The 1,131,244-nt window shown below is 38.7% G+C and overlaps 1 protein-coding gene and 5 pseudogenes across 6 annotated transcripts; 2 read left to right on the top strand and 4 right to left on the bottom strand.

Annotated features, from left to right (window-relative positions):
- The first annotated feature begins 9,742 nt into the window (after positions 1–9,742).
- LOC132226663 (small ribosomal subunit protein eS27-like) lies at positions 9,743–10,068 on the top strand (annotated as a pseudogene).
- A 79,035-nt stretch (positions 10,069–89,103) lies between these two features.
- Positions 89,104–98,417, top strand: LOC132226662 (small ribosomal subunit protein uS2-like; annotated as a pseudogene).
- Positions 98,418–158,640: 60,223 nt separating this feature from the next.
- Positions 158,641–732,646, bottom strand: DCLK1 (doublecortin like kinase 1). Of its 6 annotated transcripts, none has more exons than XM_059684420.1 (18): positions 732,351–732,646; positions 725,956–726,350; positions 704,240–704,586; positions 415,558–415,657; positions 293,025–293,141; positions 268,044–268,138; positions 248,633–248,720; positions 244,639–244,747; positions 236,936–236,993; positions 236,309–236,428; positions 231,130–231,276; positions 206,379–206,512; positions 198,180–198,257; positions 197,737–197,833; positions 192,842–192,922; positions 180,525–180,638; positions 175,254–175,327; positions 158,641–161,941 (listed from the first exon to the last, which is right to left on the bottom strand). In XM_059684420.1, the coding sequence occupies exons 1-18, from the start codon at positions 732,620–732,622 to the stop codon at positions 161,884–161,886; spliced, it is 2,484 nt and encodes an 827-aa protein (XP_059540403.1). In that variant the 5' UTR covers positions 732,623–732,646; the 3' UTR covers positions 158,641–161,883. The 6 variants fall into 6 exon arrangements, with proteins under 6 accessions (XP_059540403.1, XP_059540404.1, XP_059540400.1 ...); XM_059684421.1 differs by having other exon boundaries at positions 248,636–248,720; XM_059684417.1 differs by lacking the exon at positions 175,254–175,327.
- Positions 322,017–323,966, bottom strand: LOC132225885 (neurofilament light polypeptide-like; annotated as a pseudogene).
- Positions 491,640–493,839, bottom strand: LOC132228272 (heat shock cognate 71 kDa protein-like; annotated as a pseudogene).
- LOC132225884 (nuclear prelamin A recognition factor-like) lies at positions 679,078–680,779 on the bottom strand (annotated as a pseudogene).
- Positions 732,647–1,131,244: the final 398,598 nt, after the last annotated feature.

The following is a 1,131,244-nucleotide window of genomic DNA, read 5'->3' as shown; positions in this document are numbered from 1 at the left end:
CTCTTGGGAACCTGAGGTAAGAGCATATAACTCTCTGACCCAGTGCTCTAGGTCAGTGATGGCGAACCTTTTGAGCTCAGCGTGTCAGCATTTTGAAAGACCCTAACTTAACTCTGGTGCCGTGTCACATATAGAAATGTTTTGATATTTGCAACCAGAGTAAAACAAAGATTTATATTCTTGATATTTATTTTATATATTTAAATGCCATTTAACAAAAAATCAACCCAAAAAAATGAGTTTGCCTGTCACCTCTGACACACGTGTCATAGGTTCGCCATCACTGCTCTAGGTCAAGGTGAAACCCAGTTTGTGCACCACCTGAGGAATTCTGGAATATCATGGTAGCCAACACAAATTCCATGGGTCCCAAGCCCTGTGGGAGAATCTGAGAGAAAGACCTGTGGAGGGTATGGGACTGAGTTCTTTGTATATAGACACTATACCTATGACAAAGGTAGAGGGAAGAGACAGAGAGGGTTGAGTAGCTTCAGGGCCCAAAGCTTTCATACTGCAGGTGTGCTCCAGAGCTAGCAAAGCAGCTGATCGGCGTTGATATAAAGTGTTACGGTGCAACCAACACAGCTGATGGGGCCTCCCTGAACAAGTCACGATGGCTGTTGAATAACTATTCTTCCCCTCTGTTATAAGGTGAGTTGGAAGCCCCTAAGACTGCCCTGTTCTGCCTTACCGCATAGTTACAGAAGGGCACAGTTTCTTTTACCCAAAGAAGTCTGAATGTGTTGTTCTCATTCCTGCCCTTTGAGTACATTCACCCAATCAATTGGTTTTCCTTGTGTAATAGGATTTAAGCTATGGAGGGAAATCGCTGTGGCCCTTTATCCTGTGATGCTAATGAGATAATCAAACTTGCCACTCACAGGACAAGGACACCTGATGGAAAGGCAGTCTGGCATCACTAAAGGAGAGGGCTCTGACTGTGGAAAGGCCTTGCTCCATTTCTATCTGTGGCACATTTAACAAGGCCCACGGGATATTTTAAACTTCTTGCTTACCTCTAGACTAGGAAAAACAATACCTACTTTGCAGAAATATTGGGGGGATGCATCTAAAATGCCAAGCATGTGGTAAATGTTCAATTTAACACTTTTCCTTTTCCTCTTTCCCCTCGAACCTATTGATCCAGGTGGGACAAGGAAGGATGATAGCCAAGAGGTCATGTGAGAGATGACAAGTGAAGACATCCATGCAACTTCTGTTCTTGTGCTCCTGCTGTTTTCCAATTCCACAGTCACATCCTGCACCCTGCTCAGGGCGCCCCAGGGTGAGCTCTGAAAAATCAAGCTGGCACTAGCTTAGTACCCCAGTTTGCATTTAATCACCACATAATGAAATGATTTTCCTTCCCTCTTTTATTTCCTCTCTTTTTTTCCTTCTGAGACAAATGAAACAATAATTTGATCCCTTTGAATCCTTTCACCATCAGTATTTCCCCTCTTCACACCAATCACTGCCCCTTGATAAGTGAGAACACGTGTGCTAAGAGACAAGCTGCATCTCCTGACTCAGGTCTTCCTTCTCTCCGACACAGCTTTCCCTTCAAACCTCCAAAATAAATTCATCCCAGCAGGAAGAACTTGAAAAAAAATCCCATATCACAATTATTCCATTTCAGAGGAAAAATGTTGCCCTTTAATCTCAAAGTTTCTTCTCTCCAACTCTGAAGGCTGTGGCCCAGGGGATTGCAGACTCAACACAGCTGCTTTTGCAAAGTCAGCACTGACTCATTACCTTGGGGAGCCAAAGGGTGAACCATGCATACTTTGAATATGACCCTGCATGTAGATCCTCACTGCAACTTGACCTAGGGAGGATCTACTTCTTGCGGACACTTTCAATGGAGTTTTTACTTAAAAAACATCCTCAATATAACTCATTAATTTGAATGTTGAACTTTCTACAAAATATACTGTGAACCTTAGTCCAGTATTTTCCTGTTGTTCCTCTACCACCATTTCCCTTAGAAAACAAACCCCTTTTCCTTTAATAACAACAAATAATGACATATGCCCAAGGCCATAGAAATTAAGCTCTTTGGTTTGACCATCTTTTGTAGCAGACATTAGAGAAACAGGATATTGTCTTGAACTGAAATATCCACTCAAGAATTCCTATAAACTTCCTTACACTTCATTTTAAGAAAAACTCCCTGACACTGAAAATACTTCTCCCTTGCTGCCAGGCATCTGTTTACTTAGCCTTGTTTACGTGTCCCTGTTAATAAAAATTTATATCTAACAGATGCACTCAAGCACCTTGGAAACTAATTTTCTTCCAAATTCAAGCACTTTCTGGGAAGGAATCAAAAGAGCAGCGAGCTGGGTTGGCAGCCCTCCATTGCCTCACCATTTATTGTCCTGGAATGTAGGAGAAGACGGCTCCTACTATTTCCTTTTGATTTCAGTGTGTAAATCTGCTCTCACCTAAAGCTGGACCACATGACAGTGCAGACACACATTAAATTGATTATTTCTGTCTGAGCTGTGTGTAGAATGTGCACTCTAAATTGCACATAAAAATGTTCTCTAAAATAGTACCACCTGCCTGAAAAAGTATCATTTTCTTTCACAAAGACAAACCCAAATGTGTTTCTGGGATTCTGCAGCCTCCAACAGTAGGGATTGCTCTGTCTGTGTTGGGTGTCAGCAGGGGCTAGTCTGGGGCTTTCCTCCCAATAGAGGCAGGGCCTCTGGGGGCTCCAGAGTTGTCTTAGACTCATGCTCAGAAGGCTGCCGCAGATATTCAGGGAGCAACTTCTCCCAATCAGAATGAGGATGGCAGAGAACAGCAAAAGGGGTGGAGGTGGAAGGGGCTGGCTTGAAGGGTTTGGAGGACTAAGAAGTAGCAGAGGTGAGATGCAATACAAATGATCACAATCAATGAAAGAGCTCTCCAAGAACAGGAGAGATAAACAAACCTAGAGAAAGGGAAAGAAAGGAATGTAAAACTAAAAAATGAGAGAGTTGTTTCAGTTTTTAAAAGACACAATGAAAGTTAAACCCAGGAATTTAAGATCAAATTATTGTAATTTCTCCTGATTAATGAGAGAAATTGCATATCCTATTATCTTTCAAACATCTGCTATGCCCTTGGAAAGTGGAAGAATAAAAAGATGTTTGGAAGAAGAAAAAAAGGTGTTTTCACCATATAGAAGCATACCATGTGCTTTTACTCTCAAAGTAGCTTTTACCTGATTCACTAACACTTTTGCTCAGAGAAAAGGGATTCATTTCATCCCATCTTTGGTGGCCATGCTTACAAATGCTCCTAATTCCCTAGTACAGTGGTCGACAAACTGCGGCTTGCGAGCCACATGCGGCTCTTTGGCCCCTTGAGTGTGGCTCTTCCACAAACTACCATGTGCGGGCTCGCATGTACAGTGCAATTGAAACTTCGTGGCCCATGCACAGAAGTCAGTATTTTGTGGAAGAGCCACACTCAAGGTGCCAAAGAGCTGCATGTGGCTCGCAAGCCACAGTTTGCTGACCACTGCCCTAGTATCTGGGCCTGTGCAGAGGAACCACACAAAGACCTGAAAATCCTCAGAAGTCTCTTGGTCATGGTGTGCTCTCAGCACATGGCTCTAAGAATGGAAGCGTAGAAGAGAGTAGAATATTTCAACAGTTAGGATAGAATAATTCAGAACCAAAACTTGTCCATCAAATTTTTTTTTAAAATATATTTTATTGACTTTTTACAGAGAGGAAGGGAGATAGAGAGTCAGAAACATCGATGAGAGAGAAACATCCATCAGCTGCCTCCTGCACATCTCCTACTGGGAATGTGCCCGCAACCAAGGTACATGCCCTTGACCGGAATCGAACCTGGGACCTTTCAGTCCGCAGGCCGACGCTCTATCCACTGAGCCAAACCAGTTTCGGCCATCAAAATTTTTGTTAGCTGAGAGGGCTGAAGGCTGGCTACTTTCTTACAGGCTTTGGTTTTATCTTCTTTCCTAACAATCTGGGGTCCTTCATCCTATCCCCAGACTGTGCTTTTGCTCCTATTTTCCATTTTAACAAAGATCCTAAAAATCATCCATGTCTCTGTCTTCACATCCTCAGCTCATGTTCTCATATCAGACCTCTGTAAACCATCCCCCTACCTTGCTACTCCCCCTTCTCTGACAAAGTTATTGACCTCTGACCACCAGAGCAGAGTGCATTTTTCTGTCCATCTCTTGTCCTCTCCATAGTTCCTAATGATGTTTTTTTTAAATTAAATCTTTATTGTTCAGATTATTACATTTGTTCCTCTTTTTTTCCCCCATAACTCCCCTCCTCCCAGTTCCCGCCCCACCCTCTGCCCTCACTCCCCACCCACTGTCCTCATCCATAGGTGCACGATTTTTGTCCAGTCTCTTCCCACATCTCCCACATCCCTTCCCCCCCCCCCAGCCCCAAGAATAGTCAGTCCATTCCCTTTCTATGTCCCTGATTCTATTATGATCACCAGATTATTTATTCACTTGATTCTTAGATTCACTTGTTGATAGATGCATGTTTGTTGTTCATAATTTGTATCTTTACCTTTTTCTTCTTCTTCCTCTTCTTAAAGGATACCTTTCAGCATTTCATATAATACTGGTTTGGTGGTGATGAACTCCTTTAGCTTTTCCTTATCTGTGAAGCTCTTTATCTGACCTTCAGTTCTGAATGATAGCTTTGCTGGATAAAGTAATCTTGGTTGTAGGTTCTTGGTATTCATCACTTTGAATATTTCTTGCCATTCCCTTCTGGCCTGCAAAGTTTCTGTTGAGAAATCAGCTGACAGTCATATGGGTATTCCCTTGTAGGTAACTGACTGTCTACCTCTTGCTGCTTTTAAGATTCTCTCTTTGTCTTTTGCTCTTGGCATTTTAATTATGATGTGTCTTGGTGTGATCCTCTTTGGATTCCTTTTGTTTGGGGTTCTCTGTGCTTCCTGGACCTGTAGGTCTATTTCTTTCACCAGGTGGGGGAAGTTTTCTGTCATTATTTCTTCAAATAGGTTTTCAATATCTTGCTCTCTCTCATCTTCTGGCACCCCTATAATTCTGATGTTGGTACGCTTGAAGCTGTCCCAGAGGCTCCTTACACTATCTTCGTATTTTCGGATTCTTTTTTCATTTTGCTTTTCTGGTTGCGTGTTTTTTGCTTCTTCGCATTTCAAATCTTTGCCTTGATTCTTGCGCTCCTCTGGTCTGCTGTTGGGAGTCTGTATAGTATTCGTTATTTCAGTCCGTGTATGCTTAATTTCTAGTTGGTTCTTTATCATAACATCGAGGGTCTCATTAGTTTTCTTGAGGATCTCACTACATTTATCGGCGGCTTCTAGACAGTTCTTAAGAGACCTTAAAAGTGTGGTTCTGAACTCAATATCCTCCATTGACAGTTTTGTCCTGTTTCTTTGTCTCCGCATTTTTTATGCTTTCTTGGTACACCCCCTAGTGGTCTTTGTGCGCAGTCTTGTTGTAGTTAAGCCTTGATTGATGTCGGCAGTAGTGGGGGTGATTTGACCTCCAGGCTAACTGGCTATGAGAGTCAGCTGTGTCTGTAGTGGGAGAGCTTCTGTGCTGGATCTCTAGGGCGGTGCTAATCTAGCGTTTGCCTGAGGCTATCCGGCAAATGGTTCTGTGCAGGGCTTGGGCGGGGTGGGTCCCCGGGGATCTACAGGGCAGGCGGAGCAAGCAGTTATGGCTGCTCTCAGTTCCCTCCCTAGGGGCTCTGCCTCACAGAGTCCCAGCAATGGCTGCAAACCTCGGAGAGAAAGCTGCCTTTGAGTTCCGACTGAAGCCAGACAGTCCCGCTTCTCCCGTTTGAGTCTTGGTCCCCAGAGACTCGCCTGGTTCTGGAGCTCAGAGTCTGAAACTCCCTCCCGATTGAAAACAACAACCGCGCCCTCCGCCGCCAGCCCGCTCCACGCGCGCACTCAGCACCTGAGTATTTCACTTCAACACTGCGCCTCCTCTGAGTCTGGGTATGATATTCTCTTTCCTCCTAGTTGTAGAATTTCCACTCATCCAGCCTTCCTGTGGTTCTGGATGATGTCCATTCCGTCTTTAGTTGTTTTTTGAAGTGGTTGTTCGAGGCAACAATCTCCGGCGTTAACCTATGCCGCCATCTTGGTTTCTCTCTCCAGTTTGGGCTTAAGCACTAAGGCCAGGCTGAGCTCCCGAAGACAGACGTTCTTCCCTAATGATGTTGATATCTCCCTTTTAGAATCTCCCTCCTCTGACCTTCCCAACACTCTCCTATTCTCCTCTAACTTGGTGACTGCTAATTCTTTTATCACCCTTCAGATTTCTCTTCTTTAGGTTTCACTGTCTCCTTCTCCCACATCTCCCCACAGACTCAGATGAGTCATCCACCCCAGGTCCCAGCCACATGTCAGCCCTCTGAATTCTGCTGGTACAACCTCAGATGTGGAGGAACTGTTTGTTCTCAGAAGTCTGTATGCTGGGCTGAGTAATGACACCTAAAGAAACCCATGTCCTAATATCTGCAACCTGTGGCTGTTACCTCACATGGCAAAAGGGATTTTGAAGATGTGATTAAGTAAGGATTTGGGGATAGAGAACTTATCCTGGATTATCTGGGTGCACCCTAAATGTAATCACTAGTGTTCTTATAAGAGTGAAGCAGAGGGAAACTTGATACAGATGAGAAAAAGGTGATGTGACTGTTGCAGCTGAGACCAAAGTGATCAGTGTCACCACAAGCTAAGGAGCACCAGCAGCCTCTAGTAACTGGAAGAGGCAAAGAACATAACCCCAAAGCCTGCAGAGGACACAGCCCTGTTGACACTTTGACTTTACCCTAGTGAGTTTGCTTTCAAACCTTTGGTCTTCAGAACTGTAAGGAAATAAATGTGTGTGAATACATTCAAAATTAGATGCCTATCAGTATAAAATAGACTGCAAAAGATATAGAATGATATACATGAACCTCATAGTAACCACAAGCCAAAAACCTGAAAAAGATACACAAAAGCAAAAAAGAAAGGAACCAAACAAAACAGCAAACCACAAGGCAAAAGGTCAAGAAAAGAAAGGAACAGAGATAAACTGTAGAAACAACCAAAGAAAACCCCCAAAACCAATTAACAAATGGTAATAAGTATATAATTATGAATAATTACTTTAATGTAATAGATTAAATGCTCCAATAAAAAGACTGAATGGATTTAAAAAAAAAAAAAAGAAGACCCATCTACGTATTGCTTATGAAAGGCTCACTTCGAACTGAAAGACACATACAAACTGACAGTGAAGAGATAGAAAAAGACTTTCCATGCAAATGGAAATGAAAAGAAAGCTAGGAATAGCAGTGCTCATACAAGATGAAATATACTTTAAAACAAAGAAAAAAAGGGGAAAAAATTACACAATTAGAAAGGGGTCAATCCAAGAAGAGGATATAACAATTGTAATATCTACATACCCAACCTATGAGCATCTAAGTATATAAAGCAAATATTAATGAATATAAAGTGAGAGAGTGAGAGTAATGCATTGATAGTAGGAGATTTAATAACCACCCACACCAATGTATTATCCAGACACAAAATTAATAAGTAAATAAGGATCTTAAATGTCACACTATACCAGATTGACTTAATAGATATTTATAGAACATTTCATCCCAAAAGAGCAGAACATACTTTTTAAAAGTGTACATGGAATATTCTCCAGGATAATTAATATATTAGGCTGTAAAACAGGCCTAATATTAAAATCATATCAAACATCTTTTCCAACTACAATAGCATGCAAACTAGAAATCAACTACAAGAAGAAAACTAGAAAAAAACCCAAATTTGTGAAGACTAAACAACACACTACTAAACAACTAATGTATCAAACAGTAAATTAAAACTATTTTGAGACAAATAAAAATGAAAACACAACTTTTCAAAATTTCTGGGATATAGCAAAAGAAGTTCTAAGGCAGCGGTTCTCAACCTGTGGGTTGTGACCATAGGAAAACACATATAGCATATCAGATATTTACATTACAATTCATAACAGTAGCAAAATTACAGTTATGAAGTAGCAACGAAAATAATTTTATGGTTAGGGGTCACCACAACATGAAGAACTGTATTAAAGGGTCGCGGCATTAGGAAGGTTGAGAACTACTATCTAAGGGGAAAGTTCATAAGCGATATAAGCCTACCTCAAGAAACAAGAAAATCCAAAATAAATATTCTAAATTTACCCCAAAAGGAACTAGAAAAAGACGAAGAATCCAAACCCAAAGTAGACAAAACAAAGGAAATACTTAAGATCAGAATGGAAATAAATGAAATGATATTAAAACTATAGAAAATATCAATAAAAGTAAAAGCTGGTTCTTTGAAAAGATAAAGAAAATTTACAGATCTTTAGCCAAACTTATCAAGAAAATTAGAGAGAATGTGCAAATAAATAAAATCATAAATCAAAAAGGAGTTACAACTGACACCACAGAAATACAAATAATCATTAGAGAATATTATAAACAATTATATGCCAACAAAATTGACAATCTGGAAAAATAGGTAAATTTCTAGAAGCATAGATGTCACTAAGGCTGAACCAGGAAAGAATAGTAAATCTAAAAAATCAAATACTAGAAATGAAATTGAAGCAGTAATAAAAAAAAACTTCCAACAAGCAAAAGTCCAGGACCAGACAGCTTCACCAGTGAATTCTACTAAACATTAAAAGAATTAATACTTATTTTTCTTAAACTGTTTCAAAATCAAAGAGGAAGAAATGTTTTCAAACTCATTCTACAATGTTAGCATTACCCTGATACCAAAACCAGATGAAGACATTAAAGAAAAGAAAATTATGAGCCAATTTTCTTGATAAATATAGATGTAAAAATTCTCAACAAATATTGGCAAAATGCTCAGTATATTAAAAGGATTATACACCACTAAAAAGTGGGATTCATATCGGGGATGTAAGAATGGTTAAACACCTGTAAATCAATTGACCTGATTCATCACGTCAAGAAAATGAAAGATGAAAATCATATCATCATCTCAACAGTTGTAGAAAAAGTATTTGAAAAAATTCAACATCCTTTTATGATAAAAAAAATTAAAAAGTGGGTTTAGAAGGAACAGACCTTAACATAATAAAGGCTACATATGACAAACCGACAGCTAATATAATTCTAAATGGTGAAAGGCTAGAAGCTTTTGCTCTAATATCAAGAACAAAAAACAAATAAACAAACAAATAAACAAAAAGAACAAGACAAGGATGTCCACTCCCATCCCTTCTATTCAACATAGTATTAGAAGTTCTAACCAGAACAATCAAACAAGAAAATGAAATAGAAGGCATCCAAATCAGTAAGAAAAAAGTAAAACTGTCACTCTCTGCAGATAACATGATACTGTATATAGAAAACTCCAAAGTCTTCACCAAAAAACTATTAGAACTACTAAATTTAGTTACATTGCAGATAGAAAGTCTATATACATAAATCTGTTGCATTAGTATACACCAATAACAAATGATCAGAATATATTAAGAAAGTAATCCCATTTACAATTGCATTGAAAAGTATAAAATACCTAGGAATAAATTTAACCAAAGACTTGAAAGAACTGTACTCTATAAACTATAAAACATTGAAGGAAGAAATTGAATAAAATACAAGTAAGTGAAAGGCTATATCATGTTCATGGATACAAAGAATTAAGTATTGCTAAAATATCCTTACTACCTAAAGCAATAGACAGAATGAGTGCAATCCTTATTAAAATGCCAATGAGGCTTTTCCAGTGGAGAAGACCTCCTCAGGACAACATTCATCCTTATCCAAAAGAGAAGAGGAAACAAAAGAAGAAGGACCTGGTACAGAGCCCCAATTCCTACTTCATGGATCTGAAATGCCCAGGATGCTATAAAATCACCACCACCTTTAGCCATGCTCAAATGGTAGTTTTGTATTTATTGCTTCCCTGTCCCCTCACCTACAGGAGGAAAAGCAAGGCTTACAGAAAGATGGTCCTTCACAAGGAAGTAGCACTAACAGCACCTCGAATCAAGATGAGTGGGGTACCAGCCCAATAAACACATTTTAGATTAAAAAAAAAAAAACAATGGTATTTTTCTCAGAAGTAGGACAATTAATTCTAAAATTTATATGGAACTACAAAGACTCTGCATAGCCAAAGAAATGTTGAAAAAGAAAGAAGTGTGTGGCATCACACTCCCTGATTTCACACTATACTACAGAGCTAACATAATCAAAATAGTATAGTACTGGCATAAAAACAGATATATAGCACAACTGAATAGAATAGAATGCCCAGAAAAAAAACTTTACTTATATGGTCAATTAATCTATGACAGAAAAGGTAAGGATGTACAATCAGGCAAAGACAGTTTCTTCAATAAGTTGTTTTAAGAAAACTGGAAAGATAAATGTAAAAAATTAATAATACCACTTTCTTACAACATATGCAAAAATAAACTCAAACTGGACTAAAGACTTAAATGTAAGACCTGAAAACATAAAATTTCTAGGAGAAAATATAGGCAGTAAATTCTTTGACATTAGTCTTAGCAGGATATTTTTTGGGTATCTCTCCTTGGGCAAGGGAAACAGAAGGGAAAAAAATGGAACTGCATCACACTCAAAATATTTTGCATAGGAGAGGAAACCATCAAACACACAAAAAGACAACCTACAAAATGGGAAAAGATATTAAAAAATGACACATCCAATAAGGGTTTTTAAAATTCTTTTAAAAAATCTGTATTGTTGAAAATATTATATAGGTCCTCCTTTTTCCCCATTAACCTCTTCGAGCCCTCTTCCATTTCCCCACCCCCCAGGCCCTCACCACCCCATTGTCAGTGTCCACAGGTTATGCATATATGCATACAAGTTCATTGATTAATCTCTTCCCACCCACCCTCCTCTGCCTTCATTCTGAGGTTCATGTCTGTTCATTCTTCCATGACTCTGGGTCTACTTTTGACCATCAGTTTAATTGGTTTATTAGATTCCACATATGCGTGAGATCATGTGATACTTATCTTTCTGTAACTGGCTTATTTTGCTCAGTATAATGATCTCCAGGTCCATCCATGCTGTTGCAAATGGTAAGAGTTCTTTCATTTTTATTGCCATGTAGTATTCCATTGTGTAAATGTACTACAGTGGTTGTTTTTTTATCCACTCATCGGCTGATGGGCACTTAGGATGTTTCCAAGTCTTAGCTATTATAAATTGTGCTGCTATGTACATAGGGTTGCATATATTGTTTCTTATGAGTGTTTCTGGTTTCTTAGAATATATTCCTAGAAGTGGGATGACTGAGTCAAATGGGAGATCCATTTTTAGTTTTTTAAGGAGATTCCATACTGTTTTCCACAGAGGATGCACCAGTCTGCATTCCCACCAGCAGTGCACTAGGGTTCCCTTTTCTCCACAACCTCACCAACATTTGTCCTTCGTTGATTTGTTGATGATAGCCATTATGACAGGTGTTAGATGGTCCCTCATTGTCCTTTTGGTCTGCATCTCTCAGATGATTAGTGACTTTGAGCATTTTTTTCATATGTCTCTTGGCTTTCTGTATGTCAACTTTGGAGAAGTGTCTATTTAGGTCCTTTACCCATTTAAAATTGGATTGTTTGTCTTCCTTTTGTTAAGTTGTATGAGTTGCTAATATATTTTGGAGATTAACACCTTATTGAATGTATCATTGGCAAATATGTCCTCTCATGTACTGGGCTCTCTTGTTATTTTGTTGATGGTTTCTTTTGCTGGGCAGAAACATTTTATTTTTACACTAGAGGCCTGGTGCATGAAATTCGTGCAAGGGGGAGGGGGTCCCCTCAGCCCAGCCTGCACCCTCTCCAATCCATGACCCCTTGGAGGATGTCCAACTGCCGGTTTAGGCCCAATCCCTAAACCGGCAGTCGGACCTCCCTCTCACAATCCAGGACCACTGGCTCCTAAGTGCTCACCTGCCTGCCTGCCTGGTCGCCCCTAACTGGCCCCCCTGCCAGCCTGATCACCCCTAACTGCTTCTGCCTGCCAACCTGATTGCCCCTAAATGCCCAACCCCCGCTGGCATGGTTGCCCCCAACTGTCCCGCCCCCGCCAACCTGGTCATCCCCAACTGCCCCCTACGCCAGCTTGGTTACCCCTAACTGCCACCCTGCCAGCATAGTCGCCACTGACTGCCCCTCTACTGGCCGGGTTGCTCCCAACAGCCACCCTCTGCTGGCCTGGTTGCCCCTAACTGCCCCCCTGCTTGCCTGGTTGCCCCCAAATGCACCCCCCTTCTGGCCTGGTCACCCCTCACTTCCCCCCCCCTTGCAGGCCTGGTTGCCCCATGCAGCCTGCTTGTTTAGTCACTTAGTCATCCCTCACTAACCACCCAGCTGGCCTGGTCACCCGACGCAGCCTGCTGCTCAGTTGTTTGGTCATCCCTCAATAACCCCCCTGCCAGCCTTGTTGCCCCACACAGCCTTCTGCTCAGTCATTTGGTCATCCCTCACTAATCCCCCTGACGGCCTTGTCACCCCACTCAACCTGTTTGGTCGTCCGTTCAGTTGTTTCAGATGTGATGGCCCCTGACTCTCTCTCTCTATATATAGATAGATAGATAGATAGATAGATAGATAGATAGATAGATAGATATTAGTGGCCCTGTGCGTGAAATTCGTGTACCTTGAAAGGAATTGTGGACCGTGAGGCTGCAGTGGGCACAGGGGCAAATCTCAGCCCATCCTCTGCACCCCCACCTGGCCCTTCCCACCACAGCCCCTGGTCCCCTGTCTGCCTTTGCAGCCTGCTCCCGCTGTCACCACTCCCATGCACTGACAGCGCCAGCCCTGCTCACACCTGCTGATGGCACGGAGTGATTGGTGCCAGCACCAGCTGCGGGTGTGAGCGGGGCCAGTGCCCTCAGGAGGAATGGGTACCAGCGGCCACCATCACACCCACTGATGGTGCCGAGCAATTTGGATCAGTGCCAGAAGCCAGCAATGGGTGCGAGTGGTGGCTCCAGTGCTGGCAGCAGGTGCGAATGGGGCCATTGCCAGCAGCGGGTGAGTGAGGTGGCTGCCAGCCCCAATCACCCTTCAGGAGCAGGAGGAGGTCGAGAAGCCCTGAGGGGTGATTGGGGCTGACAGCCACTGCTCCCACCTGCTGATGGTGCCGAGTGATTGGGGCCAGTGCCGGGTACCAGCAGCGGGTGCGAGCGGGGCCAGCGCTGGCAGCAGGTGCGTGTGCTGGGTGGGACTATGGCATGCAGGAGTAAAGAATGTTCAGTAACCACCAGAGGCTCGCCCTGATGACAGCAACTGGCACCCCACCTTGGTCTGGCGCCCTTGCTCACCTGTCCACCATCCCGCTGTGGCTGATGCTCCCCATGTTCTGTGCACGCCCCCTGGTTGTCAGCAGCACATCATAGCAACTGGTTGTTCAGTTGTTCCCCCATTTGGTCTATTTGCATATTAGCATTTTATATATATAGATATAGATAGTCCAACTTGTTTATTTTCTCCTTAATTTCCATTGTCCTAGGACAGGGGTCCTCAAACTATGGCCTGCGGGCCACATGCAAATACAAATATTGTATTTGTTCCCGTTTTGTTTTTTTACTTCAAAATAAGATATGTGCAGTGTGCATAGGAATTTGTTCATAGTTTTTTTTAAAAACTATAGTCCGGCCCTCCAACGGTCTGAGGGACAGTGAACTGGCCCCCTGTTTAAAAAGTTTGAGGACCCCTGTCCTAGGAGATATATCCGTAAACATACATGGGATGTGTTGGTAAACATATCTGAGATGTCTGAGATTTTGCTGCCTATCGTTTCTTCTAAGATTTTTATGGTTTCTCATCTTACATTTAAATCTTTTATCTATTTTGAGTTTATTCTTGTGTATGGTGTAAGTTGGTGGTCTAGTTTCCTCTTTTTGTATGTACCTGTCCAATTTTCCCAACACCATTTATTTAAGAGACTGTCTCTGCTGCAATGTATGTTGTTGCCCTTTTTGTCAAATATTAATTGAGCATAGGGGGTTGGGTCAATTTCTGGTTTATCTGTTCTGTTCCATTGATCTATATGCCTGTTCTTGTGCCAGTACTAGGCTGTTTTGAGTTACAGTGGCTTTGTAATATAACTTAATAGCTGTTATTGTTATTCCTCTAACTTTGTTCTTCTTTCTCAAGATTGCTGTGGCTATTTAGGGCAAATTGTTGGCAGGCAGGTGAGTCATATAAATTTTTGGAGTGTTTTTTCTAGGTCTGTGAACTATGTCATTGGTATTTTAATAGGGATTGCATTGAATCTATAGTTTGCTTTGGGTAATATGAACATTTTAATGATGTTGAGTCTACCAATCCATGAACATGGTATATTCTTCCACTTGTTTATGTCTTCCTCTATCTCTTTTTTAACATCCTGTAGTTTTCAGAGTGCAGGTCTTTTGCCTCCTTGATTAAGTTTATTCCAAAGTATCTTAATTTTTTGTTGGAAAGATAAATTTTTGCATTGGTGGTTTGGTGATAATAAACTCCCGTAGCATTTTTTTTTTTGTCTGCAAAGTTCCTGATTTCACCTTCAATTTTGAATGATAGCCTTGCTGGATAGAGTATTCTTGAATTCAGTCCCTTTCTTTTCATCACTTTGTATAGTTCGATCCATTCCCTTCTGGCCTGTTGTGTTTCTGTTGAGAAATCAGTTGATAGTCTAATGGGAGATCCCTTAAAGGTGACTGTCTCTTTCTGGAAACCTTTAAGATTCTTTTATGTTTGCCAATATAATTACAATGTGTCTTGGTGTCAGTCTTTTTGGGTTCATCTTGACTGAGACTCTCTGTACTTCTTGGTTGTGTGCCTTTTTCCTTCCCCAAGCCAGGGAAGTTTTCTGTCATTATTTAAATAAGTTTTCTATTTCTTGCTCATCTTCATCTCCTCTTGCACTCCTATTATGTGGATTTTGTTTTGTGTTGCCCCAAAGCTTGCTTAGACTCTCCTGCTTTTTAATTTTTTTCCAGTTGCTACTGTGCTTGGGTGTTTTTTCTACCTTGTGTTCTAACTAGCCAATTTGGTCCTCAGCTTCTTCTGGAGTCTTCCTTTGTGTTCTTTATTGCAGCTATGTCATTCTTCATTCCCTCTTGATTCCTATAGATGTTGGTGAATATCTCATCCAGACATTTGAGCATCCTTGTAACCATTACTCTGAATCTTTCTCTGACAAATTGCTTGCCTCCATTTCATTCAGTTCCTTTGCTGATGATTCCTTCTTTTATTTCATTTGGGTTTTGTTTTTGATTTTTGTCTCCACAACATTGCTGTTCCTTTGTACTTGTTTCTATGTATTAGATTAAACTGCTATTCTACCCAGATTTTTTGGATTGGTTTTATGTAGCAGATATTTTGTGGGACTCAGTGGTACATTCTCTCTGTTATCCTGGGCTGGCTGTTCTAGGGAAGCCCCCTACTGGAGAGATTTGTGTTCTCCTTTTGTAGTTGGATCTTGAATGTTATTGTCCCATTCATGGATAGAGTCTCCTCTTGGGGTGTCTGATTATGTTTTCCAGAGTGGCTGCACCAGTCTACATTCCCACCAGCAAGCAGTGCATGAGGATTCTTTTTTCTCCTCATCCTCTCTAGCACTTACCATTTGTTGATTTGTTGATGATAGCCATTTTGACAGGTGTGAGATGAAACCACACTGTTGCTTTGATTTGCATCTCTCAGATGATTAGTGACTTTGAGCATGTTTTCATATGTCTCTCAGCCTTCTGTATGCCCTCTTTCAAAAAGTGTCTATTTAGGTCCTTTGCCCATTTCTTGATTTGATTATCTTCCTTTTGTTAAGATGTATGAGTTCCCTGTATAGTTTGCAGATTAAAACCTTATCTGAGATAGCATTGGCAATATATTCTCCCATACAGTGGGATTTCTGTTGATGGTTTCTTGTGTGGTGCAGAAGCTTTTTATTTTGATGTACTCTCATTTGTTTATTTTCTCCCTAGTTTCCATTGCCCTAGGAGCTATATCAGTAAAGGTATTACTTTGACAAATGTCTGCTATTATGTTGTCTATGGCTTCTTCTAAGATTTTTATGGTTCCTGTCTTACATTTAAGTCCTTTATTCATTTTGAGTTTATTTTTGTGAATGGTGTAATTTAGTATTCTAGTTTCATTTTTTTTGCATGTATCTGTCCAATTTTCCCAACGCCATTTATTGAAGGGACTGTCTTGACTCCATTGTATGCTCTTGCCTCCTTTGTCAAATATTAATTGAGCATAGTGGCTTGGGTCAATTTCTGGGTTCTCTGTTCTGTTCCATTGGTCTACATGTCTGTTCTTGTGTCAGTACCAGGCAGTTTTGAGAACAGTGGCTTTGTATTATAGCTTGATATATGTAGTATAGCTTGATCCCTCCACCTTTGTTCTTTATCAGGATTGCTGTGGCTATTCGGGGTTGTTTTTTATTCCAGATGAATTTTTGGAGAGTTTGTTCTAGGTCTGTGTAATATGCTGTTGGTGTTTTAATGGGGATTGAACTGAATCTATAAATTGCTTTGGGTAGTATGGACATTTTAATTATGTTGATTCTACCAATCCATGACCACGGTATGTTCTTCAATTTGTTTATGTCTTCCTCTATCTCCTTTTTTCAATGTCCTGTAGTTTTCTGAATACAGGGCTTTTACCTCCTTAGTTAAGTTTATTCCTAGGTATCTTAATGTTTTTGGTGAAATGGTAAATGAGATTGTTTTTTTTAGTTTCTCTTTCTGTGAGTTCATAATTGGTGCATCAAAAAGCCATAGACTTCTGGGTGTTAATTTTGTATCCTGCTACATTGCCGAATTCATTTATTAAATCTAGTAGTTTTTTGATGAAGTCTCTAGAGTTTTCTATGTACAACATCATGTCATCTGCAAATAATGACAATTTTACTTCTTCTTTTCCAATTTAGATGCCTTTTATTTCTTCTTCTTGTCTGATTGGTATGGCTAGCACTTCCAGTACTATGTCGAACAGGAGTGGTGATAGTGGGCACCCCTGTCTTGTTACTGTTCTTAGGGGAAATGGTTTTAGTTTTTGCCCAATGAATACGATGTTGGCTGTAGGTTTGTCATATAAGGTTTTTATTATGTTGAGGTATGATCCCTCTATTCCCACGTTGCTGAGAGTTTTTATCAAGAAAGGTGTTGGTCCCTTTGCCAGGGCCTCAGCACTGCAGGAACTTTGGCCTGGAAGTGCGTGAGCACCTTGAAACTGATCCCGTGTAGGGCCGGGTTCAGGAGTCCTGGGCTGGGAGCAAACATGCAAACACAGGGAACTGGTCCTGCTCTCACTGCCAGCTCCAGGAACCCTGGGCTGGGAGCAAACACGCGAACACCGGGAATTTGTCCCACGTAGCGCAGGCCCAGGGACCCCGATTCTCTGGGCAGGAGGCAGCACCAAGCACCAGTAACTTGACTGTGTTTCTTATCACCTGCGCTTGAGATCCTGATTCCCTGTGAATTCATACTAAGAGCCAGTGAATCCAATTCCTGGTGCAAGGGCACACAGGGATGCTGATTCTCAAGGCGAGGTCAACCTAAGCAACAGAGACTCTGATACTGGATTCTTGGGGAACTCTGACTCCTGGAGCATGCTAGGGGCTCTGGTTTTCAACACGTTCGAGGGGGGTCTCTGTTTCAGCACGGTGCAGGCAGGGTCCCTGATTCTAAGGGCGCGTACAAGGCCACATTGAGCGCTGGCAACACTGACTCAGAGCGAGCCTGGTTCCCACCAACCCACAACAACCACACATCTTAGTGTCAGAGCTCTTCAGTGACACTAGGGTGGTTGGAGGCTCCCACTGCACACGGTCCAGGCCCACGCAACTTGACGTTTGAACCATTGGAAGATAATCAGAATGAAGAGACGACACAACACCCAGAGGAAAGACAATGAGGAGTCACCAAGAAAGGAAATGAATGAAGTTGAAGCATGCAACATGACAGAAAAAGAATTCAGAATAATGGTTGTACAATTCATTCACCGGATGGATGAGAAAATCAACAACCTATGCAAGAATCAGGAAGAAATGAAAAGTGATATAGCTACAATCAAAAACACCGTGGAAAGTTTCAACAGCAGACTAGAAGAAGCAGAGGACCAAATTAGTGAGTTAGAAGATAAGGCAGAGAAACAAGCTCAATCTGAACAGCAACTGGAGAAAAAAATTAAAAAGCAGGAGGAGAGCCTAAGGGAGCTTGGGGAGAACATGAAACGAAGTAACATACACATAATAGGGCTGCAAGAAGGACAAGAAGAGCAGCAACGATTAGAAAATTTGAAGAAATAATGACAGAAAACTTCCCAGATAAGGGCAAGAAAAAAGTTACACAAGTACAGAGAGTCTCAGGCAAGATAAACCCCAAAAGACCCACACCAAGACATGTCATAATAATGATGGCAAATGTACAAGACAAAGAGAGAATCTTAAAGGCTGCGAGAGAGAAACAGAGAATTACCTACAAAGGATCCCCCATCAGATTATCAAATGATTTCTCAAGAGAAACACATCAGGGCAGAAAAGAATGGACAGAAATTTACAAAGTAATGCAAAGTAAGGAACTGAATCCAATAATATTCTATCCAGCAAGGCTAACACCCAAAATTGAAGGGGAAATAAAAAGATTCACAGACAAAAAAAAAAGGCTAAGGGAGTTTATCACCACCAAGCCAGCAATGCAAGAAATGCTAAATGGAATGCTGTAAAAAGAAGAAAGAAAACAGCCACACTAAAAATAGAAATGGCTACAAACAAGTACCTTTCAATAATAACTTTAAATATAAAAGGACTAAATGCTCCAATCAAAAGACATCGAGTGGCTGAATGGATAAAAAATCATGACCCATATATTTGCTGTCTACAAGAGACCCACCTCATTAGAAGGGAATCACCCAGACGAAAGTGAAGGGATGGAAAAATAACTTTTAGGCAAATGGAAAGGAAAAGAAAGCTGGGGTAGCAATACTTATATCGGACAAAATAGACCAATAAGTGAAGGCAAATAACAAGAGATAAAGAAGGCCACTTCATACTACTAAAGGGATCAATACAACAAGAGGATATAACCCTGGTAAACATATATGCACCCAATGCAGGAGCACCCACATACATAAGAAAACTCCTGGAAGATATAAGGGGAGAGATCGAAAACAATACAGTCATAGTAGGGGACTTTAATACACCACTGACATCACTGGATAAATCCTCTAGACAAAAACTCAGCAAAGAAACAGCAATCCTAAATGACTCACTAGATCAGATGGACTTAATTGACATCTTCAGAACACTTCACCCCAAAGCCATGGAATATACGTTCTTCTCAAGTGCTCATGGGACATCTTCAAAAATAGATCACATATTGGGTCACAAGCAAAGTCTCCCCAAATTCAAGAAGATTGAAATCATACCAAGCATCTTCTCAGACCACAAGTGCATAATATTAGAAATAAACTACAATAAAAACAACTCAAAATACTCAAACACTTGGAAGCTGATTAGCATGTTATTAAATATTGATTGGGTTACCAATGAGATCAAAGAAGAAATTAAAAACATCCTGGAAACTAATGACAATGAAAACACAACAATCCAAAACCTATTGGACACAATGAAAGCAGTCCTGAGAGGGAAGTTTATAGCTCTACAGACCTAACTCAAAAAACAAGGAAAAATGGTAGTAAATCATCTAACTCTACATCTCAAAGAATTAGAAAGAGAGCAACAAGAAAAGCCCAGAGTGAGCAGAAGGAAGGAGATAATAAAGATTAGAGCAGAAATAAATGACATAGAGACCAAAAAAACAATACAGAAAATCAATGAAATAAAGATCTGGTTCTTTGAAAGGATAAACAAGATTGACAAACCTCTAGCCAGACTCACCAAGAAGCAAAGAGAGAGGACCCAAATAAACAAAATCAGAAATGATAGAGGCGAAATAACAACTGAACCCACAGAAATACAAATGATTATTAAAAAATACTATGGACAACTCTACTCCAACAAACTAGACAACCTGGAGGAAATGGACATATTCCTAGAAAAATACAACATTCCAAAACTTAATCAGGAAGAATCTAAAAATGTCAACAGGCCAATAGCTATGGAAGAAATTGAAGCAGTCATTAAAAAGCTTTCAGCAAAAAAAAGCCCAGGACCAGACGGCTTCACAGGGGAGTTTTACCAAACATTCAAGGAAGAACTAAAACCTATCCTCCTCAGGCTACTACAAAAAATCCAAGAGGATGGAACACTTCCAAGCTCATTCTATGAAGCCAGCATCACCGTAATACCAAAACCAGGTAGAGACAACACAATGAAAGAGAATTACAGGCCAATATGCCTCATGAACATAGATGCCAAACTCCTCAACAAAATCTTAGCAAACCAGATCCAGCAGTACATCAGAAAGATCATACACCATGACCAAGTAGGATTTATCCCAGGGATGCAAGGATGGTACAATATCCGCAAATCAATAAACGTGATACATCACAAACACAAATTGAAAGAAAAAAACCACATAGTCATAACAATTGATGCAGAAAAATCATTTGACAAAATCCAACACCCATTTCTGATAAAAACTCTCAGCAAGGTGGGAGTAGAAGGATTGTACCTCAACATAATAAAAGCCATATATGACAAACCCACAGCCAACATCATACTCAATGGACAAAAACTAACACCATGTCCCCTAAGAACAGGAACAAGACAGCGATGCCCACTCTCACCACTCCTGTTCGACATAGTACTGGAAGTATTAGCCATTGCAATTAGACAAGAAGAAGAGATAAAAGGCATCCAAATTGGAAAAGAAAAGTAAAACTGTCCTTATTTGCAGATGACATGATATTATACATAAAAAACCCTAAAGACTCCATGAAAATACTATTAGACTTAATAAAAGAATTCGGCAATGTAGCAGGATACAAAATTAATGCCAAGAAATCTATGGCATTTCTATACACCAATAGTGAACTTGCAGAAAGAGAGACTAAAAAAGCAATCCCATTTACCTTACCATCGCACCAAAAATTAAGATACTTAGGAATAAACTTAACTAAAGAGGTAAAAGACCTCTTCTCAGAAAACTACAGGACGTTGAAAAAAGAGATAGAGGAAGACATAAAGAGATGGAAGAACATACCATGTTCTTGGATTGGTAGAATCAACATCATTAAAATGTCCATACTGCCCAAAGCAATCTATAAATTCAATGCACTTCCCATTAAAATACCAATGGCATATTTCACAGACCTAGAACGAACTTTCCAAAAATTCATCTGGAATAAAAAACGACCCCGAATAGCTGCAGAAACCCTGGAAAGAACAAAGTAGGTGGGATCTCAATACCAGATATCAAGCTGTATTACAAAGCCACTCTTCTCAAAACTGCCTGGTACTGGCACAAGAACAGACATATAGATCAATGGAATAGAATAGAGAGCCCAGAAATTAGTCCCAACCAATACGCTCAATTAATATTTAACAAAGGGGGTAAGAACATACAATGGAGTCAAGATGGTCTCTTCAATAAGTGGTGTTGGGAAAATTGGACAGATACATGTAAGAAAATGAAACTAGACCACCAACTTACACCATACACAAAAATAAACTCAAAGTTGATAAAGGACTTAAATATACGACGGGAAACCATAAAAATACTAGAAGAATCCAAAGGCAACAAAATCTCAGACATATGCCGAAGCAATTTCTTCACCAATACAGATCCTAGGGCATTGGAAACTAAAGAGAAATAAATAAATGGGACTACATCAAAATAAAAAGTTTCTGCACAGCAAAAGAAACCATCAACAAAACAACAAGAAAGCCCACTACATGGGAGAACATATTTGCCAATGCTATCACTAATAAGGGTTCAACCTCCAACATTTATAGGGAACTCATACAACTCAACAAAAGGAAGATAAACAATCCAATCAAAAAATGGGCAAAGGACCTAAATAGACACCTTTCAAAAGAGGACATTCAGAAAGCCAAGAGACATATGAAAACATGCTCAAAGTCGCTAATTATCCAAGAAATGCAAATCAAAACAACAATGAGGTACCATCTCACATCTGTCAGAATGGCTACCATCAACAAATCAACAAATGACAAGTGCTGGAGAGGGTGTGGAGAAAAAGGAACACTTGTGCACTGCTGGTGGGAATGCAGACTGGTGCAGCCACTATGGAAGACAATATGGAGTTTCCTCAAAAACTAAAAATGGAACTCCCATTTGACCCTGTGTTCCCACTTCTAGGAATATATCCCAAGAAACCAGAAACACCAATCAGAAAGGATATATGCACTCCTATGTTCATAGCAGCACAATTCACCATAGCTAAGATCTGGAAACAGCCTAAGTGCCCATCTGTAGATGAATGGATTAGAAAACTGTAGTACTTCTGCACGATAGAATACTATGCTGCTGTAAAAAAGAAGGAATTCTTACCATTTGCAACAGCATGAATGGAACTGGAGAGCATTATGCTAAGTGAAATAAGCCAGTCAATGAAGGAAAAATACCACATGATCTCATTCATGGATAAAAAGACCATTATAAACTTTTGAACAAAAATAGATACAGAGGCAGAGCTGCCTGGAACAGACTGTCAAACTACAGCAGGAAGGCCAGGGAGGGTGGGGGGGTCAGGAAGAGGGGGAGGTAAGAGATCAACCAAAGGACTTGTATGCATGCATATAAGCATAACCAATGGACATAAGACACTGGGGTGTAAGGAAGGCCAGGGGATTGTCAAGGGCAGGGGGAAAAAAAGGAGACATATGTAATACTCTTTGTAATACTTTAACCAATAATATATATATATATATATATATATATATATATATATATATATATATATATACAAAAATCAATTGTATAGAAATACAATTAGCAATAAACCATCCAAAATTGAAAAAAGAAAGAAAGAAAGGTGTTGGATTTTGTCTAATGCTCTTTCTGCATTGATTGATATGATTATGTGATTTTTTGTCTCTCATTTTGTTTATGGGATGTATCACAGTTATTGATTTGTGGATATTGTACCATCCTTGCATCCCTGGAATAAATCCCACTAGGTCATGGTGTATGATCTTTCTAATGCAATGCTGGATCTGATTTGCTAGAATTTTGTTGAGGATTTTAGCATCTATGTTCATCAGGGATATTGGCCTGTAATTCTCTTTCTTAGTGGTGTCTTTATCTGGTTTTGGAATTAGCATAATGCTGGCTTCATAGAAAGAGCATGGAAGTATGTCTTCCTTTTGAATTTTTGGGAGGAGTCTGAGGAATATAGGTTTTAGTTCTTCTTTGAGTGTTTGGTAGAACTCCCCAGTAAATCCATCCAGACCAGGGCCTTTGATTACTGGAAGATTTTTGATTACTCCTTCAATTTCATTGGTAGCGATCAGCCTATTCAGGTTTTTTTATTCTTCCTGATTGAGTTTTGGAAGCTTGTATTTTTCTAAGAATATGTCCATCTCATCTAGGTTGTCCACTTTTTTGGAGTAGAGTTGTTCGTAGTATTTTTTTTTAATAATCCTTTGTATTTCCATAGCGTCTGTTGTTACTTCACCTCTTTCATTTATGATTTTGTTTATTTGGGTCCTCTCTCTTTGTTTCTGAGTGAGCATGGCTAGAAGCTTATCAATCAGGTTTATCCTTTTGAAAAAGCAGCTCTTGGTTTCGTTGATCTTTTGTATTGGTTTTTTGGTCTCTATGTTGTTTATATCTACTCTGATCTTTATTTCCTTACTTCTGCTTACTCTGAACTTTTCCTTTTGCCCACTAAATTCTTTAACTTGTAGGGTTAGATAATTTATTACCATTTTTTTTCTATTTATTTATTTATTTATTTATTTATTTATTTATTTATTTGTTTATTTATTTGAGGTAGGCCTGTAGAGCTATGAACGTCCCTCTCAGAACTGCTTTCACTGTGTCCTATAGATTTTGGATTGTTGTGTTTTCATTGTCATTTGTTATCAGGAAGTTTTTGATTTCTTCTTTTATCTCTTTGGTGACCCAATCATTGTTTAATAACATGCTATTTACCCTCCAAGTGTTTGATTTTTTCCCCATTGTTTTTATTGTAGTTGATTTCTAATTTTATGCATTGTGATCTGAGAAGATGCTTGATATGATTTCTATCTTCATTAATTTGAAGAGACTTTGCAAGTGTCCTAATATGTGTTCTATCTTTGTAAATGTCCCATGTACACCTGAGAAGAATATATATTCTTATCTAGCTTTGGGGTGAAATATTCTGAATATGTCAATTAGTTCCATCTGATCTAGTAAGTCATTTGGAATTGATGTTTCTTTGCTGGATTTTTGTTTAGAGGATTTATCCAGTGGTGTCAATAGGGTATTAAAGTCTCTTACTATGACTGTATTGCTGTCAATATCTCCCTTGATATCTTTCAGAAGGTTTTTATGTATTTGAGTGCTCCTCTATTGGGTGCATATATGTTAACCAGAGTTATATCCTCTTGTTGAATTGCTCCCTTTAGTATTATGAAGTGGCCTTCCTTATCTCTTGTTATGGCCTTCATTTTGAGGTCTATTTTGCCTGATATAAGTATTACTACCAGAGCTTTTTTTTTTTTTTTCATTTCCTTTCGCCTGACAAATTTTTTTCCATCCATTCACTCTCAGTCTGTGTGAGTTCTTTGTTCTGAGGTGGGTTTCTTGTAGACAGCAGATATGTGGGTTATGTTTTCTTTTCTTTTCTTTTTTATAACCTGAACCTAGTGAGGAGGAAACCTCAGATAAACCCAAATTTCAGGGAATTTGGGTGAAGGGTATATGAGGGTTTTTATATTATTCTCTTACAACACTTTGGTAGCAACTTATGTGTCCCTTTCAAAAATATCAGTCACTCAAGACAAACAAACAATTAAAAAGTGAGTAAAAGATGTCAGATTGAAGGAGACCAAAGAGAACTGGCAGATAAATAGGATGTGTGCTCTAGGTTTGGATCTTGGACTGGGAGAAAATGCGATAGAGCAGTGGTTCTCAACCTGTGGGTCGTGACCCCTTTGGCGGTCAAACGACCCTTTCACAGGGGTTGCCTAAGACCATCCTGCATATAAGATATTTACATTATGATTCATAACAGTAGCAACATTACAGTTATGAAGTAGCAACAAAAATGATTTTATGGTTGGGTGACAACATGAGGAACTGTATTTAAAGGGCCAGAAGGTTGAGAACCACTGCTATAGAGTCATCATTGGGGCATTTGGTAATTAGTAATCCATGATACATTTTGGCTCAGATAACTGCACTGTGGTTACGTGAGAGAATGTTCATGTTCTTAAGAGATACCTGTGGGAATATTTAGAGGTAAAGGGGCCTGATGTTAGCAACCTACTCTTTTTTTAAAAAATTGTTTTCTTGCTTAAAGTATTACAAAGAGTATTACATATGTCTCTTTTTTTTCCCACCCTTGACAATCCCCTGGGCTCCCCTACCCCCAGTGTCTTATGTCCATTGGTTATGCTTATATGCATGCATACAAGTCCTTCGGTTGATCTCTTACCTCCCACCCCCTGGCCCCCCAACCCTCCACAGCCTACCCGCTGTAGTTTGACAGTCTGTTCAAGGCTGCTCTGCCCCTGTATCTATTTTTGTTCATAAGTTTATAATGCTATTTATTATCCATAAATGAGTGAGATCATGTGGTATTTTTCCTTCATTGACTGACTTATTTCACTTAGCATAATGCTCTCCAGTTCCATCCATGCTGTTGCAAATGGCAAGAATTCCTTCTTTTTTACAGCAGCATAGTATTCCATCGTGTAGATGTACCACAGTTTTCTAATCCATTCATCTGCTGATGGGCACTTAAGCTGTTTCCAGATCTTAGCTATGGTGAATTGTGCTGCTATGAACATAGGGGTGCATATATCCTTTCTGATTGGTGTTTCTGGTTTCTTGGGATATATTCCTAGAAGTGGGATCACAGGGTCAAATGGGAGTTCCATTTTCAGTTTTTTAAGGAAACTCCATACTGTCTTCCATAGTGGCTGCACCAGTCTGCATTCCCACCAGCAGTGCACAAGTGTTCCTTTTTCTCCACATCCTCTCCAGCACTTGTCTTTGTTGATGATAGCCATTCTGACAGGTGTGAGATGGTACCTCATTGTTGTTTTGATTTGCATTTCTGGATGATTAGTGACTTTGGGCATGTTTTCATATGTCTCTTGGCATTCTGAATGTCCTCTTTTGAATTTATAGATTGCTTTAGGTAGTATGGACATTTTGATAATGTTGATTCTACCAATCCAAGAACATGGTATGTTATTCCATCTCTTTATGTCTTCCTCTATCTCTTTTTTCAACATCCTGTAGTTTTCTGAGTAGAGGTCTTTTATCTCTTTAGTTAAGTTTATTCCTAGGTATCTTAATTTTTTTGGTGCAATGGTAACTTGGATTGTTTTTTTAGTCTCTCTTTCTGTAAGTTCACCATTGGTGTATAGAAATGCCATAGATTTCTTGGCGTTAATTTTGTATCCTGCTAAATTGCCAAATTCATTTATTAAGTCTAATAGTTTTTTGATGGAGTCTTTAGGATTTTTATGTATAATATCATGTCATCAGTGAATAAGGACAGTTTTACTTTTCTTTTCCAATTTGGATGCCTTTTATTTCTTCTTCTTGTCTAATTGCAATGGCTAATACTTCCAGTACTATGTCGAACAGGAGTGGTGAGAGTGGGCATCGCTGTCTTGTTCCTGTTCTTAGGGGACATGGTGTTAGTTTTTGTCCATTGAGTATGATGTTGGCTGTGGGTTTGTCATATATGGCTTTTATTATGTTGAGGTATGATCCTTCTACTCCCACCTTGCTGAGAGTTTTTATCAAAAATGGGTACTGGATTTTGTCAAATGCTTTTTCTGCATCAATTGATATGACTATGTGGGTTTTTTTTTCTCTCAATTTGTGTATGTGATGTATCACATTTATTGATTTGCGGATATTGTACCATCCTTGCATCCCTGGGATAAATCCTACTTGGTCATGATGTATGGTCTTTCAGATGTACTGCTGGATCTGATTTGCTAAGATTTTGTTGAGCATTTTGGCATCTATGTTCATGAGGGATATTGTCCTGTAATTCTCTATCACTGTGTTGTCTTTACCTGGTTTTGGTATTAGGGTGATGCTGGCTTCATAGAATGAGCTTGGAAGTGTTCCATCCTCTTGGATTTTTTGTAGTAGTCTGAGGAGGATAGGTTTTAGTTCTTCCTTGAATGTTTGGTAAAACTCTCCTGTGAAGCTGTCTGGTCCTGGGATTTTGTTTGCTGGAAGCTTTTTGATGACTGCTTCAATTTCTTCCATAGTTATTGGCCTGTTGACATTTTTAGATTCTTCCTGATTGAGTTTTCGAATGTTGTGTTTTTCTAGGAATATGTCCATTTCCTCCAGGTTGTCTAGTTTGTTGGAGTAGAGTTGTCCATAGTATTTTTTAACAATCATTTGTATTTCTGTGGGGTCTGTTATTATTTCACCTCTATCATTTCTGATTTTGTTTTTTTGGGTCCTCTCTCTTTGCTTCTTGGTGAGCCTGGCTAGAGGTTCATTAATCTTGATTATCCTTTCAAAGAGCCAACTTTTGGTTTCATTGATATTATGTATTGGTTTTTCTTTGGTCTCTATGTCATTTATTTCTGCTCTAATCTTTATTATCTCCTTCCTTCTGCTCACTCTGGGCTTTTCTTGTTGCTCTCTTGCCAATTCTTTGAGATGTAGAGTTAGACGATTTACTACCATGTTTCTTGTTTTTTGAGATAGGCCTGAAGAGCTATAAACTTCCCGCTCAGGACTGCTTTCATTGTGTCCAATAGGTTTTGGATTGTTGTGTTTTCATTGTCTTTAGTTTCCAGGATGTTTTTAATTTCTTCTTTGATCTCATTGGTAACCCAATCAATATTTAATAACATGCTATTCAGCTTCCAAGCGATTGAGTATTTTGGGTTGTTTTTATTGTAGTTTATTTCTAATATTATGCCATTGTGGTCTGAGAAGATGCTTGGTATGATTTCAATATTCTTGAATTTGGGGAGACTTTGTGACCCCATATGTGGTCTATTTTTGAAAATGTCCCATGAGCACTTGAAAAGAACGTATATTCCATGGCTTTGGGGTGAAGTGTTCTGAAGATGTCAATGAAGTCCATTTGATCTAGTGAGTCATTTAGGATTGATGTTTCTTTGCAGATTTTTTGACTAGAGGATTTATCCAGTGATATCAGTGGTGTATTAAAGTCCCCTACTATGATTGTATTGTTGTCGATCTCTCCCTTGAAACCCTCCAGGAGTTATTTTATGTATTTGGGTTCTCCTGCATTGGGTGCTTATATGTTTATCAGGGTTATATCCTCTTATATTGTTGTATTGACCCCTTTAGTATTTTGAAGTGGCCTTCCTTATCTCTTGTTATGATTTTTTCTTTGAAGTCTATTTTGTCCGATATAAGTATTGCTACCCCAGCTTTTTTTTCATTTCCATTTTCCTGAAAGATATTTTTCCATCTCTTCACTTTCAGTCTGCATAAGTCCCTTATTCTGAGGTGGGTTTCTTGTAGACAGAAAATATATGGGTCATGTTGTTTTATCCATTCAGCCACTAGATGTCTTTTGATTGGAGCATTTAATCCATTTCCATTTTAAGTTTTTATTGAAAGGTACTTGTTTGTAGCCATTTCTATTTTTTGTGCCTGTTTTCTTCCTTAGCTTTTTATTTCTTCTTTTACACCAGTCCCTTTAGTATTTCTTGCATTGCTGGCTTGGTGGTGATAAACTCCCTTAGCCTTTTTTTGTCTGTGAAGCTTCTTATTTCCCCTTCAAGTTTGAATGATAGCCTTGCTGGATAGAGTATTCTTGGATTCAGTCCTTTGCTTTGCATCACTTTGTAAATTTCCATCCATTCTTTTCTGGCTTCATGTGTTTCTGTTGAGAAATCATTTGATAGTCTAGTGGGAGATCCCTTGTATGTTACTTTCTGTCTCTCTTGCAGCCTTTAATATTCTCTCTTTGTCCTGAACATTTGCCATGTTAATTACAATGTGTCTTGGTGTGGGTCTTTCTGGGTTCATCTTGTTTGGGACTCTCTTTGCTTGTGTGACTTTTTTCTTCCCCACCTCAGGGAATTTTTCTGATATTATTTCTTCCAATAAGTTTTCTAACCCTTGTTCCTCTTTCTGTTGTTCTGGAACCCCTATTATTCATATGTTGTTTTGTTTCATGTTTTCCCATAGCTCCCTTAGGCTCTCCTCCTGCTTTTTAATTTTTTTCTCCAATTGCAGTTCACTTTGGGTGTGTTTTGCTTCCTTGTCTTCTAATTTGCTAATTCGGTCCTCTGCTTCTTCTAGTCTACTGTTGAAACTTTCAATGTTGTTTTTTATTGCAGCTACATCACTCTTCATTTCTTCTTGGTTCTTACATAAGTTATTGATCTTTTCATCCATTTCTTTTTGATTATTACATATGTTGTTGATTTTTTCATTCGTTTCTTCTTGATTCTTGTATTAGTTGTTGATTTTTTCCTCCATCCGGTTTATGCATTCTAGGACCCTTAATCTTAATTCTTTTTCTGTCATGTTGCATGCCTCTGTTTCACTTAGCTGCTTTTCTGGCAAGACCTCCTTTTCTTTCCTTTGGGGGTTTCTTTTCTACCCATGTTTAATCTCACCGACAGATCTAGATGTTGACTCATTCAGGGGCTGCTTCTTGGGTGGCTGTGGCTCCTCGGGCTGGGGTTGCTCCTTGGGCAGTTGTGGTAGCAGCTGCTTCTCAGTTGGCAGCAGCTCCTCTGGTGGGTCCTGTTCACAGCTGTGGTTGCTTCTCTGGCTGATGTGGGGAGGCTTCTCACATAGCTGCTGTTCCTCAGACAGAGGGTGTGCTGATCACGAGGCTGGTGTTTCTTGGATGGGGATGGGCTATACACTCAGCTGCTACTCCTTGAACTGGGGCGGACTGCTCACGTGCCTGCTGTCCCTTGAATGGGGGCTGGCTGCACACTGCTGTCGTTCCTCTGATGTGGCGGGCTGTTTGTGGAGCTTCTGCTCCTTGGACTTGGACTGGTTGATTGCAAGTCTGCTGTTCCTCGGACGGGGGTGGGCTGCTTGCGAGGCTGCTGCTCTTTGGATGGGAGTGTGCTGCATGCTTGGCTGCTCCTCCTCAGATGGGGATGGGCCACTCACCCAGCTGCTGCTCGTTTGATAGGTGCAGGCTGTGTGTGGCTATGCTCCTCGGACCAGTGCGTGCTGTTCAGGGCTGCCGCTCCTCAGACGTGGGCTGTCTGCTCGTGTGGCTGCTGCTCCTCGGACCGGGGTGGGCTGCTGCTGCTCCTTTGGGTCATGTTTTCTTATCCATTCAGCTACCCTATGTGTTTTCAGTGTAACATTTAATCCATTTACTTTTAAGGTTACTATTGATAGGTACTTGTTTGTCATCATTTTTATTCTTTATGCCTGTGTTTCTTCTTTTTGTCCTATTTATTCTTCTTATAGCAGTCCCTTTAGCATTTCTTGCTTTGTTGGCTTGGTGGTAATATACTCCCTTAGCCCTTTTTTGTCTATGAAGTTCCTTATTTCACCTTCAATTTTGAATGATAGCTTTGCTGGGTATAGTATTCTTGGATTTAGTCTCTTGCTTTGCATCACTTTGTATATTTCATTCCATTCCCTTCTTGCCCAATGTATTTCTGTTGAGAAATCAGTTGATAGTCTAATGGGAGATCTTTTATAGATAACTATCCATCTCTCTCTGGCAGCCTTTAAAACTCTTACTTTGTCATTGGTGTTTGCTAATTAAATTAGGTTGTGTCTTGGTGTCAGTCTTTTTGTGTTCATCTTGTTTGGGACTTTGTGTACTTCTTAAACTTGTGTTAGTTTTTTATTCCCAATATCAGCGAAGTTTTCTGTCATTTCTTCAGATTTTCTATTCCTTGCTCAGTTTCCTCTCCTTCTGGCACCCATAGTATGTGGATGTTGTTTTGTTTCATGTTGTCCCAAATTTCCTTTAGGCTATCCTCTTGCTTCTTAATTTTTTTCCAGCTGCTGTTCTGCTTGGGTGTTCTTTTCCCTATCTTGTCTTCTAGCTCACTGATGCAGTCCTCAGCTTCTTCTAGTTACTGTTGATGATTTCTATTGTGTTCTTCATTGCAGCTATGACATTCTTCAATTCCTCTTGGTTCTTTTTCATTTCCTCTTGATTCTTACACATGTTGAATTTGTCTTCCATCCTTTTCAGCATCCTTATGACCACTGCTCTGAATTCTTTTCTCTGACAAATTACTTGCCTCCATTTTGTTTACTTTCTTTTCTGGTGATTCTTCCTTTTCTTTCATATTGGGTCTGTTTGTTTGTCTCCCCATTTTTTCTCTTCTCGGGGTGTCTGGTTATGTGGCTTACTCTTTACCACATTGACCCAAAGACACAAAATACAACTGAATAAAACATGACACAGAGGGAACAAAACATGAATGTATTCACAACACTGATAACCCCATTAAACGTGACCACTAGAGAAAAGAGAATTAAAGGAGAGAAAAGAGCACAAAAACAATATTGAGAAAAGGAAAAAAGATAAGAGAGAAAAGAAAAAGAAAAAAAAGCAAGGAGAAAAAAATATACATATATGGGAGAAAACTCCACAAAACAAATTAACCAAACAAATGCAAACAACAAACACCCAGAAAAGAAGGGGGGAAATGAATCTGAAGAGGCAGAGCCTATTTCCAGAAAGTAAGGTAAAGGAATTGAATGTATGTGGGAATTGCCACAGTTCAGTATAGAGGAGGTAGAAAGAGAATGAGTGTATAAGAAGAAAAGTAAATAACACAATAATTAATAAGGGGAAAACTAAAGCAGAAACAGCAGAAGAGAAACAGGATGAAATAAGAAGTGAGGAAGCAAAGATTGGCAAAAGGGAAAAAATGAGATAAAGTAAAATATTGATAAAAATAAACATAGAATGTAAAACACTAATCCAAAAAATATATATAAAGGTTAAAAAACTAATAATGAAATAAAATAAAATAAAATAAAGGGAAAAATGTTTTTCCTTTTCTTTCTTAGGTAAAAAATTTTAAAAAAAGTGAAGTAGTGAAGTGTCGTTCACTTTAGTTGTGTTTTAATGTCCCATGGGGGCTGGGTTAAGATCCTTCTCTACTGTTTTGTCTGCCACATCTCAGTTTCCTGTTAGGTAGTCAGCACTGTGTTGAAGTTCCCAGTGATCCATCACTCCTCTGTTTCTGTCTCCACAGCCTTGGTTTCAGGCAGATGGGACAAATCTTCCCACTTTGTTTGTCTGCCTGCTTTAAGTTGTATTTACACAAGTGTCTATTTCTGACACTGGTTCTAGGTGGGGGTGTTGCTGTATTAGTTTATGGGACCAAATGGACCCTCAACCCAGTCCCCAAGGGCTCCCTGTGGGTATTCAAAATCCTTGTTTCCCTACAGAGTTTGAAGCTGGGTGCAGCTGTGCTGCTAGGAGGGGCTGGCTCTTCAGGAGAAAAATGGCTGTTTAGGGTTGGAGGAACTAGACCATCTTAGAGCTGAAGTCCTGGTCACCTCTCCCTGTCTTGCTCCCCAGCCTCCACAAAACCACCTCCACCTGCATCATAGCCATGGTGAGTGTTTGTAACTGAAAGATCCTATGTACTGGGTTTAGCGAGTAAAAGAAAGCAAAATATAAAGACAGAGCAACCGCGCTTCTGCGTGTTTCTCTCCCCCCAGCACTGCATGGACATTGCAGAACTTTGGGCTGCCTTTCTGGGCTCAGCCTCCCTTGGCTGTGGACTTAGATCTAGAGTCTCTGGCTGCCAGCAGCCCTGTGAACTCCCTTCTACAGTCAAGTGTTATGTGTGTCCCCAAGGGACACAGACTTGGTGCAGCACAGCTTTCTTCTGACCCTCTCATCCCTGTAGTCAGGTGTCTCTCTTTCCAGTCCAAAGCCCCAGTCCTTCTGTTCTCTAGGTGTCCTCTGTCATTTCCAGCCATGGATTGTTTCACCAGCTGTGTTTAATTCCCCAATACTGGGTGGATGTTATTCGATTTAGTTCTTTCTTCTACCTGCTTTGTGAGAAGGCACAGGACACAGCCACCTATTCAGCCACCAATTTTTCCCCCCCCAGGAGACATACTTTCAACAGTAAAGATAATTTTTTTTAAAAAAATGGTCAAAATAAATAGACATTTGTCCAAAGAGGGCATATAAGTGGCCAACAGACATGAAATATGGAGCTCCAGTGGCGCAATCGGTTAGCGCGCGGTACTTATACAGACATGAAATATGCTTATCACCAAACATCAGGGAAATGCAAATCAAAGCCAGAAAATGTCACCTCATACCTGTCCTAATGGCTATTATCAGAAAATCAAAAAATAAAAAATGCTGGGGAGAATGAGGAGAAAAGGGACTATCTTACACTGTTGGTGGCATTGTAAATTGATGCAGTCACTATACAAAACATTATGGAGATTCTTTAAAAAATTAAAAATAGAGGTGCCATACATCTCATCAATTGCACTTCTTGGTATATATCCAAAGAAATCCAAAACACTAACTCAAAAAGTGATATGCACCCATGTTCATTGCAGTATTATTTACAGTAGTTGGGTTATAGAAGCAACTTATGTGTTCATTGATAGGTGAATGGAGAAAGAATATGTTATTTACACATTCACACGCACATGACTATTACTTAGCAATAAAAATCAAGTGAAATCTTGTCATCTGCAACAACATGGAAGGACATAGAGGGTATTATGCTAAGTGAACTGTCATACAGAGAAAGACAAATACTATATAATTTCACTTGTATGTGTTATCTAAAAATCAAAACAAATGAACAAATAAAACAGAAACAGACCCATAGAGAAAGAGAACAAGCTGATGGCTGCCAAAGGGCACAGGGGTAGGGGATGGTTGAAGAAGCAAAATAAAAGAACATTGTGTTGATTTAAAGCACCAAGTGTGTTGCAGTTTGTTACAGCATCCATTGGAATCTAATACAGTCTCCAAAAGCTCATGATTCAAAGATCTGTTGGATAAATTTCAGCCTTCTTGTCTCCTGGCAGAAGTATTTGGTCCTATTGACTATTCCCTCTGGAACCTCCTCTTCCTTTGACTCTCATGCACCCAGTTTTCAACAGCCAATCCAGAGCCAAGTTTCAGGAATTTTACTTACTAAGTAGATTCAGCCTCATTTCAGACTCTCACCATCTCTTGCCTGCATCCCTCTGTCTCCTAACTAGATTGTATCTCATCCCATGTTAAAATCCAGTTTACTCATCAGTTCACTACTTGCAACTTGTGAATTTCATATGGTATAACCTAATAGAGATACTTGCTAGTATGCTGTTAAAGAATAATAATTACTGGATATAAACAGTTTTAAATGTGGCAAAATGTATGTAAGCTTGATTCACACCTCTACCCTTTTTTTAATATATCAGGAGACCCAAATCAAGTGACTGGGGTCTCTGGACATCAAGGAACAGGTTGCAAGCAGGAACCCACTCTGCCCCTTCTCTTTCTCCCTGGCTTCCCATTACAGGCTGCGATTCCCTTTTAGCTTCTTAGTTCCACGGTCAAAATGTTTTCCTTAAAGTTACTGCAGCCCACATTCAACTTGCTTCAGCTCTCCATTGACTCAAATTTTCTCAAGTCTCTGCTGGAGGCCAGTGTGAAAATCCTCCACCCTCAAAACATAACTCTCAGCTCCTAAAAAAATCTTCAGACCCTTTAGACAAAATGCATTACCATGATGAAGAAATTCCTCTTGTTTACCTTCCCTAAAGTAATGCATTTAAAGCCCACATTTCATTTTAACTCCTGCCCAAGCAAGCGACTCAATTCCCTGAAATTGAATTGAGAGTTGAGGATTGTTATAGTTCTAGATACAGACATCATTATGGCTTTTTTTTTCTTTCCAATATTAGATTTTTAAAAATCTATAATAAAACTAAGGAGACTATAACACCCCTAGGCAAAATAATTTCTTTTTGAAAGTTCATGGCAAGTCTTTCTATCTCTTTCCATTTGTATCACTTTCTCTCCTTAGTTCCCCAAAGCATCCATCGAAAAAGCTAATCTGCTTGTGTCTTGTCCACTCCTCCCGTAATGCCCCATGGCCATAGGGATATTCTCACTCCTATTGGTTTCATCCCTTAATCCTCATACTTTATGATCTAGAAACACTGAACCACTGCAGTTCCCAGAAATATTGGGCTCCAAACCTTCTTTCATGCTTCCCAGGCTCTCAAATACATCACTCCTCACTGAGCCAAGGGCAACTTATGCACATATATTGAATTTGCTTTGGTAATTTTTAACTCTTTATTTTGTAATAATTTCAGACATAGAAAGGTTGGGAGAATAGTACAAAGAGTTCCTCAAATGTTAGCGTCCTACATAAAAACAGTATAATTATCAAAATCACAAAAAATAACATTTATTTAATTCTTTTATCAAATATATATACCTACTTCAAATTTCAATAACTATCCCACTAAAGTCATTTTGACCCCCAGTTTCCAATCTAATATTACATGTCACTTTTAGTTGTTATGTCAACTTAGTGTCCTTCACTGTGAACTATTTTTCTGACTTTATTTTTCATGGCCTTCACATCTTTTTAATAGCACTGACCAGTTATTTTATACAGTATTCTCAATTTAGGTATGTCTGCTGCTCTTTCCTCATAATTGAGTTCAAGCTATGCATTTTTTGTAAGGATGCCACAGAATTACCTTGTTACAAAAAAAAAGACATCACAAGTTACAAAAATGCAATTCAATGTCTTTTATGAATATAGATGCAAAACAAAATTTTAACAAAGTACTAGTAAAGTAAGTTCAGCAACATGTATATAGAATTATATGCCATAATCAAGTGGGATTTGTTCTATGACTGCAAGGGTTGCTCAACATATAAAAATCAATCTATCTAACAAATCATATTAATAGAATAAAGGACAGAACTACCTGAATGCTTCAATAGACAGACAAAATATTTGACAAAATCTAATATTCTTCCCTCAGAAACATACTCAATATACAAAAGTCATTTGCATTTCTATATACTAGCAATGAACAATTTGAAAATGAAATTAAGAAAACAAGTTCATTTATAGTAGCATTAGTAGCATCTTAGGTATACATTTATTAAAATCGGACAATACATGCACACTGACAACTGCAAAATATTGTTGAAAAAATTAAATGAAAAGACATGTTCATTGATTAGAAGGCTTGATATCATGAAGATGGTAATATTTCCTAAACTGATTTACATTTTCAGTGCAACACCAATTGATTCTCTCATGGCTTTTTTTTTTTTTAAGAATTCATTTTTTCCCCAGTAGTTTTAGGTTCACAGAAAAATCTAGAGGAAATTGCAGAGAATTTCCAAATATCCCCTGCCATGCCCCCACCCCCACAGGCACAGCCCTTCATTATTGACATCTCCCACCAAGTGATACATCTATATATATAAAAGCCTAAGTGACTGCTATGACCAAATGATTGGAACGACCAGAACTACTGGTCAACAGGTCACTATGACATGCACTGACCACCAAGGGGCAGACTCAGGAGCTGAACCTTGGTGGTGAGTGCACTCCCACAATCAACCTCCCACGGCCCCTCCCCCCTGCCAGTCGCCTCCCTCCCCCCATAACTCTTGGTCACTGGCCAGGCTGAGGGACACCACCTGTGCACGAATTCGTGCACCAGGCCTCTAGTTTGTTATAATGATGAATCTACATTAACACATGATAATCACTCAAGTCCATAGTTTAAATTATAGTACAGTACATTAAGTCTTGTACATTCTATAGGCTTGAACAAATACATAATAGTATGTATCCACAATTATAGAGTATTTCCATTGTCCTAAAAATCCTCTGTGCTCTGCCTAATCATCTCTCCCCACCCCTACCCCTGCAACCCCTGGCAACCACTGATCTTTTTATTGTATCATAGTTATGCCTTTACCAGAATGTCATGTAGTTGGAATCATACAGTATGTAGCCTTTTCAGATTAGCTTCTTTCACTTAATAATATGCATTTAAGGCTTCTCTAGTCTTTTTATAGCTTCACAGCTCATTTATTTTTAGCTTTGAATAATATTATATTGTCTGGGCATACAATAGTTTATATATCCATTTATATACTGAAGGACATAAAGCTGTTATAAACATTTGTATGAAGGTTTCTGTGTAGATATAAATTTTCAAGCCCTTTGGGTATAAACCAAGGAGCACAATTGCTGGATCATATAGGAGAAGTATGTTTAGTTTTGTAAGAAACCTCCAAACTCTCCTCCAAAGTGGCTGTACCATTTTACATTCCCACCAGCAATGAATGACAGTTCCTGTTGTGCCACATCCTTGCCAGCATCTGTTATTGTCAGTGTTCCACATTATGGCCATTTTAATAGTTTGTAGTGATATAGTAAGTATAGCTTAAGGGAGTTACAGAGTAAGTGGATGCTGCACAGATATGTTCCCAGGAACAAATTGGAATTACAACTAAAATACAGAAAAACTTCCTGAATAATCAATGAAAGACTCACAGGAGAGAACCCTGATACCTGAGGACCAAAAGTGGAGACCACAGAGACTGGTAGAAGAGGTGGAAGTGTGAAAGGGCTCACTGGGTACCCACTGACAGCAACTGAAATTCCAGAGTGATATCTCAGCTGTGGGGGGTTGCCACCCAAAACTCTGGGATCTAATCTTAAAACTGGGCCTTCAGCAGAGAGCATAACAACTGAGAAGGATACCCATATAACATCTGGCTGTGAAAAGCATCAGATATGCTGTCTGCCAGGGAGTGTCAGCTGAAAATTTAGGCACCCTCTTAAAGGGCCAACACACAAAATTACCTGTGGAGCAACCCACCTTGAGCTCTGGCAAAGGGAGGACAGAGTGGACTGGAGCTGTGTGAACAGAAGCCAGGATCGGGGACTCAGGAGTTAGAGCTCAGAAGGCAGACACCCCAGTTTCCTGTGCTGAGTCATCCCCTCACACAGGGGAGGACATCTTTCCCACACAAACATTTGCCTTGCCTGGGGGAAAGACAATTGACTCACCCTATAGAAAACACCTTGTCCTGAGGCCACTTAAGGTACTAAAATAACAATTAGCCTCCAGGCAGAAGCAACTGCAACACCTTGTTGAAAAAAAACTCTCCCCACACCTGAGGACAATTGCCTGGGGGCAACTCAAGTCAGAATCCTAACAGTCTGTAGGCAGAGGTGGTCTCTGGAGGCTTTTAGTCTTTGCCTGATATAATTATTCAGAAACAGCATTTGACAATGTCCTGCACTAGAGACTGAGAGGTGTAGAGATCTACCTAATGCATGGTCACAAACCCAAACAGAAAGCCAAAATGAGGAGACAAAAAAAAAAAAAAAATAACACCCCAAATGAAAGAACAAGGGAGTTCTCCAGAAGAGATAAATAAAGCAGAGATAAGAAATTTATCTGAAACAGAATTCAGAGTAATGATGGTAAATATGCTCAACAGCATGAAAAAAGATATAGTAACTATGAAAAAAGAACAGTCAGAAATAAAGTATGACATAACACAAATAAAGAATACATTGGAAGGAATACATAGCAGATTAGGAGAAGTTAAGGATTTAATTAGAGATTTAGAAGACAGGGTTGAAAAAATATCACCCAATCAGAGAAGTAAAAAGAAAAAGAAAACAATTAAAAACAGAAGGACAGCTTAAGGGAGCTGTGGGACGATGTGAAAGGTAACAATGTTAGAATATCAGGTGTACCAGAAGAGGCAGAAAGGGAGAAAGGGAACATGTTTGAAGAAATAATGGCAGAAGACTTCCCTAACTTGGTAAAGGAAAAAGTCACACAAGTTCAGGAGGCACAGAGAACCCCAAACAAGAAGAACCCAAACAGACCCATGCCCAGACATCATTAAAATGCACAAAGTTAAATACAAAGAGAAAATCTTAAAGGCAGCAAGAGAAAAGTAAACTGTTACCTACAAAGGAGTTTCCATAAGGCTGACACCTGATTTCTCATCAGAAAATCTACAGGCCAGAAGGGAATAGCATGAAGTACTCAAGGTAATGGAAAGCAAGGATCTGAAACCAAGATTACTATATCCAGCAAGGCTATCATTCAAAATAGATGGTCAAATAAAGAGCTTTTCAGACCCCCCCCCCCCAAATAAAAGGCTAAAGAAGTACATCTGGGGGCAACTCAAGTCAGAATCCTAACAGTCTGTAGGCAGAGGTGGTCTCTGGAGGCTTTTAGTCTTTGCATGATCTAATTACTCAGAAACAGCATTTGACAATGTCCTGCACTAGAGACTGAGAGGTGTTGAGGATCTACCTAATGCATGGTCACAAACCCAAACAGAAAGCCAAAATGAGGAGACAAAAAAAAAAAATAGCACCCCAAATGAAAGAACAAGAGCGTTCTCCAGAAGAGATAAATAAACCAACATTATAAGAAATGCTAAATGGACTGCTGAAATGAGAAGAAGAAAATAAAGATAGAGAAACCTAGAAATGCAGAATTAAAATGGCAATAAATAAGTATGTACTAAATGTAAATTGATTAAATGCTCCAATCAAAAGGCACAAGGTAGCTGAATGGATACAAAAACATGACCCAACTATATGCTGTCTATAAGAGACCCACCTTAGAACAAAAGACACACACATGAGGAGAGTGAAGGGATGGGAAAAAATTTTCCATGCAAATGGAAAAGAAAAATAAACTGGAGTAGCAATACTCATATCAGACAAAATAGACTTTAAAATGAAAACTAGCATAGGAGACAATAAAGGTCACTACATAATACTAAAGGGATGGATCTAACAAAAGAATATAACCCTGATAAACATATATGCACCCAATATAGAAGCACCTAAATATATAAAAAACTGCCCTAACTGGTTTGGCTCAGTGGATAGAGCGTCAGCCTGAGGACTCAAGGGTCCCAGGTTCAATTCCGGTGAAGGGCATATACCTTGGTTGTGGTCACATCCCCAGTGGGGAGTGTGCATGAGGCGGCTGATCGATGTTTCTCTCTCATCAATGTTTCTAGCTCTCTATCCCTCTCCCTTCCTCTCTGTAAAAAATAAATAAAATATATTTTAAAATATATATATATATATCTTCTAGAAGACTGTAATGAAGAGATTGACAACAATACAGTCACGGTAGAGGACTTTAACACCCTGCTGACTTCACTGGATAGATCTTCCAGAAAAAAACTTAACAAGAAAAGGGTTACTCTAAAGGACCCACTGAATCAGATGGGTTAATTGACATTTATAGAACATTTCACACAAAGCAGCAGGATATGCATTCTTCTCAAGTGCATTTGGATCATTCACAAAGATAGACCACATGTTAGGACTCAAAGCATGTCTCTACAAGTTCATGAAGATTGAAGTCATGTCAAGCATCCTCTCGGACCACAGTGGAATAAAATTAGGTATCAACTACAATAAAAACACCCCAAAACATTCAAACACATGGAGTCTAAATAGCATGTTATTAAACAATGAATGGGTTACCAACAAGATCAAGGAAAAAAACAAAAACAAAAACAAAAACAAAAAAAAACAAAAAACAAAAAAAAAACAGAAAAAAAACTTCCTGGAAACAAATGAAAATGAACACACAACAACCCCAAATCTCTTGGACACAGCTAAAGCCATCCTGAGAGGGAAGTTCATAGCAGTACAGGCTTACTAGTACCTCAAAAAACAAGACAAATCAGCTATAAACTATTTAACCCTACTACTTAAAGAAGTAGAAAAAGAACAATAATTAAAAAAAAAAAAGATTAAGTAGAAGGAAGGAAATAATAAAGATTAGAGTAGAAATAAATACCATAGAGACTAAAAAACAAACAAAAAAATACAAAAAATCAATGAAAGGAAGAGCTGGTTCTTTGAAAGAATAAACAAATTGATTAAATGTTAGCCAGACTCATCAAGAAATAAAGAGAGAAGACCCAAATAAATAAAATCAGAAATGAAACTGGAGAAGTAACCACTGACACCATAGAAATACAAAGGATTGTAAGAAAATACTATGAACAACTATATGCCAACAAGCTGGACAATGTGGATGAAATAGACAAATTTCTAGAAAAATGCAATCTCTCAAAACTGAGTCAAGAGGAATCAGCAAACCTGAATAGGCCAATAACAACTGATGAAATAGAAGCAGTAATAATAATAATAATAATAATAATAATAATAATAATAATAAATCCCAGCAAACAAAAGCCCAGGTCCAGATGGCTTCACAGGAGTTTTATCAAACATTCAAAGAAAAACTAACACCTATACTCCTCAAACTATTTTAGAAAATCCAAGAGGAAGGAACACTTCCAAACTCTTTTTATGAGGCCAGCATTATCCTAACTCCAAAACCAGATAAAGACACTACAAAGAAAGAGAATTACAGGCCAATATCCCTGATGAACATAGATGCTAAAGTCCTCAACAAAATATCAGCAAATCACATCCAGCAATATATTAAAGAGATCATACACCATGACCAAGTGGGATTTATTCCAGGGATGCAAGACTAGTACAATATTCACAAATCAATAAATGTGATACATCACATAAACAAATTGAAAGACAAAAATCACATGATCATATCAATAGATGCAGAAAAAGCATTTGACAAAATCCAACACCCTTTTTTGATTAAAAAAAAAAAAAAAACTCTCAGCAAAGTGGGGATAGAGGGAGCATATCTCAACATGATAAAGACCTGTATGACAAACCTACAGCCAATATCATACTCAATGGGCAAAAACTAAAACCATTTCCCCTAAGAACAGGAACAAAACAGGGATATCCACTTTCACCACTCTTATTCAACATAGTACTGGAAGTCCTAGCCACAGTGACCAAGAAGAAAAAAATAAAAGCCATCCAAATTGGAAAGGAGAAAGTGTTAGATCTGATTGAATAATTGAATGGATACTCCCTCCCCTGGGAGCTGACCTTCAGGCCACTTCACAATGCACATTCCCCTTGCTTAAATCACATTTCACTTGCTAAGACCATTATCTCTCCCCTCCAGACTTTCCCAGAATCTAGACCTGCACAGAGAATTCTCCACCCAGAAAAAGCCCACCTAGAGTCCTTTAAAATCTCTGATTCCCTGTCTTTGGGTGCTGAGGCCATTTTTGGGCTCAGCCCATCTAGGTTTCCAGATGAACTAATACATTCATAATTATTTACCCCTTTTTGGCCTTGTGTTCCTCCTTAGGTAACCCTAACATTTGGTGCCGAAACCCGAGGGGGTTCCATGGGGATGGAGAACCATTGTCCTGGCTTTGCTCACCCCAAGTTTGCTACTCAGAGAGCAGTAAGCAGTGGCAGCTCGACCTGGGCTTACCTCTGAGTCCAACATGGGTGACTCGATTGCCGGCCTCAATTAGGCCTCCCTCCCTATGGACACTCCTGAACCAGCCAAGGAGGACGTCGGATCGGGAACCTCTCTTTCTCCATTGCTGACCCTCCCCTCCATCTCACACTGGCCAATCTTCTCTAGGTGAGTGACATTCCACAATTTTACTTGTCTCAAGTCTTCTGCCCACTCTTTCTCACTGACTTCTCAAAAGTCCTAGCCCTAGGCCAGAAGATTCCTCAGCCATTTGGCTTTGGTTCCTTCTGGATTGGGGACACCAGAGGGTCACCTCTCATTTCTCATGGTGATTTGTTTAGCAGCAGGGAAACCTGCCCTAAACAGTCACCTGTGGATTTGTGGTCTGTCACTCACCCTTCCTCTCATGGGACACTCCCTCTGCACACTCATGGGGGAGATCATGCCCAACCACCTCATTTTCTTTCGTAACACTGTTTGGCCACAATATAAACTAGATAATAAGTCTCAATGGCCTGAAAATGGCACTTTCAATTTTAACACATTGCACAGTTTAGATAATTGCTGTCACTGCAATGGAAAATGGTCAGAAATTCCCATGTCCAGGCTTTTTTCACCCTTCAGTTCCAATCATCTCTTTCAGTCCTGCTCTACCCATCAGATCTTTCTCCTTCACACAAAACATCATAACCCTAACTTCTGATTCTGAATCTACTTTTGACCCAGCAAACCAATGACCTCCACCCCCTGACACATCCCTTCCCTCACTTGCAATAGATTCCCAAAACCCAGACCCTCCTAACCAGAAACCACCTTCTTCCCCAGCCCCTGAGAGCCCAAATCCCAAGAATGCAAGCTTCAAAACAGCCTTTTTCCACCTGACACTTGCTCTCAGGCCACCCAAAGACCACTCTCTTCTATTCCCATGCCCATTCTATCCCTGACAGAGGTAGCAGGAACTGAGAGTATTGCCTGAATACACATCCCATTTTCATGTCAGACCTCACACAGATTGAGAGGCTTCTCAGGTCTTTTTTCACCGACCCTACCACCTTTACTAAGGAATTTAAGTACCTGAACCAGTCCTATGATCTGAGCTGGGACAATATCTAAGTCATCCTGTCCTCCTCTCTCACCCCAGAGGAGGAGCATGTCTGACTAGAAGCTCAGGACCCTACCCATGCCCATGCCTATGCCCATGTCCATGCCCATGCCCGTGCCCATGCCCATGCCCTCCATGGACAGCGTGTGGTGGCCAACCCATTTGGCACTGATGCAATTCCCTGAACTGACCAGAGATGGGACTATCGGGTTAATTATCCAGAGTGCCAGCTATGTAGCCATATAATCACCTGTATCATTGCTGGACTCAAAAAGGCTGCCCATAAGGTGGTCAACTATTACACACTTAATGAGATCATTCAAGGCCCTGATGAAAACCCAGCTCTCTTCCTCTCCCACCTCATGGAGGTCTTACAGAAATTTACCACCTTAGACCCCCACCTCCCCAGAGGGAACCCTTCTTCTGAAGACCAATTTTATGTCCCTACTAGGGGCCCGGTGCACAAAATTTGTGCATGGGGGTGGGGAGTCCCTCAGCCCCACCTGCACCCTCTCCAATATGGGAGCCCTCAGGGGAGCCCTCTCCAATCCGGGAGTTTCTGTCTGTCTTTGCAATCACATGAGCGAATTTTCTGAGACCCCAACCCAGTTTGGTTTGGTGCTCACAGAATAATAGAGGTCTTTTGTTTTTCTTCTTTGCTCCATTGGTGGAGATTTCCTGGAAGTTTTAGGATATCTTCCTTTTAATTTTTCCTCGACACTCTGACTTTACTTATGTCTCTCACCTTTGTTTTCCCTCCATCCCCCACCCACAAGAGTAACTTGCTCCAGGCTCACTTTGCTCTAGTGTCTAGATCATCCTGCAACGCGTCTGCCACCAAAACTACGATTCCCAGAATTCCTGGTGCTCCCCGCGCTCTGGGCTTCCACTTCCGGTGCTGGGGCTGCCACCAGAACTATGATTCCCAGAATTCCTGGTGCTCTCCGTGCTCTTGGTTTCTGCTTCTGGTCCAGGGGTTACAGAAACCAAAAGAACTGGAAACTCCAGCGGCCCCCAGGCCAGGCTGACAGGACCAGACACTCCAGTGGTGTCCCCAGGACCCCAGATGCTTGGTGCTGGCACACACGCGTGCTGGCCACAGACTTGGAGCTGGTGGGGTCCCGGGAACTCCCTGGCATCGCCCAGCATCCCACCGCATCCCCAGCCACTCAGCACCTGCGAGCTGCCCAGAGGCTCACCATCTTTATCAGGTTAATTTGCATGGTCACTCCTGATTGGCTGTGGGCATCGCAGAGGGATGGTCAATTTACATATTTGTCTATTACTAGTATAGATTAACCCCCGACATATGCTGCAAACTTTTGAGGTCTACAAACCCCTCAAAAAACCTAATAGAGATGAGGAGACCCAAATCCAAAACAAAGGCAAGATCAGGCCAAAGCTGAGGCCCAGGGGAGGCCTTCCAGCTCCTAGCCACCATTCTCATGAACACCAAACAAAGTGCCGGTCCTCCAAACAAGGGTAAGTCAGGGCCTAAGCCTCCGCTGGGCCCATGCTTCAAATGCAACAAGGAAGGACAATGGGGCAAGTCCTGCCCAAACCCGAGACTGCGGCCTGGGCCCTACCCAAGGTGTGGAAGGAAAAGCCACTGGAAATAAGACTATAGTCGGGCCTCTCCAGGTCAGACCTCAGTAAGGCCACCCTCTGGATCCAGTTTGGAGCTCCCAGACCTCCAGGGACTGGCCACCGAAGACTGAAGCTGCCCAGGCCCTGACAGGGCCCCACAGACTGACATCACTAGGACAGAGCCTCAGGTAATGATTGTGGTGACAGGTAAGCCAATCTCCTTTTTAATGGACACTGGGGCCACTTATTCTGCCCTCCCTGAATTCATTGGGACCCTTGTACCCTTCTCAGTCTCTATTATGGGGGTTGACAGACTAGTCTCACAGCCATTAGCCACCTCACCTCTACACTGCATCTTACTACACACCCTCTTTATCCACCCTTTTCTTGTTCTACCTCGGTGCTCAACTGGGGCCACCACACATCCCTCATAAAGCCCAGTTGTCCCAAACCATGATCACCTACCTAGGTTTCACCCTCATCCCACAAAGTCCAGCCATTACCTTACCAGGGGTGGGCAAACTCTTTGACTCGAGGGCCACAATGGGTTCTTAAACTGGACCGGAGGGCCGGAACAAAAGCATGGATGGAGTGTTTGTGTGAACTAATATAAATTCAAAGTAAACATCATTACATAAAAGGGTACGGTCTTTTTTTATTTTAGTTTTATTCATTTCAAACGGGCCAGATCCGGCCCGCGGGCCGTAGTTTGCCCACGCTGCCTTTGACCATAAATGCCTTATCTCCTTCATGTCTGTCTCCTCCTGTAGACAATAAATACTCCAATTTCTCAGGCTCACTAGGTACTTTTGCCTCTGAGTTCCCAACTTCAGTCTTCTCGCAAAGCCCCTCTATGACATGACATGGCAAAGGGACCCCCTCACTGAGCCTTAAGATTCTAAGGCAGCATTCTCACCCCCTTTAATGCTCTAAAAACTGCTCTCACCTCAGCACCTTCTCACCCCACCCCTTACTTGTAAGTCCTGCTATTATCAGAAGCTGAACTCTATCATCCAAACTGTGGCATGTCATCTCTAAGGAAAAATGTGACAGTTTTAAATCTAAGTGGCTGGAGGACTGAAAACTGCAGTTCTAGAACAGACTGTAGGGCTTGCTCCCTTCCTCCCTCAGACTTTTCTTCAGCCTTATATGCCTATACATAATTTTCCAAAGCTTTCTTTGGCAACTTAAAAGCTTTAAAGCGTTGCTGGGTTAAATGATAAACATCTAATATTCAACAAGTTTTAAGTTCACTTGATTTTAGCTTTTGTTACAGAAAATATGTAAAGTAGATTTGGAACTGTTAATGTAATGTCTTTGCTTTAAGTGTCTTTCTTGAAAGTAAGAGTGTGTTGAAAGTGTGCTACTTTTTGTTATCATTGGAAATTAAAGTTTCTAAAAGTTAAGAATTCTAATTAAATTAGAAAGAAATTGTATGGTTTTGACAATAGAAGGTACAAGGCATGGACATGCATTTTGAAGGAAAAGTTGTAAGAATGTTTGTGAAAATTGTAAGAAGCTTCGTGAAAGTTATAGGAGGTTTGTAGGGAGAGAACTGTTAAAAGAAAGTTATATAAGTGATACAGGTCAGTAAGCCAGGACAAGCAGAATAGGGAAACTGCGAGAGTAAAACAGCACTTTGCAGCCAGATGGAAAATCCTATCTTCCCTAAACCAAGGACACTTAAGAGTAAATGATTTAAGAATAAACCTAATTTTGGCTACAACCCTCCAAATGCTAAACTAATGTTTCTTTCCTTCCACCAGACTATTTGTCATAATTATTGTTCTAGCTTTTGCCCCATTAATACTAAAATTTATACAACAGTTTGTCTCTTACTTGTACTCATGAAATACTACTCCTAGACACCATCACAACCTCCTTTTGTGCCCAGGCCTCATCATCCCTTTGATCCCCAGAGCAAGGATGATGGCCAGGTACAGAAACTTACCAGGCCAGAAATCTCCAGATGCCCAGCAAGGGGCAAAACTTGGAAAACAAGAACCTCACCCCCAGGATAACCTATCCTCCCCTTTCATATGACTAGACAGGCAACTTAGACCCCTGATCTTTTCCTCCCTAAACATAACATCTAGGCCTCAGTTGTATTTCAGCTCCAGGCCCAGAAAAGCAGCAAAACCAGAAAAGTGACTGTTGCAGCCTCGGGACCAGCTTTTACCTCCCAAGTTGCTCAACAGCAGTCTCTCTCTCTGGAAATCATGGTGCTGCAACCCCTCACTCCAACCAGGAGGAATCTATACAGTGTTCCAGCCAACTACAATCAAAGTTCATCCCCCTGTGATCTCAACATCTCTCTCAGCAGGAAGTAACTATGGAAGATATGACCTTTGTCCCTATTCCATAAAACAAAAAGGCTGGAATGTTAGGTCTGATGGAATAATTGAATAAATACTGCCCCCCCCCCCACACCCCAGGAACTTACCTTTTGGCCACTTCACAATGGAAATTCTACTTTTGTAGACCACATTCCACTTGCTAAGACCATTATCTCTACCCTCCAGACTTTCTCAGAATCTAGACCTGCACAGAGAATTCTCCACCCAGAAAAGGCCTGCCTAGAGTCCTTTAAAATCTCTGACTCCCTGTCGTTTGGTGCTAGGGCCATGTGGGGGCTCAGCCCATCTGGGTTTCAGATGACCTAATAAATTCATAATTCTTAACCTGTTTTGGCCTCCTGTGTTCCTCCTTTGGCAACCCTAACAGGAAGTAAAACTCATTATTCACAGATGACATGATATTGTACATAGAAAAACCCTAAAAACACCACAAAAAAAACTTCTAGATTTAGTAAATGAATTTGGCAATTTAGCAGGATACAAAGTCAACACCCAAAAATTGATGGCTTTTGTATACACCAATAATGAATTCTCAGAAAGAGAAACTAAACAAACAATCCCATTTACCATTGCAACAAAAAATTAAGATACTTAGGAATAAACTTAACTAAGGAAGCAAAGGATCTGTACTCAGAAAACAGTACATTGAAAAAACAGATAGAAGAAGATATAAACAAGTGAAAGATTTTACCATATTCATGGGTTGGTAGAATCAACATCATTAAAATGTCCATACTACCCAAGGTAATCTACAGATGCAATGCAATTCCTATTAAAATACCAATGGCATATTTCACAGAGCTGGAATACTCCAAAAATTATATGGAACCAAAAAAGACCCCAAATATCTGCAACAATTTTCAGAAAGATAAACAAAATTGGAGGAATCACAATACCAGATTTCAAGTTGTACTACAAAGCTACCGTAATCAAAACAGCCTGGTTCTGGCACAAGAACACACATATAGATCAATGGAACAGAAAAGAGAACCCAGAAATGGACCCAAGTTATTGCACTCAATCAATATTTGACAAAGGAGGCAAGAGAATAGAACGGAATCAAGAGAGTCTCTTCAATATATAGTATTGGAAGAATTGGACAGATACATGCAAAAAAAAAAAAATGAAACTAGACCACCAACTTACACCATACACAAGAATAAACTCAAAATGAATAAAATACTTAAATGTAAGTTGTGAAAACATAAAAATCATAGAGGAAAATATTGGCAGCAAGATCTCAGACATTTCTGGTAGCAATATGTTTGAGGATACATCTCCTAGGTCAAGGGAAACAAAGGAGAAAATAAACAAATGAGACTACATCAAAATACAAAGCTTCTGCACAGCAAAAGAAACCATCAACAAAATGAAAAGAGATCCCATTGTATGAGAGAACATATTTGGCAATGATACATCTGATTCAGGTTTTTTTTTTTTATTGCTAAAAGTATTACAAAAAGTATTACATATGACTCCTTTTTTTTCCCCCCGCCCTTGACAATCCCCTGGCCTCCCCTACCCCCCAGTGTCTTATGTCCATTGGTTATGCTTATATGCATGCATACAAGTCCTTCGGTTGATCTCTTACCCCCCTCCCTCCTGCCCCCCAACCCTCCCTGGCCTTCCCGCTGCAGTTTGACAATCAGTTTGAGGCAGCTCTGCCTCTGTATCTATTATTGTTCATAAGTTTATAATGGTCTTTATTATCCAGAAATGAGTGACATCATGTGGTATTTTTCCTTCATTGACTGGCTTATTTCACTTAGCATAATGCTCTCCAGTTCCATTCATACTGTTGCAAATGGTAAGAGTTCTTTCTTTTTTATAGCAGCATAGTATTCCATCGTGTAGATGTACCACAGTTTTCTAATCCATTCATCTACAGATGGGCACTTAGGCTGTTTCCAGATCTTAGCTATGGTGAATTGTCCTGCTATGAACATAGGGGTGCATATATCCTTTCTGATTGGTGTTTCTGGTTTCTTGGGATATATTCCTAGAAGTGGGGACACAGGGTCAAATGGGAGTTCCATTTTCAGTTTTTTGAGGAAACTCCATACTGTCTTCCATAGTGGCTGCACCAGTCTGCATTCCCACCAGCAGTGCACAAGTGTTCCTTTTTCTCCACATCCTCTCCAGCACTTGTCGTTTGTTGATTTGTTGATGATAGCCAGTCTGACAGGTGTGAGATGGTACCTCATTGTTGTTTTGATTTGCATCTCTCAGATGATTAGTGACTTTGAGCATGTTTTCATATGTCTCTTGGCTTTCTGAATGTCCTCTTTTGAAAGGTGTCTATTTAGGTCCTTTGCCCATTTTTTGATTGGATTGTTTATCTTCCTTTTGTTAAGTTGTATGAGTTCCCTATAAATTTTGGAGATTAGGCCCTTATCAGATATGACATTGGCAAATATGTTTTCCCACGCAGTGGGTTTTCTTGTTGTTTTGTTGATGGTTTCTTTTGCTGTGCAGAAGCTTTTTATTTTGATGTAGTCCCATTTGTTCATTTTCTCTTTAGTTTCCAATGCCCTAGGAGCTGTATCGGTGAAGAAATTGCTTCGGCATATGGCTGAGATTTTGTTGCCTTTGGATTCTTCTAGTATTTGTATGGTTTCCTGTGGTATATTTAAGTCCTTTAACCATTTTGAGTTTATTTTTGTGTATGGTGTAAGTTGGTGGTCTAGTTTCATTTTCTTGCATGTATCTGTCCAATTTTCCCAACACAATTTATTGAAGAGACTATCTTGACTCCATTGTATGTTCTTACCTCCTTTGTCAAATATTAATTGAGCGTATTGGTTGGGGCTGATTTCTGGGCTCTCTATTCTATTCCATTGATCTATATGTCTGTTCTTGTGCCAGTACCAGGCAGTTTTGAGAACAGTGGCTTTGTAATACAGCTTGATATCTGGTATTGAGATCCCACCTACTTTGTTCTTTCTCAGGATCACTGCAGCTATTCGGGGTTGTTTTTTATTCCAGATGAATTTTTGGAGAGTACGTTCTAGTTCTGTGAAATATGCCATTGGTATTTTAATGGGAAGTGCGTTGAATTTATAGATTGCTTTGGGCAGTGTGGACATTTTAATGATGTCGATTCTACCAATCCAAGAACATGGTATGTTCTTCCATCTCTTTATGTCTTCCTCTATCTCTTTTTTCAACGTCCTGTAGTTTTCTGAGAAGAGGTCTTTTACCTCTTTAGTTAAGTTTATTCCTAGGTAGCTTAATTTTTTTGGTGCGATGGTAAATAAACTATTAGACTTAATAAAAGAATTCGGCAATGTAGCAGGATACAAAACTAACGCCAAGAAATCTATGGCATTTCTATACACCAATAGTGAATGTGCAGAAAGAGACACTAAAAAAGCAATCCCATTTACCATCGCACCAAAAAAATTAAGCTACCTAGGAATAAACTTAACTAAAGAGGTAAAAGACCTCTTCTCAGGAAACTACAGGACGTTGATTCAGGTTTGATATCTAAAATATATAAGCAATATATAAGCAACTCGTACAACTTACCAAAAGGAAGACAAAAAATCCAATTAAAAAATTGGTAAAGAACCTAAATAGATAGTTCTCCAAAGAGGACATACAGATGGCCAGGAAACATGAAAAATGCTCAAAGTCACTAATGATCCGAGAGATGCAAATCAAAACATTGAGTTACTATCTCATCCCCGTCAGAATGGCTACTGTCAACAAACCAACAAATGACAAGTGCTGGCCAGGATGTGGAGAAAAGGGAACCCCAGGGCACTGCTCGGGGGAATGCATTCTGGTACAACTATTATGGGAAACAGTATGGAGTTTCCTCAAAAAATTAAATAATGATCTGCCATTTGACCCAGTGATCCCACTTCTAGGAATATATCCTAAAAAACCCAAAGCACTAATCAGAAAGAATGTATACACCCCTATGTTCATAGCAGCACAATTTATAATAGCTAAGATCTGAAAACAGCCCAAGTGCCCATCAGTAGATGAGTGGATAGAAATGCTGTGGTACATTTATACCATGGAAAACTATGCAGCAGTAAAAAAGAAAAATATCTTACTCTTTGAGACAGGATGGAGGGACCTGGAAAGTATCATGCTAAGTATAATAAGTCAACCAGAGAAAGACGGCTATCACATGATCGCACTCATGTGGAATCTAAGTAACAAAATAAACTGATGAATGGAGTGGATCTAGAGACATGAAAACATGGTACAGAGTGTGGAATTTCAGAGGGAAGGTGGGTGGGGGTAGGTGGTTGCAAAGTAATCAACCAAAGACCTTGTATGCATATATGCATAACCCATGGACACAGACAATAGGGTGCTAAAGACCTGGGGCAGGGGTGCAGAGATGGGCTGGAGGGGGTTAATGGGGAAAAAGGGGTCATATGTAATACTTTCAACAATAAAGAATTATTTTTAAAAAAGAAAAAAAAATTACACCTCAAAGGAATGGCTGTACAAAGAAAACAAAGTGGTGATAATCCAATCTAGTACATTAGTTCTATAATTACTTTGAAGACTAGCTTAAAGCTAAGCATTTTTCAATTCCTTTGTATATATTCTTTCTTTAGTTTCAACATTTTTAAACTACAAAAATTTATTTATTGTCTTAATATTGAATGCAAATGTATTTCAAAACTATAGTCACCTTTAGAGAAAAAAAATGATACAAGGGAAAATAAAACTCACAGTAGAATCATTGTTAATCTGTTTTACACTAAAGCTTAAAAAACACACAATTACATCAACTTTCTATTGGTAAAAAAAATAGTGTGTTGTGATATCTTATTATCCTTTAAAGTTGCATTTCCTGGATGACATAAGAAGTGGAGCACCTTATCCTATGCTTATTTGCCAGCTGTATATGTGCTTTGGTGAGGTGCTGGTCTGTTAAGTCTTTTGGCTTATTTTTTTTTTATTATCTTTATTGTTGAAAGTATTACAGATGCCCCCTTTTTCCCCTTGACCCCTTCCACCCCCCTAAGACCTTCACCGTACTCTTGTCTATGTCCATGGGTTAGGCATATACGTTCTTTGGTTAATCTCTTCCTGCCCCTCCCCAACCCTTCCCTATGAGATTCAACAGTCTGTTGCATGTTTCTATGTCTCTGGATCTATTTTGTTCATTAGTTTATTTTGTTTATTAGATTCCACATGTGTTTGTTTTCTTATTGTTGAGCTTTAAGAGTCCTTTGTATATTTTGGGTAACAGTCCTCTGTCAGATATTTGTGTCTTCTGCAAATATTTCTCCCAGGCTGTGATTGTCTTCTCATTGTCTTTCACAAAGCAGAAAATTTTGATTTTAAGGAAATCCAGCTTATCAATTATTTAGTTCATAAATCATACCTTTAGTGTAAGTCATTACTGTACACAAGGTAATTTATTTTTTTTCTCCTATGTTATCTTCTAGGACCTGTGTGGCTCAGTGGTTGAGCATGTACCTATGAACCAGGAGGTCATAGTTTCATTTCTTGTCAGGGCACATGCCCTGCTTGAGGGCTCAATCCCCAGTAGGAGCATGCAGGAGGCAGTCCATCAATGATTTTCTCTCATCATTGATGTTTCTAACTCTCTCTTCCTCTCCCTTCCTCTCTGAAATCAGTAAGAATATATTTTAAAAAATAAAGAAAGTGACAAGTGGATCCTAAAATTTATATGAAAATTTAAAGTACCCTACATAACCAAAATAACTTTGTAAAAAGTTGTAAGACCCATGCTTTCCAACTTTAAAACTTACTACAGAGATAGATCAATCAAGACTAAGAGCAATTGAGACTGTACATTATTGACATAGGATAGATGTACAGATTAATGAAATATAATTGAAAATCTAGAAGTAAATCCATACATTATCAGTGAATTGATTTTCAACAATGGTTCCAAGAGAACTTAATGAGGGAAAGAATAAAATTGGACCCCTATCTCACACTACAAACAAAATAATAGAACTAAATGAAAGAGCAGTTAAAATTATAAATACTTACAAGAAAGAAGACATAGGTATAAACCTTTATGCCCTTGGATTAAGCAGTGATTTCTTAGGTATGCTATCAAAAGTACAAGTGACAAAAATAAGTAAATAAATAACTTGGACCACATAAAAATTCAAAGCTTTTAAAGCTTTTGTGCTGAAAAGGATACCATCAAGAAAGTGAAAAGACAGTCCACAGAATGAAATATTTGCAATGTGTATATCTGATAAGGAACTTAAATTCCAAATAGATAAATAACTCTTACACTTGAAAATAAAAAGACAAGTAAGCCAATTAAAAACTTGACGAAGGTTTTTAATAGACCTTTCTCCAAAGAAAATATAAAAATGGCTAATAAACTCATGAAAAGGTACTAAACATCATTAGTTATTGGGAAATGCCACTTCATACCCACTAGGATGGCTAAAATATAAAATATAAACAATAACAGTGTTGACAAGGGTACAGAGAAATTGCAACTCTTATGGTGGAATGTGAAATAGTGCAAGTGCTCTGGAAAAATGTTAAACATAGATTTACCATGTGACCCAGCAATTCCACTTTTAATTGTGTCTGTGTGTGATTTTTCTATATCTATACCTATCTCTCAATTCATTGTGCCAGGGTCCATAACGTCCAAAATGACTGAAGGGACAACTGAACGCCAGGCTGCACATGCAGCAGGCTCAGGTGCACAGGGACTGATGAGATGCTGAACTGCTGACCTCCTGGAGAGAGAGAAAGGCAGGGCTGATCAGCAGCTTCCCCAGGCTGTTGGTGGTCCTGGAGAGAGAGAGAGGTATGGCTGCTGGCGAGGCCCAGAGAAAGAAGCAGGGTCTGATCTGCAGCCTCTGTGGCAGCTGCTGATCAGCCCTTGCCTTTCTCTCTCTCTGGGCCTCACCAGAAGCCACACCTCTTTCTCTCTCTCAGAGAGGTCAGCAGTTCAGCCCACTTGCCAGCAGCCTAGGTGGCTGTTAATCAGCCCTGTCTCTCTGATCAGGCCCAGAGATAGGCCTGGAGACACTGACTGGCATAGAAACCGACCAATCAGAACCAGTTATGGGTGAACTGCGAGGAGCCAATGTCTGCCTAGGAGGCAGAGCTTTTGACGCTGACTGGCATAGAAACCAACCAATCAGAACCTAATCTGGGTGAACTGCAAAGTCAGAACCTAAGGTGGGGGCTGAGGAGGGGTTTAAAGAGCAACAGCTGTTTGGTGTAAGGTGTAAGAAAGCAGTTCAATTTTTTAATGACCGGTTTGGCAGTATAGTGCATATGCCTGGCTATCAGTCCAGATATAGGGATTATGTATTTTTGTCTGCCAAGAGCCTCTCCTCCTGCTGAAAAAGGCTCCACCCCCCACCCCCCACCCCATTTAAGCAACCTATCCTATATAATCTATATATACTACTAAAAGGGTAATATGCTAATTAGACTGGGTCGACTGGCCATCTTCTGGACGTCTGACTTCCTTTTGGACAAAGCCATGGTGGTGGGGGTTGAGGCAGAGGCCATTAGGAGCGATCAGGCTGGCAGGGGAGGGCAGTTGGGAGCAAGATCAGTCTGGCAGGGGAGGGCAGTTGGGAGCAAGATCAGTCTGGCAGGGGAGGGAAGTTGGGGGTGATCAGGCAGGCAGGCAGAGGGATTAGGGGCAATCAGGCAGGCAGGCAGAGGCAGTTACGGTGATCAGGCAGGCAGGCAGGTGAGTGATTAGGAGCCAGCGGTCCCTGATTGTGAGAGGGATGTCCGACTACCATAAGGATCAGGCCTAAAACGGCAGTCGGACATCCCCCAAGGGGTCCCCGATTGGAGAGGGTGCAGGCTGGGCTGAGGGACACATCCCCAACACCGTGCACGAATTTGGTACACCAGCCCACTAGTGTATGTATATATCTCTAAGATAAATGAAAACATATATCTATACAAAAACTGGTATATGAATGTTCATAGAAGCATTATTCATAATAGCCAATAGTGGAAATAAAATGTCCATCAGCTGATAAATAAATAAACAAAATGTGGTATATTCAGCAATAAAATAGAATGAAGTACAGTTCCATGCTACAACATAAATAAACTTTGAATTATTATACTAAATTAAAGAAGCTAGTCACAAAAGATCATGTATGTGTGATTTATATGAAATATACAGAATTGACAAATCTATGGTATTGACACTAAATTAGTGGTTGCCTAGGCCTGGGGTAGGGTGGTGATGGGAAGTGGCTATTAATGGGTATAGGATTTCTTTTTGGGGTGATGAAAATATCCTAAAATTAGATGGTAATAATGCTTACACAAACATATACATGGACTAAAAAGCATTAAATATACTCTAAAAAGGGTGAATTTAAAAACATGATATGTGAATTATACTTCAATAAAGCTGTTGAAAAATTAAAACTAATATTCAGAAGTAATGTATCTTCTGGATGTGTCATATCCTCAAGAGGTACAGTGACAATATGTCCCATTATTAATAACATTATATGCAATCACTTGAATAAAGCAATGTCTTACTAGGTTTCTTCACTATAAAGTTATTATTTTTCCCTTTGCAATTAATACAGGGAGAGGCAAATACAGGTTTATAGTTGTGAGTACAGGAAACAGAATTTATTCTTATATTATAACTAGAGGCCCAGTGCACAAAAATTTGTGCACTCGGGAAAAAACGGAAGGGACATCACCCAGAACCACAGGAACGCTGGCTGAGTGGAAGTCCTACAACTAGGAGGAAAGAGAAACGCACACGGACACTCAGAGGAGGCGCAGTGGTGAAGTCAAATTCTGAGGTGCGGAGTGCGCGGAGCGGGCTGGCGGCGGAGGGCGCGGTTGTTGTTTTCAATCGGGAGGGAGTCGCAGACTCTGAGCACCAGATCCGGGCGAGTCTTTAGGGACCCAGACTCAAACGGGAGAAGCGGGACTGTCTGGTTTCGGTCAGAGCGAGTGCAGCTTTCTCTCCGAGCTTTGCAGCGGGTGCTGGGACTCAGAGAGGCAGAGCCCCTGGGGACAGGACTGAGAGCCGCCATAACTGCTCTCTCCGGCCCACCCTGTTGATCCTGTGCGACCCGCCCCGCCCAAGCCCTGCACAGAGGCATTTGCCGGATAGCCTCAGGCAAAGGCTAGATTAGCACCTCCCTAGAGGACAGAAGTTCTCTCACTGCTGACACGGCTGATTCTCATAGCCACTTGGCCTGGAGGTCAAACCCTCCCTGGAATTAGCTACAACAATCAAGATTTAACTATAAGACTGCGAACAAAGACCACTAGGGGGTGCACCAAGGAAGCATAACAAAATGCGGAGACAAAGAAACAGGACAAAATTGTCAATGGAAGATATAGAGTTCAGAACCACACTTTTAAGGTCTCTCAAGAACTGTTTAGAAGCTGCCGATAAACTTAATGAGATCTACACGAAAACTAATAAGACCCTCGATCTTATATTGGGGAACCAACTAGAAATTAAGCATACACGGACTGAAATAACGAATATTATACAGACGCCCGACAGCAGACCAGAGGAGCACAAGAATCAAGTCAATGATTTGAAATGCAAGGAAGCAAAAAACATCCAACCGGAAAAGCAGAATGAAAAAAGAATCCAAAAATGCGAGGATAGTGTAAGGAGCCTCTGGGACAGCTTCAAGCGTACCAACATCAGAATTATAGGGGTGCCAGAAGATGAGAGAGAGCAAGATATTGAAAACCTATTTGAAGAAATAATGACAGAAAACTTCCCCCATCTGGTGAAAGAAATGGACTTACAGGTCCAAGAAGCGCGGAGAACCCCAAACAAAAGGAATCCAAAGAGGACCACACCAAGACACATCATAATTAAAATGCCAAGAGCAAAAGATAAAGAGAGTATCTTAAAAACAGCAAGAGAAAGAAACTCAGTTACCTACAAGGGAATACCCATACGACTGTCAGCTGATTTCTCAACAGAAACTTTGCAGGCCAGAAGGGAGTGGCAAGAAATATTCAAAGTGATGAATACCAAGAACCTACAACCAAGATTACTTTATCCAGCAAAGCTATCATTCAGAATTGAAGGTCAGATAAAGAGCTTCACAGATAAGGAAAAGCTAAAGGAGTTCATCACCACCAAACCAGGATTATATGAAATGCTGAAAGGTATCCTTTAAGAAGAGGAAGAGGAAGAAAAAGGTAAAGATACACATTATGAACAACAAATATGCATCTATAAACAAGTGAATCTAAGAATCAAGTGAATTAATAATCTGATGAACAGAATGAACTGTTGATTATAATAGAATCAGGGACATAGAAAGGGAATGGACTGACTATTCTTGGGGGGGAAAGGGGTGTGGGAGATGTGGGAAGAGACCTATGGATGAGGACAGTGGGTGGGGAGTGAGGGCAGAGGGTGGGGCGGGAACTGGGAGGAGGGGAGTTATGGGGGGGAAAAAAAAGAGGAACAAATGTAATAATCTGAACAATAAAGATTTAATTTAAAAAAAATTAAAATCTTAAAAATAAATAAATAAATAAAGCCAGATCCTGGATAGCTAAGTTCAAAAAAAAAAAAAAAAATTTGTGCACTCGGTGGGGAGGGCGTTGGTCCCTCAGCCCGGCCTGTGCCCTCTCACAGTCTGGGACCCCTCAGGAGATAACGACCTGCCAGCTTAGGCCTGCTCCCGGGTGGCAGAGGGCAGGCCTAATCCCTAGGTGCAGCCCCTGGTAGGGCTCAGAGCAGGGCCGATTGGGGAGTTGGGGCGCTGCCCCCTGTCATGCACAGAGCAGGGCGTATTGGGAGGTTGTGATGCCACCCTCAGTCAGGCTCAGGGTAGGGGCGCTTGGGGGTTGGGGCACCGCCCCCTGTCACACTCAAGGCAGGGTTGATGGGGAGGTTGCAGCGCCACCCCCTGTCATGCACAGAGCAGGGCCAATCAGGGGGTTGGGGCACTGCCCCCTGTCACGCACAGAGCAGGGGCCATCAGGGCGGTTGGAGCTCTGTATCCAGTCACGCACAGAGCAGGGCCCATCAGGGCGTTGAGGAGCTCCCCCCGTCAATCACAGAGTAGGGCCGATAGGGGAGTTGGGGCACCGCCCCTTGTCACACACAGAGCAGGGCGGATCATGGGGTCGGGGCGCAGCCCTCTATCACCCACAGAGCAGGGCCGATCAGGGGGTTGGGACGCCGCCACTGTCACACTCAGGGCAGGGCCGATGGGGAGGTTATGGCTCTACCCCATCACACACAGAGCAGGGCCAATCAGGGGGTTGGGGCGCTGCACCCTGTCACACACAGAGCCACAGGGCGATCAGGGGGTTGGGGAGCTCCCCCCTGTCACGCTGATCCTGGTGCTGGGAGGCATATTACCCTTTTACTATATAGAATAGAGGCCTGGTGCATGGGTGGGGGCTGGCTGGTTTGCCCTGAAGGGTGTCCTCGATCAGGGTGGGGTCCCCGCTGGGGTGCCTGGCCAGCCTGGGTGAGGGGATGATGGCTGTTTGTAGCTGGTCACACACCCTTCAGGGTGGGAGTCCCCACTGGGGTGCCTGGCCACTCTGGGTGAGGGCCTGAGGGCTGTTTTCAGGCTGGTGGGTGACTGAAGCTCCCAACTTCTCCTTTTTTTCTTTTTTTCTTTTTTTATTCTGGGCCAGCTTTAGCTCTGGCTCCAGCTCTGAGGCCTCCGCTGCTGAAAGCAGGTATCTGGTTTGTTTAGGTTCTATAATCGAAACTCTGTATCAACTCCAGCTCTGAGATCCCAGCCGGCTGAAAGCTGGTTTCTGGGGTTTTGTTTAGCTTCTATATTTGTTACAATGTTTCAAACTGCAGGCTCAGAGGCCGGCAAGGCAGGCGGGGAAAGTTGCAGTACTCCATCACTGAAGCAAGCAAGCCTCATGTTCAGTTTAAGCTGCCTGGCTGCCGGCCGCCATCTTGGCTGGCAGTTAATTTGCATATCGCCCTGATTAGCCAATGGGAAGGGTAGCGGTCGTATGCTAATTACCATATTTCTCTTTTATTAGATAGGATTTATTAATTACTAGAGGCCCAGTGTATGAATTTGTGCATGGGTAGGGTCTGGCTGGTCCGGCCCCAATTAGGGCGGATAGGGGCCGGGCCTGTCAGGAGGAGGAGACAGCGGGAGGTTGGCCAGCCGGCCTGGCCCAACTGGGGCCTGATCAGGGCTGGGCTGGCTGTGGGGAAGGGCCGAGGGCCCTTCCCTCGATCAGAGTGGGGGGGGGCCGATTGTGGGTGGAGCTAACTGGGAGGAGGAGCTGCAGGAGGTTGGCCAGCTTGCCCCCCCATTGGGGGCAGGGGCTCAGGCTGATTGGGTTGGGGCGGGCCCATCAGGAGCTGGGCTGGCCAGGGGGAGGGGCTGTGGGAAGTTGGCAGGCCGGCCCCACACCCCCCATCTGGCCAGTTTGCAGCCTACAGTGGGTGTCATAGCAACCGGTTGTTTGGTTGTTACCGCGTTCTGGTCACTGGCTTTTTATATATATAGATTGTATCATTTTTCACATGAACAACTGTAAACCTACTTTTACCCCACACTGTGAGTATATTCAAAATACATAAATTTTTTATCAAAGTTCATCCATTAATTTTAGCATTCATTGCTGATGTTTGCCTAAAACAATTATTGTGGTGGGGTTTGATAAATGGTGATTTCCTATTTCCATCATTCCTTCTACCTTTAGTAGTTGAAATTTTGCTGTAAGATAAAGCTGTCCTTTCCTCCTCCCCCACTTCATTATTTATCTGATTATTTATTTATATCATTATGAACTCGTAAATTCTTATTTTATTCTATGAATTATAATGCACACTCATATACATATATAATGCACATATACTCATATAATACACTATTTTTTTTCTACTCACTGGTTCATCAAATATTTAAGGAGCTTTTACTCTTCTAGATTCTTAAACTTCAGTGAAGATGTCTTGGCCAGGAGAATGCCCTTACTTGCTGAGTAGATATAGTCATTATTCTTGAGTGTTCTCTTTTGTCTGTGTCCATTGAGCACCCTTGCTTTTGCCAACACATTCAGTTGCCTTTGTTTCTAGGTCTCTCTGCCTTTGGCATGGAGGACCCTGAGGGCAGCAGCCCATGTGACACCATACTGGCTCCTGGAAGATGCTCAGCTCTGATTTGAGGCTTGATGAACAAGTGAGGGAAAGAATGAAGGAGTGAAAAAACACTGTTAAATGAGTGCAAGTCATAATATAAGAATATTGCTTAAGAAACTCAATGATTAATCTTGTATGCCATGCAGTGGTTGCCAGCTGTATACTAGTTTTCTGCAGGACTGGATATAAGAGAAAGAGAGAAGAATCAAGTACACTTCCAAAGTTTCTGGTTATGAGCCCATAAGTGGAAGGTGGTACACACACTTAGCCTAGGGACCTGCCAAGAGAAGATCTGTGAGTGCAGCTGTGCTGGGTTGAGGAATCTCCTTCACTCAAGTTGGGAGTCCAGGACACAGCTGGGGATCTGTGTTGGAATTCCCAGGGGAGGGCTGGCAGGGGGTGACAATGCTTTGGGAATAATGGGGCTGCTCTGGAAGGATCAAGCCATGGGAGGATGAGCTTGAGCAGAAAGAAGAGGAAAGAGGATGGAGAAGAGAATCTTTGACAGATGCCAGTGGAGCCTGAGAAAGAGCAGCCTGAGGAAGGAGAGAACAGTCAACAGAACCAAAAATGACAGCAAAATCCACTAAGAGAGACTGAAGCAAGCCAGGACTTAGACATTGTAGAGAAGTGGTGGGAGCAAGAGTCGTATTTCAGAGACTTAAACTGGAGATGGAATATGCGGAAATGAAACTATAAGTGTAGCATATTCTCTTAGGTAATTTGAATGCCAATAGGACAGAGACCTGGTGATACTTCTTGGAAGTTTAGGGTCAACTGATAATTTCTTTTAGAACCATGGAGGGTCTCAAGTATGTTTATACATCAGAAAAATCAGGGCCAGCAGAAAGGATGTGATTTGATAAAAGAAGAAATTCTCATTAACAGGAGACCACAGATGTGGGAGGAGAGAGAATTGGGAGCCCAGATGGAAGGCGGAATGGTGGCCAAGAAGGACCCAATTCCTCTGAGACCAGAGGGAGGAGGCCAGGATAGATGAGGTGTAGGTGGGCTTGAAGACCTTCATGTTTTCTCTGAGGCACCAGGTGATATCACCTGCTGAAAGATGGAGGAGTGATGGGCTTAAAGAACTGGATTGGTTCTGGGAGAAGTGATTGGGAGCTGTTCAGGAGGAAGAGAGCTGATGAGCAGCCAAACACAGAGGCTCTGAAGGCAGTGCAATCTTGTGGGCATTTCTCCTGCAGCACTTGTGGCCCTCAAGTGGGAGGAGAAAAGGCAGACTGGATGGGTGGAATGCCCCAGGTGGGTGAATGAAAGGAAAAGGAATAAGGAAGTTGAGGTGAGAGAGTAGCTGAAGCGATGAGCCCTGGTCTAAGGAGGGACCCAGCACAGCAGATCTTGCTAAGAGAACAGGCCCAAGGAAGGAAGGAAGGGAGATAACTGGAAAAACAGGCTTTGTGGCCAGTGAGTGGGATGCTGCAGTGTAGTGTCCTGAAGAGCAGTTCTGGGATGACAAGGTCAGGGTGTGGCTGTGGGTGGGAGTAGCAGAATTTGCAGAGCCAATAGGGGTATAGAAGTGAAGCAGGACATTCCAGGACACTAGAGGGAGACCAACCTTGGAGACCAGCCAAAATTGTGTCCAGTTGTCAGAAGACATATCTGCCCTTGGGCATAAGGGCCAGCGAGAGGGAAGGAGACAAAGTGGGCAGGGCTTGACACGGGAGGATGAAGGAGAGAGAGCAGAAAGCCTGTGGGGACAGGGGGTAGTGACCAACCTTACTGCTTCAGTGGGGACAACACTTCCTAAGAGAAGCAATTCTGCTGCACCCTGTGGTTTAGAGGCTTGCTTCTGGGATGTGAGCTCTGCACACATCTCAGTTAAAAGGAAAGTTCTGCTAGAGCCCTAGAGTTCAATGTGAGAGGTATTAAAACTCTACACAAACACTCCAGGCTTATAGCTTCTTCTTCTTTTTTAAATCCTCACCCAAGGATATTTTTTTCATTGATTTTTTTCCTCTCTTTATTAATTAAGGTATTACATATGTGTCCTTATCCCCTCCCCTTTTACAACCCCCCCCCCCCAATGTCTGCATCCATTGGTTAGGCTTATATGCATGCATACAAGTCCTTTGGTTGATCTCTCCCTCTTACCCCCACCCTCCCCTACCTTCCCTCTGAGGTTTGAAGGTCTGATTGATGCTTCTCTGTCTCTCTCTGGATCTCTCTGGATGTTTTTGTTCATCAGTTTATGTTGTTCATTATATTCCACAAATGAGTGAGATTATGTGATATTTATCCTCCATTGATTTTTAGAGAGAGTGAAAGGGAGGGAGGAGGGAGGGGGAGAGAGAAAGAGAAAAACATCGATGTGAGGCACATCCATTGACTGATTGCCTCCTCCTCCTCCGCCACGTTCGCATGCACCTGACTTGGGTGGGGAGCAAACCTGAAACTGAAGTACATGCCCTTGACGGGGAATCAAACCTGAGACCTTTCAGTCTGCAGGCTTATGCTCCAACCACTGAGTAAACTGGCCAGGGCATAGCTTCTCAATTCCAATAAACTTGAGATGTGACCAATAAGGGTACTGTGCTGAAACAAACTTGTTTCCAGTGACAAATATGGTCATGTCTGCTGCAGTGCAGTTTCTTCTGACTTTGTCTTCTTGCCCTTTGCCCCTAAGATGATTCAGATTCTCTTGCCCCTGTTGCTGTTTAATTTACCTGAAACATGAGTGATGAGTTCCAAGATATCTGGCTTCCACTCATTGGAGGTGTAACATATGCTGGAAGTGCTGGTGGCTTATGGTTCTCAGCTGAGCCTCATGTGAGGCTCTTCCTGTGGTGAAGAGGACCACTTTGTCCAAGGTCACATCTCCAAGGCTACCTCCCCTCAGTGTGGGGCAATTGTGAAGAATCATCCCAGCTCCACAGCTCCGTGGAGAGAGGGCTGAGGTTTGCTTTGACTACATGGCAGTTAAACTTCTTTTCTGCCCCGTTCTACTGGCTTCAGTTCCCTTCGGTGTCAACATGAGTGCACTCCCCTGTAAACTTCCCACATGCAAGTCTCCATCTCAGAATTTGCTTCTTTATACAGTTGCCAGATTTAGCAAATAAAACTATAACTTCCAGTTAAATTTGAATTTCAGAAAAACACCAAATATATTTTAGTATAAGTATGCCCTATGCTACATTTGAATGTTTGTGGCCCTTGTAAGTTGTGGAAGAAGAACCCAGTGATTTCTATGATTATAAAAGAGCTCAGAGGTTATTGAAGGCACAATAACCAGGGCACTTTAAGGTCATTGAGACATCCCATCTGGAGAATAGATGGGAGACAGGTATTACTGGTGCAGCTGAAGAATTCTCAGGGGTGGAAGTGAAACTGAGCAGCTCTGCCTACTTGAAGGTAACCATCTCAGGTGAGGCTGCCTGCAGAGCAGCCAGAACCAAACTGAGCCATGAGAGTCCAGGACATGTGCCACCAAGACAGTCACTGGGGAAACTTCCTTCTTCCTCCAGGCAGTAGGGGAGCCAGCTCTTACTGGAGGGGAGGGGTCTTAGAGCCAAATTACACCGAGTCCTACACTCAAAGCAGTGATAGTTCAGTTTAAGAATGAAGACATTTTAATGATAAAGACCAAGTTTTAAATGCCAAAGTTACACTATTTTAGTAACCAAAAATGATGGAAACTTATGGAATCTGTTCAAAATGGTGCAATGAAGGGCCCTTAGTAAAAAAATAAGGTTTCAATACAAACCTTATCAAGGGGTAGTTATTAGAAGGAATAAATAAACTTCAATGTTTATATACAATGAGTTATACCCAAAATAAATTAGTTATAATTTTTATTATTGCACCAAATGGCTCTTAAGCCTAATAAACAAAGATTTATAATATCCTGAGCAAGGATGTCTGTTTAACTCTTACTGGAAAAAGAGGAAAATAGGTTGTAGCTTGAGAAAGGACCATGGGTCCTACTCCTCATCCAACACGCCTGATCTTCCGGGGTTCTTGGACTCCCCCATTGCACTCATTCTGGGCAGGCCATTTGTATCAGAAGTATGTTTAGATCTTCCTAAAGAGTTTTCCTCAATCTATTGCCTCTTCAAACTCTTCTTCCCACCCCGCAACTCTACTAGTCACAGTGGTGTGGTACAGCCAAAGAGGCTCTTTTGGAGGACAGTGAAGGCCTGCTTGGTTCATGCCCTTGTTTACTGGTGTTGATCCTCCTGACCCCTTGGCAGCACCTGAAGCAACTGCCTAACTCCTCTCCTAAAGCCCCTCTTCCCCTGGAGTATAAATTATCTTCTACCACTAACTACTCTCAGTCTCTCTTGATAGATAACCCCACCTCCTCTTTCTGCCTTGGGAAAGGTACTAATTTCCCCAAGTTCCATTCTCAATTTCTCAACATCCTTGCCAACAACTTGTTATTTTGTCTGACCTTTATTTTTTCAGTCATTATGGTGGGTATGAATTAGTAACTCATTGTGGTTTTGATTTTGATTTTCTAATGGTGAATGTTTACATCTTTAGATGATAATAGGCATTTGTATATCTTCGTTGAAGAAAGGTCTACTCAAAAATTTTCCCCATTTTTCACTAGGTTACATGTTTTTATTTTTGAGTTGTAAGAGTTATATAGCTATTTAAGACACATATTTCTTACCAGATACATTATTTGCAAAAATGTGACCTTTGTGACTGGCTTCTTCCACTTAGCTTTTGAATGCTGTTGAGATTCATCCATGTTGTTTTGTGTATAGTAGTTGTTCCTTTTTATTGCTGAGCAATACTCCATTATAGGGGAGTACCTGGACCATTTATCCACTCATTACCTGATAGATGATTGAGTTGTTTCTAGTTCTTAGCTATTTTTTTAAATGCTGCTACAAATGTTAGTTTACGAATCTTTCTGTGGCTATATGTTCTTTTTTTTTTTTTTTTCAAAAAGCTTTATTGTTTCCATTTGGTCCAATGCATGGGAGAGGGCTTCAGGGTGGTTAAAAGAATGGCTAGTAGTTTTGGGGAGAGGCTCAGGCAAAAGCCAGACACCAGGGGAATGCAGAGGCCTTTGGGCTTCAAAGGCTCCTAGTAATGCTTGAGGGTCAGCCTTTCAAAGAGATACTCGCCTAGCCCAGCCTGGGGGCCAGCCAGCCAGCTGAGGTGAGTCAGATGTTTACCATCTTCTTGATGAGTTTCACCTCCTCATCCCCAAAAAGGTTCTCTAGGAAGTCACAGGGTAAGGGCCTGTGTGGGCAGAACCCAGGGCACGCAGATCCACAAGGGCCTGGTTCAGGTTCCTCTCCAAGGCCAAGGTGGCTTCCATGGCATCCTGAGTTTTGCCACTCATCTTGGGAAGCTTTCAGCACATCCTGGAAGAGGATGCAGCCACCGCACTGGTTTTGCATCTTTAAGAGATGCTTTGTGCCTACAAGCTTCTTCTCCCCCAGCACTCTGAAGAAGTGGCCCCTGTCCTCCAAAGTCACGTCGTCGCAGTGGAAATAGAAGCCCAGAGAGAGGTAGGTGTGGGAGCCCATAGATGCAGGCTGGCCAGACAGTTGACAGCAGCCTCCACCTTGGTGGAATAATGCTGACAAATATGGGAGCCCATGGTTGTTCGGCAATAGGCTATATGTTCTTATGCCTCATAACAACCCTGTCTGGAAAGGGAATTCTAGGAAATGTAGCTCAGAACAGTGGCTCACCACAAAGCCATCATACTTGTGACTACAGATTGAAAAGTCCCAATTAAAGCCTCTAATTGGCTCAGCTCAGGTCACATGACCATCCCTAAGACCCATCTCTGCTGCCAGAGGAAAGGGTAATTTGATTGGGCTTGAAAATCATGGCTATCTCTCTTTTTAAAAAAATATATTTTATTGATTTTTATAGAGAGGAAGGGAGGGGGATAGAAATTTAGAAACATTGATGAGAAAAAAACATCAATCAGCTACCCCCTGCATGCCCCCTATTGGGGATCAATCCCACAACCAAGGTACATGCCCTTTACCAAAATCAAACCCAAGACCCTTCTTCAGTCCACTGGCAGAAACTCTATCCACTGAGCCAAACTGGTTAGGGCATAACTATCTCTTGACAAGAAGAATAGGAAACTGTGATGAATAGCCCCACAGCATCACATGATTGGGGAGAAGAAGGAAGAGGGGTCCAAAGGACTTGGGGTTGCTAAAAAAACACACACACAACCCATATCTACATCTTGGATACCTGAGCATTGTGTCTAGCACTTAGGAGGCACTCAGTAGGTGCAGCTAAAAACCTAAGTAAAAACAAAAGTGGCCCTAGCCGGTTTGGCTCAGTGCATAGAGTGTCGGCCTGCAGACCAAAGAGTTCCAGGTTCCATTCCAATCAAGGGCAGGTACCTTGGTTGCAGGCTTCTCCCAGAGCTGGGCCATGCAGGAGGCAACCAATCAATGTTTCACTCACATCAATATTTCTCTTTGTCTTTCCCTCTCTCATCCACTCTCTCTAAAAATCAATGGAAAAATATTCTCTGGTGAGAATTAAAACAAAAACAAAAACAATCCATGAAAGTGAAATGCACGGGTTAAATTAATTCTACCCCCTGTCCAATCATTGCCTTTGACTGGGCCTGGCTGAAATCCAAGAGAAGAGCAAGCCTGTCAGTTCCTGTGACTGTCATACAGGTCTGGGTTCTTGCACATCAGGATTGGATTCTCAGCATGTTAGTGCTTTCCCAATTTTCTGAAGCAGTTGTTATTTCCACAGCTGCTCTGATGCTTATTCACACTTGGTTTCCTCTTGAAATCTCTGGCAAACACCATCTGGCTTCAGGGAGGAGACTGATGGTGGGTCCCACATTATTCTATTGCCTCTTCCTCAGGGGACTTTAACCTCTCCATAGAGCCCCCAAGGAGAGGGCGTCTGAGTCTGTGGGTCCCACTAAGCCAAAGCATCAAGTTTGTGCCATTAGCCCCAGTGGCATCATCCCAATGCTAAATGTAGGCCAGCAGAAATTGTGCTTATAACTGCCTCTCTCAGGGACTCATCAAAATTTCATGATCCTTTTCACCAGAACAGTTCCAGCAGGAAGAGGAGCTATCACTGCATAATCATCCCAGTTGTATCCCCTATGATATTGCAAACTCCCTGCAGGAGAAGCATTGTCTTCCTGGGTGCATGTGTCCTCAGGACTGATGAATAATCAGTGAAGGAGGGAATGAATGAAGGAGATCAGGAGGGGCTGGTCTTCCTTCCTCTTATCATAGTCAATAACTAAGCTGAAATTAGAGACTATAAAAGGTGATCCTAACACAAGGCAGGGCTGGTGAAGCCAGCAGTATGACTTACCAGGTGTTACACTCACCTAGAAAGCCCCTGTCTTTTTTGTTGTTGCACTCATTAGAGTTGTAATTACACATACCATATCCCTTTTGTTCTGCCTGCCTCTCCTCTGAGACCGTAACTTCCGTATGCATGGAGACTGGGCCTGTGTTCCTCACCTGGCACTCGACAGACACTCAATAAATATGTGTTGAATAAATGAATGTTTTCTTTCATTTGTCATCTGGTAAACATTTGATTCAAAATATCAGAGCTTTCTAGGAAGACAAATGACCATCTGCTATAATCTCAGATTTCCCCCAGCCTTTAAATAGGTAGTGTTTATTGAGTTCTTGCTATGTGCCAGGCATTGTTCTCCACCCTGACTTGTATATTTTAAAAACACTCACAGAATCTCTCTGAGATAGGCTGTGATAAAGCTCATTTCTCTGATGAGGAAACAAAACAAGAGTGAGCTTAAGTACTTTCCTGAGATCATGTCCTTCATAAGTGATGAAACCACCTGATAATGAAAGGGATTTGCCCCATCCTTTGTGTCTAGACCAACAAAATAGTAAATTGACTAACTTCAAGGCCTTGGAGGGCAGGACAGAGCCCAGACTTGAGCTGACTCTTCTTAAAATTCACCACCTGGATATTTTATTTCCTGTATAAACTACTCTGCAACATTAATGAAGTCCCCTCTTCTTCAAAAATGTTTTCTGATATATCGTATACTTGCCAGACAACCCAGAAATCCCACTCGTAGGTATTCACCCAAAATGATTAAAAACACATGTTTTCACAATGACTTATAAACAAAGGTTCATAGTGGCTTTATTCTTCATAGCTAAAAACTGGAACCAACCTAAATATCCATCTACTGGTGAATGGATGTGCAAACTGCAGTACATCCATAAAGGGGAATACTACTCAGCAGTAAAAAGGAACAGAGTGCTGGGACTCATAGCCACATGGATGAATCTCAAAGGTATTATGCTATGAAATAAACTAGACACAGACTATCTACAACATATAATTCTATTTATCTGACATTCTAGAAAAGGTAAAACTATAAAGATAAAAAGCAGATCTGTGGTTTTATGGGATGGGTGTGTAGAGGGGAAAAGTTCACTGCTATGGGGCACAGAACTTTGGGGGGTTGGGGGAGAGAGTCAAAACTTGATTGTGGTAATGATAAGATTGTATATGTATTTGTCATCCAACTGTCCACTGAAGAGAATGAAATCCTACCTAATAATAGACAAACATGGTAATTAACCATACCTCCGCTATGCTTCCCATTGGCTAATCAGCAGGATATGCAAATTAACTGCCAACAAAGATGGCGGCCGGCAGCCACACAACTGAAGCGAACATGAGGCTTCCTTGCTCCAGTGATGGAGGAAGCCAAGGTTCCCCGCCTGCTGCAGCCCAGCTCTGAGCTCCGGATGCAACAATATGCAATTATAGAAGCTAAACAAACCCAGAAACCTGCTTTCAGCCGGCTGCAGCCTCAGAGCTTAGAGTGCCAGTGATGGCAACAGAGTTTCAATTATAGAAGCTAAACAAACCCAGATACCTGCTTTCAGCCATCAATGGCCTCAGAGCTGGAGCTGGCTCTCAGCTCCAGTGACAGCCATAGAAGGTAAATAAATCCCCCCCCCAAAAAAAAGAAAACAAAAAAGAGGCTGGGAGCTTCAGTCACCTGCCAGCCTGAAAACAGCCCTAAGCCCCTCACCCAGACTGGCCAGGCACCCCAGTGGGGACCCCCACCCTGAAGGGGGTGTGACCAGCTGCAAACAGCCATCAGCCCATCATCCAGGCTGGCCAGGCACCCAAGCGGGACCCCCACCCTGATCCGGATCACCGTTCAGGGCAAACCAGCCAGCCCCCACCCGTGCACCAGGCCTCTATCCTATATAGTAAAAGGGTAATATGCAAAATGACCCTAACAGCAGAAAGACTGGGAATTATTGGTCACTATGACACACACTGACCACCAGGGGGCAGAGGTTCAATGCAGGAGCTGCCCTCTGGTGGTCAGTGCGCTCTCACTGAGGGGAGCTCTGCTCAGCCACAAGCCAGGCTGATGGTTGCCAGTACAGCAGTGGTGGTGGGAGCCTCTCTTGCCTCCTCAGCAGCGCTAAGGATGTCTGACTGCAGCTTAGGTCTGCTACCCGCTGGCAAGTGGACATCCCCCGAGGGCTGCCAGGCTGCCAGAGGGATGTCTGATTGTCATCTTAGGCCCAATCCCCCGGGGAGCAGGCCTAAGTCAGCAAGTGGTCACCCCCGAGGGGTCCCAGACTGCGAGAAGGCATAGGCCGGGCTGAGGGACCCTGTGCCCCCTAGTGCAGCCATGGGCAAACTACAGCCCGTGGGCTGGATCTGGCCCGTTTGAAATGAATAAAACTAAAAAAAAAAAAAAAAGACCGTACCCTTTTATGTAATGATGTTTACTTTGAATTTATATTAGTTCACACAAACACTCCATCCATGCTTTTGTTCCGGTCCTCCGGTCCAGTTTAAGAACCCAGGCCCTCGAGTCAAAAAGTTTGCCCACCCCTGCCCTAGTGTATTATATATAAACTAGGGGCCTGGTGCACGAAATTCGTGCACTGGGTGTGTGTGTGGGGGGGAGTGTCCCTCAGCCCAGCCTGCCCCCTCTCACATACTGGGAGCCCTCAGGCGTTGACCCCCATCACCCTCCAATCGCAGGATCGGCCCCTTGCCCAGGCCTGACGCCTCTGGCCTAGTCGTCCAGCCCGGGCAGCTGGGACCTGCAGTGGCAGCGGGGGGTGCCAGGATCGCGCGGGCTCCACCCCTGCCCCTGCAGGATGCCTCTGGCTGAGGCGTCCGGCCCGGGCAGCGGGGACCCGCAGCTGCAGTGGCCCCACGATCGTGGGCTTCGTTTTAGGCCCAGGCAAGGGACCCCTATCTCCTGGGACTGCCAGCTTCGACCGCGTCCAGCTCACATCACTGGCTCCACCCCTACTTCCTGCTATCACTGGCCAGGGCGGCAAAGGAACCTGCCCCCCAGCTCTTAGCTCCCCCCTGGGTTTCCGATCACTGTCAGTGGCAGGGGGCTTCTTCCTGCTTTCCCTTTCGCCTCCCTGCATTGTGCCTACATATGCAAATTAACCGCCATCTTGTTGGCAGTTAACTGCCAATCTTAGTTGGCAGTTAATTTGCATATAACCCTGATTAGCCAATGAAAAGGGTAGCTCGTACGCCAATTACCATTTTTCTCTTTTATTAGTGTTGATTATACCAGAGTGAATATGTTCTTTAAAAAGTAACATTTTTCTCTTTTATTCCAATGTAATAAAAATTATATTTTTCTTATCCTTTTTCTTTTTAATTCAATCCATAGCATCATTCTTAAAATATGTCTAATCTATCTATCTATCTATCTATCTATCTATCTATCTATCTATCTATCTATTATATATATATATATACACACTAGAGGCCCGGTGCACAAAAAATTGTGCACTCGGGGGGGGGGGAGGGGGTTGGTCCCTCAGCCTGGCCTGTGCCCTCTGGCACTCTGGACCCCTCGGGGGATAATGACCTGCTGGCTTAGGCCTGCTCCCGGGGGGCAGAGGGCAGACCCAATCCCTAGGTGCAGTCCCTGGTCGGGCTCAGAACAGGGCCGATTGGGGAGTTGGGGCACTGCCCCCTGTCATGCACAGAGCAGGGCGTATTGGGAGGTTGTGATGCCACCCTCAGTCACGCTCAGGGTAGGGCCAATTGGGGGGTTGGGGCACCACCCCCTGTCATACTCAAGGCAGGGTTGATGGGGAAGTTGTGGCACCACCCCCTGTCACGCACAGAGCAGGGCCAATCAGGGGGTTGGGGCTCCGTACCCCATCACGCACAGAGCAGGGCCCATCAGGGGGTTGGGGAGCTCCCCCCTGTCACTCACAGAACAGGGCCCATCAGGGGGTTGGGGCCCTGCTGTCTATCATCCACAGAGCACAGCCGATCAGGGGGTTGGGGCGCCGCCACTGTCACACTCAGGGCAGGGCCGATGGGGAGGTTATAGCTCTACCCCATCACACACAGAGCAGGGCCCGTGGGGGGGGGGGGGGGGGTTGGGGCACTGCACCCTGTCACAGAGCCGCAGGGCGATCAGGGGGTTGGGGAGCTCCCCCCTATCAGGCACAGAGCTGGGCTGATAAGGGGGTTGGGGCAACTTCCCCTGTCAGGAACAGAGCAGGGAAGATAGGGAGGTTGTGGCCCCGCCCCCTGTCCCACACAGAGCCACAGGGCGATCAGGGGGTTTGGGCGCTGCCCCCTGTCACGCTGATCCCGGTGCCAGGAGGCCTCTCAGCTCCACTGATCCCAGTGCTGGGAGGCATATTACCCTTTTACTATATAGGATAGAGACCTGGTGCATGGGTGGGGGCTGGCTGGTTTGCCCTGAAGGGTGTCCTGGATCAGGGTGCTAGTCCCCACTGGGGTGCCTGGCCAGCCTGGATGAGGGGATGATGGCTGTTTGCAGCTGGTCACATACCCTTCAGGGTGGGGGTCCCCACTGGGGTGCCTGGCCAATCTGGGTGAGGGGCTGAGGGCTGTTTTCAGGCTGGTGGGTGACTGAAGCTCCCAACTGCTCCTTTTTTTCTTTTTTTTAATTCTGGGCCAGCTTTGGCTCTGGCTCCAGCTCTGAGGCCTCAGCTGCTGAAAGCAGGTATCTGGTTTGTGTGGGTTCTATAGTCGAGACAATGTATAACTCCAGCTCTGAGATCCCGGCTTGCTGAAAGCAGGTTCCTGGGGTTTTGTTTAGCTTCTATATTTGTAACAATGTTTCAAACTGCAAGCTCGGAGGCCGGCAAGGCAGGCGGGGAACGTTGGAGTCCTGCGTCACTGAAGCAAGCAAGCCTCATGTTAGTTTCAAGCAGCCTGGCTGCCGGCCGCCATCTTGGCTGGCAGTTAATTTGCATATCTCGCGATTAGCCAATGGGAAGGGTACTTGTCGTAAGCTAATTACCATGTTACTCTTACCAGGGTCCATAACATCCAAAATGACTGAAGGCTTGACTAACTGGAAGTCAGTCCTGCAGTCAGGGCTGGGTTACCGTCGCGACCCAGCCCTGACTGCCAAGGGGGCTGCAGATCAGGCCCAGGGAGAGGCCAGGAGAGAGGAGCAGGGTCTGATATGAAGACTCTGTGGCAGTTGTTGATCAACACTTGCCTCTCTCTTTCTTTCGGGCCTCTGCCGGGGCTGCTGATCAGCCCCACCTCTCTGATCAGGCCTGTTGATAGGCCCGGAGATGCTGACTGGCATAGAAACAGACCAATTAGGACCAATTCTGGGTGAAGTGTGAGGAGCCAATGGGAGGTGGAGCTTTTGACACTGACTGGCATAGAAATTGTCCAATCAGAACCTAATCTGGGTGAACTGTGAAGGGAGAACCTAAGGTGGGGGCTGAGGAGGGGTTTAAAGGGCAACAGCTGTTTGGTGTAAGGCAGGGGTCCTCAAACTTTTTAAACAGGGGGCCAGTTCACTGTCCCTCAGACCGTTGGAGGGCTGGACTATAGTTTTAAAAAAAAACTATGTACAAATTCCTATGCATACTGCACATATCTTATTTTGAAGTAAAAAAACAAAATGGGAACAAATACAATATTTGTATTTGCATGTGTCCCACAGGCCGTAGTTTGAGGACCCCTGATGTAAGGTGTATGAAAGCAGTTCAAATTTTTAAAGACCGGTTTGGCAGTATAGCGCATATAGCTGGCTATCAGTCCAGATATAGGGATTATGTATTTTTGTCTGCCAAGAGCCTCTCCTCCTACTGAAAAAGGTTCCACCCCCACCCCCATTTAAGCAACCTATCCTATATAATCTATCTATACTACTAAAAGGGTAATATGCTAATTAGACTGAGTTGACCAGCCATCTTCCAGATGTCCGATTTCCTCCTGGACAAAGCCATGATGTTGGAGGCAGAGGCAGTGGCCATTAGGGGTGATCAGGCCTGCAGGGGAGGGAAATTGGGGGTGAGATCAGGTTAGCAGGGGAGGGCAGTTGGGAGCAAGATAAGGCTGGCAGGAGAGGGAAGTTAGGGGTGATCAGGAAGGCAGAGGCAGTCGGGGGCAAGATCAGGCTGGCAGGGGAGGACAGTTAGGGGGCGATCAGGCCAGCAGGGGAGGGAAGTTAGGGGTGATCAGGCCACCAGGCAGAGAGGTTAGGGGTGATCAGGCAGGTAGGCAGAGGCAGTTAGGGGTGATCAGGCAGGCAGGCAGGTGAGCGGTTAGGAGCCAGTGGTCCCAGATTGCTAGAGGGATGTCCGACTGCCTGTCGAACATCCCCCAAGGGGTCTCCAATTGGAGAGGGTGCAGGCTGGGCTGAGGGAACCCCCGATGCACAAATTTCGTGCACCAGGCCACTAGATTTTTAAATAAGAGTAGGAAAACCCTTACTGGAAAGGTGAGTACTAAATACATCCCACTGGACAAGCTAAGCAAAAAGGTCCTTAATTCCACAACAGCTGGAACAGTATCTGCAGCCCAGGGGTCAGGGGTGACTTGGGGATGCATTTAATCCAAGGGTGTGTTTGTGTGGCTTTATGTTAATCAGATTCCTTGTGACTCTGCATTGACTTTTGTTCCCCTTCTAGTGGAATCTAAAACATTCAGGGAAAATCCATTTACTTTTAATGAGTGTCACAGTCTGCAGGCTAAATTGTAGTCACTCAGAATTCAGATGTGCCCCCCCCCCCAAAAAAAAGAAACAATAACAGAGGGAATGATATAGAAGTGATGCAAGGGCATTGGGTCAGTGTCAGGAGCTAAACAACCCAACAGAAAGCTTGCTGTCCCTACTGAGCCCCGGCCCTGGACCTCAGCCTCCCCTCCTGGGGCCTGGGGCCATGGCCCTGGGCAACAGAGGCAGCAATACAAATAAATAGAAGAGCTATTTAATTAAAAAACTCTGTAAGACTTGGTGAGCTCTGGGTGCAGTTTCTATGACCCCTGGAACAGAGGAGGCCACATGTTAAAGACAAGATTGCCCCTGAGGCCAGTCTCTGGAGCAAGACAGGGACAGGGCAGCTGAGGGTCAGTCAGGGCAGCCTCCAGCTGGAGGGTGATGTCAGACCTCAGTAACATCAGCAGCTTCAAAGTCTCCAAGACTGAAGCTGCAATGGGACATTGAGGTTGCAAATTTGTAGGAACCCCTAGGCCTGATGATTAGCTGGGGTCAGTAGGGACTAGGCAGGCTGGGGTTCCTGCAAAGAGGGTAGGTCTAACATTAAAGAAAACATTGCAAAAAAAAAATAATTGCTTTCTTACTATGATAATTACTCTCCCTATCTCTCCCTGTGTTCTCCAGCTGGCTTGTGGCTGGGGATAGCACAGGCCATGGACATTACTTTTAAGTAACTGGATTCTGTGCTGTGTAACATGGTTGTGCAACCACATTCCTCTTCTCATTTTCTAATATTCCCACCTACGTGATATATAAATCTCCTTAAAAGTCCCGCCTCTCCAATGGACAACAGGCGGGTGAGGGCATGAGTGTGTGGGGGGCGGGGGGAGGCAATGAGGGAAATAAGGATACATATGTAATACCTTAATCAATAAAGAAAAATAAATAAATAAATAAATAAATAAATAAATAATTTTTTTTAGAAGTCCTGCCTCTGCATCCATTTCCTGGAATCCTCATGCATAGCAACTGAATTAGCATTAAGGCCAGCTTAATTAATAAATTATGGCTATCTGAAATCCTTCCAAGCAATTACGGTGTTTCTTCCACTCCGTAACAGAATTTAGCCTGTTAGCACAAAAAGTGCAAAGTACACCAAATGATTGTTTGCCTTTCAAAAAAGTTCTTTAAAATACAACTTGTTTTGATTAAGATGTTTTCGTCACTTCTTTTCCTAAATTATGTTTGCTCTGATTGGTATGAGAGATGCCCTGGACTTAGCACAAGAGAAAGGTTTAATCTTTGTTGAATGATTGTTAATTTCTTCCAGAGCCTTAATTGTGCAATCTTTAAATGAAGATAATAATATTACTCCTATAGGACCAAGGTGAGGAGTAGAGATACTATCCTTAAAGCATGCAGTGTATGGCAACTATAAAAGATATTTAGCATTTTATACATAACACAAATGCTGGGAAGGAATAGAGAGACTATCTTTTAATCCCAGATCTGCAACTAAATTGTTGATTGGCCTTCAGAAAATTTTGTAACTTCTCTATCTTTTTGTGCCCACCTAATTTTCTCAAACATTAAATGAGGTGGTATAGATAAAAACAGTTTAAAAAGAAGACATTGCTGTTCAGTTTGTATAGCTCTGAGATCAGGGTACTTCCTTCAGAGTTAAACAAACTTTTCTTGCCCTAAGAACTAACCCCACTTAGCTAGGGAATCGATACATGCTTATACAAATTCATCTTTTATAGTTCATGCATAGCTTATCTGTACCTTCATCTCAACTCAGCTGGAGTTCAGCAGGAGCATTCTAAGTCCTTTGGGGTCTCATAGCACTTCTGAGGAAAAAAAAAAAAAGAAACATGCCTGTGTCCATAAATAAACACCATCCTACTTGTTTTTCTTAGGAATTACTGTCCAAGTTCCCTTTTCTGCACCTTGATCTGTCTAGAACAGTGCAATACTTATTTATTCATTTGCTAATCCATGCTCATTGGAGGCGGTTTTCCCTCTCCTCATCTTTTGGAACTGTCATCCTTTGTAGATCATTTCTATTAAGCATTAGGTGAATGGTTGAGCATCACTTGGGAACTGCTCTGGAATATTGCAAAACATAAAGCAGTCAGGGCAAACAGCTGCAAAACTTGGCGATATACTGAGATTTCAATGAGCTCTGGGCCAAGCCCTTGATGGATTTTGAGGTCCTCAGAGAATGCTGTGTAGGAAAGATTTATTTGGGGAAAGGGTGAGAAATGTCACTTTGCAATTCAGGTACGAGTTAGAGCCGGTCAGCATTTACAAACATGAATCATTGTCTAAATGTAGCCTATATGGTGTGGTCTAAACTGCCCTCATCCTGATGCCAGCAAGTGCTTGTGGTGGCTTTGAAAGAAGCTTAAATCCCACGGCCATAATTTGAGGGTCTTGCAGGCAGCCCCTGTTGTGCCCAGATTTCAAAGTTCCCAAGACCCCCAGGGAGCCAGTCAGTCCGATGCAAAAGCAAAGAGTCATCTATTTCAAACCCGGGTTTGGCTCCCCTGCCACACTCACCGATGCAACGGTAAGCTCCAGTGGCCGAGAGAGAGAGAGAGGCCTGATGGGACAGGGGGTTTTAAAGGAGGGTGGAGTGAGGGCAGGAGAGGGGACTGTGGGCCCCGCCGATTGGCCAGGCGCGAGTCGGGTCATCCTGGGCGTGGCCAGCAGGGGCCTGGGCTTCCAGGAAGAAGGCACTCTCCTGAGCACATGGCAGCTGCCCCAAAAATGGAGGACCCAGGGCAAGATGGAGGGCGCAGTCCTAGCCCCCCCCAGGGCGAGCTGAGCCCGGGCTCCAGGGGCTAGTCCGGTTGCTGGGGGTCCAGTAGATCGACCAGTTCCAGCCCAGGCAGGAAGTCCACGTCCTCCGTCTCGTTCCCGGGGGCGTCAGCGATCGCCTCCTCCTCCATCTCCTCGGGCGAGGGCACGCGCCCCGCCGCCGCTGCTGCCGCGTGGGTCCGGTCAGGTCCGGGGGCGGCGGGCGGGTGGCAGCCTGCACCGGGCTCCCGCCGTGGGCTGGGGAGTCGGTGCCCGAGGCCGCCAGCAGCGTGGTCAGGCCCCGAGACGACTCGCCCTTTCACCCCCTGGGCCAGCCCCTGCGTCTCTGGGTTCCACTGACTGCCCTGTCCTTTCCACCACCTCTTCTCTCAGTGTCCTGGCAGGGCTTTCATCCCAGTGTACACAGTTCCCTCCCTCCAAGGTAATCCAACACTTCAGCCTCTAGTTGTCACTTCCTTGGAGACCACCTAGCCTGCTCAAGAAGGCACTGACTGGCAATGTGAGCTTGTCTTTCAGCCAGCAGTCATTATGGACTTGGGTGTGCCTCCTATTCACGCTGACAAGTAAGATTTTTAAATTAGGGGAGCGAAAATGGCGGAGGTATAAGCAGACGTGTCCTGTGCCTTGTCCTGGAGCAGATAAGGGTGAGCAGCTGAAACGGGTAACATTCAGCCCGAATAGGCAGAGGATTTTCAGCTGAGAGACTGTCTGCAGCTAGGAAAGACCAAGAACCCCCAGGAAAAAAAAAAGAACGGTGGGAGACTGCGGCTGAAGCCTCTCCTGGTGCGCCAGCTAAGCAGCGGAGACTGCGCCATCTTGGGTGGTTGTTGCCTGCCGGCATCCAGAGACCAGCTACTAACCTGGAAACAAGGAATTTCAAGAAGCAGCAGCGTGACTGCCTGAACTCAGATGAGCACTGCTTCTTCTCATGGAAAGGTTGGACATCCCCTAAAGGTTCGGTTTGCAGTTCGGGTTGGAGGGAGGACCAAGCTCGCGCGCGAGTGGGGCGGAATCTGCGCCCCACAGAGTCCGCAGCCGTTGGGACCAGCGTGACCCGCGAGTGGGGAAGGGGCCCCACAGGGCTGCTGGCAGAAGGGAATGCGAAAAATGAGCCCATAGCTGGACTGGATGTAAAGGAGCAGCCTTGGACTTTGCCAATCTGCTGGCTGCTTGGTGCCAGGGGCGAGTGGGCGCACGGAAACTGCGCGCGGAGACTGTGCGCAGACCTGGAAGGTGGAGGCTTGCGAATTCGCACAACTATCAGGCTCTTGTTACAGTTCCCCTTTGATCCGTGCATTTGATTATTAAACCCAGTGCATGGGATTCCCCAGTTGGGGTCATTCGCAGAGCCTGTAGGGGAAAGTTCTTTTTGGGGAGCCTGGGAAACAGCGGGCAGTGGCAAGGAACCAGCTCTGGGCAGTGGTCTTTCCCGAATCAGTTCCAAACACCATAGAGAAAAACAAAAACAAAACCCTACTGATAGAGAGGACTTATAGCCTCGGAGGTCAATCCAGACACACTGCCACCCAGAGGCAGAGCCACGAACTGTCTCTTTTGCGATCACAAATAAAGGCAGTCTGGTAAACAAATACAACCTGCCTTAAAATCATGTCTGTGGTTTACTGCACTGAGGGACAGTGTATCGCAGGGAAGTTCAACACTCCCCTGAATGCCTGCCAGGACTGAGGTGTGCCAAAAAGAAGAGTGGAAGATCTGAAGCACCTTCACTTCCGAATACTTTTATATATATTTTTTTTAAATTCTTTTTTCACCATTTCATCAAGAACCTATTTTATTTTATTTTTATTTTTTATTTTTTTATCACCTGATTTTACCTTTTTAATTACTACATTTTTTAACCAGTATTATTGCTATCCTTTTACCATTTTTTCAAGTGTCATTTTATTTTTTAGTATTATTTTTTTTTCTTTATTTTATTTTGGGATTAGTGTTCTACACTCTATTTTCATCGTTCCTTTAGCATCATTTCTCTCTATCTCACATTTACCCTTAAGCCAAAACTCTCTTCCTCACTTTTCCCCTTTTGTTGTCCTGTTTCTCTTACCCTATTCCTGCTTTGGATTTTACCTATTCCTTCTTTCTACCCACTGTCTAAATTTCACCCTACTTATATATCTAATTTCCAATACCTCGCTCTCCCCATACAAATAGCCTCTCCCCCACCTCTATTTCATTCTCTTAATTTTTTTGTTGTTGTTTTTTTTTTTGGGGGGGGGGGGTTTGGTCTTTTTGGTTTTTTTTTCTCTCCCTTTTCCCAATCTCATTTCGGCACTCCTTTTTGTTTTTTATTTTTCTCTTTAATCTTTTTCTCTTTTTTCTTCTTTATCCCCTAATTCTCTTCGCTTGGGGGGTCACCTTTATTTGGGGTTATTAATATCGTGAATGCATTTAGTTCAGTGCCTTGTACATTGTGCCTTGTTGTGTTGTATTTTGTGCCTTTGAATCAGCGCAGCAGAGAGAGAACTACATAACCAAACACCTTGAGAAGAGAAATCATGGTGAAACAAAGAACCAACCCAAATATGAAAGAAAAACAGGCATCATCAGAAAAGGAAGTAAACGAAATGGAGGCAATGGAGGCAAGCAACCTGTCAGAGAAAGAATTCAGAGTAATGGCCATAAGGTGGATGAAAAGAATGGAAGACCAATTCAACAATATGTGTAGGAACCAAGAGGAAATGAAGAAGAACCAAGAGGAAATGAAGAGAAACCAAGAAGAAATGAAAAACTACATCACTGCCATAAAGAACTCAATAGAAAGCATCAACAGTAGACTAAAAGAAGCAGAGGACCGCATCAGCGAGCTAGAAGACAAGGTAGAAAAAAATACCCAAACAGAACAGCTTCTAGAAAAAAAAATTAAAAAGCAGGAAGAGAGCCTAAGAGAACTCTGGGACAATGCTAAACGAAACAACATCCGAATAATAGGGGTGCCAGAAGGAGAGGAAACTGAGCAAGGAATAGAAAACCTGTTTGAAAAAATAGTAACAGAAAATTTCCCTGATATAGGGAGGAAAAAACTCACACAAATCCAAGAAGCTCACAGAGTCCCAAACAAAATTAACCCGAAAAGACCGACACCAAGGCACATAATAATTAAATTGGCAAACACCAACGACAAAGCAAGAATCTTAAAAGCAGCCAGAGAGAGACAGAAAGTTACCTACAAAGGATCCCCCATCAGACTAGCGACCGATTTCTCAACAGAAACACATCAGGCAAGAAGGGAATGGAATGAAATATACAAAGTCATGCAAAGGAAGGGCCTGAATCCAAGAATACTATACCCAGCGAGGCTATCAATCAAAATTGAGGGTCAAATCAGGAGCTTCACAGACAAAAACGGTCTACGGGAGTTTATTACAACCAAACCAGCAATGCAAGAAATGCTAAAGGGTCTGCTGTAAATAGAAAAAAAACAGGAAACAAAGAAGGAACGCAGCGGTAAAGAACAAAAATGGCGACTAACAAGTTTCTATCAATAATAACTTTAAATGTAAATGGATTAAATTCCCCAGTCAAAAGGCATAGGGTAAATGAGTGGATAAGAAAACATGACCCATATATCTGCTGTCTACAGGAAACCCACCTCAGAAAAAAAGACGCACACAGACTGATGGTGAAGGTATGGAAAAAGGTTTTTCAGGCCAATGGAAGTGAAAAAAAAGCTGGGGTAGCAATACTTATATCTGACAAATTAGATCTCAAAGTGAAGGACATAAAAAGAGATCAAGAAGGCGACTTCATAATACTAAAGGGAGCAGTCCAACAAGAAGAAATAACTCTGGTAAATATATATGCACCCAATATAGGAGCACCCAAATACGTAAGAAATCTTCTGGAGAAGATCAAGGGAGAGATTGACAGCAATACAATCATAGTAGGGGACCTAAATACCCCATTATCACCACTGGACAAATCCTCTAAACAAAAACTCAGCAAAGAAACATCAATCCTAAATGACTCACTAGATCAGATGGAATTAATTGACATCTTCAGAACATTTCACCCCAAAGCCACAGAATATACATTCTCCTCAGGTGCACATTTGTCATCTTCAAAGATAGACCATATATTGGGTCACAGACAAAGTCTCTTCAAATTCAAGAAAATTGAAATCATATCAAGTATCTTCTCAGACCACAAAGGCATAAAACTGGAAATCAACTACAACAAAAACAATCCAAAAAAATCAAACACATGGAGACTAAATAGCATGCTATTAAACAACGACTGGGTCACCAGTGAGATCAAAGAAGAAATAAAAAACATCATGGCAACAAATGACAATGAAAACACAACAATCCAAAACCTATGGGACACAGCAAACGCAGTCTTGAGAGGGAAGTTCATAGCTCTACAAGCCTACTGCAAGAAACAAGAAACAATGAGAATAAATGACCTAACTCTACAACTCGAAGAGTTGGAAAGAGAGCAACAAAAAAAGCCCACTGTAAGCAGAAGGAAGGAAATAACAAAGATCAGAGCGGAGATAAATGACATAGAGACCAAAAAAACAATACAAAAGATCAACAAAACCAAGAGCTGGTTCTTTGAAAGGATAAACAAGATTGATACACCTCTAGCCAGGCTCACCAAGAAACAAAGAGAGAGGACCCAAATAAACAAAATCAGAAATGAAAGAGGAGAAATAACAACAGACCCCATAGAAATACAAAGGATTGTTAGAAAATACTATGAACAACTCTACTCCAACACACTAGACAACCTGGAGGAAATGGACATATTCCTAGATAAATACAACCTTCCAAAACTTAACCAGGAAGAATCTAAAAATCTCAATAGGCCAATAACTATGGAGGAAATTGAAGCAGTAATCAAAAAGCTTCCAGCAAACAAAAGCCCGGGGCCAGATGGCTTCACAGGGGAGTTTTACCAAACATTCAAGGAAGAACTAAAACCTATCCTCCTCAGACTATGTCAAAAGATCCAAGAGGAAGGAGCACTTCCCAGCTCATTCTATGAAGCCAACATCACCCAAATCCCCAAACCAGATAAAGACAATACAATGAAAGAGAATTATAGGCCAATATCCCTCATGAACATAGATGCCAAAATCCTCAACAAAATCCTAGCAAATCGGATCCAGCAGTACATCAAAAAGATCATACACCATGACCAAGTAGGATTTATCCCAGGGATGCAAGGATGGTACAATATCCGCAAATCAATAAACGTGATACATCACATAAACAAATTGAGAGAAAAAAACCACATAGTCATATCAATTGATGCGGAAAAAGCATTTGACAAAATCCAACACCCTTTCTTGATAAAAACTCTCAGCAAGATAGGAATTGAGGGATCATACCTCAACATAATAAAAGCCATATATGACAAACCCACAGCCAACATCATAATCAATGGGCAAAAACTAAAACCATTCCCCCTAAAAACAGGAACAAGACAGGGATGCCCCCTCTCTCCACTCCTGTTCAACATAGTACTGGAAGTGCTAGCCATTGCGATCAGACACGAAGAAGAAATAAAAGGCATCCAGATTGGAAAAGAAGAAGTAAAACTGTCCTTATTTGCAAATGACATGATACTGTACATACAGAACCCTAAAGACTCCATCAAAAAATTATTAGACTTAATAAATGAATTCGGCAATGTAGCAGGATACAAAATTAATGCTAAGAAATCCATGGCATTTCTTTACACCAATAGTGAACTTACAGAAAGTGAAACTACAGAAGCAATCCCATTTACCATTGCACAAAAAAATTTAAAATACTTAGGAATAAACTTAACTAAGGAGGTAAAAGGCTTATATGCTGAAAACTACAGGACACTGAAAAAAGAGATAGAGGAAGACATAAACAGATGGAAGAATATACCGTGTTCATGGATTTGTAGAATCAACATCATCAAAATGTCTCTACTACCAAAAGCAATTTATAGATTCAATGCAATCCCCATTAAATTACCAACGGCATATTTCACAAATCTAGAACGAACAGTCCAAAAATTCACCTGGAATAAAAAAAGACCCCGAATAGCTGCAGCAATCCTGAGAAAGAAGAACAAAGTGGGATCTCAATACCAGATATCAAACTGTATTACAAAGCCACTGTTCTTAAAACAGCTTGGTACTGGCACAAGAACAGACATATAGATCAATGGAATAGAATAGAGACCCCAGAAATCGACCCAAACCACTATGCCCAATTAATATTCGACAAAGGAGGCAAGAGCATACAATGGAGTCAAGACAGTCTTTTCAATAAATGGTGTTGGGAAAATTGGACAGATACATGCAAAAGGATGAAACTAGGTCACCAACTCACACCATACACAAAAATAAACTCAAAATGGATAAAAGACTTAAACGTAAGACGGGAAACCATAAAAATACTAGAGGAATCCACAGGCAGCGAAATCGCAAACATATGCCGAAGAAATTTCTTCTCTGATAATGCTCCTAGGGCAATGGAAACTAAAGAGAAAATAAACAAATGGGACTACATCAAAATAAAAAGCTTTTGCACAGCAAAGGAAACCATCAAAAAAACAACAAGAAGACCCACTACATGGGAGAACATATTTACCAATGATACCACCGATAAGGGTTTAATTTCCAGCATTTACAGGGATCTCATGAAACTTAACAAAAGGAAGATAAACAATCTAATAAAAAAATGGGCAACGGACCTAGATAGACACTTTTCAAAAGAGGACATACAGAAGGCCGAAAGACATATGAAAACCTGCTCAAAGTCACTAATTATACAAGAGATGCAAATCAAAACAACAATGTGTTATCATCTCACACCTGTCAGAATGGCTATCATCAACAAATCAACAAACAACAAGTGTTGGAGAGGATGTGGAGAAAAAGGAACCCTTCTGCACTGCTGGTGGGAATGCAGACTGGTGCAGCCACTGTGGAGAATAGTATGGAGGTACCTCAGAAGACTAAAAATGGAACTCCCATTTGACCCAGTGATCCCACTACTAGGAATATATCCCAAGAAACCAGAAACACCAATTAGAAAGGATATATGCACCCCTATGTTCATAGCAGCACAATTCACCATAGCTAAGATTTGGAAACAGCCTAAGTGCCCATCAGCAGATGAGTGGATTAGAAAACTGTGGTACATATACACAATGGAATACTATGCTGCGGTAAAAAAAAAAGGAACTCTTGCCTTTTGCAACAGCATGGATGGAACTGGAGAGCATTATGCTAAGTGAAATAAGCCAGTCAGAGAAAGATAAATATCACATGATCTCACTCATTTGTGGATTATAGAGAACAACATAGACTGATGAAAAGGGACAGACCCAAAGACTGAGAAACAGCGATCAGGCTATCAATCCCCAGAAGGAAAGTAGGGGAGGGCGGGGGTAAGGGGAAGAGATCAACAGAAGGACTTGTATACATGTATATAAGCCAAACCAATGTACATGGACAATGGGGGGATGGGAGCATGAGTTTGTGTGTGTGGGGGAGGTTGGGGGTTAATGGGGGGGGATGAGGACACATTTGTAATACCTTAACTAATAATAAAAAAAAGAGAAAAAAACAATATTTTACAGTTTTAAATGTGCAGATTTTTTTCACCTTCTTGATTAAATTTATTCCCAGTGGGGGGGGGGGGGAAGATTTTTAAATTAGATTATTTGAGGGATTTTTATTTGGTGTTATGTTGTATGAGGTTTTTATAAAATTTGGATATTAACCCCTAATTGGATATATCATTGGTAAATATCTTCTTCCATTCAGTAGGTTATCTTTTCATTTTGTTGATGGTTTCCTTTAAGTTCAAAACCTTTTTAGTTTTATGTAGTGCCATTTGTTTATTTTCTTTTGTTTCCTTTGTCCAAGGAAATATATCAGAAAATATACTATTAAGAGCAATGTCATGTAACTTCCCACTTCTCAGAATACCTACCATCAATAAATTCACAAATGACAAGTGTTGGTAAGGATGTGGAGAAAAGGAACTCTTGTGCACTACTGGTGGGAATGCAGACTGGTGCAGCCACTGTGGAAAACTGTATAGAGTTTCCTCAAAAATTGTAAAAGTTTATCTGCTTTATTGCCCAGTGGTTATACTTCTGTGTATATTTCCAAAGAAACTCAAAACACTAATTCAAAAGAATATGCTCATTGGAGCATTATTTACAATAGTCAAGCTATGGAACCTAAGTGCCCATCAATAGACAAATGGATAAAAAAAGCTGTGAGATTATATATATATATATATATATATATATATATATATATATACACACACACACAATAGAATATTACTCAGCTTTAAAATAATGAATGAAATCTTATCATTTGCAACAGCATGGATGAACCTAGAGGGCATTATGTTCAGTAAAATAAGTCAGTCAAAGAAAGACAAGTACCATGTGATTTCACTTACATGTGGAATCTAAAGAGCAAAATAAACAAACAAACAAACAAAATTGAAACAGAATCAAAGAGACAGAGAGAAAACTGGTGGTTGCCAGAGGGAACGAGGGGTTGGGACACTGGGTGAAAAAGGTGAAGGGATTAGGAAGCACAAATTGGTAGTTACAAAATAGTCACAGGGAAGTAAGTAAAGCTTGGGGAATATAGTCAATAATGTTGTGATAGCCATATCTGGGGCCAGTTAGGTTACTGGATGTATTGAGGGGAACATTATGTAAAGTATATGATTGACCGCTAAGCTATACATCTGACCAATATAAAATAATTTTTTTTAAAAGATGACTTTCCTGTCAATTCTGGACCTTGATGTATTGGATTCTCTTTTGTCATTATTGATAAAACATGACCTCAAGTTGAGTATTTACTTCAGAGCCAAGGACAGTTTCCTATACCTCATGAAATTCAGTGTGTATTAAAGGGCTAGTATTCTGCCAGCATGGCAGAGCTACATATGGCTTTCATGGGCCCTGGGCACTTTTGCTCTCATGAGTTTCCATTTCCATAAAAGATAAACAGCAATAAAAACAAACAAATAAAAATTTTGAATACTGTGTTGGCATAAGACAAGTATTATTCAGTCTGGGTTCATTATTATATTTATTTTTTATGATTTAAGAAAATAAAAACATTATCAGGGCCCCTAAAATGATCATGGATCCCAGGTAATCCTCCTATTGTGCCCAATGGAAAAGTCAGCATTATATTGAGGCTCCTCAAGGCTGCCCATGGGTCTCACTGTCTTTTCAATTTCGTCTGAGCCCAGAAGATTTCACTACCTGCACTGTGGCATGGAGCTGGTTTCCATTGTTTATTTCTCTCTCTCTCTCCTCCTGATACACAAATCAGAATTATCCCACGGGAATCACGTCTTATTTATCTTTGAATCCCACCCTCACTCCCACCTTCTCTAGATATTCAACAAATTTTTTTGTAATTAAATTGAAGGTCTAAGATAATATTTCACAGCCACATATGAAGATGGAAGCTTAAGACACTAATTAAATGCCATGTGCGTACTGTGCTGTGGGATAATCCAAGAGACAAATGATGGCACTGGTTCCCTCAATGATTCACAGCAGAATGGTGCAGACAGAAAAATAGTGTCCTCTGGTCAAGCTGTGCAGCATCCTGGTTAGGGTGCCATCACAGACTTAAAGTCCTTAGGCCTGATCTTGACTGCCAGCCTCCTCACCTGTAAGCTCCAAGGCCTTGGAAAAGTTCTTTAAACTTTGGAAGGTTTTCTCACTTTTGACTTGAAATCACAATAATAATAGCAACCTCATTAAAAGAGATAATACCTTTGAAGATAGGGAGTGTTCAATATGTTAGCTCTTCTTAGTAGCAGTGGTTTTATCCCATAGCAGTATTTAATTATCACCTATATCTTAGTGGCTCCATCCCTAGCTCCAGAAATTTCTGCCAACCATCTCAGAAATTGCATGTTCAACACTGAACTTCTTTTCTTACATTGATATGGGTCAGGGTCTCTCCCCTCCCCCCCATCTATAAGCTCTCTGAGGGAAGCCCTGTCTGTGCCTTCCATCTTTGTTGTCCCAGGACATAGTAAATCATCTCTTTGTGGGGTGGGAAATAGGCACACAGTGATGTTTCCAAGCGAGTGTCACCTAGAGATGTGTATTGGTTGATTGACCCAGAGAAGTGTGGTAGAGTTGGGACTCTTGGGGGATCTGATTAGTGCCAATGTTTATGGCATTAAGGCTTTTTCACCAAGGTATATCATATCTACCTCTTTGCTGCCTCATGCTGGGCTGAGACTTACCATGGAGAGAAAGGCATGGAGTTGGGGGAGCAGAAATAAACCTGGAGGCAAACTTTTCACAAAGCACATTGGAGCCACACAGAACCAGTACATGAAACCAATAATTAAAAGTCTATTCTTAAAGTGAACTTGGAACTTTTTTTCATCCTATCTAATAAAGAAGGGATATGCAAATTGACTGTCACGCCATGACAAGATGGCTGCACCCACAGCAGAGGACGAGTTCCCATAACGAGCAATCAGTAGGGACCTGAGGCTGCGTGGCACTGGGCCAGGGCAGGGGACCTGAGGCTGCACCCCTGACCTGGTGGGGCTTGACAGAGGACCTCAGGCTATGCCCCCCGCCCCGGTGTTAGGCCAGGGGATCTCAGGCCATGCCCCCCGCCTGGCAGGGCTTGATGGGGAACCTCAGGCCATGTTTCCCACCCAGCGGAGCTTGACAGGGGACCTCAGGCCATTCCCCCTACCCTGGCGCCAGGCTTAGAGAACTCAGGCCATGCCCCCTGCCCCAGCGTCAGGCTGGGGGACCTCAGGGCTTGGCAGGGACCTCAGGCTACATCCCTTACCCGGTGGGTCCTGACAGGAGACCTCAGGGCACACCCCTGGCCTGGTGAGGCTTGATGGGGGCACTCAGGCTGTGCCCCCCAGCCTGGTGCTGGGTTGGGGGACCTGAGGCTGCATCCCCCGCCCTGGCGCCAGGACAGGGGACATGAGGCCATGCCCTCCACGTGTGTGGCTTGATGGGGGACCTCAGGCCATGCTCCCAGCCCATGGGGCTTGACAGGGGACCTCAAGGTCCACCTCCCACCCCAGCTGGGACTGAGGGACCTGAGGCTGTGCCCCCTGCTTGGTGGGGCTTTATAGGGGACTTCAGGCCCGGGTCAGGGACCTCAATGTGCACCCCCCAGGCCAGGGGACCTCAGGCCATGCCCTCTACCCCAGCACTGGGCCAGGCGACCTGAGACCACACACACCCCCATCCGGTGGAGCTTGACGGGCATGGGGCCTGCTGGGTCAGATCTAGTCCAATGAGGGTGGGCCTGGCCAGGTCTGGATCTCACACAATTTTGAGGCACATGTGGGTGGATGGGGACTTGACTCTGGTTCCCATGGTGTGCCCAAGATTCTGACAGGAGGAAGATTTCCATATACATTTTACTAATTTTCTTTCATCTCTGGCACTTCTATTATAGAGAGAGGGAAAATAGCAATATTAAAATATTTTCTCTAATTAATTCCCTTTTAGTGTGCAAGAATTTCATGCACTGGGTCACTAGTGTAGGAATATAAGCTAAGAACACTTTGCTATGGTAGAGTAATATTTTGGAGATTTTAATAGAAATATTGACGGATTTAAAAAATTTCTCTCCCTTGTCTCCCCTCATTTTGGTGGATGGCACAACCAAGATGTAGAAGGCACCTTTCTGTGCTAATCAGAAGGGCCCATAACTATTATTCTGGGTTCCTGTGGCAACTTAAAGAGGATTTTCACAATGCCTGGAGCCCTTAATGTCCTGCATATGAAGGAAGAAGATGATGTTCTCAAATTTCTTGCAGCAGGAACCCACTTAGGTAGCATCCATCTTAACTTCCAAAATGGAACAGTACATCTACAAAAGGGAAAGAGATGGCATCTGCATCATAAACCTAAAGGAACCTGAAAAAGCTTCTGCTGCAGCTCAGGACATTGCTGCCATTGAAAACTTGGCTGATGTACTAGCCAGTGAGCTGTGCTGAAGGAAGCTTGCTGCTGCCGCTGGAGCCACTCCTATTGCTGGTCACTTTGAACCTTCACTAACCAGATCCAGGCAGCCTTCCCAGAGCTGTGACTTCATCTTAATCACCATCTTCTTCAGTTTTTTGGTAAAAGTATAGTTGTATACAATATTATATTAATTTTAAGTGTGCAACATAGTGATTCTATATTTATATACCTTAGGAAATAATCACCATGTTAAGTCTAGCAACCATCTGCCACCATATAAAGATACTACAATATTATCAACTGTATTTCCTGTGCTGTATTCCTATGATTTATTTTAGAATTGGAAGTTCGTACTTCTTAATCTCTCTCATCTATTTCACCCATCTACCCACTTCTCACCCCCCTGGCAACCATCAGTTTGTTCTCTGTATTTTTAGTGTGTTTCTGTTTTGTTTTGTTTATTCATTTGTTTTGTTTTTTAGATTCCACATATAAGTGAATATCATATACTATTTGTCTTTCTCTGTTTGACTTGTTTCACTTAACATAATGACCTCTAGCTTCATCCATGTTGTTGCAAATAGCAAGATTTCACTTTTTATTTTTATTTTTATTTTTTTAATTAAATCTTTATTGTTCAGATTATTACATTTGTTCCTCTTTTTTTTCCCCCCATAACTCCCCTCCTCCCAGTTCCCGCCCCACCCTCCGCCCTCACTCCCCACCCACTGTCCTCATCCATAGGTGCACGATTTTTGTCCAGTCTCTTCCCACATCTCCCACACCCCTTTCCCCCCCAAGAATAGTCAGTCCATTCCCTTTCTATGTCCCTGATTCTATTATAATCAACAGTTCATTCTGTTCATCAGATTATTAATTCACTTGATTCTTAGATTCACTTGTTGATAGATGCATATTTGTTGTTCATAATGTGTATCTTTACCTTTTTCTTCCTCTTCCTCTTCTTAAAGGATACCTTTCAGCATTTCATATAATCCTGGTTTGGTGGTGATGAACTCCTTTAGCTTTTCCTTATCTGTGAAGCTCTTTATCTGACCTTCAATTCTGAATGATAGCTTTGCTGGATAAAGTAATCTTGGTTGTAGGTTCTTGGTATTCATCACTTTGAATATTTCTTGCCACTCCCTTCTGGCCTGCAAAGTTTCTGTTGAGAAATCAGCTGACAGTCATATGGGTATTCCCTTGTAGGTAACTGAGTTTCTTTCTCTTGCTGTTTTTAAGATTCTCTCTTTATCTTTTGCTCTTGGCATTTTAATTATGATGTGTCTTGGTGTGGTCCTCTTTGGATTCCTTTTGTTTGGGGTTCTCCGCGCTTCTTGGACCTGTAAGTCCATTTCTTTCACCAGGTGGGGGAAGTTTTCTGTCATTATTTCTTCAAATAGGTTTTCAATATCTTGCTCTCTCTCATCTTCTGGCACCCCTATAATTCTGATGTTGGTACGCTTGAAGCTGTCCCAGAGGCTCCTTACACTATCCTCGCATTTTTGGATTCTTTTTTCATTTTGCTTTTCCGGTTGGATGTTTTTTGCTTCCTCGCATTTCAAATCATTGACTTGATTCTTGCGCTCCTCTGGTCTGCTGTCGGGCGTCTGTATAATATTCGTTATTTCAGTCCGTGTATGCTTAATTTCTCGTTGGTTCCCCAATATAAGATCGAGGGTCTTATTAGTTTTCGTGTAGATCTCATTAAGTTTATCGACAGCTTCTAAACAGTTCTTGAGGGACCTAAAAGTGTGGTTCTGAACTCTATATCTTCCATTGACAATTTTGTCCTGTTTCTTTGTCTCCGCATTTTGTTATGCTTCCTTGGTGTACCCCCTAGTGGTCTTTGTTCGCAGTCTTATAGTTAAATCTTGATTGTTGTAGCAAATTCCAGGGAGGGTTTGACCTCCAGGCCAAGTGGCTATGAGAATCAGCTGTGTCAGCAGTGAGAGAACTTCTGTCCTCTAGGGAGGTGCTAATCTAGCCTTTGCCTGAGGCTATCCGGCAAATGCCTCTGTGCAGGGCTTGGGCGGGGCGGGTCGCACAGGATCAACAGGGTGGGCCGGAGAGAGCAGTTATGGCGGCTCTCAGTCCTGTCCCCAGGGGCTCTGCCTCTCTGAGTCCCAGCACCCGCTGCAAAGCTCGGAGAGAAAGCTGCACTCGCTCTGACCGAAACCAGACAGTCCCGCTTCTCCCGTTTGAGTCTGGGTCCCTAAAGACTCGCCCGGATCTGGTGCTCAGAGTCTGCGACTCCCTCCCGATTGAAAACAACAACCGCGCCCTCCGCCGCCAGCCCGCTCTGCGCACTCCGCACCTCAGAATTTGACTTCACCACTGCGCCTCCTCTGAGTGTCCGTGTGCGTTTCTCTTTCCTCCTAGTTGTAGGACTTCCACTCAGCCAGCGTTCCTGTGGTTCTGGGTAATGTCCGTTCCGTGTTTTAGTTTCACTTTTGAAGTAGTTGTTCAAAGCAGCAAACTCCGGCGTTAACCTATGCCGCCATCTTGGTTCTCCGAGGGGGAACGGGACTCAGATTTCACTTTTTATTGATGAATAATATTCTGTTGGATATATATATATACTAGAGGCCCGGTGCACAAAAATTTGTGCACTCGGGGTTGGGAGAGGAGGTCCCTCAGCCTGGCCTGTGCCCTCTCACAGTCTGGGACCCATCAGGAGATAAGGACCTGCTGGTTTAGGCCTGCTCCCGGGTGGCAGAGGGCAGGCCTAATCCTAGGTGTAAACCCTGGTCGGGCTCAGAGCAGGGCCCATTGGGGAGTTGGGGTGCCGCCTCCTGTCATGCACAGAGCAGGGCGGATTGGGAGGTTGCGATGCCACCCTCAGTCATGCTCAGGGTAGGGCCGATTGGGGGGTTGGGGCACCACCCCCTGTCACACTCAAGGCAGGGTCCATAGGGAGGTTGCAGCGCCACTCCTGTCATGCACAGAGCAGGGCCGATCAGAGGGTTGGGGCTCTGCACCCTGTCACACTGATCCCGGTGCTGGGAAGCCTCGCTGCTCCGCTGATCCCAGGGCCAGGACGCCTCTCGGCTCCCCTGATCCCTGGCCCGGAGGCCTCTCGGCTCCGCTGATCACCGGGGCCGGGAGGCCTCTCGGCTCCGCTGATCACCGGGGCCGGGAGGCCTCTCGGCTCCGCTGATCACCGGGGCCGGGAGGCCTCTCGGCTCCGCTGATCACCGGGGCCGGGAGGCCTCTCGGCTCCGCTGATCACCGGGGCCGGGAGGCCTCTCGGCTCCGCTGATCACCGGGGCCGGGAGGCCTCTCGGCTCCGCTGATCACTTGGGGCCGGGAGGCCTCTCTGCTCCGCTGATCGCGGGGCCTCCGACTCCGCTGATCACCGGGGCCGGGAGGCCTCTGGACTCCGCTGATCACCGGGGCCGGGAGGCCTCTCGACTCCGCTGATCACCGGGGCCGGGAGGCCTCTCGGCTCCGCTGATCACTGGGGCCGGGAGGCCTCTCGGCTCCGCTGATCGCGGGGCCTCCAACTCCGCTGATCACCAGGGCCGGGAGGCCTCTGGGCTCCGCTGATCACCGGGGCCGGGAGGCCTCTTGGCTCCGCTGATCACCGGGGCCGGGAGGCCTCTCGGCTCCGCTGATCACCGGGGCCGGGAGGCCTCTCGGCTCCACTGATCACCGGGGCGGGAGGCCTCTCAGCTCCGCTGATCACCGGGGCGGGAGGCCTCTCGGCTCCACTGATCACCAGAGCTGGGAGGCCTCTCGGCTCCGCTGATCGCGGGGCCTCCGAATCCGCTGATCTCGGGCCGGGAGGCCTCTTGACTCTGCTGATCCCAGGCCCTGAGGCCTCTCTGCCCTGCTGCTTCAGGGCTGTTTGGCTTCGCTCTGCTTGGAGCCTGAGTATGCAAATTAACCACCATCTTTTAGCTTCTATAATTAAAACATTGTATCTTTTGGAGTTGTTGCTTCAGGAGCTCAGAGCCCTGCAGCTGCAGGGATCCTTGACTTTCTCCATCGCTGGGGCAACCAAGCCTCCTATTCTCAGCTGCCTGGCTGCCAGCCGCCATCTTGGCTGACAGTTAATTTGCATATCTCGCTGATTAGCCAATGAAAAAGGTATCGGTTGTACGCCAATTACCATTTTTCTCTTTTATTAGTATAGGATATATATATATATATATATATATATATATATATATATATATATATATATATAGTACATCTTCTTCATATTTATCTATTGGTGGATACTTATGATGCTTCCATATTTTGGCTATCCTATCTAATAAAGAGGTAATATGCAAACTGACCATCAGTCCAACACACAAGATGACACCCCCTTGTGGACACAAGAAGGCCTGCAGGGGAGGGCAGTTGTGGGCTATCAGGCCTGCAGGAGAGGGCTGTTAGGGGCAACCAGGCCTGCAGGAGAGGGCAGTTAGGGGCAACCAGGCTTGCAGGGGAGGGCAGTTGGGGAGGAGCAGGCCTGCAGGGGAGGGCAGTCATGGGCGATCAGGCCAGCAAGGGAGGGAAGTTAGTGGTGACCAGGCAAGCAGGGGATGGCCATTGGGGGCGACCAGGACTACAGGGGAGGACAGTAAGGGGAGACCAGGCCTGCAGGGGAGGGCAGTTGGGGGCGACCAGCCTGGCAAAGGAGGGCAGTTAGGGGCAATTGGCCAGCAGGGGAGTGGTTAGTGCAGTGATGGCAAACCTATGACACACATGTCAGAGGTGACACGCGAACTCATTTTGGGTGACATACATCGACAGAGACAAAAAATTGCATAATTCAAATATTTGTCTCTCGCAACGGCCAGAGTTGGGCATCACTCAAGTAATATTATTACTCACGTTACTCATGATCAATAATGCAATTCTAAAACCAGATGTAAACATGTACATTGGTGTTGCGTAGCAAAGATACATAGTGAAAACATCCAAGATACATTGTTGTAATATATAAAAAGGTTAAGAATTGCACTATAAAGAGATTAATCTTTACTCATGACATTTTGTTTTTACTTGAGTGACAAAATGCCCAATTCTGGAAATGGCCTCGTTATTGTAAATATGTGCCTCGGGTAAGCTTCCCGTGCGTTCGGGTGCATTTGGCAAACGGACACACTTGATCGCCATGTTCGTTAGGAGACAGGAGTGGGAGGGTTAGAAGGAAAAGATATACAGTGCAACAGTGCTCGACGAGACATTCTGCATGTCAGATAATTGATTACAGCACCATATATTTGTTGGTTATACATACTATCTTTGAATTGTTTTGCACCAGGAGTCAGTGCAACAATACTTCAAAAAGTTAATAGGTAAGAAACCTATCAACCTTGTATAAAAAACGCGTGATTTATATTTATTTATTTTTGCAGCCTTGTGATGGAGAATCAAAAAAATTAAAAAGGAAGATTGAATGATAAAGGAAGTGGAAGTAGCAGTAGCCATCCCTTTCAAGACATATGAACCAAGATGTATGGGATTGTCGACAGAAACAACAGGTCATTGTGCATACTGTGTAATGAAACAGTAGTAAGCAGAATGTAGAATGTAAAGAGACGTTTTGAAACTAATCATTGTCAGCTCTTGAAAAAAAGTATCGATGAAAGGAAGGAATACATTTCTAGGCAGCTACACCTCTATAAAAGTCAATCAAATTCCATCATTAAATTTGTAAGATGCTCTACAAATTTAACATCAGCAAGTTACTGTATTGCTCACTCCATAGCTCAGCATGGAAAAGCCCTCAGTGATGGAGAATTTATTAAGGAAACATTTCTAAGATATGCACCAGCTCTATTTCATGATATGAAAAATAAAGATGATATTATTAAAAGAATTTCTGAGTTACCACTCAGTAGAAATACTATCAAAGACAGAATAATAGATTTTAACAAAAAAGTACAACATCAATTAAAAAAAGACTTAAATAGTTGTAAATATTTTTCGATTTCTCTTGATGAAACTACTGATGTCACATCAAATGCTCGGTTGGCCATTATTGCTAGATATTCTGATGGTCTCACAATGAAAGAAGAGTTGATAAAGTTAGAATCAGTGCCAATAAGTACATCAGGAAACAAAATATATAAGGTTGTTATAAAAACATTCAGTGGCCTAAACATTGATATCTCTAAAGTTGTGTCAATCACAACAGATGGGGCACCAAATATGGTGGGAAAAAATGTGGGATTCCTGAAATTGTTTATGGAAGCTATTAGACATCCACTTGTACCTTTTCATTGCATTATCCACCAGGAGGTGTTGTGTGCCAAATCGGGATTCTCAGAATTGAATAATTTAATGTCAGTTGTAACAAAAATTGTGAATTTTATAGCTTCTCAATCCCTTCACAAGAGAGAATTTTCTGCACTTTTACAGGAAGTTGATTCAACCTACAGTGGACTACTGATGTTCAATAATGTGAGATGGCTGAGTCGAGGTAAAGTACTTGAGCGATTTGTGGAGTGCTTTGAAGAAATTACAGTATTTATTGAGAATAAGGATCTGGCAAACTTTCCTCAGATCAATGATCATAAGTGGGTCAGCAAGTTGATGTTTTTTACAGATCTCTCTGTTCATATGAATGAACTGAACTTAAAATTACAAGATTTTGGCAAAAGTATTGATGTTATGTTTGGATACATCAAATCTTTTGAAAGTAAACTTAAAATTTTCAAGTGAGATATTGAAACTAAAACTTATAAGTATTTTCCTTGGATTAAAAAAGTATTTTGAGAAGGCCACTACAATGAATGTAATGGAGTCCATACTTATGTACCAGAATATAGTAAACTCGTTATTTGAACAGTTCAGCGAAAGATTCGACCAATTTAGAAGCCTAGAACAGACCATTAAAATAATTAAGTATCCAGATGTAGTTGTTTACAGTACTTTGGAATTAAAGGATTTCCAATGGATGCAAATTGATGACTTAGAGATACAACTTGCAGATTTTCAAGGTAGCATTTGGACTCATGTGTTTGTCAACTTAAGGTCAAAACTTGAAATCTGGAACGAAATCGTTTGAATAATGAAGAAGAGTGCAACTACGAACAAGAAATTTTGAGTGCTTGGAACAGAGTACCTGACACTTTTAGCGACATAAAAAAATCTAGCGATGGCTTTGCTAACAATTTTTTCATCAACATATTTTTGTGAGACTTTGTTCTCAACATTAAATAATATTAAATCGAACAAAAGAAACTGGCTAACAGAGGAAGTTATGGCACTTGCTTGGCCTTGAAGTGCACCAAGTATGAACCTGTAATCAAAGAATTAGCAGACAAACTTCTGCACCAAAAAAGTCACTAATTTCTAGTTTTCGTATCATTTAATTATCATTATTTTTATTATTTTTTTTCCCCTAAATGTACATTTTTTTTCTGTTTTTGTTCATTTTATACATATTTTTGGTTGGTTTTTCTTTGTTAAATGGCATTTAAATATATAAAATAAATATCAAAAATATAAATCTTTTTTACTATGGTTGCAAATATCAAAAAAAAATGAATATTTCTATATGTGACACAGCACCAGAGTTAAGTTAGGGTTTTTCAAAATTTTGACACACTGAGCTCAAAAGGTTCGCCATCACTGGGTTAGGGGGTGATCAGGCTGGCAGGCAGAAGCGGTTAGGGGCAATTAGGCAGGTAGGAAGGCGAGTGGTTGGGAGCCATCAGTCCTGGATTGTGAGAGGGATGTCTTACTAAATGGGCAGTTGGATATCCCTTGAGGGGTTCCAGATTGGAAAGGGTGCAGGCTGGGCTGAGGGACACAACCCCCCCCCACCACCACCACCGCACGAATTTAGTGCACCGGGCCTCTAGTTATGAATAATGCTGTAATGAACATCGAGTGCACACATATTTTTGAGTTAGTGTTTTGATTTCCTTCAGATAATACACAGAAGTGGAATTGCTGAATTGTATTTTAATTTTTGAGGAACTTCCACACTGTATTCAATACTGGCTGCCCCAATTTGCATTCCCTCCAATAGTACATGAGGGTTCTCTTTCTCCACATCCTCACCACACTTGTTATTTGTTGATTTTTAAATGATAGCCATTCTGACATGTGTGAAGTGATATCCATTGTGGTTCTTATTTGCATTTCCCTGATAATTAGTGTTGTTGAGTATTTTTTCATGTATCTGTTGGCTATCTGTATGTTTTCTTTGGGAAAATGTCTATTGATGTCCTCTGCCTATTTTGAGTTTTTATTGTTGTTGTTCATTTGTTTGTTTTAATGTTAAATTGGTTGAGTTCTTTACAAAGTAAGGATGCTAACCCATTATTGGATATATCATTTGTAAATATCTTCTTCCATTCAGCAGGCTGCCTTTTATTTTGTTGATGGTTTCCTTACATGTGCAAAAGCTTTATAGTTTGATGTAAGCTAGAATATCTTGCTTATTTTTGCTTTTGTTTCCCTTGCCAATGTTTCTAAGACCGATGTCAAAGAGTTTACTGCCTATGTTTTCTTCCAGGAGTTTTATGTATTTTAGGTATCACATTTAAACCTTTAGTCCATTTTGAGTTTATGTTTGTATATGGTGTAAGAAAGTGGTAGAGTTTCATTTTTTTTTTTTGCATGCATCTGTCTAGTTTTCCCAACACCATTTATTAAAGAGATTGTCTTTTCCCCACTGTATGTTCTTGCCTACTTTGTTGTAAACTAACTAACTGTGTAAGCATGGGTTTATTTCTGGGCTCTTCCCCATGACTTCTGATGGTTACTGATCCCAGAACTCATCACAAGTCTCTCACCGAGGCTCTCATGTTAACCTGCCTACCACTGCCTATGTTACACAGACTCTCCTCCATATTATGTGGACATTGCCACCCCTTGCATCAACAAGCGGGCTCACTCAGTGGATCTGAAGTGGTGGATGCTAATTTGGGAAGTTCTGCACAGGCATGGCATCATGGCTTGTAAACACCCATGGCAGGTCATGCCTGATCTCTGCTTCTACAGAAATCCTAATGAGATTGAAAAGAAAGAGCAGGCTCCTGCTTAAAAGGCTGTGTCTGAGGAAGAATTTCTGGGGAATGGATTGTGCCAGCTCCCAAGATTACTGCTACTCAACCCAAGGACATAGGCCAGTCTGAAGGCACTGTTTAGTCAGCAATTCACCGCTGAGGCCTGGAGACACAGCCTGCCCCTGCTGACTGACAGGCCTGCAGGACCCACTTCTCAGGCTGCTGAATGGATGGAAATGACCACTGATGCACCTTACACTGTCTTCCACAGGCTCTTAAACAAAAAATGGAAATAAAGTTAACAAAAAAAAATGACTGTGTTGTTGATTTTTTAAATTTAGAAGACAAAAAGGAGAGCTGCTTCCCACCTTGGTCTTCCAAAGCCTAAACTCATTAAGGGTGTTGTTTCCTGCTTCTAAAGCAAACCTGAAGCTACAGGGAATTCCTCTAAGGGGAAAACCTCAGGAATGGAAAAGGATTTTCCCGTCTAGCCTTTTAAAAATAATTCTTTCCAATACTGGGAGTGGAGTCCCAGGATGGCTGCCTGAGAGGAGGCCCTGATAGTTTTCCTGATTAGAATCCTAGGAATTCAAGACCCACCCCCCCAAGAGGGTTTGCAGGTGAGGCTGGGCCCCATGAGAGAAAGAGGAAGAACTTACTTCTATGACTCTGTCCAGCAAAGAGAACTTTGCACCTGAGGGGCTATATGGACAGGCTCAGCAGAGCCTCAGACAGGATGTGGTGGACAGATGACTCAAGAACTGAATCCCCTCCAACCTCCTGCTTCAATGCTAATCAAGCTAATGGAACTTCAGCACCACCCTGGGGAAAATGGGGAGAAGAAACCCAGAAAAAATAGGAAATATGTTTCTGACCATCAGGTAGAACAGGAGCTTGAAATAAAAGTAAAGTTATAGAAAACATTTAAAAACTCTTATTTCTTAGAACACTACACTTGTGGATGGAATTCATTCTGGCTAAAGTAACAGGGACTCATGTCAGAGATGCCAGCTTGAGCAGAGACAATCCAATAAGATAGCCAATGGCTTGAATTCAGACAGGAAGAACAGGATGCTGGGCCACAGCTGAAGAAGACGCATCTCTGCTGCAGATAGGAGAGTCATTCTGATCACACTCGCTGGGGCTTCTTTGTGAGGAAGAATGAGAACGTGGAAAAACTTCCATAGTAAATGACAGGCATTTACTTCTCAGTCCAAAGTGGGAGTCAGTTATTTCAAACCAATCTTGTTGGCACCTTAATAAAGACCAGAGGTAAACAAAGACACTCTTTAAAGAGGTTTCGTCTCCACAGTCGGATCCTACTTGACTATCAGAGTCAAGATTTTGGTGCCTAATGTGGGTACTACCACGTAAGCAGCCTCTCTCTGTGATAAGGATCGCTGCCCCACAGCAGAATCTCTGACATTTCTCTTAGCAATATTTTTTCTGCTATATCTTCTCAGACAAGAGAAACAAACAAAAAATAAACAAATAGGACTACATCAAACTAAAAAGTTTTTGCACAGCAAAGGAAGCCATCAACAAAATGAATAGGCCACTTAATTAAATGGAAAAACTTATTCACCAATGACACATCACATAAGGGGTTAATGTCCGAACTTTATAAAGAACTCATACTACTCAACAGAAAAAAAACAAACAATCCAGTTTTAAAAAATGGACAAAAGACCTGAATAGACACTTCTCCAAAAAGGACATGTAGAAAGTCAACAGACTATGAAAAGATGCTCAAAGTCACTGATTGTCAGAGATGCAAATTAAAATCACAATGAGGTAACAATTCATACTTCTCAGAATGGTTATTATTAATAAATCAAGAGTTTGTAAAGAAAAGGGAAACCTCATGCACTGTAGGTGGGAATGCAGATTGGTCCAGCCACTATGGAAAACAATATGGAGTTTCCTCAAAAAATTAAAAATGAATCTGCCTTATAACCCAGTGGTTCCACTTCTGTAAGTTTATCCAAAGAAGCTCTAAACACCAATTTGAAAGAATATACATATCCCTATTTTCATTGCAGCATTATTTACAATAGCCAAACTCAGCCATGAAAAACAAAGAAATCTTACCATTTGTTACAGCATGAATGGAGAGGGTATTATGCTCAATGAAATAAGTCAGAGAAAGACAAATCACATATGATTTCACTTATATGTGGAATCTAAAGAACAAAAAACTGAACAAATAAAATTGAAACAGACTCATAGACACAGAGAGCGAACTGGTGGTTATCAGAAGGGAGAAGGCTTGGGAGACTAGTTGAAAGAAATGAAAGATTAAGAAGTACAAGCTGAAAAAAAAAAGTACAAGTTGATAGTTTCAAAATAGTCACGGGGATCTAAAGTAAAGCATAGGGAATGCAGTTAACAGTGTTGCAATAAGTATGTATGGTGCTAGTTTGGTACAGGAAATATTGAAGGGAACACTGTGATCATCTTACCACTAAGCTGTAACACGTGAAAGCATTAAAAAATAAAATTGAGAGGAAATCCTATCTTATAAAAGAGAAACATGTAAATTGACCATAACCCCAACACTCTTCCCATTGGCTAATCAGCAAGATATGCAAATTAACTGCCAACCAAGATGGCGGCAGGCAGCCAGGCAGCTGAAGCAAAAAGGAGGATTGCTTGCTCTAGTGATGGAGGAAGCCAAGGTTCCCCGCCTGCCGCTGCCGGCCTCTGAGCTGCAATCTACGAAACAATGTTGCAATTATAGAAGTTAAACAATCCCCAGAAACCTGCTTTCAGCCAGCAGGACCGCAACAGTGTTTCAATTATAGAACAAACTCAAATACCTGCTTTCAGCAGCTGAGGTCTCAGAGCTGAAGCCAAGCCTCAGAGCTAAAGCCAGCTCTCAGCTCCAGTGACAGCCATAGAAGGTAAATAAATCCCAGAATAAAAAAATAAAAGAAAAAAAGGAGAGGTTGGGAGCTTCAGTCGCCCGCCAGCCTGAAAATGGCCCTCAGCCACTCACCCAGACTGGCCAGGCACCCCACTGGGGACCTCCACCCTGAAGGGTGCGTGAACAGCTGCAAACAGCTATCATACCCTCATCCAGGCTGGCCAGGCACCCCAGTGGGGACCCCCACCCTGAAGGTGGTGTTACCAGCTGCAAACAGCCATCATCCCCTCATCCAGGCTGGCCAGGCACCTCAGTGGGGACCCCCACCCTGAAGGGGGTGTGACCAGCTGCAAACAGCCATCATCCCCTCATCCAGGCTGGCCAGGCACCCAAGCGGGACCCCCACCCTGAAGCAACAAGATGGCGGCTAATTTGCATACTGAAGGCACGCAGTGGGCAAGGCTGTCTGCAGTCCGGGACTGGATCCGTGACCCTTCCCAGCGGGGGGGCAGCTCGCACAGGGTGGATCGGTGGGGTTGGGCAGGGCAGGACGCCTGGCTTCTGCTCAGCCCCAGTCACTCTGGGCAGGTGAGCAGCGCAGAGAGCCTCTGGACAGGGGAGGCAGGCCGGCGGAGGGCCGCCTGTACTCCCCACATGGCGGTGGTGACAGCTGTGAGTACACCAAGTGGAGCCTGCAGGCTGAGCTGAAGTAGCGCCTGCAGGCCATCAGCACCCAGGAGTGGCTGCGCAAGATCTGCCTCCTGGCCCAGAAGGTGCAGGATCGCAGGGACAGCCACTGTGGCGGGCCAGACTGACATCCTCCTGGCCGCACCACGGAGGTTTGCAGATCTGCAAAGCCAGAGGCCTCCGGTGTACACATCCCCCCCTGGCGTTGGAAAATCCCGCAGCACACTGTCACCCTCCCGCGCCTGCAACAGTTGCAAACCAAGGGGTGCACAAGTTCCCCCCCCCCCCCCCGCCTCTCCACCACACTTACATCAACCCAGCATGCCTAACACCCCCACAGGATGTGCACACATCCCCTCTGATGCGCTCACGTCCTTTGGAGAGTGTCTGGGTGTTCTGGGTGCTGAGGGTGGGCGCCTGTGAGATGACAGTAAGAAGGCGGAGTGGTGATGCCCTGTTCCCATGGAGGACAGTGCAGCTACAAGATCACCTCTGGGAGGTTAATGCAGGTGCTGAGGCGGGAGCATGTGCAGACAAACACACCTGGTGGGCCCTCGCTGAGGTGCCTTCGGTCAGTGTTCAAGATCAAGAACCCAGAGGCAGAGAGGAATTCCGTCCTCTCAGTGAAACAGGGGGATAGTTGGGGCGACTGTAGAGGAGGAATGTGCACTTTGGGTGCCAGCACCCATGAGCGAAGGCTGCCCTGACTGAGCCTCGCTTGCTTGGGGCCTAGCGCACTCCTGCCAGGCAGCGGGTGACAGGACGTGCTTTTCCGAATTAATGAGAGAAAACGTTGATTTTCCTGCTGCCCACGAAGGTGGAAAGTGATGTGGGGAGACATGTGGGGAGTGAGCGAGGTTCCCTGTCTGGGGGTTCCAAATCTGCTGTTGGTTTCTTTCACCACTGACTAGAGATATACAGGGTGTCCCCCCGAAATGTATACACACTTTGAATATCTACTAATTCCAATGGTTTTAAGCATAAGAAAGAAACAACAATGGAGCTGTTATCTGTTAAAAGTGTGGGCACAAACAGGTAGTTGGACAATCTGAGGGGTCTCAGATTGGAGAGGGTGAAGGCCAGACTGAGGCCCCCCCCCCCCGCCCCAGTGCACGAATTTCATGCACCGGGCTACTAGTAAAAGAATGATGCCCCAGAAAGGCTTATTTTAGATTGGTTTTGTTGCCTGACACATAATAGGTGCTTGATAAATGGTAACCAATGAATAAATGTCTGAGGTTCTGTAGAGCCTTGTTTGTTCCAGGGGAACATAATTTTTTCTCTTCAGCCAGGTCCTTAGGCACTAGAGCTGCTGTTGATGCCTGTGGCCCAGAGCTACTCAGATGCCACTAGGTGACCCCCTCCTCGGGGACTGAGTCAGACAATATCTTATTTTGGAAGTGCTTCACCCTTAGCTCAAATACCCTGTTTTATAATGGCCTTTTGACTTTATTTTCTTCCCTCACTAGTCTGTAAATTACTAGAGCAGACAAGTATATTCTCAGCACAATGGCTGGCAAATATTTGTGAAATTAAATAATAATGTTATGGAATCACAGCAGCTTCACCAATCAAGGCCAGACAATGGCTGCACAGACTCAACTCAGCATTATCAAGTGTCAGTAAATTGATAATCTCTGATCTGTGCTACTTTTCACAAGGTGCTTACATTTTTAATAATCTCTATTTCCGAAGTCTTTGAATTTCCAGTAGGAAACATCTATGTCAAGCAAGGCAACCTGGCAGGTATTCCCAGATGCTCAGGCCAGAGCAGCAGACTGAATGCCTAGGGCCAGACAATCCTCCACTCTACCATGCACTAAGGTGCACAAAGTGGGATAGAAAAGAGGAAAGGAGAGGAGTCTCTGATAATCAGAGGGTTCCTGAAGCTAAGAGAGGAATCATGGAGCTGAACAAACAAAATACAGCCAGTCAGATGCTACAGGCCTAGTTACCTGCCTCTTTAAGTTCACTGGGGCTACAGGAGGGATCTTGCTGGTTTGAGGCCCATTCCCCAGGGAGTAGGATGATGCACGGATGCCCACTGGTGGTAATCTCCCACACTGCAAGGCTCCAAATTCTGGGTGGTCTCCAGAGGAAGGGTGGGTCCGCCCAGAGGAGCAGCATCACCTCTTAAGGAAAGAAGAGAATCAATGGGGGGCGGGGGCAGGAAAGCCAGAGTGCCTGAATTAAGTGCCTGACATTGCGAGATGTTTTCTTAGTGAGTCTATGTCCAGTTAGTCTTTGTGGATTGATTTTGTGATTACATCTTGAAGTCTGGCTGCCCGGAGCCTTGATAAAATCTTTACATCTACATTAATCAGGAATGCAGGTAAGTGCCATGGAGCACTTGCCAGATGTGCCCAGCAGATGAAGACCTTCACTGAGGAAATCAATGCTCCTGGGGTCAACATTATCTGACAGGTTCAGTAGCCCAAAAGTGCTGAGCAGTGAGGATGGGTAGGAAATTGGATGGGGCTGGTGTGGACATGCTTGGAGACCTTGTTGCGAAACCAGCAAAGCCCAGTGCTGAGGAAGAGCCACAGGCCCCATTTCTGAACTCTTAGGAACAGGAAGATTCTCTTACCACAAGAGTGGGGAGAGTGGGTCCAGATATAGGCCCAGGCCAACTGGCTCTGAAAGAGCATCAGGACTTTCCCAAAGAAGCAAGAATGATTTCACAGATTAGGACTTATCCTAAGGGTAGGTTCTTTTCTTCCCTGTACACAGATGAATCATCCTATTAAGTCATAAACATTTTTATAGTTTATCCAGCAGGTCGTTATGTGTTAACTTAATGTGATGTGTTTAACCAAAGGGATTTTAGAAAGCAAGGCATTACATGGCTCCTAGGTGGGCAAGACATGTGGGAAGATGATTTTTCTTACCATAAAATGAATAGGTTAAAAATAATATGATTTCCTATATCAAGCCCTGTTCAAGAACCTGAAGGGCCAAACTCTTAATTCAGAGCCCAAACTATCATGCAGTTTGAATTATTTCATCATAAAATTACAGCTGTATACCCATGGTTTTTTTCACTTATGCCTCTAAAAGTCAGTTACCAATGTGGTTGTTTACCTGACTGAAAGTTACTTTTTGGAAAAGCACACACTAGTTAACTAAATAAAAGTTTTAAAATCACGAGCTAAATGGGCTTCACTTACTAAAATAGTCGCACAGCCATTTAATGAATGACTACATTGAGGCTTTTAGGATCTTGCTATATGTTTCATGATAAGTGAAGTGGGCAAAGAACAAAGGGATCCTGCCCTTCCTCCATTTGTGTGCATTGAGGATGCACTTTTTGCCATGTGTATGCTTTACCCAGCGCCCCTTGAATTCACAGATACAGCAAGCATTCTCTCTTCTGGCTTCTTGGAAAAGACAGGCCTTGAGAAGTGATTTCTGAGAAAAGCAATACCCCGCAATGAAAAACTGGTCATAAAACATAAAAGAGAAACTCCCCTTCTCTCACCAACAGTAATGCGTCTTCTACTGTATCCTGCCTTCTAAAGGCTTCAAACAGTGAAAGAGCCGAATTTGAAACATTTGCTGCATTAAGGCGAAATTGAGCTTAGCCAGGATCTTTATGGGTCTTATAAATATTTATACTTAATAACATCTGGGCTGAGCCTTAGTTTTGAAGCTCATGTTTGCTGAATGAGTCTCTCTCTCTTTTTTTTTTAAATGAGAAATGAGGCTGGGGAAGACACCTTTAGTTTGGTATTTTATAGTTTTCATATTTTTTCCTGTTAGCATATCTCACAAGAGCCAAAGCAGTGTTTGTTTGATTTATTCATTTTATTACTAGTCAAGAGGCACACAGTGAAATGGGAAAAGAAAAAGGGGGCCAATTGAAGGTGGAAGCTCTCTTAGGACCAGCTTACACAGCTGAGGGTTGCACAATTATCTGCAAATGTTAGGGCCCCAAATCCAGTTTTGCCTGAATTCTGATTGGCTGTCCCAAAGGTCCTGAATTTCATCTAAATAATTGCATAATGTTCTTACTTTGTTTTACCTGAGGAGACTTAGTCATGGGAGTCAAACAAATGCTGTTGATCTCCTCAGTTTCTCCAAAAGCTGTTCAAGGACTGATTTATTATTTTTGGACAAGTCAAAATCAGCCATATTTGCATAGTTAGAGAGCAATTATACCTTTGAATTCAAAGGAGAAAAATGTAAGAATGCAAATGAAGTCAACCCTCAATTTTCTGCACTGGGAGAAGAGCAGGCTATTCAAAACTCACTGGCATTTGGTTTGGCAATGGGTTTGTGCTTTTAATCAAATCCAGTTCTTTAAAATTTTGTGGACATGCACTTCAGCAAGCAAGTAGCCTTGCTTTGAATCCTGACTTTAGAAGGAGCTAGGAAGAAATTTCCTTCCCATCTCTTCCCTCATGTACACCTCAATAAAACCAGGGAGGCTGGGCAGGGTGGAGAGACAGCTTTCTTGCTGGTTCTGAAAGGTTTTAGGAAAAGCAGCACTGTCCTCTCAAATGTCCTGGGAGCAAATTAGGCAGTGTAACTCATGTTGCAAGGGCCTCCCCACAGGGATGAATGCTGCAGGAAGGCAAATGAAGCTAAATCTCCATAGAATAAGGAAGGAATTAAAATGTTTCCTGCAAAAAGAGGGAGCTGTCAACTCAGAAAATAATGAAATGGGCCCTGGCTGGGTAGCTCAGTGGGTTAGAGCATTGTCTGGATACGCCAAGGTTGCAGATTAGATCTCTGGTCAGGGCACATACAAGAATCAACCAATGAATGCATAAGTAAGTAGAACAACAAATCGGTGTTTCTCTCTCTCTCTCTCTCTCTCTCTCTCTCTCTCTCTCTCTCTGAAATCAATAAATAAATAAAAAAGAAAAAAAATGAAATGATAAGTGTTAGTGAATTTGAGAGATTTGCCTCAGGTACAGCAAAATGCAGATCATTGCACACATAGCAGGTGCACACAAATGGACACAAGGAAGGATATTTTGATAGAGAAGTGACTTGCTCAAGGTCACTTAGGAATTCAGTTCTCCGGTTTATTTCCCACAGAACCTCTGACCACTAGTACTTACATTGTATTGTCTTGAATTAGGTCGACAAACATTTTTCTTCTTTTCCGACCGTAAATGAGTACAAGTGAAAAACTTTAACAATTCCATTCTTGGCACTGGCCTTTTCTACTAAGCTGCCTCTGGGCGTCACATCAACTCCTTTGAAAAAGGAGATAAGCCTCCACTCTATTATTAGAAGTAAATGCTTTGAGAAAGTGATTTTTTCCCACCCTCGGCTTGTCATCCAAAATGTACAGAAAGTGAGAGTAAAACAGAAGATAAATGTCCCACTCCTTGACTTGGAAGTTGGTTTTTGTCCAACCGTGGGGGAAGCCTTCAGAATGAGATAGCAGGTAGAATTACGCTTCATTTTCCTAACGATGCAGGCACTATAATGACCTTGGAAAAGTAATCCTCAACATGATACCCATAGGAATATTTCTAATAAGTAATTTGAAATCATATAACATTCCTGCCGTGATGCAGCACCAGGGAACCGTGAGGAGATTAATTTTCTCCTGTTTTTCTAAATGAAGCTGGGAGGCAGGAAGAGGGGCATTGCCTACTTAATACTAGTGCTCTGACACTGTGTGACTATGTTCTTGGGCTCACATCCAAATGGCCCTCAGGCTGAGAGAAACCAAAACTGAAAGCTGAGAACCATCAATCTCTAACACTGAGCTTTTCAGATGCTTTCTGAAAATCAAATATGCACACGATGACCAGTGCATCCTGTGATTTCTAAAGGCTAGAGCCCCGGGGAATGGGCTGATGAAAAGAAACCCCAGGAGGAATTGACAAAATCTAGCCTTTGAAACAGAGGCTCAAATTTCAGAAATAAAAAAATAAAAAAAGATTTTGCTTAGAACAGTTTGAAGAAACAGAAATTCTTTATGCCAGAACGAGAAAGAGACATAGAAGACACCCAGTTAAGAATTTTAAATGTAAGAAAAAGTAATATTAGTAAAATATTCGTATGCAGCATCTGGTTGAGGAATTACATTAAAATATTTTTCACTAAATGGAATAGAAACCATTCTAAATCTTGACTGTTCTGTTGGACACACTTTTTATAATAATAGCCACCATTTAATGGGCACTTAGCAGATATCAGGCACTAAATTGGGTACTTTGCCAGCATAATCTTGATTAATCCACAAGAAGAAGGAGTTATTATCCCCATTTTCCAAATAGAGAAGTTGAGGTTCAGAGAGGTCTGGCCTCTGTTATGCCCAGATTTCAAGATCCCCAAGAAAACCACACCAGGGAGCCAGTCCGATGCAAAAGCAGAAGGTCCTTTATTGAGTTAGCTAACCCGACCCGGGCCTCCAGTCAACGCAGCGACCGGAAACCGAGTGCCACCCATGAGAAAATCAGGGCTTTAATAGTGAGGGGAGGGGAGCTGACTGTGGGCCCTGCCGATTGGCCAGGTGCAAGTCGGGTCTTGTTACACAGGATGTGGTCATCTTTATGGCGCGAACATCCCTTGATTGTCATTGGTTAATTCAAAGAAATCCCGGGCGTGGCCAGCAGGGGCCTGGGCTTCCGGGAAGAAGGCACTCTTCTGAGCACATGGCCTCTGCCCCAACATGGAGGATCCAGGGTAAGATGGAGGGCCTAGCCCTCGCCCTTTCAGCCTCAAGATCACACAGCTGGTGTGTGGAGTACCCAGGACCCAAATGAAGCTTGTTATCTTGTCAGTCAGCTGCCTGCCTTGTATAATGCATCACACTCCTAGTTCTAGGTCCCTCCCTGACCAGAGAAGGAAGCTGTGCCTTAGGCCCAGAGGAAAGCTGGGATCCTCTGGAGAAATCTACTGGCAAGTGGCCAGCCACCCCATTCTAACAACATACTAATGAAAGGCAGGAGACAATAGATTTACTAAAATAAGCATTTTTATTTTTTTTACAGTATGAGGAATATAGTCGGTAATATTGTGATAACTATGTATGGTGTCGGGTGCATACTAGACTGACTGGCATGATCATCACTTAAGTTATATAAATGTCTAACCACTACGCTGTACACTTGAAACTAATATAATATTGAATGTCAACTGTAATTGAAAAATAAATTTAAAATAAAATAAGTACTTCCAGTGTCATCAGTTGGATAAGAAGAATGACAAGGCATGTGATCAGTCTGAATAATATACAGAACATGAACCAGAAAGGCGGAGGAGAACATGTTCACACAAGATTGAACTTGGGCTGAAAAAGCAACAGAAGTGAGGTCTGTAATTAGGAGCAATTCGTTCATTCAGAGAAAGCAAAAGGGGAGCATTTCTGACAAGCTTTGATGCTAAGACCAATATTATCTTATATTTTAAAAAATAATTGAGGTTGATACCAGGCTTTTGCAGATCCACTGTTACCAGGGGAGGAACTTGGGTGGGGCCAGCAGTTGAAGCTAGCAACCAATTTTAGTAGGCTGGGGAAGGAGAAAAGAAGCAATGAAATTCAATATCCCAGAAAGTAAAGTCCTGTGCTATAGAGAACAAAAGAAAATACGCCTAATGGAGTAGAATAATAAAGAGAATGCTTTTTATTCATAGGGTATTGGGTCCTTCAAACACTTTTGCAAATAGTACATCCATTGACATACACCTGTGAGGCATTGTTATTTGCAGGGTGCTCTCTGGAGTGACCCTGCTGGCTGACAGTGGTAAGAAAGCACCAAACAATGATTGCATTCCCAGTTTGAAGGGCTTAGGCTCTGAAACTACCTGGGAAGAGAACAATGCACTGGGGGCTGAGGCCCCATAGCCTGCTCTTTTTGTCGTTGGGTGGGGAATTTTGGTGTGGTCTCCTGAAAGATGAGGTCACTCCACTCTTCTCTCCCCAATCACTCTGCAGAATAGCTCAGGGGAGGGTGGGTATGGGTAACAGAGAGTTCAATCCTTTTATAGATGTCAAGTTTTAGAAATGAGAACATAATAAAGTGATGATTTATAAGTGTTTTGGCTTATAAACCCTCTAAAATAATTTTTTAAAATGCTGTACTTCCACCCATATTTTTCGGTTGACCTCTGAGTTTTTTCATCCTAAGTTTACATAATTGCAAAGGCTGTTCCTTCTGGAATATGGTAAATTTGACAACTCAAAACATAATTGTTATTAACTCTTTTAAATGTGTTCAATTAAATGATTTTATACTCATCAGCATCCCATTCATTTTTTAAAATATAAAAACAAACACTTCTCTTTGACATATATTTCCATTCTAGTTCTCTTTAGGGTACATCTGATCGTATTATATTTTTGCACATATTTGTTATGATCACTCTTTCACATGTTTCTGGGATAGATATATATGTGAATATATTTACATATATTTACATTTATAGCATTAAATTTTTCTTCTGCATTGAGGTGTTATTATAATTATTAATAAACAATTGACCATAACAATATAAAGATTGTACAAAAGCCCTAACCGGTTTGGCTCAGTGGATAGAGTGTTGGTCTGTGGACTGAAAGGTCCCAGGTTTGATTCCAGCCAAGGGCATGTACCTTGGTTGTGGGCACATCCCCAGTAGGAAGTGTGCCGGAGGCAGCTAATCAATGTTTCTCTCTCATCGATGTTTCTGACTCTCTATCCCTCTCCCTTCTCTCTGTAAAAAATCAATAAAATATATTTTTTAAAAAAATTGTACAAAATTTGAAAAATAATTATAAGCATAAAATTTTTAAAAAATTTACTGTGTTAAAGAGATGGAAGGGGGTTTATAGTGTCTTGAATTGTTCCTTTGTTCTTGTGTGCTGGAGGTTTTTAATACCTGGAACAATGCAGCATAGTAAAGTTTGGCTGTTGTTTGTTTTTTTTGCAGACTGGTGCAGCCACTGTGGAAAACAGTATGGAGTTCCCTCAAAAAATTAAAAATGGAACTTGCTGCAACCTTTTGCAGCGAAGATTCAGGATCTAGAGAAGGGGCTGTGCACAAACGAATGCACTAGATAAGAAATGTGAATTTAGAAGGCATGGAGGGGTGGGGCAGGCAGAAACCTTTCTCTAGTGGAGAGGCTCTCTGACTTCTCGGGTCCGTTTGCTTTTATTCACTTGAATACACATTTGCCCTGTAGGAATGCAAACAGGCATATCAAAGGTAAAGTTTGGTAAACAGTAAAAGGATTATCAGGTTAGGGGATTGCCTTGAACCATTTGGCCAGCAGCAGGGCAATATTATGCTGATTTTCAGCCCTGCTGAATATCGCATTAATATGTTAACTACTGTTGGTTTTAGCCTCCAGCATTTTCCCCTTTTTTGTTTTCTTAATAAATTTAGAAAGGTGTATGCCATTTGCAGGTCTTGAGTCTTTTTAAGACTTTTCATTCCGCATCTGTAGACTGGAAATATCCAATTAAAAGGATTGAGTTCTTTCATGTCCTTTAAATTGCTGCCAGGTATTTAAGGAATTAGTTTGAAGTAGGCTCCTTTCTGGGCCATCAGTTCTTTGAGTCCCCTTCCCAATCACTGTCCCCTATGATATGATAGAAATGATATTCGAGTTCTGGATGGTGGACAAATGGTGGGCAATGACAATGCAGGTCTGACCTTCTTTGGCTTTGTCCATTACACAACTGGTGACTGCTATCATGGCAAGGCTTCCTCACCATCCCTCAGGTCATCTCTGGACTGTTTCTCCTCTGTCTTGTTCTCCTCCCATTTCTTATCTTCAGCATGTTGCTTGGGGCTACTGCTATCTGTGGCTGGAGTAGTCAATTGTCTGCAGCTGCAGGTACAGGGGGAGCAGTTCCTCTCTCGGATCCATTGTTGAAGTTTCCACATGGGCTTGGAGGAGTTTTCTGGAAACACACAAGCATATCCTCAACCAAAGGTTAATAAAGGGACCCTTCCATAAACCAGACTCGGGATCTTTTCATTTAACGAAACCATTTTCCTTTGGCTTATTCTGACATCAGTGTAATTCCATGGGTGTCCTGCCATCAGCATTACAAGTGAAAAAATTTATAAAGTAATTAAGGCTTGATATAGTTTACTTACAGGAGATTTCTCTACTAATCCCGCTTTTTGTTTTTCAAGTTAGGATTTTAGAGGCCCTTGAGGCAGATGTAACATGCAAGGGGGATATTCTTTGATAATCTGTTTTGCCTGCTGTACAATATTTTGGTAGGCTGATGTAAAAGCTGATGAGGTTCTGTGGCCTGTTTTAATAAAGCAACTAATTGATCAGCATATGCATTTCCTTTTGTTAAAGGACCAGAACCTGTTAAAATAGTATAAATTGGTCACTTAGCCATTTTAATTGAGTAGTTGTAATTCTGTTTACCAGGCCAGCAGCATAGGCAGATCAGAAATAATATTAAGAGGCTTTTGGAAATCCTGTAATGCAGCCTTGATAACTTCTAATTCAATTCTTTGCACAGAAATATGAATAGTCTAGATGACTCAGTCTGAATTCATTGCGTGATAATCAGCTTTACCATTAGATGAACCATCAGTAAAAACAGTTAATGCTCCAGGAATAGGTTCCTGCCTAGTATTTTTTGTGTGTGTGTGCTTTATGTTTTTTATTATTTATTTACCACAAGTAAAGGTCAGGAATTGTTATCTTTTAAATTTTTTTTACTGTTTCACTTCATTACTGCTGTGTATGTGCTCCATGTGAGTGACGTAGATGCTTATGTAGGTGGCTTCTGATGGCAAGAAAATCGCGTTACATCATGCCATAGGAGACTTAACCCAAGGACCTACTGTACTTACTCTCACATGATAAGCAACAGAGGACAGCATTCAGAATCATTCATGCTGCACCACCTCCCCTTGGTGGTAGTCTCTGGGAATTAAAACTGGCTTGATAAGGAGCTACTAGTATATTGCACTTGGAAAAACAATTACTGTTTTCTATCAATGTCACCCTTATTTCTTTAAATCATCAAAGTCACTTTCTCGTTCTTCAAAGAATCAGGTACGGACACAAATACACCAAACCAGGACTTGGTGCCAACCAGGCTCAGAGCTTTGGATGATGCCAACAACGGTCGCGAAAATATGTCGTAATGCCGCAATGCTTTCTGGGGACCCTGCCTAGTATTTTTTGGTATAATAGTAAGGGTGTAATATAAAAACTGTAGTAATTTGTTTTTTAGTAGGTGACAACTAAGTTCCTCCTGAATATCTACTTAGTCCAATTTTCAAATTTAAATCAGTCTGAAATAAGGTTTATTTTTGGACTTTATTTGTCCTTGAGTGTGAACAGTAAATGACACTAATTGGATTTCTGCTATCAGTTTTTGGGGTGTTTTTTTTTAGTATATTGACATAAACTTTGTTTAGGGAGGCTAAATGCAAATTATTTACTTCTAAGTGTCCTTGGTTTAGGGAAGATAGGATTTACCAGATGGCCCCAAACCACTTGGCATTTATTTATATTTTTTAGATGATTGTAAACTTCTGTTACATGCGAGCCACAAAATTAGAAAATGATTTTGTAGATTTTTGCATACACTTAATAAAAACTTTCTTAAGATCCCTAAGTATATTGAATAAATTTGTCATTTCTCCTGTAGAGATTTTTAGATAAGGTCTTAACTAATTAATGTTCTCTAATAATTTCTAAAAGTCATTTAAGGTTTTAAGGCAATCTTTGTATTTCCTCCTTTTGAGGCCTAATAAATTGACTTTTAATTATAGTTCCTAGATATTTGAAGGGAATCTCCTTCTGTTTTTTCTCCCAGAGTAATCTCTAAGTCACATTTAAAGAGTTTCTTTTTAAAACTTTTACTTTCTTTTAAACAGAGAAACAAACTTGGTTGCCTTTCAGAAAAACAGGGAGAAGAGAGACATGCTGGTCAAAACTGTAATGCCTACATTTCAAGTAAAAGTAATTCTCTTTTTACTTATGGTGTCTCATTAATGGTGAGATTTAATGCTTGAATAATAACTTTTAGTTTACTTTTTAAATAGTAGCAGAAGAGATTTTAAAATTTCTTCTTTTTATTAAGCTTAATATTTACTTTTAGACAGCATTCTTTTTGGCTAGTGCTCATTTGCATATGTATGCAAATTTTACTTTGGACTTTGTTAGAACCAATTGCTCATGAAATATTGGCTTCTCATATAAACTTATTTATATGAGACCTTGATTATATTGTGAGAAGCTAATTTATTAAGTAATTAAAGTATGCATCTTTATTGAAAAAGCAAAGTAAGCAACTTATACATTTGATCTATGAAGTACAAATGCCACCCCACCCCCAGCCTATCTGAAGAGCAGATTGTCTGAGGGCTTCTGTCTTAAAATTCTGCTGCTGAATAATGTGGTTCTGCTTAAGAAGTATTCAGCAACTTTGTCCTGCCAAGCTTAGAGGTTGAAACCTTTATAACATTTAAAATATATGTATATAAATAGAACACAGTTATTAATTTTTATTTGATAAAGCTTCCCACATGATTTCAACTATAGTAGATGGGCCTAATTTGGTTTAAAAATATTTCTTTTGAGAGAATAAATCCTTGAATCATTCCAGGGCCCTTGAAATGTCCCAAAGCTATCTCTTGGTTAAAGTCTTGAAATTTAACTTGGAAAGACTATTAAATATACATAACCCAAATATTACATTATACACTTTTTATAATTATTCTAAAATATATCAATTAAATTTAAACTGGTTTTAATATTAAAAATTTGGTTCGGACCATAGAATTAATCCTCCTTTTTAATCAGGCCAGTAAAGTATTATATCCTAGGTTGAAATTTTACCACACATAATATACATAAGGACTACAATATATTTTGAATTACTAATTTTTCTAGAGAAAATACAAAAATTATTTTCTCAAAAATAAATTTCTATACTTTATGCACTTTGTTATCACAACCATATAATATCTTCCAACTTACTTTGAACTTTTAACTCTTATAAGCCTCAAATTTTAGGCAGCAAGTTAAATACTTAGCATTTCTCAGATTAGTAATATATTTATATTTTTAAGGATATATTTCAGATAAAATACAAGACATAATTAATAGATTCAATTCTATCCTCTAAATTTTTCATATGAGGCAAACTCAGGTTGATATTTCAGTATTTTGCTATTTTAAAATACCTACATATTTAATAATTTTTATAATTTAATTCAGCAATGTTCTAAAGTTTTAAGTTATCAAGGACTTTGGAAAATTATGTATAGGCATGGCAAAAAGGCAGGGGGAGGAGGGAGCAGACCTCCAGGCCATTTGGATTTTAAAACTGGCACATACTTCCTTAGAGATAACATCTAAGGTTACTGCTGTTGTTTCTCAGTTTCCTCTAACAGAGAGTGCAGTCTGTCTCCTCTTGAGTGACTGGACTTTCATTATTAATATATTTATAATTATTACTGAAAAGCTTTATTACAAATCCTTTATGTTAGTTACATTTATTTATTTTTGTTTTAATAACTGAGATTTTAAAGCCAATTATTATTATCCAAAGCATTTTCTTTGGCAAATTCTGTAATAGAGATAACTTACTGACTTTCAGTGGCTTTAATGTTAAAGTTTTATTTATTTTATTTTATTTTATTTTATTTTATTTTATTTTATTTTATTTTATTTTATTTTATTTTATTTTATTTTATTTTATTTTATTTTATTTTATAAAAATAGGAGTGCCCCTGGGACCTGTGAGGCAACCTTGGAGTGCAGTCTATTATTATTGAAGAATTACCCATTATTATGGAAACATTAATCTTATTGCCTAAACACAGCCTATGTATTTTCCTTGTGTCATTTTTGCCATCTTTTAAAGAAAACAGTCTTAGGTTTATTCTATAGCACCCATGAAGAGATGGGGCTTAGTTCAAGAGGCCACCCCAAATCAGGCAGGGCACGCCTTCTCTAAAGCTTGCCTTTTTCTCTTCACGGGTACAGAAATCCCAGATGCATCCCCAAACTGTGAGACTATCTCGTCTATCTAAATTTTAAATGACGGACTGGGAAATAAAAACATGGCGAAAATGAGACTTTTAATAACACTCTCTTCAGTGGGCATCCATTTTACAGGATCACCAAAAGACCTAGTAATTAATGGGCTGGGGCCTTTTTTAGTTACTTCCCTTTGTCTAGGGAATTTTCCTAGAACCTATGTTATCGGCCACGTGTACCGCTCATATTCTCTCTTTCCATCCCCACATTCTGTTTGCTCTGGGGAAATTTAGTAATAGCCTGGCCATCTACTGTTTCTTTTCTATTAAATTAAATTAGAGGCATGCTTAATAGACTAACAATAAACAAATTAAACCAAACAACAAAGACAGATAAAAGAACAATCAACAAATGCCCATAACACAGAGACAAGACTTAATAAATTAGAGTTCTTTTCTTTTTTTTCCATAGATCTTTCAGATATTTTATATTGCCTGGGACTTACAGCCAGAATGCAGGCCTGTTGTTCACAGATCTTATCATATTCTGCTCTCCATAGCATTGACTGGCGACTAAAGTTATTTTTGCTAAAATCTGCCTGTACCAAGACATCATATGGTAATTTTCAGACAAAGCATTAAAGAGTACTTTTGTAAAAGGACTGCTAGCCCCATTTTCTCTAGCTGTTGAGCCTTTCCACACTAGAGGCAGAGGATCCGGGGCCTTAGGTATTATAGACTTTTGATCCCCAATATAAATTGGGCATAATGCAGTTCTAACAAGAGCCCACATATTAAAGATGACAAGGGCACTTGTTTTCCTTGAGCCTGGTTTAAGAGAGTACCTTTTGACATCTTAATTCCTTTATCCTTGAACATACAAGCTAAAAATTTACAATGATGTTTTTGCCTTTTTTCCGAACTCTTCCCCATTATAATCTGGCTGAAATAAAAGACATTCCCGTCCACTTACAGCTTGTGACTGCAAAGCTGGCATGGGCTTTTTGCATGGTGAATTGCCCCACCTTTTCAGTGAACCTCCCACCTTTCCAGTGAATTTCCTTTTTTCTTCATTTTTTGCTCAGGCAAATCTTCTCTAGATGCCCTACATTGGGCACCAGAATGCCGCAACATTTTGCAGCAAGGATTCAGGATCTAGAGAAGGGGCCACACACAAATGAATGCACTAGACAAGAAATATGAATTTAGAAGACATCGGGGGCCAGGCAGAAACCTTTCTCTAGTGGAGAGGCTCTCTGACTTCTCGGTCCCGTTTGCTTTTATTCACTTGAATACACATTTGCCCTGTAGGAATGCATACAGGCATATCAAAGGTAAAGTTTGGTAAACAGTAAAAGGATTTTCATGTTAGGAGATTGCCTTGAGCCATTTGGCCAGCAGCAGGGCAATATTATGCTGATTTTCAGCCCTGCTGAATATCACATTAATATGTTAACTACTGTTGGTCTTAGCCTCGGTAGAACTCCCATTTGACCCAGTAATCACACTTCAAGGAATATATCCCAAGAAATCAGAAACACCAATCAGAAAGAATATCGCACCCCTATGTTCATAGTAGCACGATTTATAATAGCTAAGATCTGGAAACAGCCTAAGTACCCATCAGCAGATGAGTGGGTTAAAAAACTGTGGCACATCTAAGCAATGAAATACTACATTGCTGTAAAAAAGAAGAAATTCTTACCATTTGCAACAGCATGGATGGACCTGGAGAGCATTATGCTAAGCAGAATAAAAGCTAGTTGGAGAAAGATAAATACCACATGATCTCACTAATTTGTGGAATATAATGAACAACATAAACTGATGAACAAAAATAGATCCAGAGACATAGAAGCATCAAACAGACCAACCAACCTCAGAGGAGAAGAAGCAAGGGAGGGCAGTGTAAGAGATCAACCAAAGGACTTGAATGCATGTATATAAGCATAAACCATGGATTCAGACAGTAGGGGGTTGAGGGCATGTGCTAGGGGGGTGGGAACAGCCAGGGAGAGGTCAATGGGGGGGAAAGGATACATATGTAATATTTTAAACAATAAAGAATTTTAAAAAATAGAAGATAAAAATTGTAGCAGGGGAGATGGCAAAAACACAAATGCTTGTTCTCAGGCCAATTAACTTTTAGGAGAGAAAATATATGGAAGTTGAGAAACTGAACATTGATTTTTTTGAAATTATCTACATATTAGGGACCCAGAGCACAAATTCATGCACCTTGAAAGGAACTGTGGGCCACGAGGCTACAGTAGGCACAGGAGCGGGTCTCTGCCCATCCTTCATGCCCTGCCTGGCCCATCCTGCCAAGGCCCCCAGTCCCCTGCCTGTTGGCAGCCTCGCTCCTGCCACTGCCACTCCCACATGCTGACAGCACTGGCCCCACTCGCACCTGCTGACAAGCATGGAGCAATTGGGGCTGGCGCCAATAGCGGGTGCAAGTGGGGCTGGCACCAGCAGCAGGTATGAGTGGCAGCTGCTGCCCTGATTGCCACTCAGGAGCAGGGGGAGGTGGAGAAGCCCTCAGGGCCAATCAGGGCTGGCAGCTGCTACTCGCACCCACTCACAGTGCTGAGTGATTGGGGCCAGTGCCAGGCTCTGGGAGCTTGTGCAAGCACAGGGCAGGACTGCGGCGTGCAGGAGCAAAGAATTTTCAGTAACCATCAGAGGCTCGCCCTGATGACAGTGACTGGTGCCCCGCCCCACCCCGCCTTGGTCTGGCGCTCCCACTCACCTGCTCCACCATGCTACCATGCTGATGCCTGCTATGTTCCACGTGCGCCCCCTGGTGGTCAGTGCATGTCATAATGACCTGTTGTTCGGTTGTTTGGTTGTTCCGCCATTTGGTCTACTTGCATATTAGGGCTTTATATACATAGATAGGCATCAGTTGCAAGGACTTACAGCGCAAGGTGAGAGGTAGATATCAGATAAACTCTAGGTTTGCCACTTGTTAACTGTGTGAGTTCAGCAAGTTATAACCCTTTCTGACCCTCAGCTGCCTCTTCTTTAAAATAGCTGCTTCCCTCACAGGGCAAGTGAAAGGATTACGTTACTAATATATGTGAGGATGGATGTTAAAGTGGATGCACAGTGCTTATTAGTTTTCTTTCCTTCTGTACAAATATTCTGAATATTTGGATTTAGCTACATGGACATTTATTATATTTTTTCTATAACTCTCTGGGACAAAGCACTTCAGAACAGTCTTCTGCCATTATACTCAGTCAGCACCACCCAGAAAGAGAGTAGTCACTTTGTGTGTCTTCCACCCTTTGTCTTACTACCATAGACACCATCAGGGAGCCAGCTCCTTTTCTGAAGTTTGCCTTTTCCTCCCTCTCAGTCTTTGTTCTTAGGAATAACCCTACACATGACTGCAGAGGGTGGAGTGGGTTGGGTATACTGAAGGCTGGATAGTATCCTCAAGCTTGAAGTACTGTCTTCATGGCAACCCAGCCATTTGGGTCTCCAGTTTTCCTGGAAAGTCATTCGGTGCCCTTTGGCCCTGTCCCCATTTGAAAGGTCCAGAGAACTCCTCCCTTCCTACCTGAGAGGAAGCTTAGGTTTGCAACCTTGAAAGTTCAAATTAAGACCATGGGCTGTGCAATCAGACAGATATAAGTTCAAATCCCTCTTCTGTCACTTACTAGCTAAGTAACTTCAGTGGGCCATTTAAAACCTCTCTCAGGCCAAGTTAACTTACCCATAAATGTGGTTGATAGTGCCACTTACTTCATAGGGTTCTTTGGAGAATTTAGTGAAATCTATAATAATAAAAGGGTAATATGCTCATTAGACCAGACATCATTCTGGATGTCTTTCTGGACAAAGCCAGGGTGGAGGGGAGCCAGGCCAAGTCCTGGGTGCCTGCGGGCTGCCCAGGTCCCAGGTGCCAAAGGGAAGCTGGTGCCAGCAGCTGGGGGAAGGAAGGCCTACTCTTGCATAAATTTCATTCATTGGGCCTCTAGTAATTCAAATAAAACACTAGCACAGTGTCTGGCACAAATATGCATTCAGTAAGTGCTGCAGGAAAGTTGAAATAAAAGGCACCCCAGAATGGAAAAGCAGAAGTAAAACTACCTATAATTGCAGATGACATGATTGTCTTAGAACATTGCTATGATTTATTCTGGTTCAACTCATGTTGAAGTAATCTTTCAGATAATTTCTAGAATGGAATTGACAGAACAATGCTTGAGCATGAAAACTATCTTTCCTTTCCTTTTAAGAAACTTTTCATGTAACTGGTAAGCAAATCAAATGGGCATATCATTGTCCTCAATTCTTACTGACAAAGGAGCTGTCCCTGCAGAGTTTTTGAGATAACAGCAGGTGTGTCTGCTCTTCCCAGGCACCCATCCCACCAGCAGGAAACAGGAAGGAAATCTGAATCAGTTACTGACATCTTGCCAGTGAATGGGAAATGGACCCTTTAATGAGGCAAAAGTCCCTACTGAGGGGTGTCCCATGGTGCTTCCTGAAGTTGGGAATTTAGGAGCTCAAGGCAACAGGTGCTCAGAAAATGTCCTACAGACCCTGTCAGGTGAATCACATACCCTATGAGGAGGTCTTCCCTGACCACTGTCTGCTGTCCTGTCCCAGGGAAAGTGCTGGAATTCAAGGCCCTGAGGGCAGGAACTTTGTTCAACACTATATTTCCAGTGCCTAGAATAGCAGTGTCCAAGAGAAATACAATTTGTGTCTCATGTGTAGTTTTACATATTCTAGTAGCTATATTTGAAAAGTGAAAAACAAAGCAAAATTAATGTGAATTTATATAAAAACTAGAGGCCCAGTGCATGAAATTTGTGCATGGGAGGCTGGCGGGGGACCCTTAGGACCTTCACCCTCTCCAATCCAGGAGCCCTCAGAGGATGTCCTACTGATGGCTTAGGCCTGCTCCCAATGGTTCTCTGCTGTATGTGGGGCCAGCTTGGCTGCTTCCGGGTTGCCAGGGCGATGGCCAAGCAGGCCCTGCTCTCAGCGGCCGCCCCCTGGGACTGGAAGACTCCAGTGGGGCTGAGAGGACTGGGCGTTGCCATCTTGTGGCTATGGCTGCCACCATCTTTGTGTTGGAGTGACAGTTAATTTGCATATTACTCTTTTATTAGATAGGATATATTCAAACTTTTATCAACTAATCCAATATATCTAAAATATTATTTCAACATGTGATTAATATAAAATTATTAATGATATTTTACTTTTCTTTTTTACAGTCTTTGAAATCTATTGTGTATTTTACACTTAGAAAATATCTCAATTCATATTTCAAGTGCTCAATAGCCACATGTGGCTAGTGGCTATGGTGCTGTAGCTATCACAGATCTAGAACAATTGTTGGCAAGCACCCTAGACATATTCAATGACAATAATTACATCACAGTCTCTGGGTTTCCCAGGGCTTCCATAACAAATTGCCAGAAACTTGGTGGCTTAAAACAGCAGAAATATATTCTCTAAGTTCTGGAGACTAGAAGTCCAAGATTATGGTCTCAGCAGGGTTGGTTCCTTTTTAGAGACACAGGGATAAACCTTCCTTTCTATGTCTGGGCATTTCTTACCTTATAGACACATCACTCCAATCCATACCTCCATTCCACATGGCCTTCTTTGCTGTGTTTCTCTGGGTCTTTTCCCCTGTTTCTTACAAGGACATTCTCATTGAACTTAGTTGGTGTCTACCCTAATCTGGGATGATCTAATCTTGATCCTTACCTTAATTATATCTTCAAAGACCCTTTTTCCACTAAGGTCACATTCTAAGTTTCCACATGGACACAAATTTGGGGGTACATTATTCAATCCACTATAGGAACCTAAGCACTTGTATTTTTTAAAGCTCTCAGCTGATTGTTCTATGGAGAGGGGGCTAAGGAAACCATCACATGACTTTATTGAGTTCCCAACAGCCTTGTAAGGTGGAATTATTATCTCACTTTCACAAAAGAGGAATCTAAAGTTGAAAATTTAAGTAATTTTCCCAAGTTCTCACAGATGGTAAGTAGCAGAGCTAGAACTCTAACCCAGGTCCATATGACTCCAAAGTTTATATTAATAACTTGTATTCAATTCTGGCTCATGTCTTCAGGGTCTGTGGGTTCTTATTAGCTTCCCTTATGTGAAAGTCCTTTGTAAAATTGTTCCCTGTTTAGTATTTCTAGTCTTTGAGTCAGTGACTTGACATCACTATGCATTTTTCATATTTTATCAGAATAAGTTATTCTGTAAAAGAACCATATTTACTGTTGTGGAAAAATGTTACCATTGTCATAAAAGGCTAAGAAAAAAAATTGCTTCCCTTTTAAAGCTGAGGAGCCTACAGGTGAAGGAGAGACTAAATTCAGTAGTGTATTTGGCATCCAACTGTTTGAAAAGCATCATCAAAATGGGAGCAAAATCCAGAATGTGAATCCAGAGGTGAAAACAGCTTCTGGGAAGGGGCTTGCGAAGAAATGTTTGTGCAATGTATCCAGTGTCTGAGAAAGGAACTCAGAGTACTCCACAGAAGGACTAATATTTGTTGATATGAAGGAATGATCCTTCCTTCCCAAATGAGTGTTTCATATTTAATAGACAAAGGCATTTAGGACAACTAAGGATTCCTGCTAGTTCTAGTTGTGGGAGGGTGACCTGGAAAAAAGCTGGGAGATTAGAATACTCTATTGTTGTTTTGTCACATACATCATCTTTTCCTCTTATTTCTTATAAGATTTTACTTGGCAAAACAAGTAGAACCATTCAAGCTTCCTGTAATGACACTGGCAGTACTCACTGAATGGTGCAGGCTAGATGGACAGAATCAAGGTCAGGTCAGGATTTTATTTTGGACAACTGGAAGCATGCCACCAGCCCTCTGCCTAATGGTTTTAGCTGAGTGCAGTAGCATTTAAGGGTCCATGGTCTCAGGCCTCTCCTGGGGCTGACCAATGGGTCCCAGATGTCCATGGCCAAGAGAAAGAGTGACCAACTGTACAGAAGTCCCCTTACTCAAATCAGCAGCTGCATTTGGCAGGACTACGGAGAGCTGTCTCACAGCGATATTTCCAGTCCTGGGCTTGATATCTAAAGGCTTGGAGTTTGGCTTCAAATTTGATGGAAAGGACCTTGAATAGATATTGACTCTGTATCTTTGCCACATAAGGACAAAAAGCCATGGGCCCACCTAATGCCTAACATAATTGTGAGACTAGAAAATATTCATTTTGTGGTTTAAAATGTGGCTTCTTGTTCACTTTTTATAGAGAGTATCTGCTCTGAGCCACACAAGCTCTGCATGCTCTCTGTCATCAACTCAATATTTGTGTTCTTCCAAAATTCATATGTTGTAACCTAACTCACAGTGTGGCCATATTTGAAGGGGCTTTAAGGCAGTAATTAAAGTTAAATGAAGTCATTAAGGTAAGGCCTTGTTCCAACAGGATTAGTGTCCTTATAAGAAGAGATACCAGACAGCAAGCTCTCTCTCTCCCCCTTCTCTCCCACCCTGTGCAGCACTGAGGGAAGGCCAGGTGAGCACACAGTGAGAAAGTGGTATCTTCATCCCAAGGGGAAAGCCCTTACAGACATCAACTTGATCTTGGACTTCCTAGAAAGTCAAGAAAATTAATTTCTGAAAAAATGAATTTATTGATTTATTTCTATTTTAAGAAAATAAACTTTTGTTGTTAAGCTACCCATTCTGTGGCCTTGCAGTAACAGCCCATGCAGACAAATCCACTCAGAGATGCAGGTAGGCAGGAGGGCTGGTGCAGAGAAACTGGCCTAATCCAATACCACAACTTGTCTTGGCCTCAGTTTTCTCATGGGGAAAGCAGTGTTGGCAGGGTTGCTAATTATAACCCAAAACAGGTGAACCTCTGGTTGGCAGGTACATTTCAGGTGAGGCTTTGCTGCCCAAAGACTGCCCTCAGTAACCTCCATTCCTTTCATTTTTTACCTGCTAAGTGCCAGGGTCCAACCCCAGCAGGTCCAGGGGTTCCCAAAGGCGTAGACCAAGTCGGCAAAGAAGGAAGGACACGGAGACAGTGTTCAGTTGATCAGCAGCCTAGCCAGGATCTCCAGCCAAGTTCTGGTTAGGATCTCTAGCCAGGTTCTGTGTCCATCTTCTCTTGCTAGGTTCTCCAGGTTCTCCAGCCAGGTTCTGTAGCCATGTTCCCTCGCTAGGTTCTACAGCCAGGTTCTGTCCAGGTTCTAGTCAGGTTCTCTTGCCAATTTCTGTAATCAGGTTCAGTCCAGGATCTTTTGCCATGTTCTCTCACTAGGTTCTGTCTCTAGGTTCTGAGGCCAGTTTCTGTCCAGGATCTTTTGCCATATTCTCTCCAGCGAAGTTCTTCTGTCTCTAGAGAACATTCTGTGTAGGTTCTGTGCCTAGGTTCTGTCTCTCTTGGTTCTGTCTTCTAAGTTCTGTCTTCTAAGTTCTGTCTCTTTCTGTCTTGTTACATCTGTATTTATACCAGTTGATTCAATCCTATCAATCTCTATTACAAAGGTTAGGGCATTTCTTATCTCCATTCCAGGGAGTAAAGATTATGTAGCTTAAGCATGATTGTTCATAGTTAAAGTGATTAATTACCCGCCTGGCACTTAGTTGAGGGGTTTTATTCCCTCCCTAACTTCAGGGGAAAATCCCTACCTGGGGAAACAACCTTTCTCAGAGAGGAGACCTTGGTTAAAACACATAGTGCCAAGAAGGTGAGCAAATATTTTAAGAACAGTATGCCATATATGCCAGGTCCTTTGAAACAGCAAGGATGGACCGGCTCCCGGCAGCTAAGTAGGAAGGGAGATGTGGATTTTTATTTTCCCGGTGATCTCTGCAAACATGGGCAGGTGCTGTCTCTTCTCCAGGTGACATGATTTTACTTCTCTCTGACCTCATGTAAATTAAGCATATAAAAATTTTCTCTCAGGTCCTTTCCAGATCTTAAAACCACTTTCTCCCTGACAGTATTTCTTCTTCCTACTCATATTTGTAAGAAACATAATTTTTTTAAGGGAAAAATACCTAACAATCAAAAACATAAAAAACCCAAACCAACCACTTGAAGAGTGGTTTTCCTGGAATATCAAAGAAACACAGTATATATTGTGAATTTATCTAACAGGATAAACATGGTGTTCTGGTATTGGGAATACAAAGACAAATAAAATGTCCCCACTTTCAGGGGTTTTAGAATTCACTAGAAAATAAAATAATTGGTCTTCCCTCTTATTTTAAATTTAAATAAAGAATAAAATATAGCATTGGTTTGTTCTCCTACATAGGACATGCTTCAAATTCTAAACCTGAGGAATAATAGCAACAATGCCAAGTGCAATTTTAACAGAGTTGAGCACAGACCCAGGCACATAGTCTAGGTGCAGGCTTGTGCACTTGTATTAATATACCAGAGGCCCAGTGCACAAAATTTGTGCACTGACAGGGGGGTATCCCTCAGCCCAACCTGCGCCCTCTCGCAGTCCAGGACCCCTCACTCCTTACTACCTGCCTGCTCCTGCTCCTTACTGCTCAGCTCACTGTTCCTTGATGCTGCCTTGGATGCAGGAGAGGCTCCCACCATCACTGCTGCGCTCACGGGCCTTGAGCCCAGCTTCTGGCTGAGCGGCGCTAAGCCTGTGGGAGCACACTGACCACCAGGGGGAAGTTCCTGCGTTGAGCATCTACCTCCTGATGGTCAGTGCACATCATAGTGACCGGTTGTTCTGGTTGTTCCACCATAACAGTAGCTTAGGCTTTTATTACATAGACTAGAGGCCTAGTGCACAAAAATTTGTGCACTCAGGGGGGAGGGGGGTGGTCCCTCAGCCCTGCCTGTGCCCTCTCGCAGTCTGGGACCCCTTGGGAGATAACAACCTGCTGGCTTAGGCCTCCTCCCAGGTGGCAGAGGGCAGGCCCAATCCCTAGGTGCAGCGCCTGGTCAGGCTCAGAGCAGGTCTGATTGGGGAGTTGGGGCGCCGCCTCCTGTGATGCACAGAGCAGGGCAGATTGGGAGGTTTCGATGCCACCCTCAGTCAGGCTCAGGGTAGGGCCGATTGGGGGGTTGGGGCACTGCCCCCTGTCACACTCAAGGCAGGGTTGATGGGGAGGTTGCGGCGCCACCCCCTGTCATGCAAAGAGCAGGGACAATCAGGGGGTTGGGGCGCTGCCCCCTGTCACTCACAGAGCAGGGCCCATCAGGGGGGTTGGGGCTCCGTACCCTGTCACACACAGAGCAGGGCAGATCAGGGGGTTGGGGCGCCGCACCCTGCCACACTCAGGGCAGGGCCGATGGGGAGGTTATGGCTCTACCCCGTCACACACAGAGCAGGACCCATGGGGGGCAGTTGGGGCGCCGCCCTCTATCACCCACAGAGCAGGGCCAATCAGGGGTTTGGGGCGCCGCCACTGTCACACTCAGGGCAGGGCCGATCAGGGGGTTGGGGAGTTCTCCCCTATCAGGCACAGAGCAGGGCCGATCAGGGGATTGGGGTGCCTTCCCTGTCACAAACAGAGCAGGGCGGATAGGGAGGTTGTGGCCCCACCCCCCTGTCACACACAGAGCCACAGGGTGATCAGGGGGTTTGGGCACTGCCCCCTGTCACGCTGCTCCAGGGGCCAGGAGGCCTCTCGGCTCCGCTGATCCCGGTGCTGGGAGGCATATTACCCCTTTACTATATAGGATAGAGGCCTAGTGCACGGGTGGGGGCTAGCTGGTTTGCCCTGAAGGGTGTCCTGGATCAGGGTGGGGGTCCCGCTTGGGTGCCTGGCCAGCCTGGATGAGGCGATGATGGCTGTTTGCATCTGGTTACACCCCCTTCAGGGTGGGGGTCCCCACTGGGGTGCCTGGCCAGCCTGGGTGAGGGAAGAGGGCTGTTTTCAGGCTGGCGGGTGACTGAAGCTCCCAACCGCTCCTTTTTTCCTTTTATTCTTGGATTTATGGCTGTCACTGGAGCTGAGAGCCCGCTTTAGCTGTGAGACCTCGCTGCTGAAAGCAGCTTTCTGGCTTTGTTTACTTTCTGTATTTGAAACTTCTTTGCGACTCCAGCTCTGAGATCCTGGCTGACTGAAAACAGGTTTCTGGGGTTTTGTTTAGCTTCTATATTTGTAACAATGTTTCTTAGCAGCTCAGAGCCCAGCAGCAGCAGGCGGGGAACATTGGAGTCCTCCGTCAACGAAGCAAGCAAGCCTCCTGTTTGTGTCAGTAGCCTGGCTGCTGGCCGCCATCTTGGCTGGTAGTTAATTTGCATATCGCCCTGATTAGCTAATGGGAAGGGTAGCAGACATACACTGATTACCATATTTCTCTTTTATTAGATAGGATGAACTCATGTAACAACAGAGGGCTCAAGATAGCAAATAGCTGTTATAGCTACTAAACTCAGGAAAAGCTAATTGCCATTTTGGAACTAGATAGGGGTAGTGGTTGTACAACATTGCGAATGTACTAAATGCTACTGAATGGTATACTTCAAAGTAGTTAATTTTGTGTTATATGAATGTCATTTCAATTTAAAACTACAATGGCTAATTGCCACTGGGCCAGATGCCGGGCTGAGATGCACTTAAATACCCAAGATTCAAAGCTGAGGATTATTACTAGGAAGAAAGAAGGAAATCACAAGGTCAAGGCCAGAAGATGCTGTGCCATGGCAGTAAGCCTGGTGTCCAGTAAGAATGGAGGCAGGAAAAACTTATGTTCACACCAGTGTGCAAACCTGAAGGAAGTACAGCAGAGAGGTTAAAACCATAGGCCCGAGAAGACCATTAGACCAAGAGCCCTGTTCTTATCCAGTTGAGCCTGAGGTGTCTGACGTGATGAAGCGGATTTTTTTAAAATCCTCACTAAGGGCATGTTTTTATTGATTTTTAGAGAGAAAGGAAGGGAGAGAGAGAAACATGGGTGTAAGAAACATTGATCAGTTGCCTCCCGTACATACCCTGACTAGCAACTGAACCCTCAGGCCAGGTATCTGTCGTGATCTGGAATTGAACCCACAACAACCTTTTGGTGTACAGGATGACACACCAATCAATTGAGCCACCCAGCCAGGGCATGAAGCAGAATTTATACCTTTCTTTACTATCTCTATCTGCCTCTCATAATGTTACTCTTTACTTAACTGTTACCATATAATAGCATATTTCACTCTTGCCTCATCCACCCCCTTTGCCCAAATACAATGTATTCTAGACCTGAAAGTGCCTGGCAATGTGCTCTTATCACATTGTTACATTTGCCCTTTGAAGGCCTTCTGAAAATGCCTTTACTTTAAGTGTAATGCTTTATTTTTACATCTATAGGCACACCTCCTTCTTCCTCTCTGATTCCTCCCAGCTGGGGGATTAGCCCTGGCTATCTAATCACCAGGCCTCGTGGGCCTAGTTTCCATGGCCTTGGTTATAGCGTGATTTCCATTCACCACATAGTGTGTATTTCCTGGCCAGTTGTCTTGTTTCTTCTCTTCTCTGCAATTGTGGGAAGACATTGGATGTGCCTTTAAACTCTTGTTTATTTTCTTTGAGGGGAATGTGCAGGCTTTCTTCTTAGCTCCCTGAACTGCTAATTTCTTTCTGATTCAACAGCATTTACCTGTCAGTGCTCACAAAAATGAACCTTTCTCCTGTATCTTGATCCTTTTCTTCTTCACACTCTGATGTTTTGCTTGTTGGTTTGTCTGCCCCAGGAGTAATGGAGCTGTTGTGGATTTGTGTTTGTCTCTAACCTTTGTTCTAGCCTGCCCTATCCCCCAAGGGTGTTCTGTGACTCTTAGTGAATCCAAATGCATTTAGGTTTGTGGCTGCTATTCAGTACACAAACCATTGGATCTTTAATTTATATCCTGAGTTGTCACTGCTCTTTTGATTCTGGGCTCATTCCTTAATAACTACTTAGCATAATTGTGAGAGTCCAATGAGGTAATGCTTGTGAAGGCATGGAGCCTATGTCTGATTGATAGAAGGTGTTCCTTCTATCAATGTTTGTTGTGTTGAGTAAAATTATTTTCACATCATGAAATATTTTCTCTAATCTGATTCTCTGATTATAAAAATGCCCTTACTTAAACAATGGTGCAAGAAAACAGTTATTTATTGTGGTAGGAACATTAATTGGTACAGCTTCTCTAGAGGGCAATTTTTCCACATGGGTCAAACAATTAAAAATATAAAAACTCTCTGTCCCAGAAATTGCAATTTGAGAAATTTATGCTAAGAAAATAGTTGGTCTGCACAAAGATTTAGCTATGAGGATATTCACTGAAACCTTATCATAAAACACTGGAAACATCTAAATGTTCTTCAGTAGAAAATGATTGAAAAGATCATGGCACATCCATAGAAGGAATAATGTATGGCTGTTTTAGAAGGTGGTGTAGCCCTGGCCAAGTTGGAGGTCATTCCATATGCCAAAGGTTGCAGGTTTGATTCCCAGTCAGGATGTGTACAGGTGGCAACAAATCCTTGTTTCTTTGTCACATAGATTCCTCTCTCTCTCTCTCTCTCTCTCTCTCTCTCTCTCTCTCTCTCTCTCTCCTCTCTCTCTCTCTCTCAAAAGTCAATAAACATATCCCCAGGTGAGGATTAAAAAAAAAATAGGTGGTGTAGAGTAATACTGAATGACAAGCATGATACTCATGACATTTTAAATAAGAAGGTTAAAATACACTTGGATAATTAATAGACAAAAATTAATCTTGTCTATTTAAAAAATATGAAGTCCTGATCTCTGTACATTCGCCAAACATGCTGTACATAGCCACTACCACAGCAAATGGAAACACTTTTTTCCCAATTGTTCAGGAAAAACTTTGGAGTCATCTTTGATTGCAACAGCCCACATACAACCTATCAGGAAATTTTTTGACCCCTACCTTCAAAGTGTACTGACAATATCAGCCTCACCTGAGTCACTAGTGCCCTAGTGAAAGCCCCCACCATTTCAAAGCTGGATTAACCCAATAAACTTCCCTTTGGTCTTCTTGCTGTTATGCCTCACAAGTTATTCTCAGCACAGCAGCAGAGTGCCCTGTTAAGGAAGTACAAGTGGAACTCCTTGGCTCACAGCTTACTCAGAGTCCAAGACACAAAAAAATGCCCTACAAAGCCTTTCAGACTTTCTGGATTCTATATCTTCCTGCTCCCCCTCGCTCCTCCTGATCCCCTCCAGCTTTGTCCACCCAAGACACACTTCTCAATTCTTGAACACACCAGGCAACTCTCACTTAAGGGCTGTTCCAGTGGCTGATCCCAGATATCTGCATAACCACACCCTAACTGCTTGCAGTATTTCCTCAGACCTCCCATTGAAGGCTGTCTCATTCAAAACTGCACCTTGTCTTCCTACTGCCAGGTCTTACGTTTTTCCCATGGCACTTATGATTTTCTAACTAGCATATTTCATTGATTTATGGTGCATATTTTCTATAGTTATCCATCTTTAATATTGAGATGCAACTGATAATCACTATGTCTTCCAATTAGCAGCTTTCTTTTCTTTTATAGTGGTGCATAGAATTATGGTGCAGCTTACAGTTGATAATATGATGCACTGCTTCAAAAAATGATTGTACATATGCTATTCTTTTTTTATTATTGTTTTATTGCTTAAAGTATTACAAAGAATATTATATATGTCTCCTTTCTTTTCTCCCCTTGACCTTCCCCTAGCCTCCCATGCCCCCCCAGTGTTTTGTGTCCATGGGTTATGCTCATATGCATGCATACAAGTCCTTCGGTTGATCACTTACCCCCAACCCTCCCCCAACCCTCCCCAGCCTTCCCGCTGTAGTTTGACAGTCTGTTCAATGTTGCTCTGCCTCTGTATCTATTTTTGCTCATCAGTTTATAATGGTTTTAATTATCCATGAATGAGTGTGATCATGTGGTATTTTTCTTTCATTGACTGGCTTATTTCACTTAACATAATGCATTCCAGTTCCATCCATGCTGTCGCAAATGGTAAGAATTTCTTCTTTTTTATAGCAGCATAGTATTCCATCGTGTAGATGTACCATGGTTTTCTAATCCATTCATCTACTGATGGGCACTTAGGCTGTTTCCAGATCTTAGCTATGGTGAATTGTGCTGCTGTGAATACAGGGGTGCATATATCCTTTCTGATTGGTGTTTCTGATTTCTTGGGATATATTCCTAGAAGTGGAATCATGGGTCAAATGGGAGTTCCATTTTTAGTTTTTTGAGGAAACTCCATACTGTCTTCCACATTGGCTGCACCAGTCTGCATTCCCACCAGCAGTGCACAAGTGTTCCTTTTTCTCCACATCCTCACCAGCACTTGTCATTTGTTGATTTGTTGATGATAGCCATTCTGACAGGTGTGAGATGGTACCTCATTGTTGGTTTGATTTGTTTTTCTCGGATGATTAGTGACTTTGAGCATGTTTTCATATGTCTCTTGGCTTTCTGAATGTCCTCTTTTGAAACGTGTCTATTTAGGTCCTATGCCCATTTTTTGATTGGATTGTTTATCTTCCTTTTGTTAAGTTGAATGAGTTCCCTATAAATGTTGGAGATTAAACCCTTATCAGTGATAACCCTTATCAGTGGCAAATATGTTCTCCCACATAGTGGGCTTTCTTGTAGTTTTGTTGATGGTTTCTTTTGCTGTGCAGAAGCTTTTTATTTCGATGTAGTCCCATTTGTTTATTTTCTCTTTAGTTTCCAATACCCTAGGAGCTGTATCAGTGGAGAAATTGCTTCGGCATATGTCTGAGATTTTGTTGCCTTTGGATTCCTCTAGTATTTTTATGGTTTCCTGTCGTGTCGTACATTTAAGTTCTTTATCCATTTTGAGTTTTATTTTTGTGTATGGTGTAAGTTGATCATCTAGTTTCATTTTTTTACATGTATCTGTCCAATTTTCCCAACACCATTTATTGAAGAGACTGCCTTGACTCCATTGTATGTTCTTGCCTCCTTTGTCAAATATTAATTGAGCATATTGGTTCGGGTCGATATCTGGGATCTCTATTCTATTCCATTGATCTATATGTCTGTCTGTTCTTGTGCCAGTACCAGGCAGTTTTGAGAACAGTGGCTTTGTAATACAGCTTGATATCTGGTATTGAGATCCCACCTACTTTGTTCTTCTTTCTCAGGATTGCTGCAGCGATTTGGGGTCTTTTTTTATTCCAAATGAATTTTTGGAGAGTTCGTTCTAGATCGGTGAAATATGCCGTTGGTATTTTAATGGGAAGTACATTGAATTTATAGATTGCTTTGGGTAGTATGGACATTTTGATGATGTTGATTCTACCAATCCAAGAACATGGTATGTTCTTCCATCTGTTTATATCTTCCTCTATCTCTTTTTTCAATGTCCTGTAGTTTTCTGAGTAGAGGTCTTTTACCTCTTTAGTTAAGTTTATTCCTAGGTATCTTAATTTTTTTGGTGCAATGGTAAATGGAATTGCTTTTTTAGTCTCTCTTTCTATAAGTTCACTATTGGTATATAGAAATGCCATAGATTTCTTGGCATTAATTTTGTATCCTGCTACATTTCCAAATTCATTTATTAAGTCTAATAGTTTTTTCCTGGAGTCTTTAGGATTTTTTATGGATAATATCATGTCATCAGTGAATAAGGACAGTTTTACTTCCTCTTTTCTAATTTGATGGCCTTTTATTTCTTCTTCTTGTCTAATTGCAATAGCCAATACTTCCAGTACTATGTCGAACAGGAGTGGTGAGAGTGAGCATCCCTGTCTTGTTCCTTTTCTTAGGGGACATGGTGTAAGTTTTTGTCCATTGAGTATGATGTTGGCTGTGGGTTTGTCATATATGGCTTTTATTATGTTAAGGTATGATCCTTCTACTCCCACCTTGCTGAGAGTTTTTATCAGAAATGGGTACTGGATTTTGTCAAATGCTTTTTCTGCATCAATTGATACGACCGTGTGGTTTTTTTCTTTCAGTTTGTTTATATGACGTATCACGTTTATTGATTTGCAGATATTGTACCACCCTTGCATCCTTGGGATGAACCCTACTTGGTCATGGTGTATGATCTTTCTGATGTACTGCTGGATCCGATTTGGTAAGATTTTGTTGAGGATTTTGGCATCTACGTTTATGAGGGATATTGGCCTGTAATTCCCTTTCATTGTGTTGTCTTTACCTGGTTTTGATATTAGGGTGATGCTGGCTTCATAGAATGAGCTTGGAAGTGTTCCTTCCTCTTGGATTTTTTGTAGTAGTCTGAGGAGGATAGGTTTTAGTTCTTCCTTGAATGTTTGGTAAAACTCCCCTGTGAAGCCATCTGGTCCTGGGCTTTTGTTTGCTGGAAGCTTTTTGATGACTGCTTCAATTTCTTCCATAGTTATTGGCCTGTTGACATTTTTAGATTCTTCCTGATTGAGTTTTCGAATGTTGTGTTTTTCTAGGAATATGTCCATTTCCTCCAGGTTGTCTAGTTTGTTGGAGTAGAGTTGTCCATAGTATTTTTTAACAATCATTTGTATTTCTGTGGGGTCTGTTGTTATTTCACCTCTATCATTTCTGATTTTGTTTTTTTGGGTCCTCTCTCTTTGCTTCGTGGTGAGCCTGGCTAGAGGTTTGTCAATCTTGTTTATCCTTTCAAAGGATATTTTTTTTCTTCTCTATGTCATTTATTTCTGCTCTGATCTTTATTATCTCCTTCCTTCTGCTCACTCTGGGCTTTTCTTGTTGCTCTCTTTCTAATTCTTTGAGATGTAGAGTTAGATGATTTGCTACCATTTTTTCTTGTTTTTTGAGGTAGGCCTGTAGAGTTATAAACTTCCCTCTCAGGACTGCTTTCATTGTGTCCCAAAGGTTTTGGATTGTTGTGTTTTCATTGTCATTAGTTTCCAGGAAATTTTTAATTTTTAATTTCTTCTTTGATCTCATTGGTAACCCAATCAATATTTAATAACATGCTATTCAGCTTCCAAGTGTTTGAGTATTTTGAGTTGTTTTTATTGTAGTTTGTTTCTAAAGTGATGCCATTGTGATCTGAGAAGGTGCTTGGTATGATTTCAGTCTTCTTGAATTTGGGGAGACTTTGCTTGTGGTTTATTTTTGAAAATGTCCCATGTACACTTGAGAAGAACGTATATTCTGTGGCTTTGGGGTGAAATGTTCTAAAGATGTCAATTAAGTCCATCTGATCTAGTGAGTCATTGAGGATTGCTGTTTCTTTGCTGATTTTTTGTCTAGAGGATTTATCCAGTGATGTCAGTGGTGAATTAAAGTCCCCTACTATGATTGTATTGTTGTCGATCTCTCCCTTGATATTTTCAAAGAGATTTTTTAAGTATTTGGGTGCTCCTGCATTGCGTGCATATATGTTTATCAGGGTTATATCTTCTTGTTGTATTGATCACTTTAGTATTATGAAGTGGCCTTCCTTATCTCTTGTTATGATTTCACTTTGATGTCTATTTTGTCTGAGATAAGTATTGCTACCCCAGATTTTTTTCCTTTCCATTTGCCTGAAAGATATTTTTCCATCCCTTTACTTTCAGTCTGTGTGAGTCCCTTATTCTGAGGTGGGTCTCTTGTAGACAGCAATTATATGGGTCATGTCTTTTTATCCATTCAGCCACTCAATATCTTTTGATTGGAGCATTTAGTCCATTTACGTTTAAAGTTATTATTGAAAGGTACTTGTTTGTAGCCATTTCTTTTTTGTGTGCCTGTTTTCTTTCTGAGCTTTTTATTTCTTCCTTTTACACCAGTCCCTTTAGCATTTCTTGCATTGCTGGCTTGGTGGTGATAAACTCCCTTAACCTTTTTTTTTTTGTCTGTGAAGCTTCTTATTTCCCCTTCAATTCTGAATGATAGCCTTGCTGGATAGAATATCCTTGGATTCAGTCCTTTGCTTTGCATCACTTTGTAAATTTCCATCCATTCTTTTCTGGCCTGATGTGTTTCTGTTGAGAAATCATTTGATAAACTAATGGGAGATCCCTTGTATGTAACTTTACATCTTTCTCTTGCAGCCTTTAAGATTCTCTCTTTGTCCTGAACATTTGCAATGGTAATTACAATGTGTCTTGGCGTGGGTCTTTTTGGGTTCACCTTGTTTGGGACTCTCTTTGCTTGTGTGACTTTTTTCTTCCCCACCTCAGGGAAGTTTTCTGATATTATTTCTTTCAATAGTTTTTCTAACCCTTGTTCCTCTTTCTGTTGTTCTGCCACCCCTATTACTCATATGTTGTTTTGTTTCATGTTGTCCCATAGCTCCCTTGGGCTCTCCTCCTGTCTTTTCATTTTTTTCTCCAATTGCAGTTCAGTTTGGGTGTGTTTTGTTTCCCTGTCTTCTAATTCATTAATTCCGTCCTCCGCTTCTCCTAGTCTACTGTTGAAACTTGCCATGGTATTTTTTATTGCAGCTATATCTCTCTATTTCTTCTTGGTTCTTACATAAGTTATTGATTTTTTTCATCCATTTCTTTTTGATTCTTACATAAGTTGATTTTTTTCATCTGTTTCTTCTTGATTCTTGCATAAGTTGTTGATTTTTTCCTCCATCCAGTTTATGTAGTATACCACCCTTTATCTGAATTCTTTTTCTGACATGCTGCATGCCTCTGTTTCACTTAGCTGCTTTTCTGGCGAGTCCTCCTCTTCTTTCCTTTGGGGGTTTCTTTGTCTACCCGTGTTTGATCGCACCAACAGATCTAGATGTTGAGTCGTTCAGGAGCTGCTCCTTGGGTGGCTGTGGCTCCTCGGGCTGCGCTTGCTCCTCGGGCGGTTTTGGTAGCAGCTGTTCCTCAATTGGCAGCAGCTCCTCTACATATTCTATTCTTTGTATCCATCCTTCTTTCTAATGTGATTATGTTGCTCCTTCCTTAAAAGTTGCCAGGTATTGAAACTTATGTGATCAATGTATGGTGAAAGGACTAATGTGTCAGTTCTGAACTTGGTCCTTGAGAGGCCTTGTGTATGTCTGAGCTTTTTCTCCTGAAAATTTGCCTCTGCCAGGTGAACAACCCCAAGCTAGACTGCTGGATGATGAGAGACAGATGACCCAGTTGCCTCCATTGTCCCAACTGACAGTCAGAAACCACAGAAGCAGAGCTGCCTAGATGATAGGCAGCTGACAACAGAAGAACCACCAGGCTGAGCCCAGACAAAATTATTGAACCACAGAATAGTGACCTAAATTGTTTTCACTTTGATGTGTTTTATTATGCAGTAATAAATAACTGATGTTGTCTGAAGTTCAAAGAAATACAATTAATACCTTTAAAAATTATGTTCATAGAATATATCCTTCAAGCAAAGATAGTCTTCATGAGAAAGGGATTTTTATCTCTTGTTTTACTAATATGTTTATCTCCTTCACTTAGAGGGATCAATAAATATTAGTTGAATGTCTTGAATGTATGTAATTATGGGATAATCCATTTTTATTAAACACTGGAAGGACATATGTTGAAGTCTTCATAGCAGTTGACTCCTGATTGTGGAATTATAGATGATTCCCCCCCCCCCTTTTTGTTTGCTCACTGGAGTGGTGTGTGTGTGGTCTTAAGTTATTCTTATGTTCCTGGAATCTGAGATTTCTACAGTTAATGATAAAAAACATTTTAACTGTCAAGAGAAAAATGTCAACTCTGAACAACTTTCTTGGGCTTGGGTCTATTGAAATTGTTACCCAAAAGCTTTTCCTGATTTGCTACTTCATTTCCATGAATGATAACATTTATTTGACACCTCCCCTTAGTGTTAGCTGATCACTACAGTTCTTATTTACAGCTATTTGCACATAAAAATGGTGTCTATTAGTTGGATAATCAAGAAACTGTCTATGTTTGCTTTTTTGCACTCAGGGTTAGCATTTATTTGTTGAACATCCTTTCTATACAACTATTGAAAGCCAAATTTATACTAAGTAAACAACCCCTTAGGATGAAGAGGATGTTGAAGCTAATATACCCACAATCTATTTGTTCATTATTGGTGAATGTACATCATCGGTGAGTTTAACCAATGTGTAGGCACAATTGTTATTTATTTAAGCATTTAATGCAAAGACTAGAGTACCTATAGCATTTGAAAGCCTTCTCTTCTTCACTTACAATCCAATTGTTTAAAGTATCATTTCTCCTTCTATTTCTCCATCCTTTTGTTCCAAATATTTGTTAAGTATATCTTCTTTGGTAGGTGTAGTGCTAAGTACTTCAGTGAAAACCATAGGTGAGAGAAGGTCAGTTCCCTCAAGAAGCAACAATGTGGTGAGTCAGGCATTTAAACACATAATTGTCCTATAACAAGATGGGTTTTAATGGTAAATATTACTAAATAGTAAAGTGGTGCACAAAGCAGAAATAACCCAGTTTACTCACTGAGTGTGGGAAGGGGGGAGTGGTTAGCAAAGGCTACACTAAGACAGAGGTGAGCTAGCAGGGTCTTGCAGGATGAATAGAATTTGGGTAAAGGAGGATGTATTGGTGAAGGACAGGCAGCAGATAAGGCTGAAGAGTGGAAACAGAGACATAAAAATTCTTGACTTTAAAAAACATAACAGCTTTACTAGTATATAATGTTTAGCTGAGTGTAGTGGCATTTTGGTGTCTGTTGTTTCTGGGCCCCCCTTGCAGCTGATCAGTGGGGCTCAGGTGTCATTGACTTGGAGGAACAGTTACCAGCTGTACAGAACTCCCCCTGCTCAAATCAGCAGCTGCACTTGGCAGGACTACAAAGAACTATCTCACTTCACATATTGCAGAACTCAACATTTAAGGTGCATAATTCAGGAGTTTAATTTAGTCAGAGTTCTGCAACTATTACCACTATATCATATTAGAACACATTAATCATTTCCCAAAGAACCCCATACCTGCTAGCAATCACTCCCCACTACCAGCTCTGCCCTAGCTCTGACAACCACCAATCTACTTTTCATCTCTATGGACAGAATTTTTGCCTATTCTTGACATTTCATGTAAGTGGAATCATGCAATATAGGACTTTTGATAGCTAGCTTCTTTTTAGTGTTGTAGCATGAATCAACATTTCATCCCTTATTATAGCTATACCACATTTTATTTATTCATTAATCAATGGATGAATATTTAAATTGTTTCCACTTTTTGGCTATTATGAATAATTAGAGGCCTGCTAAATGAAAATTCATGCATTGGAAGGGGTGGTCCCTCAGCCCCGCCTGCCCCCTCTTACAGTCTGGGAGCCCTCAGGTGTGGGAGGCAACTTGGCAATCAGGGGAAGGTGACACCCCATCACACCTCTGCTGCTGCCACTGCTGGCAGTGCAAGCCTTGGCTGGCCCTGGTTACCTGAGCCTCGGGCCGGCCCTGGGTGGCTGGGGGGCTGAGGGGACTGGGGGACTCCGGAGGCAAGCATGTGGCAAGTCTGTGCCTACATGGGGGCAGGCCTGGCCTTGCCATGCTCCTGCCGCCCTGGCAGTGGTGAGGGCACTAGGCGTCGCCATCTTGTGGCTGTGGGTGCCGCCATCTTTGAGGGTGTGGCAGTCAATTAGCATATTTCCTCCTTATTGGCTGTGGGTGCCACCATTTTTGAGGGCATGACTGTCAATTAGCATATTCCCTCCTTATTGGCTGTGGGTGCCACCATCTTTGTGACAGTGTGAGGGTCAATTAGCATATTTCCTCTTTATTAGATAGGATGCTTCCATGAACATTTTATACGGTTTTTTCAGTTCTCTTGGGCATATACCTAGGGGTGAAATTACTAGATCCTATGGTAAATATGTTTTAGATTTTCAGGAACTGCCAAACTGTTTTTCAAAGTGGTTGCACCATTTTAAAATCCCACCAGCAATGTGTGAGGGTTCTAATTTCTCTACATCCTTGCCAACATTCTTATTATTGGCCATTTTTTATTTTAGCTATTCTGGCAGGTATGAATTGGCACTTCATTAAGATTTTGATTTCCATTGCCCTAATGAATAATGATGTTGCATCTTCATTGGATTTTATATTCATTACTAGGGGCTCGGTGCATGAAATTCGTCCACTGGGGGAGGGGTTTCCTCAGCCCAGCCTGCCGCCTCTCACAATCTGGCAGCCCTCAGGGGATGTCCTACTGATGGCCCATGGAGAACAGGCCTAAGCCACAGTCTGGCCTCCCTCTGTGGGAGGCAACCGGGATGATCAGGGGAAGGTGCCACCCCCATCACCCTGCTGCTGCTGCCACTGCTGGCAGCCACAGCCACCAAAGTGTTCTCATGAACACAGACTCATCCATTCACCACAAAAAAATGTCTGTGTCTGCTCCGGGCCTGCTCCAGCAGTGCTTCAGTGGCTCAGGCACACCGCTTGTCTGTGTCCACTCCAGGGTTGCTCAAGCCTCGCTGTGGCAGATCAGCCAGACACCCCTGTCTCTGTCCCCGCCCACCAGCTCCTGCCTGCACATGTCTCAGTTGGGAGCAGCCTCCGCCTCCGAGGCAGTGTGACATTGGCACTGGGCAGGCCTGCACATGCCTCAACTGGGGGCAGAAGTCCCCACCCCCGTCCCTGCCCACCAGCTCCTGTGCGCACACAGCCCATTGACTGGTCATGACTGGGACACCGTTAGGACCAATTAGCATATTACCTCTTTATATATAGAGATTTTCTCTCAATGTATCTGTTTACTTAGTTTTTTAAATATACAAATGCTTCTCCCAATTTTAAAAGCGATAACACAATGAACTCACCCCCTCCCCCCATCTATAATCTTATTTCTGGCTTTCCATTCTCAAACAAAGTTCTCTAAAAAATTAGCTATATTTGTCTGGCTTTATTCCCTTACCCCATGTTAATCCCTGCACAGGCACCATTCACTTAGAATGCAATGAGATTATTACTCCCTAGAGCAGTGGTCGGCAAACTGCGGCTCGCGAGCCACATGCGGCTCTTTGGCCCCTTGAGTGTGGCTCTTCCACAAAATACCACATGTGGGTGCGCACGTACAGTGTGATTGAAACTTCGTGGCCCATGCGCAGAAGTCAGTATTTTGTGGAAGAGCCACATTCAAGGGGCCAAAGAGCTGCATGTGGCTCACGAGCCGCCGTTTGCCGACCACTGCACCTAGAGCAATGCAATGGTAGTTTCCCTGTTCTTCACTCCTTACTTCTCTTGAAAGCTGGCTTCAGGATCCATCCCTTTTTGGAAACTGAATCTTCCCTAGAAGGCAGAGCTTCCCAACTGCTTACTGGTGTGCTGAGAAGAGGCTAGAGGCGGACCAAGTGAATTCATCCTCAACACTCAGAGCAGTCAGGTGAGTCCTGGGAAGCCAGTGCTTCTGTGCTAGTGCATCTGCCTCTGAGAAGTCTTGTCTGATTTTAACCTTGGTAATGTACAAATATCATTTTCTACTCTACCATGACAAAGTTTGAGAAGCACTGCCAAAGTAACTAATAATTTACATATTGCTAAAGCTTACTGACATTTTTTAAAAAGTCTTCAGTGTACTTTCTACCCTTGGCTTTCACAATACAATCCTCTCTTGGGTCCTTCCTGCTTTGCCAGCTGCTTCTTTGTCTCCTCTCTGTGCTTTTCTTCCTCTGCCCAGTCACTAAATGTTGAGTTCATCTCAGGCATTCAGTTAGTTCCTATATGCAGATGACTTACAGATTTATTTCTTGTCTGGTTCCAATGCTAGAGGTCTCTTGGATATGTCAAAGTCACCTCAAAAAGAACATGTCTAAAATTAACTTTAGTATCTACCTCCACTACTTCAACTGTTTCTCTTCCAGGGTTCCCTAACTCAGGGAATGGAAGAGACCATTACCAACTTCTGTAAGTGGGGAACCAAAAATCATCTCTGACAACTATTGCTCAAACCCCTCATGTTCAAGTCCTCCTAAGAATAGCTTCTAAACATTCATATTCTCCATCTCCACTATCACTACCTGAGTTTATTTACTCTGGGTTCCTATCTCTACTGCTTTCTACCTGTATCTTCTCAACCCCACCCTCTTAACTCTCCAAACAGCAGCCAGAATGATCTTTTTGAAATGCAAATCTGGTCACATCACCTTCTCCACCTCCAGTTTACACCAATCAATTACTCTGAGCATAAAGATAAACCACTGTTCTGCCTATAAGATCCATCTAGCCCACCTATCTCCTAGGTGTCTCACGCCCTTCTTCCATACTGGCCAGATTTCAGAGGAGCCATGGGTTGGTTTATTTGATTTGTTATTGCATTCTCAGTACACAGCATGATGACTGGTGCATCATAGGTGCTTAATAACTATTTGTGTAATGAATGAATGAATGAATAGATGCCATACTAAGTTTACAATTTGTCCTGTGGGCTTACATTGAAAGAATGTAAGCAGAAAGTTAAGATTATTTGGCTTCTAAAATGAAAGCTTAGCCCTTACTGGTTTGGCTCAGTGGATAGAGCATCGGCCTGCTGACTGAAAGGTCCCAGGTTCGATTCCAGTCAAGGGCATGTACCTTGGTTGCGGGCACATCCCCAGTGGGAGGTGTGCAGGAGGCAGCTGATCGATGTTTCTCCCTCATGTTTCTCCCTCATCGATGTTTCTAACTCTCTATCCCTCTCCCTTCCTCTCTGTAAAAAATCAATAAAATATATTTAAAAAAATATTTAAAAAATAAATAAATAAAATGAAAGCTTAGACTCTGGCTCAGTTGTTTGGAAGTTCAATTTCCAGTCAGGGCATATAGCTAGGTTTTGGGTTTGATCCCCAGTCTGGGTGCATACAAGAGTCAACTGATTGATGCTTCTCTCTCACATCAATGTTTTTCTCTCACTCTCCTTCCTCTCTGTCTAAGAATCAATAAAAACATGTCCTCAGATGAGACTTAAACAAAAAAAGAAAGAAAGTTCAGTCAATAGTTTTGAGACAGGATAGGCAGGGGCTGAAAGGACCAGTTTGAACCTGTCATAATAATGCAGTTGAGAAATGATAAGAACCCATCCCAAGCCAGTACCAGTGGAATTAAGATAAGAGGGTATACTAGTATGTGAGGAAGTTTTAAAAGTAAAATTGATAGAACATAACCATTCATTGAGGTTACTGACTGGTTGGAGAGGAGTGCACCAACTAATAGAAAACGGAACTTGTTTGTAGCAAGGAGAGCAGGCCCAGTTTGGGACTAGATGAATTCAAAGTCCACATAAGATATGATATACAGGGGTAGAAGCCCAATATGCAGTCTTCTATTTTCAGCCCTTTTTACAATGGCTTCTTCTCAGCCTATTCATTTAAGGACAAAACACTTCTTAGAGCTTTATTTACTCCTTTTCTTAACAAAATGTATGTGAAAGGGTTGGGCCATAGGCTCCTACTGCAGGTGCCTACCTATTCTCTGTTCCCTTGTCATCTCTGAAACTGCTTTCAATAAGGCTCCCAGAAGCCACATCTAAGTGCACTCTGAGAGATTGAATACACAGATGGGCAATGCCAGACCACATGTAAAAATAGAACTTTGGCCCACAACCTGCAGCAACCAGTTCAGAAAACCAATCTCCTTATATACAATGAACAACCCAGGAAGCCAGTCTGCTATAAGTCAGATTTTCAGGAAGCTAGATTGCTATTCTTAGTGATAATTCAGGAAGCTAAACATAACTTCTATAACAATCAGCCCCAAATAACCAGAATTTGATTGATAACTGATAGCTTCCCTATTTTTGTTCTGCTTCTAACAGGACTAACCAGAGAAAGCCAAATACGAACCCTAAGCAATCACATAGGATGTCTCAGTTCTAGCCAGTCCACTCACAGCTCCCTGTGATAACAGCCCACAATCAGGTACACCCAAAGCCTTCCTTTTTCCACTCTAATCTTTTCCACCCCTCTACCTGCCTTTGAGTATGTTCCAAAATGTAAGTGGTGGTGGCTGACTCCCTTGATATAACAAACGCAGAATATATAACCTTTGCTTTTTTCATCTGGTTGGTTTTTATTTCTACAACTCTTTCTTTTTAACTTAGGAAGTTGCTCAACTGCAATTAACCCTACCAATCCTTCCCTTCCGGAAATCACCTCTTCTTTTGGCTTCCAAGCCTTAAACTTCTGATCCACAGTCTCCCATGTCTATGACATCTTTGCTTCCTTCAAGATCTCTTCTACCAGAGTCTTCCAGGGTTCCTTCCTCAGCCCTCATCCTACTTATATTCATAATTCTACTTGGGTGATGACATCCACTCTTTAATTTAGCTATCACTATTATGCTCCACTCCCAAATCACTGTGTTCAGCCCAGACTTGTTCCTGCTGGTTGCCTCCTCACAAATGCTGCATAAATACCTAAACTCAACATATTCAAAACTGAACTCATTCCCCTCCTCCTACCCCTTCACCCCCACTAAGCTTGCTCCCCACTCTTCTTTTCTCCTTTGTTAGCCATGCCATACTTCCCAAATCACCCAAGTGAAATAGATTCTGCTGATTTATTTGGCTTTCTAAACATTTCCTTAGTGCATTTCTTCCTCTCCATTTATATTGTCAGAGCTCACTTTAGGACTTCACTATGTCTTTCTAAAATAATACATGAGTCCTCTAACTGGTTTTCCAGTTGCCGGTTGTGTCCACTTTCAAACAATGCTCCACTTTGCTGGCAGAGTCACCTTTTAAAGCACAAATCTCAACATGCTGAGCCCTGCCTAAAACCCTTTAGTATTTATTGTTTAATATGTCAAAGAAGACCCCCATGATATTTTCAACAACTACATTTCTTGCAATGTGGACTTTGAACTTGATGATCTAAGCAGACACATCCCACAGTTTAGAGACCCTTGAGCCTTCACAAAGATGTGAGTATATTCCCAAGTAGTGTCAGAACTCCAGAAATACTCTAACTTGTTGGTGCTCTCTGGTCTTAGCTTAGAGTCTTGTGAGAACCTTTATAGCAAGCTGTTTGATGTCTGTGAAGAGATCTCTGTTCAAGTAGCCAGCTGGCAGGAGGACCATGTTGAACTGAAGTAGCTGTGTGAATTTCAGTCTTCAGAATTCTTCTTTGAAAAACCAAGTTTATACTTGGCTTTGAGGTGTGGCTACAGCGAAACAGAAAAAAATACATGCTTTCTTAGGGGAAGGGGCATTCAAACTCTCACCCTCAGACGTTTTCATCTGCTGCACAAAGCAAGTACCTGCTAGTACTCACAAACATGGTCATTTCCCTCCTATGAGCCCATCACCAGGTAAGGGCACAGCAGGCTCCACTTTCCAGAGATGTAGTGAGCATCCCCAGCAGCACTTTACTGTCAGCCAAACCAAAAGGAAGAAAGAAAGTCAATATCGAGGGCTACTGGCTGATTGTTAAAGCTGAGCCTAATGTGGAAGAAAAATAATGGTCTGGTGATTTCAATGTAAACATTTTTAAGATACCAATAGCCAGCAGGCATCCTTTCACCTTAGATATCTGTGAAGAACATCAGCATTTGGGAGAAGGCAGGGAGACAAGAAACTCCTGCCTGTAACTGAAAATATAGTAACGTAACTGGTACTGAAGAAGGGAGCACCTCATTTTTCAAGTGCCAGATTGTGCCCCCCTGATTTACAGGAGGACTTTCGAGATTGACTTCTCAAATCTAAAGTCACTTCAGCTGCCCCCCCTGCTTGTGGCAAGTGATGAAGTGGAAGACAGAGCGGGAGAGTCAGAGAGCTCCAGAGGCTGGTTTTGGCCAGGAGCCAGGTTCCACTATCAAGACTGACACTGTAAGGGAGGGAGGATAAGATAGAAAACACTTAGAAACAGTTAAGCTGTCCACAACAGGAAACTTGTTGTACTGTACAATGCAGGCTCCCATTTTAATCATCATGCCCCTGTACACACGCATCACAGATAAACATACACAACCATACATACATGTACATATACAGCACACACTTAAAAACACCACACATAAACACCGAGACACACACATACACATACCCATATTCACAGCACACACGCACCAAAACAGCACACCACACATAAAAACCTACACATATATATATACATATACCATACATGCAGCACAGGCACACACCACACACATACACACGTACACAAACACATGCATGCATAGGCATAGCACAAACACATGCCTACACACATACACACAGCACATGCACACACTGCATACACATATACACCACATCCTATCTAATAATAGACAAACATGATAATTAACCATACCTTTGCTACGCTTCCCATTGGCTAATCAGGGCAATATGCAAATTAACTGCCAACAAAGATGGTGGCCGGCAGCCACACAGCTGAAGCGAACAGGAGGCTTGCTTGCTCCAGTGATAAAGGAAGCCAAGCTTCCCCTCCTGTCCAGCCCAGCTCTGAGCTCCAAAAGCAACTATGTATCAATTATAGAAGCTAAACAAGCGCCAGATACCTGCTTTCAGCCAGCGAGGACTCCAAGTTGGAGCCACAACCATGTTTCAATTATAGAAGGTAAATAAATCCCAGAATTAAAAATAAGAAAAAAGGAAAAAAAAGGAGAGAAAGGGAGCTTCAGTCACCAGTGGGCTTGGCCAGCCTGAAAACAGCCCTCAGAGCCTCATCCAGGCTGGCCCGGCACCCCAGTGAAGACCCCCACCCTGAAGGGGGTGCGGGCAGCCTGAAAACAGCCATCAGCCCCTCATCTTGACTGGCCAGGCACCTCAGTGGGGACCCCCACCCTGAAGGGGGTGCAGGCAGCCTGAAAACAGCCATCAGCCCCTCATCAGGGCTGGCCAGGCACCCCAGTGGGGACCCCCACCCTGATCTGGGACACCATTCAGGGCAAACCAGCCAGCCCCTACCCGTGCACCAGGCCTCTATCCTATACAGTAACAGGGTAATATGCAAACTGACCCTAACAGCAGAAAGACTGGAAATGACTGGTCACTATGACACACACTGACCACCAGGGGGCAGATGCTCAATGCAGGAGCTGCCCTCTGGTGGTCAGTGAGCTCCCATATGGAGAAGCTCTGCTCAGTCACAAGCCAGGCTGATGGCTGCCAGTACAGCGGTGGTGGTGGGAGCCTCTCCTGCCTCCTCAGCAGCGCTAAGGATGACTGCAGCTTAGGTCTGCTCCCCACTGGCAAGTAGACATCCCCCAAGGGCGGCTGGGTTGCCAGAGGGATGTCTGATTGCCAGCTTAGGCCCTATTGCCTGGGGAGCAGGCCTCAGCCAGCAGATGGTCATCCCCGAGGGGTCCCAGACTGTGAGAGGGCACAGTCCAGGCTGAGGGATTCCCCCCCGCCCCGACACCAGTGCACAAATTTTTGTACACTGGGCCTCTAGTGAATATATATATATATATATATATATATATATATATATATATATAGCACAGGTACACAATCTATAGGCATACACATACATAAGCACATGCATACACATAGCACACGCATATGCACACACATACTACACACATACATACATACACACTTGTAACTAGATAATAATTCCACAGGTAACCCAGTCATGGCACCCAGGCCCCTTAAGCCACAGGGTCAGGAACCAGCATGCTAACTCCTAGCAGTGCACAGGCAGCCAGGTCTGAACTATTAAAGCTAAATATTGCTACAATGGATTTTAGAATGAAAAAGCCCCTTCTCGACATCAGAGGTCCCTTGCCTCAAGTGGGTTTGTAGTGAGTTACTGAATTCAAGACACTTCTTAGGCTGGAGTCATGACCCACAGAGCAGAAACAGCAAATAGCCTCCCCATCTACTGTGCTTTGACTTCCTCAAAATGGTCTCTGATCCTCCAAAGGGGCACATGGCCTCTCTTATAAAAGCTAACCTTCCTGGAAATGACTCCCAAACATTCAGACTGTGAGAGGTGTGGTGGGGGCCAAGGCCAGAGTTTGCCCAGAGGCCAGTCTGGATTTAGGATCACATTAAGGAGAAGTGAAACCCTGGGTTTTTATGGTGGAGAGGCAACATGGCGTTCAGGCAGCAGATGTGCCTCTGGGAGGAAAGCCGGTTAAAGCTTTAATATCACCATGTCTGGGTTTATGTGGCTAGTTTTGCTAAAATAGAGGAGTGGAGATAAGCACTGGGAGGAGGCAGGAGCCTGACTTGGCCCCTCGAGACCGTCTCTCTTTCTCACCTAGACATTTCCTATCCATTACAGTGAGCCCTGCTGCCAGGCTGGGGACAGAGCTGAGTTGGATGATCTTGAATGTGACTAATAGGAATGATCACTTAGGTCCAGGGCATCCTCTGCTCCTGTGGGCACTGGTGGCTGTCTATTGGGTTCTGGTTAAGAGGGGATCACAGAGGCTCTGGTCAGCTGACACTTGAGAGACCTGAGATTCTTCAGCGAATAGATGTCCTCCAGTTGCTTAGTCACCCAGACTGGTGGTTACTCACTCTCCTTTATAAATGCACCTCTGGACATCATGGAGACTCAGTTACTGAGGTCACATTGCTTTCTCCTCCACCATGGCTGCTCTCAGTGATTTTCATCAGACATTTTTAGAGCAAACATGTTCAGAGGTAACAGGATTAAGGTGCACATATGTGCCAACAGCACTTTTGCAGAAAAGCATACCAAGGTGTGGGAAATTCCAGAGAACCCACAAAAGTACCAGGCAGGGAAGTACCTGGGATAAATCAGTGGATGCAAGTTTTGGAATGGGGCCTCCCTTCCATCTTGAGGAGGAAGTTTTCAGTTTTCCAATTTCAGAAACCAATGTGAACCCTTTACCTTCCTCTATAGAGTAAGTAGAAACAATAGAAGCTATTGATGAAGCAAAAATGATTTACTGAACAGGCAAGGGAGGTTTTAGAAAATGTTGTTAAAGAATGGAATGTCCATAAGGGCGAGACAGAGGGGACCATGTTAAGAGAGGAAATTGAAAAGGTCTGTCTGCGTTGCCCAGCCAGTGTAGTTCAATGGTTGAGTGTTGACCTATTAACCAAGAGGTCACCGATTCTATTCCAGGCCTGGGCATATGCTTGGGTTTGAGGCTGGATCCCCAGTAAGGGGCATACGGGAGGCAGACGATCTAAATTTCTATCTCTCTACCCCCTCTCCCTTCCTCTCTCTCTCAAAAAAAATCAATAAACATATATATTTTTTGTTTGTTTGTTTTTAAAAGGTCTGGGTTATTTTGGGACTTGATTTATCTGTTGAAAACAAAAGGCTATTTCACATTCCGAACAACACACCAGCAATGACAAGTTCACTCCTTAACCAGAAGAATCCAGCAAATTAATAGGTAATTCTGATGGAATAACGAAGCCTCTCTCATGTGGAACATTAATTATCACCCTACTGCAGGGAAAGATGATAAGTAGATTTGTCCAGGAAGAAGGAGTCAGAGATATTTTTCAGGGTCAGTGTCTCTCCCTCTCTCTCTCTGTCTCTCTCTCTCTCATCTCTCTTCTTTTTCAAGTTAAACAACACAGGAGAGAAGAATGTGAAATTTCCCTGTGAGTGGTAAGCTGTGTGAGCTGAGGATTCTGTTCCTTTCAGGAAAGGGTTAATATATGGCCTGTTTTGTTTGCACAGGGAAGCTGCCCTCTGCTATTGCTGTGAGGGACCCATAGGATCCATGTTATTTTAGGAAGTGCTTTAATGCCCCCTCAAGAGCCATCCACCCTGCTTCACTTCCTCCTTAGCCAGCCCAGGGAATCAGCATCTGGTGCTGTTTTATTTTTAAGTTTACTAACCACATTCTGAGCACACATAGTGAGGTGATAGAATCTTCCCCATGCCTGTATTCTGGTGTTACAGCCAAGGGTCTGTGAGGCCCTGCTCCCTGGGCTGTATCCTGGCCTCATTGGAGCTGACTTTAAGCTTCCATCTGACCACTTCTGAGCTTCTCCATGTTCTCCAAATATGTTACCACTGGAGGCCCGGTGCATGAAATTCATGCATGGTGGGGGTCAGGGGGTCCCTCAGCCTGGCCGCACTCTCTCCAATCCGGGACCCCTCAGGGGATGTCCGACTGCTAGTTTAGGCCTGATCCCACAGTCGGACATTCCTCTCACAATCTGGGACCACTGGCTCCTAACCACTCGCCTGCCTGCCTAATCACTCCTAACCACCCTGCCTGCCAGCCTGATCGCCCCTAACTGCCTCTGCCTCTGCCCCACCATGATGGCTTTGTCTGGAAGGAGGTCCAGAAGGTCTCTGGAAGGTCTCCTGGTCTAATTAGCATATTACTCTTTTATTAGTATAGACTAGGGGCCCGGTCCATGAAATTCGTGCACTGGGTGTGTGTGTGGGGGAGTGTCCCTCAGCCCAGCCTGCCCCCTCTCACATACTGGGAGCCCTCAGGCGTTGACCCCCATCACCCTCCAATCGCAGGATCGGCCCCTTGCCCAGACCTGACGCCTCTGACAGAGGTGTCAGGCCTGGGCAGGGGACCCTCATTTCCCCCCATCACTGGTTCTGCCCCCAGCCCAGGCCTGATGCCTCTGGCCCAGGCATCAGGCCTGGGCAGGGGACCCCCAGACCCCTCCGATTGCTGGCTCTGCCCCTTGCCCAGGCCTGATGCCTCAGCCAGAGGCGTAGACCCCCATCACCCTCTGATCACCTGATCGGCCCCTTGCCCAGGCCTGACGCCTCCGCCAGAGGTGTCAGGCTTGGACAGGGGACCCCCATCTCCCCCTGATCACTGGCTCTGGCCCCCGCCCAGGCCTGAGGCCTCTGGCCCAGGAATCATGCCTGGGCAGTGGACCCCCATCTCCCTCTGATCGCTTGCTCCACCCCCCGCCCAAGCCTGACACTTCTGACCCAGGCTTCAGGCCTGGGCAAGGGGACCATCATATCCCCCCAATCCCCGGCTCAGCCACCCGCCCCGGCCTGATGCCTCAGCCAGAGGAGTTGACCCTCATCACCCGCCGATCACCAATCACCGAATCGGCCCCTTGACCAGGCCTGAGGCCTCCGGCAGAGGTGTCAGGCCTGGGCAGGGGACCCCCAGCTCCCCGTGGTTGCAGGCTCCGCCCCTGCCCAGGCCGAATGCCTCTGGCTGAGGCGTCCAGCTCGGGCAGCGGGGACCTGCAGCTGCAGCGGCCCCGCGATTGTGGGCTCCGCTTTAGGCCCAGGCAAGGGACCCCTAGCTCCCGGGACTGCCAGCTTCAACCGTGCCCAGCTCCCATCGCTGGCTCCACCCCTACTTCCTGCTATCACTGGCCAGGGCGGCAAAGGCGCCTGATTCTCCGATCATGGCTGGGGGGCAGGGCAAAGGCGGCCTCAGGGCCGCCTTTGCCCTGCCCCCCAGCTCTTAGCTCCCCCCTGGGTTTCTGATCACTGTCAGTGGCAGGGGGCTTCTTCCCGCTTTCCCTTTCGCCTCCCTGCATTGTGCCTACATATGCAAATTAACCGTCATCTTGTTGGCAGTTAACTGCCAATCTTAGTTGGCAGTTAACTGCCGGGAGCCGGTCCATCCTTGCTGTTTCAAGGGACCTGGCATATTTGGCATACGGTTCTTAATATGTTTGCTCACCTTCTTGGCGCTGTGTTTTAACCAAAGTCACCTCTCCGAGAAAGGTTGAATCCCCAGGTAGGGATTTTCCCCTGAAGTTAGGGAGGGAATAAAACCCCTCAACTAAGTGCCAGGTGGGTAATTAATCCCTTTAACTACGAACAATCATGCTTAAACTACATAATCTTTTCTCCCTGGAATGGAGATAAGAAACGCCCTAACCTTTGTAATAGAGATTGATAGGATTGAATCAACTGGTATAAATACAGTTGTAACAAGACAGAAACACTCAGAACTTAGAACAGAATCAAGAAGACAGAATCTACACGGAGCCTAGAGACAGAAGAACTTTGCTGGAGAGAGCATGCCGGAGGATCCTGGAGAGGGACTGGCCTCGGAGCCTAGAGACAGAGCCTAGCGGGAGAACATGGCAAGGGATCCTGGACTGAACCTGACTACAGAGATTGGCAGGAGAACCTGACTGGAACCTGGACACTGAACCTGACTGGAGTACCTGGACAGAACCTCTCTGGAGAGCCTAAGCAGAACCTCTCTGGAGATCCAGACCAGAACTTGGCTGGAGATCCGGGCTAGAGATCCTGGCTAGGCTGCTGATCAACTGAACGCTGTCTCCATGTCATTCCTTCTTCGCCGACTCCAACCACACCTTTGGGGACCCCTGGACCTGCTGGGGTTGGACCCCGGCAGTTAACTGCCAATCCTAGTTGGCAGTTAATTTGCATATAGCCCTGATTAGCCAATGAAAAGGGTATCTTCGTACGCCAATTACCATTTTTCTCTTTTATTAGTGTAGATGTTATTCCAATAAATTTAATAAAAATTGTCTGCAAATTATGCTTATACTGGAAGTGAACCACTTATCAATTTTATTTTAATCATCACTATTGGTGTACCTTGTAGGTGTAAAATTTGGCTTCCACACTGTCATCATTTCTTAGGGGCCAGACTTCAGAGACTTCATAGATAGTTCTGAGGTCTTTGGCCTTGCTCTGAAGTTACTGGCTGCCCAAGTTATCACTCAAGGTGGTAAATTTTTCTACATTGTCTTGGTCTGTTTCTGGATCATTTTTATTCAATTCCTCATTTGGCCTGAGATAATGACCACATATTGTTGGCTTTATAGCTTTTGTAGGTTTTCTAGAAGGGGTAGGAATTTTTGGAAAGGCTCTTTTCCTTGAACTCCCTTAAAGACATCTTTTCACCCCCATGGATGTCTTTAGTACCTGGAATGACAACAGAGTGAGTGCAGAGGGACATTGGTTTGTGGGGAAATGGTTGGGATGAAAGGGCAAAAAGTCTTAATGAGAAAAAGTATGGGCTGAGGATGGAATCTGTCAGGCAAGACCAGGGAGTCTTGGGGATATGTCACTAAAGAAGAGGAGGAGAAGTTTGGGTGTGGTCCTTTCATCCTGGATACTGGACCTGGGTTAACAGGGCTTATTTCTCTTTTACCTTCTTTTGGTGAATGTGGTTGGTTGTTACACAACTGTGCTAGGAGTTTGTGGTTTCCTGGTCATCTTCACCATGTCAAAATTTCCCAGGGCCCTATCCAAGACCTCCTGAACATATGCTTTTCTCTAGGACAATGAGGGGCCACACCCCCTAGGCTTTAATTAATCAGGAAGCCTCTCCTGCAGCTAATGGTAGCTCTGGGAGAGAAACTTAGACATCATAAAGCACCATCCTGACACTTCCATGGGGAGGGGTGAGGAGGCCGAGATGCTTTGGTAACAGAAAGGGGGCATTTCTTTAGCACTCCTAAGCCTTCTCAAACTTATTGACCCCATGTTCAATTCTGATGGGTCACATGGTAGGAGATGATGCTTCCTCCAAACATTTCCCTAGGCCACCCATTTCAGTGGTTTATTTTTCTTTCTCATCCTTCACCATTAGCTAGTTTTCATAAGATTTACCTAAAATCTTTTCAAGGTAATGTGACTGTCTCTGTGGAGATGTGAATCATCCTGCTTCTGTTGTACAGGTGGCTCTTATGCCCCTTGAAAACCATTCACTTCTTGGCTATTACCAGAGAAATTTTCCATCTCACCCCCCTTTTTCCACTGTCCATGTGGCTCTCCCCAGCTTTCTGCTTTCAAGGTTTAAATCATTGCCTTTAGGCTGTCTTTAATGAATAGAGTTGCTCAACTAGTTATCTTAGCTTTGTTTAAAATCTTGAGAGTGATCATAGTAGGTATAGTATCTACATTTGGGGTTTAACAGTATAAGGTGAATGAGGCAGGAATTTAAATTCCCAAAGTTGGGCTACCTGTTTGTATGTTGAAAACTGCACCTCTCCCCACCCCACCTCCTCAGGGAACTTGGGTAGCCAGGGCTCAAGGTGAGGAACATGAGGGAGAAGTGAGGGACCCTGGACCCTAACACAGAATCATTCCACCCAGGGGGGATGACAACAACAGGCAATTTCTGCATCCAGGTCTCAGAGACTTGGGGGCTTTGGTATAGGGAGCAGGACCACAGATACACAGAGGCCCAGCCCAAGTTCTGCCAGAGTCAAGGTGAGGACCCCCAGGAAACACTAAAGGGACTCTGGACACCACAACAAAGGGGACCCCACCAAGACACTCCCCCAATGTAAGCCCTGGGAGTTCCCAGGGTGGGATGACAACAACAGGCGATTTCTACATTGGGGTCTAAGAGACTCGGGGGGCTTTGGTATAAGTAGCGAGACCTCAGATACATAGAGGACTGGCCTAAGTCCTGCTAGAGTCAACATTAGGATGTAGCAACCGTGGATCGCATAACAGAGGGGACCCCACAGAAGCCCACCCTTGCTGTCAGCCCTGGGAGTCCCCAGGGTGGGATGACCACATTCAGTGTTGCTTGACTTCCACAAACGGGTCTGAGAGATCCTGGGAACATGGTATCAGGAAAAGGGCCTCTGGTCCACAGAAAGGGAGGGCCCAGGTCCTGCTGGAGTCAACCGCCGAGGCAGCAGGCCGCCCTGGCTGGAGGCTAACGACCCCACTGTAGCCGCCTCACCCTTCCCCGTCCACCCCCTGCCTGGCGTTTGGTCAAGCCTTCGGTCATTTTGGATGTTACGGACCCTGGCTCTTTATTTATATATAGATGGCTTGGAATACCTGCCTACTTCTTGTTGTAGTCCATTCTTATCCTTCTGGGGCACTTTTTGGAGGAAGTCTTCACTGAGTCCCCCCACCCCTCATTGTAGTTAGATGAGCTTCCAACGTGCTCCCAAAGTGTCCCATGCTTTCTCTGTCACAGCCCTAACAATGCTCGATAATACCTCTCTATTTATTTGCTTCCCACACAAGACCTTGAACATGGGGAAGGCAGTGCTTAGGTATTTTATCTTGTGACCCAGGATCCAGCAGAGGGACTGGCACCTGTTAGGAACTTGCTGGAAATGGAAATAGATAACTTGTCCTAGATGGCAGATGGGGTAGGGCATCCCAGGCTGAAATTTTCATGAGTGCAGGTTCAGGGTATGTCCTTCAAGTGGTGAGGAATGAGTTTTCTGAGGGGATCTTGAAAGTCAAGGAAAGAATGGATAGTGAAGTGTGGGCATTGGAACATTCTTGTAAAATGTTCTACCTCCTGCTTATAGAAATGCACTGATGGTGCTATTGATGGGATCTTATAATTCAGCCTATCACAGAGAAACTGCTCAGTTGCATGAAGGGTATAGAAAAGACCAAAAGTCATGTTAAATCCACACTAATTAATGTTCTATGATTCCCACAGAACATCTCCTGGGACTAGTTTTGAGGGACATGCTGTCAGACAGTATTGTTCCTTTCTTTTAAACTCTCCAAATGATACACCAGATCTTAAGACCATGACAACTTTGGTCTAAGGCAGCTTTTATGTCCTTCCTCCTTCCCTCTCTTTCTCTCTCTTTCCTCTTTTCTTCCCTTCCTTTTCCTCCTTCTAGGGTTTTTCTATGGGTGACATATGAATTGTTGTGACAAAAATGCCACAAATGTGTTTTCATGCTACTGATAATTGGCTTGTGGACAACCCACTCTGTCTACACATGCTGAGAGGGCTAGTGTTGGGCTGGTAGGAAGGCCATAACCCGGACAAACTCTGTCAAGCCATCTGTGAGTGTTAAATCAGGCACCCAACCCATGACCATCCAGAGTGGAAGATTTCTCACTAAATCTCAGATTCTTAAGAATAGGAATTGAGTCTTGTTCATCAGCCTCCACTACACATAACATACAGGAGGTACTTGATAATGTTTGTTGAATAAATGGATATAGTTCAGTATCCATCTATAACAGAGTTTAAAATTGTGTGCTAATTATAGATGGCAGGGAGGACTCTGGGGTGCCTCTTACCTCAGAGGCCAGGAGAAAAACCAAGAGTACCCTGGGTGTGTGCACCATTGATCAAGCAGATGGTAGCCGCACATCTTTAAGTGAGAGTGTCCATGTTCCCGTCAACACATTCTCCCTGGAGGTGGGTGTCTATGTATCTGAACTCTGGACCAGGAGTCTCAGAATAAATGCAGACCTTCTAGCTGGAGATCTATTTTCTTGTCTTTAAAGTCTTCTGATCCATAATAAAAACAAAAATGGACAATTGAATTTTCCTTTCTTTTCTAAGCCAAAATGAAGTGCCTTGTGTGTCATTGGCACTTACTCAAGAAATGTTTGAATGACTGATTTGAATGTGTAGGCAAGCTGGCAGGGACATCTGTCACAGTGCTGATGGCCAGCATGGATTTGGCTGTTCCAGCTGGCTGGGCGGGGTTCCTCCTCTTCCCTTGGTGCTCCTCCCAGAGCTCCAGGAAACAGGCTACCTTCTAAGATTGAACAAAGCTTTTTTTCTTCTGTTTCAGGATATATATGACATTTCCCATGGTGTTTCTTTACCTGTTTCTTGTTATCTATTCACCTCCATTTGCATAGCTTCCTTATTTGTTCATAACAAATCCCACCATTCTAACTACCACAGCCATCTGGTGTTGTGGAACACCTTCCTTTCCCAATTTCCTCACGTGGCAGAAATTTCTCAATTTTCTTATCTTCAATCCTAGGGTTGGTTTCTGCATCAGGGCCCATTTTTCTGATGGCAGGTTTTTGGCAGAGCTGCCAGACTCATAAAACAAGGTAATGGCCTTTAGGAAGTAATCACATTAGCTATTGTTTCACAGCAGTTGCCCTAAGAGCCTGGAAAGGACCATTCGATTTCACCTCAGAGGAGCAAAAGGAAAAACAGTCACTGTGGCGGTAGCATGTAGATGGCAGGGAAGGTGACTGCTAATTTTACAAGCTCCTGGAGACATTCTGGCACCTTCACAGGACACCAGGAGACAAGCAGTCACTTTTGCTGGCCAACTTTTCAATCTCCTAACATTGAAAAACTCACAGAGAAAAGAACTTTATTCCATTATGCCATTTTGCAATTTTCTCTAAGATCAATATTGCATGTGGAATGCCTGATGGGAAATTGCTATAAATATGGTAGCTAATTGTAGGTTAGTAGATATAACAACCCTCTTCTCTGGAGAGCTTGTACATATAGGTTGAAGGATAAAGTAGGGCTGAATTGTATTTATTTCTTTGTGTTTATCCAAGTCACTGGCCCAGGCAGGAAGGTAATATATGAAAAGGGACATTTTTGGAATAACTGTTTTTGAATTATGCTTATGAAATATATACTCTGCTATGGAGGACATGTGGGAAAACTACATTCTGACCGCATGACTAATTTTTTAAAGCCTTGCATAGAGAGAATTCTCCCCAAGAACACAGCTGGGTTATTCCTTTGTGGACTGAATGTGTCAGTTATGAAGTGAACTAAAGTGAAATTTTATTCCATCATGACAAAGTGAACTGAGCAGTGGACACTGCAGCTAAGGTATTACGTAGTAGTTCATACACCAAGTACTATTATTTTATTAACTTTAAGAACATGTTTTACATAAAAACAAGCAACATCAAAAGAACTCAGTTGATAAATGAAGATAATATATCACAGATGACTTCATTCCACATTAACCTATATTTATTAGCTTAAACTGAGAGATTAGGAAAAAAATTAGATGTCATTCCAGCTTTAATCATGTATACAAATCATTTGAAAGTTATTTCATTAAGATTCTCAAAATAAAAAATTAACCTATGCCATCTGATCCATGCAGCAATTGATAAATTCAATATTTGCAAAGGAAACATTGAACTTTTTTTCTTGCACCAAATTGAAACCTTTCAGAAACTTGTATAAATTTATCAAGTTCCTAATCCACCTTTTTAGTGTGCATGAGCAAAATACTATTTAATTTCACACTCAACTAATTCTTTAATCATTTTCTTTCAATCAGAATGAAAAATGCTATTATTAATTTCCTAATAAAACATTTTAAAAAGTTATAGAAGCTATGACTCTAACCTTGGACTGGTTTCAATTTCTTCTCATTTTTTTCCTGAGAATACATCAAAGATTAATGTCAATGGCAAGTGAAAAATTGTCCCTAGAGAACTTCAAGATCTTTTTCTTACCACATTGAATTGGACTGGAATGAATTGACATTATAGCATCTTTATCATCACTTTTAAAGTCCTACTTTCTCTTTATACCAAATGTGAAAGCTTGTAGAACTATTATTTATTTTAAATTACTAAAATGTATCACAGACAAAAATATACAATTTTACATTGAAGCAACATTAAGGATCTCACTTCAGTTGATCAAAAAAGAATGTTGAGGAAATTTGCAGGTTGTTTTAGTTGTAAAGATTGCTTTTCCTTTAGGGAAAAAGAAATAAACGAGATCTCTCACTTGTCTCCAAGGGCAAGATATCATAAACCTCATGATCAAAATGCTGCCAGATAGAAACTCCCTCACTGAGAAATGATCACTACAACTTCAGTGTGAAGGCCAACAATAACAGAAGCAGCAGCAGCAGCAATAGGGGTGGGGATCAGGGGACAAAACCAAGGGGAAGAAAAGCCCACCCAACCAAAAGCCTTCTAAGTCTCTGCATTGACTTTCCTGTTTCTCACCAGTTTAAGACCTTTAATGTTACTCACTGTATGGTTGCATATTTGAGATATTAAAAAGTAAAAGACTGGCTTAAAAGCACCTCCACCTCAAGTGTGTGTGTGTGTGTGTGTGTATATAATATATATATATATATATATATTATATATATATATTATATATATATATACACTAATTAACCAGGACGCCATAATGGGCTGACTGGACAGGAGGAGATTGCGTGCACAGCTTCAGGGGTGGGGCGGCAGGGGCCTCCATGCGCCTGAGCTGGGGGAAGGCCTGGCCAGCAGCGCCCATGGCTGCTTCAAGGGTCAGAGAGAGAGTGGCCAGCACCGTGTGATTTCCAATTGCGCTCTGGGCTCCTAGTAATTACATAAAAATTAAAGATTCTTGTGACAGTCCTTGGGACCCCATTTGCTACTGTTTCATGTATAAGCACCATTGAGCCATTTTAAAAGCACATTTGCAAGGGTCAAGTGTTTAGTGTGTCCTCAAGTGCTGTTGATTTATTTGCTTTTAAACAACAAAAGTTTAAAACGTGCTAGTTAACACTCTTCTGATCATAACTGAATTGACAAAAATGTTATTTTTGGAAGTGTTTTGAATCACTACTTTCTCCAGCAGACTAGAATGGCTTCTTGAAACTTGTTGATTAAGTAAAGAAACACATAATTCCCAAAGAAGCATATATCTGACCCTCTATCACTGCATGCAAAGTAAGGGTTCATCTGAGAGTATTTTTCCCAACTCCTAATGCAAGCAGCAGACAACACAAAGGAAAAACTAATCTTTGAACTGACCAACTTCAATTTTTAAAAAAAGTTTGACTGAGAAAAAAAATATCATGTAAGACTTAAAAATTTAGTGATTTACAAATTATAGAAAAGACATGTTATCTACAATATATGCCAGGTGCATTATTTATTTATTTTTTGAAACCTACATCCAAATGAATGCATAAAAACCACCCTCTTGGATCTTGGTGCTTTCCAAACTTCTGAAATCTCAGTGAAGGAGAAGACACACCAGGTTTTCTTGTTATTATCTCAGGAGAATTGGGCAGAGGTGAGAAGGAAGTGAGCCTTAACTCTGACACAGGCCTTCTAGAACAAGCCAGCTTAGGGCACCTTTTTATGGTTCAATTAAAAGTAGTTTGAAAGTAGTTTATCATAGAAATTCAAGAGATTTTTTACCCTGAGAAGGCTAGCAGGCAACACAATAATATTAACAATGCTCTCCCTCAAGCACAATTGCACTACCGCAGGGGGATGGAGTTGTCGAATGGGTGCCCTTGGCCAACAAACCACCATGATTTAATGGAGTTCGGTAGCTCTGTGACCCTCTAAACTAAGTCATTTTTCCCTTCCTCTTTTTTTCCAACTGTAATATGCTTCAAAGGGTAAAGGATTGCAATTTTAGCTTTTCTTCATGGATATATTGCTTTCTCCCAACAATATCTGACCGGGCTGTTAGCCACAACCCAGGGGGGTACTGAACAGTTGCATGAGGTCTCATGGAATACAAAACACCAAGCATTTTCAGTAGTTTATTTGCATTTTTTCTCTGCTTATTTTAATATGCACCATGTGTAAGTTAGATGAGGGCTATTGTAAAAACATTTTTAATGACTGAAATCTTACTTTTCCTTCTAACGATTTGGAGAAAACCACATATTCATTGATTGTGAAGAATAAAGTGATTTCTGCTACAATGTTGCAAAAAAGTATTCATCAATATGAACAGTTATCATCTACAGAGATGATTTACACAATGCAAGTAATGGAAGTGTTCTTTCTTAACTAGTCTACTAATGAACTGAAAAGTTGAATCTTAAAATTTTCTTGAAAATACTATATGGTTGATTATGTATTAATAAAGGAAAGACAGTCCCCATCACCATACTAACACCATAAGAGCTATATTAAATACTTAGAAAAAAATATGGAAACACTTATGGCAATGATTAAAATGATAATTACAGAAGTACACTCCCATAATGGTACATATTTATTTGATGATGAAGTGAAAAAAAAGATCAATTTGGTTATAGAAATTACTTAAAGAACACTATCACTTAATGAATTCAAACTTGAACTATCCCAAGAATGTCATGAAAAAAAAATTAGAAAGCATTGGCTAAAAGCAAAGCAGTCTGAATATACCAATGTAATCAGCATGCCTTGTGCTTGTCTGTTAACCCTTTGCGTACACTTCTGATATTCAGGATCTTGACAGCTTGATGCTGAAAAGATTGCATTCCATCTGATTACTAAACATTTCTACTTGACATATCACATACACTGTTTACTCAGCATAAATCACAAATTCGACAGCAATGCGTTGGGCTCTCCATGCTGAATGGGTCCTATATTCTTCCGAGCTGCTCTCTGAAGTGGTTGCGAAACACTCCCCAGCTTCACATGGTCCACAGTCTCCCAAGACTTGGATGGAAAAAGGCTGAGCCATGCACTATAAGTTCTGTACACTAAATGCTGTACCAATACATGTAATGTCCACGGGAAAAGCAGTAATTCAGAGAAAGGAAAGTGACAATCTTTTGTAGGTAGGTCTCTGCTCATAAGATTCTTCATAGTCACACATTTAGAGTTGAGGCCAAGTTATATGGCTATTCCAGTGTTACTTAGAATAGTGCTTTGCTTTATAGTTCTAGACAAAGAAGTATTTCTGAACAGTTCTGGGTACTTCACTGATGTGGAATCTTTCTACACACCAACCAGCACCTTTCCTGGTATTCTGCCCTCACCGCAACCTTGACTGAATTGTGCTACTCTGTGATATTGTATGGTATCATTTCAGGACTCTCTAAAAGGGGGACAACTTTTAATAAATAATCTACTGCTTACATGTCAGGACAACACAGACTAAAGAAATAAACCTAAATGTAGAAGAGCAAAAAATTGAGGGAACTACGTTGTAAAAATCATGACATGGTAGGACCTTAAACTCTATATTAACATAGGGCATAGTTTATGAGTTAAAGAGTAAAAGCAGCAATTGAAGACAAATGTGTATTTGAAAATAAAGAAATGTCAAAGACCTTCAGATATTGAAATATATTCAAAACAGAGACAGTAAGTGCTGTTCAGCTTTACATATGCAAATTTTATGAGACCTCACTCTTTGGTTGTCTCCTGCATCTCAAAACTGAGCAAACCTTAGGAGGACATTTGAGTTGGGTCCCTGTCTCCCAGACACCATGGCTAGCCTTTTCTCTAAGCATCACAGTAAAGCACAGGAGGCCCCCATTCTGAAATGTGACACATTCCAGAAGAAACTCAATGGAGATACAGGGCTAGGGATCAAGGTTTTGTCACAGGAGTGACAATTCAGGTGTCAGACAGGACTTGACCCATAGAGAGAAAAATAACATGCCCCTCTAGATAGCTAAAGACAGCGGCGTGTAAAAAGGGCACCTTAGGGAATGGAAGTTTCATCCTCAGTGGTATCTTCCAGTTCTCCTATCCTGTTCTTCCTGGAAGATCATATGTAGGAAATGTAAAGGTACACAGGAAATGATCTTATCAGTGTTTTATTTCCTTAAAACCCATTTTAAAAATATTCTAGATTGTTTTCTGACTGTGCTTTCTCCTTGGCCACCTTGCAAAACACTTTGCCTCTAGATCCCTGTGCTCCAGCACTCCTGTGTATGGATTTGATATTCTATGGATTTCACACTGAAGACAGCAGTGCATGGAAAAGCAGGTGAGAAAAAAGACCAGGATCTTGTTTCCTCTTTCTGTTTGAAATTCCAGTCCTATAGAGCACCTGGCAATTTATTGCTCTTTTCTACCAGTTTTTTTTTTGTTTGGTTTGGTTTTTTGGTTTTTTTTGTCCTGTAGATGGCTCATACTGGGCAGGCAGACCCTCCCTCACCAAGCACAAGACAAGGTATGTGTGTGCCTTCCCGAGGGTCTGCGCTGGCACTAGCAGCAGCTGATGTGGAAGCAGCATTTCTGGAGTGATATCAGCACATCTTCATATGGAGATAATTTTGGGGGAGGGGGGTACCATCTCTTTTGTGGGTCAGGCTGTTTGCCACAGGACCAATTTCCTCCACTTGGGATGCAGAACTCATAGCAGCTGAAAGTCATACCTCTAATGAGAAAAGTCTCTTTCTTAATAGGACTGTAAAGAAGAAAGAGGGGTGTTTATGCCTAAGTTATAAAACGGCCATGATCTAAACCTATAGAAAAGGAAAAGCAAGATATCATTCTAGGTGCCTTTCTTTTCTGGATATTATGGCATCTAAAAACACCCCTAGATCTGCAGCAAAATCAAGAAATGTGTCTATAAATCCAAAGGCCTGGAAAATTCCCCAAGGGGTCTCCAAAAACCATGCACTCAGAGGGTTAACATGTGCTTATTACACACTGCAGATCCTAGTTTGATTGATGAAAATATTCATTGCTTTTAAATTTTAAAAAGTTGCAAAGTAGACTTAACCCTTTGAGGATCCTATTAGCAGCAAGTTGCCATCTTTACAAACAACATATCTTATTCAGCAAAGGGAAATTACTACAAAGGTACCAGAAAACACACTTTCTGTTTCTAAGTGCTAGATAGATCAGATGAAACTGTTTTACATAATTTGGGGAAAAAATCAGAGTCTCAAAGGGTTAGGCTAGGACTTCGAGTAAAAGGGTCTTATTAAAAGGGTGAGTTTGGGGAGCGAACAGTTTCTGATGAGCTTGGGGAATAGTCTTCGGATTCCGAGTTGAGTTCAGGCGGAGCTGGCTGTGCCTTGTATCGGCTCCTCACATCCTGGTTGCATCTTCGTCGGAAAACCTGCCTCTCCTTATCAAGAGCGGTGGTCTAGCAGGGGCATAAAATGAGAAAGAGGACAATTAGGCTGAAGGAAAGGGCACAAGAAATTCTGAAATTCTGAGGTCAGAAAAATATACTGGCCAAAGTAACCTATCCATTATGGCTTACTTTTTGTTGACAACAATTACCACTGTTGGGGAGCTCTCTGCTCCCCAAGTTGTAGCTGCTAGGAGCACCTGATCATGACATCAGCAGGCACAGGCAGGATGGATGATGTTGTGGGTTCAATTCTTCCCCAGCCCGCCCCAGACTTCCCCTAACTCTGCAACCATGACCTCTGGTGGCACCCTGGCCACACAGAGACCCCTGGTAAATGGGCATCCCAGGCCTGTGTGTCTAACATGTGAGGATGCCAGGCGTGCCTCATTCATCATCACTCAGCTCAAGGCAACTGTATAATAAAGATAAAAAGTGATGAAGTTGTCAGACATGGAAACAGAGCCACAAGCTCATTCTATTATTTTAGCACCTTCTCCTTCTAAATTATCTTATTATCTGCTGATGAGGGAGTACAGCTGAATCTCTGGGAAGAATTGTTTTAATTTTAATGAAACCAATGTCTGAAATTGAAAATTGCTTTGAGTGCAATTAAACCAAATGGAAACTTTCCAAGGATTTTTCTTTACAAAGTTCATTTTCATCATAGTATGTGGTGATTTATGAAACTGAGATTCAGTTCTGTAGGTATTCCAGCTCCCGGTCTCCAATCCTCATTTTCCTGAGGAACCTCAGATGATCGCCAGGCTGTGAGATTCAGCTGCAACTCTGGAAGCTATTATGACATCAGAACTGGGAACGGAAGGCATGACTTCATTACAGATTTAATGGGTGTGGGAGGAATGGGGTCATTACAGAAAAACCTTACACAGTGAGCAGAAGAGCAGGTACAAAACCTGATGAAAAATATAGAATACATATAAAAGCTTGAAGGCATCCCTGTTTGAAAGTCCCTCTTTAAAAGGATGTAGCCTGGAGGTTATTCTGCTTTTAAGAGATTACTTATCCTCTACAGAGATATATACCATTACTTTTTCCTCTTGAAAATTTACTATTAGCTTCTTCAAAGAATGGAGATAAATTTATAGCTGGCCTGGTTCTGAGAACAAAGTGAAAACTATGCCTCTCTTACAACTGTAGTATAGCATTAGAGCAATCTTAGATCTAAAGTAGGGCAATCAAAGTTCTGAAATGAACTAATAAAAAGGGAAAAAGAGGCAGCGTGTCGAACCGATAGAGTAAATGACTTCATTAGGTTGAGCTGTGCTGGTTTAAAACTGTCCACAAACTGAATAACAGTTTTATAGACTCAATGAGGAAGATAAAGTTTAAATTTACTTCTCATTTCACTAGATTGTTAATACAATTATTCAATAACTGGTTTGTTGAAATGTCTATGTTTCATTCTTCTACTTGTCAAATTTTATTCCCACTGATTTTGTTATTTTTATCATCATAAACTCAGATTCCTAACTTTATTTAAAACACTGTAAAGTCACAGCACATGGTATTTTGCTTTCAAAGCAAACTAAAAATAACTGTTTGTGCAGAGATGTTTGCAAAAAAACAGACATGTCTTTAGTCTGACTTACATAAAAACCATTCTGTAGTTAATCCAAGAGTAATATAAGCTCTTCTCATGCTCATAAAAAAATATTTCTATTTCTACCTTCTTGAGAAAGAAAAGTCCTTCGTATTGGACTTAATACTGACTAGTGAATGGAGGCTTTCGGGTGTGGGGAAGAAGTGCATACTAGGCTATAGGCAGGGATTATGAGTCCTGCTCTGTCCACTGCTGGCTGTGTGAATCATTCACTCTGTTCTTAGTTAAATGAGGAGCAGACCTAATCCCTTCCCACCCTCCCAGAGTTGCTATAGGTAAAGATAGATGTGCAAACGCTTTCTACATAGCTAAGATGGCCAGAAATGGAAGGGTTGTGTCCTTCCTTCCTTCCTTCCTTCCTTCCTTCCTTCCTTCCTTCCTTCCTTCCTTCCTTTCCTCCTTTCTTTACAATTTGGTATAATATATTGTCAGAGTACTCCCCTTCCCCACTCTCACTGGCACCTTCTCCATATTTAACTCATCTCCCCATAATTTACTCAGTTACATCAAGTCACACTCTTGGCTTCAGCCACTGAACTAGGTTATTTCTTTACAAATACCATAATGTTGTTTATGCAGAAGTTGGTGACAATGTTGAGTCCATGCTTGGATAGTACCTTTCCCCTGTTTTATTTTCATTTCTCTACATCTTTATATGGGCAATCCTATTCTCTTCCTTATTTGTCCCTCGGCATAGAGAACCCTTGCCCTATTCCTTTTAAGTGGCCAGTTCTCCCCACTCCTAGCAATTTCTGTAGTTATAATTGCTTTATAATTGCTCATATTTGTAGGTGACACCTAGTGCTTAAATGCCTCTGTACTTTCAGGTAGCATACAAGCCAATTTACCAATTATTTTTTGGAAAATATCATGTTATGATCACATGTCATGGAATAAGGATATGATGGCTCTTTCTATTGGATTTATAGACTTAAAGAATTGAAAGAGAATTTATAAAACATTCTTTGTCCAATGCTTTGGCTTTCCAGGCCAAGGTCTGCATGCCAGGATGCACTGTACATACAATTCCATCCTGGACCTGTAAACTCTTAGGGAGCCCTAAGTCTGATGACAGAGAGGCAGTTTCCTACTTCCCAAAGCCCTTGCAATATTCTCAAAAGCCACATAATTAATGTTTAAGGCTCCCAACTGACTTGCTCTCAAAGATGCTCCAGAAGATTTCATTGTCCACAGGCATACTCACTCTGCTTCCAGCTCCATGGACTATGGTTGGTTTTAATTACTTCTTCCTTCCATGTGTTCCCTTGAAACCTGGTACTGTTATCATTGTGCATCCTGTCTAGATCATAATTAACTCTAATTCACTGTCTTTTTGGTTATATTGTAGATGCTCTGGAGGGCAAGATCAAGTCTTGGGCATCCTCTCTGTGCTCTCCACAGTCCATGGCACACAGCAGATACTCTACAAGTCTGTGCTTTTGAAATATAGGAAAGGGCAACAGAGGTCACAGAATTTGCCTCCTAAGCATTGAACCCCCAGTCCATCTGACACACAGCTGACAGGTCAATTACCCTTAAGTCTGATTTATTTAGAATTCCTCATAAAGTCCACTTCTTTGTCCTAACATTCACAACATGCCTACAATAAAAATTCCAGTGTCTATTTCCTTTTATTATTCAAAATGATCCCATAACATCAGCATACTCACTGTTACTCATTTGATTTTCTTGCACAGCATCATTTACTCTGTCTAGAGTCAACTGTTCCTCAGTTTCTTTTTGGACTTCCTTCACTACCATACTCTGTGGTTCCCGTGAAGGTGATCCTACTCCCATCTCTGAGATGGGGCCAGGTGGGTTGGTGACTCAGGAGCAAACTTGAGCTTACTGCATTCCTCAGTACCCATGATTGGCAGGATGGGCACCCAATCCAGCTAACAGGACATAAGGAGACTTTTGCTGGGACTTCATATTTATAATGAATCCCAACTTGGGGAGGATAGTAGGACTGGAGCTGCTTCCCACATCCTGGTACTACATGAAACTCCAAACTAAAGCCAACACCGGGATGTAGATTGGAGAGATGAAAATAAACCAAACCCTGACTGAGTGCTGAGTCTATCCATCATTAAAGCCAACCTTTGGACCTTCCAGATTTTATAAAATAATACATTTTCTTTTTGCTTAAGCCAGTTTGGTTTGGGTTTTCCTTATTTGCAATCAAAACAGTCCTACCGGGTATATCTGTGAATGTACTTTAATCACACTCACTTCTACATTTTGGCTCAAGATGTTCACCAACCTGAAAATACTATTCCTCCTTCCTGCCTACTCAAATTTATCTATTTCCCAAGATTTAATAAAATTCACCTCCTACATCACCCATTTTCTTTCCAAATCCCTCAGGCAATCATTCTTGACCACATTCTGGTCACTTATTGAGCACAAGACCCTTATTATCTTTTCTGTGCTTATTCCCCAAATAACACGCAAGCTCTTCTGTGGTAGAATCTGAAACTCTTGCATTTTCAGAATGCCTAGCAGACTGTGGCACACATTTTTAGGGACTTATTAAATATTTCTTAATTAATACAGAATTAAATTATTTTAGATAATTATGTACTTTCTAAATAACAAAAAAGGACCCAAAACAACAAGAGTAAGAAGTTAAATGTATTATGAGTCAATATTTAAGAATACAATTTATATTTCAGATATGATCAAATGCTTACAATAGATAAAGTTAATATTCTCATATATTTATTTACTCACAGCCACTTATTAAAGTCCAGTTATTTATCACAGTAAGCACTGTAATATATGAAATCTTTAGAATTTTAATTGTGGCTATAAAATTATTTGAAGGTTAAATTTCTACAACTGAATTCTGTAGCCCCCATATGTAGTTCAGGACAGATGAATTCAGCAAGAAAATAGAGCAATATGCTATTACATAATTTTTAAATATAATTTCCCCCCATAAAAGCATTTGAAATGTAAGATTTTTCTCTGAAGTGTTGCATCACAAATATAAATTCTGAGCCCTTTCTAACATTTCTCAAAGGCTGCTTTCCTCTTTACCAACCACAGAAAATTCCAAGATATCAAGCAAATAGGGTCTCTCCTCCCTAATGCTTATCTTTGAAAAGTAAATTTGTCCTTAGGTATTGCCTTGATATGCCCTTAAAACTTAATATTTCCTAACAAGTTTATTATTTTATCAGTTATTTTCCTCATGGTTTATAGCTTTGTTGGAACCAACATGAATAGACTTTCCAAAAGTTTCCTCAGAAATGTACCACTTCATTAAGAGCTCAAAGATAATCTGAAGTCCATATTATCACAGTTTGGGGGTTAATTATCAGAGGTTAGAGGTGAGCAAGAAATCTCTTGAGATTCTGGAGTTGACCAGTAATAACCAAATATGATGCTCTAATCTAGTTGCTTAAAATAGGTACCTATTAATGACTGCTATACTGTGTAATAGGCATAGCTAAATAAGAGTGAACTGGGGATCCTGTTAAACAGAATAAATAGTTGACCAAATGAAATGATATAGACTAATATGAACCTGTCCTACACAGAAGAAACACTGTGTATCTCTACCTCAGACTATAAATCTTTAGTTATCACAGTCTCTTTAAAGGCCCCTAGATCAAGTGTGAAAACTGAGGAATGGTAAAATAATGTCATAACCTTAGCAACTCCAATAGCTGTGTACGTAGTACAGTAGTTGGAAATCTTAGATAGAATAATGTCTATTATATTTTGGTTCCTGCCATAAGACTAGGCATGCATAAATGAAAGACAGTGTTTGCCTAATACCAAGAACATTTTTTCTACCAATAGATACATCTATTGAATTGGGTCAGTGGCCTCCTTTGTTACAATGAAATGACTATATACTCCACATGGTACTCAGATATTTTAAGTCCTTACTTATAACATTAAATTTGGAAATCAACACAAATGCATAAGACATTAGCCATCTGGAATATCTATGCAATGTTAAAGGAAAAATAGAGCATGGGAGAGGAAGGTCAGGAACGAACTGCAAATGTGAACTGGAGCATTAGCTTTGTTTTTGCTGGTCTGTGCTGCCCATCACTCTGTAATGCTTGTCTTGTCTGGTAGCCTTAGCTTAATACTCTTTGGAAACAGCAATAGGGGGAAGTCAGAAGAACGAAGTTTTTATCCTAACTCAGCTAACATGACCATGGACATGTTTCCTAACCAGAACACCAATTTCCCAGTCCACGTGAAGGGAGGTATAGTTCTCTAGGGAAACTTTCAACTATAAAATACTAGGAATAAGCTTAATATCACCATCAGTCTACTGTAATGGGTGATGCTTTTCTTTTAGCAAAAAATAGGCCTTCCAGTCTATGGATCAAAAACACTTCCATTCTGCAGCATGTGCAGGACTGGCAAAGAATGCGCTTAATTGAAGTTGTGAGGCAATGTTTTCTGTCCTGGTGGTCATGATTGAATTTAAATAACTGCATTTTTCATGGGCACACATTGACTGCTTTTCCTTTTTGCTTTTCTTAATTTATTACTAATCATCCTATCTAATTAAAGAGAAACATGGTAATTAGCATATGACCGCTACCCTTCCCATTGGCTAATCAGGGTGATATGCAAATTAACTGCCAGCCAGGATGGCAGCCGGCAGCCAGGCAGCTTAAAATGAACATGAGGCTTGCTTGCTTCAGTAATGGAGGACTGCAACTTCCCCGCCTGCCTTGCCGGCTTCTGAGCTTGCAGTTTAAGAAACATTGTAACATATATAGAAGCTAAACAAAACCCCAGAAACCAGCTTTCAGTGAGCCGGGATCTCAGAGCTTGAGTTGATACAGAGTTTCGATTATAGAACCTAAACAAACCAGATACCTGCTTTTAGGAGCGGAGGCCTAAGAGCTGGAGCCTCAGAGCTAAAGGTGGCCCAGAATAAAAAAAAGAAAAAAGAAAAAAAGGAGCAGTTGGGAGCTTCAGTCTCAGCCTGAAAGCAGCCCTCAGCCCCTCACCCAGACTGGCCAGGCACCCCAGTGGGGACCCCCACCCTGAAGGGTGTGTGACCAGCTGCAAACAGCCATCACCCCCTCATCCAGGCTGGCCAGGCACCACAGTGGGGACCCCCCCCCTGATCCAGGACACCCTTCAGGGCAAACCAGCCAGCCCCACCCATGCACCAGGCCTCTATTCTATATAGTAAAAGGGTAATATGCCTGCTAGCACCAGGATCAGCGTGACAGGGGGCAGCGCCCAAACCCCCTGATCACCCTGCAGCTCTGTGTGTGACAGGGGGCGGGGCCACAACCTCCCTATCTGCCCTGCTCTGTTTGTGACAGGGGAAGGCGCCCCAACCCCCTGATCGGCCCTGCTCTGTGCCTGAAAGGGGGGAGCTCCCCAACCCCTTGATCGCACTGCGGCTCTGTGTGTGACAGGGCGCGGTGCCCCAACCCCCCGACCCTACGGGCCCTGCTCTGTGTGTGATGGGGTAGAGCCATAACCTCCCCATCAGCCCTGCCCTGATTGTGAGAGTGGCAGTGCCCCAACCCCCTGATTGGCCCTGCTCTGTGCGTGACAGGGGGTGGCCCCGCAACCTCTCCATCGACCCTGCCTTGAGTGTGACAGGGGGCGGTGCCCCAACTCCCCAATCGGCCCTACCCTGAGCGTGACTGAGGGTGGCATCACAACCTCCCAATCTGCCCTGCTCTGTGTATGACAGGGGGCGACGCCCCAACTCCCCAATCGGCCCTGCTCTGAGCCCGACCAAGGGCTGCACCTAGGGATTGGGCCTGCCCTCTGCCACCTGGGAGCAGGCCTAAGCCAGCAGGTCATTATCTCCCGAGGGGACCCAGACTGCAAGAGGGCACAGGCCAGGCTGAGGGACCCCCCTCCCCCCCCCCCCGAGTGCACAAATTTTTGTGCACTGGGCCTCTAGTTTCATTAATAAAAGAACAATTTTGTGCATGCTGCCTTTTATCCCATCCGTTATTCATGCTCCATTGGAGGTGGAACAGGTGAGGCTGCAGCATTCATCTCAGAGTCCTTTCTTTCACTCACCCTCACTCTGCAGGGACTGAGTTATGACTTGTTTGACACTTCAGGAATGTTTGGCTTGCTAGTTAAATTAAACTGACAAATCTATTGAAATATCCACCCTCCTCATTTTATTTGGCTTACTGACAGGGTTATTTAAATTATTTTGTTTTGATTCAATAGACTTTTGAGGTCTCACCAGGAAGTGCAAGTATCTAGATATATGACATGGTATTTCCCTAAAGTGAAGGTGACCATTACAATGGCAAAAGGAAGCCTTGGGGAATGAAAACCAGTGGCCTGCTAAGCTAACTTTTAGGTGCAACTCTCTTAAAGTGAATCATTAGTTCCGTGGGCAGAGCTGCCCCCACAATTCTCCACCATTTCTTATAGTAGTCTCCTGCTATTGATTTGGTGGTGTGTTTTTTTATAGATTCCCAAATTGGCCTGCCTCTACAATGGCCTGTCATTGGAGGTTTAAAAATCATTGCCCTATAAGACACAGATCATGTGTTTCCTCTGCCATGCAGCTCCTGATTTTCTCATAGTCAAAGCTAAACTGAGCTGCCATGCTGTTTTTCCTTCATCATCCTAGTAAACTAGAGAAGAACCACAGATGTAGTTTATCTTAAAATAAATCTATAAACTTCAGAACTTACTAAACAGGTCAGTTAGGGGGTAACTCCTTTCATTACAAAAACAATATTTTGCTTTGCTGAAAGACTTACCCTCAGATTGCTATAAATGAGATGCTATTCTAGAGCATCTCATGTAATTTCATTGTCCAAACTTTAATTTATTTCAAACTCTTCAAAAACACATTTATCCTCTATATCAACTTCTCCTTCATTGGAAAGTTGAATTATTTATTAAATAATTTAACACATATCTGTGAAGGCTCTACTATGTGTCAGGCATTCCATGAGGGGGTGGAGATACAGTTTTTAACAAGCTTACCAGGTGGTGCCTTTTAATTTGGAAACATTTCCCCCCTAGAACAAGATTTGAAGAACTTCTGGAAAATCCAAATAATTAATATTTTAGGATTTTCAGGCCATATTGTTATTTGACACTACCTTAACTCTGCTGCATAGAGCAAAAGCAGCCATATACAATTTAGAAATAAATAGGTATGGCTGTGTTCCAATAAAACTTTATTTACAAAGACAGGCAATGAACCAGATTTGGCTGATTGGCTATAGTTTGCCAATTCCTGCCTTAGAGGATAACATTGTAAACTTAAACTTCATCAGGAGTTTTGGCTGTAGCCTCTTTTAAGTAAAATGTAATGCCACAAATACTTATGACTAATATTAGCAGTTTACCCCAATCAGAGCAGCAAAACAGTTCATGGTTCTACTTTAATAACAATTGCTTTGATCTGGAGAGAGATACATTTTTCTCAAGAAAATCTGTCTCAAGTGTGGATAATTTTTTCTTGGAAGTAAGGGAAATCCTGAAAAGCCATCTTTCCTGAGCCCCCCGCCCCCCTCCGCCCCCCGGGCCTATGAAGGCACTTTTGTATAGGTATCTCACTTAATCCTCACCAGATTCGGAAGGTTAATAATAGTCTTCTCATTTCTACCTATGGGGAAACTGAAAATCAGAGAAAGAATATGTAACTTAGCCACAGTCACACTGCAGGAAGCAGGACAGGCTGGATTCAAAACCAGGGCTTCTGGACAGCAAAGTAGCAAACTCTACATGCTCTGCACTACCAATAAAATATCAAACAGTGAGCAACCCGTTTCACTATTCCTCTTTTTCCTTCAATGACCATTTGTAGAACTATAATACTAGATATGCCCATCTTCTGAGCCTGTTGGTCTAATAATTCACTTTTTAGCATCAAGGTATAGCTACCAACCCCCTTATAGTTTCTTGATACTTTCCTTTGTAATCACAGTTCGGGTGTTTTTTAAGTTTAAATCTATGCCTTTTCTGTGTTAAACTTTCTGTTACAGCGCAGGGGAGGGTGATCAGTCCCTTTTGAGAACAGTAGCACCTGCCCTCCTTCCTGCAGGGCTCTGGCACTCAGTAGGGAGTACTTTCCCAATGGGCAGAGCAAGGCCAAGGCAGCTTTCCACAAAGCAACCTGCAAGGTATTGCAGCTTGCTGTGTATCTCTGGCTGCTGGCTGAGGTTCCCTGAGGAGCCCTTCTCACACCAGGCTGCAGTTCCTCTCTGCCTTCACAGGAACCTTTTTTTTAAACCTGTGCTGAGCAAGATGCATTTAACTGTCCCCATTTCTTTTAACAACTGAGCATGACAGCATTTAATAGCCTTGCAAAGACTGTGCACGCTTCCACCGCTCTGCCTCATTACTCACTGTTTCAGGATGATGCTCCAATCCAATATGCACACTGGAGTCAGGTCATGCCTGGGAACTCAAATACCCTTTTGTCCTAGTTCACCTCATTTTATCTCATTTAGCATTTTTAGCTTGTCTTGTTTTGGTATTTGCTTTATTTAATTGGGCTACTCCATTCTGATTGTTGCTTTGTTCTGCCTGCAAATATGGAAGAATTCTTTTCCTTGTGTTGTCAGCCATAGCACCTGCCACAGAGACAGCTTCACTCCAGAAAGGCAGAAATGTGTGTGACCATATCCTCTTTGGGTAAGGACACATTTTCAGGAGGAGAAAATGTAACAAGGTAAAAATGTTTTCCAGTGCCTTGTAGCAGGGCCATGAGGGAGTGGAATGTCCCAGGAAGCTCATTCTTGGAAGAGTGTCCCCCCAGACTCTGGCTGACAAGAGCAAGGACTTCTTGAAAAAGCAGCCAAGCAGGATGCTGCTCCCCTGGGAAGCAACTAGGAAGCAGCTCTCTGTTAATGGGCAGGAGGATGAAAGTGAGAAAGAAGAAAATGCATGCCCACCTTTTCTCTGCTAGCACCAAAAAGTCTATTAAGAGGGACAGACAATTCTGGGCACCAGGAAGAGGTTCTTTCTTCAGCCTATGCCCTGATGTGAGCAGCTTTACAAAAAGTAAGGGGTACTCCCAAGTGCTGTGCTCAGAGTAGTGAAAACAGCCATAGCAGTTGTAAACATAAGGATTGGGAGTGAAGATGTTCCCCAGTAATGATTGTTTATGTAAGAGAGTTGGCTGCTGCTGTTGTTTGGTTCGACAAATACTTCCACTTCTGTGGAGATAAAAAGCAAGCACTTGCAATCAGTGAGGAGAGTGAGTTTGTTCCAGGGTTAAATGACATTATAAAACTTCCTAGTTAAGTATATATGCCAATGAGATTTTAGCAACATTTCTCCAATTTAGCTTTACATACTGGGTGTGCTGTTTCATACAGCATTAACTATCAACATTGTTGTTACTGCCCCCAGCTGGAAAACAGAGTAGTTTATGGGTGAAAGAAAAAAGACATTATCTCCCATCTGTTCCTGCCCATTATTCAGGGATGTGTCATTTGTCTGCTGATGGGACCATCACCAAGATTTTAGTCAAATGGCCTTTTTATACTGGCTACATTTATTAATTATTGTGTTTACTTGGCATTTTGCTCTCATCCTTAATCCCACAAATTTAGTGATATAGTTTTCTAAAGTTTTTTTTATATGTGTAATTTTTATTCTACAAATGTGCACAACTGTAAATAGACATATTTTATGCCTATTTTTAATTGTATATCAACTTTACTCATATATTTTTGGTTAATATGCCTGAGGTTAGGGGGCATACAATAAAATAAGGATGGAGCATGATGTGATTCAATTTATATAAAGGACAAAACCAGGCAAAGCTAATTAATGCAGATAGAGTCCAGGTCAGTGTTTACCCTTGGAGCTATGTGACCTTCCTGGAAGGGCCCTGGAGGCAGAGAGGGGTTTGGCGGTGCTAGAAATATTCTGTGCCTGGTCTGGGTGCTGCTTATAAGGGCGTGTGCAATTTGTTGAGATGTTCATTCATGATATATGCGCTCTTCTGAATATATATTATCTTCCATTAAAATGTAAAAGATGGATGGATCATCTTCACATAAAAAGTAAAAAAGAAGAATCTTCCCAAGGACAAATTAGGACAAATTATTAACCAAACATTTCCATGCCCTCCCATTCCCCCCCTCCCTTCCCCGCTCCCACAAAGAAGGGAAGGTTAAAATAAAACAGAGCTCTTTCTTCATTTATAAAGCTATTTTACTCAGGTAAATGAAATGGTTGATGTGCAGTTCCTGCATGCATATCTGTCTAGAAGATACAAACAACCCTTTAATGTAAAACAGACTGGAATATTTTGTTGGAGTTTGGGTATTTTTTTGCTTTAAACAGACTTGAAATTATCATGATTATAGTATATTTGGATGGTTTGTCAAAGTGTGACCTTTTCTACTTCCTTAAATCCTTTGTTTTGAGTGTCTAATTATAGAAAAAAGCTGGGAGCAATAATTTTCAGTTAGAAGGGTATATACAGGGTGGGGCAAAGTAGGTTTACAGTTGTGAGTACAGGAGAGAGAGTTTATTCTTGTATTATTATTTATTAATTATTGTATTATTTTCATATAAAAAAACTGTAAACCTACTTTGCCCCACCATGTATATGTGTGCGGAGCACACATTCCTTCCTCCTTCCCTCCCTTCCTTCCTTCCTTCCTTCCTTCCTTCCTTCCTTCCTTCCTTCCTTCCTTCCTTCCTTTTTTCCTTCCTTCCTTTACAATTTAGTAAACTAATCCATGAAATGACATCAGGAAGCTACCACATTACTGAGCTAGGCTCCATCATTTGGGAGAAACAAGTGCCAAACCAAATGGAATTTTTCTTAACAAATGCTAAGATGTGGAGCTTTACTTAGAGATCATTTCAGAAATGTTAAGATGGAGAAAAGTTCCCTAGGGCTTCTCAGAGTTCATTTCTCACATCATCAAAAACCATCCTGCCTGTGGATAACTTAAAGAGACACACACGCAATGCTTCTTGAAGGAAATGCCAGGGCAGTTAGCTGGAATAGAAAAATGATTGGATAGAATTCTTAACCCCATTAAAAAAAAATCGATACCTCCCATAGTCCCTTTTGCTTGAGCAGATAAGCCAGCTAAGTAATCTGACAGTTGCAGAATATTGAAAAATAAATTCATGCAATAGCTAGTACATAAAAGGGTTTCCAGAGGGAGAGAGGTAACAATAAAATGAAAACAAAAGAAAACAAAAAGGTGGAGAATTTAAAAACACAAGCTCATCAACACACACAATGCATTCTATAGCTCATTGTTATTTAGAGGAGCTTCTACTATTAAAGCGTAAATGCATTGTTTTGTTCATCTAGTAAGTTCAAGGTAGGGCTTGATGGCTTTAAAATGACAGTATATACTTCTATAGAACATACACTAAGGTACTATTGTTGCTCCATTTGTTAAGGGACAGAACAGCACTAGAAGGCATTCTTTAATTGGAAACATCAGGAAAATGCTTTGTCATTTACACTAAATATACTGTCCTTTTAACTGTAAGGGAAATTCATACTGAGCATGTGCAATGGAAAGAAAGCTGGCAAATGTCAGTGTGAATAATGGGTGAAAAAAAGGAATGAGGGGGTGTGGCATCTCAATCAAGAATAAAATGAAACTATAAAGCAGCATATGGACTGGATAACAAATCAAAAGCATGTTTATCCACTGAAGGAACTGGTTAATGGAGACTGCCAGCACGTTGCCATGGAAACACTGACTGTTGAGCTGCACCATCTCATACCTTATCCAATACATTCCTGGTTGTTGGTAGTAGTCCAAAGACCCTGATCTCTTGATGGTAAACCCGTGGTCCAGCTGAGCAGAGAGAAATGGGGCAACTCAGTGGATCGACATTGTGCTAAAGAATTAAGACTCCAGACCAAGCTGTTCTTCATTGACTATACATGGAAATATAATTATAATGCATCTTCTGTGGGGTGACTAGCTAATATGCTAAGTCTGCACATTGAAAATAAAAAGACAAGAAAAGACACTAATCTCTCATGAATACTCAAAGGCCATTTGCTAGAAAAAAATCTAATTTGTCAAACAGGTTTTGAATGCACATTTAACAATGTCCTCTCAATTTCAAAAAATATAAATACCTTTTCATATTCTATAGAATGGAAAATGCTTTACAATTAAATAAAATACTGACATCATCTTTAGCCACCTCTGAGAAAGCAGATTGGAACCCCCAAAATCTTACCCTTTTAGGCTTAAATTTGAGGGCTTCATAAATATGAAATAAAAGATTAAGAGAATCAGGTTTTGAATCCCCATAATTACAGCAAATTGGTTTTCCTCCTTTAAGAGTTAATCTTCAAAATCAGAGCTAAACTTAAAAAAATCAATTACATTTCTAACCCTGGCTGGGAGGCTCAGTCGGTTTAGTATCTTCCCATGCACTGAAAGGTTTCCAGTTTGATTCCCTGTCAGGGCACATGCCCGGGTTTCGGCCAGATCCTGGTAGAGAAGGGTGCAGGAGGCAGCCGACTGCTCTCACATTGATGTTTCTCCCTCTCTCTCCTTCTCTCTCTAAAAATCAGTAAACAATCTTTTTTAAAAAATCAATTACATTTCTGAACTAAAAATATATAGAGTAAAGCAGTAAATTTTCTCTATGAAAATATAGAAAATAAAAAATAGTTTTCATTGCGTATTAAAAATGCATATTACAGTTAAGTACTTATGATTAACAAAATGTGCAATAAATAGGAGACAGGACAAGTTCTCTAAGTTGTTCATCCTGGAATAGGATGTTAGCCTTTGGCTATCTAGGAATAAAAGATTCAGTCCCAAATTTGAAAAACAGTAATCATGCTGTGTACCCACTCCACTCCCCAATCTGCCCTCGACTGGACAAGGACTGGACAAGGACTGGACAAGCTGCACCCATTCTTTATCAGGAGGCTCATGAGTGCTTTCAAGTGTGGTCATGCTGCAGGGCAATGCTGCAACGCTGAGATGCTGACGACTGCTTCTACCTCTAAATTCACAAAAGGCATTTCAAGTAGATGCTGAGCAGGAGGCATTTAAAATAAACACTCCTCAGAGGACTTGGTATTCTGATTATAAACCAGGCTCTCCCAGTGTACACGGGACAGCAATGTGAGATTTTAATCTTTTAAACAATGTACATTTCATTTTCTTTAGAAAAAAATTCGAAGCACTGTTAGTGCTTTTGCTAGAGGATGAAGGCCTGAATTTCGGTTTCAGTCTGGGAAGATGGCCACTTAGTACCTAGTTCTCTATTGCCATCTACAGGCCAAGTGTCACTAACACCACGTCTCTAGCCCAGTATCACAATTATTTTCACCCTGATTAGTATGGATTTGTTGTATTAGTCGGAAATGCTCTATTTGCATGATAAAAATGCAAGAGAACTTTAAAGCATTTTGAAAATTATTGGTTAAAATAATAAACAGGATTAAATGAGGAAAAATAAATTGAAACTGACATCTTAGTCATTGGTTCTTCATCAAGCTGAGCAAATCTAATAATGCCTCCTTCCCCTCCCTTAGCTATCAAGAAGTCCACCGTTAAAATGTCATCTCTAATTCCATTTTATGTCTATAAACTGCATTTTAATAACCTTTTGTTTCCTTGTTTCTGTTCTGTTGGGGTTTTTTGTTTGTTTGTTTGTTTGTTTGTTTTTAATTTCCCAACTACTGGCAAAGGTAGCAGAGGGAAAATGGAGTCTTTCTGAGAAGTAGAATGTTGCACTTTTAAGGACAGCAGTGGGTTTCCACTTAATCACATTGCCTGACCTAAATGTAAGAACACCTTTTTCCTTTTGAGACTGTATGATCCTTGTGAGCCTCCAGCTGATAGTTAATCTTCTAGCCTATTCAAGGACCTCTTGCAACCTTAATATAAAGTTGTCATTTGTTCTTTCTTCAGCCTCAATAAGGTAGCGGGTGGGAAGCAGAGAAGAAAAAATGACACCACCAGCAAAAAACACTAAGATTCAGAACCACGAGTGCATATTAAACTATGCTCATGTAACACATTACACCTGTATCTAGAATCTGTTATGATAGTTGGTTCTTTCTTTCCTCTGAGAAAGAAAAAATGTAACAAATTCTTTTGTAAGCAACATTAATCTCCAGCAGGTAGTTAGGTTTCTAGAGAAAGAGAAATACCAGTTAAAGACTAATGCTTTAATTGTTGATTTCTTGAAAAAAAGAAAAAAACAAAAGCTGATTGATACTACATCCTAAATAGTATTTTTAAAAATTTGAAAGAGTGTAAAAAAATTCAGTCCTAGAATAGAAGATGTTTAAAATAAAGTACAAAGAAAAGAAGAAGAAGAAATTAAATACAGTACTTGATAGCCACCAGGGAGAAGTATGCATGCTCATGGGGAAAAAATTCTGTCTGAATAAAATTTATGATGAAATCAGTTTTTTTCTATATACATCAAATAGAAGTCATATTCTTTACAGAAATTTCAATCATGTGGGTGAATTAATAATTATATTACATCATTAATTGTCAAATGGTTTTTATGAAGGCTATTCCTTCTACCTACCACTTAGATTCTGCCTCACAACAGAATATTGTTCCTTTGCAGTTATATTTCAGTTTGAGTTGGAATATTACTTAATTCCAAGGTTTCTTTTTCTTGTGGTAGTCCTCTGAGACTCCTCTTTTGCACTTTAAGAATGGGAACACTGTTATAGAGTGTAAATGGACTTAACCAGTACCATTCTGAAAGATAATAACAAAGACAGCCAAACTGTCCAGTTTCTAATTCTCAGCCCTGCTCTGGGATTGGTGACTCTCTCATCCTTCCCTCCCACCCCAGGTTCTCATGGAGAGTTTGGACATTTATGAGGGGAAAGCATCCTGGAGAAAGTGCATATATGATGGTAAGGCAGTTTCTCCAGAAACAGCTCTGAAATTTAGTGATATTCTCTTTCATGCTTGAAATATTAATTCCAATAGTCAGCATGTAAATTGTGCTTTAGAGTTGACAAGGTACTTTATCAGATACTTCTCCAAAGTGTTAATTATTTTGTGTCTTAGTTAAGTTGGTAATTATTTTTTAAAAATTTGTAGTGGATAAAGAAGATTAAGCATGCAACTAATGCGTAACTCAGCATCACAAAGCCCATTTTATAATTTATAAGTCTATTACCAGTTTGTACAGTTTCCATGAAATATGTTAGTGATGATCTGAGAAACTGATATTAAATTGCATTCAAAATGGTCCAATTATGATATTTAGGGAAAAATTATTTAGCATCTGATCTTCAAATGCTAACTGGAGTTTTTTTTGAAATCTACTTAGATAAAGTTTTAGGTTTTGGAATTTATCCAGGTTTGATTAAAGTAGGATTTCCCCTCATATCTGTCATTGTCCATTGGAAAATTGTTCTGAAGTTCCTGTCCTTAGTCATTATAAGATTCCCAGAATACCATGAACAAACAATTATGGAGCAACCCAGTCAAATTTAAGCAAAGACAAATTAAAATGAAAAATAAAAACAGGAAAAAATCAGAGTGGTAGAGAAAGCACCCTCTCTAGCAGCTGTAAGCTCTCAACAGGAGCAGAAAAACAGTCCTTTTCATGGACAAGCGTGCTGGCAGTCCATTGCAAAATAAAATTGTGGAATCAAAAGTTTCGGTATAGACGTATAACTTGAATGAATGATGAAAACAGAGTATAGAGTGTCTGGTTTAGTTGAGAACCACCAGGAGATTATTACTTTTAAAAATTGCGATAGAAAATGCTGATAATAAAGAATGTGGACAATCTAGGAAGACATGGAAGACTTCTACATTGAATTTCTTTAGAAGTACTAAAGACAGAGGGCAAGAAGAATAGATTGCAATTTTAGATCCTTAGCAGCACTGAAATTCAGGTATACATACTGTCAAGTGTACTCATGAACCAGTTACTCACAAAAGGGTTCAATAAAAAAACATGAAATGCAAGCCGTACAGAAAGTATATGCATGTATTCATGCCATCTGCAAAATCTGGAAGCTCCTATCAAATATTTAGTAACCCAGATTTGGGATTGGTTATATCAAATATATCAGTTACATATGTTTAGTTTTATCTGGAGCTCCAGCACAATAAAAAATAAAAACAAAAATGCTGTAATCATAGTTAAATATTTAGTATTGCTGTTGAGCATGAAGTACTATTTAGTAGCATAAATACTTTTTACCATTGGACAACATAGTATCTCATTTCTTTGTTTAAAAAGAAAAACAGTTTAAGTGATTTCACATTGACTATGCTGTTAAAAAAATGAAATTATTAAAAACAAGTAATCTGGGACTTGAATATCCTCTAGAATATGACACCAGGAAGTATGAGGTTTCATTATTTTTCTACCCAATTTAATCTTTGCCTAGAGCTTCTCTCAAATTGCATGTAGTGTGTGTCTGCATGTAAAGAACAGGAAAAAAAATCTGTGTAGATACATCAATAAAATGTTAAATGTTAAAAGACTTTCAACTTTAAAAATGAAATTTCTAAGGAGCAAGACATTGTAATTTCTTTGTGTGTTCACAGCGATTCAATTTCCCTGAAAATCTTACTGTGTAACCTTTCTGCTCTGTTTTGGCTTTCATTTAGGTCTCGTACAAAGAATCATACTGTTCCAATTCTCTCTGCAATGTAGTGTTTCTCAGCTTGCCTTCCCTCCAAGGTCCTGGCAAAAGAATATAATGAACTCCTTTCCTCAGAGCTCAAAAGTTTGCATTGGCACACAATCCAGTGTGGGGGAGGTTTTCTGCTTTAAAAAATAAATCATGAAATTAATATAAACTGCAAGACACCCTGGAGGTGTTGGATAATGATGTGACGACCTGGGAAATCATCAGCAAAAACACGTGATGTATTTTAGCCCCAAGCTCCCTCAGTGCTTTAAACGGTCGAGCTGTCTAAAGAAATGACCCATTCTGCTGTCTCTGGGTGGAATCTCCTGAATAATGCCTGTCTCCTAGGTGGATTGCTTTAAAAGAAGTTATAGGTGGATATTTCAGATGCTTACTGCTATGACAGAAACTCCAGCTGCTGTGCTATTCGGCTTCGGGCCTGTGTTGAAATGCTTCTTTATCTTTCCAGCTACTGACAGCTGATGTTCATTTTCTGGGAGGCCGTCATCCTGGGCCGGGAGGGTGGGAAAGAAATAAAGGAAGGAGAAAAAGAAAAAAATGAGATATGAGGCCAAGATCTCCTAGTAACAGGCAGTGATCTTAACATTCATAAGATTTCAGAAATAAACTGGTCAATGTCTTCTCATTAAACACTGTTGTTAGAAGTACAGCTCTAAGGTCTCATGCATTTCCACATCTGCCCTAAAATTAATTTGGTGTGTCATCTGTCCCTCAGAGTTCCCTAAATAAAAATTGTTATTTATATTGTTTCTAATAAAATAATTTCAATCATAGCTCCAGAGACATATGTCAAAGAGCAAGTTAATCTGGACAACAACAATAACAAAACATCAATGTAAACATTTTTATTTTCTGATCCAAGAATTTTACCCTCTTATCCCATCATTCAGACCCATACCCAAGAAGACTGACACACTTGGGCTCCTGCAAGCTACTCAATCAGCCATTCTATAACCCCAGACAACCTTCCAGGCAGAAAGTTCTTCCTTAAGTTTTAAATCCTCCTTGCAGCATTCAAATCATCTGTTATGACATACTTCACATTGGAGCTCATTTTAACTAAGGCTTCTGCTCTCTGCCAAAGCTGTCTGTGATGGAGGCTTCACAGATTGCTCTCCTTGTTAGCAATACTGTTAGAATAACAATAACCCAAGTCATAAGTATGTGCCATCACTTACTAGATTATGATCAAAAGGCTGCACAATCTTTGGAGACCAGAGACTGTGTTTTGTTCACTGTGGAACCCTCAGGTCTTAACATAGTGCTTTGGCACATTGTAGATGCTTAGTAAATACTTGCAAAATAAATGAATGGATGTATAATAAAGTGTTTGTTACTATCTCTTAAAACCAAAGATCCTGGCCATTCATCATTTTCCTTCTCCCCTTCCCCTCCATCTTTCCAAACGTGACATGCTTACTCTTTTGCACAACATGGACTCTCCACATGGGATCTACTCCTTCTTTTAGCATTTGGCTATTTATTTATTCAGCAAATATTAACAACATGTTGACAGTGGACCAGGCACTAGAGTAAGTGGTGGGAAAATGAGGGTGAGCAAAAATAGGCATGGGCTTTGCTCTCATGTACCCTGTCATTGCTCTTCTTCTTCAAAACTTGGGTCCAAATCACCTGTTCCAAAACACTTCCCCTATTAAACACAACTTATTCTAATGGTTCTTCTGTAAACTTCTAATGCTCATTTATTCTATATATTTGCCTCCCTACTTATATATTATTTTTGATGCTAGGTGATTTTGTAAGTATAACACACACATATTATTATATATATATACACACACACAAGTATATGTATACACTCACAAAGTATATATATATACTGAACTCTTGTTCTTTTGTACCATGCCTTCCACATTTTCTGTAATCTTTAACAGAGGCTCTAGGCTCAGTGCTCTACACACAGTGGATTCTCAATTTATGATATTCTTGCATTGGTTTATTAATGGCTAGAAGAAGAAACAATTATTGTGCTTATTGACTCACATCTGAAACCAAATCTAGGGGAAGGAGGTTTTGCAATGATGCAGAGTGAATTCAAAAAATTTTTAAAAGTCTGTATTGTGGAAAGAAATAGAAATGGAATGAAAGTCAGTTAAGGCAGCAGTGAAATGACACTTGGGGAGGGAAGAGAAACAGGGACATATGAAGTGCCTGCTGTGTTAGGGATGGGAGGGGGGAACAGTCTCTGCCCATCAGAGAACCTTGCAAACTACTCAGGAGACACAGTATGGACACACTTTGTCAAATAATAAAACAGGTTAACAAGATGAGACGGAGCTGTCCCAGGCAGTGTAGCCTTATGGCTTAGCTAGAAACATGGAAAGAGTTCAGAGGAGACAGGACATATTTTCCTTTGTGAGCAGTCAGCATAGGCTTCATGAGGATTATGGGACTGGACCTGGTCCTAAATGATGGGGAACATATTGACAAGTAGAGAGAAGGGAACGTGAGGTTTGGTGTACAGATGCATGTGAGTGGGAAGCCACAGGGCATGTTTGCCAAACAATGAGTCAACCAGTTTATCTCTGGTTAAGAGTTTATGTGGGAGAGTAATGGCAAACAAAGGAGAAAGAACAGAAGATAGGACACAAATGAATACCAAAAAGATCCAAAGACTGGAGTCTTATTTAGGAATAAAGCAAAGATTTTTAGTAAGGAGGGTAGCAAGTGTGGAGGACTACGGCCCTTTACTCAGATGTTTTACAGTACAGTTTCCAGTTCCCAACTCTCCTAGTGGGAGAGAAGTCCTGTGATAATCGCAAAGATTAGGATTATGCCAATCAAAGTGTTAAACACAAGGACAAATTCAATGGTGTATGCAAATACTTTTTTTAAATGGTGGATGAAATAGCAGGCCCTTGGGATCTAAGTTAGAATGTTGGGAATATTTAAACATTTGACAAAGGATGAAATGATGTACCTTTACTGAAGGTTTTACAAATATTAGTCTCACATATCTGGCAAGGTTTGGGGTTCTGCCCCACCCCCAAGATTACAGATGTAATTCCAGTCACCTCTTGGGAGAGTTCCAGGCTATGTCAGGCAGTTATTTGTATGTGCTTTAGACTATAAAGAAGCAGATGGGCCCTAATTGGTTTGGCTCAGTGGGTAGAGCGTCGGCCTGTGGACTGAAGGGTCCCAGGTTCGATTCTGGTCAAGGGCATGTACCTTGATTGCGGTCACATCCCCAGTAGGAGGTGTGCAGGAGACAGCTAATCGATGTTTCTAACTCTCTATCCCTTTCCCTTCCTCTCTGTAAAAAATCAATAAAATATATATATATTTTTAAGGAGCAGATGGAAGGAAAGTTTTTCTCTTTAAGACAAAAACAAACAAAAAAAACCCTTGAGGGTATTTGAAGTCTCAGGGTCAGGAGCTAGTGGCAAGGAAGAGTTGGAAGACAGGAAAAGGCACAGGATGGAGGGGGAAATGAAGCAGTCTCCCTTGGGGAAGTGTAGGTTTCTCTTTGTCTTTGGTGCAAGATGAATTAAGGAGAGAAAGAGTGAGGCCTGTTTTGAGGTGGAGGGGAGGCAAGTTAAAAGAGAGGCAGAAAGAGGAAGATGACACAAGTGTTAATTGCTTTGTGGTGTGTGCTAACGACTTACAGCTATGATTTCCTTAATCCTCAGATTATCCTCTACAATATGCCTTAACAGTCCCATTTCAAAGATAAGCAAACTGAGGCTCAGCAAGGTTATTCGCTCAAGGTCACCCAGCTAGGTCTAGAACTTCTGTACATTCATTAGCATGATATCTGCTACAAAAGGGCTCCCTAAGTGTTAAATGTTATCTTTTCCATGATAAAAGTGGCACTATAGTGAGAGGGTGGGAGAGTTGGATTAGGAGCTGAAAAAAATGGAATACTGTATTTGGACAGGACTGAATGGAGCCTGGGAAGCCTTGGAATGAAGGTCAGTTAAAGTGATACTGAGCACTTCAGGAGGCCCTTTGGATTGCAGTTGGAAGCTTCTACGTCGAGGAGAGACTTATTTGAGATAAGGCAATGCAACCTGTTAAGGTGGGGGCTCTCAAATCCCATGTGGAGCAGGCTGTGCTAGAAGCCCCAGCTAACAATGGATGACATAAAGTAGCATTGGGTCAGTGTGGGCCTGTGATTGGCACAGGTTGTGTTTAATATCCTGGGTACACATACAGAGGGGAAAAAAACAACAGCTGGGATTCCATAGCAGCAGTCCCTATGTAATTTACTGAGGAAGATTTACCTTCTTGCCGCTCAGTCCTGCCTCCTCACTTCCCCACCATTGGGCATCCTTACCAGAAATTTCCCTTTACCTGAGTTCTTTTCCCTGCCAGCTCTCATCACTCTCACAATGGACTTCCTTATCATTTCCTGGCCCTGCACTGGTCCTAATCTTTTGTAAAGACTCCTAGCAACTCTTTTAATTAATTAACTAATTAATTAATATTTTTAAATTTTATTTTTTGTTGCTGAAAGTATTACAGATGTCTCCTTTGTTTTTGTTTTTTGCTTTTTTCCCCATTGACCACCTCCTCCCCGCACCCACCTCTCCCAAGCCTTCACCACACTATTTGTGCTTAGCGACTCTTTTACATATTATATCCTAGGGGCTCAGGCCTCCAGCTTTAAATTCTAGTGAAGTTTTCAATTTCTGTTTGGTTATTAATTCATGCTGAAGCAACATAATGAAAGTAATGAAACAACCCTCAAAAGATGCTTTTGACTTCAAAAATCTTAAAACCGTTCAGAATTTGTTCCCAATGAAATAAGGTATCTCAGCTAGAGAAGGTAACACACACACACACACACACACACACACACACACACCCCACAGTAACTAAAAAGTCTGTAGTTTCTTATCGATTTTGAAGGCTTTGAGCATAATTGAATTAAAAGATATAAACAGATGGTTTTGTTGGGACCTAATCTGTACCTGAGGCATATGGATTGATGATGGAGATTTAGTTAATTTACTGTCTTGCATCAATAAAATAAATAGGGCCATTAAAAACATACATTTTTATATACATCTTTATCACCATTATTCTGAATAGATTATGTGCCAAAAATGTGCTATGAATTTTCTAAACGTGACAAACCTGGAAGTATGTTACAAATAGTCATAGTATTATTACCATACGTTTTGGTATGTAGTTTCTGGGAGTAGTTTCTTGTTTGACACAGGCTGGTTGTGGTTTGAGGTTAGTGGTTTTTGATTTAGAAATTCCCATCCACCACTTGACAGAGCATTGCAACTGACAAGAACAAAATTAGTTTGCAAAATGGAAAATGAACTCTCACAGCTGTCTGTAGGAGACCTGGTCTCCATTTCTCCAGCGGATGTTGGGAGGAGGTGGAGGCCTGGACATGAAGTCACTCGGTTGAGTGAATTTCCCTCCTTAGGGAGACCATTCTAGGGGTCATGCTTCAGAAAATCCTCCTCCCTCATGGAGTTTTGTTTTTGGGTCATGGATCCGATTTTCAGTCTATTCATTGCAGACCCTATTATTAATATCTGTAAATTTATGAGCATTTTACCCCCAGAATATTCCAAGTTAGTTTTAAACAATCCCAAGTGCCCTAGAGCACTCTTCAATAGCAGCCATGTTTCACATCCCAGTGTGTGGCCCCTTGACTCATGCTAATCATCCCCCACTGCACAGTACCCCAGGACTTTTTTAAAAAAAATATATTTTTATTGATTTCAGAGAAAAAGGGAGAGGGAGAGAGAGAGACAGAAACATCAGTGATAAGAGAGAATCATTGATCAGCTGCCTACTGCATGCTCCACATTGGGGATCGAGCTTGCAACCATGGCATGTGCCCTGACCAGGAATCGAACTGTGACCTTCTGGTTCATAGGTTGACACTTAACCACTGAGGGTACCCCAGGACTTTTGAGTCCCTTCAGCTGAGTCCTAGACATCCTCTATGTATACAATTCACACTGCACTTGGGGAGAAAATATGAAGTAAATTAAGATCTACCTTGGAGAAAGGAGAGGATAAGATGCCCAAATGGAAAGTGGAATTCCAAGTCATCATTCACAATTTATGAATATGGATAAGTGGTTTTACTTATTAATAGTGGCCCTGTGCATGAATCTGTGTATGAGTAGCTCACTGATGCTTGCCTCAGCTGGCCGCCCTGTCCACCACTGCTCTTAGCTCTCTGCCCCATGTAGCTCACTGCCCCGCCCTCCTGCTGATGGTCCTTACGTGTCATGGTGTAATGACCATTTGCATATTACCTCTTTATTCTATACGATTACAGCATCTCTAGAGTTCTCTTACTTTCTGACAAATGCTGCCAGCACCATGAGATGAATGTTTACAGTATATATTTTTGTGTGTAGGGCTGATTTTTATTAGCATGAGACATCTTGGTAGATTATTCAGGCTGTTGTTTTGTTTTTGTTCTTTTCCCCTCACTTTCTTCATTCTTTTAATATATTTTAGCTTGGTGGTATCTTTTCAAAAGAGTAGGTAGGTGAAATAAAGGAAGTAAATGGAAAGGCCAGGAAGGTGATAGGAAGTTTTAAATTGGTTAAATAACTACCCTTGACTTATTTAAATCAGTCCTTTCCACTAGGAAATCACCTGGAAACTTCTAAAATTCCCAATACCCAGATGCCAGTGCAGACCAGTTAAATAAAAATCTCTGGGTACAAAACCCAGGTATCAGATCTTATGTTAGAGACTCCACTGATCTTAATGCTAGAGACTTCTTTGAGCTTCAGTTTCCTCATTAGTAAAATCCTATATAATAAAGAGGTGATATGCACATTGACCATCACTCCAACATACAAGATGGCCACCCCCATGTGGACACAATATGGCCAGCAGGGGAGGGCAGTTGTGGGTGATCAGGCCAGCAGGGGAGGGCAGTTGTGGGTGACCAGGCCTGCAGGGGAGGGAAGTTGGGGTGGCCAGGCCTGCAGGGGAGGGCAGTTAGGGGCAACCAGGGCTGCAGGGGAGGACAATTTGGGGTGACCAGGCCTGCAGGGGAAGGCAATTGTGGGGGGCAAGGCCTGCATAGAAGGGCAGTTGGGAATGACCAGGCCTATAGAGGAGGGCAGTTTGGGGGGGACCAGGCCTGCAGGGGAGGGCAGTTGGGAGCAACCAGGCCTGCAGGAGAGGACAGTTGGGGGAGGACAAGACCTGCAGGGAAGGGCAGTTAGGGGCAACCAGGCCAGCAAGGGAGGACAGTTGGTGGTGACCAGGCCTGTAGGGGAGGGCAATTGGGGAGGACAAGGCCTGCAGGGGAGGACAGTTGGGGGAGGACAAGACCTGCAGGGAAGGGCAGTTAGGGACAACCAGGCCAGCAAGGGAGGACAGTTGGGGGTGACCAGGCCTGTAGGGGAGGGCAATTGGGGAGGACAAGGCCTGCAGAGGAGGACAGTTAGGGGTAACCAGGCCTTCAGAAGGGGGCAGCTGGGGGTGATGGACTGGCAGGGGAGGGCAGTTGGGGGCTACCAGGCTGGCAGGAGAGGGAAGTAGGGACAATCGGCCAGCAAGGGAGCAGTTAGACGTCAATCAGGCTGGCAGGGGTGTAGTTAGGGGTGATCAGGCTGGCAGGCAGAAGCAGTTAAGGGCAATCAGGCAGGAAGGCTGGTGAGCAGTTGGGAGCCAGCAGTCCTGGATTATGAGAGGGATGTCCAACTACCCGTTTAGGCCCAATCCCACTGGACATCCCTCAAGGGGTCCCAGATTGGAGAGGGTGCAAGCTGGGCTGAGGGACACACCCCCCATGCATGAATTTTGTGCACCAGTCCTCTAGTTAGTAAAATAATTGGAGGTGAAACATCGTTCATAGAATTAACACATTGAGATGGACCTTTATCCTAGAGCAGTGGTTCTCAACCTGTGGGTCGTTACCCTTTCACAGGGGTTGCCTAAGACCATCAGAAAACACATATATAATTACATATTGTTTTGTGATTAATCACTATGCTTTAATTATGTTCAATTTGTAACAATGAAATTGGGGGTCACCACAACATGAGGAACTGTATTAAAGGGTAGCAGCATTAGGAAGGTTGAGAACCACTGTAGAGTATCAGAAAATAGCATGGGATAAGATAGGAATTATACAAAGGGTATGTTTTTAGTTGTCAGTCTTCTAGATAGTTCCTTAAATGTTATCCTTGCTTTTAGTAAATGTTTTGAGGGAATCTAACAGGGAAAACTGAAATGACAACAGAAGTCTAAGTTCCAGAGGGAGCTGTGGATCCTGATTGTCAGCAAAGTGGGACCATGTGTAAAAATGTGTACAACACAGGTTGAGAAGGTAGAAGTTCCTGCTAAGACATGTATATACTGCCTAGGAATAAGAATGAGCAACTTAGTTTTCCAAGGATAATAGCCAGAATCTTTTTTTTTTCTTTACCCCACTGTTGGGATTTATTGATGTAGGGTCATATGGTTTGGAATCAAAGTAAGGAATTATGTGATTTTAAGAGCATTCCAGCCCCCTCAAATAAAGGGACAAATTTGCTCACAGTCACCAAGTTATCTTATAGTATACTAGAGGCCTGATGCACGAAATTTGTGTACTGGGGAGGCATCCCTCAGCCCAGCCTACACCCTCTCCAATCTGGGACCCCTCGGGGGATGTCCACAGGGATTGGGACTAAACCAGCAGTCAGACATCCCTCTCACAATCTGGGACTGCTGGCTCCCAACCACTCACCTGCCTGACTGCCTGATTGCACCTAACTGCTTCTGCCTGCCAGCTTGATCACCCCCAAACCACTCCCCTACCGGCCTGATCGATGCCCAACTGTTCCCCTGCTGGCCCGATTGCCCCCAACTGCCCTCCCCTGCTGGCCTGATCTTGCCCCCAATGGCCCTCCCCTGCTAGCCTGGTTGCCCCCAAGTGCCATCCCCTGACGGCCTGATCTCACACCCAACTACCCTCCCCTGCCGGCCTGATCACCCTTAATGGCCTCAGCCTCAGCCCCCACCACCATGACTTTGTCTGGAAGGAAGTCGGACATCTGGAAGATAGCCGGTTGACCTGGTCTAATTAGTATATTACCCTTTTATTAGTATAGTTTGATTATATAGGATAGGATTGCTTAAATGGGGGGAAAAGCCTTTTTCAGCAGGAGAAGTTGCTCTTGGCAGACAAAAATACATAATCTCTATATCTGGACTGATAGGCAGTCATATGCACTATACTGCCAAAACAGTCATTTTAAAACCCCTCCTCAGCCCCCACCTTAGGTTCTGCTTTCACAGTTCACCCAGATTAGGTTCTGCTTGGTTGGTTTCTATGCCAGTCAGCGTATCCAGGCCTATCTTTGGGCCTGATCAAAGAGTCGGGCTGATTAGCCCCCTTAGAGGCCTGGAGAGAAACAGAGGTGTGGCTGCTGGGGAAGCCCAGAGAGAAAGAGAGAGGCAACAGCTGATCAACAGCTGTCACAGAGGCTGCGGATCAAACCCTGCCTCTCTGTCTGCAGGCTTCTCTCCGGGCCTGATCCGCAGCCCCCTTGGCAGTCAGTGCTGGGTCACTGCGCCAGTACCGGCTGCAGTCAGTGCTGGGTCACCACAGCAACCCAGCACTAACTTCCGGTGTTTGGTCGAGCCTTAGGTCCTTATGGACCCTGGCTCTTTATATATAGAGAGTAGAGACCCAGTACAAGAAATTGATGCACTTGGCGGGGGGCCTTCAGCCTGGCCTGTGCCCTCTCACAGTCAGAAGCCCTCAGGGGATGTCCGACTGATGGCTTAGGCCCGCTCCCAGTGAGAAGCAGGCCTAAGCCATCAGTCGGACATCCTTAGCACTGCTGCAGAGGTGGGAGAGGCTCCCGCCTCTGTCGCTGGTCTCGCCAGCCATGAGCCCAGCTTCTGGCTGAGTGGCACTCCCCCTATGGGAGCGCACTGACCACCAAGGGGAAGCTCCTGCACTGAGCATCTGTTCCCTGGTGGTCAGTGCGCATCATAGTGACAGGTCATTCACCATTTGGCCAATTTGCATATTAGCCTTTTATTATATACTAGAGGTCTGGTGCATGAAATTTGTGCATGGGGGGGTGTCCCTCAGCCCAGCCTGTACCCTCTCCAATCCGGGACCCCTCAGGGAACATCCCTCTCGCAATCTGGGACTGCTGGCTCCTAACTGCTCTTCTGCTTGATCACCCTTAACCACCGCTGCCTGCTGGCCTGATCACCCCTAACTGCCTCTGCCTCAGCCCCTGCCACCGTGGCTTTGTCCAGAAGATGTCCAGTCTAATTAGCATATTACCCTTTTATTACTATAGAGGAATATTCACATCCTGCTGGATCTGTTTCCACAGGACGTTTCTTTACCAGATTCCTCCAGGATGGAGCTCTGGCTCCTCCTCCAGGAAGCCTTCCATGGCACCCTCTGCACAGAGTGGTGGGGATAGCCCTTCCCCCATTGCCCTGTGACTATCTGGTTGTATCAGACAGAACTCCTGGAGGGCAGGCCTGATAGGCAGTGATCCTCTGATAATAATATGATTAAAAATCTAAAATCAATCTATGAATCTCTTTCCTCCATGGGTTCTTTATAAGTTTGCAAAGGCCACATTTCAAATTCAGCTTTTCGGTTTATTCCAGGGGTCCTAAACCTTTTTAAACAGGGACCAGCTCATTGTCCCTCAGACCGTTGGAGGGCCGGACTATAGTTTAAAAAAAAAAAAAAAAACTATGAACAAGTTCTTATGCACACTGCACCTATCTTATTTTGAAGTAAAAAAACAAAACGGGAACAAATACAATATTTGTGTTTGCATGTGGCCTGCGGGCTGTAGTGTGAGGACCCTGGTTTATCCTCTGGTTAAAGTGTTAGTCTTTCTAGGGCAATTGGACAACTTGTGGACCATGGGTTTTAAAATAGCATGCATATAAATCAGAACCAACTGTTACCATTGAGAGAGCCTGTCTGTGCCTCTTCCACCCTGTACATCTAAGCATGGCACCTAGGTAAGTTACTTTGAATAGGTTGCTAACTTGTATGAACAAACATAATGATGACTATGTACATAGGAAGTATTTTGTAATATTCACAGTGCTTTCATATACAACAAGGGAGGGTAGATGTAGTGTGGTGCATAAGAGTTTAAAGCAAATCGGCTTGGAGTGTGGGTACCCGGCTGCAAATATTAACTCAATTACAAACTTAGCTACTTTGGACAAGTCTCCTACCATAACCTCAATCTTCTCATCTGTAAAGTGGGTACAATAATACCCATCCTGCCTATCTTGTAGGCTTATTACAAGGTTGACATGGGATGCTTCCTAACTCTTCCAACTTCATGGAAAAGGATAAATTTCATTTAGGGCCCTGGAGTAAATGCAAAGTTTATGAGGCTGGAGGTGACCACTCTGGACTCTGGTTGCCTGCCTAACTATTCCAAGGGCTAAGGGAATGAATATCTTTGCTTAATGGTATAGCAATGCAGAAGCTCTGTAATATAAAAATATTTAAAACAATCCTTAGCTGTATATCTATACATGCTCATATTCACATACATTCTCCTGTCATATACTTATAACCTTCCAGTGGGGTGTGAGGAATCAGGTTCAGATGTGTAAAGTTCTGGAACTTAGTCCAATGGCCATCGAGTGGCAGGCCAGGAACAAGATCTCAATGTCATGTCATCTCAGATGTAATCTGACTCAACCCTATGCTTTCAAATCATACTTTATCATAAAAAATTAGTTATTTTGGAAAATATTACTTAACTAATTACCAAGGTGATAATTCAGAGAAGTAGAATATTTTATTGCCTTTGACTTATAGCCAAATCATTCAAAGCTATAGGGAAGATAGCAAAATTTATATCAAAAGCTAGCAGTTTTATAATTGTCCCTGTATAGACAAGTTGTCCATGTCCATATCTACATCCAATTCTATATGTCTTCTATTCTGACAGTAAGAACTATTCAACCTTATTATGGACTTCCATATGTCAGTTGGGATCTATATCTAGGTTATACAGTCATCGGGAAGAACATAATCACTTAATGTATGTAAGGTACTTAAAATAATTCTGGGCAGACTCTAAGTTAGGCACACAATAAGTATTAATTATAATTATTCAAAACAAAGCTGTTCAGTCACTCATGGGGTCAAACACTAATGACTCTGCACTGAAAAACTCCTTCATAACTAAAGAAATATCATTAGACCCTGGTACTCATATAATGGCAGCAGCATCTGGGGGCTTTTGGAAATTCAGAGCCTCACATCTACTCTGACAGAATCTGCATTTTAATGAGATCCCCAGATAAATTGTGAGCAGAGGCAAGTCTGAGAAGTGCTTGGAGGACTCCAAGGTGTATGCAGAAACCATTTGGTCACTTGTATTTTTGGCAGAAATGATACAAAAGTAGCACTAACTCAGAAAATCTGCTCCATTTTATTGATGTATTCAGACCTAATCTGGGCCACAGAATGTAGATTGTGGGGTGGGGGGTAGTGATCACGTGTCCCTCCCCAGTAGAAGGCAGTGTCATCTGAATCAGAGAAAATGCTTTGTGTAAGGCACCATGAGCGTGCGTATTAGTGTGGGTATGTCATGGTCCTCGTGGAACCAGTGTGCAATCCTGCAACTACTATGGCATATTTTAGGGGAAGTAACAAACACATTTTAATAAGAAGGTGACATTATTAGGAAATCTGCAATTGTAAATATATGGAAAAGAGGAAGTCACTTACATTTACCCAGGGATGCTCAAGGACCTGCATGGCTGAAAATCGCTGATCAACATTGACCAACAGCATCATGGTGATAAGCTCCTGTAAAAAGAAACATTCAATTCTATTTGTCTAACTTTCAAGGTCAAAGATAACAGCCATAAGCCTTTTTTCCCTTTATCCCAATGGGTTTTTTCAAATGCAGAAGTTCTATTTTATTTAGAAAAGCTCTAAATCTTAAATATATGGTGTCCCAAAAAATGAATACACACACTTTGAATAATTATAAAGTCAATGTTTATTAAAATATATTTCATTTTCAAAATTAAGCTGTCAGCTGTTAAAGTGTGTATACATCTTTTTGGGACACACTGTACTAATATATCAACTCAACTTACCCACAGTTACTTAATATCGTTAGAAGTTAAAGGAAAGGTGAATATTTGGAATTATAAAAACATAGCTTATAGTGGATGGAAAAAATAAAATGAAATTAATATTAAAATCAATTCAATGAAAGTATTTTTAGTAGAAAAAACAAATACACATGTTAAAGAATTAAAATTCATTTATTTTTCTAGGATTTTTCACTTTAAAAATAATTTTCTAAATCAATTTAATATAAAAATCAAATTTTAAAAACACTAACTAAATTTTCTTTTGGCAGCTGAATGTAAAAATGTGTTTTTTCCCTCAACTTCAGGATGGCATATTTAAGTATGAAAGAAAGTTATAAGAAAAGACATACAGAATTGCCAACAGCTAGTTGTTAAAACAAAAACTATATTTAGTAGCCAAAGAATTCTAAGAAAAATTGCTTCAAAAATTTCCAGATCAATCAACACAAATAAAATAGACCTATTAAGCAGTAAATGATTTATTGATTCTGAAATAAATAAAACTTTCCCTTAAGTTCAAATTTATCTGGACCAGAAAAGCACAGCTTGGGTTATAATGATGAGTCTGTCATACATTTGTCAACTTTGAATTAGAAGTTCCCATGTAATAACATGGTTATATATATATATTTCCTCATTGCTTACATTTATAGGCTCTGAGTATCATTCCATGATGGGGATAATTTATCATTATTTTTTTAAATCCTCACCCAAGGATATTTTTTCCATTGATTTTTTTTTTTTTTTTTTTTTTTGAGAGCGAATGGAGGGGAAGGGGATGGAGGGAGAGAGAAAGAAACATTAATGTGAGAGAGACACATCAATTGGTTGCCTCCCCTTTGCACTGCAACTGGGCCTGCAACTAAGGTACATGCCCTTAACCACTGGTAATCAAATCTGAGACCTTTGGTCTTTGGGCCTATGCTCTAATCACTGAGCCAAACTGGCCAGGGTGGGGATAATTAATCTTGCCAAAGATCTACCTTCACTCCTAACTGGGGCCAAGACTTATTAAAGCAACTATTATCTGTGATGCTCTTTGCCAGGTGCCATGGGGGTGTAAGAAATAGTCCTATCTGTCAGTGACTTCCAGCTCTTATGTTTATGGAGTGATGGCATGTTATGGAAAGAGTTGGAGAGGTTTTTAAAAAGCCTGTTCACAGGTGAAATCATCTCCATGCCCACCTCAGCAGATTTTTCCCACATGTTTTCACTTTTCCTTTGGCATCTTTCTCAATTTCCCTAATTTCTTTAGGTCTAGAGGTAGATTCTTACACAGTTGGATAATATGAGAAACTTGGGCCTAATATACATAATTTTTCTACGGAAAGTGGCCAGGCCTAAGGAATAATATTTTAAATTGAATTCATACTCAGAACACAGCAAAAGAAAAGTTATATAGATTGAATAATCAAAAGATAATTACTTTTTAAGATCAATTTTTCAAAAATTTAAGCCAGTGCCTAGAGATATAAGTTTAAGAGATCAACTAAAATATTTTGTTGTGTTTTTTATCTTTTTTTCCCCCAAGGTTAAATCCCCTTGTTTATTTATTTTTTTTCTTGATTTTTTTTATTAATTAAATCTTTATTGTTCAGATTATTACATTTGTTCCTCTTTTTTTCCCCCCATAACTCCCCTCCACCCAGTTCCCACCCCACCCTCCTCCCTCACTCCCCATCCACTGTCCTCATCCATAGGTGCACGATTTTTGTCCAGTCTCTTCCTGCATCCCCCTCACCCCTTTCCCCCGCAAGAATAGTCAGTCCACTCCCTTTCTATGCCCCTGATTCTATTATAATCACCAGTTCATTCTGTTCATCAGATTATTCACTTGATTTTCAGATTCACTTGTTGATAGATGTGTATTTGTTGTTCATAATTTGTACCTGTACCTTTTTCTTCTTCTTCCTCTTCTTAAAGGATACCTTTCAGCATTTCATATAATACTGGTTTGGTGGTGATGAACTCCTTTAGCTTTTTCTTATCTGTGAAGCTCTTTATCTGACCTTCCATTCTGAATGATAGCTTTGCTGGATAAAGTAATCTTGGTTGTAGATTCTTGGCATTCATCACTTTGAATATTTCTTGCCACTCCCGTCTGGCTTGCAAAGTTTCTGTTGAGAAGTCAGCTGACAGTCGTATGGGTACTCCCCTGTAGGTAACTGACTTTCTTTTTGTTGCTGATTTTAAGATTCTCTCTTTGTCTTTTGCTCTTGGCATTTTAATTATGATGTGTCTTGGTGTGGTCCTCTTTGGATTCCTTTTGTTTGGGGTTCTCTGTGCTTCCTGGACTTGTAAGTCTATTTCTTTCACCAGGTAGGGGAAGTTTTCTGTCATTATTTCTTCAAATAGGTTTTCAATATCTTGCTCTCTTTCTTCTTCTGGCACACCTATAATTCGGATGTTGGTACGCTTGAAGCTGTCCCAGAGGCTCCTTATACTATCTTCGTCTTTTTGGATTCTTTTTTCATTTTGTTTTTCTGGTTGGGTGTTTTTTACTTCTTCATATTTCAAATCGTTGACTTGATTCTTGCGATCCTCTAGTCTGCTGTTGGGAGTCTGTATAGTATTCTTTATTTCAGTCAGTGTATGCTTAATTTCTAGTTGATCCTTTATCACAACATCAAGGGTCTCATTAGATTTCTTGTAGGTCTCATTAAGTTTATCGGCAGTTTCTAGAAAATTCTTGAAAAACCTTAAAAGTGTGGTTTTGAACTCTATATCCAGTAATTTGCTTTCCTTCATTTCTGTCACTTGTGTCCTTTTTCTTTGTCTACACATTTTTTATGCTTCCTTGTGTTGATAAAGTGGTTTTCTGTGCTAAGTGTCCTCTAGGGCCCAGTAGTTCAGCCTCCCCAATTACCTGAGGAGGACACTCTTGGTGCACCCCCTTATGGTCTTTGTGCACAGTCTTGTTGTAGTTAAGCCTTGATTGTTGTAGGTATCACTGGGAGGAATTGGCCTCCAGGCCAATTGGCTGTGAGAATCAGCTGTGTCTGCAGTGGGAGAACTTCTGTGCTGGAGACACCCCTCTGGGGCAAGACTTGCTTCAGAGGGGCTTTGGTGCTGAGTCTGCCCCCTGAGTGTGTCCTTTATGGATCCAAGGAGCTGCAAACTGGATGGTCCCACTCTGACCTCTAGGCACAATGGCTCCTGGATCTCTAGGGAGGTGCTAATCTAGCCTCTGCCTGAAGCTATCCAGAAAAAGCCTCCCTGCAGGGCTTGGGCAGGGTGGGTCCCACGGGATCAACAGGGCAGGGCTAGCAGTTATGGCTGCTCTCAGAGGCCCAGCTTCTCAGTCTCTCAGCAATTGCTGCAAACCCCTCTGAGAGAAAGCTGCCCTCGAGTTCTGACTGATGCTAGACAGTCCCGCTTCTCCCATATGAGTCTGGGTCCCTAGAGACTCACCTGGAACTGGAGCTCAAAGCCTGAGACTCCCTCCCAATTGAAAATGACAACCGCGCCCTCAGCTGCCAGCCCACTCCATGTGCACCTCTAATTTCCACTCAGCCAGCCTTCCTGTGGTTCTGGATGATGTCCATTCCGTCTTTTAGTTGTATTTTTGAAGTGGTTGTTCGATGCAGCAAACTCTGCTGTTTACCTATGCCGCCATCTTGGTTTTCCGTGTTTTTTATCTCAAGGTCTACTAATGCCTCAGCAAAAGATTTTTAGCTTTCTTAGAGGTTGATCTTTTAGTTTTAATTGAAGAAAACCATATTCCTTATTCCCCACTTCCTCTAAATTCTGGTTGTCTTTCAAGATCCAAGTTAAAGTGTAGCACCCTCATGATGTATTTCTTAATCATTTCAACCCATGTTGAGATTCTCTACTTTGATTAACTGTTTCATTCATTCACTCATTCATTTATGTATATTGAGTACCAGTTATGTACTGGTGACTAGGCACTAATAATAGAGCAATGAACGAAATAAAAACATCCTTGTCTTCATGGAATTTGCATTCTAGTGGGAAAATAAATTATACAAATAAAACATATGCACCTATATATATCTATGTAGAAAGGTAGTTAGATGGTATACAAGATAGACATAAGGGTGTAGGTGCTATGGAGACAAATAAAGCAGACAAGGAAAATAAGATGAGTCAGGTAGGGTTTTAGAACTGCACCTTGAAACAGGGTGCTTCTGGAAAAGATTCTCTGAGAAGATAAAATTAAGTCAAGACCTAAAAGAGTTGAAACAATAAGCTGCACAGAAATCTAAGGTGGGCTGAAGCCTGGGGTGGGTAGGGCATGACAAGAGCCTATAGCAGGGTAAAGGGAATGATAACAGGGAGAGATGAAGCCCAGGAAACAGAGGCACTTGAGAAGTTGAGATGGTTATAAACAGATGAGTTGATGACTTTGAATCTTAGAAAAACTAGCAATTACAAATAAAATTTGTTCAGAACTCATATTTACAATATCATTTAGTCTTTTTGGACATAATGAATCAGAATCAACAATTCCATTAAGACACACAGGCTATAAGGAAGAGGAAAGCACTAGAAACCTACCTTCGCAGAATCAGAAACATTATCCCAGTATGGAGAAGGAAAGTCCACTTGTCCCATCAAAATCTGGTCAAAAAGCACCTCCTGGTCATCACCACTTCTGTTTAGATGAATGACAACAGTGAGAGAAAAATAGGACTAAAATGTCAACTCAGGATATTCTTGAGCATTGAAGCCCTTCCTTTCCCCTTAAATGTGTAAAATGAGTTTTAAGCAATTCAAAATGTTAATATGGAACAGTTTTGGTAAATTGCAATAAAATGAGTTTCTAAATTATATGAAGAAGATATATGGAAGGCATGTAAATTAGCATGCACAACATGAAAAAAATAATAGACGTTATAAGTCAAATTCTTATTATTATCTTTTTGTGCTGCAGGCTGATCAGATCTTTCTGAGAATAGAGAAATGCTTTGTTGGTGCTAATAAAAGATTGCTGCCCATACCCACGAAACGGAGGGAAGCCACATAGCAGGATATACGTGATTACACCAGCTGCCCAGATGTCTACCTTGAGGCCATATCTGAAAAAGTAAGTGACATCAGAATTACAAAGTCAGACCAGGACAAAATTGTGGGGCATGGCAAAATAGGTGATTCTCCTATTCAAAACCAAAAGAACTGAACCAGACAAAACAAAAACCCAACAACAAACACTAAATTAAAACCCACCAAGTAAACAGGATTCAAGAAAAGAATAATAAAAAAGAGATTACCTAAGGTACATGAATATAAATCAAAGTAATGCATGGCTAGTTTCCTATCCAGATATCAGTTAGTGAAGGGTTTCAGCAAAAAGGTTTATTATAGTCATATCAATTTTACTTTTATGTTCAAGCACAGGTAATTTATTTGGGAGGTGATCCCAGGAAACACCAGCTAAGGAGTGGGGAAATGAGACAGAGAAGGGAAGGGAAGTTATCAAATCAGTTACTAATGAGGGCAACTGAGGCTGAATCTCCCTAGGAGCTCTGAGAGACTATGGAAGTACAGGAACCTCAGAGTTTTCCAACAGTAGGGTGAGGAGGCTGGGGTATCTATATACTCATTCCCAACAGTAATTGGTATCACTGCTGGGGTTGATATTAATTCCTTGTCACTGTAGCCTTTTTCCTACTCATTCAGGGAAAGCTCCAGCAGCCCAAGGGAGCCCCTAAGAAAAGAGTTGCAGGTGCTGTCAGGTAGAAGTTATGAAATAGGTCGTCTTAAGGGTTTACAGATAGAGCACTGACAGCATCTACTACTTTAATTATCTTCCGAGTCCTATTTCAAACAATATGCTAATACTCATCAAGATATATATTTGGATAGAGACACTTCATAGAGACCTGTATAAATAAAACTCATGGATGATAACCAAGCCTCTTCCTAAAAATTAGATTTCATCTTTCCCCTAGCAAATGTTTAGTGGATTTGCTCACATGGAGCAAAACAAATTGGCTTGAGTTACTTGCCAGTCTAAAGCAACCCTTTTGGGACATCTGTGTTTTGTTTTCTTTTGTTTTGCCATCACCATTTATCCCCTCTACACTCTCTTCTACCTCTACTCCTCTCTCCCCCAGCAATCACCACACTGTTGAGTTCTCTCTATGTCTCTCTTTTTCTTTTTTGCTCAATTCTTCCACCCTACCCCTACCAACACCATCCACCACCAGAGCTGTCTGCCTGGTCTCTATCTATGAGTCTGTTTCTATTTTGCTTGGTAGTTCAGTTTGTCATTAAATTCCACATAAGAATGAAATCTTATGGTACTTGTCTTTCTCTGACTGACTTATTTCACTCAACATGATGCTCCCCAGATCTATCCATGCTGTTACAAAAGGTAAAATCTTCTTCCTTTTTATGACGGAGTAGTATTCCATTGTGTAAATGTACCACAGCTTTTTTATCCACTCATCTATTAGTATTTAAAGACACTTAGGCTGCTTCCAAATCTTGGCTATCCTATCTAATAATAGACAAACATGGTAATTAACTGTAACTTCGCTACCCTTCCCATTGGCTTATCAGTGAGATATGCAAATTAACTGCCAACCAAGATGGCGGCCGACAGCCAGGCAGCTGAAGTGAACAGGAGGCTTGCTTGCTCCAGTGATGGAGGAAGCCAAGGTTCCCCGCCTGCCGCTGCCAGCCTCTGAACTGTAGTCTAAGAAACAATGTTGCAATTATAGAAGATAAACAAACCCCATAAACCTGCTTTCAGCCAGCCAGGCCTCAGAGCTGGAGTTGCAACAGTGTTTCAATTATAGAAGTCAAACAAACTCAGATACCTGCTTTCAGCAGCCGAGGTCTCAGAGCTGGAGCTGAGCCTCAGAGCTAAAGCTGGCTCTCAGTTCCAGTGACAGCCATAGAAGGTAAATAAATCCCAGAATTAAAAAAAAAGAAAGAAAGAAAGGATAGGTTGGGAGCTTCAGTCACCTGCCAGCCTGAAAACGGCCCTCAGCCCCTCACCCAGACTGGCCAGGCACCCCAGTGGGGACCCCCACCCTGAAGGGGGTGTGACCAGCTGCAAACAGCCATCATCCCCTCATCCAGGCTGGCCAGGCACCCAAGCGGAACACCCACCCTGATCCGGGACACCCTTCAGGGCAAACCAGCTGGCCCCCACCTGTGCACCAGGCCTCTATCCTATATAGTAAAAGGGTAATATGCAAACTGACCCTAACAGCAGAAGGACTGGGAATGACTGGTCACTATGACACACACTGACCACCAGGGGGCAGATGCTCAATGCAGGAGCTGCCCCCTGGTGGTCAGTGAGCTCCCACATGGAGGAGCTCTGCTCAGCCACAAGCCAGGCTGATGGTTTCCAGTACAGCGGTGGTGGTGGGAGCCTCTCCCGCCTCCTCAGCAGCGCTAAGGATGTCCGACTGCAGTTTAGGCCTGCTCCCCGCTGGCAAGTGGACATCCCCCGAGGGCTGCCAGGGGGATGTCTGATTGCCATGTTAGGCCCAATCCCCTGGGGAGCGGGTCTAAGCCAGCAGGTGGTCATCCCCTGAGGGGTCCCAGACCGTGAGAGGGCACAGGCTGGGCTCTAGTGCACCAGGCCTCTAGTCTATCTAATAAAAGAGAAACATGCAAATTAACCATCACTCCATAACTCCGCCACTCAGCTACACCCACCACCCAATCAGAGCAACTATGCAAATTAACCCAACAAAGGTGGTGGTTAATTTGCATACGTAGGTGCAGATTGAAGACTGATGATGACTGAAGATGGCAGTGGCCACGGAGCTGGAGCGAGCAGGATGCTTGAGTTCTTCCCAACAACAGAGGAAGCCAAGCTTCCTGCTGGCCCTGGACTCCGCTCAAGGAGTGGCTGGGAGCCTGGGTCACCAGGGGCAACCCAGGCTTTCAGCCAGTTCTGGCCTCTGCTGGAGGAACTGGAAAAAGAAAAAAAAAGGAGGGGCTGGGAGCAGCCAGATCAGATAAGCGAAGCCTAGCTGCTGCGGCTGGACCAAAGGCCTGGGTCCCAGGTGCTGGAGGAAAACTGGTGACATCATCCAGGGAAAGGAAGGCCTATTGCGCAAATCTTCATGCAACGGGCCACTAGTCCAATGATCGGCAAACTGCGGCTTGCGATCCACATGCGGCTCTTTGGCCCCTTGAGTGTGGCTCTTCCACAAAATACCACGTGCGGGCGCACACGTACAGTGTGATTGAAACTTCATGGCCCATGTGCAGAAATCGGTATTTTGTGGAAGAGCCACACTCAAGGGGCCAAAGAGCCGCATGTGGCTCGTGAGCCACAGTTTGCTGACCACTGCACTAGTCTTCTATCTAATAAAAGGGTAATATGCAAATTAGTCTGGGTGGGCATGGCTGCATGCCACTGGAGGCTGGGGCATTGAGGCTGTGTCAAATAAAATAAAATGTGTTCACATGACCTAAAGCACAAACATCTCAGCAGATAGCTCAATGCAGGTTATTGTGTAATCACATTGATTACACAATATTGATTGCACAATAAACTTATTTTCACCAAAAGTAAGTAACATCTTCATTTAAAGATGTGCCAGTAAGGCTGCTGAGGCTTTCATCTATCCCTTTCTACACCAACGAGGACAGGGTTCAAGGAGGAAGGGCTCCAGTTTCATTTCCTCAGCACCTAGCTAGGAGGCCTCTCTGAGTGACTCTCATCCTCTGGGCCTCTGAGCCCTGTGCAGGACTGGCGCTCTGCTCCAGCCCGGAGCCCCAAAGGGAGGCAGACCGAAGTCCTTTTCCTTCAGGACCCCACTCTCCCTGGGAGTCTGGCCAGGAGGGCGCTCTCCCTGGGAACACCGAAATCCGCCTCCCTGGCGACTGTGCAGCAGCAGGGCCTGGCGAGCTGCGGGAGGGTGACCTACCCATGCGGATGTGTACACTGGTGGAGGCCACGCAGCTGCCATAGCTGAAGTCGTCCTCGATGGAGGACCAGGGTAGTGGGGATCCGAGTCCACCAGGTCGGCAATGAAACCCCAACTCCCTGCCTAATGACTAGAGCACACGGACCTCAACTGTCCTCGGTCACTTCCTGAGCAGCAGTCAGCCCCGACCAGGGATCAAACCCAAAACCTAAGTAGGTGCCCTGATAGTATGGAACCCAAACCTTTGTTGTGGCAGAGGAGCTCCAACCCACAGCAGGGACCAAGGCATGTCAGAGGGGTTTTGTTGAGGGGCCCTGACAGGTAGCACACAGGGCAGTGGGTTAGAACCTCCTCCTGATACATCAAGGCTGCGGGTTGGATCCCTGGTCAGGGAACAGACAAGAAGCAACCAAAGAGAGCACAATAAGTGGAAAAACACACTAATGTTTCTCTCGCTTCTTTCCTCTCTCTAAAATAATCAATCAATAAAAATTAAAATAAAAAATAAACCCTCTGGCTTGCAGAGTTGCTAACATAGTTAGAAAGCGAAGTCCCATCCTTTCCTGTTCATTCAACAAATACTTCATATGCTCCTTCAATAATCACACTGGGGATGGGCGTTTGTTTGTTTGTTTGTTTGTTTTGGTTAATCCTCACCTGCGGACATTTTTTCACTGATTTTTTTTTTCTTTTTTACAGAGAATGGCAGGGAGGGAGAAAGACAGAAACTAATGTGAGAGACATCAATTGGTTGCTTCTTGCTAAATCTCCGACCAGGGTCCCAGATTGAGCATGCAACCCAGTCCGCCTGCAGAAGCACTATCCACTGAACCGAACCAAACCATCATTTTTTTTCTTTTTAAGTCCTCCTCTAAGGATATGTTTTTTTCATTGATTCTAGAGAGAGAGGAAAGGAGAGGGGAAGAGAAAGAGAAACATCCATCAGTTGCCCAAGCAATACGACAGGGATGGAACCCACAACCTGTGTATGTGCCCTCACCTGGAATCTAACCCATGATCCTTTGGTGCATGGGAGGACATTCTAACTACTGATCCACACCAACCAGGGCCTGGAGGTCATTTAAAATTTTTTTTTCAGATCTGCCCTGGCCAGGTGGCTCAATTGGTTGGAATCTCAACCTGTACACCAAAGGAGTTCCTACTGGATTCTAGGTTAGGGCACATACTTAGGTTTAGGTTAGATCCCAGTGGGTCAGCAGGTGCAGAGGCAGCCTGCTGGTATTTTTCTGTCACAGGGATGTTTCTCTCTCTAAAAATCAATTTTAAAAACATCCTCAAGTGAGAATTAAAAAAATATATATATATATTTAAAAATTTTTAGATCTAAAATTTTATTTGGTTCTTTTTTAAATTTTATTTTTCATTTACAGTTCACATTCAATATCTTATCCTATATAATCAAACCCTAATATGCAAATCAACCAAACAGTGGAATGACTGGTCACTATGAACTGACCACCAGGGGGCAGACACTCAATGCAGGAGCTGCTCCCTGGTGGTCAGTGCGCTCCCACAGGGGGAGCACTGCTCAGCCAGAAGCCAGGCTCACGGCTGGTGAGCGCAGTGGCAGTAGCAGGAGCCTCCATGGCAGCACTAAGGAGCAGTGAGCCGAACAGTAGGGAGCAGCAAGCAGGCAGGTGGTAAGGAGCAAGAGGGCACAGGAGAGGCTGAGGGACCCCCAGTGCATGAATTTTGTGCACCAGGCCTCTAGTTGTAAATAATGCTGCAATGAGCATAGAGGTGCATATATTCTTTCAAAATAATATTTCAGGTTTCTTTGGATATATTCCCAGAAGTGAAATCTCAGTGTCATAGGCAGTCTCATTTTTAATTTTCTGAGGTAAGTCCATACTGCTTTCTACAGTGACTGCACCAATCTGCATTCACACTAACAGTGCACAAGGGTTCCCTTTTCTCTACATCAGCACCAACACTTGTTTGTTGATTTATTGATGATAGCCATTCTGACAGTGTGAGGTGATATCTCATTATGGTTTTAATTTGCATTTCTCTGATTAATGACATTGAATATCTTTTCACATGGTTATCTGTATGTCCTCTTTGGAGAAGTGTCTATTCAGGTCTTTTGCCCATTTTTTAAATTGCGTTGTTTGTCTTTCTTTTGTTGAGTTATATAAATAATTGATATATTTTGGATAGCAACCCCTTATCAGATGTATCATTGGTGAATATGTTCTCCCATTCAGTGGGTTGTCCTTTCATTTTGTGGATGATTTCCTATGCTGTGCAAAAATTCTTTAGTTTGTTGTAGTCTCATTTGTTTGTTTTTTCTTTTGTTTTTCTTGCCTGCAAAGGGAAAAATATTGCTACAAGAAGTGTCTGGGAATTTACTGCCTGTTTTCTTCTAGGATTTTTATGGTTTGGGGAAGCTAACATTTAAGTCTTTAATCCATTTTGAGTTTATTCTTGTGTGTAGTATACTAGTAAGAAGGTGGCCTAGTTTCATTTTTTGGCACATATCCGTCCAATTTTTCCCAACACCATTTATTAAATATATTATCTTTACTCCATTGTATATTCTTGCCTCCTTTGTCAAATATTAATTGACTATAAAGGCATAAATTTATTTCTGGGTTCTCTATTCTGTTCCCTTGATCTACATGTCTGTGTTTTATGTTAGTACCATGCTGTTTTGATACTATGGCCTTGTAGTATAGTTGACGTAAGGTAGTGTGATTCCTCCAACTTTGTTCTTCTTTCTGAAGATCAAGGTTGCTATTTGGGGTCTTTTGTAATTCCATATAAATTTTGGAATATTTTTTCTAGTTCTGTGAAATATACCTTTGGTATCTTGATAGGAACTGCATTGAATTTGTAGATGGCTTGACTGGGAGTCATATCAATTTTAAAATAATGATTGGTGGAGCCTTAAGACTATCTAACTCTCTGAAATAATAAATACTTATAGGATGTTTTCCAATTTATAAAGCACTGACACAAGTTATCTTTTGTTTTCCCAACAAATCTGTTTTACAAAATAAGTATTATTGCTTATTTTATAGAAGAGAAAACTGAGGTTCAGAGGGGTAAATAGGTTTGCTCAAAATCACACACTGGCAATGGCAGAGTTGGGCTCTAACCAAGGTCTTCAAGAGACCTACCAAATCCTCCCTCTATCCCATACCACTCCCTCCAGCAAGTCTCAAAATACTAACAGTAGAAACAGAGCAATGCCTAAAATAGCACCCTGTGAGGGAGGTCAGGCATGGCTACAGATGTGTTCTTCCAATTCACTCAAATTTGATTAATAGAAAAGTCCTCATTACCTCACATCTCACCTTAGGGGTTTCCCTATTGAAATTCCTGTTTTGTATTTCTGCCTTTCTGGTTTATGGTACAAGCAGAAAAACGATCCCTAACTAATCACAGTGGATATATCCTACTCCATTAGCTGTGGTTTTGTGCTGCTGATAGAAAAAAAAAAGTAGGGTTATATTCTCTTACTGCCCCACTCTTTCCTAATACTTTTGTTTACATACTAGTATAGTGCTGCAAAACCTTGCCTATGATGCTGGTGAGAAATAGGGATCTTTATTTAAAAAAAAGCATTTTACTTACCAGACCTAAGTTAAATGCTGACTCACTACTATCTAGTCATGAACTTACACTATATTCAATTATCCAAGCCTGAATTTATTCATCTGCCAATCAGGAATTATACCATCTACTGGAAGAGTAAGAATTCAGTAAAAGAGCTTAGTTCCTGACAAAGAATAGGTCCTTGGTAAGTATTAGGCCAACCCCCTTTCTAGAAATTTTCACTCTTCTTTATACTGCTGCACATAGAAACCAGCAAATTCCCAGTGACCCTGTGATACCTAAGAGTGTTTGTACCTCACAGATAATCAATGGTGCCAAGAGAGCCAAAATGGAACCAAGGCTGAAGAATAAGGCCAGCTGAATGAAATAATGAAAGGAAATTGTAATCATGGCACACCACACAGCAGTGCTTGCTTCTTTTATCTCCAAAAGTAAGTTAATTATCAACACTATGTTTTTCTGTTGCTCCAAACATTTTTTTACTCTGGGGTTAACAACTGCTGTTCTATCTTTAACAAAGGCCAAATGGAAGCCTTAAACAAGTTACAGTAATTGGCAATTTGATTGGGAAAAAAGAGAAAATGGCTCCTACTTTCAAGTAAAAAAGAGTGAAGAAATCTGATAGCTACTTATCTGGATGGGACAGAGCAGTACTGTTTCTCCTATTCTTGAAGCAGACTAGTTCTTTGGCAAGCATATCCCACAGGAAGCACTTACCCAGTCTCTGCAATGATTTCTGGAGCCACATATGTTGGAGTGCCACAGACTGTGTACAGGGGACCATCCACAATGGTAGCCAGTCCAAAGTCACCCAGCTTCAGTGATTTGCTGCCATCTTGGTGTTCATACACCTAACATGAAAGTAAAAAGTGAAATCCCCTTAACCAAGAGCTCAGAATCTCCTCCCTGAAGAAACGAGGAGCATTGTGGTTTAAATTGAATGTAATTATGATAAAAACTTCAGATAATTATGCAAGGATATACATATGAGGATATCTTTCTTTAGATTACTGCCAAATTAGAAACATGCTGAATAACCAGCAAATGGAAATCTGTTAAATAAATTATAACACATTTGTACAATAAAATGCTCTACGGCAACAAAACGGTGACATAAATTTATTGAAATGAACTATGTTTGGAAGTGAGGATAACAGATTGGTTTGCATTAAATGTCTATTAAAGAAAAACTAAGGGCAAAGGAAAATGAGAGACCATGGTGTGTCTGAATCTGGGTAGTAAAATTATGGGAGTTGGCTTTTTTTGTTTTTGTTTGCTTATCTGAATCCGATGTTTCTACAATTAAAGCTGATTTGCATAATACAATGAAATATAGAAAGTCTCTTGTGAAGTATCTCCAATTTCTGAAAATAATTACCTTTCTTTTAATGTAAGAAGCTTTAAAAATGCAATTCTTTAGTAATTGAACAGAAAGTTCTAAATGTGTATTAAAATACTTTATTTTTTAAAGTAAGTAACTGAAAGGGATATTAATATTTCATTTCACCTGTGGCAATTTGGAAAGATTTATCAAGTGTGGAGTCAGCATTCTGCCCAGGTTTCCTTATTAAGGCAGTAAAAGTCTCCAGATTTTCATCCCACAAATTAAGAGAAAGGTGCATGTGACCATAGGCAAGTATTTACACTGATTTAGTTCTAGCCCAGGATCAAACCAAATGGATCTGCTCTAAAATGTCTCCCAGCCCTGGTTGGTTTGGCTCAGTGGACAGAGTGTTGGCCTGAGGACTGAAGGGTTCCGGGTTTGATTCCCAGTCAGAGCACATGCCCGGGTTGCAGGCTCGATCCTCAGTATATGGTGTGCAGGAGACAGCCAATCAATGATTCTCTCCCATCATTGATGTTTCTATGTCTCTTAACTTCTCCCTTCCTCTCTGAAATCAATAAAAATATATTTTAAAAAGGCTCCCAAACAATGTCTATTATTTCAAAGAAAATATCAAAAGGTATTCAGAATTCTGATTCAGTGCCCACATTGAAGTCAATAAGATAAAGAAAACAATAGTAAAAGACTAATATTCTCAGCAAAGGCAGGAGATGCTTCAAGGACATGGAGAAGTTTCCCTTGTATATCAAAATAATTCTTCCAGTGAGTTGAGGTCTACATGTTCTTCTGTTATTGCTCTATGATCATGTGTACCTGCTCTAGTAGTTTGAACCTCTCCAACAGCAAGGCACATCTCCACACATCAGAAGTGCTGTTATCATTCCCACATTATGTCTGCCTTTTGGAAAAAGTAGATTAACTTTTCATTTCACTGCAGCAGAAAGTGCAGATGTTTGGCTAGCTAAGCTGCATGATCAGCAATAATCATTTGTATCTGTTTTGGCAGAGTCAGATAATCAGATCCTCCTCTCTGGAGATACTGCATCTTTTCTGGGCAGAAAAATATTATTTTATTTTTTCCCCACACTCCACACTCGGAACATGGAGTTCTCTCCCTAAGGGCATGACTATGGTCAAATGGAAGCTGCCCTTGTGCAGGTGCCCAGAGGCTTCACCAGCGCTTGGGTTGTTAGGATAAGGACAACTGTACGTACTTAACAGATGTGGCTTTGCCCAGTTGTTATCAGGGATGGACTATCCTCCCTTACTTTGACGAAGCAGCTGTCCATCCCTGGTCAGCACAAACAAGTTTGAGTTATGAACTTTAAGCTATCAGAGCTGCAAAGTACAATATCATCCGCAGACTGAATGAATGCTCTTAAGCAAAAAAAAAAAGCCATTCTTGCTATCCAGTGATAAGCAAATGTTTTTCATGAAAAGAAATCTAATATGAAAACATCAAGTAGATCATTAGGTTTATTTCCCAGAAAGAGACACATTTTTTACTTCCTTAATTCCATTTTGTTAACAATAACATTTCTAAAAGGCAAAGTAATCTCTTGCTTTGATGTTCTGTTAGGTCAGATTTCAATTTTCACACCACCATTTACACAGGTATCTTGTGTGTTTTTCTAAACATACTATCTACAATCACCTAACTTGATTCAAAAGTTGGACGAAAGCAGATGTTGGCAGATCTAGTCATAAGTTACATTTTAGTTCTGAATATGATTATGTAATTCTCTTTATTATTATTCTTAATCCTCATCCAAGGATATGTTTTTATTGATTTTGAGAGAGAAAGAAAGGGAGAGAGAGACACAGAAAAAGAAATATTAATGCGAGAAACATTGATAAGTTGCCTCCTGCATGCTCCCTGACCAGGGATCGAACCTGCCACCTAGATATGTGCCCTGACCGGGAATTAAACCTGCAACCTTTTGGTGTACAGGATGATGCTCCAGCCAACTGAGCCATTTGGCTAAGTTACCATGTAATTCTCTTACATGAAGCAAGGTTAGGTTTTATTTTTGAACATCTACATTTTGATAGGAATTCTATCTTACATATAGCAATATGCCAATTATATTAATACTAGAGGCCCGGTGCACAAAAATTTGTGCACTTGGGGGGGAGAAGGGGTCTCTCAGCCCAGCCTGTGCCCTCTCGCAGTCTGGGACCCCTCAGGAGATAACGACCTGCTGGCTTAGGCCTGATCCGGGGTGGCAGAGGGCAGGCCCAATCCCTAGGTGCAGCCCCTGGTCGGGCTCAGAGCAGGGCCAACTGGGGAGTTGGGGCACCGCCCCCTGACATGCACAGAGCAGGGCGGATTGGGAGGTTGCGATGCCACCCTCAGTCACGCTCAGGGTAGGGCCGATTGGGGGGTTGGGGCGCCGCCCTGTCATGCACAGAGCAGGGTGGATTGGGAGGTTGCGATGCCACCCCTAATCACGCTCAGGGTAGGGCTGAATGGGGGGTTGGGGCACCGCCCCGTCACACTCAAGGCAGGGTCGATAGGGAGGTTGCGGCACCACCCCCTGTCACGCACAGAGCAGGGCTGATCAGGGGGTTGGGGCGCTGCCCCCTATCATGCACAGAGCAGGGCCCATCAGGGGGGTTGGGGCTCCGTACCCTGTCACACACAGAGCAGGGCCAATCAGGGGGTTGAGGAGCTTCCCCCTGTCATGCACAGAGCAGGGCCCATCAGGGGGTTGAGGAGCTCCCCCCTGTCACTCACAGAGCAGGGCCGATAGGGGAGTTGGGGCACCGCCCCCTGTTACACACAGAGCAGGGCCAATCAGGGGATTGGGGCACCGCACACTGTCACACACAGAGCCGCAGGGCGATCGGGGGTTGGGGAGCTCCCCCTGTCACGAACAGAGCAGGGCGGATAAGGAGGTTGTGGCCCTGCCCCCTGTCACACACAGAGCCGCAGGGCGATCAGGGGGTTTGGGCGCTGCCCCGTCACGCTGATCCCGGTGCTGGGAGGCCTCGCTGCTCCGCTGATCCCGGTGCTGGGAGGCATATTACCCTTTTACTATATAGGATAGAAGCCTGGTGCACGGGTGGGGGCCAGCTGGTTTGCCCTGAAGGGTGTCCTGGATCAGGGTGGGGGTCCCGCTTGGGTGCCTGGCCAGCCTGGGTGATGGGATGATGGCTGTTTGCATCTGGTCACACCCCCTTCAGGGTGGGGGTCCCCACTGGGGTGCCTGGCCAGCCTGGGTGAGGGGCTGAGGGCCATTTTCAAGCTGGCGGGTGACTGAAGCTCCCAACCTGTCCTTTTTTCCTTTTTTTTAAATTCTGGGCCAGCTTTAGCTCTGAGGCTCAGCTCCAGCTATGAGACCTCGCTGCTGAAAGCAGGTTTCTGGCCTTTGTTTACCTTCTGTATTTGAAACAATGTTGCGGTCCTACTGGCTGAAGCCCGGGGTTTTGTTTAGCTTCTATATTTGTTACAATGTTGCTTAGAGTGCAGCTGAGAGGCGGGCAAGGCAGGCGGGGAAGCTTGGCTTCCTCCGTCCCTGAAGCAAGGAAGCCTCCCTGTTCCTGTCAGCTGCCTGGCCGCCGGCCGCCATCTTGGCTTCCAGTTAATTTGCATATCTCGCTGATTAGCCAATGGGAACGGTAGCGGTCGTACGCTAATTACCATGTTTCTCTTTTATTAGATAGGATAGCTGAACAATAAAATTCAAAGTTTCAATAACTAAGATATAAAACATTAAAAACTTACCTAAAATAAAAAATGAGGATTACCTAAAGTAACAATACTTCTTAAGTAAACAATACTATTTTAATGCAATACCTAGAATTAAATGATGTTCTTTTTTCCTCTCTTTAATCACCTTTACAATGTTCACCTTTTTTTGTTTGTTTTGGAAACTGAATAGTAGAACTTTTATGAACATAAAGAGGTTACAGTGGAGCTTATAAGGGAAGTAAGAGCTTAGAAATGAAGGTCTAATGCATTTAATTGAAAACATTTGTAGATGCAAGTACATTGGAAATTATTTAGGAAAAAATATTTTTGCAGGTTAATAAGTGTCCAGGCATCTAGGTTAGAATTCTGTTTAAGTTACTTACTGTAAGGCAGGGCAGGAAACAAGATTTCTCTGCTCTGTCAACACCTTGAGAGAAGGATTTAGAAGAATATATTCTAGGTTACCACACCTCCAATGGGAGAGTGCCTCTTCTAAGTGGCATAAGGAGCCCAGCTCACAACTGGGACTCACCATTAGCGCCTATGCTCACCTTTGTCTCTTCCTAAGCCAATTACAGAGGGGCATGAGTGAGGCCAGAAAAACTAAAACTCTATTAAAATTACAGATTGCTAAATACATCTATTTCAAACATGTATGTACACACACACACACACACACACACACACACACACACTCACAAAAGCATCTCCAGGAAGTATTTTCCCAAATGGAAGCTATAAATTCACTTTAAACTACATTTTTAATTAAAAGTTAGGAATCAGCAAAGCTTCTAAGAAGTTCACATTTAAAATGCTGAGACCTTGGCTTATACCACACTCCAAATCGATTCTGACTTTGTTCTTCATGCCTCCTCATCCTGACCATCTTCCAGAAAGGACATCAAAGGCTGCAAGCATAGGTTTGGACAGCCTGTTTCAGCAAGTGGGGTTCTAGTATAAGAACTTTTGCTATAACTGTATTTTGAAGACTTCATAAAACATGACTCACTCGTGAAGTGGAAGTATATTAACTGTCAATCAAAGAGTATTCACAACATGATATATAATTTAATGTTCATCCCAGGCCTTTAAATACTATAGATGTTCTCCTACATTTTAAACACCAAGGGGCTATTAAAGAGATGAGGATTAGTGCAAATTATCCAGCATGTAGTGCTTTCACTGTTTAAATGAATCAATAAAACTGTGTAGTTGTACAGCACTAATTGAATGCAGCTACACATAATTGTGAACTGCCATATGCAGCCTATTACCATACCGACTGTCAGTATTTTGTAAGCTACTCTTATGATCATTGTAAATGGCTACAGTCAGAGAATTTCTTCTCTAGGGCTTATTATATAGCTATCAAGACATCCCATTATTTGACAGACTAAATGTGCTAAATGGCAACAATTAAGAAAAAGGTTCCATTTACAAGCTGAAGGCATCTTCTACTAAGACTAGATATAGTGAAAGGTCAGATATTAGGTTCTTGGCATACTGATATTTTACACAAGATTTTTCTTCTTTAAAGAAGAGTTTTATTTTTGTTTCTTTTTCATTTATGTGGGGTTTTCCAGGAGCTGTAACTTTCTGAACAGTAGATATTTGGGCATATGTCTGATTTCCCATGAATTAGAAACTGACACTATTTGGAAAAGTTATTTGAAAAAGTAAAAAAGTAATATAAGTCATAAAATGGAGCCAGTGGCCATAAAATATGAAAGTTCACAGAAAATCTGAACTTGGTCAAATGGTCTCTTTTTTTAAAAAAATTATCTTTAGTGTTGAAAGTATTACAGATGTCCCCTTTTGTCCCCACATTGATCCTTCCCACCCTAATCCCCACCTCCCCAGGCCTTCACTGCACTATTGTCCATGTCCATGGGGTATGCATTTATGCATTTAAGTTCTACGGTTAATCTCTTCCAGTCTCCTGCCCCACCCCACCCTGCCACTTCCCTCTGAAATGTGTCAGTCTGTTGTATACTTCAATGTTTCTGGGTCTATTTTGTTTGCCAGTTTATTATGTTCATTAGATTCCACACATGAGTGAGATCATGTGACACTTGTCTTTCTCTGACTGGCTTATTTCACTTATCATAATACTCTCCAGATCCTACCACACTGTCTCAAAGAATATGAGATCCTTTTTTATTGACTGTTGCATAGTATTTCATTGTGTAAATGTACCTGTTTTTCTTATCCGTTCATCTACTGATGGGAACTTGGGCTGTTTCCAGATCTTCACTATTGTAAATAATGGTGCTATGAATAAAGGGGTGCATATATTCCTTTTAATTGGTGTTTCAGGCTTCTTAGGCTATATTTCTAGAAGTGGGCTCTCTGGCAGTTCCATTTTTAATTTTTGAAGAAACTTCACACTGTTTTCTAAGTTAATATAAGTCATAAAATGCAGCCAGTGGTCATAAAATCATATGAAAGTTCACAGATAAGCTGAACCTAGTCAAATAGTTTCTGTAATTTCCATAATAGAAAACTAAAAGGTGACTAATGTAACAAATGTGTCAGAACAAACATAATTCTCCATGTTGCTGTGAATTCAAGGATAAACCTGTTGAAATGATGGCTAATGAATCACTAGTAGCCACTAAATTATTTTTCACAGACAAGCTCAATAAATACTAAAAATTATTTCACCAAGTAAAATTGAAGAAAAGTGGCATGAAATTGACAAAGCCATAAAAAATGTCAATTTACTTTTTAACAAATATGGTACTCCTTTAAAAAGACATTGATTTTCCTCTGGCCATACTATATGGCCTTTATGATTCTAAAGAAAATTGATTAAATTTAAATCTTTAAGAAGTAAAAACATTTATAAGGAAATAATTTTGCAAAATTACTTTATGGTCCACATACATTAGAATTAAACTTCCTGGAAAAAAAATAAATTATTAAAAACACCAAACCCATTAAATACCCACTTGTAAAACCCATATGTAAAATCTTTATGAAATCTAAAGTTTAAATGAAATAATAAAAGTTTTATAGAAGTTAGAAAGAAGTAAGTCAGAAGAGGTATGGTAATATTAAATAGTTTTTCAGAGATTTCTGGGAAGATGGAGAAATGAATGGAAACTTCAAGAAACCCGATTCTCACCCTCACTTTAAAATAGTCATGAAACTACCTAAAAAAGAGTTATATGCAGGTGCAATGAGATACATAAAACATGCACATTCTGCACATTCTGGATTCTGTTAGCAATTGTATAATACTAGGATTTTGTTAAAACTTGGGGAGTCAATGTTACTGCAATTAAAAAAAATATATTACATTTTTGTCACACAAGTAATATCCAATATAGCATTGTAGGAAAACTACAAAAGACTGAAAACTATAGAGAAAAGGAATTGCACCCATAATCTTGATACCTAGAAATAACTATTCTTAACATTTTTAAGTATGGACTTCCAGAGTTTTCTTTCTCTTTCTTGCTCTTCTGTTTTCAGTGGATAATATATCTTGGAGTTTCCCAAGTGAATAAGTACATGTCAACATCATGACTTTTAGTGGCTGCTGGATATTCCATTAAATGGATGCACTGCAATAATAATACCAACAACTAACCCCACTGCCATTTAGTGAATACACGGGATATGCCAGCCATCCCGTTAAGAACTTCACATTCATTGTCCCATTTGATTTTCACAAGAACCCTATTAAGTAATCTTACTGATATTTTACATATGAAAAATAGGCTCCGAGATGTTAAGTAATTGCCCAATCCAATGTTATTCAGCTAACAAATGGCAGAGCCATAACTTAAGCTCAGGTATGTCTGAGTCCATGATCTAACTAGTATGTCCTCCTGTCTTCCATATCATGCCTTTATTTTACTGATCAGTGCCTAATATAAGTTGTTTCTATATATTTTTTCTATATTAAAAATACTGAGGTAAATTTTATATATATATATATATATATATATATATATGTATATATATATATATATATATATATATAGTGATTTTTCTTTAAGTTGCATTTCTAATAGTAGAATTACAGTTCACATATTATTTAATGCTTTGGTTATATATTACCAAATTACCGTTCAGAAAGACTATATCAAGTTACTCTTTTTTTAAAAAAAAATATTTTATTGATTTTTCACAGAGAAGAAGGGAGAGGGACAGAGAGTTAGAAACATTGATGAGAGAGATCGATCAGCTGCCTCCTGCATACCCCCCACTGGGGATGTGCCCGCAACCAAGGTACATGCCCTTGACCGGAATCGAACCTGGGACCCTTCAGTCGGCAGGCTGATGCTTTATCCACTGAGCCAAACCGGTCCAGCAAGTTACTCTTATACCAATACATATGATATGATTGATATCCTTATGACTTTGCCCACACTGTATATTATTAATCATTGCTAGTCCAATAAGGCCATGACATTTTAAAATGAAATGAATCAGAGGTAGCTCAAAGCAGACAGGCAGGTGGGTTGCACCCGCCACTGTCACTGGGGAGATGGAGGAGCCATGTCTTAGCTCATAGATTTGAATGTTTCTTTCATCAACAATTTGAAGTGTTGAGAGTTGGAAGATGGTGGTAGATTAGGTGAAAGCTACACTCACTTCCCTCCAGGACCCTGGAACTACAACAAAAGTATAGAAAAATCATCCTGAATAATCAACTGAAGGGCAGCTGGAGAGACTTACAGAGGAGGCCACATTGAGCCTGGTAGGAAGTGCAGAGGCATGAGAGGGCAGGCTGGGCTCCCATGGGTGGCAGCTGAATTTCTGAAGTATTTCAGGGATTCCCCTGAGGAGTCTGGGGTCTAAACACTAAACTGAGCTCCCTAGGCTAGAGCAACAGAACTGGGAAAAGTGCCCGTATAACATCCGGCTGTGAAAAGCAACAAGGTTTCTGTCTGCCAAGGAGAAATGGCTAAAATACAGGCACCCTTTTAAAGGGCCAACACACAAAATTTCATTTGCAGTCACACACCCTTGGCTCCAGCAGAATTGGGGGTAGAGCAGACCAGAGCTGTGTGAGTAGATTCTGGAGTCAGTGGCTCTGTAGAGGGAGCTGAGAGGTCAGCTGCAAGGATACCAAGATGAGTCATTTCCCCATAGTGTACTAGTAGAAGCCATCCTTCTCAAGCAGAGCATTCCCATTCATGAAGCATCAGACTGGGGAGAAGCAATGGCACCACTCATTTAAGTCCCTCTCACCCTACTCTTGAGGCTTTTTAAGTGAATGAGCCTAACAGAGAGCCTGCAGGCAGAGGCAGATATCTGAGTGTTTGGAGACTTTTGCTGACCTGCCCCAGGACCTGGCACTAATAAAAGCAGACTTTGGTGCGCACCTTGGTATTTTCCACATGCATCCAGGCCCAGCAGAGTGAGCCAAAGCTGAGGACCACTGGCAGCTTTAATCAGGTTTCCCAGAGTCAGTTACAGACAACGTGTGACATTGGCCTGCACCCGAGTCCCTCTGAAGGGTCCCAGAACCAATAGACACAGTGGCCAGCTTCAGACAGCAACAAAGCAGGATTCAATAAGCTTCACTAGCAGCATATTCACAAGGAGATCTCTGCAGGCATCAAACCCTGCTGAGGCAAATTTCACTTTGTGTGATTAGCACCTGCACAATAGCCTGCATGCTGTGTTGGGGGTTGAGCCTCACTCTCAGCCAGCCTGAGGGTTGATCCAATGCACAAATGGGCCAATAGCAAATCAAGATTCAATTACAACAGACAGGCCTATATAATGCATACAAGGGACTTCCTAGAGTACCCAGCTCTAGGGATCAGGGAGATTGTGCCACCGGGTCCCACAGATCACCTACTCTATAAGGCCATCCTACCAAAATTGGGAGTCATAACAGATCTACCTAACACATACAAAACAAAAAGGCAGCCAAAATGGCAAGACAAAGAAACAGGCCACAAATGAAGGAACAAGAGAATTCTTCAGAAAAACAGCTAAGTGAGATGAAGGTAAGTGATTTATCAGATATAGAGTTCAGAGTAATGATTATAAGGTTGCTCAACAGTATGAAAAATGACATAGAAGCCATGAAAAAGGACCAGTCAGAAATGAAGAATGCCTTATCTGAAATAAAGAACACATAGGAAGGAATAAACAGTAAGCTCATGAAGCAGGGGATCAAATCAGCAATTTGGGAGACAAGGTAGAAAAAACACATCCAATCAGAGTGGCAAAAAGAAAAAAATAACTTTAAAAAATGAGACTAGTTTAAGGTACCTTTGGGACAACATGAAGCATAATAACATCTGTGCCATAAGGGTACCAGAAGGAGAAAAGAGAGAGTAAAAGATCAAGAACATATTTGAAGAAATAATTACTGAAAACTTCCCTAAATTAGTGAAGGAAAAAGACATACAAGTCCAAGAAGAGCAGAGAGTGAAAAATAAGATGAATTCAAAGAGGCCACAACATAACACATCATTATTAAAATGGCAGAAGTTAAAGACAAAGAGATAGTCTTAAATGCCATAAGAGAAAGGCAGTCAGTTACCTACAAGGGTGCTCCCATAAGGCTGACTTCTCAAAAGAAACATTTAGAGCCAGAGGGGATTGGCATGAAATATTCAAAGTGATGAAAAGTGAAGACCTACAACCAAACCTACTTTACCCAGCAAAGCTATCCTTTAACCCTTTGTATGCCGTAAGAGTCTATAGATACAAGTGGTGGACCTTCCCCACATGCCATGCACATCTATAGCCACAAACCTCACATATCAACTCCGGTTGCCCAATTTTAAAATCAGACTTGTTAGTGACATCTCTGGGTCTGTAAAGAAAATTATGGTAACTTAAATTTGTAAATATTCCAGGGCATATGAAGAAATTCCAATATCGATATATAGGGCAGCCATTCAGACACACAAGAGATAAACACTGCAACACTTGAGATTTTTTTTGTTCATTGTGACACTTGATATTTGCTTGTGTTATCATGAATTTCACGCCTATAATGGTAAACATGGTGTGCATTCTTAATTATTTTTTTACAGATTTCATCTTTGGAGCATCAACAAAATTTAGTGTTTTTGAGGCTTTTCATGTCAATCATTTATTTTTTTTCACACTCACTTTTTTGATATTTCCATAGAATTGAAAATCATCATTATTTTACTATTGAATTTATCATTGTAATATATCATATTGGGCAGATAAAATTCAATCTCCATAAATGGCATCAGATGAAGAAATATTCAAACCAAGCACCTTACAAGAAGAAGAAGGTGACATCTTTTATTGGCTTCCATTTTGGTCGCATGGCAGTTAACTGGTTAAAAAAAAGAAATAAAGAACTTCCCAGTGAAGAAAAAGATACAGGAATTTGTTACCACCAACCAGTTTTACAAGAAATGTTAAAGGGCTTGCTTTAAGAAAAAGAAGAAGCCTTAGCCGGTTTGGCTCAGAGGATAGAGCATCGGCTCTCAGACTAAAGGGTCCTGGGTTTGATTTCGGTCAGAGATGCAAAGTCTTTTGAAGGCTTGATACCAGCAAGTGGAAAGCAACCAACATATGTGAGATGTCACTGTTTCTATCTCTGTCTCTCCCACTTCCTTCCACTCTCTGAAAATCAATGGAAAAATATCCGCGGGTGAGGATTAACAGAAAAAAAAAAGAAAAGAAAAGAAAAGAAAATGAAGGAGGAGAAGAGGAAGAGGAAGGAAACAAAACAGAAGAACATTGTTTCAAAAATAAAATGGAAATAAATACGTGTCAATAAACATTTTAAATGTAAGCAACTTAAATTCTCCAATCAAAAGACATAAGGTAGCTGAATGGATAAGAAAACAAGACCCACCGTGGCCAGTGTGACTCAATTGGTGGAGTGATGTCCCATACACTGAGAGGTCACTGGTTCAATTCCCGGTTGGAACACATTCCCTGGGGTTGTGGGCTAGGTTCCCTGTGGGGGCCTGGAGAGGCGGCTGATTGATGTTTCTCTCTCTCTCCCTCTCCCTTCCTCTCTCTCTAAAGTCAATAAAAACATATTTAAAAAAAGAAAACAAGACCCATGTATATGCTGTCTTAAGAGACCCACCTCACAATGAAAGATGCACACAGAGTAAAAATGAACGTATGGAAAAAGAAATTTCATGCAAATGGAAAGGAGAAAGGGCTGGAGTAGCAATACTTATATCTGACAAAATAGACTTTAAAACAAAGAATATAGTAAGAGACAAAGAAAGACATTACATAATAATAAAGGAAGCAACCCAACAAAAGCCATAACTCTTATAAACATTTATGTACACAACACAAGATCATCTAAATATGCCAAGCATATCTTGATGGATATAAGGGAGAGATTGACAGTAATACAGTTACAGTAGGGGATTTTAACACCCAATTGATATCAATTAATAGATAGCTCTTCCAGACAGAAAATCAATAAGTAGACAGCAGCTTTAAATGACACACTAGATCAAAAGGATTAAATTGATATCTTAGAGCATTCCATCCCAAAGCAGAAGCATATACATTGTTTTCAAGTACCCATGGAATGTTTTCTAGTATAGAACACATGTTAGGACACAAAACAAGTCCCAATAAATTTAAGAAGATTGAAATCATATCAAAAAGATTGAAATCATATCCAGAATCTTCTCTGACCATAATGCTATGAAACTTAAAATCAATCACAAGAAGAAGACTGAAAAACACACAAAGACATGGAGGCTAAATAGCATCTTACTAAATGAATGGGTTAATAAGATCAAGGAAGAAATCAAAAGATACTTTGAAACAAATGAAAATGAGAAACAATAACCCCAAATCCCTGGGACACAGGGAAAGCAATATTAAGAGGGAAATTAATAGCATTACAGGTCTATCTCAAGAAACAAGAAAGAGCTCAAATAAACATCTAACTTTACAGTTAAGGGAACTTGAAAGCAACAACAAATGAAGTCCAGAGTGAGTAGAAAGAAAATAATAAAAATCAGAGCAGAAATAAATAAGAGTTTAATAAAGTAATACAAAAGATCAGTGAGCATTGAAAAGATAAATAAGATTGACAAACATTTGACCAGACTCATCAAGAAAAAAAGAGAGAGGACCCAAATAAATAAAATCAGAAATGAAAGAGAAGTAACAACTGACACCTAAGAAATGTAAAGGAATATAAAAAAAATATTACAAACAACTATATACTAACAAATTTGTAAATCTGGACAAAGTGGATACATTACTACACTGCAGTAAAAAAGAAGGAATTCTTACCATTTGCAACAGCATGGATGGAACTGGATAGCATTATGCTAAGCAAAATAAGCCAGTCAGAGAAAGATAAATATCACATGATCTCACTTATTTGTGGAATATAATGAACAACATAAATTGATGAACAAAAACAGATCCAGAAACAGAGAAGCATCTATCAGACCTTAAAACCTCAGAGGGAAGGTAGGGGAGGGTGGGGGTAAGGGGAAGAGATCAACCGAAGGACTTATATGCATGCATATGAGCCTAACCAATGGACACAGACACCAGGGGGGTGAGGGCATGAGTGGGAAGGTAGGGAGGGGGGATGGGGGGATAAGGACACATATGTAATACCTTAATCAATAAAGAAAAAAAAAAAGATCATACACCATGATCAAGTGGGATTTATTCTGTGGACGCAAGTTGGTTTAATATCTGCAAAATAATAAATGTTATGCATTCCATAAATAAAACAAAAGATAAAAACCACATGATAATATCAATAGATGCAGAAAAAGTGTTTGATAAAATTCAGCACCTATTCATGATCACTCTCAGCAAAGTGGGAATAGAGGGAACATACCTCTACATAATAAAGTCCATATATGAAAAACACATAGTCAACATCATATTCAGTAAGCAAAAATACAAGTGTTCTCCTTAATATTGGGAATGAGACAGGGATGTCAGCATTCACCACTCTTATTCGACATAGCACTGGAAGTCCTAGCCACAGCAATCAGATAAGAAGAAGAAATAAGAGACATCCAAATTGTAAAGGAAGAAGTAAAACTGTCATTATTTGCAGATGATATAATACTGTATATAGAGAACCCTAAATATTCCATCAAAAACCTACTAGAACTGATAAATGAATTCAGGAAACTAGCAGAATACAAAATAAATATCCAGAAATCAGTTGCATTTTTATACACCAATAATGAACTATCAGAAAGAAAAACTAAGAAAATATTCCCATTCAAAATTGCTTCAAAAATTAGAATAAAATACCTAGGAATAGAGCTAACCGGAATGTAAAAGTCCTATACTCAGGAAATTATAAAATACTGAAGAAAGAAATTGACGAAGATATAAATAAGTGGAAGCATATACCACATTCATGGGTAGAAAAAAATAACATCAATAAAATGTCCATTCTACCCAAAGAAATCTACAGATTCAACAAAATTTCTATCAAGATACCAATGGAGTATTTCACAGAACTAGAGCAAATATACCAAAATTTATATGGAATCACAAAAGACCCCAAATAGCAACAGTGATCTTGAGAAAGAAGAAAAAAAGTTGGAGGAATCATGCTACTTAATATCAAACTATACTACAAGGCCATAGTAATCAAAAGAACATGATACTGGCCTAAAAACAGACATATAGATTAATGGAACAGAACAGAGATCAGAGAAATAAACCCATGTTTTTATATTCAATAAATAAAGCAAAAAAACATACAATGGGTTAAAGATAGTCTATTCAACAAATAGTGTTGTGAAAATTAGACAGATACATGCAAAATGAAACTAAACCACCTTCTTATACTGCACATAAAAATAAAATAAAAATGGATTAAAGTCTTTAATGTTGACTCAAAATCATAAAAATCCTAGAAGAGAGCATAGGCGGTAAATTAACAGACATTTTTCTTAGCAATATTTTCTCTGATATTTCTTCTTGGGTAAGGGGAACAAAAGAAAAAATAAACAAATGGGACCACATCAAACTAAAAAGATTTTGCCCAGCAAAGGAAACTATCAACAAAATGAAAAGACAACCCACTAAATGGAAGGACATATTCCCCAATGACACCTCTGAAAAAGGGCTATCTCCAAAATTTATTAAGAAGTTAAGCAACTCAACCCCAAAAAAACAAACAAACAATCCGATTTAAAAATGAGCAAAGAAACTGAATAGACACTTCTCCAAAGATGACATACAGATGGTCAATTGATATAAGAAAAATGCTCAATTTAGCAATAGTCATCAGAGAAATGCAACTTAAAACCACAATGAGATATTGCCTCACACTGTCAGAGTGGCTATCATCAGTAAATACAAAAAACAAGTGTTGGCAAGGATGTGGAGAAAAGGGAAGCCTTGTGCACTGTTGGTGGGAATAAACATTGGTGCAGCCACTGTGGAAAGCAGTATGGAGTTATCTGAAAAAATTAAAAATGGAACTGCCTATGACCCTGGGATTCCACTTCTGGAAAAATATCCAAAGAAACCCAAAACATTAATTTGAAAGAGTTTATGCATCCCTATGCTCATTGCAGCATTATTTAAAATAACCAAGATTTAGAAGCAGCCCAAGTGTCCATCATTAGATGGGTGTATAAAAAAGCTGTGGTACATTTACACAATAGAATACTACTCAGCCTTAAAGGGAAGAAAATTTTACCCTTTGCAAATAGCATGGGTGAACCTGGAGAACATTATGTTAAGTGAAATAAGTCAGTCAGAGAAAGACAAATACCACATGATCTTACTCATATGTTGAATTTAATGAACAAACTGAACTACCAAGCAAAATATAGACAGACTCATAGATACAGAGCAGGCAGACAGCTCTAGTGGTGGTGGTGGTGGAGTGTTAGGTGGGATTGAGCAAAAAGAAAACAAAAGAGAAAGAATTCATGGACAGGGACAACAGTTTAGTGACTTCAGGGGGGAGGTGGGTGGGTGGAGGTAGAAAAGGGTACGGGGGAATAAATGGTGATGAAAAAAATAAAATAAAGAAAAAAATCATAGTACTATATACCAAAAAAGTGAATAACATGAAATAAATGATATTAAGTCCTTAATGAAAGAAGGAATGATTAGTGGAACAGATGGATGCAGACCAGCCAAGGCAATACACTACACTTATACTTCTTGTCTTCTCCCTGATGGAATTATAGAGCCTTGAAGAAGGGCCTTCAGTATATGTTGAGCAAAGTAACTTACATATTATTGTACTAAATAATTTTTGGAGAAATATTGTTTCTTCTTTATTTCCTCAACTTCTAACCACATTCAGATAGCAGAATTTTTTCTAAATACTTATGAAAAATGATCATTCAATTTTTGCTTTGACATTTCCAATGACTGTAAGCTACCTGTAATAAAGGACACTTAATTTTTAAGCAGTGTACTTGTTAGAAAGTTTTCGTTACTTCAACCTCAAATCTCTCACCCATGAATGTCTTCTCTTTAGCTTGAGGTCAGTGCTCTCAAATATAGCACAAAAAAGTTTCCCATCTTCCATTTGGCAGTCTTTCATGTATTTGATGAGCATCACCATCCTCTACTTTCTCCATCCCTTTTCTGGGCTAAACTCCAGGCCCCTGATTTGATGTGTTCCCTCACCAGAGAGGTAATATGGTGTGAGCAGGCAGTGGAATCTCTTGATGGCGACACTCTTTTGGTGAAAAGAGTGTAAGGGCACATTAATATCTTTAGTAGCCATGTCACACTGAGATTCACACAGAACTTATGTTCAACCACTAACCTTTGACTTCAGGTCAAGTTTTATCACTACTGTTTTTCTGCAATGATAATTAAAACAACTACACTTAAGCTATTAGTCCACACAGGTTTATGTTTATTTCTTGTTAAATTTTATCTTGCTGATTTTGGACGTTTACAGAAATAAATATATTTTTGGATCTTAATACTGTCATTTGATGTAATGTACATTACACCTTCACTTCAGATCACTGGTAATGCTGATTAGGGCAGGGCTAGTGACAGACTCCTGTGATACCCATGACCCCCTTCTTTTGAGTAATACCTAATCCATTCGTTAATCAACTCTGGTGACTCAAGTTCATAGTATAGTGGACTGACTACAAATCTACTCAACTATGTTTTTGTATATGGCCTCTAGACACAGTTGTGGCACTTGCCTTTTTACCAGTGTAGTTAGCTATCCTATTCCAAAATGGATTTATTTTGGGATTATGAGATGTGATTAATGCAGAAGGAAATTGGCTGTTTTGTGAGCGCAACATTGGCTTGAACTGGAAATTAAGAGCTGGAGCACAAGCTATGGTCATCACTTGTGGAAAACAGAGTACAATCAATTTAGTAAAAATAAGGGTCTTGAACTATGCATGCTATTTTTGATGAGCAACTAGGAGCAGGCATAGAATTTTTAAAAGAAAATTTCTGACCAAGAGAAGGCTTCTGAACATAAACTTTTAGATTTCAAGAAAATCACTGTGTATTTCTGGAACCTAACAAAAACTAGTTATATAAGTTATATTTTTGACAGTAAAGACTTTAATTTACCTGAGGAAGTGGTATCTGCATATACATTTGAAAAAGACCCCTTACCCCCAGCTCCCAGGGAGAAATACAAGCTACAACTGATGATTTTTGCTGCCAAGGCTACAAGCTTGCCATCTAGTGGTGACTCATGTAAAATTAAGGCAGTTGATATTAGTAAGATAGTTTATTTCTTTATTGTTTGTTTTGAAAGAAGCAAAAGATTCCTCATAGCCATAAATTACCATTGCATGCACACACACACACACACACACACACGAACACACATACACACACCATGATCCCATGCTTAAGTGAAGCTGGAGAAATAATGCTCTTTCTCTTCCCCCTCAGTGAGGTTTAGATGAAAGCAAATGTGAGTCTTCAATGTAAGATGAGTTGAGAAATGACTTGGATGTGTCATGTTGGGTCTGTCCTCTATTCTGAGAGAAGTATCCCTGATTCACTCTCTTGTCTAATCTCATCCACTCTCTAATCCACTCGTTACTCATCCATACAATTATTGAACATCAGGCCTGACAATTCAAAATGAACCACATACAATCTTTGACATAAAAAAAATTGTATAAAAAAACTTAGTGCCCTGGCCAAGAGGCTCAGTTAGTTGGAGTGTCATCCTGTACACCAAAAGTCTGCAGGTTCGATTCCAGGTCAGGGTGCATACCTCGGTTGTGGGTTCCATCCCTGGTCAGGGTGTATGCAGGGGCAGTCTCTCTCTCTCTCTCTCTCCCTCTCTCAACGAGCATGTCTTTAGGTAAGGATAACAAAAAAAAAAAACCTTAATAATGCTCAACAATAAAATTGTTAAATATATTGATACTAGCGGCCCATACACAAAAATTTGTGCACTTGGGGGGTCCCTCAGCCCAGCCTGTACCCTCTCACAGTCTGGGACCCCTTTGGGGATGACCACCTGCTGGCTTAAGCCCGCTCCCCGGGGGATTGGGCCTAAGCTGGCAGTCAGACATCCCTCTGGCAGCCCGGCAGCCCTCGGGGGATGTCCACTTGCCAGTGGGGAGCAGGCCTAAGCTGTAGTCGGACATCCTTAGCACTGCTGAGGAGGCGGGAGAGTCTCCCACCACCACCGCTGTACTGGCAGCCATCAGCCTGGCTTGTGGCTGAGCAGAGCTCCCCCTGTGGGAGTGCACTGACCACCAAGGGGGAGCTCCTGCATTGAGCATCTGCATTGGTCAATGTGTGTCATAGTGACCAGTCATTCCCAGTCATTCTGCTGTTAGGGTCAATTTGTATATTACCCTCTTATTATATAGGAGTACCTGACCAGCCTGGGTGAGGGGCTGATGGCTGTTTGCAGGTTGGCCACAACCCCTTCAGGGTAGGGGTTTCCCCTGGGATGCCTGGCCAGCCTGGGTGAGAGGCTGATGGCTGTTTGCAGGCTGGCCACAGCACCTTCAGTGTGGGTGTCCCCACTGGGGTGCCTGGCCAGCCTGGTGAGTGTCTGATGGCTGTTTGCAGGCTGGCCACAGCCCCTTCAGGGTGGGGGTCCCCGCTCGTGTGCCTGGCCAGCCTGGGTGAGGGGCTGATGGCTGTTTGCAGGCTGGCCAAGCCCCCAAGCAAGGACCCTCTCCCCATGAGGGTGTGGCCAGCATAGGTGAGTGGCTGATGGCTGTTTGCAGGCTGGCCGAGCCCCCAGGCGGGGACCCTCACCCCATGAGGGTGTGGCCATCCTGGGTGAGGGGCTGATGGCTGTTTGCAGGCTGGCCACTGCCCCCAGACCCCCACGCTCCCAGTGGAGACTGGCTGGAAGCAGGTATCTGGGATTTATTTGTCTTCTATAATTGAAGCTTTGTTACCATGAGCAGAGGCCATAGCCGGCTCAGGGCAGGTGGGAAGCTTGGCTTCCTCCATTGCCTGGGCAACCACGCCTCCTGCTTGTTCCAGCTCCGTGGCTGCCGGCTGCCATCTTGGTTGAGTTAATTTGCATATAGTCACTCTGATTGGCTGGTGGGCGTGGCTTAGGGCATAGAGAAGGTACGGTCAATTAGCATGTTTGTCTTTTATTGTTGTAGATTGCTTCAGTTACCAATTTTCACCTGTGATGTGGCTGGAAATGCCCTAGCTGGTTTGGCTCAATGGATAGAGCGTTGGCCTACAGACTGAAGGGTCCTGGATTCAATTCCAGTCAAGGGCACATGCCAAAGTTGGGGGCTCCATCCCCAGTGGGGGGGGTGTGCAGGAAGCAGCCAATCAATGATTCTCTCTCATCACTGATGTTCCTCTCTCTCTCTCTCTCTCTCTCTCTCTCTCTCTCTCTCTCTCTCTCTCTTTCTTCCTCTCTGAAATCAATAAAATATATTTTTAAAAAATGTGGCTGGAAACATCCCTACAAATCAAATCATATGTTCTCATTAAAATGATTTGAGCTGACCAAATACTTAGACTTGAACAAATCATTTCTATGAGCACAATAGATTCTTAAGGCAAAGCTACAACATTTTTAACACATTGTATGCGGGAAACGTATTTATATGTTTTATGTTGACTCGTAGTAGAGCGCGGGACACGTATTAATATGTTTTTTATAGACTAGCAGTAGAATGCGGGTAACATATAAATACGTTTATTTTTATACTTTTTATTGCTCTAAAGGGATGCTAACATGCAGATATACGAATTCCAAAGGACAAAATGTGGGTCTCTAACACATACAATGGTGAATTATATATGTATTTCCAGGTATAACGGTAATCTATTCAACTACGTAGAGTCATCCCTTCACACAATTCTCTGCCTCACCACGCATTCAGTGCGATTCTAAGAAAAATAATTCAGTATACATTTTATAGTAAATCACAAAAACTTTCATTGAAAAAACTATGTAAAACTAAAGTTATCGTAATTTTACTGAACGTTGCCATTTGTGCAAAAAATTAGCAAAAATGGCCCACGCCACCTGTTAGCACACGATAAAAACTACCCGCAAACAATGTGTTAAATTGTTCTATAAGAATCAAAAATAAAATTTCTAAATTTCTGTCTATACAATGATACTACATAAAATGAAATCTATAACTGAATTAACATTTATAAATAACAATTTGCTAGTTATAACAAGCACTTAACTAGCAAAAATCTTGTTAGTAGTCTAAAAATTTGGAAGTTTTTTTAGGTCTCTGAATAAAACAGCAATGAAAAGTATGCAAAAATAAAATTAAAAAAAAAAGTATGCAGTGAGATCTTTTTACTTTTTGGTAAATTTCCCTGTAATAAGAAAATGGATTTAAAATCTTTACATTGAAGTTATTATAGCATTTTTCAAAAATAGTCTTTAGCTCTACATTTTGCCATGAAATAGCAAATCCATGCTTGGTAAATAATGAAATTTTTAAAACAATGTCAATAAAGATAAAATATAATGTTTACACTATACAATTTTATTGTTAAAATTTTATTTTAAGGGTAATTTACTTTTATTAGAAATAAAAGGAGAATAAAAAGAAAGGGAACTTATAGTTAGTTATGTGTTATCTCTTTATTTTAATAAAATCCCCTTGAAGGGAGCTCAAAGGAGTTAAGTAACTTGTTCAAGGTCATCAGACAAGCCAGAGGAAGAGTGATGCATTTGGTTTTGAAATTTTTTCCATCTGACTATAAATCCTGAGTATGTGAATGTGTGCCTCCCATGATGGTTCTCTCTTTTCCACATAAAGGTAAACAAATGTGAAATTAATAGAAGTCTCAAGTGCAATTAGTTATGTTATCCTAATTTTGTTAAACTTATTCTATATTTCTATCTATTTTATCCCATAATAGATTTATCACTGCAAACCTCACCAACCCTTAACACTCTCCTATAGTAAGAAATTATTATTGTGTAGAAGCAGAATTGCTTTAGTTTCTCATACATATGTATTTTAAACCTAGATTATGAATTACTACAATGGCGTGAGTGTGTGTGTATATATATATGTATACCTGGTATACATGCACACATGTACATATATATTTTACATTCTTAAATTAGGAACCAAAAACAGAGAGAACCTTTTTCCTTTTTGAGTAATTTGAAATATATTGAAATGAGCACAATATTTAACAACTCTTCTGTAAATTTTAATTTTAGTAAAAGAACACTTCTATATAATCATTTTTGGCATTTAAGAAACAGATAACACTCTGGTGAAAAGCAAAATTGACCTGCAAAAGGGGGAAGGGAATTGAAGCTTTAATTTTCAATCACTGACTTTTCAGAGCTTAGAGAAGTTTTTAAACAAAGGCCCAGTTTTAAGTCTATTCCCTTGGGACCATCCCACATAATTCAGGAATAATTAATGCAGATGGAAAGAAAGTGGCTGCAGTTTACAGAGGCAGTTATGCAGAGGCGAATGTTTAAGCCACTGCAGCCATGTGGAATCTGAGGTGCAACTAAGTCAAATCTACATCATTTGATCTCAGCTGCCTTTATTAGTCAGTGGCTACAAGATTGCTAACATAATTGCAATGAACTACTGGCTTGTGTATTTATTTCTTGAATTTTTCCTAATTGGATGTCACCTCCATGAAGGCATATGCCCATCTTCCCTGACACAAAACCAAGCACATAGCTAGCCTGACATAAACCACTCTGTCCATTCCTAGCTTTATGTAGTCTAGCAGTTAAAGCTTGGGCTTTAGAAAGGGGCAGAACCAGGTTAAGATACTGGCACTCCACTTATGAGTTGTTATGGTCTTTGGCAGTCTTTGAACTCCTAAGCACTCAGCTTCCTTACCTGTGAAATGGTATAGTAATCGAATTTACCCCCATATGGTTCTTGAGAGAATTCAATGAAATAATGAATATAAAGCCCTTAGCACAAGATGTACACATAGATAGTTCTCAATCACAACAGATCTTATCAGACTTTATTGTATAGCAAGTGTTGGGGTGCTCATCTGCTTTTAAATTTTGTTGATATTAATCATCAGGCAGAGCCTGCTGCAAGGCACATCTGCACCCTGTTACCAGTAACCATATTTTGATTTGGTAGGTTGCAAGAAGGCTCAGAATTTTTCTTTATTTGTTTTTTTTGTTTGTTTGTTTGTTTTTAACCCTCACTTGAGAGTGGAAGAGAGTAGGGAAGAGGGATAGAGAGGGAGAGAAAGAGAGATAAAGAGAGAGAGAGAGAGAGAGAGAGAGAGAGAGAGAGAGAGAGAGAGAGACATTGACATGAGAGAGACACATTGTTTGGTTGCCTCCTACTCACACCCCTGACCAGGGATCGGGGGTTGAACCTGCAACCAAGGTATGTGCCCTTGATAGGGAATTTAACCTGAGACCCTTAGGTCTACAAGCCAACTAACCACTGAGCCAAACCGACCAGGACAAAAATGTGCATTTTTAACAGGCACCTGGGAGTAATTCTGATGTAGGGGTCTTTAGACCACCCTTGGAGAAGCACTGTTTTAGAAAGAGAATCCTCAATTTCCAGATTTCTGAAGAGATAGGCAAGTTAATCCTATATAATAAAGAGGTAATATGCAAATTAACCCTCATGTCCTCACAAGATGGCTGCCTACAACCAGGCTGGCAGGGGGTGAGTGAGGGATGACCAAACGACTCAACAATAGGCTGCATGGGGCAACCAGGCCAGCAGGGGGGAAAGTTGGGGGCAACCAGGCAGGCAGGCAGGTGAGCAATTAGGAACCAGCAGTCCAGGATTGTGAGAGGGATGTCCGACTGCCGGTTTAGGCCCAATCCCCGGGATCGGGCCTAGACTGTCAGTCGGACATCCCCTAAGGGGTTCCGGTTTGGAGAGGGTGCAGGCTGGGCTGAGGGGACAAACCCCACCGCCCATGCACTAATTTTGTACACCGGGCCTCTAGCAGTCACATAATACTTTGACTCTCAGGGTTGGATAATGGAAGTAGAGGAGGAACTACCATCTTGGGGGAGGGGATGATTGAATGGATTCATTAAAATTCCAGCCTGAATAGCCCACAAATTTTGTTATTCCCATATTCACCAGAGGCAGCTCTCTGATGTCCAGTCTGTCTTCTCAATTCTTTCCAACACTTTCCCTTAACAACAGACCCTGAAAGAGTGTTCATTTGCTTGCATGGGGAACTCTATCTTCCCAGAGATGTGGGGGGTAGGGTGGTTCATGAAAAACAAACCAAATAGTTGTAAGGGTGGTTAGAATGTCTCTGATTTTTTAAATCAGTCTTTATCATGATTACTTTTATGCTGAGGGGCTCGTGTTTTTAAAAACTCAGATGATTTATTCCGTTAGCTTTTAGACCATACAGGGGTGAGCAAAAGTAGGTTTACAGTTGTTTGTATGTGAAACACGGAATTAATTATTGTATTACTATTGATTTCAGAGAGAAAGGAGGAGGGAGAAAGAGAAATAAAAACATCAATGATGAGAGAGAATCACTGATTGGCTGCTTCCTGCACATCCCACACCAGGGATTGAGCCTGCAACCTGGACATGTGCCCTGCCTGGGAATCAAACTGTGACCTCCTGGTTCATAGGTCAATGCTCAACCACTGAAGCATGCTGGCAGGCTGTATTATTTCCTATACGAACAATTGTAAGCCTACTTTTGCCCACCCTTGTATAATTGGAATGTAAATCTGGGAGACTAAAGTGCTTCCTTTTTTTCCAAATAAATCTTTCTAACATAAAAGTGCTGTAGATAAATTATATAAATGTAAATGTTCCTCTCACTATCCTAGACTAGCCCACGTCCCTAGACTCCCTGAGTTCTGTTCCCATCCTCCTGCCTCAGGTTTTCATTTGCAAATATGAGTGCTCCTAATGGCACATTAATCACTATAGATCAACATAAAAGATTAGTTTCCCAATAGTTACTGAAGACCAGCTGAATACTAGCCTTTAAGGTATTATTTTAAGAGAGAAAAGAAAATAGAAAAAAAAAAAGTGCTTGAAACTCAAGATGCCCTGAAATTGCATTTCTCTTACCAGCAGATTCTCGGGCTTGATATCACGGTGGACGATGTTCAGGCTATGCAGGTATTTGATGGCACTGGCCAGGTTGTACAGCATCCCACTGGCGTCTCGCTCAGTGTATTTGTTTGTGGAAGTAATGGCATCAAAGAGGTCTCCTCCCTGAGAAGAGAGCAGCAGGCAGAGCAGCACATTAGCAGATGGTCCAATGGAGCTGCCCTGAAGAAGGACTGATACATTATAAAGAACATGGTGAACGCATGCAGGACCTTTGGGTTCCCAGGGCTTTCCCTGCCACTTTCCTTTCAAAGGCCCAGAGACTTTATGGTGATTTCTCTTTCCATTGCAAAAGCCATTTCCTCCAGAGCTCAGAGTAAGAAGCAGGGTGAGGACTCTTGCCCACCCCTGTGTAACTGCAACCTTTTCATGGGCCTCAGCCAGCATGGAGGGGCAATGCAGGGTCTCCAGGGCGGAGGCTTTGTGACATCTGGGTGTCCTTGTGGTGTGTGGTACTTGCCTTATACCAACTCCCAGCAGAAGTTCAAATTCATAATTTTACCACCCCAAATGAGAAACAGGTAATACTGCAAACCACACCCTCTACCCTGTGAAAATCACACACACACACACATACATAATTCCTTTCACTCTAGATTTAGCTCTCTTGGGGTGGTAGTAGTGTTTTCTTTTTTAATGGTGTCCTTTTTTGTAAGAAACAGAGAAAAGGACCAGAAACTGTCATCCCAAAAATGAGAAAGAAAGAGGGTGGAGAAATTTCAAAGAAAGTTTGCTAAGACCATTACTCACCTGAACTTTTGTTTCCCTTGTTCCCTGTTAATTTATTGTTATTTGGTAAAACAATGATTTTAGGCTCCAATTTTAGTTCCATTTATTTGAACCGGGTCAGAAAATGTGGAACTGATTTATTAGCAGTGTTTTCATTCTTCTTGCGTCATACAATGCACCAAACAGCTGAGCATAGTCTTCAACTGTGCTCATCTGTTACCTGGCATGGTTGGAACTTAATTTTTGTTTTTAAATAGCAAAAGCAGGATATAGCACTCATAACCTAACAGTTTTCAAATCTCTCTGTACGACCTGGCCTTATGTTGTTGCCCTGTACAATCTCTACTCAAGAGGCTCTCACTGTTCAGTCAGCCTCAAAAGTACCCAAAGTGTTGAAACACATGCATTTTTTTTTTCAAAATGAACACTTTCTTTCTGGACTTTCCGTTTCTCTCAAGGCAAGCCTGCTATGAATGGGTTTGCACGTTGTTTCCATGCCACTCCAGGAGGTGGAGTTTCCACTGCTGTCTATGTGTGAGGCTGTATATGGTGGCCCACAATCACTCTACTCTTTTCTTAATTATCCAGGCTCCAGGCATCCTATAATCTCATTTCCTCTTCATCCTCAACAAAGCAGTCAATAAAGCTAACCAACCCTTCCTTTAAGGCATGCCTGGTTCACATCCTTCTGAATGAATGTTTTTCATCCCTGGGTTGTTGTGATGTGGCCAGGTAACCTGCACTGCCTCCATGGGCTCTGTACCCAAAGAACCCTGTGCACTGACTGCCACCTTCACAGATGATTATTGATATGGATTTTCTTTTCTCTCTTCAAGGAATCAGCATTCCTTTCCCATAGCTCTCCATGTGCTGCCCTGACCTTCATTCTAACTTATCTAAACTCATCTCCTGTCACCTAGAGATATTCATGATCCCTGGTCACCAAAACAAGCCCAGATCACTCTGTACTCCAAAACTGTCCTCATTAGAACTTCCTTCCTGGAATGTCCCCTGTACTCCCTTTGTCCTTTTTTTTTCTTTTATAATTATATTTTTTATTGATTTCAGAGAGAGAAAGGGAGAGGGAGAAAGAGACAGAAACATCAATGATGAGAGAGAGTTATTGATTAGTGCTCTCCTGCATGGCCCCCACTGGGGATTGAGCCCACAACCCTGGTATGTGCCTCAATCAGGAATCCAACAATGACCTCCTGGTTCATACTTTGAAGCTCAACCACTGAGCCATGAGGCCGGCTTCCCTTTGTCTTTTTAACTCCTGTTGAATTCTTAGGGCCTGGCCACAGGGCCACCTTCCCCCACAAGGCTTGCCTTCCTCTGTGCACATAAGCAGTTTGCTCATGCACACTGCTACAGGAAATGGTGTAAAGTCCTGTTGTTAATAATTAGGGAATTTAATTTAATTTTTTTAATCCTCACCGAAGGATATGCTTTTTTATTGATTTTAGAGAAAGAGTTAAGGAGAGAGAGAGGGAGAGGGGGAATGAGGAGAGAGAGAGAGAGAGAGAGAGAGAGAGAGAGAGAGAGAGAGAGAGAAACATCATGTTTTGACTGGGAATTGAGCCTGTGACCTTTGATATATAGGACAATGCTCCAACCAACTGAGCCGTAGCCAGCAAGGGCTGAATTTAACTTTTAATAATAGTTATTTCACTGTATTCTGCAATTCAGACCTGGTTTTTCTTATATCTGCATCACTCTTTAGCACACCACTAGACTCTTAAAAGCATGGCCCCAGTGAAACTTCTCAGGGGTCAAGCCTGGGATTGGCCTTAACTTCCAGACCTGACCTCACAGAAGTTCTGGGTCAGGTCAAATGTAAGGGTCTTACCTAATGGTACTCTACAGACACTCTCTGGCTTTGTCAGGCTGTCTTGGACACCAAGGGAAAGTTCAGAAAGTCTGTTAAGGACACAAGGACCTCCTTAGTTATAGTCACCAGACTATTTAATTGACATAACAAGTTTCCCCATAAAATGTGTTCTAAGCTCTTAAGCCTTTGCCTCTTTTATGTCTCATCTTCAAATTTAACTTAGTTATAGTTGCCTAAAACTAGGTCAATGAGTTTTTGTGTATTTTTTTGCAAATAAAACTTTTTATTTCCACAACACAACACAACTTCCCTTTGCCCCAGGAATGTAAATTAACCTGGACCATCAAAGCACAGGACAAAGACTGATAAATGACAGAAGGCAAAGGATTACTAGAAAAATAAATGATACCCAAGGCTCTCCTCCTGGGGACCCAAATCCTGCTCCCATCAGGGTTCATCAAATAGAACCAAAGACATGAAGAGAGGATGGAAACTGACAAAAGGAACTCCACTGAACAAAGGGGAAAGGAGCTTGGCAGTTAAAAGGGTAGAGTGAAATTTGCTCCTAAATTAAGTGCTGGAAAAAAAGTGTGAGAAATAATTTATTGGGGGTTGAAATGGTATGTAGTTTCAATCATGTTGACCATTCCAGATCTCTCATTGACGCTAAATCCTGGCTAGTCTACGGAGATAGAAATTGGGGATAAAAGAAAGTTTAGAATCCCTCCTTCCCAGGAAATTGATGGTTTTTTATTATACTGCTATACTTTTCGCCAGCCTGCCTCTCATCAAGAAGCTTCTAAATCCCTTAGCTAAAACTTGCATCAGAAAATAGAATTGCAGTGGAGGTAGTCATGAGTCTTGCCCAAATCGTCCAGCCTGGGAACTGATATGAAGGTTGAAAAACAGGGATGAGGAAAGGGAAGTTAATAAAATTAAATATCCCCTCCTCTACTCAAGCTCAAGCCCTGGGTGGACAGGGAAAGAAGACCAGGAAGCTGTTATCAGGGACCCATGTGGACCTGATGGACAGATAGTAGCTGGAGGCCAGAAGGGTTCCTTAGACTCCTAGAGGGAGAAGCAAGGTCCTGGGGTCGAGGAAGAGCAGGAAGCAATGCAGTAACATTTTTTGGAGCTTTTGAGCCCCCAAACTTGGGCCACCCTCCACCACCACACGCTCCACCAGTGCTGATCACAGGGGCCCCTGAGAGTGTCAGGCTGATCAATTTTTAATAGCACACAGGGGGGCAACAGGAATTATCTGAAGTTTTTTTTTTTATCTCAGAAGTAACATCATTATAAAAATACTATCCCTGGTGCTCGAAAAAGTATAATTTCCAATGTTGGTAACCACCAAACTTTATTTGGCTATACAGTGCCAATACAAAAATCTTCTGGCTAAATGAAATCAACCTTTAGTTGTTGGAATAACCATTTAATATTTTTATCTCCCTCAGCCTCAAATGTGACAAAAATCTTGTGTTAATGCAAATAAGCCCTCTGTAAGAAACAAGTCCTAACCTGAAATAGAAAAAATAGGCTCCATCTATAAATATAAATAACTATTAAGTTGAAAAAATACCAATATATCTAAAGTAAAGCAACTCTGAACAATGAAAATTTAAAGGTTCTAGAATGAACATTTTCTTATATACTAACAGGTTAGTTTATTAAATGCTTTATTTGTCTTAAATCTTTACAAAAGAAAATCCCATATACCACAGTGCTGATCTCTGCTACCAGCTCAGTGTGTGATTCTAGGCTCTCTATGATGGTACACACATTTGATGCAGAAGGTGGTGCGACTAATTTACGACACTTCACAACTAAAGTAGAAATTACTTACACCACCAATTAGGTTAACACAATACAAAAGACTTGAGAAAAATACAACTTGAGAAAAAATATAACTACATGAAAACTAAACATTCAACATTTAGTCTAATTACTAAAAATTTCACATATGGAAGTAGAGGAAATAGGCAAGTCATCTTTCATTTACATGCAATCATTATCAACATTTAGCCATTTCTATATCCTATGATTTAATAGAATAAAAATATAGTTATGTGACAGGATGAGATGGTAACGTTCACTGAAAGGTGGTAGACTATTCACATTATTGTTAGGACTGTGCTATTTTTCCATTATGTTGGTGACTAAAGCTTAAAGCTTGTTTTTATAGAAACAGGTAACACATTTGGATGTAATTCATGAAAAGTGAACAATTTCTACTATAACAATAACAACAATGATCATATTGGTATCTAATACTTTCTGTGTCACACAAACTTGTGGGAGCCATTCCTCTTATCCCCACAATATCACTCCTAGGTAAGTACTACTATTTTCCATATACGGGAACTGAAACACAGAGAGGTATCCCAAGGTCAGGGAACTATTTAGGTAAAGGCTGGGATTTGAACTTTTCTGGTATAATTCTAATTAATAATCTTAACCATGATGCTAATGTATTGAAATGAGAGGCTGAATATTGATGAGAGGAAATAAAGAACTGTATGATAGAGAAAAGTGTGATTGCTTGAACAGGTTTATTTCTTTTCCCAAAATACACACCTTTACCAATTCCATAACAAGATACAGTTCAGTTGGCACATCCATCTCTTCAATCAGAAGAACAATATTGGGATGCTTCACTCTTCTTAAGATAGACACCTCGCTCTGGATCATGTGCTCCTGTCCAAAGGAGAAGTGATCTTAATACTCACATCCAAACATGGGAGAAGCTAACTCCCCATGAGAAAAACTCTACTATGTGAAGTTCAAGGGACATGTATTTTGGTCAAATATAGTGAGTATATCTTAGATTCTGATACTCAGATAGCCTAGAATTGTCAAAAGATATTGAAGGTTTTTAGATGATGCTTGTAATTTCAGAACCCATCACGATAACTATAAGTTCATGTAGAAGGAAAGAAAGAAAATTAAGATCACAAAAGTAATGGGGAAAAGTAAACAAATAAGCAAATAAAGATAAGAAACAAAAATAACATCAAACCATTTTAGCTAACTTTTATTCCAGGACTAGTTATAAAATAAAGTTATAATCTAATTAGTATATAACTTTCTATTCCACCAAAATGCAACAAATGGGGGTGAATTTATGTTTATTTAGGAGCTGAGCTTTGTTCCTTTCTATCCCCTGAATACCTGTATTTTCATAAGAATAAACTTTATACATACTTTGCCTCGACATTTGCTTTTCTTGATAATTTTCAGAGCATACTCCCTAGCAGTTGACCTGCAAAGAGAGAGATTTTAAAAAAAAAAAACAACTTAATTTCAGATATATTAAATCATCTTGTTAAGGATTTATATCTTATCCCATCCACCTTGAATCATGGTATAAATATTTTGTGAATGAATCTTTTCCTTTTTTATTTTACTTTTTAAAATTTTATCTTTATTGTTGAAAGTATTACAAATTACCACCCCCCCACATATTGTCTGTGACTATGGGTTAAGCATATATGCATATAAGTTCTTTGGTTCTTTTCCCACCCACCCACCTATCCTTACCTTCCCTCTGAGATTTAAAAGAAATATTTAAACTTTCAGGGATTGAGCATAAAGACAACAAATATGCTAGCATAGAAACACTGTGAGCTGTTCATGTGGCCATACCTGTAATGAAACCACTACTATCACTACTGGCTTGCATAACTCCTGCTCCTGCCCAGCCCTCTGAAGTGATGTGATTAGAATGTAAAACAGATGTGAGTTTCTGCCTTTCTCTTTTCAGTTTCCCTTGAGATTATCTTTCTATGAAGTATGGCTCATATGATCACACTGAAAACTCTATAAAGAAGCAGTTCACACTCTTTAGACTTTGGTTCAAGGTACAAGCCTATAAGGTTTGCTAGAGAATTCATGGATAACATGTTCAAAGTGTAGAAAGGGATACAACTGTTATCTGAGCTTTCTGTAACCTTCTGGGCCTTTTACAGCTGTCTCATTTCCCAGAAATAAAATGGAGTCAAGTTCAACTCACTTTCCCAAAGCTACACTGCAGTGTTAAAAGCAGGACTCTGAGCTTTTGGGGTCTCTGCTTCACATATATCCCAACCAATACTGCCCCGGTTCCATGATGGGATTGGGAGGGAGGGTTTAGCCATACCTTTAAATAGCTTCCTAACTTGTATTAACATTTCTAAGATACTGTAGTGCAAAACAACACATATTTATTGTCAAAGGACACAATGCATACTTAATAATCCATAATAAACCACTACTTCACAAGCAATGCCATTTCATTTCTGGTGGGAAACCAAGACAGCCTAGCCTTTCCTATTCAGATAAAAGCCAATTTTAGGAACCCAAATGAATACAGTGAGTGAGATTGATAAAGAAAAAACTTTTAAAATAGGGTTTTAAAATCTCCATTACAAAAAATGAAAGATGGCGGGGGGAAGGAGAGGAGGGTTCCCAGTTATACGGTTAGAGCAAGAGAGTGTTTTTCTATAACCAGATTAAGAGGCCAGACATTAAAAATGTGTTTCAAGGGCATTTTAGAAACCAATCTCGTCATTTGCTTCTAAAAATGCTACTTCCACTCCACTTCCAGTCCCCTGCATAATGCTGACTTACAGAAAACAATAAATATTGACCAAATTGTTGTAATTATATCTGGTGAATAAAACCAGAATAAAATAATCACTCTGAAGCCCATTTTCTCCACTAGAGGGCTTTTCACTAGAGAAGCCCATTTTTTCCACTAGAGAAGCTAAACCCCTCTTCCTCAGGGAGACTTTTCTGCAGAGATGCGGGTGTCCAGAGGAAATCAAATTGCTCCAGCCTCATGAGTAAAAGGATTAAGAGGCCCAAAGTCGATGTTGAGTCAATCTTTGTTGATTCTTCAGGCCCACAGCTGGACAGAAGGGCCACATGGAGAAAGCATGAGCTGGCCTTGGCTAAATGCTGGACTTAGGTGTTCAATGTCCCCAAACAAACACCAGAACATCAGCAAGGTTATGGTGTAGGGGTGGAGAAAAAGCACCTCAGTTGGTAAGAGGGAAAATGAAAGATTTATTGTTAGAAATTTCAAATGTGTGGTCAAACAATAAATGAGAAAGAGAAATGATTCACATACAAAGAGATTCCTCACATCGTAGGAGAATCAGGGGCCCTTTAGGTAGCCTCCTCTTACAATGCTTCTGGAGACTTTGCTTGCAAATTTAAGAAAACTGAATCAAGAGGAAAACTAAAAGCTGAAGTACTGCTGGATTCTGCTTTTCATGAGTCACTAAAAAAATATGATAACACAAATCTGAGATTAGAATCCATGAGCAATTTCTTATCTGGTTTAAAAGGTTCCATTTGGTGGAAGGCAAGTCTGGACTCTTGGAAATGACTGCTTTAATAAAAGCCAGCAGTCCAAGAGAGGGAGGCTGGAACTGACACTTCCATTCCCATTCAATGCCTCTACAAAGTGGATGGATGGACAGAACAGTGCGGGTGAGGAGGGGGGATTTCACTATTTTTGCCATTTCATCCTCTATTTTCCTGGAATGAGGAACATTAAAGTTCTCAAAGCAAAGGGCTGGTATGGGATCCAGGAAGACTGAATCTCTTCTATCGCCAGAAATGCAAAGAGCAGGATCCCCCAGGGAGGAAGCTGGTGCATTCTCTCCCAGGACTCCAAGCACTCCAGTTATGTCTGAGCCTATAGCTGTGTGGGAAATGCGTACAAGCCTAGGATATAGTGGTCCCAGAGTTTAATAGGAAAAAGGACCTTATGGGTTCACTACACAGAATCTCACACAATAGGATTAAACATTCAATTAGATTTACCCATCCTATATAATAAAAGTCTAATATGCAAATCAACTGAACAGCAGAACGACCGGTTGCTATGGTGCCCACTGACCACCAGGGGGCAGATGCTCAATACAGGAGCTGCCGCCTAGTGGTTAGTGTGCTCCCACAGGGGGAGCGCTGCTCAGCCAGAAGCCAGGCTCATGGCTGGCAAGCGCAGCGGCAGTAGCAGGAGCCCCTCCCACCTCCTCGGTGGCAGCACTAAGGATGTCCAACTGCCAACTTCAGTTGGACATCCCTCGAGGACTCCTGGACTCCGAGAGGCCGCAGGCGGTGCTGAGGGACCCTGCGAGTGCACGAATCTCATGCACTGGGCTTCTAGTATTTTATATCAGACAATGAGCTTCAAATTTTTCTCTTGATTCCTTGAGGGAAGAACTATAAAGTCATAGTAAAATCCTTCTTACTGAAAGTACATGTTTAGAGGAGAGTACCTGAGACTGGAAAATGAGTCTAAAAACGGTGTTAGGACTAAATGTATACCATAAAAATTTAACTGCTTGCTTTAAGTTGGTAAGTGAAAACACTTGTAAAGACATAAAACTTTAAATAAAGTATCTGCCTTCCCACATATACTAAACCAGGGGTCCTCAAACTATGGCCTGTGGGCCACATGCAAATACAAATATTGTATTTGTTACCGTTTTGTTTTTTTACTTCAAAATAAGATATGTGCAGTGTGCATAGGAATTTGTTCATAGTTGTTGTTTTTTTAAAACTATAGTCCGGCTCTCCAATGGTCTGAGGGACAATGAACTGGCCCCCTGTTTAAAAAGTTTGAGGACCCCTGTACTAAACTCTGAGGATGTCCCTATGTAATTATTCAGCAAGCAATTATAAGCATGATGCTTTGGTGGCTACAGAGATGAGTGAGACCTGGTGCTTGTCCCCATGGAGTCTATAGTTTGGTATATTGAAAATACTAAATACCCGCATTTCTGATGAAAATGCAGGCCATTTTCTTGCTTGTTCCTGAAATTATGTGCTTGACCTTTTCTGGAATTATAGAACCCTTGAATGCCACAGCAAAAGCAGCACCTGCCTCAGCACAGACTTTGTTTTCCTCCGGGTCTGTGGAAACTCAATTTAAAGGTCCCCTTCCTATTTAGTTTGACCCAAGGTTAGAGCCTGAACTACTGGAATGAAATTTCCAAATTTTGCCAACTTGAACTAAATCTAACTTTTCATGTTTGTGCTAAAAAATGGCTTGGAGAAAGCTGTCTTGTGTAACTTAGTGATTCTCAACTCCAGCCAGTCTACTCCCATCCCCCTTCCTCACCCAGAGGGCAGAAGAATGCTTAAGAAAGGAGAATGGGCTGACAAGGATGGGCCTGCCCTATTCTAATGTGTTTTTTGTTGTTGTTTGCTGTGTTTTGAAAGTTTTTAAAAATATGTGGAAAACTAATAATAGCTTCTTAATCATTTTTCTACCCCAGCATTTATTGAATTGCATAGCAAGTTTTTGTTTTTTAGGCAGGTTCTCCTGGAGAGGGGCTGTCTTGTCTCTCTTTGGAGCCTAGAATTGCCCAGCACAGGCCTGAATTAATAGCTCCAGATATGTTAATCAAGTTGTGGAAACTCCAGAGGATGGTGGCAGTGAGGACAATGACAGGAAGACCCATTAGCAAAGAGGGTTAGTAAACATCACACTTTGTTTATCAGGTAAACATAATAAAGCTACATCTCAGTCTCCTTAATAAGTGTGTGTGTGGGGGTAGGGGTTGGGGGGTTGCTGTCAAGATCAGAGAGCTGAGGCATCCCGGATCTAAAATCTCCAGAGTGGAGTTTTATTTTGAATGTGAACATGGGTGCCAGAGCATCCTCAGGAAAGAAAGAACACTATAAGCTTCTTCACCCTGACTCATTTTCCCAATCCATCCCACTTCATCAGGAAATGCCTTCAAATTATAGGTATATAGTTCTTGAGTTCTTGAGCATTCTGAAGATTTTTGAGGTGGATGCAACCCATTTTGGTGAAACTCCCGTCTCAGTTCTTTTGGGTGGGTTTGAGCCTGCCACATTCATTCTAAAGCCAATAGTTTTGTTGTACAGTTCTTCAGGCTTATAGGTGAAGAGGAAAGAGAAGGAATCATGAGCAGCTAGAATTTTAATAGAGTTCTGAGACCTACATTACTAAAATCCATGCAGTGCAGGTGAAGAAGAGGCCCAAGAACCACCTGAGACACCATCACTGCTCATGACTGCATCACTTGTGTGGTAATTAGTCCACACAGGGCCAGGAAAGCCAGAGGTGAGGACACCTCATTGTGAGCCCTCTACCTATGCTCTGACCTCTTGTAGTGCTTTTTAGCTCTTTGACTTTTCTCTGGGGCTTCAAAATGTTTCAGAAAACAGCTTCAGAATAAAGCACCTCTCAGTCTACCAACTCTTTTAGCATGTCCTGAGGCCACTTGGAGAAACTGCTACTGGAGAATAGGCAGAAACCTAGGTGGACCTGGCAGGCACTATCAAAAGACATGCTGGCATGGGATTGTGGAAATAAAGGACAGTGTGGCACTGTTATTGCATCCATTGTTGTAGGAAAATCTTCCCTGTGACCACATATTATTAACAGAAGAGAGACATACTGGTTCTTGTTAATACAATATGGCAGAATGTACCCGCAAGCAATCTGTGCCTTAGCTTGCTTTTATTTTCTTAGACCTCTGGGAAGTATTTTTTAAAATGTTTCATGATACATCTGGGGAGAGAGGGCACATGCTACATGTCCTCATTCACTGGAGAGGAATACTAACACTTTTTTGGGTAATCTGGTGTTTAGACTTTGAAGGTTCACACAATGAGACCCAAGATGTGAACTTATGCAAAATAAACAATTCAAACTAAAAAGAAATAAATGAATTCTAGATGGAAAAATGAAAAAATTCTACTGTGGGAAGACCAGTACTGTTAAACTAAGATGCCATCCTGATCCATGTACCAGCTAGGACAAAAAACACATGGCCACAACAAATGATGAACCCTGGCAAATAGCCAGACACTCCATAGTTGAAGGGTATGGCAATCTGCTAACAATGGGATTTTCTGCTACAGTGGAAATAAGAATTTTATAATTAGTAAAAGTATACATGAAATTATTAAGCACACGCACATCCATCCATTACCTTACGAATGGCTCACCAGATTTGATTTCTGTCCTTTTTGCATAGGACAAATGTAGTATGTATGACTTTGGCTCAGCTAAACCATATTCTTGTGGGAGCCCCCTGGATGGAAGCAGTGGAGTAGAGTGGTCAAAAGTAGGGGTTTCAGAGCTGGGTTCAGATTTATGCCTTGCTAAGTACTTACTAGATAAGTGATCTTGGGCATATAACTTCTCCAGGCTTTCTTTGTATAAAATAGAAACAATACTGATACTGTGAAATTATGATAATTAAATGAAATATCATAAGTTAAGGGCCTTGTACATGATTTTTGTTCAATAAACAGTGGTTACTCCTGTTGTGTTTTTTTTTAATGTGTGGGGCCCAGGAAAGTAATGGGACATTTTCTATATTTGGCAGAAACCCAACAATGGCTTTATGTTGAGGATGGGGGAATGAGAGAAAAAAAAGGAGAAAAAGTGACCTTGCAGTAGCAACTCAGGGATTTTTTTAAGCTACTAATTATTATTCATGTCCTCCCTCGCAAAGAGTGGCTGCTCTAGTGTGTGCGGTAACTTGGAAAAATCTTGGCCCAGTTGGTGTGTAGAGTGGAGCAAAGTTTAAGATCCACTGTTGGAGGGTAGCTGCATGAAGGCACCACTGCCTTAGTCAAAGAAGCATTTTCCAAAGAATAGCAAAGGTTTCACAGATAAAATCAGTGGCTATTACTCAAATTAAGGATGCTCCTGGTGTATGAGGCCCTGCGTAGACTTTCAGCTTTAATGAGCTTCTAAGTCAGAGCCCTTGGAAGAAGACCAAGTTCTGGCTCTTATAGGCTAAAGCTTCTAGTCCAAGGCCTTCTCTCTGAAAGGGAGTGTAGCATGAACGAGCATTGTTCTCACACAGTGCTGAAGAACTAGTTGGGTGTCCAGCCCCAAGGGGCGGGGGAGGGGGGAGGGAGAGATGAATAACAGGGGAAGCCTGCACACCCAGGTGAGCCCCAAGGAAGCCAGCAGATTTGCTGTCTCTAAGAATAAGGCAATTCCCCCTGACATTTCAACACTCAACTCACCCAGCTCTGAAAAGAAGCTGCTGGCTTCAAGTAAGCAACAAATTCCAATCTCATGCTGAGCTTAGAGTTTGAGGCCACCTTGATTGGGCTATAGCTTTATTAGTTGTCACTTCCCCATCTAGTAGCCACCAACTACTGTCCTTGATTAGGTATTGAGATCCCATAGATAAATCTTTCACCCTAAACTTTTCCCTTTGCTCACAAGAGTACCTGGCTCATTTGCTATAAAACATTTTAATTCACTAAATACCATTTTTCTGGGATCAGTACATATACATTTTAAAGCTTTACAAGGTTATTATATTTAATTTTATGATTGTACAATATACTTAGAAGAACAACTGACCTCTATAAAATGTCTCAAAAAAAAGTGTAACCCTGGCCAGGTGGCTCAGTTGGTTGGAGTGTCATCCCATATACCAAAAGGTTGTGGGTTCGATTTCCTTTAGGGGTATGTACAGGAGGCAACTGATGGATATTTCTCTCTCACGTTGATGTTTCTTTCTCTCTCTTGAATTTTCTCCCTTCCTATCTCTCTAAAAAGTTAATAAGGCATATCCTCAGGTGAGGATTTAAAAAAGTGTAGAAAAACTATTCAATATTTATATATATTTAATATATTTTTGGGACTTACCTGAAAAACCTGGCAAAGTTTTGCTGAGTATATTAAAAAGAAAAATAAAAGTCCTTAATTTATAGATTATCTCCAGGAGTCACTACACTTCTCAAATCTGTTGTTAGATGGGCTTTCTTTCTTTAATTGTTTTTTTTTATATCTGAAGTTGAAGCATTAACCAAGTCCATATGTGCTACAGACTGCAAATAAAGGCACAATTTTGGAAAATACAATGCCAAATGTTTCCTTTAAAGTTGGATGCAAATGATCTCTTCCTCACCTTTCTACACATTCCTTGACAACAGCAAAGTTTCCATCTCCTATTGTCCTTCCAACTTTATATCGTTCCGTTATTGTGGCTGGAATCTGGAAGCCTTCCTCCGACACTTCTGAAAGAATCATTAGTATGTTTTTATTGGTAGAAAAGAGAACACAGATGTTGCACAAAGGAGACATTTAGAAGTATCATCTAATAGACTGAAACTGATTCAGAATCAATAGGTCATTTTTTGGACTGTGAGGGCAGCCCCCTCTGCTGACATTGTATAGTCAACAGCTTTACTAAGTTTACAAATGGTAAACAAAAAGGAAACATAAATGTATGAGGTCCACTCTCACATATGTAAGAGCAACTTATGCTTTCTGCTGCAGTTGGGCTCCTGAAGAGGAAATTTTACTCTTTTTATTTTATGTCAATTTGATCAATAGCATTGACTACATACCCACTGTGTGCAGAGAAATTACCTTTCTAAGTATGGCTGAAGAGGAAAATGCAGTTAGTTCATAAGGGCCTCTGGGCTGCCTGACATTGTACATGAAAATGCCTTCTATGTGCACACTTATCATTACTACATCCTGAAGTGGAGATCTCCGTAAAATTCCATATGAACTCAGCCCTGATTGCCACCCCTCTACCATATCAGTGAGCAGATTTTAGACATAGTTCTCACCAGCAACCTGCATAGCAGATGTTGAATTACGTCTGTGAACAGAAAAGTTTTGTAGTTTCAATTATGTTAGTGCCACTAACACAACACATTTTCCCTCTTAAAATGTATTTTGAAATATTTTACAAATGCCTAATAATGCTTTAAATATCTAAGGCCATAAAACTAAATAAGCCACACTTAGGTCACATAAATATGCTGGATAACCTTTAACATCTTAGGGGTGTAAAAAGTCTTTTATAATTGGGCTTTAAAATTTACATGCTTTAAAGTTATAAATCCAAGCTCCCCTCAGGCAACCTGAATACAAAATGTGATGGAAGCCTAGTGTGCTTTCTAAATGTGCTCCTATTTAAACTGAGGCTAAACATTTCTTCTTAAAATAAAATTAAAACATTAGGTGGTAAATGGGCTTTCTTGAGTTTTATGTTCTCACTTAATCTGTAATGTTAGGGAACAACAAATGGAAACTCAAAATTATTATACCTTGATTCTGGTTTTGTGGTAAACTCAATCTGCACTACCCTGGATTCTAGGGTGGATGGAATTTCTGGAGAATGTTGTACAAATAGAGGACATGTGCTTCTACTACTTCTATCCTACACATTTATTTCTGCAGTCTCTTCACCTCTTTATAAGTGACATTTTACTCAATCCACTAGAAGCTATCACAGTGGCTTCTAGAATAAAGTGAAAGCCAGAGCCAGTTAAACCCCTCACACCTATCATATCACCCACAAAGAAGTCAACAATTTTGTCTTTGTTTAAAAGATTCAGCCTGGGTGTTGGTGTTTGTTTGTTTGTTTTTGTTTTGCTTTGCTTTGTTTTGTTTTTAATCTACTCCATAGGAATTAGAGGAGATGGTTGGAGAAGTTTCAAATCCACTACAAAGTATCTTAATTTACAAAACATCCCTCAGATGACATGGTTTTAAGGCTCTTTACTACACAAGTAATAAAAGTAAATATCCTTGGCTGTTGGATGGGGAATCCAAGGTACTTCTGTCCTTCCCTTAGTGGGAGCATCACTTAGGCACCCATCTGGAGCACAAAGTTTGGAATATTTTCCCCCTGACTATTGGTAAAATGTATCTGTTAGTCTTTTGGCTAAGAAGACTTCGCCAAAGGCTTAGTCAAGGACCTTTAAGTAAATATAACACATTGGAACAAAAGAGACTTCTGAATGGCTAAATTTCATACTTCTGGGGGGAAAAGTCTGATATTCATGGTAGTTGAGAAATAATTCTTGTGTAAACCTGCTATCTCACTTAATATAATTAAAGTGCCCCCACCCGCTACTGCCCAAAGGTACTCTTTTGGGAAAATTAAGTAATATAATTTAAAACAAATAAGAGTTCATGAATTTTATTTTATTTTTAAGTTTATTTTTATTGTTTATAATATTAGAGATATCCCTTATTTTCCTCCTTTAGCCTCCCTCCACCTGGCTCCTGTCCCACCCCAGACCTTCACTACCCTATTATCTTGGTCCATGGACAATGCTTATATGTATATAAGTTCTTTGGTTAATTTCTTCCTGCTCTCCCTCCCCCTAATTTCCTTCCCCCTGAGATTTGTCAGTCTGTTCCATGTTTCAATGCCTCTGGTTCTATTTTATTCATCAGTTTATTTTGTTCATTAGATTTCACATATAAGTGAGATTATGTGATACTTGTCTTTCTCTTACCAGGTTATTTCACTTAGCATAATACTCTCCAGGTCCCTCCATGCTGTCTCAAAGAGTAATAGATCCTTCTCTTTTATAGTTGCATAGTATTCCATTGTGTAAATGTACAACAGCTTTTTTAATCCACTCATGATGGGCACTTGGGCTGTTTCCAGATCTTAGATATTGTAAACACTGTTGTTATGAACATAAGAGTGCATATATTCTTACTGCTGAAACAGGTTTGGCTCAGTGGATGGAGCATCAGCCTGCGGACTGAAGGATCCCAGGTTTGATTCCAGTCAAGGGCATGTACTTTGGTTGCGGACACATCCCCAGTAGGAGATGTGCAGGAGGCAGCTGATCGATCTTTCTCTCTCATCGATGTTTCTAACTCTCTATCTCTCTCCCTTCCTCTCTGTAAAAAATCAATAAAATACATTTTAAAAAAAAGAGTGCATATATTCTTTCTGATTGGCATTTCAGGATTCTTAGAATATATTCCCAGTAAAAATATATACATGTAACAAATAAATAAAAATACAAATAAACAAATAAAGGGGGTTTATTCTTTAACAGTAATTTGATCATATCAGTTTCATACTTTTCTGAATACCTTCCCATAATTGATTTGAGCCTGTTAACCCAAGGTAGGAGTGTATTATAATCTTTATTTTACAGAGGAGGAACTAAGATATGGAGAGTTAAAAAAGCTTACCTAAAACAATCCAGTGAATTAGTGAAAAGGTCAGTTCTGGATCCAGGTCACTTGACCACATCACAGAAAAATTCTAAAGTGAATTAGGTCATGGCACAAAGAGTATTTTTGCAATTATCGTCAATTAATTCTTTTTGTAAGCAGGGCTATAACAGTCAATCAAGAGAGTATACTGTAAAAAAAGAAGGATCTCTTACCCTTTGAGACAAAATGGAGGGACCTGAAGAATATTATGTTAAGTGAAATAAGCCAGTCAAAGGAAGGCAAGTATCATCCAATCTCACTTATATGATAAGTGAGTGAAGAGTGCCTAGTCCCCAGGGGCTGTGGAATCTAATGAACACCATGACCTGACAAACAAAATAGATCCAGAGGCATGGAAACATGGAACAGACTGATGAATCTCAAAGAGAAGAGGGGCCGGGGTTAGGGGTGGAAAGAGGTTAACCAAATAATTTATTATGCATATATGCATAGCTCATGGACATAGACAATAGTATAGTAGACCTGGTTGGGGGGAGAGTGGTGGGTTGAGGGGGTCAATGGGATCTAAAAAGGGATATCTGTAATACTTTCAACAATAAATATTAATTTTTAACAAAGAGAGAGTATACTAAAATTGAAAAGAATTCAGAAAAACAAAAGCAGAAATTACCCCCATTTATTTCCAAAGCTGGCCTTCTTAGGATACTTACAGACTCAGAGGACATGAAACATTCCAAATTAGGTTGATTTCCTCTTCCTGTTCCCACAGAGTAGATATGATCCCAAGTGGGAGTCATACTCAATTCTATCCCCTTGCTATTGACCCTGAGGAGCTGCTTCAGGCTTGCCCATTTTATTCTGCTTGAGAAGTTACAGTTTCTGGAGTAAATTTAGCCAACCTATCCTCTGCCCCCTGTCCAAGCTGAGCCTTTTCCTCAGACACCAAGTCCCAAGCTCACCACCTTCTCCGGATCCATCATTCTCATCCATCGAGCTGCATACTTTGGTCGACGCAAGTGAAGTAGAGGAACCGCCATGCTGAGAGCTCTGCCAGGGAACAGACACAGAAGGAAAGCTGCAGTCAGAGTGCAGAGTGCCCAAGGGCTGTGCCCGGTCCCCAGGGGCTGCACCCAGCCCAGAGTCCCTGGAAGTAGCTGCACTCACTCCTACGGAGGACTCAGTCTGAACATTCAGAAAGGGAGGACTTCAGACTATTCAACTAGGACTACATCTCCTCCCTTCCCTGTTAACCAATAATAGACTCTGTTAGGCTAATCATCATCAAATTGGATGTTTCATGGCTTTTTATTCCTTTTATTAAGAATTAACATTCTTTAACTTACTGTTTCAATTTGGCAAATTTGAGGCATCTCACCTTACTTTTCCACAGTCTATCTGCATACAAGCCTCAAATACATCACCATTCTGATTTCATTGAGCATTTTCTTACTCTTATCTCAGAAATTTTTTCTCTTCAATTTGTTTTATGAAATAGCTTAGAAAAAGTATTCAGCCTTACCACATCCTTGGAGAAAGGTAAAAGGGTGGACTTGTTAATTGCACTTTGAGACGAAGACACAAGCACTTAGGAGGTTATCAATATGTTAAATGTTACACAATAAGTATGAGGCATAGACAGGAATAAAGAGCTATGCCTGGTGATTTATTGTATTTTTGGTGTATTTTGACCCAAGACCCATGAGAGCAGACAGGGTAACAACTATAGTAGAAAGCTTAAAGGATGCAACAATACCATATTTAATACTATGATCAGCAATGGGGCAGAATTTTAACAATGAAGGTTTCCTCTCTGGATCTATTCCTTGAGAAAACGATTTGCACATTTCAATGCTACTTCTAGATAGTGAATGCAGCTTGTCCTAAAAGACCTTCCTTCTGTTTCCCTGGGTTTATTCACTTGGTTGGCCTGAGGGGAGCAGGAGGCGGTGAGGGGGTGGCATTGGCTCATGGTGCTGGCTGTCTGTGGAACAGAGAGGAGGGAAAGAGCATCTGTAGTTGAATTAATAATGAAGATGTGGTGAGAAGCAAAGTTGACCTAGTTTTCTTCTGCTTACCTATCTCCCTTCAACCTCCCCCCATTCAAACCAATCTTAACAAGGTAGGAAGAGAAGTTTTATATAATTTCACCAAGAACTACAGTATCTTGCATAGAAAATGCAAATATTTTCATTTTCACCAAAGATTAATGTAATTGGGGAAATGCTACTTAAATCCCTGAAGGGCCATTTGAGTCAACTGCCATGAACATATCCAGGATGCACCTAAGATGAACAAGTTCCATTGGATGAGTACAATTGGGATAAAAGTTACACTTTTTTAAAAAGCTAAATTCACAGCAGTAAATGCTCCTGCTTCCTTATAGGACATTCAAGAAGTTTTATAGTTACTCTAGTAAACCTTTGAATGTCACATAGTTTGTGTGGTGTGACCTTTATTTTCTAATATCATTAGAATTCCCTCTTAATCAGCCTGGTTACCTGAGATATTTTTCCATCCTTTCTCATCTAGCCTCCCTTTGTGACCAGCAGCATACATTTGTACTGTGTCAGGCTATAAAAAGGGATTCAGATTATAACTTTGAAACAGAGTTTTTCTTGGTGCGACACTATGTAGTCGCAACCGGTCGCAGGTATTGTAAATGCATGAATTTCTAAGCAATGCTTTGCTGACTTTTATGAATGTCTATTTGTGAAAACGTCATATTTATAATACTGGAATATGAGATGGAAACAAGACAGATTTATTATGTAGTGGTCTAGAAAAAATAAACATTAAAATTACCACATTTGAAGGGAAGATATGTGTTTTCCACAAAAGTGAGATCATTTATCCTCTGTGTCATTGCCTTTGCTGAAGACATAATGGTCTTCTGAGCAGAAAAGCTGTAGGATCATTTCTAAAATGTAAACCTCTTCTTCTTCTGGGCTTTCATATTTCTTGAATTTCTTCCAGCAGCATCACAAATGGTGTTTATTAATGCAGACACATTGTAATTTGGGGTGGCAGGTGCTGTCTTGTCATATTGTGTTTTAAATTTTAGAATACAAAGACACATTCTTTCATCAAGCACCAGAATTAATAGGCTAGTAGTGTGTTTCCTACCAAAGATGTCCCTTAATTTATGTACTCAGTTCACAGGGGAGTTCTACCAAATATTCAAAGAAGCACCAACACCTATTCTCCTCAAACTATTTCAAAAAATTCAAGAGGAAAGAACACTTCCATTCTCTTTTTATGAGCCCAGAGTTACCTAATTCCAAAACCAGATAAAGATATGACAAATAACAGGCCAATATCCCTGATGAGCATAGATGCTAAAATCCTCAACAAAATTTTAGCAAATTTGATCTAGCAATACATTAAAAAGATCGTACATCATGCATGACCAACTGGGATTTATTCTGGGGATGCAAGGCTGGTACAATATTCACAAATAAATAAATGTGATACAGCACATAAACAGATTGCAAGACAAAAATCACATGATCATAACAATTGATACAGAAAAAGCATTCGACAAAATCCAACAACCTTTTTTGATAAAAATTCTCAGCAAAGTGGGAATAGAGAGATCATACCTCAACATAATAAAGGCCATGCATGACAAACCTACAGCCCACATCATACTCAATGGACAAAAACTAAAACTATTTCCCTTAAGAACAAGAATAATACAGGGATGACCACTTTCACCACTCTTTCTCAACATAGAACTAGAAGTCTTGGCCATAGCACTCAGACAAGAAGAAAAAATAAAAGGCACCCAAAATGGAAAAGAAGAAGTAAAAGTCTCTTTAGTCACAGATGACATGATATTGTACAAAGAAAACTCTAAAGACTACATCAAAACTACTAGATTTAATAAATAAATTCAGAAACATAGCAGGATACAAAATTAACACTCAAAAATCCATAGCATTTTTATGCACCAATAATGAACTCTCAGAAAGAGAAACTAAAATGAAAAACAATCCCATTTACCATTGCAACAAAAATTAAGATTCTTAGCAATAAACTTAACCAAGGAGATAAAAGACCTGTACTCCAAAAATTACAGGACCTTGAAAAAAGAGATAGAGGAAGATATAAACAAGTGGAAGAATATATCATGTCCATGGATTGGTAGAATCAACATCATTAAAATGTCCATACTACCCAAAGCAATCTACAGATTCAATGCAATCCCTATTAAAATACCAACGGCATTTTTCACAGACCTAGAACAAACACTCCAAAAATTTATATAAAACCAAAAGAGACCCTGAACAGCTGCAGCAATCTTGTGAAAGAAGAACAAATTGAAGGACTCACAATACCAGATATCAAGTTATACTGCAAAGCCGCTATGCTCAAAACAGTCACAAGAACAGGCATATAGGTCAATGGAACAGAATAGAGAACCGAGAAATCCACCCAAGCCACTATGCTCAATTAATATTTGACAAAACAGGCAAGAGCATATATTGGAGTGGAGTCAGTCTCTTTAATAAGTGGTGTTGGGAAAATTGGACAGGTACATTCAAAAAAATGAAACTAGACCACCAACTTATACCATACAAAAGAATAAACTCAAAATGGATAAAAGACTTAAATGTAAGATGAGAAACCATAAAAATCTTAGTAGAAACTATAGGCACCAAAAGCTCAGACATCTCTCGTAGCAATATGTTCACCAATACATCCCCTAGAATGATGGCAACTAAGGAGAAAATAAATAAATGGGACTACATTAAAATAAAAAGCTTCTGCACTGCAAAAGAAGCCATCAACAAAATAACAAGAGAGCCCACTACATGGGAGAACATATTTTCCAATGATACATACAATAAGGGGTTAATTTCCAAAATATATAGGGAAGTCATACAACTTAACAAAAGGAAGACAAACAATCCAATTAGAATATGGGCAAATGACCTAAATAGAAACTTTTCCAAAGTGAACATACAGAAGGCCAAGAGACATAATGAAAAAATGTTCAGTCACTAATCATCCAAGAGATACAGATCAAAATGACCATGAGATATTACCTCACACTTATCAGAATGGCTATCATCAACAAATCAACAAAAGACAAGTGTTGGTGAGGTTGTGGAGAAAACAGAACTCTAGTACACTGCTGGTAGGAATGCAGACTGGTGCAGCCACTGTGGAAAACAGTATGGAGTTTACTCAAAAAATTAAAAATTCAACTCCCATTTGACCCAGTGATCCCACTTCTAGTAATATATCCCCAAAACACTCATCAGAAAGAATATATGCACCCCTATGTTCATAGCAGTGTAATTTACAATAACTAAGATTTGGGAATAGCCTACGTGCCCATCAGCAGATGAGTGTATAAAAAACTGGTACATTTACACAATGGAATAGTACGTGGCAATAAAAACAAAAGAACTCTTACCATTTGCAACAACATGGATGGACCTAGAGAGCATTATGCTGAGCCAAATAAGCCAGTCAGAAAAAGATAAGTATCACATGATCTCATTCATATGTGGAATCTAATGAACCAAATAAACTGATGGTCAAAAATAGACCCAGAGACATAGAAGCATGAACAGACTGTTGAACCTCAGAGGGAAGGTGGGGGAGGGTGGGTGGAAAGAGATCAATCAATGAATTGTATGCATAAATGTATAACCTGTGGACACAGACAATGCAGTTGTGAGGGCTTGGGGGTGTGGATGGGAGCTGGCTGGAAGAACTTAATGGGGGAAAAAGGAGGACCTATGTAATACTTTCAACAATAAAGATTTTTTTAAAAAACCCTCAAAATGGATGAAAGATTTAAATGGAAGTCATGAAACCATAAAAATCCTAGAAGAAACCATAGGCAGAAAAATCTCAGACAGCAATATGTTTGCTGATAGATCTCCTAGGGGCAGGGAAGGAAAGGAAAAATTAAACAAATGGGACTATTTCTAAATAAAAAGCTTCTGAACAGCAAAGAAACCATCAACAAAATGAAAAAGGAGCTCCCTATATTAGCCAATGATACAGCTAATAAGGGGTTAAATTCCAAAATATACAAAGAATTCACACAACTTACCAAAAGGAAGATAAACAATCCAATTAAATAATGGGCAGAGGACCTAAATAGACAAAAATCCAAAGAGGACATACAGATGGCCAAGAGACACATGAAAAAAATATTCAAAGTCACTAAAACTGCTTATTTTGAACTCTGGGTTTGTGTTTTTGAAAATGTACCCCAAGTCATTTTACATTTCATGCTGTCTAATGTTGACAGATGAATGACAGTTTTAAGCGAAAAAAATGTATTTAATTATAAATAGTGTACTCTGAAAATTGAAAGTCCTCACTTTACTTATGCACAAATAGAGTAAAATAAATGTATTAGATTTCTAATGATGTTATTTTTTACTTTTCCCCAAATGAGTAAGGTAGTTAACATTATATACTTTTTAAAGACCATGACCATTCATGGATTCAAAGAATTACAGGGATTGGAATGAATCTTAAACGTTACCTATTCCCATCCTACTTTCACCCAGAAACCAAATTTCCACTACAAAAATTCTAACTATATAATCAAATGGCTTCTGTCTAGAAACCACCAGCATTGAACACATTACTTCCTGAGGCAGCCCCTTAATGGTTAATATGAGACAAAAAAAGTTCTTCCTTAGGTTATGTTGAAATGATATTCCTCTACATTTTTAATTTATTGGTTTTAGCTCTCACCTCTGAAGCCACCCAGTACAGTCTTAATCCATTTCTCTATGACAGCACTTCAGGTATTTGGAAAAGGCTACTGGCCCCTTCTTGTCTTCTCTTTTTCAATTTGAATATTCCCAGGGTTTTTTTGTTGTTCATCATGTGACAGGACTCTGTGATCCCTTCTCCCTCCTGTGGACACACTCCAGTTGTCAATATATCTTGTTAAAGCTGGTGGTCAAAATAAATTATAGGTATAACCTGACCATCACAGAGCAGAGAAAGATACAGCTTTCTTCTTGGTGAGTATAATATTAATATACTTTAAAGTCATATTGACTTTTCTTTAAATTTTGTTTTATTGCTTAAAGTATTACAAACCATATTACATATGTCTCCCCCCCCCCTTGACATTCCCCTGGCCTCCCCTACCCCCCAGTGTCTTATGTCCATTGGTTATGCCTAATGCATTCATACAAGTCCTTCGGTTGATCTCTTACCCTTCCTCTCCTGCCCCCCAACCCTCCCCGGCCTTCCTGCTGTAGTTTGACAGTCTGTTCAAGGCTGCTCTGCCTCTGTATCTATTTTTGTTCATCAGTTTATAATGGTCTCTATAATCCATAAATGAGTGAGATCATGTGGTATGTTTCTTTCATTGACTGGCTTATTTCGCATAATTTGCTAGCCTTACAATGAGCTCACAGTTGTGTCAGGTCTCCCTGTTCTGTATTTGGTGTTTCGAATCAAGTCTAAGACTTCTCATTTATTCATGTTAAATGTCATCTATATTACATTCCTAATCTTTACAGCCTATTCATTTTTGGATTCTGATTTTTGTCACCTAGCATTTTTGCTCTCTCTCCCATTTGAAGTAATTTTTAATGAGCATGGCTCTGTGTATTCTTAAATATACTAACTTAGTATTGGAACATTTTGATTATTGTTCATAAATCTAATTGAAGGATTTTAAAAACCAGCAAAGGAAAGATGTTTACACTCTTGTTCTTTAGAATTTACCCAGTGAAATTAATCAACCTTTATTTATGACCAACAGAAACTAAAAAGTCAGCTTTTATTTTTGCATGATTATAAATGAAATTAATTTACTTGTTTGATTTTTCTGAGCAGACAAAGGATTTTATAGTATACGTGATGATACGATTTTGTTTGCTTCAATCAGCTTGTTAATTCCAACACATTTGGATATACAGTACAAAACATACAGTTACTTTAGAATTCAATGCAATTAGCTGCTCTATGAGATACTGTGACATTTAAAATGTCATCACCTCCAAGCATATCTAATGGGAACCAGATGGACAGGCTGCTGGCACCTGGATGCTTTTATGGCACACCTTCATGAAAGCACTACCCTAAGTAAGAACACATCCTAAATGTAGCTATTTAACTTGAGATCATATAACAGATGGAGAATATATCACACTTTTTGAAGTGAGAAAACTGACATAATAACTCTAACCACATTTTACCAAGATGTAGCTGATAAATATGTAGTAAAAAGCAATTCATTCTAAATAAAAATTTTGTAATTCTCCTGCCATTTGTTTGAATGGTGTCACTCATCTTGGGTCCATGCTGAATAAAGATTTCAAAAATTCCTAATTGATCCAATTGATCTAATCAATGTAGAAAAATGTCACCAGATAGCTTAAGCTTTCCCTGGATAATTGTATTATTTCAACTTTGAATTTTGTCTTGCTATACAACAGTGATTTTCAACCTTTTTCATCTCATACCACACATAAACTAACTACTAAAATTCTACGGCATACCAAAAAATATATATTTTTTGCCAATCTGAAAAAAAAGTGCAATTTTGATTCATTCATATTGGATGGCTATTGTGTTGGCTGCTGTCATTTTTTTTATTTGACAATCTAAAGGAAAAGAGGGCAGTGCCCCTGACTAAGCAGCCAGGTATTGCTTGTTTTAAAAATTCTTGTGGCTTACTGGTTGAAAATCATTGGTATACATTTTTTACTTAGTAAATATTAATTTAAAAAGTTATCTATACTAATAAAAACCTATGTGGTCATCACATCCTCACACCGTGATGATCTCATGCCATGATGCCCTCGCGCAGTAACAATCCATCACCAGGAGGCTGCGTGCACAGCAACGCACGCATGGGTGGGTAGGGACTTGATGCTGTGTGTGCAGCATGGAGGCAGGTCCCGTCGGCTCCAGCCTACCTCTTTAGGGCAATCCATCGAGGAGCCCTAGATGGGTGGGCAGGGCCTACCTCTTTGGGGGGATTGATCACGGGGCTCCCACACTGTGAGAGGGCACAGACCAGGCTGGGGAACGCCCCCCCCCCAAGTGCATGAATTTCATGCACCGGGCCACTAGTAAAAAAATAATTTTGAAATCAACTGGATGAACTTTATAAGAGAAACACAACTAAAAAATGTTTAACAGATTCAAGCAATTGTCTTGGTGATTTTTTCTTGATTCAAGGTCTACAAAATCTCTAAAGATTACCTCATATAACAAAATCTACACTAATAAAAGAGAAAAATGGTAATTGGCGTACAGCACTACCCTTTTCATTGGCTAATCAGGACTATATGCAAATTAAGTGCCAACTAAGGTGGCAGTTAACTGCCAACAAAGATGGCGGCTAATTTGCATATGTAGGCACAATGCAGGGAGGCGAAAGGGAAAGCAGGAAGAAGCCCCCTGCCACTGACAGTGATTGGAAACCCAGGGGGGAGCTAAGAGGTGGGGGGCAGGGCAAAGGCAGCCCTGGGGCCGCCTTTGCCCTGCCCCCCAGCCATGATCAGAGAATCAGGCGTCTTTGCCACCCTGGCCAGTGATAGCAGGAAGTAGGGATGGAGCCAGCAATGGGAGCTGGGCACGGTCGAAGCTGGCAGTCCCAGGAGCTAGGGGTCCCTTGCCTGGGCCTAAAGTGGAGCCCACGATCGCGGGGCCGCTGCAGCTGCGGGTCCCGCTGCCCGAGCCGGACGCCTCAGCTAGAGGCGTCCTGCAGGGGCAGGGGCGGAGCCCGCGCGATTGCGGCGCCCCCCGCTGCCACCACGGGTCCCCGCTGCCCAGGCCGGACGCCTAGGCCAGAGGCGTTGGGCCTGGGCAGGGGCAGAGCGGGAGATCGCGGGGAGCTGGGAGTCCCCTGCCCAGGCCTAATGCCTTGGCCAGAGGCGTTAGGCCTGGGCAGGGGCGGAGCCTGCAATCGCGGGGAGCTGGGGATCCCCTGTCCAGGCCTGACACCTCTGCCGGTGGCCTCAGGCCTGGTCAAGGGGCCGATCCGGTGATTGGTGATTGGAGGGTGATGAGGGTAAACTCCTCTGGCTGAGGCCTCAGGCCTGGGCGAGGGTCAGAGCCAGTGATCAGGGGGAGATGGGGGTCCCCTGCCCAGGCCTGACGCCTGGGCCAGAGGCATCAGGCCTGGGCTGGGGGCCGATCCTGCGATTGGAGGGTGATGGGGGTAAACATCTGAGGGCTCCCAGTATGTGAGAAGGGGCAGGCTGGGCTGAGGGACACTCCCCCCCGCACCACACACACACCCAGTGCACGAATTTCGTGCACCGGGCCCCTAGTAAAATTATAATCTTCATGTAGAAGCTTAAAATCCATGGAATTCTATTTGCATATAGAAAAACCATACATTAACTTTTCAAGTTGGTATAGAACAATAAGTTGATGACATCAATCTGCAATAACTAATAGGATTCATTATTTGAAACAAGGCACAAAGGGAACTCCTTTTTCCAAATTCCTTTGTCTGTATTCTTCATGGTGTGTTTAGCCTAAATAAAGTTTATGATATAGGCAATCATGTATAAAATTAAGAAGAAATACTGAAAAATGTAAAATGTTATCATAAAGATTTCCTCAAAGTTTTAAAAGACTGGAGAACTGTTATTTATGAAATAAGGTTATTTAGAGAAAATTAAAATTAAAATGGGAATATTGGCATTAAAACTGTTTTAGTGAAATCCTATGAGCCAATATTTCAAAACTAAATATATTTAGTTACAACTTTGTTGTTTCAGTATGTCTATCTTCACTTCTATTATCAGGCCAAGATCTGCAAATTCAAAATCTGAACCAATTGTCTTGAAGAGACTGTCATGGTAGTGGTAGTAGGGGTGGACAACAAAGTTTCCTCTTAATTTGATAATAGTTTGGAAGGGGGCTAAGAAATAATCTAGTTTATCTCCTCTCAGTAAGTAAAATGATTTCCTCCATAATTTCCTCCTTAAATGGGATTTCCAACCTGTGATGAAGGGAGTGCACTACTCGTCCAGTTATCTGCTACCTTTTATTTTAAACTGTATTACACAATTGGGAATTATAAACTTGTGAACATTCCTTCCAGTGGTATCATTATTGCTTTGGGCATTGATTACATTTAGGTTATCAAGGAAATAATAAAGAGAACCAATTAAAGTAAACTGTAATTTTAAGGTTAAAATGACCCTGGTAAAAATATTAGATTTAAAACCAGAATTCTGAACTTCTATAATCATTTTAATGTAAAATATTTTTTTCTAACTAGATTAGTAGAATTTTATTTTCTCCCTTACACCATATTATGAATGACACATATTATGGACTTTTGTTCTAAATTTAAGTTGGGTAATCCAATATTTTATTATTATTATTATCATTGATATTCTTATGTATTTATTTATTTTATATATTTATTTATTCAGTGCTTTTAAAATAACTTGCATATGCACATGTACATATATACACAAGCACATTTTTGCCCCTGCAAATTAGATGACCTTGGATAAATACTTTCAAGCCCAGCAGACAGCTAATATACTTCAAAAATGTAGTTAATTTCTCTTTTTCAACCAGTTGCCAATGTCTGGCAAATTCACCTTTAAGGCAACTCAGAGAGGAATGTGTACTAATGACTTAAATTTAACCAACTAAAATAAAATTCTTCATCAGATAGTCTTCTTCTTTTTTTTGTTATTGTCAGTATTGTACACTTCAGATGTTATATGATGCCATTCTGCAATATCTCAATTATCACTTGCTGATGCTAACTATATTACAAGAACATCACAAATCTGATTATGAATGTAACCGTTCCCCCACACCATTATTTCAATTTCAATGTCTACTTATCAAATTTTCTGAAAGAAACTCACTGAACAACATTAGGTATTTTTTCCTGTTTATTGTATAGTTACTCTAAGGTGATGTCACAAATTTAACTTTGAGAGGAATAACATGATCCAGTGTGAAACACAGGAACAACATTTCACAAGGAAGCCACAGCACAAAGTGATGAAACTTTCAAAATTGGGTAGTTCAATGAAACATTTCATTATGTAGCTCTATCAAACTCTGCTGATGGCCTCAGTTTTTAAAACATTTTAACAGCAAATGTTCTTTTTAAGATAACAAATATCCAAACAAGTCAAACTGTAAGCAGAAAGTATGTCAACCATTTTATTAAAATTCTACCCAAATTTACAACATCCATGGTGTATTTTGAAGTAAAATTTCCTTAGAAGAAATAAATTCAGTTCCTTGTTGTTGATGAATATGAACTCAAAAAACAGATCACAAAAATTGTGACTTCCATAGTACTTTGCCTATGACATTTCAGATATCTACTACCCTGGCTTCAAAGACTTTTTGTGGTCATATATAATACAAACACTCATATATTACTTGCATCATGTATACAATCTTGGAATTTATTCATCATCTTTACTAAAATGAACCACATTTTAAGGACACTCTTTATCATGCACCCTTAAAAATTTTAATTAGGGCTTCATATTTCCTATCTTTTCCACATGTATTATACAAACAAAATTACAATTTTTTCTTAGCTGACAGTGTAACAAATGCATCAAGCACTTGGTATACTGAATTAAATACATCTCTAATTTTCACACTATTCTTCTATGGGATATCTCAGTCAAATAAAGTTGTCACAGACATGCACAATTAGAAATGCTAGTAAGTCTAGTACAAATTTGTATAAGTAGGTAAATGTATGCATTTAATAGTAAATTCATTCAATTAACATTTTTACATGTGTATATATTTATATAGATATACTAGTATACACACATATAGCCAGTTGGTGTTGTGGGTTTTTTTTTGTAAGTATAGTAAGGTTACTACTGAAAATATGTCAACAGTTTAGTGTTTTGAAAGAACATAAAAAATTGCCTTCTAGGTAATCTGAGTTTGTTATTAAACTTACTTCAAATTAAATACAGTTTGGACTCTCTTCTATTTCTGTTTCAATATAATACTCAACTACTCACAGATCTATAAAACAATATTTCATTTTTAGTGAATATTGATTGGCAATAATTACATGTCATCAATATGTACACATTAGAGAAATATCTATGATAGTATTCATTTTAATAATTGAATATCAAGACATAACCATATAAATATTAATGTGTGCTTATATTTAACATTTAACACAAATTGGATTTTTCTAAACTTCAATTATTTTTGTGTGTATCTGGATTTCAATTTTAAAAAAAATTAGTACATCTGACTATTTAGAACTGTTTTGCCATACAAGTTTAGCAAACTACTTTTGAACTTAAACATGCCCTAATATGCCATATGTAACAATGTATGACATGAAGGTTTTATATAGAATTCCACAAGAGCCAGTAACTTAGAAGGCTGTGTCACAAATACTATACTACTTATGGCCTATATACATACACAAATACTTATATAAGCACATCCACATAAACACTGAGCTCTGTGCATTTACATTAACACACACATACATGTATAGATATATGGCCACTATGAAAAATTTAACAGTCCAATGGCTAAAATATATGGAATTATTTTTCAATAATATTATTCTCTATTTTCACTCATTTATATTAAGAAATGTGGTTTTTAAACTTCATGTTTTAAGTTTTTTTTAAAGAGCCCAATCATGTATAGATCTACAGTGGATGCAAAAAATACCCTTCCTGGGTAACATAAGGAGGACATACAGTTCATAATGGTGGTTCAAAATATTTTTAGAAAATCTCATTTGATTTTTTTAATATTTAGATAAGCCAATAGAGCCAATATATAAATACAGGTATGTGTACAGATGGGTGGACCTGACACTTTTTAAAAGCCTATGACAGTATAGACATTGTGGCTTACCACTCCCCTCCCTCCACTTAACTGATTAAGCAAGACAAAGAAGAAACTAACCACATGGCTTTCAAAAGCAGTCCTTTGAATTCACACTGAACTTCACACTTGATATATGATTGGGTTTTGCATTTCTAAAATGATGAAAGCAGGGAAATATTTATTATATCATTTTCAATGATGTTTAAGAAAAATAGTGAGTACAAATTAAAACTATCAAACTTTTAACTAGAGCACAGTGCCTTCAGCACATTTAAGGTTTACCAATAAGGACAAAAATGCATGTTTCTGCTGGAGTTCTTTCCTGCTTAGTAGAACAATTTTAAAATTCAGTGTCTATATTTTTAAAAAATAATTCCATATGCAAATAAATCTTAACTGCCTATAAATCATCAGTTTGGTTCCACTAATGAACTAAAAACTTCTGGTTTATTGCTAAGAATATTTTTATCTATTTCTGCTGTAGTCTAATGTACACTCTGCATAGAAAGATATCTCAAAGTCTATAAATGGTGTGCTGTTTCAATCTCTGAGGGACTTCAGTTTCAAAAAGTAAATGATAAACATTGCCCCTGAACAGTCCTTTAATAAAAGACATATGTTGAAAAGATTAAATGCCATGGAATAGCATTTCCGTTTTAAACTGCTTGAATGGAAAGTTGGCCATGATATCATCAATTAGTACAAGTTCAGGGTGTTGTTTTTTTTCTGTGTCTAAAGAAAATCATAGACTTCATATCAGTTGGTAAAATCTGCCACTTATACAGAATAAATACCATTTATTGGACCTCTCTGAGCAGTAGTTCTCCATAAGATTGACAGTGTAGGAAAGTTAAAATTATTGGAATTTATTTTTGTTCTGGACCATCTAATCCCACCAGATTTAGTTAACCGTTGCACTGCTTTCTTTGCATTTTGGACAGTTCAGTCAAATACATACCAATCTTTTATGTATTAAGACTCAACGGCATTAAGTAATGCATTTTACAAAGACATAACTAGAACCGACACCAACATAGGCAACTTCCCAGATGTTTACTATTTCAGATAAAACAAAGCAGCCTTTTGATCTCAGCAGGAGTCTTTGTTCGTTTCTATTGGAAACAGTTTTAAAACATGAAGTCTGGAACAGGTATTATTATGAACTGCTCTTTCAAGATGGAATGGTTCAGTTTGCGGTTCTCGAATAACCTGCCAGAAAAGTGTCTTTCTCTCCAACAGACAGGATAATGAGGCACTAATTATTATAAGGCTAAGTTTTCAAATGCTGTTAGATTGCCTGGACTTTTTTTTAATCTTCTTTTGGTTGAAGTATTTTATTCACTTGGAAAGTGAAATGGTAACATATGTAACTATAAGCCAGATGGTAAAATTTAATAGTTGAGTAATTTATCAAGGAGTTAAATTGCTAACATTTTAAATAGTATATGAAAACTGAATTTCTCTCCATCTTGAATCAAACATTTTGTTTTAAAATCCATTTTCAAGTAAAATTTGAAAACACCAGTAAAAGCCTCCAAATGACATCATACATTTTTAATTTATCACCTACTGAGATATGTCAAGCCTGTATAGTATGAAAACCATGCTTCACAAGTCTTAAATTGTTAGTGGTTAGCAAAACTAGGTGATCAGTAGGATATGGCTTAAATACAATAGACCATACACATTAAATTAATTTGACATTCAGATTGTAAAATAATTATTTTATGTTTAAGAAAAGCTGACCATAATTTTTAAAGAGAAGACCAGAAGAGCAGAATAGGTTAATGTTAACAATGGGTTATAATCATAGACTTATTTGGTTTAACACAAAAGGAGTTGTGCATATGAAAATTTCCAGAACACTACCAAGATTTAGTATTTATTGGAATGGAGATTTAGATATTTGGGGCCTTCTTTATACAGTACCATCTAAAAGAATTTAGCTTTTCAAATTGATATTTTGGAAGAAGTCTAGATACAATTATTTTTTTAGTTCTGTGTGTAAAAAAAAGTTCCATAGCTACAGACTTTACACATTTGAAAAATTACATATATAGTTGTGAGAGGAATTATATAATTTATAGTTCTTCATGTTAGTGTTTAGCTTCAGCTATTTTTAAACTGTTTGAAATAAAAAATAATTTAAAAAGTTTAAATTTGCTCAAGAAAAATAAGGAAATTGTCTAATGTTTAATGTTAAAATCTTCATGAGATGTATCCTTGATATGGGTATTTTTCCTCAATTATATTAATCCACAAAATGACAAGTAGCTTTCTCTACTGACTAGAAAGGAAAAAAAATCTACCTGTATATTTTTATTATTTTGCTATAAAAGTACCTTTAAATATTATCAATCCAAATTTTAAAAAGAATTTAATTTTAAGAAAAAAATGTGTTTTAGTGTCATTTTAATCTGCTTGACCAAAAATACAGAAAAAATTGTATCTACATGTCTACTGTGATTAAAATGAAAACCCCAGATACAGAAATTATAACTCTGTATTGCGGCATCATTAACATATTCTTATATTCAATATTGGGTCCATATTTGAAATTCATCTGGAGCCAGGCCTTGCATAAAACCTCCGCAACTGAGTTGTGTTCAAGATCCCCCAATCAAATAATGTAGGAGACATAGAAAGAAAAACTCCAGGATTAACATCATAAATATAAAATGCCTGTATATTTACTTTTATATAATTTGGGCTTCGCAATTTCAAAGTATGCAAAATTTTTTGTGTGTATTTTACTGTTAGACTTTTGCTTAGAAAATGTTTAGCCTTCACCTAATCACAAACCATATACATTGCACCATTGTCTCTTTTACACCGAGTCTCCCATTGAATCCAACTCATCTGAAGTGAGGGGCCGGTAGAGGTCCTGTAAGAGGAAGGGCAGTATAAATTGTTTACTCGGCCCTCATAGGTGCTCTATGGCTCCCAGGAGTGGAGCAACACTGAATGAGCACAAGTAGTGTCTAATGTCATTAGACCTATTAGTGACCAAATTCATATAAGAGTAAAAATAATTGAGAAACCATCTAAATAGACAAAATAGTCCTTATTTTGCCTTATTGATTTGATCTCCTCAAGAACTTTTACCTTCCTTTGTGTCCAGTTAAGTTTTACGGCCCCTGAGGTCTGTCAATGCCATCCCTGCTTGTATGTATCTAGACAATCCTTGAACACCTCCTTCTCATTTGGGGTAGAAGAGGAATATGCTTACTTCACAAAATAATTTATTAGAAGCCCCAGCTGCCATTCAGCAAATTCGAGTCCCAGAGCAGTTGTATTTGCACATCACATAAACCTAATAAACAGTGCCTTTTCAAATTTTATGTTTGAAAGAAAGAAAGAATTCAAACTTGACTCACACCCCTTTCTAATATTCTTCCCCAGTTCCGCAACCACTCACCTAGCACCTCTCTTTTTCTCCCCTTCACCCTTATTGCCAAGAGATCTCTCTCTATTAGTAGCCAGGCAACCAGCTCAGATCTGCAGTGTCTAAGAATCCTGGCTTCTTTCCTATTTTGTACCACCCACTCCGCACATCATCTGAATGATCAGATAACCTACAAAAAGTCAGCAATGTGGGAGGATAGTGGGTAGCTTCATTCAACCCACATAACACATTTCTTTCTGATTAAAAAATGGGACCCAAGAAAGTTCATGGATGGAAAAGATCCTCCAAGATGTTCATCTGTGACCAGTCAAATGCTTCTAGACAGCAATTTAAATAACTATTTTGTAAAAACAGAGAGGTTGCTTGGTACCTTACTAACAGTACTTTTATAAAGAAAAATATCTGGCATGCAGACTCTTGTTGTATATAACTATTCTAAAACCAAGAGAGATAACATAAAAATATGATTTTAAGGGAAGTTAAAAAACTGATTGGATTATCATAATTAATATGAATGAAAATATGATTTTCTTGTTTGTGAAGAAATTAGTCAAACATCTCACTATTTCTTTAAAACACAAAAATTTATGTTCAGGTAGGAAGTGTGAGTGTGTGTCTATGTGTGTGTTTAGCGGGACAGCCAAGTTTTCCTGGCCACGTTGCTAGGTTACAGAGAGGGAAAATAGAAGTAGCTACTGCTTTCCAGTTTGCAATAAAAAAGTTAATTTATTCATTGAAATATCTTCTTTTAGCACTTGCCATCTTTCACTTATTTCAGTATTTCCTGCATATGAGTACAGCCAAACATTTGAGAAGAACATTAACCAAATTTGAAACAGGATCAGTTTTTAGTGATATTAGAGGCCCATTTTAATCTGGAGAGGTTATTTGATGTAGTTGACTCCACACCCAGATGAAAGCTTCTCTTGCTAGAGCAGCTGGAAATGTGCCCATCCACTGACATGGTACATGAATGGAGAATGTTCATTTATGGCCTGAATTCAAAAGCCTGGAAACTGAGCCATCTCTGATTCATCCAGTTCTCCGCACATAACATGTGTGTAATAAATGTTTTCAGATGATGATAAACCCTGTATCTTTCTAAAACAAGTGGTATTGTTTTCCCCTCTCAGGTATGATGCTTGCATTGTTAATTTAAATGACAAAATGAAGAATGTATAAGACAACCAACCCTTACAATCAGTTCCCACATGACAATGTTAATTATATAAACTGTTGGCCACACAGCTGCTAGCAACTACATGGAAATTTTCTGCCTCAGTTGGACAAAATAATAGTGAAATAGAAAATATAGAGAGCAGAAGTAAATTCCAGCCTCATTCTTCAAACAAAGGGTTAAGCAAGGAGCTTTATATCCCCAATAAGCATCCAGGAGAGAAAATCAGAGATGACAGGGTTTCTCAACCATTCTAATTTAATCTCAATCACTAAGCATGAACAAAATCCTAAATCTGAGTTTAATAAATTCAAAGGATAAAGATGAATTTCTATACCAGGTATACTCTTCAAAGTATATACTTCAAAAGGGAGAATGTTCTATGAAAGAGGGCCCTTTCTGTGCTATATCCAGTGGTTGTTCCTACAAATGGGGACCTAGCTAGGCAATATTTACACACACACACACACACACACACACACACACACACACACACACACAATCACCCTACTACTCCCTCCACTCAAACATAGACATTTAGCAGATTAAATTAATTTGGCCAATTCTTTTTAGTAGTTTACTAATAACTACTGTACTTTAAAATGCCAAATTAGACTGTGGCCAAGAAGAAAACCATACTGAAAACACTTGAACAGAACTGAAATAAAATTATTGGGTTTTCTATCTGGAAAGAGCCTCTTTATTTTCTTTCATTTTTCCAAAACCCATAAAGGATAACAGACTAATCTAAGATAACACAGCTACTTAGTGAAGGAGCTGGTGCCAAACTCCGGGCCTCATCAAATAATCCAAATAAGCCAAACCCTATGCCAAGGGCATCAGTGGAGAATGACAATACAACCTGAAAATGGTGAGACAGGCTCCAAAGGGACTAGGGACTGATTCCACAGCCCCCACTTTAGACAGTGCTGTGTGAACACAACCTGGGAGGAAGCTTGAACAGAGGAGCTTCCATGTTGGTTACAGTTTAAACTTATGGAACTTGGAAGTCTCATTTTAAAACACTTAATAAAAGAAGCCAAATTCAAGAGTCTAGTTTTTGATGTCCAAAGGCTCCAAGAAGCCTTTGCTTATTAAAATATTCAGTGAGCACCATCATAAAACCTCCTAAGTGCCTGTATTTCTTCCCACCTTGCTTGTGAAATCAAACAATGAAAGGCCTTCCATTTCCTCCACTGTATCTTCCCCCTCCTCCCCTTCTCACTCCTTTTAGTCTTGCCTTAGTTTTTCTGGAAAATATAAACATTACAGGTTGTAAAGGGATAAAAACAGTAGTTCTTCAATTCCCCTTCCTTAGCGTGGAGAAGCAAACACTGTTTTCAGTAACTTTTTAATTTTGATCTCCAAACTTGGTTATCTTCTCCATCATTACACAGGAAGCTAAAAATTAAAGTCAGGTAGTGATGAAAAACAAGGTCCTCCATGTGAGTTTCATTCACAAAAGCATGTCTCATATGGACCCATGTCCTTTTCCATTGACCCTAATCCACTCTGGAACACCATTCTATGCTATAAAGCAACTCCTGACAATGGGCCACCCCTCCAACAATGGCAATTTTCCTTCTCCTTCCAATGGAAGGCTGATGATCCATGATGATGTCCAATAAAGCTTGCTAAACTCAGGAAGCTTACAAGTCAGTGCATGTAAGGTCTTTGTAATTCAGGACAAAAAAGTAAGGAATTAAAAAGTGAAGCAGCAACTGTTTATTCTTCTCAGAGATAAGGTTTAAACAGGTTCATAGAGAAAGTAAAAGCCCTGAGTTCTACCTAAGAGAAACTATAGCCATAACAACTAACCCGCCATTGCTCACCTCCTGTTCTACCTCTGCCTGGTTATTACTTAGAGACAAGAGTGCTATTATGAGAGAACTATTTGCTGGCACCTATGCTATTCTGCACCAAGGTGCATACAGATTTGAAGCAAGTAGCTTGCTTATTTCCTTACCCTCTGCTTCCGCAGGCTTCCTGGGCTGGTGGGTGATGGACTTGGTGACTTGCCAGACCGTGGAGTGGAGAGCTGACTACCAGGGGTCCCATTAACTAGAAGTACAAAAAATCACAGATGGGAAAATGGCATGTTAAAAAAGTTTCATGACAAAATAAACTTCTCTGAGAAATAATTACAGAGGAACATTTGCAAAAATTCCAGATACCTTTTTATCTGTGGGCCTGAGAAAAAGCTTCAGCAGTAGGTTACATAAAATTTTTTAAATGTTTTTTAAATGTTTTTTCACACCTTTCCTGATGAATTTATTAATGATGTCTTTGACTGTGCAGATAGAGATTTGGGGAATGTGATTAAAGCCCTGGGGCATTTTCAATGGGATTCATCCTTAATTCGTTAGCTTCCAGTAGGAGTAAATATTAGCACAGCTCTCAGGTGATATTCACAGTACTTGTTAAACTAAATCACTATATTTTTATAGTTAATTCACTTCTAGAAGTTCCTGCATCCATTTCTGCCCTGCACATCTCCCTCATCTAAACACTTGAAGGACCTGCTTTTAAACAAGATAAAGTAATTGGCACAGACACTTGAGAACTCCTCACTGATTGTCTTTACCACTGTTGAAAAATAAAAGCTGATTTCTAATAGATTTAAATCACTGGAATTTTACCTGATTATTAAGACTTTCATGCAACATTATCACTAAACAGAACCAAAGCCACAGAGCTCAAGTTAACAATTATTTTTCTCTAAGTAGAATTACAAAACACTTAAAGATATTACTTTACAAAGATATATAAGGACAACATTTTTACATGTTTCACATCCACAGGCAGGGAAGTAGAAGTAGCAATGAGACACACACATTCTTAAGAATGCATAACAAACATTTTCTAAAAGGAAGAGCAATGATGCATTTAACTTACCTTCTATGAGTTCTAACATGGACACAGTCTTACTGTTTGACCTGACAATAGTAAGAGGCAAAGTCCCTTCTCAGCACTAAGCCAAGCACCCGCAGAAATGTGAGGCAGTTGGATTAGTTAAGGATGGCTAAGGCTGCTGCTCCCAGAGCAGATGGAATGAGATGCAGGATTCATCAGCAGATGCCTTTTCTGCATAAGGCTGACGTCTTCCAAGCAGCAGTGGGAGGTGCAGGTTCTGTCTCAGGCTGTATCAAAGGTGTAAATTAAGCCTCATGCCAACTCGGGAGCCACTGCAACACCCTCCCAGACACCACTAACTCCCTGAAGGCCGGAAGCTGGAGCCCTTTTTCAGTACTTTGCACTGAATCATAATAAAGTGCCTCCGGGGAAGCAAGAGACCCAGTGACTCATCTGAAAATCAAAATGACAGCAACTCTTCTAAAGCCTGTTGATTACCCAGTACTAAGTATATCCTTAAAAATGTAGTGGTATGATGTTTATTGATTTCGCATGTACAATGTTTGCACAAAATCTTTGGGTCCATGAAAGTGGGAGGTTGTTTGTCTTCTCCAAAGACCTTTGAAAATGTCATATAGCCTACATTGCACTAATTTGTTTTGCCTTTGAAATGCATTTGGTGATTTAAAAAATACAAATTCTTTTTCAGTTTTTTTGGCAGCTTAAAGTAGAGAGCACTGAGCATGCTTTAATTTGCTTGCTTTCTACAGTCCATCCTTACTGAGCTTGATGCTCAGGCCTCTTTGCACTGGACTTCCCAGCCAGTGGCCTCAATGGGAAGGGCTCCTAAACAGGCAAGAACTAAAGAGCTGTGGGCAACTAATAAACCAGTAAGCAAAATATCCCTAGGAGTTGATGGAAAAACATGTTTTATGAACGTAATATTTTCGTTGCCCGCTTCTCCACTTTATGCCTTTTTGTTGTACCAAAAGGCTAAACAGATTGGGGAAAAAAATGAGCAAATGGGGAAGCAAACATAGTATTGACATATTAAAATTCTGAGATGCTGATCTTATCAAGCCAATTAGGGAAGGGGAAGTGGATTCTTAGGAAATCAGACTTAGGAATACATTGTTTAAAAAAGAAAAAGAAAACAATAAAAAACTTTCACTTCAGTTTATTGAAGAACTTATTTTCAATGGAACATTTAATTTATATACATATATATAATTTAAATGTTATATATCCTATCTGATAAAAGAGAAACATGGTAATTAGCCGTACATACACTACCCTTCCCATTGGCTAATCAGCAAGATATGCAAATTAACTGCCAGCCAAGATGGCGGCCGGCAGCCAGGCAGCTTGAAGCTAACATGAGGCTTGCTTGCTTCAGTGACGGAGGACTCCAACGTTCCCTGCCTGCCTTGCTGGCCTCTGAGTTTGCAGTTTGAAACATTGTTACAAATATAGAAGCTAAACAAAACCCCAGAAACCTGCTTTCATCCAGCCAGGATCTCAGAGCTGGAGTTGACACAGTGTTTTGATTATAGAACCCAAACAAACCAGATACCTGCTTTCAACAGTCTCAGAGCTAAAGCTGGCCCAGAATAAAAAGGAAAAAGAAAAAAGAAAAAAAGGGGCGGTTGGGAGCTTCAGTCACCCCCAGCCTGAAAACAGCCCTCAGCCCCTCACCCAGACTGGCCAGGCACCCCAGTGGGGACCCTCACCCTGATCCAGGAAACCCTTCAGGGCAAACCAGCCTGCCCCCACCCATGCACCAGGCCTCTATTCTATATAGTAAAAGGGTAATATGCCTCCCAGCACCGGGATCAGCAGAGCCGAGAGGCCTCCCGGCACCGGGATCAGCGTGACAGGGGGCAGCGCCCAAACCCCCTGATGATCCTGCTGCTCTGTGTGTGACAGGGGGCGGTGCAACAACCTCCCTATCTGCCCTGCTCTGTTCGTGACAGGGGAAGGCGCCCCAACCCCCTGATCAGCCCTGCTCTGTGCCTGATAGGGGGGAGCTCCCCAACCCCCTGATTGCCCTGCGGCTCTGTGTGTGACAGGGTGCGGCACCCCAACCCCCTGATTGGCCCTGCTCTGTGTGATGGGGTAGAGCCATAACATCCCCATCGACCCTGCCCTGAGTGTGACAGTGGCGGCACACCAACCCACTGATTGGCCCTGCTCTGTGGGTGATAGAGGGCGGCGCCCCAACCCCCCCACCCGCCCACGGGCCCTGCTCTGTGTGTGACAGGGGGTGGTGCCCCAACTCCCCTATCAGCCCTACTCTGTGAATGGCAGGGGGGAGCTCCTCAACCCCCTGATCGACCCTGCTCTGTGCGTGACAGGGTACAGAGCCCCAATCCCCCTGATGGGCCCTGCTCTGTGTGTGACAGGGGGCAGCTCCCCAACCCCCTCATTGGCCCTGCTCTGTGCGTGACAGGGGGTGACGTCACAACATCCCCATCAACCCTGCCTTGAGTGTGACAGGGGGCGGTGCCCCAACCCCCCAATCGGCCCTACCCTGAGCATGACTGAGAGTGGCATTGCAACCTCCTGATCCGCTCTGCTCTGTGCATAACAGGGGGCGGTGCCCTAATCCCCCAATCGGCCCTGCTCTGAGCCCGACCAGGGGCTGCACCTAGGGATTGGGCCTGCCCTCTGCCACCCGGGAGCAGGCCTAAGCCAGCAGGTCGTTATCTCCCGAGTCGTCCCAGACTGCGAGAGGGCACAGGCCGGGCTGAGGGACCCCTCCCTCCCCTCGAGTGCACAAATTTTTGTGCACCGGGCCTCTAGTATATATATATATATATATATATATATATATATATACACATATATATATATATATGTATGTATGTGTATGTGTATGTGTATGTGTATGTATATGTATGTATATGTATGTATATGTATATGTATATGTATATGTATATGTATATGTATATGTATATAGACATACATTCATGTGTATATAAACACACATACATACAGATACACAAATATATATGCATATATGTGATCTCATTTCACTCTCACAATAACTTTGTGAGACAGGTAGTATCATTTTACAGATGATGAAACTGAGGTATAAAGTGATAAGTGGAGTGTTCAGATGAATGGCAGTGAGAGAGGCCCTGGCCTCTCCTCCTGAAATTTCAACAAGTTCATCAACTATAATTCAGCAAAAATTCCTTGCTCAACACAGAGGCATGCCTGAAAGGCTCTGGCACTGAAACATCTACAGATGGGCAACCATGAACAAATGGAGAGACAAAGAGAGAGGAAAGCACAGATGGTCAACAGACACAGCCCTGCAGCTGGAAGCTTGAGGCTTGGACTGGAAAGGGGAGGAAGCCAGTAGTAGAAGGTACTTTTTCAGCTGGGAGGACAGAAAGCTGCAGGGAGTAGTCCAGCAGGGTGAGCAGTGAGCTGAGCAAACAGTGACTGAGCCAGCAGAGGCCTGATAGAGCACAGGGTTCTGTCCTGCAGCTCTCTACTGTCAGTTGGGGCACTGGTGTTTCAGACAAAAAAACATAACCACAGAGCCCTGCAACCAGTTGGACTCCCAAAATTCGACTCCCCTTGGCCTTGGAGTTGGGTTGAGGAGCATATTACCTGTAACCAAGAGCTATTGCAGTAAAACCGGTTTCCCTCTGTGACTGATCCCCCAGTTGGGTGCTTGGGCAGACTCCACAGAATTCAGGGGACACCATTACCATGAGGGCAAAACAAACTGCACCCCCAAGAATCAAGGCTGTACTTATGGGAGCACTGAAGGTAAAGACTGGGAGATCACAGAGGTAAAACATTCTATAATTCAGTGTCATCTACTATAAAATAGTAGAAAGACCTTTTCAGAGGAAGCTGCTTTGAGTCACTAATATACAAATATAAATGCCTAGGCAAAGGAGAATAGCAAATACCATGAATAACCACAGTAGTGAGAATGATCCAAAAGAAAATGAAAAATCCCCAGAAAATAGGCAGGAACGCATGGAAATATATGATATAAATGACAGAGATTTCAAGATTGCAGTTCTGAAAATACTCAATGAGATGTGAGAAAACATACACAGGCAACTCAATGCACTCAGAAAACAAATCAATGAACAAAATAAGTATTTTACCAAAGAGACTGAAACTTTTAAAAAGAACCAATATGAAAATCTGGAAATGAAGCATGCAATTAAGGAGATTAACAGTAAACTATTGAGCATAGAAAACAGAGCGAACCAGATAGAGGAAAGAATTAGTGATATCAATGATAGGAATCCAGAAATGATGCAGAGGGAAGAGAGAGACCTCAGCATAGATAAAATGAATGCGCCCTATGAGAACTATCTGACTCCATCAGAAAAAGCTATATTAGAATAATAGTTATTCCAGAAGAGCAAGAGAGGGAATAAGGAAAAGAGCCCATTTAAACAAATAGTGAAGGAGAATGTCCCAAACCTATAGGAAGAACTAGATCCATGAATTCAAGAAGGAAACAGAACACCTAGTCACCTCAATCCAAAGAGGCCCTGTCCAAGGCACTTGGTATTAAAAATGTCAAAAACTAATGACAGAGAAAAAATTCTCAAAGCAGCCAGGGAAAAGAAGAATGTGACCTACAAAGGAAAACCCATCAGAATTTCAACTGACCTCTCAGAAGAAACTCTACAAGCCAAAAGAGAGTGGAACCAAATATTCAAACATCTGAAAGACATTACCAGCATGAATAATATATCCAGTAAAATTATCCTTTAAAGATGGAGGAGAATAAAGATATCCCCAGACATACAGAAGCTGAGGAATTTTATCACCAAAAAAACTTCCATTGCAGGAAATGCTCACAGGTGTCATTCTACCTAAAACAAAGATAATAGCCCTAACCAGTTTGTCTCAGTGGATAGAGCATTGGCCTGAGGACTGAAAGGTCCCAGGTTCAATTCTGGTCAGGGGCATGTACCTTGGTTGCAGGCACATCCCCAGTAAGGGGTGTGCAGGAGGCAGCTGATCGATGTTTCTTTCTCATCGATGTATCTAACTCTCTATCCCTATCCCTTCCTTTCTGTAAAAAGTCAATAAAACATACTTTAAAAAATAAAAAAATAAAACAAAGATAATAAAGTCACAGCACTACACAAGTAAGATCAACAAAAACTTACAGCATAAACAGGGATAATTTGTAACAACAAAAACCTAAAAGTGGAGAGTGGAAAGGCCTGAACTGGCAAAGGAGGATGAAGATAAGAAACACTCTAAAGAAAAAAAAAACTATGGTATATGTGCAAGTTTATTTTATATAAACATAATGGTAACCACAATAATCCCCAAACATGGACACATAGCTTTAAAAAAGAGGAAAGAAGTATGGAATACCACCAGACAAAAACAACAGACAGAAACACAAAGGAAAAGAACCAATGGAGGCACAGATCTACAAGGAAAAAAATAAATAAATAAAATGGCTATAAGAAATCCTCATGCATCAATAATTACCCTTAATTTAAATGGCCTGAATTCACCAATAAAGAGGCACAGCATACCAGAGTGGAAAAGAAAAACCCCCACCTATATGATACATCTAAGCTGCAAAGACAAAAGTAGATTCAAAATAAAAAGGTGGCAAATTATTCTCCAAGCAAATAACATCCACAGAAAAGCAGGTGTAGCCATATTTATACCTGAAAGAATAGATTTCAAGACAATGAAGATAACAAGAAAAAAAGATGGACACTTTATAATGATAAAGGGGACACTACATTAAGAAAACATAACACTACTTTTATATTTCTTTTTTTCTTTTTTTCTTTATTGATTAAGGTACTACATATGTGTCCTTATCCTCCCATTGCCCCCCCACACACACTCATGCCCCACCCCCCTGGTGTCTGTGTCCATTGGTTAGGCTTATATGCATGCACACAAGTCCTTTGGTTGATCTCTCTCCCTTACCCCCAGCCTCCCCTACCTTCCCTCTGAGGTTTGATGGTCTGATCAATGCATCTCTGTCTCTGGATCTGTTTTTGTTCATCAGTTTATGTTGTTCATTATATTTCATAAATGAATGATATCATGTTATATTCATCTTTCTCTGACTGACTTATTTTGCATAGCATAATGCTCTCCAGTTCCATCCATGCTGTTGCAAATTGTAAGAGTTCTTACATTTTTACAGCAGCATAGTATTCCATTGTGTAGATGTACCACTGTTATTTATTTATTTATTTATTTTTAATAAATAGCTTAAAATTCAACGTTTTATTTATTTTTGTATTAAATTATTTATTGTTTAAAATATTACAGTATTATATGTCTTCATTTCCCCCCATTGACCTCTCCCCGGCCACCTCCACCCCCAGCACATACCCAAAACCCCTAGTGTCTGTGTCCATTTGTTGTGCTTATATGCATGCGTGATCTATTAACTTCCCCCCCTCCCCTGCCTTCTGAAGTTTGTTCAATGCTTCTCGGACTCTGGATCTTTTTTTGTTCATCAGTTTATGTTGTTCATTATATTCTACAAATAAGTGAGGTCATGTGATATTTATCTTTCTCTGACTGGCTTATTTCACTTAGCATAATGCTCTCCATGTCCATCCATGCTGTTGTGAATCATAAGAGTTCTCACTTTGTTACAGCAGCATAGTATTCCATTGTGTAGATGTGCCACAGTTTTTTAATCCAGTCATCTGCTGATGGGCACTTAGGCTGTTTCCAAACCTTAGCTATTAAAAATTGTGCTGCTATGAACATAGCGGTGCATATGTCCTTTCTCATGGATATTTCTGATTTCTTGGGATATATTCCTAGAAGTGCGATTACTGGGTTAAATGGAAGTTTCATTTTTTAATTTTTTGAGGAAATCCGTACTGTTTTCCAGAGTGGCTGCACCAGTCTGCATCCCTCCAGCAATGCAAAAGGGTTCCTTTTTCTCCACATCCTCGTCAGCACTTGTCATTTGTCAATTTGTTGATGATAGCCATTCTGACAGGTGTAAAATGGTACCTCATTGTCATTTTGATTTGCATCTCTAGGATGATTAGTGACATTGAACACGTTTTTATATGTCTCTTCACCTTCTATATGTCCTCTTTCAAAAAGTGTCTATTTAGGTCCTTTGTCCATTTTTTGATTGGATTGTTTATCTTCCTTTTGTTAAGTTGTATGAGTTCTCTATAAATTTTGGAGATTAAACCCTTATCTGAGATAGCATTGGTAAATATGTTCTCCCATGCAGTGGGCTTTCTTGTTGTTTTGCTGATGAAGCTGTGAAGAAGCTTTTTATTTTGATGTAGTCCCATTTGTTTATTTTCTCCTTAGTTTCCAGTGCCCTAGGAGCTGTATCGGTAAAGATATTGCTACAACATTTGTCTGATATTTTGCTGCCTATGGATTCTTCTAAGATTAAATGGTTTCCCTTCTTACATTTAATTCCTTTATCCATTTTGAATTTATTTTTGTGTATGGTGTAAGTTGGTGGTCTACTTTCATTTTTTTTTTGGCATGTACCTGTCCAATTTTCCCAACACCATTTATTGAAGAGACTATCTTGACTGTATTGTATGCTCTTGCCTCCTTTGTCAAATATCAATTGAGTGTACTGGTTTGGGGTGACTGCCTGATTCTCTATCCTCTTCAATTGGTCCATGTGTCTGTTCTCGCACCAGTAACCATGCTGTTTTGAGAACAGTGGCTTTGTAGTATAACTGGGTGTCTGTTATTGTGATCCCTCCGACTTTGATCTTTTTTTTTCTTCTCAAGATTTCTGTCCTTATTCAGGGTCATTTTTTATGATATATATATTTTTGGAGTGTCTGTTCTAGGCATTGTTATTTTAATAGGGATTGCATTAAATCTATAGATTGTTCTGGGTGGTATGTACATTTTGATGATGATGATTCTACTAATCCATGAACATGGTATATCCTCCCACTTGTTTATGTCTTCCTCTATCTCTTTTTTCAATGTCCTGTAGTTTTCAGAGTACAGGACTTTTATATCCCTAGTCAACTTTATTCCTAGGTATCTTAATGTTTTTGGTGCAATGGTGAATGGAATTATTTTTTGGTTTCTCTTTCTGTGAGTTCATTTTTGGTGTATAAAAAGGCCATAGATTTCTGGTGTTAATTTTGTATCCTGTTTCCTTGCCAAATTCATTTATTAAATCAATTAGTTTTTTTGGTGGAGACTTTAGGGTTTTCTATGTACAATATCCTGGCATCTGCAAATAATGACTGTTTTATTTCTTTTCCAATTTGGATACATTTTATTTCTTGTCTGATCCCTATGGCTAGCACTTCTAGTACTATGTCAAACAGGAGTGGTGAAAGTGGGCATCCCTGGCTTGGTCCTGTTCTTAGGGGAAATGGTTTTAGTTTTTGCCCACTGAGTATGATGTTGGCTGCAGATTTGTCATAAAAGGCTTTTATTATATTGAGGTATGATCCCTCTACTCCCACTTTGCTGAGAGTTTTTATCAAGAAAGGGTGTTGAATTTTGTCAAATGCTTTTTCTGCATTGATTGATATGATTATGTGATTTTTGTTTCTCAATTTGTTTATGTGATGTATCACATTTATTGATTTTCTCATATTGTACTAGCCTTGTATCCCCGGAATAAATCCCACTTCATCATGGTGTACTAGTATGATCTTTCTAATGTAATGCTGGATCTAATTTGCTAGAATTTGTTGAGATTTTTAGCCACCATATTCATCAGGAATATTAGCCTATAATTCTCTTTCTTTGTAGTGTCTTTATCTGGTTTTAGGATTAGCGCAATGGTGGTTTCATAGAAAGAGCTTGGAAGTGTTCCTTCCTCTTGAATTTTTTAGACTTGTCTGAGGAGGATAGGTTTTAGTTCTTTGAATGTTTGGTAAAACTCCCTTATGAAGCCATAGGACCAGACCTTTGGTTTGCTGGAAGTTTTTGATCACTGCTTCAATTACCTCCATAGTTATTGGCTTATTCAGATTTTTTTATTTTTCCGGATTTAGTTTTGGAAGATTGTATTTTTTGTGTAAATATGTTCATTTTGTCTAGGTTGTCCAGTTTGTTGGACTAGAGTTTTTCATAGCATTATTTCACAATCCATTGTGTTTCTGTGGGGTCAGTTGTTACTTCCCCTCTTTCATATCTGATTTTGTTTGCTTGGGTCCTCTCTCTTTACTTCTTGGTGATCCTGACTAGAGGTACATCAATCTTGTTTATTCTTTCAAGAACCAGCTCTTGGTTTTATTGACCTTTTGTACTGTTTTTTTTGGTCTCCATGTCATTTATTTCCACTCTGATCTTTATTATTTCCTTCCTTCTGCTTACTCTGGACTTTTCTTGTTGCTCTCTTTCTAATTCTTTAAATTATAGGGTTAGATAGTTTATTTACAGTTTTTCTGTTGTTTGTTTGTTTGTTTTTTTAGGTAGGCCTGTAGTGCTATGAACTTATCTCTCAGGACTGCTTTCACTGTGTCCCATAGATTTTGCATTGTTATGTTTTCATTGTCATTTTTTTTCCAGGCTGTTTTTATTTCTTCTTTAACTCTTCAGTAACCCAATCATTGTTTAATAGCATGCTATTTAGCTTCCAAGTATTTGATTTTTTAATTGTTGTTATTGTAGTTGTTTTCTAATTTTATACCATTTCAGTCTTCGTGAATTTGAAGAAACTTTGCCTGTGTCCCAATATGTGGTCTATCTTTGAAAATGTCTTGTGAGCAATTGCAAAGAATGTCTATTCTGTAGCTTTGGAGTGAAATATTCTGAAGATGTCAATTAGTTCCATCTGACCTAGTGAGTCATTTAGGATTGCTGTTTCTTTGTTGATTTTTTGCCTAGGAGATTTATCCAGTGATGTCAATGGGGTATTATAGAGCCTTATTATGATTGTATTGCTGTCTATCTCTCCCTTGATATCTTCCAGAAGTTTTTTTTTCTTTGTTTGTTTTTTGTTTTGTTTTGTTTTGTTTTATGTATTTGGTTGCTCCTGTGTTGGGTGCATATATGTTTACCAGAGTTATATCCTGTTGTATCAATCCCTTTAGTATTATGAAGTGGCCTTACTTATCTCTAGTTATGGCCTTCACTTTGAGGCCTATTTTGTCAGATATAAGTATTGCTCTCACAGTTTTTTATTAATTTCCAGCCTTTCACTTTTTGTCTCTGTGAGTCCTGTGTTCTGAGGTGGGTCTCTTGTAGACAGCAGATATATGGATCATGGTTTCTTATCAATTCAGCCACCCAATGTCTTTTGATTGGAGCATTTAATCCATTTATGTTTAAGGTTATTATTGATAAGTACTTGTTTGTAGCATTTTTATTCTTTATGTCTGTGTTCTTTTTTTCCCTTTCAATTTCTTCTTTTTACCACAGTCCCTTTAGCATTTCTCGCATCACTGGCTTGGTAGTTTTACACTCCCTTAGTCTGTTTTTGTCTGCGAAGCTCCTGATTTCCCCTTCAGTTTTGAATGATAGCCTTACTGGATAGAGTATCCTTGGATTCAGTCCCTTGCTTTGCATCACTTTTTATATCTCATTCTATTCCCTCTGGTCTGATGTGTTTCTGTTGAGAAGTCATTTGATAATCTAATGGGTGATACCTTGTAGGTAACGTTCTGTCTCTCTCTTGAAGCCCTTAAGATTCTCTCTTTTTCATTAATGTTTGTCATTGTAATTGCAATGTGTCTTGGTGTGGATCTTTTAGGGTTCATCTTGTTTGGGACTCTGTGCTTGTGTGACTTTTTCTTCCCCAAATCCAAGAAGGTTTCTGTCATTATTTCTTCAAATAGAATTTCTAATCCTTTCTCCTCTTCTTGTCCTTCTGGCACACCTATTATATGGATGTTGCTTCATTTCATGTTGTCCCAAAGCTCCCTTAAGCTCTCCTCCTGCTTTCTAATATTTTTTCTCCAATTGCTGTTCTGATTGGGTATTTTTTATAACCCTCTTCTAACTCATTGATTTGGTCCTCTGCTTCTTCTAGTCTAGTGTTGAAACCCTCCATTGTGTTCCTTATTGTAGCTATATCATTCTTCATTTCCTCTTGATTCTTACATATGTTGTTGATTTTCTCATACAGCTGTTTTAGGAACTGTATGACTCTTAACTCTGAATTCTTTCTCTGACATATTGATTGCCTCCACTTTATTTAGTTCCTTTTCTGGCAATTCCTCCTTTACTTTTTTTTTGCTTTGTACCCCATTTTTGGTGTCTATTTATGGCCCTGGGCTTTCTGCTTGGGGTAAGAGGGGTTGAAGCCCTTAGCAGTCCAATGGTTAGGGATTTGCTAGCCCGGGGGCTGGGTCTGCCTTGAGTTTCACACCTTTATTGTCTCTGCTCTGAGTTGTACCCCCTTCTCCCATGGTTCTGGTCCCTCAGTTGTCCATTTCTCAGGGTTGGTGAGGGCATGTGCCCAGTTCCTCTGGTGTATGACTCCCTGTGAGTCCCCAGGCCCCTCTGGCATGCAGTTCACTGTGTGGCCCCAGCACCCAAGGCAGGATGGTGCCCTAGGTCCTTCTGGCAGTGCACTTGCAGTGTGGTCCTGTGACCTGTGGCTAGGCACACCAGGTTGCACCAGCAGCTCTGACCTGGGCTGGGGATAGGGTGTGTGCTGGTTGACTGCCCTGTCTGTGCTGGGAGCTGGGCACGCACTAGCCAGAAGCTCTGTTTGGGCTGGGTCCAGAGTGCACACCGGGCAATTCTGTCTCTGCTGGGGATGCAGTTCCCACCAGGCTGCAGCTGCCTGTGCCAGGGCAGGGCGAATGCCAGACGAGGGCTCTGTCTGGTTCAGGGTGTAGTGCACACTTGGTTGTGGCTCTGTACTGGGACCAGGGATGGAGCAGGGTGGGGGATACCCCTGGCTTACACTCACAGTGCAGGGTCCTGAAGCGCTGGGTTTGGGTTCCAGTGAGGAGGCAAAGCTCAGGAAGTCTGTCTGACATGCACTTACTGTAGATATCTAGGACCCCAGTTGCGGTACTGTGCTGCTCACTGCCGGGGCATGGTAGTGGTTACACACGGGTTATGGCTGGCAAGCAGCTCCCTGCATAGGTCCCAATGTGATGTCTGAGGTCAGTCTGGATATTGGTGTGGCAGTACTCCTGGCCTCTGTTGCTCCCCTCTACAAGATGGCATGGGTTCCAAGCCAAAGTCAAGCCACCCTGGGAGTGCCTACAGTGGCAGTGGGGGCTCCCTGTCTAGGAGAGCCCTATCTGCCAGTCCCCAGGACTCCTGTGAGATCTAACTGCCCCTTACTCACACACACACACCACACATGTCCACACATGCCCCTTTCACTCTTTTACTCTATCACACTATCTTCCTCCCTGCTGTCCTGTCGGTGGCCATGTACAAATAGATGTCACTCCATATGTCTTAAATGGAACACATTCCCTACCTCTCCTCCTCAGTTGACAGATCTGCTTCTGATCTCTGATTTCCCTCTCTTCCTCTAGCCTCATATCCACTTAAATTTCTGGTTTCATTTCCCTTTAGACACCTCCCCAATTCCCAACATTGCTATTTAAATTCTGTCCTATCAATTTATTTCCAGAATGACTGCAGTGGCCTCATGGAGTCTCCCAGACCTTTGAGCCATCCTCTCTTCCACTGCATCAGTTTCTAAAATTCAAGTAAAAATCAAATCATGGTCTTGCTAAAAATTCTTTTTCACACCTCTGCCAATACCTACACAAAAATATGTCTTCTGACCACATCTGAGTTATCAACATCTTCTTCAACCCTTTCCTATTCTAGCATTTATTTATATTGAACTAGCAACTGTTCCTTAAATATACCTTCATGCCTTTGTGCCTTAATTCACATTGTGTCATCAGGTGGTATGCCCTCCCAGCTCTTCATATTCTCACAAGACCCTTCAGATTCCAGTTTATAAGTCCTTTTCTCTTGGAAGCTTTCTCTTACCTCACTAATGAGATTTAACCCCTTCTTCCTCTGGGTTGTCATAACACAAAATTATTTATTATAAATGATATAGATGCTTGCCTCCCAACTTGAAATCAAGAGCTATGGTATAAATTGTCTTTGTATCTTTGAGAACCAATATATGACTGAAATACAATAGACATTTAGGAAATATTTCTTTAATAACATGAAGCATTAACAGTAAAGAGTTTATAAAAGTAGTTGGGGTAGGCTGCTGCCCCCATAAAGACAGTGGTTCAAAATAATGGTTCAACCAAACCAGCAATGCAAGAAGTGCTAAAGGGTCTGCTGTAAATAGAAAAAAACAGGAAACAAAGAAGGAACGCAGCGGTAAAGAACAAAAATGGCGACTAACAAGTTTCTATCAATAATAACTTTAAATGTAAATGGATTAAATTCCCCAGTCAGAAGGCATAGGGTAAATGAGTGGATAAGAAAACATGACCCATATATCTGCTGTCTACAGGAAACCCACCTCAGAAAAAAAGACGCACACAGACTGATGGTGAAGGGATGGAAAAAGGTTTTTCAGGCCAATGGAAGTGAAAAAAAAGCCGGGGTAGCAATACTTATATCTGACAAATTAGATCTCAAAGTGAAGGACATAAAAAGAGATCAAGAAGGCCACTTCATAATACTAAAGGGAGCAGTCCAACAAGAAGAAATAACTCTGGTAAATATATATGCACCCAATATAGGAGCACCCAAATATGTAAGAAATCTTCTGGAGAAGATCAAGGGAGAGATTGACAGCAATACAATCATAGTAGGGGACCTTAACACCCCATTATCTCCACTGGACAAATTTTCTAAACAGAAACTCAGCAAAGAAACATCAATCCTAAATGACTCACTAGATCAGATGGAATTAATTGACATCTTCAGAACATTTCACCCCAAAGCCACAGAATATACATTCTCCTCAGGTGCACATTTGTCATCTTCAAAGATAGACCATATATTGGGTCACAGACAAAGTCTCTTCAAATTCAAGAAAATTGAAATCATATCAAGTATCTTCTCAGACCACAAAGGCATAAAACTGGAAATCAACTACAACAAAAACAATCCAAAAAAATCAAACACATGGAGACTAAATAGCATGCTATTAAACAACGACTGGGTCACCAGTGAGATCAAAGAAGAAATAAAAAACATCATGGCAACAAATGACAATGAAAACACAACAATCCAAAACCTATGGGACACAGCAAAAGCAGTCTTGAGAGGGAAGTTCATAGCTCTACAAGCCTACTGCAAGAAACAAGAAACAATGAGAATAAATGACCTAACTCTACAACTTGAAGAATTAGAAAGAGAGCAACAAAAAAAGCCCACTGTAAGCAGAAGGAAGGAAATAACAAAGATCAGAGCGGAGATAAACGACATAGAGACCAAAAAAACAATACAAAAGATCAACAAAACCAAGAGCTGGTTCTTTGAAAGGATAAACAAGATTGATACACCTCTAGCCAGGCTCACCAAGAAACAAAGAGAGAGGACCCAAATAAACAAAATCAGAAATGAAAGAGGAGAAATAACAACAGACCCCATAGAAATACAAAGGATTGTTAGAAAATACTATGAACAACTCTACTCCAACACACTAGACAACCTGGAGGAAATGGACATATTCCTAGATAAATACAACCTTCCAAAACTTAACCAGGAAGAATCTAAAAATCTCAATAGGCCAATAACTATGGAGGAAATCGAAGCAGTAATCAAAAAGCTTCCAGCAAACAAAAGCCCGGGGCCAGATGGCTTCACAGGGGAGTTTTACCAAACATTCAAGGAAGAACTAAAACCTATCCTCCTCAGACTATGTCAAAAGATCCAAGAGGAAGGAGCACTTCCCAGCTCATTCTATGAAGCCAACATCACCCTAATCCCAAAACCAGATAAAGACAATACAATGAAAGAGAATTATAGGCCAATATCCCTCATGAACATAGATGCCAAAATCCTCAACAAAATCCTAGCAAATCGGATCCAGCAGTACATAAAAAAGATCATACACCATGACCAAGTAGGATTTATCCCAGGGATGCAAGGGTGGTACAATATCCGCAAATCAATAAACGTGATACATCACATAAACAAATTGAGAGAAAAAACCCACATAGTCATATCAATTGATGCGGAAAAAGCATTTGACAAAATCCAACACCCTTTCTTGATAAAAACTCTCAGCAAGATAGGAATTGAGGGATCATACCTCAACATAATAAAAGCCATATATGACAAACCCACAGCCAACATCATAATCAATGGGCAAAAACTAAAACCATTCCCCCTAAAAACAGGAACAAGACAGGGATGCCCCCTCTCACCACTCCTGTTCAACATAGTACTGGAAGTACTAGCCATTGCGATCAGACACGAAGAAGAAATAAAAGGCATCCAGATTGGAAAAGAAGAAGTAAAACTGTCCTTATTTGCAGATGACATGATACTGTACATACAGAACCCTAAAGACTCCATCAAAAAATTATTAGACTTAATAAATGAATTCGGCAATGTAGCAGGATACAAAATTAATGCTAAGAAATCCATGGCATTTCTTTACCCCAATAGTGAACTTACAGAAAGTGAAACTACAGAAGCAATCCCATTTACCATTGCACCAAAAAAATTAAAATACCTAGGAATAAACTTAACTAAGGAGATAAAAGACTTATACGCTGAAAACTACAGGACACTGAAAAAAGAGATAGAGGAAGACATAAACAGATGGAAGAATATACCGTGTTCATGGATTGGTAGAATCAACATCATCAAAATGTCCATACTACCCAAAGCAATTTATAGATTCAATGCAATCCCCATTAAATTACCAATGGCATATTTCACAAATCTAGAACGAACGTTCCAAAAATTCATCTGGAATAAAAAAAGACCCCGAAAAGCTGCAGCAATCCTGAGAAAGAACAAAGTAGGTGGGATCTCAATACCAGATATCAAACTGTATTACAAAGCCACTGTTTTTAAAACAGCTTGGTACTGGCACAAGAACAGACATATAGATCAATGGAATAGAATAGAGACCCCCAGAAATCGACCCAAACCACTATGCCCAATTAATATTCGACAAAGGAGGCAAGAGCATAAAATGGAGAGTCAAGACAGTCTTTTCAATAAATGGTGTTGGGAAAATTGGACAGATACATGCAAAAGGATGAAACTAGATCACCAACTCACACCATACACAAAAATAAACTCAAAATGGATAACAGACTTAAACGTAAGACGGGAAACCATAAAAATACTAGAGGAATCCACAGGCAGCGAAATCGCAAACATATGCCGAAGAAATTTCTTCTCTGATAATGCTCCTAGGGCAATGGAAACTAAAGAGAAAATAAACAAATGGGACTACATCAAAATAAAAAGCTTTTGCACAGCAAAGGAAACCATCAAAAAAACAACAAGAAGACCCACTACATGGGAGAACATATTTACCAATGATACCACCGATAAGGGTTTAATTTCCAACATTTACAGGGATCTCATGAAACTTAACAAAAGGAAGATAAACAATCCAATAAAATAAATGGGCAACGGACCTAGATAGACACTTTTCGAAAGAGGACATACAGAAGGCCGAAAGACATATGAAAACCTGCTCAAAGTCACTAATTATACGAGAGATGCAAATCAAAATGACAATGCGTTATCATCTCACACCTGTCAGAATGGCTATCATCAACAAATCAACAAACAACAAGTGTTGGAGAGGATGTGGAGAAAAAGGAACCCTTCTGCACTGCTGGTGGGAATGCAGACTGGTGCAGCCACTGTGGAGAACAGTATGGAGCTACCTCAGAAGACTAAAAATGGAACTCCCATTTGACCCAGTGATCCCACTACTAGGAATATATCCCAAGAAACCAGAAACACCAATTAGAAAGGATATATGCACCCCTATGTTCATAGCAGCACAATTCACCATAGCTAAGATTTGGAAACAGCCTAAGTGCCCATCAGCAGATGAGTGGATTAGAAAACTGTGGTACATGTACACAATGGAATACTATGCTGCGGTAAAAAAAAAGGAACTCTTGCCTTTTGCAACAGCATGGATGGACATGGAGAGCATTATGCTAAGTGAAATAAGCCAGTCAGAGAAAGATAAATACCACATGATCTCACTCATTTGTGGATTATAGAGAACAACATAGACTGATGAAAAGGGACAGGCCCAAAGACTGAGAAACAGCGATCAGGCTATCAATCCCCAGAAGGAAAGTAGGGGAGGGCGGGGGTAAGGGGAAGAGATCAACAGAAGGACTTGTATACATGTATATAAGCCAAACCAATGGACATGGACAACGGGGGGATGGGAGCATGAGTTTGTGTGTGGGGGGCACGTTGGGGGTTAATGGGGGGGATGAGGACACATTTGTAATACCTTAACTAATAATAAAAAATAAAAAAAAATAATGGTTCAAGGTTTTGAAGAATATCTTTGGAGATACTCAACTGCTGAGGGTGAGCATTAAGAGGAGTTGATGAGTTCATGAAAAGAGAATGGAAGGAGGATTGAGTTTTATGTTCAGTAAAAAATTCTAAAAACCAAGTCATGAATCATTAGCCCTCTTGACTTTCTTGGTGCATTTTGTTTTCAATCGTTTCCTTGGAACCCCAGAGCAGAAAAAATCCTCCATAAAATGTAAAAGGCTGAAATATCTATACTAAAGGAAAAGACTGAGCTAAAAATCAATATCTAACAATCTGCCTTTGATAGTGTTTGAAAAAGTTAAAGAGTTGACAAATTGAATGAGTTAGCTGATTAAAATTATCTTTGTTTCTCCAACTTTGATTCTTGTGCTATCTGCATATGTTGTATAAAATATTTTTATGTAAAAAAAGTAGTGTTTGAGTGTTTTAAATACAAAGGCTTCAGGATTTTCAGAGTCATATACAAGTACATTTAAGCCTGGAGAAGTTGGGATGGTGCTTCAATCATGGTAGAAGTTCATTAGCTACGGCACCCAGCTTTTTCCTCTGTAAATGTTCACCCTTGCATCTCCAGCACCCAGCATTGCTAGTCCATGGTGGGTTGTCAATGCATATTGAATGAGTGAATGGTTGTTGCCAGGAGCGTTTCTACCTTGAACTGTAAGCTTCTGGAAGGCAAGAAAGTCCATAATCTCATGCTTGAATTGATAGAAATAAAGCTCAGTTATGTTTGCCATGGCTTCTACAGAGAAAGATTCTAAATAGAGGGTGTCATTCTATGAGAAAAAGTTGGCCATCTATCTACGTGGGATAAAAACTCTAAAACAAACAAACAAAAAACCCAAAGTTATTCTATGTGATCCAAAAAGAGGTCAAAATTCTGAAATCTGTATGTTTTAAGGAGGACTGCAGCAATGAAAATTCAAGATAGTTAAGTGTGGTTTTCTTATACTTTTAATATTAAGAACAGAGTATAAAGCAAACTAAACTTTATCTGTTCTTATTTAAATTAAATTAGTGCATATTACACTCTTACTTTAGAGATATTGAATTATAAGTTGCTTGTACAAATAAAATAATTTGTTTAAAAGAATTTCACTTTTAAATTACACATTTTATGAGACATCTATGTTCCAAAGAAAAAAACACATAAATAAAGATTCAACCCATATTAAACACTTTATGATGTTCTTATATATTCTTATTTCTCTTAAGAAGCAACTAAAACAACTTTCCCCTTTCTTAGTGATACCACATTCAATGTCTGGGGGCTTATTATTCTTGTGTGTTATTAGGCTTCTGGCTTTTCTTTCTTTCTTCTTTTTTTCTTGTGCTAATTGCCTACTTTACACTCTCTCTCCTATGGAGACTAATAATAATTCAACAGGTATGTGAATTATGTAATCTATCAATTATTTAGAGGGTTGACTTGTATGTTACTTGAGAGTAGAGGCTGTATCTTTCATCTCTGCATTGTTAGCGTCTAACACTAGCAAGCCTGTGCTTGATATTTCTGAATGTGGAAATGAACTCCTTACATTAATAAATCACCTTTATCCCTGGCTGGTGTGGCTCATTTTGCTGGGCATCTTACTGGGCAACGAAAAGCAGCTGGTTGGATTCCTGGTTTGGGGCTTGATCCTCAGTAGGGGGTGTGAGGGAGGCAGCAGATCAATGTATTGCTCTCACAATGATGTTTCTCTCTCTCCCCTTCTTCTCTCTCTAAAAAATCAGCCAAAATAATAATAATAAAATAAAAAAGGTGAAAACTTAAAAAATATCCTTAAACAAAATAATAAAATAAAATAAAACACCTCTAACTGCTTTTAGTCCCAAGAAGAGGAATAGATATGGGACAAAGATAAAATTTATAGGAGATTCTCATTCTTATTCTAATATTGACTTACAAAGGTAACTTTCTGTCAACCATTGACATAAATCATGAAGTTGGGGTGAATCATTTTACTTCCTGAAATGCTGATGTCCAGGACTAATACTTAGGCTTCCGTTGCAAAGTGTTATGATGCTATAAATTGCAATCTTAAACCAGGTACTGTATTACTTATTTCCTGAGGATCAAAACTTTAATAAGCAGAGGTGAAGAAAAGCTATTAAACATTGCCAGCCTGCTGTGTCTGGAACACTGGAAGCCCCAGGTCCCAGCCCTGAGCTGCCATTACCAACTCTGTAACTCTGGACCAACCAGTTTCCCCAGCCCTGCCTCTGTTTCCTCCTTATTATACAATAAATAATAAATAATTGTGTCATGTTGTTTGTTGTTGGGAGATCATTGGGAGAATCAAAAAAGATCAAAGATAACAATGCATACAAACTATGATGTTTCATTGGTAACAATATTATCATGAACAGTAGCATGGCATGAAAATTGAAGCAAATTTTAACTTTATACTATGCTCTAATCTTAGTATAATGTAGAAAGATGATACTAGAAGTAGAAATTGAAAAACAGAAGTAGAAATTATTTTAAACTTTAAGTTAATAGATTAGGAGGAAAACCAAAAGATTTGTTGTTGTTAAAAAGTCAGGTTCCATAGTGGTGATTAAGGTTTGGGGCAACATCAATGATTAAAATGTAACTGGTATAAAAGTAAAATTATTCACATTCCAGTGTTTATGACTTATGAAAAACACTTGTTATAAGAGCCATACCTGAGTGCAGATAGGAGTCCTAGACTAGCTCAGTGGAGGGCCGAGGCAGGGGCTCCCCCTGGCATCAAGCAGCTACACTGGCCCAGAAAAGCATCAATAAGACCGTCAAACCTCAGAGGGAAGGTAGGAGAGGGTGGGGGCAAGGGGGAAAGATCAACCAAAGGATTTATATGCAAGCATATAGGCCTAACCAATGGACACAGACAACAGGGGGGTGAGGGCATGCGTGGGGGGGATAGGGGATAACGTGGGGATAAGAACACTTATGTAATAACTTAACCAATAAAAAAAATAAAATAAATAAATGTAAATAACACTGGATTCCTAAACCCTGGGCTTAAGTCCCAAGGAAAGAAAGTGATCTTGGGGTCACTGGCACAATCCATGTATTTGTGACCGGAAACTGCTGTTCTATAAACCCTCTCTAAATTAGAGCAAGGTAGTAAGATTTGGTAGCAAGTCAGAATTAAGAGGCAGTCAATACATATTATAAGCAGTTATATAACCAGGAAATGATTGGCTGGCATATCTTTTAGAACAAAATGCAAGTGTAAAAATTTATATGCATAAAAAGACTCACATTAAACAAAACATGAACAGTGCCATTGGATTAATTTTGATCTAGCAGTTAAAGAAACCTTGAATGAAGTGTTAATTTTTCAAGAACACATTGATTTTAGAATGAATTTGGATTTCATTTCTTTATGGAGATGATTACCTGGCATGGCCCTACCACAAATTTCAAGTTAATGCTGATCAAATCAACTAGGTTAGTTAAGTTCAACCCTAGTTGAAAAGATGGTTTTGAGAAAACAATAGAAAACATAAATGCTTGTTTGAAGCAATCGAAGGTAATGTAACTTATCATTTTAAACTTATAAAAGCAATAATAGTACCAAATGTTGGCAATAACAAATACAAATACATTTAATACATTTGCTTATCTGCTTTTTTGAGTTTCTGAAATTACTTTGGTAAATGATACATTCATCTATATTTATAAGATTATAATTAAATGTATCATATTTATGAGATTTATATAATCTTAGAGATGCTGAACAGTGACCAGTTAATTTCAAAGTGAAATAATTTTCTGTATTCATTTTTAATGAATTCATTTTTAATCTTTTAAAGATTAGATTCATGATTCTTTTTATTTTAACTCAAATTTTAGATTTTTTTTTAAGTAAAACAGGCTCTCTACTATTCACAAAGTAAAACTTGAGTTGTAAAAATTCTGTCTCCAAGTTTTCCTCCTGTATTCCCTTATTCAATATTGGCTGCCACAGATAGACTGAAAGTGCAGGGTCACTTTTCTTGCATCTGTGGTGGCAACCTTAGCAACAGACAGTAGGTATTTCAGGTCTCAGGATTCCATTCTCCGACATGTGCACAGTAATCTGAGCATCCTCTTACCTTCTTTGATTTATGGGGACAAAATGAAAAAGAGAAAGAGACTTCCACCTAAACCTAGGAACTGCATATAGCTCTTAAAAACAAAACCTGTTCAAAACAATGATAAAAATTAATAGCTATACTGAGTTTCTTGAAATATTTATATTGTAAAAGCAGTAAGAATTTGGCTTAAACACTCATTAGTAGATGTTTCACCCTAACTATACATGATATTTTAAAATTCATGGTATATTCTAAGACAAAAAGGAAAATAAAGGTTCCATAAAATTTGTCAATGTCAGAGTTAGTTTGGATTAGGAACTAATTCTGCTTTTTACTATTGATGTTTTTTAGTAGTATTGATAATGTGTCAGTTAATGTGGAGCTTCTTGCTCCTTCACATCCTTTTGTGATTGTACTAAATAGCCAAGATCTTAGGGGCAACAGGCTGACTGGACCCATGATCTTTTTCTCTCTTATTGCCCCATGGGAGTTCATCCTACAGTTTAGGTTTGCTCAGAGAAAATGAGGAATATTCTTTGATCAAGGCTAAATATCCTCCAAAGAGCACAGTTTTAACCTGTCAGTTGGTTAATGAACAAGCTAAGGTCTCCTAGGGGAGTTTTACATGTAGCAATTCCAGCATTATTGTCATTTTGTGGTTGTCCACATTTCTGTGTGAGGATGGTGTCTCTCTTGAAGGGAGAGACTTTCCCCAGTATCAGTTTTTCAAGGGAGGGATAATCTTCAGACAGAAATTGTCCCTGCTCTGAAGGTTGGCCATTTGCTCATTGTTATCTTGACCAACACTTCAGATTTATACTTCAAGGTATCTACAGGTCTGCAACCCTTGGGTTGTAAGGGTTACAGATGAGCATTGCCACTCAGAAGCAAACAGGGAGGTAGAAAAGAAAGTCATGTCTGTCATGCCAATAAATGAAGATAAGCAAGCTCTATTTTCACCCCAGATTACTCAGAGTCAACTGACTTCCTCTACTTCCCTTTTGTATCTATAACACAGTAGGCATCAGCATCACCTGGAGGGCTTGGAAAACCCAGGTTGCTGGGCTCCAACTCCAAAGTTTTTGATTCAGTGGATCTGGGAAGGGGCTTAAGACTTGCTTTTTCAACAAGTCAGGTGATGATGATACTACTGGTCCAGGGAACCACACTTTGGGAACCACTTCCTTAACAACTGTTTCTCTAACTAAAGGCTTATAGATTATATGATTTGAATAATCTGGAATATTTGCTAAAAGGGGGCAGGGATCAGGATGATAAACTTTACCAAGTTACCAAGTGACATTCATGCTCTAAACATTGAGTCTCACTACCTTAACCTTTAGCAAAGTCTCATTTCAGTGTTCATCCAATCTTGGTGAGCTCTGTCATACTAAGGGAGGAATTCTCAGCCCACTCTTAAACTAGGAGGGTTAAACAAGCTGCATCTCAAGTGCCAGCCATGTTTTGAGACTTATTCCCTGGCTGATTACAATGTAGATCATGCTATGCGAAGGGAACAGTGGTAGAACATTGTTGCTACTCTTCGAGTGTCCAAGAACAGCAAGGTCTTTGGAGAATATCTAGGGAATCAGTAAAGCCCTAAGAAGAAGGTGACTCCTAGAGAACCAAGTTGGGCTTGGTGCTCTAACTATCCAGCTTACTGAGAGCTCCTGCTTCCAAGACTTACTTTGGAGATTTCAGTTTTACTTATTATTAGGAAAAACAGATTATAGCACCTCCATTTTTAAATATGGAGGTTATAACTAGTGGTGCCAGAGGCAGGCCTTGTAGCCCCAGCCTAGAGAACTATTCACATCCCTCTGGGCCCATGCTATTGAGTACAAGAAAGCCTCTGAATAGGCCCTAATGGCCTTTGTTCCTAAGAACCTCACCGTCTTTATGAAATCAGGTGACAATCACTTTCATATATGTATCATTTAATAATTCCCTTCCACAGTTTATATCTTTAATAAATAATTAACAATGAAATAGATCTTACACCTGAGTTTTAAAAAAAGGTCACAAAGACAGAAACAAAAACAACCTAACTTACTCATATCAGTTTTAAGACCAAGGAAAGAAAAGGCAGCACTGACATAGTCATCTTATGAGTACACTTCTTGCTCCAATACCAGTACTAGAACCCAGGAGACAGGACACAGGCCAAGTTACTGCAGCTATCACTGCACCAGGCTTTCATTCCCACTGCCATTAGCTCCACAGCCTCACTGGGGGCCAATGGTAAACTAAAATTTAGCAAATACAAATTGGAAACTCTTCATAAGCCAGTCCCAAGTGGAAGAAATGCTTTAACAGAGACTTATAGAGTTAGTGGCCTTTAGCCTGAAAAATTAATTTTTGTGATAGAAATTATGCAAGTCAGTAGTACACTTCTATTTGTGGGCAAATCTGGGTTTTCTGATTTCACCTAAGTTAGTGTTCCCAAGAAAAATGTTTTGTCTTACAGCCAACATGTTAGACCCAGGAAAATCTGCTCTACCACTCTGACATGTTCTAAAATTATAAACTGGAATTTACACTATCTTAAACCCTCACACTCTGGACTTCACACACCCTCTGCTTGTTATGGGTCATAAACAAGGCACTTTCTTCAAAGTCTCCTTTGTTGCTTTACCTGAGCTGGTTGATGCTGGCGACTTGCTGCGCCTGGAAGGTCCTGGGCTCTTGTTGGTGCTCCTGCGGGATGACGAAGCTATTTTGGTGTAAGAAGTGGACTTCACAACTCGACATTCTGGGGAAAGAACAACCACATATCATTATAGGATCATGGCAAACACCATTTAAAATGCACAACAAACTGGAAATATAAATATATGACCATCCTCAGTCACACCTATTTCTTGTCAGCCCAATGCTCATCTACAGCAAATAAATCAAGAAAAAAAGAAGAAAAGGCATAGTGGGTGTCTTCCACATCAAAATAAACAATACCCTGGCCAAGCTGAGAAGAGCTCAGTTGGTTAGAATCAGGATTGGATCTCTTGTCAGGGCACATACAAGAAGCAACCAAAATGAATAAATAAGTGGAACAACAAATCAATGTCTCTCTCTCTCTCTCTCTCTCCCTCTCCCTCTTTCTCTCTCTCTCTTTTTCTCTCTCATTCATGCACTGGTGGGGTCCCTCAGCCTGGTCTGTGGGGATCAGGCCGAAATCAACTCTCCAACTTCCCCTGAGCGGTCCCGGATTGCTAGAGGGCACAGGCCAGGCCGAGGGACCTCGCCAGTGCAGAATCCATGCACCAGGTCTCTAGTATGCATATAAGATCTTTGATTAATTTCTTCACACCCTCCTCCAACCCCCTTCCCTCTGAGATTCATCAGTCTGTTGCATGTTTCCATGTCTGTGGTTTCCCCTCCTGCATTGAGTGTCTGCCCCCTGGTGGTCAGTGTGTGGCCGGTCAGTCGGTCAGCTGGTCAGCCGATTGGCCTGTTGCTTAGGCTTTTATATATACAGATAATCTCCCTTCCTCTTTTCTATAAGATTAATCAATAAAAAATTTTATAAAGTAATTCCCCAATTCTAGTAGTTAACCTTCTTTGCAATAATATTTTGGATACATTGAGAGTAATAGGCTGGTAAAGAAGTGATTTTGTTGGGTTTCTCTTCACCCATCTTTGAGTTATTTATGTATATGTCTCTTTTGGGTTAAAGTATAATTTCTTCAAAGAAAACTGATAGACAAAGGTCAACCTCTTAAACCTAGATAGGAAGTGATGGATTATTTCACCATTAGAAAAGATTCCACCTATGCCAAGTTTACTTTCTTGTGAATCCTTGCAGGAATGGCTGTGGATCTTCACCATGTGTGGGAAATGACAGAATTTTCTCAGAAGAGGTAAAATCAGAGAAGAGGTGACTTTACCCTGTTTATAAGAGTACCATATGAGTCTCTGCAACCACAAGATGGTGTCTGCAAAATGGCTTTTGGCCTGAGGCTGAGAAACAACTTTGGTTTTATTAGATTTAAATCCTTGGTGTTTGTGTTCATTAAGTCCAACACTAAACATTTTAATTAGTAAAGAGCTTTTTATTTCCCTCTTAGTAAATGTGACCAATTATGATGTTCAAATTCACATATCTTATTCTTGAGGAGCCATTTTTAATAAATAAAAATATTTGTATTCTTGTAATGATAATCAATGTTCACTGTGGATAGAAAATATAAAGAATATTTAAAAACCCACCCATTGAGTGATACTTTTTATTTGGAGAGTGGTATACAAATCTAGCATTTTTTTCTACTCATTTATATAGTGGGATTATTCTGCACATACTCACCTGTTACTAGCCCTTTTCACATCACAATATATTGTGAGCACTTTCACTTTTCCTTGTAATGGTTACAGTGCATTTCACTGCATGGATGTACCATAATTTGCTTAGCTAACTTCCTCATGTTGGACATTTAACTCATATTCAATATTTTACTATTATTAATAACATCTTTGTAAAATGAATGTGCTGTTATATGATTATTTCCTTAGGATAGATTTAGTCCTTCGTATTTGAAATTTAATTTATAATAACTAGAAACCATGAGATGCATCATAGTTGCTCAAAATATTTTCTGAATAAATTATTAAGTGGGATTGGTAGATCTAAAGACAAGTGTTTTTAAAAGCTTTTGACAAATTGCCCTCCAAGCAGGCTGACCCAAACTGTACTTTCATTAAAATATAAGAATGGTCATTTGTCTGACCCTTCACTTATCTTTTTAAAAACTCTGCTAATTTCAAAACAAATATTGAATTTAATTGCTTTATACATGAATTGGTTTGATTGCCAATAAAGTTGTATATCTCCCCCAAATGCTTATCCTTCTTTTGGCCATTTGCAATTGGGATGGTCTTTTTCTTATTGGTTTGTAAGGACGCATTCTATATACCTTTGTCTATCACACCATAAATATTTATCTTTATAGACAGTTGCTGAAATATGGTAACTTTTTAAATGTAGTTTTTTATATAGTTTATGCATTTCTTTGTTTTCAATTTATCTTTATTGTTGAAAGTATTTCAGATATCCTTTTTTGTTTCCCATTGATCCCCTCCACCTCACCACCTTCTCTAAACCCCAGGCCTTCAACACCCTATTGTCTGTGTCCATGGGTTATTCATATATGCATATAAGCTCTTTGGTTTTCTTTTAAAGTACAGTAGTTTAAAATTATAGTCTAATCTATTAACTTTTGCATTATGCATTTTAAACCATTTTATACTTTAGTAACAAAGGATTCATAATAATTCCAGATCTAATTCTGATGCCTGACTTTAACTGAAAATTATCTTCCCTATCTCTGCAATTCCAATTTTCTAAGCTCAAAACATGTTCTTTCCCTTTTATATTCTGGATGGTTTTATATAAACACTAGAGGCCCAGTGCACAAAACTTTGTGCACTCAGGGGGGTGGGGGGAGTCCCTCAGCGCAGCCTGTGCCCTCTCGCAGTCTGGGACCCCTCGGGGGATGTCCACCTGCTGGCTTAGGCCCACTCCCTGGGGGATTGGGCCTAAGCTGGCAGTCAGACATTCCTCTGGCAGCCTGGGAGCCCTAGAGGGATGCCCACTTGCCAGTGGGGAGCAGGCCTAAGCTGCAGTCGGACATCCTTAGCACTGCTGAGGAGGTGGGAGAGGCTCCTGCCACCACCGCTGTGCTGGCAGCCATCAGCCTGGCTTCTGGCTGAGCAGAGCTGCCACTGTGGGAGTGCACTGACCACCAGGGGGCAGCTCCTGCATTGAGCGTCTGCCCTCTGGTGGTCAGTGTGTGTCATAGTGACCAGTCATTCCCAGTTGCTCTGCTGTTAGGATCAATTTGCATATTACCTTTTTATTATATAGGATAGAGGCCTGGTACATGGGTGGGGGCTAGCTGGTTTGCCCTGAAGGGTGTCCCAGATCAGGGTGGGGGTTCCACTGTAGTTCCTGGCCAGCCTGGGTGAGGGGCTGAGGGCTGTTTTCAGGCTGGCCACATCCCCTTCAGGGTGGGGGTCCCCACTGGGGTGCCTGGCCAGCCTGTGTGAGGATCTGATGGCTGTTTGCAGGCTGACCAAGCCCCTTCAGGGTGGGGGAGTCCTTTTAGGGTGCCTGGCCAGCCTGGGTGAGGGGCTGATGGCCGTTTTCAGGCTGGCCATGCCCCCTGGTGACCAAAGGTCCTAGCCTCTCCATTTTTTCTTTTTTGGGGGGTAGGGGGATTTATTTATATTCTATAATTGAAACTTTGTAGCCTTGAATGGAGCCCAGGGCCAGCTAGGGCAGGTGGGAAGCTTGGCTTCCTCTATCACGAGGGGCAACCCAAGCCTCCTGCTTGCTACAGCTCCATGGCCACCGCCATCTTAGTTGGGTTAATTTGCATACTCACTCCTGATTGGCTGGTAGGTGTGGCTTGTAGGCATGGCTTGAGCATAGCAGAGGGATGGTTGATGTGCATGTTTCTCTTTTATTATATAAGATATTTGCCTATTTTCTCAAACCAACAAAGTAGTTCAAAGCATTTAGTAAAGAAGGAATATATGTGTACATGAAATATAAAAGTTGCAGGACTATAAATAGGAAAATGTTTCTTGAACAACCTTGTAAATTGAACTCTTAGGGGCAAAAAGAAGAGAACAGATTTAAAAAGAAGGAAGAGGAGAAGGAGAAGGAGGAAAGGGAGAAGAAAAAGGAGAGGGAGGAGGAGGATAAAATTCTGCCTTAAGTTATAACATTTGTGGGTTTATAGCCAAAAGCAGAGGGGAAAATGAATCAGGACATTACTGAGCATGCCCAGGCCTCCACAATAGTTTCTTAGGGCCGATGTTGGCTGTTTTGGCCTGCCCATGTGCCTCTGCAAGAGATTTCAATTGCTTTAAAAAAGAAAAAGGGAAAAAAAATCTACACGAATGGACATAGCAAAAATTAAAAGGTAGAGGTAAGCAAGAAATATTACACCAGAAGAAAAGATCAAAACCACACGGACCACTCACAGGAGGTGATAGTGCCCAAGGTGTGTCTGCAGAGGTTTTAATTCACAAAACATGTGAAGAGGGCATCCAATTAACTCAGGGGTTTGTCCACACAACACATTCTGGAGTTGTCCTAGCTTTTGGAGATTGGCCTAGGCCTAGCCTTTTGAAGGGCATTAGCAACCATATAGGATTGCTGTAATGTTTCTGGTCCATTGGCGTGCTTCCAATTAAATTTGTACCAAGTGCCCACTATGTGGCAAGCACTGAGCACTGCAGACACATGAAGAACAGACAAAGTTTTGGAACTGAAAACACCACCTGGTAGTGGAGCATGGAGTCTTTTAACCACTAAGGGCTCTCTTTTGCTTTTTATTTCATAGACTTCACATTTGATAATGTTGGTTTGTGAAACAAATTCCTTTAACTGATAATATGTTCTCTTATTATAAATCAAATTTAGGATTCTAATGAGGGCAGAATGACCAAGACTTTTTTCCACAGGTCATGAATGTTTAGTCACATAAATTTAAAATAGTGATTTTAAAATCTCAGAATCTAGTTAGCAAGAATGCATAGTTAAAATAGAAAGTTATCAGATGGTGTACATTGGTAATAACACCCATCTATGAGCTACAACATGAATTTAAAAGTTAATTTTAGCCTGGCTGGATAGTTCAGTTGATTAGAGCATCATCCCATGTGCCAAGGTTGTGGGTTTGATCCTCAGTCAGGGCATATACAGGAATGTCACATGCCACAGGTGCTGAAATTGTTATTTATGGCTCCAGCTACCAACCAGGGCTCTGGATCAGCATAATAGAACCAATCTTGCCAAATGAAGTTTAAATTTTTCCAGCTACCAGAAAGAAACTAGGTATTTTGCTTATTTAGTCAGTCTTAGAGCAAATGGAAGCATTTCATTTGATTTTTGAAGAACTGAAAAAAACTTGTGGGCTCAAGCCATTCTTTTATAGCTTCTCTTGCTACTCTTGCATTTAGTTGTCAAGGTATTATTAATCTATGAAAATTACTCATTTACCGGTCTGCTTTCTCAATTCATGCTCTAATGGCATATTAAAAAGACAAAACAAACATGTAATAGCTGCTCAATAAATATTGGCATGAATTACTATTGATCCTGTAACTATTTGTGTGAACCCTTGCTATTAACTGAACTAATCCAAAGTCTCATTTTACTGATGAGGAAACTAAGTTTCATAAAGAACAAATAACTGGTATCAGACCCTAGGTCTCTTGGATTGGTGACTCTCTTACCCTCCCAGTATCTGATATTGTGGCATAAGCAAGCTGTTCCATTTTGACTAAAGTCTGAAAAGTTTCTGTCAATGTCCAATGTCATGGGAAAACAGACAAGTGGGTGAATAGTGAGAAAGATGACAAATAACCAGTTATCTTATCAACATTAAATTAAATTTGTAAAATACTAATGCTACAATTTTATCAAGATGTCTATTGCATCAGAAAAAAAGAAACAATGAACTCTCAAAAGTGAAGTTATAGTAGAGTATAGCTTGAGGGATCATGGAGTCTGAAAGATAATTAAAAATAATACAAATCTTGCCTCACTGGTATGGCTTTGATGGTTTAGCATCATCCTATGCACCTAGAGATCTCTGGTTGGATTCCTGGTTAGCACATATGCCAGGGTTGCACGCTTGACCCCGTTAGGGGGTTTTCAGGAGGCAGCCGATGAATGTTTCTCTCTCATTGATATTTCTATCTCTCCCTTCCTCTCTCTCTAAGAAAATCAATAAAACATATTTAGCCCAGCTGGCATGGCTCAGTGGTTGAATATTGACCTATGAACCAGGAGGTGATGGTTCAATTCCTGATTAGAGCACATGCCCAGATTGCAGGCTCTATCCCCAATGTGGGGCGTGCAGAAAGCAGCTGATCAATGATTCTCTCTCATCATTGATGTTTCTATCTCTCTCTCTTCCTCTCTGAAATCAATAAAAATATATTTTAAAAATTACAGATCTTATACCACTTCCCTTCAAGATAAGAGTGAAACTTCATGAGTTAAATTGGGGATTAGAATAATTCTGAAAGGTTGCATAATAGAATCAGAAATAAAACAATTATAGAAACTGTTCCCCCCATCCCCCATCCCCAGGATTAAAATAAAAACAATTGAAGAAAAGTGCAGCACCAAGCCATAAATTAGAAAAGAAAACAAAAGACTCCAATCATCTTTCCCATTAAAGTTTAGATTTTAACTATTTTAATTAATTTAAGTGGGAATGGCATTTTCTAATGCAGTAAAGGACAAATGCTGAATTACTTTAGAGAATGCCAAAATCTTTGTGAGCTTAAAACCACATTTTAGAAACATGGTGACTAATCCTATCTAATAATAGATAAACATGGTAATTGACCATACCTTCACTATGCCCCCATTGGCTAATCAGCATGATATGCAAATTAACCGCCAACAAAGATGGCGGTTAATTTGCATACATAGGTGCCCCGCGGCTATCGGCTATCAGAGCCTGCAATCAGATCTGAGAGGTCCCCTGCCCAGGCCTGATGCCTCGGTCAGAAGCATTAGGCCTGGGCATGGGCAGAGCTGGGATGGTGGGGAGCAGGGGGGGAGCCAGCGATGGTGGGGAGCAGGAGCAGAGCCTGCAATCATGGGAGCTGGGGGTCCCCTGCCCATGGCATTAGGCCTGGGCAAGGGTGGAGACATCAATTGCAGGGAGCAGGGGCCAAGTTGGCGATCATGGGGAGCTGGGGGTCCCCTGCCCAGGCCTAATGCTCAGCCAGAGGCGTTAGGTCTGGGCAGGGGCGGTGCCAGAGATCGCTGGTAGTGGGGTGGAGCAGGTGATGGTGGGAGCTGGGGGTCCTCTGCCCAGGCCTAATGCTTTGGTCAGAGGCATTAGGCCTGGGCAGGGGCGGAGCCGGCAATTGCAGGGAGCAGGGGCCAAGTTGGCGATCGTGGGGAGCTGGGGGGTCCCCTGCCCAGGCCTAATGCCCTGGACAGAGGCGTTAGGTCTGGGCAGGGGCGGTTCCAGCAATTGGGGGTAGCAGGGGCGTAGCCAGCAATGGTGGGAGCTGGGGGTCCCCTGCCCAGGCCTAAGGCCTTGGCCAGAGGCATTAGGCCTGTGCAGGGGCAGAGCCAGTGATCATGGGGAGCAGGGGCTGAGCCTACAATTGAGGGAGTTAGAGGTCCCCTGCCCAGGGCTAATGAATTGGCCAGAGGCATTAGGCCTGGGCAGGGGTCAAGCCGGCAATTGGTGTGAACTACAGAAGAAACACCTTTTCTGACTGCTCATTAGCTTAGCTCCCTGTATGCCACTGGTAATATTTTAGTAACTTGGGTAATAAGAATCCAAATAGGTGATCTAGGGTTTTTTACCACAATCCTAGAGAAAAAAAGGAAGGTCGGCTGCTGGAGGATTAAGAAATGTCATATCCTGTCCTAGCTGGTTTTGCTCAGTGGATAATGCCTTGGCTTGCCCACTGCTGGGTCTGGGTTCAGTTCTGACTAAGGGCTTGCACCTAGGTTGCAGGCTCCTCCCTGGCCTGGGCCCAGGTCAGGGCTCATGCAGGAGGCAGCCAGTCAAAGTGTTCCTCTCACTTTGATGTTTCTCTCTGTCTTTCCCTTTCTCTTCCACATTCTCTAAAAATCAATGGAAACATATCCTCAGGTGAGGGAAGAAAGAAAGAAAGAAAGAAAGAAAGAAAGAAAGAAAGAAAGAAAGAAAGAAAGAAAGAAAGAAAGAAAGAAAGAAAGAAAGAAAGAAAGAAAGAAAGGAAGGAAGGAAGGAAGGAAGGAAGGAAGGAAGGAAGGAAGGAAGGAAGGAAGGAAAGAAAGAAAGAAAGAAAGAAAGAAAGAAAGAAAGAAAGAAAGAAAGAAAGAAAGAAAGAAAGAAAGGCCATATCCTATGAAAGACACATCTTGAAAATGACTAAAGAAAGTTTTCATTTTTTCCTGGTAAAGGGACTGGAGTCTGTGTTGATGAAAACACCTTGGTGGCTGCAGTGACTGGCAGTGGCTGCAACAGCAGGGTGATGGGGCTGGTGCCTTCCCCTGATCAGCCCTGTCACCTCCCACAAAGGGAGGCCAGACTGTGGCTTAGGCCCGCTCCCCAAGGGGAGCAGGGAGCAGGGAGTAGGACATCCCCTGAGGGCTCCCAGTATGTGATAGGGGGCAAGCTGGGCTGAGGGACCTCCCCCTCCAGTGCACAAATTTTTGTGCACCGGACCTCTAGTAGTCTATAAATGGCCAGTAAAGTAGAAAACTTTATGTGTTCTCACAAAGCACATTTTCACAACCTCCCAGCAAGGAAGAAAGCAGCCACCTCCATTCTCCCTATCTTATGAGGGTATTTGCCTTTGGGGGATAACCACTCCATTCTGCATTCTGATACTTTAGTACACTTGTGCTCTCTGAAAGGGCTGCATTTCCTTTGGTTTCAGAGACACTGGACAATGTAAATACTCCTTAAGAAAGAGGATATTGAAGGACTGTGAGGTAAGCCACTTGGAGGGAGCTGCAGGATAGTAATTTCTCTTGCTATTAAAGATTGCAGCCTACCAAAAGTATAGAAAATCAGATCAAACATATTAATTAGGTCTCTGGTGACTGATTCTCCCATACCAAACAAGCAAGGTTTGGTTTGATCTCTGATTCAGAAAGTCCCTATATTCTCAGTTGTGTAAGAGCAGAAGTATCATTCTCCATATGGTCTATAAGATCAGCTTTACAAATGTTCTTTGGTTTTGGTAAGAAAGAACTTAAAGTAGTTCCAACCTTCATCAAGGACCCAAACTTTAGACACTGGTGTTCTTCAATATACAGATTTAGAGAGACAACCCGGATGCAGATGTATAGACAGGAGACTGGTTTCCAGAGGCATGAGAACTTTCACTTATGTAGATTTCCTCCACTCAAGAATAGCTGGTAGGGAGGCTGAAGTGTTATGAATGGTGCTAACAAATAGAAATGATTAAAGAATTCCACTCAGGCACCAACAGCTCACCTGAGCTCACACAACAGGAACATTCATGCATTCAAAAGGGCCCACTTGTACCTTTGGAGAATCTTGAACAAGGCACAGGTGAACTCCCATAAGTGTCTAGATAGCCTTAGTGACACACTGCTTGCTGGCTAGGGAATATTCTTTAAGCAAAGAATGTTTTCTCCTTTAAACTCTTTTTAAAACCAGTCAGAATAAAAACATTCTCAGGCAGAAGAGGCCTCTCAACTAATCTCTACTCTAAATTCAGTTGTTCTGAACTGTTAAGGAGATGGCAAGTTCATCTAGAAGAATCCATTATAAACAGTAGATGTTCTGTGGCTTCTTCCCTAACCTGATTTGAAAGACAAGCTTTCTCTTACCTTGACAAAGGTACAAAGCCTCCAAAGGGAACCCTATTCTCTGTGGCTATATGCAAAAAAAAAAAAAAAAACAGTCAGAGAGCACATTCAGTGTTAAAGACTTTCCACATATGGCATAAGGTCAATAGCCAAAAGAGAAAACTTGCAATTCTGGCTCTCTCCCTCTCCAAGTGGCTCTTACATACTCTGACTTGGAAGGAACCCTCTGAGAATATGAAGGTTATCAATGGTTACCAAATCAACTCTCGCCTTGATTCATGAATATCCTCTTTTCCTGTTTCCTTAAGTGTCTGTTCAGCTTCCCCTTGAGTAGTTGTCGGGTTTCATCACCTTCTGTCATATGGTTTTAAAGCTTCAAACATCCTGATTAGCCTCCACTTGTCAGTGTGGGTGAGCTAAACAGAGCATTCCTAGTATGAGTGATGACTAGATTTTACTTCCTATAGAAACATAGTGATTTCCACACTTCATGGCAGCATTAAAGGGAAACCCAAATGTAGGCTCCTTGCAGGGAGGGTCAGTCTGCATCTCCCCAGCTGCATGCTCCAGTAAGGACTGAGGTCAGTCCTCTCAAGTCTGTGCAACCTGGATCAAAAGTCACTCTTGACACCACAGTGAAATTATCATTCCTATTGGCTGTGAGGTTTAAAATCAGTGTCACTTCCCTAAGTTGCACATGCAGCGTGTCTGAATAAAAGCAGTCAGCTCAAAAACTCTAAACCATAGTTTTAAAATAAAATGAAGTATGTAGTAGACTGACTGAAAGCAAATGCATCCTTTGGAGGGCTTAGCAAAGAGTAAAGTCCCAGAAACTGAGATTTTTTAAAACTTTCTAAAAATATAGCCACATGTGTCTAAACACAGCACCTAGACTGTCCCACCACAACTTTCAGAACACCAAGCTGAGTGCTCCAGACGGTGCACGTGTTCCCACTTGGCATGCTGCTCACTGTGAAACTAGCACAAACAGCTCTGGAGGAGCAAAGTCAAACCTTTACATAACATTTTCAGATGTCTTTATGGCACTGGGATTTTCTGCACTAACCTCTCAATGGTCACCCCTCAGATCTACTGTTTTAATAGCATGACTGATTTTCTTCTCCAAGTACTTCCCTTTTTCCTAATAGTCAATTAAATGTTAAGTTCCCCCTACATTAACAGTTAAGAGTTATAGGGGTCCAGTGTAGTTAGGTGGCTTTGCTCTAGGAGATTGCCTGGTAACCCAGTGCCTGATGGTGGGGCAAAGGTGTAACGACCACCATAACAAGAAGGTATCTTAAGACCAACAAATGAAGCAGGCAACTCTGCAGAATATAACAATTTATTATACAGTAATTTGCTTACAGGAAGATTGGGTCAGAGCAGAATAGATGACCCAGCAATTCTGGACAAATTATTTTCTACTAATAGACTATTGTTATAGTACTTTGTCTTTTATAACTCAAATACTAATAATTGACAAGATAAAGGGACAAAGAACACAGTAGCACCAGGGGCCATACCATGATTGTTTATATTCAATATTATCATCAGTTTTATATTTATCTTGGTTGTCATGACATCCCAGCCATCACTATAAAAAATATTTATGGCTACATTTTAAGGAAAACAGGCAATCACCAACTAGAAAACTTAGATATGCTCCATAAGGACAGTGAGGTTGGGACACAGAGATGGACTTGGTTTTGTTCACATCTATATGCCCAGGTTCCCTGGTGTAGTCTCAGAGTTTCAGTCCTGAGAAAAAGGACAAAAATAGGAAGGCCTCTAAGACACTGGGCAAGAAAAGATGCTTTGTGTCTTGTTCTACAAGATCTTCATTTCCTGAAACTGATTTTGGTCTTTCCTTCTTCCCACATGTTAATTGCTTTGATTAATGCCAGTTGCTAGTTATACCCCTGGTCTCTCTCTACCCACTAGATGCCAGTAGCACCCCCTTAATGTGATGACCAAAAATGTCTCCACACATTGCCAAAGTCCCCAGGGAGACATGTTGCCCCTGATTGAGAATCACACTGGATCTCTTTGTTACGCCCTCAATGTTTCCAGAGGGTCCTCAATTAATTCTTTTTTTATATGTTTTCATTGACTTCAGAGAGAGTAAGGGAGATGGAGAGGTAGAAATATCTATGAGAGAGAAACATTGAATGCATTTTGAACATTCTTTCTGTAGGTTTGGCCAATATGAATTGATAGTTTGGTGTTTAACCATCCATTGCAATGTGGATGCTGTGACTGGCAATGTTGAAGGTCATCCAAATGCCTGTTAAAAGCAGATTAACATTCATTGTTTTACCCAACTCTGAGAACATGGGAACATGAGGCCTTGAAATGCTGGTGATTTCTGAGTTGAGAATCTGCAGGATGGAGGAGGGCATGAGGGCATGGTGTAGAGCAGTGATGGCAAACCTATGACACGCGTGTCAGAGGTGACATGCGAACTCATTTTTTTGGTTGATTTTTCTTTGTTAAATGGCATTTAAATATATAAAATAAGTATCAAAAATATAAATCTTTGTTTTACTATGGTTGCAAATATCAAAAAATTTCTACATGTGACACGGCACCAGACTTAAGTTAGGGTTTTTCAAAATGCTGACACGGCAAGCTCAAAAGGTTCGCCATCACTGGTATAGAGAAAGAGGACGTTCAAGTTATGCTGTGCAAATCTGAGTGTTGCAAAAAGGCCAGGAACATTGTCTGTAATCAGGTACCACTTGACCTCTGCAATAAGACTAGCCAACACAGTGTAGGTCCGTGGTTGGCAAACTGAGGCTCACGAGCCACATGCTGCTCTTTGGCCCCTTGAGTGTGGCTCTTCCACAAAATACCATATGAGGGTGTGCATACAGTGCAATCGAAACTTTGTGGCCCATGCTCAGAAGCCGATTTTCGGCCTGGGCGAGTCTATTTTGAAGAAGTACTGTTTTTTTTTTTTTAATTAAATCTTTATTGTTCAGATTATTACATTTGTTCCTTTTTTTTCCCCCCATAACTCCCCTCCTCCCAGTTCCCGCCCCACCCTCCGCCCTCACTCCCCACCCACTGTCCTCATCCATAGGTGCACGATTTTTGTCCAGTCTCTTCCCACATCTCCCACACCCCTTTCCCCCCCAAGAATAGTCAGTCCATTCCCTTTCTATGTCCCTGATTCTATTATAATCAACAGTTCATTCTGTTCATCAGATTATTTATTCACTTGATTCTTAGATTCACTTGTTGATAGATGCATATTTGTTGTTCATAATTTGTATCTTTACCTTTTTTCTTCCTCTTCCTCTTCTTAAAGGGTACCTTTCAGCATTTCATAGAATCCTGGTTTGGTGGTGATGAACTCCTTTAGCTTTTCCTTATCTGTGAAGCTCTTTATCTGACCTTCAATTCTGAATGATAGCTTTGCTGGATAAAGTAATCTTGGTTGTAGGTTCTTGGTATTCATCACTTTGAATATTTCTTGCCACTCCCTTCTGGCCTGCAAAGTTTCTGTTGAGAAATCAGCTGACAGTCGTATGGGTATTCCCTTGTAGGTAACTGAGTTTCTTTCTCTTGCTGTTTTTAAGATTCTCTCTTTATCTTTTGCTCTTGGCATTTTAATTATGATGTGTCTTGGTGTGGTCCTCTTTGGATTCCTTTTGTTTGGGGTTCTCCGCGCTTCTTGGACCTGTAAGTCCATTTCTTTCACCAGGTGGGGGAAGTTTTCTGTCATTATTTCTTCAAATAGGTTTTCAATATCTTGCTCTCTCTCATCTTCTGGCACCCCTATAATTCTGATGTTGGTACGCTTGAAGCTGTCCCAGAGGCTCCTTACACTATCCTCGCATTTTTGGATTCTTTTTTCATTTTGCTTTTCCGGTTGGATGTTTTTTGCTTCCTCGCATTTCAAATCATTGACTTGATTCTTGCGCTCCTCTGGTCTGCTGTCGGGCGTCTGTATAATATTCGTTATTTCAGTCTGTGTGTGCTTAATTTCTAGTTGGTTCCCCAATATAAGATCGAGGGTCTTATTAGTTTTCGTGTAGATCTCATTAAGTTTATCGGCAGCTTCTAAACAGTTCTTGAGAGACCTTAAAAGTGTGGTTCTGAACTCTATTTCTTCCATTAACAATTTTGTCCTGTTTCTTTGTCTCCGCATTTTGTTATGCTTCCTTGGTGCACCCCCTAGTGGTCTTTGTTCGCAGTCTTATAGATAAATCTTGATTGTTGTAGCTAATTCCAGGGAGGGTTTGACCTCCAGGCCAAGTGGCTATGAGAATCAGCTGTGTCAGCAGTGAGAGAACTTCTGTCCTCTAGGGAGGTGCTAATCTAGCCTTTGCCTGAGGCTATCCGGCAAATGCCTCTGCGCTGGGCTTGGGCGGGGCGGGTCGCACAGGATCAACAGGGTGGGCCGGAGAGAGCAGTTATGGCAGCTCTCAGTCCTGTCCCAAGGGGCTCTGCCTCTCTGAGTCCCAGCACCCGCTGCAAAGTTCGGAGAGAAAGCTGCACTCGCTCTGACCGAAGCCAGACGGTCCCGCTTCTCCCGTTTGAGTCTGGGTCCCTAAAGACTCGCCCGGATCTGGTGCTCAGAGTCTGCGACTCCCTCCCGATTGAAAACAACAACCGCGCCCTCCGCTGCCAGCCCGCTCTGCGCACTCCGCACCTCAGAATTTGACTTCAGCACTGCGCCTCCTCTGAGTGTCCGTATGCGTTTCTCTTTCCTCCTAGTTGTAGGACTTCCACTCAGCCAGCGTTCCTGTGGTTCTGGGTGATGTCCCTTCCGTTTTTTGGTTTCACTTTTGAAGTAGTTGTTCAAAGCAGCAAACTCCAGCGTTAACCTATGCTGCCATCTTGGTTCTCTGAAGAAGTACTGTTGATATTTGGCTCTGTTGACTAATGAGTTTGCCTTCCACTGGTTTAATAGAATGCAAGTAACCAGGCAGGATATTTCTGTTCTTACCAATTGAGACTGGGAGTTTACAACCCTATTTATTAAGCCTGGTGGCACTGCTTCAAAATAATGCAATCATGTATCCTTTAGCTGCATTGAAGTCAATATCTTGTCTTTCTGACAGTCTAAAATGTAATTGTAGTTGGTAAGCTTGTTTTCCACATAAAAGCCTAACCTCCCCAGAATTAAAACTTATCCCTGAGGGGAGCCTTTTTTTCCTGCTATGATTGTCCTTAGCTGTTTGCTCAGGATCTGCTACCACTTCATCGGCTGAGGAAACTTCACCGACAATCTTCAACTTTTTCAAAGCAAAGCAGTTAATAAAATGGTGAAACTCCCTTTGGTTGGCTCTGAACATCTTCTCATCAAAAACCTTTGTGTCTTCAGTGGGAGGTTTGAACAAATCATACATGCTGAGGGCCTTTCTCTTAATTGTGTCACTGTTGATAAGTGCATGTGTGTACCACATCATCCAGCCCAAAGATGATGCCTTCTCAGTCCTCACCAAAGTCCGACCAGGCCAACAAATGGACAATGGCTGAACCATGTAGAAAAATAGAACTCTGTCCTATACTGCAACAAGCTTCCCAAGCTTCCCCAAAGCCAACACCTTTTCTACAAATGACCAGCCAGGAATCCAGCCTGCTCTAGGAGAGACTTTCTAGAAACCAGACTATTATCTCTAGTAACTCTCCAGGAAGCTAAACAATAACCCCTATAACAATCAGGCTCAAATGGTCAAGACTTGATTAATAATTGACAATGTCCATAATTTTTGTCCCTATTTTTAACTTAGGACCAACCAGAGAAAATAAAATATTAACTCTAACCAGCCACATAGTTAGCCCACCTCCTGCATTCCCATGCCAACAACCAGGGCACACCTAACATGTTGTAGGAAATAGGTTTATCTTTATCAACTAGAGTTATGACAACATCCTCAGTGTCACATTTTGGGCCTATGCTCAGTGCGGGGAATCATAGGCATGACAGTGCACATCATCTAAATTTTTATTTCTTTCTCTCTCTTTTTTTCCAAAGTGGTATATTAATTTCCTGTGATTGCCAAAACAAATAACTACAAACTTGGTGACTTAAAATGACCAAATTTATTCACCCACAATTCTAGAGGCCAGAAGTCTTATATTAAGGTGTTCAGGGTCACAGTTCAATATCTGTTACCTCCACCCTTGTCCAAGCATCACCCTTTATCACCTAGGTTCACCATTCTGAAATCTTTCATCCACACAGCAGCCAGAGTCTTTTAGATTCATAAATGATATCATATACAAGGACTTGGCTTAAACCCCTTCCATAACTTTCCATCTTGCTTAGACAAAATCTAAACCCCTCACTTGTTCTTCCCAATCTTGACTTAACCTTGCCCCTGTATCTCTCTTTCCTCTAATCTACCCATGGCTGGCTCCTTCTTATGTTCAGAGCTCATTTCAATGTCCTCTACTCCAAGAGATCTTCTGTGACCAACAATATAGAGATATCAGTCATTCGGCCACTCACTGTCACATTATCCTTTTAATTTTGAGCAAAGCACTTATAAAATTAACTCTTTTTCTTGTTTTTATTTTTTAAGACTCATTTCCTCTACTAGAGTATACACTCTATGAGAGCAGGTACCCTGTCTTCTGATTTATTTATTACAGTATCCTAGCAACTAAACATCGGGGATTTTGGCAAATATTTCCAAAGTGAATGAATTTAAACTGAGCAGGGAAGTATGAGCAGAAGTTAAACAGGTGAAGTGGTAGTAGGTGTGAAGGAATTGCTCCTTATACAGGAAAATTCATCTTCTAATACCCAGAGCAGGAGGATACTTAGCTCATGTAAGAAACTAAAATAATGACTTCAAATGAAAAAAGAAAGAGGAGCAGATATTGACAGGAGAGAATGACTTAGGATATGATGTGTAGATAGAGTCTACAAAGCTTAAGGATGAAATGGATGGAGTTGGAAGTGGACAGGACAATCCCAGCTTACATGATACTTGTCAGGTGTACTTCTGAGTCCTGCTGAGTGGTCTGCAAAATGCTTCATATGTTGAAGGCAAGAGAGAGACCAAGAGTTTACCAAAGCCTATGGTCTTCTTTTTATTTTCTAATTTTTATTTTTATTGATTGATTTGAGAGAGAGAGAGAGAGAGAGAGAGAGAGAGAGAGAGAGAAACATTGACTTGTTGTTCTACTTATTCATTGGTTGCTTCTTGTATGTGTCCTGACCAGGGATCAAACATACAACCTTGGAGTATCAGGATGGTGCTCTAGTCAACTGAGCTTCCTGGCCAGGGCTCCTGCTCTTTAAAAATCACTGGAAGTAGGGACTAGGGCATTAAAAAATCCCCATGTGATACTGATGATGTGGGCCTACAGACCAGAAACCTTTTGCCATTCTATGATATACAGTTAAGAAAATTACTGAAGGAAATCCAGAGCCTCAGGGTTTGAAATAATTGTGCAATGTAGAATTTGGAATGAAGGATTAAACTAACAGTATGAGGAGATAAATTAGCAAGACAATCACTCTTTAAAAAAAGCAACAAATAACTGTACTACTTAGATTTGGTCCCAACTCAAATATTCAAAAATAACAAACTATCATGCTGAGATCCACCTGAAAGCAAACTTTGGAAGAAGAATGAGAGTTCACATTTATTAACAACGCATGACCACATGGTTTTCATTAGCTACAAGATGGAAAGGATCTGAAAGATTAGGTAAGAAATAAAAAATTACCCAAGAACTGAAACCTAGAAAATGGGTATGGATTTCGCCTAGAGAAAACAAAAGGAAATAAAGAAACCAATTAAAAAAAGAGCATAGAAATGTGAACTGAAATAAAAATTGACAATGCTCTCCTTGTGTAAGGCTATTTATGCCTGACTTTATCCCACTTATGTGGAAACAAGGATAAGTGAACATCTTTGGTCCAGTGGGTCTAGTCCAGGAATTGATGGTTCGGGCTCAGGTGGTCTGGAAGAGGGCTCACTAGGAAAGGTGAAGGTGTGGGTTTCTGGGCAGCAAGGACACAATCATGACAGTTGAGAAGGCTGAGTGTGTCCTTCAGAAACAGGAATGTTTTGTTCTGAACTTTCCTGTGTCCCATTAATGCAATTATGACTGGTCAGAGTTTAGATGACAATGGGGTCCACTCTTATCCCATTAAAAGAAAACTACAGGTTCTGTGATGTCCAATAGTTTGGGCCATTTTGCTCTGGAAATTTGGTAGCACCCTATGCTGATATGGTTTACAGACCAGCAGCCTTAGCATCACCTGCAGAACTGCAGGCCCCACCCAGATGGACATACTAAATCAGAATGTGAATTTAACCAACATTCCTGGTTTATAGTCACATTAAAGCTGTAGAATGGAAGAAATGCTCTAGAACAATGAAGGGACATTGTTAGATCAGTGATTTTATCTAAACGAGCATGTGAAAAATGCAGATTCCTTGGCTCAAAGAGTCTACTTCCATAGGCTTGGCATCTTCATCTCAGACAAGCACCTCACCTAATTATGATTCTCACACTCAAAGGATAATTTTTTTAAAATATATTTTATTGATTTTTTACAGAGAGGAAGGGAGAGAGATAGAGAGTTAGAAACATTGATGAAAGAGAAACATCGATCAGCCACCTCCTGCACATCTCCCACTGGGGATGTGCCCGCAACCCAGGTATATGCCCTTGACCGGAATCGAACCTGGGACCCCTCAGTCCGCAGGCCGACCCTCTATCCACTGAGCCAAACCGGTTTTGGCTCAAAGGATAACTTAAGAAACAGGGTAATAGCAGGTAAATAAAAAGAAACTAGTCACTCTAAAAAGGATTATGTAACACTAGAGGCCTGGTGCATGAAATTTGTGCATGGGGGGGGGGGCGGTGTGCCTCAGCCCAGCCTTCACCCTCTCCAATCTAGGACCCCTTGGGGGATGTGCCTAGTCGGACATCCCCCTCACAATCCGGGACTGCTGGCTCCCAACCGCTCGCCTGCCTACCTGATTGCCCCTAACCACTTCTACTTGCCTGCCTAATCACCCCCTAACCACTCCCCTGCCAGCCTGATCGACACCTAACTGCTCCCCTGCCAGCCCAATCTCCCCCAACTGCCCTCCCCTACTGACCCAGTCACCCCCAACTGCCCTCCCCTGCAGGCCTGCACCCCCCCCCCCCCCAACTGCCCTCCCCTGCTGGCCATCTTATGGCAGTAATCTTGTGCCCACATGGGGGCGGCCATCTTGTACAAGGATGTGATGATCAATTTGCATATTACCTCTATTATATAGGATAGTCTGGCATCTGATTTAGAGAGAAATATTTTATGGTAGTGTTTCTAGACTCTTCTGATCATAAGATTCACTTGAGTGTTATTGTTAAACATTCAATTTCCCTAATGCTTCTCTAGCGTTTTGATGCTGTGGGTCTGGTAATATATATAGTTACATAAGTACCTTGGTGGTTCTTATAATTAGAGAGGTTTAGGAGAACTGTTTTACTGGAAGGCACACAGCTCAAAAAAAAAAAAAAAGTCATCCACGGTACAGTTAAAAATGGCATTGCCCAAGGTGGGCCAGCTCATCACCTGGTCAGTTAAAGCAGAAAAACCAGGTTCTTGTTGGAGGAAGGGAATCATGTACAAAAGAAATTTTCAGAAAGTCACATGCCCTTATCCAGATGTTCTGTGAAGTGGACATGAAGCCTGATTGGAAACAGGGATTGTTCACCAGGAGGGGGTACCTGTGTTGGAAATCAAGTCCGCTGAGCCTGAGAAAGGAACCGAGTCCACAGTGGGTAAATGAGACTTTGTGGTCACTGCTTTCTTGTCTTGAGATAAAGGCACAACTTTGGAAGATAATTCTCCAAACAAAGTTATCTTTGAGCCTGCATTTTCATCTCAAGGAGGAAAAAATAATAATTTGTTAGGGAACTAAGTGGGGAAAAATCCTAATAATAAGACCAGGAATAAACATTCAGACTCCAGTGCAGAAGAAAGTAATCAGAATGTCATGATAAATGACAAGCTGAAGTTACATGGTTATAAAGGTGTTACTGTAGATAACTAGATATTAAAGGAAGAAAGCAAAGGGAATTGGACATTGTGAGCCTAATGGGATGGGGAGCTGAATCGGACACTGAGCCTGTTTGCCTCACCAGGAATCTAAAGCTTCACACACACTCTGGAAGACTGCTGCAGAGGGGACTTAACCCCTAGACTAGACAGGAAATATCTCCAGGAACACTTCCTGCCCTCAGGTACTGATGTAAGGGAGCAGGGGGAGGTAAGTACATATGCAACAGAAGTCAAAATGGTGCAGAGGGAGGTGCTTGACCACAGAGATCAGTCAGTGGGCCTGGGGAAACAATGGATAGGTTGGAGTGGACCTGCAAAAGCTTGGAAAGTTGATTGGGTATTTTGAAAAGGTATCTGGTCATAGAAGAACAAAGAAGACCTCCCTCCCCCTCTCCCTCTCCCTCTCCCTCTCCCTCTCCCTCTCCCTCTCCCTCTCCCTCTCCCTCTCCCTCTCCCTCTCCCTCTCCCTCTCCCTCTCCCTCTCCCTCTCCCTCTCCCTCTCCCTCTCCCTCTCCCTCCCTCATTCCTTCATGCACTCACACTCTGTGACCCCTGTTCATCCTCTTCCTTTTCATGCTCTCTCTGTGGCAGCCATGGGGGTCTAGCACCAGCCATGGGGCCCATAGCAAACCACAAGGGCTCCAAAGGACTAAGCTTTAGTACAGTGGTTCTCAACCTTCCTAATGCTGCGACCCTTTAATACAGTTCCTCATGTTGTGGTGACACCCAACCATAAAATTATTTTCATTGCTACTTCATAACTGTAATTTTGCTACTGTTATGAATTGTAATATAAATATCTGATATGCAGGATGCATTTTCATTGTTACAAATTGAACATAATTAAAGCATAGTGATTAATCGCAAAAAAATATGTAATTATTTAAGTGTTTTCTGATGGTCTTAGGCGACCCCTGTGATGGGTCGTTCGACCCCCAAAGGGGTCGCGACCCACAGGTTGAGAACCGCTGCTTTAGTATGAAGTAGAAACTCTGGACACTGGCCTTTGTTTTGGCCTTGATGAAAACAAGATTGGACATTTCTATGGCGGAACTGACAAAATTGGGGCCCAGGGGGCAGCTTCCATTGGAATAAATCTTACTACACCATAATCTCTCAATTGATTGTGTATTTCCTTGGAATGCTTTCCTCTGATCCTGTGGAAGAATCTGATTTCCATGGGCAACAAAGGGGTAAAGTGTTACTTAAGAATAATTATATGAACCTACTTCTGAGCAAAGTCTCAATGGGATAAAATTTAATTTAGAGGTTTTACCTTTAAGGAATAGGGACAATCACAGGTTAATAAAACTCACCTGTTTCACACCATTGTGTGTGTATGGCAGAGCAAAAGAAAGAAAAAAGGGAAATCAGGAATTAAGTTAAACATTTCCTGCCTTCCAATTCATATTTTTATATACAATGCTGGTTTTTCACCCCATAACCTCAAAATTACAATAATCAGAGCCTTGCCCTATCCAGTTTTGCTCAGTGGATAGACCGTTGGCCTGTGAACTGGGGGGTCCTGGGTGCGATTTCGGTCAAGGGCACATGCCCAGGTTGCGGGCTCAGTCCCCGGTGGGGGGTGTTCGGGAGGCAGCCAATCGATGGTTCTCTCTCATCATTGATGTTCCTATTTCTCTTTCCCTCTCCCTTCCTCTCTGAAATCAATAAAAATATATTTTAATAAAATAAAATAATCAGAGCCTTAAATGCAAATGTAATGATTCTATGGTCTGAATAAACAAAACTTTGGAAATATTTTATGATTTTTTTCCATCTTAAATAATTATTATGGAGACAGTAAAATGTGTTACGTATTGGTATATGAAATAATAACACCACCTAAAGGAGAAATTAAAATTGTAGTGGAAGCTCCCTTACACATAGGGATAGCTGCTAGATAATAAAGGAGGAATGAGATTCTAAAGAAAGGTTTTATTGCCTTCCACAGAGATCTCAAAAGTATGGCAGCCAATCATGTTTTACTGCAATAGTTTACATAATGACTTGGATATAATGCAAGTACCTGTCCTGAAGAAACAAAAGATGTTAGCAAAAGTCCCCCATTGGTGCCATACATCAATCCTTCTTTGATAAAAGCATCCTGGAGAGTACTATCAGGGTGATACACTGGAAAATTAAGTGCTGCATATAAATGAGTTTTCTGCAGCATGAGAGAACACATGAAACAGAGATGAAATAAATTATTTCCTTTTTCAAAATAACTCAGAATATGAACCCCAAAATTCTCACATTAGGACTGTTTTTATAGTCTGTCAATAGTTTTGGAGACTGTTCCACTGCAACAGAGAAAAGCACAAGTGAGGTTATTTCATTTAAATATTATTAGGGTAAAAAAAATTATAACCCAGACACAAAGTTTCACATTTGATTTAAGTAAGAGATACATTTCTAGACATTAAACTTTCCAGAATTAGTAATACATTATGAAGTTACTAGTGACCCAGTGCATGAAATTCATGCACATTAAAAGGGAATTAATTAGAGGAAATATTTTAATATTGCTATTTGCCCTCTTTCTATAATAGAAGTGTCAGAGACTAAAGAAAATTAGTAAAATGTATATGAAAATCTTCCTCCTGTCAGAGTCTGGGGCACGCCCTGGGAACCAGAGTCAAGTCCCCGCCCACCCATGTGCACCTTGAAATCCATAAGACCAGACCCGGCTGGCCCCACCCCCATTGGGCTAGATCCAGACTCCACCCCAATCAAGCCCCGCCAGGGCAGGGGGCACACCTTGAGGCTCCCATCAAGCCCCGGCGGGGTGGGGGGGGGCCGCAACCTCAGGTCCCCCGGCCCAGGTCGGGGTGGGTGGTGCACCTTGAGGTCCCCCGTCAAACCCCCCATGGTGGGGGGCGCAGCCTCAGGTCCTCCAGCCTGGTGCTGGGGCGGGGGCTGCGGCCTCAGGTCCCCAACCTGGTGCTGGAGCAACAGACGTGGCCTGAGGTCCCCAATCAAGCCCTGCCAGCCAGGGGGCATGGCCTCAGGTCCCACAGCTCGGTGCCAGGGCGTGGGGTATAGCCTCAGGTCCCCTGGCCTGGTGCTGAGGAAGGGGGCACAGCCTGTGGTCCTCTGTCAAGCTCTGCCAGGTGGGGGGCTCAGCCTCAGTTCCCCTGCCCCGGCCCAGCGCCAAGCAGCCTCAGGTCCCTACTGATTGCTCATTAAGGCTTGTTATGGGAACTCGGCCTCCGCTGTGGGTGCAGCCATCTTGTTATGGCGTGATGTTCAATTTGCCTATTCCCTCTTTATTAGATAGGATCCTGGGTCACTCCCCTGTCACTCCTCCTGCAATCTTTGCTGAGAAGGCAATTGTGCTTTCAGCTGGATGGCGACTTTTCTAAACATTTGTTTGCAATGAAATTGAAAAGAAATGTTTTGAGTTGCATATATTTTGACAAAATTAGTGCTCATCTCAGTAGTTAAATCCTGCTATCTGCAGTTTGCAAACACTTATGTGACAGACTTGTCAAACACAGCTAGTGATGCCACATGTCAAAGGCTTGAGGGAAATTACAGGTTTCTCAAGTGTCACAGGTGACTTCGAGTGGGCAAGAAGATGAGGCAAAACTTGTAAATGACTGAAACAATTTGAAATGAGCATTCTTGGTGAATGTCCCAGCTGTTGCTGGATGGGCACTCTTAAGTAGCTCAAATAGGTATTTGAGTTCAGGGTAAAATAGTCAAAAGAAAACCAGACAAAATATTTGCCTTTATTTCTGTAACTTGTTGTGGTCACTGGATTTCTGACTGCATGATCTAAGCTGCTCATAAATCATAAAGGTAGCTATGAAAATGAATAAGCAAAAACCTCATTTGAAATGGAGTCGGATATGCACCCCTAAGTTCATAGCAGCGTTATTTACAATAGCCAAGATTTGGAAGTAACCCACATGTCTATCAGCAGATAAGTGGATAAAAAAGCTGTGGTACATTTTTATAATGGAATACTACTCAGCCGTAAAAGAGAGGGAAATTTTACCTTTTGTGACAGCATGAATGGACCTGGAGACTATTTTTCTAAGTGAAATAAGCCAGTCAGAGAAAGACCATGTGATTTCACTTATATGTGGGATCTAATGAACAAAATAAACCAACAAAGTTGAGACAGAATCAGGGATAAAGAGAACAGACTGACAATTGTCACAGGGGAGGGGATTGGGAATTGGGTGAGATGGCAAAGGAATTAAGCAAAGAAAAACAAAATAAAAATCAGACACAGCCAACAGTATGGTGATTACCAGAGGGAAAGGAGATGGGGAGAAGTAGACGAGGGTAAAGGGGACAATAAATGGTGATGGAAAGAGACTTGACTTGGGGTAATAAACACACTAATCAGTATACAAATGATGTATTGTAGAATTGTATACTTGAAACCTATGTAATTTTATTAACCAATGTCACCACAATAAATTTAATTAAATAAGTGAATGAATGAAAGAATGAATGAATGAATAAAATGGATTCAGGAAGCTAAAATAGAGAACTCTCATTCAGGTGTCACTCAGGGCACACTACTGACCCCAACAGGAAGAGACAACACCTTGCATCTCAGACAGGAAGTGATACTACTTTATTACCTCAGGGAGAGGAAGAAAGATTCCTCCTTGCCCAGTAACAGCTTTGTCAATGGCAGACTGCAGTAACTCAGCCAATGCAAATCACTTTAGTTCAAACTCTCAGTTTTCTCCAATGAATACTTCATTTGGAACAGTTCCTTCCCAAATCCATAAAAGAAAGTTCCTCCCCTTTGTTTTTCTGGACTTGCATGTGGTTCTTGGGATTAGACCACATACCCCTAATAGTAGAGGCCCGGTGCACAAAATTTGTGCATGGGTGGGGTCCCTAGGTCTGGTTGGTGATCAGGGCCTACTGGGGCCATCTCTCCCAGTCCCAAATTTTGTGCACCGGGCCTCTAGTATTGCAGTCCTTTGTTGTTACCCAAAAAAACATTTTGTTGGATAAATATTTGGCTATTTGTTTAGGGCCAACAATGCTGTATTAGCCTTCTCAACCCCCCCGCCCCTTCACTTTGCTTCAAATAAGTCAATTTTTAGGAGGAAAGACTGTGTGAAGAAGAATAATAAAGAAATATGAATTTGGGGACAGGCCATTATTATCATTTTTAAAACAAAATTCCAAGTTTCTTAATCTCTGAAAACCTGAGGAAGATTATTATCTAGGAACTGATCTCAAGAGCATAATTTGATCATGTGTGTCTTACACCAATATTATTTGTTAAGGGAAGAATTATTTTTATATATATAAAAGCCAAGCGACCAGAATGATGAAATGACCAGAACAACCAGCACTGCGGTGGCCAACCAGCCCAATCAGGGCCCTGATCAGCTGCCCCCCACCCTGATTGATCAGGGGCAGGGCTAGCCGGCCAACCTCCCCTGTCCCCTACCCCTAGCTGGCCCTGCCCCCAATTGGGACTGGGCGAGACGGCCCCAATAGGTCCTGATTTCCAACCAGACCTAGGGACCCCACCTATGCACAAATTTTGTGAACTGGGCCTCTAGTATCATTACAAATAGAAGCTTTTAGAGCAGGGGTGGGCAAACTTTTTGACTCGAGGGCCACAATGGGTTCTTAAACTGGACCGGAGGGCCGGAACAAAAGCATGGATAGAGTGTTTGTGTGAACTAATATAAATTCAAAGTAAACATCATTACATAAAAGGGTACGGTATTTTTCTTTTTTAGTTTTATTCATTTCAAACGGGCCGGATCCGTAGTTTGCCCACTGCTGTTTTAGAGTATGTCCACATATATAGGGAATGTGAAATTATGAATGACAAAGATCTCTTGGATCAAACAAATTTCTTTTTAAAAAATATATTATTATTGATTTCAGACAGGAAGGGAGAGAGAGAGAGAGAAAGAAACATTAATGATGAGAGAAAATCATCTATTGCTGCCTCCTGCACACCCCCTACTGGGGATCAAGCTTGCAACCCAGGCATATGCCCTGATTGGGAATCAAACCATGACTGCCTGGTTCATAAGTCAACACTCAACCAATGAGCTACACCAGCTGGGCAAACAAATTTCTGTACAAATTCAGCTTTCTAAGTTCTTGCACATTCATGAAGTGTAAGGGAGACATTTTAAGGTGAGTTGATATTTGTGGGTAATTCTTTATATCTTACTCTGAAAACTTAAGATTTCCTTTCCTCATGTTTGCCAAAAAAGTGTAATATTTATTATCCTATTTCTCATGTTTCCTTCTTACTTGACTTTCCTTTTAATGAGAAATATCCTTCACATCAACTGCCTAATAAAATCATTGGTTGTATAGTTTAATTTTAAAGTATTCTCTTCATGAGCCATTTATCTATTTTCCTTTCTAGTCCAAATGGCAGACATTAAATTACATCTCTGGGTGGATGTAATTAATCATTTGTTCCAAAGTGCAGAAAAGAAGAAAAAGGTTAGAAGCATTTAAAGCCTCTTTGTGTTTCCTTTTTATTAGGAAAAAGCAAACAGTGGGTTGAAAACTTGATTTATTTCCCTTAACCCTGTTTGAAGATCACCTTTAAAACAAGGGGTCAAATGTAGCTTAAAATGAATTCCCTATGCAGTATTTATGTAAGTCCCTGGGTTAAAGTATTTCAAAGCTAATAAATATTGGAGTCATATGAAGGGAGCCATCTAATATGACAGTATACAGGATTTGGGAGTGATTGTGGTCTTTCAATGAAAGGATCCAGCTAGAAGGGAGATGTTATGGTTGACATGTGGGGAAGCTGCCTGAAATAATGATATTCGATTTCCATTTGGTCCTCTGCCATCAAACAAACAAGTCATTACTGCAATCCACAAAGTAGCTATCCCTGGTAAAGTAATTCACTGAATGATTTCAGTAGATTACTTGCTTTTTGTGGCTACACTTGTCATCTTTAAATATTTACCAAGACATTGCAATGTTAAGCTAAGATAAACTTGTATTTTTATCATCAATTTGGCCCACTATTTCCAAAACAAAGAGAAAAGTGACAAACCATGTTTAAAGACATTCAATTACATAGAGATTTTTTCCTTTCCAAAAATATTAGCAGAAATGTATTTAAATAATTTTTTATAAATCTACTAGGGGTGCAGTGCATTAAATTCATGCACAGGGGGGTGGAGGGATGCCCCTCAGCCTGGCCTGCACCCTCTCCAATCTGGGACCCCTCGGGGGATGTCTGACTGCCAGTTTAGGCCCGATCTGATCTGGCCTAAACCGGCAGTCAGACAACCCCCTCTCGCAATCCGGGACTGCTGGCTCCTAACCGCTCACCTGACTGCCTGACTGATTGCCTCTAACCACTCTGCCTGCCAACCTGCTCACCTTCAACTTCACCCCCTGCCGGCCTGCTCACCCCAAACTGGTCCCCTCTGCTGACCTGATCACCCCCAACTGCCCTCCCCTCCTGGCCTGATCACCCCTAACCAACTCTGCCTTGGCCCTGCCACCATGGCTTTGTCCAGAAGGTTTCACTGTCTAATTAGCATATTACCCTTTTATTAGTATAGACTAGAGGTCCGGTACACAAAAATCTGTGCACTCCGGGGGGGGGGGGGTCCCTCAGCCCGGCCTGTGCCCTCTCGCAGTCTGGGACCACTCGGGAGATAACGCCCTGCTGGCTTAGGCCTGCTCCCAGGTGGCAGAGGGCAGGCCCAATCCTTAGGTGCAGCCCCTGGTCGGGCTCAGAACAGGGCCAATTGGGGAGTTGGGGCACCGCCCCTGTCATGCACAGAGCAGGGCGGATCGGGAGGTTGCAATGCCACCCTCAGTCACGCTCAGGGTAGGGCCAATTGGGGGGTTGGGGCACCGCCCCTGTCACACTCAAGGCAGGGTCGATGGGGAGGTTGCGGCACCACCCCCTGTCACGCACAGAGCAGGGCCCATCAGGGGGGTTGGGGAGCTCCCCCCTGTCATGCACAGAGCAGGGCCCATCAGGGGGTTGAGGAGCTCTGCCCTGCCACTCACAGAGTAGGGCCGATAGGGGAGTTGGGGCACCGCCCCCTGTCACACACAGAGCAGGGCGGATCAGGGGGTTGGGGCGCCGCCACTGTCACACTCAGGGCAGGGCCAATGGGGAGGTTATGGCTCTACCCCGTCACACACAGAGCAGGGCCCCTGGGGGGTGGGGTGTCGGGGCGCTGCCCTCTATCACCCACAGAGCAGGGCCGATCAGGGGGTTGGGGTGCCGCCACTGTCACACTCAGGGCAGGGCCAACCAGGGGGTTTGGGCGCTGCCCCCTGTCACGCTGATACCAGTGCTGGGAGGCATATTACCCTTTTACTATATAGCATAGAGGCCTGGTGCACGGGTGGGGGCCGGCTGGTTTGCCCTGAAGAGTGTCCTGGATCAGGGTGGGGGTCCCCACTGGGGTACCTGGCCAGCCTGGGTGAGGGGATGATGGCTGTTTACAGCTGGTCACACATTCTTCAGGGTGGGGGTCCCTACTGGGGTGCCTTGCCAGTCTGGGTGAGGGGCTGAGGGCTGTTTTCAGGCTGTCAGGTGACTGAAGCTCCCAACCGCTCCTTTTTTTCTTTTTTTTTTTTTTATTCTGGGCCAGCTTTAGCTCTGAGGCTTGGCTCCATCTCTGAGGCCTCTGCTGCTGAAAGCAGGTATCTGGTTTCTTTGGGTTCTATAATCGAAACAATGTATAACTCCAGCTCTGAGATCCCGGCTCGCTGAAAGCAGGTTTCTGGGGTTTTGTTTAGCTTCTATATTTGTTACAATGTTTCAAACTGCAGGCTCAGAGGCCGGCAAGGCAGGCGGGGAATGTTGGAGTCCGCCGTCACTGAATCAAGCAAGCCTCATTCATGTTCGCTTTAAGCTGCCTGGCTGCTGGCCGTCATCTTGGCTGGCAGTTAATTTGCATATCTCACTGATTAGCCAATAGGAAGGGTAGCAGTTGTACGCCAATTACCATGTTTCTCTTTTATTAGATAGGATAGTATATGACATACTGCCATAACTATAACATATCTACCAGTATTACTCTACGAGAATACGTACTTCATGCGATAGGAAGGCATTTAATACATTACATTGTATATGTTGTAAGTAGTAGGAAATACTGTATTCATAGCAATAATATACACCCTGTGACTTCCCTTCCTTATTTGGGAATGGTTCCCCAGTTCTTTGAACATTTCCTGGCCCCTGATGTATTTTTTTTTTCATCAGTGTAACTTTTTTTTACTGTTTATTGCACATAATTTGAGGTCTTTAATTTCTAACCACCAATGATTCAAAGAACTATTTTTTTTTCCATGAAGTTTAACATTAACATTAGTGAATTCATGTATTCATGTGTTTTTATTGTAAACATTTGAATTATTCACATTGCCATAGATCCTGAACTCATAAGCGTGGACCATGCACAGGCTGGCAGCAAGCCAAAAAGCCACTCTGCAAGCAAACAGATACTCTGCATAAGGAGAAAAGTCATAGCACAACATTTAATGCCCAACCTGAGTCACCTCAGAATGTTACATATATTGACTTCTTAATTCATATAGTATCGGGAACTCAACTGCTTGGTTGGTGACAGGGTTGACCTGGTTTCAGGAGGATTATTCCTGAAATAATTAAGGAAAGGGGGGATCAATCTTTCTTCTTGGTTGCTTGCTCCTCCCTAGCACCTTCATCTTTCTTCTCATCCTCAGCTTCTTGGGCATCTTCTCCTTCACCTTCACCTCCCTCTTCCTCCTTTGTGTCCTCAAATTCTTCCTTGGAACCTTCTTCCTCTTCCTCTCCTTCCTCTTCCTCACCCTCTTCCTTCTCCTTCTCCTCCTCTTCAGCTTCTCCTTCAGAGGAGGGTTCATCCTTAGCTTCCTCAGAGGTGTCCTCCACCTCGATCTGCTCCTCCTGGACGTGGCTAGTGTATTAAGAAGGGAAGGAGCGAGCTGACATCAAGTAGGAGCTGGTCTGTAAACCACCGTAGGCAGATGGGCCAAAGACCTGGGAACTCTGGGAGTAGCTGCTGGCTATGCTTCCCATGCTGGTGAAACTGAGCTGGTCTCCTCACCTTCCAAGTGTTTCCTGTAAGCTGCAAAGTCAATGTCCACAGCCATCTTCACATTGAGGAGGTCCTGGTATTCTTTAAATATTGTGCCATTTCATTCTTTGCAGTTCTCAACTCATGTTCTAATTTGTTGATTGTATCTTGCATAGCACTAATGTCGGCTTTCTGCTTATCCTCCAGCTCTTGCAGCTGCTTTTCCAGCGCTTCGTTCATGTCCCGGTATGCTTCCATCTTCAGGGTCTTGGCCTTGAGCAGGCGGCAGCTCTCGGACACCTCATCCTTGGCGGCTGCTCTCGGTCAGCACGGTGAAGTGGCTCTTGAACCATTCTTCAGCATTCTGCAAGTTCTTGGCAGCCAGCTTCTCGTACTGGGCGCGGATGTCCTTGAGCTCCACGGAGAGGTCGGGCTTGGAAAACACGTCCGTCTTCACAGAGATCTGAGCATACTGGATCTGTGCCTGCAGCTGGGCGATCTCCTCTTCATGCACCTTCTTCAGAAAGGTGATTTCGTCCATCAGGCTGTCGATGCGCTTTTCAAGCTCAGTGCCGGCAAGAGCCACCTCCTCTGCACCTTTGTGCGCCTCCAGCAGCCAGTCCTCGGTGTCGGGGCGCTTCAGCACCTCTGCCTCATAGCACGCCTGCAGGTTGCTCCCAGCCCCTCCTGAGCCCTGGTGCCTCCTAACGGGGTCCTGAGGCTGCACCCCCAATCCCGCCACCCTCTCCTGGCTGAGATCCGGGCACGGTGGGACAGGGGTGCAGGCGTCCCATTTTCATTAAAATGTTCAACCCGCATCCTCCCCACCAGTGTCCGCAGGTGGCCCAGGGGCAGACAATGATCCCAGAGGCGCTCACTGCCCCTGCTAGGATGGCCTGGGGTGAGACAGTCCCACCAGGCCTTGTCGCTATGACTTGAACTTGCTTCCTTAACCAGGGACCTGGTGCTGGGTGGGCGGCAGTGGTGCTTCCTCCCCAGCCCCCGTTGGAGGGTCCCTGTGGTTTCAGAACCAAACTCTGAGGGCCTCCGTGGGTGGCAGTGGCCCTGAGCCCGCTGGTTCTCCCTTGATCCCAACAAGGCTTCTCACTCTTGCTTCTCACACTTGCTGAAAACCTTCTCAGTCCACTTGCCATAGTAATCAGTCGGGCTGAAAGGACTGGGGACTCCAGCGGGCCTGAGGGGACTGGGGGCCGCCATCTTGGTGTCAGAGTGATGGTTAATTTGCATATTACCCTTTTATTAGATAGGATTCTTGTTAAAAAACAGACAACTTGCCCTGGGAGTTAACAGGGTCTGGCCTATAGAGGGATTTTCAATCCCAGCAACAACACAGCGCCGGTAACTAACTATTACGCAGCCAGCTCTGGGCAGTGAACTTCCACTGGACAGAGAGGCCCTATAGCCTCAGAGGCCAACCCCAGAACACTGCCACCCAGAGGCTGAGCCACAAACTGACTCTTTGCTAAACACAAAATAAGGCAGTCTGGGAAACAAATGCGGCCTGCTTTACAATAAGGACTGTGGTTTACAACACAGAGGAACAGTGTATCGCAGGGAAACTCAACACTCTCCTGAATACCTGGCAGGTCTAAGGCGAGCCACACTGAAGAATAGAAGAACCGAAGGACCTTCACTACTGCAATTTTTTTTTTCTTTTTTCGCCTAAGAAACCAATTTTTTTCTTTTTTTTTTCCTTCTTCTTTTTATTCTTTCTTTTTTTTTTTCTTTTCTTCTTTTTCCATCACCTGATTTTACCCTTTTAATTACTACCTTCTTATTTTTAACCAGTATTATTACTGCTACCATTTTACCATTTTTTAAAGTGCCATTTTATTTTCTCTTTATTTTATTTTGGGATTAGTGTTCTCCATTCTATTTTCATCATTATATTATTGGTTGTTTCTAGTTTGCATTCATATCCAGGGAGCTGTTGCTGGAATTTGTTGGGATTAGTGGCTGTTCTATAGGAGTATTCTCCTCATATAAAAAGTCTCTTCCCTTCTTCCACTTCATTCTCTCTTTTCGCTTTTTTTTTCTTTTCTTTTCTTTTCTCGCTTTTATTTTCCCCCCTCCTTTTTCCCAATTTCATTTTTTCACTCCTTTTTTTGGTCCCTACTTTTCTTTTCTTTTTTCTCTTTTCTCTTTTTCTCTTCCTTCTTCCTTATCCCCCAATTCTCTTAATTCGGGTAGTCACCTTTATTTGGGGTTATTAATATTGTGAATATATTTATGTATATTGCCTGGTATGTGGTGCCTTGTTGTGTTGTATTTTGTACCTTTAAATCAACGCAGCAGATCCAAGCAACAGCAACCTCCTGAGCACCACATCCTCTGCTGAGGAACAGCAGCTGTACGTGAAACCTCGCCCCACCAGCCAGAAGAGCCACCATAGCTGTGAACAGCACCCACCAGAGGAGCTGCTGCCAACTGAAGAGCAGCTGCTACCGCAACCGCCCGAAGAGCAACCACAGACCAAGGAGTCACTGCCACCAAGGGAGCAACCACTGAACGACTCAACGTCTAGATATGTCAGTGAGATCAAACATGGGTAGACAATGAAAACCCCAAAGGAAAGAGAAGGAGGACTCTCCAGAAAAGCAGCTAAGTATTACAGAGGCATACAACATGACAGAAAAAGAATTCAGAATAAGGGTCCTAGAGTGCATAAACCGGATGGAGGAAAAAATCGACAACCTCTGCAAGAAGCAAGAAGAAACAGATGAAAAAATCGATAACATATGGAAGAAGCTAGAAGAAACAGATGAAAAAATGAACAACTTAAGTAAGACCCAAGAAGAAATGAGGAGTGATATAGCTGCAATGAAAAATGCCATTGAAAGTATCAACAGTAGACTAGGAGAAGCAGAGGACCGAATTAGTGAATTAGAAGACAAGGAAGCAAAACACACCCAAACTGTACTGCAATTGGAGAAAAAAATTAAAAGACAGGAGGAGAGCCTAAGGGAGCTTTGGGACAACATGAAACGAAACAACATACGAATAATAGGAGTACCAGAACAACAGAAGGATGAACAAGGATTAGAAAACCTATTAGAAGAAATAATATCAGAAAACTTCCCTGAGGTGGGGAAGAAAAAAGTCACACAAGCCCAGAGAGTCCCAAACAAGGTGAACCCAAAAAGACCCACACCAAGACACATCATAATTACCATGGCAAATGTTCAGGACAAAGAGAGAATTTTACAGGCTGCAAGAGAGAGACGGAAAGTTACATACAAGGGATCTCAAATTAGATTGTCAAATGATTTCTCAACAGAAACACATCAGGCCAGAAAAGAATGGATGGAAATTTACAAAGTGATGCAAAGCAAAGGACTGAATCCAATAATACTCTATCCAGCAAGGCTATCATTCAAACTTGAAGGGGAAATAAGAAGCTTCACAGACAAAAAAAGGCTAAGGGAGTTTATCACCACCAAGCCAGCAATGCAAGGAATGCTAAAGGGACTGGTATAAAAAGAAGAAATAAAAAGATCAGAAAGAAAACAGCCACACACAAAAAGAAATGGTTACAAACAAGTACCTTTCAATAATAACTTTAAACGTAAACGGACTAAATGCTCCAACCAAAAGACATCGAGTGGCTGAATGGATAAAAAAACATGACCCATACATCTGCTGTCTACAAGAAACCCACCTCATTAGAAGGGACTCACACAGACTGAAAGTGAAAGGATGGGAAAATATCTTTCAGGCAAATGGGAAGGAAAAGAAAGCTGGGGTAGCAATACTTATATCGGACAAAATAGACCTCAAAGTGAAGGCCATAACAAGAGATAAGGAAGGCCACTTCATAATACTAAAGGGATCAATACAACAAGAAGATATAACCCTGGTAAACATATATGCACCCAATGCAGGAGCACCAAAATTCATAAAAAAAACTCCTGGAAGATATCAAAGGAGAGATCGACAACAATACAATCATAGTAGGGGACTTTAATACACCACTGAGAGCACTGGATAAATCCTCTAGACAAACAATCAGCAAAGATACAGCAATCCTAAATGACTCACTAGAACAAATGGACTTAATAGACATCTTCAGAACACTTCACCCCAATGCCACGGAATATACATTCTACTCAAATGCTCATAAGACATATTCAAAAATAGACCATATATTGGGTCACAAGCAAAGTATCCCCAAATTCAAGAAGACTGAAATCATAAAAAGCGTCTTCGCAGACCATGATGGTATAGTATTAGAAATAAACTACAATAAAAACAACCCAAAATATTCAAACACCTGGAAGCTGAATAGCATGCTACTAAATATTGATTGGATTACCAATGAAATCAAAGAAGAAATTCAAAAAATCCTGAAAACTAATGACAATGAAAACACAGCAATCCAAAACCCATGGGACACAATGAAAGCAGTCCTGAGAGGGAAGTTTATAGCTCTACAGGCCTATCTCGAAAAACAAGAAAAAATGGTAGTAAATCATCTAACTCTACAACTCAAAGAATTAGAAAGAGAGCAACAAGAAAACCCCAGAGTGAGCAGAAGGAAGGAGATAATAAAGATTAGAGCAGAAATAAATGACATAGAGACCAAAAAAACAATACAGAAAATCAATGAAACCAAGAGCTGGTTCTTTGAAAGGATAAACAAGATTGACAAACCTCTAGCCAGACTCACCAAGAAGCAAAGAGAGAGGACTCAAATAAACAAAATCAGAAACGATAGAGGCGAAATAACAACAGACCCCACAGAAATACAAATGATTGTTAAAAAATACTATGGACAGCTCTACTCCAACAAACTAGACAACATGGAGGAAATGGACAAATTCCTAGAAAAATACAACATTCCAAAACTTAATCAGGAAGAATCTAAAAATCTCAACAGGCCAATAACTATGGAAGAAATTGAAGCAGTCATCAAAAAGCTTCCATCAAACAAAAGCCCAGGACCAGACGGCTTCACAGGGGAGTTTTACCAAACATTCAAGGAAGAACTAAAACCTATCCTCCTCAGACTACTACAAAAAATTCAAGAGGAAGGAACACTTCCAAGCTCATTCTATGAAGCCAGCATCACCCTAATACCAAAACCAGGTAAAGACAACACAATGAAAGAGAATTACAGGCCAATATCCCTCATGAACATAGATGCCAAAATCCTCAACAAAATCTTAGCAAATCGGATCCAGCAGTACATCAGAAAGATCATACACCATGACCAAGTAGGATTTATCCCAGGGATGCAAGGGTGGTACAATATCCGCAAATCAATAAACGTGATACATCACATAAACAAATTGAAAGAAAAAAACCACATGGTCATATCAATTGATGCAGAAAAAGCATTTGACAAAATCCAACACCCATTTTTGATAAAAACTCTCAGCAAGGGTGGGAGTAGAAGGATCATGCCTCAACATAATAAAAGCCATATATGACAGGCCCACAGCCAACATCATACTCAATGGAAGTGTTAGCCATTGCAGTTCGGCAAGAAGAAGAAATAAAAGGTATCCAAATTGGAAAAGAGGAAGTAAACCTGTCCTTATTTGTAGATGACATGATATTATACATACAAAACCCTATAGACTCCAACAAGAAGCTACTAGACTTAATACATGAATTTGGCAATGTAGCAGGATACAAAATTAACCCCAAGAAATCTGAGGCATTTCTATACACCAATAGTGAACTTTCAGAAAGAGAGATTATAAAAACAACCCCGTTTACCATCGCACCAAAAAAATTAAGCTACCTAGGAATAAACTTAACTAAAGAGGTAAAAGACCTCTACTCAGAAAACTACAGGACATTGAAAAAAGAGATAGAGGAAGACATAAACAGATGGAAGAACATACCGTGTTCATGGATTGGTAGAATCAACATCATTAAAATGTCCATACTACCCAAAGCAATCTATAAATTCAACGCACTTCCCATTAAAATACCAACGGCATACTTCAGAGATCTAGAACGAACTCTCCAAAAATTCATCTGGAATAAAAAAAGACCCCGAATAGCTGCAGCAATCCTGAGAAAGAAAAAAGTAGGTGGGATCCCAATACCAGATATCAAGCTGTATTACAAAGCCACTGTTCTCAAAACTGCCTGGTACTGGCACAAGAAGAGGCGTATAGATCAATGGAATAGAATAGAGAGCCCAGTAATCGGCCCGAACCAATATGCTCAATAATATTTGACAAAGGAGGCAAGAACATCCAATGGAGCCAAGATAGTCTCTTCAATAAACGGTGTTGGGAAAATTGGACAGATATATGCAAGAAAATGAAAGTACACCACCAAGTTACACCATACACAAAAATAAACTCAAAATGGATAAAGGACTTAAATGTACGACAGGAAACCATAAAAATTCTAGAAGAAGCCAAAGGCAACAAAATCTCAGACATATGCCGAAGCAATTTCTTCACTGATACAGCTCCTAGGGCACTTGAAACGAAAGAGAAAATGAACAAATGGGACTACATCAAAATAGAAAGCTTCTGCACAGCAAAAGAAACCATCAACAAAACAACGAGAAAACCCACTGCGTGGGAAAACATATTTGCCAATGTCATATCTGATAAGGGCCTAATCTCCAAAATTTATAGGGAACTCATACAACTTAACAAAAGGAAGATAAACAATCCAATCCAAAAATGGGCAAAGGACCTAAATAGACACCTTTCAAAAGAGGACATTCAGAAAGCCAACAGACATATGAAAACATGCTCAAAGTCACTAATCATCCGAGAGATGCAAATCAAAACAACAATGAGGTACCATCTCACACCTGTCAGATTGGCTATCATCAACAAATCAACAAATGACAAGTGCTGGAGAGGATGTGGAGAAAAAGGAACACTTGTGCACTGCTGGTGGGAATGCAGACTGGTGCAGCCACTATGGAAGACAGTATGGAGTTTCCTTAAAAAACTGAAAATGGAACTCCCATTTGACCCTGTGATCCCACTTCTAGGAATATATCCCAAGAAACCAGAAACACCAATCAGAAAGGATATATGCACCCCTATGTTCATAGCAGCACAATTCACCATAGCTAAGATCTGGAAACAGCCTAAGTGCCCATCAGTAGATGAATGGATTAGAAAACTGTGGTACATCTACACGATGGAATACTATGCTGCTCTAAAAAGGAAGTAACTCTTACCATTTGCAACAGTATGGATGGAACTGGAGAGCATTATGCTAAGTGAAATAAGCCAGTCAATGAAGGAAAGAAGGAAAAATACCACATGATCTCACTCATTCATGGATAATAGAGACCATTATAAACTTTTGAACAATAATAGATACAGAGGCAGAGCTGCCTCAAACAGATTGTCAAACTGCAGCGGGAAGGCCGGGGAGGGTTGGGGGGCAGGAGGTAGGGGGGTAATACATCAACTAAAGGACTTGTATGCATGCATATAAGCATAACCAATGGACATAAGACACTGGGGGATAGGGGAGACTAGGGGACTGTCTAGGGCGGGGGGATAAAATGGACACATATGTAATACCCTTTGTAATACTTTAAGCAATAAATAAAAAAATTTAAAAAAAAAACAGACAACTAATCTTGTTCTCCTCATCCTTCCTGGAACATCATGTACCTGATAACCATTAAAGAAACCCAAAACATCATTTAAGCTAAGAGAGAAGACATTGAACACAATGGTGTTTTAGCAACTATAGAATTCTAGTGAGGTCTATTGGGCCCCACTTAAAAAACATGTTTATACTCGCAAAACATTTACTGCATAATTTGCACTTTTTCTTTCAAATTAATCTATCACAATGCTTTATAATAGATTTATTTTTACAAAAATGACATATATCTGTGGGCAAAGAGTGGCCACATGCTAATCTGACTAGCTGAGAGAAGACCTGCATGGCGGCCTTATAAACTCAGAGGCCTAAAATAACCACAAAGAGTGGTCTAAAATTAAAAAAGTTTTTAACCAAAAGCAATTTATGGTGGGTAGTCAATGTCCTAGCTGGCATTTTCCCTGGCTAAGGTCAATCTGTATCCTAACTGAGCCTGTCTATTGTCTTTTTGCATCTAAGATAACAAATCTTTGGAATGTTACAGTAATTTTCTTTTTTCCATATCCTTCAAAGCACAGGCACTGTTCTGTGGACACCACAAACCCCCTCATTGTTATTGAGTTAATTGTTGATTGTAACAATCCTGTACCCACCTACGTAAAAGAAGCATGTGTCTATCATTTTTTTATCATTTTATTTTTTTATCTAATCCCAGAGGTTCCCCCACATTGCTTTCTCCAGTCTCCCTATGCTAGAACCAATGGATTTCATGTCTCCTCATTTGATTGTAATGTATAAAATAAGGTGCAACACTGTAATTCTCTAGAGCAGCGGTTCTCAACCTGTGGGTCGCGACCCCATTGGGGGTCGAACGACCCTTTCACAGGGATTGCCTAAGACCATCGGAAAACACATATATAATTACATATTGTTTTTGTGATTAATCACTATGCTTTAATTATGTTCAATTTGTAAGAATGAAATCGGAGGTCACCACAACATGAGGAACTGTATTAAAGGGTCGCGGCATTAGGAAGGTTGAGAACCACTGCTCTAGAGCATCATCTAAATCCATTGAGATTTTGCTTCCCAGCAATTATCGACTGTTTGGCTCAAATAAACTCAGAGAAATTCTTCACAGGTTTGAATGCTTATTACATTGACACACCCATAAAAAAAATTCAAACAGTGCAAAAAACTTAAATTAAAGCAATCAATCATTTCAAATTGAGGGTTAAAAGCTATGTCATGCTGTGCCACACTAGAATTTCCTGTTTTTCTTTTGCAACCACTTTTCAAAGTTTATTTACTAAATTTGTTCCTTTTTGTCTGAAAAGAGTTTATGATTTCTTGATTTTAAAAAATTATTTATGTTACATTTTGTTAATTTTTCTAGGTATATAATGGAAGATATTGTATAATTCAGATTCATTCCCTCATCATTTTTTTAATACTAGGTGATAATATTATTTCTTAAGAAGAAACTTGGCTTTTGATTCTCTGATTCACCATCTAATTCTCATCTATAACAGTTTTATTTTTATAACAGTTTTATTTTGATTATTGCTTTTTCTCAAGCCTTTCCTTTTCAATTTATGAAAAGAAATGAAGACAAAATGCACTAACAGCTTATTATAGCCATGAAATTAATAATGATACATTTATTTAAAAGTACTGTAATAACCAATAAGAGAAAGACAGATATCAATCACATGATCTCACTTATATGGGGAATCTAATGAACAAAGTAAAGTGACAAATAAAATAGAACCAGAAACATGGACACAAGGAACAGACTGAGGAATCTCAGAGGGAAGGGGGAGGGAGGGCAGGAAGAGATTAACCAAAGAACATATATGCATATATGTATAGCCCATGGACACAGACAATAAGGTAGTGTCCCTCTGGGGGAGGACAGGAACCAGGTGAGGATGGGGGGAAAAGCGGATATCTGTAATACTCTCAACAATAAAGAAAAAATATTTTTAATGTGCTATAAAAAATCCTATATAATAAAAGGGTAATATGTCAATAGACCGAACAGCAGAACAACCGAACAACCAATCAAAGAGTAATATGCTAATGATATGCTAAGGCTGCTCAACTGCTCACTATTATGTTTACCAACCACCATATGGCAGAAGTCAATTGGTCGACCAGTCACTATGACATGCACTAACCACCAGGGGGCAGATACTCTGACCAGTAGGTTAGCTTGCTGCTGGGGTCTGGCTGATGGGGATTGAGCGAGATGGGCCAGACACATCCTGGAGCCCTCCCGTGGTCCCTCCCCAGCCCGATCATGCACCGGTGGGGTCCCTCAGCCTGGCCTGCACCCTTTGCAATCCAGGACCCCTCAGGGGATGTGGATCCCGCAGGCCACTCCCCTTGGGAGGGCAGCAGATGCAGGGCTCATGGCTGGAGAGCACTGCTGTGGCAACATGAGCCTCTCCCGATCGGGACTGATTGGGCACGAGTCCATGGCAGGCACAGTGGGGCTGGGATGAGCAGGAGCAGCAGGGAGGAGCTGCAGGTGGCATTGGACTGTGGGTTTTGGCCCGATCCCTGCAGGCCACCCAGAGGAACCCCACTTGTGCACAAATTCATGCACTGGGCCTCTAGTCCTATATAATAAATAATATGCCAATTGACCATCATGACCTCGCATAAGATGGCTGCCCCCATGTGGTCATAAGATGACTGCTTCCATGTGGTCACAAGATGGCCACCCCCATGTAGTCACAAAATGGCCATGCCCATGTCATCACAAGATGGCCGCCACAAGATGGCTGGTAGGGGAAGGCAGTTGTGGGCAACTGGACCAGCAGAGGAGGGCAGTTGGGGGCAACCGAGCCAGCAGGGGAGGGTAGTTGGGGGCAATCAGGCTGGCAGGAGAGCAGTTAGGCATTGATTAGGCTGCCAGGGAAGTGGTTAGGGCAGGGGTGGGCAAACTTTTTAACTCGAGGGCCACAATGGGTTCTTAAACTGGACTGGAGGGCCGGAACAAAAGCATGGATTGAGTGTTTGTGTGAACTAATATAAATTCAAAGTAAACATCATTACATAAAAGAGTACAGTCTTTTATTTCAATAGTTTTATTCATTTCAAACAGGCCGGATCCGGCCCGTGGGCTGTAGTTTGCCCACGGCTGGGTTAGGGGGTGATCAGGCTGGCAAGCAGAAGTGGTTGGGGGCGATCAGGCAGGCAGGCAGGTGAAAGTTTGGGAGCCAGCAGTCCTGGATTGTGAGAGGAGTGTCTGACTGCCCACAGGGATCAGGCCTAAACTGGCAGTTGGACATCCCCCAAGGAGTCCCAGATTGGAGAGGGTGCAGGCTGGGCTGAGGGACACCCCCCATTGCACAAATTGCGTGTACTGGGCCTCTAGTATTTAATAATATGGAATGTTTATGAGTGAAAAAAGTACATTATAAAACAGAGTATAGTGTGGACAGTTATGCAAATAAATGTTTTAAAGGGATATTTTTTAATAAGTTTTAACAGCAATTTTTTTCTCTAGGTCAAAAGATTGCATATAATTTTTTTTCTGCATTACCAATTTTCTGTATTATATAAATGTTTCTTTTTAAATGGGAAAAATGTTCCTAAATTTTATAAAATTAAAAATTTTTAGAATGAATTTAAATATTAAAGAAGGACATAAATTTAAAAATGTTTCTCTTCCACTTCCTTTGACTCTCAGTTCAGCACCCCAAAGGTAAGCACTGATGATTTCTTTGGTATTTCATAAAATGTTAGTGCTTACCAAAACACGCACAAATATGAATATATGGATGTATATTATGTATGTATGTATGCATTCTTTTGTATTAAAATTGAATATCTATACTAATAATAGAGGAATAAGCAAATTGGCTGGGACACAGTCACATAACGACCAATCAGGATGGGGGTGGGGGTGGGGCCATGGCGGACAGCTCTCAGCATGCCTGTGCCAGGGGTCAGAAGGGCACAGAGGGGAATGGAGAGCAAATAGGCAGTTAAAGGTATCAGGCCAGGAGGGGAGAGCAGATAGGCAGTTAGGGTGATCAGGCCAGGAGGGGAGAGCGGTTAGGGGGATCACACTGGCAGGGGAGAGTAGTTAGGAACATCAGGCTGGCAGGGGAACAGTTAGGGGCATCAGGCAGGCAGGCAGGTGAGCAGTTAGGAGCCAGTGGTTCCGGATTGCGAGAGGGATCCCAGATTGGAGAGGATCCAGGCCAGGCTGAGGGACCCCCACCACCTGTGCAGGAAATTCGTACACTGGGCCTCTAGTCCTATATAATAAAAGCCTAATGGTGTCACGCCCTCATGCAATGCCCTCGCATGATGTTGCCACAAGATGGCTGAGTGCACAGTGGAGGCAGGGCCCAGTGGCCGCTCTTCGCTGTGAGGCCTGGGGGTCCCGTGGCTTCACAAGGCACAGAGGAGGCCGGTCCCAGTGTATCCGCCACTTTGCGTGGAGGAGGCAGGTCACGGCAGGGGAGGGCAGTTGGGGGAAACCGAGCCAGCAGGGGAGGGCAGTTGGGGGCGATTGGGCCAGCAGGGGAGTGGTTAGGGTTAGGGTTAGGGTTAAGGGAGAGTAGTTAGGAACATCAGGCTGGCAGGCAGAAGCAGTTAGGAGCAATCAGGCAGGCAGGCCTGTGAGCTGTTAGGAGCCAGGGGTCCCAAATTGGAGAGGATGCAGGCCGTGTTGAGAGACACCCCCTCCCATGCATGAATTTTATGCACCGGGCCTCTAGTAATACATAATGTTGACACCTGGATTTTTTTTTTCCTGCCTAACAATTCATAATGGACAACTTATCATATTGGCCCATATAAGTTGACCTAGTTATTCTTTTAAAAAAATATATTTTATTGATTTGTTGCAGAGGAAGGGAGAGGGGTAGAGTTAGAAACATCAATGAGAGAGAAACATAGATCAGCTGCCTCCTGCACACCTCCTACTGGGGATGTGCCCTTGACCGGAATCGAACCTGGGACCTTTTAGTCTGCAGACCGATGCTCTATCCAGTGAGCCAAACCAGTTAGGGCTGACCTAGTTCTTATTAGTGACAGTATAGTATTCCATTAAATGGATATATCATAATTTATTTAGCCAGATCTCAATTGATAGCTTTTACTTTTTATTTTATGACAAATAAACTGCAATAAGCTTTATAATATACTTTTGTACACTTGTAGAAAACATTTCTAGAGACACAGTTGATGGATCAATGACCAAAGGCAGATGTGCCTTTAAAATTTTTACACATTGGTGCCATTTGACAGTATCCATATTCTTATCAACTTTGTACGAGAATGTATTTTTTCATGTTTTCATAACACTTTCTTTGCCTGTTCAGTGAAAATGGTATTTCACTGTTATGTTAATATATATTTTGTTACTAGAGAATTGAAAACTTTTTTCCCATATATTTATAAGTAATTGGGACTTTCTCATGAACTGCTTGTCCATTTTGTTCATCCATTTCTCTGCCATTTATCCTTTTCTTTATTGGATGGTAAATATTCTTTTGTATATTATGAAATTTAACAGTTTTTAGGACATATGTTTTACAAACAGAGTATATTTATTTTTTTCTCCTGACTTTAAATTTTATGTTTTGCCATTCAGAATTAACTGTTTTGCATTCTGATTGGCAAACATTTTCTTTTATATGTTCTGGGAATTAATTATTATAAGAAACTCATCCAATATGATGTTTAAACAAAAGGCTACAAAGTGTTTTCAAGGAATGTTCTCATTAGGTGGGTGACATTGTAGGTTCTGGAAATGACCAATAATGCACATGACTGTATAGTTGAGTCATGTCTTAAGGAAGTAGCACAAAATGTTAAATTTTATAAACATTTTTAAAAATCATAACAATGTTTACAAAGAGCTAAACTGGATTCTATTTTATTTTATTTTTTTAAAAAATTTTATTGTTGAGAGTATTACAGATGTCCCTCCTTTTGCCCCCCTCCATCTGGTTCCCACTCCACCCCAGGCCTTCACCACCATATTGTCTCTGTCCATAGGTAAAGCATATATGCATATAAACTCTTTGTTTAATCTCTTCCCACTCCCACCCCATTTTCCTCTGAAATTCATCAGTCTGTTCCATGTTCCTATGCCTCTGATTCTATTTTATTCATCAGTTTATTTTGTTTATTAGATTTCTTGTTCATTTATTTTGATTTTTAGATTCAATTGTTGACAGATACATATTTATTGCAATTTTATTGTTCATATTTTTCTTCTCTTCCTCCTCCTCCTCCTCCCCCTCCTCCTCCTCCTTTCTCCTTATCCTTCCTCTTCTTTAAGAATACTCTTTAACATTCATGTAATTCTGGTCTTGTGGTAATAAACGCTTTTAGTTTTTCTCGTTTGTGAAGTTCTTTATCTGACCTTAAATTCTAAATGATAGCTTTGCTGGGTAGAGTAATCTTGGTTGTAGGCCCTTGCTATTCATCACTTTGAATATTTCTTGCCACTCCCTTCTGGCCTGCAATTTTCTGTTGAGAAATCAGCTTACAGTCGAATGGGTGCTCTCTTGTAAGTAACTAACTGCTTTTCTCTTGCTGCTTTTAAGATTCTCTCTTTGTCTTTCACCTTTGGCATTTTAATTATGATGTCTTAGTGCAGATCTTTTTGGGGTCCTCTTGTTTGGGACTGTCTGTGCTTCCTGGACTTGTATGTCTATTTCTTTCACCAGGCAGGGGAAGTTTTCTGTCATTATTTCTTCAAATAGGTTTTCAGTATCTTACTCTCTCTCTTCTCTTTATGGTACCCCCATAATGCAAATGCTGGCATGCTAGAAGTTGTCCTAGATGCCCCTTACATTATCTTTATTTTTTTATTCTTTTTTTTTCTTTTTGATCTTCTGATTGGGTGGTTGTTGTTTTTTTGTTTCCTCATATTCCAAATCATTGATTTGATTCTCAGAATCCTCTACCCTATTGTTAAATCCCTGTAAATTTTTCTTTATTAAGTTAATGTATTCTTAATTTCTGATTGGTCTTTTTTTATGCCTTTGTCATTCTCACTAAGATCCTTGAAAGTATTACTAAATACCTTAAATCTCTCATTAAGTCCCTTGAAACTCTCATTAAGATCCTTGAATAACCTTATAAGCATTGTTTTAAACTCTGTATCCAGTACTTTGCTTGCTTTCATTTCTTTCATTTGTAACATGTTTCTTTGTCTCCCATTTTGGCTCTTTACCTGTGTTTCTTTCTTTGTATTAGATAGAGCTGCTATGTCTCCTGGAATTGGTAGAGTGGCTTTGTGTAATAAGTGTCCTATAGGTCCCAGTGGCTCAGGCTCCCAAGTCTAAGTATGCCCCTGTGTGTAGGCTGTGTGCACAGTCTTATAGTTAAGCCTTGATTGATGTTGTCACTGGGAGGAATTGGCCTCTAGGCCAATTGGCTAAGAGGATGATCTGCATCTACAATGGAATACCTGCTGTGCGAGAGTCACCCTATGCAGCAGGACTTGTTTCAATAGGGCTTTGCTGCTCAATGAGTCTGTTCTTGAGTGTGTCACTTGTGGATGTGTAGAGTTATAATATGATAGGATCTGAAACTGTCCACTGGGTGCACTGGCTCTGGGGCCTCTTGGGAGGTGCAAAGTCAACCACTGTCTGGGGTCACCCAACAGAAGCTACAGAGAGATATGGTTACTACTTGAAGTAGGCTAGGAAGTGCTCAGGCAAGATCCAACTGTGAAGCAAGGCAGGTTGGTGCTAGTGCTGGGTCTTGGGCCTATTGATAGGTTTGGGGCATGCTGACACCAGCTACTGCTTATTTAAGAGATTTCACAAAGTCTGAAATCTGAGCCAGTACAGGCCATTCATATGGGAAAGCATCTGCAAATTGGACGGGGTAGGGTCTCAGAGAATCACCAGGGTAGAGCAAACAGTGTGAGCCATGCTGATGGAAACTCAGATATGGCTGCTAGTCAGCTCTGCAATGGGGGAGGTCCCAGCACAATGACCCCTGTGAGCAGCCCTGTCTGGAAGAAAGTGTCCCAGAGTTCCTGCTCTTATGCTAGACAGTGCAGTTCCCATATATCCCTGGATTCTCACAATGCCACTGCCCGGAACTGGAGCTCAGAGGAAACAGGACTGTGTAAGTTTGTGCACCAGCCCTTTAAGAGGAACACTGGGAACTTCAGCAGCCTCTGTGTCACTCAGCCACAATCCCTGCTGGTTTTTACAGCCCAAAGTCATGGAAACTTCTCTTCTCAGCTATGGAACCCTGGGCTGTGGGGGGGGGGGGGGGGGAGGGGCTGGTGTGCCACTGGGACCTCCTGCTTCTCATGGGAGGCCCTGGAGATACCCCTCCTGACTAAAAAATCAGTATACTAGTATGTGAGTGTCAGACCAACCCATTCTACCTTTCCATGCCTCCTACTAGTCTCAATGTGCTTTCTTTTTTGTTTCTCTAGTTGTAGGACTTCCATTCAGCCAGATTTCAGGTGGCTCTGAATGATGGTTGCTCTGTATTTTAGTCGTAATTTTGATGTGGTTGTGGGAAGCCGTGAGTACTGCATTTACCTATGCTGCCATCTTGGTTATTCTTCCCTGGATTCTATTTCAAACTTTCAAACTTTAAAGTTATCATTTCCGTGTAAGAGCTATAACAATTACAGTAGTTTTATCCCAAATTATAACATTACTTTGGTAAAACAAAATGACTGCATTATAAATCTAAGTTTAGAAATACATATAGGATTTTTCTCTTTCTGTTTGAATACAAATGAACTGTGGGACCGCTAATGGGTATGCATTTATTTTGGGGTTGATAAAAAAATTTCTAAACTTTATCGCAGTGAAATTGCACAATTCTGTGAATATAATGAAAACCATTGAGTCATACACACATTTTAAATGCATAAATTTTATGGTTTGTAAAGCATATCTCAATAAAGCCGCTAAAAAAGTTAAAATTTGAGATTGTGGTTGAGTTTTGAGTAGAGCTGAGTGCAAAATAAATTACTGTGGTCTGTCACTGGATTGTCCTTAGCATCTCTGTAGCCGCTAGGAAAAGGCTTCATTAAGAATCACATTTTCAGTGGGCTCATCTTTGTAGATCCTTTTCCCTTTTTGTTTATTCTCATCTGCCGTCTTCCCCTTTTCAGATACTCTTGATTAGGGTAGGGGGCAGGGTAAATGGAGATTTTCTAACCTTCTCTCCTATGTTTTTGTTATTCTGATCCCTGGAATTACATCACTTTACTTTAATGTAAATGCTCTGTAACAACACATTACAGTGTGGATTTTAGCCAAAGGTAAGTAATAGCCTTGGAGGAGTCAAAACCATAGCTTAATAGCCTTTCCTGGTACCAGCCGGGACATATCTTAAGAGACTTTAATGCTCTAATGTACCTTCATCTTACTAAGGGGAATGTGTGACACAATATGCTGTTCAATCACAATACCTACAATGATTATCCAGACATTTTTGCATTTTTATTTTTTATGATTTTTCATTCAAACATAATAAAAAGAATAAAACTATAGGCATTATTACACTATTTCCAGCAGCTTCTGATGACTGTGACCGTCGTCACTAATTCTTAATCTCCACAGTATGAGTCAAAATCAAGGCAAACCATCTTTCTCACTTTGCACCAATATGGAATGAGTCAGTGATGAGAAAAAACCTGAAACTAATTTAATTCAGTGGAATCATCCTTAGCATTCATAACTGGTGAACCACTGTCAAGTTTTTTCAGTTTCATTTAGTAATATATTTGTGTGAGGTGTTTCTGTGCCTTAAAATTAGGAAAGAGTTAGATATCAAGTTAGTACCTAATAGAAAGTGATCAGACAATTAACAAATTTTATCAAGTATTCTGGAGGACACCACAAAGGTTCCAGGATACAGTTTTTGTCCTCAAGGAGTTCATCATCCATGAAGAGCGTTAGCCCACCTTTGCCATATAAAGGTGCTCTTCAATGGTAATGGGACAGTCAACTTTCTACTAACAGAGGCTGTTTCTGCTTCAACCACATCTCATTTCCTGTTACACACATATGACATTGTTCGGTAGCTCCTCTTGCTAAACACCTCAGGATTTTTATCTGTTCATTTGGTGATTTTAGCATAAGGTAAAAAAACTGTTCTTGGCTGGAAAGATAAATGGAAAATCCCTGATATCTCAGAAGTATGAGATGTAACTAAAATATGTTAAAACATGATAGTGCATGAACTCAGCTGTGACATAACACAATTCATTTTCCAAGAAACCAGAAACATTAATCAGAAAGGACATATGCATCCCTATGTTCATAGCAGCACAATTTACAATAGCTAGAAACAGCCTAAGTGCCATCAGCAGATGAGTAGATTAAAAACTGTGGTACATCTACACAATGGAATACTACACTGCTATAAAAAAGAAAGAACTCTTACCATTTGCAACATCATGGATGGACCTGGAGACCATTATGCTAGGCAAAATAAGCCAATCCGAGAAAGATAAATATCACATGATCTCACTCATTTATGGAATATAATGAACAACATAAACTGATGAACAAAAACAGATCCAGAGTCAGAGAAGCATCAAACAGACTGTCAAACTTCAGTGGGAAAGTGGTGGTGGTGGTGGTGGTGGTGGTGGTGGTGGTGGTAAGAGATCAACCAAAGAACTTGTATGCATGCCTATAAGCATAACCAATGGACACAGACACTAGGGGGGGTGAGACCATGTGCTGGGGATAGGGGTGGAAGGGAGGAGGTCAATGGGGGAAAAGGGAGACATATGTAATACTTTAAACAATCTACACTAATAAAAGAGAAAAATGGTAATTGGCGTACAACGATACCCTTTTCATTGGCTAATCAGGGCTATATGCAAATTAACTGCCAACTATGATTGGCAGTTAACTGCCAACTAAGATTGACAGTTAACTGCCAACAAGATGGCAGTTAATTTGCATATGTAGGCACAATGCAGGGAGGCGAAAGGGAAAGCAGGAAGAAGCCCCCTGCCACTGACAGTGATTGGAAACCCAGGGGGGAGCTAAGAGCTGGGGGGCCCCCCAGCCATGATCGGAGAATCAGGCGCCTTTTCCGCCCTGGCCAGTGATAGCAGGAAGTAGGGGTGGGGCCAGCGATGGGAGCTGGACATGGTCGAAGCTGGCAGTCCCAGGAGCTAGGGGTCCCTTGCCTGGGCCTAAAGCAGAGCCCACGATCGCGGGGCCGCTGCAGCTGCGGGTCCCCACTGCCCAAGCCGGACGCCTAGGCCTGAGGCGTTAGGCCTGGGCAGGGGCGGAGCCTGCAACCGCGGGGAGCTGGGGGTCCCCCGCCCAGGCCTGACACCTCTGCTGGAGGCTTCAGGCCTGGTCAAGGGGCCGATCCGGTGATTGGTGATCGGAGGGTGATGAGGGTCAACTCCTCTGGCCGAGGCATCAGGCCTGGGTGGGGGGCAGAGCTGGGGATTGGGGGGATAAGATGGTCCCCTTGCCCAGGCCTGAAGCCTGGGTCAGAGGCATCAGGCTTGGGCGGGGGGTGGAGCAAGCGATCAGAGGGAGATGGGGGTCCCCTGCCCAGGCATGATTCCTAGGCCAGAGGCCTCAGGCCTGGGCGGGGTCAGAGCCTGTGATCAGGGGGAGATGGGTCGATCCTGCGATTGGAGGGTGATGGGGGTCAATGCCTGAGGGTTCCCAGTATGTGATAGGGGGCAGGCTGGGCTAAGGGACACTCCCCCCCACACACACACCCAGTGCACGAATTTCGTGCACCGGGCCCCTAGTAAATAATAATAATAAATAAAAATTAGAAAAAGAAAAGAATAAATTAGTCTTTCAATTCTCCTATATAATAATTTTAAATAAGAGTTTTATATATGTGTGTATGTATGTGTTTTTTGTGTGAATATACATATACTATGTAGTATATAGATATTAAAATTTTACAGTAGCAAAAAAAAGAGAGAAGGAATTCTAATGACAATAATTTCTTTGAACTGGTTACTACATGCCTAATTACCAGGCAGCACACTGATAAATATGTAAATCATTGCATATGTATGGAATCAACTTGTGCATATTTTAGCTACCCCATTGGACTCTGTTAAGGTATAGTTTGTCTTCACAATTTATCACTCCTCTAGTATGGTCATTTGCCCATAACTTAAAAATGTTGGAAGCTTATAAAAAATGACAAGGTGAGGAAGGAGACAAATGAACATTTAAAGTAATAATTTAAAAAAATTATAAATAAGGACAAAAGGTAACGACTGGTAAAAGATATACTCACTGTTCTATAACACAGGATATTTCTACATGAAATTTATCTTAGATCTGTTGAGAATTTTGGAAAAATGAACATTGGAATCAATATCTAGCAAATTTTGTAATCATATTCCTGAGAACATAAATAGGTATTTTTGTAAATATAAATTTTAAAAATCATCAAAAATCCCCCTAGCTCTCTCTGAAATCATACCTATTCTATAATGAATTATATTAAATACATTTATTATTTTTTATTCATTAATGAGAACACAACATCATGGAAAAATATGTCACAAGAATTAAAATGAAGTAATGCTAAAATAAGTAAGAAAGAAGAAATCACTGAATACTAGCAATGGATATATCTAGATATTTTGGGTAGTACAATATATGACTAAAGAAGTGTGGGTATAGGAGAAAGCATAAGCCAATATTTTTAGCTTTAGGAGATTTTAGGTTCAAATAAACATTTTATAGAAATTATTCATCGAGTTTTCTGTAGGAACACTGTAGAGACTTAACCTAATTTATCGCAGTTTTTCTTTGTTTGTTTGTTTGCTTTTGTGTTTGTTTGTTTTTTTACCTTGGCACTATTGATATGTTGGGCCAGGTGTTTCTTTATTGTGGGGGCTGTCCTCTGCATTATAGGATATGTAGCAGCAACTCTGACCTCTACCCACTAAGTGCCAGTAGCAATACCTCTTATCCTAATTGTGACAAGCAAAAACGCCTCCACACATTGCCAAATGTCAGTTGTGTGGCAGAACTGCCTCCCTTTGAGAACTATTGCTTTATAGAATGTGGAAAGATGTGCAAAAATGAAAATTTCTGTTAATGTAATTATAATATAAATGCACTAGCCAAGTTCACCATTTTAAACAAGAATAGGGAACTTTTTATTTGATAAGAATTCTCCAGCCACAAGAAAAAATTAAACCCAGCAAAAGGAAAAACTCAACGAAGTGTGTTTTATTATTTTGTTGAGGTAGGTGTTAAGAGAATGAGAAAGAAACAAGAAATAAGGAAATGTTCTCTCCTGCTTATAAAATAAAAAACAGAGGACATGAACAGTAAACATAGCAGATTATAAAAATGTATTTCAGTTCCATATTATGGTTTAAATAGGGAAGTGAAAACAAAGATAAAAGAGAGGAGACATAAATAGGAAATGACAGAATAGATAAGATGGTGGAGGTGGGCTGGCAGTGAGGATGGTAATGAGGCAAAACAAAGTATCTATAATTATTCTCAGCCCTCTCCTCTTAGACCCTGAGTCAACATTTCTCCTCAGGCTTGACCAGCTGTTCACCATACCAGTGAAGGAGGATGTTGGGATAAGAGACTAAAAATCAAGGGAGAATCACCGCCAAGAAAGGAACAATGACTGTCACAGAAGGCTTGGAAATTGAGGAATGAGATGATCAATGCCTAGCTTTAGTATACAGAACAATTATTTTTTGAGTGAGCATTTGTGTAGAAAATAGTGAGGAAGCTACATGTTCAGGAGAAAGGTAACAAAAGCCTAAGTGTGGGTGTTGGCAGAAGAAACTGAACATAATAAAACCATTTGCCTTTTGTATAATACTTTGAGGGATAATATTCATTATTTGTTTTTTATAATAATAAACAAGAATTTAGATTTTCTTTATGCACAGGAAATATTTTTTAAATTAAATCTTTATTGTTCAGATTATTACAATTGTTCCTCCCCCCCCCCATAGCTCCCCTCCACCTGGATCCCCCACCCCCACCCTCCGCCCTCACCCCCCCACACACTGTCCTCATCCATAGGTGCACGATTTTTGACCAGTCTCTTCCCGCATCCCCCACACCCCTCCCCCCCAAAAATAGTCAGTCCACTCCCTTTCTATGCCCCTAATTCTATTATAATCACAGTTTATTCTGTTCATCAGATTTTTTATTCACTTGATTTTTAGATTCACTTGTTGATAGATGTGCATTTGTTGTTCATAATTTGTATCTTTACCTTTTTCTTCTTCTTCCTGTTCTTAAAGGATACCTTTCAGCATTTCATATAATACTGGTTTGTGGTGATGAACTCCTTTAGCTTTTTCTTATCTGTGAAGCTCTTTATCTGATCTTCAATTCTGAATGATAGCTTTGCTGGATAAAGTAATCTTGGTTGTAGGTTCTTGGTATTCATCACTTTGAATATTTCTTGCCACTCCCTCCTGGCCTGCAAAGTTTTTGTTGAGAAATCAGCTGACAGTAGTATGGGTACTCCCTTGTAGGTTACTGACTGTCTTTCTCTTGCTGCTTTTAGGATTCTCTCTTTGTCTTTTGCTCTTGGCATTTTAATGATGATGTGTCTTGGTGTGGTCCTCTTTGGATTCCTTTTGTTTGGGGTTCTCTGCACTTCCTGGACTTGTAAGTCTATTTCTTTCAGCAGGTAGGGGAAGTTTTCTGTCATTATTTCTTCAAATAGGTTTTCAATATCTTGCTCTCTCTCTTCTTCTGGCACGCCTATAATTCTGATGTTGGTATGCTTGAAGCTGTCCCAGAGGCTCCTTACACTATCTTCATATTTTTGGATTCTTTTTTCATTTTGCTTTTCCGGTTGGGTGTTTTTTGCTTCTTCATATTTCAAATCTTTGACTTGATTCTTTGATCCTCTAGTCTGCTGTTGGAACTCTGCATAATATCCTTTATTTCAGTCAGTGTATGCTTAATTTCTAGTTGGTCCTTTTTCATAACCTCGAGGGTCTCACTAGATTTCTTGAGGGTCTCACTACATTTATCAGCGGTCTCACCAGTCTTTTTGAGGGTCTTACTAAATTTATTGGCAGTTTCTAGAAAGTTCTTGAAAAACCTTAAAAGTGTGGTTTTGAACTCTATATCCAGTCACTTGCTTTCCTCCATTTCTGCCATTTGTGACCTGTTTCTCTCCACATTTTTTATGCTTCCCTGTGTTGGTAGAGTGGCTTTGTGTGCTAGATGTCCTATAGGTCCCAGTGGCTCAACCTCTCCAATAACCTGAGGTGGACACTCTTGGTGCAACCCCTTGTGGGCTTTGTGCACAGTCTTGTTGTAGTTAAGCCTTGATTATTGTAGGTTTCACTGGGAGGAATTGACCTCCAGGCCAATTGGCTGTGAGAATCAGCTGTGTCTACGGTGGGAGAACTTCTGTGCTGAAGACACCCTTATGGGGCAAGACTTGCTTCAGTGGAGCTTTGGTGCTCACTGAGTCTGCCCCCTGAGTGTGTCCCTTATGGATCTGAGGAGTTGTAATCTGGATGGTCCCACTCTGACCACTGGGTACACTGGCTCTTGGATCTAAGGAGGTGCTAATTTAGCGTCTGCCTGAGGTTACCCTGCCAGGGTCCTGCCCCAGCGGGTCCAGGGGTCCCCAAAGGTGTGGACGGAGTCGGCGAAGAAGGAATGACACAGGGACTTCTCCAGCCAGGTTTGGTCGCCAGGTTCTAGTCAGGTTCTCTTGCCATATTTCTGTAGTCAGGTTCAGTCCAGGATCCCTTGCCATGTTCTCCCGCTAGGCTCTGTCTCTAGGCTCCGAGGCCAGTCCCTCTCCAGGATCCTCCGGCATGCTCTCTCCAGCGAAGTTCTTCTGTCTCTAGGCTCCGTGTAGGTTCTGTCTTCTTGATTCTGTTCTAAGTTCTGAGTGTTTCTGTCTTGTTACAACTGTATTTATACCAGTTGATTCAATCCTATCAATCTCTATTACAAAGGTTAGGGCGTTTCTTATCTCCATTCCAGGGAGAAAAGATTATGTAGTTTAAGCATGATTGTTCGTAGTTAAAGGGATTAATTACCCGCCTGGCACTTAGTTGAGGGGTTTTATTCCCTCCCTAACTTCAGGGGAAAATCCCTACCTGGGGAAAACAACCTTTCTCAGAGACCTTGGTTAAAACACATAGTGCCAAGAAGGTGAGCAAACATATTAAGAACAGTATGCCATATATGCCAGGTCCCTTGAAACAGCAAGCATGGACCGGGTCCCGGCAAGGTTACCCAGCAGGAGCTACGAAGAGATCTGCAGATTCCCCTTCCTTGTTTGGGGTTTGGAGGTGACCAAATGAGGCCCATCTGTGAAGCAATGCAAGCTGCTGTGGGGCCTTGGGCTTTCTCTTGGAAGTTCTGGGTCTGTCTGGCCCAACTGCAGTTTGTTAAGTAATTTTCAGATTACAAAGGGCCAGGGCATTCTTATTCAAAAGCCTCTGTGTGCAGCTTGCGGGGGGTGGGGGGGGGTCTCAGGGAATCAACAGGGTGGAGCAAGCAGCTATGGCTGATCCTCAGCCCTGCCCTAAGGGGCCCTGTGTCTCAGTGTCCTGGTAATCGCTGCAAGCACCTTTGAGAGAAAGCCGCCCTCGAGTTCCGAGTTCTGCCAACTGCCAGACAGTCCAGTTTCTCCCCGTATGAGTCTAGGTCCCCAGAGACTCACCCAGAACTGGAGTTCAGAGCAGTCAGGGGCTTGTGACTCCCTCCTGATTCAAAAAGACAGCCTTGTCCTCAGTTGCCAGCCCTTGCCACGTGCGCCTCCGTACCTCTGCACTTTACTTCCACACCTCCTCTGAGTCTCAGTGTGCTTTTCTCTTTCCTTCTAGTTGTATAATTTCCACCCACCCAGCCTTCCTGTGGTTCTGGATGATGTCCGTTTTGTCTTTTAGTTGTATTTTTGAATTTGTTGTGGAAGGCAGCAATTTCCGGTGTTTACCTATGCCGCCATCTTGGTTTTTTCGCACAGGAAATATTTAATACATACTAGTTCAGTTTGATTTGATTTAATTGGTTATTCTACCCAAATAATACTGACACAGCATTTCAAGCAGCTCAAATTATCATAAGACATTTCCAGTAGTAAGGAAATTTCAGTAAGCAGCAATTTTAGTCGGGAACTCTTCTAAAGGCCTTGCTCAATGGGGACCTCTGTTGAACATTGGACTTGATGATCAGAAAAAAAGGAGATGGGAAGGAGGTGGGTGCTAGCTGGACAAGAGCTTATGGTTTCAGCTCCCCTACTACTTCTGCCTCCTTCCCTTCTGTGTTTCAGAAAGAAGGGGAGACACTGGAACAGCCAAGGAGGTTGATATGAGTTAACAGGGATTGTCAAGAGCTGGCTGAATTTGGGGAAGTGACTTTCCAGATTGGTCAGGAACATCTGCTCTGGAGCTGACATCATCCCTTGGACAGCAAGTCAGCTATGGTCTTCAGCAAAACTGCAAAGGGGCAGCCCCACCCCCCCATCCTCTTTTTCTTTCTGAAGTATAGTCATGCTTTCTAAAATACCTTACCCTCATCTCTGAAAGTCATTCTCCCATTTTCTTCATAGCACTTGTCACAATCTGAAATTATCTTATTTACTTAATTTCTTTTAAATATATTTTTATTGATCTCAGAGAGGAAGGGAGAGGGAAAGAGAGATAGAAACATCAATGATGAGAGATAATCATTGGTCAGCTGCCTCCTGCCGCCCCACACTGAGGGTTGAGCCCACAACCCCAGCATGTGCCCTGACCAGGAATCGAACTGTGAGCCACTGAGCCATGCCAGCTGGGCATTTACTTAATTTTTTGTTTGTCTTCCCCATTGACCTGGTCTGTGTTGTTCACCTTGCAACACCTAGACATAGCAATACTCAATGATAGGCCGCAGAAAGACAATGGAACCCCTTGCTTTGCCACCCTGGCAGGTGTTGCTCAGTTGGTTGGGCATCATCCAGTGCATTGAAAAGGTCATGGGTTCATTTCCTGGTCAGGGCACATGCCTGGGTTGTGGGCTAGATTTCTGATAGAAGGCAAGCAGGAGACAGCCAATTGATGTTTCATACTCAGATTGATGTTTTTCTCTCTTCCTCTTCCTTCCTCTTTGTCTAAAAATCAATAAAAATATTAAAACAAAAAACCCTTGCCTACTCCCTGTCTCTTCTCCCCAACTTACAAGCACAATGACCTCGTGTTGCCCTCTGGTTAGTCAATGTCTCCCCATAAGTCCAAGCCTCCAACTTGGCCCTGGGTGGACACTGTGTTCGCCACAACAATACCCATGCTATTTGGGTAGAATCAATACCACTTCCTGCTTCAGAGACAAGTCTGAGTGGCAGAAGCCAATCACAGTCTTCTCCTGGCAGTTAGAGGTAGATATGCGATATAATTTGGTACAATCAGAGAGAAGCTCATGCATTTTGTTCCAATGTTGGGGAAAGTGGAGGTTTCCCCTCCCCTTTCCTCCACAGGAAAATGTGTAGCCCTAACAGCTCTGGGTAGCAATCTCATGCCCAGGAGGTAAAAATTTGGCACACAGAGAATGACAAAGTGAAGAGCTTTTCAGAGAAATCAAGTTACAATATGTGACTTCTGGCTCAAATCTACTCTGGGGGCTTTAAGCCTGTCAGAGATGGGATTTACTAACTGGTACCTATCCCAGTCAGAAGGTCTAATTCCCATTGTAGATCCCTGCAAGGTATCATTTACAGCACTATATAGATGAGGTTTAACCCCCTACCACAGAGTCTTTTTTATTCAAAAATTGAAGCAACTGTGCCCCACGCAGTGTCTCTCAGTGGATAGAGCATCAGCCCATGCACTGAAGGGTTGTGGGTTTGATTCAGGTCAAGGGCATGTACCCGGGTTTCAGATTCCAACCCCGGCCAGTCAGGGCATGTGTAGGAAGGAACCATCGATTTATCTCTCACAAATCCATGTCTCTCTCTCTCTCTCTCTCTCTCTCTCTCTCTCTCTCTTTCTCTCTCTCTCTCTCTCTCTTCCTCCCTTCCACTCTCTCTACAATCAATGGAAAAAATATCCTTAGTTGAAGAGTAACAAAAAAAACTTAAAAAAAAAAACAAAACATACAAAACTTGAAACAGATACAGACTGTTTCATTGTCCTTTTCCCCCCCTCAAATGACATCATTGCTAGTTTCTAGGCCCAGTGACTAGACCCCATCTTAATGACCTAAGGATCCAGAGAGGGAAATAGAATTTGCATTGCAATCACACAGCACTCATTCCTCTGTCTTTGTCTTTATAAGTGGGATTCATAAAGAAATAAGTTCTCTGGGATAAATTTAGGAAGTAGATATTTTCTAAGTTCACTGTATTAATTGCTCAAATATCCACTATTTAAAATTAAGGAACAACAGAACTACAGCAAAGTCTGTGCTACTTGTTGAATGAATAAAAAACTGGGGGAAAAGGCAATGCATGAAAAATGTATTTAAAGAGCTCTGAGATTTCTAAAGAGCAAATGATTACTTCTGACTTGAATGTTTGGAAAGACTTCACAGATGTTGGATTTGTTGCTGCATTCTGAAGGGCAGAAATGAAGGGAGAGAATGTAACCTTGAATTATGCCTGGTAAAGTGGGTATAAACACAGGGCATGTGCTAGTTGAGGGAGGAAACTATTGATAGAGTCTAGAAATGTGGGTTGAAAGCCGCTGTGCAGGACACTGAAGTCCAGTCTCAATTCAATTGTCTCTGGGAATTTATTGAAGTTTTTTATTTTTTTTATTTTTGTGGGTTTTGTTGTGTTTTGTTTCATTTTAGAAAGATGGTGGCATAATTATGGGTTTGGGTTGTAGGACAAATTGATTTGGCAGCTTGAAGATGGTCAAGGGGAGAAGTCACAGAGACCTAAACCAGGGTGGGTTGGAGGTTTTGTGGATGCCAACAAGGCTTTTGTCCCACACTCTCACCAGGCCAGGGATCAGGGAAGCCTGGACGTCAGTTTCAATGAAAGTAATATAGTCTTTTGTGAGCTAGTCTAGGACTCTCACCATCATCTTTAATGTCATTTCCATGGAAAACCATCTTTTTTATTATCAAAAGAATAGAGCAAGACCAACATTTTGGAGATTACCTATTTATTGGTAGAAGCTTTAAGAATTGATAATAGGTATAGTATATAAATTATCTTTTATGTTTAATAATAACACCTCTAAGATCATTACATTTTTTCTCTATAGGCCACATTGAAACTTTAGTCTAAACAGATTCACCACCTTAAAAATTAGCTTTTGATCTTAGAATCCTATATAATAAAAGAGAAACATACAAATTAACTGTCTCTCTGCTACAGTTAAGAGATGCCCACAAGCCACACCAACCAGCCAATCAGGAGCAAGTATGCAAATTAACCCAACTAAGATGGCGGTGGCCATGGAGCTGGAGTGAGCAGGAGGCTTGGGTTTCCCCCAGCAATGGAGGAAGCCAAGCTTCCCGCCTGCCCTGGCCGGCCCTGGGCTATGCTCAAGGCTACAAAGTTTCAATTATAGAAGATAAATTAATCCCAGAAAAAAAGAAAAAGAAAAAAAGGAGAGGCTGGGAGCATGGCTAGCCTGAAAACAGCCCTCAGCCCCTCACCCAGGCTGGCCAGGCACCCCAGTGGGGACCACCACCCTGAAGGGGTAGTGGCCAGCCTGAAAACGGCCCTCAACCCCTCATCCAGGCTGGCCAGGCACCCCAGCAAGACCCCCACCCTGATCTGGGACACCCTTCAAGGCAAACCAGCAGGCCCCCACCTATGCACCAGGCCTCTATGCTATATAATAAAAGGGTAATATACAAATTGACCCAAACAGCAGAATGACTGGGAATGACTGGTCACTATGACACACACTGACCACCAGGGGGCAGATGCTCAATGCAGGAGCTGCCCCCTGGTGGTAAGTGCACTCCCACAGGGGGTGCTCTGCTCAGCCACAGCCAGGCTGATGGCTGCCAGCACAGCGGTGGACATCCCCTGAGGGGTCCCAGACTGTGAGAGAGCACAGGCCGGTCTGAGGAACGCCCCCGAGTGCACAAATTTTTGTGCACTGGGCCTCTAGTCTTAAAATAAGATTGCACTGACATAATAATACAACTTAAGAAGGAATAATGGTTGGGTAAGCTTGCTTTTTTTCTTTCCTGATAAGGTTTGAATTAGTAGGAGATGGATAATACAGAATGTAAATTATGGAAGGAAATAAAAATGTTTTACAGGTATTACTATAAAAGAGCTATGACATTTTTAATAAGGCATAGAAAATAGGACATCTCTGCCAATACCACTTGTCATTTCTCAACAAAAGATGAAAATTTTTCTATTATCCAAAGAGGACAGGCCATTTTGTTATTCAAATCAAGGAGGAGAACATCTTGGATTAAAGACAAAGGAAAGGAAGATGTATTATGCTAACTTTAACTAGATTAGACAATGAGGTGCCTCAATTTGGCCTTTCTGTGGTGGTATAAGTTGTGGGGGCATGCTGTAAACAATTAACTATTGTTGATTAAAGAAAAAATGTTGTTTTTTCCTTACAATTTTGTGCAAGGAGATAGTATTGAGATGAACAGATTTTCTTGAACAAGAAACCATAAAGCTTTGCAATAAAAAAGTTATGTTTTTCTACAAAACAATAGAAATAAAGGAAACATATTTCCAGAAGTTTGCATATTTCAGCAAGCAGAGACTAGGGCTCCTGAGTTGTCATGAGCACTCTATGTCAGTATTGTGTCACACTATACTACACACATTTTCAATATCATATAACTCCAGCTATTTTAATGTGCAAAGAAAAGAAAAGGACCTGGAACTCAGTCCCCTTTCCCAAGTTCCTCTAACAAAGCATGGCTCTCCATGGCGACAAAATAGGACAGGCTACCTGTGACTCTCTTACCTGTCTGCAACCTATTTTCAGGTGAAAATTCATGCTATTGAAGTCTGCAGTAATAAAAAGAAATGCATCAATAGCCAATAAATAATAAAATTCTGTATTACTCTGCAAAGATTGAGGAAACACTATTACATTTTTAAAATCAACCTGTGGTCTGACACTTTATAGAAGATGAATAAAAGAGAGAAGAAAAAAGAATTTGGGGAAAAAACACACAGAGATAACACTCAGCCTGAGTATATGCAATATTTTTGTCTAGTCAGTAACCATTTGAAAGGGAAGTATCAATTTTGTGTCTAATATAAATGAGAGAGTACTCCTAAAGTAATTTAAATATTTCTTTCCTTCTTTCTCCTCTTTCCTTCCATACTGGAAATAAGAAAGGTTGACAACCCTTCCTTAAAACAAATTATTCCTTGAAGGAACAATCCCTTTCCACTCTCATTGGTCTCTCTTGGTCCGATCTACAGAGAAAACTAACATTGTGCTGACCTTCTGGGGCCACTGTGGCAGCACCCTCCTGGCACAGAGGAGCAGTGAAGAACTTAATGTGGCAATGAGCATCCTCTAGGGCAGCGGTTCTCAACCTGTGGGTCGTGACTCCTTTGGTGGTCAAACAACCCTTTCACAGGGGTCACCTAAGACCATCGGAAAACACATATATAATTACTTATTGTTTTTGTGATTAATCACTATGCTTTAATTATGTTCAATTTGTAACAATGAAATTGGGGGTCACCACAACTTGAGGAACTGTATTAAAAGGTCGCGGCAGTAGGAAGGTTGAGAACCACTGCTCTAGGGAATAGGCCAGAAATTGCTGGAGTGAAAGAGGAGGAAGTTAGGGGAGGCAGAAAAAAAAAAAAGAGTATTGTTCACTCAGAAATGCTATCTCTGTTTCTTGTATAATTAATCATTTTTAGAAATTAATAAAAACACTGATTTATCATCTACTAACAGAGGGATGTGAGAATAAATAGAAAATTTCAAATATAACTTCTTGGAAAATCTTCAGTGATTTCAAACCTCAGGACATAAGTCTATAAAGACTGCTACATTTTGCCAGCAATGGCCACTTTTTCTGAGATAAATGCCTGTGCTTAGAGAAAAGGAAGGTGGCCTTTCCAGGGATGTCTGCCATGCCCACACCACAATGGCAGATGTGATCTTTGAGAGACGATGGTAGAATTCTGTGAGGATTCCCCTGGAGCCTGAGCACCAGACAGGTGACTCTGAGACTAGTGGAGTCAACTTCTGTGGATGTAACTCTAGGATGGACCTGCTGATACCGTATTTGTTCCAGAAGTAGATGCTGGGGGACTTCTGGGATTAATGCCTCTGCCAGTCAGAAAATTAGTTTCTTGATTTAAGTTGGCCTGTATGTTGGGAAGCAGAACTGCTACCAGGATAAGGATGTGCACAGTTTCTTGTGCAGAGGTTGATCAGACAGGAAATGTTTTAGGGCTGTACAGGTCAATCATCTCAGAGTTCCCACACAGTTTGACTGACAAGGGGATCCAGATAACTAATTGGGTGAAAGAGTATCTAGCCCCTGCACAGGACTAAGAGTTTCACCCTTGGAAGAACGGTATGGTATGGGAGTTAATGGCACACTCATGAGTCTTGCCCGGCCCTCAGGGACATGGGATCCTCTCCTTGCCAACACAATTCCACATGGGCAATGAGGATCACCTGTGTCCAGAGTGTTTTTAAATTCAATGAAATATATTTCATGTGGTAAGCTTTATCAATCTTACCCTTTGCTTCCTAAAGTGTTCCTTCTCTTCTTGGCATCCTCCTCACAGTCCTCAGCATAGATAGAGCTGACAGGGAGGAACTGTCAGAAAATGCTGGGCTGACTGTGAAGGGCTGTGAAGGTGGGTGAACTATATGAGGGAAGTGCCCTGTACAAGTTCTGAAACTGTCATGGGCCACAGCCATGTGGCTTTCATTAATATCTGCCCAAAAGGCCTTGTGTTATATCAGATTCAGCTGAAAATATAACCCAAATGAACTGCCAAAAAGCACCAAGCCACGTCCCATAATATTTGCCTGTATACTTGGATAGAAGGGAAAAATACAGAAGGAAAGAAGACAAGGGAAAAGAAGACTGTATATTCTTTCACAAGACCCTATTTATACTAATAAAAGGGTAGGTAACATGCTAATTAGATTGGACATCTTCCGGACGTCCTTCTGGACAAAGCCACGGTGGCGGGGGTGAAGCAGATGCAGTTAGGCGTGATCAGGCCAGCAGGGTAGAGCAGTTGGGGGCAATCAGGCCGGCATGGGAGAGCAGTTAGGGGGCGATCAGGCTGGCAGGCAGAGGCAGTTAGGGGCAATCAGGCTGTCAGGGGAGCAGTTAGGGGGTGATCAGTTTGGAAGGCAGAGGTGGTTAGGGGTGATCAGGAAGGCAGGTAGGCGAGCATTTAGGAGCCAGTGGTCCCAGGTTGCAAGAGGGATGTCTGACTGCCAGTTGTGGGATCAGGCCTAAACCAGCAGTCAGACATCCCCTGAGAGGTCCCGGATTGGAGAGGGTGCAGGCTGGGCTGAGGGACCCCCGACCCCCATGCACAAATTTCGTGCACCAGGCCTCTAGTATAAAAATATTTCCCTTAGTATACAGTATTCATATGTTAAATTATTTCTTCTTGTCTTTACATCTTAATGAACATTTTCCTGAAACTGTCTAACCATGAATGCTCTAACACTTTATCACTTGGCACTTCTTTTATACTTTTGTTTGGTAAGGGATTTTAAAATATTTTTTCACTTTTCTTCCTAAATGATACCATTGTAATTAGCTAGTTATTAGTAATAGGAAAGGTGCAAGAGAAGGCCAGACATTATAGGCATGTCATTGGGCAGATTCACCAGGAAGCTGCAATTTTGCACTCTCCTGGGAACCACTGGCCTATTCCCCCTCAAAACATTCCAGGAAGGGATCCAAAAAAGGGAAGATAGACACATACCCTGTAAAGTTGGGGTGACTAGGGAAGGTGTTTGTCAGTCAAACCTGGTGACAGAGATGGTTGGCCAGAATGGGCATGGCCATTACAAGCCTGTGAAATACATAATTCCCTAAACAAAGAAATTATCTCTCTTGTTGCTCACCACTCTTGGTTTCTCTTGGCTCATGAGGATCTCCTGTTTTGCTACTGCCCATGTTTCCTCCATAGCCACGTGACCCTGTTGACCTCACATACAATGGACTGATGGACTACAGCAGGGAAACACAAATTAAGCCAGCCTGATGCTAGATTGGACTGTGCAGACATGGAAAGAAGACACTGGTTCTGACTTTAGCTCTACTGCAGCCCTAGCTACACTTCTTTTATGGCAGGACAAAGGGAAGTGGGACTTTGGAAACTCAGGAATCTAATTACATGAAAATAAAGCTTTCTACCATATCTCATCCCCCTGTGTGAGTCTCAGAAAATTCTTTTTCTTGGTATATCACAAGAATTCCACTCCATGAGCTCCTGGTTGGGATGAGGCCCTCTCCCCTCCATTATCATATTTATCTTCTCAAATAAATTATTTTTAATGGAGTTATACATATATTCTGGGCTATAACAGTTTTAATTTTCCCACTAAACCACTACTTTTCAATTTTATTTAAAAACTGTGACATCCCAGACTCTCCTCACTGTTGAAGTAGAAAACAGGATAAATATTTCTTGTTATAAATCGTTGCTAAGTGGTTTTACCTAGAAAACACTATGGTACGGGACATGTGAAAATGTCAGAAATGTTTAAAAAGTTAAGCCTCATGTTAGTAGGAGAGTAAAGTTACAGAAAGAAAGCACAATAAAAGACTATGCTGGCTTGAACTTTGTCCTAGTCTGGATTATTTTCTATTCCAAGTTGGTAATGTTAGTATAAGAAAAAGGAAGAAAATTTTTGAGAACAGAAAGATATATTAACAAAATTATTGTTAATGAATGTATTAACTTAATATTTTCTAAGACTGCCTACCTCTGAGTTAATTATGAATCATCTCACAAAAGAAAAGCAAAAAGTAATTCGCTGAGGGCAAGGATCATAGCTTATTCGTCACTATATTTCCAGCAACCAGTTTAGTCCTTGGAAAACAGTAAAATCTCATAATTCAAACAAATGTGAATTGGATGGAGATTACTTAAGAGATGAAAATAAGATAACTGAAGAGCACCAATGATCGCAGAAATTGTTTTAGGAGGCACTAAGTGCTGGCAGCAGCAAGGATGAAAATGGCACCAGGTGTTAGATTGGTGGTGTCAGACAGAACCTTGGTTCAACAACATTGGTTCTGGGTAGGAAAGAATTTAGATCCAAGACTCAAACTATAAGAGAAAGTTTATTTAGAAAGTCATAAAAATAGAAGAAGGAGTAGTAGAAGAAATGGACTCAGTAGGTAATGTGCCTAGTAGAGGAGAGGAATGAGAGAGGGAAAAGGCATGGGCATGCTCCTCTGGAGGGAGAGTGCCCTGGGTTCTCCATCCTAATGCTTTGAAAGGTGAGGATTTTAGAAGAGGATCTCAACAAAATAAACTCATCAGCTTTACAGGTGTGTCCTTTCAGAGTTGTGAACTCTACTGAATGGTCAGCACCAGGGCAGGAAGTCAATGCAGCTGGTCCTGAGACAGCCACAGCATCATTTGTCTGATTTTGCTGCTTTTCTGGACCTGGAGCTGAAGCACAACTGAGGCCTGGATATATTTGATGTGGGTTAGAACCTCCTTCTCTTAGGGGCTAAATGCTTACGGGCTATTCTGTGGCCACCTTGTTCATTCCTTCTCTAAGGGGATCTAATCTGCATAATTAGCAACATGCCAGGGAGGAAAGGTCAGGGGGTTTAAACTGCATGACCAGCAATATGCTAGGGGAGAAAAGGTCACCCTGGGAGCAAGATCCTTGTTCTCCTAGTTTTGTCCATTGCTAGGTCCCTGGGACTTTCTGCGCTGGTTACTTTCTGTACCTGACCCATTGTCCTTTGTTCTGATCATGTCTGTCTAACTGCCTATCACATAAGTAGAAAATTAGTAGTTAAAAGAAACACTTACTGTGGCATTATGCTTTGGAATCTCTACTAATTATACCCAAAATTTCCCATGAGAAAGTTAAGTGCTCTATTCAGTGAATGAAAAAACATAAAAATAAGTTAATCCCGAGTACAATAGTATCATATTACAAATTTAAAGCAATTAAGTCATTAAACCTTAGAACATATCACTATTTTGCTGACTGAAAAAAATAAAAAGATCTTTTTTTTCTCCAAAGTCACAGAATTTCAATGGTTTTAGGTCAACAATAAAAACCATACTGAAGGAAGTAACTTGTACAGCAAATGTTGCAATGATGAGGTTCCTTTAAACCGTAGCATTTTAAATTATATCAGTCACAAAGGCAGCACATTCCTAGTCATTACTTTCTACTTTTGACTCCTAGGATTAGCCATTCAAAGATAAATTCTGAAAGTTTAATTTTTTTTTTAAAGGGTAAGGAGCAATTCAAAGGAAAGGAACCTATGCATTCATGGAAATGTTTTAATTATTGTTTTATTTATGTTTTATCACTGACCTTCCTAGGCCACAACCAAATGAACAGTGAGGGTAGCTTTTATTCAAAGCTAAATCCAACCCTCAGATCTATGTGTGACATAAACATTTGCAAGGGAGACTAAGTATTTTAAAACAATGGACCAAGCAAGCAAATCCAGGGAATTTGATTTTAAGGATGGAAGTCACAGTTCAATGTTCCAAATCTGACCTTCAGGCTCTGAGGGATGGAGTGTCTTTTGACCACCAAAAGGACTTTCAGGTCTTAGTTAGTAAACTGATACTTACAGGGAAGCCTACACTACATTCCAAGAACAACTGGTGATATCACAGTAAAAGTGCACAGAATCCAAAAGCCTAAGCTGGGAGGGGAAGTCCAGGGAAATATTTTGCAGGCATTTTGAAGGGGAACTTAAGGACAGCTCCCCACCAAACTGCTCCCCCCCCACACACACGTTTCTTTGAACCCCCCTGCCAGCAACTCCCAATGCAGCACCAGGTCAAGGGCTACCTCAGACTTTTGATTCCCTCTGCTTCCTGGCTCCTCTCTGTCTCTGTCCTGACAAGCTTAAGGTGCTCACCATAGACCTCCTGGCTGTGTGCTGGGGAGGCCCAGAGGATGCTGATTAGAAGTTCCACTGAAGATGAATTTCCTGGCCAGCAGAGAAAATGCTGCTGCAGAGGCCCGCCCCTGGCAAGCCAATTCTGCTCTCTGCAATGGCCCCATACTCCCAGCTCCTTGCTGAGGAGCAGGAGGCTCAGGGCTGCTATTTGGCTTTAGTGGCCATTTTTCTTAAGGGCAGAGGTTGCTATTGAAGCCACTTTCGCAACATCAAGCTTGGGACATTATTTGTACAAATGTTACTGCCTGTCAACTAATGCTTCTTCCACAGACATAGCCAATAGAGAAAAACTTTGAAAGTACAGGTCCTGAGAGAAATAACAGATTTTTGTTACCCGATTTTGGAAACTAGCCAGAAATAGAATCTAAAACCAGACCATGGGACATTAAATTCTATTCAGTCAAATTAACAGGGAATGCTCATCTCTTCCTTAAGAGAAGCTGTCTACTCTACCAAGCCTCCTAAGGGACTGAGGCTGTTAGAAAAAATATGAGACGACAGTTACTAGCCCAACTATTAGGAGCCAGTTAAAAAGACTACAGTTTCAACCTCAGAGAGTAGAGACAATAGACCTCCCTTGTATAGACAGACACAGGAGTGAAGGCCTCCAGTGAGGTCTGAGGCCACAGAATCACCCAAGTGGAGTTAAATAAACCCAACTGAAAGGTGCCTGATCAACACTGATGTTGGTAAACCTCCACACCTGGGAAAAACTGTACTGCCATTTTGAGAAGGTCTCTGTCTCAGCTCAGGAAGGCAGAGACTGGGAGTGGGGGTTCCTGCCCTGGTGATAGGACAGGAAAAGTGAGGATGCTCATACTTTTCCTCAGCTATCCAATTTCCTTCCCCCAGGAGGAGAATTTTTCTTTCCCCCAAGTCAATAACAATTTTCATTCCTCAAGAATGCCCACTCTGGCATGGAATTTTATTCTGGGTTTGTCAAAAGGACCTTTCTGCCTTTGAAATGCTAATTAATACCTGGTCTCTAATAAATCTTGTTTGAACCATCTGTTGGAATGCAGATTCTGCTAAATAAATCTTATCTGAGACTAGGCATTCTAAGCCAATCTGTTTAATTCGGTTTACCTGTGATTTGCTAAGTGAATTTTACTGTATACCTGTTTCCATGGAAACATGTCTCTTAAAATGTCAGTGTGTTTTCCAGCAAAGAAGCCTATGTTGCTAAAAGTTAAAGAATGTGTTTGCCAATCTAGGAAATGCTAATTGCTCACTTTTACCTTTTTCTCCCTACCTTATCCCTCCAAAATTTGGCAATTCTTAATGGCAATACATTTATTTGCATAAATCCAATAAGACCAGTTCCAAACTATGTGGTCTTATTAACCAAAACTTTGACTGGAATGCCATACCTGGACTCTGGATACCACCAGAAAGCCTTAAGGAATTGAGATTGACTCTTAAAGCCAACCAAAAGCTACTTGAAGAAATGGACTAATACCTTGCTTGGTCACGTGGTTCATGGCAGTCTTTACAGGGAAGTAACAAAGGTTGCTTCCCTGAAAGATGGCAAGGAAGAAAGCTCAAAACACCTTGGAAACCTCAAGAATTTGAGAAATGACCTAAACATACAGGTATTACAGGCATAGCCTGATGGCAACTGTGGCTTTGGCTTCTCCACCCTGAGAGGCTCACTGCTCACTAAATCTCAATCTGAAGATTCCTTGTGAATGAAATTCTAGCAAAGCAAATTGAGGAAGCCTGTAGGATCAATTTGATCACTTGCTACTCTTGTTGTGTTCATGCAAATAATCAAGCAAAACTAAAACTGGACTTAATACAGTGTATTTGAACATGAGGGTACTCTTAAGGAGGAAAAAAAAAGTGTTTTAATGGAAACCACAATACCCAATTGTAGGTATTGAACTCCAATGTAGTTAACTATCTTCAGAGTTTTGTTTTTAAGGCTGTGTCTGTGTATGCCATATAGACCTCAGCACCTAATAACATTACCAGAGATATTCTAACTGCAGACAGTCAATCTATCAGATTTTCACTACATGCTTTCCAGCAAAAATCTTGCATTTGGAAATCTTATGATTTGCTGTGTGCATTAACCTTTGTGCTTTGTTTACTTCTGTTTTCATAAAATGTATGCCTATATACTTGTTTACCTGGTTGAATGCTCACACAATATAGGCCTCACTCTTGAAGCCATCTGCATCACAGTCTCCTGAAATAAGACTCAAACGGTTTGGACTTATGGTTGAGTCAATGAAACATGGGTGGTCTATCGGCTTTCAAGCAAATGGGTCAGAAAGAAAACGTCCACAGTTTCTCATGAGAAAAATCTTAGAATATTTCCCTCAGCTTAATTTAGATTAAGTATAGTGGATATAAGGACTTCAGACAGGTGTGGCACACCTGCCTCTAGGTAAGCCATTCCTCCAACCTAATTGGGAACATTGTAAATAAATCTTTCCCTTGGGTTTATATCTCTCACTAGACCTTTACTTGTTCTGTCTCCTCACTTTTGAATTATGTCTTTTAACCTTCTGGAAAAGTTTGTCATTTTTAGAATACAATAAGGATGCCAGCTTGCCAACCTGTCATCTTCCTGGACATTGCCCATCTCACCTCCCAGGGACCCAGATTGACCTGGACTTTGCAGAATACCTCTTCCATACAGACAGACTTGTTTTCCTTTTTACTTCTGCCTTCCTCTGTCAGATAGGGAGCACCTTCAAGGCTTGGAATAGGCAGATCTACTCTCCTCTGATATCAGGAAGCAGCTACAGAAGGCAGAGACCTTAGTCCATTTCTCTTTTGTAATATTACAAGAGGTTCCTTTGTTCTCAGGGACGAATGATACCATTGCAATTAACCCAGTTATTAACAAGAAAGGAGCAAATGGATGGCCAGATATTATAGTCATTTGTGCAGCACTGCCAGGAAGCTGCAGTTTAACCACCAGTCTATTCCCCACAAATCATTAGTGGGGAAAATAGATCCATGCCCAGTCTGGGTGAAATAGGGAAGGTACATGTCTGTCAGTCACACCTGGGAATATGTCATTGGCCAGAGTAGGCATGGCCACTGCAAGCACAGGAAGATTTGAGATATTTAATCTCCTAAACAAAAAAAAGTTTGCTCTCTTGGCTCCTTGGCTTTCAAGGGCCCTTATGCTCCAGCAGTGGCTAACATGGCTCATGGCCATGTGTACCCCACACAATGGACTAATGGACTGCAACTAGCCTGATGCTGCAACTCCACCATGGAAAGGAAACTGTGGATGCTAGGTTTGCTTCTAGCTCTACTGAATCCCCAGCTGCACATTTTCTAGGACTGGATTAAGGTAAATGAGATTTTGGAAACCCAAGGATGTAATTCAATGAAAATAAAGCTTTCTACCACATCTCATCCTCCCATGGGGGCCTCTGGAAATGCTTATTCCAGTGGTTCCCCAAGAACCCTACTCCCACTAGCAATTGAGAAAGTTCATCCACACTTTTCTCTGATAACACAGGGAACAACCCCCTAAGACTCCCATGGGCTAAAACAAACAAAACATCCATAAGACACACACTATGCATAACCTTTCATTTTAACAAAAATCTATCAACTTTTTTTCCAGCATAGAAAGAGCTAATGAGCACTTGAAAGAGTTCTCTGATCTCCAGTAACTCTACTACCCAGAGCCCTGCTACACACAATAGATAAAGAGTTGGAACTTCCAGGAACTGACTCAGGTTCTCCAGGCAGCTCTCTGCTCCTCTCAGACTCTCCCATTTCCCACTGGCTAAGCTTGTCTCTCTATCCTTGAGTCCTGGTTTCCTTCTGCCTTCCTCTGCCTGTGAGATGCCCAGCCCGCCTTGAACAAATAGCACAGAGTGATGCCCCATAACTTTTAGCCGTCATCCTCTAATCCTGCCCTCCTCTTTTTCTTCTATTTCTTTAATCTCTTTTTCAATTATGCTTTCATATTTTTCTCTCTGTCCTTCTAGATATCCTTTCCATAATAGCTCAATTATAAAATCAATTTATACTAAGTGAAATAAGACAGTCAGAGAAATACAAATAATATATTATCTCACTTACATGTGGAATCTGATGAACAAAATAAACTGATAAGCAAAATAGAAACAGAGGCATAGATACATGGAACAGACTGATAGCTGTCAAAGGGGAGGGGGGTTTGGGGGATTGGATTAAAGAAGGTGAAGGGATTAAGAAATATATATATATATATAGCACATAGACACAGACAACAGTGTGATGATAACCAGAGGGAAAGGGGGTGGGGGTAGGTGGAGTTGGCAAAAGCGAGGGGTGGGGCGGAAATGGGGATGGAATGAGAATTTGCTTGCGGCAATGGGTATACATTTCAGTGTGCAGATGATGTTATACACCTGAAACCTGTGTGGATTTGCAAACCAATGTCACCCCAATAAATTCAATTAAAAAAGAAAATAAATTAAAAACAAATCATAATGATTGGATTTCATATAACTAAAGCAGTTACACTTGGATTGAGGCATGGGTTTTGCTTGGTTTCCTTTGTGTGGTTGTGGCCCTCAGCTCACGTTTCCTGTGGTCAGCGTGTTACTGTGGCCTCTTACTATCCTGCCTCAAATGGTGCTTCACAGGAGATACTTCACGCCCAGTGCCCTACCTGTGGAAGATTTCAAACAACCTGTCCTATCTCTAACCAGAACACCTGCAGGACTTTAGAAGGTGGAAGGCTAAGCTGCTAGGAGGAGGAAAGCAAAGAGAAAGCAACCCAAGCCTTGTTTTCATGCTTCCAATTGTTTTCTCATCGTTCAAATTAAATGCAAACCGAAAACAAAGAAATGAAAGTTTATAATCTGGAGACTTAATTTGAATCCCAAATTAATTTGCATGACCTTCCACCTACACGTTTCAATTACCACAGCAAAGTGGCATTGTTAAAGTAATTAGTTATCCTGGGAATATTTTCAGCAGAGATTAGTATAGTATTTCCTGTGGGAAGTTCTCTAGCTGGCTGGACTCTGAACAATTGGCTTGACACTCATTTCAGAATTTGAGATTTCCAGAAGTTGAGGTAAATGTAGAGAGCCTTCTGGAGCCTGCTGGCTCACGCCCCTTTAAGCCAGACAGACCAGAAAACAAATAGAAACCATATCCAAACCCTGTCATAGGTCTCTATTCTCTTCTGTAAATGTTCTTACAGTCAAATGTTATGCTCATTCTTAATAGGCATGCTAAGATGTGATCATTCCAAGTGACAAGCAAAAAGGAATGGACCTATTCTATATCCTCATATAACTCATATATAACATTTTTCTTTTTCTTTCTAAAAATGCATTGAATAGATTTGGAATAATTACACTTCTTCACAAAAACCAAGATACAATTTGCTCTATAAATTGCATCAAAGATTGTAACCAAAGGAACATATCATTGTTATATAATTAGCAATAATAGCTAATACGTAGGAGATCACATAGATGCAATCCTGAAATGTGAGAGAGTTATGAACTGTGGGGGAGATTTTTCAAGCTTATGTGACAGAAGAGAGTAGTCTAAATATTAAATTGATAGATAAAAACCACAAGAACTTAATAGATTTCCAATGTTGCATTCATACTTGGTTACAGTGGTGACTTGCCATGGATGAACTCCTGCCATATTTTAGGCAGCGTGGGATAATAAAACTAGTCCCAATTTAAAGGGCTTGAATTGCAACTCTACCACTTACTATCTATGTTCAGTCATTCAATTAGTTCAACAGTAATTGAGCAGCTACTACATGTTGTGCAATGGACATCAAACAGTGAATGAGACAGGCAGCAACCTTGAGCATATCACTCAGCCTTTTACTGGCATGGTAAAACAGGTACCAAAGGCTGGTCTTTACCTACCTCCCAGGTAGTTGTAAGGTTCAAATAAATAACTTTATGAGAGCATTCTGAAAATGGCAAAGTCGATAACAATGTAAGTTCTCCAATTTAATAAGTTGACATAATTTGTTGAAAAAACCAGAAAGAAATGTTCATCCCCAGGAGTTTCAAAAACAAGTAAACAAGTTTGCTGCTGATTTAAGTTTTTAAAAAGTTCTTTCCCCCCTAATCTAGAGCTAGCAAATTCATTTCTTTAGGAATAATAAATAGCCCTTCCTTTGTCTCAGGAAGACTTCTCTAGGCTTATGGTATCTATGGCAGTGCCTAGCAGTTCTATGGCACCTTCGACAAGAAAAACAACTAAAATCCTTGAATCCAGTAGTTTCAAAGAGTATTTTTAAGAGGATATTGTTTCTTTGGAATCTTCCTTAGAGGCAGAATGTTTAGCCAGGTGCCCTCTGGCTGAAGGGGGTGCTTGCTTTCTTGGCTGTGGGCTCTGAGGCTCTTCCTGGAACCTTACGGATTCTGAATCCATTTGAAAATCATTGTCTATTCCTGGCACTCATATGGACCCCTCCATTTTTCCTCTTCTTCCAGAAGACACTAAAGCATAATGGTTAAGAAGATGAATTCTCAAGTTAAGCAGGCTGGGCTTGCATGTTGGCTCCTCCAATGAATAGTTTACCTTCTCTGACCAGATACTTCTGCTCTATAAAATGGGGATGCTGAACAATAACACTCTCAGCGGATGCTTGTGAGAATTATATAAATTCATCCATGTAAAGAACTAGGCACAGAGCCTGGCAGATAAGATAAACTCATTATCAGAGAGGAAGGAAACATTAAAAAAATAAATAAATAACGGAAATGTTAGGTAGTGTGTTCCAAAATGAATAGCAAGAACAAAAGCTTAAAGAAAATAGGTTAATTGAACGCTTTCTAAAAGTGGGAAAATGTGGTTAAAATTGAGTTAGAGGGCCACTGAAGGAACCAGGCATGTATAGAAGGAACCAGAGTGGGAAGTGATAGGTGGAAGAACACCTGATCTGAGGCATCTCTTCCCAAAGAGCTGAGCATATCTTCCTCCTACCTGTCTCTCCTACATCACGCATGTCAAACTCGCAGCCCATGGGCCACATGTGGCCCACAACAAATATTTTTTGTAGCTGAGCCAATATAGTGGTATATAAGAAACATTTTAATAAAAAAGCTGTAACTTAATTTTTACAATATCCTGTTATACATAACTAGAGGCCCGGTACACAAAAATTTGTGCACTTGGTGGGGGGGGGGCATTCCCTCAACCCGGCCTGTGCTCTCTCACAGTCTGGAACCCCTCGGGGAATGTCCACCTGCTGGCTTAGGCCCACTCCCCAGGAGATGGGGCCTAAGCTGGCAGTCAGACATCCCTCTGGCAGCTTGGGAGCCCTCGGGGGATGTCCACTTGCCAGCAGGGAGCAGGCCTAAGCTGTAGTCGGACATCCTTAGCACTGCTGAGGAGGCGGGAGAGGCTCCCACCACCACCACTGTACTGGCAGCCATCAGCCTGGCTCCTCCATTGAGCATCTGCCCCCTGGTGGTCAGTGTGTGTCATAGTGACCAGTCATTCCCAGTCATTCAGCTGTCAGGGTCAATTTGCATATTATCCTTTTATTATATAGGACTAGAGGCCTGGTGCATGAAATTCATGCACTTGCGGGGGGGGGGGGGGTCCCTCAGCCCAGCCTGCATCCTCTCACAGTCCAGGAGCCCTCTGGGGATGTCCGACTGATGGCTTAGGCCTACTCCCCATTAGTTGGATATCCTTAGCGCTGCTGCGGAGACGGGAGAGGCTCCTGCCACCATTGCTGTGCTCGCCAGCCATGAGCCCAGCTTCTGGCTGAGCGGTGCTCCCCCTGTGGGATCGCACTGACCATCAGGGGGCAGCTCCTGCATTGAGCATCTGCCCCCTGGTGGTCAGTGTGCATCATAGTGACTGGTTGTTCCACCGGTTGGTTGATTTGCATATTAGCCTTTTATTATATAGGATAGAGGCCTGGTGCATGGTTGGGGGCTGGCTGGTTTGCCCTGAAAGGTGTCCTGGATCAGGGTGAGGGTCCTGCTGGGGTGCCTGGCCAGCCTGGGTGAGGGGCTGATGGCTGTTTGCAGGCTGGCCACAGCCCCTTCAGGGCGGGAGTCCCTGCTGGTGTGCCTGGCCAGCCTGGGTGAGGGGCTGATGGCTGTTTGCAGGCTTGCCACACCCCCTTCAGCATGGGGGGTCCTGCTGAGGTGCCTGGCCAGTCTGGGTGAGGGGCTGATGGCTGTTTGCAAGCTGGCCAAGCCCCCCAGCAGGGACCCTCACCCCATGAGTGTGTGGCCATCCTGGGTGAGGGGCTGATGGCTGTTTGCAGGCTGGCCTCAGTCCCCAGCCACCCAAGCTCCCAGTGGAGGCTGGCTGGAAGCATGTATCTGGGATTTATTTATCTTCTATAATTGAAACTTTGTTGCCTTGAGTGGAGGCACAGGGGGCCAGGGCAGGCAGGAAGCTTGGCTTCCTCCATCGCCGGGGTAACCAAGCCGCCTGCTTGCTCCAGCTCTGTGGCTGCTGGCCGCCATCTTGGTTGGGTTAATTAGCATATAGTCGCTCTGATTGGCTGGTGGGCGTGGCTTGGGCATAGCGGAGGTGAGGTCAATTTGCATATTTCTCTTTTATTAGATTATATTATTAATAATGAACTACAGCATTCGCTAATGACCGATTACTATAATTGTGTTGCATTCATTTCCCTTACGTGCCTTACGCACAGGTGCACCATTTCTCTCCACTAATACCAGCAGCAAATATTTTAGCAGCCAGTTGCCATGTCATTAGTCTTGTACTGACTTGTTCGGTGTATGCAACCAGAAATATTTCACTTTTGGAGAACAAGAAAAATAGGTTTATGTGTGTTAAGCTTATTTATTTGTGCAGTTATTCAGTGTCTAGTAAGTTAATGTTGAAGAAAAAATGTTAATTTTTATTAAAATGTTCTTTTATTTTATGTTAACTATTATTCATTTATTGCAACCCTTTGTGTTCTATCAAAATAAAGCTATGTTTCTATGAAAATTGAAATTTTGGGGATTTTTTACAGCACACATAAACTTAAACCTTGTTTATTTGGCCCATGTTAGCCTTTGAGTTTGACATGCTTGTGCCTGTAGCAGAGAATAGCACCACTATCCTAAGAGACCTCAAGCAAAGAAGCTACCAGTTTCCCTGAACCCATTTCTTCTCCACTCACCATGACTGCTCACCTCTTCTTTTACATGTTTTTTAAATTTGTTTACTGTTCTCTTTCTCCACTGCCAACAACTCCAAACAGGTGACCAACACCTTTACAGTGACTATCCTAGTTGTTATCTAACTGGTCATTCTGCATTCCATTCTGAACTCTGTTTGCAAAGATATCTTTTAAAAAATTAAATTGAATCATGTCACACCCTGGTTCTTATTGTTCCCAGGATGTCCCAAATCTTTAAAAATGGTTTTGGAAGATTCACTATAGCCTGGCCCAAATCTCATTTCCTGATGCTTTTTCTCTCCCTCCCTCCACTCCAGCCTTGTTGGATTTCTTGCAGGTACTTAATTCTGGTATTGAACCATGCTTTCTCTATAACTGAACAGCTTCTGTCACCCCACCCACACCCACCACAACTCCACTTCACAACTGAGGTATCTGCCTTGGTGGCCTGGTAGATACTTATTAATCCTTAAGGCCTCAGCTTAAATTCCACATCCTCAGAGAAGCCTTTCCTATGCCCAAATATTAGGTCCACATGCATGGTTTCACAGCCCCCATGCTTTCTTTGTCATAATGCAGATCATACCTATAATTACTCATTTAATGACTGTACTTCACACTAGACTTTAAGTTCTACCAGGCAAGACTAGTCTGTTTTATGTAACACTAGAGGCCTAGTGCATAACATTTGTGCACGGGGGGTGGGGGGGGGGAGGGGGTCCCCTTAGCTGGCCTTTGCCATTTAGCAGTCCAGGAGCCCTCTGGTGATGTCCCAAGCCACATTTGGACATCCTTAGCACTGCCACTGCACTCACCAGCTGTGAGCCCAGCTCAGGGCTTCTGGTTGAGCTGTGCTCTCCTGTGGGAGCGCACTGACCACCAAAGGGCAGCTCCTGCATTGAGCATCTGCCCCCATGGTGGTCAGTGAGTGTCATAGCGACCAGTCGTTCCACTGGTCAATTGCATATTATCCTTTTATTATATAGGATGGTAGCAGCACCTAGAACAGTGCCTGGCCAAAATGAGTGCTCAATAAATGTTTCTTGAATGAATGAAGAGAGGAATGAAGATCACTTAAGAGGCTCTTGCAGAGACTCAGAGTATAAAACAAAGATTTGGAGACATTTGGGGAGATGCATGGATAAAGCTGATGATGACTGTGGGAAGGGGCTGGTGAAGTAGAGAGAAGACCAGAAGACAAAGCAGGGATAAAGTTGTCACCTCAGGAGCTGTGAGAAAATGTTATCAATGATAGAACCAGATGTCTGGACTAGAAACTGATTTTTGGAATTTAATATATTGATTCAGAGGTAAAAATGAATAGAGGAATACTGTGCTCACCATCCTGAATGTGCTATATGTCCTTGTTTGTGAAGATGAACTCTGTCCAACAAAGAAATTTTCAAGGCTAGAAACCCTGCCCTGATCTTGAAATACACGGCTAGGTTTTTTTGTTTGTTTTTCCAAAATATGACTTGCACTGAATCAAGTCTCACTTTCAAGCCTCACTTTCAAACTCTGTTTCTATTAAGATAATTAACTTAAGTTACTCCAGTTCTTTCAGGTGCCCATGTAGAAACCAAGTCATTTTCAGGAACAAAAGAAAGGTGACCAGGCTTTCTATTTTCAGGTATACGGTTTTCAAGCCCTGCTTCTGTGCTTCTCTTTGGACCTCTGCTTCTTCAGTTTGAAAGCAAACAAAAAAGTGACTTAAAAAAATGAATCACACTTTAAAAAGTAAATAGACTGTAATTTCACAGCCTTGCACACAGTTGGTGTCCAATAAATATTTGGTGTGATGGCAGCTTGTTTCAGGTATCTTCTGCCTATCACCCCCCACCCCATCAACCATGATCTCATTGGAAGAGGATCACATCCTCCAACACTGCACAACATCAAGCTCAGAGGTGAGCAAGCAGCAGATGATCAATAAATATTCATTGACTCAAAGTCAGATCTGGGTTCTGAATTTATTTCATAGGCTATACAATGTAACCAAACACCTCTATATAAATACGAGGTTGTCATGAGAGCTGCAGAAAATAGCACTCATAAAAAGCACATTGCAAGTTGTAAAGAACATAAAGCTGCATGATTTCCATTATTATTAATACAGCTTGGAATTTTAACATTGGAAGAGAATGGAGGGAGATCGAAAAAATTGACATATAGTAGGCATCAATCCAGGTCAAGTAAGCACTATGCCAAACACCTGGCATGTGTTATCTTTTTAAATCCTCACAAAAACCCTATGATGAAACAGGCGCTGAGCTGTTAGATATTTCCCCAAAGTTACACAGACTCAAGGGGCCCAAATCCCATTGTCATCTCAGGGCACCTCAAAACTTGTCTTAGTGCACTGTTTGCTTTCGAACTGAAGAAGCAGAAGTCCAAAGAGAAGCACAGAAGCAGGGCTTGAAAACCGTATACCTGGAAATAGAAAGCCTGGACACCTTTCCCTTGTTCCTGAAAATGACTTGGTTTCTACATGGGCACCTGAAAGAACTGGAGTAACTGCCATGAATCAGGAACATAAGGAAAATCACTAAGTCAATCAGCCAGTAAATCAGTGAAAAACTGGAAAAGAGCTCAAGAAGAGAAGGCAGCTTGGAAGATCTCCAAAGTTCTACATCCAGATTTAAAAAAAAAAGTGTGAACAGATGAGGAAAAACAACAAAGACTTGAGAAACCAGTGTCTCAAGTGACCTATGGGAGCTCACACTAGTCTGGTTCCGAAAAGACCCCAGACTCCTAACCGGGCTCTGTATCCCAATCCAAGATGCCCCCAGCTTCACTATTTCACCACAGTTCCCTCCCTGGAGCTGTTTGAAGTGCATCTGAGTCACCTGGAAGAAGACTAGGACTTTGGTGAACTGCCCTGGGCCTGAGAAACAACATGAAGGAAGAGACAATCGATTCTCTGGGAGTTGGGAGGCTTATGAGGGAGGCGTGGAGAGGGGTGGTTGGGCAGAGAGGCTACAGTAGGAATGATAAAGCTGGTGGCACTGAACATAAAGGGCACAGGCTTGCTCAGCCCCTGATTCACCAGTGAGTCATAGCCTGCCACCAGAAAGCACAGTCTTTAATTGTGTTTTGGAAAAGGATAGTGAAGTATACTTTCAGAAGGTCTTTGTGTTCTCTTTTATCATCAGAAACAAAAAGAACAATCACCACCAACAGTAATTAAATAGAGACTAAACATTTATATGAATTAGATCCATGCAATATTTTGAGCAATTCCTAAATCACTGAGAGCTATAATTGGTCCCAATAAGATATGGCCTCAATGCAAAGATAATGTGTTGGGGGTAGGGGAGCAGGCAGATCTGGATTCATGTTCCAGTTCTGCCATATACTAACTTTGCAGTCTTGGGAGGTTTTCATTTTCTCTCTGACCCTTGACTCCTCGTTCCTATTCTTCTTGATAAAGTTAGAAATATCTCAGATAAATAAATGCATCCTGCCTAGCAAATTTTCAGTCAATAAAGGACAACAGCTATTTTATTGTTAGTAGGAGTGGTAGCAACAATATTTCAATGCTATATATTTCTATATGTTGCAATGGCTGGATTGCAGGCATCAATGTGTTAGATATAAGTCTCCCATACCTGTGCCATACATGAGCCAATTCTAGGAAGAATGCTCTTGAAGGGCAAAGGAGACCTAGGGTGTCTACTACTGCTTCATGTTCAGAAAGGTTTCAGTGTGTCTAGGGTTCAACTCCTCCTAGATTAAATAGCCAGGTGGTTACAGCTGGAGTACACCCTCTGCCCACTCCACTTACTTTCGTAGTGTCTTGCTAAGAAATAGCTGTTTTATAGATACATATATATACATTAATAATAATGGACACATTTATTGAGTATTACTTTGACTTGGCACTATTGTCTATACAGTCTATTTATTTAATAAACCTAAGAGGTACAAACTATTGTTGGCTGCAACTTACAGAGGAAAAGCTGAGGTATTAAACAATGAAATCTCAAAGCCAGTATGGGTTAGAGCTAAGATTTAAACCAGGCAATCCAGACCCCATGCACTTAGCCACTGCACTATTCTACCACTAACTTTTGACCAGAGAGAAAGATGACAGTATGAAAATAAACACTCAAGCCTACCTGGTTACAACACTGGCATTAGGTAATAGAAGGGAAGTAAGCTCTTAGGACTTTGAATACATTTGTCCTGGTGGTAGTCAGGTAATTTTCATGCTAGAACGTCATTCTAGTTGGTCCTGGGTTCAGTTCCTAACCCTAGTAGTCATCTTGCCAGAGTTTGTGCCACTTCCCATGGGAAGTGCACACAACCACCACCCCATCATCATTACTTCTAGAATACTGACTCCTAAATCTTACCTCCTATCTCCTTCAGGGAGCTGTACCAGTTTGGTCTATAAGGGACTGCATCACCACATGGGCAGGACATTGGAGCCCTTATGTGGGGAGTATCTATGGAAAGGAGTGCAGTATTGCCCCAGGGGCAGTTCGGCCTCACTTCCATGCTACTGGGTTAAGCACATTTTTTTTTCTTTATAATTACCACTAATTATATATATATATATATATATATATATATATATATATATATATATATGGAGAGAGAGAGAGAGAGAGAGAGGGAGAGAGAGAGAGAGAGAGAGAGAGAGAGAGAGAGAAATGTTGATGGGACAATCTGACAAATTAAATATATGTGAAACATCAATTCCCTTCTCTTAAAGGTTTTGTGTTGTTGTGTGTTTTTTTTGTGTGTGTGTTTTTAATTTTCCCTTTCATCTTATAGTTACCCTCACCCAATAAAGTTCTTGCCTACTGAATATCCACCATTTTTCTGTCAAGCCATTTATTCTACCAACAGTGCCTGGGCTGTGTTACTGCTCACAGCCTCCTAAAGTGGACCAATAGGGATGCAAACAACTGTAATCCAATATTATCAGCTCTCACACTTGAAGCACAAAGTGTCATAGTAACACAAGAGTCAGCCATGAGTTCCACCTTGGGGTTGGGGATGTTCCTGGAGATTCCTCAGAAGTGGTGACACTGCCGTTGCTCTTAAAGAGTGGAAGGAGGAGCAGAGTGAACCCACATGGGCAAGTGTACAGGACTCACCTACAGAAGTGGCTCTCTACACCAACTCTGGGAAGCTGGGTGTAGAGGGGAGCCTGAGGCAGGGGAGGCGAGGAGCCAAGATAATAATGAGGTTCACTGGGGAGCTAAAAGTATATATAAAATATTATGTTCTTGCCTTCAAGTTTACCACAATAAATTTGGGGAATCTTGACCCTAACACCTGTGAGGTAATGAGAGAAAAATAAAAAGCAGAACAAATGTAGGAATTAGATGTAGATGTCTACTCAAAAAGAGGAGACAGTGTGATCCAGAACAGTCCAGGAGGGGTCATAAAGATGTGGGTGTTGCATCCATATTTAAAATAACAAGCCTGTACCCAAGTCAACCACTGTTTACTTAAACGTCAAGAGTGAACTGCCTCCAATCCCCATGTTTCTCCTCTGTGTTTTCATGTCCAGGGCTTCATCCCCTTGAAACCATTTGATGTGTGACACTGCCCCTAGTGCAAGAATTCTGCCTCCATATAAAATGTAGAGTCTGAGTAAAGCCTTGAGCCTTACAAAGGCTCTGTGTCAGGAACACTCCACTTAGACCAAGAGTTCTTGAACAAAGGAGCAGAAAAAAAAAAGAGTTCTTGACTGGATCCATGATGGCTTGTGTGTATGAATTGCGTGTTCATGTATACACCTATGCATGAAAATGTTTATTTTTATGGAGTATCTCTCATTAAGTTCTCATGAAGGAGCATATTCCACAAAAGACTCAAAATCAATGCTTCAGACTAGAGTTTAGCAAACTACAGCCTGCAAGCCAAATTCAGTCCAAAGCTTATTCTTATAAACTAGAGGCCTAGTGCATGAAACTCGCGCATGGGGGAGGGTGGTCCCCTCAGCCTAGCCTGCACCCTCTCCAATCCAGGACCCCTCGGGGTACATCCCTCTCACAATCCAGGACCGCTGGCTCTTAACTGCTCACCTGCCTGTCTGCCTGATCGCCCCTAACCGCCTCTGCCTGCTGACCTGATTGCCCCAAACTGCCCCCCCTGCCAGCCTGGTCACCCCCAACCACCCCCGCCACCAGCCTGGTTGCCCCTAACAGCCTCCCCGCCAGCCTAGTCACCCCTTACTGCACCTCCTGCTGGCCTGGTTGCCCCTCACTGCCCCCCTCTGCTGGCCTGGTCACCCCTCACTACCCCCCCCCCCCGCCAGCCTGGTTGCCCCTAACTGCCCCCCTGCTGGCCTGGTTGCCTCCAACTGAGCCCCCTGCTGGCCTGGTCACCCCTCACTGCCCCCCCCCCCCGCCGCCCCGCCGGCCTGTTCACCCTATGCAGCCTGCTGCTCAATAGTTTGGTTGTCCTTCACTAACTCCCCTGCTAACCTTGTTGCCCCACTCAGCCTGTTCAGTCATCCGTTCGTTTGTTTCGGATGTGACAGCCCCTGGCTCTTTATATATATAGATAGAGGTTTATTGGAACTCAGCTATGCTCACATGTTTGCATATTGTCTGTGCCTGCTTTCACACTATAACAGTAGAGATGAGAGGTTACAACAAAAATTGTATGATTTGTTAAGCCTGAAATATTTATTATCTGGCTCTTTACAGAAAAAGGCGCTGGACCCTAATTTAGACAGTATTTTTTAGAACCACCCACTACACTTGAGCAGTTGCTTGCTAATAATTCACCATCAAAATCTGCTGGGAGCCAGTCCATCCTTGCTGTTTCAAGGGATCTGGCATATATGGCATACGGTTCTTAATATGTTTGCTCACCTTCTTGGCACTGTGTTTTAACCAAAGTCACCTCTCTGAGAAAGGTTGAATCCCCAGGTAGGGATTTTCCCCTGAAGTTAGGGAGGGAATAAAACCCCTCAACTAAGTGCCAGGCGGGTAATTAATCCCTTTAACTACGAACAATCATGCTTAAACTACATAATCTTTTCTCCCTGGAATGGAGATAAGAAACGCCCTAACCTTTGTAATAGAGATTGATAGGATTGAATCAACTGGTATAAATACAGTTGTAACAAGACAGAAACACTCAGAACTTAGAACAGAATCAAGAAGACAGAACCTACACGGAGCCTAGAGACAGAAGAACTTCGCTGGAGAGAGCATGCCGGAGGATCCTAGACAGGGACTGGCCTCGGAGCCTAGAGACAGAGCCTAGCGGGAGAACATGGCAAGGGATCCTGGACTGAACCTGACTACAGAGATTGGCAGGAGAACCTGACTGGAACCTGGACACTGAACCTGACTGGAGAGCCTGGACAGAACCTGGCTGGAGAACCTAGCGAGGGAACATGGCTACAGAACCTGGCTGGAGAACCTGTACAGAACCTGGCTGGAGATCCGAAGCAGAACCTCTCTGGAGATCCAGACCAGAACTTGGCTGGAGATCCTGGCTAGAGATCCTGGATAGGCTTCTGATCAACTGAACGCTGTCTCCGTGTCATTCCTTCTTCGCCGACTCCATCCACACCTTTGGGGACCCCTGGACCTGCTGGGGTTGGACCCCGGCAAAAATCCAAAAGTGAGCAAATAATTTTATAATCAAAGTTTCCCTACTCTAATTGGCAATTTCATAGATTTGTTATGTACTATACATAGACTGACTCGCCTCCTCTTCTCTGTGGAAATATACTGGACAGGGGAGTGGCCAGGAAGGTGATCAGCTAGAATTCTTCCAAGGTGGCCCTGTCATAGACATCCTGGGCCAAGCTTCCTTTGCAAACTGTTAGAGAAGAGATAGTTAAGCAAGATAATTATCATCACTCTAAATAATTCAAACAGAGTCCTGCTGATGGCTACAACCCAAAGATGAGAAAGTATATAATTATCTGCAGCACATTTAAAAGACTATATAAAATATGCTAATGCTTTCACCATATTAAAGCAAAGTTGCAGAAATGATGCCATTTATTAACTAGCCTAAAGATCAGTACAAATAACGAGGAACATCCTACAGGTATTTTTAAAATAATGGTATCAGTCAGTTTGATAGAATAGCTTTCTTTGGCTACAAAAATAGGTTAAAAAAAATTACTCCATTTTAATGTTTTATTTCCATTTTAATGCATTTTTATTAACAGCATATTCATTTTATCTTTAAGCCAATATTTATTTTTCTATGTATCTTTGTTGTTGTTTTGGATAGCTCTCATCATTCTAATCTATTTTCTGACAGTTTATGTATATGAGCAAAACAAACACCATAGCAAATAGAACTACACATGAACCTCAAGCTATACTGCTTATTCTATGTGTCTCCATGCTTGAAACCTCCAGAACTGTATGCTTTACCTAACCTTTCAGTTTGTATGTAAAACTAGAAAAGAAACTGACACACAATAACAATTGGCCAGAGGGAATAAATATCTGCAGATTTAATCTTAATGTCAAGGGTCCTCAGGAGTCTTAATCCACACAGAGCATCATCAGAGGCTTTGAACTTCTGAGCCTTCCTGTTTGGGTTGCCACGCAGCCCTGATACTGCTCTCTGATTTGAGTTAATCTGCAGCCTAGCATGAAAGGCCTCTTTCTGTAAGTCATGGCAAAACTTTTTATCATAAATTAGTATCTCCCATATTCACTAACATACAGTATTGTCTAGATAAATGTTACAAGATTCCAAATAAAGATCTAAAATCGGTTCCACTTTAATCAAGAGATGAGGATTTCTAAGCCCCAAATAATAGTAATAATATCAAATGTAACATTTGTCTGTTATATTACAGCTTTGCAACATGATTTCACCCACATCATTACATTTAATCCTCATGGCAATGTTTTGTGATTGGAACTACTTTTATCTCCATTTTACCAGAAGACACTGGCTCAGAGAGGTTATACAAGTTCATATAGGTGATAAGGGCTGGAAATGGTCTTACCCATGAATCTTACCTTCCAAGTTAGTGCTCTTCTGAGGGTGCATTTTGGGTTGATGCTGATGCGCTGGCTGACTAACTGACTTACGTAACTTCACATATTGGACTATACACCAGCAGCCTGTCTTTAAGCCTCAGCTCTAATACCAGCATACTGTCTGATCCTGGGCAAGCAACCTAACCCTCCCTTCCCCCAGAGTTTGGTTGTCTGGCATATGAAATGGAAGAATCAAACTAGAAATTCCCTAAAGTTCTTTCAATTCCAACAGTTAGAAATCTTCTCGATCAAAAGTAATTCTGTTCACACATGATCTATTTGAAAGAAATATATGTAGTGTGAAATGTAAAGTGCACTCAACAAGCAGATAAAAGGGATTTTTGCATTTACACATTTTCAGATGATTCATGTCACAAGTTCTTCTCAATTAGCACAGCTCACTAATAGCTGACTGTCTACATAATTATTAAAGTATTTCTATGACCCTTACACAGAAATCAAACTTGAGACAGGCGTGTCAGCCTGATCTCTTGATGTGAGAGCTAATTATTTTGTCTTTATCTGCAAAGAGCCCATCTTTGATGAGTCATGTTTTCGTTACTCTGCTTTTTTTCTCCTTATTACAAGTGGTTGGCATTGTTATTGTTACAGAATTAACATAGACTCATCCCCAGCTCTTGATAGGGCTCATGTTGTATGATAAAAAAAAAAATGTGTCTGGTCTTCTTCCTGGGTTCTTGGCAGGGAGGTTTGAAATCCTTACAATTTCCCAAGTGATAGGAGTATCCATGTCATTTTTGGAAGGCCCCTTGAGTCACATCTGAGTTTATGCTGATGAGATGACTCAAGATGGAGGCTGGTCATGCCAAAAAGGCCAAAAATGTGATTTGAGGGTGATGCTTTAAGGCTGACTTCTTGGCAGTAGGGGAGCTACAAACTGAGTTCAGTCATGTGGTCAGTTCTATACAATGAAACTCTGATAAAAGCTCTGTATATTGAGTTCATTGGAACTTCCTGGTTGGTGAACACATCAGTGTGCCGGGACCATGTTATGTCCTGTTCCACAAGGAAAGAGCACAGACTCAGGGCCCTCTCAGACCTCACCCTGTGTGCCTCTTCATTGGGCTGGTCCAGATTTGTGTAATTTAAAATAGAATTGTAATCTTAAGTATTGCACTTTCCTGAGTAGTTGTTCTACCAAACTACTGAACCTAGGGGGATTGTGGGAACCCCTGACTTTGTAGCCAGTTGATCAGAAGTGTGGGTGGCCTGAGGACCCCTGAATTGGTTATTGGTGTCTGCAATTAGAGTGGTCATGCTGGGAATTGTATGCTTAACCTCTGATATCTGTGCTAACTCTAGGTAGTCAGTTTCATAATGGCAGAGCACTCTTGCAGCTCACCTGCCACCACAGAGTTCTATGTGTAGGTCCATCAGGCATATGCCTGCTTCACACTCTTTGGACTAACTGCTCCCTTCATCTGGAGCTTTCTTCCCATGAGATTTTCATGGCTGGTTCCATCACCTCCTTCAAGTCTTTGCTCAGATGTCACCTTCTTACTGAAGTCTTCTCCAAAACATTATGTCCAATTGCACCCCACTCACAGCCTACACAGCCTTCCCTGTCCACTTCCTTTCTTCACTTCCCTACTTTATTCTTCTTCAAACTATGTATTCTTTGATGCACTGTATAATTTTCTTATGATTTTTCTTATTAAAAATCCTCCACACCTAGAATATAAGCTTCATGTGGGCAAGAAAGTTTCACTTCTTAGCTCACTGTTATGTGCCCAGTGCTCATAGCAGTGCCTGGCACATAGTAGAAATTCACTAAAATATTAGACAATTTGAGTGTATGCATATACACACACATATTATAAGATCAGGCTCCTATAATATAATAAATTGAATTTACATTAATTGCCTGCAAACCCTTTACTTAGTGCATTAGGAATCTTCATTTTCATATTTGGAAAGCCCATTGCATATGGTAACATTTTATATCTCACCTGAGGGGGGCAGGGGAACAGTACTCATTTTTCCATAGGTATTGAATACTAATCATAGTGTAAATTAATCTTCTGACTTCTAATGGCATTCTCACTGAACAACAACAAAAAAATATTACAACATAAATTTACCTAAGATGACACTAAGGTTGAGGGGCAGAGCTATAAAGAAGAAATTTTGTTTCCTCCAGAGCTAATAAACTAAAAATCTTTATAGCCTCAGTTCTCAGTGGTTGGCAGGGAGATGTTCCAGCTGTCATATTGGTGGGAAGCACCACAAGTGAACAAAAGAGAATAAATGAATCAGCTGGACCTAGTGTGCTTTAACAACTAAACTAAATGTAGAGATTGATTTTGTCTTTGATAGAAATGACCTTCTGACAATGACTAGCCCTTACTCAATTCACTCCTCTGTACTTATAGGTATGGATTCATACAGTTCCATTGCTGGCATTGCTTGACAAAGCTGCTGCTTTTCCTTGCCTTTGTTCTGATTACTTGATTAAGAATTATATGAATATAGAGAAACTCTTCTTCAGTTCTGCTTATGGTCTCCAAGGAAAGTGAGACTCATGATTTCACAGTGATTCTGCCTATTGAAGCATGAAGATAAATCAATCACACAATCACTTTTGTTTCCTTTAATCCTCAGCAAAGGATATGTTTTTCTTTGATTCTAGAGACAGAGGAAGGGAGAGGGAAAGAGAGAGAAACATTGATCTGTTGCCTCCTTCACAAGCTCAGGCAGGGAATTGAATATGTGACCCTTCTGATACTGTTGTGACTAGCTAGTTATTTATACTAATAAAAAGGTAATATGCTAATTAGACGGGATAGACCAGACGTCTTCCGATGTCCTTCCAGACAAAGCTGCAGCAACTGTGAGGGCTGAGGAAGGCAGGCAGCCTCACCAGTCAGCAGTAGCAGCAGCAGCGGGGTGATGGAGGTGGTGCCCTCCCCTGACTGACCCAGTCTCCTCCCAGAGAGGGACCCATCAGTAGGACATCCCCTGAGGGCTTCCAGACTGTGAGAGGGAGCAGGCTGCATTGAGGGACCCCCCCACTCCCGCCCCCAATGCACAAATTTTTGTGCACCGGGCCTCTAGTTAATAATAGAAAAGGAACAAAGGGGGAAGCCAGACACTACATGCATGCATTTAGGCAGCTTCACCAGGAAGCTTCAACTTTGCATTCCCCAGGGAATCAGTGGCCTATTCACTGCAAAACACTGGGGGAAGGGATGTGGGAAGAGCTCAGGAGATTTATCTCAGTGCAGTGGCTGATGCAATGGCGTGAGCGCACTCCACCTATACAAGCTTCCTCGGCACACCGGGAAGTGGCAACGCCCGCCTGAGTAATCCCCCTAGAGCCCCTACATAGTACCCTGATCTTTCCTACCATTGGTTGCCCTAAGGATGTTGTAAACTTCTGATTGGTCCAAACAGTTATATATATCCCTGTACTTAAACAATAAAGTTTAGACTGCGTCTTGAACCTGTCTCCAGAGTCGGGCATGCTTCGATAGGACTCCGTCGGCCTCACCCCCGCGGGACCCCCTGCCTCAAAGGGATACAACAAAGGGAAGATAGACACATGCCCAATGATGTTGTGGTGACATAGGGAAAGTACTTTCCTGTCAGTGACACCTGGGAACAAAGATCATTGGCCACAGTGGCCATGGCCACTGCAAGCATGTGAAAATTTGGGAATACATAATCTTCTAAACAAAGGAGTTCTCTCACTTGGCTCTTGGCTCATGAGGCTCTTCGGTCCTACTTCCTTGCATTCTCCTGTGTTTTTCCATAGCCATGTGGACCTACAGACCCCACATGCAATGGACTCATGGACTACAGTGGGAAATACAAATTAAGCCAATCTGATGCTGGATTGGATTGTGCAGGCATGGAATGGAAACTCTGGACATTGCTCTATTAAAGTCCCAGCCATATTTCAGCTATTTGGTGGGACAAAGGGAAATGGGATTTTGGAAACTCAGGGATTTAATTCCACAGGAATAAAGCCTTCTACAATATCACAGTTCTACCCCAACAACACTACTTCCACCAATAACAGATGGCAACCCAGAAGGGACAGACACCGGGAGTACTAAAGACACATGGAAATTGTGTCCCTGAAACTGTCAGAAAGCTCAGTCACTGTGCCCAAATGTGCACTCAGAGGGAAAAACAGTAGGAGAAGAATAACTTGGTCTACTTTCTCTCTCTCTCTCTCTCTCTCTCTCTCTCTCTCTCTCTCTCTCTCTCTCCCCCTCCCTCCCTCCCTCCCTCCATCTCTCTTTCTCTATGGGTAGCTTGGTTCCTTTTTCTGCCGTCCACCACCTTGGACAATGGCACAAACCAAGGACTGATTTCATGGGAGTGGGGCATCCAGCTATGACCCTGGCTAGGGCTGTGGCCAAGGGTACAGCCACAACTGCCAGGCAAACAGTTGGGCTGGTGCTAGCACTTCCTTAGCACCACTGCCACAGAAGGTGGGGCTATGGGCCCCCACAGGGTGAAAGAAAAGTGTGTGCTCACTGGATGCCTGTTTTGTGAATTCTGTACCTGGCATAGGAGGCTTTGGATGCACCCCAAACTCCTTTACCTATTCACAGTGGCGGCACACTCAGCCATGCTCTTAGAAGTGGCCTGGGCACACAGATTCACTCTCTTTTGGCAGATTCTCACCTCCATTTAGGCAGCTTAATCACCATAGATTCCTGACCCACATAGCAGTGGTGCTTATCCCCAGGCCCTGGAGGGGATTTAGGGAATGGCTTACAGCCCAACAGTTTGCAATGTGCCCAGTTGCTTCATCCCCATCCCTGCAGTATGCAGGAAGAGTCTCAGGCTGTGGTGCCCCCGGCAGCGGGGGGAGCTGTGAGCATACAGTTCTGTCCCCCTATCTCCTCTCCCTGTGATAATTTCTCCTTCAGCAGCCATGCAGGCACAATCCTCTCCCCCCCACCCGCAGCCCCGCAGGCTTTACAGTATGGATCAGACCTCAGGGCTCTGCACTGGGGGGTGGAATTATCTGCTGGGTCCAGGGCGAGTTTCCCTGCACTGAGGGGTGCTAGTTATCTGCTGGGTCTCAGGATGAGTTTCCCTGGCTGCTGCTCATTGTTAAGGCAATGGGACTAAAAAGCTGCGGCTCTTTTCACTTGATACTTGCTACTGATACTGTGTTTCCATTACAAATGTAACTGCTATACATTTATGGCCCATGCAAACATTGCTACTTCCAAAGTCATTAATGCTTCATCTACAGATATAACTACCCAGTAGGAAAAAAAGCCTCCAATGTATAAATACTCACAGAAATGAAAGATTTCTGTTACCCAATCTTGGAAATTGACTACAAATGGAATTTAACCACAGGGCCTGGGTATTAAATCTCTGTCCAGCCAGATTAACAGGGAATACTACCCCCTCTCTTAGGGGTGGGAAGCTGCTTCATGCTTCCAAGCCTTTTAATGGACTTGGCTGTTAGAAATATAAACAATAGCAACAGATTGCTAGCCCAGCTATTAGAGACAAGTTAAAAAAAAAATAGTATTTTTCTACCTCAGACAGTGGAGACAATAGACATCCCTTGTGTAAACAGACCTAAGGGCAGGGAGGAGGGGGGAGGGACCTCCAGTAAGATCAGAGGACATCACAATCTCTCCTGCGGAGTTAAAGACCCCACACCTGGACAATTGTATTACTATTTCAGAAAGGGTCTCTGTCCTAGATATGGGAAGAGGCTTCAGGCTGTGGGGAAATGCCGTGACTGGTAAGGGGTCACAAGCCACTCCAAATACTGGTCTGTGATAGGAAACTAGAGAACATAGAATACATTCATGCCTACCTCAACTATCAAATCTCCCTCTAATTCAGAGGATGAAAGATATATATATATATTCTCCCTGGAGTCAACAAATAATACAATCTCCATGCCTTGAAAATGCATACTCTGGCAAGAAATTTATTCTGGATTTGTCAAAGAAAGGACTGTCTGTCTTTAAAGTGCTAATACCTAGTCTCTAAAAGAACTCTTATCTGAGCCATTTGTTGCAATGCAGATTCTGAAATAGATCTTATTGAGCCTAAGTTATTTGAGCCAATCAATTTAACTTATTTCACTTGTGATTTGCTAAATCATTAATTTTTGCTATATGATACCTGTGTCCATGGAAGAATGTTCCTTAAAGTATAAGTATGTTTGACAAAAAAGAATCTATGTTTCCAGAAGCTATAAAATGTGTTTGCCAATCTTGGAAGGGCTAATTGCTTACATTTAGTTTTTTCTCCCTACGTTTTCTCTCCAGAATGTGGCCATTCTTAATGAGTGAGACATGGAAATATGGTTCTTTGCATAAATTCAATAAGACCAGATTAAACTGTGTGGTCTTATTAACCACGTATTTGACTGGAATGCTATGTCTAAGAGAGACATGCCTGGACTCAAGCTATCACCAGAAAGTCTTAAAAATTAAGAATGACTTCCAAAGCCAATGAAACCCACTACAAAAATGGCCTTATACCTTGTTTGGTCACATAGATCATGAAAGTCTTTTCAGGTAAGGAATGAAGGCTTGTTTCCTGACAGATGGCAAAAAAGGAACCTCAAGACATCTTTAGGAACCTCAAGGACTTGAGGACTTGACCCAAACCTACAGGTATTGCAGGCAAAGCCTGATGGCAACTATGGCTTGGCTTCTTTGTGGGGTGAATGTAGCTCAATCTAAAGATTCATTATGAAAAATTTCAGCAAAGCAAATGTAAAAAAAAAAGCCTGTATAATCTATTTAATCAGTTACTATTCTTGTGTTTCTGCAAATAATCAGACCAAATTACACTGGACTTAATACAGTCTCTTTAAAAATAAGGGCAATTTTAGGGAGAAAAACTGTGCTTAATTGAAAACCACAATGTCCAATTATGGATATTGGACAGTATTACAGTGAACTGTCCTCAAACTTTTGTTTTTAAGGATGTGTCTGTGTATGCCATATAGACCTCAGCACCTGATAATATCACCAGAGGTGTTCTAACTGCAAGAAATCTATCAGATTATCACTGCTTGGTTTCATTCCAGCAAAAGCATGGCATCTGGAAGTCTTCTAAGTGGTTCATGATTTATTATGTACATTAATCTTTGTGCTTTGTGTTCTTCTGTTTTTGTAGAATGTGTACCTATGTTCTTATTTACCTGCTTGCTTATTTACATAATATAAACCTCACTTTAGAAGCCATCTATACCACCCTCTCCTGATATGAGACTCAATGGTTTGGTCTTATGATTGAGTAAATGAAGTATGGATGGTCTATTGGCTTTGCTTGAAACTGCTTTCTCTTTTCTGCCCAAATGCTTCAGGCAGAAAAGACCCAAAGTTTCTCATGGGGGTAAATCTTAGAATATTTCCCTTAGCTTAATTTCAGTTAAATATGGTGAAGAGAAGGGTTTCAGACAGGTATGACATGCCTGCCTAAACGGTAGCCAATTCTCCAATGTAAACTACGACACTACAAAGTTGGTATTTCCTTTATCAGAAGGATTTTTTACCTCTCATCAAACCTTTAGCTGCTATAAGTCCCCTCACTTTTAAATTATACCTTTTAGCCTTCATGTCAACTTGTCATTTCTAGAGTACAACAAGGATGGCAGCTTGTCCAATGTGTCATCCTCTGGACATCACCTATGCTGCCTCCCAGGGACACCAGACTTACCTAGACTTTGCAGAATCCCTCTTCCCTGCATGAAGATTCCCCTTCCATTTTGCTCCTCTTTTCTCTGTCAAATAGGGGAGAACCTTAGAGCCTTGGGATAACCAGGCCAACACCCCTTTATAGCATGAAATAGTTACAAGAAGATACAGACCTTTACCCATTTACCCTTGTAAGATTATAGGCTTCATTTCTCCAACGGGGGGGCTGATACCATCGTAAGTAGCTAGTCTTACCTAATAATATACAAACATGTAAATTGACCATCCCTCTGCTACACTCACCAGCCAATTAGGAGAGTATGCAAATTAACCCAACAAAGATGGCAGTTAATTTGCATACATAGGCACAAAGCAGCAGAGCAAAGACTGAAGGCTTTGGCCAGAGCAGCGAAGACTGAAGGCTCCGGCCCAAGCAGCAAAGGCTTGTGTCCCGGGTGCTGGAGGAAAACTGGTGCTGGCAGCCAGGGTAAGGGAAGGCCTATTGCATGAATCTCTTTGTGCAACAAGCCTCTAGTTATTAATAATAGGAAAGGAGCAAACAGGGAAGCCAGGCATTATAGACATGTCATTTAGTCAGCTTCACCAGGAAGCTGTGACTTTGCACATCCCAGAGAACCACTGGCCTATTTCCTGAAAAACATTGGGGGAATAGATATAACACAGGGAAGATAGACACATGCTCAATGATGTTGGGGTGACATAGGGAAAGTACTTTCCTGTCAGTGACACCTGGAAACAGAAATCTTTAGCCACAGTGGCCATGGCCACTGCAAGCATGTGAAAATTTGGGAATACATAATCTCCTAAACAAAGGAGTTCTCTCACTTGGCTCTTGGCTCATGGGGCTCTGGTGACCCCACTTCCTTGCATTCTCCTGTGTTTCCTCTATAGCCATGTGGTTCTGAGGACCCCTCATGCAGTGGACTGATGAGCTGCAGTGGGAAACACAAATTAAGCCAGCCTGATGATGGATTGGACTTTGCAGGCATGGAATGGAAACTCTGGACACTGGCTCTGATTTTAGCTCTGCTAAAACCAGCCCCAGCTACACTTTTTTTGTGACTGGGCAAAGGCAAATGGGACTTTGGAAGCTCAGGGATTTAATTCCACAGAAATAAAGCCTTCTAAGATACCTCATCCTACTGTGGGAGCTTTCAGAAATTCTTCATCCAGAGATAGCCCAAGAACCCCACTTAAATCAGTAACATGTCTGTGCAGGGGCTGATACTCTAACCAATTGAGCCACACTGGCCAGGTTAGACTAAAAGCATTATCATTTGTTTATTTCCCATCCATTTACAGGTAAAATCTAGCTTTAGTCAGCAAAGAGTCATTTAATATCAGTATCTTATTATATTTTATTTACTCAGAACACTTGTAATACATATCTATAATGACAACTACATACATATCAAATTATTGCCCAATTTTGAAACTAGATTCTAGAATTACTTTCACAGTAAGTATTTTTTTCTACAGTAATTTTCCTAAGTGCACATGCCCTGAAGAACCACATTAAGAGGAACGTCTTCCCTGTTCTCTCCTGTATTCAGGAGCAGTGCAAGTCAGGGGAGTAGACAAGAAAACCTGTTGTCCTTTCCTGTGGGACTGTTACTCAGCTATAGGAGGGGAATGAACCAGCCAAAGGTGGACATCGGGCCTTGGACTGTCCTGCCATTTCCACCCACGAGAAAACATATGTTGTAGCTTTTAATTTCTTTTTCTTTTTTTTTCCTGAGAGCTTTCAGGCAGCTATGCTACTGGCCTTTGGCTAAACATATCCCTGGAAGCTTACATTCATTGCGAAAAGCAAAGGTCTGGAAATCAAAAATACCTCATTTCAATTCCATCATCTGCCATTATTTATCCTCAGGCACAATTTGGATGCTTAAGGCTCTTACATGACCAGAATTAATGACTAAAATTAATAAGATGCTACCTGGTGTGAATACAACTAAAGTACTGGATGGAGGTTTTAAATATGCAATCAAGAAGCAGAGCCTGGCTTGATATATCACCAGAAGGCTATAGAATGTTCATCTGGTCAGAAGTTAACCATGGGCCTGCATTGCATGGCAACTGCTTAAAGAAACCACAATCACTTTTAGGCTGCATTTGAACAAGTTTGTTGTCTCTATTAAATAAGTTTATATTTCCTGTGCTATTTGAAACCCCCCAAAAGAACTGTGTTTAGTTCTGGTTTATTTAAGGAGGATATTTTTGACCACAAAATATCTTCAGAAATGTAACCAGGATAGTAGATTGGTCTTAAGAGAAACAGTTGCAGGAACTTTGTCTAAAAAACCTGGAAAATCATCTTCTGGGAAATATCAAGCCTCGGGCCTCAAGCATCTGAAGAGTTGACAAGTGGAGTATATTCTATCTGCATCTACTGATTTAGATAACATTTCAAGGTCCTTACTACACTCAAAGCACTGTGCTAGGAGCTGTGAGATATAGAGATTAATAATATATAGGACCAATCTCAGGGCACTTATAATTAAGTAAGATGAAAACAAGGAGTCTGGGTTCTCTGGTTTTCATCCCAGCTCTGTGGCCCACTGGGTATGTGACCTTGAGCAGTTTTTAAACTTCTCTTAACTCAGAATTCTTTTTTAAAAAATATATTTTATTGATATTTTACAGAAAGGAAGGGAGAGGGATAGACAGTTAGAAACACTGATGAGAGAGAAACATAGATCAGCTGTCTCCTGCATACCCCCAACTGGGGATGTGCCCGCAACCAAGGTACATGCCCTTGACCAGAATCGAACCTGGGACCTTTCAGTCTTGGACCGACGCTCTATCCACTGAGCCAAACTGGTCAGGGCTAACTCAGAATTCTTTATTTGTAAAACAATACCACAGAGTTTTTTTCTGAGAATTATATGAGAAACATATTTATTTAAAAATCAGTGATTGATTGAAACCAAGTAGATGAAGGAAGGCAGTACAAGGAAGGCAACTTTAGAATTAAAACTAAAAGGGCAAGAGAGACTTGGTTGGGTGGTGATGGGGGAAAGAAGGAGCACTCCAGATTGATGGGACAGTGTGAGGAAAGATGGAGATATGAAAATAAATGGCTTTAGGGAGACCAGAAAATAATACTGTGGCTGGAGTGCAGAGGAGGAATAAAGCAATGATAACAGCTGCAAAGGTACAACAGAGCTGACTTTTGACTGCCCTTAAACAGATTACCAGAGTCTCTGGAGAGTGGAGGGGCTGTTCAAATTAATTTAAGATTCTCAATCTCTGTGCAGACCCAGAGTGGAAAAATAAAAGACTGACACCAGGAAAGCAACTTAAAGAGCCATTAAAAAAGTCTGAGCAAGTGATCATGAGGAACTCATTTAAGATAATGGCAGTGGCATTGACAAGCTGGGGGAGCGGGGGGGTGGTGGATATTGCTAAGGAACAATGAAGGTGACGTGCAAGTAAAATACAACTTCATGTTTTGTAAAGTTGGTGTCAGGGAGAATGCTGATTCCATGAACTAACACAGGAAGCACAATGGAGGGATGGGATTGATCAAAAGACAACGAGGAATGACATCAGAGGAATGGTAGTATGAGAGCACACCTTGTCCTCTCCTCCTGAAATTTTAACTATAACTCAACAAAGAAATCCCGCTCAACACAGATGCATGCCCAAGAGATCTGCAAATTGAAACATCTAAATGTGGGCAACCAAGAATAACTGGGGAGACAAGAAGGGTGGAAAGCATAGACAGCCCGCAGATGCAGCACTGCAGCTGGAGCTCAAGGCTTGGCCCAGAGAGGGGAAAAAGCCAGAGTTAGCAGGTGCTTCCTTCAGCCAGAAGGAATAGAGTGTGGCAGGGGGACAGCCCAGTAGGGTGAGTGGTGAGGGAGCAAACAGAGTCTGAGTCAGCAGATGCCTGACAGAGCACCAGGTTCTCCCATTCACCTCTCCATCGTGGGCCAGGCAGTGATGTTTCAAAGAAACAAAACCACAGAGTCCTGCCATAGCTTGGAACACCAGAACTCTCTTTGAGTCAGTTCCAGGAGCATATTATCTATAAACCAAGAGCTGTTGCATTTTCCCTCTGTGACTGATTCCCAGGTCAGATGCTTGGGGCGGGACCCCAAGGAGGTCAAGGGTTACCATTACAGTGAAGTCAAAGCCCACACCCAACTAGCACAGCTGTATTGTCTTAAAGAAGTTTTGGAGGTTCAAGACTGGGAGATCACAGAGATTTAAAAACAAACAAACTTGCAACTCAGAGCCATCTACTGGAAAATAGTAGAAAGACCTCTCCAGACAAAGCTTCTATCAGCCATACTTATAGGGAGAAAAATCAGTAGCAAAGGAGAATAGCCAATACCATGAATAACCACAGTAATGAGTAATGATCAGAAAGAAAATTAAAAATCCCCAGAAAGCAAGCTGTAGCACATGGAAATATGTGTTATAAATGACAGAGATTTAAAGATTACAGTTCTGAAAACATTCAATGAGATGTGAGAAAATATACACAGGAAACTCAATGCACTCAGAAAACAAATCAATAATAAAACAAATACTTTACCAAAGAGGTTGAAACTTTTAAAAAAGAACCAATCTGAAAATCTAGAAATGAAGCATGCAAGAGTAAACTACTTTTCCTAGCTGGTTTTGCTCAGTGGATAAAGCATAGGCCTGCAGACTGAAGGGTCCCTGATTTGATTCTGGTCAAGGGGACATGCCCAGGTTGCGGGATTGATCCCCAATGGGGGTGTGCAGGAGGCAGCCAATCAATGATTCTTTGTCATCATTGATGTTTCTATCTCTCTCTCTCTCTCTCCCTCTCCCTTCCCCTCTGAAATCAATAAAAAATATTTTTTTAAAAAAAGAGCAAACTATTGAGCATAGAAAACAGAGCCAACCAGATAAAGAAAAGAATTAGTTATATCAAAGTTAGAAATCTAGAAAAGATGTAGAGGGAAGAAGAAACCTGTGCATAGAGAAACTGAGTGAGCCCTCTAAGAACTATCTGACTCCATCAGAAAAAGCAATATTAGAATAATAGTTATTTCAGAAGAGCAAGAGAGGAAACAGGGAACAGAGAGCTCATTTAAACAATTAACTGATGAGAACTTCCCAAACCTATGGGAAGAGCTAGATCCATAAATCCAAGAAGGAAATGGAACACCAAGTTACCTCAATCCAAAGAGGTCCTTTCTAAGGCACTTGGCATTAAAAATGTCAAAAATTAATGACAGAGAAAAAATTCTCAAATTGCCAGGGAAAAGAAGGAAGTGACCTACAAAGGAAAACCCATCAGAATTTCAACTGACCTCTCAGCAGAAACTCTATAAGCCAAAAGAGAGTGGAACCAAATATTCAAATGTCTGAAAAAAAGAAATTGTCAGCCACAAATAATATATGCAGTAAAATTGTCCTTTAAATATGAAGGAGAAATAAATACATCCCCAGACATAAAGAAGAGGAGGAATTTTATCACCAGATAACCTCAATTATGTAGGAAATACTCAAAGGAGTTTTTCTACCTGTAATAAAGATAATAAAGTCACAACACTACAAGTTAGATCAACAAAAAACTTAGAGTATAAACAGGGATAATTTATGACAACAAAACCTTAAAAAGGGAGGGGGAAAGGTCTGAACTGGCAAAGGAGGATGAAGATAAGAAGCACTCAAAAGAAAGAAAAAACTATGGTATATGTGCAAGTTTAATTTTTATGAACCTAATGGTAACCACTCACAAAAATCCCCAAACCTGGATGCATAGCTTGGAAAAAGAGGACACAGAGGAAAAAAGTATGGAATACCACCAAACAAAAACAACAGACAGAAACACAAAGGAAACAAACCAATGGAGGCATAGAATTACCAAGAAAAAAAACATAAAATGGCTATAGGAAATCCTCACACATCAATAACTACTCTAAATGTAAATGGCCTGAATTCATGAATAATGAGGCATGGAGTAGCAGAATGGATAAAAAAAAACAAACCACAAAAACCCAGTCATATGCTGCCTACAAGAGACACATCTAAACTGCAAAGACAAAGGTAAATTTAAAGTAAAAGTGTGGAAAATGATTCTCCAAGCAAATAACATCCACAGAAAAGCAGATGTAGCCATACTTACTAGTATATCTGACAAAATAGATTTCAAGACAACAAAGGGGAAAAGATAGACACTTTATAATGTAAAGGGGACACTACATCAAGAAAACATAACACTTCTTAAAATATATGCACCCAAGCAAGGAGCACCAAAATATATAAAATAGTTACAGAACTAAAGAGAGAAGCACATCAAAACACAAACATAGTTGGGGACCTTAGTAATCCATTGACATCCCTAGACAGATGAATCAAATAGTAAGTCAATAAAGAAATATCGGCCTTACATGATACACTAGATCAAATGGGCATTATTGACATGTATAGAATCTTTCGTCCCAGAACATTAGATTATACATTCTTCTCCTGTGCACATGGAACATTCTCAAGAATAGACCATATGTTGGGTAACAAAACTAGCATCAACCATTTTAAAAAATTGAATTTATACCAAGCATATTGTCTGACTATGCTGCCTTGAAATTAGAAAACTGCAAAAAGGAAGTAAAGAAATCCACAAATATGTGGAGATTAAACAAAATAATGCTAAAAAAAAATGATTGGGTCAAAGAAGAAATAAAAGATGACATCAAGCCCTAACTGGTTTGGCTCAGTGAGTAGAGCATCGGCCTGCAGACTAAAAGGTCCCAGGTTCAATTCCAGTCAAGGGCATGTACCTTGGTTGAGGGTACATCTCCAGTAGGAGGTGTGCAGGGGGCAGCTGATAGATGTTTCTCTCCCATCGATGTTTCTAACTCTATCCCTCTCCCTTCCTCTCTGTTAAAAAAAGAATCAATAAAATATATTTTTAAAAAAAGATGACACCAAAAGTTATATAGAGCCACCATAACTGGTTTGCCTCAGTGGATAGAGCATTGGCCTGTGGACTGGAGGGTCCCAGGTTAGATTCTGGTCAAGGGCACATGCCTGGGTTGCAGGCTCAATACCCAGTAGGGGATGTGCAGGGGGGCAGCTGATCAATGATTCTCTCTCATCATTGATGTTTCTAGCTTTCTCTTCCTCTCCCTTCCTCTTTGAAATCAATAAAAATATATATTTTTAAAAGTTATATAGAGCCCTAGCTGGTTTGACTCAGTGGAAAGAGCGTCAGCATGCGAACTGAAGGGTTCTGAGTTTGATTTGGATCAAGGGCACGTACCTCCATTGCAGGTTCCTGTCGTGTGGGAGGCAACCAATCGATGTGTCTCTCTAACATCAGTGTTTCTCTTTGTCTCTCCCTCTCCCTTCCACTCTCTCTAAATATCAATGAAAAAATATCCTCGGGTGAGAATTATATTTAAAAAATGTTATATAGGAGACAAAGGAGAATGACAATACAACATATCAAAACTTTGGGAATGCAGTGAAACCAGTAATAAGAGGGAAGTTTATAACATTTCAGACCTATCTCAAGAAACAAAAGAAATCCCAAGTAAACACCTAACATCACATCTTAAAGAACTAGAAGAGGAAGAATAAAAGCAACCCAAAGTCAGGAAAAGAGTGGAAATAATAAAAATTAGAGCAGAATTGAATGAAATAGAGAACAAAAAGACTATTCAAAACAACAACAACAACAAAACAATAAAACAAAGAACTGGTTCTTTGAAAAGATTAATAAAATTGACAAACCCCTGGCTAGACTCACTAAGGAAAAAATGGAAAAGACCCATATAAACAAAATCAGAAATGAGAGTGGAGAAGTCACCAAAGAGATCACAGATATACAAAGGATCATATGAGAATATTATGAAAGACTATCTGCCACCAAATTCAATAACTTAGAAGAAATGGATAATTTCCTAGAAATATGTAATCTTCCTAGACTAAATATGAAGAATTGGAAAATCTAAATAAACCAATCAGCAGTGAGGAAATTGAAACAACCATCAAAAACCTCCCATAAAACAAAAGTCCAGGACCAGATGGCTTCACCAGTGAATTCTACCAAATGTTCAAAGAAGATTTAAAACCTGTCCTCAAACTCTCCCAAAAAATTGAAGAAGAGGCAATAATTCCTAACACATTTTATGAGGCCAATATAACCCTGACACCAAAACCTGGCAAAGATTACACACACAAAAAGCAAACTACAGACCAATATCTCTGATGAATACACGTGCAAAATTCCTAAACAAAATACTAGCAAATCAAATACAACAGTACATCAAAATAACAATACAAAAATAATAATACATCACGATCAAGTTGAGTGCATTACAGGGGCTTAAGAATCACTTAACATAGGCAAATCAATCAATGTAATACACCACACTAACAAAAGATAGGATAAAAATCATATGATCTTGAAAATGGATACAGAAAAAGCATTTGATAAGATACAACATCCATTTATGATTGTACCTCAGCAGTATAAAGTCCATATATGATAAGCCTTCAGCTCATACCATACTCAATGGTGAGAAACTGAAAGCTTTTCTTCTAAGATCAGGAACAAGACAAAGATGTCTACATTCACCACTCTTAATCAACACAGTGCTGGAAGTCCTAGCCTGAGCAATAAAGCAAGAGAAAGCCATAAAAAGCATCCAAATAGGGAAGGAAGAAGTAAAACTGTCAGTTTTTTTGTGGATGACATGATTCTGTATGTAGAAAACCCTAAAGATTCCACCAAAAAGCTATTAGAAACAATAAACAAATACAGTCAAGTTTTAGTATACAAAATCAATGGTCAAAAATCTGTTGCCTTCCTGTATACTAACAAAACTTCAGAAAAAGAAATGGAAAAAAAACCCAAAAACAAACAAACAAAAAAACAACCATTTATTTTGCAATTGCAACCAAAAGAATAAAATACCTAGGAATAATCTTGCCAAAGCACATGAAAGATCTATATACTGAAAATTATGCAGCATTATTAAAAGAGATTGAAAGAGACAACAAAATGGAAAAATATCTCATGCTCATGGATTGTAGGAATCAACATAGTTAAAATGATCATATTACCCAAAACAATATAAGATTTAATGCAATCCCCAACAAAATCCCAATGTCATTTTTTAAAAAGACAAAATGAGAAATCATCAGATTTGTATGGAACCATAAAAGACGAGGAATAACCAAAGCAATCCTGAGAAAATGAACAAAACTGGAAAAATCATGCTACCTGACTTCAAATTATACTACAGAGCTACAATAATCAAAACAGCATGGTATTGGCAGAGAAACAGATACACATGAAACAGATAAATGAAACAGAATAGAAAGCCAGCCCAGCTATAAAACCATATGTATATGGACAGATAATTTTTGACAAAGGGGCCAGAAATAGACAATGGAGAAAAGATAGTCTCTTCAGAATATTGGGAAAAATGGCAGCCAAATAGGCAGACTTGTAGTGCGCCTTATCCCAGAGCAGATAGAAAGAGCACCTAAATCAAATAACATCAATCTGGAATTGGCGAAGTAGACACAGCTGGTGAGACAATTCACAGCCAGAAAGGGCAGAGGACACCTGGAGAATGGTAGGATTGGGATCTGGGCTGGAGAGAGAGAGACGCAGAACCACCGGGACCAGAGAGTAAGAAGGAAGCTGCGCTGTACTCAGTCTACATCCCTTGGGGGACAGGCATAACATCCAACTGTGGAAGGGAAATCCACAGGGCTGCTGTGGCTGGGGGATCTAGATCTAAGCTCACAGCTGCAAGAGACTGATTCCAGAAGAGCAGCCTGAAGAGCTGCCTGAACCTCACAGTGCAGGGGGACGAGGGAAATACAGATGGACGGTTGTTTTGCCTCTCTTTTGTCTTTGCTTTTATTCACTAAACCCAGTCCATAAAACCTTTCAAATACAAACACTAATCCATGGCTGCAGTGCAGGTAGTGGTGTGGATTTGTAGAGTCTGGGGAGAGGCTGTGGAGGAGAGAGGTGACCAGGAATCTGGCACTGATTCATTCCTGACCCTCCGGATTTAAGCAGCCATTTTTCTCCTGAAGAGCCAACCCCTCCTAGCAGCCTCAAGCACCCAGATTACACCCCGATCTGTACAAAGGAAACAGTCTCTGAAAAGCCCTAAAAGCCCTCAGGGACTGGGTTAAAAAGGGGTGTTCAGTCCCAGAAAGAGATACACCACTCCCCACAACTAAAGCCCTTGTCAGAAACAGACACTTGAGAGACTAAGATTGACAGAAGGCAGACCGGCAAAGCTGGAAGATTGGTCCTGCCTGTTTGCAGCCAAGGCAGTGGAGATAGACACAAAGAGAGGAACAGTGGATTGGTTGGAACTTCAACACATTTCTGACTACCTAACAGGAAACTGAGAAGTGGCAAACAGAACAGAAGAGTGGAGTCTTAAACCAGCCCCCATGGGGCATAAAAACTTGGCTGAAGTTAATGACACTTCACTTTTTTATCTTTTATTTAAAATTTTTTTCTTTATTTTTTCTATTTGTTTTTTTGTGTGTATTATTTTTTCTTCATTCTATTTTTTATTGTTATTTTATTTTACACCCTTTTCTTCCCCTCTTCTCCCTCTTTCATCCTGTTTTCCCTCTCCTGTCCCTGCTTTAGTTTTTTCTTTCCTTTCTTTTTACCCTTTGTTAAAAATTGATCTTATTTATCTCTTTATTGATGTGTTATTACTATTGTAGTCTCTGTTGGCTTACTCATATGTCCAATTTCCTCTCCCCTACTCCAAGTTCATGCACTCTTCTCCTTTCTCTTTCTTCACTAGTCATTTTTTTTTTATTCTAGATTTTCCTCTTCTTTCTTGCTCTCTTCTTCTCCCAATTGTTTAATTAGTCTCACTCAAACTCAAGCCTACATGCTCTCTCCTCTATTCTCCTTTTCCAAAACTGGATGAATAAATGAAAAATAAATTTATATATATATATTTGTTTTATATTTTTATTTTTTATTATTATTATTTTCTTTTTCTTTTCTTCTTATCCACTCATTCTCTTTCTACCTCCTCTATACTGAACTGTGGTTCTTCCCCTATTCATACAATTTCTTAACCTTACATTCTATACAGAAGCTCTGCCTCTACAGATTCTGTACCCCCCTTTTTCTGGGTGTTTGTTTTTTGCACTTTTTGGTATATCTGTTTGATATGCATTGTTTTCTCCCCATATTCTTTTTCTTTTCTCCTTTTTCTTTTCTTCTTTTTCTTTCTCTCTTACCTTTTTTTTTCTTTCCTCAATATCATATTTTCTCTCTTTCCTCTCTCCTAATTCTCTTTGCTCTGGTGGTCACTTTTATTGGGGTCATTGGTGTCATGAGTACATTCAGATTTTGTTCCCTTTGTGTGATGTCTTGTTGAGCTGTATTTTGTGTTGTTTGTTTGATCAACATGGTAGAGAGCGAGTCACATAACCAGACACCTTGAGAGGAGACTCCATCCATGAATGGGACAACAACATCAAGATGCAAATATACCAAGTAGGGGGCTTCCCTAGAATACCCAGCCCAGGAGACTGCAGGGATTGCACCATGGGTCCAACAAAACATATACTATGTAAGACAAACTCAAAAAATCTGGGTGGAACAGCAGTTTGACCTAATACATAGAAACAATAACAAAGAAATAGCAAAAATGGGGAGACAAGGAAACAAACCCCATAAGAAAGAAAGGAGGAATCACCAGAAAGTAAATAAATGAAATGGAGGCAAGCAATTTGTCAGAGAAAGAATTCAGAGCAATGGCTATGAGGACACTGAAACGAATAGAAGACAAGTTCAACAACATGTGTAAGAATCAAGAGAAAAGAAAGAAAGTCAGGAGAAATGAAGAAGGACATAGCTACAATAAAGTAAACAATGGAGAGTTTCAACAGTAGACTAGAAGAAACTGAAGACCCCATCAGCAAGTTAGAAGATAAGGTAGAAAAAAACAGCCAAGAAGAGCCAAAACTGGGAAAAAAATAAATAAAAAGTAGGAGGAGAGTTTAAGGGAGCTCTGGGACAACACAAAACAACATCCGCATAATAGGAGTACCAGAAGGAGAGGAAGTGGAGCAAGAAATAGAGAACCTGTTTGAAGAAGTAATGACAGAAAACTTCCTAGTTTGGGGAAGAAAAAAAGTCACAAAAGTCCAAGAAGCACACAGACTCCCAAATAAGATGAACCCAAAAAGACTGACACCAAGACACATCATAAATAAATTGGCAAACATCAACGACAAAGAAAGAATCTTAAAAGCTGCAGAAGAGAGACAAGAAGTGCCTTATAAGTTATCTCCCATTAGACTGTCAGCTGATTTCTCAACAGAAACACATCAGTCCAGAAGGGTATGGAATGAAATGTACAAAGTGATGCAAAGCAAGAGACTGACTCCCAGAATACTATAGCCAGCAAGGCTATCATTCCAATTGAAGGTGAAATCAGGAGATTCACAGACAAAAAAAAAGAGTAAGAGACTTTATTACCATCAAGCCAGCAATTCAAGAAATGCTAAAGGGATGGCTAAAAAGAATAAATAGAAAGAGAAGAAGGAAGACAGCCATAAAGAATAAAAATGGCAACAAACAAGTACCTATACATAATACCTTCAATGTAAATGGATTAAATGCTCCACTTAAAAGACATAGGGTAGCTGAATAGATAAGAAAATATGACCTATATATTTGCTGTCTGAGACCCACCTCAGAACAAAGAACTCACACAGACTGATAGTGAAGGGATGGGAAAAAAAATTCAGGCAAATGAAAATGAAAAAGAAAAAGTGGGGTATATATGACAAAATAGGCCTCAAAGTGAAGGCCATAACAAAGATAAGGAGGGCCATTTCATAATACTACAGGGAGCAATTCAACAAGAGGATATAATTCTGGTAAACATATATGCACCCAATAGAAGAACATCCAAATACATAAAAAAAAAAACTTCTGGAAGATATCAAGGGAGAGATTGACAGCAATACAATCATAGTAGGGGACTTTAATAACTCATAAACACCACTGAATAAATCCTCTAAACAAAAAAATCAGCAAAGAAACAGCAAACCTAAATGACTCACTAGATCAGGTGGAATTATTTGACATCTCCAGAACATTTCACTCCAAAGCTATAGAACACACATTCTTCTCAAGTGCACATGGGACATTTTCAAAGAGAGACCACATATTAGGACACAGGCAAAGTCTCTCCAAACTCAAGAGGATAGAAATCATAACAAGCATCTTCTAAGATCACATTGGCATAAAATTAGAAATCAACTACAATAAAAAAAATCAAACACTTGGAGGATAAATAGCATGCTATTAAACAATGATGGGTTACCAAAGAGATCAAAGAAGAAATAAAAAGCATCTTGGAAACAAATGACATTGAAAACACATCAATCCAAAATCTATGGGACACAGTAAAAGCAGTTCTGAGAAGAAAGTTCATAGCTCTACAGGCCAACCCCCACCCCCCCCCCCCAAAAAAAGCAAGCAAACAAACAAATAAGAAAAAAATGGTAATAAATTATCTAACCCTACAACTTAAAGAATTAGAAAGAGTGCAACAAGAAAAGCTCAGAGTAAGCAGAAAAAAGGAAATAAAAAAGATCAGAGTGGGAATAAATGAAATAGAGACACAAAAACAACAAAACAAAACAAACAAAAAAAACAATACAAAAGATCAATAAAAAAGAAAAAGAGCTGGTTCTTTTAAAAGATAAATAAGATGGATGAACATCTAGTCAGGTTCACCAAGAAACAGAGAGTACCCAAATAAAAAAAATTAGAAATGAAAGAGAAAAAGGTGAAGTAACCACCAACACCACAGACATACAAAGGAATATATATATATATATATATATATATATATATATGACAATCTAGATGAAATGGACATATTTCTAGAAAAATAAAATCTTCCAAAACTAAATCAGAACTATCAAAAGACCTGAATAGGCCAATAACCACTGATGAAATTGAAGCAGTAATCAAAAAAATTCCAGCAAACAAAAGCCCTGGTCTGAATGTCTTCAGAGGGGATTTTTAGCAAACATTGAGAAAACTAAAACCTATCTTTCTCAGGCTATTCAAAAAAATTCAAGAGGGGCACACTCCCAGGTTCTTTTCATAAAGCTAGCATTATACTAATCCCCAAACCAGATAAAGACATTGCAAAGAAAGAGAATTACAGGCCAATATCCCAGATGAACATAGATGCTAAAATCCTCAACAAAATTTAGCAAGTCAGATTCAGCATTACAGTAAAAAGATCATACACCATGACCAAGTGGGATTTATTCTTGGGATGCAAGGCTGGTACAATATCTGCAAACCAAAAAATGTGATACACCACATAAACAAATTGAGAGACAAAAATCACATAATCATATCAATTGGTGCAGAAAAAGCATTTGACAAAATCCAACACCCTATCTTGATAAAACTCCCAGCAAAGTGGGAATAGAGGGAACACATCTCAACATAATAAAAGCCTTATATAGCAAACCTACAGTCAACATCATACTCAATGGGCAAAAACTAAAACCATTTCCCCTAAGAACAGGAACAAGACAGGGATGCCCACTTTCACCAATTCTGTTTGACATAGTATTGGAAGTGCTAGCCATAGCAATCTGACAATAAAAATAAATAAAAGGCATCCAAAATGGAAAACAACAACAAGTAAAACTGTCATTATTCACAGATGACATGACATTGTACATAGAAAACACTAAAGACTCCATAAAAAAAAACTACTAGACTTAATAAATAAATTTGGCAATATGGCAGGATACAAAACAAACATCCAGAAATCTATGGCTATTTTATACACCAATAATGAACACACAGAAAGAGAAACTAATAAAACAATCCCATTTACCATTGCACCAAAAAAATTAAGGTACCTAGGAATAAACTTAACTGAGGAAGTAAAAGACCTGTACTCAGAAAACTACAGGACATTGAAAAAAGAGATAGAAGAAGACATAAAAAAAATGAAGAATATACTATGTTCATTGATTGGTAGACTCAACATAATTAAAATGTCCATACTATCTAAAGCAATCTATAGATTCAATGCAATCCCCATTAAAATACCAATGGTATATTTCACAGACCTAGAACAAACTCTCCAAAATTACATATGGAATAAAAAAAGACTCTGAATAGCCACAGCAATTGTGAAAAAGAAGAACAAAGTTGGAGGGATCAAATACCAGATATCAAGCTATATTACAAAGCTACTTCGCTCAAAACTGCCTGGTACAGGCTGAAGAACAGACATATAGACCAATGGAACAAAACAGAAATCCCACAAATCAACCCAAGCCATTATGCTCAAATATATTTGACAAAGGAGGCAAGAGCATACAATGGAGTCAAGACAGACTCTTCAATAAATGATGTTGCAAATATTGGACAGATACATGCTAAAAAATGAAACTAGACCACCAACTTACACCATACACAAACATAAATTCAAAATAGATAAAGGATTTAAACATAAGATGAGAAATCATAAAAATCTTACAAGAATCCATAGGCAACAAAATATCAGACGTAGCAATATCTTTACCAATACAGCTCCTAAGACAATGGAAACTAAGGAGAAAATAAACAAATGGGGCTACATAAAATAAAAAGCTTCTGCACAGCAAAAGAAACCATCAACAAAACAATAAGAAATCCCACTGCATGGGAGAACATATTTACCAATGTTATCTCTGATAACGGTTTAATCTCCAAAATTTATAGGGAACTCATACAACTTAATAAAAGGAAGATAAACAATCCAATCAAAAAATGGGCAAAGACCTAAATAGGCACTTTTTGAAAGAGGACATACAGAAGGCCAAGAGACTTATGAAAACATGCTCAAAGTCACTAATCATCCAAAAGATGCAAATCAAAACAACTATGAGGTATCATCTCACACCTATCATAATGGCTATCATCAACAAATCAACAAAGGATAAGTGCTGGGGAGGATGTGGAGTAAACGAAACCCTAATGCACTGTTGGTGGGAATGGAGACTGGTGCAGCCACTGTGAAAAACAGTATAGAGTTTCCTCAAAAAATTAAAGATGGAACTCCCATTTGACCCAGTAATCCCACTTCTAGAAATATATCCCAAGTAATCAGAAACATCAATCAGATAATATATTGCACCGGTATGTTCATAACAGCACAATTTACCATAGCTAAGATTTGGAACCAGCCTAAGTGCTCATCAGCAGATTAAGTGGATTAGGAAACTGTGATACATCTACACAATGGAATACTATGCTGCAGTAAAAAAGAAGGAATTCTTACCATTTGCAACAGCATGGATGGACCTGGAGAGTATTATGCTAAGCTAAATAAGCCAGTAGGAGAAAGATAAATGTCACATGATCTCACTCAAAATAATGAACAACATAAACTGATGAACAAACATAAAGTCAGAAGCATCAAATAGAAGGTCCAACCTAAAAGGGAAGGTAGGGAGGGGGTGGGGGTGTTAGAGACCAACCAAGGGACTTGTATGCATGAATATGAGCATAACCAATAGACACAGACAGTATGGGGTTGCTGGAGGGCATGTGCTGGGGTAGAAGGAAGACTTATGTAATACTTTAAACAATAAAGAATTTAAATTAAAAGAAAAGATTATCTCTTCAATACATGGTGCTGGGAAAACTGGAAAGCCACACACAAATTAATTAAACTGGATTAGAGTTTGTCCCCATGTACAAAAATTTATTCAAAATGGATCAAAGATCTAAATATAAGATCTGAAACAATAAGTTACATAGAAGAAAATATAGGTATCAAATATATGGACCTTGTCATAGAGAAAATTTTTTGAACTTGACCCCAAAGGCAAGGGAATTAAAGGCAAAAATAAATGAATGGGACTATATAAAACTAAAAAGCTTCTGCACAGCAAAAGAAACTGACAACAGAACAAAGAGGCAGCTAACCAGATGGAAGAGGATATTTGCAAACAGTAGCTCTGACAAAGGTTTAATTTTCAAAATATATAAGGAATGCATAAAAGTCAACACCAAACAAACAAATACTCAAATCAAAAAGTGGGCAGAGAACCTGAATAGACACCTCTCCCAAGAAGATCTACAACCAGTCAATAGATATATGAAATGATGTTCACTGGCAATTAAGGAAATGCAAATAAAAACTACAAATAGCCTGGACAGTGTGGCTCAGTGGTTGAGTATCCATCCATGAACCAGGAGGTCACCATTTAATTGCCAGTCAGTGCACATGCCATGTTGTCGGCTGGATCCCCAGTAGGAGGCAGCCAATCAATGTTTTTCTCTCATGATGTTTCTATATCTCTATCCCTCTCCCTCTCTCTCTCTAAAATCAATACATATATTTTTAAAAAAACTACAATGAGCTGCAATCTCAAACCTATTAGACTGGCCATTATTAACAAGACAAACAACAAATTTTGGACATTTTGTGGGTAAAAGGAAACCCTAATTCACTGCTAGTGGGAATGCAGACTGGTACAATCATTATGGAAAGCAGTCTGGTGATTCCTCAAAAAAATAAGAATAGACCTACCATATCACCCAGCAATCCCTCTCCTGAGTATATGCCCAAATAACTCAAAATCATGTATTCACAGTGATATATGCACCCTATGTTTATTGCAGCATTATTCACTGTGGCCAAGACATGGAAACAACCAAAGTGTCCTGTTATGGATGACTGTATAAAGAAGATGCCATACATATACACAGTGGAATACTACTCAGCCATAAGAAAGGATGAAATAGCGCCATTTGCAACAACATGGATGGATCTTGAGACCATTATGCCAAGTGAAATAAGTCAGTCATAAAAAGGTAAGAACCATATAATTTCACTCATCTGTGTAATATAAAAGTGAAACTTATGAACACAAGCAGCAGAAGAGGTGGGGGGAGAAGGGGGTTCTAATATATGGTGACAGGAGAAGATTTGACTTTGTGTGGTGGACACATGGTGCAATATACAGATATTGTAACATAGAAATACACACCTGAAACCTATATGTTCATGTTGACCAATGTCACCCCAATAAATTTAATAAAAATAAATAAATGAATAAGAAGACGAGTTCAGCTGTGGGATGTGTTACATTTCAGGTGCTGTGAAATAATTGTAAGAAAGTTCATAATAGAAAGTTGGAAATATGGTTCTGGAGCTTATGAGAAGAGTCAGCGTTAGAGATACATATTTAAGAGGAGGTATACTTAGAGACTGAGTGTGTTGTCAAATATAAACAAACTTGGCTTTGAACTCTGCCTTCAACACTAACTAGCTGTGTGGTCTTGGACAAATTTATCATCAAAGCCTTAATTTCCTTAATTGTAAAATTGGGAAAATTATACATACTTCAAAGGTTTTGCTTATTGCATACCATCTGGTTGCCATTTGTCACCATCACTGTCTACCATCACTATCATTGCTGAAACCATTAAGGTAGATAAACTTGGCTAGGAATAGAGTAATTAAGTAGAAAAAAAAGATTGGGGAATGAATCTTAGGGAACAATTATTAAGGCCTATATGGAACAAGAACACAACTGAAAAAAAACATCAGGAATAGTCAAGGAGGTGGGCATAAGACCAGGATAGCAAAACACCATGAAGAACAAAGGGGAGAGAATTTCAAGGACGGAATCATCAAAAATGTCAAATGTGCCCTAACTGGTTTGGCTCAGTGGATAGAGCGTCAGCCTACGGACTCAAGGGTCCCAGGTTCGATTCAGGTCAAGGGCATGTACCTTGGTTGCAGGCACATCCCCAGTAGGGAGTGTGAGGAGGCAGCTGATCGATGTTTCTCTCTCATTGATGTTTCTAACTCTCTATCCCTCTCCCTTCCTTTCTGTAAGAAATCAATAAAATGTATTTTAAAAAATGTCAAATGCTACAAAAAAGTTGAGGTGGAAGAAGGGAAAAAATGAAAATATTGGATATAGTAATTGGAAGATTATATTTGTTTAATTGAACTATTTTATATGTGGTAGGAGTAGGAGGCAAATGTAATAGGATTTCAAATTGATATTTTTACCCAAACTCCAATGGGATGTAAATTAGATATTAAAGTGAATTGTGAGATGTAAATTTCAAAGTAGATATAAGCAAAAAATTACATGCCTTAGTTTTCTTACCCACCTCAAAGGTATAAAAGGCTTAGGTTATTACAGAGAAAGAAGATTGGTAAGGTTTTCTTTAGAGAGAGCTGCACTGTGAATTCCCTTATTCTAAAAGATGGGAGTTGCTTTCTTTTGGTTCAGTTGGTGCTTCACTAGGAGATTTGAAGACCTTAGTCATTGTTGTGTATGGGTAGAGGGATACAGGCGACTGGTGTTTGAATGTTTGGCTCTCATCCTCAAAACTCTGGCAGCAGCATGAAGGCAACTTGGGTGCATTGAGTGCATGGGCTGGTGTAAAGGACATATGAGTGCTTTGATTAATCTGATGGAGTTAGCATGAATCTAATTTAAATTATCCCCAAGAAGATCATCTGAAGCCAACAGGGAGAGCTTTTGAAAACAAATAGAAAGAGAAACATCCAAAGCTGGAAGAAACAGAACTGATGGCATCAAAAAAAGAATATTAGAAAGTTCCCAGTGAGAGTCCCTGAAGAACTATGAAAACACCCATAAGAGAAGCTGGCTTTATGTAACATCTGCTGTCCAAGAGAGCCTAAAGCCATCTTACAACAGTACAGTCAGGTATGGACCTTCTACCTCCCCCTTCCTCATCATCCACTCAACTCCTACTTTACCTATTCTAATCCTGAAAGGATAAAAAACCACAGGGAGGAGGTGAATGAAAAAGAGAGAAGGTATCGACCTGACCATTTTCCTTTTACTACATCGAGCCTTAGATAGGTATGGAAAAAGAACTTCAATTTTGAATGATATTGCCTAGGACTGGATATTTTCAGTTATGAATTAACATGGTGATTTGTAGCTTTAAAAAGTCCATAATACTTTTTACTCTCTTAGGAGGGAGAAGAAAAGTCTTGAGATTGTCCAAGTATTCTTTGGCAAAAGGAGAACCTCTGCCACTGTATAAATTTAAAAGGATAGTGGAAGATATTGTTTACATGAAAAACCCCTCATAATTCTTGTGTTTTCAAAGTATCATTTACCCAAAGATATAAGAAGTGAGCCTCTAGGACTGTAACTTTTTTAAAAAAAAACTGTTGGTAATGGGGGAAAAAAGAGACATATATACTACGTTCAACAATAAATAATTTAAATAAAAAATAAAAAGCTGTTTGCAGAGACAGAAAGGGCATTGCAGTTTGATAAGATGATAGAGATGACTTAAGGCTCTTTTAGGATAAGAGAAATGTAGACATGGCCACAGGTTGAGGAGAAAGAGGCAATAAAGACAGGATAAAACAACGAATCCACAAAAATGATAGGAACGGAGAGCTGATGAGGCAAGTCACAAAGAAGAGTGAACACAAAATCAAAAACACTCTCATTGCTTTTATGAAGGAAAAGACTCTTCTTTCTTGAAAGGTGAGAGAACAAAAGGGAGGAGAAGATGAGTTACAATACTACCTTGGCAGGGCCAGACTAAATGGTTTTGTCAGCCTTATACTTCCCTTAGGCTGGACATTCCCCACCCCTGGTCTAGAGGGAAAGAAAAATAAAATAGTTTATAGTGAATGACTTTGATCATCCCAAGGACTAGGGGAAAGCTCATCTTCTAAGATTGAAGGCAGAAGGTGGTATTTATTATTCTGGAGGGAAGAATTGGGACCACTGTGTACAAGCTAGAGAGAGATTAATTAGGGCTCAATATAAAAAAAGAACTTATTAAAAATTAGCACTAGTGGGCAGTGGAATTGGCCTTCTAATAAGTTGTTAGCTTCCAGAAACAGGAGGCTCTAGTTGAAGATAAAAGAACAATGGTTGCAATGCTGTGGGGAGGACTTGTGTATTGGAAGGGAGGGTGAGCTGATGATCTCCAAGACTCTTAATGTACAGGATTCATTTTCAATGTTATATTTTGTAGGATTTGTCTATATCAGTAATTCAGGGGTCACTGATACTGAATACAATAAAAAGAAATTCATGAGGACCAGAAGAGAAAGTATAAAGAAAAGATTACATATGTTATATAATATCATGATTTCCAAAGTAGAAAATCATCTATGTAGCAAAGGAACTACCTTGTCCTTGAATTAGATTCTGTCTCCAAAGTGCAATATTCTATATGCCTCCATAGCTTGGCAGTGGACTAAAACTAAAAATATCACTGTGTGTTCTGGGAAATTTTATATTTCTGCAAGAGCTAAAATGTAGCTAAGATGGAGAAAGTCTCCAGAACCCCTGTGGTTTTTCCACTCCTAAGAGGCAAATGAGAACTTGCTAATAAGAGCAAAGCACATTACCAGTGTGTTCTCCATTTGAAACAAACCCCTCTATTTCAAACATCAGGCTTCATTCCATAATCAATGCAATAAGGACTGATTATACCAGATTTTCTGTACAACACTGAAATGTCACAGAAACTTGCAAGTATTCAATAAGACAGCTCTAATGTGTTTTTTATAAGAACTGTACATTTCTAGAATTAACATATTGAAACAAAATTTTTCAGCATAAACTACCACACATTTTAAAGAAATCTGCACATAAATTCAATTTAAACTGGTCATATAATCCAGTTAAAATTTCAAATCTATAAAGAATTTCCAGTCTCTTGTGATTCATTAGACATTTTACCGCAATATTTTTTCCAAAGAGATAAAATACACAAGAGCAAAAATGAAACATTTTTGCATTCTGAATCCAAATTCAGTATATAAGATCACTTGGCATCTTTATTCATTTATTTATTTATTTTGGTTTTAACTCTAAAATTATTTATTTTCCAATTACAGTTTACAGTCAACATTATTTCGTATTAGTTTCATGTGTACAGCATAGTGGTTAAACAATCATATATTTTACAATGTGTTCCCCCCGATATTTCAAGTAGCCACCTGACACTGTACATAGTAATTGCACCAGTATTGACTATATTCCCTATGCTGTAGTTTACATCTCTGTGACTATTTTGTGATTATCAATTTAACTACAAATTTGTAGTTCTTGATCCCTTCACCTTTTTTGCCCAGTCCCAAAACCCCCATTCTCTGTATCTATGAGTCTGTTTTAATTTTTTGTTTGATTATTTTGTTCTTTAAATTCTATATATAAGTAAAATCATATGATATTTATCTTTCTCTTATTGACTTATTTCACTTAGCATAATACCATCTAGGTCCACACATACTGTCCTTTGACATCTTTAAACATAAACAATATTAAAAGTCACATTTCATGTAAGCATTACTGTTACAATTATTTGTGTCCAGCACATTGCCTGGCTCATGGAAAGTTAGCTTAGCTTATCCTATCTAATAAAAGAGAAAGATGGTAATTAGCGTACGACCGCTACCCTTCCCATTGGCTAATCAGGGCGATATGCAAATTAACGGCCAACCAAGATGGCAGCCAGCAGCCAGGCAGCTGGAAAATAACATGAGGCTTGCTTGCTTCAGTGATGGAGGAAACTAACGTTCCCCGCCTACCTTGCCGGCCTCTGAGCTTGCAGTTTGAAACATTGTAACAAATATAGAAGCTAAACAAAACCCCAGAAACCTGCTTTCAGCTAGCTTGGATTTCAGAGCTGGAGTTATACATTGTTTCGATTATTGAACCGAAACAAACCAGATACCTGCTTTCAGCAGCAGAGGCCTCAGACCTGGAGCCAGAGCTAAAGCTAGCCCAGAATAAAAAGAAAAAAAAAGAAAAAAAGGAGCAGTTGGGAGCTTCAGCCCTCAGCCCCTCACCCAGACTGGCCAGGCACCCCAGTGGGGACCCCCACCCTGAAGGGTGTGTGACTAGCTGCAAACAGCCATCATCCCCTCACCCAGGTTGACGAGGCACCTCAGTGGGGACCCCCACCATGAAGGGTGTGTGACCAGCTGCAAACAGCCATCATCCCCTCACCCAGGCTGGCCAGGCACCCCAGTGGGGACCCCCACCCTGATCCAGGACACCCTTCAGGGCAAACCAGCCAGCCCCACCCATGCACCAGGCCTCTATCCTATATAGTAAAAGGGTAATATGCCTTCCAGCACTGGGATCAGTGGAGCCACGAGGCCTCCCAGCACCGGGATCAGCGTGACAGGGGGCAGCGCCCAAACCCCCTGATCGCCCTGCAGCTCTGTGTGTGACAGGGGGCGAGGCCACAACCTCCCTATCCGCTCTGCTCTGTTCTGACAGGGGAAGGCGCCCCAACCTCCTGATCAGCCCTGCTCTGTGACTGATACGGGGGAACTCCCCAGCCCCCTGATCACCCTGCGGCTCTGTGTGTGACAGGGTGCGGAGCCCCAACCCCCTGATCAGCCCTGCTCTGTGGGTGATAGAGGGCAGCGCCCCTACCCCTCCCCCCCACGGGTCCTGCTCTGTGTGTGATGGGGTAGAGTCATAACCTCCCCATCGGCCCTGCCCTGAGTGTGACAGTGGTGGTGCCCCAACCCCCTGATTTGCCTTGCTTTCTGTGTGACAGGGGGCGGTGCCCCAACTCCCCTATCGGCCCTACTCTGTGAGTGACAGTGGGGAGCTCCCAACCCCCCTGATGGGCCCTGCTCTGTGTGTGACAGGGTGGAGCTCCCCGACCCCAGGATCGACCCTGCTCTGTGCGTGACAGGGTAAGGAGCCCCAACCCCCCTGATGGGCCCTGCTCTGTGCGTGACAGGGGGCAGTGCCCCAACACCCAGATTGGCCCTGCTCTGTGCGTGACGGAGTGGCACCGCAACCTCCCCATCGACCCTGCCTTGAGTGTGACAGGGGCCAGAGCCCCAACACCCAGATTGGCCCTGCTCTGTGCGTGACGGAGTGGCACCGCAACCTCCCCATCGACCCTGCCTTGAGTGTGACAGGGGCCAGAGCCCCAACCCCCCAATCGGCCCTACCCTGAGTGTGACTGAGGGTGGCATCGCAACCTCCCAATTCGCCCTGCTCTGTGCATGACAGGTGGCGGCGCCCCAACTCCCCAATCGGCCCTGCTCTGAGCCTGACCAGGGGCTGCACCTAGGAATTGGGCCTGCCCTCTGCCACCCGGGAGCAGGCTTAAGCCAGCAGGGCGTTATCTCCTGAGAGGTCCCAGACTGCGAGAGGACACAGGCCAGGCTGAGGGACCCCTCTTTTCCCCCAAGTGCACAAATTTTTGTGCACCGGGCCTCTAGTCCTATCTAATAAAAGAGAAACATGGTAATTAGCCTACGACCACTACCCTTACCATTGGCTCATCAGGGTGATATGCAAATTAACTGCCAGCCAAGATGGCGGCCAGCAGCCAGGCAGCTTGAAACTAACATGAGGCTTGCTTGCTTCAGTGATGGAGGACTCCAACTTCCCTGCCTGCCGCTGCAGGCCTGTGAGCTGCAATTCTAAGCAACTATGTTACAAATATAGAAGCTAAACAAAATCCCAGAAACCTGCTTTAGTCCGCAGGGCTTCAGCCAGCAGGATCGCAACATTGTTTCAAATACAGAAAGTAAACAAAGGCCAGAAACCTGCTTTCAGCAGCGGAGGCCTAAGAGCTGGAGCCAAGCCTCAAAGCTAAAGCTGGCCCAGAATAAAAAGAAAAAAAAAAAGAAAAAAGGAACGGTTGGGAGCTTCAGTCACCTGCCAGCCTGAAAACAGCCCTCAGCCCCTCACCCAGACTGGCCAGGCACCCCAGTGCGGACCCCCACCCTGATCCAGGACAGCCTTCAGGGCAAACCAGCCAGCACCCACCCGTGCACCAGGCCTCTATCCTATATAGTAAAAGGGTAATATGCCTCCCAGCACCGGGATCAGCGTGACAGGGGGCAGCTCCCAAACCCCCTGATTGCCCTGCAGCTCTGTGTGTGACAGGGGGCAGGGCCACAACCTCCCTATCCGCCCTGTTGTTCGTGACAGGGGAAGGCGTCCCTACCCTCTGATCAGCCCTGCTCTGTGCCTGATAGGGGGGAGCTCCCCAACCCTCTGATCGCCCTGAGGCTCCCAAGGGCGCTGCTCTGTGTGTGATGGGGTAGAGCCATAACCTCCCCATCAGCCCTGCCCTGAGTGTGACAGTGGCGGTGCCCCAACCCCCCAATTGGCCCTACCCTGAGCGTGACTGAGGGTGGCATCGCAACCTCCCAATCCGCCCTGCTCTGTGCATGAGAGGTGGTGGCGCCCCAGCTCCCCAATCGGCCCTGCTTTGAGCCTGACCAGGGGCTGCACCTAGGGATTGGACCTGCCCTCTGCCACCCGGGAGCAGGCCTAAGCCAGCAGGGCGTTATCTCCCGAGTGGTCCCAGACTGTGAGAGGGCACAGGCCGGGCTGAGGGACCCCCCCTTTCCCCCGAGTGCAGAAATTTTTGTGCACCTGGCCTCTAGTTGAATAATAAATGGACGCATAAAAGAATGAATTTTGTTAGTAGTGCTCAAAAACTACTTTGTGAGGAGGCCTGGTCTTTACCCAGATTCTGAACATCTTTCCAGTGTTCCCAGTGACCTGTGGTTTCCTAGCATCAGTTGCTCCAGGACAGATCAGTGTGGCTGTCAAAAATCCCTTGGACCTGCTGGCTGGTGTTGCTCAGTGGTTGAGTGTTGACCTATGAACCAGACAGTCATGGTTCGATTCCAGGTCAGGACACATGCCTGGGTTGCAGGCTCAATCCCCAGTGTAGAGTATGCAGGAGGCAGCCAATCAATGATTCTCTCATCATTGATGTTTCTATCTCTCTCCCTCTCCCTTTTTCTCTGAAATCAATAAAATGTATATATATATTTTAAAAAATCCCTTGGACCCAAATTAACAAGGACATAAGGGCTGGGACTCCTGAACATTGTCAGTTGTAGAAGTCTGAATGGTTCTAAATGTGATTTGGTTAATCTTCCAGAGATTCCCTCCAGAGCAGGGTGAATATCTTCAAAGGTCCTAAATTCCTCTTCTCTCCACCACAGGAATAAAAGTGAGAGTGAGAAGAAAGCAACAGATAATCACTTTTTTGTTCTCAAGAGCACCAAAAGCAAATCTTGGTGACATCTGTCTCCAATTAAGCCTTGCAAATGAATCTACGTGATGGAGTGCAGCTGCAATCCACTAGGAGATATATTTCAGCCGAGGTGTCACTCACTAACATCAGTCACTAAGTAATAAGGAACACAGTTTTGAACGTGCTTTTACATTTATTATCTTATTTGAGGTCCATTACAATTCAGGAAAAAAATGGTGTTTTACAGAATAGAAAGCAGGTGTGGAGATTTAGAGACCACACAGCAAGTAGGACATAGAGCTTGGACCAGACCTGTGTCTTCTAATCTTATTCCAATACTGTTTCTACTGTTTCAGCTTCTAACACTGTTTTCCTTTCACCCAGAATTGGGGAGAGCAATTAGGATCCTGTGGTGAGTGATGCCTGAGGTCACTTGTCTCATCTCTTTCAGGACATGAGTCTCTGGAAAGTGGTCAGAATGAAACATTTCTAGAGACATTTACCAAGCAGATTCTGGGGACCCAACTCCATGGGGGTCCATCAGAGCAGCTGAGGAAATGTTTCTTCTAGAATCACATACCCAGGAAGAACCTGTACTCAGATGGGTCTATCTGGTGCAGAGAGAAACTGGATTGGCATTCTGCAGAGACACTATGCGCGCACACACACACACACACACACACACACACACACACACACACACACACAAGTGGACACACACACGTGGACACATAGAGTAGCCAAAAAGTCTTAGAGCAGTTTTAAACTTTCATAATTTCAGAAGCATAAATGTCACAAACTTACAAAAAAACATCATGTGAGAGTTCAATTATTTAAATTTCTTCTATATTTCTATACCAGTTTTGTGAATTTTTTTGACATTCACGAAATTCATGCACTGGCTGGGGGAGGGAGGATCCCTCAGCCCAGCCTGCACCTTCTCACAGTCCAGGAACCCTCAGGGGATGTCTCCACGGGGAGTGGGCCTAAGCCGGCATTTGAACATCCGTAGCGCTGCCTTGGAGGCAGGAGAGGCTCCCACCACTGCTGCTGTGCTTGCCAGCCATGAGCCCGGTTTCTGGCTGAGCGGTACTCCCCCTGTGGGAGCAGACTGACCACCAGGGGGCAGTTTCTGCATTGAGCATCTGTCCCCTGGTAGTCAGTGTGTCATTCTGCCATTCAGTCGATTTGCATATTAGCCTTTTATTATATAGGATGATATACTTATACTACATACAGTAAATGAGCCACAATAAGCCTGCAGTGAACTAAAGTTAATTTTCATATGTGCTACTGTTAAAACTACATTGATGTTAACCAAGCTTGTAGAACTGGCTTTTTTAAAAAATAAAAATCCTCAGAGCATTACTTTTTGTTTGTACCAATTCAGTTTTATCTTCTTAGAAACTACCTCCTATAAAAATCCTTGTGAATTCTCATCTTCTGCCACATTAGCTTCCCTCCCATATGACTTCATCCACACACCATCAACTTTTCGAGTGGGCATTTCTAACAATACTGAATGATACAGAACCCAAACCAGAAAGAACCCTGTGCTACGACTCTCATCAAACAAACAACCCCTCCCTTCAGAGACATTAAGAGCCAATTCTAACAGAGGTCTCCTCCAGCACATTTGACAAAGACCTGGAAATCAGTACCTTTTGGACAAGGTAGCTCAATTAAAAATACAACCACCTCTAGCATTCAGAACATATATTTTCATCTTAGTCAAAGGGGCTCAGACTGCCCACAGCATTCATTCCTATGATCCATCAGGTGATACTACCTATAAAAGGTCAGATGAGAGGCAACCTTGTCACAGATCTGTTGTTTATGTATTCTGCTAATGAATATATAGCTATAGCTGTGCAAATCTAAAGACAGGTCAAAGCAAACAAATAGAAATGTGTTTACTTATGACAAGTTCAAACAACATTTGTGGTGGAATAAATTGTGTCTTTCCCAAAGTTATGTTGAGGCCTATACATGTGACCTTACTTAGAAATAGGGTCTTTGTAGATGTCATCATGTTATAATGAGGTCAGGCTGGATTAGGGTGGACCTTAATTCAATAACCGGTGTCCTTATAAGAAGAAGCAATTTTGTACACAGAGAGAGGCCATGTGAAAGTGGAGGCAGAGATCAGAGTGATGCTGGGACAAACCCAGGGATGCCAAGGATTGCTGGCAACCACCAGAAACCAGAGCCTGTGGGAGCATAGTGTTTCCCATACTTTGATTTTTAATTTTTGGCCTCCAGAATTGTCCTAGAATCAATTTCTATTGTTTTAAGCCCCCAGTTTGTGGAACTTTGTTATACCAGCCCTAGGAAACTTAAACATGTAAGCAAAAATATGTACATTTAAAGCCATGCCTATTAACATCAGAATCAAGAGCACTAATAAATTAGTTAAAACAAAAGAGGATGACAGATATTTAGGCCTGGTAGGGTTGAGGTGAGTGGGTGAAGAAATTGGCCAAGCAAATTTGAGGACATCAGTGTTGAGGCTGGGGGTTGGGTCGACAAAAGTTGACATCCTGTGACAGACTCATCACCAAGGAGTTAATTGTCCCTCCCAGGTGTGAGGCAGGCATTTCTCAACAAAATCTTACCACTTTTTAATGGCAACAAATAAAAAATTTGTCAACTTATCATCAATATATAGGCAAAACCAGGTTAAGCTTCTTGTCTCCAATTTGGCATTTTCCTGGGTGATATTTCATCATTCTAAATTAGACAGCAAGCCATGCTGGAGAAGGATCTGTTGGCCTGTCTGTCTTTCTATATGGAACTGTATCCACCATTTTTGAAGGTGCTGAGACTCCACTCATTGATGATGATATTGCTAAAACAGTTATATTTTGAGCTGGAAACAGGAAGGTGTTTTTGTGGGTTGTTTGTTTTTTTGTTTTGTTTTGTTTTGTTTTTGTTTTTTTCCAGGTGAAAACTTAGGGGAGGAAGGAGGCTCCTTACAGTTTCTAATATTGCTCTGGCTCTAGTACAGCCCCATGAAATACAAGTATCTAATGGTAAACTTCTCACTGGTTAGACCTTAAGAGCCACTTCCAGGAACTTTTCCAGCAGTAATTAGGGGGATGTATTGTTGCTAATCCTGAACACACTGGGAGCCGGGTTAATTTTGAAAGATAAAATAAAAGTGCTGCCTTGCAGCAAAAGGCCACTTCTTGGAACCATTAAATCAAGCACAGTACTGGGTAAGTATTAATTCTTAAGATGTCCGTATCAGCAGCGGTACAGGAAGCTACTCGGAACAAGCCAAATGAAGCCTCAATGTGCAAATGCCATTTAGCAAGTACATATAAGCTACGCTAAATTATGCTCAGAGCACTTTCTAGAAGATTCAAATTTTAATATATTAGCATTAAAACATGGCGTACAAGCAACAGGGAAATTGAAGTTGTCAACATGTGATTTTAGTTTCAGGGTTAAGTTCATCCAAGAAAATAAAATTTTAATTTAGATTCTCTCCCCTCCCCAATCCACATGCTTCTTTTAGGATGGGGGAGAACACAGTTACTCAGCAAATATATTTCACATCAAGAAATAGGGTATATTCATCAGGAGAAAGGATGTGAAGTTCTCACTTTCTCTCTCAAACAGTTTGAAGTGGGCCTGCAAACGGCCAAACTACAAATTATGGGTAAGTTGTCCTGATGTGCACTGCTGTGCCGATAAAGAGATAGATAAATACTTAGATAGATAGTTAGATAGATAGATAGATGAATAGATGATAGATAGATAGATAGATAGATAGATAGATAGATAGATAGATAGATAGATAGACAGACAGTCAGACAGACATAGATACACAAATAGAGATAGGGAGAGATCTGTGTGAATCCTTTTTAATGAGAAAGGATTCTAACATGGGGTAGAAAGAGACTGGGGACTTGGGAACCCCAGGCCAACTCTGCTGATGTGAAACAGCTGTATTCCAGTTCCAGTCTGATAGGTTGTTTTCTATATCAAAGCAACAAATGAAACTTTCATTTCAGAATGCATCTGGTCTCTCAGACCATTCTATTAGAAGCATCTATTTTCTTTAAATTGAAAGTCAAGACAGTTTATTTTTTTTTCAAAACTATGCTGTCAGCTCTTCTGCCTGACCCCTAACATTCATTTGGTCCATACAATGGCAAAGCTGCCTGAAGAAGGGTTGGGATGGGTAGAGGTCTCTCCCTAAATCTTTGCCCCCAAAGGGCATGCCTATTAGAGATGACAGAACATATTTAGCAAAGAAAACTTATTTATAAGAAAAGAGGTATCAAACCACTCTTCCAGCTAAAAAATTTGAACCAAAATAACTTCAATCTTGCAAATGACACATCTATATATACTTTTATTGGGCATTTGAAATTTTCACAATAAAGAGGTAAACTTTCTTATTCTTATTCCTCCCTACACATTCTACATCACTTTTAAATGATGAAATAATTACAGTATGTTTAAATGCATGTAACTGATATGTATATATGCATATAATATAAATACTCTATGTGAATACACATCAGCAGTGTTAGAGCAGAAATATTACATCACTCATCATATTATGTTGGTGCTCATGTATTTCCCATCCATTTTGCTAAAAGCTTACTAATTTGTTTAATTGAATTTATCTAGGCAAAACATTCATTCACTTCAAAAATCATTTCCAACTAGCTAGAATTTGAATTGTCAATAAGTATGTAACATTTCCCTAATTAAATTAGAGGTAAGATTATCATGGAAAGGCCTCTTTAATAACTTTTCCCATGATGCTGTTAAGGTTCTGAGATGATTTATAATATTAAAAAAAAAACATCATTCTTGAGTCACAACCTTTGATATTCATTTCCTAAGATGTGTCTTTCCCTGTTTATCAACGGTCCCTTTTTTTACATTTCATTTTTAATGGAAGTAAGCCACACTACTCTTTTTTTTTTTAACCCTCACAGATGGTGATGACATAAACTTCTGAAATGTTTAAAAAAAGGGGGGGAACCAAGTCACTCTCCTAGTTAGGAACTAAAGGAAGTCACCTGAAAGACGAGCCTAGAAACATATTCAATAATTTTATGATTATAAATATCTCAAATATAAATTTTGAGGAAAATATACAGTTAAAATGTAGAAATCCACACCATGATTTTTATAGAACATCATTTTAGTTATTAAGTGGTTATAAATTAGCCATTCATCACTGACCCTTCTAAATTATGTAACCTTTCCAATTATCATTTCATCTGTTTTCTATATAAAAAAATCAAAGAAATTCAAGGTATGGAAAAGACATACTGGATGAGGATCTGAAACTGATTTGGTAGCTTTAGAGTTGACATGATCTTGGCCTGGTGCAGCTCATTTTGGAAAGCTGCCTCAAATTTCCCCTGGTTTTGAACTTTTTTTTTCCTTACCACTTTCATCTAGCAAGAAATCATCCTGGTAACGGAACTTCTCTGGTCCACATGCAATAAAAATGTCATCGTCACCAAAAAAGTCCTGAAGGCACATCACCTACAAGAGAAAAGCATTGCACTCAGCAAGGGGTCAGCAGAACAGCAATTACTACAATGCACCAGCAAGTCAACATCTGCATGAAACCACTTCCTGTCTAATGCAATCAACAGGGCAGCTTCTCCACAGGAATTTCAAAGGAAGGTCTCCAGCATCTGTTACTAGTAAGAAACATGTTATGTTGCAGTTGTGCAGGAAGATGGGGTAAGGAAAATAGAACTATTAACTGTCACATTTATTACTTGATGTATCAATAGGCCCAGAGGTAATATCCCTTTATTTTTATAATAGAGAGAATGCAGCAACATGTGGAAAAGGAGCACCCTTTTTTCCTTCTGAATATAATATTCCTTGATAGCAATAAAAGTCAGCATATGATTTCAGCAACAAATATGTTTTTTAGTAACTGATGCCATAATATGTACATGATGTTCACTGGGGTGACAACAGAAGAAAAATAGCTGTATCATAACATGAATATAATTATATACTTTAGACCCCTTCTACATCTAGTTGAGACAAAAATGTAAACCTTCATAATAATAGAAAAATAATAGGAAAAGACAGTTATTACTGAGATTTAGATATACAGACGAAGATAACTATATGCCATCACTCAAGCTATGCTCAAATTTAAAATGCTCATGTTATCTAACTTCTCATAGTCATGTAAAAAGAAAGTTTTTAAACAACCTTTTGATAGTTATTCAACCTACAATTCTTCAATAACTTTGAGAGCTAAATGCCATTTTTCAAGTAAATGTGGTCAAAATGAATAATTTCAAGCATATTGATCTCTGTCTTTGGATATACGATGTACTATTTTGTTCACAATGTGTATAATGCCAAAACAAGGCACTATAAACACTGCTGATTTCTATTTCATTTCAATTTCCTGTGACCATTTGGAGCAAATCCTAAAGCAGCCAATGAGAGGCACACATTCAGACTGTAGGAAACAGACTTTCTAATAGCATTTCCCTTGGATATCTGAGAACCATAGTCAAACCTTCCTGGGGTGTTAGAGTTTTTGGCCTGTGTTTACTATTAGGTCCTCCCTTGTTTGTAGTTTCATTTGCAGGGTCTCTCTGGGGTTCCACTCTTTGTCAATCTTTGATGACACAACCCTGACACATCCAGGAGCTATAAGACTTACAATAGTAAGGTGGGAGAACAAAACATTATTTAAAGTCCCTAAATGCAAGTATGTGTAGGTTCCAGATAGTTTTTCCAATTAATCTCTTATTTCCAAATAATCACTTGGCTGTAGTTTTAAGAATGAAATTTCTATAACAGTTTGATAATAAGCATTAAGTATGAATGAGGTGCTACCTTGGTCGTCAGTGCTTACTCTGTCTGTAAGGCTTGACAGCTTGACAACATAGGTGACTTAAGAGGAACATTGTAATTATCAAGGAAGATGGACTGAGGGTCTTCAATAGCAGTTTCAGAAGCTCCAATCTTATGCTCAGGTTAAAAACATGTTCTTTGCATTCAGAACCTACTGTCTATTTTACCACTCTCTTTCATTCTGATTCCAGCCATGACCCTGTTCATCTTTACATTCAAGACACAGCTCCCCTACCCAGCTTTCTTGGTCAGTGTTGGTGTCATCTTATCCAACCTCATACAGGCCATTTTCATTCTATCTGCATAAATCTGTATTGTCCCTATATATACTAGTTATCATATAGAATGTACATAGAAAATGAGTAAGACATAGTCATTCCCTCAGGCAAAAAACTGTGAACAATTAACCCTAAAGAGCATATTTCCTAAAGTGTGGGTTGTTAATAGTTTCTGTGCAAATAGACTTGGAAAATACTGAGTTTATCAGATATAGACAGGTGACTTCTGTAAACACTTAATGTGCTAATGTACATCACAACTCCAAAAAGGAGATAGAAAGATTCAGTATTTTCCAAAATTATTTGATTCCAGAACTCTTTTCTCATACAGCAACCATAGGTGAAAAGAACTCTGGGAATACCCAAAACAAAGAACAGTTACCCACTCTCCTCGTAGGCAGCATTATTTCTCTAGCTGTTTGTTTTTTTGTGTTGTTTTCACTAATGCAAACATTTATAATGGGCCTACTCTGTGCCAGGCTATGTGCCAAACATTTGATGACAAATTTCTGATAGTTGAAAAGTATTGTTTTCAAAAGGAAATTGTCCTTTCTTTTTATGTATTCTCATCACTTGCATTTTAGAACATCAGATTGCTAAGCAGATTACATTCATATATGTGTGTATGTTCTATGCTACTGCTAAGAGAGCAAATAATACAGGGTGGATCAAAAGTAGATTTACAGCCCTAGCCAGTTTGGCTAAGTGGATAGAATGTTGGCCAATAGACTAAACTGTCCCAGGTTCAATTCTTGTCAAGGGCACGTACCTCATTTGCCGGCTCGATCCCTAGCCCTGGTCAGAGAGTATGTGGGTGGCAACCAATTGATGTCTCAGATCAATGTTTCTCTCTCACATCGATGTTAGAGAGAGTCCTTTCCACTCTCTCTAAAAATCAGTGGAAAAATATCCTCGGGTGAGGATTACCAATAACAAAAAAGTAGATTTTTAGTTGTGAGTACACAAAACAGAATTTATTCTTGTATTATTCTTACTGAGGCCTGATGCATAAAATTCATGTAAGAGTAGGCCTTCCTTCCCCCGGCTGCTGGCACCGGCTTCCCTCTGGGGCCTGGGACCAAGGCTTCCCTCCAGCACCCGGGATCCGGGCTTCCCTCGCAGCCCCAGCTTCGTCTGGAAGGTCATCTGGAAGGACGGCTGGAAGGATGTCCAGTCTAATTAGCATATTACACTTTTATTATTACAGATTATACTAGAGGCCTGGTGCACAAAATTCATGCACTTGGGGGGGGGGGGGGCTCAGCCTGGCCTGCACCCTCTTGCAGTCTGGGAGCCCTCGGAGGATGTCCAACTGCCTAAACCAGCAGACGGACATCCTTAGCACTGCTGTGGAGGTGGGAGAGGCTCCCGCCACCACCACTGCGCTCGCCAGCCATGAGCCCAGCTTCTGGCTGAGAGGTGCTCCCTGCTGTGGGAGTGCACTGACCACCATGGTTCAGCTCCTACATTGAGCATCTACCCCCTGGTGGTCAGTAAACATCATAGCAACTGGTCGTTCCACCATTCGGTCTATTTGCATATTAGCCTTTTATTATATAGGATTATTTTCCATACAAATAATTGTAAGCCTACTTTGCCCCACCCTGTATTATCAAGACTATAAATCACATAAGCAGGTTGTCAGCCAACTGCTTTCCAACATGTACCAATGACCATCCTCCAAACAAAGAACAGAACAGACAACCATCCAGCTTGGACAGTTTAGTTATAATTCTGTAGGAAAGTGGGAAATGAAACATAATGAACTTCTGATGTTGCTTCCAAATCCAGGATTCCAAGAACATAAAAGAAATGTGGTGATTGCTAAGGAAAAGTAACTGTCATCACCCAGTACAAAACAATAAGGAAAAGTCATTTCAGTCTCAAGCAACATGTATTCATTTACCTCTCAATGTTCAGTGACTGAAATCAAAGAATTTGTTGAACTATCAGAAACTGTGATGTTTTCTGTGTTCTCTGCTCTGGTATCATTTAGCAATTTCTCTGCTCACAACCTCCCACTAGAGAAAGTGGGTATGGTCAGTAGATGAAATTCAAATTTATAAAACTCCTTCTTGTTAGAAGCCTTGGTAAAAGACTTGATAGCAGAAGTGCCTTCAACACAGCTTACAATAAAGAAGGATTTAGAATAATCTGTGCACTTCAGTTATCTATACTCACTCTGTCATTGATCTAAAAGTAGCTATACTGTATTCACTTTACACTAAAGGTAGCTATAGTGTAACAAAAAAGAATCACAGAGAAGCACTTACAACCATTTTCTCCAGGACACTGGTGTGCTGCAAGGATTTTTAAAACATGCAATACCTGACTATTTAGTCAGGGCACTGACTTCTTTTCCCTTAGATTGTCAAAAGAAAAATGACAATAGCCAACACAATAGCCATCATGTGAATGAATAAAAATTATACCTATTTTGCCCTGGCCATGTTGCTCAGTTGGTTAGAGCATCGTTCTGTACACCAAAGGTTTAGGGTTTGATTCCTGGTCAAGGCACATACCTTGGTAGGTTGTGAGTTCAGTCCCTGGTTGGGGCACATATTGGAGGCAACTGACAGATGTTTCTCTCTCACATTGATGTTTCTCTCCTTTTCTCTCCCCCTTTCTCTCTAAAATCAATAATTAACATATCCTCAGTGGGTGAACCAAGATGTCAGCATAGGTTAATGCTGGTACTCGGATTCTCCCACAACCACATCAAAATTACAAGAAAAATACAAAACAACTATCATGCAGAACCGCCGAAAATCTGGCTGAATGGAAATCCTGAAACTAGAGAAGTAAAGAAGCACATTGAGACTGGAAGGAAGGGTGGAGGTGTGGAATGGCTGGTCTGACACCCACTTGTGGTGTGTTTTTAATCAGGAGGGATATCTTAGTTAAGGAGGTCTCCAGGGAGGAGGAAAGGGTCCCAGCCCCACACCAGACCCCTCAACCCACTGTTTCTGAGCCAGGAAGAGAAGTTCCCGTAACTTTGAGCTATAAAAACCAGTGGTGATTGTGGCTGAGTGACATAGAGACTACTGGAGTCCCAGGAAGTTTCTCTTAAATATCCAGCATATGGACCTACTTGGACTCACTCCTTCTGGGCTCCAGCACCCTGTCAGCAGCTTGAAAGAATCCAGGGACATGTGGGAAGGAACTAAATTTTCTGGTATCAGGGCAAGGACTTTGGAGCAACTTTCTCCTAGGCAAAAAGGCTGGGACTTCCCCACTACAGAGATGACTGAGTCCCCATCAACCTGGCCCACACAGTTCTTCCCACCCTAGTGGTTCCCTAAGATCCCCCCCCCCCCAATTTTCAGCTTTACCCAAGTTGTTTGCAGTGTCTTTTACATATGAATGGCCTGTTCTGGGTCAGGCTTCAGACTTTCCTAAAATCTCTCACACAAGCAGCAGCTAGACGCATGTGTCTCCTATCTCTCTATAAGTGGCCCCAGGCCTGGCACTAGCAACAGCTTGCCAAGATTCACAGCTTGGACTCTCTTGGGCATCTCTAAGCCCAACATAGGTTTCAGTCATCTGTAGTGTGCTCTGTAGCTCATGCCAGGTGGCCCCAGGCAGAGCACAGGCAGTGGCTGACTTTGCACCTCCCAAGAGGCCCTAGAGCCAGTACACCTGATGGACAGCTTCAGACCACACTAGATTACAACTCTACTGTATCCACGAACAACACACTCAAGGGGTGGACTCAGTGAGCACCAAAGCCCCACTGAAGCAAGTCCTGCTCCATAGGAGTGTCTTCTGCACAGCAACTCTTCCACTGTAGTGGCAACTGGTCCTCACAGCCAGTTGGCATGGAGGTCAATTCCTCCCAGTGACAACAACAGCAATCAAGGCTCAACTACAACAGGACAGTGCACACAGCCCATACAGGGGTGCAGCTAGAGTGCCAAGCTCAGGTGACTGGGGAGGTTGAGTCACTGGACCCTACAGGACACTTACTACACAAAGCCACTCTACCAATTTCAGGAGACATATCAGCTCTACCTAATACATAGAAACAAACACAGGGAAGCAGTCAAAATGCAGAGACAAGAAACATGTCACAAATGAAAGACAGATGAAATCTAAAAACAAACAAACAAAACACACACACACACACAAAAACCTAAATGAAATGGAAGCAAACAAAGTGCTAGCTATAGAGTTCAAAACTATGGTTATAAGGATGCTCAAGGATCTTAATGAGAGCTTCAAGGAACTTAGTGAGAATGTAAAGGTACTTTGTGACAATTTCAAGAAAATTAGTGAGAACATCAAAGACATGAAAAAGGACTAGTCAGAAATGAAGAATACACTAACTGGAATGAAGAACAGTTTACAGGGAATCAACAGTGGAGTAGAGGATGCCAAGAATCAAATCAGTAATTTGGAATATGAGGAAGCCAAAAAACACCCAATCAGAAGAGCAAAAATAAAATAGAATTCAAAAATATGACCATAGTGTAAGGAGCCTCGGGGCAACTTCAAGTGTACCAGCATTTGCATCATGGGGATGCAGGAAGGAAAAGAAAGAGAGCAAGATATTGAAACCCTATTTGAAGAAATAATGACAGAAAACTTCCCCTACCTGGTGAAAGAAATAGACATACAAGTCCAAGAAACCCAGAGAGTCCCCAACAAGAGGAACTCAAAGAGGCCTGCACCAAGACACATCATAATTAAAATGCCAAAGGTTAAAGACAAAGAGAGAATATTAAAAGCAGCACGAGAAAAGCAGTTAGTTAGCTACAAGGGAGCACCCATACAGCTGGCAGCTGATTTCTCAACAGAAACTTTGCAGGCCAGAAGAGAGTGGCAAGAAATATTGAAAGTGATGAAAAGCAAGGACATATAACCAAGATTACTCTATCCAGCAAAGCTATCATTTAGAATTTAAGTCAAATAAAGAGCTTCACAGACAAGCAAAAGCTAATGGAGTTCATCACTATCTATCTAACCAGTATTATATGAAATGTTGAAGGGTATTCTTTAAGAAGAAAAAGATAAAAAAAGATAAAAATTATGAACAATAAAATGGCAATGAATACATATCTATCAACAATTGAATATCAAAATAAATGAACAAGGAATCTAATGAACAAAAAAAAACCCTGATGAATAAAATAAAACCCAAGATATGGAAACATGGAACAGACTGATGAATCTCAGAGGGAAGTGGAGAAGGAGTCAGGAAGAGGTTAACTAAAGAACTTATATGCTTATGTCCATTACACATGGACACAGACAATAGGGTGAAGGCCTGGGGTGGCGTGGGATCTGGGTGGAAGAGGTCAAGGGGGGGAGGTCAAAGGAGGGAACATCTGCGATACTCTCAACAATAAAGATATTTTTTTAAAAAAAAAAACATATCCTCGGGTGAGGATTAAAATATTATACCTATTATTGTGTATCAGATTGGCAAAAGATATACATTTTTTGGTGTACTGCAGAATTTTAGTAATTACTTTATGTGCGCCATGAGATGAAAAAGGTTTAAAATCACTGTTCTAGGCCAATTATAATTTGTGAATTTTCCCTTACCAGCGGTACTACCTGTGGGTCGCGGACAATGAAAATACATCCTGCATATCAGATATTTACATTACGATTCATAACAGTAGCAAAATTACAGTTATGGAGTAGCAATGAAAATAATTTTATGGTTGGGGGTCACCACAACATGAGGAACTGTATTAAAGGGTTGCGGCATTAGCAAGGTTGAGAACCACTGCCTTAGGCATTACTGTACTTTCTGATATCAAAGGATTAGAAAAGGTAGAGAAATGTAAAACAGTGTTTTGAATAATGATCTGATTTTTACTTATCTATGCAGTGTTATTCCTTTTAAATTTTAGATTCTCAGAATTAAATATGATAACCAGCTTTCAAAAAAGTTCCATTTATGGATAAAGAAAAAACATGCTCTTCCCTGGCCAGTGTGGCTCAGTTGGTTGAGCATTGTCCCATGCACCGAGAGGTTGCTGGTTTGATTCCAGGTCAGGGCACATGCCCAGCTTTCAGGCTTAATCCACAGTAGGGATCATGCAGGAGGCAGCCCATCAATGTTCCCTTTCTCTCACTCTCCCTCTCCTTTTCCCTCTCTATAAAATCAATATAAACATCCAAGAAAAAAAACACAAACATGCCTCTTGCTACAAGGAGATAGTGACAGTTGACCTATTCTTTTATTAAATCTCTGCACACATGTTGGAAGCATCCATCAAAATTTGCAAAGACACAGATATCAAGTTTGAGAAAAGAGAGAACTCCAACTTATCTTCTTGACTTATTCTTTTCAGAAAAAAAGGCTGTTCTTTCCTACTAGTGTGGTTTTAGGTATGTTTTTTTTCCCCATTAGGTGTCCTCTCCTACCTAACTCTTTGCCTATTGAAATTCTTGCTCTAACTCAAAGCTCACTTGAAGATTCAAGCCGTATCTTCTCTATCCACTCTAATACAAAGTGACTCACCTTTGCTGTGAACCCTTAGTGACCATTCAATTAATGTTTATTGAACACCTATTATTTTCCAGCCACTGTGCTAGGCCTTGAAAATACAACTGCCCTTATCCTTAACCTATTTTTTTTTTCTAGTGTATATGTGTACAGACTCACACTCCAAAGAATTCCTATCATACTGCTGTGAATTAGTAATTCAGCAGAGTACTATGTATTAGCTTCCAGTGGTTTTGTCATAAGCTTGAAGGCAGTTGGATGAGTTGCAGCCCTTTCTCTGCCACCACCACTGAATTGGTGTCAGGAAGCCCCAGTCAGCTATCTTGAAACATGTCATATTTTTAAAAAAAGATCCTAAATTTAGTACAGGCAGAGACAGTGTCTCCAATTGGGTATGGTTCTTACACAAAACAGAGACATCTTATCTGGCACCATTTCACAAGAGCACAGCCTTGTTGCCAAAGCCTAGGTTCTTAATTAGGCCAATTTGACCACTTAGATGTTAATTTGTTCCTCAGTGTATCATATCAACTGTTTTAAAGATTAGATGAGTTAAGACCAGGAGTCATAAGATAATAAGTCCTCAATAAATTTTAGCTATTTTTTATTAGCCCAAATGTATTTTTACTTCAAAATCAATATAAATCAAATGCATACCTAACACAGGCACACCTTGGAGATATTGCGGATTCAGTTTTAGACCACTGCAATAAAGCGAGTTGCAACTTTTTGCTGGTGGAGGGTCTTGCCTTCAATTTGTAAAAAACACAACCCCTATGAAGCACAATAAAATGAGGTATGCCTCTATAAACAAAAAATTTTAAAAACATAGTATGTAGTTCCTAGGCACTGTACCAAAGGCTTCTTTCCTAAGTAGATGTGGAGAGAATGTAGATAATGGGTGCCCCTTCTCACTTTGAGAAGAGGGATTTTATTAGTATACTAGAGGCCCGGTGCACAAAAATTTGTGCACTCAGGGGGAAGTGGGGGGGGGGTCCCTCAGCCCAGCCTGTGCCCTCTCACAGTCTGGGACCCCTTGGGAGATAACGACCTGCTGGCTTAGGCCTGCTCCCGGGTGGCAGAGGGTAGGCCCAATCCCTAGGTGCAGCCCCTGGTCAGGCTCAGAGCAGGGTCAATTGGGGAGTTGGGGCACTGCCCCTGTCATGCACAGAGCAGGGCGGATTGGGAGGTTGCGATGCCACCCTCAGTCAAGCTCAGGATAGGGCCGATTGGGGGCTTGGGGCACCACCCCCTGTCACACTCAAGGCAGGGTCGATGGGGAGGTTGCGGCACCACCCCCTGTCATGCACAGAGCAGGGCCAATCCGGGGGTTGGGGTGCTGCCCCCTGTCACGCACAGAGCAGGGCCGATCAGGGGTTTGGGGTGCCGCACCCTGTCACACACAGAGCCACAGGGTGATCAGGGGGTTGGGGAGCTCTCCCCTATCAGGCACAGAGCAGGGCTGATCAGGGTGTGGGGCGCCTTCCCCTGTCACGAACAGAGCAGGGCGGATAGGGAGGTTGTGGCCCCACCCCCTGTCACACATAGAGCCGCAGGGCGATCAGGGGGTTTGGGCGCTGCCCCCTGTCATGCTGATCCCGGTGCCGGGAGGCCTCGCAGCTCCGCTGATCCCGGTGCTGGCAGGCATATTACCCTTTTACTATATAGGATAGAGGCCTGGTGCATGTGTGGCGGCTGGCTGGTTTGCCCTGAAGGGTGTCCTGGATCAGGGTGGGGGTCTCCACTGGGGTGCCTGGCCAGCCTGGGTGAGGGGATGATGGCTGTTTGCAGCTGGTCACACACCCTTCGGGGTGGGGGTCCCCACTGGGGTTCCTGGCCAGTCTGGGTGAGGGGCTGAGGGCTGTTTTCAGGCTGGCAGGTGACGGAAGCTCCCAACCGCTCCTTTTTTTCTTTTTTTTTATTCTGGTCCAGCTTTAGCTCTGAGGTTCCAGCTCTTAGGCCTCCACTCCTGAAAGCAGGTATCTGGTTTGTTTAGGTTCTATAATCGAAACAATGTATAACTCCAGCTCTGAGATCCCGGCTGGCTGAAAGCAGGTTTCTGGGGTTTTGTTTAGCTTCTATATTTGTTACAATGTTTCAAACTGCAGGCTCAGAGGCCGGCAAGTCAGGCGGGGGAACGTTGGTTTCCTCCGTCTCTGAAGCAAGCAAGCCTCATGTTAGTTTCACGCTGCCTGGCAGCTGGCCGCTATCTTGGATGGCAGTTAATTTGCATATCACCCTGATTAGCCAATGGGAAGGGTAGCGGTTGTACGCTAATTACCATGTTTCTCTTTTATTAGATAGGATATTATTTTGGTGAAAAACATCCTTTGAATTAGTATCAAGGAATTGGTGCAAAGCTGGTAGAAGTTACTAACATGAAGCTGGTCATGCTTCTGATTTTTATTAGGCTTCCACCAAAAGGATGCTGTGAAAATCATTTGGAAGTAGGTTCACCTGCTCCCGCAGGTAAATAGTGTCCTATGAACCATTGTCTTTACTCAGGGCCTCTTGGGATTTGTCACCAACTTTTAGTTTTTTTGGAACCCAGAGATTTGTATTCCTCTAAGAAAATTGTCTTCTGTCAAAATGCTCCTACATTAGAAAAAAATTTATACATATTATATGTATTTTATAAAGGAGGTAATCAGTTTATGGCCTGCAATGCTTAATAATCTATCAATTTTCAATTCTAACTGCTGCCATGATTATTATAGGAAATCTAACTCCATATAAAAACATCCCATTTACTGCACCAGAGTTTATCTCTGATAGTGCTTAGCATAATGCCATACCCACTGTATCTTAAAAAACATGGTTGATTAGAATTGCCAGATGTGATGAATAAAGCCCTTGAAAGGAGATCAAAATACCTGGGTTCTGAACCTAGATTTTCCATAATCATTGTAATACTTACGTTACTTAATTTCTGTTAGCGATAATTTCTGTATTAGTTCTCATATGTTTTACCACAATAATTATATGATGAAGATATAAAGATGAAAATTCTTATGATGTGATATAGCAATAAAAATAGTAATATACATCACTACATCTAATCCTCTCTTCTATGAAGAAGACAGGCTCTATTTGGCAATAGTTTGATGTAATTACTATCCCTATTTTACAGATTAAAAAATTTACCCAGAATAAACAGAGGTCAGTAGGAATTTGAAACCAAGCCAGTTAGAACTTAAATTCAGATTCTTAGTTATTAAGCTGCAGAAAAACAAGTCTATTCAAATACATAGAAACTTATGTTTGTGTATTATAAATGTCAGTTAATGAAACCATTGTAATAGTTTATAGTAAAAAATGTCTAATAAATTTTTTAATGAAAATTTAATTCTTTGACTCAAAACCAAAACAAAACACACCATATTCAGTGTTCTGACTCTCCTTACTTGAAATCTGAATTTACATATTTTCCATTTAACTTGTCATTACACACACTCCTCCTGGGAGACTAAGTTGCTTACAGGAAGAAATAAAAACACAGAGACAAATATGGACTTCCTCTCCTCTGAGCTTCCGGTTTGCGTTGCTCTGCAAGGGCAGAGATTCAAACAAAAGCAATAATAGCATCTGCTATTTCTGAAGCAGGACTGTGGAATCCATTCCCTCTCATTGTAATGATATCTCCATGGTGACACTGATGTCAGGGAGCTGGGCAAGATTTCAGCAGTGCCCACAGGGCAATATTTTCTTTACAAGAGCGCCCTCTACCAACAAAACACGGGATATCTTTTCAGTCAGGTCCTCTTTTGTTCGGAGCCACAGCCATTATGACTTACTTCATCAGGTGTCTCTCAAGATGTTTAGATAATAAAATGTTTTACTATTATCATTTAAACAAACAATTGCTAAACTAAAAGCCATGAAATTCAGTCCACTTATTGGAATAGTGGAATTCTCGAGTATGACATATCTTTTCAGTTTTAATTTTCTTTTAAAAATCTTTATTTATAATTTCTCATTAAAATAAAAAAGGCTTAAATGTTCTGTTATCCACACATTAACGAGATACTTTTTACCAAAAAGAAATGATTGTATCTTTGTTTAAAACAGTGGCTCTCAACCTTGGATGCACATTAGAATGCCCTGGGAATCTTTTTAAAATCCTGATTTCTGAGCCTCATCCTCTGGAAATTCTGTTTCTTTCTTACTAATGCTGTGGCCCCACCCCATAACAAAGAAACAGAATTTTCGGAGGATGAGACCCAGAAATCAGGATTTTAAAAAGATTCCCAGGTGATTCTAATGTGCAGCCAAGGTTGAGAACCACTGGTTAAAAAAAATCCAGTCACCTGTGTTTTTAAGGCACCAGAAATCAACTTTCTTCTTTCTGCACAATTTGTAATATGACCATTATAATTAGTTTTCAGTAAAAACTTGACACACATGGGTTACCTCATCCTGCCAAACTTCATTTTGAGGTTTCTCTTCCAATTTCATTCCATACTTGGTTTCTTTTCTCCACTCAGCATTGAGCATTGTTATGCCAATAGATAATATGTCAATAATTTTTCTGTTCTATGAGCACATAATCCCATACATTCCTGGTTCTAAAATACATTAACAACAGAGGCCCGGTGCATGACATTCATGCACTGGGGATGGGGGTCCCTCAGCCTGGCTTGTGCCCTCCTTCAGTCTGGGACCCCTCGAAGGATGCCCCCGCTTAGGGGGGGAGCGAGCCTAAGCCAGCAGTTGGACATCCCCCGAACGGTCTTTAGTGCTGCCACAGGAGAAGGAGAGGCTCCCAACACCATCGCTGCACTCGCCAGCGGTGAGTCCGGCTCTGGCTGAGCAGTGCTCCCCCTGTGGGAGTGCACTGACCACCAAGAGACAGCTCCTGCATTGAGCGTCTGCCTCATGGTTGTCAGGGTACATCATAGCAATTGGTCATTCCACCGTTCGGCCAATTTGCATATTAGGGTTTTATTGTATAGGAATAATTTATAGCCAAATATTAGGAATACTAGAGGCCCAGTGCACAAAAATTTGTGCACTTAGGGGGGAGGGAGGGTCCCTCAGCCCGGCCTGTGCCCTCTCGCAGTCTGGGACCCCTCGGGAGATAACGACCTGCTGGCTTAGGCCTGCTTCCGGGTGGCAGAGGGCAGGCCCAATCCCTAGGTGCAGCCCCTGGTCGGGCTCAGAGCAGGGCTGATTGGGGAGTAGGGGCGCCAGCCCCTGTCATGCACAGAGCAGGGCAGATCAGGAGGTTGCGATGCCACCCTCAGTCACTCTCAGGGTAGGGCCGATTGGGGGGTTGGGGCACCGCCCCCGGTCACACTCAAGGCAGGGTCGATGGGGAGGTTGCAGCGCCACCCACTGTCACGCACAGAGTGGGGCCAATCGGGGGTTGGGGCTCCGTACCCTGTCACGCACAGAGCAGGGCCCATCAGGGGGTCAGAGAGCTCACCCCTTTTACCCACAGAGCAGAGCGGATTGGGGGTTGGGGCGCCGCCCTCTATCACCCACAGAGCAGGGCCGATCAGGGGGTTGGAGGGCCACCACTGTCATACTCAGGGCAGGGCTGATGGGGAGGTTATGGCTATTCCCCATTACACACAGAGCAGGGCCCGTGGAAGGGAGGTTGGGGCGCCACCCTCTATCATCCACAGAGCAGGGCCGATCAGGGGGTTGGGGTGCCGCCACTCTCACACTCAGGGCAGGGCCGATGGGGAGGTTATGGCTCTTCCCCATCACACACAGAGCAGGGCTGATCAGGGGGTTGGGGCGCCGCACCCTGTCACACACAGAGCTGCAGGGTGATCAGGGGTTTGGGGAGCTCCCCCCTATCAGACACAGAGCAGGGCTGATCAGGGCGTTGGGGCGCCTTCCCCTGTCAGAACAGAGCAGGGCGGATAGGGAGGTTGTGGACCCACCCCCTGTCACACACAGAGCCGCAGGGCGATCAGGGGGTTTGGGCACAGCCCCGTGTCACACTGATCCCGGTGCCGGGAGGCCTCTCAGCTCTGCTGATCCTGGTGCTGGGAGGCATATTACCATTTTACTATATAGAATAGAGAGGCCTGGTGCACGGGTGGGGGCCGGCTGGTTTGCCCTGAAGGGTGTCCTGGATCAGGCTGGGGGTCCGCACTGGGGTGCCTGGCCAGTCTGGGTGAGGGGATGATGGCTTTTTGCAGCTGGTCACACACCCTTCAGGGTGGGGGTCCCCACTGGGGTTCCTGGCCAGTCTGGGTGAGGGGCTGAGGGCTGTTTTCAGGCTGGCGGGTGACTGTAGCTCCCAACTGCTCCTTTTTTTCTTTTTCTTTTTTTATTCCTGGGCCAGCTTTAGCTCTGGCTCCAGCTCTGAGGCCACTGCTGCTGAAAGAAGGTATCTGGTTTGTTTGGGTTCTATAGTCAACACACTGTATCAACTCCAGCTCTGAGATCCTGGCGGGCTGAAGGCAGATTTCTGGTTTTTTTTTTTTAGCTTCTATATTTGTAACTATGTTTCAAACTGCAAGCTTAGAGGCCGGCAAGGCAGGTGGGGAACGTTGGTTTCCTCCGTCACTGAAGCAAGCAAGCCTCATGTTAGCTTCAAGCTGCTGGACTGCTGGCCACCATCTTGGCTGGCAGTTAATTTGCATATCTCGCTGATTAGCCAATGGGAAGGGTAGTGGATGTACGGTAATTACCATGTTTCTCTTTTATTAGATAGGATATTATGTTGTCATAAAAATTCATTACCCAACGTTCCTTTATTACCTTTTATTTCACTGATGATAAACTTATGCAAATGATAACATTTACAACCCTTTTTCTAGATAGACATTTCTGATAAAATAAAAAAAGTCTTTTAAAAAAACTCTGGTTCTTTTTTTATTATATTTATATTTTTAAAATATATATTTTATTGATTTCAGAGAGGAAGGGAGAGGGAGAAATAGAAACATCAATGATGAGAGAGAATGATAGGATGCCTCCTGCATGCCCCCTACTGGGGATCGAGCCCACAATCCAGGCATATGCCCTGATTGGGAATGGAACCATGACCTCCTGGTTCATAGGTCGACACTCAACCACTGAGCCATGCCAGTCGGGTGGGAAATTACAGTTTTTATTTTACTTTATTTTATTTTTTTGGTAACTCTGTACTCCTCTCCACAGAGGCTGCAGCAACTGTATTCCCACCAACAGTACACGAGGGTTCCCTTTTCTCCACTCCCTTTTCTCCTCACGAACACTTGTTGTTTCTAGATATACTGATGATTTCTTAATTTATTGATGATGGCCATTCTGAAAGGTATAAGGTGATATCTCATTGTGGTTTTAAGTTGCCTTTCTCTGATAACTACTGTTGAGCATCTTTTCATATATCAATTGGCCATCTGTATGTTCCCTTTGGAAAGCTGTTTATTCACGTACTTTAACCATTTTTTTTTTAAAAAAAATTGAATTGCTTGGGGGTTTTCTCGTAATGAGTTGTATAAGTCTTTTATAAATTTTAGATATTAACCTCTTATCAGATGTATCATTGGCGAATATGTTCTCCCACTCAGTGGGTTTTCTTTCCATTTTGTGGATGGTTTCCTTCACTGTGCAAAGAACTTTTAGTTTGAGATGAATCATTTGTTTATTTTTTTTACTTCCCTTGCTCAAGGCTATTTATCAGAAAAAATATTGCTACAAGGTCCAAGATTTTATTGCCTAGATTATTTCTAGGATTTTCATGATTTTGAGTCTAACACTTAAGTCTTTTATCTATTTTTAGTTTATTCCTGAATGTAGTGTACATTTATCCATTTTGAGTTTATTCTTTTTTTATGGCTATTTTATTTATTTATTTTTTTAATTTTATTTTGTTGCTTACAGTCTTACAAAGGGTATTACATATGTGTCCATTCCCCCCCCCCCCCCCCGTCCTTGACAATCCCCTGGCCTCCCCTAACCCCCAGTGTCTTATGTCCATTGGTTATGCTTATATGCATGCATACAAGTCCTTTGGTTGATCTCTTACCTCCCTCCCTCCTGCCCCCCACCCCTCCCCGGCCTTCACGCTGCAGTTTGACAATCTGTTTGAGGCTGCTCTGCCTCTGTATCTATTATTGTTCAAAAGTTTATAATGGTCTCTATTATCCATGAATGAGTGAGATCATGTGGTATTTTTCCTTCATTGACTGGCTTATTTCACTTAGCATAATGCTCTCCAGTTCCATCCATGCCTTTGCAAATGGTAAGAGGTCCTTCTTTTTTTACAGCAGCATAGTATTCCATCGTGTAGATGTACCACAGTTTTCTAATCCATTCATCTACTGATGGGCACTTAGGCTGTTTCCAGATTCTAGCTATGGTGAATTGTGCTGCTATGAACATATGGGGGCATATATCCTTTCTGATTGTTGTTTCCGGTTTCTTGGGATATATTCCTAGAAGTGGGAGCACAGGGTCAAATGGGAGTTCCATTTTTAGTTTTTTGAGGAAACTCCATAATGTCTTCCATAGTGGCTGCACCACTCTGCATTCCCACCAGCAGTGCACAAGTGTTCCTTCTTCTCCGCATCCTCTCCAGCACTTGACGTTTGCTGATTTGTTGATGATAGCCAATCTGACAGGTGTGAGATGGTACCTCATTGTTGTTTTGATTTGCATCTCTCGGATGATTAGTGACTTTGAGCATGTTTTCATATGTCTGTTGGCTTTCTGAATGTCCTCTTTTGAAAGGTGTCTATTTAGGTCCTTTGCCCATTTTTGGATTGGATTGTTTATCTTCCTTTTGTTAAGTTGTATGAGTTCCCTATAAATTTTGGAGATTAGGCCCTTATCAGATATGACATTGGCAAATATGTTTTCCCACGCAGTGGGTTTTCTCGTTGTTTTGTTGATGGTTTCTTTTGCTGTGCAGAAGCTTTCTATTTTGATGTAGTCCCATTTGTTCATTTTCTCTTTCGTTTCAAGTGCCCTAGGAGCTGTATCAGTGAAGAAATTGCTTCGGCATATGTCTGAGATTTTGTTGCCTTTGGATTCTTCTAGAATTTTTATGGTTTCCTGTCGTACATTTAAGTCCTTTATCCATTTTGAGTTTATTTTTGTGTATGGTGTAAGTTGGTGGTCTAGTTTCATTTTCTTGCATATATCTGTCCAATTTTCCCAACACCATTTATTGAAGAGACTATATTGGCTCCATTGGATGTTCTTGCCTCCTTTGTCAAATATTAATTGAGCATATTGGTTCGGGCCGATTTCTGGGCTCTCTATTCTATTCCATTGATCTATATGCCTCTTCTTGTGCCAGTACCAGGCAGTTTTGAGAACAGTGGCTTTGTAATACATCTTGATATCTGGTATTGAGATCCCACCTACTTTTTTCTTTCTCAGGATTGCTGCAGCTATTCGGCGTCTTTTTTTTATTCCAGATGAATTTTTGGAGAGTTCGTTCTAGATCTCTGAAGTATGCCGTTGGTATTTTAATAGGAAGTGTGTTGAATTTATAGATTGCTTTGGGTAGTATGGACATTTTAATGATGTTGATTCTACCAATCCATGAACACGGTATGTTCTTCCATCTGTTTATGTCTTCCTCTATCTCTTTTTTCAACGTCCTGTAGTTTTCTGAGTAGAGGTCTTTTACCTCTTTAGTTAAGTTTATTCCTAGGTAGCTTAATTTTTTTGGTGCGATGGTGAATGGGATTGTTTTTATAATCTCTCTTTCTGAAAGTTCACTGTTGGTGTATAGAAATGCCTCAGATTTCTTGGGGTTAATTTTGTATCCTGCTACATTGCCAAATTCATGTATTAAGTCTAGTAGCTTTTTGATGCAGTCTCTAGGGTTTTGAATGTATAATATCATGTCATCTGCAAATAAGGACAGTTTTACTTCCTCTTTTCCAATTTGGATGCCTTTTATTTCTTCTTCTTGCCTAATTGCGATGGCTAATACTTCCAGTACTATGTTGAACAGGAGTGGTGAGATTGGGCATCCCTGTCTTGTTCCTGTTCTTAGGGGAAATGGTGTTAGTTTTGTCCATTGAGTATGATGTTGGCTGTGGGCCTGTCATATATGGCTTTTATTATGTTGAGGTATGATCCTTCTACTCCCGCCTTGCTGAGAGTTTTTATCAAAAATGGGTGTTGGATTTTGTCAAATGCTTTTTCTGCATCAATTGATATGACCATGTGGTTTTTTTCTTTCAATTTGTTTATGTGATGTATCACGTTTATTGATTTGCGGATATTGTACCACCCTTGCATCCCTGGGATAAATCCTACTTGGTCATGGTGTATGATCTTTCTGATGTACTGCTGGATCCGATTTGCTAAGATTTTGTTGAGGATTTTGGCATCTATGTTCATGAGGGATATTGGCCTATAATCCTCTTTCATTGTGTTGTCTTTACCTGGTTTTGGTATTAGGGTGATGCTGGCTTCATAGAATGAGCTTGGAAGTGCTCCTTCCTCTTGAATTTTTTGTAGTAGTCTGAGGAGGATAGGTTTTAGTTCTTCCTTGAATGTTTGGTTAAACTCCCCTGTGAAGCCGTCTGGTCCTGGGCTTTTGTTTGCTGGAAGCTATTTAATGACTGCTTCAATTTCTTCCATAGTTATTGGCCTATTGAGATTTTTAGATTCTTCCTGATTGAGTTTTGGAATGTTGTATTTTTCTAGGAATTTGTCCATTTCCTCCAGGTTGTCTAGTTTGTTGGAGTAGAGCTGTCCATAGTATTTTTTAACAATCATTTGTATTTCTGTGGGGTCTGTTGTTATTTCACCTCTATCATTTCTGATTTTGTTTATTTGGGTCCTCTCTCTTTGCTTCTTGGTGAGTCTGGCTAGAGGTTTGTCAATTTTGTTTATCCTTTCAAAGAACCAGCTCTTGGTTTCATTGATTTTCTGTATTGTTTTTTTGGTCTCTATGTCATTTATTTCTGCTCTAATCTTTATTATCTCCTTCCTTCTGCTCACTCTGGGGTTTTCTTCTTGCTGTCTTTCTAACTCTTTGAGTTGTAGAGTTAGATGATTTACTACCATTTTTTTCTTGTTTTTTGAGATAGGCCTGTAGAGCTATAAACTTCCCACTCAGGACTGCTTTCATTGTGTACCATAGGTTTTGGATTGTTGTGTTTTCATTGTCATTAGTTTCCAGGATGTTTTTGATTTCTTCTTTGATCTCATTGTTAACCAAATCAATATTTAATAACATGCTATTCAGCTTCCAAGTGTTTGAGTATTTGTGGTTGTTTTTATTGTAGTTTATTTCTAATATTATGCCATCGTGGTCTGAGAAGATGCTTTTTATGATTTCAATCTTCTTGAATTTGGGGAGACTGTGCTTGTGACCCAATATGTGGTCTATTATTGAATATGTCCCATGAGCATCAGCGTGGAATGCATATTCCGTGGCTTTCGGGTGAAGTGTTCTGAAGATGTCTATTAAGTCCATCTGATCTAGTGAGTCATTTAGGAATGCTGTATCTTTGCTGATTGTTTGTCTAGAGGACTTTTCCAGTGATGTCAGTGGTGTATTAAAGTCCCCTACTATGATTGTATTGTTGTCAATCTCTCCTTTGATATCTTCCAGGAGTTTTTTTTTTTATGAATTTGGGTGCTCCCGCATTGGGTGCATATATGTTTACCAGAGTTATATCTTCTTGTTGTATTGATCCCTTTAGTACTATGAAGTGGCCTTCCTTATCTCTTGTTATGGCCTTCACTTTGAGGTCCATTTTGTCCGATATAAGTATTGCTACCCCAGCTTTCTTTTCCTTCCCATTTGCCTGAAAGATATTTTTCCATCCTTTCACTTTCAGTCTGTGTGAGTCCCTTCTAATGAGGTGGGTCTTTTGTAGACAGCAGATGTATGGGTCATTTTTTTTTATCCATTGAGCCACTCGATGTCTTTTGGTTGGAGCATTTAGTCCGTTTACGTTTAAAGTTAATATTGAAAGGTACTTGTTTGTAGCCATTTCTTTTTTTGTGTGGCTGTTTTCTTTCTGAGCTTTTTATTTCTTCTTTTTACACCAGTCCCTTTAGCATTTCTTGCATTGCTGGCTTGGTAGTGATAAATTCCCTTAGCCTTTTTTTGTCTGTGAAGCTTCTTATTTCCCCTTCAAGTTTGAATGATAGCCTTGCTGGATAGAGTATTCTTGGATTCAGTCCTTTGCTTTGCATCACTTTGTAAATTTTTGTCCATTCTTTTCTGGCCTGATGTGTTTCTGTTGAGAAATCATTTGATAATCTAATGGGAGATCCCTTGTATGTAACTCTCCATCTCTCTATTGCAGCCTATAAGATTCTCTCTTTGTCCTGAACATTTGCCATGGTAATTATGATGTGTCTTGGTGTGGGTCTTTTCAGATTCACCTTGTTTGGGACTCTCTGGGCTTGTGTGACTTTTTTCTTCCCCACCTCAGGGAAGTTTTCTGATATTATTTCTTCGAATAGGTTTTCTAATCCTTGTTCATCTTTCTGTTGTTCTGGCACCCCTATTATTCGTATGTTGTTTCGTTTCATGTTGTCCCAAAGCTCCCTTAGGCTCTCCTCCTGTCTTTTATTTTTTTTTCTCCAATTGCAGTACAGTTTGGGTGTGTTTTGCTTCCTTGTCTTCTAATTTACTAATTCAGTCCTCCACTTCTCCTAGTCTACTATTGATACTTTCAATGGTGTTTTTTATTGCAGCTATATCACTCTTCATTTCTTCTTGGGTCTTACTTAAGTTGTTGATGTTTCATCTGTTTCTTCTAGCTTCTTCCATATGTTATTGATTTTTTCATCTGTTTCTTCTTGCTTCTTGCATAGGTAGGTGACTTTTTCATCTGTTTCTTCTAGCTTCTTGCATAAGTTGTTGACTTTTTCCTCCGTCCGGTTTATGCACTCTAGGACCCTTATTCTGAATTCTTTTTCTGTCAGGTTTCATGCCTCTGTATCATTTAGCTGCTTTTCTGGCGAGTCCTCTTTTTCTTTCCTTTGGGGGTTTCTTTGTCTACCTATGTTTGATCTCACTGACATATCTAGACGTTGAGTCATTCAGTGGCTGCTCCCTGGGTGGCAGTGACTCCTTGGGCTGTGGTTGCTCTTCGGGCGGTTGCGGTAGCAGCTGTTCCTCAGTTGGCAGCAGCTCCTCTGATGGGTGCTGTTCACAGCTGTGGTGGCTCTTCTGGCTGGTGCGGGGAGGTTTCACATACAGCTGCTGTTCCTCGGACAGAGGGTGTGGTGCTCAGGAGGCTGCTGTTGCTTGAATCTTTCCAGGGGAGCTCTGCCCTTCCTGTCTGCAGACCATCTCACCAGCTGAGTAGTTTCGCCAATTTGGGGTGGGTGTTATTAGTTTCAGCTGCTTACTCCATTTGCTCTGGGAGACGACCTGTGACGCGTCTGCCTATATCACCGCCATCTTCCGCTCCAGAATTATATCTTGAGTTTATTCTTGTTGATGGTCTCTAGTTTCATAGTTTTGCAAGTGTCTGTCCACTTTTCCCAACACCATTTATTGAATAGACTATTGTTACCCCATTTTATGTTTTAGCCTTCTTTGTCAAATATTAACTGATTATAAAGGTATGGGTTTATTTTTGGACTCTCTATTCTGTTCCATTGATCTATAAGTCTGTTTTTATGCCTCTATTATTCTATTTTTATTACTATGGCCTTGTGGTATAGTTTGATAACAGGTGGAGTGATTCCTCCAATTTTGTTCTTCTTTCTCAAGATTGCTGTTGCTAGTCAGGTTTTTTTTGTGTTTGCATATACAGTTTTGGAATATTTATTCTAGTTCTGTGAAATACACCATTGGAATTTTGATAGGAATTGCATTGAATCTATAGACTGCTTTGGATAGTATGGACATTTTAATGGTGTTAATTATTTCTATTCATGAACATCATGTATGCTTCCACTATTTATATCTTTCTCAATTTCTTTCTTCAACAAATACTACTTGATCATGGCGTATTATCTTTTAAATGTATCACTGGATTGGGTTTGCTAATATTTTGCTGAGGACTTTAGCATCTATTTTCATTACAGATATTAGCGGAAAATTTTTCTTTTTCTGGTTTTGGATTTAGGCTAATTCTGGCCAGGTTAATTGAGCTCAGGAATCTTCCCTCCCCTTGAATTATTTAGGATTGTTTGAGAAGAATAGGTGTTAGTTCTTCTTTGAATCTTTGGTAAAATTCACCTGTGAAGCCATCCGGTCCTGGGCTTTTGTTTGTTGGGAGTGTTTTGGTTACTGCTTCAATTTCACTAGTTGTAATTAGTTTATTCAGATTCTCTGATACTTCCTGATTTAGTTTTGAAATGTTTCCAGGAATTTATCCATTTCTTCCAGATATCCATTTTGTTTGCATATAATTGTTCATAATATTTTCTTACAATCCTTTGTATTTCTTTGGTGTCAGTTGTTATTTCTCTTTCATTTATGATTTTATTTATTTGGGTACTCTCTCTTTTTTTCTTGATGAGTTTCCTTAAAGCTTTGTCAATCTTGTTTATCTTTTCAAAGAACCAGCCCTTGGTTCCATTGATCTTTTGTATTGCTCTTATGTATCCAATTTTATTTATTTCTGCTCTGATCTTTATATTTCCTTCCTTCTAATCACTTTGGGCATCTTTTGCTATTTCTCTTAAAGCTCCTTTAAGTGTAAGGTTGATGTTTATTTGAGCTTTTTCTTGTTTCTTGAGATAGGCCTGTAATACTATGAATTTCCCTCTTACGACTGCCTTTGCTCTGTCCCATAGATTTGGGGTTGTTGTGTTCTCATTTTCATTTGTTTCAAAGTACCTTTGATATTTTCTCTGGTCTCACTGTGTGTTTTTCAGTTTTTTTCTTGTGGTTGATTTCTAGTTTCATGCCATTATGGCCAGAGAAGATAGTTGATATGATTTCAATCTTCTTAAATTTGTTGAAATTTGTTTTGTTTCTTAAGAGATTGTCTAGCCTAGAAAATTTCCATATGTACTTGAAAAGAATGTATATGCTGTTACTTTGGGGTGAAATGCTCTGAAGATATCAATAAATCCATCTGATCATATTTAAGGCTGCTGCTTTCTTGTCTGAAAGATCTATCCATTGATGTCAATGCAGTGTTGAAATCCCTTACTGACTGTATTGCTGTCAATCTCTTTATGTCCATCAAGATTTGCTTTATATATTTAGGTAGTCCTATGTTGGATACATAAATGTTCACAAGGGTTATATCCCCTTGTTAAATTTCTCCCTTTATCATTATGTAGTGTCCTTCTTTGTCTCTTACTATAGTCTTTGTTTTAAAGTCTATTTCATCAGATATAAGTATTGCTACCACATCTTTTATGCATTTCCACTTGCATGAAATATCTTTTTCCATCCCTTTACTTTTAGTCTGTGTGTATTACACTCTCATTCTAGGTGGGTCTTTTGTAGAGAGCATATATGTGGGTCTTGTTTTCTTATCTATTTAGCTAGCCTATATCTTTTGATTTGAGCATTTTAGTCATTTAAATTTAAAGTGATTATTGATAGATAAGTATTTATTTCCACTTTACTCTTTTAACTATGTTCCTCTGTTTGTTTTTTTCCTTCCTTCTTCTTAAAGAAGACCCTTTAGCCTGGTTGATGTGGCTCAAATTGACCCATGCAACAAGAGGTCACCGGTTCAATTCCTGGTTAGGGCATATGCCCAGGTTTCAGGCTCAATCCCCAGTAGGGGCCATGCAGGAGGCAGCCAATTGATGTTGATTTCACTAGGAGTCTAGTGCAGTCACTAGGAGTTTCTGGCCTCTGGAGCTCAGATTGTGGGTGTGCCAAAAGCCTGCAGGATGGTTCTAGGTGATCTCCTTTGAAGGGAAAGCGTAGGTCAGCTTCAAGGAAAAGTTGGGGCTATGGTCTCCACCCCAAAGCCACTCAACTCAGTCATCCACTGAGTTTGCCCAGACATCTACATCCTGGCCAAGGAAGCTGACTCTTCAGCAGGGAATAAGCTCCACAGAGTGAGGCAAAAAGGAGTCCAGAGAGTGGAGCTGATACCACAGAGAGGTGAGTGCTCTACCCAAAAAAGATAGTGTCTCTGGTGGGGGGTGGGGGAGGAATTACTCATCACAGAGGTCTTGGTGGCTGTAACTTCAGCCTTCTACTCATAACCACAAACCCACATGTGTTGAAATTTATAGTTTCATATTAAATGAGATTTGTATACAATTTAAATTAGTCTTCTCAAATAAATTATTTTTTTAAACAATGACATTACCATAAAGCTATCTCAAAAATGATTGTTACCACTGTCACCACCACTGATACAACCATTAACATCACTGCTATTGCCACTCCATCACTATCCTTGCTGCCACCACCATTACCACCATAGGACCCCCTCATAAAACATTGAAGTTTTTTTTGTTTGTTTTTTTGTTTTTTGTTTTTTTAAAAAAGAGCTGAAATAGACAATGGTGGCCAAATAGGCAGCAGTGTCATGGACCTCCTCCTAGGGCCAGGCCAGAAAAGCAACTAAATCAGAGAACATCCACCCTGAATTAACAAATTAGACACAGCTGAGGATACAATTTTCAATAAGGAAGGCAGAGGATGCATAGAGAACACTGCTTGCTAGCCGTAACCCATGTGGAACCACTACCATGCCCCAGCAGTGAGTGGTGCAGTACCTCCTGGCAGGCTCCAAGATGTCTGCAGGGAGGGTGTGCCACCAGAGTGAGTTCTCGCACCAGGCCTCCTCACCAGCCTGCTAGGACCCAGGGTCCTAGGATATGGTTCCAAGACCCTGCAGTGAGTGCAAGAGAAGGGGAAATCCTGTGCCCCACCCCCACCCTGGGCCCCAGAACCATGCTAACAGCCTGACTCAGAGCCACTCGGTGCCCAATCCACCCCCAGCCCAGGCACCAGCTGTCCGGGCAACTGGAAGCAACCCAGAGCATGCCCCAGTCCAGGCCACAGGGGATCTCTGAGTTTGTGACCCAGAGCAATCTACACCCCCTCCATCCTGCCCCCAGGACAGTACTGCTGGGGCCATCTGGAGCAACCAAATGCACACCTCACCCTGGGTGACAGGGGAGCGCAGACTGAGCCACCCAGGGCAACTGCCCTGCTCCACACTGAGGAAAGGTGAACTGGAGCAACCAAATGCATATCCCACTCTAGGCTACAAGAAAGCAGGACTGTGACCCAAAGCAACCCATGCCCACTCCACTCCAGGCCAGGATCTTGCTGCCAGGGAAACCTACTAATAACCCAGTGTATGCCCCACTTAGGCCACAGGGTAGCTCTGACTGTGCTACCAATAGCAACCCAGCACATGCCTCACTCCAGGCCATAGGAAAGCACTGCTGGGGTGACCCAAAGTAAGCCATTGTGCCAAGCCAGGGGCCACAGGACTGTGCCCCAACATGCCCTGGGTTCTGGGGATGCACAGTAATTGCTTGCAAGAGGGATATGGGTCCTCCTCACAGGGAGGAACTGTGCACATGCTCCCACCACCCTGAGCATCTGAAGCAGACAACTAAAGAACCAGGTCCATTGGAGAAGGGGATACAACTCAGAACGGAGATGATAAAGGCATGAGACTCAAAGCAGACCCAGCCTCTGGGCTAATGATTTCCAGACCATTGCCTTGATAGGGTCTTCAACCTCTCAAACCCAAGCAGGAGTCCAGGGCCAGAAAGAGGCAACAAAAATGGGGAGACAAAGAAACAATGCCCCAAGAAAAGAAAAAGAGACATCGCCAGAAAAGAACTAAATGAAATAGTGGCATGCAATATGTCAGAAAAGAGAATTCAGAATAAGGTTCACACAGTTTGTAAACCAGATAGATGAGAAAATCAACAATTTATGTAAAAATCAAAAGTAAATAAAAATGATATAGCTACAATAAAAAAACATGATGTAAGATTCCAACAGTACACTAGAAGAAGCAGAGGACTGAATTAGTGAGTTAAAAGATAGGGCAGAAAAACACAATCTCAACAGCAATTTGAGAAAAAAATTAGAAAACAGGAGAACCTAAGGGCGCTTTGGGACAACATGAAACAAAGTAACATAGATATAATAGAGGGGCTAGAATGACAAGAAGAGGAGCAAGGATTATAAAACCTATTTGAAGAAATAATGACAGAAAACTTCCCTGATTTGGGGAAGAAAAAAGTCATACAAGCACAGAGTCCCAAACAATATCAACAACAACAAAACAAACACACAATGAGACACATCATAATTACAATGGCAATGTTAATGACAAAGACAGAATCTTAAAGGCTGCAAGACAGAGACAGTTACCTACAAAGAATCTCCCATTAGATTATCAAATGATTTCTCAACAGAAACACATCAGGCCAGAAGGGAATGGAAGAAAGTATACAAAGTGATGCAAATCAAGGGACTAAATCCAAGAATACTCTATCCAGCAGGGCTATCACTCAAAATTGAAGGGGAAATCAAGAGCTTTGCAGACAAAAAAAAAAATGCTAAGGGCCAAGACAGCAATACAGGAAATGCTAAAGAGACTATTGTAAAAAGAAGAAACAGAAAGGGGAAAAGGAACAAAGGCATAAAGAATAAAAATGGCTACAACAAATACCTATCAATAATAACCGTAAGCATAAATGGACTAAATGCTCCAGTCATAAGACATAGAGTGGCTGAATGGATAAGAAAACATGACACATATTTATGCTGTTTACAAAGACCGACCTCAGAACAAGGGAGTCACACAGACTGAAATTGAAGGCATGGAAAAATATTTTTAAGGCAAATGGAAATGAAAAAAAAAGTGGGGCAGCAATGCTTATATCTGACAAAATAGACCTCAAAGTGAAGGCCATAACAAGAGATAAGGAAGGCAACTTCAAAATACTAAAAGGATAGCACAAGAGGATATAACTCTGGTAAACATATATGCACCCAATGCAAGAGCACCCAAATACATAAAAAAAACCTCCTGATAGATATCTAGAGAGAGATCACAACAATACAATAATAGCTGGAAATTTTAATACCCCATTGACATCACTGGAAAAATTCTCTAGACAAAAAATCAGCAAAGAAACAGCAATTCTAAATGACTCACTGGATCAGATGGACCTAATATCTTCAGATGTACATTATTCTTAAGTACCCATGGGATATTTAAAAAGATAGATCACATAATGGACACAGGCCAGGGTGAAGGCCTCTGAGCTTGCAGTTTGAAACATTGTTACAAATATAGAATCTAAACAAACTCCAGAAACCTGCTTTCAGCGAGCCGGGATCTCATAGCTGGAGTTGAAACAGTGTTTCAATTATAGAACCCAAACAAACCAGATACCTGCTTTCAGCAGCCGAGGCCTCAGAGCTGGAGCCAGGCCTCAGAGCTAAAGCTGGACCAGAATAAAAAGAAAATGAAAAAAAGGAGCGGTTGGGAGCTTCAGTCACCCGCCAGCCTGAAAACAGTCCTCAGCCCCTCACTCAGACTGGCCAGGCACCCTAGTGGGGACCCCCACCCTGCAGGGAGTGTGACCAGCTGCAAACAGCCATTATCCCCTCATCCAGGCTGGCCAGGCACCCAAGCGGGACCCCCACCCTGATCCAGGACACCCTTCAGGGCAAACCAGCCGGCACCCACCCGTGCACCAGGCCTCTACCCTATATAGTAAAAGGGTAATATGCCTCCCAGCACCCGGATGAGCAGAGCCGCGAGGCCTCCCGGCAGTGGGATCAGCGTGACAGGGGGCAGAGCCCAAGCCCCCTGATCGCCCTGCGGCTCTGTGTGTGACAGGGGGCGGGGATATTACCTCCCTATCTGCCCTGCTCTGTTAGTGACAGGGGAAGGCACCCCAACCCCCTGATCGCCCTGTGGCTGTGTGCGTGACAGGGTGCGGTGCCACAACCCCTTGATCGGCCCTGCTCTGTGTGTGACAGGGTGCAGCGCCCCAACCTCCCCCACCCCCACGGGCCCTACTGTGTGTGTGATGGGGTAGGGCCATAACCTCCCCATCGGCCCTGCCCTGAGTGTGATAGTGGCAGCGCCCCAACCCCCTGATCGGCCCTGCTCTGTGGGTGATAGAGGGCGGCGCCCCAACCCCCCCCCCACGGGCCCTGCTCTGTGTGTGACAGGGTAGAGCCATAACCACCCCATCTGCCATGCCCTGAGTGTGACAGGGTGTGGCTCCCCAACCTCCTGATTGGCCCTGCTCTGTGTGTGACAGGGGGTGGTGCCCCAACCCCCCTATCGGCCCTATTCTGTGAGTGACAGGGGGAGCTCCCCAACCCCCTGATTGGCCCAGCTCTGTGCGTGACAGCGGGTGGCACCACAACCTCCTGATTGACCCTGCCTTGAGTGTGAAAGGGGGTGGTGCCCCAAGCCCCCAATCGGCCCTACCCTGAGCGTGACTGAGGGTGGCATCACAACCTCCCGATCCACCCTGCTTTGTGCATGACAGGGGCTGGTGCCCCAACTCCCCAATCGGCCCTGCTCTGAGCCTGACCAGGGGCTGCACCTAGGGATTGGGCCTGCCCTCTGCCAACCGAGAGCAGGCCTAAGCCAGCAGGTCGTTATCTCCCAAGGGCTCCCAGACTGCGAGGGGGCACAGGCAGGGCTGAGGGACCCTCCCCTCCCCCCCAAGTGCACAAATTTTTGTGCAATGGGCCTCTACAATAAAAACAATAATAAATATTCAAAACATGGAGGCTAAATAGCATGTTATTAAACAATGATTTTGTTACCAAAGAGATCAAAGAAGAAATAAAAAGAAGCCTGTAAACAAATGACAATGAAAACACAGCAATCCAAAATCTGTGGGACAAGGTGAAAATAGTCCTGAGAGGGAAGCATTACAGGCCACCTTCCAAAAAAGGAAAAACTAGTAATAAATTATCTAAACCTACAACTTAAACAATTAGAAAGAGAGCAACAGGAAAAGCCCAGAGTAAGCAGAAGGAAGGAAATAATAATAAAGATCAGAGTGGAAATAAATGACAGAGACAAAAAAAAAAACAATACAAAAGATCAATACAATCAAGAGTGGGTTCTTTGAATGGATAAACAAGTCTGATGGACTTATAGCCAGGCTAACCAAGAAGCAAAGAAAGAGGACCCAAATAAATAAAATAAAAAATGAAAGAGGTGAAATAACAACATACAACAGAGAAATACAAAGAATTGTAAAAAAATACTTTGAACAACTCTATTCCAACAAACTGCTCAACTATAGAAGAAATTGACTTATTCTGAGAAAAATATGACCTCCCAAAACTAAATCAAGAAAAAAAAAATCTGAATAGGCTGATAACTATAGAGGAAATTGAAGCAATAATCATAAAACTTCAAGCAAAGAAAAGGCCTGGACCAGATGGCTTCACATGGCAGTTTTACTAAATATTCAAAGAAGAATTAAAATCTATCCTCCTCAGACTATTCCAAGAATTTCAAGAGGAAGGAACACTTCCAAACTGTTTCTATGAAGCCATCATTACCATAATCCCAAAACCATATAAAGACACTACAAATTAAGAGAATTACAGGGCAATATCTCTGAAGAACATAGATGCTAAGATCTTCAAGAAAATCCTAGCAAATTGGACTAGGCATTACATTAGAGTGATCATACACCATGACCAAGTGGGATTTATTCTGGTGATGCAAGGATGGTACAATATCCACAAATCAATAAACATGATACATCATATAAACAAATTGAGAGATAAAAATTGCATAATCTTAACAATTGATGCAGAAAAATCTTTTGAAAAAATCCAACACCCTTTCTTAATAAAAACTCAGCAAAGTAAGAATAGAGGGATCATACCTCAACATAATAAAAGTCTTATATGACAAATCTACAGTCAACATCATACTCAGTGGGCAAAAACTAAAACCATTTCCCCTAAGAACAGGAATCAGAAAGGATGCCCACTCTCACACATCTGTTCAAAATAGTACCAGAAGTTCCAGCCACAGTGATCAGACAAGAAGAAGAAATAAAAGGCATCCAAATTGGCAATGAAGAAGTAAAACTGTCATAATTTGGAGATGACATGATATTGCATGTAAAAAACCCTAAAGACTCCATCAAAAAAACTACTATATTTAATAAATGAATTCAGCAATGTAGCAGGATGCAAAATTAACACCCAGAAACCTATGGCTTTTTTATACACCAATAATGAACTCACAGAAAGAGATACAAACAAACAAACAAAAAATTTCATTTACTATTGCAACAAAAAAAGTAAGATACGTAGGAAGAAACTTAACTAAGGAGGTAAAATACCTGTACTCAGAAAACTACTGGATATTGAAAAAAGAGATAGAGGAAGACATAAACAGATGGAAGAATATACCATGGTCATGGATTGGTAGAATCAACATCATTAAAATTTCCACACTACCCAAAGCAATCTATAGATTCACTGCAATTCCCATTAAAATATCAACAGCCTATTTTACAGACCTAGAACAAACTCTCCAAAAATTCGTCTGGAATAAAAAAATACCACAAATAGCCACAGCAATCTTGAGAAAGAAAAACAAAGTTGGGGGATCTCAATACCAGATATTAAGCTATACTACAAAGCCACTGTTCTCAAAACTGCCTGATACTGGCACAAGAACAGACATACAGACCAATGGAACAGAGCAGAGTATCCAAAAATTGACCCAAGCCATTATGCTCAATTAATATTTGACAAAGGAGGCAAGAGCTTACCCTGGACTCAAGACAGTGTTGGGAATATTGATCAGATGCATTCAAAAAAATGAAACTTGAACAGCAACTTAAACCATACACAAAAATAAGCACAAAGAGGATAAAGGACTTACTTAAACATAAGATGGGAAACCATAAAAATCTTACAAGAATCCATAAGCAGCAAAATAACAGAGATATGTCGTAGCAATTCTTTACCGACACAGCTCCTAGGACCTAGGGCAATGGAAGCTAAGGGGAAAATAAACAAATGGGACTGTATCAAAATAAAAAGCTTCTGCACAGCAAATAAAATCATTAACAAAACAACAAGAAATCCCACTGCCTGGGAGAACATATTTGCTAATGTTACCTATCTACACTAATAAGAGAGAACGATGCAAATTGACCTTACCTTTGTGACACCCATTAGCCAATCAGGTGTGAGTATGCTAATTTACTCAAAGATGGCAGGTTAATTTGGATACACAGTCACTGAGCGGCCCGGGTGAGGTGGGGGGGAAGGCAGAAAGGTTGCTCTGGCCGGAACGAAGGCGGTGCAGGCAGCCAGGGAAAAGAAGGCCCATTCTTACATGAATCTTTGTGCATCAGGCCTCTAGTCCTATCTAATAATAGACAAACATGGTAATTAAACATCCCTCTGAAACGCTTCCCAATGGCTACTCAGGGTGATATGCAAATTAACTGCCAACCAAGATGGCAGCCGACAGCCAGGCAGCTGAGGCAAACAGGAGGCTTGCTTGCTCCAGTGATGGAGAAAGCCAAGGTTCCCCGCCGGCCGCTGCCGGCCTCTGAGCTGCTTATAAGAAACAATGTTGCAATGATAGAAGCTAAACAAACCCCACAAAACTGCTTTCAGCCAGCCAGGCCTCAGAGCTGGAGCTGCAACAGTGTTTCAATTATAGAAGCCAAACAAACCCAGATACCTGCTTTCAGCAGCCGAGGTCTCAGAGCTGGAGCTGAGCCTCAGAGCTAAAGCTGGCTCTCAGTTCCAGTGACAGCCATAGAAGGTAAATAAATCCCAGAATTAAAAAAAATAAAGAAAGAAAGGATAGGTTGGGAGCTTCAGTCACCCATCAGCCTGAAAGCAGCCCTCAGCCCCTTACCCAGGCTGGCCAGGCACCCCAGTGGGGACCCTACGTCGAAGGGGGTATACCAGCTGCAAACAGCCATCATCCCCTCATCCAGGCTGGCCAGGCACCCAAGCGGGACCCCCACCCTGATCCAGGACACCCTTCAGGGCAAACCGGCCAGCCCCCACCCATGCACCAGGCCTCTATCCTATATAGTAAAAGGGTAATATGCAAACTGACCCTAACAGCAGAAGGACTGGGAATGACTGGTCACTATGACACACACTGACCACCAGGGGGCAGATGCTCAATGCAGGAGCTGCCCTCTGGTGGTCAGGGCACTCTCACATGGGAGGAGCTCTGCTCAGCCACAAGCCAGGCTGATGGCTGCCAGTACAGCAGTGGTGGTGGGAGCCTCTCCTGCCTCCTCAGCAGCGCTAAGGATGTCCGACTGTAGTTTAGGCCTGCTCCCTGTTGGCAAGTGGACATCCCCCGAGGGCTGCCGTGCTGCCAGAGGCATGTCTGATTGCCATCTTAGGCCCAATCCCCCGGGGAGTGGGCCTAAACCAGCAGGTGGTCATCCCCTGAAGGGTCCCATACTGTGAGAGGGCACAGGCCTGGCTGAGGACCACCCCCTCCCCTCCCGAGTGCACAAATTTTTGTGCACCAGGCCTCTAGTATATATATAAAAGGCTAAGTGACCAAACATACATTCATCTGACAGTAAGACCAACCGACCAGCTGGTACCTATGACTCACGCTGGCAATTTAAAAATAAACATTGACTTGTGCATGCATGATACAAATAAAGGTCTCACTGGTGACAACTGCACACAATGCCAGAATGTATCTGAAGACCAGCTATTGGCACAACACACATCTGAAGCTGAAAGAAAGTGACATCATCAACAGAGTATTGTTTATTTATTAATGAATATATATATATATTATTTTCATATACATTTTACTAATTTTCTTTCATCTCTGACACTTCTATTACAGAGAAAAAGCAAATAGCAATATTAAAATATTTTGTATTTTAATTTTATAATACTATATTATACATACTATTTTGACATGTAATTTTTTGCAGTAGTGTAATTACCACATGAATCTTTCTTCTAATTAATTTCCTTTTAACGTGCATGAATCTGTGCATCAGGCCACTAGTATCCAATAAGGGCCTAATATCCAAAATTTATGGGGAACACATACAACTTAACAAAAGGTAAATAAACAATCCAATCAAAAAGTAGGCAAAGGACCTAAATGGACACTTTTCAAAAGAGGACATAAGGAAGGCCAAGAGACATATGAAAACATGCTCAAAGTCACTAATCATCTGAGAGATACAAATCAAAATGACAATGAGATACCATCTCACACCTATCAGAATGGCTATCATCAATAAATCAACAAACAACAAGTGTTGATGAGGATGTGGAGTAAAAGGAACCCTCGTGCACTGCTGGTGAGAATGCCTACTGGTGCAATCACTGCAGAAAACAGTATAGAGTTTCCTCAAAAAATTGAAAATGGAACTCCCATTTGACCCAGTGTTCCCACTTCTAGGATTATATCCTAAGAAATTAGAAATAATATATGCAACCTATGTTCATAGCAACACAATTTAAATAGCTAAGATTTGGAAATAGCCGAAATGCCCATCAGCAGATCAGTGGATTAAAAAACCATGGTACATCTACACATGGAATACTATTCTGCTGTAAAAAAGGAAGAACTCCTACCATTTGCAACAGCATGGATGGACCTTGAGAGCATTATGCTAAGCAAAATAAGCCAGTCGGAGAAAGAAAAATATCACATGATTTCACTCATTTGTGGAATATAATGAACAACATAAACCAGGGGTCCTCAAACTGCGGCCTGCCGAAAACATTTATCTGGCCTGCCAGGTGTTTTTGCCGCCTCTGCCTGTCTTGCTTAGCAGCCGACTCGTCCCAGGCCCACAGTGCACATGTGTGGAATGTCTGAGGGACAGTGAACTGGCCCCTTGTTTAAAAAGTTTGAGGACCTCTGACATGAACTGATGAACAAAAATAAATCCAGAGATGTAGAAACATTGAATAGTTTTTTTTAATTAAATTTTTATTGTTCAGATTATTACATTTGTTGCTTTTTTTCCCCCCATAGCTTCACTCCACCTGGTTCCCACCCCACCCTCTGCCCTTACCGCCCCCCCACTGTCCTGATCCATAGGTGTATGATTTTTATCTAGTCTCTTCCCTCACCCCCCACACCCTTTCCCTCCTGAGAATTGTCAGTCCACTCCCTTTCTATGCCCCTGATTCTATTATATTCACCAGTTTATTCTGTTCATCAAATTATTTATCCACTTGATTTTTAGATTCACTTGTTGATAGATATGTATTTGTTGTTCATAATTTTTATCTTTACCTTTTTTTTCTTCTTCCTCTTCTTAAAGGATACCTTTCAGCATTTCATATAATACTGGTTTGGTGGTGATGAACTCCTTTAGCTTTTTCTTATCTGTGAAGCTCTTCATCTGACCTTCAATTCTGAATGATAGCTTTGCTGGGTAAAGTAATCTTGGTTGTAGGTTCTTCCTGTTCATCACTTTGAATATTTCTTGCCACTCCCTTCTGGCCTGCATAGTTTCTATTGAGAAATCAGCTGACAGTCGTATGGGTACTCCCTTGTAGGTAACTAACTGCTTTTCTCTTGCTGCTTTCAATATTCTCTCTTTTATCTTTTGCTCTTGGCATTTTAATTATGATGTGTCTTGGTGTGGTCCTCTTTGGATTCCTTTTGTTTGGGGTTCTCTGAGCATCCTAGACTTGTAAGTTCTATTTCTTTCAGCAGGTAGGGGAAGTTTTCTGTCATTATTTCTTCAAATAGGTTTTCAATATCTTGCTCTCTCTCTTCTTCTGGCACCCCTATAATTTGGATGTTGGTACACTTGACGTTGTCCCAGAGGCTCCTTACACTATCTTCATATTTTTGCAATCTTTTTTCTTTTTGTTCTCCCGGTTGGGCGTTTTTTGCTTCTTCGTATTTCAAATCTTTGACTTGATTCTTGGGATCCTCTAGTCTGCTGTTGGGTCTCTGTATAATATTTTTTATTTCAGTCAGTGTATGTTTAATTTCTAGTTCGTCCTTTTTCATATCCTCGAGGGTCTCACTAAATTTATCGGCGGTTTCTAAGAAATTCTTGAAAAACCTTATGACCATGGTTTTGAACTCTATATCCAGTAGTTTGCTTTCCTCCATTTCTGTCATTTGTAACCTGTTTCTTTGTCTCCACATTTTTTATGCTTCATTGTGTTGATAGAGTGACTTTCTGTGCTAGGTGTCTGATAGGCCCAGTGGCTCAGCCTCCCCAATTACCTGAGGTGGACACTCTTGGTGCACCCCTTTGTGGGCTTTGTGCACAGTCTTGTTGTAGTTAAGCCTTGATTGTTGTAGGTATCACTGGGAGGAATTAACCTCCAGACCAATTGGCTGTGAGAATCAGCTGTGTCTGCAGTGGGAGAACTTCTGTGCTGGAGACAACTTCTGGGGTAAGACTTGCTTCAGTGGAGCTTTGGTGCTCACTGAGTCTGCCCCCTGAGTGTGTCCCTTATGGATCTGAAACATTGTAATCTGGGTGGTCCCACTCTGACCACTGGGTACACTGGCTCTTGGATCTCTAAGGAGGTGCTAATTTAGCCTCTGCCTGAGGCTACCCAGCAGGAGCTATGGAGAGATCTGCATATTCCTTTTCCTTGTTTGGGGTTTGGAGGTGCCCAGAGGAGGCTCAGCTGTAAAGTAATGCAAGCTGCTGTGGGGCCTTGGGCCTTCTTTTGGATGTTCTGGGTCTCTCTGACCCAGCTGCAGTTAGTTAGGTAATTTTAGATTGCAAAGGGCCAGGGCATTCATAGGCAAAAGCCTCTGTGCACAGCTTGGGTGGGGCAGGGTCTCAGGGAATCAACTGGGTGGAGCAAACAGCTATGGCTGATCCTCAGTCCTGCCTTACAAGGTCCCAGTTCTCACTGTTCCATGGTAATCGCTGCAAGCACCTCTGAGAGAAAGCCATCCTCAAGTTCCGCCCAATGCCAGGCAGTCCAGTTTCTCCCCGTATGAGTCTGGGTCCCCAGATACTCTCCAAGAATTGGCATTCAGAGCAGTTGGGAGCTTGTGTGTCCCTCCTGATTGAAAAAGACAGCCGCATTCTCAGTTGCCAGCACTTTCCACTTGCGCCTCCGTACCTCTGCACTTTACTTCCACACCACACCTCCTCTGAGTCTCACTGTGCTTTTCTCTTTCCTTCTAGTTGTAGAATTTCCACTCGGCCAGCCTTCCTGTGGTTCTGGATGATGTCCGTTTTGTCTTTTAGTTGTATTTTTGAAGTGGTTGTGCGAGGCAGCAATTTCCAGTGTTTACCTATGCTGCCATCTTGGTTTCTTGAAACATTGAATAGTTCATCAATCTTCAGAAGGAAGGCAGGGGAGGGTGGGGAAGGGCATAAGAGATCAACAGAAGGACTTGTATGCATGTATGCATAACCCGTGTACTAAAACAATAGGGTGGTGAAGGCCTGGGGTGGGGGATGGGGGTGGGCTGGAGGAGGCATATGTAATATTTTCAACAATAAAGATTAAAAATAATAAGTCCAACAAATAAGGAAAACAGATACTATTACTTCCACACGTCTGAATGATATAACTGGAGCAATACCAAGCCATTTGAAATTTGGGTGCCTATAGAACATTTTGTAAGGTATGGACAATAAAACTCCAAAGAATGTAAAACTTTGACCTCAAAAGCAATTCCAGTGCATAGTCAAAGCTGAGGAATAAATCCTAATAAAAGCATATGACACAATTCTTATGGTTTTGTGGGATTTTAAAAAATATATTAGGGAAAGAAATATTTCTATTTAAATCTTAACATTGAGGCATACTTTTTAAAGCCATTAGGCAATAAATTTGATGAATGCCTCCCAGTTTCCCAAGAGTTGTTCCCACTACTATGGAAAGTGTCAGTTTCCAGGGAAGATAGTGGGGACATGTTCCATGGAGCAAGGAGCAGTGGCATCCAGCAGGTACTTGGGGCTCTGAGCCCTGTACCTCCTCCAACAGAATTCCATTTGCTTCCCTTTCCTAACACACGAGGCTGCTCCTATTTGCATTTATGACTGCCTATAGTATTTGGCAGAAAGTCAAATCAGCATTAACAGCTGCCACATTGAAAAGAAAATGATAGCATTATATTATGGCCAACATGCCTGTTTGATCTATTGGAACTTCCCTCAAACTCAATTATAAGGGAACAGCTGAAATTCTTCTCTCACAAATGGAATTGCAACTTGGATACTGCCATGTCAAGTTTCTGATTCATAAAATTGAAATGAACGTTCTTTCATTAGGTTATAGGTTCTCAATCTTCCTAAGAGAAAGCAAAAACAAAAGAGCAGATCAAGAAGGGAAAATAAACCCACCTTATCTAGATCAAGCTCAGAGGATTTCTGTACCAATTGCCTTTGCAGGTACGTTGCAAAACAAAATTTTTCTCAGAACAGTACAAGCCCTTAGAGTTCTGGAAGTTCTTTCTCCCACCTACAAACCTAACCAGCCAGACAAACAAGAAATCACAACATGCCACTCCAGTTTAGAACAAACCAAAACCTCTAGTTTAATCTCCCTGTCTCTGGAGTAAAATGCTACAAGTTAGAAGAAAGTAAAACTGGAAAAATCACCCCACAATGTAACAGGCAAACAGTGCCTCAAGTAATTTTCACTTCTATATTTACAATGAGCATAGTTTTGAAATCAACCGTCAGGACATGTAATCTGAGTGTCTGAAGTTATGAGTCCATTGGTGCTTGTAATAGATTGAACTGCACCTCGCCACACACAAAAATATGTTCAAATCCTAACCTCCAGTACTGCAAATGTGACACTATTTGGAAAACATTAAAGATCTCAAGATAAGATAGTCCTGGGTTAACTGGAGGGACCCTAAATCCAGTGACAAGTGTCTTAACAAGAGACAGAAGAGGGGACAGATAGAGAGGAAGGCCACATGAAGGAGGTAGAGACTGGAGCAATGAGACCACAAACCAACTCGCATCACCAGAATCTGGAAGAGGCAAGAAGAATTCTGTTCCAGAGCCTCTGGAGGAAGTGTGTCCCTGTTGACACCCTGATTTCAGGCTTCTGGCCTCCAAATCTGTGAGCATATTTTCTGTTGTTTTAAGCGAAGTTTATGGTTATTTATTGCGGCAGTCCTAGGTGACTAATACAGCATGCTACCCAGAGGTGTCCCATCTCCTCACCTGGTTTTCTTTTTGCTGTAAAGGGCCTGTCTCCACCAAACACACGTTACAAAATGAGCGAAATTGTGATGCTGTTTGAGACCTTACTGACCACCTAGAGGCCCCTTTCTCCTTTCCTTTAGGGGACCAAGTCCCTCATTTTTAGAAAACTGTTCAGCTTTCCTAGGTTTTACTAATCTTCCTTGTAATTATTTTTTTCTAACCATCACCTGAGACAGAAATCTGTTGCTGAGAGCACACGATCCACCTCCCCACATTTGAGACCATTCACTTTGCATTTATGTATTAGGCCTCTAAAAGTATTTGTATTTTTTGAAAGATGGAATTTTCCTAGGCAACCCTGCTTCGAAACAAACAAACAAACAAAACCAAGCGAATAGAAATAGTTCATTTCATATATATTTTGGCTAGGGAGGAATTGGTACAGTAGGGACACAAAAGGGTAGCCTCATGTCAGTAACATAAATATTACTGACTGACAGACTTCAGTCTATACCCAGGGCAGAGATGAGACTAGGCAGCACAGAACTTCTGAGGCCATGGAAGTGGCATGACAAAATAAGGGCTCTTGGAATAATGGAAAAACAAGCTACATGCTGGATAAAGAAGAGCAAATGGCCCAGGAATATACTCAGTTGAATTTTAAAAAGAAAAATAAATCAAATCCAGCTGTTCAGCATCATGTAGCTCAAACAACCAACTGAAGTATACAATTTCCACTCTTTCACAATTTTTCACGCTGTATCAGCGGTCCATTATTTCTTGAATACTTTTTGGCAATGAGACAGCCAGACTGTACAACTGACTGCACTGTGGCTGTAAAGCTGAGAGAGAAGACACAAGGGGTTCCTGGACCCTAAATGGGATCTCTATTGTCAGCAACCACATTTTCTGATTTTAGGCTGAATGACATGTTCCTGAAGGGGAGGCTCAGAGCTGATGAAACTCCCATGAGAGATGAGACAGGAGATGACATGTGCTTTGAGAATATCCATAATAGAGGCCCTCTCCTGGGGGCCCCGGACTGAGCTCTGGAGTTGCCAAGACAACCCTGGGATGAAATCCCATCTCTGTACTATGTTTTCCTTTGGTACCAGGTTAGGGATCAAGGTACAAACTACTCCTGTCTTCTAACAACTAACAATAGTTATACCTTTGATTTCCTTTCTATGTCTAGACCACATCCTTCCAGGTCTTCCCTGACTGCACTCCAAGGTACTTCTTTTCCAACCAAATAATTAAAGTTCTAGTCCATGGACTGCTGGCTACAGATTTGGATGTCTATCTTCTTCCCACTGTCAGTTATTTCTACACCTTGCTCTCCATTTGTTTCAGCACCAGCACACTTCTAAGCCAATCCAATCTTGTCCACCATCTTACCACATTCCTATCCTCTTTCTTTTTCATCTGAACTTATGTGCCTCCCAAAACAGTTTCGCAAATTCTTCCCCTATGTGGGATCTCAATTATGCAATTCTATCAACCACTGGACATATGATATGGACTGCCTACTAAGTGCTCAGCTCACATGTGTGTGTGTGTGTGCTTGTGTGTGTGTGTATAGTAGTAGTAGTAGTAGTAGTAGTAGTAGTAGTAGTAGTAGTAATAGTAGTAATAAAGAGACAGGGAGGAAGGGAGGGACGGAAGGAAAGAAACTCTCTATTCCGAGAGCTCCATACATAGTAACTCAATAAATATCTTACCTAATAATAGACAAACATGGTAATTGACCATACCTTCACTACCCCTCCCATTGGCTAATCAGCAAGATATGCAAATTAACCACCAACAAAGATGGCAGCCGTCAGCCACGGAGCTGCAGCGAGCAGGAGGCTTGCTTGCTCCAGTGATGGAGGAAGCCAAGGTTCCCCGCCTGCCGTGGCCCAGCTCTAAGCTACACTGAAAGCAACAAAGTTTCAATTATAAAAGGTAAATAAACCCCAGATACCTGCTTTCAGCAGGCCGTGGCCACGGAGCTGGAGTGAGCAGGAGGCTTTCCCTCCCACCCACCTTGGCCAGCTCTGAGCTCCACTCAGGCAACAAAGTTTCAAATATAGAAGGTAAATAAACCCCAGATACCTACTTTCAGCTGGATGTGACCACGGAGCTGGAGCCTTGGGTTGCCCCTGGCGATGGAGGAAGCCAAGGCCTGGCCGGCTCTGAGCTCCACTCCAGGTTACAGAGTTTCAATTATAGAAAGTAAATAAATTCCAGAAAAAGAAAGAAAAAAAAGAAGAGGCTGGGAGCTTCTGTCACTGGGGAGGTTTGGCCAGCCTGAAAATGGCCCTCAGCCCCTCACCCAGACTGGCCAAGCACCTAGTGGGGACCCCCACCCTAAAGGGGTGTAGCCAGCCTGAAAACAGCCATCAGCCCCTCAACCAGGCTGGCCAAACCTCCATGGGGTGAGGTTCCCCACTGGGGAGGGGTGGCTTGACCAACCTGCACACAGCTATCAGCCCCTCATGAAGGCTGGCCAGGCACCCCAGTGGGGACCCCAACCAGCTACAAACAGCCATCAACCCCTCACCCAGGCTAGCCAGGCATCCCAGTTGCACCCCAGTGGGGACTCCAACCCAGAAGGGCAAACCAGCCAGCCCCCACCTGTGCACCAGGCCTCTATCCTATATAATAAAAGGGTATTATGCAAACTAACCCTAACATCAGAAACACTGGGAATGACTGGGTATTATGACACACACTGACCACCAGGGGGCAGATGCTCAATGCAGGAGTTGCCCCCTGGTGGTCAGTGAGCTCCCACAGGGGGAGCTCTGCTCAGCCACAAGCCAGGCTGATGGCTGCCAGTACAGTGCTGGTCGTGGGAGCCTCTCCTGCCTCCTCAGCAGCACTAAGGATGTCAGACTGCAGCTTAGGCCTCCTTCCCGCTGGCAAGTGGACATGCCCGACGGCTTCCGGGCTGCCAGAGGGATGTCTGATTGCCAGCTTAGGCCCAATCCCCTGGGGAGTGGGCGTAAGCCAGCAGGTGGTCATCCCCCAAGGGGTCCCAGACTGCGAGAGGGCAAAGGCCAGGCTGAGGGACCCCCGCCCCCCCAAGTGCACAAATTTTTGTGCACCGGGCCTCTAGTTTCTTAATGAAATTCCAAAACCATAATGAGGAGGGATTCAGATTACAAAGGTTCTTGAAAGCCCACAGAGGCATTCTTCCTTGATATGGTGGGATCACTGCACATGACCAAATACAGAGAATTGACCCGTAGCAGGTAGCATTTTAAAAAGGGATAGTGCCCTAACTGGTTTTGCTCAGTGGATAGAGCGTCGGCCTGAGGACTCAAGGTCCCAGGTTCAATTCCGGTCCAGGGGATGTACCTTGGCTGCAGGCACATCCCCAGTGGGAGGCATGCAGGAGGCAGCTGATTGATGTTTCTCGTTCATCGATGTTTCTAACTCTCTATCCCTCTCCCTTCCTCTCTGTAAAAAAATCAATAAAATATATTAAAAATAAATAAATAAATAAATAAATAAATAAATAAATAAATAAATAAAAAGGGGATCCTGGGGAACCACTGAAACAGATTGGGAAAATAATAATAGGGAATACTATAGTGAGGAAGACAGAAATAAGAAGGCAGATTCAAAAGATGTCCAGAATGTAAAAACAACTGAACTTTAAGCTTAACTGGGAACGAAGGAAGAAGACCTATGTGCCACAGTGGAGAACTAAGGTGACTGAGAATAGGAAGAGGGACTCTGACCTGCATGGGACTGAAGACTGAGCTGGATTATGCCATCCAGCTCCTCACAGTGTTCCACACCAGGAACACAAGGGCCCAGAGGTACAGGTAGACAACATCAAGAGGTCCATTCAAATGTTCTGGACAAGTTGTGCTCCATTTAGTATATGAAGGATTGCTAGGGTGCCTTCTTTGTCAGCAGCCTCAAAGGTGAAGCCATTACACCTCCTCAACTGTGTACCCCTACCCTGTTTTCTAACAGAGTTTTGATACTGTCTCTTAAAATGTATTTAAAACTGAAAAGCAAGGGTTGGGGGGGTCTGTATCCCCTGAGCAAGAGGATACTATGAGTTTGTTTTTTGAAATCTTGACTTCATGTATTATAGATTTGCTTGTGTTTTCTTCTCTTGATGCCTCCACTGATCCATCCTCAATCATATGATGTCACATTATGGACTTCACACAAGGGCTCCAGGAAAACCTGATGTCTAATGCCATTTAGATCAACTACTCTCAGCATCTTGTACCAACTCTCTAGTTCAAGTATGTCAAACTCAAAGGCTAACATGGGCCAAATAAACAAGGTTTAAGTTTATGTTGGCCGCAAAAAAAATTAAATAAAATAAAAATAAAAGCTTCAATTTTCATAGAAACATAGATTTATTTCAATAGAGACATGTTGAATACAAAGGGCTGAAATAAATGAGTAATCATTAACATAAAATAATAGAGAACATTTTAATAAAAATTAATATTTTTTTCTTGAACATTAACTTACCAGAAACTGAATAACTGCACGAATTAATAAGTATAATGCAAATAAACCTATTTTTCCTGTTCTCCGAAAGCGAAATATTTCCTGTTGCGCACAACAAACAAGTCAGTACAAGACTAATGACATGGCAATCGGCTGCTAAAATATTCACTGCTGAAATGACTAAAAACAAGTACTTTCAATAATAACTTTAAATGTAAATGGACTAAATGCTCCAATCAAAAGACATGGGGTGGCTGAATGGATAAAAAGACATGAGCCATGTATATATGCTGTCTACAATAGACCCACCTCAAAACAAGGGACTCAAACAGACTGAAAGTGAAGGGATGGAAAAATATCTTTCAGCAAATGGAAATGAAAAATAGCTGGGGTAGAAATATTTATATCTGACAAAATAGACCCCAAATTGAAGGCCATAACAAGAGATAAGGAAGGCCACATCATAATACTAAAGGGATCGATAAAACAAGAGGATATAACCTTGATAAACATATATGCACCCAATGCAGGAGCACCCGAACACTTAAAAAAACTCCTGGAAGATATCAAGGGAGAGATTGACAACAATACAATCATAGTATGGGGACTTAAACACACCACTGACATCATTGGATAAATCCTCTAGACAAAAAATCAGCAAAGAAACAGCAATCCTAAATGACTCACTAGATCAGATGGACTTAATTGACATCTTCAGACCATTTCACCCCAAAGCCACAGAATATACGTTCTTCTCAAGTGCACATGGGACATTTTCAAAAACAGACCGCATATTGGGTCACAAGCAAAGTCTCCCCAAATTCAAGAAGACTGAAATCATACCAAGCATCTTCAAGGACCACAAGTGCATAATATTAGAAATAAACTACAAAAGATCAATGAAACCAAGAGCTGGTTCTTTGAAAGGATAAATAAGATTGATGAACCCCTAGCCACACTCAACAAGAAGCAAAGAGAGAGGACCCAAATAAACAAAATCACAAATGAAAGAGGCAAAATAACAACAGACACCACAGAAATTCAAAGGATTGTTAAAAAATACTATGAATAACTCTACCCCAACAAACTAGACAACCTGGAGGAAATGGACATATTCCTAGAAAAATACAACCTTCCAAAACTCAATCAGGAAGATTCTAAAAACCTCAATAGGCCAATAACTATAAAAGAAATTGAAGCAGTAATCAAAAATCTTCCAGCAAACAAAAGCCTGTGGCCAGGTGGCTTAACAGGGGAGTTTTACCAAACATTCAAGAAAGAACTAAAACCTATCCTCCTCAGACTATTCCAAAAAATTCAAGAGGAAGGAACACTTCTGAGCTCTTTCTATGAAGCCAATATCACCCTAATACCAAAACCAGATAGAGACAACACAATGAAGGAGAATTATAGGCCAATATCCCTCATGAATATAGATGCCAAAATACTCAACAAAATCCTAGCAAATCGGATCCAGCAATACATCAGAAAGATCATACACCATGACTAAGTAGGATTTATCCCAGGGATGCAAGGATGGTACAATATCCGCAAATCAATAGACGTGATACATCACATAAACAAATTGAAAGATAAAAATCACATAGTTATATCAATTGATGCAGAAAAAGCATTTGACAAAATCCAACACCCTTTCTTGATAAAAACTCTCAGCAAGGTGGGAATAGAAGGATCATACCTCAACATAATAAAAGCCATATATGACAAACCCACAGCCAACATCATAATCAATGGGCAAAAACTAAAACCATTTCCCCTAAGAACAGGAACAAGACAGGGATGCCCACTGTCACCACTCCTGTTTGACATAGTACTGGAAGTACTAGCCATTGCGATCAGAGAAGAAGAAATAAAAGGCATCCAAATTGGAAAAGAAGTAAAATTGTCCTTATTTGCAGATGACATGAAACTGTACATAGAAAACCCTAGACTCCATCAAAAAATTATTAGACTTAATAAACAAATTTGGCAATGTAGCAGGATACAAAATTAATGCCAAGAAATCTATGGCATTTCTTCACACCAATAGTGAACTTACAGAAAGAGAGACTAAAAAAAGCAATCCCATTTACCATCACACCAAAAAAAATTAAGATACCTAGGAATAAACTTAACTAAGGAGGTAAAAGACCTATATGAGGAAACTGCAAGACACTGAAAAAAGAGGTAGAGGAAGACATAAACAGATGGAAGAACATACCGTGTTCATGGATTGGTAGAATCAACATCATCAAAATGCCCACACTACCCAAAGCAATCTATAGATTCAATGCAATTCCTATTAAGATACCAACTGCATATTTCACAGATCTAGAATGAACGTTCCAAAAATTCATCTGGAATAAAAAAAGACCTCGAATACCTGTAGCAATCCTCAGAAAGAAGAAGAAAGTAGGTAGGATCTCAATACCAGATATCAAGCTGTATTACAAAGACACTGTTCTTAAAAGAGCTTGGTACTGGCTCAAGAACAGACATATAGATCAATGGAATAGAATAGAAAACCCAGAAATCAACCCAAACCACTATGCCCAATTGATATTCAACAAAGGAGGCAAGAGGACACAATGGAGTCAAGACTCTTCAATAAATGGTGTTGAGAAAATTGGACAGATACATGCAAAAAGATAAAACTAGACCACCAAATTACACCATACACAAAAATTAACTCAAAATAGATAAAGGACTTATACGTAAGATTGGAAACCATAAAAATATTACAGGAATCCATAGGCAGTGAAATAGCAGACATATGCCGAAGGAATTTCTTCACTGATACTGCTCCTAGGGCAATGGAGACTAAAGAGAAAATAAACAAATGGGACTACATCAAAATAAAAAGCTTTTGTACAGCAAAGGAAACCATCAACAAAATAACAAGAAAGCCCACTGCATGGAGAACATATTTGCTAATGTTATCACCAATAAGGGTTTAATTTCCAACATTTACAGGGAACTCATACAATTTAACAAAAGGAAGATAAAAAATCCACTCAAAAAATGGGCAACAGACCTAAATAGACACTTTTCGAAAGAGGACATACAGAAGGCCTAAAGACATATGAAAACATGCTCAAAGTCACTAATTATACGAGAAATGCAAATCAAAATGACCATGCAGTATCATCTCACACCTGTTAAAATGGGGATCATCAGCAAATCAACAAACAACAAGTGTTGGAGAGGATGTGGAGAAAAAGGAACCCTTTTGCACTGCTGGTGGGAATGCAGACTGGTGCAGCCACTGTGGAGAACAGTATGGAGTTTCCTCAAAAAACTAAAAATGGAACTCCCATTTGACCCAGTGATCCCACTTCTAGGAATATATCCCAATAAGCTAGAAACAACAATCAGAAAAGATATATGCACCCCTATATTCATAGCAGCACAATTCACCATAGCTAAGATTAGGAAGCAGCCTAAGTGCCCATCAGCAGATGAGTGGATTAAAAAACGGTGGTACATCTACACAATGGAATACTATGCTGCAGTAAAAAAGAAGGAACTCTTACCATTTGCAACAGCATGGATGGAACTGGAGAGCATTATGTTAAGTGAAATAAGCCAGTCAGAGTAAGATAAATACCACATGATCTCACTCATTTGTGGAATATAGTGAACAACATAGGCTGATGAAAAGGGATAGATCCAGAGACAGAGAAGCAGCGATAAGACTGTCAAACCTCAGAGGGAATGTAGGGGAGGGTGGGGGTAAAGGGGAGAGATCAACCAAAGGACTTGTATGCATGCATATAAGCCCAACCAATGGGCACAGACAACAGGGGGGCGAAGGCATGAGTGTGGTGGGCTTATGGGAGTAATGAGGTAACATATGTAATACCTTAATCAATAAAGAAATTACAGATTGAAAAAAAGTTAAATAAAATATTCACTGCTAGTATTAGTGGAAAGAAATGGTGCACCTATGCGTAAGAGAAATGAATGCAACACGATTATAGTAATCAGTTATTAGCGAATGTAGTAGTTCATTATTAATAATCTATAATAATAAAAGTATAATATGCTAATTAGACTAATTGTCCTTCCAGATGACCTTCGGGATGAAGACGAGGCAGCGGAGGCCAAGGCAGAGGAGACCACTGTGACTGCAGGGGCTGAGCCCCTTGCATGAATTTCGTGCATCAGGCCTCTAGTTATATATAACTGAATATTGTAAAAATTAAGTTACAAAATTTTTATTAAAACTAATGAACAAAAACAGATCCAGAGTCAGAGAAGCATCAATCAGACCATCAAACCTCAGAGGGAAGGTAGGGGAGGGCGGGGGTAAGGGGGAGAGATCACCCAAAGGACTTGTATGCATGCATATAAACCTAACCAATGGACACAGACAACAGGGGGATGAGGGCATGAGTGGGGGTTTGGGGGAATAATGAAGGGATAAGAACACATATGTAATACCTTAATCAATAAAAACATTTTAAAAAGCAACAACAAAAATACACATTTCTTACATACAGATATATGGGCTGGGCTGCAAAAATATTCATTGTGGGCCGTGAGTTTGACATGCTTGCTCTCTAGTCTAGTAGGTAATCTGTCCACTTGTAAAGTCAGAGGCTGTTTACTTGATGTGATTTGGAAACTTTTACAATGGACCAGCAGCCTCAAATGCAAGTGCACCTTCCTGCAACACGTGAGAGACCACACTCTCCAGGCAGAGTTTCCCCAACCAGAGCAGCACCTGTGCCTTACCTGGACACTGCCTTGTCCATGACACAGAGTTGAGACAGTCTTCCAGCAAACCCCTTAGTATCCTATGGCATGAATTGTTCATCCAATTAAGATAATTGTTCCCTAGAAGTTCTAAGCTAGGTCTCTAAAAGATGAGACATGGAAAAGTTTCTTTTTCAGAGCAGCATAGGAAGTAGGTTTGGAGCCAGGGGATGGGAAGGGAGGAACTCTGCCCTGACTAACTCTAGTCAGTCTGAGGATGACAGGAGAAGCCTGGCTGGGTATGAAAGGATTCCATGGAAAGCCCTCAGACCTGTCTCCAACCCAGAAGCTTGCCAAGGCTGGCACACAGCTCACCTCCATTCCCTCACAACTTCAGACACTTCTGTACACTGTTATGGATGATCCTTTAGCCAGGAGCTTGAGGCAAAATTCTGTGAGATAATTAGAAAGGTTCTCCCAGCACTTCAACTTCTCATAGTTTTTAAATGAGGCTTTGTTGGAAACTGTACTAAATGACTCTTTCAGTCAACTCCACCAAGCAGAACAGGATATTAATAATCAGCAGTACAATGTCCTAAAATAATTAGCAAAGCCTTAGGAGGAACCTGGAGAGTTTAAGCCTTAATAGATCTGGACATCACTGTTTAAGGAATTGCATCAATACTACTCAAAGAGCTTCATTTGTGAAACTCACAATCTCCAGATGTTAAAAAAATGACAAAAATAGGATGCTGTATCTCATAAATATATATGAATTTAAATTGCCTTAGCTGTTCCAAATATATGTTACTGCATGTATCAGTAAACTGGATGCAAAACTATGTTCTTCAGAAAGGATGGTTGATTTTGTTCCCCCTTGGAAGTGTGTGAGCAGATGAAAGCACATTTCCCTGCACCATTTCTGTAGTCCTTCATGGTACTGGCAGGAGGGAAAGTATGTAAGCCACACAGACCACCCCAAATAAGTTACTTGAGAACATGCAAAGTTCTCATGAGTACAAGGACTTCTTTCTGATGAACTACACTTTGACAGATGGATGAATGTTGTAAAGCCCTTATGACTTGAGCATATTGTTCATAAATTGCCCTAACTAAAATATTTGCTGACTAAAGTATATAAATGTATTTACTACCAATAACCAGGTGTGTTCTAATTATCTATGTCTCTTATTCCTCAGGATACCTTGAACAATAAGAGTGAGGAAATACCTATGTGTTTGACAAAGCCAGAGATGGGTGTTGGCAGTGACAAGGAGAGAAAGGCTGAGAAGAACAAATGTTTGAGTTTAGAAAACTCCCATTTCTGTAACTAAGGTAATACTAAATCCATGAGTACAGTTCCAGGCTCAAGGAGTAACTCCACTCCCAGCAATGTAGAAAATAGTGAAGAGGTATTTATTTATTTCCCATGAGGAAAGTCAAGATGGGCAGAAAGAGTTTGGAAACAACTCTAGGAACAAGACTATCCTACTCTCCACCATGGTCCAGTTGCACTGGCAACAATTCTGTGAGTATTTAAATGCCAACCCCATTACAGACTGGGGTAGGTAACACAAAGTAGAATGATAGAAATTCTGAATTAAATTTTACTGGCTGGTTACTACTGAGTCATTGTAAATTGGTGTCGCTTTCAAATATGTCATGGTATTGACATAATATAAAGAAAACACTTCCCCACTTAAAAAGAATTGATCATATTCTGTGAAATTCAATGTTCTTTTTCTCTATTCAATAAGTTTACATGCACTAGTTTAGAATCAGCTTTCCATTCTTTTGTCATTGTTAATCCTCACCAGAGGATATTCTTCCATTGATTTTTAGAGAGAGTGGAAAGGGAGAGACACAGAGAGAAACATCAATGTGAGAGAGACACATTGATTAGTTGCCTCTCATATATGCCCAGACCAGAGCTGGAGATCAAGCTGCAACCAGTACATGTCCTTGACCAGAATCGAAATGGGCACCCTTCAGTCCATAGGCTGGTGTTCTATCCACTGAGCAGACTGGCCAGGGAAGCTTTCCATTCTTTAACTTTAGTCCTTAAAACAATATTATAATTAAGTGTGTTGGGGGGGGGGGGGTGGGGGGAACTCAGAATTTATACATAGCAGAATAATTTACCATTTTAACAATGCAATAGAATTTGAACTCTTTAAAACAGTCAACATGTAATAACATATTTTTCCACATGGTGTCACCAGAACTCCAGGAAAGTCCAACATTCTTGGACTGTGAGATTATGTCAGATTTCAACATCTTTTTTTCTTTAAATGTCCCCATCTCATGCAAAAATATTACAAAAAGAGAATGCCATGAATTATCAGCCTAATAGAATTATTTTTTAAAAGGATTATAAAAGGATTATAAGGTTAACTCCAAAACACCATGCATACTTATGACATATAATACTAGTAAAGAGAGTAATAACTACCATTTATTGAATGCTAAATGCTTTACATATATGTTTTACCCAAGCCTTATAACACTGTCTTCCTTGAATAGAAGTTATAGCTATTTGTTTTTAAAATGAGGATTCTGGCCCTAACCGATTTGGCTTAGTGGATAGAGCATCGGCCTGTGGACTGAAGGGTCCTAGGTTGGAGTTCAGTCAAGGGCATGTACCTTGGTTTTGGGCACATCCCCAGTAGGGGGTGTGCAGGAGGCAACTGATTGATGTTTCTCTCTTACGATATTTCTCTCTCATCGATATTTCTAATTCTCTATCCCTCTCCCTTCCTCTCTGTAAAAAATGAATAAAATATATTAAAAAATGAGGATTCTGACTTCTCCAGAATTTAGTAATTTATCAAGCTGTCCCCAATGCCCAATCTCTGCTAAGCAATGAAGCCACAAAGAGGGGAAGACCAGATCTTTGTCTAGGAGGACTAAAGTCAAGCTAGAAGACAGAACTCACCCATGAAAAAGAAGCAGTCCAAAGTTGGAAACTAAGTGCAAGTGCTGTCCAGTGACTGTTAAATGCCAGATAATATAGCCTATGACCCAGGACATGTAAAGCTAATCATTGAGGCTTCCTGGAAGACAAAGGACAGTAGGAGATTCAGAACTAAAACAATCAGAAAGAGAATGTGCAAGTGAATGAGGGGCACAAAGCTTGTAAATAGCCACTGTCCTTGCCTGGCAGGTAACAGTCAATCCATAAGTGTTATTGTTCCCAAATATTTCCTTTCCTGTCAGATTCCTAAAAGCCTACCCATTTCTCACTGCTTTCCACTCCCAATGCCAAAGTACTGACTCAGCATTTTGAGTTATTTGGGTTTTCTTTTTCATTTCAAAAGATGCTGAGCTGGCTACTCAGTCAAATTATAATGTTTCACTGAAAACAAATCCTGGTGGTGAAAGGCCAGTTATGGTCACTTACCTCATTCAAATCTTAACAGCTGGAGAACAGTGAGTTTTTACAATGTGTTCCCTTGCAGTAGGGCTGAAAATGACCTTTGTCTCCACAGAGACAACCACATGCAGTTGGTCAGTCCCTCCTCCAGGAGACATGAAAGATTCTCTGAGTAACTCTGGCATCAAGCCAGCTGGATCAGAAAACACTGGTTCTTTTGTCATGCTGGATAATACATCACAACCTTAAGTTTGCTACTGGAAATATAATGAAATCTCACATACTTGGGACTAATAGGAGAAACCCCTTCATGTATTTTTTAAATTTCTGGTAAAATACACATAACATTTACCATCTTAACCTTTTTCAAGTGGATGTACAGTTCACACTGTTGTGCAACTGTCACTACCATCCATCCCCGGAACTCTTTTCATCTTGCAAAACTGAAATTCTGTACCCCAAAAAACAACTTCTTCCCAATCTCACCCTCCAGACAGACCTGGCAATCACTATTCTACTTTCTGGCTATAGGAATTTGACTACTCTAGGTACCTCTTATGAGTGGAAAAAGAGTATTTTTCATTTTGTAACTGACTTATTTCACTTAGCATAATGTCCTCAAGGTTCCATGTTGCAGCATATGTAAGAATTTCCTTTCTTTTTAAAGCTGAATAATATTCCATTGTATGTATATATTATGTTTTCTTTGTTCATTCATTTGTTGATGGACACTTGAGTTGCTTACACCTTTTGGCTATTGTGAATAATGCTGCTATGAACATGGGTGTGCAAATATCTCTTTGAGACCCTGCTTTAAATATTTTGGGGAATACACCCAGAAGTAGAATTGCTGAATCAAATGGTAAACCTATGTTTAATTTTTTGCATATTGCTATACAGTTTTCCATAGTGGTTGCACGACTTTACCTTCCCACTAACAGTGAAGAAGAGTTCCAATTTATTCATATTTTCACCAACATTTGTTATTTGTTGGTTTTTGTTTTGTTTTGTTTTGTTTTATTTTTAGTAGCCATCCTCATGTGTGTGAGATGGCTTTTGGTTTTTTATAGTAGCCATCTCATGGCTGTATAATTTTTACAACTCTCTCAAAGGCTAAAATTCTATGAAAAAGTCCTAATTATAAAACATTTCAGGAGTACTTAATGGTTATAGAAATTCATCACACATTTAAGATTGAAATCATTTCCTGCCTCCAGGTTCCACTGTACTACCTGGCAGGATGCTGGATCAGAATGGAGAAGCCTTGAGGTAGAGTCCCAGCACCCTGTAGATTTTGCACATGAGAAAAGAAGGGATCAGGAATCTGGCCAACCACCTGTGTGAGAACAACCAATTTAAGTAAATTTTAATTTGGTTAAGTCAGAATTGATGGGGTACCACTAATTTCTCAACCCTGAATGGGCCCACAATGAGAGCACAATGTGAATATTAAGAAATCCAAATAAAAAGTACTACAACTAACTCAATAAATGAATGCTTTTCCATCAGTTTTCAGATTCACAATATGATTTTATTAAACTCTAAAACTGAATCACAAATCACATACTTGGGGGAGATACACACATGATTTGGGAAAGCTTGGTTTCAAGAATCTACTCATTAGGTGAATGGCTTTTTTGTCTGCTTGTGTATCAAGCTTCTTTTCTAGGGTTGGTTGAGAGTTAACCTCTGGAAAGTACCTTCAAAGGAACCGAGCATGGTCAGTGCATGCTAGGCCTCTCAGTCCTTCCACTGCCATATTCATGACCAGAGGATAGTTCAGTGCAGATTCAGAGCCTGAATCCTTCCATCAGGAAGTTAAGAATTTGCAGAAAAGAGGGACAGCAAATAAAGGAAGCAGCATGGAGCTGCAATCTGGAAATCTGGACTTGACTTGCATCCTTGACTATGGGCAAAGCACTCAGCCTCTTTGAACCTCATATTCTCAACTGCAAAATGGGACAGATACCCCTTAGCACCAATGGTGCTGATTAGCATGTGAAAACTGCTGGCACACAATAGGTGGTTAATCATTTTTTTAAAAAACCATTGATGTTTTAGGACCAGAGACAAGAAGAATAATTCCAGACCCCTAGAGTGGGTGACTGCCTTTTGGCTGAGGGTAAAGCTTTCAGTTCATGTTCAAGAAGTAAATGATAATAGAATGGAATTCTTTGGATATCTTTCCAAAGTCTCTGATAAACAGCAGTGCCTTCTGTAAGACTAGATGAAGCTATCACCTGCCTCACGTGATAGGGTGGGGAAGTAGTGGCTTCATGTGTCCCACAAACCCTGCCATGGCAGGGGATGTCAGTTCCTCTTCTCTCCCTGACTCACTGTGGGGCCAGAACAGTAAGCCAGCAATGTTGGAGTGCCACTTACACTGACTCAAACCATTACACCATCTGCTTCTGCTGGCTAAACTTGAATCTCCTCTCCATCTTTATGTGGCATAATTCTGCCACCATAAACCTTTCAAAAGAGAGGAGAATGCTCTGAAGAAAGAGAAATTCTTCATTTCCCCTTTTCCTTTTTTCACTTAAATTTGCTTCCTTCTTCAATTTTCTAGAATTCTCATCCAGGTATTGTTTTTGGTGGAAGTGGGGTGTCCACCAATGGAAGTGAGGAATCCCTCTTCCCACTGAGTGCTGGGGTTCAGGTCCTTATGATACCTTGAAAAAAAAGAATTTCCTAAGACTTGTGTGGGAGGACGAGTGATTTTTATTTCATGGAGTTACATCCCTTGGCTTCTAAAGTTCTATTTCCCTTGAACCAGTCTTCTAAGAGGTGCACCATTGGATTCAGCAGAGCTAGAGCAAAGCCAGTGTCCAAAGTTTCCATTCCATAGTGAAGCTGGGTCCAGTTTAGCATCAGGCTAGTCGCAGTCCATTAGTCCATTGTGTGGAGTCTGTGAGCCATATAGGTGAGTGCAGGAGTACATGCCCCTTTCAACAAGAGAGGCAGGAGCCCAACACATGAGAGAGAGCAAGAGAGAGAACTCATTTGTTTAGGAGCTTATGTATCTCAAATTTTCCCATGCTTGCAGTAGCCACTCCTACTCTGGCTAATGACATGTTCCCAAATGTGACTAACAACTACTTTCCCTACATTACCCAGACTGGGCATGCCTATAATATTTGCCTTCTCTCTTTTTGCTCCTTCCATGTTAATTAATAACCAAGGTACTTACAATGCTATCAATATTACCTTTCTTCATTTCCCCAGGCTTTTCTGCCAGTTAACACTTTTACCCTCATTTCCCACCTACCAAGCCCCTTCCAATCTTGACACTCTACATACCCCAACACACCACACATACACACATACACACACTAAAGAAGGGCCTTTGTGTGTCAGTGCCCTTGTCCCAGCAGTCCCATAATCCTGTCTCCTCAGAGCCTTCTATCACCATAGAAACAAGCCTTTGTAGGCACTACAGACCATGCAACCATTACTGGGGCTAGTGCCTGTCAATCCACATGTGAGCATGTGTCCTTGAAATAGAAGTTCTATGAATAAAAACAGCAATTAGGGAAATCTGGAAATCTTTCCAAATACGGATTCAGAAAGAATGTGCTGCCAGCTGACTTCCCCTTCATATCCTCTTTTTCCACCATGACTCTAACAGAGGTATAGAAAGCCAATAAACTGGTTCTCACTGGACACAATGCCTCCTACAAAGAAGATTTGGCATCCTTCGGGATTTTTAGGGCATGAAGGTTAACAATAGCAAGTGTGGCATTGGCAGTTCCTTTAGAAAATATGATATTGATCCCTGTTCTCTGCTTTAAAAAAAATGGGACACTTAAAATATATACAGAGAGAAGAGACAGTGTTTAGAAAATAAAAAGTAAAATAAAATTCAAAAGCAGCTACCAGAAAAGTAGATAAGGTTATGAAAAAAAAAAAAAAAAAAAAAAGCAGGCTGCAGGGGCTATTTATTTTGCAATTAGAAAGGCAGATAAGTGACTCCAGGTAACTGACAGCTCTCCAGGTACCAGCCAGCATTGATAAGTGGTTTCCCCATATTTCTTTGTTTTGGTTACTGCAAGGGGACAGCCTTGGCAGCCTTAGACCCTTTGGGCTTAGGGAGAAGCTATGATGTTTGCCTCCTCAGGCCCTCTACTCTTTCTGGAATCTTCCTCCTCTCTGGTGGTAAGGATAATTAGCAGAATATTAAAGATTCACTCTAAATTTATACTTGTAACAAATAGAAATTTATTATAATGCAAGAAATATATGTTATGTCAGGAAAGAATTCATGTACTCAGCACAGAAGTATTACTATGCCTCTTTATCCCAAGATTTAGGGAGAAGTAAAAAACCCAAATTCTCATAATAAGAAAGTTGAAGAAGATAATCAAGAATTAATAAGGCATAAGATTCCAAGATGGTGGTGGATTAAGTGGAAGCTACACTCTCATTCTCAAAGAACCAACTTAGAATTAGAAATAAAATATAGAAAAATCATCCTGAATAACCAACTGAAGACTGGCTTTAGAGAAACCTTGTGATCAAGGACATAAAGAGCAACTGTATAGAGACTGGTAGGAGATGCAGAGGTGCAAGAGAGCTGGTCAGGCTCCCACAGGCAGCAGCTGAAATTCCAAAGGGCTATCTCAGCTGTGGGGGGTTTACCCCTGCTAAGTCTGGGATATAAACCTCAAACCTGACTCCCCATCTCAGAACACCAGAACTGGGAACAGTGCCCATGTAATACCTGAATGTGAAAGGCAGCAGTGTTTTTGTCTGCCATTGAGCAATGTTAGGAAATGCAGGGACTCTCTTAAAGGGCCAGTGCACAAAATTTCTGTGCAGCCACTCATCTTGGGTTCCAGCAGAAGGAAAGCAGAGTGGACTAGACATATGTAAGGAGAATCCTGGATTGGTGGCCCTGGGGATATTGCTGAGAAGACAGCTGTATGGATCCCAGTGATGAGTTATTTCCCCATACTGCAGAGGATATTTTTCTCAGGCAGCCCTTTGGCATCCAGACAGTGTTAGCCTGCTGGGGAGACAATTGCCAAACCCATTATAAAATCTCTGACCCCACCCTGTGGAGTTTACACGCTACTATGGTCTAAAGCTGGTGGTTCATTAAGTGACTTAGAATAACAATCAGCCTGCAGGCACAATCAGACCTTAGGGTGCTTTGAATGTTTGCCCTATCTGCTGCTGAACCCAGAGCTAGGAAAAGCAGACCTTGGTGCACATCCTGGTCCTTTACAAATGCACCCAGCCATAGCAGAGGGAGGCACAAGCTGTGGATTGCTGATAACTCCAAATAGGGCTAGTTACAAATAGTGTCTGACATAGGCCTGCACCAGAGACTGTCCAAAAAATAATGGGAGTCATAACAGATCTAATAATACATAGAAACAAATCCAAAGAGGCAGCCTAAATGAGAGGGGGGAAAAGCCCAAATGAAAGAACAAGAGAATTCTCCAAAATAAAGTTAACTGAAATGGAGATAAGAAATTTCAGATACAGTGTTCAGAGTAATAATTATAAAGATGATCAACAGCATGAAAAAAGATATAGAAACTATGAAAAACGACCAGTTGGAAATGAAGAATAACACAGGGGAAATAAAGAATATACTGGAAGAAATAAAGAACACATTAGAGGAAGCCAATTATCAGATCAGCAAGTTAGAAGACAGGATAGAAAAAAATCACTCAGAGAACCAAAAAGAAAAAAAAAATTAAAACGGGAGACAATTTAAAGGAGCTGTGGGACATGAAATGAAGAAATGTCTGCCTTATAGGAGTGCTAAAAGATGAAGAAAATGAGCAAGGTATAGAGAACCTATTTGAAGAAATAATGGCAGAAAACTTCCCTAACCTGGTGAAGGAAAAAGTCACATAAGTTCAGGAGGCACAGAGAACCCAAGCAAGAAGAACCTAAACAGGCCAACACCCAGACACATCATAATTAAAATACCAAAAATTAAAGGCAAAGAGATAATCATAAAGGCAACAAGAGAAAAGCAATTTGTTACCTACAAAGGAGTTCCTATAAGGCTGTCAGATTTCTCATCAGAAACTCTACATACCAGAAGGGAATGGCATGAAGTATTCAAGGCCAAGAAAACCAAGATCTGAAACCAAGACTATTCTATCCAGCAATGTTACCATTAAAAATAGATGGTGAAATAAAGAATTTTCCAGAGAATAAAAAGGCTAAAGGAGTTTATCACCACCAAACCATCATTTCAAGAAATGTTAAAGGAACTGCTGTAATAATAAGAACAAATAGAGATAGAGATAAACATAAGCATAAAGAATAAAAATGGCAATAAATAAGTATATATCAATATTAACCTTAAATGTCAACAGTTTTATGTTCCAATGAGAAGACATCGGATAATAGAATGGATAAGAAAACATGACCCATATATATGCTGTCTGCAAGAGACCCACATCAGAACAAAAAACTCACAAAGGATTAAACTGAAGAGATGGGGAAAAAATTTCCATGCAAATGGAAACAAAGTTGGGATAGCAATACTCATATATGACACAACCAACTTCAAAATGAAGGCCACAACAAAGGACAATGAAGATCACTACATAATGCTAAAGGGATTGGCGTAACAAGAGTATATAAACCTGGTAAACACATATGGACTCAATATAGGAACATCTAAACATATAAAAAAAATTTCTGGAGGATGTTAAGGGAGAGATCAACAACAATGCAGTAATAGTAGGGGATGTCAAAACCACACTGACTTCACTGGATAGATGTTCCAGACAAACATCAAAAAGGAAATAGTTACTCTAAATGACACACTAAATCAAATGAACTTAATGGAGATTTATAGAACACTTCACCATAAGCTGCAGAATATATATTTTTCTCAAGTGTGCATGGGACATTCTCAAAGATAGACCACATGTTAGGACACAAAACAAGTCTCTACCAGTTCAAGAGGACTGAAATCATATCAAGCATCTTCTTGGATTACAATGGCATAAAACTAGAAATCAACTATAATAAAAACACTAAAAACCATTCAAACACATGGAGGCTAAATAGCATGTTATTAAACAATGAATAAGTTACCAATGAGATCAAAGAAGAAATTAAAAATTCCTGGAAATAAAAGAAACTTAACAAATAACAACCCAATATCTATGGGACATGGCAAAAGCAATCCTGAGAGGGAAATTCATAACACAGCAGCCTACTTCAAGAAATGAGAAAAACCTCTAATAAACTATCTTACCCTACAAGTAAAAGAATTAAAAAAGGAAAAACAAGAAAATCCCAGAGTAAGTAGAAGGAAGAAAATAATAAAGATCATCCAGAAATAACTGCAATAGAGACTAAAAAAAAATAATACAAAAGAAACAAGAGCTGGTTCTTTGAAACTATAAGCAAGATTAATGAATCAGTAGCCAGACTCATAAAAAACAAACAAACAAACAAAAAACACAGACAGAGAGAGGCTACAAGTAACTAAAATCAGAAATAAAAGAGGTGAAGTAACAACTGACACCACAGAAATACAAAGTATTTTAAAAAACATTACAAACAACTATATGCCAACTAATTTGACAACCTGGGAGAAATGGACAAATTCCTCAAACATACAATTTTCCAAAACTGAATCAGGAAGAATCAGAAAATCTGAATACATAAAAAACAACTAATGAAATTGAAGCATTAATAAAAAACAAACAAACAGAAAACAAAAACTCCCAGCAAAGAGAAGTCCTGGACTGGATGGCTTCATGGCAGTTTTACCAAATATTCAAAGAAGAACACCTATTCTCCTCAAATTTTTAGAAAAAATCTAAGACAAAGGAATGCTTCCAAGCTCTTTTTACAAGGCCAGCATTATCCTTATTCCAAAACCATATAAAGACACTACAAAGAAAACGAATTATAAGGCAATAACCCTGATAGACATAGATGCCGAAATCCTCAAAAAAATATTAACAAATTTGACCCAGTGATATATTAAAAAGAATATTCACAATGACCAAGTTGGATTTATCCCAGTGATGCAAGGCTGGTACAATAGTAACAAACCAATAAATGTGCTACATCACATAAACAAACTTAAAAATAAAAATTATATGATTATATCAATAGATGCAGAAAAAGCATTTGACAAAATTCAGCAAACATTTTTGCTAAAAACTCTCAGCAAAAGTGAGACTAGCAGGATAATATCATAACATAATAGAGGCCAAAAATGAAAAACCAAGAGCCAACATCATACTCAATGGAAAAAGCCAAAAATGTTTCCTTTAAGAACAGGAACAGACAGGGATGCCCACTTTTACCACTCGTGTTCAACATAGTACTGCAAGTCCTAACCACAGTGATCAGACAAGAATAAAAATTAGAAGGCATCCACATTGGAAAGGAGAAAGTAAAATTATCATTATTTGCAGATGACATGATAGTGTGCATAGAAAACCCTTAAGACTCCAACAAAAACTACTAGATTTCATAAATGAATTTGGCAATATAGCAGGTTACAAAATTAACACCCGGAATTGATGGCAATTTTATACACTAACTAGAGGCCCAGTCCACAACATTCGTGCACTGGGAGGGGAGGGTCCCTCAACCCAGCCTGCACCCTTTAGCAGTTGGGAGCCCTCAGGGTATGTTCAACTGATGGCTTAGGCCCGCTCTTCGGGGAGCAGGCCTACGCCATAGTCAGACATCCCACCACCACCGCTGTGCTCGCCAGCCATCAACCTGGCTTGTGGCTAAATGGCGCTCCCCCTGTGGGAGCACACTGACCACCAGGGGGCAGCTCCTTCATTAAGCATCTGCCCTTGGTGGTTAGTGATTGTCATAGCCACCAGTCATTCTGTTGTTCAATCAATTTGCATATTACCCTTTTATTATATGGGATAATGATCGCTCAGAAAGTGAAACAGACAAAAATCCTATTTACCATTGCAACAAAGAAATTAAGATTCTGAGGAATAAACCTAACCAAGGAGGTAAAAGACCTGTACTCAGATAACTAGAGGAAATTGAAAAAAAATGTAGAAGAAAATATAAACAAGTGGAAAACTATATGGTGTTCATAGTGGAATTAAATCATTAAAATGGCCATATTACCCAAAGCAATATAGATTCAATGCAATCTTTATTAAAATACCAATGGCATATTTCACAGTTCAAGGACAAATAATCCAAAAATTCATATAGAACCAAAGAAAGACCCCAAACAACCACATTAATCCTGTGAAAGAAGAACAACATTGGAGGGATCACAATACCAGATATCAAATTATACTACAAAGACACTGTAATCAAAACAGTCTGGTATTGGCACAAGAACAGGCATATAGATCAATGGATCAGGACAGAGAACCCAGGAATTGACCCAAATAATTATGCTTAATTAATATTTGATAAAGGAGGCAATAACATAAAATGGAGTAAAAACCGTTTCTTCAATAAATAGTGTAGGGATAATTGGACAGGTACATGCAAAAGAATGAAACTAGACTACCAACTTACACCATATACAAGAATAAAATCAAAATAGATAAAATACTTAAATGTAAGTCCTGAAACCATAAAAATCCTAGAAGAAAATATAGGCATCAAAATATCAGACACTTGCATAGCAGAATTTTCACAGATACATCTCCTATGGCAAAAGAAACAAAGGAAAAAAAGAACAACAAATGGTACTACATCAAACTAAAAAGCTTCTGCACAGCAAAACAAACCAGCATCATATTGAAAAGGTAACCTACTGCATGGGAGAACATTTTTGCCAATGATACATCTGATAATCTTCAAAATATATAAAGTACTCATATAACTCAACAAATGGAAGACAAAAATCCAATTAAAAATGGGCAGATACCCTAACTGGTTTGGCTCAGTGGATAGAGCATCAGCCTGCAGACTCAAGGGTCCTAGGTTCGATTCCGGTCAAAGGCATGTACCTTGGTTGCAGGCACATCCCCAGCTGCTCAGTATTTCTAACTCTCTATCCTTCTCCCTTCCTCTCTCTAAAAAAAACCAGTAAAATGTATTTTTTAAAAAATGGGCAGATAACCTATATAGACAAAGAGAACATACAAAAAGCCAAGATACATGAAGAAATGTTCAACATCACTAATTATCAGAGAGATGCAAATAAAAATTACAATAAGGTACCATCCCACATCTGCCAGAATGACTACCATCAATAAATCAACAAACAAGTGCTGGGTAGGATGTGGAGAAAGGGAACCCTAGTATATTGCTGGTGGGAATGCAGACTGGTACAACTACTATGGAAAACAATGTGAAGTTCCCTTAAAAATTCGTGCCACCTGAGCAACATATGTTTTATTAGAGCTTCTAGGATTATTTCCAAAGTTCATAATAGACGGCTAGTGTGGTTCAGTGGCAAACATCATTCTGTGAACAAGAAGGTCAGGGTTCGATCCTGCTCAGGGCATATGCTCAGGTTGCGGGATCAATTCCCACTAGGGGGTGTGCGGGAGGAGCCAGTGGGTGATTCTCTCTCATGATCGATGTTTTTATCTCTCTCTCCCTCTCCCTACCTCTCTGAATTCAATAAAAAATATGTATTAAAATTGTAAATATCGAACTGCAATTGACCCAGTGATCTTACTACAAGGGGTATAGCCTAAGAAGCCTGAAACACCAGTCAGAAAAAATATATGCACCCCTATGTTCATAGCAGCATTATTTACAACTAGAGGCTCGGTGCATGAAATTCCTGCACAGGTACGGTCCCTTAGCCTGGCCAGCGATCAGGGCCAATCGAGGCCTTCTAGCTGCCAGCCAAGGCTTCCCTACCCCAGCTGCTGGCCAGGGCCTTCCTTCATTCCACGCCACTCCCTTGTGGTCAGCACATGTCAAAGCAAGCAATCGAATTTCCACTCTCCCAAACTTCTGAGGGGACAATTTTCATATGAACATATTAAGCATATATATAGCTAGCTAGCTAAGATCTGGAAACAGCCCAAGTGCCCATAAGTAGATGAGAGGATAAAAAATATGTGGTACATTTATACCATAGAATACTATCATATCTAATAAAAGAGAAACATGGTAATTAGCATACGACCGCTACCCTTCCCATTGGCTAATCAGGGCGATATGCAAATTAACTGACAACTAAGATGGCGGTTAACAGCCAACAAAGATGGTGGCTAATTTGCATACTGCAGGCAGGATGGGATAGCGCCATCCTGCCTGCCCCTCCACCATCCAGGCCTGCTATCTGTGACCTGGATGGCGGGCGACCCAACCCAGGGCTGGCGAGGTGTGACCGCAGCTGTCCCCCACTGGCCAAGACCCAACCCCAACCGGCTCTCCTGCTGGCAGACCAGGGCTGGCGGGGCGGCTGCGGAGTTCGCCCACAGTCACGTCCCCAACCCACTCCCTGTGGGCAGACCAGGGCTGGCGGGGCGGACGCCCTCGACCCGCTTTCCCGCCGGTAGATCGGGGCTTGCAGGACGGATGCCCCTAACCCGCTTTCACAGGCAGAGTGAGGTTTGTGGGGCGGACGCCTCCAACCCGCTTTCCCGCCGGTAGATCGGGGCTTGCAGGGCAGCTGTGGCGTCCGCCTGCAGTCAGGCCCCCAACCAGAGCGGGTTGGGGCGTGACTGCAGGCGGACGCCCCCGACCTGCTTTCACCGGCAGACCGGGGCTTGCGGGGCGGACGCCCCCGACCCGCTTTCCCGCCGGCAGACCTGGGCTGGCGGGGCAGCTGCTGCAGTCCACCTGCTGTCAGCCCCCAACAGGCTCTCCCGCTGGGAATCGGGGCTGGTGGGGCAATCACAGTGATGGCCAGAAGTCACGCCCCCAACTGGCCCTCCTGGGGGAGATCCCGGCTGGCTGCAATTCACCACCAGTCATGCTCCCAACCGGCCCTCCAGTGCTTGACCCAGGCTTTCGGGGACAGTGTGACCTGTCACCCCAGCTTCCTCATCACAGGGAGATATTAGAATAAGTTTAATCACTTTATCAGTCATTATTTGCATCAGTGTTGTTTTTACATCATGAGTCTGTTGTTATATCATTTTATTACTGTTTATTTATTAATAAAATTATGTATTATTTTCATATACATTATACTCATTTCCTTTTATTTCTCACACTTTTATTATAGAGAAAGAGCAAATAGCAATATTAAAATATTTCCTCTAATTAATTCCCCTTCAATGTGCACGAATTTCGTGCACCAGGCCACTGGTCTACACTAATAAAAGAGAAAGATGCAAATTAATCATCACTCCATCACTCCGCCACTCCACTACACTCACAAGCCATGCCCACTAGCCTAATCAGGAGCGAGTATGCAAATTAACCCAACTAAGACGGCAGTGGCCACGGAGCTGGAACGAGCAGGCTTGGGTTGCCCAGGCAATGGAGGAAGCCAAGCTTCCCACCTGTCCTGGCTGGCCCTCAGCTCCGCTCAAGGCTACAAAGTTTCAATTACAGAAGATAGATAAATAAATCCCAATACCTGCTTCCAGCCAGCCATGACCTCCGCTCAAGGAGGTGCTGGGCAACCCAGGCTTCCAGCCTGACCTGGGGTCTGCTCAAGGCTACAAAGTTTCAATTATAGAGGATAAATGAAGCCCAGAATAAAAAGGAGAAGCTGGGAGCTTGGGTCTCCATGGGGTGTGGCCAGGTTGAAAACAGCCATTAGCCCCTCACCCAGGTGACCAGGCACCCTAGAGGGGACCCCCACCCTGATCCGGAAACCCTTCAGGGCAAACCAGCCGGCCCCCACCCATGCACGAGGCCTCTATCCTATATAATAAAAGGATAATATGCAAATTGACCCTAACAGCAGAATGCCTGGGAATGACTGGTCACTATGACACACACTGACCACCAGGGGGCAGATGTTCAATGCAGGAGCTGCCCCCTGGTGGTCAGTGTGTTCCCACATGGGGAGCTCTGCTCAGCTACAAGCGAGGCTGACGGCTGCCAGCACAGTGGTGGTGGCGGGAGCCTCTCCTGCCTCCTCAGCAGCACTAAGGATATCCGACTGCAGCTTAGACCTGCTCCCCGCTGGCAAGTGGACATCCCCTGAGGGCTCCTGAGCTGCCAGAGGGATGTCTGACTGCCAGCTTAGGCCTGACCCCCCTGGAGCAGTCGTAAGCCAGCAAGTGGACATCCCCTGAGAGGTCCCAGACTGGGAGAGGGCACAGGGCATCAGTTACATCAGGCAGGCAAATTTTTGTGCACTGGGCCTCTAGTCCTAATATATAAAAAGCCAGGGGTCATAATGACCAAAACAACTGGATGGAGGACCGAACAGCAGGCTAGGGAGCTGAGGGAGCAGAACAAACGGTCACCATGAGGGGACCCCTGCCTGGATCAGGGGAGTGGCCAGCTTTCAAACCACTGGTGGCCCCTAGCCCAGGCTGGCCAGTGCCCCAGAAGGGACCCCCACCATGATCAGGGGCATGGGCAGCCTTCAAAACGCCAGTAGCCCCTAGCCTGGGGAGGCCTCCTAGCCGAGGACACCCAATTCTGTTCTGGACCTAGGGCTGCACTCTCCCGTGAGCAACTCAGAAACCATCAGTGTTCAACTGCCAGTCTCCAGGAGGTGGGAGTGCGTCCACCATCTACCAAAAAGTAGGACCATCAAACTGTTCACAGTCAGTGCAGGCACAGGTCCGCGGCAGATGGGGTGGAGGCCAAACATAAACAAAACTACAGAAACACCCTGCCTACCTTGGCAGGTGCAGCTGCAGTCCATGCGGGCCTGGGCAGTGTAGAAAGCACTACCGTCTCCCAGGTCCTGTGCTGGCACCGCCACCTCGCTCACCCTCAAGCCCCCGAGTCCTGACAGCAAAGTGTGTAGGGTATCCTGCAGGAGTTGTGCCATTCTGGGTGCTTTTGCCCAAAGACATCTTTTGGGATGAATTCAGAGCCACATCTCACTTCCCATGAAACTGGAAGAATCATATAAAAAGAATTTGACAAAAGCTTTCCACATCTCTGTTTATTCTTTTGAATCCATAAAACTACTTTAAAGAAAGCATTTGGGCCACCTAAGGAGAGAATGCACTTTCTGGCCAGAGCATGCAGGATTCTTTTGCCCAACAGGTTAAAGGAAACCGAGAGCTGGCACAGTAGAAATGGACCTGGTGCCCTATGAGGAGACTGCAGGAATGGGGTTGCAGAAATTCCACAGCCTCTTGCCACCTTCTCCTTTGCAAACCACACCATCCAAATCCACCAGGACTAGAGGCAACTGGGAGTCGCAGCCGTGGTTTCAGATGCAGTAAGAAAATCCTTGTGGGCCTCTGAAAACATCTGCAATTGATTATAAGACTGGTCTTTATTTTAAAAGAAACAAAAAAACAGCTTTGTTGAGATCTAATTCATATTCTGTACATGTCACCTAAAGTGAACAATGAACTGGTTTTTTTTTTTAAGTAAATTCGGAGTGGTACAACCATCACATGCTCAATTTTTAAATATTTTCATGATCCCATCCTCTCCAAAAAAATTTCTACCTACTAGAATCACTTTCCTGATCATCTTACCCAAAATAGATTGCATTTTAAGAGTGGGTAAAGGAAAGTTCATGGAAGTCAAAATACTGCAAAAAGGATATTGTAAAATGACAAAGCCCAAAATGAAGATCATGTGTTTTCTTTATTTTTAAATATTTTTTTATTGATTTTAGAGGGAAAGGGAGAAGGAGAGAGAGATAGAAACATCAATGATAAGACTCACTAATCAGCTGCCTCCCACAAGCCCCCTGCTGGGGATCGAGCCCACAACCCAGGCATATACTCCTGACCAGAATCAAACCTGGGACCCTTCAGTCCATAGGCCGATGCTCTCTCCATTAAGCCAAACCGGCCAGGGCCATGTGCTTTCTTTAAGTTCTGCGTGGTTGTAATGGTCCCCAAATCTATACTAATAAAAGGGTAGTATGCTAATTAGAGTGGATGTTGTTCCAGACAAAGCCACATCAGCTACAAGGGTAAAGGCTCAGGCAGCCATGGGTGGCTGCAAAGGGCTGAGGCTCAGGCCAGCAGTGGCAGCAGCAGTGAGGTAATTGGGGCGGTGCCTTCCCCTGATCTGCCAGACAGACTCCTGGAGAGGGAGGCCAGACTGGGGGCCAAGGCGGAGGCAGTTAGGAGTGATCAGACCAGCAAGGGGTCAAGGTAGGAGCAATCAGGCCAGCTGGGGGCCAAGGTAAGGGTGATCAGGCTGGCAGGCAGAGGGTTAGGGGTCATCAGGCAGGCAAGCAGGTGAGTGGTTTGGAGCCAGCAGTCCCAGATTGCAAAGGGGATGTTCGACTGCCAGCTTAGGCCCAATCCCACAGGCCTAAATAGCGTGGTTATAAAAAAAAGAAGGAGTTCTTACCCTTTGCAACTTCATGGACGGACCTGAAGATTTTTATACTAAGTGCAATAGCCAGTCAGAGAAAGACAAGTATCACATGATCTCACTCATGGCAAATTAATGAAGAAAATAAACTGATGAACAAAACAGATCCAGAGACATTGAGCCATGCAACAGACTAATTTATTTCAGAAGGGGTGGGGGAATGGGAAGAGATTAAACAAATAATTTATATGATATGCATAACTCATGGACAATAAATAGTGTTGGGAAGGCCTGGGGAGAGGACCAGATTGGGATGGAGTGAGACAACAAGGGAGGAGGGAAGGGAGACATATATAATACTTTTAACAATAAAGCTTTAAAAATGAAAGTAAAAATAAAAGGCATCCAAACTGAAAAGGAGGAAGCAAAACTGCCATTATTTGCAGATGACATTATATTATACATAGAAAATGCTAAAGACTCCACCAGAAACTACTGGATTTAATAAATGAATTCAGCAAAGTAGCAGGGTACAAAATGAACATCTAGAAATCAAAGGCATTTTTATACAACAACTAGAGGCCTGGTGCACAAAATTCATGCACTCAGGGGGTTCCCTCAGCCCAGCCTGCACCCTCTCACAGTCTGGGACCCCTTGGGGTATGTTCGACTGATAGCTTAGGCCCGCTCCCCATGGAGAATGGGCCTAACCTGGCAGTTGGACATCCTTAGCACTGCCAGGGAGATAGGAAAGGCTCCCACCACCGCCGCTGCGTTCGCCAGCCATGAGCCCAGCTCAGGGCTTCTGGTTGAGTGGTGCTCCCCCCTGTGGGAGCACACTGACCACCAGGGGGCAGCTCCTGTGTTGAGCATCTGCCCCTTTGTAGTCAGTGCAGTTGTTCCACCTTTCAATTGATTTGCATATTAGCCTTTTATTATATAGAATAATGAATTCTCAGAAAGAGAAACTAAAAACACAATCCCATTTACCATTGCAACAAAGAAAATAAGTACCTTGGAATAAACTTCACCAAGGAGGCAAAAGACCTGTATTCAGAAAACTACATGACATTAAAAAACTAATAGAGGAAGATACAAAATAATGGAAGAATATACTGTGTTCATGGATTGGAATAAATGAATCATCAAAATGTCTATACTACCCAAAGCAATCTATAAATTCAATGCAATACCTACTAAAATAGCAATGGTATAGTTCATAGATCTCAAACAAATACTCCAAAAATTTACATGGAACAAAATGCCGAATAGCCACAACAATTTTGAGAAAGAAGAACAAAGCTCAAGGGATCACAATACCAGATATCAAGTTATAATACAAAGCCATTGTAATAAAAACAGCCTGGTACTGGCACAAGGACAGGCATATAGATCAATGGAACAGAATATAGATCCCAGAAATCTATCCAAGCCATTATGTTCAATTAATATTTGATAAAGGAGGCAAGAGCATACAATGGAGTAAAGACAATCTCTTCAATAAATGGTCTTGGGAAAATTGAACAGGTACATACAAAAAAAAAGAAAAATGAAACTAGCCCATCAACTTACACCATACACAAAAATAAACTCAAAATGGATAAAAGACTTAAATGTCAATTGTGAAACCCCCAAAATACAAGAAGAATCCATAGGCAGCAAAATCTCAGACATCTCTCCTAGCAATATGTTTGCAGATATATCTCCAAGGGCTGTGGTCGGCAAACTACGGCTCGCGAGCCACATGCGGCTCTTTGGCCCCTTGAGTGTGGCTCTTCCTAAGCCTTAGGAGTTCCCTAATTAAGTTAATAACAATGTACCTACCTATATAGTTTAAGTTTAAAAAATTTGGCTCTCAAAAGAAATTTCAATCATTGTACTGTTGATATTTGGCTCTGTTGACTAATGAGTTTGCCGACCACTGTCCTAGGGCAAGGGAAAGAAAAGAGAAAATAAACAAATGTGACTACATCAAAATACAAAGCTTCTGCACAGCCAAAGCAACCACCAACAAAATAAAAAGGGAGCCCACTGTATGGGAGAACATATTTGCCAATGATACATCTAATAAGAATTTAATTTCCAAAGTATGTAAAGAACTCATACAATTTAACAAAAGAAAGACAAACAACCCAATTAAAAAATTGGCAAAGGATCTAAATAGACACTTCTTCAAAGATGACAGGCTGATGGCCAAGAGAAATATGAAAAAATGCTCTAAGTCACTAATCATCAAGATGCAAATTAAAATGATAATGAAGTATCACCTCACACCTGTCAGAATGCCTACCACCAACAAATCAACAAAAGACAAGCGTTAATGAGGATGTGGAGAAAAGGGAACCCTAATACACTGCTGGTGGGAATGCAGTATGGTGGAGCCACTATGGAAAACAGTATGGAGTTTCATAAAAAATTAAAAGTGAAACAACCATTTGACCCAATGATCCCACTTCTAGGAATATATCCTAAAAAACCCAAAACACCAATTAGACAAAATACATGCACCCCTATGTTCATAACAGTGCTACTTACAATGGCTAAGATCTGGAAACTATCCAAGTGCCCATCAGTAGATGAGTGGATAAAAAAGATCTGGTACATTTATACCATGGAATACTATACAGATGTAAAAAAAGGATTTCTTACCCTTTGAGACAGAATGGAGGGACCTTGAGACTATTATGTTATGTGAAATAAGCCAGTCAGAGAAAGATAAGTATCACATGATCTCATTTATATGTGGAATTTAATGAACAAAATAATCTGATGAACAAAATAGACCCAGAGACATAGAAGCATGGAACAGAATGTGGGATCTCAGAGGGAATGGGTGGGGATGGGAAGAAATTAACCAAAGAAGTTATATACACATATGCATAACCCATGGACACAGACAATGGTGCCGTGAAGGCCCGGGCTGGGGAGCTGGGTGCAGGGTTGAGGTGGGTCAATGAGGAAGGAACGGGGACATCTGTAATACTTTCAACAATAAAGACAAACTTTAAAAATATTCAATGCAATATACATATCATGTATCACAAATTTGTACATTTGAAACCTACATAATTTTATTAACCAATGTCACCCCAATAATTTAATGAAAAAGAAAAAACTTTAAAAAAAGAATTCATAAGGTTTAACTGCACTTAGAAATGGATGAAGTACATTATTCCTGACAGAAGAGGGCCAGAAGGGGCAGAATATTGGGGATTTAGTCCTGAAGTCAGCTCAGCAAGTGACCCCTTAAATCCTAGCACAATTTTCCCCATTACACCTTTTCATGGATGTATGTTTGCTTTCATTGCTATAAATTGGTTTGTATAAATACTTTCAATCAGATCTGAATAGCCAGCTAAAATCAAAAGCACACACTGATGATACAGAATTGATCACCTCTTTCACAAAGCAGCAGTTTTCATAATTCAGCTAAGACTGGCTTCTTGAGATGGTTTCTTGTGGGAATTACTGGCAGATTTGTGCATCTACCATACTTCTCTAAGCAAATGACTGAGGTGGGGGAGGGTAGAGATTTACAGACACTAATGGGACCCCCTTGATGTGAGACCTAAGATGCTTCCCTGAGCAACAGGCTGCCTTTGTAAGTAGAACTACCCCTTGATTTGTCAGTATGTAAACAAGCCTATAGGGTGTTTGACATGCGTCAAGCTCAGGACATGTGGTCATGGAAGGGAAACCTACAGAGTCAGGAGGAACAAGGAGGAAGATAACTTGTTACCTCAGGAAGTCTGGATAATAATTTTTTAAAAGTCAATTATGTTTGCACTGAGAAAGTTTAATATTTTCACGAAAGCTCAATTTTTACTGCTATTTTGTGAATAAAAATGTTAAGATTACTTGTCCTTCCTTGTGCTCTGAATACACAAGCAGAGAAGGATGGGAAATGTGCCAGGTTAGAGCTGGAGAGGGACTCAAAATGAATATTGGTGGTGACTTCTCGGTGAAGGTGGTGACGATATACAATGCAGATGGCTAACCAGCAACCTCTCACACACAATAGAAGACACAAGCTCCAGATGCCTGCCCCTCCCCAGGCAGCTGGGTTAGGGCCCCAGAAGGATTCTGGTGAGTCACTGAACAGCCTGCCAGAGTGCCACACACCTCCTTCCCTCCACGATGAATTCCTGCAGCAACATGAGGTTTTATCCCTGCCACCCCATTTTTGCAGACCGTGTTGGCCTACAGAAATGCTTTTTCTTTTTACCCATACCAGTAAGATACTTAATCGTTTCATATACATGGTCTCATTTCATATTTAAAATGACCCTGAGTTGGATGCTGCCCAGACTTTTTACAGAGGCTGAGAGAAAAGATACTTAACCCGCCCTGAGTGCTGAGACCATTACTGGGAAGCCAAGATAGAACCCATGTCTATAAAACTTGCTCCATTTCCCTCCAATTTTAGGTGACTCAATCATAATATATGCTTTGAAGGCCAAAAGCTTACAGGGTGAAGAATTACTTATCTAATATATCACTCATTCTGAACTTTTCTAGAGCTTTTCTCACATAATCGCCTCACTGTTTCCCACTTCTTTTTCACTAGGTCCAAGGAGCCTCCCCATCCTGAGGGGTAGGGGCAGCTTGGCTGCATGCTGTGCTAGTGATGGCAGGTCTAGCCTCCCACTGGACCTACTTCTGGGCCCTACCTTTGGGTTTTCCTTGCCCTTTCTCACCACTTCTCCTCTTTCTCCTGGCATCTCCCAGCTCAGTCAACACCTGTATTTCCTCCCTTCATCTATCAGTAACTGGGGCACCATGGTCCTCAGGACTCAGCAGCTAGGGCTGCATGCCTTTTAAAGGCAGGTCAAGATTTTCCAGAGCTCGCTGAGATGCAGCATGAGAATAGCATGCTGACATCAGTGCCCACAGTGGTGACAACTGTAGGCAATGCTGTGATTCATGCATGAGGTTGGGGATCATTTTGTCCCAAGGCTGTACAGGCAGCTGCTCTCAGCATTCCTAAAACTGGTGCCAACTCTCCCCCTGACATCCCAGGAAATCCACCTGGAAGATATCTGAGCACTCATTCACTAAGTGGCCCACCCAGATGCAAGGCATAGTTGTTTTGGGGAAAAGTATTAACTCATTGTTTGAATCACATCTTACAGCTTGATATTTATTTTGCCATTTATGAAAATCCAAAAGAATGGCCTAACAGGGCTTTTTCACAGCACACAGATGGCTTTCTCATTACTCATTCTGTCTCAACCTGTGGTTCAAAAGTCTGTTTTTCACAGCTGACCCCAAAGTTACAGAAACTACTTACTCCTCCCTGTCTTCTGAAGTACTGGTGTCTCTTGATAAATAGTAGTTTCCATGGAGATGATAAAGAAACATTATTCATGTTGCAGTGGGCTTCTGATTTTACCTTGAACCATTAGCTTTAACCCACAGCTCATTCATTCTATACATCAGGAATAAGGAAATGGTTTCAGCCCAGGACACTCCAGAAGACCCCCATCAGCATGTCTGAGAGCTGTTCTCGTTTGAGCAGAACCCCCCGCCCCAACTCCCTATAATACATGTACACACAAAAGTTTAGGTGACTTTAATTTTTATAAAAGATACACACTTTGGAGTTTCAAAAGATAACCTTAAAGAGACTTGTAAACATTTTTCACCTTTGAAGAAAATAATCTTTAATCTTTAAAAATAACTTGTATGTGATAAACTGAGTTGATACGTGCCATATATGATCATTGAACTAGGAAAAGGGAATGCCATATGAATAAACACCATATATTTTTTTCCTTAAAGAAGGCACACCTCAGGGGTGGTCAGGCTTAATTACTTCTGCTACATATGTCTAAACCTATATAATAAAAGTGTAATATGCAAATTGTCCCCTTGACTGGAGTTCTTCTGGGAGTCGACCAGGGGGTGGGGGCGGGGCCCGCTGGGGGAACGGAGGGAGGCCCTGGCCAGTGGCTGTGGCAGGCAGGTGGCCAGGGGAAGGGTGGGAGTACCCAGCTGGCAGCTGGCAGCCACTAGGGACCCTACCAGTGCACAAATTTTGTGCACTGGGCCTCTTGTAAAAATATGAAAATTTTTTCCAAAGGCAGTACATGTGTAAACAGACCATAAGCACAGGAAAATACATTCATGGTCCCAGGTCCTAGTTCCCACCAATCTCTTTCTCTTAAAACCATGCATTAATTGTCCCCCAGGGACATAAAAGTCACTATCAGAGTAAAATATGTATTAATACTAAGTACCAAATTACAATTTTTTGTTTGGAGAGAGAGAGAGAGAGAGAGAGAGAGAGAGAGAGAGAGAGAGAAAGGAAGGAAGAAAAACACCGATTGTTTTTTCACATATTTATGCATTCATTGGTTGATTTTTGTATGTGCCCTGACTGGGGATCGAACCCGAAACCTTGGTGCATCAGGACAATACTGCAACCAACTGAGGTGTGTTATCTGGCCAGAGCCACAAAATATTAAGAACCTAATATTTGAGTGTAAGTAATACTGCACTTAAAAGTATGGTATTTATTCATTACTTATATTTTGAAGCATTGGGGCGTCACAATCACAGGGATTCATATTTGACACAGTCCTTCCTGTATCCTGTCCTGAGAGTGTTAGGGCTGCATGGCTTCTAAAGGCAGCCCAAGATTTTCCAGAGCTCAGCAGCTGTGTCAATACATTAAGGCCAGAGAACATTTCTGGGTAGCAAAGGGGCTTAAACTTCAGCAACCTACTGAAAGACAGCAGGAAGAATTTGGCAACAGGTAGAAAATAAATGGATCTCTTCTAACCAAGAAAGAAGGCACTTTTTACACTTGCCAAAGCTGAGAATGCTGCCAGCCTCCTGCAGAAAGCCTCATATGTTCTGGGACTTTGAAACACATCTGGAACAGAGGGGTCACTCTTCAGTGCCCTTGAACATCAATCACATTTGGCTCCTTGGCCCCTGCTCTCTGCTCTGCCTGGAAGGTCCCTCTGTGCATCTTCTGCTGCAGGGCCACAAAAATGTCAAATAAAATCCTAAATGACAATTTCCGCACTAATATAACCTACCCTGTCTGTGATCTCTAATCTTTAATCAATTATACACATGGATTTGCTGCTTTAAAACCCTCAACATTTTCTTATTGTTTAATGGATTAAGTGCAAATTCGGGCATTCAAGATCTTTCTCAGTCTGGCCCTCATGCTGTTTTTCAGGTCTTGTTTCCAATTGCTGTCTTACATGACACATGAGGCCAAAAATTTGCTTGTTAGTGTTCACCTAACCACCATTTGCACCTGCTTCTCTGATGCCTTTGCTCAAGCTGCTCCTGTGCTTTGACAGTTGTTTGTGGGAAGCGTCAAGTGACTTAATCAGGTAAAATGCAAGCGTGAAAGCAGGGAAGTGGTTCTTAGGAAGCTGCTTTCTTTCTGTAAGTTTCCCACACCACAGAATCATCAATCATATTCTGTCCCACAAGATAAATCTTGAAAGAATAAAGCTCAATTGACCTCAAGCCACATATTGTTAACTAATAGAACATCCTTGTATCAGCTCACAAGAAGACAGACTGTAAGGTACCAATTTTGCAAGACTGCTTGCCCCTGGTAATTACACTAAAAATAAATGAAGGCAGCCAACTGGCAAAATTGCCTGTTCCTTTAGAAAATACATTTTATGTTCCTTTAAGCTTCATTGTCAATGGTTGGCTTAGATAAATGAGAGGCTTCCAGCAGCTTTTGTCCAAGACCAGGTTTGACAAATGTGGCATTATTTTGGCACACTTAAGGCCCTGATTCAGTCCTCAAATATCTGGCACTGTACATGAACTTCTGAACCTGACCTAAAGCTTTTATGGGCTTTAAATTTTTCAAGCAATTGCATCATTCAGCAGTTGTGATGGCCCTGTGATGACATTGTTATTTATCAACTGCCCAAATACCACAATGCATTTAAGGGCAATTGACATAAATCAGCACAGACCAGGGCAGTAAGAAATGGCTCATCATTCAGATCCATTCAAAAGCATACAGGTTGTTACTGTAGTTCATTTAATTTGAAAACACATGAGAGAGAAAGGAGAGAGAGAGAGAGAGAGAGAGAGAGAGAGAGAGAGAGAGAGAGAGAGAGAGAGACGCCACAAATTCAGAAAGCTATGAAGAGTAATTTGTGAATTTTCATCAAATAGCATATGCTCTGAGCAATTTATTCCCAAGTGTTTTCAGAGGTAACTTGTTAGTTATAGGGTTTCTTCCTTTTCTTTTTAAACTTATGCTTCAGTAGAATAAGTTCAAGAAAATAAACAAAACTATTATTAGGGTTTTGCTTTTTACATCAAATCACCAATATTTCCATTTGACCAATATAATATTGGAAAGATAAAATATACGTACCTGTGTCTAAAAAAATTCAATGGAGAATGTGTTTAATGTTTAAATGAAATGTTATATTATTTATATTATTGCTAAATCTAATGTTATACATTTTCAATGTCTTGGTTAATACGGAACAATCTTTTTAATGAGACACACACCAAGATACAATACAAGGGATTAAAAGAATTCAGGGAACAAAGAGAAGGAAACCAATTTTGTAACTCTACTAGTAAAATCAGAATGAAAAAGATATTTTTATATATATATATACATATATATTCCTTTATCTTTACTTACACCAATTCAAATATTAAGGAACAATCTGGAAGACTCTTCAAGTTCACCAATGATTAATAGGAAATTAACATTCAGAATAAAAATTTTCCCTCTTCCTCAAACAGACAGAATACAAAGGCTTTTCTTACTAAATCCAAGGTAATCAAATAATAGAAGATTGCTTATTTTTAAGTGGCAAGCTGTGATAGACAACATGGAAGAATATGAATTAATACAGGTATAGGAGACTATATTTCCATAAGTCTTTGTTTTGCTGATATTGTAAATACAAACTTAGCAGAAATGTTTCAAACCTGAGCAATCAAATTAAAATAGGTTGCCTAAAATATCTTCTAAAATAGACTTTTCTTAAGAGAAACAGTATGTTTGAGCTACTTTAATTTTAAGTAAAGTCATCAGTTCTCAAAGTATGAGAAACAGATAAAGACTTCTCTTCCTTGGAATTCACTCTGTTGTGCCAGTATTGCAAATAGCACATTTGCAATGCCACTCATTCCCACTTGTAATTGATAATTTTTTGTGTCAATGTGGCTGGGTCCTGGTGCACATATATAGTCAAACACTGTTCTGTAAGTTTCTGTGAGGGTGTTTTTGGATGAGATTAACATTTAAATTGGTAACTTTGAGTAAAACCGATTGCCCTCCATAATGCCAGTGGGCCTCATCCAATCAGCTAGAGACCTCAACAGAACAAAAGACTGACCTCCTCCTGAGCAAGAGAGAATTCTGCCAACAGACAGCCTTCAGACTTTAAGTGCTGCACTGGCTCTTCCCTGGGTCTCCAGTCTGCTGACCCATCCTGAAGATTTTAAACTTAACAGCCTTCATAATCAATTGAGACTATTCTTTAAAATAAATCTCCTTCTATGTTTACCCATCTCTAGAAAACCCTGACTAATACAGCAATTATCTGAATAGTTATCCACTCTGCATCCTCTGTACACATCTTGCTTTCATCTACATCAGCGATTTTCAATCTTTTCCATCTCATGACACGCATAAAATAATTCTGACAAAAAATAGGTATAATTTTGATTTATTCACACTGCGTGGCTATTGTTGTGTTGGCTATTGTTGTCACTTTTTTAAATTTTACAATCTAAGGGAAAAGAGGTCAGTGCCTCTAAGCAGTCAGGTATTACATGTTTTTGTTTGGTTTGGTTTGGTTTGGTTTGTGTGTTGTGTGTGTGTGTGTGTGTGTGTGTGTGTGTGTGTGTGTGTGTGTTCATTCCTCTTTATTGTACTTTTTAAATCTTTATTATTGAAAGTATTACATATGTCCACTTTTTCCCCCATTGATCCTCTCCAGCCCACCCCTGTCCCCTGCCCCAGGCCTTCACTACCCTATTGTCTCTGCCATGGGTTATGCATATAAGGTATTGCATGTTTTTAAAATTCTCTTTTGGGCCAATTTTAAATAGGTTTATTTAAGATACTGCATTTCCACTTTACAATACAGTTATAAAGTGCATTATATTTTCTTTCCCTGTGCACAGTCCACATTCAAGTATCAAGAATGCCCAGTTATTGACTACATAGCAGCTCGACTTTTAAAACTGCCATGGAATTTGCTACAAATTTGGGTCCTTCAATATTTTGTGTGGTACAATGCTAGATCTATGCTCAAAGCTGGCTTAATCAACTTCTTCAATGGTGGGCCCAGAGGAGGCACCATCATATGGAGGAGCTCGCCACCAGGAAAGTCCCCAGGCATTCGTCCTGGCATGCCTCCTGCACTCTGGTACAGTTTGGTAATGATGGGGTTGCAGACTTTTTCCAACTCTTTCTGCTGATGTTCAAATTCTTCCTTTTCTGAAGTGTGGTTCTTACCAAGCCTGTTGATGATTTAATTGCACTTGTCAAGAATCTTCTGTTTGTCCTCATCATTGATCTTGCCTTGAAATTTTTCCTCTTCAATAGTTGCTTTCATGTTGAATGCATAGGATTCAAGTGAATTCTTGGAAGACACCTTGTCCTACTGTTTCTCATCTTTGGCTTTGTGCTTCTCAGCTTCTCGGACCATGCGCTTAATGTCTTCCTTGCTCTGATGACTCTTGTCATTAGTGATGGTAATCTTGTTCTCTTTTCCAGTCCTCTTATCCACAGCAGAGACATTGAGGATACCATTGGCATCAATATCAAAAGTAACTTCAATCTGAGGAACACCACAAGGTGCAGGGGGTATGCCTGTGAGTTCAAACTTGTCAAGCAGGTTGTTATCCTTAGTCATGGCACACTCACCTTCGTAAACCTGGATGAGCACCCCAGGCTGGTTGTCAGAGTAGGTGGTGAAGGTCTGCATCTGCTTGGTGGGGATGGTGGTGGTGTGCTTGATCAGGACAGTCATGATGCCGCCAGCCATCTCAATACCAAGGGAAACAGGTGTGACATCCATCCAGCAGCAGCAGATCTTGGACATTTTCAGATCTGTCTCCAGAGAGAACGGCTGCCTGGACAGCTGCACCATAAGTGACAGCCTCTTCAGGGTTGATGCTTTTATTCAACTCTTTTTCATTGAAGAAGTCCTGTAGGATTTTCTGAATCTTGGAGATACGAGTAGAGCCACCCACTAGGACAATATCATGGATCTGGGACTTGTCAAGCTTGGCATCCCAAAGGGCTTTCTCTACAGGGTCCAGAGTGCCACAGAAAAGGTCAGCATTCAATTCTTCAAATCAGGCATGGGTGATAGAGGTATAGAAGTTGATTCCTTCATAGAGTGAATCACTCTCAATACTGGCCTGGTGCTGGAAGAGAGAGTATGCTTAGTACATTCACAACCAGTATGACGGTGACAGACAGCCCTCTTGTTCTCACTGATATCCTTCTTATGTTTGTGTTTGAACTATGCAATGAAATGGTTGACCATTCGGTTGTTGAAGTCTTCTCCACCTAAGTGGGTGTTCCCAGCTATAGATTTGACCTCAAAGATTCCATCTTCAATTGTAAGGATTGACACATCGGAAGTGCCACCTCCCAAGTCAAAGATCAGCACATTTCTATCCGCTCCAACCTTTTTGTCTAAAGTGTAAGCAATAGCAGCAGCAATTGGCTCATTGATGATTCTAAGTACATTGAGACCAGCAATAGTTCCAGCATTTTTGGTGGCCTGATGCTGAGAGTCATTGCAGTAAGCAGGTACTGTGACAACAGCATTGGTAACAGTCTTCCCAAGGTAGGCTTCTGTGATTTCCTTCATCTTTGTCAAAACCATGGATGACATCTCTTCTGGATAAAAGCTTTCTGTCTCTCCCTTGTATTCTACTTGGACCTTGGGCCTGCCAGCATCATTCACCACCATGAGAGGCCAATGCTTCTTGTCAGGCTGGACAACAGCATCATCAAATCTATGTCCAATCAAGCGCTTGGCATCAAAGACTGTGTTGGTAGGATTCATTGCTACTTGATTCTTTGCAGGATCACTGATCAATCGTTCAGTATCAGTAAAGGCAACATAACTCAGGGTGGTTCGGTTTCCCTGATCATTGGCAATTATTTCCACTTTTCCATGCTGGAATACACCCACACAAGAGTAGGTGATGCCAAGATCAGTGCCAACTGCGGGTACCTTAGACATGGTCACTGGTGGGCACGCTCGGCTGGCACAGACTGGCCAGAGCTGGTGTCCCCGCGTTCAATCTGTTTTTAAAATTCTTCAGTACCCTATTGAAAATCTCTGATCTATATGAATAACATAATTTTATGTTTGCACATTTAATTCTGATAGTTAGCATTCACTTTCTTGGCCACAAAGTTATATAGCTATTTACTCAGACCTTTAAAAAAGAAAACCTACTCTGATTCCTGTGCTATTATATGTTGTATGCAGTTAAGTCCTTTAAAGCCCCTTAAGCATGAAGGGAAATAGTCTTCTCTGAGCCAGAAAAGGATACTGAAGCTTTCAGTAAAAGGTAGGATGATAAAAGCTACTCAGTTTTCAGAGTGGCTTCTCTCTCCTGGGGCCATATCTGTGATTTGAAATTAATTCCAAGATGAGACTCATCCACATACAAATGTAAAGCTAAGGATAGCCTATTTTAGATCATCTCCCGATCCTCTCCACTGATTATGAAACACATTGTTTCAATCAAGTTCCTTTTAATAATAAAGAAATATGAGAAAAATTATCGATGAAGACAGGCCCCAATGCAATCCAAATCTAGCAGATATGATATCTCTAATCCGTTCTCTCATCTCTCATTTTAAGAGGGAGAAAATCATGATAGAGCAGAAGGTTGAAAACTTGTTTTGGGGGCAAAGGGCATTTTTACGTTCTTGGCTTTTTCCAGAGTGAATGGAGCAAACATGCTCTAATTTCAAAGACTGATTTCATTCTGACAAAGAAAACAGTTCAATAGCCAATCATATGATTACATCTATCAATAGCTTTTAATGCCAATGGTCATGAGGTGGTGTTGGTCTTTAGGTTCTTTAACTAGATTGGAAATGATTGGTTTATAATTGAAAACATCCTTTTTCATCCAGAAAGTTTCAAATAAGGTTATAAGTCACAAGACTTGCAATGAAATAGTCTTTTAATGGACAAATTCCTAAAAAATACAACATTCCAAAACTTAATCAGGAAGAATCCAAAAATCTCAATAGGCCAATAACTATAAAAGAAATTGAAGCAGTCATCAAAAAGCTTCCAGCAAACAAAAGCCCAGGACCAGATGGCTTCACAGGGGAGTTTTACCAAACATTCAAGGAAGAACTAAAACCTATCCTCCTCAGACTACTACAAAAAATTCAAGAGGAAGGAACACTTCCAAGCTCATTCTATGAAGCCAGCATCACCCTAATACCAAAACCAGGTAAAGACAACACAATGAAAGAGGATTATAGGCCAATATCCCTCATGAACATAGATGCCAAAATCCTCAACAAAATCTTAGCAAATCGGATCCAGCAGTACATCAGAAAGATCATACACCATGACCAAGTAGGATTTATCCCAGGGATGCAAGGATGGTACAATATCTGCAAATCAATAAACGTGATACATCACATAAACAAATTGAAAGAAAAAAACCACATGGTCATATCAATTGATGCAGAAAAAGCATTTGACAAAATCCAACACCCATTTTTGATGAAAACTCTCAGTAAGGCGGGAGTAGAAGGATCATACCTCAACATAATAAAAGCCATATATGACAGGCCCACAGCCAACATCATACTCAATGGACAAAAACTAACACCATTTCCCCTAAGAACAGGAAAAAGACAGGGATGCCCCCTCTCACCACTCCTGTTCAACATAGTACTGGAAGTATTAGCCATTGCAATTAGACAGGAAGAAGAAATAAAAGGCATCCAAATTGGAAAAGAAGAAGTAAAACTGTCCTTATTTGCAGACGACATGATATTATACTTAAAAAACCCTAGAGACTCCATCAAAAAGCTACTAGACTTAATACATGAATTTGGCAATGTAGCAGGATACAAAATTAACCCCAAGAAATCTGAGGCATTTCTATACACCAACAGTGAACTTTCAGAAAGAGAGATTATAAAAACAATCCCATTCACCATCGCACCAAAAAAATTAAGCTACCTAGGAATAAACTTAACTAAAGAGGTAAAAGACCTCTACTCAGAAAACTACAGGACGTTGAAAAAAGACATAGAGGAAGACATAAACAGATGGAAGAACATACCGTGTTCATGGATTGGTAGAATCAACATCATTAAAATGTCCATACTACCCAAAGCAATCTATAAATTCAACGCACTTCCCATTAAAATACCAACGGCATACTTCAGAGATCTAGAACGAACTCTCCAAAAATTCATCTGGAATAAAAAAAGACCCCGAATAGCTGCAGCAATCCTGAAAAAGAACAAAGTAGGTGGGATCTCAATACCAGATATCAAGATGTATTACAAAGCCACTGTTCTCAAAACTGCCTGGTACTGGCACAAGAAGAGGCATATAGATCAATGGAATAGAATAGAGAGCCCAGAAATCGGCCAGAACCAATATGCTCAATAATATTTGACAAAGGAGGCAAGAACATACAATGGAGCCAATATAATCTCTTCAATAAATGGTGTTGGGAAAATTGGACAGATATATGTAAGAAAATGAAACTAGACGAGAAACTAAGATGGCAGCATAGATAAACACCGGGAAATTGTCGCCTCACACAACAATTGAAGAATGCCGCAAGGGTCAGAGCAAACATCGTCCAGAACAACAGGAAGGCTGGCTGACTGTAATTTCTACAACTAGAAGAAAAGAGGGGCACGCTGAGAGCCAGAGGAGCTGCAGAGGTGAAGTGCAGAGGTACGGCGGTGGCTCGCACGTGCGGAAAGGGGGTGGCGCCTGAGGACTTGGCTGTCTTTTTGAATCACAAGCTCCCGACTGCTCTGAACTCCGGTTCCAGCGGGTCTCTGGAGACCCAGGGCTCATACGGGGAGAGGCTGGTCTGTCAGGCGGCAGCGGGCGAACTTGAGGGCGGCTTTCCCTCAGAGGTGCTTGCAGCTGTTACAGGAACACTGAGACGCGCGGCTCCTGGCGCGGAGAATCACCATAGCTCCTTTCACCGCCTTTTGACTCCCTGAGACCCCGCCCCACCAAGGCTGCAGCAGAGGCTTTTGCATGTGAATGTACCTAACTACAGCCCAGCCAGGCAGACCCGGAACTTCCAAGAGAAGGCCCAAGGCCCCGCAGTGGCTTGCATTGCTTCACAGCTGAGCCTCTTCGTGGCTCCTGCTGTGTGGCCTCAGGCAGGGGCTGAATTAGCACCTCCTTAGATCCAGGAGCCACTGTACCCAGTGGTCAGAGGGGGACCATTCTCCCACTTCAGACACAGCTGATTCCCACAGCCAATTGGCCTGGAGGTCAATTCCTCCCAGTGATCCTACAACAACCAAGGCACCAAGAGTGCACCAAGAGTGTCTACCCCAGGTAACTGGGGAGGCTGAGCCACTGGGCCCTACAGGACACCTGGCGCGCAGGGCCACTCTATCAACACAGGGAAGCAGCCAAAATGCGGAGACAAAGAAAAAGGTCACAAATGGCAGAAACGGAGGAAAGCAAACGACTGGATATAGAGTTCAAGGCCACGTTTATAAGGTATTTCAAGAATTTTATGGAAACCGCCGATAAATTTAATGAATCCCTCAAGGAGTATAGTGAGACCATGGAGGACATGAAAAAGGAACAACTAGAAATTAAGCATACACTGACTGAAATAAAGAATAATTTACAGAGATCCAACAGCAGACAAGAGGATCCCAAGAATCAAGTCAAAGATTTGAAATACAAAGAAACAAAAAATACCCAACCGAAAAAGAAAAAAGAAAAGAGATTCAAAAAATATGAAGATAGTGTAAGGAACCTCTGGGACAACTTCAAGCGTACCAACATCAGAATTATAGGGGTACCAGAAGGAGAGAGAGGGCAAGATATTGAAAACCTTTTTGAAGAAATAATAACAGAAAACTTCCCCTACCTGGTGAAAGAAATGGACTTACAAGTCCAGGAAGCGCAGAGAACCCCAAACAAAAGGAATCCAAAGAGGATCACACCAAGACACATCATAATTAAAATGCCAAGAGCAAAAGATAAAGAGAGAATCTTAAAAGCAGCAAGAGAAAGACAGTCAGTTACCTACACGGGAGTACCCATTCAACTGTCAGCTGATTTCTCAACAGAAACCATGGAGGCCAGAAGAGAGTGGCAAGAAATATTCAAAGAGATGAATAGCAAGAACCTGCAACCAAGATTACTTTACCCAGCAAAGCTATCATTCAGAATGGAAGGTCAGATAAAGAGCTTCACGGATAAGAAAAAGCTAAAGGAGTTCATCACCACCAAACCAGCATTATATGAAATGCTGAAAGGTATTCTTTAAGAAGAGGAAGAAGAAAAAGGAACTCTTACCATTTGCCACAGAATGGATGGAACTGGAGAGCGGATAAATACCACAGGATCTCACTCATTTGTGGAATATAATGAACAACATAAACTGATGAACAAGGACTGATCCAGAGACGGAGAGGCATTGATTGGACTGTCGGGCCTTGGAGGGAAGGTAGGGGAGGGTGGGGGCAAGGGGGAAAGATCAACCAAAGGACTTATATGCAAGCATATAGGCCTAACCAATGGACACGGAAAACGGGGGGTTGAGGGGATGAGCGGGGGGGGGGGGGGGTAGAGGGTACACATATGTAATATCTTAATCAATAAAAAATATTAAAAAAAAAGAAATTATCTACACTAATAAAAGAGAAAAATGGTAAAAAAAAAAAAAAGAAAATGAAACTAGACCACCAACTTACACCATACACAAAAATAAACTCAAAATGGATAAAGGACTTAAATGTACGACAGGAAACCATAAAAATTCTAGAAGAAGCCAAAGGCAACAAAATCTCAGACATATGCCGAAGCAATTTCTTCACTGATACAGCTCCTAGGGCACTTGAAACGAAAGAGAAAATGAACAAATGGGACTACATCAAAATAGAAAGCTTCTGCACAGCAAAAGAAACCATCAACAAAACAACGAGAAAACCCACTGTGTGGGAAAACATATTTGCCAATGTCATACCTGATAAGGGCCTAATCTCCAAAATTTATAGGGAACTCATACAACTTAACAAAAGGAAGATAAACAATCCAATCAAAAAATGGGCAAAGGACCTAAATAGACACCTTTCAAAAGAGGACATTCAGAAAGCCAAGAGACATATGAAAACATGCTCAAAGTCACTAATCATCCGAGAGATGCAAATCAAAACAACAATGATGTACCATCTCACACCTGTCAGATTGGCTATCATCAACAAATCAACAAACGTCAAGTGCTGGAGAGGATGTGGAGAAGAAGGAACACTTGTGCACTGCTCGTGGGAATGCAGACTGGTGCAGCTACTATGGAAGACAGTATGGAGTTTCCTCAAAAAACTAAAAATGGAACTCCCATTTGACCCTGTGCTCCCACTTCTAGGAATATATCCCAAGAAACCGGAAACAACAATCAGAAAGGATATATGCCCTCATATGTTCATAGCAGCACAATTCACCATAGCTAGAATCTGGAAACAGCCTAAGTGCCCATCAGTAGATGAATGGATTAGAAAACTGTGGTACATCTACACGATGGAATACTATGCTGCTGTAAAAAAGAAGGACCTCTTACCATTTGCAACGTCATGGATGGAACTGGAGAGCATTATGCTAAGTGAAATAAGCCAGTCAATGAAGGAAAAATACCACATGATCTCACTCATTCATGGATAATAGAGACCATTATAAACTTTTGAACAATAATAGATACAGAGGCAGAGCAGCCTCAAACAGATTGTCAAACTGCAGCGGGAAGGCCGGGGAGGGGTGGGGGGCAGGAGGGAGGGGGGTAAGAGATCAACCAAAGGACTTGTAGGCATGCATATAAGCATAACCAATGGACATAAGACACTGGGGGGTAGGGGAGGCCAGGGGATTGTCAAGGGCGGGGGAAAAAAAGGGACACATATGTAATACCCTTTGTAAGACTATAAGCAATAAAATAAAATAAAATAAAAAGATCATGTAGAAAAAATATAATATAACTAGAGGCCTGGTTAGTTACAGGTAAGGTCCCTAGGTGAGGTCTCTAGGCCTGACCGGCGACCAGGGCTGATTGGGGCCTTACTTCATTTTGCACCATACCCTGGTGGTCAGCACATGTCATAGCAAGCAGTTGAACTCCCAGTCAGTTGAACTCCCAAGGGGGCAATTTGCATATTAGCCTTTTATTATATAGGATATACTCCTACCATCATAAAATACCGAACACTTTGATAAATAATTATTAAAGTGGAATGCTTTTGAGCAGACTGATTTTAACATCTTAAAAAAGGGGCTCTTTAGTAAGTAGCTGGCCCTCCACTCCACTCATCACCTAACAGGACTGCAGGCCACCTCACATCCACATGGATGGGTCTTCCACCTCCACATTTCCTCTTCTTTCACTCATTTCATCCACTCAGAATCACCATACTTCTTAGATACCAAATTCTGAGATCCTCTCTGACCACAAGTTTCCATAATTCCACCCACCATCTTCTTAAGTCTGCCCACTGGTCCTTCATCCTTATTATGACTTCATCATGGCTTCTGTCTGGACCCCATGAACGTCTACTTTAATCATATTTTATGTAGCAATCAGAGAATACCTCATCTACTTAGCCCTTTTTCATAATCTTTTGCTCTAGATAAATGCCTAGAATTTGGGGTTGGAAAAATTTTTTACTGAAAAAGCCAAAATTTGATCCATGAAACAAATTGCATCTCAGCTGGGGCCCCATGTTCTTCACTTCTGGTTGACAATGAATCACTTTCAGCAGCTGTTATCTACCTACCATACCATTCTAAAAATTCAGCTTAATCTTCACAAACTTGCCTTTTCTCCTTATAAAGTTTCCTTGAATTTCTATTTATCTTATTCTCTTTCCTTATGATTTTGGAAGGTGACATGTCCCTCACCTTCTTAAATGTGTGCCCTATATATGTATCTTTTTACTCATCAGGAGTCCTTTCTCTTTTCTTATTCTTCCTCAGACAATGAACTTACTTACATTTCTCTTATCCCCAGAAGAACTCTTCCTCAACCTGTCTTGCCCCTCAAGCTCACTTTGGTTTTATCACCAAGCCCTTGTATTCCACTCACTCACATCCTCCTTCTCAACCTTTGAAAATCTGGCTTTCTTTGGTACCATTTTCTCCTTCACCCTCATCAGTTAAGAGCCTCATGTCAATGATCTAGTTTAATTTGCCTGAACCCAATTCCCAACTAGGTGACAGGTGACAATTTAAAGTGCTCCTTGCTCCATATCTTCCCCTAGGCTTCTACTTGGCATTCTTGAAGCTTGCAGGGAATTGTGTTTGCTACTCTACTAATTTCTCACCAAGCATTTTGTGATAGAGATTTTACTGAACATTTGAGGATCAAGAAAGGGGTATTTCACCTCCTTCCCTCTCTTCCTTTCCTGAGTGACCAAAAAAATTTTCCCTCTTTCCTTTATCCTTTAGGTTATCATTTTTCCTCCACAGAAACTGGCTTGGTGCCATGCACATGGTAGACATTTAGTAAATTGCTGCTAAACAAACATGAACATAAGTATATTTTTCTTATGTTAAGTATCTTGTGGGGCTTTTAAAAAAAATCGAATTAGGTATAATAAATTTAGTGTCCTCCATCATGACTCTGTGACTATACAGTGAAGATTTTCTCCCCACACCCAGATATACAGAACAGGGTCCAACAGAGCCTGTACTCAATGATTGATTGTTGTGTGAATAACATATCAAGCTTGCTTTAGAAGAAAATCTCTCATAAAGGATTTAAAAAATCATTAAAGTTTTTATTAAAGTTACAGTGCATGATTGAAAGATTACTATTAAACTTTTACGTAAGATATGGTGTTATGGTTTTGCTTTAAAATAAGAAGTATCCTTACCTTTTTAAAAATACTTCTAGATGGAGTGAAAATGTGCAGGGCAGAAACAGCTGCAGTAAACACAGTTGGAGTTATTAAAGGTTTTGCTACTAAAATGTATTGAACATATACTGGTTTCTAGGTAGGAAATCCAAAATATACGCGTACAAGATGAGTACTGATCTTTTTTTTTTTTTTTAAACATTAGTTTTATTTATTTATTTTTCTTTTTTTTTTATTGCTTAAAGTATTACAAAGGGTATTACATATGTATCCATTTTATCCCCCCGCCCTAGACAGTCCCCTAGCCTCCCCTATCACCCAGTGTCTTATGTCCATTGGTTATGCTTATATGCATGCATACAAGTCCTTTAGTTGATCTCTTACCCCCCTACCTCCTGCCCCCCAACCCTCCCCGGCCTTCCCGCTGCAGTTTGACAATCTGTTTGAGGCAGCTCTGCCTCTGTATCTATTATTGTTCAAAAGTTTATAATGGTCTCTATTGTCCATGAATGAGTGAGATCATGTGGTATTTTTCCTTTATTGACTGGCTTATTTCACTTAGCATAATGCTCTCCAGTTCCATCCATGACGTTGCAAATGGTAAGAGTTCCTTCCTTTTTAGAGCAGCATAGTATTCCATCGTGTAGATGTACCACAGTTTTCTAATCCATTCATCTACTGATGGGCACTTAGGCTGTTTCCAGATCTTAGCTATGGTGAATTGTGCTGCTATGAACATAGGGGTGCATATATCCTTTCTGATTGGTGTTTCTGGTTTCTTGGGATATATTCCTAGAAGTGAGATCACAGGGTCAAATGGGAGTTCCATTTTCAGTTTTTTAAGGAAACTCCATACTGTCTTCCATAGTGGCTGCACCAGTCTGCATTCCCACGAGCAGTGCACAAGTGTTCCTTCTTCTCCACATCCTCTCCAGCACTTGTCGTTTGTTGATTTGTTGATGATAGCCAGTCTGACAGGTGTGAGATGGTACCTCATTGCTGTTTTGATTTGCATCTCTCGGATGATTAGTGACTTTGAGCATGTTTTCATATGTCTCTTGGCTTTCTGAATGTCCTCTTTTGAAAGGTGTCTATTTAGGTCCTTTGCCCATTTTTTGATTGGATTGTTTATCTTCCTTTTGTTAAGTTGTATGAGTTCCCTATAAATTTTGGAGATTAGGCCCTTATCAGGTATGACATTGGCAAATATGTTTTCCCACACAGTGGGTTTTCTCGTTGTTTTGTTGATGGTTTCTTTTGCTGTGCAGAAGCTTTCTATTTTGATGTAGTCCCATTTGTTCATTTTCTCTTTAGTTTCAAGTGCCCTAGGAGCTGTATCAGTGAAGAAATTGCTTCGGCATATGTCTGAGATTTTGTTGCCTTTGGATTCTTCTAGAATTTTTATGGTTTCCTGTCGTACATTTAAGTCCTTTATCCATTTTGAGTTTATTTTTGTGTATGGTGTAAGTTGGTGGTCTAGTTTCATTTTCTTGCATATATCTGTCCAATTTTCCCAACACCATTTGTTGAAGAGACTATCTTGGCTCCATTGTATGTTCTTGCCTCCTTTGTCAAATATTAATTGAGCATATTGGTTCGGGCCGGTTTCTGGGCTTTCTATTCTATTCCATTGATTTATATGCCTATTCTTGTGCCAGTACCAGGCAGTTTTGAGAACAGTGGCTTTGTAATACAACTTGATATCTGGTATTGAGATCCCACCTACTTTGTTCTTTTTCAGGATTGCTGCAGCTATTCGGGGTCTTCTTTTATTCCAGATGAATTTTTGGAAAGTTCGTTCTAGATCTCTGAAGTATGCTGTTGGTATTTTAATGGGAAGTGCGTTGAATTTATAGATTGCTTTGGGTAGTATGGACATTTTAATGATGTTGATTCTACCAATCCATGAACACGGTATGTTCTTCCATCTGTTTATGCCTTCCTCTATGTCTTTTTTCAACGTCCTGTAGTTTTCTGAGTAGAGGTCTTTTACCTCTTTAGTTAAGTTTATTCCTAGGTAGCTTAATTTTTTTGGTGCAATGGTAAATGGGATTGTTTTTATAATCTCTCTTTCTGAAAGTTCATTATTGGTGTATAGAAATGCCTCAGATTTCTTGGGGTTAATTTTGTTTCCTGCTACATTGCCAAATTCATGTATTAAGTCTAGTAGCTTTTTGATGGAATCTCTAGGGTTTTGTATATATAATATCATGTCGTCTGCAAATAAGGACAGTTTTACTTCCTCTTTTCCAATTTGGATGCCTTTTATTTCTTCTTCTTGCCTAATTGCAATGGCTAACACTTCCAGTACTATGTTGAACAGGAGTGGTGAGAGGGGGCATCCCTGTCTTGTTCCTGTTCTTAGGGGAAATGGTGTTAGTTTTTGTCCATTGAGTATGATGTTGGCTGTGGGCCTGTCTTATACGGCTTTTATTATGTTGAGGTATGATCCTTCTACTCCCACCTTGGTGAGGGTTTTTATCAAAAATGGGTGTTGAATTTTGTCAAATGCTTTTTCTGCATCAATTGATAAGACCATGTGGTTTTTTTCTTTCAATTTGTTTATGTGATGTATCATGTTTATTGATTTGCGGATATTGTACCATCCTTGCATCCCTGGGATAAATCCTACTTGGTCATGGTGTATGACATTTCTGATGTACTGCTGGATCTGATTTGCTAAGATTTTGTTGAGGATTTTGGCATCTATGTTCATGAGGGATATTGGCCTGTAATTCTCTTTCATTGTGTTGTCTTTACCTGGTTTTGGTATTAGGGTGATGCTGGCTTCATAGAATGAGCTTGGAAGTGTTCCTTCCTCTTGAATTTTGATGAGTACTGATCTTAATGGTGATAAAGATTTTGATTTTTCAGGCATGCTTTTAAATTCCCCTAATAAATTTCTGGTATCAAAATTAAACATGTACAAGGATATTACATTTACTCAGCCTAACTGGGAGGCTTGTTATGGCCCAAAGCTATGGTGGGCTGAACCCAAATCTCATAAGTTTCCCAAAAGTTGCCAACACTCTATCTTGAGATGAAAATCAGTGGTGGTATTGGTGACTTCAACTTTTTGTCTCTCTCCTTTCAAATACATTTGAAATAGAAAAACACTCCCCTTTAATCTCAGGTCCAGCACAAAGCTGCCTCTTCCACCTGACCGAGCAAGGCCTCCTTTCTGCTGTCAGGAAGACAAACCTTTATCCTCAGGCCTCTGACTTTCCTTCTTTCCAGATTTGTTTTTTTCTGTGTTTTTTTTTTTTTTTTGTCATAAACAGAGAGTCATTATAAGGCTAAAATTTGAAACCGGTATATTAAAATAAATTAATCTGTTCTCCTTGTTATTGATACCTAAATGTCTTATTATGCCCTTGTAGCAAACTCTTCTGTGAGGAAATAGGTAAAAGAAGACCTCTTGGTAGGTGGTCTGGAATGATGATGCTTGGGAATCTGGGGACTCCATTCAGACTTAAGCTTGGACTGTTGTTTACAGAACCAGTGAGGCACAAAAATAATAATTGCTGAAATCTCCCAATCTACCCCCAAATTTCTTAAATGCTCAGGAGCAAAGCTTTGTGTCTGGGACAGTGATGCTGAGAAGAGTAGCTAATTACATTTGACCCTTGAACAATGTGGGGGTTAGGGACACGGACATCCTATTCAGCTGAAAATCCACATATAACTTTTAATTACCCAAAAACTTAACTACTAACAGCCTACTACTGACTGGAAGTTTTACTGATAATAGAAACATTCAACACATATTTTGTATATGTACTATATATTTTATTATTATAATAAAGTAATCTAGAGAAAAGAAAAAGTTAAGAAAACTGTACGAGAGAGAAAATAGCTGTAGTGTTTATTGAAAAAAATTTTCATATAAGTGGACTTGTGCAGTTCAAACCCATCAAGGTCATCTGTATTTGATGTGGCAAAAGTGGGAAGGAAACTAGGTGATTTTTAGCCTCAAGCAATGTCTTTCCCACTTGACTCCTACCCTTCACCACTATCCCTCCATTCTAAGGGTCTGGCCCTCCCTATTCTCTTCCATTTAATCCTCAAGATGAATCTTAAACACCACATGCTCCAATACACCATATTAATGACCCCTCCACCACCTTCTAGTGATGACTTTCTCTTCCAATAGCCATCATTGGGCACTTACTCTCTGTCATTTTTATTTTTGCTGAGAACCCTAGAGTATCATCTTGAAGGCAGAAGTGAGTCATCTTTCTTTGGATCCCAAACTCCTAAAAAAGGCTCCAACATGTCCCAGTTGATAGCAGTCCTAAGGTAAGGCTGGAGGAAGCCAGGCCTCCAGGCTGGCTGGGTCTGACTAAGCCATACATTGGCAACTACCAGGCACTTCATGAGACAAGCTCTATAACCTGATGGCTGTTTGATCAGTGAGAACTCTCATTTTCAAAGCTTCATTAAGAGCAGGGTGCCATATTTTTATATCTTAAAAAGAACTCATTTTTAAATATCATTACATAAATTAGCATTATATCCCATTTATATACCATCATATACCATTAATAAAAGTATTGGAAGTTACCTAACTTCAAAGTATTTGAAAGGTTATTTGAAATATATTGAGGAATTTACACATCATAAATAAAAGGAAGTCACCTAGAACAACCATATGATGTTAACCACATTTTTTGTAAAAAAAGAAAAGAAAAGGAAAAAGAAATTCCTGGATATGTTTTTCCTCTATTATTTGATTTGATATTGCCAACACACAATTGACATTCAATACATGTTAGTTAATTGAATGCACAAATATGAATTTTATTCACATAATCCATATTTTCAATACATGAAATATGTACCCTATACATTGCTATAAAAGTAAAGGAATATATAATTGATATCTGTGTCCCAGTAAAAAATTGTTGAAATATCTAATAGTAAAGAATAGCATTACCTTTGTGAATAGACAATAATTTAGCATCATCAAAGCAATAGACTTTAGTGAAAATAACTGGCTGTTTTATGAATAAGATCAGATTCCAGGACTTTCTTGGTTTATGGGATCTTGTGCAAGTCATTTCACTTCCCTGGGCCTCAGTCTCCTCATCTGTAAAATAAAGTGCTAGGACCAGGTGGCCTCTCAGGTGTTCTCCATGTCTGACATTCTAAGACTACGTGCCTTCTTCAGCATGGAACACTAATGACACATTCCTTGTTTGCTAGAAGACATCTTATTGACGCTGGGCTTTAATTGGAAAAGATGTGTGGCATGGCATATGCTGTGTGTGTACTCTACAAATGCCAAATTATGAGACACAGGACTTGTTTGAGAAAAGATAAAAAATATAAGACTTATCACTCTGGAGACTTGCTAAACAAAGCTTTCACTTTTGTTTATTTAGGCTAAACTTTTTTCTCATGGAAGATGAAAGGTCAGGACTCATGATCTAGATCTTACTGAATCCCTCTTCATTAACTAGGAAAGAAAGCATATTATTGCACAGGTCAGGCTAATTGGAAGCTTTTTTGGTTTCTTTTCATATTAGCTAGATGAAGCTTGGATGCACTCTTGCCTTTTTGTTGTTGTACAAAGAACTGTTTAGCTTTGATTATCCACCTTATCTCCTTTTAGAAGTATGATGAGATTGGAGGGGAAAAAACACTCTTTAAAGACAATAGCTCTACTCATGAGGCCAGGTATAATGTATGAAGAAAAATATCCAATTTTTATTCTTGGCACTGGCCAACTCAAGACTTAGTTTAGGCAAGAACCAAAATATGTAAGCATAGGCTTTTTGGTCTTTTCAAGATCTGTCCTTTCTTTAGCAAGTGAGGTGACAATTTTTTTCCAAAACAAGTATAATACAAAGACACTGAAAACTTTTAAATTTTTTAAATTGTTTTTCATTTTAATTTTGTATCATCCAATGTAAGTCAAATATTTGCTAGTATAATATGTGCTAGAGAATAAAACGAGTTTGAAATACATTAAAATGATCCAAGAACTGAGCTTATTCATCCAAGTTAAGTATCAACATATTCTTTTGAAGAGATAGCAATCTTTTTTTGAGATCTTAAAACTTATTGAGATGCTAATGCTACATTAAAATTTGTTTTTCAAGTGAAGCATTTTAAGCAATAAACTGTTAGGCACATTCTCATTCTTGCACTCCATTATGCCCCGCTTGGGGCTCTTGCCCCTCCCAGCAATTTTCCTGTCATTGTCATTATAGGTTTAATGATTGATGGCCTTCAGTTTCCAGTAAACAGCCTCAGCCAGTTTCCAGTGGACCAGTTTACTGACCTTTACAAGATACATGAATATCCTGCTCCCCCTACTCTGCCCTGCCAATGCCATTTTGGTCTCAGCACTTCTGCTAGCAGATATAACAAATTTATAATTCTTTACCCCATTCAGCCTCGTGCATTCCTCCTTTGGAGACCCTAACATAAACAAATAAGAAAAATTCAAGTGTGGTTTTATATTAGGGCACACAGGAAAAATTATACTTGCTAAAAGATCAAGAATCACAAAATAAATATTGAGGCCAAGTAGAAAATGCCATATTTTGGCTCATTTGCAAATGTGGGTGTGTGCACCTATATGTGTTCTTCTAGCATTGCTGCTTCTCTCAACACTACATCATCCTATCAACTACCATGTTAATGGCAACTAAGTACATGCTTCCATTATCTATTGTTTTAAATTCTATGGAAAATTAAACAAATAAATTATAAATTCTCAAACATCCACAATTCGTAAGAAACCAAAAAGGAACAAATCAAACCCTAAGGAAAGCTTTAGCTGCATACTGAGGGGTATAGGAAGCTTCACCATGACAGACCCCTGCTCTGGCCTCTGCTCCTTCACCCTCTCTCTGGTTCAGGGAGCACTTCCAGGCTAGCCCTGTGTCCTCTTCACAGCCATCTGCCCAGCTTTTCTCAACAGTCCAATCTCATCTGATATTTGAAAAAAACAGCTGTATAAACTATTAAAAGAACATTCTGCTGCCAAACTGATTCCAATCAAACTCTTGTGACTTTAGCAAGTATGAGCTACATTTTCCAAACTCTGACTGTTCCAGATGCTTGGCCTTAAAGACCAGGGAGGAGAAAATGACCTTGAAAACTGTCATTCTGTCACGGACTGCTATGAAGAAAGATCACAGGACTAGAGAGAGTATGATGAGGACTGCATTTCCAATTCTCTGTGTGTAAATATATATTTGCCATATTCCAAATTATTAAGAATTTGGAAAAACATAGTCTCATACATTGTTGGAAAATGTAAATTTTAAAAATCTCTGTGGAAAGTAATTTTAACAAAAACCATAAAAGTTTATTCAATTTAACTACTAATAATTTATCAGAAAGAAATATCTGAGGATATACAAAATGCTTCTTATAAGACTAAAAATCATGGCAAAATTGCTTATAAGAATATAAAAACTGTAAATAGGTAACAATAGGGTATTAACAAACTAAACTGAATTAGAATCCTACAAAAAATATAAAGCCTATCAAAATTATTGAAGAATATTGGTCGTTAGCATGAAAAACTGTACAACACATTGAGAAGTGAAAACTTAAAAAACAATATGCAAACTATGATTCCATTTTTTTAAAAAAAGATAAATGGATTCACTGAAAAGTTTGAAATATATAATAGAGAATTTATGTAAGTAGACATTATTTTCAAAATTTAATTATCTGCATTTTCTAATGTTTCTATTTTTTCTAATAATGAGTACATGTTGCTTTTGCAATTAAAAATCAAAGATCTCTTATTAAAATATGTAATCAAATTTAATGCCTTTGTTAATTTTATTATAAAGTTTTGTTTGTTCTAAAAGCAGTATTAGTTCCCAATTATTACTTAATAAAGTTTTAAATGATATTAATGGTTCTAAAAAAAAGCAAAAGAAAAAACAAGGTTTAACTGTGAAAAATCATGTAATAAACAATAACAAAACAAGTATTTCTTTGATGTTCTGTCTTAATATGAGTCCTTCCATGAATACTGCAAGTGAGTCAGAGTTACCTGATCTTTTAAAAAGCAAAATTATTTTCTGAACTGGTTATAATAATTCAACATATGGCCACAAAATTATTCCATTATCTTTGGGTTTCCACAGACTACCTAACAATATAGTGCATTAAACGAATATACTTTTTAAAAATTACAGACAAAAAAGTTGCACACACTGTTCTTGAAAATCAGCTCTATGAAAGCAGGAGCTTCTATTGTTCATGGCTGAATCTCCAGAGTCTCAAACAGGACCTGGCTCATAGAAGCGGCTCAATAAATATTTGTTGAATAAATGAAGGGATAAAGTGTGAGGAGGAGGACAAATAGGAGATGAAAAAGAGATATGCCAAGAAAACAAATAAATTTCATGTTTTCTTAAAGAGAACATAGAGTACTGTCAGAAAGAACAAAATCACTTGTAAATTTTAAAATAGTAATAATAGCTACCATTTATAGTCTACTATATACCAGGTGCTGGTTTACTTTTCCTAATTTAAAAGTCACAACAACTCTTTACCGACATAGAAAACTCTGGCACTGGAATATTGAAAACCAGCATAGAAGTATCAAAAAGAGACCAAGAAAACTCAATGGAGCTTAAGTGAAATACCAATATATGTGATGCAGTAGATAAACAGAATATAAATTTCAAAAGTTACGTTTACTTAGATATTCTAAATAAGGTAACTTTCAAATGTGTCATAAAACCTTAAGCAAGAAGTTTGAATGTCAGCTGATTTTAATAGATGATTATAATTTAAAAGTATTGGCCTGGCCCTAGCTGGTTTGGCTCAGTGGATAGAGCATCAACCTGCGAACTGAAAGGTTCCAGGTTTGATTCCATCAAGGGCACATGCCTGGGTTGCAGGCTTGATCCCCAGTAGTGGATGTGCAGGAGGCAGCCAATCAATTATTCTCTCTCATCATTGATGTTTCTATCTCTCTTTCCCTCTCCTTTCCTCTCTGAAATCAATATATATATATATATATATATATATATATATATATATATATATATATATATATTTGTAAATTTTTTTTAGGTATTGGCTAGGACTAAGTATGTGGAGGGGTAACTGAATACTCTGATAAAAAAGGTCTATTCTGAATGTAAAGAATAACAAATATAAATGTATGTGCAAAAAGAAAAGAAGTTACAAAAAACAGTTATCACACATTATCCCTTTTATTTCAGAGGCCAGGAAACTGTGAGATAATGATGATCACATACAAGGAAAATTCAATACATAATCTTGCATCACAAAAGCATGTGTCAAGCTATTATTAACTTCTTTTTAAAGATCAAAGACAAAATAATAAACCTCTAAAAAGATGGCAAAGTGCTTTTTATAAGGATATCTGCTAACACTTTGTAGGTACCTTTTGAAAACCATATAAAAGGATGCAAGAAAATACGCTATTCAATGGCAAAAGCTGTAACTGCTCCAGGGTAACTTCCAGCAAAGTGCAGACAGAATCTATAGCACAGCAGCACACTTGAGTTGCTGGAGGAGGAAAATGAAGTTTGGATTGCACAGAAACTTTTAGAAAAAACACTGGTAAAGAAAACAGAAGAAAGCTCAAAGGCAGGCACGTTTTCCAAGGAGTCCAGTAAAGGTGAGGGGTAGGGGGCAGGCATGAATGGCAAGGTAGGGGAACACAGTTTAGACAAATTCTATGGTAATTTCTAGTTTAAACTGGGATACAAAACGATCACAAAAGCCAGATCTACATGTGAAAATCTATCAAATAAAACAAGAAACATGACACAGAGTACCAAGACATTACCTAATTTGTATATATGTTTACATTTGTATATATTTTACAATTCATGGCCCTCTCCTGAAACTTTTTGCCTGTTGTGCAAAAACCAATTTACAGCTTTCCAGTTGAAAGAGACACAGGAGGTCAGGTTCCCCCAGAAGAGGACAAAGGAAAGCCTAAAGGTAGATGCTTTAAAGGAGAAAAAATTGCTTTGTTTCATTGTCAGAGAAATTGACTTGAAACCTCTTGAGCAAAGAACCTTCTATCTGATGTGACCTGGGTCAGGAACAATTGTGGAAGATAAAAGAGTAGGGATTTGTAGCCAGGAAACCTGGGTCTGGTGCACAAAGCTAACTGACCCCAGTCAAGTAATTTAAAGTCTCTTAGCTTACATTTCTCAATCTGTAAAATAGAATAATGATAATATTATGAGAATCTGTTAGGATTGTGTATATTTAAAAGAACATGTTTCAGTACCTTTTTAATTTAAATATTTGTAAATATGGAAATGTCTGAATTGCTGTTTCCTATGCTTAGATTCATAACATAACTCTTTCCAGATCTCATAGTGATTTTTTATCACACTTGATGAAGAGTTAGCACCAGGAAATCAAGTTTTTCCCACTTAGGGAAAGTAAGAATGCCTGAGGACAGAATGATGCCTGATATCCAGAAAGTCCCATTTGTCAACTGTGTGTTGGGTATGAGCCTGGAAAAATCATGGACTGACTGCTCACCACTCCAGTTGCATCTTGAAGAAATTTCAAATTACTATATATCATGGACCCTTGGGAACAGGCTCAAACACCTAAAATCATAAATATCAAATTCATGTGAATGCCATGTGTGCCTTCTTATCAATAAAGGTTAGGGAAATTTTATTAATTCAGACAGCAAATTCAGTTTGAGTGTTCTTGAGTATTATTTGTGAGCTCCCAGGCTGTACTAACAAACACTTAAAGGGAGAAACATCAGATCATGAACTTGCAAAATCTTTGTCCTCTATGTTCACAGCAAAATCCCAGCAATATTCCTGTAATGAATCCTCCTCAGAATGCCATGGGGTTGTAAGTAGACATGAACATTCCATATTGGAAGGATCTAAATAGTCTTAAAGAAGAGCAGCAAACAAAGGCAGATGAGCTACGTAAAGGGACCTGGAATATATTCTATATTGGAAAGGTATCAAATATACCCTATTCTCTAAAATAATATTTCCTTTAGAGTGCTTTCCAAATCCATACTATTCATGGGGAAAGAAACTCTTAGAGAAAGACAAAAGAAACAAAAACACACCATTGAAACAAAACAATAAACAAGACTACATTCAAAGAACTAATGAAACAAATTTGTTCTAAATAGCATGTATATCCAATGACTTTTGCCATGTGAAAAAAAATGTAATAAAATAATTAACTGTGTCATATTCACTGTATTTGTTTGTCTTTGACTTCCAAGAAGTTAAGAATGATTATTTTAAGTGTCATTTATAAAATCATCCAATCTAAACTATAAAGGCAATCTCTCATGACTAATTAATACAATTACTATTTTGTAAAAATCGCCAAGTATATTTAGGTTTCTGTTTATGAACTAAAAATATTTCCAATTACTCCTACTTGCAATTTTGATCATTTTCAATCACCTTATTACTAACAGGATACTATTTTTAACAACTGTCTCCCTAATATTTCGTAGAGAACTAAAGTTTGCATAAACAAAATACAACTTTAAAAGAATGAACAGGTTTAATTTTTGCCATTACAAAGACTTGATCAGAGTTGATATTCCAGAGAGCAACTATTTTGCTGCATTTACAATTTTAAATTACAGCTGATAAGCTGTTTACCTTATTTTGTCACACCTGAAATGCCAGCAAACTAGAGTTGTAAGTTATTACCTTGTAAATAAGTAATGAATCTAATATAGATAAAAGGCCAATCCTGATTACTATTTTCAGTAAATTTATCTAAACGAAAGTTATCAAAGCTCATGCAATCTCTCAGAATTGTTGGGGGGGGGGGGCAACACATAAATCATGTATAAATTGATCATAATTCTTAATCTTTTTACTATCCTGCAGAAAAAATAGTCTTCCAATAAGAACAAGTATTATTGAGAAAATAATCAAATTTTTCATTATAATAGCACATTTAGATTCTTTTAAAAACAAAGGTGCTCCAATTTAAACTGCAGACTCACCAGAAAGGCAATTTTACATAAAACTCATATATTTTCACCTTTATCCCTTTACAATTACCAACAGAAGAATGTTCCACACATAATTCCCTTTCATCCTTAATGAAAGATCTTACCTCAAAACATCACTTCTTCTTACCACAATCTAATGTCCAATTATTCACTCTTCATTCTCATTTATTCATATTCTCTCTCTCTCTCTCTCTCTCTCTCTCTCTCTCTCTCTCTCTCTCTTTCTCTCTCTCTCTCTCTTACATGCATACAGTTTATTTGATTGTGTCTGCTGATCTATGGGACATTGATTATGTCTGTTTCATTCACCACAGCCCTTGGCATATAATAGATACTCAATACATTAATGAAAATTAATTATGCTAACATCTTCCAAATCTCCTTGGGAGTGTGAAGTGCCACCTCTCATCTGCAGTGCATTTGAAGCCTGTGTTTTCTGAAGTTTTCTGGTTTAGCTGGAGGGTTAATAATTCCCCATGAAAGAATCCTTTCTTACTGACAAGTCTCAGTGCTGAAGAAAGGAAAGAGTCATTCAAAGTTGCTTTACAATGAAGCTTTAATAAACAGCACTTTACTGAATGAAACCCTTAAATTTTTATTTATTTTTTTTATATATTTTATTGATATTTTACAGAGAGGAAGGGAGAGAGATAGAGAGTTAGAAACATCGATGAGAGAGAAACATCGATCAGCTGCCTCCTGCACATCTCCTACTAGGGATGTGCCTGCAACCCAGGTACATGCCCTTGACCGGAATCGAACCTGGGACCTTTCAGTCCGCAAGCCGACGCTCTATCCACTGAGCCAAACCGGTTTCGGCATAAACCCTTAAATTTTTAAAATTTTTTTCCAAATGGTGACTTTCAATGCCTAGCATAGAGCTTTGGAAACAGAAAGCATTTAATATTTATTATGTTAAACTACTCATATGGCCCTAAGTTATTGGACTGGATCGGTGGTCGTCAAACTGCTGCTTGCAAGCCACATGCGGCTCTTTGGCCCCTTGAGTGTGGCTCTTCCACAAAATACCGACTTCTGCACATGGACCACGAAGTTTCAATCACACTGTACGTGCGTGCCCACGTGTGGTATTTTGTGGAAGAGCCACATGTGGCTCGCAAGCCGCAGTTTGACGACTACTGGACTAGATGAACTTTAAGTATTCTTCCAAACCAGGGCTTCGATAACTTTACTAGAGGCCCAGTGCAAAAATTCATGCACAGGTGAGGTCCGTCTGGCCCACCCTGATGGGGGCTCATCGGCCGGGCCAGCATGGGGGAGGGGCTGCCGGCAGTTGGCTGACCCACCCTGCCCTCAATCAGGGTAGGGGGCGCAAGTGGGGGCAGGGTTGGCCAGGGGGAGGGGCCACAAGCATTTGGCTGACCAGCCCCACCCTGGATTGGGATGTTGGGGGCCGATCAGGGCCCAAATCAGGCTGGTTGGCTGCTGCAGTGCATGTCATAGCCACTGGTCATTCTGATCGTTCCACCATTCTGGTCGCTGGGCTTTTATATATATAGATGCTCTACATATGGCTAACACTGAACCTGTCACAGATCTTTCCTAACCCTGCTGCCCTGAAAGCAGCTCTCACTGTAGAAAGCACCAGCACCCACAGTTTCACTCATGCTACCAGTCTGGGACTTATCTGACATTTACTCCTTTCTCTCACTCACCCACAGCTCAACATTCCCAAAAGTGGCTGACTAAATTTCTAAGTGTTTTTGTTTTTTTAAAAATCCAGCTACCTTTTCCATCTTTCTCATGAACTAACTCAGGCCTTCATTATATATATTCAGACTAGAGATGAAAAATATCAGTTGATTATAAGTCTGTCTCTCAAGAACATATAAATTCTGTCACACTGAAAATTCTGTCACATCTGAAAATCTAAGTATAAATGGGTTTGGAAATCAAAATGTTCAGTTAACCAGCAAAATCACTCACTAGTCAGGACACTAAATACTTTTCATATATTTATTTTGGTACTCTCTGAATAGCAACCATTGGTCTAGAGCATGAGCAATTTACTTCTTTCAGATGCCTTGCCAACAGATACTAATATAAACAACCAGATCAATTATGGGTAAAATTCATATTAAAATGGCTAACTTACTTATCTGGTTGAACTACTATTTCATAAATATACTCCCAGCCTCATAGATGCTGAATCTAAATTAAAACTCTAGTAAATTAAAACGTAGCACATTTTGTATTTGATTTTGCCATATTTTAATGCTAACCTTCAGTATTCCTCTTTTGCCATCAAGCTTCCCTGATTCATATGAGTTAACTAGTAATGATTAAAGAGTTAAAAGGTCATCTTTAAAAGTAGCCCTAATGAACCCAGTGATTCCATTCTCTCCTCTATCAAGCAGTTTTCCCAACAGAGTGATTATAAACAAAGCAAATCAGGCTCAGTGAACACATTACAGTAGAAAAGAACGACATGACCAGTAATTAGCAAACTAGTAACTTTCTTTTATCAGGACGTCCTCTTCCTTATCATTTATCTCACCAAAGACACCTGCCAGTGGAAATGCCTGGCATTAAGGAGGCAAGTTCATGTGTTTTCTCATAGTTCCCCCAATAACCTGAATATATTTTATTTATCCTATAAATCAGAGCTATTCAACAGAAACAATGAAAGTTACATATGTGATTGTAAATTTTCTAGTAGCCACATTAAAAAGTAAACAGAAATTGATGAAATCAGTTTTGATCATGTATTTTATTTAATCCAATATATTTACATTTTTATAATTATAACACATAATCAATATAAACATTATTAAAACATTTTATTTCCTTTTCTTCTGTCTGAAGCCTTTGATGTCTGGTTCAATAGCCACGTGTGGATAGCAGTTATCACATTAGACAAAGAAATTCTAAATAAAAACACCCCTGGCCAGGCTGGCATGGCTCAGGGGTTGGGCATCAACCTATGAACCAGGGAGTCACAGTTCGATTCCAGGTCATGCCATATGCCTGGGTTGCGCTTGATCAGCCGTGGGCAAACTACGGCCCGCGGGCCGGATCCAGCCCGTTTGAAATGAATAAAACTAAAAAAAAAAAAAAAGACCGTACCTTTTTATGTAATGATGTTTAATTTGAATTTATATTAGTTCACACAAACACTCCATCCATGCTTTTGTTCCGGCCCTCTGGTCCAGTTTAAGAACCCATTGTGGCCCTCAAGTCAAAAAGTTTGCCCACCCCTGCTGATCCTCAGTGTGCGGTGTGCAGGAGGCAGCCAATCAATGATTCTCTCTCATCATTGATATTCCTATACCTCTCTCCCTCTCCCTTCTTCTCTGAAATCAATCTATAATAATAAAAGGGTAATATGCTAATTAGACCAGATGTTCTTCTGGACGAAGCCAGAGCCAGGGTGAAGCCGCCTGGGTCCCAGGTGCCTGCAGGCATCCAGACAAGGGAAGCCTGGATCCCAGGTGCCTGCTGGTGGCTGGAGGGAAACCCCGGTCCTGGGTGATGGCGGGAAGCCGGTGCCAACAACCAGGGGAAGGAAGGCCTACTCTTGCATGAATTTTTGTGCATCGGCCTCTAGTATATATACAATTGTCACTCTGACTGATGAAAATTGACTATAACACAATCAGGAAAGTCCACAAAGTTTGAAATTAAATGAAATCCAGTGCAGTATAGAGTTTGATATCAAGCATTCTCAAAAACCAATCTTATATAATAAAAGCCTAATATGCAAATTGACCAATGGCAGAACGACCAGTTGCTATGATGCACACTGACCACCAGGGGGCAGACGCTCAATGCAGGAGCTGCCATCAGCCCACAGACCTCAGGCCACCCAAGGTGGGTGCCAGTGAGGGCCCGCTGATTGCCCCACTGGTCGCCTCCAAGGTGGCTGCCAGCGGGGACCCCCAATCACCCCACCAGTCGCCCCCCAGATCAGCCTTGATCGCTGGCTAGGCCTAGGGACCTTACCCATGCAGAATTTTATGCACCAGGCCTCTAGTCCATCTATAAAAACATATAACTGAGTAACTAATGTTGTAGTGACTACTCTGGAGTATTATATGAGCAAAATATGACTCCAGAATCATTAAAAACTTAACTGCCATTCACTGACATTTGATGCCAGATATTTAATTATTTTAAATCTCTGAAACTGGTCATTGGTGTGGTCTATTTATGGGAATGTTTCACTAAATACAAAATAGGATTGCTAGAACTCCTTACCTATTATGCCAGGCACCAAAATTTACTGTTTACTCGGCTTTCTGCTTTCTGTTTAAAAAGCTGCTGCATTTTATTTCTTATACTGCACCACTCAAAGCACCCATCATATATTTATACACACAGTTAAAAATTTTTGTCATAGAAAAGACTTTAAACATTAACCCTTGCTAGCACCATTTTTATTTATGGGAGCCATTTGTTACTAAAAGATTCAGTTTCCCAGGAATACTAGCTCAACTGTAGGATATTAGCAATTTTTATTGTATTTGCCACTGATAATGGAAGTACACAATTTGTCTTTGGTCGTTACTTCTGTCATTGCCAGATAACCTTTACCATGTATCCTGCCACTCAAAAATTTTGAAAGTTTGTTATTCAACAGGAGAATCTCTTATATTTGAACAAGGACTCTAATGTTTTAGAGCAACTCTCCCATTCCATTGATGTACCTACACTATACAATTATGATTATAAAATCAGAACTAATTGTCATGTATGCCCTATGGATTGTGCACACACATGTCCCCCACATGTAAATCACATGTTGTACATAATCTTTCTGTTGATTCTGTATTATTTTCCTTTAATTAAATATATATATAAAATCTTTCTTAATGGAATAAATTTGATTCATGATTTTAAGTTTAATTCATTTTCTTGTAAAGTTTATAACTTTAACTATTATTTTAAGCATTCTTAAGAAGTCAATTTAAAATATTTCCTATGACTGTAAAGATTATATTTTAGTCATCTTGAATTGAGTTTGTCAAAGATTTATGTAATTATTAGTATTGCTTTGTTGTTAATCATCATGTGAGAATTTTTTTTCCCATTGATTCTTAGAGAGAGTGGAAGGGAGCTGTGAGGGAGAGTGGAAGAGAGAGAGAAACATCAATGTGAGAAACAATAATGGGTTGCCGCGACTGTGGCCTGGGATCAAACTTGCAAGCCAGGTATATGCCCTTGACTGGGAATAAAACCCGTGACCTTTTGGGTCCACAGTCGACATTCTCACCACTGGGCAAAACCAACTAGAGTTGACTTATGTAATAACTAGAGGCCCGGTGCATGAAATTTGTGCATGGAGGGGGGGTCCCTCACCCTGGCCTGCACCCTCTCGCAATCCGGGACCCCTTGGGGGATGTCTGACTGGTTTATGTCAGATCCCTGCGGCAGTCAAGGATCTCTGGCTCCTAACCGCTCATCTGCCTGCATGTCTGATCGCCCCTAATGGCTTGCCTACCTGCCTCATCACCCCTAACCTCCTCTGCCTGCATGCCTCATCACTCTTAACCACTCGTCTTCCTGCCCGATCGCTCCTAACCACTTGCCTGCCTTCCCGATTGCCCCTAACCATTCCGCCTGCCTGTCTCATTGCCCCTAATGGCTCGCCTGCCTGCCTGATTGCCCCTAACTACTCACCTGCCTGCCTGATCGCCCCTAACTACTCAACTGCCTGTCTGATCGCCTCTAACCACTTGCCTGCCTGCCTGATCACCCCTAACCACTCACCTGCCTGGATAATCACCCTTAACCACGCTGCCTGCTTGCCTCTAACTGCTAGCCTACCTGCCTGATCACCCTTAATTGCTCACCTGCCTGCCCGATCACCCCTAAACTCCTCTGCTTGCCTGCCTGATTGCTCCTAACCACTCACCTGCCTGCCTGATAGCCCTAACTGCTCGCCTGCCTGCCTGATCACCCCTAACTGCCTCTGCCTCGGCCCCCGCCACCATGGCTTCCTCAGAAAGGATGTCGGGAAGGTTGTTCGGCTGCCTGGTCTAATTAGCATATTACGTCTTTATTATTATAGAATTTTATTCATGGTTGCTCAATTGAACAAATTTCATGAATCAATATTTATAATTTGCATTTATACACAACCAGATCATTTAAATTTTGATTTCAAATATGCTAATTTACTACAGATACTTTCATGGACTATTTTCACATATGAGAAAATATGACTTTTAAAGAAAAAAATAAGCTATCAACAATTATAAAATATTGTACAAAACTTTAATAAGTTTTATCCTTTTCCATCAAAATGTTTCTTTTTTTATTCATGGTTAATTTGCTGTCATATAAATTACAAGTGAATTTGAGCAATGTTTTCCAAGTTCAGCTTAGTACTTAGAATATTGTTGACTAGAGGCCCAGTGCACAAAATTTGTGCACTCTGAGGGCATCCCTCAACCCAGCCAACCCCTCTAACAGTCTGGAAGCCCTCACAGGAAGTCCTACTGATGTCCCTGTGGGAAGCAGGCCTAAGCCGCAGTCTGGCCTCCCTCTGTGGAAGGCAACTGGCCGATCAAGTATATAGATACTTTCTGAAGGCAGCACAGACTCCTTCCTTATTTCTTTCCTCTGTGGTTGGAGAATAAGGGACTAAAAGGTGGAGATAGAACTGTGGCCGGGCCTGGGGCTCTTGTAGGCAGCAGAAAGAAGTATAGGGCTGGGGAAAGTCTAGACACAGTTTTCTTCAATTGTCCTCCCTTCCTCCAGGCCCCTCGCTCTGTTCTTTCCTTGTCATGGTGGATGCTTGGGCCTCGGACTGACAGGAGCCCAGCGATGGTGGAGTTCGGCCCCCTCACTTCTCAGCTGAACATACAACCACCTCACATTCCAAGTGGAGCTGTTTTCAAGTGGCTAAAGTGCTGGCAATTCATGCCTCCCGGCCTTTCCCCTCTCAGGTTTCCTCCTTGGGTCAGTTGGAAACTTCACCAAAACACCAAAGGAACTGTGCCCTGGTAGTTCTGTACTGGCCCCTGTCCAGGCCCGGCCAGGCACTCTTCCTTGAGGTCTCTGGGTCCACAGTCTGAGCTCAGGGAGGTCAACCAGAGCCCGTTCCCCCGGACAGGTGGGGCAGGGGAGCTAGCTTGAAGAGCTGGAGGAAGATGGCAGAGTAAGAGTTGATATGAACCAGCGCCTGCTTAGCCAGACTTCCTAAGCTCCCCACCTGGCCCAGGCTGGGCCCCTTCCCCACACCAGGAGGATCCCAGCTGAGGTCCCCTCTCTGCACCCAACGCTCTCCTCCTTGTTCTACCACTGGGGGAAGGGAACAGCTTACCTGCCCGGGACCCTGCCAACCTGGCAGGCTGAGGCACAGGCCAGGTGGTACAGCCTAGGGTACTGGTGTCTGAGAGCCTTCTCCCCCTCCCTAAAGTGTGGGGTGGGGTTGCAGCAGCTCACAGCCACCCCTGGGCACCATGCATGGAGATACTGCTCTTCACTGAGCCACAGTCTACCCAGGACCTGTGGGGGTTGGGGTGGCCTCGGGCTCCCACTGGCCCCACTGAAGCCAGACTCGGCTTGACAAGCCACCCCCGCCACCCGAGGGCTGCGAATGCCCCACGGGCCTCATCGCCCTCATGAATCCCCGTGGTCTGGCCATCCCATCCCAAGAAGTGGCCATCCTGATTGCCATGGCTCACCCCCTGGTGCAGTTGGGCCTGCCCAGCAAGCATGTAGGCAAGAGCTGGGCCTCTAAGGGGAAGGAGGAGGGATGCGGGCCAGGACAGAAGTGGGGAACTTGGCGCTGTAAACACAGCCCCCCACCTGCTGGACCTCGTGCCAGCCCCTTGCGCTGCATTCCCGGAACTCCTGGGTGCCCGTGGCCAGCACTGTGCTCTCGGGACTGGGGTGGGGGTGAGGGACCTGGAGCTGCGGCCTGAAGGCAGCCCTTGCTGGCTTGGAATCACAGTGGTCAATGAGGGAGGGATGTGGGGTGTCAAATTCCTCCACTCTCTCTCTTTTCTCTCTCTCTCTCTCTCAGAGGGCCCCATGTCCCTGGCGGGTGGGCGGGGCTCAGGCTCCTCTCACCATTGTATTGCTCCCCGCTCTGTTGCTGCTGAGGTGGCAGCGGGGGCTGCTGACCTGGCCAGGCCCCTGGCCAGCCTCCTGCGCCTGGACCCCAAGCAGCAGCGGAGCTTCCAGCAACCAAAGCAGCAGCAGTAGCCAGCGCACCAAGTGCCCAGAGCCAGCTGGGGGGCGGCGGCGGCGGCCAGAGTCCCAGCTCCCCTCTGCCACCGGCCCCGCCCGGAGTGCCCCAGCACAAAATTTCCAGCTCACAGCGCTGGCGGCTGGGGACTTCTTAGGTGCCTCCTCCTCCCCTCCGACCAGGCTTCATGAATGGCAAGTTTCCGCAGATGCGGAAACACAGGACGCAGAGCAGGAGACTGGAGTGGGACGAGTGTGGCTAGGGCTTGACAGAGGGCACCGGGGCAGAGGAGATCTCCCTGGAGGCAGGGGGAGCCGCTGCCCGCTGGGGAGATCTCCTCCATGCCAGTGCCCCCCGTCAAGCCCGAGCCCGAGCCACGCTTGGCCCACTCCCTCCTCTCCCGCTCTGTGTCCTGCAGCTACCGCCTCCACAGAAACTTGCAATTCATGAAGCGTGGATGGCGGGGAGAGCCCGGGTGGCTCCAGTGCTCCAGGTTCGCATCCGCCTTCCCCGCGGGCAGGGCTCATGCTAAGGCATGCGATGCCGCCGATCCCCCCGCCCGACCCCGGGTTGTACACGGGAGTGGACCCCCTGTCTCCGGTGGGTGGGCAAGGGCTCCGGCCAGGAGATCAGCACCGCTTGCCTTCACCCCAGCCCCGGCCCACCCCCCAATCACACACTGGGCCTGAATGGCGGCTTGCGCTGTCCTACCCTGTCTGCAGTATGCAAATTAGCTGCCATCTTTGCTGGCGCTTAACCGCCATCTTAGTTGGCAGTTAATTTGCATATCACCCCGATTAGCCAATAGGAAGTGTAGCGTAGGTATGGTCAATTACCATGCTTGTCTATTATTAGATTAGATAGTACTTTCCCTATGGCCCTTTATTGAATTCATTTCCTTTCACTAAAAATGCAAATAGCACACATCCAAATGGATGTGCTATAGAATATTCAATTGCTTGTTTGTGTACTTTAAATGTGTCTTGAGGGCTGTATGGCCTCTTCTTATTAAATTTTTATGCAATTTTAAATAATTTTTCTTTTTGTTTGCATTTAAAAAATTGTTTCTAAAAAATCCATCAAAAGAAGCTGCATTTTTTCCATGATTAATGTCAAAAATACTCTCAAATTGAATTTCTTTCTGTCGTTTTCCCTCCAAAAATTTTACTTAAGCTGCTTTTTTTACCTTCATAGATTGTGTTCTTTTAGTTATCATATGAACTGATAAAATGCTTCATGGTATTTTTCCTGCCCTATTTCCATCTATTTCTCCCCAGGTCAACTAAGATTATCTAGTCTGAGAACTAGAAAGGAAAAAGAATGAAGAAAAATTAACAGAGTCTCAGTGACCTGTGGGACACAGCAAGCATACCAACATACACTTAATAGGAATCTGAAAAGGAGCAAAGAGAGACATGAGGCAGAAATAATATTTGAAGAAATATGGCTTAAAACTTTCCAAAGTTGATTGTTTAAAAACTTGAAACTCAATAAACCCCAACTAGTATAAAATCCATTCACTATTCAGACACATCTAAAAGTCTAACACATGTCAAAAGTCTAACACAGAGACTCTTAAGGAGCAAGAGAAGAGTGACCTTTTAAATATTATTTAAGATCAACATCTGACTTCTCATCAGAAACAATTGAGACTAGAAGGCAGTGGGATGACATATTCAAAGTGCTGGAAAAAACTGTCAACTAAGAATTCTCTATCCAGCAAAGGTATCTGCTAAAAAACCCACAAAGAGATAAATAAAAATTGAGAGAATTTGTCACTAACAGCCATGGTCTAAGAGAGCAAAGATGGCTGCACTCTAACAGGAGACTGAGTGTCCTTTCTCCCAGCCACAGACTGGATTTACAGCTAAAATACAAAGCAGTCAGCTTGGAAAAACAAGAGAATCATAGCTTATTAGACATATTTTGACTAAGGGGCACTGAAGAAGCAATGTAGAGATTGGTAAGAGAGGAGGAGTTATGGAAAGGGGAAGCTCCCAGGAGCTGGTGCTCTGCTGAGAGGCCAGAGGGATAGTGGCTATAAAGCTCCCTCCCTTTGAGAGTATAGCCTGGCATCCAAATGCATGGATCTCAAACCCTCAGTAGTGGAGTCAGAAAGGAGAGCAGTATAGGGCGGAGGGATCCAGGGGAACAGTTTGCCTGTGAGGTAGGGTCCATACCTTCCCAGTGAAAGAACACACTAAATTGCAACAGATCCAGTAGGAAAGATACACTACAGGCACTGACTGCTAGAAAGGCTATATGGGGCCTATGGGCTGCACCCAGCAGTGACTTAAAGGGAACTTCTGATTTCCTGTATGGCATTGTACAGAGCCCCAGAAAGCATCTAAACTGGGGCATGGAGAAGGGAAAGAGTGTCCTCTGGTGGCCAGAGAGAAACTGGAGCTGCCTACAGGGAACAGCAGGATTTGTGATCTGCAATGGGAGAGCTGGGATTTCCAGCAGAATGGGGAATCTTGGCCCCAGCTACACTGAGATCAACTGTGTGGGAGACCTGAGTGGCTGACTTTGTAATCTCTCCTGCTTGGACTGGAGATGCAAGGACTCCAGGTCCTTACAAAGCAGGTTTTCTTCTGGTTCATTTCTCTCTCTCTCTCTCTCTCTCTCTCTCTCTCTCTCTCTCTCTCTCTCTCTATATATATATATATATATATATATATATATATATATATATATATATATAATTTTTGGACAGCACCTGAAGGCATCCACAGGGAAGGCTTATATTGGGGAGACAGACCAACAAGAGTTGGGCTTTGTGCCTTCAACGTGGAGAGGCTAACCTGAGCACCCTGTGAGTTCAATCAGCCAGAAATGGGAAAGGAGAGGTGGAGCACATTTACCTCTCCTGCAGGTTAGGAGCACTGCCACCAACTGGAAAAAGCTTGGATCAGCTCTCTGAAGCTCCAGATACTCCCACTGGGCACAGTTCAGTGGGGGAAAGGAGAGCAGCTCAGAAGAGGACTTTTCAAGAGTAAGACTCTCAGGGACTATTATTTGGGACCAGGTGGTAGGCAATTTCCTCACAGGAGTCTCTTTTGATCAATTCCACTGAGCCCAAGCCAGGTGAACCTGCTCATACAGAAAAGGCAGTACCCTGTCAACACCTATCCAATTTGAACCTTCATCAGGCCATTTTAGGGAGAACTAGAGTTGGAGGATATGGTAGAGACTGCAGAGTTGGCTTTAAAGCAAAGATTAATTTCCCTCAGTGAGTGCCTAATGGCAAAATCTCTAAGCAAAGGGCCCACTAGTCCTAGTTACACTAGCCTGCATCTGCCCTAAAGACTCTCCTTGGAAGACAATAGAGAAAGTCCAGACAACCACATGGAGGAGGCAGAATAGCTGACAGTTGGAGGTGGTCCAGAGAGAACTTCAGACCAGCCAGTTACAAAAGGACACTGAGAGCCAAACCTGGTCAGCTCCTGACATTAGCTGACACAAAAGTATGTCTAAGGAGGCCTGAAATAAGCATGTAAAACAGTGAACCTCAGACATCATAAACTGCCCAAACTTCACTTGGCTGGAGTTTGCTGTTGTTCTGGTATTTTGTTTGTTTGTTTGTTTGTTTGTTTTTCTTTCTTTGGGGGGGGGTGTTTTGTTTTGCTTTGCTTGTTTTTGTTGTTTTTTGTTCTATTTTCAATAATTTAATGATATTCTCTGCTTTATTGCTTTATTATTATTATTATTATTAAGGTTATTGCTTTTGTCTCTTTTTCTTCCATATCTCTTATTGGCCTCGTTCCTTACTCTATCCATGTTTTTTTTTTTTCTCTTTTTCCCCTTTTTTTTCTTTTTCATTCTTTCTTTTGCTTTCCCTTTTTCTCTTTTCTTGATACCACTACATTTTTTCTTTCTCTGTCTTCTGGTCTTTTACCATTGTCCTATTACTACTCTCTACTCTTATCTTTTGGTCTCCCTTTCTTACGTTCAAAATGTTTTGTCTGCCCATTTTATCTCCCAGTAGCTTTATTATTATTATTATTATTATTATTTTACTATTAGTGATGATATTCTTTTCTTTATTTTCTTTTGCCTTAGTATTTGTATCCTCTCTTCTTTTTCTTTATTCTCTTTTCTCTTGGGTTGTTTTCATTGTGGTTTTTAGGATATTTTGTATGTTCCAGTTTGTGTCCTGCCAGTTTTGTTTTATTTTACCCTGTCAACACTTATACAACAGCTCACAAGATGTGGTAGAGGCTAAGCCTTACTATTAGCCAGTCTGAAAGAAGAGTCCTCCCCTGAACAGGACAACAACAATCTAGACCAAATCACAACAGAAAAGTCCAAATAAACCAAAAAAGGGACACACATAGAGCATATAGCTCAGAAGTGCAAGTAAAATACACCTCTAGGTCCTACAGGACATCCTATATAATAAAACCCTAATATGTAAATTGAATGACCAGTGGAACGACTGGTGGAAGGACAGGTTGCTATGATGCACACTGACTACCAGGGGCAGATGCTCAATGCAGGAGCTGTCCCCTGGTGGTCAGTACGCTGCCACAGGGGGAGTGCTGCTCAGCTAGAAGCTGGGCTCATGGCTGGTGAGCCCAGTGGCAGGAGCCTCTCCCACCTTCACTACAGGCAGGCAGTAAGGAGCAAAGGGTCATGGACTGCGAGAACCCTGGACTGCAAGAGGGATGTCTGACTGCCAGCTTAGGCCCGATCCCCAAGGCGGACTTTCCCTGAGAGGTTCCAGACTGCGAGAGGGTGCAGGCCGTGCTGAGGAAACCCCTCCCACTACATGAATTTTGTGCACCCGGCCTCTAGTTCACTACAAAGCCCACCCCACAAGACTGGGAGTCACAGCAAATATACTTAATACAAAAATACAAACACAAAGAGACAATTAAAATGGGGAGACAAAGAAACAACCCCCAAATTAAAAAAAAAAAAAAAAAAAAAGGAGGAATAACCAGAAACATCTGCCATCACTGGATAGATCTTCCAGACAAAAATTCAATAAGGGAATGGAGACCTTAAGTGACACAGTAGATCAGATGGATTTAACAGATATTTACAGAACATTCCCCTCAAAGCTGCAGAATATATATTCTTCTCGAGTGTACTCAGGACCTTCTAAAAGATAGACCACATGATAAGACACAAAATATGTCTCTAAAAGTTCTAGAGAATTGAAAACATATCAAGTAAGAAATCATCTTGTATCACAATGGCATGAAACTAGAAATCAACCACAATAAAAACACTCAGAAATATTCAAACACATGGGAGCTAAATAGTATGTTATTAAACAATGAGTGGGTTAACAATTAAATCAAAGAAGAAATAAAAAACTTCCTGGAAACAAATGAAAAAGAACACACAGCAACTCAAATCTGCGGGACACAGCAAAAGCAGTTCATAACATTACAGGTGTACCTCAAGGAAACAAACATAAAAGCTCTAATAAACTAACACTACAAATAAAGTAATTATAAAGATAACAACATTAAAAGACCAAAGTAAGTAGAAGACATAAAATAATAAAGATCAGAAATAAATCACATGAAGACTAAAAGAAACAATAAAAAAAAATCAATGAATCCAAGACTGGATATTGGTAAATATAAACAAAATTGATGAACCATTAGCCAGAGTCCTAAAGAAACAAAGAGAGAGGACCCAAATAAATAAAATCATAAATGAAAGAGGTAAGGTAACAACTGACACCACAGAAATACAAATGATTGTGAGAAAATACTATGAACCACTATATGTCAACAAGCAGAACTAACTGGACTAAATGGAAAAATTCCTAGAAAATACAATCTTTCAAATATGAATCAGAAGAACTAGAAAATCTGAACAGGCCAATAACAACTGATGAAATTGAAGCAGTAATAAAATAAAATAAAACTAGCCAACACAATCCTGGATCTGGATGACTTCACAGGGAGATTTAAAAACATTAAAAAAAAAACCCTAACACCTATCCTCTTTAAATGATTCCAAGAACACCAAGAGAAAGGATCAATTCCAAGCTCTTCTAATAAGGCCAGCATTATCCTACTCCCAAAACCAGATAAAGACAATACAAAGAAAGAGAAATACAAGCCAATATTCCTGATATACATAGATGATATAATCCTCAAAAAATATTTAAAAATTGGATACAGCAATATACTAAAAAAATCATACACCATGACCAAAAGATCAAATACCATGATCATACACCAGGGATGGAAGGCTAGTACAATATTTGTAAATCAATAAATGTGATATGTCACATAAACAAATTAAAAGACAAAACCCGCATGATCATATCAATTCATGCAAAAAAGCACTTGACAAAATCCAACACCTATTATTTTTTATAAAAACGCTCAGAAAAGTGGGAATAGAGGGATCATACCTCAGCATAATAAAGGCCATATATGACAAACCTACAGCCAACATCATACTCAATGTGCAAAAACTCAAACATTCCCCCTAAGAACAGGAATAAGACCAGGATGTCAGTTTTCACCACTCTTATTCAACATAGTACTGGAAGTCTCAGCCACACGATGAGACAGCAGACAGTATAAAAGGCATCCAAATTGGAAAGGAGGAAGTAAAACAATCATTATTTGTAGATGACATAATATTGTACATGGAAACCATAAAGAGTCCACAAAAACCAACTCCTTTTAATAAATGAATTTGACAATGTAGCAGGTTACAAAATTAACACTCAGAAATTGATGGAATTTTTACTCAACAATAATGATCTCTGAGAAAGAGAAACAAAAATAGTCCCATTTACCATTGCAACAAAAACATTAAGAGACTTAGGAATAAACATAACCAAGGAGGTAAAATACCTGTACTCAGAAAACCACAGGATGTTGAAAAAAGAGATAGAAGATGATATAAACAAATCAAATAATATACCATATTCATGCATTGGTAGAATCAACATCATTAAAATGTCCACATTAACCAAAGCATCTATAGATTCAATGCAATCCTTGTTAAAATACCAATGGCACATTTCACAGATCTAGAAAAAATACTCCAAAAATTCATATGGAACCAAAAAGGTTGAAGAAATCTTGAGAAAGAAGAACAAAGTTCAAGGGATCACAATACCAGATATCAAGTTATACTACAAAGCCACTGTAACCATATCAGCCTGGACCTGGCACAAGAACAGGCATATAGATGAATGCAACAGAACAGAGAACCCAGAAATTGACCCAAGCCATTACGCTCAATTAATATTTGACAAAAGAGGCAAGAGCATACAATGGAGTCAAGACAGTCTCTTCAATAAATGGTGTTAGGAAAATTGGGTAGGTACATGCAAGAAAATGACACTAAACCACCAACTTACACCATACACAAAAATAAACTCAAAATGGATAAAAGAATTAAATGTAGATTGTGAAACCATAAAAATCCTATTAAAAATATAGGCAACAAAATCTCAGACATCTCTCATAGCAATATGTTTATGGATACATCTCCTAGGGCAAGGGAAACAAAGAAGAAAATTAACAAATAAGACTACATCAAAATACAAAGCTTCTGCATAGCAAAAGAAACCATCAACCAAATGAAAACAGAGGCCACTATATGGGAGAATATATTTGCCAATGATACATCTGATAAGAGGTTAATATAAACAAATATGAGGAACTCATACAACTTAACAAAAGGAGGACAAATAATCCAATTTAAAATAGTCAAAGCACCTAGAACTTCTCCAAAGTGGACAAACAGATGGCCAAGAAACATGAAGAAAATGTTCAAAGTCACTTATCATCAGAGAGATGCAAACTAAAACTCCAATGATGTATCACCTCACACTTGTTAGAATGGCTACCATCAACAAAACACAAGTGCTGGCAAAGATTGGAGAAAAAGGAACACTAGTACACTGCTGGTGGAGCCACTCTGGAAATCAGTATTAAGTGTCCTCAAAAATTTAACTATGGAACTGTCTTTTGACACAGTGATCTCCACTTCTGGGAACATACTGTAAGAATTCTGAAACACCAATCAGAAAAATAGATGCACCCCAATGTTCATAGCAGCGTTATTTACAATAGCTAAGATCTGGAAACAGTCCAACTGCCAATCAGTAGCTCAGTGGATAAAAAAAGCTGCAGTGCATTTACACAATGGAATACTACATGGCTGTAAAAAAGTAGTTTTCTTACTCTTTGAGGCAGCATGAATTGACCTGGAGAGTATTATGGGAAGCCAAATAATCCAGTTACAGAAAGACAAATACTATATGATCTCATTAATATATGGAATCTAATGAACAAAATAAACTGATAAACAAAATGAATCCAGAAGCATGAATACATGGAACAGACTGGCCAGTTCCCCAGGGGAGGGGGAATGGGTGACTATATAAAGAAGTTGACGGATTGGCTAAAGAACATATATGCATACCTCATGGACATGGAAAACAGTTTGGTGAAGGCTAATGGAAGGGATTGATGGGGTGGATGGAGATGGGCAATGGAGGGGAAGAGGGGGACACTTGCAATAATACCACCATTAAAATTTTTTTTTAAATAAAAAAATAAAAAGAGAGAACCAAGATGGTGACATAAGTAAATGCCAGTACTTGCCGACACCCACAGCCATATCAAAATTACAACTAAAATACAGAACAACAATCATTCAAAACTGCCTAAAATCTGGCTGAATGGAAGTCCTATAATTAGAGAAGTAAGAAAAAGAAAGCAAATTGAGACTGGTAGAAGGGATGGAGGCACAGATGGGCTGGTCCTGCACTCAGTGTGGTGTTTTTCAATCGTGAGGGATACCTTGGCTGAAGAGGTCCCTCATGAAGAGCAAGGGGTCCCAGCCCCACAACACATCTCCAGCTCTTGGTTGCAGAGTTGGGAAGAGAAGCCCCCATAACCATGGGCTGTAAAAACCTGCAGGGATTGTGCCTAAGGAACATGGAGACTGCTGGATTCCCAGGCAGTTCCTCTTAAAGGGCCAGCACACAAATTTACAGGGTCCCTCTGAACTCCAGCACTGTGGAAGCAGGTTGGGGGATCCAAGGACGTATGGGGAGAAACTTGATTATCTGGCATTGGAACAAGAACTAGAGGGTAGCTTTCTCCTAGATGATGATGCTCACAGGAGTCATTGTTCCTATGCTGAGATCTCTCTCATTGCAGAGCTGACAGGCAGCCATATCTGAGTTTCCATCAACCTGGCTCACACTGTTTGCTCCACTTTGGTGATTCTCTAAGACTCAGCCCCATCCAATTTGCAGCCTCATTCAATCTATTTGTAATGGCTTTTCCATGTGAATTGCCTGTCCTGGCTCAGGCTTCAGACTTTCCTAAAGTCTCTCAAACAAGCAGCAGCTGGTGTCAGCATGACATGGCACTAGCAGCAGCCTACCTTGCTTCACAAGTTGGCCTCTCCTGGGAATTTCCAAATGCAAAACAAGTAGAAGCCATTTGCAGATTGCTCTGTATCTCCTGCCAGGTGGCCCTAGGTGGCCGACTTTATACTTCCCAGGGGGACCCAGAGCCAGTGCACCCAGTGGACAGCTTCAGACCATGCCAGATTACAATTCAACACATTCACAAGTGACACACTCAAGGGGCAGACTCAGTGAACACCAAAGCCTCAGTGAAGCAAGTCCTGCACAGCAGCTCTTCCACTGCACAGCAACTCTTCCTACACAGCAGCTCTTCCACTGTAGTCACAGCTGGTCCTCACAGCCAATTGGCCTGGAGGACAACTTCTCACAGTGAAGCCAATAGCAATCAAAACTCAAATATAATAAGACGGTTAACACAGCCCACACAGGGGCACACCTAGAGTGCACAGCTCAGGTGACTGGGGAGGCTGAGTCACTGAGCCCTACAGGACATCTACTACACAAGACCACTCTTCCAATTCCAGGAGATAGAACAGGTCTACCTAATACATAGAAACAAACACAGGGAAGCAGCCAAAATTCGGAGACAAAGAAACATGTTGCAAATGAAAGAACAGAAGAAATCTCCAAACAAAGAACTAAATGAGATGGAAATAAACAAACTACTAGATACAGAATTCAAAACAATGGTTATAAGGTTGCTCAAGGACCTTGATGAGAACTTGAATGGACTTAATGAGAATTTCAAGGAACTTACTGAGAATGTCGACATGAAAAAGGACCAGGAAGAAATTAAGCATACACTAACTGAAATAAAGAATAATTTACAGGGACTCACAGTAGAGGATGCTGAGAATAATATCAATGATTTGGAATATGAGGAAGCAAAAAACACCCAATCAGAAGAACAAAAAGAAAAAAGAATCCAAAAATATGAACATAGTATAAGGAGCCCCTGAGACAACTTCAAGCATACCAATATTTGTGTTATTGGGGGTGCCAGAAGGAGGAGAGAGAGAGAGAGAAAGATATTGAAAACCAATTTGAATACATAATGACAGAAAACTTCCCCTTCCTGGTCAAAAATATAGGTATATAAGTCCCGGAAGCCCAGAGTCCCAAACAAGAGGAACCAAAAGAGGCCTGCATCAAGACACATCATAATAAAAATGCCAAGGTTTAAAGACAAAGAGAGAATCTTAAAAGCAGCAAAAGAAAAGCAATTAGTTACCTACAAAGGAGGGCCTATATGACTATCAGCTGATTTCTCCACAGAAACTTTATAGGCCAGAAGGGAATGGCAATAAATATTCAAAGTGATTAATAGCAAGGACCTACAACCAAGATTACTCTACCCAGCAAAGATTTCATTTAGAATTGAAGGTCAGATAAAGAGAATCACAGATAAGAAAAAGCTAAAAGAGTTCATCACCACCAAACTAGTATTACATGAAGTTTTGAAGGGTATTCTGAAGGAGAAGGAGAAGGAGAAGGAGAAGGAGAAGGAGAAGGAGAAGGAGAAGGAGAAGGAGAAGGAGAAGGAGAAGGAGAAGGAGAAGGAGAAGGAGAAGGAGGAGAAGGAGAAGGAGAAGGAGAAGGAGAAGGAGAAGGAGAAGGAGAAGGAGAAGGAGAAGGAGAAGGAGAAGGAGAAGGAGAAGGAGAAGGAGAAGGAGAAGGAGAAGGAGAAGGAGAAGGAGAAGGAGAAGGAGAAGGAGAAGGAGAAGGAGAAGGAGAAGGAGAAGGAGGAGGAGGAGGAGGAGGAGGAGGAGGAGGAGGAGGAGGAGGAGGAGGAGGAGGAGGAGGAGGAGGAGGAGGAGGAGGAGGAGGAGGAGGAAAGAGAAGGAGAACAGGAAGAGAAAAGAGGAGAAGGAGGAGGAGAAGAGATAAATAATATGAGCAATAAAAACATCTTTCAACAATTGAATCTAAAAATCAAAATAAATGAATGAGGAATCTAATGAACAAAATAAAGTGATGAATAAAATAGAACCAAAGGCATGGAAACATGGAACAGATTGATGGATCTCAGAGGGAAGGGTGGGCAGGGAGAGATTAACTAAAGTACTTATATACATATATGCATTATATATGGACACAGACAGTAGGGTGGTGAAAGCCTGGGTCAGGGCAGGAAGGGTGGAAGGAGACAATGGGGAGAAAAAAGTGGGACATCTGTAATACTCTCCACAATATTTTTTTTAAAAAGAAAAACACTTCAATTACCACTTTATAATGAGATTCAATTACTAGTACTTTTGGAAAAGTTTTTTGCACTGCTTTGGGAACGTCATTTGCTGACAATTAAACAGTTTCCTTGGAAATAAAACTGCTCAAAATTCATGTGGAGCAGTGATATCTTTAGTCAACATTTTTCAGCTATAATAATAATGAACTAAGATAATTGACTTTTTAGAAATAATATATTAGCTTATAGTATCCTATCTAATAAAAGTGAAACATGGTAATTAGCTGTACCTCTGCTACCCTTCCCATTGGCTAATCAGGGCAATATGCAAACTAACTTCCAGCCAAGAATGCGGCCGGCAGCCAGGCAGCTTGAAGCGAACATGAGGCTTGCTTGCTTCAGTGAAGGAGGACTCCAACGTTCCCCGCCTGCCTTGCCGGCCTCTGATCTTGCAGTTTGAAACATTGTTACAAATATAGAAGCTAAACAAAACCCCAGAAATCTGCTTTCAGCCAGCCGGGATCTCAGAGCTGGAGTTGAAACAGTGTTTCGATTATAGAACCCAAACAAACCAGATACCTGCTTTTAGCAGCCGAGGCCTAAGAGCTGGAGCCAAGCCTCAGAGCTAAAGCTGGCCCAGAATAATAAAAAAAAAGAAGAGCAGTTGGGAGCTTCAGTCACCCGCCAGCCTGAAAACAGCCCTCAGCCCCTCACCCAGACTGGCCAGGCACCCCAGTGGGGACCCCCACCCTGAAGGGTGTGTGACCAGCTGCAAACAGCCATCATCCCCTCATCCAGGCTGGCCAGGCACCCCAGTGGGGACCCCCACCCTGATCCAGGACACCCTTCAGGGCAAACCAGCTGGCCCCCACCCGTGCACCAGGCCTCTATCCTATATAGTAAAAGGGTAATATGCCTCCCAGCACCGGGATCAGCAGAGCCGAGAGGCCTCCCAGCACTGGGATCAGCATGACAGGGGGCAGCGACCAAACCCCCTGATCGCCCTGCGGCTCTATGTGTGACAAGGGGTGGGGCCACAACCTCCCTATCCGCTCTGCTCTGTTCATGACAGGGGTAGGCACCCCAACCCCCTGATCAGCCCTGCTCTGTGCCTGATAGGGGGGAGCTCCCCAACCCCCTGATCGCCCTGCGGCTCTGTGTGTGACAGGGCGCGGTGCCCCAACCCCCTGATCCGCCCTGCTCTGTGCCTGATAGGGGGGAGCTCCCCAATCCCCTGATCGCCCTGCGGCTCTGTGTGTGACAGGGTGCGGTGCCCCAAGCCCCAATCGGCCCTACCCTGAGCCTGACTGAGGGTGGCATCGCAACCTCCCAATCCGCTCTGCTCTGTGCATGACAGGGGGCGGCGCCCCAACTCCCCAATCGGCCCTGCTCTGAGCCCAACCAGGGGCTGCACCTAGGGATTGGGCCTGCCCTCTGCCACCCGGGAGCAGGCCTAAGCCAGCAGGTCGTTATCTCCCAAGGGGTCCCAGACTGTGAGAGGGCACAGGCCAGGCTGAGGGACCCCCTCTCCCCCCCGAGTGCACAAATTTTTGTGTACCGGGCCTCTAGTCTATATATAAAAGGCTAAGTGTCCATCCAACCATCCAACCAGTAAGTATGATGCACACTGACCACCAGCGGCAGTTGCTCAACATAGGAGCTGCCATGACAAGCAATGGCCATTTAAAAAGAAACAGCACCACGACCTGGCACCCACAAACCAACACTTGACTTCCCCCAAGTGGGATACAGGCCCTGCCACCACCCCAGAGCGACACCCCACCAAATCGCAGCCAACGCTGCCAAGATCCCATGGCACAAAATGTGGCCCACAGCCTAGCCCAGCCTGGAAATGGTCAGTGTGGGAGCCAGGTAATGATGTCACTTAGCAACACCCCCGCTTCCTCTCCCTAGTGACTAGCCTCCTTGGAGTTTCTTCAGCCCAGGAACCTGACTTGCTTTATAACTAGGTGCAAACATTTTACAGTTTCATCACATGCCTGTGAAGCGTTTTCACATGCCTCATCTCATCTGACCCTCACAGAAGTCCTGGGGTAGGTAGATAGACTCAATAGAATCCTATTTTCTTTTCATTAGCAGAAAACAGAGATTTGGAAAGTTTAGAAACTTGACCTAACTAAAAAGAAGTAAGAAATGGTGGAACTTGAAAATGACTTCAGGTTTTCTCACTGCACAGAATATAGTCAAACACTGCTACAGTTAAATATTTTACCCTTTGTTCTCCCTGAGTGATCTATAATAATAATCTGCTTCGTGTTGTGTTGCTAACAATTACCTGAGGTGCTTCACTGGGCTGGAAAAAGTTTAGCTAAATCAGAAAGCAGGTCTAATTAAGCAAATTTATTTTATATATATAAAATGCTAAGTTGACTTGCACATGTGCGATACATACAAAGTTCTCGCTGGCGCCAATCATGTGCGTGTGTTTTGATCTGTCATTGTCAATCGTGAATTTTGTTGACACTTCTATTATAGAGAAAGGGCAAATAGCGATATTAAAATATTTCTTCTAATTAATTTCCTTTCAATGTACACAAATCCGTGCACCAGGTCACTAGTATTAACATAATATTAGAAAATATTTTAGCTTCCTTCATTGACCACAAATAAGGTATATCTATATAGAGACCTACCTATTCTTGGGACTGCAAAATCAAATCAAATTTTAAAACTTTAAATTGTTTTTATTGCTTTTCCAATTTCAAATACTAGCCAAAATAATGTGGCTAATATCTGAGGTATCTAATTATTTTCACATATTGAGATTTTCACACCAGCATTCTTTTGTGTGATAACATTAAATTCAATGAAATTGGACATATATTGCTAAACATGACATGGGAAATATTATGGAGCTTTGGATAAGTAAATAAATGTTATTGCTTCAACAAGTGCCTATTGTGATGAATGTGTCAACTGCTAACCCTCCAAGATAATGACTGTAGCTCTGGGGTCCACATAGAGCTGGTGAGTTAAGTATTTAAAGTGTCACAAATTTCTAAATGTGACATATATATCTCTTTACCTAATTCATTGGCTGGGGCAATTAACGACCTATTTTCTAATGATAGTTGTGGTGATATGTGTTCATATTTGATTTTTAAGTTAGTTAAGTTGATGCTTTTTAAAGACTTTTTAATTTTCCAAGTTTTCTTAAATTATTATGATATAATTTGTTTTTCTTGTGAACTTACCTACTGACTATTGAAAAAAAGCTTAGTAGTTATTTCTAATGAATTCAGATTTGACATTTCTAAAATCACACTGAATGATAAAATGTTGTTAAGTTTAAAACAGGTACTTGGTTATGATTCTCCAGAAAGTCCGCCTGGAGACTCCAGGTTGATCTTCTGAAATGCTGCTTTAACCCCATCACTTTGGGCTTAAATGCTCAATGGTTTCCCTTTGTTCCTTCACAGGGACCCTACTGCCAGACCTTTTTGACTTCTCCAGCTACCTATGCAGCTGCCTGCTCACCCAGCTTTACCCACAGTGATCACTACTCCTTTTGTTTGCCTTGAGGTTTTCAGCCTATACACATGCTGTTCCCTTGGCTCATGAATGTTTTCTTCATAACACCAGTTACAATAATAGTAATGCATTTATTTGTGTGCTATTCAATGATGTCTGTTTTCCCCAAACAATTGCTGATGTCGTAGCTGCAGAGTCTGGTGTGAAACTAAATGAAAATCAATCAAATGAGAAAAGAAAGACAACTTATTCTGGATTTTTTAGAGAAAGGAAGTCAGCCATTGTCACTTGAGTTCCAGCAGAAACTCAAAGGCAGAGGAATGAAAACAGCTTTGAAGTGGTAAAAAGGGAAGCTTTTTTCTGATGAAAAGGGTAGCATTGGAGTTGAATATTTACTTCTAGACAGGTACCTCCCCTAAATGCAAACAAAGTAAGATACCAGTTCCCTGATGGTTAAGTACTAACTTAATCCAGTTTGTTTGAAAGAAACAGGAAAAAGACTTTTGGGTACCTAATACCTTTTAAATATTTGAATTGGAACTCGTATAGTGTGACAGTATGGTTCAGACAAATACATTCTTTTAATCTGGATGAGATGCTAAATTATGAAAAATCTGGCAATTGATTCACACTCTGCTTCAGTCAACATTGGTAAGATTTTGAATAGGGAACCCTCATCTGCATGTATTTCATTTCCAAGCACCAAAACTCAATGAAAACATTCCTGCCTCTATATTTATAGATCTGGGCCAATGACTTAGTTTAATGGAGTGCTAGCTGTGTTATCTTGGGCAAGTTGCTTATCCTTTCTGAACCACATCTATAAAACTAGGCTAATTATTTTTGTCCCCCAGGTTATGTGGGGATAACAGGAATGTTAACAATTTGTGTAAACACATGACAATGCCTGGCATGAAGGAGAAGCTCAAGCAGTATTTCCCCAATAAGGAAATTAAACACAGCTATCACTAAACACATGAATGCCTAAAAACATTATTTGAAATGCAAATTTTATTTAGCAACTCTTTTCCCCCTCTCTTGGTTTCCAATATACAATGAAGATGAACTTATAACCAAAATATAGTGGTCCCAAATAGAAGAGTGCTTCCGAATAGCTCTTTCTCAATCTGACTCTCCTATGCTTCCCCTTTTGCTATGGTTGTGTCTTAAAATCAGGTTCTTTGAGATAATTGGGATACTGCCTGTATCTCAAATAAAAGTAATATGAAATTGTGTTGTTTATGGTGACATAAGTAGATGATCATTTAATGGCAGGTGCTGTCAACTGGATAGTGTGAAACCACATAGCATGGTCTTTGGGTTTCCCCTGCAATCTTGTTGTTGCTAAAATTTGTGGCTGTCATCCTTCCTGGTGTGAGGAACAGCTTTGCACATGTCTTCTGCGCAGTCAGAACAGCCCCTTTGCTCCCTGCTGGGCCCACCTGTTAGATGTGAGAGATCGAAAGCTGAGGATTGGGTTGCATGAACAGCCAGAAATAATAGGCAATAGTGGTAGAGAACAAAAGAAAGGGGCAAGCCTGTAGGGGCAGCCCTCTTTAAAACCACTAAAATCACTAATTAATCTGCTCTGGAGGTTTCGAATTCCACAGTGGGTTGTCAACTGGAAATTAGGTACTATGATTCTAAATACCAGCTCTTTTAAGTCTAAACATCTACTACTGCTTTTATAATCAGAAAGAAGTAAATTTGAAGTACATACTATGACATACAGTGTGGCTCTCATAACTGCTCTTCTCACCAAAACCCTTTATTGGCTGGGCAGTTTGGAAGGATACAAGCCAAATGGACTTCAACTTGGCCTAGTCACGCTCCCAGGGAGGGACAGACCCTTTTTCCAGTGATCCCCTGAAGCACACCAGAAAGGAGAGAGGGGTGGGCCTCTCTCAGTTCTGCCCCTCTGGGCCATACACTCTCAGCAAACACTCTTTTGATGTCTTTTTCATTTTATCTCTTCTCCACTTTCTTACTTATCCTTGATTGCAAAAACAAGGTGTAAACCTGAGTGACTAAAGGTTCCTTGGGTGACAAAAAATTATTTTCAAGTTGCTAGGAAGAATTCCTTGTAACAAAAGAACCCCAAGAAACAAAAATGAAACAGCAACTTTTTCCTAGGGCAGTAGTTGGGGCCCAGTAACAGCAGAGCATGGATGGTGAGAACTGGGGATTTCCCATAAACAGCAAGGTGGATGGATACAACACATTGCACCAAGCATATTCTGGATGGAAGCAGGCACAAACAGCAATGGAAGGGTTCCTTTTCAGCCTTTGCTCTCACTTTTGAAATGTGAGCCACTTAAGACATATGTACACAGTGTGTATGTAATCCAGAAAAAGCTTTTATGAGATTGAAATAATGTCTTGCTAAAGTTTCACATAAATTTAGATATAATAACCTCATTTTAATTTTGTTATTGCTCTCATAATTTTGTCCATCTGAGGAGGAGCTCTAGAAGAAATGTCAGAAGACCTTTCTAACCATCTGATGTTAAACTACTGCCTCTAAGCCTTTCAAAAAAACAATCTGCAAAGCAGTGATACTACCTACTCTGCATTCTTCACAAGGTAATAGGAAGATTAAAATGTGGGCTAGCCTGGTATAATGTAAATACTTTAATCTTTGGAATAAAACACTTTAGACCACTTAGTAAGCCACATATTATTGGTGTGACTCTGAGCAAGTAAATTTTTGGTGGAGGTGAGGTGACAGAAGTAATAAGGTCTACTCTAATGGCACTGCCAAGAAGTTTTAGAAAAACCAAGTACATAGAGTGCCAGCCAGAGCCTGTTAGAGTTGGCACCCAATAACTATTAGTGTTCAAAATATAAAGTAATTTGAACATCTCCTGAAAATAATATAAGCTTAATAAATAAATGTGCAACTGATGATCTCTGAAATCTTCGTGAGAAATCATGGAAAAAGCAGAATCAGAAGGTGATGGTTTTGGTCCAGGAATGACCACCAGTGAACAAGAGACTTAGTTTAAATCCAATTCAAAATTTTGTCACTGAAGTCATGAATATAAAAAATTTAAAACAAATTAAACTCTAGAATAAAAAGAAGTACCATGTATATTAATGCAATTGTAACACTGAAAAGAAACAACTGGAAACAAAGATAACAGAAATGTCTTGATTGTTTTCACCCAAAATAGAATCAACAATAATTAAATCAGAATGTTTAACTTACTGCCTATTAAAATTTGCATTTTGAGTTTGATTTAGTTTGAAAAGGTCTCTTTTTAGCTTTATTGAGGTATGATTGATATACAAAAAGTTGCACAATTTTAATGTATACATCTTGGTGAATGTGGACATGCATACACCTGTGATACCATTACTACAACCAAGGTACTACACCACATAAATATTAATAATCCTTGTACAATATACTTCTGTACCTCTGTTTTTATTTCTAAAATAAAAGAAGTCAGTTCTCCTCAATTTATGTTGTTTTCCTTGAGATGATCTCTTGGAAGTAGGGATTTAATTTTAATACTAAATGCAGGTAAGTTTGGGCCTTGGATTTGCATGTTGTTTTAAATTATAAAATTGGCCCAATGATCAATTCTGTCCTTCATTGTCAAAGATGTAAGTCAGGACATCAATCACACATAAGAATGAGCAAGAAAACAAAATTAGTTTCATGCAATTTTATCCAGCCAAGTCCTATCTCATTGGTATGTTGGTAAACTGGCTTGGTAGGGGAAGCTCTCCTTTGTCAATGACCAAAATGTAAATACTCCCACCATGGCTGATTTCAAGCTACAGTTAACAACCACCTCAAAAAAAAATCTCTATATATTTACCACAAGCCAGGAGAGTGAGTTCCAACACACTACTGCCACTTACTTTTTGATATAAAAGGTTTCAGATAGTAACCTACAAGGTTATGAAGAGGGAGACAGAGAATGAGCCAGTTATAAAAGCAAAAAGCCCAGACATGTGAGAAACATCTCACCTGCAGCACATTATATATATATATAATATATATATATAATTGTTATTATTATTATTATTATTATATTTTGCTGGGCATAAAATCATTGCATTTTCATCTTTTGCTGAAACCTCCTCTTTTTGACCACAGAAATATCAACCAAAATTCAAGGGGCAGAGCAAGACCCTACCATCTTCAACCATTCTGCCCAACAAAGCAAGCTGCCCCATCTTTGCCTCTGTCCATTACTGTCTCTTTTTGCTCTTTCCCCATACATCTGTCTATCTTTGTTCCTTTCCCTCTCCTTCTCCCTTGTTTTCTGTCCTTCTCTACTTTTCTCTCTCTCTCTTTCTACCCACATATCCCCATATCTCAGCCCCCCCCTCACTTTTCTAAAAGATGTATTTGACAATGTTTATAGTCATATTGTGAGTCATCTTTTCAAGTCTGTCTTGGCTATTCAAGACAGACCTGAAAAGAACTTCAAGCAGAAGTCTAACTTTCTCTTCACTTTATTTATTTATTGTTGACAGTATTGTAGCCGTCCCCCATTTTCAACCCTTTATCCCCCTCTACCCAGCCCCACCCCACCCTAATCCTTCCCCACCCTATTTTCTGTCTCAAAGGGTTATGCATGTATGCATACATGTTCTTTGGTTAATCCCTTCCAATCTCCTCCACCACCTATTCCCTCTGAGTTCTGTCTTTTGGTTCCATGAATACATGCCTCTGGACATATTTTATTCATCAGTTTATTTTGTTCATTAAATTCCTCATATAAGTGAGATAATGTGATATTGGTCTTTCTCTAACTGGCTTATTTTACTCAGGTCCACCCATGCTGTCTCCTTCTTTTTTATAAGCCCAATGGGATGGGGCCTAAACCGGCAGTCAGACATCCCTCTCACAATCCAGGACTGCTGGCTCCCAACTGTTCACCTGCCTGCCTGCCTGATTGCCCCCTAACCACTTCCCCTGACAGCCTGATTGACACCTAACTGCTCTCCTGCCAGCCTGGTCACCCCCACCTGCCCTCCCCTTCATATTCTCTCTTTATTAGATAGGGTTTTTTCTTTAACATATTGGTCAACCCTAACCAGTTTGGCTCAGTGGATGGAGCATCGGCCTGAGGATTCAAGGGTCCCAGGTTTGATTCCGGTCAAGGGCATGTATCTTGGTTGCAGGCACATACCCAGTGGAGAGTGTGCAGGAGGCAGCTGATTGATGTTTCTAGCTCTCTATCCCTCTCCCTTCCTCTCTGTAAAAAATCAATAACATATATTTTTTAAAAAACATATTGGACAGTGTACCTGCCGTGGTCTTGACAAACTAGTAAAAATGTAAACCCAAACTAAAAGTGTCATAAAATAAACTCCTTAAACAGGAATTTCATGAGATCTTGGAAAAGTGATATCATGTGGTTGTTTCCTCCTTTTTTTCTTTCTCTTTCTTTTTCTTGATGTTTCATCTTTTGTCCTTTCTTTATTTTTCCCTTTTATTCCTTTCCTGTCCTCTCTTTCTCTTAACTTTTCCGTTGGTAGAATTGTCAGTACTTGAATCTGTCTCACTTCCAGAAGACGAAGATGGAAACACACCATCATCTGAAGAAAAAGATGATCTATGTTGGGATCGGTGGTGTTTCTGGTTTTGCTCTTTTCCTGGTTTGTCATTTCTGCCGGCCCAGCATCTTCAGGACTTGTGCGTGGGTACTTCTTATTCATGTCTACAAAACCTCCCTGCCTTGGTGAAAACTGTAGGGGAAAAGGCCTTCCTGGGTGGGCTCAAGCCTGCAGGAGGTGCTTAGGAACCAGGCGGGGAGCACCCGCCACTGCCACTGCAGAGCCCAACCTCCAGACCACAGGGTATTCTGCAGTAATGTAACTGCAATGTCGCAGTTTGCCTTCAGAAATTAGTTGTAAGTTACTTCCGATGTGAAACCCTACCTCAGACATTTCCTTTGTGGTTTGTAAAGATTTGAAACAAAACCCATTTACCTCCCTAACCCAGTCAGAAGTTTCTACCCAATGGGAGAGGTTTGCTGGGCAGCGCTGCCCAGATACCCCACCCGCCCCAAACTCCAATCACTAGGCTGGGGGCAAGGGAAGTTCCGAGGTGGACTCCCTGAGGTTGCCAGTGGGGCAGGATCACTTGCCCCGGTCACGTCATGGGCGCTTCTGAGGCTGAGACCCTGAGGCTATAGGTGGGGATGTGCAAGGTAGGCTGAGACCCTGAGGCTGCCACTGGGAGGGGATCACTCCATGGGGGTGAAGGCACTTCCAAGGCTAAGACCCTGAGGCTGCAGGTGTGTGTGTGGGGGGGGAATCACTCTGTGGGGAGTGAATTTGTTTTTGTTTTTTATAAAGGTTCAGGAGGGCCTCTGGGCAGCATTCTGCCAGGCTGCTCACACTGCCCGCTCTTAGCGGCCGCCCTCCCAGGGACTGAGGGACTCCAGAGGGGCTGAGAGGACTGGGCACCGCCATCTTGTGGCTATGGGCGCTGCCATCTTTGTCACGGAGTGATGGTTAATTTGCTTATTACTCTTTTACTAGATAGGACTAGAGGCCCAGTGCACAAAACTTGTGCATTGTGCGGGAGGGCATCCCTCAGCCTGGCCTGCACCCTCTCATAATCCAGGATCTCTCTTGCAATCCAGGACCGCTGGCTCCTAACCACTCACCTGCCTGCCTACCTGATCACCCCTAAACACTCTGGCTGCCTGCCTCATCGCCCCTAAGCACTCTGCCTGCCTGCTTCATCACCCCTAACTGCTCGCCTGCCTGCCTGATCGCCCCTAACCACCTCTGCCTTGGCCCCCACCACCGCAGCTTCATCCAGAAGGACGTCTGGAATGACATTAGGAAGGCCATTCGCTGTCCAGTCTAATTAGCATATTATGCTTTTATTATTATACATAGTATTCCACTGTATAAATGTACCACATATTTTTTATCCACTCATCTACTGATGGTCACTTGGGCTATTTCCAGGTGATAACTATTGTGAATAACACTGCAATGAACACAGGGGTGCATATATTTTTTCTGATTGGTATTTCAAGATTCTTAGGATATATTCCCAGAAGTAGGATAACTGGGTCAAATGGCACTTCCATTTTTAATTTTTTTAAGGAAATTCAATACTTTTTTTCACAGTGGCTGCACAACTCTACATTCCCACCAGCAGTGTACTAGGGTTCCCTTTTCTCCATATGCTCACCAGCACTTGTTTTTGTTGATTACTGATGATAGCCATTCAGGCAGTGCAGTATGAGGTGACACCTCATAATAGTTTAAATTTGCAACTCTCTTAATATATAATTAATATGTAATAATATATATATATATATATATATATATATATATATATATATATATATATTTTTATTTCAGAGAGGAAGGGAGATAGAGGTAGAAACATCAATGATGAGAGAGAATTATTCATCAGCTGCCTCCTGCATACCCCACACTGGGGATCGAGCCCACAACCCAAGCATGTGCCCTTGACTGGAATTGAACCCAGGAGTCCACAGGTTGTCACTCTATCCATTGAGCCAAACCAGCTAGGGATATATGCCTTTTATTTTTTCTTCTTGTCTTATTGCTGTTGCTAGAACTTCCAGTACTATGTTGAATAAGAGTGGTGAAAGAGGACATCCCTGTCTTGTTCCTGATCTTAACGGAAATGCTTTCAGTTTTGCCCATTGAGCATGATATTGGCTATAGGTTTGTCACATACGCCCCCTTTTTATGTTATGGTGTTTTCCCTCTATTTCCATTTTGCTTACAGTTTTTACCATAAATGGGTGCTGGATTTTATCAAATGCTTTTTATGCATCTATTGATATGATCATGTGATTTCATCCTTCATTTTTTCAATGTAATTTATCACATTTATTGATTTGCAAATATGGTACCAGCCTTGCATCCCTGGAATAAATCCAACTACTCTTAATGTATTGCTGTATCCAATTTGCTAATATTTTGTTGAGGATTTTAGCATCTAAATTCATCAGAGATATTGGCCTATAATTCTCTTTCTTTGTAGTGTCTTTATGTGGTTTTGGAATTAAGGTAATACAGGCCTTGTACAAAGGGTTTGGAAGTCTCCCCTCCTCTTGCATTTTTTAGAATAGTTTGAGGAGGATAAGTGTTATTTCTTCTTTAAATGTTTGTTAGAACTCACCTGTTAAGTCAATGTGATACAGCACATTGGTTTGTTGGAACTTTGTTGCTGTTGTTATTGCTTCAATTTCATTAGTTATTATATGCTTATTCAGGTTTTCTGATTCTTCTTGATTGAGTTTTGGGAGATTGTATGTTTCTAGGCCTTTGTCCATTTTGCTCACCTTGCCTGGTTTGGTGGCACATATTTATTTGTTCATAATTTCATGCAATTCCTTTTTAAATTTCTGTAATGTCAGTTGTTACTTTGCCTCTTTCATTTCTGATCTTATTTATATGTGTGTGTTTTTCCTCCTTATTTCTTGATAAATCTGGCTAAGGATTCATCAATCTTGTTTATCTTGCAAAGAACCAGCATGTGGTTTCATTGACCTTTTGTATTGTTTTTATAGTCTCTATGTAATTTATTTCTGTTCTGATCTTTATTATTTCCTCCCTTCTACTTACTCTAGGCTTTTCTTGTTTTTCGTTTTTTAATGCTTTTAGTTGTAGGGTTAGATACTTTATTAGAGATTTTTTTTTTCTTATTTCTTGAAGTAGGCCTACAGTGCTATGAACTTTCCTCTTAGGACTGCTTTCACTGTATCCCATAGATTTGGAGTTGTGGTGTGTTCATTTATGTTTGTTTATAGGATGTTTTGATTTCTTCCTTGATCTTGTTGGCAATCCATTCATTGTTTAATAACATACTAATTAGCCTCCACATATTTGAATGTTTTTAAGTTTTTTAGTATAGTTGATTTCTAGTTTCAGGCCATTGTGATCCAAGATATTTGATATGATTTCAATCTTCTTTAATTCCTTAAGACTAATTTTGCATCTTAACATGTGTTCTATCTTTGAGACTGTTCCTTGTGTACGTGAAAAGAATGCATATTCTGCTGCTGTGAGATTAAATGGTCTGTAATATCAATTAAATTCATCTGAGCTAGTGTGTTCTTTAAGGTCACTGTGTTCTTATTAATTTATTTTCTGGAAGATCTACCCAGTGATGTCAGTGGGGTGTTAAAGGGCCCTACTATGACTGTATTGCTATTGAGCTCTCCCTTAAAGTCCACTAAGAGATTTTTAAATATATATAGGTGATACTATGTTGGGTGTGTATATGTTTACAATGGTTATATTTTCTTGGTGAATCATTTTCTTCAGTATCCTGTCATGAATTTTTTTTTGTCTCTTATATAGCCTTTGTTTTGAAGTCTTTTTTGTCAGATAAAAGTATTGCTGCCCCAGCATTTTTTGTTTCCATTTACATGGAATATTTTTTTCATCTCTTCACTGTCATCCTGTATAAATCATATGTTCTGAGGTGGGTCTCTTCTAGACAGCATATCTGTGGATTATGTTTTCTTATCCATTTAGCTATCCTATGTATTTTGATTGAAGCATTTAGTATTTATATTTAAGGTTGTTGTCGAGAGGTACTTATTTGTTAGCATTTTTTCTTTATACCTATGTTCTCTTCTCTCTCAATTTCTTATTCTTACAGTAGTCCCTTTAACATTTCTTGCAATGCTGGTTCGGTGGTGGTGTATACCTTTAGGCTTTTTCTGTCTGGGAAGCTCTTTATTTCACCTTCAATTTTAAATGATAGCCTTGCTGGATAGAGTACTCTTGGATCCAGATACTTGCTTTTCATTACTTTGAATACTTCATGACAATTGCTTCTGGTCTGTAGTGCTTCCATTGAGAAATAAGCTGACAGTCTAATGGGAACTCACTTGTAGGTAACTGTCTATCTCTCTCTTGCTGCTTTTAAGATTCTTTGTCTCTAACATTTTAATTATATTTCTTGATGTGGGTCTCTTTGGGTTCATCTTAATTGGGACTCTCTGTGCTTCCTGAATTTGTGTAACTTTTTCCTTCACACTGTTCAGAACATTTTCTGTTATCTCCAAACATATTCTATATATATCACTCACTTTTTTCTCATTTTTATTCCCCTATGATGCAAATGTTGTTATCCTTCATATTGTCCCAAAGGTCCCTTAAAGTATTCTCCTGCTTTTTAATTATTTTTGCTGATCTAGTTAGATGTTTCTTTTCTACCTTGTTTTCCAAATCACTGATTCAATCATTTGCTTCATTCCATTTACTATTCATTCCTTCCAGTGAATCCTTGATATGAGATATAGTATTCTTCATTTCTGACTGGTTCTTGTTCATGGTTTCTTTTTCCTGTTTTCATTATATTGTAATCTCCACTAAGTTTCTTAAAGTTCTCACTAAGAGCATGTGTTTAACCATTACTTTGAACACTATATCTGATAAATTGCTTGCCTCCATTTCACTTGGCTCCTTTTTTGGAGTGTTATCCTTTTCTTTCATTTTGGGGTTGTTTACCTTCTCATTTTTGCTTTCCCTTTGTGTTTGTTTCTATGTATTAGATAAAACTGCTATGCCTGCCAGTCTTCATGTGATGGGGTTATGTAGTAAGTGTCCTGTGAGACCCTGTGGTGCAGCCTCTTGAATTTCCTGAGCATCCAACTCAGGAATGTCATTTGTGTATGTTATTGGGGCTCTCCTCCTGTAATTGGGTCTTGATTTCTGTTGTCCTTTTAGTGCTTCGTATCTCCCCAAAGTCTGTCTGACTCTGAGGCTAAATCCTGACCACAACATGCAAATTGTGGTGGAGGTGCTGACAGAACAAAATAAAATAAGAAACAGAACAAAAACATATAAAAGATTCCTGCAACAATAATAAACACAAAATAAAAGAAAACCAGAAAAGAGAACAAAAATAATAAAAAAGAAGAAACATACAAGAAGAAAAAAAGGGGAAGAAAAAAAGAATATGCAAGGAAAGAAGGGAGAGAAGAAAAAAAAATAAGAATAAAAATAGGAAAGGAGCCTGGCCAGTGTGGCTCCATGGTTCAGCATCTGCCCATGAACCAGGAGGTCATGGTTCAATTCTAGGCCAAGGCACTTGCCTGATTTGCAGGCTCAATCCCCAGTATGAGGCATGCAATAAGCAGCTGATCTGTGATTCTCTCTCATCATTGATGTTTCTATCTCTCTCTCCCTCTCCCTTCCTCTCTGAAATTAATTAAAAATATATTTGGAAAAGTAAACCAGTATAAAAGAAAATATAAAAGAAAAATATGAAAAGGAAAAAATAGTTTAAGAATAAAAAAGACAAAAAATAGAATAAGAAAAGAGATATGAAAGAAAAAAGAAACAAAAACAATAACAAAGCAATAAAAAAAATAGTGCAAAAAAAGAAGAAAGCTAAATAGAATTCATCTTGGCAGAGTTTAGTACTTCCTATGAGCTCCCTTAAAATCCTACTCTTATGTTAATTAAGGTTGACTGTTTTGTGTGCCATTTCTGGGTCTCCTGGAAGTTACTTTGGCACTAACCACTGCCAGAAGCTGTCCACATTTACTTCTCAGCAACCTGTTCAAGCTTCAAACTATCCACAGTTTGTGGCTGGCTCCATAGGGTTTGGCTGCATGCAGGAAGGTCCAAGGTGTGTTCTAAGGCTAGCTTGTTTGAAGCATAGGGTCCAGGGGTGGGTCAGCAAACATCAAAAGGCACTCCTGTGTCCTCCTCCATCTGTCTGTGCCCACCAGCCAGCTGCCTTACTTGGTCACTGAAAAGGCTGTCTCTGAAATCAGGAGGATGAGATCTATAGGTATCCCATGAGAGGGAGGTGGTGTTCACATTTCAGGAAAAATTATAAGTGTTGGGTGTGTTCCCCCATCCGGAGAAAATGTCTGGGTCTTCCCCAGAATATTTCTCTGACGTTGGTAGAGAGGAGCCCTCGTGTACAGTTTGGTGGGGTCTGCTGAAGGCCAGGAATTTCTATCAGCTATTGTTGAGGGGCAAGCACCACACAGGTTCCTGTGATAATGGGGTGATGGCCCCACCCCAAAGCCAGTCACTGACACCCCCTGAGACTCTCCAGACCCTAGCTTGGCCTCTGCTGCTGCCTCCCCAGTAGGGATAGAGATGTAGGGTGCAGTGGGCAGGATTCTTAAGGATGGGGAAGTGGAATTCCTGATGGTGGGGTGAGCTGAATCTCTGAGGGCAGTGTATTTGCCTTTTCCGTGGCTGTTGCTGCTGGGAGAGACTTACGCCTCTAAGGAAAATGTATACTAAAATGTATGCTAAAATGTATACTAGGGGGACAAGGGATGATTGATAACAGGTCTCCAAGCCTCCATTTTTCCATGTCTTCCCCAATGCCTCCCTCCCCCACCCTCTTCTCAGGCAACTTCAATCTGCACCACACTCCCTCCACTGAAGCCTTAGGTAAGCAGCTGCAAACAAAAATTCTGTGCTGTGTTTTTGTTTGTTTGTTTGTTTTTTAATTAGCTTTATCTCCAATAGGCTCTTCCTCGCCCTGGTGGATAGAAGCCCCATTGCCTTTTATGGCTAGATTAGTGGCCCAGTGCACAAAATTCATGCACAGTAAAAGAAGATTAATTAGAGGAAATATTTTAATATTGCTATTTGCCCTTTCTCTATAATAAAAGTGCCAGAGATGAAAAAAAATAGTAAAATGTATATGAAAATTTTTCTTCTGTCAGAGTCTGGGGCACACTGCAGGACCCAGAGTCAAATCCCTGCCCACCCGCAGCACCTCAAAATCATGCAAGACCCAGAACCAGCTAGCCCCACCTGCACTGGGCGAGATCCAGACCCGGCCAACCCCACCCTTGTCAAGTCCTGCCAGGGGGGGGGGCACAGCCTCAGGGCCCCTGTCAAGCCTTGCAGGGTTGGGGACGCAGTCTCAGGTCCCCAATCAAGCCCTGCTGGGAAGGAGGTGCATCCTCATGTACCCCGGCCTGGCACCGGGCGGGGGTCACAGCCTCAGGTCCCCTGGCGCATGCCAGGTTGGGAGTGCAGCCTAAGGTCCCCCAGCACACCCTCAGGTTTCCTGGCCAATGCCAGGGTGGGTGGCGTGGCCGGAGGTCCCCCGCTGGACATGGTGTGTGGCCTGAGGTCCCCCATCAAGCCCTGCCGGACTGGGGTGCAACCTGAGGTCCCCCTTCAAGTCCCACATGGAGGGGAGCGTGGCGTTGGGTCCTCTGGCCAGGCGGGGGGGCGCGGCCTGAGGTTCGCCGTCAGGTCCCTGCTGTTGCTTGATAAGGCTTGTTATGGGAACTTGGCCTTTGCTGTGGGCACAGCCATCTTGTGTTATGGAATCCCTGCCTCCACTGTGGGCGCAGCCATCTTGACCGTTGCGATGTGATGGTCAATTTGCATATTCCCTCTTTATTAGATAAGATTGTATGTGGGCTGCTGTTACTGGCTTTGGTGCTCCAAGCTGGGGAGTCCAGTATGGGGTACGGGCCTTGTTCTTCTCAGGGAACACCCCCTCCCAACAGAGATATTCCTCCTCATCTTCAGCCTGCTTCCCAGGGAGCTGGGCCAGCCCCTCTTGTGACTCTACCTTCCTACCAGTTTTAAGGTGGTTTCTGCCCTTCCTTGTTAAAAGTCTCCTCTTCAGCTAGTCTTCAGTTGTTAATTCAGGGTGAATGTTCCTCATTTTAGTTCTGTTTTCAGAGTGGTTCTGGGAGGATGTTATTAAAATCTGTAACAGATGGTAGCTCTGGCTACCTACTCTGCCACCATCTTGAAAACCCTGAGCCAGTGAACCTGGGAAGGAACACATGCACACTGCTGCCGAGCATCCAAAGGTGTACCCAGTAGCCTAACTCGTGTTACCCACACTGTAACCACACAGGAAACACTTGATAAGTAGTTTATTTTTAAATATCCTGTTTTGTGTCTCTCAGTATTTTTCATTGATATGACTAGTAGTATTAGGGGCTCCAAATAATTTAAAGCTTGAATCCAATTGTTTAATATTCACTCTGTACTTTTATCATTTTGTTGCAAAAGGAAATCAGGTTGTTATTTATGCCACTGACTATTTTAATGTATCATTTTTATTCCTAGAAGTGTTCAATTATACTCAATATGGATTTTAGGACAATTTGAGTTAAGCACCACATAAAAGTGGTATAGAGAGAACATGGATCATCAATCTCCTTGGACACATGCTGACACTCTTATTAAAGATAATATTATCCAAGTACATAGTATTTCCATGGCTATGATATGTTGTTTCTTGAAGTATTTGAATGTCAAACCTAATAATACCTTGATTTTCTACATAACACCATACTACCATCTGCTACAGATTTTTTGTTGTTGTTAATCCTCACTTGAGGTTATTTTTTCCATTGCTTTTGGAAAGGAGGGAGGGAGTGGGGGGTGGGGGGAGATACAGAGGGAGAAACATCGATGTGAAAGAGACACATTGACTGGTATCCTCCTACACACACCCCAGATTCCACCCAGGGCCTGGAGTGAACCTGCAACCCAGGTATGTGCCCTTGACCAGGAATTGAACCAGGACCCTTTGGGGATGCCCTAACCACTGAGAAACACCAGCCAGTGGTACCATCTGCTGTAGATTTTAATAACAATGACTCCTTGTGTTTTTACGTGCTTTAGAACAAAAAAAAAGCATGTTTGTGTATGTATGTGTATAGAATCATATTGCATTTACATGTCAATCTATCAGATTTCATATATGTTAAATGCTATGTTCTACAGAGATAATTATAAGTATAAATTATATACATATAAATTATAAGTTACTAGAGGCCCAGTGCACAAATTCATGCACAGGCGGGGTCCGGCTGGCCTGGCCCCAATCAGGACGAATTGGGGCTGGACCTGTTGGGAGGAAGAGATGGTGGGAGGTTGGCCAGCTGGGGGAAGGGGCTGCCCCAATGGGGTTGGGGGGCCAATTGGGGGATGTGCCGGCCATGGGGAGGGGGCTGTGGGTGGTGGGCCAGCTGGTCCCACCCCGAATGGAGTAAGGGTGCCAATCAGCAGCCTGGGGGAGGGGCCATGGGTGGTTGGCTAGCTGGACCTGGCCCTGATGTGGTGGGGGGGACCAATCTGGAGTGGGGCCAGGTGGAGGAAGGGGCTGCAGGAGGTTGGCGAGCCAGCCCCTCCCCCTATTGGGATGGTGGGGTGGTCAGGGGTGGGCCAGCTGAGGGGAGGGGCTGCGGGCCTATTGTGGTGGGGCTGACTGATCAGGGACAGGGCTGGCCTGGGGGAAGGAAGGGGACGTTTGGCCATAGGCCCGCTCTTTTTCAGGGTGGGAGAGTCTGATCAGGAATGGGCAGGCAGTGGGGAGGGGCTGTGAGGTTGGCCAGCCAGCCCCACCCCCTGACTGGGCCAGTTCACTGGCCACAGTAGGCATCATAGCGACCGGTCATTATAGTCGTTATGACAGTTATGGTTGCTGGTTTTTTATATATATAGATAGTATTCTAATTATAAGCTCATTCTGAATGTCATTTTTGGTAAGGCTCCTTAGGGAGGTAAAATCCCTTCTTTAAAGAGCTTCCAGTGTTGCTGAGGAAATACAGTTTATACTCATGAAAGGACTTAAGAACTGAAATATACACTGAAACTACAAAATTGTGTATCATAATCACACTGATAGATACATTAAGAGTTTTAAGAGAGAGCAACCTAAAGCCTGAGGTGGCAGAGCAAGTGAGCTTTCATGGAGAAAGCAAGCCTCTTAGGGGCAATTGACTGTCATTTTTACTTAGTATGTCTAACAATTTATTGAATCTGAGAGAATGATGGAGAGGCATGTGACCATCCACCTCACCTTTTGCAGTTTTCTCATCTTATAGAGGAGGAAGCCAGAAAACCTTAGTGGCTTACTCATAGTCACCTTGCTCAGCTGGGCCCAGAGATGAAGAGGGGCCTCCATGCCTGAAGGAGCAAGTGCTAAGGAGGTGGGCAGTGTGCCATGGGTCTACTCCTGCCTCCGAGGCTGGTTCCAGGGCCACGGGATGGTTGAGTTTTCCAAAATTTTTGCTAAGTACTTAAAGGAATAAGGGTCTCCCAGGCATAAAGCATAGATTCCCAAAATCCAAACACAGTGCCAAGAGCTCTAGAGCCTTTTTCTGGTTGGGGAAGAGAAGTAAGAAATAGAATACTGAGAGTCTATGGGACAAAGCTTTCTCTTAAGTGAAGATCCAAAGAAGCACTGGCACTGTTTGGCAAATGCATTCTTTTTTATTTAATAAACACATAATCTCAGAGGCTTTTTTAGTATGCCTCCTCAGTAAATGAGGCCCAACTGATCTTTTAGAAGCCTTATACTTGATGGCACTATTCAGGTAGGTCCTGGCATGTTTTCCATAAATGACAGTATGCTGATGAAAACAGCTGACATTTAGTTAATTTTACTACGTGCTCTGAAAGCACAGCACAAACTATCTCATCAATAAAAAAAAGAGCTCTGTGAGTTAGACACTATTCTTCCTTTCATCCTATACTGAGCTGTAGACAGTTGAAATAGAACATGCCTAAGTTCACATAGTCAGGCCGGTTCCTGACTTGAAGTTTTTCTGACTCCAGAGCCAAGCACCTCAGTCACCTGATTTAGAAAGGAATCCCCTGTGGGCAGAATTCCTGTCTAATATTTTATGATTCACATCACCATGTTCCATGAAGAAAGAAGGTGACTTAGATGATGTAGCAGTCATTAGTCAAGAAGCCTACCAACAGAGAACCCTTTCAGATATTCAACTAACGCTGATCTTTTGATATTCTAGAAAATGAAGCTTTTAACTTTAAAAATGTCTTAGTTTAAAAAGATATAAATATCTCAATTCAGGTAAGGAATGGCTAAGAAATTTTATTTAGGAACACAGATAATCTAAAAAACAGATAAGTCTTTAAAGAAAACTCCAGAAATAACCCTTGGCCAGCCACGTATTTCTGAAGTGTGAAATTCCAACCCATTGCCAGCTCTTCTGAACAAAATCTGTGAAAATCAAAGGACATAATATGATAAATTTTCTTCTGCCATTGGAGCTATACTGAGCAGCAGGTAATTCTGGTTAAAAAGTTTCACTCTTTCAAAAGGCTTCTGGTATAAAAAGCAATTGGTGAGTGAAATTCAAAATGTGCAAACATCAGTGATTTTTTTCAGCATTGCTTTCTTCTAAAGCTAAAACAGTGTGTTTTAAAAATTCCTTTTTAATTTAAATTTAAGTCATTTTTCTTGGTTTGCAGTGTTGCATAGTTAAGGTTAGCATGTAGGCATGTACACACACATGTATATACACATGTACTGCCCTTCTAGCTTTAAAACAAGCTACCATGCCAAAAAATAATCTTTGACTCCACTAAACAAAGGCCTAATTTTATCACATAACCCTAAAGGTCTGACTGAGCCATAAATACATTGCTATATAAAGTAAAGCATTTGCTGCAAAATGCCTCTAAACCCAGTACCTAATAAATCATATATTATTTGCCCTAAATTTAAAATTGAGATGGCTCTCCTAAGTAGCAGACATTTATATAACATAGTAATTCTTCTTTAACTTTATCCTATTAGGTACCGAAGTTAATTTCATAATACTCAATCCCCCTTGGTATTGCAAATTGACAATATTCAAATTACTACATTTATTGTACCAATAGTATCTTAGGAAAACTGAATATATAGAAGGGATTTCCATCTATTGCAATCTATGAAATTTTCTAGATGAGATTTCTCCAATATACTTTAACATCTTTTTCTTATTTTAAACGATAAAATAAGAAACCAAGCATATAAACTAAGCATATACATCCATTGTTTGTTAGTTTGATTTTTGCTATTAATGTCCAGTCACCTACCTTTTAAAAAAAGAATCATTTTTAGAACAGTTTTATATATACAGAAAATAATTTAAAGATACAATGCAGTTCCTATATAACTCACTACCAGTTCCCTATTATTAATATATTCTATTAGTATTATGTATTGCATTAATATTACAATGATTGAGCCAATATTTTATAAGTACCACGCGCTAACCAATTGCGCCACTGGAGCTCCGAGCCAATATTTTAAACTAAAGTCCATATACTTTAGTCAGATTTCCTTAGTTTTTTTCTTTATTTTATTTTATTTTATTTTATTTTATTTTTCCCATCACCACTTATCCCCCCAAACCTTCTACCATCTCTACCCTCCTCTTTCCCAGAATCACCACACTGTTATCCGGGTCCATGAGTTCTTTGTCTTTTTTTTCTTTTTTGCTCAATCCCTCTACCCGCTCCAGCACCCCTCCTACCAGAGCTGTCTGCTTGCTCTCTATGACTCTATCTCCATTTTGCTTGTTAGTTCAGTTTGTTCATTGAATTCCACATATGAGTGAAATCATATGGTACTTGTTCTTCTCTGACTGGCTAATTTCACTTAGCATAATACTCTCCCGATTTCCTACATTTTTACCTTATCTACTTTTTGTCTCCCAAGACCTCACCCATGACACATTATATTTAGTTGTCATATCTCCTTACTGTATGCTTCTCTTGGCAATGGTAGTTTATTAGACTTTCCTTGTTTTTTATGACCTTGACAGTTTTGAGGCATATTGGACAGATATTTGTAGACTCTCCCTCAATTGGGATTTGTCTGATGTTTTTCTCATAATTAAACTGGGGCTATGGGTTTTGGGGCAGGGAGACCACACAGGTAAAGTATCATTCTTATCACATTATATCAAGTGCATACGATCAACGTGATTTGTCACTATTGATGTTGACCTTGATCACCTTGCTGAAGTAGTGTTTGCCAGATATCCTAACAGTAAAGTTAATCTTTTATTGACCTTCCCATGTTGTCCTCTTTAGAAGGAAGTGACTATGAGCAGCCCACACTTCAGGAGTAGGGAGTTATGCTCCATTTCCTTAAGGGCAGAATATCTACATAATTGTTTTTTACATTATTTTGCATGGAAGATTTCTCTTTTCTCCCCTATTTATTCAATCAATAATTTATATCAGTATGGACTCATAAATATTTATTTTATACTTTAGGTTATAATCCAATACTACTTTATTTAATGTGTGGCTCAAATTGTTCCAACATGGCCATTGGGAGCTCTTTCAGTCAGCTCTTGTGTTCCATTGACTTATCTCCATCATTGTGGGTTTGTTTGTTTTGCTTTTTGTTGTGTTTGAGGACTTCCTTACTTTCTGGCACTACAAGATGCTCTAAAGTTATCTTGTGTTATTTCCTGTTCCAAACTTGGAATCAGCCATTTTTCCAAGGATCCTTGGTTCCATTTATTGGAGAATGATATTAAAAACAAGATCTGAGCACTAGATATATGGTAGTCTTTACTGCTGGGGTGTTGTTGCTTCTAGGCCTTTTCAGATGCTAGAGCAAGGAAATATATAGGTGTATACTAATTCATGTGTATACACATATCTATAAACATTTCTATATGTGACTACCTGTGTCTATATTAAGCTCCACATGAGTTATAATGGTGTCTCCAACTCTAATCCATATTTAGTCTCCTCCCTTGCTTATCTATAAAATTCTACCTCAACAGTGAAAAACCTGGCTCTCATCATTTGCCATCCATTTACATAATTGTTCAATTCTAGTATATATGTAATAGCTGTATCAGAATTGCTAATCCATACCCCCCTCCTGGAAACAACTTTATCAACTACAGGACAGTGTTAATGTATGCCGGAAGCAGGTCCATCCTTGCTGCTTGACACAGTCGCTGCAGGAAAGAAACATCTGCACAGCATATGTTTCAAGGGACCTGGCGTATATAGCATACTCTTCTTAATATGTTTGCTCCCCTTAGCGCTGTGTGTTTTAACCAAGGTCACCTCTCCGAGAAAGGTTGTTTCCCCAGGTAGGAATTTTTCCCTGAAGTCAGGGAGGGGATGCCTCTCCTAGAAAGGTTGTTTCCCTAGGTAGGAATTTTTCCCTGAAGTCAGGGAGGGGATGAAACTCCTTAACTAAGTGCCAGGCGGGTAGTTAATCACTACAAACAATCATGCTTAAGCTACATAATCTTTACTCCCTGGAATGGAGATAAGAAATGCCCTAACCTTTGTAATAGAAATTGACAGGATTAAAATCAACTGGGATAAATACGGATGTAACAAGACAATAAAAAGCAGAACCTCTCTGGAGATGGAGACCAGAACTTGGCTGGAGATCCTGGCTAGGCTGCTGATCAACTGAACACTGTCTCCGTGTCATTCCTTCTTCGCCGACTCCGTCTACGCCTTTGGGAACCCCTGGACCTGCTGGGGTTGGACCCCGGCAAATGTACAGTCCTTTTTCAATCTTCCAGACTCCACTCATTTGCAAAAGTCCCTTAGGTCAACACCTTTTTTCGCCACCCCCTTCATTGAGGTTGTTTCAGACATTTGAAAATTCTTTGTATTGTTTTGTCACATCCATTGTACTTTAAAAAGAAGGCTAAGTATATTAAACTGTTTTTATTTTATTATAGATGCCAGAATATTTAAAGTAGAACTATATTTTATTCTAGGTTCCCAAGTATTTTGAACACTATACTTAATTTCTATGGATATTGAATTTTTTATATAGTGCTTAACACACACACACAACTATGCCTAAACCCTTTCACTATAATGAAATTTATATAAATTTGCATGTTAAAATATTTCATATTCTAACTCAGTGATGGTGGACCTTTTGAGCTCGGCGTGTCAGCATTTTGAAAAACCCTAACTTAACTCTGGTGCCATGTCACATATAGAAATTTTTTGATATTTGCAACCATAGTAAAACAAAGACTTATATATTTGATATTTATTTTATATATTTAAATGCCATTTAACAAAGAAAAATCAAGCAAAAAAGTGAGTTTGCATGTCACCTCTGACACGCGTGTCATAGGTTCGACATCACTGTTGTAGCTTCTAGTAAGATACAGTGTATCTTTAAGAATTGTGTATTAAAAAGAATATAAGAATATAATATAATGCACTCTCTCAGAGATGACTCCACCTATAAAGATTTTAATTATGCTATCTCTTCATCTTTCCTCATTTTTAAAAATAAAAATTAGAGAAACAATGTATTGGCTATTCTGCCCTTTCCATGACTAGAACAATTCAAACTGAAAGGGACAGTGAACAAAGTGTAAGTCATAGCTTTGCTTCATTAACTTTGTTCTTCACTTCCAAAAGGAATGGTGATATGCAACAGAAGCATGGGTTAGACATGATGCCACATTTGACATTTTGTCCAGTTTTACATACTTATTGGACACTAGAGGCCCAGTGCACAAAAAAAAATTTGTGCACTCGGGGGATCCCTCAGCCCGTCCTGTGCCCTCTCGCAGTCTGGGACCCCTCAGAGGATGTCCACCTGCTGGCATAGGCCCGCTCCCCGGGGGATCGGGCCTAAGCTGGCAGTCAGACATCCCTCTCGCAGCCCGGGAGCCCTTGGGGGATCTCCACTTGCCAGCAGGGAGCAGGCCTAAGCTGCAGTTGGACATCCTTAGCGCTGCTGAGCAGTCAAGAGAGGCTCCCGCCACCACTGTTGTGCTGGCAGCTGGCAGCCTGGCTTGTGGCTGAGCAGAGCTCCCCTTGTGGGAGCACACTGACCACGAGGGGCAGCTCCTGCATTGAGTGTCTGCCTCCTGGTGGTCAGTGTGTGTCATAGTGACCAGTCATTCCCAGGCATTCTACTGTTAAGATCAATTTGCATATTACCCTTTTATTATATAGGTTATTATGTGACTGTGTCACAAGCCATCCTATATAATAAAGAGGTAATATGCAAATTGACCTTCATGCCCTCGCATAATCACAAGACGGCCGCCCCCATGTCATCTTAACCCTCACACCCTAGCGTCATCACAAGTTGGCCGCCAATGTCATCACAAGATGGCTGCCCACATGTCATCACAAGATGGCCACCCCCACATCATCACAAGATGGCCACCCCCACATCATCACAAGATGGCTGCCACAAGATGGCCACCCCCACGATGTCACAAGAAGGCCAATAGGGGAGGGTAGTTGGGGGCTACCAGGACTGCAGGGGAGGGCAGCTGGGGGACTGGGCCAGCAGGGTATGGCAGTTGGGGGTGATTGGGCTAGCAAGGGAGGTCAGTTGGGGGTGATTGGGCCGGCAGGGGAGCAGTTAGGTGTCAATCAGGCTGGCAGGGGAGTGTTAGGGGGTGATCAGGCTGGCAGGCAGGCGTGTAGTTAGGAGCCAGCAGTCCTGGATTGTGAGAGGGATGTCTGACTGCTGGTTTAGGGATTGGACCTAAACTGGCAGTCGAACATCCCCCGAGGGGTCCCAGATTGGAGCGTGCAGGCAGGGCTGAGGGACACACAACCCTCGTGCTTGAATTTTGTGCACTGGGCCTCTAGTATCTAAGAATACCCCAAATTTCTCAAACATAGATGTGAAATTACATCTGTCTATCTATGTCTCACAAAATAAAGTATGGGTAAAATTACACAATTTTAATACATATTTTCTTTTTCATTATAACCTCATTTAAGTAAGAGAAATTTGCTTATTAACTTGGCTGAGAAGCTAGTCCCAGATTTCTAATCACCACCTACTCTTAGAAAATTACAATTATCCACCTTTAGAGACGACACTCTACCTCCCATCCAAAGGACTATCCACTGCTTCTGTGGATCCACTTACCTTTGACAAGAACTGACAATTGGGTGACTCTCTGCACTTCTCTAAAACACTGAACAGAGAGAATGTTCAAATAACAATGTTGTATTCAGGGCTTACCAAAGGGCACAAATAGTCACAAGGACATAAAACACAACTAAATGTTAAGGACAACACTTCCAAGCCAGAGGCTTTTGGTGAATTCCATCATTAAAAAACTCGAGTAGGAATCTAATGGGGCCACTTATATAAGTTGTGCCTAATTATTCTGAATCTTGAAGAGACAAAGAGGACCATAATGAAACTCAAAGTCATTCATTTTAAATGAAATCAAAAGAAAGTTTTTAGTCATTCTATTACATTTTCATTAGCTTTTTCTCTACGTTCTAGTGAGAAAACTTCCAACAAATGTAATGTATTTTAATGTTCAATTATTGATTTATTCATTTTCTTCCATAAAAGTATATGTTTGTTAACTCAATTAAATCTTTGGTCAATTTACAGATATATGCAAGAAAATGAAACTAGACCACCAACTTACACCATACACAAAAATAAACTCAAAATGGATAAAGGACTTAAATGTACGACAGGAAACCATAAAAATTCTAGAAGAATCCAAAGGCAACAAAATCTCAGACATATGCCGAAGCAATTTCTTCACTGATACAGCTCCTAGGGCACTTGAAACGAAAGAGAAAATGAACAAATGGGACTACATCAAAATAAAAAGCTTCTGCACAGCAAAAGAAACCATCAACAAAACAACGAGAAAACCCACTGTGTGGGAAAACATATTTGCCAATGTCATACCTGATAAGGGCCTAATCTCCAAAATTTATAGGGAACTCATACAACTTAACAAAAGGAAGATAAACAATCCAATCAAAAAATGGGCAAAGGACCTAAATAGACACCTTTCAAAAGAGGACATTCAGAAAGCCAAGAGACATATGAAAACATGCTCAAAGTCACTAATCATCCGAGAGATGCAAATCAAAACAACAATGAGGTACCATCTCACACCTGTCAGACTGGCTATCATCAACAAATCAACAAACGACAAGTGCTGGAGAGGATGTGGAGAAAAAGGAACACTTGTGCACTGCTGGTGGGAATGCAGACTGGTGCAGCCACTATGGAAGACAGTATGGAGTTTCCTTAAAAAACTGAAAATGGAACTCCCATTTGACCCTGTGATCCCACTTCTAGGAATATATCCCAAGAAACCGGAAACACCAATCAGAAAGGATATATGCACCCCTATGTTCATAGCAGCACAATTCACCATAGCTAAGATTTGGAAAGAGCCTAAGTGCCCATCAGTAGATGAATGGATTAGAAAACTGTGGTACATCTACACGATGGAATACTATGCTGCTGTAAAAAGGAAGGAACTCGTACCATTTGCAACGTCATGGATGGAACTGGAGAGCATTATGCTAAGTGAAATAAGCCAGTCAATAAAGGAAAAATACCACATGATCTCACTCATTCATGGACAATAGAGACCATTATAAACTTTTGAACAATAATAGATACAGAGGCAGAGCTGCCTCAAACAGATTGTCAAACTGCAGCGGGAAGGCCGGGGAGGGTTGGGGGGCAGGAGGTAGGGGGATAAGAGATCAACTAAAGGACTTGTATGCATGCATATAAGCATAACCAATGGACATAAGACACTGGGGAATAGGGGAGGCTAGGGGACTGTCTAGGGCGGGGGGATAAAATGGACACATATGTAATACCTTTTGTAATACTTTAAGCAATAAAAAAAATAAAATAAAATAAAACAAACAAACAAACAAAAAAATCTTTGGTCAATTTAAAAGTCAGATGAGTAACATCACCACTTTTAATATTTAGGTGGTTAAGTTTCTTTTATATCCATTTCATTATAGATAGGTTAAAATTCAAGAAGAGGGTGTGTGTGTTTTTTCCCACATGCCAGCAGAGTAGGAAGATCCTACTTGCACCTCCTCCCAGAAAATAAAACAAAATTGGGGAACATTTATTCTCAATTACCAACTGAAGACTACCTGAAGAGGGAACTTTTAACAAGGAAGGGCAGAAACCACCTTGAGACTGATAAGAAAGATGGGGTGGCAAGAGGGGTAGGCCCAGCAGCCACTGACAGCAGGCCAAGGGTGAAAAGGGATATTTCAGCTGGGGTTGGGGGTTTCCTGAGAGCAGATAGGTGGGTACCCCATGCTGAGCTCCATAGCCCAGATCACCAGAGCCCACAACAGCAACCCACAAAATATCCAGCAGTGTAAGGCAGCAGGGCTTATATCTGCCATGGAAAAAGGCAGACTGTCAGATATAAATCAATTTAAAAACAAAAACAAATAAAAACCCAGAGTATAGGATTTTTGTTTACAGCCACTCACCCTAGGCATGGGTGGAGGGAGGGTACTGCAGACTGAAGTTGCCTGCAGAGAATCTGGGGTGGAAGGCATTAGGAGGAATGGCAGACAAGAGACCTGAGCTCAGTTATCTCCCTGCCCATAGCAGCAACAGCCTGGGGAAAAGAAAAAGTCCCAACCTCAGGTATATACCTTTACTACCCCCCAGGAATCCTACTCACCCTACTCTGCATCTTAATCTCTGCTGAGGAGGAATCAGCAGAGCCAAGTCAGTGGGTCTGTATAGTCTCAGGGCCACATCAGTGACTTGATTTGAGGTGGGGCAATCTTCCCACTTTCAATGGTGTTTCCCCTTCATGAGAGAGCTAATAGAATCTCCAAGCCTCCAGCAGACCCCACCTGACTGTATACAGGAGCTCCTCCCTGCAGAGGTCAGAAAAATATTCTGGGACAGACTTAGAGGCATGCTCTGAAATGGGGGAACACACCCAACACCCACAATCTTCCCTGACATCTGAATAGCACTTCCTCCTCACTGGATACCCAGAGGTCTCATCCTCCTGATTTGGACAAAAGCAATTTCAGAAACAGCCTTTTCAGTGACTAAATCAGGCAGCTGGCCGGCAGGAGGAGGCAGGTGGAGCAGGACCCTGAGGTGCCTGAGACATTTGCTGACCCACCCATGGGGCCTATGCTGCTTAATAAGCTAGTCCAACAGTGTACTTTGGACCCTCCCATGCAGCCAAGTCTGTGGAGGCAGCCACAAATTATAGATTGCTTGAAGCTTCAAACCAGTTGCTAGAGCCAAATGTGGACACCTTCTGAGAGTGGCTAGCACTAAACTACCTCCCAAGAGGCCCAGAAATGGCATATAAAAGCCAGCTTCTAAAAAAAGTCAGCCTCAATTAATCTAAAAGCAGGATCCAAAGGGAGTTTTGTTATTATATTTTTCTCCCTTTTTTCTTTCATATCTCATATTTTTCTCTTTCCTTTTCTAACTCTATTTTTTCCTTCTCCTCTCTCTTGTTTTTTCCTTCTTTTATTTTTTGTCTTTCTTCTCTTTTCATCTATTCATAATTCTTTCCTTCCTCTTTTCTTTTATACCACCTTCCATTTCCTATTCTTTATTATTATTATTTTATTCTCTCCCTTCATTCCTTTCATATTCTTTTCTCCTCCCTTTTATATCATATTTTCCCTTCTATTCTTTTCCTTTTTTTATTATTCTTATTCTCTTTTCTCTTTCCTAATTCTCTTTTGTGCTTTGCTTTGTTATTGCTCTATGGTTCTTTTGTATGTTTCTGTTTGGTCTCTTATTTACTTTTGTCCTGTCAGCACCTGCACAACAGTTCATATGACATGGTTGGAATTGAGCCTCACAGTCAGTAAGTTAAAGGAGACAAATGGAACAACAGCTATCAAGGCCCAACTACAGTAGAAGAGCCCAATTAACCCATACAAGAGACATTCCTAGAGCATCCTGCTCAAGAAATCTAAGAGACTCCACCTTGGGTCCACGGGACACCAACTTTATAAGTTCCTTCCAAGAAGACAGGAATGCATAGCAGTTCTATCTAATACACCAAAGCAAACATGAAGGGACAACAAAAATGGGGAGACAAAGAAACAATCCCCAAATTAAAAAACGAGGAAGCTCCAAGAGTTAAATGAAATGAAGGCAAGCAATTTATCATATATATATATGTAATGGTTATAGGATGCTCCAGGATATCAGTGAAATTTACAAGGAACGTAGTGGGAAATATAAGAGCATGAAAAGGAAAATAGAAACTATGAACAAGAACCAGTTGAAAATGAAGAATACTATCTCTGATATCAAGGAATGAACAGTAGATTGAATGAAGAACAGGATAAAATCACTGATTTGAAAGACAAGATAGAAAAGAAACACCCAATTAGAGCAGCAGAAAGAAAAATAATTAAAAAGCAAGAGGATAGTTTAAGGGAACTTTGGGACAACATGAAATGTAACAACATCCACAATATAGGGATACCAGAAGGAGAAGAAAGATAGCAAGGAATAGAAAACTTGTTTAAAGAAATAATGACAGAAAACATCCAAACCTGGTGAAGGAAAAGTCATACAAGTTCAGGAAACACAGAGAGTTGCAATCACAGAGACCCCACAGCAAGACATATCATAATTAAAATGAAAAACATTAAAGACAAAGAATCTTAAAGAAGAGAGAGGTAGACAGACTGTTACCTACAAAGCATTTCTCATAAGATTGTCAGCTTATTCCACAACAGAAACATTACAGGCCAAGGGACTGGAATGAAGCATTGAAAATCATGAAAAACCAGGATGTGAATCCAAGACTACTTTATACAGCAAGGCTATCATTTAAAATTTGAAGGGGAAATAAAGAGCTTCTCCGACAAGAAAGGCTTAGAGGAGTTCATTATATCAAACCAGCATTGCAAGAAATTACAAGGGGACTGGTATAAAGTAAAGAAGAAATTGAGTGAGAGAACAATATAGGTATAAAGAAAAAATTGCAATATATAAGTACCTCTAACTAATAACCTTAAGTGTAAGTAGATTAAATGCTCCAATCAAAATAGGTAGGGTAGCTGAATAGATAAGAAAATATGATCCATATATATGCTTCCCAGAAGAGAACCATCTCAGAACAAAACATTCACACATATTGAAAGTGAAGGTACGGAAAAAATTTTTCATGCAAAAGAAACAAACAAACAAACAAAAAGCTGGAGGAGCAATACTCATATCTGAAAAAATACTCTTCAAAAAAGGCCATAAAAGACACACAGAATATCAATACATAATACTAAAGGGAATGATCCAACAAGAAAATGTAACCCTTGTAAGCATATAATAACCCAGTTTTAGAGCATCTAAATATACATAAAAAAGACTCTTGGTGCACATTAAGGGGAAGATTGCAGCAATAAAGTCATAATAATGGACTTCAACAAACCACTGACAACACTGGATGGATTTTCTAGACCAGCGGTTCTCAACCTGTGGGTCGCGATCCCTTTGGGGGTTGAACAACCCTTTCACAGGGGTCGACTAAGACCATCGGAAAACACATATATAATTACATATTGTTTTTGTGATTAATCACTATGTTTTAATTATGTTCAATTTGTGAACATAGTGAAAATACATCCTGCATATCAGATATTTACATTACGATTCATAACAGTAGAAAAATTACAGTTATGAAGTAGCAACAAAAATAATTTTATGGTTGGGGGTCACCACAACATGATGAACTGTATTAAAGGGTCGTGAAATTAGGAAGGTTGAGAACCACTGTACTAGACAAAAAATCAACAAGGGAACAGTGACTTAAATGCCACAGTAGATCAGATGGATTTAATTGATATTTACAGAAAATTTCATTGCAAAACAGCAAAATTTACATTCTTCTCAAATTCTCTTTGGTCATGAAACATTCTCAAAGATAGACCATATGTTAGGACATTATATAAGTCTAAACATATTCAGAAAGACTTAAATCTTACTAAACATCTATGTATGTTACAATAACATGAAACCAGAAATCAACTACAATAAAACAAATAAAATATTTCAAACACATAAAGGCTAATTAGTATGTGATTAAACAATAAATGGATTAATAACAAGGTCAAGGAAGAAATCAAAAACTTCGTGGAAATAAATGTAAATGAACATACAACAAACCCAAATGTCTGGGATACAGTAAATGCAGTCCTGAGAGGAAACTTCATAGCTCTATAGACCAACCTCAACAACCAAGAAAAAGTTCAAATAAACAGTCTATTCCTACAACTAAAAAATTAGAAAGAGAACAATTAAGAAAAGCCCAGAGTAAGTATAAGGAAGGAAATAATAAAAGATCCGAGTGGAAATAAATGACTTAGAGACTAAAAAATAATACAAAAGATCAATGAAACTAAGAGCAATTTCTTTGAAATGATAAACAAGATTGATGATCAGTTAGCCATACTCATTAAGAAATAGAGAGGACCCAGATAAACAAACTCCTAAATGAAAAAGGAAAAATAACAGCTGACATAATGAAAATACAGAGAATTGTAAAAGAAAATACTATGAACAACTATATGCCAACAAGCTGGCCAAAGTGGATGAAATGGATAAATGCCAAAAAAAATACAATCTTCCAAAACTCAATCAGGAAGAATCAGAAAACCTTCATAGACCAATAACAACTGATGAAATTGAAGCAGTAATAATAATAAAAAAAAATCCCCAGCAAACAAAAGCCCTGATCCGGATAGCTTCACAGGGGAGTTTTACCAAACTTTCAAAGAACACCTATCCTCCTCAAAATACTACAAAAAAATAAAAAAATCCAAAAGGGTAAACACTTCCAAGCTCTTTCTATGAGGCCAGCATTATTCTAATTGCAAAACCAGATAAAGACACTACAAAGAAGGAGAATTACAGCCAATATCCCTGATGAACATAGATGCTAATATCTTCAACAAAATATTAGCAAATCGGGTCCAAAAATATATTAAAAAGACCATACACCATGACCAAGTGGGATTTATTCCAGGGATGAAAGTCTGGTTCATTGATCTTTCGTATTATTTTTTAGTCTCTAAATCATCTATTTCCAATCTGATCTTTATTATTTCCTGGTACAATATTAGCAAATCAATAAACGTTATACATCACATAAACAAACTGAAATACACAGTCACATTATCAAAAGTCACATTATCGCCGAAACCGGTTTGGCTCAGTGGATAGAGCGTCGGCCTGAGGACTGAAAGGTCCCAGGTTCGATTCCGGTCAAGGGCATGTACCTGGGTTGCGGGCACATCCCCAGTAGGAGATGTGCAGGAGGCAGCTGATCGATGTTTCTAACTCTCTATCTCTTTCCCTTCCTCTCTGTAAAAAATCAATAAAATATATTAAAAAAAAAAGGAAAATGAAAATATTAAAAAAAAAAGTCACATTATCAAATAGATGGAAATAGTTTTTGACATAATTTTGATAAAAACTCTCAAAGTGAGAATAGAGGGAACATATCTTAACATAATAAAGACCATGTGTGACCAACCTACAGCCAACATCATATTCAATGAGCAAAAACTGAAACCATTTCTCTTAAAAATAGGAACAAGCCCTGACCGGTTTGGCTCAGTGGATAGAGCGCCAGCCTGCAGACTCAGGGGTACTGGGTTCGATTCCGGCCAAGGGCATGTACATTGGTTGCGGGCACATACCCAGTGGGGAGTGTACAGGAGGCAGCTGATGGATGTTTCTCTCTCATCACTGTTTCTAACTCTCTATCCCTCTCCCTTCCTCTCTGTGAAAAATCAAAGAAAATATCCTATCTAATAAAAGAGAAACATGGTAATTAGCGTACGACCGCTACCCTTCCCATTGGCTAATCAGGGCGATATGCAAATTAACTGCCCGCCAAGATGGCTGCCGGCAGCCAGGCAGGTTGAAACTAACATGAGGCTTGCTTGCTTCAGTGAAGGAGGACTCCAACGTTCCCCGCCTGCCTTGCCGGCCTCTGAGCTTGCAGTTCAGGAAACATTGTAACAAATATAAAAGCTAAACAAAACCCCAGAAACCTGCTTTCAGCGAGCCCGGGATCTCAGAGCTGGAGTTATACATTGTTTCGATTATAGAACACAAACAAACCAGATACCTTCTTTCAGCAACAGAGGCCTCAGAGCTGGAGCCAAGCCTCAGAGCTAAAGCTGGCCCAGAATAATAAAAAAAAGAAAAGAAAAAAGGAGCAGTTGGGAGCTTCAGTGGCCCTGAAAACAGCCCTCAGCCCCTCACCCAGACTGGCCAGGCACCCCAGTGGGGACCCCCACCCCGAAGGCTGTGTGACCAGCTGCAAACAGTCATCATCCCCTCACCCAGGCTGGCCAGGCACCCCAGTGGGGATCCCCACCCTGATCCAGGACACCCTTCAGGGCAATCCAGCCAGTCCCACCCATGCACCAGGCCTCTATCCTATATAGTAAAAGGGTAATATGCCTCCCAGCACCAGGATCAGCGGAGCCGCGAGGCCTCCCAGCACCGGGATCAGCATGACAGGGGGCAGCACCCATACCCCCTGATCGCCCTGCCCTGAGTGTGACAGGGGGCGGTGCCCCAACTCCTCTATCGGCCCTACTCTGTGAGTGACAGGGGGGAGCTCCTCAACCCCCTGATAGTCCCTGCTCTGTGCATGACATGGGGGAGCTCCCCAACCCCCTGATTGACCCTGCTCTGTGCGTGACAGGGTATGGAGCCCCAACCCCCCTGATGGGCCCTGCTCTGTGCATGACAGGGGGCAGCGCCCCAACCCTCTGATTGGCCCTGCTCTGTGCATGACAGGGTATGGAGCCCCAACACCCCTGATGGGCCCTGCTCTGTGCATGACAGGGGGTTGCACAGCAACCTCCCCATCGACCCTGCCTTGAGTGTGACAGGGTATGGAGCCCCAACCCCCCTGATGGGCCCTGCTCTGTGCCTGACAGGGGGGAGCTCCCCAACCTCCTGATTGGTCCTTCTCTGTGCATGACAGGGTATGGAGCCCCAACCCCTCTGATGGGCCCTGCTCTGTGCATGACAGGGGGTGGCACCGCAACATCCCCATCGATCCTGCCTTGAGTGTGACAGGGGGCGGGGCCACAACCCCCCAATCCGCCCTACCCTGAGTGTGAGTGAGGGTTGCATCGCAACCTCGAATCTGCCCTGCTCTGTGCATGACAGGGGAAGGCGGCCCAACTCCCCAGTTGGCCCTGCTCTGAGCCCGACCAGGGGCTGCACCTAGGGATTGGGCCTGCCCTCTGCCACCCGGGAGCAGGCCTAAGCCAGCAGGTCGTTATCTCCTGAGGGGTCCCAGACTGCGAGAGGGCACAGACTGGGCTGAGGGACCCCCTCCTCCCCCCCGAGTGAAATATTTTTGTACACCCGGCCTCTAGTATTTTAAATAAAAAAAAAAAAATAGGAACAAGACAGGTAGGTACCTTTCACCACTCTCATACAACATAGTACTGGAAGTCATAGCTACTATTATCAGAAAAGAAGAAAAAACAAAAGGCATCCAAATTGAAAAGGAGGAAGTAAAACTCTTATTATTTGCAGATGACATGATATTATGCATAAGAAACCCTAAAGACTCCAAGGGCTCAAAAAATGATTAACTTTAATAAATGAATTCAGCATTACAGAAGGATACAAATCAATACCCAGAAATCCATGGCATTTTTATACACCACTAATAAATTCTCAGAAAGAGGAACTAAACAAACATTCTCATTTACCATTGCAACAAAACAATCAAGATACTAGGAATAAACTTAACCAAGGAGGTAAAAGACTTAACTCGAAAAACTATAGGATGTTGCAAAAATAAATAAAGATATAAACAAATGGAAGAATATACTGTGTTCATGGGTTGGTAGAATTAACATAATTAAAATGTCCATACTAAACAAAGAAATCCACAGATTCAATGCAATCCCTATTAAAATACCAACAGCATATTTCACAGATCTAGAACAAATATTCCAAAAATTTATATGGAACCAAAAAAGGCCCCGAATAACCACATTCATTCTTGAGAAAGAAGAACAAAGTTGGAGTAGCACAATACTGGATATCAAATTATACTACAAAGCCACTGTAATCAAAACAGCCTGGTACTGGCACAAGAATAGGCATAGTGGTCAATGGAACAGAACAGAAATCCCAGAAATCTATCCAAGCCATTATGGTCAATCAATATTTGACAAAAGAGTCAAGAACATACAATGGATTCAAGGCAGTATCTTCAATAAATGGTCTTGGGAAAATTGGACAGATACATGCAAAAAAGGAAACTAAACCAACAACTTATATGATACACAAGAATAAGCTCAAAATGGATAGACTTAAATGTAAGTTTTGAAACAATAAGGATCCTAAAAGAAACCATGGGCAGTAAAATCTCAGACATCTCTCATAGCAATATATTTACCAATACATCCCCTAGGACAGCGGTCAGCAAAGCACGGCTCGCGAGCCACATGTGGCTTTTTGGCCCCTTGAGTGTGGCTCTTCCACAAAATACCAGCTCTTCGACAAAATACCAACTTCTACGCATGGGCCATGAAGTTTCAATTGCACTGTACATGCACGCCTGCACGTGGTATTTTGTGGAAGAGCCACAGTTAAGGGGCCAAAGAGCCACAGTTAAGGGGCCAAAGAGCCACGTGTGGCTCGCCCTAGGATGATGGAAACTAAGGAGAAAATAGACAAATGGGTCTACATCAAAATAAAAAGCTTCTGCAGAGCAAATAATCCATCAATAAAATGAAAAGAGGGCCCGCTGAATGGGAGAATATATTTTGCAATGATAAATCTGATAAGGGGTTAATATCCAAAGTATATAAGGAACTCCCAGAACTTAACAAAAGGAAGACAAACAATTTAATTAAAAAATGTGCAAAGGACTTAAATAGACAATTGTCCAAAGTGCATACACAGGATTAAAAATCGCAGCAGAGTAGGAGGATGCTGCATAGACATGCTCCCAGGAACAAGCTGGAATTACAACTGACATATGGAAAGGCTTCCTAAATAATCAACAGAAAACTCACAGGAGGGAACCCAGATACCCAAGAAATGAAGGTGGAGACCACATAGAGACTGGTAGGAGGGGCAGAGGCATGAAAGGGCAGGCTGGGCACCCATAGACAGCAACTGAAGTCCCAGAGAGATATCTCAGCTGTGGGGGTAGGGGGGAAGCACTGAGAACTCTGGGATCTAACCCCTAATCTGGGCTCTCCAGCAGAGAGCACCAAAATTGAGGAGGATACCCACATAACATCTAGCTGTGAAAACCAGTGGGGTGCTGTCTGCCAGGGAGTGAAATTTGGGCACACTCTTAAATGGCCAACACACAAAAATTCCCTGTGGAGCCACCAACCTTGTGCTCTGGCAGAGGGAGGGTAAAGTGGACTGGAGCTGTGAGAGCAGAACCCAGAACCAGGAACTTGGTGGATAGAGCTCAGAAGGCAGACACCCCAAGTTTCTTTGGCTGAGTCATTCCCTCACACAACAGAGGACATCTTTCCCACATAGACATCTGCCTTGCTGGGGAAGGATGGGTGGGAAGATAGTTGACACACCCTATTGGAAAACACCTTTCCTCGAGGCCATTTAAGACATTATAAGTAACAATTACCCTCCAGGCAGAAGCAACTGCCCCACCTTGTTGAAAAAACTCTCACCACACCTGAGGATGGTTGCCTGGGGGCAATTAAAGTTGCAATCTTTTTTTTTTTAATTAAATCTTTATTGTTCAGATTATTACATTTGTTCCTCTTTTTTCCCCCCATAACTTCCCTCCTCCCAGTTCCCGCCCCACCCTCCGCCCTCACTCCCCACCCACTGTCCTCATCCATAGGTGCATGATTTTTGTCCAGTCTCTTCCCGCATCTCCCACACCCCTTCCCCCCCCAAGAATAGTCAGTCCATTCCCTTTCTATGTCCCTGATTCTATTATGATCACCAGATTATTTATTCACTTGATTCTTAGATTCATTGTTGATAGATGTGCATTTGTTGTTCATAATTTGTATCTTTACCTTTTTCTTCTTCTTCCTCTTCTTAAAGGATACCTTTCAGCATTTCATACAATACTGGTTTGGTGGTGATGAACTCCTTTAGCTTTTCCTTATCTGTGAAGCTCTTTATCTGACCTTCAGTTCTGAATGATAGCTTTGCTGGGTAAAGTAATCTTGGTTGTAGGTTCTTGGTATTCATCACTTTGAATATTTCTTGCCACTCCCTCCTGGCCTGCAAAGTTTTTGTTGAGAAATCAGCTGACAGTAGTATGGGTACTCCCTTGTAGGTAACTGACTGTCTTTCTCTTGCTGCTTTTAAGATTCTCTCTTTGTCTTTTGCTCTTGGCATTTTAATTATGATGTGTCTTGGTGTGGTCCTCTTTGGATTCCTTTTGTTTGGGGTTCTCTGCGCTTCCTGGACCTGTAAGTCTATTTCTTTCACCAGGTGGGGGAAGTTTTCTGTCATTATTTCTTCAAATAGGTTTTCAATATCTTGCTCTCTCTCATCTTCTGGCACCCATATAATTCTGATGTTGGTACGCTTGAAGCTGTCCCAGAGGCTCCTTACACTATCTTCGTATTTTCGGATTCTTTTTTCATTTTGCTTTTCCAGTTGGGTGTTTTTTGCTTCTTCGCATTTTTAATCTTTTACTTGATTCTTGCGCTCCTCTGGTCTGCTGTTGGGAGTCTGTATAATATTCTTTATTTCAGTCAGTGTATGCTTAATTTCTAGTTGGTTCTTTTTCACAACATCGAGGGTCTCATTAGATTTCTTGAGGATCTCACTACATTTATCGGCAGCTTCTAGACAGTTCTTGAGAGACCTTAAAAGTGTGGGTTTGAGCTCTATATCTTCCATTTCTGACATTTGCGTCCTGTTTCTTTGTCTCCGCATTTTTTTATCTTTTCTTGGTGCACCCCCTAGTGGTCTTGTGCGCAGTCTTGTTGTAGTTAAGCCTTGATTTTTCTCGGCAATACCGGGGGTGATTTGATCTCCAGGCTAACTGGCTATGAGAGTTCGCTGTGTCTGCAGTGGGAGAGCTTCTGCGCTGGATCTCTAGGGCAGTGCTAATCTAGCCTTTGCCTGAGGCTATCCGGCAAATGGCTCTGCACAGGGCTTGGGCGGGGCGGGTCCCCGGGGATCTACAGGGCAGCCGGAGCGAGCAGTTATGGCTGCTCTCAGTCCCGTCCCCAGGGGCTCTGCCTCACAGAGTCCCAGCAACCACTGCAAACCTTGGAGAGAAAGCTGCCTTTGAGTTCCGACCGAAGCCAGACAGTCCCGCTTCTCCCGTTTGAGTCTGGGTCCCTAGAGACTCACCCGGATCTGGAGCTCAGAGTCTGAAACTCCCTCCCGACTGAAAACAACAACCACGCCCTCCGTCTCCAGCCCGATCCGCGTGCACTCCGCACGTTAGTATTTCACTTCAGCACTGCGTCTCCTCTGAGTCTGGGTATGATATTCTCTTTCCTCCTAGTTGTAGAATTTCCACTCAGCCAGCCTTCCTGTGGTTCTGGATGATGTCCGTTCCATCTTTTAGTTGTTTTTTGAAGTGGTTGTTCGAGGCAGCAATCTCCGGCGTTAACCTATGCCGCCATCTTGGTTTTTCTAAAGTCAGAATCCTTAATCTGTAGACAGGCGGTCTCTAGAGGCTTTGAGATTTTGTCTCATCCAACTGGTCAGAAACAGCCTTACCATTCTCCTGCACTAGAGATTGAGAGGCATGACCTAATACATAGTAACAAACCCAAACACAACCAAAATGAGAAAAAAACGAAACAACTCCCAAATGAAAGAACTAGAGAATTCTCCAGAAGAAGAGATAAATGAAGCAGAAATAAACAATTTATCTGAAACAGAATTCAGAGTAATGATGGTAAAAATGCTCAACAGTATGAAAAAAGATATAGTAACCATGAAAAAAGAACAGTCTGAGATACAGATTGACATAATACAAATAAAGACACATTGGAAGGAATACACAGCAGATTAGGGGAAGCTGAGGATCTAATCAGTAAATTAGAAGACAAGGTTGAGAAAAAAAATCACTCAATTAGAGAACCAAAAAGAAAAAACAAATAAAAAAACAGGACAGCTTAAGGGAGCTGTGGGACAATGTGAAACGTAACAATATTAGAATAGTAAGTGTGCCAGAAGAGGCATAAAGGGAGAAAGGAATAGAGAAGGTGTTTGAAGAAATAATGGTAGGAAACTTCCTTAACTTGGTAAAGGGAAAATTCACACAAGTTCAGGAGGCACAGAGAACCCCAAACAAGAAGAAACCAAACAGACCCACACCCAGATACATCATAATTAAAATGCCAAAAATTAAAGATAAAGAATCTTAAAGGCAGCAAGAGAAAAGAAAACTGTTACTTGCAAAGGAGTTCCGATAAGGCTGACACCAGATTTCTCATCAGAAACTCTACAGGCCAGAAGGCAATGGCATAAACTATTCAAGGTAATGGAAAGTAAGGATCTCAGACAAAGATTACTATATCCACAAGGCTATCATTCAAAATAGATGGTCAAATAAAGAGCTTCCCAGACAAAAAAAAAAAAAGGCTAAAGGAGTTCATCACCACCAAGCCAGCATTACAAGAAATGCTAAAGGGATTACTGTAAGGGATTGCTGAGAAGAAGAAACAGAGAGAGAAACCTAGCCATACAGAATTAAAGTGGCTATAAATAAGTACCTCTCAATAATAACTCTAAATGTAAATGGATTAAATGCTCCAATCAAAAGGCATGTATGGTAGCTGAATGAATACAAAAACATGTCCCAACTATATGCTGTCTACAAGAGACCCACCTTAAACCAAAAGAAACACACAGGATGACAGTGAAGGGATGGAAAAAATTTTTCATGCAAATAGAAAAGAAAAAAAAAAGCTGGAGAAACAATACTCATATCCAACAAAAGAGACTTTAAAACTAAGACCATCACAAGAGAATACAAGTCATTACATAAGACTAAAGGGATCGATCCACCAAGAGGATATAACCCTGGTAAACATTTATGCACCCAATATAGGTGCAGCTAAATATATATAAAAAAAGACTTCTAGAGGACTTTAACAGAGAGATTGACAACAATACAGTTATAGTACAGGACTTTAACATCCCTCTGATTTCCCTGGACAGATCTTCCAGACAAAAACGTAACAAGGAAACAGATACTCTAAAGGACACACTGGATCTGATGGATTTAATAAACATTTATAGGACACTAGAGGCCCAGTGCATGAAATTCATGCAATGGTAGGGTCCCTAGTTGCTGGCGGCAGCAGGCAGCCAGGGGAAGGGAGTACCCAGACCTCCCATTTGACCCTGTGATCCCACTTCTAGGATTATATCTCAAGAAATCAGAAACACCCATCAGAAAGGATATATGTGCCCCTATGTTCATAGCAGCACAATTTACAATAACTAGGACTTGGAAACAGTCTAAGTGCTCATCAGCAGATGAATAGATTAGAAAACTGTGGTACATCTACACAATGGAATACTACGCTGCTATAAAAAAGAAGAAACTCTTACCATTTGCAAGAGCATGGATGGAACTGGAGAGCAGAATGCTAAGTGAAATAAGCCAGTCAGAGAAAGATAAATATCATATGATCTCACTCATTTGTGGAATATAATGAACAACATAAACTGATGATAAAAAATAGGGCCAGAGGGGGAAAAATATACTAGAATATAATAGAATTAATACTGTTATTTGCAGATTTTTAATATTTCCTACAACTTTTGTGATACCATACTATGTTAGTACAGTTTTGGTATTATTATCATACTTAAAGTCCTTTTACTCTTAAAATATTAATGTTTATTGTATGTAATATATATAAGATAATTTTTCTTGAATAATTGGTCCTTATTGCATGTAACATTATCATATTTAAAATCATTTTTCTTGAAGTATTAATGTTTATTGCATATAACATTATTATATTTTAAATAGTTTTTCTTGAAATAAAAAAAATAAAGAAACAAAGTGCAAAGACAGCCAAGAGACATGAAAAAATGCTCAATGTCACTGATCATCAGATGATGTGAATTAAAATTTCAATGAGGTATCACCTCACACCAGTCAGAATGGCTACCATTAACAAATCAACAAATAGCAAGTGCTGGCAAGGATGTGGAGAACATGGAAACCTAATACATTGCTGGTAGAAATGCAGACTGGTGCAGCCATTATGAAAAAAAGTATGGAGTTTCCTTAAAAAATTAAATATGGAACTGCCATTTAACCCAGTGGAATACACCATGGAATACTATGAATCTGTAAAAAAGAAAGAACTGCTACCCTTTGCAACAGCATGCATGGACCTGGAGATTATTATGCCAAACAAAATAAGCCACGTACAGAAAGACAAATATGTCATGATCTCACTAATATTTGAAATCAATAAATAAAATAAACTGATGAATATCATAGGTCCAGAAACATGGATGTATGGAACAGAATGATCTCAGAGAGATGGCAGATGGAGGAGACAGGAAGAGATTAACCAAAGAACATATATGCATAAATGCATAACCCACGGACCCAGGCAATCATGTGTTAGAGAGCTCGGGTGGGGCAGGGTATAGGTGGTGGGGTCCAATGAGGTAAACATGGAGGACAGCTTTAATGCTGTCAACAATAAATAAATAATTTTTTTAAATGTCAAAGGGAGGGTCAAAAGAAAATGATAAAGCAAATAATGGTCATTTAAAAGGCCAGTATTTCAACACCATCTATTGAATAATAAAATAGGAGTTTCCAAGAGAATCTATATTATAAAAAGCCAGTGGCTGTAGCGCCATTATGCCGGAACAACCAAATGACTGGTCAACAGAATGTGCATTGATGGGTCCCATGGTGGCAGCGGGAGGGACTCTGGGTCTCATATGATTTTGCACGCTGGGCCTCTAGTCCTATATAATAAAAGGCCAGCGACCATAACAGTGTAGTGACCATAAGGACAGATCGACCAGTCGCTATGAGGTGCATTGATGACCTTTCGGTCCCTCCCCAGACCACAGGCTCCAATCCCTGGATGGCCAATGGGGAATCACAGGGAACCAGGGTGGGTGGCGGCAGGGCAGGACTGAGGACTGGCCAGCAGGCAGAAGGCAGACCTCTCCCCAGCACGCAGACTCTGATCATGGCAAACAGGGAACCATGGGGAACCGGGGTGGGTGGTGGCAGGGTGGGACTGGGGACTCGCGAGTGGGCAGAAGCAGATCTCTTGGTCTCTCCCTCTGGGCCACAGGCTCTGATCATTGGATGGCAAACGGGGAACCACAGGGAACCAGGTTGGGTTGTGACAGGGTGGGACTGGGGACTGGCGAGTGGGCGGAAGATGGCCCTGATCACAGGCTAGGCCTAGGGACCCTACCCATGCCCTGGGCCTTTAGCGTAATTATAAGATACTCTGATTCATCTAAGCATATGAAAAATCATTTGATTACTTTTTAAAATATCTCAGAAACATTTTGATAGGTACATAGAAAATTAAGCAAATAATAAAAAGGAATTTAAAAATCAAAGCAAAAACAGTCAATTGTGTAACAAATGAAACAATAACAATATACTACCTGACTCAGCAATAAAATGTAAATGCTATCCATTTACTTAATCAACATTTGTGATATGAATGACTCAGTGTGAGAAGATAAACTAAGGAAAATATAAGAAAAATAAATCCTCACATATCAAAAAAGTTGAAAATAATATCAAAATGACAAATCAAGAAATAGAAGAATAGCATATTTTTAAAGAAATATGGAGGTAAACACACAAAATAGTTTTTGAGAAAATCAAAGCCTGGGGAATATAACTTGCATGGAAAAGTGGGACAGCAAATCCTCTCTTTTATAATCAATCTTTTAGAACTATTTGATTTCTAAGTACATATATTTGTCACTTTGTTACAAATAAGAATTAATATATTCCTTATAGTTAAATTATTCCGGCTTCAGGCAGGAACAATATATTTCTGAAATTGAGTAGGTGTATTAATAATTTTTTTCCAAAATTATATTGTGAAAATTTTCTAACACTCTGAGTAAAGTTGAAATAATTTTTTTAGTGAAGAGCTGTATAGTCAACAACCAGATTCTGCCATTGACATTTACTGGTCTCATGAATACCTATCCATCTACCCACTGCTCTATCCATCAAAAATACATCTTTTTTATGCATTTCAAAGTGAATTGCAGGCATCGGTATACATTTCCCCCTAAATACTTCAAATTTATATATTAATATATATATAAATGTTTTAGAAAAAATTTTAAAGAAATAAAATATCAATCAAATTAATAGAGATTTCCCACTTTGCCTAGGAAGCTTGCAATACCAAACTTATTTTTCTGGCCTAATATTTAGAAACATGTTAGAAACATGTGACTAACTTGAATGTCACAATGCACATTGCTGACAAATTTTTATGGTTATCTAATCATTCAAAAAGTATCTAAATTAATGCAAATTTATAACATGCTCAGCCAAAGAGTGCCTGAACAGTGATAATTTTATGCCTGTACTTTAACAGACAGTGCTAAATCTAGCAAGTTCCTTAAAATACTTCCATGACTTTATGACAATGCCCAGATCCATAAATCACACGCTCACAAAAGACAACAAGTAAATCAGTAGTATAAAATTTTATTAACCCTTTGCTCAAAAATTCTAATGGCTGTCAGTATACAGCACATGAAAGATAGGAGATAACAAAGAAATTTAAATCCTACTTAATTTTGAAGCAGCTGCATCAAATCTGTTACAGAGAAATCCAAGCCTCAGAACTGGATTTCCCCATTCCTTTCAAGTTAATTAAATTTTTAAGAAAATTTTTCAATAAATGAAAATTTTCACAAAACAATATATGAGGTCAAGGAGGGAGCAAGATGGCAGCCAAAAGGACAGCAGTGAGGGAGAGTGTGGAGGAGAAAAGGGGGAGTATATTAATGTGTGTGGTTTGTGTGTATGTAAGTGAGGGACAGTAAGATCCTGCAGGACTTTTGGGAGCTGGCATACAGGGCTCTCTTAGACAGTGAGCCCGCGCTACCACTGCAAACACACCCAGGTGGCCAGTGATGGCACAGAAACTATGCCATCTTAAAGGGCAGAGATACTGTCACTTGGAGCCCAGCCTCACCATAACCCAGATTGGCCTCAGATGCAAACCGTTACCCTACAGCCACTCTGGCCAAAGACCTGCTACCACAGCTGCAGACCCACAGACACCAAGACTCCAGCCATCCTTGCCACAGGCATGTCATAACTACAATGGCAAGCATTAATAACAAAGAGAGAATCTTACAGGCTGCAAGAGAGAGACAAAGAGTTACCTACAAATTATCTCCCATTAGACTATCAAATAAATTCTCAACAGAAACACATCAGGCCAGAAGGGAATGGATGGAAGTATACAAAGTGATACAAAGCAAGGGACTTAATCCAAGAATATTATACCCAGCAAGACTATCATTCAAAATTGAAGGAGAAATCAGGAGCTTTGGAGACAAAAAAGGGCTAAGGGAATTTATCACTTCCAAGCCAGCAATGCGAGAAATGCTAAAGGGACTGTTGTAAAAAGAAAAAATAGAAAGGGAAGAAGGAACACAGGCATAAAGAACGCAAATGGCTACAAACAAGTACCTATCAATAATAACTTTAAACATGCATGCATTAAATGCTCCAATCAAAAGACATAGAGTGGTTGAATGGATAAGAAAACATGACCTATATATATGCTGCCTACAAGAGACGCACCTCAGAACAAGGGACTCACACAGACAGAAAGTGAAGGGATGGAAAAATATTTTTCAGGCAAATGGAAATTTATAATAAAGCTGGGGTAGCAATACTTATATCTGACAAAATGGACCTCAAAGGAAAGGACATACAAGAGACAAGGAAGGCCACCTCATAATACTAAAGGGATCCATAGCACAAGAGGATATAACTCTGTTAAACATATACACACCCATTGCAGTAGCACCCAATCCCCCCCCCCAAAAAAAAACCAACTTCCGGAAGATATCAAGGGAGAAATCAACAGCAATACAATCATAGTAGGGGACTTGAATACCCCATTGACATCACAGGATAAATCATCTAGACAAAAAATCAGCAAAGAAACAACAAGCCTAAACGACTCACTGGATAAGATAGACTTATCGACATCTTCATAATATGCCGGGAGCCGGTCCATCCTTGCTGTTTCAAGGGACCTGGCATATATGGCATACTGTTCTTAATATGTTTGCTCACCTTCTTGGCATTATGTGTTTTAACCAAGGTCACCTCTCTGAGAAAGGTTGTTTCCCCAGGTAGGGATTTTCCCCTGAAGTTAGGGAGGGAATAAAACCCGTTAACTAAGTGCCAGGCGGGTAATTAATCACTTTAACTACGAACAATCATGCTTAAGCTACATAATCTTTACTCCCTGGAATGGAGATAAGAAACGCCCTAACCTTTGGAATAGAGATTGATAGGATTGGAATCAACTGGTATAAATACAGATGTAACAAGACAACAGGACACAGAACCTAGACAGAACCTAGACACAGAACCTAGACACAGAACCTAGAGACAGAAGAACTTTGCTGGAGAGAACATAGCAAAAGATCCTGGACAGAAACTGGCCACAGAACCTAGACTGAACCTAGCGAGAGAACATGGCAAAAGATCCTGGACAGAAACTGGCCTCAGAACCTAGAGACAGAACCTAGCGATAGAACATGGCAAAAGATCCTGGACTGAACCTGACTACAGAAATTGGCAAGAGAACCTGACTAGAACCTGGTGACTGAACCTGGAAAAAGATCCTGGACAGGACCTGGCTACAGAACTTGGTTAGAGAACCTAGCCAGAACCTGGCTGAAGAACCTGGCTACAGAATCTGGTGACCGAACCTGGCTGGGGAAACTGGGGAACCTGGCTGGAGAACCTAGCAAGAGAACATGGACACAGAACCTGGCTGGAGATCCTAGCCAGAACTTCGCTGGAGATCCTGAACAGAACTTGGCTGGAGATCCTGGCTAGAGATCCTGCCTAGGCTGCTGATCAACTGAACGCTGTCTCCGTGTCATTCCTTCTTCGCCAACTCCGTCCACACCTTTGGGGACCCCTGGACCTGCTGGGGTTGGACCCCAGCAATAATATTTGACCCCAAAGTTACAGAATATACATTCTTCTCAAGAGCACATGAGAGATTTTCAAAGACATACCACATATATGGACACTGGCAAAGTCCCATCAAATTCAAGAAGACTGAAATAATATCAAGTATCTTCTCAGGTCACAATGGCATAATATTAAAAATAAACTCCAATAAAAACAATCACAAAAATTCAAACACTTGGAGGCTAAATAGCATGCTATTAAACAATGATTGTTGGGTTACCAAAGAGATCAAAGAAGAAATAAAAAATATACTGGAAACAAATGACAATGAAAACACAACAATCACAACTCTATGGGACACAGTGAAAGCAATTCTGAGAGGGAAGTTCATAGCAGTACAGGTCTACTAAAAAAAAAAAAAAAAAGGAAAAACTTACAGTAAATTATCTAACTCTACAACTTAAAGAATTAGAAAGAGAGCAATAAGAAAAGCCTGGAGTAAGCAGAAGGAAGAAAATAATAAAGATCAGAGCGGAAATAAATGACATTGAGACAAAAAACAAACAAACAAACAAAAAACAATGGAAAAGATCAATCAAACCAAGAGCTGGTTCTTTGAAAGGATAAACAAGATTGATGACCCTCTAGCCAAGCTCACCTAGAAGCAAAGAGAGAGGACCCAAATAAACAAAATCAGAAATGAAAGAGGTAGGGTAACAACAGACCCTACAGAAATACAAAGGATTGTAAAAAAAAAAAAAAAAAAAACTATGAACATCACTATTCCAACAAATTGGTCAACCTAGAAGAAATGGACATATTCCTAGAAAAATACGATCTTCCAAAACTCATACAGGAAGAATAAAAAAAAAATAGGCTGGTAACTATTGAGGAAATTGAAGCAGTAATCAAAAAATTTCAGCAAACAAAAGCCCTGGACCAGATGGCTTTTCAGGGGAGTTTTACCAAATATTCAAAAGAGAACTAAAACGAATCCTCTTCAGACTATTCCAAAAAATTCAAGAGGAAGGAACACTTCCAAGCTCTTTCTATGAAGGCAGCATTACCCTAATAACAATACCAAATAAAGACACTACAAAGAAAAAGAATTACAGGCTAATATCCCTAATGAACATAGATGCTAAAATCCTCAACAAAATCCTAGCAAATTGGACCCAGCATTACATTAGAAAGATCATACACCATGACCAAGTAGGATTTATTCTGGGGATGCAAGGATGGTACAATATCTGCAAATCAATAAACATGATACATCACATAAACAAATTGAGAGATAAAAACCATATAGTTATATCAATATCAATTGATGCAGAAAAAACATTTAACAAAATCCAACAACCTTTCTTGAAGAAAACTATCAGCAAGATGGGAATAAAGGAATCATACCTCAACATAATAAAAGCCATATATGACAAACCTACAGCCAACATCATGCTCAATAGGTAAAACCTAAAACCATTTCCCCTAAGAACAGGAACAAGACAGGGATGCCCACTCTCATCACTCCTGTTCGCCATAGGACTGGAAGTGCTAGCCATAGCCATCAGACAAGAAGAAGATATAAAAGGCATCCAAATTGAAAAAGAAGTAAAACTGTAATTATTCGCAGATGACAGGATATTGTACATAGAAAACCCTAAAGTCTCCACCAAAAAACTACTGGACTTAATAAATGAATTCAGTAATGTACCAGGATACAAAATTAATACCCAGAAATCTATGACTTTTATATACAGCAATAATGAACTCACAGAAAGAGAACCAAAAATAAAAATTAAAAAATCATTGCACCAAAAACAATTATGATACCTAGGAATAAACTTAAATAAAGGAGGTAAAATACCTGTACTCAGAAAGCTACAGGACATTGAAAAAAGTAATAAAGGAAGACATAAACAAATTGAAGAACACACCGTGGTCATGGATTGGTTAATCAACATCATTAAAATGTCCATACTACTTAAAGCAATCTAGAGATTCAATACAATTCCCATTAAAATACCAATGGCATATTTCACAGACCTAAAACAAACTCTACAAAAATTCATCTGGAATAAAATAAGACCCCGAATAGCTACAGCAATCCTGAGAAAGAAGAACAAAGTTGGAGGGATCACAATACCAGATATCAAGCTATATTACAAAGCCACTGATCTCAAAAGTGCCTGGTACTGGCACAAGAACAGACATGTAGACTAAAGGAACAGAACAGAGAACCTAGAAATTGACTCAAGGCATTATGCTCAATTAATATTTGACAAGGAGGCAAGAACATACAATGAAATCAAGACAGTCTCTTCAATAAATGGTGTTGAGAAAATTGGACAGATACCTGCAAAAAAAAAAAAAAATGAAACTAGAACACCAACTTACACCATACACAAAAATAAACTCAAAATGTACAAAATACTTAAATGTAAAAGGGGAAACCATTTAATCTTAGAAGAATGCATAGTTAGCAAAATATCAGACATATGTCATAGCAATATCTTTACTGATACAGCTCCTAGGGCAATGGAAACTAAGGAGAAAATAAACAAATGGGACCGTATCGAAATAAAAAGCTTCTGCACAGCAAAAGAAACAATCAACAAAACAACAAGAAAGCCCACTGCATGGGAGAACATATTTGCCAATGTTATATCCAACTAGAGGGCCCAGCGTGCCCAAAATCATGCGAGGGTAGGGTCCCTAGGCCTAGCCTGGCCTCTGTCACATGGCCTCTGCCACCCTGCAATACTACGTGAAGCTCCCCATCCCGGGATGCTCTGCGATGCTCATGGCTTCTCGACAGCCTGTGAGGCTCCCCCTGCCACTCCACTGCTCCGAGAGGCTCCTCCTGCCCTGCCATGCTCCGTGAAATTCCCCCTGCCCTGCCACTGCTCCAACAGGCTCTTCCCGCCCCACCATGCTCCGCAAAATCCCCCCCACCCCACCACTGCTCCGAGAGGCTCCTCCCACCACGCCAAGCTCAGCAAAATTGCCCTCGCCTCACCACTGCTCCAGGACCCAGGACGGACTTCCACCACAGGTGGCCAGAACCCAGGACAGCAGTTCAGCCTGCTCACCAGTCCCCACCCACCAGAGCCTGCTGCACATGCAGTCTGGCGTTCGGTCAAGCCTTTGGTCATTTTGGATATTACGAACAGTGGCTCTTTATATATATCTAGAAAGAGAGAGATAGAGAGAGATATAAGGGCCTAATCTTCAAAATTTATATATAGACACCATTCAAAAGATGACAAAAAATCCAGTAGTGGCTGTATAGTGATTAAAACAAGATCCAGGTTCACATGCATGGGAATCAGCTGTCAAATGAGAAGACAGGGCATCCACCCATGGAGAGGCTGCCAGATCCATGGATGTTTTTGAATGAGCAACTCAACTCCATGCCCCATTGCTAAGCTCATGCCTTTCCCTGGCTAAATGTTCCATGGTAGCCTAGGAGGAGCCATTCTATAGATTTAGCACTGGATATGGGCTAAAAGTGGAAACCTTTCACCAGGGAAATGCTTTTATTGGTAAAATTCTTGAGAATATTTTACATGTTAGCACAATAAATAAACAACTAAAAATAGTATTCTATCTAATAAAGAGGGAATATGCTAATTGACTGCCCCTCTCTCAAAGATGGCAGAGCCCACAGCCAATAAGGAAGGAATATGCTAATTGACTGTCACGCCCTCAAAGATGGTGGTGCCCATAGCCACAAGATGGCGACGCCCAGTCCCCTCAGCCCCATTGGGGCGGCAGGCATGTGGCGGGCCGGGCCACTCTGCACGCCTGCCTCCGGAGTCTCCCAGTCCCCTCAGCCCCCCAGCCGCCCAGGGCTGGCCCAAGGTGCAGGCAAGCCTTGAATGGTGGCTGCCCAGGTGCCCAGGGCCAGACTGAGGCGCAGGCAGGGTCAGCCAAGGCTTGCTCTGCCAACAGTGGCAGCAGCGGAGGTGTGATAGGGCCATTGCCTTTCCCTGATTGCTGGGTCGCCTCCAGCCCCTGAGGACTCCCAGACTGTGAGAGGGGGCAGGCTGGGCTGAGGGACCCCCTCCCCCTTCAGTGCATGAATTTTCATGCACTGGGCCTCTAGTATTTTTATATATTGCTTAGGGAATCAACAATTATTATATCTTAATAATACTTGAATAAAGTATTATTTTACTTTACATGGAGTACTTATGTTTATATTTTCCTTTGCATATATTTGGAATATAGATTACATTTTGACTTTCTGATCTCAGAATATTCCCCTGTGGTAATAGACTCTATTTTTCAGTCTTGTGTTTTTCTCACAGTAGTGAGGCTCTTACCCCAAAACAATGTCTCACTCAATCTATATATATAAAAGCCTAAGCAACCAAATGACCAAACGACAGGTTGCTATAATGTGCACTGACCACCAGGGGGCAGATACTCACCATAGGAGCTGCCCACTGGTGGTCGGTGCACTCCCACAGCCAACCTCCCGTGGCTGGCCAACCTCCTGAGTTCCTTCCCCCTGGTTGGCCAATCCTTTGCAGTCTTTCCCCACAGCCGATTGACCGGCCAACCACCCACGGGTCCCTCTACCAGCTGGCCAACCTACCACAGTCTCTTCCCCCACCTGGCCACCCTGATAGGCTCTGATCAGGACTGGGCAAGACGGCCCAGATTGGACCCGATCGCCAGCCAGGTGAAGGGACCCCATCTGTGCACAAATTCGTACACCAGGACTCCAGTTTAATAATAATTTCCAGGGTATTTATAGAAAAAAAATGAGACTGTAAGTTAAATTCAGTGATGTACAAGCATAAGATACTGGAAACAGCACTAAATTCGAAAATAAGATACTTTAATCTCAGCTTTCTTAGTAATGAGCTGTGTTGTGAGCTCTCAAGAAAGTCAACTTCTTTCTTTCCTTGTCTATAATGCTCAAGAGCACTCATGGTGTTCAAGTTTATGACTTACTTTTCAGCATTTGTAAGCCAGGAATCATAGCACTTACAGACAATCACTTCGGAGTTCTTAGGACTTGATTCCCTGCCTCCTTTGGCTCTGGAAACAGCCCTGGCAGTTGGGTTGTGGGGATGAAAGTGGAAGGGGGCCAGGAGGGGGTTCATATATAATTTTCTACTCATAGTTATTTACTCTATCTCCTCCTCTTACCCCATTCTGTACCTACCCTCTTCCTCCCTCTTCCTTTAAACTCTTATCTCATAACTTCTATGCACTTTCTGTCTTATCCTCCTGCACACCACTTTCCAAAGACAATGGTAAGCCCAAGAAACTGTAACAAAACACTGCAGAAAAAAAAAAAAAGCTATTGTTGTCTGGACTGATTGTAAGGTGCTGGGTTGAAGAGACTGTAGTATTTTAGATTGTTTTGTATTGTGCCTGACCATTTCAGGCAAGTGTTGTTGCTTAAGAAACATGAGCATATTCTGATTACATTCTAAGATCTGCCAAACCCTAATGACCTGAAAGAGCAGGTGAATATCTGAAAGCATCTAACAAACTTTCAGGAGACATTTAATGCACTCTGAGAATCTGGTTGTTGCTAGGTCTCTTCCATTAAAGTATTATTTTCTAAAATAAACTTCCCAATTCTCTGATCATTCTACTTTCTCATGCTCGAACTTCTCTAACCCAGCCAGTTGTCAGGCTGTCCCATGTGATGTCACAGAATTCTTTGCCAATTACATTTAAAACTTAAATGAAAATTCATGCTCTCTTACCTTAATGATCTATTGCCCCTTTTTATTCTTTTTTGTGTATCCGATTTCATCTCTTTACAATGTTATCCTAAGTTAAAACTGACACCCCAAAAATATGATAAATTATTCAGATTTATAATTTATTTAATTTTCTCTAAAATCATATTTGTGGTTGATAAAAAGTATTTTTTAATGTATAATCATTAACCTTAAGAAACTGGTTAGAAATTGGTATGCTAAGCAAAATAAGCTAGTCAGAGAAAGATAAATATCGCATGATCTCACTCATTTATGGAATATAATGAACAACATAAACTGATGAACAAAAACAGATCCAAAGACAGAGAAGCAATGATCAGACCATCAGACCTCAGGGGGAAGGTAGGGGAGAGTTGGGGTAAGGAGTAGAGGTCACCCAAAGAACTTGTATGCATGCATATAAGCCTAACCAATGGACACAGACACCAGGGCGTGAGGGCATAAGTGGGGGGGGGGGGGGATGAGGGGGATAAGGACACATATGTAACACCTTAATCAATAAATTAAAAAATTAAATAAAAAATAAATTGGTTATGGAAAGATAGCAAAAGTGGCAATAATGGTAGAACTTTCATAACATAAAAAATAAATGCTCTAACATATTATGCTCAATTTAAAAATCATTTAATAAAAATAGGACCTACATCCAGTGGAGAGTTGATAAACATTTTTCAACTGGCTTTCTGGGTGGGGATACAGGGAAAGAGTCTGGGGAGTTGATTTGTAGCCACTGCATATTTCCACGGTGTAAATATTCCCACTATGAAATCTATGGCCAATTTCAAAGCTGCTGTTTAACAACTGCCACAGAAATTTCTTAAAATTTTAATAATCAGCTCTAGCAAGCTGCTTGGTATAAGCTAACTGCAACACATAATTGCTGAGTACTGTGTTTACAGCACTGTTAAACTTTCATTTTATAATTAACTAGAGGCCCGGTGCATGGGATTTGTGCACTGGTGGGGGTTGTGTCCTGCAGGGATCGGCCCACTCTGGGAGCACCACTCATCCCAGTCAGCTGGGCAGCTGCTCCACTATGGGAGCACCGCTGCTCATCCTGGTTAGCCAAGTGGCTGTGGACCTGCCCTCTGAGTGGCTCCTCCCACTGTGGGACCACCACTCATCCCAGTCAGCTAAGCAGCACTCCCACTGTGGGAGCACACTGACCACCAGGGGGCAGCTCCTGTGTTGAGTGTCTACCCCCTGGTGGTCAGTGCGTGTCATAGCAACTGGTCGCCTGGTCGTTCTGGTTGTTCCACGGTTAGGTCACTGGGCTTCTATTATATAGGATTAAAAATTTACCACATATCTGGTGTTATCATTAGAATCTTTTGGCTCATTAGTAGACGACTCTTTAATAATAACTTTTAAATAATTAAATCTATTCAGGAGAGAAAATTAGGATTTCTTAGTCAACCTCAAATATCTTAAAATACTGAAAAGCTACTTGAGAACAGACATTAGTTAAATAAGCACATCAAGCAGACATTAGTTAAATAAGCACATCAGTGAATAGAAGTCTCAACATTGGCATAGCATACAAATCTGAGGTTCGCTGATATTAAATTTTTAGTGAACTTGAACAGCAACAATAATGTAGCAGAAATTAAAAGCAACAGTGAGAACCAGGAAAAATTGATTTTAATTTTAACATTGCTTCTAACAAAACTCAGAAGATAACAAAATCATAATTTGGTTTGAAACCTTTAAGAATCCCAATGCCATTTCCTTTATCTGCTATAAAATCTACCCATTCAGGCAGTCTTGACATGTGAGGGGTAGACCACATTGTTTCATTTATTTTTTAAATAGGCTTTCCCTCTGTATCCAAGGATTAAATTAATCCCTTCCTCCATTATCCATGAGGTTTTAGTTTTCCTTTGCACTGGTGTTCACCATCTTAACCACTGTCCCTTGTGATTAATCCAATTCAGTTCAATTCTACATTTACTGAGTGTCTCTTGCCTGTCAGGAGCCAGGTCAGGCCCTGAGGATTCAATGATGCTGGAAGACAGATAACCTGTGAACCAGGCAAGAGTTAGTCAAAGGGAGGATGTTGGGGGCCAGATGTAAGCTGGCAAGGTCCTTGCATCTGCAGGGGCTAGCAAGGCTGGGACCCTTACCCACACAGCTTTCCCAGACTTGTTTGGATAGCGATTATCAGTAGAATGGGAGTAACATTTGTAGAATGAGAACAGCCTTTCACAGCTTACCAAGAAGTCTGTAACTATTTACTGAGATATGCTGTACTGAGAACTTGTCCTTCTGCTGTGTCTCTCCCTTAGAGATTAAGAGGAGCAAAGAATACATTCCTCTTGACAGACCTCCTATTCAGTGTGTTGTGTATAAATAGGATTGTATAGCTAATAAACTCGCTTCAGTTCCTCAAGAGAACTGGGGTCTTCCCGACCCCGCTTTCCTGTCTTTCTTTCTTTTCTCAATTCCCACCTCCCTGCCTCAGCCCGGCTCAACCCTGTCAGGCTGGCCCTGACAGGAGGAGTGCCAGTGGGATCATATAAAAAAAAACCAAAAAACAAAAAACACATATAAAAAGTTAAACCTCCAGAATTGGCCTCTGTGAGCTCCATGACTTTTCACAGGTCATTAAACAAGAATACTTTGGTCAGCCTGGGATGATGCTACAAAGGCAGAAACATATCTAACGCCTCCAAAACACTAAATTTGTTTAATGGAAAGTACAACCTGTTTCCTCTCATATTATCCTATACAAGGAAAGGCTAATACACAAATTGTCCCCTCGGGAGTTCGACCGACTGGGAGTTTGACCACTTGCTAAAATGTGTGCTGACGACCAGGGGGCAGCGTGGATTGAAGGAAGGCCCCAGCCAGCAACCAGGGGAAGAAAGGACCTGGCTGACAGCCAGCAGCCAATGGAATGAAGGCCCTGGCCAGCACTGTTTGCCAGACAGGCCTAGGGACCACCCGTGCACAAATTTCATGCACCAGGCTTCTAGTCCTATGCAATCCTACCTAATAATAGACAAACATGGTAATTGACCATACCTCTGCTACGCTTCCCATTGGTTAATCAGCAGGATATGCAAATTAACTGCTAACAAAGATGGTGGCCGGAAGACACGCAGCTGAAGTGAACATGAGGCTTGCTTGCTCCAGTGATGGAGGAAGTCAAGCTTCTCCGCCTGCCGTGGTCCAGCTCTGAGATCCAGAAGCAACAATGTTTCAATTATAGAAGCTTAACAAACCTCAGATACCTGCTTTCAGCCACCCAAAGTCTCAGAGCTGGAGCGAGCAGGACAGCAACAATGTTTCAATAATAGAAGCCAAACAAACCCCAGATACCTGCTTTCAGCCAGCCACAGCCTCAGAGCTGGAGCCGGGCCTCAGAGCTGGAGCCGACTCTCAGCTCCAGTCACAGCTATAGAAGGTAAATAAATCTCAGGGAAAAAAAAAAAAAAAAGAGGCTCGGAGGTACAGTCACCGCCAGCCTGAAAACAGCCCTCAGCCCCTCACCCAGACTGGCCAGGCACCCCAGTGGGGACACCCACCCTGAAGGGGGTGTGACCAGCTGCAAACAGCCATCATCCCCTCACCCAGGCTGGCCAGGCACCCCAGTGGGGACCCCCACCCTGATCCAGGACACCCTTCAGGGCAAACCAGATGGCCCCCAACCGTGCACCAGGCCTCTATCCTATATAGTAAAAGGGTAATATGCAAACTGACCCTAACAGCAGAAAGACTGGGAATGACTGGTCACTATGACACACACTGACCACCAGGGGGCAGATGCTCAATGCATGAGCTGCCCTCTGGTGGTCAGTGAGCTCACAAAGGGGAAGGCTCTGCTCAGCCACAAGCCAGGCTGATGGCTGCCAGTACAGCAGTGGTGGTGGGAGCCTCTCTTGCCTCCTCAGCAGCGCTAAGGATGTCTGACTGCAGCTTAGGTCTGCTCCCTGCTGGCAAGTAGACATCCCCTGAGGGCTGCCGGGCTGCCAGACGGATGTCTGATTGCCGTCTTAGGCCCAATCCCCTGGGGAGCAGGCCCAAGCCAGCAAGTGCTCACCCCGGAGGGGTCCCAGACTGCGAGAAGGCACAGTCCAGGCTAAGGGATGCCCTACCCCCGAATGCACAAATTTTTGTGCAGTGGGCCTCTAGTAAAGAGATAATATGCAAAGTGACCATCATGCTCTCGCACAAGATGGCCACCCCCATGAGGTCAAAGATGGCCACCTCCATGTGGTCAAAAGATGGCCACCACAAGATGGCAGGCTGGGGAGGGCAATTTTGGGTGATCTGGCCAGCAGGGGAGGGCAGTTAGGGGCAACCAGACCAGCAGGGAAGGGCAGTTGGGGAGGACCAGGCCTAAAGGGGAGGGCAGTTGGGGGGGATCAGGCCTGCAGGGGAGGGCAGTTGGGGGCAACCAGGCTGGCAGGGGAGGACAGTTTGGGGCAATTGGGTTGGCAGGGGAGTGGTTAGGGGGTGATCAGGCTGGCAGGCAGAAGTGGTCAGGGGCAATCAGGCAGGCAGGCAGGGAAGCAGTTGGGAGCCAGCAGTCCTGGATTGTGACAGGGATGTCTGACTGCCGGTTTAGGCCTGATCTCACAGTGATCGGGCCTAAACCAGCAGTCAGACATCCCCCAAGGGTTCCCAGATTGAAGAGGGTGCAGGCTGGGCTGAGGGACACCCCCTCAGTGCATGAATTTCATGCACCGGGCCTCTAGTTTATTATAAAATAGATACATATTTAAGAAATATAGAAAACGGGGCAAAGATAGTATCCCATCCTTAGACACTAATATAATCTTTAAGGATTCATTTTTGTCTGTCTGGTCATCAAGGTCTCCAGAGAATCTATGGTACATCAACACATCAGAATGAGAGCACCAATAATTCCTCAACTGTCAAACCTCAACAGGAATCCCACTTGAGTAACTAACTCATATCACCTCACCACTCAACCATAATTACATCTTCAGGTAGCAAAGAATTATACCTGTGTGAACAAGGAAGTTATTTTCTTTAACCGCATATATGTACATTTGTCTCACTCGATTCTTCCCAGTTTAGGTCATAGTCTACTTATCTTCATCCTCAATCTCATGTGCACTAGCAATTTGTTAATAATCATGACAATTTTTTGAAATTATCTCTTCATTTCATTCTGTTCATTCATTCATTGAATCTCATCTAGTATATGGTACTGAATTTTCCTCTGAAATTACCCAAATTTAAACAGAAGCAAGCTAGCTTCCTTTATAGTAGTGCAAAACCAAATATTGAGAATGAACACTGGGGCACTGTTCACCTTCACCTTCTTAGACTAGAAAAGTACAATGCCCCTATTTTTCCTCAATAGTGACTTTCTGAATTTCAATACTTTCCTTATTATAATAGCCATTAAGAAGTCTGTGTTTACTGATTAATAAAAAAAAAGAACCTCACACAGGCATAAAATGGAGTCAAGACAGTCTCTTCAATAAATGATGTTGGGAAAATTGGACAGATAGATGCAAAAAATGGAACTAGACCACCAACTCACGCCATACAAAAACTAAACTCAAAATGGATAAAGGACTTAAACATAAGATGGGAAACCATAAAAATATTAGAAGAAAACATAGGTAGCAAAATAGCAGACATTTCTCATAGTAATATCTTTACTGGTGCAGCTCCTAGGGCAGTGGAAACTAAGGAGAATATAAACAAATGAGACTACCCCAAAATAAAAAGCTTCTGCACAGCAAAAGAAACCATCAACAAAACAACAAGAAATCCCACTGCATGGGAGAACTTATTTGCCAATGTTATCTCCAATAAGGGTTTAATCTCCAAATTTAATAGGGAACTCATACAACTTAACAAAAGGAAGATAAACAATCCAATCAAAAATGGTCAGAGGACCTAAATAGATACTTTATGAAAGAGGACATACAGAAGGCCAAAAGACATATGAAAACATGGTCAAAGTCACTAATCATCTGAGAGATGCAAATCAAAATGACAATGAGGTGCCATCTCACACCTGTCAGAATGGCTATCATCAGCAAATCAACAAACGACAAGTGCTGGAGAGGATGCAGAGAAAAAGGAACCCTCTTGCACTGCTGGTGGGAAAGCAGACTGGTGCAGCTACTGAGGAAAACAGTATGGCGTTTACTCAAAAAATTAAAAATGCAACTTCCATTTGACCCAGTAATCCCACTTCTATGAATATATCCCAAGAAAGCAGAAACACCAGTTAGAAAGGATATATGCACCCCTATGTTCATAGCAGCACAATTTACAATAGTGAAGGTTTGGAAACAGCCTAAGTGCCCATCAGCAGATGAGTGGATTAAAAATCTGTGGCACATCTACACAATGGAATGAATATTATGTTGCTGTAAAAAAGAAAGAACTCTTACCATTCACAACAGCATGGATGTAACTGGAGAGCATTATGCTAAGTGAAATAAGCCAGTCAGAGGAAGACAAATGTCACATGATCTTACTCATTTGTGGAACATAATGAACAACATGAACTGATGAACAAAAATAGATCCAGAGATAGAGAAGCATTGAACAGACTGGCAAACTTCAGAAGGAAGGCAGGGACAGGGGGGTGGTGTAAAGAAAAAAGAAGAACCTCAAAAGGTTCAAAAAGAGTCCCTATCCTATGAAAGAGATAAAAGACCTTTAGTGAAGTTCCATTATCTTCTTAGAATTAAAAGTTGACAATCTCAGAAGCCTGAGCCTGCTAGGTGATTTGGAATTCAATTCCACTTGCTCATTACTATCACTTTAAAGATAGCCAATGGATCTTCTACTTAGTTTTTTTAAATATTCTACAGTCATTCATAGTCTTTTCAGATGCTTCCTTTTTTTAAACTTCCTTGCTTGCTTTAACAATAGGACTGTTCTCTTCAAAATGCATTGCTATAAACAGCAACAAAACATCCTCAGCATCCTACGGAGATGCAAGGATGAATTTGTTTTTGAACAAGTGGGGATATCATTTGGGAAATAAAAGCAATATTTCTGAGTTGCTCAGCAAGTCCAGATTAAAAAACAAAATCTGAGTGTCAATGATGTAGAAAAGGCCAACCTCAGATTATGTGTTCATTTATTCTATGAAAATCCAATAACCTCCAACTGAGACTCTAGAAAAGATACTGGGAACAGGAAGTTAAATAAGACATGGTTTTTACCCTTAAGCAGCACACAGTTTCTAAAAAGTCAAACATATAAACAAATCATCAAAATAAAAGGCCAAGTGGCATCACGATCAAAATGACCAACCAACCAGTCGCCATGAGGTGGCGTTGATCACCTCAGCCCAGTCCAGTGGGTGGCAGCAGAGGCTGGAGCAAAACAGCCTGGGTCCTGGGTGCCTGACAGCAGCAGGAGCAAAGTAGCCAGGTCCTGGTGGGTGGTGGCAGAGGCCAGAGAAAAGCAGCCCTGTTCCCAGGTGCCTGGAGGGGGCCGGAGCAAACCAGCCTGGGTCCCGGGTGCCTGGCAGTGGCAGGAGCGAAGGAGCCCAGGTCCTGGGTGCTGGAGGGAAGCTGGTGCCAGCAGCTGGGGGAAGGAAGGCCTATTCTTACACGAATCTTTGTGGATTGGGCCTCTAGTCCTATATAATAATAGACAAACATGGTAATTAACCATACCTCCGACAAACTTCCCATTGGCTAATCAGGGCGAAATGCAAATTAACTGCCAACCAAGATGGCGGCCGGCAGCCAGGCAGCTGAAGCGAACAGGAGGCTTGCTTGCTCCAGTGAAGGAGGAAGTCAAGGTTCCTCGCCTGCCGCTGCTGGGCTCTGAGCTTCCACTCTAAGCAACTATGTTGCAATTATAGAACCTAAACAAACCCCAGAAACCTGCTTTCAGCCGTCAGAGCTGGAGCTAGCAGGACCACAACAGTGTTACAATTACAGAACCCAAACAAACCAGATACCTGCTTTCTGCAGCCGAGGTCTCAGAGCTGAAGATGAGCCTCAGAGCTAAAGCTAGCTCTCAGCTCCAGTGACAGCCATAGAAGGTAAATAAGTCCCAGAATTAAGAAAAAAAAAGAAAAAAAGGAGAGATTGGGAGCTTCAGTCACCCGCCAGCCTGAAAACGGCACTCAGCCCCTTACCCAGGCTGGCCAGACACCGCAGTGGGGACCCCACCCTGAAGGGGGTGAGACCAGCTGCAAACATCCATCAGTCTGTCATCCAGGCTGGCCAGGCAATCAAGCGGGCCCCCCACCCTGATCCGGGACACCGTTCAGGGCAAACCAGTCAGCCCCCACCCATGCACCAGGCCTCTATCCGATATAATAAAAGGGTAATATGCCTCCCAGCACTGGGATCAGCAGAGCCGCGAGGCCTCACGCCCCAGGATCAGCGGAGCCGCGGGGACTCATTGCCCTGGTGTCAAGCTGAGCCACGAGGCCTCCCAACACTGGGGTCAGCAGAGCAGTGAGGCCTCCTGGCCCCTGGAGCAGCATGACAGGGGAAGGCGCCCCAACCCCCTGATTGGCCCTGCTCTGTGTGTGTCAGGGTGCGGCGCCCTAATCCTCCCACGGACCCTGGTCTGTGTGTGACAGGGTGAAGCTGCAACCTCCCCATCGGCCCTGCCCTGAGTGTGACAAGGGGGAGTGCCCCAACCCCCTGATCTTCCCTGCTCTGTGTGTGACAGGGGGCGGTGCCCCAACTCCCCTATCGGCCTTACTCTGTGCATGACAGGGGGTAGCTCCCCAACCCCCTGATCAGCCCTGCTCTGTGTGTGACAGGGTACGGAGCCCCAACCCCCCTCATGGGCCCTGCTCTGTGCGTGACAGGGGGCAGTGCCCCAACCCCCTGATCGGCCCTGCTCTGTGCATGATAGGGGGTGGCGCCACAATCTCCCCATCAACCCTGCCTTGAGTGTGACAGGGGACGGCACCCCAACCCCCCAATCGGCCCTGCCCTGAGAGTGACTGGGGGTGCCATCGCAACCTCCAGATCCACACTGCTCTGTGCATGACAGGGGAAGGCGCCCCAACTCCCCAATCGGCCCTGCTCTGTGCCCAACCAGGGGCTGCACCTAGGGATTGGGTCTGCCCTCTGCCACCTGGGAGCGGGTCTAAGCCAGCAGGTCGTTATCTCCCGAGGGTTCCCAGACTGTGAGAGGGCACAATGGGGCTGAGGGACACCCCCCGCCCTGCCAGTGCACTAATTTTTGTGCACCGGGCCTCTAGTATGAAAATAAAAGGAGAGAAGTATAAGAGATATATGAAAAATATTGTGTGATTTGAAAGACAAAATAATCAAAAGCCCAGCCTAATGGATGGAAAGGAAACTGTACCTCCAGGTTCAGAATGTGCTGCTCTATATGTTTATGTGATGGTGGTATAAATCAGGGTATATATTCATAGAGTAGCCATAGGATCTAAGTTGTGGAAGGAACCTCTTTGAACCACAACAACACTCCCCAACTTAGTTCTGTATTTGAATCTGCTGCAAAGATTCTGCTAAGTAGGTTACCCTGGCTTGAGTTCTGCGATTGAGCTCTTTGAGGATGGCGTTCTTACCACTGTTGAGGCAGTCCCTACCTTTGGAAAATTCTATTGGTTTTTCATTTTATTTAGTTGAAACCTCTTTTTCCTTAGCTTCTACCAAATGGCATCAGTGTTTTCCTTTAAATTCTGGTAAAGTGAACTGCAATTATCCAAGATGCATAGCTGCATAAACCAGCATCCTAAGGATTACTATATTTCAACCTACTTGGTCTCTATCCTTATAGTGAAAATATGAGGTACATTTATCGAGTTTATATGATATTAAAGAGACTGTGGAAGGTCCTAAGAAGATATGACAATAAGAGAAAGGCTTTGTTCTCAACAAAATCAGTCTAATGAGAACAAGTAAAGTAGAGTTAAGGTTTAGCAGATAGAGAGATCACATTCTACTTAGGAAACCTGGAAGGATTCATGAAAAAAGTGAAATACAAACTAACTCACAGAATCACCAATAATTATTTATCACCTACTATGTGCCAGGTCTTAGTTGGGGTTCTGAGGTTAGAGAAGACTACCAAACATTCAAAAATCTTTCCTTCAAGGAGCTTAGATTCTAAAAGTGGAAGGTAGAACATAAACATGTAAATACATGTCACAGAGTGATAATAAGTGATAATGATAAAGAGGGTAGTGTTGTGGGGTGGGACAAGCTTCTATCTTAGGTAAGAGAAAGGCCTAACTGATACGGGTCTTAGCACTGATCAGACCTTAATGAAGGAAATGGGTAGGCTCTGCAAATATCTAGGGGAAAAGATGGATCTTAAAGATAAGACTAGAAGAGCTTAGAAGGAAAAACAGACACTGAGGCACAGACCAAGGAAACCACATGATATAAAGAAAAATTTCATGTGTTGCCTGCTGGTGGGATATGGGATAAGTATAAGATTCATGGGACATAAATATAGAAAAGTAGAGTTGGGGTGGCAATTCTACCTCTCCAGTGTGCTGGGAGAAATAATGTCCCTGCCTCTGACCTGGAAGACTTGTGTCTTCAGCCAGCAGGCAAACATGTTAGGTTGTAAGTAGGATAAAATCTCAACCTTCACAGCATAACTGGATTTTTATTATATTGAGAGCCAAACACGGAGCTGAGAACTTTCATTCAACTTGGGAAAGGGCAATAGGAAGTCAGTGATTTGTTTTAAGCAAAGCAATTTTTGGTAAAATTAAATTATCTGGGGTGACTTGAGATCAATTAGAGAAGAAAATGGTAATGGGGGATTGAAAACATATACTTTTTGGACAGGCACTTTGATAGAGAATATCACTTAATGCTCACAATAAACTGTACTAGTTTATTTATTCATTCATTGAATATGTAATTATTGAGTACCTACTATCTTCAGTCATTGAGATGCAACCATGAACAAAATCACAAGCAAGATTCCTGTGTGGAACTCACATTCTAGATAGGAATACAGAGAGACAACCAAACAACCAAAGAGTTGATATAATGTTAGGTGGTCATTAAGAAAAACAAAGCAAAGTGACAGCACGGTGCCGGGGTCCAGCCCCAGCAGGTCCAGGGGTCCCCAAAGGTGTGGACGGAGTCGGCGAAGAAGGAAGGACACGGAGACAGGGTTCAGTTGATCAGCAGCCTAGCCAGGATCTCTAGCCAGGATCTCCAGCCAAGTTCTGGTCTGGATCTCCAGAGAGGTTCTGCTCAGGTTCTCCAGTCAGGTTCAGTCCAGGATCCCCTGCCATGCTCTCTCACCAGGCTTTGCCTCAAAGCTCCGAGGCCAGTCCCTGTCCAGGATCCTCCGGCATGCTCTCTCCAGCGAAGTTCTTCTGTCTCTAGAGAACGTTCTGTGTAGGTTCTGTGCCTAGGCTCTGTCTCTCTTGGTCCTGTCTTCCAAGCCCTGTCTGAGTTCTGTCTCTTGCTGTCTTGTTCTGAGTTCTGTGTGTTTCTGTCTTGTTACAACTGTATTTATACCAGTTGATTCAATCCTATCAATCTCTATTACAAAGGTTAGGGCGTTTCTTATCTCCATTCCAGGGAGAAAAGATTATGTAGTTTAAGCATGATTGTTCGTAGTTAAAGGGATTAATTACCCGCCTGGCACTTAGTTGAGGGGTTTTATTCCCTCCCTAACTTCAGGGGAAAATCCCTACCTGGGGAAAACAACCTTTCTCAGAGACCTTGGTTAAAACACATAGTGCCAAGAAGGTGAACAAACATATTAAGAAAAGTATGCTATATATGCCAGGTCCCTTGAAACAGCAAGGATGGACCGGCTCCCGGCAAATTCCCCCTTTTTTATTTTTTAAAAGCAAGCATTAAAAAGAAAAACCTGAAATGCTCTCTTGTATCCATTTTAAGAGTAGGATTGGCGCTTTCTGCTATTACCTGAGTCCTGATCTATCACCCCAGGGAGAGCTTGCCAATCCTGCACTTTCCCGGGGTGGAAAGGCTGCAGTGGGGTTAAGGATAAGGCTCCTTGGGCCTACCTTCTCCCATGCCTCTACATTTACCTTTCCGGCACCTTTCCTTCCTCAGAAAAGCATGGACGTATTTCTTGTATAAAATGTTCTGTCTGACTGGGAGTAACCTTAATTCCTCTGCTAATAAGCATATATGTTAAAAGATCAATACGGAGTCTTTTTTCTTTAGACTCAGTATGGCACATCTTCTTAATCTAAAGATCAATACAGAGTCTTCTTTCTTTGGACTCAGTATGGCACATCTTCTCAATCTAAGAATCAATACAGAGTCTTCTTTCTTTGGACTCAGTATGGCACATCTTCTCAATCTAAGTTCTGTACTATCCACCTTCTTACCCTATTTATCCTCTATAGGGGGGTTTGCAGCACCCTGGTGGAGTCCTATCCGTCCCGAGTGCGGGGGTTCTCAATGGGGGGGGGCTTACCTATGGGAATCCTGTTCCAGGGGTTCCCAAAGGTGTGGACGGAGTTGGCGAAGACTATCCACCCTCTTCCTACGGTGGAGTCCGATCCGTCCCGAGTGCAGGGTGCTTACCTAGGGGTCCCTGTTCGGGCGCCATATGCCGGGGTCCAACCCCAGCGGGTCCAGGGGTCCCCAAAGGTGTGGACGGAGTCGGCGAAGAAGGAAGGACACGGAGACAGGGTTCAGTTGATCAGCAGCCTAGCCAGGATCTCTAGCCAGGATCTCCAGCCAAGTTCTGGTCTGGATCTCCAGAGAGGTTCTGCTCAGGTTCTCCAGTCAGGTTCAGTCCAGGATCCCCTGCCATGCTCTCTCACCAGGCTTTGCCTCAAAGCTCCGAGGCCAGTCCCTGTCCAGGATCCTCCGGCATGCTCTCTCCAGCGAAGTTCTTCTGTCTCTAGAGAACGTTCTGTGTAGGTTCTGTGCCTAGGCTCTGTCTCTCTTGGTCCTGTCTTCCAAGCCCTGTCTGAGTTCTGTCTCTTGCTGTCTTGTTCTGAGTTCTGTGTGTTTCTGTCTTGTTACAACTGTATTTATACCAGTTGATTCAATCCTATCAATCTCTATTACAAAGGTTAGGGCGTTTCTTATCTCCATTCCAGGGAGAAAAGATTATGTAGTTTAAGCATGATTGTTCGTAGTTAAAGGGATTAATTACCCGCCTGGCACTTAGTTGAGGGGTTTTATTCCCTCCCTAACTTCAGGGGAAAATCCCTACCTGGGGAAAACAACCTTTCTCAGAGACCTTGGTTAAAACACATAGTGCCAAGAAGGTGAACAAACATATTAAGAAAAGTATGCTATATATGCCAGGTCCCTTGAAACAGCAAGGATGGACCGGCTCCCGGCAGCACGGTGGGATGCTATTTTACATAGGGTAGTCAGTGGAAACCTTCCTAAAGAGGTAAATATGAGCCAAGACCTGAACACGAATAAGGTAACTTCTATTTTTATGTATATTTAAGAGCTGAAGACACTAAAACTAAGAGAAATTGTTTTATTGAGGTTTCACCCTTACTAACAAGTAATGGGGTGGGAATATAAACCCAGAAATCTGATTGTAGCCCCAGTATTCTTACTGCCACACTATACTCCCTGTATATCATGTGTGGGGACCAAGTGAGAGGCTCCTCATCTCTGTAAGGAGTAACAAGGGCCAGAACCATGGGAATACGGGAGGGGTTGAGAAATACAGATATGAAATATGATGAGACAGATTTCACAAAACTGGCCACTAGATTCACTTGAAAGGCACAGAAAAGGAGAAGAATGGAAACCTTTGAGCTAGTATGGCCAGGAGACTAGTTATTAGCAGAAATGGATTCAAGGAGGGTAGGCTGGATAAATGGAGAAATAATAATTTGGGTTCTGACATACAGTACTAAGATTGATGCATTAGCCAAGGAGGCTTTGAAACTTTATTTCAGAATTGAGATATCATGAACTTTGCTTCTCTACCCTCCACTGCTACTTTTATGATCTTTAAATTTTAGTTGTGTCCCACCCACTGGACCCAATTAGAAACCAGCAGGAAAAAATTACGTGTTCCATGCTGGTTGTTTCTAATCAGCTAACTCCCTTTCTTTCAATGAAGTGAGGTGTGAACTGTGTCTAATTCTTCTCAATAAATTTAAAATTTTTCTATCCCATTGGAACTGAATAATAGGGGGCGGGGGGGCAACTCATAATTTTCCCAGTGGTTCTTTTCATGAGTTCCTAAAGAACATCAATATACTGGGTGCTAGATTTATTTTCCTACTTATATTAGCTATAACAAATTCAGACACCACACTGTCATAAATCCATGTCATATTTTATACATTCGTGTCAACTGTATAATACCTAATGGTATTCTAACCACTTTATAGTTTGCCAAAGCACACTAGGATTATGGTGAGGTAAGAGATCTGTTATTTATATTTGTCTGTGAAGCTTTTTATTTCCCATTCAATTTTGAATGATAGCCTGGCTGGATAGAGTATTCTTGGATTCAGTCCTTTGCTTTGCATGACTTTGTAAATTTCCATCCATTCTTTTCTTTTCTTTTCTTTTCTTTTCTTTTATATTTATATATATATATTTTATTGATTTTTCACAGAGAGGAAGGAAGAGAGATAGAGAGTTAGAAACATCATCGATCAGCTGCCTCCTGCACATCCCCCACTGGGGATGTGCCCGCAACCCAGGTACATGCCCTTGACCGGAATCGAACCCGGGACCTTTCAGTCCGCAGGCCGATGCTCTGCTCAGTGAGCCAAAGCGGTTTCGGCCATCCATTCTTTTCTGGCTTGATGTGTTTCTGTTGAGAAATCATTTGATAATCTAATGGAAGATCCCTTGCATGTAACTTTCCGTCTCTCTCTTGCAGCCTGTAAGATTCTCTCTTTGTCCTGAACATTTGCCATGGTAATTATGATGTGTCTTGGTGTGGGTCTTTTCAGGTTCACCTTGTTTGGGACTCTCTGTGCTTGTGTGACTTTTTTCTTCCCCACCGCAGGGAAGTTTTCTGATATTATTTCTTCGAATAGGTTTTCTAATCCTTGTTCCTCTTTCTGTTGTTCTGGCACCCCTATTATTTGTATGTTGTTTCGTTTCATGTTGTCCCAAAGCTCCCTTAGGCTCTCCTCCTGTCTTTTAATTTTTTTCTCCAATTGCAGTACAGTTTGGGTGTGTTTTGCTTCCTTGTCTTCTAATTCACTAATTCAGTCCTCTGCTTCTCCTAGTCTACTGTTGATACTTTCAATGGCATTTTTTATTGCAGCTATATTGCTCTTCATTTCTTCTTGGGTCTTACTTAAGTTGTTGATTTTTTCATCTGTTTCTTCTTGCTTCTTGCATAAGTAGTGATTTTTTCATCTGTTTATTCTTGCTTCTTGTATATGTTGTTGATTTTTTTCCTCCATCCGGTTTATGCACTCTAGGACCCTTATTCTGAATTCTTTTTCGGTCATGTTGCATACCTCTGTATCACTTAGCTGCTTTTCTGGCAAGTCCTCCTTTTCTTTCCTTTGGGGGTTTCTTTGTCTACCCATGTTTGATCTCACTGACAGATCTAGATGTTGAGTCATTCAGTGTCTGCTCTCTGGGTGGCAGTGGTTCCTTGGGCTGTGGTTGCTCCTCGGGTGGTTGCGGTAGCAGCTGCTCCTCAGTTGGCAGCAGCTCCTCTGGTGGGTGCTCTTCACAGCTTTGGTGGTTCTTCTGGCTGGTGGGGGGAGGCTTCACGTACAGCTGCTGATCCTCAGAGGGTGTGGTGATCAGGAGACTGCTGTTGCTTGGATCTGCTGCGTTGATTTAAGGGCACATAATACAACACAACAAGGCACAACGTACCAGGCATGAAACTCAGAGGAGGCGCAGTGCTGAAGTAAAATACTAAGGTGCGGAGTGCTTGCGGAGCGGGCTGGTGGCTGAGGGCGCGGTTGTCGATTTCAATCGGGAGGGAGTCTCAGGCTCTGAGCTCCAGTTCCGGGCGAGTTTCTAGGGACCCAGACTCATACGGGAGAAGCAGGACTGTCTGGCATCGCTCAGAACCCTAGGGCAGCTTTCTCCTGTTATTTCTATTTTAAAACAGTTCTATTTATTGCAAAAATTTTTTAAGTAAGAAATATTAAAAATATAAGAAGATATAAACTTTTAAAAATTAAATGTTAAACAGATAATAAACTCGTAACCTCTTATATGTTTATATATATACATATATATATGTATGTATGCATAAGTGTGTACATTTTCTTCTTTTTACCTAAATGGCAGCATATCATTCAAACCTTGAGGATCAAAATATACTACTGTAGACCCACTTCTATGTACTCACTCCTAGGAAGGCATACACACACACACACACACACACAGACAAATATACACAGATGAAATATGGTCAATATTTACAATTTTAATATTGTTTTAAAGTAGTTCTTATTATCTTTTATTATCATCATCATCATTAACATCATCATCATCATAATTATCACTCTGTAAACTACAATCAGTGATGTGTTTACCAAATAAATCTGACTTGTCTTGTAGTATCATAAATCAGAAACACGGAGAGCAACACAACTCTTCCCACCCCTTTACCTATCCTTTAAAGGGACTTATTTTTTCAAATGAGTAATTTTACCACAATCTCTACTTTCCTTTTCTAAAAACTTACAGACAGCTTTGGCCAGTGTGGTTAGTTGATTGAGCATCCTCCCGCGCACCAATAGGTTGCCAATTCGATTCCCAATAAGGGCACACACCCAGGTTGCAGGTTTGATCCCTGGTTAGGGTGTGTACAGGAGGCTACCGGTCAAGGTTTCTATCTCTCACTCTTCCTTTCTCTCTCTCTCTCTCAAAAAAAAAAAATCAGTAAAACTGATTTTTAAAAGAACTGCAGACATAGGTCAGATTAAAGGAGCTCCAAAGTAGAATGTGATCTCTCCATTGCCCACCAGATGAAGAGCTCTAAATCCTGACAATATTAGCAATTACATAATTAAATGTATGTATATAATACACATTTGGAATAAACAATATTTAAGGCAGACACCAATTATTCAATAAGACTGGTAAGTAAGGAATACAAATTCCATTGTAAAGCCCTTGGGATAGGGAACATGAGCTGAGGTATTTTCTGCTTTAAAGAGATTTAAATATTCACTCCAAGGCACCTGTGCAAAATTATTTGTACTTTTAGCCCATGCAGCATTCAGATGAGGACTAGATTAAGGATATTAAATTCATGGAATGGACTAAAGCTAGCATGGGCTTGTAGTTCGCAGAATAAAGAATAAGAGGAAGTGGGATTTCATTCAGGCTGAGCTTATCTTTCTTCCTATGACCACTTGGATTTGAGAAGGGTTCAGAGTGTTAGCCAATCATAAATATCTGCCTGTTAAATGTACAGTCCTATGATAAAGGCAGTATAGAATGTGAAGATGCATAATATGGCTCCTGCCATCCAAATACTTACAGATTTGGGGTAGGGGGAGATAAGACAAGCTATATATAAATAATCACTTTATTTTATTCTTGTGCCTAGACATATCCAAAACAATAGCAGTAAATATCAAGAGAATAGGACAGTTCATAAGTGCTCTAGAAAGCATTCAGGGAGAGAAGAAATTTGTGGGCTGGTGATACTGAGAAATTAAATGGAGTAGATGAAATTTAAAACAGGCTTTTGAAGAAGAGTGGAAAACAGACAAACTCACATGGGGTAGAGGTATCTCTGTGGAGAGGAAGAGAGTCCAGTTCCCATTCAGTGAACAGGGCCAAACTCCTTGTAACACTGACCATAAATGTCTAAGGCAGGACAAGTTCAGCCTGGAAGACTGAGAAAGGAAATTTTCCCCAGAGTAATCAAGAGCAGAATTGTGTGAGAAGCAAGAATAAATTTTAGCCCTGGACAGTGTTCTCAGTGGTTACAGCCCCGGCCCATGCACCTAAAAGTCACAGGTTCTATTCCAGTCAAGGGCACGATGCAGGTTTGATTGCTGGCCCCAGTAGGGGCACATGCAGCAGGCAACCAATCGACATGTCTCTCTTCTCTTCTCTCTCTCTCTCTCTCTCTCTCTCTCTCTCTCTCTCTCCCCCTCCCTCCCTCTCTCTCCCACTCCCTCCGTCTCTCCCTCCCTCCCATATTCCTTCCTTCTCTCTCTAAAAGGCAATGGAAAAACTACCCTAGGGTGAGGACTAACAAAAGAAGTAGAAAAATGAATTTTAGTAGAAGATGACCAAAGATCAATGCCAAAGGAAGTATCAAAACTCATTGTGGAGAGGGTGATACAATCAGAAGGCAAATTGAGCAAAGTGAAGTTAACATCTAAAATTTATCTGGAGTGAAGCATTAATTGAGGAAGGGTGAAGCAATTCTAGACATAGGCTGCGAATAAGGTGAGGATATTAGAGGGCTACAAGTATGAGAAATGCTTAAAATGGCATTATGACATTCAGGAAAGACTTAAGGAAAATATAAAATTAGATCAAGAGTTTGATACTTATGTGGAAATTTGGAGCAAAAGAAGAATCATTTCAAGGACTCGAGGATTAGAAGTATAAAGACTTCATTGATAGGGAAGGCCACTGAGAGAACTTGATTGAGCACTTAATTTTGCTTATGTTGAATGAGACTTCCAGGACAAAATTTAATTTGGTCTATCAAAGATATAGGGCTGGAATTCCCTGAGAAGTTCAGGAATGAGGTCCAATGTCCCTTATTTTTCTCAGGAATAGGTTATTAATGATTAGGAAATCTATTAGATTTCTTAATTAGCAACCATTACAATAAAGGAAATATTTGACTAATTCCATTACTTTTCTAAAAAATTTTCCACAGCCAGAATTCTGCTTCATAGGAAGATAACCCTTTGGATTTAGAAGTATTGGAACAATCAATCCAAATTAGATGGAAAATCACATTTTGCAAAACCCATCATAAGACTCCATCCGTCATGGTGGTATGGCCATACTGCTTCTTGCTAATGAGAAACCAAATACCATACAAGTAGGGGCTATACCCCAGGATGATGCCATTGTATGCTTGGAGTTATGTGTATAGAAATATCCTTTAAGTCATATGAAGATTGAAAACTGGGACCCCTCTCTTCTTCCTATTCCTTATAGCACTGCTCCACTCTCTCATCTGTTTCCCCTACACATGGCAACAGAAGCATACACTTTATCATTGCACAGAGAAAGCTTAATGTTAGAAATTGGCATTAAATAATACCTTTCTCCCAAGAAGCCAAAAGCAGCCCACAAGTCATCACAGTGGGCTGGGAAATAAAATCAAAGTCTTCATCCCTCCAGCAAACTGTTTTCTCCACTAGACCCCAGTGGCCAGCTGCCAACTGTCAGCTGCAGGGACAACAAATCTAAATACAAAAGATCCCCACTCATCTTTATTTGAGGGATTTACTCTAGAATATAGAGAGCTTGGACAACAGAAGAGGGGAGAAGAAATGAAAGGGAGTTCTGACAGGTTTACCGTAAAATCCTTAACTCCACTCACTATTGTTAGTGGTTAAATAGATGGACTGCATGTAGTTGGAATATGGGGAAAACTATCTTGCTTGTACTGTTCTAGACCTTCTGATTTTCAGAACATGGAATGACCTGAAGAAGTACTCCACAAATAGTACATAATGTTTTCCATAATTAAGAGGACTTAAAAATTTAAAAATTATCTCTAGAGGTAGAATATCAAAATTCAATTCACATGCAGTATATATACATTAACATGTGTTTCTGGTGATTAATCAGCATTCATTCAGCCATTTATTATTCACTCTGTGCCAGGTTTATCTGTCATTGCCCATAGTTGATTTTTTGCCTTTTAAATACCATCTTCCTACTTTCAGTGGCATAATGACCAGAAAGTACACTTTCCCTGTTCTATCAGTCTCATAATCAGAACAATTCACCATTGAGCCCTCCTTGACTATGCAAATATAGACATCACGATGATACGATGTTCATCAAACATGAACACTCCATATTTTACTTGGCTGATAAATATGTAATCATTAATTTTTAATTATATGCTACTGTAGTGTGTGTGTGAAGGGTGGGGAGAGAGAAGAGGGAGACAAAGAAAGTTGATTGACACAGATTTCTAAAAATCCTTCAAACTTATACTTAAGTTTGCACTCAGTGCATGAAACAAAATAACAAACAGTTAATAATGATATAATTTAAAAGATATGTTTAAAAACTAGATTGCAAGAAACATCCCCCCCCAAAAAAAAATTAGTAACAGCCTATATAATAAAAGGCTAATACGCAAATTGACCAAACAGCGGAACAACCGGTCGCAATGATGTGCACTGACCACCAGGGGGCAGAAGCTCAACACAGCAGCTGCCCCCTGGTGGTCAGTGCACTCCCACAGGGGAGTGGCACTCAGCCAGAAGCCCTGAGCTGCGCTCACAGCTGGCAAATGCAGCAGCATTGGCGAGAGCCTCTCCCACCTCCGCGCCAGCGCTAAGGATGTCCGACTGCCAGCTTAAGTCCACTCACTGTGGGGAGTGGGCCTAAGCCGGCAGTCGGACATCCCCCAAGGGCTCCCAAACTGTGAGAGGGCACAGGCTGGGCTGAGGGACCTCCCCCACCACAAGTGCACAAATTATGTGCACCAGGTCTCTAGTAAACTGATAAAAATAAGATGTCAACCAAGAACTAAGTAGCTGTAGCCTAAACTCAGACAACCAAGAATGCAGGTAGGAAGATACATACAGCATGTATTCTAGGTCCCCCCAAACACCAGGATGCAGTGACTGTAGGAACTGGCAGAAATGGTCCATAGTCTAGAGCAGGAGGCAATAATTACGTCAGTTGTGGTGAATGCAACACTTGCTTAGGAAAGACAAGTGGAAAACTGTACAAGGCCACACGGGAGAGGAAGCATATGGGATTGATCATAACACAACCAAGATCTCAGATAAGAAATCTTTCAGAAGACCTTGAAAAAGTGTGTGGGGCTAGTAATGGCTATGGTGTTGATGGAGGAGAGTAAAGCAATGAGGCTGGATAAAATTATTAAAACTGAGGTCATCAGCTCACAACAACAGCAAATTCAAAGCAATGAAAAACTAACTAGTCCTTTCCTTAATTTCTTAAACTGAAATTTCTTTTCATCAATAGCCAGATACATTATCCATCCTTGAAATAAGTCCCTACACATTAAAAAAGATGTACCCTGTTACACATTTTTTATTATAAGTAAAGAGCCACCTAAAGACAAATGCTTACTCTATTTTCTGAAATTAGATAGTAGTTGTTTACACCATAAACATGGACTCACTTCTGATGACTGGGAGAGCACTAAAACTATAACCAAAACATTTTCAAGCCCTGACTCTGCAAATTTCTACTTAGATTCTTTTTTTTTCTCTCTTACTTCTGTCTATCCTTTCACCTAAAGAGCAACTCACAAATAATTCTAGTAGGGTATACTAATCTGTAGGATTAATAAAAATAATATTATATCTGGAAAAACTGGCAGAAATGGTTTCTAATTTAAATACTACAACACTCTTTTAGGTGAAGGGACAATGTATGAATGTAATTTGGCTCAGTTTAGTGCTTTACAAAGAGTCCAACAATTAAATATTCCAAATGAGCAAATATTTAATACAGTAGCCTAGCATCTACTCAAAATCTACCTCTAGCAGCCAGAGATTTTCTGACACTAAATCATAGTAAATTTCAGTATTCACCACCAATGTGTCATCTTTCATAAAATACCATTTAAGTCCCCACAATGCCTTGGCAACCCAAATGTCCTATTTTTCAGACTTTTCATCAATTAAGGAGCCTTCTGAGAACTCCATCTAAATTTGGAATGCTTCTGTCAGGTACAATTTTGTTCCAGTTGAGATTGTGAAGCACACTTCAGTTGAGTTCCCTATCATTTTAAAATGTCATTCTTGTCAGTGAACACTCCAGTTCTTCTACCCACATGTATTTATATAGTGATTTTATGTTTAAGAAACACTGAACTTAATTCTGGGAGGCTCAGAGACTATAGAAATGTTTTTGAACTTCATTCATCAATGATGTATATAAAAAGATTTAGACAACCCTTAATCATGTGCCCTTGCCCAAGCCTTCCTATGGCTAACTGCATGTTGCCTGGTATCCACTGGAATGTGCACAACCACTATGGGGACAGGGACTTTCTGTTTTGGTCATTGCTGTGTTGACAATGCTGAAAACAGTGCCCAATAAATTGCTGCTAAATGACTGAATAAATAGATCATCTTTAAACTCCCAATGGAACAACCAAGGTTCACAACCAAACACAAAACAAGTGGAGAACAATACAGGGGAGTATGAGGAAGTCCAATCTGTGCTGGAGTGAAAGTGACATGGGTGCTGGGTCCAGAGAGGTGAATCTCAACTATTACTTAATATGCCCCTTTCAAAGTCAAACGTGTTGGTTGATTCTTAAAATGGAAATAACAACTTGCACCAAAGCTTCTGTGAGCATTAGAGATAATTATGTAAAGTGCCTGCCTGACACACAAAGACATCCAAATAATAACTATGAGGATGAGGATGTGGATAACAATTAATGGCAAATGCAAACTCTGATGGTGCAGATTAGAAAACAACAGAGAAAAGAACTGACCACAGACAGGAGTCAATGTGGAAACTTCTTTGGGACTAGACTTGATTTATTTAAATAAATGTTGAAGATACAAACCACCATTCAAATTTGATATTCCAATTTCATAATATGTTCAGATAACTACGACATCTCTTAATGTCAAAAGATCAATAACACTCACTCAATTGTTACCTTAAAATTTAATGAGTATATTTCCTCAGATGACCATAGGTCATGCAAGGTCTTCATGGACTTGTTTTCTGATGTCTACATCTGATGTCCTTTGGTTGCTTGTTTTTAACAATGTTGCCAGTGACCGCATAAGAACAGGGCCCATGTTTGTTTAATTTTTCTTCTAGCCAATACAGCACCACATGCATGTGGCAGCAACGTGATTTTGATAATGATCATGATTATCATCACCTAAGCTAATGATAAAAATTATTAACTTTTAATAGAAAGGTCCTCCAATGTCATCAGGATAATGCAAAGTGCCTTTGGATTTGACTCCTAGATATCTTGGAAGGTTCATGACACCTTCTCAAGTTCAATGAACCCAGACATCCTAGGGATATTACAAAGAGTAAAGGAAGGAAAAACCAGAGAGGATTCGTATCTTCTTTGAATGAAGTTCAAATAACTTTAGTCATATCACTGAATCATGGCTTCAGTTAGACTCTGACTATTTCAAAATATATGAAAGAAAAATATGCTCAGTTAGTCTGTTTCCCAGCAACTTCAATGCCCTGAGACTTGTTTTTGAAGAAGGTTTGACATCAGACACTGGGGAAAGGGGTAAGAAGGCCTAAGAATAGTACAGATGTCCAAATTTCAGAGTGCCCACCCTTTGATAGATGGAAATTAGGGGAAAAGTCAGTATAAGGGAATTTGTTCCTTTTCACTTTAAGAGGGAGGGCAGTTGGTATCCCTTTTGGGGAAAAAAACATGAAAAGAGCTGAATAGAACTGTTTACATATTGGACAATAATATCTGTGTATATTTCAGAGAATCTAGTTAGGAATTCAACCATTTTTTTAAACTTTCAAGTTATAGGTTTATTCATTAACAAATGCTCAATTGCTGATGCTCACCTTGGCACATAAAACACAGGCAATAATAAACATAACCAATGGACACAAGACCCTGGGGGGGGGGGGGTCAGCATGTGCCAGGGTGTAAGAAAGGCCAGGGGGAGGTCAGTGGGGAAAAAAGGAGACATATGTACTACTATTTGTAATACTTTAAACAATAAAATAATTTTTTAAAAAAAACCCACAGGCAATAAATTACTGCATGAATAAATAAAATGATGAGTTGGTGTTGTTACAAGAAATCTACAAATAGTTTCCTAAATCCATGAAACAGATGATTACACTTTAAAGCATGACTTACAGGGTAGGTTTTGACATGTTGACAGCTATATTTAATCTGTATAATCACATAAAATGAAAACCAATAAAGGTATGCAAAACAGCTCTCACAGAAAAGGTCAGAGGACACTGGGAAGAGTCCTACAGGATTTGATGAATACTATCCATGAACTGTGTTCCTGCTATGAACAAGACTGATACAGGCATCCACTGGATTTCACAAATAAAGTAAATTGAGGTGCCCAGTAATTAAAAAACCTACAAAGCTTTAAGCACCATTAAGTATATTGCAGTAGAACAAATGGCCAGAAAGGATTATGTACAGCAAATTGTTCATTGTAAACTTGCTCAACACTAATGCCACTTAGTTGCAGATAAGACAAAGGTCCTCTAAACCTTAGTTTATAAGAAGGTAGGAAACAATGAAAAAAAGGGGTAACTTCATCTTTTCTCTTTACAAGGAATAATAGAGTCTATTGCACAAAAATAATGAAAGTGCCTAGCCAGTGTGGCTCAGTGGTTGAGCATCAACCCGTGAACCAGGAGATCACCAGTTCAATTCCTGGTCAAGGCACATGCCCAATTGCAGGCTAGATCCCCGTTGAGGGTCATGCAGGAGGCAGCCGATCAATGTTTCTCTCTATATATCCCTCTCCCTCACTCTCTAAAATAAATAAAGACATATTTAAAAAACAACAACAGCCCTAACCGGTTTGGTTCAGTGGATAGAGCCTTAGCCTGCAGACTCAAGGGTCCCAGGTTTGATTCTGGTCAAGGGCATGTACCTTGGTTACGGGCACATACCCAGTAGGGAGTGCACAGGAGGCAGCTGATCGATGTTTCTCTCTTATCGATGTTTCTAATTCTCTATCCCTCTCCCTTCCTCTCTGTAAAAAAATCAATAAAATATAAAAAAGACAACAATGAAAGTAATGAAACATGAAAATTCTGTTAAATCTTCATATTTATTACATAATAATGCTGCCTATCTCCTGTCATCAGAAGTATATTCTCAGGTAAAAAAACAGATTGCAATGCCATTACTTTGAGTTCATTACCTTATCTTTAATTTCCTAACCTTATTAGGCAGTGGTACTAATGATTCATACAGCTGCCTTAACAACACCTGAAATGTTCTCCAAACACTCAATTCTTTCTCTGGAAATGTTGATTTTAGATAAATTGTAAGTATATAATAGCCAAACACAATACACAGATGATGACAAGTTAATGAAATATTTCTCAGCAACTTGTATGATGTGATGCCTAAGACTTCCCATAGAAATGGCCTATGTTTAGAGCCCAGCTTCACCATTCACTTACTATGTTTCTTAACCTCTATGTTTATTCATCTATAAAATGTGACAACACCTGTTGTAGCACCACATATCTTAGGGTTGCTGTGATGATTAAACAGGTATTACGTGTTAAGCATTCAGCAAAGTTGGTTAGCATTTCTATGATGTGGAATTTGTATTGTTCTTCCTATATAAGGGTAAAAGGAAAACAGGAAAAAAAGAATGATTTGGGAAGACAACTTTTCAATGACTGATGTGAAGACTCAAGACCCTTCAGTTTCTAAGAACCTATCTGTAACACTTAAGACAATTAGGCAAAGATTCATCCGGATAATTTGATACATCCTTTTAAAATTTGGGCCATGTTGAGTGGTGTTCTTTAGACTCATTTTACAGCCTGGGAAAGTGGTGGGGTTTTTTTTCCAGTGACTAACAAGGCAGCAATAGCCATGGGCTCTCATATTTCAGGTGCAGTCTGGACCAGAAGGCCCTCATGGGAAGAACTATAACCTGGGTGGGAAAGCCCTAGGTTGACCTCAGACCTCTCTCCTACTCACTTGCATTACTGTGGAAATGACCCAACCTTTCTAACCTTCAGAAGGGGCCTGGTCTTACAGAAGTGTAAGTGTTTAACACACTTCATGAGGTTGTTTGAGGTGTAGCTGACACAGTATATATGGTAACTCTTGGCAAATTATAAAATGCTGTTCAAATTAAAAGTGATGTAGTTGTTATTGTGATATCTGGAATGTACATTTTTTATTGTGTTTTTTCTTGTATAAATACAGCATTTGGTACAAAGAGGAAATAATAAAACACCTCAGACCTTTACTATTACTGTTAATATTTTCCATTTTATAATATAATTTAAATAGTTATTTAATTGTTGGCTATTGTCTGAGACTGGGGAAAAGTTCTTAGCCTCCTCCTGCAGGCTGGGCTGACATCATACCGAATGGGAGACTCACCTGAGGTTATGTTTTTATTGACTTTGGAGAGAGAGGAAGGGAGAGAGAGAAGTATCAATGTGAGAAAGAAACATCAATTGGTTGCTTCCTGTACACGCCCTGAATGGAGATCAAACACACTACCTAGGTATGTGCCCTGACTTGGAATCGAACCCACAATATTTTTGGTGCTCAGGAGAGATTCCAACCAACTGAGCAACCTGGCCAGGGCTAGGAGACTTTTTCATCTGCTCCCCCCCTGTGCCTGGGGTGGCTGAGCTTGCTCCTGAAGAAGGGATGGTTGGCTGCACCCAACCTGAACCTGCTGTGTGCCATTCCTGGGAGAACTAGAATTGAAGATACTGGCAGAGACTGAATGGTTTGGTTCTGGAATAGGGGACATGTTCCCCTCATGGAGTGGCTGACCACAAGTTCCCCTAGTAGAGGACCTACTAGCCCTATCCTCATGACCCTGGTGTCTGACTCTGCCAAGCTCACAACCTGTGGAAGGAGCTGTGGTTCATAGCCAGCTTTAGGCCCATTTTACAGTCTTTCTTTGGAAGGCTCTGGAGGAAGACCAAGCGATCTCAGTGGGAGGTGGAGTAACTGACAGGTAGAAGTGGACCGCAGGGAGCCTCATTCCTTTTACAGATATGCCCCCCAGCTCTAAACTGGAGGAAATTGACCCTTATATACAGGTGCCCTCCCCCCACATACATACCCAGTCCCAGCAGACACAGCCACAATGAGCAGTGTGGTAGCTCCAGACAGGTAGCCCAAGGCCAGTTACACACAACATTTCACATCACCCTATACCTGAACCCTGGTCTAGTAAACCCAGAACCAACACAACTGGTGGTGGGCTTCAGACCACACCAGGGCTCAAACCCACTAGCCACACAAGCAGCACACCCAAAGGAGGATTCCAGCAAGCACCAGACTCTGCTGGGAACAATTCCACCTTGGCAGGCAGCCCCTGCACAGCGTCTCATACACAGTGATCAAGGCTTACCCTTATACTCAACCCGTTTTATGGGATAATTACACCCACAAAAGGTCCAACATCATTCAAGACTCAACTACAACTGGAGGATGCACCTAACCAACAAGAAACATTCTGGGAACATGGAGCTCAGATATCTGGAAGACTGTGCCATTAAGCTCAAGAAGACACTTTCATTATAAAGCCATCATAACAAGTTTAGAAATCATAGCAGAATTATCTAATACACAGAGAGAAAATGGGGAGACAAAGAAAATATACCCTAAATGAAAGAACAAGAGAAATCCCCAGGAAAAGAATTACATAAACTGAAAGCAATTAAAATATAAGATGCAGAGTTTAAAACAATGATTATAAGAATTTGCAAGGGCCTTAGGGGAAGAATAGGTGATCTCAGTGACAACTTAAACAAAGACATAGGAAGCATTAAAAGAACATTTTTAAAAATCGCATAAAAAAACCTATTCAGAAATGAAGAATACAATATCTGAAATGAAAAATAGACTAGAAGGAATCAATAGCAGGTTAGCCAGGGGATCAAAACAGCAATTTAGAGGATAAGAAAACAGTAAGCACATAAACAGAGCATCAAAAAGAAAAGAGAATTTATCTATTTATTTATTTATTTATTTATTTATCACCAAAGGGGAGAGAGAGAGAGAGAGAGAGAGAGAGAGAGAGAGAGAGAGAGAGACTTATTTCAAAGAGAAACCGTAATGATTTGCCTTCAGTATGTGCCCTGACCTGGAATCCTGGAATTGAACTGGCAACCTTCCGGTGCACAGAATGATGCTCAAACAACTGAGTCACTCTGACCACTTGAGAAGATAAGAGACTTTTAAAAATGAGGACAGTGTAAGGGATCTGTGGACAACATCAAACATAACAACTTCTGCATCATAGAGGTACCAAGAGGTTAAGAAAGAGAAAGAGAGAGAGAGAACATTTTTAAAAATATAATGGCTAAAATATAATCTAGCCTGTTTAAGGCAAAAGTCGCATGAGTTCAGTAAGAACAGAGTCCCAATCAAAATGAACCCCAAAAGACCCACATCAAGACATATCATAATTAAAATGACACACCTTAAAGATAAGGAGAAAATTTTATATAAGCAGCAATAGGAAAGCAATTAGTTACTTTACAAGTAGCTTCCATAAGGGACAAAGAGAATCTGAAGAGCTGAAAGAGAGAGACGGTCAGTGAACTTAAACGGAGCTCCCCTAAGGCTGTCAGCTGATTTCTCAGCAGAAACACTACAGGCCAGAAAAGAATGGCGAAAGTAATGAAAAGTAAGGATCTGAAAGCAACACTTCTCTATGTAGCAAGGATATCATTCAAAATACATGGTAAATTAAAGAGCTTCCCAGACAAAAAAAAAAAAAAAGGCTAAAGGAGTATATTACCACCAAACCAGCATTGCAAGAAATGTTAAAGGGACTGCTGTTATAATATGAATTATATAGAGAAAGAAACATAGGCATAAAGAATAAAAATGGCAGTAAATAAGTACCTATCAATAATAACAAATATAAATGGATTAAATGCTCCAATAAAAAGATATAGGGTAATTGAATGGGGAAAAAAAACCATAACCATGATATATGCTGTTTTCAAGAGACCCACCTCAGAATGAAAAACTTACACAGGATGAAAGTGGAGGTATGGAATAAATAATCCATGCAAGTGGAATTGAAAAAAAAAAAGCAGAAGTAGCAATACTTACAGCTCACAAAAGAGACTTCAATGCAAAAGCTAAAACAAAATACAAAAATGTCCACTTCATAATACTAAAGGACCAATAAAACAAAAGGATATAACCCTGATAAAGTTATATGCACCCAATATAGGAGCACCTAAATATATTTTTAAAAAAGCTCTTGGAGGACATCAAGAGAGAGAATGACAGAAATATAGTCATAGTTTGGGACGTTACCATCCCACTGACATCACTGGATAGATCTTCAAGACAAAAATTCAACAAAGGAACAGAGACCTTAAATACACACTAGATCCGATGGATTGAATTAACACTTACAGAAGATTTTACCCCAAAGCTGCAGAATAAACATTTTTCTCAAGTGTGCATGGGATATTCTCAAAGATAGACCACATGTTAGGACACAAAATACATCTCTACAAGTTCAAGAGGATTGAAATCATATCAAGCATCATCTTGGATCACAATGGCATGAAACTAGAAGTTGATTACAATACTCAAAAACATCCAAACACATGGAGGCTAATTAGCACGTTATGAAATAATGATTGGGTTAACAATGCGATCAAAGAAGAAATAAAAAATTACCTGGAGAGAAATGAAAATGAATACATAATAACCCAGGATCTATGGGTCACAGCAAACCCAGTCCTGAGAAGAAAATTCATAGCATTACAGGCTTACCTCAAAAAGTAAGTAAAACTCAAACAATCTAACTCTGCATCTAAAAGAACTAGAAAAAGAACAACAAACAAAGCCCAGAGTAAGTAGAAGGAAGGAAATAATGGTCATAATAGAAATAAACGAGAGAGACTAAAACCAATAAAAATGTCAATGAAACCAAGAGCTAGTTCTTTGAAAAAATAAATAAGATTGATGAACCACTTGCCAGACTCATTAAGAAACAAAGATAGAGGAACCAAATAAACAACATAATAAATGAAAGAGGTGAAGTAATTTCTTACACCACAGAAATACAAGAGTTGTAAGAAAATACAATACTTGGACAACCTGGGGGAAATGGACAAATTCCTAGGAACATAAAATCTTCCAAAACTCTACCAGGAAGATTCAGGAAACCTGAATAGACTGACTACAATTAATGAAATTGAAACATTAAGCAAAAAATTCCCAGCAGACAACAGTCCTGGACTGGATGGCTACAGAGGTAAGTTGAACAGTGTCCAGCACGGCCAGTGGTGAACCTGAGGAGAGGCCGTGAAGGATTAAAGAAAACAAACAAGAGAATATAGTTGGGGCCAGATGGATCACTGAGCCTGGATGAGGACACAGTGACACAGCCTGCAAGCTGAATCTTTATTTTATAGTCAGATCACACAAAGCAAAACAAGGGAGTGGTCAAAATGTTTACAATGTTCTTGGGAGTTTCAAATCTACTTCTTTCCTGTTTTTGCAATTCTCTGAACTCTATCAAGCTTTGTTTTGGCAGCACTTGCTGCACCTCCTGCAGCTCACATCCCTCAGCTACCTAGGACTACAAGGTCAAACCATAGGTCAAGCTTACATACAATTGGCTATAATTGTGCTGGGAGGGCTTTGCCCTCAAAGCAGAGACTTGCATGTGGCTTTGCCACAAAAGGACCGTGCCCTCTCATCAGTCTGAGGCTTGAACCTCTCCAAAGGCTGTAGCCCCTCTCCACAGTAAATTTAACCAAACATTAAAAGAACTAACACCTATCCTACTCAAACTATTCCAAATAATTCAAGAGAAGGGAAGACTTCCAAGCCCTAAAGCCAACATTATCCTAATTCCAAGACCAGACAAAGAAACCACAAAGAAAGAAAATTATAAGACAATATCCCTGATGAACATAGATGCTAAAATCCTCAACAAAATATTAGCCAGTGAGATCCAGCAGCATATTACAAAGGTTATACACCATGATCCACTGTGATTTATTCAGGGGATGCATGGTTGGTACAATATTCATAAATCAATAAACATGATATATCGTATAAACAAAATAAAGGACAAAAATCACATGATCATATCAATAGATGCAGAAAAATCAGCACCCTCAATATAATAAAGGTCATATATAACAAACCCACAGTCAACATCACACTCAATTGACAAAATCGAGAAGTTTTTGTTTGTTTTTTTCCCTTAAGATCAGGAATAAGACAGGATATCTGCTTTCAGCACACTTATTCAACATAGCACATAAAATACTAGCCACAATAATCAGATAAAGAAGAAAAAATAAAAGGCATACAAATTGGAAAGGAGGAAGCAAAATTGTCATTATTTGCAGGTGACATGATATTGTACACAGGAAACCTGAAAGACTCCATCAAAAATCTACTAAATCTAATAAATGAATTCTGCAAAGTAGCAGGATACAAAATTAATATTCAAAAATTGGTGGTATATTATACACCAATAACGAACTTTCAGAAAGAGGAATTAAGAAAGCTATCCCATTTACTATTGCAACAGAAAAAAAACAAAATCCCTATGAATAAATTTAACCAAGGAGGTGAAATACCTGTACTCAAAAATTTATAAGATACTGAAGAAACTGAAAAAGATACAAATAAATAGAAACATATATCATGTTCATATTATCCAAAGAAATCTACAGATTCAACGCAATTCTTATTGAACTACCAATACCATATCTCATAGATGTAGAACATATATTCCAAAAATGTATATGGAACCACAAAAGACCCTAAAAAACCTCAGCAATTTTCAGAAAGAAGAACACAGTTGGAGGTATCACACTTACTGATATCAAATTATACTATAAGTCTATAGTAATCAAAACAGCATGGTATTGGCATAAGAACAGGCATATCAATCAATGGAACAGAATAGAGAGCCCAGAAATAAACCCACTAATTTGTGGTCAATTAATATTTGACAAAGAAGGCAAGGACATACATTGATGTAAAGACAGTCTTTTCAATAAATAGTGTTGAGAAAATTAGACAAGTATATGCAAAAAAAATGAAACTTGACCACCAAAGTTTACACCATATGCAAGAATAAACTCAAAATGGATAAAAGACTTAAATGTAAATTGTGAAACCATAAAAATCCTAGAAGAATACATATACAGCAAAATCTCAGACATCTCACACAGCAGAATTTTCACTAATACATTGCCTAGGGCAAGAGAAACAAAGGAAAAGGTAAACAAATGGGACCACATCAAACTAAAAAGCTTCTGCACAGCAAAAAAAAACCAACATCAAAATGAAAAGGGAACCCACTGTATGGGAGAATATATTTGCCAATAATACATCTGCTGAGTTAATTTCCAAATATATAAAGTACTTATACAACTCAACACCAGAAGACAAACAATCCAATTAAAAATGGGCAAAGGGCTCGGCTACTGTGGCTCACTTGGTTGAGCATCATCCATGCAGCAAGACGTTGCCAGTTCAGTTCCTGGTCAGGGCACATGCCCAGTTTGCAGGCTTGATCCCCAGTAGGAGGCAGCCGATGGATATTTATTTCTCATCAGTGTTTCTATCTCTCTCCCTCTTCCTTCCTCTCTCTGAAATTAATAATAAACACATATTTTTTAAAAAATGACCTCCAAGAGTACCTAAAATAGCCAATAGACATATGAAAGGATGTTCAATGCCACTAATTATCAGAAAGATGCAAATTAAAACTAAAATAAGGTACTACCTTATACCTGCCAGAATGGCTACCATCAATAAATCAACAAACATCAAGAGCTGGTTAGGATGTGGAGAAAAAGGAACCCTTGTGCACTGCTGTTTGGAATGCAGGTTGGTGCAGCCACTGTGGAAAACAGTATGGTGTTACCTCAAAGAATTAAAATGAAACTGCCTTATTACCCAGTGATTCCAACCAATTCTGGGAATACATCTAAAGAAATGCCAAACATTAACCCAAAAGAATATATGCACCCCTATATGCTTTGCAGCATTATTTACAATAGCCAAGATTTGGAAGCAGCCCAAGTGCCCATGAGTAGATGAGTGGATAAAAAATCTGCCATACATTTACACCATGGAATACCATGCAGCTATTAAAAAAAAAAAGATTTTACCTTTTGCAACTACATTGATGGACCTGGAGATTATTATGCTAAGTGAAATAAGCCAGTCAGAGAAAGACAAATACCATTATTATCTCACTTAGATGGTGAATTTAATGAACGAAATAAACTGACAAACATAATAGAAACAAAAGCATGGAGATATGGAACAGATTGACAGCTGTCAGAGGGGAGGGGTATGTGGGGACTGGATGAAAGAAGGTAAAGGGATTAGCCACATAACAAATATATATAGCACATAGACAAGGACAACAGTGTGATGGTAGCCAGAGGGAAAGGGGTTAGGGGTAGGTGGAGGTAGGCAAAGGGCAGGAAATGGGGATAAAAAGAGACTTTGCTTGGGGTGATGGGCACCCGATACAGTGTGCAGATTATGTTTTATTGAGGTGTACACTTGAATTCTATATGGTTTTGTGAACCAATGTCTCCCTGATAAATTCAATAAAAAATAAACAAACAACTGTCTGTGGGGAGGAGATTGCTGAACTAAGAAACCAAGCATATCATAAAGAATGTGTTTCAATGCTAAGAAATAACAAAAACAAATTGCAATGGTGAAAATAAAAAAAAATTAAAAATATAAAATCCACAATACTATCTTTGAATTCCAGCATTTTATATTGTCATTCTTTAAGATTTATGGTTATAGCCCTAACCGGTTTGGCTCAGTGGATAGAGCATCGGCCTGCCGACTGAAGGGTCCCAGGTTCGATTCCGGTACCTTGGTTGCGGTCACATCCCCAGTGGGGGGTGTGCAGGAGGCAGCTGATCGATGTTTCTCTCTCATCGATGTTTCTAGCTCTCTATCCCTCTCCCTTCCTCTCTGCAAAAATCAATTAAAAATATATTTTTTAAAAAAGATTTATGGTTATAAAAACAGAGCTAAATTTAATAGGTCTGTAAAAACATACTGTTCCTATCATTTTGGCAGTAGATGACCCATCTGGCTAGTTTCACACTGGAGAAAGATGTTTCTCTGTGCCTAGTTCAAATGCTTTTGACACTACACATCAGTTTGGCTGGCTACATTGTCTTGGTCTCAGGTTATATATAAGGAGTCATATAAATCAATCCTAAACTCTTTCAACAAAGCCAAAATAAAAAGAACTGCTTGGTATTCAATGAATATAAGCTTCTCTGAATAAATCTTAAACTCAGCTTGGAATGACTTCTACGTAAAACTCTTATAATACAGTTTTTGTGGGCCAAAAATTACATGCTTAGTTTTGTTTTTGTTTTTTTTTTATTCTGGTCTTAATCTTTCTCTGCATCTGAATCTTGGTAGGATGTAGTCCTTTTCAAAAATTTTCACAATTTTTTTACACAGAAATCTCCAATATTTAATAACTACTTAACTTAATTAACAAAGAAAGGTAAAAAATTTTTATGAGAGGTCCTAAGACACAACTTAAATCAAATATGCTCCTCACAATAACTTTCTGGAATGCTTTTTAAAAAAATGCAGAGTTGGGGGGGAATCCATAATTCATTTCACTATTTTCAAAACAGAGCATTTAAAACCCTCTATCCAAGAGAGTGAGTAATGAATACTATGAAGTGCATGGTCCTTCAAAACCACTAAACTAGTTAAGATGCACAGAAAACTCCAGAATATTGTAAAGATAAGCCAGGCAAAAATAAAAAATAATAAATTGTATGTTACTATTACCACATATAACAATTAGATAAAAGTATAACCTTTATCTGACTTACATTTAATAATATAATATTATTTTGGGGCAGTATAATACAGTCAAATATTGCAGTCAGACAAAAGCAATAGAGCCTAACATTTAACAAGATACTGTCACTTTAGGTAGGCTAAAGTACCTTTCAGCGTACACAGTTTTCACATTACACCATAGCAATTTAACTTCATAATAACCACATGAGATACTTAGTATTACTTTCAAATTTGTCTGAAGAAGAAGCTGAGGTACTTTCAGAATTGAGCACTGATGGAGAAAGAAACCAAGCACAAAGTTTTATTGGAAAGTAGAGTTCAGAAAATAATGCTTGGAAAATATTATTTTGAACTGTATTAAAATGAAGAAAAACAGCTTCAGGGATCTAAATTCTTTTAAAACATAATCCTCTTGTAGAAGGTAGAAGATGATGGCTGAATAGGCAGAATTTCTTGCATCTCCTCCCAGGGCCAGACTGGAAATAAAACTAAATTGGGGAACATTCGCACTGAATTACCAACTGAGGTTCAGCTAAGGAGGAAACTTATATCAAGGAAGGACAGACAACACCTGGTAGGAAGGGTGAAGTCACTGGAGGGGCTGATGATCCAGCTTCCATGGGCAGCAAGCCGCCGAGAGTGTGGAGGGATTTCCTGGCTGTGGGAGGTCCTTGTTACTGAGAAGATGAGGCTCAGAAACGAGGCTGAGCTCCACAGCCTGGAGCACCAGAGCAGAGAACAGAGGCCCACATAATATTCAGCTGTAGGGTTTCTGGCTGCCAGGGAGTCTGGATTTGATTGGAGATAAAGCCCCAAGGTTTTTTTGTGGGGTTTCTGGTTGTTGTGTTGTTATATTTAAACAAACAATAAAACAGAACACACAGGATTTTCATTTGCAGCTACTCACTTGAGGATTCAGTGGAGAGAGGGTGATGTGAACTCGAGGTTGATGTGGTTCTTCTTGCTTGGGACTCTCGAGGTGCTTAAGGAGAGGCTGAGGTAGGAAGCATTGAGGGGAGACCTGCATTTGGTCACACACCCCCAAATCAAAATGGCCATTTTTTTTCTGAGAGGCACTGGCCCCATCCACAAACTACAGCTTAGGAAAATATTCTCATCCTATGTGAGTCTTTTGTTCTGAGGTGGGTCTCTTAAAGACAGCCTATATTTGGGTCATGTTTTCATATCCATTCAACTAACCTATGTCTTTTAGATTTAAGGTTATTATTGATAGGTACTCACTTATTGTCATTTAAATTCCTTATGCCTATGTTTCTCTTTCTCTCTGTTTCTTCTTCTCTCATTATAGCAACCCTTTTATCATTTCTTGCAGTGCTGATTCTGTGGTGATAAACTCCTTTACCTATATTTTTATTTGGAAAACTCTTTTATTTCCCAATCTATTTTTGAATGATAGCCTTGCTCAGTAATCTTGGATTAAGATCCTTGCTTTTCATTACTTTGAATAATTCATGCCATTAACTTCTGGCCTGTTGAGTTTATGAGAAATCAGCTGACAGCCTTATGGAGCTCCTTTGTAAATAACAGTTTGCTTTTTTCTTACTGCCTTTAAGATTCTCTCTTTGCCTGTAATTTTTGGTATTTTAATTATGATGTGTCTTGGCAAGGGCCTGTTTGGGTTCTTCTTGCTTGGGACTCTCTGTGCCTCCTGAACTTGTGTGACTTCACAGGTTAGGGAAGTTTTCTGCCATTATTTCTTCAAACACATTCCTATCCCTTGCTCACTTTCATTATCTTCTGGTACTCCTATGATGCAAATGTTGATACATTGCATTTTGTCCCAGGCCTCCCTTAAGCTGTCCTTTTCTTATTGTATTTTTCTTTGTTTATTTGTTTGTTTGTTTTGGTTTTCTGATTGAGTGATTTTTCTCTATCCTGTCTTCTAATTCACTGACCCTAATCTTAGCTTCTGCTTCCCCTAATCTGCCATGTGTTCCTTCCAATGTGTTTTTTAAAAGTGTTCTGCCATTCTTTATTTCCGATCGGACTTTTTCCATGATTATTGTGTTGTTGTTTTTCATGCTGTTGAGCATCCTTGCATTAATTATTCTGAACTCTATATCTGATATATTATCTTCATTTCAGTTAGCTCTTCTTCTGGAGAATCCTTTTGTTCTTTCATTTGGGGCTTCTTTTTTTGTCTCCCCATTTTGGCTGCCTTTTGGGGCATGTGTCTATGTAACAGGTAGATTTGATATGATTTCCAATCTCTAGTGCAGGACAATGCAGATGCTGTTTGTGACTGGCCCTGAGTACTCTGATTGCAGCTATCAGCAATACACAGCTTGTGGCTCCTTCCACTGTGGCTGGGTGCCTTTGAAAAGGACAAAGATGTGCACCAAAGTCTGATTTTCCTAGCCCCCTTTCACACCTCCTCACTTCCTAGCAGTCTATTTGTGTCTCCATATTCCTTCCTTGATTATCAGGGTCTCTCCAGCTTGACTTCAGTTGATTATTCAGGATTATTTTTCTGAAATTTAGTTGTAATTCCAGGTTGGTCCTGGGAACATGTCAGTGTAGCTTCCTTCTACTTCCTCCAATTCCATTTTTAAAATCTTTCTATTTTTATCATCTTTATCTTTCTGCTCTATTGATCTGTAATTATTTTAAACTCTTTCTTTCTTTCATAAATCTAATTTTCCCTACCTTTTTCTTACCATATTTTTTCTTCCTTCTTCGTTCTCTTCATTTTTCTTTTTCTTACTTTTGTCTATTTGCTTTTGTTCTCAATTTTCCTTTTCATACTTATTTTGTTATTATTTAATAACTAGGGGCCCGGTGCACAAAAATTTGTGCACTCGGGGTGGGGAGAGGAGGTCCCTCAGCCCGGCCTGTGCCCTCTTGCAGTCTGGGACCCCTCGGGAGATAACGACCTGCTGGCTTAGGCCTGCTCCCGGGTGGCAGAGGGCAGGCCCAATCCCTAGGTGCAGCCCCTGGTCGGGCTCAGAGCAGGGCCAATTGGGGAGTTGGGGCGCCACCCCCTGTCATGCACAGAGCAGGGTGGATCGGGAGGTTGTGATGCCACCCTTAGTCATGCTCAGGGTAGGGCTGATTGGGGGTTGGGGCACCGCCCCTTGTCACACTCAAGGCAGGGTCGATGGGGAGGTTGCGGCGCCACCCCCTGTCATGCACGGAGCAGGGCCAATCAGGGGGTTGGAGCGATGTCCCCTGTCACGCACAGAGCAGGGTCCATCAGGGGGGTTGGGGCTCCGTACTCTGTCACGCACAGAGCAGGGTCGCTTAGGGGGTTGGGGAGCTCCCCCCTGTCACACACAGAGCAGGGCCCATCAGGGGGTTGGGGAGCTACCCCTATCAGGCACAGAGCAGGGCCGATCAGGGGGTTGGGCCCCTTCCCCTGTCAGGAACAGAGCAGGGCCGATAGGGAGGTTGTGGCCCCGACCCCTGTCACACACAGAGCCGCAGGGCAGTCAGGGGTTTGGGAGCTGCCTCCTGTTACACTGATCCCGGTGCCGGGAGGCCTCGCGGCTCAGCTGATCCCAGTGCTGGGAGGCATATTACCCTTTTACTATATAGAATAGAGGCCTGTATGCATGGGTGGGGGCCGGCTGGTTTGCCTTGAAGGGTGTCCTGGATCAGGGTGGGAGTCCCCACTGGGGTGCCTGGCCGGTCTGGGTGAGGGGCTGAGGGCTGTTTTCAGGCTGGGACTGAAGCTCTCAACTGCTCCTTTCTTCTTTTTTTTTAATTCTGGGCCAGCTTTAGCTCTGGCTCCAGCTCTGAGGACTCTGCTGCTGAAAGAAAGTATCTGGTTTGTTTCGGTTCTATAATCGAAACTCTGTATCAACTCCAGCTCTGAGATCCTGGGCTCAATGAAAGCAGGTTTCTGTGGTTTTGTTTAGCTTCTATATTTGTTACAATGTTTCTTAAACTGCAAGCTCAGAGGCCTGCAGCGGCAGGCGGGGAACGTTGGAGTCCTCCATCACTGAAGCAAGCAAGCCTCATGTTAGTTTCAAGCTGCCTGGCTCCTGGCCGCCATCTTGGCTGGCAGTTAATTTGTATATCTCACTGATTAGCCAATGGGAAGGGTAGCGGTCATACGCCAATTACCATGTTTCTCTTTTATTAGATAGGATACTTTTCTTTCCTAGTTTTTTGTTCTTATTTTCTTTCTTTCATCTATGCCTTTTCATATTTTTCTCCCCCCTTTTTTCCCTATTTTTTTCTTTTTGTCTGTTCGTGTTCCCTTTTCTCCTTCCTAATTCTCTCTTCTTTTGTGATTACTTTTGTTGTTGTTGTAGGGGTATTGTAAATGATTTTGGTCCTTGTTATGTTTTATTGTGTTTTGTTTTGTTCTGTCAGCATCTACCCAACAGCTTGTATGACATGGTTCATGAAGAGTCTCACAATCAGCCACACTGAGAGGAGATTCCTCCCATAAAATGGACAATATTCAAGACCCAATTACAACAGGAGAGCCCAAATACCTCACAGTGGGGACATTCCTAGAACACCCAGTTCAGGAGATCTAAGAGGATGCACCACTGGGTCCCACAAAGCACTTATTACATAAGACCAATTCACAAAGACTGGGAGGCATAGGAATTTGATCTGATCCATAGAAAAAAATACAAAGGGACAGAAAAAAAAGGGGAAACAAAGAAACAAACCCCAAATGAAAGAAGAGAAGGGAACTCCAGAAAGGAAATTACAGAGAGGCAAGCAATTTATTAGATACTGAGTCAAAGTAATGGTTTTAAGGATGATCCAGGAACTCAGTGAGAATTTAAAAGAAACTTAGTTGGAACTACAACAGCAAGAAACAAGATATAGAAACCATAAATAAGAATCAGTTGGAACTGAAGAATAACATATCTGACATTAAGAATACACTGGAAAGAATCAACAGTAGACTAAATGGGCAGAAGATCGAATCAGTGAGTTGGAAGACAAGGTAGCATAAACAAGAAATTAGAGCTTCAAAAAGAAAAATAATAAAAAAAATCAGGAGGATAGTTTAAGAGAATTTGGGGACAATGTGAAATGTAACAAAATCTGCATCATTGGAGTAAAAGAAGGAGAAGAAAGTGAACAAAGATTAGAAAAACTGTTTAAAGAAATAATGACAGAAAACTTCTCTAAGCTTACAAAGGACAAAGTAACACAAGTTCAGGAAGCACAAAAATTCCAATCAAGATAAACCAAAAGAGACCCAGTCCAATACACATCATAATCAAAATTACAAACATTAAAGTCAAATAGAAAATCTTAAAGCAACAGGAAAAAGACAGTAAGTTAACTACAAGAGAGTATCTATTAAAATGTCAGCTAATTTCTAAAAAGAAACAATTCACCAAGAAATCTATGGCTTTTTTATATGTCAATAATGAACTCACAGAAAGAGAAACTATAAACACAATCCCATTTACCATTACAACCCCCCAAAAATTAATATACCAAGGAATAAACTTAAATAAAGGAGGTAAAAGACCTGTACTCAGAAATCTACAGGATGTTGAAGAAAAAAAAAAAAAAGACATAGAGGAAGACATAAAAAAAGTGGAAGAATATACCATGTTCATGGATTGGTAGAACCAACATCATTAAAATGTCCATGCTACCCAAAGCAATCTATAGATACAATGCAATCCCCATTAAAATACCAACAGCATATTTCACAGTCCTAGAACAAACTCTCCAAAAATTCATCTGGAATAAAAAAAGACCCCGAATAGCCACAGCAATCTTGAGGAAGAAGGACAAAGTTAGAGGGATCACAATACCAGATATCAAGCTATATTACAAAGCCACTGTTCTCAAAACTGCCTGGTACTAGCACAAGAATAGACATATAGACCAATGGAACAGAATAGAGAACCCAAAAATCGACCCAAGACATTATGCTCAATTAATATTTGACAAAGGAGACAAAAGCATACAATGGAGTCAAGACAGCTGCTTCAATAAATGGTTTTGGGAAAATTAGACAGATACATGGAAAAAATGAAACTAGACACCAAATTACACCATACACAAAAATAAACTTAAAATGGATAAAGGACTTAAACGTAAGATGGGAAACCATGTTAGAAGAATCCGTAGGCAGCAAAAGAGCCAACATATGTAATAGCAATATCTTTACTGATATAGCTCCTATGACAATGGAAACTAAAGAGAAAATAAGCAAATGGGACCGTATCAAAATAAAAAGCTTCTGCAGAGCAAAAGAAACCATCAACAAATCAGTAAGAGAGTCCACTGCATGGGAAAACATACTTGCTAATGTTATTTCCGATAAGGGTTTAATCTCCAACATTTATAGGGAACTCATACAACTTAACAAAAGGATGATGAACAATCCAATCAAAAAATGGGCAAAAAGACCTAAATAGACACTTTTCAAAAGAAGACATACAGAAGGCCAAGAGTCATATGAAAACATGCGCAGTCACTCATCATCTGAGAGATGCAAATCAAAACAGCAATGAGGTACCATCTCACACCTGTCAGAATGGCTATCATCAACAAATCAGCAAACGACAAGTGCTGGTGAGGATATAGGGGAAAAGTAACCCTCATGCACTGCTGGTGGGAATGCAGACTGGTTTAGCCACTGTGGAAAACAGTATGGAGTTTCCTCAGAAAATTAAAAATGGAATTCCCATTTGACCCAGTAGTCCCACTTCTAGGACTATATCCCAAGAAATCAGCAACACCAACCAGAAAGTACTTATGCACCCCTATGTTCATAGCAGCACAATTTGTAATAGCTAAGATTGGGAAACAGCCTAAGTGTCCATCAGCAGATCAGTGGATTAAAAAGCTGTGGTACATCTACACAGTGGAATACTACGCTGCTGTAAAAAAGAAGAAGCTCTTACCATTTGCAACATCATGGATGGATCTGGAGAGCATTATACTAAAGGAAATAAGCCAGTTGGAGAAAGATAAATATCACATGATCTCACTCATTTGTGGAATATAATGAACAACATAAAGTGATGAACAAAAATAGATCCAGAGACATAGAAGCATCAAACAGACAATCTAACCTCAGAGGGAAGGCAGGGCAAGAGGGGGGAAGAGACCAACCAAATGACTTGTATACATGCATATAAGCATAACCCATGGACACAGACAGTAGGGGCATGAGGGCATGTGCTGGGTGGTGGGAACAGCCAGGGAGAGGTCAATGGGGGTGGGGGGAGGAGACATATGTAATACTTTAAACAATAAAGAATTTAAGAATTGCCCTGGCCGGTTTGGCTCAGTGTATAGAGCGTTGGCCTGTGGACTCAAGGGTCCCAGGTTTGATTCTGGTCAAGGGCATGTACTTTGGTTGTGGGCACATCCCCAGTAGGGAGTGTGCAGGAGGCAGCTGATCGATATTTCTCTCTCATCGATGTTTCTAACTCTCTATCCCTCTCCCTTCCTCTCTGTAAAAAATCAATAAAATATATTAAAAAATTTTAAGAATATGTATTATTATTATTAATATTATTTCAGATGTAAAGAAATAAATTCAGCAATGATGAGTACCATGCACCAATAGTGAATGATGGAATGGACTAGAAACCCAACTATCACCAATTTCAAACCCCATATTATTTTTATTACATTATGCGGTTTTTGTATGAAAATATAAACTAGTAACTATAATAATAACTGAGCTTTATTGGGAAGTTTATACAGGTGTTAGTGCTACCCTAGCACTTTAAGTGTGTTATTTCATTGAAGACTCACAATAACTCTACAAGGTAAGAATTGCTGCCATCTCAATTTTACAAATGAGGAAACCAAACCTTATTCCCAGCTCACACAGCTGAGAAGGAGCAGAACAGAGACTCAGATTCCAATGTAAATGACATGAAGTTCATGGTCTGAAGCACAAGACATAGTGTTTTTTGGGTGTGAGGAAATACATTAATTAATCCACATACAACAGGATAACTTAAATTTTATCGTAAGAACTACAATTAAAAACTCAAAAAACACTAATGATTATGTGTTTTCAAGGTAGGCATCACAAAGTAAAATTTAAATCAGTCCATGCAGACCAAATGCTCAATATTTATAAATTCAAATATCTGATTAAAGCCATTCTTGTTATCGCCATTGCTTCCCTAAAGAGTTTTCTATGCTTATTCTAATTTACCTCCTGTCATTTTTTCCTGAAGCCACCACCTACATCAGGCTTTAACCCCATCTTTCCACAAACTTGTTCTTTTTTAAAATATATATATTTTATTGATTTCTTACAGAGAGGAAGGGAGAGGGATAGAGAGTTAGAAACATCGATGAGAGAGAAACATCAATTAGCTGCCTCTTGCACACCTCCTACTGGGGATGTCCCCACAACCAAGGTACATGCCCCCGACCGGAATCAAACCTGGGACCTTTCAGTCTACAGGCCAATGCTCTATCCACTAAGCCAAACTGGTTAGGGATCCACAAAACTGTTCTTATCAAGATCACCACTGAGCTGGACAATCGTCAATTGTCAGATCTGAAGGCTCTTTTTGCCTTAGCCATGAGCAGCAAGCCAGTTGTCACTGCCTGGGCCTGCTTTCCATGATGCCCCAAATGGCTGACTTTCCCCATCTAAACAGTCATTCCTGGGCTCTCTAAGGACTTACCTTTTCCCTAATCTCTTTATTTAGGAGTACTCTAAAATTAAGGTTGATTCTTAGAATTCTCTTCTCTAATGACACTAATTTCCTTGGTGAGCTCATCCAATTTCATGACTTTAAATAGTATCTATATAGTAATAACTTTCTAATTTATATATACAGCCAAGATATCTCTCCTAACCCTAGGCTTGAATCAACTCCATATGTGTGACAAACAGATATCTCAAACTTAGCACATATAAAACTGAACTCCTATCTTCTTCAAGGCTCTACCCCCCACATCTAGAAAATTGCCCATATAAACTAGGTGCTCAATGAAATGAGTGAATTGACTAAATAGATATAGCACAGTCAGATAAAAATGGGTCTCTAAAGCATAATCACAGTGACATACTCCACAACTTGCAGGTCTAACTTCCTTAAAAGAGTTTGATCTAAGTTAATTATAAAAACATATTATTTTTCTACCCTCACAGTCATTAAAATTCAAGGTTTCTAGGTAATTGGAAATTGTATAAGATATTCACAAAGAGTAATTATATTCTCTTGTATCATAATATATACATATAATAAGATTTCATTATAATTCATGCTCATCATTATATGTATTCTGGGATTAGCCTGGTTTAAACAGCATCCTCTAAAATATTACTAGTACATCAAAGACAGCCCATGAGAAACAATGTTTCAATTATGGAACAGTGAAGATTTCCAACTCTGTGAGGATAACATTCTCACACACACCTCTTAATGTATTCACATCAGAAAATATTTTGCCTGATTCACTCAAAAAATCATTGACATGAGGTTGTGTCCCGGAGCAAATGGAGTGAGCAGCGGAAACTAGTAACACCCACCCCGAATTGGCGAAATTGCTCAGCTGGTGAGACGGTTTGCAGCAGCCGGGAAGGGCAGAACTCCCCTGGAAAGGTAAAAAAAAACACAGGGATTTGGGCAGGAAAGTTTGCCAGACCTCTGAGCCCAGAGGGTCGGAGGGAGACCGCATGGCAGACAGCCGCGTCAGGTGGGACAGGCACAGCCCCTGATGGGGGAAAGGAGATCTGCGGGATTCCTGGCGCTGCCAGGGGATTTGAGAACTGGGTTCTGTGACCACGGAGGACTGAGCCTAAAGGGGCCAGCCTGAAAAGCTGACCTGACCATGCAGTGCCAGTAAGAGAGGAGCTTACAGAACCTAAGCCTTCCCCGTTTCCGCGGCCAGCGTTTGTTTGTTTGTTCTCACCGAATCCTGTTCATGAGACATTTCGGATACAGACACTCACCTGTGCTGAAGAGAGGGAGAGGGTGTGGAGGAGTGCAATCTGGGGAGAGACTGAGGAGAGAAGGGGGGGCAGGAGAGGTGGCAGCGAATTGAGTGTTGAGTGCTGAGACACCCCTTAGCCCAGGACTGGGGCAGCCATTCTCACCGGAGAGTGAGACTCCTCCCCCCAGCCCCCAGGCAAGGAGCACAGCCACACCCAGATTCCACCCTGAACAAGATCAAGGATTAAAATAATCTGATCAGTCCCTGGGAGTTAACAGGGTCTGGCCTATAGAAGGATTTTCAATGCCATATAGCCTCAGAGGCCAACCCCAGAACACTGCCACCCAGAGGCTGAGCCACAAACTGACTCTTTGCTAAACACAAAATAAGGCAGTCTGAGAAACAAATAAGGCCTGCTTTGAAATAAGGACTGTGGTTTACAACACAGAGGAACAGTGTATCACAGGGAAACTCAACACTCTCCTGAATACCTGGCAGGACTAAAGGCGAGCCAGACTGAAGAATACAAGAACCGAAGGACCTTCACTACTGCAATTTTTTTTTTTCCTTTTTCACCTTTTAACTAAGAAACCAATTTTTTTTTCTTTTTTCTTTTTTTTCTCCTTTTTTTTCTTCTTCTTCTTTTTCCAGATTTTACCCTTTTAATTACTACCTTCTTATTTTTAACCAGCATTATTACTGCTACAATTTTACCATCATTTAAAGTGTCATTTTATTTTCTCTTTATTTTATTTTGGGATTAGTGTTCTCCATTCTATTTTCATCATTATATTATTGGTTGTTTCTAGTTTGCATCCATCTACAGGGAGCTGTTGCTGGAATATGCTGGGATTCGTGGCGGTTCTATAGGAGTATTCTCCTCATATAAAAAGTCTCTTCCCCTCTTCCACTTCATTCTCTTTTTTCGCTCTTTTTTTTTCTTTTCTTTTCTCGCTTTTATTTTTCCCCCTTCTTTTTCCCAATTTCATTTTTTCACTCCCTTTTTTGATCCCTACTTTTCTTTTCTTTTTTCTCTTTTATCTTTATCTCTTCCTTCTTCCTTATCCCCTAATTCTCTTTATTCGGGTGGTCACCTTTATTTGGGGTTATTAATATTGTGAATATATTTGTGTTTAGTGCCTAGTACGTGGTGCCTTGTTGTGTTGTATTTTGTGCCCTTAAATCAACGCAGCAGATCCAAGCAATAGCAGCCTACTGAGCACCACACCCTCTGCTAAGGAACAGCAGCTGTACGTGAAACCGCCCCCCACCAACCAGAAGAGCCACCACAGCTGTGAACAGCACCCACCAGAGGAGCTGCTGCCAACTGAAGAGCAGCTGCTACCGCAACCGCCCGAAGAGCAACCACAGACCAAGGAGTCACTGCCACCCAGGGAGCAGCAATTGAATGAATCAACGTCTAGATATGTCAGTGAGATCAAACATGGGTAGACAAAGAAACCCCCAAAGGAAAGAGAAGGAGGACTCTCCAGAAAAGCAGCTAAGTAATACAGAGGCATGCAACATGACAGAAAAAGAATTCAGAATAAGGGTCCTAGAGTGCATAAACCGGTTGGAGGGAAAAATCGACAACCTCTGCAAGAAGCAAGAAGAAACAGATGAAAAAATCAACAACTTAAGTAAGACCCAAGAAGAAATGAATAGTGAAATAGCTGCAATAAAAAAAACACCATTGAAAGTATCAACAGTAGGCTAGGAGAAGCAGAGGACCGAATTAGTGACTTAGAAGACAAGGAAGCAAAACACACCCAAACTGTACTGCAATTGGAAAAAAAAATTAAAAGACAGGAGGAGAGCCTAAGGGAGCTTTGGGACAACATGAAACGAAACAACATACAAATAATAGGGGTACCAGAACAACAGAAAGATGAACAAGGATTAGAAACCCTATTTGAAGAAATAATATCAGAAAACATCCCTGAGGTGGGGAAGAAAAAACTCACACAAGCCCAGAGAGTCCCATACAAGGTGAACCCAAAAAGACCCACACCAAGACACATCATAATTACCATGGCAAATGTTCAGGACAAAGAGAAAATCTTACAGGCCGCAAGACAGAGACGGAAAGTCACATACAAGGGATCTCCCATTAGATTATCAAATGATTTCTCAACAGAAACACATCAGGACAGAAAAGAATGGACAGAAATTTACAAAGTGATGCAAAGCAAAGGACTGAATCCAAGAATACTCTATCCAGCAAGGCTATCATTCAAACTTGAAGGGGAAATAAGAAGCTTCACAGACAAAAAAAAGGCTAAGGGAGTTTATCACCACCAAGCCAGCAATGCAAGGAATGCTAAAGGGACTGGTATAAAAAGAAGAAATAAAAAGCTCAGAAAGAAAACAGCCACACACACACACAAAAAGAAATGGCTACAAACAAGTACCTTTCAATAATAACTTTAAACGTAAATAGACTAAATGCTCCAACCAAAAGACATCGAGTGGCTGAATGGATAAAAAAACATGACCCATACATCTACTGTCTACAAGAAACCCACCTCATTAGAAGGGACTCACACAGACTGAAAGTGAAAGGATGGAAAAATATCTTTCAGGCAAATGGAAAGGAAAAGAAAGCTGGGGTAGCAATACTTATATCGGACAAAATGGACCTCAAAGTGAAGGCCATAACAAGAGATAAGGAAGGCCACTTCATAATACTAAAGGGATCAATACAACAAGAAGATATAACCCTGGTAAACATATATGCACCCAATGTAGGAGCACCCGAATTCATAAAAAAACTCCTGGAAGATATCAAAGGAGAGATCGACAACAATACAATCATAGTAGGGGACTTTAATACACCATTGACAGCACTGGATAAGTCCTATAGACAAACAATCAGCAAAGATACAGCAATCCTAAATGACTCACTAGATCAGATGGACTTAATTGACATCCTCAGAACACTTCACCCCAAAGCCAGGGAATATACGTTCTTCTCAGTTGCTCATGGGACATCTTCAAAAATAGACCACATATTGGGTCACAAGCAAAGTATCCCCAAATTCAAGAAGATTGAAATCATAAAAAGCATCTTCGCAGACCACGATGGCATAATACTAGAAATAAACTACAATAAAAACAACCCAAAATACTCAAATACCTGGAAGCTGAATAGCATGCTATTAAATATTGACTGGGTTACCAATGAGATCAAAGAAGAAATCAAAAACATCCTGGAAACTAATGACAATGAAAACACAACAATCCAAAACCTATGGGACACAATGAAAGCAGTCCTCAGAGGGAAGTTTATAGCGCTACAGGCCTATCTCAAAAAACAAGAAAAAATGGTAGTAAATCACCTAACTCTACAACTCAAAGATTTAGAAAGAGAGCAACAAGAAAACCCCAGAGTGAGCAGAAGGAAGGAGATAATAAAGATTAGAGCAGAAATAAATGACATAGAGACCAAAAAAACAATACAGAAAATCAATGAAACCAAGAGCTGGTTCTTGAAAGGATAAACAAGATTGACAAACCTCTAGCCAGACTCACCAAGAAGCAGAGAGAGAGGACCCAAATAAACAAAATCAGAAACGATAGAGGCGAAATAACAACAGACCCCACAGAAATACAAATGATTCTTAAAAAATACTATGGACAGCTCTACTCCAACAAACTAGACAACCTGGAGGAAATGGACAAATTCCTAGAAAAATACAACATTCCAAAACACAATCAGGAAGAATCTAAAAATCTCAACAGGCCAATAACTATGGAAGAAATTGAAGCAGTCATCAAAAAGCTTCCATCAAACAAAAGCCCAGGACCAGACGGCTTCACAGGGGAGTTTTACCAAACATTCAAGGAAGAACTAAAACCTATCCTCCTCAGACTACTACAAAAAATTCAAGAGGAAGAAACACTTCCAAGCTCATTCTATGAAGCCAGCATCACCGTAATACCAAAACCAGGTAAAGACAACACAATGAAAGAGAATTACAGGCCAATATCCCTCATGAACATAGATGCCAAAATCCTCAACAAAATCTTAGCAAATCGGATCCAGCAGTACATCAGAAAGATCATACACAATGACCAAGTAGGATTTATCCCAGGGATGCAAGGATGGTACAATATCCCCAAATCAATAAACGTGATACATCACATAAACAAATTGAAAGAAAAAAACCACATGGTCATATCAATTGATGCAGAGAAAGCATTTGACAAAATTCAACACCCATTTTTGATAAAAACTCTCAGCAAGGTGGGAGTAGAAGGATCATACCTCAACATAATAAAAGCCATATATGACAGGCCCACAGCCAGCATCATACTCAACGGACAAAAACTAACACCATTTCCCCTAAGAACAGGAACAAGACAGGGATGCCCCCTCTCACCACTCCTGTTAAACATAGTACTGGAAGTGTTAGCCATTGCAATTAGGCAAGAAGAATAAATAAAAGGCATCCAAATTGGAAAAGAGGAAGTAAAACTGTCCTTATTTGCAGACGACATGATATTATACATACAAAACCCTAGAGACTCCATCAAAAAGCTACTAGACTTAATACATGAATTTGGCAATGTAGCAGGATACAAAATTAACCCCAAGAAATCTGAGGCATTTCTATACACCAACAGTGAACTTTCAGAAAGAGAGATTATAAAAACAATCCCGTTTACCATCGCACCAAAAAAATTAAGTTACCTAGGAATAAACTTAACTAAAGAGGTAAAAGACCTCTACTCAGAAAACTACAGGACGTTGAAAAAAGAGATAGAGGAAGACATAAACAGATGGAAGAACATACCGTGTTCATGGATTGGTAGAATCAACATCATTAAAATGTCCATACTACCCAAAGCAATCTATAAATTCAACGCACTTCCCATTAAAATACCAACAGCATACTTCAGAGATCTAGAACGAACTCTCCAAAAATTCATCTGGAATAAAAAAAGACCCCGAATAGCTGCAGCAATCCTGAAAAAGAACAAAGTAGATGGGATCTCAATGCCAGATATCAAGATGTATTACAAAGCCACTGTTCTCAAAACTGCCTGGTACTGGCACAAGAATAGGCATATAGATCAATGGAATAGAATAGAGAGCCCAGAAATCGGCCCGAACCAATATGCTCAATTAATATTTGACAAAGGAGGCAAGAACATACAATGGAGCCAAGATAGTCTCTTCAATAAATGGTGTTGGGAAAATTGGACAGATATATGCAAGAAAATGAAACTAGACCACCAACTTACACCATACACAAAAATAAACTCAAAATGGATAAAGGACTTAAATGTACGACAGGAAACCATAAAAATTCTAGAAGAAGCCAAAGGCAACAAAATCTCAGACATATGCCGAAGCAATTTCTTCACTGATACAACTCCTAGGGCACTTGAAACGAAAGAGAAAATGAACAAATGGGACTACATCAAAATAGAAAGCTTCTGCTCAGCAAAAGAAACCATCAACAAAACAACGAGAAAACCCACTGTGTGGGAAAACATATTTGCCAATGACATATCTGATAAGGGCCTAATCTCCAAAATTTATATGGAACTCATACAACTTAACAAAAGGAAGATAAACAATCCAATCAAAAAATGGGCAAAGGACCTAAATAGACACCTTTCAAAAGAGGACATTCAGAAAGCCAAGAGACATATGAAAACATGCTCAAAGTCACTAATCATCCGAGAGATGCAAATCAAAACAACAATAAGGTACCATCTCACACCTGTCAGACTGGCTATCATCAACAAATCAACAAACGACAAGTGCTGGAGAGGATGTGGAGAAAAAGGAACTCTTGTGCACTGCTGGTGGGAATGCAGACTGGTGCAGCCACTATGGAAGACAGTATGGAGTTTCCTCAAAAAACTGAAAATGGAACTCCCATTTGACCCTGTGATCCCACTTCTAGGAATATATCCCAAGAAACCAGAAACACCAATCAGAAAGGATATGTTCATAGCAGCACAATTCACCATAGCTAAGATCTGGAAACAGCCTAAGTGCCCATCTGTAGATGAATGGATTAGAAAACTGTGGTACATCTACACAATGGAATACTATGCTGCTCTAAAAAGGAAGGAACTCTTACCATTTGCAACGGCATGGATGGAACTGGAGAGCATTATGCTAAGTGAAATAAGTCAGTCAATGAAGGAAAAATACCACATGATCTCACTCATTCATGGATAATGAGACCATTATAAACTTTTGAACAATAATAGATACAGAGGCAGAGCAGCCTCAAACAGATTGTCAAACTGCAGCGGGAAGGCCAGGGAGGGTGGGGGTGCAGGAGGTAGGGGGGTAAGAGATCAACCAAAGGACTTGTATGCATGCATATAAGCATAACCAATGGACATAAGATACCGGGGGATAGGGGAGGCTAGGGGACTGTCTAGGGCGGGGGGAAAAAATGGATACATATGTAATACCCTTTGTAATACTTTAAGTAATAAAAAAAAATTTTAAAAAAATAAATAAATAAATTGTAAAACTTAAAAAAAAAATCATTGACATACCTTGGGCCTATTTCATGCAATTAAAATTTAGGGTCTAGAAATGGTTATGAACACAAATAAAACATGGTCTGGCCCTTTAGAAATATACCATCTAATAGAGGAAAACAGATAACATAAATGGTATAATGTCTTAAGTATCTTCTTTGAGGTATACAAAAGATACTTTAGAAATGTATGGCAAAAAAAAAAAAAGAAAGAAAATATTTTGCCCTATCAAGGTGATTTACTTTAAAACTTAATAAGTAGTAGGTCAACTTAAATGTATTCATCATTCTTGTTACAGGATTAACATATTTGGAGAAATACAAATATGCTCATATTCATTTTTACATGTGCACATTAAAATTCATTCAGAAATTAATGAACATGCCATCTCCATTTAAATTATAATAAAATAATTTCAAATGAAGCAACTATAATTTGATGAGAAAAGGAAATGTCTGCTATTACTTGTAGCTACTACTTCTTTAAACAGCTTTATTTAGGTATAATTTACATATCATAGAATTCACTCATTTTAAATGCACAGTTCAATGATTTTTAATCATAAAATTCACCCATTTTAAGTGTACAATGACTTCAGTCACTACACACACACACATACACACACACACACACACAATGTGCAAATATCACCACAATCCAGTTTAAAACTTTCATCACCTCAGAAAGATTCCTCATGACAGTTTACAAGTACTCTATGCTTTTACTTCCAGCCCCAGACAACCATTAATCTACTATATCTTTGTAGATTTGCTGTCTTTGGAAAACAGACATTATTTTTAAGGTTTTATTATGGCCAAGATACTTAATATTTCACATATGTTATCTCAGTTCTACAACAACCATATGAAATATTATTTACCCAGTTCTATACATAATAAATCTGAGGTTCAAAAGAGTAATTAACCTGTTTAAAGAAGAACAATAGTTTCAATTATTTGGACCTATAACAATTAACTACCTGTATTTTAAGATCTGCAATAGGTAATTAATATAATAAGATAATTTTACAAAATGCTATAATCCAAAACCAAGCAAAAAGGGTAAATGGTGCTCAGCCAGGATTTAATTCCATCACTACAACCACCAACCCTCTATAACCCAAATTAACCCCCCAGTCCTGACAGCTGAGGAGAATGACTCCAGTTGGCCCACTCCTGAGCTATGGAAATGAACTTGCACTTGTCCTTAGCATCTACTTTGAAAATAAGGACCTTGCTACCTCTGGCTCAAAGAATTGTTCATCACTGACAAACATGTGCTACACACACACATGAAATACAGTCATGTGGACCACATAAACAGATCTGTACCTGAATTACTATGCCTCAAACAGCTTAGAAAATAATGGTCAAAAATCTGTATAAGCTAAACTAAGAATCTTATCTAATAATAGACAAACATGGTAATTAACCGTAACTTTGCTACCCTTCCCATTGGCTAATCAGGGTGATATACAAATTAACTGCCAACCAAGATGGTGGCCGGCAGCCAGGCAGCTGAAGCGAACCTGAGGCTTGCTTGCTCCATTGACTTAGGAAGCCAAGGTTCCCTGACTGCCGCAGCCCAGCTCTGAGCTGCAGATGCAACAATGTTGCAATTATAGAAGCTAAACAAACCCAGAAACCTGCTTTCAGCCGCCAGTGGGCGCAGAGCTTAGAGTGCAAGTGATGGCAACAGAGTTTCAATTATAGAAGCTAAACAAACCCAGATACTTGCTTTCAGCCAGCCACAGCCTCAGAGCTGGAGCCAGCTCTCAGCTCCAGTGACAGCTATAGAAGGTAAATAAATCCCAGAATAAAAAAAAAGAAGAAGAAGAAAAACAGAAAAAAAGGAGAGGCTGGGAGCTTCAGTTGCCCACCAGCCTGAAAACGGCCCTCAGCCCCTCACCCAAATTGGCCAGGCACCCCAGTGGGCACCCCCACCCAGAAGGGGATGTGACCAGCTGCAACCAGCCATCAGCCCGTCATCCAGGCTGGCCAGGCACCCCAGCAGGACCCCCACCCTGATCAGGATCACCCTTCAGGACAAACCAGATGGCCCCCACCTGTGCACCAGGCATCTATCCTATATAGTAAAAGGGTAATATGCAAACTGACCCTAACAGCAGAAAGACTGGGAATGACTGGTCACTCTGACACACACTGACCACCAGGGGGCAGATGCTCAATGCAGGAGCTGCCCCCTGGTGGTCAGTCGCTCTCATAGCAGAGAGCTCTGCTCAGCCACAAGCTAGGCAGATGGCTGCCAGTACAGCAGTGGTGGTGGGAGCCTTTCCTGCCTCCTCAGCAGCGCTAAGGATGTCTGACTGCAGCTTAGGTCTGCTCCCGGCTGGCAAGTGGACATCCCCCAAGGGCTGCCGGGCTGCCAGAGTGATGTGTGACTACCAGCTTAGACCCAAGTCCCCAGGGAGCAGGCCTAAACCAGCAGGTGGTCATCCCCCAAGGGGTCCCAGGCTGCAAGAGGGCACAGGCCAGGCTGAGAGACTCCCCGAGTGCACAAATTTTTGTGCACCGGGCCTCTAGTGTATTTCTATAAGAAATATAATATCTGTTGCCTGTCAATACAGAAAAGGTTGGTTACAGTTTAAGGCAGTGGTTCTCAACCTTCCTAATGCCACGACCCTTTAATATAGTTCCTCATGTTGTGGTGACCCCCAATTTCATTGTTACCAATTGAACATAATTAAAGCATAATAATTAATCACAAAACCAACATGTAATTATATATGTGTTTTCCGATGGTCTTAGGCAGGGGTCCTCAAACTTTTTAAACAGGGGGCCAGTTTACTGTCCCTCAGACCGTTGGAGGGCTGGACTATAGTTTAAAAAAAGACTATGAACAAATTCCTATGCACACTGCACATATCTTATTTTGAAGTAAAAAAACAAATGTTTTCAGCGGGCCGCATGTGGCCTGCAGGCTGTAGTTTGAGGACCCCTGGTCTTAGGCAAACCCTGTGAAAGGGTCATTCAACCCCCAAAGGTGTCACAAACCACAGGTTGAAAACCACTGGTTTAAGGAATATATATATATATATATATATATATATATATATATATATATATTTTTTTTTTTTTTTTCATTGAATTTTAGAGAGAGAGGAAGGTAGAGGGAAAGAGAAACATTGTGAGAGAAACACTGATTGGCTGCTTTCTGCGGATTGAGCCCACAACCTAGGCATGTGCCCTAACCAGGAATCAAACTAGTGACTTCTTGGTGCACAGGACAACTATCAATCCACTGAACCACACCAGCTGGCTGAGGATTATATTTTTAATGATTATTTTGTTATGGTACAAATTCATGTGCTATAATCACTAGTACTTCCAACAGAACATTAGCAAATGTAGATTAGACACAATCTGACATTAGTGTCATGCTACCACACTTTTGCATCCTTCTGTGACTGTCCACTGCTAAATTTAACAAAGAAGATAATACAGCTTATTTAGTATCTTGTAATTGCAATGATAGATTCTCTTTGTTTAATAAGTCATTGACATCAAGTGATTGATGAAATAACAGATAAGAATTTAGATGCTCTGAAACACTACAAAATTGTCAGTTCCTATAAGGGCCTATACCTAAGCGTAACTATCTATATATATAAAAGGCTAAGCCGGTAGGTATGATGTGTACTGACCACCAGGGGGCAGACACTCATGCAGGAGCTACCAAGCTGCAGTGATTTGGCAGCAGCAGTTCTCGGGTGAAGCACCCCAGAACCAGAGGAGGAGGAGGCCCAACTCTGGGGTGCATCACCCAAGAACGACACTCTCATAATCCAGGACCCCTCAGGGGATGTCAGAGAGTCTGTTTTGGCCCGATCCCTTTAGGCCTGGCCAGGGAAGGCCACCTGGTAGAGGGACCACGCTCACTCTGCAGACACCCTTTGAGCTGCAGCGCTGCCCCAGGTGCAGCCAGCCAGGAAGGGACTGCGGGAAGTTGGCTCCAGGGCATGTCTGGCTGGTCTCACCCAGTCCCGCCTGCCGGCCACCTTCTAATTAATTTCCTTTCAGTGTGCACGAATCCGTGCACCAGGGCACTAGTTAGATAATAAAGGTCAGGAAAATCCATCGGAATCCTTCAGTCAAAATCAAGATAGCGACTTCACTTGAACAAGGGCTTAGATTCCCACTGCCTGTCACTGCCAAGAATGAAGTCACTCAGTAGCAGACTCGCAGTTCCTATGATTTGTGCAGCAAAGGCTGCTCCTTAGCAACCAGTGTTGACGATTGGGTTTCCAAAGAAACCAGGAAGCCCAATTTATATAACTATGAAACAAAGAAACTGTAAAGGCAATCTTAGACACAGAAGTAACTCTGTTGTCATCATTGCTACTGAAATCCTGCCAGTAAAGTTATATAATATTTTATTTTTAAAGATAAAAACTAATTTTAAGTATACCATATCACCCCCTGTCCTCTGCATCTTTCTGAAAAATAGAAGCAAATATATTTTTAGGATTCAAATGAGGAATAGCATCAACAATTAATTTTTTAAATATATTGTTCTTGAAGCTGAAGGACATTTTAGAATCCTCTGCAAAATATAAATTCTGCTTCCAGATTATAAGCAGAATGCAATTGACTTCATTTCTGTGTAAAACAAGTAGATATACCTTCCAGTTTCATTTTCATTAGTCCTTATACACTATCACTATGACTTCCTGAATAACAAAGTTTTCTCATATAGAAGGAAATAGATGGCAGCAGAGAATGAGGGAAAAATATGAATGACAATGAAACCAATAAAAATAGTTATTACATATAAGCTCCTTTGACTATATTGGGAAATCAAATACATTTCATAAGCCACCAACTATCTTATAACTTAGAGCTCCCAAATAATTTTATACAGGCAAGTAACTGAATCATTTCTATGAAAAATTTCTATTGTTTGCTTCTTAAGATAGATCACCACTTGTTTACTGCAGTGCAATGGGTGAGTTACTTAACCAATGTACTTCAAATCCTTATCCATAATGTGTACAGAATTAATAAAAATTAAATTATATTGCATGAATAATAGTCATAGCACAGTGTATTTAGACACTTAATAAATGCTACTGTAGTTTTATTGACCCCCATCCTTGCAATATATCTTGTATTTCTTATCCTCATCACATTTTTTTTTAAAAAAAATCCATGACTAGTTTCTTTTTCTTAAGAATATATAGAGTGAATAGGAATTGTTGTATGGAAAAACAAAATACTTAACAAAGAGAAAATTATGTTTCACAATTTATGCAAATAAATGCTGAGTGAGATAAGTTTACAAATTCAGTACATTAATAATGTAGTAGATGCCGAATAGATAGACGGAGAACCAAGATGGCGGCATAGGTTAACGCCGGAGTTTGCTGCTTTGAACAACTACTTCAAAAGTGAAACCAAAAAACGGAAGGGACATCACCCAGAACCACAGGAACGCTGGCTGAGTGGAAGTCCTACAACTAGGAGGAAAGAGAAACGCATTCGGACACTCAGAGGAGGCGCAGTGCTGAAGTCAAATTCTGAGGTGCGGAGTGCGCGGAGCGGGCTGGCGGTAGAGGGCGCGGTTGTTGTTTTCAATCGGGAGGGAGTCGCAGACTCTGAGCTCCAGATCCGGGCGAGTCTCTAGGGACCCAGACTCAAACGGGAGAAGCGGGACTGTCTGGCTTCGGTCAGAGCGAGGGCAGCTTTCTCTCCGAGCTTTGCAGCGGGTGCTGGGACTCAGAGAGGCAGAGCCCCTTGGGACAGGACTGAGAGCCGCCATAACTGCTCTCTCCGGCCCACCCTGTTGATCCTGTGCGACCCGCCCCGCCCAAGCCCTGCACAGAGGCATTTGCCAGATAGCCTCAGGCAAAGGCTAGATTAGCACCTCCCTAGAGGACAGAAGTTCTCTCACTGCTGACACAGCTGATTCTCATAGCCACTTGGCCTGGAGGTCAAACCCTCCCTGGAATTAGCTACAACAATCAAGATTTATCTATAAGACTGCGAACAAAGACCACTAGGGGCTGCACCAAGGAAGCATAACAAAATGCGGAGACAAAGAAACAGGACAAAATTGTCAATGGAAGAAATAGAGTTCAGAACCACACTTTTAAGGTCTCTCAAGAACTGTTTAGAAGCTGCCGATAAACTTAATGAGATCTATACGAAAACTAATAAGACCCTCGATCTTATATTGGGGAACCAACTAGAAATTAAGCACACACGGAATGAAATAACGAATATTATACAGACGCCCGACAGCAGACCAGAGGAGCGCAAGAATCAAGTCAATGATTTGAAATGCGAGGAAGCAAAAAACATCCAACCTGAAAAGCAAAATGAAAAAAGAATCCAAAAATGCGAGGATAGTGTAAGGAGCCTCTGGGACAGCTTCAAGCGTACCAACATCAGAATTATAGGGGTGCCAGAAGATGAGAGAGAGCAAGGTATTGAAAACCTATTTGAAGAAATAATGACAGAAAACTTCCCCCACCTGGTGAAAGAAATGGACTTACAGGTCCAAGAAGCATGGAGAACCCCAAACAAAAGGAATCCAAAGAGGACCACACCATGACACATCATAATTAAAATGCCAAGAGCAAAAGATAAAGAGAGAATCTTAAAAACAGCAAGAGAAAGAAACTCAGTTACCTACAAGGGAATACTCATACGACTGTCAGCTGATTTCTCAACAGAAACTTTGCAGGCCAGAAGGGAGTGGCAAGAAATATTCAAAGTGATGAATACCAAGAACCTACAACCAAGATTACTTTATCCAGCAAAGCTATCATTCAGAATTGAAGGTCAGATAAAGAGCTTCACAGATAAGGAAAAGCTAAAGGAGTTCATCACCACCAAACCAGGATTATATGAAATGCTGAAAGGTATCCTTTAAGAAGAGGAAGAGGAAGGAAAAGGTAAAGATACAAATTATGAACAACAAACATGCATCTATCAACAAGTGAATCTAAGAATCAAGTGAATAAATAATCTGATGAACAGAATGAACTGTTGATTATAATAGAATCAGGGACATAGAAAGGGAATGGACTGACTATTCTTGGGGGGGAAAGGGGTGTGGGAGATGTGGGAAGAGACTGGACAAAAATCGTGCACCTATGGATGAGGACAGTGGGTGGGGAGTGAGGGCGGAGGGTGGGGCGGGAACTGGGAGGAGGGGAGTTATGGGAGGGGAAAAAAAGGAACAAATGTAATAATCTGAACAATAAAGATTTAATTAAAAAAATAAATAATGTAGTAGATGTCATATTTCTCTTGTCGCTTTGGAATAGGTAGAATTTACAATAGTAGTTTTGGGTACATTCATAACTGTCATATACTCTATTTTTCAACACCATCTTTACTTCCCCTAGTCTTCCTTATTGAGTAAAACCAGTTCCTGAAAATTGCTAATAGTTCAATTGTCAAAAACAATGAGAATTAAAGCAAGTAGTCATTTGTTCACATCTTGAAAAAGCTCTGATTGTACTTGAGTTCTGTTTCCATCTCTGCTATTATGTGCCATTTGGATTATGTAGTCCTGAGAATTTTTCTTCTGCATACTAGTATTTTAACAGAAGACAACTTTTCAAACCTGGCTCTCCCTGGCAGAATGTAAAAAGACCCCAGTTCTTGTATCAGTAGTGAAATTACACATAATTTAATGATTTGTTGAGTCCTTGTGATCTGCACAGTGCCATTCCAAATGCTAGGAAAGGAGAAAGACCCAAGAATAATGGAAGTTTAAATTTAGAAGGGACTTAGAGGCACTTAGTACAATTCTCTCTCCCAGTGGGGAAATCCCCTGTCCAGCCCTGTGGGCTATCATTCTGTTTTCCCAGCTTCTGCATGAACAGAAGTTCAGATTGCACCTGTGCTCTATACTTCAAATGGGTAATGTCTACTCATTAGTCCTGGCTCTGACCTCTGAATCAACATACTTCAAGATACCTCCATCTTATACATGGTACTCTTTAAAGTGTTTAAAAATGGTTATTCTGTCCAAGAAAGAATGGACCAACATCTAGATTTTTGTTCCTTCTTTTACATCTTCATAAAATAAAATAAAAAACCTCAAACAAATCACTTACCCCTTCTAACCTTATCTTTCTTGTCTATAAAATAGTAATAATAACCCTTCTACAGAGAACTGGAGAGAAGGAAGAAGTGGAGATAAAGAACAAAAGGGGGATAATTGGGAAGAGAAGTAGAGAAAGTGGTACCACTTACTGAACGCTTGGTACCAGCACCTCTCCAAGTGCTAACTGTGTCTCAACTCACTTTGTTCTGCCACATTTTACAAACAGACACACCCAGACTTGCCCAAGGTCGCATTCCTATTAATTCTTAAGTACTATGCTTTATCTCCTTTCTTTATCTCATGCTCTTTGTTCCCCAAATTATAATGTATATTATATAAATATAATTATTTTCCAGCTTAAACAATCCCAGATCATGAACTACTTTTAATGTAATTTACATTCAAGAATTCTCAGCAATCTGCTTGCCCCTCTTTGGATGCACACTGGCTTGCCAACATTCTCCTGGAAATGAGTCACTGAGACAATTCAATAACTGTCTACTAAGAAGGCATTAACCACCAACCACACTCCTGGCATTGGAAAGAATGGAGATGAAATGACAGTCCACAGGCAGCTAAAAGTCTATTAAAGCAAAAGACATTAAATATGGGAAAAATGATAGAAAGAAAATTTCTATGCTAAAGGCATGAACAAAGTACAATAGAAAAAAGGAAAAGGAAGGGCAAATTCAGTTGACAATGCAAACACAGACAGATTACTTGGAGGAAGCAGTGAACCTGTCACCCACTTGAGGCCACACACCTGCATGTGTCCCAAGTCTGGGTCTGTGTTTACCTTAGCATGTCCTAAGATATCATTGGTTCATTTTGTTTAACAAAATTTATGTTATTTTTCCATTAATTAATCATGCCAAGCTACTGCCCTAGCCAATACTTATATAACTGATATTGGGGACATAAATGGAGAACTTGCAATGTCACAAATATTAATATGAAATTTTGAGCTCTGACACATCATTTTAGTGTCATAATCATCTGATTCTCTCACTAACCAGTACATTAGTAAGATAAATACTATGGACTGAATGTGTCTCCCCATATGTTGAAGCCCTAATCCAAATGTGATGATATTTGAAGGTGAAGCGATTGAGAAATAACTGGGTTTAGAAGAGGTCGTGAGGGTTGACTTGCCATGATGAGACAAGTGCCCTTAAAGGAGAAACACTAGATCTCTCTCTCTCTCTCTCTCTCTCTCTCTCTCTCTCTCTCTCGGCAGCTGCTTGCAAATTGGGAAGTGGGCTCTTACCAGACACCAAATCTTCTGGATCCTTGATCTTGGACTTTCCAGCCTTCAGAAAATACTCACTATTTAAGCTACCTAGTTAGTAGTATTTTATTATAGCAGCCCAACCTGAATAACACAATAAAGCATACCACCTATTTCTTCTTACTACCCACACCAAGTTGTGGCTCTAAACAAGGCTCACAGGATCTTGGCCTGGGGTGAAGCCCTTCAAGTAATGAACTGTTGGCTAGAGCTCTTTAACCAGGTAGAAATCTCCCACTCATCTTTCATCTTAATCTCAAGAATACCATGATATTTTATCAAATTATTATTAACAGTGGTTAAATAAGGTTCCTGGACCCAATTCCAATATGTGGTTGGACGAGGAGGGGTGTTCTCCACACCAGCAAATAATTCTCAAACATCAGCAGGGTGCCCAAGAATTCAACCCAATTCTGACACTCTCTGCCAGGTGGTAATAGCATCAGATTCCACAGATTAAAGGTTCAGTCCTACATGATTTTTCAGATACCAGTTGAAGCCATAATGCTGTTACCTATATTTCTGAATGACTGGCTACAAATCAGAGGTTCCCATGACCCCTCCTCATTTTAAATTAACATGCTAGAGTGGCTCACAGAGCTCAGAGAAGCATTTTACTTACTAGATCATCACTTCGTTATAAAAGTGTATAACTCAGGAACAGGGAAATGGAAGAGGTGCATATTATGAAGTTTGTAGGAAAAGATGGGAAGCTCAATTACCTCTCCAGGGACACCACTCTCCCAAGTCTCCCTGTGTCACTGACCACCAGAAGCTATCAGGATCCTGTCTTTTGGAATTTTCATTGAGACATCTTTACATAGGCATGATTGATTAAATCATTGGCTGTGGCAATTGAAGGGATCTTTCCTATAGAATGAGACCCACCCTACAAGAGAAGGCTGTTTGGAGAAGACGAAAATAGAGGGCATCATGAACACTAATTTTGAGAAAAGGGGCACTTCAATCAGGGAGAGAAACTAAATAAAGGAACAGGACGTGTCATCAAAACACATGACATAAAGGGCCTGTGAGTTTTGTTGGAGCAGAAAAGCCTATGTGCTACATGGCTAGAGATGAGGCCAAGTGAGGGTGGTTGTGGAAAATCCTAGAATGTTACTCCCGAAGTTGTAATGTTTGGTAGGAAGTTAAACATGAGGGGTTGGGGTGGGGTCCTGAAAAGGGGTCAGACTGACATTAATTTCAGACCACCTCTCTATGGATTGTCCAGCAGCCAGCAGACTACCAGCCGGCAGGTCAAGAACCAGACAGTTCTTGGTATAAGCTCAGAGGAAAACAACATGACCTCAAGCGACCTTATTAGTGTGGACAAAAGAGAGCCACATGCTAACTTAAATCAGGGAAGGCCTGTGTGGTGGCCTTGCATACTCAGAGACCAAAAGTAACCACAAAGGATGGTCTGAAATTATAACTTTAAATTAAAAAGCAGTTTATAGTGGGTAGTCATGTCCTACGCCCCTATCTTCCTTGACAAATATCAACTTCTATCATAACTGAGCCTATTGTCTTTTTGCATCTATGATAACATACTCTTTGGAATGTCAGGGTACTTGTAACTTCCCTTTTTCCAGACCCCTCAGGGCACAACCAATGTACCAAGGTGGAGACTGCAAACTCCCTCATTGTTATTGTTATAGTGTTAATTGTTGACTGTTAACTATCCTGTACCCACTTATGTAAAAGAAGCGTCTATCCTTTTATTTTTTATATATTATTTTAAATATATTTTTATTGATTTTCAGAGAGGAAGGGAGAGGGAGAGAGAGAGATAGAAACATCAATAATGAGAGAAAATCGCTGATTGGTTGCCTCCTGCATGTACTGGGGATAGAGCATGCATCCTTGACTGGAATTGAACCCAGAAACCTTCAGTCTGCAGGCTAACGCTCTATCCACTGAGCCAAACCAGCTAGGGCTATCCTTTTACTTTTTATCCAATCCCAGAGGTCTCCCCGATTTGCTTTCTCCCACCTCCCTAATATACTACCAATGAATTTCATAAAACCCACTTATGCCTCCTCCTTTGATTGTAATTTATAAAACAAGATGAAAAACTGCCATTCTCCAGAGCATTATCTTAATTTGTTGAGATTCTGCTTCCCAGAAATTGTCAACAGTTTAGCTCAAATAAACTCACAAAAATACTTTATAGGTTTATATGTTTCGTACATTAACATTACAGTCCTGGACTAATAATAATAAAACTAGAGGCCCGGTGCACGAGATTCGTGCAATGGGGGGGAAGGAAAGTCCCTCAGCCCAGCCCATGCCCTCTTGCAGTCCAGGACCCCTTGTTCCTTACTGCCTGCCTACAGCAGATGTGGGAGAGGCTTCCACCACTGTCACTGGGCTCGCCAGCTGTAAGCCTGGCTTCTGGCTGAGCAGTGCTCCCCGTGTGGGAGTGCACTGACCACCAGGGGGCAGCTCCTGCATTGAGCGTCTGCCCCCTAGTGGTCAATGCACATCATAGCGACTGGCCATTCCACCATTAGGTCAATTTGCATATTACTCTTTTATTATATAGGATTTGATACACACACCCATGGGTTTTTCTGTATGCATTATGGGTAAGGGCATGTGCAGAAGAAATATAGTTATATAAGCCTTTTCTGTCAATCAGCCCTGAATGCAAATGAAAGTCTCCACCCAGAAAATCTCTCATTTAAACCATATAACCCAAGGAGTTCAGGGCCATTGTCTCTCTCAACTGGAGTGCATCTTCAATAAATCTCATTTTGCTTTATTTTCAATTTCGTTGACCTTAAAAATCTTTGCAGCAATGAGAAGAACCTAGGTCCCAGCCAGTAACCCCAATAGATAATAGCAATAGGTCCTTGATAGAGGAAAGGGTATGACAGGCATGTGCAAATAGAGGTTATGCAGCAGCTCAAGACTAAATTCACTGATAGTGATAATAAAAATGAAAAGAAGCTGTTCATGAGGCTCTAGAAAGCCTTAGGAATTTAACAGGCAGGATAAGTAGAAAAAAGAAGTTGTGAAGACAATCTAAGTTTTAAGAAATGGAGTACACAGTACCAAAAACACCATCAGGAATATTAGTTTAAAACTGCCACCATTTTAAACAAATTCTTCTAAGCATTGAAAGGATGCTCCATCAGTGGCTAGAGATATACAAAAAGAAATCAGTTAAGAGATCATTAATGGGGGAGAGGGGTATGAAGGGAGTCAAAAGATAAAACTTGCAGTTATAAAATTAAGTCCTGGGGATGTAATGTACAGCATGGTGACTACAGTTAATGATACTGTATTATGTATTATGAGAGATCATAAAAGTTCTCACAAGAAAAAAAATTGTAACTATGTGTGATAATGATGTTAACTAAACTTACTGTGTTAATCATTTTGCAATATATACATTTATCAAATCATTATGCTGTAAACCTAAAACTAGAACAATGTTTTGAGTCAATAATTTCTCAATTAAAAAATATACTACAGGATCCCAACATGGTGGCCAACAGGACAGAAATGAGGAAGAGTGTGAATGAGTAAAGGAATAAGAGGGGAGTGTGTGGATGTGTGGGGTGTGAGAGAGAGAGAGAGAGAGAGAGAGAGAGAGAAAGAGAGAGAGAGCGAGAGAGAGAGAGAGAGAGAGAGAGAGAGAGAGAGAGATCTCACAGGGGTCTCAGGGACTGGTGGGTCAGGCTCTCCATAGGCACTTCCTATGGAGTGCTACTGCCATAGGCACTTCCCAGGCTGAGCACAGCTCTGGCACAGACACAATGCTATCTTGAAGGGACAAGCAGTAGGGGCAAGGAGCACAGCCACCCCATCACCCAGACTGGCCTTGGACACCACCCCAAACCCACTCACCAACCATAACTTACAAGGGACCCTGGGTATGCTCTCGCGTGAGACACATGGCACCCTGTGGGCTCACAGACCATGCGCAGTGAGAGCAAGCCAGAGGGACCTCACACACCACCCCACAAAGGTCTTGGACCACACACGGTAAGTGCATGCTAGAGGGTCCTCTCATGCCACACTGCCCAGGCTTCTAGACCATGGACAGTGAGTGCACGCCAAAAGGACCTCACACACCACACCACCACACGAAGTGAGTTGCATGCCAGTGGGCTCTGGGATCGGACAGGGAGATGCACAAAAGAGGAACTGTATGTGCACTCCCACCGATCCCAAGCATCTGCAGCTGACAGCTGAGGGAACAGATTCATGAGGAAATCATAACGGAGACAATAAAGGCATGAGACTCAAGGTAGACATAGCCCCTGAGATAAAGAGTCCTTGACAACTGGACCATGACTGGACTTTCTGATTTTGGGCAACCTGATTGAGGACTGAGAGGTTGAAGCCTCTCAGTCCTCAATCAGGTTGCCCAAAATCAGAAAGAGACAGCAACTCACATTACATAGAAACAAATACAAAGAGACAGCAAAATTGGGGAGACAAAGAAACAATTTCCAAAGGAAATTGGGTTCAGTCCCTTGCTTTTCATAACTTTGTATACTTCATGCCACTCCCTTCTGGCCTGATGTGTTCCTGTTGAGAAATCAGCTGATATTCTAATGGGAGATCCCTTGTAGGTAACTTTCTCCCCCCCCCCCCCTGTCTCCCTCTCTCAGCTCTTATGATTTTTTCCTTTGTCTTTAACATTTGCCATTTTAATTATTATGTGTCTCAGTGTGGGTCTTTTTGGGTTCATCTTGTTTTGGGCTCTCTTTAGTTCCTAAATGAAACTAAAAGGAAACTAAATGAAATGAGGCAAGTAATTTGTCAGATAAAGAATTCAAAGTAATGGTTATAAAGATACTCAAACATCTGACTGAGAATTACAAGCACTCAATGAGAACTATAAGGAGTTGAATGAGAAATTCACCAACATGGATAAGAATCAAGAAAAAGTGAAGAATGACATAGCTGCAATAAAGAACACACTGAAAGGTTACAATAGTAAACTAGAAGAAGCTGAAGACCAAATCAGCAAGTTAGAAGACAGGTTAGAAAAAACACCCAGTCAGAGCAGCAATTGGGGGGGAAAATTAAAAGCAGGAGGAAAGTTTAAGGGACAATATAAAACAAAGCAACATCCCCATAATCGAGGTGCCAGAAGGAGAAGAAGCTGAGCAAGGAATAGAAAACCTGTCTGAAGAAATAATGACAGAAAACTTCCCTGATCTGAGGAAGAAAAATGTCACACAAGTCCAGGAAGCAAAGAGAGTCCAAAACAAGATGAACCCAAAAATACCCACACTGAGACACATAATAATTAAAATGGCAAATGTTAAAGACAAAGGAAAAATTATAAGGGGCTGAGAGGGAGAGGAAGAGAGAGAGAGAGAGAGAGAGAGAGAGAGCGAGAGAGAGAGAGAGAGATACCTACAAGGGATCTCTCATTAGAATATCAGCTGATTTCTCAACAGGAACACATCAGGCCAGAAGGGAGTGGCATGAAGTACACAAAGTTATGAAAAGCAAGGGACTGAATCCAAGACTACTCTATCCAGCAAGACTATCATTCAAAATTAAAGATAAAATCAGTAGTTTCTTAGAAAAAAAAAAAAGAGTTTATTACCATCGAACCAGCAATGCAAGAAAAAAAATCCTAAAGGGACTGTTGTAAGAAGAAGAAATAGAAAGAGTGGGAGAAACACAGACATAAAAATGAAAACAAATAAGTGCCTGTCTGTAATAACCTTAAATATAAATGGATTAAATGTTCCAATCAAAAGACATAGGGTGGCTGAATGGATAAGAAAACATGACCCATATATATGCTGTCTACAAGAGACCCACCTCAGAACAAAGGACACACACAGACTGAAAGTGGAAATATGGGGGAAAAAATTTTCAGGCAAAAGGAAACTAAAAATTTGGGATAGCCATACTTATATCTGACAAAACAGACCTCAAACTGAAGGCCATCATAAGAGATAGGGTAGGCCACTTCATAATGCTAAAGGGATTGATACAACAAGAGGATATAACTTTGGTAAACACATATGTACCCAATACAGGAGCTTATAAATACATGAAAAAATAAAAACTTCTGGACAATATCAAGAGAGAGATCTACAGCAGTATAATTATAGTAGGAGATTTTAATACCCCATTGACATCACTGGATAAATCTTCTAGAAAAAAAAGTCAACAATGAAACAGAAATCTCAAATGACTCACTAGATCAGATGGAACTAATTGACATCTTCAGAACAAAGCTACGGAATATACATTCTTCTCAAGTGCACATGGGACATTTTCAAAGCTAGAACACATGTTAGGACATAGGCTAAGTCTACAAATTCAAGAAATTGAAATCATATTGGGCATCTTCTCAGATAATAATATAATGAAATTGGAGTCAACTACAATAAAAAGACTCAAAAATAATCAAACACATGGAGGCTAAATAGCATGCTATTAAACAATAATTGTGTTACCAAAGAGATCAAAGAAGAAGTAAAAAACATCCTGGAAACAAATGACAATGAAAACAAAACAACCCAAACTCTATCAGACACAGAGAAAGCTATCCTGAGAGGGAAGTTCATAGCACTACAGGCCTCAATAAACAAGAAAAACTTATAATAAGTTACCTAACCATATAACTTAAAATATTAGAACTAGAGGAACAAAAAAAGACCAGAGGAAGTAGAAGGAAGGAAATAATAAAGCTCAAAGAAAAAATAAATGACATAGAGACCCAAAAATATAATACAAAAATCAATAAAACCAAAAGCTGGTTCTCTGAAAAGATAAACAAGATTGATGAACCTCTAACCAAGCTCACCAAGAAACAAAGATAGAGGACCCAAATAAACAAAATCAGAAATAAAAGAGGAAAAGTAATAACTGATTGCAAAGACATAAAAAGGATCGTACAAAAATACTATGAACAACTAAATTCCAAAAAACTGGACAATGTAGTGAAATGGACATAGATAGGTCTAGGATATTTATTATAAACTGAAGGCCCGGTGCACGACATTCATGCACTGTGGGGTGGGGTGGTCCCTCAGCCCTACCTGTGCCCTCTCGCAGTCCGGGACCCCTGAGGGGATGACAACCAGTCACTATAATGCTCACTTACCACCAGGGCACAGACACTCAATACAGGAGCTACCCCCTGACCGGTTGTTCCACTGTTCAGTCGATTTGCATATTAGCCTTTTATTATATAGAATACTCAACAAACTGTTATCAAGGTCATGAACATTTTGAGCCTGTTATATGAGTTTCATTTAGTGGTCTGAAATCTAACTACTAGTATTTTCCAGATAGTACTCCATATAATACTTCACTCTGTATCAATCTTGGTCCAGAAATATTCAATATAGAAATAAACAATTTATTGATTCTTGCATTATTTCAATATTTAACCTGACTTCTAATTTTGAGTTTTACTTAACCTCAGACATTGGTCCATAATACAGGGTTTCTAGTGAGATTATCACAGATATTTTTGCCCATACAGGGCTTTTACTTCCACCCCTTTTTTCTAAGCTAAGGAGTCCCTTTTAGTTATTAGAGGAAAAAGAATAGACTGAATCAATGCTTCTTCACCAGGGATGATTTTGACTCCCCCAGAGAGTATTTGATAATGACTGGAGAAATTTTTGATTGCCATAACTGGGGTGGAGTAGTGGTTCTACTACAGTCTAGTGGGTAGAGGTCATGAATTCCACCACACATCCTACAATGCACAGGACAGTCCATTTCAACAAAGACCTACCTGGTGCAAAATGTCACTCTGTTTTAAGTAATTACAGACTTAGGTGTTTGATAAAAGTTTTGCAACACATATACCAGAAAATAAGCATTTCAATGCATATAAAATTTAGTGTAACATTAATTAAATGGTTAAAATGAAAACACCTTTTAAGAGAAAAAGTATCAGAATTAACTAATTATTAACATAACGAAGTTAAGAGCTCAATTTGTCTCAAGGATATTTTTTCTCTCAAATTATTCCTTTTTCTAACACTTCATTAATATCATAAAGGCTTGCAAAAATAACATGAGTTTTGAAGATATACTTTTTGGCCAGACTATAAAAAGATTTAATGAAGGATGAAAAAATGTCAGTCACATTTTTAAAAATTAAGAATGCTGAAAAGCTACTTATAAAGACCACCACAGTTCAATAGAATAGAGGACTAATGGGTGGCTTTAAAATGCAGATATAAATAACTCTAATTTAAAAATCATATGCAGAAAAGTGTGGCCTTAAAAGGCAAGTACTCACTTTTAAAAAATGGAATTCTTGGAAAGTTACATTGTTCTAGAATTCTAACCTGTGTCTGGGAAGAAAGAACTGGGAACCACCATCTCTACTTCATCCACTCACCCCAACACACACACACACACACACATACACATGCGCGCGCGCACACACGTCTCACAATTTTTACAAAGGATTGCATCAACCTATTGCTTGAATATGACCTCTCACTTCTTCCAAGAAAATTAACACTTACTCAACCTAAGTAGAAAGACTGCAGATATTAAGCAGAGAAACTGATTGATACAGGTATTCTATGAAGAAAAACTTTCCTTTCCTTTAACATTCCATTTGCTTTAGTAAACGGGAGCAAAGAACAAGGATACCATCAGTCCAAAGTGATTTGAAGAGAACTTGTAGCATCCTATCAACAGCATTCACTGGATAAACATTAGCTAATGAGGGTGGAGAGGCTTGCAATCTGCCTCCTCTAGATAATCTTATCTCCAGCACTACTCTTTTGGCAATTACTTGGACATGTCATTTTTATACCATTGTAATTAACCTAGTTATGAATAACTAGAAAGAAGCAAAAGGAAGGCCAAATAGTATAGGCATGCCTTTTGTGCAGCTTTGTCAGGAAGCTGTAGTTTGACATTCTCCAGGTAGCCACAGGCCCATTCCCCACTGATTGCTGAGGGAAAGGACTAGACATGAGAGAATACATGCGTGCCCAGTAAAGTCTGGGAGGCATAGGAAAGGTACTTGTTTTTCAGTCACACCTGGGAACAGGTTTCTGGAAATAGTAGGCATGGCCACTGAGAACACAGGAAGATTTGAGATATTTAATCTCCTAAACAAAGGAGTTTGTTCTTCTTGTGCTCTTGCTCTCTTGAGTTCCTGGTTCCTCTTGGTTGACTCCTGCCCTACAAGGCTCTCAAGCTCCTGCATATGCCCACATGGCTCATGGCCATGTGAATCCTACACAATGGACTAATGGACCACAACTTGCTTAATGATATACTGGACCCAGCTCCACAATGGAACAGAAATTTTGGATGCTGGCTTTGCTTCCAGCTCTATTGAAGCCCCAACTGCACAATTTCCAGGACTGGATTAAGAGAAATGGGATTTTAGAAACGAAGAGATGTTAATTCCACAAACATAAAGTTTTCTATCATATCTCATCCTCCCATGTGGGCCTCCAGAAATGCTTATTCCAGAAGTACCCCAAGAACCCAATTCCCACTACCAATGAAGAAAGAAATCCAACTTTTCTCTGATAACAATTTGTCAGTGTACTAAGATTCCCTTTTCTCCACATCCTTGCCAGCACTTGTCATTTGTTGATTTGTTGATGGTAGTCATTCTGACAGGTGTGAGGTGATACCTTGTTGTCATTTTAATTTGCATCTCTCTAATGATCAGTGATTTTGAGCATTTTTTTCATATGTCTCTTGGGCATCTGTATGTCCCCTTTGGAGAAGTGTCTATTTAGATCCTTTGCCCATTTTTTAATTAGATTGTTTGTCTTCCTTTTGTTAAGTTGTATGAGTTCTTTAAATATCTTGGATATTAACCCTTTATCAGTTGTATCAGTTGCCAAATATGTTCTCCCCTACAATGGGCTCCCTTTACATTTTGTGACATTGAAAACAAAACTACCCTGCAAATTTATTCGTATCTGCTGAAAAAACCAATTGTCAAAGATAAATTAGAAATAACTGATGCTTTCTTTAAGATCCCACTTTGAGATAAACTTAGATACTATAAAGATGCCTGATAACTCCCAAAGTATTACTTTTATTTATTTATTTTTTTATTGCTTAAAGTATTACAAAGAGTATTACATATGTCTCCTTCCCCCCCCCCCCCGCCCTTGATAATCCCCTGGCCTCCCCTACCCCCCAGTGTCTTATGTCCATTGGTTATGCTTATATGCATGCATACAAGTCCTTTGGTTGATCTCTTACCCACCCCCTTCTTGCCCTCCCACCCTCCCCAGCCTTCCTGCTGTAGTCTGACAGTCTGTTTGAGCAGCTCGGCCTCTTTATCTATTTTTGTTCATAAGTTTATAATGGTCTTTATTATCCAGAAATGAGTGAGATCATGTGGTATTTTTCCTTCATTGACTGACTTATTTCACTTAGCATAATGCTCTCCAGTTCCATCCATGCTATTGCAAATGGTAAGTGTTCCTTCTTTTTTACAGCAGCATAGTATTCCATCGTGTAGATGTACCACGGTTTTCTAATCCATTCATCTACAGATGGGCACTTAGGCTGTTTCCAGATCTTAGCTATGGTGAATGATGCTGCTAAGAACATAGGGGTGCATATATCCTTTCTGACTGTTGTTTCTGGTTTCTTGGGATATATTCCTAGAAGTGGGATTACAGGGTCAAATGGGAGTTCCATTTTCAGTTTTTTGAGGAAACTCCATACTGTCTTCCATAGTGGCTGCACCAGTCTGCATTCCCACCAGCAGTGCACAAGTGTTCCTTTTTCTCCACATCCTCTCCAGCACTTGTCGTTTGTTGATTTGTTGATGATAGCCAGTCTGACAGGTGTGAGATGGTACCTCATTGTTGTTTTGATTTGCATCTCTCGGATGATTAGTGACTTTGAGCATGTTTTCATATGTCTCTTGGCTTTCTGAATGTCCTCTCTTGAAAGGTGTCTATTTAGGTCCTTTGCCCATTTTTTGATTGGATTGTTTATCTTCCTTTTGTTAAGTTGTATGAGTTCCCTATAAATTTTGGAGGTTAGGCCCTTATCAGATATGACATTGGCAAATATGTTTTCCCACGCAGTGGGTTTTCTCGTTGTTTTGTTGATGGTTTCTTTTGCTGTGCAGAAGCTTTCTATTTTGATGTAGTCCCATTTGTTCATTTTCTCTTTCGTTTCAAGTGCCCTAGGAGCTATATCAGTGAAGAATTTGCTTCGGCATATGTCTGAGATTTTGTTGCCTTTGGATTCTTCTAGAATTTTTATGGTTTCCTGTCGTATATTTAAGTCCTTTATCCATTTTGAGTTTATTTTTGTGTATGGTGTAAGTTGGTGGTCTAGTTTCATTTTCTTGCATATATCTGTCCAGTTTTCCCCAACACCATTTATTGAAGAGTCTATCTTGGCTCCATTGTATGTTCTTGCCTCCTTTGTCAAATATTATTGAGCGTATTGGTTGGGGCTGATTTCTGGCTCTCTATTCTATTCCATTGATCAATATGTCTGTTCTTATGCCAGTACCAGGCAGTTTTGAGAACAGTGGCTTTGTAATACAGGTTGATATCTGGTATTGACATCCCACCTACGTTGTTCTTTCTCAGGATCGCTGCAGCTATTCGGGGTCGTTTTTTATTCCAGATGAATTTTTGGAGAGTACGTTCTAGGTCTGTGAAATATGCCATTGGTATTTTAATGGGAAGTGTGTTCAATTTATAGATTGCTTTGGGCAGTATGGACATTTTAATGATGTTGATTCTACCAATCCAAGAACATGGTATGTTCTTCCATCTCTTTATGTCTTCCTCTATCTCTTTTTTCAATGTCCTGTAGTTTTCTGAGAAGAGGTCTTTTACCTCTTTAGTTAAGTTTATTCCTAGGTAGCTTAATTTTTTTGGTGCAATGGTAAATGGGACTGCTTTTTTAGTCTCTCTTTCTGCACATTCATTATTGGAGTATAGAAATGCCATAGATATCTTGGCATTAATTTTGTATCCTGCTACATTTCCAAATTCTTTTATTAAGTCTAATAGTTTATTGTTGGAGTCTTTAGGGTTTTTTAAGTATAATATCATGTCGTCTGCAAATAAGGACAGTTTTACTTCTTCTTTTCCAATTTGGATGCCTTTTATTTCTTCTTCCTGTCTAATTGCAATGGCTAATACTTCCAGTACTATGTCGAACAGGAGTCGTGAGATTGGGCATCCCTGTCTTGTTCCTGTTCTTAGGGGAAATGGTGTTAGTTTTTGTCCATTGAGTATGATGTTGGCTGTAGGTTTTTCATATATGGCTTTTATTATGTTGAGGTATGATCCTTCAATTCCCACCTTGCTGAGAGTTTTTATCAAAAACGGTTGTTCAATTTTGTCAAAAGCTTTTTTGCATCAATTGATATGACTATGTGTTTTTTTTCTTTCAATTTGTTTATGTGATGTATCACGTTTATTGATTTGCAGATATTGTACCATCCTTGCATCCCTGGGATAAATCCTACTTGGTCATGGTGTATGATCTTTCTGATGCACTGCTGGATCCAATTTGCTAAGATTTTGTTGAGGATTTTGGCATCTATGTTCATGAGGGATATTGGCCTGTAATTCTCTTTCATTGTGTTGTCTTTACCTGGTTTTGGTATTACGGTGATGCTGGCTTCATAGAATGAGCTTGGAAGTGCTCCTTCCTCTTGGATTTTTTGTAGTAGTCTGAGGAGGATAGGTTTTAGTTCTACCTTGAATGTTTGGTAAGACTCCCCTGTGAAGCCGTCTGGTCCTGGGCTTTTGTTTGCTGGAAACTTTTTGATGACTGCTTCAATTTCTTCCATAGTTATTGGCCTACTGAGATTTTTAGATTCTTCCTGATTAAGTTTTGGAATGTTGTATTTTTCTAGGTATATGTCCATTTCCTCCAGGTTGTCTAGTTTGTTGGAGTAGAGCTGTCCATAGTATTTTTTAACAATCATTTGTATTTCTGTGGGATCTGTTGTTATTTCGGCTCTATCATTTCTGATTTTGTTGATTTGGGTCCTTTCTCTTTGCTTCTTGGTGAGCCTGGCTAGACGTTTGTCAATCTTGTTTATCCTTTCAAAGAACCAGCTGTTTGTTTCATTGACTTTCTGTATTGTTTTTTTGGTCTCTATGTCATTTATTTCTGCTCTAATCTTTATTATCTCCTTCCTTCTGCTCACTCTGTGCTTTTCTTGTTGCTTTCTTTCTAATTCTTTGAGCTGTAGATTTAGATGATTTACTACCATTTTTTCTTGTTTGTTGAGATAGGCCTGTAAAGTTATAAACGTCCCTCTCAGGACTGCTTTCATTGCGTCCCAAAGGTTTTGGATTGTTGTGTTTTCATTGTCATTAGTTTCCAGGATGTTTTTAATTTCTTCTTTGATCTCATTGGTAACCCAATCAATATTTAATAACGTGCTATTCAGCTTCCTAGTGTTTGAGTATTTTGAGTTGTTTTCATTGTAGTTTATTTCTAATATTATGGCCTTGTGGTCTGAGAAGATGCTTGGTATGATTTCAATCTTCTTGAATTTGGGGAGACTTTGCTTGTGACCCAATATGTGGTCTATTTTTGAAGATGTCCCATGAGCACTTGAGGAGAACGTATATTTTGTGGCTTTGGGGTGAAGTGTTCTGAGGATGTCAATTAAGTCCATCTGATCTAGTGAGTCATTTAGGATTGCTGTTTCTTTGCTGAGTTTTTGTCTAGCGGATTTATCCAGTGATGTCAGTGGTGTATTAAAGTCCCCTACTATGATTGTATTGTTGTCGATCTCTCCCTTGATATCTTCCAGGAGTTTTCTTATGTATGTGGGTGCTCCTGCATTGGGTGCATATATGTTTATCAGGGTTATATCCTCTTGTTGTATTGATCCCTTTAGTGTTATGAAGTGGCCTTCCTTATCTCTTGTTATGGCCTTCACTTTGAGGTCTATTTTGTCCAATATAAGTATTGCTACCCCAGCTTTTTTTTCATTTCCATTTGCATGAAAGATATTTTTCCATCCTTTCACTTTCAGTCTGTGTGAGTCCCTTCTAATGAGGTGGGTCTCTTGTAGACAGCAAATATATGGGTCATGTTTTTTTATCCATTCAGCCACTCGATGTCTTTTGATTGGACCATTTAGTCCATTTACGTTTAAAGTTATTATTGAAAGGTAATTGTTTGTAGCCATTTCTATTTTTTGTGTGTGGCTGTCTTCTTTCTGGGCTTTTTAGTTCTTCTTTTTACAGCAGTCCCTTTAGCATTTCTTGCATTGCTGGCTTGGTGGTGATAAACTCCCTTAGCCTTTTTTTTGTCTGTGAAGCTTCTTATTTCCCCTTCAGGTTTGAATGATAGCCTTGCTGGATACAGTATTCTTGGATTCAGTCCTTTGCTTTGCATCACTTTGTAAATTTCTGTCCATTCTTTTCTGGCCTGATGTGTTTCTGTTGAGAAATCATTTGATAATCTGATGGGGGATCCTTTGTAGGTAACTCTCTGTTTCTCTCTTGCAGCCTTTAAGATTCTCTCTTTGTCTTGTACATTTGCCATCGTTATTATGACGTGTCTTGGTGTGGGTCTTTTGGGGTTCATCTTGCCTGGGACTCTCTGTACTTGTGTAACTTTTTTCTTCCCCATATCTGGGAAGTTTTCTGACATTAATTCTTCAAATAGATTTTCTAATCCTTGCTGCTCTTCTTGTCCTTCTTGCAGCCCTATTATGCGTATGTTACTTCGTTTCACGTTGTCCCGAAGCTCCCTTAGGCTCTCCTCCTGCTATTTAATTTTTTTCTCCAGTTGCTGTTCAGGTTGAGCTTGTTTCTCTGCCTTATCTTCTAATTCACTAATTCGGTCCTCTGCTTCTTCTAGTCTGCTTTTGAGACTTTCCATGGTGTGTTTGATTGTAGCTATATCACTTTTCATTTCTTCCCGATTCTTGCATAGGTTGTTGATTTCCTCATCCATCCGGTGAATGAATTGTACAATCATTATTCTGAATTCTTTTTCTGTCATGTTGCATGCTTCAACTTCATTAATTTCCTTTCTTGGCGACTCCTCATTGTCTTTCCTCTGGGTGTTGTGTAGTCTCTTCATTCTGATTATCTCCCGATGGTTCAAACGTCGAGTTGAGTGGGCCTGGGCCGTGTGCAGTGGGAGCCTCACACCACCCTAGTGTCACTGAAGAGCTCTGACACTAAGATGTGTGGTTGTTGTGGGTTGGTGGGAACCAGGCTCACTCAGAGTCAGTGTTCTCAGCGCTCAATGTGGCCTCGTACACGCCCTTAGAATCAGGGACCCTGCCTACACCGTGCTGAAACAGAGACCCCCCCCTGAAGTGTGTTGAAAACCAGAGCCCCCTAGGGTGCGCCAGGAGTCAGAGTTCCCCAAGAATCCAGTATCAGAGTCTCTGTTGGTTTGCGCGACCTTGCCTTGAGAATCAGGTTCCCTGTGTGCCCTTGGACCAGGAATTGGAGTTACTGGCTCTTAGTATGAATGCACAGGAAATCAGGATTTCAGGCGCAGGTGATAAGAAACACAGTCAAGTCACTGGTGCTTGGTGCTGCCTCCAGCCCAGAGAATCAGGGTCCCTGGGCCTGTGATACACGGGACAAATTCCTGGTGTTCGCGCGATTGCTCCCAGCCCAGGGCTCAGAAGCCGGCAGTGCACGTAAGATCAGTTCCTGGGGTACGTGCTATTGCTCCCAGCCCAGGACTCCTGAACCCAGCCCTACATGGGATCAGTTCCAAGGTGCTCGCGCACTTCCAGGCTAAAGTTCCTGGAGTGCTGAGGCGCTGGCAAGGGGTGGGTCTATCAGTTAGTTACTCTGGTGCTGCAAGTAAGCCTGCGGGAAGGGGGGATGGGCTCTGTTACTCACAGATCTGCTGCAGGGATTTCTGAACTTTTGGTGTCCGCAGGTCTGTAGCTGTGGTCACAGGTCTCTGTCCCCAGTGGCTGCAGGGTCCTGGTATGCGTCTGAGATCAGACTGGGTGGTGCTGAGGCCAGGATCCTAGTCTCAAACAGCTTTGTTTCCCAAGATGGCGTGGTCGCCATGCTTGTGCTAGCCGCTCAGGAGTGTCCGCGCAGGGAGCGGGACTCCACCGCCTAAGACTGCCCGGTTTAGCAGCCCCTTAGAAGACCTGCAGAATCTAACTGTCCCTAGCTCATACACGCACACCACACACGTCCACACACTCCTCTAATACTTCCTTGCACTCTCAAACTCTCTCCCTCCCAACCTTCCTGCTGGTCGCCATTTTGGAAAGTCCCCCAAAGTATTATTTTTATCAATATTTTTAAATAATGATTTTTATCTCACAATTATATAAGTAAAAACACTGACTCTTTTTTTTCCCCCCCTGGAGGAGAAATTTGAAACAAAAGCCTATGTGCTCTAAAAGTTGTCTTTGGACACTTTTACATTTTACCTTTACACTAAAAATACATTTATATTGTAAAAACAAGGAATCTACACTAATAAAAGACAAAGATGCTAATTGACCATACCTTCACTATGCCCTAAGCCACACCCATCAGCCAATCAGAGCGACTATATGCAAATTAACCCAACCAAGATGGCGACCAGCAGCCACGGACCTGGAGCAAGCAGGAGGCTTGGTTGCCTGGGCTATGGTGGAAGCTAAACTTCCCTACTGCCCTGAGCCAGTTGTAGCCTCCGCTCATGGCAAGAAAGTTTCAATTATCAAAGACAAATAGATCCCAGATACCTGCTTCCAGCCAGCCTCCACTGGAGCATGGGTGGCTGGGGGTTGTGGCCAGCCTGAAAACAGCCAACAGCCCCTCACCCAGGCTGGCCAGGCATCCCAACAGGACCCGCCTACCCTGAAGGGGCTGTGGCCAGCCTGCAAATAGCCATCAGCCACTCACCCAAGCTGGCCAGGCACAACTATATAATAAAAGGGTAATATGCAAATTGACCCTAACAGCAGAATGACCAGGAATGACTGGTCACTATGACACACACTGACCACCAGGGGCAGATGCTCAATGCAGGAGCTGCCCCCTGGTGTTCAGTGTGCTCCCACAGGGGGAGCTCTGCTCAGCCACAAGCCAGGCTGCCGGCTGCCAGTACAGCGGTGGTGGTGGGAGCCTCTCCCTCCTCCTCAGCAGTGCTAAGGATGTCCAACTGCAGCTTAGGCCTGCTCTTCGCTGGCAAGTGGACATCCCCCGAGGGCTGCCAGGCTGCCAGAGGGATGTCTGACTGCCAGCTTAGGCCCAATTCCCCAGGGAGCAGGCCTAAGCCAGCAGGTGGTCATCCCCCAAGGGGTCCCAGACTGCGAGAGGGCACAGGCTGGGCTGAGGGACCCCCTCGAGTGCACAAATTTTTGTGCGCTGGGCCTCTAGTATTATATAAAGCAAATGAACCCTTTATAGACTTCAATCCCATTTTCTTTCTCAGAGGTAACATCTCTTGTCAATTTATTTTGGTGTTTTCTAAACCTTTATCCATAATTTATATAATGGATAGAAAGAGTTTTTTCACTATGAAAAAAACCATACTGCACATATTCTGAAAATGCTTCAGTAAAGGTGAAACTTACTAATGGTAAACAAAGGTCAGAAGCCAGATCTGTACAACTGACCCCAAAGAGATAAAAGTCAAAAAATAAACTTTAAAGCTTCAACCCATGACTGCTCCGGTTTGCCATAATTTATCCTACCAACTGTCAACCAGAAATCAAGCCCCTAAGTTATTGCACACTCTTCTTTGTAACTGAGGAAGCAACTACCAATATCCTAAATGTTACCAAATGAAATTACAGTTGAGGTAAACCAAGAAAGCTACAATCTGCCAGTAAGCATGGTAAGTTGGCTGCTGCTACAGAAGCATCAAAAAGGTCCAGGTGAGATCAGCACAATGGGCATCTCAAGAGTGCTATGGCACTAACTCCTGAAGATGTCCCTTCATTCTTTCTTTGGAGTCCTATTTTCGTGGTGTTTTGGTAACTTTGAATAGGCAGACAAGAACTCAACATAGACTATTTCATGTGCACATTGTTTATCCTCAAATAGTTACCAAGGAATAAAATATATTAATTTTGTGAAGAAATAGGTAAAGAAAAATCTCATCACAAACCAAATCTTATGCCACTCAGGTTCAACACTTTTAATTAAAATTATTATTATTATCCACATGAGATATATAATGATCATCCTTCATCAGCTATAGTTAGATCCTCTTCCCCTGTTTTCTTCTTTCCCATTCAACTCTGCAGCCAGGGTAACTTTCGCCATCTGCTATCACTATTTGCCAGTTATTAGCATTATTTAATTAGTTTCATCAACAGACCAAGTTATTGTCAGGATCTGTTCCTGTGACTTAAAATACTACTTGCACCAGCCCTCTTGAGTCCACTCTGTACAACCTGGATCCCCTGGGATAAAGCACATGAGGAGAAATTATCAGTCCCCAGAGAAGTCTACAGAAGATGACCTTGATGCCTCCCACTTCAAGCTGGAAATGAATTGTTTCCTTGACAGCTTTTAAGACACTCTAAGTGATAGGAACTATATGCATATATGTCTAAATTTGTCACAAAACAGGGAATTGATCTTTCAGTAAAGGTGTCCCTACAAGGAAAATAAGCCCTGGTAAAGGAACTCTGATCCCTTAGCCCATGATGCAATTAACAGAGCTGGTGATGGTATTAGGCATTCAGTTGATAATCAATTTCTGAGCATCTTCTAGAGGCAATCATTGGTGGGCACAGAAACATGGAAAGAATGACCATCCTCTGACTGTAAGACATTTGGAGCCTAAGTACAAATACAGACATGTAAAGATGTAACTGGAAGGCAAGGCCGCATGGACTGCTGCACACAGGAGATTTTCTAAGGATATTGATTCCTTTTTCCAACTGAGAAGCTTTCTGGAGGCCAACATTGATGCTTCTCTCCTCCTTACCCTTTCCAACATAGGAGGGTCTTGGTTTGGGATAGGCAAGGATAAACTGATCCTTATTACCAGAAACACCTATAGTGCTGAGAACACACCCTTCTCCCAGCTCCGTTTGGAATGATGACAAAGCTCTCCTGGGAAACCAGGAGAGGACAGTGAAGGTGGTCAGAGACCAGTGAGCAAAAAACACAAAATCTGTGGTTCTTGTTTTCAGCAAAAATTTTAGGGTGGTTCTTGGGTAGTACCAGGGTGCCATGTGGAAAGAATGCTTTGGCTGGGTCTGAACAATATATATATTTGTAATGTGATGTGGGAAAATGGTGAAGTTACACATGGTTTTCACATTTCTTCAGAATTAAAGACACAAATACACCTTTGCAGACTGATCACTGACATATGGTGGAAAACACTTTAAGGACCCTGTGATTATTGAGAAGTAAAGTAAATGATCTGCTCAGGAATGGGGATTCATTATTAGGACGTATGAGCTGCCCTGCACAGTAACTAAACGGTGTTTTAGATGGGGCGCAGCTCTGCCGACAGTGTTTGCTTTTAGGAAACTTCCTTTTACTTAGAGATGAGGGTCTGAGGTTTCGGGCCTATGTCCAGGGAGGAATGAGCATACCAGAAGGAGGACAGCTCCATTGTGGGCGGGTGAGTGGGAACTGCCTGAGGCACTTGGCTCCGAATTTTAGGAGCAGCCCCCTGAAGGGGGGAATAAAAGGACTGACTCTTTTCCATGTTAGAGAACTAGCACTGGAAGGCAAAATGTAAGATGGCAAAATGTGCCCTGCAAGAAGGCAAGGCAGACTGTGTCCCAGAAGATGAACTGAGAGGAGGAGAACCTGCCAGGTGAGTCTGAGGGACAGGCAAGAGTTCCCAGAGGCACCTGGAGATTCTGAGGAAGCAGAATCTTAACATTAGTGCAAGAAAAAAAGATCTGTAGCTCTTGACAACCCTAAAAATTTTATTCTATACCTTAGCTGGTTTGGCTCAGTGGATAGAGCATCAGCCTGCAGACTGAAGTTCCCAAGTTCAATTCCGGTCAAGGGCATATGCCAGGGTTCCAGGCTCGGTCCCTACTGTGGGGCATGCAGGAGGCAGCCGATTAATTATTCTCTCTCATCATTGATGTTTTTATCTCTCTCTCCCTTTCCCTTCCTCTCTGAAATCAATAAAAATGTATAAAAAACAACACCAAAACTTTATTCTATTGCTAATAAGCCCCATGACAACTACATTTCCACTTAAATCTTAGCTTATAATAACTTGAGAATGTTTATTAGTCTTAGCCTAGCTTACTAGGGCAATCATGTCCTCAGCACATTCTATTCCCTCTCACCTCTAATCTCTATTTCAAAATGTCCCCATGGATTCTACATTTTTATGAATACTTTTTAAAATATATATTTTATTGATTTTTTACAGAGAGGAAGGGAGAAGGATAGAGAGTTAGAAACATCGATGAGAGAAACAGCTGCCTCCTGCACACCCCCTATTGGAGATGTGCCCGCAACATGCCCTTGACTGGAATCGAACCCAGGACCCTTCAGTCCACAGGCCAATGCTCTACCCACTGAGCCAAACTGGTCAGGCTGAATACTTTTTTAAAAATACATAAAATATCAATAACCAGTAAAAGAAATAAATTGCATTTTGTATTAAAAAACATTATCAATCTACTTACCCAAATTGGTGCTACTTGTTTATGCAAGTTTGGAATTTAAAAAGTCTGACATTAGTTTAAAATAGCTTTTACCAGAATCATTAATATGATTCAGGAGTAGGTTTTAATATATTTTTCTAATATCTTCAATAGGTCTAATTTCTGGCCTGTTTCAAAATACTCCTCTTCTGTGTAATCTCATATATTGATGAATAGATAAGTAAACTTGTCCCTGCTTGACCAGAAAACCTCTACATTATAAATAGTTGGGTGACCCAAGAGAAATGGGCCAATGTTTCAGCTACATAGAAACATAGGTGTTCCCTGGTGTGCTTTATGCAGTTAACATAACTCTAATTACTTTTGGAAACAAAATCTGGTTCCAAGTCAATTTGTATATGTGTTTTTCTATGCCCTCATCGAATGGATACTAGCTTGTCCATTTCTCAAATGTTCCTGTTTGTTTCCAGTTTCCCATCACTTTCCTCTTTCTACCTCAATTCTCTGGCAAAAACACCTGCTTTTTTCTTTCTTTTCCCTGTACAAAGAAACATACAACAGGATGTTCTGGAAATTTAATGCCTCTAACTTCTTTTTTGTTTCTGAGGCACTGACTCTTGCCTCTAATAACATCTAGCTCAATTAGATTTTTTTTTTCTCTTCAACATTTCAAATACAAAACAAAATCTTGTTTTGTTTGGAATATGAGTGACTCTGACAATAGCTAGTGGTAAAGATGGATGACACTTTGATCTCCACTTGGCAGCATGAGGGAGCCAAAGCTTTGTACTCTGCTCATGACTAATCATTACTGACGTCAACTTGAGAGAATTAACAAGTGTTCATAACTCAGATTGTGTGTTTTCAATGACTACAATCCCTAAATGTGCTATGTGCTTTGTGGAGATGAGCATCATGTTGACAACCTATTACTATTTTTAAAATTTAATTCACTTTACCTAATAAGCTGTGAGATACCCTACAATGAACTATAAGGCAAGCTATACTTCAAAAGGGGGTGACATACAGTTGTAGGTTTACTGCTATGATAAGGAAAAATATTTAGCATTCATTGGTCTGATGAAGGATAAAGACAAAAAAGAAAATAGTTGTCTTCAGGTTTGGACATTCAAGGTTTTCAGGATAAAAAGTCTCACTGAGTGAGACGTTGGGCCTAGGAGCTGCCTGTTCCTCTATTTACAAGGCAGTTGTCTAAATACTCCAGGGAATCAAGTCTTGGAAGAAGAGTCCTCAAGAAGACGGCTTGGGGGTGAGGGTGGGGGCAATTCAGGCAGAGAGAATAGAGCCACAAAAACACTTTGGATTAGAAACAGCCATTGAAGAACTGGGATTTAGGCACACCCTAGGGGAAATGAAGGCAAGAATTGAGAATGAAAAGGGAGAAGGGTCCACATCTTGGAGGGTTTTATATGCCATGCTGGGATGAAATGAGGGATGGTAACCTAATTAGTTCTGTGTCTTAGAGTCCTCTGGAGGCAGCATGGAGAATGGGTTTAAGGGCAAAGAGAAAGAAAACAAAGGGACCAGCTGAGGAACGTCTGCTCTAGTTTAGGATATGGAGCACACCCACAGAGAAGGGGAAGTGGATTCCCAAAGCAACTCTGAGGTTGATTGGTTGAGTCACAGAGGGATTCACTGGATAAGGGGTCATTGCACGGAAAAGAAAGATGACAGTATGATGCTCAGATTTCTGGTGAGCAACTTAGCAAAACAGCAGCAGAGCTCAATAATGACCTTATTGGCTTTACTTTCCAGGCTCTACTCCACCCCACACCAGTAGCCAGTCCCTCTTTTTGTTTTGCTGTCACAGTACTTAGCACATGGCATTGAAATCATTTGTTGAATCTTCTGTCTCCTGTCCTGTACTATGAGGGTTTCAGGACAGGAGGTATGCTTTACTCAGGTTTGCATTCTCAGTGCCTAGTGCACTGGCACATAATGTCTTAGTATGTAACAACTGCCTGACATTCAACTTTCAATCTAGATTTGGCCATAAAAATAGAAAATGACAACCCAACTTTCAGAAAAACATGTTTGCTTCTCTATATGTTTATAAAGTTAGTCTAGAAAATTTCTTTCAACCAGAGTACCCGAGAGGGGTGTGTGTGTGTGTGTGTGTGTGTGTGTGTGTGTGTGTGTGTGTGTGTGTGATATATATATATATATATATATATATATATATATATATATATATGTCAATATATGAGAAAAAGAAAGTAGCCACCACTTCCAGGGTGATATGATTCTTATGATAAAGTAGTCAAAGTTGACATTAAGAAGATTGCTATGTCTTAATAACGTGTATCCTCCCTTCCACTCTCACCAATATCTATCCATTCCCCCTACCACTGGCATCATTTTCCACCTACTTTTCCATATTTTTCCATCTTTCTATTTCCTATGTCCTGGACACTACCCCTCTCATATATACCTATTGTCATTTTAGACCAATCCACATGCTTTCTTACCCAAGGTCACTATTCCATGCTGATCCTTTAGTCTAGAATGTCCTTTCACCATCCCACTATCTTTCCTACTTGCCAATACTCTACAGTCAGTCTGTATTTTGTTTAATTATTTAGCAGTATGAATCCTGTTTACTATATACAACTCCAAACCTGCTTCAATTTCCCACTGGAAAGCAATAATATGTAAGAGTTCTGGCTTCTGAATTATTTACATTTATAATGGACATATATAATCCCTCTACATTTCCTCATCTGTAAAAGAGAAAATATGGAACTTACCATATAAGGCTGGTGTTCGGATACAATTTTATAGTGCATATGAAGTGCTTAACATAGCTCCTAGCACAAAGAAAATTACTGAATACATGTCAGCAGTTGTTATATTATATTGTTTACTTTTTAATATCACTACTTTCCACATAGTGCACTAGGCATATGCTCATTCATCTGAGATGCCCTTTCTTTACTTTTCATTTTTTTCAGTTTTCTGTCTCCTTCCCCACATCCAATAAAATATTAAATTCTATAAATTCTGTCTTCTAAATATTCCATGCAGATTCATCAATAGTCCAGGCCACAAAAATTAGCATGAACTGAATACAAGAGATCTTGAAAATAAGAAAATTCAAGGAAAAGAGTGGCTTTAGGTAGAAAGGTATTATTAACATCACTAGAGGCCCAGTGTACAAAAATTTGCGCACTCGGGGAGGTCCCTCAGCCCCGCCTATGACCTCTTACAGTCTGGGACCCCTAGGAGGATGTACACCTACTGGCTTAGGCCCGCTTCCTGGGGGATCGGGCCCAAGCTGGCAGTCAGACATCCCTCTGGCAGCCCAGCAGCCCTCGGGGGATGTCCACTTACCAGCAGGGAGCAGACCTAAGCTGCAGTTGGACATCCTTAGTGCTGCTGAGGAGGCGGGAGAGGCTCCCACCACCACCGCTGTGCTGGCAGCCATCAACCTAGCTTGTGGCTGAGCAGAGTTCCCTATGTGGAAGCTCACTGATCAACAGGGGACAGCTCCTGCATTGAGCGTCTGTCCCCTGGTGGTCATTGTGTGTCATAGTGACTAGTCATTCCCAGTTGTTCTGCTGTTAGGGTCAATTTGCATATTACCTTTTTATTATATAGGATAAAGGCCTGGTGCATGGGTGGGGGCCAGCTGGTTTGCCCTGAAGGGTGTCCGAATCAGGGTGGGGGTCCCGCTGGGGTGCTTTGCCAGCCTGGGTGAGGGGCTGATGGGTGTTTTCAGGCTGGTCACACCCCCTTCAGGGTGGGGGTCCCCACTGGGGTGCCTGGCCAGCCTGGGTGAGGGGCTGATGGCTGTTTGCAAGCTGGTCAAGCCCCACCCCAGTGTGGACCCTCACCCCACGGAGGTTTGGCCAGCCTGGGTGAGGGACTGATGGCTGTTTTCAGGCTGGCCACACCCCCTTTAGGGTGGGGGGTCTCCACTGGGGTTCCTGGCCAGTCTGGGTGAGGGGCTGAGGGCCGTTTTCAGGCTGGACAAGCCCCCCAGCAACAGAAGCTCCCAGCCTCTCCTTTTTTTTCTTTTTTTTTTAATTCTGGGATTTATTTACCTTCTATAATTGAAACTTTGTAGCCTTGAGAGGAGCTCAGAACCGGCCAGGGCTGGCGGGAAGCTTGGCTTCCTCCATCACCAGGGACAACCCAAGCCTTCTGCTCGCTCCAGCTCTGTGGCCACGGCCCACTGAAAGCAGGTATCTGGGGTTTATTTATCTTCTATAATTGAAACTTTGTTGCCTTGAGTGGAGCTCAGAGTCAGCCTTGGCAGGCGGGAAGCTTGTCTTTCTCCATCACTAGGGCAACCAAGCCTCCTGCTTGCTCCAGCTCTGTGGCTGCTGGCTGCCATCTTGGTTGGGTTAATTTGCATATAGTCACTCTGATTGGCTGATGGGCGAGTCTTAAGGTGTAGCTAAGGTTCGGTCAATTTGCATGTTTATCTTTTATTAGTGTAGATTGATAATTAAGCCTTATTGAATAAGGGACATAAATAATAACAGTGCTTCAGAACTGTAATATAACTGTAGTTTCTAAAACATATTTTAAAAATGTCATTACTGGAATCATGCATGGATTCCAGAACCATCAGTTGGGAAACACTTCACTAGTTTGAAAATGTATTGCCCAGGACAAAATGAAGAATCCTGGAGAATACCTATTATAGAAGAAAGCACAATTAAAAGTTAGGAATATAATTTCCTATAAGTGAAAAAAATTAGATAAGAAGAAATGTAAAGTTATCTCACACAAATCAAAAGCTCAAATTAAGGGGGAAAAAAGCTCAAAAAAAAAGGAGAAAGGAAAAGATAAAAGGGAGCAGTATAGAGAAGGACCATAGGTTTGTCTCCCCATATATAGAAGCACTAGATGAGGAATCCAAGATGGCAGACAACAGGACGGCAGTGAGGTAGAGAGTGTGAGTGAGGGAGCAAAAGGGGATTGTGTGGACATGTGGGCATATGTGTCTGTGGGTGAGGGACAGTTATATTCCACAGGACTTTTGGGGGCTGGCGGACCAGGCTCCACTAGCCAAGTGGTCTTTGCTCCTGCTGCAATATCTCCTGGGGAGGCTGGTTCTGCCACAGAGACTGTGCCATCTTGAAAGGGAGAGCGGCTGTGAATGGTATCCCAGCCTCACCTCCACCCAGGGAGACCTCAGACATCACCCGGGAACTTATAGCCACACCAGCCAGGGACCTGCTGCCTCAGGTGGGAACCCATAAACACCGAGACTCCAGCCTCCCTGGCCACGGGCACCTATAAAGTTTGTCTGGGGGGGGAGACAAAATGGCAGCCAAATAGGCAGACATGTCCTGCGCCTTCTCATGAAGGAGATGAAGAAGCAAGTAAATTGAATAACATCCACCCACAATTGGTGAATTAAACCCAGCTGGTGAGACAATCCATGGCTGGAAAGGAAAGAGGATGCCTGGAGAACAGTAGGATCGGGGAACTGGGCTGGAGAGAGAGACGCACACAACCGGGACTAGAGGGTCAGAAGGAAACTGCGCTATACTAATTCCACATCCCGTGGGGACACGTATAACACTCGACTGTGGAAGGGGGTCCACACGGCTGCTGGCAGCAGGAGACGCTAGATGTAAGTCCACAGCCATGGGAGATTGTGCCCAGAAAGGCAGCCTGAAGTTCTCCACTGGCCACGCAGTGCCAGGGAAAAGGGAGGTGCACAGCGGTGTAGTTGCTCTGTCTTTATATTTTCCTTGCTTTTACTTGCTAAACCAGTAGATAGGATCTTTCAATTACAATCACTCACCGAGGCTGCAGTGCAGGTGGAGGTGATTTTGTGGAGGCTGGGGAGCAAAGCAGGGAGAGGCAACCAGGACTCCAGCTCTGGGACACTCCGGTCCCTCCAAACCTAAACAGCCATTTTTCTCCTGAAGAGCTAACCCCTCCTAGCAGCACCCACAGGGCAACCAGCACAGCTGCACCCAGACTCAAGCTCTGCAGGGAAACAATCTGAATACCCCAAGGGTGCCCTCGCGGACTGGGCTGAGGGGCCATTTGGTCCCAGAAACTAATACAGCAATACCCCCACCTAGAGCCTGTGTCAGAAATAGATGCTTGGGTAAATACAACTGAAAGCAGGCAGACAAACAAAGTGAGCATATTGGTCCCACCTGCCTGAAACCAAGGCTGTGGAGACAGACACAGAGGAGTGATGGATCACTGGGAACTTCAACACGGTGCTGACTACCTAACAGGAAATTGAGAAGTGGCAGACAAAGCAATAGAGAGGGGTTTTAAACCAGTCCCCACGGGACATTAAACCTCAGTTGTCGTGAATGACACTTCACTACTTCAATTTTTTATTTTTTATATTTTAATTAAAGAAAAGGGGGGAAAAAATTCTTTAATTTTTTAAAATATATTTTATTGATTTTTTACAGAGAGGAAGGGAGAGGGATAGAGAGTTAGAAACATCGATCAGCTGCCTCCTGCACACTCCCTACTGGGGATGTGCCCGCAACCAAGGTACATGCCCTTGACCAGAATCAAACCTGGGACCTTTCAGTCCACAGGTTGACGCTCTATCCACTGAGCCAAACCGGTTAGGGCTAATTTTATCTTTTAACCTTTATTATTTTGGGATTAGTATTCTTCATTCTATTTCTTTTTGTATCATTATTTTATTTTATCTCATTTTTTTCTTTTTTGCCAACCTTTTCTTCCTTACTTCTCCGTTTTTCATCCTGTTTCTCTTCTCCTATTCCTGCTTTAGTTTTTCTCTCTCCTTTCTTTTTACACATTGTTAAAAATTGAACTTCTTTATCTGCTTTACTGACATGTTACTGTTATAGCAGTCTCTGTTGGCTTACTTGTATATCTAATTTCCTCTCCCCTGCTCCAAGTCCATGCACCCTTCTCTTTTCTCTTTCTTCACTAGACAATTTTTTACACTTTTGTTTTTCATCTCTTCACTTGCTCTCTTCTTCTCCTAATTGCTTAAATAGTTTCAGTCACCAAACACAAACCTATTTTCCCTCTATTCTCCTTTTCCAAAAATAGATGAATATATGTATAGATAGGTTAAAGAAAGGGGAACTTTTTTCATCATTTATTTATTTTTTACTTATTAATAAAATATTTATTAAAACTTTATAGTTTTTATTTTTTATGGTTTTGTTTTTCACTTTTCTTCTTATCCAATCATTCTCTTTCTACCTCCTCTATACTGAACCATGGCCATTCCCCCATTCATTAAATTACTTTAACTTACCTTCTGGAAATCAGCTCTGCCTCTTCAGATTCAGTTCCTCCCTTTTATTCTGGGTGTTTGTTGTTTGCATTTTGTGGTTAATTTGTTTGTTTTGTGGAGTTTTCTCACCATATATATTTTCCCCTTCTTTTTTCCTCTTCTTCTTTTCTATCTTACTTTTTTTTTCCTTTTCTCAATATCATTTTTGCACTCTTTTCTCTCCCCTAATTCTCTTTTCTCTGACGGTCATCTTTATTGGGGTCATTGGTGTCGTTAATATATTTGTAATTTGTTCCCTCTGTGTTGTGTCTTCTTGAGTTGTATTTTGTGCCTTTTGGTCAATGTGGTAGAGAGTGAGCCACATAACCAGACACTCTGAGAGGAGCAAAAATGTGAAGACAAAGAAACAGCCCCCATATGAGAGAAAAGGAGGGATCACCAGAAAAGGAAGTAAGCAAAATAGCGGCAAGCAATTCTCCAGAGAAAGAATTCAGAGCAATGGCCATAAGGGTGCTGAAAAGGATGGAAGACAAATTCAACAATATGTGTAAGAATCAAGAGGAAATGAAGAACCAAAGAGAAATGAAGAATGACATAGCTACAATAAAGAACACAATACAAAGCATCAACAGTAGAGTAGAAGAAGCTGAGGTACACATCAGTGAGCTAGAAGACAAGGTAGGAAAAAAACACCCAAGCAGAGCAGCAACTCAAAAAACAAAAAACTTAAAAAACAGGAGAGCCTAGGGAGCTTTGGAACAACATGAAATGAAACAACATCTGCATAACAGGGTTCCAGAAGGAGAGGAAGTGGAGCAAGGAATAGAGAAACTGTTTGAAGAAATAATGACAGAAAACTTCCTAATATTGGGAAGAAAAAACTCACAAGAGTTCAAGAAGCACACAGAGTCTCAAACAAGATGAACCCAAAAAAGACCAACACCAAGACTCATCATAATTAAATTGGCAAACACCAATGACAAAGTAAGAATCTTAAAGGCAGCCAGAGAGGGACAGAAAGTTACCTATAAGAGATCTCCCATTAGACTATCAACTGATTTCTCAACAGAAACACATCAGGCCAGAAGGGAATGGAATGAAATATACAAAGTCATGCAAAGCAAGGGACTAAATCCAAGAATACTATATCCAGCAAAAATATCATTCAAAATTGAAGGTGAAATAAGGAGCTTCATAAACAAAAAAGGCCAAAGGGAGTTTATTACCACCAAGCCACAAATGCAAGAAACACTAAGGGGACTGTTGTAAAAAGAAGAAATAAGAAGGGAAGAAGGAACACAGACATGAAAAATAAAAATGGTGACAAACAAGTTCCTACCAATAATAGCCTTAAACGTGAATGGATTGAATGCTCCAATCCAAAGACATAGGGTAGCTGAATGGATAAGAAAACATGACCCATATATCTTCTGCCTATAAGTGACCCACCTGAGAACAAAGGACTCACACAGACTGGTAGTAAAGGGATGGAAAAAAATTTTTCAGGTGAATGGAAATGAAAAAAAAAAAAAAGCTGGGGTAGCAATACATATATCTGACAAAATAAACCTCAAAGTGAAGGCCATAACTAGAGATAAGGAAGGCCACTTCATAATACTAAAGGGAGAAATTCAACAAGAGGATATAACTCTGGTAAACATATATGCACCAAATACAGGAGCACCCAGATACATAAAAAGAACTACTGGAAGATATCAAGGGAGAGATCAACAGAAATACAGTCATAGTACAGGACTTTAATACCCCACTGACACCACTGGATAAATCCTCTAAACAAAAAACCAGCAAAGGCACATCAATTCTAAATGACTCACTAGATCAGATAGAATTAATAGACATCTTCAGAACATTTCACCCCAAAGCTACAAAATATACATTCTTCTCAAGTGCACATGGGACATTTTAAAAGTTAAACCACATATTGGGATACAGGAAAAGTCTCTTCAAATTCAAGAAGATAGAAATCATATCAAGCATCCTCTCAGATCACAATGGCATAAACTTTGAAATCAACTATAATAAAAGCAATTTAAAAAGTCAAACACTTGAAGGCTAAATAGCATGCTATTAAACAATAATTGGGTTACCAAAGAGATCAAAGAAGAAATTAAAAACATCCTGAAAATGAATGACAATGAAAACACAACAATCCAAAATCTATGGGACACAGTGAAAGCAGTCCTGAGAGGGAAGTTCATAGCTCTACAGGCCTACCTCAAAAAAACAAGAATAACTGGTAATAAATTATCTAACCCTACAATTTAAAGAATTAGAAAGATAGCAACAAGAAAAGCCTGGAGTAAGCAGAAGGAAGGAAATAATAAAGATCAGAGTGGAAACAAATGACATAGAGACAAAAAAATAAAAATAAAAAGATCAATAAAACCAAGAGCTGGTTCCTTGAAAGGATAAACAAGATTGATGAACCTCTAGCCAGGCTCACCAAGAAACAAAAGAGAGGACCCAAGTAAGCAAAATCAGAAATGAAAGAGGTGAAGTAACAACAGACCCCACAGAAATACAAGGATAGTAAAAAAAAAAAAAAATACTACAAACAACTCTACTCCAACAAACTGGACAACCTATACAAAATGGACATATTCTTAGAAATATACAAGCTTCCAAAACTCAATCAGGAAAACTAAAAAAATTAAAAACCTGAATAGGCCAATAACTATGATGAAACTGAAGCAGTAATCAAAAATCTTCCATCAAACAAAAGCCCTGTCCAGACAGATTTAAAGGGGAGTTCTACCAAACATTCAAAGAAAAACTAAAACCTATACTCCTCATAGACTATTCCAAAAAATTCAGGAGATTCAAGAGGAAGGAACACTTCCAATCTCTTTCCATGAAGCCAGCATTACCCTAATAACAAAACCAGATAAAGACACCACAAAGAAAGAGAACTACAGGCCAATATCCCTGATGAGCATAGAATGTAAAATCCTCAACAAAATTCTAGCAAATTGGATCCAACATTACATTAGAAAGATGTACACCTTGACCAAGTGGGATTTATTCCGTGGATGCAAGGATGGTACAATATCTGCAAATCAATAAATGTGATACGTCACATACACAAAATTAGAGACAAAAATCACATAACCATATCAATCGATGAAGAAAAAGCATCTGTCAAAATCCAAAACCCTTTCTTGATAAAAACTTTTAGCAAATTGGGAATAGAGGAATAGTACCTCTAAAAGGCCTGTATGAAAAACCTACAGCCAACATCATACTCAATGGGCAAAAACTAAAACCATTTCCCCTAAGAGCAGGAACAAGACAGGGATGCCCACTCTCACCACTCCTGCTTGACATAGAACTGGAAGTGCTAGCCACAGCAATCAGACACGAAGAAGAAATAAAAGGCATCCAAATTGGAAAAGAAGAAATAAACTGTCATTATTCACAGATGACATGATACTGTACATAGAAAACCTTAAAGATTCCACCAATAAACTATTAGACTTAATAAATGAATTTGGCAATGTAGCAATATTAACACCCAGAAATCTATGGCTTTTTTATACACCAACTAGAGGCCTGGTGCACAAAATTCATTCACTCAGCCCAGCCTGCATCCTCTCGCAGTCCAAGACCCCTCAGGGGATGTCCACCTGCCAGCTTAGGCCCGTTCCCCATGGAACCCCTCACTCTGTACAGCCCACCTGCTCGCTGCTTTTTACCACTCAGCACGCTGCTCCTTAGCATTGCCACAGAGGCATGAGAGGCTCCTGCCACCGCCACTGTGCTCACCAGATGTGAACCTTATCTTTCTGTGTAGTTGTCTGTGGGCCAACTGCTCTCTTCCTTCTCATTTAGGGAGAGCAGCATGTGAGGGCAGAGCATGCTGTCATTGAATGCAGACGGCTGCCCGAAGCTGAGGGGAGTTGCCAGGCCCACTGGGTAAGAGGTCGACACAGAGGACACTATCTCACCAAATTGTGGGGCGGGCTGGCCAGCCTTCATCTGCCTGACCCCACCCAGGGAGGGACTGAGCAGGGTGCCCGCCTCTCCATTCTCCATCCTTCCATCTGTGACACCTGTTACCCTTGCCATGCCTCCCCCAAAGTGAGTTCAGCTCAATCCCTGAATGTAAAAGGGCACGGGGGATGGAGTGGACCTCCACTCCAGTGCCCCCTGATTCCCAGCGACAGGACCTGATCTTAGGACGATGGCCACAGCTGCAGAACACAGATCTGTTTCAAGAAAAGTTGGGAATGCAGACTTTCATATGAGCCCCTATTCCAAAAAGTGGCAGTTCATTCACATTGTGTCAAAGACACCTTCAAGAGTAACATAAGTGGGTAAAGTAAGGGCCAAGCCAGGCTATTTCCTCATCCAATCTCTCTGAGGTGCGTGGACCGAACCAAATCTCAGCTCTTCACAGGACACTTCTGGGGTTTTATTAAGTCTAAAGGACAGTAATCTGTCTCCATTCTCGTTCTTTGGGATATTTTCATCATCAGATAAAAGGGTATGTACATTGGGGCAATCCTCTCAAGATGCAATATTCCAGTTATACCCATGTGACGTTGACAGCACCCCTCAGAGGGAGGGAGCCAACAGATGGGGAGGAGGGAATTCTGAAAACCAAAGCGATGACAGAGATGCTAAGCCTTTCCTTCACATGTCTGACATCCCTCCTCAGGCAGCCCCTGCAGACCGGGTGTCTGCTGGACCATTACCACTTGATGTCATAGCAGGCTGCCCTGGGCCCTGGGCCCTGCTAGGCAGTGTGCAGGGTCCCCTGGGCCCGGGGGGAGTCGCCCCCAGCCACTCCTGGTACAGCTCCTGCACATGGGCGCTGGTCTCCCCGGGCCACACCGGTATGGCAGCGTAGATGCCTTCCATCTGCCGCAGCAGTGTCATGTCTGTATGCCCGTCCTCACCTGGGCCTGACCCCTGCAGCTTAGGCATCCCTGGCGTAGGCCAGGACCTCCATGAAGTGGCAGGGGAACTTGCCCCTCTACAGCTTCAGGACCACTTTTGGATGTTCTGAAAGCCGTAAACAGCCTTAAAGCGTAGCAAAGCCTCTACGTCCCTTTCAAGGGTGACCTCCTGGAATTCTTTCTTCCTCAGGGTGCAGTAGGTGAGCACCCCCACATCCTTGTTGAACAGCTCCTTGGCCATATGCCTGAAGATGTGTGCCAGGTACCTGTCAGAGCTGGCATCCTTGTGGAGCCTCACCTTTTCCTTCACGTCTCCAGAGTGTCCAAGGCAGCGTTGTTCGAGGCAAGGTCACTTTGCTCCATTATCTGGACAATTTCACCTGAGGTTAATACACAGTAAGCACCCTGGGAACATGCAAAGCTGTGGGAACATCTTCTCAAAGGGCCTCCAGTTTCTTGTCATAACACGGGCCACAATGATGTGGAAAATCTTGTCTGGGAACAGATTCTGCCATCTGGTGAAGTAATCTTTCACCAGAGAGCTCATGATCTGCTGGGGAGACTTGGCTGTACAGAAGTTGCCGGGATTGGGGGGGGAAGGGAGTGATGGGATGATCCAGCACGTGCTCTGCATATCGGACCCAGCTGGGACAGGTGGAGGTCAGCATGGGTAGCCAGGGCTCTTCCTCACGGTGCTGGCAGTACCGATGCACAAATTCCTTCTGACTCTCCAGGATGCTGAGTCTGCAGCTATCTTCATATCAAAGACAGTGTGCCTCAAGGCTTTTGAGGAAGCTGCAGAGCCTTCTGGATGCATCAGTGACACTGAAGCTGAATTTAGCAGCAAAATAAGGCAGAGATTGAGGACACACGGACACTGCCAGCACCTTGTCCTGTGAGGTATCACTTTTCTTATAAAGGTTCAGAACATGGAAGAAGTCCTTGGTGTTCTGTTGAGAAACTTGGACTCCTTCCTCTGCGGTCACACAACTGTCACATGCCAGGCAGTGACTCAGAAATATCTTGGCATCGGCCAACTTATGTAATTCTCCCTTCTCTCCGTTCTCCTGAGCCGGACTCCAGACATTGACTGCAGCATTCTCTTGGTCATCAGTTTTTGTTTTTTTACTACATTCCTTCTGTGTGCAGTGCTCACACTTCTTTTGGACCAAGGAGGGCAGGGGCCTGGCTCGAGTGACCTGGAGGAAGCACGGGGAGAGCAGTCACAGCTGGTCACCCCTGGTGCTGCTGGCAGTATCCTTTCATCCTTGTGGAGTGTCTAGGGAGAAGAAGCAGCCGCAGTGCCCGAGGCTGAGTTCCAGGAGGCCTGCAGTGCTGTCGGGATTGTGCCGGCAGTGATGGTCCATTGGTGCCTGGCCTGTCCTCTGGAGATTGAACCTGCAAGACTACTAAGGGAGCAAGTCCCCAGTTCCACCCTGCCTCCACCACTGATTGATTGGAGTCTGAGGGCCGGGAGGAAGGACCAAGCAGTCTGCCTTCCGCCTGCCTGCTCACCAGTGGCTGCTGCCACGGATTCATCAGAGCCTGAGGGACCCCGGTTTCCCTGTTAGCTATCGCCTGACTAATGGGAGCCTGTGGGCCAGGGGAGGAACCAAGTGGTCTGCCTTCTGCCCTCCTGCTCACCAGTTGAGGCTGCCACAGATTCATTAGAGCCTGAGGGACCCTGGTTCCCCGTTAGACATCCCCTGATCAATGGAGCCTGCTGTTCAGATGTCCATCCTGTCATTTAAGTCATGACAGCCCCTGGCTTTTTATATATTAGGATAATGAACTAACAGAAAGAGAAACTAAAAAAACAATCCCGTTTACCATTGCACCCAAAAAATTAAGATACCTAGGAATAAACTTAACTAAGGAGGCAAAAGACCTGTACTCGGAAAACTACAGGACATTGAAAAAAGAGATAGAGGAAGACATAAACAAATGGAAGAACATACCGTGTTCATGGATTGGTAGAATTAACATCATTAAAATGTCCATACTACCCAAAGCAATTTATAGATTCAATGCAACATCCATTAAAATACCAACGGCATATTTCACAGACCTAGAACAAACTCTACAAAAATTCATCTGGAATAAAAAAAAAAAGACTCCAAATAGCCACACCAATCTTGAGAAAGAAGAACAAAGTTGGAGGGATCACAATAGCAGATATCAGGCTATATTACAAAGCCACTGTTCTCAAAACTGCCTGGTACTAGCACAAGAACAGACATATAGACCAATGGAAAAGAACAGAGAACCCAGAAGTCGACCCAAGCCATTATGCTCAATTAATATTTGACAAAGGAGGCAAGAGCATACAATGGAGTCAAGACAGTCTCTTCAATAGATGGTGCTGGGAAAATTGGTCAGATACTTGCAAAAAAAATGAAACTAGATCACCAACTTACATTATATACAAAAATAACCTCAAAATGGTTAAAGGACTTAAATGTAAGATGGGAAACCATAAAAATCTTAGAAGACTCCATAGGCAGCAAAATATCAGACATACTAATATGTCGTAGCAATATCTTTACCGATACAGCTCCTAGGGCAATGGAAACTAAGGAGAAAATAAACAAATGGGACTACATCAAAATAAAAAGCTTCTGCACAGAAAAAGAAACCATCAACAAAACAACAAGAAAGCCCACTGCATGGGAGAACATACTTGCCAATGCTATCTCAGATAAGGGTTTAATCTCTAAAATTTACAGGGAACTCATACTACTTGACAAAAGGTAGATAAACATTCTAATCAAAAAGTGGGCAGAGGACTTAAGTAGACACTTTTCAAAAGAAAACATACAGAGGCCAAAAGGCATATGAAAACATGCTCAAAGTCACTAATAATCCGAGAGATGCAAATCAAAATGACAATGCGGTATCATCTCACACCTGTCAGAATGGCTACCATCAACAAATCAACAAATGACAAGTGCTGGCAAGGATGCAGAGAAAAAGAAATCCTCTTGCACTGCTGGTGGGAATGCAGACTGGTGCAGCCACTGTGGAGAATAGTATGGAGATTCCTCAAAAATTAAAAATGGAACTCCCATTTGACCCTGTGATCCCAGTTCTGGGAATATATCCCAAGAAACCAGAAACACCAATCAGAAAGGACATATGCACCCCTATGTTCATAGCAGCACAATTTATACAAGCTATGATTTGGAAGCAGCCTAAGTGCCCATCAGTAGATGAGTGGATTAAAAACCTGTGTTACATCTACACAATGGAATACCACACCGCTATAAAAAAGAAGGAACTTTTACCATTTGCAACAGCATGGATGGACCTGGAGAGCGTTGTGCAAAGAAAAATAAGCCAGTCAGAGAAAGATAAATATCACATGATCTCACTCATATGTGGGATATAATAAACAACATAAACTGATGAACAAAAATAGATCTGGAGACTAAGAAACACTGATCAGACTGTCCAACCACAGAGAGAAGTCAGGGGAGGAGAGTAAGAGATCAACCAAAGGACTTGTATACATGCATAGCAAAACCAATGGATACAGACACTGGGGGCTCTGGGGAGTTTTTCCAGGGGTGCGAAAATGGTGTGGTGGGGTCAGTCGGAGGAAAGGAGACATATGCAATACTTTAAACAATCAAATAATAATAATAATAAAAACTCTCACCAAAGTGGGATTAAAGGGTTCATATCTCATCATAATAAAAGCCACTTTTGCCAAAACCGGTTTGGCTCAGTGGATGGAGCGTCGGCCTGCGGACTGAAGGGTCCCAGGTTCGATTCCGGTCAGGGGCATGTACCAGGGTTGCGGGCACATCCCCAGTAGGAGATGTGCAGGAGGCGGCTGATCGATGTTTCTCTCTCATCGATGTTTCTAACTCTCTATCTCTCTCCCTTCCTCTCTGTAAAAAATCAATAAAATATATTTTTAAAAAAAAAGCCACTTTTGACAAACTTACAGCCAGCATCAAACTCAATGGGCAAAAACTAAAACCATTTCCCCTATGAACAGGAACAAGACAGGGATATCCACTTTCACCACTCTTATTCAACATAGTACTGGTAGTGCTAGTCACAGCAGTTAAACAAGAATAAAACATAAAAGGCATCAAAATTAGAAGGGAAGAAGTAATAAATCTCTCATTATTCATAGAACACATAATATTGTACACGAAAACCCAAAAGACTCCACCAAAGAACTATACTAGATTTAATAAATAATTTCGGCAATGTACCAGATTAAAAAATTAACACCCAGAAATCGATGGTATTTTTATAATCCAAAAATCAATTTTCTGAAAGATTGGTGTTGATGGTTTCACTTCATTACATTCAATGCAATACCTATTAAATTACCAATAGCATATTTCACAGAACTAGAAAAATACTCCAAAAATGTATATGGAACCAAAAAAGACCTTGAATTGCAGCAGCAATCTTGAGGAAGAAGAACAAAGTTGGAGGGATCACAATACCAGATATCAAGTAATACCACAAAACCACTATAATCAAAACAGTCTGCTACTGGCATTAGAACAGACATACACATCAATGGAACAGAACAGGGTCCTCAGAAATTAACCCAAGCCATTATACTCAATTAGTATTTATCAAAAAGGAGTCAAAACAGTCTCTTCAATAAATGGTGTTGGAAAAATTGGATAGACACATGCAAAAAGAGTGAAACTAGACCACCAATTTACATCATACACAAGAATAAACTCAAAATGAATAAAAAAATTAAATGTAGACAGGGAATCCATAAAAATTCTAGAAGAAACTGTAGGCAGAAAAATCTCAGACATCTCTCATAACAATATGTTTACCAATAGATCTCTTAGGGCAAAGGAAACTAAACAAATGGGACTACATCAAAATAAAAAGCTTCTTCACAGCAAAAGAAACCATCAACAAAATGAAAAAGGGCCCACTTATGGCAGAACATATTTGACAATGTTAGAACTGATAAAGCATTAATATCTAAAAAATATAGGGAACTCCTACAACTTAAGAAAAGGAAGACAAACAACCCAATTAAAAAATGGGCAAATGGCATAAATAGACAGTTCTCTAAAGGGGACATACAGATGGTCAAGAGACATGAAAAAAATGCTCAAAGTCAGTTATTATCAGGGAGATGCAAATTAAAATGACAATGAGGTATCACCTCACACCTCTCAGAATGGCTACCTTCAACAAACCAACAAAGACAAGTGCTGGCAAGATGTGGAGAAAGGGAACTCTAGCACACTGCTGGTGGGAATGCAGACTGGTGCAGCCATTATGGGAAACACTATGGAGTTTCCTCAAAAATTACATATGGAACTGCCATTTGACCCCGTGATCCCAATTCTAGGAATATATCCTAAGAAAACCGAAACACATCAGAAAGAATGTATGTACCCCTCTGTTCATAGCTAAGATCTAGAAACAGCCCAAGTGCTCATCAGTAGATGAGTGGATAAAAAAATGCTGTGGTACATTTACACCATGGAATACTATGCAGCTTTAAAAAAGAAGAATCTTTTACCCTTTGAGATAGCATGGAGAGTACTAGGCTAGAAGAAATAAGCCAATCAGAGAAAGGAAGGTCTCACATGATCTCACTCATATGGAAATCTAATGAGCAAAATAAATTGATCAACAAAATAGATCCAGAGTCATAGAAGCATGGAATAGACTGGAGGGTTGGTGGGTGGAAGAGAAGAGATCAACCAAAGAACTTGTATGCATATATGCATAACCCAAGGGCGCGGACAATAGGGTGGTGAGGGTCTGGGACAGGGGCATGTTAGAAGGGTCAATGGGGGTAAAGAGGGGGAAATATGCAATATTTTCAACAGTAAAGATTTTAAAAAAATAATATTTTGGACTATAAAGAAAAAGTGTACCCAAATGGAGCATGGAGAAAGCAGGAGTAACAGATAGGCATCTGATGAGCAGCCCTAGGGCATTAGAGGACAACAGTTATTATTCCATTCTGCATGAACAGTAAATGTTTTTCCTCTTTGTTGCCTAAGTTTGGAATGAATTCAGAAATACCATATGTGCAAAGAGTGCAAAGATAGTAATATGTTCACTGCGCTAAAACTGGCTGCATAACATTCTCTGCTCTAAATTACTTATGAAACTTCAGTGAAACCCAGTGATATTCACACTCAGCAGGAGAGGATGACGAGCACAGTAAAGGTTAAAGAATGAGATACTTAGTAATTATACATATGACTTTAGACATAGAAAAGACTCTTGTCCATAAATGTACACAGAAAGTTGTGAGCAACACTTAAAAGTTAATGCAATTCTGTAATACTTTCAACAATAAAGATAAATTTAAAAAATAAAATAATTAATGCAATTCAAAAGCAGATCAGTTGTTGCCAGGCTGAGAGCAGTTGTGGGGAATGACTGTAAATAGACACGAAGGTACTTTGTAGTGAAAGTGTCTTAATGCTGGGTTGTGGTGATAGCTGCACAACTCTGCACATTTATTGAAATCATTGAATAGGACACTTAAAATGAGTAAATGTTATGGTATGTAAACTATACTTTATTAAAGCTATAAACATTTATTTAAAAATTTAAGGTCAGCCCTAACCGGTTTGGCTCAGTGGATAGAGCATCGACCTGCGGACTGGAGGGTCCCAGGTTTGATTCCAGTCAAGGGCATATACCTTGGTTGCGGGCACATCACCAGTAGGGGGTGTGCAAGAGGCAGCTGATCGATGTTTTGCTCTCATTGATGTTTCTAACTCTCTATCCCTCTTCCTTCCTCTCTGCAAAAAATCAATAGAGTATATATTTTTTAAAAATTTAAAGTTAACATGTTTTAAAATGCAAGAGTATTCCTTTTCTCTAAAATGACTGTATTTCTGGGTTAAGAGTTACATTAAGTATGTTCTTTTTCCACTGCTAGAATGAAAATTGTTATGATAATTTTAAAAAATCAGGTGATCTTTTTAAAATTAGTTTAAATGAATTAATTTTATAACTAAAAACCAAAATAGCAAGAAAAACCAAAGAAATTGAATCAAGACATTTCAGTAGCTTTCTTAACATTTACTACTCTTTTGGTAACCCACTCAAACTTTAGTATTGACAAGTCACCAGAATTTGATAATTTCAGAAGTATTTTTAAACTCTAGTGGGTAAAGTAGATAAAACATCACAATGACTCAAAATATTCTTACTAAAAAAGATGCAAGTAAATTTTCTTTACTCAAATCATTTTCAAAACGCATAAAATCAAGTGTGGCATTATGGTTAAGAATGTCAGTCCACCTTCATCGCACATACTTGGGTGGGCCAATTACTTTACCCTTGTTTCTGCATCTGTAAATAGAGATGAAAATAGTATCTGTGGCATAAAACTGTTAAAATGGTAAAAGGGAAATCTTTCATCAGTATATGATACTTGTATATAAGCAGGTAAGACATGCTAGCTGCTGTTTCATTCTTGCTGATGTTATTATCCCAGGGTTGGGCTCAATATACAAGATGATTTTGTTTTTCTTTTCTACAGAGCCTCATATCCAGGAACCACTCCAGTCCTTTATTTTCCTGTATAACCAATTGCTCAGCAATGTCCATGCCAACTGCTTCCAGCTGTTGTAACAGAAAAGAACTTGCAACTTTTGATTCATTACACAATGTGTTATTGCTCATCTGCTGGCACAAAGCTGATGCTCCATATCAGAACTAAGTGGTCTGATATACTTTCCTCAGCTGGTGGTAAATCAAATTATAAGGCAAATAGGACATAAGAAAAGTCAGAGGAAAAGAACCCATTTGCAATGGGATCATTTACAGTAAGTATGTTCCAGATGAGAAAAGCATAAGACATAGAGATATGCAGTAATTTAAATACATAGGGTAATTATTTCTCCCTTCCAAAAAATAATTTTAACAACTTGAAAACAGTGTTATTAGAGTTGCTAACCATCAAAACATATAATTTCCTCTTGGTCTTCCCTTCATTCTCTTGTGTCTCAAAATGTATGTATGTATGTATAAGGTAAAAATCCCCAAAGTCATGCTTCCATACTTTTTAATTAACTTATTTATTTATTATTTATCTATTTATTTTAAATATATTTATTGTTAAGAGTATTTCAGATGCCTCCACTTTTCCCCCCATTGCCCCTCCACTCGATTCCCAACCCATTCCAGGCCTTCATCCCCCTACTGTCTGTGTCCATAGGTAAGATCTTTGGTTAGTCTTTTCCTGCCCTCCATCACCACTTCCCTCTGAGACTCACCAGTCTGTTCCATGCTTCCATGCCTCTAATTCTATTTTGTTCATCAGTTTATTTTGTTCATTGGAGTTGTTTATTTTTATTTTTAGATTCAATTGTTGATAGATATGTATTTGTTTCCATTTTATTGTTCATATTTTTTATTTCTCCCTCTTCTCCTCCTTCTCCTGCTCCTGCTTGTGCTTCTGCTTAAAGAATGCCCTTCAACATTCCATGTAATACTGGTTTGGTGGTGATAAACTCCTTTAGCTTTTTCTTGTTTGTGATGCTCTTGATCTGACTTTGAATTCTCAATGAGAGCTTTGCTGGGTAGAGTAATCTTATTTGCAGGTCCTTGCTATTCATCACTTTGAATATTTCCTGCCACTCCCTTCTGGCCTGAAAAGTTTCTGTTAAGAAATCAGCTGACAATCATATAGGTGTTCCCTTGTAGATAGCTAACTGCTTTTCTCTTGCTGCTTTTAAGATTTTTTCATTGTCTTTAACCCTTGGCATGTTATTATAATGTGTCTTTGTGTGGTCCTCTTTGGGTTCCTCTTATTTGGGACTCTCTGTGCTTCTTGGACTTGTAAGTCTGTTTCTTTCACCAGGTAGGGGAAGTTTTCTGTCATTATTTATTCAAATAGGTTTTTAATATTTTTCTCTCTCTCTTCTCTTTCTGGCACCCCATGATGCGAATGTTGGTACACCTTAACTTTTCCCAGAGGCTCCTTACACTGTCCTCATATTTTTGGATTCTTTTTTCTTTTTGCTCTCCTAATTGGGTGGTTTTTGCTTCCTAATATTCTGCATTGTTGAGTTTATTCTCAGATTCCTCTACTCTACTGTTGAATTCCTGTAAATTACTCTTTATTTCAGTGAGTGTATGCTTAATTTCTGGCTGGCCCCTTTTCATGTCTTTGAAATTCTCACTAAGATTCTTGAAAGTCTCATTAAAGATCCTTGAATAACCATATAACCATGATTTTGAACTCTATATCCAAAAGTTTGCTTTCTTCCATTTCTTTCATCTGTGATGTTTCTTAGTCTCCTCATTTTGGTTGCTTCCTGTGTTTGTTTCTATATATTTGGTAGAGCGCTCTGTCTCCTGGAATTGGTAGAGAGACCTCGTGTAGTAACTGTCCTGTAGGGTCCCGTGGCTCAGCCTCCCCTGGGTGTGTCCCTGTGTGGACTATGTAGTCTTCTAGTTGAGCCCTGATTGCTCACTGGGAGGAATTGATCTCAAGGTCAATTGGCTGTGAGAACCAGCTGTGGCTACACTTGGAGAGCTGCTGTGAAGGAAACACCCCTATGGAGCAGTACTTGCTCTAGCGGGGCTTTGATGCTCACCGAGTCTGCCCCTTAAGTGTGTTGCTTGTGGATATGTAGAATTGTAATCTGGTATGGTCTGGTGCTGTCCACCAGGTGCACTGGTTCTAGGGCCTCCAGGGAGGTGCAAAGTCAGCCACTGCCTGGGGCCATCCAGCAGGAGCTATGTGTATTGGGCTTGGAGGTGCCCAGGCGAGGCCCAACTGTGATGCAAGGCAGGCTCATGCTAGTGCAGGGTCTTGTACCTTGTACTGACAAGTTTGGGGCATGCTGACCCAGTTCCAGCTTGTTTGAGAGATTTTAACAAAGTCTAAAGCCTGGGCAAGGATAGGCCATTCATATGCAAAAGCTGCTGCAAACAGATTGGGTGGAGCTGCATATTGGATGGGGAAGGCTCTCAGGGAATCCCCAGGGCGGAGCAAACAAATATGGCTGCCTGCCAGCCAGCCCTGCCATCAAGGAGGTCCCAGCACAGGAACAATGAACCCTGTGAGCACCTCCATCTGGGAGAAAGCTGCCCCCAATTTCCTGCCCCAATTCCAGACAATCCTATTCCTCCTCATATGTGTCTGGGTCCCCCAGAGCCTCGCCCTGGCCCTAGAGCTCAGAGAAGGCAGGACCTTGTAAGTTTAGTTCCTGCACCCGCCCTTTAAAAGGAACGCCTGGGTCTCCAGCAGCCTCTGTATCACTGAGCCATAATCTCCACTGGTTTTCATTTTTTCTTTTTTAAAAAAATATATTTTATTGATTTTTTTACAGAGAGAAAGGGAGAGAGATAGTTAGAAACATGGATGAGAGAGAAACATCGATCAGCTGCCTCCTGCACATCTCCTACTGGGGATGTGCCCGCAATCCAGGTACATGCCCTTGACCGGAATCGAACCTGGGTCCTTTCAGTCCACAGGCCAACGCTCTATCCACTGAGCCAAACCGGTTTCAGCATCTCCACTGGTTTTTATAGCCCATAGTTATGGGGACTTCTCTTCCCAAGTCTGAACCATGGGTTGGGGGCTGGTGCAGGACTGGGGCCCCTTGCTCCTCATAGGAGGCCTCTGCAGGGATGTTCTCCCTCCCAATTAAAAAAAAAAAAAAAAAAAAAACAGCACAAATGGGTACTGATACAGCGTATTCTGCGCCTCTGCCCCTTCTACCAGTTTCAATGTGCTTTCCTCTTTACTTCTCTAGTTGTAGGACTTCCATTTGGCCAGCTTTCAGGTGGTTCTGAATGATGGTTATTAAGTGTTTTAGTTGCAATTTTTATGTGGTTGTTGGAGGTGATGAGTATAGGCATTTACCTACACCACCATCTTGGTTCTCTCTCATACATTTTTATAATCTTGAAAAGTCTTGAAAATAACTTTCCTTTCACTTTGACTGATGCAAGAAAATGAATCGTAATTTTACAGATCTGACAGATAGCACACCTCATTGGGCTAGTGTAGGCTAATAAAGTTGAGGGCTAGTATAGTTAATATTATCAAAGCTTCTAGCCTGGCCAGTGTGGCTCAGTGTTTTCAGGTCAACCCATAAAGGAGGTCATGGTTCAGTTCCCAGTCAGGGCACCTGTCCGGATTGCAGGCTTGATCCCTAGTAGGTGGTGTGCAAGAGGCAGCCGGTCAGTGCTTCTCTCTCATCATTGATGTTTCTATCTCTCTCTCCCTCTTCCTTCCTCTCTGAAATCAATGAAAATATACAAAAACAAACAAACAAAAAACAACAAAGCTTCTAAATTATGCCATGCACTTTGAGGACAGGGACTAATTTAAATTTAAGGCTGTTTACTAGCAACTTGGTACACAAAAGTAGGCTTTTACCATTACTCTGATTTTAAATGTGCTGAAGTGTTATTAATTAAACTATAAAATAGAACATGTATTTTAATTATTTAAAATATGAAGGTAATATTGCTTAAGAGTGTTTTGACAGTCACATCTGCAAACAATGCAAGGACATAAATAAAATGAACTTTTCAATCATCTCCTAGACATTTGAACATGAAAATATAAGTTCTCTACTAGTGAATTCAGGAAATCCATAAAGGATTTTGATTCCCCTTATGACCCTTGGGAGGAACTGGTCTGGTCCAAGTCTTCTAACTACCCAACACCTGGCACAGAGCTAATGCTCAGTAGATACCTACTAATCTAACAATTAACAAGAATATATACATTCTCAATATTAAAAACACTTGAAATGTTAAAACAAGACTATCTTAGTAGAACCCAGATGAAACTTGAACCAATTTGGCAAAATTAAAGATGACTCTGGGAATAGTCTGTTCACTTCACAGACCTTGTAGGCCTTTGTTTCTATGACCACTATAATCAATGGGCACTGCACAATAATAATAATGTGTGAGATTAGATTTCCTCCCCTAAAAGTATCCCAGAGGCATCATCATATGATTTTCTGAGATCTTCTCTTTTCCTATAAGGTTAATAACTGTTGCCACTGACAACAAGAGTTCAATAAATGGTTGTGTTTTTTGTTGTTGTTTTTTAAATACACATTGGCTGAATCTACCAATGTGACATGAAATGTGGATAAAGGAAAAAAGGAATTTTTGCTATAGAAGAAAACAATGATGTTATTAAGAAACAAAATGGCCAACATATCTGTACAAATCTTTTCACAGGACACCAATCCCAGAAAAGTCCTGAGAAATATGTAATTTTATTTTCTCAAGGATCATTGCATCAACCAATGACAGAAATGAACCTTTTACTGCTTCTCCATATAGAAACCCCACTTATTTTTAGAACGTATTATTTCTCCCCAATTTGGAGATTTAACCTCAGAGATAGAGTTGACCTTCTCATTTAAAAAATCCCTGTTGGTGGGGTCACTGGGCATTGTGTGGTTGTTTGCAAGGCCACAACTGCCTAAGTGGAGTGGAGTCACTGCCAGCTGCTGTTGAATTAAATATGCGACATCTCCTGCATCTCTTAGTCTCCTAGGCTGCACTGTAAGTAAACCACCCCAATTCTGATTACTTCACAGCAGTTTACCTTATCCATTATTGTTCTCAACAGCCAAGGATTTAAGACTCTTTGCCACTAAATCTCTAGGCATGGTAGCTGGAAATTATTTTCAAAATTACCCCTCCATTTCCTGGATATATTAAAAACTATGCTATGTTCCTCCATGCTGTGAATTTTCTCTTGCATAAGGGCTCTCCCTGACAGTGTTGGATATCTCAAATCAACTCACAAAAGAGTTTAAATTACTTTCAGTCATCCCCATGAAAGCTATCCAGAACATGAGGAAAAGATTAAATCTGTGCAGCCTATTGCGGAAATCATATACTTAATCTCTTCATCAGGTCAGCATTTCCACAGTTCATTCTCTGCCTCTTAACTTTCATTTATTCTCCATGCAGGAAATTCTCCATCCTCCACACTTACAGGCAGCCCACTGAGGTTAGACTACAGTGGGCATACATTTCATACTAATGAACTGACTGTTTTCCAGAATATTGTTGATGGCAATCATATCTTACCATCTGATGTTAATATTGACATTGAGAGGATGTTAATGAAACTGCCACATTAGCTAAAATTAATGTTAATTCCATCTACCATGTAACAGCCACAGTTTTACCATCTTTAGGTCTTTGGATTTTTTATGATCTATTCACAGTGTTCAGTCACCTAAACAGTGATTCCCCAACTTCAATGTAAATATGAATCACATGAAGATCTTGTTAAAATGCAGATTCTAATTTAGTGGTCTAGGGGGGCTTGAGAGTCTGTATTTCTATAATTGCGCTGGTGGCATTACTACTGCTGCCCTCAAACCACTCTGGGTAGCAAAGTTTTTAAGAAAATGGGTAGAGCATATACCTGAGCATATAGTAGAACATCTTATGACTTTTTTCTGTTGTATAACTAATTACCAGCTCCCAAACTATTACTCTGAAAAAGCATCAAAAATAAAAATCTACTTTTAAAAAAAGATAATGCTTGCTTTGAATTATTTTCTTCCTATGAGATATTTTAAAAATAAAATATTGATTTTATTTTACTACCTGCCAAAGTATGTTTAGTTCATGGTATTCCAAGTATAGAAAAAGAGAGATTGGAAATATTTATCCAAAGGACACTCCTAGCCCTATCATTCTCTGGTTCTACTGATCAGAATCTGAACCACAAGTTAAATCAATAAATGTCACTTAATAAATACTAAATATCTAATAAGGGCAGTCAAGAATACAGAAGTCATGAAATAAAGCAAAATATCAGTTAAGCAAGTTTTCTAGAGGGAAAATCAGGATAATTAAGGAGTAGCAATAGCTATGAGAAGCATTCATGTACCTGCGATATACATTACCATTTTAATGTCATTTTTGTTTTCAATATTTCAATATTTTAAAATGTTTTATATAAATATACACATATCAATAAATTCCATTTTAAAAAGAATATAAAAGTCAATAAAGTATTGTCTTCTTTCTCCAAGATGTTTTGGTCTTACAAAAGTGCACAAATTGTTATAACACAAAGCAGAAGTGACTAAGCATGGAAAGAGAATTATCTTGTGTTTTTTCCCTCAAAGAGAAACTCCTAATGGACAATCGTAATTAGGCTCTTTTGACCAAAAAAGCCTATGTTACCTAGTATTTATGAGTAATGCTAGACTTATTTCATCAGACACCTTTTGAAATATGTCTATACTTTTTTCCAAGAGGGTTTTAAATTCTGAGATATGTTTAGCTTCCAATAACTGGTTACATTGAACAACATCTCAAAAACCATGCTCCAGCCATAAGTAAGAGCACATAAGAGAAGTTCTGCAGAGTAATTACTAGAGAGGAAAGCAAACTGGACAACTTACCTTCTGAGGGTCTTAATCTGGGCAATAAAACAAGTTAAAGAGGAGATGGCTTAATAATTTTAAGACATTTCTCACATGAATGTACATAGTATCTAATGAAATTATAAGCAAGAAATTAAATTGTATGCAGAGTAAGATATAAATTTATAAAGAAAAAAGCAAAGAAAATAAGTGAAAATATTAACAAGAGCCATCTTGTCAATGATAGTATAAATCAATTTAATTTCTCTTAATATTTACTCATTTGCTTCAAAATTCTTTACAATGATCATATATTAATCTTACAATGAAAAAAGCTAATTAAAACCAAAATCTTCCATTTGTCCTTTTCTTTCTATGGAATGTTGTTTACAACATGGTTCAGATTTAAAATTGGATTTTTTTAAGTTCCATTTAATTTCTGAACCTTCCTCTTTCATTTAATTTAATTTCAAGGATTTAAACTTATCAGAAAAGTCTGCTGTAATATGTTGTACTCTAGCAGCACAAACTCCCAGACACTGCAGGTTTGTGTATCTCAAATCATTGGGCCAAACGCTATTCATGCGAATCTCTTATTGACCTCTCACCAGTTTTTAAATTCATCGAGTATATTAATTACCTGGATGGCTAAAACAATGCCAGGAAGATTTAGAGCAATTCTCTTGACTCAGATGGTGAATATTTTCTAACAGACTGTCTATTGTTTCCCTGTAGGATACAAGTTCTTTCTACAAAGAAAATGCTCTAAAGTTTGATGTGTTTTTGGTGTGTGTTTTTAAGTTATCCTAGAGTCATTAATGAAGCAGGAGTCTAAGCTAGAAAAGAAATACTATGATGAGCACCTCACATACCATGGCAGAGAGTACCACCAGGGTGATCAGCCAGCTCCTAAATGGCCAGGGCCTGTTAGTACTTTGGAAGCACTGCACTAAAGGTGTAGCCCATGGCAAACTAGTCAATCGTCCAGTCATTTAGACATTCAATTAAACAAACATTTACCAGGTCAGGTCCTAGAGATACAGAAGCAAATAGAATACTGTCCCAGCCTTATCCTATGAATTCTGATGAGAGAGACAGGCATGTCAATAGTCAACAGGCAGCATAATCAAGAATTGTGGAGCTACCTACAATGGACAGTTAGCAGAGCCCCAGGAGATGGAACTGTCAATTCCACATGGGGAAGTCAGAAATTATTTCATAGATGAGGTCACCCTTGAGCTGAGTCTTGAGAAATGAGAAGGTCCTGGCTTTGCAGAGCTGTGGTGATGATGCAATGAGATGTATGAGTCTGTCACACGGATTGTTTCATTAAATCATCATGACAACTTATAAAGCAGGCATTATCATTATTCCTATTATACAGATGAGAAAACTGAGACGTAACCAAGAATTAACTCTTCCCAATGGGAGAATGGACTACACTATGGCTAGGGGTAGAGGACAGACTTCAACTTAAGTCTATCAATCTTAAATCTATGTTTGAACCTAGTCTATAAAATCTAGTGTTTTCCCTCTACATTATGCTATACATATATCTATGCTAAAATTACAGCATATCTAAGCATAGTCAATATATAGGATTTTGAAACTTCAATAATCAGTTAAGGGGGGAACTAACTTAAGTTTCCAAGCCTGAATGACAAACTCAATCCAGCTAGATTGTTCAGACTGAAATCTGAGCACAGGCCCAACTGGCTTGAAAGTCCAAGTTCTTTTACTCACTCCAACATGCTCCCTGAGGGAAGAGGAGACTTACAGGTCAATTTTGGGCTCTCAGCCTTTGCAAAAGCAGAAGTCACCACAAGAAGTTGATCCCAAAGCCCTCAGTCTTATAAAAGTGGCCAAACTGCCTGAAGCATATAGTGGGGGTGCTTTGGGGAACACATCTTCAGTTCTACAGTGGGACACTGTAGAATTCATTTTAAAATAAATTAGAATTCAATTTACATAAAATTCACTTTTGCTGAAACTAATCTGAGCCTTAAAAATATAAATCACTGTAGGTGCCCATAATTTATTGCTTTGTCAGATAAGCTCTGACTGTTAGAAAAAGACTTAACTCTTCCCAATTTGAGGGAATTAATATCTACATAAGGACAGGTATTTCTTATGAGTCATGAAAATCAACCAAAGGTATGTAATAGAAAATGGGACATTCTATTCTGGACACGTTAATTCCCTAAGCAAAGTATCATAATTATTCTTCAGCTCCTTTTTCTTTGAAAACAAGTAAGATTTTCCATAAATTCAGAGCTCAAGCAAATCTTGAGAATAGTTTAACATATGCTCTAAGCTTTTGTAGGACTTTTTAATTTGGCATTTTAAAATGTAAGCTAAATTATTTGTATCAACTGCGTGTGTGTTTTTTTGCATCAATTGCAAACAAGACTAAAAGGTGTCACATTCACTCACAACATAGATAATATACCAAATCATAACACTAAAAATACCTGTATACCAAGAATAAAGGGTTTACATATACTTAAAGCAACAAGGTTAATTAAAACTATTTTATTGTTAAAATAGCCACTACTACCAACTGCTACAGAAAATCTCCTTTTCCAGTCCAACCAAATCATATCACATCCTAAATTCCTTCCTTTTCATTTGGAAACCTCTGTTTTTCACATTTTCTATGCTCATTAATTGCCATAGCCAACACCAGCTATAGCAGTAATTTGTACCACTGTTTTAACTTGTAAGCAGAAGAAATATCCTGAACTCTCTAAACTCAAATGTGAGCCAAATTATTTTTACTTCAGATTAGAATTAGGTAGTAAAAACCAAAGGAAAAGCGAAGATCATTTTGTGAAATCTGATTGATAGATTCCTATTGATCATCATGACCAAACTCATATACTAGCTACCTAAAATAAATAAGTGCAATTATGACTCATTTACAAGCATCTTTTGAGCTTTATGTTTATAAAAGGGAAAGGGATTTAATAATCAAAACATAGAGAGAAGGCATAGTAAAAAATTAATTTATTGAAAACTACTGGGACTTCCTTTACTTGGCAGCTGCTATGGGCTGAATGTTTGTGTCTCCAAAAATTCATATATTGAAACATAATTCCCAACATAGGAGACAGGGCCTTTGAGGGGTGATTAGGTCATGTTTGTGAACAGGATTAGTACCCCTACAAAAAAATGCCCCAGAGCTCCCTAGCCTTTCCTGCCATGAGAAAATACTACAAAAGGGTGGCTTTCTATGAACCAGAAAGTGGATTCTCACCAGGCCAAATCTGCTAGCACCTTGATATTGCACTTCCAGAGTCCAGAACTGTGACAAGTAAATTTCTGTTATACATATGCCACCCAGTCTGTTGTATCTGCTATAGCAGCCCGAATGGACTAAGACAGTATCTATGATGCCTGTTGTCACAGTTTACCAGCTAAATCAGTTTATGGGTATCTTTACTTTGGCTGAGTGATTCCCAGTGTTTTCCATATTAGGAAGGCAATAGATTGTTTGCTCAGTCTAGGATGTTAGCAGTGGTGGGTTTTACAAAGTTCATGACATGTGAAATGCCTATAAGATAAAAATATATCAGCCTTGAGTGAGTTTTTCCTATGCTACTAAAGTATGATGTTATTTTGTACAGATCTTCAATGTTGATGAGTAGATAAGATGGGAATGTGCATGCATTTTCCACTTGAAGAGCAATCTAGTTTATCAATACTGATATATGATTTCAATTTTATTTTGATACATATGTTTTAAATATGTTTTTATTAATTTCAGAGAAGAAGGGAGAAGGAGAGAGCAAGAGAAACATCAATGATGAGAGAGAATCATTGATCGGCTGCCTCCTGCACGCCTCACACTGGGGATTGAGCCGCAACCAGGGGATATGCTCTGACCTGGAATCAAACCGTTACCTCCTAGTTCACAGGTCAATGTTTAGCCACTGAGCCACGCCAGCCTGGCTCTATACTATTTTGAACTCTTACTATATTTCAGTGAAGAAGGGGGAATCTTTGGGAAGTGCCTTTTCTTTGATCTTCACAGTATAAGTTGCCTACTTAGGCACTAGCTGTTTGAAGACCTGCTGTGTTTTATGTTTCTAAGCAAGGATTTAGGAATCACAGATTTAGAGGACTTAACAGCTCAAGGTAGCCATATTAGTTGTTCCCAAAAAGGAAGTTAGCAGATATGCAGGTATATCTTTGCTGTAAATCTTATATCTTTTGAGATTATTTTAATCACTTAAAAAAATAGTCACACTCCAAATGATCTCTGGGAGTAGCTGCCTGGCAGAGTGAGTGAATGACCCATAGACAATCCCAACATCCATTGCCTGGATGTGACAAGAGGGAATGATTATCACACCCTACAAAGCCTCCCCTCAGCTGTGGAGAAAGGGGATGGAATTGTAACCTTCAGCTGGAAAATGACCTCTTTCCTTCTTTGGGGGCCCTTAGTCAAGGTCCAGATAAGCAATACATCACTAAAATCAAGACACACCAAATATTTATTTGATCTCCCAAGCAGGCCAGCAAAAGTTCCTGATCACATGGTAAGCAGAAGCTCTCTGAAGGATGTGAGGAGGGGGTAAAGGGGCAGCAACCTTTCATTGAAGCTTCAATGGCCTAATAAGAAAATGGAGTTGAAATTATTAGAATTTCCTCACAAATAGGCCACTCATGAGTCACCAGGGTCCTGTGCAGAAACTGCAATTCCCTGCAAAATGTCTTCTAAAGTGGTGCAGCATTTCCAATACAAGGGTTCCTTAACTCAGCCACAAAACACAAAACAGTGCTATGTAATTAACTATTAGATTAGGGCTTAAAGCAAACCCAAGAGGCTGAATGGAGCAGGAATGAGTGAGAATGGCACGGGGTCTGTACCCTTCAGTGCCATCTCGGCATAACATATTACCAGCAGGCACGGCTCTCACAGTGCCATTGCCAGGAACCCTAGCATCACTGATGGATACATCTATAGGCTGCATGAAGATAATATGAAAACCTTGCATAGCTTCCTCTCTACTCATTTACACAAAGCACTGAAGCTATTGATTTTTAAAAAACAATTTTATTTTCTCAATCCAAAAAAAAAATTTGCCTTTAAAAACTATTGAGCACTGGATTTCCCATGTCATTTATGGAGTTGATACAAGGATTCAGTTACACTATTAAAAAAAGAAAGAGATAGAACAAGCAATCTTAAAGGTGATGTCCTATGCCATTGTGGCATATGGACCCCTATGCCACAATGGGCACAGTAAGGTGGTGGCAGCAGCGTGTATCATCCTTCCTTTGGCAGAGCATCATGACACAGGAAGCCCTGGGTTTTTTCTAAGAGAATTATCAGGCCTTGATTTCTGCATGGATGTCAATGAATCCTAACTGTTCATGGAGGCAGATTTTCTCTTCTGAACAGAAACAATTCTAAAGACTCCTGGGGTACATGAGGAAGCATCTTTGTTCCTCCTGGGAACCCAAGCAAAATGTTTTATATTCTTTCCACTTTATCATCCAATTCCTCTGCAGCTTTCCACTATTCTTGCTTCATATTCATATACACGAATGATCAGAAAGAGAACATGCCACAATGGAGGAAACTTCACCACAATAGCAAATTGAATGCTCAACTAAAAAAAAACAAAGAACAGTTGAAATCTCAGAGGGAAGGCATGGTTGGGGGAGGGATCAACTATGAGAATACATATAAAAGCAATTTTGAACTATAATAATAATATGATAGCTTTATTGAACATTATTCTATCTTTTAATATGTTTTTATTGATTCACGCAATAAGTCTTCCTTCCCCTGGCTGCCAGCACCGGTTTTCCTCCGGCACCCGGGACCCAGGCCTTTGGTCCAGTCACAGCGAGGCTTGGCTTCAATCTTCTTAAGTCTTCAGTCTTCAGTCTTCAGTCCGGCCAGAGCCTTCAGGCTTCGCTCTGCACATGCATACTCATCCAATTGGCTGGTGGGCATAGCAGAGTGACACCAATTTGCATGTTTCTCTTTTATTAGTGTAGAGGCCTGGTGCATGGATGGGGGCTGGCTGGTTTGCCCTGAAGGGTGTCCCGGATCAGGGTGGGGGGTCCCACTGGGGTGCCTGGCCAGCCCGGGTGAGGGGCTAAGAGCTGTTTTCAGGCTGGCCACACCCCTTCAGGGTGGGGGGGTCCCCACTGGGGTGTCTGGGCAGCCTGGGTGAGGGGCTGATGGCTGTTTGCAGGTTGGCCTAGCCCCCAAGCAGGGATCCTCACCAAATGGGGGTGTGGCCAGCCTGGGTGAGGAGCTGAGGGCTGTTTTCAGGCTGGCCACACCCCCTTCAGGTGAAGATCCCTGCTGGGGTGCCTGGCCAGCCTGGGTGAGGGGCTGATGGCCGTTTTCAGGCTGGCCACGCCCCCCGGCGACCCAAGCTCCCAGCCTCTCTTTTTTTTCTTTTTCTTTTTTCTGGGATTTATTTATCTTTTATAATTGAAACTTTGTAGCCTTTAGCAGAGCCCAGCGCAGGCGGGAAGCTTGGCTTCCTCCATCGCCAGGGGCAACCCAAGCCTCCTGCTCGCTCCAGCTCCGTGGCCACCACCATATTAGTTGGGTTAATTTGCATACTCACTCTTAATTGACTGGTGGGCGTGACTGGTGGGTGTGGCTTGAGCATAGCAGAGGGATGGTTAATTTGAATGTTTCTATTTTATTATATAGGAGATGCATAACCCATGGACACAATAGTGTGGTGAAGGATTGAGGGAGGACAATGGGGAAAAAAGGAGAACATCTGTAATACTTTCAACAATAAAGATAAATGTAAAATAATAACAATAATAGTTGAATACAACTGTCAGTAGAACGACTGCAGGAGAAAAATAGAGAAAATCTTTCAGATGATTTTTTTGGACACATTATCCACTTGAAAAGTCTCCTTAATATCTTTACTTCTGTTTGGCTCTTTAATATAATCTGCTATGTACAGTGGTTATGAGCACAAGCTCTGAAGAGAGATTGGTTCAAATGCCAACTCTGCCATTTATATCTATGTGGTCTTAGACATGTTAGTTTTTTTTAGCATGTGTATTTTTTTGTTGTTTTTTTTACAAATTCTGTGCCTTAGTATCTTGTTCTATTAAGTAGGGATAAAAATCAAGCTGTGAAGATTAGACATGCTAACACATAGAAAGCATTTAGAATAATGCTCAAGCCCTGGCCAGTGTGTCTCAATTGGTTGAGCATCATCCCCTGAACCACAAGGTTGCCAGTTCAATTCCAGGTCAGGGCAAATGCCCAGGTTGCAGGTTCAGTCCCTGGTCAGAGTGTGTACAGGAGGCAACCGATGAATGTTTTTTTCTCACATCATTTATCTTTTTCTGTCTCCATTCCTCTCTCTCTAAAAATCAATAAAAACATATTAAAAGATAGAATAATGTTCAATAAAGCTATCATATTATTATTATAGTTCAAAATTGCTTTTATATGTATTCTCATAGTTGATCCCTCAAGGATCCTATGAAATGGAGGTGATCATTTTAGCCTTATTTTACTGATGAGTATAAATAGACTCAATTAGGGTCATTTGCTAAAAACATAAATAATCTGCGGCTGAATCAAAGTTTGAATCTTAGTATTTTAACATTAAACCTTGATTTTTCCCCCCATTACATTGGATTATTAAACCATAGCAAAACCAGCCATAAACTACATATAAATTCCTAAAAAGAATAAAACTATTAAGAACATCAAAATATCTATTTTAGAAACTCATTCTTAAACACACAAATGATCAGTTAATGTAAGAGTTTACTAAAATAGCTAAAGTTGACTCTTAAAATCAGTGTGTAGCAATTTGAAACCTACAAAATTCTGAAGTGAATAGGGAGGGAGAGGATTTATCAATATGTAATCTTTGCTGCAAATTTTACTTTTTATGAAAACAGTTAAACTCCCGTTCTGAGAAAATTCAATACACAAAAATGCAGAACTACAAAATAGTTGAGTCACACATTATAGAGGGAACCTTAAATGTTTAAATACGAAACCTTACCATTTTATTGTTGCTCTAACTGACCAGGCAGTAGTGGACTTTTTGATTACTGATATATTGGTGACATTCAGGCTATTACCCTCTTAGAACTAGAAAATGGGGAGTTGCATTCCACAGAATCCTTATCCACAAGAAACTTGGGGGAAGTTTTAGGAGACAAGCAGAAGATTGGCGAGTATAAATGAATAACTGGCAGTTATTTCTTTTTTCCTAATAAATTTTATAATTTAGAGCATTTGAATGGATACCTAGGGGAAGAATTCTTTCACAACTAACATTCTTTCTAGTATTTGCATCTATTTCTATTCATAGTTTGAATGTCTTAACCTTCAAGAACTTATATTATTCTATTTAATAAGATCAACCTTTTAATATATGAATCTAGTTTTTATTTTTAATACTTTATATACAAATGATTCAAATTATCCTTCAAAATAATTTTTAAAAATCATTTGGACAGATCCACATTAAAAACTAATTTCAAGCAAAAATAGTATGCTAAAACCTATGATCTTAACCAAAAACATACTGGTAAACTCTCATATAGACTAGCGAATCTCACTGTACCTATGTCAGTGTTTTTTCATTCAGCACACCATCAGGGTCTGTCAAACCTTTACAAAAGTCCACATAAGACTTTCTTTAAATTCATCTGACCACCTCACATTAAAATATCCACTCATCTGGCATGAACATACAATGGAGTCAAGACAGTCTCTTCAATAAATGGTGTTGGGAAAATTGGACAGATACATGCAAAAAAAAATGAAACTAGACCACCAACTTACACCATACACAAAAATAAACTCAAAATGGATAAAGGACTTAAACATAAGACAGGAAACCATAAAAATACTAGAGGAATCCAAAGGCAACAAAATCTCAGACATATGCCGAAGCAATTTCTTCAATGATACTGCTCCTAGGGCATTGGAAACTAAAGAGAAAATAAACAAATGGGACTATATAAAAATAAAAAGCTTCTGCACAGCAAAAGAAACCATCAACAAAACAACAAGAAAGCCCACTGCATGGGAGAACATACGGTGTTTAATCGCCAACATTTATAGGGAACTCATACAACTTAACAAAAGGAAGATAAACAATCCAATCAAAAAGTGGGCAAAGGACCTAAATAGACACTTTTCAAAAGAGGACATTCAGAAAGCCAAGAGACATATGAAAACATGCTCAAAGTCACTAATCATCTGAGTGATGCAAATCAAAACAACAATGAGGTATCATCTTACACCTGTCAGAATAGCTATAATCAACAAATCAACAAAAGACAAGTGCTGGAGAGGATGCAGAGAAAAGGGAACACTCATGCACTGCATTCCCAGGAATGCAGACTGGTGCAGCCACTATGTTAGACAGTATGGAGTTTCCTCAAAAAGTTAAAAATGGAACTCCCATTTGACCCAGTGATCCCACTTCTAGGAATATATCCCAAGAAACCAGAAACACCAATCAGAAAGCACATATGCATCCCTATGTTCATAGCAACACAATTTACCATAGCAAAGATCTGGAAACAGCCTAAGTGCCCATCAGCAGATGAATGGATTAGAAAACTGTGGTACATCTACACAATGGAATATTATGCTGCTGTAAAAAAGAAGGAATTCTTACCACTTGCAACAGCATGGATGGAACTGAAGAGCATTATGCTAAGTGATATAAGCCAGTCAATGAAAGAAAAATACCACATGATCTCACTCATTTATGGATTATAGAGACCATTATAAGCTGATGAACAAAAGTAGATACAGAGGCAGAGCAGCATCGAAGATACTGTCAAACTACAGCAGGAAGGCCGGGGAGGTTTGGGGGGCTGAAGGGGGGGGGTAAGAGATCAACCGAAGGACTAGTATGCATGAGTATAAGCATAACCAATGGACACAAGACATTGTGGTGTAGGGGAGGCCGGGGGAATGTCAAGGGGGGGGAGGGAGGAGACATATGTAATACTCTTTGTAATACTTTAAGCAATAAAGCAAAATATTAAAAAAATCCACTCATCCAAGTCAACTGATGTGTATTCCATAGGTGAAAAGACTCCCTTCATTTTAATTCTCAAATTATGTTTTCAAAACAAGATGTATAATGTGCTAGAAATATGCCATCAGATGGAAATACTTTATTCCTTAGATATGCACTCAAAAATCTATAAAATTTAAATAAATCTCACTAGTAAACATTACTAATACAGTAAATTTTATAAAATATTATGTAGGCCAAAGATAGAATTTAGATTTTTCTCTATTGGTCAGAGCTTATCTCCAAATCTCAGACATGCTCAAGGCTATAAGAGATTACTATATGACAAAATTGAAAGTAGATGGCTAAAAAGCACCATTATGTTAAGCAATTCATAACTGAAAAAGTAGAAATCTCTGAGTAATCATTTAAGCTATAGAAATGGGCATTTTTACTTTAGTCCTATGGTTAATCCTGTCTTAACACTATCCTTGGACTGGTTTGAGACCAGCACCTATGTATTTGTTGATTAAATGACCCAACTCTCTAAAGGTCAGTAAATGTATGTTTCAGATTCCCACCACATGCCACATAAATTCCTCACATCCCTGGTTCTTGCCTATACAGTCAAGGTCATATCACAATACTTCTCTTACCTGTTTACCATCCAGGGTGTACAGGCGTTTCACCACTCCTGAGTCCAGCTTGATGGCATCAGTTATATCAGTGAGAACCTGCTCAAAGGAATGAGCAGTTTTCTTGTTCAGCAGAATCCGGACAGCTTTCCGTGGCTTCACCCCACTTCTGATGATGGTGACAAGTTTGGGCCGAATGAAATCCTTATTCTCCCGCACCTCTGAAGGGCTCCCTTTGGCAGTAGCCAGTGATGACACTGCCCGGGATGCTGAGGTGGTTTTGACATTCACAGACCAGTTTGGGTTCACGTTCTTGGTGTACTCCAGTTTCTTGAAAGGCTCTATTGAGCCACACACATAACTCTCTCCTAAGGAAGAGAGAAATACATTCAAATTTACTCTAAGGTAAACTCACTCTCTTTTTCATAGTTGTTCATTTTTTTCCTTTTCTACTTAGGGATGAGAGCTACTCATGACTTTTTAAAAAATACATATTTTATTAATTTTTTACAGAGAGGAAGGGAGAGGGATAGAGAGTTAGAAACATCGATGAGAGAGAAGCATCGACCAGCTGCCTCCTGCACACCCCCTACCGAGGATGTGCCAGCAACCAAGGTACACGCCCTTGACCGGAATCGAACCTGGGACCCCCTCAGTCCTCAGGCCGACGCTCTATCCAGTGAGCCAAACTGGCTAGGGCTACTCATGACTTTTTAAACAATGCAAGCATGATTAATAGTTAGTGAAAAAGAAAGATTTTTTTACTTATAATTTGGCTCTGTCAGCAACAGACTGATATCCTGAGGGGGAAACATCACCATTCCTCCCTTTCTTCATCTTCAGATTGGTGATAGAAATATTGTTATTCATAATGGGAAGTATTCTTTGAAATTTAGAAATATTTATGTTTGCAAAAATCTTCAAAATCAGAGGTACCTATATTTGCCACCTGAAATAATGTAAAATCTAAAATTGGGTAAAAAAAACAAAACAAAAAAAAACCCCACTTCTTAAAATAGCTATGTAATTGCCCTAGCCTATTTGGCTCAGTGAATAGAGCTTCAGCCTGCAGACTGAAGGGTGCTGGGTTCGATTCTGGTCAAGGGCACAGGCCTGGGTTGCAGGCTTGATCCCCAATAGAGGTGTGTAGAAGGCATACAATCAATGATTCTCTCTCACCATTGATGTTTCTAACTCTCTGTCCCTCTCCCTTCCTCTCTGAAATCAATAAAAATATGTTTTTTACATAGCTATGTAATTTATAAATTTGATGGGAATGTTTGCTAAACATTTTGTAAAATCAAGTAGAATTCCAAAAGCAAGCAGAATAATCATTCTCCCTCTTCTCCCACCTACACAGAGCAAGCATAATGATCCACACACAATAGGAAGCCAATTCACAACTGTTTATAAATAAAAGGTTTTGAGAATGGTCAACTTACAAACTGCATTTTCATAAACTCAATCTAAAACAAATATATAAGATGAATAAGAATGGAGGAACTAATGGTATGGTGACTATAGTTGATAATACTGTGTAATATAAAAGAGAGTTCTTTCTAAGAGAATAGGACTTAAATGTTCTCACACAAAAAAAGGATAAAATATGTGAAGTGATAAAATAGGAGGAATCCTTTTAAAATGTGCAATTTAAATATTTTACAATTTTATTTGTCAATTATACCCTGATAAAGCTAAAAAGAAAATAAATATTTTTTATTAAAAAATACTCCTTAGTAGAGAATTATTCAAAGAGAACATTACTCAGACTATTAAGTAGATGTGGATCACTCACAAAAATACCTAATACACATTCCAAGCAATGACAAATTATAAAATTATTGACCTTAAATATACATATTTCATAAATTTAGTCAAAGCATTTTGAAATTAAAGAGTTTATAATGGCTTTTTTCTGTGTTAATATGTCTTTGTAACTGAAAGCAGTTAAAAATGAAAAAAAAAACCATTCATAATTGCAGGTAAAGTGACCTAGGATTAATCCTACACAGTCCATTTACTTTTATCTAAAGCCTTTTTCCTATTTTTAAATTAATAGTGCAAGCATCCAAGGAGACAGGATAAGTATTCACATAAAAAGAACTGAACTAGGGTTTCAAAAATAGAAAAGTACAGTTATACAGGTTATCAGATATTTACTTTGCAAATGTTTATAAAATATACTCCAATGTGTGTTTACACATTATGGAGTGGTACAAATATTACCAATTTAGCAATCTGCCTTTCCATCCACCTCCCAGATCATGACTGGTCCCAACTATACTGTTCTCACTATTTATGCAGATATCCAAAACATATACATGGGCTCCCTGATCTTTGTGGCTCAGTTGGTTGAACATCATCCCATGCACCAAAAAGTCACTGGTTCCATGCCGGGTCAGGGCACATGCCCAAGTTTTGGTGTCCATTCCTGGTCAGATCTCATGTGGGAGACAACCAATCAATATTTCTTTCACATCAATGTTTTTCTCTCTCTCCCTTCTTCAATAAAAACATATTTAAAAAAAAAACATTCAGGGACTGCAAGAACTGTGTGTTTCTGAAGGCTCTGTGGAGAGACAGTGTGCATGTAACAGAGGGAAGAGAAAACTGGAAGTATGGGCTCAATACTTGGCCTCTCCACAAATGTGACTGTGGGCAAGTCCCCTAGTCTTCTTGAGAGCAGTTTATTTTTCTATCAGTGAAGGCTATCGCAGTGGTCACTTTTATTTCACCAGGTTTTAATAAAGATCAAATAAGATAGTAAAGGTCAAAGTGATCTCAAATACAAAATTGCTACACAAATGAAAAACATCTGAGGCTGCAGTAAGCCTGAAAGGAAAATTAAAAAACGAAATTACTAGAAATCAGTAAGCAGGTTTTATATTATAAGGTGCTCATTGTTTCTAGCTACGTAGTTACCAGTAAAATCACTTTGGCTCCACCTTATTGTGAGAATACTTTAAACATTCCCCGAGAAGACTTTGGTGAAACTGGTCTGTCAGAATTCTGTGCTATTCAGAGATACACAATTGTCTAATTATTTGTTAAGTTTATATACTATTTGTTAAGCTACTAATTAAAACAAAAGCATGGAGTGGTTTACACCTCAACAAAGGAAACTTTTTAACTTTAAAAAAGAAAATAATTAGAAAAAGGAAGAATTTTAAAGTACTCAAATAACAATATGGAATGGGTTTGTTGAAAGAGGAAAAAACACTTATTTTTCACATCTTCTTAGATAAAGCATACTGAAAATTCTTAAAAGCAAAACTGGTTTGTTTCAAGTAAGAACAATGAGATGAAATTTGTACTTAACTTATTCTGTCACTTTGAGGACCCTCTGCCTGGTTTATCAAATTTAAAGACTGGAATGAAACCTTGGAGAAGGGTGTGAGACTCCAATAAAGAATGATATTGTGCAAGGAGGAAAGTGACAGCTAAAGGGAAAGGAAGGAGCTGAGCAGCAAACCCAACATCACACACCATGCAGCTCTGTCATTTAAAATCTACTACATTATTCAGAAATTCAGGAAAAGTCAAGATAGGTTTCCTTACTTTAATAAGCTTCCATTTAATTGTGCAAATATATTTACATTAAACATATTTATATTTGACAAAGGAGGCAAGAGCATACAATGGAGTCAAGACAGTCTCTTCAATAAATGGTGCTGGGAAATTTGGTCAGACATGCAAAAAAATGAAACTAGATCACCAACTTACACCATACACAAAAACAAACTCAAAATGACTAAAGGACTTAAATGTAAGATGGGAAACCATAAAAATCCTATAAGACTCCATAGGCAGCAAAATAGCAGACATATGTCGAAGCAATATCTTTACAGACACAGCTCCTAGGGCAATGGAGACTAAGGAGAAAATAAACAAATGGGACTACATCAAAATAAAAAGCTTCTGCACAGCAAAAGAAACCATCAACAAACGACAAGAAAGCACACTGCATGTAAGAACATATTTGCCAATGATATTTCCAATAAGGGTTTAATCTCCAAAATTTACAGAGAACTCATACAACTTAACAAAAGGAAGATAAATGATGCAAACAAAAAAGGGCAAAGGATCTAAATAGATACTTTTTGAAAGAGGACATACAGAAGGCCCAGAGACACGTGAAAACATTCTTAAAGTCACTAATCATCTGAGAGATGTAAATATGCAAATCAAAACAAAAATGAGATACCATCTCACACCTGTCAGAATAGCTATCATCAACAAATCAACAAATGACAAGTGCTGGCGAGGATGTGGAGAAAAAAGAACCCTCTTGCACTGCTGGTAGACTGGTGCAGACTGGTGCAGCCACTGTGGAAGACAGTATGGAGTTTCCTCAAAAAGTTAAAAATGAACTCCCATTTGAATCAGTAATCCCACTTCTAGGACTATATCCCAAGAAACCAGAAACACCAATCAGAAAGGATATATGAACCCCTATGTTCATAGCAGCACAATTTGTAGTAGGTAAGATTTGGAAACAGCCTAAGTGCTCATCAGCAGATGAGTGGATTAAAAACCTGTGGTACATCTACACAATGGAATACTATGCCACTATAAAAAAGAAGGAACTTTTACTATTTGCAACAGCATGGATGGAACTGGAGAGCATTATACTAAGAGAAAAAAGCCAGTTGGAGAAAGATAAATATCACATGATCTCACTCATATGTGGGATATAATGATCAACATAATTTGATGAACTATAGATCCAGAGACAAATGGCAGGGGAGGGGGGTGGTTAGTGAGCAACCAAAGGACTTGTATGCATGCATATTAGTATAACCAATGGACACAGACACTGTGGTGGTGGGGTTTGCCCAGGTTGGGAATGGCTTGGGAGGGAGGTCAATTGGGGGAAAAGGAGACATATGTAAAACTTTAGACAATAAAAAAAAACATATTTAACCCCAAATGTTAGATAATATTTATCCTATCTAATAAAAGAGTAATATGCAAATTGACCATCACTCCAACACACAAGATGGCCGCCCCCATGTGGTCAAAGATGGCCACCCCCATGTGAACACAAGATAGCCAGCAGGGGAGGGCAGCAGTGGGCAATCAGGCCAGCAGGAGAGGGCAGTTAGGGGTGACCAGGCCTGCAGGGGAGGACAGTTGTAGGGGACCAGGCCTGCAGGGGAGGGCAGTTGGGGGGAACCAACCCTACAGGGGAGGGCAGTTGAGAGGGACCAGCCCTGCATGGGAGGGCAGTTGGGGTGAACAGGCCTTCAGGGGAGGGCAGTTGGGGCGAGCAGGCCTGCAGGGGAGGGCAGTTAGGGAGAACCAGGCCAGCAGGGGAGGACAGTTAGGGGCAATTGGGCCAGCAGCGGAGGGTAGTTAAGGGCTACCAGGCTGGCAAGGGAGGGAAGATAGGGGTGACTGGGCCTTCAGGGGAGGGCAGTTGGGGGCAACCATGCTGGCAGGGGAGGGCAGTTAGGGGCAATCAGGCTGGCAGGGGAGTGGTTAGGGGGTGATCAGGCTGGCAAACAGAAGCAGTTAGGGGCAATCAGGCAGGCAGGCAGGCAAGTGGTTGGGAGCCAGCAGTCCTGGATTGTGAGAGGGATGTCTAACTGCCCGTTTAGGCCCGCTGGGATCAGGCCTAAACAGGAAGTCAGACATCCCTCAAGGGGTCCCAGATTGGAGAGGGTGCAGGCTGGGCTGAGGCACATTCTCCCCCTGCCCCCGTGCACAAATTTTGTGCACCAGGCCTCTAGTTTAATTATAATTCTGAACTTGTCCCTGCCCCTATAGACCCTACCTCTATTTAAACTGAGTTAAATTATGGTTTTTGTAAAAAAAAAAAAAAAAAAAAAGCTTTTTAAAAATGTTATAGTATCTCTGATAATTGTATATTAACAAATTGTAGTTACTTGAATGGGAAGAATACATAGTTTTGATTTGGTCCAATAGCTCTGGATATCCAGTATTTAACTTCTTTCTTATTGGGGCCGTGAGTTAAGAGATATGTTATATTCTTGAATAGAAAATCATCAATAGATTCTATTCAACTCTTAACATGAGGTATGTATATCAATGGTCATTGAAAAATAACAAAACAAGTAAAACTTATAATTACTTATAAAAACTTATAACTGATATTATAAAACATATTATTACATACTTCTTTTTATGTACTCAAAGCCATCCCAAAGTTTTATGGTACAATTCATACTACAACAACAAAATGAAAGTTAATCTATCTAACCCAAGATATATTTGAGCAAAATAGCCTTCATATTGTGATTTAAAAGTAGAAATATGTATATATTTGGTCTTCATAACATTTCTGGCACAGAGAAATTCTTAGAATTTGCTAAGTGGTAAGAGCAATAAAGGTGTCTTAATATTCAAAACAAACTCCTCTCTACCACACCTGAGTTTTTGTTAATGAAGTGACTTTTGGAAGCACCTTAGGATGTGGACTGAATGCCAGCGGAACCAACCATGCAATTAGAGGATTGGAACTTTCATTCCCACCCCACTGACCTGGGACAGGGAAAAGGAGGTAGAGGTTGAATTAATCACCAATGGCCAATGAGTTAATCAATCATGCCTATCTATTACATTTTTTATTAAATATTTATTAAGACCTCCATAAAAACCCAAAGGACAGGGTTTGGAAAGCTTCTGCTTGGTGGACATGTGGAAATGCAGTGAGAGTATCATGCTCAGAGAGAGCATATAAGCTCCAAGCCCTTTCCCCATACCTTGCCCTATAAAACTCTTCCATCTGGTTGTTCCTGAGTCATATACTTTTAAAATAAACTGGTAAATCAGTATGTAAAATATTTCCCTAAATTCTGTGAGCCACTCTAGCAGATTAATAGAACCAAAGGAGGGGGTCATAGGACCTCCTAACTACTGGCCAATCCACTAGAAGTACATATGACAATTTGTACTTATAACTGACATCTGAGGGGGTGGGGTGGGGTAGGGACAGTCTTATAGGACTGAGCCCTTAACTTGTGGTATCTGATGCTATTACAGAAAAGAAAGTGTCAGAATTGAGTTGAATTGTAGGACATCCAGCTGGTGTCACAGATATTTGCTTGGATGTGTGTTGGGGAAGCCCCAAAACATTGAAATTTTATGGATCAAATTTTGCTTAAAAAATTTTGGATTATTTACTACTAGAGGCCTGGTGCACAAAAATTTGTGCACTCGGGGGGGGGGGGTCCCTCAGCCCAGCCTGTGCCCTCTAGCAGTCTGGGACCCCTCAGGGGATGTCCACCTGCTGGCGTAGGCCCACTCCCTGGGGGAATGCCTAAGCTGGCAGTCAGACATCCCTCTGGCAGCCCAGGAGCCCTTGGGGGATGTCCACTTGCTGGCAGGGAGCAGGCCTAAGCTGCAGTCGGACATCCCTAGCGCTGTTGAGGAGACGAGAGAGGCTCCCACCACCACTGCTGTGCTGGCAGCCATCAGCCTGGCTTGTGGATGATCAAAGCTCCCCCTGTGGGAGCGCACTGACCACCAGGGGGCATCTCCTGCATTGAGCATCTTCCCCCTGGTGGTCAGTGTGTGTCATAGTGACCAGTCATTCCCAGTTGTTGTGCTGTTAGGGTCAATTTGCATATTACCCTTTTATTATATAGGGTAGGTGAGGTTAAATAAGGGCAAAAAATATAGCAAGATCATAGATAGTTTAAATGAAATGGTATAAAAACCTATTTAGAGATGGAGCTGGCAATTACTACACATAATGACTGGCTAGTTGGTTATGACACTGCCAGTTTTGTTCCAGTTTAGTCAAGTGAAAGTCTTTGGGTTAAAACTGATTCTCAAATTGAAATTTAAAACTCTGAGTGTGTCCAAGATATCCCAACAAATATCAGGAACTATAGAAGCAGCACCTGTCTGAATTGTTGTGGCATTTACAAAAAACAGAAAACTAATATTTGCTTTTAAGCAAAGGCAAAGGTAAAGAAATGACAGTTAACAACAACAACAAAATGTGAGGATATAAAGCATGAAGTTGTATTCTGATACCATCTCCTAAAATATCAGAGCATAATATTCCTGGCAACCCTTGGAAAGGGTTAAGTATTTTTCAGGACTTTGGAGAATGGAATACTTTCTGTGTAAGCATATTAGATAATTTTTAAGGTAAAGAAGAGTCTGTGTTTTGTTTTGTTTTGTTTTGTTTTTAAAAAATCACATATACTTTTTTTAAATTATTATATTTATCATTAGTCTTCAAAGTATGAAAATAAAATTTCCTACCTAACAAAGTTTATTATTTAAAAATCTGCAAAGGTAATTCTACTTGGCCATAGACTCCCATTATGAAATTAAAGGATTTCCAACTTAAAAAAAAAAGAAAACTTCTGTTAATATGGTACCAGCTCCTTGATTGACCTGGAGTATGGTGAGTCAACCAGGAATGTACTCCTTCACAAGATGCCACAGAACATTGCCCTGTTTCCTATTATTGCTGGAGTGTTTTCAATAGCTAAGAGTTGTGACTTGTAAATTGCAGCTGTGATATCACTTGACCTCAGTCTGAATGAAGATGACCTAATCTGTATAGTATGCTTCACATTACTAAAGCTGGCTTCTACCACCTCTAGATTCCTTTAAGTTCTATATGTGGCATGTTCAACAGTATCTTAAGTGAGGGATATCCATAATATATTTTATTTTTCCATTGTATAAAACTTCTCATTGAAAACTCTGCAAATTAAAGTTTACTATTGTGAGTTACAGTAAAATCTAGAAAATCTCAAATATATATTGAACCCTCTGAAACTGAACTGATTTAAATTATATGAAAGACACTATCTGTAGAATAAAATATCATAAAGTGCCTTCTGGATATTATATATTACTAGAGGCCCGGTGCACAAAAATTTGTGAACTCGGGGGGGAGGGGGGGTCCCTCAGCCCGGCCTGTGCCCTCTCGCAGTCTGGGACCCCTCGGGAGATAACGACCTGCTGGCTTAGGCCTGCTCCCGGGTGGCAGAGGGCAGGCCCAATCCCTAGGTGCAGCCCCTGGTCGGGCTCAGAGCAGGGCCGATTGGGGAGTTGGGGCGCCGCCCCCTGTCATACACAGAGCAGGGCGGATGGGGAGGTTGTGATGCCACCCTCAGTCACGCTCAGGGTAGGGCCGATTGGGGGGTTGTGGCACCATCCCCTGTCACACTCAAGGCAGGGTCGATGGGGAGGTTGCGGCGCCACCCCCTGTCACGCACAGAGCAGGGCCCATCAGGGGGTTGGGGCACCGCCCTCTATCACCCACAGAGCAGGGCTGATCAGGGGATTGGGGCGGCGCCACTCTCACACTCAGGGCAGGGCCGATGGGGAGGTTATGGCTCTACCCCATCACACACAGAGCAGGGCCCGTGGGGGGGGGGGGGGTTGGGGAGCTCCCCCCTATCAGGCACAGAGCAGGGCTGCTCAGGGGGTTGGGGCCCCACCCCCTGTCACACACAGAGCCACAGGGCGATCAGGGGGTTTGGGCGCTGCCCCCTGTCACACTGATCCCGGTGCCGGGAGGCATATTACCCTTTTACTATATAGGGTAGAGGCCTGGTGCATGGGTGGGGCTGGCTGGTTTGCCCTGAAGGGTGTCCTGGATCAGGGTGGGGGTCCCCACTGGGGTGCCTGGCCAGTCTGGGTGAGGGGCTGAGGGCTGTTTTCAGGCTGGGAGTGACTCAAGTTCCCAACCGCTCCTTTTTTTCTTTTTTTTTTTTATTCTGGGTCAGCTTTACCTTGAGGCTTGGCTCCAGCTCTTAGGCCTCCTCGCTGAAAGTAGGTTTCTGGCCTTTGCTTACAATGTTGCGAATCTGCTGGCTGAAGTCCGGCAGTATTTGTTACAATGTTTCTTAAACTGCCCGCTCAGAGGCCTGCAGCCACAGGCGATCCTCCAACAATCCTCTGTCACTGAGGCAAGCAAGCCTCATGTTAGTTTCAAGCTGCCTGGCTGCCGGTCGCCATCTTGGCTGACAGTTAATTTGCATATCCCGCTGATTAGCCAATGAAAAGGGTAGCGGTCGTACGCCAATTACCATGTTTCTCTTTTATTAGTGTAGATGAGACTATATCAGATATACACAGTAACATTTCATAATCTACCTGGAAGGCAATGGTTTAAGAACATGATTTTGAGAGTGCTATTAAAAGCAAGGAAAAAGATTCCCAAAGGCATTTATGGGTCTTTGTTTCCTCGAAGTCTTTCATAATAGAATAGTATATAAAAATAAGATTATAGAAAATAAAATTTAAATCTGTTTGTCAGACCTGTCGAAAATGTTGACTTCTCCATTCAAAGAAACAGAAAAAGAACATAAAAGGAAAAATGGGGAGGTTCAATCATTTGAAATTTAAACCTGATATAATTAAAAATTAAGGAAACTAAAATAAAAAGAGGGAAAGATATTGAGGACCTATAATACAACAATAAGTTAATGTGCAAATGTAGTTTACTAAAATACAAGGTACTAAGATATACGACAAAGGACAAAAATATAAATATAAAACACCATTAGAGACATTACAAATTGATAACAACCCTTTTGGAAAGCACCATGGTAAACTGTATTGGAAGCCATGAAAATGTTCATTTTCTTGCCTAAAAATTTCTCCAAACAAATAACAGAACAATAAATAACAAAGCTGAAACAAGTATATGCAACATTGGCCATGAAACAAAAATTTAAAACAACCTCTTAAATCCTCAATAATAGGTACAAGACCTAAATTAGTCACTCTGGGAAGTGAAAAGAATTCTAAGTCATGAGTTTGTCTTCAAAGAGCTTAGAGGCAAGATGTGTTATATAAAAGATTCCACTACAATGCAATAAATGATAATTGCTAAATAAGTGGTCCATGCAATTTTAATTCAATGGAGAAAAAAATCACTTCCCACTCCCCATTGATCAATCAATAAAGGGGAAATAGAACTCATGCTGGCCTGGAAAGTGAAGCAAGGATAAGATTTTCATTGGCAGGAAAGAAAAAAGAAAGCATTCCAGATTTAAATAATAATAATAATAATAATAATAATAATAATAATAGGTTCTATTGCACAGTACAACAATGGGATGGTGAGATATTAATATATCTTTCTCAAAAAATGAAATAAAAATAATTCCATGGACAGACAGAGTAAGACTGCAGTAGGCAGTAAGGTCAAATTTATATGCATCACAACCATGTATTAGAAAGATCACATTGGCTGCAATGTGGAGGAATGACTCAATGGAAGACAGAAGTCAATGGAAGACAAAGAGATGGAGAACTTTATATACCTGCACTAGAGACAGAGAGGAGAGGATGCTATAAGAAGTACTTAGTAGACAGAATGAGCCAGAATTGGCAATTAATTGGATGTGGGGCCCAAGGGAATGTGAGTCTACAACATTGAAAAGATGACACTGAAAATTCTATTTTGGCCAACTTCCCATATACCACAACAGATCAAATAAGAAAGGGAACAAGTTTAGATTAGATGGTAAGGAAGGAAATTAATGTGGTTGTGCACATATTGAATTTGAAGATCCTAGGAGCCAACCAGCTGGAGATTTCTAGCAAGCAGTGGAAATATAGGTTTGGAGTTTGGGAGGGAGATGAATGTGGCAGCCACAGCTACAGGGATTAAAGAAAATGCCCAGTGAGGAGAAACTAAGATGGCGGCATAGATAAACACCAGGAAATTGTCGCCTCACACAACAATTGAAGAATGCCGCAAGGGTCAGAGCAAACATCGTCCAGAACAACAGGAAGGCTGGCTGAGTGTAATTTCTACAACTAGAAGAAAACAGGGGCACGCTGAGAGCCAGCGGAGCTGCGCAGGTGAAGTGCAGAGGTACGGCGGAGGCTCACGCGCGCGGAACGGGGGTGGCGCCTGAGGACGCGGCTGTCTTTTTGAATCACAAGCTCCCGACTGCTCTGAACTCCGGTTCCAGCGGGTCTCTGGGGACCCAGGGCTCATACGGGGAGAGGCTGGTCTGTCAGGCGGCAGCGGGCGAACTTGAGGGCGGCTTTCCCTCAGAGGTGCTTGCAGCCGTTACCGGGACACTGAGACGCGCGACTCCAGGCGCGGAGAATCACCATAGCTGCTTTTACCACCCTTACTCCCTGAGACCCCGCCCCACCCAGGCTGCAGCAGAGGCTTTTGCATGTGAATGTACCTAACTGCAGCCCAGCCAGGCAGACCCGGAACTTCCAAGAGAAGGCCCAAGGCCCCGCAGCAGCTTGCATTGCTTCACAGCTGAGCCTCTTCGTGGCTCCTGCTGTGTGGCCTCAGGCAGGGGCTGAATTAGCACCTCCTTAGATCCAGGAGCCACTGTACCCAGTGGTCAGAGGGGGACCATTCTCCCACTTCAGACACAGCTGATTCCCACAGCCAATTGGCCTGGAGGTCAATTCCTCCCAGTGATCCTACAACAACCAAGGCACCAAGAGTGCACCAAGAGTGTCTACCCCAGGTAACTGGGGAGGCTGAGCCACTGGGCCCTACAGGACACCTGGCGCGCAGGGCCACTCTATCAACACAGGGAAGCAGCCAAAATGCGGAGACAAAGAAAAAGGTCACAAATGGCAGAAACGGAGGAAAGCAAACGACTGGATATAGAGTTCAAGGCCACGTTTATAAGGTTTTTCAAGAATTTTATGGAAACCGCCGATAAATTTAATGAATCCCTCAAGGAGTATAGTGAGACCATGGAGGACATGAAAAAGGACCAACTAGAAATTAAGCATACACTGACTGAAATAAAGAATAATTTACAGAGATCCAACAGCAGACAAGAGGATCCCAAGAATCAAGTCAAAGATTTGAAATACAAAGAAACAAAAAATACCCAACCGAAAAAGAAAAAAGAAAAGAGATTCAAAAAATATGAAGATAGTGTAAGGAACCTCTGGGACAACTTCAAGCGTACCAACATCAGAATTATAGGGGTACCAGAAGGAGAGAGAGGGCAAGATATTGAAAACCTCTTTGAAGAAATAATGACAGAAAACTTCCCCTACCTGGTGAAAGAAATGGACTTACGAGTCCAGGAAGCGCAGAGAACCCCAAACAAAAGGAATCCAAAGAGGACCACACCAAGACACATCATAATTAAAATGCTAAGAGCAAAAGATAAAGAGAGAATCTTAAAAGCAGCAAGAGAAAGACAGTCAGTTACCTACAAGGGAGGACCCATTCGACTGTCAGCTGATTTCTCAACAGAAACCATGCAGGCCAGAAGAGAGTGGCAAGAAATATTCAAAGAGATGAATAGCAAGAACCTGCAACCAAGATTACTTTACCCAGCAAAGCTATCATTCAGAATGGAAGGTCAGATAAAGAGCTTCACGGTAAGAAAAAGCTAAAGGAGTTCATCACCACCAAACCAGCATTATATGAAATGCTGAAAGGTATTCTTTAAGAAGAGGAAGAAGAAAAAGGAACTCTTACCATTTGCCACAGCATGGATGGAACTGGAGAGCGGATAAATACCACAGGATCTCACTCATTTGGGGAATATAATGAACAACATAAACTGATGAACAAGGACTGATCCAGAGACGGAGAGGCATTGATTGGACTGTCGGGCCTTGAAGGGAAGGTAGGGGAGGGTGGGGGCAAGGGGGAAAGATCAACCAAAGGACTTATATGCAAGCATATAGGCCTAACCAATGGACAAGGACATCGGGGGGGTGAGGGGATGAGGGGGGGGGGGGTAGAGGGTACACATATGTAATATCTTAATCAATAAAAAATATTAAAAAATAAAAAAATTAAAAAAAAGAAAAAGAAAAAAAATGCCCAGTGAGACCACACCCAGATAGACAAGAGGAAATCCAGGGAAACTCCAGTTTTTAAAGAGTGCCTGAGATGGAGGAGCTACTGAAGGGAACTGAGAGGAATCAGGTGCCTAGAGCCATGGAAATCAAGGGGTGGAAAGTATGTGGCTGGGATAAATCCAGACATCAGCATTCAATGCTCCAGGAAGAACAAGTGAAGATAAGGATACCTAAGAGATCACTGCCCTGGCTTTTAGGGGGCCACATATGGCCCAATTGGATAGTGATGCCAGATTGCTTTCATTCATTAATTTATCCATCTATTCTCCCTTTCCTTTTTCTTCCAATGATATTTATTGAGTAGTTTCAAACACCATGTTAGGCAGTGAGGACTTCAATGGCTCCCTGACTTCTAGGGACTGAGACTTTGATAGAAAGTAAATAAGTACATTACAATGTAATGGTGCTAATCAAGGGCTTGAAGTATGATTGGAAGTTGAGGAAGTAGAGACAGCAAATGATGATGTTCTCATGGAAGAACTCTGGGTTTGAGAGGTCAGCAAGATTAAGGCAAGGCTGAGGTGATGACAATGAAGATCTTTGCCATTGGTAGAACAGGTTATCTTAATGTCTGCCATGTAGCAGATCCTATTCTAATCCTCACCACAATCCTATGAGCTAAGAATAAACACAACACTTATCACTAGGCACAATGAAAGACAAAGAGTTAGACAGCATTGTCAAGGTCACAAGGCTAGCAAAGGTGGAGTCAGGATTCAAATGTAGACGTCGCCATCTTGGATCTGCGGGACAAGAGAATTCATGCGGGATAGAACCCTAGCTGCTTTGGCTCAGTGGATAGAGCATCGGCCTGCAGACTGAAGGGTCCTGGATTTGATTCTGTACTGTGAGGAAAGGACACGACCCTATGGTGAGGACTGACGGACATACGTTATCTGAGAAAAGAAACTACCAGCACCTACCAGAGGAGCTGCTACCAACTGAGGAGCAGCTGCTACCACAACCACCCGAGGAGCCACTGCCACCCAAGGAGCAGCCACTGAAAGACTCAACATCTAGATATGGCGGTACGATCAAACATGGGTAGACAAAGAAACCCCCAAAGGAAAGAAAAGGAAGACTCGCCAGAAAAGCAGCTAAGTGATACAGAGGCATGCAACATGACAGGAAAAGAATTCAGATTAAGGGTCCTAGAGTGCATAAACCGGATGGAGGAAAAAAGCAATAACTTATGCAAGAAGCAAGAAGAAACAAATGCAGAAATTAATAAATTATGTAAGAATCAAGAAGAAATGAAGAGTGATATAGCTGCAATAAAAAACACCATTGAAAGTTTCAACAGTAGACTAGGAGAAGCGGAGGACCGAATTAGCGAATTAGAAGACAGGGAAACAAAACACACCCAAACTGAACAGCAATTGGAAAAAAAAATTAAAAGAGAGGAGGAGAGCCTAAGGGAGCTATGGGACAACATGAAATGAAACAACATACGAATAATAGGGGTGCCAGAACAACAGAAAGAGGAACAAGGGTTAGAACACCTATTGGAAGAAATAATATCAGAAAACTTCCCAGAGGTGGGGAAGAAAAAAATCACACAAGCACAGACAGTCCCAAACAAGGTGAACCTGAAAAGACCCACACCAAGACACATCATAATTACCATGGCAAATGTTCAGGACAAAGAGAGAATCTTAAAGGCTGCAAGACAAAGATGGAAAGTTACATACAAGGGACCTCCCATTAGATTATCAAATGATTTCTCAACAGAAACACATCAGGCCAGAAAGGAATGGACAGAAATTTACAAAGTGATGCAAAGCAAAGGACTGAATCCAAGAATACTGTATCCAGCAAGGCTATCATTCAAACTTGAAGGGGAAATAAGAAGCTTCACAGACAAAAAAAAAGGCTAAGGGAGTTTATCACCACCAAGCCAGCAATGCAAGAAATGCTAAAGGGACCGGTATAAAAAGAAGAAATAAAAAGCTCAGAAAGAAAACAGCCACACAAAAAAAGAAATGGCTACAAACAAGTACCTTTCAATATTAACTTTAAACATAAACAGACTAAATGCTCCAACCAAAAGACATCGGGTGGCTGAATGGATAAAAAAAAATGACCCATATATTTGCTGTCTACAAGAGACCCACCTCAGAAGAAGGGACTCACACAGACAGAAAGTGAAGGGATGGAAAAATACCTTTCAGGCAAATGGAAATGAAAAAAAAAGCTGGGGTAGCAATACTTATATCGGACAAAATGGACCTCAAAGTGAAGGCCATAACAAGAGATAAGGAAGGCCACTTCATAACACTAAAGGGATCAATACAACAAGAAGATATAACCCTGATAAACATATATGCACCCAATGCAAGAGCACCCAAATACAGTTAAAAACTCCTGGAAGATATCAAAGGAGAGATCGACAACAATACAATCATAGTAGGGGACTTTAATACACCACTGACATCACTGGATAAATCCGCTAGACAAAAACTCAGCAAAGAAACAGCAATCCTAAATGACTCACTAGATCAGATGGACTTAATTGACATCCTCAGAACACTTCACCCCAAAGCCACGGAATATACATTCTTCTCAAGGGCTCATGGAACATTTTCAAAAATAGACCACATATTGGTTCACAAACAAAGTCTCCCCAAATTCAGGAAGATTGAAATCATATCAAATGTAGGTGGTCTTACTCCAGAGCCTGACTTAACTATGAGGCCATGCACCCTCCAGAGGGCACCCATCTCACCCTCCTTATGGAGAGGGAAGTCCAAACTGGGAAAGAACAAGGAAAAAGAGCAACTGAGGCTGAGCTCAGTTCAGAGTGTATTAACAAGTAATAGGAGATAAGGCCAAGATAGGAGGAAGGGGCAGGAGAGGATTCACTGAGAAGCACATTAAAAATTGAGGGTGTTGTCTATTTTATATGTAAGCAGGAAAGCCATTATGAAGCAAAGATATGACATAAAGTGGTTTGTCTATGGCTTGGTTTATAGGCAGGAAAACTTGTTTGAAGACTGCTGTTTGGGACATGTATGTCCTAAAGGGCCTGATCTAAGAGAGGCTGTAATGGGAATGGAAGGGCAGGGTTAAATACAGATTCTATAAAGAAAAGAAAAACTACCTTATGAGCCTATTCTAATACAATAGGGGAGAGACAACAAGAGTCCAATGGTAGGAATATGAAGAGTTATTTCTTTCTTTACTTTTTTTCATCTTTCAAAATTTTCTACATTGGGCACTGTAGAAAAAAACAGTATCACATTCATCAGGTTAACTTTTAAAGGGTTAAGGATTAGAGTACCCGTTAAATATATCCAGATGTTTAGTATGCAGAAGAAAGGTCTGATTTGGAAGTAATTGGCCTTAAAAGAATGATTAAAATAATGAGACTCGATGACATCATTAGTAGATGACCCAAAGACAGAAAAGTGTTTAAAGATGAGGCAAGAAAAGAGGGAATCAGAAAGTCACATTGAAACACCACAATAATAATTGCTACAGGCAAAAATCTACCAATAAATGCAAAGTGGCCAAAAGTTGAAGGAAACAAGATATTTACATAGCTTCAAAGTTTCTCCTCACAATATTTATCTATTATAAAGGGGAAAATAGTAATTTCAGAGTGAAGATAACTGGCAGATACCACCCTAACCAACTGATCGTGGTTAATCTTACCATTAATGAGACACAGCAATATCATGTACCCTGGAAATTGATGCACTGAAAAGGTCACAGCATCACTTCTGTGGAATTCTTGCTACAAACTCATAACTTCAACTTAGTCATCAGATAAACCCAAATTGAGGGACATTCTACAAAGTAACTGACCAGTACTCTTCAAAACTTTAAGTCATTAAAGACAAGGAAAGACTGAATAATTGTCGCTCTTGGAGGAGATGAAGGATACATGGGTCCTACTTGCAATGTGTGATTCTGGAACCCTAAAAAAAGGGCAATAATGGAAAAACTGATGAAAGCTACATAAAGCCTGTAGTTTAGTTACTAGCATTGTTCCAAAGTTAATTTTTAATTTTGATAATTATACCATGGTTGTGTAAGATGTTCCATTATGGGAAGCTGGGTGAAAGGCATATGGGAACTTCCTCTCTTTGTGACACTTCTATTACTCCAAATTAATTTCAAAATTAAAATAAAAAATGAGGCAGGTAGCCTAGAAAAAATAATTAAATCTCTACCTCAGATGTTTTACTAATATGACTTCCATTAGAATATTTTTAAAAAATAAAAGCATAAAAGCTCTGGTCTGGTAGCTCAGTTGGTTAGAGCATTGTCCCGATATGCCAAGGTTGTGGGTTCAATCCTTGGTCAAGGCACATATAAGAATCAACCAATAGATGTACAAATAAGTGGAACAACAAATCTCTCTCTCTCTCTCTCTCTCTCTCTCTCTCTCTCTCTCTCTCTCAAATCAGTCAATTAATAAATAATCTTTAAATGAAAACATAAAAACACTAGAAAAAATGAGGGAAACAATTTTCTAATCTCAGCATACAGAGGACCCAAGAGGCATGAAAAATCAAGCCATAAATAAAAACTCCAACACATATGATTATATAAAATTTTGTAAATCTGCATGGCAAAAAACACAATAAACAAAGTCACTAGACAAACGGCCTTGCTTCACAATATTTACATACTTACAGTGGAGTATAAATAGTGTCAAAATTGAGGAAAGAAAGGCAATATTGGGGAAATGTGGCTAAGTTTCAAGGTTAATCACTTGCAGAAATAGGCATGCAATTCAGTTTTCCTTATTGAGCACCATGTTTTTTAAAACATGTAAGTCCATTTAGAAAGCAAACAACTATGAATGTCATCCACTGTTTACTCTTAGGAGTATGTGTGTGCATGTGTATATGTACACATATATGCATAGATAGACACACATACAATCATACATACACAAACACATATACACACTCTCACATGCATACTTCAGGTAAATAGCAGCTCTCTCAATACACTGAAACAAATTTAGGCATAATAATCTATGCATAATAATAATAAAACAGTAAAAGTGACCACAAAACTGTTATAGACAAAGAACCTCACGTGTCATTGTAATTCAGAATTTTTGTTTGAGATAAGTGAGAAAGAATAAACTTTAGAAAAATTACAAGTTAAATACATTTGTCACTACACCTACTAAACAGATTTAATTTAAAACTCAAACGTCATCATATTTGGAAGGGGAAATAAGAAGCTAATAACATGCATTGAGGTTTACACAAAATTAGTATGTAAAGTAAGATATATGAACCTAATGATGAATATGAAGTAACTGTTTGCAGTTTAACAGGCTAAGCAAAAATGTAATTGGTAAAGAGGCAAATCTAAATTAATTTCCAGCTATTTTAACACTAAGTACAGCTGCCTGTTAATTGTCAATGTTTTACAAGAGAAAAAAAAAATTATTTAAACTGAATTTGTTTGAAAATGCAGCCAATATATGAACATACTGTACTGAAGTTAGCATCCATTCAATCAGATAAAAGGTATTTTTTTCAAAAGAAATTTATTTAACATCAGAATATTCCATCTGCAGTTACTTCACATTGATTGGAAAGAAAAATATCTGGAGGCAAATGAAAATATTAAAGTGTTTCTCGGAACAGTATCTGTCATTCCTGAAATGAAGTCAAGGTTTAAAACATTTGTTTTCAAGAAGAAGCTAATACAATAAAATTTTATTTAAAAGCCATTATGACTCCTCATTCAGTATCCTATTAGTGGTGGTTATGAGCTCAAGCTCTGGCACCAGCTTTCCTGGGTTGAAACTCTAACCCTACCATTTCTTGCTGTGTGACTTTGAGCAGATCACTTAATCACACTGTGCCTCACTTTTCATATCTTAACATTAGGGTGAAAACAGCACCTCCTATAATCACTGAGAATTAAGCATGGTCATGTATGCAAGACTCATGCTCAATAATGGTGAGTTATCATTATTATTTTCAGTCAGGACAGCAGTCTCTCAGAGCAGGCATTCTTTTGTGTTAAAAAACGGCCAGAGTTGTGGGAAGCAAGCCATGACTTTGTTGGCCCCTGAGTGTAAAGTACTGCTGTCATTTCCCATCTCCCACACCCTCTTCTTAATAGATAGGAATCCTGGGAATATCTGGCCACTTCTCAATAAAGATGAGTCTTGGGGGTGGGGAAAGGGAGGGTCTGATTGAAGTGCCCCTCCCATCAGAGATATTGCACATGTGATTCTAGAACAGAGTGAGAAATCAGTCCTGGCTTTCTTAGCATGTGCTTATGTGCTTTGAGATCTTGGCATATTTTCCCTACAATACCATCAGCCCTCAAAGGGATAGTCTGGTGACAAGCCATGCACCTGATTTGCATTTGATCTTTATCCATATCCCTTGGAATAATCAAATGCTTTCTTTATCCTTGTATTTTCCAAGGTCATGAAAAGGACAACACTGATACAGAAAGATTTCATGTTCATTCTTCCCCTTTAATTTACTGGAAGTTCCAACATCTGAATAGAAGGAAAAAGGCCAAGTCTACAGGCATCTTGGCAGGATGACAAATTATCAAAAAGAGATATGAATTCCCACAAAATAAACACACCAGAGCCAGGCTCCTCCACACCCTCGCAAGTCCAGTCATACTGTGACTGCACTGGCATGACTGCCAAGGGATAAAGGGAAGGAAAATGGGAGAAAGACACAGAAGCTCTCATCCTTGAATCACATACAAACTCTGCCTCCAAAGGAGGACAAGAGGGCTTGCCTGTGTGGGGTCAGGGCAGAGCAACCCAAAACTGCATGAGGGGGAAGGGAGGTAGGCGGGGAAGGGAGGTAGGCAAGGATGAAAAAGATGCTTCCTGTTATCTGCACCAGAGAGAGAGATCAGTACTTGCAAGGGATTCCTCTGGGATCCAATAAGACAACAGAGCCTGGGCAAATATATCTGTAGTAAAGGTGAAATCAAGCACTTCCAACCTTCAAACTTCCTTTCCACATTCTTTTGTGCCGTGTATTACTTCACCAGGACCTTGAGACCTCAATCTTAGAAAAACCTACTCTCCAAAGAGGATCAGCTATCTTGTTTTACACCTTAGCTTGAATTTAATGCCAGTTATTTCTTTCTAAGCCATTTCCTTTGCTTAAAATTTCCAAGGTGAAATTTTAACAGGCTGGGAGTGAGTAGCTCAAAATAGGAAACACTCTGCTTGCACAAGACACCAAGCCTCACCAGTGGACCCAGAATCCTAGTTTCACATCTAAACAGATAATTACTGTTAACCTAAATTGTACTTAAAAAATAAACGTGAAAAATCAATTCCTTTATATCCTCAAACACCACAGAAAGATAACAAGCCTTTGAAACTTAAAAGGAAGCATCATATTGAAAAGAATTGCCAGAAAAACTAATTTTTGGTCCAACATCACCACTAACTAGTATTTAACCACAGACATGTCACTTGAATGTTCTGGACCTCAGTCTCCCATGATAAAATTAATGGGTTTGGTACCTATTTAAGATTCCTTTCAACTCTAAAATTCCATGATCAATTCATTATTTTTAGTTCAAGCACTTTCTGATGTGATAGCAAGAGCTCAATTTTTATCTTGAAATGAAGATGAGCTATATGATTAAAGATATAAACATGGACTCTTAAAATTAATGTACCATAGATGTGAGAAAAAAATATATAGTATGCTGTAGAATTAAGACACTTATTCCCTTAGCTCATTACCATGAGCTAGCTGACCTAATACCATTAGGTTTTTTTTCTTTTCTTTTTACACTATGGTAAATACAGCAACGTGAACTCGCAAATGTGTGAAACAATAAGAATCAGCACCACAAGGCAGAATGCTGCTCTTAAAGATCAAGTGGGAGCTGGCTCGAGCAATGTGGAAATGTGAGAACTGTTCTTCAAGGTTACTGGGGAGCTATCTCATAATGCTCACCTTCCACCAGTTGGTCCAGGCTGGAAATCTTCTTGAGCCCATCAATGGTGTAGATTGTTCTCACTCCCTGGGGCAAATTCACATTATCCGACAGAGTTCGGGTCAAATCAGCCAGCAGGGCATCAAAAGATCGGAACCGGTCTGGGGAGATGGCATACACAATCCCTTTAAAGTACCGATCTCCATTTCGATAGAAACGAACTTTCTTGGCCTTCTTCTCGGAGCTGAGCGTCTGCAGCGTGCGGGTTCTGTAAAAGCTGCAGTGGGCGCTATGTGTGGGACTGGGCAGCCCGTTCACCCGTGACCCTCTGCTGTATCTCTGAGCCTTATCCCGCTCATCAAAGTGCTCCAGCTCCATGTCTCTGCCAAAGGACATGACGCAGTTCACGTTGAATCTATGAGGCACAGCAACAAAAACAGAGACACATACTTATGTTATTTATGATCATGATTTGAGAGACTCAACTTGAGAGCAGCTGTGGAAACAGTGCTAGAAATGATGATATATTTCATATGAATTGTGGGAAACTGTTTATTGCCTTCACTATCTGATAAGCATAGACAGAGAACTCCCCGAAACCGCCCCCCCCCTCCAAGGCTGGGTGCCTTTGAAGCCCCAGCAAAGCTCGGAGCTAGGCGCCACCTCTGTTTGTCCAGACAGTGGTAGCTGAAACTACTCCCCCATTTATTATTATGTAAATCCTAGCTGATGGGCTAGTCTGCCTGTTAATGGCGGGTCGCCTGCCTAAGGGCTACTCCGGATCAATAAAAGATTGGAGCAACCTGAGCATGGGTGGAAGTCCCTCTCCTTGAGTTGGACTTGCCCGCCTGGACCTCCAATATTGCAAAATTATCTCGTGTCTTTTTCTCTCATTTGTTGTGCGGCTCCTCTTTCAGATACCGAGCCCTACTCCACGCGGGACGTGGAAGGAAACACTCAACAATGAATTATCAAGTTGGGAGAGAAAGAAGACGTCAAAGAAAAAGAAGAGGCAGGCCCAGTGTGAATAGCTTATTAATCAACTTTAGTTTTATTAGAAACAGCTCCTCTGTACTGACCACCTAACAACATATCAGGCTTTGAACAGCTATTATTTCCAATAGTCACAGCAAACCTTTCAAAGTATTATGATTCCTATCTACGGATGAAGAAACCAAAACAGAGGAAAAAATTCTCCTAAATTTACCAACGTAAGCCAGATGAGAAATGCTTGAACCAAGAACACTGACCCAGGTTTGCCTGACTCTGAAGCTCCAGGCTGCCTGCAGGGCAGTATGCTAATCCTGATGGCAGGCAGGAAGTCAGCTTTCACACCACCATTCAGCTAAAGCAGTGGTTCCCAACCTGGGGCACTCACCCCACAAGGGGGGGCAATTTGATTTTTAAGGGGGGCAATTTGAGAATGAGTCATTAACAGTGATTTTTTTGCATTTCTTGTGGTTCTAGGGGTCTCATATACAGTTTCTAAATATATAGTGACATATTTATGCATTTCAGTTCTCTACTATGTTTTGAAACTTTATTTGCTATTTTTTCATGTCGTTTCATATTACTATTTTTTTTTTCACAATTTCTTAGTGATTTCTTCCTCAGTACTTCAACCATCCTTTCGCTCTTTTATTTTTCTCTTTCATGGATGCCATGTTTTTGGAAGTTTTTTAGACCAATGGGCTTTCAGGCTTCCTCCATGTGAATAGGAGTTCACATTTTGAATAATAACAATTATATGTTAGGGGGGAGTGGAGGAGCATCAGGATTTTAGAGATGCTTAGATGGGGTATGGCTATAAAAACGGTTGGGAACCACTGAGCTAAAGAGAGGTGGTGGGCCAGGAGAAAAAGACAGTGGGCAGCATTACATAATCAGATTGTCTACATTACTTAGTGTTTATGGTCCTGAAGGCCAGATGGAGAGCAAATGGAATCAATCTGTAAATTTTACCAACTTAAGATTTTCCAACATACTCACATATTCAATAGAAATTATTTTAAAACCTGAATTCACCATAACTCATTTACTTACATTTAATGCTTCAGAAAAATTGGATTAAAAAACAAGAAAAAGGAGGTCTTAGGGAGAGAAGATCAACGAAAACAACAAGAAGAAGAAAGGATCATAGGGCTTTGCTTTTCCTTCCACTCAGGCTCTCTCTGTCTTTGAGGCAATCAAGATGTGGATCCAGAATTGACCCGGTACTAGCTATGCAAATTGGTCAACATCTTCAAACCTCAATTTCCTTAACCAAGTATGGAAATGATAATCGTGCCTACTTCAGAGTTAATATTAATCATGAAGCACTTAAGATAGTAACTAGTATGTGATAAGTATTAATATTTGTATTTCTGTTCCTGACTCTGTCAAAGAAAGAACTAGTGGGAATAGAATCTCTGCCTTCTGGTAAGGAAGGCTCCTGGTGAGTCCTCCTGATTTCCACTCATGACCTTCTGAAAGGTATGCTTGCACTCTATGGTCCCCATTTTACTTTCTGTAGAGCCTTTGTTATCAGCAAGCCGCTGGAATCAGTTCATCCTTGCTAAGGGTTTAGTTGATAAAGGCTTTTGGTGTTGCCCCTTTGGGGGATCCATGTTTTATCAGGTCAATCTAGAAAAGGGGGAAAAAACCTCCAAATTCAAACAAAAGAAGTTCTAAAGACAAAATTTCAGGAATGTTGAAATACAATATACAGGAAATGGAAAATTTAGGGCAACAACCTATGAGTGCTCCCGAAATCCCACCACAGGGATGATGTCCCCTTTCCCAAGGTCAGTCCAAAATATCTGCCAAGCCTCCCTGGCCTTTCCGTGACCTCTGATCCATTGGCTAAAAATTTATGGTCAAAAGCATGTGCCCTCTGAAATGAAGTGGGAAAAGGTAATATTTATTAAATGTCTACTATGTGCCCGACACTATTACTCAGCAATCAGTTGTGTAATATGCTAAATATTCTCTTCTAAATCTCATGATGATCCAATGAGGTAGGTAATATTGTAACTGAGGGTGAATATGGGATATACCCAGGGTCCCAAAGTCATAATTGAGGGAGTTGTGATTTAAACCCAGGTTTTCTCTGAATGACTCTGAAACTGGCACTCATTCCTTGCTGCCCCATACTCTCTTGTCCTAGAGGCCTAGACCCCCTGATCTTAGACCCTTCAGGCATGTAAAGTAGGGACTTTTTTAAGCCCTCACTCCTAACTAGCTTTGTGACCTTGGGCAGGTTACTTAACTGCTAAAGACCTCTGAAGAGGAGACAGTGATCAGCAGGCCTCTAATGTCTTCCTTCACCTGCTCATTAGTCTATTGCTGACCCCAACTGGGTGGAGGAGGAGGCAGTGGAGTGTGATTTAAATCTGGAGTGTAGCCAAAACTGGTTGGCTCAGTGGATAGAGCATCAGCCTGTGGATGGAAGGGTCCCAGGTTCGATTCCGGTCAAGGGCATGTACCTTGGTTGCAGGCACATCCCAGTAGGAGATGTGCAGGAGGCGGCTTATGGATGTTTCTCTCTCATCGATGTTTCTCTCTATCCCTCTCCCTTCCTCTCTGTGGAAAATCAATAAAATATATTTTAAAAAAATAAAAATAAATAAATAAATCTGGAGTGTAATTTTTTCTTCCAAATATGAAAACTACCTCATGCCTCTTCATTTGTATTTTCCAGGAAAAGTTATAGCATATATAGGTAGATATGAATTGGTTTCATTGATTTTGAAGTTATATCCTTACAAAACAATTATCCCATCCTTCCGGCAGCTATTACTTTAATAGCAGAACCAATATTTTGCCCATGGTATCATAAATACTCCTACTTTTTAAAATAAATTTGTTTTTAAAATGAGTTCTTTGTTTTCTAAAATGAGGTTGGGAAGATGATACTGCCAGTACTCATGCCAATTCACTAAACTCATCAAACTTTGTAAATCATAAAGGTCAGATTGGCTTTTGAATATTTTGTTTCTTTTTAAAGCCAGTGATCATCCCTCCAACCCTAAGATTTTCCCCCAAATCTATATGAACCCAAAGAAAACAAGTAGGACCCTAGCAAAGGATGGCACAGATGTACTACCAGAGAGTGCAAATCTAGTTTTAAAGGGCTCTTGTTGAGTCGCAATTTGCAAAGACCAAAAATTGTAGCAATTACTGGAATTCCTTAAAGGAACAGGCTTTTAAAGCCAAGAATGCCACAGCAAATGAAAAAAAAAAAGGTAAATAAATAGAAAAAAAAAGTTGATTTTGTTTTATTTGCACATATCCTCAAACTGGACTACACGTTCAATCAGGGCAGAGACCATACATATCTTCTACTGTCCTTCACTGAGGCTGCCCAAAAGTAGGCACTGATGTTGGTGACAAAGAAAAGCCACACTCAAACTGAAATCATTTTCAAGGTTACAGGTACCAATAGGTATCAAAATAAGTGTGTTTCCCTTGCCATGGCTGGCTCAGCTCTCCATGGACTTAGTCATATATTTGAACCAAGAAGATTCCCTGGGCCTCTACAAACTCCCACTTTCTGCACAGGGAGCTGGCTAAAGCACACAGCCACGTGTTTGCAGACCAAAGGTAGCTAAGGCCTAAGCCACACATTTGTGATGCCAAGAAAGTATCTACACTGCCTTAGCCACAAAGATCACACATGTGGGTGGGGAAGAAGGGGATCATGGATCTTATCCAGATTTTCCTATAAACTTTTCCAGGCCAACAAATCAGCATCCTCCATTATTCTGTGGGAATTCTCACCATTCTGAGGAACCTGTGTTCATCCTCTAGATGAGCTCATAAGTTTCTGTTTCCAAGATTCCCCCTCATCCAGCGTGCGCGCGTGCACACGCGCACACACACACACACACACACACACACACACACCAAGACATAATTTGTCATAAATACTACCACATCTAAATTGATGCTGCACCTGGAAGTCTCAAGGCATATTCCTGCCAGTGGATTAGAATGCAGGTGGATGGACAGGCTAGAATTAGAGGCCACACACACCTTCAGAATGCAGGCACCACCCTGGACGAAAACATCACAGGATGCATGTGGATCCTTCATAATGTTCTTACATATAACGTCTCTTAGAATCCCTCCCAGCCCACATCCATTGACATTTCATAGTTAAAACACTGGCTTACTTTCCTTTTCCTTTCAAAGGTGATTTATTTGGGAACATTCATAAAACGTATTCTGGGAACATTCATAAAATGTATTCTGGGAACAGTCTGCAGTGTGCACCATAATGTGGACATGCATTCACAGGTGTGGAGAGAAGGAGTCGGTTTGAATGAAACCTTTCACCTGCTCCATCTCCTACCAGCATCTCCTTGCCAAATCCAGCAGGGATTCCTAGCACAACTGGTTTGCAAATGCAGCCTTTTTTTTTTTTTTAATATATTTTATTGATTTTTTTACTGAGAGGAAGGGAAGGGATAGAGAGCTAGAAACATCGATGAGAGAGAAACATCCATCAGCCGCCTCCTGCACACTCCCTACTGGGTATGTGCCTGCAACCAAGGCACATGCCACTGACCGGAACCGAACCTGGGACCCTTGAGTCCGCAGGCCGACGCTCTATCCACTGAGCCAAACCAGTTAGGGCCAGCCTCTTTTTTTTAATTATTATTTTTTATTGTTGACAGTGTTACAGATGTCTCCCATTCTACCCCCCCCACACACACACACACCTTTACCCGCCTCCGCCCAACCCCTAATCACCTCCCCCCCCCGCCACCACCACCCTATTGTCCATGTCCGTGGGCAATGCATTTTGTGGGGCAATGCGGGGCTGTGCTTGTGCTCCCTCTAGGAGGAAATTGCCGGTTCCTCTCCGCGTGCTTTTAGCACTGCAGGTACTAATTTGTATATAAGCAGCCTCACTGTCCCCGAAAGAACTTGAGGCCCTGCAAATGTGCTTGCAACACCCACACTGCAGCACAGATCGCTCTATCTTCCAGCACACACCACCCTCCCGGGCGGCAGGAGAGCACACAATAAGAGGCCTGGCCCGGTCACTCCTTCTAGGCACAGACTTGCTCTTCATTCGTGGCGAGTTATGACAATGACAAACACCTAGCCCAGCTCCTCCGCCTTGTCTCGCCTTCTCCACTAACAACACAGCGAAAGCTGAGGCGGCGGTGAGGGCATGCTCATCCGATTCCCCGTTTTTAGCCCGGTGGCACCAGACAAAAGAGGCAGGTGCCAGCAGCCTGGGGGCAGCCCGCACACACCGCCCCGGCCGGGCCGGGCTGCAAGACTGGAAGCGCCTTTCTAGGAACAGCGGACCGGGCGGCGGCCGACCAAGCCAGGCGTCCGCCCTGACCTCAGCGCCCCGCAATCTCAGGAGCCCCGCGGCGGCCCTCCCCGCAGCTCCCTTCCCCAACGCCGACAAACCACATACCCCTCTGCTGAGAGACGCTGTCGGGGGTCTCTGTGGCCTTGAGCAGGGCCGCCTCCTGGTGCTGTCCTCTCCGGGCTGGGCGCGGTCGGGCTGCGGGGCAGTGGCGGGCTCCGGGCTGGCTTGCAGCAGTTGAGGGAGCGCAGGCGTCTGAGCTTCAGCTGATGGTGCAGGGATGCGCCTTGGCCGGTCCTCTGAAATGCGGAGCTTCGCACAGCCTCACTACAGCTTCTCTCCGGAGGAGGGAGGTGGCAGCGGGCGCGCTCCCTTTTCATGTAGCTCTTGCGCTCACAGGCCCTCCCGCTCTCTCCTTCTCCTCCGCGTGCGCGCCCCGCGCCCCGCCCTTCTTGGCAGGGAGCACCCGCCAAGGCTGCGTCCGGAGCCCTTCCTATACCCGCTGAGGACGCAGCTACCTCTGTGCATCTGGCTTGAGCAAATCCCTAAACCTCCCCAGTCCCCAGCAGTGGTTGTCTGGAGATAGGGATGGATCAGATGGTGGACCCAAGAGACCGTTGATGGGGCTAGGTCTGAGCCAGGCAAAGTGCAAGGCTGAGAGGTGAGGTGTGGCTCAGTCATAAACAGTTCCTCCCACCACCGCACACAAGCTCTGATGTGACTTCATAGTTTGACACCTTTGTCAAGATTATGAAAGCCAAGATACATTCATGTAGTACCTCCTGAGAGGACCAACCCAGACCTTCCCAACCTATGCACTGTAGTGTCACCCTCGATCCCCCTAATAGGGAAGGGGCAGATCTACCCATGGATCCCACCCTTCATCTCCACTGGACCTCAAGACTTGAGTCATCCTTGAAATTCAAATGACCCCTGCTTAGAGCCAAATATGTTACAATAGACCCTTGCTAACTAAAGAGACAGGTTTCACTCTGATATCCCTCATGGCTGATGGTCAGACCTGGAAAGCCCCATGAGCTCACACAAGCCTTTGCTCTTTACTGGAGGCAGAAATGTTCTCAGAGACCAGGCTTTCTCCATTTTTTTTGCACAAAAGTCCAGGGAGTGAGAGCAGGTGGTAGACTTCTGTGAACCTTAGCCTGCTTCAGGGGGCAGGCTGAATTTTGGTCCAGTTAATCTGTTAACTTTTGATCATGTCTTTTGAGACTTGTATTTGTTCCAATGCATTGTTTTTCAATACAAAAATACATCAATATTTTTCTCTCTTCCTGAGCTTGCACCTTTCGATAGAAAATCAGAATTTTATTTTTCTTTTAACCATTGAGCCCAGCTATGTATTTGACTACTTATTATGAATAAGAACTATTCTGAAATACTTTCAAAGTAATATGTAAATACTAAATAATAGTCATTTGTTATAAACACAGCTTGAGCTGAATGTTACATATTTAACAAGTGCTGCAATGTTTATTTTTGAACTATTGATTACCCCAGGAATGAGAGTACAATGAACTTACCAAATAAACTAAATGCAAAGTTCTGATGCAAAATGAATGCCAAGGGGTAAGTATACTAGTAGAGAACGTATGGAGTCAAGTGTATTTTCTTGAGAACAGAAATCAGAGCTTCTGTTTACCATTTCAGTGACAAATGCTAAGCAATTTCTGCCAAATGCTAACCCAGAAAATAAATTCCATCTTCTAACCCCTGTGGATATTCTATCACTTTAAGTACTTTAAGCACTTTAAGTAACTCAACCATATTTTACTCTCTCCTAGCTCTTCTACCTGGGACATGCAGTTAGTATATTCAAAGAAACACCTTTGAGTTTGATTTCAGATAGTTGGACATCATTAACCCTTCAGAACACCTAATAATTAGATAAGTAATAATTAAGTAGATGGGCACATTGCACTATGATCATATCATTTAGGCAGGACAATAAGCTGATGTTTTAAAATGGTATTCAGTGACCTGACACTATTAACTACAGAAATGCCAAAGATACTTCCAGGGTAGCCTTTAGCAAATCTAAGTACTATTCAATAATGATTCTTACTTAAAATGAAAATTACCTGGAAATTCTAATTCAAGTAATTTTTAAAAACTGATGTCACTTCCTTTACATCACCAGGATATTGATTAAAGAAGTGACTGGAATTAATGCATACTTTTCTCATGAAAACCGAAGTTAGATGTCATTCAAACTTCGCAAAGCTAATGCTATTAAGCCATGGACTCCAATTCCAAGCAGCCGCAGCTCTCCATCTTGCAAGATGACAATTGGCTTGGTCACAGTTTTGTCAGTGGCTCTTATTAACTGTGCTAGCTTTCTGCTGCACTGGGGACTTTTATATATTTTCTTATGTTATTCCCACAAGAACCATGCAAGGTAGGCATTATTATCTTCATCTAACAAATGAAGGACCTTAGGCACAAGAAGCTTACTTCATTTGCCCATAGTCACACAGTTAATAAATGTAGAACCTGACACAATTTTTAGATTTTCCTGATGTTTTAAAATTCAAGTCAGCTTTTCAATTCTATGGCAATATGCTCATAAAGCAATATCAAATTCTGGTGCGAAGTTTAATCTCTTTATGAAAATGCAGTCTTTTAATCAATGAATGTATTATTTCATAACAGAGAGAAGACAACTCTGTTGTGAACACTGCTTCCTATAGTGATGGAAACCATCAAATGTGTCTACCCTAAGCTAAAATTTTTATGAGAATTTTTGCACTTCACTCTCTGACACAAAGTTGATGGACAATCTAATCTAAAGAAGAATAATTTTTAGTTGATCATGTATCTCTTTTCAGGTACCTTTGACTTCTTCATAGAAAATATGCTTAATCATTTAGATTCAAAGAGAATTACAGAATAAAGGGCATAAGCAGGAATAGATGCACTTCCTGTTGTTGTTGTTGTTGTTGTTGTTGTTTTCCCTCTAGGAGGGGAAATTTATTCAATCCCATTCATAATCTCTCTTCAGTCCTTTTCTGGGTCCATGGGCATGCAGTACTCCTGGGTTGGAGTACCAAGCATATTTAGTGCCCACCACAATTATGAGGAACATCATTCTAACTTTCCTTTGTATTTCTTTCCATATGGTAAAGGCTCTTTATGGCATTTTCCACATTGTTTCATAATTGCCCCTAATTACTGACACTTACTGTAAGTGTTTCACATGTTTTGATCATTCTGGTCCCTCATTCTGTTCATATTGTCTAATTATATTGGGGGATCTAAGTCCAGTACTTTCTATTTTCCTTATTTAATTGTGTGTTGTTATTTGATCCAACCTTCTAACCTGTTGAGTGAAATCCTTTTGGACACATTGTCACCTTATATAAGAGTGATCCCTCCAGCTTCCTGTCAGTCTGATGATTATTACCACTGCATCAACATCTTCTTCTCAGTTGTTGATAAAAACTTTCAACAGGAACATGGTCACAGCAAGCTCCAACAGCTCACTTCCCAGACTCTCTCTCCAGGTTGACAGTTGATGGCAAATGACTCTCTCAATGTACTTGGGAAATTACAGAAATTAATCTGTTCTCTACAGTAAGTAAATATCTAGAGGTCCAGTAATAATTAAAATTCACATTTTTATAGCTAAGATATGACTTTGATGCTATTTTGAGGTGATGAGTATTTTATAAACTACAAAGTTTTCATTCATTCATCCATTTATCCAATAATATTTTAATGTTTTCAATGTACCAAGCACTGTGCAAGGTGGGAACACTATAGCCATAAGATAGAATTACAAATATTCTCTGCCCACAACATTCATTGACACATATTTCTGGCTTGAAACAAAGGTGCTTTAGCTATGTTTTTTTGCAAGTAACAGAGTTGAATTTTGATTTAGGGACCAATTTGAAAATTGATTTTCTTTAATAGGTTAGTTAAACCCACTCACATTTAGTCATAAAACTAATTTGTTTCATCTCAAATCTGTCATATTATTTTATGTGTATCATTTTATATTTACTTTGCTATTTCCTTTAGTTGGTGTGTCTCTATTGTTCTTTAAAATATTTGTTTTAGTGTTTAAGAAGAATTATATTTTTGTTCTAGTGGGTATTCCATATTTTATCATTTATACTGTCATTAAAAATGATAAATTTTTATCATTTATACTGTCATTGCTCCCTTTTCCTTATTTAACTTTTTACTGCTTTGCCTGTCAGTTTAAAATGTTACCATTTCATACCAAACTGAAAGCAAGTCAATGATTTTATTATTTTCTCTTTCTTCTCATTTTCAGCTACGTTCTTTCTAATCTGTGGGACATATTGCTTTTGCTATTATTCTTTACCAATATGTTGTAAATGTTTCCCTCCACGTCCCGTGTGGTTCAGGGTTCAGGATCTGGAAGAGGAGCCACACACAAATGAAAGAGAAAAGACAAGAGATAATTTGGGAATATTGGGGGGGGCCAGGCGGGTAAGTCCAACTCAAGAGGAAGGACTTCCACCGGTGCTCAGGCTGTACCAACCTTTTTTATAGTCAGAGGTAAACAAGGCAGTGGTCACTATAGTTACACAGTTCTTGTGAGTTTCACCTGTTTTGACCATAGTTACACTTCCTGCACTTCCCTCAGCCCATTAGCCTCCCAGATAAGATCCAGGGAGTGTTATAAGGTCAAGCCTAATTATGCTAAGAGGACTGAGCCCTCTAAGCTGGGACTTGTTTGTGACTTTGCCAGCAGGTCAGTCCGAGGCTCAACCCTATATTGGTTCCCCACACCAATGTCTCCACCTCTGCTTTTATACTATCAGCGTTACACTTGAATATATTAAATCCTCATCATCTTTTGCCAAGTTTCCTGAGTTATATGTTGGTTGGATAAGCTCACCTTTAGTAGATCTCTCAGAAAATACTTGTGTGTACAGTATTTTGAGTTGTTGCATGTTAGAAACTGTTCTTGTTTTTTATACATAGTCTTGATACTTGAAGAACATGTCAGCAAGCTAAAAAAAAAAAAATCCTTGGCTCACACTTCCTTAAGTTTCTTGAAAATGTTGCCCCACTATTTCCTTCACTTAGGTGTTGTTCTAGACCAGAGGTGGGCAAACTTTTTGACTCGAGGGCCACAATGGGTTCTTAAACTGGACTGGAGGGCCGGAACAAAAGCATGGATGGAGTGTTTGTGTGAACTAATATAAATTCAAAATAAACATCATGACATAAAAGGGTACGGTCTTTTTTTTTTTAGTTTTATTCATTTCAAAGGGGCCGGATCCGGCCTGCGGGCCATAGTTTGCCCACGGCTGTTCTACACTCTCTTTGAGTCCTTTGAAGCTCTCATTAAAATACTTGAGCAACCTTATAACCATTGTTTTGAACTCTGTATCCAGTATTTTGCTTGCTTCCATTTTATTCATTTCTCTTTCTGGAGATTTCTTCCATTCTTTCATCTGTGACATGTTTCTTTGTCTGCTTCCTTGTGTTTGTTTCTATATATTTGGTAGAACTGCTATGTCTCCTGGAATTGGTAGAGTAGCCTTGTGTAGTAGGTGTCCTGTAGGACCAGTGACTCAGCCTCCTCAGTCACCTGATCTGAGTACTCTAGGTGCAACCGTGTATAGGCTGTGTTAACAATCTTACTATAGTTGAGCCTTCATTGCTGTTGGTGTCACTGGGAGGATTGACCTCCAGATCAATTGGCTGTAAGGATCAGGTGCAACTACAGGGGAAGAGCTACAGTGCAAGAGACACCCCGCTTTCTGGTCTCTGCACTCTGGGTGGTACTAGGCTGCGCCTGCGACTCCTGCAAGGCGGGGGTTCAGTGTGTGTGGGATGTGTGTGGCTGCGTGGCCTCTGCCGGCTGCAGCAGGGTCCGGCTGGGTCCCTGAGCCCGCTGTTGCGCCCCCAGCAGCCCGGCCGGGTCCAGGCCCCCAATTAGTGGACAGCAGTGCCTGGACCTGACTTCAACCACGTTGCACCCCAGGAAGCCCCGAAGTGGACCTCGTTCTGCGTCCCCCGCCGGGAAATGGGGAGATGGGTTGGAGTATATTTGAGTTTATTTGTCATGGACTGGATACCGGGAGTTTTTAATATAAGCGAGGAGCTTTTGTGAAAGGGAATGGCCTCACGTAAGCCCACCCATGTCACGCGGGGAATCAGTCAGCATAGAAGAGCCAGTTAAGGTTTAGGGCCTGACGCCGGGTCTAGGTGCAAAACCCGCAGAAGTCGAACGAGTATCGTGGACTGGGCAGGGGAAAGATGGATGCATGAAGCATAGACTGCTGCTACGTGAATACTACTTGGGAGCACAATTGACCTAAGGATGCCCTTGGTGAAGAATTTGAAAACTTGATCTTCACAGGAGTTGTCCGAATCATTTAAAATTTTCAAGAGTCTGAGGAAGACCAAAACTGTCTCTGGACAGTTCATAAATAAATATTTAACACAATGGGTCTATGAATAAATATTTAAATATGCTTCTTGGAGGTCTGTGTACTATGTGTCTGCCAGAAAATAGCATTCTTTTACAGAAAAGTAGGAGGGTTTCTCTCTCCTCCCCCAGCAACTTCAAAACTTGCATTAAGCTTAATATTCGGTTCTATATAGGGAAGGCTTATGAAATAAAGGCTTATGTTGGGCCTGAGGAAAAATGTATTTTCTTCCAGTGTCTTATGAACAAAACTAGACTAGTTGGTTTGTAGGGTTTGGGTGTGCTTTTACGTTACTGCATTAAATTTTTTTTACTAGATTGTAAACTTAAAAAAAAAAAAAGAGAGAGAGAGAGATACCCCTATGGAACAGCACTTGCTTCAGTGGGGCTTTGGTACTCACTGAATGTTCCCGTTGAGTGTATCACTTGTGGATGTGTAGAGTTGTAATCTGGTAGGTCTGAAGCTGTCCATTGCGTGCACTGGCTCTGGGGTCTCCTGGAAGGTGCAGTCAGCCACTGCCTGGGGCCACCCAGTAGAAGCTACCGAGTAATCTGCAGATGGCTGCTATTTGTATTGGGCTTGGAAGTGCTCAGGTGAGGCCAAGCTATGAAGCAAGGCAGGCTAGTTCTAGTGCTGGGTGCTGGGCTTTTTAAACAACCAAAATCAAACATTCCTATTTAAAAATTAGCAGGATATAAGCTGGAAATTTTTAGAAGAAATACAAATTTCTATTAAATGTATAAACATGTTAAACCACAGCAACAATAAGGACATAAAAATTAAAACTCAATGTGATACCAGTACCTTTTATTATTAGATTGATTTAAAAATTGACTATGTTTTTTTCAGATGTTGGCAATAATGTAAGGAAACAGAAATTCTTACATACTGTAAGAAGGGAAATAAATTACTACAGCTTATTTACCAGTTATAACATACATGGTGGATTTCAAAAATGGCTGTGATCAATTATTTCTCTCTTTGCAATGTGATTTTGCAGGTACTCTCATCAAGATGTGGAGCTATTTCCTCTTTTCTTCTATCTAAGCAGGATTTCCTTTCTATTTTACCAACAGAATGCAGCAGAAGAAGCATCATGTCACTTTGAAACCAAGACCTCAAGAGTAAGTGCACTCTTCCACTTGGTCTCTAGCTTCCTGGAACTGTCATGAAACAACCCTGCCTAATAAAAGAAGCCACATGTTGCAGAGAATGATTTTCCCAGTTGAGATGATGCAAGAGCAGCCAGTTCCCAGCAACCTAACAGCTGATTATGGATGCATGAGCAAAAGTAACTATAGTTACTTTTCTATCACAGAAGAAATAGTTTTCTATGTTCAGAAATCGCATCGTTTTCAGAAGGGCCACGTGTGGACATAAAAGACACAGCCATGATGGTATCTCCTGGAGTTCCCACTCTAATGCAGGGCTATATCTCCCAAATAGTCCCCTGAATGACCGTGACAATCATATCAGGAGACTATTTGGAAGCCTTTTGTTTTATCTGCGAAAGCTCTTAAGTTTTCTCAAAATACTTTGTCTGTTGTGCCACAAGAAAAGCTTTGGAATAGTCTCTGGGGACTGATTCTTCCATGATTTTCCTGGGAAATTCTTGGTTGAATTCAAGAATTAATGTTCAAATGAAATATTTTCAGCTGCTGATATAAGAAGTTGGTACTCTAGGTTTTTATGAATTTTCAAACTATTAAAAATAGTTCTAAACACTAAAGTAAGATAATTTTATATCCATTTATTACTAAAGATAAAAATTCTAATGTGAATAACAAAGCAGATAAATTAAAAGTCTAAATAGCCAATTTTTGAGGACAACAACATCCTCTGGATCAGATATATATATATATATATATATATATATATATATATATATATATCCCTAATATGAGAAAAGACTGAACTGCTCAACAACTGAACAACCAAACAACCAAACAACTGGTCGCTATGGCATGCACTAACCACCAGGAAGCACGTGCAGAACATGGCAGGCGTTGGCAGCAGGCAGCAGGGCGCAGAACATGGTGGGCATCGGCCGTGGTGAGATGGTGGAGCAGGTGAGCGGGGGTGCCAGACCAAGGCAGGGTGCTGATTGCTCTCATTGAGGCAAGCCTCTGGTAGTTACTGAAAATTCTTTGTTCCCGCATGCCACGGTCCCACCTGGCACTCACACCTGCTGCTGGTGCTGGCCCTGCTCACACTTGCTACTGGTGCCCAGCGCCGGCCCCAATCTCTTGGCTCCATCAGTGGGTGTGAGTGGCAGCTGCCAGCCCCAGTCACCCCTCAGGGCTTCTCTACCTCTCCCTGATCCTGATGGGAAATTGGGGCTGGCAGCCACTACTCGCACCCGCTGATGGCACTGGTCCTGCTTGCACCTGCTGCTGGAGCCAGACCCAATTGCTCCATGCCATCAGCGGGTGCAAGCGGGGCTGGTGCTGTCAGTGTGTGGGAGTGGCAGTGGCAGCGGGAGCAGGGCTGACTGCAGAGAGGGGACTGGGGGCCACGGTGGGAGGGGCCAGACGGCAGCCCGTAGGATGGGTCGAGACTCACCCCTGTGCCCACCGCAGTCTCGCGGCCCACAGTTTCTTTCAAAGTGCACAAATTCATGCACTGGGCCCCAAGCCTATAATAATAAAAGCATAATATGCTAATTAGACCAGGCACCCTTCCAGATGACCTTCCAGACGAAACTGGGGCTGCAAGGGAAGCCCAGGTCCTGGGTGCCAGAGGGAAGCTGGTGCCAGCAATCAGGGGAAGGAAGACCAGTCTTGCATGAATATCATGCATCAGGCCTCTAGTGTTCTTATAACGAAAGCAGAATAACCATCAAAATAAGAAAAGCCCCACTGTTTATTATGATACATCAAAAACTACATTAAGTGCTTAACAAACATGATCTTACTTAATATTTTAATAATTCTAAAATATAGATATTGTTATCTACATTTTATATTTGATGAATCTTGGGTAAAAGGCACTTAAACTCACTTGTTCATGGTAGCAAAGTCAGTAAACAGTGAAGCTTGGCTTTAAACAAAAGTCTGACTCTAAAAGGTTGTGCTCCTAGTCACCACACTCCATCACATTAAAGCAAATTAACAACTCATACACACACACAAACAAAAATAAAAACCATTTTATAATGCTTTAAAGTCTACATAATCCTTTCTCATATATTACAGTATTTGTTCCTTGTAAAACTCGTATTAATCCCATTTTACAGAGGAAAAGGCTAAGGTTTAGAATAGTGCTAAGGTTTAGACCCCATCCCTAAGCACTATTTCCCTGGGCCCTGGGCTGATTAAGTACCAAGAACAGGAGATACAGCCAGAGTGAAAATCAAGACAAAGCACATGACCTCCGGGAGCTCACTTTGGAAAGGTTCAAGGTAACTAAATAGATGTAAAATGGTCTCTATTTCCAGATGAAATGATAGAAAAACCTACAGACTCCAACATAAAACTGTTAGAAGTAAAAAAAAAAAATCAGTAAACTTTAGGATGCAAAATCAATATAAAAAAAACCAGTTACATTACTATACAGTAATAACTATCAGAAAGAGAAATTAAGAAAAAACCATTTAGGATAGAGGAATGTGTGGACATGTGTGGTGTGTGTGTGTATGAGCTAGGGACAGTTAGGTTCTGCAGGTCTTCCAAGGGGCCTCCAAACCGGGCAGTCTTAGATGACAAAGCCCCACTCCCAACGCGGACACTCCTGGGTGGCCAGTGCAGGCACAGAGACCACGCCATCTTGAGAAACAGAGCTGCTTGAGACAAGGATCCTGGCCTCAGCACCACCCAGTCTGGTCTCAGATGCAAACTAGGACCCTGCAGCCACTGGAGACAGAGACCTACAGCCACAGCTGCAGACCCACAGACACCAAGAATCCAGACATCCCCGAGGCAGATCTCTGTGAGTAACAGAGCCCATCCCCCTCCCTGCAGTAACTGATAGACTCACCCCTCACATGGGGTGCAACACCGCTACAGGAATTTGAGCCTGGGAGCGCGCTGACACTGGGAGTCTGTTCCCCACAATGCGGGGACCAAATTGGGTGACCAAATCCAAAGCCTATGCAGGGTGGCAGTGCCACCTGACTTCAATTCTGGGCAAGCGCACACTGAAGTCTGCTTTCTATAGCACAGGAACAGACCTCCTGCCAAAACAGTGCTGCTGTGCAACCCAGTCCCCCAAGCTGACCGGGACACCAATTCTCCGGGCGGGAGGCAGCACAAAGCACCAGTGACTCAACTCTGTTTATTTATCACTTGTGCCTTGGATCCATGACTCCCAGTTCATTCACACTAAGAGCCAGTGAATCCAATTCTTGGTGCACGTGCACACAGGGACCCTGATTCTCAGCATGAGGCTGCTCAAAGCAACAGAAACTCTGATACTGGATTCTTGTGGAACTCTAACTCCTGGCACACAGTAGGGGGCTCTGATTTTTGACACATGCCAGGGAGGTCTCTGTTTCAGCGTGGTGCAGGCAGGGTTCCTGATTCTAGGTGCACACATGAGGCCACACTGAGCACTGGTAACACTGACTCTGGGCGAGCCTGGTTCCCACCAACCCATGGCAGCCACACATCTTAGTGTAGGAGCTCTTCAGTGACAATAGAGTGGTGCGAAGCTCCCACTGCACATGGCCCAGGCCCACGCGACTTGACATTGAACCTTCTGTTGATAGTCAGAATGCGGAGATGAAACAATCCACAGAGGAAAGAAAATGAGGAGTCACCAAGAAAGGAAATTAGTGAAATTGAAGCATGCAACAGGACAGAAAAAGAATTCAGAGTAATGGTTATACAATTCATTCACTGGATGGATGAGAAAATCAACAACCTATGCAAGAATCAGGAAGAAATGAAAAGTGATATAGCTATAATAAAAAACACCATGGCCCAAACTGGTTTGGCTCAGTGGACTGAAAGGTCCCAGGTTCGATTCCGGTCAAGGGCATGTACCTGGGTTCTGGGCACATCCCCAGTGGGAGATGTGCAGGAGGCGGCTGATCGATGTTTCTCTCTCATCGATGTTTCTGACTCTCTATCTCTCTCCCTTCCTCTCTGTGAAAAATCAATAAAATATATTAAAAAAAAAAAACACCATGGAAGGTTTAAACAGATTAGAAGAAGCAGAGGACCGAATTAGTGAGTTAGAAGATAAGGTAGAGAAACAAGCTCAATCTGAACAATGACTGGAGAAAAAAATTTAAAAGCAGGAGGAGAGCCTAAGGGAGCTTTGGGACAATATGAAACAAAGTAAGATATGCATAATAGGGCTTCCAGAAGGACAAAAAGAGCAGCAAGGATTGGAAAATCTGTTTGAAGAAATAATGACAGAAAACTTACCAGATATGGGGAAGAAAAAAGTTACACAAGTACAGAGAGTCCCAAGCAAGAAGAATCCCAAAAGACCCACACCAAGACATGTCATAATTACAATGGCAAATGTTCATGACAAAGAGAGAATCATAAAGGCTGCAAGAGAGAGACAGAGAGTTATCTACAAAGGATCCCCCATGAGATTATCAAATGATTTCTCAACAGAAACACATCAAGCTAGAAGGGAATGGAAGGAGGTATACAAAGTGTTACAAAGCAAAGGACTGAATCTAAAAATACTATATCCAGCAAGACTATCAATCAAAATTGAAGGGGAGCCCTAACTGGTTTGGCTCAGTGGATAGAGCATCGGCCTGAGGACTGGAGTGTCCCAGGTTCGATTCCAGTCAAGGGCATGTACCTTGGTTGTGGGTACATACCCAATAGGGAGTGTGCAGGAGTCAGCTGATCGATGTTTCTCTCTCATTGATGTTTCTAACTCTCTATCCCTCTCCCTTTCTCTCTGTAAAAGTCAATAAAATATATTTTAAAAAAAATTGAAGGGGAAATCAGGAGCTTCACAGACAAAAAAAAAATGGCTAAGGGAGTTTATCACTCCCAAACCAGCAATGCAAGAAATACTAAAGGGAATGCTGTAAAAAGAAAAAAGAAAAAGGTAAGAAAGAGCACAGGCACAAAAATAGAAATGATTACAAACAAGCACCTTTCAATAATAACTTTAAATGTAAATGGACTAAATGCTCCAATTAAAAGACATCGAGTGGCTGAATGGATAAAAAGACATGACCCATATATATGTATCTACAAGACACCCACCTCAGAACAAGGGACTCACACAGACTGAAAGTGAAGGGATGGAAAAATATCTTTCAGGCAAATGGAAATGAAAAAGAAAGCTGGGGTAGCAATACTTATATTGGACAAAATAGACCTCAGAGTGAAGGCCATAACAGGAGATAAAGAAGGCCACTTTATAATATTAAAGGGATCGATACGACAAGAGGATATAACCTTGATAAACATATATGCACCCAATGCAGAAGCACCCAAATATATATTAAAAAAAAAAAACTCCTGGAAGATATCAAGGGAGAGATCAACAATACAATCATAGTAGGGGACTTAAACACACCACTGAGATCACTAAATAAATCCTCTAGACAAAAAATCAACAAGGAAACAACAATCTTAAATGACTCACTAAGTCAGATGGAACTTATTGACATCTTCAGAACATTTCACCCCAAAGGTATAGAATATACATTCTTCTCAAGTGCACATGGGACATTTTCAAAGCTAGACCACATGTTAGGACATAGGCTAAGTCTCTACAAATTCAAGAAGATAGAAATCATATCAAGCATCTTCTCAGATCACAAAGGCATGAAATTAGAAATCAACTACAATAAAAACAATCATAAACAATCAAACATATGGAGGCTAAGTAACATGCTATTAAACAACAAATGGTTAACAAAATAGACCAAAGAAGAAAAAAACATCCTGGAAACAAATAACAATGAAAGCACATCAACCCAAAATCTATGGGCCACAGTGAAAGCAATCCTGAGAGGGAAGTTCATAGCACTACAGGCTTACCTCAAAAAACCACAAAAACATGTAGTAAATTATCTAACCCTACAACTTAAAGAATGAGAAAGGGAGCAACAATAAAAACCCAGAATAAGTATAAGGAAGGAAATAATAAAGCTCAGAGCAGAAATAAATGACATAGAGACCAAAAACAAAAACAATACAAAAAAAAATCAATAAATCCAAGAGCTGGTTCTTTGATAGGATAAACAAGATTGATGAACCTCTTGCAAGACTCACCAAGAAACAAAGAGAGAGGACCCAAATAAACAAGAACACAAACAATAGAGAAGTAACAACTGACCCCACAGAGATACAAAGGATCGTAAAAATACTATTAACAACTCTACTCAAATAAACTAGAAAATCTTGACCAAATGCACATATTCCTAGAAAAATACAATCTTCTAAAACTCAATCAGGAAGAATTATAAAACCTGAATAGACCAATAACTATCCAAGGAATCAAAACTGTAATAATAATAAAAACATAAAAAAAAAAAACTCTCAGCAAACAAAAGCCTTGGTTCGGGCAGCTTCACAATGGAGTTTTATCAAACATTCAAAGAACTAACACCTACCTTCCTCAAACTATTTGAAAAATTTCAGAAAGAAGGAACACTTCCAAGCTCTTTCTATGGGTCCAGCATTACCCTAATCCCAAAACCAGATAAAGACACTATACAGAAAGAGAATTACAGACCAATATCCCTGATGAACATAGGGTGCAATAATTCTCAGCAACATTCTAGTAAATCAGATCCAACAATACATTAGAAAAATCATACATCATGGCCAAGTGGGATTTATTCCAGGCATGTAAGGCTGGTACAATATCCATAAATCAATAAAGTGATATATCACATAAACAAATTGAAAAATAAAAACCACAGGATCATTTCAATAGATACAGCAAAATCATTCAACAAAATCAAATAACATTTTTTGATAAAAACTTTCAACAAAGTGAGAATAGAGAGATCATACCTCAACATAATAAAAGCCTTATATGACAAACCTACAGCCAACATCAGACTTAATGGACAAAAGCTAAAACCTATAAGAACAGGAACAAAACAACATGTCCATTTTCACCACTCCTGTTCCACATAGTACTAGGTTGCTAGCCATAGTGATCAGATAAGAAGAAATAGCAGGTATTTGAATTGGAAAGGAGGAAGTAAAACTGTCACTTTCACACAGACAACAAGATACTGTACTGCCCCGACCCGCGGGACAACAACGGGGGAACGCAGAGACACCCTAGGAGAATGAAACAAACAAGGGACACGAAGGAATGGAGGCAAGACAAGTCCTGATCAAGCCTCCAACTTTATTCTCACAATGGCAGGATATATACTGTTTTAGGGATGGGGGGTGGGTGGAGAAGCCTATTAGCTTATCAGCAGGGTTGTAGCAGGCTCAGGTTGTGGCGGTAGTTGCTTCAGGGTATAGGATGGTTATCTTTAGCTGCTGACCAAACCTCAGGACATACATAGTTTCTGGAAATTAGGAGTTTCTGGAGGAACCAGAAACTTATAATTCTTAAGATGGCTTTGTCTAAGCCAATATCTCTAATGGCTCCCAACACTGTACAAAGAAAACTCTAAAGAATTCACCAAAAAACTACTAGATTTAATAAATGAATTTAGCAACATAGCAGAATATAAAATTAATACCTAGAAATCTATGGCATTTTTACACAACAATAATGAACTCTCAGAAAGGAAAACCAAAGAAACAACCCCATTAACCATTGCAGCAAAAAAAGTTTAGATACTTAGGAATAAACTTAACCAAGGAGGTAACAGACTTGTACTCATAACACTACAGGACATTAAAAAAAAAAAAAAAAAAGAATAGTGGAAGAGGAAGATACACACAAGTGGAAGAATATACCGTGTTCATGGGTTGGTACAATCAACATCATTAAAATGGCCATACTACCTAAAGCAATCTATAGATTCAATGCAATCCATATCAAATTATCAATGGCTTATTTCACAGACCTAGATCAAATATTCAAAAAATGTATATGGAATCAAAAAGGCCCCAAATAGCTGCAGCAATCTTGAGAAAGAAGAACAAAGTTGGAGGGATTATAATACCTGATATCAAATTATACTACAAAGCCACTGTACTCAAAAGAGCCTGGTACTGGCATAAGAATAGGCATATAGACCAATGGAACAGAACAGAGAACCCATAAATTGACCCATGCCATTATACTCCATTAATATTTGACAAAGGAGGCAAGAGCATACAATGGAGTCAAGACAATCTCTTTAATAAATGGTGTTGGGAAAATTGGACAGATATATGCAAAAAAAATGAAATTAGACCACTAAATTACACCATATAAAAAATAAACTCGGGAAGTCCTTCGGGATTTGCCCGCCTGGTCCCCCAATATTGCAAAATTATCTCGTGTCTTTTTCTCTCATTTGTTGTGCGGTCCTCTTTCAGATACCAAACCCTACTCCACACAGAACGTGGAGGGAGTCATACTCGACATCTGGCGCCCGACGGGTAATCTGGAAGTGCAGGTCTCGCTGGAGCGAGAAAAGTACGTTTGCACCGAAAAGGTGTGGAAAACTCACCGAAATAACGTGAGGGGAAGTCTACCACACGCAATGCCCAGGATCAACTACAGAAGCCCGGGTCTGTAAGTACACTGGGAACGTTTTCTTAACCAGGCTAACAAACAGGGCAGGATTTGGCTTTAAAAAAGTAGATTAGGCTTTTAAAAGGTATATTTGGCTTTTAAAAAACTTAAGAAACTTTATTATAGACTTTTGATTTGCATGTTTAAAGTGTTAAAATTTTAGAAGGAAATCTTTTACAGTTTTTGCATGTTATTATAGAATATAATCTTTATTTTTTCTTGAAAAAGGTACTCTTTTATATCAGGCTGAAAAAAATAGTGCCATGGTCATCTTAATGTGTTTTCTTACCCAAATTAAAATCTTCATTTGTATTTGGAATCTATCTGTAATAAGAAATGAAACGCCGCTGCCGAATCTCTCTCTGGTTCGGAGAGATTCAAAGATGGCAGGAGAGCGCAGAGCTATAAGCTCTCCCGCAATGAGATTACTTAATGTTCTGTTTAAAAACTACCGGAGGACATGTTTGGAACATCAAACTTTGGCTAAGATAACCTTGGGTGCTAGCCATTGCTTTAGAAAGCGAAATAAGGAAAAACTTAAAATGTCTTTTTCTATTAAGCATGACTTTGGGAACAAATACGCCATCTGAGTCATTTGCTGAAACTTCCCCCAAAGCAGGATGTGGTGGAAAGGAAAAGGGAGCACATGGCGATACAATATGGACCCCTCCTCTAACTTAAAGTCTCCTTCTTGTAATTGAAAAGTTTTACAAAATTTAAAATGTGTCTGGGATTTCTGTTCACGTGTAAAGAGAAAACTTGGCTTGGAACTAATGCGCGCACGTTCCGATTTTGGACATTTAGATAGAATTTTGAGCTAGAGTCTCTCTTTACAAATGTGCAGAATAAAACCCAAGACTTATTATTTCCTAAGGAAAATGGCGAATTTGATCCAGGGTAGAAAATCTAGCAACAAGATTGGTATTTTTCCATAATAATGTTAATTAAGCCTACTCCAAAGCTAACTTTAAGACCTCTAAAAGGAAAATCAGTAAAATTGTCTCTGTTACAAAAATTTGCTAAAGTAAATGCCTTAAAATAATTGAATTTGAATCTCAAAAATTATTAAAATCTCTATTAAAATCTAAGTAGCCCGGTAAAAAACCGGCTCTTTGTTTATTGAAAAGGCTGGCCAAAACATTTCTAATGATAAAAGGGGCTAGTTGCTTCCCACCTGTAGCAAATTCAAAAAGAATGTGGTCAATTTACATCTGATTGGTCCAGGGTAGGCCAAACCTGTTCTTCCAGGGAAAACAGCCCCCCTCTTCCTCCCCCAGGCCAATTTTGAAACTTCCCACTGGCAAGCAAGGGGCAGGAAACAATGTAGATACAACCTTGTTTCTTGACCTTCCCCAGAGGAAAAAATTATGGTCCTTTTAAAATCAAAGGCTGGGCCAGGCCTGCCTTGCCAGCCTCAAGTGTGGTTTTCCAAAGCTGCTGGGAAATTTAAGACCTTGGCGTTTATACCTAGGTATCTTGAAGTGACATAATACTGAAATGTTGATCTGAGTATATCTAGTATAAAGTCAAGATGATAGAAGTTAATCTATTAATTGAAAATGCCTTATATTTTATTTGGAATGTATCCTTAAATGTAAAAGTATTGATTTGAAGAATGCTAAGTTTTAATTTGCTACCTAAGATTTAAAGTTCTGAAAGTTTAAAGTGCAAATTGAATCCGGAGAAATTAATTAAATAATGTATAACTTGTTTTTGAAAGAATAAAATGTGTTCTCCCTTAAATGATTAGGAATTCAAAATATGTTACTTCTTGATCAGATTTAAAAAAGAGGATTAATTTTGTCATCTCCACTGAAATTTTTAATACAAAAACCAGTTTAAATTTGATTGATATTCTTTAAAATAATTATAAAAGGTATAAACAGCTAATGGGATTTCTGCTTGTCTACAATATAATGTTGGCCATCTATCTTTTAGGAATTTTGGTTTCCTCTTCCCTTGCTTATTGTGAGAATAAGGAAATCATGTTTTCTGTCAGAGAACAGTTTAGACAGCCGCCACTTTGAGCTGCATGACTTGGCAGCTGCCATGTTGGCCGCATGGCTTACTGCGCCCCTGGGGGCCGCCATCTTGAAACAGCAAAGGCCCCTCCCTCTGACTTAGCCAATCACAAAAGGAATGTCTGCTCACTGAGGCAGGATGGGATTTCAGGGGTGGAGTTTTAAGACAGAATTTCACTACAGAAATGCAGATGGGGCAGAAAGTGTTTCTAATCTCTTAAATCTAGAAAACCCTGCTTTCTTTAAACTAAGGACAATTAGAGGTTATATGTTCCCTCCCTAAACAAAAGTTAAATAGCTTATGTCAAAGTATTTAAAAGGGACTGATAGCAGTAATCCAATTTCTGTGATCCCAGCTGAAATTTTAAAACCAGTTTAAATTTAATTGATATCTCTTAATTATAATAAGTATATAATTTTTAAATCATATTTATATATATTTGATGGTCTTTCAAGTTGGATTTCAAAACTATAACCAAGGAATGACTTTGAGAAATTTCATGGGCCCTGAAATGTTTTCAAAAGTTTATTCTCTCTTTTTAAATTTAGCTAAATTTAATATACTTGAAATCACATGGAAAGCTTTATCAAATAAAAATTAATGAATATATTAAGTTTTTGCCTCTGAGAAAGGGCAAAACAAGTTATTTGTTTAATATTTCTTAGAATACAGCAGTGAAATTTTAAGATGTAATTTGAAATAACAAAAGCTCCTCACTACTGCATTTTAAATTAGGCTGGAAGTGGTGCAGTGTTTACCCCTAGTAAATCAAAAGTTTAATAATACTAAATTTACTTGCTTTGCTTTTTAAAAAAATACTTACTTAAATTACTATCCTTGTAAGCAATTGAATCCTAGTAAAGTAAAATTTTTCTAAAAAGGTTACTGAAGGCTTCCCATAATTCCTCTGTATATGCAAATAAGCCAAAGGGTATACTCTTTAAAAATATAATTGCTAACATTTACAGATTGTTGTTAAAATACTAAAAATTAGTCACCATAAATGAAAAATCACTTGAAATATATAGCTTTGCGACAGTATTCGTTAAAGTCTCAAGGCAACCATATTCCTTACATTTGTTTGTGTGAGAAAGAAAACTGTCGGGAAGGAAATAAAAAGAGGTTTCCTTTAGATGTCTAACTAAAATTAAAAATCAATATATTGGGCCTCATAAGCTAAATTAAATAACTTGTGTTTTGCCTCCTTAAACAAAGTTTATGTAAATTTACCCAAAGACTAATACCAGAAATTTAATGTCATTTACTGTCCATAACTTAGGACAAGTAAAGTTAAAAGAATAAATGTTATTTCAAACTGACTTAAATTGGCAAATTGGGCTAAGTGGATATTCAGGGGAACTTAGCTGTCACCTATTAAAATATAAACTACTACAATTTTTAAATAAGACCTCCATCATTATACCAAAAAAATACTAGGCAGGAACCAATTCCTGGAGCTTTATCTGTTTTTACTGATGGATCATCAAATGGGAAAGCTGCCTATCATACTATAAATTCTGACAGTCATACTGACCAGTCATACTTCTGTGCAAAGAATTGAATTGGAAGCTATTAAGGCTGCATTGCAAGATTTCCAACAGCCTGTTAACATAATTTCTGATTCCTCTTATGCTTCGGGCCTAGTAACTAGAATTGAAACTGCCCGGTTGAAATGGCTTAGTGACCAAAGTTTATTCTTACTGTTTAAGCAGGTTCAGCAGATTGTGCAGCAGAGAAAATACCCTTTTTATATTACTCACATCAGGGCTCACAGTGTATTACCTGGCCCATTAACTAAGGGAAATGCACATGCTGATCAATTGGTTGCTTTATTAAAAGAAGCTTCAGAGTCTCATCAGCTTTTACATCAGCCTGCTAAAATGTTGTCCAAACAATTCTCAATCTCTCGACAGAAAGCAAAACAGATTATCAAGGAATGTCCCAGTTGCATGTTACATCTACCTCAAGGGCCTAACACAGGAGTCAACCCTAGAGGTTTGCTAAGGGACCATATCTGGCAAATGGATGTAACACATTATACTCCCTTTGGACATCTTGGGCGTTACATGTCTCTGTAGATACTTTTTCAAAGGTCCTATGGGCCACTGTATCTACAGGAGAGACGGCAAAACAGGTTATTAATCATTGCCTAGCTGCTTTTGCTGTCATGGGAATTTCAAAGATTATTAAAACTGATAATGGACCTGCTTATACAAGCTGTCAATTCCAGGAATTTTGTAAAAAGTGGAAAATTCAGCACATTTATGGGAATACCATATAATTCCCAAGGACAGGCCATTATTGAACATCAACACCAAAGACTGAAATCTCAATTAGAAAAACAAAAAGGGGGGATAATGGAGAAATCACCTGTGGGTAGGCTGCATCAAGCCTTAATTACTCTAAATTTTTTCACTTGTGATGCTGATGGAAAGACACCTATGGAGCTACATTGGTGTCAGAATAAAACAAAAGAAAATGGTCTAGTTAAATGGAAGGATCCCGAATCTGGTTTATGGAAGGGACCTGACCCATTATTAACCTTTGGCAGAGGGTACGCTTGTATATTCCCAGAGAATTTTTTCAAACCCGTATGGATTCCTGCTAGAAATATTAAACTGCATCAGGAATCTAGCCAGACTGAAGATCTTGTGCCTGGAGCCATACCATGTAGCTGTAAACAATCAACAACAAACAGCCCAGAGACCACCTGGGGCATGGTAAAGTGAAGTATGGTAACAATTAATTCAGGTAAAAACTAATAAGTTTCATATGTCTTAGAAGGCACATTTTTCCTTTACCTAGGAAGGACAGCATAGCTATTCCAAGGTCAGAGGGCTCCAGTTAATATGTCAACTCAGTGTTCTGGAGACCCAAAACTGCCTAAGTGCTTAAGTTTAACCCAAGTCACTCAAGGGTTCTAGACCCAAAACTGTAATTTAGATAACATGCCTAAGTTTCACCTAGGTCACCAAGGACTCTAGATAATGTGTTCACCCAAAACTGTAATTTAGATAGCATACTGTCTCTGCTTCTGTAAATTTCTTTTTTTTTAAACTAGGTTCCTCATTCCAAACCTTAAGTTTAAAATTTAAGTTGTCATGACCTAGAGCAAAGAATGTTCTTACATGGTATTATTCTACAAAGTTTTATTAATTTTTGATGCTTTAAAACAGTATATTGTGCATTTATCTCAACAAACTTACAAATTCTTTGAATGTTTGGCAACAATTTAATATTTAAGGACATAAAAGGATTTATTCCCTTCCACTGTGTGGAAGGCCTCCTGGGAAGGCACTTAAGCATTCTGTATTGACCTCTCTTGACCTTTTTTGCCAAGAGGATTTCATCTTCTCACAATCAATTGTCTACAGCTGTTACCTGAGCTCTCCGTTCAAGCTGAGATCATTGAAAGCTGGTACCATGGATCTGTCTCTTGCCCAATGGCATAAGTTGGGCTCTCTCTGGAGAAGAAACGTGGGTTCCCTATGATCAATGCCGGGACCCCACCAGCAGGCCAGGGGATCCAAAGGCAGTTGCTGGGCATGGAGGCCAGAGGGACATAGGCTACCAAGGAGACAGAACTGAACCTCACATCACCCTACTTGGCCCAGAGATGGCTGGTAGTCAAAGATGGGTAAGACCCCACAGGGTGGGGCAACCTAAGACAGGCACAGTCGGGGGCCAGTAGGAGAAAACTTGGGGTGCAACAAAGGTGGGGCACAGATCCTCACCCCCCCAATGGTGCAGGGGCTTGAACACTCGCCCCTTCTGAGGAAGGTCTCCTGTCCCCATGGCTGCTTCTTGCTTCCCATGCCCAGCCCAGATCAAGAACGAAATAACAGAAGAGACTTGGTCCAGCTGTAAATGGTACCCAGAAAAACGAGGCTTAGTTTAACAGACTCTAAATTGAAATCTAGCCTAACAACAGAAATGCTTAAGCCTCCTCAAGGATGTAAAGTGATCCTTTCAATTAATATTTACAGTGTAAATTAAGATTATTGTTAAAATATTAAATTTGACAGCAAAAGTTTTTCAAATTAAAGTCAAGTTTTCAAATTAATTAAATTTGGCTAATTTAAGATAAGTAATTATTCAAATAGTATTAACCAAAATTTTCATTTCATTGTAAAAATTGCTTATCATGCTATGAACCTAAAGCAGTCATATTTTTGTGCAAAAAATTAATATTTAAAGCTGTCTAGACTGCATTATAAAATTTCCAAGAAGCCTCCTAATTAAATCAAAAAAAGGGGGATAGTGGAAAAATATAGTGGAAAAATGCCACGTAAGAAAATAGATCTTATAACTAAATTAAAATTTTTTTCATTAGCGAGACACCCAGAAAAATACACACATTATGCCAGGGTAATCCAGGAAAGATCATTTTTAGAAAAGACCCCAAGTAAGGTTTTTTCCTTTAACCTTTGGTCGAGAATATGTTTGTATACTTTCAGAGAACAGCTACAAAACCATGTGGATTCCTGTAACAATGGATCCCAGAAAGCCAGCCACAGAGACAGAAGAGACAGTTCAGAGATGGAGATGGTGAAGACGCCTTGCCATGCTAGCAGTCAGCAGCCATGCTTCACTGCAGGGTGCCCAGGACCAGACCAGAAAGGACCGGACCTGCATTACCACTGTTTGTCCACCATCCAGAACCAACATTTCATGCTGGCATGTACACATGAACTGTCGGACATTGAAACTTGGACTCAGAACTGTTGGACATTGAAAATGGGACTTGTTCTCATATTTATAGTCTATAGATACTTGATTTTTTAAAGAAAAAATAAGGGGGAGATCCCGGAAACCATTCATTGTCTTCACTAGCTGAGTTTAGACAGAGACCCCCCCAAAAGCTAGTAACCTTTGAAGTTCTAGCAAAGGTCAGAACTGTGCACCACCCAGTTAATCTAGATAATGATAGCTGAAGCAACCTCCCTACCTTTAATCATGTAAATTGCCTAAGGGTGATGACCTAATCTGTGTGTCATTGAAACCTCCTTAACCTAGGACTACCCCAAAGAAACCACCTTACCTTCGGGCTACCCCAGACAGACCCCCTTACCCTAAGGCTACCCTGACCTCAATAAAAGATCAGAGCGGCCTGAGCTTAGGTGGAAGTCCTTTGGGACTTGCCCGCCTGGTCCCCCAATATTGCAAAATTAAAAAAAAATAAAAATAAAAATAAATAAACTCAAATTGGATAAAATACTTAACTGTAATATGTGAAACTATAAAAATTCTAGAAGAAGCCATTGACAGCAAAATCTCAGACATCGCTCATAGCAATACCATTATGGCTATATCTCCTAGGACAATGGAAACTAATGAGAAAATAAAAAAATGGGACTACATAAAAATAACAAGCTTCTGTACAGCAAAAGAAACCATCAAACAAAATAACATGGGAGAACGTATTAGCCAATGATTTATCTGATAAGGGGTTAACCTCTAAAATTTACAGGGAGCTCATACAACTTAACAAAGGAAAGATAAACAATCCAATTTAAAAATGGGCAAAGGACCTAAATAGACACTTCTCCAAAATGGACATACAGAAGGCCAAAAGGCATATGAAAAAATGCTTAAACTCACTAACCATCCAAATTAAAACAACAATAAGGTATCACCTCACATGTCATTTATTGATTTGTTAATGGAAGCCATTCTGACAAATGTGAGGTGATACCTTATTGTTGTTTTAATTTGGAAGGAACTAGAGAGCATTACTAGTATGCTAAGCGAAAAAAGCCAGTCAAGAAAGATAAGTATCACATGATCTCACTCATATGTGAATATAATGAACAACATAAACTGATGAACAAAAATAGGCCCAGAGACACAGAAACATCAAACAGACTGTCAAACCTTGGAGGGAAGTCAGGGGAGAGTGGAGGGAGGGAGAGATCAATCAATGAACATATGTGCATATGTGAATATCCCATGGACACAGACAATAGTGTGGCGAAGTTTTGGGGGAGAGAGGTAGAGAGGGCAGTGGAGAAAAAAGGGGACATATGTAATACTTTCAACAATAAATATTTATAAAAAATAAATAAATGAATGAAGTGATCTGCAGATTCAGTGTAATCTCTATCAAAATTCAAATGGCATTTTTCACAGAAATAGGACAATCTTAAAATTTGTACAGAAATGCAAAAGATCCAGAATTGCCATAGCAATCTGGAGAAAGAAAAACAAAGCTGGGGGCATCATACTTCCTGATCTCAAGCTGTATTACATGAATAATAATCAAAACAAGATGATACTAGCATAAAAACAGATATATAGATTAAATAGGACACAACAAAGAGCCCAGAAATAAACCCATGCATATAAGATAAATTAATTTTCAACAAAGATGCCAAGAATATACTATGATGAAAGGGTGGTTTCTTCAAATGGTGCTGGGAAAACTGGATTTGCTCTCTGAAATTGCTGCCTCACACAACCACTTCAAAAATACAACTAAAAGATAAAACGGACATCATCCAGAACCACAGGAAGGCTGGCTGAGTGGAAGTTCTACAACTAGAAGGAAAGGGAAAAGCACACTGAGATTCAGAGGAGGTGCGGAAGTAAAGTGCAGAGGTATGGAGGCACACTCAGAAAGGGCTGGCAACTGAGGATGCGGTTGTCTTTTTCAATCTGGAGGGAAATACAAGCTCCTGATGGCTCTGAACTCCAGTTCTGGGCGAGTCTCTGGGGACACAGACTCATACGGGGAGAAACTGGACTATCTGACAGCAGGCAGAACTCAAGGGCGGCTTTCTCTCAGAGGTGCTTGCAGCGATTACTGAGGGACACTGAGACCTGGGGCCTCTTAGGGCAAGGTGGATGATCAGCCATAGCTGTTTGCTCTACCCTGTTGATTCCCTGAGACCCTGCCCCACCCAAGCTGCATGAAGATGCTTTTGCATATGAATGGCCTGGCTCTTTGCAATCTAAAATTACCTAACTAACTGCAGCTGGGTCAGAGAGACCCAGCACATCCAAAAAAAGGCCCAAGGCCCCACAGCAGGTTGCATTGCTTCACAACTGGGCCTCATCTGGGCACCTCCAAATCCCAAACAAAGAAGAGGAATCTGCAGATCTCCCCATAGCTCCTCCTGGGTAGCCTCAGGCAAAGGCTAAATTAGCACATCCTTAGAGATCCAAGAGCCACTGTATCCAATGTCAGAGTGGGACCATCCAGATTACAACTCCTCAGATCCATAAGGGACACACTCAGGGGGCAGACTCAGTGAGCACCAAAGCCCCACAGAAGCAAGTCTTGCCCTATAAGGGTGTCTCCAGAAAAGAAGTTCTTCCATCATACACACAGCTGATTCTCACAGCCAATTGGCCTGGAGGTCAATTCTTCCCAGTGATACCAACAACAATCAAGGCTTAACTACAACAAGACTGTGCACAAAGCCCACAAAGGGGTGCACCAAGAGTGTCCACCTCAGGTAATTGGGGAGGCTGAGCCACTGGGCCCTGTAGGACACCTAGCACAAAAAGCCACTCTATCAACACAGGGAAGCAGCCAAAATGTGGAGACAAAGAAACAGGTTACAAATGACAGAAATGCAGGAAAGCAAACTACTGGATATAGAGTTCAAAACCATGGTTATAAGGTTTTTCAAGAATTTTCTAGAAACCGCCGATAAATTTAGTGAGACCCTGGAGAATATGAAAAAGGACCAACTGGAAATTAAGCATACACTGACTGAAATAAAGAATAATATACAGAGATCCAACAGCAGACTAGAGGATCACAAGAATCAAAGATTTGAAATACGAAGAAGCAAAAAAACACCCAACCGGAAAAGGAAAAAGAAAAAAGACTCCAAAAATATGAAGATAGTGTAAGGTGCCTCTGGGACAACTTCAACCATACCAACATCCGAATTATGGGGGTGCAGAAGAAGAGAGAGAGCAAGATATTGAAAACCTATTTGAAGAAATAGTGACAGAAAACTTCCCCTACCTGGTCAAAGAAATAGACTTACAAGTCCAGGAAGCACAGAGAACCCCAAATAAAAGGGATCCAAAGAGGACCACACCAAGACACATCATAATTAAAATGCCAAGAGCAAAAGACAAAGAGAGAATCTTAAAAGCAGTAAGATAAAAACAGTTAGTTACCTACAAGGGAGTACCCATACGACTGTCAGCTGATTTCTCAACAGAAACTATGCAGGCCAAAAGGGAGTGGCAAGAAATATTCAAAGTGATGAATAGCAAGAACCTACCACCAAGATTACTTTACCCAGCAAAGTTATCATTTGGAATTGAAGGTCAGATAAAGAGCTTCACAGTTAAGAAAAGCTAAAAGAGTTCATCACCACCAAACCAATATATGAAATGCTGAAAGGTATTCTAGAAGAAGAAGAAGAAGAAGAAGAAGAAGAAGAAGAAGAAGAAGAAGAAGAAGAAGAAGAAGAAGAAGAAGAAGAAGAAAAAGGTAAAGATAAAAATTATGAACAACAAATACATATCTATCAACAAGTGAATCTAAAAATCAAGTGAATAAAAAATCTGATGAACAGATGAAACTGGTGTATATAATAGAATCAGGGGCATAGAAAGGGAGTGGACTGACAAGTCTCAGGGGGAAAAGGATGTTGGGGGGTGCAGGAAGAGACTGGACAAAAATCATACACCTATGGATGAGGACAGTGGCAGGGGGTAAGAGCAGAGGGTGGGGTGGGAATCGGGTGGAGAGGAGCTATGGGAGGAAAAAAGAGGAACAACTGTAATAATCTGAACAATAAATATTTTTTTAAAAAAGCCAAAAAACTCAAGTGTGACTATGTCAAACTAAAGTGATTCCGTATAGCAAAGGAAAGCATCAACAAAATGAAAAGGTAGCCTATGGAATATGAGAAAATATTTGCAAACCACATAGCTGATAAGGGTTAATCTCCAAAATATATGAGGAATTCATACAACTCAATATAAATAAATAACCCAATTTTTAAAATGGACAAATAATCTGAATAGACATTTTCCAAAGAATATATTAGTGGCCAATCCTATATAATAAAGAGTTAATATGCAAATTGACATCACACCCTCACACAAGATGGCTGCCCCCATGTGCTCAAAGATGGCCACCACAAGTTGGCTGGCAGGGGAGGGCAGTTGTGGGCAATCAGGGCAGCAGGAGAGGGCAGTCAGGGACAATCAGGCCAGCAGGGGAGTGATTAGGGGGTGATCAGGCTGGCAGACAGAAGCAGTTAGGGGCAATCAGGCAGGCAGGCAGACGAGTGGTTGGGAGCCAGTAGTCCCGGATTATGAGAGGGATGTCCAACTGCTGGTTTAGGCCCAATCGGGACTTCCAGTACAACCTTGAATTAGACCAAATTGGGCCTAAACCAGCAGTTGGACATCCCCCAAGGGGTTCCAGATTGGAGAGGGTGCAGGCTGGGCTGAGGGACACCCCCCCCCGCCCGAGTGCACGAATTTCATGCACCGGGCCCTAATAGGTATATGAAAAGATTCTCAGTATCACTAATCATCATGGAAAAGCAAATCAACACCACAATGAGATATCACCTCACATTTGTTAGGATATCTGTTATTAAAATGAGATAACAAATGCTGGCAAAGATATAGGGAAAAGGGAACATTTGTACACTGTTGGTGAAAAATATAAACTGTTTTAGGCACTATGAAAAACAGTGTGGAGGCTCCTCAAAAATAAAAAATAGAACTACCATAAGATCCAGCAATCCCACTTCTGGGTATACATAGAAATGAAATGAAACTATTCTGTTGAAGAAACAACTATACTTCCATGTTATTTACAGTATTATTTGTGCTAGCCAAGATATGGAAACAACCTAAGTGTCTGTTGGCAGATGAATGAATAAAGAGAGGTATATAATAGAATTTTATTCCTTTTTTTTCCGGGGGCGGGGGCGGGAGGGGGGGGATCCTGCCATTCTCAATAACATGGATAAAGCTGGAGACATTATAGAAAGTGAAATAAACCAGACAGAAAAATACAAATACTTCATGGTATCACATGTGGAATCAAATTAAAAAAACAAAAAAAGGTCAAACTCTAGAAACAGAGAGTAGAGGCTCTGTGCAGGGGTAGATGGTGGGGGAAAATAGAGAAAGGTTGGTAAAAGAAAACAAACTTTCAGTTTTAAGATGAAGAAGAATAAATCTGAGGATCAAATATATAACATGGTAACTATAGTTTAAAACACTGTATTTTATAACTGAAATTTGTTATGATAGTAGAAAAGTGTTCTCTGCCACACAAAGTGAAGTAAGTATGTTAGGTGATGTGTTCATTTGATTGTGGGAAGACATTCAGAATGTACATATATATATCAAAATCATCATGTTGTATACTTTAAATATATTATGATATACTCCCACTTGTTTATTTTCTCCTTAGTTTCCTTTGCCCTAGGAGATGTATCAATAAACATATTGCTATGGTAGATGTCTGAGATTTTACTGCCTATGTTCTCCTCTAAGATTTTTATGGTTTCACTAGAGGCCTGGTGCATGAATTTGTGCATGGGTGGTGTCTGGCCAGCCTTCACCAATAGGGGCCGATTGGGCTGGGCTGGCTGTGGGGAGGGGATATGGGCAGTTGGGATTGGGATGGGGGTTGATCATGGGTGGAGCCAGCCAGGAGGAAGGGCCACAGGTGGTTGGCCGGCTGGCCCCGACCACTGGTCGAACTCCCGGTTGAGGGGACAATTTACATATTAGCCTTTTATTATATAGGATGCTTTACATTTAATTTTTTGATCCATCTTGAGTTTATTCTTGTGTATGGTGTAAGTTGGTGGTCTAGTTTCATCTTTTTGCATGTGTCTGTCCAGTTTTCGCAATACCATTTGTTGAAGAGGCTGTCTTTACTCCATTGTATGTTCTTGTCTCCTTTGTCAAATATTAATTGACCATAATGTCATGGGGCAATTTTGGGGGTCTCTGTTCTGATCTATTGGTCTATATGCCTGTTCTTGTGCCAGTACCAGGTTGTTTTGGTTACAATGGCTTTGTAGTATAGTTTGATATCTGGTATTGTGATCTCTCCTACTTCATTCTTCTTTCTCCAGATTGCTGCAGCTATTTGGGGTCTTTTATGGTGCCAAATAAATTTCTGGAGTGTTTGTTCTAGCTCTGTAAAGTGTTCATTTGGGGAATTTTAATAGGGATTGCATTGAATCTATAGATTGCTTTGGGTAGTATAGACATGTTAATGATGGTAATTCTTCCAATCCATGAACATGGTATACATTTGCATTTGTTTGTATCTTACTCTATTTCTTTTTTTCAATGTCCTATAGTTTTCCAAGTACAGGTCTTTTTCCTCCTTGGTTCAGTTTTTTCCCAGGCATCTTATTTTTTGTTGTTGTTGCCATGGTAAATGGGATTGGTTTTTAGTTTCTCTTTCTGAGAGTTCATTATTGGTGTATAAAAATGTCATCAATTTCTGGATGTTGATTTTGTATCCTGCTACTTTGCCAAATTGATTTATTAATTCTAGTAATTTTCTGGTGGAGTATTTAGGGTTTTCTATGTACAATATCATGTCATCTGCAAATAATGAGAATTTTACTTCTTCCTTTCCAATTTGGATGCCTTTTATCTCTTCTTCTTGTCTGATTGCTGTGGCTAGGACTTTCAGTACAACCTTGAATAAGAGTGGTGAAAGCAGACATTCTTGTCTTTTTCCTGTTCTTAAGGGAAATGCTTTTAGTATTTGCTCATTGAGTATGGTGTTCGCTGTAGATTTGTCATGTATGGCCTTTATTATGTTGAAGTATGATCCCTCTCTTCCTACTTTACTGAGAATTTTTATCAAAAAATTGTGCTGGACTTTGTTGAATGCTTTTTCTACATCTATTGATATGAGCATGTGGTTTTTATCTTTCAATTTATTTATGTCATGTATCACATTTGTTGATTTGCGAATATTGAACCAGCCTTGCATCCCCAGAATAAATCCCACTTGAGTGGTATATGACCTTTTTAATATATTGCTGGATCTGATTTGCTAATATTTTGTCAGATACATCTCCTAGAGCAGTGTTTCTCAACCTTGGCTGCACATTAGAATCACCTGGGAATCTTTTTAAAATCCTGATTTCTGGGCCTCATCCTCCGGAAATTCTGTTTCTTTGTTGTGGGGTGGGGCCACAACGTTAGTAACAAAGAAACAGAATTTCCAGAGGATGAGGCCCAGAAATCAGGATTTTAAAAAGATTCATTACTAATGTTGTGGCCCCACCCATATCAAAGAAACAGAATTTCTGGAGGATGAAGCCCAGAAATCAGGATTTTAAAAAGATTCCCAGGTGATTCTAATGTGCAGCCAAGGTTGAGAACCACTGTCCTAGGGCAAAGGAAACTAAGGAGAAAATAAACAAAGGGGACTACATCAAAATAAAGCTTCTGCACAGCAAAAGAAATCACCATCAAAATGAAAAGGGAACCCAATGTATAGGAGAACATATTTGCTCTTAATATCCAAAATATATAAAGTACTCATACAACTCAACAAAAGGAAGACAAACAATCCAATTAAAAAAAAAAGCAGTCCTGCCTGCATGGGTCAGTGGTTGAGCATCGACCTATGAACCAAGAGGTCACTGGTTCAATTCCTGGTCAGGGCAAATGCCTGGATTGCAAGCCCGATCCCCAGTTGGGGACATGCAGGAGGCAGCCTATCAATGATTTTTTCTCTCATTATTGATGTTTCTATCTCTCTCTTCCTCTTCCCTCCTTTCTGAAATCAATAAAAAAATATTTTTTAAATGGGAAGAACTGAATAGACATTTCTTCAAAGAGGATTTATAAATGACCAAGAGACATGAAAAAATGCTCAAAGTCACTAATCATTAGAGAAATGCAAATTAAAAACACAATGAGATATCATCTCACACTTGTCAGAATGGCTATCATCAAAAAGTCAACAAACAACAAATGCTGGTGAGGATGTGGAGAAAAGGGAATACTAGTTCACTGCTGGTGGAAATGCAGACTGGTGCAGCCACTGTGGAAAACAGTATGGAGAAAATTAAGAATGGAACTTCCATCTGACCTAGAGATGCAACTTCTGGGAATATATCCTAAAAACCCCCAAAACACCAATCGAAGAATATATGCACCCCTATGTTTATAGCAGTGTTATTTACAGTAGCTGAGATTTGGAAACAGCCTAAGTGCCCATCAGTAGATGAATGGATAAAAAAGCTGTGGGACATTTACACAACATTTACTATGCAGCTATAAAAAAGAGGGAACTCTTACCCTTTGGTACAGCATGGATGGACCTGGGGAAATAAGCCAAACTGAGAAAGACAAATACAACATGATCTCACTTATTTGTGGGACCTAATGAGCAGAATGAATAGACCAACAAAATAAGACCTGAAGCATGGAGGCATGGAACAGACTGACATACCTCGATGTGGGGTTGGGGGGGACGAGAAGAGATAAACCAAAGAGTTTATATACTTAGAGGCATAGCCCATGACATGGGCAATAGGATAGTGAAATATGGTGGGGGTGGGGAGAGAAGTAGGGCTGGAAGAATGGGGGTAAAAAGGGCAAAAAGGGGAGATATCTGTAATACTATCAACAATAAGAAGTTTCTTTAAAATAATAAATGTTTTATTTGTCAATTATACTTCAATAAATCAAAACAAACAGACAAAAGATGGTATAAATTTTACCAAAATTGATGTGGGGAAAATTGATCACTATTGTGGAAATAGCAGATAGACTTACTACTCATTTTAGACTGAAGCTGCCTCAATTTTTGAAGTCTGCTGGATGTTCAAAAAGCAACTCAAATTTAAACAACTTATTTAAATGTTATATTATATTTTATTTTTAAAAAAATTATTTATTGATTTTTAGAGAAAAAGAGAAACATCTATTTTTAAAAATGTATTTTTATTGTTGAGAGTATTACAGATGTTCCCTATTTTCCCCCCATTACCGCTTCTACCAGGCTCCTGCCCCACCCCAGGCCTTCACTGAACTATTGCCTGTGTCCATGAGTTATGCATATATGCATATGAGTTTTTTAGTTAACCTCTGCCTGCCCCTTCTCCCTTCTTCCCTCTGAGATTCCTCAGTCTGTTCCATGCTTCTGTGTTTCTACACTCATTTTGTTTGTTAATTTATTTTGTTCATTACATTCCACATATAAGTGAGACCATGTGATATTTGTCTTTCTCACATTGGCTTATTTCACTTAGCATAATAGTCTCCAAGTCCCTCCATGCTTTTGTATAGCTGTATAGTATTACATTGTGTAAATGTACCACATCTTTTTTTGAGTAAGTTTATTTTTTATTGTTGACATTATTACCGATGGCCTCTATATCCCCCTCCCCAACATTTCCCCTCTACCCAGCCCTCACTGCATCCCAAGCCTTCACCACACTATTGTCTGTGTCTTTGGGCAATGCTTACAGTATATGCATATAAGTTCTTTGGTTAATCTCTTCCCATCCCCGGACATTCCCCTCCCTTCTAAAATCTGTCATTCTGTTCCATGCATCCATGCCTCTAGATCTATTTTGCTTGCCAGTTTATTTTGTTCATTACATTCTACATATAAGTGAGATAATGTGATATTTGTCTTTCTCTGACAGGCTTATTTCTTTTAGCATAATAGTCTCCAGGTCCATCCATGTCATTGCAAAGGGCAGGAGATCCTTCTTTTCAACAGCCACATGATATTCCATGTGTAAATTCACCACAGCATTTTTTAATCCACTCATCTACTGATACGTACTTGGGCCAGCCATTTGCAGACCTTAGCTATTGTAAATAGCACTGCTATGAACATAGGGATGCATATATTCTTTCAGACTGGTGTTTTGTGATTCCTAAGATATATTCCCATAAGTGGGAACACTGGGTCAAATAGCAGTTGTATTTGTAATTTTTTAATGTTTTTATTTATTTCTGAGAGAGGAAGGGAGATGGAGAGAGATAGAAACATCAATGAATGATGAAAGAGAATCATCCATCAGCTGTCTCCTGTACAGCCCCTATTTTGGATCAAGCTGGAAACCAAGGCATATGCCCTGGCCAGAAATGGAACCATGACCTCCTTCTTCATGGGTCAATGCTCAACCACTGAACAGCACCGGCAGGGCCCACTTTTAATTTTTGAGGAAGCTACACCAATATTCCCACCAGCAATGTATCAGCATTCCCTTTTCTCCACAACATTGCCAGCACTTGTTGTTTATTGACTTTTGATGGCAGCCATTCTGTCAGGTGGGAGTTGATACATGTTGTAGTTTTAATTTTTATCTCTCTGATAATTAGTGACTTGGAGTATTTTTTCATATGTCTCTTGTCAATTTTCATGTCCTCTTTGGGGAAGTGTCTATACAGGTCCTCTGCCCATTTTTAAAAATTTTATCTTTATTGCTGAAAGTATTACAGATGTCCCCTTTGAGGGTTATTTTGTTGGGTTTTTTTGTTGTTTTTTTTTTTCTTTCACATTGACCCCCTCCTCCTGCATCCACCCCTCCCAAGTCTTCACCACACTATTGTCTGTGTCCATGGGCTAAGCATATATGCATATAAGTTCCCAGTTATTCTCTCCCTATCCCCTCCTTCCCTCTAAAATTCATCAATCTGCACCAGTAAGTCTGTGGATCTATTTTATTCATCAGTTTATTTTATCTTTTAGATTCCACATATGAGTGAGATCATGTGATACCTGTCTTTCTCTGACTGACTTATTTTGCCTAGCATAAAACTCTCCAGGTCCATCCATGCTGTTGTAAATGGTAAGAATTTCTTCTATTTTACTGCTCCATAGTATTCCATTGTGTAAATGTATCACAGCTTTTTAATCCACTCATCTGCTGATGGGCACTTGGGCTGTCTCCAAATCTTTGCTATTATAAATTGCGCAGCTATGTACATAGGAGTGCATATATTCATTCTGATTGGCATTTCGGGTTATTGGGATATATTCCTAGATGTGAGATCACTGGGTTAAATGGGAGATCCATTTTTTGAGAAAATTCCATACTGTTTCCCACAGTGGCTGCACCAGTCTGCATTCCCACTAGCAGTGTACTAGGGTTCCCTTTTCTCCACATCCTCACCAACAGTCGTCTTTTGTTGATTTATTGATGATAGCCATTCTGACAGGTGTGAGGTGATACCTCATTGTCATTTTAATTTGCATCTCTCTAATGGTCAGTGGCTTTGAGCATTTTTTCATATGTCTCTTGGCCTTCTGTATGTCCACTTTGGAGAAGTATCTATTTAGGTATTTGTCCATTTTTAATTGGATTGTTTTTCTTCCTTTTGTAGAGTTGTATGAGTTTTTTATATACTTTGGAAATTAACCCCTTATCAGATGTGTCATGGTGAATATGCTCTCCAATACAATGGGCTCCCTTTTCATTTTGTTGAGGGTTTCTTTTGTTGTGCAGAAGCTTTTTACTTTAATGTAATCTTATTTATTTGTTTATTTTTTTCCTTTGTTTCTCTTGCCCTAGGTTTGGTATCAGTGGAAATTCTGCTATGTGAGATGTCTGAGATCTTGTTGTCTACATATTCCACTAGGATTTTTATGGTTTCATGGCTTACATTTAAGTCTATTATCTTTTTGAGTTTATTCTTTTATATGGTGTAAGTTGGTGGACTAATTTCATATTTTTGTATTTACCTGTCCATTTTTTACAACACCATCTATATAAGAGACTTTCTTTACTCCAGTGTATGTTCTTGCCTCCTTTGTCAAATATTAATTGAACATAATGGCTTGGGTCAACTTCTCGGTTCTCTGTTCTGTTCCATTGATCTGTATGCCTGTTCCTGTGACAGTGCCAGGCTATTTTAATTATAATGGCTTTGTAGTATAACTTGATATCCGGTATTGTGATCCCTCCAACTTTGTTCTTCTTTCCTAAGATTGCTGTGGTTATTTGGGGTCTTTTTAGTTCCATGTAAATTTTTGGAGTATTTGTCCTGTGAAATATACTGTTGGAATTTTATAGGGATTGCATTAAATTTATAGCTTGCTTTGAGTAGGATAGACACTTTAATGATGTTAATTCTTACAATCTATGAACAAGGTATATCCTTCCACTTGTTTACATCCTCCTTTATCTCTTTTTTTGACATCTTGTTGTTTTCCAATTACAGGTTTAGTTTATTTCCATGTATCTTAATTTTTTTACAATAGTAAATGGTCTTGTTTTCTTATTTCTATTTCAGAAAGTTCATTATTGGTGTACAAAAATGCCATTGATTTCTGATTATTAATTTTTTGTCCTGCTACTTTCATGAATTCATTTATTAAACCTAGTATTATTGTGGTGGAGTCTTCAGGGTTTTCTATGCAAGATATCATGTCATCTGCAAATAATGACAGTTTTACTTTTTCCTTTACAATTTGGATGCCTTTTATTTTTTCTTCTTGTTTGATTGATGTAGGTAGGACTTGTAGTACTCTGTGAAATAAGAATGGTGAAAGTGGACATCCCTGCCTTGTTCCTATTCCTAGGAAAAATGCTTTTATTTTTTGCCCACGAGTATGGTGGCTGTAGTTTAATTATGTCGAGGTATGATCCTTCTATTCCCACTTTGCTGAGAGATTTTATCAACAATCAGTGTTAGATTTTGTTGAATGCTTTTGCTGCATCTATTAATATGATCATGTAATTTTTTTCTCCAATTTGTTTATGTGATATATCACAATAATTGATTTCAGAATATTGTACCAGCCTTGCATCCCTGGAATAAGTCCCACTTGGTTATGTTGTATGATCATTTTAATATATTGCTGAATTCAATTTGCTAATATTTTGTTGAGGATTTTAGCACTATGTTCATCAGGTAATATTGGCCTGTAATTCTCTTCCTTTGTAGTGTCCTTACCTGGTTTTAAAATTGAGAATATTCTGGCCTTGTAAAAATTGCTTGGAAGTCTTCCCTCCTCTTGATTTTGTGAATAGTTTGAAGGGGATAGTATTCTCTCTTCTGTGAATGTTTGGTAAAAATTGCCTGTGAAGCTGTCTGGGCCTGGGCTTTTGTTTGCTGAGATTTTATTGATTATTACTTCAATTTCATAAGTTATGATTGGTCTCTTTGTCTACTTTTGAATCTTCCTGGTGGAGTTTTGGAAGATTGTACATTTCTAGGAATTTGTCCATTTCTCCAAGGTTGCCCAACTTATTGTATTTTCTTACAACCCTTTGTATTTTTGTGGTGTCAGAAGTTACTTCATCCCTTTCTTTTCTTATTTTATTTATTTGCGTCCTCTCTCTTTGTTTCTTGATGAGTCTGGCTAAAGGTTCATTAATCTTTTTTATCTTTTCAAAGAACCAGTTCTTGGTTTCTTTGATTTTTTTTGTATTGGTTTTTTTATTTTTGTCTCTAAGTCATTTATTTTCACTCTGATCATTATCTCCTTCCTTCTATTTACTCTGGGCTTTTCTCCATGTTCTCTTTCTAATTCTTTAAGTTGTAGGGTTGAATAATTTATTAAAAAAATTTTCTTGTTTTTTTGACGTAGGCCTGTAAGTGCTATGAACTTCCCTATCAAGACTGCTTTTCACTGTGTCCCATAACTTTTGTGTTGTTGTGTGTTCATTTTCATTTGTTTCCAGGAAGTTTTTTATTTCTTTTTTGATCTCATTGGTAACCCATTCATTGTTTTATGACATGCTCTTTAGCCTCCATGTGTTTGAATGCTTATGAGTGTTTTTATTGTAGTTATTTCTAATTTTATGCCATTTTGATCCAAAAAGATGCTTGATATAATTTCCATCTTCTTTAACTTACCGAGATTTGTTTGTGTCCTAACATGTTGTCTTATCATTGAGAATGTCCCTTGTGCACTTGAGAAGAGTATATATTCAGCAGCTTTTAGCTGAAATGTTCTGTAAATATCAATTAATTCCATCTGTTCTAGTGTGTTACTTAGGATTGCTATTTTTGTAATGATTTTTTGTGAGGAAGATCTATCCAATGATGCCAGTGGGGTGTTAAAATCCCCTATTTGGATTGTATTGCTGTTGATCTTTCCCTTAATGTCCTCCAGAAGATTTTTTTACATATTTAACTGCTCCAATATTAGGTGCATATATGTTTACCAGGGTTATACCCTTTTGTGGGATTGATCCCTTTAGTATTATTTATTGTCCTTCATTGTCTCTTGTGATGACTTTCATTTTGAAGTCAGACATGAGTTTTCAGACATGAGTTTTGCAACCCATGCTCTTTTTTGTGTTTCTATTTGCATGGAAATATTTTTCCCACCCCTTAATTTTCATCCTCTTTGAATATTTTGTTCTGAGTTGGGTCTCTTTTAGACAGCACTTATATGGGTTATGTTTTCTTATCCATTGATCTACTGTATGTATTTAAATTGGAGCTTTTAACCTATTTTATATTTAATGTTATTGATAGGTGCTTATTTATTACCATTTTAATTCTCTATACCTATTTTCTCTATATATTTCTTCTTATTATTATAACAGTCCCTTTAGAATGTCTTGCAGTGCTAGTTTGGTGGTGATTAACTCCTTTAGCCTTTTTTTTTTTTTTTTTTTTTTTGCCTGGGAAGCTCTTTATTTCACCATCTATTTTGAATGATAGCCTTGCTGAACATGGTTTCAGATCCTTACTTTTCATTACTTTGAATAGCTCATGCCATTCCCTTCTGGCCTGTAGCTTTTCTGTTGAGAAATCAGCTGACAGCTTTATTGGAGCTGCCTTTTTGGTAACTTACTCTCTTTTGCTGCCCTTCAAATTTTTTCTTTGCCTTTAATGTTTCCCATTTTAATTATGATGTGTCTTGCTGTGGTTCTCTTTGTTTTCATTTAAATCAGGACTCTCTGTGCTTCTTGAACTTGTGTGACTTTTTCCTTCATCAGGTTAGGGAAGTTTTCTGTCAATATTTCTTTAAATGGGTTCTCTTTCCCTTACTGTCTTTTCTCTCTGCCACCTCTGTAATATGGATATTGCTCCATTTCATTTTGTCCCACACTTCCTTTATACTGTCCTCATGCTTTTTAAGTTTTTTTTCCTCTTTGCTGCTTTAATTGATTTTTTTCTACCTTGTCTTCTAATTCACAGATTCAATCCTCAGCTTCTCCTAATCTACCGTTAATTCCTGCCAGGGTATTATTTTTATTTTTTGTTAATCATTACTTGAGGATATTTTTTTTCCCATTGATTTTCAGAGAGAGTGAAAGGGAGTGATGAAGAGAGATAGGGTGGGGAAACATTGATGTGAAAGAGACACATCAATTTGTTGTGATCCACTTGGCTGGGGATCTAACCTTCAACTCAATTGAGAATCAAACCTTGACTCTTTAGTGTGCAGACAAACACTCTACCACTGAGCCCCACCTGCCAGAGCTCTAGGGTAATTTTTATGTCAGTTTTGTCATTTTTCATTTCTGATTGATTCTTATTCATGGTTTCTGTAGCTGCTTTCATGTCAATGTAGTACCTACCAGGTTCCTTTTAGTTCTCATTAAGTTGCTTGTAGTTCTCACTTAGTTGTTTGGGCATCCTTGTAACCATTACTTTGACATTTATATCTCATAAACTGCTTTCCTCAATTTCATTTAGCTCTCTTTATGAAGATTCTTCCTATTCTTTCATTTGGGGCCTTTTTCTTTGTTTCCCCGTTTTTTGCTGTTTCTTTAGCTTGTTTTTGTGCATCGGCTAATACTACTGTATTTCCCAGTCTTGATGGGGTGGACTTGTTGTGGGACCCAGTCATGTAGTCTCCTTGATTTTCTGGGTTGGGAAATACCTTGTGTGGGTTATGTTGGTTCTTCTGTTGAATTTGGGTCTTGATTGCTATTGTCCCATATGTGGGTGGGCTCAGCCCTTATGCTTTTTTACTGCGAGTCTCAATCCCTTCACCATGTCATGCCAACTGTTATGCAGTTGCTGACAACACAAAACAAGGCAATAACAGACCAAACCAAAAACAACACTAAAAAAACAAAACAATAATGAAAATAACAGTCACAACCAAAAAGACTAAAACAAACAAACAAACAAACAAACAAAACAACACCCCCCCACCCACTACCACAAAAAAAAAAAAAAAGTGACTACTAGAAGAAAAAAGACCAAAAGAATTAGATGGGAGAAATTTTTTAAAAAGAGAGAGAAAGAATTTGAAAGCCAAAAACAAAGAAACCAGAAATGTGGTAAGTATACAAAATACAAGATAGAAAAAAAATGAATGAAATAATGATTAAAAAATAATAATAATGAATAAAATAAAATACATTACAGGAAAAGAAAAATAGAATTAAAAATAAAAATTTTAAAAAGTATAGAGAATGAGAAAAAATTCACTAAACTGAAAGATAGCAACAGGAAAATATAGAAAGTGAAAGAAAGGCCAAACCACACAAAAACAAACAAACACACACAACAGCAAAACAGCTTTGGACTTTTGATCTGCTATTCATGGAGTTCGCTGGATTTTGCTTCAATGTTATTGGATCTGACCCCTGTTATGCGGGTCCCGGCCTCCCAGACAGTTCTCTATGAGCCGATGTCCTAGCCCCGATCTGGGCAACTGGCTGAAGCCCTGCAGAGTGGATCTCCAAGTAGTCTGGTGGGCGGAGCCTCTGTTTCCCAGAGATTGGGTCTACTTCAGGACTAGCCCCTTTAATGTACTTGTGCGCTTATTTCCCTCCCTCACACAGAACTGGGCTCTGCAAGTGTATCTGGTAATGTCAGTGTGGTTTCAACTGATTAGCATCGTGGGTGGTGTCCATAGCTTTTTAGGAAAGGCAATGCATCAGCTATGCCTGGGAAACTGTCAACCTCTTGCTGCTAACCCATGCAGGAGGTGATTTTTAAAAATTAATTAATTTAAAAAAATTCCAGCCCTGCTTCAGCAGGGCCAGCTCTCACTGGGCGGGGCTTCTGCCCAGGCTCCCACCAGGCCAAATACCTGAGTCCCCCACACCACCAAGCTCAACTGCATGGGCACAGATTTCCAGCACATAGCTGTTCCACAGTTTGGAGAAGGAGAGCCTCCTATTTGCCCAAGGTGAGGAAGACCATACCTCTTTCCCAGGGCACTCTGACTGACCCCCATCCTGCTCTCTGCTTAAAACTCTTTCAGAGAATAATTGGCTCATTAGATTCACAGCTGGATGTCTGCTCAGACCCTTCCACGAGTCCAGAGTTCTACTGTCACCTCCTGCAGAGACCAATGAGGGCAAGCTTTCCAGGCTGGTGTTATAACCAAGCACTGGATTTTTGCCTGGGATACTATGCCATGAGTCCCCTTGGAAGACTGAATCACCATTGATCCCCACTATCTGATGGTCCTTGGGCTCCTGTTCTCTTTTCTGTTGCTCTGGTTTGGGGATTCCTGTGTGGGGCTGAAACCCTATGCTCCCTAGGGGCAGGAGCTGCTCTGTGGCACCTTCCCTCTGGCTTCCCAGCCACAATGAGCAGCTGTATGAATTGGCTCACCCACTCCAATGTCTCCTTCTGTCCCTTTTCCATGCTCACTTTTCACAGTATTTCAGTGCAGCTATTTTTTCAGCTGTTTTTTAAGTCAAATGTTCTGCAGCTGAGCCTCAAGTCCATTCCAGTGCTGAGAGCAAGCAGACAGAACTTCCTTAGACTGCAGCTATCTTGCCCCCTCTCCTTCTCTGTCTCTTTTTATGGCCTTTGTTTTGAAGTTCAATTTCTAAGACATTGCTACCCCTGCTTTTTCTCCATTTTCATGGAAAATTTTTTTCCATCCTTTCATTTTCATCCTGTGTGAGTTTTTTGTAATGAGGTGGGTCTCTTGTAGACAGCATACACATGGGTAATGTTTTCTTATCCATTCAGCTATCCTATGTCTTTTCATTGGAGAATTTACTCCATTTACATTTAAGATTATTGTTGATAGATACTTAATTTTTGCCATTTTATTCTTCTTTATGCCTATGTTCTTCTCTCTCTCTCTCTCTCTCTCTCTCTCTCTCTCTCTCTCTTTCACTTCTTACAGCAGTCTTTTTAACATCATTTCTTGCAATGCTGGTTTGTTGGTAATAAACTCCTTCAGCCTTTTTTTTTTTTTTTGTCTGTGAAGCTCTTATTTCACCTTCAATTTTGAATGACAGTCTTGCTGGATAGAGTAGTCTTGGTTTCAGTTCCTTGTTTTTCATTGCTTTGAATACTTCATGCCAGTCCCTTCTGGCCTGTAGTGTTTCTATTGAGAAATCAACTATCAGCCTTATGGGATCTCCCTTTAGGTATCTGACTGTCTCTATCTTGCTGCCATTAAGATTATCTCTTTCTCTTTAACGTCTCCTATTTTAATTATGTGGCTTGCTGTGCTTCTCTTTGGGGTCATCTTGACTGGGACTCTCTATGCCTCCTCAACTTGTGTGACTTTTTCCTTCCTTGGGTTAGGGAAGTTTTATGCTATTATTTCTTCCAACAGGTTCTCTATCCCTTGCTCACTTTCTCCTCCCTCTGGTACCCTTTATGATACAGACGTTGTCCCACAGTTCCCTTAACCTGCCCTCTTGCATTTTAAGTACTTTTTTTTTTTTTTTTTTTTTGCTGCTCTGAATGAGTGAATTTTACTGCCTTGTCTTCTATTTTGCTTATTTTATCCTAGGCTTCTTCTAACTTACTGTTGATTCCTTCCAGTGTATTCTTTATTTTGGCTATGTCATTCTTATTTGTGACTGGTTGATCTTTCATCCTTTATATGTTCTTATTCATGCTGCTGAGCATTGTAAAAACCATTATTTTACACTCTGATTCTGATAAATTGCTTGTCTCCAATTCATTTAGCTCGCTTTCTGGAGATTCCTCCTGTTCTTTCATTTGGAATCTCTTTCTTTGTTTTCCCATTTTTGTTGTTTCTTTGTGTTTGTTTCTTTGTATTGGATAAGTCTGTTATGCCTCCTAGTCTTAAAGAAGTGGCCTTCTTGTGGGATCTAGTGGTATAGTCTCCTTGATCTTCTGAGCTGGGTGCTCTAATAATGTCAATTTGTGGGTTACTTGGGCCATTTTGTTGTATTTTAGGTCTTGATTTTGTTGTACTTTAGGTCTCAACCCTAACTACATCATACCAACCCTTATTCAGGTGCCGGCAGAAGAAAACAAGACAAAACAAGACTGAACCAAAACAACAACACCACCTCCCTCCCCCTCCACACACTCACACCTAAACAAAACCACAACAAAATCACCACCAACAACAAGAAAGGCTGAAAAGGGGAAAGGAAAGAAGAAAAAATACTACAAGACATGAGACCAAAAAAATTAGGGGAAAACAAAGGAAAAAGAAAAAAAGCCAGCAACAGAAAAAATAAATAGAATAAAAGGAGAGAGAGAAATCTGGGATATGGAAGAAAAAAGAGAAGAAAGAAAAGGAAGAAAAAAGAAAAAACCTTTGCATCTGCTACTTGTGCAATTTGCTGGATTTTGCTCTGAGGTTGTATCTGGCCCTCTGGTATGTCAGTCCTGGGAGGTTCCCTGGTGTAGGTCACTTGTGTCACTGTACCTGCCTGTCCCTGGACAACCTAACCGAAGCCTAGCAGGGCAGAGTCCAAAGAAATCCCATGAGCAGGGCCTCTGTAGCCCAGATTCTGGTTCAGCTTCAGGTATCACTCCTTGAATGTCCCTGTTCTGAACTGCTTTCCCTTTCCCTAGGGAATCTGGTTCTGTAGAGGGAATATTAGTCTTTGCTTGGATGGTTTAAACAGACTCAGGTTGGGGGTAGATCCTGTAGTTTGTGGGTGGGGGTGGGCACTTCCTCTCCTTCCAATGCCTCAGCTCTGCTTGGCTTGCTGGCACCCCCTCACAGCCACCTTAAGCAGGGGGTATTAAAACACTAAAAAATAAAAACAAATCAACCCCGCTGGCACTCCAATCTGTCAGTGCTGCTGGCCTCCACCAGGTCGGGCTTCCTCCCAGGTTCTGACCAGGCCAAACATCCAAATCCCTCAGGCTGTCAGACCCAGCCACAGGGGCACTGATTTTCTAGTCCATAGCTTTTCCCCTTGCCTCAGGTATCTGCAGGGCAAGGCAGAAGCAGCCATTCCATGTGATGTTGAAGTGGGCCTCCCCTGCTCTCAAAGTAGTCAGACCTTCTTCCCAGGCCCCACTATTCAGTCTCCATTCAGCTCTCCATGAAAAAATCCATTAGAAAGTAAAGAGTCCCTCATGATCATTGGCGGGCATGCCTGCCAGACACCCTTGATAGGCCTGAGCTCCCCTATATGGCTCCTTCCTACTGATTCAGATGGGGCTAACTTCCTAGGTGGAATGATGGTGGTGCGCTCATCAGGGACTCCTGCCTCGGTGCTCTCAACACACCCCAGCAACCAGAGCTGTCCTGGCCACTTCCCTCTGTTCCCAGTGCTCCCCTCTCTGTGGCCTAGCCACAGTTTACTCATTTTCTGTCCAGGCTGCAGTTCCAGTGATGCCCAGGGCTGGGGAGGCAACTGCACCTCTGTGGCCAGCACAGCAGCTCTGGGACCACAACTTCTGCTGCTGGATCACACTGCCTGTCTGGGCCCAGAGAGCAGCAGCTGTGGTGGTGAGGCTGGGTGCTGAGTTGCTGTGACCTTAGTGATCTCCTCCTCAGGAAGACTCCGCAGATCCAATGATGTGCACTCAAAACCTGGGGGAGAAGCACTGGGCCCCAGGGGCAGTGGCTGCAGTGGGAGTGGGGAACCTGAACCATTGCCGGAGTCCCCACACAGAACACTCTCACACACTCCTATGCACACTTGCCCATACACACACTCTCTCGCATGCACATACACCCCCACACCAGCCTGCCACCATCCTCCAATCTTCACTCCAGAAACATCTATTTGTTGTTCCATTTATTTATGCATTCATTAATGTATTCTATTTTAAAATATATTTTTTATTGATTAGGATATTACATATGTGTCCTTATCCCCAGGTTGCCCCCTACCCACCCACACCCCGCTCATGCCCTCACCCCCCCCTCTACACCCCCCCCCCCCCCCCCGCGTTGTCTATGTCCATTGGTTAGGCCTATATGCTTGCATATAAGTCCTTTGGTTGGTCTTTCCCCCTTACCCCCACCCTCCCCTACCTTCCCTCCAAGGCCCGACAGCCCAACCAATGCCTCTCCGTCTCTGGATCAGTCCTTGTTCATCAGTTTATGTTGTTCATTATATTCCACAAATGAGTGAGATCATATGATATTTATCTGCTCTCCAGTTCCATCCATGCTGTGGCAAATGGTAAGAGTTCCTTTTTCTTCTTCCTCTTCTTAAAGAATACCTTTCAGCATTTCATATAATGCTGGTTTGGTGGTGATGAACTCCTTTAGCTTTTCCTTATCCATGAAGCTCTTTATCTGAACTTCTATTCTGAATAATAGCTTTGCTGGATAAAGTAATCTTGGTTATAGGTTCTTGCTATTCATCACTTTGAATATTTCTTGCCACTCTCTTCTGGCCTGCATGGTTTCTGTTGAGAAATCAGCTGACAGTCGTATGGGTACTCCCCTGTAGGTAACTGACTGTCTTTCTCTTGCTGCTTTTAAGATTCTCTCTTTGTCTTTTGCTCTTGGCATTTTAATTATGATGTGTCTTGGTGTGGTCCTCTTTGGGTTCCTTTTGTTTGGGGTTCTCTGCGCTTCCTGGACTTGTAAGTCTATTTCTTTGACCAGGTAGGGGAAGTTTTCTGTCATTATTTCTTCAAATAGGTGTTCAATATCTTTCCCTCTCTCATCTTCTGGTACCCCTATAATTCTGATGTTGGTACGCTTGAAGTTGTCCCAGAGGCTCCTTACACTATCTTCATATTTTTGGAATCTTTTTTCTTTTTCAGTTGGGTATTTTTTTTTTCTTTATATTTCAAATCTTTGACTTGATTCTTGGGATCCTCTTGTCTGCTGTTGGATCTCTGTATATTATTCTTTATTTCAGTCAGTGTATGCTTAATTTCTAGTAGGTCTTTTTTCATATCCTCCAGAGTCTCACTAAATTTATCGGCGGTTTCTATAAAATTCTTGAAAAACCTTATAAACGTGGTTTTGAACTCTATATCTAGTTGTTTGCTTTCCTCCATTTCTGTCATTTGTGACCTGTTCCTTTGTCTCCACATTTTTTATGCTTCCCTGTGTTGGTAGAGTGGTTTTGTGTGCTAGGTGTCCTGAAGGGCCCAGTGGCTCAGCCTCCCCCGTTACCTGAGGTGGACACTCTTGGTGGACCCCCTTGTGGGCTTTGTGCACAGTCTTGTTGTAGTTATGCCTTGATTGTTGTAGCATCACTGGGAGGAATTGACCTCCAAGCCAATTGGCAGTGAGTATCAGCTGTGTCTGCAGTGGGAGAACTTCTGTGCTGAAGACACCCTTCTGGGGCAGGACTTGCTTCAGTGGGGCTTTGGTGCTCACTGAGTCTGCACCCTGAGTGTGTCCCTTATGGATCTGAGGAGTTGTAATCTGGATGGTCCTCCTCTGACCACTGGGTACACTGGCTCTTGGATCTAAGGAGGTGCTAATTTAGCCTCTGCCTGAGGTTACCCAGCAGGAGCTACGAAGAGAACTGCAGATTCCCCTTCCTTTTTTGGAGTTTGGAGGTGCCCTGATGAGGCCCAGCTGTGAAGCAATGCAAGCTGCTGTGGAGCCTTGGGCCTTCTCTTGGAAGTTCTGGGTCTGTCTGGCCCAGCTGCAATTTGTTAGGTAATTTTCAGGTTGCAAAGGGCCAAGGCATTCATATGCAAAAGCCTCTGCTGCAGCCTGGGTGGGGCGGGGTCTCAGGGAATCAAAGGGCAGAGCAAGCAGCTATGATGGATCCTCAGCCCTGCCCTAAGGGGCCGCGAGTCTCAGTGTCCCAATAATTGCTGCAAGCACCTCTGAGGGAAAGCCGCCCTCAAGTTCAGAGTTCTGCCTGCTGCCAGACAGTCCAGTTTCTCCCTGTATGAGTCCTGGGTCCCCAGAGACTTCCCAGAACCGGAGTTCAGAGCAGTCGGGAGCTTATGACTCCCTCCTGATTCAAAAAGACAGCTGCGTCCTCAGGTACCAGACCCTTTCCATGCGCGCTCGAGACTCCGTACCTGTGCACTTTACTTCCGCAGCTCCTCTGAGTCTCAGTGTGCTTTTCTCTTTTCTTCTAGTTGTAGAATTTACTCTCAGCCAGCCTTCCTGTAGTTCTGGATGATGTCCGTTTTGTCTTTTCATTGTATTTTTGAAGTTGTTGTGGGAGGCAGCAATTTCCCGGTTTTTACCTATGCCGCCATCTTAGTTTTCCATTAATTTATTCTTATATGTGCCCTGACCAGGGATGGAAGCAGCAATCCTGGCATTTCAAGAAAATGCTCTAACCAACTGAGCTACCAGGCCAGAGCTTAAATGCTTTATTTTATAATTGAGGAAGCTGAGGATTACTGACCCAGGAGTTTATTGTGTTAGTGGTAACTAGTGTAGAGATCTCCCAGTTTGGCTATAATCAGCCATACTTTTGTACTTCTGTCATTGAATCCCTCAGGAAAACAAAAGGAACTGAGAGAATAACACTACAGCCAGGTGACAGAAACAGAAAACTCTTCCTGGAAGCAGTGATTTACTGAACTATATAACACACTCTGCAGTCCCAGGGGAAAGAGTTGAACATATTACTTTAATTTCTAGAAAGCTTCAGTTTCTAGTTGCAAAACAGACTGAGAAGGGAATTTCCAAGCATTGGCTCACAAGCTTCTTGTAAACTTCGGTCATGCACCTTTCATGTGTATGACGGAGCTGATTATTAATCACTGGCCACCTAGGAGTGAAAGCAGAAGCATGGGGGCGTGGCGGGAGAGGGGACTAGGCACCCAGCTGTCAGGCCAAGGGCAGAGGTCATGATAGAGTCTCCCCAGGGCAGGCGAGAGCAGGCTGGTGAGAAATCAACAGCCTGGGCACCTGGCCACTGATGGGTTGCACTGTCATGACTGTGTGCTGCACTTTCCCCCAAGCTCCCCAAATGGAAATCACCTCCGTGCTCTCCCTCCAATCAACTGCACCAGGGCCTTTTCAGGCCTCCTTTTCACTCAGAATAGGGCTCATCAGACTCCACAGCAGCTGCTCACCTCCCTTGAGATGCAAAGGTCTATGTGAACACAATATGGGGATGCAGATTTCCATGGAGTAATTCACACCCAGGCATAATTTTCACCATATGATTGAATTAGGTGACTACAAAATACCCAACGACTTATAAATAAATAGCTTTGAGGGTTTTATTTGTCAAAATGAGTTAGGACTTTCCTGACTCCACATAACATTACATCTACATCTACCTATGTTTTGAAGAAGTGGGGAGAAAAGCCCTTCATGAATATCTTAGACTCCACATAATTCGGTTTATTAATTTGTTATATTCCTTCTCATCAATACAATTGGCTTCATCTGTGCTTCTCTGGGTACTTTAATGTAATTAAGTTTGGGTCTCTGGAAGGAAGAGTGTGAACTAAATGCCAGTGTGAAAAACAATAGTTATAACCCATGTTAAAAAATGGATTTAAGTTCCAAAATTTTCCAAATTACCATTCTTTAAAACATGTGAATAAGAAGTTTATAATGGAAAAGCAACAATGTGCTGAATATGATATGATGAACAGAAATTTGACCTTAACTAATCTAAGACATAGGCTTTCCGCTTTAGATCCTTAAAAAGAAAACCTTTAGACAATTTGCAGAGCTCAGCATTGTTCTTTTGCTTACAGGGATTGACTGCTGAAGCAGGTGCTTATGATCAAGGTGCCCATAAAGAAGGGAACGGCCTCACCGGTAATGAAGCCTTTAAGCAGTGACCTGAGTGAAATAAGTTAACTAAGCAAATTTCTGGAAGAAAATACTCATACAGAAAGAACTACAAATGCAAAGTCCCTGAGGTAGGCTATTTAAGAACACCCAGGTGATCATAGAAATTGGAGCAGAGTGAGGAAGGGACTTGTCAGAGATGGTATGGGAAAGGTTGCAAGAATCAAAGTCAAACAAGATCTCAGACTGATGATAAAGCCTTTGGTTTTCACTGAATGAAATGAAAGGCCATTGCAGGTTTGCAAAGGAATGATATCTGATTTAAATATTTAAAAGATCACTCTGGCTACTGTGTGAGGAAAAACACACACACAATACAGATTATTGAGAGGCAAGGGTAGAAGCAGGGACACTAGCTAGGAGGCTGTTGCAATAATCCAGCTGGAAAATACTGGTGGCATGGACCAGGATGGGTACAGTGGAGCTGGGGGAAGTGTTCAGGTTCTAGTTACTTTCTGAAACTTGAACAAAGAGGATTTCTCATCAATCAAATGTAGAGAAAGAAAGGAGTCAAGGGTGACAGAATTTTCTGGTTGGTGAGAAATGGATTTGTCACTTACTAAGAGGAAAGAAGAATGATAGAGGAACAAGTAATCAAGACTTGAGCTTTTGTTCTGCTTTAATCCATAGTCCTCTCTTTAACCCAGTGTCTTCACACAGTATGTTACTTGGCCCCCAACACCCTTGGCCATCTTCTCCTGATAAAGCTCCCTCCTTCTTTCATGATTATTCTGCATCTTCATATTCCCATTATGCAGGAAATATTTACCAAATATTATTTTCAGAAGTTGTTATCATAAAAATATTAGGATTATCCTTTTATCTTGTCATCAGCCATTGAGAAACATTGCTCTCACCTGAGGAATTAATTCTTATTTTCTATGTAGGTTCTGATCTGCTAAGGAGAAAGAAAGAAACCTCAAAACCCTTTTGGTGAGAGATGTTCTGGTCCTGCAAGAGGGTTAAGCTGAAAAGAAAAGTCCTGTAAAAGTTGCTGGGAAACACAGATAAGTATCCCCATGCTCTCTTCATCCTATCTCCTTGCAGCTCCCAGATTCTCTGTTTAATCATGTCACCCATGAGAGTTACTTGCTTACATGGTGAAAATTATTGGTGGCAAGTGTTAAATTAACTTATTACTAACAATAAATATAAGCTTGCAAATAATTTTTTTGAAAAGTAAATTGGAACAAACTAAAATGTATCCCTATATTAATACAGCTCTCACTTGCTTTCTAGAGATAATAGGGTGGAATTATAGCTAGCTCCTGTGTTGGGAATGTTACAGAATCTTAAGCAGCCCCATGAGAGTCAACGCTCATGTGAATGGCAGTCATTATGTGAATCACAGAAAAAAGATTGAGGGCTGCTGACTTAGCTTTCTAAGGACAGCAGTGTGCTGGGACTCAGAAGAAATGGAGGACACCTCTCTGTCTTTGCAAAGCTTAAAATTTTATTAGTGACTTCAGATGAAAAGAGACAATTTAATGCTAGCATTTCCTACATCCATGGAGCGCTGGGTTTATAGACCTGCCATTGCTTTTTCAGCGATCACTCACCTCTCTTATCATTTCCCTCGGCTGCCTTGCCTCACACAGGAGCAGCAGCTATCATCAAAATTATTGATCAGGGCCAAAGGCAGGAAGTCTAACAAAGCAGTTCCATAAAGAAGCAGAGGCAGCTGCTTCCCCAGTAGGATTTGTAGGCACAAAACTTATTTGTCTCCACTGGTCTCTCTTGGGATCAATGACATCATCATTGACAACAATAATAACAGCAGTTACAACATAAGGAATGGTTAGTGTGCCAGAATCATCCTCATTTAATTTTACCGCAACCTGGAGAGGCTGGTTCTATTAACTCCTCATTCCACAGATGAAGAAACGAAGGCACAGAGGGGTAAGGTAACCTGTTCATAGTCACCCAGTAATAAATGATGGATGGTGCACTTCAATTTAGGTGTGTCTGACAATTTGGTTAAACATCTAAGTTCTACTCTCTTAGCAAATTTTAATTATACAATACAGTGCTATCAATTATAATAACAATGCTACATTATAACCTCAGACCTTATTCATCTTATAACTGAAAGATTTTATCCTCTTACCAACCTCTCCCCATTTACCCCATCCCGCAGTCCATGGCCACCACTTTTCTAGTCTGTTTCTATAAGATTATAAAATTTTTTTTTAAGATTCCACATATGTGATACCATGCAGTATTTGTCCATTTCTGTCTGGCTTATTTCTTTGCCCTCCAGTTTCATCGATGCTGTTGCAAATAGCAGAATTTTTTTCTTTTTAAATTATATATATATACATATATATATATGCATGTATATGTATATATATATATATATATATATATATATATACACACACACACACACACACACACATACACTAGAGGCCTGGTGCACAAAAATTTGTGCATTGGGGGGGGGGTCCCTCAGCCTGGCCTGTGCACTCTTGCAATCTGGGACCCCTTGGAAGCCCCTTCCCCTGGCTGCTGGCACCAGTTTTCCTCTGGTGCCTGGAACTGAGGCCTTCGCTCTTCGCTGGGAGGGGTCCGCATGGTGGGCGAGGGGCTTAGCTCTTTTAAAAATACTTCTGAATGTTTGGTAAATAACCCTGTAGGAATCTACTTTCTGAAACATGCTGGTTGTTAAGGGCTGATTTGGGTAATCAACAAAATGTATGTTAAAATCTTAATCCCCAGAACCTCAGAATGTACCTATATATGGAGATAAGATCTTTAAAGAGGGGATTACATTAAATTGAGGCAGTTCCAGTGGGACCCTTAGCCCATCTCATTGAAGTCCTTATAAGAAGAGGAATGTTGGGGTCCTGCCCCAGCAGGTCCAGGGGTTTCCAAAGGTGTGGACGGAGTCGGCGAAGAAGGAATGACACAGAGGCAGTGTTCAGGTGATCATCATAGCCAGGTTCTCTTTTTATTGTCCTGTTACATCTATATTTATACTATTTGATCCTATAAACATGCCTCTATAAGCTTTTTTTTTTTTTTTTGCTGAGGAGAGCATCGGGTCCGTTTATTGGGGGGTCAGTCAAAGGGGGAGCTGGCTAGGGTGGGATAGGGCAGCAGCTTGTCTGGCCCCTGAGAAACCCAAGTTAAGTCCAGAGCCTCGACCGCTTAGAAGCCAAAGTCTTCCTCCACCTTTATCTGCACGGGGGCCAGCTCCGGAGTCAGCGGGACTCCTGCCCTGTGCCCTCCCTATGGCACTCGCAGCCTCTTCCAACTGCTGGGCCCCTCGCCAGGGGCCAGGCTGCTGGCTTCTGTGGGCGCTGGCGTCCTCCTGGGCGGGGACAGCCCCTCTTTCTACTGAGGCTCGTTCTCAGTGTTGCCTGGGGTACGGATGTCTGTGCCCTGGCTGCCCTTGTCCTCCAGTAAGATGGTGAACTGGCTGGCCTGTCATCGCTGTAGGAGTACAGCACCCTCATGAGGAACCTCCGCTCCTGCTGGAGTCTCCGTGTTATCCTCCGTATCTGATGGAGCCTGTTCAGGACCCGCTCCTTCACCTTCTCGATCTCCCTGCAGCACGACCCAGCGCCTGGTACTTCCTGCGATTGAGTTCCCGTTGGTGCTGCCGCCACCGGCCTCAGGCTGCCTCCTCCTCTGCCAGGGTCCAACCCCAGCGGGTCCAGGGGTCCCCAAAGGTGTGGACGGAGTTGGCGAAGAAGGAATGACATGGAGACAGCATTCAGTTGATCAGCAGCCTAGCCAGGATCTCTAGCCCAGATCTCCAGCCAAGTTCTGGTCTGGATCTCTAGCGAGGTTCTGTAGCCATGTTCCCTCGCTAGGTTCTCCAGCCAGGTTCTGTCCAGGCTCTCCAGTCAGGTTCAGTGTCCAGGTTCCAGTCAGGTTCTCTTGCCAATCTCTGTAGTCAGGTTCAGTCCAGGATCCCTTGCCATGTTCTCCCACTAGGCTCCGTCTCTAGGCTCCGAGGCCAGTCCCTCTCCAGGATCCTCTGGCATGCTCTCGCCAGCGAAGTTCTTCTGTCTCTAGGCTCCGTGTAGGTTCTGTCTTCTGAATTCTGTCTCCTGAGTTCTGAGTGTTTCTGTCTTGTTACAACTGTATTTATACCAGTTGATTCAATCCTATCAATCTCTATTACAAAGGTTAGGGCGTTTCTTATCTCCATTCCAGGGAGAAAAGATTATGTAGTTTAAGCATGATTGTTCGTAGTTAAAGGGATTAATTACCCGCCTGGCACTTAGTTGAGGGGTTTTATTCCCTCCCTAACTTCAGGGGAAAATCCCTACCTGGGGATTCAACCTTTCTCGGAGAGGTGACTTTGGTTAAAACACAGCGCCAAGAAGGTGAGCAAACATATTAAGAAAAGTATGCCATATATGCCAGGTCCCTTGAAACAGCAAGGATGGACCGGCTCCCGGCACTCCTCTTCATCTTGCTCCTGGAGGTTGGAGCTGCCCAGACACCCAGACACGAACTCCACTTCGGTCTCAAGCTCGCTCTCCAGGATGTGACCACCGAACAGTGGAGGCAGCGCCAGCTCCGAGTCGGCTCCACGGCTGCCATGGACCCCTCTCTCTGCTCCAGCTCCATTTCTCCCTGGCTCCAGGTGCAGAACTTCCAACCTTTCAAGCCTCTAGGTTAAAGTGGCTTGCAAAACAACACACCCCATCTGATTTCATGGCCAGGCACCCAGGCCCCAGCTGCTAAGCCTCCTGGGAGTTGTAATTCTCTATTTCCAACTCGCCTCCCTCACCCCACCCCCACCCCAGTCCTGGGTGAAAGGCCCCGCTGGCTGGTCTAATGCCTCAGCCAGGCATCTGAATCACTTCTGTCTTTATTCCTGTCCCGACACTTCGCCCTCTGACCACGGAGACTCTCCTCTTGGGAGGCCCCTGGGTATCCTTCTGGGTCTCCTCAGTCCGGTCACTGGATCGCTGCTCCAACAGCGATGCAGCCCCGCCCCTGGGTCTCCTTCTTGGGCCTGGCTGCATCGCCCCCCAGGGATGGGATCATGCTCCCCAGGCAGTGACGCAGCCCCGCCTCTGGCCCTGTATCTGGGTGTTCTCCGATCACTGGTGATCAGTGATCTGAGAAGCCAAGCGGGGCAGGGAAGAGGTGGACATCTGCTATTAGGGTCAGTTTTCATATTACCCTTTTACTATATAGGATAGAGGCCTGGTGCACGGGTGGGGGCTGGCTGATTTGCCCTGAAGGGTGTCCGGGATCAGGGTGGGGGTCCCGCTTGGGTGCCTGGCCAGACTGGATGAGGGGAGGATGGCTGTTTGCAGCTGGTCACACCCCCTTCAGGGTGGGGGTCCCCACTGGGGTGCCTGGCCAGTCTGGGTGAGGGGCTGAGGGTCGTTTTCAGGCTGGCGGGCAACTGTAGCTCCCAACCTCTCCTTTTTTTTCTTTTTTTTAAATTCTGGGATTTATTTACCTTCTATGGCTGTCACTGGAACTGAGAGCCAGCCTTACCTCTGAGGCTCGGCTCCAGCTCTGAGACCTCAGCTGCTGAAAGCAGGTATCTGCGTTTGTTTGGCTTCTATAATTGAAACACTGTTGCAACTCCAGCTCTGAGGCCCGGCTGGCTGAAAGCAGGTTTCTCAAGCTTGTTTAGCTTCTATAATTGCAACATAGTTTCTCAGAGGCCAGCAGCAGCAGGCAGGGAACCTTGGCTTCCTCCATCACTGGAGCAAGCAAGCCTCTTGTTCACTTCAGCTGCCTGGCTGCCAGCTGCCATCTTGCTTGGCAGTTAATTTGCATATCGCCCTGATTAGCCAATGGGAAGCATGTCAGAGGTACGGTTAATTACAATGTTTGTCTCTTATTAGATAGGATAATTCACATATACAGGGGTGGGCAAAAGCAGGTTTACAGTTGTTCCTATGGAAAAAGACATGCAGGTTATGATTATTACAATAGCTTTATTAACTCAAAAGAATGTTACAGTGGCACAGGACAAATTGCCAGCTTTAATTATTAACACATTCTTGTAGTCTACTTTCTATACTGAAGCAGACTTTGGCACAGAATCCTTTATTGTCATCAATAAACTTACTTTTATCCACTCCTATATATATCTAAATATCTACACATATCACTTTTTTAAATATATCTTTTATTGATTTTTTACAGAGAGGAAGGGAGAGGGATAGAGAGTTAGAAACATCGATGAGAGAGAAACATTGATCAGCTACCTCCTGCACACTCCCTACTGGGGATGTGCCTGCAACCAAGGTACAAGCCCTTGACCGGAACTGAACCCAGGACCCTTCAGTCCGAAGGCCGACGCTCTATCAACTGAGCCAAACTGGCCAGGGCCACATATCACTTTTTTTTAATTCATTCATATGTGGACAGACACTTCAGTTGTTTCTATATCTTGGCCATAGTGAATAACGTTGCAATGAACTTGGGAGTGCAGAAATCTCTTTGAGATAATGGTTTGCTTTCTTTTGATATATTCCCAAAAGTGGAATTGTTGAATCATATGTTAGTTATATTTTGAATTTATTGATGAGCCTCCATATTGATGTTTATTGATGTTTTCCATTGTGGCTGAACCATTTTACATTTCCACCAAGCGTGCATAAAGGTTCCCTTTTCTCCACATCCTCACTAGTCTTTATTTCTTTACTTTTTTATGACCATTACTAGTGGCCCGGTGCATGAAATTCTTGCACATTAAAAGGGAATTAATTAGATGAAATATTTTAATATTTCTATTTGCCCTTTATAATTAAAGTGTCAGAGATGAAAGAAAATTAGTACAATGTATGTAAAAATCTTCCTCCTGTCAGAGTCTGGGGTGTGCCATGGGAACCAGAGTCAAGTCCCCACACACCCACATGTGCCTTGAAATCGCGCGAGACCCAGACCACCCCCATTGGGCTATATCCAGACACGACTGGCCCCAGCCCCATCAAGCCCCACCGGGTGAGGGGCGCGGCCTCAGGTCACCGGGCCTGGGCCGGGGGGCACTGGTTGAGGTCCCCCATCAAACCCTGCCAGGTGGGTGGGCGCAGCCTCAGGTCCCCCAGCCTGGGCCGGAACAGGGGGCATGCCTTGAGGTCCCCATCAAGCCCCACTGGGTGGAGGGCATGGCTTCAGGTCCCTCATCAAGCCCTGCTGGGCAAGGGGTGCTGCCTGAGGTCCCCCAGCCTGGCACCAGCATGGGGGGGTGTGGCCTGAGGTCCCCTGTCAAGCCCCAGCAGGTAGGGGGTGCAACCTTAGGTCCCCTTTCCCAGCCCACCACCACATAGCCTCAGGTCCCTGCTGATTGCTCATTAAGGCTCATTGTGGGAACTCGGCCTCTGCTGTGGGCACAGCCATCTTGTGTTACAGGATCCCTGCCTCCACTGTGGGCACAGCCATTTGTTATGGTGTGACAGTCAATTTGCATATTCCCTCTTTATTATATAGGATAATAGGTGTGAGGTGATAGTTCATTATAGTTTTTATTTGCTTTTCCTTGATAAGTAGTGATATTGAACCCATTTTCATGTAATTCTTAGCCATTTGTATGACTTCTTTGGAAAATACCAATTCATATTCTTTGCCCATTGTTGAAAATTTATCTTTATTATTGAGAGTATTACAGATATCCCCCCCTTTATCCCCCATTGACCCCCTCCACCCCACCACCCCCAGGCCTACCACACTATTGTCTGTGTCCATGGCCTATACATGTATGCATTATAAGTTATTTGGTTAATTTCTTCCCACCTATCCACCCCCCACTTCCCTCTGAGATTCATCAGTCTGTTTTCATGCTTCCATGTCTCTGTATCTATTTTGTCCATTTATTTTGTTCATTAGATTCCATATATAAGTGAGATCATATATTACTTGTCTTTCTCTGACTGGCTTATTTTGCTTAGCATAATTAATTGGGTTATTTGTGTGGTGTTTTTTTTTTGCTGTTGTGTTGTATCAGTTCCTTGTACATTTTGGATTTTAGCCCCTTATCATATATGTGGCTTGCAAATGTTTTCTCATGTGTTGCCTTTTTATTTTGTTGATGGTTTCCTTTGCTGTGTAAAAGCTTTTAAATTTGATGTACCATTTATTTATTTTTGCTTTTTAAGCCTTTGCTGCATGTATCAGATTAAAAAAAAATCAATACCAAGATTGATGTCAAGGACCTTACTTCCTATGTTTTCTTCTAGGATTTTTATGGTTTCAGGTCTTAGGGTCAAATCTTAGTCCATTTTGAATTGATTTTTTAAAAAATATATTTTATTGATTTTTTACAGAGAGGAAGGGTGAGGGATATAGAGTTAGAAACATCGATGAGAGAGAAACATCGATCAGCTGCCTCCTGCACACCCCCCACTGGGGATGTGCCCGCAACCAAGGTACATACCCTTGACAGGAATAGAACCTGGGACCTTTCAGTCTGCAGGCCGATGCTCTATCCACTGAGCCAAACCAGTTAGGGTTTGAATTGATTTTTGTGTGTGATATAAGGTAGATGTCCATCATATTCCTAGATTTAAGTCCACCAAGATCTAATCTCATTTCCTTCCCAGAGTGCTAGGAAAATTAACACAAAACCAAATATTTGGATCTGAGTAAAACTGTTAAAACTTCCATTTCAAAAGTTGAGAACTCTCAGGACCAAGAAAAAAAAATAGATGAAATCAAACCACATGTAAACCTTAGTTTTTACTGAGTCATTTAAAAACACTTGTTATAAAGGAAAAAAATATTTGTAATGTGTTTAAAAACAAACAAACAAGGATAAAAGTAAATATAATGCAAAACCTTACAGCTGGATAGTATGTTACTCTATCTCCAATATGTATATCCAGATAATCCATAAATTTAACACTTCCTATCAACCAACTTTTTTTTTTTTTTAAATATATTTTATTGATTTTTCACAGAGAGGAAGGGAGAGAGATAGAGTTAGAAACATCGATGAGAGAGAAACATCGATCAGCTGCCTCCTGCACATCCCCCACCGGGGATGTGCCCGCAACCCAGGTACATGCCCTTGACCGGAATCGAACCCGGGACCCCTCAGTCCGCAGGCTGACGCTCTATCCACTGAGCCAAACCGGTTTTGGCAATCAACCAACTTTTGATGAGTCATCACCATTTTATCTTTCCCCTTCAAGCTGAAATTGGTTTGGTTTTCTAGCCTAGCATACGTTTTTTCTGTTTGATGAACTAGTACTTATAAGACCCAAAGTTTCAAAATTTTGAAGCTTCTATTTATTTTCAGCCATAAAGTATTCTATTTTAATTTTTAAAATTACACTTGCTTCTAACGGCTATTTTTGTTGTGAAGTTGTTACTTTCTGGGCCTCAATTGTGATAGTTGGCCTAATTACTGCAGGTCCAACACTGAGCTTGATTTATTGCTTTGTTTAGCTTTACTGAGAGATTGACCTAAAATGCCTTTTCTTTTTTAATGCTGGAGAACTTAATAGTGTGATTGGATTGTTGCAAGAGCTTTCTAGCCATTGTCTTTGCCTGCATGTTCATCCACATATTCCAACCCAGAGTTTATTCTCAAGGTAGCAGCCAAAATGAGCCTTTTGGTGCAAAAAGCATATCTTCCTCTGTTAAAATTTTCCAAGGGCCTTATTTTACTCAGAAAAAAAAAATCCTTAGTTCCTATTAGTCCCTATGTGATCTAGCCCCTGCTATACACCACAACTTGAACAAATCTAACAAACATAATATTGGGCAAAAGAAAATGTGCACAAAAAATACATATGGTATTATTCTAGAGCAATTTTTTTAAAAAACAAGCAAAATAATGTGTTGTACTAAAAGTAGTGATAGTAGTTATTTTAGGGGAGAAGGCATTGTAGTAAGTAGAAGAGGAAACAAAGTTTCTGGGGTATAGACAGTGTTCTATTTCTTGACCTGGGTGTTGGCACATGGTATTTGTTTTTTTTAATTTTTATTTAATTTTTATTTTATTTTATTTTATTTTATTTATTTTTTTATTGCTTAAAGTATTACAAAGGGTATTACATATGTATCCATTTTATCCCCCCGCCCTAGACAGTCCCCTGGCCTCCCCTACCCCCCCGTGTCTTATGACCATTGGTTATGCTTATATGCATGCATACAAGTCCTTTAGTTGATCTCTTACCCCCCTACCTCCTGCCCCCCAACCCTCCCCGGCCTTTCCGCTGCAGTTTGACAATCTGTTTGAGGCAGCTCTGCCTCTGTATCTATTATTGTTCAAAAGTTTATAATGGTCTCTATTGTCCATGAATGAGTGAGATCATGTGGTATTTTTCCTTTATTGACTGGCTTATTTCACTTAGCATAATGCTCTCCAGTTCCATCCATGAAGCTGCAAATGGTAGGAGTTCCTTCCTTTTTAGAGCAGCATAGTATTCCATCGTGTAGATGTACCACAGTTTTCTAATCCATTCATCTACTGATGGGCACTTAGGCTGTTTCCAGATCTTAGCTATGGTGAATTGTGCTGCTATGAACATAGGGGTGCATATATCCTTTCTGATTGGTGTTTCTGGTTTCTTGGGATATATTCCTAGAAGTGGGATCACAGGGTCAAATGGGAGTTCCATTTTTCAGTTTTTTAAGGAAACTCCATACTGTCTTCCATAGTGGCACATGGTATTTGTGATAATTTATTGTGAGTTATATACCTATTACTTGTGCATCTTCCAGTAGGTTAGCTATATTTCAGTAAAAATGCTTGCCAGAGAGAATGGGAGGTAAGCAAGAAGGCAAACATATAACAACTCTTCCAAGGAGATTTACTCTAAATGAGAATTGAGAAATGAAATGGTAACTGGAAAGAGCTGTTTGTTTTTAATGGGAGATATTAAAGCTTATTGTGATATGAACTCTGTCCTGTATAAAGGGACTATTCAATATTCAAGAGGAAAGGAGACAATTGCTAGAGAAATGTCCTTGAGTAGTTAAGTGGGGATGAGACCTAGGGTGGGAGTGGAGGGGTGGGCCCAGACAGGAGCATGGCTTAAAGGATTTTGCTGATCATGACTGAATTCCAGAAGAGTCTGGGATGAGAGTGGGGTGAGAGACTGAGTAGAAGATGTCAACAGCTATAAATGGTGGAAGATTGACCTGAGAAGCTTAGACTTCTGGCAGCAACTGAATTAAACAGGCATGAAAATAGTGATGGAACTGGTTAGTCCCTGTGGCCTTTTAGGGGAAATTGGGCAATAATTTCTCATTACAGCCTCTTTGGGGATTAGTTTCAGCTTATAGTGGTGAGGCTGATTGTGTTGTGATAGGGGGAAGAAAAGTCAGTGGCTCTCTTTATGGCTCTTACGTTTCCTTTAAACAAGGGGGAAGTCTTGAACTTATCAGGAATTTCTAGATATGAAATTGTGGAATTAAAATGATGTATATTTAAAAGCTTAATGAATGTTGCCAAAGAGGTAGCACAAATTTAAACTCCTATCCACATATATCATAGTTTTTTTGTTTGTTTGCTTGCTTTTTTGGGTGTTTTTTTTCCCCCCCTAAGAACAATATAGTGACTTTATTTTTATTTATTTATTTATTTTATTTTTTCCCTTTATTGATTAAGATATTACAAATGTGTCCTTATCCTCCCAATGTCCTCTCATCCCCCCAATCCTACCCTTACCCTCACCCCCTGTTGTCCACATCCATCGCTTATGCTTATATGCATGCATACAAGTCCTTTGGTTGATCTCTCCCCCTCATCCCCACCCTCCCCTATCTTCCCTCTGAATTTTGAGCATCTGATCAATGCTTCTCTGTCTCTACATCTGTTTTTGTTCATCGGTTTATGTTGTTCATTATAATCCACAAATGAGTGAGAGCATATGATATTTATCTTTCTCTGACTGACTTATTTCACTTAGCATAATGCTCTCCAGCTCTATCGATGCTCATGCAAATGATAGGAATTCCTTCCTTTTTACAACAGCATAGTATTCCATTGTGTAGATGTGCCACAGCATTTTAAAAAATATATTTTATTGATTTTTTACAGAGTGGAAGGGAGAGGGATAGAGAGTTAGAAACATCGATGAGAGAGAAGCATTGATCAAACGCCTCCTGCACATCCCCTAGTGGGGGTGTGCCCGCAACCAAGGTACATGCCCTTGATCAGAATCGAACCTGGGGTCCTTCAGTCCCCAGGCTGAAGCTCTATCCAGTGAGCCAAACCATCCAGGCACCACAGCTTTTTAATCCATTCATCTACTGATGGGCACTTTGGCTGTTTCCAGATCTTAGCTATGGTAAATTGTGCTGCTATGAACATAGGGATGCATACATCCGTTCTTATTGGTGTTTCTGGTTTCTTGGGATATATTACTAGAAGTGGGATCACTGGGTCAAATGGGAGTTCCATTTTTAGTTTTTTGAGGAAACTCCATACTGTTCTCCACAGTGGCTGCACCAGTCTGCATTCCCACCAGCAGTGCAAAAGGGTTCCTTTTTCTCCACATCCTCTCCAACACTTGTTGTTTGTTGATTTGCTGATGATCCCCATTCTGACAGGTGTGAGATGATACTGCATGGTCATTTTGATTTGCATTTCTCGTATAATTAGTGACTTTGAGCATGTTTTCATATGTCTCTCATCCTTATGTATGTCCTCTTTCAAAAAGTGTCTATTTAGGTCCGTTGCCCATTTTTTGATTGGGTTGTTTATCTTCCATTTGTTAAGTTGTATGAGTTCCCTGTAAATGTTGGAGATTAAACCTTTATTAGAGATATCATGGGCAAATATGTGCTCCCATGCAGTGGATTTTCTTGTTTTGTTGATGGTTTCTTTTGCAGTGCAGAAGCTTTTTATTTGGGTATAGTCCCATTTGTTTATTTTCCCTTTAGTTTCCATTGCGCTAGGCCTAGGGGCTGTGTCAGTGAAGAAATTCCTTTGGCATATATCTGAGATTTTGCTACCTGTGGATTTCTCTAATATTTTTATGGTTTCCCATCTTACGATTAAGTCCTTTATCCATTCTGAGTTTATTTTTGTGAATGGTGTAAGTTTTGTGGTCTAGTTTCATTTTTTTGCATGTGTCTGACCAAATTTCCCAGCACCATTTATGGAAGAGACTGCCTTGACTCCATTGTATGTTCTTGCCTCCTTAGTCAAATATTAATTGAGCATAGTGGTTTGGGTCGATTTCTGGGTTCTCTCTTCTATTCCATTGGTCTATATGTCTGTTCTTATGACAGTACCAGGCAGTTTTGAGAACAGTGGCTTTGTAATACAGTTTGAGATCCCTCCTACTTTGTTTTTCTTTCTCAGGATCGCAGCAGCTATTCAGGTTTGTGTTTTTTTTTTTAATTCCAGATTAATTTTTGGAGAGTTCTTTCTAAATCTGTGAAATATGCTGTTGGTATTTTAATGGGGAGTACATTGAATATATAGATTGCTTTGGGTAGTATGGTCATTTTGATAATGTTGATTCTACCAATCCATGAACAGCGTATGTTCTTCCATCTGTTTTAGGCTTCCTCTATCTTTTTTTCAATGTCCTATAGTTTTCTGGGCAGAGGTATTTTAATTCCTTAGTTACGTTTATTCCTAGGTATCTTAAATTTTTTGGTGCAATGGTAAATGGATTTGTTTTTTTTAATTTCTCTTTCTGTAAGTTCACTATTGGCATATAAAAATGCCATAGATTTCTTGGCATTAATTTTGTATTCTGCTACATTGCCAAATTCATTTATTAGGTCTAATAATTTTTTGATGGAGTCTTTAGGGTTTTCTAAATACAGTATCATGTCATCTGCAAATAATGACAAGTTTAATTCTTCTTCTCCAATTTAGATGCCTTTTATTTCTTCTTCTTGTCTAACACTTCCAGTACTATGTCGAACAGGAGTGGTCAAAGTGGGCATCCCTGTCTTGTTCCTGTCCTTAAGGGAAATGGTTTTAGTTTTTGCCCATTGAGTATGATGTTGGCTGTAGGTTTGTCATATAAGGTTTTTATTATGTTGAGGTATGATCCCTCTATTCCCACTGTGCTGAGCGTTTTTATCAGAAAAGGGTGTTGGACTTCGTCAAATGCCTTTTCTGCATCAATTGATATGATTATGTGATTTTTGTCTCTCAATTTGTTTATGTGATATATCATATTTATTGATTTAAAGATATTGTACCAGCCTTGCATTCCTGGAATAAATCCCGCTTGGTCATGGTGTATGATCTTTCTAATGTAATGCTGGATCCGGTTTGCTAGAATTTTGTTGAGGATTTTAGCATCTCTGTTCATCAGGGATATTGGCCTGTAATTCTCTTTCTTTGTGGTGTCTTTATCTGGTTTTGGGATTAGGATAATGCTGGCTTCATAGAAAGAGCTTGGAAGTGAATTTTTTGGAATAGTCTGAGAAGGATTGGCTTTAGTTCTTCTTTGAATCTTCGGTAAAACTCCCCTGTGAAGCCATCTGGTCCAGGGCTTTTGTTTGCTGGAAGCTTTTTGATTACTGTTTCAATTTCATCAATAGTTATTGGCCTATTCAGGTTTTTTTAATTCTTCCTGGTTGAGTTTTGGAAGCTTGTATTTTTCTAGGAATGTGTCCATTTTGTCGAGGTTGTCCAGTTTGTGGGAGTAGAGTAGTTCGTAGTATTTTTTTGACAATACTTTGTATAACTCTAGGGTCAGTTGTTACTTCACCTCTTTCATTTCTGATTTTGTTTATTTGGGTCCTCTCTCTTTGTTTCTTGGTGAGCCTGGCAAGAGGCTCATCAATCTTGTTAATCCTTTCAAAGAACCAGCTCTTGGTTTCATTGATCTTTTGTATTTTTTTTTTGGTCTCTATGTCATTTATTTCTGCTCTGATCTTTATTATTTCCTTCCTTCTGGATACTGTAGGATTTTTTTGTAATCTTTAAATTCTTTATTAGTTAAGGAATTACAAATGTGTCCTCATTCCCCCTCATTAACCCCCATCCCCCCCCAACTAATGCTCTCATCCCCCTGTTGTCCATGTCCATTGGTTTGGCTTATATGCATGCATACAAGTCCTTTGGTTGATCTCTTCCCCTTACCCCCACCCTCCCCTACTTTCCCTCTGGGGATTAATAGTCTGATTGCTGTTTCTCTGTCTTTGGATCTGTCCCTGTTCATCAGTCTATGTTGTTCTCTATAGTCCACAAATGAGTGAGATCATGTGGTATTTATCTTTCTCTGACTGGCTTATTTCACTTAGCATAATGCTCTCCAATTCCATCTAAGCTGTTGCAAAAGGCAAGAGTTCCTTTTTTTTTTTTTTTTTTTTTACTGCAGCATAGTATTCCATCATGTAGATGTACCACAGTTTTCTAATCCATTCATCTACAGATGGGCACTTAGGCTGTTTCCAGATCTTAGCTATGGTGAATTGAGCTGCTATGAACATAGGGGTGCATATATCCTTTCTGATTGGTGTTTCTGGTTTCTTGGGATATATTCCTAGACATGGGATCACTGGGTCAAATGGGAGTTCCATTTGTAGTTTTTTGAGGAAGCTCCATACTGTCTTCCATAGTGGCTGCACCAGTCTGCATTCCGCCAGCAGTGCTCGAGTGTTCCTTTTTCTCCACATCCTCTTCAGCACTTGTCGTTTGTTGATTTGTTGATGATAGCCATTCTGACAGGTGTGAGTTGATACCGCATAGTCATTTGGATTTGCATCTCTCATATAATTAGTGACTTTGAGCCTGTTTTCATATGTCTTTCGGCCCTCTGTATGTCCTCTTTCGAAAAGTGTCTATCTAGGTCCATTGCCTATCTGTTGATTGGATTGTTTATCTTCCTATTATTAAGTTTTATGAGTTCCTTGTAAATGTTGGAAATTAAACCCTTATTGGTGATATCATTGGCAAATATGTTCTCCCATGCAGTGGGTCTTCTTGTTGTTTTGTTGGTGGTTTCCTTTGCTGTGCAAAAGCTTTATATTTTGATGAAGTCCCATTTATTTATTTTCTCTTTAGTTTCCATTCCCCTAGGAGTATTATCAGAGAAGAAATTCCTTCATCACATGTTTGCTATTTCGCTGCCTATGGATTACTCTAGTATTTTTATGGTTTCCCATCTTACATTTAAGTCTTTTATCCATTTTGAGTTTATTTTTGTGTATGGTGTGAGTTGGTGATCTAGTTTCATCTTTTTGCATATATCTGTCCAATTTTCCCAACACCATTTATTGAAGAGCCTGTCTTGACTCCATGGTATGCTCTTGCCTCCTTTGTCGAATATTAATTGGGCATAGTGCTTTGGGTCGATTTCTGGGGTCTCTATTCTATTCCATTGATCTATATGTCTGTTCTTGTGCCAGTACCAAGCTGTTTTAAGAACAGTGGCTTTGTAATACAGTTTGATATCTCGTATTGAGATCCCACCTACTTTTTTCTTCTTTTTCAGGATTGCTGCAGCTATTCAAGGTCTTTTTTATTCCAGATGAATTTTTGGAACATTTGTTCTAGATCTGTGAAATATGCCATTGGTAATTTAATGGGGATTGCATTGAATCTATAGATTGCTTTGGGTAGTATGGACTTTTTGATGATGTTGATTCTACCAATCCATGAACACGGTATGTTCTTCCATCTGTTTATGTCTTCCTCTATCTCTTTTTTCAGTGTCCTGTAGTTTTTCACATATAAGTCTTTTACTTCCTTAGTTAAGCTTATTCCTAGGTACCAATTTTTTTGGTGCGATGGTAAATGGGATTGCTTTTTTAATCTCACTTCCTGTAAGTTCACTATTGGTGTAAAGAAATGCTTTAGATTTCTTGGCATTAACTTTGTATCTTGCTACATTGCCGAATTCATTTATAACTAATAATTTTTTGATGGAGTCTTTAGGGTTTTCTATGTACAGTATCATGTCATCTGCAAATAAGGACAGTTTTACTTCTTCTTTTCCAATTTGGATGCCTTTTATTTCTTCTTCTTGTCTGATTGCAATGGCCAGTACTTCCAGAACAGTGTCGAACAGGAGTGCTGAGAAGGGGCATCCCTGTCTTATTCCTGTTCTCAGGGGAAATGGTTTTCGTTTTTGCCCATTGATTATGATGTTGGCTGTGGATTTGCCATATATGGCTTTTATTATGTTGAGATATGATCCTTCTACTCCTACCTTCCTGAGAGTTTTTATCAAGAAAAGGTGTTGAATTTTTTCGAAAGCTTTTTCTGCATCAATTGATATGACTATGTGTTTTTTATCTCTCAATTTGTTTATGTGATGAATCACGTTTATTGATTTGCGGATATTGTACCATCCTTGCATCCCTGGGATGAATCCTACTTGGTCATGGTGTATGATCTTTCTGATGTATTGCTGGATCTGATTTGCTAGAATTTTGTTGAGGATTTTGGCATCTATGTTCATGAGGGATATTGGCCTATAATTCTCTTTCATTGTGTTGTCTCTATCTTGTTTTGGTATTATGGTGATGCTGGCTTCATAGAATGAGCTGGGAAGTGTTCCTTCTTCTTGAATTTTTTGGAATAGTCTGAGGAGGATAGGTTTTAGTTCTTCCTTCGATGTTTGGAAAAACTCCACTCTGAAGCTGTCTGGCCCCAGGCTTTTGTTTTCTGGGAGCTTTTTGATGACTGCTTCAATTTCTTCCATCGTTACTGGCCTGTTGAGATTTTTAGAATCCTCTGGATTGAGTTTTGGAAGATTGTATTTTTCTAGGAATATGTCCATTTCCTCTAGGTTGTCTAATTTTTTAGAGTGGAGTTGTTCATAGTATTTTTTAACAATTCTTTGAATTTCTGATTTTGTTTATTTGAGTCCTCTCTCTTTGCTTCTTGGTGAGCCTGGATAGAGGCTCATCAATCTTTTCTATCCTTTCAAAGGATCAGCTCTTGCTTTCATTGATCTTTTTATTGCTTTTTTGGTCTCTATGTCATTTACTTCTGCTCTGACCTTTATTATCTCCTTTCTTCTGCTCACTCTGGGCTTTTTTTGTTGTTTTCTTTCTAATTCTTTGAGTTGTAGAGTTAAATGATTTACTATCATTTTTTTCTTGTTTTTTTGAGGTAGGCCTGTAGTGCTATAAACTTCCTTCTCAGGACTGCTTTCATTGTGTCCCATAGATTTTGGTTTGTTGTACTGTTATTGTCATTAGTTTTCAGGGTGTTTTTAATTTCTACTTTGATCTCACTGGTAACCCAATCATTATTTATTAACATGCTATTCAGCTTCCAAGTGTTTGATTTTTTTGGATTGTTTTTATTGTGATTTATTTCTAATATTATGCCCTTGTGATCTGAGAAGATGCTTTGTATGATTTCAATCTACTAGTATTTGGGGAGACTTTGCTTGTGACTCAATATGTGGTCTATTTTTGAAGATGTCCCATGTGCACGTGAGAAGAACGTATATTCCGGGGCTTTGGGGTGAAATGTTCTGAAGATGTCAATTAAGGCCATCTGATCTAGTGAGTCATTTAGGATTGCTGTTTCTTTGCTGATTTTTTGTCTAGAGGATTTATCCAGTGATGTCAGTGGTGTGTTTAAGTCCCCTACTATGATTGTGTTGTTGTTGATCTCTCCCTTGTTATTTTACAGGAGATTTTTTATGTATTTGGGTGCTCCTGCATTGTGTGCATATATGTTTATCAAGGTTATATCCTATTGTTGTATCGATCCCTTTAATATTATGAAGGGGCCTTCCTTATCTCTTGTTATGGCCTTCACTTTGAGGTCCATTTTTTCCGATATAAGTATTGCTACCCCAGCTCTTTTTTCATTTCCATTTGCCTGAAAGATATTTTTCCATCCCTGCACTTTCAGTCTGTGTGAGTCCCTTTTTCTGAGGTGGGTCTCTTGTAGACAGCATATATATGGGTCATGTCTTTTTATCCATTCAGCCACTTGATGTCTTTTAATTGAAGCCTTTAGTCCATTTACATTTAAAGTTATTATTGATAGGTACGTGCTTGGATTCATTTCTATTTTCGTGCCTGTGTTCTTTCTTAACTTTATATTTCTTCTTTTTACAGCATTCCCTTTAGCATTTCTTGCATTGCTGGCTTGGTAGTGATAAACTCCCTTAGCCTTTTTTTTGTCTGCAAAGCTCCTGATTTCCCCTTCAATTTTGATTGATAGTCTTGCTGGATATAGTATTTTTGGATTCAGTCCTTTGCTTTGCATCACTTTGTATACCTCCTTCCATTCCCTTCTAGCTTGATGTGTTTCTGTTGAGAAATCATCTGATAATCTCATGGGGGATCCTTTGTAGGTAACTCTCTGTTTCTCTCTTGTAGCCTTTAAGATTCTCTCTTTGTCTTGTACATTTGCCATTGTTATTATGACGTGTCTTGGTGTGGGTCTTTTGGGGTTCATTTTGCTTGGAACTCTCTGTACTTGTGTAACTTTTTTCTTCCCCATATCTGGGAAGTTTTCTGTCATTATTTCTTCAAATAGATTTTCTCATCCTTGCTGCTCTTCTCGTCCTTCTGGAAGCCCTATTATGCGTATGTTACTTCATTTCATGTTTTCCCAAAGCTCCCTTAGGCTCTCCTCCTGCTTTTTAATTTTTTTCTCTAGTTGTTGTTCAGGTTGAGCTTGTTTCTCTGCCTTATCTTCTAACTCACTAATTCTATCCTCTGCTTCTTCTAGTCTGCTGTTGAAACTTTCCATGGTGTTTTTGATTGTAGCTATATCACTTTTCATTTCTTCCTGATTCTTGCATAGGTTGTTGATTTCTCATCCATCCGGTGAATGAATTGTGCAACAATTATTCTGAATTCTTTTCCTGTCATGTTGCATGCTTCAACTTCATTAATTTCCTTTCTTGGCAACTCCTCATTGTCTTTCCTCTGGGTGTTGTGTAGTCTCTTCATTCTGATTATCTCCCGATGGTTCAAACGTCGAGTTGAGTGGGCCTGGGCCGTGTGCAGTGGGAGCCTCACACCACCCTAGTGTCACTGAAGAGCTCTGACACTAAGATGTGTTGTTGTTGTGGGTTGATGGGAACCAGGCTCACTCAGAGTCAGTGTTGCCAGTGGTCAATGTGGCCCTTGCACGCCCTTAGAATCAGGGCCCCTGTCTGCACCATGCTGAAACAGAGATCCCCTTGGAGCGTGTTGAAAATCAGCACCCCCTAGCATGTGCCAGGAGTCAGAGTTCCCCAAGAATCCAGTATCAGAGTCTCTGTTGCTTAGCTCGACCTCGCATTGAGAATCAGGGTCCCTGTGTGCCCTTGCACCAAGAATTGGAGTCACTGGCTCTTAGTATGAATGCACAGGGATTCAGGGTTCTCAGGCACAGGTGATAAGAAACACAGTCAAGTCACTGGTGCTTGGTGCTGCCTCCTGCCCAGAGAATCGGGGTCCCTGGGCCCGTGCTACAAGGGACAAATTCCTGGTGTTTGTGCGATTGCTCCCAGCCCAGGGCTCCTGAAGCCAGGACTACGCTGGACCAGTTCCAAGGTGCTCATGCACTTTCAGGCTATAGTTTCTGTGGCAGCACTGAGGCCCAGGCAAGTGGTGGGTCTATCAGTTACTATGGCACTGCCCTGTGTCTGCAGGGAGGGGGATGGTCTCTGTTACTGAGGGATCTGTGCAGGGATTTCTGAACTTTTGTTGTCTGCAGGTCTGTAGCTGTGGTCACAGGTCTCTGTCCCCAGTGGCTGCAGGGCCCTGGTATGTGTCTGAGATCAGACTGGGTGGTGCTGAGGCCAGGATCCTAGTCTCAAGCAGCTCTGTTTCCCAAGATGGCATGGTCTCTGTGCCCGTGCTGGCCGCCCAGGAGTGTCCGCATTGGGAGCGGGTCTCCACCACCTAAGACTTCCTGGTTTAGCAGCCCCTTAGAAGACCTGCAGAATCTAATTGTCCCTAGCTCATACACACACACACACCACACACGTCCACACACTCCTCTATCACTTCCTTGCGCTCTCACACTCTCTCCTTCCCTATGTTCCCGCCGGTCACCATTTTTCTCCCCCTGTGGGCTTTTCTTGTTGCTCTCTTTCTAACCCTTTGAGTTGTGTGGTTAGATAATTTATTACTAGTTTTTCTTGTTTTTTGAGATAGGCCTGTAGGGCTATGAACTTCCCTCTCAGACTGCTTTCATTGTGTCCCATAGATTTTGGATTGTTGTGTTTTCATTGGCATTTGTTTCCAGGATGCTTTTTATTTCTTCTTTGATCTCTCTTGTAACCCAGTCATTGTTTAAGAGCATGATATTTAGCCTCCAAGTGTTTGATTTTTTCCCAATATTTTTATTGTAGTTGATTTCTAGTTATATACCATTGTGATCTGAGAAGATGCTTGTTATGATTTCTATTCTCCTGAATTTGAAGAGACTTTGCTTGTATCCTAATATATGGTCTATCTTTGAAAATGCCCCATGTGCACTGGAGAAGAATGTATATTCTGTAGCTTTGGGATGAAATATTCTGAAGATGTCAATTAAGTCCATCTGATCTAGTGAGTCATTTAAGATTGCTGCTTCTCTGCTGATTTTTTGTTTAGAGGATTTATCCAGTGGTGTCAGTGGGGTATTAGAATCCCCTACTATGACTGTATTGCTATCGATCCCTCCCTTGATATCTTCCAGACGTTGTTTTATGTATTTGGGTGCTCCTGTATTGGGTGCATATATGTTCATATATCTATCTATACCTTCTTGTTGAATTGCTCTCTTTAGTATTATGTAGTGGCCTTCCTTGTCTCTTGTTATGGCCTGTACTTTGAGGTCTATTTTGTCAGATATAAGTATCGATACCCCAGCTTTTTTCTTATTTTCATTTGCCTGAAATGTTTTTTTCCATCCCTTCACTGTCAGTCTGTGTGAATCCTTTGTTCTGAGGTGGGTCTCTTGCAGAAAACAAATATATGGGTCATGTTTTTTTTTATCCATTCATCTACACTGTGTCTTTTGATTGGAGCATTTAATCCATTTACGTTTAATGGTATTATTGAAAAGTACTTGTTTGTGGTCATTTTTATTCTTAATGTTTGTGTTTCTTCTTTTCTTTCTGTTTCTTCTTTTTACAGCAGTCGCTTTAGCATTTCTTTCATTGCTGGCTTTGTGGTAATAAAGTCTCTTAACCCTTTTTTTGTCTGTGAAGCTCCTGATTCCACCTTCAATTTTGAATGGTAGCCTTGCTGGGTATAGTATTCTTGGATTAATTACCTTGCTTTGCATCACTTTGTATATTTAATTCTATTCCCTTCTTGCCTGGTGTGTTTCTGTTGAGAAGTCAGCTGATATTCTAATAGGAGATCCCTTTTAGGTAACTTTCTGTCTCCCTCTGGCAGCCCTTAAGATTCTTACTTTGTCATTGGTGTTTGCCAATTTAATTATGATGTGTCTTGGTGTTGGTCTTTTGGGGTTCATCTTGTTTGGCACTCTATGTGCTTCTTGGACTTGTGTAGTTTTTTTCTTGCCAGTATCAGTATCAGCGGAGGGGGTGTCTTAATTTTTGCTGTCTTGTGCCCTTGGTTAAAATCACACATGCCCAGTGGGGACTCACAATGGCACCCAGGAACCGTCTATTGGGGTTGTGGGGGTCCAGAGGCCTGCATTCTGGAAAAGCGTGACTGTGGTGTCCAGAGTTCTGTAGTTGTGGAGTGGGAAGACAGCTTTTGCTGCTGTCTCTGTGGTTGGATACATGCAATCCCAGCGGCAGTTCACAGGGGCACCTGTAGTGTGTTTGCCAGCAGGGTGTTCTGACACACTCTGAAGAGCCCTGGCACTGAAGCCACTGGATTGCAGTGTCTGTGGACAGGTATCCCAGAAGAGGGAATTCAGTGTTTCTGCAGTCCAGCAGTGCACCCCTGTTTGTTTCAGCGCGTGTCTAGCGGGGCTCACAGTGGCTCCCCAGGGCTGCCTGTGGAGCGGTCGTCTTGGGACTGGAAAAGCATGCAACTGTAGTATCCAGAGTTCTGTAGCTGTGGGTGGGGAACCTCAGTTTTTGCTGATGCACCTGTGGTGGATAGGCGTGTGTTCCCAGTGGTGGTACACGGGTGCACCCACAGTGAGTTTGCTAGCGCAGGCACACTGAAGTGCTCCGAAGGGCCCTGGAATGCTTAATCAAGGCGTCTTTGGGCAGGTATCCAGGATGGGTGAATTCAGAATTTCTACTGCCTAGGGGAGTGCGTCCCTATTAGTCCAATATCGGACCCAGAAAAGACTCACTGCAGTTTCCCAAAGTGCCCTGTGGATAGATGGGCTCAGGGGGAGTGAGCAACTGTGGTGGTGCAGTTTGCTGGCACTGAGCTCTGACACACTCTGAGCAGCTGGCGCTGAATGGCCCTGGAGCGGAAATTGCACAGCTGGGTGTGTGTGGGCAGTAATTCAGGCAGAAGGAATTCAGAATTTCTACTGGGGGGCAGTGCGCCTGTGTCTGTACAAAATCACACCCAGTTGGGGCTCACAGTGACTCCTAAGAGAAGTCTATGGAGTGTTGTGCCTCGGAGACCTGCGCGCTGGAGACACGGGAATGCGATGTTGGATGTCTGCCGCTGGGGAAGAGGAAGGTTGCACTTACTGCTGTGGGCGCAGTGCTCCTTTGGAGGTGGAGATCCCAGGGTCTGGGAGTCTGTGAGTGGGGCAGCAGGATTTTGGCTGGAGTGGCTGCCGGGTCACAGGCTGTGTCCAAGGCCTGTCTGGATGGTGGTGCTGATGAGTTCCTAGAAGAGGCTGCTCTCCCCTTTAAGATGGTGTGGGTTCGGTGCCCGAGTCCAGCAGACTGGGGAGTGTCTGCAGCGGTGGTAGTCTCTCCCTACCCAGATAGCCTGTTCTGCCAGCCTCTGCTGCTCCTGCCAGATTTAACTGTTCCTCACTCACTCACACACACACCACACACATCCACACACTCTCCTTTCATCCCCTCACTCACTCACTTCCTATCCCTCACCTCTGTCCTGCCAGCCGCCATCTTTTTTATCATAGTTTTTATCCACTCTCTTGCGAATACTGTGCTAAAGTTTATACATTTTGCCAAATCTAATAGGGGGAAAATAGCTAATTATTTTCATTTGTTTTACTAATGATTATTATAAACATCTTTACATGTTTCTTCTTTATGAAATGCTACTCATGACCTTTTCCCATTTTTCTCTATGCTTGTCTTTTCCTTATTAATATAAAGAGCTCTTTGTATACAAAGAAAAAAAGCCATTAGCCAGTCATATAAATTGAAAATATGGTGTGTGTGTGTGTGTGTGTGTGTGTGTGTTTCACTGGCATTCTTTTAAAAATTTAATCATATCAAGTTTACAAAAATATACTTTGGTTTTCTTTTTTTATTATTATTGATTTCAGAGAGAAGAAGAGAGAGGGAGTGAGAGAGAGAAACATCAATGATTGGAGAGAATCATTGATCAGCTGCCTCCTGCACTTCCCCTACTGGAGATTGAACCTGCAACCCAGGTATGTACCCTGACCAGGAATCAAACCATGACTTCATGGTTCAGGATCCATACTCAACCACTAAGCCACTAAGCCAAATCAGCCAGGCTATTTTGGTTTTCTTTGATGATTAGTGTATGTTTTTAATTCCAAAATCTTTAATATATCAGGAATTAATTTTGTTATGTGAGGTAGGAATGAAAATTACTGCTTCAATTTTTTTCTTCTTCCAAATGGCCAGCAGTGGTTTCTGGAATAATCTGGTTATAATGCTAACTTTATCTCTCCCAGTTTTAAAAGTACTTACTATTCGACTCAAGAAGAGGGCTCATCTGGATCCAGTCACATTCTATCAATCTAAGGACTTCTTCCTCCTCAGCACACTGAATACTTGGCACTTACACCATAGTTCTGAACTCTGTTTCTGGGGTTACATTTATCAGAATCTTTCACTGTGTTTCTGTGTATTTAACACATTAATTTCCTATTTATTGCTATTGACTGAAAATAAATAAGTTATCAGCAAATTATTAGAACCCCCTTCCTACATCTGCTATAAAAATAGAAATTTATTACCCAGAACTACTTTGTTAACTCACTGGGAATGATTGGTCTTTGAACATATTGACTGGTGGTGTATATTTATTTCATGAAGTTCTCACACATTCTCACTCTCTTGTACTCTTTCTCTATATAGACATTCTATTCAAGGACAATCTTTCTTAGCAATATGATTGAAGTTATTCAGTTAATGGGCCCTTAGAAATAATTTTATTAAAATCATTAAAATACGGAGAAACTAAGATGGTGGCATAGGGAAACACCAAAATTGCTGCCTCCTACAACAACTTCAAAACATAATAAAAGAACAGAACGGACATCATCCAGAACTTACAGGAGGGCTGGCAGAGTGGAAATTCTACAGCTAGAAGGAAAGAGAAAAGCACATTGAGGGTCAGGAGCTGCGGAAGTAAAGTGCAAAGGTACGGAGGCTCGAGAGTGCGCGGAAAGGGGCTGGTACCTGAGGACGCGGCTGTCTTTTTGAATTGGGAGGGAGTCACAAGCTCCCGACTGCTCTGAACTCCGGTTCCGGGAAGTCTCTCGGGACCCAGGACTCATAAGGGGAGAAACTGGACTGTCTGGCAGTGGGCAGAACTCGGAACTCGAGGGCGGCTTTCCCTCAGAGGTGCTTGCAGCAATTAAATTATCAGGACACTGAGACACGCTCGGCTCCTTAGGGCAGGGTGAGAATCTACCATAGTTCCTTGCTCCGCCCTTTGATTCCCTGAGACCCCGCCCCACCCAGGCTGCTGCAGAGGCTTTTGCATAGTAATGCCCTGGCCCTTTGCAAACTGAAAATTACCTAACAAACTGCAGCTGGGCCACAGACCCAGAACTTCCAAGAGAAGGCCCAAGGCCCCACAGCAGCTTGCATTGCTTCACAGCTGGGCCTCATCAGGGCATCTCCAAACTCCAAAAAAGGAAGGGGAATCTGCAGTTCTCTTCGTAGCTCCTGCTGGGTAACCTCCAAGAGCCAGTGTACCCAGTGGTCAGAGGGGGACCATCTGGATTACAACTCCTCAGATCCATAAGGGACACACTCAGGGTGCAGACTCAGTGAGCACCAAAGCCCCACTGAAGCAAGTCTTGCCCCAGAAGGGCGTCTTCAGCACAGAAGTTCTCCCACTGCAGACACAGCTGATTTTCACTGCCAATTGGCCTGGAGGTCAATTCCTCCCAGTAATCCTACAACAATCAAGGCATAACTACAACAAGACTGTGCACAAAGCCCACAAGGGGGTCCACCAAGAGTGTCCACCTCAGGTAACGGGGGAGGCTGATCCACTGGGCCCTACAGGACACCTAGCACACAAAACCACTCTACCCAAACAGGGAAGCATAAAAAATGTGGAGACAAAGAAACAGGTCACAAATGACAGAAATGGAGGAAAGCAAACAACTGGATATAGAGTTCAAAACCACGTTTATAAGGTTTTTCAAGAATTTTATGGAAACCGCCGATAAATTTAGTGAGACCCTCAAGAAATCTAGTGAGACCCTCAAGGATATGAAAAAGGACCAACTAGAAATTAAGCATACACTGACTGAAATAAAGAATAATATACAGAGATCCAACAGCAGACAAGAGGATCCCAAGAATCAAGTCAAAGATTTGAAATACAAAGAAACAAAAAATACCCAACTGAAAAAGAAAAAAGATTCCAAAAATATGAAGATAGTGTAAGGAGCCTCTGGGACAACTTCAAGTATACCAACATCCGAATTATAGGGATACCAGAAGAAGAGAGAGGGAGAGATATTGAACACCTATTTGAAGAAATAATGACAGAAAACTTCCCCTACCTGGTCAAAGAAATAGATTTACAAGTCCAGGAAGCACAGAGAACCCCAAACAAAAGGAACCCAAAGAGGACCACACCAAGACACATCATAATTAAAATGCCAAGAGCAAAAGACAAAGAGAGAATCTTAAAAGCAGCAAGAGAAAGAAAGTCAGTTACCTACAAGGGAGTACCCATACGACTGTCAGCTGATTTCTCAACAGAAACCATGCAGGCCAGAAGAGAGTGGCAAGAAATATTCAAAGTGATGAATAGCAAGAACCTACAACCAAGATTACTTTATCCAGCAAGCTATCATTCAGAATAGAAGTTCAGATAAAGAGCTTCACAGATAGGGAAAAGCTAAAGGAGTTTATCACCACCAAACCAGCATTATATGAAATGCTGAAAGGTATTCTTTAAGAAGAGGAAGAAGAAAAAGGAACTCTTACCATTTGCCACAGCATGGATGGAACTGGAGAGCAGATAAATATCACATGATCTCACTCATTTGTGGAATATAATGAACAACATAAACTGATGAACAAGGACTGATCCAGAGACAGAGAGGCATTGATAGGACTGTCGGGCCTTGGAGGGAAGGTAGGGGAGGGTGGGGGTAAGGGAGAAAGATCAACCAAAGGACTTATATGCAAGCATATAGGTCTAACCAATGGACACGGACAACGGGGCGGGGGGGTGAGGGCATGAGCGGGGGGGGGATAGGGGGTAACGTGGGGATAAGGACACATATGTAATATCTTAATCAATAAAAAATATATTTAAAAAATCATTAAAATACATGCTTTAATAGAACAAACTGTTGAATCTCAGAGGGAAGGTGGGGAGGGAGTGGGTAAGTAGGTAGGAAAAGATCAAAAACTGATTTGTATTCATATATGTATAACCCATGGACACAGACAATAGGCCTGGTGCAGGGGGCATGGGTGGGCTAAAAGAGGTTGAAAGGGGGGAAAAAGGGAACATATGTAATACTTCAACAATAAAGATTTATTTAAAAAAAAATATATATATATATATATGCGCTTTAGGTGTTTGTTTTCTGAAATGTTCACATGAATGGGATTCTCAGTTGCTAACAATGCTGGATAAAGGAGCTCTTGTTGTAGTTGTCAGTTTATGTGATCTCTTAGTAACCTTGTATGATCACACTTCACATTTCCACAAACAAGAAAGAACACTTGCAAGATTATACCAGTGGTAATACCCTCATATCAACAATGCTGAGTATCCCACTCTCTGACCTCTACATCTGATCTTTCTCTACCTCATCCTTACATCTCATCCCTCTATCTAGTACTTTTATTCTAACAATTTTTCAACCTTACAGGACTGAGATCTCCATCCACCGATCCCCTTGACAATGCCTTTCCACCCTCTTTACCTAGCCAAGATTTCCTAGTTCTTCATTATTGTGACTCTTGCACATTCCTCAACTCCCTATCTTCTCTGACAAAGTGAGCAGTGAAACATCAGTTAAATCTCTGTCTATCAATATTAGCATCTAGGCAGCAGAATCTGGTTGAAGAAAAATACACAAACATGTTTGGACTGGTCTCACTTTAGATTCATGACCACGTGCTTCATTTTCCCTGGCAAGAAGTCATGTGCTGATAAACCATCTCTATGTTACATAACAACCCTACATTGCCATAATTTATTCACTCTCCCACCCATAGAAAATTTTTTCAAAATTTCTCCTTTCTTCTCCAAACTTTCCTATCTCCCACCATTTCATCTGTCATCTCTTGCATCTGAGCCCATGTGTGCTACCTTCCTTCCTATTACCTGCTCATTCATCTCCACAGCCCTCTGGCCTACTCAATGATATTGCTCTAGTAACTCTACTTACCTCTTTGCATCACAAATCTTTCTGTATAGGATAGTATCTAACAGCATACTAACATGCATACATTCCTCCAATCCAAAAAATACCCTATTCTAACTCCATGTGACCCCAGCAACCACCCCATTTCTCACTCCTGTTCATAGCAAAACTCTGATGACTGTTGATTCTTGCTGTCTCTACATCTTCTATTCTCTCTTGGACCTTGACAATCAGGCTTGTATCCTCACCAGGCTACCCAAACCATTATTCTCAATAAGTACTTTTCACTACTTGCAATTAAAGCCCAATCTAGTTGCCTAGATTACTGAATGTACTAACTGATCTCTCTGCTTCTGCTATTGTTCCCTATAATCTAAGTTCTGCGAGGCTGTCAGACTGGTCCTTTTATAATGTTCATCAGATCATATGCCTCCTCTGCTCTATGTTAAACTGGCTTCCATCTAGTAAGAAACCAAAGTCTTCACAGTGGCTTCTGAGGATCTATATCATATTGCACCCCATTTTATCCTCCTTCATTCCACTGCAGCCTCACTGGCCCTCTTGCTGCTCCTCAGATACACCAAGTTCATTCTCACCTCAGAGCCTTTGCAGTTCTTGGACCTTTTACCAGGAATGCTCTCGTCCCAGATCACCAAATGGCTTGCTCTTTCATTTTAGTCAAGTTTCTTCTGAATGCTAACTTCTCAAAGAATCACCCCTGACCTCCCTGTCTAAAAGAATATCCCATCTGCATACTCCTCCCTCCTTCCTTCCTTCCTTCCTTCCTTCCTTCCTTCCTTCCTTCCTTCCTTCCTTCCTTCCTTCCAAGATATTTATCACAACTCATGACTCTCTGACATGGCATTTTATATTTATTTATTCAGGTTTCTGGAAAATAGGGAGTTTGCTAGATAGTGTCTTTCCCATAGAGGATACTCAATAAATTTGTGTTTGCTATTCTCAAAACTACCTGGTACTGGCACAAGAACAGACATATAGACCAGTGGAACAGAACAGAGAACCCAGAAGTCAACACAAGTCATTATGCTTAATTAATATTTGACAAAGGAGGCAAGAGCATACAGTGGAGTCCAGACAGTCTCTTCAATAAATGGCTTTGGGAAAATTGGAGAGATAAATGCAAAAAAATGAAACTAGATCACCAACTTACACCATACACAAAAATAAACTCAAAATGGATAAAGGACTTAAACATAAGATGGGAAACCATAAAAATCTTAGAAGAAGCCATAGGCAGCAAAACAGCAGACATTTGTTATAGCAATATCTCTACCGACACAACTCCTAGGGCAATGGAAATGAAGAAGTAAATAAACAAATGGGACCACATCAAAATAAAGAGCTTCTGCACAGCAAAAGAAACCATCAACAAAACAAGAAAGCCCACTGCATGGGAGAACATATTTGCCAATGTTATCTCCAATAAGGGTTTAATCTCCAAAATTTATAGGGAACTCATACTGAAAAGGAAAATGGGGGTGCGGGGGGGGGGTGGTGCTTACAACCTAGTTCAGTATCTGGTTAAAACTGTAGTCTTACTTCCCCATTCTGACTGAACTCAGGGGCCTTCCATAGCTGACTTGGGCAGAGCTGCAGAGCATACCCCCAAGGTCCCACCAAGACTGACTTGGGCAGAGCTTCAGGGACTCTCAGGGGTCCAACACAGGAGGAGATATATAGGTCAGAGCCTCCCCACGAGTTCAGTTCTGGCTTTGGATCTGGAATTCCCCTGGACTAGCAGATCTGCGAAATAAAGGTTAAACTTTCCTCCCTCAAATTGCTAGCTGATCATTCTCCTGTTCATTCTGCCAAAACAATACAACCTAACAAAAGGAAGATAAACAATCCAATCAAAAAATGGGCAAAGGACTGGTACTGGCACAAGAACAGACATATAGATCAATGGATAGAATAGAGAATAGAGACCCCAGAAATCGGCCCGAACCAATATGCTCAATTAATATTTGACAAAGGAGGCAAGAACATACAATGGAGCCAAGATAGTCTCTTCAATAAATGGTGTTGGGAAAATTGGACAGATATATGCAAGAAAATGAAACTAGACCACCAACTTACACCATACACAAAAATAAACTCAAAATGGATAAAGGACTTAAATGTACGACAGGATACCATAAAAATTCTAGAAGAATCCAAAGGCAAGAAAATCTCAGACATATGCCGAAGCAATTTCTTCACTGATACAGCTCCTAGGGCACTTGAAACTAAAGAAAAAATGAACAAATGGGACTACATCAAAATAAAAAGCTTCTGCACAGCAAAAGAAACCATCAACAAAACAACGAGAAAACCCACTGTGTGGGAAAACATATTTGCCAATGACATATCTGATAAGGGCCTAATCTCCAAAATTTATAGGGAACTCATACAACTTAACAAAAGGAAGATAAACAATCCAATCCAAAAATGGGCAAAGGACCTAAATAGACACCTTTCAAAAGAGGACATCCAGAAAGCCAAGAGACATATGAAAACATGCTCAAAGTCACTAATCATCCGAGAGATGCAAATCAAAACAGCAATGAGGTACCATCTCACACCTGTCAGACTGGCTATCATCAACAAATCAACAAAGGACAAGTGCTGGAGAGGATGTGGAGAAAAAGGAACACTTGTGCACTGCTGGTGGGAATGCAGACTGGTGCAGCCACTATGGAAGACAGTATGGAGTTTCCTTAAAAAACTGAAAATGGAACTCCCATTTGACCCTGTGATCCCACTTCTAGGAATATATCCCAAGAAACCAGAAACACCAATCAGAAAGGATATATGCACCCCTATGTTCATAGCAGCACAATTCACCATAGCTAAGATCTGGAAACAGCCTAAGTGCCCATCAGTAGATGAATGGATTAGAAAACTGTGGTACATCTACACGATGGAATACTATGCTGCTGTAAAAAGGAAGGAACTCTTACCATTTGCAACGTCATGGATGGAACTGGAGAGCATTATGCTAAGTGAAATAAGCCAGTCAATAAAGGAAAAATACCACATGATCTCACTCATTCGTGGACAATAGAGACCATTATAAACTTTTGAACAATAATAGATACAGAGGCAGAGCTGCCTCAAACAGATTGTCGAGCTGCAGCGGGAAGGCCGGCGAGGGTTGGGGGGCAGGAGGTAGGGGGGTAAGAGATCAAGTAAAGGACTTGTATGCATGCATATAAGCATAACCAATGGACATAAGACACTGGGTGATAGGGGAGGCTAGGGGACTGTCTAGGGCGGGGGGATAAAATGGATACATATCTAATACCCTTTGTAATACTTTAAGCAATAAAAAAAAAAAATGAAAAAAAAAAAAAAAATTGTGTATTTTAAGAGTTTTACCACAATTTGTCGTTTTCCTTAGAAGTGTATACTAGAACCTTCAGGATATAAACTGTTTCAGTCAAAAAACGCCACGCCTATTCAACCTCAATTGTAAACATTAACAGTATTCTCCTCATTTAAAAGCTTTAAACACAAGTTCTGATTTCTATAAACAGGAATTCTTCCTGTTTGAAATGACATTTTTGTGAAAACGCCACATAAAATACCCGGTGTTGTTAATATTACCAGAATTCGCGTCATTTCAGAGCTTTATACCTGTAATCTGGGTAATTGAATTGGGCATTAAATTTAGTTAGACTCTATTTACTCTTGTTTCAACAGTTTTTCACAAGTTCATAATCATTTCCTTGAAAGATAATTGTGTATTTTAAGAGTTTTACCACATTTTTACAGTTTCCTAAGAAGTATATACTAGAACATTCACGATATAAACTGTTTCAGTCAAAAAACACCACGCCAATTAAGTCTCAATGTTAAACATAAACAGTACACTCCTCATTTAAAAGCTTTATACATAAGTTCTGAGCTCTATAAACAGGAACTCTTCCTGTTTGAAATGACATTTTTGTGAAAACGCCACTTAAAATAGCCGGAGTTGTTAATATTATCAGAATTCGCGTCATTTCAGAGCTTTCTACCTGTAGTCTAGGTAAATGAACTCAGCATTAAATAGAGTTAGACTCTATTTACTCGTGTTTCAACTGTTTGTTACAAGTTCATATTCATTTCCCAGGAATATAATTGTGTATTTTAAGAGTTTTACCACTATTTGACATTTTTCTTAGGAGTATATTCTAGAACCTTCAGGATATAAACTGTTTCAGTCAAAAAACGCCAGGCCAATTAAGTCTCAATGTTAAACATAAATAGTAGACTCCTCATTTAAAAGCTTTATACACAACTTCTGAGCTCTATAAACAGGAATTCTTCCTGTTTGAAATGACATTTTTGTGAAAACGCCACTTAAAATAGCCGGAGTTGTTAATATTATCAGAATTCTCGTCATTTCACAGCTTTCTACCTCTAATCTCAGTAATTGAACCCAGCACTAAATATAGTTACATTCTATTTACTTGTGTTTCATCTGCTTCTTACACGTTCATATTCATTTCCGGGAATTTAATTGTGTATTTTAAGAGTTTTACCACAATTTGTCGTTTTCCTTAGAAGTGTATACTAGAACCTTCAGGATATAAACTGTTTCAGTCAAAAAACGCCACGCCTATTCAACCTCAATTGTAAACATTAACAGTATTCTCCTCATTTAAAAGCTTTAAACACAAGTTCTGATTTCTATAAACAGGAATTCTTTCTTTTTGAAATGACATTTTTGTGAAAACGCCACATAAAATACCCGGTGTTGTTAATATTACCAGAATTCGCGTCATTTCAGAGCTTTATACCTGTAATCTGGGTAATTGAATTGGGCATTAAATTTAGTTAGATTCTATTTACTCGTGTTTCAACAGTTTTTCACAAGTTCATAATCATTTCCTTGAAAGATAATTGTGTATTTTAAGAGTTTTACCACATTTTTACAGTTTCCTAAGAAGTATATACTAGAAGATTCACGATATAAACTGTTTCAGTCAAAAAACACCACGCCAATTAAGTCTCAATGTTAAACATAAACAGTACACTCCTCATTTAAAAGCTTTATACATAAGTTCTGAGCTCTATAAACAGGAACTCTTCCTGTTTGAAATGACATTTTTGTGAAAACGCCACTTAAAATAGCCGGAGTTGTTAATATTATCAGAATTCGTGTCATTTCAGAGCTTTCTACTTGTAGTCTAGGTAAATGAACTCAGCATTAAATAGAGTTAGACTCTATTTACTCGTGTTTCAACTGTTTGTTACAAGTTCATATTCATTTCCCTGGAATATAATTGTGTATTTTAAGAGTTTTACCACTATTTGACATTTTTCTTAGGAGTATATTCTAGAACCTTCAGGATATATACTGTTTCAGTCAAAAAACGCCAGGCCAATTAAGTCTCAATGTTAAACATAAATAGTAGACTCCTCATTTAAAAGCTTTATACACAACTTCTGAGCTCTATAAACAGGAATTCTTCCTGTTTGAAATGACATTTTTGTGAAAACGCCACTTAAAATAGCCGGAGTTGTTAATATTATCAGAATTCTCGTCATTTCACAGCTTTCTACCTCTAATCTCAGTAATTGAACCCAGCACTAAATATAGTTACATTCTATTTACTTGTGTTTCATCTGCTTCTTACACGTTCATATTCATTTCCGGGAATTTAATTGTGTATTTTAAGAGTTTTACCACAATTTGTCGTTTTCCTTAGAAGTGTATACTAGAACCTTCAGGATATAAACTGTTTCAGTCAAAAAACGCCACGCCTATTCAACCTCAATTGTAAACATTAACAGTATTCTCCTCATTTAAAAGCTTTAAACACAAGTTCTGATTTCTATAAACAGGAATTCTTTCTTTTTGAAATGACATTTTTGTGAAAACGCCACATAAAATACCCGGTGTTGTTAATATTACCAGAATTCGCGTCATTTCAGAGCTTTATACCTGTAATCTGGGTAATTGAATTGGGCATTAAATTTAGTTAGATTCTATTTACTCGTGTTTCAACAGTTTTTCACAAGTTCATAATCATTTCCTTGAAAGATAATTGTGTATTTTAAGAGTTTTACCACATTTTTACAGTTTCCTAAGAAGTATATACTAGAAGATTCACGATATAAACTGTTTCAGTCAAAAAACACCACGCCAATTAAGTCTCAATGTTAAACATAAACAGTACACTCCTCATTTAAAAGCTTTATACATAAGTTCTGAGCTCTATAAACAGGAACTCTTCCTGTTTGAAATGACATTTTTGTGAAAACGCCACTTAAAATAGCCGGAGTTGTTAATATTATCAGAATTCGTGTCATTTCAGAGCTTTCTACTTGTAGTCTAGGTAAATGAACTCAGCATTAAATAGAGTTAGACTCTATTTACTCGTGTTTCAACTGTTTGTTACAAGTTCATATTCATTTCCCTGGAATATAATTGTGTATTTTAAGAGTTTTACCACTATTTGACATTTTTCTTAGGAGTATATTCTAGAACCTTCAGGATATATACTGTTTCAGTCAAAAAACGCCAGGCCAATTAAGTCTCAATGTTAAACATAAATAGTAGACTCCTCATTTAAAAGCTTTATACACAACTTCTGAGCTCTATAAACAGGAATTCTTCCTGTTTGAAATGACATTTTTGTGAAAACGCCACTTAAAATAGCCGGAGTAGTTAATATTATCAGAATTCTCGTCATTTCACAGCTTTCTACCTCTAATCTCAGTAATTGAACTCAGCACTAAATATAGTTACATTCTATTTACTTGTGTTTCATCTGCTCTTACACGTTCATATTCATTTCCGGGAATTTAATTGTGTATTTTAAGAGTTTTACCACAATTTGTCATTTTCCTTAGAAGTGTATACTAGAACCTTCAGGATATAAACTGTTTCAGTCAAAAAACGCCACGCCTATTCAACCTCAATTGTAAACATTAACAGTATTCTCCTCATTTAAAAGCTTTAAACACAAGTTCTGATTTCTATAAACAGGAATTCTTCCTGTTTGAAATGACATTTTTGTGAAAACGCCACATAAAATACCCGGTGTTGTTAATATTACCAGAATTCGCGTCATTTCAGAGCTTTATACCTGTAATCTGGGTAATTGAATTGGGCATTAAATTTAGTTAGATTCTATTTACTCGTGTTTCAACAGTTTTTCACAAGTTCATAATCATTTCCTTGAAAGATAATTGTGTATTTTAAGAGTTTTACCACATTTTTACAGTTTCCTAAGAAGTATATACTAGAACATTCACGATATAAACTGTTTCAGTCAAAAAACACCACGCCAATTAAGTCTCAATGTTAAACATAAACAGTACACTCCTCATTTAAAAGCTTTATACATAAGTTCTGACCTCTATAAACAGGAATTCTTCCTGTTGGAAATGATATCTTTGTGAAAACGCCACTTAAAATAAGCCTGGGTTGTTAATATCATCTGAATTCTCATTTCAGAGCTTTCTACATGTAATCTCGGTAATTGACCTCAGCAGTAAATGTAGTTACATTCTATTTACTTGTGTTTCAACTGCTTCTTACACATTCATATTCATTTTCTGGGAATATAATTGTGTATTCTAAAAGTTTTACCACAATTTGACGATTTCCTTAGATGTGTATACTAGAACCTTCAGGATATAAACTGTTTCAGTCAAAAAACGCCACGCCTATTCAACCTCATTTGTAAACATTAACAGTATTCTCCTCATTTAAAAGCTTTAAACACAAGTTCTGAGTTCTATAAACAGGAATTCTTCCTGATTGAAATGACATTTTTGTGAAAACGCCACATAAAATACCCGGTGTTGTTAATATTACCAGAATTCGCGTCATTTCAGAGCTTTATACCTGTAATCTGGGTAATTGAATTGGGCATTAAATTTAGTTAGATTCTATTTACTCGTGTTTCAACAGTTTTACACAAGTTCATAATCATTTCCTTGAAAGATAATTGTGTATTTTAAGAGTTTTACCACATTTTTACAGTTTCCTAAGAAGTATATACTAGAACATTCACGATATAAACTGTTTCAGTCAAAAAACACCACGCCAATTAAGTCTCAATGTTAAACATAAACAGTACACTCCTCATTTAAAAGCTTTATACATAAGTTCTGACCTCTATAAACAGGAATTCTTCCTGTTGGAAATGATATTTTTGTGAAAACGCCACTTAAAATAAGCCTGGGTTGTTAATATCATCTGAATTCTCATTTCAGAGCTTTCTACATGTAATCTCGGTAATTGACCTCAGCAGTAAATGTAGTTACATTCTATTTACTTGTGTTTCATCTGCTTCTTACACATTCATATTCATTTTCTGGGAATATAATTGTGTATTCTAAAAGTTTTACCACAATTTGACGATTTCCTTAGAAGTGTATACTAGAACCTTCAGGATATAAACTGTTTCAGTCAAAAAACGCCACGCCTATTCAACCTCATTTGTAAACATTAACAGTATTCTCCTCATTTAAAAGCTTTAAACACAAGTTCTGAGTTCTATAAACAGGAATTCTTCCTGATTGAAATGACATTTTTGTGAAAACGCCACATAAAATACCCGGTGTTGTTAATATTACCAGAATTCTCATCATTTCAGAGCTTTATACCTGTAATCTCGGTAATTGAATTGGGAATTAAATTTAGTTAGATTCTCTTTACTCGTGTTTCAACAGTTTTTCACAAGTTCATAATCATTTCCTAGAAAGATAATTGTGTTTTTTAAGAGTTTTACCACATTTTTACAGTTTCCTAAGAAGTATATACTAGAACATTCACGATATAAACTGTTTCAGTCAAAAAACACCACGCCAATTAAGTCTCAATGTTAAACATAAACAGTACACTCCTCATTTAAAAGCTTTATACATAAGTTCTGACCTCTATAAACAGGAATTCTTCCTGTTGGAAATGATATTTTTGTGAAAACGCCACTTCAAATAAGCCGGGGTTGTTAATATCATCTGAATTCTCATTTCAGAGCTTTCTACATGTAATCTCGGTAATTGAACTCAGCAGTAAATGTAGTTACATTCTATTTACTTGTGTTTCAACTGCTTCTTACACATTCATATTCATTTTCTGGGAATATAATTGTGTATTTTAAGAGTTTTACCACATTTTTACAGTTTCATAAGAAGTATATACTAGAACATTCACAGTATAAACTGTTTCAGTCAAAAAACGCCTGGCCAATTAAGTCTCAATGTTAAACATAAACAGTAGACTCCTCATTTAAAAGCTTTATACACAACTTCTGAGCTCTATAAACAGGAATTCTTCCTGTTTGAAATGAAATTTTTGTATAAACGCCACTTATAATAGCCGGAGTTGTTAATATTATCAGAATTCTCGTCATTTCCCAGCTTTCTACCTCTAATCTCAGTAATTGAACTCAGCACTAAATGTAGTTACATTCTATTTACTTGTGTTTCAACTGCTTCTTACACGTTCATATTCATTACCAGGGAATTTAATTGTGTATTTTAAGAGTTTTACCACAATTTGTCGTTTTCCTTTGAAGTGTATACTAGAACCTTCAGGATATAAACTGTTTCAGTCAAAAAACGCCACGCCTATTCAACCTCAATTGTAAACATTAACAGTATTCTCCTCATTTAAAAGCTTTAAACACAAGTTCTGAGTTCTATAAACAGGAATTCTTCCTGTTTGAAATGACATTTTTGTGAAAACGCCACATAAAATACCCGGTGTTGTTAATATTACCAGAATTCGCGTCATTTCAGAGCTTTATACCTGTAATCTGGGTAATTGAATTGGGCATTAAATTTAGTTAGATTCTATTTACTCGTGTTTCAACAGTTTTTCACAAGTTCATAATCATTTCATTGAAAGATAATTGTGTATTTTAAGAGTTTTACCACATTTTTACAGTTTCCTAAGAAGTATATACTAGAACATTCACAGTATAAACTGTTTCAGTCAAAAAACGCCTCGCCAATTAAGTCTCAATGATAAACATAAACAGTACACTCCTCATTTAAAAGCTTTATACATAAGTTCTGAGCTCTATAAACAGGAATTATTCCTGTTGGAAATGATATTTTTGTGAAAAAGCCACTTCAAATAAGCCGGGGTTGTTAATATCATCTGAATTCTCCTCATTTCAGAGCTTTCTTCCTGTAGTCTAGGTAAATGAACTCTGCATTAAATGGAGTTAGACTCTATTTACTCGTGTTTCAACTGTTTGTTACAAGTTCATATTCATTTCCCTGGAATATAATTGTGTATTTTAAGAGTTTTACCACAATTTGCCATTTTTCTTAGGAGCATATACTAGAAACTTCATGATATAAACTGTTTCAGTCAAAAAACGCCAGGCCAATTAAGTCTCAATGTTAAACATAATCAGTAGACTCCTCATTTAAAAGCTTTATACACAACTTCTGAGCTCTATAAACAGGAATTCTTCTTGTTTGAAATGACATTTTTGTGAAAACGCCACTTAAAATAGCCAGAGTTGTTAATATTATCAGAATTCTCGTCATTTCCCAGCTTTCTACCTCTAATCTCAGTAATTGAACTCAGCACTAAATGTAGTTACATTCTATTTACTTGTGTTTCAACTGCTTCTTACACGTTCATATTCATTACCCGGGAATTTAATTGTGTATTTTAAGAGTTTTACCACAATTTGTCGTTTTCCTTTGAAGTGTATACTAGAACCTTCAGGATATAAACTGTTTCAGTCAAAAAACGCCACGCCTATTCAACCTCAATTGTAAACATTAACAGTATTCTCCTCATTTAAAAGCTTTAAACACAAGTTCTGAGTTCTATAAACAGGAATTCTTCCTGTTTGAAATGACATTTTTGTGAAAACGCCACATAAAATACCCGGTGTTGTTAATATTACCAGAATTCGCGTCATTTCAGAGCTTTATACCTGTAATCTGGGTAATTGAATTGGGCATTAAATTTAGTTAGATTCTATTTACTCGTGTTTCAACAGTTTTTCACAAGTTCATAATCATTTCCTTGAAAGATAATTGTGTATTTTAAGAGTTTTACCACATTTTTACAGTTTCCTAAGAAGTATATACTAGAACATTCACAGTATAAACTGTTTCAGTCAAAAAACACCACGCCAATTAAGTCTCAATGATAAACATAAACAGTACACTCCTCATTTAAAAGCTTTATACACAAGTTCTGATTTCTATAAACAGGAATTCTTCCTGTTTGAAATGACATTTTTGTGAAAACGCCACATAAAATACCCGGTGTTGTTAATATTACCAGAATTCGCGTCATTTCAGAGCTTTATACCTGTAATCTGGGTAATTGAATTGGGCATTAAATTCATTTAGATTCTATTTACTCGTGTTTCAACAGTTTTTCACAAGTTCATAATCATTTCCTTGAAAGATAATTGTGTATTTTAAGAGTTTTACCACATTTTTACAGTTTCCTAAGAAGTATATACTAGAACATTCACGATATAAACTGTTTCAGTCAAAAAACACCACGCCAATTAAGTCTCAATGTTAAACATAAACAGTACACTCCTCATTTAAAAGCTTTATACATAAGTTCTGACCTCTATAAACAGGAGTTCTTCCTGTTGGAAATGATATTTTTGTGAAAACGCCACTTCAAATAAGCCGGGGTTGTTAATATCATCTGAATTCTCATTTCAGAGCTTTCTACATGTAATCTCGGTAATTGAACTCAGCAGTAAATGTAGTTACATTCTATTTACTTGTGTTTCAACTGCTTCTTACACATTCATATTCATTTTCTGGGAATATAATTGTGTATTTTAAGAGTTTTACCACATTTTTACAGTTTCATAAGAAGTATATACTAGAACATTCACAGTATAAACTGTTTCAGTCAAAAAACGCCTGGCCAATTAAGTCTCAATGTTAAACATAAACAGTAGACTCCTCATTTAAAAGCTTTATACACAACTTCTGAGCTCTATAAACAGGAATTCTTCCTGTTTGAAATGACATTTTTGTATAAACGCCACTTATAATAGCCGGAGTTGTTAATATTATCAGAATTCTCGTCATTTCCCAGCTTTCTACCTCTAATCTCAGTAATTGAACTCAGCACTAAATGTAGTTACATTCTATTTACTTGTGTTTCAACTGCTTCTTACACGTTCATATTCATTACCCGGGAATTTAATTGTGTATTTTAAGAGTTTTACCACAATTTGTCGTTTTCCTTTGAAGTGTATACTAGAACCTTCAGGATATAAACTGTTTCAGTCAAAAAACGCCACGCCTATTCAACCTCAATTGTAAACATTAACAGTATTCTCCTCATTTAAAAGCTTTAAACACAAGTTCTGAGTTCTATAAACAGGAATTCTTCCTGTTTGAAATGACATTTTTGTGAAAACGCCACATAAAATACCCGGTGTTGTTAATATTACCAGAATTCGCGTCATTTCAGAGCTTTATACCTGTAATCTGGGTAATTGAATTGGGCATTAAATTTAGTTAGATTCTATTTACTCGTGTTTCAACAGTTTTTCACAAGTTCATAATCATTTCATTGAAAGATAATTGTGTATTTTAAGAGTTTTACCACATTTTTACAGTTTCCTAAGAAGTATATACTAGAACATTCACAGTATAAACTGTTTCAGTCAAAAAACGCCTCGCCAATTAAGTCTCAATGATAAACATAAACAGTACACTCCTCATTTAAAAGCTTTATACATAAGTTCTGAGCTCTATAAACAGGAATTATTCCTGTTGGAAATGATATTTTTGTGAAAAAGCCACTTCAAATAAGCCGGGGTTGTTAATATCATCTGAATTCTCCTCATTTCAGAGCTTTCTTCCTGTAGTCTAGGTAAATGAACTCTGCATTAAATGGAGTTAGACTCTATTTACTCGTGTTTCAACTGTTTGTTACAAGTTCATATTCATTTCCCTGGAATATAATTGTGTATTTTAAGAGTTTTACCACAATTTGCCATTTTTCTTAGGAGCATATACTAGAAACTTCATGATATAAACTGTTTCAGTCAAAAAACGCCAGGCCAATTAAGTCTCAATGTTAAACATAATCAGTAGACTCCTCATTTAAAAGCTTTATACACAACTTCTGAGCTCTATAAACAGGAATTCTTCTTGTTTGAAATGACATTTTTGTGAAAACGCCACTTAAAATAGCCAGAGTTGTTAATATTATCAGAATTTTCGTCATTTCCCAGCTTTCTACCTCTAATCTCAGTAATTGAACTCAGCACTAAATGTAGTTACATTCTATTTACTTGTGTTTCAACTGCTTCTTACACGTTCATATTCATTACCCGGGAATTTAATTGTGTATTTTAAGAGTTTTACCACAATTTGTCGTTTTCCTTTGAAGTGTATACTAGAACCTTCAGGATATAAACTGTTTCAGTCAAAAAACGCCACGCCTATTCAACCTCAATTGTAAACATTAACAGTATTCTCCTCATTTAAAAGCTTTAAACACAAGTTCTGAGTTCTATAAACAGGAATTCTTCCTGTTTGAAATGACATTTTTGTGAAAACGCCACATAAAATACCCGGTGTTGTTAATATTACCAGAATTCGCGTCATTTCAGAGCTTTATACCTGTAATCTGGGTAATTGAATTGGGCATTAAATTTAGTTAGATTCTATTTACTCGTGTTTCAACAGTTTTTCACAAGTTCATAATCATTTCCTTGAAAGATAATTGTGTATTTTAAGAGTTTTACCACATTTTTACAGTTTCCTAAGAAGTATATACTAGAACATTCACAGTATAAACTGTTTCAGTCAAAAAACACCACGCCAATTAAGTCTCAATGATAAACATAAACAGTACACTCCTCATTTAAAAGCTTTATACATAAGTTCTGAGCTCTATAAACAGGAACTCTTCCTGTTTGAAATGACATTTTTGTGAAAACGCCACTTAAAATAGCCGGAGTTGTTAATATTATCAGAATTCGCGTCATTTCAGAGCTTTCTACCTGTAGTCTAGGTAAATGAACTCAGCATTAAATAGAGTTAGACTCTATTTACTCGTGTTTCAACTGTTTGTTACAAGTTCATATTCATTTCCCTGGAATATAATTGTGTATTTTAAGAGTTTTCCCACTATTTGACATTTTTCTTAGGAGTATATTCTAGAACCTTCAGGATATAAACTGTTTCAGTCAAAAAACGCCAGGCCAATTAAGTCTCAATGTTAAACATAAATAGTAGACTCCTCATTTAAAAGCTTTATACACAACTTCTGAGCTCTATAAACAGGAATTCTTCCTGTTTGAAATGACATTTATGTGAAAACGCCACTTAAAATATCCGGAGTTGTTAATATTATCAGAATTCTCGTCATTTCCCAGCTTTCTACCTCTAATCTCAGTAATTGAACTCAGCACTAAATATAGTTACATTCTATTTACTTGTGTTTCATCTGCTTCTTACACGTTCATATTCATTTCCGGGAATTTAATTGTGTATTTTAAGAGTTTTACCACAATTTGTCGTTTTCCTTAGAAGTGTATACTAGAACCTTCAGGATATAAACTGTTTCAGTCAAAAAACGCCACGCTTATTCAACCTCAATTGTAAACATTAACAGTATTCTCCTCATTTAAAAGCTTTAAACACAAGTTCTGATTTCTATAAACAGGAATTCTTCCTGTTTGAAATGACATTTTTGTGAAAACGCCACATAAAATACCCGGTGTTGTTAATATTACCAGAATTCGCGTCATTTCAGAGCTTTATACCTGTAATCTCGGTAATTGAATTGGGCATTAAATTTAGTTAGATTCTATTTACTCGTGTTTCAACAGTTTTTCACAAGTTCATAATCATTTCCTTGAAAGATAATTGTGTATTTTAAGAGTTTTACCACATTTTTACAGTTTCCTAAGAAGTATATACTAGAACATTCACGATATAAACTGTTTCAGTCAAAAAACACCACGCCAATTAAGTCTCAATGTTAAACATAAACAGTACACTCCTCATTTAAAAGCTTTATACATAAGTTCTGACCTCTATAAACAGGAATTATTCCTGTTGGAAATGATATTTTTGTGAAAACGCCACTTCAAATAAGCCGGGGTTGTTAATATCATCTGAATTCTCCTCATTTCAGAGCTTTCTTCCTGTAGTCTAGGTAAATGAACTCGGCATTAAATGGAGTTAGACTCTATTTACTCGTGTTTCAACTGTTTGCTACAAGTTCATATTCATTTCCCTGGAATATAATTGTGTATTTTAAGAGTTTTACCACATTTTTACAGTTTCCTAAGAAGCATATACTAGAACATTCACAGTATAAACTGTTTCAGTCAAAAAACGCCTGGCCAATTAAGTCTCAATGTTAAACATAAACAGTAGACTCCTCATTTAAAAGCTTTATACACAACTTCTGAGCTCTATAAACAGGAATTCTTCCTGTTTGAAATGACATTTTTGTGAAAACGCCACTTAAAATAGCCCGAGTTGTTAATATTATCAGAATTCTCGTCATTTCACAGCTTTCTACCTCTAATCTCAGTAATTGAACTCAGCACTAAATGTAGTTACATTCTATTTACTTGTGTTTCAACTGCTTAGACGTTCATATTCATTTCCCGGGAATTCAATTGTGTATTCTAAGAGTTTTACCACAATTTGACGTTTTCCTTAGGAGTGTATACTAGAACCTTCAGGATATAAACTGTTTCAGTCAAAAAACGCCACGCCTATTCAACCTCAATTGTAAACATTAACAGTATTCTCCCCATTTAAAAGATTTAAACACAAGTTCTGAGTTCTATAAACAGGAATTCTTCCTGTTTGAAATGACACTTTTGTGAAAACGCCACATAAAATACCCGGTGTTGTTAATATTATCAGAATTCGCGTCATTTCAGAGCTTTATACCTGTAATCTGGGTAATTGAATTCGGCATTAAATTTATTTAGATTCTATTTACTCGTGTTTCAACAGTTTTTCACAAGTTCATAATCATTTCCTTGAATGATAATTGTGTATTTTAAGAGTTTTACCACATTTTTACAGTTTCCTAAGAAGTATATACTAGAACATTCACGATATAAACTGTTTCAGTCAAAAAACACCACGCCAATTAAGTCTCAATGTTAAACATAAACAGTACACTCCTCATTTAAAAGCTTTATACATAAGTTCTGAGCTCTATAAACAGGAATTATTCCTGTTGGAAATGATATTTTTGTGAAAACGCCACTTAAAATAAGCCGGGGTTGTTAATATCATCTGAATTCTCCTCATTTCAGAGCTTTCTTCCTGTAGTCTAGGTAGATGAACTCTGCATTAAATGGAGTTAGACTCTATTTACTCGTGTTTCAACTGTTTGTTACAAGTTCATATTCATTTCCCTGGAATATAATTGTGTATTTTAAGAGTTTTACCACAATTTGCCATTTTTCTTAGGAGTATATACTAGAAACTTCATGATATAAACTGTTTCAGTCAAAAAACGCCAGGCCAGTTAAGTCTCAATGTTAAACATAATCAGTAGACTCCTCATTTAAAAGCTTTATACACAACTTCTGAGCTCTATAAACAGGAATTCTTCTTGTTTGAAATGACATTTTTGTGAAAACGCCACTTAAAATAGCCAGAGTTGTTAATATTATCAGAATTCTCGTCATTTCCCAGCTTTCTACCTCTAATCTCAGTAATTGAACTCAGCACTAAATGTAGTTACATTCTATTTACTTGTGTTTCAACTGCTTCTTACACGTTCATATTCATTACCTGGGAATTTAATTGTGTATTTTAAGAGTTTTACCACAATTTGTCGTTTTCCTTTGAAGTGTATACTAGAACCTTCAGGATATAAACTGTTTCAGTCAAAAAACGCCACGCCTATTCAACCTCAATTGTAAACATTAACAGTATTCTCCTCATTTAAAAGCTTTAAACACAAGTTCTGAGTTCTATAAACAGGAATTCTTCCTGTTTGAAATGACATTTTTGTGAAAACGCCACATAAAATACCCGGTGTTGTTAATATTACCAGAATTCGCATCATTTCAGAGCTTTATACCTGTAATCTGGGTAATTGAATTGGGCATTAAATTTAGTTAGATTCTATTTACTCGTGTTTCAACAGTTTTTCACAAGTTCATAATCATTTCCTTGAAAGATAATTGTGTATTTTAAGAGTTTTACCACATTTTTACAGTTTCCTAAGAAGTATATACTAGAACATTCACAGTATAAACTGTTTCAGTCAAAAAACACCACGCGTATTAAGTCTCAATGTTAAACATAAACAGTACACTCCTCATTTAAAAGCTTTATACATAAGTTGTGACCTCTATAAAAAGGAATTATTCCTGTTGGAAATGATATTTCTGTGAAAACGTCACTTGAAATAAGCCGGGGTTGTTAATATCATCTGAATTCTCCTCATTTCAGAGCTTTCTACCTGTAGTCTAGGTAAATGAACTCGGCATTAAATGGAGTTAGACTCTATTTACTCGCGTTTCAACTGTTTGTTACAAGTTCATATTCATTTCCCTGGAATATAATTGTGTATTTTAGGAGTTTTACCACTATTTGACATTTTTCTTAGGAGTATATACTAGAACCTTCATGATATAAACTGTTTCAATCAAAAAACGAAAGGCCAATTAAGTCTCAATGTTAAACATAAACTGTAGACTCCTCATTTAAAAGCTTTATACACAACTTCTGAGCTCTATAAACAGGAATTCTTCCTGTTTGAAATAACATTTTTGTGAAAACGCCACTTAAAATAGCCGGAGTTGTTAATATTATCAGAATTCTCATCATTTTAGAGCTTTCTACCTCTAATCTCAGTAATTGAACTCAGCACTAAATGTAGTTACATTCTATTTACTTGTGTTTCAACTGCTTACACGTTCATATTCATTTCCTGGGAATTTAATTGTGTATTCTAAGAGTTTTACCACAATTTGACGTTTTCCTTAGGAGTGTATACTAGAACCTTCAGGATATAAACTATTTCAGTCAAAAAACGCCATGCCAAGTCACCCTCAATTGTAAACATTAACCGTATTCTCCTCATTTAAAAGCTTTATACAAAAGTTCTGAGTTCTATAAACAGGAATTCTTCCTGTTTGAAATGACATTTTTGTGAAAACGCCACATAAAATACCCGGTGTTGTTAATATTATCAGAATTCGCGTCAATTCAGATATTTATACCTGTAGTCTAGGTAAATGAACTCGGCATTAAATGGAGTTAGACTCTATTTATTCGCGTTTCAACTGTTTGTTACAAGTTCATATTCATTTCCCTGGAAAATTATTGTGTATTTTAAGAGTTTTACCACAAGTTGACATTATTCTTAGGAGTATATACTAGAACCTTCATGATATAAACTGTTTCAGTCAAAAAACTCCAGGACAATTAAGTCTCAATGTTAAACATAAATAGTAGACTCCTCATTTAAAAGCTTTATACACAAATTCTGAGCTCTATAAACAGGAATTCTTCCTGTTTGAAATGACATTTTTGTGAAAACGCCACTTAAAATAGCCGGAGTAGTTAATATTATCAGAATTCTCGTCATTTCACAGCTTTCTACCTCTAATCTCAGTAATTGAACTCAGCACTAAATGTAGTTACATTCTATTTTCTTGTGTTTCAACTGCTTCTTACACGTTCATATTCATTTCCCGGGAATTCAATTGTGTATTCTAAGAGTTTTACCACAATTTGTCGTTTTCCTTAGGAGTATATACTAGAACCTTCAGGATATAAACTGTTTCAGTCAAAAAACGCCACGCCTATTCAACCTCAATTGTAAACATTAACAGTATTCTCCTCATTTAAAAGCTTTAAACACAAGTTCTGAGTTCTATAAACAGGAATTCTTCCTGTTTGAAATGACACTTTTGTGAAAACGCCACATAAAATACCCGGTGTTGTTAATATTATCAGAATTCGCGTCATTTCAGAGCTTTATACCTGTAATCTGGGTAATTGAATTCGGCATTAAATTCATTTAGATTCTATTTACTCGTGTTTCAACAGTTTTTCACAAGTTCATAATCATTTCCTTGAAAGATAATTGTGTATTTTAAGAGTTTTACCACATTTTTACAGTTTCCTAAGAAGTATATACTAGAACATTCACGATATAAACTGTTTCAGTCAAAAAACACCACGCCAATTAAGTCTCAATGTTAAACATAAACAGTACACTCCTCATTTAAAAGCTTTATACATAAGTTCTGACCTCTATAAACAGGAGTTCTTCCTGTTGGAAATGATATTTTTGTGAAAACGCCACTTAAAATAAGCCGGGGTTATTAATATCATCTGAATTCTCATTTCAGAGCTTTCTACATGTAATCTCGGTAATTGAACTCAGCAGTAAATGTAGGTACATTCTATTTACTTGTGTTTCAACTGCTTCTTACACGTTCATATTCATTTTCTGGGAATATAATTGTGTATTCTAAAAGTTTTACCACAATTTGACGATTTCCTTAGAAGTGTATACTAGAACCTTCAGGATATAAACTATTTCAGTCAAAAAACGCCATGCCAAGTCACCCTCAATTGTAAACATTAACCGTATTCTCCTCATTTAAAAGCTTTATACAAAAGTTCTGAGTTCTATAAACAGGAATTCTTCCTGTTTGAAATGACATTTTTGTGAAAACGCCACATAAAATACCCGGTGTTGTTAATATTATCAGAATTCGCGTCAATTCAGATATTTATACCTGTAGTCTAGGTAAATGAACTCGGCATTAAATGGAGTTAGACTCTATTTATTCGCGTTTCAACTGTTTGTTACAAGTTCATATTCATTTCCCTGGAAAATTATTGTGTATTTTAAGAGTTTTACCACAAGTTGACATTATTCTTAGGAGTATATACTAGAACCTTCATGATATAAACTGTTTCAGTCAAAAAACTCCAGGACAATTAAGTCTCAATGTTAAACATAAATAGTAGACTCCTCATTTAAAAGCTTTATACACAAATTCTGAGCTCTATAAACAGGAATTCTTCCTGTTTGAAATGACATTTTTGTGAAAACGCCACTTAAAATAGCCGGAGTAGTTAATATTATCAGAATTCTCGTCATTTCACAGCTTTCTACCTCTAATCTCAGTAATTGAACTCAGCACTAAATGTAGTTACATTCTATTTTCTTGTGTTTCAACTGCTTCTTACACGTTCATATTCATTTCCCGGGAATTCAATTGTGTATTCTAAGAGTTTTACCACAATTTGTCGTTTTCCTTAGGAGTATATACTAGAACCTTCAGGATATAAACTGTTTCAGTCAAAAAAAGCCATGCCTATTCAACCTCAATTGTAAACATTAACAGTATTCTCCTCATTTAAAAGCTTTAAACACAAGTTCTGAGTTCTATAAACAGGAATTCTTCCTGTTTGAAATGACATTTTTGTGAAAACGCCACATAAAATACCCGGTGTTGTTAATATTATCAGAATTCTCGACACTTCAGAGCTTTATACCTGTAATCTGGGTAATTGAATTCGGCATTAAACTTATTTAGATTCTATTTACTCGTGTTTCAACAGTTTTTCACAAGTTCATCATCATTTCCTTGAAAGATAATTGTGTATTTTAAGAGTTTTACCACATTTTTACAGTTTCCTAAGAAGTGTATACTAGAACATTCACAGTATAAACTGTTTCAGTCAAAAAACGCCACGCCAATTAAGTCTCAATCTTAAACATAAACAGTACACTCCTCATTTAAAAGCTTTATACACAACTTCTGAGCTCTATAAACAGGAATTATTCCTGTTTGAAATGACTTTTTTGTGGAAACGCCACTTAAAATAGCCGGAGTTGTTAATATTATCAGAATTCTCGTCATTTCAGAACTTTCTAACTCTGATGTCAGTAATTGAACTCAGCACTAAATGTAGGTACATTCTATTTACTTGTGTTTCAACTGCTTCTTACACATTCATATTCATTTTCTGGGAATATAATTGTGTATTTTAAGAGTTTTACCACAATTTGACGTATTCCTTAGAAGTGTATACTAGAACCTTCAGGATATAAACTATTTCAGTCAAAAAACGCCAGGCCAATTAAGGCTCAATGTTAAACGTAAACAGTAGACTCCTCATTGAAAGCTTTATACACAACTTCTGAGCTCTATAAACAGGAATTCTTCCTGTTTGAAATGACATTTTTGTCAAAATGCCACATAAAATGTCCGGTGTCGTTAATATTATCAGAATTCGCGTCATTTCATAGCTTTCTACCTGTAATCTCGGTAATTGAACTCGGCAGTAAATGTAGTTAGATTCTATTTGCTTGTGTTTCTACTGCTTCTTACACGTTCATATTCATTTCGCGGCAATATAATTGTGTATTTTAAGAGTTTTACCACAATTTGACATATTTCTTAGAAGTGTATACTAGAACTTTCAGGATGTAAACTGTTTCTGTCAAAAAACGGCACGCTAATTAAGTCTCAATGTTAAACATCAACAATACACTCCTCATTTGAAAGCTTTATACAGAACTTCTGAGCTCTATAAACAGGAATTCCTCCTGTTGGAAATGACATTTTTGTGAAAACACCACTTAAAATAGCCAGAGTTGTTAATATTATCAGAATTCGCGTCATTTCAGAGCTTTCTACCTGTAGTCTAGGTAAATGAACTCGGCATTAAATGGAGTTAGACTCTATTTACTCGTGTTTCAACTGTGTGTTACAAGTTCATATTCATTTCCCTGGAATATAATTGTGTATTTTAAGAGTTTTACCACTATTTGACATTTTTCTTAGGAGTATATTCTAGAACCTTCTGGATAAAAACTGTTTCAGTCAAAAAACGCCAGGCCAATTAAGTCTCAATGTTAAACATAAACAGTAGACTCCTCGTTTAAAAGCTTTATACACAACTTCTGAGCTCTATAAACAGGAATTCTTCCTGTATGAAATGACATTTTTGTGAAAACGCCACTTAAAATAGCCGGAGTAGTTAATATTATCAGAATTCTCGTCATTTCACAGCTTTCTACCTCTAATCTCAGTAATTGAACTCAGCACTAAATGTAGTTACATTCTATTCACTTGTGTTTCAACTGCTTCTTACACGTTCATATTCATTTCCCGGGAATTCAATTGTGTATTCTAAGAGTTTTACCACAATTTGACGTTTTCCTTAGGAGTATATACTAGAACCTTCAGGATATAAACTGTTTCAGTCAAAAAACGCCACGCCTATTCAACCTCAATTGTAAACATTAACAGTATTCTCCTCATTTAAAAGCTTTAAACACAAGTTCTGAGTTCTATAAACAGGAATTCTTCCTGTTTGAAATGACATTTTTGTGAAAACGCCACATAAAATACCCGGTGTTGTTAATATTATCAGAATTCTCGACACTTCAGAGCTTTATACCTGTAATCTGGGTAATTGAATTCGGCATTAAAGTTATTTAGATTCTATTTACTCGTGTTTCAACAGTTTTTCACAAGTTCATAATCATTTCCTTGAAAGATAATTGTGTATTTTAAGAGTTTTACCACATTTTTACAGTTTCCTAAGAAGTATATTCTAGAACATTCACAGTATAAACTGTCTCAGTCAAAAAACGCCTGGCCAATTAAGTCACAATGTTAAACATAAACAGTAGACTCCTCATTTAAAAGCTTTATACACAACTTCTGAGCTCTATAAACAGGAATTCTTCCTGTTTGAAATGACATTTTTGTGGAAACGCCACTTAAAATAGCGGGAGCTGTTAATATTATCAGCATCTCGTCATTTCAGAGCTTTCTACCTCTAATGTCAGTAATTGAACTCAGCACTGAATGTAGTTAGATTCTATTTACTTGTGTTTCAACTGCTTCTTACACGTTCGTATTCATTTTCTGGGAATATAATTGTGTATTTTAAGAGTTTTACCACAATTTGACGTTTTCCTTAGAAGTGTATACTAGAACCTCAGGATATAAACGGTTTCAGTCAAAAAACGCCATGCCAATTCACCCTCAATTGTAAACATTAACCGTATTCTCCTCATTTAAGCTTTGAACAAAAGTTCTGAGTTCTATAAACAGGAATTCTTCCTGTTTGAAATGACATTTTTGTGAAAACGCCACATAAAATGTCCGGTGTCGTTAATATTATCAGAATGCGCGTCATTTCAGAGCTTTCTACCTGTAGTCTAGGTAAATGAACTCGGCATTAAATGGAGTTGGACTCTATTTACTCTTGTTTCAACTGTTTGTTACAAGTTCATATTCATTTCCCTGGAATATAATTGTGTATTTTAAGAGTTTTACCACTATTTGACATTTTTCTTAGGAGTATATTCTAGAACCTTCAGGATATAAACTGTTTCAGTCAAAAAACGCCAGGCCAATTAAGTCTCAATGTTAAACATAAATAGTAGACTCCTCATTTAAAAGCTTTATACACAACTTCTGAGCTCTATAAACAGGAATTCTTCCTGTTTGAAATGACATTTTTGTGGAAACGCCACTTAAAATAGCGGGAGGTGTTAATATTATCAGAATTCTCGTCATTTCACAGCTTTCTACCTCTAATCTCAGTAATTGAACTCAGCACTAAATGTAGTTAGATTCTATTTACTTGTGTTTCTACTGCTTCTTACACGTTCATATTAATTTTCTGGGAATATAATTGTGTATTTTAAGAGTTTTACCACAATTTGACGTTTTCCTTAGAAGTGTATACTAGAACCTTCAGGATATAAACGGTTTCAGTCAAAAAACGCCATGCGAATTCACCCTCAATTGTAAACATTAACCGTATTCTCCTCATTTAAGCTTTGAACAAAAGTTCTGAGTTCTATAAACAGGAATTCTTCCTGTTTGAAATGACATTTTTGTGAAAACGCCACATAAAATGTCCGGTGTCGTTAATATTATCAGAATTCGCGTCATTTCATAGCTTTCTACCTGTAATCTCGGTAATTGAACTCGGCAGTAAATGTAGTTAGATTCTATTTACTTGTGTTTCTACTGCTTCTTACACGTTCATATTCATTTCACGGCAATATAATTGTGTATTTTAATAGTTTTACCACAATTTGACATATTTCTTAGAAGTGTATACTAGAACCTTCAGGATGTAAACTGTTTCTGTCAAAAAACGGCACGCCAATTAAGTCTCAATGTTAAACATAAACAGTACACTCCTCATTTGAAAGCTTTATACAGAACTTCTGAGCTCTATAAACAGGAATTCTTCCTGTTGGAAATGACATTTTTGTGAAAACTCCACATAAAATGTCCGGTGTCGTTAATAGTATCAGAATTCGCGTCATATCATAGCTTTCTACCTGTAATCTCGGTAATTGAACTCGGCAGTAAATGTAGTTAGATTCTATTTACTTGTGTTTCTACTGCTTCTTACACGTTCATATTCATTTCACGGCAATATAATTGTGTATTTTAAGAGTTTTACCACAATTTGACATATTTCTTAGAAGTGTATACTACAACTTTCAGGATGTAAACTGTTTCTGTCAAAAAACGGCACGCCAATTAAGTCTCAATGTTAAACATAAACAATACACTCCTCATTTGAAAGCTTTATACAGAACTACTGAGCTCTATAAACAGGAATTCTTCCTGTTGGAAATGACATTTTTGTGAAAACACCACTTAAAATAGCCAGAGTTGTTAATATTATCAGAATTCGCGTCATTTCAGAGCTTTCTACCTGTAGTCTAGGTAAATGAACTCGGCATTAAATGGAGTTAGACTCTATTTACTCGTGTTTCAACTGTTTGTTACAAGTTCATATTCATTTCCCTCGAATATAATTGTGTATTTTAAGAGTTTTACCACTATTTGACATTTTTCTTAGGAGTATATTCTAGAACCTTCTGGATAAAAACTGTTTCAGTCAAAAAACGCCAGGCCAATTAAGTCTCAATGTTAAACATAAACAGTAGACTCCTCATTTAAAAGCTTTATACACAACTTCTGAGCTCTATAAACAGGAATTCTTCCTGTATGAAATGACATTTTTGTGAAAACGCCACTTAAAATAGCCGGAGTAGTTAATATTATCAGAATTCTCGTCATTTCACAGCTTTCTACCTCTAATCTCAGTAATTGAACTCAGCACTAAATGTAGTTACATTCTATTCACTTGTGTTTCAACTGCTTCTTACACGTTCATATTCATTTCCCGGGAATTCAATTGTGTATTCTAAGAGTTTTACCACAATTTGACGTTTTCCTTAGGAGTATATACTAGAACCTTCAGGATATAAACTGTTTCAGTCAAAAAACGCCACGCCTATTCAACCTCAATTGTAAACATTAACAGTATTCTCCTCATTTAAAAGCTTTAAACACAAGTTCTGAGTTCTATAAACAGGAATTCTTCCTGTTTGAAATGAGATTTTTGTGAAAACGCCACATAAAATACCCGGTGTTGTTAATATTATCAGAATTCTCGACACTTCAGAGCTTTATACCTGTAATCTGGGTAATTGAATTCGGCATTAAACTTATTTAGATTCTATTTACTCGTGTTTCAACAGTTTTTCACAAGTTCATAATCATTTCCTTGAAAGATAATTGTGTATTTTAAGAGTTTTACCACATTTTTACAGTTTCCTAAGAAGTATATACTAGAACATTCACAGTATAAACTGTTTCAGTCAAAAAACGCCTGGCCAATTAAGTCTCAATGTTAAACATAAACAGTAGACTCCTCATTTAAAAGCTTTATACACAACTTCTGAGCTCTATAAACAGGAATTCTTCCTGTTTGAAATGACATTTTTGTGGAAACGCCACTTAAAATAGCCTGAGCTGTTAATATTATCAGAATCTCGTCATTTCAGAGCTTTCTACCTCTAATGTCAGTAATTGAACTCAGCACTAAATGTAGTTAGATTCTATTTACTTGTGTTTCAACTGCTTCTTACACGTTCATATTCATTTTCTGGGAATATAATTGTGTATTTTAAGAGTTTTACCACAATTTGACGTTTTCCTTAGAAGTGTATACTAGAACCTTCAGGATATAAACGGTTTCAGTCAAATAACGCCATGCCAATTCACCCTCAATTGTAAACATTAACCGTATTCTCCTCATTTAAGCTTTGAACAAAAGTTCTGAGTTCTATAAACAGGAATTCTTCCTGTTGGAAATGACATTTTTGTGAAAACGCCACATAAAATGTCCGGTGTCGTTAATAGTATCAGAATTCGCGTCATATCATAGCTTTCTACCTGTAATCTCGGTAATTGAACTCGGCAGTAAATGTAGTTAGATTCTATTTACTTGTGTTTCTACTGCTTCTTACACGTTCATATTCATTTCACGGCAATATAATTGTGTATTTTAAGAGTTTTACCACAATTTGACATATTTCTTAGAAGTGTATACTAGAACCTTCAGGATGTAAACTGTTTCTGTCAAAAAACGGCACGCCAATTAAGTCTCAATGTTAAACATAAACAGTACACTCCTCATTTGAAAGCTTTATACAGAACTTCTGAGCTCTATAAACAGGAATTCTTCCTGTTGGAAATGACATTTTTGTGAAAACGCCACATAAAATGTCCTGTGTCGTTAATAGTATCAGAATTCGCGTCATATCATAGCTTTCTACCTGTAATCTCGGTAATTGAACTCGGCAGTAAATGTAGTTAGATTCTATTTACTTGTGTTTCTACTGCTTCTTACACGTTCATATTCATTTCACGGCAATATAATTGTGTATTTTAAGAGTTTTACCACAATTTGACATATTTCTTAGAAGTGTATACTAGAACTTTCAGGATGTAAACTGTTTCTGTCAAAAAACGGCACGCCAATAAGTCTCAATGTTAAACATAAACAGTACACTCCTCATTTGAAAGCTTTATACAGAACCTCTGAGCTCTATAAACAGGAATTCTTCCTGTTGGAAATGACATTTTTGTGAAAACGCCACTTAAAATAGCCGGAGTTGTTAATATTATCAGAATTCGCGTCATTTCAGAGCTTTCTACCTGTAGTCTAGGTAAATGAACTCGGCATTAAATGGAGTTAGACTCTATTTACTCGTGTTTCAACTGTTTTTTACAAGTTCATATTCATTTCCCTCGAATATAATTGTGTATTTTAAGAGTTTTACCACTATTTGACATTTTTCTTAGGAGTATATTCTAGAACCTTCAGGATAAAAACTGTTTCAGTCAAAAAACGCCAGGCCAATTAAGTCTCAATGTTAAACATAAACAGTAGACTCCTCATTTAAAAGCTTTATACACAACTTCTGAGCTCTATAAACAGGAATTCTTCCTGTTTGAAATGACATTTTTGTGAAAACGCCACTTAAAATAGCCGGAGTAGTTAATATTATCAGAATTCTCGTCATTTCACAGCTTTCTACCTCTAATCTCAGTAATTGAACTCAGCACTAAATGTAGTTACATTCTATTTACTTGTGTTTCAACTGCTTCTTACACGTTCATATTCATTTCCCGGGAATTCAATTGTGTATTCTAAGAGTTTTACCACAATTTGACCTTTTCCTTCAGAGTATATACTAGAACCTTCAGGATATAAACTGTTTCAGTCAAAAAACGCCACGCCTATTCAACCTCAATTGTAAACATTAACAGTATTCTCCTCATTTAAAAGCTTTAAACACAAGTTCTGAGTTCTATAAACAGGAATTCTTCCTGTTTGAAATGACATTTTTGTGAAAACGCCACATAAAATACCCGGTGTTGTTAATATTATCAGAATTCTCGACACTTCAGAGCTTTATACCTGTAATCTGGGTAATTGAATTCGGCATTCAACTTATTTAGATTCGATTTACTCGTGTTTCAACAGTTTTTCACAAGTTCATAATCATTTCCTTGAAAGATAATTGTGTATTTTAAGAGTTTTACCACATTTTTACAGTTTCCTAAGAAGTATATACTAGAACATTCACAGTATAAACTGTTTCAGTCAAAAAACGCCTGGCCAATTAAGTCTCAATGTTAAACATAAACAGTACACTCCTCATTTAAAAGCTTTATACACAACTTCTGAGCTCTATAAACAGGAATTCTTCCTGTTTGAAATGACATTTTTGTGGAAACGCCACTTAAAATAGCGGGAGCTGTTAATATTATCAGAATCTCGTCATTTCAGAGCTTTCTACCTCTAATGTCAGTAATTGAACTCAGCACTAAATGTAGTTAGATTCTATTTACTTGTGTTTCAACTGCTTCTTACACGTTCATATTCATTTTCTGGGAATATAATTGTGTATTTTAAGAGTTTTACCACAATTTGACGTTTTCCTTAGAAGTGTATACTAGAACCTTCAGGATATAAACGGTTTCAGTCAAAAAACGCCATGCCAATTCACCCTCAATTGTAAACATTAACCGTATTCTCCACATTTAAGCTTTGAACAAAAGTTCTGAGTTCTATAAACAGGAATTCTTCCTGTTTGAAATGACATTTTTGTGAAAACGCCACATAAAATGTCCGGTGTCGTTAATATTATCAGAATTCGCGTCATTTCATAGCTTTCTACCTGTAATCTCGGTAATTGAACTCGGCAGTAAATGTAGTTAGATTCTATTTACTTGTGTTTCTACTGCTACTTACACGTTCATATTCATTTCACGGCAATATAATTGTGTATTTTAAGAGTTTTACCACAATTTGACATATTTCTTAGAAGTGTATACTAGAACCTTCAGGATGTAAACTGTTTCTGTCAAAAAACGGCACGCCAATTAAGTCTCAATGTTAAACATAAACAGTACACTCCTCATTTGAAAGCTTTATACAGAACTTCTGAGCTCTATAAACAGGAATTCTTCCTGTTGGAAATGACATTTTTGTGAAAACGCCACATAAAATGTCCGGTGTCGTTAATAGTATCAGAATTCGCGTCATATCATAGCTTTCTACCTGTAATCTCGGTAATTGAACTCGGCAGTAAATGTAGTTAGATTCTATTTACTTGTGTTTCTACTGCTTCTTACACGTTCATATTCATTTCACGGCAATATAATTGTGTATTTTAAGAGTTTTACCACAATTTGACATATTTCTTAGAAGTGTATACTAGAACTTTCAGGATGTAAACTGTTTCTGTCAAAAAACGGCACGCCAATAAGTCTCAATGTTAAACATAAACAGTACACTCCTCATTTGAAAGCTTTATACAGAACCTCTGAGCTCTATAAACAGGAATTCTTCCTGTTGGAAATGACATTTTTGTGAAAACGCCACTTAAAATAGCCGGAGTTGTTAATATTATCAGAATTCGCGTCATTTCAGAGCTTTCTACCTGTAGTCTAGGTAAATGAACTTGGCATTAAATGGAGTTAGACTCTATTTACTCGTGTTTCAACTGTTTTTTACAAGTTCATATTCATTTCCCTCGAATATAATTGTGTATTTTAAGAGTTTTACCACTATTTGACATTTTTCTTAGGAGTATATTCTAGAACCTTCAGGATAAAAACTGTTTCAGTCAAAAAACGCCAGGCCAATTAAGTCTCAATGTTAAACATAAACAGTAGACTCCTCATTTAAAAGCTTTATACACAACTTCTGAGCTCTATAAACAGGAATTCTTCCTGTTTGAAATGACATTTTTGTGAAAACGCCACTTAAAATAGCCGGAGTAGTTAATATTATCAGAATTCTCATCATTTCACAGCTTTCTACCTCTAATCTCAGTAATTGAACTCAGCACTAAATGTAGTTACATTCTATTCACTTGTGTTTCAACTGCTTCTTACACGTTCATATTCATTTCCCGGGAATTCAATTGTGTATTCTAAGAGTTTTACCACAATTTGACGTTTTCCTTAGGAGTATATACTAGAACATTCAGGATATAAACTGTTTCAGTCAAAAAACGCCACGCCTATTCAACCTCAATTGTAAACATTAACAGTATTCTCCTCATTTAAAAGCTTTAAACACAAGTTCTGAGTTCTATAAACAGGAATTCTTCCTGTTTGAAATGACATTTTTGTGAAAACGCCACATAAAATACCCGGTGTTGTTAATATTATCAGAATTCTCGACACTTCAGAGCTTTATACCTGTAATCTTGGTAATTGAATTCGGCATGAAACTTATTTAGATTCTATTTACTCGTGTTTCAACAGTTTTTCACAAGTTCATAATCATTTCCTTGAAAGATAATTGTGTATTTTAAGAGTTTTACCACATTTTTTCAGTTTCCTAAGAAGTATATACTAGAATATTCACAGTATAAACTGTTTCAGTCAAAAAACGCCTGGCCAATTAAGTCTCAATGTTAAACATAAACAGTACACTCCTCATTTAAAAGCTTTATACACAACTTCTGAGCTCTATAAACAGGAATTCTTCCTGTTTGAAATGACATTTTTGTGGAAACGCCACTTAAAATAGCGGGAGCTGTTAATATTATCAGAATCTCGTCATTTCAGAGCTTTCTACCTCTAATGTCAGTAATTGAACTCAGCACTAAATGTAGTTAGATTCTATTTACTTGTGTTTCAACTGCTTCTTACACGTTCATATTCATTTTCTGGGAATATAATTGTGTATTTTAAGAGTTTTACCACAATTTGACGTTTTCCTTAGAAGTGTATACTAGAACCTTCAGGATATAAACGGTTTCAGTCAAAAAACGCCATGCCAATTCACCCTCAATTGTAAACATTAACCGTATTCTCCTCATTTAAGCTTTGAACAAAAGTTCTGAGTTCTATAAACAGGAATTCTTCCTGTTTGAAATGACATTTTTGTGAAACGCCACATAAAATGTCCGGTGTCGTTAATATTATCAGAATTCGCGTCATTTCATAGCTTTCTACCTGTAATCTCGGTAATTGAACTCGGCAGTAAATGTAGTTAGATTCTATTTACTTGTGTTTCTACTGCTTCTTACACGTTCATATTCATTTCACGGCAATATAATTGTGTATTTTAAGAGTTTTACCACAATTTGACATATTTCTTAGAAGTGTATACTAGAACCTTCAGGATGTAAACTGTTTCTGTCAAAAAACGGCACGCCAATTAATTCTCAATGTTAAACATAAACAGTACACTCCTCATTTGAAAGCTTTATACAGAACTTCTGAGCTCTATAAACAGGAATTCTTCCTGTTGGAAATGACATTTTTGTGAAAACGCCACATAAAATGTCCTGTGTCGTTAATAGTATCAGAATTCGCGTCATATCATAGCTTTCTACCTGTAATCTCGGTAATTGAACTCGGCAGTAAATGTAGTTAGATTCTATTTACTTGTGTTTCTACTGCTTCTTACACGTTCATATTCATTTCACGGCAATATAATTGTGTATTTTAAGAGTTTTACCACAATTTGACATATTTCTTAGAAGTGTATACTAGAACTTTCAGGATGTAAACTGTTTCTGTCAAAAAACGGCACGCCAATAAGTCTCAATGTTAAACATAAACAGTACACTCCTCATTTGAAAGCTTTATACAGAACCTCTGAGCTCTATAAACAGGAATTCTTCCTGTTGGAAATGACATTTTTGTGAAAACGCCACTTAAAATAGCCGGAGTTGTTAATATTATCAGAATTCGCGTCATTTCAGAGCTTTCTACCTGTAGTCTAGGTAAATGAACTCGGCATTAAATGGAGTTAGACTCTATTTACTCGTGTTTCAACTGTTTTTTACAAGTTCATATTCATTTCCCTCGAATATAATTGTGTATTTTAAGAGTTTTACCACTATTTGACATTTTTCTTAGGAGTATATTCTAGAACCTTCAGGATAAAAACTGTTTCAGTCAAAAAACGCCAGGCCAATTAAGTCTCAATGTTAAACATAAACAGTAGACTCCTCATTTAAAAGCTTTATACACAACTTCTGAGCTCTATAAACAGGAATTCTTCCTGTTTGAAATGACATTTTTGTGAAAACGCCACTTAAAATAGCCGGAGTAGTTAATATTATCAGAATTCTCGTCATTTCACAGCTTTCTACCTCTAATCTCAGTAATTGAACTCAGCACTAAATGTAGTTACATTCTATTTACTTGTGTTTCAACTGCTTCTTACACGTTCATATTCATTTCCCGGGAATTCAATTGTGTATTCTAAGAGTTTTACCACAATTTGACGTTTTCCTTCAGAGTATATACTAGAACCTTCAGGATATAAACTGTTTCAGTCAAAAAACGCCACGCCTATTCAACCTCAATTGTAAACATTAACAGTATTCTCCTCATTTAAAAGCTTTAAACACAAGTTCTGAGTTCTTTAAACAGGAATTCTTCCTGTTTGAAATGACATTTTTGTCATAACGCCACATAAAATACCCGGTGTTGTTAATATTATCAGAATTCTCGACACTTCAGAGCTTTATACCTGTAATCTGGGTAATTGAATTCGGCATTAAACTTATTTAGATTCTATTTACTCGTGTTTCAACAGTTTTTCACAAGTTCATAATCATTTCCTTGAAAGATAATTGTGTATTTTAAGAGTTTTACCACATTTTTACAGTTTCCTAAGAAGTATATACTAGAACTTTCACAGTATAAACTGTCTCAGTCAAAAAACGCCTGGCCAATCAAGTCTCAATGTTAAACATAAACAGTAGACTCCTCATTTAAAAGCTTTATACACAACTTCTGAGCTCTATAAACAGGAATTCTTCCTGTTTGAAATGACATTTTTGTGGAAACGCACTTAAAATAGCGGGATGTGTTAATATTATCAGAATTCTCGTCATTTCACAGCTTTCTACCTCTAATCTCAGTAATTGAACTCAGCACTAAATGTAGATAGATTCTATTTACTTGTGTTTCAACTGCTTCTTACACGTTCATATTAATTTTCTGGGAATATAATTGTGTATTTTAAGATTTTTACCACAATTTGACGTTTTCCTTAGAAGTGTATACTAGAACCTTCAGGATATAAACGGTTTCAGTCAAAAAACGCCATGCCAATTCACCCTCAATTGTAAACATTAACCGTATTCTCCTCATTTAAGCTTTGAACAAAAGTTCTGAGTTCTATAAACAGGAATTCTTCCTGTTTGAAATGACATTTTTGTGAAAACGCCACATAAAATATCCGGTGTCGTTAATATTATCAGAATTCGCGACATTTCATAGTTTTCTACCTGTAATCTCGGTAATTGAACTCGGCAGTAAATGTAGTTAGATTCTATTTACTTGTGTTTCAACTGCTTCTTACACGTTCATATTCATTTTCTGGGAATATAATTGTGTATTCTAAGAGTTTTACCACAATTTGACGTTTTCCTTAGAAGTGTATACTAGAACCTTCAGGATATAAACGGTTTCAGTCAAAAAACGCCATGCCAATTCACCCTCAATTGTAAACATTAACCGTATTCTCCTCATTTAAGCTTTGAACAAAAGTTCTGAGTTCTATAAACAGGAATTCTTCCTGTTTGAAATGACATTTTTGTGAAAACGCCACATAAAATGTCCGGTATCGTTAATATTATCAGAATTCGCGTCATTTCATAGCTTTCTACCTGTAATCTCGGTAATTGAACTCGGCAGTAAATGTAGTTAGATTCTATTTACTTGTGTTTCTACTGCTTCTTACACGTTCATATTCATTTCACGGCAATATAATTGTGTATTTTAAGAGTTTTACCACAATTTGACATATTTCTTAGAAGTGTATACTAGAACCTTCAGGATGTAAACTGTTTCTGTCAAAAAACGGCACACCAATTAAGTCTCCATGTTAAACATAAACAGTACACTCCTCATTTGAAAGCTTTATACAGAACTTCTGAGCTCTATAAACAGGAATTCTTCCTGTTGGAAATGACATTTTTGTGAAAACGCCACATAAAATATCCGGTGTCGTTAATAGTATCAGAATTCGCGTCATATCATAGCTTTCTACCTGTAATCTCGGTAATTGAACTCGGCAGTAAATGTAGTTAGATTCCATTTACTTGTGTTTCTACTGCTTCTTACACGTTCATATTCATTTCACGGCAATATAATTGTGTATTTTAAGAGTTTTACCACAATTTGACATATTTCTTAGAAGTGTATACTAGAACTTTCAGGATGTAAACTGTTTCTGTCAAAAAACGGCACGCCAATTAAGTCTCAATGTTAAACATAAACAATACACTCCTCATTTGAAAGCTTTATACAGAACTTCTGAGCTCTATAAACAGGAATTCTTCCTGTTGGAAATGACATTTTTGTGAAAACGCCACTTAAAATAGCCGGAGTTGTTAATATTATCAGAATTCGCGTCATTTCAGAGCTTTCTACCTGTAGTCTAGGTAAATGAACTCGGCATTAAATGGAGTTAGACTCTATTTACTCGTGTTTCAACTGTTTGTTACAAGTTCATATTCATTTCCCTCGAATATAATTGTGTATTTTAAGAGTTTTACCACTATTTGACATTTTTCTTAGGAGTATATTCTAGAACCTTCAGGATAAAAACTGTTTCAGTCAAAAAACGCCAGGCCAATTAAGTCTCAATGTTAAACATAAACAGTAGACTCCTCATTTAAAAGCTTTATACACAACTTCTGAGCTCTATAAACAGGAATTCTTCCTGTATGAAATGACGTTTTTGTGAAAACGCCACTTAAAATAGCCGGAGTAGTTAATATTATCAGAATTCTCGTCATTTCACAGCTTTCTACCTCTAATCTCAGTAATTGAACTCAGCACTAAATGTAGTTACATTCTATTTACTTGTGTTTCAACTGCTTCTTACACGTTCATATTCATTTCCCGGGAATTCAATTGTGTATTCTAAGAGTTTTACCACAATTTGACGTTTTCCTTAGGAGTATATACTAGAACCTTCAGGATATAAACTGTTTCAGTCAAAAAACGCCACGCCTATTCAACCTCAATTGTAAACATTAACAGTATTCTCCTCATTTAAAAGCTTTAAACACAAGTTCTCAGTTCTATAAACAGGAATTCTTCCTGTTTGAAATGACATTTTTGTCATAACGCCACATAAAATACCCGGTGTTGTTAATATTATCAGAATTCTCGACACTTCAGAGCTTTATACCTGTAATCTGGGTAATTGAATTCGGCATTAAACTTATTTAGATTCTATTTACTCGTGTTTCAACAGTTTTTCACAAGTTCATAATCATTTCCTTGAAAGATAATTGTGTATTTTAAGAGTTTTACCACATTTTTACAGTTTCCTAAGAAGTATATACTAGAACTTTCACAGTATAAACTGTCTCAGTCAAAAAACGCCTGGCCAATCAAGTCTCAATGTTAAACATAAACAGTAGACTCCTCATTTAAAAGCTTTATACACAACTTCTGAGCTCTATAAACAGGAATTCTTCCTGTTTGAAATGACATTTTTGTGGAAACGCACTTAAAATAGCGGGATGTGTTAATATTATCAGAATTCTCGTCATTTCACAGCTTTCTACCTCTAATCTCAGTAATTGAACTCAGCACTAAATGTAGATAGATTCTATTTACTTGTGTTTCAACTGCTTCTTACACGTTCATATTAATTTTCTGGGAATATAATTGTGTATTTTAAGAGTTTTACCACTATTTGACATTTTTCTTAGGAGTATATTCTAGAACCTTCAGGATATAAACTGTTTCAGTCAAAAAACGCCAGGCCAATTAAGTCTCAATGTTAAACATAAACAGTAGACTCCTCATTTAAAAGCTTTATACACAACTTCTGAGCTCTATAAACAGGAATTCTTCCTGTTTGAAATGACATTTTTGTGGAAACGCACTTAAAATAGCGGGATGTGTTAATATTATCAGAATTCTCCTCATTTCACAGCTTTCTACCTCTAATCTCAGTAATTGAACTCAGCACTAAATGTAGATAGATTCTATTTACTTGTGTTTCAACTGCTTCTTACACGTTCATATTAATTTTCTGGGAATATAATTGTGTATTTTAAGATTTTTACCACAATTTGACGTTTTCCTTAGAAGTGTATACTAGAACCTTCAGGATATAAACGGTTTCAGTCAAAAAACGCCATGCCAATTCACCCTCAATTGTAAACATTAACCGTATTCTCCTCATTTAAGCTTTGAACAAAAGTTCTGAGTTCTATAAACAGGAATTCTTCCTGTTTGAAATGACATTTTTGTGAAAACGTCACATAAAATATCCGGTGTCGTTAATATTATCAGAATTCGCGTCATTTCATAGTTTTCTACCTGTAATCTCGGTAATTGAACTCGGCAGTAAATGTAGTTAGATTCTATTTACTTGTGTTTCAACTGCTTCTTACACGTTCATATTCATTTTCTGGGAATATAATTGTGTATTCTAAGAGTTTTACCACAATTTGACATATTTCTTAGAAGTGTATACTAGAACTTTCAGGATGTAAACTGTTTCTGTCAAAAAACGGCACGCCAATTAAGTCTCCATGTTAAACATAAACAGTACACTCCTCATTTGAAAGCTTTATACAGAACTTCTGAGCTCTATAAACAGGAATTCTTCCTGTTGGAAATGACATTTTTGTGAAAACGCCACATAAAATATCCGGTGTCGTTAATAGTATCAGAATTCGCGTCATATCATAGCTTTCTACCTGTAATCTCGGTAATTGAACTCGGCAGTAAATGTAGTTAGATTCTATTTACTTGTGTTTCTACTGCTTCTTACACGTTCATATTCATTTCACGGCAATATAATTGTGTATTTTAAGAGTTTTACCACAATTTGACATATTTCTTAGAAGTGTATACTAGAACTTTCAGGATATAAACTGTTTCAGTCAAAAAACGCCAGGCCAATTAAGTCTCCATGTTAAACATAAATAGTAGACTCCTCATTTAAAAGCTTTATACACAACTTCTGAGCTCTATAAACAGGAATTCTTCCTGTTTGAAATGACATTTTTGTGAAAACGCCACTTAAAATAGCTGGAGTAGTTAATATTATCAGAATTCTCGTCATTTCACAGCTTTCTACCTCTAATCTCAGTAATTGAACTCAGCACTAAATGTAGTTACAATCTATTTACTTGTGTTTCAACTGCTTCTTACACGTTCATATTCATTTCCCGGGAATTCAATTGTGTATTCTAAGAGTTTTACCACAATTTGACGTTTTCCTTAGGAGTATATACTAGAACCTTCAGGATATAAACTGTTTCAGTCAAAAAACGCCACGCCTATTCAACCTCAATTGTAAACATTAACAGTATACTCCTCATTTAAAAGCTTTAAACACAAGTTCTGAGTTCTATAAACAGGAATTCTTCCTGTTTGAAATGACATTTTTGTCATAACGCCACATAAAATACCCGGTGTTGTTAATATTATCAGAATTCTCAACACTTCAGAGCTTTATACCTGTAATCTGGGTAATTGAATTCGGCATTAAACTTATTTAGATTCTATTTACTCGTGTTTCAACAGTTTTTCACAAGTTCATAATCATTTCCTTGAAAGATAATTGTGTATTTTAAGAGTTTTACCACATTTTTAAAGTTTCCTAAGAAGTATATACTAGAACATTCACAGTATAAACTGTTTCAGTCAAAAAACGCCTGGCCAATTAAGTCTCAATGTTAAACATAAACAGTAGACTCCTCATTTAAAAGCTTTATACACAACTTCTGAGCTCTATAAACAGGAATTCTTCCTGTTTGAAATGACATTTTTGTGGAAACGCCACTTAAAATAGCCGGAGTTGTTAATATTATCAGAATGCGCGTCATTTCAGAGCTTTCTACCTGTAGTCTAGGTAAATGAACTCGGCATTAAATGGAGTTAGACTCTATTTACTCGTGTTTCAACTGTTTTTTCAAGTTCATATTCATTTCCCTGGAATATAATTGTGTATTTTAAGAGTTTTACCACTATTTGACATTTTTCTTAGGAGTATATTCTAGAACCTTCAGGATAAAAACTGTTTCAGTCAAAAAACGCCAGGCCAATTAAGTCTCAATGTTAAACATAAACAGTAGACTCCTCATTTAAAAGCTTTATACACAACTTCTGAGCTCTATAAACAGGAATTCTTCCTGTTTGAAATGACATTTTTGTGGAAACGCACTTAAAATAGCGGGATGTGTTAATATTATCAGAATTCTCGTCATTTCACAGCTTTCTACCTCTAATCTCAGTAATTGAACTCAGCACTAAATGTAGATAGATTCTATTTACTTGTGTTTCAACTGCTTCTTACACGTTCATATTAATTTTCTGGGAATATAATTGTGTATTTTAAGATTTTTACCACAATTTGACGTTTTCCTTAGAAGTGTATACTAGAACCTTCAGGATATAAACGGTTTCAGTCAAAAAACGCCATGCCAATTCACCCTCAATTGTAAACATTAACCGTATTCTCCTCATTTAAGCTTTGAACAAAAGTTCTGAGTTCTATAAACAGGAATTCTTCCTGTTTGAAATGACATTTTTGTGAAAACGCCACATAAAATGTCCGGTGTCGTTAATATTATCAGAATTCGCGTCATTTAATAGCTTTCTACCTATAATCTCGGTAATTGAACTCGGCAGTAAATGTAGTTAGATTCTATTTACTTGTGTTTCTACTGCTTCTTACACGTTCATATTCATTTCACGGCAATATAATTGTGTATTTTAAGAGTTTTACCACAATTTGACATATTTCTTAGAAGTGTATACTAGAACCTTCAGGATGTAAACTGTTTCTGTCAAAAAACGGCACGCCAATTAAGTCTCCATGTTAAACATAAACAGTACACTCCTCATTTGAAAGCTTTATACAGAACTTCTGAGCTCTATAAACAGGAATTCTTCCTGTTGGAAATGACATTTTTGTGAAAACGCCACATAAAATATCCGGTGTCGTTAATAGTATCAGAATTCGCTTCATATCATAGCTTTCTACCTGTAATCTCGGTAATTGAACTCGGCAGTAAATGTAGTTAGATTCTATTTACTTGTGTTTCTACTGCTTCTTACACGTTCATATTCATTTCACGGCAATATAATTGTGTATTTTAAGAGTTTTACCACAATTTGACATATTTCTTAGAAGTGTGTACTAGAACTTTCAGGATGTAAACTGTTTCTGTCAAAAAACGGCACGCCAATTAAGTCTCAATGTTAAACATAAACAATACACTCCTCATTTGAAAGCTTTATACAGAACTTCTGAGCTCTATAAACAGGAATTCTTCCTGTTGGAAATGACATTTTTGTGAAAACGCCACTTAAAATAGCCGGAGTTGTTAATATTATCAGAATTCGCGTCATTTCAGAGCTTTCTACCTGTAGTCTAGGTAAATGAACTCGGCATTAAATGGAGTTAGACTCTATTTACTCGTGTTTCAACTGTTTGTTACAAGTTCATATTCATTTCCCTCGAATATAATTGTGTATTTTAAGAGTTTTACCACTATTTGACATTTTTCTTAGGAGTATATTCTAGAACCTTCAGGATAAAAACTGTTTCAGTCAAAAAACGCCAGGCCAATTAAGTCTCAATGTTAAACATAAACAGTAGACTCCTCATTTAAAAGCTTTATACACAACTTCTGAGCTCTATGAACAGGAATTCTTCCTGTATGAAATGACATTTTGGTGAAAACGCCACTTAAAATAGCCGGAGTAGTTAATATTATCAGAATTCTCGTCATTTCACAGCTATCTACCTCTAATCTCAGTAATTGAACTCAGCACTAAATGTAGTTACATTCTATTTACTTGTGTTTCAACTGCTTCTTACACGTTCATATTCATTTCCCGGGAATTCAATTGTGTATTCTAAGAGTTTTACCACAATTTGACGTTTTCCTTAGGAGTATATACTAGAACCTTCAGGATATAAACTGTTTCAGTCAAAAAACGCCACGCCTATTCAACCTCAATTGTAAACATTAACAGTATACTCCTCATTTAAAAGCTTTAAACACAAGTTCTGAGTTCTATAAACAGGAATTCTTCCTGTTTGAAATGACATTTTTGTCATAACGCCACATAAAATACCCGGTGTTGTTAATATTATCAGAATTCTCAACACTTCAGAGCTTTATACCTGTAATCTGGGTAATTGAATTCGGCATTAAACTTATTTAGATTCTATTTACTCGTGTTTCAACAGTTTTTCACAAGTTCATAATCATTTCCTTGAAAGATAATTGTGTATTTTAAGAGTTTTACCACATTTTTAAAGTTTCCTAAGAAGTATATACTAGAACATTCACAGTATAAACTGTTTCAGTCAAAAAACGCCTGGCCAATTAAGTCTCAATGTTAAACATAAACAGTAGACTCCTCATTTAAAAGCTTTATACACAACTTCTGAGCTCTATAAACAGGAATTCTTCCTGTTTGAAATGACATTTTTGTGGAAACGCCACTTAAAATAGCCGGAGTTGTTAATATTATCAGAATGCGCGTCATTTCAGAGCTTTCTACCTGTAGTCTAGGTAAATGAACTCGGCATTAAATGGAGTTAGACCCTATTTACTCGTGTTTCAACTGTTCGTTACAAGTTCATATTCATTTCCCTGGAATATAATTGTGTATTTTAAGAGTTTTACCACTATTTGACATTTTTCTTAGGAGTATATTCTAGAACCTTCAGGATAAAAACTGTTTCAGTCAAAAAACGCCAGGCCAATTAAGTCTCAATGTTAAACATAAACAGTAGACTCCTCATTTAAAAGCTTTATACACAACTTCTGAGCTCTATAAACAGGAATTCTTCCTGTTTGAAATGACATTTTTGTGGAAACGCACTTAAAATAGCGGGATGTGTTAATATTATCAGAATTCTCGTCATTTCACAGCTTTCTACCTCTAATCTCAGTAATTGAACTCAGCACTAAATGTAGATAGATTCTATTTACTTGTGTTTCAACTGCTTCTTACACGTTCATATTAATTTTCTGGGAATATAATTGTGTATTTTAAGATTTTTACCACAATTTGACGTTTTCCTTAGAAGTGTATACTAGAACCTTCAGGATATAAACGGTTTCAGTCAAAAAACGGCACGCCAATTAAGTCTCAATGTTAAACATAAACAGTACACTCCTCATTTGAAAACTTTATACAGAACTTCTGAGCTCTATAAACAGGAATTCTTCCTGTTGGAAATGACATTTTTGTGAAAACGCCACTTAAAATAGCCGGAGTTGTTAATATTATCAGAATTCGCGTCATTTAAGAGCTTTCTACCTGTAGTCTAGGTAAATGAACTCGGTACTAAATGTAGTTACAATCTATTTACTTGTGTTTCAACTGCTTCTTACACGTTCATATTCATTACCCGGGAATTTAATTGTGTATTTTAAGAGTTTTACCACAATTTGTCATTTTCCTTTGAAGTGTATACTAGAACCTTCAGGATATAAACTGTTTCAGTCAAAAAACTCCACGCCTATTCAACCTCAATTGTAAACATTTACAGTATTCTCCTCATTTAAAAGCTTTAAACACAAGTTCTGAGTTCTATAAACAGGAATTCTTCCTGTTTGAAATGACATTTTTGTGAAAACGCCACATAAAATACCCGGGGTTGTTAATATTATCAGAATTCGCGTCATTTCATAGCTTTCTACCTGTAATCTCAGTAATTGAACTCGGCAGTAAATGTAGTTAGATTCTATTTACTTGTGTTTCTACTGCTTCTTACACGTTCATATTCATTTCACGGCAATATAATTGTGTATTTTAAGAGTTTTACCACAATTTGACATATTTCTTAGAAGTGTATACTAGAACCTTCAGAATGTAAACTGTTTTAGTCAAAAAACGCCAGGCCAATTAAGTCTCAATGTTAAACATAAATAGTACACTCCTCATTTGAAAGCTTTATACAGAACTTCTGAGCTCTATAAACAGGAATTCTTCCTGTTTGAAATGACATTTTTGTGGAAACGCCACTTAAAATAGCGGGAGTTGTTAATATTATCAGAATTCTCGTCATTTCAGAGCTTTCTACCTCTAATGTCAGTAATTGAACTCAGCACTAAATGTAGGTACATTCTATTTACTTGTGTTTCAACTGCTTCTTACACGTTCATATTCATTTTCTGGGAATATAATTGTGTATTCTAAGAGTTTTACCACAATTTGACATATTTCTAAGAAGTGTATACTAGAACCTTCAGGATGTAAACTGTTTCTGTCAAAAAACGGCACGCCAAATAAGTCTCAATGTTAAACATAAACAGTACACTCCTCATTTGAAAGCTTTATACAGAACTTCTGAGCTCTATAAACAGGAATTCTTCCTGTTGGAAATGACATTTTTGTGAAAACGCCACTTAAAATAGCCGGAGTTGTAAATATTATCAGAATTCGCGTCATTTCAGAGCTTTCAACCTGTAGTCTAGGTAAATGAACTCGGCATTAAATGGAGTTAGACTCTATTTACTCGTGTTTCAACTGTTTGTTACAAGTTCATATTCATTTCCCTGGAATATAATTGTGTATTTTAAGAGTTTTACCACTATTTGACATTTTTCTTAGGAGTATATTCTAGAACCTTCAGGATATAAACTGTTTCAGTCAAAAAACGCCAGGCCAATTAAGTCTCAATGTTAAACATAAATAGTAGACTCCTCATTTAAAAGCTTTATACACAACTTCTGAGCTCTATAAACAGGAATTCTTCCTGTTTGAAATGACATTTTTGTGAAAACGCCACTTAAAATAGCTGGAGTAGTTAATATTATCAGAATTCTCGTCATTTCACAGCTTTCTACCTCTAATCTCAGTAATTGAACTCAGCACTAAATGTAGTTACAATCTATTTACTTGTGTTTCAACTGCTTCTTACACGTTCATATTCATTTCCCGGGAATTCAATTGTGTATTCTAAGAGTTTTACCACAATTTGACGTTTTCCTTAGGAGTATATACTAGAACCTTCAGGATATAAACTGTTTCAGTCAAAAAACGCCACGCCTATTCAACCTCAATTGTAAACATTAACAGTATTCTCCTCATTTAAAAGCTTTAAACACAAATTCTGAGTTCTATAAACAGGAATTCTTCCTGTTTGAAATGACATTTTTGTGAAAACGCCACATAAAATACCCGGGGTTGTTAATATTATCAGAATTCTCAAAACTTCAGAGCTTTATACTTGTAATCTGGGTAATTGAATTCGGCATTAAACTTATTTAGATTCTATTTACTCGTGTTTCAACAGTTTTTCACAAGTTCATAATCATTTCCTTGAAAGATAATTGTGTATTTTAAGAGTTTTACCACATTTTTACAGTTTCCTAAGAAGTATATACTAGAACCTTCACAGTATAAACTGTTTCAGTCAAAAAACGCCTGGCCAATTAAGTCTCAATGTTAAACATAAACAGTACACTCCTCATTTAAAAGCTTTATACACAACTTCTGAGCTCTATAAACAGGAATTCTTCCTGTTTGAAATGACATTTTTGTGGAAACGCCACTTAAAATAGCGGGAGTTGTTAATATTATCAGAATCTCGTCATTTCAGAGCTTTCTACCTCTAATGTCAGTAATTGAACTCAGCACTAAATGTAGTTAGATTCTATTTACTTGTGTTTCAACTGCTTCTTACACGTTCATATTCATTTTCTGGGAATATAATTGTGTATTTTAAGAGTTTTACCACAATTTGACGTTTTCCCGTGAAGTGTATACTAGAACCTTCACGATATAAACTGTTTCAGTCAAATAACGCCATGCCAATTCACCCTCAATTGTAAACATTAACCGTATTCTCCTCATTTAAGCCTTGAACAAAAGTTCTGAGTTCTATAAACAGGAATTCTTCCTGTTTGAAATGACATTTTTGTGAAAATGCCACATAAAATGTCCGGTGTCGTTAATATTATCAGAATTCGCGTCATTTCATAGCTTTCTACCTGTAATCTCGGTAATTGAACTCGGCAGTAAATGTAGTTAGATTCTATTTACTTGTGTTTCTACTGCTTCTTACACGTTCATATTCATTTCACGGCAATATAATTGTGTATTTTAAGAGTTTTACCACAATTTGACATACTTCTTAGAAGTGAATACTAGAACCTTCAGGATCTAAACTGTTTCTGTCAAAAAACGGCACGCCAATTAAGTCTCAATGTTAAACATAAACAGTACATTCCTCATTTGAAAGCTTTATACAGAACTTCTGAGCTCTATAAACAGGAATTCTTCCTGTTGGAAATGACATTTTTGTGGAAACGCCACTTAAAATAGCGGGAGTTGTTAATATTATCAGAATTCTCGTCATTTCAGAGCTTTCTACCTCTAATGTCAGTAATTGAACTCAGCACTAAATGTAGGTACATTCTATTTACTTGTGTTTCAACTGCTTCTTACACGTTCATATTCATTTCCCGGGAATTCAATTGAGTATTCTAAGAGTTTTACCACAATTTGACGTTTTCCTTAGGAGTATATACTAGAACCTTCAGGATATAAACTGTTTCAGTCAAAAAACGCCACGCCTATTCAACCTCAATTGTAAACATTAACAGTATTCTCCTCATTTAAAAGCTTTAAACACAAGTTCTGAGTTCTATAAACAGGAATTCTTCCTGTTTGAAATGACATTTTTGTGAAAACGCCACATAAAATACCCGGTGTTGTTAATATTATCAGAATTCTCGACACTTCAGAGCTTTATACCTGTAATCTGGGTAATTGAATTCGGCATTCAACTTATTTAGATTCTATTTACTCGTGTTTCAACAGTTTTTCACAAGTTCATCATCATTTCCTTGAAAGATAATTATGTATTTTAAGAGTTTTAACACAATTTGACATATTTCTTAGAAGTGTATACTAGAACCTTCAGAATGTAAACTGTTTTAGTCAAAAAACGCCAGGCCAATTAAGTCTCAATGTTAAACATAAATAGTAGACTCCTCATTTAAAAGCTTTATACAGAACTTCTGAGCTCTATAAACAGGAATTCTTCCTGTTTGAAATGACATTTTTGTGGAAACGCCACTTAAAATAGCGGGAGTTGTTAATATTATCAGAATTCTCGTCATTTCAGAGCTTTCTACCTCTAATGTCAGTAATTGAACTCAGCACTAAATGTAGGTACATTCTATTTACTTGTGTTTCAACTGCTTCTTACACGTTCATATTCATTTTCTGGGAATATAATTGTGTATTCTAAGAGTTTTACCACAATTTGACATATTTCTAAGAAGTGTATACTAGAACCTTCAGGATGTAAACTGTTTCTGTCAAAAAACGGCACGCCAAATAAGTCTCAATGTTAAACATAAACAGTACACTCCTCATTTGAAAGCTTTATACAGAACTTCTGAGCTCTATAAACAGGAATTCTTCCTGTTGGAAATGACATTTTTGTGAAAACGCCACTTAAAATAGCCGGAGTTGTAAATATTATCAGAATTCGCGTCATTTCAGAGCTTTCAACCTGTAGTCTAGGTAAATGAACTCGGCATTAAATGGAGTTAGACTCTATTTACTCGTGTTTCAACTGTTTGTTACAAGTTCATATTCATTTCCCTGGAATATAATTGTGTATTTTAAGAGTTTTACCACTATTTGACATTTTTCTTAGGAGTATATTCTAGAACCTTCAGGATATAAACTGTTTCAGTCAAAAAACGCCAGGCCAATTAAGTCTCAATGTTAAACATAAATAGTAGACTCCTCATTTAAAAGCTTTATACACAACTTCTGAGCTCTATAAACAGGAATTCTTCCTGTTTGAAATGACATTTTTGTGAAAACGCCACTTAAAATAGCTGGAGTAGTTAATATTATCAGAATTCTCGTCATTTCACAGCTTTCTACCTCTAATCTCAGTAATTGAACTCAGCACTAAATGTAGTTACAATCTATTTACTTGTGTTTCAACTGCTTCTTACACGTTCATATTCATTTCCCGGGAATTCAATTGTGTATTCTAAGAGTTTTACCACAATTTGACGTTTTCCTTAGGAGTATATACTAGAACCTTCAGGATATAAACTGTTTCAGTCAAAAAACGCCACGCCTATTCAACCTCAATTGTAAACATTAACAGTATTCTCCTCATTTAAAAGCTTTAAACACAAATTCTGAGTTCTATAAACAGGAATTCTTCCTGTTTGAAATGACATTTTTGTGAAAACGCCACATAAAATACCCGGGGTTGTTAATATTATCAGAATTCTCAAAACTTCAGAGCTTTATACTTGTAATCTGGGTAATTGAATTCGGCATTAAACTTATTTAGATTCTATTTACTCGTGTTTCAACAGTTTTTCACAAGTTCATAATCATTTCCTTGAAAGATAATTGTGTATTTTAAGAGTTTTACCACATTTTTACAGTTTCCTAAGAAGTATATACTAGAACCTTCACAGCATAAACTGTTTCAGTCAAAAAACGCCTGGCCAATTAAGTCTCAATGTTAAACATAAACAGTACACTCCTCATTTAAAAGCTTTATACACAACTTCTGAGCTCTATAAACAGGAATTCTTCCTGTTTGAAATGACATTTTTGTGGAAACGCCACTTAAAATAGCGGGAGTTGTTAATATTATCAGAATCTCGTCATTTCAGAGCTTTCTACCTCTAATGTCAGTAATTGAACTCAGCACTAAATGTAGTTAGATTCTATTTACTTGTGTTTCAACTGCTTCTTACACGTTCATATTCATTTTCTGGGAATATAATTGTGTATTTTAAGAGTTTTACCACAATTTGACGTTTTCCCGTGAAGTGTATACTAGAACCTTCACGATATAAACTGTTTCAGTCAAATAACGCCATGCCAATTCACCCTCAATTGTAAACATTAACCGTATTCTCCTCATTTAAGCCTTGAACAAAAGTTCTGAGTTCTATAAACAGGAATTCTTCCTGTTTGAAATGACATTTTTGTGAAAATGCCACATAAAATGTCCGGTGTCGTTAATATTATCAGAATTCGCGTCATTTCATAGCTTTCTACCTGTAATCTCGGTAATTGAACTCGGCAGTAAATGTAGTTAGATTCTATTTACTTGTGTTTCTACTGCTTCTTACACGTTCATATTCATTTCACGGCAATATAATTGTGTATTTTAAGAGTTTTACCACAATTTGACATACTTCTTAGAAGTGAATACTAGAACCTTCAGGATCTAAACTGTTTCTGTCAAAAAACGGCACGCCAATTAAGTCTCAATGTTAAACATAAACAGTACATTCCTCATTTGAAAGCTTTATACAGAACTTCTGAGCTCTATAAACAGGAATTCTTCCTGTTGGAAATGACATTTTTGTGGAAACGCCACTTAAAATAGCGGGAGTTGTTAATATTATCAGAATTCTCGTCATTTCAGAGCTTTCTACCTCTAATGTCAGTAATTGAACTCAGCACTAAATGTAGGTACATTCTATTTACTTGTGTTTCAACTGCTTCTTACACGTTCATATTCATTTCCCGGGAATTCAATTGAGTATTCTAAGAGTTTTACCACAATTTGACGTTTTCCTTAGGAGTATATACTAGAACCTTCAGGATATAAACTGTTTCAGTCAAAAAACGCCACGCCTATTCAACCTCAATTGTAAACATTAACAGTATTCTCCTCATTTAAAAGCTTTAAACACAAGTTCTGAGTTCTATAAACAGGAATTCTTCCTGTTTGAAATGACATTTTTGTGAAAACGCCACATAAAATACCCGGTGTTGTTAATATTATCAGAATTCTCGACACTTCAGAGCTTTATACCTGTAATCTGGGTAATTGAATTCGGCATTCAACTTATTTAGATTCTATTTACTCGTGTTTCAACAGTTTTTCACAAGTTCATCATCATTTCCTTGAAAGATAATTATGTATTTTAAGAGTTTTACCACATTTTTACAGTTTCCTAAGAAGTATATACTAGAACATTCACAGTATAAACTGTTTCAGTCAAAAAACGCCTGGCCAATTAAGTCTCAATGTTAAACATAAACAGTAGACTCCTCATTTAAAAGCTTTATACACAACTTCTGAGCTCTATAAACAGGAATTCTTCCTGTTTGAAATGACATTTTTGTGGAAACGCCACTTAAAATAGCCGGAGTTGTTAATATTATCAGAACCTCGTCATTTCAGAGCTTTCTACCTCTAATGTCAGTAATTGAACTCAGCACTAAATGTAGTTAGATTCCATTTACTTGTGTTTCAACTGCTTCTTACACGTTCATATTCATTTTCTGGGAATATAATTGTGTATTCTAAGAGTTTTACCACAATTTGACATATTTCTTAGAAGTGTATACTAGAACCTTCAGGATGTAAACTGTTTCTGTCAAAAAACGGCACGGCAATTAAGTCTCAATGTTAAACATAAACAGTACACTCGTCATTTGAAAGCTTTATACAGAACTTTTGAGCTCTATAAACAGGAATTCTTCCAGTTGGAAATGACATTTTTGTGAAAACCCCACTTAAAATAGCCGGAGTTGTTAATATTATCAGAATTCGCGTCATTTCAGAGCTCTCTACCTGTAGTCTAGGTAAATGAACTCGGCATTAAATGGAGTTAGACTCTATTTACTAGTGTTTCAACTGTTTGTTACAAGTTCCTATTAATTTCCCAGGAATATAATTGTGTATTTTAAGAGTTTTACCACTATTTGACATTTTTCTTAGGAGTATATTCTAGAACCTTCAGGATATAAACTGTTTCAGTCAAAAAACGCCAGGCCAATTAAGTCTCAATGTTAAACATAAATAGTAGACTCCTCATTTTAAAAGCTTTATACACAACTTCTGAGCTCTATAAACAGGAATTCTTCCTGTTTGAAATGACATTTTTGTGAAAACGCCACTTAAAATAGCTGGAGTAGTTAATATTATCAGAATTCTCGTCATTTCACAGCTTTCTACCTCTAATCTCAGTAATTGAACTCAGCACTAAATGTAGTTACAATCTATTTACTTGTGTTTCAACTGCTTCTTACACGTTCATATTCATTTCCCGGGAATTCAATTGTGTATTCTAAGAGTTTTACCACAATTTGACGTTTTCCTTAGGAGTATATACTAGAACCTTCAGGATATAAACTGTTTCAGTCAAAAAACGCCACGCCTATTCAACCTCAATTGTAAACATTAACAGTATTCTCCTCATTTAAAAGCTTTAAACACAAATTCTGAGTTCTATAAACAGGAATTCTTCCTGTTTGAAATGACATTTTTGTGAAAACGCCACATAAAATACCCGGGGTTGTTAATATTATCAGAATTCTCAAAACTTCAGAGCTTTATACTTGTAATCTGGGTAATTGAATTCGGCATTAAACTTATTTAGATTCTATTTACTCGTGTTTCAACAGTTTTTCACAAGTTCATAATCATTTCCTTGAAAGATAATTGTGTATTTTAAGAGTTTTACCACATTTTTACAGTTTCCTAAGAAGTATATACTAGAACCTTCACAGTATAAACTGTTTCAGTCAAAAAACGCCTGGCCAATTAAGTCTCAATGTTAAACATAAACAGTACACTCCTCATTTAAAAGCTTTATACACAACTTCTGAGCTCTATAAACAGGAATTCTTCCTGTTTGAAATGACATTTTTGTGGAAACGCCACTTAAAATAGCGGGAGTTGTTAATATTATCAGAATCTCGTCATTTCAGAGCTTTCTACCTCTAATGTCAGTAATTGAACTCAGCACTAAATGTAGTTAGATTCTATTTACTTGTGTTTCAACTGCTTCTTACACGTTCATATTCATTTTCTGGGAATATAATTGTGTATTTTAAGAGTTTTACCACAATTTGACGTTTTCCCGTGAAGTGTATACTAGAACCTTCACGATATAAACTGTTTCAGTCAAATAACGCCATGCCAATTCACCCTCAATTGTAAACATTAACCGTATTCTCCTCATTTAAGCCTTGAACAAAAGTTCTGAGTTCTATAAACAGGAATTCTTCCTGTTTGAAATGACATTTTTGTGAAAATGCCACATAAAATGTCCGGTGTCGTTAATATTATCAGAATTCGCGTCATTTCATAGCTTTCTACCTGTAATCTCGGTAATTGAACTCGGCAGTAAATGTAGTTAGATTCTATTTACTTGTGTTTCTACTGCTTCTTACACGTTCATATTCATTTCACGGCAATATAATTGTGTATTTTAAGAGTTTTACCACAATTTGACATACTTCTTAGAAGTGAATACTAGAACCTTCAGGATCTAAACTGTTTCTGTCAAAAAACGGCACGCCAATTAAGTCTCAATGTTAAACATAAACAGTACATTCCTCATTTGAAAGCTTTATAAAGAACTTCTGAGCTCTATAAACAGGAATTCTTCCTGTTGGAAATGACATTTTTGTGGAAACGCCACTTAAAATAGCGGGAGTTGTTAATATTATCAGAATTCTCGTCATTTCAGAGCTTTCTACCTCTAATGTCAGTAATTGAACTCAGCACTAAATGTAGGTACATTCTATTTACTTGTGTTTCAACTGCTTCTTACACGTTCATATTCATTTCCCGGGAATTCAATTGAGTATTCTAAGAGTTTTACCACAATTTGACGTTTTCCTTAGGAGTATATACTAGAACCTTCAGGATATAAACTGTTTCAGTCAAAAAACGCCACGCCTATTCAACCTCAATTGTAAACATTAACAGTATTCTCCTCATTTAAAAGCTTTAAACACAAGTTCTGAGTTCTATAAACAGGAATTCTTCCTGTTTGAAATGACATTTTTGTGAAAACGCCACATAAAATACCCGGTGTTGTTAATATTATCAGAATTCTCGACACTTCAGAGCTTTATACCTGTAATCTGGGTAATTGAATTCGGCATTCAACTTATTTAGATTCTATTTACTCGTGTTTCAACAGTTTTTCACAAGTTCATCATCATTTCCTTGAAAGATAATTATGTATTTTAAGAGTTTTACCACATTTTTACAGTTTCCTAAGAAGTATATACTAGAACATTCACAGTATAAACTGTTTCAGTCAAAAAACGCCTGGCCAATTAAGTCTCAATGTTAAACATAAACAGTAGACTCCTCATTTAAAAGCTTTATACACAACTTCTGAGCTCTATAAACAGGAATTCTTCCTGTTTGAAATGACATTTTTGTGGAAACGCCACTTAAAATAGCCGGAGTTGTTAATATTATCAGAACCTCGTCATTTCAGAGCTTTCTACCTCTAATGTCAGTAATTGAACTCAGCACTAAATGTAGTTAGATTCCATTTACTTGTGTTTCAACTGCTTCTTACACGTTCATATTCATTTTCTGGGAATATAATTGTGTATTCTAAGAGTTTTACCACAATTTGACATATTTCTTAGAAGTGTATACTAGAACCTTCAGGATGTAAACTGTTTCTGTCAAAAAACGGCACGGCAATTAAGTCTCAATGTTAAACATAAACAGTACACTCGTCATTTGAAAGCTTTATACAGAACTTTTGAGCTCTATAAACAGGAATTCTTCCAGTTGGAAATGACATTTTTGTGAAAACCCCACTTAAAATAGCCGGAGTTGTTAATATTACCAGAATTCGCGTCATTTCAGAGCTCTCTACCTGTAGTCTAGGTAAATGAACTCGGCATTAAATGGAGTTAGACTCTATTTACTAGTGTTTCAACTGTTTGTTACAAGTTCCTATTAATTTCCCAGGAATATAATTGTGTATTTTAAGAGTTTTACCACTATTTGACATTTTTCTTAGGAGTATATTCTAGAACCTTCAGGATATAAACTGTTTCAGTCAAAAAACGCCAGGCCAATTAAGTCTCAATGTTAAACATAAATAGTAGACTCCTCATTTTAAAAGCTTTATACACAACTTCTGAGCTCTATAAACAGGAACTCTTCCTGTTTGAAATGAGATTTTTGTGAAAACGCCACTTAAAATAGCCGGAGTTGTTAATATTATCAGAATCTCGTCATTTCAGAGCTTTCTAACTCAATTGTCAGTAATTGAACTCATCACTAAATGTAGTTACATTCTATTTACTTGTGTTTCAACTGCTTCTTTCACGTTCATATTCATTTTCTGGGAATATAATTGTGTATTTTAAGAGTTTTACCACAATTTCACATATTTCTTAGAAGTGTATACTAGAACCTTCAGGATGTAAACTGTTTCTGTCAAAAAACGGCACGCCAATTAAGTCTCAAAGTTAAACATAAACAGTACACTCCTCATTTGAAAGCTTTATACAGAACTTCTGAGCTCTATAAACAGGAATTCTTCCTGTTGGAAATGACATTTTTGTGAAAACGCCACTTAAAATAGCCGGAGTTGTTAATATTATCAGAATTCGCGTCATTTCAGAGCTTTCTACCTGTAGTCTAGGTAAATGAACTCGGCACTAAATGTAGTTACAATCTATTTACTTGTGTTTCAACTGCTTCTTACACGTTCATATTCATTACCCGGGAATTTAATTGTGTATTTTAAGAGTTTTACCACAATTTGTCATTTTCCTTTGAAGTGTATACTAGAACCTTCAGGATATAAACTGTTTCAGTCAAAAAACTCCACGCCTATTCAACCTCAATTGTAAACATTTACAGTATTCTCCTCATTTAAAAGCTTTAAAAACAAGTTCTGAGTTCTATAAACAGGAATTCTTCCTGTTTGAAATGACATTTTTGTGAAAACGCCACATAATATACCCGGGGTTGTTAATATTATCAGAATTCTCAAAACTTCAGAGCTTTATACTTGTAATCTGGGTAATTGAATTCGGCATTAAACTAATTTAGATTCTATTTACTCGTGTTTCAACAGTTTTTCACAAGTTCATAATCATTTCCTTGAAAGATAATTGTGTATTTTAAGAGTTTTACCACATTTTTACAGTTTCCTAAGAAGTATATACTAGAACCTTCACAGTATAAACTGTTTCAGTCAAAAAACGCCTGGCCAATTAAGTCTCAATGTTAAACATAAAAAGTACACTCCTCATTTAAAAGCTTTATACACAACTTCTGAGCTCTATAAACAGGAATTCTTCCTGTTTGAAATGACATTTTTGTGGAAACGCCACTTAAAATAGCGGGAGTTGTTAATATTATCAGAATCTCGTCATTTCAGAGCTTTCTTCCTCTAATGTCAGTAATTGAACTCAGCACTAAATGTAGGTACATTCTATTTACTTGTGTTTCAACTGCTTCTTACACGTTCATATTCATTTTCTGGGAATATAATTGTGTATTTTAAGAGTTTTACCACAATTTGACGTTTTCCCTTGAAGTGTATACTAGAACCTTCACGATATAAACAGTTTCAGTCAAATAACGCCATGCCAATTCACCCTCAATTGTAAACATTAACCGTATTCTCCTCATTTAAGCCTTGAACAAAAGTTCTGAGTTCTATAAACAGGAATTCTTCGTGTTTGAAATGACATTTTTGTGAAAATGCCACATAAAATGTCCGGTGTCGTTAATATTATCAGAATTCGCGTCATTTCATAGCTTTCTACCTGTAATCTCAGTAATTGAACTCGGCAGTAAATGTAGTTAGATTCTATTTACTTGTGTTTCTACTGCTTCTTACACGTTCATATTCATTTCACGGCAATATAATTGTGTATTTTAAGAGTTTTACCACAATTTGACATATTTCTTAGAAGTGTATACTAGAACCTTCAGGATGTAAACTGTTTTATTCAAAAAACGCCAGGCCAATTAAGTCTCAATGTTAAACATAAACAATACACTCCTCATTTGAAAGCTTTATACAGAACTTCTGAGCTCTATAAACAGGAATTCTTCCTGTTGGAAATGACATTTTTGTGAAAACGCCACTTAAAATAGCCGGAGTTGTTAATAATATCAGAATTCGCGTCATTTCAGAGCTTTCTACCTGTAGTCTAGGTAAATGAACTCGGCATTAAATGGAGTTAGACTCTATTTACTCGTGTTTCAACTGTTTGTTACAAGTTCATATTCATTTCCCTGGAATATAATTGTGTATTTTAAGAGTTTTACCACTATTTGACATTTTTCTTAGGAGTATATTCTAGAACCTTCAGGATATAAACTGTTTCAGTCAAAAAACGCCAGGCCAATTAAGTCTCAATGTTAAACATAAATAGTAGACTCCTCATTTAAAAGCTTTATACACAACTTCTGAGCTCTATAAACAGGAATTCTTCCTGTATGAAATGACATTTTTGTGAAAACGCCACTTAAAATAGCCGGAGTAGTTAATATTATCAGAATTCTCGTCATTTCACAGCTTTCTACCTCTAATCTCAGTAATTGAACTCAGCACTAAATGTAGTTACAATCTATTTACTTGTGTTTCAACTGCTTCTTACACGTTCATATTCATTTCCCGGGAATTCAATTGTGTATTCTAAGAGTTTTACCACAATTTGACGTTTTCCTTAGGAGTATATACTAGAACCTTCAGGATATAAACTGTTTCAGTCAAAAAACGCCACGCCTATTCAACCTCAATTGTAAACATAAACAGTACACTCCTCATTTAAAAGCTTTATACACAACTTCTGAGCTCTATAAACAGGAATTCTTCCTGTTTGAAATGACATTTTTGTGCATACGCCACTTAAAATAGCGGGAGTTGTTAATATTATCAGAATCTCGTCATTTCAGAGCTTTCTACCTCTAATGTCAGTAATTGAACTCAGCACTAAATGTAGTTAGATTCTATTTACTTGTGTTTCAACTGCTTCTTACACGTTCATATTCATTTTCTGGGAATATAATTGCGTATTTTAAGAGTTTTACCACAATTTGACGTTTTCCCTTGAAGTGTATACTAGAACCTTCACGATATAAACAGTTTCAGTCAAATAACGCCATGCCAATTCACCCTCAATTGTAAACATTAACCGTATTCTCCTCATTTAAGCCTTGAACAAAAGTTCTGAGTTCTATAAACAGGAATTCTTCGTGTTTGAAATGACATTTTTGTGAAAATGCCACATAAAATGTCCGGTGTCGTTAATATTATCAGAATTCGCGTCATTTCATAGCTTTCTACCTGTAATCTCAGTAATTGAACTCGGCAGTAAATGTAGTTAGATTCTATTTACTTGTGTTTCTACTGCTTCTTACACGTTCATATTCATTTCACGGCAATATAATTGTGTATTTTAAGAGTTTTACCACAATTTGACATATTTCTTAGAAGTGTATACTAGAACCTTCAGGATGTAAACTGTTTTATTCAAAAAACGCCAGGCCAATTAAGTCTCAATGTTAAACATAAACAGTACACTCCTCATTTGAAAGCTTTATACAGAACTTCTGAGCTCTATAAACAGGAATTCTTCCTGTTGGAAATGACATTTTTGTGAAAACGCCACTTAAAATAGCCGGAGTTGTTAATAATATCAGAATTCGCGTCATTTCAGAGCTTTCTACCTGTAGTCTAGGTAAATGAACTCGGCATTAAATGGAGTTAGACTCTATTTACTCGTGTTTCAACTGTTTGTTACAAGTTCATATTCATTTCCCTGGAATATAATTGTGTATTTTAAGAGTTTTACCACTATTTGACATTTTTCTTAGGAGTATATTCTAGAACCTTCAGGATATAAACTGTTTCAGTCAAAAAACGCCAGGCCAATTAAGTCTCAATGTTAAACATAAATAGTAGACTCCTCATTTAAAAGCTTTATACACAACTTCTGAGCTCTATAAACAGGAATTCTTCCTGTATGAAATGACATTTTTGTGAAAACGCCACTTAAAATAGCTGGAGTAGTTAATATTATCAGAATTCTCGTCATTTCACAGCTTTCTACCTCTAATCTCAGTAATTGAACTCAGCACTAAATGTAGTTACAATCTATTTACTTGTGTTTCAACTGCTTCTTACACGTTCATATTCATTTCCCGGGAATTCAATTGTGTATTCTAAGAGTTTTACCACAATTTGACGTTTTCCTTAGGAGTATATACTAGAACCTTCAGGATATAAACTGTTTCAGTCAAAAAACGCCACGCCTATTCAACCTCAATTGTAAACATAAACAGTACACTCCTCATTTAAAAGCTTTATACACAACTTCTGAGCTCTATAAACAGGAATTCTTCCTGTTTGAAATGACATTTTTGTGGAAACGCCACTTAAAATAGCGGGAGTTGTTAATATTATCAGAATCTCGTCATTTCAGAGCTTTCTACCTCTAATGTCAGTAATTGAACTCAGCACTAAATGTAGTTAGATTCTATTTACTTGTGTTTCAACTGCTTCTTACACGTTCATATTCATTTTCTGGGAATATAATTGTGTATTTTAAGAGTTTTACCACAATTTGACGTTTTCCCTTGAAGTGTATACTAGAACCTTCACGATATAAACTGTTTCATTCAAATAACGCCATGCCAATTCACCCTCAATTGTAAACATTAACCGTATTCTCCTCATTTAAGCCTTGAACAAAACTTCTGAGTTCTATAAACAGGAATTCTTCCTGTTTGAAATGACATTTTTGTGAAAATGCCACATAAAATGTCCGGTGTCGTTAATATTATCAGAATTCGCGTCATTTCATAGCTTTCTACCTGTAATCTCGGTAATTGTACTCGGCAGTAAATGTAGTTAGATTCTATTTACTTGTGTTTCTACTGCTTCTTACATGTTCATATTCATTTCACGGCAATATAATTGTGTATTTTAAGAGTTTTACCACAATTTGACATACTTCTTAGAAGTGAATACTAGAACCTTCAGGATCTAAACTGTTTCTGTCAAAAAACGGCACGCCAATTAAGTCTCAATGTTAAACATAAACAGTACATTCCTCATTTGAAAGCTTTATACAGAACTTCTGAGCTCTATAAACAGGAATTCTACCTGTTTGAAATGACATTTTTGTGGAAACGCCACTTAAAATAGCGGGAGTTGTTAATATTATCAGAATTCTCGTCATTTCAGAGCTTTCTACCTCTAATGTCAGTAATTGAACTCAGCACTAAATGTAGGTACATTCTATTTACTTGTGTTTCAACTGCTTCTTACACGTTCATATTCATTTCCCGGGAATTCAATTGAGTATTCTAAGAGTTTTACCACAATTTGACGTTTTCCTTAGGAGTATATACTAGAACCTTCAGGATATAAACTGTTTCAGTCAAAAAACGCCACGCCTATTCAACTTCAATTGTAAACATTAACAGTACTCTCCTCATTTAAAAGCTTTAAACACAAGTTCTGAGTTCTATAAACAGGAATTCTTCCTGTTTGAAATGACATTTTTGTGAAAACGCCACATAAAATACCCGGTGTTGTTAATATTATCAGAATTCTCGACACTTCAGAGCTTTATACCTGTAATCTGGGTAATTGAATTCGGCATTCAACTTATTTAGATTCTATTTACTCGTGTTTCAACAGTTTTTCACAAGTTCATCATCATTTCCTTGAAAGATAATTATGTATTTTAAGAGTTTCACCACATTTTTACAGTTTCCTAAGAAGTATATACTAGAACCTTCACAGTATAAACTGTTTCAGTCAAAAAACGCCTGGCCAATTAAGTCTCAATGTTAAACATAAACAGTAGACTCCTCATTTAAAAGCTTTATACACAACTTCTGAGCTCTATAAACAGGAATTCTTCCAGTTTGAAATGACATTTTTGTGGAAACGCCACTTAAAATAGCGGGAGTTGTTAATATTATCAGAACCTCGTCATTTCAGAGCTTTCTACCTCTAATGTCAGTAATTGAACTCAGCACTAAATGTAGTTAGATTCCATTTACTTGTGTTTCAACTGCTTCTTACACGTTCATATTCATTTTCTGGGAATATAATTGTGTATTCTAAGAGTTTTACCACAATTTGACATATTTCTTAGAAGTGTATACTAGAACCTTCAGGATGTAAACTGTTTCTGTCAAAAAACGGCACGGCAATTAAGTCTCAATGTTAAACATAAACAGTACACTCGTCATTTGAAAGCTTTATACAGAACTTTTGAGCTCTATAAACAGGAATTCTTCCAGTTGGAAATGACATTTTTGTGAAAACCCCACTTAAAATAGCCGGAGTTGTTAATATTATCAGAATTCGCGTCATTTCAGAGCTCTCTAACTGTAGTCTAGGTAAATGAACTCGGCATTAAATGGAGTTAGACTCTATTTACTAGTGTTTCAACTGTTTGTTACAAGTTCCTATTAATTTCCCAGGAATTTAATTGTGTATTTTAAGAGTTTTACCACTATTTGACATTTTTCTTAGGAGTATATTCTAGAACCTTCAGGATATAAACTGTTTCAGTCAAAAAACGCCAGGCCAATTAAGTCTCAATGTTAAACATAAATAGTAGACTCCTCATTTTAAAAGCTTTATACACAACTTCTGAGCTCTATAAACAGGAACTCTTCCAGTTTGAAATGACATTTTTGTGAAAACGCCACTTAAAATAGCCGGAGTTGTTAATATTATCAGAATCTCGTCATTTCAGAGCTTTCTAACTCAATTGTCAGTAATTGAACTCAGCACTAAATGTAGTTACATTCTATTTACTTGTGTTTCAACTGCTTCTTTCACGTTCATATTCATTTTCTGGGAATATAATTGTGTATTTTAAGAGTTTTACCACAATTTCACATATTTCTTAGAAGTGTATACTAGAACCTTCAGGATGTAAACTGTTTCTGTCAAAAAACGGCACGCCAATTAAGTCTCAATGTTAAACATAAACAGTACACTCCTCATTTGAAAGCTTTATACAGAACTTCTGAGCTCTATAAACAGGAATTCTTCCTGTTGGAAATGACATTTTTGTGAAAACGCCACTTAAAATAGCCGGAGTTGTTAATATTATCAGAATTCGCGTCATTTCAGAGCTTTCTACCTGTAGTCTAGGTAAATGAACTCGGCACTAAATGTAGTTACAATCTATTTACTTGTGTTTCAACTGCTTCTTACACGTTCATATTCATTACCCGGGAATTTAATTGTGTATTTTAAGAGTTTTACCACAATTTGTCATTTTCCTTTGAAGTGTATACTAGAACCTTCAGGATATAAACTGTTTCAGTCAAAAAACTCCACGCCTATTCAACCTCAATTGTAAACATTTACAGTATTCTCCTCATTTAAAAGCTTTAAACACAAGTTCTGAGTTCTATAAACAGGAATTCTTCCTGTTTGAAATGACATTTTTGTGAAAACGCCACATAAAATACCCGGGGTTGTTAATATTATCACAATTCTCAAAACTTCAGAGCTTTATACTTGTAATCTGGGTAATTGAATTCGGCATTAAACTAATTTAGATTCTATTTACTCGTGTTTCAACAGTTTTTCACAAGTTCATAATCATTTCCTTGAAAGATAATTGTGTATTTTAAGAGTTTTACCACATTTTTACAGTTTCCTAAGAAGTATATACTAGAACCTTCACAGTATAAACTGTTTCAGTCAAAAAACGCCTGGCCAATTAAGTCTCAATGTTAAACATAAACAGTACACTCCTCATTTAAAAGCTTTATACACAACTTCTGAGCTCTATAAACAGGAATTCTTCCTGTTTGAAATGACATTTTTGTGGAAACGCCACTTAAAATAGCGGGAGTTGTTAATATTATCAGATTCTCGTCATTTCAGAGCTTTCTTTCTCTAATGTCAGTAATTGAACTCAGCACTAAATGTAGGTACAATCTATTTACTTGTGTTTCAACTGCTTCTTACACGTTCATATTCATTTTCTGGGAATATAATTGTGTATTTTAAGAGTTTTACCACAATTTGATGTTTTCCCTTGAAGTGTATACTAGAACCTTCACGATATAAACTGTTTCAGTCAAATAACGCCATGCCAATTCACCCTCAATTGTAAACATTAACCGTATTCTCCTCATTTAAGCCTTGAACAAAAGTTCTGAGTTCTATAAACAGGAATTCTTCGTGTTTGAAATGACATTTTTGTGAAAATGCCACATAAAATGTCCGGTGTCGTTAATATTATCAGAATTCGCGTCATTTCATAGCTTTCTACCTGTAATCTCAGTAATTGAACTCGATAGTAAATGTAGTTAGATTCTATTTACTTGTGTTTCTACTGCTTCTTACACGTTCATATTCATTTCACGGCAATATAATTGTGTATTTTAAGAGTTTTACCACAATTTGACATACTTCTTAGAAGTGAATACTAGAACCTTCAGGATGTAAACTGTTTCTGTCAAAAAACGGCACGCCAATTAAGTCTCAATGTTAAACATAAACAGTACATTCCTCATTTGAAAACTTTATACAGAACTTCTGAGCTCTATAAACAGGAATTCTTCCTGTTTGAAATGACATTTTTGTGGAAACGCCACTTAAAATAGCGGGAGTTGTTAATATTATCAGAATTCTCGTCATTTCAGAGCATTCTACCTCTAATGTCAGTAATTGAACTCAGCACTAAATGTAGGTACATTCTATTTACTTGTGTTTCAACTGCTTCTTACACGTTCATATTCATTTTCTGGGAATATAATTGTGTATTCTAAGAGTTTTACCACAATTTGACATATTTCTTAGAAGTGTATACTAGAACCTTCAGGATGTAAACTGTTTCTGTCAAAAAACGGCACGCCAAATAAGTCTCAATGTTAAACATAAACAGTACACTCCTCATTTGAAAGCTTTATACAGAACTTCTGAGTTCTATAAACAGGAATTCTTCCTGTTGGAAATGACATTTTTGTGAAAACGCCACTTAAAATAGCCGGAGTTGTTAATATTATCAGAATTCGCGTCATTTCAGAGCTTTCTACCTGTAGTCTAGGTAAATGAACTCGGCATTAAATGGAGTTAGACTCTATTTACTCGTGTTTCAACTGTTTGTTACAAGTTCATATTCATTTCCCTGGAATATAATTGTGTATTTTAAGAGTTTTACCACTATTTGACATTTTTCTTAGGAGTATATTCTAGAACCTTCAGGATATAAACTGTTTCAGTCAAAAAACGCCAGGCCAATTAAGTCTCAATGTTAAACATAAATAGTAGACTCCTCATTTAAAAGCTTTATACACAACTTCTGAGCTCTATAAACAGGAATTCTTCCTGTATGAAATGACATTTTTGTGAAAACGCCACTTAAAATAGCTGGAGTAGTTAATATTATCAGAATTCTCGTCATTTCACAGCTTTCTACCTCTAATCTCAGTAATTGAACTCAGCACTAAATGTAGTTACAATCTATTTACTTGTGTTTCAACTGCTTCTTACACGTTCATATTCATTTCCCGGGAATTCAATTGTGTATTCTAAGAGTTTTACCACAATTTGACGTTTTCCTTAGGAGTATATACTAGAACCTTCAGGATATAAACTGTTTCAGTCAAAAAACGCCACGCCTATTCAACCTCAATTGTAAACATTAACAGTATTCTCCTCATTTAAAAGCTTTAAACACAAATTCTGAGTTCTATAAACAGGAATTCTTCCTGTTTGAAATGACATTTTTGTGAAAACGCCACATAAAATACCCGGGGTTGTTAATATTATCAGAATTCTCAAAACTTCAGAGCTTTATACTTGTAATCTGGGTAATTGAATTCGGCATTAAACTTATTTAGATTCTATTTACTCGTGTTTCAACAGTTTTTCACAAGTTCATAATCATTTCCTTGAAAGATAATTGTGTATTTTAAGAGTTTTACCACATTTTTACAGTTTCCTAAGAAGTATATACTAGAACCTTCACAGTATAAACTGTTTCAGTCAAAAAACGCCTGGCCAATTAAGTCTCAATGTTAAACATAAACAGTACACTCCTCATTTAAAAGCTTTATACACAACTTCTGAGCTCTATAAACAGGAATTCTTCCTGTTTGAAATGACATTTTTGTGGAAACGCCACTTAAAATAGCGGGAGTTGTTAATATTATCAGAATCTCGTCATTTCAGAGCTTTCTACCTCTAATGTCAGTAATTGAACTCAGCACTAAATGTAGTTAGATTCTATTTACTTGTGTTTCAACTGCTTCTTACACGTTCATATTCATTTTATGGGAATATAATTGTGTATTTTAAGAGTTTTACCACAATTTGACGTTTTCCCTTGAAGTGTATACTAGAACCTTCACGATATAAACTGTTTCAGTCAAATAACGCCATGCCAATTCACCCTCAATTGTAAACATTAACCGTATTCTCCTCATTTAAGCCTTGAACAAAAGTTCTGAGTTCTATAAACAGGAATTCTTCCTGTTTGAAATGACATTTTTGTGAAAATGCCACATAAAATGTCCGGTGTCGTTAATATTATCAGAATTCGCGTCATTTCATAGCTTTCTACCTGTAATCTCGGTAATTGAACTCGGCAGTAAATGTAGTTAGATTCTATTTACTTGTGTTTCTACTGCTTCTTACACGTTCATATTCATTTCACGGCAATATAATTGTGTATTTTAAGAGTTTTACCACAATTTGACATACTTCTTAGAAGTGAATACTAGAACCTTCAGGATGTAAACTGTTTCTGTCAAAAAACGGCACGCCAATTAAGTCTCAATGTTAAACATAAACAGTACATTCCTCATTTGAAAGCTTTATACAGAACTTCTGAGCTCTATAAACAGGAATTCTTCCTGTTTGAAATGACATTTTTGTGGAAACGCCACTTAAAATAGCGGGAGTTGTTAATATTATCAGAATTCTCGTCATTTCAGAGCATTCTACCTCTAATGTCAGTAATTGAACTCAGCACTAAATGTAGGTACATTCTATTTACTTGTGTTTCAACTGCTTCTTACACGTTCATATTCATTTTCTGGGAATATAATTGTGTATTCTAAGAGTTTTACCACAATTTGACATATTTCTTAGAAGTGTATACTAGAACCTTCAGGATGTAAACTGTTTCTGTCAAAAAACGGCACGCCAAATAAGTCTCAATGTTAAACATAAACAGTACACTCCTCATTTGAAAGCTTTATACAGAACTTCTGAGTTCTATAAACAGGAATTCTTCCTGTTGGAAATGACATTTTTGTGAAAACGCCACTTAAAATAGCCGGAGTTGTTAATATTATCAGAATTCGCGTCATTTCAGAGCTTTCTACCTGTAGTCTAGGTAAATGAACTCGGCATTAAATGGAGTTAGACTCTATTTACTCGTGTTTCAACTGTTTGTTACAAGTTCATATTCATTTCCCTGGAATATAATTGTGTATTTTAAGAGTTTTACCACTATTTGACATTTTTCTTAGGAGTATATTCTAGAACCTTCAGGATATAAACTGTTTCAGTCAAAAAACGCCAGGCCAATTAAGTCTCAATGTTAAACATAAATAGTAGACTCCTCATTTAAAAGCTTTATACACAACTTCTGAGCTCTATAAACAGGAATTCTTCCTGTATGAAATGACATTTTTGTGAAAACGCCACTTAAAATAGCTGGAGTAGTTAATATTATCAGAATTCTCGTCATTTCACAGCTTTCTACCTCTAATCTCAGTAATTGAACTCAGCACTAAATGTAGTTACAATCTATTTACTTGTGTTTCAACTGCTTCTTACACGTTCATATTCATTTCCCGGGAATTCAATTGTGTATTCTAAGAGTTTTACCACAATTTGACGTTTTCCTTAGGAGTATATACTAGAACCTTCAGGATATAAACTGTTTCAGTCAAAAAACGCCACGCCTATTCAACCTCAATTGTAAACATTAACAGTATTCTCCTCATTTAAAAGCTTTAAACACAAATTCTGAGTTCTATAAACAGGAATTCTTCCTGTTTGAAATGACATTTTTGTGAAAACGCCACATAAAATACCCGGGGTTGTTAATATTATCAGAATTCTCGACACTTCAGAGCTTTATACCTGTAATCTGGGTAATTGAATTCGGCATTAAACTTATTTAGATTCTATTTACTCGTGTTTCAACAGTTTTTCACAAGTTCATCATCATTTCCTTGAAAGATAATTGTGTATTTTAAGAGTTTTACCACATTTTTACAGTTTCCTAAGAAGTATATACTAGAACCTTCACAGTATAAACTGTTTCAGTCAAAAAACGCCTGGCCAATTAAGTCTCAATGTTAAACATAAACAGTACACTCCTCATTTAAAAGCTTTATACACAACTTCTGAGCTCTATAAACAGGAATTCTTCCTGTTTGAAATGACATTTTTGTGAAAATGCCACATAAAATGTCCGGTGTCGTTAATATTATCAGAATTCGCGTCATTTCATAGCTTTCTACCTGTAATCTCGGTAATTGAACTCGGCGGTAAATGTAGTTAGATTCTATTTACTTGTGTTTCTACTGCTTCTTACACGTTCATATTCATTTCACGGCAATAAAATTGTGTATTTTAAGAGTTTTACCACAATTTGACATACTTCTTAGAAGTGAATACTAGAACCTTCAGGATGTAAACTGTTTCTGTCAAAAAACGGCACGCCAATTAAGTCTCAATGTTAAACATAAACAGTACATTCCTCATTTGAAAGCTTTATACAGAACTTCTGAGCTCTATAAACAGGAATTCTTCCTGTTTGAAATGACATTTTTGTGGAAACGCCACTTAAAATAGCGGGAGTTGTTAATATTATCAGAATTCTCGTCATTTCAGAGCTTTCTACCTCTAATGTCAGTAATTGAACTCAGCACTAAATGTAGGTACATTCTATTTACTTGTGTTTCAACTGCTTCTTACACGTTCATATTCATTTCCCGGGAATTCAATTGAGTATTCTAAGAGTTTTACCACAATTTGACGTTTTCCTTAGGAGTATATACTAGAACCTTCAGGATATAAACTGTTTCAGTCAAAAAACGCCACGCCTATTCAACCTCAATTGTAAACATTAACAGTATTCTCCTCATTTAAAAGCTTTAAACACAAGTTCTGAGTTCTATAAACAGGAATTCTTCCTGTTTGAAATGACATTTTTGTGAAAACGCCACATAAAATACCCGGGGTTGTTAATATTATCAGAATTCTCGACACTTCAGAGCTTTATACCTGTAATCTGGGTAATTGAATTCGGCATTCAACTTATTTAGATTCGATTTACTCGTGTTTCAACAGTTTTTCACAAGTTCATAATCATTTCCTTGAAAGATAATTGTGTATTTTAAGAGTTTCACCACATTTTTACAGTTTCCTAAGAAGTATATACTAGAACATTCACAGTATAAACTGTTTCAGTCAAAAAACGCCTGGCCAATTAAGTCTCAATGTTAAACATAAACAGTAGACTCCTCATTTAAAAGCTTTATACACAACTTCTGAGCTCTATAAACAGGAATTCTTCCTGTTTGAAATGACATTTTTGTGGAAACGCCACTTAAAATAGCGGGAGTTGTTAATATTATCAGAACCTCGTCATTTCAGAGCTTTCTACCTCTAATGTCAGTAATTGAACTCAGCACTAAATGTAGTTAGATTCCATTTACTTGTGTTTCAACTGCTTCTTACACGTTCATATTCATTTTCTGGGAATATAATTGTGTATTCTAAGAGTTTTACCACAATTTGACATATTTCTTAGAAGTGTATACTAGAACCTTCAGGATGTAAACTGTTTCTGTCAAAAAACGGCACGCCAAATAAGTCTCAATGTTAAACATAAACAGTACACTCCTCATTTGAAAGCTTTATACAGAACTTCTGAGCTCTATAAACAGGAATTCTTCCTGTTGGAAATGACATTTTTGTGAAAACGCCACTTAAAATAGCCGGAGTTGTTAATATTATCAGAATTCGCGTCATTTCAGAGCTTTCTACCTGTAGTCTAGGTAAATGAACTCGGCATTAAATGGAGTTAGACTCTATTTACTCGTGTTTCAACTGTTTGTTACAAGTTCATATTCATTTCCCTGGAATATAATTGTGTATTTTAAGAGTTTTACCACTATTTGACATTTTTCTTAGGAGTATATTCTAGAACCTTCAGGATATAAACTGTTTCAGTCAAAAAACGCCAGGCCAATTAAGTCTCAATGTTAAACATAAATAGTAGACTCCTCATTTAAAAGCTTTATACACAACTTCTGAGCTCTATAAACAGGAATTCTTCCTGTATGAAATGACATTTTTGTGAAAACGCCACTTAAAATAGCTGGAGTAGTTAATATTATCAGAATTCTCGTCATTTCACAGCTTTCTACCTCTAATCTCAGTAATTGAACTCAGCACTAAATGTAGTTACAATCTATTTACTTGTGTTTCAACTGCTTCTTACACGTTCATATTCATTTCCCGGGAATTCAATTGTGTATTCTAAGAGTTTTACCACAATTTGACGTTTTCCTTAGGAGTATATACTAGAACCTTCAGGATATAAACTGTTTCAGTCAAAAAACGCCACGCCTATTCAACCTCAATTGTAAACATTAACAGTATTCTCCTCATTTAAAAGCTTTAAACACAAATTCTGAGTTCTATAAACAGGAATTCTTCCTGTTTGAAATGACATTTTTGTGAAAACGCCACATAAAATACCCGGGGTTGTTAATATTATCAGAATTCTCGACACTTCAGAGCTTTATACTTGTAATCTGGGTAATTGAATTCGGCATTAAACTTATTTAGATTCTATTTACTCGTGTTTCAACAGTTTTTCACAAGTTCATAATCATTTCCTTGAAAGATAATTGTGTATTTTAAGAGTTTTACCACATTTTTACAGTTTCCTAAGAAGTATATACTAGAACCTTCACAGTATAAACTGTTTCAGTCAAAAAACGCCTGGCCAATTAAGTCTCAATGTTAAACATAAACAGTAGACTCCTCATTTAAAAGCTTTATACACAACTTCTGAGCTCTATAAACAGGAATTCTTCCTGTTTGAAATGACATTTTTGTGAAAATGCCACATAAAATGTCCGGTGTCGTTAATATTATCAGAATTCGCGTCATTTCATAGCTTTCTACCTGTAATCTCGGTAATTGAACTCGGCGGTAAATGTAGTTAGATTCTATTTACTTGTGTTTCTACTGCTTCTTACACGTTCATATTCATTTCACGGCAATAAAATTGTGTATTTTAAGAGTTTTACCACAATTTGACATACTTCTTAGAAGTGAATACCTGAACCTTCAGGATGTAAACTGTTTCTGTCAAAAAACGGCACGCCAATTAAGTCTCAATGTTAAACATAAACAGTACATTCCTCATTTGAAAGCTTTATACAGAACTTCTGAGCTCTATAAACAGGAATTCTTCCTGTTTGAAATGACATTTTTGTGGAAACGCCACTTAAAATAGCGGGAGTTGTTAATATTATCAGAATTCTCGTCATTTCAGAGCTTTCTACCTCTAATGTCAGTAATTGAACTCAGCACTAAATGTAGGTACATTCTATTTACTTGTGTTTCAACTGCTTCTTACACGTTCATATTCATTTCCCGGGAATTCAATTGAGTATTCTAAGAGTTTTACCACAATTTGACGTTTTCCTTAGGAGTATATACTAGAACCTTCAGGATATAAACTGTTTCAGTCAAAAAACGCCACGCCTATTCAACCTCAATTGTAAACATTAACAGTATTCTCCTCATTTAAAAGCTTTAAACACAAGTTCTGAGTTCTATAAACAGGAATTCTTCCTGTTTGAAATGACATTTTTGTGAAAACGCCACATAAAATACCCGGGGTTGTTAATATTATCAGAATTCTCGACACTTCAGAGCTTTATACCTGTAATCTGGGTAATTGAATTCGGCATTCAACTTATTTAGATTCGATTTACTCGTGTTTCAACAGTTTTTCACAAGTTCATAATCATTTCCTTGAAAGATAATTGTGTATTTTAAGAGTTTCACCACATTTTTACAGTTTCCTAAGAAGTATATACTAGAACATTCACAGTATAAACTGTTTCAGTCAAAAAACGCCTGGCCAATTAAGTCTCAATGTTAAACATAAACAGTAGACTCCTCATTTAAAAGCTTTATACACAACTTCTGAGCTCTATAAACAGGAATTCTTCCTGTTTGAAATGACATTTTTGTGGAAACGCCACTTAAAATAGCGGGAGTTGTTAATATTATCAGAACCTCGTCATTTCAGAGCTTTCTACCTCTAATGTCAGTAATTGAACTCAGCACTAAATGTAGTTAGATTCCATTTACTTGTGTTTCAACTGCTTCTTACACGTTCATATTCATTTTCTGGGAATATAATTGTGTATTCTAAGAGTTTTACCACAATTTGACATATTTCTTAGAAGTGTATACTAGAACCTTCAGGATGTAAACTGTTTCTGTCAAAAAACGGCACGCCAAATAAGTCTCAATGTTAAACATAAACAGTACACTCCTCATTTGAAAGCTTTATACAGAACTTCTGAGCTCTATAAACAGGAATTCTTCCTGTTGGAAATGACATTTTTGTGAAAACGCCACTTAAAATAGCCGGAGTTGTTAATATTATCAGAATTCGCGTCATTTCAGAGCTTTCTACCTGTAGTCTAGGTAAATGAACTCGGCATTAAATGGAGTTAGACTCTATTTACTCGTGTTTCAACTGTTTGTTACAAGTTCATATTCATTTCCCTGGAATATAATTGTGTATTTTAAGAGTTTTACCACTATTTGACATTTTTCTTAGGAGTATATTCTAGAACCTTCAGGATATAAACTGTTTCAGTCAAAAAACGCCAGGCCAATTAAGTCTCAATGTTAAACATAAATAGTAGACTCCTCATTTAAAAGCTTTATACACAACTTCTGAGCTCTATAAACAGGAATTCTTCCTGTATGAAATGACATTTTTGTGAAAACGCCACTTAAAATAGCTGGAGTAGTTAATATTATCAGAATTCTCGTCATTTCACAGCTTTCTACCTCTAATCTCAGTAATTGAACTCAGCACTAAATGTAGTTACAATCTATTTACTTGTGTTTCAACTGCTTCTTACACGTTCATATTCATTTCCCGGGAATTCAATTGTGTATTCTAAGAGTTTTACCACAATTTGACGTTTTCCTTAGGAGTATATACTAGAACCTTCAGGATATAAACTGTTTCAGTCAAAAAACGCCACGCCTATTCAACCTCAATTGTAAACATTAACAGTATTCTCCTCATTTAAAAGCTTTAAACACAAATTCTGAGTTCTATAAACAGGAATTCTTCCTGTTTGAAATGACATTTTTGTGAAAACGCCACATAAAATACCCGGGGTTGTTAATATTATCAGAATTCTCGACACTTCAGAGCTTTATACCTGTAATCTGGGTAATTGAATTCGGCATTCAACTTATTTAGATTCGATTTACTCGTGTTTCAACAGTTTTTCACAAGTTCATAATCATTTCCTTGAAAGATAATTGTGTATTTTAAGAGTTTCACCACATTTTTACAGTTTCCTAAGAAGTATATACTAGAACATTCACAGTATAAACTGTTTCAGTCAAAAAACGCCTGGCCAATTAAGTCTCAATGTTAAACATAAACAGTAGACTCCTCATTTAAAAGCTTTATACACAACTTCTGAGCTCTATAAACAGGAATTCTTCCTGTTTGAAATGACATTTTTGTGGAAACGCCACTTAAAATAGCGGGAGTTGTTAATATTATCAGAACCTCGTCATTTCAGAGCTTTCTACCTCTAATGTCAGTAATTGAACTCAGCACTAAATGTAGTTAGATTCCATTTACTTGTGTTTCAACTGCTTCTTACACGTTCATATTCATTTTCTGGGAATATAATTGTGTATTCTAAGAGTTTTACCACAATTTGACATATTTCTTAGAAGTGTATACTAGAACCTTCAGGATGTAAACTGTTTCTGTCAAAAAACGGCACGCCAAATAAGTCTCAATGTTAAACATAAACAGTACACTCCTCATTTGAAAGCTTTATACAGAACTTCTGAGCTCTATAAACAGGAATTCTTCCTGTTGGAAATGACATTTTTGTGAAAACGCCACTTAAAATAGCCGGAGTTGTTAATATTATCAGAATTCGCGTCATTTCAGAGCTTTCTACCTGTAGTCTAGGTAAATGAACTCGGCATTAAATGGAGTTAGACTCTATTTACTCGTGTTTCAACTGTTTGTTACAAGTTCATATTCATTTCCCTGGAATATAATTGTGTATTTTAAGAGTTTTACCACTATTTGACATTTTTCTTAGGAGTATATTCTAGAACCTTCAGGATATAAACTGTTTCAGTCAAAAAACGCCAGGCCAATTAAGTCTCAATGTTAAACATAAATAGTAGACTCCTCATTTAAAAGCTTTATACACAACTTCTGAGCTCTATAAACAGGAATTCTTCCTGTATGAAATGACATTTTTGTGAAAACGCCACTTAAAATAGCTGGAGTAGTTAATATTATCAGAATTCTCGTCATTTCACAGCTTTCTACCTCTAATCTCAGTAATTGAACTCAGCACTAAATGTAGTTACAATCTATTTACTTGTGTTTCAACTGCTTCTTACACGTTCATATTCATTTCCCGGGAATTCAATTGTGTATTCTAAGAGTTTTACCACAATTTGACGTTTTCCTTAGGAGTATATACTAGAACCTTCAGGATATAAACTGTTTCAGTCAAAAAACGCCACGCCTATTCAACCTCAATTGTAAACATTAACAGTATTCTCCTCATTTAAAAGCTTTAAACACAAATTCTGAGTTCTATAAACAGGAATTCTTCCTGTTTGAAATGACATTTTTGTGAAAACGCCACATAAAATACCCGGGGTTGTTAATATTATCAGAATTCTCGACACTTCAGAGCTTTATACCTGTAATCTGGGTAATTGAATTCGGCATTCAACTTATTTAGATTCGATTTACTCGTGTTTCAACAGTTTTTCACAAGTTCATAATCATTTCCTTGAAAGATAATTGTGTATTTTAAGAGTTTCACCACATTTTTACAGTTTCCTAAGAAGTATATACTAGAACATTCACAGTATAAACTGTTTCAGTCAAAAAACGCCTGGCCAATTAAGTCTCAATGTTAAACATAAACAGTAGACTCCTCATTTAAAAGCTTTATACACAACTTCTGAGCTCTATAAACAGGAATTCTTCCTGTTTGAAATGACATTTTTGTGGAAACGCCACTTAAAATAGCGGGAGTTGTTAATATTATCAGAACCTCGTCATTTCAGAGCTTTCTACCTCTAATGTCAGTAATTGAACTCAGCACTAAATGTAGTTAGATTCCATTTACTTGTGTTTCAACTGCTTCTTACACGTTCATATTCATTTTCTGGGAATATAATTGTGTATTCTAAGAGTTTTACCACAATTTGACATATTTCTTAGAAGTGTATACTAGAACCTTCAGGATGTAAACTGTTTCTGTCAAAAAACGGCACGCCAAATAAGTCTCAATGTTAAACATAAACAGTACACTCCTCATTTGAAAGCTTTATACAGAACTTCTGAGCTCTATAAACAGGAATTCTTCCTGTTGGAAATGACATTTTTGTGAAAACGCCACTTAAAATAGCCGGAGTTGTTAATATTATCAGAATTCGCGTCATTTCAGAGCTTTCTACCTGTAGTCTAGGTAAATGAACTCGGCATTAAATGGAGTTAGACTCTATTTACTCGTGTTTCAACTGTTTGTTACAAGTTCATATTCATTTCCCTGGAATATAATTGTGTATTTTAAGAGTTTTACCACTATTTGACATTTTTCTTAGGAGTATATTCTAGAACCTTCAGGATATAAACTGTTTCAGTCAAAAAACGCCAGGCCAATTAAGTCTCAATGTTAAACATAAATAGTAGACTCCTCATTTAAAAGCTTTATACACAACTTCTGAGCTCTATAAACAGGAATTCTTCCTGTATGAAATGACATTTTTGTGAAAACGCCACTTAAAATAGCTGGAGTAGTTAATATTATCAGAATTCTCGTCATTTCACAGCTTTCTACCTCTAATCTCAGTAATTGAACTCAGCACTAAATGTAGTTACAATCTATTTACTTGTGTTTCAACTGCTTCTTACACGTTCATATTCATTTCCCGGTAATTCAATTGTGTATTCTAAGAGTTTTACCACAATTTGACGTTTTCCTTAGGAGTATATACTAGAACCTTCAGGATATAAACTGTTTCAGTCAAAAAACGCCACGCCTATTCAACCTCAATTGTAAACATTAACAGTATTCTCCTCATTTAAAAGCTTTAAACACAAATTCTGAGTTCTATAAACAGGAATTCTTCCTGTTTGAAATGACATTTTTGTGAAAACGCCACATAAAATACCCGGGGTTGTTAATATTATCAGAATTCTCGACACTTCAGAGCTTTATACCTGTAATCTGGGTAATTGAATTCGGCATTCAACTTATTTAGATTCGATTTACTCGTGTTTCAACAGTTTTTCACAAGTTCATAATCATTTCCTTGAAAGATAATTGTGTATTTTAAGAGTTTCACCACATTTTTACAGTTTCCTAAGAAGTATATACTAGAACATTCACAGTATAAACTGTTTCAGTCAAAAAACGCCTGGCCAATTAAGTCTCAATGTTAAACATAAACAGTAGACTCCTCATTTAAAAGCTTTATACACAACTTCTGAGCTCTATAAACAGGAATTCTTCCTGTTTGAAATGACATTTTTGTGGAAACGCCACTTAAAATAGCGGGAGTTGTTAATATTATCAGAACCTCGTCATTTCAGAGCTTTCTACCTCTAATGTCAGTAATTGAACTCAGCACTAAATGTAGTTAGATTCCATTTACTTGTGTTTCAACTGCTTCTTACACGTTCATATTCATTTTCTGGGAATATAATTGTGTATTCTAAGAGTTTTACCACAATTTGACATATTTCTTAGAAGTGTATACTAGAACCTTCAGGATGTAAACTGTTTCTGTCAAAAAACGGCACGCCAAATAAGTCTCAATGTTAAACATAAACAGTACACTCCTCATTTGAAAGCTTTATACAGAACTTCTGAGCTCTATAAACAGGAATTCTTCCTGTTGGAAATGACATTTTTGTGAAAACGCCACTTAAAATAGCCGGAGTTGTTAATATTATCAGAATTCGCGTCATTTCAGAGCTTTCTACCTGTAGTCTAGGTAAATGAACTCGGCATTAAATGGAGTTAGACTCTATTTACTCGTGTTTCAACTGTTTGTTACAAGTTCATATTCATTTCCCTGGAATATAATTGTGTATTTTAAGAGTTTTACCACTATTTGACATTTTTCTTAGGAGTATATTCTAGAACCTTCAGGATATAAACTGTTTCAGTCAAAAAACGCCAGGCCAATTAAGTCTCAATGTTAAACATAAATAGTAGACTCCTCATTTAAAAGCTTTATACACAACTTCTGAGCTCTATAAACAGGAATTCTTCCTGTATGAAATGACATTTTTGTGAAAACGCCACTTAAAATAGCTGGAGTAGTTAATATTATCAGAATTCTCGTCATTTCACAGCTTTCTACCTCTAATCTCAGTAATTGAACTCAGCACTAAATGTAGTTACAATCTATTTACTTGTGTTTCAACTGCTTCTTACACGTTCATATTCATTTCCCGGGAATTCAATTGTGTATTCTAAGAGTTTTACCACAATTTGACGTTTTCCTTAGGAGTATATACTAGAACCTTCAGGATATAAACTGTTTCAGTCAAAAAACGCCACGCCTATTCAACCTCAATTGTAAACATTAACAGTATTCTCCTCATTTAAAAGCTTTAAACACAAATTCTGAGTTCTATAAACAGGAATTCTTCCTGTTTGAAATGACATTTTTGTGAAAACGCCACATAAAATACCCGGGGTTGTTAATATTATCAGAATTCTCGACACTTCAGAGCTTTATACCTGTAATCTGGGTAATTGAATTCGGCATTCAACTTATTTAGATTCGATTTACTCGTGTTTCAACAGTTTTTCACAAGTTCATAATCATTTCCTTGAAAGATAATTGTGTATTTTAAGAGTTTCACCACATTTTTACAGTTTCCTAAGAAGTATATACTAGAACATTCACAGTATAAACTGTTTCAGTCAAAAAACGCCTGGCCAATTAAGTCTCAATGTTAAACATAAACAGTAGACTCCTCATTTAAAAGCTTTATACACAACTTCTGAGCTCTATAAACAGGAATTCTTCCTGTTTGAAATGACATTTTTGTGGAAACGCCACTTAAAATAGCGGGAGTTGTTAATATTATCAGAACCTCGTCATTTCAGAGCTTTCTACCTCTAATGTCAGTAATTGAACTCAGCACTAAATGTAGTTAGATTCCATTTACTTGTGTTTCAACTGCTTCTTACACGTTCATATTCATTTTCTGGGAATATAATTGTGTATTCTAAGAGTTTTACCACAATTTGACATATTTCTTAGAAGTGTATACTAGAACCTTCAGGATGTAAACTGTTTCTGTCAAAAAACGGCACGCCAAATAAGTCTCAATGTTAAACATAAACAGTACACTCCTCATTTGAAAGCTTTATACAGAACTTCTGAGCTCTATAAACAGGAATTCTTCCTGTTGGAAATGACATTTTTGTGAAAACGCCACTTAAAATAGCCGGAGTTGTTAATATTATCAGAATTCGCGTCATTTCAGAGCTTTCTACCTGTAGTCTAGGTAAATGAACTCGGCATTAAATGGAGTTAGACTCTATTTACTCGTGTTTCAACTGTTTGTTACAAGTTCATATTCATTTCCCTGGAATATAATTGTGTATTTTAAGAGTTTTACCACTATTTGACATTTTTCTTAGGAGTATATTCTAGAACCTTCAGGATATAAACTGTTTCAGTCAAAAAACGCCAGGCCAATTAAGTCTCAATGTTAAACATAAATAGTAGACTCCTCATTTAAAAGCTTTATACACAACTTCTGAGCTCTATAAACAGGAATTCTTCCTGTATGAAATGACATTTTTGTGAAAACGCCACTTAAAATAGCTGGAGTAGTTAATATTATCAGAATTCTCGTCATTTCACAGCTTTCTACCTCTAATCTCAGTAATTGAACTCAGCACTAAATGTAGTTACAATCTATTTACTTGTGTTTCAACTGCTTCTTACACGTTCATATTCATTTCCCGGGAATTCAATTGTGTATTCTAAGAGTTTTACCACAATTTGACGTTTTCCTTAGGAGTATATACTAGAACCTTCAGGATATAAACTGTTTCAGTCAAAAAACGCCACGCCTATTCAACCTCAATTGTAAACATTAACAGTATTCTCCTCATTTAAAAGCTTTAAACACAAATTCTGAGTTCTATAAACAGGAATTCTTCCTGTTTGAAATGACATTTTTGTGAAAACGCCACATAAAATACCCGGGGTTGTTAATATTATCAGAATTCTCGACACTTCAGAGCTTTATACCTGTAATCTGGGTAATTGAATTCGGCATTCAACTTATTTAGATTCGATTTACTCGTGTTTCAACAGTTTTTCACAAGTTCATAATCATTTCCTTGAAAGATAATTGTGTATTTTAAGAGTTTCACCACATTTTTACAGTTTCCTAAGAAGTATATACTAGAACATTCACAGTATAAACTGTTTCAGTCAAAAAACGCCTGGCCAATTAAGTCTCAATGTTAAACATAAACAGTAGACTCCTCATTTAAAAGCTTTATACACAACTTCTGAGCTCTATAAACAGGAATTCTTCCTGTTTGAAATGACATTTTTGTGGAAACGCCACTTAAAATAGCGGGAGTTGTTAATATTATCAGAACCTCGTCATTTCAGAGCTTTCTACCTCTAATGTCAGTAATTGAACTCAGCACTAAATGTAGTTAGATTCCATTTACTTGTGTTTCAACTGCTTCTTACACGTTCATATTCATTTTCTGGGAATATAATTGTGTATTCTAAGAGTTTTACCACAATTTGACATATTTCTTAGAAGTGTATACTAGAACCTTCAGGATGTAAACTGTTTCTGTCAAAAAACGGCACGCCAAATAAGTCTCAATGTTAAACATAAACAGTACACTCCTCATTTGAAAGCTTTATACAGAACTTCTGAGCTCTATAAACAGGAATTCTTCCTGTTGGAAATGACATTTTTGTGAAAACGCCACTTAAAATAGCCGGAGTTGTTAATATTATCAGAATTCGCGTCATTTCAGAGCTTTCTACCTGTAGTCTAGGTAAATGAACTCGGCATTAAATGGAGTTAGACTCTATTTACTCGTGTTTCAACTGTTTGTTACAAGTTCATATTCATTTCCCTGGAATATAATTGTGTATTTTAAGAGTTTTACCACTATTTGACATTTTTCTTAGGAGTATATTCTAGAACCTTCAGGATATAAACTGTTTCAGTCAAAAAACGCCAGGCCAATTAAGTCTCAATGTTAAACATAAATAGTAGACTCCTCATTTAAAAGCTTTATACACAACTTCTGAGCTCTATAAACAGGAATTCTTCCTGTATGAAATGACATTTTTGTGAAAACGCCACTTAAAATAGCTGGAGTAGTTAATATTATCAGAATTCTCGTCATTTCACAGCTTTCTACCTCTAATCTCAGTAATTGAACTCAGCACTAAATGTAGTTACAATCTATTTACTTGTGTTTCAACTGCTTCTTACACGTTCATATTCATTTCCCGGGAATTCAATTGTGTATTCTAAGAGTTTTACCACAATTTGACGTTTTCCTTAGGAGTATATACTAGAACCTTCAGGATATAAACTGTTTCAGTCAAAAAACGCCACGCCTATTCAACCTCAATTGTAAACATTAACAGTATTCTCCTCATTTAAAAGCTTTAAACACAAATTCTGAGTTCTATAAACAGGAATTCTTCCTGTTTGAAATGACATTTTTGTGAAAACGCCACATAAAATACCCGGGGTTGTTAATATTATCAGAATTCTCGACACTTCAGAGCTTTATACCTGTAATCTGGGTAATTGAATTCGGCATTCAACTTATTTAGATTCGATTTACTCGTGTTTCAACAGTTTTTCACAAGTTCATAATCATTTCCTTGAAAGATAATTGTGTATTTTAAGAGTTTCACCACATTTTTACAGTTTCCTAAGAAGTATATACTAGAACATTCACAGTATAAACTGTTTCAGTCAAAAAACGCCTGGCCAATTAAGTCTCAATGTTAAACATAAACAGTAGACTCCTCATTTAAAAGCTTTATACACAACTTCTGAGCTCTATAAACAGGAATTCTTCCTGTTTGAAATGACATTTTTGTGGAAACGCCACTTAAAATAGCGGGAGTTGTTAATATTATCAGAACCTCGTCATTTCAGAGCTTTCTACCTCTAATGTCAGTAATTGAACTCAGCACTAAATGTAGTTAGATTCCATTTACTTGTGTTTCAACTGCTTCTTACACGTTCATATTCATTTTCTGGGAATATAATTGTGTATTCTAAGAGTTTTACCACAATTTGACATATTTCTTAGAAGTGTATACTAGAACCTTCAGGATGTAAACTGTTTCTGTCAAAAAACGGCACGCCAAATAAGTCTCAATGTTAAACATAAACAGTACACTCCTCATTTGAAAGCTTTATACAGAACTTCTGAGCTCTATAAACAGGAATTCTTCCTGTTGGAAATGACATTTTTGTGAAAACGCCACTTAAAATAGCCGGAGTTGTTAATATTATCAGAATTCGCGTCATTTCAGAGCTTTCTACCTGTAGTCTAGGTAAATGAACTCGGCATTAAATGGAGTTAGACTCTATTTACTCGTGTTTCAACTGTTTGTTACAAGTTCATATTCATTTCCCTGGAATATAATTGTGTATTTTAAGAGTTTTACCACTATTTGACATTTTTCTTAGGAGTATATTCTAGAACCTTCAGGATATAAACTGTTTCAGTCAAAAAACGCCAGGCCAATTAAGTCTCAATGTTAAACATAAATAGTAGACTCCTCATTTAAAAGCTTTATACACAACTTCTGAGCTCTATAAACAGGAATTCTTCCTGTATGAAATGACATTTTTGTGAAAACGCCACTTAAAATAGCTGGAGTAGTTAATATTATCAGAATTCTCGTCATTTCACAGCTTTCTACCTCTAATCTCAGTAATTGAACTCAGCACTAAATGTAGTTACAATCTATTTACTTGTGTTTCAACTGCTTCTTACACGTTCATATTCATTTCCCGGGAATTCAATTGTGTATTCTAAGAGTTTTACCACAATTTGACGTTTTCCTTAGGAGTATATACTAGAACCTTCAGGATATAAACTGTTTCAGTCAAAAAACGCCACGCCTATTCAACCTCAATTGTAAACATTAACAGTATTCTCCTCATTTAAAAGCTTTAAACACAAATTCTGAGTTCTATAAACAGGAATTCTTCCTGTTTGAAATGACATTTTTGTGAAAACGCCACATAAAATACCCGGGGTTGTTAATATTATCAGAATTCTCGACACTTCAGAGCTTTATACCTGTAATCTGGGTAATTGAATTCGGCATTCAACTTATTTAGATTCGATTTACTCGTGTTTCAACAGTTTTTCACAAGTTCATAATCATTTCCTTGAAAGATAATTGTGTATTTTAAGAGTTTCACCACATTTTTACAGTTTCCTAAGAAGTATATACTAGAACATTCACAGTATAAACTGTTTCAGTCAAAAAACGCCTGGCCAATTAAGTCTCAATGTTAAACATAAACAGTAGACTCCTCATTTAAAAGCTTTATACACAACTTCTGAGCTCTATAAACAGGAATTCTTCCTGTTTGAAATGACATTTTTGTGGAAACGCCACTTAAAATAGCGGGAGTTGTTAATATTATCAGAACCTCGTCATTTCAGAGCTTTCTACCTCTAATGTCAGTAATTGAACTCAGCACTAAATGTAGTTAGATTCCATTTACTTGTGTTTCAACTGCTTCTTACACGTTCATATTCATTTTCTGGGAATATAATTGTGTATTCTAAGAGTTTTACCACAATTTGACATATTTCTTAGAAGTGTATACTAGAACCTTCAGGATGTAAACTGTTTCTGTCAAAAAACGGCACGCCAAATAAGTCTCAATGTTAAACATAAACAGTACACTCCTCATTTGAAAGCTTTATACAGAACTTCTGAGCTCTATAAACAGGAATTCTTCCTGTTGGAAATGACATTTTTGTGAAAACGCCACTTAAAATAGCCGGAGTTGTTAATATTATCAGAATTCGCGTCATTTCAGAGCTTTCTACCTGTAGTCTAGGTAAATGAACTCGGCATTAAATGGAGTTAGACTCTATTTACTCGTGTTTCAACTGTTTGTTACAAGTTCATATTCATTTCCCTGGAATATAATTGTGTATTTTAAGAGTTTTACCACTATTTGACATTTTTCTTAGGAGTATATTCTAGAACCTTCAGGATATAAACTGTTTCAGTCAAAAAACGCCAGGCCAATTAAGTCTCAATGTTAAACATAAATAGTAGACTCCTCATTTAAAAGCTTTATACACAACTTCTGAGCTCTATAAACAGGAATTCTTCCTGTATGAAATGACATTTTTGTGAAAACGCCACTTAAAATAGCTGGAGTAGTTAATATTATCAGAATTCTCGTCATTTCACAGCTTTCTACCTCTAATCTCAGTAATTGAACTCAGCACTAAATGTAGTTACAATCTATTTACTTGTGTTTCAACTGCTTCTTACACGTTCATATTCATTTCCCGGGAATTCAATTGTGTATTCTAAGAGTTTTACCACAATTTGACGTTTTCCTTAGGAGTATATACTAGAACCTTCAGGATATAAACTGTTTCAGTCAAAAAACGCCACGCCTATTCAACCTCAATTGTAAACATTAACAGTATTCTCCTCATTTAAAAGCTTTAAACACAAATTCTGAGTTCTATAAACAGGAATTCTTCCTGTTTGAAATGACATTTTTGTGAAAACGCCACATAAAATACCCGGGGTTGTTAATATTATCAGAATTCTCGACACTTCAGAGCTTTATACTTGTAATCTGGGTAATTGAATTCGGCATTCAACTTATTTAGATTCTATTTACTCGTGTTTCAACAGTTTTTCACAAGTTCATAATCATTTCCTTGAAAGATAATTGTGTATTTTAAGAGTTTTACCACATTTTTACAGTTTCCTAAGAAGTATATACTAGAACATTCACAGTATAAACTGTTTCAGTCAAAAAACGCCTGGCCAATTAAGTCTCAATGTTAAACATAAACAGTAGACTCCTCATTTAAAAGCTTTATACACAACTTCTGAGCTCTATAAACAGGAATTCTTCCTGTTTGAAATGACATTTTTGTGGAAACGCCACTTAAAATAGCGGGAGTTGTTAATATTATCAGAACCTCGTCATTTCAGAGCTTTCTACCTCTAATGTCAGTAATTGAACTCAGCACTAAATGTAGTTAGATTCCATTTACTTGTGTTTCAACTGCTTCTTACACGTTCATATTCATTTTCTGGGAATATAATTGTGTATTCTAAGAGTTTTACCACAATTTGACATATTTCTTAGAAGTGTATACTAGAACCTTCAGGATGTAAACTGTTTCTGTCAAAAAACGGCACGCCAAATAAGTCTCAATGTTAAACATAAACAGTACACTCCTCATTTGAAAGCTTTATACAGAACTTCTGAGCTCTATAAACAGGAATTCTTCCTGTTGGAAATGACATTTTTGTGAAAACGCCACTTAAAATAGCCGGAGTTGTTAATATTATCAGAATTCGCGTCATTTCAGAGCTTTCTACCTGTAGTCTAGGTAAATGAACTCGGCATTAAATGGAGTTAGACTCTATTTACTCGTGTTTCAACTGTTTGTTACAAGTTCATATTCATTTCCCTGGAATATAATTGTGTATTTTAAGAGTTTTACCACTATTTGACATTTTTCTTAGGAGTATATTCTAGAACCTTCAGGATATAAACTGTTTCAGTCAAAAAACGCCAGGCCAATTAAGTCTCAATGTTAAACATAAATAGTAGACTCCTCATTTAAAAGCTTTATACACAACTTCTGAGCTCTATAAACAGGAATTCTTCCTGTATGAAATGACATTTTTGTGAAAACGCCACTTAAAATAGCTGGAGTAGTTAATATTATCAGAATTCTCGTCATTTCACAGCTTTCTACCTCTAATCTCAGTAATTGAACTCAGCACTAAATGTAGTTACAATCTATTTACTTGTGTTTCAACTGCTTCTTACACGTTCATATTCATTTCCCGGGAATTCAATTGTGTATTCTAAGAGTTTTACCACAATTTGACGTTTTCCTTAGGAGTATATACTAGAACCTTCAGGATATAAACTGTTTCAGTCAAAAAACGCCACGCCTATTCAACCTCAATTGTAAACATTAACAGTATTCTCCTCATTTAAAAGCTTTAAACACAAATTCTGAGTTCTATAAACAGGAATTCTTCCTGTTTGAAATGACATTTTTGTGAAAACGCCACATAAAATACCCGGGGTTGTTAATATTATCAGAATTCTCGACACTTCAGAGCTTTATACTTGTAATCTGGGTAATTGAATTCGGCATTCAACTTATTTAGATTCGATTTACTCGTGTTTCAACAGTTTTTCACAAGTTCATAATCATTTCCTTGAAAGATAATTGTGTATTTTAAGAGTTTCACCACATTTTTACAGTTTCCTAAGAAGTATATACTAGAACATTCACAGTATAAACTGTTTCAGTCAAAAAACGCCTGGCCAATTAAGTCTCAATGTTAAACATAAACAGTAGACTCCTCATTTAAAAGCTTTATACACAACTTCTGAGCTCTATAAACAGGAATTCTTCCTGTTTGAAATGACATTTTTGTGGAAACGCCACTTAAAATAGCGGGAGTTGTTAATATTATCAGAACCTCGTCATTTCAGAGCTTTCTACCTCTAATGTCAGTAATTGAACTCAGCACTAAATGTAGTTAGATTCCATTTACTTGTGTTTCAACTGCTTCTTACACGTTCATATTCATTTTCTGGGAATATAATTGTGTATTCTAAGAGTTTTACCACAATTTGACATATTTCTTAGAAGTGTATACTAGAACCTTCAGGATGTAAACTGTTTCTGTCAAAAAACGGCACGCCAAATAAGTCTCAATGTTAAACATAAACAGTACACTCCTCATTTGAAAGCTTTATACAGAACTTCTGAGCTCTATAAACAGGAATTCTTCCTGTTGGAAATGACATTTTTGTGAAAACGCCACTTAAAATAGCCGGAGTTGTTAATATTATCAGAATTCGCGTCATTTCAGAGCTTTCTACCTGTAGTCTAGGTAAATGAACTCGGCATTAAATGGAGTTAGACTCTATTTACTCGTGTTTCAACTGTTTGTTACAAGTTCATATTCATTTCCCTGGAATATAATTGTGTATTTTAAGAGTTTTACCACTATTTGACATTTTTCTTAGGAGTATATTCTAGAACCTTCAGGATATAAACTGTTTCAGTCAAAAAACGCCAGGCCAATTAAGTCTCAATGTTAAACATAAATAGTAGACTCCTCATTTAAAAGCTTTATACACAACTTCTGAGCTCTATAAACAGGAATTCTTCCTGTATGAAATGACATTTTTGTGAAAACGCCACTTAAAATAGCTGGAGTAGTTAATATTATCAGAATTCTCGTCATTTCACAGCTTTCTACCTCTAATCTCAGTAATTGAACTCAGCACTAAATGTAGTTACAATCTATTTACTTGTGTTTCAACTGCTTCTTACACGTTCATATTCATTTCCCGGGAATTCAATTGTGTATTCTAAGAGTTTTACCACAATTTGACGTTTTCCTTAGGAGTATATACTAGAACCTTCAGGATATAAACTGTTTCAGTCAAAAAACGCCACGCCTATTCAACCTCAATTGTAAACATTAACAGTATTCTCCTCATTTAAAAGCTTTAAACACAAATTCTGAGTTCTATAAACAGGAATTCTTCCTGTTTGAAATGACATTTTTGTGAAAACGCCACATAAAATACCCGGGGTTGTTAATATTATCAGAATTCTCGACACTTCAGAGCTTTATACCTGTAATCTGGGTAATTGAATTCGGCATTCAACTTATTTAGATTCGATTTACTCGTGTTTCAACAGTTTTTCACAAGTTCATAATCATTTCCTTGAAAGATAATTGTGTATTTTAAGAGTTTCACCACATTTTTACAGTTTCCTAAGAAGTATATACTAGAACATTCACAGTATAAACTGTTTCAGTCAAAAAACGCCTGGCCAATTAAGTCTCAATGTTAAACATAAACAGTAGACTCCTCATTTAAAAGCTTTATACACAACTTCTGAGCTCTATAAACAGGAATTCTTCCTGTTTGAAATGACATTTTTGTGGAAACGCCACTTAAAATAGCGGGAGTTGTTAATATTATCAGAACCTCGTCATTTCAGAGCTTTCTACCTCTAATGTCAGTAATTGAACTCAGCACTAAATGTAGTTAGATTCCATTTACTTGTGTTTCAACTGCTTCTTACACGTTCATATTCATTTTCTGGGAATATAATTGTGTATTCTAAGAGTTTTACCACAATTTGACATATTTCTTAGAAGTGTATACTAGAACCTTCAGGATGTAAACTGTTTCTGTCAAAAAACGGCACGCCAAATAAGTCTCAATGTTAAACATAAACAGTACACTCCTCATTTGAAAGCTTTATACAGAACTTCTGAGCTCTATAAACAGGAATTCTTCCTGTTGGAAATGACATTTTTGTGAAAACGCCACTTAAAATAGCCGGAGTTGTTAATATTATCAGAATTCGCGTCATTTCAGAGCTTTCTACCTGTAGTCTAGGTAAATGAACTCGGCATTAAATGGAGTTAGACTCTATTTACTCGTGTTTCAACTGTTTGTTACAAGTTCATATTCATTTCCCTGGAATATAATTGTGTATTTTAAGAGTTTTACCACTATTTGACATTTTTCTTAGGAGTATATTCTAGAACCTTCAGGATATAAACTGTTTCAGTCAAAAAACGCCAGGCCAATTAAGTCTCAATGTTAAACATAAATAGTAGACTCCTCATTTAAAAGCTTTATACACAACTTCTGAGCTCTATAAACAGGAATTCTTCCTGTATGAAATGACATTTTTGTGAAAACGCCACTTAAAATAGCTGGAGTAGTTAATATTATCAGAATTCTCGTCATTTCACAGCTTTCTACCTCTAATCTCAGTAATTGAACTCAGCACTAAATGTAGTTACAATCTATTTACTTGTGTTTCAACTGCTTCTTACACGTTCATATTCATTTCCCGGGAATTCAATTGTGTATTCTAAGAGTTTTACCACAATTTGACGTTTTCCTTAGGAGTATATACTAGAACCTTCAGGATATAAACTGTTTCAGTCAAAAAACGCCACGCCTATTCAACCTCAATTGTAAACATTAACAGTATTCTCCTCATTTAAAAGCTTTAAACACAAATTCTGAGTTCTATAAACAGGAATTCTTCCTGTTTGAAATGACATTTTTGTGAAAACGCCACATAAAATACCCGGGGTTGTTAATATTATCAGAATTCTCGACACTTCAGAGCTTTATACTTGTAATCTGGGTAATTGAATTCGGCATTCAACTTATTTAGATTCGATTTACTCGTGTTTCAACAGTTTTTCACAAGTTCATAATCATTTCCTTGAAAGATAATTGTGTATTTTAAGAGTTTCACCACATTTTTACAGTTTCCTAAGAAGTATATACTAGAACATTCACAGTATAAACTGTTTCAGTCAAAAAACGCCTGGCCAATTAAGTCTCAATGTTAAACATAAACAGTAGACTCCTCATTTAAAAGCTTTATACACAACTTCTGAGCTCTATAAACAGGAATTCTTCCTGTTTGAAATGACATTTTTGTGGAAACGCCACTTAAAATAGCGGGAGTTGTTAATATTATCAGAACCTCGTCATTTCAGAGCTTTCTACCTCTAATGTCAGTAATTGAACTCAGCACTAAATGTAGTTAGATTCCATTTACTTGTGTTTCAACTGCTTCTTACACGTTCATATTCATTTTCTGGGAATATAATTGTGTATTCTAAGAGTTTTACCACAATTTGACATATTTCTTAGAAGTGTATACTAGAACCTTCAGGATGTAAACTGTTTCTGTCAAAAAACGGCACGCCAAATAAGTCTCAATGTTAAACATAAACAGTACACTCCTCATTTGAAAGCTTTATACAGAACTTCTGAGCTCTATAAACAGGAATTCTTCCTGTTGGAAATGACATTTTTGTGAAAACGCCACTTAAAATAGCCGGAGTTGTTAATATTATCAGAATTCGCGTCATTTCAGAGCTTTCTACCTGTAGTCTAGGTAAATGAACTCGGCATTAAATGGAGTTAGACTCTATTTACTCGTGTTTCAACTGTTTGTTACAAGTTCATATTCATTTCCCTGGAATATAATTGTGTATTTTAAGAGTTTTACCACTATTTGACATTTTTCTTAGGAGTATATTCTAGAACCTTCAGGATATAAACTGTTTCAGTCAAAAAACGCCAGGCCAATTAAGTCTCAATGTTAAACATAAATAGTAGACTCCTCATTTAAAAGCTTTATACACAACTTCTGAGCTCTATAAACAGGAATTCTTCCTGTATGAAATGACATTTTTGTGAAAACGCCACTTAAAATAGCTGGAGTAGTTAATATTATCAGAATTCTCGTCATTTCACAGCTTTCTACCTCTAATCTCAGTAATTGAACTCAGCACTAAATGTAGTTACAATCTATTTACTTGTGTTTCAACTGCTTCTTACACGTTCATATTCATTTCCCGGGAATTCAATTGTGTATTCTAAGAGTTTTACCACAATTTGACGTTTTCCTTAGGAGTATATACTAGAACCTTCAGGATATAAACTGTTTCAGTCAAAAAACGCCACGCCTATTCAACCTCAATTGTAAACATTAACAGTATTCTCCTCATTTAAAAGCTTTAAACACAAATTCTGAGTTCTATAAACAGGAATTCTTCCTGTTTGAAATGACATTTTTGTGAAAACGCCACATAAAATACCCGGGGTTGTTAATATTATCAGAATTCTCGACACTTCAGAGCTTTATACTTGTAATCTGGGTAATTGAATTCGGCATTCAACTTATTTAGATTCGATTTACTCGTGTTTCAACAGTTTTTCACAAGTTCATAATCATTTCCTTGAAAGATAATTGTGTATTTTAAGAGTTTCACCACATTTTTACAGTTTCCTAAGAAGTATATACTAGAACATTCACAGTATAAACTGTTTCAGTCAAAAAACGCCTGGCCAATTAAGTCTCAATGTTAAACATAAACAGTAGACTCCTCATTTAAAAGCTTTATACACAACTTCTGAGCTCTATAAACAGGAATTCTTCCTGTTTGAAATGACATTTTTGTGGAAACGCCACTTAAAATAGCGGGAGTTGTTAATATTATCAGAACCTCGTCATTTCAGAGCTTTCTACCTCTAATGTCAGTAATTGAACTCAGCACTAAATGTAGTTAGATTCCATTTACTTGTGTTTCAACTGCTTCTTACACGTTCATATTCATTTTCTGGGAATATAATTGTGTATTCTAAGAGTTTTACCACAATTTGACATATTTCTTAGAAGTGTATACTAGAACCTTCAGGATGTAAACTGTTTCTGTCAAAAAACGGCACGCCAAATAAGTCTCAATGTTAAACATAAACAGTACACTCCTCATTTGAAAGCTTTATACAGAACTTCTGAGCTCTATAAACAGGAATTCTTCCTGTTGGAAATGACATTTTTGTGAAAACGCCACTTAAAATAGCCGGAGTTGTTAATATTATCAGAATTCGCGTCATTTCAGAGCTTTCTACCTGTAGTCTAGGTAAATGAACTCGGCATTAAATGGAGTTAGACTCTATTTACTCGTGTTTCAACTGTTTGTTACAAGTTCATATTCATTTCCCTGGAATATAATTGTGTATTTTAAGAGTTTTACCACTATTTGACATTTTTCTTAGGAGTATATTCTAGAACCTTCAGGATATAAACTGTTTCAGTCAAAAAACGCCAGGCCAATTAAGTCTCAATGTTAAACATAAATAGTAGACTCCTCATTTAAAAGCTTTATACACAACTTCTGAGCTCTATAAACAGGAATTCTTCCTGTATGAAATGACATTTTTGTGAAAACGCCACTTAAAATAGCTGGAGTAGTTAATATTATCAGAATTCTCGTCATTTCACAGCTTTCTACCTCTAATCTCAGTAATTGAACTCAGCACTAAATGTAGTTACAATCTATTTACTTGTGTTTCAACTGCTTCTTACACGTTCATATTCATTTCCCGGGAATTCAATTGTGTATTCTAAGAGTTTTACCACAATTTGACGTTTTCCTTAGGAGTATATACTAGAACCTTCAGGATATAAACTGTTTCAGTCAAAAAACGCCACGCCTATTCAACCTCAATTGTAAACATTAACAGTATTCTCCTCATTTAAAAGCTTTAAACACAAATTCTGAGTTCTATAAACAGGAATTCTTCCTGTTTGAAATGACATTTTTGTGAAAACGCCACATAAAATACCCGGGGTTGTTAATATTATCAGAATTCTCGACACTTCAGAGCTTTATACTTGTAATCTGGGTAATTGAATTCGGCATTAAACTTATTTAGATTCTATTTACTCGTGTTTCAACAGTTTTTCACAAGGTCATAATCATTTCCTTGAAAGATAATTGTGTATTTTAAGAGTTTTACCACATTTTTACAGTTTCCTAAGAAGTATATACTAGAACCTTCACAGTATAAACTGTTTCAGTCAAAAAACGCCTGGCCAATTAAGTCTCAATGTTAAACATAAACAGTACACTCCTCATTTAAAAGCTTTATACACAACTTCTGAGCTCTATAAACAGGAATTCTTCCTGTTTGAAATGACATTTTTGTGAAAATGCCACATAAAATGTCCGGTGTCGTTAATATTATCAGAATTCGCGTCATTTCATAGCTTTCTACCTGTAATCTCGGTAATTGAACTCGGCGGTAAATGTAGTTAGATTCTATTTACTTGTGTTTCTACTGCTTCTTACACGTTCATATTCATTTCACGGCAATAAAATTGTGTATTTTAAGAGTTTTACCACAATTTGACATACTTCTTAGAAGTGAATACTAGAACCTTCAGGATGTAAACTGTTTCTGTCAAAAAACGGCACGCCAATTAAGTCTCAATGTTAAACATAAACAGTACATTCCTCATTTGAAAGCTTTATACAGAACTTCTGAGCTCTATAAACAGGAATTCTTCCTGTTTGAAATGACATTTTTGTGGAAACGCCACTTAAAATAGCGGGAGTTGTTAATATTATCAGAATTCTCGTCATTTCAGAGCTTTCTACCTCTAATGTCAGTAATTGAACTCAGCACTAAATGTAGGTACATTCTATTTACTTGTGTTTCAACTGCTTCTTACACGTTCATATTCATTTCCCGGGAATTCAATTGAGTATTCTAAGAGTTTTACCACAATTTGACGTTTTCCTTAGGAGTATATACTAGAACCTTCAGGATATAAACTGTTTCAGTCAAAAAACGCCACGCCTATTCAACCTCAATTGTAAACATTAACAGTATTCTCCTCATTTAAAAGCTTTAAACACAAGTTCTGAGTTCTATAAACAGGAATTCTTCCTGTTTGAAATGACATTTTTGTGAAAACGCCACATAAAATACCCGGTGTTGTTAATATTATCAGAATTCTCGACACTTCAGAGCTTTATACCTGTAATCTGGGTAATTGAATTCGGCATTCAACTTATTTAGATTCTATTTACTCGTGTTTCAACAGTTTTTCACAAGTTCATCATCATTTCCTTGAAAGATAATTATGTATTTTAAGAGTTTCACCACATTTTTACAGTTTCCTAAGAAGTATATACTAGAACATTCACAGTATAAACTGTTTCAGTCAAAAAACGCCTGGCCAATTAAGTCTCAATGTTAAACATAAACAGTAGACTCCTCATTTAAAAGCTTTATACACAACTTCTGAGCTCTATAAACAGGAATTCTTCCTGTTTGAAATGACATTTTTGTGGAAACGCCACTTAAAATAGCGGGAGTTGTTAATATTATCAGAACCTCGTCATTTCAGAGCTTTCTACCTCTAATGTCAGTAATTGAACTCAGCACTAAATGTAGTTAGATTCCATTTACTTGTGTTTCAACTGCTTCTTACACGTTCATATTCATTTTCTGGGAATATAATTGTGTATTCTAAGAGTTTTACCACAATTTGACATATTTCTTAGAAGTGTATACTAGAACCTTCAGGATGTAAACTGTTTCTGTCAAAAAACGGCACGCCAAATAAGTCTCAATGTTAAACATAAACAGTACACTCCTCATTTGAAAGCTTTATACAGAACTTCTGAGCTCTATAAACAGGAATTCTTCCTGTTGGAAATGACATTTTTGTGAAAACGCCACTTAAAATAGCCGGAGTTGTTAATATTATCAGAATTCGCGTCATTTCAGAGCTTTCTACCTGTAGTCTAGGTAAATGAACTCGGCATTAAATGGAGTTAGACTCTATTTACTCGTGTTTCAACTGTTTGTTACAAGTTCATATTCATTTCCCTGGAATATAATTGTGTATTTTAAGAGTTTTACCACTATTTGACATTTTTCTTAGGAGTATATTCTAGAACCTTCAGGATATAAACTGTTTCAGTCAAAAAACGCCAGGCCAATTAAGTCTCAATGTTAAACATAAATAGTAGACTCCTCATTTAAAAGCTTTATACACAACTTCTGAGCTCTATAAACAGGAATTCTTCCTGTATGAAATGACATTTTTGTGAAAACGCCACTTAAAATAGCTGGAGTAGTTAATATTATCAGAATTCTCGTCATTTCACAGCTTTCTACCTCTAATCTCAGTAATTGAACTCAGCACTAAATGTAGTTACAATCTATTTACTTGTGTTTCAACTGCTTCTTACACGTTCATATTCATTTCCCGGGAATTCAATTGTGTATTCTAAGAGTTTTACCACAATTTGACGTTTTCCTTAGGAGTATATACTAGAACCTTCAGGATATAAACTGTTTCAGTCAAAAAACGCCACGCCTATTCAACCTCAATTGTAAACATTAACAGTATTCTCCTCATTTAAAAGCTTTAAACACAAATTCTGAGTTCTATAAACAGGAATTCTTCCTGTTTGAAATGACATTTTTGTGAAAACGCCACATAAAATACCCGGGGTTGTTAATATTATCAGAATTCTCGACACTTCAGAGCTTTATACCTGTAATCTGGGTAATTGAATTCGGCATTCAACTTATTTAGATTCGATTTACTCGTGTTTCAACAGTTTTTCACAAGTTCATAATCATTTCCTTGAAAGATAATTGTGTATTTTAAGAGTTTCACCACATTTTTACAGTTTCCTAAGAAGTATATACTAGAACATTCACAGTATAAACTGTTTCAGTCAAAAAACGCCTGGCCAATTAAGTCTCAATGTTAAACATAAACAGTAGACTCCTCATTTAAAAGCTTTATACACAACTTCTGAGCTCTATAAACAGGAATTCTTCCTGTTTGAAATGACATTTTTGTGGAAACGCCACTTAAAATAGCGGGAGTTGTTAATATTATCAGAACCTCGTCATTTCAGAGCTTTCTACCTCTAATGTCAGTAATTGAACTCAGCACTAAATGTAGTTAGATTCCATTTACTTGTGTTTCAACTGCTTCTTACACGTTCATATTCATTTTCTGGGAATATAATTGTGTATTCTAAGAGTTTTACCACAATTTGACATATTTCTTAGAAGTGTATACTAGAACCTTCAGGATGTAAACTGTTTCTGTCAAAAAACGGCACGCCAAATAAGTCTCAATGTTAAACATAAACAGTACACTCCTCATTTGAAAGCTTTATACAGAACTTCTGAGTTCTATAAACAGGAATTCTTCCTGTTGGAAATGACATTTTTGTGAAAACGCCACTTAAAATAGCCGGAGTTGTTAATATTATCAGAATTCGCGTCATTTCAGAGCTTTCTACCTGTAGTCTAGGTAAATGAACTCGGCATTAAATGGAGTTAGACTCTATTTACTCGTGTTTCAACTGTTTGTTACAAGTTCATATTCATTTCCCTGGAATATAATTGTGTATTTTAAGAGTTTTACCACTATTTGACATTTTTCTTAGGAGTATATTCTAGAACCTTCAGGATATAAACTGTTTCAGTCAAAAAACGCCAGGCCAATTAAGTCTCAATGTTAAACATAAATAGTAGACTCCTCATTTAAAAGCTTTATACACAACTTCTGAGCTCTATAAACAGGAATTCTTCCTGTATGAAATGACATTTTTGTGAAAACGCCACTTAAAATAGCTGGAGTAGTTAATATTATCAGAATTCTCGTCATTTCACAGCTTTCTACCTCTAATCTCAGTAATTGAACTCAGCACTAAATGTAGTTACAATCTATTTACTTGTGTTTCAACTGCTTCTTACACGTTCATATTCATTTCCCGGGAATTCAATTGTGTATTCTAAGAGTTTTACCACAATTTGACGTTTTCCTTAGGAGTATATACTAGAAACTTCAGGATATAAACTGTTTCAGTCAAAAAACGCCACGCCTATTCAACCTCAATTGTAAACATTAACAGTATTCTCCTCATTTAAAAGCTTTAAACACAAATTCTGAGTTCTATAAACAGGAATTCTTCCTGTTTGAAATGACATTTTTGTGAAAACGCCACATAAAATACCCGGGGTTGTTAATATTATCAGAATTCTCAAAACTTCAGAGCTTTATACTTGTAATCTGGGTAATTGAATTCGGCATTAAACTTATTTAGATTCTATTTACTCGTGTTTCAACAGTTTTTCACAAGTTCATAATCATTTCCTTGAAAGATAATTGTGTATTTTAAGAGTTTTACCACATTTTTACAGTTTCCTAAGAAGTATATACTAGAACCTTCACAGTATAAACTGTTTCAGTCAAAAAACGCCTGGCCAATTAAGTCTCAATGTTAAACATAAACAGTACACTCCTCATTTAAAAGCTTTATACACAACTTCTGAGCTCTATAAACAGGAATTCTTCCTGTTTGAAATGACATTTTTGTGGAAACGCCACTTAAAATAGCGGGAGTTGTTAATATTATCAGAATCTCGTCATTTCAGAGCTTTCTACCTCTAATGTCAGTAATTGAACTCAGCACTAAATGTAGTTAGATTCTATTTACTTGTGTTTCAACTGCTTCTTACACGTTCATATTCATTTTATGGGAATATAATTGTGTATTTTAAGAGTTTTACCACAATTTGACGTTTTCCCTTGAAGTGTATACTAGAACCTTCACGATATAAACTGTTTCAGTCAAATAACGCCATGCCAATTCACCCTCAATTGTAAACATTAACCGTATTCTCCTCATTTAAGCCTTGAACAAAAGTTCTGAGTTCTATAAACAGGAATTCTTCCTGTTTGAAATGACATTTTTGTGAAAATGCCACATAAAATGTCCGGTGTCGTTAATATTATCAGAATTCGCGTCATTTCATAGCTTTCTACCTGTAATCTCGGTAATTGAACTCGGCAGTAAATGTAGTTAGATTCTATTTACTTGTGTTTCTACTGCTTCTTACACGTTCATATTCATTTCACGGCAATATAATTGTGTATTTTAAGAGTTTTACCACAATTTGACATACTTCTTAGAAGTGAATACTAGAACCTTCAGGATGTAAACTGTTTCTGTCAAAAAACGGCACGCCAATTAAGTCTCAATGTTAAACATAAACAGTACATTCCTCATTTGAAAGCTTTATACAGAACTTCTGAGCTCTATAAACAGGAATTCTTCCTGTTTGAAATGACATTTTTGTGGAAACGCCACTTAAAATAGCGGGAGTTGTTAATATTATCAGAATTCTCGTCATTTCAGAGCATTCTACCTCTAATGTCAGTAATTGAACTCAGCACTAAATGTAGGTACATTCTATTTACTTGTGTTTCAACTGCTTCTTACACGTTCATATTCATTTTCTGGGAATATAATTGTGTATTCTAAGAGTTTTACCACAATTTGACATATTTCTTAGAAGTGTATACTAGAACCTTCAGGATGTAAACTGTTTCTGTCAAAAAACGGCACGCCAAATAAGTCTCAATGTTAAACATAAACAGTACACTCCTCATTTGAAAGCTTTATACAGAACTTCTGAGTTCTATAAACAGGAATTCTTCCTGTTGGAAATGACATTTTTGTGAAAACGCCACTTAAAATAGCCGGAGTTGTTAATATTATCAGAATTCGCGTCATTTCAGAGCTTTCTACCTGTAGTCTAGGTAAATGAACTCGGCATTAAATGGAGTTAGACTCTATTTACTCGTGTTTCAACTGTTTGTTACAAGTTCATATTCATTTCCCTGGAATATAATTGTGTATTTTAAGAGTTTTACCACTATTTGACATTTTTCTTAGGAGTATATTCTAGAACCTTCAGGATATAAACTGTTTCAGTCAAAAAACGCCAGGCCAATTAAGTCTCAATGTTAAACATAAATAGTAGACTCCTCATTTAAAAGCTTTATACACAACTTCTGAGCTCTATAAACAGGAATTCTTCCTGTATGAAATGACATTTTTGTGAAAACGCCACTTAAAATAGCTGGAGTAGTTAATATTATCAGAATTCTCGTCATTTCACAGCTTTCTACCTCTAATCTCAGTAATTGAACTCAGCACTAAATGTAGTTACAATCTATTTACTTGTGTTTCAACTGCTTCTTACACGTTCATATTCATTTCCCGGGAATTCAATTGTGTATTCTAAGAGTTTTACCACAATTTGACGTTTTCCTTAGGAGTATATACTAGAACCTTCAGGATATAAACTGTTTCAGTCAAAAAACGCCACGCCTATTCAACCTCAATTGTAAACATTAACAGTATTCTCCTCATTTAAAAGCTTTAAACACAAATTCTGAGTTCTATAAACAGGAATTCTTCCTGTTTGAAATGACATTTTTGTGAAAACGCCACATAAAATACCCGGGGTTGTTAATATTATCAGAATTCTCGACACTTCAGAGCTTTATACTTGTAATCTGGGTAATTGAATTCGGCATTAAACTTATTTAGATTCTATTTACTCGTGTTTCAACAGTTTTTCACAAGTTCATAATCATTTCCTTGAAAGATAATTGTGTATTTTAAGAGTTTTACCACATTTTTACAGTTTCCTAAGAAGTATATACTAGAACCTTCACAGTATAAACTGTTTCAGTCAAAAAACGCCTGGCCAATTAAGTCTCAATGTTAAACATAAACAGTACACTCCTCATTTAAAAGCTTTATACACAACTTCTGAGCTCTATAAACAGGAATTCTTCCTGTTTGAAATGACATTTTTGTGAAAATGCCACATAAAATGTCCGGTGTCGTTAATATTATCAGAATTCGCGTCATTTCATAGCTTTCTACCTGTAATCTCGGTAATTGAACTCGGCGGTAAATGTAGTTAGATTCTATTTACTTGTGTTTCTACTGCTTCTTACACGTTCATATTCATTTCACGGCAATAAAATTGTGTATTTTAAGAGTTTTACCACAATTTGACATACTTCTTAGAAGTGAATACCTGAACCTTCAGGATGTAAACTGTTTCTGTCAAAAAACGGCACGCCAATTAAGTCTCAATGTTAAACATAAACAGTACATTCCTCATTTGAAAGCTTTATACAGAACTTCTGAGCTCTATAAACAGGAATTCTTCCTGTTTGAAATGACATTTTTGTGGAAACGCCACTTAAAATAGCGGGAGTTGTTAATATTATCAGAACCTCGTCATTTCAGAGCTTTCTACCTCTAATGTCAGTAATTTAACTCAGCACTAAATGTAGTTAGATTCCATTTACTTGTGTTTCAACTGCTTCTTACACGTTCATATTCATTTTCTGGGAATATAATTGTGTATTCTAAGAGTTTTACCACAATTTGACATATTTCTTAGAAGTGTATACTAGAACCTTCAGGATGTAAACTGTTTCTGTCAAAAAACGGCACGCCAAATAAGTCTCAATGTTAAACATAAACAGTACACTCCTCATTTGAAAGCTTTATACAGAACTTCTGAGCTCTATAAACAGGAATTCTTCCTGTTGGAAATGACATTTTTGTGAAAACGCCACTTAAAATAGCCGGAGTTGTTAATATTATCAGAATTCGCGTCATTTCAGAGCTTTCTACCTGTAGTCTAGGTAAATGAACTCGGCATTAAATGGAGTTAGACTCTATTTACTCGTGTTTCAACTGTTTGTTACAAGTTCATATTCATTTCCCTGGAATATAATTGTGTATTTTAAGAGTTTTACCACTATTTGACATTTTTCTTAGGAGTATATTCTAGAACCTTCAGGATATAAACTGTTTCAGTCAAAAAACGCCAGGCCAATTAAGTCTCAATGTTAAACATAAATAGTAGACTCCTCATTTAAAAGCTTTATACACAACTTCTGAGCTCTATAAACAGGAATTCTTCCTGTATGAAATGACATTTTTGTGAAAACGCCACTTAAAATAGCTGGAGTAGTTAATATTATCAGAATTCTCGTCATTTCACAGCTTTCTACCTCTAATCTCAGTAATTGAACTCAGCACTAAATGTAGTTACAATCTATTTACTTGTGTTTCAACTGCTTCTTACACGTTCATATTCATTTCCCGGGAATTCAATTGTGTATTCTAAGAGCTTTACCACAATTTGACGTTTTCCTTAGGAGTATATACTAGAACCTTCAGGATATAAACTGTTTCAGTCAAAAAACGCCACGCCTATTCAACCTCAATTGTAAACATTAACAGTATTCTCCTCATTTAAAAGCTTTAAACACAAATTCTGAGTTCTATAAACAGGAATTCTTCCTGTTTGAAATGACATTTTTGTGAAAACGCCACATAAAATACCCGGGGTTGTTAATATTATCAGAATTCTCGACACTTCAGAGCTTTATACCTGTAATCTGGGTAATTGAATTCGGCATTCAACTTATTTAGATTCGATTTACTCGTGTTTCAACAGTTTTTCACAAGTTCATAATCATTTCCTTGAAAGATAATTGTGTATTTTAAGAGTTTCACCACATTTTTACAGTTTCCTAAGAAGTATATACTAGAACATTCACAGTATAAACTGTTTCAGTCAAAAAACGCCTGGCCAATTAAGTCTCAATGTTAAACATAAACAGTAGACTCCTCATTTAAAAGCTTTATACACAACTTCTGAGCTCTATAAACAGGAATTCTTCCTGTTTGAAATGACATTTTTGTGGAAACGCCACTTAAAATAGCGGGAGTTGTTAATATTATCAGAACCTCGTCATTTCAGAGCTTTCTACCTCTAATGTCAGTAATTGAACTCAGCACTAAATGTAGTTAGATTCCATTTACTTGTGTTTCAACTGCTTCTTACACGTTCATATTCATTTTCTGGGAATATAATTGTGTATTCTAAGAGTTTTACCACAATTTGACATATTTCTTAGAAGTGTATACTAGAACCTTCAGGATGTAAACTGTTTCTGTCAAAAAACGGCACGCCAAATAAGTCTCAATGTTAAACATAAACAGTACACTCGTCATTTGAAAGCTTTATACAGAACTTCTGAGCTCTATAAACAGGAATTCTTCCTGTTGGAAATGACATTTTTGTGAAAACGCCACTTAAAATAGCCGGAGTTGTTAATATTATCAGAATTCGCGTCATTTCAGAGCTTTCTACCTGTAGTCTAGGTAAATGAACTCGGCATTAAATGGAGTTAGACTCTATTTACTCGTGTTTCAACTGTTTGTTACAAGTTCATATTCATTTCCCTGGAATATAATTGTGTATTTTAAGAGTTTTACCACTATTTGACATTTTTCTTAGGAGTATATTCTAGAACCTTCAGGATATAAACTGTTTCAGTCAAAAAACGCCAGGCCAATTAAGTCTCAATGTTAAATATAAATAGTAGACTCCTCATTTAAAAGCTTTATACACAACTTCTGAGCTCTATAAACAGGAATTCTTCCTGTATGAAATGACATTTTTGTGAAAACGCCACTTAAAATAGCTGGAGTAGTTAATATTATCAGAATTCTCGTCATTTCACAGCTTTCTACCTCTAATCTCAGTAATTGAACTCAGCACTAAATGTAGTTACAATCTATTTACTTGTGTTTCAACTGCTTCTTACACGTTCATATTCATTTCCCGGGAATTCAATTGTGTATTCTAAGAGTTTTACCACAATTTGACGTTTTCCTTAGGAGTATATACTAGAACCTTCAGGATATAAACTGTTTCAGTCAAAAAACGCCACGCCTATTCAACCTCAATTGTAAACATTAACAGTATTCTCCTCATTTAAAAGCTTTAAACACAAATTCTGAGTTCTATAAACAGGAATTCTTCCTGTTTGAAATGACATTTTTGTGAAAACGCCACATAAAATACCCGGGGTTGTTAATATTATCAGAATTCTCAAAACTTCAGAGCTTTATACTTGTAATCTGGGTAATTGAATTCGGCATTAAACTTATTTAGATTCTATTTACTCGTGTTTCAACAGTTTTTCACAAGTTCATAATCATTTCCTTGAAAGATAATTGTGTATTTTAAGAGTTTTACCACATTTTTACAGTTTCCTAAGAAGTATATACTAGAACCTTCACAGTATAAACTGTTTCAGTCAAAAAACGCCTGGCCAATTAAGTCTCAATGTTAAACATAAACAGTACACTCCTCATTTAAAAGCTTTATACACAACTTCTGAGCTCTATAAACAGGAATTCTTCCTGTTTGAAATGACATTTTTGTGGAAACGCCACTTAAAATAGCGGGAGTTGTTAATATTATCAGAATCTCGTCATTTCAGAGCTTTCTACCTCTAATGTCAGTAATTGAACTCAGCACTAAATGTAGTTAGATTCTATTTACTTGTGTTTCAACTGCTTCTTACACGTTCATATTCATTTTATGGGAATATAATTGTGTATTTTAAGAGTTTTACCACAATTTGACGTTTTCCCTTGAAGTGTATACTAGAACCTTCACGATATAAACTGTTTCAGTCAAATAACGCCATGCCAATTCACCCTCAATTGTAAACATTAACCGTATTCTCCTCATTTAAGCCTTGAACAAAAGTTCTGAGTTCTATAAACAGGAATTCTTCCTGTTTGAAATGACATTTTTGTGAAAATGCCACATAAAATGTCCGGTGTCGTTAATATTATCAGAATTCGCGTCATTTCATAGCTTTCTACCTGTAATCTCGGTAATTGAACTCGGCAGTAAATGTAGTTAGATTCTATTTACTTGTGTTTCTACTGCTTCTTACACGTTCATATTCATTTCACGGCAATATAATTGTGTATTTTAAGAGTTTTACCACAATTTGACATACTTCTTAGAAGTGAATACTAGAACCTTCAGGATGTAAACTGTTTCTGTCAAAAAACGGCACGCCAATTAAGTCTCAATGTTAAACATAAACAGTACATTCCTCATTTGAAAGCTTTATACAGAACTTCTGAGCTCTATAAACAGGAATTCTTCCTGTTTGAAATGACATTTTTGTGGAAACGCCACTTAAAATAGCGGGAGTTGTTAATATTATCAGAATTCTCGTCATTTCAGAGCATTCTACCTCTAATGTCAGTAATTGAACTCAGCACTAAATGTAGGTACATTCTATTTACTTGTGTTTCAACTGCTTCTTACACGTTCATATTCATTTTCTGGGAATATAATTGTGTATTCTAAGAGTTTTACCACAATTTGACATATTTCTTAGAAGTGTATACTAGAACCTTCAGGATGTAAACTGTTTCTGTCAAAAAACGGCACGCCAAATAAGTCTCAATGTTAAACATAAACAGTACACTCCTCATTTGAAAGCTTTATACAGAACTTCTGAGCTCTATAAACAGGAATTCTTCCTGTTGGAAATGACATTTTTGTGAAAACGCCACTTAAAATAGCCGGAGTTGTTAATATTATCAGAATTCGCGTCATTTCAGAGCTTTCTACCTGTAGTCTAGGTAAATGAACTCGGCATTAAATGGAGTTAGACTCTATTTACTCGTGTTTCAACTGTTTGTTACAAGTTCATATTCATTTCCCTGGAATATAATTGTGTATTTTAAGAGTTTTACCACTATTTGACATTTTTCTTAGGAGTATATTCTAGAACCTTCAGGATATAACCTGTTTCAGTCAAAAAACGCCAGGCCAATTAAGTCTCAATGTTAAACATAAATAGTAGACTCCTCATTTAAAAGCTTTATACACAACTTCTGAGCTCTATAAACAGGAATTCTTCCTGTATGAAATGACATTTTTGTGAAAACGCCACTTAAAATAGCTGGAGTAGTTAATATTATCAGAATTCTCGTCATTTCACAGCTTTCTACCTCTAATCTCAGTAATTGAACTCAGCACTAAATGTAGTTACAATCTATTTACTTGTGTTTCAACTGCTTCTTACACGTTCATATTCATTTCCCGGGAATTCAATTGTGTATTCTAAGAGCTTTACCACAATTTGACGTTTTCCTTAGGAGTATATACTAGAACCTTCAGGATATAAACTGTTTCAGTCAAAAAACGCCACGCCTATTCAACCTCAATTGTAAACATTAACAGTATTCTCCTCATTTAAAAGCTTTAAACACAAATTCTGAGTTCTATAAACAGGAATTCTTCCTGTTTGAAATGACATTTTTGTGAAAACGCCACATAAAATACCCGGGGTTGTTAATATTATCAGAATTCTCGACACTTCAGAGCTTTATACCTGTAATCTGGGTAATTGAATTCGGCATTCAACTTATTTAGATTCGATTTACTCGTGTTTCAACAGTTTTTCACAAGTTCATAATCATTTCCTTGAAAGATAATTGTGTATTTTAAGAGTTTCACCACATTTTTACAGTTTCCTAAGAAGTATATACTAGAACATTCACAGTATAAACTGTTTCAGTCAAAAAACGCCTGGCCAATTAAGTCTCAATGTTAAACATAAACAGTAGACTCCTCATTTAAAAGCTTTATACACAACTTCTGAGCTCTATAAACAGGAATTCTTCCTGTTTGAAATGACATTTTTGTGGAAACGCCACTTAAAATAGCGGGAGTTGTTAATATTATCAGAACCTCGTCATTTCAGAGCTTTCTACCTCTAATGTCAGTAATTGAACTCAGCACTAAATGTAGTTAGATTCCATTTACTTGTGTTTCAACTGCTTCTTACACGTTCATATTCATTTTCTGGGAATATAATTGTGTATTCTAAGAGTTTTACCACAATTTGACATATTTCTTAGAAGTGTATACTAGAACCTTCAGGATGTAAACTGTTTCTGTCAAAAAACGGCACGCCAAATAAGTCTCAATGTTAAACATAAACAGTACACTCGTCATTTGAAAGCTTTATACAGAACTTCTGAGCTCTATAAACAGGAATTCTTCCTGTTGGAAATGACATTTTTGTGAAAACGCCACTTAAAATAGCCGGAGTTGTTAATATTATCAGAATTCGCGTCATTTCAGAGCTTTCTACCTGTAGTCTAGGTAAATGAACTCGGCATTAAATGGAGTTAGACTCTATTTACTCGTGTTTCAACTGTTTGTTACAAGTTCATATTCATTTCCCTGGAATATAATTGTGTATTTTAAGAGTTTTACCACTATTTGACATTTTTCTTAGGAGTATATTCTAGAACCTTCAGGATATAAACTGTTTCAGTCAAAAAACGCCAGGCCAATTAAGTCTCAATGTTAAATATAAATAGTAGACTCCTCATTTAAAAGCTTTATACACAACTTCTGAGCTCTATAAACAGGAATTCTTCCTGTATGAAATGACATTTTTGTGAAAACGCCACTTAAAATAGCTGGAGTAGTTAATATTATCAGAATTCTCGTCATTTCACAGCTTTCTACCTCTAATCTCAGTAATTGAACTCAGCACTAAATGTAGTTACAATCTATTTACTTGTGTTTCAACTGCTTCTTACACGTTCATATTCATTTCCCGGGAATTCAATTGTGTATTCTAAGAGTTTTACCACAATTTGACGTTTTCCTTAGGAGTATATACTAGAACCTTCAGGATATAAACTGTTTCAGTCAAAAAACGCCACGCCTATTCAACCTCAATTGTAAACATTAACAGTATTCTCCTCATTTAAAAGCTTTAAACACAAATTCTGAGTTCTATAAACAGGAATTCTTCCTGTTTGAAATGACATTTTTGTGAAAACGCCACATAAAATACCCGGGGTTGTTAATATTATCAGAATTCTCAAAACTTCAGAGCTTTATACTTGTAATCTGGGTAATTGAATTCGGCATTAAACTTATTTAGATTCTATTTACTCGTGTTTCAACAGTTTTTCACAAGTTCATAATCATTTCCTTGAAAGATAATTGTGTATTTTAAGAGTTTTACCACATTTTTACAGTTTCCTAAGAAGTATATACTAGAACCTTCACAGTATAAACTGTTTCAGTCAAAAAACGCCTGGCCAATTAAGTCTCAATGTTAAACATAAACAGTACACTCCTCATTTAAAAGCTTTATACACAACTTCTGAGCTCTATAAACAGGAATTCTTCCTGTTTGAAATGACATTTTTGTGGAAACGCCACTTAAAATAGCGGGAGTTGTTAATATTATCAGAATCTCGTCATTTCAGAGCTTTCTACCTCTAATGTCAGTAATTGAACTCAGCACTAAATGTAGTTAGATTCTATTTACTTGTGTTTCAACTGCTTCTTACACGTTCATATTCATTTTATGGGAATATAATTGTGTATTTTAAGAGTTTTACCACAATTTGACGTTTTCCCTTGAAGTGTATACTAGAACCTTCACGATATAAACTGTTTCAGTCAAATAACGCCATGCCAATTCACCCTCAATTGTAAACATTAACCGTATTCTCCTCATTTAAGCCTTGAACAAAAGTTCTGAGTTCTATAAACAGGAATTCTTCCTGTTTGAAATGACATTTTTGTGAAAATGCCACATAAAATGTCCGGTGTCGTTAATATTATCAGAATTCGCGTCATTTCATAGCTTTCTACCTGTAATCTCGGTAATTGAACTCGGCAGTAAATGTAGTTAGATTCTATTTACTTGTGTTTCTACTGCTTCTTACACGTTCATATTCATTTCACGGCAATATAATTGTGTATTTTAAGAGTTTTACCACAATTTGACATACTTCTTAGAAGTGAATACTAGAACCTTCAGGATGTAAACTGTTTCTGTCAAAAAACGGCACGCCAATTAAGTCTCAATGTTAAACATAAACAGTACATTCCTCATTTGAAAGCTTTATACAGAACTTCTGAGCTCTATAAACAGGAATTCTTCCTGTTTGAAATGACATTTTTGTGGAAACGCCACTTAAAATAGCGGGAGTTGTTAATATTATCAGAATTCTCGTCATTTCAGAGCATTCTACCTCTAATGTCAGTAATTGAACTCAGCACTAAATGTAGGTACATTCTATTTACTTGTGTTTCAACTGCTTCTTACACGTTCATATTCATTTTCTGGGAATATAATTGTGTATTCTAAGAGTTTTACCACAATTTGACATATTTCTTAGAAGTGTATACTAGAACCTTCAGGATGTAAACTGTTTCTGTCAAAAAACGGCACGCCAAATAAGTCTCAATGTTAAACATAAACAGTACACTCCTCATTTGAAAGCTTTATACAGAACTTCTGAGCTCTATAAACAGGAATTCTTCCTGTTGGAAATGACATTTTTGTGAAAACGCCACTTAAAATAGCCGGAGTTGTTAATATTATCAGAATTCGCGTCATTTCAGAGCTTTCTACCTGTAGTCTAGGTAAATGAACTCGGCATTAAATGGAGTTAGACTCTATTTACTCGTGTTTCAACTGTTTGTTACAAGTTCATATTCATTTCCCTGGAATATAATTGTGTATTTTAAGAGTTTTACCACTATTTGACATTTTTCTTAGGAGTATATTCTAGAACCTTCAGGATATAACCTGTTTCAGTCAAAAAACGCCAGGCCAATTAAGTCTCAATGTTAAACATAAATAGTAGACTCCTCATTTAAAAGCTTTATACACAACTTCTGAGCTCTATAAACAGGAATTCTTCCTGTATGAAATGACATTTTTGTGAAAACGCCACTTAAAATAGCTGGAGTAGTTAATATTATCAGAATTCTCGTCATTTCACAGCTTTCTACCTCTAATCTCAGTAATTGAACTCAGCACTAAATGTAGTTACAATCTATTTACTTGTGTTTCAACTGCTTCTTACACGTTCATATTCATTTCCCGGGAATTCAATTGTGTATTCTAAGAGCTTTACCACAATTTGACGTTTTCCTTAGGAGTATATACTAGAACCTTCAGGATATAAACTGTTTCAGTCAAAAAACGCCACGCCTATTCAACCTCAATTGTAAACATTAACAGTATTCTCCTCATTTAAAAGCTTTAAACACAAATTCTGAGTTCTATAAACAGGAATTCTTCCTGTTTGAAATGACATTTTTGTGAAAACGCCACATAAAATACCCGGGGTTGTTAATATTATCAGAATTCTCGACACTTCAGAGCTTTATACCTGTAATCTGGGTAATTGAATTCGGCATTCAACTTATTTAGATTCGATTTACTCGTGTTTCAACAGTTTTTCACAAGTTCATAATCATTTCCTTGAAAGATAATTGTGTATTTTAAGAGTTTCACCACATTTTTACAGTTTCCTAAGAAGTATATACTAGAACATTCACAGTATAAACTGTTTCAGTCAAAAAACGCCTGGCCAATTAAGTCTCAATGTTAAACATAAACAGTAGACTCCTCATTTAAAAGCTTTATACACAACTTCTGAGCTCTATAAACAGGAATTCTTCCTGTTTGAAATGACATTTTTGTGGAAACGCCACTTAAAATAGCGGGAGTTGTTAATATTATCAGAACCTCGTCATTTCAGAGCTTTCTACCTCTAATGTCAGTAATTGAACTCAGCACTAAATGTAGTTAGATTCCATTTACTTGTGTTTCAACTGCTTCTTACACGTTCATATTCATTTTCTGGGAATATAATTGTGTATTCTAAGAGTTTTACCACAATTTGACATATTTCTTAGAAGTGTATACTAGAACCTTCAGGATGTAAACTGTTTCTGTCAAAAAACGGCACGCCAAATAAGTCTCAATGTTAAACATAAACAGTACACTCGTCATTTGAAAGCTTTATACAGAACTTCTGAGCTCTATAAACAGGAATTCTTCCTGTTGGAAATGACATTTTTGTGAAAACGCCACTTAAAATAGCCGGAGTTGTTAATATTATCAGAATTCGCGTCATTTCAGAGCTTTCTACCTGTAGTCTAGGTAAATGAACTCGGCATTAAATGGAGTTAGACTCTATTTACTCGTGTTTCAACTGTTTGTTACAAGTTCATATTCATTTCCCTGGAATATAATTGTGTATTTTAAGAGTTTTACCACTATTTGACATTTTTCTTAGGAGTATATTCTAGAACCTTCAGGATATAAACTGTTTCAGTCAAAAAACGCCAGGCCAATTAAGTCTCAATGTTAAATATAAATAGTAGACTCCTCATTTAAAAGCTTTATACACAACTTCTGAGCTCTATAAACAGGAATTCTTCCTGTATGAAATGACATTTTTGTGAAAACGCCACTTAAAATAGCTGGAGTAGTTAATATTATCAGAATTCTCGTCATTTCACAGCTTTCTACCTCTAATCTCAGTAATTGAACTCAGCACTAAATGTAGTTACAATCTATTTACTTGTGTTTCAACTGCTTCTTACACGTTCATATTCATTTCCCGGGAATTCAATTGTGTATTCTAAGAGTTTTACCACAATTTGACGTTTTCCTTAGGAGTATATACTAGAACCTTCAGGATATAAACTGTTTCAGTCAAAAAACGCCACGCCTATTCAACCTCAATTGTAAACATTAACAGTATTCTCCTCATTTAAAAGCTTTAAACACAAATTCTGAGTTCTATAAACAGGAATTCTTCCTGTTTGAAATGACATTTTTGTGAAAACGCCACATAAAATACCCGGGGTTGTTAATATTATCAGAATTCTCAAAACTTCAGAGCTTTATACTTGTAATCTGGGTAATTGAATTCGGCATTAAACTTATTTAGATTCTATTTACTCGTGTTTCAACAGTTTTTCACAAGTTCATAATCATTTCCTTGAAAGATAATTGTGTATTTTAAGAGTTTTACCACATTTTTACAGTTTCCTAAGAAGTATATACTAGAACCTTCACAGTATAAACTGTTTCAGTCAAAAAACGCCTGGCCAATTAAGTCTCAATGTTAAACATAAACAGTACACTCCTCATTTAAAAGCTTTATACACAACTTCTGAGCTCTATAAACAGGAATTCTTCCTGTTTGAAATGACATTTTTGTGGAAACGCCACTTAAAATAGCGGGAGTTGTTAATATTATCAGAATCTCGTCATTTCAGAGCTTTCTACCTCTAATGTCAGTAATTGAACTCAGCACTAAATGTAGTTAGATTCTATTTACTTGTGTTTCAACTGCTTCTTACACGTTCATATTCATTTTATGGGAATATAATTGTGTATTTTAAGAGTTTTACCACAATTTGACGTTTTCCCTTGAAGTGTATACTAGAACCTTCACGATATAAACTGTTTCAGTCAAATAACGCCATGCCAATTCACCCTCAATTGTAAACATTAACCGTATTCTCCTCATTTAAGCCTTGAACAAAAGTTCTGAGTTCTATAAACAGGAATTCTTCCTGTTTGAAATGACATTTTTGTGAAAATGCCACATAAAATGTCCGGTGTCGTTAATATTATCAGAATTCGCGTCATTTCATAGCTTTCTACCTGTAATCTCGGTAATTGAACTCGGCAGTAAATGTAGTTAGATTCTATTTACTTGTGTTTCTACTGCTTCTTACACGTTCATATTCATTTCACGGCAATATAATTGTGTATTTTAAGAGTTTTACCACAATTTGACATACTTCTTAGAAGTGAATACTAGAACCTTCAGGATGTAAACTGTTTCTGTCAAAAAACGGCACGCCAATTAAGTCTCAATGTTAAACATAAACAGTACATTCCTCATTTGAAAGCTTTATACAGAACTTCTGAGCTCTATAAACAGGAATTCTTCCTGTTTGAAATGACATTTTTGTGGAAACGCCACTTAAAATAGCGGGAGTTGTTAATATTATCAGAATTCTCGTCATTTCAGAGCATTCTACCTCTAATGTCAGTAATTGAACTCAGCACTAAATGTAGGTACATTCTATTTACTTGTGTTTCAACTGCTTCTTACACGTTCATATTCATTTTCTGGGAATATAATTGTGTATTCTAAGAGTTTTACCACAATTTGACATATTTCTTAGAAGTGTATACTAGAACCTTCAGGATGTAAACTGTTTCTGTCAAAAAACGGCACGCCAAATAAGTCTCAATGTTAAACATAAACAGTACACTCCTCATTTGAAAGCTTTATACAGAACTTCTGAGTTCTATAAACAGGAATTCTTCCTGTTGGAAATGACATTTTTGTGAAAACGCCACTTAAAATAGCCGGAGTTGTTAATATTATCAGAATTCGCGTCATTTCAGAGCTTTCTACCTGTAGTCTAGGTAAATGAACTCGGCATTAAATGGAGTTAGACTCTATTTACTCGTGTTTCAACTGTTTGTTACAAGTTCATATTCATTTCCCTGGAATATAATTGTGTATTTTAAGAGTTTTACCACTATTTGACATTTTTCTTAGGAGTATATTCTAGAACCTTCAGGATATAAACTGTTTCAGTCAAAAAACGCCAGGCCAATTAAGTCTCAATGTTAAACATAAATAGTAGACTCCTCATTTAAAAGCTTTATACACAACTTCTGAGCTCTATAAACAGGAATTCTTCCTGTATGAAATGACATTTTTGTGAAAACGCCACTTAAAATAGCTGGAGTAGTTAATATTATCAGAATTCTCGTCATTTCACAGCTTTCTACCTCTAATCTCAGTAATTGAACTCAGCACTAAATGTAGTTACAATCTATTTACTTGTGTTTCAACTGCTTCTTACACGTTCATATTCATTTCCCGGGAATTCAATTGTGTATTCTAAGAGTTTTACCACAATTTGACGTTTTCCTTAGGAGTATATACTAGAACCTTCAGGATATAAACTGTTTCAGTCAAAAAACGCCACGCCTATTCAACCTCAATTGTAAACATTAACAGTATTCTCCTCATTTAAAAGCTTTAAACACAAATTCTGAGTTCTATAAACAGGAATTCTTCCTGTTTGAAATGACATTTTTGTGAAAACGCCACATAAAATACCCGGGGTTGTTAATATTATCAGAATTCTCGACACTTCAGAGCTTTATACTTGTAATCTGGGTAATTGAATTCGGCATTAAACTTATTTAGATTCTATTTACTCGTGTTTCAACAGTTTTTCACAAGTTCATAATCATTTCCTTGAAAGATAATTGTGTATTTTAAGAGTTTTACCACATTTTTACAGTTTCCTAAGAAGTATATACTAGAACCTTCACAGTATAAACTGTTTCAGTCAAAAAACGCCTGGCCAATTAAGTCTCAATGTTAAACATAAACAGTACACTCCTCATTTAAAAGCTTTATACACAACTTCTGAGCTCTATAAACAGGAATTCTTCCTGTTTGAAATGACATTTTTGTGAAAATGCCACATAAAATGTCCGGTGTCGTTAATATTATCAGAATTCGCGTCATTTCATAGCTTTCTACCTGTAATCTCGGTAATTGAACTCGGCGGTAAATGTAGTTAGATTCTATTTACTTGTGTTTCTACTGCTTCTTACACGTTCATATTCATTTCACGGCAATAAAATTGTGTATTTTAAGAGTTTTACCACAATTTGACATACTTCTTAGAAGTGAATACCTGAACCTTCAGGATGTAAACTGTTTCTGTCAAAAAACGGCACGCCAATTAAGTCTCAATGTTAAACATAAACAGTACATTCCTCATTTGAAAGCTTTATACAGAACTTCTGAGCTCTATAAACAGGAATTCTTCCTGTTTGAAATGACATTTTTGTGGAAACGCCACTTAAAATAGCGGGAGTTGTTAATATTATCAGAATTCTCGTCATTTCAGAGCTTTCTACCTCTAATGTCAGTAATTGAACTCAGCACTAAATGTAGGTACATTCTATTTACTTGTGTTTCAACTGCTTCTTACACGTTCATATTCATTTCCCGGGAATTCAATTGAGTATTCTAAGAGTTTTACCACAATTTGACGTTTTCCTTAGGAGTATATACTAGAACCTTCAGGATATAAACTGTTTCAGTCAAAAAACGCCACGCCTATTCAACCTCAATTGTAAACATTAACAGTATTCTCCTCATTTAAAAGCTTTAAACACAAGTTCTGAGTTCTATAAACAGGAATTCTTCCTGTTTGAAATGACATTTTTGTGAAAACGCCACATAAAATACCCGGTGTTGTTAATATTATCAGAATTCTGGACACTTCAGAGCTTTATACCTGTAATCTGGGTAATTGAATTCGGCATTCAACTTATTTAGATTCGATTTACTCGTGTTTCAACAGTTTTTCACAAGTTCATAATCATTTCCTTGAAAGATAATTGTGTATTTTAAGAGTTTCACCACATTTTTACAGTTTCCTAAGAAGTATATACTAGAACATTCACAGTATAAACTGTTTCAGTCAAAAAACGCCTGGCCAATTAAGTCTCATTGTTAAACATAAACAGTAGACTCCTCATTTAAAAGCTTTATACACAACTTCTGAGCTCTATAAACAGGAATTCTTCCTGTTTGAAATGACATTTTTGTGGAAACGCCACTTAAAATAGCGGGAGTTGTTAATATTATCAGAACCTCGTCATTTCAGAGCTTTCTACCTCTAATGTCAGTAATTGAACTCAGCACTAAATGTAGTTAGATTCCATTTACTTGTGTTTCAACTGCTTCTTACACGTTCATATTCATTTTCTGGGAATATAATTGTGTATTCTAAGAGTTTTACCACAATTTGACATATTTCTTAGAAGTGTATACTAGAACCTTCAGGATGTAAACTGTTTCTGTCAAAAAACGGCACGCCAAATAAGTCTCAATGTTAAACATAAACAGTACACTCCTCATTTGAAAGCTTTATACAGAACTTCTGAGCTCTATAAACAGGAATTCTTCCTGTTGGAAATGACATTTTTGTGAAAACGCCACTTAAAATAGCCGGAGTTGTTAATATTATCAGAATTCGCGTCATTTCAGAGCTTTCTACCTGTAGTCTAGGTAAATGAACTCGGCATTAAATGGAGTTAGACTCTATTTACTCGTGTTTCAACTGTTTGTTACAAGTTCATATTCATTTCCCTGGAATATAATTGTGTATTTTAAGAGTTTTACCACTATTTGACATTTTTCTTAGGAGTATATTCTAGAACCTTCAGGATATAAACTGTTTCAGTCAAAAAACGCCAGGCCAATTAAGTCTCAATGTTAAACATAAATAGTAGACTCCTCATTTAAAAGCTTTATACACAACTTCTGAGCTCTATAAACAGGAATTCTTCCTGTATGAAATGACATTTTTGTGAAAACGCCACTTAAAATAGCTGGAGTAGTTAATATTATCAGAATTCTCGTCATTTCACAGCTTTCTACCTCTAATCTCAGTAATTGAACTCAGCACTAAATGTAGTTACAATCTATTTACTTGTGTTTCAACTGCTTCTTACACGTTCATATTCATTTCCCGGGAATTCAATTGTGTATTCTAAGAGTTTTACCACAATTTGACGTTTTCCTTAGGAGTATATACTAGAACCTTCAGGATATAAACTGTTTCAGTCAAAAAACGCCACGCCTATTCAACCTCAATTGTAAACATTAACAGTATTCTCCTCATTTAAAAGCTTTAAACACAAATTCTGAGTTCTATAAACAGGAATTCTTCCTGTTTGAAATGACATTTTTGTGAAAACGCCACATAAAATACCCGGGGTTGTTAATATTATCAGAATTCTCGACACTTCAGAGCTTTATACCTGTAATCTGGGTAATTGAATTCGGCATTCAACTTATTTAGATTCGATTTACTCGTGTTTCAACAGTTTTTCACAAGTTCATAATCATTTCCTTGAAAGATAATTGTGTATTTTAAGAGTTTCACCACATTTTTACAGTTTCCTAAGAAGTATATACTAGAACATTCACAGTATAAACTGTTTCAGTCAAAAAACGCCTGGCCAATTAAGTCTCAATGTTAAACATAAACAGTAGACTCCTCCTTTAAAAGCTTTATACACAACTTCTGAGCTCTATAAACAGGAATTCTTCCTGTTTGAAATGACATTTTTGTGGAAACGCCACTTAAAATAGCGGGAGTTGTTAATATTATCAGAACCTCGTCATTTCAGAGCTTTCTACCTCTAATGTCAGTAATTGAACTCAGCACTAAATGTAGTTAGATTCCATTTACTTGTGTTTCAACTGCTTCTTACACGTTCATATTCATTTTCTGGGAATATAATTGTGTATTCTAAGAGTTTTACCACAATTTGACATATTTCTTAGAAGTGTATACTAGAACCTTCAGGATGTAAACTGTTTCTGTCAAAAAACGGCACGCCAAATAAGTCTCAATGTTAAACATAAACAGTACACTCCTCATTTGAAAGCTTTATACAGAACTTCTGAGCTCTATAAACAGGAATTCTTCCTGTTGGAAATGACATTTTTGTGAAAACGCCACTTAAAATAGCCGGAGTTGTTAATATTATCAGAATTCGCGTCATTTCAGAGCTTTCTACCTGTAGTCTAGGTAAATGAACTCGGCATTAAATGGAGTTAGACTCTATTTACTCGTGTTTCAACTGTTTGTTACAAGTTCATATTCATTTCCCTGGAATATAATTGTGTATTTTAAGAGTTTTACCACTATTTGACATTTTTCTTAGGAGTATATTCTAGAACCTTCAGGATATAAACTGTTTCAGTCAAAAAACGCCAGGCCAATTAAGTCTCAATGTTAAACATAAATAGTAGACTCCTCATTTAAAAGCTTTATACACAACTTCTGAGCTCTATAAACAGGAATTCTTCCTGTATGAAATGACATTTTTGTGAAAACGCCACTTAAAATAGCTGGAGTAGTTAATATTATCAGAATTCTCGTCATTTCACAGCTTTCTACCTCTAATCTCAGTAATTGAACTCAGCACTAAATGTAGTTACAATCTATTTACTTGTGTTTCAACTGCTTCTTACACGTTCATATTCATTTCCCGGGAATTCAATTGTGTATTCTAAGAGTTTTACCACAATTTGACGTTTTCCTTAGGAGTATATACTAGAACCTTCAGGATATAAACTGTTTCAGTCAAAAAACGCCACGCCTATTCAACCTCAATTGTAAACATTAACAGTATTCTCCTCATTTAAAAGCTTTAAACACAAATTCTGAGTTCTATAAACAGGAATTCTTCCTGTTTGAAATGACATTTTTGTGAAAACGCCACATAAAATACCCGGGGTTGTTAATATTATCAGAATTCTCGACACTTCAGAGCTTTATACTTGTAATCTGGGTAATTGAATTCGGCATTAAACTTATTTAGATTCTATTTACTCGTGTTTCAACAGTTTTTCACAAGTTCATAATCATTTCCTTGAAAGATAATTGTGTATTTTAAGAGTTTTACCACATTTTTACAGTTTCCTAAGAAGTATATACTAGAACCTTCACAGTATAAACTGTTTCAGTCAAAAAACGCCTGGCCAATTAAGTCTCAATGTTAAACATAAACAGTACACTCCTCATTTAAAAGCTTTATACACAACTTCTGAGCTCTATAAACAGGAATTCTTCCTGTTTGAAATGACATTTTTGTGAAAATGCCACATAAAATGTCCGGTGTCGTTAATATTATCAGAATTCGCGTCATTTCATAGCTTTCTACCTGTAATCTCGGTAATTGAACTCGGCGGTAAATGTAGTTAGATTCTATTTACTTGTGTTTCTACTGCTTCTTACACGTTCATATTCATTTCACGGCAATAAAATTGTGTATTTTAAGAGTTTTACCACAATTTGACATACTTCTTAGAAGTGAATACCTGAACCTTCAGGATGTAAACTGTTTCTGTCAAAAAACGGCACGCCAATTAAGTCTCAATGTTAAACATAAACAGTACATTCCTCATTTGAAAGCTTTATACAGAACTTCTGAGCTCTATAAACAGGAATTCTTCCTGTTTGAAATGACATTTTTGTGGAAACGCCACTTAAAATAGCGGGAGTTGTTAATATTATCAGAATTCTCGTCATTTCAGAGCTTTCTACCTCTAATGTCAGTAATTGAACTCAGCACTAAATGTAGGTACATTCTATTTACTTGTGTTTCAACTGCTTCTTACACGTTCATATTCATTTCCCGGGAATTCAATTGAGTATTCTAAGAGTTTTACCACAATTTGACGTTTTCCTTAGGAGTATATACTAGAACCTTCAGGATATAAACTGTTTCAGTCAAAAAACGCCACGCCTATTCAACCTCAATTGTAAACATTAACAGTATTCTCCTCATTTAAAAGCTTTAAACACAAGTTCTGAGTTCTATAAACAGGAATTCTTCCTGTTTGAAATGACATTTTTGTGAAAACGCCACATAAAATACCCGGTGTTGTTAATATTATCAGAATTCTCGACACTTCAGAGCTTTATACCTGTAATCTGGGTAATTGAATTCGGCATTCAACTTATTTAGATTCGATTTACTCGTGTTTCAACAGTTTTTCACAAGTTCATAATCATTTCCTTGAAAGATAATTGTGTATTTTAAGAGTTTCACCACATTTTTACAGTTTCCTAAGAAGTATATACTAGAACATTCACAGTATAAACTGTTTCAGTCAAAAAACGCCTGGCCAATTAAGTCTCAATGTTAAACATAAACAGTAGACTCCTCATTTAAAAGCTTTATACACAACTTCTGAGCTCTATAAACAGGAATTCTTCCTGTTTGAAATGACATTTTTGTGGAAACGCCACTTAAAATAGCGGGAGTTGTTAATATTATCAGAACCTCGTCATTTCAGAGCTTTCTACCTCTAATGTCAGTAATTGAACTCAGCACTAAATGTAGTTAGATTCCATTTACTTGTGTTTCAACTGCTTCTTACACGTTCATATTCATTTTCTGGGAATATAATTGTGTATTCTAAGAGTTTTACCACAATTTGACATATTTCTTAGAAGTGTATACTAGAACCTTCAGGATGTAAACTGTTTCTGTCAAAAAACGGCACGCCAAATAAGTCTCAATGTTAAACATAAACAGTACACTCCTCATTTGAAAGCTTTATACAGAACTTCTGAGCTCTATAAACAGGAATTCTTCCTGTTGGAAATGACATTTTTGTGAAAACGCCACTTAAAATAGCCGGAGTTGTTAATATTATCAGAATTCGCGTCATTTCAGAGCTTTCTACCTGTAGTCTAGGTAAATGAACTCGGCATTAAATGGAGTTAGACTCTATTTACTCGTGTTTCAACTGTTTGTTACAAGTTCATATTCATTTCCCTGGAATATAATTGTGTATTTTAAGAGTTTTACCACTATTTGACATTTTTCTTAGGAGTATATTCTAGAACCTTCAGGATATAAACTGTTTCAGTCAAAAAACGCCAGGCCAATTAAGTCTCAATGTTAAACATAAATAGTAGACTCCTCATTTAAAAGCTTTATACACAACTTCTGAGCTCTATAAACAGGAATTCTTCCTGTATGAAATGACATTTTTGTGAAAACGCCACTTAAAATAGCTGGAGTAGTTAATATTATCAGAATTCTCGTCATTTCACAGCTTTCTACCTCTAATCTCAGTAATTGAACTCAGCACTAAATGTAGTTACAATCTATTTACTTGTGTTTCAACTGCTTCTTACACGTTCATATTCATTTCCCGGGAATTCAATTGTGTATTCTAAGAGTTTTACCACAATTTGACGTTTTCCTTAGGAGTATATACTAGAACCTTCAGGATATAAACTGTTTCAGTCAAAAAACGCCACGCCTATTCAACCTCAATTGTAAACATTAACAGTATTCTCCTCATTTAAAAGCTTTAAACACAAATTCTGAGTTCTATAAACAGGAATTCTTCCTGTTTGAAATGACATTTTTGTGAAAACGCCACATAAAATACCCGGGGTTGTTAATATTATCAGAATTCTCGACACTTCAGAGCTTTATACCTGTAATCTGGGTAATTGAATTCGGCATTCAACTTATTTAGATTCGATTTACTCGTGTTTCAACAGTTTTTCACAAGTTCATAATCATTTCCTTGAAAGATAATTGTGTATTTTAAGAGTTTCACCACATTTTTACAGTTTCCTAAGAAGTATATACTAGAACATTCACAGTATAAACTGTTTCAGTCAAAAAACGCCTGGCCAATTAAGTCTCAATGTTAAACATAAACAGTAGACTCCTCATTTAAAAGCTTTATACACAACTTCTGAGCTCTATAAACAGGAATTCTTCCTGTTTGAAATGACATTTTTGTGGAAACGCCACTTAAAATAGCGGGAGTTGTTAATATTATCAGAACCTCGTCATTTCAGAGCTTTCTACCTCTAATGTCAGTAATTGAACTCAGCACTAAATGTAGTTAGATTCCATTTACTTGTGTTTCAACTGCTTCTTACACGTTCATATTCATTTTCTGGGAATATAATTGTGTATTCTAAGAGTTTTACCACAATTTGACATATTTCTTAGAAGTGTATACTAGAACCTTCAGGATGTAAACTGTTTCTGTCAAAAAACGGCACGCCAAATAAGTCTCAATGTTAAACATAAACAGTACACTCCTCATTTGAAAGCTTTATACAGAACTTCTGAGCTCTATAAACAGGAATTCTTCCTGTTGGAAATGACATTTTTGTGAAAACGCCACTTAAAATAGCCGGAGTTGTTAATATTATCAGAATTCGCGTCATTTCAGAGCTTTCTACCTGTAGTCTAGGTAAATGAACTCGGCATTAAATGGAGTTAGACTCTATTTACTCGTGTTTCAACTGTTTGTTACAAGTTCATATTCATTTCCCTGGAATATAATTGTGTATTTTAAGAGTTTTACCACTATTTGACATTTTTCTTAGGAGTATATTCTAGAACCTTCAGGATATAAACTGTTTCAGTCAAAAAACGCCAGGCCAATTAAGTCTCAATGTTAAACATAAATAGTAGACTCCTCATTTAAAAGCTTTATACACAACTTCTGAGCTCTATAAACAGGAATTCTTCCTGTATGAAATGACATTTTTGTGAAAACGCCACTTAAAATAGCTGGAGTAGTTAATATTATCAGAATTCTCGTCATTTCACAGCTTTCTACCTCTAATCTCAGTAATTGAACTCAGCACTAAATGTAGTTACAATCTATTTACTTGTGTTTCAACTGCTTCTTACACGTTCATATTCATTTCCCGGGAATTCAATTGTGTATTCTAAGAGTTTTACCACAATTTGACGTTTTCCTTAGGAGTATATACTAGAACCTTCAGGATATAAACTGTTTCAGTCAAAAAACGCCACGCCTATTCAACCTCAATTGTAAACATTAACAGTATTCTCCTCATTTAAAAGCTTTAAACACAAATTCTGAGTTCTATAAACAGGAATTCTTCCTGTTTGAAATGACATTTTTGTGAAAACGCCACATAAAATACCCGGGGTTGTTAATATTATCAGAATTCTCGACACTTCAGAGCTTTATACTTGTAATCTGGGTAATTGAATTCGGCATTAAACTTATTTAGATTCTATTTACTCGTGTTTCAACAGTTTTTCACAAGTTCATAATCATTTCCTTGAAAGATAATTGTGTATTTTAAGAGTTTTACCACATTTTTACAGTTTCCTAAGAAGTATATACTAGAACCTTCACAGTATAAACTGTTTCAGTCAAAAAACGCCTGGCCAATTAAGTCTCAATGTTAAACATAAACAGTACACTCCTCATTTAAAAGCTTTATACACAACTTCTGAGCTCTATAAACAGGAATTCTTCCTGTTTGAAATGACATTTTTGTGAAAATGCCACATAAAATGTCCGGTGTCGTTAATATTATCAGAATTCGCGTCATTTCATAGCTTTCTACCTGTAATCTCGGTAATTGAACTCGGCGGTAAATGTAGTTAGATTCTATTTACTTGTGTTTCTACTGCTTCTTACACGTTCATATTCATTTCACGGCAATAAAATTGTGTATTTTAAGAGTTTTACCACAATTTGACATACTTCTTAGAAGTGAATACCTGAACCTTCAGGATGTAAACTGTTTCTGTCAAAAAACGGCACGCCAATTAAGTCTCAATGTTAAACATAAACAGTACATTCCTCATTTGAAAGCTTTATACAGAACTTCTGAGCTCTATAAACAGGAATTCTTCCTGTTTGAAATGACATTTTTGTGGAAACGCCACTTAAAATAGCGGGAGTTGTTAATATTATCAGAATTCTCGTCATTTCAGAGCTTTCTACCTCTAATGTCAGTAATTGAACTCAGCACTAAATGTAGGTACATTCTATTTACTTGTGTTTCAACTGCTTCTTACACGTTCATATTCATTTCCCGGGAATTCAATTGAGTATTCTAAGAGTTTTACCACAATTTGACGTTTTCCTTAGGAGTATATACTAGAACCTTCAGGATATAAACTGTTTCAGTCAAAAAACGCCACGCCTATTCAACCTCAATTGTAAACATTAACAGTATTCTCCTCATTTAAAAGCTTTAAACACAAGTTCTGAGTTCTATAAACAGGAATTCTTCCTGTTTGAAATGACATTTTTGTGAAAACGCCACATAAAATACCCGGTGTTGTTAATATTATCAGAATTCTCGACACTTCAGAGCTTTATACCTGTAATCTGGGTAATTGAATTCGGCATTCAACTTATTTAGATTCGATTTACTCGTGTTTCAACAGTTTTTCACAAGTTCATAATCATTTCCTTGAAAGATAATTGTGTATTTTAAGAGTTTCACCACATTTTTACAGTTTCCTAAGAAGTATATACTAGAACATTCACAGTATAAACTGTTTCAGTCAAAAAACGCCTGGCCAATTAAGTCTCAATGTTAAACATAAACAGTAGACTCCTCATTTAAAAGCTTTATACACAACTTCTGAGCTCTATAAACAGGAATTCTTCCTGTTTGAAATGACATTTTTGTGGAAACGCCACTTAAAATAGCGGGAGTTGTTAATATTATCAGAACCTCGTCATTTCAGAGCTTTCTACCTCTAATGTCAGTAATTGAACTCAGCACTAAATGTAGTTAGATTCCATTTACTTGTGTTTCAACTGCTTCTTACACGTTCATATTCATTTTCTGGGAATATAATTGTGTATTCTAAGAGTTTTACCACAATTTGACATATTTCTTAGAAGTGTATACTAGAACCTTCAGGATGTAAACTGTTTCTGTCAAAAAACGGCACGCCAAATAAGTCTCAATGTTAAACATAAACAGTACACTCCTCATTTGAAAGCTTTATACAGAACTTCTGAGCTCTATAAACAGGAATTCTTCCTGTTGGAAATGACATTTTTGTGAAAACGCCACTTAAAATAGCCGGAGTTGTTAATATTATCAGAATTCGCGTCATTTCAGAGCTTTCTACCTGTAGTCTAGGTAAATGAACTCGGCATTAAATGGAGTTAGACTCTATTTACTCGTGTTTCAACTGTTTGTTACAAGTTCATATTCATTTCCCTGGAATATAATTGTGTATTTTAAGAGTTTTACCACTATTTGACATTTTTCTTAGGAGTATATTCTAGAACCTTCAGGATATAAACTGTTTCAGTCAAAAAACGCCAGGCCAATTAAGTCTCAATGTTAAACATAAATAGTAGACTCCTCATTTAAAAGCTTTATACACAACTTCTGAGCTCTATAAACAGGAATTCTTCCTGTATGAAATGACATTTTTGTGAAAACGCCACTTAAAATAGCTGGAGTAGTTAATATTATCAGAATTCTCGTCATTTCACAGCTTTCTACCTCTAATCTCAGTAATTGAACTCAGCACTAAATGTAGTTACAATCTATTTACTTGTGTTTCAACTGCTTCTTACACGTTCATATTCATTTCCCGGGAATTCAATTGTGTATTCTAAGAGTTTTACCACAATTTGACGTTTTCCTTAGGAGTATATACTAGAACCTTCAGGATATAAACTGTTTCAGTCAAAAAACGCCACGCCTATTCAACCTCAATTGTAAACATTAACAGTATTCTCCTCATTTAAAAGCTTTAAACACAAATTCTGAGTTCTATAAACAGGAATTCTTCCTGTTTGAAATGACATTTTTGTGAAAACGCCACATAAAATACCCGGGGTTGTTAATATTATCAGAATTCTCGACACTTCAGAGCTTTATACCTGTAATCTGGGTAATTGAATTCGGCATTCAACTTATTTAGATTCGATTTACTCGTGTTTCAACAGTTTTTCACAAGTTCATAATCATTTCCTTGAAAGATAATTGTGTATTTTAAGAGTTTCACCACATTTTTACAGTTTCCTAAGAAGTATATACTAGAACATTCACAGTATAAACTGTTTCAGTCAAAAAACGCCTGGCCAATTAAGTCTCAATGTTAAACATAAACAGTAGACTCCTCATTTAAAAGCTTTATACACAACTTCTGAGCTCTATAAACAGGAATTCTTCCTGTTTGAAATGACATTTTTGTGGAAACGCCACTTAAAATAGCGGGAGTTGTTAATATTATCAGAACCTCGTCATTTCAGAGCTTTCTACCTCTAATGTCAGTAATTGAACTCAGCACTAAATGTAGTTAGATTCCATTTACTTGTGTTTCAACTGCTTCTTACACGTTCATATTCATTTTCTGGGAATATAATTGTGTATTCTAAGAGTTTTACCACAATTTGACATATTTCTTAGAAGTGTATACTAGAACCTTCAGGATGTAAACTGTTTCTGTCAAAAAACGGCACGCCAAATAAGTCTCAATGTTAAACATAAACAGTACACTCCTCATTTGAAAGCTTTATACAGAACTTCTGAGCTCTATAAACAGGAATTCTTCCTGTTGGAAATGACATTTTTGTGAAAACGCCACTTAAAATAGCCGGAGTTGTTAATATTATCAGAATTCGCGTCATTTCAGAGCTTTCTACCTGTAGTCTAGGTAAATGAACTCGGCATTAAATGGAGTTAGACTCTATTTACTCGTGTTTCAACTGTTTGTTACAAGTTCATATTCATTTCCCTGGAATATAATTGTGTATTTTAAGAGTTTTACCACTATTTGACATTTTTCTTAGGAGTATATTCTAGAACCTTCAGGATATAAACTGTTTCAGTCAAAAAACGCCAGGCCAATTAAGTCTCAATGTTAAACATAAATAGTAGACTCCTCATTTAAAAGCTTTATACACAACTTCTGAGCTCTATAAACAGGAATTCTTCCTGTATGAAATGACATTTTTGTGAAAACGCCACTTAAAATAGCTGGAGTAGTTAATATTATCAGAATTCTCGTCATTTCACAGCTTTCTACCTCTAATCTCAGTAATTGAACTCAGCACTAAATGTAGTTACAATCTATTTACTTGTGTTTCAACTGCTTCTTACACGTTCATATTCATTTCCCGGGAATTCAATTGTGTATTCTAAGAGTTTTACCACAATTTGACGTTTTCCTTAGGAGTATATACTAGAACCTTCAGGATATAAACTGTTTCAGTCAAAAAACGCCACGCCTATTCAACCTCAATTGTAAACATTAACAGTATTCTCCTCATTTAAAAGCTTTAAACACAAATTCTGAGTTCTATAAACAGGAATTCTTCCTGTTTGAAATGACATTTTTGTGAAAACGCCACATAAAATACCCGGGGTTGTTAATATTATCAGAATTCTCGACACTTCAGAGCTTTATACTTGTAATCTGGGTAATTGAATTCGGCATTCAACTTATTTAGATTCGATTTACTCGTGTTTCAACAGTTTTTCACAAGTTCATAATCATTTCCTTGAAAGATAATTGTGTATTTTAAGAGTTTCACCACATTTTTACAGTTTCCTAAGAAGTATATACTAGAACATTCACAGTATAAACTGTTTCAGTCAAAAAACGCCTGGCCAATTAAGTCTCAATGTTAAACATAAACAGTAGACTCCTCATTTAAAAGCTTTATACACAACTTCTGAGCTCTATAAACAGGAATTCTTCCTGTTTGAAATGACATTTTTGTGGAAACGCCACTTAAAATAGCGGGAGTTGTTAATATTATCAGAACCTCGTCATTTCAGAGCTTTCTACCTCTAATGTCAGTAATTGAACTCAGCACTAAATGTAGTTAGATTCCATTTACTTGTGTTTCAACTGCTTCTTACACGTTCATATTCATTTTCTGGGAATATAATTGTGTATTCTAAGAGTTTTACCACAATTTGACATATTTCTTAGAAGTGTATACTAGAACCTTCAGGATGTAAACTGTTTCTGTCAAAAAACGGCACGCCAAATAAGTCTCAATGTTAAACATAAACAGTACACTCCTCATTTGAAAGCTTTATACAGAACTTCTGAGCTCTATAAACAGGAATTCTTCCTGTTGGAAATGACATTTTTGTGAAAACGCCACTTAAAATAGCCGGAGTTGTTAATATTATCAGAATTCGCGTCATTTCAGAGCTTTCTACCTGTAGTCTAGGTAAATGAACTCGGCATTAAATGGAGTTAGACTCTATTTACTCGTGTTTCAACTGTTTGTTACAAGTTCATATTCATTTCCCTGGAATATAATTGTGTATTTTAAGAGTTTTACCACTATTTGACATTTTTCTTAGGAGTATATTCTAGAACCTTCAGGATATAAACTGTTTCAGTCAAAAAACGCCAGGCCAATTAAGTCTCAATGTTAAACATAAATAGTAGACTCCTCATTTAAAAGCTTTATACACAACTTCTGAGCTCTATAAACAGGAATTCTTCCTGTATGAAATGACATTTTTGTGAAAACGCCACTTAAAATAGCTGGAGTAGTTAATATTATCAGAATTCTCGTCATTTCACAGCTTTCTACCTCTAATCTCAGTAATTGAACTCAGCACTAAATGTAGTTACAATCTATTTACTTGTGTTTCAACTGCTTCTTACACGTTCATATTCATTTCCCGGGAATTCAATTGTGTATTCTAAGAGTTTTACCACAATTTGACGTTTTCCTTAGGAGTATATACTAGAACCTTCAGGATATAAACTGTTTCAGTCAAAAAACGCCACGCCTATTCAACCTCAATTGTAAACATTAACAGTATTCTCCTCATTTAAAAGCTTTAAACACAAATTCTGAGTTCTATAAACAGGAATTCTTCCTGTTTGAAATGACATTTTTGTGAAAACGCCACATAAAATACCCGGGGTTGTTAATATTATCAGAATTCTCGACACTTCAGAGCTTTATACTTGTAATCTGGGTAATTGAATTCGGCATTCAACTTATTTAGATTCTATTTACTCGTGTTTCAACAGTTTTTCACAAGTTCATAATCATTTCCTTGAAAGATAATTGTGTATTTTAAGAGTTTTACCACATTTTTACAGTTTCCTAAGAAGTATATACTAGAACCTTCACAGTATAAACTGTTTCAGTCAAAAAACGCCTGGCCAATTAAGTCTCAATGTTAAACATAAACAGTACACTCCTCATTTAAAAGCTTTATACACAACTTCTGAGCTCTATAAACAGGAATTCTTCCTGTTTGAAATGACATTTTTGTGAAAATGCCACATAAAATGTCCGGTGTCGTTAATATTATCAGAATTCGCGTCATTTCAGAGCTTTCTACCTCTAATGTCAGTAATTGAACTCAGCGGTAAATGTAGTTAGATTCTATTTACTTGTGTTTCTACTGCTTCTTACACGTTCATATTCATTTCACGGCAATAAAATTGTGTATTTTAAGAGTTTTACCACAATTTGACATACTTCTTAGAAGTGTATACTAGAACCTTCAGGATGTAAACTGTTTCTGTCAAAAAACGGCACGCCAAATAAGTCTCAATGTTAAACATAAACAGTACACTCCTCATTTGAAAGCTTTATACAGAACTTCTGAGCTCTATAAACAGGAATTCTTCCTGTTTGAAATGACATTTTTGTGGAAACGCCACTTAAAATAGCGGGAGTTGTTAATATTATCAGAATTCTCGTCATTTCAGAGCTTTCTACCTCTAATGTCAGTAATTGAACTCAGCACTAAATGTAGGTACATTCTATTTACTTGTGTTTCAACTGCTTCTTACACGTTCATATTCATTTCCCGGGAATTCAATTGAGTATTCTAAGAGTTTTACCACAATTTGACGTTTTCCTTAGGAGTATATACTAGAACCTTCAGGATATAAACTGTTTCAGTCAAAAAACGCCACGCCTATTCAACCTCAATTGTAAACATTAACAGTATTCTCCTCATTTAAAAGCTTTAAACACAAGTTCTGAGTTCTATAAACAGGAATTCTTCCTGTTTGAAATGACATTTTTGTGAAAACGCCACATAAAATACCCGGTGTTGTTAATATTATCAGAATTCTCGACACTTCAGAGCTTTATACCTGTAATCTGGGTAATTGAATTCGGCATTCAACTTATTTAGATTCTATTTACTCGTGTTTCAACAGTTTTTCACAAGTTCATCATCATTTCCTTGAAAGATAATTATGTATTTTAAGAGTTTCACCACATTTTTACAGTTTCCTAAGAAGTATATACTAGAACATTCACAGTATAAACTGTTTCAGTCAAAAAACGCCTGGCCAATTAAGTCTCAATGTTAAACATAAACAGTAGACTCCTCATTTAAAAGCTTTATACACAACTTCTGAGCTCTATAAACAGGAATTCTTCCTGTTTGAAATGACATTTTTGTGGAAACGCCACTTAAAATAGCGGGAGTTGTTAATATTATCAGAACCTCGTCATTTCAGAGCTTTCTACCTCTAATGTCAGTAATTGAACTCAGCACTAAATGTAGTTAGATTCCATTTACTTGTGTTTCAACTGCTTCTTACACGTTCATATTCATTTTCTGGGAATATAATTGTGTATTCTAAGAGTTTTACCACAATTTGACATATTTCTTAGAAGTGTATACTAGAACCTTCAGGATGTAAACTGTTTCTGTCAAAAAACGGCACGCCAAATAAGTCTCAATGTTAAACATAAACAGTACACTCCTCATTTGAAAGCTTTATACAGAACTTCTGAGCTCTATAAACAGGAATTCTTCCTGTTGGAAATGACATTTTTGTGAAAACGCCACTTAAAATAGCCGGAGTTGTTAATATTATCAGAATTCGCGTCATTTCAGAGCTTTCTACCTGTAGTCTAGGTAAATGAACTCGGCATTAAATGGAGTTAGACTCTATTTACTCGTGTTTCAACTGTTTGTTACAAGTTCATATTCATTTCCCTGGAATATAATTGTGTATTTTAAGAGTTTTACCACTATTTGACATTTTTCTTAGGAGTATATTCTAGAACCTTCAGGATATAAACTGTTTCAGTCAAAAAACGCCAGGCCAATTAAGTCTCAATGTTAAACATAAATAGTAGACTCCTCATTTAAAAGCTTTATACACAACTTCTGAGCTCTATAAACAGGAATTCTTCCTGTATGAAATGACATTTTTGTGAAAACGCCACTTAAAATAGCTGGAGTAGTTAATATTATCAGAATTCTCGTCATTTCACAGCTTTCTACCTCTAATCTCAGTAATTGAACTCAGCACTAAATGTAGTTACAATCTATTTACTTGTGTTTCAACTGCTTCTTACACGTTCATATTCATTTCCCGGGAATTCAATTGTGTATTCTAAGAGTTTTACCACAATTTGACGTTTTCCTTAGGAGTATATACTAGAACCTTCAGGATATAAACTGTTTCAGTCAAAAAACGCCACGCCTATTCAACCTCAATTGTAAACATTAACAGTATTCTCCTCATTTAAAAGCTTTAAACACAAATTCTGAGTTCTATAAACAGGAATTCTTCCTGTTTGAAATGACATTTTTGTGAAAACGCCACATAAAATACCCGGGGTTGTTAATATTATCAGAATTCTCGACACTTCAGAGCTTTATACTTGTAATCTGGGTAATTGAATTCGGCATTAAACTTATTTAGATTCTATTTACTCGTGTTTCAACAGTTTTTCACAAGTTCATCATCATTTCCTTGAAAGATAATTGTGTATTTTAAGAGTTTTACCACATTTTTACAGTTTCCTAAGAAGTATATACTAGAACCTTCACAGTATAAACTGTTTCAGTCAAAAAACGCCTGGCCAATTAAGTCTCAATGTTAAACATAAACAGTACACTCCTCATTTAAAAGCTTTATACACAACTTCTGAGCTCTATAAACAGGAATTCTTCCTGTTTGAAATGACATTTTTGTGAAAATGCCACATAAAATGTCCGGTGTCGTTAATATTATCAGAATTCGCGTCATTTCATAGCTTTCTACCTGTAATCTCGGTAATTGAACTCGGCGGTAAATGTAGTTAGATTCTATTTACTTGTGTTTCTACTGCTTCTTACACGTTCATATTCATTTCACGGCAATAAAATTGTGTATTTTAAGAGTTTTACCACAATTTGACATACTTCTTAGAAGTGAATACTAGAACCTTCAGGATGTAAACTGTTTCTGTCAAAAAACGGCACGCCAATTAAGTCTCAATGTTAAACATAAACAGTACATTCCTCATTTGAAAGCTTTATACAGAACTTCTGAGCTCTATAAACAGGAATTCTTCCTGTTTGAAATGACATTTTTGTGGAAACGCCACTTAAAATAGCGGGAGTTGTTAATATTATCAGAATTCTCGTCATTTCAGAGCTTTCTACCTCTAATGTCAGTAATTGAACTCAGCACTAAATGTAGGTACATTCTATTTACTTGTGTTTCAACTGCTTCTTACACGTTCATATTCATTTCCCGGGAATTCAATTGAGTATTCTAAGAGTTTTACCACAATTTGACGTTTTCCTTAGGAGTATATACTAGAACCTTCAGGATATAAACTGTTTCAGTCAAAAAACGCCACGCCTATTCAACCTCAATTGTAAACATTAACAGTATTCTCCTCATTTAAAAGCTTTAAACACAAGTTCTGAGTTCTATAAACAGGAATTCTTCCTGTTTGAAATGACATTTTTGTGAAAACGCCACATAAAATACCCGGGGTTGTTAATATTATCAGAATTCTCGACACTTCAGAGCTTTATACCTGTAATCTGGGTAATTGAATTCGGCATTCAACTTATTTAGATTCTATTTACTCGTGTTTCAACAGTTTTTCACAAGTTCATCATGATTTCCTTGAAAGATAATTATGTATTTTAAGAGTTTCACCACATTTTTACAGTTTCCTAAGAAGTATATACTAGAACATTCACAGTATAAACTGTTTCAGTCAAAAAACGCCTGGCCAATTAAGTCTCAATGTTAAACATAAACAGTAGACTCCTCATTTAAAAGCTTTATACACAACTTCTGAGCTCTATAAACAGGAATTCTTCCTGTTTGAAATGACATTTTTGTGGAAACGCCACTTAAAATAGCGGGAGTTGTTAATATTATCAGAACCTCGTCATTTCAGAGCTTTCTACCTCTAATGTCAGTAATTGAACTCAGCACTAAATGTAGTTAGATTCCATTTACTTGTGTTTCAACTGCTTCTTACACGTTCATATTCATTTTCTGGGAATATAATTGTGTATTCTAAGAGTTTTACCACAATTTGACATATTTCTTAGAAGTGTATACTAGAACCTTCAGGATGTAAACTGTTTCTGTCAAAAAACGGCACGCCAAATAAGTCTCAATGTTAAACATAAACAGTACACTCCTCATTTGAAAGCTTTATACAGAACTTCTGAGCTCTATAAACAGGAATTCTTCCTGTTGGAAATGACATTTTTGTGAAAACGCCACTTAAAATAGCCGGAGTTGTTAATATTATCAGAATTCGCGTCATTTCAGAGCTTTCTACCTGTAGTCTAGGTAAATGAACTCGGCATTAAATGGAGTTAGACTCTATTTACTCGTGTTTCAACTGTTTGTTACAAGTTCATATTCATTTCCCTGGAATATAATTGTGTATTTTAAGAGTTTTACCACTATTTGACATTTTTCTTAGGAGTATATTCTAGAACCTTCAGGATATAAACTGTTTCAGTCAAAAAACGCCAGGCCAATTAAGTCTCAATGTTAAACATAAATAGTAGACTCCTCATTTAAAAGCTTTATACACAACTTCTGAGCTCTATAAACAGGAATTCTTCCTGTATGAAATGACATTTTTGTGAAAACGCCACTTAAAATAGCTGGAGTAGTTAATATTATCAGAATTCTCGTCATTTCACAGCTTTCTACCTCTAATCTCAGTAATTGAACTCAGCACTAAATGTAGTTACAATCTATTTACTTGTGTTTCAACTGCTTCTTACACGTTCATATTCATTTCCCGGGAATTCAATTGTGTATTCTAAGAGTTTTACCACAATTTGACGTTTTCCTTAGGAGTATATACTAGAACCTTCAGGATATAAACTGTTTCAGTCAAAAAACGCCACGCCTATTCAACCTCAATTGTAAACATTAACAGTATTCTCCTCATTTAAAAGCTTTAAACACAAATTCTGAGTTCTATAAACAGGAATTCTTCCTGTTTGAAATGACATTTTTGTGAAAACGCCACATAAAATACCCGGGGTTGTTAATATTATCAGAATTCTCGACACTTCAGAGCTTTATACTTGTAATCTGGGTAATTGAATTCGGCATTAAACTAATTTAGATTCTATTTACTCGTGTTTCAACAGTTTTTCACAAGTTCATAATCATTTCCTTGAAAGATAATTGTGTATTTTAAGAGTTTTACCACATTTTTACAGTTTCCTAAGAAGTATATACTAGAACCTTCACAGTATAAACTGTTTCAGTCAAAAAACGCCTGGCCAATTAAGTCTCAATGTTAAACATAAACAGTACACTCCTCATTTAAAAGCTTTATACACAACTTCTGAGCTCTATAAACAGGAATTCTTCCTGTTTGAAATGACATTTTTGTGAAAATGCCACATAAAATGTCCGGTGTCGTTAATATTATCAGAATTCGCGTCATTTCATAGCTTTCTACCTGTAATCTCGGTAATTGAACTCGGCGGTAAATGTAGTTAGATTCTATTTACTTGTGTTTCTACTGCTTCTTACACGTTCATATTCATTTCACGGCAATAAAATTGTGTATTTTAAGAGTTTTACCACAATTTGACATACTTCTTAGAAGTGAATACTAGAACCTTCAGGATGTAAACTGTTTCTGTCAAAAAACGGCACGCCAAATAAGTCTCAATGTTAAACATAAACAGTACACTCCTCATTTGAAAGCTTTATACAGAACTTCTGAGCTCTATAAACAGGAATTCTTCCTGTTGGAAATGACATTTTTGTGAAAACGCCACTTAAAATAGCCGGAGTTGTTAATATTATCAGAATTCGCGTCATTTCAGAGCTTTCTACCTGTAGTCTAGGTAAATGAACTCGGCATTAAATGGAGTTAGACTCTATTTACTCGTGTTTCAACTGTTTGTTACAAGTTCATATTCATTTCCCTGGAATATAATTGTGTATTTTAAGAGTTTTACCACTATTTGACATTTTTCTTAGGAGTATATTCTAGAACCTTCAGGATATAAACTGTTTCAGTCAAAAAACGCCAGGCCAATTAAGTCTCAATGTTAAACATAAATAGTAGACTCCTCATTTAAAAGCTTTATACACAACTTCTGAGCTCTATAAACAGGAATTCTTCCTGTATGAAATGACATTTTTGTGAAAACGCCACTTAAAATAGCTGGAGTAGTTAATATTATCAGAATTCTCGTCATTTCACAGCTTTCTACTTCTAATCTCAGTAATTGAACTCAGCACTAAATGTAGTTACAATCTATTTACTTGTGTTTCAACTGCTTCTTACACGTTCATATTCATTTCCCGGGAATTCAATTGTGTATTCTAAGAGTTTTACCACAATTTGACGTTTTCCTTAGGAGTATATACTAGAACCTTCAGGATATAAACTGTTTCAGTCAAAAAACGCCACGCCTATTCAACCTCAATTGTAAACATTAACAGTATTCTCCTCATTTAAAAGCTTTAAACACAAATTCTGAGTTCTATAAACAGGAATTCTTCCTGTTTGAAATGACATTTTTGTGAAAACGCCACATAAAATACCCGGGGTTGTTAATATTATCAGAATTCTCGACACTTCAGAGCTTTATACTTGTAATCTGGGTAATTGAATTCGGCATTCAACTTATTTAGATTCTATTTACTCGTGTTTCAACAGTTTTTCACAAGTTCATAATCATTTCCTTGAAAGATAATTGTGTATTTTAAGAGTTTTACCACATTTTTACAGTTTCCTAAGAAGTATATACTAGAACCTTCACAGTATAAACTGTTTCAGTCAAAAAACGCCTGGCCAATTAAGTCTCAATGTTAAACATAAACAGTACACTCCTCATTTAAAAGCTTTATACACAACTTCTGAGCTCTATAAACAGGAATTCTTCCTGTTTGAAATGACATTTTTGTGAAAATGCCACATAAAATGTCCGGTGTCGTTAATATTATCAGAATTCGCGTCATTTCATAGCTTTCTACCTGTAATCTCGGTAATTGAACTCGGCGGTAAATGTAGTTAGATTCTATTTACTTGTGTTTCTACTGCTTCTTACACGTTCATATTCATTTCACGGCAATAAAATTGTGTATTTTAAGAGTTTTACCACAATTTGACATACTTCTTAGAAGTGAATACTAGAACCTTCAGGATGTAAACTGTTTCTGTCAAAAAACGGCACGCCAATTAAGTCTCAATGTTAAACATAAACAGTACATTCCTCATTTGAAAGCTTTATACAGAACTTCTGAGCTCTATAAACAGGAATTCTTCCTGTTTGAAATGACATTTTTGTGGAAACGCCACTTAAAATAGCGGGAGTTGTTAATATTATCAGAATTCTCGTCATTTCAGAGCTTTCTACCTCTAATGTCAGTAATTGAACTCAGCACTAAATGTAGGTACATTCTATTTACTTGTGTTTCAACTGCTTCTTACACGTTCATATTCATTTCCCGGGAATTCAATTGAGTATTCTAAGAGTTTTACCACAATTTGACGTTTTCCTTAGGAGTATATACTAGAACCTTCAGGATATAAACTGTTTCAGTCAAAAAACGCCACGCCTATTCAACCTCAATTGTAAACATTAACAGTATTCTCCTCATTTAAAAGCTTTAAACACAAGTTCTGAGTTCTATAAACAGGAATTCTTCCTGTTTGAAATGACATTTTTGTGAAAACGCCACATAAAATACCCGGTGTTGTTAATATTATCAGAATTCTCGACACTTCAGAGCTTTATACCTGTAATCTGGGTAATTGAATTCGGCATTCAACTTATTTAGATTCTATTTACTCGTGTTTCAACAGTTTTTCACAAGTTCATCATCATTTCCTTGAAAGATAATTATGTATTTTAAGAGTTTCACCACATTTTTACAGTTTCCTAAGAAGTATATACTAGAACATTCACAGTATAAACTGTTTCAGTCAAAAAACGCCTGGCCAATTAAGTCTCAATGTTAAACATAAACAGTAGACTCCTCATTTAAAAGCTTTATACACAACTTCTGAGCTCTATAAACAGGAATTCTTCCTGTTTGAAATGACATTTTTGTGGAAACGCCACTTAAAATAGCGGGAGTTGTTAATATTATCAGAACCTCGTCATTTCAGAGCTTTCTACCTCTAATGTCAGTAATTGAACTCAGCACTAAATGTAGTTAGATTCCATTTACTTGTGTTTCAACTGCTTCTTACACGTTCATATTCATTTTCTGGGAATATAATTGTGTATTCTAAGAGTTTTACCACAATTTGACATATTTCTTAGAAGTGTATACTAGAACCTTCAGGATGTAAACTGTTTCTGTCAAAAAACGGCACGCCAAATAAGTCTCAATGTTAAACATAAACAGTACACTCCTCATTTGAAAGCTTTATACAGAACTTCTGAGCTCTATAAACAGGAATTCTTCCTGTTGGAAATGACATTTTTGTGAAAACGCCACTTAAAATAGCCGGAGTTGTTAATATTATCAGAATTCGCGTCATTTCAGAGCTTTCTACCTGTAGTCTAGGTAAATGAACTCGGCATTAAATGGAGTTAGACTCTATTTACTCGTGTTTCAACTGTTTGTTACAAGTTCATATTCATTTCCCTGGAATATAATTGTGTATTTTAAGAGTTTTACCACTATTTGACATTTTTCTTAGGAGTATATTCTAGAACCTTCAGGATATAAACTGTTTCAGTCAAAAAACGCCAGGCCAATTAAGTCTCAATGTTAAACATAAATAGTAGACTCCTCATTTAAAAGCTTTATACACAACTTCTGAGCTCTATAAACAGGAATTCTTCCTGTATGAAATGACATTTTTGTGAAAACGCCACTTAAAATAGCTGGAGTAGTTAATATTATCAGAATTCTCGTCATTTCACAGCTTTCTACCTCTAATCTCAGTAATTGAACTCAGCACTAAATGTAGTTACAATCTATTTACTTGTGTTTCAACTGCTTCTTACACGTTCATATTCATTTCCCGGGAATTCAATTGTGTATTCTAAGAGTTTTACCACAATTTGACGTTTTCCTTAGGAGTATATACTAGAACCTTCAGGATATAAACTGTTTCAGTCAAAAAACGCCACGCCTATTCAACCTCAATTGTAAACATTAACAGTATTCTCCTCATTTAAAAGCTTTAAACACAAATTCTGAGTTCTATAAACAGGAATTCTTCCTGTTTGAAATGACATTTTTGTGAAAACGCCACATAAAATACCCGGTGTTGTTAATATTATCAGAATTCTCGACACTTCAGAGCTTTATACTTGTAATCTGGGTAATTGAATTCGGCATTCAACTAATTTAGATTCTATTTACTCGTGTTTCAACAGTTTTTCACAAGTTCATAATCATTTCCTTGAAAGATAATTGTGTATTTTAAGAGTTTTACCACATTTTTACAGTTTCCTAAGAAGTATATACTAGAACCTTCACAGTATAAACTGTTTCAGTCAAAAAACGCCTGGCCAATTAAGTCTCAATGTTAAACATAAACAGTACACTCCTCATTTAAAAGCTTTATACACAACTTCTGAGCTCTATAAACAGGAATTCTTCCTGTTTGAAATGACATTTTTGTGAAAATGCCACATAAAATGTCCGGTGTCGTTAATATTATCAGAATTCGCGTCATTTCATAGCTTTCTACCTGTAATCTCGGTAATTGAACTCGGCGGTAAATGTAGTTAGATTCTATTTACTTGTGTTTCTACTGCTTCTTACACGTTCATATTCATTTCACGGCAATAAAATTGTGTATTTTAAGAGTTTTACCACAATTTGACATACTTCTTAGAAGTGAATACTAGAACCTTCAGGATGTAAACTGTTTCTGTCAAAAAACGGCACGCCAATTAAGTCTCAATGTTAAACATAAACAGTACATTCCTCATTTGAAAGCTTTATACAGAACTTCTGAGCTCTATAAACAGGAATTCTTCCTGTTTGAAATGACATTTTTGTGGAAACGCCACTTAAAATAGCGGGAGTTGTTAATATTATCAGAATTCTCGTCATTTCAGAGCTTTCTACCTCTAATGTCAGTAATTGAACTCAGCACTAAATGTAGGTACATTCTATTTACTTGTGTTTCAACTGCTTCTTACACGTTCATATTCATTTCCCGGGAATTCAATTGAGTATTCTAAGAGTTTTACCACAATTTGACGTTTTCCTTAGGAGTATATACTAGAACCTTCAGGATATAAACTGTTTCAGTCAAAAAACGCCACGCCTATTCAACCTCAATTGTAAACATTAACAGTATTCTCCTCATTTAAAAGCTTTAAACACAAGTTCTGAGTTCTATAAACAGGAATTCTTCCTGTTTGAAATGACATTTTTGTGAAAACGCCACATAAAATACCCGGTGTTGTTAATATTATCAGAATTCTCGACACTTCAGAGCTTTATACCTGTAATCTGGGTAATTGAATTCGGCATTCAACTTATTTAGATTCTATTTACTCGTGTTTCAACAGTTTTTCACAAGTTCATCATCATTTCCTTGAAAGATAATTATGTATTTTAAGAGTTTCACCACATTTTTACAGTTTCCTAAGAAGTATATACTAGAACATTCACAGTATAAACTGTTTCAGTCAAAAAACGCCTGGCCAATTAAGTCTCAATGTTAAACATAAACAGTAGACTCCTCATTTAAAAGCTTTATACACAACTTCTGAGCTCTATAAACAGGAATTCTTCCTGTTTGAAATGACATTTTTGTGGAAACGCCACTTAAAATAGCGGGAGTTGTTAATATTATCAGAACCTCGTCATTTCAGAGCTTTCTACCTCTAATGTCAGTAATTGAACTCAGCACTAAATGTAGTTAGATTCCATTTACTTGTGTTTCAACTGCTTCTTACACGTTCATATTCATTTTCTGGGAATATAATTGTGTATTCTAAGAGTTTTACCACAATTTGACATATTTCTTAGAAGTGTATACTAGAACCTTCAGGATGTAAACTGTTTCTGTCAAAAAACGGCACGCCAAATAAGTCTCAATGTTAAACATAAACAGTACACTCCTCATTTGAAAGCTTTATACAGAACTTCTGAGCTCTATAAACAGGAATTCTTCCTGTTGGAAATGACATTTTTGTGAAAACGCCACTTAAAATAGCCGGAGTTGTTAATATTATCAGAATTCGCGTCATTTCAGAGCTTTCTACCTGTAGTCTAGGTAAATGAACTCGGCATTAAATGGAGTTAGACTCTATTTACTCGTGTTTCAACTGTTTGTTACAAGTTCATATTCATTTCCCTGGAATATAATTGTGTATTTTAAGAGTTTTACCACTATTTGACATTTTTCTTAGGAGTATATTCTAGAACCTTCAGGATATAAACTGTTTCAGTCAAAAAACGCCAGGCCAATTAAGTCTCAATGTTAAACATAAATAGTAGACTCCTCATTTAAAAGCTTTATACACAACTTCTGAGCTCTATAAACAGGAATTCTTCCTGTATGAAATGACATTTTTGTGAAAACGCCACTTAAAATAGCTGGAGTAGTTAATATTATCAGAATTCTCGTCATTTCACAGCTTTCTACCTCTAATCTCAGTAATTGAACTCAGCACTAAATGTAGTTACAATCTATTTACTTGTGTTTCAACTGCTTCTTACACGTTCATATTCATTTCCCGGGAATTCAATTGTGTATTCTAAGAGTTTTACCACAATTTGACGTTTTCCTTAGGAGTATATACAAGAACCTTCAGGATATAAACTGTTTCAGTCAAAAAACGCCACTCCTATTCAACCTCAATTGTAAACATTAACAGTTTTCTCCTCATTTAAAAGCTTTAAACACAAATTCTGAGTTCTATAAACAGGAATTCTTCCTGTTTGAAATGACATTTTTGTGAAAACGCCACATAAAATACCCGGGGTTGTTAATATTATCAGAATTCTCGACACTTCAGAGCTTTATACTTGTAATCTGGGTAATTGAATTCGGCATTCAACTTATTTAGATTCGATTTACTCGTGTTTCAACAGTTTTTCACAAGTTCATAATCATTTCCTTGAAAGATAATTGTGTATTTTAAGAGTTTTACCACATTTTTACAGTTTCCTAAGAAGTATATACTAGAACCTTCACAGTATAAACTGTTTCAGTCAAAAAACGCCTGGCCAATTAAGTCTCAATGTTAAACATAAACAGTACACTCCTCATTTAAAAGCTTTATACACAACTTCTGAGCTCTATAAACAGGAATTCTTCCTGTTTGAAATGACATTTTTGTGAAAATGCCACATAAAATGTCCGGTGTCGTTAATATTATCAGAATTCGCGTCATTTCATAGCTTTCTACCTGTAATCTCGGTAATTGAACTCGGCGGTAAATGTAGTTAGATTCTATTTACTTGTGTTTCTACTGCTTCTTACACGTTCATATTCATTTCACGGCAATATAATTGTGTATTTTAAGAGTTTTACCACAATTTGACATACTTCTTAGAAGTGAATACTAGAACCTTCAGGATGTAAACTGTTTCTGTCAAAAAACGGCACGCCAATTAAGTCTCAATGTTAAACATAAACAGTACATTCCTCATTTGAAAGCTTTATACAGAACTTCTGAGCTCTATAAACAGGAATTCTTCCTGTTGGAAATGACATTTTTGTGGAAACGCCACTTAAAATAGCGGGAGTTGTTAATATTATCAGAATTCTCGTCATTTCAGAGCTTTCTACCTCTAATCTCAGTAATTGAACTCAGCACTAAATGTAGGTACATTCTATTTACTTGTGTTTCAACTGCTTCTTACACGTTCATATTCATTTCCCGGGAATTCAATTGTGTATTCTAAGAGTTTTACCACAATTTGACGTTTTCCTTAGGAGTATATACTAGAACCTTCAGGATATAAACTGTTTCAGTCAAAAAACGCCACGCCTATTCAACCTCAATTGTAAACATTAACAGTATTCTCCTCATTTAAAAGCTTTAAACACAAGTTCTGAGTTCTATAAACAGGAATTCTTCCTGTTTGAAATGACATTTTTGTGAAAACGCCACATAAAATACCCGGTGTTGTTAATATTATCAGAATTCTCGACACTTCAGAGCTTTATACCTGTAATCTGGGTAATTGAATTCGGCATTCAACTTATTTAGATTCTATTTACTCGTGTTTCAACAGTTTTTCACAAGTTCATCATCATTTCCTTGAAAGATAATTATGTATTTTAAGAGTTTCACCACATTTTTACAGTTTCCTAAGAAGTATATACTAGAACATTCACAGTATAAACTGTTTCAGTCAAAAAACGCCTGGCCAATTAAGTCTCAATGTTAAACATAAACAGTAGACTCCTCATTTAAAAGCTTTATACACAACTTCTGAGCTCTATAAACAGGAATTCTTCCTGTTTGAAATGACATTTTTGTGGAAACGCCACTTAAAATAGCGGGAGTTGTTAATATTATCAGAACCTCGTCATTTCAGAGCTTTCTACCTCTAATGTCAGTAATTGAACTCAGCACTAAATGTAGTTAGATTCCATTTACTTGTGTTTCAACTGCTTCTTACACGTTCATATTCATTTTCTGGGAATATAATTGTGTATTCTAAGAGTTTTACCACAATTTGACATATTTCTTAGAAGTGTATACTAGAACCTTCAGGATGTAAACTGTTTCTGTCAAAAAACGGCACGCCAAATAAGTCTCAATGTTAAACATAAACAGTACACTCCTCATTTGAAAGCTTTATACAGAACTTCTGAGCTCTATAAACAGGAATTCTTCCTGTTGGAAATGACATTTTTGTGAAAACGCCACTTAAAATAGCCGGAGTTGTTAATATTATCAGAATTCGCGTCATTTCAGAGCTTTCTACCTGTAGTCTAGGTAAATGAACTCGGCATTAAATGGAGTTAGACTCTATTTACTCGTGTTTCAACTGTTTGTTACAAGTTCATATTCATTTCCCTGGAATATAATTGTGTATTTTAAGAGTTTTACCACTATTTGACATTTTTCTTAGGAGTATATTCTAGAACCTTCAGGATATAAACTGTTTCAGTCAAAAAACGCCAGGCCAATTAAGTCTCAATGTTAAACATAAATAGTAGACTCCTCATTTAAAAGCTTTATACACAACTTCTGAGCTCTATAAACAGGAATTCTTCCTGTATGAAATGACATTTTTGTGAAAACGCCACTTAAAATAGCTGGAGTAGTTAATATTATCAGAATTCTCGTCATTTCACAGCTTTCTACCTCTAATCTCAGTAATTGAACTCAGCACTAAATGTAGTTACAATCTATTTACTTGTGTTTCAACTGCTTCTTACACGTTCATATTCATTTCCCGGGAATTCAATTGTGTATTCTAAGAGTTTTACCACAATTTGACGTTTTCCTTAGGAGTATATACTAGAACCTTCAGGATATAAACTGTTTCAGTCAAAAAACGCCACTCCTATTCAACCTCAATTGTAAACATTAACAGTATTCTCCTCATTTAAAAGCTTTAAACACAAATTCTGAGTTCTATAAACAGGAATTCTTCCTGTTTGAAATGACATTTTTGTGAAAACGCCACATAAAATACCCGGTGTTGTTAATATTATCAGAATTCTCGACACTTCAGAGCTTTATACCTGTAATCTGGGTAATTGAATTCGGCATTCAACTTATTTAGATTCTATTTACTCGTGTTTCAACAGTTTTTCACAAGTTCATCATCATTTCCTTGAAAGATAATTATGTATTTTAAGAGTTTCACCACATTTTTACAGTTTCCTAAGAAGTATATACTAGAACATTCACAGTATAAACTGTTTCAGTCAAAAAACGCCTGGCCAATTAAGTCTCAATGTTAAACATAAACAGTAGACTCCTCATTTAAAAGCTTTATACACAACTTCTGAGCTCTATAAACAGGAATTCTTCCTGTTTGAAATGACATTTTTGTGGAAACGCCACTTAAAATAGCGGGAGTTGTTAATATTATCAGAACCTCGTCATTTCAGAGCTTTCTACCTCTAATGTCAGTAATTGAACTCAGCACTAAATGTAGTTAGATTCCATTTACTTGTGTTTCAACTGCTTCTTACACGTTCATATTCATTTTCTGGGAATATAATTGTGTATTCTAAGAGTTTTACCACAATTTGACATATTTCTTAGAAGTGTATACTAGAACCTTCAGGATGTAAACTGTTTCTGTCAAAAAACGGCACGCCAAATAAGTCTCAATGTTAAACATAAACAGTACACTCCTCATTTGAAAGCTTTATACAGAACTTCTGAGCTCTATAAACAGGAATTCTTCCTGTTGGAAATGACATTTTTGTGAAAACGCCACTTAAAATAGCCGGAGTTGTTAATATTATCAGAATTCGCGTCATTTCAGAGCTTTCTACCTGTAGTCTAGGTAAATGAACTCGGCATTAAATGGAGTTAGACTCTATTTACTCGTGTTTCAACTGTTTGTTACAAGTTCATATTCATTTCCCTGGAATATAATTGTGTATTTTAAGAGTTTTACCACTATTTGACATTTTTCTTAGGAGTATATTCTAGAACCTTCAGGATATAAACTGTTTCAGTCAAAAAACGCCAGGCCAATTAAGTCTCAATGTTAAACATAAATAGTAGACTCCTCATTTAAAAGCTTTATACACAACTTCTGAGCTCTATAAACAGGAATTCTTCCTGTATGAAATGACATTTTTGTGAAAACGCCACTTAAAATAGCTGGAGTAGTTAATATTATCAGAATTCTCGTCATTTCACAGCTTTCTACCTCTAATCTCAGTAATTGAACTCAGCACTAAATGTAGTTACAATCTATTTACTTGTGTTTCAACTGCTTCTTACACGTTCATATTCATTTCCCGGGAATTCAATTGTGTATTCTAAGAGTTTTACCACAATTTGACGTTTTCCTTAGGAGTATATACAAGAACCTTCAGGATATAAACTGTTTCAGTCAAAAAACGCCACTCCTATTCAACCTCAATTGTAAACATTAACAGTTTTCTCCTCATTTAAAAGCTTTAAACACAAATTCTGAGTTCTATAAACAGGAATTCTTCCTGTTTGAAATGACATTTTTGTGAAAACGCCACATAAAATACCCGGGGTTGTTAATATTATCAGAATTCTCGACACTTCAGAGCTTTATACTTGTAATCTGGGTAATTGAATTCGGCATTCAACTTATTTAGATTCGATTTACTCGTGTTTCAACAGTTTTTCACAAGTTCATAATCATTTCCTTGAAAGATAATTGTGTATTTTAAGAGTTTTACCACATTTTTACAGTTTCCTAAGAAGTATATACTAGAACCTTCACAGTATAAACTGTTTCAGTCAAAAAACGCCTGGCCAATTAAGTCTCAATGTTAAACATAAACAGTACACTCCTCATTTAAAAGCTTTATACACAACTTCTGAGCTCTATAAACAGGAATTCTTCCTGTTTGAAATGACATTTTTGTGAAAATGCCACATAAAATGTCCGGTGTCGTTAATATTATCAGAATTCGCGTCATTTCATAGCTTTCTACCTGTAATCTCGGTAATTGAACTCGGCGGTAAATGTAGTTAGATTCTATTTACTTGTGTTTCTACTGCTTCTTACACGTTCATATTCATTTCACGGCAATATAATTGTGTATTTTAAGAGTTTTACCACAATTTGACATACTTCTTAGAAGTGAATACTAGAACCTTCAGGATGTAAACTGTTTCTGTCAAAAAACGGCACGCCAATTAAGTCTCAATGTTAAACATAAACAGTACATTCCTCATTTGAAAGCTTTATACAGAACTTCTGAGCTCTATAAACAGGAATTCTTCCTGTTGGAAATGACATTTTTGTGGAAACGCCACTTAAAATAGCGGGAGTTGTTAATATTATCAGAATTCTCGTCATTTCAGAGCTTTCTACCTCTAATCTCAGTAATTGAACTCAGCACTAAATGTAGGTACATTCTATTTACTTGTGTTTCAACTGCTTCTTACACGTTCATATTCATTTCCCGGGAATTCAATTGTGTATTCTAAGAGTTTTACCACAATTTGACGTTTTCCTTAGGAGTATATACTAGAACCTTCAGGATATAAACTGTTTCAGTCAAAAAACGCCACGCCTATTCAACCTCAATTGTAAACATTAACAGTATTCTCCTCATTTAAAAGCTTTAAACACAAGTTCTGAGTTCTATAAACAGGAATTCTTCCTGTTTGAAATGACATTTTTGTGAAAACGCCACATAAAATACCCGGTGTTGTTAATATTATCAGAATTCTCGACACTTCAGAGCTTTATACCTGTAATCTGGGTAATTGAATTCGGCATTCAACTTATTTAGATTCTATTTACTCGTGTTTCAACAGTTTTTCACAAGTTCATCATCATTTCCTTGAAAGATAATTATGTATTTTAAGAGTTTCACCACATTTTTACAGTTTCCTAAGAAGTATATACTAGAACATTCACAGTATAAACTGTTTCAGTCAAAAAACGCCTGGCCAATTAAGTCTCAATGTTAAACATAAACAGTAGACTCCTCATTTAAAAGCTTTATACACAACTTCTGAGCTCTATAAACAGGAATTCTTCCTGTTTGAAATGACATTTTTGTGGAAACGCCACTTAAAATAGCGGGAGTTGTTAATATTATCAGAACCTCGTCATTTCAGAGCTTTCTACCTCTAATGTCAGTAATTGAACTCAGCACTAAATGTAGTTAGATTCCATTTACTTGTGTTTCAACTGCTTCTTACACGTTCATATTCATTTTCTGGGAATATAATTGTGTATTCTAAGAGTTTTACCACAATTTGACATGTTTCTTAGAAGTGTATACTAGAACCTTCAGGATGTAAACTGTTTCTGTCAAAAAACGGCACGCCAAATAAGTCTCAATGTTAAACATAAACAGTACACTCCTCATTTGAAAGCTTTATACAGAACTTCTGAGCTCTATAAACAGGAATTCTTCCTGTTGGAAATGACATTTTTGTGAAAACGCCACTTAAAATAGCCGGAGTTGTTAATATTATCAGAATTCGCGTCATTTCAGAGCTTTCTACCTGTAGTCTAGGTAAATGAACTCGGCATTAAATGGAGTTAGACTCTATTTACTCGTGTTTCAACTGTTTGTTACAAGTTCATATTCATTTCCCTGGAATATAATTGTGTATTTTAAGAGTTTTACCACTATTTGACATTTTTCTTAGGAGTATATTCTAGAACCTTCAGGATATAAACTGTTTCAGTCAAAAAACGCCAGGCCAATTAAGTCTCAATGTTAAACATAAATAGTAGACTCCTCATTTAAAAGCTTTATACACAACTTCTGAGCTCTATAAACAGGAATTCTTCCTGTATGAAATGACATTTTTGTGAAAACGCCACTTAAAATAGCTGGAGTAGTTAATATTATCAGAATTCTCGTCATTTCACAGCTTTCTACCTCTAATCTCAGTAATTGAACTCAGCACTAAATGTAGTTACAATCTATTTACTTGTGTTTCAACTGCTTCTTACACGTTCATATTCATTTCCCGGGAATTCAATTGTGTATTCTAAGAGTTTTACCACAATTTGACGTTTTCCTTAGGAGTATATACTAGAACCTTCAGGATATAAACTGTTTCAGTCAAAAAACGCCACTCCTATTCAACCTCAATTGTAAACATTAACAGTATTCTCCTCATTTAAAAGCTTTAAACACAAATTCTGAGTTCTATAAACAGGAATTCTTCCTGTTTGAAATGACATTTTTGTGAAAACGCCACATAAAATACCCGGTGTTGTTAATATTATCAGAATTCTCGACACTTCAGAGCTTTATACCTGTAATCTGGGTAATTGAATTCGGCATTCAACTTATTTAGATTCTATTTACTCGTGTTTCAACAGTTTTTCACAAGTTCATCATCATTTCCTTGAAAGATAATTATGTATTTTAAGAGTTTCACCACATTTTTACAGTTTCCTAAGAAGTATATACTAGAACATTCACAGTATAAACTGTTTCAGTCAAAAAACGCCTGGCCAATTAAGTCTCAATGTTAAACATAAACAGTAGACTCCTCATTTAAAAGCTTTATACACAACTTCTGAGCTCTATAAACAGGAATTCTTCCTGTTTGAAATGACATTTTTGTGGAAACGCCACTTAAAATAGCGGGAGTTGTTAATATTATCAGAACCTCGTCATTTCAGAGCTTTCTACCTCTAATGTCAGTAATTGAACTCAGCACTAAATGTAGTTAGATTCCATTTACTTGTGTTTCAACTGCTTCTTACACGTTCATATTCATTTTCTGGGAATATAATTGTGTATTCTAAGAGTTTTACCACAATTTGACATATTTCTTAGAAGTGTATACTAGAACCTTCAGGATGTAAACTGTTTCTGTCAAAAAACGGCACGCCAAATAAGTCTCAATGTTAAACATAAACAGTACACTCCTCATTTGAAAGCTTTATACAGAACTTCTGAGCTCTATAAACAGGAATTCTTCCTGTTGGAAATGACATTTTTGTGAAAACGCCACTTAAAATAGCCGGAGTTGTTAATATTATCAGAATTCGCGTCATTTCAGAGCTTTCTACCTGTAGTCTAGGTAAATGAACTCGGCATTAAATGGAGTTAGACTCTATTTACTCGTGTTTCAACTGTTTGTTACAAGTTCATATTCATTTCCCTGGAATATAATTGTGTATTTTAAGAGTTTTACCACTATTTGACATTTTTCTTAGGAGTATATTCTAGAACCTTCAGGATATAAACTGTTTCAGTCAAAAAACGCCAGGCCAATTAAGTCTCAATGTTAAACATAAATAGTAGACTCCTCATTTAAAAGCTTTATACACAACTTCTGAGCTCTATAAACAGGAATTCTTCCTGTATGAAATGACATTTTTGTGAAAACGCCACTTAAAATAGCTGGAGTAGTTAATATTATCAGAATTCTCGTCATTTCACAGCTTTCTACCTCTAATCTCAGTAATTGAACTCAGCACTAAATGTAGTTACAATCTATTTACTTGTGTTTCAACTGCTTCTTACACGTTCATATTCATTTCCCGGGAATTCAATTTTGTATTCTAAGAGTTTTACCACAATTTGACGTTTTCCTTAGGAGTATATACTAGAACCTTCAGGATATAAACTGTTTCAGTCAAAAAACGCCAATCCTATTCAACCTCAATTGTAAACATTAACAGTATTCTCCTCATTTAAAAGCTTTAAACACAAATTCTGAGTTCTATAAACAGGAATTCTTCCTGTTTGAAATGACATTTTTGTGAAAACGCCACATAAAATACCCGGGGTTGTTAATATTATCAGAATACTCGACACTTCAGAGCTTTATACTTGTAATCTGGGTAATTGAATTCGGCATTCAACTTATTTAGATTCGATTTACTCGTGTTTCAACAGTTTTTCACAAGTTCATAATCATTTCCTTGAAAGATAATTGTGTATTTTAAGAGTTTTACCACATTTTTACAGTTTCCTAAGAAGTATATACTAGAACCTTCACAGTATAAACTGTTTCAGTCAAAAAACGCCTGGCCAATTAAGTCTCAATGTTAAACATAAACAGTACACTCCTCATTTAAAAGCTTTATACACAACTTCTGAGCTCTATAAACAGGAATTCTTCCTGTTTGAAATGACATTTTTGTGAAAATGCCACATAAAATGTCCGGTGTCGTTAATATTATCAGAATTCGCGTCATTTCATAGCTTTCTACCTGTAATCTCGGTAATTGAACTCGGCGGTAAATGTAGTTAGATTCTATTTACTTGTGTTTCTACTGCTTCTTACACGTTCATATTCATTTCACGGCAATATAATTGTGTATTTTAAGAGTTTTACCACAATTTGACATACTTCTTAGAAGTGAATACTAGAACCTTCAGGATGTAAACTGTTTCTGTCAAAAAACGGCACGCCAATTAAGTCTCAATGTTAAACATAAACAGTACATTCCTCATTTGAAAGCTTTATACAGAACTTCTGAGCTCTATAAACAGGAATTCTTCCTGTTTGAAATGACATTTTTGTGGAAACGCCACTTAAAATAGCGGGAGTTGTTAATATTATCAGAATTCTCGTCATTTCAGAGCTTTCTACCTCTAATGTCAGTAATTGAACTCAGCACTAAATGTAGGTACATTCTATTTACTTGTGTTTCAACTGCTTCTTACACGTTCATATTCATTTCCCGGGAATTCAATTGAGTATTCTAAGAGTTTTACCACAATTTGACGTTTTCCTTAGGAGTATATACTAGAACCTTCAGGATATAAACTGTTTCAGTCAAAAAACGCCACGCCTATTCAACCTCAATTGTAAACATTAACAGTATTCTCCTCATTTAAAAGCTTTAAACACAAGTTCTGAGTTCTATAAACAGGAATTCTTCCTGTTTGAAATGACATTTTTGTGAAAACGCCACATAAAATACCCGGTGTTGTTAATATTATCAGAATTCTCGACACTTCAGAGCTTTATACCTGTAATCTGGGTAATTGAATTCGGCATTCAACTTATTTAGATTCTATTTACTCGTGTTTCAACAGTTTTTCACAAGTTCATCATCATTTCCTTGAAAGATAATTATGTATTTTAAGAGTTTCACCACATTTTTACAGTTTCCTAAGAAGTATATACTAGAACATTCACAGTATAAACTGTTTCAGTCAAAAAACGCCTGGCCAATTAAGTCTCAATGTTAAACATAAACAGTAGACTCCTCATTTAAAAGCTTTATACACAACTTCTGAGCTCTATAAACAGGAATTCTTCCTGTTTGAAATGACATTTTTGTGGAAACGCCACTTAAAATAGCGGGAGTTGTTAATATTATCAGAACCTCGTCATTTCAGAGCTTTCTACCTCTAATGTCAGTAATTGAACTCAGCACTAAATGTAGTTAGATTCCATTTACTTGTGTTTCAACTGCCTCTTACACGTTCATATTCATTTTCTGGGAATATAATTGTGTATTCTAAGAGTTTTACCACAATTTGACATATTTCTTAGAAGTGTATACTAGAACCTTCAGGATGTAAACTGTTTCTGTCAAAAAACGGCACGCCAAATAAGTCTCAATGTTAAACATAAACAGTACACTCCTCATTTGAAAGCTTTATACAGAACTTCTGAGCTCTATAAACAGGAATTCTTCCTGTTGGAAATGACATTTTTGTGAAAACGCCACTTAAAATAGCCGGAGTTGTTAATATTATCAGAATTCGCGTCATTTCAGAGCTTTCTACCTGTAGTCTAGGTAAATGAACTCGGCATTAAATGGAGTTAGACTCTATTTACTCGTGTTTCAACTGTTTGTTACAAGTTCATATTCATTTCCCTGGAATATAATTGTGTATTTTAAGAGTTTTACCACTATTTGACATTTTTCTTAGGAGTATATTCTAGAACCTTCAGGATATAAACTGTTTCAGTCAAAAAACGCCAGGCCAATTAAGTCTCAATGTTAAACATAAATAGTAGACTCCTCATTTAAAAGCTTTATACACAACTTCTGAGCTCTATAAACAGGAATTCTTCCTGTATGAAATGACATTTTTGTGAAAACGCCACTTAAAATAGCTGGAGTAGTTAATATTATCAGAATTCTCGTCATTTCACAGCTTTCTACCTCTAATCTCAGTAATTGAACTCAGCACTAAATGTAGTTACAATCTATTTACTTGTGTTTCAACTGCTTCTTACACGTTCATATTCATTTCCCGGGAATTCAATTGTGTATTCTAAGAGTTTTACCACAATTTGACGTTTTCCTTAGGAGTATATACTAGAACCTTCAGGATATAAACTGTTTCAGTCAAAAAACGCCACTCCTATTCAACCTCAATTGTAAACATTAACAGTATTCTCCTCATTTAAAAGCTTTAAACACAAATTCTGAGTTCTATAAACAGGAATTCTTCCTGTTTGAAATGACATTTTTGTGAAAACGCCACATAAAATACCCGGGGTTGTTAATATTATCAGAATTCTCGACACTTCAGAGCTTTATACTTGTAATCTGGGTAATTGAATTCGGCATTCAACTTATTTAGATTCGATTTACTCGTGTTTCAACAGTTTTTCACAAGTTCATAATCATTTCCTTGAAAGATAATTGTGTATTTTAAGAGTTTTACCACATTTTTACAGTTTCCTAAGAAGTATATACTAGAACCTTCACAGTATAAACTGTTTCAGTCAAAAAACGCCTGGCCAATTAAGTCTCAATGTTAAACATAAACAGTACACTCCTCATTTAAAAGCTTTATACACAACTTCTGAGCTCTATAAACAGGAATTCTTCCTGTTTGAAATGACATTTTTGTGAAAATGCCACATAAAATGTCCGGTGTCGTTAATATTATCAGAATTCGCGTCATTTCATAGCTTTCTACCTGTAATCTCGGTAATTGAACTCGGCGGTAAATGTAGTTAGATTCTATTTACTTGTGTTTCTACTGCTTCTTACACGTTCATATTCATTTCACGGCAATATAATTGTGTATTTTAAGAGTTTTACCACAATTTGACATACTTCTTAGAAGTGAATACTAGAACCTTCAGGATGTAAACTGTTTCTGTCAAAAAACGGCACGCCAATTAAGTCTCAATGTTAAACATAAACAGTACATTCCTCATTTGAAAGCTTTATACAGAACTTCTGAGCTCTATAAACAGGAATTCTTCCTGTTTGAAATGACATTTTTGTGGAAACGCCACTTAAAATAGCGGGAGTTGTTAATATTATCAGAATTCTCGTCATTTCAGAGCTTTCTACCTCTAATGTCAGTAATTGAACTCAGCACTAAATGTAGGTACATTCTATTTACTTGTGTTTCAACTGCTTCTTACACGTTCATATTCATTTCCCGGGAATTCAATTGAGTATTCTAAGAGTTTTACCACAATTTGACGTTTTCCTTAGGAGTATATACTAGAACCTTCAGGATATAAACTGTTTCAGTCAAAAAACGCCACGCCTATTCAACCTCAATTGTAAACATTAACAGTATTCTCCTCATTTAAAAGCTTTAAACACAAGTTCTGAGTTCTATAAACAGGAATTCTTCCTGTTTGAAATGACATTTTTGTGAAAACGCCACATAAAATACCCGGTGTTGTTAATATTATCAGAATTCTCGACACTTCAGAGCTTTATACCTGTAATCTGGGTAATTGAATTCGGCATTCAACTTATTTAGATTCTATTTACTCGTGTTTCAACAGTTTTTCACAAGTTCATCATCATTTCCTTGAAAGATAATTATGTATTTTAAGAGTTTCACCACATTTTTACAGTTTCCTAAGAAGTATATACTAGAACATTCACAGTATAAACTGTTTCAGTCAAAAAACGCCTGGCCAATTAAGTCTCAATGTTAAACATAAACAGTAGACTCCTCATTTAAAAGCTTTATACACAACTTCTGAGCTCTATAAACAGGAATTCTTCCTGTTTGAAATGACATTTTTGTGGAAACGCCACTTAAAATAGCGGGAGTTGTTAATATTATCAGAACCTCGTCATTTCAGAGCTTTCTACCTCTAATGTCAGTAATTGAACTCAGCACTAAATGTAGTTAGATTCCATTTACTTGTGTTTCAACTGCCTCTTACACGTTCATATTCATTTTCTGGGAATATAATTGTGTATTCTAAGAGTTTTACCACAATTTGACATATTTCTTAGAAGTGTATACTAGAACCTTCAGGATGTAAACTGTTTCTGTCAAAAAACGGCACGCCAAATAAGTCTCAATGTTAAACATAAACAGTACACTCCTCATTTGAAAGCTTTATACAGAACTTCTGAGCTCTATAAACAGGAATTCTTCCTGTTGGAAATGACATTTTTGTGAAAACGCCACTTAAAATAGCCGGAGTTGTTAATATTATCAGAATTCGCGTCATTTCAGAGCTTTCTACCTGTAGTCTAGGTAAATGAACTCGGCATTAAATGGAGTTAGACTCTATTTACTCGTGTTTCAACTGTTTGTTACAAGTTCATATTCATTTCCCTGGAATATAATTGTGTATTTTAAGAGTTTTACCACTATTTGACATTTTTCTTAGGAGTATATTCTAGAACCTTCAGGATATAAACTGTTTCAGTCAAAAAACGCCAGGCCAATTAAGTCTCAATGTTAAACATAAATAGTAGACTCCTCATTTAAAAGCTTTATACACAACTTCTGAGCTCTATAAACAGGAATTCTTCCTGTATGAAATGACATTTTTGTGAAAACGCCACTTAAAATAGCTGGAGTAGTTAATATTATCAGAATTCTCGTCATTTCACAGCTTTCTACCTCTAATCTCAGTAATTGAACTCAGCACTAAATGTAGTTACAATCTATTTACTTGTGTTTCAACTGCTTCTTACACGTTCATATTCATTTCCCGGGAATTCAATTGTGTATTCTAAGAGTTTTACCACAATTTGACGTTTTCCTTAGGAGTATATACTAGAACCTTCAGGATATAAACTGTTTCAGTCAAAAAACGCCACTCCTATTCAACCTCAATTGTAAACATTAACAGTTTTCTCCTCATTTAAAAGCTTTAAACACAAATTCTGAGTTCTATAAACAGGAATTCTTCCTGTTTGAAATGACATTTTTGTGAAAACGCCACATAAAATACCCGGGGTTGTTAATATTATCAGAATTCTCGACACTTCAGAGCTTTATACTTGTAATCTGGGTAATTGAATTCGGCATTCAACTTATTTAGATTCGATTTACTCGTGTTTCAACAGTTTTTCACAAGTTCATAATCATTTCCTTGAAAGATAATTGTGTATTTTAAGAGTTTTACCACATTTTTACAGTTTCCTAAGAAGTATATACTAGAACCTTCACAGTATAAACTGTTTCAGTCAAAAAACGCCTGGCCAATTAAGTCTCAATGTTAAACATAAACAGTACACTCCTCATTTAAAAGCTTTATACACAACTTCTGAGCTCTATAAACAGGAATTCTTCCTGTTTGAAATGACATTTTTGTGAAAATGCCACATAAAATGTCCGGTGTCGTTAATATTATCAGAATTCGCGTCATTTCATAGCTTTCTACCTGTAATCTCGGTAATTGAACTCGGCGGTAAATGTAGTTAGATTCTATTTACTTGTGTTTCTACTGCTTCTTACACGTTCATATTCATTTCACGGCAATATAATTGTGTATTTTAAGAGTTTTACCACAATTTGACATACTTCTTAGAAGTGAATACTAGAACCTTCAGGATGTAAACTGTTTCTGTCAAAAAACGGCACGCCAATTAAGTCTCAATGTTAAACATAAACAGTACATTCCTCATTTGAAAGCTTTATACAGAACTTCTGAGCTCTATAAACAGGAATTCTTCCTGTTGGAAATGACATTTTTGTGGAAACGCCACTTAAAATAGCGGGAGTTGTTAATATTATCAGAATTCTCGTCATTTCAGAGCTTTCTACCTCTAATCTCAGTAATTGAACTCAGCACTAAATGTAGGTACATTCTATTTACTTGTGTTTCAACTGCTTCTTACACGTTCATATTCATTTCCCGGGAATTCAATTGTGTATTCTAAGAGTTTTACCACAATTTGACGTTTTCCTTAGGAGTATATACTAGAACCTTCAGGATATAAACTGTTTCAGTCAAAAAACGCCACGCCTATTCAACCTCAATTGTAAACATTAACAGTATTCTCCTCATTTAAAAGCTTTAAACACAAGTTCTGAGTTCTATAAACAGGAATTCTTCCTGTTTGAAATGACATTTTTGTGAAAACGCCACATAAAATACCCGGTGTTGTTAATATTATCAGAATTCTCGACACTTCAGAGCTTTATACCTGTAATCTGGGTAATTGAATTCGGCATTCAACTTATTTAGATTCTATTTACTCGTGTTTCAACAGTTTTTCACAAGTTCATCATCATTTCCTTGAAAGATAATTATGTATTTTAAGAGTTTCACCACATTTTTACAGTTTCCTAAGAAGTATATACTAGAACATTCACAGTATAAACTGTTTCAGTCAAAAAACGCCTGGCCAATTAAGTCTCAATGTTAAACATAAACAGTAGACTCCTCATTTAAAAGCTTTATACACAACTTCTGAGCTCTATAAACAGGAATTCTTCCTGTTTGAAATGACATTTTTGTGGAAACGCCACTTAAAATAGCGGGAGTTGTTAATATTATCAGAACCTCGTCATTTCAGAGCTTTCTACCTCTAATGTCAGTAATTGAACTCAGCACTAAATGTAGTTAGATTCCATTTACTTGTGTTTCAACTGCTTCTTACACGTTCATATTCATTTTCTGGGAATATAATTGTGTATTCTAAGAGTTTTACCACAATTTGACATATTTCTTAGAAGTGTATACTAGAACCTTCAGGATGTAAACTGTTTCTGTCAAAAAACGGCACGCCAAATAAGTCTCAATGTTAAACATAAACAGTACACTCCTCATTTGAAAGCTTTATACAGAACTTCTGAGCTCTATAAACAGGAATTCTTCCTGTTGGAAATGACATTTTTGTGAAAACGCCACTTAAAATAGCCGGAGTTGTTAATATTATCAGAATTCGCGTCATTTCAGAGCTTTCTACCTGTAGTCTAGGTAAATGAACTCGGCATTAAATGGAGTTAGACTCTATTTACTCGTGTTTCAACTGTTTGTTACAAGTTCATATTCATTTCCCTGGAATATAATTGTGTATTTTAAGAGTTTTACCACTATTTGACATTTTTCTTAGGAGTATATTCTAGAACCTTCAGGATATAAACTGTTTCAGTCAAAAAACGCCAGGCCAATTAAGTCTCAATGTTAAACATAAATAGTAGACTCCTCATTTAAAAGCTTTATACACAACTTCTGAGCTCTATAAACAGGAATTCTTCCTGTATGAAATGACATTTTTGTGAAAACGCCACTTAAAATAGCTGGAGTAGTTAATATTATCAGAATTCTCGTCATTTCACAGCTTTCTACCTCTAATCTCAGTAATTGAACTCAGCACTAAATGTAGTTACAATCTATTTACTTGTGTTTCAACTGCTTCTTACACGTTCATATTCATTTCCCGGGAATTCAATTGTGTATTCTAAGAGTTTTACCACAATTTGACGTTTTCCTTAGGAGTATATACTAGAACCTTCAGGATATAAACTGTTTCAGTCAAAAAACGCCACGCCTATTCAACCTCAATTGTAAACATTAACAGTATTCTCCTCATTTAAAAGCTTTAAACACAAATTCTGAGTTCTATAAACAGGAATTCTTCCTGTTTGAAATGACATTTTTGTGAAAACGCCACATAAAATACCCGGGGTTGTTAATATTATCAGAATTCTCGACACTTCAGAGCTTTATACCTGTAATCTGGGTAATTGAATTCGGCATTCAACTTATTTAGATTCTATTTACTCGTGTTTCAACAGTTTTTCACAAGTTCATAATCATTTCCTTGAAAGATAATTGTGTATTTTAAGAGTTTTACCACATTTTTACAGTTTCCTAAGAAGTATATACTAGAACCTTCACAGTATAAACTGTTTCAGTCAAAAAACGCCTGGCCAATTAAGTCTCAATGTTAAACATAAACAGTACACTCCTCATTTAAAAGCTTTATACACAACTTCTGAGCTCTATAAACAGGAATTCTTCCTGTTTGAAATGACATTTTTGTGAAAATGCCACATAAAATGTCCGGTGTCGTTAATATTATCAGAATTCGCGTCATTTCATAGCTTTCTACCTGTAATCTCGGTAATTGAACTCGGCGGTAAATGTAGTTAGATTCTATTTACTTGTGTTTCTACTGCTTCTTACACGTTCATATTCATTTCACGGCAATATAATTGTGTATTTTAAGAGTTTTACCACAATTTGACATACTTCTTAGAAGTGAATACTAGAACCTTCAGGATGTAAACTGTTTCTGTCAAAAAACGGCACGCCAATTAAGTCTCAATGTTAAACATAAACAGTACATTCCTCATTTGAAAGCTTTATACAGAACTTCTGAGCTCTATAAACAGGAATTCTTCCTGTTGGAAATGACATTTTTGTGGAAACGCCACTTAAAATAGCGGGAGTTGTTAATATTATCAGAATTCTCGTCATTTCAGAGCTTTCTACCTCTAATCTCAGTAATTGAACTCAGCACTAAATGTAGGTACATTCTATTTACTTGTGTTTCAACTGCTTCTTACACGTTCATATTCATTTCCCGGGAATTCAATTGTGTATTCTAAGAGTTTTACCACAATTTGACGTTTTCCTTAGGAGTATATACTAGAACCTTCAGGATATAAACTGTTTCAGTCAAAAAACGCCACGCCTATTCAACCTCAATTGTAAACATTAACAGTATTCTCCTCATTTAAAAGCTTTAAACACAAGTTCTGAGTTCTATAAACAGGAATTCTTCCTGTTTGAAATGACATTTTTGTGAAAACGCCACATAAAATACCCGGTGTTGTTAATATTATCAGAATTCTCGACACTTCAGAGCTTTATACCTGTAATCTGGGTAATTGAATTCGGCATTCAACTTATTTAGATTCTATTTACTCGTGTTTCAACAGTTTTTCACAAGTTCATCATCATTTCCTTGAAAGATAATTATGTATTTTAAGAGTTTCACCACATTTTTACAGTTTCCTAAGAAGTATATACTAGAACATTCACAGTATAAACTGTTTCAGTCAAAAAACGCCTGGCCAATTAAGTCTCAATGTTAAACATAAACAGTAGACTCCTCATTTAAAAGCTTTATACACAACTTCTGAGCTCTATAAACAGGAATTCTTCCTGTTTGAAATGACATTTTTGTGGAAACGCCACTTAAAATAGCGGGAGTTGTTAATATTATCAGAACCTCGTCATTTCAGAGCTTTCTACCTCTAATGTCAGTAATTGAACTCAGCACTAAATGTAGTTAGATTCCATTTACTTGTGTTTCAACTGCTTCTTACACGTTCATATTCATTTTCTGGGAATATAATTGTGTATTCTAAGAGTTTTACCACAATTTGACATATTTCTTAGAAGTGTATACTAGAACCTTCAGGATGTAAACTGTTTCTGTCAAAAAACGGCACGCCAAATAAGTCTCAATGTTAAACATAAACAGTACACTCCTCATTTGAAAGCTTTATACAGAACTTCTGAGCTCTATAAACAGGAATTCTTCCTGTTGGAAATGACATTTTTGTGAAAACGCCACTTAAAATAGCCGGAGTTGTTAATATTATCAGAATTCGCGTCATTTCAGAGCTTTCTACCTGTAGTCTAGGTAAATGAACTCGGCATTAAATGGAGTTAGACTCTATTTACTCGTGTTTCAACTGTTTGTTACAAGTTCATATTCATTTCCCTGGAATATAATTGTGTATTTTAAGAGTTTTACCACTATTTGACATTTTTCTTAGGAGTATATTCTAGAACCTTCAGGATATAAACTGTTTCAGTCAAAAAACGCCAGGCCAATTAAGTCTCAATGTTAAACATAAATAGTAGACTCCTCATTTAAAAGCTTTATACACAACTTCTGAGCTCTATAAACAGGAATTCTTCCTGTATGAAATGACATTTTTGTGAAAACGCCACTTAAAATAGCTGGAGTAGTTAATATTATCAGAATTCTCGTCATTTCACAGCTTTCTACCTCTAATCTCAGTAATTGAACTCAGCACTAAATGTAGTTACAATCTATTTACTTGTGTTTCAACTGCTTCTTACACGTTCATATTCATTTCCCGGGAATTCAATTGTGTATTCTAAGAGTTTTACCACAATTTGACGTTTTCCTTAGGAGTATATACTAGAACCTTCAGGATATAAACTGTTTCAGTCAAAAAACGCCACGCCTATTCAACCTCAATTGTAAACATTAACAGTATTCTCCTCATTTAAAAGCTTTAAACACAAATTCTGAGTTCTATAAACAGGAATTCTTCCTGTTTGAAATGACATTTTTGTGAAAACGCCACATAAAATACCCGGGGTTGTTAATATTATCAGAATTCTCGACACTTCAGAGCTTTATACCTGTAATCTGGGTAATTGAATTCGGCATTCAACTTATTTAGATTCTATTTACTCGTGTTTCAACAGTTTTTCACAAGTTCATCATCATTTCCTTGAAAGATAATTGTGTATTTTAAGAGTTTTACCACATTTTTACAGTTTCCTAAGAAGTATATACTAGAACCTTCACAGTATAAACTGTTTCAGTCAAAAAACGCCTGGCCAATTAAGTCTCAATGTTAAACATAAACAGTACACTCCTCATTTAAAAGCTTTATACACAACTTCTGAGCTCTATAAACAGGAATTCTTCCTGTTTGAAATGACATTTTTGTGAAAATGCCACATAAAATGTCCGGTGTCGTTAATATTATCAGAATTCGCGTCATTTCATAGCTTTCTACCTGTAATCTCGGTAATTGAACTCGGCGGTAAATGTAGTTAGATTCTATTTACTTGTGTTTCTACTGCTTCTTACACGTTCATATTCATTTCACGGCAATATAATTGTGTATTTTAAGAGTTTTACCACAATTTGACATACTTCTTAGAAGTGAATACTAGAACCTTCAGGATGTAAACTGTTTCTGTCAAAAAACGGCACGCCAATTAAGTCTCAATGTTAAACATAAACAGTACATTCCTCATTTGAAAGCTTTATACAGAACTTCTGAGCTCTATAAACAGGAATTCTTCCTGTTTGAAATGACATTTTTGTGGAAACGCCACTTAAAATAGCGGGAGTTGTTAATATTATCAGAATTCTCGTCATTTCAGAGCTTTCTACCTCTAATGTCAGTAATTGAACTCAGCACTAAATGTAGGTACATTCTATTTACTTGTGTTTCAACTGCTTCTTACACGTTCATATTCATTTCCCGGGAATTCAATTGTGTATTCTAAGAGTTTTACCACAATTTGACGTTTTCCTTAGGAGTATATACTAGAACCTTCAGGATATAAACTGTTTCAGTCAAAAAACGCCACGCCTATTCAACCTCAATTGTAAACATTAACAGTATTCTCCTCATTTAAAAGCTTTAAACACAAGTTCTGAGTTCTATAAACAGGAATTCTTCCTGTTTGAAATGACATTTTTGTGAAAACGCCACATAAAATACCCGGTGTTGTTAATATTATCAGAATTCTCGACACTTCAGAGCTTTATACCTGTAATCTGGGTAATTGAATTCGGCATTCAACTTATTTAGATTCTATTTACTCGTGTTTCAACAGTTTTTCACAAGTTCATCATCATTTCCTTGAAAGATAATTATGTATTTTAAGAGTTTCACCACATTTTTACAGTTTCCTAAGAAGTATATACTAGAACATTCACAGTATAAACTGTTTCAGTCAAAAAACGCCTGGCCAATTAAGTCTCAATGTTAAACATAAACAGTAGACTCCTCATTTAAAAGCTTTATACACAACTTCTGAGCTCTATAAACAGGAATTCTTCCTGTTTGAAATGACATTTTTGTGGAAACGCCACTTAAAATAGCGGGAGTTGTTAATATTATCAGAACCTCGTCATTTCAGAGCTTTCTACCTCTAATGTCAGTAATTGAACTCAGCACTAAATGTAGTTAGATTCCATTTACTTGTGTTTCAACTGCCTCTTACACGTTCATATTCATTTTCTGGGAATATAATTGTGTATTCTAAGAGTTTTACCACAATTTGACATATTTCTTAGAAGTGTATACTAGAACCTTCAGGATGTAAACTGTTTCAGTCAAAAAACGGCACGCCAAATAAGTCTCAATGTTAAACATAAACAGTACACTCCTCATTTGAAAGCTTTATACAGAACTTCTGAGCTCTATAAACAGGAATTCTTCCTGTATGAAATGACATTTTTGTGAAAACGCCACTTAAAATAGCTGGAGTAGTTAATATTATCAGAATTCTCGTCATTTCACAGCTTTCTACCTCTAATCTCAGTAATTGAACTCAGCACTAAATGTAGTTACAATCTATTTACTTGTGTTTCAACTGCTTCTTACACGTTCATATTCATTTCCCGGGAATTCAATTGTGTATTCTAAGAGTTTTACCACAATTTGACGTTTTCCTTAGGAGTATATACTAGAACCTTCAGGATATAAACTGTTTCAGTCAAAAAACGCCACGCCTATTCAACCTCAATTGTAAACATTAACAGTATTCTCCTCATTTAAAAGCTTTAAACACAAGTTCTGAGTTCTATAAACAGGAATTCTTCCTGTTTGAAATGACATTTTTGTGAAAACGCCACATAAAATACCCGGGGTTGTTAATATTATCAGAATTCTCGACACTTCAGAGCTTTATACTTGTAATCTGGGTAATTGAATTCGGCATTCAACTTATTTAGATTCGATTTACTCGTGTTTCAACAGTTTTTCACAAGTTCATAATCATTTCCTTGAAAGATAATTGTGTATTTTAAGAGTTTTACCACATTTTTACAGTTTCCTAAGAAGTATATACTAGAACCTTCACAGTATAAACTGTTTCAGTCAAAAAACGCCTGGCCAATTAAGTCTCAATGTTAAACATAAACAGTACACTCCTCATTTAAAAGCTTTATACACAACTTCTGAGCTCTATAAACAGGAATTCTTCCTGTTTGAAATGACATTTTTGTGAAAATGCCACATAAAATGTCCGGTGTCGTTAATATTATCAGAATTCGCGTCATTTCATAGCTTTCTACCTGTAATCTCGGTAATTGAACTCGGCGGTAAATGTAGTTAGATTCTATTTACTTGTGTTTCTACTGCTTCTTACACGTTCATATTCATTTCACGGCAATATAATTGTGTATTTTAAGAGTTTTACCACAATTTGACATACTTCTTAGAAGTGAATACTAGAACCTTCAGGATGTAAACTGTTTCTGTCAAAAAACGGCACGCCAATTAAGTCTCAATGTTAAACATAAACAGTACATTCCTCATTTGAAAGCTTTATACAGAACTTCTGAGCTCTATAAACAGGAATTCTTCCTGTTTGAAATGACATTTTTGTGGAAACGCCACTTAAAATAGCGGGAGTTGTTAATATTATCAGAATTCTCGTCATTTCAGAGCTTTCTACCTCTAATGTCAGTAATTGAACTCAGCACTAAATGTAGGTACATTCTATTTACTTGTGTTTCAACTGCTTCTTACACGTTCATATTCATTTCCCGGGAATTCAATTGAGTATTCTAAGAGTTTTACCACAATTTGACGTTTTCCTTAGGAGTATATACTAGAACCTTCAGGATATAAACTGTTTCAGTCAAAAAACGCCACGCCTATTCAACCTCAATTGTAAACATTAACAGTATTCTCCTCATTTAAAAGCTTTAAACACAAGTTCTGAGTTCTATAAACAGGAATTCTTCCTGTTTGAAATGACATTTTTGTGAAAACGCCACATAAAATACCCGGTGTTGTTAATATTATCAGAATTCTCGACACTTCAGAGCTTTATACCTGTAATCTGGGTAATTGAATTCGGCATTCAACTTATTTAGATTCTATTTACTCGTGTTTCAACAGTTTTTCACAAGTTCATCATCATTTCCTTGAAAGATAATTATGTATTTTAAGAGTTTCACCACATTTTTACAGTTTCCTAAGAAGTATATACTAGAACATTCACAGTATAAACTGTTTCAGTCAAAAAACGCCTGGCCAATTAAGTCTCAATGTTAAACATAAACAGTAGACTCCTCATTTAAAAGCTTTATACACAACTTCTGAGCTCTATAAACAGGAATTCTTCCTGTTTGAAATGACATTTTTGTGGAAACGCCACTTAAAATAGCGGGAGTTGTTAATATTATCAGAACCTCGTCATTTCAGAGCTTTCTACCTCTAATGTCAGTAATTGAACTCAGCACTAAATGTAGTTAGATTCCATTTACTTGTGTTTCAACTGCTTCTTACACGTTCATATTCATTTTCTGGGAATATAATTGTGTATTCTAAGAGTTTTACCACAATTTGACATATTTCTTAGAAGTGTATACTAGAACCTTCAGGATGTAAACTGTTTCTGTCAAAAAACGGCACGCCAAATAAGTCTCAATGTTAAACATAAACAGGACACTCCTCATTTGAAAGCTTTATACAGAACTTCTGAGCTCTATAAACAGGAATTCTTCCTGTTGGAAATGACATTTTTGTGAAAACGCCACTTAAAATAGCCGGAGTTGTTAATATTATCAGATTTCGCGTCATTTCAGAGCTTTCTACCTGTAGTCTAGGTAAATGAACTCGGCATTAAATGGAGTTAGACTCTATTTACTCGTGTTTCAACTGTTTGTTACAAGTTCATATTCATTTCCCTGGAATATAATTGTGTATTTTAAGAGTTTTACCACTATTTGACATTTTTCTTAGGAGTATATTCTAGAACCTTCAGGATATAAACTGTTTCAGTCAAAAAACGGCACGCCAAATAAGTCTCAATGTTAAACATAAACAGTACACTCCTCATTTGAAAGCTTTATACACAACTTCTGAGCTCTATAAACAGGAATTCTTCCTGTATGAAATGACATTTTTGTGAAAACGCCACTTAAAATAGCTGGAGTAGTTAATATTATCAGAATTCTCGTCATTTCACAGCTTTCTACCTCTAATCTCAGTAATTGAACTCAGCACTAAATGTAGTTACAATCTATTTACTTGTGTTTCAACTGCTTCTTACACGTTCATATTCATTTCCCGGGAATTCAATTGTGTATTCTAAGAGTTTTACCACAATTTGACGTTTTCCTTAGGAGTATATACTAGAACCTTCAGGATATAAACTGTTTCAGTCAAAAAACGCCACGCCTATTCAACCTCAATTGTAAACATTAACAGTATTCTCCTCATTTAAAAGCTTTAAACACAAGTTCTGAGTTCTATAAACAGGAATTCTTCCTGTTTGAAATGACATTTTTGTGAAAACGCCACATAAAATACCCGGGGTTGTTAATATTATCAGAATTCTCGACACTTCAGAGCTTTATACTTGTAATCTGGGTAATTGAATTCGGCATTCAACTTATTTAGATTCGATTTACTCGTGTTTCAACAGTTTTTCACAAGTTCATAATCATTTCCTTGAAAGATAATTGTGTATTTTAAGAGTTGTACCACATTTTTACAGTTTCCTAAGAAGTATATACTAGAACCTTCACAGTATAAACTGTTTCAGTCAAAAAACGCCTGGCCAATTAAGTCTCAATGTTAAACATAAACAGTACACTCCTCATTTAAAAGCTTTATACACAACTTCTGAGCTCTATAAACAGGAATTCTTCCTGTTTGAAATGACATTTTTGTGAAAATGCCACATAAAATGTCCGGTGTCGTTAATATTATCAGAATTCGCGTCATTTCATAGCTTTCTACCTGTAATCTCGGTAATTGAACTCGGCGGTAAATGTAGTTAGATTCTATTTACTTGTGTTTCTACTGCTTCTTACACGTTCATATTCATTTCACGGCAATATAATTGTGTATTTTAAGAGTTTTACCACAATTTGACATACTTCTTAGAAGTGAATACTAGAACCTTCAGGATGTAAACTGTTTCTGTCAAAAAACGGCACGCCAATTAAGTCTCAATGTTAAACATAAACAGTACATTCCTCATTTGAAAGCTTTATACAGAACTTCTGAGCTCTATAAACAGGAATTCTTCCTGTTTGAAATGACATTTTTGTGGAAACGCCACTTAAAATAGCGGGAGTTGTTAATATTATCAGAATTCTCGTCATTTCAGAGCTTTCTACCTCTAATGTCAGTAATTGAACTCAGCACTAAATGTAGGTACATTCTATTTACTTGTGTTTCAACTGCTTCTTACACGTTCATATTCATTTCCCGGGAATTCAATTGAGTATTCTAAGAGTTTTACCACAATTTGACGTTTTCCTTAGGAGTATATACTAGAACCTTCAGGATATAAACTGTTTCAGTCAAAAAACGCCACGCCTATTCAACCTCAATTGTAAACATTAACAGTATTCTCCTCATTTAAAAGCTTTAAACACAAGTTCTGAGTTCTATAAACAGGAATTCTTCCTGTTTGAAATGACATTTTTGTGAAAACGCCACATAAAATACCCGGTGTTGTTAATATTATCAGAATTCTCGACACTTCAGAGCTTTATACCTGTAATCTGGGTAATTGAATTCGGCATTCAACTTATTTAGATTCTATTTACTCGTGTTTCAACAGTTTTTCACAAGTTCATCATCATTTCCTTGAAAGATAATTATGTATTTTAAGAGTTTCACCACATTTTTACAGTTTCCTAAGAAGTATATACTAGAACCTTCACAGTATAAACTGTTTCAGTCAAAAAACGCCTGGCCAATTAAGTCTCAATGTTAAACATAAACAGTAGACTCCTCATTTAAAAGCTTTATACACAACTTCTGAGCTCTATAAACAGGAATTCTTCCTGTTTGAAATGACATTTTTGTGGAAACGCCACTTAAAATAGCGGGACTTGTTAATATTATCAGAACCTCGTCATTTCAGAGCTTTCTACCTCTAATGTCAGTAATTGAACTCAGCACTAAATGTAGTTAGATTCCATTTACTTGTGTTTCAACTGCTTCTTACACGTTCATATTCATTTTCTGGGAATATAATTGTGTATTTTAAGAGTTTTACCACTATTTGACATTTTTCTTAGGAGTATATTCTAGAACCTTCAGGATATAAACTGTTTCAGTCAAAAAACGGCACGCCAAATAAGTCTCAATGTTAAACATAAACAGGACACTCCTCATTTGAAAGCTTTATACAGAACTTCTGAGCTCTATAAACAGGAATTCTTCCTGTTGGAAATGACATTTTTGTGAAAACGCCACTTAAAATAGCCGGAGTTGTTAATATTATCAGAATTCGCGTCATTTCAGAGCTTTCTACCTGTAGTCTAGGTAAATGAACTCGGCATTAAATGGAGTTAGACTCTATTTACTCGTGTTTCAACTGTTTGTTACAAGTTCATATTCATTTCCCTGGAATATAATTGTGTATTTTAAGAGTTTTACCACTATTTGACATTTTTCTTAGGAGTATATTCTAGAACCTTCAGGATATAAACTGTTTCAGTCAAAAAACGCCAGGCCAATTAAGTCTCAATGTTAAACATAAATAGTAGACTCCTCATTTAAAAGCTTTATACACAACTTCTGAGCTCTATAAACAGGAATTCTTCCTGTATGAAATGACATTTTTGTGAAAACGCCACTTAAAATAGCTGGAGTAGTTAATATTATCAGAATTCTCGTCATTTCACAGCTTTCTACCTCTAATCTCAGTAATTGAACTCAGCACTAAATGTAGTTACAATCTATTTACTTGTGTTTCAACTGCTTCTTACACGTTCATATTCATTTCCCGGGAATTCAATTGTGTATTCTAAGAGTTTTACCACAATTTGACGTTTTCCTTAGGAGTATATACTAGAACCTTCAGGATATAAACTGTTTCAGTCAAAAAACGCCACGCCTATTCAACCTCAATTGTAAACATTAACAGTATTCTCCTCATTTAAAAGCTTTAAACACAAATTCTGAGTTCTATAAACAGGAATTCTTCCTGTTTGAAATGACATTTTTGTGAAAACGCCACATAAAATACCCGGGGTTGTTAATATTATCAGAATTCTCGACACTTCAGAGCTTTATACTTGTAATCTGGGTAATTGAATTCGGCATTCAACTTATTTAGATTCGATTTACTCGTGTTTCAACAGTTTTTCACAAGTTCATAATCATTTCCTTGAAAGATAATTGTGTATTTTAAGAGTTTTACCACATTTTTACAGTTTCCTAAGAAGTATATACTAGAACCTTCACAGTATAAACTGTTTCAGTCAAAAAACGCCTGGCCAATTAAGTCTCAATGTTAAACATAAACAGTACACTCCTCATTTAAAAGCTTTATACACAACTTCTGAGCTCTATAAACAGGAATTCTTCCTGTTTGAAATGACATTTTTGTGAAAATACCACATAAAATGTCCGGTGTCGTTAATATTATCAGAATTCGCGTCATTTCATAGCTTTCTACCTGTAATCTCGGTAATTGAACTCGGCGGTAAATGTAGTTAGATTCTATTTACTTGTGTTTCTACTGCTTCTTACACGTTCATATTCATTTCACGGCAATATAATTGTGTATTTTAAGAGTTTTACCACAATTTGACATACTTCTTAGAAGTGAATACTAGAACCTTCAGGATGTAAACTGTTTCTGTCAAAAAACGGCACGCCAATTAAGTCTCAATGTTAAACATAAACAGTACATTCCTCATTTGAAAGCTTTATACAGAACTTCTGAGCTCTATAAACAGGAATTCTTCCTGTTTGAAATGACATTTTTGTGGAAACGCCACTTAAAATAGCGGGAGTTGTTAATATTATCAGAATTCTCGTCATTTCAGAGCTTTCTACCTCTAATGTCAGTAATTGAACTCAGCACTAAATGTAGGTACATTCTATTTACTTGTGTTTCAACTGCTTCTTACACGTTCATATTCATTTCCCGGGAATTCAATTGAGTATTCTAAGAGTTTTACCACAATTTGACGTTTTCCTTAGGAGTATATACTAGAACCTTCAGGATATAAACTGTTTCAGTCAAAAAACGCCACGCCTATTCAACCTCAATTGTAAACATTAACAGTATTCTCCTCATTTAAAAGCTTTAAACACAAGTTCTGAGTTCTATAAACAGGAATTCTTCCTGTTTGAAATGACATTTTTGTGAAAACGCCACATAAAATACCCGGTGTTGTTAATATTATCAGAATTCTCGACACTTCAGAGCTTTATACCTGTAATCTGGGTAATTGAATTCGGCATTCAACTTATTTAGATTCTATTTACTCGTGTTTCAACAGTTTTTCACAAGTTCATCATCATTTCCTTGAAAGATAATTATGTATTTTAAGAGTTTCACCACATTTTTACAGTTTCCTAAGAAGTATATACTAGAACATTCACAGTATAAACTGTTTCAGTCAAAAAACGCCTGGCCAATTAAGTCTCAATGTTAAACATAAACAGTAGACTCCTCATTTAAAAGCTTTATACACAACTTCTGAGCTCTATAAACAGGAATTCTTCCTGTTTGAAATGACATTTTTGTGGAAACGCCACTTAAAATAGCGGGAGTTGTTAATATTATCAGAACCTCGTCATTTCAGAGCTTTCTACCTCTAATGTCAGTAATTGAACTCAGCACTAAATGTAGTTAGATTCCATTTACTTGTGTTTCAACTGCTTCTTACACGTTCATATTCATTTTCTGGGAATATAATTGTGTATTCTAAGAGTTTTACCACAATTTGACATATTTCTTAGAAGTGTATACTAGAACCTTCAGGATGTAAACTGTTTCTGTCAAAAAACGGCACGCCAAATAAGTCTCAATGTTAAACATAAACAGTACACTCCTCATTTGAAAGCTTTATACAGAACTTCTGAGCTCTATAAACAGGAATTCTTCCTGTTGGAAATTACATTTTTGTGAAAACGCCACTTAAAATAGCCGGAGTTGTTAATATTATCAGAATTCGCGTCATTTCAGAGCTTTCTACCTGTAGTCTAGGTAAATGAACTCGGCATTAAATGGAGTTAGACTCTATTTACTCGTGTTTCAACTGTTTGTTACAAGTTCATATTCATTTCCCTGGAATATAATTGTGTATTTTAAGAGTTTTACCACTATTTGACATTTTTCTTAGGAGTATATTCTAGAACCTTCAGGATATAAACTGTTTCAGTCAAAAAACGCCAGGCCAATTAAGTCTCAATGTTAAACATAAATAGTAGAATCCTCATTTAAAAGCTTTATACACAACTTCTGAGCTCTATAAACAGGAATTCTTCCTGTTTGAAATGACATTTTTGTGAAAACGCCACTTAAAATAGCCGGAGTAGTTAATATTATCAGAATTCGTGTCATTTCAGAGCTTTCTACCTCTAATCTCAGTAATTGAACTCAGCACTAAATGTAGTTACAATCTATTTACTTGTGTTTCAACTGCTTCTTACACGTTCATATTCATTTCCCGGGAATTCAATTGTGTATTCTAAGAGTTTTACCACAATTTGACGTTTTCCTTAGGAGTATATACAAGAACCTTCAGGATATAAACTGTTTCAGTCAAAAAACGCCACTCCTATTCAACCTCAATTGTAAACATTAACAGTTTTCTCCTCATTTAAAAGCTTTAAACACAAATTCTGAGTTCTATAAACAGGAATTCTTCCTGTTTGAAATGACATTTTTGTGAAAACGCCACATAAAATACCCGGGGTTGTTAATATTATCAGAATTCTCGACACTTCAGAGCTTTATACTTGTAATCTGGGTAATTGAATTCGGCATTCAACTTATTTAGATTCGATTTACTCGTGTTTCAACAGTTTTTCACAAGTTCATAATCATTTCCTTGAAAGATAATTGTGTATTTTAAGAGTTTTACCACATTTTTACAGTTTCCTAAGAAGTATATACTAGAACCTTCACAGTATAAACTGTTTCAGTCAAAAAACGCCTGGCCAATTAAGTCTCAATGTTAAACATAAACAGTACACTCCTCATTTAAAAGCTTTATACACAACTTCTGAGCTCTATAAACAGGAATTCTTCCTGTTTGAAATGACATTTTTGTGAAAATGCCACATAAAATGTCCGGTGTCGTTAATATTATCAGAATTCGCGTCATTTCATAGCTTTCTACCTGTAATCTCGGTAATTGAACTCGGCGGTAAATGTAGTTAGATTCTATTTACTTGTGTTTCTACTGCTTCTTACACGTTCATATTCATTTCACGGCAATATAATTGTGTATTTTAAGAGTTTTACCACAATTTGACATACTTCTTAGAAGTGAATACTAGAACCTTCAGGATGTAAACTGTTTCTGTCAAAAAACGGCACGCCAATTAAGTCTCAATGTTAAACATAAACAGTACATTCCTCATTTGAAAGCTTTATACAGAACTTCTGAGCTCTATAAACAGGAATTCTTCCTGTTGGAAATGACATTTTTGTGGAAACGCCACTTAAAATAGCGGGAGTTGTTAATATTATCAGAATTCTCGTCATTTCAGAGCTTTCTACCTCTAATCTCAGTAATTGAACTCAGCACTAAATGTAGGTACATTCTATTTACTTGTGTTTCAACTGCTTCTTACACGTTCATATTCATTTCCCGGGAATTCAATTGTGTATTCTAAGAGTTTTACCACAATTTGACGTTTTCCTTAGGAGTATATACTAGAACCTTCAGGATATAAACTGTTTCAGTCAAAAAACGCCACTCCTATTCAACCTCAATTGTAAACATTAACAGTATTCTCCTCATTTAAAAGCTTTAAACACAAATTCTGAGTTCTATAAACAGGAATTCTTCCTGTTTGAAATGACATTTTTGTGAAAACGCCACATAAAATACCCGGTGTTGTTAATATTATCAGAATTCTCGACACTTCAGAGCTTTATACCTGTAATCTGGGTAATTGAATTCGGCATTCAACTTATTTAGATTCTATTTACTCGTGTTTCAACAGTTTTTCACAAGTTCATCATCATTTCCTTGAAAGATAATTATGTTTTTTAAGAGTTTCACCACATTTTTACAGTTTCCTAAGAAGTATATACTAGAACCTTCACAGTATAAACTGTTTCAGTCAAAAAACGCCTGGCCAATTAAGTCTCAATGTTAAACATAAACAGTAGACTCCTCATTTAAAAGCTTTATACACAACTTCTGAGCTCTATAAACAGGAATTCTTCCTGTTTGAAATGACATTTTTGTGGAAACGCCACTTAAAATAGCGGGACTTGTTAATATTATCAGAACCTCGTCATTTCAGAGCTTTCTACCTCTAATGTCAGTAATTGAACTCAGCACTAAATGTAGTTAGATTCCATTTACTTGTGTTTCAACTGCTTCTTACACGTTCATATTCATTTTCTGGGAATATAATTGTGTATTTTAAGAGTTTTACCACTATTTGACATTTTTCTTAGGAGTATATTCTAGAACCTTCAGGATATAAACTGTTTCAGTCAAAAAACGGCACGCCAAATAAGTCTCAATGTTAAACATAAACAGGACACTCCTCATTTGAAAGCTTTATACAGAACTTCTGAGCTCTATAAACAGGAATTCTTCATGTTGGAAATGACATTTTTGTGAAAACGCCACTTAAAATAGCCGGAGTTGTTAATATTATCAGAATTCGCGTCATTTCAGAGCTTTCTACCTGTAGTCTAGGTAAATGAACTCGGCATTAAATGGAGTTAGACTCTATTTACTCGTGTTTCAACTGTTTGTTACAAGTTCATATTCATTTCCCTGGAATATAATTGTGTATTTTAAGAGTTTTACCACTATTTGACATTTTTCTTAGGAGTATATTCTAGAACCTTCAGGATATAAACTGTTTCAGTCAAAAAACGCCAGGCCAATTAAGTCTCAATGTTAAACATAAATAGTAGACTCCTCATTTAAAAGCTTTATACACAACTTCTGAGCTCTATAAACAGGAATTCTTCCTGTATGAAATGACATTTTTGTGAAAACGCCACTTAAAATAGCTGGAGTAGTTAATATTATCAGAATTCTCGTCATTTCACAGCTTTCTACCTCTAATCTCAGTAATTGAACTCAGCACTAAATGTAGTTACAATCTATTTACTTGTGTTTCAACTGCTTCTTACACGTTCATATTCATTTCCCGGGAATTCAATTGTGTATTCTAAGAGTTTTACCACAATTTGACGTTTTCCTTAGGAGTATATACTAGAACCTTCAGGATATAAACTGTTTCAGTCAAAAAACGCCACGCCTATTCAACCTCAATTGTAAACATTAACAGTATTCTCCTCATTTAAAAGCTTTAAACACAAATTCTGAGTTCTATAAACAGGAATTCTTCCTGTTTGAAATGACATTTTTGTGAAAACGCCACATAAAATACCCGGGGTTGTTAATATTATCAGAATTCTCGACACTTCAGAGCTTTATACTTGTAATCTGGGTAATTGAATTCGGCATTCAACTTATTTAGATTCGATTTACTCGTGTTTCAACAGTTTTTCACAAGTTCATAATCATTTCCTTGAAAGATAATTGTGTATTTTAAGAGTTTTACCACATTTTTACAGTTTCCTAAGAAGTATATACTAGAACCTTCACAGTATAAACTGTTTCAGTCAAAAAACGCCTGGCCAATTAAGTCTCAATGTTAAACATAAACAGTACACTCCTCATTTAAAAGCTTTATACACAACTTCTGAGCTCTATAAACAGGAATTCTTCCTGTTTGAAATGACATTTTTGTGAAAATACCACATAAAATGTCCGGTGTCGTTAATATTATCAGAATTCGCGTCATTTCATAGCTTTCTACCTGTAATCTCGGTAATTGAACTCGGCGGTAAATGTAGTTAGATTCTATTTACTTGTGTTTCTACTGCTTCTTACACGTTCATATTCATTTCACGGCAATATAATTGTGTATTTTAAGAGTTTTACCACAATTTGACATACTTCTTAGAAGTGAATACTAGAACCTTCAGGATGTAAACTGTTTCTGTCAAAAAACGGCACGCCAATTAAGTCTCAATGTTAAACATAAACAGTACATTCCTCATTTGAAAGCTTTATACAGAACTTCTGAGCTCTATAAACAGGAATTCTTCCTGTTTGAAATGACATTTTTGTGGAAACGCCACTTAAAATAGCGGGAGTTGTTAATATTATCAGAATTCTCGTCATTTCAGAGCTTTCTACCTCTAATGTCAGTAATTGAACTCAGCACTAAATGTAGGTACATTCTATTTACTTGTGTTTCAACTGCTTCTTACACGTTCATATTCATTTCCCGGGAATTCAATTGAGTATTCTAAGAGTTTTACCACAATTTGACGTTTTCCTTAGGAGTATATACTAGAACCTTCAGGATATAAACTGTTTCAGTCAAAAAACGCCACGCCTATTCAACCTCAATTGTAAACATTAACAGTATTCTCCTCATTTAAAAGCTTTAAACACAAGTTCTGAGTTCTATAAACAGGAATTCTTCCTGTTTGAAATGACATTTTTGTGAAAACGCCACATAAAATACCCGGTGTTGTTAATATTATCAGAATTCTCGACACTTCAGAGCTTTATACCTGTAATCTGGGTAATTGAATTCGGCATTCAACTTATTTAGATTCTATTTACTCGTGTTTCAACAGTTTTTCACAAGTTCATCATCATTTCCTTGAAAGATAATTATGTATTTTAAGAGTTTCACCACATTTTTACAGTTTCCTAAGAAGTATATACTAGAACATTCACAGTATAAACTGTTTCAGTCAAAAAACGCCTGGCCAATTAAGTCTCAATGTTAAACATAAACAGTAGACTCCTCATTTAAAAGCTTTATACACAACTTCTGAGCTCTATAAACAGGAATTCTTCCTGTTTGAAATGACATTTTTGTGGAAACGCCACTTAAAATAGCGGGAGTTGTTAATATTATCAGAACCTCGTCATTTCAGAGCTTTCTACCTCTAATGTCAGTAATTGAACTCAGCACTAAATGTAGTTAGATTCCATTTACTTGTGTTTCAACTGCTTCTTACACGTTCATATTCATTTTCTGGGAATATAATTGTGTATTCTAAGAGTTTTACCACAATTTGACATATTTCTTAGAAGTGTATACTAGAACCTTCAGGATGTAAACTGTTTCTGTCAAAAAACGGCACGCCAAATAAGTCTCAATGTTAAACATAAACAGTACACTCCTCATTTGAAAGCTTTATACAGAACTTCTGAGCTCTATAAACAGGAATTCTTCCTGTTGGAAATTACATTTTTGTGAAAACGCCACTTAAAATAGCCGGAGTTGTTAATATTATCAGAATTCGCGTCATTTCAGAGCTTTCTACCTGTAGTCTAGGTAAATGAACTCGGCATTAAATGGAGTTAGACTCTATTTACTCGTGTTTCAACTGTTTGTTACAAGTTCATATTCATTTCCCTGGAATATAATTGTGTATTTTAAGAGTTTTACCACTATTTGACATTTTTCTTAGGAGTATATTCTAGAACCTTCAGGATATAAACTGTTTCAGTCAAAAAACGCCAGGCCAATTAAGTCTCAATGTTAAACATAAATAGTAGAATCCTCATTTAAAAGCTTTATACACAACTTCTGAGCTCTATAAACAGGAATTCTTCCTGTTTGAAATGACATTTTTGTGAAAACGCCACTTAAAATAGCCGGAGTAGTTAATATTATCAGAATTCGTGTCATTTCAGAGCTTTCTACCTCTAATCTCAGTAATTGAACTCAGCACTAAATGTAGTTACAATCTATTTACTTGTGTTTCAACTGCTTCTTACACGTTCATATTCATTTCCCGGGAATTCAATTGTGTATTCTAAGAGTTTTACCACAATTTGACGTTTTCCTTAGGAGTATATACAAGAACCTTCAGGATATAAACTGTTTCAGTCAAAAAACGCCACTCCTATTCAACCTCAATTGTAAACATTAACAGTTTTCTCCTCATTTAAAAGCTTTAAACACAAATTCTGAGTTCTATAAACAGGAATTCTTCCTGTTTGAAATGACATTTTTGTGAAAACGCCACATAAAATACCCGGGGTTGTTAATATTATCAGAATTCTCGACACTTCAGAGCTTTATACTTGTAATCTGGGTAATTGAATTCGGCATTCAACTTATTTAGATTCGATTTACTCGTGTTTCAACAGTTTTTCACAAGTTCATAATCATTTCCTTGAAAGATAATTGTGTATTTTAAGAGTTTTACCACATTTTTACAGTTTCCTAAGAAGTATATACTAGAACCTTCACAGTATAAACTGTTTCAGTCAAAAAACGCCTGGCCAATTAAGTCTCAATGTTAAACATAAACAGTACACTCCTCATTTAAAAGCTTTATACACAACTTCTGAGCTCTATAAACAGGAATTCTTCCTGTTTGAAATGACATTTTTGTGAAAATGCCACATAAAATGTCCGGTGTCGTTAATATTATCAGAATTCGCGTCATTTCATAGCTTTCTACCTGTAATCTCGGTAATTGAACTCGGCGGTAAATGTAGTTAGATTCTATTTACTTGTGTTTCTACTGCTTCTTACACGTTCATATTCATTTCACGGCAATATAATTGTGTATTTTAAGAGTTTTACCACAATTTGACATACTTCTTAGAAGTGAATACTAGAACCTTCAGGATGTAAACTGTTTCTGTCAAAAAACGGCACGCCAATTAAGTCTCAATGTTAAACATAAACAGTACATTCCTCATTTGAAAGCTTTATACAGAACTTCTGAGCTCTATAAACAGGAATTCTTCCTGTTGGAAATGACATTTTTGTGGAAACGCCACTTAAAATAGCGGGAGTTGTTAATATTATCAGAATTCTCGTCATTTCAGAGCTTTCTACCTCTAATCTCAGTAATTGAACTCAGCACTAAATGTAGGTACATTCTATTTACTTGTGTTTCAACTGCTTCTTACACGTTCATATTCATTTCCCGGGAATTCAATTGTGTATTCTAAGAGTTTTACCACAATTTGACGTTTTCCTTAGGAGTATATACTAGAACCTTCAGGATATAAACTGTTTCAGTCAAAAAACGCCACTCCTATTCAACCTCAATTGTAAACATTAACAGTATTCTCCTCATTTAAAAGCTTTAAACACAAATTCTGAGTTCTATAAACAGGAATTCTTCCTGTTTGAAATGACATTTTTGTGAAAACGCCACATAAAATACCCGGTGTTGTTAATATTATCAGAATTCTCGACACTTCAGAGCTTTATACCTGTAATCTGGGTAATTGAATTCGGCATTCAACTTATTTAGATTCTATTTACTCGTGTTTCAACAGTTTTTCACAAGTTCATCATCATTTCCTTGAAAGATAATTATGTATTTTAAGAGTTTCACCACATTTTTACAGTTTCCTAAGAAGTATATACTAGAACCTTCACAGTATAAACTGTTTCAGTCAAAAAACGCCTGGCCAATTAAGTCTCAATGTTAAACATAAACAGTAGACTCCTCATTTAAAAGCTTTATACACAACTTCTGAGCTCTATAAACAGGAATTCTTCCTGTTTGAAATGACATTTTTGTGGAAACGCCACTTAAAATAGCGGGACTTGTTAATATTATCAGAACCTCGTCATTTCAGAGCTTTCTACCTCTAATGTCAGTAATTGAACTCAGCACTAAATGTAGTTAGATTCCATTTACTTGTGTTTCAACTGCTTCTTACACGTTCATATTCATTTTCTGGGAATATAATTGTGTATTTTAAGAGTTTTACCACTATTTGACATTTTTCTTAGGAGTATATTCTAGAACCTTCAGGATATAAACTGTTTCAGTCAAAAAACGGCACGCCAAATAAGTCTCAATGTTAAACATAAACAGGACACTCCTCATTTGAAAGCTTTATACAGAACTTCTGAGCTCTATAAACAGGAATTCTTCCTGTTGGAAATGACATTTTTGTGAAAACGCCACTTAAAATAGCCGGAGTTGTTAATATTATCAGAATTCGCGTCATTTCAGAGCTTTCTACCTGTAGTCTAGGTAAATGAACTCGGCATTAAATGGAGTTAGACTCTATTTACTCGTGTTTCAACTGTTTGTTACAAGTTCATATTCATTTCCCTGGAATATAATTGTGTATTTTAAGAGTTTTACCACTATTTGACATTTTTCTTAGGAGTATATTCTAGAACCTTCAGGATATAAACTGTTTCAGTCAAAAAACGCCAGGCCAATTAAGTCTCAATGTTAAACATAAATAGTAGACTCCTCATTTAAAAGCTTTATACACAACTTCTGAGCTCTATAAACAGGAATTCTTCCTGTATGAAATGACATTTTTGTGAAAACGCCACTTAAAATAGCTGGAGTAGTTAATATTATCAGAATTCTCGTCATTTCACAGCTTTCTACCTCTAATCTCAGTAATTGAACTCAGCACTAAATGTAGTTACAATCTATTTACTTGTGTTTCAACTGCTTCTTACACGTTCATATTCATTTCCCGGGAATTCAATTGTGTATTCTAAGAGTTTTACCACAATTTGACGTTTTCCTTAGGAGTATATACTAGAACCTTCAGGATATAAACTGTTTCAGTCAAAAAACGCCACGCCTATTCAACCTCAATTGTAAACATTAACAGTATTCTCCTCATTTAAAAGCTTTAAACACAAATTCTGAGTTCTATAAACAGGAATTCTTCCTGTTTGAAATGACATTTTTGTGAAAACGCCACATAAAATACCCGGGGTTGTTAATATTATCAGAATTCTCGACACTTCAGAGCTTTATACTTGTAATCTGGGTAATTGAATTCGGCATTCAACTTATTTAGATTCGATTTACTCGTGTTTCAACAGTTTTTCACAAGTTCATAATCATTTCCTTGAAAGATAATTGTGTATTTTAAGAGTTTTACCACATTTTTACAGTTTCCTAAGAAGTATATACTAGAACCTTCACAGTATAAACTGTTTCAGTCAAAAAACGCCTGGCCAATTAAGTCTCAATGTTAAACATAAACAGTACACTCCTCATTTAAAAGCTTTATACACAACTTCTGAGCTCTATAAACAGGAATTCTTCCTGTTTGAAATGACATTTTTGTGAAAATACCACATAAAATGTCCGGTGTCGTTAATATTATCAGAATTCGCGTCATTTCATAGCTTTCTACCTGTAATCTCGGTAATTGAACTCGGCGGTAAATGTAGTTAGATTCTATTTACTTGTGTTTCTACTGCTTCTTACACGTTCATATTCATTTCACGGCAATATAATTGTGTATTTTAAGAGTTTTACCACAATTTGACATACTTCTTAGAAGTGAATACTAGAACCTTCAGGATGTAAACTGTTTCTGTCAAAAAACGGCACGCCAATTAAGTCTCAATGTTAAACATAAACAGTACATTCCTCATTTGAAAGCTTTATACAGAACTTCTGAGCTCTATAAACAGGAATTCTTCCTGTTTGAAATGACATTTTTGTGGAAACGCCACTTAAAATAGCGGGAGTTGTTAATATTATCAGAATTCTCGTCATTTCAGAGCTTTCTACCTCTAATGTCAGTAATTGAACTCAGCACTAAATGTAGGTACATTCTATTTACTTGTGTTTCAACTGCTTCTTACACGTTCATATTCATTTCCCGGGAATTCAATTGAGTATTCTAAGAGTTTTACCACAATTTGACGTTTTCCTTAGGAGTATATACTAGAACCTTCAGGATATAAACTGTTTCAGTCAAAAAACGCCACGCCTATTCAACCTCAATTGTAAACATTAACAGTATTCTCCTCATTTAAAAGCTTTAAACACAAGTTCTGAGTTCTATAAACAGGAATTCTTCCTGTTTGAAATGACATTTTTGTGAAAACGCCACATAAAATACCCGGTGTTGTTAATATTATCAGAATTCTCGACACTTCAGAGCTTTATACCTGTAATCTGGGTAATTGAATTCGGCATTCAACTTATTTAGATTCTATTTACTCGTGTTTCAACAGTTTTTCACAAGTTCATCATCATTTCCTTGAAAGATAATTATGTATTTTAAGAGTTTCACCACATTTTTACAGTTTCCTAAGAAGTATATACTAGAACATTCACAGTATAAACTGTTTCAGTCAAAAAACGCCTGGCCAATTAAGTCTCAATGTTAAACATAAACAGTAGACTCCTCATTTAAAAGCTTTATACACAACTTCTGAGCTCTATAAACAGGAATTCTTCCTGTTTGAAATGACATTTTTGTGGAAACGCCACTTAAAATAGCGGGAGTTGTTAATATTATCAGAACCTCGTCATTTCAGAGCTTTCTACCTCTAATGTCAGTAATTGAACTCAGCACTAAATGTAGTTAGATTCCATTTACTTGTGTTTCAACTGCTTCTTACACGTTCATATTCATTTTCTGGGAATATAATTGTGTATTCTAAGAGTTTTACCACAATTTGACATATTTCTTAGAAGTGTATACTAGAACCTTCAGGATGTAAACTGTTTCTGTCAAAAAACGGCACGCCAAATAAGTCTCAATGTTAAACATAAACAGTACACTCCTCATTTGAAAGCTTTATACAGAACTTCTGAGCTCTATAAACAGGAATTCTTCCTGTTGGAAATTACATTTTTGTGAAAACGCCACTTAAAATAGCCGGAGTTGTTAATATTATCAGAATTCGCGTCATTTCAGAGCTTTCTACCTGTAGTCTAGGTAAATGAACTCGGCATTAAATGGAGTTAGACTCTATTTACTCGTGTTTCAACTGTTTGTTACAAGTTCATATTCATTTCCCTGGAATATAATTGTGTATTTTAAGAGTTTTACCACTATTTGACATTTTTCTTAGGAGTATATTCTAGAACCTTCAGGATATAAACTGTTTCAGTCAAAAAACGCCAGGCCAATTAAGTCTCAATGTTAAACATAAATAGTAGAATCCTCATTTAAAAGCTTTATACACAACTTCTGAGCTCTATAAACAGGAATTCTTCCTGTTTGAAATGACATTTTTGTGAAAACGCCACTTAAAATAGCCGGAGTAGTTAATATTATCAGAATTCGTGTCATTTCAGAGCTTTCTACCTCTAATCTCAGTAATTGAACTCAGCACTAAATGTAGTTACAATCTATTTACTTGTGTTTCAACTGCTTCTTACACGTTCATATTCATTTCCCGGGAATTCAATTGTGTATTCTAAGAGTTTTACCACAATTTGACGTTTTCCTTAGGAGTATATACAAGAACCTTCAGGATATAAACTGTTTCAGTCAAAAAACGCCACTCCTATTCAACCTCAATTGTAAACATTAACAGTTTTCTCCTCATTTAAAAGCTTTAAACACAAATTCTGAGTTCTATAAACAGGAATTCTTCCTGTTTGAAATGACATTTTTGTGAAAACGCCACATAAAATACCCGGGGTTGTTAATATTATCAGAATTCTCGACACTTCAGAGCTTTATACTTGTAATCTGGGTAATTGAATTCGGCATTCAACTTATTTAGATTCGATTTACTCGTGTTTCAACAGTTTTTCACAAGTTCATAATCATTTCCTTGAAAGATAATTGTGTATTTTAAGAGTTTTACCACATTTTTACAGTTTCCTAAGAAGTATATACTAGAACCTTCACAGTATAAACTGTTTCAGTCAAAAAACGCCTGGCCAATTAAGTCTCAATGTTAAACATAAACAGTACACTCCTCATTTAAAAGCTTTATACACAACTTCTGAGCTCTATAAACAGGAATTCTTCCTGTTTGAAATGACATTTTTGTGAAAATGCCACATAAAATGTCCGGTGTCGTTAATATTATCAGAATTCGCGTCATTTCATAGCTTTCTACCTGTAATCTCGGTAATTGAACTCGGCGGTAAATGTAGTTAGATTCTATTTACTTGTGTTTCTACTGCTTCTTACACGTTCATATTCATTTCACGGCAATATAATTGTGTATTTTAAGAGTTTTACCACAATTTGACATACTTCTTAGAAGTGAATACTAGAACCTTCAGGATGTAAACTGTTTCTGTCAAAAAACGGCACGCCAATTAAGTCTCAATGTTAAACATAAACAGTACATTCCTCATTTGAAAGCTTTATACAGAACTTCTGAGCTCTATAAACAGGAATTCTTCCTGTTGGAAATGACATTTTTGTGGAAACGCCACTTAAAATAGCGGGAGTTGTTAATATTATCAGAATTCTCGTCATTTCAGAGCTTTCTACCTCTAATCTCAGTAATTGAACTCAGCACTAAATGTAGGTACATTCTATTTACTTGTGTTTCAACTGCTTCTTACACGTTCATATTCATTTCCCGGGAATTCAATTGTGTATTCTAAGAGTTTTACCACGATTTGACGTTTTCCTTAGGAGTATATACTAGAACCTTCAGGATATAAACTGTTTCAGTCAAAAAACGCCACGCCTATTCAACCTCAATTGTAAACATTAACAGTATTCTCCTCATTTAAAAGCTTTAAACACAAGTTCTGAGTTCTATAAACAGGAATTCTTCCTGTTTGAAATGACATTTTTGTGAAAACGCCACATAAAATACCCGGTGTTGTTAATATTATCAGAATTCTCGACACTTCAGAGCTTTATACCTGTAATCTGGGTAATTGAATTCGGCATTCAACTTATTTAGATTCTATTTACTCGTGTTTCAACAGTTTTTCACAAGTTCATCATCATTTCCTTGAAAGATAATTATGTATTTTAAGAGTTTCACCACATTTTTACAGTTTCCTAAGAAGTATATACTAGAACATTCACAGTATAAACTGTTTCAGTCAAAAAACGCCTGGCCAATTAAGTCTCAATGTTAAACATAAACAGTAGACTCCTCATTTAAAAGCTTTATACACAACTTCTGAGCTCTATAAACAGGAATTCTTCCTGTTTGAAATGACATTTTTGTGGAAACGCCACTTAAAATAGCGGGAGTTGTTAATATTATCAGAACCTCGTCATTTCAGAGCTTTCTACCTCTAATGTCAGTAATTGAACTCAGCACTAAATGTAGTTAGATTCCATTTACTTGTGTTTCAACTGCTTCTTACACGTTCATATTCATTTTCTGGGAATATAATTGTGTATTCTAAGAGTTTTACCACAATTTGACATATTTCTTAGAAGTGTATACTAGAACCTTCAGGATGTAAACTGTTTCTGTCAAAAAACGGCACGCCAAATAAGTCTCAATGTTAAACATAAACAGTACACTCCTCATTTGAAAGCTTTATACAGAACTTCTGAGCTCTATAAACAGGAATTCTTCCTGTTGGAAATGACATTTTTGTGAAAACGCCACTTAAAATAGCCGGAGTTGTTAATATTATCAGAATTCGCGTCATTTCAGAGCTTTCTACCTGTAGTCTAGGTAAATGAACTCGGCATTAAATGGAGTTAGACTCTATTTACTCGTGTTTCAACTGTTTGTTACAAGTTCATATTCATTTCCCTGGAATATAATTGTGTATTTTAAGAGTTTTACCACTATTTGACATTTTTCTTAGGAGTATATTCTAGAACCTTCAGGATATAAACTGTTTCAGTCAAAAAACGCCAGGCCAATTAAGTCTCAATGTTAAACATAAATAGTAGACTCCTCATTTAAAAGCTTTATACACAACTTCTGAGCTCTATAAACAGGAATTCTTCCTGTATGAAATGACATTTTTGTGAAAACGCCACTTAAAATAGCTGGAGTAGTTAATATTATCAGAATTCTCGTCATTTCACAGCTTTCTACCTCTAATCTCAGTAATTGAACTCAGCACTAAATGTAGTTACAATCTATTTACTTGTGTTTCAACTGCTTCTTACACGTTCATATTCATTTCCCGGGAATTCAATTGTGTATTCTAAGAGTTTTACCACAATTTGACGTTTTCCTTAGGAGTATATACTAGAACCTTCAGGATATAAACTGTTTCAGTCAAAAAACGCCACTCCTATTCAACCTCAATTGTAAACATTAACAGTATTCTCCTCATTTAAAAGCTTTAAACACAAATTCTGAGTTCTATAAACAGGAATTCTTCCTGTTTGAAATGACATTTTTGTGAAAACGCCACATAAAATACCCGGTGTTGTTAATATTATCAGAATTCTCGACACTTCAGAGCTTTATACCTGTAATCTGGGTAATTGAATTCGGCATTCAACTTATTTAGATTCTATTTACTCGTGTTTCAACAGTTTTTCACAAGTTCATCATCATTTCCTTGAAAGATAATTATGTATTTTAAGAGTTTCACCACATTTTTACAGTTTCCTAAGAAGTATATACTAGAACATTCACAGTATAAACTGTTTCAGTCAAAAAACGCCTGGCCAATTAAGTCTCAATGTTAAACATAAACAGTAGACTCCTCATTTAAAAGCTTTATACACAACTTCTGAGCTCTATAAACAGGAATTCTTCCTGTTTGAAATGACATTTTTGTGGAAACGCCACTTAAAATAGCGGGAGTTGTTAATATTATCAGAACCTCGTCATTTCAGAGCTTTCTACCTCTAATGTCAGTAATTGAACTCAGCACTAAATGTAGTTAGATTCCATTTACTTGTGTTTCAACTGCTTCTTACACGTTCATATTCATTTTCTGGGAATATAATTGTGTATTCTAAGAGTTTTACCACAATTTGACATATTTCTTAGAAGTGTATACTAGAACCTTCAGGATGTAAACTGTTTCTGTCAAAAAACGGCACGCCAAATAAGTCTCAATGTTAAACATAAACAGTACACTCCTCATTTGAAAGCTTTATACAGAACTTCTGAGCTCTATAAACAGGAATTCTTCCTGTTGGAAATGACATTTTTGTGAAAACGCCACTTAAAATAGCCGGAGTTGTTAATATTATCAGAATTCGCGTCATTTCAGAGCTTTCTACCTGTAGTCTAGGTAAATGAACTCGGCATTAAATGGAGTTAGACTCTATTTACTCGTGTTTCAACTGTTTGTTACAAGTTCATATTCATTTCCCTGGAATATAATTGTGTATTTTAAGAGTTTTACCACTATTTGACATTTTTCTTAGGAGTATATTCTAGAACCTTCAGGATATAAACTGTTTCAGTCAAAAAACGCCAGGCCAATTAAGTCTCAATGTTAAACATAAATAGTAGACTCCTCATTTAAAAGCTTTATACACAACTTCTGAGCTCTATAAACAGGAATTCTTCCTGTATGAAATGACATTTTTGTGAAAACGCCACTTAAAATAGCTGGAGTAGTTAATATTATCAGAATTCTCGTCATTTCACAGCTTTCTACCTCTAATCTCAGTAATTGAACTCAGCACTAAATGTAGTTACAATCTATTTACTTGTGTTTCAACTGCTTCTTACACGTTCATATTCATTTCCCGGGAATTCAATTTTGTATTCTAAGAGTTTTACCACAATTTGACGTTTTCCTTAGGAGTATATACTAGAACCTTCAGGATATAAACTGTTTCAGTCAAAAAACGCCAATCCTATTCAACCTCAATTGTAAACATTAACAGTATTCTCCTCATTTAAAAGCTTTAAACACAAATTCTGAGTTCTATAAACAGGAATTCTTCCTGTTTGAAATGACATTTTTGTGAAAACGCCACATAAAATACCCGGGGTTGTTAATATTATCAGAATTCTCGACACTTCAGAGCTTTATACTTGTAATCTGGGTAATTGAATTCGGCATTCAACTTATTTAGATTCGATTTACTCGTGTTTCAACAGTTTTTCACAAGTTCATAATCATTTCCTTGAAAGATAATTGTGTATTTTAAGAGTTTTACCACATTTTTACAGTTTCCTAAGAAGTATATACTAGAACCTTCACAGTATAAACTGTTTCAGTCAAAAAACGCCTGGCCAATTAAGTCTCAATGTTAAACATAAACAGTACACTCCTCATTTAAAAGCTTTATACACAACTTCTGAGCTCTATAAACAGGAATTCTTCCTGTTTGAAATGACATTTTTGTGAAAATGCCACATAAAATGTCCGGTGTCGTTAATATTATCAGAATTCGCGTCATTTCATAGCTTTCTACCTGTAATCTCGGTAATTGAACTCGGCGGTAAATGTAGTTAGATTCTATTTACTTGTGTTTCTACTGCTTCTTACACGTTCATATTCATTTCACGGCAATATAATTGTGTATTTTAAGAGTTTTACCACAATTTGACATACTTCTTAGAAGTGAATACTAGAACCTTCAGGATGTAAACTGTTTCTGTCAAAAAACGGCACGCCAATTAAGTCTCAATGTTAAACATAAACAGTACATTCCTCATTTGAAAGCTTTATACAGAACTTCTGAGCTCTATAAACAGGAATTCTTCCTGTTTGAAATGACATTTTTGTGGAAACGCCACTTAAAATAGCGGGAGTTGTTAATATTATCAGAATTCTCATCATTTCAGAGCTTTCTACCTCTAATGTCAGTAATTGAACTCAGCACTAAATGTAGGTACATTCTATTTACTTGTGTTTCAACTGCTTCTTACACGTTCATATTCATTTCCCGGGAATTCAATTGAGTATTCTAAGAGTTTTACCACAATTTGACGTTTTCCTTAGGAGTATATACTAGAACCTTCAGGATATAAACTGTTTCAGTCAAAAAACGCCACGCCTATTCAACCTCAATTGTAAACATTAACAGTATTCTCCTCATTTAAAAGCTTTAAACACAAGTTCTGAGTTCTATAAACAGGAATTCTTCCTGTTTGAAATGACATTTTTGTGAAAACGCCACATAAAATACCCGGTGTTGTTAATATTATCAGAATTCTCGACACTTCAGAGCTTTATACCTGTAATCTGGGTAATTGAATTCGGCATTCAACTTATTTAGATTCTATTTACTCGTGTTTCAACAGTTTTTCACAAGTTCATCATCATTTCCTTGAAAGATAATTATGTATTTTAAGAGTTTCACCACATTTTTACAGTTTCCTAAGAAGTATATACTAGAACATTCACAGTATAAACTGTTTCAGTCAAAAAACGCCTGGCCAATTAAGTCTCAATGTTAAACATAAACAGTAGACTCCTCATTTAAAAGCTTTATACACAACTTCTGAGCTCTATAAACAGGAATTCTTCCTGTTTGAAATGACATTTTTGTGGAAACGCCACTTAAAATAGCGGGAGTTGTTAATATTATCAGAACCTCGTCATTTCAGAGCTTTCTACCTCTAATGTCAGTAATTGAACTCAGCACTAAATGTAGTTAGATTCCATTTACTTGTGTTTCAACTGCCTCTTACACGTTCATATTCATTTTCTGGGAATATAATTGTGTATTCTAAGAGTTTTACCACAATTTGACATATTTCTTAGAAGTGTATACTAGAACCTTCAGGATGTAAACTGTTTCTGTCAAAAAACGGCACGCCAAATAAGTCTCAATGTTAAACATAAACAGTACACTCCTCATTTGAAAGCTTTATACAGAACTTCTGAGCTCTATAAACAGGAATTCTTCCTGTTGGAAATGACATTTTTGTGAAAACGCCACTTAAAATAGCCGGAGTTGTTAATATTATCAGAATTCGCGTCATTTCAGAGCTTTCTACCTGTAGTCTAGGTAAATGAACTCGGCATTAAATGGAGTTAGACTCTATTTACTCGTGTTTCAACTGTTTGTTACAAGTTCATATTCATTTCCCTGGAATATAATTGTGTATTTTAAGAGTTTTACCACTATTTGACATTTTTCTTAGGAGTATATTCTAGAACCTTCAGGATATAAACTGTTTCAGTCAAAAAACGCCAGGCCAATTAAGTCTCAATGTTAAACATAAATAGTAGACTCCTCATTTAAAAGCTTTATACACAACTTCTGAGCTCTATAAACAGGAATTCTTCCTGTATGAAATGACATTTTTGTGAAAACGCCACTTAAAATAGCTGGAGTAGTTAATATTATCAGAATTCTCGTCATTTCACAGCTTTCTACCTCTAATCTCAGTAATTGAACTCAGCACTAAATGTAGTTACAATCTATTTACTTGTGTTTCAACTGCTTCTTACACGTTCATATTCATTTCCCGGGAATTCAATTGTGTATTCTAAGAGTTTTACCACAATTTGACGTTTTCCTTAGGAGTATATACTAGAACCTTCAGGATATAAACTGTTTCAGTCAAAAAACGCCACGCCTATTCAACCTCAATTGTAAACATTAACAGTATTCTCCTCATTTAAAAGCTTTAAACACAAATTCTGAGTTCTATAAACAGGAATTCTTCCTGTTTGAAATGACATTTTTGTGAAAACGCCACATAAAATACCCGGGGTTGTTAATATTATCAGAATTCTCGACACTTCAGAGCTTTATACTTGTAATCTGGGTAATTGAATTCGGCATTCAACTTATTTAGATTCGATTTACTCGTGTTTCAACAGTTTTTCACAAGTTCATAATCATTTCCTTGAAAGATAATTGTGTATTTTAAGAGTTTTACCACATTTTTACAGTTTCCTAAGAAGTATATACTAGAACCTTCACAGTATAAACTGTTTCAGTCAAAAAACGCCTGGCCAATTAAGTCTCAATGTTAAACATAAACAGTACACTCCTCATTTAAAAGCTTTATACACAACTTCTGAGCTCTATAAACAGGAATTCTTCCTGTTTGAAATGACATTTTTGTGAAAATGCCACATAAAATGTCCGGTGTCGTTAATATTATCAGAATTCGCGTCATTTCATAGCTTTCTACCTGTAATCTCGGTAATTGAACTCGGCGGTAAATGTAGTTAGATTCTATTTACTTGTGTTTCTACTGCTTCTTACACGTTCATATTCATTTCACGGCAATATAATTGTGTATTTTAAGAGTTTTACCACAATTTGACATACTTCTTAGAAGTGAATACTAGAACCTTCAGGATGTAAACTGTTTCTGTCAAAAAACGGCACGCCAATTAAGTCTCAATGTTAAACATAAACAGTACATTCCTCATTTGAAAGCTTTATACAGAACTTCTGAGCTCTATAAACAGGAATTCTTCCTGTTTGAAATGACATTTTTGTGGAAACGCCACTTAAAATAGCGGGAGTTGTTAATATTATCAGAATTCTCGTCATTTCAGAGCTTTCTACCTCTAATGTCAGTAATTGAACTCAGCACTAAATGTAGGTACATTCTATTTACTTGTGTTTCAACTGCTTCTTACACGTTCATATTCATTTCCCGGGAATTCAATTGAGTATTCTAAGAGTTTTACCACAATTTGACGTTTTCCTTAGGAGTATATACTAGAACCTTCAGGATATAAACTGTTTCAGTCAAAAAACGCCACGCCTATTCAACCTCAATTGTAAACATTAACAGTATTCTCCTCATTTAAAAGCTTTAAACACAAGTTCTGAGTTCTATAAACAGGAATTCTTCCTGTTTGAAATGACATTTTTGTGAAAACGCCACATAAAATACCCGGTGTTGTTAATATTATCAGAATTCTCGACACTTCAGAGCTTTATACCTGTAATCTGGGTAATTGAATTCGGCATTCAACTTATTTAGATTCTATTTACTCGTGTTTCAACAGTTTTTCACAAGTTCATCATCATTTCCTTGAAAGATAATTATGTATTTTAAGAGTTTCACCACATTTTTACAGTTTCCTAAGAAGTATATACTAGAACATTCACAGTATAAACTGTTTCAGTCAAAAAACGCCTGGCCAATTAAGTCTCAATGTTAAACATAAACAGTAGACTCCTCATTTAAAAGCTTTATACACAACTTCTGAGCTCTATAAACAGGAATTCTTCCTGTTTGAAATGACATTTTTGTGGAAACGCCACTTAAAATAGCGGGAGTTGTTAATATTATCAGAACCTCGTCATTTCAGAGCTTTCTACCTCTAATGTCAGTAATTGAACTCAGCACTAAATGTAGTTAGATTCCATTTACTTGTGTTTCAACTGCTTCTTACACGTTCATATTCATTTTCTGGGAATATAATTGTGTATTCTAAGAGTTTTACCACAATTTGACATATTTCTTAGAAGTGTATACTAGAACCTTCAGGATGTAAACTGTTTCTGTCAAAAAACGGCACGCCAAATAAGTCTCAATGTTAAACATAAACAGTACACTCCTCATTTGAAAGCTTTATACAGAACTTCTGAGCTCTATAAACAGGAATTCTTCCTGTTGGAAATTACATTTTTGTGAAAACGCCACTTAAAATAGCCGGAGTTGTTAATATTATCAGAATTCGCGTCATTTCAGAGCTTTCTACCTGTAGTCTAGGTAAATGAACTCGGCATTAAATGGAGTTAGACTCTATTTACTCGTGTTTCAACTGTTTGTTACAAGTTCATATTCATTTCCCTGGAATATAATTGTGTATTTTAAGAGTTTTACCACTATTTGACATTTTTCTTAGGAGTATATTCTAGAACCTTCAGGATATAAACTGTTTCAGTCAAAAAACGCCAGGCCAATTAAGTCTCAATGTTAAACATAAATAGTAGAATCCTCATTTAAAAGCTTTATACACAACTTCTGAGCTCTATAAACAGGAATTCTTCCTGTTTGAAATGACATTTTTGTGAAAACGCCACTTAAAATAGCCGGAGTAGTTAATATTATCAGAATTCGTGTCATTTCAGAGCTTTCTACCTCTAATCTCAGTAATTGAACTCAGCACTAAATGTAGTTACAATCTATTTACTTGTGTTTCAACTGCTTCTTACACGTTCATATTCATTTCCCGGGAATTCAATTGTGTATTCTAAGAGTTTTACCACAATTTGACGTTTTCCTTAGGAGTATATACAAGAACCTTCAGGATATAAACTGTTTCAGTCAAAAAACGCCACTCCTATTCAACCTCAATTGTAAACATTAACAGTTTTCTCCTCATTTAAAAGCTTTAAACACAAATTCTGAGTTCTATAAACAGGAATTCTTCCTGTTTGAAATGACATTTTTGTGAAAACGCCACATAAAATACCCGGGGTTGTTAATATTATCAGAATTCTCGACACTTCAGAGCTTTATACTTGTAATCTGGGTAATTGAATTCGGCATTCAACTTATTTAGATTCGATTTACTCGTGTTTCAACAGTTTTTCACAAGTTCATAATCATTTCCTTGAAAGATAATTGTGTATTTTAAGAGTTTTACCACATTTTTACAGTTTCCTAAGAAGTATATACTAGAACCTTCACAGTATAAACTGTTTCAGTCAAAAAACGCCTGGCCAATTAAGTCTCAATGTTAAACATAAACAGTACACTCCTCATTTAAAAGCTTTATACACAACTTCTGAGCTCTATAAACAGGAATTCTTCCTGTTTGAAATGACATTTTTGTGAAAATGCCACATAAAATGTCCGGTGTCGTTAATATTATCAGAATTCGCGTCATTTCATAGCTTTCTACCTGTAATCTCGGTAATTGAACTCGGCGGTAAATGTAGTTAGATTCTATTTACTTGTGTTTCTACTGCTTCTTACACGTTCATATTCATTTCACGGCAATATAATTGTGTATTTTAAGAGTTTTACCACAATTTGACATACTTCTTAGAAGTGAATACTAGAACCTTCAGGATGTAAACTGTTTCTGTCAAAAAACGGCACGCCAATTAAGTCTCAATGTTAAACATAAACAGTACATTCCTCATTTGAAAGCTTTATACAGAACTTCTGAGCTCTATAAACAGGAATTCTTCCTGTTGGAAATGACATTTTTGTGGAAACGCCACTTAAAATAGCGGGAGTTGTTAATATTATCAGAATTCTCGTCATTTCAGAGCTTTCTACCTCTAATCTCAGTAATTGAACTCAGCACTAAATGTAGGTACATTCTATTTACTTGTGTTTCAACTGCTTCTTACACGTTCATATTCATTTCCCGGGAATTCAATTGTGTATTCTAAGAGTTTTACCACGATTTGACGTTTTCCTTAGGAGTATATACTAGAACCTTCAGGATATAAACTGTTTCAGTCAAAAAACGCCACGCCTATTCAACCTCAATTGTAAACATTAACAGTATTCTCCTCATTTAAAAGCTTTAAACACAAGTTCTGAGTTCTATAAACAGGAATTCTTCCTGTTTGAAATGACATTTTTGTGAAAACGCCACATAAAATACCCGGTGTTGTTAATATTATCAGAATTCTCGACACTTCAGAGCTTTATACCTGTAATCTGGGTAATTGAATTCGGCATTCAACTTATTTAGATTCTATTTACTCGTGTTTCAACAGTTTTTCACAAGTTCATCATCATTTCCTTGAAAGATAATTATGTATTTTAAGAGTTTCACCACATTTTTACAGTTTCCTAAGAAGTATATACTAGAACATTCACAGTATAAACTGTTTCAGTCAAAAAACGCCTGGCCAATTAAGTCTCAATGTTAAACATAAACAGTAGACTCCTCATTTAAAAGCTTTATACACAACTTCTGAGCTCTATAAACAGGAATTCTTCCTGTTTGAAATGACATTTTTGTGGAAACGCCACTTAAAATAGCGGGAGTTGTTAATATTATCAGAACCTCGTCATTTCAGAGCTTTCTACCTCTAATGTCAGTAATTGAACTCAGCACTAAATGTAGTTAGATTCCATTTACTTGTGTTTCAACTGCTTCTTACACGTTCATATTCATTTTCTGGGAATATAATTGTGTATTCTAAGAGTTTTACCACAATTTGACATATTTCTTAGAAGTGTATACTAGAACCTTCAGGATGTAAACTGTTTCTGTCAAAAAACGGCACGCCAAATAAGTCTCAATGTTAAACATAAACAGTACACTCCTCATTTGAAAGCTTTATACAGAACTTCTGAGCTCTATAAACAGGAATTCTTCCTGTTGGAAATGACATTTTTGTGAAAACGCCACTTAAAATAGCCGGAGTTGTTAATATTATCAGAATTCGCGTCATTTCAGAGCTTTCTACCTGTAGTCTAGGTAAATGAACTCGGCATTAAATGGAGTTAGACTCTATTTACTCGTGTTTCAACTGTTTGTTACAAGTTCATATTCATTTCCCTGGAATATAATTGTGTATTTTAAGAGTTTTACCACTATTTGACATTTTTCTTAGGAGTATATTCTAGAACCTTCAGGATATAAACTGTTTCAGTCAAAAAACGCCAGGCCAATTAAGTCTCAATGTTAAACATAAATAGTAGACTCCTCATTTAAAAGCTTTATACACAACTTCTGAGCTCTATAAACAGGAATTCTTCCTGTATGAAATGACATTTTTGTGAAAACGCCACTTAAAATAGCTGGAGTAGTTAATATTATCAGAATTCTCGTCATTTCACAGCTTTCTACCTCTAATCTCAGTAATTGAACTCAGCACTAAATGTAGTTACAATCTATTTACTTGTGTTTCAACTGCTTCTTACACGTTCATATTCATTTCCCGGGAATTCAATTGTGTATTCTAAGAGTTTTACCACAATTTGACGTTTTCCTTAGGAGTATATACTAGAACCTTCAGGATATAAACTGTTTCAGTCAAAAAACGCCACTCCTATTCAACCTCAATTGTAAACATTAACAGTATTCTCCTCATTTAAAAGCTTTAAACACAAATTCTGAGTTCTATAAACAGGAATTCTTCCTGTTTGAAATGACATTTTTGTGAAAACGCCACATAAAATACCCGGTGTTGTTAATATTATCAGAATTCTCGACACTTCAGAGCTTTATACCTGTAATCTGGGTAATTGAATTCGGCATTCAACTTATTTAGATTCTATTTACTCGTGTTTCAACAGTTTTTCACAAGTTCATCATCATTTCCTTGAAAGATAATTATGTATTTTAAGAGTTTCACCACATTTTTACAGTTTCCTAAGAAGTATATACTAGAACATTCACAGTATAAACTGTTTCAGTCAAAAAACGCCTGGCCAATTAAGTCTCAATGTTAAACATAAACAGTAGACTCCTCATTTAAAAGCTTTATACACAACTTCTGAGCTCTATAAACAGGAATTCTTCCTGTTTGAAATGACATTTTTGTGGAAACGCCACTTAAAATAGCGGGAGTTGTTAATATTATCAGAACCTCGTCATTTCAGAGCTTTCTACCTCTAATGTCAGTAATTGAACTCAGCACTAAATGTAGTTAGATTCCATTTACTTGTGTTTCAACTGCTTCTTACACGTTCATATTCATTTTCTGGGAATATAATTGTGTATTCTAAGAGTTTTACCACAATTTGACATATTTCTTAGAAGTGTATACTAGAACCTTCAGGATGTAAACTGTTTCTGTCAAAAAACGGCACGCCAAATAAGTCTCAATGTTAAACATAAACAGTACACTCCTCATTTGAAAGCTTTATACAGAACTTCTGAGCTCTATAAACAGGAATTCTTCCTGTTGGAAATGACATTTTTGTGAAAACGCCACTTAAAATAGCCGGAGTTGTTAATATTATCAGAATTCGCGTCATTTCAGAGCTTTCTACCTGTAGTCTAGGTAAATGAACTCGGCATTAAATGGAGTTAGACTCTATTTACTCGTGTTTCAACTGTTTGTTACAAGTTCATATTCATTTCCCTGGAATATAATTGTGTATTTTAAGAGTTTTACCACTATTTGACATTTTTCTTAGGAGTATATTCTAGAACCTTCAGGATATAAACTGTTTCAGTCAAAAAACGCCAGGCCAATTAAGTCTCAATGTTAAACATAAATAGTAGACTCCTCATTTAAAAGCTTTATACACAACTTCTGAGCTCTATAAACAGGAATTCTTCCTGTATGAAATGACATTTTTGTGAAAACGCCACTTAAAATAGCTGGAGTAGTTAATATTATCAGAATTCTCGTCATTTCACAGCTTTCTACCTCTAATCTCAGTAATTGAACTCAGCACTAAATGTAGTTACAATCTATTTACTTGTGTTTCAACTGCTTCTTACACGTTCATATTCATTTCCCGGGAATTCAATTTTGTATTCTAAGAGTTTTACCACAATTTGACGTTTTCCTTAGGAGTATATACTAGAACCTTCAGGATATAAACTGTTTCAGTCAAAAAACGCCAATCCTATTCAACCTCAATTGTAAACATTAACAGTATTCTCCTCATTTAAAAGCTTTAAACACAAATTCTGAGTTCTATAAACAGGAATTCTTCCTGTTTGAAATGACATTTTTGTGAAAACGCCACATAAAATACCGGGGGTTGTTAATATTATCAGAATTCTCGACACTTCAGAGCTTTATACTTGTAATCTGGGTAATTGAATTCGGCATTCAACTTATTTAGATTCGATTTACTCGTGTTTCAACAGTTTTTCACAAGTTCATAATCATTTCCTTGAAAGATAATTGTGTATTTTAAGAGTTTTACCACATTTTTACAGTTTCCTAAGAAGTATATACTAGAACCTTCACAGTATAAACTGTTTCAGTCAAAAAACGCCTGGCCAATTAAGTCTCAATGTTAAACATAAACAGTAGACTCCTCATTTAAAAGCTTTATACACAACTTCTGAGCTCTATAAACAGGAATTCTTCCTGTTTGAAATGACATTTTTGTGGAAACGCCACTTAAAATAGCGGGAGTTGTTAATATTATCAGAACCTCGTCATTTCAGAGCTTTCTACCTCTAATGTCAGTAATTGAACTCAGCACTAAATGTAGTTAGATTCCATTTACTTGTGTTTCAACTGCCTCTTACACGTTCATATTCATTTTCTGGGAATATAATTGTGTATTCTAAGAGTTTTACCACAATTTGACATATTTCTTAGAAGTGTATACTAGAACCTTCAGGATGTAAACTGTTTCTGTCAAAAAACGGCACGCCAAATAAGTCTCAATGTTAAACATAAACAGTACACTCCTCATTTGAAAGCTTTATACAGAACTTCTGAGCTCTATAAACAGGAATTCTTCCTGTTGGAAATGACATTTTTGTGAAAACGCCACTTAAAATAGCCGGAGTTGTTAATATTATCAGAATTCGCGTCATTTCAGAGCTTTCTACCTGTAGTCTAGGTAAATGAACTCGGCATTAAATGGAGTTAGACTCTATTTACTCGTGTTTCAACTGTTTGTTACAAGTTCATATTCATTTCCCTGGAATATAATTGTGTATTTTAAGAGTTTTACCACTATTTGACATTTTTCTTAGGAGTATATTCTAGAACCTTCAGGATATAAACTGTTTCAGTCAAAAAACGCCAGGCCAATTAAGTCTCAATGTTAAACATAAATAGTAGACTCCTCATTTAAAAGCTTTATACACAACTTCTGAGCTCTATAAACAGGAATTCTTCCTGTATGAAATGACATTTTTGTGAAAACGCCACTTAAAATAGCTGGAGTAGTTAATATTATCAGAATTCTCGTCATTTCACAGCTTTCTACCTCTAATCTCAGTAATTGAACTCAGCACTAAATGTAGTTACAATCTATTTACTTGTGTTTCAACTGCTTCTTACACGTTCATATTCATTTCCCGGGAATTCAATTGTGTATTCTAAGAGTTTTACCACAATTTGACGTTTTCCTTAGGAGTATATACTAGAACCTTCAGGATATAAACTGTTTCAGTCAAAAAACGCCACGCCTATTCAACCTCAATTGTAAACATTAACAGTATTCTCCTCATTTAAAAGCTTTAAACACAAATTCTGAGTTCTATAAACAGGAATTCTTCCTGTTTGAAATGACATTTTTGTGAAAACGCCACATAAAATACCCGGGGTTGTTAATATTATCAGAATTCTCGACACTTCAGAGCTTTATACTTGTAATCTGGGTAATTGAATTCGGCATTAAACTTATTTAGATTCTATTTACTCGTGTTTCAACAGTTTTTCACAAGTTCATAATCATTTCCTTGAAAGATAATTGTGTATTTTAAGAGTTTTACCACATTTTTACAGTTTCCTAAGAAGTATATACTAGAACCTTCACAGTATAAACTGTTTCAGTCAAAAAACGCCTGGCCAATTAAGTCTCAATGTTAAACATAAACAGTACACTCCTCATTTAAAAGCTTTATACACAACTTCTGAGCTCTATAAACAGGAATTCTTCCTGTTTGAAATGACATTTTTGTGAAAATACCACATAAAATGTCCGGTGTCGTTAATATTATCAGAATTCGCGTCATTTCATAGCTTTCTACCTGTAATCTCGGTAATTGAACTCGGCGGTAAATGTAGTTAGATTCTATTTACTTGTGTTTCTACTGCTTCTTACACGTTCATATTCATTTCACGGCAATATAATTGTGTATTTTAAGAGTTTTACCACAATTTGACATACTTCTTAGAAGTGAATACTAGAACCTTCAGGATGTAAACTGTTTCTGTCAAAAAACGGCACGCCAATTAAGTCTCAATGTTAAACATAAACAGTACATTCCTCATTTGAAAGCTTTATACAGAACTTCTGAGCTCTATAAACAGGAATTCTTCCTGTTTGAAATGACATTTTTGTGGAAACGCCACTTAAAATAGCGGGAGTTGTTAATATTATCAGAATTCTCGTCATTTCAGAGCTTTCTACCTCTAATGTCAGTAATTGAACTCAGCACTAAATGTAGGTACATTCTATTTACTTGTGTTTCAACTGCTTCTTACACGTTCATATTCATTTCCCGGGAATTCAATTGAGTATTCTAAGAGTTTTACCACAATTTGACGTTTTCCTTAGGAGTATATACTAGAACCTTCAGGATATAAACTGTTTCAGTCAAAAAACGCCACGCCTATTCAACCTCAATTGTAAACATTAACAGTATTCTCCTCATTTAAAAGCTTTAAACACAAGTTCTGAGTTCTATAAACAGGAATTCTTCCTGTTTGAAATGACATTTTTGTGAAAACGCCACATAAAATACCCGGTGTTGTTAATATTATCAGAATTCTCGACACTTCAGAGCTTTATACCTGTAATCTGGGTAATTGAATTCGGCATTCAACTTATTTAGATTCTATTTACTCGTGTTTCAACAGTTTTTCACAAGTTCATCATCATTTCCTTGAAAGATAATTATGTATTTTAAGAGTTTCACCACATTTTTACAGTTTCCTAAGAAGTATATACTAGAACATTCACAGTATAAACTGTTTCAGTCAAAAAACGCCTGGCCAATTAAGTCTCAATGTTAAACATAAACAGTAGACTCCTCATTTAAAAGCTTTATACACAACTTCTGAGCTCTATAAACAGGAATTCTTCCTGTTTGAAATGACATTTTTGTGGAAACGCCACTTAAAATAGCGGGAGTTGTTAATATTATCAGAACCTCGTCATTTCAGAGCTTTCTACCTCTAATGTCAGTAATTGAACTCAGCACTAAATGTAGTTAGATTCCATTTACTTGTGTTTCAACTGCTTCTTACACGTTCATATTCATTTTCTGGGAATATAATTGTGTATTCTAAGAGTTTTACCACAATTTGACATATTTCTTAGAAGTGTATACTAGAACCTTCAGGATGTAAACTGTTTCTGTCAAAAAACGGCACGCCAAATAAGTCTCAATGTTAAACATAAACAGTACACTCCTCATTTGAAAGCTTTATACAGAACTTCTGAGCTCTATAAACAGGAATTCTTCCTGTTGGAAATTACATTTTTGTGAAAACGCCACTTAAAATAGCCGGAGTTGTTAATATTATCAGAATTCGCGTCATTTCAGAGCTTTCTACCTGTAGTCTAGGTAAATGAACTCGGCATTAAATGGAGTTAGACTCTATTTACTCGTGTTTCAACTGTTTGTTACAAGTTCATATTCATTTCCCTGGAATATAATTGTGTATTTTAAGAGTTTTACCACTATTTGACATTTTTCTTAGGAGTATATTCTAGAACCTTCAGGATATAAACTGTTTCAGTCAAAAAACGCCAGGCCAATTAAGTCTCAATGTTAAACATAAATAGTAGAATCCTCATTTAAAAGCTTTATACACAACTTCTGAGCTCTATAAACAGGAATTCTTCCTGTTTGAAATGACATTTTTGTGAAAACGCCACTTAAAATAGCCGGAGTAGTTAATATTATCAGAATTCGTGTCATTTCAGAGCTTTCTACCTCTAATCTCAGTAATTGAACTCAGCACTAAATGTAGTTACAATCTATTTACTTGTGTTTCAACTGCTTCTTACACGTTCATATTCATTTCCCGGGAATTCAATTGTGTATTCTAAGAGTTTTACCACAATTTGACGTTTTCCTTAGGAGTATATACTAGAACCTTCAGGATATAAACTGTTTCAGTCAAAAAACGCCACGCCTATTCAACCTCAATTGTAAACATTAACAGTATTCTCCTCATTTAAAAGCTTCAAACACAAATTCTGAGTTCTATAAACAGGAATTCTTCCTGTTTGAAATGACATTTTTGTGAAAACGCCACATAAAATACCCGGGGTTGTTAATATTATCAGAATTCTCAAAACTTCAGAGCTTTATACTTGTAATCTGGGTAATTGAATTCGGCATTAAACTTATTTAGATTCTATTTACTCGTGTTTCAACAGTTTTTCACAAGTTCATAATCATTTCCTTGAAAGATAATTGTGTATTTTAAGAGTTTTACCACATTTTTACAGTTTCCTAAGAAGTATATACTAGAACCTTCACAGTATAAACTGTTTCAGTCAAAAAACGCCTGGCCAATTAAGTCTCAATGTTAAACATAAACAGTACACTCCTCATTTAAAAGCTTTATACACAACTTCTGAGCTCTATAAACAGGAATTCTTCCTGTTTGAAATGACATTTTTGTGGAAACGCCACTTAAAATAGCGGGAGTTGTTAATATTATCAGAATCTCGTCATTTCAGAGCTTTCTACCTCTAATGTCAGTAATTGAACTCAGCACTAAATGTAGTTAGATTCTATTTACTTGTGTTTCAACTGCTTCTTACACATTCATATTCATTTTCTGGGAATATAATTGTGTATTTTAAGAGTTTTACCACAATTTGACGTTTTCCTTAGAAGTGTATACTAGAACCTTCAGGATATAAACGGTTTCAGTCAAATAACGCCATGCCAATTCACACTCAATTGTAAACATTAACCGTATTCTCCTCATTTAAGCCTTGAACAAAAGTTCTGAGTTCTATAAACAGGAATTCTTCCTGTTTGAAATGACATTTTTGTGAAAATGCCACATAAAATGTCCGGTGTCGTTAATATTATCAGAATTCGCGTCATTTCAGAGCTTTCTACATGTAATCTCGGTAATTGAACTCGGCGGTAAATGTAGTTAGATTCTATTTACTTGTGTTTCTACTGCTTCTTACACGTTCATATTCATTTCACGGCAATATAATTGTGTATTTTAAGAGTTTTACCACAATTTGACATACTTCTTAGAAGTGAATACTAGAACCTTCAGGATGTAAACTGTTTCTGTCAAAAAACGGCACGCCAATTAAGTCTCAATGTTAAACATAAACAGTACATTCCTCATTTGAAAGCTTTATACAGAACTTCTGAGCTCTATAAACAGGAATTCTTCCTGTTTGAAATGACATTTTTGTGGAAACGCCACTTAAAATAGCGGGAGTTGTTAATATTATCAGAATTCTCGTCATTTCAGAGCTTTCTACCTCTAATGTCAGTAATTGAACTCAGCACTAAATGTAGGTACATTCTATTTACTTGTGTTTCAACTGCTTCTTACACGTTCATATTCATTTCCCGGGAATTCAATTGAGTATTCTAAGAGTTTTACCACAATTTGACGTTTTCCTTAGGAGTATATACTAGAACCTTCAGGATATAAACTGTTTCAGTCAAAAAACGCCACGCCTATTCAACCTCAATTGTAAACATTAACAGTATTCTCCTCATTTAAAAGCTTTAAACACAAGTTCTGAGTTCTATAAACAGGAATTCTTCCTGTTTGAAATGACATTTTTGTGAAAACGCCACATAAAATACCCGGTGTTGTTAATATTATCAGAATTCTCGACACTTCACAGCTTTATCCCTGTAATCTGGGTAATTGAATTCGGCATTCAACTTATTTAGATTCTATTTACTCGTGTTTCAACAGTTTTTCACAAGTTCATCATCATTTCCTTGAAAGATAATTATGTATTTTAAGAGTTTCACCACATTTTTACAGTTTCCTAAGAAGTATATACTAGAACATTCACAGTATAAACTGTTTCAGTCAAAAAACGCCTGGCCAATTAAGTCTCAATGTTAAACATAAACAGTAGACTCCTCATTTAAAAGCTTTATACACAACTTCTGAGCTCTATAAACAGGAATTCTTCCTGTTTGAAATGACATTTTTGTGGAAACGCCACTTAAAATAGCAGGAGTTGTTAATATTATCAGAACCTCGTCATTTCAGAGCTTTCTACCTCTAATGTCAGTAATTGAACTCAGCACTAATTGTAGTTAGATTCCATTTACTTGTGTTTCAACTGCTTCTTACACGTTCATATTCATTTTCTGGGAATATAATTGTGTATTCTAAGAGTTTTACCACAATTTGACATATTTCTTAGAAGTGTATACTAGAAACTTCAGGATGTAAACTGTTTCTGTCAAAAAACGGCACGCCAAATAAGTCTCAATGTTAAACATAAACAGTACACTCCTCATTTGAAAGCTTTATACAGAACTTCTGAGCTCTATAAACAGGAATTCTTCCTGTTGGAAATGACATTTTTGTGAAAACGCCACTTAAAATAGCCGGAGTTGTTAATATTATCAGAATTCGCGTCATTTCAGAGCTTTCTACCTGTAGTCTAGGTAAATGAACTCGGCATTAAATGGAGTTAGACTCTTTACTCGTGTTTCAACTGTTTGTTACAAGTTCATATTCATTTCCCTGGAATATAATTGTGTATTTTAAGAGTTTTACCACTATTTGACATTTTTCTTAGGAGTATATTCTAGAACCTTCAGGATATAAACTGTTTCAGTCAAAAAACGCCAGGCCAATTAAGTCTCAATGTTAAACATAAATAGTAGACTCCTCATTTAAAAGCTTTATACACAACTTCTGAGCTCTATAAACAGGAATTCTTCCTGTATGAAATGACATTTTTGTGAAAACGCCACTTAAAATAGCTGGAGTAGTTAATATTATCAGAATTCGTGTCATTTCAGAGCTTTCTACCTCTAATCTCAGTAATTGAACTCAGCACTAAATGTAGGTACATTCTATTTACTTGTGTTTCAACTGCTTCTTACACGTTCATATTCATTTTCTGGGAATATAATTGTGTATTCTAAGAGTTTTACCACAATTTGACATATTTCTTAGAAGTGTATACTAGAACCTTCAGGATGTAAACTGTTTCTGTCAAAAAACGGCACGCCAAATAAGTCTCAATGTTAAACATAAACAGTACACTCCTCATTTGAAAGCTTTATACAGAACTTCTGAGCTCTATAAACAGGAATTCTTCCTGTTGGAAATGACATTTTTGTGAAAACGCCACATAAAATACCCGGGGTTGTTAATATTATCAGAATTCTCAAAACTTCAGAGCTTTATACTTGTAATCTGGGTAATTGAATTCGGCATTAAACTAATTTAGATTCTATTTACTCGTGTTTCAACAGTTTTTCACAAGTTCATAATCATTTCCTTGAAAGATAATTGTGTATTTTAAGAGTTTTACCACATTTTTACAGTTTCCTAAGAAGTATATACTAGAACCTTCACAGTATAAACTGTTTCAGTCAAAAAACGCCTGGCCAATTAAGTCTCAATGTTAAACATAAACAGTACATTCCTCATTTGAAAGCTTTATACACAACTTCTGAGCTCTATAAACAGGAATTCTTCCAGTTTGAAATGACATTTTTGTGGAAAGGCCACTTAAAATAGCGGGAGTTGTTAATATTATCAGAATCTCGTCATTTCAGAGCTTTCTACCTCTAATGTCAGTAATTGAACTCAGCACTAAATGTAGTTAGATTCTATTTACTTGTGTTTCAACTGCTTCTTACACGTTCATATTCATTTTCTGGGAATATAATTGTGTATTTTAAGAGTTTTACCACAATTTGACGTTTTCCCTTGAAGTGTATACTAGAACCTTCGCGATATAAACTGTTTCAGTCAAATAACGTCATGCCAATTCACCCTCAATTGTAAACATTAACCGTATTCTCCTCATTTAAGCCTTGAACAAAAGTTCTGAGTTCTATAAACAGGAATTCTTCCTGTTTGAAATGACATTTTTGTCAAAATGCCACATAAAATGTCCGGTGTCGTTAATATTATCAGAATTCGCGTCATTTCATAGCTTTCTACCTGTAATCTCGGTAATTGAACTCGGCAGTAAATCTAGTTAGATTCTATTTACTTGTGTTTCTACTGCTTCTTACACGTTCATATTCATTTCACGGCAATATAATTGTGTATTTTAAGAGTTTTACCACAATTTGACATACTTCTTAGAAGTGAATACTAGAACCTTCAGGATGTAAACTGTTTCTGTCAAAAAACGGCACGCCAATTAAGTCTCAATGTTAAACATAAACAGTACATTCCTCATTTGAAAGCTTTATACAGAACTTCTGAGCTCTATAAACAGGAATTCTTCCTGTTTGAAATGACATTTTTGTGGAAACGCCACTTAAAATAGCGGGAGTTGTTAATATTATCAGAATTCTCGTCATTTCAGAGCTTTCTACCTCTAATGTCAGTAATTGAACTCAGCACTAAATGTAGGTACATTCTATTTACTTGTGTTTCAACTGCTTCTTACACGTTCATATTCATTTTCTGGGAATATAATTGTGTATTCTAAGAGTTTTACCACAATTTGACATATTTCTTAGAAGTGTATACTAGAACCTTCAGGATGTAAACTGTTTCTGTCAAAAAACGGCACGCCAAAAAAGTCTCAATGTTAAACATAAACAGTACACTCCTCATTTGAAAGCTTTATACAGAACTTCTGAGCCCTATAAACAGGAATTCTTCCTGTTGGAAATGACATTTTTGTGAAAACGCCACTTAAAATAGCCGGAGTTGTTAATATTATCAGAATTCGCGTCATTTCAGAGCTTTCTACCTGTAGTCTAGGTAAATGAACTCGGCATTAAATGGAGTTAGACTCTATTTACTCGTGTTTCAACTGTTTGTTACAAGTTCATATTCATTTCCCTGGAATATAATTGGGTATTTTAAGAGTTTTACCACTATTTGACATTTTTCTTAGGAGTATATTCTAGAACCTTCAGGATATAAACTGTTTCAGTCAAAAAACCCCAGGCCAATTAAGTCTCAATGTTAAACATAAATAGTAGACTCCTCATTTAAAAGCTTTATACACAACTTCTGAGCTCTATAAACAGGAATTCTTCCTGTTTGAAATGACATTTTTGTGGAAACGCCACTTAAAATAGCGGGAGTTGTTAATATTATCAGAATTCTCGTCATTTCAGAGCTTTCTACCTCTAATGTCAGTAATTGAACTCAGCACTAAATGTAGGTACATTCTATTTACTTGTGTTTCAACTGCTTCTTACACGTTCATATTCATTTTCTGGGAATATAATTGTGTATTCTAAGAGTTTTACCACAATTTGACATATTTCTTAGAAGTGTATACTAGAACCTTCAGGATGTAAACTGTTTCTGTCAAAAAACGGCACGCCAAATAAGTCTCAATGTTAAACATAAACAGTACACTCCTCATTTGAAAGCTTTATACAGAACTTCTGAGCTCTATAAACAGGAATTCTTCCTGTTTGAAATGACATTTTTGTGAAAACGCCACATAAAATACCCGGGGTTGTTAATATTATCAGAATTCTCAAAACTTCAGAGCTTTATACTTGTAATCTGGGTAATTGAATTCGGCATTAAACTAATTTAGATTCTATTTACTCGTGTTTCAACAGTTTTTCACAAGTTCATAATCATTTCCTTGAAAGATAATTGTGTATTTTAAGAGTTTTACCACATTTTTACAGTTTCCTAAGAAGTATATACTAGAACCTTCACAGTATAAACTGTTTCAGTCAAAAAACGCCTGGCCAATTAAGTCTCAATGTTAAACATAAACAGTACACTCCTCATTTAAAAGCTTTATACACAACTTCTGAGCTCTATAAACAGGAATTCTTCCTGTTTGAAATGACATTTTTGTGGAAACGCCACTTAAAATAGCGGGAGTTGTTAATATTATCAGAATCTCGTCATTTCAGAGCTTTCTACCTCTAATGTCAGTAATTGAACTCAGCACTAAATGTAGTTAGATTCTATTTACTTGTGTTTCAACTGCTTCTTACACGTTCATATTCATTTTCTGGGAATATAATTGTGTATTTTAAGAGTTTTACCACAATTTGACGTTTTCCCTTGAAGTGTATACTAGAACCTTCACGATATAAACTGTTTCAGTCAAATAACGCCATGCCAATTCACCCTCAATTGTAAACATTAACCGTATTCTCCTCATTTAAGCCTTGAACAAAAGTTCTGAGTTCTATAAACAGGAATTCTTCCTGTTTGAAATGACATTTTTGTGAAAATGCCACATAAAATGTCCGGTGTCGTTAATATTATCAGAATTCGCGTCATTTCATAGCTTTCTACCTGTAATCTCGGTAATTGAACTCGGCAGTAAATGTAGTTAGATTCTATTTACTTGTGTTTCTACTGCTTCTTACACGTTCATATTCATTTCACGGCAATATAATTGTGTATTTTAAGAGTTTTACCACAATTTGACATACTTCTTAGAAGTGAATACTAGAACCTTCAGGATGTAAACTGTTTCTGTCAAAAAACGGCACGCCAATTAAGTCTCAATGTTAAACATAAACAGTACATTCCTCATTTGAAAGCTTTATACAGAACTTCTGAGCTCTATAAACAGGAATTCTTCCTGTTTGAAATGACATTTTTGTGGAAACGCCACTTAAAATAGCGGGAGTTGTTAATATTATCAGAATTCTCGTCATTTCAGAGCTTTCTACCTCTAATGTCAGTAATTGAACTCAGCACTAAATGTAGGTACATTCTATTTACTTGTGTTTCAACTGCTTCTTACACGTTCATATTCATTTTCTGGGAATATAATTGTGTATTCTAAGAGTTTTACCACAATTTGACATATTTCTTAGAAGTGTATACTAGAACCTTCAGGATGTAAACTGTTTCTGTCAAAAAACGGCACGCCAAAAAAGTCTCAATGTTAAACATAAACAGTACACTCCTCATTTGAAAGCTTTATACAGAACTTCTGAGCTCTATAAACAGGAATTCTTCCTGTTGGAAATGACATTTTTGTGAAAACGCCACTTAAAATAGCCGGAGTTGTTAATATTATCAGAATTCGCGTCATTTCAGAGCTTTCTACCTGTAGACTAGGTAAATGAACTCGGCATTAAATGGAGTTAGACTCTATTTACTCGTGTTTCAACTGTTTGTTACAAGTTCATATTCATTTCCCTGGAATATAATTGGGTATTTTAAGAGTTTTACCACTATTTGACATTTTTCTTAGGAGTATATTCTAGAACCTTCAGGATATAAACTGTTTCAGTCAAAAAACGCCAGGCCAATTAAGTCTCAATGTTAAACATAAATAGTAGACTCCTCATTTAAAAGCTTTATACACAACTTCTGAGCTCTATAAACAGGAATTCTTCCTGTTTGAAATGACATTTTTGTGGAAACGCCACTTAAAATAGCGGGAGTTGTTAATATTATCAGAATTCTCGTCATTTCAGAGCTTTCTACCTCTAATGTCAGTAATTGAACTCAGCACTAAATGTAGGTACATTCTATTTACTTGTGTTTCAACTGCTTCTTACACGTTCATATTCATTTTCTGGGAATATAATTGTGTATTCTAAGAGTTTTACCACAATTTGACATATTTCTTAGAAGTGTATACTAGAACCTTCAGGATGTAAACTGTTTCTGTCAAAAAACGGCACGCCAAATAAGTCTCAATGTTAAACATAAACAGTACACTCCTCATTTGAAAGCTTTATACAGAACTTCTGAGCTCTATAAACAGGAATTCTTCCTGTTGGAAATGACATTTTTGTGAAAACGCCACATAAAATACCCGGGGTTGTTAATATTATCAGAATTCTCAAAACTTCAGAGCTTTATACTTGTAATCTGGGTAATTGAATTCGGCATTAAACTAATTTAGATTCTATTTACTCGTGTTTCAACAGTTTTTCACAAGTTCATAATCATTTCCTTGAAAGATAATTGTGTATTTTAAGAGTTTTACCACATTTTTACAGTTTCCTAAGAAGTATATACTAGAACCTTCACAGTATAAACTGTTTCAGTCAAAAAACGCCTGGCCAATTAAGTCTCAATGTTAAACATAAACAGTACACTCCTCATTTAAAAGCTTTATACACAACTTCTGAGCTCTATAAACAGGAATTCTTCCTGTTTGAAATGACATTTTTGTGGAAACGCCACTTAAAATAGCGGGAGTTGTTAATATTATCAGAATCTCGTCATTTCAGAGCTTTCTACCTCTAATGTCAGTAATTGAACTCAGCACTAAATGTAGTTAGATTCTATTTACTTGTGTTTCAACTGCTTCTTACACGTTCATATTCATTTTCTGGGAATATAATTGTGTATTTTAAGAGTTTTACCACAATTTGACGTTTTCCCTTGAAGTGTATACTAGAACCTTCACGATATAAACTGTTTCAGTCAAATAACGCCATGCCAATTCACCCTCAATTGTAAACATTAACCGTATTCTCCTCATTTAAGCCTTGAACAAAAGTTCTGAGTTCTATAAACAGGAATTCTTCCTGTTTGAAATGACATTTTTGTGAAAATGCCACATAAAATGTCCGGTGTCGTTAATATTATCAGAATTCGCGTCATTTCATAGCTTTCTACCTGTAATCTCGGTAATTGAACTCGGCAGTAAATGTAGTTAGATTCTATTTACTTGTGTTTCTACTGCTTCTTACACGTTCATATTCATTTCATGGCAATATAATTGTGTATTTTAAGAGTTTTACCACAATTTGACATACTTCTTAGAAGTGAATACTAGAACCTTCAGGATGTAAACTGTTTCTGTCAAAAAACGGCACGCCAATTAAGTCTCAATGTTAAACATAAACAGTACATTCCTCATTTGAAAGCTTTATACAGAACTTCTGAGCTCTATAAACAGGAATTCTTCCTGTTTGAAATGACATTTTTGTGGAAACGCCACTTAAAATAGCGGGAGTTGTTAATATTATCAGAATTCTCGTCATTTCAGAGCTTTCTACCTCTAATGTCAGTAATTGAACTCAGCACTAAATGTAGGTACATTCTATTTACTTGTGTTTCAACTGCTTCTTACACGTTCATATTCATTTTCTGGGAATATAATTGTGTATTCTAAGAGTTTTACCACAATTTGACATATTTCTTAGAAGTGTATACTAGAACCTTCAGGATGTAAACTGTTTCTGTCAAAAAACGGCACGCCAAATAAGTCTCAATGTTAAACATAAACAGTACACTCCTCATTTGAAAGCTTTATACAGAACTTCTGAGCTCTATAAACAGGAATTCTTCCTGTTGGAAATGACATTTTTGTGAAAACGCCACATAAAATACCCGGGGTTGTTAATATTATCAGAATTCTCAAAACTTCAGAGCTTCATACTTGTAATCTGGGTAATTGAATTCGGCATTAAACTAATTTAGATTCTATTTACTCGTGTTTCAACAGTTTTTCACAAGTTCATAATCATTTCCTTGAAAGATAATTGTGTATTTTAAGAGTTTTACCACATTTTTACAGTTTCCTAAGAAGTATATACTAGAACCTTCACAGTATAAACTGTTTCAGTCAAAAAACGCCTGGCCAATTAAGTCTCAATGTTAAACATAAACAGTACACTCCTCATTTAAAAGCTTTATACACAACTTCTGAGCTCTATAAACAGGAATTCTTCCTGTTTGAAATGACATTTTTGTGGAAACGCCACTTAAAATAGCGGGAGTTGTTAATATTATCAGAATTCTCGTCATTTCAGAGCTTTCTACCTCTAATGTCAGTAATTGAACTCAGCACTAAATGTAGGTACATTCTATTTACTTGTGTTTCAACTGCTTCTTACACGTTCATATTCATTTTCTGGGAATATAATTGTGTATTCTAAGAGTTTTACCACAATTTGACATATTTCTTAGAAGTGTATACTAGAACCTTCAGGATGTAAACTGTTTCTGTCAAAAAACGGCACGCCAAATAAGTCTCAATGTTAAACATAAACAGTACACTCCTCATTTGAAAGCTTTATACAGAACTTCTGAGCTCTATAAACAGGAATTCTTCCTGTTGGAAATGACATTTTTGTGAAAACGCCACATAAAATACCCGGGGTTGTTAATATTATCAGAATTCTCAAAACTTCAGAGCTTTATACTTGTAATTTGGGTAATTGAATTCGGCATTAAACTAATTTAGATTCTATTTACTCGTGTTTCAACAGTTTTTCACAAGTTCATAATCATTTCCTTGAAAGATAATTGTGTATTTTAAGAGTTTTACCACATTTTTACAGTTTCCTAAGAAGTATATACTAGAACCTTCACAGTATAAACTGTTTCAGTCAAAAAACGCCTGGCCAATTAAGTCTCAATGTTAAACATAAACAGTACACTCCTCATTTAAAAGCTTTATACACAACTTCTGAGCTCTATAAACAGGAATTCTTCCTGTTTGAAATGACATTTTTGTGGAAACGCCACTTAAAATAGCGGGAGTTGTTAATATTATCAGAATTCTCGTCATTTCAGAGCTTTCTACCTCTAATGTCAGTAATTGAACTCAGCACTAAATGTAGGTACATTCTATTTACTTGTGTTTCAACTGCTTCTTACACGTTCATATTCATTTTCTGGGAATATAATTGTGTATTCTAAGAGTTTTACCACAATTTGACATATTTCTTAGAAGTGTATACTAGAACCTTCAGGATGTAAACTGTTTCTGTCAAAAAACGGCACGCCAAATAAGTCTCAATGTTAAACATAAACAGTACACTCCTCATTTGAAAGCTTTATACAGAACTTCTGAGCTCTATAAACAGGAATTCTTCCTGTTGGAAATGACATTTTTGTGAAAACGCCACATAAAATACCCGGGGTTGTTAATATTATCAGAATTCTCAAAACTTCAGAGCTTTATACTTGTAATCTGGGTAATTGAATTCGGCATTAAACTAATTTAGATTCTATTTACTCGTGTTTCAACAGTTTTTCACAAGTTCATAATCATTTCCTTGAAAGATAATTGTGTATTTTAAGAGTTTTACCACATTTTTACAGTTTCCTAAGAAGTATATACTAGAACCTTCACAGTATAAACTGTTTCAGTCAAAAAACGCCTGGCCAATTAAGTCTCAATGTTAAACATAAACAGTACACTCCTCATTTAAAAGCTTTATACACAACTTCTGAGCTCTATAAACAGGAATTCTTCCTGTTTGAAATGACATTTTTGTGGAAACGCCACTTAAAATAGCGGGAGTTGTTAATATTATCAGAATTCTCGTCATTTCAGAGCTTTCTACCTCTAATGTCAGTAATTGAACTCAGCACTAAATGTAGGTACATTCTATTTACTTGTGTTTCAACTGCTTCTTACACGTTCATATTCATTTTCTGGGAATATAATTGTGTATTCTAAGAGTTTTACCACAATTTGACATATTTCTTAGAAGTGTATACTAGAACCTTCAGGATGTAAACTGTTTCTGTCAAAAAACGGCACGCCAAATAAGTCTCAATGTTAAACATAAACAGTACACTCCTCATTTGAAAGCTTTATACAGAACTTCTGAGCTCTATAAACAGGAATTCTTCCTGTTGGAAATGACATTTTTGTGAAAACGCCACATAAAATACCCGGGGTTGTTAATATTATCAGAATTCTCAAAACTTCAGAGCTTTATACTTGTAATCTGGGTAATTGAATTCGGCATTAAACTAATTTAGATTCTATTTACTCGTGTTTCAACAGTTTTTCACAAGTTCATAATCATTTCCTTGAAAGATAATTGTGTATTTTAAGAGTTTTACCACATTTTTACAGTTTCCTAAGAAGTATATACTAGAACCTTCACAGTATAAACTGTTTCAGTCAAAAAACGCCTGGCCAATTAAGTCTCAATGTTAAACATAAACAGTACACTCCTCATTTAAAAGCTTTATACACAACTTCTGAGCTCTATAAACAGGAATTCTTCCTGTTTGAAATGACATTTTTGTGGAAACGCCACTTAAAATAGCGGGAGTTGTTAATATTATCAGAATTCTCGTCATTTCAGAGCTTTCTACCTCTAATGTCAGTAATTGAACTCAGCACTAAATGTAGGTACATTCTATTTACTTGTGTTTCAACTGCTTCTTACACGTTCATATTCATTTTCTGGGAATATAATTGTGTATTCTAAGAGTTTTACCACAATTTGACATATTTCTTAGAAGTGTATACTAGAACCTTCAGGATGTAAACTGTTTCTGTCAAAAAACGGCACGCCAAATAAGTCTCAATGTTAAACATAAACAGTACACTCCTCATTTGAAAGCTTTATACAGAACTTCTGAGCTCTATAAACAGGAATTCTTCCTGTTGGAAATGACATTTTTGTGAAAACGCCACATAAAATACCCGGGGTTGTTAATATTATCAGAATTCTCAAAACTTCAGAGCTTTATACTTGTAATCTGGGTAATTGAATTCGGCATTAAACTAATTTAGATTCTATTTACTCGTGTTTCAACAGTTTTTCACAAGTTCATAATCATTTCCTTGAAAGATAATTGTGTATTTTAAGAGTTTTACCACATTTTTACAGTTTCCTAAGAAGTATATACTAGAACCTTCACAGTATAAACTGTTTCAGTCAAAAAACGCCTGGCCAATTAAGTCTCAATGTTAAACATAAACAGTACACTCCTCATTTAAAAGCTTTATACACAACTTCTGAGCTCTATAAACAGGAATTCTTCCTGTTTGAAATGACATTTTTGTGGAAACGCCACTTAAAATAGCGGGAGTTGTTAATATTATCAGAATTCTCGTCATTTCAGAGCTTTCTACCTCTAATGTCAGTAATTGAACTCAGCACTAAATGTAGGTACATTCTATTTACTTGTGTTTCAACTGCTTCTTACACGTTCATATTCATTTTCTGGGAATATAATTGTGTATTCTAAGAGTTTTACCACAATTTGACATATTTCTTAGAAGTGTATACTAGAACCTTCAGGATGTAAACTGTTTCTGTCAAAAAACGGCACGCCAAATAAGTCTCAATGTTAAACATAAACAGTACACTCCTCATTTGAAAGCTTTATACAGAACTTCTGAGCTCTATAAACAGGAATTCTTCCTGTTGGAAATGACATTTTTGTGAAAACGCCACATAAAATACCCGGGGTTGTTAATATTATCAGAATTCTCAAAACTTCAGAGCTTTATACTTGTAATCTGGGTAATTGAATTCGGCATTAAACTAATTTAGATTCTATTTACTCGTGTTTCAACAGTTTTTCACAAGTTCATAATCATTTCCTTGAAAGATAATTGTGTATTTTAAGAGTTTTACCACATTTTTACAGTTTCCTAAGAAGTATATACTAGAACCTTCACAGTATAAACTGTTTCAGTCAAAAAACGCCTGGCCAATTAAGTCTCAATGTTAAACATAAACAGTACATTCCTCATTTGAAAGCTTTATACACAACTTCTGAGCTCTATAAACAGGAATTCTTCCTGTTTGAAATGACATTTTTGTGGAAACGCCACTTAAAATAGCCGGAGTTGTTAATATTATCAGAATTCTCGTCATTTCAGAGCTTTCTACCTCTAATGTCAGTAATTGAACTCAGCACTAAATGTAGGTACATTCTATTTACTTGTGTTTCAACTGCTTCTTACACGTTCATATTCATTTTCTGGGAATATAATTGTGTATTCTAAGAGTTTTACCACAATTTGACATATTTCTTAGAAGTGTATACTAGAACCTTCAGGATGTAAACTGTTTCTGTCAAAAAACGGCACGCCAAAAAAGTCTAAATGTTAAACATAAACAGTACACTCCTCATTTGAAAGCTTTATACAGAACTTCTGAGCTCTATAAACAGGAATTCTTCCTGTTGGAAATGACATTTTCGTGAAAACGCCACTTAAAATAGCCGGAGTTGTTAATATTATCAGAATTCGCGTCATTTCAGAGCTTTCTACCTGTAGTCTAGGTAAATGAACTCGGCATTAAATGGAGTTAGACTCTATTTACTCGTGTTTCAACTGTTTGTTACAAGTTCATATTCATTTCCCTGGAATATAATTGGGTATTTTAAGAGTTTTACCACTATTTGACATTTTTCTTAGGAGTATATTCTAGAACCTTCAGGATATAAACTGTTTCAGTCAAAAAACGCCAGGCCAATTAAGTCTCAATGTTAAACATAAATAGTAGACTCCTCATTTAAAAGCTTTATACACAACTTCTGAGCTCTATAAACAGGAATTCTTCCTGTTTGAAATGACATTTTTGTGGAAACGCCACTTAAAATAGCGGGAGTTGTTAATATTATCAGAATTCTCGTCATTTCAGAGCTTTCTACCTCTAATGTCAGTAATTGAACTCAGCACTAAATGTAGGTACATTCTATTTACTTGTGTTTCAACTGCTTCTTACACGTTCATATTCATTTTCTGGGAATATAATTGTGTATTCTAAGAGTTTTACCACAATTTGACATATTTCTTAGAAGTGTATACTAGAACCTTCAGGATGTAAACTGTTTCTGTCAAAAAACGGCACGCCAAATAAGTCTCAATGTTAAACATAAACAGTACACTCCTCATTTGAAAGCTTTATACAGAACTTCTGAGCTCTATAAACAGGAATTCTTCCTGTTGGAAATGACATTTTTGTGAAAACGCCACATAAAATACCCGGGGTTGTTAATATCAGAATTCTCAAAACTTCAGAGCTTTATACTTGTAATCTGGGTAATTGAATTCGGCCTTAAACTAATTTAGATTCTATTTACTCGTGTTTCAACAGTTTTATCACAAGTTCATAATCATTTCCTTGAAAGATAATTGTGTATTTTAAGAGTTTTACCACATTTTTACAGTTTCCTAAGAAGTATATACTAGAACCTTCACAGTATAAACTGTTTCAGTCAAAAAACGCCTGGCCAATTAAGTCTCAATGTTAAACATAAACAGTACACTCCTCATTTAAAAGCTTTATACACAACTTCTGAGCTCTATAAACAGGAATTCTTCCTGTTTGAAATGACATTTTTGTGGAAACGCCACTTAAAATAGCGGGAGTTGTTAATATTATCAGAATTCTCGTCATTTCAGAGCTTTCTACCTCTAATGTCAGTAATTGAACTCAGCACTAAATGTAGGTACATTCTATTTACTTGTGTTTCAACTGCTTCTTACACGTTCATATTCATTTTCTGGGAATATAATTGTGTATTCTAAGAGTTTTACCACAATTTGACATATTTCTTAGAAGTGTATACTAGAACCTTCAGGATGTAAACTGTTTCTGTCAAAAAACGGCACGCCAAATAAGTCTCAATGTTAAACATAAACAGTACACTCCTCATTTGAAAGCTTTATACAGAACTTCTGAGCTCTATAAACAGGAATTCTTCCTGTTGGAAATGACATTTTTGTGAAAACGCCACATAAAATACCCGGGGTTGTTAATATTATCAGAATTCTCAAAACTTCAGAGCTTTATACTTGTAATCTGGGTAATTGAATTCGGCATTAAACTAATTTAGATTCTATTTACTCGTGTTTCAACAGTTTTTCACAAGTTCATAATCATTTCCTTGAAAGATAATTGTGTATTTTAAGAGTTTTACCACATTTTTACAGTTTCCTAAGAAGTATATACTAGAACCTTCACAGTATAAACTGTTTCAGTCAAAAAACGCCTGGCCAATTAAGTCTCAATGTTAAACATAAACAGTACACTCCTCATTTAAAAGCTTTATACACAACTTCTGAGCTCTATAAACAGGAATTCTTCCTGTTTGAAATGACATTTTTGTGGAAACGCCACTTAAAATAGCGGGAGTTGTTAATATTATCAGAATCTCGTCATTTCAGAGCTTTCTACCTCTAATGTCAGTAATTGAACTCAGCACTAAATGTAGTTAGATTCTATTTACTTGTGTTTCAACTGCTTCTTACACGTTCATATTCATTTTCTGGGAATATAATTGTGTATTTTAAGAGTTTTACCACAATTTGACGTTTTCCCTTGAAGTGTATACTAGAACCTTCACGATATAAACTGTTTCAGTCAAATAACGCCATGCCAATTCACCCTCAATTGTAAACATTAACCGTATTCTCCTCATTTAAGCCTTGAACAAAAGTTCTGAGTTCTATAAACAGGAATTGTTCCTGTTTGAAATGACATTTTTGTGAAAATGCCACATAAAATGTCCGGTGTCGTTAATATTATCAGAATTCGCGTCATTTCATAGCTTTCTACCTGTAATCTCGGTAATTGAACTCGGCAGTAAATGTAGTTAGATTCTATTTACTTGGGTTTCTACTGCTTCTTACACGTTCATATTCATTTCCCTGGAATATAATTGGGTATTTTAAGAGTTTTACCACAATTTGACATACTTCTTAGAAGTGAATACTAGAACCTTCAGGATGTAAACTGTTTCTGTCAAAAAACGGCACGCCAATTAAGTCTCAATGTTAAACATAAACAGTACATTCCTCATTTGAAAGCTTTATACAGAACTTCTGAGCTCTATAAACAGGAATTCTTCCTGTTTGAAATGACATTTTTGTGGAAACGCCACTTAAAATAGCGGGAGTTGTTAATATTATCAGAATTCTCGTCATTTCAGAGCTTTCTACCTCTAATGTCAGTAATTGAACTCAGCACTAAATGTAGGTACATTCTATTTACTTGTGTTTCAACTGCTTCTTACACGTTCATATTCATTTTCTGGGAATATAATTGTGTATTCTAAGAGTTTTACCACAATTTGACATATTTCTTAGAAGTGTATACTAGAACCTTCAGGATGTAAACTGTTTCTGTCAAAAAACGGCACGCCAAAAAAGTCTCAATGTTAAACATAAACAGTACACTCCTCATTTGAAAGCTTTATACAGAACTTCTGAGCTCTATAAACAGGAATTCTTCCTGTTGGAAATGACATTTTCGTGAAAACGCCACTTAAAATAGCCGGAGTTGTTAATATTATCAGAATTCGCGTCATTTCAGAGCTTTCTACCTGTAGTCTAGGTAAATGAACTCGGCATTAAATGGAGTTAGACTCTATTTACTCGTGTTTCAACTGTTTGTTACAAGTTCATATTCATTTCCCTGGAATATAATTGTGTATTTTAAGAGTTTTACCACTATTTGACATTTTTCTTAGGAGTATATTCTAGAACCTTCAGGATATAAACTGTTTCAGTCAAAAAACGCCAGGCCAATTAAGTCTCAATGTTAAACATAAACAGTACACTCCTCATTTGTAAGCTTTATACAGAACTTCTGAGCTCTATAAACAGGAATTCTTCCTGTTGGAAATGACATTTTTGTGAAAACGCCACATAAAATACCCGGGGTTGTTAATATCAGAATTCTCAAAACTTCAGAGCTTTATACTTGTAATCTGGGTAATTGAATTCGGCCTTAAACTAATTTAGATTCTATTTACTCGTGTTTCAACAGTTTTATCACAAGTTCATAATCATTTCCTTGAAAGATAATTGTGTATTTTAAGAGTTTTACCACATTTTTACAGTTTCCTAAGAAGTATATACTAGAACCTTCACAGTATAAACTGTTTCAGTCAAAAAACGCCTGGCCAATTAAGTCTCAATGTTAAACATAAACAGTACACTCCTCATTTAAAAGCTTTATACACAACTTCTGAGCTCTATAAACAGGAATTCTTCCTGTTTGAAATGACATTTTTGTGGAAACGCCACTTAAAATAGCGGGAGTTGTTAATATTATCAGAATTCTCGTCATTTCAGAGCTTTCTACCTCTAATGTCAGTAATTGAACTCAGCACTAAATGTAGGTACATTCTATTTACTTGTGTTTCAACTGCTTCTTACACGTTCATATTCATTTTCTGGGAATATAATTGTGTATTCTAAGAGTTTTACCACAATTTGACATATTTCTTAGAAGTGTATACTAGAACCTTCAGGATGTAAACTGTTTCTGTCAAAAAACGGCACGCCAAATAAGTCTCAATGTTAAACATAAACAGTACACTCCTCATTTGAAAGCTTTATACAGAACTTCTGAGCTCTATAAACAGGAATTCTTCCTGTTGGAAATGACATTTTTGTGAAAACGCCACATAAAATACCCGGGGTTGTTAATATTATCAGAATTCTCAAAACTTCAGAGCTTTATACTTGTAATCTGGGTAATTGAATTCGGCATTAAACTAATTTAGATTCTATTTACTCGTGTTTCAACAGTTTTTCACAAGTTCATAATCATTTCCTTGAAAGATAATTGTGTATTTTAAGAGTTTTACCACATTTTTACAGTTTCCTAAGAAGTATATACTAGAACCTTCACAGTATAAACTGTTTCAGTCAAAAAACGCCTGGCCAATTAAGTCTCAATGTTAAACATAAACAGTACACTCCTCATTTAAAAGCTTTATACACAACTTCTGAGCTCTATAAACAGGAATTCTTCCTGTTTGAAATGACATTTTTGTGGAAACGCCACTTAAAATAGCGGGAGTTGTTAATATTATCAGAATCTCGTCATTTCAGAGCTTTCTACCTCTAATGTCAGTAATTGAACTCAGCACTAAATGTAGTTAGATTCTATTTACTTGTGTTTCAACTGCTTCTTACACGTTCATATTCATTTTCTGGGAATATAATTGTGTATTTTAAGAGTTTTACCACAATTTGACGTTTTCCCTTGAAGTGTATACTAGAACCTTCACGATATAAACTGTTTCAGTCAAATAACGCCATGCCAATTCACCCTCAATTGTAAACATTAACCGTATTCTCCTCATTTAAGCCTTGAACAAAAGTTCTGAGTTCTATAAACAGGAATTGTTCCTGTTTGAAATGACATTTTTGTGAAAATGCCACATAAAATGTCCGGTGTCGTTAATATTATCAGAATTCGCGTCATTTCATAGCTTTCTACCTGTAATCTCGGTAATTGAACTCGGCAGTAAATGTAGTTAGATTCTATTTACTTGGGTTTCTACTGCTTCTTACACGTTCATATTCATTTCCCTGGAATATAATTGGGTATTTTAAGAGTTTTACCACAATTTGACATACTTCTTAGAAGTGAATACTAGAACCTTCAGGATGTAAACTGTTTCTGTCAAAAAACGGCACGCCAATTAAGTCTCAATGTTAAACATAAACAGTACATTCCTCATTTGAAAGCTTTATACAGAACTTCTGAGCTCTATAAACAGGAATTCTTCCTGTTTGAAATGACATTTTTGTGGAAACGCCACTTAAAATAGCGGGAGTTGTTAATATTATCAGAATTCTCGTCATTTCAGAGCTTTCTACCTCTAATGTCAGTAATTGAACTCAGCACTAAATGTAGGTACATTCTATTTACTTGTGTTTCAACTGCTTCTTACACGTTCATATTCATTTTCTGGGAATATAATTGTGTATTCTAAGAGTTTTACCACAATTTGACATATTTCTTAGAAGTGTATACTAGAACCTTCAGGATGTAAACTGTTTCTGTCAAAAAACGGCACGCCAAAAAAGTCTCAATGTTAAACATAAACAGTACACTCCTCATTTGAAAGCTTTATACAGAACTTCTGAGCTCTATAAACAGGAATTCTTCCTGTTGGAAATGACATTTTCGTGAAAACGCCACTTAAAATAGCCGGAGTTGTTAATATTATCAGAATTCGCGTCATTTCAGAGCTTTCTACCTGTAGTCTAGGTAAATGAACTCGGCATTAAATGGAGTTAGACTCTATTTACTCGTGTTTCAACTGTTTGTTACAAGTTCATATTCATTTCCCTGGAATATAATTGTGTATTTTAAGAGTTTTACCACTATTTGACATTTTTCTTAGGAGTATATTCTAGAACCTTCAGGATATAAACTGTTTCAGTCAAAAAACGCCAGGCCAATTAAGTCTCAATGTTAAACATAAACAGTACACTCCTCATTTGTAAGCTTTATACAGAACTTCTGAGCTCTATAAACAGGAATTCTTCCTGTTGGAAATGACATTTTTGTGAAAACGCCACATAAAATACCCGGGGTTGTTAATATCAGAATTCTCAAAACTTCAGAGCTTTATACTTGTAATCTGGGTAATTGAATTCGGCATTAAACTAATTTAGATTCTATTTACTCGTGTTTCAACAGTTTTATCACAAGTTCATAATCATTTCCTTGAAAGATAATTGTGTATTTTAAGAGTTTTACCACATTTTTACAGTTTCCTAAGAAGTATATACTAGAACCTTCACAGTATAAACTGTTTCAGTCAAAAAACGCCTGGCCAATTAAGTCTCAATGTTAAACATAAACAGTACACTCCTCATTTAAAAGCTTTATACACAACTTCTGAGCTCTATAAACAGGAATTCTTCCTGTTTGAAATGACATTTTTGTGGAAACGCCACTTAAAATAGCGGGAGTTGTTAATATTATCAGAATTCTCGTCATTTCAGAGCTTTCTACCTCTAATGTCAGTAATTGAACTCAGCACTAAATGTAGGTACATTCTATTTACTTGTGTTTCAACTGCTTCTTACACGTTCATATTCATTTTCTGGGAATATAATTGTGTATTCTAAGAGTTTTACCACAATTTGACATATTTCTTAGAAGTGTATACTAGAACCTTCAGGATGTAAACTGTTTCTGTCAAAAAACGGCACGCCAAATAAGTCTCAATGTTAAACATAAACAGTACACTCCTCATTTGAAAGCTTTATACAGAACTTCTGAGCTCTATAAACAGGAATTCTTCCTGTTGGAAATGACATTTTTGTGAAAACGCCACATAAAATACCCGGGGTTGTTAATATTATCAGAATTCTCAAAACTTCAGAGCTTTATACTTGTAATCTGGGTAATTGAATTCGGCATTAAACTAATTTAGATTCTATTTACTCGTGTTTCAACAGTTTTTCACAAGTTCATAATCATTTCCTTGAAAGATAATTGTGTATTTTAAGAGTTTTACCACATTTTTACAGTTTCCTAAGAAGTATATACTAGAACCTTCACAGTCTAAACTGTTTCAGTCAAAAAACGCCTGGCCAATTAAGTCTCAATGTTAAACATAAACAGTACACTCCTCATTTAAAAGCTTTATACACAACTTCTGAGCTCTATAAACAGGAATTCTTCCTGTTTGAAATGACATTTTTGTGGAAACGCCACTTAAAATAGCGGGAGTTGTTAATATTATCAGAATCTCGTCATTTCAGAGCTTTCTACCTCTAATGTCAGTAATTGAACTCAGCACTAAATGTAGTTAGATTCTATTTACTTGTGTTTCAACTGCTTCTTACACGTTAATATTCATTTTCTGGGAATATAATTGTGTATTTTAAGAGTTTTACCACAATTTGACTTTTTCCCTTGAAGTGTATACTAGAACCTTCACGATATAAACTGTTTCAGTCAAATAACGCCATGCCAATTCACCCTCAATTGTAAACATTAACCGTATTCTCCTCATTTAAGCCTTGAACAAAAGTTCTGAGTTCTATAAACAGGAATTGTTCCTGTTTGAAATGACATTTTTGTGAAAATGCCACATAAAATGTCCGGTGTCGTTAATATTATCAGAATTCGCGTCATTTCATAGCTTTCTACCTGTAATCTCGGTAATTGAACTCGGCAGTAAATGTAGTTAGATTCTATTTACTTGTGTTTCTACTGCTTCTTACACGTTCATATTCATTTCCCTGGAATATAATTGGGTATTTTAAGAGTTTTACCACAATTTGACATACTTCTTAGAAGTGAATACTAGAACCTTCAGGATGTAAACTGTTTCTGTCAAAAAACGGCACGCCAAATAAGTCTCAATGTTAAACATAAACAGTACACTCCTCATTTGAAAGCTTTATACAGAACTTCTGAGCTCTATAAACAGGAATTCTTCCTGTTGGAAATGACATTTTTGTGAAAACGCCACATAAAATACCCGGGGTTGTTAATATTATCAGAATTCTCAAAACTTCAGAGCTTTATACTTGTAATCTGGGTAATTGAATTCGGCATTAAACTAATTTAGATTCTATTTACTCGTGTTTCAACAGTTTTTCACAAGTTCATAATCATTTCCTTGAAAGATAATTGTGTATTTTAAGAGTTTTACCACATTTTTACAGTTTCCTAAGAAGTATATACTAGAACCTTCACAGTATAAACTGTTTCAGTCAAAAAACGCCTGGCCAATTAAGTCTCAATGTTAAACATAAACAGTACACTCCTCATTTAAAAGCTTTATACACAACTTCTGAGCTCTATAAACAGGAATTCTTCCTGTTTGAAATGACATTTTTGTGGAAACGCCACTTAAAATAGCGGGAGTTGTTAATATTATCAGAATTCTAGTCATTTCAGAGCTTTCTACCTCTAATGTCAGTAATTGAACTCAGCACTAAATGTAGGTACATTCTATTTACTTGTGTTTCAACTGCTTCTTACACGTTCATATTCATTTTCTGGGAATATAATTGTGTATTCTAAGAGCTTTACCACAATTTGACATATTTCTTAGAAGTGTATACTAGAACCTTCAGGATGTAAACTGTTTCTGTCAAAAAACGGCACGCCAAATAAGTCTCAATGTTAAACATAAACAGTACACTCCTCATTTGAAAGCTTTATACAGAACTTCTGAGCTCTATAAACAGGAATTCTTCCTGTTTGAAATGACATTTTTGTGGAAACGCCACTTAAAATAGCGGGAGTTGTTAATATTATCAGAATCTCGTCATTTCAGAGCTTTCTACCTCTAATGTCAGTAATTGAACTCAGCACTAAATGTAGTTAGATTCTATTTACTTGTGTTTCAACTGCTTCTTACACGTTCATATTCATTTTCTGGGAATATAATTGTGTATTTTAAGAGTTTTACCACAATTTGACGTTTTCCCTTGAAGTGTATACTAGAACCTTCACGATATAAACTGTTTCAGTCAAATAACGCCATGCCAATTCACCCTCAATTGTAAACATTAACCGTATTCTCCTCATTTAAGCCTTGAACAAAAGTTCTGAGTTCTATAAACAGGAATTGTTCCTGTTTGAAATGACATTTTTGTGAAAATGCCACATAAAATGTCCGGTGTCGTTAATATTATCAGAATTCGCGTCATTTCATAGCTTTCTACCTGTAATCTCGGTAATTGAACTCGGCAGTAAATGTAGTTAGATTCTATTTACTTGTGTTTCTACTGCTTCTTACACGTTCATATTCATTTCCCTGGAATATAATTGGGTATTTTAAGAGTTTTACCACAATTTGACATACTTCTTAGAAGTGAATACTAGAACCTTCAGGATGTAAACTGTTTCTGTCAAAAAACGGCACGCCAATTAAGTCTCAATGTTAAACATAAACAGTACATTCCTCATTTGAAAGCTTTATACAGAACTTCTGAGCTCTATAAACAGGAATTCTTCCTGTTTGAAATGACATTTTTGTGGAAACGCCACTTAAAATAGCGGGAGTTGTTAATATTATCAGAATTCTCGTCATTTCAGAGCTTTCTACCTCTAATGTCAGTAATTGAACTCAGCACTAAATGTAGGTACATTCTATTTACTTGTGTTTCAACTGCTTCTTACACGTTCATATTCATTTTCTGGGAATAAAATTGTGTATTCTAAGAGTTTTACCACAATTTGACATATTTCTTAGAAGTGTATACTAGAACCTTCAGGATGTAAACTGTTTCTGTCAAAAAACGGCACGCCAAAAAAGTCTCAATGTTAAACATAAACAGTACACTCCTCATTTGAAAGCTTTATACAGAACTTCTGAGCTCTATAAACAGGAATTCTTCCTGTTGCAAATGACATTTTCGTGAAAACGCCACTTAAAATAGCCGGAGTTGTTAATATTATCAGAATTCGCGTCATTTCAGAGCTTTCTACCTGTAGTCTAGGTAAATGAACTCGGCATTAAATGGAGTTAGACTCTATTTACTCGTGTTTCAACTGTTTGTTACAAGTTCATATTCATTTCCTTGGAATATAATTGTGTATTTTAAGAGTTTTACCACTATTTGACATTTTTCTTAGGAGTATATTCTAGAACCTTCAGGATATAAACTGTTTCAGTCAAAAAACGCCAGGCCAATTAAGTCTCAATGTTAAACATAAACAGTACACTCCTCATTTGTAAGCTTTATACAGAACTTCTGAGCTCTATAAACAGGAATTCTTCCTGTTGCAAATGACATTTTTGTGAAAACGCCACATAAAATACCCGGGGTTGTTAATATTATCAGAATTCTCAAAACTTCAGAGCTTTATACTTGTAATCTGGGTAATTGAATTCGGCATTAAACTAATTTAGATTCTATTTACTCGTGTTTCAACAGTTTTTCACAAGTTCATAATCATTTCCTTGAAAGATAATTGTGTATTTTAAGAGTTTTACCACATTTTTACAGTTTCCTAAGAAGTATATACTAGAACCTTCACAGTATAAACTGTTTCAGTCAAAAAACGCCTGGCCAATTAAGTCTCAATGTTAAACATAAACAGTACACTCCTCATTTAAAAGCTTTATACACAACTTCTGAGCTCTATAAACAGGAATTCTTCCTGTTTGAAATGACATTTTTGTGGAAACGCCACTTAAAATAGCGGGAGTTGTTAATATTATCAGAATTCTCGTCATTTCAGAGCTTTCTACCTCTAATGTCAGTAATTGAACTCAGCACTAAATGTAGGTACATTCTATTTACTTGTGTTTCAACTGCTTCTTACACGTTCATATTCATTTTCTGGGAATATAATTGTGTATTCTAAGAGTTTTACCACAATTTGACATATTTCTTAGAAGTGTATACTAGAACCTTCAGGATGTAAACTGTTTCTGTCAAAAAACGGCACGCCAAATAAGTCTCAATGTTAAACATAAACAGTACACTCCTCATTTGAAAGCTTTATACAGAACTTCTGAGCTCTATAAACAGGAATTCTTCCTGTTTGAAATGACATTTTTGTGGAAACGCCACTTAAAATAGCGGGAGTTGTTAATATTATCAGAATCTCGTCATTTCAGAGCTTTCTACCTCTAATGTCAGTAATTGAACTCAGCACTAAATGTAGTTAGATTCTATTTACTTGTGTTTCAACTGCTTCTTACACGTTCATATTCATTTTCTGGGAATATAATTGTGTATTTTAAGAGTTTTACCACAATTTGACGTTTTCCCTTGAAGTGTATACTAGAACCTTCACGATATAAACTGTTTCAGTCAAATAACGCCATGCCAATTCACCCTCAATTGTAAACATTAACCGTATTCTCCTCATTTAAGCCTTGAACAAAAGTTCTGAGTTCTATAAACAGGAATTGTTCCTGTTTGAAATGACATTTTTGTGAAAATGCCACATAAAATGTCCGGTGTCGTTAATATTATCAGAATTCGCGTCATTTCATAGCTTTCTACCTGTAATCTCGGTAATTGAACTCGGCAGTAAATGTAGTTAGATTCTATTTACTTGTGTTTCTACTGCTTCTTACACGTTCATATTCATTTCCCTGGAATATAATTGGGTATTTTAAGAGTTTTACCACAATTTGACATACTTCTTAGAAGTGAATACTAGAACCTTCAGGATGTAAACTGTTTCTGTCAAAAAACGGCACGCCAATTAAGTCTCAATGTTAAACATAAACAGTACATTCCTCATTTGAAAGCTTTATACAGAACTTCTGAGCTCTATAAACAGGAATTCTTCCTGTTTGAAATGACATTTTTGTGGAAACGCCACTTAAAATAGCGGGAGTTGTTAATATTATCAGAATTCTCGTCATTTCAGAGCTTTCTACCTCTAATGTCAGTAATTGAACTCAGCACTAAATGTAGGTACATTCTATTTACTTGTGTTTCAACTGCTTCTTACACGTTCATATTCATTTTCTGGGAATATAATTGTGTATTCTAAGAGTTTTACCACAATTTGACATATTTCTTAGAAGTGTATACTAGAACCTTCAGGATGTAAACTGTTTCTTTCAAAAAACGGCACGCCAAAAAAGTCTCAATGTTAAACATAAACAGTACACTCCTCATTTGAAAGCTTTATACAGAACTTCTGAGCTCTATAAACAGGAATTCTTCCTGTTGGAAATGACATTTTTGTGAAAACGCCACTTAAAATAGCCGGAGTTGTTAATATTATCAGAATTCGCGTCATTTCAGAGCTTTCTACCTGTAGTCTAGGTAAATGAACTCGGCATTAAATGGAGTTAGACTCTATTTACTCGTGTTTCAACTGTTTGTTACAAGTTCATATTCATTTCCCTGGAATATAATTGTGTATTTTAAGAGTTTTACCACTATTTGACATTTTTCTTAGGAGTATATTCTAGAACCTTCAGGATATAAACTGTTTCAGTCAAAAAACGCCAGGCCAATTAAGTCTCAATGTTAAACATAAACAGTACACTCCTCATTTGTAAGCTTTATACAGAACTTCTGAGCTCTATAAACAGGAATTCTTCCTGTTGGAAATGACATTTTTGTGAAAACGCCACATAAAATACCCGGGGTTGTTAATATTATCAGAATTCTCAAAACTTCAGAGCTTTATACTTGTAATCTGGGTAATTGAATTCGGCATTAAACTTATTTAGATTCTATTTACTCGTGTTTCCACAGTTTTTCACAAGTTCATAATCATTTCCTTGAAAGATAATTGTGTATTTTAAGAGTTTTACCACATTTTTACAGTTTCCTAAGAAGTATATACTAGAACCTTCACAGTATAAACTGTTTCAGTCAAAAAACGCCTGGCCAATTAAGTCTCAATGTTAAACATAAACAGTACACTCCTCATTTAAAAGCTTTATACACAACTTCTGAGCTCTATAAACAGGAATTCTTCCTGTTTGAAATGACATTTTTGTGGAAACGCCACTTAAAATAGCGGGAGTTGTTAATATTATCAGAATCTCGTCATTTCAGAGCTTTCTACCTCTAATGTCAGTAATTGAACTCAGCACTAAATGTAGTTAGATTCTATTTACTTGTGTTTCAACTGCTTCTTACACGTTCATATTCATTTTCTGGGAATATAATTGTGTATTTTAAGAGTTTTATCACAATTTGACGTTTTCCCTTGAAGTGTATACTAGAACCTTCACGATATAAACTGTTTCAGTCAAATAACGCCATGCCAATTCACCCTCAATTGTAAACATTAACCGTATTCTCCTCATTTAAGCCTTGAACAAAAGTTCTGAGTTCTATAAACAGGAATTGTTCCTGTTTGAAATGACATTTTTGTGAAAATGCCACATAAAATGTCCGGTGTCGTTAATATTATCAGAATTCGCGTCATTTCATAGCTTTCTACCTGTAATCTCGGTAATTGAACTCGGCAGTAAATGTAGTTAGATTCTATTTACTTGTGTTTCTACTGCTTCTTACACGTTCATATTCATTTCACGGCAATATAATTGTGTATTTTAAGAGTTTTACCACAATTTGACATACTTCTTAGAAGTGAATACTAGAACCTTCAGGATGTAAACTGTTTCTGTCAAAAAATGGCACGCCAATTAAGTCTCAATGTTAAACATAAACAGTACATTCCTCATTTGAAAGCCTTATACAGAACTTCTGAGCTCTATAAACAGGAATTCTTCCTGTTTGAAATGACATTTTTGTGGAAACGCCACTTAAAATAGCGGGAGTTGTTAATATTATCAGAATTCTCGTCATTTCAGAGCTTTCTACCTCTAATGTCAGTAATTGAACTCAGCACTAAATGTAGGTACATTCTATTTACTTGTGTTTCAACTGCTTCTTACACGTTCATATTCATTTTCTGGGAATATAATTGTGTATTCTAAGAGTTTTACCACAATTTGACATATTTCTTAGAAGTGTATACTAGAACCTTCAGGATGTAAACTGTTTCTGTCAAAAAACGGCACGCCAAAAAAGTCTCAATGTTAAACATAAACAGTACACTCCTCATTTGAAAGCTTTATACAGAACTTCTGAGCTCTATAAACAGGAATTCTTCCTGTTGGAAATGACATTTTTGTGAAAACGCCACTTAAAATAGCCGGAGTTGTTAATATTATCAGAATTCGCGTCATTTCAGAGCTTTCTACCTGTAGTCTAGGTAAATGAACTCGGCATTAAATGGAGTTAGACTCTATTTACTCGTGTTTCAACTGTTTGTTACAAGTTCATATTCATTTCCCTGGAATATAATTGTGTATTTTAAGAGTTTTACCACTATTTGACATTTTTCTTAGGAGTATATTCTAGAACCTTCAGGATATAAACTGTTTCAGTCAAAAAACGCCAGGCCAATTAAGTCTCAATGTTAAACATAAACAGTACACTCCTCATTTGTAAGCTTTATACAGAACTTCTGAGCTCTATAAACAGGAATTCTTCCTGTTGGAAATGACATTTTTGTGAAAACGCCACATAAAATACCCGGGGTTGTTAATATTATCAGAATTCTCAAAACTTCAGAGCTTTATACTTGTAATCTGGGTAATTGAATTCGGCATTAAACTAATTTAGATTCTATTTACTCGTGTTTCAACAGTTTTTCACAAGTTCATAATCATTTCCTTGAAAGATAATTGTGTATTTTAAGAGTTTTACCACATTTTTACAGTTTCCTAAGAAGTATATACTAGAACCTTCACAGTATAAACTGTTTCAGTCAAAAAACGCCTGGCCAATTAAGTCTCAATGTTAAACATAAACAGTACACTCCTCATTTAAAAGCTTTATACACAACTTCTGAGCTCTATAAACAGGAATTCTTCCTGTTTGAAATGACATTTTTGTGGAAACGCCACTTAAAATAGCGGGAGTTGTTAATATTATCAGAATCTCGTCATTTCAGAGCTTTCTACCTCTAATGTCAGTAATTGAACTCAGCACTAAATGTAGTTAGATTCTATTTACTTGTGTTTCAACTGCTTCTTACACGTTCATATTCATTTTCTGGGAATATAATTGTGTATTTTAAGAGTTTTACCACAATTTGACGTTTTCCCTTGAAGTGTATACTAGAACCTTCACGATATAAACTGTTTCAGTCAAATAACGCCATGCCAATTCACCCTCAATTGTAAACATTAACCGTATTCTCCTCATTTAAGCCTTGAACAAAAGTTCTGAGTTCTATAAACAGGAATTGTTCCTGTTTGAAATGACATTTTTGTGAAAATGCCACATAAAATGTCCGGTGTCGTTAATATTATCAGAATTCGCGTCATTTCATAGCTTTCTACCTGTAATCTCGGTAATTGAACTCGGCAGTAAATGTAGTTAGATTCTATTTACTTGTGTTTCTACTGCTTCTTACACGTTCATATTCATTTCACGGCAATATAATTGTGTATTTTAAGAGTTTTACCACAATTTGACATACTTCTTAGAAGTGAATACTAGAACCTTCAGGATGTAAACTGTTTCTGTCAAAAAATGGCACGCCAATTAAGTCTCAATGTTAAACATAAACAGTACATTCCTCATTTGAAAGCCTTATACAGAACTTCTGAGCTCTATAAACAGGAATTCTTCCTGTTTGAAATGACATTTTTGTGGAAACGCCACTTAAAATAGCGGGAGTTGTTAATATTATCAGAATTCTCGTCATTTCAGAGCTTTCTACCTCTAATGTCAGTAATTGAACTCAGCACTAAATGTAGGTACATTCTATTTACTTGTGTTTCAACTGCTTCTTACACGTTCATATTCATTTTCTGGGAATATAATTGTGTATTTTAAGAGTTTTACCACAATATGACGTTTTCCCTTGAAGTGTATACTAGAACCTTCACGATATAAACTGTTTCAGTCAAATAACGCCATGCCAATTCACCCTCAATTGTAAACATTAACCGTATTCTCCTCATTTAAGCCTTGAACAAAAGTTCTGAGTTCTATAACCAGGAATTGTTCCTGTTTGAAATGACATTTTTGTGAAAATGCCACATAAAATGTCCGGTGTCGTTAATATTATCAGAATTCGCGTCATTTCATAGCTTTCTACCTGTAATCTCGGTAATTGAACTCGGCAGTAAATGTAGTTAGATTCTATTTACTTGTGTTTCTACTGCTTCTTACACGTTCATATTCATTTCACGGCAATATAATTGGGTATTTTAAGAGTTTTACCACAATTTGACATACTTCTTAGAAGTGAATACTAGAACCTTCAGGATGTAAACTGTTTCTGTCAAAAAACGGCACGCCAATTAAGTCTCAATGTTAAACATAAACAGTACATTCCTCATTTGAAAGCTTTATACAGAACTTCTGAGCTCTATAAACAGGAATTCTTCCTGTTTGAAATGACATTTTTGTGGAAACGCCACTTAAAATAGCGGGAGTTGTTAATATTATCAGAATTCTCGTCATTTCAGAGCTTTCTACCTCTAATGTCAGTAATTGAACTCAGCACTAAATGTAGGTACATTCTATTTACTTGTGTTTCAACTGCTTCTTACACGTTCATATTCATTTTCTGGGAATATAATTGTGTATTCTAAGAGTTTTACCACAATTTGACATATTTCTTAGAAGTGTATACTAGAACCTTCAGGATGTAAACTGTTTCTGTCAAAAAACGGCACGCCAAAAAAGTCTCAATGTTAAACATAAACAGTACACTCCTCATTTGAAAGCTTTATACAGAACTTCTGAGCTCTATAAACAGGAATTCTTCCTGTTGGAAATGACATTTTTGTGAAAACGCCACTTAAAATAGCCGGAGTTGTTAATATTATCAGAATTCGCGTCATTTCAGAGCTTTCTACCTGTAGTCTAGGTAAATGAACTCGGCATTAAATGGAGTTAGACTCTATTTACTCGTGTTTCAACTGTTTGTTACAAGTTCATATTCATTTCCCTGGAATATAATTGTGTATTTTAAGAGTTTTACCACTATTTGACATTTTTCTTAGGAGTATATTCTAGAACCTTCAGGATATAAACTGTTTCAGTCAAAAAACGCCAGGCCAATTAAGTCTCAATGTTAAACATAAACAGTACACTCCTCATTTGAAAGCTTTATACAGAACTTCTGAGCTCTATAAACAGGAATTCTTCCTGTTGGAAATGACATTTTTGTGAAAACGCCACATAAAATACCCGGGGTTGTTATTATTATCAGAATTCTCAAAACTTCAGAGCTTTATACTTGTAATCTGGGTAATTGAATTCGGCATTAAACTAATTTAGATTCTATTTACTCGTGTTTCAACAGTTTTTCACAAGTTCATAATCATTTCCTTGAAAGATAATTGTGTATTTTAAGAGTTTTACCACATTTTTACAGTTTCCTAAGAAGTATATACTAGAACCTTCACAGTATAAACTGTTTCAGTCAAAAAACGCCTGGCCAATTAAGTCTCAATGTTAAACATAAACAGTACACTCCTCATTTAAAAGCTTTATACACAACTTCTGAGCTCTATAAACAGGAATTCTTCCTGTTTGAAATGACATTTTTGTGGAAACGCCACTTAAAATAGCGGGAGTTGTTAATATTATCAGAATCTCGTCATTTCAGAGCTTTCTACCTCTAATGTCAGTAATTGAACTCAGCACTAAATGTAGTTAGATTCTATTTACTTGTGTTTCAACTGCTTCTTACACGTTCATATTCATTTTCTGGGAATATAATTGTGTATTTTAAGAGTTTTACCACAATTTGACGTTTTCCCTTGAAGTGTATACTAGAACCTTCACGATATAAACTGTTTCAGTCAAATAACGCCATGCCAATTCACCCTCAATTGTAAACATTAACCGTATTCTCCTCATTTAAGCCTTGAACAAAAGTTCTGAGTTCTATAAACAGGAATTGTTCCTGTTTGAAATGACATTTTTGTGAAAATGCCACATAAAATGTCCGGTGTCGTTAATATTATCAGAATTCGCGTCATTTCATAGCTTTCTACCTGTAATCTCGGTAATTGAACTCGGCAGTAAATGTAGTTAGATTCTATTTATTTGTGTTTCTACTGCTTCTTACACGTTCATATTCATTTCCCTGGAATATAATTGGGTATTTTAAGAGTTTTACCACAATTTGACATACTTCTTAGAAGTGAATACTAGAACCTTCAGGATGTAAACTGTTTCTGTCAAAAAACGGCACGCCAATTAAGTCTCAATGTTAAACATAAACAGTACATTCCTCATTTGAAAGCTTTATACAGAACTTCTGAGCTCTATAAACAGGAATTCTTCCTGTTTGAAATGACATTTTTGTGGAAACGCCACTTAAAATAGCGGGAGTTGTTAATATTATCAGAATTCTCGTCATTTCAGAGCTTTCTACCTCTAATGTCAGTAATTGAACTCAGCACTAAATGTAGGTACATTCTATTTACTTGTGTTTCAACTGCTTCTTACACGTTCATATTCATTTTCTGGGAATATAATTGTGTATTTTAAGAGTTTTACCACAATTTGACGTTTTCCCTTGAAGTGTATACTAGAACCTTCACGATATAAACTGTTTCAGTCAAATAACGCCATGCCAATTCACCCTCAATTGTAAACATTAACCGTATTCTCCTCATTTAAGCCTTGAACAAAAGTTCTGAGTTCTATAAACAGGAATTGTTCCTGTTTGAAATGACATTTTTGTGAAAATGCCACATAAAATGTCCGGTGTCGTTAATATTATCAGAATTCGCGTCATTTCATAGCTTTCTACCTGTAATCTCGGTAATTGAACTCGGCAGTAAATGTAGTTAGATTCTATTTACTTGCGTTTCTACTGCTTCTTACACGTTCATATTCATTTCACGGCAATATAATTGGGTATTTTAAGAGTTTTACCACAATTTGACATACTTCTTAGAAGTGAATACTAGAACCTTCAGGATGTAAACTGTTTCTGTCAAAAAACGGCACGCCAATTAAGTCTCAATGTTAAACATAAACAGTACATTCCTCATTTGAAAGCTTTATACAGAACTTCTGAGCTCTATAAACAGGAATTCTTCCTGTTTGAAATGACATTTTTGTGGAAACGCCACTTAAAATAGCGGGAGTTGTTAATATTATCAGAATTCTCGTCATTTCAGAGCTTTCTACCTCTAATGTCAGTAATTGAACTCAGCACTAAATGTAGGTACATTCTATTTACTTGTGTTTCAACTGCTTCTTACACGTTCATATTCATTTTCTGGGAATATAATTGTGTATTCTAAGAGTTTTACCACAATTTGACATATTTCTTAGAAGTGTATACTAGAACCTTCAGGATGTAAACTGTTTCTGTCAAAAAACGGCACGCCAAAAAAGTCTCAATGTTAAACATAAACAGTACACTCCTCATTTGAAAGCTTTATACAGAACTTCTGAGCTCTATAAACAGGAATTCTTCCTGTTGCAAATGACATTTTCGTGAAAACGCCACTTAAAATAGCCGGAGTTGTTAATATTATCAGAATTCGCGTCATTTCAGAGCTTTCTACCTGTAGTCTAGGTAAATGAACTCGGCATTAAATGGAGTTAGACTCTATTTACTCGTGTTTCAACTGTTTGTTACAAGTTCATATTCATTTCCCTGGAATATAATTGTGTATTTTAAGAGTTTTACCACTATTTGACATTTTTCTTAGGAGTATATTCTAGAACCTTCAGGATATAAACTGTTTCAGTCAAAAAACGCCAGGCCAATTAAGTCTCAATGTTAAACATAAACAGTACACTCCTCATTTGTAAGCTTTATACAGAACTTCTGAGCTCAATAAACAGGAATTCTTCCTGTTGGAAATGACATTTTTGTGAAAACGCCACATAAAATACCCGGGGTTGTTAATATTATCAGAATTCTCAAAACTTCAGAGCTTTATACTTGTAATCTGGGTAATTGAATTCGGCATTAAACTAATTTAGATTCTATTTACTCGTGTTTCAACAGTTTTTCACAAGTTCATAATCATTTCCTTGAAAGATAATTGTGTATTTTAAGAGTTTTACCACATTTTTACAGTTTCCTAAGAAGTATATACTAGAACCTTCACAGTATAAACTGTTTCAGTCAAAAAACGCCTGGCCAATTAAGTCTCAATGTTAAACATAAACAGTACACTCCTCATTTAAAAGCTTTATACACAACTTCTGAGCTCTATAAACAGGAATTCTTCCTGTTTGAAATGACATTTTTGTGGAAACGCCACTGAAAATAGCGGGAGTTGTTAATATTATCAGAATCTCGTCATTTCAGAGCTTTCTACCTCTAATGTCAGTAATTGAACTCAGCACTAAATGTAGTTAGATTCTATTTACTTGTGTTTCAACTGCTTCTGACACGTTCATATTCATTTTCTGGGAATATAATTGTGTATTTTAAGAGTTTTACCACAATTTGACGTTTTCCCTTGAAGTGTATACTAGAACCTTCACGATATAAACTGTTTCAGTCAAATAACGCCATGCCAATTCACCCTCAATTGTAAACATTAACCGTATTCTCCTCATTTAAGCCTTGAACAAAAGTTCTGAGTTCTATAAACAGGAATTGTTCCTGTTTGAAATGACATTTTAGTGAAAATGCCACATAAAATGTCCGGTGTCGTTAATATTATCAGAATTCGCGTCATTTCATAGCTTTCTACCTGTAATCTCGGTAATTGAACTCGGCAGTAAATGTAGTTAGATTCTATTTACTTGTGTTTCTACTGCTTCTTACACGTTCATATTCATTTCCCTGGAATATAATTGGGTATTTTAAGAGTTTTACCACAATTTGACATACTTCTTAGAAGTGAATACTAGAACCTTCAGGATGTAAACTGTTTCTGTCAAAAAACGGCACGCCAATTAAGTCTCAATGTTAAACATAAACAGTACATTCCTCATTTGAAAGCTTTATACAGAACTTCTGAGCTCTATAAACAGGAATTCTTCCTGTTTGAAATGACATTTTTGTGGAAACGCCACTTAAAATAGCGGGAGTTGTTAATATTATCAGAATTCTCGTCATTTCAGAGCTTTCTACCTCTAATGTCAGTAATTGAACTCAGCACTAAATGTAGGTACATTCTATTTACTTGTGTTTCAACTGCTTCTTACACGTTCATATTCATTTTCTGGGAATATAATTGTGTATTCTAAGAGTTTTACCACAATTTGACATATTTCTTAGAAGTGTATACTAGAACCTTCAGGATGTAAACTGTTTCTGTCAAAAAACGGCACGCCAAAAAAGTCTCAATGTTAAACATAAACAGTACACTCCTCATTTGAAAGCTTTATACAGAACTTCTGAGCTCTATAAACAGGAATTCTTCCTGTTGCAAATGACATTTTCGTGAAAACGCCACTTAAAATAGCCGGAGTTGTTAATATTATCAGAATTCGCGTCATTTCAGAGCTTTCTACCTGTAGTCTAGGTAAATGAACTCGGCATTAAATGGAGTTAGACTCTATTTACTCGTGTTTCAACTGTTTGTTACAAGTTCATATTCATTTCCCTGGAATATAATTGTGTATTTTAAGAGTTTTACCACTATTTGACATTTTTCTTAGGAGTATATTCTAGAACCTTCAGGATATAGACTGTTTCAGTCAAAAAACGCCAGGCCAATTAAGTCTCAATGTTAAACATAAACAGTACACTCCTCATTTGTAAGCTTTATACAGAACTTCTGAGCTCAATAAACAGGAATTCTTCCTGTTGGAAATGACATTTTTGTGAAAACGCCACATAAAATACCCGGGGTTGTTAATATTATCAGAATTCTCAAAACTTCAGAGCTTTATACTTGTAATCTGGGTAATTGAATTCGGCATTAAACTAATTTAGATTCTATTTACTCGTGTTTCAACAGTTTTTCACAAGTTCATAATCATTTCCTTGAAAGATAATTGTGTATTTTAAGAGTTTTACCACATTTTTACAGTTTCCTAAGAAGTATATACTAGAACCTTCACAGTATAAACTGTTTCAGTCAAAAAACGCCTGGCCAATTAAGTCTCAATGTTAAACATAAACAGTACACTCCTCATTTAAAAGCTTTATACACAACTTCTGAGCTCTATAAACAGGAATTCTTCCTGTTTGAAATGACATTTTTGTGGAAACGCCACTGAAAATAGCGGGAGTTGTTAATATTATCAGAATCTCGTCATTTCAGAGCTTTCTACCTCTAATGTCAGTAATTGAACTCAGCACTAAATGTAGGTACATTCTATTTACTTGTGTTTCAACTGCTTCTTACACGTTCATATTCATTTTCTGGGAATATAATTGTGTATTTTAAGAGTTTTACCACAATTTGACGTTTTCCCTTGAAGTGTATACTAGAACCTTCACGATATAAACTGTTTCAGTCAAATAACGCCATGCCAATTCACCCTCAATTGTAAACATTAACCGTATTCTCCTCATTTAAGCCTTGAACAAAAGTTCTGAGTTCTATAAACAGGAATTGTTCCTGTTTGAAATGACATTTTTGTGAAAATGCCACATAAAATGTCCGGTGTCGTTAATATTATCAGAATTCGCGTCATTTCATAGCTTTCTACCTGTAATCTCGGTAATTGAACTCGGCAGTAAATGTAGTTAGATTCTATTTACTTGCGTTTCTACTGCTTCTTACACGTTCATATTCATTTCACGGCAATATAATTGGGTATTTTAAGAGTTTTACCACAATTTGACATACTTCTTAGAAGTGAATACTAGAACCTTCAGGATGTAAACTGTTTCTGTCAAAAAACGGCACGCCAATTAAGTCTCAATGTTAAACATAAACAGTACATTCCTCATTTGAAAGCTTTATACAGAACTTCTGAGCTCTATAAACAGGAATTCTTCCTGTTTGAAATGACATTTTTGTGGAAACGCCACTTAAAATAGCGGGAGTTGTTAATATTATCAGAATTCTCGTCATTTCAGAGCTTTCTACCTCTAATGTCAGTAATTGAACTCAGCACTAAATGTAGGTACATTCTATTTACTTGTGTTTCAACTGCTTCTTACACGTTCATATTCATTTTCTGGGAATATAATTGTGTATTCTAAGAGTTTTACCACAATTTGACATATTTCTTAGAAGTGTATACTAGAACCTTCAGGATGTAAACTGTTTCTGTCAAAAAACGGCACGCCAAAAAAGTCTCAATGTTAAACATAAACAGTACACTCCTCATTTGAAAGCTTTATACAGAACTTCTGAGCTCTATAAACAGGAATTCTTCTTGTTGCAAATGACATTTTCGTGAAAACGCCACTTAAAATAGCCGGAGTTGTTAATATTATCAGAATTCGCGTCATTTCAGAGCTTTCTACCTGTAGTCTAGGTAAATGAACTCGGCATTAAATGGAGTTAGACTCTATTTACTCGTGTTTCAACTGTTTGTTACAAGTTCATATTCATTTCCCTGGAATATAATTGTGTATTTTAAGAGTTTTACCACTATTTGACATTTTTCTTAGGAGTATATTCTAGAACCTTCAGGATATAAACTGTTTCAGTCAAAAAACGCCAGGCCAATTAAGTCTCAATGTTAAACATAAACAGTACACTCCTCATTTGTAAGCTTTATACAGAACTTCTGAGCTCAATAAACAGGAATTCTTCCTGTTGGAAATGACATTTTTGTGAAAACGCCACATAAAATACCCGGGGTTGTTAATATTATCAGAATTCTCAAAACTTCAGAGCTTTATACTTGTAATCTGGGTAATTGAATTCGGCATTAAACTAATTTAGATTCTATTTACTCGTGTTTCAACAGTTTTTCACAAGTTCATAATCATTTCCTTGAAAGATAATTGTGTATTTTAAGAGTTTTACCACATTTTTACAGTTTCCTAAGAAGTATATACTAGAACCTTCACAGTATAAACTGTTTCAGTCAAAAAACGCCTGGCCAATTAAGTCTCAATGTTAAACATAAACAGTACACTCCTCATTTAAAAGCTTTATACACAACTTCTGAGCTCTATAAACAGGAATTCTTCCTGTTTGAAATGACATTTTTGTGGAAACGCCACTGAAAATAGCGGGAGTTGTTAATATTATCAGAATCTCGTCATTTCAGAGCTTTCTACCTCTAATGTCAGTAATTGAACTCAGCACTAAATGTAGTTAGATTCTATTTACTTGTGTTTCAACTGCTTCTGACACGTTCATATTCATTTTCTGGGAATATAATTGTGTATTTTAAGAGTTTTACCACAATTTGACGTTTTCCCTTGAAGTGTATACTAGAACCTTCACGATATAAACTGTTTCAGTCAAATAACGCCATGCCAATTCACCCTCAATTGTAAACATTAACCGTATTCTCCTCATTTAAGCCTTGAACAAAAGTTCTGAGTTCTATAAACAGGAATTGTTCCTGTTTGAAATGACATTTTAGTGAAAATGCCACATAAAATGTCCGGTGTCGTTAATATTATCAGAATTCGCGTCATTTCATAGCTTTCTACCTGTAATCTCGGTAATTGAACTCGGCAGTAAATGTAGTTAGATTCTATTTACTTGTGTTTCTACTGCTTCTTACACGTTCATATTCATTTCCCTGGAATATAATTGGGTATTTTAAGAGTTTTACCACAATTTGACATACTTCTTAGAAGTGAATACTAGAACCTTCAGGATGTAAACTGTTTCTGTCAAAAAACGGCACGCCAATTAAGTCTCAATGTTAAACATAAACAGTACATTCCTCATTTGAAAGCTTTATACAGAACTTCTGAGCTCTATAAACAGGAATTCTTCCTGTTTGAAATGACATTTTTGTGGAAACGCCACTTAAAATAGCGGGAGTTGTTAATATTATCAGAATTCTCGTCATTTCAGAGCTTTCTACCTCTAATGTCAGTAATTGAACTCAGCACTAAATGTAGGTACATTCTATTTACTTGTGTTTCAACTGCTTCTTACACGTTCATATTCATTTTCTGGGAATATAATTGTGTATTCTAAGAGTTTTACCACAATTTGACATATTTCTTAGAAGTGTATACTAGAACCTTCAGGATGTAAACTGTTTCTGTCAAAAAACGGCACGCCAAAAAAGTCTCAATGTTAAACATAAACAGTACACTCCTCATTTGAAAGCTTTATACAGAACTTCTGAGCTCTATAAACAGGAATTCTTCCTGTTGCAAATGACATTTTCGTGAAAACGCCACTTAAAATAGCCGGAGTTGTTAATATTATCAGAATTCGCGTCATTTCAGAGCTTTCTACCTGTAGTCTAGGTAAATGAACTCGGCATTAAATGGAGTTAGACTCTATTTACTCGTGTTTCAACTGTTTGTTACAAGTTCATATTCATTTCCCTGGAATATAATTGTGTATTTTAAGAGTTTTACCACTATTTGACATTTTTCTTAGGAGTATATTCTAGAACCTTCAGGATATAGACTGTTTCAGTCAAAAAACGCCAGGCCAATTAAGTCTCAATGTTAAACATAAACAGTACACTCCTCATTTGTAAGCTTTATACAGAACTTCTGAGCTCAATAAACAGGAATTCTTCCTGTTGGAAATGACATTTTTGTGAAAACGCCACATAAAATACCCGGGGTTGTTAATATTATCAGAATTCTCAAAACTTCAGAGCTTTATACTTGTAATCTGGGTAATTGAATTCGGCATTAAACTAATTTAGATTCTATTTACTCGTGTTTCAACAGTTTTTCACAAGTTCATAATCATTTCCTTGAAAGATAATTGTGTATTTTAAGAGTTTTACCACATTTTTACAGTTTCCTAAGAAGTATATACTAGAACCTTCACAGTATAAACTGTTTCAGTCAAAAAACGCCTGGCCAATTAAGTCTCAATGTTAAACATAAACAGTACACTCCTCATTTAAAAGCTTTATACACAACTTCTGAGCTCTATAAACAGGAATTCTTCCTGTTTGAAATGACATTTTTGTGGAAACGCCACTGAAAATAGCGGGAGTTGTTAATATTATCAGAATCTCGTCATTTCAGAGCTTTCTACCTCTAATGTCAGTAATTGAACTCAGCACTAAATGTAGTTAGATTCTATTTACTTGTGTTTCAACTGCTTCTTACACGTTCATATTCATTTTCTGGGAATATAATTGTGTATTTTAAGAGTTTTACCACAATTTGACGTTTTCCCTTGAAGTGTATACTAGAACCTTCACGATATAAACTGTTTCAGTCAAATAACGCCATGCCAATTCACCCTCAATTGTAAACATTAACCGTATTCTCCTCATTTAAGCCTTGAACAAAAGTTCTGAGTTCTATAAACAGGAATTGTTCCTGTTTGAAATGACATTTTAGTGAAAATGCCACATAAAATGTCCGGTGTCGTTAATATTATCAGAATTCGCGTCATTTCATAGCTTTCTACCTGTAATCTCGGTAATTGAACTCGGCAGTAAATGTAGTTAGATTCTATTTACTTGTGTTTCTACTGCTTCTTACACGTTCATATTCATTTCCCTGGAATATAATTGGGTATTTTAAGAGTTTTACCACAATTTGACATACTTCTTAGAAGTGAATACTAGAACCTTCAGGATGTAAACTGTTTCTGTCAAAAAACGGCACGCCAATTAAGTCTCAATGTTAAACATAAACAGTACATTCCTCATTTGAAAGCTTTATACAGAACTTCTGAGCTCTATAAACAGGAATTCTTCCTGTTTGAAATGACATTTTTGTGGAAACGCCACTTAAAATAGCGGGAGTTGTTAATATTATCAGAATTCTCGTCATTTCAGAGCTTTCTACCTCTAATGTCAGTAATTGAACTCAGCACTAAATGTAGGTACATTCTATTTACTTGTGTTTCAACTGCTTCTTACACGTTCATATTCATTTTCTGGGAATATAATTGTGTATTTTAAGAGTTTTACCACAATTTGACGTTTTCCCTTGAAGTGTATACTAGAACCTTCACGATATAAACTGTTTCAGTCAAATAACGCCATGCCAATTCACCCTCAATTGTAAACATTAACCGTATTCTCCTCATTTAAGCCTTGAACAAAAGTTCTGAGTTCTATAAACAGGAATTGTTCCTGTTTGAAATGACATTTTTGTGAAAATGCCACATAAAATGTCCGGTGTCGTTAATATTATCAGAATTCGCGTCATTTCATAGCTTTCTACCTGTAATCTCGGTAATTGAACTCGGCAGTAAATGTAGTTAGATTCTATTTACTTGTGTTTCTACTGCTTCTTACACGTTCATATTCATTTCACGGCAATATAATTGGGTATTTTAAGAGTTTTACCACAATTTGACATACTTCTTAGAAGTGAATACTAGAACCTTCAGGATGTAAACTGTTTCTGTCAAAAAATGGCACGCCAATTAAGTCTCAATGTTAAACATAAACAGTACATTCCTCATTTGAAAGCCTAATACAGAACTTCTGAGCTCTATAAACAGGAATTCTTCCTGTTTGAAATGACATTTTTGTGGAAACGCCACTTAAAATAGCGGGAGTTGTTAATATTATCAGAATTCTCGTCATTTCAGAGCTTTCTACCTCTAATGTCAGTAATTGAACTCAGCACTAAATGTAGGTACATTCTATTTACTTGTGTTTCAACTGCTTCTTACACGTTCATATTCATTTTCTGGGAATATAATTGTGTATTTTAAGAGTTTTACCACAATATGACGTTTTCCCTTGAAGTGTATACTAGAACCTTCACGATATAAACTGTTTCAGTCAAATAACGCCATGCCAATTCACCCTCAATTGTAAACATTAACCGTATTCTCCTCATTTAAGCCTTGAACAAAAGTTCTGAGTTCTATAACCAGGAATTGTTCCTGTTTGAAATGACATTTTTGTGAAAATGCCACATAAAATGTCCGGTGTCGTTAATATTATCAGAATTCGCGTCATTTCATAGCTTTCTACCTGTAATCTCGGTAATTGAACTCGGCAGTAAATGTAGTTAGATTCTATTTACTTGTGTTTCTACTGCTTCTTACACGTTCATATTCATTTCACGGCAATATAATTGGGTATTTTAAGAGTTTTACCACAATTTGACATACTTCTTAGAAGTGAATACTAGAACCTTCAGGATGTAAACTGTTTCTGTCAAAAAACGGCACGCCAATTAAGTCTCAATGTTAAACATAAACAGTACATTCCTCATTTGAAAGCTTTATACAGAACTTCTGAGCTCTATAAACAGGAATTCTTCCTGTTTGAAATGACATTTTTGTGGAAACGCCACTTAAAATAGCGGGAGTTGTTAATATTATCAGAATTCTCGTCATTTCAGAGCTTTCTACCTCTAATGTCAGTAATTGAACTCAGCACTAAATGTAGGTACATTCTATTTACTTGTGTTTCAACTGCTTCTTACACGTTCATATTCATTTTCTGGGAATATAATTGTGTATTCTAAGAGTTTTACCACAATTTGACATATTTCTTAGAAGTGTATACTAGAACCTTCAGGATGTAAACTGTTTCTGTCAAAAAACGGCACGCCAAAAAAGTCTCAATGTTAAACATAAACAGTACACTCCTCATTTGAAAGCTTTATACAGAACTTCTGAGCTCTATAAACAGGAATTCTTCCTGTTGGAAATGACATTTTTGTGAAAACGCCACATAAAATACCCGGGGTTGTTATTATTATCAGAATTCTCAAAACTTCAGAGCTTTATACTTGTAATCTGGGTAATTGAATTCGGCATTAAACTAATTTAGATTCTATTTACTCGTGTTTCAACAGTTTTTCACAAGTTCATAATCATTTCCTTGAAAGATAATTGTGTATTTTAAGAGTTTTACCACATTTTTACAGTTTCCTAAGAAGTATATACTAGAACCTTCACAGTATAAACTGTTTCAGTCAAAAAACGCCTGGCCAATTAAGTCTCAATGTTAAACATAAACAGTACACTCCTCATTTAAAAGCTTTATACACAACTTCTGAGCTCTATAAACAGGAATTCTTCCTGTTTGAAATGACATTTTTGTGGAAACGCCACTTAAAATAGCGGGAGTTGTTAATATTATCAGAATCTCGTCATTTCAGAGCTTTCTACCTCTAATGTCAGTAATTGAACTCAGCACTAAATGTAGTTAGATTCTATTTACTTGTGTTTCAACTGCTTCTTACACGTTCATATTCATTTTCTGGGAATATAATTGTGTATTTTAAGAGTTTTACCACAATTTGACGTTTTCCCTTGAAGTGTATACTAGAACCTTCACGATATAAACTGTTTCAGTCAAATAACGCCATGCCAATTCACCCTCAATTGTAAACATTAACCGTATTCTCCTCATTTAAGCCTTGAACAAAAGTTCTGAGTTCTATAAACAGGAATTGTTCCTGTTTGAAATGACATTTTTGTGAAAATGCCACATAAAATGTCCGGTGTCGTTAATATTATCAGAATTCGCGTCATTTCATAGCTTTCTACCTGTAATCTCGGTAATTGAACTCGGCAGTAAATGTAGTTAGATTCTATTTATTTGTGTTTCTACTGCTTCTTACACGTTCATATTCATTTCCCTGGAATATAATTGGGTATTTTAAGAGTTTTACCACAATTTGACATACTTCTTAGAAGTGAATACTAGAACCTTCAGGATGTAAACTGTTTCTGTCAAAAAACGGCACGCCAATTAAGTCTCAATGTTAAACATAAACAGTACATTCCTCATTTGAAAGCTTTATACAGAACTTCTGAGCTCTATAAACAGGAATTCTTCCTGTTTGAAATGACATTTTTGTGGAAACGCCACTTAAAATAGCGGGAGTTGTTAATATTATCAGAATTCTCGTCATTTCAGAGCTTTCTACCTCTAATGTCAGTAATTGAACTCAGCACTAAATGTAGGTACATTCTATTTACTTGTGTTTCAACTGCTTCTTACACGTTCATATTCATTTTCTGGGAATATAATTGTGTATTTTAAGAGTTTTACCACAATTTGACGTTTTCCCTTGAAGTGTATACTAGAACCTTCACGATATAAACTGTTTCAGTCAAATAACGCCATGCCAATTCACCCTCAATTGTAAACATTAACCGTATTCTCCTCATTTAAGCCTTGAACAAAAGTTCTGAGTTCTATAAACAGGAATTGTTCCTGTTTGAAATGACATTTTTGTGAAAATGCCACATAAAATGTCCGGTGTCGTTAATATTATCAGAATTCGCGTCATTTCATAGCTTTCTACCTGTAATCTCGGTAATTGAACTCGGCAGTAAATGTAGTTAGATTCTATTTACTTGCGTTTCTACTGCTTCTTACACGTTCATATTCATTTCACGGCAATATAATTGGGTATTTTAAGAGTTTTACCACAATTTGACATACTTCTTAGAAGTGAATACTAGAACCTTCAGGATGTAAACTGTTTCTGTCAAAAAACGGCACGCCAATTAAGTCTCAATGTTAAACATAAACAGTACATTCCTCATTTGAAAGCTTTATACAGAACTTCTGAGCTCTATAAACAGGAATTCTTCCTGTTTGAAATGACATTTTTGTGGAAACGCCACTTAAAATAGCGGGAGTTGTTAATATTATCAGAATTCTCGTCATTTCAGAGCTTTCTACCTCTAATGTCAGTAATTGAACTCAGCACTAAATGTAGGTACATTCTATTTACTTGTGTTTCAACTGCTTCTTACACGTTCATATTCATTTTCTGGGAATATAATTGTGTATTTTAAGAGTTTTACCACAATTTGACGTTTTCCCTTGAAGTGTATACTAGAACCTTCACGATATAAACTGTTTCAGTCAAATAACGCCATGCCAATTCACCCTCAATTGTAAACATTAACCGTATTCTCCTCATTTAAGCCTTGAACAAAAGTTCTGAGTTCTATAAACAGGAATTGTTCCTGTTTGAAATGACATTTTTGTGAAAATGCCACATAAAATGTCCGGTGTCGTTAATATTATCAGAATTCGCGTCATTTCATAGCTTTCTACCTGTAATCTCGGTAATTGAACTCGGCAGTAAATGTAGTTAGATTCTATTTACTTGCGTTTCTACTGCTTCTTACACGTTCATATTCATTTCACGGCAATATAATTGGGTATTTTAAGAGTTTTACCACAATTTGACATACTTCTTAGAAGTGAATACTAGAACCTTCAGGATGTAAACTGTTTCTGTCAAAAAACGGCACGCCAATTAAGTCTCAATGTTAAACATAAACAGTACATTCCTCATTTGAAAGCTTTATACAGAACTTCTGAGCTCTATAAACAGGAATTCTTCCTGTTTGAAATGACATTTTTGTGGAAACGCCACTTAAAATAGCGGGAGTTGTTAATATTATCAGAATTCTCGTCATTTCAGAGCTTTCTACCTCTAATGTCAGTAATTGAACTCAGCACTAAATGTAGGTACATTCTATTTACTTGTGTTTCAACTGCTTCTTACACGTTCATATTCATTTTCTGGGAATATAATTGTGTATTCTAAGAGTTTTACCACAATTTGACATATTTCTTAGAAGTGTATACTAGAACCTTCAGGATGTAAACTGTTTCTGTCAAAAAACGGCACGCCAAAAAAGTCTCAATGTTAAACATAAACAGTACACTCCTCATTTGAAAGCTTTATACAGAACTTCTGAGCTCTATAAACAGGAATTCTTCCTGTTGCAAATGACATTTTCGTGAAAACGCCACTTAAAATAGCCGGAGTTGTTAATATTATCAGAATTCGCGTCATTTCAGAGCTTTCTACCTGTAGTCTAGGTAAATGAACTCGGCATTAAATGGAGTTAGACTCTATTTACTCGTGTTTCAACTGTTTGTTACAAGTTCATATTCATTTCCCTGGAATATAATTGTGTATTTTAAGAGTTTTACCACTATTTGACATTTTTCTTAGGAGTATATTCTAGAACCTTCAGGATATAAACTGTTTCAGTCAAAAAACGCCTGGCCAATTAAGTCTCAATGTTAAACATAAACAGTACACTCCTCATTTGTAAGCTTTATACAGAACTTCTGAGCTCAATAAACAGGAATTCTTCCTGTTGGAAATGACATTTTTGTGAAAACGCCACATAAAATACCCGGGGTTGTTAATATTATCAGAATTCTCAAAACTTCAGAGCTTTATACTTGTAATCTGGGTAATTGAATTCGGCATTAAACTAATTTAGATTCTATTTACTCGTGTTTCAACAGTTTTTCACAAGTTCATAATCATTTCCTTGAAAGATAATTGTGTATTTTAAGAGTTTTACCACATTTTTACAGTTTCCTAAGAAGTATATACTAGAACCTTCACAGTATAAACTGTTTCAGTCAAAAAACGCCTGGCCAATTAAGTCTCAATGTTAAACATAAACAGTACACTCCTCATTTAAAAGCTTTATACACAACTTCTGAGCTCTATAAACAGGAATTCTTCCTGTTTGAAATGACATTTTTGTGGAAACGCCACTGAAAATAGCGGGAGTTGTTAATATTATCAGAATCTCGTCATTTCAGAGCTTTCTACCTCTAATGTCAGTAATTGAACTCAGCACTAAATGTAGTTAGATTCTATTTACTTGTGTTTCAACTGCTTCTTACACGTTCATATTCATTTTCTGGGAATATAATTGTGTATTTTAAGAGTTTTACCACAATTTGACGTTTTCCCTTGAAGTGTATACTAGAACCTTCACGATATAAACTGTTTCAGTCAAATAACGCCATGCCAATTCACCCTCAATTGTAAACATTAACCGTATTCTCCTCATTTAAGCCTTGAACAAAAGTTCTGAGTTCTATAAACAGGAATTGTTCCTGTTTGAAATGACATTTTTGTGAAAATGCCACATAAAATGTCCGGTGTCGTTAATATTATCAGAATTCGCGTCATTTCATAGCTTTCTACCTGTAATCTCGGTAATTGAACTCGGCAGTAAATGTAGTTAGATTCTATTTACTTGTGTTTCTACTGCTTCTTACACGTTCATATTCATTTCACGGCAATATAATTGGGTATTTTAAGAGTTTTACCACAATTTGACATACTTCTTAGAAGTGAATACTAGAACCTTCAGGATGTAAACTGTTTCTGTCAAAAAACGGCACGCCAATTAAGTCTCAATGTTAAACATAAACAGTACATTCCTCATTTGAAAGCTTTATACAGAACTTCTGAGCTCTATAAACAGGAATTCTTCCTGTTTGAAATGACATTTTTGTGGAAACGCCACTTAAAATAGCGGGAGTTGTTAATATTATCAGAATTCTCGTCATTTCAGAGCTTTCTACCTCTAATGTCAGTAATTGAACTCAGCACTAAATGTAGGTACATTCTATTTACTTGTGTTTCAACTGCTTCTTACACGTTCATATTCATTTTCTGGGAATATAATTGTGTATTTTAAGAGTTTTACCACAATTTGACGTTTTCCCTTGAAGTGTATACTAGAACCTTCACGATATAAACTGTTTCAGTCAAATAACGCCATGCCAATTCACCCTCAATTGTAAACATTAACCGTATTCTCCTCATTTAAGCCTTGAACAAAAGTTCTGAGTTCTATAAACAGGAATTGTTCCTGTTTGAAATGACATTTTTGTGAAAATGCCACATAAAATGTCCGGTGTCGTTAATATTATCAGAATTCGCGTCATTTCATAGCTTTCTACCTGTAATCTCGGTAATTGAACTCGGCAGTAAATGTAGTTAGATTCTATTTACTTGTGTTTCTACTGCTTCTTACACGTTCATATTCATTTCACGGCAATATAATTGGGTATTTTAAGAGTTTTACCACAATTTGACATACTTCTTAGAAGTGAATACTAGAACCTTCAGGATGTAAACTGTTTCTGTCAAAAAACGGCACGCCAATTAAGTCTCAATGTTAAACATAAACAGTACATTCCTCATTTGAAAGCTTTATACAGAACTTCTGAGCTCTATAAACAGGAATTCTTCCTGTTTGAAATGACATTTTTGTGGAAACGCCACTTAAAATAGCGGGAGTTGTTAATATTATCAGAATTCTCGTCATTTCAGAGCTTTCTACCTCTAATGTCAGTAATTGAACTCAGCACTAAATGTAGGTACATTCTATTTACTTGTGTTTCAACTGCTTCTTACACGTTCATATTCATTTTCTGGGAATATAATTGTGTATTCTAAGAGTTTTACCACAATTTGACATATTTCTTAGAAGTGTATACTAGAACCTTCACGATGTAAACTGTTTCTGTCAAAAAACGGCACGCCAAAAAAGTCTCAATGTTAAACATAAACAGTACACTCCTCATTTGAAAGCTTTATACAGAACTTCTGAGCTCTATAAACAGGAATTCTTCCTGTTGCAAATGACATTTTCGTGAAAACGCCACTTAAAATAGCCGGAGTTGTTAATATTATCAGAATTCGCGTCATTTCAGAGCTTTCTACCTGTAGTCTAGGTAAATGAACTCGGCATTAAATGGAGTTAGACTCTATTTACTCGTGTTTCAACTGTTTGTTACAAGTTCATATTCATTTCCCTGGAATATAATTGTGTATTTTAAGAGTTTTACCACTATTTGACATTTTTCTTAGGAGTATATTCTAGAACCTTCAGGATATAAACTGTTTCAGTCAAAAAACGCCAGGCCAATTAAGTCTCAATGTTAAACATAAACAGTACACTCCTCATTTGTAAGCTTTATACAGAACTTCTGAGCTCTATAAACAGGAATTCTTCCTGTTGGAAATGACATTTTTGTGAAAACGCCACATAAAATACCCGGGGTTGTTAATATTATCAGAATTCTCAAAACTTCAGAGCTTTATACTTGTAATCTGGGTAATTGAATTCGGCATTAAACTAATTTAGATTCTATTTACTCGTGTTTCAACAGTTTTTCACAAGTTCATAATCATTTCCTTGAAAGATAATTGTGTATTTTAAGAGTTTTACCACATTTTTACAGTTTCCTAAGAAGTATATACTAGAACCTTCACAGTATAAACTGTTTCAGTCAAAAAACGCCTGGCCAATTAAGTCTCAATGTTAAACATAAACAGTACACTCCTCATTTAAAAGCTTTATACACAACTTCTGAGCTCTATAAACAGGAATTCTTCCTGTTTGAAATGACATTTTTGTGGAAACGCCACTGAAAATAGCGGGAGTTGTTAATATTATCAGAATCTCGTCATTTCAGAGCTTTCTACCTCTAATGTCAGTAATTGAACTCAGCACTAAATGTAGTTAGATTCTATTTACTTGTGTTTCAACTGCTTCTTACACGTTCATATTCATTTTCTGGGAATATAATTGTGTATTTTAAGAGTTTTACCACAATTTGACGTTTTCCCTTGAAGTGTATACTAGAACCTTCACGATATAAACTGTTTCAGTCAAATAACGCCATGCCAATTCACCCTCAATTGTAAACATTAACCGTATTCTCCTCATTTAAGCCTTGAACAAAAGTTCTGAGTTCTATAAACAGGAATTGTTCCTGTTTGAAATGACATTTTTGTGAAAATGCCACATAAAATGTCCGGTGTCGTTAATATTATCAGAATTCGCGTCATTTCATAGCTTTCTACCTGTAATCTCGGTAATTGAACTCGGCAGTAAATGTAGTTAGATTCTATTTACTTGTGTTTCTACTGCTTCTTACACGTTCATATTCATTTCCCTGGAATATAATTGGGTATTTTAAGAGTTTTACCACAATTTGACATACTTCTTAGAAGTGAATACTAGAACCTTCAGGATGTAAACTGTTTCTGTCAAAAAACGGCACGCCAATTAAGTCTCAATGTTAAACATAAACAGTACATTCCTCATTTGAAAGCTTTATACAGAACTTCTGAGCTCTATAAACAGGAATTCTTCCTGTTTGAAATGACATTTTTGTGGAAACGCCACTTAAAATAGCGGGAGTTGTTAATATTATCAGAATTCTCGTCATTTCAGAGCTTTCTACCTCTAATGTCAGTAATTGAACTCAGCACTAAATGTAGGTACATTCTATTTACTTGTGTTTCAACTGCTTCTTACACGTTCATATTCATTTTCTGGGAATATAATTGTGTATTCTAAGAGTTTTACCACAATTTGACATATTTCTTAGAAGTGTATACTAGAACCTTCAGGATGTAAACTGTTTCTGTCAAAAAACGGCACGCCAAAAAAGTCTCAATGTTAAACATAAACAGTACACTCCTCATTTGAAAGCTTTATACAGAACTTCTGAGCTCTATAAACAGGAATTCTTCCTGTTGCAAATGACATTTTCGTGAAAACGCCACTTAAAATAGCCGGAGTTGTTAATATTATCAGAATTCGCGTCATTTCAGAGCTTTCTACCTGTAGTCTAGGTAAATGAACTCGGCATTAAATGGAGTTAGACTCTATTTACTCGTGTTTCAACTGTTTGTTACAAGTTCATATTCATTTCCCTGGAATATAATTGTGTATTTTAAGAGTTTTACCACTATTTGACATTTTTCTTAGGAGTATATTCTAGAACCTTCAGGATATAAACTGTTTCAGTCAAAAAACGCCAGGCCAATTAAGTCTCAATGTTAAACATAAACAGTAAACTCCTCATTTGAAAGCTTTATACAGAACTTCTGAGCTCTATAAACAGGAATTCTTCCTGTTGGAAATGACATTTTTGTGAAAACGCCACATAAAATATCCGGGGTTGTTAATATTATCAGAATTCTCAAAACTTCAGAGCTTTATACTTGTAATCTGGGTAATTGAATTCGGCATTAAACTAATTTAGATTCTATTTACTCGTGTTTCAACAGTTTTTCACAAGTTCATAATCATTTCCTTGAAAGATAATTGTGTATTTTAAGAGTTTTACCACATTTTTACAGTTTCCTAAGAAGTATATACTAGAACCTTCACAGTATAAACTGTTTCAGTCAAAAAACGCCTGGCCAATTAAGTCTCAATGTTAAACATAAACAGTACACTCCTCATTTAAAAGCTTTATACACAACTTCTGAGCTCTATAAACAGGAATTCTTCCTGTTTGAAATGACATTTTTGTGGAAACGCCACTTAAAATAGCGGGAGTTGTTAATATTATCAGAATCTCGTCATTTCAGAGCTTTCTACCTCTAATGTCAGTAATTGAACTCAGCACTAAATGTAGGTACATTCTATTTACTTGTGTTTCAACTGCTTCTTACACGTTCATATTCATTTTCTGGGAATATAATTGTGTATTCTAAGAGTTTTACCACAATTTGACATATTTCTTAGAAGTGTATACTAGAACCTTCAGGATGTAAACTGTTTCTGTCAAAAAACGGCACGCCAAATAAGTCTCAATGTTAAACATAAACAGTACACTCCTCATTTGAAAGCTTTATACAGAACTTCTGAGCTCTATAAACAGGAATTCTTCCTGTTGGAAATGACATTTTTGTTAAAACGCCACATAAAATACCCGGGGTTGTTAATATTATCAGAATTCTCAAAACTTCAGAGCTTTATACTTGTAATCTGGGTAATTGAATTCGGCATTAAACTAATTTAGATTCTATTTACTCGTGTTTCAACAGTTTTTCACAAGTTCATAATCATTTCCTTGAAAGATAATTGTGTATTTTAAGAGTTTTACCACATTTTTACAGTTTCCTAAGAAGTATATACTAGAACCTTCACAGTATAAACTGTTTCAGTCAAAAAACGCCTGGCCAATTAAGTCTCAATGTTAAACATAAACAGTACACTCCTCATTTAAAAGCTTTATACACAACTTCTGAGCTCTATAAACAGGAATTCTTCCTGTTTGAAATGACATTTTTGTGGAAACGCCACTTAAAATAGCGGGAGTTGTTAATATTATCAGAATTCTCGTCATTTCAGAGCTTTCTACCTCTAATGTCAGTAATTGAACTCAGCACTAAATGTAGGTACATTCTATTTACTTGTGTTTCAACTGCTTCTTACACGTTCATATTCATTTTCTGGGAATATAATTGTGTATTCTAAGAGTTTTACCACAATTTGACATATTTCTTAGAAGTGTATACTAGAACCTTCAGGATGTAAACTGTTTCTGTCAAAAAACGGCACGCCAAATAAGTCTCAATGTTAAACATAAACAGTACACTCCTCATTTGAAAGCTTTATACAGAACTTCTGAGCTCTATAAACAGGAATTCTTCCTGTTGGAAATGACATTTTTGTGAAAACGCCACATAAAATACCCGGGGTTGTTAATATTATCAGAATTCTCAAAACTTCAGAGCTTTATACTTGTAATCTGGGTAATTGAATTCGTCATTAAACTAATTTAGATTCTATTTACTCGTGTTTCAACAGTTTTTCACAAGTTCATAATCATTTCCTTGAAAGATAATTGTGTATTTTAAGAGTTTTACCACATTTTTACAGTTTCCTAAGAAGTATATACTAGAACCTTCACAGTATAAACTGTTTCAGTCAAAAAACGCCTGGCCAATTAAGTCTCAATGTTAAACATAAACAGTACACTCCTCATTTAAAAGCTTTATACACAACTTCTGAGCTCTATAAACAGGAATTCTTCCTGTTTGAAATGACATTTTTGTGGAAACGCCACTTAAAATAGCGGGAGTTGTTAATATTATCAGAATCTCGTCATTTCAGAGCTTTCTACCTCTAATGTCAGTAATTGAACTCAGCACTAAATGTAGTTAGATTCTATTTACTTGTGTTTCAACTGCTTCTTACACGTTCATATTCATTTCCCTGGAATATAATTGGGTATTTTAAGAGTTTTACCACAATTTGACATACTTCTTAGAAGTGAATACTAGAACCTTCAGGATGTAAACTGTTTCTGTCAAAAAACGGCACGCCAATTAAGTCTCAATGTTAAACATAAACAGTACATTCCTCATTTGAAAGCTTTATACAGAACTTCTGAGCTCTATAAACAGGAATTCTTCCTGTTTGAAATGACATTTTTGTGGAAACGCCACTTAAAATAGCGGGAGTTGTTAATATTATCAGAATTCTCGTCATTTCAGAGCTTTCTACCTCTAATGTCAGTAATTGAACTCAGCACTAAATGTAGGTACATTCTATTTACTTGTGTTTCAACTGCTTCTTACACGTTCATATTCATTTTCTGGGAATATAATTGTGTATTTTAAGAGTTTTACCACAATTTGACGTTTTCCCTTGAAGTGTATACTAGAACCTTCACGATATAAACTGTTTCAGTCAAATAACGCCATGCCAATTCACCCTCAATTGTAAACATTAACCGTATTCTCCTCATTTAAGCCTTGAACAAAAGTTCTGAGTTCTATAAACAGGAATTGTTCCTGTTTGAAATGACATTTTTGTGAAAATGCCACATAAAATGTCCGGTGTCGTTAATATTATCAGAATTCGCGTCATTTCATAGCTTTCTACCTGTAATCTCGGTAATTGAACTCGGCAGTAAATGTAGTTAGATTCTATTTACTTGTGTTTCTACTGCTTCTTACACGTTCATATTCATTTCACGGCAATATAATTGGGTATTTTAAGAGTTTTACCACAATTTGACATACTTCTTAGAAGTGAATACTAGAACCTTCAGGATGTAAACTGTTTCTGTCAAAAAACGGCACGCCAATTAAGTCTCAATGTTAAAGATAAACAGTACACTCCTCATTTGAAAGCTTTATACAGAACTTCTGAGCTCTATAAACAGGAATTCTTCCTGTTGGAAATGACATTTTCGTGGAAACGCCACTTAAAATAGCGGGAGTTGTTAATATTATCAGAATTCTCGTCATTTCAGAGCTTTCTACCTCTAATGTCAGTAATTGAACTCAGCACTAAATGTAGGTACATTCTATTTACTTGTGTTTCAACTGCTTCTTACACGTTCATATTCATTTTCTGGGAATATAATTGTGTATTCTAAGAGTTTTACCACAATTTGACATATTTCTTAGAAGTGTATACTAGAACCTTCAATGTAAACTGTTTCTGTCAAAAAACGGCACGCCAAAAAAGTCTCAATGTTAAACATAAACAGTACACTCCTCATTTGAAAGCTTTATACAGAACTTCTGAGCTCTATAAACAGGAATTCTTCCTGTTGCAAATGACATTTTCGTGAAAACGCCACTTAAAATAGCCGGAGTTGTTAATATTATCAGAATTCGCGTCATTTCAGAGCTTTCTACCTGTAGTCTAGGTAAATGAACTCGGCATTAAATGGAGTTAGACTCTATTTACTCGTGTTTCAACTGTTTGTTACAAGTTCATATTCATTTCCCTGGAATATAATTGTGTATTTTAAGAGTTTTACCACTATTTGACATTTTTCTTAGGAGTATATTCTAGAACCTTCAGGATATAAACTGTTTCAGTCAAAAAACGCCAGGCCAATTAAGTCTCAATGTTAAACATAAACAGTACACTCCTCATTTGTAAGCTTTATACAGAACTTCTGAACTCTATAAACAGGAATTCTTCCTGTTGGAAATGACATTTTTGTGAAAACGCCACATAAAATACCCGGGGTTGTTAATATTATCAGAATTCTCAAAACTTCAGAGCTTTATACTTGTAATCTGGGTAATTGAATTCGGCATTAAACTAATTTAGATTCTATTTACTCGTGTTTCAACAGTTTTTCACAAGTTCATAATCATTTCCTTGAAAGATAATTGTGTATTTTAAGAGTTTTACCACATTTTTACAGTTTCCTAAGAAGTATATACTAGAACCTTCACAGTATAAACTGTTTCAGTCAAAAAACGCCTGGCCAATTAAGTCTCAATGTTAAACATAAACAGTACACTCCTCATTTAAAAGCTTTATACACAACTTCTGAGCTCTATAAACAGGAATTCTTCCTGTTTGAAATGACATTTTTGTGGAAACGCCACTGAAAATAGCGGGAGTTGTTAATATTATCAGAATCTCGTCATTTCAGAGCTTTCTACCTCTAATGTCAGTAATTGAACTCAGCACTAAATGTAGTTAGATTCTATTTACTTGTGTTTCAACTGCTTCTTACACGTTCATATTCATTTTCTGGGAATATAATTGTGTATTTTAAGAGTTTTACCACAATTTGACGTTTTCCCTTGAAGTGTATACTAGAACCTTCACGATATAAACTGTTTCAGTCAAATAACGCCATGCCAATTCACCCTCAATTGTAAACATTAACCGTATTCTCCTCATTTAAGCCTTGAACAAAAGTTCTGAGTTCTATAAACAGGAAATGTTCCTGTTTGAAATGACATTTTTGTGAAAATGCCACATAAAATGTCCGGTGTCGTTAATATTATCAGAATTCGCGTCATTTCATAGCTTTCTACCTGTAATCTCGGTAATTGAACTCGGCAGTAAATGTAGTTAGATTCTATTTACTTGTGTTTCTACTGCTTCTTACACGTTCATATTCATTTCCCTGGAATATAATTGGGTATTTTAAGAGTTTTACCACAATTTGACATACTTCTTAGAAGTGAATACTAGAACCTTCAGGATGTAAACTGTTTCTGTCAAAAAACGGCACGCCAATTAAGTCTCAATGTTAAACATAAACAGTACATTCCTCATTTGAAAGCTTTATACAGAACTTCTGAGCTCTATAAACAGGAATTCTTCCTGTTTGAAATGACATTTTTGTGGAAACGCCACTTAAAATAGCGGGAGTTGTTAATATTATCAGAATTCTCGTCATTTCAGAGCTTTCTACCTCTAATGTCAGTAATTGAACTCAGCACTAAATGTAGGTACATTCTATTTACTTGTGTTTCAACTGCTTCTTACACGTTCATATTCATTTTCTGGGAATATAATTGTGTATTCTAAGAGTTTTACCACAATTTGACATATTTCTTAGAAGTGTATACTAGAACCTTCAGGATGTAAACTGTTTCTGTCAAAAAAAGGCACGCCAAAAAAGTCTCAATGTTAAACATAAACAGTACACTCCTCATTTGAAAGCTTTATACAGAACTTCTGAGCTCTATAAACAGGAATTCTTCCTGTTGCAAATGACATTTTCGTGAAAACGCCACTTAAAATAGCCGGAGTTGTTAATATTATCAGAATTCGCGTCATTTCAGAGCTTTCTACCTGTAGTCTAGGTAAATGAACTCGGCATTAAATGGAGTTAGACTCTATTTACTCGTGTTTCAACTGTTTGTTACAAGTTCATATTCATTTCCCTGGAATATAATTGTGTATTTTAAGAGTTTTACCACTATTTGACATTTTTCTTAGGAGTATATTCTAGAACCTTCAGGATATAAACTGTTTCAGTCAAAAAACGCCAGGCCAATTAAGTCTCAATGTTAAACATAAACAGTACACTCCTCATTTGAAAGCTTTATACAGAACTTCTGAGCTCTATAAACAGGAATTCTTCCTGTTGGAAATGACATTTTTGTGAAAACGCCACATAAAATACCCGGGGTTGTTATTATTATCAGAATTCTCAAAACTTCAGAGCTTTATACTTGTAATCTGGGTAATTGAATTCGGCATTAAACTAATTTAGATTCTATTTACTCGTGTTTCAACAGTTTTTCACAAGTTCATAATCATTTCCTTGAAAGATAATTGTGTATTTTAAGAGTTTTACCACATTTTTACAGTTTGCTAAGAAGTATATACTAGAACCTTCACAGTATAAACTGTTTCAGTCAAAAAACGCCTGGCCAATTAAGTCTCAATGTTAAACATAAACAGTACACTCCTCATTTAAAAGCTTTATACACAACTTCTGAGCTCTATAAACAGGAATTCTTCCTGTTTGAAATGACATTTTTGTGGAAACGCCACTGAAAATAGCGGGAGTTGTTAATATTATCAGAATCTCGTCATTTCAGAGCTTTCTACCTCTAATGTCAGTAATTGAACTCAGCACTAAATGTAGTTAGATTCTATTTACTTGTGTTTCAACTGCTTCTTACACGTTCATATTCATTTTCTGGGAATATAATTGTGTATTTTAAGAGTTTTACCACAATTTGACGTTTTCCCTTGAAGTGTATACTAGAACCTTCACGATATAAACTGTTTCAGTCAAATAACGCCATGCCAATTCACCCTCAATTGTAAACATTAACCGTATTCTCCTCATTTAAGCCTTGAACAAAAGTTCTGAGTTCTATAAACAGGAATTGTTCCTGTTTGAAATGACATTTTTGTGAAAATGCCACATAAAATGTCCGGTGTCGTTAATATTATCAGAATTCGCGTCATTTCATAGCTTTCTACCTGTAATCTCGGTAATTGAACTCGGCAGTAAATGTAGTTAGATTCTATTTACTTGTGTTTCTACTGCTTCTTACACGTTCATATTCATTTCCCTGGAATATAATTGGGTATTTTAAGAGTTTTACCACAATTTGACATACTTCTTAGAAGTGAATACTAGAACCTTCAGGATGTAAACTGTTTCTGTCAAAAAACGGCACGCCAATTAAGTCTCAATGTTAAACATAAACAGTACATTCCTCATTTGAAAGCTTTATACAGAACTTCTGAGCTCTATAAACAGGAATTCTTCCTGTTTGAAATGACATTTTTGTGGAAACGCCACTTAAAATAGCGGGAGTTGTTAATATTATCAGAATTCTCGTCATTTCAGAGCTTTCTACCTCTAATGTCAGTAATTGAACTCAGCACTAAATGTAGGTACATTCTATTTACTTGTGTTTCAACTGCTTCTTACACGTTCATATTCATTTTCTGGGAATATAATTGTGTATTTTAAGAGTTTTACCACAATTTGACGTTTTCCCTTGAAGTGTATACTAGAACCTTCACGATATAAACTGTTTCAGTCAAATAACGCCATGCCAATTCACCCTCAATTGTAAACATTAACCGTATTCTCCTCATTTAAGCCTTGAACAAAAGTTCTGAGTTCTATAAACAGGAATTGTTCCTGTTTGAAATGACATTTTTGTGAAAATGCCACATAAAATGTCCGGTGTCGTTAATATTATCAGAATTCGCGTCATTTCATAGCTTTCTACCTGTAATCTCGGTAATTGAACTCGGCAGTAAATGTAGTTAGATTCTATTTACTTGTGTTTCTACTGCTTCTTACACGTTCATATTCATTTCACGGCAATATAATTGGGTATTTTAAGAGTTTTACCACAATTTGACATACTTCTTAGAAGTGAATACTAGAACCTTCAGGATGTAAACTGTTTCTGTCAAAAAACGGCACGCCAATTAAGTCTCAATGTTAAAGATAAACAGTACACTCCTCATTTGAAAGCTTTATACAGAACTTCTGAGCTCTATAAACAGGAATTCTTCCTGTTGGAAATGACATTTTCGTGGAAACGCCACTTAAAATAGCGGGAGTTGTTAATATTATCAGAATTCTCGTCATTTCAGAGCTTTCTACCTCTAATGTCAGTAATTGAACTCAGCACTAAATGTAGGTACATTCTATTTACTTGTGTTTCAACTGCTTCTTACACGTTCATATTCATTTTCTGGGAATATAATTGTGTATTCTAAGAGTTTTACCACAATTTGACATATTTCTTAGAAGTGTATACTAGAACCTTCAGGATGTAAACTGTTTCTGTCAAAAAACGGCACGCCAAAAAAGTCTCAATGTTAAACATAAACAGTACACTCCTCATTTGAAAGCTTTATACAGAACTTCTGAGCTCTATAAACAGGAATTCTTCCTGTTGCAAATGACATTTTCGTGAAAACGCCACTTAAAATAGCCGGAGTTGTTAATATTATCAGAATTCGCGTCATTTCAGAGCTTTCTACCTGTAGTCTAGGTAAATGAACTCGGCATTAAATGGAGTTAGACTCTATTTACTCGTGTTTCAACTGTTTGTTACAAGTTCATATTCATTTCCCTGGAATATAATTGTGTATTTTAAGAGTTTTACCACTATTTGACATTTTTCTTAGGAGTATATTCTAGAACCTTCAGGATATAAACTGTTTCAGTCAAAAAACGCCAGGCCAATTAAGTCTCAATGTTAAACATAAACAGTACACTCCTCATTTGTAAGCTTTATACAGAACTTCTGAACTCTATAAACAGGAATTCTTCCTGTTGGAAATGACATTTTTGTGAAAACGCCACATAAAATACCCGGGGTTGTTAATATTATCAGAATTCTCAAAACTTCAGAGCTTTATACTTGTAATCTGGGTAATTGAATTCGGCATTAAACTAATTTAGATTCTATTTACTCGTGTTTCAACAGTTTTTCACAAGTTCATAATCATTTCCTTGAAAGATAATTGTGTATTTTAAGAGTTTTACCACATTTTTACAGTTTCCTAAGAAGTATATACTAGAACCTTCACAGTATAAACTGTTTCAGTCAAAAAACGCCTGGCCAATTAAGTCTCAATGTTAAACATAAACAGTACACTCCTCATTTAAAAGCTTTATACACAACTTCTGAGCTCTATAAACAGGAATTCTTCCTGTTTGAAATGACATTTTTGTGGAAACGCCACTGAAAATAGCGGGAGTTGTTAATATTATCAGAATTCTCGTCATTTCAGAGCTTTCTACCTCTAATGTCAGTAATTGAACTCAGCACTAAATGTAGGTACATTCTATTTACTTGTGTTTCAACTGCTTCTTACACGTTCATATTCATTTTCTGGGAATATAATTGTGTATTTTAAGAGTTTTACCACAATTTGACGTTTTCCCTTGAAGTGTATACTAGAACCTTCACGATATAAACTGTTTCAGTCAAATAACGCCATGCCAATTCACCCTCAATTGTAAACATTAACCGTATTCTCCTCATTTAAGCCTTGAACAAAAGTTCTGAGTTCTATAAACAGGAATTGTTCCTGTTTGAAATGACATTTTTGTGAAAATGCCACATAAAATGTCCGGTGTCGTTAATATTATCAGAATTCGCGTCATTTCATAGCTTTCTACCTGTAATCTCGGTAATTGAACTCGGCAGTAAATGTAGTTAGATTCTATTTACTTGTGTTTCTACTGCTTCTTACACGTTCATATTCATTTCACGGCAATATAATTGGGTATTTTAAGAGTTTTACCACAATTTGACATACTTCTTAGAAGTGAATACTAGAACCTTCAGGATGTAAACTGTTTCTGTCAAAAAACGGCACGCCAATTAAGTCTCAATGTTAAAGATAAACAGTACACTCCTCATTTGAAAGCTTTATACAGAACTTCTGAGCTCTATAAACAGGAATTCTTCCTGTTGGAAATGACATTTTCGTGGAAACGCCACTTAAAATAGCGGGAGTTGTTAATATTATCAGAATTCTCGTCATTTCAGAGCTTTCTACCTCTAATGTCAGTAATTGAACTCAGCACTAAATGTAGGTACATTCTATTTACTTGTGTTTCAACTGCTTCTTACACGTTCATATTCATTTTCTGGGAATATAATTGTGTATTCTAAGAGTTTTACCACAATTTGACATATTTCTTAGAAGTGTATACTAGAACCTTCAGGATGTAAACTGTTTCTGTCAAAAAACGGCACGCCAAAAAAGTCTCAATGTTAAACATAAACAGTACACTCCTCATTTGAAAGCTTTATACAGAACTTCTGAGCTCTATAAACAGGAATTCTTCCTGTTGCAAATGACATTTTCGTGAAAACGCCACTTAAAATAGCCGGAGTTGTTAATATTATCAGAATTCGCGTCATTTCAGAGCTTTCTACCTGTAGTCTAGGTAAATGAACTCGGCATTAAATGGAGTTAGACTCTATTTACTCGTGTTTCAACTGTTTGTTACAAGTTCATATTCATTTCCCTGGAATATAATTGTGTATTTTAAGAGTTTTACCACTATTTGACATTTTTCTTAGGAGTATATTCTAGAACCTTCAGGATATAAACTGTTTCAGTCAAAAAACGCCAGGCCAATTAAGTCTCAATGTTAAACATAAACAGTACACTCCTCATTTGTAAGCTTTATACAGAACTTCTGAACTCTATAAACAGGAATTCTTCCTGTTGGAAATGACATTTTTGTGAAAACGCCACATAAAATACCCGGGGTTGTTAATATTATCAGAATTCTCAAAACTTCAGAGCTTTATACTTGTAATCTGGGTAATTGAATTCGGCATTAAACTAATTTAGATTCTATTTACTCGTGTTTCAACAGTTTTTCACAAGTTCATAATCATTTCCTTGAAAGATAATTGTGTATTTTAAGAGTTTTACCACATTTTTACAGTTTCCTAAGAAGTATATACTAGAACCTTCACAGTATAAACTGTTTCAGTCAAAAAACGCCTGGCCAATTAAGTCTCAATGTTAAACATAAACAGTACACTCCTCATTTAAAAGCTTTATACACAACTTCTGAGCTCTATAAACAGGAATTCTTCCTGTTTGAAATGACATTTTTGTGGAAACGCCACTGAAAATAGCGGGAGTTGTTAATATTATCAGAATCTCGTCATTTCAGAGCTTTCTACCTCTAATGTCAGTAATTGAACTCAGCACTAAATGTAGTTAGATTCTATTTACTTGTGTTTCAACTGCTTCTTACACGTTCATATTCATTTTCTGGGAATATAATTGTGTATTTTAAGAGTTTTACCACAATTTGACGTTTTCCCTTGAAGTGTATACTAGAACCTTCACGATATAAACTGTTTCAGTCAAATAACGCCATGCCAATTCACCCTCAATTGTAAACATTAACCGTATTCTCCTCATTTAAGCCTTGAACAAAAGTTCTGAGTTCTATAAACAGGAATTGTTCCTGTTTGAAATGACATTTTTGTGAAAATGCCACATAAAATGTCCGGTGTCGTTAATATTATCAGAATTCGCGTCATTTCATAGCTTTCTACCTGTAATCTCGGTAATTGAACTCGGCAGTAAATGTAGTTAGATTCTATTTACTTGTGTTTCTACTGCTTCTTACACGTTCATATTCATTTCCCTGGAATATAATTGGGTATTTTAAGAGTTTTACCACAATTTGACATACTTCTTAGAAGTGAATACTAGAACCTTCAGGATGTAAACTGTTTCTGTCAAAAAACGGCACGCCAATTAAGTCTCAATGTTAAACATAAACAGTACATTCCTCATTTGAAAGCTTTATACAGAACTTCTGAGCTCTATAAACAGGAATTCTTCCTGTTTGAAATGACATTTTTGTGGAAACGCCACTTAAAATAGCGGGAGTTGTTAATATTATCAGAATTCTCGTCATTTCAGAGCTTTCTACCTCTAATGTCAGTAATTGAACTCAGCACTAAATGTAGGTACATTCTATTTACTTGTGTTTCAACTGCTTCTTACACGTTCATATTCATTTTCTGGGAATATAATTGTGTATTCTAAGAGTTTTACCACAATTTGACATATTTCTTAGAAGTGTATACTAGAACCTTCAGGATGTAAACTGTTTCTGTCAAAAAACGGCACGCCAAAAAAGTCTCAATGTTAAACATAAACAGTACACTCCTCATTTGAAAGCTTTATACAGAACTTCTGAGCTCTATAAACAGGAATTCTTCCTGTTGGAAATGACATTTTCGTGAAAACGCCACTTAAAATAGCCGGAGTTGTTAATATTATCAGAATTCGCGTCATTTCAGAGCTTTCTACCTGTAGTCTAGGTAAATGAACTCGGCATTAAATGGAGTTAGACTCTATTTACTCGTGTTTCAACTGTTTGTTACAAGTTCATATTCATTTCCCTGGAATATAATTGTGTATTTTAAGAGTTTTACCACTATTTGACATTTTTCTTAGGAGTATATTCTAGAACCTTCAGGATATAAACTGTTTCAGTCAAAAAACGCCAGGCCAATTAAGTCTCAATGTTAAACATAAACAGTACACTCCTCATTTGAAAGCTTTATACAGAACTTCTGAGCTCTATAAACAGGAATTCTTCCTGTTGGAAATGACATTTTTGTGAAAACGCCACATAAAATACCCGGGGTTGTTAATATTATCAGAATTCTCAAAACTTCAGAGCTTTATACTTGTAATCTGGGTAATTGAATTCGGCATTAAACTAATTTAGATTCTATTTACTCGTGTTTCAACAGTTTTTCACAAGTTCATAATCATTTCCTTGAAAGATAATTGTGTATTTTAAGAGTTTTACCACATTTTTACAGTTTCCTAAGAAGTATATACTAGAACCTTCACAGTATAAACTGTTTCAGTCAAAAAACGCCTGGCCAATTAAGTCTCAATGTTAAACATAAACAGTACACTCCTCATTTAAAAGCTTTATACACAACTTCTGAGCTCTATAAACAGGAATTCTTCCTGTTTGAAATGACATTTTTGTGGAAACGCCACTTAAAATAGCGGGAGTTGTTAATATTATCAGAATCTCGTCATTTCAGAGCTTTCTACCTCTAATGTCAGTAATTGAACTCAGCACTAAATGTAGTTAGATTCTATTTACTTGTGTTTCAACTGCTTCTTACACGTTCATATTCATTTTCTGGGAATATAATTGTGTATTCTAAGAGTTTTACCACAATTTGACATATTTCTTAGAAGTGTATACTAGAACCTTCAGGATGTAAACTGTTTCTGTCAAAAAACGGCACGCCAAATAAGTCTCAATGTTAAACATAAACAGTACACTCCTCATTTGAAAGCTTTATACAGAACTTCTGAGCTCTATAAACAGGAATTCTTCCTGTTGGAAATGACATTTTTGTGAAAACGCCACATAAAATACCCGGGGTTGTTAATATTATCAGAATTCTCAAAACTTCAGAGCTTTATACTTGTAATCTGGGTAATTGAATTCGGCATTAAACTAATTTAGATTCTATTTACTCGTGTTTCAACAGTTTTTCACAAGTTCATAATCATTTCCTTGAAAGATAATTGTGTATTTTAAGAGTTTTACCACATTTTTACAGTTTCCTAAGAAGTATATACTAGAACCTTCACAGTATAAACTGTTTCAGTCAAAAAACGCCTGGCCAATTAAGTCTCAATGTTAAACATAAACAGTACACTCCTCATTTAAAAGCTTTATACACAACTTCTGAGCTCTATAAACAGGAATTCTTCCTGTTTGAAATGACATTTTTGTGGAAACGCCACTTAAAATAGCGGGAGTTGTTAATATTATCAGAATTCTCGTCATTTCAGAGCTTTCTACCTCTAATGTCAGTAATTGAACTCAGCACTAAATGTAGGTACATTCTATTTACTTGTGTTTCAACTGCTTCTTACACGTTCATATTCATTTTCTGGGAATATAATTGTGTATTCTAAGAGTTTTACCACAATTTGACATATTTCTTAGAAGTGTATACTAGAACCTTCAGGATGTAAACTGTTTCTGTCAAAAAACGGCACGCCAAATAAGTCTCAATGTTAAACATAAACAGTACACTCCTCATTTGAAAGCTTTATACAGAACTTCTGAGCTCTATAAACAGGAATTCTTCCTGTTGGAAATGACATTTTTGTGAAAACGCCACATAAAATACCCGGGGTTGTTAATATTATCAGAATTCTCAAAACTTCAGAGCTTTATACTTGTAATCTGGGTAATTGAATTCGGCATTAAACTAATTTAGATTCTATTTACTCGTGTTTCAACAGTTTTTCACAAGTTCATAATCATTTCCTTGAAAGATAATTGTGTATTTTAAGAGTTTTACCACATTTTTACAGTTTCCTAAGAAGTATATACTAGAACCTTCACAGTATAAACTGTTTCAGTCAAAAAACGCCTGGCCAATTAAGTCTCAATGTTAAACATAAACAGTACATTCCTCATTTGAAAGCTTTATACACAACTTCTGAGCTCTATAAACAGGAATTCTTCCTGTTTGAAATGACATTTTTGTGGAAACGCCACTTAAAATAGCCGGAGTTGTTAATATTATCAGAATTCTCGTCATTTCAGAGCTTTCTACCTCTAATGTCAGTAATTGAACTCAGCACTAAATGTAGGTACATTCTATTTACTTTTGTTTCAACTGCTTCTTACACGTTCATATTCATTTTCTGGGAATATAATTGTGTATTCTAAGAGTTTTACCACAATTTGACATATTTCTTAGAAGTGTATACTAGAACCTTCAGGATGTAAACTGTTTCTGTCAAAAAACGGCACACCAAAAAAGTCTCAATGTTAAACATAAACAGTACACTCCTCATTTGAAAGCTTTATACAGAACTTCTGAGCTCTATAAACAGGAATTCTTCCTGTTGGAAATGACATTTTCGTGAAAACGCCACTTAAAATAGCCGGAGTTGTTAATATTATCAGAATTCGCGTCATTTCAGAGCTTTCTACCTGTAGTCTAGGTAAATGAACTCGGCATTAAATGGAGTTAGACTCTATTTACTCGTGTTTCAACTGTTTGTTACAAGTTCATATTCATTTCCCTGGAATATAATTGGGTATTTTAAGAGTTTTACCACTATTTGACATTTTTCTTAGGAGTATATTCTAGAACCTTCAGGATATAAACTGTTTCAGTCAAAAAACGCCAGGCCAATTAAGTCTCAATGTTAAACATAAACAGTACACTCCTCATTTAAAAGCTTTATACACAACTTCTGAGCTCTATAAACAGGAATTCTTCCTGTTTGAAATGACATTTTTGTGGAAACGCCACTGAAAATAGCGGGAGTTGTTAATATTATCAGAATCTCGTCATTTCAGAGCTTTCTACCTCTAATGTCAGTAATTGAACTCAGCACTAAATGTAGTTAGATTCTATTTACTTGTGTTTCAACTGCTTCTTACACGTTCATATTCATTTTCTGGGAATATAATTGTGTATTTTAAGAGTTTTACCACAATTTGACGTTTTCCCTTGAAGTGTATACTAGAACCTTCACGATATAAACTGTTTCAGTCAAATAACGCCATGCCAATTCACCCTCAATTGTAAACATTAACCGTATTCTCCTCATTTAAGCCTTGAACAAAAGTTCTGAGTTCTATAAACAGGAATTGTTCCTGTTTGAAATGACATTTTTGTGAAAATGCCACATAAAATGTCCGGTGTCGTTAATATTATCAGAATTCGCGTCATTTCATAGCTTTCTACCTGTAATCTCGGTAATTGAACTCGGCAGTAAATGTAGTTAGATTCTATTTACTTGTGTTTCTACTGCTTCTTACACGTTCATATTCATTTCCCTGGAATATAATTGGGTATTTTAAGAGTTTTACCACAATTTGACATACTTCTTAGAAGTGAATACTAGAACCTTCAGGATGTAAACTGTTTCTGTCAAAAAACGGCACGCCAATTAAGTCTCAATGTTAAACATAAACAGTACATTCCTCATTTGAAAGCTTTATACAGAACTTCTGAGCTCTATAAACAGGAATTCTTCCTGTTTGAAATGACATTTTTGTGGAAACGCCACTTAAAATAGCGGGAGTTGTTAATATTATCAGAATTCTCGTCATTTCAGAGCTTTCTACCTCTAATGTCAGTAATTGAACTCAGCACTAAATGTAGGTACATTCTATTTACTTGTGTTTCAACTGCTTCTTACACGTTCATATTCATTTTCTGGGAATATAATTGTGTATTCTAAGAGTTTTACCACAATTTGACATATTTCTTAGAAGTGTATACTAGAACCTTCAGGATGTAAACTGTTTCTGTCAAAAAACGGCACGCCAAAAAAGTCTCAATGTTAAACATAAACAGTACACTCCTCATTTGAAAGCTTTATACAGAACTTCTGAGCTCTATAAACAGGAATTCTTCCTGTTGCAAATGACATTTTCGTGAAAACGCCACTTAAAATAGCCGGAGTTGTTAATATTATCAGAATTCGCGTCATTTCAGAGCTTTCTACCTGTAGTCTAGGTAAATGAACTCGGCATTAAATGGAGTTAGACTCTATTTACTCGTGTTTCAACTGTTTGTTACAAGTTCATATTCATTTCCCTGGAATATAATTGTGTATTTTAAGAGTTTTACCACTATTTGACATTTTTCTTAGGAGTATATTCTAGAACCTTCAGGATATAAACTGTTTCAGTCAAAAAACGCCAGGCCAATTAAGTCTCAATGTTAAACATAAACAGTACACTCCTCATTTGTAAGCTTTATACAGAACTTCTGAGCTCTATAAACAGGAATTCTTCCTGTTGCAAATGACATTTTTGTGAAAACGCCACATAAAATACCCGGGGTTGTTAATATTATCAGAATTCTCAAAACTTCAGAGCTTTATACTTGTAATCTGGGTAATTGAATTCGGAATTAAACTAATTTAGATTCTATTTACTCGTGTTTCAACAGTTTTTCACAAGTTCATAATCATTTCCTTGAAAGATAATTGTGTATTTTAAGAGTTTTACCACATTTTTACAGTTTCCTAAGAAGTATATACTAGAACCTTCACAGTATAAACTGTTTCAGTCAAAAAACGCCTGGCCAATTAAGTCTCAATGTTAAACATAAACAGTACACTCCTCATTTAAAAGCTTTATACACAACTTCTGAGCTCTATAAACAGGAATTCTTCCTGTTTGAAATGACATTTTTGTGGAAACGCCACTTAAAATAGCGGGAGTTGTTAATATTATCAGAATTCTCGTCATTTCAGAGCTTTCTACCTCTAATGTCAGTAATTGAACTCAGCACTAAATGTAGGTACATTCTATTTACTTGTGTTTCAACTGCTTCTTACACGTTCATATTCATTTTCTGGGAATATAATTGTGTATTCTAAGAGTTTTACCACAATTTGACATATTTCTTAGAAGTGTATACTAGAACCTTCAGGATGTAAACTGTTTCTGTCAAAAAACGGCACGCCAAATAAGTCTCAATGTTAAACATAAACAGTACACTCCTCATTTGAAAGCTTTATACAGAACTTCTGAGCTCTATAAACAGGAATTCTTCCTGTTTGAAATGACATTTTTGTGGAAACGCCACTTAAAATAGCGGGAGTTGTTAATATTATCAGAATCTCGTCATTTCAGAGCTTTCTACCTCTAATGTCAGTAATTGAACTCAGCACTAAATATAGTTAGATTCTATTTACTTGTGTTTCAACTGCTTCTTACACGTTCATATTCATTTTCTGGGAATATAATTGTGTATTTTAAGAGTTTTACCACAATTTGACGTTTTCCCTTGAAGTGTATACTAGAACCTTCACGATATAAACTGTTTCAGTCAAATAACGCCATGCCAATTCACCCTCAATTGTAAACATTAACCGTATTCTCCTCATTTAAGCCTTGAACAAAAGTTCTGAGTTCTATAAACAGGAATTGTTCCTGTTTGAAATGACATTTTTGTGAAAATGCCACATAAAATGTCCGGTGTCGTTAATATTATCAGAATTCGCGTCATTTCATAGCTTTCTACCTGTAATCTCGGTAATTGAACTCGGCAGTAAATGGAGTTAGATTCTATTTACTTGTGTTTCTACTGCTTCTTACACGTTCATATTCATTTCCCTGGAATATAATTGGGTATTTTAAGAGTTTTACCACAATTTGACATACTTCTTAGAAGTGAATACTAGAACCTTCAGGATGTAAACTGTTTCTGTCAAAAAACGGCACGCCAATTAAGTCTCAATGTTAAAGATAAACAGTACATTCCTCATTTGAAAGCTTTATACAGAACTTCTGAGCTCTATAAACAGGAATTCTTCCTGTTTGAAATGACATTTTTGTGGAAACGCCACTTAAAATAGCGGGAGTTGTTAATATTATCAGAATTCTCGTCATTTCAGAGCTTTCTACCTCTAATGTCAGTAATTGAACTCAGCACTAAATGTAGGTACATTCTATTTACTTGTGTTTCAACTGCTTCTTACACGTTCATATTCATTTTCTGGGAATATAATTGTGTATTCTAAGAGTTTTACCACAATTTGACATATTTCTTAGAAGTGTATACTAGAACCTTCAGGATGTAAACTGTTTCTGTCAAAAAACGGCACGCCAAAAAAGTCTCAATGTTAAACATAAACAGTACACTCCTCATTTGAAAGCTTTATACAGAACTTCTGAGCTCTATAAACAGGAATTCTTCCTGTTGGAAATGACATTTTCGTGAAAACGCCACTTAAAATAGCCGGAGTTGTTAATATTATCAGAATTCGCGTCATTTCAGAGCTTTCTACCTGTAGTCTAGGTAAATGAACTCGGCATTAAATGGAGTTAGACTCTATTTACTCGTGTTTCAACTGTTTGTTACAAGTTCATATTCATTTCCTTGGAATATAATTGTGTATTTTAAGAGTTTTACCACTATTTGACATTTTTCTTAGGAGTATATTCTAGAACCTTCAGGATATAAACTGTTTCAGTCAAAAAACGCCAGGCCAATTAAGTCTCAATGTTAAACATAAACAGTACACTCCTCATTTGTAAGCTTTATACAGAACTTCTGAGCTCTATAAACAGGAATTCTTCCTGTTGGAAATGACATTTTTGTGAAAACGCCACATAAAATACCCGGTGTTGTTAATATTATCAGAATTCTCAAAACTTCAGAGCTTTATACTTGTAATCTGGGTAATTGAATTCGGCATTAAACTAATTTAGATTCTATTTACTCGTGTTTCAACAGTTTTTCACAAGTTCATAATCATTTCCTTGAAAGATAATTGTGTATTTTAAGAGTTTTACCACATTTTTACAGTTTCCTAAGAAGTATATACTAGAACCTTCACAGTATAAACTGTTTCAGTCAAAAAACGCCTGGCCAATTAAGTCTCAATGTTAAACATAAACAGTACACTCCTCATTTAAAAGCTTTATACACAACTTCTGAGCTCTATAAACAGGAATTCTTCCTGTTTGAAATGACATTTTTGTGGAAACGCCACTTAAAATAGCGGGAGTTGTTAATATTATCAGAATTCTCGTCATTTCAGAGCTTTCTACCTCTAATGTCAGTAATTGAACTCAGCACTAAATGTAGGTACATTCTATTTACTTGTGTTTCAACTGCTTCTTACACGTTCATATTCATTTTCTGGGAATATAATTGTGTATTCTAAGAGTTTTACCACAATTTGACATATTTCTTAGAAGTGTATACTAGAACCTTCAGGATGTAAACTGTTTCTGTCAAAAAACGGCACGCCAAATAAGTCTCAATGTTAAACATAAACAGTACACTCCTCATTTGAAAGCTTTATACAGAACTTCTGAGCTCTATAAACAGGAATTCTTCCTGTTTGAAATGACATTTTTGTGGAAACGCCACTTAAAATAGCGGGAGTTGTTAATATTATCAGAATCTCGTCATTTCAGAGCTTTCTACCTCTAATGTCAGTAATTGAACTCAGCACTAAATGTAGTTAGATTCTATTTACTTGTGTTTCAACTGCTTCTTACACGTTCATATTCATTTTCTGGGAATATAATTGTGTATTTTAAGAGTTTTACCACAATTTGACGTTTTCCCTTGAAGTGTATACTAGAACCTTCACGATATAAACTGTTTCAGTCAAATAACGCCATGCCAATTCACCCTCAATTGTAAACATTAACCGTATTCTCCTCATTTAAGCCTTGAACAAAAGTTCTGAGTTCTATAAACAGGAATTGTTCCTGTTTGAAATGACATTTTTGTGAAAATGCCACATAAAATGTCCGGTGTCGTTAATATTATCAGAATTCGCGTCATTTCATAGCTTTCTACCTGTAATCTCGGTAATTGAACTCGGCAGTAAATGTAGTTAGATTCTATTTACTTGTGTTTCTACTGCTTCTTACACGTTCATATTCATTTCACGGCAATATAATTGTGTATTTTAAGAGTTTTACCACAATTTGACATACTTCTTAGAAGTGAATACTAGAACCTTCAGGATGTAAACTGTTTCTGTCAAAAAATGGCACGCCAATTAAGTCTCAATGTTAAACATAAACAGTACATTCCTCATTTGAAAGCTTTATACAGAACTTCTGAGCTCTATAAACAGGAATTCTTCCTGTTTGAAATGACATTTTTGTGGAAACGCCACTTAAAATAGCGGGAGTTGTTAATATTATCAGAATCTCGTCATTTCATAGCTTTCTACCTGTAATCTCGGTAATTGAACTCGGCAGTAAATGTAGTTAGATTCTATTTACTTGTGTTTCTACTGCTTCTTACACGTTCATATTCATTTCCCTGGAATATAATTGGGTATTTTAAGAGTTTTACCACAATTTGACATACTTCTTAGAAGTGAATACTAGAACCTTCAGGATGTAAACTGTTTCTGTCAAAAAACGGCACGCCAATTAAGTCTCAATGTTAAACATAAACAGTACATTCCTCATTTGAAAGCTTTATACAGAACTTCTGAGCTCTATAAACAGGAATTCTTCCTGTTTGAAATGACATTTTTGTGGAAACGCCACTTAAAATAGCGGGAGTTGTTAATATTATCAGAATTCTCGTCATTTCAGAGCTTTCTACCTCTAATGTCAGTAATTGAACTCAGCACTAAATGTAGGTACATTCTATTTACTTGTGTTTCAACTGCTTCTTACACGTTCATATTCATTTTCTGGGAATATAATTGTGTATTCTAAGAGTTTTACCACAATTTGACATATTTCTTAGAAGTGTATACTAGAACCTTCAGGATGTAAACTGTTTCTGTCAAAAAACGGCACGCCAAAAAAGTCTCAATGTTAAACATAAACAGTACACTCCTCATTTGAAAGCTTTATACAGAACTTCTGAGCTCTATAAACAGGAATTCTTCCTGTTGGAAATGACATTTTTGTGAAAACGCCACTTAAAATAGCCGGAGTTGTTAATATTATCAGAATTCGCGTCATTTCAGAGCTTTCTACCTGTAGTCTAGGTAAATGAACTCGGCATTAAATGGAGTTAGACTCTATTTACTCGTGTTTCAACTGTTTGTTACAAGTTCATATTCATTTCCCTGGAATATAATTGTGTATTTTAAGAGTTTTACCACTATTTGACATTTTTCTTAGGAGTATATTCTAGAACCTTCAGGATATAAACTGTTTCAGTCAAAAAACGCCAGGCCAATTAAGTCTCAATGTTAAACATAAACAGTACACTCCTCATTTGTAAGCTTTATACAGAACTTCTGAGCTCTATAAACAGGAATTCTTCCTGTTGGAAATGACATTTTTGTGAAAACGCCACATAAAATACCCGGGGTTGTTAATATTATCAGAATTCTCAAAACTTCAGAGCTTTATACTTGTAATCTGGGTAATTGAATTCGGCATTAAACTAATTTAGATTCTATTTACTCGTGTTTCAACAGTTTTTCACAAGTTCATAATCATTTCCTTGAAAGATAATTGTGTATTTTAAGAGTTTTACCACATTTTTACAGTTTCCTAAGAAGTATATACTAGAACCTTCACAGTATAAACTGTTTCAGTCAAAAAACGCCTGGCCAATTAAGTCTCAATGTTAAACATAAACAGTACACTCCTCATTTAAAAGCTTTATACACAACTTCTGAGCTCTATAAACAGGAATTCTTCCTGTTTGAAATGACATTTTTGTGGAAACGCCACTTAAAATAGCGGGAGTTGTTAATATTATCAGAATTCTCGTCATTTCAGAGTTTCTACCTCTAATGTCAGTAATTGAACTCAGCACTAAATGTAGGTACATTCTATTTACTTGTGTTTCAACTACTTCTTACACGTTCATATTCATTTTCTGGGAATATAATTGTGTATTTAAGAGTTTTACCACAATTTGACGTTTTCCCTTGAAGTGTATACTAGAACCTTCACGATATAAACTGTTTCAGTCAAATAACGCCATGCCAATTCACCCTCAATTGTAAACATTAACCGTATTCTCCTCATTTAAGCCATGAACAAAAGTTCTGAGTTCTATAAACAGGAATTGTTCCTGTTTGAAATGACATTTTTGTGAAAATGCCACATAAAATGTCCGGTGTCGTTAATATTATCAGAATTCGCGTCATTTCATAGCTTTCTACCTGTAATCTCGGTAATTGAACTCGGCAGTAAATGTAGTTAGATTCTATTTACTTGTGTTTCTACTGCTTCTTACACGTTCATATTCATTTCACGGCAATATAATTGTGTATTTTAAGAGTTTTACCACAATTTGACATACTTCTTAGAAGTGAATACTAGAACCTTCAGGATGTAAACTGTTTCTGTCAAAAAATGGCACGCCAATTAAGTCTCAATGTTAAACATAAACAGTACATTCCTCATTTGAAAGCCTTATACAGAACTTCTGAGCTCTATAAACAGGAATTCTTCCTGTTTGAAATGACATTTTTGTGGAAACGCCACTTAAAATAGCCGGAGTTGTTAATATTATCAGAATTCTCGTCATTTCAGAGCTTTCTACCTCTAATGTCAGTAATTGAACTCAGCACTAAATGTAGGTACATTCTATTTACTTGTGTTTCAACTGCTTCTTACACGTTCATATTCATTTTCTGGGAATATAATTGTGTATTTAAGAGTTTTACCACAATTTGACGTTTTCCCTTGAAGGGTATACTAGAACCTTCACGATATAAACTGTTTCAGTCAAATAACGCCATGCCAATTCACCCTCAATTGTAAACATTAACCGTATTCTCCTCATTTAAGCCTTGAACAAAAGTTCTGAGTTCTATAAACAGGAATTCTTCCTGTTTGAAATGACATTTTTGTGAAAACGCCACATAAAATACCCGGGGTTGTTAATATTATCAGAATTCTCAAAACTTCAGAGCTTTATACTTGTAATCTGGGTAATTGAATTCGGCATTAAACTAATTTAGATTCTATTTACTCGTGTTTCAACAGTTTTTCACAAGTTCATAATCATTTCCTTGAAAGATAATTGTGTATTTTAAGAGTTTTACCACATTTTTACAGTTTCCTAAGAAGTATATACTAGAACCTTCACAGTATAAACTGTTTCAGTCAAAAAACGCCTGGCCAATTAAGTCTCAATGTTAAACATAAACAGTACATTCCTCATTTGAAAGCTTTATACACAACTTCTGAGCTCTATAAACAGGAATTCTTCCTGTTTGAAATGACATTTTTGTGGAAACGCCACTTAAAATAGCCGGAGTTGTTAATATTATCAGAATTCTCGTCATTTCAGAGCTTTCTACCTCTAATGTCAGTAATTGAACTCAGCACTAAATGTAGGTACATTCTATTTACTTGTGTTTCAACTGCTTCTTACACGTTCATATTCATTTTCTGGGAATATAATTGTGTATTCTAAGAGTTTTACCACAATTTGACATATTTCTTAGAAGTGTATACTAGAACCTTCAGGATGTAAACTGTTTCTGTCAAAAAACGGCACGCCAAAAAAGTCTCAATGTTAAACATAAACAGTACACTCCTCATTTGAAAGCTTTATACAGAACTTCTGAGCTCTATAAACAGGAATTCTTCCTGTTGGAAATGACATTTTCGTGAAAACGCCACTTAAAATAGCCGGAGTTGTTAATATTATCAGAATTCGCGTCATTTCAGAGCTTTCTACCTGTAGTCTAGGTAAATGAACTCGGCATTAAATGGAGTTAGACTCTATTTACTCGTGTTTCAACTGTTTGTTACAAGTTCATATTCATTTCCCTGGAATATAATTGGGTATTTTAAGAGTTTTACCACTATTTGACATTTTTCTTAGGAGTATATTCTAGAACCTTCAGGATATAAACTGTTTCAGTCAAAAAACGCCAGGCCAATTAAGTCTCAATGTTAAACATAAACAGTACACTCCTCATTTAAAAGCTTTATACACAACTTCTGAGCTCTATAAACAGGAATTCTTCCTGTTTGAAATGACATTTTTGTGGAAACGCCACTGAAAATAGCGGGAGTTGTTAATATTATCAGAATCTCGTCATTTCAGAGCTTTCTACCTCTAATGTCAGTAATTGAACTCAGCACTAAATGTAGTTAGATTCTATTTACTTGTGTTTCAACTGCTTCTTACACGTTCATATTCATTTTCTGGGAATATAATTGTGTATTTTAAGAGTTTTACCACAATTTGACGTTTTCCCTTGAAGTGTATACTAGAACCTTCACGATATAAACTGTTTCAGTCAAATAACGCCATGCCAATTCACCCTCAATTGTAAACATTAACCGTATTCTCCTCATTTAAGCCTTGAACAAAAGTTCTGAGTTCTATAAACAGGAATTGTTCCTGTTTGAAATGACATTTTTGTGAAAATGCCACATAAAATGTCCGGTGTCGTTAATATTATCAGAATTCGCGTCATTTCATAGCTTTCTACCTGTAATCTCGGTAATTGAACTCGGCAGTAAATGTAGTTAGATTCTATTTACTTGTGTTTCTACTGCTTCTTACACGTTCATATTCATTTCCCTGGAATATAATTGGGTATTTTAAGAGTTTTACCACAATTTGACATACTTCTTAGAAGTGAATACTAGAACCTTCAGGATGTAAACTGTTTCTGTCAAAAAACGGCACGCCAATTAAGTCTCAATGTTAAACATAAACAGTACATTCCTCATTTGAAAGCTTTATACAGAACTTCTGAGCTCTATAAACAGGAATTCTTCCTGTTTGAAATGACATTTTTGTGGAAACGCCACTTAAAATAGCGGGAGTTGTTAATATTATCAGAATTCTCGTCATTTCAGAGCTTTCTACCTCTAATGTCAGTAATTGAACTCAGCACTAAATGTAGGTACATTCTATTTACTTGTGTTTCAACTGCTTCTTACACGTTCATATTCATTTTCTGGGAATATAATTGTGTATTCTAAGAGTTTTACCACAATTTGACATATTTCTTAGAAGTGTATACTAGAACCTTCAGGATGTAAACTGTTTCTGTCAAAAAACGGCACGCCAAAAAAGTCTCAATGTTAAACATAAACAGTACACTCCTCATTTGAAAGCTTTATACAGAACTTCTGAGCTCTATAAACAGGAATTCTTCCTGTTGGAAATGACATTTTCGTGAAAACGCCACTTAAAATAGCCGGAGTTGTTAATATTATCAGAATTCGCGTCATTTCAGAGCTTTCTACCTGTAGTCTAGGTAAATGAACTCGGCATTAAATGGAGTTAGACTCTATTTACTCGTGTTTCAACTGTTTGTTACAAGTTCATATTCATTTCCCTGGAATATAATTGTGTATTTTAAGAGTTTTACCACTATTTGACATTTTTCTTAGGAGTATATTCTAGAACCTTCAGGATATAAACTGTTTCAGTCAAAAAACGCCAGGCCAATTAAGTCTCAATGTTAAACATAAACAGTACACTCCTCATTTGTAAGCTTTATACAGAACTTCTGAGCTCTATAAACAGGAATTCTTCCTGTTGCAAATGACATTTTTGTGAAAACGCCACATAAAATACCCGGGGTTGTTAATATTATCAGAATTCTCAAAACTTCAGAGCTTTATACTTGTAATCTGGGTAATTGAATTCGGCATTAAACTAATTTAGATTCTATTTACTCGTGTTTCAACAGTTTTTCACAAGTTCATAATCATTTCCTTGAAAGATAATTGTGTATTTTAAGAGTTTTACCACATTTTTACAGTTTCCTAAGAAGTATATACTAGAACCTTCACAGTATAAACTGTTTCAGTCAAAAAACGCCTGGCCAATTAAGTCTCAATGTTAAACATAAACAGTACACTCCTCATTTAAAAGCTTTATACACAACTTCTGAGCTCTATAAACAGGAATTCTTCCTGTTTGAAATGACATTTTTGTGGAAACGCCACTTAAAATAGCGGGAGTTGTTAATATTATCAGAATTCTCGTCATTTCAGAGCTTTCTACCTCTAATGTCAGTAATTGAACTCAGCACTAAATGTAGGTACATTCTATTTACTTGTGTTTCAACTGCTTCTTACACGTTCATATTCATTTTCTGGGAATATAATTGTGTATTCTAAGAGTTTTACCACAATTTGACATATTTCTTAGAAGTGTATACTAGAACCTTCAGGATGTAAACTGTTTCTGTCAAAAAACGGCACGCCAAATAAGTCTCAATGTTAAACATAAACAGTACACTCCTCATTTGAAAGCTTTATACAGAACTTCTGAGCTCTATAAACAGGAATTCTTCCTGTTTGAAATGACATTTTTGTGGAAACGCCACTTAAAATAGCGGGAGTTGTTAATATTATCAGAATCTCGTCATTTCAGAGCTTTCTACCTCTAATGTCAGTAATTGAACTCAGCACTAAATATAGTTAGATTCTATTTACTTGTGTTTCAACTGCTTCTTACACGTTCATATTCATTTTCTGGGAATATAATTGTGTATTTTAAGAGTTTTACCACAATTTGACGTTTTCCCTTGAAGTGTATACTAGAACCTTCACGATATAAACTGTTTCAGTCAAATAACGCCATGCCAATTCACCCTCAATTGTAAACATTAACCGTATTCTCCTCATTTAAGCCTTGAACAAAAGTTCTGAGTTCTATAAACAGGAATTGTTCCTGTTTGAAATGACATTTTTGTGAAAATGCCACATAAAATGTCCGGTGTCGTTAATATTATCAGAATTCGCGTCATTTCATAGCTTTCTACCTGTAATCTCGGTAATTGAACTCGGCAGTAAATGTAGTTAGATTCTATTTACTTGTGTTTCTACTGCTTCTTACACGTTCATATTCATTTCCCTGGAATATAATTGGGTATTTTAAGAGTTTTACCACAATTTGACATACTTCTTAGAAGTGAATACTAGAACCTTCAGGATGTAAACTGTTTCTGTCAAAAAACGGCACGCCAATTAAGTCTCAATGTTAAAGATAAACAGTACATTCCTCATTTGAAAGCTTTATACAGAACTTCTGAGCTCTATAAACAGGAATTCTTCCTGTTTGAAATGACATTTTTGTGGAAACGCCACTTAAAATAGCGGGAGTTGTTAATATTATCAGAATTCTCGTCATTTCAGAGCTTTCTACCTCTAATGTCAGTAATTGAACTCAGCACTAAATGTAGGTACATTCTATTTACTTGTGTTTCAACTGCTTCTTACACGTTCATATTCATTTTCTGGGAATATAATTGTGTATTCTAAGAGTTTTACCACAATTTGACATATTTCTTAGAAGTGTATACTAGAACCTTCAGGATGTAAACTGTTTCTGTCAAAAAACGGCACGCCAAAAAAGTCTCAATGTTAAACATAAACAGTACACTCCTCATTTGAAAGCTTTATACAGAACTTCTGAGCTCTATAAACAGGAATTCTTCCTGTTGGAAATGACATTTTCGTGAAAACGCCACTTAAAATAGCCGGAGTTGTTAATATTATCAGAATTCGCGTCATTTCAGAGCTTTCTACCTGTAGTCTAGGTAAATGAACTCGGCATTAAATGGAGTTAGACTCTATTTACTCGTGTTTCAACTGTTTGTTACAAGTTCATATTCATTTCCTTGGAATATAATTGTGTATTTTAAGAGTTTTACCACTATTTGACATTTTTCTTAGGAGTATATTCTAGAACCTTCAGGATATAAACTGTTTCAGTCAAAAAACGCCAGGCCAATTAAGTCTCAATGTTAAACATAAACAGTACACTCCTCATTTGTAAGCTTTATACAGAACTTCTGAGCTCTATAAACAGGAATTCTTCCTGTTGGAAATGACATTTTTGTGAAAACGCCACATAAAATACCCGGTGTTGTTAATATTATCAGAATTCTCAAAACTTCAGAGCTTTATACTTGTAATCTGGGTAATTGAATTCGGCATTAAACTAATTTAGATTCTATTTACTCGTGTTTCAACAGTTTTTCACAAGTTCATAATCATTTCCTTGAAAGATAATTGTGTATTTTAAGAGTTTTACCACATTTTTACAGTTTCCTAAGAAGTATATACTAGAACCTTCACAGTATAAACTGTTTCAGTCAAAAAACGCCTGGCCAATTAAGTCTCAATGTTAAACATAAACAGTACACTCCTCATTTAAAAGCTTTATACACAACTTCTGAGCTCTATAAACAGGAATTCTTCCTGTTTGAAATGACATTTTTGTGGAATCGCCACTTAAAATAGCGGGAGTTGTTAATATTATCAGAATTCTCGTCATTTCAGAGCTTTCTACCTCTAATGTCAGTAATTGAACTCAGCACTAAATGTAGGTACATTCTATTTACTTGTGTTTCAACTGCTTCTTACACGTTCATATTCATTTTCTGGGAATATAATTGTGTATTCTAAGAGTTTTACCACAATTTGACATATTTCTTAGAAGTGTATACTAGAACCTTCAGGATGTAAACTGTTTCTGTCAAAAAACGGCACGCCAAATAAGTCTCAATGTTAAACATAAACAGTACACTCCTCATTTGAAAGCTTTATACAGAACTTCTGAGCTCTATAAACAGGAATTCTTCCTGTTTGAAATGACATTTTTGTGGAAACGCCACTTAAAATAGCGGGAGTTGTTAATATTATCAGAATCTCGTCATTTCAGAGCTTTCTACCTCTAATGTCAGTAATTGAACTCAGCACTAAATGTAGGTACATTCTATTTACTTGTGTTTCAACTGCTTCTTACACGTTCATATTCATTTTCTGGGAATATAATTGTGTATTCTAAGAGTTTTACCACAATTTGACATATTTCTTAGAAGTGTATACTAGAACCTTCAGGATGTAAACTGTTTCTGTCAAAAAACGGCACGCCAAAAAAGTCTCAATGTTAAACATAAACAGTACACTCCTCATTTGAAAGCTTTATACAGAACTTCTGAGCTCTATAAACAGGAATTCTTCCTGTTGGAAATGACATTTTTGTGAAAACGCCACTTAAAATAGCCGGAGTTGTTAATATTATCAGAATTCGCGTCATTTCAGAGCTTTCTACCTGTAGTCTAGGTAAATGAACTCGGCATTAAATGGAGTTAGACTCTATTTACTCGTGTTTCAACTGTTTGTTACAAGTTCATATTCATTTCCCTGGAATATAATTGTGTATTTTAAGAGTTTTACCACTATTTGACATTTTTCTTAGGAGTATATTCTAGAACCTTCAGGATATAAACTGTTTCAGTCAAAAAACGCCAGGCCAATTAAGTCTCAATGTTAAACATAAACAGTACACTCCTCATTTGTAAGCTTTATACAGAACTTCTGAGCTCTATAAACAGGAATTCTTCCTGTTGGAAATGACATTTTTGTGAAAACGCCACATAAAATACCCGGGGTTGTTAATATTATCAGAATTCTCAAAACTTCAGAGCTTTATACTTGTAATCTGGGTAATTGAATTCGGCATTAAACTAATTTAGATTCTATTTACTCGTGTTTCAACAGTTTTTCACAAGTTCATAATCATTTCCTTGAAAGATAATTGTGTATTTTAAGAGTTTTACCACATTTTTACAGTTTCCTAAGAAGTATATACTAGAACCTTCACAGTATAAACTGTTTCAGTCAAAAAACGCCTGGCCAATTAAGTCTCAATGTTAAACATAAACAGTACACTCCTCATTTAAAAGCTTTATACACAACTTCTGAGCTCTATAAACAGGAATTCTTCCTGTTTGAAATGACATTTTTGTGGAAACGCCACTTAAAATAGCGGGAGTTGTTAATATTATCAGAATTCTCGTCATTTCAGAGTTTCTACCTCTAATGTCAGTAATTGAACTCAGCACTAAATGTAGGTACATTCTATTTACTTGTGTTTCAACTACTTCTTACACGTTCATATTCATTTTCTGGGAATATAATTGTGTATTTAAGAGTTTTACCACAATTTGACGTTTTCCCTTGAAGTGTATACTAGAACCTTCACGATATAAACTGTTTCAGTCAAATAACGCCATGCCAATTCACCCTCAATTGTAAACATTAACCGTATTCTCCTCATTTAAGCCATGAACAAAAGTTCTGAGTTCTATAAACAGGAATTGTTCCTGTTTGAAATGACATTTTTGTGAAAATGCCACATAAAATGTCCGGTGTCATTAATATTATCAGAATTCGCGTCATTTCATAGCTTTCTACCTGTAATCTCGGTAATTGAACTCGGCAGTAAATGTAGTTAGATTCTATTTACTTGTGTTTCTACTGCTTCTTACACGTTCATATTCATTTCACGGCAATATAATTGTGTATTTTAAGAGTTTTACCACAATTTGACATACTTCTTAGAAGTGAATACTAGAACCTTCAGGATGTAAACTGTTTCTGTCAAAAAATGGCACGCCAATTAAGTCTCAATGTTAAACATAAACAGTACATTCCTCATTTGAAAGCCTTATACAGAACTTCTGAGCTCTATAAACAGGAATTCTTCCTGTTTGAAATGACATTTTTGTGGAAACGCCACTTAAAATAGCCGGAGTTGTTAATATTATCAGAATTCTCGTCATTTCAGAGCTTTCTACCTCTAATGTCAGTAATTGAACTCAGCACTAAATGTAGGTACATTCTATTTACTTGTGTTTCAACTGCTTCTTACACGTTCATATTCATTTTCTGGGAATATAATTGTGTATTTAAGAGTTTTACCACAATTTGACGTTTTCCCTTGAAGGGTATACTAGAACCTTCACGATATAAACTGTTTCAGTCAAATAACGCCATGCCAATTCACCCTCAATTGTAAACATTAACCGTATTCTCCTCATTTAAGCCTTGAACAAAAGTTCTGAGTTCTATAAACAGGAATTCTTCCTGTTTGAAATGACATTTTTGTCAAAATGCCACATAAAATGTCCGGTGTCGTTCATATTATCAGAATTCGCGTCATTTCATAGCTTTCTACCTGTAATCTCGGTAATTGAACTCGGCAGTAAATGTAGTTAGATTCTATTTACTTGTGTTTCTACTGCTTCTTACACGTTCATATTCATTTCACGGCAATATAATTGTGTATTTTAAGAGTTTTACCACAATTTGACATACTTCTTAGAAGTGAATACTAGAACCTTCAGGATGTAAACTGTTTCTGTCAAAAAATGGCACGCCAATTAAGTCTCAATGTTAAACATAAACAGTACATTCCTCATTTGAAAGCTTTATACAGAACTTCTGAGCTCTATAAACAGGAATTCTTCCTGTTTGAAATGACATTTTTGTGGAAACGCCACTTAAAATAGCGGGAGTTGTTAATATTATCAGAATTCTAGTCATTTCAGAGCTTTCTACCTCTAATGTCAGTAATTGAACTCAGCACTAAATGTAGGTACATTCTATTTACTTGTGTTTCAACTGCTTCTTACACGTTCATATTCATTTTCTGGGAATATAATTGTGTATTTTAAGAGTTTTACCACAATTTGACGTTTTCCCTTGAAGTGTATACTAGAACCTTCACGATATAAACTGTTTCAGTCAAATAACGCCATGCCAATTCACCCTCAATTGTAAACATTAACCGTATTCTCCTCATTTAAGCCTTGAACAAAAGTTCTGAGTTCTATAAACAGGAATTGTTCCTGTTTGAAATGACATTTTTGTGAAAATGCCACATAAAATGTCCGGTGTCGTTAATATTATCAGAATTCGCGTCATTTCATAGCTTTCTACCTGTAATCTCGGTAATTGAACTCGGCAGTAAATGTAGTTAGATTCTATTTACTTGTGTTTCTACTGCTTCTTACACGTTCATATTCATTTCCCTGGAATATAATTGGGTATTTTAAGAGTTTTACCACAATTTGACATACTTCTTAGAAGTGAATACTAGAACCTTCAGGATGTAAACTGTTTCTGTCAAAAAACGGAACGCCAATTAAGTCTCAATGTTAAACATAAACAGTACATTCCTCATTTGAAAGCTTTATACAGAACTTCTGAGCTCTATAAACAGGAATTCTTCCTGTTTGAAATGACATTTTTGTGGAAACGCCACTTAAAATAGCGGGAGTTGTTAATATTATCAGAATTCTCGTCATTTCAGAGCTTTCTACCTCTAATGTCAGTAATTGAACTCAGCACTAAATGTAGGTACATTCTATTTACTTGTGTTTCAACTGCTTCTTACACGTTCATATTCATTTTCTGGGAATATAATTGTGTATTCTAAGAGTTTTACCACAATTTGACATATTTCTTAGAAGTGTATACTAGAACCTTCAGGATGTAAACTGTTTCTGTCAAAAAACGGCACGCCAAAAAAGTCTCAATGTTAAACATAAACAGTACACTCCTCATTTGAAAGCTTTATACAGAACTTCTGAGCTCTATAAACAGGAATTCTTCCTGTTGGAAATGACATTTTCGTGAAAACGCCACTTAAAATAGCCGGAGTTGTTAATATTATCAGAATTCGCGTCATTTCAGAGCTTTCTACCTGTAGTCTAGGTTAATGAACTCGGCATTAAATGGAGTTAGACTCTATTTACTCGTGTTTCAACTGTTTGTTACAAGTTCATATTCATTTCCCTGGAATATAATTGTGTATTTTAAGAGTTTTACCACTATTTGACATTTTTCTTAGGAGTATATTCTAGAACCTTCAGGATATAAACTGTTTCAGTCAAAAAACACCAGGCCAATTAAGTCTCAATGTTAAACATAAACAGTACACTCCTCATTTGAAAGCTTTATACAGAACTTCTGAGCTCTATAAACAGGAATTCTTCCTGTTGGAAATGACATTTTTGTGAAAACGCCACATAAAATACCCGGGGTTGTTATTATTATCAGAATTCTCAAAACTTCAGAGCTATATACTTGTAATCTGGGTAATTGAATTCGGCATTAAACTAATTTAGATTCTATTTACTCGTGTTTCAACAGTTTTTCACAAGTTCATAATCATTTCCTTGAAAGATAATTGTGTATTTTAAGAGTTTTACCACATTTTTACAGTTTCCTAAGAAGTATATACTAGAACCTTCACAGTATAAACTGTTTCAGTCAAAAAACGCCTGGCCAATTAAGTCTCAATGTTAAACATAAACAGTACACTCCTCATTTAAAAGCTTTATACACAACTTCTGAGCTCTATAAACAGGAATTCTTCCTGTTTGAAATGACATTTTTGTGGAAACGCCACTTAAAATAGCGGGAGTTGTTAATATTATCAGAATCTCGTCATTTCAGAGCTTTCTACCTCTAATGTCAGTAATTGAACTCAGCACTAAATGTAGTTAGATTCTATTTACTTGTGTTTCAACTGCTTCTTACACGTTCATATTCATTTTCTGGGAATATAATTGTGTATTTTAAGAGTTTTACCACAATTTGACGTTTTCCCTTGAAGTGTATACTAGAACCTTCACGATATAAACTGTTTCAGTCAAATAACGCCATGCCAATTCACCCTCAATTGTAAACATTAACCGTATTCTCCTCATTTAAGCCTTGAACAAAAGTTCTGAGTTCTATAAACAGGAATTGTTCCTGTTTGAAATGACATTTTTGTGAAAATGCCACATAAAATGTCCGGTGTCGTTAATATTATCAGAATTCGCGTCATTTCATAGCTTTCTACCTGTAATCTCGGTAATTGAACTCGGCAGTAAATGTAGTTAGATTCTATTTACTTGTGTTTCTACTGCTTCTTACACGTTCATATTCATTTCCCTGGAATATAATTGGGTATTTTAAGAGTTTTACCACAATTTGACATACTTCTTAGAAGTGAATACTAGAACCTTCAGGATGTAAACTGTTTCTGTCAAAAAACGGCACGCCAATTAAGTCTCAATGTTAAACGTAAACAGTACATTCCTCATTTGAAAGCTTTATACAGAACTTCTGAGCTCTATAAACAGGAATTCTTCCTGTTTGAAATGACATTTTTGTGGAAACGCCACTTAAAATAGCGGGAGTTGTTAATATTATCAGAATTCTCGTCATTTCAGAGCTTTCTACCTCTAATGTCAGTAATTGAACTCAGCACTAAATGTAGGTACATTCTATTTACTTGTGTTTCAACTGCTTCTTACACGTTCATATTCATTTTCTGGGAATATAATTGTGTATTTTAAGAGTTTTACCACAATTTGACGTTTTCCCTTGAAGTGTATACTAGAACCTTCACGATATAAACTGTTTCAGTCAAATAACGCCATGCCAATTCACCCTCAATTGTAAACATTAACCGTATTCTCCTCATTTAAGCCTTGAACAAAAGTTCTGAGTTCTATAAACAGGAATTGTTCCTGTTTGAAATGACATTTTTGTGAAAATGCCACATAAAATGTCCGGTGTCGTTAATATTATCAGAATTCGCGTCATTTCATAGCTTTCTACCTGTAATCTCGGTAATTGAACTCGGCAGTAAATGTAGTTAGATTCTATTTACTTGTGTTTCTACTGCTTCTTACACGTTCATATTCATTTCACGGCAATATAATTGGGTATTTTAAGAGTTTTACCACAATTTGACATACTTCTTAGAAGTGAATACTAGAACCTTCAGGATGTAAACTGTTTCTGTCAAAAAACGGCACGCCAATTAAGTCTCAATGTTAAACATAAACAGTACATTCCTCATTTGAAAGCTTTATACAGAACTTCTGAGCTCTATAAACAGGAATTCTTCCTGTTTGAAATGACATTTTTGTGGAAACGCCACTTAAAATAGCGGGAGTTGTTAATATCAGAATTCTCGTCATTTCAGAGCTTTCTACCTCTAATGTCAGTAATTGAACTCAGCACTAAATGTAGGTACATTCTATTTACTTGTGTTTCAACTGCTTCTTACACGTTCATATTCATTTTCTGGGAATATAATTGTGTATTCTAAGAGTTTTACCACAATTTGACATATTTCTTAGAAGTGTATACTAGAACCTTCAGGATGTAAACTGTTTCTGTCAAAAAACGGCACGCCAAAAAAGGCTCAATGTTAAACATAAACAGTACACTCCTCATTTGAAAGCTTTATACAGAACTTCTGAGCTCTATAAACAGGAATTCTTCCTGTTGCAAATGACATTTTCGTGAAAACGCCACTTAAAATAGCCGGAGTTGTTAATATTATCAGAATTCGCGTCATTTCAGAGCTTTCTACCTGTAGTCTAGGTAAATGAACTCGGCATTAAATGGAGTTAGACTCTATTTACTCGTGTTTCAACTGTTTGTTACAAGTTCATATTCATTTCCCTGGAATATAATTGTGTATTTTAAGAGTTTTACCACTATTTGACATTTTTCTTAGGAGTATATTCTAGAACCTTCAGGATATAAACTGTTTCAGTCAAAAAACGCCAGGCCAATTAAGTCTCAATGTTAAACATAAACAGTACACTCCTCATTTGAAAGCTTTATACAGAACTTCTGAGCTCTATAAACAGGAATTCTTCCTGTTGGAAATGACATTTTTGTGAAAACGCCACATAAAATATCCGGGGTTGTTAATATTATCAGAATTCTCAAAACTTCAGAGCTTTATACTTGTAATCTGGGTAATTGAATTCGGCATTAAACTAATTTAGATTCTATTTACTCGTGTTTCAACAGTTTTTCACAAGTTCATAATCATTTCCTTGAAAGATAATTGTGTATTTTAAGAGTTTTACCACATTTTTACAGTTTCCTAAGAAGTATATACTAGAACCTTCACAGTATAAACTGTTTCAGTCAAAAAACGCCTGGCCAATTAAGTCTCAATGTTAAACATAAACAGTACACTCCTCATTTAAAAGCTTTATACACAACTTCTGAGCTCTATAAACAGGAATTCTTCCTGTTTGAAATGACATTTTTGTGGAAACGCCACTTAAAATAGCGGGAGTTGTTAATATTATCAGAATCTCGTCATTTCAGAGCTTTCTACCTCTAATGTCAGTAATTGAACTCAGCACTAAATGTAGTTAGATTCTATTTACTTGTGTTTCAACTGCTTCTTACACGTTCATATTCATTTTCTGGGAATATAATTGTGTATTTTAAGAGTTTTACCACAATTTGACGTTTTCCCTTGAAGTGTATACTAGAACCTTCACGATATAAACTGTTTCAGTCAAATAACGCCATGCCAATTCACCCTCAATTGTAAACATTAACCGTATTCTCCTCATTTAAGCCTTGAACAAAAGTTCTGAGTTCTATAAACAGGAATTGTTCCTGTTTGAAATGACATTTTTGTGAAAATGCCACATAAAATGTCCGGTGTCGTTAATATTATCAGAATTCGCGTCATTTCATAGCTTTCTACCTGTAATCTCGGTAATTGAACTCGGCAGTAAATGTAGTTAGATTCTATTTACTTGTGTTTCTACTGCTTCTTACACGTTCATATTCATTTCCCTGGAATATAATTGGGTATTTTAAGAGTTTTACCACAATTTGACATACTTCTTAGAAGTGAATACTAGAACCTTCAGGATGTAAACTGTTTCTGTCAAAAAACGGCACGCCAATTAAGTCTCAATGTTAAACATAAACAGTACATTCCTCATTTGAAAGCTTTATACAGAACTTCTGAGCTCTATAAACAGGAATTCTTCCTGTTGGAAATGACATTTTTGTGAAAACGCCACATAAAATACCCGGGGTTGTTAATATTATCAGAATTCTCAAAACTTCAGAGCTTTATACTTGTAATCTGGGTAATTGAATTCGGCATTAAACTAATTTAGATTCTATTTACTCGTGTTTCAACAGTTTTTCACAAGTTCATAATCATTTCCTTGAAAGATAATTGTGTATTTTAAGAGTTTTACCACATTTTTACAGTTTCCTAAGAAGTATATACTAGAACCTTCACAGTATAAACTGTTTCAGTCAAAAAACGCCTGGCCAATTAAGTCTCAATGTTAAACATAAACAGTACATTCCTCATTTGAAAGCTTTATACACAACTTCTGAGCTCTATAAACAGGAATTCTTCCTGTTTGAAATGACATTTTTGTGGAAACGCCACTTAAAATAGCGGGAGTTGTTAATATTATCAGAATTCTCGTCATTTCAGAGCTTTCTACCTCTAATGTCAGTAATTGAACTCAGCACTAAATGTAGGTACATTCTATTTACTTGTGTTTCAACTGCTTCTTACACGTTCATATTCATTTTCTGGGAATATAATTGTGTATTCTAAGAGTTTTACCACAATTTGACATATTTCTTAGAAGTGTATACTAGAACCTTCAGGATGTAAACTGTTTCTGTCAAAAAACGGCACGCCAAAAAAGTCTCAATGTTAAACATAAACAGTACACTCCTCATTTGAAAGCTTTATACAGAACTTCTGAGCTCTATAAACAGGAATTCTTCCTGTTGGAAATGACATTTTCGTGAAAACGCCACTTAAAATAGCCGGAGTTGTTAATATTATCAGAATTCGCGTCATTTCAGAGCTTTCTACCTGTAGTCTAGGTAAATGAACTCGGCATTAAATGGAGTTAGACTCTATTTACTCGTGTTTCAACTGTTTGTTACAAGTTCATATTCATTTCCCTGGAATATAATTGTGTATTTTAAGAGTTTTACCACTATTTGACATTTTTCTTAGGAGTATATTCTAGAACCTTCAGGATATAAACTGTTTCAGTCAAAAAACGCCAGGCCAATTAAGTCTCAATGTTAAACATAAACAGTACACTCCTCATTTGAAAGCTTTATACAGAACTTCTGAGCTCTATAAACAGGAATTCTTCCTGTTGGAAATGACATTTTTGTGAAAACGCCACATAAAATACCCGGGGTTGTTAATATTATCAGAATTCTCAAAACTTCAGAGCTTTATACTTGTAATCTGGGTAATTGAATTCGGCATTAAACTAATTTAGATTCTATTTACTCGTGTTTCAACAGTTTTTCACAAGTTCATAATCATTTCCTTGAAAGATAATTGTGTATTTTAAGAGTTTTACCACATTTTTACAGTTTCCTAAGAAGTATATACTAGAACCTTCACAGTATAAACTGTTTCAGTCAAAAAACGCCTGGCCAATTAAGTCTCAATGTTAAACATAAACAGTACACTCCTCATTTAAAAGCTTTATACACAACTTCTGAGCTCTATAAACAGGAATTCTTCCTGTTTGAAATGACATTTTTGTGGAAACGCCACTTAAAATAGCGGTAGTTGTTAATATTATCAGAATCTCGTCATTTCAGAGTTTTCTACCTCTAATGTCAGTAATTGAACTCAGCACTAAATGTAGGTACATTCTATTTACTTGTGTTTCAACTGCTTCTTACACGTTCATATTCATTTTCTGGGAATATAATTGTGTATTTAAGAGTTTTACCACAATTTGACGTTTTCCCTTGAAGTGTATACTAGAACCTTCACGATATAAACTGTTTCAGTCAAATAACGCCATGCCAATTCACCCTCAATTGTAAACATTAACCGTATTCTCCTCATTTAAGCCTTGAACAAAAGTTCTGAGTTCTATAAACAGGAATTGTTCCTGTTTGAAATGACATTTTTGTGAAAATGCCACATAAAATGTCCGGTGTCGTTAATATTATCAGAATTCGCGTCATTTCATAGCTTTCTACCTGTAATCTCGGTAATTGAACTCGGCAGTAAATGTAGTTAGATTCTATTTACTTGTGTTTCTACTGCTTCTTACACATTCATATTCATTTCACGGCAATATAATTGTGTATTTTAAGAGTTTTACCACAATTTGACATACTTCTTAGAAGTGAATACTAGAACCTTCAGGATGTAAACTGTTTCTGTCAAAAAATGGCACGCCAATTAAGTCTCAATGTTAAACATAAACAGTACATTCCTCATTTGAAAGCTTTATACAGAACTTCTGAGCTCTATAAACAGGAATTCTTCCTGTTTGAAATGACATTTTTGTGGAAACGCCACTTAAAATAGCGGGAGTTGTTAATATTATCAGAATTCTCGTCATTTCAGAGCTTTCTACCTCTAATGTCAGTAATTGAACTCAGCACTAAATGTAGGTACATTCTATTTACTTGTGTTTCAACTGCTTCTTACACGTTCATATTCATTTTCTGGGAATATAATTGTGTATTTAAGAGTTTTACCACAATTTGACGTTTTCCCTTGAAGGGTATACTAGAACCTTCACGATATAAACTGTTTCAGTCAAATAACGCCATGCCAATTCACCCTCAATTGTAAACATTAACCGTATTCTCCTCATTTAAGCCTTGAACAAAAGTTCTGAGTTCTATAAACAGGAATTGTTCCTGTTTGAAATGACATTTTTGTGAAAATGCCACATAAAATGTCCGGTGTCGTTAATATTATCAGAATTCGCGTCATTTCATAGCTTTCTACCTGTAATCTCGGTAATTGAACTCGGCAGTAAATGTAGTTAGATTCTATTTACTTGTGTTTCTACTGCTTCTTACACGTTCATATTCATTTCACGGCAATATAATTGTGTATTTTAAGAGTTTTACCACAATTTGACATACTTCTTAGAAGTGAATACTAGAACCTTCAGGATGTAAACTGTTTCTGTCAAAAAATGGCACGCCAATTAAGTCTCAATGTTAAACATAAACAGTACATTCCTCATTTGAAAGCTTTATACAGAACTTCTGAGCTCTATAAACAGGAATTCTTCCTGTTTGAAATGACATTTTTGTGGAAACGCCACTTAAAATAGCGGGAGTTGTTAATATTATCAGAATTCTCGTCATTTCAGAGCTTTCTACCTCTAATGTCAGTAATTGAACTCAGCACTAAATGTAGGTACATTCTATTTACTTGTGTTTCAACTGCTTCTTACACGTTCATATTCATTTTCTGGGAATATAATTGTGTATTTAAGAGTTTTACCACAATTTGACGTTTTCCCTTGAAGGGTATACTAGAACCTTCACGATATAAACTGTTTCAGTCAAATAACGCCATGCCAATTCACCCTCAATTGTAAACATTAACCGTATTCTCCTCATTTAAGCCTTGAACAAAAGTTCTGAGTTCTATAAACAGGAATTGTTCCTGTTTGAAATGACATTTTTGTGAAAATGCCACATAAAATGTCCGGTGTCGTTAATATTATCAGAATTCGCGTCATTTCATAGCTTTCTACCTGTAATCTCGGTAATTGAACTCGGCAGTAAATGTAGTTAGATTCTATTTACTTGTGTTTCTACTGCTTCTTACACGTTCATATTCATTTCACGGCAATATAATTGTGTATTTTAAGAGTTTTACCACAATTTGACATACTTCTTAGAAGTGAATACTAGAACCTTCAGGATGTAAACTGTTTCTGTCAAAAAATGGCACGCCAATTAAGTCTCAATGTTAAACATAAACAGTACATTCCTCATTTGAAAGCTTTATACAGAACTTCTGAGCTCTATAAACAGGAATTCTTCCTGTTTGAAATGACATTTTTGTGGAAACGCCACTTAAAATAGCGGGAGTTGTTAATATTATCAGAATTCTCGTCATTTCAGAGCTTTCTACCTCTAATGTCAGTAATTGAACTCAGCACTAAATGTAGGTACATTCTATTTACTTGTGTTTCAACTGCTTCTTACACGTTCATATTCATTTTCTGGGAATATAATTGTGTATTTAAGAGTTTTACCACAATTTGACGTTTTCCCTTGAAGGGTATACTAGAACCTTCACGATATAAACTGTTTCAGTCAAATAACGCCATGCCAATTCACCCTCAATTGTAAACATTAACCGTATTCTCCTCATTTAAGCCTTGAACAAAAGTTCTGAGTTCTATAAACAGGAATTGTTCCTGTTTGAAATGACATTTTTGTGAAAATGCCACATAAAATGTCCGGTGTCGTTAATATTATCAGAATTCGCGTCATTTCATAGCTTTCTACCTGTAATCTCGGTAATTGAACTCGGCAGTAAATGTAGTTAGATTCTATTTACTTGTGTTTCTACTGCTTCTTACACGTTCATATTCATTTCACGGCAATATAATTGTGTATTTTAAGAGTTTTACCACAATTTGACATACTTCTTAGAAGTGAATACTAGAACCTTCAGGATGTAAACTGTTTCTGTCAAAAAATGGCACGCCAATTAAGTCTCAATGTTAAACATAAACAGTACATTCCTCATTTGAAAGCTTTATACAGAACTTCTGAGCTCTATAAACAGGAATTCTTCCTGTTTGAAATGACATTTTTGTGGAAACGCCACTTAAAATAGCGGGAGTTGTTAATATTATCAGAATTCTCGTCATTTCAGAGCTTTCTACCTCTAATGTCAGTAATTGAACTCAGCACTAAATGTAGGTACATTCTATTTACTTGTGTTTCAACTGCTTCTTACACGTTCATATTCATTTTCTGGGAATATAATTGTGTATTCTAAGAGTTTTACCACAATTTGACATATTTCTTAGAAGTGTATACTAGAACCTTCAGGATGTAAACTGTTTCTGTCAAAAAACGGCACGCCAAAAAAGTCTCAATGTTAAACATAAACAGTACACTCCTCATTTGAAAGCTTTATACAGAACTTCTGAGCTCTATAAACAGGAATTCTTCCTGTTGCAAATGACATTTTCGTGAAAACGCCACTTAAAATAGCCGGAGTTGTTAATATTATCAGAATTCGCGTCATTTCAGAGCTTTCTACCTGTAGTCTAGGTAAATGAACTCGGCATTAAATGGAGTTAGACTCTATTTACTCGTGTTTCAACTGTTTGTTACAAGTTCATATTCATTTCCCTGGAATATAATTGTGTATTTTAAGAGTTTTACCACTATTTGACATTTTTCTTAGGAGTATATTCTAGAACCTTCAGGATATAAACTGTTTCAGTCAAAAAACGCCAGGCCAATTAAGTCTCAATGTTAAACATAAACAGTACACTCCTCATTTGAAAGCTTTATACAGAACTTCTGAGCTCTATAAACAGGAATTCTTCCTGTTGGAAATGACATTTTTGTGAAAACGCCACATAAAATACCCGGGGTTGTTAATATTATCAGAATTCTCAAAACTTCAGAGCTTTATACTTGTAATCTGGGTAATTGAATTCGGCATTAAACTAATTTAGATTCTATTTACTCGTGTTTCAACAGTTTTTCACAAGTTCATAATCATTTCCTTGAAAGATAATTGTGTATTTTAAGAGTTTTACCACATTTTTACAGTTTCCTAAGAAGTATATACTAGAACCTTCACAGTATAAACTGTTTCAGTCAAAAAACGCCTGGCCAATTAAGTCTCAATGTTAAACATAAACAGTACACTCCTCATTTAAAAGCTTTATACACAACTTCTGAGCTCTATAAACAGGAATTCTTCCTGTTTGAAATGACATTTTTGTGGAAACGCCACTTAAAATAGCGGTAGTTGTTAATATTATCAGAATCTCGTCATTTCAGAGCTTTCTACCTCTAATGTCAGTAATTGAACTCAGCACTAAATGTAGTTAGATTCTATTTACTTGTGTTTCAACTGCTTCTTACACGTTCATATTCATTTTCTGGGAATATAATTGTGTATTTTAAGAGTTTTACCACAATTTGACGTTTTCCCTTGAAGTGTATACTAGAACCTTCACGATATAAACTGTTTCAGTCAAATAACGCCATGCCAATTCACCCTCAATTGTAAACATTAACCGTATTCTCCTCATTTAAGCCTTGAACAAAAGTTCTGAGTTCTATAAACAGGAATTGTTCCTGTTTGAAATGACATTTTTGTGAAAATGCCACATAAAATGTCCGGTGTCGTTAATATTATCAGAATTCGCGTCATTTCATAGCTTTCTACCTGTAATCTCGGTAATTGAACTCGGCAGTAAATGTAGTTAGATTCTATTTACTTGTGTTTCTACTGCTTCTTACACGTTCATATTCATTTCACGGCAATATAATTGGGTATTTTAAGAGTTTTACCACAATTTGACATACTTCTTAGAAGTGAATACTAGAACCTTCAGGATGTAAACTGTTTCTGTCAAAAAATGGCACGCCAATTAAGTCTCAATGTTAAACATAAACAGTACATTCCTCATTTGAAAGCTTTATACAGAACTTCTGAGCTCTATAAACAGGAATTCTTCCTGTTTGAAATGACATTTTTGTGGAAACGCCACTTAAAATAGCGGGAGTTGTTAATATTATCAGAATTCTCGTCATTTCAGAGCTTTCTACCTCTAATGTCAGTAATTGAACTCAGCACTAAATGTAGGTACATTCTATTTACTTGTGTTTCAACTGCTTCTTACACGTTCATATTCATTTTCTGGGAATATAATTGTGTATTTAAGAGTTTTACCACAATTTGACGTTTTCCCTTGAAGGGTATACTAGAACCTTCACGATATAAACTGTTTCAGTCAAATAACGCCATGCCAATTCACCCTCAATTGTAAACATTAACCGTATTCTCCTCATTTAAGCCTTGAACAAAAGTTCTGAGTTCTATAAACAGGAATTGTTCCTGTTTGAAATGACATTTTTGTGAAAATGCCACATAAAATGTCCGGTGTCGTTAATATTATCAGAATTCGCGTCATTTCATAGCTTTCTACCTGTAATCTCGGTAATTGAACTCGGCAGTAAATGTAGTTAGATTCTATTTACTTGTGTTTCTACTGCTTCTTACACGTTCATATTCATTTCCCTGGAATATAATTGGGTATTTTAAGAGTTTTACCACAATTTGACATACTTCTTAGAAGTGAATACTAGAACCTTCAGGATGTAAACTGTTTCTGTCAAAAAACGGCACGCCAATTAAGTCTCAATGTTAAACATAAACAGTACATTCCTCATTTGAAAGCTTTATACAGAAATTCTGAGCTCTATAAACAGGAATTCTTCCTGTTTGAAATGACATTTTTGTGGAAACGCCACTTAAAATAGCGGGAGTTGTTAATATTATCAGAATTCTCGTCATTTCAGAGCTTTCTACCTCTAATGTCAGTAATTGAACTCAGCACTAAATGTAGGTACATTCTATTTACTTGTGTTTCAACTGCTTCTTACACGTTCATATTCATTTTCTGGGAATATAATTGTGTATTCTAAGAGTTTTACCACAATTTGACATATTTCTTAGAAGTGTATACTAGAACCTTCAGGATGTAAACTGTTTCTGTCAAAAAACGGCACGCCAAAAAAGTCTCAATGTTAAACATAAACAGTACACTCCTCATTTGAAAGCTTTATACAGAACTTCTGAGCTCTATAAACAGGAATTCTTCCTGTTGCAAATGACATTTTCGTGAAAACGCCACTTAAAATAGCCGGAGTTGTTAATATTATCAGAATTCGCGTCATTTCAGAGCTTTCTACCTGTAGTCTAGGTAAATGAACTCGGCATTAAATGGAGTTAGACTCTATTTACTCGTGTTTCAACTGTTTGTTACAAGTTCATATTCATTTCCCTGGAATATAATTGTGTATTTTAAGAGTTTTACCACTATTTGACATTTTTCTTAGGAGTATATTCTAGAACCTTCAGGATATAAACTGTTTCAGTCAAAAAACGCCAGGCCAATTAAGTCTCAATGTTAAACATAAACAGTACACTCCTCATTTGAAAGCTTTATACAGAACTTCTGAGCTCTATAAACAGGAATTCTTCCTGTTGGAAATGACATTTTTGTGAAAACGCCACATAAAATACCCGGGGTTGTTAATATTATCAGAATTCTCAAAACTTCAGAGCTTTATACTTGTAATCTGGGTAATTGAATTCGGCATTAAACTAATTTAGATTCTATTTACTCGTGTTTCAACAGTTTTTCACAAGTTCATAATCATTTCCTTGAAAGATAATTGTGTATTTTAAGAGTTTTACCACATTTTTACAGTTTCCTAAGAAGTATATACTAGAACCTTCACAGTATAAACTGTTTCAGTCAAAAAACGCCTGGCCAATTAAGTCTCAATGTTAAACATAAACAGTACACTCCTCATTTAAAAGCTTTATACACAACTTCTGAGCTCTATAAACAGGAATTCTTCCTGTTTGAAATGACATTTTTGTGGAAACGCCACTTAAAATAGCGGGAGTTGTTAATATTATCAGAATCTCGTCATTTCAGAGCTTTCTACCTCTAATGTCAGTAATTGAACTCAGCACTAAATGTAGTTAGATTCTATTTACTTGTGTTTCAACTGCTTCTTACACGTTCATATTCATTTTCTGGGAATATAATTGTGTATTTTAAGAGTTTTACCACAATTTGACGTTTTCCCTTGAAGTGTATACTAGAACCTTCACGATATAAACTGTTTCAGTCAAATAACGCCATGCCAATTCACCCTCAATTGTAAACATTAACCGTATTCTCCTCATTTAAGCCTTGAACAAAAGTTCTGAGTTCTATAAACAGGAATTGTTCCTGTTTGAAATGACATTTTTGTGAAAATGCCACATAAAATGTCCGGTGTCGTTAATATTATCAGAATTCGCGTCATTTCATAGCTTTCTACCTGTAATCTCGGTAATTGAACTCGGCAGTAAATGTAGTTAGATTCTATTTACTTGTGTTTCTACTGCTTCTTACACGTTCATATTCATTTCACGGCAATATAATTGGGTATTTTAAGAGTTTTACCACAATTTGACATACTTCTTAGAAGTGAATACTAGAACCTTCAGGATGTAAACTGTTTCTGTCAAAAAATGGCACGCCAATTAAGTCTCAATGTTAAACATAAACAGTACATTCCTCATTTGAAAGCTTTATACAGAACTTCTGAGCTCTATAAACAGGAATTCTTCCTGTTTGAAATGACATTTTTGTGGAAACGCCACTTAAAATAGCGGGAGTTGTTAATATTATCAGAATTCTCGTCATTTCAGAGCTTTCTACCTCTAATGTCAGTAATTGAACTCAGCACTAAATGTAGGTACATTCTATTTACTTGTGTTTCAACTGCTTCTTACACGTTCATATTCATTTTCTGGGAATATAATTGTGTATTTAAGAGTTTTACCACAATTTGACGTTTTCCCTTGAAGGGTATACTAGAACCTTCACGATATAAACTGTTTCAGTCAAATAACGCCATGCCAATTCACCCTCAATTGTAAACATTAACCGTATTCTCCTCATTTAAGCCTTGAACAAAAGTTCTGAGTTCTATAAACAGGAATTGTTCCTGTTTGAAATGACATTTTTGTGAAAATGCCACATAAAATGTCCGGTGTCGTTAATATTATCAGAATTCGCGTCATTTCATAGCTTTCTACCTGTAATCTCGGTAATTGAACTCGGCAGTAAATGTAGTTAGATTCTATTTACTTGTGTTTCTACTGCTTCTTACACGTTCATATTCATTTCCCTGGAATATAATTGGGTATTTTAAGAGTTTTACCACAATTTGACATACTTCTTAGAAGTGAATACTAGAACCTTCAGGATGTAAACTGTTTCTGTCAAAAAACGGCACGCCAATTAAGTCTCAATGTTAAACATAAACAGTACATTCCTCATTTGAAAGCTTTATACAGAAATTCTGAGCTCTATAAACAGGAATTCTTCCTGTTTGAAATGACATTTTTGTGGAAACGCCACTTAAAATAGCGGGAGTTGTTAATATTATCAGAATTCTCGTCATTTCAGAGCTTTCTACCTCTAATGTCAGTAATTGAACTCAGCACTAAATGTAGGTACATTCTATTTACTTGTGTTTCAACTGCTTCTTACACGTTCATATTCATTTTCTGGGAATATAATTGTGTATTCTAAGAGTTTTACCACAATTTGACATATTTCTTAGAAGTGTATACTAGAACCTTCAGGATGTAAACTGTTTCTGTCAAAAAACGGCACGCCAAAAAAGTCTCAATGTTAAACATAAACAGTACACTCCTCATTTGAAAGCTTTATACAGAACTTCTGAGCTCTATAAACAGGAATTCTTCCTGTTGCAAATGACATTTTCGTGAAAACGCCACTTAAAATAGCCGGAGTTGTTAATATTATCAGAATTCGCGTCATTTCAGAGCTTTCTACCTGTAGTCTAGGTAAATGAACTCGGCATTAAATGGAGTTAGACTCTATTTACTCGTGTTTCAACTGTTTGTTACAAGTTCATATTCATTTCCCTGGAATATAATTGTGTATTTTAAGAGTTTTACCACTATTTGACATTTTTCTTAGGAGTATATTCTAGAACCTTCAGGATATAAACTGTTTCAGTCAAAAAACGCCAGGCCAATTAAGTCTCAATGTTAAACATAAACAGTACACTCCTCATTTGAAAGCTTTATACAGAACTTCTGAGCTCTATAAACAGGAATTCTTCCTGTTGGAAATGACATTTTTGTGAAAACGCCACATAAAATACCCGGGGTTGTTATTATTATCAGAATTCTCAAAACTTCAGAGCTTTATACTTGTAATCTGGGTAATTGAATTCGGCATTAAACTAATTTAGATTCTATTTACTCGTGTTTCAACAGTTTTTCACAAGTTCATAATCATTTCCTTGAAAGATAATTGTGTATTTTAAGAGTTTTACCACATTTTTACAGTTTCCTAAGAAGTATATACTAGAACCTTCACAGTATAAACTGTTTCAGTCAAAAAACGCCTGGCCAATTAAGTCTCAATGTTAAACATAAACAGTACACTCCTCATTTAAAAGCTTTATACACAACTTCTGAGCTCTATAAACAGGAATTCTTCCTGTTTGAAATGACATTTTTGTGGAAACGCCACTTAAAATAGCGGGAGTTTTTAATATTATCAGAATCTCGTCATTTCAGAGCTTTCTACCTCTAATGTCAGTAATTGAACTCAGCACTAAATGTAGTTAGATTCTATTTACTTGTGTTTCAACTGCTTCTTACACGTTCATATTCATTTTCTGGGAATATAATTGTGTATTTTAAGAGTTTTACCACAATTTGACGTTTTCCCTTGAAGTGTATACTAGAACCTTCACGATATAAACTGTTTCAGTCAAATAACGCCATGCCAATTCACCCTCAATTGTAAACATTAACCGTATTCTCCTCATTTAAGCCTTGAACAAAAGTTCTGAGTTCTATAAACAGGAATTGTTCCTGTTTGAAATGACATTTTTGTGAAAATGCCACATAAAATGTCCGGTGTCGTTAATATTATCAGAATTCGCGTCATTTCATAGCTTTCTACCTGTAATCTCGGTAATTGAACTCGGCAGTAAATGTAGTTAGATTCTATTTACTTGTGTTTCTACTGCTTCTTACACGTTCATATTCATTTCCCTGGAATATAATTGGGTATTTTAAGAGTTTTACCACAATTTGACATACTTCTTAGAAGTGAATACTAGAACCTTCAGGATGTAAACTGTTTCTGTCAAAAAACGGCACGCCAATTAAGTCTCAATGTTAAACATAAACAGTACATTCCTCATTTGAAAGCTTTATACAGAACTTCTGAGCTCTATAAACAGGAATTCTTCCTGTTTGAAATGACATTTTTGTGGAAACGCCACTTAAAATAGCGGGAGTTGTTAATATTATCAGAATTCTCGTCATTTCAGAGCTTTCTACCTCTAATGTCAGTAATTGAACTCAGCACTAAATGTAGGTACATTCTATTTACTTGTGTTTCAACTGCTTCTTACACGTTCATATTCATTTTCTGGGAATATAATTGTGTATTCTAAGAGTTTTACCACAATTTGACATATTTCTTAGAAGTGTATACTAGAACCTTCAGGATGTAAACTGTTTCTGTCAAAAAACGGCACGCCAAAAAAGTCTCAATGTTAAACATAAACAGTACACTCCTCATTTGAAAGCTTTATACAGAACTTCTGAGCTCTATAAACAGGAATTCTTCCTGTTGGAAATGACATTTTTGTGAAAACGCCACATAAAATATCCGGGGTTGTTAATATTATCAGAATTCTCAAAACTTCAGAGCTTTATACTTGTAATCTGGGTAATTGAATTCGGCATTAAACTAATTTAGATTCTATTTACTCGTGTTTCAACAGTTTTTCACAAGTTCATAATCATTTCCTTGAAAGATAATTGTGTATTTTAAGAGTTTTACCACATTTTTACAGTTTCCTAAGAAGTATATACTAGAACCTTCACAGTATAAACTGTTTCAGTCAAAAAACGCCTGGCCAATTAAGTCTCAATGTTAAACATAAACAGTACACTCCTCATTTAAAAGCTTTATACACAACTTCTGAGCTCTATAAACAGGAATTCTTCCTGTTTGAAATGACATTTTTGTGGAAACGCCACTTAAAATAGCGGGAGTTGTTAATATTATCAGAATTCTCGTCATTTCAGAGCTTTCTACCTCTAATGTCAGTAATTGAACTCAGCACTAAATGTAGTTAGATTCTATTTACTTGTGTTTCAACTGCTTCTTACACGTTCATATTCATTTTCTGGGAATATAATTGTGTATTCTAAGAGTTTTACCACAATTTGACATATTTCTTAGAAGTGTATACTAGAACCTTCAGGATGTAAACTGTTTCTGTCAAAAAACGGCACGCCAAAAAAGTCTCAATGTTAAACATAAACAGTACACTCCTCATTTGAAAGCTTTATACAGAACTTCTGAGCTCTATAAACAGGAATTCTTCCTGTTGGAAATGACATTTTTGTGAAAACGCCACATAAAATATCCGGGGTTGTTAATATTATCAGAATTCTCAAAACTTCAGAGCTTTATACTTGTAATCTGGGTAATTGAATTCGGCATTAAACTAATTTAGATTCTATTTACTCGTGTTTCAACAGTTTTTCACAAGTTCATAATCATTTCCTTGAAAGATAATTGTGTATTTTAAGAGTTTTACCACATTTTTACAGTTTCCTAAGAAGTATATACTAGAACCTTCACAGTATAAACTGTTTCAGTCAAAAAACGCCTGGCCAATTAAGTCTCAATGTTAAACATAAACAGTACACTCCTCATTTGAAAGCTTTATACAGAACTTCTGAGCTCTATAAACAGGAATTCTTCCTGTTGGAAATGACATTTTTGTGAAAACGCCACATAAAATGTCCGGTGTCGTTAATATTATCAGAATTCGCGTCATTTCATAGCTTTCTACCTGTAATCTCGGTAATTGAACTCGGCAGTAAATGTAGTGAGATTCTATTTACTTGTGTTTCTACTGCTTCTTACACGTTCATATTCATTTCACGGCAATATAATTGGGTATTTTAAGAGTTTTACCACAATTTGACATACTTCTTAGAAGTGAATACTAGAACCTTCAGGATGTAAACTGTTTCTGTCAAAAAATGGCACGCCAATTAAGTCTCAATGTTAAACATAAACAGTACATTCCTCATTTGAAAGCTTTATACAGAACTTCTGAGCTCTATAAACAGGAATTCTTCCTGTTTGAAATGACATTTTTGTGGAAACGCCACTTAAAATAGCGGGAGTTGTTAATATTATCAGAATTCTCGTCATTTCAGAGCTTTCTACCTCTAATGTCAGTAATTGAACTCAGCACTAAATGTAGGTACATTCTATTTACTTGTGTTTCAACTGCTTCTTACACGTTCATATTCATTTTCTGGGAATATAATTGTGTATTTAAGAGTTTTACCACAATTTGACGTTTTCCCTTGAAGGGTATACTAGAACCTTCACGATATAAACTGTTTCAGTCAAATAACGCCATGCCAATTCACCCTCAATTGTAAACATTAACCGTATTCTCCTCATTTAAGCCTTGAACAAAAGTTCTGAGTTCTATAAACAGGAATTGTTCCTGTTTGAAATGACATTTTTGTGAAAATGCCACATAAAATGTCCGGTGTCGTTAATATTATCAGAATTCGCGTCATTTCATAGCTTTCTACCTGTAATCTCGGTAATTGAACTCGGCAGTAAATGTAGTTAGATTCTATTTACTTGTGTTTCTACTGCTTCTTACACGTTCATATTCATTTCCCTGGAATATAATTGGGTATTTTAAGAGTTTTACCACAATTTGACATACTTCTTAGAAGTGAATACTAGAACCTTCAGGATGTAAACTGTTTCTGTCAAAAAACGGCACGCCAATTAAGTCTCAATGTTAAACATAAACAGTACATTCCTCATTTGAAAGCTTTATACAGAACTTCTGAGCTCTATAAACAGGAATTCTTCCTGTTTGAAATGACATTTTTGTGGAAACGCCACTTAAAATAGCGGGAGTTGTTAATATTATCAGAATTCTCGTCATTTCAGAGCTTTCTACCTCTAATGTCAGTAATTGAACTCAGCACTAAATGTAGGTACATTCTATTTACTTGTGTTTCAACTGCTTCTTACACGTTCATATTCATTTTCTGGGAATATAATTGTGTATTCTAAGAGTTTTACCACAATTTGACATATTTCTTAGAAGTGTATACTAGAACCTTCAGGATGTAAACTGTTTCTGTCAAAAAACGGCACGCCAAAAAAGTCTCAATGTTAAACATAAACAGTACACTCCTCATTTGAAAGCTTTATACAGAACTTCTGAGCTCTATAAACAGGAATTCTTCCTGTTGCAAATGACATTTTCGTGAAAACGCCACTTAAAATAGCCGGAGTTGTTAATATTATCAGAATTCGCGTCATTTCAGAGCTTTCTACCTGTAGTCTAGGTAAATGAACTCGGCATTAAATGGAGTTAGACTCTATTTACTCGTGTTTCAACTGTTTGTTACAAGTTCATATTCATTTCCCTGGAATATAATTGTGTATTTTAAGAGTTTTACCACTATTTGACATTTTTCTTAGGAGTATATTCTAGAACCTTCAGGATATAAACTGTTTCAGTCAAAAAACGCCAGGCCAATTAAGTCTCAATGTTAAACATAAACAGTACACTCCTCATTTGTAAGCTTTATACAGAACTTCTGAGCTCTATAAACAGGAATTCTTCCTGTTGCAAATGACATTTTTGTGAAAACGCCACATAAAATACCCGGGGTTGTTAATATTATCAGAATTCTCAAAACTTCAGAGCTTTATACTTGTAATCTGGGTAATTGAATTCGGCATTAAACTAATTTAGATTCTATTTACTCGTGTTTCAACAGTTTTTCACAAGTTCATAATCATTTCCTTGAAAGATAATTGTGTATTTTAAGAGTTTTACCACATTTTTACAGTTTCCTAAGAAGTATATACTAGAACCTTCACAGTATAAACTGTTTCAGTCAAAAAACGCCTGGCCAATTAAGTCTCAATGTTAAACATAAACAGTACACTCCTCATTTAAAAGCTTTATACACAACTTCTGAGCTCTATAAACAGGAATTCTTCCTGTTTGAAATGACATTTTTGTGGAAACGCCACTTAAAATAGCGGGAGTTGTTAATATTATCAGAATTCTCGTCATTTCAGAGCTTTCTACCTCTAATGTCAGTAATTGAACTCAGCACTAAATGTAGGTACATTCTATTTACTTGTGTTTCAACTGCTTCTTACACGTTCATATTCATTTTCTGGGAATATAATTGTGTATTCTAAGAGTTTTACCACAATTTGACATATTTCTTAGAAGTGTATACTAGAACCTTCAGGATGTAAACTGTTTCTGTCAAAAAACGGCACGCCAAATAAGTCTCAATGTTAAACATAAACAGTACACTCCTCATTTGAAAGCTTTATACAGAACTTCTGAGCTCTATAAACAGGAATTCTTCCTGTTGGAAATGACATTTTTGTGAAAACGCCACATAAAATACCCGGGGTTGTTAATATTATCAGAATTCTCAAAATTTCAGAGCTTTATACTTGTAATCTGGGTAATTGAATTCGGCATTAAACTAATTTAGATTCTATTTACTCGTGTTTCAACAGTTTTTCACAAGTTCATAATCATTTCCTTGAAAGATAATTGTGTATTTTAAGAGTTTTACCACATTTTTACAGTTTCCTAAGAAGTATATACTAGAACCTTCACAGTATAAACTGTTTCAGTCAAAAAACGCCTGGCCAATTAAGTCTCAATGTTAAACATAAACAGTACACTCCTCATTTAAAAGCTTTATACACAACTTCTGAGCTCTATAAACAGGAATTCTTCCTGTTTGAAATGACATTTTTCTGGAAACGCCACTTAAAATAGCGGGAGTTGTTAATATTATCAGAATTCTCGTCATTTCAGAGCTTTCTACCTCTAATGTCAGTAATTGAACTCAGCACTAAATGTAGGTACATTCTATTTACTTGTGTTTCAACTGCTTCTTACACGTTCATATTCATTTTCTGGGAATATAATTGTGTATTCTAAGAGTTTTACCACAATTTGACATATTTCTTAGAAGTGTATACTAGAACCTTCAGGATGTAAACTGTTTCTGTCAAAAAACGGCACGCCAAAAAAGTCTCAATGTTAAACATAAACAGTACACTCCTCATTTGAAAGCTTTATACAGAACTTCTGAGCTCTATAAACAGGAATTCTTCCTGTTGGAAATGACATTTTTGTGAAAACGCCACATAAAATATCCGGGGTTGTTAATATTATCAGAATTCTCAAAACTTCAGAGCTTTATACTTGTAATCTGGGTAATTGAATTCGGCATTAAACTAATTTAGATTCTATTTACTCGTGTTTCAACAGTTTTTCACAAGTTCATAATCATTTCCTTGAAAGATAATTGTGTATTTTAAGAGTTTTACCACATTTTTACAGTTTCCTAAGAAGTATATACTAGAACCTTCACAGTATAAACTGTTTCAGTCAAAAAACGCCTGGCCAATTAAGTCTCAATGTTAAACATAAACAGTACACTCCTCATTTAAAAGCTTTATACACAACTTCTGAGCTCTATAAACAGGAATTCTTCCTGTTTGAAATGACATTTTTGTGGAAACGCCACTTAAAATAGCGGGAGTTGTTAATATTATCAGAATTCTCGTCATTTCAGAGCTTTCTACCTCTAATGTCAGTAATTGAACTCAGCACTAAATGTAGTTAGATTCTATTTACTTGTGTTTCAACTGCTTCTTACACGTTCATATTCATTTTCTGGGAATATAATTGTGTATTCTAAGAGTTTTACCACAATTTGACATATTTCTTAGAAGTGTATACTAGAACCTTCAGGATGTAAACTGTTTCTGTCAAAAAACGGCACGCCAAAAAAGTCTCAATGTTAAACATAAACAGTACACTCCTCATTTGAAAGCTTTATACAGAACTTCTGAGCTCTATAAACAGGAATTCTTCCTGTTGGAAATGACATTTTTGTGAAAACGCCACATAAAATATCCGGGGTTGTTAATATTATCAGAATTCTCAAAACTTCAGAGCTTTATACTTGTAATCTGGGTAATTGAATTCGGCATTAAACTAATTTAGATTCTATTTACTCGTGTTTCAACAGTTTTTCACAAGTTCATAATCATTTCCTTGAAAGATAATTGTGTATTTTAAGAGTTTTACCACATTTTTACAGTTTCCTAAGAAGTATATACTAGAACCTTCACAGTATAAACTGTTTCAGTCAAAAAACGCCTGGCCAATTAAGTCTCAATGTTAAACATAAACAGTACACTCCTCATTTGAAAGCTTTATACAGAACTTCTGAGCTCTATAAACAGGAATTCTTCCTGTTGGAAATGACATTTTTGTGAAAACGCCACATAAAATGTCCGGTGTCGTTAATATTATCAGAATTCGCGTCATTTCATAGCTTTCTACCTGTAATCTCGGTAATTGAACTCGGCAGTAAATGTAGTTAGATTCTATTTACTTGTGTTTCTACTGCTTCTTACACGTTCATATTCATTTCACGGCAATATAATTGGGTATTTTAAGAGTTTTACCACAATTTGACATACTTCTTAGAAGTGAATACTAGAACCTTCAGGATGTAAACTGTTTCTGTCAAAAAATGGCACGCCAATTAAGTCTCAATGTTAAACATAAACAGTACATTCCTCATTTGAAAGCTTTATACAGAACTTCTGAGCTCTATAAACAGGAATTCTTCCTGTTTGAAATGACATTTTTGTGGAAACGCCACTTAAAATAGCGGGAGTTGTTAATATTATCAGAATTCTCGTCATTTCAGAGCTTTCTACCTCTAATGTCAGTAATTGAACTCAGCACTAAATGTAGGTACATTCTATTTACTTGTGTTTCAACTGCTTCTTACACGTTCATATTCATTTTCTGGGAATATAATTGTGTATTTAAGAGTTTTACCACAATTTGACGTTTTCCCTTGAAGGGTATACTAGAACCTTCACGATATAAACTGTTTCAGTCAAATAACGCCATGCCAATTCACCCTCAATTGTAAACATTAACCGTATTCTCCTCATTTAAGCCTTGAACAAAAGTTCTGAGTTCTATAAACAGGAATTGTTCCTGTTTGAAATGACATTTTTGTGAAAATGCCACATAAAATGTCCGGTGTCGTTAATATTATCAGAATTCGCGTCATTTCATAGCTTTCTACCTGTAATCTCGGTAATTGAACTCGGCAGTAAATGTAGTTAGATTCTATTTACTTGTGTTTCTACTGCTTCTTACACGTTCATATTCATTTCCCTGGAATATAATTGGGTATTTTAAGAGTTTTACCACAATTTGACATACTTCTTAGAAGTGAATACTAGAACCTTCAGGATGTAAACTGTTTCTGTCAAAAAACGGCACGCCAATTAAGTCTCAATGTTAAACATAAACAGTACATTCCTCATTTGAAAGCTTTATACAGAACTTCTGAGCTCTATAAACAGGAATTCTTCCTGTTTGAAATGACATTTTTGTGGAAACGCCACTTAAAATAGCGGGAGTTGTTAATATTATCAGAATTCTCGTCATTTCAGAGCTTTCTACCTCTAATGTCAGTAATTGAACTCAGCACTAAATGTAGGTACATTCTATTTACTTGTGTTTCAACTGCTTCTTACACGTTCATATTCATTTTCTGGGAATATAATTGTGTATTCTAAGAGTTTTACCACAATTTGACATATTTCTTAGAAGTGTATACTAGAACCTTCAGGATGTAAACTGTTTCTGTCAAAAAACGGCACGCCAAAAAAGTCTCAATGTTAAACATAAACAGTACACTCCTCATTTGAAAGCTTTATACAGAACTTCTGAGCTCTATAAACAGGAATTCTTCCTGTTGCAAATGACATTTTCGTGAAAACGCCACTTAAAATAGCCGGAGTTGTTAATATTATCAGAATTCGCGTCATTTCAGAGCTTTCTACCTGTAGTCTAGGTAAATGAACTCGGCATTAAATGGAGTTAGACTCTATTTACTCGTGTTTCAACTGTTTGTTACAAGTTCATATTCATTTCCCTGGAATATAATTGTGTATTTTAAGAGTTTTACCACTATTTGACATTTTTCTTAGGAGTATATTCTAGAACCTTCAGGATATAAACTGTTTCAGTCAAAAAACGCCAGGCCAATTAAGTCTCAATGTTAAACATAAACAGTACACTCCTCATTTGTAAGCTTTATACAGAACTTCTGAGCTCTATAAACAGGAATTCTTCCTGTTGCAAATGACATTTTTGTGAAAACGCCACATAAAATATCCGGGGTTGTTAATATTATCAGAATTCTCAAAACTTCAGAGCTTTATACTTGTAATCTGGGTAATTGAATTCGGCATTAAACTAATTTAGATTCTATTTACTCGTGTTTCAACAGTTTTTCACAAGTTCATAATCATTTCCTTGAAAGATAATTGTGTATTTTAAGAGTTTTACCACATTTTTACAGTTTCCTAAGAAGTATATACTAGAACCTTCACAGTATAAACTGTTTCAGTCAAAAAACGCCTGGCCAATTAAGTCTCAATGTTAAACATAAACAGTACACTCCTCATTTAAAAGCTTTATACACAACTTCTGAGCTCTATAAACAGGAATTCTTCCTGTTTGAAATGACATTTTTGTGGAAACGCCACTTAAAATAGCGGGAGTTGTTAATATTATCAGAATTCTCGTCATTTCAGAGCTTTCTACCTCTAATGTCAGTAATTGAACTCAGCACTAAATGTAGGTACATTCTATTTACTTGTGTTTCAACTGCTTCTTACACGTTCATATTCATTTTCTGGGAATATAATTGTGTATTCTAAGAGTTTTACCACAATTTGACATATTTCTTAGAAGTGTATACTAGAACCTTCAGGATGTAAACTGTTTCTGTCAAAAAACGGCACGCCAAATAAGTCTCAATGTTAAACATAAACAGTACACTCCTCATTTGAAAGCTTTATACAGAACTTCTGAGCTCTATAAACAGGAATTCTTCCTGTTGGAAATGACATTTTTGTGAAAACGCCACATAAAATACCCGGGGTTGTTAATATTATCAGAATTCTCAAAATTTCAGAGCTTTATACTTGTAATCTGGGTAATTGAATTCGGCATTAAACTAATTTAGATTCTATTTACTCGTGTTTCAACAGTTTTTCACAAGTTCATAATCATTTCCTTGAAAGATAATTGTGTATTTTAAGAGTTTTACCACATTTTTACAGTTTCCTAAGAAGTATATACTAGAACCTTCACAGTATAAACTGTTTCAGTCAAAAAACGCCTGGCCAATTAAGTCTCAATGTTAAACATAAACAGTACACTCCTCATTTAAAAGCTTTATACACAACTTCTGAGCTCTATAAACAGGAATTCTTCCTGTTTGAAATGACATTTTTGTGGAAACGCCACTTAAAATAGCGGGAGTTGTTAATATTATCAGAATTCTCGTCATTTCAGAGCTTTCTACCTCTAATGTCAGTAATTGAACTCAGCACTAAATGTAGGTACATTCTATTTACTTGTGTTTCAACTGCTTCTTACACGTTCATATTCATTTTCTGGGAATATAATTGTGTATTCTAAGAGTTTTACCACAATTTGACATATTTCTTAGAAGTGTATACTAGAACCTTCAGGATGTAAACTGTTTCTGTCAAAAAACGGCACGCCAAAAAAGTCTCAATGTTAAACATAAACAGTACACTCCTCATTTGAAAGCTTTATACAGAACTTCTGAGCTCTATAAACAGGAATTCTTCCTGTTGGAAATGACATTTTTGTGAAAACGCCACATAAAATATCCGGGGTTGTTAATATTATCAGAATTCTCAAAACTTCAGAGCTTTATACTTGTAATCTGGGTAATTGAATTCGGCATTAAACTAATTTAGATTCTATTTACTCGTGTTTCAACAGTTTTTCACAAGTTCATAATCATTTCCTTGAAAGATAATTGTGTATTTTAAGAGTTTTACCACATTTTTACAGTTTCCTAAGAAGTATATACTAGAACCTTCACAGTATAAACTGTTTCAGTCAAAAAACGCCTGGCCAATTAAGTCTCAATGTTAAACATAAACAGTACACTCCTCATTTAAAAGCTTTATACACAACTTCTGAGCTCTATAAACAGGAATTCTTCCTGTTTGAAATGACATTTTTGTGGAAACGCCACTTAAAATAGCGGGAGTTGTTAATATTATCAGAATCTCGTCATTTCAGAGCTTTCTACCTCTAATGTCAGTAATTGAACTCAGCACTAAATGTAGTTAGATTCTATTTACTTGTGTTTCAACTGCTTCTTACACGTTCATATTCATTTTCTGGGAATATAATTGTGTATTTTAAGAGTTTTACCACAATTTGACGTTTTCCCTTGAAGTGTATACTAGAACCTTCACGATATAAACTGTTTCAGTCAAATAACGCCATGCCAATTCACCCTCAATTGTAAACATTAACCGTATTCTCCTCATTTAAGCCTTGAACAAAAGTTCTGAGTTCTATAAACAGGAATTGTTCCTGTTTGAAATGACATTTTTGTGAAAATGCCACATAAAATGTCCGGTGTCGTTAATATTATCAGAATTCGCGTCATTTCATAGCTTTCTACCTGTAATCTCGGTAATTGAACTCGGCAGTAAATGTAGTTAGATTCTATTTACTTGTGTTTCTACTGCTTCTTACACGTTCATATTCATTTCCCTGGAATATAATTGGGTATTTTAAGAGTTTTACCACAATTTGACATACTTCTTAGAAGTGAATACTAGAACCTTCAGGATGTAAACTGTTTCTGTCAAAAAACGGCACGCCAATTAAGTCTCAATGTTAAACATAAACAGTACATTCCTCATTTGAAAGCTTTATACAGAACTTCTGAGCTCTATAAACAGGAATTCTTCCTGTTTGAAATGACATTTTTGTGGAAACGCCACTTAAAATAGCGGGAGTTGTTAATATTATCAGAATTCTCGTCATTTCAGAGCTTTCTACCTCTAATGTCAGTAATTGAACTCAGCACTAAATGTAGGTACATTCTATTTACTTGTGTTTCAACTGCTTCTTACACGTTCATATTCATTTTCTGGGAATATAATTGTGTATTCTAAGAGTTTTACCACAATTTGACATATTTCTTAGAAGTGTATACTAGAACCTTCAGGATGTAAACTGTTTCTGTCAAAAAACGGCACGCCAAAAAAGTCTCAATGTTAAACATAAACAGTACACTCCTCATTTGAAAGCTTTATAGAGAACTTCTGAGCTCTATAAACAGGAATTCTTCCTGTTGGAAATGACATTTTTGTGAAAACGCCACATAAAATATCCGGGGTTGTTAATATTATCAGAATTCTCAAAACTTCAGAGCTTTATACTTGTAATCTGGGTAATTGAATTCGGCATTAAACTAATTTAGATTCTATTTACTCGTGTTTCAACAGTTTTTCACAAGTTCATAATCATTTCCTTGAAAGATAATTGTGTATTTTAAGAGTTTTACCACATTTTTACAGTTTCCTAAGAAGTATATACTAGAACCTTCACAGTATAAACTGTTTCAGTCAAAAAACGCCTGGCCAATTAAGTCTCAATGTTAAACATAAACAGTACACTCCTCATTTAAAAGCTTTATACACAACTTCTGAGCTCTATAAACAGGAATTCTTCCTGTTTGAAATGACATTTTTGTGGAAACGCCACTTAAAATAGCGGGAGTTGTTAATATTATCAGAATCTCGTCATTTCAGAGCTTTCTACCTCTAATGTCAGTAATTGAACTCAGCACTAAATGTAGTTAGATTCTATTTACTTGTGTTTCAACTGCTTCTTACACGTTCATATTCATTTTCTGGGAATATAATTGTGTATTTTAAGAGTTTTACCACAATTTGACGTTTTCCCTTGAAGTGTATACTAGAACCTTCACGATATAAACTGTTTCAGTCAAATAACGCCATGCCAATTCACCCTCAATTGTAAACATTAACCGTATTCTCCTCATTTAAGCCTTGAACAAAAGTTCTGAGTTCTATAAACAGGAATTGTTCCTGTTTGAAATGACATTTTTGTGAAAATGCCACATAAAATGTCCGGTGTCGTTAATATTATCAGAATTCGCGTCATTTCATAGCTTTCTACCTGTAATCTCGGTAATTGAACTCGGCAGTAAATGTAGTTAGATTCTATTTACTTGTGTTTCTACTGCTTCTTACACGTTCATATTCATTTCCCTGGAATATAATTGGGTATTTTAAGAGTTTTACCACAATTTGACATACTTCTTAGAAGTGAATACTAGAACCTTCAGGATGTAAACTGTTTCTGTCAAAAAACGGCACGCCAATTAAGTCTCAATGTTAAACATAAACAGTACATTCCTCATTTGAAAGCTTTATACAGAACTTCTGAGCTCTATAAACAGGAATTCTTCCTGTTTGAAATGACATTTTTGTGGAAACGCCACTGAAAATAGCGGGAGTTGTTAATATTATCAGAATTCTCGTCATTTCAGAGCTTTCTACCTCTAATGTCAGTAATTGAACTCAGCACTAAATGTAGGTACATTCTATTTACTTGTGTTTCAACTGCTTCTTACACGTTCATATTCATTTTCTGGGAATATAATTGTGTATTCTAAGAGTTTTACCACAATTTGACATATTTCTTAGAAGTGTATACTAGAACCTTCAGGATGTAAACTGTTTCTGTCAAAAAACGGCACGCCAAAAAAGTCTCAATGTTAAACATAAACAGTACACTCCTCATTTGAAAGCTTTATACAGAACTTCTGAGCTCTATAAACAGGAATTCTTCCTGTTGGAAATGACATTTTTGTGAAAACGCCACATAAAATATCCGGGGTTGTTAATATTATCAGAATTCTCAAAACTTCAGAGCTTTATACTTGTAATCTGGGTAATTGAATTCGGCATTAAACTAATTTAGATTCTATTTACTCGTGTTTCAACAGTTTTTCACAAGTTCATAATCATTTCCTTGAAAGATAATTGTGTATTTTAAGAGTTTTACCACATTTTTACAGTTTCCTAAGAAGTATATACTAGAACCTTCACAGTATAAACTGTTTCAGTCAAAAAACGCCTGGCCAATTAAGTCTCAATGTTAAACATAAACAGTACACTCCTCATTTGAAAGCTTTATACAGAACTTCTGAGCTCTATAAACAGGAATTCTTCCTGTTGGAAATGACATTTTTGTGAAAACGCCACATAAAATGTCCGGTGTCGTTAATATTATCAGAATTCGCGTCATTTCATAGCTTTCTACCTGTAATCTCGGTAATTGAACTCGGCAGTAAATGTAGTTAGATTCTATTTACTTGTGTTTCTACTGCTTCTTACACGTTCATATTCATTTCACGGCAATATAATTGGGTATTTTAAGAGTTTTACCACAATTTGACATACTTCTTAGAAGTGAATACTAGAACCTTCAGGATGTAAACTGTTTCTGTCAAAAAATGGCACGCCAATTAAGTCTCAATGTTAAACATAAACAGTACATTCCTCATTTGAAAGCTTTATACAGAACTTCTGAGCTCTATAAACAGGAATTCTTCCTGTTTGAAATGACATTTTTGTGGAAACGCCACTTAAAATAGCGGGAGTTGTTAATATTATCAGAATTCTCGTCATTTCAGAGCTTTCTACCTCTAATGTCAGTAATTGAACTCAGCACTAAATGTAGGTACATTCTATTTACTTGTGTTTCAACTGCTTCTTACACGTTCATATTCATTTTCTGGGAATATAATTGTGTATTTAAGAGTTTTACCACAATTTGACGTTTTCCCTTGAAGGGTATACTAGAACCTTCACGATATAAACTGTTTCAGTCAAATAACGCCATGCCAATTCACCCTCAATTGTAAACATTAACCGTATTCTCCTCATTTAAGCCTTGAACAAAAGTTCTGAGTTCTATAAACAGGAATTGTTCCTGTTTGAAATGACATTTTTGTGAAAATGCCACATAAAATGTCCGGTGTCGTTAATATTATCAGAATTCGCGTCATTTCATAGCTTTCTACCTGTAATCTCGGTAATTGAACTCGGCAGTAAATGTAGTTAGATTCTATTTACTTGTGTTTCTACTGCTTCTTACACGTTCATATTCATTTCCCTGGAATATAATTGGGTATTTTAAGAGTTTTACCACAATTTGACATACTTCTTAGAAGTGAATACTAGAACCTTCAGGATGTAAACTGTTTCTGTCAAAAAACGGCACGCCAATTAAGTCTCAATGTTAAACATAAACAGTACATTCCTCATTTGAAAGCTTTATACAGAACTTCTGAGCTCTATAAACAGGAATTCTTCCTGTTTGAAATGACATTTTTGTGGAAACGCCACTTAAAATAGCGGGAGTTGTTAATATTATCAGAATTCTCGTCATTTCAGAGCTTTCTACCTCTAATGTCAGTAATTGAACTCAGCACTAAATGTAGGTACATTCTATTTACTTGTGTTTCAACTGCTTCTTACACGTTCATATTCATTTTCTGGGAATATAATTGTGTATTCTAAGAGTTTTACCACAATTTGACATATTTCTTAGAAGTGTATACTAGAACCTTCAGGATGTAAACTGTTTCTGTCAAAAAACGGCACGCCAAAAAAGTCTCAATGTTAAACATAAACAGTACACTCCTCATTTGAAAGCTTTATACAGAACTTCTGAGCTCTATAAACAGGAATTCTTCCTGTTGCAAATGACATTTTCGTGAAAACGCCACTTAAAATAGCCGGAGTTGTTAATATTATCAGAATTCGCGTCATTTCAGAGCTTTCTACCTGTAGTCTAGGTAAATGAACTCGGCATTAAATGGAGTTAGACTCTATTTACTCGTGTTTCAACTGTTTGTTACAAGTTCATATTCATTTCCCTGGAATATAATTGTGTATTTTAAGAGTTTTACCACTATTTGACATTTTTCTTAGGAGTATATTCTAGAACCTTCAGGATATAAACTGTTTCAGTCAAAAAACGCCAGGCCAATTAAGTCTCAATGTTAAACATAAACAGTACACTCCTCATTTGTAAGCTTTATACAGAACTTCTGAGCTCTATAAACAGGAATTCTTCCTGTTGCAAATGACATTTTTGTGAAAACGCCACATAAAATACCCGGGGTTGTTAATATTATCAGAATTCTCAAAACTTCAGAGCTTTATACTTGTAATCTGGGTAATTGAATTCGGCATTAAACTAATTTAGATTCTATTTACTCGTGTTTCAACAGTTTTTCACAAGTTCATAATCATTTCCTTGAAAGATAATTGTGTATTTTAAGAGTTTTACCACATTTTTACAGTTTCCTAAGAAGTATATACTAGAACCTTCACAGTATAAACTGTTTCAGTCAAAAAACGCCTGGCCAATTAAGTCTCAATGTTAAACATAAACAGTACACTCCTCATTTAAAAGCTTTATACACAACTTCTGAGCTCTATAAACAGGAATTCTTCCTGTTTGAAATGACATTTTTGTGGAAACGCCACTTAAAATAGCGGGAGTTGTTAATATTATCAGAATTCTCGTCATTTCAGAGCTTTCTACCTCTAATGTCAGTAATTGAACTCAGCACTAAATGTAGGTACATTCTATTTACTTGTGTTTCAACTGCTTCTTACACGTTCATATTCATTTTCTGGGAATATAATTGTGTATTCTAAGAGTTTTACCACAATTTGACATATTTCTTAGAAGTGTATACTAGAACCTTCAGGATGTAAACTGTTTCTGTCAAAAAACGGCACGCCAAATAAGTCTCAATGTTAAACATAAACAGTACACTCCTCATTTGAAAGCTTTATACAGAACTTCTGAGCTCTATAAACAGGAATTCTTCCTGTTGGAAATGACATTTTTGTGAAAACGCCACATAAAATACCCGGGGTTGTTAATATTATCAGAATTCTCAAAATTTCAGAGCTTTATACTTGTAATCTGGGTAATTGAATTCGGCATTAAACTAATTTAGATTCTATTTACTCGTGTTTCAACAGTTTTTCACAAGTTCATAATCATTTCCTTGAAAGATAATTGTGTATTTTAAGAGTTTTACCACATTTTTACAGTTTCCTAAGAAGTATATACTAGAACCTTCACAGTATAAACTGTTTCAGTCAAAAAACGCCTGGCCAATTAAGTCTCAATGTTAAACATAAACAGTACACTCCTCATTTAAAAGCTTTATACACAACTTCTGAGCTCTATAAACAGGAATTCTTCCTGTTTGAAATGACATTTTTGTGGAAACGCCACTTAAAATAGCGGGAGTTGTTAATATTATCAGAATTCTCGTCATTTCAGAGCTTTCTACCTCTAATGTCAGTAATTGAACTCAGCACTAAATGTAGGTACATTCTATTTACTTGTGTTTCAACTGCTTCTTACACGTTCATATTCATTTTCTGGGAATATAATTGTGTATTCTAAGAGTTTTACCACAATTTGACATATTTCTTAGAAGTGTATACTAGAACCTTCAGGATGTAAACTGTTTCTGTCAAAAAACGGCACGCCAAAAAAGTCTCAATGTTAAACATAAACAGTACACTCCTCATTTGAAAGCTTTATACAGAACTTCTGAGCTCTATAAACAGGAATTCTTCCTGTTGGAAATGACATTTTTGTGAAAACGCCACATAAAATATCCGGGGTTGTTAATATTATCAGAATTCTCAAAACTTCAGAGCTTTATACTTGTAATCTGGGTAATTGAATTCGGCATTAAACTAATTTAGATTCTATTTACTCGTGTTTCAACAGTTTTTCACAAGTTCATAATCATTTCCTTGAAAGATAATTGTGTATTTTAAGAGTTTTACCACATTTTTACAGTTTCCTAAGAAGTATATACTAGAACCTTCACAGTATAAACTGTTTCAGTCAAAAAACGCCTGGCCAATTAAGTCTCAATGTTAAACATAAACAGTACACTCCTCATTTAAAAGCTTTATACACAACTTCTGAGCTCTATAAACAGGAATTCTTCCTGTTTGAAATGACATTTTTGTGGAAACGCCACTTAAAATAGCGGGAGTTGTTAATATTATCAGAATTCTCGTCATTTCAGAGCTTTCTACCTCTAATGTCAGTAATTGAACTCAGCACTAAATGTAGGTACATTCTATTTACTTGTGTTTCAACTGCTTCTTACACGTTCATATTCATTTTCTGGGAATATAATTGTGTATTCTAAGAGTTTTACCACAATTTGACATATTTCTTAGAAGTGTATACTAGAACCTTCAGGATGTAAACTGTTTCTGTCAAAAAACGGCACGCCAAAAAAGTCTCAATGTTAAACATAAACAGTACACTCCTCATTTGAAAGCTTTATACAGAACTTCTGAGCTCTATAAACAGGAATTCTTCCTGTTGGAAATGACATTTTTGTGAAAACGCCACATAAAATATCCGGGGTTGTTAATATTATCAGAATTCTCAAAACTTCAGAGCTTTATACTTGTAATCTGGGTAATTGAATTCGGCATTAAACTAATTTAGATTCTATTTACTCGTGTTTCAACAGTTTTTCACAAGTTCATAATCATTTCCTTGAAAGATAATTGTGTATTTTAAGAGTGTTACCACATTTTTACAGTTTCCTAAGAAGTATATACTAGAACCTTCACAGTATAAACTGTTTCAGTCAAAAAACGCCTGGCCAATTAAGTCTCAATGTTAAACATAAACAGTACACTCCTCATTTGAAAGCTTTATACAGAACTTCTGAGCTCTATAAACAGGAATTCTTCCTGTTGGAAATGACATTTTTGTGAAAACGCCACATAAAATGTCCGGTGTCGTTAATATTATCAGAATTCGCGTCATTTCATAGCTTTCTACCTGTAATCTCGGTAATTGAACTCGGCAGTAAATGTAGTTAGATTCTATTTACTTGTGTTTCTACTGCTTCTTACACGTTCATATTCATTTCACGGCAATATAATTGGGTATTTTAAGAGTTTTACCACAATTTGACATACTTCTTAGAAGTGAATACTAGAACCTTCAGGATGTAAACTGTTTCTGTCAAAAAATGGCACGCCAATTAAGTCTCAATGTTAAACATAAACAGTACATTCCTCATTTGAAAGCTTTATACAGAACTTCTGAGCTCTATAAACAGGAATTCTTCCTGTTTGAAATGACATTTTTGTGGAAACGCCACTTAAAATAGCGGGAGTTGTTAATATTATCAGAATTCTCGTCATTTCAGAGCTTTCTACCTCTAATGTCAGTAATTGAACTCAGCACTAAATGTAGGTACATTCTATTTACTTGTGTTTCAACTGCTTCTTACACGTTCATATTCATTTTCTGGGAATATAATTGTGTATTTAAGAGTTTTACCACAATTTGACGTTTTCCCTTGAAGGGTATACTAGAACCTTCACGATATAAACTGTTTCAGTCAAATAACGCCATGCCAATTCACCCTCAATTGTAAACATTAACCGTATTCTCCTCATTTAAGCCTTGAACAAAAGTTCTGAGTTCTATAAACAGGAATTGTTCCTGTTTGAAATGACATTTTTGTGAAAATGCCACATAAAATGTCCGGTGTCGTTAATATTATCAGAATTCGCGTCATTTCATAGCTTTCTACCTGTAATCTCGGTAATTGAACTCGGCAGTAAATGTAGTTAGATTCTATTTACTTGTGTTTCTACTGCTTCTCACACGTTCATATTCATTTCCCTGGAATATAATTGGGTATTTTAAGAGTTTTACCACAATTTGACATACTTCTTAGAAGTGAATACTAGAACCTTCAGGATGTAAACTGTTTCTGTCAAAAAACGGCACGCCAATTAAGTCTCAATGTTAAACATAAACAGTACATTCCTCATTTGAAAGCTTTATACAGAACTTCTGAGCTCTATAAACAGGAATTCTTCCTGTTTGAAATGACATTTTTGTGGAAACGCCACTTAAAATAGCGGGAGTTGTTAATATTATCAGAATTCTCGTCATTTCAGAGCTTTCTACCTCTAATGTCAGTAATTGAACTCAGCACTAAATGTAGGTACATTCTATTTACTTGTGTTTCAACTGCTTCTTACACGTTCATATTCATTTTCTGGGAATATAATTGTGTATTCTAAGAGTTTTACCACAATTTGACATATTTCTTAGAAGTGTATACTAGAACCTTCAGGATGTAAACTGTTTCTGTCAAAAAACGGCACGCCAAAAAAGTCTCAATGTTAAACATAAACAGTACACTCCTCATTTGAAAGCTTTATACAGAACTTCTGAGCTCTATAAACAGGAATTCTTCCTGTTGCAAATGACATTTTCGTGAAAACGCCACTTAAAATAGCCGGAGTTGTTAATATTATCAGAATTCGCGTCATTTCAGAGCTTTCTACCTGTAGTCTAGGTAAATGAACTCGGCATTAAATGGAGTTAGACTCTATTTACTCGTGTTTCAACTGTTTGTTACAAGTTCATATTCATTTCCCTGGAATATAATTGTGTATTTTAAGAGTTTTACCACTATTTGACATTTTTCTTAGGAGTATATTCTAGAACCTTCAGGATATAAACTGTTTCAGTCAAAAAACGCCAGGCCAATTAAGTCTCAATGTTAAACATAAACAGTACACTCCTCATTTGTAAGCTTTATACAGAACTTCTGAGCTCTATAAACAGGAATTCTTCCTGTTGCAAATGACATTTTTGTGAAAACGCCACATAAAATACCCGGGGTTGTTAATATTATCAGAATTCTCAAAACTTCAGAGCTTTATACTTGTAATCTGGGTAATTGAATTCGGCATTAAACTAATTTAGATTCTATTTACTCGTGTTTCAACAGTTTTTCACAAGTTCATAATCATTTCCTTGAAAGATAATTGTGTATTTTAAGAGTTTTACCACATTTTTACAGTTTCCTAAGAAGTATATACTAGAACCTTCACAGTATAAACTGTTTCAGTCAAAAAACGCCTGGCCAATTAAGTCTCAATGTTAAACATAAACAGTACACTCCTCATTTAAAAGCTTTATACACAACTTCTGAGCTCTATAAACAGGAATTCTTCCTGTTTGAAATGACATTTTTGTGGAAACGCCACTTAAAATAGCGGGAGTTGTTAATATTATCAGAATTCTCGTCATTTCAGAGCTTTCTACCTCTAATGTCAGTAATTGAACTCAGCACTAAATGTAGGTACATTCTATTTACTTGTGTTTCAACTGCTTCTTACACGTTCATATTCATTTTCTGGGAATATAATTGTGTATTCTAAGAGTTTTACCACAATTTGACATATTTCTTAGAAGTGTATACTAGAACCTTCAGGATGTAAACTGTTTCTGTCAAAAAACGGCACGCCAAATAAGTCTCAATGTTAAACATAAACAGTACACTCCTCATTTGAAAGCTTTATACAGAACTTCTGAGCTCTATAAACAGGAATTCTTCCTGTTGGAAATGACATTTTTGTGAAAACGCCACATAAAATACCCGGGGTTGTTAATATTATCAGAATTCTCAAAATTTCAGAGCTTTATACTTGTAATCTGGGTAATTGAATTCGGCATTAAACTAATTTAGATTCTATTTACTCGTGTTTCAACAGTTTTTCACAAGTTCATAATCATTTCCTTGAAAGATAATTGTGTATTTTAAGAGTTTTACCACATTTTTACAGTTTCCTAAGAAGTATATACTAGAACCTTCACAGTATAAACTGTTTCAGTCAAAAAACGCCTGGCCAATTAAGTCTCAATGTTAAACATAAACAGTACACTCCTCATTTAAAAGCTTTATACACAACTTCTGAGCTCTATAAACAGGAATTCTTCCTGTTTGAAATGACATTTTTGTGGAAACGCCACTTAAAATAGCGGGAGTTGTTAATATTATCAGAATTCTCGTCATTTCAGAGCTTTCTACCTCTAATGTCAGTAATTGAACTCAGCACTAAATGTAGGTACATTCTATTTACTTGTGTTTCAACTGCTTCTTACACGTTCATATTCATTTTCTGGGAATATAATTGTGTATTCTAAGAGTTTTACCACAATTTGACATATTTCTTAGAAGTGTATACTAGAACCTTCAGGATGTAAACTGTTTCTGTCAAAAAACGGCACGCCAAAAAAGTCTCAATGTTAAACATAAACAGTACACTCCTCATTTGAAAGCTTTATACAGAACTTCTGAGCTCTATAAACAGGAATTCTTCCTGTTGGAAATGACATTTTTGTGAAAACGCCACATAAAATATCCGGGGTTGTTAATATTATCAGAATTCTCAAAACTTCAGAGCTTTATACTTGTAATCTGGGTAATTGAATTCGGCATTAAACTAATTTAGATTCTATTTACTCGTGTTTCAACAGTTTTTCACAAGTTCATAATCATTTCCTTGAAAGATAATTGTGTATTTTAAGAGTTTTACCACATTTTTACAGTTTCCTAAGAAGTATATACTAGAACCTTCACAGTATAAACTGTTTCAGTCAAAAAACGCCTGGCCAATTAAGTCTCAATGTTAAACATAAACAGTACACTCCTCATTTAAAAGCTTTATACACAACTTCTGAGCTCTATAAACAGGAATTCTTCCTGTTTGAAATGACATTTTTGTGGAAACGCCACTTAAAATAGCGGTAGTTGTTAATATTATCAGAATCTCGTCATTTCAGAGCTTTCTACCTCTAATGTCAGTAATTGAACTCAGCACTAAATGTAGTTAGATTCTATTTACTTGTGTTTCAACTGCTTCTTACACGTTCATATTCATTTTCTGGGAATATAATTGTGTATTTTAAGAGTTTTACCACAATTTGACGTTTTCCCTTGAAGTGTATACTAGAACCTTCACGATATAAACTGTTTCAGTCAAATAACGCCATGCCAATTCACCCTCAATTGTAAACATTAACCGTATTCTCCTCATTTAAGCCTTGAACAAAAGTTCTGAGTTCTATAAACAGGAATTGTTCCTGTTTGAAATGACATTTTTGTGAAAATGCCACATAAAATGTCCGGTGTCGTTAATATTATCAGAATTCGCGTCATTTCATAGCTTTCTACCTGTAATCTCGGTAATTGAACTCGGCAGTAAATGTAGTTAGATTCTATTTACTTGTGTTTCTACTGCTTCTTACACGTTCATATTCATTTCCCTGGAATATAATTGGGTATTTTAAGAGTTTTACCACAATTTGACATACTTCTTAGAAGTGAATACTAGAACCTTCAGGATGTAAACTGTTTCTGTCAAAAAACGGCACGCCAATTAAGTCTCAATGTTAAACATAAACAGTACATTCCTCATTTGAAAGCTTTATACAGAACTTCTGAGCTCTATAAACAGGAATTCTTCCTGTTTGAAATGACATTTTTGTGGAAACGCCACTTAAAATAGCGGGAGTTGTTAATATTATCAGAATTCTCGTCATTTCAGAGCTTTCTACCTCTAATGTCAGTAATTGAACTCAGCACTAAATGTAGGTACATTCTATTTACTTGTGTTTCAACTGCTTCTTACACGTTCATATTCATTTTCTGGGAATATAATTGTGTATTCTAAGAGTTTTACCACAATTTGACATATTTCTTAGAAGTGTATACTAGAACCTTCAGGATGTAAACTGTTTCTGTCAAAAAACGGCACGCCAAAAAAGTCTCAATGTTAAACATAAACAGTACACTCCTCATTTGAAAGCTTTATAGAGAACTTCTGAGCTCTATAAACAGGAATTCTTCCTGTTGGAAATGACATTTTTGTGAAAACGCCACATAAAATATCCGGGGTTGTTAATATTATCAGAATTCTCAAAACTTCAGAGCTTTATACTTGTAATCTGGGTAATTGAATTCGGCATTAAACTAATTTAGATTCTATTTACTCGTGTTTCAACAGTTTTTCACAAGTTCATAATCATTTCCTTGAAAGATAATTGTGTATTTTAAGAGTTTTACCACATTTTTACAGTTTCCTAAGAAGTATATACTAGAACCTTCACAGTATAAACTGTTTCAGTCAAAAAACGCCTGGCCAATTAAGTCTCAATGTTAAACATAAACAGTACACTCCTCATTTAAAAGCTTTATACACAACTTCTGAGCTCTATAAACAGGAATTCTTCCTGTTTGAAATGACATTTTTGTGGAAACGCCACTTAAAATAGCGGGAGTTGTTAATATTATCAGAATCTCGTCATTTCAGAGCTTTCTACCTCTAATGTCAGTAATTGAACTCAGCACTAAATGTAGTTAGATTCTATTTACTTGTGTTTCAACTGCTTCTTACACGTTCATATTCATTTTCTGGGAATATAATTGTGTATTTTAAGAGTTTTACCACAATTTGACGTTTTCCCTTGAAGTGTATACTAGAACCTTCACGATATAAACTGTTTCAGTCAAATAACGCCATGCCAATTCACCCTCAATTGTAAACATTAACCGTATTCTCCTCATTTAAGCCTTGAACAAAAGTTCTGAGTTCTATAAACAGGAATTGTTCCTGTTTGAAATGACATTTTTGTGAAAATGCCACATAAAATGTCCGGTGTCGTTAATATTATCAGAATTCGCGTCATTTCATAGCTTTCTACCTGTAATCTCGGTAATTGAACTCGGCAGTAAATGTAGTTAGATTCTATTTACTTGTGTTTCTACTGCTTCTTACACGTTCATATTCATTTCCCTGGAATATAATTGGGTATTTTAAGAGTTTTACCACAATTTGACATACTTCTTAGAAGTGAATACTAGAACCTTCAGGATGTAAACTGTTTCTGTCAAAAAACGGCACGCCAATTAAGTCTCAATGTTAAACATAAACAGTACATTCCTCATTTGAAAGCTTTATACAGAACTTCTGAGCTCTATAAACAGGAATTCTTCCTGTTTGAAATGACATTTTTGTGGAAACGCCACTGAAAATAGCGGGAGTTGTTAATATTATCAGAATTCTCGTCATTTCAGAGCTTTCTACCTCTAATGTCAGTAATTGAACTCAGCACTAAATGTAGGTACATTCTATTTACTTGTGTTTCAACTGCTTCTTACACGTTCATATTCATTTTCTGGGAATATAATTGTGTATTCTAAGAGTTTTACCACAATTTGACATATTTCTTAGAAGTGTATACTAGAACCTTCAGGATGTAAACTGTTTCTGTCAAAAAACGGCACGCCAAAAAAGTCTCAATGTTAAACATAAACAGTACACTCCTCATTTGAAAGCTTTATACAGAACTTCTGAGCTCTATAAACAGGAATTCTTCCTGTTGGAAATGACATTTTCATGAAAACGCCACTTAAAATAGCCGGAGTTGTTAATATTATCAGAATTCGCGTCATTTCAGAGCTTTCTACCTGTAGTCTAGGTAAATGAACTCGGCATTAAATGGAGTTAGACTCTATTTACTCGTGTTTCAACTGTTTGTTACAAGTTCATATTCATTTCCCTGGAATATAATTGTGTATTTTAAGAGTTTTACCACTATTTGACATTTTTCTTAGGAGTATATTCTAGAACCTTCAGGATATAAACTGTTTCAGTCAAAAAACGCCAGGCCATTTAAGTCTCAATGTTAAACATAAACAGTACACTCCTCATTTGTAAGCTTTATACAGAACTTCTGAGCTCTATAAACAGGAATTCTTCCTGTTGGAAATGACATTTTTGTGAAAACGCCACATAAAATACCCGGGGTTGTTAATATTATCAGAATTCTCAAAACTTCAGAGCTTTATACTTGTAATCTGGGTAATTGAATTCGGCATTAAACTAATTTAGATTCTATTTACTCGTGTTTCAACAGTTTTTCACAAGTTCATAATCATTTCCTTGAAAGATAATTGTGTATTTTAAGAGTTTTACCACATTTTTACAGTTTCCTAAGAAGTATATACTAGAACCTTCACAGTATAAACTGTTTCAGTCAAAAAACGCCTGGCCAATTAAGTCTCAATGTTAAACATAAACAGTACATTCCTCATTTGAAAGCTTTATACACAACTTCTGAGCTCTATAAACAGGAATTCTTCCTGTTTGAAATGACATTTTTGTGGAAACGCCACTTAAAATAGCGGGAGTTGTTAATATTATCAGAATTCTCGTCATTTCAGAGCTTTCTACCTCTAATGTCAGTAATTGAACTCAGCACTAAATGTAGGTACATTCTATTTACTTGTGTTTCAACTGCTTCTTACACGTTCATATTCATTTTCTGGGAATATAATTGTGTATTCTAAGAGTTTTACCACAATTTGACATATTTCTTAGAAGTGTATACTAGAACCTTCAGGATGTAAACTGTTTCTGTCAAAAAACGGCACGCCAAAAAAGTCTCAATGTTAAACATAAACAGTACACTCCTCATTTGAAAGCTTTATACAGAACTTCTGAGCTCTATAAACAGGAATTCTTCCTGTTGCAAATGACATTTTCGTGAAAACGCCACTTAAAATAGCCGGAGTTGTTAATATTATCAGAATTCGCGTCATTTCAGAGCTTTCCACCTGTAGTCTAGGTAAATGAACTCGGCATTAAATGGAGTTAGACTCTATTTACTCGTGTTTCAACTGTTTGTTACAAGTTCATATTCATTTCCCTGGAATATAATTGTGTATTTTAAGAGTTTTACCACTATTTGACATTTTTCTTAGGAGTATATTCTAGAACCTTCAGGATATAAACTGTTTCAGTCAAAAAACGCCAGGCCATTTAAGTCTCAATGTTAAACATAAACAGTACACTCCTCATTTGTAAGCTTTATACAGAACTTCTGAGCTCTATAAACAGGAATTCTTCCTGTTGGAAATGACATTTTTGTGAAAACGCCACATAAAATACCCGGGGTTGTTAATATTATCAGAATTCTCAAAACTTCAGAGCTTTATACTTGTAATCTGGGTAATTGAATTCGGCATTAAACTAATTTAGATTCTATTTACTCGTGTTTCAACAGTTTTTCACAAGTTCATAATCATTTCCTTGAAAGATAATTGTGTATTTTAAGAGTTTTACCACATTTTTACAGTTTCCTAAGAAGTATATACTAGAACCTTCACAGTATAAACTGTTTCAGTCAAAAAACGCCTGGCCAATTAAGTCTCAATGTTAAACATAAACAGTACATTCCTCATTTGAAAGCTTTATACACAACTTCTGAGCTCTATAAACAGGAATTCTTCCTGTTTGAAATGACATTTTTGTGGAAACGCCACTTAAAATAGCGGGAGTTGTTAATATTATCAGAATTCTCGTCATTTCAGAGCTTTCTACCTCTAATGTCAGTAATTGAACTCAGCACTAAATGTAGGTACATTCTATTTACTTGTGTTTCAACTGCTTCTTACACGTTCATATTCATTTTCTGGGAATATAATTGTGTATTCTAAGAGTTTTACCACAATTTGACATATTTCTTAGAAGTGTATACTAGAACCTTCAGGATGTAAACTGTTTCTGTCAAAAAACGGCACGCCAAAAAAGTCTCAATGTTAAACATAAACAGTACACTCCTCATTTGAAAGCTTTATACAGAACTTCTGAGCTCTATAAACAGGAATTCTTCCTGTTGCAAATGACATTTTCGTGAAAACGCCACTTAAAATAGCCGGAGTTGTTAATATTATCAGAATTCGCGTCATTTCAGAGCTTTCTACCTGTAGTCTAGGTAAATGAACTCGGCATTAAATGGAGTTAGACTCTATTTACTCGTGTTTCAACTGTTTGTTACAAGTTCATATTCATTTCCCTGGAATATAATTGTGTATTTTAAGAGTTTTACCACTATTTGACATTTTTCTTAGGAGTATATTCTAGAACCTTCAGGATATAAACTGTTTCAGTCAAAAAACGCCAGGCCAATTAAGTCTCAATGTTAAACATAAACAGTACACTCCTCATTTGTAAGCTTTATACAGAACTTCTGAGCTCTATAAACAGGAATTCTTCCTGTTGGAAATGACATTTTAGTGAAAACGCCACATAAAATACCCGGGGTTGTTAATATTATCAGAATTCTCAAAACTTCAGAGCTTTATACTTGTAATCTGGGTAATTGAATTCGGCATTAAACTAATTTAGATTCTATTTACTCGTGTTTCAACAGTTTTTCACAAGTTCATAATCATTTCCTTGAAAGATAATTGTGTATTTTAAGAGTTTTACCACATTTTTACAGTTTCCTAAGAAGTATATACTAGAACCTTCACAGTATAAACTGTTTCAGTCAAAAAACGCCTGGCCAATTAAGTCTCAATGTTAAACATAAACAGTACACTCCTCATTTAAAAGCTTTATACACAACTTCTGAGCTCTATAAACAGGAATTCTTCCTGTTTGAAATGACATTTTTGTGGAAACGCCACTTAAAATAGCGGGAGTTGTTAATATTATCAGAATCTCGTCATTTCAGAGCTTTCTACCTCTAATGTCAGTAATTGAACTCAGCACTAAATGTAGTTAGATTCTATTTACTTGTGTTTCAACTGCTTCTTACACGTTCATATTCATTTTCTGGGAATATAATTGTGTATTTTAAGAGTTTTACCACAATTTGACGTTTTCCCTTGAAGTGTATACTAGAACCTTCACGATATAAACTGTTTCAGTCAAATAACGCCATGCCAATTCACCCTCAATTGTAAACATTAACCGTATTCTCCTCATTTAAGCCTTGAACAAAAGTTCTGAGTTCTATAAACAGGAATTGTTCCTGTTTGAAATGACATTTTTGTGAAAATGCCACATAAAATGTCCGGTGTCGTTAATATTATCAGAATTCGCGTCATTTCATAGCTTTCTACCTGTAATCTCGGTAATTGAACTCGGCAGTAAATGTAGTTAGATTCTATTTACTTGTGTTTCTACTGCTTCTTACACGTTCATATTCATTTCCCTGGAATATAATTGGGTATTTTAAGAGTTTTACCACAATTTGACATACTTCTTAGAAGTGAATACTAGAACCTTCAGGATGTAAACTGTTTCTGTAAAAAACGGCACGCCAATTAAGTCTCAATGTTAAACATAAACAGTACATTCCTCATTTGAAAGCTTTATACAGAACTTCTGAGCTCTATAAACAGGAATTCTTCCTGTTGCAAATGACATTTTCGTGAAAACGCCACTTAAAATAGCCGGAGTTGTTAATATTATCAGAATTCTCGTCATTTCAGAGCTTTCTACCTCTAATGTCAGTAATTGAACTCAGCACTAAATGTAGGTACATTCTATTTACTTGTGTTTCAACTGCTTCTTACACGTTCATATTCATTTTCTGGGAATATAATTGTGTATTCTAAGAGTTTTACCACAATTTGACATATTTCTTAGAAGTGTATACTAGAACCTTCAGGATGTAAACTGTTTCTGTCAAAAAACGGCACGCCAAAAAAGTCTCAATGTTAAACATAAACAGTACACTCCTCATTTGAAAGCTTTATACAGAACTTCTGAGCTCTATAAACAGGAATTCTTCCTGTTGGAAATGACATTTTCGTGAAAACGCCACTTAAAATAGCCGAAGTTGTTAATATTATCAGAATTCGCGTCATTTCAGAGCTTTCCACCTGTAGTCTAGGTAAATGAACTCGGCATTAAATGGAGTTAGACTCTATTTACTCGTGTTTCAACTGTTTGTTACAAGTTCATATTCATTTCCCTGGAATATAATTGTGTATTTTAAGAGTTTTACCACTATTTGACATTTTTCTTAGGAGTATATTCTAGAACCTTCAGGATATAAACTGTTTCAGTCAAAAAACGCCAGGCCATTGAAGTCTCAATGTTAAACATAAACAGTACACTCCTCATTTGTAAGCTTTATACAGAACTTCTGAGCTCTATAAACAGGAATTCTTCCTGTTGGAAATGACATTTTTGTGAAAACGCCACATAAAATACCCGGGGTTGTTAATATTATCAGAATTCTCAAAACTTCAGAGCTTTATACTTGTAATCTGGGTAATTGAATTCGGCATTAAACTAATTTAGATTCTATTTACTCGTGTTTCAACAGTTTTTCACAAGTTCATAATCATTTCCTTGAAAGATAATTGTGTATTTTAAGAGTTTTACCACATTTTTACAGTTTCCTAAGAAGTATATACTAGAACCTTCACAGTATAAACTGTTTCAGTCAAAAAACGCCTGGCCAATTAAGTCTCAATGTTAAACATAAACAGTACATTCCTCATTTGAAAGCTTTATACACAACTTCTGAGCTCTATAAACAGGAATTCTTCCTGTTTGAAATGACATTTTTGTGGAAACGCCACTTAAAATAGCGGGAGTTGTTAATATTATCAGAATTCTCGTCATTTCAGAGCTTTCTACCTCTAATGTCAGTAATTGAACTCAGCACTAAATGTAGGTACATTCTATTTACTTGTGTTTCAACTGCTTCTTACACGTTCATATTCATTTTCTGGGAATATAATTGTGTATTCTAAGAGTTTTACCACAATTTGACATATTTCTTAGAAGTGTATACTAGAACCTTCAGGATGTAAACTGTTTCTGTCAAAAAACGGCACGCCAAAAAAGTCTCAATGTTAAACATAAACAGTACACTCCTCATTTGAAAGCTTTATACAGAACTTCTGAGCTCTATAAACAGGAATTCTTCCTGTTGGAAATGACATTTTCGTGAAAACGCCACTTAAAATAGCCGGAGTTGTTAATATTATCAGAATTCGCGTCATTTCAGAGCTTTCTACCTGTAGTCTAGGTAAATGAACTCGGCATTAAATGGAGTTAGACTCTATTTACTCGTGTTTCAACTGTTTGTTACAAGTTCATATTCATTTCCCTGGAATATAATTGGGTATTTTAAGAGTTTTACCACTATTTGACATTTTTCTTAGGAGTATATTCTGGAACCTTCAGGATATAAACTGTTTCAGTCAAAAAACGCCAGGCCAATTAAGTCTCAATGTTAAACATAAACAGTACACTCCTCATTTGTAAGCTTTATACAGAACTTCTGAGCTCTATAAACAGGAATTCTTCCTGTTGGAAATGACATTTTAGTGAAAACGCCACATAAAATACCCGGGGTTGTTAATATTATCAGAATTCTCAAAACTTCAGAGCTTTATACTTGTAATCTGGGTAATTGAATTCGGCATTAAACTAATTTAGATTCTATTTACTCGTGTTTCAACAGTTTTTCACAAGTTCATAATCATTTCCTTGAAAGATAATTGTGTATTTTAAGAGTTTTACCACATTTTTACAGTTTCCTAAGAAGTATATACTAGAACCTTCACAGTATAAACTGTTTCAGTCAAAAAACGCCTGGCCAATTAAGTCTCAATGTTAAACATAAACAGTACACTCCTCATTTAAAAGCTTTATACACAACTTCTGAGCTCTATAAACAGGAATTCTTCCTGTTTGAAATGACATTTTTGTGGAAACGCCACTTAAAATAGCGGGAGTTGTTAATATTATCAGAATCTCGTCATTTCAGAGCTTTCTACCTCTAATGTCAGTAATTGAACTCAGCACTAAATGTAGTTAGATTCTATTTACTTGTGTTTCAACTGCTTCTTACACGTTCATATTCATTTTCTGGGAATATAATTGTGTATTTAAGAGTTTTACCACAATTTGACGTTTTCCCTTGAAGTGTATACTAGAACCTTCACGATATAAACTGTTTCAGTCAAATAACGCCATGCCAATTCACCCTCAATTGTAAACATTAACCGTATTCTCCTCATTTAAGCCTTGAACAAAAGTTCTGAGTTCTATAAACAGGAATTGTTCCTGTTTGAAATGACATTTTTGTGAAAATGCCACATAAAATGTCCGGTGTCGTTAATATTATCAGAATTCGCGTCATTTCATAGCTTTCTACCTGTAATCTCGGTAATTGAACTCGGCAGTAAATGTAGTTAGATTCTATTTACTTGTGTTTCTACTGCTTCTTACATGTTCATATTCATTTCACGGCAATATAATTGTGTATTTTAAGAGTTTTACCACAATTTGACATACTTCTTAGAAGTGAATACTAGAACCTTCAGGATGTAAACTGTTTCTGTCAAAAAATGGCACGCCAATTAAGTCTCAATGTTAAACATAAACAGTACATTCCTCATTTGAAAGCTTTATACAGAACTTCTGAGCTCTATAAACAGGAATTCTTCCTGTTTGAAATGACATTTTTGTGGAAACGCCACTGAAAATAGCGGGAGTTGTTAATATTATCAGAATTCTCGTCATTTCAGAGCTTTCTACCTCTAATGTCAGTAATTGAACTCAGCACTAAATGTAGGTACATTCTATTTACTTGTGTTTCAACTGCTTCTTACACGTTCATATTCATTTTCTGGGAATATAATTGTGTATTCTAAGAGTTTTACCACAATTTGACATATTTCTTAGAAGTGTATACTAGAACCTTCAGGATGTAAACTGTTTCTGTCAAAAAACGGCACGCCAAAAAAGTCTCAATGTTAAACATAAACAGTACACTCCTCATTTGAAAGCTTTATACAGAACTTCTGAGCTCTATAAACAGGAATTCTTCCTGTTGGAAATGACATTTTCATGAAAACGCCACTTAAAATAGCCGGAGTTGTTAATATTATCAGAATTCGCGTCATTTCAGAGCTTTCTACCTGTAGTCTAGGTAAATGAACTCGGCATTAAATGGAGTTAGACTCTATTTACTCGTGTTTCAACTGTTTGTTACAAGTTCATATTCATTTCCCTGGAATATAATTGTGTATTTTAAGAGTTTTACCACTATTTGACATTTTTCTTAGGAGTATATTCTAGAACCTTCAGGATATAAACTGTTTCAGTCAAAAAACGCCAGGCCATTTAAGTCTCAATGTTAAACATAAACAGTACACTCCTCATTTGTAAGCTTTATACAGAACTTCTGAGCTCTATAAACAGGAATTCTTCCTGTTGGAAATGACATTTTTGTGAA

The sequence above is a fragment of the Myotis daubentonii genome, chromosome 2 (assembly GCF_963259705.1).
Source record: "Myotis daubentonii chromosome 2, mMyoDau2.1, whole genome shotgun sequence".
NCBI lineage: Eukaryota > Metazoa > Chordata > Mammalia > Chiroptera > Vespertilionidae > Myotis > Myotis daubentonii.
The sequence above is the reverse complement of the archived record's forward strand: the minus strand, read 5'-3'. Positions and strand labels throughout refer to the sequence as shown.

Coding starts and splice junctions, on each gene's coding strand:
- DCLK1 (XM_059684417.1), bottom strand. CDS start 732,622: ATGAAAAGGGAGCGCGCCCGCTGCCACCTCCCTCCTCCGGAGAGAAGC. Junction 244,748..248,632: donor TGATGGATCCGGAGAAGGTG/GTGAGCTTGGGA, acceptor TGATTCTTTCAG/AAGTGTCGGAGGAAGGCTTC. Junction 192,923..197,736: donor ATGTTTCTGATTCTGCGAAG/GTAGGTTTCTAG, acceptor TTCTTTTTACAG/GAGCTTATCACCATGATGCT.